Below are 890000 nucleotides of genomic sequence, written 5' to 3'. Positions count from 1 at the left end.
GTAAGCACAGTCTCACCACTGCATTATACAGTACATCCTAACCTCCTTCGATTTGTGTTGAGATTGATAGACAGAACATCAGGCAATGCATTTCATCCCATTAAGATGATGAGTCTTCGATTTGTCCCTGGAAATGGATGCATTTTTAATGGATGCATTTTTAATAAGGTACAATGTGTAATCGAGCCAAAATGGCTTATCCCTTCTCTGAGCTAAAGTGGAGCTTGCCAATATAAAACAAGAAGAAGAAAAAAAAAAGTTTTAAAAACTAGATTGCCAAATACAGTACTTTTGTAATTTCTATCAGTCAAGAGACAAAAAAAAACAACTTGCTGTTCATTATAATACTGACTTCAGGCAATCACTTGTATTTATTTATTAATTCTTTCCAGGCCTACACTCAGTTACAGTAAATACATACATAGAACAAAAATCTATTTAATCTATAAATCTTTGTTCAACATTTGAAATGTATCTCTCTTAAAACTAGCATCAATGTCAAGCTCTGCAAACTGATCCAACTGAGTGCTGCCAATGGTGCACATTGTTTCAGCAAGTCATATGAACCGTGTAGGTATGAGGTCATTGTGTAATGACTAACTCCAGCTCTCAATTAAGAGCAACACTCCTGGCCCTTGATGGGTTTCAAAGACGACCAAGGGAAATTCTCTTTTTTTGGTAGAAGCAACTATAGTCAAAATGCAAGACACATGTTTAATGAGCACAAACATACAGAAGCTTTGTGCAGTTTGCTAAATCAATTTTTTTTTCTAATTAAAATGTCTGTGCTACCATTCAGTCATCTATTTAGTTTTGTAAACGAAACTTTTTATGTTTCAGTCTTTTTTTTACCATTAGTAATTGTGGCAAAGTTGTTTGCAGTGTTCAGGTGCAGAAGTGATGCGGTGATCAATATCAGACAGACAACGATAATCCAGGTGCAATGGTGTTTATTTATAATCCAAAAAGTCACTTGACAACTGTATATAATAATGAATGGTAGTACACAATGATGTGCACTACACAGTATAATCCAGGGGTTCAGTCCTGAAACAATAAGCACAGTCTTTAATACACCCACAATATACAAACACGGTCACCAGTCCAAAGTGAGTACTGTAGTGCTCATGGTGCAAAACAATTTATCGTGAAACAAGTGCAGTGTTGTCCAGGTTTTGTGCTGGCCTGCAGTACTCAGTGAAAGCTTTTTTGTGTCATTTTTGTAATTTGTTCCCAACCTTTTGTAAAGTAAAAATTCTCCAGAATGCTGATGCTTCATTTTACTCCCCACAAAGAAAGTGAATGTCCTTGTCTTTATTGTTCCCCCGAGTCCAGAATCGCATGGCTGCTCACCTGAGACCCACAGGCCAAAAGACTATTCACAGCGATCCTTGACAGCAGGATGGAGAATGCAACATGAGCTGAGCTTACTTTCATCATTTATTTCCTTTTTCATAACCCATTTAAAAAGTCAAAAGAAGCCAGAACTATTTTAAGAAATTCTAATACATGCTTTAAAAGGAATTCTCTTACCAAGGCATCCGGTGCCTTTGTTGCAGGCCACAAAGTCTGGTCTGACCTGGAGCCTATAAAGGGATTAATCATCAATTCCGTTGTCTTTGAAATATCTGCACAGTCCGAATTCAAGAGCACAAAAGAGGTACCAGTGAGAATAAGTGTTAATAAAATGGATTTTAAAAACTTGGTAAGGCACTCCTTTAAAGAGCATGAAGCTATTGGCCCTTTGGGGAGCTGTGTACATTGTTGTGGTCTAATCTCAGTTCCAGAACATGCACCATCTCAATTGGCAGAAATGCAGATAGTCTTTCAGAAATGCCAAGGATTGTATGATCATGGAGATTGAACTACTTGAACTAGGAAGGTCTTGTCAGAGCTCCATCATACGGATACAGGTTTATATTTGTTTCTCAGCACACCCCTAGTCGTTACCACAGCTATCAAGGCTACCTGGCCCAAAATGCTACAGAAAGCTTTCCGCAGGATTCCATCCCATCCCATCCCATCCCATCCCATCCCATCCCATCCCATCCTCTTGTTACCAGCTCCCTGGCAGTCCTCTCCCTAATGGAGCTTCAAGCTCCGTTTTTATATCATGTGGCTGTTCCCAATTAGCACCAATATCTACTTTGGGAACAGCCACATTCTCACATGTATTTGGCAGGGATAGGAATTAACCCCATCCCTGCCAACCACCACCAAAACACATGACCCCAACACTTTATTTACAGGCAGAGTTCTGCCCTGCCACACAAACAAAAACATTTCACAGAAACTATCGGAACTATCATTGATTTTATTTATCTGGAGGTGAATTTTTATTATGTGAACACATACATTGCAAGTATGGTGTCTGCAGTATCCTGGTGCACATAGCGTTGCAAGGTTAAAACCCTAGTCATTTACTCAGGAAAGAGAAGGGCACTAAATAAAAACAGGCACCCTGCCCCTGCTGTATTGCAGACATGCGCTTGTCAGATGCATTACTTACTATCAAGCAATCAATTGCTGCCATCACCATTATGATTTCATGGCACTTGATCTCGTCTGCCTGATAAATCATCTTGTGCTTTCTTATTGATGCCTTGTTTCAGTTGATTTTTTATGTTACTGTTAATGTGCTTTTGGCATGTGATATATAACTTCTGCCGTGCCTCCTGAGCCAGGCTAAAATAATGAGTTTCTAGGCTTATGGATGTGCCATCACCCAAGGGATAAGAAAAAAAAAAATCACATATTGGGGGACATGCAACACAACTACATATTGTTTCCTGCCTTTAAAACAATGCATTTAGTAAAAAATGCTATGAAAGGTGATGGGGAAATAGTGAGACTGGGATCATTGCATTCAGACACACAAATTGGGATGTTCTACGTAACATAAAATGCAACGTTTATGAAACACTCTGACTCTGATTAGTTAAGAATCATTAAAAAACATAACACAAGTGGATTAGAGCTAACACCGACTGGTTCACTGACTGTACAGTAGGCTAGTAATTGAAACAGGCACTGTGAGATATGGAAGCATAAAGAGACCTACGCAAATGACAAATTGAAAATGACGTGGATTTTTCTTCATAAATACAACGGCTATTTCTCAAAGCAAAAAAAAAAGAATGGATTTTAAAAAATTGAATTACAAATACAAAGATTGATCTAGTTGTGGGAAAACACAGACAGCAGAATAGGCTTTGCACATTTATATTAGCCTAACATTATGATATGTTTCTTTTTCATTTGGAGTTTCTATGTGGTGAATACTAGTCAGTACTGGTGCTTTGCTGGTTTTCAGCCTCTATGCAGCTGGTTGAGCTAGTTCAGGAGACTTGGTATTGGTTGACAAGGTCGTTAAGCTGGTCCAAAAATCTTTAGATCCAATTAAAATCCCTTTACTGTACAAGTCAAGTGTTTGTTGTCTGGTCTCTTAAATTGATTTGCTTTAAACCTTGTCTTGGATTTGATATACTTGCTGGCTGGCAAGTAAGAGGTCACTAGATATTTGTTCCAATTCCAAACAGTTCACTGTCAGTTACTGGGATTTTTAGATGGTGTGTCAGCGATTAAGCATTAGGACCCTTCACAACTCTTACCAACATATCTTCTGTGGCAATCTGAAGTTATATAGGAGCATATTTTTACATGGTCTCACACTGGTACAGTATGACTAGATACAGTATATACTGGTGTTTCATTGCAGTACTATGGTACTATATTAGCATCTGTGCATTATTGTACCACGGCAATATTTAATAAATAGGCTCTCCCGCCTGGTAAGGCCTGTCTCATACAGTTAAATGTCACAAACAGATAAGAAATAAACACAGAGCATGCTGTTGTTGTGATGTGCTGTAATAAAGTTCCTAAAAGTAAACAGTCTGTGTTGTTTGATTTCTACAAGTTATCCGAACCGGAGACTAAATGTTATTGCTCACTCTCAAAAGAGACTGTAAACAAACATTTGTACTTTATTTGTTTAGCTCATATTAAATAGATTGAACACAATAGGGCACAGAGGAAGCAGCCAAGCAGGAAAGAGGTAAACAACAAAACAGTGATGAAACAAATTGAAGGATAACATTGAAGGTACTTTAGAAAACGGATTGGAGATTTCCTTTATCCTGATTGGTCTTAGTAATGTGAAATATCTGTTCCAAATCTATTGTGCTGCTATTCCTGGATAGTAGCACAATAGTACAGGTTAAATAATGGATTTCCAATAGCATTTTTATACTTTTCTGTAAGGGAACATATCTATTATGGAACAACAAAACCACTCCCCATAAGCAGGGGTTGTGTACCACCACAGGCTAATAACAGTTGCCATTAGAGGTGAGCAGATCCACAGCAAGCCTCCCTCTTCAGAGAAATCAATTTTTTATTATTCATTATCTTACAGGCGGGCAGCCGAGAAAGGTCAGCCAAATGTGAAGCAAGGAGGGTGGTACTCTGCCTGTGAATGATCCTTCCAATGCATTTCAGTGCTGTTGCCAGCAATGGGCCTTGCACATTGAAACAACAGGAACAGGACCCAAAAATTATAGAATACAGCAGAGGCAACAGGACAGAAGCAATCATGCTGAGTGTTGATGAAGTGGATACAAGAAGATACTGCAGGTCATTCACACATCTCACTGAGACATTTATCAAGATGGTTTTAAGGCATTAAAATCGGAATTACTTTTTGACCAGGTCTAAATTTCTCAGTTGACCACCATCTAGCACTTGATCTTTAATATCGTGATCTTTAATTCTAGATGGCCCTATTCTGGATGCCATGTAAGACACTTTAGCCTAGGTTACATATGTCCATGGCTGGCAACAAGTACAGAAGAGGAGCTCCTGAACTCAGATCAAAGCACCGTAACACATAAAATATCAAGTAAAAAATAAATATGGTATTTGAGTAATGGCAGTAAGAAACACAATCATCGTAGAATATCTTATCAGTAAGCATGATACAGATAGTTCTAATTGTGTACAGTTGTGGTGAGGATGTATGTTACCAACATACTGTATGTTACCAACATCCACTGTACTCTCCTCTTAAAGAGTTACGAAACTGCCTACAGTGTTTACAAGAAACACATCACTTTACCTTTGCTGTATCCTGTCTTGTTCATATCGCAGCAATTTTTTAAAACTCTTTTTTTGCTTTGATTGCTTTGATTTTTATTTGCACATTACGGATTCCCTCCCCACCCACCCCCCCAATTTACTCAAGAACGGTCACCGGGAGAAAGTTTTTTTCTAGACATTGCAGTGTATCCAGTTCTTGCTCCCTCCTGCAACAATTCTGCCGCTCAGATTGAAATGAATGGCGTATTGTAGAAACAGAAAACCAGCATTACTGCAGGAGGGAGCATGATCTGGATACACTGCAAGCCTTACAAAAGATTTTTCTCCTGGCGAACGCTCAGTTGATTTACGACCCATGATGTGTGATAAAAAATGTCAAAAGGGTCGGCAATATGTTTAGAAATATAACGCTACAGTACGGACAACACAGGACACAGCAAAGGCAGGGTGTTCTGTAACGCAGACCTACTTGCTATTAATAACATCAATGCCGGTCCTTCATATGAAGTCTACTGGCTGTAACACTGAGACAGAATCTACCTGTTGTGCTATCTTCTAAATCTAAACCCAGAGATTATCACTCTCTGCCATGATTAGCTCCTATCAAGCCCTTGGGGATGAGATCTCGCTGCTCTTTGGATCCCCTGCAGCTGCTTCTGCTCTCTCTTAAGATCTGCCTTAGCCATCCCTGGGCTGAATCTGTTCAGCTGCACCTCAATGGGAAAAGAAAAAGAATAATGAAGCAGATCTCAACATAAAAAAGAAGAGAAAAAGACTGCTACTTTGATCTTTATTCCCCAGCGCTGCACAGTAAGCATTATGCTATGAAGTCTCGCTCGCCAACTAAAAATACAGTAGTAACTGCTCTGTCTAAGATATAACTTTTAATGTTTTGGTTCCCACATTAACACTACTTTGCTAAACTCTATGCAAAAATTCTAGTAAGGTTTAGGTAACTTTTTAAGGATCAATAACCTTATCTTATCTTCCTTGAGCATTACAACAAGACTTGCAGGCTTTACAAAGCTTCATGTTTGATGGCAGTGTAACACCTCCCAGTGACGTAAAAAGATAATTTCTGTCCAACTACAAGAAATTCACCCCCAAATATTTAATGCTAAATAAATGTGGCAAAGTGTTACTTGCTGGTCACAAAAAGGTAAGATCCAAATACCAGATGGGTGGTATTGAACTAGGACAGGCTTACTGAGAGGAAGACCACAGTGTTGTAATAAACTCACTGCTGTCAGCAACCGGACAGTGCATTGTTTCATTGTCATTTCTTATCACATTATGATTAAACGTTTCATTGCCATTTCTTACTGTACACTATGTGATGGTCATTAACTGTTTAAAAAAAAATAATCATACTAACGTATTACACAGACGTGGTGGGAGATGTGTGTGTGACAGGATGGACCGAGGTTTGAGACTCAGAGACAGTTTTAAAGTTCAAAATAAAGTTTTTAATAAACAAAAATACAAAATAAATCAGCACGAGGGCCAAACAAAAAGATTTAAACATAAAATAAACACACAAAACAAAAACTTACAAAAATAAAGGTTTCCAGGCTGGGCGTTGCCTTCACTGGATCAAAACACAGCACAAACAGAAAACACTCTTCTTCTCCTTCCAGAACTCTCTACCAACTCTCCAACTCTCTCCTAGCCAGGGCCTCTCCCCTGGCTTTTATCCCCTGTGGCTGGAGCCCAATTATTCAATAATTACTGATTAGTCAATTAGGGCTCCAGCCACATTCTCACATGTTTTTCTGGCAGGGAGGAATTTTAACCCCCTCCCTGCCAGTCCCAACATTGATCATAAAGACGGGGCAGTACCCCGTCACATATCCCCCCCCTTGTGCCAAGCACAACATGGCCTAAATGGCCACCTCCCCCCTCAGTCTCAGTCCCGGAAGAGGGGGAAGCACAGTGTCCATGGGGGTGGCCATGGTGGGACGTCCGGCACCACCCAATTCTTCGTGGCCGGCAGCTCCCTCTTCCGGGGCTCCGGCCACACACCATCCAGTGCCGCTGGGGGAGCTGGTCTCCTGACCTCCCTCCCCCTCTTCATGGCCAGCAACTCCCCTCCGTGGGGCTCCGGCCATAGTGTAGCGACCCCAGGCGAAGCAGGATCCCCGAAGACCCCAAGCGACGGCAGCAGCAGCGGACCCTCGGGAGGCGACGGCAGCAGCAGCGGACCCTCGGGAGGCGACGGCAGCAGCAGCGGACCCTCGGGAGGCGACGGCAGCAGCAGCGGACCCTCGGGAGGCGACGGCAGCAGCAGCGGACCCTCGGGAGGCGACGGCAGCAGCAGCGGACCCTCGGGAGGCGACGGCAGCAGCAGCGGACCCTCGGGAGGCGACGGCAGCAGCAGCGGACCCTCGGGAGGCGATGGCAGCAGCAGCGGACCCTCGGGAGGCGGAGGCGGGAACGGCAGCCCGGCTCCCTCTGGTGGCGGAGGCGGGAACGGCGGCCCGGCTCCCTCTGGTGGCGGAGGCGGGAACGGCGGCCCGGCTCCCTCTGGTGGCGGAGGCGGGAACGGCGGCCCGGCTCCCTCTGGTGGCGGAGGCGGGAACGGCGGCCCGTCTCCCTCTGCTGGCGGAGGCGGGAACAACGGCTCGTCTCCCTCTGCTGGCGGAGGCGGGAACGGCGGCTCGTCTCCCTCTGCTGGCGGAGGCGGGAACGGCGGCTCGTCTCCCTCTGCTGGCGGAGGCGGGAACGGCGGCTCGTCTCCCTCTGCTGGCGGAGGCGGGAACGGCGGCTCGTCTCCCTCTGCTGGCGGAGGCGGGAACAACCACAACAACTCGTCTCCCTCTGCTGGCGGAGGCGGGAACAGCAACTCGTCTCCCTCTGCTGGCGGAGGCGGGAACAGCAACTCGTCTCCCTCTGCTGGCGGAGGCGGGAACAGCGGCCCCTCTCCCTCTAGTGGCGGAGGCGGAAACGGCAGCTCGTCTCCCTCTGCTGGCGGAGACGGGAACGGCAGCTCGTCTCCCTCTGCTGGCGGTGGAGGGATAGACAGCTCCGACTGTTGCCCCTCTGCTGGCGGTGGAGGGATAGACAGCTCCGACTGTTGCCCCTCTGCTGGAGGTGGAGGTGGGAACAGCCTGTATTCTTCCCCTGCGGGTCCCTTTAGCCCTGGGCCTGTGGGCTTCCCCTTCTCGGGCCGTGGACGCACCGACTCCTCCTGCTCGGGCCGTGGACGCACCGACTCCTCCCGCTCGGGCCGTGGACGCACCGACTCCTCCCGCTCGGGCTGTGGACGCACCGACTCCTCCCGCTCGGGCCGTGGACGCACCGACTCCTCCCGCTCGGGCTCCTCCCTCTCGGGCTGTGGACGTTCGGGCTCCTCCCTCTCGGGCTGTGGACGTTCGGGCTCCTCCCTCTCGGGCTGTGGACGTTCGGGCTCCTCCCTCTCGGGCTGGGCGAAGGCAGCGGCTCCCCCTCTCTGGGCGAAGGCAGCGGCTCCCCCTCTCTGGGCGACGGCAGTGGCCCCCATTCTGGCTCTCGGGACGGCAGCTCCTCCCCTTCTGGCTCTCGGGACGGCGGCTCCTCCCCTTCTGGCTCTCGGGACGGCAGCTCCTCCCCTTCTGGCTCTCGGGACGGCAGCTCCTCCCCTTCTGGCTCTCGGGACGGCAGCTCCTCCCCTTCTGGCTCTCGGGACGGCAGCTCCTCCCCTTCTGGCTCTCGGGACGGCAGCTCCTCCCCTTCTGGCTCTCGGGACGGCGGCTCCTCCCCTTCTGGCTCTCGGGACAGCGGCTCCTCCCCTTCTGGCTCTCGGGACAGCGGCTCCTCCCCTTCTGGCTCTCGGGACAGCGGCTCCTCCCCTTCTGGCTCTCGGGACAGCGGCTCCTCCCCTTCTGGCTCTCAGGACAGCGGCTCACCCCTCTCTGGCTCTCGGGACGATGGCTCACCCCTCTCTGGCTCTCGGGACGACAGCTCCACCTTCTTTATTGGAATGATTGGGGTGTCTCCCATATCTACCGCCAGGTAATTAACCCTTTGCGGTCCATTTATTAATCGCGCGTCAGGCACGCCAGGTCTAATTAATTTTCACACGCGCAGTTAATTTTATACGCGCTGTTTAAAAGTATTTTTTTTCACAGTCAAACGGGTTTAAATGGCCCTGCATATCAACAAAGCACACACTAGGCATCTCCAGCCCCTCCCCAGCCTTTTGTTTGCTATAGCGTTCAGCTGTGTAAGAAATAAATAATAATAATAATAATAGTCGTACATACCGATCAATCATCTCCAGATCACTCGTTTTATCACCAAACTCCTCAATAATGCGATCAAAGTCATTATTTTATTACTATAACATCTGAAAAAAGCTCTGCAAATGTCCATGATAGTCTCAGTGCGCTGACGCACTTAGCCAGCTTGTTTATTATGGACGCCCATTATCTGATACCTGATACCATGTATGACTATTCATGAAATACGCCTTTTTTTTTTTTTTTTTTTTTTTTTCGACTTGTCTCGGCTCCTGTCGCTACCACTCGGCAATTGAATGGTTTTCTCGGCTTTTTCCGGAGAAAAAACGACTAAACACCCGTTTATTGCGTTGCTATAATGATGTCGGACCCAGTCCGACAAAGGACCTGTGAGGAATAATTGCAATGTCGGACCCAGTCCGACAATGGACCGCAAAGGGTTAATGACCATCAGGGCCAGCTCTGCGAAGGACGCCGGGTGATGCTGTTCCTCCCACTTTTCCCACCTCCCCCCATCTCGACGCCACAGCGTGTTGATAACTATGGGGAGGTCGTGGGAGAGGTCTGCCTCAGGGTGCATCAACCAGTCCCATATTTCCTGGGATGGTGGTGAAGGCGGTGATGTAGGAAGTGGTGGGGTGGCTGCCGAGGACGGGGTTTGCAGCTGCTCCTGGTCCCGATTGTGAGGGCATCCTGCCCAGTTGTGGCCATCCACCTCACAGCGCCCACACCAGTCAGCTGGTGGCCCATCTGGACAGGACCTCCACCGGTGATCCACCTTCCCGCACCAGGAGCACCAGGGGAAAAGACTGGCTGGGTCCTCCAGCTGGGGTGGCTGTTGTTGCAGCAGCCTACATTTCTTCGGCTGCTGCTTCTCCTGCCTTTGCCGCTGTCTGCTCTTCTTCCCCATTTATCAAAAAAAAAAAAAAAAAAAAAACAACTCCCAAAATTCAAGAAAGAGAAAAAAAAAATTACTGCTCTGAGCCTCCAGGTGGCGCTATCCCACTTCTGACACCAAATGTGACAGGATGGACCGAGGTTTGAGACTCAGAGACAGTTTTAAAGTTCAAAATAAAGTTTTTAATAAACAAAAATACAAAATAAATCAGCACAAGGGCCAAACAAAAAGATTTAAACATAAAATAAACACACAAAACAAAAACTTACAAAAATAAAGGTTTCCAGGCTGGGCGTTGCCTTCACTGGATCAAAACACAGCACAAACAGAAAACACTCTTCTTCTCCTTCCAGAACTCTCTACCAACTCTCCAACTCTCTCCTAGCCAGGGCCTCTCCCCTGGCTTTTATCCCCTGTGGCTGGAGCCCAATTATTCAATAATTACTGATTAGTCAATTAGGGCTCCAGCCACATTCTCACATGTTTTTCTGGCAGGGAGGAATTTTAACCCCCTCCCTGCCAGTCCCAACATTGATCATAAAGACGGGGCAGTACCCCGTCACAGTGTGTTACTGACATGTTTGTTTCATTAGCTATAAACCACTAATCAAATTAGCTACAGCCTCTTAGAATTAGCATTATAACCAGGGCACTCCACCTTTAAGTACAGATTTGAAACTCTCCAGCCTCTAATTAGAACCATCAGCTATAATGTGTGCTTTGTAAACAGTTTCTTTTGTGGTATTCCCTAGAGTTATAAACAAAAGCTTATTAGCATAATGATAGCCAGCGGCCAATGTTCTTCTGAGATTCTGGCACCTGACATTCTCTGGGCTCATTCTGATTGGCCAAATCAGACCTGTCACACGGGGTAAGTGGGAATTGTTTTTCCTTGTTATTCACATGACAATTATCTTTAACGGTATTATATCATGAAAACAAACAGGGTGATTATAAAGTCATTGAACCAATCTTTGCCAGTGCATTGGAAAGATCTGAGGCATGTGAGAGTATATTCTGTGAGCCACTGGGAAGAAGATGACAGCTCTGGAGAGAGGGTTGCACGATCGCCACTATCAAGGCATGTCATAATCATTGTAGGGCTATTTCATTCCTCACTCCAAGATCTACACATTACTACTGTCAGCCAACTAATCTACTCAAGCAAGCAGGCAGCATGAAAACAGATGTTGATTGCAGGGTTTTGCTGAAAGCTGAATTGTACAAAAGCTTGTTTAAAAGTGTCTATCCTATATAAATACATTGTTGCCCGGGTCACTGTGGGGTTGTTGTGCAGCCCGGGGTTTTGATACATGCTGTTACAGTATACTGTACATTCAAATCCAGAGGAAGAAAAAAAACACACTGTGCAGCAATACCACACTGCATCCAAATGAATTCATCATCGGTAGGCTATGCTGCAGTATGTACAAGTATGTGTTTAAATGCATTAAACATTATTGCATATGTAATTACAATTGCAATTACAGACTGATACTGGGTGCTGTAATAGCTACTGAGCCCTTAATATGTCCCCTATAACACAATTAGAGACACTATGATGGATTAGAAACTGCATACACTTTATTACTGCATACAAAAGAAACAGTAGTCCAGAGTTTGTTGAAAATAAAAAAGTTCTAGGTCATTTCAGCCAATCTGAGCACAGTCAGCCATTCATTTCTTATGTACAGTAAATGTATTAACTACAGCCTTTAATTTATAAGTACAGTAAATCTAGGATACACCCTCAAACAAACACTAGACTGGACCAGCTGTCCCGAGCTCACAACATCAGCCCTTTCGAAAACCACACAAATAGAAGGAACACAGATCCAAAGTGTGTATACATATATACAGAACACAACATTAAATAACACAACTCCTAGTACTGACAAAGCAGGCAAGAAGCATAATATCATGTTGTGATCCTACAAACTTAAATGCATTTTGTAGGACGTCTATCATGTACTGTAAATGCCTTAAAATCACATGTCTAAACTATAATGCATACATTAGTGTGTTAGTTTCATTCACAATAATTACAAAACAATTCAATACGTTAGGATTACTTTTTAAATTCTAGTATGGGCAGCAGTGTGGAATAGTGGTTAGGGCTCTGCCCTCTTGACTAGAGGGTTGTGGGTTCAATCCCAGGTGGGGGACACTACTACTGTATCCTTGAGAAAGGTACTTTACCTAGATTGCTCCAGTAAAAACCCAACTGTATAAATGGGTAATTGTATGTAAAAATAATGTGATATTTTGTAACAATTGTAAGTTGCCCTGGATAAGGGCGTCTGCTAAGAAATAAATAACAATACTACTATCCTAAAAAGAAAAACTATGAGGACTGTGTGCAATTATTTAATCCTAACAGTACATACCAAAATCCATCAGTTATCTTCACAATTGTGTATTTTGTGATTTTCAGTACTTTTTAAAGGCCGCTCTTAGGATAGCGCACCATATTAAAAAGGAATCCGAGTATTAGTCTTTAATGCAAATCTGTGTGATGTCTTATAAGTAAGCCAATTTGATGCTGTTTGACAGGGCCCACAAGCGGTTTCTCTGATGTAAGATGAATTGTTCTAAGAAACTGACAAGACATCTCTACAGTCCACCCTTATTCCAAGACCTTCAGATCTAACATACTGTGATAGGCAGCTACCCTGAACTCACCGCTATGTTTCACAGTGTTTGATAAAAGGCTACTCCCTCTGGAAAGCAAATTGGCAGCTCTGCACAGAATCAAAACAGGACACCAACACCTGAGCTGAGCTGAGCAACTCGCCAGGCATAAAAACCTGAAATCAGACTCACTGGCCCGGTAACAGGTGTTGCACTCCAGTCCCTGTGCTCCCTTCATTATAACGCCGGCTGCAGCGAGTCTCTCATACAGCTTTGATATCATTACACAGTGTGGCAGGACTGGCAAGTCAAAAGCAGAAGCATGTATTTTCTTGGACGTTTTTACTGCTTCCACCCTTTTTAATTTTTTTCTAATAAAAGCATAGCAAAGTATAATAAAAACATAGTAAAAACAGAGGTAAGCATTGTAAAGCCCGGAGAGGTATGGTAAAGCATATTTAAAAACCTGGCAAACCTAAGGTATGGATAATGTATAGCATAACCATGGGGTAACTTGGTAAACATTTATAAGGGTACAGTACGTACACAAAACATGAGGCTTATATCAAAAAAATATACACAACCACTTTAAAAGAATAAATACTCTTACTACAATATGGGCATGGAAGGCTCAGCAGCCAGATGTTTCTTTCATTCCTAAAACCTGTGTTGATGCTTGTACTGTGACAACATGTCTCATCTAATGTAGTTCCTTTCTCATCAATTCAGTCGTTGCCATTCCCAGAATTTGATTTTTTTAAGGTTTTCACTGCGACTATGTGAGGATCCAAACCTTTTTTTTTTAACATCTCAAAGAAGCTGTGGATGTAAGAAGTCAATAGTACTACATTTAGAAACACTAAAAGAAACTTAAATTCAATGGCAAACGTTTTGACTCAAAGTCTTTTTCAATGTCTTCAAATGTTGCAATGGTTTGAGATTCACTATATATGGTATGTTGGAGCGTGGACTCCACCCCTGATTTTGGGTGTGTGCTAATTATCCTTGATCGGGACAATAAGTTTGCAGAGGAGGGAGAGGATCGTAAGTCATGTAGGCAAGAATGTAAAAGAAGAGGAGAGAGAAGAAATAAGTATAAATAAATAACAGAAAATAAAGACATGGGAACAAGAGGGACATCCAATATAAATGAATGGGGAATTAGTGGGGAAGGATTGTAGATAGTGGGAAATACTGTACTTGCATGTAAAAGGAACAGTTTATCATCTCTGCCTGTCATACATTCTCCACTAGATGGCCAACCTAACCAAAATAACAAACTTGGGCAAACACTGCTCCTTCAATGCCTTGGCATACAAGTGGATATTATAGAGATAGCTATTAACCCTACACCATCATCTTACTGACACTCCTGCCCTTTAAATTATTTTTTAACACTCGATTTTGAGATCTTCAACACTGTCACTTTGTAGCTTAATGAGTTGGTTTATTCCTAGTTTTTCTATATTTAAATTTTTGTCAGGCTGAAAAAGATGAGTTATGCTGTTCATTAACTCTTTACCAGTGAATTTTACATACCCAGGAGGCTGTGTGGTCCAGTGGTTAAAGAAAAGGGCTTGTAACCAGGAGGTCCCCGGTTCAAATCCCACGTCAGCCACTGACTCATTGTGTGACCCTGCGCAAGTCACTTAACCTCCTTGTGCTCCGTCTTTCGGGTGAGACGTAATTGTAAGTGACTCTGCAGCTGATGCATAGTTCACACACCCTAGTCTCTGTAAGTCACCTTGGATAAAGTCGTCTGCTAAATAAACAAATAATAATATTGCATTTACAAGGTTGTTTGTTGAAAACTGTAGTGCTGGTTATAAAATACAGCAGGCTCAAAACAAACAGAAAAACACCTTCTGTTAGAGATGTATAACCTCCTGTTGCTGCAAGTCTACCACTTTAAAATAGGGGAGAGCCCTGTATCTCTACAATTAAAACTACCTTGGGACAACAAATGTCATTTTTTAAACCTGGAATAACTGAATTGCATTTGATGACCTAATGCATTACAGTTTCCAAAACAGCATACATATGCCCAAAGGGCATCAGGAGAAAAAGTAAAAACACTATAATGCATTCGACAAGCTACAAAACTTGTTTAACAGTCAGAGTAACCTTCAGAATATAAATTATGAAATAGCATTTTTTTTAAAGCAGGTACTGTGTCACCTTATTATTATTATTTATTTCTTAGCAGACACCCTTATCCAGGGCAATTGTTACAAGATATCACATTATTTTTACATACAATTACATTATTTTTCATACAATTACCCATTTATACAGCTGGGTTTTTACTGGAGCAATCTAGGTAAAGTACCTTGCTCAAGGGTACAGTAGCAGTGTCCCACACCTGGGATTGAACCCACCACCCTCCGGTCAAGAGTCCAGAGCCCTAACCACTACTCCACACTGCTGCCCTCAGCAAGGGCTGCAAAACAGTTCCAAAAAGAAGAATCTTATATTCAAAAGATTTTTGACCCGTGAATATATTCACCTTCAGAGTCCTCAAAACAGGTCACGTGCAGATTGACAGCTGTAGTTCCCCTATTGTAGTGTAGTATTACTGTATGTAGTATTACTGCTTTGCAGACACGCTGGCTTTGCAAGCACAGTAACCCCACAAACACAACTTTGAGGACTACTGCCATCATGTTTAAGTGATTGATTTAGAATGTGTATACATCTTTAGAGAACGGACATGGTTGTGTGATGCCAATCTCTCTGTCAGTGAGATGAAGTTAACAGCTCGTTGATTTGCGCCCAGCCTCTGCCCTGTTACATCTGTGCCATGACCTGGATCTCATAGACTGGCGGCAGCCGATCATGGAGGTTAAAGGGGGGGAAATGTAACGGGCAGTGCTGTGTGATACACTGCCGTTGGGGATCTACCCCTGTCAGTGAGATACGGTTAAAAGCTATGCAACCACGAATGAAGACAAGGCTGGCGTTTTTGCTTAGTGGCTGAGATACTCACTTGCATTTATTGCTCTTTTCAAGGTTTCCTCTGTAGAGACTACACATGACATTTACTGTACGACTGCCAATTTATATTTTTGGTGTGTGATTCTTCACTATTATTACTCTCATTATTCTAGTCAAGTAGGTATGGCATTTACGAAGGAGTTAAGAAGGAGAGGAAGCCATTGAGTCCCTCAATGCTTGTCCCGTTACTAGTATCTGATTGAACATTTTGTAGTGTGTGGTTTCCATTACACGAGAGTAGATGTTAAAACTTCATGCTGATTTGAACTTGGCTCTCGCCAAGATAAGCACCAACTAAGACATAGCTTTACAGTAAACTAATGTGATCAATCTGTGTCTCCATCCATTTGTGCTTCCTTCCATATGATGATGTAGATATCCTGCTATCTGGTGTTGATGGCTGAAGTGTAATGCTGGCTCCAGGGATCAGCTTATTGCTTCCCTAGCGCATCAGCACACACAACGGCTGCGATGCTGGCTCCGGGGATCAACCACAATGTGGTCTCCCCAGCGCATCAGCATGACAACCGTCTGGATTGAGTGAAGTAGGGTACATCTCTGGGGTCTTCAAGTGGGCACCTTCCATCCTCGGTGTTTCGTCGACTAGCCCACGACACCTCAAGAGGGCTCGACTGTGATTCTGGCATCCCAGCATCACCCCCCTCCGTCCCCCACTCAACTCAGTCCAGCTTACTTATCCGTACATCAGCGTTTCTTTCTTTCTATTGTGCTTGAGATCCCCAGCCAGATATGACATATGACTTTAATTTGCCATGTTTCAGCCCAATTCTGTATGCATGTAAATCCCTTCTAGATTTACTGGGCTGTTGCATATTTATCTATGCACACGTACAATATAGAAATAGACAGTTTTGTTCACAAAGCATACGTTTTAACCAAGTTATCATGAGATGTAGTAAATATTACAGCTGCTGGGAATGTGGATGCACTCTCTGCACCCAGTCAATGTATTGGGCATGCTGTGTGAAAATAACTATGTACATTTCAGTCTTGTACCTAGCAGTGGAAAGGAAACATGCCAGATATACAGGCACCAACAACAATTAAATGCAATATCTAAAATACTATTGATACAAAGTATGCAGCCCATGTTGTTTATTTGAATACATTTTCTGTCATTTGGTAGAAGCTTGTTCCCCTTTAAATATCTGTTTAACATACAAGTGAAGAACATACTCTTGATTAGAGGTCTTCACGGCTCCAAATAAATCAAACCGACCCAACCTGGAACCGACCCGACCCGAAGTAAAACAACTGTTATTCGACCCGAACCCAAAAGAACGAGTTGCACACGTTTCCTTTCCCAGCACTACTACAGTATTAAAGCAACAGCAGTGACATCTGGAAGCCTGTCACAGTGTGAACTACAGGCAGCGTTTATTCCATTATGAACCTACATAGAGGACTGTAAAATGAATTCATTAAATAATGAAACATTTTTTGTGTAAGTTTTTTTTAAGAAATATACAATGACATGAAGCACAATCTCATAAATGCATGATTTTATTACAAACAGCAGAAGTACAAACAGAATTAATATTTGGGTTTTGTAAAACACATAACAAGAACAGGTTACTAAAATTTACTATTTAAGAAAACAACTGTATACAGTCCTGTGGCAATGCGCCCCGCCCCTGTGTGCATTTGTGTTATGTGTTGTATGGATGCGTGCGTGTGTTAAATGTTGGTGTATAGATTGGTACACGGGATATAAACGGGTCTGTGTTTCACTTATAATTGCCTCCAGGTAGCTGAGGACCAACCCCACACCTTCCTCCCAGGTGCTTACAGTCTGTTCCCTTGCATATGCCTCCCATCGCTCTCTGTCCATAAACTCCAGGAACTGGACGACTACTGGGATAGACTGGGCCTCCAGCCCAGCATTTTCCAGCATCCAGTCCCGCACTTTGATGGCGTCTTCTGCCATTTTTTTTTTTTTTTCTCTTTTTTTAAATCCAAACTGCGGTTCCTGCTCTGGCCTGAGTCCTGGAGGCGCTGTCGATCCCACGCAGGACACCACGTGTCACAAAGACGGCCGGAGTGGGTGGCGTCAGACCAGAAACAGGAACACAAACGACAGAGAGATGGGGTTTTGGTGAGGCTGAACGCGTGATCGCGTTCAGCATTTAATAAACAGAACAGAAAATAAAAGGTTGGAACAGACAAAAACACTGGACACGGCACTTGCGCCAAAATAAACAGACATACAAAACGGACTAACACTAAACAGACGGTGCAGGACAGACGAACAAACACGGTGAGTGAAAACACTTATCTTTACGATCTTTTCGCTTATTTTAACTCTCCTTCTCCACACCCGTTCTCCACTCCCGAACACCTAACCCCCGACTGAGTGCTACGTGTCTCTATATATACTGTTGTGCTGGGATTCAATTACTAATTAATTATTCACTTGAATCCCAGCACGTGAATTAATTCTGTGCAACCCCGTGCTCACATATTATATTTTAAATGCACGTGCGTGATGTGCAATCCCGTGCCTAAATACAAATCTACACTTTTTAAATACACGTGAAACACAGACCCGTTTATATCCCGTGTACCAATCTATACACCAACATTTAACACACGCACGCATCCATACAACACATAACACAAATGCACACAGGGGCGGGGCGCATTGCCACAAGTCCACAAAAGAAAAAATGCAATTAAAGTAAATATTACACATTAAAGTAACTTTTGTAACACGATATACACCTACTACAGTATGGCAACATCTACTCTATCTTTTCTTTTTAAAGCTGTAAAACTACACACTTTTACTTAATTTGGTATTGTACTCAAGTTACTAAATCTGGTCAGACATTTGCTTTCACATCAACCAAATACCGTATTTGTTCTCTCAATCTGGCAGTGCTAGGAGATACAACTGATGTTTTTCTTTCATGCTCAGAGATTAAACTACTCACTTATTTAGTAATAACTAAAAAAAAACTATCCTTTGTACTTGGGAAAAATACTGCACTTGAGAAATCTAACAATGGATGTTTTAACCCTAGACAAAATCATTTAATTTTATACAGATAAATATTCAGAATATACCCAGCTCTGGTATAATGAAACTATTTATATGCAATCTTCAGATTAGAGATTCTGGGTCATCACAAAAGTATATATTTTTTTATTCTTTGACTATGTACATTGTATATGATAAAATGTCTAATGAGTTACACTGTTTTAAATATTTATATTTTATAATAACCACAGTTGGAGAGGACTATCTGTTATGTGCTTTTGCTATAAATTTCAATAGAATATTATTCTGAAAAAAACAAGTTTAAAAGTGAACTGCTTATCCCAGTATTTGCGAGAATGTGTTTTTAAGTTGCAAGCACATCACAGAAATACTAAACAATGCAACAATAAATATACAGGCAACACACAAATCTCAAACCCTTCTACCAACCACAATCCCCACTTATTTAATATATCATTTTTTTTTTATTTTTTTTTTTACTAAAAAACATGTTTGGTGAGGAGCCATATTATAATTAAAAACCGCCAGTGCAGAGTGCAGTTCAAAGTTTGTTCCGTGTTGCAGAAGCTTTGCTGATGCTATTTTGTTATACTTTGGATGCACATATCCTTCAGCCATGACCTGATTTAATAATAGTTATTTCTAGAAATAGATTTCGATTTTGTACCTGTTTATTGGATCCTATCCAAAAGTCCCACAGAAGTTTGGAAAGTTTGCTTCACTGCTGATGGCTCCTGTCAAGCAAATTTTTTGTCACTTTCTGAAGCATAAACCAAAATATAGTCCCTCAAATCCTCTTACACTGTTTTTTCTATTATCAAATGCTGATTCCCTCACTAGCCTCTCCTCCACACACTTAACACAGGTTTATATACAGTATAATACTGACTTAATTGCCTAATTGACCACTTCACCCCTTCTGGGTTGTACACTCATGAATAGGTATCGCTCATATTTTGATTCTACCTGGCTTTACACATACATGTACGTTAGGCTAAGCACATTATTGTGTAGAAGTAGCTACACAGTTACAAACTGGAAACCTAGGAACTTCAACCACAAATCAGGAAACTTCATTGGATGGTCTGAACACAGACTATTAAATAAAACACTGAAAAGGTAAACTTGTAAATTATAGACTTAAAATGGCTCAAATAACAATAAGGCACTGATTACCAGTTTATATTTGTAATAAAACCCTTCTCACGTAAATTACTTGTTGCTAATAATGTTACTATCCTTGTCTGAATTGTTTGTTAAGAAAGAACGATATTTCATGGAAGTAATATTTATAGAAGTACCAATGTATACATACAATGAACTGTTTTTAGCTTGTCCTATGCTTTGCCTGCATTCATTACTGGAAGAACTGTTTGCTTGTTGTATTAGGCTGCTGGGAGATGCCTAAAACTCTGACTGTGTCTTCAGCAGTATAAATCATGAGATTAGCGATTCTCCCATAATTTCAGCATCCAAAGACTGACGCTAATAATTTCTAATCAAGATTGCTCATGGTAAATCACGAATCGCAATTATGACTCGGACAGCGGAAATCCTTTGTTGTTTATTTATTTGTGCGTGTGCAGTTCTTTCTGCAGAAAGGGTCCTCAATGGCCCTTGTGCTGGTAAAGTGGCTGCATGTCTGTGGTGTCAATGTTTTCACAGTAGGAAGGTTATAACGCTAGCATTGGCCCAGGCGTCCTTCAAACAGATGGTGAAAATCTACTTGGAATTCACAAGTGGAAGGCGCTTATCTACTTACTATCTGACAGACAGAAAGACAGCGGTCTCCGGGATGCAGACAGTTCCTCCCTGCTAAAAATTTAATTTACTGCTCTGCGACTCATCGACTATGACAACAATACCCCCTCCCTCCCTCCCTCCCTCCCTCCAGTATGCATGCAGTGCCTCAGACAACTGGACCTGAATAAAAGATGTGGAGGAATGTCTCACTACAGGGAATGGATGGCAACGTGGCTTAGTTGTGTGATTCCATTGCAGCAAGTGAATTATTAAAAAGTGCATAAAATCAATGGCTGTAATGGTTCCCAATGGGCTAAAACATCTGCATTTTGTTTTATTTAAACTCAAACTTATATAAAGCAACTAAATATGTATTTTTTCTTCTACTTCACCATGTGTCTCATTTATTCAGTGACAAATGTAGCAAGAACATGATGTACAAGTAGAAAGAATCATATGTTTAATGTTCTTTTTAGATTTGGAATGAGTAGAGCAAATTTTATACTACATTCATTTATTGTATTTGTATTGATAATAGAGTATATTTGTTTAATGAGTATTTACTTTCCATTGTCATTTTAATCATTCTGGGCTCTGTGTTCTGTTGCTCCCGTATTGAGGTATAATACATTTTCTCTAAACCTGGCTTTACTCGGCTCTCAGCTTGTTTTGAGCTAGTCTGGAGGATCCTGAATTGCCTTTTTTTTCACCGATTTTCCCCTAGAAGGGTTTTGAGGATATTCTAGACTCAAAGCAAGCTCATAACTGGGCAAAGGCGAATAGAGAAAAACATAGTTAATCATGAAAATGACTGCAAAACCATTACTATTAAGGCAAATGTAATTTTTTTTTAAAGCAAATCATATGAAATGACAATTGAAGCACTATGTATTGTAGGTTTACAGTTATTTTTCAATTTTGTCACTATGCTTTCAGTTTTCTATGCTGTTACAGTACAGTAAACAGTCTAAAGGGTAGAATACAATTTGGTATAAATGGGCAGACCCGTGGCTCTGCTACTTACTCTGTTTTATTGACACTGTTAGGGCAGGTGTTTCTATTTTTTGGACGAAACCCTGTATCAGTACTGAATATGCCTAACCTTGCTTAGATTCTGAAGTTTGATGAGACTAGGATACAAGGTGACACGTATGCACAATTTCAATCTGTGCTCATCAGAATAGACCTATCCAATAAGGCTGTGTGGGTCCCAGGAGGCAGCAGAAACATTCTTCATGCACACGACATTCAAGTAACTTCATATATAATTCTGTTCTCTATAAGTTTTACATAACATAACCAGTGGTATGTGCAAGGTTGGTCAAAGTCATGCTATAATCTGAAATCAATAAGATAAAATCATTAAAAGGATGACATAGGTGAACAGATTAATCTTAAAAGTTGTTAAACCGTAATGAGATCAACCTTAAAGCACCTGATAACAATTCAGAAAATATAACATAGGATAACTTGTTCTTTACTATACCTAAAATTCCCACTGTGTTTCCAACATCATAGAATTAGTGAGTCTCCCATAATTTCAGCATCCAAAGACAGGCAAAGCATAGTGCATGCTAAAAAAAGTTCCTCGCATTATACTGCTGATTTTAATATCTTATTACTGTAAAGTATGTGTTTCATCGGAAGCAAATAGAACTGCAGTAGTGATAAGATTTACTTAAAGGGGAAATTTCATTCAAATCATATAAGGTTGCAGTGCAGTCGAGAGTTAACCTCTAAATATGTGCATAATACATTCAGTACACCAAACTGGCACCAACCAGGAGTTGATTTTCAGAGAAGGATGTTAAACTAGAAGTGAATCGGTTCGACCTGCCCCTCAGAGTCCATGCAGTTGTGAGACATGAAAACAGCGGCTCATCCCAGGGTAAAATAACCCACTAAAAAGCACTGGCTCTCCACATAGTTACAGCGCAGGCATTTACAAAATCATATTTCTCTGATTTCGTGAGAAGGGAACTAAATTAGACAAATGAAGTTGGTTTGGTCATAGCCCAGTGTCCACACAGGTTTTAGGAAAATTCTTGCCGCTTACTTTTCAAAAGAGCCTTCTGGTTTGCACTTGTCATTTTTTTAGTTCAACATGAGCGCTCAATAGCACAACTCTCCTGGTACCAGCAGCACAGCAGTCAAAACATATGGCTAGCTCAAATGTGTAATGGATAAAGCATCTTGGTAAAACAAATCCTAAAGTTTTACCTTTACGGTTGTTTACGAAATGTTAGCATTCCAGTTTATTAGCGCTCCACAGAGCTTGCCTGAATGTTACCATGGTCCACCCTTTTTCTTTAGTACTTTTTAATATTGTAGCTTCTTGTTTTTTAATCACGTCCTGTGCTATCAATGGGAAGTACACCATGGAAAAGACCACAAGATACATTCGGCAATTTAGACATAACTGGGGGGGGGGGGGGGGGTTGTACAAAATGGCCCTGATGGGGAGTAACTCCTTATCATGGTTGATGTATATATTCATATTGCAATAACAGCACGATTCACCACAGGAGTCATGCCATATATATAGTATAATGACTAGATTGGTTTGTTGTAAGTTTTAACAAGTCGTGTTTTAGCTGTCTGTTTAACAACATCTTGAGGTGTTCATAAAGACCCTTCAGAATTGAATATTGCATTATATTGTATGGGGCCTGCCAGATAGCGATAAAGACTGGCGCCTTTTATTGATCTGTATATTGATTTTACACGTTGAAGGGATTTCACTTGACACATGGAACTGACTCCTCTTACCTTATTGATGCCACTGTGGAATACCTCTATTACAACCTTGAAGAAAGTCAAGCAGAATATAGAGCTGGCGATGAGGGGGAGCTTCGACTCCAGTTTGAAAGGGATGGAGAAAAAGATCTCAAATGTCATTGAAATGGCTTTATTTACATTCCCTATACTATTCTATAGTGCTTGCAATCATTTGGAGAGGTTGAAGGTCATGGTGCACCAACATTAAGTTCAGTAGTTCGGGACAAACACCAATCACAAAATGTTTTAGTACAAATATTTATTGTAGAGAATGCGGAGTATGCGATTTCACAGAAAAGTATGCTGTATATACACATTCATTTGGCATCAAACCTAACTTGGTTTGAGGGTTCGCTGCCTGGCCAACTGGACGAGGCTGAGACCCCCAAAAAGAACAAGCCGGTCTCAATGCCACAATTAGAATTGAATATAGCCCACTTGAAGGTTTAGCCAACCTTAAACAAATGATCATCAGCACGCAGGAGAGGAAAACAAAACCCATTTTTGGGAAATAAACCTCTGGGAATCCATGGCTGATTCGATTGCCCTTCCTCCAGGCAGGCTACTAACACTTAAGAGCACATTTCTGTAAAAGCATTTTTAGGCTCCATAATATTTGTTATAATGTAAACTTGGTAAGCACTGGAGTATCAACAACCTAACCGTTTGATAAGAGAGTCTGGAACTCAGTGGAAAAAAGCTGCTACGATTCTGAAGGAAGGACCGGAAAACTGCTCAGCTGCGAATCCAGACCTGGAAATAAATCAGGTGAAAAGGTGAATGAAGAACAAATGTTGAGTGACGATTGTTCAGTTTTCGTTAATAAACAGCGGGCCTGAGGGTGATGCGCCCTGAGAAAGATGGAGATGGACAAGAGAGAAAGGGGTCATATAGGCTAACATGGGAGTTTAATTTATAAACAAATTGAAAAGCTTTCTCTAATCTTCCTGGTCCGTTTTACTTCTTTTGAGCAGGAAGGAAAGGGTATCAGATGAGCGGATTGCTAGGTCAGAGATTAAGGGGTGAATCTGGGGGTTGAATTTGAGAGCGATGTAGACTCCCAGCACCTATGGGAACCCAAGAAGGCTAAGAGAAAGAGCTGTAAGGTTTTATCTAAAACAGGCAGGAGTAGCTGGAGCAGATGAGAGGCACCAAGAGAGTACGTTGATGGCAATAGGTAGGCAAGCAGGAGGAGAAAGAGATTCTGATAGTTGAAGCCCTTTCAGGATTAGTGAAATTTGTGAGTTGCAGAGTGTAGAGCTGGGACACTGAAATTGAGTTGAGTTTGTAGAAAAACTTGATGCCGGAAATTCAAATCTTATAGCTCTGTTCTTAAGGGACATAAAATAGGATGACGCTACGGGCACTGAAAATGATGGAAAGGAATGTTGAATGAAAAGTGAAATTTTAAAGCAATTCCAGGATGACCAGTACATTTGCAGTGAGCGGGGAGTGATGCTGAGAAGAGTTGTTTCTTGAGCCTGCAGAAATTAGGGAATGCAGCAGGTGGCTCACATGAATGTCAGGTCTGAAAAATGAGGCATCTGAGTTTGCAGGAGGTCATCTTCGGAAGCCAATGCTCTGAATCTCTGCGTTTGGAAACAAGAAAGAGAATCGATTATATTCAGGTGGCCGAGAATGTGTTGAGCTCTGAAAATGAACTGATGAGTAACAGATAAACAGGTAATCCTTCTGAATATTCTCATTATATGGTGGGAGAATGAACAATCTTGTTAAATATTTAGACTGTAGGTGAATTATGTAAGTGGAGAAGAATAGATTTTGAGCCCAGGAAGACCCCCAAAAGGAGTGTGGCTACAGCAAATGGACAAATTTTGCGCAATGACGAGGAGTGATCGGTTATTGGAATAATGCTGAATTCGTTGGGCCATGGAGCAGAAAACCAATTTTCCCTTGTAGTATCCTCCAAAGCCAAGAGAGGGCGCTGCATCTTTGAACGGCTGAATGTCTTTGTGCAGCAGGAGACAGTTGTCGTAAAAGAAAGTACTGCCATGCCTTTCTTTTAGTAGGAGCTCAAATAGAGAGAAGGTAGGAGATAAAAGCTCTGCCTCGAGGATTTATCCTCATTGCGTACAAATTGCAAAGCATATGACATGGTTTATTTAAATTTCCAGAAAGCTTTTGAGAAAGTCCCACATAAAAGATTAATTTCTCATATTGAACGCAGTAGGGATTCGATGAAATGCATGCACGTGGATTAGGGAGTAGTTAACATGTAGAAAACAGAAGGCCTCCAGCGTATGCAGTATTGCGGCCCTGACTGATATTCAAAGAAATGGGAACGGTTTTGAAAGTGTTTGAATAAACTGCAGATAAGCTGAAAGAAGAAAAGCATCTCACAGAGAAGAGACCACTATGGGGTCATGCTGGACACCCATGGCGGCCAGGGAGGTCACTGCAGGGGCCTGCTGAATGCCTGCAGTGAGGGGAGGGTAACCTAAAAGGTTACATTTGGAAGACCGCGGAGGTAAGGAATAGAAGGGGGCTGTGGGGCCCTGTTGAAGCTCACAGCTGGTAGAAAACCATTTGACAGAGAAGGAAGCACTATGGGGGCCTGCTGGACGCCCATAGTGGCCAGCGAGGTCACTGCAGGGACCTGCAGTGAATGGGGGTGGGGAACGCGGGAGCAGCCGCTCCCAACTGTAATTACTGATTAGAGGAGACATCAAAATGGAGCAAGGTAACCAGTGGTGTACTACAGGGATCAGTATTAGGTCCTCTGCTATTCCTAATCTACATAATGATTTAGATTATGGCATAGTAAGCAGACTTGATAAATTTGCACACAACACAAAAATAGGTGGAGTGGCAAACACTGTTGCAGCAGTGAAGGTCATTCAAAATGATCTAGACAACATTCAGAACTGGGCAAGCACATGGCAAATGACATTTAATAGAGAAGTGTAAAGTACTGCACACAGGCAAGAAAAATATGCATTATAAATATCATATGGAAGATACTGAAATTGAAGGAATCTTTGAAAAAGACCTAGGAGTTTATGTTGACTCAGATATGTCTTCACCTAGACAAAGTGGGGAAGCTGTAAAAAGGCCAACAAGATGCTCGGATATATTGTGAAAAGTTTTGAATTTAAAATCAAGGGAAGTAATGTTAAAAATGTACAATGCATTAGTAAGACCTCACCTAGAATATTGTGTTCAGTTCTGGACACTTCATTAAAAAAAAAAAAAAAAGATATTGCTGCTCCAGAAAAAGTGCAAAGAACAGCGACCAGAATTGTCCCGGATTTAAAAGGCATGTCGTATGCAGACAGGCCAAAAGAAATGAAGCTATTCAGACTTGAACAAAGACTACGCGGTGATCTGATTCAAGCATTCAAAATCCTAAAAGGTATTGACAAAGTCAACCCAGGAGACTTTTTGAACCAGGACCAGGGGTCACAAATGGGAATTAGACAAAGGGGCATTCAGAACAGAAAATAGGAGGCACTTTTTTACACAGAGAATTGTGAGGGTCTGGAACCAACTCCCCAGTAATGTTGTTGAAGCCAACACCCTGGGATCCTTCAAGAAGCTTCTTGATGATACTCAGAGATCAATAAGCTACTAACAACCAAACGAGCAAGATGGGCTGAATGGCCTCCTCTTGTTTGCAAATCCTGCCATGCTCCCATGTAGTTTAAATGGCCTAGGAGGGACAGAAGATTGCGTTTAGTAGGGGGGGGGGGGGGGGGGGGGACGGACCGGACAGAAAAGTGGAAATATAAAAAATACAATCCCCTGAGGACAGGCTCAATGGGCATGATTTTAAATGTGTTTGATATATTGGCTTTAGCCAGTCATGCGTTTTTCCCAGCAATTTTGATTAAGAATATGGCGTGGTTGATTTGCATATTGCAGGGAGCAATCTTCATGAGGGACTGTTGATGCTGGATGTGATGGAGTTACGGTGAGCGGAAATGAAGGAAGTTACAGGCGGAATAGCACAGGTTCCTTCAATGAAGTTATTACAAATCTGGCAAAACAATCTCTAGATACAAATGCTCAAAACTGCCGATGAGCAAAAAGAAAAGCATTTCACAGAGAAAGAATCACTATGAGGGCCTGCTGGACGCCCATAGTGGCCAAAGATGTCACTGCAGGGGCCTGCTGGACGCCTGCAGTGAGGGAAGGGAACCAGAAGGGTTATAGTTAGAGGTGAAGGGAGCACTATGGGGGCCTGCTGGACGCCCATAGTGGCCAAAGAGGTCATTGCAGGGGCCTGCTGGACGCCTGCAGTGAGGGAAGGGAACCAGAAAGGTTATAGTTGGAGGTGAAGGGAGCACTATGGGGGCCTGCTGGACGCCCATAGTGGCCAAAGAGATCACTGCAGGGGCCTGCCTGACGCCTGCAGTGATGAGGGGGTGTAACCAGAAAGGTTACAGATGCATATTATACAACAGTGGCGGGTGTCGAAACCCCAGGATAGATCGCGGGAGCAGCCGCTCCTAACTGTAAAAACAATCTCTGGATACAAATGCTCAAAACTGCTGAAGCGCAGAAAGAAAAGCATTTCACAGAAAAAGGATCACTATGAGGGCCTGCTGGACGCCCATAGTGGCCAAAGAGGTCACTGCAGGGGCCTGCTGGACGCCTGCAGTGAGGGGAGGTAACCTGAAAGGTTATAGTTGGAGCCAGAATGCTCAGGAACTGCTAAATGAGCCTTTGATTGACAGGTGCGATGGTCCTGCTTTCGGATTTTTCCGGTAGTAGAAGCGCTTCGTGGAGATGCAGTCGGTGCGGGCGAGGTGTTTCAAGTCCGCTTATAACACACGGAAATTGGGCTAGCTTCTTGAGTCGCGGGTTGGAATTTGTAAAAACACCCATACTGACATGGGTTGGGCTTGTTTTGTCGTGATACTTGGCAACACTGGGTAAAGCAGCGATCAGTGCTGACGTCATAGCGCCTGCGACGGGAAGGATGAAATAAAGTAAACAAATTCTCCTTACGTGCTGTAGATTTGAATGGGATGTTGTTGCTACGAAGACAAAGCTGGAGCCGGGAGATCGTCCAGTCTCTGATGTCAGGAGTTGCGGAGGAATGAGTGGCCAGGTAGGAGCCACGGCAGACAGGAGAAGCAGACATCTGGGCAGAGAAGTTTGGAGTGGTAATACCGCCGACCGAAGTTGTGGTGGAGTTGGCCCGGGAAGGGCTGTTTGAACTGGTTGCGTGGATCTCGGCTCCGGGGAAACAGCAAACAGATCATCATACGTCGAAACGGAATAATCCAGAATGCAGACCATGATGCGTGCATGTACGATGAAATCAAAACACAACTGAGAGATAAGTGAAGTGGGTATTTATAGTGCTAACAATTTAAATTAGCTAATGTGTAAATTGAATGATTCAATTTGGTGACGCGGAGATTGGTGTCTGACCCTCCTCCCAAACTTTAATTATAAATTTCATTTATTAGCCCCCCACCTACTCTAAATTTATATTTTAAAAGTCACATTGTCCCATGATTTGAATGGAATGAGGAAGGCTGTTCAGTCCTAGCACAAAGTTAGGTAAAATTAGCCAACATCAGCCAATCAGCTTCCAGCTCTAGAGGGCTTCTATCAGAGGGTAGATGCCCGCTGGAACGTCACCGAATCACCTGCAAATCAAATTTAAAATCAATCTGCACAAGTACAGTTTTCTTTCATTTTCATTTGCTGTGTTGAAAGCTCAGTTCACATATATTGGAAAGCAGATACTAAACACAATTGGTCCAAATGTATTTTATTATCTAACAAAAACAGCCAATCAATACTCTGCACCGATGAAAGCAACCAGTTCTGTAACCACAACAGCCAATCACAGCCTGTCAGCTCGACTGGAACTCGGACAGCATCTTTCAACAACAACAAATCGAGACGCAGATAATTCAGTAATACAGCCGGCACTGCTTTATCGGGACGCCTCAGGAGAAGGAAAAATATCCAGAATAAGCGGCTGCTCCAATTAAACGAGAGGCATTTGAGACGACTTTTTTGTTTCTAAATGAAAAAAAAAGAATAAAATCACATCACATGCTAAATACGAGTCAATTTTTTATTTTTTTATTCCTAAACAAAATTAATTGCTGTTTTTTTTTTATTTCTACATGAAATGAAAAAGAATGAAATCACATCTTATCACAAGGCGAGGCACCTGCAATGTTGACACATCAGCTTATACGGAGTTGTATCTCATTTATGTAGAAATTAGGTGGTGCTGACTGTGTTGTTCCTTTCAGATATCTGGCACTGTCCAGATAAACTATAATCAGCCCTGACATGAAGAAAAAGGTTATTTGTTTAATAAAGATATACAGTATATTGTTTTTCTTTAATTATGTATGGGATCCTTTATGAACATTTTTGGGACCAAGGTTACCAGATGAATGATTACAAGTTCAAGGTAAATGTAGGTTTTAAAGTGTTTTTTTAAAGAACATAATGAGAAAAATCTTTTCCTAATAGAGGTAGTGCCCTCTCAATGAAAGTAGTTGACCTTGACTTTCATTCGCTCCATTGACTTCAGTTGACGGTGAACTACCACATGGTATGACCTCCGGGCACAACCGCTTACATAGATTTAGAGAAAAATGATAATATCTACATTTTGGAGCAACAGGACAAAGAAGTATAAATCTTAAGAATTACAAGAAAGAAACAATTAACCTGAAATGTCTAAATTATAGTTTTGTTTTTGTTTTTGTTTTTTTTAATGTTAACTGTGCAGGTATAAGGATTAATAAGCGTTTGTATAACATTTGAGAAATTGAAAAAAGATGAAACAAATAAAAAACTATTAATAGTTTTAAGGGTTTGACAACATGGCATCTGTTCAAAATTAATAAAACACAGTAAAACCACGGGTATTGAATACAATGTGTATTACAACTACAACTATAAAAAATACTGTAGCAGAAATTATTTTTGCATAACATTTTATAACTATTAATATTTTCATTAGAACGATACCACAGTTAGTTATTAACAATTTGTAATGAAGATTATTCTAGTCAACGCCCCCAGACAGCTCTATATATACAAACTATACTCTAGCATGTATTTATAAAATCAACTTTGACTAGGACTCTAGAAATTTCAAAAGAAGCAATTACTGAATTACTGCTACAAATTAGTTTCTGGGGCACAATCCAGACATAATAACTTGAATGGAATACGCTAATGCCTCCAAACATAAGCTGATCTGTCTTGTTTAGACAACACATTGACGCAGTCAGTTCTGGGAGGGGAAATTCATTATGAATATTCTGTTGTTTTCAATGCAAGCACACTTGCTTATGTTTAATTTGCTTTTTTTCTATTGAAGCTTGGGTGAACAAAGCCTCCCGTCTTATAAATCAAATCCACAGCTCAATACTAATAACTGGATTTTCAAGACAGGCCACACAGCTATTCCAGGGGCTCTGGGTTTTACATTGCCTTTTTGATTCAGCCTGCTCCAGTCTTTTTACAGTGTTCTCCGTTTGTTTCACTTTCCAGGGCTCCTGATGTGAAACACAAGTGAATGCAAATGTTTGAATTATTCTTGGAGGTGCATACTATGAGGCGCTAGTCCTGATGTACTTACCCGAGTGGCTTTATTTACAGGCTGCTCACGAAGCCGCCCAGGACAAGTTTAAAGACCTGAGCTCTGACACACTGAAGTGATAATAAAAGGGTTTGGCTATGCTTGCAATGCTGGTTTTAATTAGGAAACTGTGACAGAGGAATCTTGTAAAGAATAAGCTTCCTTACTAAACACCATGGTTTAATCTGAAATCCAGTTTATAGTTTACAGTTTATTGGACTGTTTATAAGCATGGACCTTAACACCTTAGAAATGTAAATATCTGCAGTGTGATTTTCTTGGCTAGCTCTTCAAAAGCCAGACCAACAAACAAACATCAAATAAATAGTAAGGCGCCTGTGAATTCAATTTGTCACCATAATGACTTGGGATTGAATCCAGTGATATTGTAAATACAAAAGCCAAGCTGTTCCAAATCAATATTGTTTTCAATCATGCTTCGTTGATTGAAAGCTTTTAGAAAGTGGTGAAATCATACTTTAGGAAAGGCACAGAATTATTGTTCTGTTTAAGTAATTCAATTTTAAATATAATGTAGTTCCTTTCCAAGTTCACTCTGTGTTAAGTAAAAGAATGGTTTGCTTTAAATGTGTTTTTTTTTTTTCATTTGGTCTGGATTGCTTAAGATCAGTTCATGACCTGTTCCTATTCTTTTTTTTAAATAAAAGTTTAATTATATTTCCATTGCTGTTATAGCACCTTTACTTTTTAATGATGCTTGCAGTCATTCTAAATGGTTTCTATCGCAATTACTTAAATATTGCATTTTTCATATGTGTTAAAAATGCTTTGACTTAAGGACCCTGCTCTTCAGTTCAGATGATCCACTGAATGAACACATGAAGTCTGACACAGCCAAATGGACAGCTGCCCTTCATATACTCTCGTAAACACTGTAAACAGTGAAACTCTTGTTTAACCATTTCTGGGTCCTTGTCACAAGTTACATTATAATCGTGACTCAAAAGTCTGAGGGCAGTTGAAACGATAAAGTGAAGAATATTTGTAGTGACAGGAATTATCTGTAAGTAGTTTTCTTTTTAATTTGAAAAGGTTTTGAAATTTAAATGTCACTACCATAATAGCAACTAGCACAACTGTACTGGGGGGTCCCAGAGTGGCTCACCTGGTAAAGGATAGGTCGCGTGGTGTGCAAGGTGTTATACTGGCTGTGTGAAGTCTTTGCTGGGGATAGTAGAGGGAGCGTTGCATTGGTTCTGTCGCTCCTGCAGGTTAAGGAGGACAAAACCGACAGTGCATGTTCCTCCTCATCCTCATCTACAGTAGCCCTTACTTGCCAGGCACCTGCTGAGGGAATATTTATAGGTCTAATAGTTAAAAAAAATGACCATGATTGCATGCAAGTTTTCCCTTACTCTAATGCATTGCACTGCTTTTTGGATGTAGTTTGAATATTAAAATAATACATCACCCTGCTCTTGCAAAGTAAACACATTTTCAGAACCTTGGAGGACGGGGCGGAGCCAACACAAATGATCTCTGATTTATTACCCCCACCACAGAGTTAAAAAATGTTGTTTAAGATTAATACCAGTCTTGGAGTTGGAGGACACAACTGCAATTCCCGTACACGATTTACAAATGTTTTTTCCCTAAAGCTTTTAGATAGATGATCCAGGGGAGAAATACTGGTATGAAGAGAAAAAAACGTTTTTACTCTCGTACATATGTCTGTGCAGTAAGTTGCCATTATACTTTATTGAAATATTTAGCATATTTGACTGTGATACAGGGAGAACAGTTATGCCTAAAAAAAGGTTATGCCCAACGGGAAGGGAAATTTCAACTGCTAGCGATAACTGAGACATTTCTAATTGATTTGCCTATAATCCAATATATTTATACACAGGCAAAGAATGCATTTAGGGGCCCCCTCTCCATGATAACAAAACTCTGCAACAAACTTAAAAAAAGAAAAAAAACTCTGTCATTGCATGACTAAACCTAGTGAAGCAGCGGATATCGTCTAGGCTTAATTTTTACAAAGATATTCCCTCTTACAGGTTTCCTGTGTTTTAACCAGTTTTGCATCGACTTGCATATACTGCCTTGGATTCCCACAGATTACAGTTTGAGGATTAGCCTTTCATGTGACTCTTTGTCAAAGGCTTTTTGGAAGTTTATGATGCCATAGGCTCTTTTTGTGTCCATCGCTGCAGTGATTTCTTTGAAAAAATCTAAGAGGTTTGTTAGGCACAAGCGCCCTTTTCTGAATCCATTGACTGTCTCCTATGAAGCAGTTGCTGTATAGAAACTCCTCTAGTTTCCCTCTTACAATTGAGTCCATGACTTTACATGTTATGGAGGTGAAACTGATGGGCCTGCAGCTTCCTGGTTCAGACAGCTCATCCAGTATGCACTGTAGCACTGAACATTCATATACTAGGCCATCAATAAGCTTTAGAAGTTACCAGAAGTGACTTTCAAGCAGAATGCTGGCATCTGTGGTATTCTTTAATGATGTGGAGGAAGATAACTGTTTCTCATTGAGATTGGACCACCAGATAAAGTTTGGCCAGGCCAGCGCCGACTGCCTCATTTGCTTTCATTATCCTGTCACAATGCAGAGCATATGGGATTCATGAACATGACAAATGGTACTCAACGGTCTCCCTTAACCGAGCAACAAATGATAGCTTTTCCGCGAGTCCGGGGGAAAATCTATAAGCTTCGGCTTTCATCCATATGTCAAATGACACACATGCTGTCAGGGTACTCAAGCTGAAAAAGAATTAAAACGCACTTAACTTCTATTATAACACAGCTATATCAGTGGTGTTTTTTCCACGGCAGTGTTGTCTTGAGGATTCGTAATGTAGCCGCAGCGCTTTCCTGCCAATTTACAGGCAATACCTCAAGGGTGTTCAGAATAAGCTCTGATGTAAATCAATCACGCCAGCAGTATATTGGACTGGCAATGCCGCTCACCTCTATAAAACGTGTATGATTGCAGGCCAGTCTCAGTGGTAATCAAAAGTAATTTACAGTCTGATGTGTGTTTGGGGAGGTAGTACACATTACTCAAACTAAGACAAGTCGTTCTAAGATATTGCCTGAAATATCTCAGCGAGTACAGTTAATACAGTAAATGGGTCACCATGACCGGCAGCCATGTAGAATAACTCATAGCAAATGGCCAGGAAATTTGAATCAAATTAAGGTAAAAGGTTTGAAGATATAGGGCCCTATTTAACAATAAGTGATAGGGAAAAGGCATCGTCTTTTATTTTTAAACAGCCAGCAAAGAAGTCCTTATTTTTATCATAACATTTGTTTTATTTTACCCAGAAGCCCGAATTAGGTAGGTCACCATGATCTAGAATTTATTTACTGACACATATTTACTCAAGTAGTTAGTCTGCTGGTATATTCATATTATTATATTTACTGACTTAAGAATATAATTAGTTCTTACAGAAAAGACCAATTATGGACAAGTAAAGTATTGCTTTCACACGTAGTTAATATTTACCCTGAAGACCAATATTGCTTACTGAGATTAATGTGCTGATTTATGCTATTTTGATATAAACCTCATTCTACTTTAGGACTGTATTTTAAAATGCAGACAAGATACAACAGTGTTGTGTATTTTATTGTACAATAGTGATTCACTTCACACCTTTCAAAACATGTAGTGTGAATAGGTTATAGGACTGTCCCTCCCTTTTATTTAACCTCTTGCGTGAGAAAATTGGATAGTGATCAAACAATTAAAGGAAGGCCACTCTTTTCAATTGCTACTCACTGACAGTACTGGTCATGCATACTGTGAAATCAGACACTAATTAGAAATGTAAGTAGTTTTTCATGAAATTCTGGAACAGGTTCCATCTTACTGGTAGTGACTCAGAATGTAAACACAGTGACCTCCGAGGGCTAAATCTGTGAGACAAAATTGGTGCCTGACATTACAGGCTGGATGTCACCATATCAGACTGCAAGACACCTACGCCAGGGGCTGTTTTTGGCATCTGGGACACCCCAGTCAACCCAGTCAGTGAGAAATCAACAGTGATGGATTGCATGCACACCATTCTTTGTTATTTGACAGCACAAACTAGGCAAAAGATCACATCATGTGGATCCATCACCACCACCCATAACTAAAGGGCTTTTAAAGATACTTTAGCTAGACATCTATGACCATATACTGTACTCTGCCAGCCCTACCAAGCACACGAAGGATAATGAAGAATTGATTATCATTCCCATTTTCTTGAAATCATTTGATGCAGAAGCTGCTTCTATTATGTGAAAAAAACCATGGGCAGTACTAGATAATCTTATTCATACTGTAGAACCCCAAGATGCCAGGACACACATCATTCTGAACACCATGTAATCAGTGATTTCTCTCTGGCACCATACAGGTGGAATGTCAGTATGACCTTGTTTCGGTCCACAGATGATTAACAAATCACATCTTTTGAAAACTCCAGAAAAAAAACATATGTATGTCAATTGATAGCTCACAATGTGCCATTTAAAATAATAACAAAGAAACATATTAAAACAGTTTGTGCGCTGCAACGCAAGCACACACCAATATCATGAGTTATAATCGGAACTCAGCACACACCAATATCATGAGTTATAATCGGAACTCAGCACACACCAATATCATGAGTTATAATTGAAACTCAGCACACACCAATATCATGAGTTATAATCGGAACTCAGCACACACCAATACCATGAGTTATAATCGGAACTCAGCACACACCAATATCATTATTATTATTTATTATTATTTATTTCTTAGCAGACGCCCTTATCCAGGGTGACTTACAATCGTAAGCAAATACATTTCAAGTGTTACAATACAAGTAATACAATAAGAGCAAGAAATACAATAACTTTTGTTCAAGCAAAGTACAAGTGTGACAAACCACAATTCAATAATACAGCAGATAATAGTGATAGTTACATCAGGATATGATTAAATAGTGATAGTTACATCAGGATGTGATTAAATACAAAGTACTACAGGTTAAACACTTGGCAGATTACAGTATTCTGAAGTACAGGATTAAATGCAGTAAAATAGGGGGCAGATAAGAGCAAAATAAAGCACATTTACATGAAGGGTGAGTTATAATCGGAACTCTGAAGTTTACAGAGAGTTTTTCCTTTTTGTTTCTCATTCAGAAACTGTCAAATCGCTTACAAAACAAGAACATAACAAATTATATAGTAACAACTATTATTACAACCTGTATTAAAATTTAAAAGGCATATACCTACTGTCATCAAATTTATATCAATTTTAAACAAGATGCAATCTTAATTTTAAGAAATATAATGTCTTGTCTTTGAAAGACACTATAAATCAGAATGTTAATTATTTTCAACAGTCATCTGGTAAACACAGAGCTACAGAGTGCATGGCAGTAGTTTTTTCATTAAAATTAGTAAAAGGTGTTTTTGATTTGCATATTGGCATGTTAAGTTAACTGAATGTTGTCAGGTTAAGTGGGGTACCATTTCAATACTGTCATTGAAGGGCCCATATATGAGAAAGACTACATGTAGGAGTCATGTTTTCTGAAGCCTTTTAAAGACAAGTTCCTAATATCTTGGGAGTTGATGTTGAGAGACAGCCATTTGCCTTTAAATGTCTTTATGCAACAAAAAAACCCAAAAAAACGCCTTTTCCGTCTGTGGTGTGAGTTGACTTTTCAGCACAAGATTAGTGGATTAATAGAAACAGCAATAAGATTAGAAGCATGTCTCAAATGTAACCGATTTGGCAGTTTATAGACAACACAATTATGTTAGAAGGGTACAATTAGGTGTAAATTAACAGAGCAATACGTCCAGTGTGACAGCAGGCTTTCTCTAGGGCTTTTAAAGCGTGTTTGTGTTAAACCACTGTGTAATAAACACCAGTGTTACCACAGACAGCTAATGTGGGAAAACTGAGTCACAAATGTGAAACAAAGTGCCTGGTGTAATTTTCACCCTTTGAAATGAGACTTAAAATAACGGATCAAGCATGGAATCTTATTTTAGTGCTGCAGTCATGCAAGACCATCTTCTACGAGTTTTAAGTAAATATAATCCTGACAATTTTACAGATTAAGGAACAAAATAATAATAGTAAAAAAAAAAGTTTGCTGCACATTGGAAATCAGAAATGAAGTAAATAGTCAAATATTTTTTTAATATTTAAGATGGAAGTAAACTTTGATCTACAGTTATTTATTTGTATTTGTTTTATTTTAGGGAGCGTGTCTGTCTGGAAAGAGCAAAATAGACTGAAAAAGGAAGGAAGATTTACAGAAAAAAAACCTGTAACAGCCTTGTACTAGTGGAAGGAGACTCGGTGTACGAAGTAGCTTCTCCGACTGTAATATTATTACTATTATTAACATTTATAAAGGCATGTGATCAACAAAATGATCGGAATGCAATGTTAATTAGAACATTAATATCAATGAGGCGGCATTCCCACAAAGAAATATAAGATTAATTAAGAAACATTCTTGAAAGCGGTAATCGCTTATTTCGTTTAATGAATGCATAGTAAAAGCATGTGCGATGGGGTTTTCCAAAAGGGAGCATGTCAATTCGCCCCTGTCAAGTCGTCCCGCGACAATTCGTCCCCGACAATTCGTCCCAGCGAAAATTAGTCCCGCCGACAATTGGTCCCCGTGATAATTGGTCCCGCCAACAATTGTTCCCCATGATAATTGGCCCCGGTGACAATTCGCCCCCATGACAATTGGTCCACAAAAGATATCATTGGAATATCATTGCAAACTGTAAGAATTACTTGTGAACCGCTTGTGTGAAAGGGGCGTGTTGGGAAACGCGGGTTTTGTATGGTTTGTGTCTCTTTCTCTGACAACTAATAATGAATAGAGGCCATAGTGTTTAAATTGGAGAGTAAATTAGTCAGTGACACAAAACCTTATCTGTTATGCTGGAACCAGTGCATTGCAATTGTATTTCCACTGCATTGCCATTGAAGACCTTAAGCAATATACGACTTTCAACTAAACCCTGGCACATCAATGGTGTACAATTCAATGCAAGCTTGTTCAGGGGCTGCAGTATAACTGCATGGTTATAACCTACAATCATTACCTATACTGATAAAGCATTACGCTATGTTTTCCAGGGTGACATGTATAGACTTAGTATACCACAACAACACAAGCCAAAAAAAATGAAGGTGCATTGAATATGTATTGAAAAGTATGAAATAATTTAAAAGTCATTTTTGAATTCTATACAGTTCCGTTGCTTTCTTTAAATTTTTACAGTACTGTACCTGTAGAAAAGTGTTACATAACCATGCAATTCACTCAAACAATTACAATGTCCTGGTCATAACCCTATGCACACACTATTCTGGAACATATGCCAGTACTATGTAAATCCACGCTGTTAGATATGCACTCAGACAGAGAACAGGAATGATAAATCATCTTTCATCTTTTCTCTGGGATCTCATTGAATTATAAATTGTATTCATCCTCCCTTTAGCACAGCCAACACAGCCTGTGCATATTATGAATACAAATGAATCCACCTTGTATTTGCAAATGCATACTGTACCTGTTAAAACAAAAAGGTATTATTATTATTATTATTATTATTATTATTATTATTATTATTATTATTATTATTATTATTATTATTATATAGTACAGCTGACTGGCTGGAGCATGATGGCTGTTAGGTTTCATCCTCCCCAGAGTAGAGAATTAGCTGCGAGGTGGTGGTGGGGTCGTGGAAATAGCAAGTGAAAAGACAAGTACAGGAGAGCACATTACAGAATATATGGTATGTGAAGTCAAGTGATTTGAAGCAGTTTCATTAAAGTAATTTCAGCCAAAATAGTTCCCGAAATTTCTCTGCCATCCATGAATTATTTAAGTCTGAAATGTGCAGTTTTGAAAGAAACACATTTTATAGCAAACGTGTATATTAAAGTATTATGTCTGGTACTAGGCACACAAATGTCAATACTGAGATGTGAACACACTGTGGTCATTCCTCATTATTCACAACTGTGTAAGTGAAACCACATTTTAAATAATCCTTGGTATTTACGCACTTTAGTTTTTGATTTGGAGTTCAGCTTACCAATGGAAGCAGTAGAAACAGAAACCGAGGAAGTACTTGGTCCAGCAGGGGTGTTAATATGTTGATCTTCATTATCACCTCCGTTAAACAATTTCTTCTGTTTGTTCACTTGTGAACCGTCACTCAAAGAAACATTAATATGGGTCAATTTTTTACTGATAGTTAGCAACCACTTATCCATGTGTATTATCATATGTATTTAAAAAAAAAACTTGTTTCATTTTTACAGAACATTTAGTCATAGTCGCGCCTCCCCTTACTAACTTATGATGTTCTTAACAGCTAAACCACAAGAAATCTAAAGGCCACAATTATGCATAGAAGCTTTGACATGCAGGATATAATCTAAGGAATCCAGAAGCCTAAAAAAATCCAGGGAGTTAGAATCAGAATCAATGTCAACATGAAGGTTAAAATCACCCAATAAAAGAATTCTATCATATTTGACTGTCAATATAGATAGCAGATCCCCAAATTCAGTCAGAAATAGTGGGTTTGACTTGGGTGGTTGATACATAATTACAATATTAACAGGTAATGGACTGTTTAATGTAAATTTCTGCTTCAAATCAACTCTCAAGACCCACTTGTTCTCTCTTGCTTCCAATGCTCTTTAAGCCTGGTATCTGTTATTAGCTGTTGTCTAAATTGCTATTTCAGGTTTTTCATGCTATCTTATTCGTATGATTCTGTATAACACACGCATCCACTATGTTTAGAATTCACATCCTAGACTTGTATTTAATGTATTATGCTTGCATTTTTTTTTTTACTGTTTGTATTTAATGTATTATGCCCTGTATCTCACTGTATTTAATGTACTATGCATTGTTCCTATCTTGTAAAGCGCTTTGTGATGGTGGTCCACTATGAAAGGCGCTAAATAAAATAAATATTGATTGATTGATTGATTGATTGATTGATTAAAGGTTAAAACTTCAAAAGATGAATAACATTCAACAATCTCCTGTTTGATTCTAAGTTCACTACGGAAAACAGTAGCAAGTCCACCTCCCTGACCACTAGAGCGAGCTTTCTGGAAAAAAAGAATAGTTAGGTGGAGAAGCCTCAAATCAGGGAAACATTTGGTCCAAGACAAGTTTCAGTTAAAGAGAGAATATCAATGTTGTAATCCTGAATAAAATCACTAATTAATGGAGCCTTATTAGACAGAGACCTGACATTAAATAAACCTAGGTGTAAATTGGTCCAATCAAGAGCATGTGATTGAGCAGGGCTAATAGGATGTCCAATGAATGTCTAAACCAATATGAGATGTATACAGAAAGATGAACCGCACCACTATGTTCTTGTCGCCTGGGTAATGCATCCCCGGGGGGTAATAAAGTCATTAAATTGAATCGAAAAGGCTCCTGTCATATGAAGTAATTCAATCAAAGACTGTAAAAAAAAAAAGAATGAAAAAGCAGTGCTATGGCTGTACATCTGGACGGGTGGCAACCCCTGGGCTGCAGACTTGAAATGGCCGCAGTAAACAATTTCTGCACGAATACTTTGGACAATAAAGGAAATGATAGAGAAGCAAGAAACAGAAACACATATCTTTCGCTCTGTCAAGCAGCCATAATGGAAAGTGTCAATCTCATAGCCTGGGTGGGGGGGATGTCCTCTGTTTTTTGTTCTTTCCTTTTTTTATTTTAAACATCCTTTTTTCTTACCGGGGATAAGGCAAAAGACGTGAATAATAAACATAAATTATACATCAGTACCGTATAAATGTAATATGTAATAAAATGTAACAATGATGATGATGATGATGATAATAATAATAATGCCCAGAGATCTATTTTTAGATCAGACTTCAAACAGTGAGACAGGGAGACAAACTAGAGAATGTTTGCTTTAATGATTAATATATTGAAAAGATTTACAAGAGGAGAATTTCAGATTCATAGTAGGTTGCTTTAATAATGTAGCATGCCTCAAACATTTAGCCCAGTAGTTCTAATAAGGTTGCTAGCATAGAAGAGGACTCAGTGGAGTGGAATTAATTTAAGAGACCAAATCCTGTGTCTTTGGGACAGATGAGGTGGGAAAGAGGGAAGGATTAGACCACTGTAAGAGGTGGAGGAAGGAAGGACAGGTAACCTAATTTGGAAGAATACAGTGATGCGCCTTCATACGTCTGCCCAATACTGCAGAATCGGTTATAACGCAGCATGGCCGTGGCTCCTATTGTCCCAATAATGCCATTCCACTCACACTTTCATACTTGTTATAAGGCGGAACACAAATAGCATGGTCATGTAACTATGGCTCCAGACTGTGTTATAAAGGGGAGCGCTGTATATACTCCTGAATATTGAAGCTCTATGAAATAATTGGAAATTGGAAAATACATGTTATTTATTTATTTATTTTTATATATATACTTCACTATTTTTAGGCTTGATTGCCCTTTATAAACAGACCCGGACACAGAAATTGAAGGTTTTTAGGCACTTATGTGCAATTTTTATTATTTACAGAAATAAAAGAAATGAAAAACAAAAACCTAACTCCCACATGGAGTACTAACTAAACTTTTTAGTTTTTAATTCTAACTAACATTGGACGGGTAAGCCGTTTATCGATTAACAAAAACAATTTTACAAGCACACACAAAAAGGTTTACACACCTTTTTTTTTTTTTTTTTTTTGTTCTTTTTTTTGTGTGACCCACACAAGTCTCTCCACACTGACAGGCTCTTTCCTTCTCACAAACTGCACAGAACAAAATTTTGTCCTTGTTATATACCTGCCTGCTAATTACAGGAAGGTGCTATCAATTAATTAAATAAAACAATTAGAATAAGTAATTAATTACACCTGTGGCTGTGCAAACACAGCCACACACACGTATCTGGCAGGGACAGAAATTAACCCTATCCCTGCCAACCACCAACACATTTTCTGCCCTGCCACAATATCTATTACTGTGGAAGACACAGCTTTCCCATAACAGATAAAGATACGTACCATAACACTTCTGTCAGTTCTAAACTAGCTCAAGCAAACTGTTCCTGCAGCACACCATCCCTGACTTTCTGTAGCCTTTTAGATCCACAATAATTGATTGGCTAACTGGCCAACCAATCAAGGCCCCCATCCCCTCCATTCTAGTCGCATTCTTACATGGCTGGAATGGATGCAGCCAGGGACCAATTTCAGTGCAGGGTTTAACCCTATCGCTGCCAAACTACAAAAAAATAAATAAAACAGTTACATAGATGCACATTATGCTTTTAAATTGTATTATATCAATTAATAAATCAATTAATAATACATTGTTTCAAATTTTAAAGACTACAGCAATAGTTCAGGAATATGGTAGAGCTCCTCTAAGCGCTATCATACTGTATGTATTGGCTAGTTTCCAAATTATCTTTAAATGTCAATACACAAGGGCACCTACAATGGTACAGTAACAGCAATTGGTATGATGTTACCACAGTGGTAACATTTGACATACCAGTGATATCATCACCATCAAAACCACTCAGCAGATGGCAGCAAAACTATACTTATTTGTAAAGATGTCTTCACTGCAACTGTGTTTAAAACTCCATGGCAACCTGATGTCACACTGCCCTTCGCACTGTAGAAATACGAGAAAGGCAAGTTATTTATTTCAAGGTGCCTTTTTAGAATGAATATTCAGGTCTGAATTATGGATTGCGAATTATAATCCAGGCCTCAAATGCCTTTTCCAATCAGGTGTTGGGTGTACATTTATTGGAGCCATTTTTATGTTATTATTGTATAGAAAACATTTAGTTTGTAATAATCTTTATGTTGCCATGATCATATGGAATAATTCTACGTGTAGTGGTGGGTTTGGAATGGCTTACCTAGCCATACTATTGATGCTGAATCATTGGAATTCTTGAAGACCAATTCTGAGATCAATCAGCTACAAGGAACTGGGCAAGCATTGATTGGCCGAAAAACAGCAAAGTTAAATATGGCGGGTTAGCCATATAAGAAATGCGATATCTACAAAAGGGGCCAAGTTATATATTTATATGACTGATCCCTTTACCGTATTACAGATATCACTTCTTTTAACCAATGATTTGGTTATCTCCCTGATGTAGGATCACAAGGCAATACAGATTATGTTATACATGCTGCAACAAGAGCTTGCATGTTTCCCTGACCAACACTCTGCCCGAGAGAACATTTAAAAGAGCCTGTTTCCCAACACCCCCAGGAAAAAGATTTAATGAGTCCCCTGATGGATGGGAGCACTGATGGCTGTCTGACCCTGAAGCAGGCTGAAAAGTCCCAGTGAGCCTGTATTAAACCATGTGCCATGTTTGACACAGTGGTGCAGTAAACAGAATCCAACCTTGAAGGTGACTGGTTTTCTTCTTTCATTCTTTTTTTTGTTTTTGTTCTGCCTCTTTACATCTTTACTTTTCTTTAGTTGTATAAAAGATGCAGTCTAACCCTTATAAAGGTTTACCATAGTAAAAGCATAGCAAAGTGTAATAAAGCTTAGTAAATCCCAGATAGATATGATTATTATTATTTATTTCTTACATTACATTATTTATTTCTTAGCAGACGCCCTCATCCAGGGCGACTTACAATTGTTACAAGATATCACATTATTTTTACATACAATTACAATATTTTTTTTTTACACATTATTTTTACATACAATTACCCATTTATACCGTTGGGTTTTTATTGGAGCAATCTAGGTAAAGTACCTTGCTCAAGGGTACAGCAGCAGTGTCCCCCACCTGGGATTGAACCCACAACCTTCCGGTCAAGAGTCCAGAGCCCTAACCACTACTCCACACTGCTGCCCTGATAAAGGATATTTAAAGAAAAAGACAAATCATGGTAAACTATGGTAAAGGAATTGTATAACCTTGGGAAAACTGGAAGATTATCTAAAAAGTATTATGGTTATTTTCTTTCTTTATGCTGTTCATTCGGCTGAATTTAAGCACTGCAAGGCAATGATCTTTCTGTTATCTCAGCCAGGGGGTCTGTCCTGAAAGCTTCCGAATTGCATATTGAGCAGATCATGCCCTGGCTTCTGAAAGACATTCAACAAGGCTAGCCAACTACAGATGTTTGCCAAGACCTTTGATACAGACCCCCAGGGACCCTATCTATCTATCTATCTATCTATCTATCTATCTATCTATCTATCTATCTATCTATCTATAGTCAAACTTGTAACACAGACCACCTGCATAGTGAACCCAGTTGCATAATCTGTCACGGTTATCTACTGGGCTTCTTCACTGAAATATGAAACCTGCTAACTGCACAACAAGTATTTAGATCCATCACCTTTCAGATCAATTGACTAGACCTCATATATCTTTTATGTAGAATCTAAAATTTGCTCAGTGTACTGTTTCTATTTTGTCTATGTCACATGTCTTTCTGATTCACTGTAAATGAGGCGAAGTGGATGTATAGTATGTTTAATATATAATATTTAACACATTTCATTTGCAAGTGTTGAAAAGTATTGCATAAAGTGGCAAAGCTTCTGCAAAAAGATAAATAGCTTTCATAATGTTGTAATGAACTGGAATTGAATATAAAGATACTCTGAAAGGTGGGTGTAGTATTACAGTATTGTGCATACTCCTCAAAAATAAAAAAACAGAAACTGGCAATTTTTTTCATATAGTAAAGACCAGTCTCTTTGTAATAGTCTAATTGTATCTTCTTCTTGATAGAAACATTGGCATTATCTTTAAAATCAAAAGGGACATAACAATGAGATATTAATCTATACTGCTGTCTTGAAATATGGAAGGTATTACGACCACTCATGGGGAAATTGTTCAGTGACCTTCACTTTGTCTTCCAATCCAACATGGCTGTCTGGCAACTATCTTTGAGGATTTTTGATATAATGCTTAGGAGCAACATGGAATCAAAGGTCTCCCGACAGAAGGCTATTGTTTAGCAGTACTTTCAATTACATGTTAATGTATGGGCTGCAGATCATTATCGCTTAATTAAATTGGAATTCCTGCCACTTGCTGCTTTTAAAGGGTTAATGATGTATCTACCAACTAGCAATTGTTTTAACAACTAGCGATCAATCTATATTAGGCATCTATTGATTAATCTATGAAGGAAGCTGCACTGAATAGTGGATGAAACTGTCAATTGTAGAGGGACTGACGTCCTTGATAATATATGGGCCACATAATCAATAACAATGAAGATTGTACATCTGCCAAAGAACACACATGGAAAGACAAGCCAAGAAAACTTTCCTCACCGCTGTGTGACAGATACAGCAGTTACAAGTTACGAGACTGGCCAGAATCGCTGACAGTGCTTAGCTAAGACAGACTTGATCAGAAATCATTCAGTTCTCTCGGCTCACAGTTCCAACCCAGATGAAACATAAAAAACATCAAAAGATACAGAATATCAAGCTGTGTTTCCAATATACCCAGCTGGGTGTGAAATTGCCTGCAAAGATATCCTTGTAGTGGAGGTGGTCTTACGAGAGTACGTAAGTATGTTTGCACTTTGCAGAATTCTCATACAGTATATATATAGGCCTCTATGAAAAAAATAAAGCGTCAACAATTGTCATACAACTTGATATTAACATTAGTTACAGATTATATCAGATTGTTGGGATATAGGGGGTGTCTGTCTGTTCATCTGTATGTCACACTTACTTCCCATTTACTGTATCTGGAGAACCTCTTATCTAATTGTCATGAAACTTGCTTAGGTATTGCGAATGTCAGATTCTGGAGATATTGGAGGGGTGTCTGTCTTTCTGTACATCCGTCAGATTTATAGTTTTGAATTTATCTGGACAACTGCTTATCCAATTGTCATGAAACTTGGTGTTGACAATATTTATTTTAAGTTATGGAGGATAGCATATTCTGGAGATATAGGGGGGTGTCTGTATGTCACACATTTTTGCATAGATCAGCATAATCACTTACATTGTCATGAAACCTGGTCATTCTTATTCTATACTGTTCTGTACATTATTTGTTTATTTAGCAGACACCTTTACCCAAGGCGATTTACAGAGACTAGGGTGTGTGAACTATGCACTATGCATGAACTATGCGTAAGAGTCACTTACAATTACGTCTCACCCCAAAGACGGAGCACAAGGAGGTTAAGTGACTTGCTCAGGGTCACACAATGAGTCAATGGCTGAGGTGGGATTTGAACCGGGGACCTCCTGGTTACAAGCCCTTTTCTTTAACCACTGGACCACACAGCCTCCTACATACGGCTAATATGGCTGATTGCTAGAATTTTGAATTTACAGCCACAGCAGGGGAGCATGTTACCACCATATATTTATTAATTTTACTACTGGTTCGATATCTAGTGATCATGTGATTAGCATTCATACAATCGACTTAGGTCAGAAACACACTTTAAACCCCTTCTTATTTAAATAGTAATTATATTTTCATTCCTTTATTTATTTCGTTCCAAGGTGCTCTACAGTACAGTACACACTGTATAACTCTATGATGGCCCCAATGTAACCAGTAGTTTAGGAAATAAAGACATCAATTTGATCCAAGTTTTTCTACCCAATATTTAATGGCCAATTTGCTTTTATACTGAAACCTAGGCGGACTTAAGATGAACTTCATTTGCAGTCAAGCCCATCATCTTATTCCACCTCCCAAAGTCAATGGATGTTAGCAAGCTACTGGACCCTGGAGGTGAGGCCCAGCCTGGGAAGTCTCTGCTGGGCTCACTGGGCACACTGCCCAGTAGGGGTTTCTGAAGGTCCATGAGGTGCACTATCCCAAGACTATTGCCCTCCCTAAACCAGTGTAGTGCTCCATATGGGATCCTAGATAAGCAAGCCTTCTGTTTCTGTTGAGGATTGCAGTGTGAGTACCATTATAAACGCCTTACGCTTGTCTTAATGCTTTGTTACTAAATCAAGCCTTTGTGAACAGCAAATTATTGAAGTGGTGCCCAAATATAACATTGAAACAGCAGTATAAGAAAAGTTGTAATTAATGTCAAAGAAAGCCATTTGTGAGTTAACCAAATCTGAAAGCATGGACATTAAAGTGTTATAGAACCCCCTGCAGTGGTTACAAGAAACACATTACTTTACCTTTACTATATACCAGGCATTGTAATGCATTTCTTATACTTTACAAGGTGTTCTGTAAGGCACAATTAGTATTTTAAACAAGAACAAAATAAACTTAAGGCCAATTTTAACTCTTGGTAATCAGGCCATATGAATAATACTGTAGTTGCGGCAAAGTCAGGGATTTAAAAAAAAAAAAAAGCGAATTTATGTGATTTATTGGGGGGGGGGGGGGGTCTTGGACCCCATCGTAATATTTGTCTCAATTTGCTTTGTTTATCTTTATAGAGAAACCAATTGTAATGCCCACGTTAGACCTAAAGATAATTCATTACAAAGCACTGTTACTTGTCTTTATCTCAGGAAGGCAAAATATGAATTTGATGACTTCTAAGATAATTGTATTAAAATCCAAAACGGAAAAGCTTTTTCCTTGAGTAAATTAATTCCCTCACTTTAATCCATCAGTTCCCTCAAATGAGCAATTACAGCAAGTGTGGCTTTTCTAAAACAGCCATAAATAGCATAAGTAAATAGAGTGCTGCACACACACAAACACAAACACATTTTAATTGCCATTTTTCTGGATCGTGAATTGAATCTCATTGTATATATATATATATATCTATATATATATATATATATATATATATATATATATATATATATATATATATATATATATATATTGTAAAATAGCGGGTTATGAGAAACAGCAGGGAGGGGGTTAAAACCTCCCTGCGAGAGAATGTACCTTTGTTTGGTTGTTTGCTTTATTGTTTCATTTAATTTGTTTAATTGTTTTATTGTTAATTATCATCCGCACCTGGGCGCTATTGGAAATTAGGCCCAGGTGCGGAGTTTAAAAGGAGAGCAAGCAGTCTGCTCGAGGCTGCTGAATGGTAGGAGGCAGAAAGGAGTGCTCTGCTTCCTGGCAGTCCCGAGAAAAAGGTACAGTGCAAACCTGTGTGGTTGAGTTTTGTTGGAACAGGGAAACGGCTTAGCCGTCCTGTGATAGTTAGGTTCCTGCGTGTGTAGTTAGTGCTCAGAAGAGCTAGGTGTTTATTTTGTGTACTTTGTTTTATTTACTTTTGTGATTATTAAAAAAATAGCGCGTGAGCGCTGAAAAAAATCCATTTCTCGTGTCTGGGTCGCATTCTTAAAGGGGCAACGAACCCGAGTGGGTGAGTTCCGTTTACAATATATATATATTCCCACACAGGGACCTCCTCACATTGTTATTTTGGGGATACCAAAAAGTACATACAAAACAGGAAGACACACTTTCGGTTTTCTTTATTGTGTTAAAGGAGTTGTAATACAGGCACCTTTTATGATATGTGAAACAGGGCCACATTCTAAACCTACCTTGGTGTGATTTACAGACATATGTAGGAGAAAAACAGCAAGAATCCCTTAGTTTATATATACAGCTCTGGAAAAAATTAAGAGACCACTGCAAAATTATCAGTTTCTCTGGTTTTACTATTTATAGGTATGTGTTTGGGTAAAATGAACATTTTTGTTTTATTCTATAAACTACTGACAATATTTCTCCCAAATTCCAAATAAAAATATTGTCATTTAGAGCATTTATTTGCAGAAAATGACAACTGGTCAAAATAACAAAAAAGATGCAGTGTTGTCAGACCTCGAATAATGCAAAGAAAATAAGTTCATATTCATTTTTAAACAACACAATACTAATGTTTTAACTTAGGAAGAGTTCAGAAATCAATATTTGGTGGAATAACCCTGATTTTCAAGCACAGCTTTCATGCGTCTTGGCATGCTCTCCACCAGTCTTTCACATTGATGTTGGGTGACTTTATGTCACTCCTGGTGCAAAAATTCAAGCAGCTCGGCTTTGTTTGATGGCTTGTGACCATCCATCTTCCTCTTGATCACATTCCAGAGGTGTTAAATGGGGTTCAGGTCTGGAGATTGGGCTGGCCATGACAGGGTCTTGATCTGGTGGTCCTCCATCCGCACCTTGATTGACCTGGCTGTGTGGCATGGAGCATTGTCCTGCTGGAAAAAACAATCCTCAGAGTTGGGGAACATTTTCAGAGCAGAAGGAAGCAAGTTTTCTTCCAGGACTACCTTGTACTTGACTTGTCCCTGGTGATGGTCACAGATGGACTTGTTGCTGAAAGTGACGATAACTCATTTTCTTTTTGCTAACTGTATAGATGGAAATTAGATTTTATGTATTTTTTTAATATGCTTCATGCCATTAAGTCATTGCAGTATGGGTGGGAGGGAATAAACTGGAGGGGGTAAGGGTGGAGGTGTGGTGGGGGTCTGCAAATATCACTGCCTGCCCTGGGTCCTAAAATGCCTAGTTATGGCTACATGTCAACTGTCTTGATTAAGCACCAATCTGCACCAATAGATTCTAGACAAATTTAAGTTGTTACCGAACCAAAAGTGTGCATACATATGTGATAAAATGCAATTCTGTTGTGTTTATATATATATATATATATATTTAATATAATTTTTTATCCTAACCCTTAACAGGTATGTTTCACATGGGTATGGCACAAAGAAAGGGGTGTTGTTTAAATGATGAGGACAATGCTTCATTGAAGCTCCTCTAGGCTCTGGGGTATTGAATCCACGTCTAGACCCAGTCGAACCAGCTCCAGCTCTACTGGCATCCACAGAATAAATCTCCAATAACTTGCTGCTTTCCATACATATCGAGTGGAGAATTTGTGAGGTGAGACATTTCACACATTTCACGCCTAAAAATAGCTCCATTAAAGTGGCTCTCCGGAGGGCCCATGTGTTCCGCTTGGCTGCTGTTTCCAAAGTGGGCCTGACCTTCTGCAAGCACAAGAGGTTCAGCGGCAGCTATGGCTGACATCCACCTGTGTTTACTGGCCGTGATTATCCCTGAAGGCAAGCTGCGATAACACACTTTGAAAATGTCAATGAATATCTATTTATTATACAGTATGTGAACAGAAATGCCCTTACCGGAAAATAGAGAAAATACCAACTGAGCAACCAGTTTGAAGAAAGAGATACATTACATTTACATGTTCTTAATATTTCATTTCTTACACATTTAATATCAAAGTATGTGCATTTTTAATAATTCTCTATTGTGGTTTCTGTAGAGATTTGCCACACTCCTATAATATTCCAGTTAGCTCCTGAAAAGACTCCTCATGGCTTCTTTACTGAAGGAAGGTGGATAGTTGTCACACGGCTGGCTGAGTGGTGACGTCAGAACCAGGAAATGAATACACAGAGACAGGACAGATGAGGTGAAATGATGAAGACGCTTGCTTGCGCCAGTTTATTATAAATAAAAAGGTTTTAACAGAAAACAGGACACGGCACTTTACACCAAAATAAATAGACAAACAAAACGAACAGACACTAACAAACAGGGACGAACACTAAACAAACACGTACCGTGCTGGTCCTCCAGCACGACATAGCAATTGATTATTTCTCTCCTCACTCTCTCCCGTTCTTTCGCCCTGAACACACAACCCCGAGTGAGTAAAACGTGCATCTATATATACTGTTGTGCTGGGATTCAATTACTAATTAATTATTCACTTAAATCCCAGCACGTGAATTAATTATGTGCAACCTCGTGCTCACATATTATATACTTTAAATGCACGTGAAGTGATGTGCAATCCCGTGCCTAAATACAATTATACATTTTAAATAAGTCGTGCTGCACACACCCATTTATATCCCGTGCAGCCAATGCCTATACACCAACATTAACACACCACACGCAACATACAATATAGAAATGCACACATGGGCGGGGCACATTGCCACAATAGTTTATTAGCATTAAGTTGTGCACTGAAGGCCATAGGTGAAGCATTGTGCAATGAAGCAAGTCCAACACTGACACGATTCCACACCTCGCTTCACAAAATCGGAAGCAATTTTTGCCACCTGCTTGTTGCCACAGTAGTTATTTACTGAAGAGTAATAACTCCCAGCTTGCTCTGGTGGCCTAAAGATCTACAGCAATGTTGTAGTTTTAAATTAACCTTAGAAGTTCCCCACTAGTTTTGTACCAGTCTGCCTTTCTTAAATTGCACACTGGAGTACAAAGCATTGGGCCTCTGGCTCCAGTTTCCACCTTGTTGTTTCTTATCAGTTGAGGTGAGCAATGGTGAAATTGGGTACACTGCTGGGCTGAAACCCTTTAAATGAAATAGAACATACCGTAGAAACTGTTGTAAACAGCAACACAAACGTATTTGATAATACCAAAGATATTGTTAGAATGTAGTTTTGGCTCTACAAAAAACAGGATATAAACTGGAAAACATATAAACTGAAAAACAGGATATTTATAAGCAATTGTTTATGGTTAGAATATCTACAGTATAACCTAGCAACAGGCAGAATACCAAGGGAACTGGCAATATTTAGTACCATTTTGTTTTCATAGTCTTCCCACCCTGCCCCCCTCAGACCCAAGGTGACTGTTGTTAGTTTCCAGTTGCCAAACAAACACATTTGGTTCCTGATCACGCAAGTCCTTCCCCAGTGATGCACTCTGCGTGGACAGTGAGCAGTGTTAATTATCCTTATGAAGGCCTGCCTGGGCTGTGAAAAACATCATCATCTTCGGTCATATCTGTGCTTCTCTCTTTACACAGCAGACCTATTTATTTGACATTTTGAAAACATTCATTCTCAGGGTCACATCCATTGAGATTTACAGTTACATCTCATTTACACAGTGTTCAGGAGGGAAGGCAAACACATCTTTGCCATATTGCTGCAAGAGCTTGCATTATATAAATATAATTGTTTGATTTTGAGTGGTTTAACCCTTATACAAACTTACCATGGTGAATTTGCACAGTAATTTGTAGTTTATCATGCCGTTACCAATGATTGTACTATACAGTACGTTACCATTATTCTCTGTGCTTGTATGTGCTTTACAACACTCTGCTATGCTTTATATCCTCTCACACATTTAGTAAATGGAAGTACAGTGGTAGCCATGGCCAGCTATAAAATGGCAAAGCACGGCGCGTTGTGCTCCACAGCTGTGATGGCCACTGTTATTATTAGGAGTTTACTAAATAATATGCAGAATAAGCATTTGCTGCTACCAATACTGTGGTTAAAATCAGTAAGATATGTGCTTTTTTCATTAATATAAAGATACAATAACATAATTTATGATTTGGATTGTATCAAAATTACATAAATACAGCTTGCCTTCTGATTTTTTTTCTTAAAGTTCTATTGTCTTTCTTTTTGAGCTGAATGAATAACTTAAGGACTGTGAATGTTAAAATGTATAATATTAATATATAGATTGTATGCTTTCATGCACCAGGAAAGTTGTGTTTATTTACCTTCACTTCTCTGTGCAAAAAACGTATCTCACACACTGTCCTATTGTCTCCACTTAATTTCCAACTGTGTCCTCTGGTCCTGGTCTGTGCCGTGTGGTCTCACCAGTGCATTATGTAGTCGTATTATAACCTACCTTAATTTGTATGTACATTTTTAAATTTATAACCATGCATTATATTTGGGAAAATAAGTTTAGTTTTAATCTGCAAAGGCAGTTCATAGAAGCAGCTAAAAGTTATTCTCTAAAATAAAAGAGAATACAAAGTCACAAAACAAAAGTTATTCTAAAGAAACTGAAATCAGGACCTGACTAATCAAGTATTCCAATCATGATACAGTTTCCTAATTGTTTATCGAGCACAGGAGGGAATTCTATTTTATGAAATACAATTAGAAATAATAAAAGCCCTGACCGGCCAGAAAATAAAAATACAAACCAAAGTGTCAGAGGGTTATCTGTAAAGCACAATCAAATATCTTGTAGAGCTTAGTTTCTATATACAGGTAGTGGACAAAAAAAATTGAAACACCAATATAAAGTCACTTAATAGGGCGTTGGGCCACTATGGTATCCTGCTCTGTGGAGTTCTCAGCGGACCGTTTATGATGAAACTGGCTGCTCACACCCCAGTTTGAAATTTGCAGTTAATTGATCTGCAGTTGCTCGCCTGTTTTACTTTGCACTTTGAATTAATGCACGGATATCACGATCCTGGAGTATGCACTTCCACCCACTGTTGTCCTTTGCTGATGATGTCTTTCTCTCGGAGTTCCATGCCGACATCAACTTAGACATCGTTGCTCGTGAAACATCAGCTGTCTTGGTCACTGAAGCTCCTGCCAAACGCGCCCCAACAATCACCCCTCTTTCAAAGTCACTGAGGTCTCCTCTTGCAGCCATGCTAGCCATAATTATAGGCAACCAGGCCTGTCCAGCATTTTTATACATGACCCTAAGCAGGCTGGGATGTTATATCTGTCATCAGAGTGTGTCAGTAATGGCAAAACAAAGGGAAAGTAGTCACCAAGATAGATGTATAAAGAAAAAAGACTGTTGGAGAGGCTTGTCAAGTCTGAAATTGTATTGACTACATGGATTAACATTCCTCAAGGTATCTTCTAGCAACTTGTGTAGTATATACCATGTTGTGTGAAGGCACACATGATTTCAATCCGATATTAGGTAGATGTCCTAATAAAGTGGCCTGGCAATATAAGCACTATTAGACTCCTGTGGCAAAAGAAGGTCCCCCTTGTTGTGATTAAAATGAAAAGCAAAAGCTTCAAAAGCAGCCACTAGATTTATGTTTTTCTCTGTGTAATAACTTTATTTTGTAAAAAAAGGTATATCTTAATAAATACGACAAAGGTTGTAACACAGTATGGCAAAATAAACATGAGCTGTGTTTTTGTAAAAGTGTTCCTAGTCCTTATTGACTCAGGAGTGCAATTATCACTTCTCATTGTTATAATGGAAGGCTCCTCTGGGGAAGAAAGTTGGTGCCCAGGAAGTAAATCTTTTGGCAGCTCTGGAAACTGTCAGAAATAAGGGGGGCTAACAATTGTGTAATGTAAAAACACATCAGATGGAACTCTCTGATACACACCTAATTAGCCTGGCACACAAGTTCCTAGTATCAACATGGGAAAATCATGTTTATCAACATAATTCATATGTTAGTTTCTAGGAACATAAAGCATTACATAAAACAACAGTTAAAAAAGGGAGCCAATAGTACCAATACATAGTAGCTGATGATCTCAAATCGTTGTCAAGTCGGGTCCTAAAGGATCCCAATGGGTTATCATCAATGGCTAGGTAACCCATTCCATACCCTCACCACTATCTGTGTAAAAAAGTGTCTTGTACAATCTGTCCTGTCTTCACTCAAAGTACTGTTTTTTTTCATGTAAATAATGAAACCAAAACTAAATCATAGATAAAGGAGTTGGTTAAAACATTTCAACCCTTTGTTGCATCCAGTGCGGTATATTAGACAATAACGTGGGCCAAACAGTATTTTTTTGGTTTGAATTATTTAGCTATTTAAGGTTTGCTGTATGGAACACAGGGGTAAACACCTGTGCTGCACACTTTGAGTAAAAGTCTTGAATATCAAACGTTATATAACTCAAGGAGCAAGGACAGCATCACATACTGTGCGACTCCAACCACAAGAAACCATTTCATAGCTAATACCCTGTTTTAGAACTCTCAGAAATGTTCATCAAATGAATCCTGGGGCCATTAATTTGTACTGTAGTCTTACAATGTATCCATCAACTTTAATAAGCAGTGTATAGGGTGTCTCTTATTTTATAACAGCTGTCATCTTGTGCATTTTGATGTCTGCTCTCTTATCATAACTGGCATCCTACACGTACAACTTATTATAAATCACAAAAACTGATATTGAAACCAGGAACTACTATTAAACATAAAAAAGTGTAACTTTCAAACAAAGACCTATGTTCCAGGAACGGGATGACGTCTGTAGACAGGATGTACTGGAATTTGAACCCATACATGGGATTGATTGGTTTTTCATCCATGATTTATAATGATCTAAACAGTGGCAGATTTAAATATGGTGGCTTTGTATCTCGATATTTATACTTCAGCTGATTTCACCCAATGGGTGATGACCCACTGTGGCGGAGTGTCCCACCCCTATTTATTATTATTTGTATTTTTGTTTGCGGCGCGGATAAAAGAGCCGCATCTTTTGTTATTGTTTTTTATAATTATAATTTAAAAACCCAGTGAGGATGCATGACTGATCAGCTATTGATTATTTAACTAGCTGACAATCATGCATCCTTACCAAACGCGTGCAGACTGTGGCCGAGGGGTAATAAGATAATTAACAGCTAGTTAACCCCTCGGCCAGAGTATAAGAACCTGCAGCTGTCCGTGCTGCAGGGTTGGGTGTACAGAGAGGAGGTACGGGGAGATAGAGAGGAGACAGAAAATAACAATTGCTAAAACGTGCTGGATTAGCCAGCACGACACTTACTTGTTTGTCTGTTTATTCGTTTGGCCCTCGTGCCCTTTGGTTTCTGTTTTGTTCTTTTGTTTTGTTTATTAATAAAATCAGCTGAACGCCGTTGCGTTCAGTTTCACCCGCCCATCCATTGTTGTGGTTCTGTTACTTCCTGGTCTGTGACGTCACCACACCTCACCACTGCAAGCCAGCCTGCCACACACACTTGGTAACATTACTACATAGTGTGCAAAATAAATACAGTGAAATTAGGTTTAGAAATGTCAGGGGACCAGTATTAAGATTAGCTGCTGTTTCTAGATCATTAAAATTGACCCCAATCTCTTACTCTTTGCTCAGTAAGGACTTTTAAAACAATAAACTCTAGTATTCCAAGGCTCCTTTGCCAAGTGTTGGTATCAATACACAGCAATTTCCTTTAAATATGCATTGCTATTAGTAGGTTTATAGAATAGCACTCCCTACTGAGCTTGATATGGGAAAATAGCTATATCAGCGTGCCTTGTTGGTTATGCAGCAGTTCAGAGCCCAGTGGGGTGTGCTAACCTCTATTTATGTAATCATCAACACATTCTTTAAAGAAAGCAATCAGATACAACTCTAGACAGACCGAATCTTGATTATTTTTCTAACCGCATCCCTGACTTTGTCACATATACAAGCAGCATCTCAGTTTCAGTCAAGATGGGGACAGAGGGCTGAAGGTTTCCCCTAGATATATTGAACATTGCTGACCAAATACAAATGGTTCTACGTGGGTAGTGAAAAAAAAAATGAATGAGTGAGGAAATTCAAACACTGACAAACTGTTATCCACGAGGGGCTTCCGAGTGGCGCATCCAGTAAAGGCACTCCACACGGAGAGTAGGATGCACCCTACAGCTTGGAGGTTGCCAGTTCAAATCCAGGCTATGTCACTGCCGACCGTGGCCAGGTTCCCGGTGGGCGGCACACAACTTGCCAAGCGCTGCTTGAGCGGGGAGCGTTTAGGTCGGTTGGGGAATCTTTGCAGTGGTGAGCAGGGTTGAATAATTGGTCATTTCAAATTGGGAGAAAAATCGGGGGAAAAATAATTACCTATTCCAAATATTTTAAAATAAAGTATAATAATTGTTACCCACAATGATCCAGTGTTTATCTCCACGTGTAATTAACCATTTACTTATGATCTAATTAACTGGCATCTCAACTCATTATATTGAATGGAAAAGAAAGGGCTGGATCAAACCACAAACCTTACGGTTCAAAGATGAACGTCTTACCATTTAACTAAACAGCAAGCTCTGTAATTGAGAGGCAAGTATGTGTCTTATGCTGATGAAAGTATTATCAACTCATCAGCCGCTAGGACACGATTAATTACAATAGGTTTGTTATATGGATTAAATGCAGCTGTTGCTGTGCGCAATCCAGTTTGGCTAAGCCGTTGTGGCGACGTTACTGCTGCAAGCTGACAATTGAAATATGAAAAATAAATCTACTGGTAATCCACAAGGGTATTATAAATAATGATGTGTTACACTGCACCATGGCATGATGAACCACAGCAGCAGGGTTATGCTACAAAGGGCTGTATTCCAGCTATACCTTCATATGGATTATATATTGTTTCTGACCCCCTGGTCACAGTTATATGGTGTCAAAATAATATACCAACTAGAAAATTCAAAGCTGTGCTGTCCGCGCCATGTTTTACACAGCTCCCTATCATGTGTTCTGGTTTACAGAAACCCTATGGAGGCAAGCAGCAGGGTAGGAATCACGCTGCAGGACAAAGCAGCAAGCAATTACCTTACAAGTCAGAAGGCAGTTTACACCCAGAGTGAATATACTGTGATTCTGCTCTGAATGCCCCAGCTTCACCCTTCCAGACAGCAACAAAACACCCAACACTTTCATTGCTGGATAGAGGTCAGCTGATGATTCAGCGCATGTTCTCCAAAGAAAATGAAGAACATCTTTGTGCTCAGGATCCAGAAGCACAAATTTAAACACAAGTTGTTTTCTTTCTAGTCACATTCTCAGCAGCTCATGAAACGTGGATGGTAGCAAGGATCAGCACTCAGAGGTGTGGAGAAACAGTGATTTTAATCAGACTTGATGATAAACTCACTGTGAAAGAGGGAGGGGCCTTTAACACTTCTTATGCTCTCTAGCGCCTAACTTGCAAAATAACTGGCTTATACATAAAAAGTGCAATAGCACCCTGGAAATTAAACCTGATCATGCAGCTGAAACTAATGACATTTATGAGAACACCATGTTCCTTAACACTGTTTAGATATGCAATCTAAACTTACAGAAGTACATTTTGGCTAAAATCTTTTAAATATGTATTTTATTTATGTTTTCCATATTGGTCAAAGTTAGGCACTTAGAACTTGCAACTTAGTGGTACTGTATTAACTATGCATATAACAATGTGGGAAAAATATAGGGTAGTGCCTACTTAGTTCCTACTGAGCCTTGGCACCTCTAGTCAAATGCACAGGCTTAATGGAAGATGAAGAAAGCAACAGACTCTGAGGAGTCAATTATTACCTATAAAACAGATGTGCCAACTGACAAATGGCCCTAAAGTAGTAAGTAGTACTCTGATAACTGTGTTAATTGCTCTGGGACAGAATCTCCTCTAACCATTTGAGGGCTATATATATATTTTAAATTATTATATATTTTTTACAATGTATATTTTTATAATAAATGTATTACTACCTGTAAACACCATTGGCCATATCCTTAAAACATTAAAGACTTTTTTTTTAAGAAATGTTTTGTTAAGTACAGTTTTCTTAAAGCCCATATTGGTCTTTGTGGCAGGACGGAAGCCCTGCACATGGGAAATATGTAGTTTTATTGCATATATTTGGGTTAATGTTGTAAATAGATTGATTTAAGTAATTGTTTAACTGCTGTGGCGCTCTGTCGGGGATGATTACCTGTCTGCGTGGAGCAGCAGCTGAAAGCAATCAGCTGTTCCAGCAGGCAGGTGGGCGTGTCTCAGCGGAGCGTCAGTATAAAAACATAGCGATCACTGTGATCGGGGCTGCTGCAAGGCCTGCCATTTTCACGGCACCTTTGATTTATAGTTTATCATATTGTGTTTTATTTTGAGTGTTTATACAGTCTTGTATCGTCCTCTGTGCGCTACCAGCGCAGCAAGGTATAATGTCATGTAGCGTCACATGACATTATTGTTTACTTTTTGTTTGTGTTTATTAATTAAATCCTGTGCGCCTGTGTCGGCGCATCAATCTCTCTACCTCAGTCTCTTGTGTGTTCTCCTCGGCCGCCTGAGGCAAGTATACCAGGACACTACCACAGTCCTTAAGAAAAGTGTCTTGTCCTCTGAGTGGCTCACTGGTAAAGGCACAGCTGCATGGTTGACAGGGTAAGTCATTGTCCAGGGAGCACAGGTTTAATTATAATCCACTGGCTGTGCAAAGTTCCCGGTCTTGTTGAATTTGCTCTGGCAGAGACTGTTACAGTAAACTACAATGGACATTCTAAATAGGAGTGGAAATCAGTTAAACAAATGGGTACTCTTTCACAAAAAAAGAGTTTTGTGACTAGGGTCCCTTGTATCTTGCATCAGGTAACCATATATATATATATATATCTCTAAATGAAGATAAAGAATTAAACCTCATCAAGGTTGATGGAGTGGTATGTAATATTAGGCTTTTAATTCTTACTTAATTCCTATTGTGTCCTGTTCTTGGCAAACCCAGCCAAAGTAGGAGGAACAGATTCAACACCCGGTCCTAGTTATAAAAAACAACCTTGTTGAGAATTAAGCATCAGTAAAATGATGAGGTACTGTACCAGCAATCTGAACAATCCTGATCTTGTTCTGGGCTATTGCAGGAATTATCCAACCCGAGTCTGTAGGTCTTCGATTGATAATTTAATTGATACAGTGGTTTAGGGTCTGATTGCTGGCACCTCTTGAGTTTAGTAACAGATTCAGCAAAACAGGACTGGGAGGAGGCCAAGTGGAATCTTTTCTCCCTATTCTGGCTGAGTTTTATGAAAAGGAATTAGAAACAAAACACCATCCCTCTTAGTATGAAAAAGAAAAATTGCCACTCCCAAACAAGACCTTCTGCAAATAATATGTTTCACTTTTGTTTGGAACATATTGTGGAGGGGATCTGCTTACGTCAAGTCACATTTTGATTGATCTTTTTAGCTGGAAGTTCTACTAATGCAGTAAATATTGAAGTGGGAGGAAATATGAATCAATCTAAAACTGAGCTATATGTATTGCATTTTATTTAGCCTCAGAAGACATCAGAACTCAGAATTTTGTACTGTTCATGTCCATACCCTACATACCATCCTTAGAAGCGAACACATATTATTATTACATTGGATTTATTTTAACGTGTGAATGTTGGGTTCATGAAAGTAGAGGGACAGCCTCTGTCACGCATTTAGCGATTTTTTCAATTTCTGTGTCCACTTTCTGGGTCAAGTAACAGTTGAGGGAGCTGACATATTAGAGTCTTTCAGGCAGTGACATGACGTCAAGTCATTGATTTGCCTGATAGGCCAAAAGTTATTGGTTTAAAAAAAAATGCTGGTCCTGTCACTGGCAAGAATTTAAGACTAGAATAATGAATATAGCAATGCATAAAGGTAACATTTACTACATTCATGTAATGGATTTATGTCCTTTAACTGGGTAAGGCGCCATGTGGTGAGCTGTAAAGAAATTGCTCAGTAAGAGCGTGGTAGTCAAATCCAGGGCAAATTGCCCAGCGTTAATGGTGCTTTTCATTGAAAGCCCAGGATGCCCCCTTGGGCTCAATTTACTAAGCTTTTGTGATTTGATTAGAGAAAAAAAAAAACAACACTTGAAATAAATAGGTTGTTAATTCAAGGACTTTAAAGAGCAACTTGGTAAGAAGATTGAATAAATGTACTCACTTTTACCATTTTCAGAAGTACATACTGTATTTGCTTTGCTTTTCTATTTTAATAAAAAAGTTCAGTTTTTTCTCAGTTCAATTAAGCTGTTAGATTAAATGCACACAGAGTGTGATAAACTATTCTCAACCTAAGTTGCCAAGCTTTGAAAATAAACTTGATCTGAAAGGTCTGTCTATTTAAACCACCTGAACACCACCCAGTCCATTCATTGTACACATCCAGGTATTACATGCAATCAACTTCACCCATAACACCACACAGAAACCTTTGCAAACATTTAAACAGAAAAAAAAACTATAGCATGGGGGAGATTCATCAAAATTCTTCCAGAAACAGTAGGCTCAACATTAGCTGCATTTTCCATGGAAATGTGGCACAAATTTCCAGAACAAGGTGGGCACTGTTCAGCAGGAAACATGTACCCGTAACTATACTGTTTAATTATTCTTATTTAACGATATAGTATGCAAAAATATGTAATGCTGTCTGTTTCTGTAAAATACAAGCTGCTTTTCACCCCACTCAAGGGCATTTGCAGGTGCTTTGACCTTTGTGAAGTGGATATCAACTTATATCGTACAACACCATATACGACATATACTTATTTATAAAATGTCATGGGCAAACGTACATTCAACTGTGAACTTGAAAGATCAAAGCGTGTTTGGGTCAACAGCATTTAAATGTTAAATGTGTTCATAATTATACATTAGGCTAACACTGTCAGAAAATAAAAGGCACCTGATACATTTAAAAATTGTAATCAATTTCCTTCGATGTTTTTTTTTTTTTTTTTTAATCTCGAAATCTTGATCCGGTTGGCTGTGGTGAGAACGCTTCTGAGTATCGCATGGAGCCAATCAGCAATTTCTAACCGGGGAAGAGCGTTGGACCTTAGCAACCAAGAGCTCTCGTATGAAAAAACAAAACAAAAAGTTCAGATTTTAAAGCCAGTGCCACTGTGTATTAAAATCTAGTAAACAGTTTTGTTTGTGTTGACTGTGCGCCATCAGAGTTTCAAAGTCTCTGGAGGACTTGAGGGGAGAAGAAACTATAGCTTGGCATTTAAAATTTGAAAGGTGAAGAGCGTTATTATTGAACAAAAACAGGCATTTCAAGACATCAAGCGTATAAAACGTGAAGGTAAGGAGTTTTATTCTTACATTTTTGCAGTTTTACTTCACTGTCGTTATAAAACACACTTCACAGTCGTTATAAAATTACAGCACATCCTAGGTGGTTGAAGGCATGAGGCGAAATGTACCCTATATAACTACATTGTGCAAGGAATTGTCCTAATTAAAAGCACTTTTGCTGCAGATAGTGCTTTCATTTGGGATAAAAAAAATATGACTAGAGCGGACTTAATTATATTAGGAGGTGTTTACTCAGTGAGGACTTTAAATAACCTATTGTAATTACATTAATTACGCAAGCTGAAATAATTATTATGAGCAATTAAGGTCAAAATACAATCCCATTAGCTGATGAATGAAGATATTAGTGCTAACTACTCAGCTAAATGAAAGCTTGGATGCAGCAGAAATTTGTCAGAAAAGTTAATTTTATTTGTACCCTTTTCAGGTCCTCATAAATAGAATGCTATGTCCATTGGTGTGCCAATGATAAAAAAAAAAAAATGCAAAGGTTCTATTATATTCTCAGTGCAGTAGAAATACATACGTGTATATAAAATAGCTTGTGGAAAATGTGTGCATACTAATGAGTCGCTTCTTATTGTGAATCACTGCAACACAATACCAGCGTTTCCATTAACTGATAGCTAGTTGACGTTCAGAGACTGAAGCCTTCTGTCAGTTTGATTGGCAGCAAAAGGTCTATGACGGGCAGCTAGAAACATTGACTGTCACTAACAAGAGTGCCTCTAGAGTACGCCCTTTTAAAGGCACAGGCAATTGAATGAGTGATTCGGCAGTTACTCAAACGTTGTAAAATACTGCATATCTGATAGCATAACATGGGAAAAAGGTTATTAATAAAAGGAAACTCTTGTTCACCTATTCTGGTACGGTTCCTAATAGCGAATCTCTCCCAAAACCGTATCCAGATGGCTCTTAAATGATTCAGCAGCAACAACAACAGAACAACCCATTCCACTCACCGCTGTGTAAAACAATGCCTCCTACCCACTGTCCATTCAACTTCCAAATGTGTACTCCTGCCCTGGTTTCTGTGCCAAGTTTAAAACAGTGACTGGGGTTTACTTTGTTGATCCTTTTTAGGATTTGAATAACTTATCAAATCTTCTCTAAGCTATTTTCTATGGTAATTAGATGCAGTACCCACAACCTATCCTCATAACTAGGGCCGGTGTCAGCACCCGGGCTACTGCCTGGGGCAAGAGGAGGGCCCACACACATATAGAAATGAAATTGCAAATATAAGTAAATGTACTATTTTTTGTGCCAGCTATCCTACTCAAGCAGCCTTTGAGGCTAGAAATGTTTAGTTTTCACTAAAACTAAACTGTATGCGTGCAGCGCAGTGAAACTTTTCAGATCTCCCCTTTTTTCTTTTCTCTTTTCCTGCTTGCGTCCTGTTCCCTTAGTCCCGCCTCTTCTCACTCCCTTTTGGTTTCCGTCCTCCCCAGTTCTTTGTAAAGCTAAAAGCTATTGGCTGATCTCGACATAAAATTATACAAATGCGCCAGTTAAAGACATTCTACAATTGCCACATTTACTTTCCAAAAATCAAGACTTTCATCTGACAAGTGTTTTGTCGAGCCTTATTATCATAACGTCTATTTTTAAACACCTATTATAATTATAGGATTTTAAACCATCAAAAATGAAACCTGCCAAACCTCTGGAACCTCCAAATAAAAAGAAACACAAATCTGGATGTCAAAAACAGAAGGAAAAGACTACAACAAAAGAAAATTAAAAAAACCTGCAATATGCACTGTCAAATTTTCTATGTAAATTTTAAAATGATTTTTGTAAAGTGTGTGTTCTGTTTTCTGTTAATTGTATACTAAGTAGGCTAGAGTGAAAAAAGAAAAAAAATCATTTAGTGTTAATTAAAAAATAATCTTTTACTATTGTAACGATGCGTTCAGATGCTGTCTGAGAACTCTCCGAGCTGTGGCAGCAACCAACGGGGGCTTGGCCTGTGGACTGTGTGCAGGTGTGTGTGTGTGATGTATCGTTTAGTGGTTGTTTTCTGTCTGTGTTTTTATCAGTTATCTTCAGTGCATTATTTGAATAAATGTATCCAAATGTTTATTATTTTGATGTTGGCTTGTCTCCAGCCAGGTCCACAAAGGACTGTATTTAGGCAGCGCGGTGACCTGTTTGTGGGTTTAGTCATCGGTTCCAGAGAAAGGGAGTAAAGAGCCTGCTGTGTTGAACTGCATTCCTGATTACACTATTTTACACTGTACAAAGCCATAATATCTCACCAGTTATACAATCATAATCTCCCTTTTTTCTGCCGTATACGTTGTACCACAATATCATATAGTTAAGATATAACTGTTAGCCTTATCCGCAAACTGAGGAAGAAGTGCGATGAAAAACAGACTCAATTAAGTGGCTACACTTGCTTTTTGTTATCACTTAGTATGGGGACCAAATAGTTTTTCTCTACATATATCCACTTAGTCTCTATAATATGCTTTTCATCTCCAGCAACACACACAATTTATATTAAAAAATGATTCTAATTTAACAAAATTATAATAATAAAAAAAACCCAGAAATATTGACAAACTCATAAAAACTGCCACCAGGATGTATTACAAATGCAAAAATCTGATTTATATTTAAGGTTGAAACACAGCACCCATTTCCATTTTTCATTATTTTCATCTCAACAGTGAACTCCTATTGCCTTGGGAACTTGTAAAATGGTAAATGACATATAAAACCATGGCCTCACAACATTATCTCTCTGCAGGATTCTGGCACTCATGTAGTTAGTGGAAATGTCATAAAGGGGTGGAGGTGACATTGCCTGCGGACAATAAAGATAACCCAGTGAACTACTGAGTGCTGTGATATAAAAGAGAAGAATGATTGGAAGGGGACAGCATAGGCTGCAGTAATGCTGGTGGACGTCCTGCACTGTCTGAGAGAAAATGTCAAAACATGACGGGGAAGGAAGGACAGAGGGCTCTCTGTATACCTTTCATCCACTTTGGTTCCCCGTGCACTTTGGAAAATGTCAGGAGTCGAGTAAAGTCTACTTCATTTCATCAGGTCAACAAAACAGACCTTATTCCAAGGTTCTAGGGGATGAAATACGGCAAGTTGTTTCTACAGTGCAATTATGGTAAATATAATATCACACAAACTAAGTGGTGGTCACCTCCTCCCACCAGAAAGTAAATACAGGTAAATTACAAGAGGCACCTTGAATAAGCAGCAATCTAAGGCAGCCACCCATCTTCAACCCCTGTGGTAACTGGTTAATTCAGTAAACACATTGCTTGCAGTACAATACACTAGTTTGTTTGGCTAAATATGCAGTGACCCAAAGTCATGTTTTATTTTAAACAACCTCCACATTCTTTAACAGTCAGCAGCTCCCAAAACATATCCCCTGATATAGCATCCCCATTTCCATGCCTCTAGTGATTGTCTATTCCAAAATGAACCCTGAGAGGAGGAATTAAAATCTGTCAGCCATGAAAGGGTTTCAGAAACACTAAAGTGGTTATAAAAACATGATTAACAGTGCTTCTGAAATTTCAACGGGCAAGACAGCTGAGAAGAATCTTAACCAACTGCAGCTGCATGATTTGTACACTGAATTTCAAACTTTTCTTCTGTAAGTAAAAGTACAGTATATGATGAACAGTTGTTTTCTTGTATTCTGTAAATATTCCTCATTGGTCCCTGTAACAGGGACGAGCAGCCCTGTACATTGAGTTGTTTATTTTATTTTAGAACGGAGTCCCCTCCGCCCCTGTGCAGTGTATTTTGTATTTGTTTTGTTTTATGATTTATTTATTGTAATTTGTGACGGCGTACCGCCATGTTATTTTGTTTATTTTTAAAACGTGTAATTGGAAAAACTCGAGCAGAAGGTGGCCATCTCCCGAATTAATTAAGTGATTAATTTTGTTGCTAATCGGGAGATGGTCACCTGAATATAAAAAGCCTGAAGCTCTCCAGCTCGGTGTGGGAGTTCAGAGGAGGAACGAGAGCGGAGAGAACGTGAGAAAACAATATCGTAAACATTTAAGTATACTATTACAGGAACAGTGACAGCGACTGCCCAGCCTGACCTGTACAGTTTATTTATATGTTGTGTTTACCCTTTTAGTTTGCTCTGTGAGCACGTGTTCTTTTTGTTAAAAAAAATTTATTTCTTTTTGTTTTGCTGAATAAAAACGGCACCGCCTTGAACTGCAGTACTTGCCTGGTGTCAGTATTTTTCCTTCCTGCTTCTGCCGTGACGTCACCGCTCAGTCACCCTGTCACACGTGGTGTCCAGCGTGGGATTACCAGCGCCTCCTAGACGCAGGCAGAAGTAGGGTACTGCAGGTTTTTCATTTTTTTTCGTTTTTTATTGTGTGTGGAGAAAGAAGGGTGAGGAAGGAAGATGGGAGGAAGAAAAGGAAGGAGGAAGGGCTGCCAGAAGCAGCAGCAGGAGAGAGGTGAGAGGAGATGGTGGTCACGGGACCCCACCCAACTGGGACCCCCTTACTGGGACACGGAACAGGAGCAGTGGAGAGCTGAAGGGGCCCCCCTGTGTGTCATCTGCAGGCAGTTTGGGCATGACCAGGGGGACTGCCCCTATGAAGACCCCTGCTTCTGGGAAGCCTACACCATGGGGAGGGTGTCCTGTGCATCAGGGTGGTTTTGGCTGCTGGAGCAGCTGACCCCATCACCTCCACAGGCCAAGGGAGAAAAGGAGAGAAGGAAGCAGAGAGGGGACACGGACCTGGAGAGGGAGTCGGTGCGTCCACAGCCCAAGAGGGAGGAGACTGAGTGTCCACAGCCCAAGACGGAGGAGCCGGTGCGTCCACAGCCCAAGAGGGAGGAGCCAGTGCGTCCACAGCCCAAGAGGGGGAAGGCTGAACATCCACAGCCCAGGTACCTGCCAGCAGAGGGAGCATGCCTGCTGGTTCCGCCTCCATCGCCGCCACCAGCAGAGGATGAGTTCCTGCTGGTTCCGCCTCCACCGCCTTGGGAGGACTGTGTGTCGCTCCCACCTCCGCCAGCAGAGGGAGAGTTCCTGCTGGTTCCACCTCCACCGCCCTGGGAGGACTGTGTGTCGCTCCCACCTCCACCAGCAGAGGGAGAGTTCCTGCTGGTTCCACCTCCATCATTGTGGGAGGACTGTGTGTCGCTCCCACCTTCGCCAGCAGAGGGCGAGTTCCTGCTGGTGCCACCTCCACCTCCATGGGAGGACGACGTGTCGCTCCCACCACCACCAGCAGAGGGAGCATGCCTGCTGGTTCCGCCTCCATCGCCACCACCAGCAGAGGGAGCATGCCTGCTTGTTCCGCCTCCATCGCCGCCACCAGCAGAGGGAGCATGCCTGCTGGTTCCACCTCCATCGCCGCCACCAGCAGAGGGAGCATGCCTACTGGTTTCACGGCTGCAGCCAGAAGGGGAGGAGCCCCTGCCGCCTTCGCAGCCAGAAGGGGAGGAACCCCTGCCGCCTTCGCAGCCAGAAGGGGAGGAGCCCCTGCCGCCTTCGCAGCCAGAAGGGGAGGAGCACTGCAAAAAGCAGAAGAAAAGTAAAGATACACGTGCTCAGCAGCACAACTTGTATTAACCCTATTATATTCACTGTCAATGAAACCATTTTTATTCATATTTAAACGTCAACTGTATTATGATTTTATTATAATGCTGCCAAATAAGATACAGTAATACAATGTATTTTCATCCTATTCAAAGCTCTACTAAATGTAATATATAGTTAATTTGAATCTAGAGTGCACTGATTACTGTATTATTATTATGGAGGAAACTGACGACGACACAGGCACAAATTTTCAAGTCCATTTTCATCGTTTCGGATCTCAAAAGATGTTTTTGTTAGTTGCCGGACATCATCGCATCCAAGTTGTGCCAGATTAATTTGAAGATCAAACCAGATTTTACGCACCAATCCGACTGCGGTGTCAGGGGTCAGTGCCTCAGTTTCCCGCAGACGCTTAAAATCCAGGCCAGTAATTCGAGGGGGTGGTGTCTGGCCTTGTCTTTACCTGCTTTTTCAGGTGGACTGCTGTCTTCCCTCAGAAAGTTGGTGTTGTACCAGTTATCTCGAGTTTCATCCCTAAATATATTAAAGGAAATAGGTGGAATGTCACTCATTTTTGGCAGTGGTTTTGTAACTAATAACAAATAAAATGGCAGTTTGTCATGGAATTTAGAATGCAGTGGTGCGTAGTGATTTATTCAGTGTGAAGCGGCTCATTAGTATGCAAGCCATGGTATACACTATATGTACGCATGGTCATGTGATGCTGTTTAACCAATCAGAGGTTGTTATTTTTTCAAGCCGTGTTTTATATATATATATATATGAATAAAAATTCCTTTGTATAATCTGGTACGGTACCAGAGACTTTTCACCATCTGCGAAACATTGCCAAGGAATAATTACTTTATTGTAGCTTTATTGACTTGAGGGAGTTATTTGAACAAGGGACTTTCATTATTATCGAGGAACACATCACAGAAATGTAATTATAACTATTATACCGCAACTTGTTAAAGTTATTTATTTACCTCTGCAGACCTGGCAACTCTATTCACTGGAAGTCTCCTGTATTTTGGACTCTTCTCCCAGACAACTTCCGGTACAGATTTTCTCCCGTATTTTGCTCAAAACTCTATTAAACCCGCTTAGGTCAGCAAACCTTTAATGTCTTCAAAAGTCATGGCCGGTGTGTGGTTACTGCAATCCTCACTTGTACCTAGCGGGGTTTAGGACCTAGGGCAGACATGCATTCAGTGCATGAGGCAAGTTCACATGCTTAGCCCTCTCTTCTGCTTTTTATACTAATCTCATTACAGAAAATCTACGGTTAGTGAGACTTGCTCAAAGAGAGTCCCATCTTAGACCTACCAGATTCCTACAAAGACTAATATATATGTTGTTTCATCCTATTTCTTTTCAATGACTCACTAGACATCCTGTCGCTATAGTGTGTAATTGTATTGACAGGCCCATAATACAGTTCTCCAAGCACTCAAGTCCTTCGTTGCTAACTTTATATAGCACTCCTACTCTGGGGAATAAAGCAGGCTGGGTTGGCCAGACTGCCAGAAATAATAAGTTATTGCAAGCCTGCTGTTACGACTCTGGACCACACACTGCATTTACAATAGCATGCATACAGTTTAGACTTCAATTTAAGTTACAGTACTGGAAAACATTCACAGGTCTGTACTGTGCTGAATTTATATGGTATGTCATGCAGTCAACAAACAAACAAACAAACAAACAAACAAACAAACAAACAAACAAAATTAACAAATACAGCAAACTTACAGCAATGGCCAAAAGTTTAGCATCATCTAGAATTGTAAGATTGAGACAACTAAAAAAACGAGCTGAACATAATTTAGATCTTTTATTATCATGTGACACTACTATCAAATTTGATTGGCTGGTATTGAAAATGTTGCCTGAAAAATATAACATTGTCCTAAGTGAGAGACATGTCGCCGGTGTGTTGCCCAGGGTGGTCACATAATAATAAAAAATTTCCCCCAATCTATAAAAACCTATAGAGATAGCATTAGAGTCAGAACTAACATTATAGATTCAATAAATTAGGCTGTGGTCCGGTGGTTAAAAAAAAGGGCTTGTAACTAGGAGGTCCCTGGTTCAAATCCTGGCTCACTCACTGTGTGACCCTGAGCAAGTCACTTGTGCTCCGTCTTTCGGGTGAGATGTTGTTGTAAGTGACTTTGCAGCTGATGCATAGTTCACACACCCTAGTCTCTGTAAGTCTGCTAAATAAACAATAATAATAATAATTATAAGAACATTATAAGATGGAGTTACCATTGAAAACCAGGTATATATTTTAACTTTTATTATGATGGAATTCCAAATATATTTTCTAAAACCTTTCTGAAGGAGTATCTCCCCCTTTGCTCTCAGTATCTCTAACACTGCGTCTGATTTATGAGACAGTCATCCACTCTATTTTCATCCTAAGGTTATCTTCTAACATCATCTCTGATACACTCCACCCTCATTTTCATGTTACTACTATCTCTGATATAAGGTTGCAGTCTACTCCCTAATCAGCTCAAGGTAGTTCTGCTGATTATCTTCCATCGAGGCCTGTTTAACTTTCCACTGCATCCTCAATCTATAGGTCTAACTCCTCAAATGAGTCTATTACACCCAGCATTCTAATTCTGAGCCTTTCTCCTGTACTGAATGACTTTGCCATTTAATCTAGCTGCTTATGATCAGAGGCTATAACATGTCAAGAGGTAAGAGATACAGAATTTAAAACTGAGGAGGAGCTTGCTCATTCATGAGTAGACTCAAATAAACTGATAGCACAGAAACAGTGTGAAGTGAATGATGGATCTACTAACACATCTCAGCATGCTGGGGCACGTAGACCAGTGCCCACATACCTAGGTACATAAGAGGTGGTAATAAACCCTTATCAGTAGGTATCTCAGTGAACTGAGCAATAAAAAGATCTGTTTTTAGCACAGAACCTCTTGACCTGGGGTACAACCCCTGATATTTTGCACCTTACAGGGTGATAACATTTTTGTACATCAGCAACAGTATATGCCAGCAAGGTCAATGTAATTCAAGCATTTAAGTGTTAGTAATCTATATTTGTTCATATTATTATTATTATTTATTTCTTAGCAGACACCCTTATCCAGGGCAACTTACAATTGTTACAAGAGATCACATTATTTTTACATACAATTACCCATTTATACAGTTGGGTTTTTACTGGAGCAATCTAGGTAAAGTACCTTGCTCAAGGGTTCAGCAGCAGTGTCCCCACCGGGGACTGAACCCATGACCCTCCGGTCAAGAGTCCAGAGCCCTAACCACTACTCCACACTGCTGTATACACAAATTACTGTTTTTACATTATTGACCCTTTGTCAGCAGAAAGGGGTGCAAATCCACCCCAGTGTGTTTCAAATGAATATATCTCAGGGCAGCAGTGTGGAGTAGTGGTTAGGGCTCTGGACTCTTGACCAGAGGGTTGTGGGTTCAATCCCCAGTGGGGGACACTGCTGTTGTACCCTTGAGCAAGGTACTTCACCTAGATTGCTCCAGTAATAACCCAACTGTATAAATGGGGAATTGTATGTAAAAATAATGTGATATCTGTAAAAAAAAAAAAAAAAAAAAAAAAAAAAAAAGTGAAATAATGTGATATGTTGTAACAATTGTAAGTCGCCCTGGATAAGGGCGTCTGCTAAGAAATAAATAATAATAATAATCTCATAACACTGAAGATGGCGAGATATCCTTACATGTAAATTTGAACTGCTTACTTTTACTTTGATACAAACAACTTTGTTATAAGAAAGTACAAGAGTAATCCTTATTCAAAGTGCATGTAGTACATTTTTTTGGGGGTGTATTTGCACACCTTTCCACTTTCCGTGGGTTACAAAAATACAAATTTCTCACACGCCACAATCACAGCTCCTGCTTACTGGCAGAATACATTGTTCAGTTGCAGGAGAGATGGTGGAGATGTAGAAACAGTGCATTTATCCCTAAACATCCCTAAATAGTCATTTTCATGAAATTGTGCTTCTGTATGTGTATAGTACATTAGTTTCCAGCACTGTATTTGGTAACTGCATTGTTTACAACTGCATGCATATTTCCTGATACTTTACAGTATTGAACAAATGAGTAATCAGGTGTCCCTTTCATATACTGTAGGGCAGCACAGACAGCTCCTGGTTACTTGCAGAAAGGAGTGCTGAGAGTTGCAGGGGAGCTGGGATAGATGTAGAAAAGTTGTACCGTTTCTAAAATGATTGATTTAGCCCAACAGATTCATTTTTTTAGCCCTACGTAAATTTCTTCGAGTGAGTGTCTGTGTGTGTATAATACATAAGTTTCCAGCTCTGTGTTTGATTACTGCATTCTTTACAGTGCCCTGCTTTTTACCTCCCACAGTACAGTATTGAAAAAATATGATTGTATTCAGCAAGTTGCAAAAAAACACATATTTTATGTATTAGGCTACCACTATTGCTCAGCCCCTGTTGACCTGAAGAATCGATGCCTGAGAAATGACAGTCAGTTCAGAGTAAACGTGCCCCCATCTGCTGGGCTTTGAAACTTGTAATGGCATTATTTGGATTGGCATTCTTTTTTTATTTTTTCGAGGGATGGAGCCTGTCTTTCTTTTTTTGTTAAGTTCTTATTTATTTATTTTTTGATGAAAAGACTGAAGCTGTTTTTTAATGTGCAGTGGGACTTCATACTGAAGCACAGTTATGTAGAGATTAAAAAAAAAAAAAAAAAAAAAAAGGTTTTTCTAAATGTTGCAGTTTATATTTGCTTGTAGCAGGTTAAAGGCATTTACGATTGACAGTACGTTTATTTAATTTTTTTTTTTAGTAATAAAGATGCTTTGAACTTCAGACATCTATTCGGTACAGAACTGTTTAAATAATATAAAGCATTTTTGTCTTTATTTTACTTTAAAATGATGTTAACCACGTTAAGCAGCCTCACAACCCCAAAGGCAATGCTGAGGTGAATGACCTATGAAGTGAAACAGACTACATCAAACTAAGACCTAGTATTGTACCTTGGGGGGGAGGGGGGGGGGTCACTGATATGAAGATGTGAAGAAAAGCATTAAAGATGAATCTATAACAATAGATGACAGTTAAAACTGAGACTCTGCCTCCTACCCCACAGTGTATCACATCCCGCCATGTTGCCCAGTTTACATGGTGTCCCATGGCTAGTGGGATGGCACCCAACAGCAGGGGTTGCTTTGTTTTTGTCAGTGTCATGGGGGGCTGGAAAATAAGATTCTTTCCACAGAGGCAAGAGGGTGGACTTCAAAGCTGCTTGAGTTATCAACGTGTCAGCCTCACACAGCACATAATGGCTGTGTGCCACAACCTATTTTTCATAGAAGATGAAAAATGCCACACAGTGAAGAGGAAATACACTTTTGTAGGGTTTTGTAGGCTTGGTTAGAGTCGAGGACAACCACCCAGGAGAACTGAGCTCAAATCTCAGGATATATAACAAGTCAAATGCATTCAGTGCCACAAAACAGTTTGTTCTCCTACCCTAAGGGTCAAGATCCATAATACATTATATGGTAACACTAAAATAATTGCTGCAAAATGTGTGTGCATTTCAAGAGTGTTTCATATGATTGCATAGAAGCAATGTCTGAATAACAACTTTTTTTTTAAAATATATTTTGTATAGTCCTGAAGATAATGAAAAAAAGGCCACACATTCATAATGACTTCACATGGAACACTACAGGAAGCTGATGCATTGGAATACATAGGAATGTGCAGCCATTATTTTATTATATCAAGGTTCAAGTGTGTAAAAAAACATTCATAAAATAAACCAATAATGACCTATACAGATGATACACATAAACTAATTAGTTTCAGCTACACAATCTGCTCACTATTAGTATCAGCAATGCACAAGAGAAAAAAAACAAACAAAAAAACAAATCTAGTGCAGCACAGCCAGAGGTGCATGTAGAAGGATGGCTGCAGTGTAAGGGAGAGTGTTCTGTTATTATACAATTACAGTTACAACGACGAGGGGCTCTTATTAATACAATTGGAATACTACAACTATATATGTGCCATAAAACAACTCATTTAAGCTTGGAACTATTCGGTTTCTATATTTCCTAAGTTGATAAGTGTTTCTATTTGAGAGAATTTAGATTTTTATTTTTTTATTTTATTTCAGGCAGTTGAAGAAAAATCCATTTCAACTTTCAAATTAAGTGCAAATGTTTTATACTGTGGACTAAAGTTGAATGCATATTTAAAACCTCAAATATAAAATATGTACTAAAATTATTCTTTTATGTTTTATGGTTTTGAAGGCTGACAATAATCTCCCGGTTTGAAGCTAAGAAATTGTTTTTTGCAGCCTCCACAGGATTTTAGCAGCTTGTTATGTACATGTACTCTGTTCTCCTATTCTTTATGGACTGGGGCCATGCTGTTCATTTCACACAATTTTCTGCACACTCTGTCCAGCGGTGCATTTAAGGTTTTCATTTTAATCACCTACTCTGAACGTTAACAAAACAGTCTCTTCCTTTAGCCTTGAGTTATTGTTTTCAGTACCTCACAAACACGCTTTGGTGCTGAGCAAACCGTGCTAAATGCAATTGGAAGGATAGTGTTGGAGCTCAAAGATTGTGGCAGCATTGTGTGAATTTGTATTATGTGAGTGTAAATGTATTGTATGAAAGATGTATCTGGATTGCGTGTGGCTGCTGCCCCCAGGACTCCCTGGGGAATGAGATGGTGCATCACAAGGGTTATATCTGGAGAGCAAAATCTGAAGGTAAAGAATGAATAAACAGTGAACTTACACACACTATTAACACTTGAACACTATAATGAATAGCCAATTCAAAATATGTTCAATTATTCATCTGGTCAACAACGAGGACGGGGCCAAAACTAGAATAACTATAACTAATATATTAAAGTACACAGAGCTAACAAAAACAATCCCAGCACATTTGACAAAACATGTATTGCCGACACTTTGTAAATCTCATTTTTTCCCCATATAAATATAAATTGTCTTTGGCTTCAAAATAACTTTCCATTAACTTTTACCCTATTGTGTGCATTTTTCATATAAGAAAATGTGAGACCTACGACATGATGGCAATACATATTATGTAGATTTCCTGGATTTATGTTGTTAACACTATGTTCTTTATAAGGGGGCTACAACAAGAGCATATTCAGAAATGAAATAATTGACACATAATACAAATCAAAGGCATGAAGCCAGGGAGGATGCACATTGTATTCAAGGTATCTCTTTTAGAGGCACTGTAGGCGTATGGGATACTTTAGAGTTTTTCTTTTAATGTATATTATCACAAATATAAATTAATATTGCCTTCCCCTCCTCAACCCAGCAAACAGACAAGGCCCCTGGTAATGGGAAAGCGAATTGAGATCAATGATGCTCTCACAGGCCCTACAGAACAAACACACCAGGCTTCGCTGGGAATGAATCATTTTATAGCTCAGTTAAAATGTGCAAATGATATTTATGTGAACTGTGCTTTAGGTCTGCACCTGGATATCAGCTGATGTATTGCCATTGTCAGAAAACATGTCTTAAATGCATCACATAAGATGCAATAAAAGGGTAGACTGGTTATGGTATCTAATATTGATAGTCATTTGTTGTCATTTTCTGTGTTGCTATGCTAGCATCATTTTGACTGTGTTTTGATTGAACTTACAGTAAGGTTGTATCAGGATGCAGTCAAGACAAGAATTTTCTTGTGACATTGTAAAATCTAAAGTATGAGGAGGAGGGGGGAGTTACTGAGAAGGGGAGAGACAAAGCCTGTCAAAACTCTTCTAAGAAATGAACTGGGAGAGGTGCGGAAAACAAATATTCAAATGCTAAACCACACTGCTAAAAAATGCATTTGATTGGTGTAGCTGTGGATCATAAATGAATATGTAGCATTTGGTGTAGTCCCTAATTATAATTACAGAAGCCTATCTGGATATAAAAATTGTAGTTAAGTGAAGCACACGTTACAGAGAGCTTTAATACATATTGTGAATGATCTGCTCTTAAGCTCAGGTTTGTATAGTGTTTGGATTGAACACATTGGATCATGCAGTTCTTTTAAATTGGATTGAGATTCTGGTCTATCTGCCAGGTCCCCAGGTTGCTTTGAATGTTGTTTAAGAATCAGGAAGTAATTTGTTTCTTGTTCTACTACTCTTGAAGTTGTCTCTTGAGTTCCTAGGGCTCTATCCTGGGTCCATTACATTTTTCAATTTGCATGCTACAGCAAGATAATATCATTTCGAGTTTCATTTTCACGCTGACAACACACACCTAATGTTTTATTAAAAAAAGGATGCAAACACCTTTTCAGTAAATGTTGCTGACTTCTCAACATCATCCAAGAAATGTAGATTTTTTAGATGGTAATTCTGTTGAATTCAAAATGCAGGGTTATTTAAAAAAAATAAAATAAATGTGACCCATATTTACAGTATCACTAAGGAGACTGGGCGAGAAATTATACCACAGAAGCAAAGTATTACAGTTAAGTTCACTCTCGCACATATGTATTAATAAAGCTGCTACCATGTTCAGGAATGGAAATAAGACTCCTGCTGCATAGCACCCATTACCGGTTTTACCACAAGCTTGATTAGCCACACTGTATACGTAACAAGCTCAGGTGTGTCTTATTAAACCCATAGTAAAACCAGGATTGGATCAAACTGCTATGTAAAGTGAGTGTTTTTTTTCCCTGATGTTGCTGCCAGAACATCAAACTAATAAACAAGGTTATTACTGGTGGCCTTGTCTTGGTCTCAGATCCTCCCTCTCCACGGCCTCTCGTCTTCCCAGTTGCATTGAGGTACGCATTACTGATAATTCTTCATTACTGACAAGTTCTTTGTTTTGTTATTTATATTTATTTTAGTATTTTGCTAAATATTTGGAATATAAAGTGCTTATTAACAAAATGTATCTATAAGAATCATTCCAGAAGTTTAATACTGAATTTGTTAAAAAAACAATTGTCTTTAATTTATAAGTTAACTGCTTTTTTGTGTGGGGTACATTTGCACCCCATTACGCCTTCTATGTGAGCTCAGCGTTTACCACTGATGAGGGGTTAATTAATTATTTAATATTTCTACATTGTGTCTAATTGTATAATGCATTAGCATGAGTGATGCAATAACACTGTTTTCAATAGTGCTAGTGCACATACATACAAACAGCAGGCAGTTCTACAGTGTCTTATTAACAATTAAATTAATAGATTTCACTTATACTTTTTTTTTTTATAAATAACTACAAAACCAACAAATAGCAGCAAAAATCGATGAGCAGCAATTAAATATGCAAAATGACACCAGCAAGTCATTCATTATTATAAAGTAGCATCAATAAATAAATATATTTGTAATAAATAAAGCACAAAACAGCAGCAGCAGCAGCAGCACCAACAACAGCGAGAATTAGCACGCAAGCAAAAATCTAATTATGTCCCAGCTTTTCATTTTTCAAATAGCACAGCGGTAGTTCCAATGCATGACAAGTCTTAGTATTAACTTGCAATCCAATCTGACAGCCGCCGGTGGTTGAATTCTCTCCGAAACAATATTTTCCACTCTCAGGTCAGTGTTTGTTTATTTTAATATAAGTATTATGTAGAGATTATTCCAGTTGCAATAGAAAATTACTTTTGAAAAACTTTTCAGATGCAGTGTTAAACTTGCGGCTATTGAACTCAATGGGCGCCGCCACCTTGGATCACGTGTGCTCTCACGGGATTCAGGGAAGTGTTTCAGCTCTCAAACAGGATCAAAAGGGCTATGAAAGATGAGGGTGGAAAAGACACTATAAGCTGTTTATAGGGTTAACCTAGTGGATAGGTAAGTCAATTACAGGATAGTGCCTTAAGTCACCCCCAAATACTTAAACATGAAACTCTATTTTTGTTTTATAAGTTTACCCTTTCTGATTGATTCCATGTTTTTACATGTTATAAAGGGAAGTCTGAGGGGTCTGCACTTTCCCAGTTCTCTCCCTTTGTTAATAGTAGCACCACATTTGCAATCTGCCAGTCAGCTGGAACATCCACCATCGTGCGTCCAGACTACTTCCCTTGGTTCTTTACTTTCTTGGAAGATGCTAAATACACTCAGCATAGCATGTGGATTGTTTGTAAACCTTTCAGCATCTTCCGTTACTGCTCTTTTACAGTTGTGGCATTGGAGTAACTTTTTGTTTTTTAAGGTATGTAGCAATGTGGAATTATACATTTCCACGATATTCTTTGACCTGCAAAAGCATTTCCATGTCCTCCTTTAGTTTTTCTGTGCTGTTTTTAATTTGTTAACTTAAAGATCCTTCTTTTTGCTGACGATTTGCTTGATGGGTTTATTAAACCACTACTCTGACTGTTTTAGTCCAGACTTCTTAACATTTGGTACAAGTAGATCCCATAAATATACGTCTTTGCCCTCTCGAGTCAGCGCAGGGGTGGTAGCGGTGAGCTGAGCCTAAAAATAATTGGCCATTCCAAATTGGGAGAAAATAATAAAAATAACTGGCAATGACTAAAAATTAAAAAAAAAGATATACTTACACAGCATATAGGTTTCTCTACTGGTTTCCCTTAAATTGATTGTGAATAGCGACTGTAAGGATAGTGGCTGTCATCATTGAAATGTAATCCCAGTAAATGTAATGCACATTGACCTCACAATATTATTATTATTAATTTCTTAGCAGACACCCTTATCCAGGGCAACTTACAATTGTTACAAGATATCACATTATTTTTACATACAATTACACATTTATACAGTTGGGTTTTTACTGGAGCAATCTAGGTAAAGTACCTTGCTCAAGGGTACAGCAGCAGTGTCCCCCACCAGGGATTGAACCCACGACCCTCCGGTCAAGAGTCCAGAGCCCTAACCACTACTCCACACTGCTGCTATTATTATTATTATTATTATTATTATTATTATTATTATTATTATTATTATTATTATTATTATTATTATTATTATTATTATTATTATTATTATTATTATTATTATTATTATTATTATTATTATTATTAATTCATTTCTTAGCAGATCCTTACTCAGGGTGACTTACATTTGTATACAAAATAAAATACATAAATATGAATCCAGTGTTATTCTGATTTATCACTGATGATGTGTTTGCCAAATCTAATACAATTTTTAGTATACATATTTAGTACACAAACATTACTAAACCCATTCTAATGTTTATGAAATCTGAACAGGTGTGTTTTCAGTTTGTAAGTGGATCACAGCAGAAAAGCATAGGCTGTACTTTCAATATGCAGTCTTACAACAGCACCCTTCTGGTGATATACACACTATACAGAGCCAAGTTTCGATGTCTCATTTTCTATTTCGCATGAAAGGTAATGGGCAGACATTGTCTGAGGAGAGGATGCGCCGGCAATATGATGAGTTTGGTTCCTGTGAAAGATGACAGGGCTGAATGCTGGAGACTGAGTCTCTTTGTCTAACTAGAATACCTCCAGGACATCTAGAGCCTTCACAGCACTGTGATGAATTTAGCACTTATGAAAGGTGAGGGGGGGCCACGTCAGGTTTTTCTGACCTTATGAAACTTTTCTTGCAATTAAACCAATTCTGATATTCTTTTATTATCAGCAGAAGTAGGCCTGTCATCTCTTTTAGATTACCATTAAGTCTAGATAATAGGTCCTTAAAGCTTTAGGCAAGAGTTGTAGATTATAGAGTCTTTTAATTCCTCTACTATTTCTGATATTGACATTGGTGATTCTAGCACAATTCTCTGGTCTCACAGGCACAAAATAGCCATGCTTTAAACATTACTGGTCAACATGTACCTGACCCCAGCGGCGCCAGGATTTTGTTTCGGAGAGGGGGGTGGATAGAGATTTTTGCAGCTGGCTGACATTTTTTTTTTGTCCCCTAGCTACGCAACTGCCTGACCCTGTACTATAACTTTTCACTCTGTTTCCTTTTTTAAATACTGTCTTACTGTGACCACCCTATACCCTCAACAAACATCTATACTATCATTTTCACTTTTTTGAGATCACACCCACCTCCTCTTAAAACGTCCCACCCTGCCCCATCCTAAAATTCAGTCTCACTTGCGCCTATTTTCCAAGTTCCCATCCTTATCCCTATTCTGAGTTCAAGTCCACCCTGTATTTGCTTTATCTGCCCCTCCACTCCCTTCTTTCTTGTACAGTATGTATACCTACACTAATCAGCGCTCCGTTTATTCAAATCAGCGGTAATATATTTTCTCTGGTGAATGGGTCCCCGAGCTGCTGTATTTTATGGTTCTTGCTTGGTTACTTGGTTAATAACCAGCCGCAGAGAATGATCTACGGCCAAGCCTGTGCGTCTCATTCCAGGAAAGATTTCTAATTTGCTTGTTGCTGCTCTTCTGTAATTCACAGCACTGTGATTCACGAGAGCTCTGCAGCACCTGTCTCCTCTCTCTATTTCATCCCTCCTGGCTGCAAGAAGAGCCATTCCCAGCTTGATTGGTTCCATATTATTTAACTCTTTGACCCTCATGGGGATGTTTTCACACCTTCCTTTTTCTATTTGACATATTACTTTTTTTTGGGACAAAATTGATGGATTTTCCTTGGAAGCTTGTGATTTTCAACTTTCATTTTTAGATGCAGGTGTTTCATTCTCAACTACGCATCCTATGCAGGGATTGCGAGTAAAGAGAAAAAAAGGAAGAAAACAATTTTGTCCCTGAGGGGGATATAGTGTCTGACAGGGGATTATATTGTCCAAAGTCAACAGCTGAGGGTTATATTGTCCCCCGGAGGACATGACATCAACACGAGGGGACAATAGTTTCCCTCAAAACACGACAAATATCCAGTCCATATTTGTTTTTTTAAACCTTGTAAAGCAGCTTTATCTGAGTTCCAGCTGGCAGCACAAAAGGATGTTCAGTTCTTGAGGCTTGTATTTCTTACTCACTTCTCTGGATTTTCTTTGTGATGTGATTGGTGAGCATGTCAGTCTATGTAAGTGGTTGCTATGAGTACCGTTGTTATGAATATATGCCGTTGTTAAGAACTTCAGGAACTATATTGGAAACCGTCTGTCATGTGATGGTGTCTTTACGAATTACAACAGATTTTAAAACCAAGGTTTATATACATTCTTGTTGCAAGTCAATGAACAAGATAAGAAATCTGATAATGGGTACATGGTTGGCATATGCTTATGTACCCAAGACTACAAATTATTAATATTTCTTGAGGCACAGTCTCAAAAGGGTTATTCTGGAGAACAGCCTTCGTTGCAGATTTCCACTCCTGTCTTCCCGGAAGGAACAATTTAAACACCCTGCACTTGACACTGACAGTTTGACAGGTGTTTTTACTGGATCAGCCTCATTCAGAGGCCCTGGAATTGAGGATGTGGAGAGTTAATGCCCAGCACAATATACTTTTTTAAATATATACATAATTTGAGGTAACACTTTACATGAAGAGTCTCTTAATTATGCCACAATAACACAGTAATTGCACAGTTACAATGCAGTTAAACGTAAGGAGTTTTGATTTGGAACGGTGAAGAGTCCTATAGCTAAAAATTATATTGCATGTTTCGTTTCCTGTTGCTCCACTGAAACCATGGAAATGAATGAACGGCAGGATAAAAACCACTAGGTTTCAGTTCTCTGTTTGCTATTTACAGCTGAGATGTTGATAAGCCTATACATGTACAGCCTTATACCTAAGCATGCAACATGTATTTAACCAGCCAGTCTCATTGAGAATAAAATCTATTTTACTAGAGAGACCTGGCAAATATTGAACTGAATTCAACAGCATGCCCCCGAGTTGAAAGGTTGCCCTTTTTTAATCCCATGTTCCACCTCTTCCTTCCAAATCCTCATTCAGATTAACAATATCGTCCGTCCCTCCTCTCCCTCCCTGCCCTTGGCCTCAAATTGTTTATTGATCTGAGCAAGGAGCTTCCATTTATTACCATTCAGCTTGGAGTTCACCTCATACGTGAGGGTATCTTTCAGTCGAGAGCGACCAGGCTGATGCAGACAGGTAGACAGCAGTACAAAAGCAAGAAAAAGTTAGAACAGGTATAGAGGGAAAAAGCTTGTTTATGTAATTCCTATTTAAAAATGTGCACGTTTGAATTGTCCTGTCCCATATCACATCACAATGAGATGCAACTGAATTTCCATGTGGATTCAAATATTACTGCAAGCAGTGACCTGCACATTCCATTTTACAACTCAGAATCAGGCAAGTAGACAGTGGGTACTGGGTTTCCAAGACACGAGTCATTGGGATCCTTTTGCCATCGTGATTGAAACGATGGGGAATGAGGACCAATCTAGAAAAAAGTCCTGGGGTCAAATGAATGACTAGGAACTGGATGAGAATTGACGTTTTCTTAAGTTCTTGTCAGAATCTGAGGATTTAAGGAAGCACATGTTTGCCTGTCTGTACATTTTAGCTTGAGCATACTGTGGATGTGGGTTATGGTGATCTACTGTTTCATGATACTGTGCTGAGGATTTTATACTGTTAAGTCAGAAGAATTACTAGAAATGTATTTAAAATGGAAGTGCAAAAAATGTTGTTGCTAATAATTTAACCCCTTTTTTAATAACTATGTAAACTGAAAGTAGAACATAAACTTCATTGTCTGCCATTGTAGAATGTCTCATATTACCCCAAAACAAGGACATAGCACTCTAAATTACAGGAAAATGAAGTACCATCTACAGTATACACAACACGTGCATTTTAGTAAATTACAGGATGCAGTGTAGTACATTACAAAATTGGATTAACGTAGTATTGTTGTAGTGTAGCCAGCTCCAATGATCTTCCACACCCTCTGTGACCGTATTGTCTAGTTGCTGTCAAGTACACGGTATGTGATGGAGCACCGAAGCACGAAAGGTCAATGGAATACATATTATAAAACCAACACATGGATGTCATTGTGCAGCAGTTCTGCTCACCACTGAAACTAGATAGTATGCAGTGTGTTGACACTTTATTCTGAACTATTAGGAAACTAACTGAAGTATGCGTATCATGAGGCAATTTCTTATTCCCTATCTATCTATGTCTCACAATAACCCCTACAGTATATACGTGAATGCACACAAATTATCTGGATCATGTTAGTCCACAGGATTGAACCCTGTGTTAGTCTATACATTCTATTCAATGGTTGTAAATACCGCCACAATACTGTATTTTAGTAATATTACGGAACTAAATATGCCGAATTAGAATTGTCATAGGGATACTGAGAATTACTGAGGTGCACATTTTTGGGCCATGGTGTACAAAGAACTGTGAATGTGGCGGGTCGCCACTACGCTTGTTTATTTCTTTGTAATTGATGTTATGGTTCTAGGACGGCCCCCTTTTCCACCCTCCTATCAAGTGTGTTGATTCGCCTCACCTGGATCTTTTTAAAGGCTGCGTTCCTATGCAGCAAGGGGAACAGAATGTAGAGAGAACAAGAGGTTGTTGGGGTGGCGGCACCTGTGTTGTGTGCACATGTCATTTCGCTGACACGAGTGTTGTGTAACTTTCTCCACAAAAAAATCCTACTGCTGTTATATTTGTGCGAGTGTAAGATTGTAAACCTGACTTTGTGAGATCTACGAGTAGCGGGCAAACTGTTCTTGGAATCATGAGAGGGCGAGAGAGTAAACCAATTTGGATATATCTTTATTAATTGGTTAGCTACAGCCATAGCTGGCTGTTGGGAGTAAATCCCTAAGGGAAGTGACTAGTGAAATGTACTGTTCAAAACTAAGCAAATTTACATTTACTGTGGCCAGCTACTGTGACACACAGGCTTGGTATACGATGTAGTTCCTGACAGCCTGTCGCTCTGCAGATTAGAGGGAGGTTTGTTTGAGTTTATTTTAGTTTCTGCTCTTTCTTGTACCCCCCTGTTGTATATCACCTATTTTATGTATTGTGTTTAGTGGGAAGGTTTTTAATGATAATATCCTGTGACGGACCTGCCTTGATTTGTAATTGCTATAAATACATATTTACTACTTACATAATAATTAAATATACGCCTGTACTGTGCTAGCAGGGGATAGCTCACCCAGTAAACTACTTGGCTTGCCTTTTTGGTAAAACTATTTATATAACAGCACTGCTTTGCGTGTGCTGTAATGAGATTGTTACATCTAGTTAAATATTGGCAAGGTTTGCACTTTGCACATTTGTGGTTTTGTTGGTTTGTGTATCTTTGGTTGAAATTGTGTTTAGTTTATCTGATATATTTTGATTTGTTATTGTTATGACTTTAGTTTTTCTTTTATATTTATTAGTAGAAGTAATATTGGCACATTTTGTTAGTTTGCTCATGTTTTCTGTACCAGTACTAGCCAGTAGAGCACACTACCACACTGCTGTATTTCTTGAAGCAGCTTGAAGCCTGAGATGGAGTTCACAGTGTCTATCTAAAAAAAAGTGGATCCTCTATATCAGGGTTTCCCAATCCTCGTTCTGGGGACTCACTGTGTCTGCTGGTTTTAATTCCAACTGAGTTCTCAATTACTTAATTAAAGCCTTAATTGAACTATTCATTAGCTTAATAAGACATTTTTAATTGTTTTCAGCTTTTAAACAGTTGGAGATTTTAAATTAACTATATGATTTTATATGTACCTTGAAATCATCAACTTTTTAGGCATAGAGAACAATTAAAAGGTCTAGTTCAATTAAGGGTTTAATTAAGTAATTGAGAACTTAGTTGGAATGAAAACCAGAAGACACAGCGGGTCCCCAGGACCAGGATTGGGAAACCCTGCCCTATATGACAGACTGTGCTGTCTTTACACTTTAGCATTTATACTATCATACACCACCCATTGTTTTGTGAGTACTAATGACACCCAATCTCACCTGCTATTTATCATCACATGTTCCACTTGTATTGGTATGGGCATTTCAAAGAGGTCTCCTGTTTATAGTAGAGAGGGTGTTACATGTCCATTATCTGGGTTACTAGGCTACAACTGTATTGTCCCTCCCCTCACCAGAAGGGCAACTCAAACCAATTCTGTCTTGGTGAAAGTATCCTGTGGGATATCAGAACCAGCATATATCTTCTGCGGTACCGGTTTGTCATTTGCAGTAAGACCACAATTCTAGGTGGGACAGATGACCAGAACGATCAGGATGGTTAAGCAATCCACCTGCTGGTTGTGATTGTCAGTTCACGCCTTTTCGGCCTATCTTAGGCTAGGCCACGTAGCGAGGAAACGCATGTTATATTCTTTCATTGTGCACATGACACCACATATCTGCAAAGTTTTGTTTCATTTGGGCATTGAAGGAGTGGGGACAATTTCACTCTCCAAGTGAAATGACAGAGAAAGACCCAGGACAACCCAAAACTTGCAGAAAAAAGGTTGTTAATAAGCAGTATACAGCACATTTGTTAACTGCAACCACTTAAAGCCATAGTAAATTCTGTTCCCCATCAGTGTCGGCTCTCCCAGACGAATTACTGTGTCTCATTCTATTTGAAATGACACTGCAGGTGCTCCTGAATTTTAATCTCCATATTTGAATAGTGTTTCCTGTTTGTTTTGCGTGTTCATTGTACGTTGTATTCAGTTTGGAAATGATTGATTGCTTTCCAGTTGGCCTCTCTTGTGAACCAGCTGCCTCATCTGCAGGTTTTTATTTCCCGATACAATATTATAACTTGAGAGTTTAGCCTTGTCAAATGCAGGATGGTATCTTATTTTCATTAAATCCCTTATAAAAAACATTTAGAAATTAACTGGGACACCTACAAGGTCAATTGTGACTGTAAAATGTCCAATGAACAGATTTTTGCCTGGCTGTTTATAAACAGTGCTCTGTAGATTAGCAATTATTAACAGCGTTCTAATTTAAGTTTATACATGTTTGTTGTCTACCTCTCCACATGCACGCACACTGCCAAGCTGAAAGGCTACTGTTGCCTCTATTGTGTCAGAGTTAATTTTGTGATGATGTGCAAAGCAGATTGCTGGAGAAACATACACTTTATGAGAAACTATAGTTTCCAAAATGAACTGGGTTTAAGAATCAGTTAGTATTTGGGTTACAGTTAGTAAGTTAGTTAGACAATTTTGGGTTTAATATTGACTGCTGGAGCAGGAAAGCCAGATGGCAGGAAAGCTTTAGTGTACCCTAAATGTTATGACAACTTGAAAGGTGATTGCACTCTGTGTTTTTAGGGAAATTACAGCTTTGGCTAAACATTATTTTACCACAGTTTAAACTTCAAAGCAAATAGGCAAAAAGCTTACTCCTTTATTCTTCTCTCTTCCTCCCTTTTCAGCTATAGTTTTATTGTCTTGTGAGTGAAACACCTAGGATGTTTTGAAGTGGTGTTCTTTTGGAGATAGAAGGAAGTGGACCCACGTGGTCAGTGATATGATTGCTTGATAGGAGGCTTGCAATGATATGATTGCTTGATAGGAGGCTTGCATCAGTATGTAATTGTCTTTTCTGATAGGTTAAGGAATAAAGAGTGATGTCATAAGAGAAGCTATATTAATCCGAACATTGTATTGTCTTGTTGATTCTATTATAACTTGTGCTTAAGGAAAATGGAGTACCCAGCTGCAGTACTGTATCTAATAAAATATCTTTGTTGAAATCTACAACTGAGTTCAGAACCACAATAATTTTATACTCATGGATGCATGGAGGAAAAAAAGACCATTAACGAAAATTCTTTAATTTCTTGTTAATTTCTTTTTAATCTTGTAATGGATCTCCTTCTAGCAGTTGAGGAGTTAAAGTGACTATAGCTGACAAAATAAATCCCTTATTCTTAATCTGTTAGCTTCATAGGTCTCAAATGTTCAGTACTTTTTTTCTGGTATTACTCTCTCAGTTTGCATGTCCTGTATTCCAGAAAGTATTTTACTTTACTTCCTTGGTCAGCAGTGTCTTATGGGTCAAAGCATGTTACTGGCTGAAAGCATGTCAGTCAATAGGTGATGAAGCTGATTGGTTATTGACAGGAAAGAAGGAAGTCCCAGACATGCTAAAAGATAAAAGTCATGGGATTAGAGAACCTCCAGTTCTACTGAGCTATTTTGGGCAATTGCTGCAGTGAGGGAACATAATTGGACAGTTTCAATTCGGGAGAAAATAGGGGGTAAAATAAATTAAAGAGATAAAAGAAATAGGAAACAATACATGCTGTTGCTTGGATTTTCTAGCCAACTGTGTGAAATATAAAATGTCAGCTGTCTCGCAGATCTCTCACTCATGATCACTCTGAGTCCTAACAGGGATCGGGCTCCACTACCTTTTTATTCTTAAAGCATTTAAACGTTGACTGACTGTTCAAAAGTAAAACATGTTCATAAACCATGCATTCATCAATATAAATGACAGGTCAACATTGCAAAGACGTGTAGTGCAGACTAGTTTAACTGTTTACTATTAAATGTCATAATAATGTAATACAATGGCATATGTAATATATGTAGAAGCATCAGTTTTATCTTGTTGCCCAAATGCTTGAACTCAAAGAAAGACAATTAAATCCTAGCGTTTAATACACCTATTTCCAGCAAGTACAACCTGCTGCAGCAGCTTAAAGTGCAGTTGTAAAGTGCACCTCTTCTGACTGTGCTACTCAGTCTTCAATGTAATGAAGTTCGGGACCTTTGTGAATGAGACAGCGCGGAGAGGCAATCACTAGCAGTACTGATATGGTTTACAAAATAGCCATTTCAATTCGTTTGCATGAACCTATTTGCAGAAGGAATCCTACAAGCAATCTGAAAACTAATAGCATATACTACAAGAACTAGACCAAAAGAAAACTAAATTAGCTTTGCAAGTCCCTCTGCTGTGTAGCATAACACTTACCAATAACTTGCATATAATACACAATACCATTACTTCTAGACAGACAAAAAGGCATCTGTACGGTGCATGAAAAACCACTTTATACAGAGAAGAATATGATGAGACTTGATTTTAATTCAAACCACTACGTTAGAACTGCATAATCACCCTCTGGTTAACATTCTGTTTGCAATGTCAGCAATCAACTGTATTTAAAATGATCACATTATGTAATGCATCTCAAACTTACATGCAAACCTACAGGTTTCGTCTTATTTGAAGTCATACCATGCCTCAAAACTATTTGTTTTAGGTAATTGCAGAAACAGACCAATACACAAGTTCAGTTGCTATCAGATGTACAGCCATAGTTCAAGTCAAAATAATTGCGAGGAAAAGCAGATTGGTAAATTACAGATGACTTAAATATTGAAACTCTAAATACCTTTATTCTATTTCTGTTTCAATGCAATGTTGTTATTTTTTAATAGAAATAGGGAACTGAAGTACATTAAAAATGCTCTGTTCTGCAGTGAGGTTCCTTGCTGGAGTAACGTTGTGTAGAATAATATTTCACTCAATACAGAGTTCACAGTGATATTTACTGTCAGCTCTGAGGTATGGTCATTTTATATTTGCTTCTGATACGTTTCTGATACAGTATTACTGCGCTTACTACATGTGCAAATCCTCTCACTCTAATCTTGCACCTACAATGCATTTTTATTTTCCTTTTGATTTGGGTTTGTGGAAAAAATTCCAGCAACTGCTGGTAAGCTGGTGTTGGGTTAAGTGTGGGAATTGGAACAAACATTTATTGGACTTACTGGGCAGCAGGTATATACTGTGTATGTGTGTGTGTGTGTGTGTGTGTGTGTGTGTGTCTATATATATATATATATATATATATATATATATATATATAAACACAGACAATGTGTACATCAAATAGATTAATACAGTGTTCAGACAGCAAACCGCTGCCTTTATAGTAAAAGGATTTTAATGAATCTATTTTTACTTGGTCCAGCACCAAGTCTCTAAACCAACAAGATCAGCAGAAAACCAGCAAACTACCTGCCCTGACCAGCATACACCAGTAGTAGTGATTGCTGGAATTTCCCTCAGGAAAGAATAGGACTGAAATCATAAGATGGGGCAACAGATGAGTGGAGTAGCAGTTGAGTAGAGTAGCAGATGAGTGGAGTAGCAGATGAGTGGAGCAGCAGTTGAGTAGAGTAGCAGATGGCTGGAGTTCAGTCTGCAGTTGCATCTTATCTTCCTGGAATCCTCCACCCCCAGTGTAAATAAAAAGACAGCGACCTCAATGGACTAAAACCTGGGGTTCACACTATACACTAAACTAATTATTAGTGTTTTTAGGAATATAGTACATTTGAACCCAATAAGCAAGGCAAGGTCACACACACATTTTGCCCAAAGGGGGTTTATATAACTGCAAATATGATGTGGATTTGTTAAAGGATGCATCGAATCCCACGGTTTTGAGAAATATTTTGCATTCAGAATGAGATTTGAGAATTGGGACAACACAAGATTTAATTTATGTACATAGTAATGTGTAAATGTTGCTTCTGGCACCTTCTCTTTTGCTTGCACTTCAGTTTTGAGTCCATGACAGAGGCTCAGTTGTAGGTCTGGGCGAACAGCTTTTGAGCACATTCATAATCCTCAGATATTGTTTCAGATATTGCACAGTTCTGTCACTGTTAACATTCCAAGAGCCAATATTTCTTAAAAAAGAGTAAATATAACATTGAAGATTCTTATTTTTTATAGTTCACCAACCTTTCATTCTATTTGCAATCATTCTAAATGGTACTGGAATTACACAAATCGTGCTTTTTTTTTTTTTTTTTTTTTTTTTTTTTTTAAATGATCTTCAGTTGGAGCTGCCTGCCATAGACATGTGTAATATAGGCTAAAATCAGCCAAAATGTCAATATGTCATTAAGCGCCTGCACTATCTAGTACACTGCAGCGTACTGCAAGCAAAATAGAATGAAACTTGATCCAAAAGTTGTGCCATGATCAGCACTCCAGATAAGATATGTCCTGGGTAGTTTTACACATTGAAAAAAATATGAATTACACATGACATTTAAATGTACTGCATAAAGAATATGCATAGCTTGAGTATGCATATTATCAAGCTTCTTGTACTTCATTGGTTTCCGGCATCTCAATGGTCAATTGTTAATATACTGCAAACGGTAGCTTGATAATCATCCTACAAATACCAGAACAGCTAAATGTAACCTGCCTGTAAATATGAATTACACATGACATTTAAATGTACTGCATAAAGAATATGCATAGCTTGAGTATGCATATTATCAAGCTTCTTGTACTTCATTGGTTTCCGGCATCTCAATGGTCAATTGTTAATATACTGCAAACGGTAGCTTGATAATCATCCTACAAATACCAGGACAGCTAATTGTAACCTGCCTGTAAATTGCTGGAAACACGTGACCAATAAGTCCGGGTTTTCAATTAAAAAAAAAAAAGTACACGATTGAATCACTCACTTGCAATGCGTGTTTGTGACTGGTGATTAAGTGATTCGATTCTTGACATCTTCAGGATTTCTCTGTGCCGTCTCAACCTAAGCCACCGATTTCCTTATCTGGAAGGTAGATTTATGTAATAAATACAATATTCTGTGTTTGTAGAGTCGGATGCTTTATTTTGCTATAGCAAGGCAATTTGACAGGATAGTGCTGTGGCCCAAGATGTTATTGGCAGGAATTAGAGACTTAGAGACAGAAGCTGTGGTGAAGCGCTGTATAGAGACTCAGAGATAGAAACTGCAGTGAAGTGCTGTATAGAGACTCAGAGACAGAAGCTGCAGTGAAGCACACATTTAATTCACAAAATGAACAGAACAAAACAAGAACAAACAAATAAACAGGGCACGAGGGCCAAAATAAAGACTCAAACAAAACAAGAATATATAGGCTGGGCATTCCCCTTCACTACTATGTTTCCACATCTGTGATTGCTGGCAGGGACAGATTTAACCCCATCCCAGCCAACCTTACATTCCCCCACATACTATTTGCATGCCACAGTGATCAATAAGGAATACAATATTATAATTTCTTTATTGGCATGTGCAGTATCGGTACAGTTTGGACATTTTCTTCTTATTTTTTTTAATTTTAGGGAGCGTGTCGGACGACTTGGAAAGGGAGAGCACAAGAGACTGAGAAAGGAAGACTTACAGAAAACAAGGAAACTGTAACAGCCTAGTACTAGTGGGATGAGACTCAGTGAACGCAGTAGCTAACTACATTGAGAGTAGCAATTCTCAGACTGTAATATTATTATTAAAGGACTAATAAGCACAAGTATAACATCCTGGTGAAGACCCATCAATTTCTATAACATTATCTACAAGACAGGGAGGGAAAGAGGCGCCAGGGAAAGGTCACAATGCATTCTCAAAATGAAAACGTTTTCTGAATTAAGGAAGCTGTACAATGCAACTGGTGTGTAATAGAATCAGATCAGTCATTTCACTTGGTCTGGGATTAATAATGGATTTTGATATTGGATTTAATCCAGGCTGCCAGTATTTAATGGCAAGTAAAGATGCTATCCTGTATTTCTCATAATGGATAAAAAATAATTGGTTTTTCCAAGGCTGTATTATGCATTTGAGATAAAGGGCTGTGACTGTTGAAATGTTTTGGGTTCCTAATTTCTATTTTGTATCAACGGTTATATTCATGACCACGAATGTGATTGTAAATGGAAGTAAATCATGCATTGTGCTGGTAATGCTGGGGTCACCTTGTCCAGTGAAATCAAGTTTGTCCCCTGGGCTCACGGCTGGATCAAAAGGGAGAATTGCTCCAGATTTTTTATAAAAACTTTTGAACAATGTATATGTGATTCGCCCTTTATCAACAATGGAAAGCCTTGCAATGTGTTTATTCTTCTTTGCATAATACTATTTGTCACGTTATTCTTTTTGCATTGGTTTATGTCATTGTGTCTCTCCAATAACAAACAGGCCAACTAACAAATGGAAACTGCACAAGCAAACTCTTATTCAGCGCTGTGCTCACCTCAATGGTTTGGCAGCAGCTAACTCCCACCTTTTGTGCAGGGCTCAGCCTGCTTTTATACTTGTCCATTTTGCCACATGACCTGATTGGACAGTTCAGAAGTCATACAAAAGTACATTCCTTTTACAACAAGTAATAGCATATCCAAACAAATATATAAATCCTCCAAAAGTAATCCCTATTACATCTGCAAGAACTATCATCCTAAACGTCCTATCACTAAAACAACATTGTTTATTTAAAAAGTATCTTAAAGAATACTTTTTTTATATAGGGTCATGAGACCTCACTCTAGACCTACAGGCAAGATTCCTCCTAACAGAAAATGCCAAACAAAACAACAACTGAAATCAGTTAAGTTAATATTGACCTGACAGAAATATCCTTTATACGGTACTGTATTTACTGTATTGGAAATATTTCATGAATCACTAGTATGGGACCTGCTGTAGGAGCGTTATATCCGAGGCATGTTATAACCGAGAGCCTTATAGTGAGGAAGCACTGTATTTGATAAATTTCCTGTAATACAGAAAATATTATTTCACTTGCCTGTTTGTGTGGTTCCTGTACACTCATTGGAAAGGTCTGGGTGGTCAGTTCGAAATAATAAAAAAAAACCTGTGGGCAAAGGGTTATAAAGATAATTATAAACTTACCTGGAATTAACAGTATAGAAAACCCTGACACTTGCACTGATGGCTTAAATTGTTAATGTAATCAAATAAATATCACCGTGACCTTGTGTTTGTTAAATCTGGGGGCTCATCTGTGTTGGCCATATTAAAAAAATCTTGGAAACCTGATGAAGCAGTATGGTGTCTTTGTCATTGCCATCACAGGGGCATTATTCACATTTGCAAGATGAGCAATCAATATTTAACAACACAGACTGGGCTGTGTGTACTTGTCATTCAGGGCAGGGTAAGGCAGTAGATTTTGGAGATCTGTCTTTATTAACTGCAGTCTGTCAGGGAGCCCTGGGATAGAGGGGTTACACACAATGATCTCACACTTTTCTCAAGTATTGGCAGCTCTCTTAATTAATGTTTAGTTTGGGTCCTGCTGTGGCTTCACTAGCAAATTTACAGTGATTGGATTTAACAAAATATTTATCTAACTCTTAAAGGCTGTACTCTTCCTTTTGTTATAGAAGTGTCAAATGACCAGTTTTTACACTGGTAATGTTACAGTAAATTTGTATTGGCCATATTAAACACATAATATATGGTACTACACATGGTTAAAGAAACCTCATGAAATTATTTTGCTAAATAAAATTACTTTAAACAAAAACATATACATATTTGTGTCAGCAGTTGCCAGGTGTGAATGATAACCTAGTCATACTCACTGTTGTAAATTTAAAGAGAACTTTCAATTAAATAATGGAGTCATAAGGTAGACCTGGCATGGTGTCTGGACAGAGCCCTGCACAACAACTCACACAATTCTTTGCAAGGAAAGACGTTGTTTTAGTGTGGGTCCCAAATTGTTAGTCTTTTGAAGTCAGACATGTTTCCGGAATACAAAGGTTGAAAAGGAGCAAGACACCATATTGGCGATCCACAAATCAAGGGGACTGTTATCGTGTCAAGTGTGTAGTGATGGATTAGCTGGTATGGTGGTAATCCACAAAGACATAGCAAGTCCAGGAATTGTAGGTGCAAGCACAAAGTGCATGTCATTTAGTAGCCCAATACTTCAGACTATTCACAGTACCATTCCAGAACATAAATGTCACTGAGTCTTTCTATTGTTTAGTCCTCCAGTTAACCCACATTACTCCAGCAATCCCAAAGGCACCTCCGTCCCATTCTCAGCCTTCTGCTTCTCTCCAGAACTGGGATGTGCTCAACAGAGGGGGCCGCAACAATAGGTGGTGCTAAAAGACCATCAACGTTACTTGCATTCTATTTATTGTGAGCTCCATATTCTTTTAAGCTCTGCTGGCAGTGCATTGTTATTTGATGGCATTGGTACAAAAGTCTTTTAACTAACAGGTTTAACAAGTCCATATAAGTACTGGTGGTGTAAAATTGAAGGCATATCAGAAGCAGAATGGATATCATGTATATGCTGATTTAAATATGTCCCCTCTTATGCAAGTAATTATGTACAAACATTTAAACAATAAGAAAGATACAAGTCGAAAGGCAGATCTTCTTGATACAGTTGCAGATCAGGTATACTCAACATCCTTTTATAATCTTATGCTCATTTGCATGACATTCAACTACAGTATGATAGCCTACATACAAAGTATATAATTAAAAAATAAGAGAACATCTTGTATGTATCCAATTATTGTATTTATATCTGACACAGAACAGAACTCCAATACGATTTGTAGCAGCACACAAGATTATAGGGAACTCTGAAAGCATAATGTCTCTGCTGGAATGTACGGTACGATTAACACACATGCAAAGATACACTTCACAGTGATGAACTGAAATAAATAATATGCAGGAATACAACCCTGTTTGTTTGCATGGAGAGGCGGTAATTTAACACTCTAAACCATCCAGCTTGCTTCTGTTTCTTACTTAAGAGTAGCATTAGGATGGGCCAAAAACATGATGAGCATAAATGCTATCAGTTATTACGAGTGAGACAAGTGCAGAACATGTGGATCGGACTTTATAACCCAAAGAAGACGACAGAGGCACAGCAATGTGTTTTTATATTCATGGGTAATGGCTTTGATTGGTAAGAAAGAGGAGTCCGACAGCTTTATTGGTCATTGTTTAGATTGGATGTGCAAGCATGTAAGTCTGATTCTTTTATACGATAAACACAGCTCTGAAATATGATGTTTACAAAATAAATACTTTATTTTCAAAAATGCCATAATAATTTGCCTATGTTAGACACTCATTCTAGTCTGACATAACTTCCACAATAATACTGTAACCGATACATAGCTACTGCTGTTTTTGAGAGAGGGAGAGAAGTAGCTTTTTTTTCCCTGATTTAAGCAATATTACAGTGTCCTAGCAAATTATTTAGGGAGGACATTTTTGTAATACTTTCCTTCTGCTAGAGGTCAGAGTATTTTTGCTGGGATTAGCATTTCCATCTCAGCTCAGAGATGCTTATGCTGAGAAAAATCAGCTGTGCGGACACCACCAGATTTCTTTTAAGTAAATAAAGCAAACGAAAATGGGAGAGAAAAACCTTATCGTATTCAGCAACAGCAGATTGGGGCTGCATGAGTTTCAGCAAATAAAACCTGCCTTTGATAAGTATGCTTTTGATGTGGACCCCCTGTTTGAAATGCCATTATATCGAGCACTAGTTTATCAAGGACGGAGAAACTGGTAGTTATTTGGTTTTCAATTGGTCAATTTATTTGATTGCAGGGAGACAATTAAAATCAATACACAACACAGGTAGGTGTTGTGGTTCTCTAGCTATATACTATATAAGCATGAAAGTTTACAAATAACAACACACGGAGTAAAGAAAGAACTTTACAGGTACAGTCCTGAGCTTGCCCAGAAGCTGATGACAGTGACGTATAGAGACATTTGAATCTCCGCACTGAAGATAAAAACACCAAAATGGTAACCTAGGTTACAAACTAAATGGGTACTACAGTATAAACCAAACAGTAATAGGGTACTTGTGCATGTACTACTGCTGAATTGAGTATGGCTGTTGTGGATTGAAAATCACGTTTCATTAATAACCCTCGCAAAAAACCCAGCTGCATTGATTTACTGTAGATTTAAAAAGCAGTGTGTTATTTAGGCCAACACTGTTTAGATCATTAAAATAGACCCCATAGTATTTTGCTTGTTATTTATTTTTTACCATGTACATTTTCAGGCGGTAGGATTTCAATCAATTTTTTTTTTTTATAATTCTTTCAGGACAGAATCTCCACCCACAGTAATTAAATCCCTTTAGTGGAGCAGCTTGCACAATTCACACTCACTTACTACATGATCACATTAATTTGCAGTTTAGAAGTGAGCTTGATCTGTATTAAAAAGTCCTTTGATTCAGGATCAGGTGGCAGGTGGCAAAACTAAGCATCTTCACATTTGTATGGGTAGACAGAAAGACCGCAGCAACCTATATACCAATATGCTGAAGAGAGGCGAGGCTCAGTGCAGTGGCATCGAAGCAGAGAAACACAGGCAGCTAGCTACAGCCCAGATTTTAAAACAGGAAAGTGCATTACTTGAAAAGCCATGGCTGTGTCTCCCAAATCAAACCAAAATGCAAATCAGAGAAATGTGCACAATGTGTTAAATTATATGACAAGGAAGAATAAGATGTTCATATACGTTTTGATTAACTGAATGAGTTGCATTATGTTAAAAAAAAAATAATAATAATTGTCCTATATTTCAGACACTGCTTCATATTTATAGGATTGATAGGAATGTTGGAAACACTGTTTCAGGGATAATAAAAACATATATACAAATAAATATTGAACTGCAATGGAATACAGAGAGAGCAGTAGACATTATTTAGCTAAGGATCCTCACTGAGATATCAGGAAGTAAAAGCAGTAACAGCAGCTTCAGCACAACCAATTCGTTTTTAAGAAACACTCCCATGTACTGTAGCAACCACGGCAATGTGCTTCCAATACAGTTATGTACAGTGTATCCACCAGTGTCAATGCAGAAAATAAATATCAGCAAATTGCTATTGAGATAAATGTTAATGATGCAATTGGGGCCTACTTTAAAAGGGAGTAGGGCAATAACCTTTCTTACAAATTAACCCCCATTCTAGTTTTACTATAAATGCCCTTTCGAAATTAATAATCTTAGAGAGAAAGCTAATTATACAGGGAGATAATATGTCTACTTTATATTCTTCAGAGAAGCAGCACTGGGGAGTACAAATTAGAAGCGTATTAGCTGGGGAGTTTATATCTTATACCAGGTCTGCAATTTTTATTAAGTGTACTCTTTTTTTCAGATAAGCAGGATTTGTGTTAGAGGGACTAGTCAAATGAAATGAGGTTTTCTTTAATGCTTGTGCAATACATAGTTGTGTGATACAGACACGTTTGCTGGTGCACTGGGCTCCATTCTTCTACACAGTGATTATGCACTGCTATTATTATACTTGTCTGAAAAATCACTTGACACTTGTCAACCTGTAAACAGAATCCTGTTTTTTTCTGCTCTGATTGTATTCCATACCTGACTACGTGGTTCCGTGGTCCTTGGAGGTTTTCACAGATCAGTTCACCAGACGTGGATACCAGCAGATAATGTAATTTCCCTACGCAGCAGCTAAACCCCATTTCCTTTGCAATAAGACCCTTGTTTGATTGATTTTTTTTGCCCCCTCCTGAAATCAAGCTGCTGTTTACCTATGGTTTGGAGAAAATAAACACATGTTTTGATGCATGCACACTCATACTTTTCAATCCCACAAGCCGCACAAGGCATTTTAAAAAACTTGCATACGTAGACATATTTCTTAAAGACATTACTTTCTTTTCCTGGCTATTGCAAGTCAGCATATTTTCCAAGGCGCCCAGGTAAGCCAATTAAAGCCATATTTTTCAACACAGGTTTTAAATTAGAGCTAATACTTTATCTCAGGACTGTCAGTGAAACACAGACTAAGAACAGGGATGCAGAACTGCGGTCCTCGAGGGCCAGTCCACAAAATATTTCATAGCTTCTCAATTAAGTAATTAACGGATTCATATCTGAAGAGGTTTACTTGGTTTAAATAAGTATAAGGGTTGTAACAGATATCTGCTCTTGTTGTATACTACTGATCTAGAGTTGCCATATGGTTCCAGGTTCAATATATAATATGTATTTAATTATACTGAGAAGATGTTTACTATTTAAGATGGTACATGTTGGGCTTTGTTGCTTTGGTACACAAGCTCTATTTTCTGTAGCTGAAATCAAACCTGTGTCTGTGTGATTAATAACCCAAGATGGAATGTGGTTAAAGGAGAAAGTAAGAGTAAGAGTAAGAGTAAGCCGGGTTATTTAAAATCATCGCTGGGAGCGCAGGATGAGTCACACAGCTTGGACGGTGCCAGTTCGAGTCCAGGCTGTGCAGAGGCCGAACTTTGCTGGGGACAGAGATTTGTTAGTTAGAGAATGACAATTGAAAAAGGAGATTTTCAAATTTGTAGCAGGCAGCGTAGGGGGAGAAGGAGTTAGTAACAGTATTGTAAGGAAAAATTGATAAAACCGGAAAAACAATATCAGTGAAAGTCAAAAATGTGTTTATTGGTGTAATACAAGAATATAACTATTGGAAGAAAGCAGAGACAAATGCTCTGGGTCAAAGCTGATGGAATCTGCGCAACAGACAATGGCTGCAATCACGTTTTAATAGAACACTCCCATATAATGACATCATTTGAGACCCTTCCCCATCTAAACCTGTGTACGTGGCCAGTCCCCAAGCCTCACAAACATTCCTCTGTATCTCTTATCTCTGAGGTTCTCTCATCCCCTCATGCAATCAAATAGAGCAGAACAGAGGACCCTTTTCACAAATGCCCATGAATGGTCATATTTGCTCTCTCTCTAGTCGATCTGGAATTTATTGAGACAGACCCTGCATTCCAAAATACCTCACCTAAACTCTGTGCTCAATATCTCTCCATTGAAATTAGCATACATTCCAAAAATTAATATGGACTATCACATTTCCTTACAGTATGTGCAGCAGGTACTTACCAGCATTCATTCTGGGAGCAGAGAAAGAGCCCGCTTTGTCCAGGTGATCCAGGCGTTAGGTGTCAAAGTAGGAATGAGGCCTCTAGAAGCCATTGGGAGGGATTTGGAAAAGGTCCTCGCTCCACCTGTCCTCGCTGTGACTGCCACAGCTCAGACTGCCCTTGAACAAGTGGCCCTTCGACTGGCTGGCGCTTAAAACGGCTGGCATTCTAAGACACTGTTCGCTAATTTATACTGTCCTGCAGGTCTAGAGCTGGTCCAGTTTACACACTGTCAAAATTCACTTCAATCTACCACAGCTCTGAACACTTTAGAAAATGAAATTACTTCAACCAGCTGATGTATTTCCCTCAGCAAACAAGCATTCAAAAGTTACTTAGCAAATCGCTATTTGCAAACAGCAACAAAACAAAAAAAACGATGTACATGTTGCTACAGCTAGCTGTATCAAAGTGAGTCAGATACTGTATTATAGTCTTATGTTTTTAGCGGTCTGCCGAATACCTAACCATGTTAGTTTAAGACACAAGACTTGAAACTCACATGAATGTAAAAGTTGTAAACATGAAAAAAAGTGTTCAGTATAATTAAATGGATGCTCTTTATAATAGCTGTTTGCATTATATTAATTTCACTGTTTAGCTTGGTTAACCTGATTTAGACGGTAAATTTCACTACAGGGCAGGCAGATGTCTGTATGTTTCTTTTATTTATGGGGAAGATTGGAAAGAAGGCTTTCTTTTATTGCAAAAGCTTCTCCCCGACATTACAGACTGAGAATTGATTGTTTCTTTTTTGTTCAGATTTGTTGTGTGTTTGAGATGCAGCTGCTTTCAGTCACTTGTTCTGACTGATTAAAGAATTTCAAGGAGTAGAGCTGTGATCACTGCTCTTGGTCTATGATGGACTGTGGGGCGGTGATGGTGGCTGTGTAACCGCTGAACAAACAGAATGTCCAGACCTTGCAGTGTAGGACGAATAATAGGCAGGGTAACAATAAACAATTTAGATGGCTCATGGTTCAGAAGGCTTTTGAAGCAATAATGATGGTAAAAAAAGAAAAAACTCTCATAGCTACAGCTATACCGAGGTAGCGGCCTCTGCTAACTTAATTTCCTACGGTGGTTATCACATGGAAGAGCGCCAATGTTATTTTATTCTGATTGGTTGTTTTGGAAGTAGGCTTTTCGGTAGGTTAGGCTTAAATATATTATACTATCTTATACAAGCCCACTGGAGCTGGAAGCTGATTGGCTGATGGTACTGAATCATTTATATTATAGTTCTGTAGGGTGCTTTAATGACAAATCTAATTGCAGAGTGATAGAAAATGTATTCAAAATAACTTTTCTACGTAGGAGCATTTAATTCTTCCAAATAGGGCCCAATATTTGTTTTAATGGTGAAGATTTTTAATACAAACAAAGCAGAAGAACTACTTCCCTCTCAATGAACCTGAGGGTTGTAATTATTTGAAACTGCCTGTCATGGTTTACTGCTTTATTCCACAGGAGACAACATATTCAGGTGTTCTGCACAGACCTAAAAGATACCACTGCAAGGATCTAGTAATTCATTATTTTGTAGGTTTAGTTGGAGAAAGTGGAGCAACAATGTTTCAAAGGGTCAAGGAGAGTAAAGGACTGAAGCTAGAAGTTTTGAAAATTAATGCCTGTGGTTACATTTTTTTTTTAAAGGATGAATTCTGTCTCCCTTCTTGTGGACATGTTGCTGGAGGTTGGCTCAAGGTCTTTCTTCATCAACGGCAACTTACAATGAATAGTCGTTGTTATAAAATGTTATTAAAATATAGGCCTGAATCCCACACACAGTATACAGGAGGCGGCACTCCATTCCTCTATTGTCCATTCAATTCCTTTATTTACTGTGACCTTGCACAAAAGGACAACAAAGCTGTGACATATCTCACACAAAAGTAAACAAACCCAATTTTCAGTCTCATGGCCAAGCAATTTTGTTTACGCTGCCATTTTTTGTAGCTATATACCATCATTGTAACAGTTAATGCTTTTAGCGGGCCTGGGTGGAAAATTGGGCACTAAAAGGCTTGTGTTCTATCACACTTATTTTCTTAATTTCTTCCTCTAGTTCTGTGGCATTTATACTGTGGGAAGAAGACAGAACAAGGATCTGCTAGCTGCATTGTTCACCTTATTATCTTCCTATTGTGTTCCTTTTTCAGATGATCATCAGCACTCCCATTAACCGCTGTGATGAGTAATGCCTCTGTAATTGCATCATGAAGAGTCCTGACACCTTTCTTCCAGCTTTCCATTCTTTTCTGTCAAGGCACTCAGTAGGTCGGATCTAATCTTGATTATTCACCTGGCTGAGTTCTGCACAGTATCCCAGGCAGCTGCATCTCTGCAGAGCTCATACTAATCTGTATCACGTAAAGTTGGCCAAAACCAGTACATCAACCAATCAAAAGCAGATTGTCATTTACAGCAGTAGCCTGGAAAAAGGGAGAGAATATGTCAAGATTGGAATAATTTAGCCAAGCAAAGAGATAGACAAGCAAAGTAATGTTTTCCAATGGATCTTTTGACTACCGTAATTTTTAAATGTAACCCGCACCCTGTTTTTGCTTGTTGTATAGAGGTTACTTGTTACTTAGGTGATTATATTCTATGTAATATACCTAGTTGTTTTTTATTGGGTTGTATAATAAAAGGGTGGTGTCATACAATTCAGTTCAGTCAAACGTAGTATACACTGGTTGTGCATTATATTCTAAACATTAGGGTAGCTGCTAAATTTAAGGAGTCATTTTTAGAACACGGTAACGGACTGATCAACTGCCATTTTAATTTTGCACACAAATGATTTGGTACCAATGGTAATTTGTGTGTGCATTTAGAGTAAGATGATACTGTTAATGAACTGATTCAAACTTTGGTTCAGCTTTTAATATTTGCCAGAAGAACGTTATTATTATTATTATTATTATTATTATTATTATTCATAATAACATTATTTTGATCGTTTTAAAATCCACCATTTCTCTTTGGCTAGCTTTTCTTTTTTAAAGTGCAATTTTATAATGATTTACAAATAAAATAAATCCCACTGCAGCTACTTCATCCCTAAAAACAAAAATAATATTAGTAGTACAGTATATAAAAAAAAATACTACTTCTGCTACTAAAACAGTACATACATTATTTGCATTGATTTTCACGACTACATAAACCCTGGTATTAGTATATTATATACTCTATAGTTGTATATATAGTATTATTGTTGTTGTTTGATAACAGCATTTTATTATTATTATATGTATATATTTTTTATTTCATTAAAATTAAAAATACATTTGTACATTTTTGGTTAACATCTCGCATTTTATTTTTTTGCTTGCCAATCATATTTAAAATGAAATCCTATTTTTAATTAAATAGAGCCTTCTGATATAATATTGCCATTAATTTGTTCCTCCTCCTGTCATGTTCATGAAATTGTGTGCATTGCAGGGTGTCTGACATAAAGTCAGAGACAGTTTGAATACCGTAGCCCCCCAGGGAACCTATTTTTTAAATTGTCCCGGCAGGGGAGTTGGAGTCTAACGTCTACCTGAAATGTGAGGAAAACCAATTTCTTTTCAAATTCCTTGTATTTTTCATCAATAAACCCTTCACTGTTTACATGAAGGGTATTCCTAAGCAATCTGCTGGATTCCTAGTACCTCAATAATGGGAATTAATTCTAGTTAAATATTTGCATCTCCTGTTATGTTGCAAATCTCCTTTTTACAGTTCTTGAAAGTTTATCAACTTTTATTTTAGCGCTGTTCTGGTCTTAAAAGTCTACTTTATGCACACCAGCATTCCACTATACAGTAAGTCAGCACTTCTGCTACATCTGCTACGAGGACCGAGGACACTGAGCACCGTGCTCAACCAGTGCACTAAGCACCGTGCGCACCGAGTGCACCGAGCACCTAAGTACCACGGGCTGAGCGTGCACTGGGGCACCGAAACACCTCGGCGCAGCTGAAGCAACGGTGCCTGCCCTAACCGCATGTAGTCACACACCTAGTCAGCGCGTAGCGTATACCAGGGGACACACAGGCTGAAGCCGCTGCAGGCGAATCTGTGGACGGAGTACAGCACAATAAAAACAATACAAACAATGCTACTGGGGAGCACCGAGGTGGGCAGGCCGAGGCAGCCAACAAAGTCTACTCTACAGCGGGTCTAGTAAAAATACAGCCCGTGGAGGAGGCCTGCTGTTTTTTTTTTTTTTTTACCTAGCTGCTGCACAACACAGGCAAGCGGGAATACTGCGTATGCACTGCAGATGTCCCAGCACGGGTATTTAGACAACAACAATAACAAATATATATATTTTTATATATATTTAAACTGCCATGCGGCATCTAGCTTAGTCGCCTAGCCCAGGTGGAGGACATGCTCCCACACAAGTGAAGGCTGGAAAAAAACAACAACACTCACTCCTTTAAATCAATACTGCACAGGCAGTCGACTCACGTACCACAGATAGGAAAGCAGCAGCCTGCAACGCAAGCACACGCAGGTTGCTGAGGAAGAAAGAAGAAAAAGGCTGAATCAGGAGTCACTGATTCGATGAAAGCAGCAAGCCAGCTTTCAGCCTGAAAGGCAAGGGAACTGCAGTGATTCGAAGATCTTTTTCACAATACGCTCAGATACCAACACAGAGGGTCTTACCTTACCGTCTTGAGAGGCAAAAAGAGAACATGGCTTCCGTGGTTTGACTATTTAAATCCTCTGTAGGCGGGACAGAGGGCGTCATCCCAGGAAGGGGCCTATCAGCAGCTCTGGTATAGAGAGCTCAGAAATTAAAGTCTTCCAATTGAAAGGGAACTTCAGCTTACACTCACAAGCCCATAAATCAAATGTCTGATCTGCTTATTTCTCGTTTGGTACTGTGAACAATTTCCCATTATAAAAAAAAGAAAATCATGCTTTTGAAAATTCTGAGCTTAGATCTCACCCATACATGCCAATAGACTTTATTTTGAGAAACTTCTGTTTAATTGTGGCAACACCTTCTACATGCTCTACTGACAGCATTTGGAACCTGTGATTGTTAAAAACGTTCAACTTGGACTTATTAACTCCCTGATTAAATTAGCCATGTCCCAGGGTTTCACGTCTACAGACCGCTTCAGTTTTTACCTTGGGGTAACCTGAATATTGATGCTCTAGGTTGGATTGCATACACATTCCCTTGAAATCATTATGCATACAGTCTTTTTCTTTATTTTTTTTTTGTTTGAGGTGTATGAGATGTAATTCCAGTGATCTGAGATTATTCCTTGTGCTAATCTCATTATTTAATAGCCCATTGTGACAGGGTACTTGTGTCACGTGTGTGGGTAACACACACAAAAAATAAACAAACGGGTCATGTGACACTATCAGCTATGGTAGCGCACAGAGGACACATACAAGGGACAAAATAAAGGCAAAATAAAACACAGTACAAAAACTACAAATAAAAGGTGCCACAGAGGGCAAGCGCTAGCATTACTAAACGAGGCGTCCCGCTCCAGGAACCTGCTACACTACGTAACCCTCGCTATACATTACTTGGGATCAATATCCCCTAAACTAACCTACTGAGCCGATATTCTTACGGCGACTCCTGCTTCTTCATACAGCCTTGGCTGGGCACTGCCTTCACAAGCACCATGTTGCAGTTTAAGGGTTGCGTAGCTGTAGTTCCTGCAGAGCGGACGCTCTCCTCCTGCGTGTACACAGCACCCCTTTGTGTAGCATTGCGGTGCAATCGCCCAGAGCGATCCCCACCGGATGTTTTTATGTTGACAGACACTCAGTCGAGACCCGCCCACCTGCTGGTCGAGGACCAGTACAGCCAATCACTCGCTGGCCTTCCTCTCAACCAAACATAGCAGGCAGCAAGTCTCAATTAAGAGCCCATCTGTAAACAATCATTCAATCAAACATAACAACTCCAAAAAGGCACACACAATAAACCCATTTCCACATATACATTACACCAACTCTAATTTTCCCATGTGCAGAGCAATCACCCTGCTACACCCATTAAGCCTGTATTCTTGTCTTGAATCCACTTTTCCTATCTGAGCCGAGCTTTTTTCCATTTGCACCTACACGTCTTGGATTTGTTCTGCGTTTCCAGATATTGTACTTGAGTTTACTTTGCTTGAAAGAGCTACCGTTTAAATGGCAGCTTTTCAAATACTATGTATTAGAAGGAACGCTTGTATCATGACTGATTATTACAGCAATTTTAATTATTTGTGTTAGTCGTTGTATTAACTTCATTTGTTTTGTTATGTGTCTGTGTTAACACTGTTGACAGATGTAACAATTCACAATGCAGTTTATTCATGAGAACTGCCTTTTTTTTTCATTTGTCTGTCCATGTACAGTGGTTGCAGGTCGTGGTGATCTACTTTTTCTTGATACTGAAGCTCTAATTTTCAGTTTACTGCTGTGGCCAGGGTGCAGGCCACTGACTTGCTTAATTAGCTAAATAATAATAATAATAAAAAAAACAGTTTGTCCTTGTCAGACCCAATTAGTTATATTGACTTAGGCTAGGAGAAAGCTCCACTTGATCACTGTAACAAGTGGACACTAAAATAAAAGTTTTTTGCTTGTTGTTAATATATCTGTTATTATTATGTTGGGCAGCAGTGTGGAGTAGTGGTTAGGGCTCTGGACTCTTGACCGGAGGGTTGTTGGTTCAATCCCAGGTGGGGGACACTGATGCTGTACCCTTGAGTAAGGTACTTTACCTAGATTGCTCCAGTAAAAACCCAACTGTATAAATGGGTAACTGTATGTAGAAATAATGCGATATCTTGTAACAATTGTAAGTTGCCCTGGATAAGGGCGTCTGCTAAGAAATAAATAAATAAATTATAAGATTGTCCAAGAGGGACCAGCTGGGTTACTCTCGCCTAGCCCGAAGCTCAGCTTTCATTTGTACACAAGTCCTACTTGTATATATGCTCTGTGTAACAGTGACTTGGGTTAACCACCTCTAACTCAGTTACGAACGGAGCAACCGGGTCCAAATGTTATTCGCTTGTCACATACACCACTCTTCCATTTAAGCAGCCCAAGGATTAGTTATAATTCTGAGTTATATGGTACAATAACAGATTGTTGGAATGTTTTGTGTTAGTTATTTAGTGGTAATTACATTTTGTTTGTTTTCTGTTACATTTTGCATCAGATAGATTATTGCATTTTGCAGTAAGGTTTATTATATGTTTGTGCCAGTTGTAACATTTTGCATTGATACAAGGGCTTAATTGCGAATTGCTGCTTGCCCGGGGAAATTAATTGCATTTACATAAGAATGTAGAGCATGATAACAAAACACTTTACATGAAATACGTTTTCAAACATGACTACTGGAGCTGAATACAATAAAATGTTGTTTACAATTCTACAGTTAATGACTGTTAAGGTAACTGCAGTTTTTCATCAGCATATAAATGTACTGTTTTGTAAATCATGCTATTTGTCATTCTTAGTCTTCTGCCACATTAAATAATGTCATTACCTGTAGCAGTTGATTTGATAAAAAGTGAGCTGCACACAATCATTAACAGAAACATTTCCATCAACGTCAGTCAGTATTTAAATCAAACATATTGCAGTTGATGAATTATATATTTCAACAGCAGGGATAAAAAAAAAAAAAAAAACAGCTGTCCTACCTTCTGCAAATACAGTGGCAAGTCACTCGCAACATACAGTATGTATTTCAAAGCACCATAAGTGATCAAATACATGGTTTATTAATATTTTTGTCGGCCTATTTGACAGGAGGCTGTGTGGTCCAGTGGTTAAAGAAAAGGGCTTGTAACCAGGAGGTCCCCGGTTCAAATCCCACATCAGCCACTGACTCATTGTGTGACCCTGAGCAAGTCACTTAACTTCCTTGTGCTCCGTCTTTCGGGTGAGATGTAATTGTAAGTGACTCTGCAGCTGAGGCATAGTTCACACACCCTAGTCTCTGTAAGTCGCCTTGGATAAAAGCATCTGCTAAATAAACAAATAATAATAATAATAATAACAGTTCACAGCCTACCCCTGTAAAGCACTTTGTGATGGTGGTCCACTGTGAAAGGCGCTATATATATAAAAAAAGATATATTATTATTTTTTTGTTTTACCTGAATTGTTTGATTCTGTCAAATGAGTAGTTGTTTTACCATTAATGGGAGTTAACTGACAAATATTTGTTTTATTTGTTTTTCACAAAAAAAAAATATATATATATATATATATATATATATATATATATCTTGTACAGATGTAGTTGTTCTAAGTGGTATTTCTTACCTACAGACGTGCTCAAATTTGTTGGTACCCCTCCACAAAAAACGAAGAATGCACAATTTTCTCTGAAATAACTTGAAACTGACAAAAGTAATTGGCATCCACCATTGTTTATTCCATATTTAATAGAAATCAGACTTTGCTTTTGATTTTTTATTCAACATAATATTGTAAATAAGAAAACAAATGAAAATGGCATGGACAAAAATGATGGGACCGCTAACCTAATATTTTGTTGCACAACCTTTAGAGGCAATCATTGCAATCAAACGTTTTCTGTAGACTTCTGCACCTGTTAACAGGTAGTTTGGCCCACTCTTCCTGAGCAAACTGCTCCAGCTGTCTCAGGTTTGATGGGTGCCTTCTCCAGACTGCAAGTTTCAGCTCTTTCCATAGATGTTGATAGGATTCAGATCAGGACTCATAGAAGGCCACTTCAGAATAGTCCAATATTTTGTTCTTATCAATTATTGGGTGCTTTTAGCTATGTGTTTTGGGTCATTATCCTGTTGGAGGACCCATGACCTGCGACTGAGACAGAGCTTTCTGACACTGGGCAGTACGTTTCGCTTCAGAATGCCTTGATAGTCTTGAGATTTCATTGTGCCCTGCACAGATTCAAGGCATCTTGTGTCAGGCGCAGCAAAGCAGCCCCAAAACATAACCGAGCCTCCTCCATGTTTCACTGTAGGTATTCTGTTCTTTTCTTTGAAAGCTTCATTTTTTCGTCTGTGAACATAGAGCTGATGTGACTTGCCAAAAAGCTCCAGTTTTGACTCATCTGTCCAAAGGACATTCTCCCAGAAGGATTGTGGCTTGTCAATATGCATTTTAGCAAATTCCAGTCTGGCTTTTTTATGTTTTTCTTTCAAAAGTGGAGTCCTCCGGGGTCTTCTTCCATGGAGCCCACTTTCGCTCAAAAAGCGACGGATGGTGCGATCAGAAACTGACGTACCTTCACCTTGGAGTTCAGCTTGTATCTCTTTGGCAGTTATCCTTGGTTCTTTTTCTACCATTTGCACTATCCTTCTGTTCAATCTGGGGTCGATTTTCCTCTTGCGGCCGCGCCCAGGGAGGTTGGCTACAGTTCCATGGACCTTAAACTTCTTAATAATATTTGCAATTGTTGTCACAGGAACATCAAGCTGCTTGGAGATGGTCTTGTAGCCTTTACCTTTACCATGCTTGTCTATTATTTTCTTTCTGATCTCCTCAGATAACTCTCTCCTTTGCTTTCTCTGGTCCATGTTCAGTGTGGTGCACACAATGATACCAAACAGCACAGTGACTACTTTTCTCCATTTAAATAGGCTGAATGACTGATTACAAGATTGGAGACATGTGTGATACTAATTAAAGAAACTAATTAGTTTGAAATATCACTATAATCCAATTATTTATTATCTTTTCTAAGGGGTACCAACAAATGTGTCCAGGCCATTTTAGAATATCTTTGTAGAATAAGCAATAATTCATCTCTTTTCACAGCTTCTTTGCTTTATTCTATGACATACCAAAGGCATGCAAGTATACATGATAAAACAGCTTTTAATTTCATCACTTTTCAGGAGGAATGAAGCATTATTTCAATGAGCTGTAAGGGTACCAACACGTCTGTACGTCTGTACATTAGACTGCTGCAGTGGGACAGGAATATGGTTACTCTCTGGTGCACCAGATGTACTTAAAGGCTAGACATGATTCTGCAAGCTATTGAGGTCATTGGGATGTTTTAAACATTTAAACAGTTGTAAATAGACTGAAACAGTCACAGATATGGTGACTGAAACAAAATGATATGGAGTGAACCCTAATAACAGAAATGGATTAGGTAGGACTACTCTGATATTTCAAGCCCATATCAGTTTCTCTTTAAATTGTATACCTATCTTTAAAATGTCACAATGTCGCTATATTTTGTGTGGCAGCCCACTGGTAGAGGGTTAGAGACCCACAGAGGGATTGTGGTTGCAAACATCAGCACAGCCATCCAAATTTTATTTATTTTTCACGATATCTTGTACTAAACTATGTTTAAGAAATCTCTCTTTGTAAGCCGTGCTTTTAGACTGCTTAGGACTTCCTGGGTCATTTCATCTGGATAGTTAAATTGTCCCCACCCCCTCACTGGCTTCTTTCCTGTCAATTAACCAATCAGCTGCTTCCCCTGTTGATTGACATACTTTCATCCAGTAACCATGTTTTGACCCAGAAGACACTGCTGGGGTAAAATGAACAGGAAGTAAAGCAGGGATAGAGTTCCAGGACGGACAGGCAAGCACAGTTTCTTTAACCTAGTAACATACCAGATGTCATGTTTTAAAATGAAAATATATGTCTGCTATAACATGTGTTTGTTTAAAAAACCACACAATTCAGGCCTATATATGTAATGCAAGTCCATACTTTTTAAGATTGATGGGATTATTTTGTCAGCTACAATTACTTTTTGACAGAAAAAATAAAAAAAACAAAGCAATCCTAAAATTAGGATACTTCATGTCTAAATCAAAAGAGCCATATTCTGTTCAATGAATGATCTATGGCTCTAAAGCCATCCGCTGGACAGCCCCGGTGTGATATAATTATCTCCACTGAATTGTGAAATGTGTTTTAATCTGACAACCTTTGGTGCATATGCAAATAAAGGACTTCTATCAAACCTGTCTGTAGCAGAAGGAACAAAGATTTTCAGATAAGGCAAAGTGACAAAGACGAAACTATTCTTATGGGAAAATGAAAGCTTTCACAATGACTTCAAAGGGAAAGCAGAGAAATTTGAAAAACAGTTTGAGAGATATTTTGGATCTCTTTTCATTTTAACTAGTTGATCCCAGAAGACCCACTTAAGAACTGTGTATATGTATTATAACATATGTTGTTTATGTTGTTGATTGAAGGTGGCAGGGAGGAGCAAAGATCATACCAGTTCAAGCATCATTACCCAACTATGAAATTCTATACAGAATAGATTTAATGTATGGACAACGTCCTGTAGATATATGTATAGTTTATATATAATGATTTGCTTTTAAGAGGTAAGGATGGATGTCAAATCCATGTTTAGCATTATTGGATTCTGTTTTTTTGACATGTTGCAGTAGCCTTGTCACTGAGTGAACTGTAGGGTGTTGTTTATCCTACACCTGGGTTACAAAACGTGCACAGATTCCCTGCTGGGGATGCATATGCTTGGTGCCAGTGAAATAGAATAGGTGATGCACAATATAACAATCTGGGGAAGTGTGGAGGAACGTATGTTCACTTGATATAGTTTCTTATAAGTTTTATTTTATAATCAAGTCCCATTATTCTGAGTTTTTACAGATGTATTACCTAAAAATTCCTGGGTTTTAAAAAAGTCAGTATTTACAGATCTGGCCCATTCAAGCGAAAATACTGATTCAAGCCCATTCAATGTGAAAATACTGATTCAAGCCCATTCAATGTGAAAATACTGATTCAAGCCCATTCAATGTGACAATACTGATTTACACCAAGAAAATCCAGGACTTTACATTCCATAGATACATTTATGTGTAAATCAAAAACAGGTTTAGTGTAATATGGGGCTGTACAAACCTAGGCACTGATAGGTTTACCAGCTTTCCATGGTTTGCAACAGTGTTATTTCAGTTGTAACTTTTTATTTAAGTTTCTATTTCAATTCTATTTTTTTCTTTCCCTCAATTTCAGTTTCAGTTTCAGTTTTGATACGGATGTTCTTAACCATTTCTATTTCAATTTTCGTTTTAATGATCATTTCTATTTCAATTTTCGTTTTGTGATCATTTCTGTTTCAGTTTCAGTTTTCACTCTAAACCAATGGTGGGCCCTGTACAGGTATTAAGTGAAGTGCTCCAAAATATTGTCCCTAGTTGTTAGTGCTGTTAGAAAGCAACAGTTTCTGATTCATCTTCAGAAACACTCTTTGTTTGAGAGATGTATCCATCCGATTCCTTCGTCAAGATGATAGCTGTCCACACACAGAGAAAATCCTCTCTACAAATGCTTGGGATGCAGGGGCTGCAAGAAGAGCTTCAGCAACTTGCAAGTCTTGGATACACAATCTCCCTATTTTGCCAAAATTTCAAAGGAGTCTCAGTCTCACAGCATACTTTGCCTTGCTTCAGTTCGGAGATATATGTGGAAAGTTCAGTATGTGCACTTCCTGCATTGCCAGTGGTATTGCCAGATGTTGGAGTGAGTTCAGCCCCAACCTTGGAAGCCAAAAACTTGAACCTCTTTAACACAGTTCCTTCAGCACTAGCACTGGTAGGGCATTGGGGGTTGACACTGGACTTTTGTTGTTGTGACACTGAAGGACTGCTGTAGTGTGCAGCATGCTGAAGGACACAAGACCTGGCTGCTTTTATGAGGCTTTCCACCTCTGTTGTGAAAAGTGCAAAGGCAACAGTTGGGTCCATCAGGCAAGCTGCTGCAGGTGTGGCATCAAAATCTGCTGCTTGAGAGTCAGTAAACAAGCAAAGCGTTCACGATGTGAATTCAGCATAATCTGATCAATTGGTTTTGAGATGACTGATGACTGTAAGTGTGCTTCTAGATTCAATAGGCAGGGCACAACTTCAGACAGAGACTGGCTATCAGTCTGGAGCTGATCTGTATGTACTGCAAATGGTTCAAACAACTTCACAAGTTGCTCCAGTTTGGACCAATCACTGGTGAGCAAGGTGTCGATGCCAAGCTCATCAAGAACTTGGTTCAAAACAATCTTGGTCTCCAGAAGTCTCTTCATCATGTTCAAAGTACTATTCCAACGTGTCACACAGTCTTTAATTAGTGTTTTGCCACTGAAGATTTATGTACAGTATTCACCAGGCTTCTAGCTCTGCTAATTACATTTCCAGTACTGGGATGTTTGAAGGCATTCTTTAGAGTGAGCTGCAGGGTATGTGCCAGACATGGCATCCTTGTGTACTTAGACAGATCAGCATCTTGAAATAAGTCTTCTTCAGCTGAATCCATACCTGTAAAAATACAGGTGAATTGAACACTGCTAAATTGAAAATCTACTTGGGAAGTAATTACAAAGTATTAAAAAAATACAGTACATGTTTTTTTGTCATAGTGATTTTAAAATATATATGTATAACTCTAGAAATTATCAGCAATTTAACCTGCCCAAAAGGACTTTAAGACGACACTCAGTTTGTTAGAAACAATATATAGATTGTAAAAGGGAACAAAACAATTTTCACCGTGCAAAAAACATGTTTAACACAGACCATTATTATTATTTTTTTTTAAAACTGATGTTAATATATAATTTAAAAAATCTATCTGTACAAAACATAACATAATCACAATCAGTGAGGTTTAAATTACAATTAAATACCAGGCTGTAGTTTTTGAATAGGTTGTGGAGATCGTTTTAAATGTCACACTTGGGGAGGTAGTGGAGTTAAAACCAAAAACGCATATATAACAGGATTTGTAGCTAGCTAATAGGATTAGTATGAACCACAGCAAAAAATCATAATGTATGTTTAATCTGTCAAAGTTATTAATTATGGGCACATCGATGTAAAACAAATTTCAGTTAAAAACACACTTGATTACAAATACTTACCGGTATCAGAGCCTTGATCCGTGTTGCTTGCATCGCTGTCATCAGGCTCATCTTCAGAGTTTTCAGCATATTCCACTGCTTTTTCAGTAGCCTCACAAACCTTGCCACTTTGCGCCAGTATCTTAATGGCTTTCACAATGTTGGCTCCATTATCTGTGACGATCAGTAGTACCTTTTCCTCTGTAATGTCCCAGGTAGTGAGTGTGTGTTCAATACCTTTAGCAATCACCTCCTGTATGTGGATGAGAAATTCGATGTAGGTTGATAAAAACATGTTGAGCTTCTTTTGCAGATGGATTGTAGAAGCAGGCAGAAATTCCCATAGGAGGCTGTCAGACCTTTCTTGCTCCATCCATCAATACATAGGGTTACTTTGCGAGTTGTTTGCAGCATCTGTTTTACAAGTGTCGTTGCACTGTCCATTCTTTGCGCAAGCTGACTGGTAACTCTGCCAGAACCTGGGACCTTGAACTTCGGGTCGAGTACCCCACAGAACTTTTTAAAGGCTGGTTGTTCGCATAATCTAGTTGGCAGGCCAGTCTCGACAAACAAACTGACCAACGCATCTTCCCGTTTTGAGTATTCAACTGACCCAATTCCCCACACCTCTGCTCTTTTAAAGCACGATGCGAGTGTCTGTTGTGATCCAGATGAAACGGAGGTACTCTGAACAGATTTTCTTTTTCCGATTTGAGCCTGCTTTCTGTTTGTGTCCCTTTTTGCCACTTCCTCGAACACCTCTTTGTGACAGCTGTTAAGATGTGTTTTTAGGTTGGTGGAATTCTTTCCTTTAAGCTCCACTCAACATATAGTAGGCCTATTATTGGTATTGTCTCCTTCACGGAGCATTAAAACAAGACATTTGCTCGTATCTTCGATACTACTATATTTAAAGTAGTCCCAAACAGAGCTTTCGCGCTTTCGTCCAGCATGTGTTGTTGGTGTATGCACACTCATATTAAAATGAAATGCTGAGAGCGTTTTTTTATTATTATTTCTGTAGCTACCTCATGTAACTGAATTCCTTACTCAAAACGCAACCGTTCACTTGCTAAGGAAGTGTGTCTAATACAACAGCCAATCGCATTTAATTGTGTTCACTGATGCAAAAAAATAACCCAATAAGAAACGGGCTTTACTTTAAGATGAAAATAGAGAACATTATATTACAGCTAGCTTGCAACTGAAACGGGAAAAAAAATCTAAATTATTATTAATATTTCTATTGCGTTTTAGTTTCAAACTTTTCTATTTAAGTTTTATTTTCGTTTTTGAGCTCATTTTCGTTTCAGTTTTTATTACCGTTAACGGAATCATTTATTTTCCGTTTTTGACCGTTTCAGTTTTAGTTTTTGTTAACGATAATAACTTTGGTTTGCAATCAGATATACGAATAGAAGCAGGGCACCTGCTTTTCCAACTGTTACTGAGTATTACCCCCCGGAACCTGGAAATTAATTGAAAAAGACTAAATGTTTGTCACTGAATTTAAGTTTATTTTAGTATTTCTAAATTCAGCACTATTGAGTGTTTGCTAGGTATGGTTGACAGGTGTAGGACAGGGTTGAACTGGGGTCCTGTCCATCAGTGGGTAAATACTGGCAGAGCTTCCATACCCTTCCATGGCAGAGGAAGGCTGAGAATGGTCGCACCAGCAGGTGCAGGTGAAGAAAGCTGCACCATTGAAAATGACTACATAGAATAAATGTGCTATAAATTAACATCCCTGTGGACAGCGGGGGCAGGTTACTGGTTATACTCAGGTGCGCCAGCTGTACATGTTGACTAGACAGGTTTGTAAGCTGAATTGAAGCCATAGATGTGCTTTAAAATTCAGAGTTTTGAAAAGTCACCCAAGCAAATTTAAACAAGACGAGGGAGATTTTTATACAAGTAAAACTTTAACACTTCAGAGACATTGTAATATGAGCTCTTTTACACATTCATTAAAGAGAGCTATGTCTGGACAGGGTGTTTCAGGGTGAACTGCAATTCCAGTGGTAAGCTTTCTCGCCAAACCAGAGCCCTAAACCGTGTTTGTATTTTGTAAACCGTCGATTCTAATGTAACCCTGACACTTTATACTTTACACTTTAGCAGCTGGTTGTGTGTGCCCAGAGACAGAAGTGAAACATATGAGAAACTTGAAAAAGTGGGTGCTGAATCATATGTTCACAAAGCTATTCCATTCATGCATATTACAGTATCTATGTCATACACATGTTGAATTACTCTAATAGATCCAGATATAACGGGAACCCTTGATATATATTTTGTAAATGCATATTATAGCCATGCTAAAACTACTAAATTGCCATGCAAAAAGACTATGGTATAAGGGCATTGCCATGACTATGAATCTCAGAGACTGGAAGGAGTCGAAGAATGAAAGCTGTGTGTAATTTAGCTTTGAATAATGGATAGAAGCACGCAAGACAAATACGTGTCTAAACGGCAGCTCCTGTTTGATAGCTGTGGTTCTGCTTGCCCTCCTGGTCCCGCAAAGCCTAATCTGATTAGACAGGGTTTGGCAGTGCACTAGCCATCTGAAAGCCATTTCCATGTGTCTCTTTAGGATTTCTTTAGATGCATTGTTGCTTTGTGTGTTGACATCATGTCAAGCCCCAAGGATTATAAATCATCAAATGATGGTTAGTTGTTTAATTCAACACCCCACAGCCCACATCAATGTGCTTGAAGTGTATTATTTGAAGTCGTAGTCCTTGATTTCCCATTCTAGACTTGAAAATGGTGTTACTATATCAACATTCTGAATGCTACATTTTGAAATGCTTTATGTTACTGTGTGAAAATGCCTCAGTTGTGCAGCTTTTCCCCTCACATGCCGTATTAAACAATCTCAAATGTCATCTGCATTTAATGCTGAGGTGCTGTTATACTGTTTGAACAAGGAAAGATAGCCTTTTTTCTGTTTAAAATTTAAAACACAAACAGCTTTTGTATTATTCATGTCATTTTCCCATAATGGTCTGAATTCTGCAATAGAAGTGCCTAATAGCTTATCTTATTCAATAAAGTGTCTACCTTGCCTTTTGTATAGTAGTTTAGTCAAATAAAAGATAAAAGGCATGTGCAATTGAGAATCAAAATGAGCCAATGTATTTTATAGTCTCTATTTTGTGATGGGAGTTTCTGAAAAAGTGGAATTCCAGGTTTCATGGAGTACCGCCTTGTTCACCTCACAATGTAAGACTGTGAAAATTGTTAAGATAGCAACATTAACGCATTACCATGTGTGGTACACATATAAAGCAAGTGTAAGTAGTGCATTTCTTAAAACAATATAATAAAACTGACTGTACTATAATGGCAAAAACAAGAGTTTCAGGTTAACCCAATCAATAATATCCTTGTTGGGGTAAAAAGCTCGGCCAATTAGTCAACCCAGCAACCAGGTTATTACCACTTAAGGCAGGGCAGGCAGCACTAGGTGAAGGCAAAGACTTTTTGTATGAGAGGCAGTCGGTGTGAGTCGGTGAGCAGTGTGTCTGACACAGCCAGCAGCTTCACTGTTAAAACTGAATGGCTTGTTAATGAGACAGGTAGTTCGATGCATTAGTTCAGGGTGTGTGTTTCCCTACAGTATGTTATGTAATGTTTATATTTAGGCTGAGTACTTTGTTCTCCCATTTCCCAGTTCTTTTTCTGGGAGCCACCGATAAAGCTCATTCCTTATGACCTATACCATACCTTACCAATTATACTTCTATCATGTATTTCATACAAATCCCTTGACGCTTTACAATTAAAATTAAAGGCACAACAAACTCTTATCAAGAAATAAGATCTTAGACACAGAAGAACTGCATCAAATAGAGCCGCATGGCATTCTAAAACCTCCAAAAAGGGTCCCATGATCACTGAATCAGTTAATATTAGCAAACAAAATGATCCTAGTTCAAGTAAAGGATTTTACAAACCATCAGCAAAAATGTGGTCTGAATTGAGACTGACATTTTTCAAAAAGATCTTGGTGGCTTAGATAAGACAGAAGATACTAATCTGCAGCACCTTGAGGCAAGTCACAATATAGCGCAGTTATCATGTGGTGCAGCGTGAAGTGTAAAATCAATACTTTCTTCTTCCAGCAGGGTGTGCCAGAGAGCTTTTAGGAAAATGGGCTGTATACCGGTTTTCCTTAACAAGATGATTTCTGCTTAGGATTTGTTTAATACTCCCCTTCCTCTTTTGGGTACTGTATTAACAAACATGGACGTCATGACAAGCACATCAGTTACAGCAGCCATCCCAAAGCTAGATGTTTTCACTATCCTTGTCAAAACTGTACCTATAATTGGTAAGCATTCATGCAGGCGCCAAGTCAACCACGGGTCTAAACTGCAGGTTGTTGGGTGCAGCCCCTGGAGAAGTAAAAAATATCAGCTGATTTAATTTCAGTTAGATAATTTAAACCATTGAAAGCAACAAAAGGCAACTGGGCTCTAATGTCTCAAAGTCACTGTTGCTGACGAAATAATTACATAACTCCTACAGGTTGTGCCATTATATCATTCTCAGATGTCCAGTTTTGAAAGAAAAACATGTTATAGTAAACTTGTATTTTTATTTTAAAACATGATATATGGTTCTACACTTGTTTAAAAAAATCTCTGTTTGCAAGCCATACTTTCAGTTAGTTGTTGCACTTGCCTGGTCATTTCCCCACCCCTTCAATAGCTTATTTTCTGTCATTAACCAAGCAGCTCCTTCTCCTATTGACGGACACACTTTCAGTCAGTAAGATGCTTTCACCAGAAGACACTGCTGAGGTGATATGACCCAGGTAGTGCAAGTACAAATAGATAACCCATTATAAGGCATAGCAACTTCCTTTAACTCCATTAAAAGATTCAAGCCATCATTACTTTATGGTCCAGTTCACTTAATGCAAAATGGCTGCTTTGAGCGATCATTTGTGATTTCCTAATGAACTGAAATAGGTGCCCACTTACCCATGAATGGGAAGAGGCTGTAAGGACTGAGAGGAAGATGTGCATCCTTTAAGCTTTTAGACTAGTGAAACATCAACCATGGTTTCCAGGGACAAAGTTTTCAAACCTTTTGGGCATTTTTAATACACTTTTGTAGTGCTGTTCTGGTGAAACTAACAGTTTCTATAATGGAACTAATGGAAATGCTTGGCTCATATTTACTTTACATTCTCAAACAAAGATGGAGGAGGTCAGAGGTCATGAAACCCTGCTTGCTTATAAGTTTTGTTTCTTCTATTCGGAACGCAATGTTTTCTTTTTTTAATGTAATTAAATAACTCTAATAGGGTCTATCCATGTAGATGTTGGGTTAGCAGGATATCTCTTGAAACTTACACAACTGATTTATAAGGATGCTGGGTCTTATAATAGTAAATCCATGTGTAATATAGTTGGTGAGTTATTCTGATGCTTTAATGTAGAATAATAGTACTCCATGCTGGCACCTAGAAATTAAAAGTTAATTTAACCGTTAGTTATTGTATTTCTTTCTTTAAGAGTTAAATGCGATTTGCATTCAGGGCCTTTTTTTTTTGGTCTTCAAATTTGGGGGTGCGACTTGAATTCAGGGGGCAACTTAAATTAAAATAAACACTGTAATATGATAAAAGGCCCTTAAATTATTTACTTCTTATTTAACCAAACTAAATGTGATTTTTTGACATACAAATTGTAATTTTTCTTCCAAATCCATTCATCTCCGTTTAATGCAAATATGAGCATAAAAGACCAGTATCTCAGCACAAAATAGCAGAGCACAGCCAAGATATTTAGGCCTTGCATTACTTCTAAGACCCACCTTGAGAGGGCCTCATCCACATTTCCTAGCTACCTTCCAAATCAATATTCTCCTTCATTCACATAAGAAATTTACCAGCGCTATGGCTGAAAGAAATTATCTATGGTGCAGTGTGGCAAAGTGGTAATGACGTGCAGGTGAGTGCAGTGCAGAATAATCACACAGACAGACGTTGGTACAGGTGCAAGGGTGTTTATTTAATTTAATAAATGTCCAGAGCCTCAAGGCAAAACCTGTAAATAATAATAGTGCTGGAAGTGATACAGCGGCGTGTATCACTTCTAATTGTAATCCTACGGGTTTGACCCGCAACCCCAAAGTCCCGTTCAGACACCCACACTAAACACAAACACAAAGACAGTGCGTGATTCAAGTGCTAAAAGGTGCAGACACAAAGACAGTTCCGATAGTGAAAAAGGTGAGGGGTGAAGTCCGGGTTTTCGCTGGCCTGCGGCTGCAGCTCCGGATCGTGCTCAGTAATCTTTAGTGAGACAACAACACACAAGACACACAGTGTTAGGACACAGACACAAAACACTCACGGTCGATTCCACAATACGGGCTCCTTCTCGGTTATATGAGTTAACCATATGCAAAGGAACAGATCACTCAAGCCATGCCCCCTATTTATACCCTCGCCCATGACCCCGAGGTTAACGAGCGCATCCGCTCCTCCAGTCCTCGGATGCCACGCCGCTTACCGTCTGGGTCACTGAGCTCGGGTGCCATAGCTCCGCCCCTTTCCGAACTGACCGACTTCCATCTACCATACGGAATAAATTGTCGTGCCATTTCATTAAGGGTACTCTGTTCCTCGTACACCGTGCTCTCACAGGTCGAGAGGGAGATCTAACACTAAGACTCATTCGATCTCTGTCACATGCAGCCAATGCGACTTACCAGTAAAAGAAGCAGCCTACTTCAATTTCACATCTAAACACAACCTAAATATTCTGCTTCCCCATGCTACCTCAAAAAATTCAAGAGCTTTGAGGGACCTGTGGCTTTTCCACATTCCGATTTTAGAATCCTGGCAGGTATGCTGTAAGTGTTAATTGAGCTGCTTGTTAAATAGGCCCTATTTCGATTGTTTGGGTCTCAAAATAAAGCTCCTTAAATGCAGCTATTTTTCTGTAGAGTACTTTAGCCAACTCACTGTCAGTGCTAAGGAGGTTTTCTTTGCTTTTAAATAAAGAGGCTCAGTGGGGGAAAAAAAAAACTGCCACAAATGATCTGCACGGAACTGAGTTACAAATCACTGTCTCCCTGCGCAGGTTCATTAGCAGAGATTAGTATTCCCACAGGGTATCCATGCATTACTTTTGACTCAGGCTCTAAATGGACATTCTATATCATGCATTCTTTTTTTATTGACAGCGAGTTAGTCGACTGAGATCTATCTATCTGTCTATTTCACTGACTGCTTGTCTATTTTTCAATTTACCTTGTAATTTCCAGAACATATTAGTTTGCTGGGGACCAACAGTAAGGTTGCAGAGATATAGTGCTTTGCATCCTTGCTTAGCAGATAACAAAGAATTCAATCGGTCTTCAGTGCCTCTCATGAGACCAGAAAAACATCCATTTTATAAAAGATATTTATAGATTAGAAAAGAAAAATCATGCAGTTGTACACCTTCACATCACTTTCAAAAAGCATAGCACTTTTTTATAAGCATACCCTTATACAGGTTTACCACGATAAATGTGCACACTAATTTTGCATTTATACTATGCTTTTACTGTATAACAGTTTAACATGCTAACACAGAATGGCCCATAAAGTCACAGAAACTGTAGCCAATCGAGAGCCTATCATCAGCCCTATATTAAAGTTGATGGGATCTTTCCCATGGTGAGTGAACCACACATGGAAAAAGGAGATAGCAAAAAGTGTTTTACACCTTGCAACCGTTTCTAATTTTTTGTCAATCCCCTGTATCTATCAGTATATTTAGTCTTCACTCGATCAGATAGATTGCCTATCCTTCCAGCTTCAGTAGTTAGTGTCAGTCACACAGGAAACTGATAGGGTTTTAGTGTATACTGCTGTCGGCCAGCCCAGGCAGCATTGATCCCAACCATCAGCTGGCGCCAGGTTTTTGCGGGCCCGAGCAATAGACCTCCAGTGGGTATAATTATAATGAGGCTCGACAAAACGCTTGTCAAATGAAAGTCTTGATTGTTGGAAAGTAAATGTGCCAATTATAGAATGTCTTTCATTGGCACATTTGTATAATTGTATATGGAGATCAGCCAATAGCTTTTGGCTTTACGTAGACCTGGGGAGGACAGAAACCGATAGGGAGTGAAAAGAGACGGGACTAAGGGAACAGGATACAAGCAGGACAAGATAAAAGAAAAAAGGTGTTTCTGTGGTTCCATTTGCGTCAGAAGGTCGACGTGCAGTAGAGTTCGTCTCTATTCCTGGTCAGACAAACCCAGTCTCGCTCAGTATATAGGAAATCTTGCTGTAAATTTGACCAGTGCTGGCAGGTCAAATCAGTTTATTCATTTATTAGTTCAACATTTGTTGACCTTTCCTCTTTCTTCGATGGTGATCCAGTTGGTCCAGTTCTCTTTCTGTCCTTTTTTTATTATTTAAGTTTCTCACAATTGTAACCAAATTCTGGGGTGTTCTTTTTGAATATTGCGAAGAGCTAATAGATTAGGCAGTTGTCCTTTGCCCTCTTCTCTCCTGACCTTGCTTGCTAGATATTTACAGCACGCTCCCTTTTCTCTGACTTATTCGTTGCTTTATGTTGAAAGCAGTGTTGTAGTTCAAGATGTTAGTCTGTTCTGTGCTTTCTCTGACTGACTGTAAAATTCACCGGAACAAAGACTAGCTTCTCCCTTAATTAGAATTACTCCTTTTTGCAACAACTGACCTTGAGAACCAGATGCATCCATTCTTGCTATATCTTACTTATTCAGAGGCCTATCCCAGGCTCAGGAATTCAGGAGAGTCTGTCTTCCCCCATTACTTATCAGAGGTTACTATGGTGACCAGGGGCTTATTTCTTTCTAAGCTTCACTGTTACAAATTCGTCAACTTTATTTCTCATGCTAGATCATTACAGAAAGGTTTAACCTTTTAAAATACTCTTATTGTCCTACAAGAGTCAGTTTTCAATTGTGGCTGTACTTCAATCACATAGGCTCTATTTCTTTCTCCGCATTCATACTGGTGACATTCTAAATCGACTAGCACACTGTGAACACTGAATTAAAGTGGTTAGCTGGGATGACACATTAACACACTATATTATATATTATGATATATAAATTATGATATTATACATATATACACAGCACTGTGCAAAAGTTTCAGGCAGGTGTGAAAAAATGCTGTAAAGTAAGAATGCTTTCAAAAATAGACATGTTAATAGATTATATTTATCAATTAACTAAATGCAAAGTGAGTGAACAGAAGAAAAATCTAAATCAAATCCATATTTGGTGTGACCACCCTTTGCCTTCAAAACAGCATCAATTCTTCTAGGTACACTTGCACAAAGTCAGGGATTTTGTAGGCATATAGTCAGGTGTATGATTAAACAATTATACCAAACAGGTGCTAATGATCATCAATTCAATATGTAGGTTGAAACACAATCATTAACTGAAACAGAAACAGCTGTGTAGGAGGAATAAAACTGGGTGAGGAACAGCCAAACTCAGCTAAACAAGGTGAGGTTGCAGAAGACAGTTTACTGTCAAAAGTCATACACCATGGCAAGACTGAGCACAGCAACAAGACACAAGGTAGTTATACTGCATCAGCAAGGTCTCTCCCAGGCAGAAATTTCAAGGCAGACAGGGGTTTCCAGATGTGCTGTCCAAGCTCTTTTGAAGAAGCACAAAGAAACGAGCAACGTTGAGGACCGTAGACGCAGTGGTCGGCCAAGGAAACTTACTGCAGCAGATGAAAGACACATCATGCTTACTTCCCTTCGCAATCGGAAGATGTCCAGCAGTGCCATCAGCTCAGAATTGGCAGAAAACAGTGGGACCCTGGTACACCCATCTACTGTCCGGAGAAGTCTTGTCAGAAGTGGCCTTCATGGAAGACTTGCGGCCAAAAAGCCTTACCTCCGAGGTGGAAACAAGGCCAAGCGACTCAACTATGCACGAAAACACAGGAACTGGGGTGCAGAAAAATGGCAGCAAGTCATTAAGAACTATCTTCAGCGTAAAGAAGAACAAGGAGTCCTGGAAGTGATGGTATGGCCCCCACAGAGCCCTGATCTCAACATCATCGAGTCTGTCTGGGATTACATGAAGAGAGAGAAGCAACTGAGGCTGTCTAAAGCCACAGAAGAACTGTGGTTAGTTCTCCAAGATGTTTGGGCCAACCTACCTGCCGAGTTCCTTCAAAAACTGTGTGCAAGTGTACCTAGAAGAATTGATGCTGTTTTGAAGTTGAGTGTCGCTGTTCCTCACCCAGTTTTATTCCTCCTACACAGCTGTTTCTGTTTCAGTTAATGATTGTGTTTCAACCTACATATTGAATTGATGATCATTAGCACCTGTTTGGTATAATTGTTTAATCATACACCTGACTATATGCCTACAAAATCCCTGACTTTGTGCAAGTGTACCTAGAAGAATTGATGCTGTTTTGAAGGCAAAGGGTGGTCACACCAAATATTGATTTGATGTAGATTTTTCTTCTGTTCACTCACTTTGCATTTTGTTAATTGATAAATATAAACTATTAACATGTCTATTTTTGAAAGCATTCTTACTTTACAGCATTTTTTCACACCTGCCTGAAACTTTTGCACAGTGCTGTGTATATATGTATAATATCATAATTTGGTTGAAGATTCAAAGTGTTAAGGTTGCTTTGTTTTACTGAAGTACATTTTTTTTTACATCATATATTTACACCAAACTTATGACTGAAACACAACTTCAGCTTACTTGCTGTAGTGCATTAAAGTGTATTAAAAATGCAATACAGAGCTCTCAGCAATATAGTTTCCAGGAGTTTTTATGTTCAGTGTAATTAGCACTAAAATATATAAAAAATATATTATAGATCAACTGTAACATCTTGCTTTCAGAATCTGCCTGCCCATGTATTTCAGAATGAATATGAATTAAGATTAGAAAAAACTACTACATTGTTAACTATCACTGTACTTGGTTTAGGATTAAATCCCCTAAACTGACCTACTTCTGGGCTCCCGGAGTCCCGGCATCCTCACGGCAACTCCGGTCTTTAAAGACAAGCTCGACTGGGCAATGCCTTCACGAGCACCGTCTTGGAGTGGAAGGGTTTTGTGTAGTAGTACTCTCCATGGAGCAGATGCCCTCCTCCTCGATGTCAACAAGCAAGCGTTTGCTCAGCACTCGCCTGTGTAGCAATGGCACTGCTGCCTTCTTAAACAGGCGTACATTCCCTGGGCACGCCCCCCAGAGCCAATCAGGACCTCAGCTCTGGGCAAGCCTTCTTGTTTACCAAAGCAGCAGCGCAGCTGAACCAGCGACAGGGTGCTCCCTGTCACAGGAGCATTTTACAGCATAGGGATTACAGCAGTGACTCATAGGGTATTATAGGCAGCAGGGTGGAGTAGTGGTTAGGGCTCTGGAATCTTGACCGGAGGGTCGTGGGTTCAATCCCAGGTGGGGACACTGCTGCTGTTCCCTTGAGCAAGGTACTTTACCTAGATTGCTCCTCTAAAAACCCAACTGTATAAATGGGTAATTGTATGTAAAAATAATGTGATATCTTATAACAATTGTAAGTCAGCCTGGATAAGGGCGTCTGCTAAGAAATAAATAACAATAATAATAATAGGACGGTGATGGTGGTGATTACCTGACCTGCTCCGGCAGTTCCTCGTGAAAGCAGTGATGTCTGATTCAGCCCCTCAAACGACACACCTTGCTAGGGAGTCTGATGCAGGGGTCTTGCTGACTGGAGTCCCAGGGTGGCAGCTGAGGGCCTTGTTGGAGTTTCTGAGACACAACAGCAGTGTCTGGGAACTCAGGGGGGTTGGTGGAGGACCAAGGGGCAGCAACCGGGCTGGAGATTCTAAGGAGGACCTTGTAGGAGCAGCTGTGGACCTTGGGCCAGTAGTGTTGGTTGAGATTGTGGAGGTAGTGGCTGGGGCATTTAACCCTTTGCAGTCCTATGTCGGACCAGGTCTGACATTACAATTATTCCTTTCTGGTCCGATGCCAAGCTTTTTGAGATATAAAATATAATATATAGTAATAAAATAATGACATGAATAGCATTATTGAGGAGTTTGGTGATAAAACAAGTGATCAGGAGATGATTTATCAGTATGCATTACCTACTATGAAGAGGTATGTGAAAAGTACAGCGAACAAGGAGTGGGGCAGGGCTGGAGATGCAGTACTGAGTGTCCTGTTGATATGCAGTGCCTTTTAATCCTGTTTTACTGTGAATAAAATTACTTTTAAACAGCACGTGTGAAAATAAATTGGACCTGATACGCTTGACAGCTGATGAATAAATGGACCGCAAAGGGTTAAAGAAAATAATATATATATATATATATATATATATATATATATATATATATATATATATATATATATAGAGAGAGAGAGAGAGAGAGAGAGAGAGAGAGAGAGAGAGAGAGAGAGAGAGAGAGAGAGAGAGAGAGAGAGAGAGAGAGAGAGAGAGAGAGAGAGAGAGAGAGAGAGGAGAGAGAGAGAGAGAGAGAGAGATAGAATTGTTGCTTGACACAAAATAAACAATAACTGCAACTGTCATGTTTTCACTAATAGAGACACAGGTGGCACTTTGTAGCAACACCTTTAATATCACTGGTATCAGTGCTTGACCAGATCACTACACAAACTGCTCCTACATCTTCCTGACTGGGATTTCTGTAGATTTTTTTTTTTTATACAGGTGGACCTAAATTCATTAAATTGAATAATTGATCAGCAAATGAACCACCCGACCAGTCAAGGTCCCAGTTTCCCCCACTGGAATGGAGGGAGCAGGTGACCAATTTGCATATATAGAGAGAGTTGTTGTGGTGGACAATCAGTGACCTTTTGTTATTTTTAACCCTTTGCAGTCCATTTATTAAGTGTGTGTCAGGCGCGTCAGGTCCAATTTATTTTCACACGCGCAGTTAATTTTAGACACGCTGTTTAAAAGTATTTTTCTTCCACAGTCAAACGGGTTTAAAAGGCCCTGCATATCAACAAAGCACTCACTAGGCATCTCCAGCCCGCCCCACCCTTTCGTTCGCTATAGCTTTCACATATGCTAAGAAATAAATAATAATAATAATAATAATAGTCGTACATACCGATCGATCATCTCCTGATCACTCGTTTTATCACCAAACTCCTCAATAATGCGATCCAAGTCATTATTTTATTACTATAACATCTCAAAAAAGCTCTGCAAATGTCCGTGTTATTCTCTGTGCGCTGATTCAGTAACAGGCAGCTTATTTCCTTATGGCCGCCCCTATCTGATGCCAGGGGCAAGTATGACTAATCATGAAATACGCCCTTTTTTTAATGTTTTTTTTTTTGGCTTGTCTCGGCTCCTGTCGCTCCCTCTTGGCCACTGAATGGTTTTCTCGGCTTTTTCCGGCGAAAAAACGACTAGAAACCCGTTTTTTTGCGTTTTTTTGATGATATCGGACAGGGTCAGACATTGGACCGGATAGGAATAATTGCAAAGGACTGCAAAGGGTTAATGAATAGCTAATTGGGATACACAACTTCTGCTCATACCTAAGTAAGGTCCGATCAACACACGTTGAAACCATGTGATTGCCGTTCACTTCAATCACAATTGCCCTTTCAAAATGTGCGTTATACATGTAGTGAGCATTAGGCTATCAAAGGTGAAATGACCCAGGAAGTGTAAGACAGGCAAAAGCACGGCTTGCATACAGAGATGTCATGAACATAGTGTAGTACCAGATATGGTGTTTTAAAATGAAAATACATGTTTGCTAAAACATGTGTTTCTTTCAAAGCTTCACATTTGAGACCTGTATAATAAATGGATGTGCATTGCAGAGAAAAATAATTATTTTGTTAGCTACAATTTATAGCCCATCCAAATTATAGCCCTTTCAGTATAGAGTTACAGTATTGATTTTATTCTGCTACTGAGGGGAGACTGTCACCTGCTAAACCACCCACAGCCCTTCATACACTGCATGGGGCTAATCCAAGTACTGAGGTGGCCTGGCACTGCTTATCTTCTGACATCAGACTACTGGTACTGTTGTACATTGTTTTACAACAGTACCATTTTATTCCATTTCCAATATCACATCATTACCAGGGACCTAGCTTCCATAAGGGATAGCTATCCCCAAGGTCATCTCTTTAACATCAATGTCACTACAGTAGTACCATTCCATTGTCAGTGGCCTTGGGACAGCTAACTCTTTTAATATTGTTCCTTTGAGATAGCACATTGTTACTAATGGGCTAGGCTTCAAGGGATAGCCTATCCCAGTAAAGAGCCACTGCTGCTGCAGTGTACGCACCACAGTACCGTTTCATTGCCCTAGGCCCCAGTCTCTGTAAAGGAAAGCGAATCCCAGTACAGTGATCTTATTTTCACAGATTTGCCATCGCAGTTCCTCCATCCATCATCCTTTCACATCATATTCAACAGCCATTACCTCCACACAGCCATAGCAACCTGCGGCATTGGTGAGTTCAGATGTGTCCATCACTCATTGTAAAAAAAAAAAAAAGAAAACACTAGCCAGATCATCTATCCTCTATATCAGCTTCTGGGGCCACTGACACATTTTTTTCCTCCATCAAAAGGCAGCTTTCCCAGTTGGATTTGTCACTGGTGTAGTTTTATTTTCTTATGAGATAAAAGAATAAATATAATGGAACCAGGGCCATCTCTTGATGTGTTTTCAGATGTGTTTGTTTAAAGTTTTGCCTTAGGGCCCTTTCCCATATGGTCCGTTTGAGGAGTGTGATGCACATCAAAGACTCTGTTCACAAGGACCGGGAATGCAAAAACAGAATGCCCATCAAATGAAGTGAACTGAGAGCCCTTGAAACAATTGTCTTGGTTCACTTGAAAGGGAACTCAGTTTGCTCCAAAATCTCTGTCAATGTGGAATTAAGCCTTTCAGATCTTTAAAAGAGTTGACATAGGTACCTGTAACGGGGTTAAAGGTGCGAGCCTCAATCACATTACCTTCAGAGGAACCGGGAGTTCTTTACAACAGTCACTGTGGGAGCATTCACAGGTATACATATTTTGCACTGGATACTACACACAAATTACATCAACAACTGATGCTCACTGACATAATAATCCTCTCCCTAAAGAAAGACATGGCATTATACAATCCCCAGCCCCACCTGCTCCTAACAGGATGAATTATTTAATAAATATTTGCACCTGGGATAATTTTAAAGAAAAATAAATTATTACTTAACATTTATACTTTTACAATAAAACATTAATATATTTTATGTTAAACATGTTCTCATTTGTATGGATTTGTTTAACCTGCATGCATACCGTCTTTACAAACACGATCGTTAAACTATTATATTGTTTACTCATTATTATTATCATTGTCATTATTATTTTTTGTTCTTAACTATTACCAGTAAAGACTGAATTAACATGACCCCTTCTATTGGAAGATTACTGAACATATGGCTGTAACAAACCCTTGTTCCATATGTATATCTATGGCAACTTCATTAAGGGAAGCGCCCTAATCTAAATACAGCAATACGCCATCATATATCAAACACATTTGATCAACAGCATGAACAATACATAATAAACCACGGCTCTATCACCAGTAGAATAACAATCACAATAATAATCACAATAACATGCGGTTCAATATTACAGTGAGGGTCTCACCCTCATAGTAACCCTAACCAATACTTTAAGAGCAGTACAGAAACCAGGAGCAGAGGACACAGTTGGACTTAGACATTCCAATGCAGCGTCAATTAATATTAGAATCAACATGCGTTCATTATTAGACAGAACACCAGAGCTCAACCAAAAACAACCCCAGTTTGCCTTTTTTGCAATGTGTCTGGAACACCATGTTTATGTATTCTTTTTTTTAATTTGCTCCTTTTTTACAGTGCTTAGAATTAATTTAACACACACACATTTTATAATACCAGATACCAGAATAAATCTGCATATAGTACATGGGTGGAAATAAGACATTGCATAGCAGTTTGAGCCATTCCAGGTTTTACAAGCTGAAGGCTTTATGGTAGTGCATCAAGTGATCATGGTCATGGTTGATAAGTAGAACTCCTTTACTCCCCAATCTTAACCGGGCCAGTCACAGCTACTTATCCCTCTGACAGTAACAACCAGGCTTCACGTCTCAGTTTGGATGAGTCCTTGTGGGTATTTCAGTGTTAGCTGGAGAAGAAACCATTATTGCTGGCTATATTTATTATCTGACTGAAAATATATATATATATATATATATATATTTTAACAAAAGTATTTCACTTTGCTTTTGCTATAGTTCACCATAAGGGTGCATTTAGTTTCTTCACATTGGACGTGTTGGCTGATTTATCATGCCTTCAAAGCCAGACTCTCTCCACACTACAGTATTCAGATAGAAAGCCTTTTATATTTATTGTCATGAGGGATAATGACATGAGAGCATCCTTACACTCAGTCGCTCCAATTCTGAACATCCCCTGCCATTGAGTCCTGGGATTCTCTGTATAGTTGTATGGTAGGTTTCTCTGGTGGACTACTGTCAGATCACCAAACTAATTTCACTTATGACCTGATTCAATCCCAAGTTACTAATCACGACTGAAACACAATCAGCTTCTGGTGTACATAGTGTTACTAGTAATAATAATGCCACTGGGGCATTATCACTCTCTAAATGGCCCAAAGCACAGCTGTGTATATGAATGGTGATAAAGGCAAAATATGTACTACAGTTATATATATATATATATATATATATATATATATATATATATATATATATATATATATATATATATACATACAATCTCCTCCAGGGACAGCCACAGCGAAGGGAGTGGAAAAGACAGCAATTCCCGTTAAAATCAAGTCCATATCCATACAGAGTTCTCAATAAAAGCAATAATCTTTATTTCATATCTTCAAAGCTTTACAGCAAACATAGCTAACACATTTTGACCCATAGGGCATCTATGCTCCGAAGAAGACCTATGGGTCGAAAGCGTGTTAGCTATGTTTGCTGTGAAGTTTTGATGATATGAAATAAAGATTATTGCTTTTATTGAGAACTCTGTGTGGATATGCACTTGATTTTAACAGGAGTTGCCGTCTTTTCTTCCCCTTCGCTGTGGCTGTCCACTGGAGGAGATTTATATTTATATATATATATATATATATATATATATATATATATATATATACACACACACACATACACTGCTGTGCAAAAGTCTTAGCCATGTTGCATTTTTCTACTCTGATGCATTATGAGCATCAACAATTTACTGAAAGCCTCCACTAGTGTTTTCTACTATTATAACAACCTTGACTTGCATAAAGTAGGAAAAACATTGAAATAGTTCGCATCACATGATTTTCAAGGTGTGGTATCCGAAGCATAATCAACAAGTACAGAGAAACATCATCTGTAATTGACAAACCCAGGACTGGAAGCGGTCTAACAAGGATGGGCAATACTTGAAGATAATATCTTTAAGGAATAGAAAGAAGACAAGCTTTGAATTGACTACAGAACTGGAAGAAAGGCACAGGTGTCGTCCATCCATCAACAGTCCAAAGCACCTTTGACCATTGTTCCATAGTCCTATTTCTATGTTCTTATTCATATTTTAGCCTTTTAGTCTTGCCCCCCTTTCTTAACAGAGGTATTCTTACTGCAACACAGGACCAGAGGATGCAGTTGAACATTTTGGGGAAACAGACTTTGGACAGAGGGTAGGAGGCACTTTTTCACACAGAGAGTATATATAGTTATAAATCTACAGAAAACAATTAAGAAAGATTCACCAGTATCCAATGGTGAGTTTAATCTCAGGTTCCCTCTACATTTTATAGAGATTGCAGTTGATCCGTTCAGTCAGTTCCAGGTAACCAGAGTATCACATTTCTTGTTTAGTGTTGCCAAGCTTGTGTTTTTCCTCCAGTGGTGAGAGTATGGAATGGGTTATTAGGCCATGTTGTTGATGCTTAATGACTGGGATCCTTTAACTTGACAATGTTTTCAGACTCGCTTTTAATGTTTTCTTATTATGTCAACAGAAACACCATTTAATAGCAGGCTGGATAATAGTTTGGAGTAGTCATCTCCAACAAATCAATATCATAATTTGCCAGTAATCTAAATTATATGATGGAACACTGTTTATAAATTGATTAGTAGTACATGGCACCCTTGTGCTAGTTTTTACACAGTTTTACATGTATCATTATTATTCTGAAAGATTTTTGTAGAACACAATGTATGAGCTGAACTGTTCTATTGTTTTAAAATTAGACTTGAAAATATTGTTCTGTAAATATGTCCTTAGCCTGCTGTGAAACACACATTCTTTATATTACGTTAGTACTGTTGATAATAAAGGAATGTATTCTCACATCGGCACCCCTAAAGCTTAAATAAAAGTAAGCATTTGTTTTTAATGTCTGTGAAAATAACTTTAAAATGACAAACTGGAGCAATTTCCTGTGCTATTCAGCTGCTTTGTGTTGTGACAATGTATCTTTGATATGCTCCGAGATAATCACTGTCGTAATTACACTCCCAAGAACATGTCAATAGAAAAGCTTTTTTTACAAACACACTTCTGATTTCCACAGACACACCAATCAATACAGCAGCTTCTTCTTTCTCTTGACTATTTTTTAACCTTTTTTTATACCTTGTGCACATTTTAATAGAAATATCTTGGGATTCCTATTTTAATAATAGGTCACTTGTTACATTGGTAATGTGTAATCTATTTCCACTTATTTTCCAGCTGTGTCCTCTGGTTCTAGTTGCTCTTCGGATTTGTAATCTACACTTTTGGCTATATACCCAAGCAACAGGCAAGCAGAATGGTACTTTTCTGCTGGAAATGGGCTGCTCAGAACTTCCATTGATGAAAAGAATCCTTGTTTGAAATGTCTTACGTCTATCAGACTTTACACGGCAGTTGTCTGCTGCCCCAGTCATTTATCGCTCTTTTTTTATTGAGAAGTTTGCCTCTCCTTGAAGACATACTGTTGTCTTTGGTTATGAAGCTACTTTCTTTTAGTTCCAAATTGAACTGCAATGTGGCCTGCATGTTTTAGGATCACAATAGGACGAAAGTGCCAGAGAGCTGTTTTAGTGCTCCTATTAGACTGCAGCTGTGTGTATGGTACGGCACTCTGATACTTTAGTGTATGTCCACTGTACCTCTATTGATGACCTACATTTGGTTGGAAAACAATTGGAAGGTTTGAACCTGCAGTTCCCCACACCATGTGCTTTATAAATGTTCCGCTCCCTCCATAACCCTGGAAACCCTCTGCTGATGTCTGAAGACATACAGACAGACAGGCAGACTATCTGTATACCATAGTCTCTGGAAAATTGGATTGAACATGGTCACAATAAATAACAATGAATTCGCAATGAATCCATCCATCCAGCTTGTTTTATTTATTAAAGTGCTTTAGTTCACCAGTGGAACTCTCCAATGTATTTTCTCGAATTAGCACAAACAACTACATGTATAACACAGGAGTGTACAGCCCAAAAAAATACATTGAAATTGTTGATTTATTTTGATGCAACTGTCAATCATTTTTGCATTAAATTACTAATTAGTGTGGATCATCTGTTTTCTTCTTATAATCACAATAAAAAGGAGAGTGAACTTACAGCAGGGTTAGGGATGTACAGATCTGGGAACTACATGTTCCCCAGATATGCCAGCAAGCACTGCACTGCATCTGGGATTGTTTGAGCACTGCATCTGTGATTGTTTGTGCACAAGTCAGTAATGATTAAGCTTGATCTGTGATGGAAGGAGAGCTATTTTTGTGGCCCAAACTCTGCATTTCTCATTGACGATGTTCTCCTAAAACTCACAATTCTGAAGAGAGATCACTTACAAATACATTATATGGAAATTGCTGATTTATTTAAATGCAGCTGCCAGTTACTTGGAATTACTAGTTATTATAGGGCATCTGTGTTGGATGGCGGACCTACACAGCACTTTAGAAAGTGCATGAATATGAATCCCATACCTCACAACATATCGAAACTGTGTTGTCTTTTATTTAGTGATAGTTATTGTAGCATCAGTGGGTCATAATATCATTCTGTTTATGAAATTAACAGGATTGTAATATACATAGGGGGATCCTAAGCCATTCTCTGTGTCTACTTGGTTTCTATGTCACAAACTCCACCACTGACAAATAATGCTTGTAAACTAAATACTGGACAACTGGTTTATCTTCACCACGTTGAATAAATCCTGTGGTGCCAGCAGGATCGTCAAAGAGGTAAAACCAGACAGTTTTGAGTGCCTTGACATCCCTGAGAGAGAACAGTACCCCTCATAAATACAGCTGATAGGGGAGAAACAGCGGACCAATTGGGAACAATGGGAACGAGAACAACCAATGGGAAACACCCCACGTGGACTCGGGCACAGCCCAAAATAAACAAACTATCCAATCACAGGGGTGAAGAGAGAAGTTACAAAAGGACAAGCGCGACATTCAAACAGTGCTCCCAACATGAAACCCAAGGCTCTTGACACACAAACAAGTCTCTGAACTTTGAACTCTGACAATCTGAAGACCCAGCCTGCAACCGGCTTGAACAGAGATACTGTTTTGAGAAACTCTGATACGAAATAACTACTCTAGTGTTTGTCTTGTACTGATTAGTTTAGTTAATTGTTTAGTTTAGTTAATTCCTCCTTTCTGTATTCAGTTTAGTTATTTTTCCCTTATTTAGTTTTATTTGTAATAAAACTGTTCCTTTATATTAACTAGAAGCATTGTCCAGTGTGATTATTTCAATAAAGGTTGATTCTACATGATTTGACTTCAAATAAGGTATTATATGATTACAACTTAAACTAGTCAAAATCCAAATATACCTTGCACACTACATTATCAAGTGCTCAAAACAAGAACAAATGAACTGCATCCCACATCAGTGGTGATGTGAGTCATGTAACTGCCGGTCAATCAGTTTCTTCTGTTGTCCAGCATTATAATGGGGTTGAGGAGGCCAGAGGGATCAAAAGAACTGCCTGTACATCAGGTAAGCCACAGCAACACATAGTGCTGCTCAGAGACCTGCATGCAGATGTGTTTTTTTAAAAGCCTGTCAATAACTATTAAACTTGATCACAGAAGAAATCAGTATAAAAGGGTATTTGCTAAAGAAAGAGATACATCTCCAGTTTGGACCAAACTATCTTATGATTGAGAGATGAAGGAATGTAGAGATGGGATCAACCAAAAAAGATCTTGTTAGGCTTGTTAGGCTTAATGTTTCTAAACTCAAATTTGGAATATTTATCTACTTTATTTATGAATTATACCTGAAAGTACTGTATATAATACATAAATGTATTTCCAGATTCAGTGTTAAATCTGAATTCAAGAAGCAATGGGAAAGGGTGGGTAAGAGTTAGCAACTTGTTACCAAAAGACAAATTAACAATCAGTTATAACAATGATCCTTTCACGCACAGTATATACAGCACTGTATACACAAAACAAAGACAGAAACTGCAACACTTATAAGTAGCAATGGCAACTATCAGAGGATCCTAAACAAGCAAGAAGCTGTATCTTACATTTTTGCAGAGAGCTTGAAGATTTAACATCATCAGAAAAAGCATTCCTAAACTGGGGGCAAGATACTCAAATGAATGAATACCAAAATCCATTTGACATTGAGGGGCAGTGTACGTAAGAATTATTCTCCAGTCCTAATGAATATGCTGTTGGCTTTGCTGTCCGAAGGCAGGAGTGATATTGTTGAGAGTGAACATTTGAAGCTTTATAAATTAAAACTGACCGTTGTATGACACTCAGAGTTGCGCTGGAGCACAAATCGCAATAATCTGCATACAACATGTCAAGATTTAGCAAATTAGAAATATGGGCTGGTTGGGAAACAATATCACCATTTTCGTAAGAACCCAGCTTTCTTCCTCTGAGGAAGCCTTCCTCTAGAGGAGGGGATGGACAACTTCCAGACCTCCAAGGTGGATATGTTCAATTGAAAGGAAAGAAAGAAGGAGGATAATTAGGCATATCAATGAAATTCATTGCATTATTGATTTAAGCTTGACTTACCAGTCATTGTCCTGGATAGCTTATAGCTGGGCCAGCAATAACAGTTTGTGCCAAATGAGGATGATTGCTACAATCCTGAAAAAAAAATAGCGTTTAGAATTTGTATTGTTGAGATAAGAAAAAGTGAGTAGCAAATAAAGAAATCACGTTATCCTTTGCTGAACTTGGGTATATATAATATTTTTTTATGTACATATTTGAGCTGTTTCAAAGCAGGTGAGGTCAGCACTGAAAATATTGCATGGCTCCAACTTTCCATTTAAAGGCTTTGTTGATAACTTAGTGAAATTAGGTTGAGTTCCAGGCAACAGAAGACATTTTTTTTCTATTATAATTGCAACAGCTCTCTTAGCAGTCGGTAGGTCACTGTGCATATATATATTATTTTATGGATTGATTTCAGCCATAATTCAGAATTTGTGTCATACAGTCACGGGTGATTCATATCTTGTATCTCTACATACATAAATATGTCGCAAATAGTTTTACATGTATCTACAAAACTAAATGACATTTGGCTAGGACACTGACTATTCATGGAACTAGAAACTGGGGATACATGGAGGGACTGTCCTTCTGCCTGTGTGTATGTAAGAATGTCACACTTATTTCTACATCTACATAGAGAACTGTTTATCTAATTCTAATGAATCTTGATTAGGACAATGATTAGCACAGGTTTAGAGCAGTGGTTCTCAAACTTCCTGGACCGTGCCTTCCTTCCTCTTGTCTGTGGTACTTGACACACACCCTCCCCTCTCCCTCCACACAAATGTACATATACAAGTAAAAAAATATATATATCAAACATGCCACTGGTTTCTCTGTATGTCACTGCTGTTGCGTTTTTTCCTTTTGCATTAATCAGCCACCATTCCATTCCAGAGCAAACTTAACACCGATTGTGTCCAATGCTTACTAATGTGTACATTGCATAGTAAGCCGATAAGCAATGTACATCACCAGATAGCAGCAGACTTCATCCAGTAATATGCAAGCTTAAATAAAAGACAGCATTGAGATGCACAGCACCATCTAAAAACTTTGACATGCCAGGAGGTGTCAGCAGTAACATTTGCTTTAAGTTAATATACAGTATATAGGTTAGGATGTGCGCAGTCATTTTTTTTCTGAACTTGCTCACGCCCCCCCAGGATACATTCTGCACCCTCCAATTGAGAACCACTGATTTAGAGTATCAGAATGAAGGGATACAAAGTGAAATACTTTATTAAGTGAACATATGGTTGTGTAGGACATGATGAGCTAAATTTTCATCATATTAACATACTTGTTTAAGAAAGTAAGGAAAATACAATAATGCTATGTCTGTGATTTTTCCTTCGATCAAAAAGGTTTCTGCTTGCCACCTTCCTGGTCAGTGGGACACACACAGGCCATACCCTTTTGGACATTCATGTAACTCACCTGGTCAGTGATCAGCTTAAACTACAACTGCTACCCTCCTTGGGTCTCACTCTCCTGGTCAGAGGGACTGTGAAAACCGACTACAAGCCATTGAAGAAAAATGGACCAGTAGGGGGATACATGATTAAACTGTGCTGTTTGCATGGTATGAATCACTGCATGTATTCAATTAAAACTTATTAAAATATCAGTCACCAAGGCTTAGTGGAATTTAGTCTCCTTGAGAGCCCATTTTTATCTGTCGGCTATTGATTTATTTTTTTAGTGTAGCGATTTGTTTAATGTAATTACAGGCTGTTTACAGAAATACAAAGCAGGGTTCTGAGGGATTCGGATTCAAGATTCTGAAACTTGGTAACTCAGAATCAGCAAATGGAACGCAGCTCAATAACTGAACAGGTGGCAATGGCAGTTAAGCTGTGTTTTTATTGAAAAACGTATACTATGCAAGTTTGCAATAAGGTATAAAGGAAGACATTGGTAGATATAGTCTTGAATTTCTGCAAAACACTGCCAAAAATTCTGTTAGCAAAACCAAATAATGCAATATAGATTTAAGTAGGTTAAATATGTTTCTTTATTGTGGTCTGGATATCACATATGTATTTAATCTTTAAGCAGATATTTACTGTGGACCTCTTCACATTTTGTTTTGTATTTAATAATGTTCTGTATTTAAGGTGGTCAATAAATCACCCCTGGTGAAGTTATAGAACAGGGATATTTAAACCAGCTGCTGTTTGCTTTTTTAAAATCAATGGCCAGTAGGAATCCTCAGCAAAGACCAGCAGCTTTGCACAGCCAGAACTCAAACCTGCACACAACAGGTCATGGTTGTATCACGTAATCCACTCAGGGACCCAATACCATACCATACCATACCATACCATACGTTGAGTTCTGACTGAAGAAAATGAGCAGGTACTTAAAAAACAAACAAAGAAGAATACAATAACAAAGAAAGAGGTTGAAAGAGAAAGTAAAAGAAAGGCAGGCAGAGAATGTGTGTTGACTGAGGAACTGTCTATTTTCCTGTTTATATTGATGCCTATCCTGCTGGCTTTCACATTTTTGTTTTTCACAATGACATCCATCAGTATTGGCACCCCCCCTCCCTCCTCAGTAAAAAGGGAGTTGTGGGATTGTGGGATAGCTGGTGATCAACGCTCTGTGGGATGCAGGCCCTTCTTGTCTCCAGATTGAAAGCAGGCTTGCAGGAAAATAAGAAATAAATAGTTCTGCTACATGAAAACAACTTCTGTCAACCGCAGTGCTCAAGAAAAAGTTTGGGTCTGGGAGTAACTAATTTAACACTGAGAGAGTAAAATGTATTTTCAGGGGGTAAAACGCAACGTTACCATGAAGCCATGAGTAATCTCGATAAATATTTGTGGCAAAGTGGTTAGTGGTGCACAGTTGTAGAGGTGATGCAGTGCTTAATAACAGCAGTCCAACAACAGTTCCAAGTTTGATGATTAGAATTTATTCGTTCTCTGGCACAATAATGTACAATCTTTAATGGCAATGGGGTAGGCATTAAAAAATAGCCTTCCATCTTAACTGCAATGCTACTTTGAACTATTGTACAACCATGTGTGTGTTGTACAAGGGTTAATGGATTATGCATTAATAAGTTATAAAACAGTTTGTTTAATATTATAGGCACCTTTTTTTAGCAGTTGCCTCTGGCGAAGGTTCCAGTTGGATTTGTAGCTGGATTGGGGAGTTTACGCTTCAACCTGTGCAGCTTTGAAATGTTCTTATTCTTACTGTGACTGGCTAAACAGGGCTAGCCAGAGATTGGATAATGTTTGTTGGGTTAGGTTTTCTTGTTACAGTTTTCTAGTAACTGAAGACATTGTATTCTGTAGTTGTTAGTGGAAGTTTTAGGGGAGGCAGACAAGCTGTGCAGCAAAATATGCATATTTTTACTCATTAAATTTAAATTTAGTGAATATTTCTGATTTTTTAAAACGTAAAAACAGCAAGTACACAGCTTACCTGGACCATTGGTCAGCTGTCTATATTGATCAGTCAGTCAAAAATGATATAAAAAATAAGAAACCCCTTGCCCAAGAGTGAGATAATGGTCCCTATTCACAAATCCTTTTTCAAAGACAGCTGGTATTGAAGACCACAACAACCTACCGTAGAACAGTTTCAGAAATATGTAGAGCTATGTAAAGCTATGTTTTTGATACGTACAATAAAAACCTTACTTTAGGACCACCTCGTTACAAAGACCACCTCACAATCAGGGTCATTTTTCTATGGTCCTGGTTTGCTCCTACAAAGTCAACTTCACTATTAAAGTCATCAGCATTCTCAAACGTCTCAAACCACTCTTTTAAATTACCTCTCTAATAAGACCACCGTAATGTAAACTGCCAACCCCAAAACATGGATGCAACTCATTTGTACATTTGATTTAGATATGGAACAACTTGCAGAGAAGAAACCTAAAATACATCTTTGACAAATATTTTTGACTATTTACCTTTAGTAGTAAGGCCTATATTAAGGATACATTATGTTAAGTCAATACAGGAATCTGCTGGTTACTGACAGGAAAGAAGCCAGTGAAGGGTTGAGGACAATTTCACTCCCCAGGTAACCAAGCAAGTGTAATAGTAACTGAAAGCATGGCTTGCTAACCAAGATTTCTTTAATGCCAGCTATCATGTTTTAATATATATATATATATTTTAAATGTACATTTGAGACCTGTATAGTGAATGGAAGCGCACGGCAGGTTCATATGGAGTTATTTTGTTAGCTGCAATCACTAATAATACATTATTATGATTGTATTTAAGAAAAATTGCAAACGGAAGTTACAATCATTTTTGCAGATTGCTGTGAACATTCTATCTCCTTGAGAAGATGTGACATCTCTCACATTGTTTCACAGCTTGATGCTATTAAAATGCAAATTAACTTTCTGAACACAATACTGTGAAGGTTTTAGGGTCAAAAGAACTGAATAAGCCAAGACAAAACAATATGTTATTGTGTCTGAAAAAAAAAGTGCAAGCCCAAACAACAAAAGATGCAATCACGCAGATGGATTTTGTGTTTCATGAAATCTATAAAACTAAATTACAACAAAACAAGGACATTAATACCTTTACCGTGCTTTTAGCACAGGAAATTTGTGAAGGTAATGTAATAGGCAGAATGGAAATGTTAAGATTTTTTTTTATTAAAGACCGAAGCCCTTAATATGTTTTTAATAGGCCTCTTGGTCCAATAGGGCAGGCGCCAAGCACAGGGAGCGCTATTGATTGAGCAGTGGCAATAAAATCTTGATAGAGCTTTAGTGTTAAGTGGTGAAAATCAGCTTACAATACAGGAAAGACAAACTAAGTGAATGCCTGAGATCTGCTGTTTCTGGAAAGTGGTGTCTTATCTAGGGTTTAATTTTTGGAATTTAATCTTGAGCTTCAATAGAAAGCCATATGGACCACTGTCCTAATAGTTTCTCACCTGATAAAAAAAAAAGAAAACCAAGAGGTCAGAGGCCAAGAGCAGAGATTAAGACCCTTGGGAATTGCACATTTAGTTTAATCAAAAAGAGCTGGTTGAATGTAGTAAAATTATTTGGGAAAACCTGCCCGTTCTTAGTTCATTAATTCATTGATTTGTAATTATAGCTTTTCACACCCATGACAATAGACTTGGGTTAGCAACGAACCCTACCAGCCCATCACAATGCAATAAGCAAGGAAGCTTGCCCAGGTGTTAAAAAATCCAATTGGTCTCACTCTCTCACCTTTTAGTCTGACACTGATGACGCTTGTGTGATTCTGAATCGAGGCTATTTGAAATTGTCTTCAGCAGCTAGGCTTGTGGTTATGAACCTTACTAAGCCTAAACTTTTAAAAATAAGTTTCAATGATGTGATAAAAAACAGAAACAAGACACAAAATTGGAACCCAAATAACACGAATAATCAGTTTTCAAGCCCTTTCCATCCTTTCAATAAATTGCCCAAGGGCTAAAACATGATATTGTATCTTACCTACAGCAAATATTATACCACCACTGCACAATATGTATAGCACTGAATAATGAATTCATATTTAATTCAGTTACTTGTGGGTCTATTTACCCAGAAATACTGTACAGTGCATTTTAGACCGACGAGGATCTTTCAGCCAATCAGAGAGCACACTTCGCCTGGTGTATTCCAAGACACATCACAGGGAAACCCAATTCATCACACCAGCCATATCATTTTGAGTGTTTACTGTGCTTTCTTCTCAATATCACTTCTCGGAATTCTATTCAGCTGCAAAGTCAATTAAAAACGATGACATCTCAATCGGGTCCCTACCTCAGCCAATTAACAGTATTCTCTTCATCAAGCTTTATGCAGACATTTGCCATCCTCATGCCCTATATTACAGTACTTCAGATGTCCAAGCAGAAGCTACAGTAGTCCACTAAATACCTGCAATAACAATCTGTAATAAGAGTAATTTTCTCCAGTCCCTCCTGCGGCTAAATTCACTAGGCTGCCGTGCTTGTTTGCTGAAGCACCACACTGCATGACCATCAATGTGGCCTAACAATTCAGACTACAATCCACTATGCAAGTCTGCCTGTGAAATCCTGTGAAAATAAATAGTATGCGGTGGTCTGTTAACTGAGGTAAAATGTGGTAAAAGCATAGCAGGGATATTAAAGCATTGTAAAGACATACATAAATATTAAAGCACAGTCAAAAACAGTGTACTGTATGTGCCACCTCATCAATTAGGGACCAACATTTTGCAATGGGATGCTTGAGCCAAGATTGCATGCAACATTTTTAAAATCAAAAATTAAAAGTCTGTTTTTATGAACAAATTAATCGGTTAACCTCCTCTTCCTTTATAAACGTTTACCACAGTATTTTTGCACAGTAATGGCTGTTTTCTCAGCCGTTTGTTTAAGAAGCTAACATATATTATATTTTACTCATAAAAAGACTCAATATTTTTAATTTTTTATAACCCATCATCAGTTAAAGCAATATAAATAGTGATGCTACATAGTCAAAGTGGGAGTTCTAATACTAGCAAAAGCAATACTGTACAACTACAACACCTTCAAGGTGTTGAGCCTCAAATTTAAGAAGGTTCTTAACAAAAGCCTGCTATTGTGCATTTGCACAGTATGATTTTACCAAGCGTAAACCATATACTTACATGTTATTAACAGTGCTTTTCTCATCTGTCATTTACCATGCATGTACTTTTACTATGGTTTCAACAAACTTTTATAAATGAGATTTTGTTTCCTTTGTTTTAATAATTTGCTTCCCTAACCAACTGCAGAATTTGCTAGTGACAGTATTCACCTGTTTAGTTTCCAGACAGTCTGTCAGAAGGCATGAAGGAGGATGGCTGCTTCAACTTGTAAAACAAGATTAACTAAATGTTACAGTACCAGGAATCGTATTTTCTAAAACTGAACGTGACTGTGGGACACGCCAGCTTTAAGAAACTATATTTCTTTGTATGGAGAATCATGCTTTGGTGCCTTTTTCATGAAGTTTGTTTTTTGCTGGCAGGAGGTCCCTGCTGAGGGAGGGAGGGGGGAGGAGGAGTGGAGGGGGGGGGGCACAAAGGGAGAAATGTGCAGCTATTTTCTGGGGTTATGGGCAGCTGTGCCCTTAAGGAAACCAATCTGAGCGATTATTGGAAAGGAGATTTGAAATGCGAGGCGCTCTTTAACTACAGGAATGCCTGTTATATTTTTTTTAATTGGGTAATTAATCATCTCCAATAAAGTAAACAGTTTCTGAGACTATTTTCCATGTTTTCCTCTTTTAAAAGCCTGCATGTATCAAAGAATTAGCTTAGCTCAGTATGATTGCTGAAGCATCAGTGCTTGGTATTCAAGTTTAAATGACAGCAAGGCTCTTATGGACGCGGATCCCCCTACCACAGATTTTTTTGTTTAGTTTTTTTTGTAAATCATGCAGATAATACAGCTGCGTTGTGTGAGGTGCAAGCTTCAGAATCATGACAGTTCCCATTGTGAAACTGGAAAACATGTACCCAGGTACATCTTGGATCGGAGAAGACTGAACACTGTGCTAAGTTGCGCCCTTATCCCTCTAACGTATCCCCGACGTATCCCTGACGTATTACTGACGTGTGTCTCCCTTGCAGTTTTAGAAACATAGACGCAAGCACACCATTTTCCTTGTGCGACAAAAAGATATTTACAGAATATGAAGCCAATGTCTCAAAGCGGTTGATCTTTTTTAGCCAGAAATAAGAAAGCCACATGACCACAATGTGAACTCCATATTAGGTCACAGGTCAAAGCAAAAGGTACTGTTACATTTTCCAAGGGGAGTATCATAAACAGTAAGACAGCATCACAACTTGTTTATGTTGTATGAGCTGTTGAAGAAACGGCCACAGCAGCTAATATACAAAAAACGTACAAGTTCCCCTGGTGAAAAATAGCATTTGGCAAAAATGATCGTCACCCTTGTTGCAGATACAATTGGCAAACCTTTTCTGTAATTAGGGTACAACCAACTGAAAAACAAATGCTCTTTAGGGAACTGGCTCCTACACTATTTCTGCAGGTAAAGCAAATTAAAAAAAGTGACAAACCATGGTACACTATGGTAAATGCACAGTATAGCATCAACATGTATACAAAAATATCTACACAAATCGTGTGGCTAACTTTCGTAAGGGTACTGTTATCAAATACTATGTCAATTTCTATAAAAAATAAGCATATTATAGTTTCCAAACTATAGAAAACATCTAGGCACCAATATAATGTTCTTTGTCTTATGTGAAGGCTTACCTGTTTTTACATTATTTCTAAATTAAACTGTGAATCCTATTATTCAGTTGCCTTCATTTGACAAGAAAAAAAAACAAAAACAAACTCTTTGGTGTAGGAAGCTCATATCAATCACCCTGCAGGTACAATGAAATTGAGTATGGTCTTAAAACCAGGCTAAAACTAATATGAGTGATTGAAACGAAAGTCCTTACCAAAAAAACTACAGATAAAAATAGATTATAGAAACACAAAGACCCTGCTGAAACAAATCTGCTGGAATTTTGTTCTGTTCAGAAAACCATGTCCTCTCTATTACATTCTGTGCAACTTTCCTTTTTTTGTGCAGCTCTAAAACGTGTTTGTTTATATGAGGCCTTTCCTGGAAAAGCTGACATACTGGGCTATAGTCACAAACCTTTAAACTTGTGATTTGTTTAAATGTTTTTTCAGTCTATTTTTACTAAACTGTTCTTTACTATTGGCAATTGAACCACCAGTAATCCAGAACAATTTCAGGAATATTAAACTTGATTTTATTCATAAAAACAGACTTTGAAAAAAACATTCTTTAAATAAACATGAGTTAAAGCTTTGTGAACAGAGCCCACTGTCCCATATTTACAAAATGATAAGGACTGTTTTGTTAAGTATATTCTGGTACACTTGGATTAATTACATCAAGTTCATAGTTAACTAAATATTTTTCAACTATTTAGAGAAATGTGGAGGTCATGAATGAAGCGTTTGTGACAGCATTAAGGCCATAGGTCTCAAGCCTTAATTATTATTATTATTTATTTCTTAGCAGACGCCCTAATCCAGGGCAATTTACAATTGTTACAAGATATCACATTATTTTTACATACAATTACCCATTTATACAGTTTTTTTTTTTTACTGGAACAATCTAGGTAAAGTACCTTAGTCAAGGGTACAGCAGCAGTGTCCACCACCTGGGATTGAACCCACAATCCTCCGGTCAAGAGTCCAGAGCCCTAACCACTACTCCACACTGCTGCCCTTAATTCTATGCATGGGCAAATTGTTGGTGAGGCTCATTTGTAAATGAAGTCTGTGATATTAAAATTAGATTTATGAAGTGGCAGAACAGCTGCGCCGACTTTAAAAGTGTCCACAAATAAGTCTGATTTCAAATTGGTCTTATTTGGGCACAAAGAAAAAGTCAGAAAGTAGCTGATAGGAAAGAGCATATGGCAGCAGTCATAATGGATTTCTTACTACGGAGAGTGCAGGCTCAAACTTCCTGAACAACCCAGGATCAGAAGGAGAGTACTGAGGATGAAATTATAGCTCGATACCGGCTATTTCATTATGTACAATTGTTTATGTACAGTTAAGTTATCCTTTTCTTTATGCATATTTGGTTTTATCTGTCATATAATAATAATATAATATAAAGTCAAGACACAGTTAATTCGTAATGAGTCCCATGCAAGAGAATGATCGTTCTCCCTGGACAAATGTCCCGGTTGCCCCCCCCCCCCCCTCCCCAGTTTATTGCTGGTGAGTGCAATTTTAATAAGACTAAATAGATTGTAGATGGAAGGCTTCCTGCCTGTGTCGAGCCAATCACGGCTGTACTTGAAAGGAACAGTGCCTTGATCATTTATGGATCATTTCAGTTATTTCTGATTTGCACACACACCATAATCCAGGTCTGTATAATGAGGAATTTAAACTAGCAATACTGGTTCTTTCTTTCTTTTGTTAACTGTTAACACACTGGGCTTGATTCTCAGTGCTATTTACGCCAATGTTCACTACCAATAACAATTTTAAAATGAATAAAAACAACTGATGCTACTTGTGAGACCCAAATGAACTGTCTGAGCTTTGACAGTCTAGCCCAGGGGTTTTCAGCCTTTTTTTTTTAAACTGTACCCCTTCAGTCTGGGGTTTTCAGCTCACAATTTTCACTTGGCTGAATGGTACCACAGTTGCAATAGAAGGCAGAATATTCTGTTTATTTAATATATAATTTATCTCACAGCAGTTTAGGACTGACAAAATGCTGGTTTAGGACAGAACACCAAACAGCAGGCTTGATTCTTAAAACTTTTGATAACATGTCTTTGGACGGACAACAATTAAAAGACAGTTGGGAATCTCTTTGGAAACACTCATTCACTTTCTATTCAGCAAAGTTATTATAAATAATACAAAATAGTCTGCACTGTAAATGTTTAGCACACTACCATTTACTTTCAATCCCAGCATAATTATGTGTGCCATTTAAAATGTTTACAATATCAAAAACGTTAACCTCAAGATAAAACTATAATAACTAACATTGATAAGCCTTTTTTTATTAAAGCCAACATAAAAATTATCCAAAGGGATTCGGTATAACTTTCTGTACTCTCGCGTTTTCTTCCTTTGTTTTTCTTTTGCAAGTAAGAAATGCATTCATTTCAACCAGCCACTATTGCTGTTATAAAATGCAGCCTTGCCTAATAAATAAAACAAAAACCGTCAAAGTACTGTGATTATTATTTATGTTTACCGGAGCATTTATACTTCTACAAAATGCAGCAATATTGTGCTTCACTGATTAGTATTCACTTATACGACAAGGTGAAAACAGCAAAGTTAATGAGCAGCTCAAAGCGCTCTCCATCGGCAGAATCACCAGACCCCTGCTTCACACACCCGTATCAGAGTGGAAGTCCACTCGATCGAAATCACACATGTACAGGTGGAAAGTACGATTTACTTTGAGCTGCTAAACAAAAGTGAAATATGTATGCACAGTGGTTTAGAGATAATATATAATACCGTAAAAAATAAATCAATTCAAGATCATTCTTTTTTTATACTTTCATTTTTATTTGCATTTCTGAGTCACCCTGCATACTCCCTATGACCCTTAGAAGTAGCTCCAGGGGAACGGGGACCCCAGGTTGTAAACCCCTGGTCTGTTAAAGGCTATATTTGAACATTTAAAACTTATGACTTGAATTGAAACCCATTTCAATTAAAGGATCAGCCTAGAGAACCATTAAGTCATTGCATGTTATATATTAAACCATTAAACACATTTGTTAATATGTTAGGAAGGTAATACTTAGCCATGTAACATTTAAGCTAGAGCCTTGATCAGTGTATTTTGAAGATATCCTCTATTAACAACACAGGACATTTTTTTGTGTAGAACTGCCTGCTAGAACAGGTCAAGCGGACAAAAAAAAAATGACAAACTGCGTTTTTTCGTGGCTCTTCAAATCTGTGACATTTCTTCCCTATGCCAGGTTTCTTTGGAGCCAGGTTGACACATCTATAAAACTTAACTAAAGTTAACTATAAAACTTAACTTAACATCAGATTACTCTATGAGGGCATATTGTTAGCTATGAATTGACATTAGAAAGGGAATTTTTGAATAATTTCATTTATATAAACAGACGTGGGCCAAAAAATACTTTGCTTTTACAGTACCATTATCAAATCAGATTTAACATAATAATAATTGTGGTTAATTTGGGCTAAAGTACAGGTTCCTGCAAATGAGAAAGAAAAGCCTGAAGAATATTTCTAGGCTGCATATAAAAATACCCCAAATGCACATGCTTGATGCAGACAATTGAATCCCTCTGCAGCTGTGCAGGGGTCCCTTACTGTATAAACAGGCAGACTAGCTAATAAGATTCTTAACAGACCACTTGAGCTAAAATGTTTCAGATTGACAGGCAAGTGTGTCAACAGGGTAATCTATCTGGAATGCTGCTCACAGATTTAATTCCCTGTTTGATAAGCAGAGAACCAGAACATTTATTCATTGCACACGGTTTGTCAGTAACCGACCATACCCCAACCCTACAAACTGATGCAATAAAAGAAGGCTGCCTCCCTGCAGCCCTATTGATTTATATTAAATGGAATTGTACTGGGTTTGGGCAGGTTATTAGGAACTATTACGTAATAAACTAGGCACATCATGAGACAATGTTATTCATGGGAGCTGAACCATGTGTCTCCTGATAGACACTGCAACTTATGGGGATTAGAGCAGAAAGCAGTTTGTTAGGTAGCCGTGAAATGGCTAAGATTTAACAGAATTTAAAGTGGCATTTTAGTGCGTGCCCAACTGGTCACAGTGTCAGTATTTGCAACTGACAAATCAAGTCAAAATGTGTGTGTAAATATATATATATATATATATATATATATATATATATATATATATATATATATATATATTACAATATAACAATTGCTACTTGCAACAGTAGTTGTTTGTTTCATTTCATTTGTTTGTCTGTCTGTTTTGGCCACCGTGCCGTTTTATTTTACGAAGTGTTTTGTGTTTTGTTTAATTCTTTTATTTGTTTTTGTTAATAAAAAGCTGAGCGCCGTAGCGGCTCAGTTTAAACCCCAGTCTGCTGCGTTGTGTTGCAATTACTACCTGATCTGCCGTCACCACACGCGTCATCCTGTGACAGAACTGTAGTGGGTTTTGTTAAAAGAATACATCTGTAAGCAGATACTTTATTTTACAGACTCAAGCAAAACCAGCAGCAAAAAAACCAAAAACAACTCGAGACCATTATTCACCCTCAAAAGCAGTCTCCAGCATTCCTTCCTATTGGATAACCACCTAACTATTACCTTCCCTTAATGAGGCAGCAGCGCTGTCTACACAGTCTTGCACATTTGACACGTATATAATGAATCGATGTGCATGACAGAGTAGATTTATGGAACTATTTTGTTAGCTACAATTACTTTGAAAAGAAGAGCAGAGGTTAACTTCAGTGTCATGGATAAATCCACTTGGCTAATTCTCTTTAAACACCTTTAATTCACCAACCCCTGTTAACAGGGGCAAGACTTCTGTGGCAGCTAGATGCTGCACCTTAATGCACCTCTCTTATTTCAATATCTTTGAATAATAACCAAACACTGGAGCAAGCTGTATCGACCAGAACAAATGCCAGGAGTTATAGACAGAATGGCTTGAGAATTTAGGTTAGTTTGTTGTTTCGGGTGCTATTGACCCAGTGCAATTTCAAACAAATTGAAACAGCCTTTAATTGATAGGAGGCTGTGTGGCCCAGTGGTTAACGAAAAGGGCTTGTAACCAGGAGGTCCCCGGTTCAAATCCCACCTAAAATGCAAAAAGCTAAAGCGCCCACCGCTAAATGCTACAACATACAATGTATCACTCTCTTAAGACTAAAACATAATTTCTATACCTTATAGCAATAAATCCAATATAAAAGAGATATAAATTAAAATATATGCTTACCTTTCAGTATATGGAAGTGTAGTGTAGGATATATGAAAATAAGAACTGTCTTCAAAAGCAGAGAACCAAAAATACAACCAAACAGCACTCCATTTTTCAGAGACCCTCAGAGCATGGACCACGTCAGGTTGCAAGATCAAGTTCAATGGTGGTGAATGGGGTCCTGCTCTGGGCTTATATAGGATTTTCCCTCCATTGAATACATCAGGAGTCCCAATTAAATCTGATCATCAATCTGCCTTGACAGTTCTTATCTTTGAGTTAACCCTTTGCGGTCCTATGTCGGACCAGGTCCGACATTACAATTTTCCCTTTCCAGTCCGACATCATCAAAAAGCCTTAAGACAGGTCTGTAGTCGTTTTTTTCTCTGGAAAAAGCTGAGAAAACCATTCAATGATCAAGTGAGACTGATAGGAGCAGAGAGAAGCCGAAGAAAAGGGTGTATCTGAGCAATAGACATAGCCCCTCCACCACCGAGATAACACGGACATAAACAAACAAGACAGCTGCCTCTGCATCCAGCGCTCAAAGAATATCACAGACATTTGCAGCTTTTTGAGATGTTATTGTAATAAAATAATGACTTGGATTGCATTATTGAGGAATTTGATGATAAAACAAGTGACCAGGAGATGATTTAACAGTATGCACGACTATGAAGAGGTATGTGAAAAATACAGAAAACAAGGGGTGGGGCGGGGCTGGAGATGTAGTACTGAGTGTCCTGTTGATATGCAGTGCCTTGTTTCTTCCACTGAGGATGAATACCCCTGCTGGGCGATATAGTGGAGATGGGCATCCATCCTTATGTTTTGCAGCTTCTCCAATTGTGATGAAACTTGCTAAAGCCCTTCTTTAAGTTATTATACTCTCCGAGTATATGGAGGATTTCTGTCATTCTGTCCGACTGTCCTTTTAGAGTTACATACAGAGAGAACTGCTTGTCCAATTGTGATTAAACTTACAAAGAACCGTGTTTAGCATATGTTATTCTCAAAATATAGGATTAAAAAGAGGCTTCTACATTAGGCGTCTAAATAGACTAATCAGCAGATGTTCCTTAAAGATGCCTTTTACTGTAGATCGGATTTAGATACAGAACATGCCCCCTTTTAAATTCAAATCTTTGCTTTTCTCTGTTTAACGACCAAGTTACATACCGCTGTACTTGGCCTTATGTACTGCATATGGGAGGTAATTCAGCTGATGTGCATAATACCCAATCCTAGAATGGTTCAACATGCTATCTAATGGAACCATTATTACAATAGTATTTTAGGCAAGGGCCCTAATGTTACGATGAACAATAAGTGCCCCTGTGGTATGTTTCACATTTGACAGTTTCTTCTGATTCAGTGCAGGGCTGTGCGAGAAACAGAATTGGCAGTGGGTGGAAATGTTGCCGTTGATAATTTCTTTTTCATTGATTAGAAAAGAGGTTATTCTGTCTGGCACTGTAATGGACTGAAAAAGTGTACAGTTGAATAAGAGAGCATTGCCATTTCTTCAATTTAGTGAAATAACCGTTAGAGGTAATACAATCTTCAGATGTGGCGGGTGAAAGGAAAAGATAAGATGAGCCAGACTTGCATTCTCAAATAATAAGTTATATGTTTCTCATTTAAAGGCATACAGCTTTTTAAAAATTGTGTTCACTGTTTTTTTTTTAATCCTTTGCCAATTATTGTACAGGGGTTTATATTATATAACAAACTGATTTAAGGCTTAAACATATTTTCTTACTTTTCATTTGCACATCAGTATCCCAAGCCCCTTCACTTCCTGCAATTGGATGCATTGTTTAGTCAGTCATCTGAAACACTTTAGTTTGAACTATTATTTTTAAATAGAAATACATCTTTTTTTTTTTTTTTTTTTTTTTTTACAGTTTACAAAGATGCAATTTAAATGTGTTGTCAAGCTCATGTTTACCTTTTACCCCCAAGATTGCATCAGACATTAAACATAGCCCCAAACAGCTCTCCCAATACCACAGCAGCAAAATAACAGTAAAGGAAGAAGTCAAAAGCCTAAGGGACAGCATGGGAAACGTGGTGGAGGATGATAAAGCAATAACAAACATATTGACTGACTACTTTGTACAAGTTTTCCCCAGCAAGGACGTCAACAGCATGCCCCCTGACATAGTCCTCAAACAATCTTATTCACATTTAGTATAAATCAAACTGAACAAATCCCCCAGTTCAGACAGTATATATTTAAGTGTTAAAGTGCTTAAAGAAACAAAGAAGGTCATCTCCAAGCCGCTGGCAAGATTAGACAGAGAGTAGTGAGGGTAAGGAATGGGTTACTTAGCTATGTTGTTGATGCTGAAGACCCAACTTAAAGTTTTTGAGATCAATCAGCTACTTGGAACCGGACAAGCACTGACAGGCCGAATGGCCACTTCTTATTCATAAATGTTCTTAAGTTCTAATAGTAACTACCATTACTGGTAATCTGTCACCATTGCTAAAACACAAAAAAAACAATAGGCCAGAGTAGATATACAATATATTGCAATACACTGTATATTCCTATAATTTACCATATAAATTCAAAAGCATTTTTAAACAAATGTTTTAAGACTGTTAATGGAAAATTAAAAGCCCAAATAAATATTACTTGCATATCTTCTACCATTAGATAAGTGTCTATACAATGATTTACATTTACTAGTTTTCTATTCTTCTGAACGAATCTTAGAAATAGTTTGAGTGTAAGGTGATTTATCATTACATACAGTTTAATTGTAGGATGTTGTATATGAAAGCAACTATATTGAGAATATACTGGCAGGTTTATGTGTGGTAGATTTAGCCTGTGTAGAGAAATGCTATTGTATAAGGTCTTGTTATGCTGTACTTCAAAAGCAGTCATGACAGAAGTATTGGTTTGTGTAGGCCTTATTACATATAAAAAGGTAGGTACAGTAGCTTTTTCATTTACATTATACAGAAAAGGTAAGTTACCTATCGTGTTGGGATATTCCATCCGTTGTGTGTTTGCGGTTTTTTACAGAAAGTTACCTCAGAAGTGTGAGTAAATGATTCAGTATTTACAGGAACAAAACACATTTTATATTAGATTGTGAGTAATATATATTTTCATTTAGGCTGTAGCATAGTTATCCATCTTTTCAACAAATACTTCTCGTTACCATATGGCATTCGCTGTGATCTTTAAATTGTCTCTGTGGCAGGATAGCAGCAGAGGGAAGACTCAGAGACAGAAAGTGCAGTGAAACCAAAATATTTTAATTAACAAAACACAAATAAAAAGGCACGATGGCCAACCAAAAAGACAAACACAAAACAGGCTTTAAACAAACCCCAAAAAACCCCTCTCTCTCTCTCTCTCTCTCTCTCTCTCTCTCTCTCTCTCTCTCACTCTCTCTCTCTCTCTCTCTCTCTCTCTAACACACGTCTTCTCTCAGTTACAAACACTCTCCTCCTAACAAACACTCTCCTCCTAACATACCCAAGCACTCCCTTTTATACAGGTGCCTGGGCTAATTAGGCAATTCGCACCTCATCAGCCCAGGCACATTCCACACATTCCTCACACATACTCACTGAACCACACCCCAAACTCACTCACATCCACTCAAATACAAAAAAACACAGAACCACCACAAAATAGGCTGCACCCCATCACACACCTCCCCTCCTTGTGTGCAGCACAACATGGCCTAAATGGCCACCTCCCCCCTCAGTCTCAAAGTCCCGGAAGAAGGGGAAGCACAGTGTCCATGGGGGTGTCCATGGTGGGAGGTCCGGCACCCCCCAATTCTTCGTGGCCGGCAGCTCCCTCTTCCGGGGCTCCTGCCACACACTATCCTGCCGCAAACGTGCTGCTGGGGGAGCTGGTCTCCTGACCTCCCCCCCCCTTCTTCATGGACGGCATTTCCCCTCCGTGGGGCTCCGACCACACGATCTCCGGCAGCGAAACTGCTGCGAGGGGAACTGGTCTCCTGATCTCCCCCCCTTTCTTCATGGCCGGCAGCTCCCCTCCGTGGGGCTCCGGCCACAGTGTAGCGACCCCAGGCAAAGCAGGACCCTCAACGACCCCAGGCGAAGCAGGATCCCTGGCGACCCCAGGCGAAGCAGGATCTCTGGCGACCCCAGGCGACGGCAGCAGCAGCGGACCCTCGGGAGGCGACGGCAGCAGCAGCGGACCCTCGGGAGGCGACGGCAGCAGCAGCGGACGCTCGGGAGGCGACGGCAGCAGCAGCGGACCCTCGGGAGGTGACGGCAGCAGCAGCGGACCCTCGGGAGGCGACGGCAGCAGCAGCGGACCCTCGGGAGGCGACGGCAGCAGCAGCGGACCCTCGGGAGGCGACGGCAGCAGCAGCGGACCCTCGGGAGGCGACGGCAGAGGCAGCTCCTGCCCCTCTCCCTCGGGTGGTGGTGGTGGAGGCAGAGGCAGCTCCTGCTCCTCTCCCTCAGGTGGTGGAGGCAGAGGCAGCTCCTGCTCCTCTCCCTCGGGTGGTGGAGGCAGAGGCAGAGGCAGCTCCTGCTCCTCTCCCTCGGGTGGTGGTGGTGGAGGCAGAGGCAGCTCCTGCTCCTCTCCCTCAGGTGGTGGAGGCAGAGGCAGCTCCTGCTCCTCTCCCTCGGGTGGTGGAGGCAGAGGCAGAGGCAGCTCCTGCTCCTCTCCCTCGGGTGGTGGTGGTGGAGGCAGAGGCAGCTCCTGCTCCTCTCCCTCGGGTGGTGGTGGTGGAGGCAGAGGCAGCTCCTGCTCCTCTCCCTCGGGTGGTGATGGTGGAGGCAGAGGCAGCTCCTGCTCCTCTCCCTCGGGTGGTGGTGGTGGAGGCAGAGGCAGCTCCTGCTCCTCTCCCTCGGGTGGTGGCGGCGGGAACAGCAGCTCGTCTCCCTCCGGTGGCACTGCTGGCTCCTCCGCCAGCGGGGTTAGAGCTGGTGGCGCTGCCGGCTCCTCCGACAGCGGGGGTAGGGCTGGTGGCGCTGCCGGCTCCTCCGACAGCGGGGGTAGGGCTGGTGGCGGGCGTCTCCGCTGGGCTCCCTTCAGCAGCAAAAACAGCGGCTGCTGTGGAGCCTGAGCTTCACGCCCTCGTCCCTCCCAAAAAAAAATAGGGGTTTGGGCCTTCAGCTCCTCCCCTCCGGACACAGGACGCACCGGCTCCTCCCTCTCGGGCCGTGGATGCACCGACTCCTCCCTCTCGGGCCGTGGACGTTCGGGCTCCTCCCACTCGGGCTGTGGACGTTCGGGCTCCTCCCACTCGGGCTGTGGACGTTCGGGCTCCTCCCACTCGGGCTGTGGACGTTCGGGCTCCTCCTACTCGGGCTGTGGACATTCGGGCGCCTCCCACTCGGGCTGTTGCAGCGGCAGCTCCTCCTCCTCATACTGGGTGGGGCAGATGGCCACTGTGTGTCCATATGCCCCACAGCCGGGGCACAACTCTGCCGCGAGCCCTTTTAAAAATAGCTCCCAGCTGTCATCTGCCTCCTCCTGGGCCAGCTCCATTTTCCTCCACCTCATCCTCTCTTCCCTTTTTTTTTTTTTTTTTTTTTTTAACAAAACAAAAAAACTGCACTTCCGCTCTGAGTCTCCAGGGGGCGCTATCCCACTTCTAACACCAACATGTGGCAGGATAGCAGCAGAGGGAAGACTCAGAGACAGAAAGTGCAGTGAAACCAAAATATTTTAATTAACAAAACACAAATAAAAAGGCACGATGGCCAACCAAAAAGACAAACACAAAACAGGCTTTAAACAAACCCAAAAAAAACCCACTCACTCACTCTCACTCTCACTCTCTCTCTCTCTCTCTCTCTCTCTCTCTCTCTCTCTCTCTCTCTAACACACGTCTTCTCTCAGTTACAAACACTCTCCTCCTAACATACCCAACCACTCCCTTTTATACAGGTGCCTGGGCTAATTGGGCAATTCGCACCTCATTAGCCCAGGCACATTCCTCACACATACTCACTGAACCACACCCCAAACTCACTCACATCCACTCAAAAATACAAAAAAACACAGAACCACCACAAAATAGGCTGCACCCCATCACAGTCTCTCAGCCAGATTTTTAATCCCTAGGTCCCCTTTTCACCTGTAAAATCTACCTTTGCATTTCCAGCTGTCATGGTATACAGTCTCAGAGATGAACGGAAATCCATTCTATGTAATTCTAACAACACCAGCAAAACATGAGTGAAACCTTGACTCCTACTGATGAAACATTCATCTCTTAACAAAATAGTTTAATAATTTTTCATAATTTGTCTCCAAAAGTTAATTTTGAGACTCGTTTTAGAATGTATTCATTTTAAAATATGACATCTGGTAATACACTAGCTTAAACTCTATGTTTACAAGCCATGTTTTTAAACTGTCTTGCACTTCCTGGGTCATTTTGCCTGGAGGGTGAAATTGTACCCATCCCTTCACTGGCTTCTTTCCTGTCAATAACCAATCAGCTGCTTCCCCCATTCATTGACATGCCAGTAACATGCTTTGACACAGAAGACACTGTTAAGGGTGACATGACCAAAGGAAGTAAAGTCAAAACAAGCAAAGCAGAAGAAGTAGTGTAGTACCAGAAGTGTTCTGAAATGAAAATACATATTTGCTGTAACATGCGTTTCTTTATAAACTGTACAGCTGTGACCTATGCAGCTAATGGAAGTTTTTTGGGCCCTGAACAACCTCAAGCACAGTTTTACAGCACGTTATTCACCTGCATATGGGGAGCTGATCATGGCTGCAAATGTGTCTGTTTTCTATTATCGTTTAGCCTTTGTAATGAAATAGGACAACTTAAGGATTAGGGGAGTAAACTAAGGAATCATGTTTTAGTTAAGTTACATTTTTGTAATAGTTTCCCCATTGAGCAAAAATGTGTACAGACTTTTCACAGGAGCAAAACTTTAGTGAACCTGTCCCAAACAGTGTAGGTGCTTCAAGTGCTGTGTAGCTTACGAGTCAAATCATGTTATTTGCTGGATAGTAATATGCACAGTTTACTCTTGTGGTAACACTTTATATTAAGGTGATGCTTATTAATGTTTTTAAATATATAATAGATACTTAATAACTATGTTAATGAAGCATTATATATAGTTTATAACCATGGGGGCATCATCTGGAAATGATTTCTCTCCTGAGCCCTGTCCCAGCAAAGCCCCTCTTTGTGCACTCTGCGCCTGCCTATCAGATTGTCCTTTAGGGACACTCTTATATCTAGCCGGGGAATTGCCTGTGACAAGTTACCGGGGCCTAAATGATGTTCATAATGATGGATTATCCATTGGCACAGTCTGTGATGAATTGAGAAGAGCAGGCTGTCATCCTATTTATTGAACGATGATATCTTGCCTGCATAATAAAGTTTTTTTTTTCTTTGAATGTTTCTGAATGAATGCTTCATTGAAAAAGAAATTAGGCAACAAAATGCTTCAAATTGTTTCTTTTCTCAGTTTAACCTTTGAAGCATTTTTTTTTAAACATCTTCCCAATGCAGTCCCTTACTGTTATAGAGAAATAAATTGAATTTTTTTGCGTCTCCAATCACAAAACTCACCATTGCTCCTCATGTTTCTGTTTATTCTGTGAGGTAAAGACATATAAATCTAAGAAAATTGCACCTTTCAAAAGTATTTTTCTTTAAAACAAAGTTTAATCGACTTGTTAACTCTTCGTCAGTGGTGCTGGGCAACAGTGTGTTTAAAGAGCACATATCAAACCCCTTTGAAGTGTCCGGGATCATGTTCTTGTCTGACTCAGGAAACAAGAGTAATCCTTCTTCAAAGTTCACATGGTATATTTTTGGGTAGTTTTGCACCCCATTTCGCCTTTCGAGTATTGCAAAAAATATATATTTTTCATATACGGGGAGATTAGAAAGTAAGTGTACCACAGTTACTTTCTAATCACCCTGTACTACGATTGCACAGCTCCTGCTTTATGTCAGAATAGATTGCTGAGAGGTGCAGGGCTGCTGTGAGAGATGTTTCTAGCACTTCTAAGCTGATTTCTAAACACATACTCATTTTGCTAACCCTATGTAGTCGATTTCCAATTTTAAAATGATACAAACATGGGCATTTAACATTCGTTTTCATCACTGTATTTGACACATGCAGAGTCAAAAGGAAGAAAATTAATTCCTGAAATTTTTACATCGATTTCATGAGGACACACGGAAAATGGAAAGCTCTTTCAATACTGTAAATAATATCTGCATTTAACTGTTTCATACTCTTTTCTGATGGATGAAGACTTTTCATGGTTACCAGTTACTAAACCAGTTGCAGAACTTTTTTTATTAATAAAAACATTTAGAAAAAGTTAATTAAATAAAAAAACATTGTTTTATTAATAAGGCCCATAGTTTCTAGGTTTTTGTTTTGCTCTGATGTTTTTAGAATCAGTTCCTACAAGCAAGACCAAATACAAAGAACTTTAAAACCATGAAGTATCAATCCATATATTTCAAAAAGCATGTCAGAAGCAGAGTTGATAGGAAAAATGGCTTCATGCCTTTTAAACATAACTGCCATAAACTTCCACATTCACGTGACTCACTAATTGCTGCTCATTCACAATTGGCTCGCAATGAGATTGTCGTCAATATAATCATTTGGCAAGGAATGAAATTCTCATCATTACAAGAGGGACTGGTTCCAACTGTAATTGTAAAATCATTAGTAACATGTTGAAGTATGATATACTGAAACTGGGGGATCATCGGTCACTCTCTGCAAGTGGTGGATCCATTTCTTTTAGTGGAAAATTGATTTTAATATGAAATAAATGAAGGAAGGTAATCACTAATCACTAGTTGAGGTCATAGCCTTTTAAATGATTTCATATCAAATCCCACTGTTAGATCATAAGATGCTGTCTCCTTATCATTGATTGATGACATTATTAAAGCTACCAACTTTGTGAAGCCTAAACACGGGACATGTCCGGGGCGGGAAGGTATAGCAAAACGTTATTCTTTTTATTAACCCTGTAAAACCGCATATCTGTATCACACATTTTATATATAAAATAAGCCTTTTTGTTCTTACTATTTTGCAATTTTTTTGGGTGTTCTTTCGAAAAAAAAAAAATACAGCTCACCTCCTTATTAATTTTGTTCGCGACGTGGAGCTTCAAGACAACAGCCACTGCCTGCGAGCTGACTGACACCAGCTGCCTGGAAACAGAATGCAGGGAGGAAGCTGCAACTAGGATCGTCATGGTGACAAGCGGTAATTAAGCAACAGTGGGTGCGTTAAATAACTGAACCCCCCCCAGTCAGAGCAGCTCAGAAACAACCCACAATGGACGGGTTCCGCTTTAGATTTACCGCAGTTGATCATGGTGGTGCCTTATTACCGTTGAGCCTATGGCCAAACACAGACGTTCATGAAAAATGGGACATAGACGGGACAACTACCCAAAAGTGGGACAAAAGTAACATTTTACTAAACCTGTGGGGACACCAGGACGTGCTCCCTAAAAAGGGGACTGTCCCGGGAAAATCGGGACGGTTGGTAGCTTTACATTATGTTACATATGCTTTTAATCCATCTCATTCCCTTAGAACAGGTCTTCACTGATCGTAGAAGCGCGTTCGCCTTCAACATCCCTACCCACACAGAAGCATGAGGCGCAATGCTGGAGAACTGACAGGACAGAATGAACACAATTAAATTGACACCCAGGTGAATGCTTTGCCCAATTACCAGTCCATTTACAAGTTTAATTCAAAGGAAATCATTTAAAGAAGAGTAGAAAATATTTTTTCATTATGTTTCGTTTGCAGTATATTCAGTGGCAATCAAAAAAAATAGGATACTACTTGGACCACTGCTATTGAATTGCTCAGGTTTTTAATCACAGAAAACATGATAACACATGCACTTGATCTACATAACGACTGGACCATCAAAAACAAGAAAGCTACATTAGTTGCAGTTCATACAGATCTGTATCACTGGAATGAGTTCCCCATATCTTAATACCGTGATTGATAGACACAGGAAACTGCAATTAATTAGTTATACAGTACATGTGTCTTCTTTTTGTCAGAATAGCACTTTTTGCAAAGAGAAAAAAAAGACGAATCATCAGATCCGACTGCAAGAAACACAAATCATTTGAAATTAAAAATAAAAAAACCTTGTATGTAAATCAGATATGAAAATGTACAAGTACAGCACCTTTACAACAGGAATAAATGTGAAAGCAAATGACTACATCTGCTTCAAGCAAAAAGGTCACTGTAGAAACTACACTGGAATGATAAAAAATACTTTCAATTGCATGCATAGAAAGTATTCAAGAACGAACAACAACAACATAATTAGCTTGTTTGCTTCATGGTAATAATGGACTCAGCTTTTGCCAAGATAGTAGTGGTGGGGACCAACCAAGACACAACATGGCTACAGCATCTGCACGTGTTGAAGTAGAATACGAGCCTCTAACGCTTTTCCTCTGCCCAGTGTTGATGGTTGAAGTGTAATGCTGGCTCCAAGGATCAGCCGATCGTGACCTTTCTGGCACCGCAGTGCTCACAATGGCGGCGATGTTGGCTGCAGAGATCAACGAACGTGTGGCCTCCCTAACGCCTCCGCATGGCAACTATCGGGAATGAGCTTGGTAGGGCACATCACAGGGGTCGTCAGATGGGCACCTGTCTTTTGACGATTAGTTATGTTTCTTCTACTTACAAGTTGATTATACCCATGCAGAACCATCAAGCTTTCTGTTTCTGAATCTCATAAGCCCTTTGCAAATATCACTGTGGCTTACTTATGGATTAAGGAAAACTAAAGCAACATATATGTTGGCATGCTATCCCCAGGTGATTTTACTCCCAAACCTGCAGGAGTGAAGAGACCAGTTCTGTAGTACCTGTAGGTCCCCAGCCAAGATCTGCAATTCAGTATGAACAGGATTCCCACCAGCAGGTTTCTAATCGTATGTCTCACCCTGCTCCCCCACTGTAATGCTGTTCATATATATACAGTGCCTTGCAAAAGTATTCAGACCCCTGACCAATTCTCTCATATTACTGAATTACAAATGGTACATTGAAATTTTGTTCTGTTTGATATTTTATTTTAAAACACTGAAACTCAAAATCAGTTATTGTAAGGTGACATTAGTTTTATGTTGGGAAATATTTTTAAGAAAAATAAAAAACTGAAATATCTTGCTTGCATAAGTATTCAACCCCCACACATTAATATTTGGTAGAGCCACCTTTCGCTGCTTTAAGTCTTTTGGGGTAAGTATGTAGCGGATTTGCACATAGTGTCAGAGTGATTTTGGCCCATTCTTCTTGGCAGATTTGGTCTTGTGCTTGCGATCATTGTCCTGCTGAAAGGTGAATTTCATCCCAAGCTTCAGTTTTTTAGCGGACTGAAGCAGGTTCTCTTGCAGTATTTCCCTGTATTTTGCTCCATCCATTCTTCCTTCAATTTTAACAAGATGCCCAGTCCCTGCTGATGAGAAGCATCCCCACAGCATGATGCTGCCACCACCATATTTCACTGTAGGGATGGTGTGTCTTGAGGCATGGGCAGTGTTAGGTTTGCACCACACATAGCGCTTTGAGTTTTGGCCAAAAAGCTCTATCTTGGTCTCATCTGACCACAAAACCTTTTCCCACATCGCAGCTGGGTCACTCTCATGCTTTCTGGCAAACTCCAGACGTGCTTTCAGATGGTACTTTTTGAGTAACGGCTTCTTTCTTGCCACCTTTCCATACAGGCCAGTGTTATGCAGAGCTCTTGATATGGTTGACTGGTGCACCATTACTCCACTCCCAGCCACTGAACTCTGTAGCTCCTTCAAAGTGATTGTTGGCCTCTCTGTGGCTTCTCTCACAAGTCTCCTTCTTGTTTGAGCGCTGAGTTTTGAGGGACAGCCTTTTCTTGGCAGTGCCTGGGTGGTGTGATGCAGCTTCCACTTCCTGATTATTGATCCAACTGTGCTCACTGGGATATCCAAACACTTGGATATTATTTTGTACCCTTTCCCTAATCTATGCATTTGTATTACTTTATTTCTGACTTCTGTAGAATGCTTTTTGGTCTTCATTCCCCTTTAGATTCACAGCCTGACCGATGATCCTTCAACAGTGGGGTTTCTATCCAGAAAATGTGACAGCAGCTTTAATGGTTCACAGGTGGAGGCCAATGGTAAGGTAATTGTGTCCTCGTTAGGGCAATTTCTTTTATCGGTGTAAACTGGGAGCTTCCACAGCACAGGGGTTGAATACTTATGCAAGCAAGATATTTCAGTTTTTTATTTTTCTTAAAAATATTTCCCAACATAAAACCAATGTCAGCTTACAATAATTGATTTTGAGTTTCAGTGTTTTAAAATAAAATATCAAATAGAATGAAATTTCAATGTACTATTTGTAATTCAGTAATATGAGAGAATTGGTCAGGGGTCTGAATACTTTTGCAAGGCACTGTATAAATATATATATATATATATATATATATATATATATATATATATATATGTACTGCATACATTACCGAGGTTGTGTCAAATAAACTAGCTGACCCATAATAAGGTTTTGCTTTGATTTGGCAGTTGAAATTCTCATTCTCAGCTGGCTTATGTCTGTGACATAATTTTGTATTCACTAACTGGCTAATGGATAATGGTTGAACCACCCAAAATACATAGAATATAAACCTACACTATCCATAGCACCACTGCATTATAAAAATGTTATTCCCCCCCACCCCCCATGCCTTTAAAATGGTTGGTCTGCAGATGAGTTTGGAAGCTCTTGGTTTGAAGGGTCATTACTAATTAAATAGGGTTAGGCCATTGGGTTGTTCCTTCTGAGGGGTTCTGGAGTACATTTTCTGTAAAATATAATGCCGGGTAGGTTTAACCAATTTATTTAGGTTTTCCTGTTTGAGAGTGTGCAGAGCTGATAATGGAGTGACAGTGGGGGACAACACTGGATGAATGATTTAAGAAAATAAATCCATAAACTTGTGACTCTCAGCCAATCGTTTGGGAGTCAGACACTATTCAAACAGATTTCAATGTGATGTACGTGGCATGTCTGCTGTCATCATGACTCTCCTGGCAGTGTGACAAATGTAACTTAAAGGTTCTCACAGAAGGAATCTGATCAGAAATATGACCCCTCCCCAGTTATAAAGTAAATATGTCTGGAGGATTACCAGTGCTTATCGCATTGCCTCAATTTAATATCTATAAGTCTATAGGATTTAGCTCAAATCCTTTCCATCCACATGGCATACTTTGATATCTGATTTGTGACTCGAGGCTCTTGCTTTTACTTTGAAGACAGATTATCCCATTCTATACAGTTCCTCCATACAGCTTTAAAATAGTTTTACTTATTTATGTTTGAATCACAGACATAGGGGCTCATGTAACAGGGTGCAGGATTTGCAGTAACCAGCGACCACACACAAGCTAACGTATTAAAAGTTTTACAGATCCCCTGCAGGGTTTACAAGAAAAACATTACCTGTGCTGTAATCCTATGTCCATATCGCAGAAATATTTTTTTCCCCCATATTCCTGATTGTTTTAATATATATTTTTTTTATTCACACATCATAGCCACTAGGGAATTGCTTTTTTTTCAACTTTACTCAAGGACATTCGCCAGGAGAAAGATCAATTTTTGTATCCAGATTATGCTCCCTCCTGCAACAATGCTGGTGCTCTGATTGAAATGAGTGGCGTATTGTGGGGACAGAAAACCAGTCTTGTTGCAGGAGGAAGCATTATCTGTACACACTACGATACTTAGAATTTCTATTCTATCCTAGCAAACGCCCCGAGTAAACGTTGATTAATGTATTGTCCAGCTGATTCATGATGTGTGAAAAATAGGCACTTACATGCAATGCATTTCTTGTAAACTTTACAGTGTTTTATAACATTACAAAATAACCAGGCTTGCTTGCACAGTCAGTTACTGAGCTTTTAATGCCATCTCATCAAGCAATTGTCTAAATATGTAATGGCAGAGCATTACACACCTGTCTGTTACACATTTCAAGCACAGAAGGAGAAACTTTGGAACACTATGTAGTATAGAGATGAAGGAATTCTATTTATAAAAATATTCATTATAATGAGCCTAAGCCATATATTAATTAATAGTTATTAAAGATGACAAGTCTTGAACAATGGTAGATGTTAATAATCAAATTACATTTTATTAAATAATAACATCTATTGGTTATTGATAGTACAAAAACAAACGAGTATTGCAAATATAGTGTTAGACAGAACATACAAGTTAACTAGGTTAAACAGTCACATTATAGGTCCACATTATCTACCTGGACTGTGAAGAACCTCTTACTGGCAGGGCAGGAGAATGTAGACGTGGCAGTCATTTCCAAGGAACTCAAAGAATATCTCTCGGTTTAGTGTATTTATACAGCAACACGGTTCAATGAGATGATTCTCCTAGGGCATTATGTCACTCCTGTTGCTTTGCATTTTAACACACAGTTTCAAAGGTCTAGTTTTCATTCCAACTCAAACTGGTTATGCTACTTTCTTCTCTATACTCCTTTGTGGCCATGCATTTGTGGGATATGTAGAAAGAGCCCACATGTTAAAACTTCCTACCCTCATAACCCAGTTGTCTTTTATGGTTTATTTAATTGTAGTAATTAATACAAAGCCACATAGATAAAAGCCATGTGATAATGGAGAAATAAGCATGATATACTTTTTGAACTATTATCCAGTCTGGCAGAGGAGGCATCTAACAGTAGGGAGCGCTGTGAAGTAATGAAATAGTCGTGTCTACGGCATCTATCCACATTGTAACAGAATTCACTGGTAGAAGATGCAGAAACAAGAGCACTGTATTTACTTGTGTTTCTCCTTACTGTTTTAGTGTTAGAAATAAAAAGAACGACTGTTTCAACACACACTTTGAGTTTAACACATTCACTCATGGAGTAATACCTTATATGGTAACTCATATACCAGCATGTGAGTCTAGATATTCCTGCAGGATATTTTCACTGTAACAGGGTATCTGACTCACTGACTTTTACACACACTCTGACCTACTTGTTCTTTACTCTGAGGTAACAGCGCTTGAGCTTAAGTTATAGTTCACAGTATAAAGACACTCTCTTATATAGTCCAGTTAGTATACAGTCGCATTATTTTCCTATATTTCAGAAACAACATTAATGTTCATTTTAGCTCTACACCCTCCCCATATCTTTCACCTCGGCAAGACAAATATATCTTGGGAACTTTTGCACTATAATCTGGATTTGATGGACCATCCCTTCTTGATTCTGTCAAACCCAATTCATCTGCGAGAAAGCCGGATTTAAAATTTCGGAATATTAAATGCACCTGCAGTCTGACCTATGTGAAAGGAGGGTTTCCTAGAATTGTGTCACACAAACTGAGCTTTATAAAACAATATTGTAACAGGACGCTCTCCACACAGGCTCGCATCAGGTTCTCAATGACCAACTCACACATAGTAGATGTATTTTAAAAATGTGCGGTAGCACACTTTTTATTTTAAACACAAATAAGAATAAACAAAACAAAAACCTAGCTCCACTTTGAAGCGCTGACTACACTCGTCAGGAACCTAACTAAATAAACAGGACAGCTAAGCTGTTTACTTGTTAAAACGAAAACACACAGTTTCACACAATGTAGCACGTTATTACACACAGTACCTTTCTTGTGACTGCTCAGCAGCAGGACACAGCTTCCTGCTTCCTTCTACTCAGCAGTCCTAAATTAACAAACTGTGAGGCTTATATGCCCCACAGAAACAAGTGTGGGAAGCTGCACATCGCACGTTCTGGCAGGAAGGCTTTTAACCCCCTCCCTGCCCTGTTACAATATATATATATATATATATATATATATATATATATAACAGTAGTTTTAAACCTGGAGACAACGACACAGTAGAGTCCGGAAGGGCATTCCAGAACCCCAAGGCTGTGCCCAGGAAAGAATACCGACCCAAGCGAAGACGATAAGGAATGATTGTTAGAGCAGCTCTGTGGAGACGCTCAGCTGAGGTCTTTTACGAGCATGCTTTTATCAGTCACAGAGATAAGAGCTCATTCTCATTTTGTATCCACATTTCAGGAGTAAGTCATGTCGCGGTTACAAACAATGCCTTTCAAAGCGGCTGCAGTGCTTCTCCTTATCAATGACTTTTGTCAGGGACTATTCTAATTGCGTTAATGGTCTCATACAACATTTCCTTCCACATTGCTGCCCAGTGCTTTCTTTAACCACTAAGATGCTGTGCTGTGCTGTCAGGGTTCCACGGTGAAGTCACACACTTGGGCACCATTTTGCAATGCTGTTAATTCAGGCCAGAAGGCTACCTAGAAAGTTCACGTATGGATTGAGGATACAAGCCCATAGTATGTTAACCCATGTTACTCCAGATAAATGAAGACATGTCTGCACAGCTCTCTGTCTGCCCTCTGAGACAACTGAGAGGCACTCAGCAAAGTGCAACCCATTTGTTGACATAGAAGACCTTGCAAATGAACTGAAAGGTACAGTAAATCGGGACAATATTCAACACTTCCACACTACAGCCCAGCTCTAACTACTCAAACCTGCTACCCACCTACCATAGTGCAGCCTCTATAGCCTATGACTCAGCAACTAAGCTACTCCTGCTGCTTTGCAGTAATTGATGGGTAAGCTTACATCAGGATATATTATCATAAGTTCATAAGGGGTAAATGCATTGTTATTTACCAAATATTACCATAGCAATTCTTTTTTTCTGAAATCCAGGTAATGGAAATGGGAAATTCTTTAAAATCAATAGTATCATATGAGGACATGTTTTAATGATGTTTTGACTGCACAGTTGGAATGCTGGAATCATGGGAGAATCACATGACTCACATGAGTTAATGGGAACTTTTTTTGCGGTAGAAGGTGCATTTCCTTAGGGTTCTCATTCAAAAATGGGAACCCTTACATGCTGACTGTGTCTGCCCCACTGTCACAATCTTCACTAAACATTTATCATACACTCCTAGCCCACTACAGGTGTGTCAGATTGCATTTGGCTATAATCTGATACACCTTCGATTTTATATGAACATTTTTTAATCTGTAGATGCACTCATTCACTCCTGCAGATGCAGGCAATGACTCGTCAGTGAACAGTATCGATTTCACAAAGCAAAACCAGTACACAATTCGATACGGTTTGGCAAATACTTGAGAAATACCCACAACTGAATGATATGTGTCAGGGAGGTATTGAAGGGAGGTTCATAAAGCACCATGACTGTAGAGTGTCATAGTAAATTACATTTCAGAAGAAAAGGGGACTTAAAGTTAAAAATGATGTACAACGTAGAGGTGAGGGTTCCTATGATTAAGACCCTACAAAACAGAACTGAGGTAGAACTGAGAAATCTATAAATATGGTCAATTTAAGGAATTTAGCAACGACACTTATGTATAGAGCTCTATGTGACTTTATACTCTAAGCAATCAAACCGTGTTATCTTCCACATGTTTGGAAACCTTGTATCTTTGTTAATAATTCCAGTCTACACAAACATATTATTGCTTTAGTTTCATAATGCACATGATATGTATGCTTTTTTTGGTTATTGATGATATTTTCCTCTCAGAAGCTAATTTGTGTCTGACAGTACTATAATCTGCAGTCCCAGTACTCTTAAAGCTAAAGTCCTTAAGATTGAATATCATATTTTTAAATATGTTCACTACTAGCCTCTGAATGCTTTTGTGTACCCTCTCCTCCATGTTGGTCCACAGAGTCCACACTATACACCAGGGGTTTTTAACTGGGGGTACTCGTAAGGGTCATAGGGGATACGCAGCATGACTCAGAAATGCAAAAATAAAAATTGAAATAAAATAATGATCTTGTTGATTTTGTTTACCGGTGTTGTATATTATCTGTAATTCACTGTTGAGACAGGCTTGAGTGGTGACGTACCCAGACGAGGAAGCTGACACAGAGGCAGGTACTTGCAGGGTACTTGCGCTGGTGCGCACACTAAATAATACCTCCATCCAACAAGCACCGTGCTTCCTGCATGCGTAGCAATTGCTTTGTTTTCTTTTTACTTTTATTTTCGTTGTTCTCTTTTTGCTCTCCCTCACTCACGTTCCTCCTCCTTGAACACCCACCCCGATCAGCAGATGCTGCAGGTTTGTATACATGTGATCATCTCCAGATTAGTAATACATTAATCAATCTGGAGGTGGTCACATTTTGCACGAGTTTTTAATATCTGCGTGGTTGTCATCAACTCTTAATTAATTTGCTGCCGACCGCGCATTCTCACGAGATGTCTGTTAGATGAGCTGCTGCTATCACCTCTGCCAGACCACATCCAAACCAAATAATAACAAAGAAAATTACTTGTTTTAAATAAACACAAATAATACACTACTTACAATATAATTTACAGACAATACATTTATTTACAAGCAGTGCTTTGCCCTGCCCCACTAACTATGTGCAGGGCTCTATTCTACCCTGCCAAAACTGCATAAATATTATTGACACTTCAATACAAAAAGCGGGCATTCCAGGTTTCCCAGGTTGCTTAGAACACATCAATGTGATCTGGCAACAAATTAAATCAGCTAAAAAGGAGAGGAAGGAGCTCCATGTGACATTCCTGGATTTGGCTAATGCATATGGTTCAGTGCCACATGAACTACTTTGGGCAGCATTTGATTTTTTCAGTGTACCGATGACAATAACAAATTTAGTGAAAGCCTACTTTGGAGATTTGCAATTCAGTTTTTCAACTTCAGAATTCAGCACTACATGGCAATGCCTAGAGGTTGGAATAATGGCAGGATGCACCATTTCTCCACTGGCTTTTACCATGGCAATGGAAGTAATCATTAGGGCATCAAAATGGGTAGTAGGAGGAGAGCGTTTGGCTTCTGGAATGCGACTACCACCAATTCGAGCATACATGGATGACATGACAACCATGACTACAACAGTAGCCTGCACTAATCGATTATTGGGCAAATTAACCAATAACATTGAATGGGCACGAATGCAATTCAAGCCCACTAAATCAAGGAGCATCTCTATAATTAAAGGCAAAGTAGTAGATAAAACATTCTTCATTAATGGTGAGGCAATACCAACAGTGTCTGAGAAGCCAGTGAAGAGTCTTGGGAGATGGTACGACGGGGATCTAAAGGACACAGTTCGTGTGGGAGAAGTTAGACAACAAGCAGTGGAAGGGTTGAAGAGCATAGACAGCTGCGCTCTACCAGGTAAACTAAAACTCTGGTGCTTTCAGTTTGGTCTACTGCCGAGGTTGCTGTGGCCACTGACTGTGTACGAGGTTTCTTTGACAACAGTAGAGAAGCTGGAAGCTTTAATCAGTTCATACATCAGGAAATGGTTGGGAGTTCCACGCTGCCTCAGCAGAGTGGGACTTTATAGTAAAGGAATACTGCAGCTACCAGTCTCTGCTCTAACTGAGGAGTTTAAGTGCGCCAAGGTCAGACTGGAAATGACATTAATAGAGTCACGCGACAAATGCGTAAGGGAGGCAGCACCTGTGTTGAAAACTGGAAGAAAGTGGGCGGCAAAGAAAGCTGTGGAAGATGCAAAGGCTGCCCTTCGAATTGGTGATATCATGGGGCAAGTTCAGCATGGAAGAGGGGGTCTTGGTTTCAGTTCAGCTCCTCCTACATGGCACAAGGCAGCCCCAGCTCAAAGGAGGAAGCTGGTAGTCAACGAGGTGCAAAAGCAGGAGGAGAGGATAAGGTGCATAAAGGCCATTTCCCAGGCCAAGCAGGGAGAATGGATGAGATGGGAGAGTGTGGAACAACGCAAGATTGGCTGGCAAGACCTATGGTCAATGGAACAGAGCAGGATCAATTTCCTCATCAGGTCAACATATGATGTTCTCCCATCACCACAGAACCTAAACCTCTGGGTAGGAGAGGATCCCTCATGTCCTTTGTGTTCATCACCTGCAACATTAAGGCACATTTTGACAGGATGTAAGGTGGCTCTTAGCCAAGGACGGTTTACTTGGCTCCATGACCAGGTGCTGCGATGTTTGGCCTTAGCATTGGAAGACAAGCGTAACATGACCAATAAGTTGCCACCTGTTCCATCCAAACATTGCACACAAAAGACAACATTCCTCCGCCCAGGAGAGCAACCACCAAGAAAAGGTGTTAAAACCAATCCTCGCCCAGGACAACTGGAAGCAGCTAGAGACTGGAAAATGCTGCCAGATGTTGGTCAACGGCTTATTTTTCCACCTGAGATTGCCACCACTAACCTTCGACCAGATATTGTCTTGTGGTCTGGATCAGCACGCCTTGTTCACCTGGTAGAGTTAACAGTGCCATGGGAGGATGCTGTAGATGAGGCGTATGAGAGGAAGAAACTGCGGTATGCTCAACTAGCCACTGAAGCGGAACAGCGAGGATGGAGAGTCCGGGTTTACCCAGTGGAAGTGGGTTGTCGAGGATTTGTGGCACACTCTACAACCCGGTTTCTCAGAGACGTCGGATTCAGTGGCCAAGAGTTGCGTCGCACAGTGAAGAACTTATCTGAAGCAGCAGAGAGGAGCAGCAACTGGCTGTGGTTGAGACGGAAAGATTCTGGCTGGGGATCTCAAGCACAATAGAAAGAAAGAAACGCTGATGTACAGGTAAGTAAGCTGGGCTGAGTTGAGTGGGGGACAGAGGGGGGGTGATGCTGGGACGCCAGAATCACCGTCGAGCCCTCTTGAGGTGTTGTGGGCTAGTCGACGAAACACTGAGGATGGAAGGTGCCCATTTGAAAACCCCAGAGATGTACCCTACTTAGCTCAATCCAGACGGTTGTCATGCTGATGCGCTGGGGAGGCCGCACTATGGTTGATCCCCGGAGCCAGCATCGCAGCCGTTGTGTGTGCTGATGCGCCAGGGAGGCAAAATAAGCTGATCCCTGGAGCCAGCATTACACTTCAGCCATTAACACCAGACAGAAGGATATCTACATCATCATATGGAAGGAAACGTAAATGGATGGAGACACATATGGATCACATTAGTTTACTGTAAAGCTACGTCTTAGTTGGTGCTTATCTTGGCGAGAGCCGAGTTCAAATCAGCATGAAGTTTTAACATCTACTCTTGTGTAATGGAAATCACATTTTTGTTTAGCAGTTCAAAGTCTGACTATAGTTTCAAAATTCTGTATGCAGGCGTTATTTCGGTTTCCACTCTGATATTAGGGGCGGCAGCGTTTTAGTAACAGCAATAGCGGCTTGTTGAATTGTTTTTGGTGTTTGATGGAGTACATAAATTCTCGAGTCAAAGATTTTTTGACATGCAGAAGAAAAGAGAAAGAAGACAACACAAAAGATTCTAAAGAAAGTGCAACATTTTAAAAGACAAACATAATTATGCTGAGATGAGAAGTAAATGGTAACGTGATAAACATTTACAGTGCAGACTACTTCGAATGATTTATAATAACTTTGCTGAATAGAAAGAGGCAACGTGTGTTTCAGAAGAGATTCCCAAACACTGTTTTTTGATTCTGGGCAATCAACTGCTGGTTCTTTTAAATGTGGGGCCTGAAAGAGGGTCAATAAGGAGGGTACGGTAAGTGAGTCACCATGGCTCCAATGAAGGAGAAAAAATATGATTGTGTATCCATAATTACCGTTCACAATGAAGGGTATTCTGTGAGGGAAATTGCAAGAAAAGTCAATGTTTCGTGTAATGGGGTGCAGACCACAATCAACAGATACAGAAAAACTGTTAGCTGTGCAAACAAAAGTTGCCGAGGCAGAAAGAGGAAAACAATGAAAAGAGAAGACAGACTGATTGAAGAAGAGTTTTATGGACAGATGAATCAATGTTTGAACTTTTCAGCTCCAAGAGTAAACAGCATATGAGGAGAAAAACAGGCGAGTGCCTACAGTAAAACATGGAGGTGGTAACGTGAAGGTTTGGGGCTGTTTTGCCGGTGCACAAACAGAAGATATGGTAAAAATAGAAGATACATTTGTAAAGGAACAATGTCATCCCATTCATCAATGCCATGCAATACCCCCAGGAAGGCGACTCGTGGGTGAAGGGTTTGTTTTTCAACATGATACTGACCCTAATCACACAGCCAGACTAAACATAAATGACTTCAATTAGAAATAACAACAGGTTAACCCCATTGAGATGTTATGGGATGATCTTGACAAGAGAGTGAAAAAGTGTAACCAGCATAAATATGTTCTGGGAGATGATTAGAACTGAATGGACAAAAATAGACGGTGATACACTGCTAAGGTTGTGTGACAGAATGCCAAGAGTATGCGCAGCTGTGCTTGTTAACCGGGGGGGGGGTAGTGTAAAATGCCAGCAAAACATATCCTCTGAGGCATTTTCTTTCGAGAAGGTTAATACATGTTCATATAAATCAATAGTTTATGCTGATTCTTCCTTTCTTAGTTGTATTTCAGTAAGATTTACAGGTGTCCCCATAACATTATTTAACCCTTGTTTACTGCAGTCGAGGTAGACTCAGTTGTTATTTCTCCCTTTTGAATGTCTTTCACAACAGATACTCTCCAGTTGATAATCACAGGGGGTGGTACTATGTATACATATTTGTATTCTGTAATATTAATGCATCATTCTGGTCTGTTTAAGTGGAGAAGGTTATCAGTTTTATTTCTTTATATTCAAAGACACATTTCCTTTTATAAATATTTTTCAATATTATACTGTATTGCCTTGCTTTTCTTTTCTTGTGTATGTCTTTCTGCTTCAGAGCCACACAGGCTGACAGCCTACCTGCTCTCAGTCCCCCCCTCTCTCTCCCACTAGGATGACAACAGCCTTTTATTTTTTTCCTGTCTAGCAATTAATTAATTGGTTGGCCAGTTTGTTACATGAGGACTTGGTAGGCCAATGCAGGAAATTAACCTTGTCCCTATATCTGGAGGTGTCTCTCTATCAGTCCCCTTATAAAAGTTGACCTTAGTAAAAGCAAAGCAATGTGTAACAAACTGTAGTGAAAGCATGATAAAGCAAAGGCAGCCTTGTAAAGCCCAGAGAGATAAGGGAAAGCATATTAATAAACAAGGCAAACCAAGATAAATGCACTGTATAACTGCTAGAAAAACCATCAAATTACTGTGCATATTTACTGTGGTAAACGTTTATAAGGGTACATGTCACATACATGTCTGTATGTCACACTTATACCTTGACATGTATCTTGAGAACACAAGGAGTTATTCCACATACTAGAAATAAGTCATTTTAATATTCTTAATAGTCATTACCATTTTTTATTCTGTACTAGTCTGTACATACTGTTTATATATGTCATAGTCAACAACTTTTTTGTCATGCCGATAGCTCTAATTTTGAGTTTACAGCTGTGGTAAAGGGATGTTACTGGCATACTCAGTCTATCTCCAGGTGGATGGATTCCACTCCATCCATTTTCCTAAACAGTACCACCAATAATAATTTTGGAGTGAAACAATGGCTGTTATGTGATGCGCATACACAAATTACTGCCGCAAACCAATTGTGTTAATTACCTTCACTTCAAAATCTATTCTACGTTAGTATTTTACCTTCTCAGCTTTAATCAATCTACTGGCTGCCTTTGTGAAAAAAAAAGTTTATAACATCTGTAATTATAAGTTATTCCAGCCATGTTCCATTTCCTCACTCCCTGTACTGTTTAATTCTGTTTAAATCGATTCCCATCGGCAAAGGTATTGTGGAGAAAGCTCATCAGTTTAGCCATTGATCTGACCCTTGTATTTAGACCTAATGGGACTCACAAAACCATTTAATGCATCTGTTCCCAGACTTTCTTGCAGCCACAAATCAGCTGCTCAGCTTTTAAATGAATTACCTGCAGACTGTTTCCCAGTTGCTGCTGCTGAGTTCCTTAAACTCCCCTTGTGGGTGATGGACTCCCACGACTAAAAGTTATAGCAGTGTTTGTATTGGTCTAATATGTGTAGAATGTAGTGTGCTCAGTCCCAGGGAATGATTAAAATGTTCTTCCGAACTTCATTATTGTAATGAATTCATAACGCAATACAAAAACAAGAATGCAATCTTCCAACTTGAGGCAACGTATAACCCCTGGAAACCAGCAGTATTTGAAATGCTATGAGTAATTCCCCAAATCAGGTTGAGTAGTTAAACTTAAAGCTATAGTTTCCCACAATTTAGTTTTACACTACAATATTATTTCTTGGCTACAGGCTGTCATTGCTTATTCTTCTGTGTTCTCTATTACACCAGAAAGCAAGCCGACTGTGTTGTTTGCAATTTGTTTACTGGTTGTTTGCATTTCCCAATTGTTGTTTTAGCTGCTGGAGGAACACAATATGCCCCCCCCCCACCATTGCAACCTGCTTGCTACTGACAGCAGGTTTCTGAACATCTTCAAGTTCATTTACAGTTCAGGAACAAAAGCGACATTTAAAAAAGGGATAGTCTTTTTTCAATTCGCATTTGTTTACACCTTCACCAGTATTGTAATAATGAAGATGTAAGCTGCAACCTTGACATACGAATAGATTCTAAAAGCTACTTGATCATCATCAGCACAAAAAAAAAAAACTATTTGCGTCATTTTTTTTTATTCGGAAAGAAGGAAAACACTCATCAACCCAGGAATTGAATTCAAGGGCTCTTATGTTTTCTTAAATTCTTATAGTTTTTTTTTTCTATTATGAAAACATGGTACTGATGACATTATTGAGTGAGAGGCTTTATGGATCTCCCCCATAGTACAGTGTACACAGATGAACTGTGATCAATAAATACATTGGAACGTGTAGTTATTACTGTTGTTACAGGCTGGTGGAAGTGTTTTAATGTGATTGTGTGTGTTGACCACAGTAAGCAGGTTCCCCATGCTTTACCCATCCATACTATGCATTTACCATGGTTTGCCATGTTTTAAAACAAATGCTTTGGTAAACGTTAATAAGGATGTGCTTGTGTGTGTTTGTGCCCATTGAGTTCCTGCTATAACATTTCTACATTTGAAGGGCATTAACACTCTTATAAATAAACACATTCATTGAACAACCTCTTGCCTGTGTGAGAAGAGGGATAAGTGTAACTCAATGAGTGTTTAGTTCTGTGTTCCCAGATGGGTCGATACATTTTCTTTATGTATTATTTTCATGAAGTCCATGCCATAGTGTATTACCCTGCCGATGCTTGATTTACAGTTTGCACTCTTTAGTCAAGCATGAAATAAATGGAAAGAAAAAGACTTCTCTTAAAAGCAAAACAGACGCAGGCTCCCTTGCATGATGTGATGGGTATAAAACACTCGAAGGACGCATAACTCCAGTCACGGTCAACTACGGTAGAGCCTTCATCGACAGGCACTATCAATTAATGGGCCAGTTCCAATAGATAACATGAGCACTTCCCAGTCTTTAAATAATTCATTTCCAAACAAAAACACTAAAGCTCACAAAACCATAAGAGGAAATACCAACAAAAATGTAGCTTATCTCAATTGCTTCCTTCAAAAGAAGGTTCCTTTTTACATATTTTGTATAATTCATCACACACTTTCAAATGATTTCCTCAACAAAAACAACCTTTTCTATTTTTTACTCAAAATAGAAAAAAATGTATTGAAACAACCACAAGCCAGCCAAGAAAAACACAAACAAATAAACTAAAAAGAATGTACGGGCACACTCCTCACTCATACCAAACAAACAGTTAAAAACTAAATTCAGCCCCTTAATTGGTGTACCTGGACAACTTTCTGGGGATTCTCTTAAAGGAACAGACCCCTTAATTAGAACAGGGCTGTTATCGTAAGGACATTTATTTACAAAGGTTAACCAGTGACGAATACATCTATAATCACTCTGTAAAACAAATTGACATATAAAATGTGGCTGTCATGCATTTCTCGTGTTAAAGTTTCTATGCTGCCAAATTACAATATACAGTATTGTATTGTAACGTCTCGCTCTTAGCACAAAACTAACCCCAACGGCGGGATTACCTCCCTGTATCAAATATACCCAAATTATTAACAAGGGGAAGGGCGAAGCGACAGTGCATCAAGGACGCGAGATCCCCCAATAAATACACTATAGAAACACGGGATAACCTTAAACATTTATTGGCTAAAATAATTGAAACTGTTCAACAAAACAAGATGGAAAAGAAGTTCCGAGCAAAAAAACAAAACATAAACAAGCCAGCAAAATATCCACTGCGAGAACAAAGTAACAAAATAAAACAAAAAAAACAAAACAGTCCCGCAACAAAAATAAAAAAAACAACGATCTCACCAAACTCCTGGGTACCCGCTTGCTTGAAGATCCTCTCGGAAGATGATGACCAGTAATCCACAAAAACTATGAACATGCACTTGAAAAACCAACACCGTCAGCAACGTGGTGCATTACAAGCCGGCTCCAGGCTTTAGCGATCGTGGGCAGCAAAGGTGAACAACACCGGCTAAACAGCCTGAAACTGGAACAAAGCACTTGCTGATAAAAAAACAAATCAACTTCCAAGAAGAACGACAGTCGAAGGTAAACAGGATCGCTCTACCATGGCAAACCACCCCGGGAAAAAGAACGCCGCGGACTTTTCAAAAACAAGGAATAAAGTCCCTAAACAGGAACTAAGGAGACGACAGGAACTCAAAAGGCAGGTAAGCAGCTCCCCCCTATGGCGTAACAAAGGTACTATTTATACTTGTCTAAAACAATCTTTCCATTAACAACGCTGCCGCTTCCAGCGAATAAGAACCTCGAAATGTATTTGGAACCTGGCCAGGCTTCCGTGCTGCCCAATTAAGGCGCAACACATGGTACGTTTATTGTACCATGTAGAACCAAACATTCAATTTAAGTGGCAGTGCCACATAGTCCCCCCCCCCCCAGCGGAGTAACTAGGGTAATACCCCAAAATATGGCTTTAGATTTACCACATTTACTGTTTCGACCTTCTCAGGACGATCCACCCACTTCAATCTGTAATTAACTGGTCCCAGTTTTTTTATTACTGAGGCTGGTCCAGACCATTTTGGGGCTAATTTAGCTGAAAAAAAACCAGCTGCATTAGAAATTGGGTGACTCCTCACCCACACTAAGTCTCCTTCGCTAAATATCACACACCTTCTCCGGGCATTATAACTTTTAGCCTGACGCCCTTGAGCTTCCTTCACACGCTCTCTAACCAGCTTGGCAATACCAGCCTGTCTCTCAAGTACAGAGTAACTGGACTCCCCAGGTGAAGGAGATTTGGACACTAAACGATCAAGAGGACCTTTAAGAACCCTTCCTAACATTAGCTCAGCGGGAGTAAAGCCAGTTGTCTCCTGTTTTGCTGAATTTATGGCAAATCTAAATTCGGGCAACCATTGATCCCACAACTGCTGATTTTGACCCACAAAGGAAGCTATCATCGGCTTCAGAGTTCTGTTGACTCTCTCCGTAAGATTAGACTGAGGGTGATAACTTGTAGTAAGTTTTCGTGTAACACCCCACTTTTTGCAAACCTCAATCAGAACACCACTGGTAAATTGAGCCCCTCTGTCAGACACCAGGTACTTTGGTGTCCCCCAGCGCGTAAAAATCTCCTGAGTTAAAAGCTGCACGATGCGATGAGTCTTTCCATCACGCAGTGGGAATACCTCCACCCACTTGGTGTAATAATCCACAATCACCACCAAGCAAGTATTACCTTTCTTACTGCGTGGGAAAGGCCCCATCAAGTCAATTCCTAGCATGTAACCTGGCTCTTCCACGGTCGTGGACTGTAAAAACCCTGCAGGTTTCTGATTTGATGGCTTGTATATTTGACAAGCTATACACTCCTTAACATGCTTTGTAACATCTCGCCTAATTGTAGGCCACCATGCTACCTCCAACACACGAAGCAGAGTCTTCATACTACCCAGATGCCCACTCAATGGGTTGTCATGATAGTATTGTAAAAATATGGTAATTAATGACTCGGGAACAACCACTTGGTAGCGCTGACCCTCACCTCTGGGTAGAGACATTCTCCTATACAACACCCCCTGTTCAACCACAAACCCTATACGGTCAGACCGCTGACCGTCCATCTTCTTCTTCAATTCTTGAAGGTTAAGATCTTGAGCCTGAGCCTCTGCGATCTCACTCATTTCAGAGGGCATATCAAGAACGGCAACATGCTTTTTTTCCTCTGAAAAAACGGCAAGTCCTGCCTTTTCTATCTGAGGAGATCGAGACAAGGCATCTGGTACTACATTTAAACTTCCCTTTCGATATACAACTCGAAATGTATACGATTGGAGACGTAAAGCCCAACGAGTTAGGCGGGACGTCACTTTAGGAGAATTAAAAACCCAAGTTAAAGCAGCATGATCTGTCACAACCTCAAATTCCACCCCTTCCAGGTAATGCTTCCATTTCTCAATGGCCCAGATAACCGCCAGGCATTCCTTCTCGGATGTGGAATAGTTAGATTCAGGTTTTGTTAAAACACGAGATGCATAAGCAACAACCCACTCGTTTTCTGAGCACCCCTGAGCCAGAACAGCTCCTAATCCCACATCACTGGCATCAGTATACACCCGGAACGGTTTCATTAAATCAGGGTGGGACAACACAGGAGCTCTCTGCAAGGCTTCCTTTAATTGTTCAAAGCTATCTTGCTCAGCTTTTGACCACACCCAGCTCACCCCCTTCTTTTTCAGCCGATTCAGTGGAGCAGCTTTATCAGCAAATCGCGGAATAAACTTGTGATACCACCCAACCAACCCCAGGAACCTTTGCAGCCCCCTGAGATTGGTCGGTGCTGGGTACTCCTTTATTGCCCCAACTTTATCTGTATCTACAGACACCCCATTTCCTGATACTATATGACCCAGGAACTTAAGTGAAGGTTGAAAGAAATGACACTTGGCTAAATTGAGGGTGAGATTGGCTTGATCCAGGGCTTGAAATACAGATGCCAGATCTCGCACATGCTGCTCTTTAGTGGGAGAGTACACAATGATATCATCTATGTATACAAAGCAACTGTTACCCTTCAGGTTTACCAGCACTTGTTCCATCAGACGTTGGAACGACGCTGCAGCATTCTTCAAACCGAAAGGCATCACCTTAAACTGATACAGACCGAAAGGAGTAATAAAAGCTGTTTTTGGTTTACTTTGATCATTCATAGCCACCTGCCAGTAACCAGAACGCAAATCTAAGGAACTAAAAACTGCGGCTCCCTCTAATGATTCCAAAATGTCATGAACTCTGGGCATGGGATATGCATCAAGGTCAGTTTTCTTATTTACCCCTCGGTAATCAACACAGAACCTAAATGTCCCATCCTTTTTTTCGGTCAAAACCACAGGTGCGGCCCAGGCTGAAGCAGACGGTTCTACAATGCCATCCTGTAGCATTTGATCAAGATGTTGCTTTATAATGGTTTTTTTGTGTTCCGATACTCTATAAGCTCGGACACGCACTGGAATCTCATCGGTAGTAAGTATCACATGGTGGATTAAGTCTGTCTTTCCCAAACGGGAAGTACAAACTGACGGCCACTGCAGCATCAGTGGTTCCAACAACCTTTGCCCTTCAATCGTAACATTCAATTCTAATATCGGTCTCTCTCTTAACCCCAGATCTAGCTCTTTCCTCACCACCTTAGTGGGAACTGCCACAAAAAGCTGTGCCATTAGCTGCCACTCTGCCCCCCACACATTCTCACGAGAAAATGGAAAAAATGAATATCCCTCAGGCTTCTTTACTCCATACACCTGCTTCCCCAAGTCAAGCAATGTAGATGTTTTGACTAGGAAATCAAGTCCTAAAACTAAAGGCTGAGCTAAATAAGCATCATCCATTATGTAGGTGTCCACAGACCAAAACTCTCCATGAAGATTATAAGTCAGACGAAACTTGCCCAGTGCAGTATATGCCTGACCATTGGCCAACACAAAAGACTTTTCTGTACTTGGAGATAAACGATCCTTTGATTGACAAAGCTGTAACCAAAGATTATTCCTCATTAAAGTGTACGTACATCCAGTGTCAATCAATGCTAAACCTTCCCACCCCCGCACAGATAGCTTCAAAGCCAACAATGAAAGATGGCCATTACCAGTGGGTGCTAATTGAGGAGTGCTTGCATTGTTTATGACAGACATATCAGCTGCTATTCTAACTGATCCTTTCAACGGCTTCTTTGCCCCTCTCTCAGTTTTTGCATTTACTTTCCCCCAATACTCTTTCTGAGAGGACCAATCCCTTTCTACCATGGCCCCAACTCTCACCAAATCTGCCACCGACGACACCGACCCCCTAATAAAACTTGCTAGCTTGGGGTTTGCATTGCCCAAAATTCTATCTACTATTTCCGCCTCTGTCATACCCGGACGCCACTTAAGACAAAGTGCTCGGTAATCGTATGCAAAATCTCTTACACTTTCAGCTGGATCTTGAACCCGATCACGCAACCTTTTCTCCACCTCAGTTAAATAATCTGTGGGAAGAAAAGCCTCAATAAAAGCAGTTTTGAAAAGTGCCCATGTCTGAATTTTATGGCGTTCTGCAATCCACCAACTCTTTGCAGAACCCTTTAACACTGTTGACAGTGTAGCTAAGATTTCTGATTCCGTCATGGTTACTACCGACAAGAAATCCTGGCAGGCATCTATAAAACTCAATACATCAGTGGAACCTTCACCCTCTCCAAAAACTGGAAAACTTAGTTTAATAGGTGGTTTATAATTATATGCATGGGATCTAACACTTTCAGTCACCATAGGTCTCAGTGACAAAGCTTCCAAAGAGCTATTAGACACATCAGCCATATCAGGCTGGTAAGGCTGATAAGAGCGTGGAATAAAAGATACTTTCGGAGTGCTTGTTCTGCTCCGCATATCCCTTAATTCTGCCTGCCATTTCGCCTCCCTTCGCTCAAAACACCTGACCACTGAACTCTCCAACTGATCTAGCATTTTAGCCACAGAACTCTCAATACTTTCAAATTTGTTATCAATAAATGTTCTTAACAGTTCCTCTCGATTGATACTGCTCTGAGATGCCATGGACATTTCATGTTCCAGTTTGTCTATACGTGCAGTAATTTGCTCCATCTTACTGAAAATGAAACCAAAATCGGGAACATTACTATCATCAGCTATTCCCTGAGCAGCTGTGGGGGATTCACCGATATATAACTCTTCCAACTTTGAAGTTAACTCAGCTAGCGGCTGTCTACGTGTGACACCTGGACCAGCAGTAAAATTTGCAAAATCCATACTATCCTGTATATATTCGTGATCTTCACCTTCTGCCATCTTGAAAATCCATGAACTCAGCCTAAACAAAATGTCTAACGGTCCCCGTACGGGCCACCAATCTGTAACGTCTCGCTCTTAGCACAAAACTAACCCCAACGGCGGGATTACCTCCCTGTATCAAATATACCCAAATTATTAACAAGGGGAAGGGCGAAGCGACAGTGCATCAAGGACGCGAGATCCCCCAATAAATACACTATAGAAACACGGGATAACCTTAAACATTTATTGGCTAAAATAATTGAAACTGTTCAACAAAACAAGATGGAAAAGAAGTTCCGAGCAAAAAAACAAAACATAAACAAGCCAGCAAAATATCCACTGCGAGAACAAAGTAACAAAATAAAACAAAAAAACAAAACAGTCCCGCAACAAAAATAAAAAAAACAACGATCTCACCAAACTCCTGGGTACCCGCTTGCTTGAAGATCCTCTCGGAAGATGATGACCAGTAATCCACAAAAACTATGAACATGCACTTGAAAAACCAACACCGTCAGCAACGTGGTGCATTACAAGCCGGCTCCAGGCTTTAGCGATCGTGGGCAGCAAAGGTGAACAACACCGGCTAAACAGCCTGAAACTGGAACAAAGCACTTGCTGATAAAAAAACAAATCAACTTCCAAGAAGAACGACAGTCGAAGGTAAACAGGATCGCTCTACCATGGCAAACCACCCCGGGAAAAAGAACGCCGCGGACTTTTCAAAAACAAGGAATAAAGTCCCTAAACAGGAACTAAGGAGACGACAGGAACTCAAAAGGCAGGTAAGCAGCTCCCCCCTATGGCGTAACAAAGGTACTATTTATACTTGTCTAAAACAATCTTTCCATTAACAACGCTGCCGCTTCCAGCGAATAAGAACCTCGAAATGTATTTGGAACCTGGCCAGGCTTCCGTGCTGCCCAATTAAGGCGCAACACATGGTACGTTTATTGTACCATGTAGAACCAAACATTCAATTTAAGTGGCAGTGCCACAGTATTTTTAAGATTACGGTATCAGTATTGTATTAAAAATTAGATGCGGTCCAGTCTTAATCCCAGATATGTAAACATATAAACAACAGTACAGTAAAATATCTTTATCTGAAATAATTGGGACCAGGGGTGTTTGGATAATCAGTTTGTTAAATGGTTTTCCCAGCAATAAAATATATTATACAACTCCTTTACCTTTAAATACATAACAAACATTACTGCATGTACAAGATATTGAGGACTGAACAACACATGGTACCAAGGCTGAAGAGCACTGCATACAACAGAGCAATTTAACATGGGGCTGTTTGGATAACAGTGGTGTTTAGTTAACTGAAGTTTGGATAGCTTAGGTTTTACTGTATCTAATATAGTAATATCTGGCAATGTAATTTCAAATTTGAAGAAAACAATTAAACAAGATAAGTTGATACCCTGTCATCATCTGCGTAGAAATGAATTTAAATCAGTTTTTAAATAGTTTGCACATCATTTGCAAAAACTGAGAAAGACAGTGGGCCAAGTATTAACCATTAAGGAACCTCTGTTCTGTTTCTATTTTATTGTATAGGTTATTCAGACAAGCTGCTTTTGTATCAGTTGGATAGAACTAAAACCAAGATAAAGAGAACTGGCTTACCAGAGTCACTCCATTTTTTCAGCGGGATTATGTGATTAACTGTATCTAAAGCTCATGTTACTAAACTGTACTGTATGTTAAAAGAGGCTCTCAAAAGAGCTGTGGATTGTGTAAAGAGACAGGTGGCTTCATTGTAGGATGGGATGACGGCCACTGACCTTGTTGTGGGGAATTGCTGCGGTAAGGGAACCTAATTGGAGAAAATCATGGATAAAATAATTGGGTACTATACATATAAACTACCCCCCTTTTCATTTAGCAATTGTCTGCACGAGTATAACTTTAAAACAGTGAGTGCAGTGCATTTGTACTGAAAACAGTAATAATATTAATAATGGTCTCTATTCATATATCCTTAACTTTTCAGTGTGTTTTATTTAATACAGGACTGTTTGACATGCATTAAACTGTTCTAGACTGCTGTTAGATTTTTTTCTAATTCTTTAAATATGTGTTGGACTTGTTGGATGCTATAATAATAATAATAATAATAATAATAATAATAATAATAATAATACTATTAATAATAATAAACCTTTAAAATATTTACAATAATCTAAATCATTTTTGTTCTAGCGGTAATGTTTGTAATAGTTAATCTTTTACTCCTGCTTGTTATGATTGAAATCTGCAGACACCCCCTTGACAGGCTGCATGTGACCCTCTGGTTACCCCCTGACCAGCGACTGCAGGAGATGACAGAGCTGTGATCCCTTCCATGTATTGGTATTGTATTCCATTGTTCATATCCTTTTCATCAACTTTCTCCCACTTGTACCATTTTCTTTCCCTGTTATTTTCTGTCATTTTCATTCACTCTACAGTGTGAGAAGTGTTTTTCAAGGCTGACAAAGCGTGGACACACATGGCCTTCACCTCAGCAAGCCACACATCAGAAGCAATTATTCCACTGTAATATGGTACTCAACTACAGCACAGCGCAGTAGAAAATTCAACAGGGAATTACTGGGTTTGAAAATAAATAAATAAATAAATAAAATAACATTCATCGATCAACATCAAGGAAAAAATAAGGCTCACTTGACCTCTGTTCCAGTTTTCAAATCTGCGGCTTGGAACCACCAGTCAGGCAAAACCGGTTGTTTCAATTTCAATGAAAGCAGTGGATGTCACCTGTGTAAAGCCGTGCTATGAATTCCCAGATTAGCGCACACTGTCTGCACACCTTCGTGGGAGAGTAAAGACAGAAAATGCAGGCACAACATTTTAGATATATTTTCGAAAGGTCTATTTTATAAATATTCTAGGGCTATATAAAATCATCTAAGAACAGCGCGGCTGCCCCTGTTCATCATCTGTTGACTGATTTTGTAGTTTAAGATGTGCAGTGAAGCAACATAAATAAATCCCACTCCCTTTTTCTTTTAATATTTTTTTTAGTTTTATAAAAACAAGGTAAATAATTCAGCACCATACTAATTCAACAACTTGATGTGGGTTAGGGGTAGAATTACTGCTAATTTGAATGTCAGATAGGTACAAATAGTAAAATAGGTCTCCACTTTAAAATAAATAAGAATATGAATGTCTGGTACTTTTGAACATACTGTTTTTTAACAGTTGGTTGTGTGTGCACTGTATTTTATTTTAATTGCTTGTGATTTTTTAAAACTATTTATTAATGTTCAAAAATGTAATTTATGTTTGCAACTGTACTGCCGTCCATCTAAAACTGCACGCTTCACAATTACTTCCCAATTACTTCCCAATCATGTGACATGCTTTTAGTCGACTACCAGTTTAGTTGGCACATGTACTATTTGGTGCTACCCCCAGTACGGGCATGAGATATCATAATTACCTAAACTAATTATTGTTCTTCTTTTTAAGATTCTCATTTCTGTTTCAGTCATTACATCCCGGTGGCTTTTTAAAACTTTGAGAAGTTGCCTCAAAGAGATTCATGCCTTCTCCTCAGTTACAGCTGGCACAGCATCCAGTGTATCCAATAACCCGTCCTGTTGTAAGTGCTTAAATGATTCCCCCATATGTATTTATATTGTTCTACTGTTAAAAATGTGTTATATGGTACATTATCATTCTTATGATATGGTATTTCCTCTTTATTTGTAAAATGGTCTTGTTGTAAACAACTTATTCTACAGTAGGTACACTCTGGTGCACAAGCTGGTGTGCTATTGCTTTACAGAGGTACAGTGAAAATACCTGGCACTACCTGATTAACTGGCACTTCTTTACAGCTTGCATGTCTTGTTCTTGTAAAATATAATATAAAACACAGTATTTATGTCATGGGTGGACGCAGCAGTATGCTTAGCAACATAATATATTTGTGTTGCAGTACATCACAAAGAAGAGAAAGGTTTTCATGATTGCAATAAAAAATAACAATGATAATAATTCCATCAAGAAGCATGGCTGTGTGCAGTCATGTTTCTGCTAGAGGACTGGGCTAGCTGTAAGGGGAGAGAGGGTGCAGGAAAAAAATTAATCTTTAAATCTACCAGATAACTACAGTATTAATTAGTTGGCTTTAAAGTTAGATATGATTTAACAAACTAAACAGAATGTACCGCATGATAAACTAATTGTGTATTTATGTATGCATTTATTCATTTAAATTCATTTTGGTGTAGTTATTTAAACAATAGTTATCAGGACTGGAAGAAACTAAAATACACCAACTTGTCCCAAATCTCTGAGCAGAATAATTTGTTCCTGAGTGCGACTGCTGTGCTTCTCCAACCCTTGGATTATAACGAGCATTGCCATGCCCTGGTGCCCACATCTCTGTTCCTTCCAACTCTCAGGAAACAAGGAACATCTAATGGAATAAATAACACTGTCTAAAAGCGCAGATTGATTACTGTTTTTGGTGTTGATTTTACAGGCAAATGTCACGATGAATTATGAATTGCAAAATCAACACATTACATTTTCCTTCCAGTTAGACAGGGCAAAATAATTCAAGTAAGCACCTCCTGATTGAAAAACCTTGTATTTACTATTATTATTATATAATATATAGTATACCTTGATATCTATGTGACAGCCATCTGAAATGTATCCGATAGTTTGACTTGGAGCAGATAGTTTGTATTAGCTGGAAGTAACATTAAGATTTATAATGTGGCACGGTAGCCTGTAACAAAAGCCTAAATAAACTGCAAACAAAATGACCCAAACAGAAAACCAACCTGGAGGTTTTATACCATGGTCAACTGAGGTCAGAGAAAAATTGAACAAGCACGACCCTCTGTGAGACCTGGTAAATCCATCAAATTTCACCCGTGTAGCTCTATCCAATCGTGACTAATTTTAGTCAGTGTGTTCGCAATTAAGATGCTTAGGAATACTATCCTAATTCCCTCAGGAGGCAGTAGAGACAGATATTTTTCCCGCCATAACTACAAGGCTCACATTTTCCATTTTCAGCAGTAAGCATGTACCTGTAGCTTTACTGTTTATTTGTTCTTAATAAGGGTTGAAGAGCATAAACAGCAGCACTGTATCAGGCAAACTGAAACTCTGGTGCTTTCAGTTTGGTCTATTGCCAAGGCTGCTGTGGACACTGACTGTATACGAGGTTTCTTTGACAACAGTAGAGAAGCTGGAAGCTTTAATCAGTTAATATGTCAGAAAATGGTTGGAAGTTCCATGCTGCCTCAGCAGAGTGGGACTTTATGGTAAAGGAATACTGCAGCTACCGGTCTCTGCTCTAACCGAGGAGTTTAAGCGCGCCAAGGTCCGACTGGAAATTACATTAGTAGATTCACGCAACAAATGCGTAAGGGAGGCAGCACCTGTGTTGAAAACTGGAAGAAAGTGGGCGGCAAAGAAAGCCGTGGAAGAAGCAAAGGCTACCCTTCGAATCGGTGATATTATGGGGCAAGTTCAGCATGGAAGAGGGGGTCTTGGTCTTAGTTCAGCTACTCCTACATGGCACAAGGCAACCCCAACTCAACGGAGGAAGCTGGTAGTCAATGAGGTACAAAAGCAGAAGGAGAGGATGAGGTTTGTAAAGGCCGTTTCCCTGGCCAAGCAGGGAGAATGGATGAGATGGGGGAGTGTGGAAGATTGACTGGCAAGACCTATGGTCAATGGAACAGAGCAGGATCAGTTTCCTCATCAAATCAACATATGATGTTCTCCCATCACCACAGATCCTAAACCTCTGGGTGGGTGAAAATCCCTCATGTCCTTTGTGTTCATCACCTGCAACATTAAGGCACATTTTGACAGGATGTAAGGTGGGTCTTAGCCAAGGACGATTTACTTGGCGCCATGACCAGGTGCTGTGATGTTTGGCCTTAGCATTGGAAGACAAGTGTAACATGACCAATAAGTTGCCACCAGTTCCATCAAAGCATTACACACAAAAGACAATATTCCTCCATCCAGGAGAAAACCACCAAGAAAAGGTGTTAAAACCAAGCCTCGTCCAGGACAACTGGAAGCTGCAAGAGACTGGAAAATGCTGGCAGATGTTGGTCAATGGCTTATTTTTCCACCTGAGATTGCCACCACTAACCTTCGACCAGTCATTGTCTTGTGGTCTGGATCAGCATGCCTTATTCATCTGGTAGAGTTAACAGTGCCATGGGAAGATGCTTTGGATGAGGCGTATGAGAGGAAGAAACTTTGGTATGCTCAAACTAGCTGCTGAAGTGGAACAGCGAGGATGGAGAGTCCAGGTTTACCCAGTGGAGGTGGTTTGTTGAGGATTTATGGCACACTCTACAACCCGGTTTCTCAGAGATGTCGGGTTCAGAGGTCAAAGGTTGCGTTGCACAGTGAAGAACTTATCTGAAGCAGCAGAGAGGAGCAGCAACTGGCTGTGGTTGAGACGGAAAGATTCTGGCTGGGGATCGCAAGCACAATAGAAAGAAAGCAACGCTTTACGGGTAAGTAAGCTGGGCTGAGTTGAGTGGGGGATGGAGGGGGGTGATGCTGGGACGCCAGAATCACTGTCGAGCCCTCTTGAGGTGTCTTGGGCTAGTCGACGAAACACTGAGGACGGAAGGTGCTCACTTGAAGACCCCAGAGATGTACCCCACTTAGCTCAATCCAGACGGTCGTCATGCTGATGCGCTGGGGAGACCGCACTGTGGTTGATCTCCGGAGCCAGCATTACACTTCAGCCATCAACACCAGGCAGAAGGATATGTACATCATCAGATGGAAAGAAACGCAAATGGATGGAGATGCAGATAGATCACATTAGTTTACTGTAAAGCTACGTCTAAGCTGGTGCTTATCTTGGCGAGAGCTGAGTTCAAATTAGCATGAAGTTTTAACATCTACTCTCATGTAATGGAAATTATTTATATGAGAAAAAAAGATAGGTAAGATACAAGCTGCTTCCCAACCCACTCAAGATCACGGTAGCCAAAAGTCCCCTTGTGACCTCTAATGAGGTAGATATCAGCTGGTATGGCACAGCTTGTATGCTACAAATGTCTTTAGCCAAAACATTGTTCTTTGAGGAAATACTATAATGCATAAAAAGAAGCGGTTTTTAGTGAATGGCAACATGATGAATAACTTGGAGGGTCTTTGGTCAATTGCTTTATTCCTCAAGATCAATCTGTTATGTAAATGGTACTATGACGGGGCCTCCTATGCTGGAAGGTGTGAGCTATTTTTTTTCTTTATTAGCCAAACTATACTCTTCCCTTGTTACAGCTCTGTATGGCACACTTTTCTTCACCCTCCAACACAAACTGTATTAAGTCAAGACTAATAGCCTTGCCAACAAGCTATGTAAAAGGAATTAGCAGTGAAAGCAGTGGAGTGGAGACCTGTTTGCTGCAGTGCCATAACATGTTCTTCCAGCACTTGAAACTGACATGGTTCATTTTGTGTAGTTATTGATTAACATGTTTTTTGCAGCATAGTGCTCAATGTATAACAGTCCCAGTTGTCGGGCAACAACCGCCGCTGTCTATGCGGTGTTGTTTAGAACGTGATGTGCCAGCACTGTTATGATTTGCTGTAGGTGGCCTCACTTGACTGAGATCTTGCCTTACGTTATTTGGATTGGATACAGCTCTCCTGCATACTCATCTGATTGGCTCAATAAAAAGTGTGTGGGTTTATAACTTGTCACCCACCTCAGACCCATAAAGTAACTTTTCACACATGCACGTATGTATATAACATATATTATTATTATATGATTGACTACTGAGTGCTGTTGTAAAGGAGTCCTTAAAGCACAAGGTGCTAACAAAATAATTCCAGAAAAGCTTACCTCTTACCTAATATATACTACCATCATAGGTCTCAGATTTTCCTTTATGAAAAACACACACATGATGGTAAGGCTGAGGTTTTTAATGGTCATTTATCTGAAGTTGTTAGTGCTCCATGCAGATATGTATGTTACACTTCCGGTCAACTTTGTAAGGTTACATGAAGACACTGACATTGAAAACATGACGCTCATCAGTTTTTATGAAAATACCATTAAGATCAAATACACGTTTAACAAAATATGTGCCTCTTTCCTACAGAAAAGTGTGGTATCTCCAAAGTGATGGTAACGCATATTAGATAAGGTTTCTGGAATGATTTTGTGAGTTTGATGTTCTTTAATGGGATACTTCTCGTTACCTGGACGAATTGCTAATGGTTAGATAACCCTGTCAGTTTTGGATAGAATGTTCTATCTTTTGATCTCAAAGTCCAAAACCACGATCCCCTGAAAATGCCCATTTTCATGATGGTCCTGATTTAAGAAATCCCTGAAGAATCTGCCTATAATCTACTTTAAAATAGATTATCCAATGGAAAAGCCAGGAGCTCAGTGTCAAAGGATTTAACCCTAGAGTTCTGTCTGGGCAGATTGTCAGTGATGTAGAGAAGAAACAGCAATATTTTAATTTAAGTTGACCACTGTAACATGTTTAACCCATTGTAACCCAGCAGAACCCAAGTGACAGGTTTGTTTGGAAGTGAGCGGGGGTCTGTGAAGCGGATGTGATTATAGGGGCTTGTCCAGCATATTCATAAGTCTGCCCCGCCTCTCTGAACCTGAGCAAGCAGGTAGGACATATGAACAACCAAAATGCTGAACTCTGGAAGAGGAGTCAGGCACCAGTGATGTTTCTGATTGAACAGGTTGTATTGAAGCTGCCGATGTTGTGAATTCAGAAGACCCGCTGCATAACCAATGTGAAACAAAACCGACTGGTCAAAACTGATTTATGTCCAGGGATATGTTAATAAAATATCAAAACAATCGCAGTTATGTTGAAAAAAGATACTGCAGGAATACATGCAACAAAGTAGGAAACTAGGAACATAATGCGTTGTGTTTTGAACACTACAGCCTGTTCAGTATCAAAAAAGATCAAGCACCTGAAAAAACAGACATGCTTGTTCATGGGATTGTTTTAATTTGACTTTCCTAAAATCTTATAGGTTGGTCATCCTTGTTAGAAGGAAGTACCAAGGTCAATTCCATCACAGTCATGATTCAGCTTTGTTTGCCAACAGAAATGTACCTATTTCTTCAGCACATTTAACTTTAGAAGTGGCAAAGAGTTACACAAGTGCCTGCTTTTCAACTAAGCCTCTAATGATTTTCATCAAATAATTTTGTTTTAAACATTTTTATGTCCCCTAAACTATTGCGATGCTATATGAACAGCCTTGACCAGGGTCGTAATGCCCTCATGTTCCAATGTGGGACATGAACTCCATTCACTCCTTAATTATCTTTTTTTTTTTGTTTTAATACTAACTGTTATGGTCTGTTAATGATTCTGTTGGTGTGTCTTCAGGACAATACACTTTTCTGAATCAGGAGGACTGCTTTGTGAAGCACCCTTTCAAAGTGATTCATTTACACACAGGGTAGGGGTAAATGTGTTGCTGGTGCTAATAAACAGTAGGAAAACTACACCTTTGCCAGCCTAAATTCTCACTTCTAAAAACCAAAAGAGTATGGCACTTCCCAGTCACTGAAATCCTATCCAGCCTGTTATTATTATTTTATTTCTTAGCAGACACCCTTATCCAGGGCAACTTACAATTGTTACAAGATATTACATTATTTTTTACACATTTTTTTTTTTTTTACATACAATTACCCATTTATACAGTTGGGTTTTTACTGGTGCAATCTAGGCAAAGTACCTTGCTCAAGGGTACAGCAGCAGTGTCTCCTACCTGGGATTGAACCCACGACCCTCCGGTCAAGAGTCGAGAGCCCTAACCACTACTCCACACTGCTGCTGTTAGCTTCCCTCCCCCTCCTTGAAACCCTTTTGCTCATTTCCTTTCCAGGCAGGTATTTATATCAGTTTAATCCCAGGTTTTGAAAAGACTTTCTTTTTGTTTTAAAGTTTCTTAACAGCTCAATAACGCAGAGGCAGCTTGTTGGAATATCTGCAAATCCTGCCACCCTATTGCTACTTTGGCTAAATCCCTTCAACATGACAACACGCACAAAGCCCCCAAGGCATTGCAGTGTAACCGTGCTGAGTTTTGCGATAAAAAATGTGATTATATCCATGCTTTTCCCAGTGATGTTTCTGTTGTGTGAGGGGCTAAATCAGTGCACCAGAGCGAGCAAATGCTGCTTTGGCAAAATGAATTAGCATATCAATTTATCTAATACCAGTTTGGGGTAAATTGCTTTAAATACTAATAAAATGCCATGAATACTCGGCCATTTCTGCTTTATGTTATAGTCACAAATATTACCAACCAACATTAAAGTAATTGCAGCAAACAAATAGCTCTGCATTTTCTCCACCATGCATATCTATTCATTATAAAGGTCTCAAATGTGCAGTTTTGAAGAAGCATGCATGTTTTGTTTGTTTTTTAAATCATGAAATCAGGTTCTACTCTAGGTTAAGAAATCTCTGTTTGCAAGCCATGCTTTTAGACGGTCTTGCAGTAATCAATACGCTGCTTGTCCTGTTGACTAACATGCTTTGAGATAGTTACATTATTTCCCAGAAGACACTGCTGTAAATTGACCTAGTAAATGCTATGAAAAAGTCAGAGGAAATTGAAACTTCCTTTAACCTCAAGTAGTACGAGATATGATGTTTTAAATGGAAAATGAACATGCATTTCATTCAAAGCTGCACACTTGAGATCTAGTTAGCGAATTGCAGTGCATATCAGGTAATATCAATGACATTGTTTTGTTGGCTACAATCACTTTAACAAGTAAGTTATAGATTGTACATGCTGATTATTTTTTAAGCCCCTTCTCTCTCTCTCCCTCCCTCACAAGCAGAGCAGATGCTTCACTTGCTGAGTCAGTGTTTCGCAGGAAGATATAATTGTAAAACCAGCTTTCAGGGATGGGGATTAGGGACTGCTGTAAGAGATGCTGTCTGTTTTTCTTTACAAGCTGTAGAATCTAGCCACGAGGAGGGGGGCAGGCTTGTCAAACAAATATTGGAATAAATGTATATGAAACATACAGAATGACACCCTCAGTGATAATCCATCCTTCATAACCGCCTGCTCACTGTTGGTGGGTTATTGTCTGTACAGATAGATGCTAATCAGATATGACACATCTCTAAAGCCAGTGCCTTCCCCCATCAGTCACTAGTAATGGACCTTGCAGTTGTCTGCAAGGATTTTTGCTATTCCTGCAGTCTGGAATACAGATGCTCCCTAAAGAGGTTAGGATGGAATGGGGCAGGTTTGTAAAAAGAATTGTTTCATGATCATTAACATGTTCAGGGGTAGGCAACTTGGGCTCTTCCAGTCCATTCTTTTGAAAGACAAGCAGCCATTCCAACCAGATAATGCATCATGTAATTGATTTTCAGCAGGAACAATTAAATAGTGAAGGAACAAAGACCTGCAGATGGAAAACAATGGAACAGCAAAGGTTGCCTAGCCCTGCAGTAGTCACATACTATCAGGTTTTAAATGATGATACACTTTTGATTCTACCTATTTTATAAGCATATAGTTTGCAGCTAACTGATCCAGGCTATACACACTGCACCAGTTGTAAACAGCAAGGGCTATTCTATTCAACTATACCCTTAATTGCATATTTGAAACAATTCCTCAAGAACCCTTGCAGTACACGGTTGTGTAACATGTCACATGGTTTAGCTGCTTTGCATAATATGGCCCCTAATGGTGATATTGTTGCCCATAAATGGGACACCTAACTTATGCTTATGCTTATGCTTTTTATTTTGTTTTGTTTTTTTGCTGAACACACAAAACTCTCGCCCAGTAAAAACAAGTCTGTTTGTAGCCTCTAATTGGAAGTATCAGTAAAACATTTTTGACATCCTGCTGTAAAATGCCAAAGGCTTTATCTATCCTGCTAGGAAACTTTATGAAATACTTAATGGAATAAAACTAGCCCAATTAATTTTGAGCCGGTGAAAAGGTCAGCTCTCTGGAGACCGATGCTAGCCAGAGATCACCCCTGGACAGTTCTGTCTAGAGCATGACTGACATATAATGAGTTCAGAACACTTTAAAAAAAAAAAAGTGCACCCAAAAAGCCCCTGACTATAAAAGTTTGTTTTGTGGTTAATTTGCATGCAGCTTTTTCAAGTAAGTTGATATAGATATACATTAGATATAGTGAAGCAATGGGGACAAGTAAAATTGTTTTTAATTGGAAAAATGCATTTGACATTAGATTATCTTTTACCCTTTTTTGCAAAAAGGATAACAACACAAATATTTTCTAATGATCTTAAATTAATTGTAGCTAACAAAATACATTTTACCCATGTTGCACTTCCATTAGCTAAACAGGTCTTCAAATGTGCTATTGTGAAAGAAACACGTGTTACAGCAAACACGTCTTTTCTTTTTTAAAATAGACATCTGGGACAATTACGTTCTGCCTAAATTACGTTGCTTCTAAACTATAACATAAAGCTAATAAAACAGCAGTTGCAGCTTCATGTTGTTAAATGTTTACTGTTCATATAATCCATAATCAACACCACCATTACAGTCACCAGTCAGGTATGTTTTCCTTGCCTTTCAGGAGCACAATAAAACAAATACAAATTACAAGGAGAAATGTTAAGCTAGTTTCAAGAATACAAATGCTTTCATTATAGAATATATCAAATGGCCAACTTCTCCTATAACCATTACAAATGACATTAGGGTTTTAACAACACATCAATCCCTGCTTAGATACCGCTGCTTTCCAAGCCAGTAGGACTTCAGCAGGGAAAGTACAGCAATTAAAAGATAATATTTGATGTACCTGTTCCCTCCCTGTAAACTGTTGCTAATTAATGTTTAAGCATCCCAACAAGGAACACTGCAGTGCTTGCACTGCAGTGCAAGCAACACTCTTATAACGTACAGCTCAATTGCCAAATACAGACGTGCTCAAATTTGTTGGTACCCTTACAGCTCATTGAAATAATGCTTCATTCCTCCTGAAAAGTGATGAAATTAAAAGCTATTTTATCATGTATACTTGCATGCCTTTGGTATGTCATAGAATAAAGCAAAGAAGCTGTGAAAAGAGATGAATTATTGCTTATTCTACAAAGATATTCTAAAATGGCCTGGACACATTTGTTGGTACCCCTTAGAAAAGATAATAAATAATTGGATTATAGTGATATTTCAAACTAATTAGTTTCTTTAATTAGTATCACACATGTCTCCAATCTTGTAATCAGTCATTCAGCCTATTTAAATGGAGAAAAGTAGTCACTGTGCTGTTTGGTATCATTCTGTGCACCACACTGAACATGGACCAGAGAAAGCAAAGGAGAGAGTTGTCTGAGGAGATCAGAAAGAAAATAATAGACAGGCATGGTAAAAGTAAAGGCTACAAGACCATCTCCAAGCAGCTTGATGTTCCTGTGACAACAGTTGCAAATATTATTAAGAAGTTTAAGGTCCATGGAACTGTAGCCAACCTCCCTGGGCGCGGCCGCAAGAGGAAAATCGACCCCAGATTGAACAGAAGTGCGAATGGTAGAAAAAGAACCAAGGATAACTGCCAAAGAGATACAAGCTGAACTCCAAGGTGAAGGTACGTCAGTTTCTGATCGCACCATCCGTCGCTTTTTGAGCGAAAGTGGGCTCCATGGAAGAAGACCCAGGAGGACTCCACTTTTGACAGAAAAACATAAAAAAGCCAGACTGGAATTTGCTAAAATGCATATTGACAAGCCACAATCCTTCTGGGAGAATGTCCTTTGGACAGATGAGTCAAAACTGGAGCTTTTTGGCCAGTCACATCAGCTCTATGTCCACAGACGAAAAAATGAAGCTTCCAAAGAAAAGAACACCATACCTACAGTGAAACATGGAGGTGGCTCGGTTATGTTTTGGGGCTGCTTTGCTTCGCCTGGCACAGGGTGCCTTGAATCTGTGCCGGGCACAATGAAATCTCAAGACTATCAAGGCATTCTGGAGCGAAACGTACTGCCCAGTGTCAGAAAGCTCTGTCTCAGTCGTAGATCATGGGTCCTCCAACAGGATAATGACCCAAAACACACAGCTAAAAGCATCCAAGAATCGATAAGAACAAAACATTGGACTATTCTGAAGTGGCCTTCTATGAGTCCTGATCTGAATCCTATCGAACATCTATAGAAAGAGCTGAAACTTGCAGTCTGGAGAAGGCACCCATCAAACCTGAGACAGCTGGAGCAGTTTGCTCAGGAAGAGTGGGCCAAACTACCTGTTAACAGGTGCAGAAGTCTCACTGAGAGCTACAGAAAATGTTTGATTGCAGTGATTGCCTCTAAAGGTTGTGCAACAAAATATTAGGTTAGCGGTCCCATCATTTTTGTCCATGCCATTTTCATTTGTTTTATTATTTACAATATTATGTTGAATAAAAAATCAAAAGCAAAGTCTGATTTCTATTAAATATGGAATAAACAATGGTGGATGCCAATTACTTTTGTCAGTTTCAAGTTATTTCAGAGAAAATTGTGCATTCTTGCATTGTGGAGGGGTACCAACAAATTTGAGCACGTCTGTAGATTCAGAACTTAATCATAAAATCTGAGTCAAATAAAAAAATAAAAAAAAACAGTTTGGTTAAACTTTATTTCACTGGTTACTTTTTTTGGATTGTGTGTTACATGCTTTAATTCTTATGTTAGGAGTATCAGTAATTGGGCTATACCATTTCTTAATGTGTGTGCAACAAAACTACAGTATACAATTGTTTTACTTTTTAGGTCTGTATATGAAAATACCTGTACGTAGCAAAGGATGGGTAGGTATAACTGATGTGTATTTATGTTTGTTATCTCTGTCATACACTATATTGGATCAGCAAGGATTTATTTAATCTCTTGGAGTGTTTCACTTACAGAAGCTGTGCTATGAATGTTGCATGATGCAGACATGCCAACGACAGAATATCCAAATAAGTGTGATATTAAAAAAAATTAGGAGTGAGATTTGGGAATTCTTAAAATGCATTGTAATTTCCTGACTTTTATGAGTCAGATTGCAAACGCTGTTCTATAATGCATAACAATTGTGACTGTTTTAAATGAGCCTTTGCAATGTGTTTCTGTTCTGTCCCTGTAATTCTGGAACAAAATGCCCCCTTTTCTTGGTAAAGGAATTCATCTCACGAGTCTTTGCAGCCTAGTTGTATGGAATTCAGCTTTAGGGTTTAATTACTCCAGACCTCGATAAATATTAAATGGACCGTCTGTGTATGCGACTAAGCAGCAAGCTGGTCTCCAGGGAGATTTCACACTGTCACATTGACCCAATGAATTTCTTGCTGTGGACAGTAGATTAAAGGGGAGCTATTAAAGGTAATGTTCCCAAGGTTTTTGGTCGGCATGATGTGACCATGTTAAATTCTCACTATTTCCTAGCCAGGTCCCATTATGAGAGAAGAGCTTACTTTAACCCCTTAATGTCTGCTTTTAAAAAACAACCAAAAAACATGTTTTTTACATTTTAAAGCATAAGTCACTTCCAATGTAATTTCCCTTGCTATTGTAATGGTGACCGGGGCTTCAGGACGACACAGGGCAGTGAGTTTCTACCCTAAACTACCGGAGTAGGCTTAACAGTGCTGCTTTATTAAAAGGCTTTGAACAGTAGGCAGGAGTGGCTGAATTGCTCTTGTTTCTTTAATGGGCACCACAACATACCTTCGCTTGCTCTTGTTTGCTTAGCCCTACATCAATCTTGCCTGACAACCGAGTCCCCCGTTGTGAACAAGCTACAGCTGCTCTGCCCATAAGCATGACTATAAACACCATAGTGGGATACCCCCTCTGACACGCTACTCTATTTCATGGTGCTATTTGGGGTTCTGTACCTCTAATATTGAGTTAGCAACATGTTTTTCTAAACCTGTGTTTTACTTTGACAGCCCCTCCATGTATGTAATGATAATTATTTAATATTGCAGCAACAGAACACAGAACCACTCAGTTTGTAGAAACAGCATACAATAGTAAGAGAAAAAAGCTATTCAATTGACATTTGAAGCAATCTACTTTATGTTTAGATACTTGGGACCAGATGTAGCCTTGATTGATTGTGTAAACAACTATAAATCAGCTGGGGATAGATGACATATATTCTTGCATGAGATATGAGAGATATTGTGACGATACAGTACACATAGCACAGAGGACAGGAACGATAAGTAATGCAATTTATTTATAAACTCTACAAGGTGTTTTATTTCCCCTTGCAAACTGTACCCCTCCATATCTACTGTGTCTGTGTGGCAAAGTGGTTGCTGATTATGTACAGGTGCAGAGGTGTTGCAGTGCAGGAATAAACAGACAGAGATTTGTAATCCGGTATGGAAAATAGACGTTTTATTTTCGTTATAATCCAGGTCTGGTGACCAAATAATAAACTCTGGTTATACACAGCGATGCGTAACACACGGAGAACAGTAACAGGGATTGCAGCCCTAAACAATAAACACAGTATCTCTCCCACAATATACAACCACGGTCACCAGTCCTGGGTGCGTGCTGTAGTGCTTGTGGTGGGTGATACAGTTTAAAGAGTGACACATAGTGCAGTGCTGTTCCGGGTTCAGTGCTGGCTCTTAGCGACAGCTCCGGAACGTGTTATCTGTCTATAAACACACAAGTAACAATTATAGACAAGACAAACAAAACAAACACTCACGATACTTTTAATACACCGTGCACGGGTCCTTCTGGGTCTATTTCGAAACCAAAAATGAAGGAAAAGATTTACAATTCTCCGTCCCCTTTTATGCGGTTATGCATGACCCCTTGGGAAACGATTGCAGCTGACTCTGTTGCATGCAGCTGCTACCTCGTTTACCTTCCAGGTCAATACGTTCCTGCAACGGAGTCTTGTCTTTTTCCAGGCTGACTGACCTCCCGACCCAGGGAATGAACTGTCAGGCCAACCTGTCCAAAGCCTTTCCCTTTCGCTACTTAGTGCCCTCACAGGTTGAGAGGGAGATTTACAACCAGAACTCATTATATTTCCGTCACAGTCTGCCATTTTCACTCCTATCAATCAAATGAGAATCACTATGTTAAGAACAACCAGGCCCATGTTCTGACAAGACACTTACCCCTGAGAGAGAGAGTCCTCTCTACAACTTGTTAGTCATTTGCTCTGTTTCTTTTAGTGATACAGTAACAAACCATCACTTGTGTGATTTAAATATATATATTGTATTACTATTGTTACTGAATACACTCAAAAAGTTCACCCAGCACTGATGAAAAGTTCCCTGACTTTACAATCTCTGACATTATTGATCTAGATACATTTTTTTCATAACAGAATGTTTTTCACTGAAAGAAACATCTATATATATATATATATATATATATATATATATATATAAATCCATACGGAATTGCTTCATTTTGGCAGTCTTAGTATTCGCATGGAAGCTGTTTACACAAGTCTTTCTGGAAGTACCCTTGTAAGTAAACTATTTTAACTATTTGACTCTTATTATTGGATTTATACAAATCAGTTTGCATTACCTTGTTTTAAAGTACAAAACTAAGAAGACCTCTCAGAGTACTTGAATTTTCTGGTGTTCACAGAAGACCGACTGACTCAACAGCCGAACTTCCTTCCCTGAATCCCACTGCCCTAAACTCCCTCTCCTCCTACTCTGTAATCTACACTAGACCAGCTCCTGAAGACTCTGTTTACTGGTGAACTAAACAGTGCAGTTGAAATAAAACACACTCCAATTGCAGAACCTACCAAAGCTGATAACTATACAATATCCTAGGTTTATTGAATTATTGCAGGGTAATACATAATATTACATTATATTATGTACTAATAAGGATCAATTAAAATAATACAGTTAGACTAATACAGTATTGTTCTATTTCTGATAAAGATAACGTGGTGAAGCTACTATCAGGTGATCAACTACACTTCCTGCAACTTTACATCACTGCTGCATTTTAACAAGTTATTTCCAACTAACACAACTAACAGTGTGATTAGGTGGTAGTGTGAATGGGCTTATACTGTTTGTGACATTTTCTTTAGAGAAGACAGATGACTACAATTTGCAGGGAGTGTATTTGAAGTCCAACATTGAAAGCGTGTTTTGAAAGTCCTGAAGGTACCAAAAGTCAAAGCAATCATAAATGGGCACACAAATGTGGTTGAACAATACCAAAAGCATGTTTGTGTGTTTCAGCAAATTTCCGTACCTAGCAGCTTGTTGTATCAGATCCTAGACCTGGCAGCTGGCACATTTAATTGCTGTCTCCAGTGGCTTGCAAGAAAGTTGGCCATTAGATGTCTCCAGGCAAAAAAAAAACTGTGCCTGATCCCTTAATGTGTCAATGTCTATAGCCTGCTTAATGTGGTGCATTTCGTCAAAAGGTACTTCGCGACAGCAGTGCCTGTGAGCCTGTCTGCCAGGGTTTCTTAATTATTACTGGTTACCTGATTGCTCAAGTCTCAAATGCCCTTTTTCAATACACAGGGTGATTTAGTGGTGGTGGAGCTGTGCATATGCAGGAATAATCACAGGCTGTGTTGTGGGATTTTCAAAGGTTTCTTGTTCAGTATGGCTTGAGATTTAAGGCTAGGTGGTGCAGTTGGTCTGTGTGTGTCTCTCTCTCTGTGGACCTTATGAAACCACCATATGACTTCACAATTGGTACTGGGAAAGCAGACCCCAAAAGAGGGGACAAAAGTATTGGCACCTTTACATTAAAAAGTCTGTAAAAATGTAACATAACTAATGTAAAAATATATTCATTGATTAAAAACCATTACACAGTAATTTAGCTGGGGGAGGGGAATAACATACAAAACAGCACGACAAGCCTTAAGATCATTTACTTCACGTGTTTCATGCACTTTATGCATTAAGTTGCCTACTTATTTATACGGGACACTATAGTCTGAAGTGTGTACAATGAAAAACGCAGTTATATGCATATAAACTAGCCGTTCAGAGACTGGAGAGATTCGTGTGATTACAGATTGAATAAATGCAGCTATGTATCCAAAAATTCTACAAAGTACAATGATCAGAGGCTGATTAGCAGACAGTTTATCTTCCAACATGACATTTGATAAATATTATTTGTTATATTACCAGGAATGTTTTATTTTGCTATTTGTTTTATTAAAAAGTTGTTAAAGTTTACTAAATGCTGGTCCTTAATCTGTTACCTTGAATTATGGTATAATAAGCCTAGGGTGCCCATGCTTTTGTCTGCGACTGTAGATGTAGATTAAGTCACTAGTTATGCTTAGCCAGCACATGAACATCTAAATGTATCACATTAATAAGGAATTACTAATTACAATATAGGCCATTACCTTTACATTTTTTTTCCAAAGGGGAAAACAGCTAATTTGTTGTTTTTTTAATGGCTGCCATGACCTATTCTGTTTTCTTCAAACACAATAGGAATTAACATTTTACCAAACTGTTTTATACATATTGAATCATTGGTTCTACTCTTTTGAGAGCATATTTAAACTTTTTATTACTTACAATGACCACCAATTGGGCGTTTAGACTGTAACCTCATGCCCTGTCCCTTCTTTTAGATCAGGTCTGCCTGACCCTTATGATCAGATTCATCTGTCATCCCCATTGTTCCACCCTTTCTTTAACTTTCCAGATGCCTATTATCTCCTCCATCTTTCCTTGTGGGGTACTGTACCATGTACCATGGACCTGGGAAGGGTTAAGAGGGATTGTGAGGCAAAGCAGAACCGTCAAAGAGACAGACAGAGAGAGGTAGAGAGAGAGACCGATGTTCCTGGGATTTGCTGTGTAACCATCAGTACACAGAGAGCCAAGGTTGTCCTGAAATTAAGAAGAGCTTTGCTCTCTGTGTGTGTGTTTGTGTCTCCCAGAGGAGACAGGGGGAGTGAGAGAGACAGAGAGCAAAAAAAGAGAAAGGGAAAGAACTGTTTGTTTGGAAGCTGTGTCTCCTTGTCTGTGCCTGCTGTGTCTCTGCATTGAGGAACCAAACAGCCTCTGAGGAGTTTATTACCCCTTCTACCTGGTTCACCTTGTTGGCTGTAAAAAGCTTGGAATAAAACCTGTGTCACGGAATTAAAAGAGAGATTGCTAAAGAGCTAAACTGAGGATGATGGCATTTTAGATAAAGCATGGCCCAATATGTCAGAAGAGCAGGACTACACTATATTCTTAATTAGACTTCACTAGATTCTTGTTCTTGAGTGAGAGAAGCTGATATCCAGAGTTAAGCATCTAAGACACAGAACGGCTGCACTGCAGTTTCAGTGTTGCTCGTTTTGAGCACAGCGAGAGAGGGGGAGAGCGAGAGAGAGAGAGAGAGAGAGGAGACAGCAAGAGAAGGGAAGCGATCACTACTGGCCTCCTTTGAATTGAAAAAGAAGAAAATCAGAAACTGCTTTCTTCCTCTACGTGGTACTGAAGGACCTCTCTGGTAAGTGACTCTGTCATGGATGCCTTGTTATTGTTTGAGCGCAATTCATTCTCTGTGTGCTTTTCTGCTTCTGTGTCCTGTAGTGTTTTAATACAGAGAGGGACAGATGTTGATACTGTATATCAGTACACTCTCTCTCTCTTTCTCACACACAAAGCAGCTTTTGCTTTCCCTGCAGCAGAAGGGCTAACTTAATCTGCTTATGCACAGAGCCATTATATTGGCATTAAGGCTGAGAAGTGCAGATTTCTCCTATTAACTAGGGCTGGTGTTGTGGAGAAGGAGGGATTTATATATAGCTGTTTGGGGCAGATTCAGTCTTCAATCAAGGCTGTCTTTCTTATTGAATTCTGTGTATCGGTTTCTGTGGGTGCGTGTGTGTCTGCCTTTACGTATAAGTGGTAATTTACTCTAGGACCATTTTCTTCCTTGTAGGTGTAATGAGTGAAAACCAGAATTTAGGACAATCTTATTTTAACTAGTTTAATGGGAACTAGGTGATGTAGCAGGCTTGTCATTAATTTAATTTCCTTAGGCCTGTGCTTGATTCCGTCTCATGTTAAATTAGCTTGTTAAAGATAGAGGTGGACTTACAAAGTTGTGAGGGAAGCTCTCAAACCTGCATGTACCAGACTAGACAACATTGTCACTCGCATTTATTGTGATTTAAATCCACAGCTAAAATAACTAGTTTTAAATAAAAAGGCTATTGTGTAGTTAAATACATTTTTATGGTCTCATTGCATTTATTTTGTGGGTAGAACATAGTTAATTGAGAGAGCACATGTTGCCTACATTTGAACACAACTTATTTAAATGTATTACTAAAAGATATACAGTGATGTTTACATTTTTACAATGCTTTTGTAATTTCTATACTGTAAATAAAGTTTATTTGGGGGATGTAAACAAATTGCCTTATTAAAGTGATTTTCCTCCTAACAAACTTGATTTTACAACATTCATATTCCAAAAGACCCATGATAGATTGAATTTATTATGTTTTATTTAAAATTTTAATGCAAAATAACATTGATTTACAATAAATTAGTCAGGCCTGACAAATGTTGTAAGATGGTATCATCTCATATATCAATACTGGAGAGGTTCAAAGCAGCTCTTAGGACTGAAATCCTCTCTCATTTCTTTATTGGACTAACTGTACGAGAGGCAGCGTCAGTAAATCAGTAGTAAAAACTGTTCTTATTCAATCCTAACTCTCCAGAGTGCATGTTCTTTGATCTCCGCCAGTGCCTGTTAGATTGGAGTTATTCCACCCAGCAACTTACCCCTCTCAAGGTTTAGAATGTATTAATTAAAGAAGCCCAGCTCCTCCTCTGTGGAATTCAATATTTTATAGCAGCCTGATTATGAAAAATTATTATTTGCACTGTATCATTCCTACCAAAATAAGCCATTCTTAACATCAACCTTTTCTGCCTGTCCATTCATCTGCCATCGACTCAGTAAGACTTTTGTGCTAATGATATTAGAGATGGGGGCATGGTTGTTCCGTGAGACAATTCATCCGAGAAACCAGGGTGTCACCCCATGTTCATATGTGAAAAACTATAGTTTCACTAAGGGAAAAGACCTTGCAGTTGGCTAGAGACAATCTACAGATACAGATACGCTCAAATCTGATATTTTAAGTCCAAATCCACATTCAAATCAAGTATGTATTTTAACAAGCAGGGGGCTTAGATTCGGGCATCAATACTATTCACCAAGCTGGCTTGCATACAGATTTGCCCTCATGAATCTTTGGTAAATGCATTGGCAAGCACGGTAAAGCACAGAGGTGTATGGTAAAGCATAACATAAACCATGGAAAACAATGCTAAACTACTTCAGCTACAATTACTTTAAGCACCCTAAGGTTGATTCTCATTTTGCTCTTTAAGACATAATGTTTTACTTTCAAGCAACAGGACAAGTAGCTTTCACTGGGTCTTTGGGATAAGATGAATCGAAATTCACAGAATATTTCTATGAGATGAATGCTGCACTCTCAGCTAGTACAGTATACAATTACATGTTAAGCAACCTGACTTGCTTAAAAATAGATGACCATTCCAGTTAGCTATTCAGCCCCATAGGTCTGGCTCAGACAAAGCCCACACAATCACCTCCAATCATGCAGTGAGTCTGAAGAAATGTAACTGGCCAAATCCTTTTTTGACCCTTATGCCAACACATGGCTTGAATTCAGAGTTGTTTGATCCCTAGGTTTCACTGACTGTGAAAACCCACCCCATTCCTTAGGTACAATAACTCCTTATTGTTATTCATGTAGCCTTGCTCAACTGACTGTTAATTGGAAACTGCGGATTACAAGTCAGCAGCTATGTGTATGTGAGGTTAGGGTATTGCTGTGTAGTAATCAGAATGCAGGTTTTCATACTATTTTTTACTTTCAGTGCTGCATTTCTCTTTGCTATGTGTGAGGGTCTCTTCCAGAAGCCCTCGGAGATCTCACTTTGCTACAAAAGTCTGAAGCCACAGTGAAAGGATGTTTTAGCATCTTCCATTGGTTAAGTTTTATTACTGTGTAGTATTTTTTTTAAATCAGGGTGAATTTAAATTGCAATTTGATATCTCATTTGAGAGGCAGAAACAGTTGTTTTGAATCATAAACACTAACGATCCAAGAGTGAGATATATCTCTAACACTCACCTGTCTGACTGAAACACCTTTTTGGCTCCTTTTAGCTACAGGTCCATGGGATTGTTTAGTTATCTTTTATTATGAGAATAGAAGTCAGGGCAAGGAAAATCAATATTATCGGGGGCTAAAACTGACTACAGTGCTCCCGCATTATAAGGCGGACCTTTATACCATGGAATAAGTTATAAAGTGGTATGGTCATGCCTCCCATTTTCCCCATAATGCCACTACATGGTCTCTTATGTATGGCTCTCAACTACAGCATTATAAAGGGGGGAGCACTGTAATTGTCTTAATAACTGGCATATTGCAGATGAAATTTGGATCTGGTGAATTAGAGGCATTTTACATGTGCTGTTATGGTGTGATGAACAAGACTTTAAAAAAATGTCTTACATCGGCATAACATCATTCACAAGTCCCTTAGTGTTTATCTTTTTGTTTTCCACATGTTTTAATCAGATGAAGTCAATTGTCTAGCCAAACACTATCAATTCCCTTCCTGTGTTTCACATACTAGGACAACCAGTTCTTTATAAAATAACATCAGAATAAAGCACCAGTTCTGCAGGCTGAACCTGGAACTCAGCTTCTGATTTGCTGGATCCTGTCAGACGGGTTTGATTTCATTCCCTTGACGATTTATGACCTGGGATTATGTTGAAAGGTACAACACAGGATAAGATAAATGATCAGTAACGTGATTATTGTAAACACACGGGGTGTTCTGAAACTATCAAAAGATCTTCCATCAAACTGACAGGGCCCTGTTTTGAAGAATCGCATTTCTGAGAGGAATACAAGACAATTTAGATTCAGGAAGCAGCTACATTATTGCATTCCTCTGTACCAGGGGGGCTGACTGCTGACCTGAGAGCCAAACTGCACACACCCATTCCCAACTGTAAAAAGAGCTTACCTGCAGAGGTCTGTGAAAGACAGCACACTTGTGACCAGAGTTTGGCCAATCCATGTAAATGCTTTATAGGTTTGCTCTGGAACTACATTATTCAGGTTGAATTACCCTGGTTTTCTTCATAGATAACAATGTTGAGTAATGCTGCATTACACAGTGCTTGATTACTCTGCTAGTGGGTTTGTATGTATGTCATGCATAAATGCACTTATGCTCGTTCTAAGCAATGAACCGATCTTTTGTATTGTATTTTTTGCACAGATAATGGATGTGTTTTTGTAATTCTTTAATAGGAGGTCACTATTGCCTTATCTCATGATTGTTTTATTACTTGAATATTGCCTTTGCTTTATTACACAGTATTACTCTTACTATATACTGTATGGTATTGCACCATTATGATGATTCAGCTTGTTTAATATACAGTGTATACAACCTATAGCCATTCAATCACATACAATGCTTCAGAAACTTTTATCTGTATCGCAAAAATAAAGATATTTTTGTACTTTTACTAAACCTGTTGTGTCTACACTTTTATTATTTGACCATACCACACCTTTACAAACAGTTGCCATTGCACATGTTTTTAAATAGTCAATAGCTTTGTGGCAGGGTAGTTATGGACATGTGAGAATGCATTTATAGTTATAAGAGAAAGAAAAGGTGTAAGCCTTATTTATTCTATCATTAAAGTTTGTAATAGTGTGTTTGTGTGTGAATGTCACATGTTAATGATATTTTCTCTAGGCATACGACTCGATGTATGTATCCATATGAGTGTGTTCCTTGGTGAGTACACGTGTTATGCGGTGTACGTAAAGGTTTAATGAGTTAATCTTGGAGTGCTTCGTTGGTTGAAAGCTTGAGGTTCATGTTTGCTATCTGCATGAAATAATTCGATCTTAGCTTATTTTTTAAGTTCATGGCATCTGCGTAGTGTAAAAAAAGAATTCTAACCTTTATTACCATTTTAATAAACCGTTGGCTGCTATTCCTTCTCCTGCCTGAGGTTGCTAATTATTCGGTTTGCTTCACACCATAACAAAGATGGAACAATTGGTCCACTTGAATTGAAAATGGGATTGGGGATCAAAACTAAAACTAAAGCCTGAGTAGTTCTTTCTTAATGTTTCCTTTATAAACACTGGGAACTGAGAGCCAGCAAATTTAACTTAGGACAATATCATTCTGTTGTGGGATCTTAGAGCTAGCAAATTCAATACAGAGCTCTCAGAAATGGCATCTTAGATCCAGAGAATTTGATAGAAAGCGCTTAGCACTTAATGCCACTAAATTCAACTTCCTTCAAAGTCTTTAAGAGACCACAAATCCAATACAGTATTGGAACAGCAAATTCCGCAGTATAGCAAACTCTAAAAGGCTGTACACTAGCTATAACTCAGTTTAGTGTACCTGAGAACCAACAAACTCAACTCAGTGCACAGTATACAGAATGCACTGCTTGGGGGACTGAGACTCAGCACATTAGATGTAGTATAGCATAGAGAACTCCACACTAACGATCTGACAAAATCGTCATCTTATTGATGGAATGATATTATGGTGCCGTGCTTGCTGTAAAATGGGTGCTAATTACTGTAGATTTTAATCAGCAGGTTTCTTGTGAATGTGGCATGAGTCATGCAATGTATATAAAAAGTTCTGAAAGCATGCCTTTAGCAGATGTAATAAATACCACATAAGAGTGTTGCAGGGGGACAGGTTAATTGTTACACTCTGGTGTACCAGATTAGACGTTAAACATGATTCTGAGAGCTCTACTGAGGCAACATGTGTGCTTTAAACTTCTGGCTTTTAAAGGATCACCAGGATGTGAAAACTGAAAATGATACAAAGTCAATACATTACTTAACCATGACACTTCATACCCATAACAAGTTGTTATTTAACCACAATGCATTATTAACTCATCCTTTATCATAGGATCGGTTGCTTTTAATTGAAGTTCAAGTAAAAGCTCCAAGTGGAATACCAGACTTAATTGTGCTTCACAAAAAAAACAAAAAACAAAAAAAAAACATTCTAATTAATAAGACACTCAAGTTGTTAAACATTTCAGTACTTGGCGTTATTAGTGGAATGTACACTGGTGAAGCCGCTAGCCGGAATGTTTATTATAAATGTGGCTTCAGCTTTTGTTTTAATCAATCCTCATAAAACAAACTGCAACAATACATCAAAGAAGAACTAAACTAAATATGTACTAGTGACCAGGCTGGGCCCTCATTGTATTACCATTAATGGCCGTGTATGTTGGTAATATCAACACCAGTGGAAGTGATCCCATGCTCGGATGTTCCCAGTCCTATCACTATGATATACTAATTAAAGAAGAGAGTACGAGTAGAGAGTACAAATAAGTATGAGATAGTGACGGACTGTGATGTCACCCTTTTGAATTGACTTTGCGGTTCAATGGAATTCCAAGATGTGCCTCATGTATGATTTTTTTAAAGCTGGTGACATGGAGAATACAGTACGGTAAAAACGCAATAAGGTATGGATGAGGTCATGAATTGGGTTTCTCTGTGATGTGTCATGGAATACAGCAGGTGAAACATGCACTCCTAATCCCCAGTACATTGTTATTTGTGATCTGGAGGCATGCCTGCAGTACAGTGTTTCATCAAAACACTTCAGCTTATTGCTATCTGCAGTATATCGCTGACAACTTCACACATTGGATAGTATCATCTAGAGAAACAGCTTGAAAAACTGTGTTTTGCATATTGAGCAAACACTTTTGTTTGTATATTGTTTTCTCCTCTTTCAAAAAGTTTATTTTTAAAATATTGTCATCCCAGCTAAGTCTTGCAAAAATACCTGTGCCATCTTTGTATTTTTCCATTAATAACGTATAGAAGCCACAAAACACCATCTTTGCCGTCAACAGCTTGCATACCTGAAAGTGTCATCTTTGTTGTGGTCAAACTCGCATACTATGGCTATGGGAGAACAAGCAGGGAGACATAAACTTGTGTTTAATGGCTGTGGCAGCACAAATCTAGTTGTTACTATAAATTGGACTATGATTACTTCCCCAGCCATCTCATTACTAGGTAAATTGATATATTATTATCAATAATTTGAAGTTTTAACATTAGTATTTTAACTTTATGTATGTATCTATGCTGAGCGTTGTGTTGGTTTCTCTCTTTAAAAAAAACCAAAAAACTAAACAGTATTTTCGTACTGGAGGAGGCCAATTCCCCCCAACAATGCTCCCTTGGTTCCTCGTGGCTGATTAATCTCAAAACATGTCCTCTAGCCCTGGTTTCTGTGCTGTACACATGCTGGTCTGTCTTTCTCTCCAGAAAAACAGTCAAAATGGTCAATAACAGCATCATCTTTCTATAGCCTTAACAATCCTCTTTTCCATCGCAATATGTTCAAGCGAGGAAAATGGCATATGAAGTATAAAATCAACAGCATTTTTACCTTCATCCATTGCTCACTGAAGAAATATGCAGTGCATATGGATTTCAAAAGAGAGTAGCCACACATGACCCATACACAGCCTAGTAACAGACATGTCAAGATTAAGTGTAATTATGAGTAGTGGAGGCTAGCCTCGAAATGGGTTATACTTATATCATGTTAGCCAATAGAAATACAATAAAACTTGACAGAGGGTGATTGAAGGTTATTGAAGTGTGTGGAATAAATACAGAATCCCAGCCCATTTTGAGGCTACAGAAAATGAGCCTCAAAATGGGTGAGATTCTGACATGTTCGCCAATAGCAATACAGTACAACTTAGAAAATGTATGAAACAGGTGCTAGAGGCTAAAGGGAAGCCACTTGAGACAAACAGCTAATGCAGATCAGTGTGGTCTTTGTGCTGCGATTAATACTTTTGTTGACTTTTACAAAATTACACTTAGGCTTAGCCTCCGATGCCTCTTATGACAAGCTGCCACTACTATGGACAGCTTATGTGTATGACCAGGTGATATATAATAATCCAGGGTTATTTGTATAACTCTGAAAATATAATGTGATTGCCACACAAGAGGGAGGGGGGGTTGGTTAAAAAATATATAACAGATATAACAGTTTGGGGGTCTCATTGAACCACATCCCCTGATTTGTCGAGGCACCGAAACCCCATTTTTAGTAAAGCAAAGGTCCACTCGATCACATTCCTGGTGGATCTGTGTGTCCTTGTACGCCTGTTCGTCATTCTTGTGTGGATTAGACACAGGTGTTAAAAGCCAAGGACGCATTGCAAATCCACAATCACCTAAGGAAACTTTATTGTAATATCTAGTATGCCATTTTCTATACCAAGATTTCATTATTTAATCTTAGGTTTTTATTTGTATAATTCAAATAAAATCTCCTGCATTCTGACAGAGGTCGACAATAGCTGCCCTACCCAGACGAATTTTTAGATCGTCATCTGGTAAATCTAAGGAATTAACCCTGGTCCTGTAAACCCTCTCTCTGTATCGTCAGCGTCGCAGCCGGAGTCTGTCAATCTCAGACTCGCACTCAAGCTCTAAAATTAAAAGCACTGCTTGTTAAGATATTAACACTATTTCGGAAATCAACATCATTTCGGAAATCACATTATTTAATAACGAAATAGGCATAACGACCGCTTGAAAATGCCAAAATCAATGCTACATACCAATTTGTTGATTAACACTGGAGTTATCATTTACGACCTTTTGAAAATCCCCCCCAAAGCATCTAATGTCTAAATTATTTAACCGTGTCTGTATGATTGTTCGCTTGCTAATGCATACAGAATATGGTAGTCATACACTGATGAGTCATTGGTGCTGTTATGCCTTATATAAAGATTAACAGCAGTTGGCTTCAGAAGCCAAGAAGTCTCTTTGAAAGCTTTGAAACAATTTCAAAATTATGTGCAGCCTCGAACAGCATGCTACTGGAATGCCTAATAAAGCTTTTTCACACCGCACTTAAAAGCATCCTCCTCATGTTGCTCGAAGCGCTTTGAAATTAAGGACAATAACTTTGTAAGGGAAGGCTATTATTGGTCTATTGCAGACCAGGAACTAGCCAATGAAAGATAATAGTAATAGCAATCTGCCCATAGTGGATGGAAGAAATACTGCTCTATGTGTATTTCTTACATTGAAAGGAGGTTATTGATGCCACAGGAGTGCTGTATGTTATATATTGAATTGATTAGCTAATGGAATGAATCCCACACTTTTGTTATAGTGGAATCCATAATCCCATCACTGGTTGTTTATGAATAATTACTTCTCAAGCACAGCTTATATTTTACAGAGATACAGTATATATTCAGTTTGGTCAGGCTGCAGCTCAAAATATTAGTTATTGAACTCACTCTTTCCCTCCTCTGATGCCATTTTGTAGCAAGATGATATGAAAAGTACACTCATGTGATATTTACCTTTTTTTAATTGAACTAAAACAAACATTTTGTTCACACAAATCCGTTACCACATTTTGTTATCTATCTAAAAAAGAAACCATTACAGTTACAAGTTACTAAAAAAATGTAATCAGATTACAGTAATGTGTTACTACCCAACACTGTAAGACCCAAGTTAGTAAGAAAATAAGTTGCCAGACATTTTGGGCCCTTACCACATGCCCATAGATTGATGCCACAGGCGCAGTACTGAAAAAAGAACACACTGTACACCTCATTAAACATTTCAAATTGAGCTCACTAGTTGTTTACAGCCAGACCGACTTTTGTCACAACCTGATTTTCAAGTGTAATTTAAACTCAGATCATGTTAAATTGAAATCAATATTTAATTAACGCAAATGACTGCAGATGTAGGTCCAAGCAATGGTTTCATTTTTGTAATTAGTGATGCAGTTTTAATTAAACATCACATTGAATCCATAAGTTGATATAATGCATCAGGTTTGAATTTCATTATGTGACTGGCTTGAAATTCTCTCACAAAATTTCCCATGAGGAATGTATCTGTATTACTGTTTACCAAATGTGTGTTATATAACCCAATCCATCAATACTGTACCATTGCTTAAATTCAGACAGAATTACTTTTCTTACACCTTATTCATATTAGCAACTCAATCATGGGTCCTTTCATTGTTTATTTTAATGCAGATTCTGCTGATGTTTCTAGTTAAATACAACGCAATAGAAAAGCAGCTGGTTCTTCCTGGTCACTTCTTGTGCTCTTGGTTAGTTTCACTCCAGTGATTTAGATGCAATTAGACTATGTGACCTACAGCATAGGGCGTTTTGATCTGTGGTGATGTATTTAAAAACCATCAACGACTGCTTCACCAGCTACAGTGGCAGGGTCTGCAGCCAGATATGAAGTGTGTTTTGTATTGTTTGGGGTTTTGTAAATGCATTTTAAATTAAACGTTTTTTTTTTTTTTTTTTCGGCAGGCATGGGGTCAGACTCAAGCTTGATAATTGATAAATAATTGCCAATTTGAGTCTGACCACGTGTATAAAAGAGAAACAGAGAGCCAGCTCCAGCCAGACTAGGTCTCGAGGCAAAGTATAATTTAGTTGCAGGTTTTAAAAGCATGAGCTTCTTGTTTAGGGTGAGTAACCCTAGTTTCTGGTTTTGTTTGTATTGTTTTGTTTTGCATGTTTGGTCTGTGTTGGTTTTTACCTTTGTTGGTATAGCAACCTGTACATAATAAAACCTGGGGTCCACCGCTAACATTAGCTACCACAATCCCTCTGTCTCTCTCACCCTCTCTAAACAACCATTTACACAGCCATAACAGAACTAAGACTACACAACATGCAGCAGTATGTTATAAAGATACCTTGTAACAAATACTACCAAAGACTATTTCATGTGGCAGAAAAAAATATTAGCACTCCATACAAGCATCCCTTATTAGAAACCTCAGAACGTTCATCCACCAATCAGGAAGCTACCTTCCAGGGCACTACCACATGGTTATGAGGTATTACCTTGCCTGTGAGGTAGGGCCCTCACCTACAGCTCAGCTTTACCTTCTCAACACTGTCAACTATCAGACTGAAAGAAGTAAACAAGCTAATGTTCTGTGTTTTCTTTAGGTTACATCAGCATTTGAAAAGAAGCCTTTGAGTTAGTAATTAATTTATGACTTGCTGCTTGCCCTAAAGTCCCAGAATGCATTGAAATTCACACCTCATATAAGAACAAGACAAACAACATGGAGGTCCCATGATACAACGCTGCATAAATCTTCAGTCATTACATTTTTTTTGTTGTTGTTGCCGGTGTCTTTCTTTTCCAGATAATTTCTAATAACTCATGAAAAATATTAAAAGCCTGCAGTGTTTTCATTTCTCATTAATAATGCATTGCCTTTTTTCTTTTTCTTTCTTTTTTTCTTTTTTTTACCAGTGATGAATGTAGAATGGAGGTCCCTTTGTGGGTGGGCACAGCAGTAAGCTTGAAACTTAAAATGGTGAAAGTTGAAGGTCTGACAACACTGGAGACTGGAGCCACTGTGTCTCACTGCAGGGGGTACAGCCCCAGGATATTTTGCAGTGGAGAGAAATCTGTGAATAGACAGAGACTGAGAGCATGAGAGAGTAGATCCAGTTCTATCTGTATTATGCAGTACAACATACACAGCAAAGGAATGATTTAGATAAAGCATAACAGCACTGGAGACTGAAGCTCTACATATAGTCCAAATGAGAAACACATTAAATATGTATCAAATACTTTTGCTTAAGGGATTGCTATACTGTAGAGATTAATAATTTGCTTAAAGGCTTGCTACTATTCCAGCGGCGAGACGACCACCCCTCTTCTTTCCTCATTGGTTTATCCCAACTATTTAAAAGCCCCTTCTGTTAGGAAGTTTCTTTCCGTCTCCTTTGCAGATGCATCTCCCTTTCGGGGGTCGATGGGTCTGACAGCTTTATCACCTCATATGTGTGCAATTCATTTCTGGTTGAGATCCAGGCCACCTATCCTATCATTCCCTTAAACAAATATTCATAATCATGTTGTCGTCTCATTGAAATATAACTCAGGTATCTCTGAATGAACATGTTTTCTGTCCATTTTTCAAGTCAGTTTAAGTCTTGCAGGTTCACAAAAAATATCCTAGTGTCTTTGACACTAAACATCAGTTTAAGTTCCAAAACTAGAAATTAACATTGAAATTTATCAAGAGACCTGAGTTATATATTTTACAGGTGTTTTTCTCCTTTAGCAGTGATAGAATGTAACAAAATAATTCCACAAAACCTTCACGCACATGCACATCCATTCACTATATATGTTTTTTATGATGTCTACCACCACACCTCACCCTCTCTTAACTGGAGTCCCCCAAGGGTCAGTCTTGGGTCCTCTCCTATTCTCTCCCTACACCCGCTCCCTGGGCCCCCTCATCGCATCCTATGGTTTCTCATACCATTTCTATGCTGATGATGCTCAGATTTTCCTCTCCTTCCCCACCTCTGACTCCACCATCTCCTCCCGTATCTCTACCTGTCTGTCTGCTATTTCCTCCTGGATGCACTCGCATCACCTCAAACTCAACCTCTCTAAATCTGACCTCCTTTTCTTTCCCTCCTCCTCCCCCTCCTCTGATCTCTCTATCTCTGTTCCTCTGGAATCTACCACACTCTCTCCCTCTTCCTCCGCTAAGAACCTCGGAGTCACCCTGGACCCCTACCTCTCTTATTCACAGCACATCTCCACTCTGGCACGCACTTGCCGATTCTTCCTGAGCAACATCCGAAGAATCCGACCCTTCCTCACCAACTACGCTACCCAGCTCCTGGTCCAGGCCCTGGTACTCTCCCGCCTAGACTACTGCAACTCCCTCCTGGCTGGCCTCCCTGCGTCCACCACCTGTCCACTCCAGCTCATCCAGAACTCTGCTGCCCGCCTGGTGTTCTCTCTGCCTCGCTTCGCCCACGCTACTCCACTACTCCGCTCACTCCACTGGCTCCCGATCACTGCTCGCATCCAGTTCAAGACTCTTGTACTAGCCTACAGATGCCTTGACCAGACTGCACCCAGCTACCTCCAGACCCTCATCTCTCCCTACACCCCCACTCGACCTCTCCGCTCCGCCTGCACTAGAAGACTGGCTCTACCTCCGCTACGCTCCCCTGCCTCCAGAGCCCGCTCCTTCTCCACCCTTGCTCCGCAGTGGTGGAATGACCTTCCTACAGATGTCAGGACTGCCCAGTCCCTGACCACATTCTGGTGCCTCCTTAAGACTCACCTCTTCAAACAGCACCTGTAGAACTCCTCTGTTTGTATCCTGGGACACTATCACCCTTCATTTAAATGTGCTTTATTTTGCTCTTATCTGCCCCCTATTTTACTGCATTTAATCCTGTACTTCAGAATACTGTAATCTGCCAAGTGTTTAACCTGTAGTATTTTGTATTTAATCATATCCTGATGTAACTATCACTATTATCTGCTGTATTATTGAATTGTGGTTTGTCACACTTGTACTTTACTTGAACAAAAGTTATTGTATTTCTTGCTCTTATTCTATTACTTGTATTGTAACACTTAATGTATTTGCTTACGATTGTAAGTCACCCTGGATAAGGGCGTCTGCTAAGAAATAAATAATAATAATAATAATAATAATGTCTGCAATCATACTGAGTGGTATTTCAATTGCTCATGTACTGCATATTTTATTTTCGTGAGTTCACACGCTCGCCCTCAGTTCTTCCTGTTTGCTATAGCTATATTTAACATGGGTAGACCAGCCCAACTGTATTTATAGAAGTTAGAGGCAGCACATTCTGCCACTTTGGATTAAGTTTCCTTTTGTTTTGTTGGAATTAGACTGACTAGCGCACACTTCTATAAAGACATTATGACATGTGTCTACGGCAAGCAACTACAGTAGAAGCTCTTCAACTAATTGTCAAAGCACCTTAACACTGATGGGACTGTAGAAAAAGCACTGATGGTGGGTGTTTCCGTGTCCAAAATACGAATTACTGCTGTTTCTCCAGGAACGTGAAGACTAACCCTTTTAAAAGCTTGAATAATAAGCATGGGAAGGACTTGGTCAAATGAAAAATGATAGTACTAAACCTTTAAAAGGGATTGATTTTTCTTGTGAACAGACTTTTTTTTTCAATTCCGCTCCCAACTTCTATCATAGAATTAGAGGCAGTAATTGCTGAGGAATGCTAACATTTCTCTCCAGAACATTTAAAACCTGTCGTGTTGAATCAATGTCATCTTGGCTGCCCTACAACAGGCATATTTATACAAAATGAATAATTCAGGATGTAGCTATATGTACAGGTTTTTATACTGTTCAGTTTAGTCAGTACATGACACAGAAAGTTTTGCATACCAGTATTTTGTTTAACAGATCATTTATAGTGTTATAGGAGGTCCATATGCTTGCACACATCTATCCATTCATCTGTCTTAGCTTCAAATGCCATTTTTCCATTCAAATCATGTAGCAATATAACCTTTCTTGAATTCCCACCTATATACAGATATGTAAACAGAGTACTGTAGGCGGGGCTGGCAGAGTTGAAAGGTCACATGATTTCAATGGACTGAGGAAGGTTTATCACTGTCAGCACTAGGGATTCTCCAAACAAGCTCAAAGCCAGAAAACTGATAAGAACTCAGTATTGCAGCAACAGAACCCAGAACTGCTCAAAATTACTGTAAATGCAATAACATAGTAAGAAGATGTGAAGCAATTAAAATTACACTTAAATTGGACCCCAGTGAGTTCCCGGGTGGCTTACCTGTCTAAGACACGGCTGTGTGGTGAGGTGGGGGAGTCATACAGTCAGGGCAGCGCAGGTTTGTGTCCTGGCTGTGTGAAGTCGCCATTCTTCGCAAGGGATTCCACAGGGAGTGTCCCATTGGATCTGGCACTCCCATGAGTTAGGGAGGCAAAGCCATCAGGGACCATTTCTCCTCACTTTGTTACAGTGACCCCTACTGGCCAGGTGACCGGTGAGCTCAAGGCGGGCACTTACAGGACTGGCCAGTAGCTTGCTGATATCCGCTGCAGAGCTCCTGGGTGTAAAGAGGCTTCACTGTGGGATCAGAGGATGCCCACACTGACCTGCCATTCTCCTGAGCTGTTGTAGGGACTGCAGTAATGAGAGAACAGAATAGGATATTCTAAACTGGGGAGAAAAAGAGGGAGTAAACTATATATTAATCAGGCAGACTATAAACAAATAGATCCCAGGCTTTAGAATTCGGACCTCAGGATATTTAAAACCTGAGTGTAGAGTTTTTAAAAAAAATGTCAATACTCCTTTTTTATTGCCTTTATATTTATATGTGCTTAACTCGTTTTCTGTAGAGCCTTGAGACGATTTTACCAGCAAGGCAAGTTTAATGCTGTGTATTAAGGAAACAATGGAAATGATATATGATTCATTATGGATTATCTCTAAAAAAGTTGTGTGCTAATGATCATAAAGTCCACTACAGGGGATTTTGTTACTCTCCATCCATTGATTATATTTTTTATGAAAACTAACTGCTGAAAAACAATAATTGGTTTAGCGATTAATCTTTTAACCTGGCACAGAATAATAATAATAATAATAATAATAATAATAATAATAATAATAATAATAATAATAATAATAAAACATTATACATGAGTTATCTTTGAGAACTAGCAGTGCAGAAGTCAAAACTGAAAACTGTCAGTGAGCCTGGGAAACCTCATTGATACACTGTGTAACAATTTTTTTTTTTTTTTTTTGGTTCCTGGGTAGTAAGTGTTATTTCCTAATTGCTTATGCCGCAAAAGTATAGAAAATGGCTATTATTCCCCACAAACTTTGCTTTTGTGACCAGGACAGTGATATTTTGAAATTTACCTATTTTCCAGAACATTCCAGATAGATTCAGTGCTGGGTGAAATAAATGTTTTTTTGTAGGATGGTACAGAGGGGAAAAGAGAGCCATGAAGTTCGCTATCCCAAGAATTTGGCGGGAACCCACTGACCACTCAAGCAACTGCTACTTCTGCATGGTGGACCCTTCCAAACGTCGGACTGGCAACAATGCACCTGCTATCACATATCCGGACCTTCCTTCATCCATCACCCCGGTGCCACACTGCCATGAGCTCCCCATACCCACTCCTCCGGAGAGAGAGCAGCCGTCTTTAGAAGAGAGCAGCAAGTCAGAGAGCGAGGAAGATGTTGTAGATCCAGATGACAGTTTCAGAGGTGGAGCTGAGGAGAGAAAACCATACTACCCCAACCAAAAAGACCTTAACGACTTGATTAGAGATCTTGGTCTCACCAAGTCCAATGCCGAGCTTTTGAGGTCTAGGCTCAAGCCGTGGAACTTGTTGGATGAAAGTGTACAAGTCGCAGATCAGAGGAAGCGTCACCAACCTTTTTCCAGCTTCTTCACCCATCAAGATGGGCTCTGCTTCTGCCACAATGTGACCAGTCTGTTCGAGGCAATCGGAATCGCCTGTAACCAGAATGAGTGGCGCCTCTTCATTGACAGCTCATCCAGGAGCCTCAAAGCCGTGCTGCTCCATAATGGTAACAAGTACCCGTCTCTTCCCCTGGCTCACTCGGTGCACCTCAAAGAGGATTACAACAGCATCAAGACCTTGCTGGACGCCTTGATGTATGATGAGTACGGCTGGGAGGTCATAGGAGACTTCAAAATGGTGGCATTCCTGATGGGTCTCCAAGGCGGTTTTACCAAGTTTCCCTGCTATCTTTGCCTTTGGGACAGCAGGGACACCAAGGCGCACTACCACAGGCGGGACTGGCCACAGCGGACCGAGTTCTCTGTTGGGAGGAACAATGTCAAGTGGGAGCCACTGGTGGACCCCCGGAAGGTGCTGATGCCACCACTGCACATCAAATTGGGCCTTATGAAACAATTTGTCAGAGCTCTTGATAAGGAGTCAGCAGCCTTCAAGTACCTTCAAGACGTCTTCCCTAAGCTGTCTGAGGCAAAGGTCAAAGCCGGTGTCTTCGTCGGACCACAGATAAAGAAGATCCTGGAGTGCAATGAGTTCCCCAAGAAGCTCACTAGTAAGGAGAAAGCGGCTTGGAACAGCTTTGTCGCAGTGGTTCGGGGCTTCCTGGGCAATCACAAAGCCGAAAACTATGTGGAGCTGGTTGAGACTCTGGTGAAGAACTACGGCACAATGGGCTGTTGGATGTCCCTCAAAGTCCATATCCTTGATACTCATCTTGATAAATTCAAGGAGAACATGGGAGCGTACTCGGAGGAGCAAGGCAAGCGCTTCCACCAAGATATACTGGACTTTGAACGCCGCTACCAAGGACAGTATAACGAGAACATGATGGGAGACTACATTTGGGGGCTGATTCATGAAAGTGATTTACAGTATAATCATAAATCTCAAAAAACTACTCACTTCTAAATATTTTGTAGTCATTTTTGTATTACTTTAGTATAAATACATGTTAATTTGGATTCATATGTTGTTTTTTCTGACTTTATGTGAATGAAAAGACACAAATTCGCCTGTTTTCTCATTGGAAATAGGTAAATTTCAAAATATCACTGTCCTGGTCACAAAAGCAAAGTTTGTGGGGAATAATAGCCATTTGCTATACTTTTGAGGCATAAGCAATTAGGAAATAACACTACCCAGGAACAAAAATGGTGTTACATAGTGAATGACATCACTGTGCAGAACAAGCACAGCCCATGTTATTGTTGAAAGTGGTGGTGGGTTATCTTTCATAACTTATGGAGTCTGAGTGTGATTTATTTCTAAGGACTCTAAGGACTCTTCACAAGTTAACAGTGAGATATCTTTCAAGATTCAAGATTGTGGGTTAGATCTTTAGGATAAGCAAGATGCCTTCACAAATTGTGAATCATCATTTTGAATAAATACACAGTTGGAAGTTATTTTGCAGAACTATGGACTGTGAGTAGGGAATACAGTTGAATGTAAAAACCTCCTCACAATAGATTCATCACTCAAGAAGTCACACCAAACATGACAATAATGAACCATTCGTCCATTGCTGTTTCCACATGAAAGACACACCATGTTCCTGACTGGTCAGTTCCAAAGTGACCGGGGAAGGCTGTCAAAAATAAACAAAAAAGCCAATTTCACATTTTCTCGCTGACTTCACACAACATCTGGTGCGACTGTTCCCATTGAAATCAACATATTTTAGTGAATGTTTCCTGGTAAATCTCTTTCAGGTCAAATGAGTTCAAACTAGGATCTTCAGGATCCCAGTCCAAAGCATTTTTTTTTCTCCACTATTTATTCAGCGACATATCCGCCTTGAATTGCAATTCTTAAAAAAATAATAGAAAGAATAATCATAATACGTACTGTAGCCTGAAGCAACACCTACACATTCCATTTTCATGTAATTGATATATAAAAAGACATTGCAATTGCTTTTACCATTTCCATTAAAATGCATCAGATATGTGATAGTCACAGAACAAAGATCTCATTCTGCAAAATCTAATTAGCAACTTTCACCCGTTTCTTTTGATGAAAAAGGGGCTGTGCTAAACTTGTTCTAAAACTCATACTTGTTAATGCAACACTTTCATTTGTGTTTAGAAACGAAGCTGTGATTTGCCTTTTTTCAACTTAATTTTCAGCACCATATGAATAACCATTTTTAAAACATCACTTAAACTGTGTTACTTTACATCTACATCTGTCAATATTCTTGCAACAACGTTCTGGACTAACTGTAACCAACGTACCAGCTTAGAGCATAACCCACATAGCAGTGCATTGCAATAATCAATTTGAGACATTACAAAGGCATGAATCAGAATCTCAGAGTCTTTTTGTGAAAGGAAAGAACTGATTCTGGCAATATTAAGTAAATGTTATTTCTGTCTTGGATTAATGCCCATTTACTATGCAAAAAATAAATAAACTGTTGGATTACTTTGCCACAAACCAAGAAAGCATGGTAAGAACAGTTTTACAATAATGTTAATTGATTTGCTTTGAATAAGTGCAGTATCGTACTTTGTTGTTTTAGACACACTGATGTACCTGACATTGTTAATTTATAATGCCCCAGCGTTAATAAAGCCACTGCAATGTAGTCTAACCACTCCCTCTGAGATACGATATTTCCACATATCCAATGGGCCCCTGGAACCAATGACACCGGATATGACAGGTTCTGCTATAGTTGCAAAAGCCAATGAAATGTCATTGAAAGTTTAATTAGATAGGCACACTAATAGATAGATCCAAGACTTATTATTTTATTGCCGAAACATGTACTTTTATTGACAGATATGAACAGGATCATCAGTGCAAAACAGAAGCAAAAAGTTAAAATCACATTGAACATTACGCATCATACACAAGGGAGGGGTCATATGCAAAAAAAAACGTATTATCATATAATAGACGTATCCCCCAACTCAACAGCACACAACCATCATGACAGTAAAAATCGACATAATGAAACATTTTTACCTTTGTATAAGTCAGTGATCAGCAGATGTGTCAGCCGCATGAAGAGCACAGCGTGTGGTTTTCACTAACTCTACTGTGCAGAATGATTTTTCTATAGGTAAATATCGGGACTTATCAGGACGCGGGACATTTGCTAGGAAATCGGGACTGTCCCGACCATATAGGAACTGTTGGCATGTATGTAAATGTTATATTAGTTTAGTGAGCCCAATAAGATTGCATTGACTGCAGTATAATTCCTCCCCAACCTCGGCTGTTTGTCTCTGAACTTGCCCTGCAGTCTACAGCAAGAGAAATGAAAAACACAACAAAGCCCCACATATTCAAGAAATTACACAATACATCCTCTGAGGCTAAATGCTGTAACTGTTATTTATCCTGCTTAATGCTTAACACAACCTGTATAGTTAACATCAACAGTGCAATCTCGGATACTTTTTTATTTGCTGCCTATTGATTATTCTACCCTGTTTCTGTGTTATTAGGTCTTATGTTACAATTTGTCTCTTTTTAAAGTTATTGCTAACGAGACACTTCTCTAGATGGGAGTGATTCCTAGTGGGCTAATACTGCAGAGCTATATTTAACAAACTGCTGGAGTCTGGGTGGAGCAGTGGAATCCCCTTGCCTGGGACCCTGACTGCTGATTCAAACCAGACCTTGGGCATGCAAAGTTAATTTGGTTCTGATGGTCTTAGCCTGATTCTAAATGATATAATAATTGATTAAAAAAATAGCTTTGTAAGTACCCTTAAAGTGTTTCTACAGAGGTAGCACATGTAAAGATATTCTTTGACTCAGTAGCACCGGGTCCCTATGAAGGTCTCCCTGAAATCAATCTCATAAAAGTGGGTTTTCTGTCTTCCACTCCAGCTGTTGAGCTACTCAAACCCACCACCATCTATATATAGCCAGATGGTTACAGTCACCCCTACAGGTTATTATCTGCCTGTCAAGGAGCTTGGTATCTGTTACTGAAGCTTTAATAATAAAAAAAAAATTCTAAGAGGGGGCGATTCAGGCATACCAAGATATTTAGTGAATGACACTTTTGATGGAGGCTTTATGGACAATAAATGCCCCACAGCCAGCCTTTCACCACTTCCATAATGGATGCATTTTGAAGTATCACTACCATCTAAACGTTATTGTTTGAGGTCAAGCATACAGAAGTGATGTCCACTTTCTGCACTTGTAAATCCCGTTATATCCACCATCTCTTTTTTAGAGATTTTCAAGAAACTCAAAATTAGATGCCTTTTATTTTAGAGATAAAGGGCTAAAATTATAACTGTTAAAATGCAGCTCCTACCGTGTATTTGATCATTAGCAGCAATGAATGTTACACTAGAGATTACATGGGCATAGCTAAATGAGCGTAATGACACACAAATACAGGGGGTTTGCAGTATGTTTGCTGAGAGGATGATTATTCTGAAGCAGACTGACATTAATTCCAAACAGTGAATTACCACAAAGGCCTATGTTGAGTTAACCTGGGCCTTTTTCAAACCTGGGCCTCCTGTGGTGAAAAGCACAGGAAGCTTGTGAATACGTCTGCCTTTTTTCATGGTTGCTGATGTCAACTCACTGAGAGGCAGGATGATTTTATTCTGACCTCAATCAGTACATTGAGCAAACAGGCGTCTTAGCTGATTTGTTTTTCCAAGACAAACTGTTTGCTTGCCTGTGAGAAATAAAAAAAGTACAAAAACAGCCTTGGTGTATTGAATGTTGGATCGATTTCGGTGTTGAAAAGCGATAGATTTCACATTAAATGTCTTGTTATTGGTAAAATGAGTGTCTTATGCCTCCTTCTCTCTACTCTTTCTTTCTTTCTTTATTTCTCCTTCAACAGTAAATTATTAAAGTATTGTTGCGACACCCAAAGAAACGTTTCAGATTTTTGTCACCCATAAACTATTTAAACACACGACCTTCTACACTATGTTGAGCTTTTCAACCACTGAGTTAATCAAATCTACCAGATTCCACCAAGCAGCTTTGCACTTGAAACACGACTACAGCCTTCCATACTGTAGCACAGTGGTAAAAGCATATTACATTAAAACACAATAAAAGCATGGTAAAGAACTAACAAGCATGGTGGATCACTATGATAAAGCATGGTTTACCATTTAAGAGAGTAATGTAAATGTAAGTAATGGTAAACTGCCAATAAACTATGGTAACTCTTATTCCTGGTACTGCTAAGCTACTCAAACACAATACATTCCACACTAATTTCACTGTGACACTGACTGAATAAAAAACATGTAGCCCGTACATCATACAGAGCTTTGATTTTGGCTCTGAGAATCTGAACTTGAAACCAGAATGTGTTGATACTGGTTTTTTGAATAAAGGAACTGGACTATACTGAGGTTAAATAAAGAAAGGCTTATGATTGCTACACTACAAAATTGTCTTGATAGTGCCAGATGAGCTGTCATGTTAAGGTATGTCAAATGTATTCCTCACTATTCAAAGACATCACAAGAATGTACCAAATGCTTCTATTTTGGTTTAGTCCCAATTTTGTCTTCTTTAACCAAGCCACATTGGGCTGACTGTTTTTGTATCCATTATTATCAGTATCCATATGTGGTTGTCAGAAGAGTTTAAGCCATTGAAAATTTGATGCTGTTTTAAATATGGACACTACCTTTCAAGATGACATATTTTGTAAATATTTCATTTTTACACAGCCAACCCCAATATGATTCTACTGAGTGATAGAGAGAGCGAGACAGAGAGAGAGAGTGGTTGCAAACCCCACTTAGACACCCAGGTTTTATTATTTAAAAAGCTAGGGTACCAACAATGGTAGCTAGTACATGGATGCAGGGTTTAGGCTTTCAAAATATTAAAAAAAAAAAACATTGAATCTGTTCATCAAAAGGCATATACAATCCTTTGCGCTATTGATATGGAGTTCCTATATAATAAACAGGCTAACTGGTAGGATATTGCAACCTCTAAGACCAGATATTAAACAAAGGATCTGCTTTCGGTTACACTTGCTGTATCATCGCTGGTATTGTCATGTGGTTGTTCTGTTTGTAAATAAATCTGAGCACCTGAGTGGAGTGTCAGCATCAACTTCCGTGTCTCTCTCGCTCTCTCTCTCAGTGGATTCCCACACCCCTCTTACAATGACAAAGATAAAATCTGAGTGAAATTTAAGTATCAGTCTAGCAAACAAACATGTTTCAGTATCATTATAACACACATACAGATGGAAGTACAATATGTTTGTTAAATAAAAAAGTTTCATGAAGAGGTGACTGGTTACTTCCTTTATTCATTACTCATACAAATAGGCCAAAAACATTACATAGATACATGGAATGAGTTGTCGTTTGCATCAGCAATACATGCCCCTGCTCTCTCATTTCAGTTTTGTCTTTTAACAAAATGTGGATCATTAATGATATTTCCCAGTGCAGGAGTAAGGGCTGCGTGAAGGGGTACCTCAGGAATTGAACTTGGAGAGATGCTTGTGACTTAGATAAGAGGACAGGGTTTCCGCTTGACTAGCGGAGAGCCGCCCTCGCGGAGGTGAGACCAAACCCATTGGTCTCCAAGGCTGAGAAGCGAGTGTTACTTCCCCCAAGGGAAAACTAAATAGGATAGTTTAGAGGTCTCTCCAGCTTGAAAGGGTCACCTATGCTGAGGGAGGTCAGCACAACTGGACTTCCAAGGCTGTAGTGAGCTTCTCTTTACCTCACAAGGAGATTGGACATAAACATGCAAGGAGGCCAAGAGCCACTTAGGAGTCTGTGTGGCTGGGTTCCGAGGTTGGGCACAAGCTGGTACAGTTGAAAAAGAATGAGAAAGAGTGAGCAGAGAATGAGAAAACGAAAGAATTAGGATAGTTTTGGCCAGGGGTCACCTCTAGCTCTCGGCTGGGCCTCTAAGGTTGGGAAGTGCGCTTCACTTGCCCCCAGAGGGAGACCGTTGCAGAGGTGGCACAGCACAGTGGGGGAGCAAGGGAGGATGGAGGAAACGAAAAAGCAAAACAGAGAATAAGGGCATTACTTGGGGTTTAGATAGGGAGATTGACAGATATTTTTGCAGGACAGAACAAGAGGGGAGGAGCCCACGCTCCTGCCCTCTGAACCACACAGAATGTTATAATATCTTATTACACATCATGCAAAGTCGCCCATAAAATATATTGTGATAGATAATATCCTGATATCTAATATTATTGTAACCTCAACACAAGAGCCACCAGTATAACCTCGTCATCAGGTATATGCATTCTCCAGGGGTATAATAAATAGGGGAGTGACTGCAACGTGCTGTAGCTCATTCGGCTGTCTGCTCATTTTATAGAAGCAAGAGCGAGCGTCCGTATTCCCTGGCTGCACCTATAAATAGCAGGGAAGCAGGTCAGGCTGCAGTAGGATAGGAGCCAGGACAACACAGTGAGTAGCAAGCTGAAAACAGGGATTAGATTTGACGGTGTCCTGACCAAGCCTTGGGGCATGTGTGGATAGGGTGAGCTCAGATGGAACTGTTTGTAGACCCGCTAAAGCAAATAAGGCACAAAGATCATGCTTTATTTGACAAATGTGTCTCATTGTTTGTTAATATGTTTAAAACTATGCAAAGGCCAAGTGTCATCTAAAATGCCAAAACCTGTTAAACAACCTGCTGAATGTCATTGTCAACATATCACAGTGTAGTAAAGCACAGGAAGAGCTGAGTGAACTGGCGAGCATGGTGAATCACAGATAAGTATTGCAAAGCATTGTAAACAGTGCCGTAAATTCATAGAAAATGTATACTACAAGCTTAGTAAATAGCAACTGCAATGTTACAGTGCAAATTTACTTTAGTAAATCTCATAAATTTGGGCTGTAATTGAACCAGCTTCGAGATGAAAGACTTTGCATCCCCTTATTATTACTACTCCAGCACATGCTTATTGTTATCATTACTGTTATAGCTCCACTTGTTTGTGATGCTTGTGTTTGTCGCTTCTGATACTCAAATTAATACTTAATAACTGCCCTGGTGTGCAATGCTTCTGGAACTATTTTTTGTGTCACTGTTTATTAGCTTTCAGACAGCCAGTGTTGGAGAGGAACATAGATTACTTGGATTAATCCATATAAACTATTCTTTTGTTTTTACATCACAAAATAGGAAAAATAAATTGTGAATGGAGTGCTTTTGGGTTCATTATTAAGGTAAATGCTGACAGCTCTGTAGAGCTAAGAAGAAAAATGGCCCTTAGGTAAAGAAATAAAATGAAATTCTTCATCCACCACATCTTTATTGGCTTGTGGATGCTGATTCCAGTGATTTATTTCTTAGTTTGTAGGCAGGATGCTTAGTACTGAGAGGGTGACCACTTTGTTTGGAACTTCCACTATCTAATACAATATCCAGGCTGTGCCCTGTATGGGTAGTCAGGGCAGACTAATATAAATGTAATGGATCTCCTGCTAGTGGCTGAGGAGTTAATAATACAGACATCAGCATAAGGCACATACTTACCTCCTGACTACAGAGCTTGCTTGTCTTTGTACTGTGTAGTTTGCAATTCACATCCAGTCCTTGCTGTCTAGTCAATGGGCTGTGCTGCCAATTCATTACAATGGCACCCTATAGGAAAGAATTCAGATTCCTGAGGCTGAAACAGGAAATTGAATGTCCATGGTCTTTTCATTATTAGCTAGAACATGTATGCTGGTTTGCGAGACTCTCGGTTCTCTAAAGGCGCTCCAGATCCTGGTAAGCCTGATGTTGAAACTCCCTGAGTCTGGGTAGACGTATATATACGTCTCTATACTATATGAAAGGAGTATATTGTACTTTTCTTTAGAAAAAGTAAAGAAAAAAATGCTGTACTACAGTGACTAAACACATAAGACACACTAGCTCATTGAAAAATACCTGTAGTATCTTCTTCATGTTAGGTTTTCAAATATTTTACTGTTTAAAAACTAAAAAAAACACTGTACTATTGTTCACAATAGTATTTGTTCTAACAGTCATGGGCAGCTTTGTCTCATCACGATTAATAACGAATACATTAAGATAGAATTATTATTATTATTATTATTATTATTATTATTATTATTATTATTATTATTATTAATAAACATGAAAGATACACATGCTGGAGTAACCCTAGAAACACAACCCAATTCCTAATATAGTGGACACCTAAGCAAATGGCTGGTTTGAATACATTTTGTCATTTTATTTGCTTGTATAATTTGTAAGAGGATGAACATCAGATAACAAATGCTGCAAATACATTTATGAGGATTAAAAGGTATACTGTTGATTTTGGAAGAGTGTGTAAACTTCAATGAAAACATGTCTATTCAAACACTTCAAACACATGACATATAATAAACTATGTATGATAACATAGATGTATATATAAATTTATAGATGTAATCATTCTACTCAGCGAGTAGACTATAACATGTTTTATTACAGACTTGCATTTGCAAATAGACCTGCCATGGACTTGAAACATGTATGTGCTCATTGAGAGAGGAATTAGACAAGGAAATACAGTTCTAAATATAGTTACATACAAACATCTTTAGATTGCAAACATCAGACTAAAAACTAAAAGTACTCAATTGTACAGGAATAGAATAGCAATGCTATTGATCTGAAAATGTGCAATGGAATAATAACTATAATAATATTTTAATATTGTAGTTTTTTCTTTGTATCCATTGCAATTACTTTGACTCTGTCTACTGCACTGTTGGCATCTGCAACTGCTGTAAGAAGAGAAGAAATGGAAAATCTGTGAACCAACAGTGTAGTGATGAAACACTGGTATGGACTAGAGCAGATACAAAACCTCAGAACTTTCATCCACCAATCAGGAAGCTGCATTTCACATCAGTCTCTCGTGGTATGACAGAATGCCTAGCTTTAAAAAAAACAAAAAACTAAACGGATGGAAAGCAAAAGGGTAAATAAACCTGTGAATTGGGGATGTGTCACACATTAAAACAATAATCACATGACAATGTTGCCAACACAACACAGGAAACAAATTCTGCAGAAAAAAATAGAGAAAGAATACATGTATTCAGTTTCCTGCAGCTGCCAAGGCTTCCTTGTAAATTGGGTGTCTGTGTTTGTATGAACATTCTGAGATGACATTACATGAAAGCTGTGCAGCTCCAACAGACCAAAGACAACCTCAACTAATTGATACACATTGAAGAGAAAAAAGTGCAACAAATGAGGCAGTAATTAGACTTACCAACTTAAATTACAGGACTCTTCAGGAATGTAATTGGGTCCACTAATTAGCAGGATAATACAAAGTGGTGCAGCATTAATATGAGATATTAATTAGAGCTGAGGATTTGCTGGGTGCTTGGGGTTATAGAGGAACATGAAACTTGAGATAGGAAAAAGGGGGGGGGGGGGGGCAGTCTGATCTTGAACATTGCCGGAATGGGCCATATTTTCAGTGTGTTCACTCCAGCCTGTGATAAACACCAGATACAATTTAGTCTCTTTATCACCCTCAGTATGTTGTTTCTTGTTTTACAGAATTAACATAGGTTTTCTCTTTTCTAAAAATCTGTCCGATTGCTGCTTCTGTACCGAGTCTGATTGCTGCTCCTGTACCCAGTCTGATTGCTGCTACTGTACCCAGTCTGATTGCTGCTACTGTACCCAGTCTGATTGCTGCTTCTGTACCCAGTCATTGCTGCTTCTGTACCCAATCTGATTGCTGCTCCTGTACCCAGTCTGATTGCTGCTCCTGTACCCAGTCATTGCTGCTTCTGTACCCAATCTGATTGCTTCTCTTGTACCCAGTCTGATTGCTGCTCCTGTACCCAGTCTGATTGCTGCTTCTGTACCCAGTCATTGCTGCTTCTGTACCCAATCTGATTGCTGCTCCTGTACCCAGTCTGATTGCTGCTTCTGTACCCAGTCATTGCTGCTTCTGTACCCAATCTGATTGCTTCTCCTGTACCCAGTCTGATTGCTGCTCCTGTACCCAGTCTGATTGCTGTTCCTGTGCCCAGACTGATTGCTGTTCCTGTACCCAGTCTGATTGCTGCTACTATACCCAGTCTGATTGCTACTCCTGTACCCAGTCTGATTGCTGTTCCTGTGCCCAGACTGATTGCTGTTCCTGTACCCAGTCTGATTGCTGCTCCTGTGCATATCCTCAGAACAGCTTAGGAGAACAGACGGCCAGTGGACATCCCCTTGAGGACCAAGTCCAACACTGCAGCTTGAGCTTGAGCTCACCGGGCGCCTGGCCAGTACGGTCCATTGTAGCGTGATAAGACAAAGAGTGCAGATTTTGCTCCCAAACCCAATGCGACACTGATTGTGGATTCCCCGGTGAAGAACTTTGCACAGCCAGGATGCAAACAAGCACACCCATGACTGTATGATACTCTGCACACCATGCAGCTGTGCCTTTACCAGATGAGCTATTCAGGGACCCAGTAGGTATCACTATCCGTCCAATGGCTCAGCAGAGTACCATTGAATCATTTGGTAAAGTAGTATTAAGATGTAAAGAATGCCATATAATGATGCACTTTCAGACATTTACCAAAGATGAAAAAGTACTAGTCTACTGATAAAGACACTCATATCCTTCTTGATATGAGATGTGACTGCTGAGAGTGAAACTCAATAAAACATCTGGGGGCATTGTCCAATGTAAAATATAAATGAAAATAACTGCATGATTTATAGCAATACTAAAAGAAACTGGTAATTATTTTTAAACATTTCGACTACACATTAAAAGATCTTTCAAATGTCTGTCTTCTGAAGTCATTCACCACTAGGGATGTAACAACGTCACGATACATATCGCGATATGCAGGTCACAATACATGGGGGCGTGTTATGAGATAGAGAGAGTATGTATTCATACCAACTATAAAACACACTTATTCTTCATTCAAGAACCACAATGAACTACAGTGAGCTATGCTGTGCTTTTGGTCTTGTATCGCAATACACTACAGGCAGGATTTTAAAAAAGGTTGTAAATGATAACTCCAGTGTTAATCAAGAAAGTATGTAGCATTGATTTTGGCATTTTCAAGCGGTTGTTGTGCCTATTTCGTTATTAAATAATCGTCTTAATGTGATTTCCGAAATTATGTTGATTTCCGAAATAATGTTAATATCTTAACAAGTAATGCTTCTTGTGACTATCTTTCGTTTGTGTGGGAATTTAAAAACAAATCTGTGTTAATTGTAATCATTTATCAGGAGTTAATTTGCACTTGGAAAAATAGGGTTTTAATTAACAAAAGAGTATATAACTCACCTTGAAACGACATTCAAGGTGAGTTATATACTCCTGGTGACGCCAACAATACAGAGAGTGTACAGGACCAGGTTTATTTTCTTACAGACTACCTCGATAATTCAATATTTGTACTTAAGAAAATATTTTACTTTCTATACTTGTGGTTATGAATGAGATTTATTCACTTATTTTAAACATTTCTAACCTAAACATATTTTGTAATGTTGTCAGACTCCCCCCACACTGTATGTACAATGTACACTTTCACCTTCACTCGTTTGTATGCATATACAATGTTTTTATAATACTGTAAGTGTTCGGTGGCTACTTCTAATCATGTTGAGTTTATTTATCGCGGAGATGAGCAAGAGTACCAGAGAAAATGCATTATTAGAGAAATTCACAGAACAATTAATTATAAACAAATTGTGTATTGGGTCAGGGAGTTCTATCGTAATTTTAAAAGCTTAATGAATATATAATGAAGTGTTACATACATGGTATACATGTATAATAACTAACAACTACAAGCACCAATGGCACTTGAAACTTATGTATTTATATACAATGTCTTTATATACATATGATTCTTTAGTGATTTCTGACCATTCTTCAATGCTAAATTGTTCCAGTTCATTCAAATTCCAAGGACTTCTCTTGTGCACTGTAAACAGCACCGTAAATTCATAGAAAATGTATACTACAAGCTTAGTAAATAGCAACTGCAATGTTACAGTGCAAATTTACTGTCTTCTTCAACTCATACCAAAGATTCTCAATCGGATTTAGATCGGGACTTTGACTAGGCTATTCCAGAACCTTGATTTTATTTTTCTTTAACCATTCTGAAGTAGATTTTGATGTGTGCTTTGGACCGTAGTCGTGTTATAACATCCAGTTGCACTTTAAACCAAGTTTTGTAACAGAGGGTTTTAGATGATTGGCCAATATCTTTTCGTATGCTATAGAATCCATTTTACCATGTAAAATTTCCTGTGCCATTAGAGGAAAAACAGCCCCATGGAATGATATTACCACCTGCATGCTTGACAGTAGGTATGGTGTTCTTTTCTTTGTACACCTCACCAGACTTTCTTCAAACATAATGACTATCAGCGTGACCAAATAGCTCGATTTTTGTTTCATCACTCCACAAAACCTTGGACCAGAACTCATATCCATCATTCAAATGCTGTTTTGCAAATGTTAAGGGATTGTCCTTGTGACAAATTCCTAAGAGTGGCTTTTTCCGTGGCCCGTGGCCATTGAGACCTTCACCATGCAATACTCGACCTATGGCTGAAATGGAAACCCCAGTCCCACTTGCAGCCAATTCACTTTGAATATCTTTGACAGTCAATCTCAGATTGTTATTATCCTTCCTCACAATTCTTCTACTTGTTCTTGGTGAAAGAACCTTCTTTCTTCCAGACCGAGGGAGCATTGTGACAGTACCATAAGTCTGATAATCACGCGTATGTCAAACAGTATAACAGAGCAAGTGTAGTAATAAAATATGTCTTTAAAAAAATAGTCTCCCGAGACTGTCATTAGTTTAGACTTGACTGTAGAAAGTGTTCAATAACTCCTTGTTATCGACAGCATTTTGCTGTCGTTCACTCTTATGAATAGCAGGTTGACGCTTAGGACCGATGAAAACTTTCTGCTAATGAGATAATCGTTAAGCTTTATCTCAATTCGTTAAAAACATGCCTTCATAGACGAAAATCATTGGGGCTTAATGACGCATCTGAATTATCTCTTATGAATAGCAACTGCCATTAAATAGACGGCTATAGACGAAATCCGATCATGTACTCCTATTTTCTCATTTCGACAGGTGTTAACCCTTTCTGAATAGACCCCTTCATTTGAAAATCACTTGCTACTAAAGCTCTGTTTACTGTACCACGAGTTCGATACAATAACAATGGTTTTTAAAAATCCTGCCCTATATCTTACAATTGAGTGTTTTACAGTTATTTATGGCATGCAGGATTTAAGCAATGTTGACTGTGTGGCATATATTTAATGGGGCCTAATAGAAACATAATATCACATCTTTCATGTGAAAATGTATTTCCATGAAAATGTGTAGCGTGGTGTGGAAAACAAGCAAATTATAATTTGGTGGTAAATGTTTTTGGTGTGTTTGTGATTCAAAGAAGATGATGATACTTAAATAATTAGCAAACATTTATAATGAATCCTAATGGAAGATCATATAAGGATGCACAGTTATCCTTTGAATTTGGATTTGCAGTGACTTTTTTAAAGTGCTGCTTGAAAGCATATCTGCTAGGTTAGTTTTGGCTCATTAGTGAGGTGGTACTCATTAATAGATGTGCAGCCAAGCGGCTTGCAGAACGTTTGAGAGTCTGGCTGCAGGAGCTTTATGGTGATTACTATGGCATTGTGAATTAGGATTGCAGTAGTTAGTAGACCCAACCCTACAGCATTTTTTTTAATCAATCAAGTGTTTAGAATAAGCAGGCTTCAATTGTTATGCGCTAAAATGTCTTACTTCATTCAGTAGGTAGTGCTGCCATGTATAATTTCTCTATATCTAATAAATAAGTGAGTAAAATGATCTTTATAGAGAAATGGTCAAATGTCTTCAGATTCTGAAGGGACACAATGTGATAGCTAACAAAATAATTTCATAAATCTTTCCTGCTTTGCATTTCCATTAGCTGCATAGGTGGTGTTTTGAAAGAAAAGCTCTCAGTTTGCTTGTCCTGCCTTCCTGGAAGTCTGTTACTGCTTCACTTCCTGGGTCATTTCACCCCTGCAGTCTGTTGGGTCAAAGCATGTTACTGGCCGTTCATGTCCATCAATAGAGGAATTAGATGCTTGGTTAAAGTCCATACGTCACCTATTTCACATTACAATCTGATTATATTTTATTAAACTACACTATAATAGTGTTCTAAATATATATATATATATATATATATATATATATATATATATATATATATATATATATAATTTATACTTTTGCGCTGTAACTGTAAGAAATTTACAGTCGTACACTTGTTTTGAGTGCTTCCGCCAAAAAGCCCTCATTTCGAATCTAGACATCTGTGACATCACTAGAGGAAACACTAACCATAAACCATAAACCATAAACATGCATGCATATGTCTATGGCATAAACAAAACAATCATACATACAGGCCTATTTCGCGATGGTTAAAGTGTCAAAAATACATTTCACCTCAGATAGGCGCAAGGGAATGCATTGCATTAAAAAAAAAGTACTGTATTGATCACTTCATACAACACGGAACACGTTTTGTAAGACACTGGTACACAAGTTCACAAACACACATAGACCTTTACAAAGACAGCTGTTCACAAAGACAATCATCAAGTAAGTGACCATTGATTCATTTTCCCCTGACAACAGTGGAACCATTTAGAAACCGCAATACATTTTTTTAACCAGACTTAATTAAACAATTTCGTACCGTTTACTTTTATATCAAAAATACATTTTTAAATAGCTGCATCTATAAGAGACTTCACACAGATATAAAAATGATTACCATAGTGTGGCAATGTGCCCCGCCCCTGTGTGCAATTGTGTGTTATGTGTTGTATGTTGCGTGTGTAAATGTTGGTGTATAGTCATTGGTACACGGGATATAAACGGGTCTGTGTTTCACGTGTATTTAAAAAGTGTATATTTGTATTTAGGCACGGGATTGCACATCACGCACGTGCATTTAAAATATAATGTGTGGCACGGGGTTGCACGTAATGAATTCACGTGCTGGGATTCAAGTGAATAATTAATTAGTAATTGAATCCCAGCACAAACAGTATAAATAGACGCACGTTTCTTGCAGTCGGGGTTAGGTGTTCAGAGAGTGGAGAACGGGTGAGAGAGAAGGAGTAAAATAAGAGCGTAAATATAATAAGTGTTTTGTTTGTCTCCGTTTCACCTGTGTGTTAGTGTTTAGTCGTTTTGTATGTCTGTTTATTTTGGCGCAAGTGCCGTGTCCTGTTTTGTGCTGTTTACAACCCTTTTATTTGTTAAATAAACGCTGAGTGCAGCCATTGCACTCAGCTCATCATCACCACCGTCTCTGTCTGTGTATTCCTTTTCTGGTCTGACGCCACCCACTCTGGCCGTCTTTGTGACACATAGATTTTTTGTTTTCTTACCCTGTGCACTAGTGCTCAATACTACTAGGCTATCCACTGCGCCTAATCATTTCTCTGCAAGTGTTGTGTTAGTCTTTTCAGACGTCAGATATTATTATTATCATAATTATTATTATACAATATACTGTTATCAAATAAACTAAGTGGCCCAAAACTAACCAAAGAAAATAAACATGAGCATGGCTTTCATATTGCTGACTTAATAAAAACAAAACCAGTACAAACACATTACATGCTCAAGATTTCTGATGCAGAAATCAAAAGAATGAATCCACTCATCCAGCTTTTTTAGGTAAGCTTTCGATTTTCTATTTTATCTTTACGGTAATGTTCATATGCACATTACTGGGTAAGGGCGTCTGCCAAGAAATAATAATAATAATTACGTGCAGTTCACAAGGAGTTAGACCTATTTAATTTCACGAAATCGGGGCAAGCATAAGTGTTTATTTCATGAATGAAGCTGAAGAGCTATACGTGATCATGCAAGTCATCTCGGCCCTGTAATAACAATGCTTTATCATTGAAGTGGATGGGAAATGGTAAACACTATTTGCAAGATATAAATGGTACTACAAACCAAATACAGAAATACACTTTTTTTATTGCCATATGAACTCCTAGCCGTGGTTAACTGTATACAAGAACAACATTCAGAATTGCCGACCTGCAGACAAGGGGGCGTGTCGCTCGCACTCCTCATGCCAGCGTGGTTATTTTCTCCTGCTGGAGGTTCAAAACAGATCAGAATTGGGCCTCAAACCATTTACTCTTCTTCCCCACAATTTCTTTAATTACACACCACACTCCCGCTGTCCTTATTGTAATACAGACTACTCAAAACATCGGAGAAATTCATAATGATTGCTTTCACAGTCTGAAGTCATGTATATCTCTCCTCTGTTCCTGGTATGTATTCCCCTAGTGACGTCACGCCAACTTCATGCATCATTGGTGCGTTGTCGGTATTTTCCGGAATTATTGATAGTTTTATGTCTCTCGGTGCCATAATATTGATCATGGAGATTTAATTTCTTGCTCATTGTGAAAGTAAACCAAGTACGACCCCAAAGCCAAAAAATGATTTTCTATGTGAGATATGGACTGTAATGACAAGAAAGAAGCCAGTGAAGGGGTGGGGACAATATCTACTCCCAGGTAAAATGACCTAGGAAGTATCAGGCATGGCTTGGAAACAGAGATTTATTTAAACTAGTGTAGTAGCAGATGTGTTTTAAAATGAAAATATTTGTTTGCTAAAATATGCTATTATGAGCTGGTTGCAAGGAGTTTACTTTAAATAGTCTTTTGCAAGTCTAAAAGACTCCAGCTATTATGCCCTGTAGGTCTTAACAGGGTTAACATAAAATCCTTACAATATGTAAGCAGCTGATATTAGTTTTAGACTTTAAACAATATTTATCTCATTATTTTCCATGACCTTTATCTTTTGCTGCAGCTCCTAGACAAATGTCAGATAAATTATAATGGACACTCTCCCTCTTCCTGGAACAGGGTTTCCTGTCACTCAGAAACAAAAAACCGAACAAAGAAAAAAAAAGAATAAAACCAAACTGTAGGAGTAATCAGAGCTCCTACATGTAAATCGATAAGCGCTGGTATATAATTTATGTAAAATTTCAAGGCAAGAAACAGGCTTTTGTAGGCCTGACGTGGTAAAGCACTTACAGTCATTTCCTGTGGTGATCTCAAAAGTGTGTCCCGTTTTCTTTCATCTCCTGTCTTGCTGCCTCAGTGGAGACTGCTTCTGGAAGCGGCGTTGTGCCTTAGCAGAGTCCCATTTTCCAAATGTTATATTAAACAAATTACAGAATCGGGTGGCTAGTGCAAGAATTCTGGAGTTTAAAAGCATATAATGATAGCTCTCTGGTTGCAGCATATCCACTCTTTCTGGTTATTCACTGCTGTTTGGCAATGCCTTCAATTAAAAAGCACATCTATTATTACACAGTCCATATTAGCTCACCTGGCAGTGTGGTGTGCAGGGCGAGTCATGGACTTATGGTTGAAGTTTGATTAAATGGCGGCACAGAAATGAGCAATAATGCTGACCATAAAATGGCCCTGATCAGATTGGCATCCTTAAGGAATCGTTTCTAAGTGCAAGTGCAGTCCTTCAGTCTCTGGCACTGTCAATCCATCACATTTCAGTAGCAGTGAATCCATCACAGCGTCAGACCCCCAGATAATGCAGAGGAGTTCTGTCAGCAGCATAGTTAATCCTTTACCTCCCCTGAGTACCAAATTCATCAACTGGCTGGGTGTACTCCATGGATAAGCACAGGGCTTTAGTCTCTAATGCCCCAGGTCCTTCCTGATGCTTTCTGCTGGATTTTTGTACAGTTCAAATAGACCCCACTCCGTTTGAATCTGAGATGTGTAGAAAATGTGTCTTAAACAGTGCAGTAACACCCATAAAACCCTTGTTACCAGATGATCTTAATGGCACTGCAAGGATGCTGGTAATGTATACTAATAAGGAGCAAATGCAGTGCAATTGGTAGAATGGTATTGTTAACACAATGGCCACAATTTGAACATAGGGTGCAATAAACACACTCAGATGCATACATACTGTTTTAAGCACCAGTGAAGTTTTATTAAAAGCTTTTTAACAAAACATCAACTACTACAAGCCTAAAATGCTCAGGAATGACAGGCTCCTCACGATGCCTACCCCCAACCCAGTGGCGGACCTGCCAAACTTTATAATCACCCCCCAATTCTCCCTCTCGCGCCCTCATTTGTATACCGGTCTTGGGGTAGCCAACCAGTCACAGTATACTAATGGTATCATAATTGGAATTAGTGTCCTGGACAGACTCCATTGTGTTGCCATTGTTAGTGATGATTTTAATATATCTTCAGAGTAGTACACACTATGCTATATTTCTATATGTTTCTAATTAATTGATCACTGTTTAACATTCATATGTTTTACCCATAACATACTGTGTTCTGTGGGAAGAAGCCTCAGGTTTACATAACAGCGAAGTCAACTAGGAAACAGAACAATTTACTACACACAGAAAACACCATTCAAGTTAGAGAATTAAATTCAGTAAGACCTGCATTGTCATTTCAAATATCCAACAAGCTGAGACTAGAACACAGGAATCTAAATGGGAGAGCTGACACTGATGTGAAACAGAAATCAAGGCAAATGGAGCCTGATGGCAACAAGCTGCCCTGCCAAAACTGGTCTTCAGCTTAAAGCACAGATGCAATCAGCTCTACTTTCAGTACTAAGCTATACTTTGAAGTAGGAGCAACCTTGGTGCTGTATCTGTAAATGAAGAAATTGTTTCACTTGTTTGTTTCGTGCAAAGATGTGTTGCATCAGCACAGCTGTTTGAAAAGGGGAAATATACATACTGATTTGGCTGCAAACCATTCTTTAGTATTAAACAAACAAAAACATGAGAAATTATCAGCTAATTTCTCAAGAAGGTGGTGGCAGGAGGTGGGTCTCTCCAAAATGGAAAAGCAAGAGAACTCTAAAAGAGAGCATAAAAACTTTTTGAAGTAAGGTAAAATGATTCATAGGACACATGTACAACACTATGAAGTTTACACTATGAATCTGGCTGTTTAATAATATAAGATAAAACACACATACCTGCAATAGGATATTAAACAAGTAAGACATTTTTATTTGGAAACGTAGATGATTCTAAAAATGTAAAAAAAAAAAAAACATTCTTAAAACCACATGCAACATTGCCCCCTAAATCTACCAACATATTTCAACCGTGCCTCAGCTCTTAGCTAGGTTGGCACTTGCTCTCATAACTTCTCCAGTTCTGTCACACTGTGCGGCAGGCCAATGTTGATTGCAGAGTCACACAGATGGTGATGACACCCTCAGCTCCCATTTTGGGGTCCCTCCTGGCTGATCAGCTCATTACACCAGATTGCCTTTTAATTTAATTGCCATTTGCACCAACTGGAAAGGAAGGAAAATTAAAAAAAGGAAATAAAGTGCTGCAGAGAAATTTTTATAAGTTCCCTTAATGAAAAGTGCAAGCGTGGTTCTGAACTCACACGGATACAGAGACTAGATTAACAATATATTCATTCATATCATAGTGGTATGTCAAAACATAACAAAACAGAGATTCAGGCCTATGGGAAGAGCATTTACATTATAGCGCAGGGAGCTTGTATAATCCTGTGGCAATTTTGTGATGCAAGCAACCGATTTGGTTTTAAGGGGGCCTAAAAGACTTTTATTTAAGTGCCCAAATCAAGCCACCAAATGGTTGCTAAACTCCAATTTGGTCAATTTACAAAGACACAAAATATTACAAGCATGATATCAAATGTACCTTTCAAACAAAATAAAACACAAAAATGTATTTACACAACTGCATTGACAAATAACATGCTAACCTGTTAGCTGTAAGACTGGTTTCACAAAACTAAATGAGCTCTACTTTAACAATAAACTACCTAATATTAATCAAGGCAGTCCAATACGTGCTAATCAACACTTGGAGAACCAGTCGCATACATAAAAATATTTGTGATGGAAGCACACCATCTATGGTGAAATGTTTTCAATTTATTGTAAAATGCAACCAATCCCAAATCATATTAGGTTACCAATGATGTCATCAATGCTGGGGTCATAATTTCTTGGACTATATCACCTATTACATCTCAATAGAATCTGTTAGAAGAAAAGCATAGTTGTCTGTGGTGCAGTGTAATTCAAAGTGAATGATTTATTTAAGTAGTAACAGTATATCAGCCAGTGAAGTCATAGAGGTCCCTACAGCTTTCAGGACTGTTTTAACAAATGTTCTGTTTAATCTTAAAGCCCATTTGGATTCACTCAAATCAAGCTTGCAGTTCATTACAAAAACATTCTGCTGTTTTAAAGACAGTTTATTATTTTGTTTTTATTTCTTAAAGCAATGTTTCACTTACTTAAAAAAAAAAAAGTCCTTAAAGTTTTGTGAATAGACTATCTGAAACCACAGGGTGTCAACACATATACTTATGTAAATATATAATGTAAACACATTCCTGGTTGATTGATATATATTAAGCTATAATTGATAAAGTATAAAATGTAATGTTGATACATATTTTTTACCTTTTATATATTACCATTTTTAAGTTTGCTGATGTAATTATGCTACTGGTGATACAAACAGAATACAAGATTGATATATTGTTTTTTGGAGTCCATTTCAGACACCTGAATACTGTAGGTGGTTTGCTTTAATCACTAAATTCCCATATTACATTTTATCATGACATTTGACACATATTGCAGACTGTTTAGAAGAAGACCTGATAAAAGCCATAACTATAATAAAGCAAATCCAGTAAATGCAAAGAAGTGGTAGTGCAAGCACTCTGTAAAGAGCCTAGGTATAGTATGACAGAGGTAATGCATTCACTGTGAATAGGATCGCTAAAGTATGGCTAAGGTAATGCATTTGTCACAATAGGATACCTCAATATATCATTACAGCCCCTAGTGTGGGCAGCAGTATGATGCAGTCACTTTGTGAATGTATGCCTGGTCACAGCAGCTACAATATGAAAAGGGAAATACATTTACTCTTAATATGATAGTTGTAGTGTTGTTCATAGTTGCGAGGGTTGCAGTCAAGCTGGGAAATAAGGACCTTTGGAAATGAAAGGAACTGATTCCTCACTGTTAGGAGTTGTGGAAAATCTTTATGTAATATAAACACTTTAAAATCTTTATGTAATGTAAACACTCTTGGTTTTTAAAGTTTCGGAACCTGCCTCAGTTATCTCTCATCTCTGAATAAGTTATATATAAAAATTGTAGAGTGGCTGGAAGAATAATAGATGGGAGGCATGTCAGCCCAAAAAAACAGCGCAGTATTTTTCCTTTCTGACTGGGGACAGAGGAAAATGTAGTTGTGAATCTGAAGCCAGGGGCTGAAGATGACATTTTCCAGCATGCACTGCGCTGGGTGATTGAGACTGGTAACACCTGTGCTGATTGAGTTTACTGGGTGTAAAGTGATCATTAATAGGATTACCAGGTGTATAGAAGCTCTCCTTTGTTCCCAATCAGGTGTGGTCAGAAGGAGGTAAAAACTCTAAAATAAAATAAAGTATTGTGTGTGGGAGGAAAGATTGGTTCTGGACCGGCAAGCAGATTAGCTGCCTGATCTTGTTAGCGAAGTAACCAAAAGGAAAAGTGAGATAGTGCTCCTGGACGGAGTTAACATTTTTGTTTTGTGTATCCTTTTGTTTTGCAAGTCAAAAAATGAAACATACATGTACCAACCTGTTTCAAGAAAAACACTGTTTGAGTTGCATTTCTTTATTCATTGAGAACTGTATTAGAAGAATCCTGAAAAAGTGATTGAAGTCAAAGAACAGGGGACCGGTTTGTCACAATAAGTTGGCTCTTTGAGCAAAAACTATATATATACAGTGCCTTGCGAAAGTATTCGGCCCCCTTGAACTTTGCGACCTTTTGCCACATTTCAGGCTTCAAACATAAAGATATGAAACTGTAATTTTTTGTGAAGAATCAACAACAAGTGGGACACAATCATGAAGTGGAACGAAATTTATTGGATATTTCAAACTTTTTTAACAAATAAAAAACTGAAAAATTGGGCGTGCAAAATTATTCAGCCCCTTTACTTTCAGTGCAGCAAACTCTCTCCAGAAGTTCAGTGAGGATCTCTGAATGATCCAATGTTGACCTAAATGACTAATGATGATAAATAGAATCCACCTGTGTGTAATCAAGTCTCCGTATAAATGCACCTGCACTGTGATAGTCTCAGAGGTCCGTTTAAAGCGCAGAGAGCATCATGAAGAACAAGGAACACACCAGGCAGGTCCGAGATACTGTTGTGGAGAAGTTTAAAGCCGGATTTGGATACAAAAAGATTTCCCAAGCTTTAAGCATCCCAAGGAGCACTGTGCAAGCGATAATATTGAAATGGAAGGAGTATCAGACCACTGCAAATCTACCAAGACCTGGCCGTCCCTCTAAACTTTCAGCTCATACAAGGAGAAGACTGATCAGAGATGCAGCCAAGAGGCCCATGATCACTCTGGATGAACTGCAGAGATCTACAGCTGAGGTGGGAGACTCTGTCCATAGGACAACAATCAGTCGTATACTGCACAAATCTGGCCTTTATGGAAGAGTGGCAAGAAGAAAGCCATTTCTTAAAGATATCCATAAAAAGTGTCGTTTACAGTTTGCCACAAGCCACCTGGGAGACACACCAAACATGTGGAAGAAGGTGCTCTGGTCAGATGAAACCAAAATCGAACTTTTTGGCAACAATGCAAAACGTTATGTTTGGCGTAAAAGCAACACAGCTCATCACCCTGAACACACCATCCCCACTGTCAAACATGGTGGTGGCAGCATCATGGTTTGGGCCTGCTTTTCTTCAGCAGGGACAGGGAAGATGGTTAAAATTGATGGGAAGATGGATGGAGCCAAATACAGGACCATTCTGGAAGAAAACCTGATGGAGTCTGCAAAAGACCTGAGACTGGGACGGAGATTTGTCTTCCAACAAGACAATGATCCAAAACATAAAGCAAAATCTACAATGGAATGGTTCACAAATAAACATATCCAGGTGTTAGAATGGCCAAGTCAAAGTCCAGACCTGAATCCAATCGAGAATCTGTGGAAAGAACTGAAAACTGCTGTTCACAAATGCTCTCCATCCAACCTCACTGAGCTCGAGCTGTTTTGCAAGGAGGAATGGGCAAAAATTTCAGTCTCTCGATGTGCAAAACTGATAGAGACATACCCCAAGCGACTTACAGCTGTAATCGCAGCAAAAGGTGGCGCTACAAAGTATTAACTTAAGGGGGCTGAATAATTTTGCACGCCCAATTTTTCAGTTTTTTATTTGTTAAAAAAGTTTGAAATATCCAATAAATTTCGTTCCACTTCATGATTGTGTCCCACTTGTTGTTGATTCTTCACAAAAAATTACAGTTTCATATCTTTATGTTTGAAGCCTGAAATGTGGCAAAAGGTCGCAAAGTTCAAGGGGGCCGAATACTTTCGCAAGGCACTGTATATACACAGTATATATATATATATATATATATATATATATATATATATATATATATATATATAAGCAGACCAGAACACACTTTGTTTGGCCATAGAAACAGAACAACTTACCACCCCTTTAAAAATTATTCAGGAGACAAGGCATTGTTATGGCAAAAAGGAAGATGAACTGGTATTTTTAAGAACAGGCATTTTGAGAGAATAATAATTGATAATAAATAACAAATGCATACTAGCTTTTTAAATATAACTCATTACTTTACAGAGCGATCCTTCAGGACAGTTATGTAGAGTTTACCTCCCAGCTTGAAAGGCAGTTGGAGCTTAGAAATGAGTGTGTCTCCAGGCTAAGTTCTGATCCAGGAATGACAGGTACTGTTGAGATTTAAGCTGACAGCCTTCCAGCTCAGCGCATTATGTTAGGTATAATTGAGTAAGTGGAGAGTGCTTCAATTATAATCAGTTTTCCTTAAATCCACCCTAATGTACGTAATGGCCTTCTTTATTACAGTATAATCAGAGCATTCAGCGTTCAGGGAGTTGGATAATCTTTCTATGCACATTATTAAGAGTACCAGCTCTGTTGAGCTTGTGTACAACACATCAGTGTTGTGGGGGGAGTCATTTGCCATTCATTCATCCATTATTCCTTATCTTTCAGAGGGACTAATGCTGTGAAGTACCTGCCCTGTGCCCTGACAGATAGATAGACTGAGTGATTCAATCTTCAGTGCCATCATTCCATCACTTTTTACAGGCACTAAATACAATATGCAGCACAGACACACAGACAGACAGACTGACAGATGTCGCTGTTGCCAGAACTCTCAGTAACATATCTTCTACAACTTTATTAGCAGAAAAATAAATAGCATGATGTCTGGGATAAAACTAAGGCATTAAGTTTATGAAAACCAAATAAATAATCAGAGATATATATATCTCTTTTATACACAGTTTGACAACAGAGTCTGAAACCCAGAGGCAAAGTGAAATCTCCTCAGGAGTATCTTCTTTTCTGTCTCTATATCACGTAATTTGGAAAAACGTAGACAATTTAATTTTCTTACGTTTTATACACATTTGGAGCAAGGACCTGTGTGTCGTTCATCATCTCTTCGTTCTTGCTGGAGGGTGGAGAGGGCTTTAATATTCCTGTTATTTTGATTAATATGATCTCCCACATGGGATTAGTGTTTGTCGCAGAAGCAGTCGCCTTCAGCACTTTCCTCTTGCACGACTGTGCTGCTCGGGGAGACGGCACCTCCTGTTCTTACCTCTCTTTCCAAATGGCTATGACAAATCGCTTGCCTTGGAAAGGATCGGGGAGGCGAGAGCGGAGGGAGTTCGGGGATTTCCAATTAGGTCCATTTACTGACAGCACACAAATCACCTAGCCCTGGCCGGTCTGGCTGGAGCTACTGTAAAAAAAATAAATAAATAAGGGAGCTGGATGCATTTTTGAGGGCTTATATTGAAATTTGCCATGGCTTGTTCTCATTATTTAACCAGAATCAGCCTCAGGTCACATGTGGAATAAGTTGGGTGGTCTCAACAGTGGACTTAGCATAACTGGTTGATTCTACTTGAGAAGGGCCTAGGACTGAAGGAGTGGTTCAGGTCAGATTCACTCATAGAACTACTGTATGAGGGCCACTGTCATTGTCGCTCACCTTTTAATGAGCCCTAAACATCCAATAAAAAATACATACATAAAGAACATCAAAGGTCTGCAATGTCTGTTACTTTGAAATTGGTATGTATAGTAAATGTATAGTGTCCAATCTTTTACAATAGCCAGGAGCCCTGTTTTGGGTTTTAGGAGGTGTTTTCATTTAATCGTCCAGTTCTTAACTGTGGGGTTTGTAAATCTGAGTTTCCACTGTACATACATAAATCAATAACAAGAGATAGAAAGAGAGAATATGTTTTTTAGATGTGAAGTGGAAAGGGCTGAGAAAGTTAATTTTCTTCAGTGATAACAAGACAATCCTAAATCGCCCTTTGAAAAGCCTTTTTTCCCCCCTGCAAGAATAAACAGCTATGCCAGAGAGGAAAAACCTCAAGGGAGACGATTGCATCTCGGAAAGATGTTTTCCACCGGCTTACTTGAATGCATTACTCTATTCATTTTATTATGTAAACAAAATAATACTGTGCTTATCTGTGCCCAACTTCCGGGGGGGGGACACTGCTGTTGTACCCTTGAGCAAGCTACTTTACCTAGATTGCTCCAGTAAAAACCCCACTGTATAAATGGGTAATTGTATGTAAAAATAATGTGATATCTTGTAACAATTGTAAGTCGCTCTGGATAAGGGCGTCTGCTAAGAAATAAATAATAATAATAATAATAATAATAATAATAATAATAATAATAACTTACACAATTGCAGCAGGAGTCAACGCTTCTGTTGTCAGGCAAATTATAGAAGAGCTATATTGATGTCAGGACCTCTCTTATTGACATATGCACTGGCACGTATATCATTCGACAACTTCATTTGAAGCATACATTTGTTGTTGAAGTTTTGTGGCATGGAGATGCACAGTATCTTCACGATGGAGCAGCCTATCCTTTTTTCAAGATAACTTTGGGATATACACCATACCAAAAACCAACTTGCAGTGCGGGGTGCTGTGCTGTTAACATCTTGCGATAACTAGGAAATACTTCAGCTACGGAAGCCTCAGCATGATGTGTGTGGGTGATGTGTTATTTGGAGTTATTGATAACCTGGGCTAATAGCATTCACTTATAACATGGAGCGGGTGTAGCCAGTAATTCATGCAGTGTGGAGGGGAGGGTGTTTTGCTGTTAATATTTAGTCATACATTTAGTCAACCTAGTCATACTCCTCTTATCAGGTCCCTATAAGGGTGTGTGTGGGCACTGTGTTATAAAAAGGCTATAAAATCCATCTTACACTTTATTAAAGTAAAGAAATATCTCAAGAGTATTAAACCCTGTTCACAAAATTACCTTAAAGAACACATTACCTTATATACCACCCATCAGTAAATATATTAGAAACAGTCTGCTCATATAGAGCTGAAAGGATGTATATACATTACTATTGATACTTCTGTTAAACAGGCACATTTCATTCATATTTAATTACGTTTAAAGTGGATGTCGCTCACAAAATACTTTCGTAAACCTTACTTGTCATGCAATGTCGTTGACTATGTAAGTCTCAGATGTGCAGTTTCAAAAGAAAAATAATATCGCAAACTAGTATTTTTTGTTTTAAAACATGACATCTGGTACTACACAAAATAAAAGACAGTTCCCTTGCAGGAAATCTTGCATTTCCTGGGTCATTTCACCTAAGCAGTTCTGGGTCTAGCATCTTACTGGCTGCAAAGCATGTCACTCATTAGGGGAAGCCACTGGTTGATTGCTAATAGGAAATGTGGCACTGAAATGACCAGGAAAGTGCAAGGTGATCTGAGAGCAATGTTTGCAAACAGAGATTTATTTAACCTAGGCTGGGACCAAATCAAAACTTTGACAGCCCGCTAATTGCACTTAACACAACTGTATTTAATAGTGTTTACTTTTTTGTAAGTATCTTATTTCTTCTACTCATAAAAAGAAAACGCTATTAAATACAGTTTTGTTAAGTGTGATTAGTGGGTTGTCAAAGTTTTAATTTGGTCTCAGCCCTACTATCCAAATATAGCTTTCTTTCAAAAGTACACATTTGAGATCTATATAGTGAATGAATGTGCATGCTGTGAAAATATATGGCATTATATTGTTAGCTTCAATAACTTTTATTACAGGCAAGTACTGTATTCTAGTGTTGCCATTTCAACAAATGTTTGCTTGAATATTTATCACCTCTCCACCCGATTAGACTCATTTTCACTGCCCCACTTTTTCATTTCTTCATATTTTTAAATCAACATTCCTTCATGTTGTCTCTTTTCATTTAAAACTCTACATAACACATGCTGTGAAAACCTCTATTATTGAAACTATGAGAGTTGTAAATGACAGAGATGTATTCTCTTAACGGGGCAATCAGTCCAGTATTGCCAACGCCACACAAGGGCAGCTTGAATACAGGGGGGTTATTTAGCAGAAATTAACTTGTTAATATTTAAATTAAACAGACAAAAGACATTGACAATAACTTGCAGTTGAAAAGTATTATGATTTTTTTTTTAATACTGCTGTGTATTGTATGATTGCGTGTTTAAAGTTTTGAATGACAATACATGAAAATAATTTTTTCACATTCAACTAAATTGCATGTTCGTATGTAAAAAGAAATGCCTAGAGTCTCTGAAATGATGTTAACATCAAGATTGAAATCAGAAATGTCATTTGTATTTGGTGGGTTTAATGAATGGTTTCAATTAAAAGCACACATCAGTGCTTTTAATTCCATCAATTTGGGGGCCTTTTTTTTTACTGTAGGTTTAAAAGAAACAGGCATTATTGAAAAAAAGCTTATTGTTAGGATAGACAGCTGCTCTGAATAGTGAACAATCTCAGTAATGGCCATTAAACAAGCCAGACTCATTGTACAACCCACTTATTACAATGTAATAACATGGCTAGTCATGCTCTGTAATCAAATCTGCTACAAAACATAGCTGTGGGAGTATATTAATTGGAAAATGCAGCCTGGACCGACTTGTTTAATTACTTAACTGGGCAGGCCTTTGTCATATGCGTATTGTTATAAAAAAAATATATGAGGAAGTACATATTGAACATCTCATATAATTCAAATAATGCTCTCTTGAGGACATACAGAAAATGGCAACTACTGTAGGCTTGTTGAAGGGCTAAATTGCCTGTTAGGGAAGCTTATATGCAGATCCACAGTCATTTAACTTTTGTCGTTTATAGATCATAAAGACCTAATGCTTTAAGATACTGGACTCATACTTGGTACAAAACTGTATTCTATGATTTTCTAAGTCATGTTCTATTATGGGCATCATCAAAAATGAACCCCTTTGTAGTTGCATTAGTATTATCAAAGGATCATGTATCAGACAATTTGAGGTACTGACTTCATATCTGGAGTTACAAAAACACTGTATGTTAGCCATTCTTTGATCTATGGTGTGACCACATTTGTTTTAACCTGGACACATTTGCTTAGAAACTGTTTCAATACTTACTTCCTTTATAGTTTTTCTACTTTACAATTACTACTGTACATTTTCCAAATATCTATTTTCCTTTACATGTTTACATATACAGTTTTTGGTGCAAAATGCTCACGTAAAGATGAAAATCCAGCTTCTTTATACCCAAACAACCCTCTGGTAGCCAAGCAATGCATCAGAGGGCATCTGTCAGACATTTTTCCTTTGCATACCATCCTCCATGTGCCACCAGTTTTTGTGATGCTACAACCATCTTGTGCAAATTATGAATCACCCTGTAAAAGATAAAAATGGACTGCAGTGAAGTACAATAAATAACTTCATAAACCACGAGAGTGAAAGCTCAAGAAAATACCCTATTTATCAGCTTGTAATTTAGCAGCTCATATGTTACATGGAGTTTATTTAAGTATGGACAAGTGCTATATTAAGATCAGTATAATTTCAACATTAATGAAGTCAGATTTAACTTGTTTTTTTTGTATGTGTTTAAATTTATACTGTTAACTTCTCAGGCTTAATTGTCAGTGGGGTGTTGAAAACGGGCCTTGTTGAAACCCATTAAAAGGACCTTAGGCTATCTTTAGAGAAGATTTGAAGTTGTATTGAACGGTCTTGCAATATGACTTTCTGACAGAACTATGCAATGGACCAGCATGCCATTATAGATACTGTGCATGTAATATACAAAGCGATTCATAATTTAACACTGTGATTTTGTATTGTTTTCAATTGTACTTAAATGTTGACAGCCCTCTAGGCCAAGCATCACTATCTCTGTCATGGACATTTTTGTGTTTGAATATCCTCCAGTTCTCAAAATGCTCAAACAATGTTGTGCAAATTATGAATCCCCTTAAAAAACAACAATACACTTTCATGAAATGGTAATGATGTCCTGCTGTCTTGTTTAAACATTTCACAGTTCCTGGCATAGGGACAGACTGCCCCCACCCTTTCCGATAAGCAAGCTGCCAAACATGAATACCTTCAGTAAGAAAATTAAGACAAATGTGGCTGTGCTGTTTAATGCATAATTGAGCCTGCCAAACAAAAGCCCTCGGACAATAAAAAACTATTTAAGTTTGCTGTATGTTCCTGGTTTATTAATTCATTGCGCTTGCTGCAGTGTTTGAAGGCGTCTCGAATGGAAGGCAGAGAGGCATTAAAGACTTTTAAAATATTGGCTCTGTTCCAAAAGCCTTCATTAGCCCTGACTAATATTCTACACTGCATGCTCTTGATTCTATTAGTGTCCATTTCTGATCTAGTGAACAGCCAAATTAGAACAGCAGAAAAGTGGCCCAGCGGTTAGACCAAATGCATTAGAAGTCAGGCAACACAGTTTCAAATATGAATGCTAGTTGCACTCACTGTATATTGATGTGATATACCTACACCAGTCTGTCTGGCTGGGTCACCAATGGCAGAGTTCAGTGATACAGTGGGGAGGGTTAAAAAACAACTTAGACTGCCAATCTACCTGTTCTACCATAGCAATACTGTGGGACTATAATACCTGACAAACGTGGATTTCACAGTATGTTTACCTGTATGTATACTGTACTTATATGCAATACATTTGTTTTGGATTTATTATAATTCCGTGTTGTGTTCTCTGTTACACCCACACTGAAGCAAAGTAAATACATGAAAATAGGATTGAATTTGGTAGTTTCCAAATATGTGAGTTCATGCTTCAATATAAGACTTCTTATTTGACTTTTTTTTTAAAGTTTATTCAACACCAGATGATGTGCAGCACGAAGAGCAGATATGTTGCATTTGAATGGGAAATGTCATAGCCAAAAGTCATGGATGTAAACTCTGGCTTTCCCCAGACTAAAATTGGACTTTTCAAAGGGAAACTCTATTTTTCAGACCTGAAATTTAGCTTGTTTGGTCGCTACATTTCTAGTTTGAAAATCAGATTTTAAGATTGAAAATGACGTGGTTCAACGATGCAACTAATTAATGGAAGCCAATTCCAGTTCAAATGTTATACATACTTTTTTTAACTTTTTTTTTTTTGCAGATTGCACAATGACTGTCACAGCCTGCAGGTTTTAATGTCATTTTGTGGGTCTGACCCGCAAAATGCAGGTCACTTGGGTGGTCTGAATCGATGATTTATGCGTCGATATGGGTGATAATGAAGATTAGGAGGCGAGACCTGGTGATGATGTTGATAGAGCAAATGTTGGAGGGGATGATCTTGTTTATCTTGTCTAAGGTGACGTATTCTGCCTTTCTCACCATATCGGCCGCTGCATATATCTGAATGCTCATGAGATAATCAAACAGTTCTCCCTGAAGCACACTCGTTTGATCGGTGGTGGCCATGTTGGGAGCTGTGATGCAGATGCCATGTCTGAGTGGAAATGAACGGTTTGAGGTAATTACAAGTTCTCGTGAAATTTGAAAAGCAGGGTACATTTGTAACATGCCGAGGTACCAAACATTAGCGTTGTCTTAACCAGTGTACACGTCGATATATCAAAATATACCCAGGGTAGATTTTAATAGTACCCTGGTCGACAAAGACCCAATCTGCACATCAAAACTTTTCTTTTGTTATAGACATCACTCTTGCCAGTTGCTCCCCCTTGGCAGCTCTGCATGTATGTGCTGTACACTGTTTGGTAGAACTGGATATGATCCATTCATAACATTGTCCTGTTATTAAGAAAAGCATGTTGCAGTGTCAGTATTGAGCAGGTGATGCATTGTCTACCATGGTTGTCTTCTAGGATTCAACAATTTGTATACAACATACAATATGAAAAGATTACATTATCAGCAGATGAGCAATGTTTTGTTTTGTTTTTTATCAAGATTTAAAAAAAGAATGGAGGTAATGTGTAAAACTTACCTTGTACATTATATCTATTTAAACTACAAAACCAGGGATATCTTCATTTTACCTTAACTGCTCTGCAGGTAAAATAGAAAATATTGTGTCATCAGCTAATGCACCAAATGTGGCAATTGCAATGTTTCCATTAAAATGTCAAAGCAAATAAATAAATGCATCAATAAATAAATCAGCAAAAGTAATGTGTTTCCATTAAAATCCATTTCGGTTGAAAAAACTGTCCAGCATGCTGACTGCACCCATATGAAAGAGCCTCAGGCTGTGGTTGTAGTTCTCATTGCTTCCCTGCCGCTTGTTCAGAATCTTGTTATTAGTTTAATGAGTAAGGGTAATTAATATTGTAATACACTGTTGTTTTATTTGATGGCGCTGGAATAAACAATTCAAAAGCTAAATATGTATGCGCTGTTGTGGCAGGGTGAAAGCCCTAAATGTAAAAGTGTGTTGATGTTGGGAATATAAGGTTGGCAGGGAGGAGGTTTAAAATCCTCCTTGCCATAAAATATGTGAGAATGTGGTTGGAGCCTTAATTGAATGATCCATGGTTAATTAGGCTCCAGCCAAATGGTATTTAAGGAGAAGGAAATCCTGTATTTGTGTTTGGTGTGGAGGTGAATGTAACCCGTGCTGAGCTGTGCTGTGCTGTGCTGTGCTGTGCTGTGCTGAGCTAGGGATACTCTGTGTATTGGTCAGTGAAGGCTAATGCCCAGCCTGACATCAGTGTGTGTACAGTAGTGTTTTGTTTAAACCTTTTATTTTGGCCACCGTGCCTGTTTTGTTCCTGTTTGGGTATTTTTGTTGATTTAAACTGTAGCTTCCAATCCTCTGAGTCGTATTATTGACGCTGTCCTGTTACAGCTGCATTTAAAAAAAAGCTTATGACTAAATTTTTGCTAATGATCAATGTTCTTTTATTACTATTATAAATATATGTAATGGATATAGCTTGAAGCAGTGGTTGCGGTGTGCTGCTGCAGTTCCCCTTCAATACACAACTGTGCCTTGCTCTTACATGGAGCTCAAACTAGAAATCGGAGCATGTAAGGGCAGGTTTGTGGGTCATGTATATGCTTTCTATGTGAATATGCCATTTTCTATTGATGTTGTGTACATTAAGGTACCTTGATTTGCATAATGTAGCGAATCATGAAGTTGCTTGTTAGGCATTATTACATGACGAGTGGAATCTCTTTGCCATTCATTTATTTTCTTAGCATTACACATCTGTATGTCCTGCCATATACATACAGGCTTTGGTTTTTCCAGTTCCCCGCTCAATGCAGTGTGATTATAACATCATATTGTGACCTTACTAAGTTAACTAATGACTCATCATTACAACAAAGTGGAAAATAGGGCCCATTGTCCTCTTTTCCTATACAAGGATGTTACAAAGGCTTTCAGAGACTGCATTGCATAACAACCCATCACTGAGTTGAAGTCAGACTCTGTGTGGAAGCAACATTAAACTGAATGTTTTAATAAAAAACAGAAAGACTTATCATATTAGTTATAACCCTTATAAAAGTTTACCGTAGTAAAAGCATAGCAGAGTGTAATAAGGCTTAGCTAAGCATTGTAAAGCCCAGGGGTAGGGTCAAATATAATAAAAAACAGGACAAGCTCAATTCTAGACACTCCCCGTTTGCGGTCACACAGAATGAAATTATCTTACATGACATCATTTTTAATCAGTCAGAATGCTCTGCTAGGGACACTTTAAACACTGTTTGTAATATATTCCGTTATTACATTTGAAATTATATTTATAAATATTTTCAAAATGTTAATATGATTCTGAAATTATAGCTGCGGTGGGTTAAGGTTAATATCCTGTCTTCCCTTTTAAAATTTAATATTTGAAAAAAGCAACAGAAGTAAGCATACTTGCTCAGTTCTTGTGTTTTCTCGTTTTTCCATGTGCACTAAATTCTGTTTATATTGCCAACATCTCAAAATAGAAGTGGTATTGTATACTTGACTTTGATTGGCAGTGTATAGAGACAAGACTGTAATCATGACAAGGGCACAACTGTCTCATTTAAAGCAGAAAGCTATATGCAAATATAAAAGTTAAGGTATTTTAAAATAAACTTACGAACAATTACTAGAGGGAGAATACATTTAATTTAAAGACAGTCATCCTGTCACAGTGGCAAACAAAATGTAATGATACAAAACTGGAAACATGCCAGTAATAAAAATGTAAGATTGCAATACAAGATGTATGGTAATGAACTAGACAAAAAAAAGGTGACCATATTAGGGGGAGCGCGTAGTTGCATGTACCTGGAAGGATTCCATTGCAATCAGCTGCGGGGCGGGCCCCTATTGGAGAAACCATGGCAACGGGTTGCTTGCAGGGAGGAGGTTCTGGGTACAAAGGGGAAGCAGCTACGTTAGTACGCCCTTGCGCTGATGACGATATTCAGCCGGAGCCTGTGTGTTTGTTATTGTTTGTTTGTGTCGTTATCAGAGGAGGAGTGAGAGTCGGGAGCTGCAGCCGCGGAGCCAGCATTAGACCCGGAGCACGTCCCTCACAGCACAACACAGCACAGCACAGCACCAGCACTCACCACGACCCCGGAAGAAAGAGCACAGTTTCGTGCACGGAGGATTGTGGTTCAGGAGTGTCATTCTTTTGTTATTAAGGACTGTAACCCTGCCGTGTTCCCCCCGATACCATCGCTGGCAAAAGGGGGGGGGGGGGGGTTATTATTATTATTTATTGTAATTATTGAAATTAAAAACACAGACGTTTTTGGGAGAACTCTGGTCTGGACATTGCCTTTATTATCACCACTCACATCCTGTTCACAAATACGTTATGGAAATCTCATATATATATATATATATATATATATATATATATATATATATATATATATATATATATATGTTCAATGTAAAAACTAAATCTACTGTAGATTAAAATGTGTTTCTGCGTGTTTTTCTATAATTGTTAAACTCACATCTACAATATGTACTATACATTAACCTTGGTTTCTTTTCTGTAACTGAGAGCAGCCTGTACCACTCAGTGTTAATAGTTTACATGTCTAAAAATACCAAACTGCTGTACCTCTGCCCCTGTCTGATAATGAAATATAACATCATTAAAGTCCACGATCCGCCAATGAACTGCCTATATCTGTGCCGAAATTGAAAACTCATTTGAAGTCAATCTGCTTTTCTTTTTTTTTCTTCTTTTTTTTTGCCACCAAGCGCCACTTCTCTAGAACTCATTAATTACTCAATGAGATTAAAGCTTCTGCCAAAATCCCTGCGTTCAAATCTGCACTTGCAATTTACTTGAAATGCAACTGCAGGTCCTGAAGAGCAGGGTTGCACATTATTCAGTAATAATTGTGTTTTTGCAAATGACTGAGGAGTAAATTGGATATACATATGTTAATTCCTTGTTAATTCCTGATGAATTTAGTATATTTCAAAGATTTTTACAGTAGACTGACAGCAGTGAATATTGAAGCCTCCTTGAACATACAAATATAATAGTGGAAGCACTGCTACTACACTGAAAACGGATCATACCACAAACCAGGTCATACCCATCTGTTTGGTTGCCAGTCTCATAAACATTAGCAAAACAGACAATAAGTCAGTGAGGTCCTAACAGTTACACTCCAGTATACACCGAATCACAGAATCTAAGGGAATCAGCATCACAACAGAAGAAAAGAGTCTTTTCAAGTTTTTGCGTTTCTGAGCTTTTTCAGTGGAAGTAAACATATTCTAGCAGTGCTGTTCAGCTTGTCACGTGCTGTGCTTCTGATTTCTGCGCTACTGGATATCTTGGGGGGTCATGTTATTACATTACTAATAGAAGTGTGTATAAGGGCAACAGTGTGGAGTAGTGGTTAGGGCTCTGGACTCTTGACTGGAGGGTTGTGGGTTTGATCCCAGGTGGGGGACACTGCTGTTGTACCCTTGAGCAAGGTACTTTACCTAGATTGCTCTAGTAAAAACCCAACTGTATAAATGGGTAATTGTATGTAAAAATAATATGATATTTGTATAATATAAAATAATGTTTAATTTGATATCTTGTAACTATTGTAAGTTGCCCTGGATAAGGGTGTCTGCTAAGAAATAAATAATACTAAGGCAGTTCCAAAATGATGCTGGTTTTTGTAAATGTGTAAACATTTCAAGGGGTACCTGAACTGAAACCTTCAGACAGAAGGGGTAGAGTTTTTTAAAAAGGTTGAAAACCACTGGTATACAGCAAGGTCATTTACACTCCACAGGTCAACCTCTGAGTATTCATTTGGCAGGAAGTCCGGTCAGGTGCATTGTGGACTCTGTAGTTTCATAACAGCACACACATATTTGTGAGAGAAAAAAGGAGGCTGTTAATAATGAACCAGATTGCCACTGAGTCAGTGTGCAGCTGCACCCAGTTACAAAAAGTTCAAGAACCGCTGGTCCAGGTGTTAAAGCAAAGCTACAATCTTCCCTAGAAGAAAGATTCATCCGTTTAAAAATAGTAATTCAGTAAGCAGGCAATCATATCATGGACATTTCTATTGACTAGTTTGTGATTTACAATACTGTGAGTATTGAATATTTTGCTTGCCAGTAAGCATTGCAGTTTCACAAAATTAATAGTTCTAGGATATTGCCACCATAACATTTCTGAGATATATATTTTGCAGCACATTGAGCATAATAAAAATAATGTAAATTAAAGTACTGGACAATCTCATGATGGACAATGGATAAATCCAATGCTATCTTTGGACAGTTTGTTTTCATACAAACATAGCCTTGAATATTTAGTGATCCAATGCTGATATTTGTTAAAGTTTACTGTCAATTCAGCACTGGACAGCTCCTCATATAAAGTTGAAATTTAAAACTATGGGATATTTGGACTACAACAGCTTTTTATTGCTTCATTTATAAATATTTATGTCTTCTGGTCTTGTGATTGTTAATCCCTTTCAGAAAGACTGATGGAGCTTATTTGCTTATTATTTACTGTTACTTTTTAGTGATTTACTAAATCTTGAACATTGTATTTGATAAATAATAAGGGTTATCTGTCAATAACTAATTAAATAACTAATATACATTGACAAGAGGTAATACATAATCTCAGTATTAGATAGCTAACTGATGACAATAGACAAATTCCATCTTGAAATCCATATTATAAGGTCAGCGTCACATTTTCCAAGCATGCATGTGGTTAAATATTATTCCAGTGATGATAACCTTTCTTTTGATACCACAGATCTAAACATACTCCCCTAAAGTACATACAGCTCATTTTTCTCCATGAAAAGTACACACATTATTTTAAACATGTATTTGATTTTTAATGATACTTTTTAATAGCTTTTGTAAACAATAAAACTGATGAACTGCTGCACTTCCTGTGAAAGAAATGCATCCAACACAGTTGTTTCAGAATGTTTAGTTTTTTTAGACACTTCATCACAGATATATTTCTCCCAGAAGCTAGATGCATTGATTTTCTTTCGACGAATGCATTGTCTCGACTTAGTTCCCTTTGACCGAAAGTGTAGCTTTGAAGTGTCTGCAAGGAGCATTTGATAAATATTCTTCACTAACAGCTTCAATAAATGATCATAAAAAAGCCCTCAAATTTACCTTTACCATAATCGACTAGTTTTACCAGACCCTGACTTTCATACAGGAAAGTCTGAGCACTACGAAATTATGGCAATATATTTTTGATAAGATTTACTGGAATGATTTTGTTAACACTACATACTTTAAAATGCATAGTTTATGGATCTGATGCCTGTACTATATTAGGAGCCTTAGGATCGATGCTGTCTCAGGGCGTAACATGTACGCGTGTAAATATATACAGTATACTATATACATACAATCATATATACCTTAAGTCGGTTTTACCAGTCCAAAACCAAAAAGGTGTTATTTAAAATGTGTTATATCTGTTTTTTGCCATACCTTGTTTCTCTCAATACCGTGTAGAATGTTTTAGTATAGTTTGAATTTTAAAAGTTATGGGTGCTGGAATCAGCAGAAACAACTATAAAGAATGATAAAGAACACATGTAATATGATATCTTAAATATTGTGAAAATTAAGAACAGTGCGTGAAAGGCATTGATGAATTGTGTTGCTTACATGATATATCATATTGTGATACATGACCAGAAAGCATTACATAGCTAACTAGAGAGAGACAAATGTTCTTTAATGATGAATAAATGTGATTTATAGTTGCTATAAATGACTGCTCCCTTACAGTACATAACGGAATAAATCTTACCTACTGCCATCATTTTGCAGGTATCAATTTTCTATATAAAATATGCTCACATTATGGTAAACATGTTTAATTTTTTAATGGCACACTATTAGTGACAGTACCATTTGTTTAAATACCACTTCAAACTCAAATGCACCACTGATGAAGATTTGACAAACCCTGAACAATGCTGTGATAAAGTACTGATTTGAAGTGGTTGAGGCATGCTTTCTCCAGAGGAGAGCAAGCGGTACACTACCCACGGTGGATCAGGAGTGACTGAAAGGGGATACATGATAGCAGGAGAGTGATTTTATAAAGGGAACACTTGAACATATCAATAAGGGCTATGCAAATACTCAATTTTTCCAAGTAATTCCCTTTAACATGTTTTAAGTCAGCAAGTATTCATGAATACAGAAATACACCTAACATGTCTTAATTGCATTCTACACATTATTAAGTACCAATCAGACAACAAGACATCTTCTGGCTGTGTGCGTTAATATACCATTATATAATAGCTTGTCAAAATAGAATCTATTAAAACCATTCAGATTTTATTTGCAATTGTTTAACTTACCTTTGTTTTATCTGTTTCATATAACATTTTTTCGACACCTAACTAAGATGCAACTCTTCTAAGGGGTGTACAATAATTCATTAGCTCAAAGCTTGTGTACAATAAACGTACACCTTCCGTGAGTCGAGCCAATTATTAAAAGTGTTATTAGAAAATCTAAATAAATGTTTTATAAATCCAATAAATACATTAAAAAAGTTAATTTGCAATTAACGATTCTTTCTGGTTCAATTAATACCTGTTGACTTAAAACATGTTCAGCTGGAAAGTCTGATGCTCTTCACACTCCTAATACCAACAATATCTATATGAAAGGCGTTGTATTGCCCTGTCATGTTTGAGATTCTAAAATCACATCTATATGTAGCCAATTCCTTTCTTCAAACTGTTTTTGTGCATGCAAACATTTAGTGAGAATAAGCTTTACTGAAATAATGTTGTCAGTAAACCGCCATTAGGTAATACCAAGCCGAGTTGAAAGCTGTACATCACATCCTAGTCCAGTGAGCCCATCCCCATTTTGTCATCTCTAATGGGCTGTTGGAGTTATACTGCTGAACGACTGCTGTGCTCTTTGTCAGAAGTGCAGCTGAACAGCTTGATACAGCAAAACATCAAGGACTATTCCACTGTGAGCAAATTAGAAAGACATAGCAATGGGATAAGAGGAAGCCTACTGAACTACCATTAAAACAACCACTGCACTGCTTCAAACTCAGAGACCATGTCCAAGAGCCATAGAAATGTAGTGTGGGGCTCCCGAGTGGCTCCCGGTAAAGGCGCTCTGCGTGGTGTGCAGGATGCGCCCTATAATCTGGAGATCACTGGTTCGAGTCCAGGCTATTCCACTGCCGACCGTGGATGAGAGTTCCCAGTGGGCAGTGCACAACTGGCCGAGCGCCGCCCAGGGGGGAGGGCTCAGGTCGGCCAGGGTGTCCTCGGCTCACCACACACCAGCAACCCCTGTAGACTGGCTGGGCACCTGCGGGCTTACCTGTAAGCTGCCCACTGCACCTTAAATTCACGAGTTGAAATCCTGTATGGAAAATATATTCATGGACAGCCAAATGAATAGAATACATCTCCTGGGAAACAGAGAGAAAAAAAAACAGTTACTTTATGATAATTTTGCCTTATACATTGAAAATATGTAACTGGCAGGGTGATTTATAATGAAAATATGCATTGCCATTTATAGCATAGATGATGAATTTGGAAATGCATGGTGTTTTAATTGAAAAAAAGAGCTGCTAGGTTCAAATTGAAATGTGTGTGTCTATGGGTGTAATTTTACTACCATTAATTAATTTCCCATTTTCACTGCTCCCCTTGCTCCTGTTTAAAAAATACGTTTTGTATGAGTTAAACCCCAAGCATTTAAACTTACAGTGTTTTACTATTGTACTATTGGGGGGGGGGGGGGGGGGGGGGGGGTAACAGCCACATAGAGGGAATTCAAATAGACGCTGTTTAAATCAATTGAAAAGAGTTAAATATTTCCTCCTTAAAGTAATTTCATAATCGTACCTGTTTTGCACTTCCATTAGCTAAATATGTTTCAGATAAGAAGTTTTGAAAGAAACGTGTTAAAATATCTGGTGCTACTTTAGGTTAAAGGTAGCTTACGGTGCAGTTTCTGTGCCTTATTCTTGTGTTCACAGCATGTTATTGGCTAACAGCATGTCAGCCAATAGGGGAAGCAGATGGTTGGCTAATGACAGGAAGGAAGCCATTGAAGGGGTGGGAAAAACTTCACTCTTCAGGTAAAATGAACCAGGAAGTACAAGACCATCTAAAAGCAAGGCATGCAAACTGAGATTTCTTTAATCTTCATTTAAATAATATCAGATATTGTTTCTTTTCAAAACTGGACATTTCTGAACTTAGATAAAGAAAATACCCTCAGAAAAACAGTTTTGAGGGGCATTTATTTAGACAGAAGCATATAGCTTAATGCACTACAGATATCCAAACAATTACAATATTTAGAAATAGAAATTGCAGAAATAAACATACCAACAGTATAATATAAAAGCTAAGAATCCTGCAGTTATTTCCAGCTGTGTTGGATATCAATGCCTTGATGCTAAATTCATGGCCTCCTCTATAGATGCTAATTTTAAAGGCCTCGAGACAGAATTCGAGAGGAAATTAGATGACTTTCTGAACCTCCTCAGGTAGTAACAAGACTTAACACCTCCTCTTGTTGCTTGCATGCAACTCCAAAGCTGTGCCACCTTCTGGACCACAGTTCTGCTAGTCACAAGGCCTAGCTCCTCAGTGTCTAAGGATAAGGAGGGGTTGGGTTGAGGGAAACTATGAAACTCTCTCAGTAATCTGGATCACGCTTAGCACTGAAGACCACCTTGCCTGCCTGTTAAGCTGCAGTTATGTTTCATTCAGCCCCTGGCAATTCTCAGTAAGACCGGAGAAATTGACGAATGCGTCTACCTGCTTGTTATTCATCACAAAATGCCAAGGGACTGACTGGGTGGTAGGGGAGAAGGTGACAGGAAAAAATGAAATGTGAAACATCTGGAATTTGTCTTTAAGCAGTTTTCTTTTTCTATTTTTTTTATACGTTTCTTCACAGTGTTCTGCTCCATTAAGCTAGGGTCTTCCAGGGGGAATTCCATAGCCCAGTTATCAATAGGAAATGGTGTCTTTTCCACTGGGAGCCATCATTGTAAAGCCCCATAGTCAAGGTTGCTATTATACAGCATATTCGTAGAAATTGGCCCAGCAGCAATGACTAGGTGCTCCAGTGGTAATGATGTACTGTGAGGAGTGATACTCTCCTGGGACAAGATAACCCTTACAGTAACTCTTTTTTTTCTGCAGTTTTTTTTTTTTTTAAAACTGCAGTGTCTTATAGTCATGTTACATTTTACTCAAAAATAGAAACCGGTAGTGTCTGTTTATTAAATCCCTCAATGTACTGTAGATTACATGTACATGTCAGAATTGTATTTTAAGTTTGTATAACTAAATTGGGTCACACTTTTTTTTGGAGTAGAGAGAAACATTTTGCAGGAGCTAAATACTTTCTTTGCTTCACCTGCTAAGAGCAGCTACTGCTGTTCTTCTACTTTAGTTATACACATACTTGGCCTTGAGCCAGGGAGGGAGGGAGGTGTGACCCAAAGGGTTCTTAGATGGACATTTTAGTTCAGCTTTAATGGAACTATTTAATGGAACTATTGTGAGCTGAATTTGCAGAAATGATAGTGTCTGTTCTTACTCATATGTATCAAATCCTATGTAGGCCAACCTTGCTCATTTCAATGTAATTTTCCCTACTTTGCATCCATTTTTATAATTTGACACTGTCTTTAAACAACTTCAGTATTCAGTATGTTAATCATTGTGAGATGTGATAAATATTAAGACTATATTGTTTAAAAATGCTCAGATTAAAAAATGGATGGAAAGTAGGAAAATAACCTTAAAATTAGCAAAATCGCACCGAGTGGGTTTACACTACATAGAGTGTGGCAGTATCCAAGTTATTTTTTCAAATATACCTTACAGTTGTGCCATTAAAACTGAAATATTTCATTACATTTCTAGGCAAAGCATTCATCATAAAGACCCCTTTCCTTTGAGTCTCAGGGAAACTTCCAATAAACACTGATTAGATGGTATCTTTAGCATTTAAAATCTAGGCAGGAATGTAGTTCTCTTTAGCAAGGTAATAGCTGACATAATAGTAGAGATAACAACGACTCACATTTAATATTCATAATAATTGTATGAATATTAGGCACTGTTTTGGCAAGTTCCTCTCTCACTCTCTTATATACAGAGGGATTACTGTGTGTAAATATATATCACCTGATGGAAAATCGCATCACATCTGGTGTGTAGTGGACTTTAGCCTCTGAGTTGTCAATGGCACAAATGTTGCCGAAGCTGTGTTTTTACTGCTCTTTTTAAGTAACCAAATTTGTTTTCACACCAGTTACGTCAGCTGTCTGGTTCGCTGTTAGCTTACTGCATCAGAAACCAGGACAAAAAGTAACAATGCAACCTTGTCAAACTGTAAATAATTGGGAGACATTAATTATGCGTGGTATAGCCAAGGGAGCAGTTACAGTAATCCGAGAGCGCTGTACCGAGGGGTCGCTGTATATCCGTTCTTTTATTAAGAAATCAGCTCACTGAATGTTAACACGAGAGCTCTGCATTTCTGGAGTTGTACGGTGTTTGATCAGTAGTATAAAGCAGGGTCAGAAACCAGCATTTCTGTTTTTTCATTGAATCCACCCATAACTCTTCAAGACAAAAGGACTGAGGGTGTAATGTAGTGGGGCAATTACAACTGGCTATAAAAATAACATTGCTGCTCTGGGATTAGGTTCACAATACCACACAGAATCTGGCTTCCTGGCACTGACATTGTATTTACTGCAGCAGAAGCACTGTAAAAGTGTGTTCGGAAAAAAGCAACCCTTGCAGAGAAAATAGGTCACCAGCAGCTGTGTTGCACTTGCGTGGCAAGATAGCAGAAACAATGCCACTTTACTGAGGAGACACATTCCTTAAAATAAATGGGGCCTTAGCAGTGATGTAGTAGATTGCTGTGTAAAGGCAGTGCTCTGTAAAAATTGCTGGGCAGTCAAGCTAGGAAAAGCGACAGAAAGTGGGCCACTGCCAGTGATGTATTACTACAACATCGTACATGAGATGTTGCATTAATAATAGATGAAGTCATATTATCTCTTAATTCCAGGGGATCCTTTCCCTAAAATCCCACTAAAGCATTCTGTTCTATGTATCCAGGTAAATTACCTTACAGTAGAATGATATTCCTCATTCCTATCTAATAACTCCCTCAAGTCTTAAGAATGCAGCAATATATTCCTGTAATCCTGGTAATGCTTTTCCTAGCACCATACTAGCACCACTTTCTGAAGTGGTTTGGCCTCTTAATCCAACCAATTCACTTTCCTGCAGCAGCAATGCAGTACATTAAATAAACTAAGCAGTCTTTTTTCCCTTTAATCCGGTTAATATGCTCCCCACAGTCATGGTTAATTGTGCAGTGGTTTGCAGTTTTTTTTTAATTTTCCAGCGTGTGTGCCATATGATTATCATGAATGTCCTCTACAACTGTTTGCCGTTTGATTATATGAATATGGAGTTCAGCACTGAACCCATTTAATGTCACTCTAATGATAAAGCTAATTGTAACAAAAACTCATGGCTAATCCAGTCTAACGTGAAATATGGACCAAATGCAGTTGACTGGTACAAATGAAATATGGAACATCAGCATGGTTAAAACACTAGACTAAGGTAGACTAACCAACACAAATAAGATGAAGAAAAAGAGCAGGAATCCTGAGCAATTGATATCATTATATAAAATGGATCCTGCTTCCTGACATTTATTATAGATGGCTGATGATTTTTCAGTCAATAGGAGCACATGTTTTGCCTGCTGTATTCCATAACAGAAACACCCAATTCATGACATCAGCTGTACCATTTTGAGTTTTTACCATTCTATATCCTACACATCGGTACGCGTCACTCGAGACACCTCTCAGAATTCCCTTCAACTTCAAAGTGAATTGAAAAGGTGGCATCATAATCTGCCACCACCTCAGCCACTTAAAGGTGTTCTCTTCATTGACCTTTTCCCTCTCTTCAATGAAAATCAGAACGGACTAATTAAAGGTTGGCCATGAATAGCAAACAAATATAGCTGGATTTATTTTGTATTGTATATTAACAATAAAACAGTATATTAACAAGGTATTTATTATATAGCAGCTCTGCCAGTCAATACATGCTATAGAAAATACCCACAACATAATTGAGGTGGACTGTGCCAAGACGTTTTAAGAGGTACAAGTGATCTTTGATATTACATTTAGTATAGTGTTTGGAAGCTTCTCCTTTCAGATAAATGATTGGAAATTGAAACTTGACACCAAATCTATTTTGTATACTGAATTTTCTTTACCAGCCTCTTATTCTCCCAGAACCACTAATCATATAACACATGTTCAAGGGTAAATTGCCAGAGGAAACCCATCCTCTTCTTTTACCACCTTGTTGTTTGTAATTTGCCTTATATTTACAGCGTGCACTAAGGTCTTCAGTCCCTCATTCTCTGCTGCAAAGTCTGCATATTGAAGTGTGAAAAATTATAAACCTTAATGACAGTTTGATTACTAGACTGTCATCTTTAATATAGGATACTGCCAGGGGATGACAAAAGTCATTGAAATATTGTGTGGTGATTTTTCTGATCATTTAATGTAGGATAAATAATTAGCATCGATTTGAGTTCGTAGGCTAAATTGTACTGCAATAAAATTAGGCTTATTATTATAAAATTCAAACAATGACAACATGTGTCCACCAGCTGGCGCTATATACTAATGTCCTTTTGTATAAAGCTGTGATATTCAGCATTTATTTATTTGCTTGTTTTTCCTCGTGTAATTTAAATTGAACACATTTCTTTCACTTTTTTTAATGGTCAACTTTGTTTAACTTTCTGGCAATAACTGCAAACACACAATCTTATTATCTCTCCCCAATATCTGCTTTTAAAATAAATACAATTAAAGACCAAGCATGTTATTTTCTTTGTCCTTGTTTTCTTCAGAAAACAAGAAATGTAGTCACACTAATTCTCATCTTCAGCTTGGTTTGCAATACGTTGCAATCATTCGAAGATGGAGCCATAAAATGGAGATATATTGTAAAAATGATAAATGTTCAGCCTTGCGATGAGCAGGGCTGAAAGAAAAAACTAATTTCAGGTTTAGAAACTGTTTCCCATGAAGTGTACAGTGTGGTAATGAGTACAAACCAGCCTGTGAAATAAAGCAGACAGCTGTCCGTAGTGTTGAATAGATCAGTGCCCACCAGGAGCTGTGCAGGCAGGGAAGCAAACTGCTCCATGCACGCTTCACTGGGCACGGACCTTCCATAGCCACACATTTCTTCCACTGAGCTGCAGATCAGAGGTTGATTCAAGAACAAGATGATGGATGGGGAGGAACATTATTGAGACTTGTTAGTGTGTACTAGCTAGTTTTAGTGTCATTTTCACAGATGAATGTCCATTTGTATAAATTGTGTGTGTTCTTTGTATTTTATGCATGTTAAACATCTGTCCAATTTGGGTAAAGGGGTCTCCACCAACACAGAACAGAGGGAGGCTGTTTAACGAATACTCACAGGGAGTAATATGTGTCATTTGAAGCAAAACAGAATTAAAATACACATTAAGTGAAAACTTCAAGCACAGAATGATTTAAGGAAATTGCATTACTACTACTTTAGATTCAAAACTTAAAAGACTTGTGATGTTTCTTGCCAGAGTACCTTTGGGTTAGAATAATATTTCACTGAATAAGAAGCCCAGATACTTTCTGAACCTATGACATGTTATTTAAACAAATATAAAATATATTTCATCGCAAGATTTGAATACTTTCAATTAGCATCACTCAGAATGGTGGGAAACATCATAAGCATGTAGGAGGGCAGTAAACAAAACTATGAAAATGCTACTTACTCTTCAAGTTGTAATTATTATGTAAGGTCAGGGGTGTGCAATTAATATATATATATATATATATATATATATATATATATATATATATATATATATTGTAACACAGCAGGGAGGGGGTTAATCCTCCCTGCATGGTAGAAAACATGTGCGAATGCACATTGGTGTTAATTGTTAATTATCCCCTGCACCTGGTAATTATTGTTAAATTAGGACCAGGTGCAGGGTATATAAGAGGTGCAGTTAGTCTGCTCAGGGCTGCTGTATAGAAGGAGGCAGGAAGGTGTGCTCTGCTTCCAAGCAGTCGGCAAGTGAAGAATTTCTGTGTGTTTTGTGTTGTGGGGAAATGGCTTAGCCGTCCCACTTTATAGTCAGGGTATTCCGGAGTTTTAGTTAGCGCTCCGAAGGAGCTAGGTGTTTGTTTTTGTTTTTGTGTTTCTGTTTATATTATTAAAAGTGCGCGGAAGCGCTGAACCCCCAATTTCTGTGTCTGGGTCAATTTTTAAAGGGGCAACGAACCCGAGTGGGGGCAATTTATTACAACGTGGTGTCAGAAGCTGTGGGCGCCCCTACGACCCAGTAAAAAGAAAAAATGGATTTTAAAGAATTGATCGAGAAGATCAAAAGAAATACAGCTGCTCAGGAAGAGCAAAACAAGAAGTGGAGAGTGGAGCTAGGGCTACCGGAGCCGGAGCCTACAGAGCTGGACCTGCTGCTCCAGAAATGGGAGGTAGAGCAGCTGTCCCGAGAGCCAGAGAGGGTGGAGCTGCTGTCCCGAGAGCCAGAAGGGGTGGAGCTGCCAACCCGAGAGCCAGAGGGGGTGGAGCTGCCGTCTTGGGAGCCAGAGGAGGTGAGGGAGTCACCTCCACCACAGCCCCGACCACCACCCCTGGAAACCAGTCCGGTGCTGCCGGGCACGGTCCCTTGCCCCGTGCTTGTTGACACCCTGCCGGATTGCATGGACCTCCCTGTGCTCGACCTCGTGCCCAGGTCGGGGCACCGCCAGGCACAGTTCCTCACCTGGCCCCTTGCTCCGCTCCCCCTGAAACCTCAGACGTCACGACGCGGTCGTATGACGTCACTGGCGTTCCCCCTTCCTCCCGCTGTGTTCCCCCTGGAATCTCAGATGTCGCTGCGCCGGTCCCGTGGCTCACACCTCTGCCTGTCGCTGCACCGTCCAGGTTACCGGCCTATGCGTTGGTCGCCCCTGGCAAGCCGTTTGGGTCCCTCCTCGCCGGATCGCGGTCCCTTCCTCTGGGCACCGGACTTCAAAGGGGGGGGGGGGGGGGAATGTGGCCTTGGAATGGCCGATCAGTGCTGTGCACTTAAGGGGGGGGAAGTGTAACACAGCAGGGAGGGGGTTAATCCTCCCTGCATGGTAGAAAACATGTGCGAATGCACATTGGTGTTAATTGTTAATTATCCCCTGCACCTGGTAATTATTGTTAAATTAGGACCAGGTGCAGGGTATATAAGAGGTGCAGTTAGTCTGCTCAGGGCTGCTGTATAGAAGGAGGCAGGAAGGTGTGCTCTGCTTCCAAGCAGTCGGCAAGTGAAGAATTTCTGTGTGTTTTGTGTTGTGGGGAAACGGCTTAGCCGTCCCACTTTATAGTCAGGGTGTTCCGGAGTTTTAGTTAGCGCTCTGAAGGAGCTAGGTGTTTGTTTTTGTTTTTGTGTTTCTGTTTATATTATTAAAAGTGCGCCGAAGCGCTGAACCCCCAATTTCTGTGTCTGGGTCAATTTTTAAAGGGGCAACGAACCCGAGTGGGGGCAATTTATTACAATATATATATATATATATATATATATATATATATATATATATATATATATATATATATATATATATATATATATATATATATTATATATTGTCCAAGGGACAAAATGCTAGAAAAGTCTACTTGTCCTTCTTAAAAATCTGCTTGCCATCCCACAAAAAACACACACACAAATGGAATATCACTTTTAGGATTTTGCTTTTATTAAAGAATGAACACAATCAATTAGTGATTAATAATAATTTTTGCTTCAGAAAATCAAAGAAAACGTAATTCAGTCCAAACAAAACTGAGCCCATCTAATTTTTGTGCATGACACAAACAAAAATAATAATTAAACTAAAAAGATTCAAACTACATCAGACTTTTAGGTAGGAGATCACTAAATTACAGTTATGGAGACATTATGGAGAACTTTATTTTTTACATTCAAACTAGGTAATCGTAGGGTATATTTCATCATAGAGTGAAAACGTTATTCTCTTAATAACCTTCAGATTCTCAGCAGTTTAGAAAGGTATAATACGGTATACTTTCGGTGTATATCTGTCCTGATACACAAGCCGAAAGTCATGTTATGTTGGTCAGACCTCAAACAGGTAGAATGTTCACCGGAGCGGAAGGGTTAAAGGATTGGTTTCTAAACTACATTACCCAGAAGAACAGCGATGACGCTTGTTTAATACATTTTGGTTTCCTATATGGCCATTAGATAAAGAGAAATACATTTGTTTTGTGGCCTTTCAGTGGGAGACTGAAGGTACTCGAGTCAGAGTCGAGGAGAATCGAGTCAGAATTTGGAGTCAATGGCATAGCTAGGGGGGTAGTTTTAGAAATTCAAATATTCTTCCTAGAGCTGGCGGTCAAACTTTACTGGGCTCCTACTGCAGACAAAGGCAATTGAATAGTATTGTTCCATTAATTTAAATACTTTGTTACTGTGTGTGACTGAGGATTTGTGAAATAATATTATATGTGTATTTGTGTACACTGAATATATTTTGGGCAAAGTATAATGGTAAAACTTGTTGTCCCAGGCATTGGGCCATATGAATTGCACACCTCTGTGGGTATAGGCTATATTATCTTTATAATAACAAAGCTTATCAATATCATACCAACAGTTCTGTACAACTAACATACAGAGTTACTGTGGGGCATAAGGAAAAGCTTTTTTTTTTTTTTTTTTTTTAAACATAATCCTAAATGTCAGCAATATTATCTGCTACTAGAATCTTAGCTGGTATTTCAATTGTTTGCATAAGAATGTTTGCATTCATATATGTATAGCTTACATTGTCACTATCGCTGTAAAATTAATAACCATAATAAACAGACCTCTAGATTATATTGGCAGTAAAATAAGTCAATACAAGACTGATCCCAGTGGCGTAAATGAACGAAAATATACCAGGTTTGTTACAGCTCTCACAAGAGAGCCTGGCTCCCCTCGCGTTTGTACATTTTCTTATGTTCTTATTATTGTAAGTATTACGTTTTATGGTGAAATCAAAGGTTGAGAGCAAAAGAAACTTAGCAGTGGTTATCAATTAGGTAGGCTGAACTAGACCTGAAAGTTTGCCACATTCATTTGAAGATCGCTGCACTTTCAAGGGAGTTACAAGGAAGGAATCTTTATCCCACACAATCAGGTTTATTAAATTCAGTTGTCGTTTGAGGCAAGCGCTGGACCCAAAAAAACAGGGGCAAATGTGATTCCAGCTCTTTGTCTCTCCAGGACTTTACAGAAGTGTTGGAAGAAAACTGTAAGAAAGCTGTTTGAAACTGAGGCCTTTACTTCTCTCAGTGGTGTGTGTAAGTATCAGCTTTGTCTAACTCAAACTGCCAATGTGAACACACTGTGGTTGTCTTCCCATTGGGGGAAAAAATATATAAAAGGAGAAAGTTAGATTGGTGAGATGTGTGTGTACTTCTATCATGGATCAAACTGCATGTCTCATTGCCCTTTTTTGAACTGGGAAAAAGAAATGATTTCATGCAAGAGGGACAGGAAAGAATGAGGTAAACTCCCTTACAGACCACTATACCTGTTGAAACCTGTAGTTTTCAAAGCTTTGCATTTTAAATGTGTTATAAAGTCAGACAAATCCAATATATAATCTTTGGTTTTAGCTGTATTTGTACGAAACATAAATAAAGGCTCAACTGTAACATCAGATTTTGCTGGCACAAGAAATGTAGTGTTCATGTAGGTTGTGACTTATGATACACATGTAAACTGCACTAAAGTATACCATGAGCCTTGTATATATATATATATATATATATATATATATATATATATATATATATATATATATATATATATATATATATATATATAATGCATAATGCATATTTTGCATATAATATTCAAAGAGCTACAGTATTCTGCAGTGTAATGCATGGCTCACAGTGTAAACGGACAGTGGAAAACATTCTTGTCATGAATAATCTTTACTTGCATATTTTAACTTAACCCAGAACCCTGTTTGATGAATCAAACATGGGTATTGGCGACACAAACAAGGCACAGCATTATGAAATTCAAAAGTTGTAAGTTGCTGTTTCTCTGTTGTGGATAATCAATTTTTAATACACGTTCAGAATTGATCTTATTAGTTCTTACTAAACGCTGGACGGCTACGCCGTTTACCGGTAACCAAAACTGTTGTAACACAATACCTTCGGGTCCAGGCTGAGCTGGACCTTCACTGGACCTTAAATGACTTTTGAGAGATTTAAATGAGAAAAAAGAGATACCCATGCGTTTCTCAGAGAAGAGAAAGAAACAAAGATGAGAAGTATATTTTTTTTCTTTGGGCACGGTCAGTGAATTGAACAGACTGGCTGTTTTAGACACAGTACATGGACGGTTTAATTTCCCATTTAAATACATTGTGAATCATCGAGATTCGTGCCTAAGTGATGAACATTTTGATTACTTATTTCATTGGCAGTATATGCAGCCTCGCTAGGTTAGCCACAAAGTATAGAGATATATGGAATGTTACTATTTGACCTTGCCAACCTTAAGATAAGCATTAGATTACCATTGCCAAGGCTGTCGGAAGAGGCCGGAGTCGCCGGGAGGACGCCGAGACTTGACTAGGTTAGTTTAGGGGATTTGATCCCAACAACCAGTGTAGAGGGTTTTAATGGGTAGGTTCCTACCTCATTCCTTTAAACCTTTGGATTAGTCTAGCTGCTCTTCGTTGTACTCTGTCCAGGGCCACCATGATCCTTAGGTACTTTTGGTGAGAAGTGGACAAAGTCTAAAATACAATCTGCAACAGGACATTACACAAAATTCAAAGATCACCTGTATGTATCACGTACTTAACCAGCCTCCAATATTTCCATGACAGTAAGCTATAATTTATTCACAGCCCTCATGTTTCTGCAGTCCTACATTTTAAACCCACCTCCTTTATATTGCCCAGTTATTAAGTATCCACCGTCAGTATGTGTTGAAGAGTTTGACTTCTGCCAGCCTACAATTCTTAGTGAAATCAATGCTAATCTCATTCTGCTGCTGCTGGAAATCAACAAATCTGATTTCAAACACCTTTTAAAATCAGCCCCAGTGACAGAATTAAAAAAAATGACATATCACTGCTTAGACAAAGTCAGGTTACAATTAGATTACAGCTCAGACATGGCACAACAAAGCAACCCTGTTTTACAGAAGTAAGTAAACCATTTGTTAATAACTTTATAATAAAGAAAAAATACATTCTGTCTGAGGGGGATATATTTTTATTTAAAAAAATGCAATGTTTATATTTTAATAAACCCTATTTTTCCACAATCCTCAAACAAAATTATGTAAATAAAAAAAATACACAATGGAAAAGCCGGGATTGTCTACACTCATGCCTCATCTCATCTCACCGAAGGGATAGAATCCGAGACGGTAGTTTATTACACAACACGGCCTGTTACACTCTTCCCCCTTAATCTCGATGATCACTGCAGCCAGTCTATGAGATCCGGGTCACGGCACCAATGTAACAGGGCAGAGGCTGGGTGTGAACCTGCGACTCTGCACAGCTTTTAAGCTCATTGCATCTGTGATAGGGGGTGTGGGTTATCCATTGACAGACGGGGAGAGACACAGGCGGTGACATTGACATGTCGCTCTGGGGCGCAGGATTTATTTACAGGAAATAAAAACGAAAACCATGTGACATTACTAGCAATTGTAGCCCACAGGAGACATACCATAAAAAAAAAACTTTTATGTGGGATCTAAAATCCTGCAACTAATCCTCGTTCCTTATACAAATAAAACCTTGACCCCTGGTTATACACATGGTTGTCCACAGTTCGGGCAACTTCTCTCAGGAGCTCTGACCCCAGTTAGACACACAGAGATTGGAGGATTCTGGCTGTTAAATATTCGTTGGCCTGGTTGCATGGGTGATTTCAGTTCTTTAGTCATGGCCATGCTGCAGCCCCGAGGTGTTTCGCTGGTCCCTTTTCATCACAAGATGCTCTGCTGGGATATGCCCACAAGCCGGTCAAGGAAGCACAGCTGTCCAATCATCGGCTGCGATTCCCTGTAAACAAACTTGGCTGACAGTGCATCAGAGGCGGAATGTCTTACAATGTTATTTACACAAAATGAAAACAAAACATAAAACACGCTGTTTCTCGCTGTTTCAGCATCTCACCAACAGGGGCCAGAATCCGTAAAGGCACTGTATCACACGATACGGCCCTTCCCTACTGGAAATATACATGTTTTAATTGCAATTCATATTATATTAAAATACATCCTTAGACCATATCATTAGCACATTATTAATACATTTCAAAATATATTAATAATGTAAACAAAATAGCATCACACTTGCATTACAATTGTATTAGCATGTCAATGCATTTTAATTTCAGTAATCACATTATTAATACACTTCAAAATACATTATAAATCAAATGGCAATTCCATATAAACAAAATGGTATTACACTTATATTGCAGTTTTATTAGCATGTCAATGCATTTTAATTTCAGCAATCACATTATTCACAGAATTTTAATTGCATTTTAAATCAAATTTCAACACATTTCTATGTGATTAAAAATAAAGTATTACCCATTGTGTTTATATTTTAACCATAAAATAACACCCATTATATATGGCATTTGTATTGCATTAGTTATTACAATAGCATATTGCAAATTTGTTTTCATATTATCAAGTATGTATGCTGTATGTATTCACATATTTCAAATCATACATATTCCAATCACTATTATAGGTTTATCTGGATTCGAACCCACAACTCACACTATTGCAGTCAAACAACTTACCCTTAATCCAACCAGGAAGTGGCGATCAACACCCAAAATAATATGATATAATATAAAGGCCCTTCCCTCCCCTTTGTGTGTGACATCAAGTTACATATAAACAGGAATCATCATTATAAACATTTTTATGAATTAGCAAAACTGTTTCCGGACCAAGACAAAACTGCTTGTACCGGCCATTAAAAGAGGTGTGATTTTCATAAAACCTACATCGAATTATTTCTCCCTCCCCATAGTTCACATATCAAAAATAATCATCATTATTGCAGTTTCCCTGTTTTAAAAAAATAATCATTGTAGCTTCCCGACCAAAACAATAGTCTACTAATTATCAGTTACCCAAGCTCAGTTTCTTGGTGCTGAAAGAACAGCTCCCTGTAACAGTAAAATCTAAAACAGACAAGCCAGCAGATATGAAATAGGAAACAACTCGAGTAATGTAAGTTAAGGAAGCTTTATTGTCTCTGTGCCACTCATATGCAATTTAAGTAATTGTTGTAGTAATAATAATAATAATAATAATAATAATAATAATAATAATAATAATAATAATAATTAGAACTGCCAGGCTGTTTTATGGCTTCCAAGCTCAGTACCAGTTGGAAATTTTCAGCAACAGATCAGTTTTATGGAGCCGTTCAATTCAAAATACTGCATTAGTTCACAATACTTTATAACTTTAAAAACCATAGTAACCATGACCCTATCTACACAATGTAAGGAGTCATATGCTTGTTTTACATTTAACGTTAAGGTGAGGTCAAAGGTCATGATCGAGGTAATTTTTGAATAGAGCATATATTGGTTCCTAAATGGGTTATATAGTAACCATAACCCTATGTGCAGTGTAAGGAGTCATAAGCTAGTTTTACATTTGACCTTAGAGAGGTCAAAGGTCACGGTCAATGCAATTTTAAAATAGAGAATATATGGGTTCCTATATGCGTTCCATAGTAACCATTACCCTATCTGCACTATGTAAGGAGTTATAAGCTAGTTTTGCATTTGACCTTAAGTAGAGGTCAAAGGTAACGGTCAAGGCAATTTTTGAATAGAGCATATATGGGTTCCTATATGTGTTCCATAGTAACCATTAATCTATCTGCACTTTGTTAGGAGTTATAAGATAATTTTACATTTGACCAAAGATTTTGAAAGCTTTTTAAAGAAATGTGTCAGGCGGTCATATTGGTTTACGCACAAACACCATTTTTGAAAAAGGCAATTGTATTGACACAGGAATGATGCTTGTCAACTTTGGAGTTAATCAAATAAACTGTTTTTCAACTGAAGCGGGTTTAAATTTAAGAAAATGTAGGAATGGTGGTCATCTTGTTTTACAAAAGAACACCATTTTGCCATATTTGAATTCCATTGTCCCCAGGATGATGCAATACAAGTTCAGAGTTAAATAGTTTTCAAACAGAAGCAGTTAGATGTTTGGGGTGCATTTCAGCAAATTTGGTGGCAGCCATTTTGATATAAAAATGTATCGCAGCAACTTAGGCTTCGCAAACTTGAAGCAGGTTTGGTTGTTGATGACATATGCTAAGTTTCAGATCAATTGCTTCACCGGTTCCAAAGAGGAAGATTTTGAAAGGTTTTTCAAAAAAATGCGTCAGGCCACCATTTTGGTTGACGCAGGAGCGCAATTTTCTAGCATCTGAATTGTATTCAATCTGGGATGACTGCCAAACTTGATGTTGATTGGTTACATGGCGTTCGAGCAGGAGCAGTTTAAACTCTTGGGAAGAATAAAAAAATAAAAAAATAAAAAAATAAATAAATAAATGAATGAATGAATAAATAAATAAATAAATAAATAAATAAATAAATAAATAAATAAATAAATTAAAAAAAATCTTTACAATAGCAATAGGCTTCCCCAGCCATTCTGACTTGGAAGCCTAATTAAGCAGACACAATGGCAGTCGAATATCAGTTACTCTCCGGACTGGCCTGGACAGTTATCATTACTTTGTATGATAACATGTATCATACAAAGTAACACTATTTGTATGATACATGTTATTTAAGTTGAATTCACTGCTCTGCCTGGGCTGGTTTAAGCATTCACACCCCCTAAACTGCATCCATATGTGGAACATATATTACAATTAATGTATCGAAATAAAACTTGACCACAGCAGGACTGGAACCAGGACCCTCACAAATTGCTTTCTGTCACCCTACAAACTGTGCTGTTACAGCAGCTACTATGTTACAAATTAAAATGTAATTGAGCGCTAATATATTGCTGTCAGTTCATCTGACTCCAGGCACTCTGTGTGAGTTATTCATTTAGGTTGATGTGACTTTTTTGAAACTATCCCACTGCTATCAATTTCTTTTCCACCCCCAACAAAATTGTAATAGAATGTGTTTGTAAAGTACCACTTTGTTTTAAAAATAAAGCTTCATTAGACTGCGAGTGCTTATAAAGATTTTAAAGATGTAAAACAGCCTCAGATACCATAAAAATGAACCCTTTTCAGTGAAATGACCCCTGATCCTACCCGTTATGGCTTCGCCCCTTCAGCACTTGCGTTCGTGGCTTTGCCACTCATTTCTTTTTTCCAAAAGTAGCATCCCCCTAAATTCCTGCCTACGCCCCTGCAAATACTGTTTAAAAATAACTTCATAAAAATCTAATCGAGTTCAGATTCAACTGTAGGGCAATAGTCTTCTGATAGAGCCCCTTGTTACAGTTCTATAAACAAACATTTTTACATAGGGTTCTGAACACCAGAGGATATAGCTGTGTTCAGAACTGAAGTAGAACAAGGGGGAACATAGGAAGCATTGTATAGAACCTGTAATGTAACGGTGCTTCAGACAGGCTGGCACTTATCTATATTCCACTTCTTAGCCCAAATATATCTAAATCGCTGTGACAGGAGTGACAGGAGTCTCTTGTAATTCGCCCTCCCGACTACTGGCAACGCTGTGCAGGAAGGATCGAGACCGAGGAGAAAGGCTGAGTCATGGTTGGGGCGGAATCCGCAGTGGTGACGGCCATCTTAACTTGGGGCAGGACCTCATGGTCGAGCCCCATTATTGCAATCAGCTGTGCTGCGCTTAACGATTGGCTGAGGTGGGGCAGTGCACTGGTTGTAGGGGTGGGGTTCTGCCATTCGGTCTCCCTATCCTGGACTGAGTCGGTCGTGCTACGTGAGCTTGTTTACTTGTTTGTTGTGTTTATACCCAGACTGAGGATTCCCAGGCCAGCTGCCTCTGAGCTTGGACTTCCCCCTGTGATCCTTGGCATCTCCAGGAACTACTAATCCTGCTTGGGAGAGGGAGCCCAAGCCACTTTCTGTTCTGTGTGGATTATTTGTTTTCATTGCAAGCCTCTGCTTACCATAGCTGGTAACAGAGGCAGTTTGTTCTTTTTGTCGCTGCAACTGTGTGGAAACCCACTGCTCGGGACTTTGTACTATTGTGTGTGCTGTAAATATAATCCAACCACAACTATGTGCTTCCTGTCTCCATCTCTTCCGGGTCACGTCACTTCCTCCCATAACCCACCACAAGAGCATATAGAGGTTTTTGAAAGTTGACATTGCGTGCTTGAAATCGTAGAGCTCCGCGGGAGTTATATTTCCCAAGTTTATGTGATTCTCTCCCCAACCGAACCCAACCACCACAAACACACACACACACACACACACACACACACAATGCTGTGTATTATGGAGTGGAAAACACCTACTGGTATGGGGAATTTATATGCAATACAAGCTTTAACAAATGTTAAAGTAAATTAAATAAAAAGATTATAGAAAAGCTTATGCATGTCAAAGTTTATGGAAGTGTACTTTTGTCATGTAGGAGAGGAGTTTGAAAGTGGAACAGAGGAGATCCAAGGTCCAGGTATTTCTGAAAATGACTCATCAGATTCTTATATACACTATAATGACAGGGGATTTGATGTCTCACCTTATTTTGAATTTGAAAATGGAGATGTTCCACTTTTCCAAGGCTCTGCTGTTACAAAGGCTCAATCGGTTATGCTGATAAATGCGCTCATATTGCGACATGGCTTAACTAAGGAATCTACATCTGATCTTTTAAAATTAATTGAGCTCATATTCCCTGGTGTATTTCTACCTAGTGTCTTCCAATTATCTAAGCATTTTACAATTATAAAAACATTTGCGAAATTCCCTTTATTGCAAAGTATTTCTTGCGTACTGTGGAACAGATCCATCTTCGACCAGCTGTCCAAATTGTAATTCAGACTGGTAACTTTATGATCATATGGAAACTGGTGATGTTTTCATGTCTTTAGATGTTTTTACAATTCACTGATGCAGCCAAACACATCATAAACTGGCAAGAATCTTCTCATAGTTATGCAGTAAGTGATGTTTCAAATGGATTATGTTTTGAAAATCTGGTACAAAAATGTTTATTTAACAAGAATGACTTTTCACTGACTTGGAACTTTGATGGCATATCAATTTTTAAATCCTCGCTTTATTCTGTTTGGCCAGTTCAATTTCATAGAAATGAAATCACAGATTTGTGTAGGAAACACACCTTTTTAGCATCTTTGTGGTTTGACAGTTATAAACCAAGCATTGATACATTCTTAAGACCATTTGTTGATGAAACTGTAAAATTAGGCAATGAAGGGTTTATGTGGAAAAACCTTTTTACTCAGAATAATTTGGTGAGCAGTGATCTATGTGACTCTGTCTTGCAGAATGCTATGTTGTGAATATGGATGTAGCTGGTGTGAGCACACTGGTGAAATGATTTCCAAGGGGCGTGTTTTTTAGTGTGCCAATCCTGCTGAATTTCCTAATGTACTTCAAACTCATGATTCCGTTGTTCACAATGCGTTGGATGCTTTCCATTTTGATCAGCCAGCTAAGGGAATTAAACCTCTGTCACCTTTAATGCTTATTTCTTGTTTTGATATGGTTGATGGCTTTGTTCCAGATTACATGCCTGCAGTGTTACTAGGTGTTAAACAAATAGCATCTTTGTGGTTTGGCTCATGTTATCATGGGACACCATGGAATAGTAAGATAGCAGAGTGGATGATTTGCTACAGTTTTACACCTCCAGACAAACTACCAGGTACACAAGGACTAAAAGTTAGGAGATACTGGAAGGCAAATGAGTGGAGAAATGTCTTACTTTTTTATTCTCAGACTTCTCTACATGGTAAATTAGAATGGAAGTATTATTTTCATTGGTCGGTGTTGGGTAATTCCATTTTCAGAACTAGATGTGGCCCAGCAAAATCTCCAGTCTTTTGTTAAATTATTGGAAAAGAGCACATGTCCTTTAATGTGCACCTTTTGCTGCACATTTGTTGAAGTATCCGTAATTGGGGACCTCTTTGGGCATGGTCTACTTGAATCTTACAATCATCAGCTACTGTTGTTCTATCATGGAGCCAAAGGAGTATCTATGCAAATATTTAGAAATGTGCCTGTTGAGAGATGTGCAATATAATAGTCACTTTTATTTTCGAACATGCCAACCAACAGTGCTAGATTTTAATGCATAAATTAATGAATTATGTGGCACATTCTACACAGATTAAATGTCTTGGTCAACCTAACCTTGTTCCCATTTCTCACCGGATAGCTGCTTATCATTCTTTAACTGCATTTATCCAGACATACTTTAGAAGAGTATGACAGATTGAATCTATATAATGCAGATTATTCATCAATAAGCTATGCAAGGCAGATGAGAAAGGCAAATTATGCAATATGTTTCCATGGAAGATTTGCTTTATTACTGGTATCACCAGTCCACTTTCCAGATAGAACAGATGTTGTTGTTGACCTAAAGCTTTTACAGCTTGTAAAGAAATTTGCAAAATGATTCCACAAAATGTCCATTCTTATGTGAAGTGGAAGATACTAACAAGGAGATTGCAGTTCACCGTTGGATTTAGGTTAAAAAAAAAAAAAAGTGTTAATGAAGATGAATGAAATTATGTATATTTGTCCAATACCAAATTCTTTAGAGAGTGACTAGGCCTTCTTTTCAGCTTCACCCTGTGCCACATGCTTTATACATAAGTGCACGGTTTATGCAAATGCATCGATTAATCAATGTTATGAAAGGGTAAAAAAAAAAAAAAAAAAAAAAAAGAACACAGTAATACATGTGGAGCTGTGGATTATTATGTAACATTGCTAGTAACGCTTTAAAAATCATTCTGCATATTAAATTGATTACATCTGTTTACGCATATAGTAATTAAATATATTACATTATTTTTTGTTACCTTATTCGGGTTGATTTGTACCAGTTGGGGGTCAAAGCAAAAGCCAAAAAAAAAGTTGTTTAAATCCATAACAAGTCAGAGTAACAACCAATAAAGAAAAAAACCCTCATTTTAAAAAACTTATCACTGTCAACAGCAGTGTAGTAACAAGAGTGTTGTCCATGGCTTATATTTTAATTGTGTTAAGGGACATGATAGTGTCCACATTTTGTTTTAATTTAAGCAATGACTGGCACTTGCTTACAATCTGCCCAGCATTACTGAATACCTCCTCACTAGGGACTGACGTTGCCGGGATGCTTAGTACTTCAAAACAGTTTAACACCAATTTTCTAAATGATTTGCACCCGACGCTGTAGCTGCACCTCATCATGTCGGCACCTCGCAAGAGTCCTGTGAGAATGCTGCAGCACATGCATGAAAACAGATAAGCCGACAGATCATTCCAGTGACGGTTGCTTCTGGTGAGCGCAGCTTTTCCAGGCTGAAATTCATCAAGACATATTTGTGCTCAAAGATGACTCAAAAAAGCTTGTCAAATTTGGCAGAGCAAAGTTGCCAAGAATTTAGAATACTCAGATTTGCTGCTAAAGCTAGAAAAATGTCTTTGTCATTTATGTTCTTACTTAACTTAGAATGTAAAATGAAAAAAGGGATTTGATAATGCCCAGGGGTTCATTTGTAAAAATGTTTTTGTAAAAAATGGCATTGCCTGGTTATTCTCGCCGCCGAGTTGTCAGAACCCACTTACTGTCGGGCATTACAGTATTTGTCAATAGGCCTACTGGGACATGGTCATTTTAGAAAAAGTTAATATGTGATATGCTTGAAGTAGACTGGAATTCTGATAAAGTCTAACAATCAAACTGAAACAAGTATGCATTACATTTTAATATCATTAATATTATTTACCATATCTTAACGTTAGTATATGTAGGTGTGTATGATTAAATAATGCACCTATATACTAACTTTAAAATACGGTTACTACTGTAGCATTAATTTGATGTTCTGGTCTCCACACTTAATCATCACTGCCTAGGGCTCCACACAGCCTAAGACCAGCCCTGCCTGTACCAGTGTTGTATCATCTTCTAATGCGCAACGACATCTGGGTGAACTGTGAAGTATCTTATTCAGGAAACACTGTTTAAAACGTCTCATAAGTATAAGTACATGAGTACCTGAAATAAGTTTGTTTTAACTTTGGGACATGTTAAGTCTTATTTTTCTATCTTGTTTTTGTTTGCTGTTGTCAGATTTGAAAAGCACTCGCCCAATTTTAGAACTGGAAGACAAATCTGTGACGGCAGAATGCATTTTTATAGTTTGGTTGTTGGTGTGTTATGCAATTGTAAACAACAGAAATATGACTGTTATGAGCAGTGCTGTTACAGATTCTGTCCTCTGTCAGTGAGATGAGGTTAGAAGCTCTAGAACCATGAATGCAGAAGAGCCCGGTTCTTTTGCATACAGGTTAAGGCTCTCATCTGTGGTGTATGTGGTCGGTGGTTCACGCCCAGCCTCCGGCCTGTTTCGCTACAATGTGATCAATTGACACTCTTGTTGCATAATGTACTGCCTGGTAACATGGGCCTCTTCTGTGTGCTGGCTACTTTTTTTTACAGTTTGTTGTAATTGCTGCCACTTGCTCTTAGACCTCAATGAAATTGGGACTAGATTCAGTGAGCTATATCCTGGTTAAACCTATTAAAAATACAGACCTTTGTATGAGGGACTAGAACCTTAAAAGTCAATGGAGGACTACCACAGAAACACACCAGTAATACAATATACCTCCGACAGCGAAAGAACAAAAAAATCAATACTTCAGATAATAAACCCCAAAAGCCCCAAAGAGGCTGCTGTTAACCTTGCACAACCCCAGCAGTTCTATGTGTTGACTAACAAAGAGTTAGCAACTCAGGCTGACAATAAAATGTTGTCGAACAAACACAGCCAATCAACAGGCAGGCACCGACTGAGATACCGGTAACAAACAGGAGTAGCTAAGAGAGACAATCCTACTGCACCAAACAAGGACATTCAAACTGCCTCTGCCGATTTAAAACATTCAGATTTTATCAAAGCAAAATCATGAAAACAAATCTGAAATTATGCAATTGCCTCGTTTCTAATAGCTTATTGTCCCAGGAACCACATCCAGTTGGCTCTAAGACAAAAGCATCAACAGCAGGGTGTGGCAGCCCATTCCATACACCCACCAATTATTATTATTTATTTATTAGCAGACGCCCTTATCCCAGGCGACTGACAGTTGTTATAAAGTATCACATTACAAAATATCACATTATAGATAATAGCAGTTATAAAATACAATAAAATCAGGAGTAAGAGCAAATTAAAAATAAAGTAAATAATTATGTTTGAAGGGTGAGAGGGGGTATAGGGAGAAATAACTGGAGGTAGGAGGGGGCAGAAAGGTTGAGACAGCGATAGGCAAGTACAAGAGTTTTGAATTGGATGCAAGCGGCAATAGGGAGTCAGTGGAGGGAGCGGAGCAACAGAGTAGCGTGGGAGAAACGAGGAAGGGAAAAGACAAGGCGAGCAGCAGAGATTTGGGTGAGCGGTAGTGGACGGATAGCGGAAGCAGGGAGGCCGGCCAATAGTCAAGGCGGGACAGTAGCAGGGTCTGAACTACGAGCTGTGTGGAGTAGTAGGTGAGGAAGGGGCAAATTCTGCATATGTTGCTGAGGAAAAAGTGACAGCAGCATGCCAGAGAAGAGATGTGCTGAGAGTCAAGGGTGACACCGATTCTTGATTGATGAGGAAGGAGAGAGGGTGGTGGATTCAAGAGGAATAGCGATACAGAGATCAGAGGGTGGGGGGGGGAGAGAGAAAAGGAGGTCTGACTTGGAGATGTTGAGTTTAAGATGATGGAAGTGCATCTAAGAGGAGAAGGCCTAGAGACAGGTAGAGATATGGGAGGAAATGTGGGAGTCAGAAGGGGGAAAGGAAAAGAAGATCTGGGCATCATCAGATTTCCAATTTCTGTGTGAAAAAGTGCACCCTCCTTCTCCACTGTCCTTTAGTCCTGATCTCTGTGCTGTGCTTGAAGTAGCAACTGGGGTTTGTTGTTCCATTTAAGAATTTTAAAAACTTGAATCAAGTCTCCCCTTACATATTTATCTATTTACCCTAGTAACTCATACCCTTAAGCCTAGTGGCTATCCTAATTGCTAATCTCAGAATTCTTAAAGTGATTGTAGCTAAGAAAATAATTCCATGAATTATACCTGTTATGTGCACTTCCATTTGTTATATAAGTCTCAAATTACTGTTTATAATTAATTGTGAACTAAGTCCCCTCCTCTTCTTCAGAAACACCTGTATCACACTCTTCAAAATTGTCCATTTAGTTATTGCAAGAGTGATTGCAAGAGATCGGGAGTGTTTAGTTGTGTTGCTGGTTAAAGAGAAAGAAACACACTGTATATTAAAGAGTTCAGTGTCAACATATGCATGTCAAATATAGATGCCAAGTATAATATGGCATAATCAATGTTTATTGAAGTATTTTCCAGATACATTACTGTTATGCGTCTATTTCACACAAATATTATTGTATGGTAGAATAGTATGGTAGAAAAGCCATGAAGAGAATTCTCATGATGGCTTTTCTGATTGGTTACAAAGATTTGCTTAAGTTAAAAAAATTAAATCTAATCTTACACTGGGCACCAAGACAGTTGTTTCCATTGTAAAAAAAAAAAAATACTTAAGTGAAAACTGCTTCCACTAGTTCACTTCCTCATAAGAAGATCATAAAGGACTGAAATTAAACAAAGCAAAAAAACAAAAAAAACAAACAAAAGCAGCACTACTAATCCCCTCTACTACCTGGCAGATTTATACCCACCCACCTCATCACATGAACCAGGTGGGCAAAACAAAAAAACATACCCGTTTAAACATATTTCTATATTTTAGGTGAGTCAAACTTTCCTTTTACATGAAATCTAAATCGTAATGGTACATCCCTGCAAATCAACTTTCAAACAAAAAGTAAATAGAACATACAGGGATTAAAGTAAAATTACATTTCATATGAAGTAGTTAAAGAAGACATTTCAAACACAAACATTCAAATAATACTGTTATTTGAGGAAATTAATAGTGATAAATGGGAGTATTAATGAGCAACTGTACCAGTACCAATACTAAATCAACAGGTGTTACAAATAATTACATATTTGTTTATTTAGCAGACACCTTTATCCAAGGCGACTTACAGAGACTAGGTGTGTGAACTATGCATCAGCTGCAGAGTCACTTACAATTACGTCTCACCCGAAAGACGGAGCACAAGAAGGTTAAGTGACTTGCTCAGGGTCACACAATGAGTCAGTGGCTGAGGTGGGATTTGAACTGGGGACCTCCTAGTTACAAGCCCTTTTCTTTAACCACTAGACCACACCGCCTCACATATACAGCCCTTACACATAAGTATGGGCCAGGCAGAAACATATGTCAGGGAAGCCATCCTGCTACACACCCTTTACAGAGACCATTAGTCCCATAGCTGAGCAAATTCAAATCTACTTCTTAAGAAGGGCAGACAGCAGGGCTATTATACACCACTGAGCCACTCTCTGGCCTCAGTATGGATCAAAACCAGGACCCCAGAGCAGGAGATTAGCCTTGGGTTCCAGCTCCTCACACATTCCCCAGGAGTTGAAAACTAGCAGGGAACTGGCAGTCCCAGCGGAGTCACACTTCAGTACAATATCTCTTTGAAATGTTCTGCGTTTAGCCTTTAGACCTTTCAGCTGTGAAGATTTTGTTCACTCAGTTTGCTTAGACAAAAACAGGATTTGGTGACTGACTGCACAATTTACGAGTGCATCAAAGTGCAGAAGAAAAGGTATGACAATGGAGGAAAAATGTCATTAAATTATTTAATTAAATGCAATAAATAATGAGTTAGTCACCTTGTTAGGAACATAAATAAATACAGTTATACAGAACTGACCGGTATACAGAAATAATTAACGTAATACCACAAAACAAGCCTAATTATTCTAGGTTATAGACTGGGTTATAACAGACTGAAGGGAATTAAAATCACATAGCAGGCACATTAAAAAAATAAACATAAAACAGATTTATTTTTTCAGCATATATTTAAGTGGAATGAAATTTGTTTATTTTTTATATTTTACTTTTTTGCCATTTGTGGGTCGTGACATACAGTAGGGGCTGATATCTACAGTATTATAGCTATAGAATTCCTTAAATCTTACCCATGTTGCACTTCCATTCGCTACACATGTCTGAAATGTGGAGTTTTTAAATCAACACGTTATAGCAAACACATTTTCATTTTAAAACAAGACACCTGGTAATACACTAGGATAAATGAAGTTCCCAGTTTTATTGCCTTGCCATAAAGGAAGTCTGCTACTGTTCTACTTCCTTGCACATTTCACCCCAGCAGTGTCTTCTGGGTCAAAGCATGTTACTGAGTGAATGCATGCCCGTCAATGGGGGAAGCAGCTGATTGGTTATTGAGAGGAAAGAAGCCAGTAAAGGGATGGGGACAATTTCTCCCCAGGAAGTGCAAGACAGTCTAAAAGCATAGCTTACAAACAGATTTCTTTAACATAGCGTAGAACCAAAACTGCACTCTGAAGAAAATGTATGGCATTATTTCATATCAATTATAATATTTATAATTTTTTTTTAAAACTGTTGCATATATTTAGAAAGGACACAATTATCTATTCAGGGACACCATGATATTTAATGAGTGAGGGTGATAAAAAAGCCCCACCCCTAGCTGGTCTAAAAAATTGATAACATTTGTGAGATGGTTTGATCATTAAAATCTTTTGCATGTATTAAAAGAGAAGATGATCAGATATTCAGAGATAAAAAGATATTTACTAAGTAAGGGGTCTGAGTGGGATAGAAAGGGAAATCAATGCCCCACCCCCAGTCTATCTCTTCAGGAGCTCGTGGGTTATTCTGCTGTTCTTATTCATAGAATACCTACTGTACCCTTTCCTCAAAATGAATTAGCTCTTTACAATTTACCATTTACATTCACTGATAACAGAATCCAGACTATTCAATTGTAATGCTAATCTGAGTTCAACATGTCTTCTGCTTTATAAAGCTCTTCATTCTAACATGCTGCTGTAAATAATAAAGCTTCCTTTTTTGTATGGCTTAAAGTGACTGTGTATAGCTTAGGCAAGGTCATCAAAGCTTGGTATGCAATTTGCACATTTCCTTGTAAGTGATTCAGAGTACAGAAGTTCATAATGCATTTTTTTCATTAGAGATGTTAGTGCATTGTATATTATAGGGTTATAGGGCAGTGAACATCTCTTTATGAGTTATATCAATATGCTTTTAGCCTTGGTCTGTGTAGTTTTTTAATGTTTTCATTTTTTTGTATGCTTTCTTTTACATCCTTATAAATCATGTAATCTATGCATATTTAAGGTCATTACAAACTGTGTCGACTGTATGTAGATGTGGTTAATATCGGCACTAGTAAAAGTGAAGTGTCTGTTGCTGTAATCCAGACACAGATGCCCGCAGTCCTATAACTCTGTAACTGCTTTATTATTACTATACAAGTTTTTAAAAATCCAGCTATATTCATTTTTTAATCATCATCAACCTTTATTTAGTCCATTGAATGAGGGAGAATGAGGGAGAAGGTTGAGGAAGAGAATACTGTTGAGTGGCTGAGGTAGGTGGATGACTGAGATGTCAACATTGTCGATTGAATTTGCAGAAGAATGGCATTTCAAAGGGTACATCAGATGTGATTTTTTTAAAGCAGGTGGCGTCAATCGTACTGATATGGAGACTATAGCACGGTAAAGAACTCAAAATGGTACGGTAGATGACATGAATTGGTTTTCTCTGTAATGTATTGTGGAATACAGCAGGCTAAATGTGCGCTCTGGTTTGCTGAAAGGTCATCAGCAATCTATAATACAGGGTTATAGGATGGGGAAAAGAACTGTGCAGAAATATTACACAAATCGTAAAGGTGAACTCACTTCTATATTATATCACTTCTCATCTCTATATCACAAACTGTGTCTTCCTCATTACATTGCTCAGGCAAATAGAGTTGAATTTAAGTTAGGCTATTTAAATAAAAACATATTGATTGACCCACCAAATAAATCACTTATTTTTTACATTTCTATGTAAATCTATACCTTTTTTGGTAACACTATATATTAAGGTACTGTTTATTAATGTCTTATACATGTTTTATACATATATAATAGATTCGTAATAACCATGTTATATAGTGTTAATAAGACATTATAGATGATTTATAAGCATGCAATAGCCATTAGACTGAATTACAGTTTTATAAAGGGGACCATTTTTAGCCACCTATTGTGCTTTGGGATGTTTAAATGTAATGCTGTCCATGGCTATTGCACGGTTATAAACAATCTATAATTCTTTATTAACACTCTGTAAGATAGTTATTAAGTATCTAGTATATAGTTATAAAACATTAATAAACAGGACCTTAATGTAAAGTGTTACCCTTTTTTTAAATGTTGCTTCATCATTTATCTCAAGCCATGTTTCACATATAGTTTGGTTTAGTCCATTAAATCTTTTCAGAGAACATAACCTTTATTTTTTGCAGCTTACATTTAGGCACAGAACCCCACGTTGTTTCAAGACCAGACTTTGTTCCTCAATAACAGGTTTTGGAGTTGAGAATAGTATACAGTTAAATGGCAGAATCTTTACTGTATTGCTTTGGCTACCACCATCATCATCATTTGTAACCAGGAGGTCCCCGGTTCAAATCCCACCTCAGCCACTGACTCATTGTGTGACCCTGAGCAAGTCACTTCACCTCCTTGTGCTTTCTTTCGGGTGAGACGTAGTTGTAAGTGACTCTGCAGCTGATGCATATTTCACACACCCTAGTCTCTGTAAGTCGCCTTGGATAAAGGCGTCTGCTAAATAAACACATAATAATAACTAGAGAACTGCTTGTCCAATTATAATAAAAACCGGTTTTCCTTGGTGTAATGAATTGGCATCTCAGCCTGTTGAATTGACCTGAAAGGCAAGGACCAGACCCAAACCACAAACCATATGGTTCAAAGATGAACACCTTGCCATTCAGTTAAAGAGCAAGCTGTAGTCGCAAGGTAAGTATGTGTCTTATGCTGATGGTGATATTATTAACTCATCAGCTGTTAGGAGGAGATTATTTACCTCCTCTTTCCGCTTAATAAAAGCACGTCCTCGAGCATAAATAAAAGTGCATGCCCACCTCGGCTCAGGGGGTTTCAACGTCAGGCTCGTAACCTTTGAAAATAAAAATGAGGTCTGTTAAAAAGAAAGAAAAGACAAGGCTGTAGTTTTTTTTATCAGTCTCGAAGGACTGACATTCAGAACTACAGTAATGCTTTGATGTACTAATGTAAGATAAGACTCCTTCACATTCTACCTGACAGTGCTTGGTGCACGCCACTCCACCATTCAAAACAGTTTATCTTCTTTACTGCCAGTTTTAATCAATTCAAACACTATTTATAAATCTGTGTATCATGTTGTCAATGTGGGTAGCCAAAACTACTTGGCTCTTCTGAATTTAATGCTCATGAAACACAGAGAACCATGATACTGGTTATATTCTGGCTTTCCACTACTACCTCTGAGTGTTCCTCCCTACTAAACCACTCATCTTCACTATTCTGTGCCTCTTTCAACTGTGCCAAACTGTGTGGTGGTTTTGAAGTGGACTGTGATGTGATGTTGAGACCACCAAATTCAAGAAAGGACACAGGTCTGTAAGATGGGGATTTTGCCTCCAAGTGACGGCCAAAAAAGAAATATGTAGTATAAAAGTTGTTTTTTTCTTTAATGGATCTGCCATAGGGTATATTTGCCCATTCTTAATTTGTCCATGTGTATCATATCCTATGCACCATCATTAAACAACTTCACTATGCTGTTTAGCATTATGAAATGGATTAAATATTGAAAGATTGTATTGTTTAAAATGGCAGTGTAACAGGGGTGGTTAAACACACGGTCATAATCTCTTTATATAGAGCCCTGGTTAAACAGGCAAATGTTCTCCAGGTTTGGTTAACTCACCCTGGTTAAACACACAGTCATGAGTCTTTCCACTGGTAACACAGCATGAAACAGCACAGAACAAAGGACTGGCTTTCCAGCCCCTTTTTAAAGGCAGGTGACCAGGGTTAATTGATTATCAATTCTTCAATTGACACCTGGCCAAAAATAATTGGACATACTAAATTGGGGAGTATCTGGTAAATTGTTAGTCAGAAAAGGCAGTTACCATGAAAGATGAAGGACATCATTGCCTTGTTTATCAGTCATGAGGGGAAACTGCCTCTTGGTTAGTGAGTTGGAAATACAAAGATTGACAATACAGTATGGCTGGAAATTCACAAATTCAGTTGATTCACGTTTAGACCATGTTGACAGTAAATTGCACATGTACTATAATTTGCTGTATAAGGACCCTTCATTTTCACTGTTTTCAAGTTTCACTATTTTTGTACTTGTAAAAGAGACAATGAAATATTGAGATAGTGCTGCAGTAATGCAGGGATAGGAGGGATCAGAATCTGTTTGTCTCACTAAATAGATTTAGATCCATCCTTTCCTATCTCAGAATGAGCTGCTAAGTGTTAGATACCCAGCAGATGGCACTGATGTATATTCTCATTAGATTGCAGTGACTTTGTCTTTGCCTCAAAACACATTTTGGTAAAATAAATAAATAGTGGTAGACACCATCTAGTTCCAGGGAGAATCAGATACAGTCCTAAATAATGTGGCCTTAGACTTCTGGGTCTCCCCTTGTTGACCAAATAACATTTGTTAAACTCCTAAGTGCTGAGAAAAGAGTACTGCTGCATACTGCATCTTTTTTTACACATGCATTTACTTCATGCCTTTTCTTCTTTTCTCCTCATGGGACAAATTTCATTCACTTCTCTCTCCCACAGACTTCTTTAACAGAAAAGCATGCAAGACAGAGTGCTGCTGGACCTTGCGGCCATTCACAAAGTGTGATACCTATTACAAAGCTCCCCTTGAAGCTCAACTCAGTCAGGAATTAACAGCAGTGGAGCCTGGTCAGGACCAACTAAGCCTGGAGTGCGAACAGGGCCTACGGCAGGTAGGAACAGACACCCTCCCCGGTTGGTTTCCTACCCTCTTTTGTTTTGTTGTTGTCACTGTGATTTAATGATGGCCTTCTGGCTGTGAAGTGTAATGGGACAGATGGTTATCATGCTGATGAAAAGTGAAGGAATATGGTGCAATGACTTAACCCAGGTGAATAAATGCCATAGGGGTTGGCCTAATGATGTGTATTAGTTTAAATGCGACATGTGTCTTAGAGTCTTGGAGTAAGAATCTTGTTTTCTCAAGCTGTTACTGTAGTGACAACAGTGAGTTCTATATTACATTTTTTCAGAGCTACTATATACTGGGCTAAGAGGACAATTGCCTGGAGAAAGAATGAAGATAGGAGCTATATAAAAATATCTATAATTTGAGACTTATATTAGGGAAGTTACTAAAGTATATTTTTACCATTTGAGAAATATAGCCAAACTTAGACCAGTTATTTCCGTATCTGATGCCGAGAGACTAATGCACGCCTTTGTTTAATCTAGAATTGATTATTGTAATACACTTTTTTTCTGATGTCCCAAAACGCGTGGTATCTCGCTTGTAGCTTGTTAAGAATACCACCACTAGAATTCTGACTAAAACCAGGAAAAGTGAACACATTACCCATATTTTGGCCTCTTTACATTGGCTCCCTGTGCAGTATAGAATTGATTTTAAGATTTTGCTGTTAACTTAGATGGCCCTGAATGGATTCACACCTAGTTATTTGCAAGAGATACTGACCTCATATCTTCCAAACCACACTCTGAGATCACAGGATGTAGGGCTGCTGGTTATTCCTAGGGTCAACAAAAGCAACACGGGAGGTAGGGCTTTTTCTTGCAGAGCTCTGAAATTATGGAATGTTCTGCCTTCGTTTGTCAGGGAAGCTGGGATCATTACAGTTTTCAAGTCAAGACTAAAAAAACACTTTTATAAAATGTCTTTCTTATCTTAGTGGGTCTTAATGTAACTTTAAAGTTGCTGCTTTTGTATTATTATGTGTATACTGTTATTTAAATCTGTTATTTAAATGGTCTGATTGTGGCAGTTGTATGTGTGACATGCTGTACAAATGTATTGTGGGGTTTTTTTCTGCTATGTACTGTACCGTGCTTTGCGATACTTTTGTATAAAAATTGCTATATAAATGCAATAAATAAATAATATAAACTCAGTACTTTGTAGGCCAATTATCTCCAAGCAAACATTTCCCTCAGACGGTTGTGCAGTGCCATGCAAATAGGAACAGTTTTTTAAAAGACACATGGGAGGGAAGAGGAAAGCAGTTCATCTTTAACCATGTTCTTAATTTCTAGCATTACTGCTGGCAAAACAATATTACTTTCTATACGTATAGCTCACTAAGCAAGTTGTTTGTTCAACTCAACCCCCCATGTATTAATAATAATAATGTGGGTTTGTTTCATGCCAAAAGTGTTTTTAAACTTTCATAATTAGCAACTGATCATTAAAGCAGAGCGTTTCCCAGGATTGTTGGGGTGCAGCCGTCACAGAAAGGTCCTCTTTATTTTTTGTTCCATATCTAGCTTCTCATGGGTTAAAAGGTAAAGGAAGGAACCCTTTTTGAATGCTTATCAGAACGTCAGAAAAGTTATGAACGAAAGGAGGCCGTTCGGTCCTTCAATGCCTGTCCGGTTCCTAGCAGCTAAATGATCTCAGATAAATTTGATACAAAATTAAGTTTAAAAAACAGCTGGGTTTATTATTATTATTTATTTCTTAGCAGACGCCCTTATCCAGGGCGACTTACAATCGTAAGCAAATACATTAAGTGTTACAATACAAGTAATACAATAAGAGCAAGAAATACAATAACTATTGTTCAAGCAAAGTACAAGTGTGACAAACCACAATTCAATAATACAGCAGATAATAGTGATAGTTACATCAGGATATGATTAAATACAAAATACTACAGGTTAAACACTTGGCAGATTACAGTATTCTGAAGTACAGGATTAAATGCAGTAAATGCAGTAAAATAGGGGGCAGCAAAATAAAGCACATTTAAATGAAGGGTTTAGAAGGAAAGTCCTGCTGGCTACAATGACAATATATTCTGTAAGTGCCAGAAACATTATAAACATCACATACAAGTGATGTTAAATTGTCATGGTAGCACTTTAGATTACAGGGTATTGATAGCCATGTAATTACATTGTTATAACTGGGATACCTATCAATCATTCCTGACGTAACATGCTGCCTTTAGTTTTGTTTACCAGTTGTGGTTCTTGGTGCATATAAATAACTGAAGAACTGGACCGTGGATTCATTAATGCATGAATTGTTTTAGGATGAATAAGTACCTGCCGCTGTTGTGTAAATAATTGATTGATTGGCCCAAACAGTGTTGCTTAATGATGTGTATACCTTGATTACAATATGTCAGTACATAGAATATAAACTGGCACATCATATTACAGTTACGTATTGCATTTAAAGAGACAGTTGAGTGTTTCTTGATTGACCTTGGTACACCCAATACAGACAGTGTAGGAGTAATTTTTAGATGTATTCAAAAAGTGTAATGCTTAATGCCATCATTTTTAAGACAACTTGATTTCTAATGACTTGATGTCTCTTGCTTTGTCATTGTGCCTTGCATTTATCTAAACCCTCTAAAATCGTGGCAGTGTAAGTTTCAAAGTGGTGCCCAGCCAGAAAACATTTGAAGTAACTTCGTCAGCAGTTATCCCTGTAGATTTTATGTAGAATGCGAAATAGTTTAAAATGTATTGTACCATTACATTTCAACTGTCTACAAAAGCCCTGCTGTAATACAATGCAGCCATCATGTCTCCCAAGCAAGCAGAAGTGATTGACCCATGTGATTGAGGAGGAGATTTTTGACTGGTCTATTTGATTGCAGAGGCAGGCTTGAGAATTAGAAGAACATATGTGATTGAATCTGTATGCTTGTGATGTGATTGTTTCATGCCCCCCTTCAGCCACTCTATGGCCAGGGTTCCCTGACTGCTACTTTAAGAACCCCTGGTGAAAGGAAGTGATGGGAAGGTACATACATGTCCATAATATGTTATTGTGGTAGTATTTTAATGGTGGAGACATTAAACTAAAACAAAGTCGCCACTGTTTTAGAAGAGCTCGCCCATCTTGGAGAAAGTAACTAGGAAATGTTATTAATATATATATACAATTGGGTGATATAGTAGGTAAAGCACAAATAATGTCCGACTTTCCCCATGTATTACAACTAAATTATACTAAAAATAGAATTTTGTAAACTTTATTTGTTATCTAATTAGTGACAGATCATTAAAGCTGGGAGCTTACAAGTTCTGTTGGGGTACAGCAGTCACAAAAAGACCCCCTTCCTGACTGAGATGCGAGCTGATGCATTCAGCGCACAAACACACAAACACATTAGCTTTCCATTAAGCATCATATTCATTTCAAAATGCTGCTTCTCACTTATAAGGCTATTCATGGTTCTAATCCTGCCTATTTGCTCGAGTTACTTATTTCCTACAAACCCTCTGGTGCTTTGAGATCTGCCAATGATGCTCTCCTGGTAATTCCAAGAACTCGGTTAAACACCTATGAAGCGAGGGCTTTCACTTCTCAAGCTTCTTTACTTTGGAACTTACTTCCAGGTTGCATCTTTATACTTTTAAATCTGAGCTTAAAACATATTTCTTTGATTTGCCTTTCACTGGCAAGCAGTTTTGAGCTCTTCTGCCCTGCTGCATATTTTTGTAAAGCACTGTGGGGAGCTTGTACATGAAGGACGCTATAAAAATGAAGCAGGCTGTGACATAGCTAGTAGCAGCTCACACACACACAGCCTGAACTGAAATGGTGCAGAAAACCTTAGAATAGATCATGCTAAGCTTACGAATAGTATATTGTTTAATGATATAGCAAGTTTGCTTTAAAATAAGTTCTTCATACAATAATTTGAGGTCAATTACTTATAGTTAACTTCATCAAGTTTCACTAAAAAGCAATTTTACACGCGAATGTGCTACAATTAATTAATTTAGTTTCATGAGAGGAAAATGCAGCTGATACTATACAAAGGTTCCTTGAAGCTTAGACTTTTGTTCGGCTGGTTAGAACTCAATCTGTCGAGGTGTCCAGTGAAAAGCTCTTCTATCAGCAACAACCCCCGATGGGATCAACAAACCGTGCCCAGCCGCTCTGTCCTCTTTGCTGAATCTTTAGCCATGCAGGTAGCAGGGCACAGTATCTTTGGATAATGTAGCTTGGTTACAGCAGACTCAGACTTGTTTGTCTAATAAAGTCTCTATAGGTTTTACAGCAGTAATAGTTCTCCCATCAGGCCTCAGTTTCTTTGCCTTGGGTAGCTGACTTGCATGAAGTTTTCTTCCTCTCTCCTAGATCTGTTCTCAGTCAGAGTCCCGGAGCTGCGGCTTTGCTTAGCAGAGTGACAGCACCTAGTTTAGTAATCAATGTGGAGTGCAAAATGTGTAGTTTTGCTTGGATATTTATAGTCTTGTCTCTGCTAAGTAGCTCTCCGCATGAGGTCATGTTTGTATCTTACCAGGTCCTTTGATGTTTAATGTCCTCTCCCACTCAGAGCTTTCATTAATTTGTCCACTTATATTTCTAATGCACTTTTAGGTATTAATATCACTGCACCACATCCTTAACAGCTTAATTATCAACCCCAGTTCAGCGCTAAAATATCAGTGAGAATTTAATAGAAATCATTATTCAGTTGATGTGTGTTTCTTTCACAAATTAAAATACTGATAATTATAACAAGAATCCCTTCCTTTGTGGATGCAGTGTTAAATCAAGTAGAACAAACACAACACTGGCAGATTATAAATGAAGACATACATTTTTGCATTGCACAGAAACTGCAATATTTTTTTTAAAGTTGTTCAGTAAAATTAATGCTGTCCTGTCAATATGGGACCACACTCTAATGTGTGACAGGATAGTTCTGTATTCACCCGGCTAGTCAACTGCAGTAAAAGCACAGAAACATTTAGTAGAAAATAGTAAAAGTACACTGATAGCATTGTACTGATAACAAATATGGTGTGTGGACAAAGGGGCATGTTCAGGCACATCTTTTACTTGATTTCGTGTGGGCATCTTACAAACCCGTCCTGTCTATAGTTGAGAGGATTTTACAGTAGCCAAATGTCCCATATAAGTTCTCCAACTCCTCATCTCCACAGGAGTACCTGGAACCAATCATGTTACGGTCAAACAGGGACTGCACAGTGTGCGGTTGCTGAGGTGAAAGTCCAGTGGGATATAAGAACATATAAGAACCAACATAAAACTTTGGTTGTATATCATTTGCAGTGAGACTGTGTTCTTGATACTGGCCATGATGCTGGGTGGAATTCAGACGACCAGCAAGATGAAGATGGTCCCCTTGCTGGTTATGATTGTCAGTCCACACCATCAAGGCTAGGCCTATCCACATGGTACTACATCTCTGGAATGTTTAGCTTAATTCAGGCATGGGCAAAATGGCCCTAATTGCAACTACTTCTTTACTGCGGTGAACTTCAATAGGACTACATCCAAAGCTTTCTTGGTTTATGCAGAGGTGCTTTAAAGAGCTGAAATCACCATTATACATACCGGGCATCAACAGCCACCTGATTGAAATAACATTCAGTCACTTTTGACCTTGGCAGGATTGCAACCGACATTCTAGAGGTGTGTGATGGATGCGAGTGGTGTATTGAATAAATAAATAGTCCCGAAACAGTATTTCTCCCAAAACGACTGTGTTTATTGAAATAAACCTCCCCTTTACCAGCGATGGTATTTGGGGGGAACACAGCTGGCTGACACACAAAACAAAAATACAAAACCCAAACAGAAAGTGTCCACAATGAAATCCTGAGTGTCCTGTGCATGAGAGTCCTCTGTAATCCACACAGGGTGTGCTGATGTTGGTGAAGGGAAGGTAGTGCTCTGTGATATGGAACTGGCTCCTTGGCTGCTTCCCGCGCTCCTACTCCGCCTCTGAAAACACACAACAAACAACACGTAATCCAAAAAACACAACGCTCCGGCTGGTGGCTCAGTTTCTCAGCGCAAGCGGAGGTAACTGACGTATCTGCTTCTCCTTTGTACCCAGCAAACTCCTCCCTGCAGTCAACGCATCGCCATGGTTTCTCCAATAGAGAGCTGCCCCGCAGCTGACTGCAATGGAATCGTCCTGAGTACTTGCAGCTACGCGCCCCTCCTAATATGGTCACCTTCCGGTTTCCACCTACCACCGAGGTGGCGGATCTAGGAGGCAGCTTACCTTCCCCCTTACACAGCGCCCTTTCTAATCGGGAGGGAGTTTTACAGCATCGATCCTCGATCCTTTCTCTCTCTATCACAAGGTGAAAGGGCTTTATAACCCATTTCCAGTCCAGTGAGCCACATATTTATTTTTAATATATATATATATATATATATATATATATATATATATATATATATATATACACACACACACACACACACACACATATATATATATATATATATATATATATATATATATATATATATATATATATATATATATATATATATTAGGGTTGTATAGGCCAGCTGACAAATGGAATAACCCAGATGAAGATTTGTTACAAACTGCTTAAATTGGTAATCCTTGCTGCAGTTAACCTGAATAAAGATACGGGTCATTAATTATCTAATTGGTCATTTACTGCTGGTCACAACTATTTGCTGGGTATTAGTGCATTAATAATATTAACATGTACCATGCGCTTATATGTTGCATATATAATTGATAGCTTTCTGAGACACCGTGTTTGCTGCATAACCAGAGCACATATTAAATTGTAGAGTAGGTACAGGACATTTTATAGTATGTTTTTATTTTCAAGTGTCACAAACCTTTATTATAAAACCACGGAAACATAATAGGACTTTAAGTTCTTCAAGGTCAGTAACTAAATATAAAATACATCCAGCAAGGAGATGTTTTCTCTGAACTGTTACTGTATCTGATAAATGTCTTGCTTCAATTGAATCACCTTTTTTTCTGTTAGTGGTGGTTTTAACATAGTAAGACCATATATAGGTAGTTTTGCAATGTCATAATTCAGCTCTTTTTTTATTGTGAAACAGGTCATAGTATTCTATACAGAAAATATTTGTATCAGGTCTGACATGGAATTAGACAACTGCTTTTACTTGAGTGGACAATTGATCTAATCTAGCTGAGTGCGAGGGAAAAGATTCGGCACATTTGCAAAAGTAGAGTTAGAAATGAGAAAGAAACATTTAATAAAAATAATGAAAAAAAGACATTTCCATGGGATAAATCTGTTTGTATGACCATTGCACTGTTTGAGAACATGTTAACTAACAAAATCATAGTTTTGAGATATGAGCATTTACGGTATTATTATTATTATTATTATTATTATTATTATTATTATTATTATTATTATTATTACAATGATAAAAACGTTGCATTAGACCAAATGTTCTGCATGTGATTTAGCTTCTTCCACCTGAAGCAATCAGCTTGTTCTTGCTGGTTCCACCTCTTGTAATGATCATGTATTATAATTTCCTGTAATTTGAGTAATAACACCCTCTGGAGCCTACTGGGTAAATAGAGTATCTCTCAGACTCTCACTCTTCTACTAAAGAAATTACCAGAGGAAGCCTCCAGCCCTCACACAGGCACTTCCTGCTGATTGGCAGCAGATTGGCAGGGGGTTGAGGGTACTGCTTTCTCAGCTGGCTGCAGTGTTGCTCCTTGTGCCTGAAGGTCACAGCTTTACAATCCTGCCTGAGCCCTGATGGATTGCTTTTACCAGCTCTGACGACTTCTGTAGTTAGAGGTGCTTTACCCAGGTTCCAATATGCAGGTGATATAGATTTACTATATAAGCACTCTTTGGAATAAAGCAGAATATTTTACTTTAATTCAACAAGCTCATTTTCTCAAATTCATTGTATTTAATACCAGGACTGACATTATTTTATTTAGTGATTAATAGTGTTAAGCTTTTGTATTTTATCCAGGATACTGAACAATTAATTAAATTATCCATGTTTTATTTCATTATTTCAGTAAGTGTGATAGCAGAACATTCAAATGACTGAGATTTAAAGCAAATAAAAATTTAAATGCATGCTCATTTCTTTTCTTTTAGGAGTTAGACTGCTATAATTCACATATTAAAATCGACATATCTGGGATGTACATAGCACTTTTTATACTAATCTTCTTGTTGCATATTTCGATTTTTAAATAGATGATTTATGCATTTTCTGACAACATCAAAAAAAGACCTTGAAGGGATTTATTTGTGGTTTGACTTACTTTGATCATGTTTGCTGTTGTTGTTGTGAAGCATGGAACATAGGGTTAAAAGGTGGTTGTACTGTATGTATACTTATTATACAGATTATATCAGCTCGCTGCTCCTATCTCCGTACTGCAAAAATGAGCTGTAACTGAAATTTGCATAGCATATTTATCAAATGTAGCTGGTATACTCTGAGTTTGTTAATATCTGCACATTAGAGGCAAAACATGCATTTTTTAAAAGGTGCAATATTTTCAGCGGGTAATATATTTTCAGAAGCATACAAATGAACACAACTAAATCATAAAATGACATAAACCATGTGTCTTGCCATAATAAGGTTAGGCAGGGTAGCAGAAACTGAACTGCACACTTGTACTGCACATATTACTCTAAACTTTCTGAGCTTTTGTGTCGCAGCCTGCTGCTTACACTTCATTGCTTCCCTCTCTGCTGTTCTTACTTCACTCGATTTATTCTCACTGGTTTCTCCCTCTTTCATTAGTGACATGCTTTTTAATTTTTCACCAGTACGAATCAACAACTGATCCATCCTTGTATAACCAAACGCCAGGTAAGCAATGCAGTTTTACAGTTACAAAGTGACCAACAATTTCATTACGTTACAGGATCTTTTCTGTGACCCCCTTTTGGGGAGCGCCCCCCAATTTGAGAAACCCTGCTCTAGATGAACAATATCCTTAAGCACACAGAACCAAGAGCAGGCCACAGAACTATATTTGTTAATGCTGAAGTCATAATGCAGCCCACAGGATGGCAATTATAGCATGCATTTAGTTTGGTAGCCCTAGTGCAATGAGATGGCCAATTAGGACACTCATAACAAGCAGTTACAAAACACACTGGTGTCAGTGATAAAACAACACAGAGTAAATATATGCAGTGGAAACACCAGGCAAGCAACAGTATTGTTTTATTCACAAATCAATTAAATGCTAAAAGCCAGCGATGTCCATTCAGGTTTCAGGACCATGGTCAGCAACTAGCAGAGCAAAGACAGGTTTCAGGCCCGTGAGCGCTCCTCTCAGAAAGCCCTCTAGTCCCGCGGGCGGAACACGGAACTGCACGTAAATATTATATTTCATAACTCATTTTTAATATTATTACAAAAGCAAAAGAGGAAAAAAGCTGACTCGATATCAAAATCGTTGTTTTCCTACCGTCAAACATCGAAGGAATTTTTCGAATCCGTCATTTCACCGCTGAGATATCCCATCCACAATGTGTCTAGTACCCCCTTGCATTCAAAACAAAAGCAATCGACTAGCTTGCGTTTTGCTGCTCTGGTCTTACAACCTTGATGACGATAAAGTCTGATCACGTTGTAGGGGAGGTCACAAGCTTTCCATTCATACCTTTACTTTGTTTGTAACCCAATCCATCACAGAGTAATCGATGTGCAAACAAACACGCCCACCTCTTGAATGAGATAAGGGAACAAAAAAAAAAGCCTTTCAAAGGCAAATGCATGTGGCAATGGCTAGCCTGTGAGGTGCCAGAAGATAACATCCCTTTTAGAACTTAGTATATCAATTGACATAAAGATTTACACAATGTTTATTTTTGGAGAGGTTTGGGGACCCTTGGGCTTAGCTTTGTAAAAACTCCTGTAGAATTTGATCCCTTTGTTCAAACATTTCCTGCTCTTTTCATATGCTACAAGTTGAAAAAATGACTATAGAACATAAAAAAATGAAAAGCGTTTGTTGTTTTTTTTTGTATTTTTTCTGGATATCTCCTTCCAGTGTGGTACTGAGTAAGACTTTTATCACACCTGAGGTTTTAGTCTTGATGCCCAAGGGGTTACCTTGAATTCAAGCCCTGAACCATGCCTGTGCTGTCTATACTTTGGAAGATATTGTGATTTATTTAAGGGCACAGCCCCCCAGGCGGAAATTGTCTGTGAGGGGCTGGGGTTTTGACAGGTTAATAAGGTAATTACTAGCACCACCTCAGGAAACCCTGGGTAGAAATGAAAGAAGACAGCCACGTCTAGCTTAGAGGGATGGACCTCGTCCCTTCTCTTATAAATTATGCATTTTTAAATAACAATACATACCATTTTATCTTTGTTGAAATTCTGTTTTTTTTGTTTTTTTTCTTACACAGATTTCTCATTTAGAGGAATATAATATTAAAAGAGACACACTGTTACACTGTTACACTGGTGGAGGTCCTCTAACTACATTGAAAAGAACACCTGAACTTGTGGTAGAGATTTCTGGAGAGGAACCCCCATTATTTTGGGGGATTTGCCTGTGAAACCAACAATAATGTGACTTTGTGATCATTTTAGATGTATCAGTAGATGAAGATAAGCAGGCCGATGAAAAAGGTAGAATGTTTTAAAATCAATACATTAATTTCATTTTCAAACTGCTATCAGTTACTGTGTAGAACATAACTTTTTTGTTTAGTTTTGTTATGTAAATAAATATTAATTGTAATTTGTTACTCATTCACTCATGCCTTTGCTGTCATATATTCATTTAGCTTGATTTTATATTACCTACGTAAGTATAGTAAGAACATAGAGACAATAGAGATAAAGGTGAAAATAAATACTGTATCTACTGTATTAGATTTGCTTTGTAAATATTAATTTTTATTTATTTCTTAGCAGACACCCTTATCCAGGGCGACTTACAATTGTTACAAGATATCACATTATTTTTTACATACAATTACCCATTTATACAGTTGGGTTTTTACTGGAGCAATCTAGGTAAAGTACCTTGCTCAAGGGTATAGCAGCAGTTTCCTCCCCCTGGGATTGAACACACGACCCTCCGGTCAAGAGTCTAGAGCCCTAACCACTACTCCACACTGCTGCCCCATATAAAAATAAATACATACACGTTATTATATCATTATCTTAAAGAGTATACCATTAAAGCATATTGATAATCTTAAATCACCTGAGTATTCTATCATTTAAACCGAGTTTTACACTTTTCCAAAATATATATTTGAAATTATTGCAGCCAATGCATATTGTAGCAAGCTGTAAATTCAGTGGATCTGTTTTGACATTTTCCTTAACACAGTACCACATTTCAAAAGTGAAATGCAACCCATCAGTTCAATCAGAGTATCATCATTGTGGAGGAGGGAGTATGGATACGCCTGCTCCTCCTGGGAGAGGATAGGCTGAAAAAACTTAAAGGATCCCAGTGATAACCCATTTCATATCATCACCACTCTTTGTGAAGAAGTATCTCCTTTACTCTGCTCAAAGACTATTTCAACGTCATTTCCAACTGTGTCCTCTAGTACTGGTTTCTGTGCTGCCCTTAAAGTTAAACAGTGTTTTTCAGTTCTTCAAAACTGATATGAATTTGTGAAACTGTGTATTACTTCAGTTTTTCCTGACTTTGACATTGGGTATATTTTAAATGTGCGTGACACATCTTTAGCAGCAACACTAACTGTACACTAGGCAGCTACAGAAAGTACAGTAGTGGGGATGTTGTAAAAATGAACATGTGTTCTCTAGTGCTTTGTTATTATACTCTCTGCTGGGGGCTTGGTTTCAGAAATAAGTGTTTTTTTTTTAAATATATATGTAACTGTGTAAGTCCAGGCAGTCTACCCTTTCCTTGCTTGGATCTGTGTTAAGAGCACTTTTTTTCCTTGAATTTAAACTCCATTAGGAAGCCCCCAGGTAACAAATAAATCAAGTGACAGAACAGTCACCATCTTTCTACAGGACACTGTATGAAATTGACCAGGAATGGCTCTAGAGTCTGACTGATGGTAGTTAGGTACTTTTCTTGTTTCTTGTTGAAGTCCTTAATTTACCATGGTATAAATATTTTAGGTTGGTATTCTTTTTCAGCCATTTAACGGTTTGTATTAGACGCTACCTTGCTCAAACGTTGTAAATCTTAATGTAACATTACTTTCATCTGATACAAGCCAAATCTGATCTGAACAAAATGTATGTGACTATATCCCATCAATATCTTGGTCTAGAATATAAGAGCATAAAACAGTATGAAAATGAGAGGAGGCCATTCATCCTGTCAAGGCTCATTCATTGTTAGCACCATTTGCCTCTGCTAGGAATATCTAATTTAATATAGTCGTTTGTTAAATACTAGTTTTTTAGATCCTTGTGGTCAGGATGGCTTGGTGGTGACGTCAAACCAGGAAGACTCAGGCACAAGTAGTGAGTCGCTCGTATTTATTAAATAAAGTAAATATCGGAACAGAAACAAAACACCTTGGCCTTATCTTATCTTACTGTCACTTTCTCTCTGCTCTCTCGTTCCTACTCTCCACTCTCAAATGAGCGGCTGCTTTGGTTTTATATGGTCATCTCCCAATTGGTAATTCCTTCATTAATTTGGAACACAAACACAAAACAGTACATTTAAATAATAATAATACAAAAGAAACACAGAGGCAGGGTGTACCCCATCACTATCCTACTACGTAAGCTGGTAGACTATTCCATGCATTTAGAACTCTGTAAAAAAGTGCTTCCTGCCTTCCATTCTAAACTTGCTTTTACTCAGCTTCTATTTCTGTCCTATTGTTCTACTCTCTCTGCTAAATTTGAAGTTGTGACTTGGGTTAACTTTATCTATACCATTAAGAGACTTCAATTAAGTACCCTCCTTCCTTTTTCTATGCCAAAGAGATTTAATTATTTTAGCCTTTCCTCGTAGCTCATGTAATCACGATGTATTATATATACAGTACAAGATGTTGCTTCTCAGATGTTGGATCTACACAGCATATACATTTTAATATGTTAACAGGTTTTCAGTAAGGGCAGGAAGATAAAAGATTACAATCACTAGGGTAGTTTTAAACTTAGCCGCAAACTTAAGAGCCCCAGGAGATTATTAAGTGACACACTCCAAATGTGAAATCTTCTGATTATAGGCTGTATCTTGACAGTAGTAAAACCCATTAAGAAAGTGTGTAGTTTATACTGTAGCTAATCTGAGTTATAAAGACATTTTAGCTGTAAGTTTGGTTTTTTATCAAGCTAATGTTAGCTTAAAGAGTGACGTTCTAGAGGGATAAAACATGCCTAGCTTTACAGCACTCTGGCAAACACATTTCCAATGCTTTAATAAAAGCCATTTAAAGTTCACTTGCATCACTGCCATTCTCAGAGTGAGATACATATGCTGTTTTATCAGCGGGGATTAGGGAATACGATTTTACATAACTATCAAAATCACCCCAATGCAGTCAGACTCATGAGACTTGTAAGCAGTACAAGTTAAAACATTTGAAATATGTCTGAGCTAGTATGTCTGGCTTACCTAGCAAAAAAAGGCAACCCTATTGCCCTTTTTTAATCTTTACTTTGTACTTTTCTTTGAAAGTGGACTGTGAAAAATGTCAACTTGGCTCTTCCAAGGATAAAAAGATAAAATTTCTAACCCTTACCTTGCCCTTTTATAGGATTGTTAAAAATTTCCAGGGAATTCTAGAAACGTCCCTATACACCAGCTTGAGAATCAGTGCTCTATCATAGTGATATGGGCTACAGCTGCAGTGGACCAGATTCAGGGAAGGCGTTTCCTCTATATATGGTCGTTGATACCTAAACCACGTGTAACAGAAAAAGATTCCAGGGTAAGATTTGTGTGCATGTTTTAGGTACCCCCCTCCCCTCTGTTTATTTGTATTATTTGTGTATTTTATTATTATTATTATTATTATTATTATTATTATTATTATTATTATTATTATTATTATTATTATTATTATTATTGTTGTTACTGTTTAATGTATTTTATGTGTACTATTGTTTTGGGTTGGCAGGGAAGGGTTAAGTGCCTCCCCTGCCAAAGAAATAGGTCTGTAGAATGTGCCAGCAGCGGCCCAGATAAGCTGTGTACCTGCCGTTTTTATACATTAAAAAATCAGAAATATGCACAAAATTTAAATTTAATGCATACAAATACGCATAGCAATTTTGCTGCACAGCTTGTCTGCCTCCCCTAAAACTTCCACTAACAACTACAGAATACAATGTCTTCAGTTACTAGGAAACTATACACAAGAAAAACCAACCAACCAAACATTATCCAAATCACTGGCTAGCCCTGTTGTCTTTGCAGCCAATCAAGAACAATTTGAAGCTATACAGGTTGAAGCGTAAACACCCTAGTCCAGTTACAAATCCAACTGGAACCATCGTCAGAGGCAACCGCTAAAGAAAAGGTGCCTAATATTCAACAAACTGTTTTATAACTTATTAATGCATTTCCTTATTTTATTTACCTGTATGGCTTTATATTGTTTATATAAGTTTTAACATGTTCACTGAGTTTAAGAATTTCATGTTAAAATAGAAGTAAACTAATTAATTTGCAGAGTCAGTGTGATACCTTGAAAAAAATGTGCTGAGCCGATGTAGAACACACGTGTGGTTGTACAGTAGTTCAAAGTAACATTGCAGTTAAAATGGAAGGCTTTTTTTAATGACTACCCTATTACCATTAAAGATTATACAGTATTTATCGAGATTACTCGTGACTTAAAGGTAATCTTGCATTTTACCTCATGAAAATACATTTTACTCTCTGAGTGTTAAAATTAGAGGGTAAGTTACTCCCAGACCCAAAACTTATCAGGATCATTGTGTGTCTGAGCTAGATTGAATGATTGACAATTAATCAAGCTATCAAGCTTAGGCACAGCTGCATAAAAGAGGCAGTGACCTCTCAGTTGGGGAGAGGGTTGAATATAGACAGAGAGTCTGCAGATATAAGGAGAGAGAGAGAGAGAGAGAGAGAGAGAGAGAGAGAGAGAGAGAGAGAGAGAGAGAGAGAGAGAGAGAGAGATCCATCACAACGAAAGCAAAACAACTGCTACCCAGCTAGCTGCAGCATAGTGGAGACTTGGGAGCTGCCGCCACTGAGCCAGCACACACATCCGAAAACACCACTACCCCTGCACAGCACACACATCCGGAAACACCACTACCCCTGCACAGCACTCAGCACTGGAAACACCACTACCCCTGCACAGCACTCAGCACTGGAAACACCACTACCCCTGCACAGCACTCAGCACTGGAAACACCACTGCCCCTGCACAGCACTCAGCACTGGAAACACCACTACCCCTGCACAGCACTCAGCACTGGAAACACCACTACCCCTGCACAGCACTCAGCACTGGAAACACAACTACCCCTGCACAGCACTCAGCACTGGAAACACCACTACCCCTGCACAGCACTCAGCACTGGAAACACCACTACCCCTGCACAGCACTCAGCACTGGAAACACCACTACCCCTGCACAGCACTCAGCACTGGAAACACCACTACCCCTGCACAGCACTCAGCACTGGAAACACCACTACCCCTGCACAGCACTCAGCACTGGAAACACCACTACCCCTGCACAGCACTCAGCACTGGAAACACCACTACCCCTGCACAGCACTCAGCACTGGAAACACCACTACCCCTGCACAGCACTCAGCACTGGAAACACCACTACCCCTGCACAGCACTCAGCACTGGAAACACCACTACCCCTGCACAGCACTCAGCACTGGAAACACCACTACCCCTGCACAGCTCTCAGCACTGGAAACACCACTATCCCTGCACTGCACTCAGCACTGGAAACACAACTACCCCTGCACAGCACACACATCCGGAAACATCACTACCCCTGCACAGCACTCAGCACTGGAAACACCATTATCCCTGCACTGCACTCAGCACTGGTATCTGTAGTTCCTTGCCTGTGTGTGGTTACTTCCTGGTCTGTGACATCACCACACAACCATCTGTCCACAACCTCATAACCCATATTATTTTTATGGTCAAGGCTAGCAGCAGGAATCACAGCACAAGCAAACACATTTAGCACACTTTTATTTTATAAAACAAATAATAAACAAAATAGTAGCTCAGGACTTACATGTACTGGCCTATGTATAAGCACTTCCTCTCTCCCAAGTTCCTCCCTGAACTCCTTCAACCTGACTGCTGAAAATCCCAGGCTTCTATCCACCTGGCCTAGCCAGGTAGATTGAATCCATAATTGCCTGTTCAATCTCAGGCCTCAGCTTCCCTCACACGCCTAACATTCTTATGCAGGGAAAGCTGAGGCCCAGGGAAGGCAATAACTAATTGTGTGCAGGGTTTTTCGACATTTGACTTAATTTCTTCATCCTTGGGGAGGATGACCAAGACAAAGAACGCTGATTGAGGTACATTTGCTCAAGCAATGCATCTAGGTCCACTTCAGCTGGAATGACCCTATTTCTGTAGCTTTGCATTAAATTAATTTGAATCAGCTTAGTGCAAGGGTTATGGTTCTGTGTAACATAAACAGTGTTGCTGTTACCCTTTGTTAAGGAGATTTTAGTTTCAATGGCATTATTAACCTGATTAAACAATAGCTACTTCAACTACAACGACTCCTACAAACAACACATTTGCAGCTCTGTGTGTTTGTTATGGTCAAACTGTTTTTCTCTCTTTTTCCATTTTTAATGAGACCATTTCCTTTTCATAAAGACAGGCCTCAAGGCGACAGCAGGGTCGCATAATCAAATACAGTGCAGAGTATTGAATACATCTAGACCCCAATAAATGTCAGAGTTTGGTGAAGGTTTATTGCTGGTTGACCCTACTGCTTCCCATATTTTATTTATCTGTTACAATTGATTTCTCTACCTAAAGTTGTGCTTTGCAACTCCAGTCCCCAGAGACCCCCCCAACACTCCAGTTTTTTATTTTAAAAAATGTTTTTCCATCCTTGATGGGTGGTTGATGTGTTCCTTATGTATAAAATCTGAAATCTATTCTCAGTATTCATTAGGTTAATATGAAATTAACATCTGGTTGCCTAGCATGAAATGAATCAGATAAATATGCCCAAATTGTTTTCTGAGGAAAATAATTCATAAATGTGTTGAGGATATAAAAAGCCCTTTTAAAGTGGTTACATACAGTATGCAAACTTTTAAAACAAACATATTAAACAGGTAAGAAATTAAATATCCAGAAAACTTAAATGGCATCATATTCCTTTAGTATGCCTTACGTGGAAAATGTGACCTAATAGCATGAACATTTTTTAGGGATACATTTTCCTCAGTCCTGGAAACTGTGACGATTCACCTGGATAACCTGCATTTTCCTATGCGAGAAAAACATTTAATTTAGCAACGTATGTGCAAATGCTTAGAAAGCAAAAACAGAGACTTGACTCCCCAGTGGAGGAACATGTAGAAAAAGAAAGAGCCAAAGAAAAAGACAGGGTAGCCAATGGTCAAGCAGGTAAACACGGGAAACCTTGGAATCACCAGAACCAAGCGGTATATTTCAGTACTGTTAATAGGGTACATGGTTAAACCAAATACAAACTTAAATCAAAGGTTGTTAAATAGACTTGTACTTTGACACGCAGGCACCCAGTAACACACCTCATGTATATCACCCCACCTCCCTGTATTATTATTATATTATACACTTTGCTTTTGACCATGAAATACCACAGTCAACTACTTATGGATAAAGGTGTCTGCCAAATAAATAAATAATAATAAAATAATAAAAAGAAACAGCAGTGGGAATTTAAGTAGACAAAATAACTCCATCTGCTTGGGCTGAACCCTGGGGGAGACATAAATAAATATGACCATTGTAATTTAACACTGTGAAGGCAATGGTGGGATATACAGTGCCTTGTAAAAGTATTCAGACCCCTGACCAATTCTCTCATATTACTGAATTACAAATGGTACATTGGAATTCCATTCTGTTTGATATTTTATTTTAAAACACTGAAACTCAAAATCAATTATTGTAAGGTGACATTGGTTTTATGTTGGGAAATATTTTTAAGAAAAATAAAAAAAACTGAAATATCTTGCTTGCATAAGTATTCAAACCCTGTGCTGTGGAAGCTTCCAGTTTACACTGATGAAAGAAATTGCCCTAACGAGGACACAATTACCTTACCATTGGCCTCCACCTGTGAACCATTAAAGTTGCTGTCACATTTTCTGGATAAAAACCCCACTGTTGAAGGATCATTGGTCAGGCTGTGAATCTGAAGGAAAATGAAGACCAAAGAGCATTCTATAGAAGTTAGAGATAAAGTAATACAAATGCATAGATTAGGGAAAGGGTACAAAATAATATCCAAGTGTTTGGATATCCCAGTGAGCACAGTTGGATCAATAATCAGGAAGTGGAAGCTGCATCACACCACCCAGGCACTGCCAAGAAAAGGCTGTCCCTCAAAACTCAGCGCTCAAACAAGAAGGAGACTTGTGAGAGAAGCCACAGAGAGGCCAACAATCACTTTGAAGGAGCTACAGAGTTCAGTGGCTTACCCCAAAATTCCCCCAGATTAGGGAGGCAAAATCGGAGGGACTGTTTCTCTTCATCTCTTTCCAGCGAACTCTATAGATCAGGTGCTGCTATAGGTCAGCAGCTTGACAACATCCACTCCTGGTTGTAAAAGGTAATTGGCGAGGTCATGGGATCAAAGCCTGCTCCCTGACCTTCAGTTCTCCTGAGCTGTTGTGGGAAATTGCTGCAGGGGAATTGCTAAAGCAATGTAATTGGACTTTCTAAATTGTGGGTAAAATAATGTGGCACTATAAATTGTAAAAAAAAAAACAACTAAATACTGGTTACAAACAGATTTCAGGGGAATTGTAGTTCAAAGGTAGGCCTTATAAAATCCTCAGTTTGTGAGTTACTATAAATGTAATTACTGAAAGATCATCTAAGAAAAAGTAAAGAACTCATGACCACTTCAGTTGTCCCTGAAGTAGTATCATGGTTTGATGAACACAGCTTTTTAAAAGCCAATATTTAGACTTAATTTACATGTTAATGTGTATATCATTAAAATAGATACTCATAAGACCTTCACACCAAATTCAATGTCAGGACAAAAGAGCAGTATAAGGATGGGGTGATGTATCAGATCATCATACGGTTGGATCACCAGCGATGGTGAAGCATCCTCTGCTTGAGTTTTGAGTGAGTTCCCAAATCCAAAATATCTATTGACTATAGAAGTACGAAATTATTACAGAATATTTAAAACATCTGCAATTGCGTTGCAAGGAGCTAAACTTTATCACCAGACAGTCCATAATGCTTGGTAATGCTTTCTGTGTTTTCCTTAAGTATATAATGTTTTTGGTATATGAGAACCAGGGTTGAAAACCCTTTGAAGTGACTTGGCTTTATTAAATGTTTAATTGCATATAGATTCAATACTTTTTTAGTCGCCAAATAAAGCGTCACTGAATACATACACCGTATAAGGGATTAATAGCACACAGTAAGGGTAGAAATTAAATTGTTGGTGTATAAATAAGCGTGAACTTGATTGGTGACAACTCGATAGAATTAATCTGAAAATATTATTTTAGTTAATATACAGTAGCACATAGTACTGGGGTGGGGGCACTACCTGTGTGTAATAGGTAGTGTTGTGTGATGCACTGTTACTATGAATTGTGATGTTACAAGCTATATAACCCAAGATAAACACAATAAAAACATTTGGGCAGTTCTTACATGTGGAAAGTCACACATTTTATGGTCCACATTAAGATCAATATACTAGCATGAGTGTCTTAACTGAATGCCTTTACTTGTTTAAATTGATTACTAAAAACCTTTAAAAAATGTTTTTGCATTATTGTACATACCAAACATGAAAGGTAGCACCAGTAACACCAAGTAAAAACTATTTCTTTAAAAAGTATTGCATGTCTAATTCTCTGAATTCATTTGTTTTGCACCAGTGTTGGCAATGGATACGCAGAGTTTTGTGTAACAGTATATATGTGTAACAGTACCATTTCAGATTTATAAATTCTGGTCTATATGCAGACTTGATTACCATTTATGTGAATCCCTGTACTAATTTTGCTCCTTTGTGTTCGCGGTGGGATTGCATGGCTCCTGGTTCACACCCAGCCACCACATGCTTTACTCAAACCAATCTAAGACAGCTAAGGGGCTTGAGCCAAAGTTGAGGGTGCTTAGCTAAAGGTTTTTCTACCGCTCCACAACTGGTATGACAAAATGGAAGTAATATCACTTTGATCACACTGATTCACTTACCAGATGATGTACTGCCCTTTGTTACCAAGAGAAGAGCCCGCAGGGTCATCGGGAGCTATGGGTACATGATAGAAAGCTGCTGTAGAGGTGTATACAGTACATCTATAATAAGATCTACTGTGGTTTCATATCTTTTGTTCTGCACTCTTTATGAAAAAGATTTTCTAGGAGTCTCAGAAAAATGAGTTCTTCCTGATCCGTTACCAGACAGCACATTCTATAGACCTTACAAGGCTCTCGTTGGAAGATACGTTAAACTGTGAATGTTAATTTTCATCTAAATTAGGTTTTAAGGCTGTTCACAGAATATACTACACTGTACTTGTCCTTACATTAAAATAATGATTTGTGTCTCTGTGTGTGTGTGTGATTTTTACTCACTTATTTTAGATACAAAAATGTAATTGCAGCCACTATGCCCTAGCCATAAAACATAACTCATGCTTATTTACCGTGGCACCAAAAAAATATTCTGTCACTTACGTTAAGTTTCAATGAGACCATAGTACTGTGTCCAATTCTGGTCACCACTGAAGAGCAACCAGACTAATCCCAGGGCTATGAGCTATGAAGAAAAAACTAAATCTATTTAGCTTAGACCTAAGAAGGGGGGAATGATTGAGTCTTTAAAATCTGAAAAGGAGTTGACAAAGTTAAACATAACCAATGCTTTAAGTGCAGTACACAATCCAGGACCAGAGGACACACTTGGAAATTTAAGGCCCAACTTGACAATGTTCTGAAATCAATCAGCTACTAGTAACCAGATGACCATAGATTTGTCGAATTTGATTTGTACATAATTGAGTGTAAGCATATTCATTTACAATTATTAATACAAGGCTCTTAGTGATTGCTGTAAGGGACAGTAACAGGCATAGCAGATAAGGTCCCATAGGAGGATATGTTTACTTGCATACAAGTGCAAGATTCATGACATAATGTACAGCTTTAAAATGCTTCCCTGATTAAATGAGAACAGAGCTGTTGACAAAGAATAAGTTATCACATATATAATGCATCTGAGGCAGCGTAATCTGTTCTACATTATTGAACATGATTTGTCTTTTTATCCTTATCTCATGTTGAGATATAAGCACAAACCACGCAGGTAACAGACAGATGCCACAGCATATGCTAGCTGCCTGTTATCCCAATAGAAAGTTAAATACACAAATCTTCAGCAGCATCCTCATGCCCCGTAGAGAATAAGACTGAATAAACTTTTACAACATAAGAACATTTCTGAATGAGAGGAAGCCTGCAATGGAGTGAAATCTCTGTCGTTACTTAATAAGCGAATGCAGAATAGCAGGGAATTTAACTGAGTGAAATCATCTCTGTTAAATGCTACTCTTAAACATTGATAAGCGACTGCAGAAGAGCAGGGAATTTAACTGAGTGAAATCATCTCTGTTAAATGATGCTCTTAAACACTGACTTTTCTTTTAAACGTATTATTCTTGCAAAAATACATCTATGTAACTTAAAACCAAATAAGTATGAAAATATAGCAGAGATAATAGAGGAAATAACAGTTTTCATATGCATAGCAGTCACTCAAAATCCAAGTGTGTAGCAGAACCTAGATTTTTTTAGCAATAGTTTTTTTAAATGTTTTTCTTCCATTTCTTCTTAATTCAGTGTGTTTTTCGAAGCAGCAGTGTCTGACAATAGTGTCAACAAAGCCAAGTGAAAATAAATCTGTTTTTATTTTTGTTCACTGTGCAGATTTATACAGTGACCTGCAATTGACATGTACAGAACAACATTTGTTACAGTATTATTATAACTATATCCATTATACCGCTTTCATTTTCTTTTAACAGAATTTAGCCTACATGAATTGTATTAGCTGAGGTGATCCCACACTGATATATATATATATATATATATATATATATATATATATATATATATATATATATATATATATATATATATAGAATATCTGGAGAACATTTGTTGCATTAGTCAACTAAGACAATAAAATTAAACATTTATTGATTTACTGTAATTTAAAAAAAAATGAGTTTAGCTGTTCAAATTGTTTAATAGTGACAGCCTTGTTAACACTTTAGTTTCCTCTTAATCTGAACTACTTTCTGCTGTTTTTTTCTGAGACCCTGAAGGTTTTAATACTCATTAACCAACTAAAATAATGTATTTATTTATTTATTGCCATTATATGGGTCTTGTCATTGATATTCATGAACTTGTTCCCCTCCCTCTAGACCTTTGCCGAAGTGAGCCAGTAGGACAGATGAACTAATCCAAATGCTGAACTTTGGGAGAGGAGTCGGGGGCCAATACAAATGTTTCTGTTTCAACAGGTTGGATTCAACCAATTGATGTTGTGAATTCAGATACTTTGACAGGAAGACCCGATGCAAATCTGATGTAAAACAAAAAGACCAAAACACTTGTGATTATGTTGAGAAAGCCTGTTCAGTAGCACTGTAAAGGGGGTTCTACCACAAGACTAAAAATCAATGCTGTTTAAGAAAATAGACCCATCACTATGTCACCCAGGGTTTTTCCAGCTGAGTGCTATTAAAGTTTGTTCTTAGATCAAATTTGCTGGACAAACTGATTTCATATTCCTCCTGATTTGGCAGGGAGGCTCAGATAGTGAAGCACGGAAATGCAGGCGGTGTTAACCTATCAGCAGCACCGCTGTGTCCCAGGAGGCTGGCTTCACTCAGGTGAAACTGCTTCAACACATTTCAGACACTTTAAATCTGCAGAAGACCAAATGTTACAGATATGTCTGACTATGGACTGACGTCTTGAATATAAAGCATGTATTAGTTAACGGCTGGGTAAAGCATTGTAGTAAGTGAAAAACATATTGCGGAGTGTGAACAGTGTAGTGATCAGTCAGGAACCAGAAGAATAGAGTTTCACGTAGTTTGGAAGACGGGGCAAGTACCTAGGGTAAGATTAATGTTACCAAATAAACCCTTGAACTCCGTAACAGGACAAACCAGGGAGGGGGCCACACCCAGAATTATATGTTTTGATTTTAACTTTACCCCACAATGCTTCACACCAGGTTCTTTGAAATAAAAGATGGTGATTGGTTTGGTTAACAAAACGGAGAGGAGACAAGAATAATATTCAAAATATTTATTTAACAGCACAAGAAATCTCAGGCTGTTAAAATAAAGAAAAGGCCTGTTTTCTTGCTAGGTTATATACACATGCTTTGCTTTTGAAGATGCATAGTAAAACAGTCTTTCTTTGTGTGTAAAGGATACAGCAGACAAAATGAAGAAACTACTGAAATCCAACACAAAAACACCTACATTATACACTAGCTGTTCTTTGAAAAATGGCAATACAATTACTTGCATGGTCGAGCAGACACACAAGTACTAGGACTAGCCTTAAAAAAAGGCTATAATCCCCAAGTTACCCAATATGAACTTAAAACATTTGTTTAAGTATATTTTAATACATTAGATTATTTTAGTAAAGTTGTTAGGAAATCCCTTTTTCAAAGTAAAATTAATACATCTCTGAAAAGTTTGATGTGGTGGCCATTGACAGAGCCATGCAACCTCCTGTCCCACCCACTGAAAGAGAGGCACACGCTCTGCCTTATAAGGCCATGTGCTGTAAATAAACTGGGCATCAAAAATATATCATAAATGTAATTTAATTCAGCCCCTCCCCCTTGACAGGCACCATCTTGCAGTTAAAGGGTTCTGTAGTAGTTATCCTGCTGAGCGGACACTCTCTTCCTTGATGTCAACAAAGCACCCCTCTGTGTAGCATGGTGGTGCAGTCGCCTTGAGCTGTGGCGCAGATGCCCTTTGAGCTGCGTGCAGCCTCCCCGGGCATGCCCCCCTAGCCAATACAGACCTCCCGATCAGCTCAGCTTCGGACGAGCCTACCTGCTCAATTAGTTGCCTAGCAATGCGTCTCCTGTTCCACATCCCAGCAGCACACATTTCCGCAAGAACCAGTGACAGCACTCTCTTCATTCTTCAATTTGAAAAACAGGTTACATTTATCATCAGAATTGGCCATGTTACCTGCCCTGCAGATAGATAGAGGGCTTCTTTCTAGAGCACTGTCAATAAAAAGAATTAGTTAATCTTGTCCTAGAGGATAATATGACAATGTCCTCCAAAGCTGGGAGACTGTGTGAAAACCCTTATGCAAGATAGTTATATTAATGTCTGAGGGCCACCATAAGTCACACACGATAATTGAAAGAGACCTGGGATGGATCATTGACGATGATTTAGAACTTAACAAATGTTCGGGTAGCCTAAGGATATAAAGAAGGTGCTACTTGTTGAAAGGAGTGTATTCATCAGCCCTAAGAGACAAGGCTTTATCCTGCTGGAAGGTTTGTATGAAATGCCAGTCCCTCTTTCAGCATGAACTATTAAATCCACATTCATGTCTTACTCTGAAAAGTAAAACATGTTGATACACCGGTGCAGCTATACTATAACCCAAACAGCATCAAATGTGAACCTTTTGTTTCCAACTGCATAGCTGCTATAAGAGTTTAAAGAATGTATACATTTTATATACTTTTTATACATATTCCCATGCCTTTTTTTAAGTAGAATAAATGGGATGTACAAAACGGAATACTGCCCATGTATCATCCATGTTATTTGGTTTCCAATTCTTGTTTTGTTTCATTTTTTATTACATCCTTGAAACTTATATTTAAATAAATAGCTTATAGTTAGTTCCCCACAAGGGTTTTTTGCATCATTAATGTGAAACTAAAGGTAAGAGAGTGAGACTACTGATAAGTCAACCATTAGCTGATTTATTTAACCTCTCTCTTATCTCTAATTCAATGCCATCAATGTGGAAATGGACATTCGTTGTCCCTGTTTTTAAGGGAGGTGATCATTCAGATCTTTATAATTATAGACTGTGGCAGAGTGGCAGGGTGAAAGACCTGCCGGTCCACAGGTGTATAGTAAAGGTGATCATGTGTGTTAGTTTTGTGAAGAATTGTGATGGTAAAGGTACAGTGCAGTGCTGGGTTTGTTTGTCTGTTAGTTTTGTGTAATTATGAATAGATTCACGAGACTGCATAAACTGTAAAGTTCTAGTCTCTGAGTCTCTTTGACGGAGTGGGGTGATGCTGGGACGCCAGAATCACCGTCGAGCCCTCTTGAGGTGTCGTGGGCTAGTCGACGAAACACTGAGGATGGAAGGTGCTCACTTGAAGACCCCAGAGATGTACCCTACTTAGCTCAATCCAGATGGTTGTCATGCTGATGCGCTGGGGAGGCCGCACTGTGGTTGATCCCCGGAGCCAGCATCGCAGCCGTTGTGTGTGCTGATGCGCCAGGGAGGCAAAATAAGCTGATCCCTGGAGCCAGCATTACACTTCAGCCATTAACACCAGACAGAAGGATATCTACATAATCATATGGAAGGAAACGTAAATGGATGGAGACACGTAAAGCTACGTCTTAGCTGGTGCTTATCTTGGCGAGAGCCGAGTTCAAATCAGCATGAAGTTTTAACATCTACTCTCGTGTAATGGAAATCATTCTGTTGCTTGTATTTGTTTTATTGTCTCAGAGGACCTCCTTGTAAATGACGCCTTTGTCTCAATGGGCAAATCTTCTGTATAAATAAATAAATAAAATAATTTGTCTTGCCTTCAACTATGCTAGCTTCCCTGTTGCTCAGTGTAGCAGTAGCAATTGATCCGTTACAACTCAGTTGTCTGCAGGTAAGTTTGCATAGGTGTGATTGTGTTATTAGTATGCCTGTTGTTAGTCAACAAGTTTAAATTGATTTAAACACATTTTTAACAATCCAGAGCTTTTGACCACAAGTGTTTGTAAGAATTACATTTGATCTACATTTAGCATAGTAGAAGTGGTATGGATTATAAACTTTACACAGAAATGTAGTCGTTTACCATCATTTCCTTTCTGCAGTATATTTCTGTGGCAGGGTAGTGTTGCGATTCAGGAATAGCAGATGCAGAGGCTGAGGACTGCAGTCCAGTGCTTGTTGCACACAAAACAAAAAGAAAAACAAAATAAAGATGCACCCAAGCAACACAATCTCAATACAGGCCAGAGAACACAGCCTACTTTCAGTCCTTCCTCTGAACTAAATGAGCCCAGGGAGCTGTCTCCCAGATCCTGTGGCCATCCCTAAATTGACAATCAATTAACCAATTTGGGAATGGCAACATTCCACACATATTTTTGTAGGGATACAATTAAATTCAAAATAATATATCTTTATTTACCTATCATGCTTGTTTTATTAATTTGTGTTTTACAGTACGTGTTCATTACAGTACTTCTCTGTGCTTTACGATATGTGTTCATTACCATAATTCTCTGTGCTTTACCAGTTATAAAGGTGAGCAGTTTCCCTATGCTTTTCCCTACGCATTTACTATAGGTTAACATGGTTTGCCAGGTTCAATATGTTTTATAATACCTCTCTGGGCTTTACAAAGCTTACCTATGCTTTACCATGCTTTCACTTTTTTATAAAGGACCAAGTATTTCAAATGCTGAAATTGCTCTGTAGATGAAGAGAGCTGCCCCTTTTAATGCCTATCTAGCACTTTTTATGAATGAGGCAGCCTGTTTCTTTAACTATATTAGCACCATACCCATTGCTGAGTGATGATAATGCATTGAAAAGCATCTGGTTCCTGGCTTCCACATTCTTCTCTTTATGACAGAACTGAGCTAATGAAAACTCCCAGGACGGAGGGAAGTGCATTCTAAGCACAAACAAAATGCAGAATAGACACTTTTCCTGTCTGCTAACGGCCTCTGGAAAGGTCTTGCCTCTATTGCATTTCATGGGAACTTGGCTACAGTCAGAGGTGTGTGCAAAAAACCCTTTCAAGTTCACGGTGATTCCAGCTCCTGCTTTATTTCTTTCTAAAGATTAACTATTAAGCCAGAGTTTGGTTTTACCATAGTTACATTGTGGGACACATACACTGTCAGATGCTTAGGAGTAACGGTTTGACCACCAGAACCACACATGTCACAGTCTACTTACTACAGCTGGTGTGTTTAGATTAAGCGAGAATGTTTTTTTTAAAAAACAGCTATTACCTTCACGATCTCTACAGTCTTTGGAGTGACACGCATAAGGTATTCGGTTACAATACATTACTTTAAAGAGAGAATATTTCTGTATGCACTGTAACCCCCCCTTGGGAATCACATAGACATTTCTATAGAATAACGTTGACATTTGTTTAGATTTCTATAGAATAATATAGACATTTCTATAGATGTATACAGGACAATAAAAAACAAATGTGAATCTATTTATATAGAATAATAAACTATATAGTTTGCTAGAGACAGTTCTACAGATTGCTATAGAAAAATAGACATTCCAACAGGAATCTATATAATTATATAAGCATTTCAATGGCATAATGACAGGGTTTTACTATATGAGGAGGGACATACAGCACAGAAATTACCACGGCAAATGCTGAATCAGTGTACAGTATACATTTAAAGCAACTGCATGGTAACAAAAGAAATTCTTTGAAATGAATCATCTTGTTTTGACGGTCCTAAGAGACATAACTACAGAAGCTGCAGCACTGAATTAAAATTTTGACAGTTCATTTTTTATTTTGAAATTAGGTCAGACGTGACTTTTGTTTCTTTCTCAGTAAATGCATCATGTGCAATTACGATGGTGCAGCTTGGTTTAATTTTTAATTTGCAAAAATGCTCTCTCCTTTTATGACGATTCCTCCACTATGATACAGAAATTACAATTTTTAGCTTTTATTTTAAACCCTGTGATGACTTCAAACCTTCAAAGGTGAACTGTCTGTAGTTTCTGAAAATAAATACAAGCCTGTAAACTTAGGATAAAGTAGGAAGAAATCAAACAGGTTTCCCTTTGATTTGTACTTGCTAGATTTAACTCCACTCCCAATAATTGTGTAGTTGAAGTTAAGGTGATTTTTGCTAACAAAATAAAACATTACATCTGGTACTATACTAGGTTAATTTGTGAGAACTGCCTTCTGGGTCAAACCATGTTACTGGCTGAAAGTCAAGTCAATAGGGGATTGGTTACTGACAGGAAAGAAGTCACTGAAGGGACGGGGACAATTTCACCCACCAGGTAAAATGACACAGGGAGTGCAAGACAGTCTTAAAGCACTGCTTGCAAACAGAGATTTCGTTAACCTAGTGTAGCATCAGATTTCATGTATTAAAACAAAAATATATGTTTCTTTCAAAACAGCACATTTGAAACATTTTACAATGATTGGATGCACATGGCATGGAAATGTATGGAACAATGCTGTTTGCTACAATTACTTTAATACATCTATATATTATGGTAGGCTTTTTTCTTTTTTTTAAGCTGCTTAAAAGGTTGACCCATGCATACTCTCACAATGTATGGCATCTAAAGCTATTGAAATGCAACATGTGGTGCCTTAACCAACAGCGCTTATCTTAATGGGTTATTTGTGTATAAGAACGCAGCATAGAGCAGAGGGAGGCTATTAACCAGTTACTACCTACAGATAGTAAAGACAGATAGTGCTGGTGGTACTGGGGGTAGGAGTTGGTACTTCTCAGCTGCAAAAGGATTTCTTATATCCCCTGTTTTCAATAGCTACTTTTAAGCTGCATATATGTGGTTACCAAACTGGTTAAAACCAAGAAGCAGAGAATTATCAGGGAGTAACTTCTAGTTGAGGCCTTGCACTATGTGAAGTGTCACAGGGATTCATTCCGGGACCCCTGCTCTTTCTAGTCAGGGATATGTAATCAGTACAATTTGCAGATGATACAAAGCTAGGGGGGAATGGACGCATATGACGACCCTAAAAATCCAAAGGGATGCAGACCACATTTAGAATTGACAACATTTAACCACACAAAGAAATATAGGCTTACAGTGCAACATACAGACGTTAGTAGAACTGAGCCTTTAAAAAGTAGACTACGGGTGTAATGCGAAATTCATGACCTGGCTTTTCCAAAAATATGCATGTACGGTAGGAATTTGTCCGAGACTTGACCTGCCTGGCCAACTCGCTTTTATCCCTGCTACTTCCCTTGAAAATCACACTGATGGACTGCTCAATGCCATGTAAACACAGTATGTTGCGCTCCGTGTTAAAATTTAACAGCATTTGGTCTCTTGATGTTAATTTGTGGAAAGCTACAGTCTGAGTTATAAGTATAATAACCACGACTCAGTCAACCTTAATCAAATTGCTGCTCGTGTTAGGATTTGTTCCCCTGTCTCAGCAAAAATAAATAAATAAATAAATTTAAAAAATCAATTACAGGGTGTATGAAGCCCATCCAAGCTAAAAACTAAATCACAGACATTTATCAAAGTTTGCAAAATGAGAGTTGTTTTGATGACTATATTAAAGCAGCAGTTCTTTTTTTCTATCATGAGTTTAGTTAGAAATCTTGTTAATTTAAGGAAGCAAGCCAATGGGGTTGACCTGACTGCTCTGCTAACCCACTGAGGCATTACAATGCTGGAATGCATCTGATAAAATTCTTACTGTCAGCGGTCCTGGTTCTGATAGTTTACCTCCCTTTTAGTTGATAGCTCTAATGCATGCTCTCTAGTAGCTGACTGATTTACAGTAAGTAACAAAAAAGCAAATCTGCCTGCTTTGTAAATGGACCGTGGATCTTTTGGCATAGCAGACAAAGTGAATCCATGGTTCAATCCTCAGACTTTCCATTATTTTCCTGTGGCACCAGTGCGTGAGGAACCTTACCCTTTGTAATGAATTTAATTAAATAGAAATCCAAGGGCTGGGCGCAAAACGAAAGACAAATGTCTTACCATTCAACTAAGGAGCAAGCTCTGTAGTGGAGAGGCAAGTATGTGTTTTAAGCTGATGTCAGTATTATTAACTTATAAGCTGCTAGGAGACCCATTGCATTCTCCCCTCGCTTAATCAAAGCTCGTCCTCAAACGAAAACACAAGTGTGTATCCAACACAGCTCAGAGAGTTTCAACTCCGGGTTTGTCACCGTGACCTTTCGCCGACCCCCCACCTAGAGTGACTTTAGAGAACCACATGTCTCACAAGCCAACACACATACTAAATGACCTGAATTCTTACCAGGATTCTTTCCCATTGGGCACCACTATAATAATTGACATCTGAGCCTATTGAATTGGCATGATTTGGACCGGTAACCTCATAGTCTTACCATTCAACTAAAGAGTAAGCTCTGCAGTCGAGATGTAAGTATGTGTCTTATTCTGATGTCATTATTATTAACTCATCAGCTGCTAGGAGGAGATGCTTCACACCCCAATGGTTATTACTTGTAAGTACACTTTATAATGGTTGTCTGCTACTGCGCCCTGTAACACTTTATTCTCTTTTTTTTTTTTTTTTTAAAGAAGTAGCTAACCAGCTGCTTTGGTGACTTTTTCTTGCAGTAAACCTGTTTGCATATTTAAACTCAGATGCCAGGATGTTGTGTTTTAATCAGAGGCTTCCTCAAGCTTGAAAAGTCTGCTACAAATAGCTTGGTGTACAATGTAGGCTCTTTGCTTGGCTTCCCTTTGAAACAGGCCTTCTGTATTGCATTGGCTTGCTATCATCGAAACACCTTGTAATGTGATTAAGATATCACTTTTGTGAACAAACCATGGGCTCAGCTATTCTATTTGAACTGGGCAAAGGGATAACTTCAATACGTATGTAAAATATAAAAAGATGTGTTGCTCAAAAAAAACCCAGGGGCTCATATTAGTCATTAAACTACATGGTCGATCACATCTTTTCTGCATTTCACAGAACTACATACACATTTTGGAATTATGTGTTCTATCAAATCCTTAGGATCCTACCCATACACATCTTCAGTGCAGAAACACAACTGTAGCTATAAACATATGATCCATTGGTTGTAATCTATTGAAATACCATGGTACCATTTAAGTACATGTGTGCAATAATAATCCAAATCCACTATATGTCCATATCTGGTAATGAAATGGTCTGCTGATGGTTATTTTAGGGGTCACTGGTATTTGTTTTACTTTTCGATAAGGGTGTTGAACTGTACTTTTAGACCATGGAGCTAGCAAATCAATACGCTGTCTCAGTCTCAGTTACTGTGTAAGTGCACACTTGTTATCAAGGAATAAAAATAAGAATCATAAAGGTAACATAACCATAACAATAAACAGATAATAGAGTATTCGGATAATGTAAACACACTTTTCCCAAAGCATTCTGCTATACACGCACAGAGAACAGCATTTGGTCAATAGCTTGCAAGTTATTATACAGCATACACATTCTCGGGACTCTAGCTCCCAACTATAAACAGAGAGCCTTATAATCAGAGAGCCCGGCACGTATAGTTTCCAAAACACACCGATTGTGACGGCTTAAACCAGATTCACAAATGGATTTTACAAGATTCAGTTTGTGACTAAATATCTTTGGCTTGAAGGCCCTGATTCAGCATTATGTCACAGCTGTTTTGTGACATGCATATATCCACCAAATATCAGCTAGAGTAGAAAAGCCGGTTTATACACTATCTTGGAAAAACAGCCATAGACTGGCATAGCATGGCTTCCTCTCGACAACAATAAAGAGGGTATCGGTTAAGTAATGAAAGCTGTAATTGAAAATGTAAGCACATAATTACATTTCCTTTTTGTCTGGGAACTCAGCACCTCAACAGCACTTGTGCTCTTGTAAAGAGGTACTTTGCAAAAACAAACAGCCATCCAGCACAGATTAGGAAAAGCAAAGGACTGAAGGAGACAGTCCTTGATTGGCACTCCACTGCCAATTGCCAAGGCTCCCTATCATCTCTCTGTGCTTGTTTAAAAAAAGACATTCAGTGAAGAATGCATTATGACGACTGCCCATCTTCTTCTCAACAAGCAGTCTAGGTCTTCAAGCATGTCTAGAGAACACCGATAATATTGGCCGATATTTGGATTTCTGCATATATAATTATCGTTATATTGCATCAAAAACACAAGCCAAGTTAGCAGAAACAATTGGGGCAACCTTGACCCCCACCACTTTTACAGTTATTGCCTGTTTTCTTGGTGCTGGCCAAGGTTTCCCAAATTGTTTCTTCTAACTTAGCTCGTGTTTTTGATATAAGTTAGAAGAAACAACTGGGGCAACCTTGGCCCCCATCGGTTTTACAGTTGTTCCTATTTACTTTGTGCTGGGCAAGGTTGCCCTAATGGATACCAATAAACTACATTCCCAGAGTACATTACGATTGATCTGTAATATATATATAATATAAAACCTAATATATATATATATATATATATATATATATATATATATATATATATATATATATATATATAACTAAACCCTATCCCTACCAAAACATATTAAATATTTATTTAAACCAAAATGGAAGTGTTTACCAATATAAGATTCAACTGTCCATGTGTGTAAATTGCCATACCCTTGAGGTCCAAATGGTTCTCCAGTCCCTTTTCAATGAGTGTCTCTCAAGCTGGTACAGATCTGTGATAATGGTTGGGTCAGACAAATTGCTCACAGGCTGTTGAGTTGCGGTTGTCTCGAATCCTGTCACCATCACTAAATATTTATGTATATCTTTATATGTTATGTACATAAACAGTCAGGGCATCAGTCATTAGTCTGTCAATAGTGGAAGAAGAGACGTCAGGGTAGATTTATGGGACATGCATCATCTGAGGTCATGGCAGCCATAGGAGACAGTTTGCAAAAGATCTGTCCACATTGCCTCGTTGAATAATGACCCAGATGATGCCGATTGACACCTCTACACGTGAGACGCTGTCTTTGTTAGTGTTCCACAGGACTAGTGTCTACTAGTCCAATGCTTCTCTCAGTACTCCAGCAACAAGGTATTAGGCTTGTGCTCTTCAAGGAAAGTACTTGTCTACAGTATTATTAGCATCAAAAATGGATGACTCCCCTTTCATTCCTTTAAAATTGTGTTTAACAAAGAACTTCTATAACCAATTAATCATAACTGGTAATATTTTCCACAATTTGTCACTGAGGGATATGTTCTATATATTTTAAAGATATTTATTTAAAGACTTTGGATTGATTGTTGACAGCAGTTGAGAGTCTGCATTATTTTCTTTGAAAGACTGGAGACAAAATTGCTTTTCCAAGTTGTTTCAGTTTGGTGAAAATATCCTTTAAAATGCTGCCTTGAAGGCAATAGAGAGCAAACACCACCATAGAGACATTCACTAGGAGTGTGCAGATCCCAGCTTGATCACATCACATCATCTGTCACTTTGATTGACCTATACACTTGCAGCCTCAATGCCCCATTGCTGCTATATTAGACCTGTAGGGACCTAATCTCAAAGGAAATTTTACAAAGGGAGACTGAGGTTGCGGTGTGTTAGGTCAATCAATGTCACTGGTGATGGAATGGGGCCAACATTGTATCTTTATACCTTAAACTGTGGTTTTGAAATGGCAAAGTCTGACATCTGTCTGCATACCAATTCTCTTCCAGGCAGTAATTTGAAGGATGTTTTACCCCCAAAAATCCTGAAGCAGCAATCTTATCTTCAGTCTTACCCAGAAAGCAATGCAGCCCCTAGACTGTGGTTCTTCCAGCAGATCAATCACTCAGAAGATACTTTGAAAGTATTGGAGTTGTCCCTATTTGACAAATTATGTTGTCCTACAAATATTTGCAGTGCATTTTTTTCAAAATCATTATAATTTCTGGATTTATTTTATGTAGAAATTTAGTGGATGGGGGTCATCTGTTTTAAACTGTAGGTTTAGTCTGTGAACCTACTAATGTTATTGGGTTTGTGTGCAGATGCAGGGACATTGTTCCATAACTGACACTTATGATTTGAATCATGCTGATGTGCAAATTTTGAATTGGTATTTTTCATATTCTACAGGGTGTTAAATATTCATTGGAAGAAAAGAGTATTCCAATAGTATCCCATATGTCCATTGGGAACAACTAATGTCTCAACAGGGGAAAAGGGGAGCACTAGGACACAATTTGGGGGGGTTTGGAGCACATCCCCAAAGCACGTATAAAGGGACTGATCTTTAATTATGGCTAACCAGTGCTCATCCCGTAGGGATGATTCAATAATTATAAACAAATCAACATTATACTAATGGGCACAGGACCTCTCTACAACTGTTACATAGCTACAGTCTACAACCATTGATGCAACTATTTCCCAAATCTCTGAAGCAGTTTCCAGGTTTTCAAGGAAACAAAATAGAAAAGTTATTTAGAAGTACAGAACCACATCAAATACCCACTCTCCTTGTCCGGTTGACATACAGTGTGACAAGAATAACTGTTTTTTTTTTTTGCATGAAGATATTGAAATCCCTTATATTTTGGTAAATACATTTATTTGTGTTTTCTACCCTATAATAATTAGCTGTAAAACTATGCATGCTTCTTCTTTGCTCTTTACTCAATACCCATTTGCTGTTGGCTTATTTGTTAATATTTGTTAATCTGTTAATTTTTTGGCTTATTTGTTAATATGGCCTATATAGTACCGGAATAACAAAATGAATTTGGTAGGAAATCCTTGTTTCCTTACATTTTTTGTTTTGTTTACCACAGTCCCAGAGGTACATCCGCTTCCAAATAACAGCCTCCTGTGCTGCAGGCATTAACAGAGGATGCCTGTTTAGTGCACAGAGCGACGCAATGATGAGAATGCTTCAAGAATGGAGGAAGGTTGGGTGCCTGCAGCTGAAAATACCTTAAGAGAATGTTAATACAGGGTCTGATTTCTAATAAAGCACAGGAGAGTAAATTATGAATTAATGTAGTTAAAGGAGTTTTAGAATACAATTGAACATAAATGTGGGACTGCAGCATTAAAATAATGAAGGTACGATGTTTGAGATAGTAAGAATAGGGACTGCGATATACTCCTTATTTCAAGAGCCTTATGATGGGCAACCCATAAAGGGCATCCACAGCAAGTCAGTATTGAGTTTGTAAAAGAGAGAGCAGAGGTGTTTGACTGTGCTATTTTGGGGATTTAATAAGGTACATTGCCACAGTATGCCACTCTTGGCTGTTAGATTGTAGGCTGCGAGAGAGGCAGAGGCAGGTAAAGTAGGGTGTGTGTGTTTAAGGCATTAAATATTTCCATTGCAAATGGGGATCCTAAATCTCACTGATAACTCTTCTCTGTGTGATATACATGCTGGTGGCTGGCCATAAATTCAGGCCCAGTGGAGACAGCGAATCATAAAAAGCAAACATTAACTGTATTCATTTCCTAGGGGCTGTGTGGGGTACTGCAGAGGGGGAGAGGGGCTACTTCTCAGTGATAAGAGAACATTAGAACCCTCTTACAGCAGGGGGAGCCTTAGAGGAGTGGTTAATATCTCTTGAAAGGTGAAACCTGGAAAGGTAGATTTTTAAGAGCTGTTTTACATTGTTATAATCTATATACAGAGCATCCAGATTATGTTTAACTCAATGACTTGGTTATTGACAAGAAAGAAGCAAGCGACGGAGTGGGTACAATTTTACCCTCCAGGTGAAATGAACCAGAAAATACAAGACAGTCTAAATGCATTTCTTGCAAACAGAGATTTCATAAACCTAGAGCAGAACCAGGTATCATGTTTTAGAATTAAAATACATTGTGGAGAAAATGTATGGAACTATTTTGTTAGTGACCATTACTTTAATTAAGGTTCAGTGCTTCTAAAGAAATCATTACAATACGCATCACGATCAGGGTGTTTATGCTAAACCGAACATCTCTTTGACATTGTAAAGGTATGCTAGTGTCCTTCAAAAAATACAGAGGTTGTGGATTGAAACCTAGTCCAAAGAAACGCATCGTTTTCACTGCCAAAAGAGCTAGGCTCCATTTGCAGAACTCAGATGCATCTTTATATTAATCGAATCAATAATGTATAACTTAGCCAAATGTTTTGCATCCCCCCTATAGAATTAACACATTTTGCCTCGTAAAGGTGAATGAAACCTGGTGATTAATGTATGTTACCATAATGAATTATGTACCGCTTTGTAGCTTTCCATATATTTAATGCAACTGTCAACATTTTAAAAATGTGACATTTTGAAATCTTGAAATACGTTACTACAATTATGGCTTCTGGTAGATTTGTGCAACATCATTTTGTAGTTTCTTTGATTACATGATGTTAAATAAAAAAATTTAAACTATGTCATATAGTTTTTATTTTTATTATGTCTCAATCCTAAAATTCTAGGTGATGAAAAACTTTTGGTCCCAGCTGTACATGAGGCAGTTCATTACACATGGTAAAGTCATTTTGAATGCTTCTCCCATGCTATACAGTTTCATGGTTCAATATGGTTTACTACACATGGTATACTGCATACAACTATACAATGGCCCTCCTTTGTAGCAGGAACAAAAAAGTATTGGTAAGTATAGTAGGACTGTTTGTGTAAATAATTGTGTTGTGTTTACTTGTGTAAATATTTAATGGAGGACCGGACGCTCAATGTGGGACACCCTACCTGTTTGCTAGCATCAGGTATTTACACCTCAGGGCTGCTGTAAAGCCATAAGATGCAGACTGTCACTGCTGCAAGGCCACAAGACAAAGATCGTCCCTGGTGAAATCCTCCAATCACCGCATGTCTTAACGAAGATCGGCGGTTTGTTATCGTGCAAGCTGAAATCCTCTGATCACTGTGTGTGTAACCGGGATCGGAGCTTGGTTATGGAAGAAACCGAAACCACAGATGACTGTGTGTATATCCAGGATCAGGATTTGTTTAATCTTGTATAATGAATAAGGATTACTTCAGGGATTTTAGATCCCCTAAAGCAGTGGTTCTTAAACATGAATTTTAAAGGGACACATTTGTGGCCCTGAAACATGACATGGGACCACAGAAGTCAGTCTGTTTTGAGAACCCCTCAAAGTTCTTTTCAGTTAACACAGCACTCTATATATTTTTATATTACATGCTCAATGCATCATTGTGACAGAGATCGAATGATTCTTGGTGTTAGATCTCCCTCTCGACCTGTGAGGGCACGGTGCAAGAGGAACAGAGTACCCTTAATTAAATGGCACGACAATTTATTCCGTTGGGTAGATGGAAGTCGGTCATTTAGGAAGGGGGCGGAGCTACGGCACCCAAGCTCATTGACCCGGACGGTAAGCGGCGTGGCATCCGAGGACTGGAGGAGCGGATGCGCTCGTTAACCTCGGGGTCATGGGTGACGGTATAAATAGGGGGCATGGCTTGAGTGATCTGTTCCTTTGCATATGGTTAAGTTACATAACCGAGAAGGAGCCCGTATTGTGAAATAAACCGTGAGTGTTTCGTGTCTGTGTATTAACACTGTGTGTCTTGTGTGTTGTTTTCACTGAAGATTACTGAGCACGATCCGGAGCTGCAGCCGCAGGCCAGCAAAAAACCCGGACTTCACCACTCACCTTTTCCACTACAGGAACTTTGTTTTTCACCACTAGCACTAGAATCACGCACTGTCTAATTGTGTCTGTGTTTTGTGTTTTGTGTGGGTGACAGAACGGGACTTTGGGTTACGGGTCAAACCCGTGGGATTACAAACTGAAGAGATACACGCCGCTGTACCACTTCCAACACTGTTATTATGTGCAGGTTTGCCTTAAGGCTCTGGACATTTATTAAATTAAATAAACACCCTTGCACCTGTACAAACGTTGTCCGTGTGATTACTCCGTTCTGCACTGCACTCACCTGCACGTCTTTACCACTTTGCCACAATCACTTAAGAATGGATAAAAACATTGCACAGCTATAAAAAGGATGTTGTTAGTAATACATGTAAAAATAAAATGCATTTTAAAATTACCTTCACTGATATGTTTGTGAAAAAAGTCTTTGACTGCTTGTGATGGAAATATAATGAGTTCTGGTTGTAAATCTCCCTCTCGACCTGTGAGGATACGAAGTAGCGAAAGGGAAAGGCTTTGGACAGGTTGTCCTGACAGTTCATTCCCTGGGTCGGGAAGTCAATCAGCCTGGAAAAAGACGAGACTCCAGTGCGAGAATGTATTGACCTGGAAGGTAAACGAGGAAGCAGCTGCAGGCAATAGAGTCAGCTGTAATCGTTTACCAAGGGGTCATGCATAATCGCATAAAAGGGGCTGGAGAATTGTAAATCTTTTCCTTCGCTTGGGTTTTTGTTACGAGGAAACTGGAAGGACCAGGAGATTGCCCAAAATAAATAACAAAAGGAGTTTGTGAGTGTTTTGTTTGTTTGTTTGTCTGTTTAGTAATTGTCTGTGTTTGTTATCACTAGACGGCTAAACACAGATCCGGAGCTGTCGCCGAGGGCCAGCACGAAACCGGATCACCACTGCACTACCGTCACGAATAAACATTGTTATCAGCACTTGTTTCACTAAAAGCACTTCACCACAAGCACTGAGAGCACTCACTTTGGAACAGTGATCGTGTGTGTCTAATTGTGTGCGAGTTGTACCGTGTCTATTATTTGCGGGACTGCAACCCTTCGTTTCATTACTGTGCAATACACATTGTTGTGTATTGCCAGCTCTTTATTATTTACTGGCGGGTCATCAGACCATTGGATTATAAACCATTAAAACAATCATTTTCACCCGTACTTTGTTGTCTGTGCGTTCTTGGAATTACTGTATCTGCACTGCACCTGCTATACACCTGTTACCACTTAACACTTTGCCACACTGCTGTGTAACCATGCTCACCTCTCGTTAGCCTGTACTTGCCCAAGCGTCAGCGTTTCCTCATGACAGAACATGCTATAGTCCACCCACTGAACCCAGATACATAGTTGAGTGATATCACAATTAGCAGTTGACTCATCTATTGCCATGCTAAAAGCCAGGATTGATTTGATTGCAGCAATCAGACAGTTAGAAATGTGATCAGCTATATTGGTAATGTGCCAAGCTACCATGTCATTGCTCAATTGCAGGGCGTGAATTTTACAGATCAGTTGTGTTCTCTCATGTTATCTGACAAAATGTCAGATGCTTCACTAAAAACCTCTTTCAGAAATTCGCCAACACAGCTGGCAAGTGTAACGACTTCATACGTTTGTCAAACACGCTTCATACGTTTTTGTTGCAACTGCAGACTGTTTTTCATTATTTCAAGTTCACGTTTTCGCTTGTTACTATTCAATGGATATTGGCAGAGTTCACTTAAATGCATTTCACTGTGGCGTTGTACGTTGCATTTTTTGCAAACTGCAATCTGTTTCTTTCAAAACAAAAGTTTCTTGTTATTTTCAATTACAAACTGGCACTCACTAATGTTGGCTGATTACTTTCTTTTGGTTTGTTGCTGTCAGAAGCTGCTTTAGGCTCTCAAAGTAACTCTGGTAATACATGTATTCGTTATGAAACACTGCAGTTAAAAAAGCATCAGTAGGCTCTATCAAAATATATTGCTGAGCTATTAACTATAGGCACATATTTATCTCCGCTGGGAGAGTCCAAATAGAAGCCATGAAAGGGGAGTTTCGAGAAAACCTCGCTTCCAGTGGAAAGAAAAATCCTGTATGATAAAATCACCCCTTGGTCTGTTCCTGTGTATCTTACCAGTTATCAAGTGATCTGAAAACAAAAGCCAGGCATTGTTTTTTTTAAACTGACTGGAAATGTTAAGTCTCGTAGCTCAATAGGTGAAAATATATGCAGGCCGCAAAAAAAAGGATCCCGGACCGTATGCGGCCCTTGGGCCATGGTTTGAGAACCACTGCCCTAAAGTATAGCTAGGTGTGGAAGTGGAACCTCAATTGTTTAACGGAGTAGCGCTTGCCAATTTCACAGCAACTTTTGTTTCATAGTTTGTTTTTGTACTGTTTTTCGTATGCTTCGGTGTATGTCCTCTGTGAGCTACCATTGTTGGTAGTGTCACGTGAGCTTACCTGTGGAAATGTAAATAAAATCTGCGTGCCAGCGGGCGGCATCAACTCCAACCTCCGGCTCAGTATCCTGTCAATCAGAAAAGCAACACACCCCTACTTCACCCTTTTACAGTAAGGGAATGTGGTCTGCAAGCATCTGCATTAAAAACAATGAAAAGTGGGATAAAAACAACTTGGTAGTGGCACTCACTTTCTCAGGCCCCCAGATCCACTGCTTTTGACCTGGAAGTGATTAGTGCAGTGTGACAGAGATTGAATGATTCTTGGTGTTAAATCTCCCTCCCGACCTGCGAGGCAGCTGCATAAAGGGATCAGAATACCCCGGACTAAATGGCACGACAGTTTATTCCCAGGGTTAGGTGGAAGTCGGCCATCTAGAAAAGGGGCAGAGCTATGGTACACGAAACCAATGACCTGGACGGGAAATGGTGTAGCATCTGCAGATTGGAGGAGTGGATGGGCTCGTTGACCAAGGGGTCATGGGTGAAGTTATAAAAAGGGGACGCAGTGATGTGATCTGTTCCTTTGTGAATGATTACGTTAAATGACCAGAAGGAGAACCCCTGCTGTGAAATGTGAGTGTTTTGTTTGTTTTTGTTTGTTGTTAATAATACTGTTTGTAATTATTTGGACGGCTAACACGATCCGGAGCTGTCGCCAAAGGCCACCACTAAACCCGGATCAACAACACTGCAATTTTGTTGTCACTAAAGAACTGTATTCACCACAAGCAGTAGAGCACACACTGTGGACTGGTGTTTGTGTTTGTGTATGTGTTACATGTGGGTGAACTTAAACGGGACTGTTATTATTTTGCGGCAAACCATTGGATTATAAATAAGCATTACATTAATTATTATTATTTGTTTATTTAGCAGACAAGTTTATCCAAGGCGACTTACAGAGACTAGGGTGTATGAACTATGCATCAGCTGCAGAGTAGTGGTTAGGGCTCTTGACTGGAGGGTTGTGGGTTCACTGCTGCTGTACCCTTGAGCAAGGTACTTTACCTAGATTGCTTCAGTAAAAACCCAACTGTATAAATGGGTAATTGTATGTAAAAATAATGTGATATCTTGTAACAATTGTAAGTCACCCTGGATAAGGGCATCAGCTAAGAAATAAATAATAATAATTACGTCTCACCCGAAAAACGGAGCACAAGGAAGTTAAGTGACTTGCTCAGGGTCACACAATGAGTCAGTGGCTGAGGTGGGATTTGAACCAGGGACCTCCTGGTTACAAGCCCTTTTCTTTAACCACTGGACCACACAGCCTCCTATTATTGTTGGGCCTCAGGCATTGGATTATACAATTAAACCACCATTGCACCTAGGTTATCGTCGTTTATCTGATTATTGCACCTGCACACTGTTAACCACTTTGCCACATGCAGCAATCTCACATTACATTGCTCTGTCCTTCGCTACCTTCTTTGTCAGACACATGTTGGCTTTAAAGAAAAAGCCTTCCCCTATGGAGTCATCAGCAGCAGTAATTGTCTTCCTTAAGCAGTGTCTCCTGGCAGGTGTTGCACCTGTAGGCTATGATTAAGACATTTCCATGATCCCGCTGGGCCTCCCCTTGTCTGTTTCACTGGACTTGCATCATCTCTGCTGGGGGAAGACACAGAAATACATGCCAGGGGCCGAATGCACTTGTAGCTGATGAGAAATGAGGAGGTCTGACTTTGAATATGCTGGTAATTTCAAGACATAATACAATGTAACCCCTACCCCCTTAAGCCTTTAAACCACTGTAACAAATGCACAGCCTTTTGTAATAAAGGGCTGACGCCAGGACTTTGTCATGTGCATCTGTGCTTGAACTGCTATTGCAGTGCACTCTGCAAATCATGTGCAGGACTGAGTGAACGACCCCACAGCTGTGCTGTTCACATGGGAATCGATCTGTCTGCAGCCTTTTGTTTTACTGACTATGCATGCAACTCTTCACCAGCAAAGACCCCTACAGTGCACAGGGATTCAGGCGCACCTGGCAAGAGTTCGGGGGACGATGTGCGGACAGCCTCCTGATTGGATTGGGGGGATTATAAAAATAGCAGCCTGTGTGTTAGCTGTGCGGTGTGTTAGAGAAGTGCTGTTTGTAGTTGCTGTGAAGAACCTGCTGAATTGTTGTAACCTGCTATAACAATAAAAGCGTTATTGTTTGGAAGATTCCTGTTGCAACAGTTTGTTCCTCCTTCGCTAATTTATTACAATATGATCAATTGGCATAACATTAATACTGTGGTAATGTTTTGATATGACATACAAATAGCATTACATTACAGAAGTATGGGACCATATCAGGACCAGTGTGCAATCATATAAGTATCGCCCAAATTAATATTTACCATAGCAAAAGCCTAGCAAAATAAAATAAAGCTTAGTGAAAGCATGGTAAAATATAGGTGAAGCACAGTAATGCCCAGTGATGTCTGGCAAAGTATAGAGCATATTATAATGTTTTTGCCTGGCCTCTCTCAAGCAGACTGCCAGTTCACTGTGCTATATGTGGAGACTACCAAACTCAATTACCCAACTGCACCAGTTAGTCATTAACAAAGGTATTTTAAGAAGCATGCACGCCAAGCCTGATTGCATGCACAGTATATAGATAGACCATTCTTTTCTAAAGTGATTCACTGGTTATCCATGCATATTTATCTAAAGAGTGGTAGCCTAAAGCCCAGAGCTGAGGGGTTCGTTGACAAGATTTGTGTTAGGGAATACCACCTTTCTTTTCTATAGTGACAGTGTCTGTTTTTGTTTCCGAGCTGCTGGGCTCCCGCTGTGGTGTCTGCTTCTGTCACTTCACCCTTTCGTCCAAGCCTGGTCTGCAGGGAATGTCATTAGGAGCAAAAACATGCTTTCTGTCACTTGGTCTCACATCATAACTCCTTAGCATTTTTAGTGTCTTTGTACAGAACTTACTGATGTGGAAGATAAAGCCAATGATATCAAAATAGTCTTCTGCTATTACTACAGTTTTATAATTTAATACTTCTCCTGCATGCATTGCATATCAAGAAGCTCCTGTACAATATATAGAGAATAATGCATAGGGTAGTGTGTGATATGAGAATTTGGTCTGATAAATGAGAATTTATCGGGGTGGGATGCTTGGATAAACCCCTTGGGCTTCACCCTCGGGTTTATGTAGCATCCCACCCCTCAGGTGAGCATTAAAATTCTCATTTATTACACACTACCCCGTGCAGTATTTTATAATCTCTGGGGAGCAATTTTTTTCCTGGTTGAGAAGCGAGCGATAGAAGACAGCAACTATGTGGCTGGGGTCGCGCTCTGTTACTAGTGTTAATGAGGGATATATCAACTGGATGAGCCCATTGAAAAAATCTAACACATATATCAATCAATAAATCAATCAATCAATCAATCATTATTTTATGTAGTGCCTTTCATAGTGGACCACCATCACAAAGCACTTTACAAGATGCACTAACAAGAAAGTCCATAATACTTTAAATACAGAGAAATGCATAATATATGACGTACAGTAAAAAATGCATAATACATGATAGTAGCATAATACATTAAATAGTAGCAACAACACAGCAACTAATAGCAGATATCAGGCTCAAAGAGCATGGAAAGCAAGAGAGAACAGGTGGGTCTTGAGAGTTGATTTAAAGTGAGCGACGGTGGGAGCATCACGCACCAAAGCTGGGAGAGAGTTACAAAGCATTGGAGCCAAGCTAAATGAGCATTCTCCAAGTGTGGTGCACTTTTGTTTGGGGATAACAAGCAGGCCAGAGTCAGAAGACCTCAGTTTGCAGGCAGGGACATAGCGGGTCAACAAGTTGAGGAGGTACTCCAGACCTGTGTGATGAAGGGCATTGTAAGTGAGTAGGAGAGTTTTGAAAGTAATCCTGAACTTTACAGGTAGCCAGTGAAGTTGGGAAAGATTTGGGGTGATGTGATCACGTTTTTTACATCTGGTAAGGATCCTGGCAGCGGCATTCTGAACTAGCTGCAGTCGGTTTATTGTGCATGCCAGTAGACCACCATATAGAGAGTTGCAGTAAGCGAGTCGAGAGGAGACAAATGCATGACAAAGTATCTCCGCATCTGAGAGGAAAAGGTAGGGACGGACATTGGAGATGTTTCAAAGATGGTAGAAGTTAGATTTGACCACGGAGGAGATGTGGGCATCAAAAGAGGTTGCTATGTATATATTGAAATCATATTTTAGGCGGTTAAAAAACAATTATATTTCCCCTTTGTTTAACTGAGGTGAACCATGCAACCTCACAACAGATGCAGTCCCTCTTGTTTACAGCAACCACACTTTTAAAATACTTTATTTTAATGTAGGTTCTGATGGAATGGAGTTTGTGCACCTGTATGTATACTTTTAAAACATATGCATTTAAAACTAGGGTTGCCACTTGGTGCCATTATTATAAAACAGGTCAGGTTTTCCTCTCTAAATTACAAATTTACAAGTAAAGTGAGTGTGAATTGTGTGAACAGCCTCGCTAAATGAACTGACTTGTTTTACTTACTAGTTACCTCGCACACCTGCCAGGTGCAGGACTACTTCCTGCAAGGATTGTTTCCATCATTCAGCCCTATACCGCTTGCTGATTTACTTATTTGACTGGGCAGGACTGTGCGAAGGTGGAAGAAATTTTAAATAAATAAAAACTGGACCACATTAACTGAGAGTGTGGGCGAGTGGAAAGTTCTCTAAGATGACTGAAGTTTAACAGATATTTTTTTTTACTATATACATTTTCAAGCAATAGTATTTTAATCCATCTTGTTATGATTATCATGATGGGATTCCCAACACAATTTCATAATGAAATACATTTGATGAAGCTGCTCACACAATTCACATTTGCTTTACATGTTGATTTAAATTGATTAATTTGTGGTTTAGAGGAAGTTACGAAAAAAATCCTGATCTGTCTTAAAGTGAGGCCAGGTGGAAACCCTTTTTAAAGCACATATAATTATAAAAATATATATATATATATATATATCTTGTGCAGGGTCTTCACCCTGTCACACACCAACAGTTTTCTCAGTCTGTATCTGTTTATCTTCTAATGAGGAAATTAATATAAATATATTTTAAGGGTCATAGAAAATTAACAGCTGTAGTCTCTTTATTCAAATACAATGTTAAAGCTCTTTTAAATTCTTGCATGTCATTAGGATGCAAATCAATGGGGGATTCAATCAGGTTATATGGAAATAGTAATTAATATTTCTGAATAAATGTAGAAAGAATAAATGTGGTTGAAATACAAATATCTGATGGAAGATAATTACATGACTCATAAAGCTCATAGGAGACGCAGTGATTAGTCCCCATCTTATTGAATTAGCAAAATTGCTTAATGAAATTAGCAGCATCTTATGCAATGTAGCTGTCTTCGTTTATTTTCTGTTATTCAGGTTCTAACATACATGGATATATGTCTCCATTACCAGAGTCAACCAGTTGCTGGATCGTGAAAAACTAGCACTTTTACCTTATAACATCCTCTCTTTCAAAGCATCCATTTCCTCTGCAGAAATCTTTGAGATTATTCATTGGTTTGGGTCAGCAATGGACCAAAAGTCAAATTATGGTTAATTTAAAAGAATGTCCAGTCACCCTTTAAAAAATAGGTCTTGTATGACATTTACTAAACAAATCTAATATTACATATTTCTCACTATTCAATGTGTTAATCTGTCTAAAACGTATGCATTAGTATTCCCAGAATTAGCATCTATTTCTCAGTCTGCAGTCAACATAAACTCCTAGATCTTTTTCATAGATTCCTTCTTCAATTTCAGTATCTCCCATATGGTATTTATAATGCACATTTTTATTGCCTGTGTGCTGTACCTTACATTTTTCTATATTAAATGTCATTTGCCATGTGTCTGCCCAGTTCTGAATGCTGTCTAGATCATTTTGAATGACCTTTGCTGCTGCAACGGTGTTTGCCACTCCTCTTATTTTTTTGTCGTCTGCAAATTTAACACGTTTGCTTACTATACCAGAATCTAAGTCATTAGTGTAGATTAGGAAGAGCAGAGGACCTAATACTGATTCCTGTGGTACTCCACTAGTTACCATATATCAGAGGAAGGGCAGCAAAGTCCTTGGCACACGGAAAAGAAAAGTGCATCATTCGCTTGTCGTATTGCATCTGGTGTGTAGAGGCCTTTACTCTAAAAGAATGTGTAAATACAGTGAAGCATTAGGATATGCAATGCCTGGCCACTTTACTGTGTGCATTTCTATCCTCTTGGATTTAGTGGGGTTGAGGCCTTTATTGACCATTTTACCACACCTAACCCCCTTACTGACTAAATATCTTGGCATGTTAAATAGAGCAAAATATTTATATGATATATATTAATTATTATTACTAGGCAAATATTTCAATCACAAGGCCATCTTACAAGGGAATATGTACCCCAAAATATGATCCATTTTTGGAAATGAAAATATTTTTGTGAAATACTGATGAATTCATTTATATTTAACAATAATTTGGTAGACAGCATTTCTAAAAAGTGTCATTACCGTAACAGTTCCGTCATTACCGAAACAAAGTAAGTTGTTAAGGTAACAACTGTTATGACAATTTTAAGAATTTTTATGAATTTATAAAAATCTGAGACCTACACATTCTGACCTTGCCTAACTTTGAACATATACATCATTAAATAATTCTAACCTATAATCATTTGTTTCATAAAACATTTAATCATAGCAGAATAGCATGTACGGTAATGACGCATAATAAACCTAATCAGACACTTGAAGTGATTTTTTTAAAAGAAATGTTTGAAACTGATCTACTCACCATGTGGCCATGTTGGAAATGATACCATCTCTTTTCATGATCACATGCTCGAAGAGGTGGCCTAAGGTATATTTTCACTAGGGGGCAATACACTGTTACGGTAATGACATTGAAAACTGGGAACAGGTTTTCAAAGACTTTTTATTCAAAAAAATATTTTAAAATACTAGTCCAACATTATAAAATGATACAACATTCCATAAAATACATCTGTTTTGATGAGAAAGTATAAGAGCTGGAAAGTGGGGACACTGAACTTTTATAAAAAAAAAACACCCTTAAATGTTAATATTACATGAAAATAATTATGCATATTTGCTAAATGTTAATGAAAACAGTGAAAGAAATATATGTACTGTATATTGCATCCAACAAAACTTATATTAAAAAAAATATTTAAATACACTTTACTTTGAGGTGGGGACTCAATTTGTCCCATTTCTGTAGAATGACCCTTAAACAAAAATATATCTTTCAGAAAAAAAAAGTTTTAAACTAAACATTTAAAATAATTTGTTTTCTTTAAAATAAGTCAAACTCTCATTAGCTAGATGACTTTGAGTACCAATCGTTGCTTTTCATATGACTGACATGTTTTCAACGGTGAGTTTCTTCATATAAAATCTTATACCAACCAAATTATAGCAATATATATTAGGTAAGATTCATTGGAATGAGCAGCGGTGTGGAGTAGCGGTTAGGGCTCTGGACTCTTGACTGGAGGGTCGTGGGTTCAATCCCAGGTGGGGGGGACACTGCTGCTGTACCCTTGAGCAAGGTACTTTATCTAGATTGCTCCAGTAAAAACCCAACTGTATAAATAGGTAACTGTATGTAAAAATAATGTGATATCTTGTAACAATTGTAAGTCGCCCTGGATAAGGGAGTCTGCTAAGAAATAAATAATAATGTTGTTAGCACCATACACTTTAACTTTGCCTTTAGTGTGTAAAGGGACTGGGGATGAATGAAAATGTTTTTTTGTACATGTATGTCTGCTTATCTAGTCATCAGTATTCGTAATTCAATGTTGCGATGATTGATTGATCAGGTAATCTCTAACGTCGCTGTATAAGGGGTCAACATGCCACATTTTGATTTGGTTCCTCTAATTTAATCGTCATGTCTCTGCTTGCTCTTTCACTATTAGATCAAGTTGGGACAGCCCATCAGTTACATCCAAGCCAACAGCTGCCATTTCTTAAGACATATCCATTAACATAATGGACAGCCTTTTAGTCTTTTTCTCATCACAGAGGCTACACTAAATAGGCCCACATGAGAGATAATGAGAGGTTATATGCTAAAACCAACATTCATAAGACACTTAAAGGTCATACTATACCAAATAATTGCATGGTTTACCCATAATTCCTACACAGTAGTCGCTTTTGTTTTGGTTTCACTACACTTTACTTATCTTGTGATCTCAAGAAAACAAATTGAATGTTGAGATCCTGAAATAATCTAGTAATCTCAACATGACCATTTTTTATATGATTTATTTTCTATGTCACTGAATGAGACACAGTACTATACATTTAGCATACATGTAGGTATTATTTTATATTTTAAGTTTCTGAAGTTCTGACAGTGAACCAAGCTGAATTGTAATAGGAAGTGTAAAGTACAAGGCTGCAGTTCAATCTTGTACCAGGTTATATCTGCAGCTGAGTGGCTGGTGTGTTTCTTCCTGGACTGGGCCTAGATTACAATATGTGACACTGATACTACATAGAGCTTCTTCCTCAGGAAAGTCACTCACTGGGTGGAACAGCGCAGCAGAGACACAAACAAGCAACCATTTATAAGAGGGAAGGGGGAGTTGCTGTATGGCCTTCCCCTCACAGCTCTTTACACACAGCTGCCTTGGCCTGAACAGCCCCTGAAATTCAGTCCCCAAGCAGGACTGTTGAATTGAATTGGGTAGTGGATTTTTTAAAACCACTAAACTCATTTGTTTGTCACCTGAGCCTGAGGTCCCCAGAGGTTAAACAATGTGATGCTTTGTGCTGCCCACATTTCAACTGTTTGTCAACACAACATCATGTAGCAGTGTTTCTTTAATAATCAGCATACATTAATAAAAACAAAGGCTAGACACTAGAGAAAATATAATGCATGAACTATATGTACTGTTATTTTTCAACTCCTTAACTGTACAACCTTTGGAAAACACAAGCCTGAAACTCTGGGCTTTGCTAGATTTCGAGGTCTCATACACTCACACACACATAGGTTCTCTGTCAGGAATACCAATGGGAGCATTCCTGGGGAAACAAAGTGATTGTAAGCAGGTACGCTTGAATGCGACGTGGCATTTCTAGGGCTTTTAGATATTCTGTCTGTGAGCCCACAGTGACAAAACAAAGGGGAGGGATAAAATATTAACACAGCTTTGAGGTCAGACAGGATAATTACAGAGAGGCCTGCAAATCACCACAATTGAATCTTTCTTAATACCTTTTTGTAACACTTTCTAATGATGATTAGTATTGGATACATGTATGCTGCATTATAACATAGTCTACATCAGTATTTGAACTGGTAGCTGAAGCAATATATTCTTAGCGTCAGGCCTTTGGTGTATTGGTTTGTTTGACTCAATCAATCAATAAAGAACATACCCAAATAATCACTCTTGCCAAGGTCATCTCCTGAAAAGGAATGGCCCGGGGGGGTTGCTGTGAGCATGGAGATGTGTAGTTATAACACCTGGGCATGCGTGGTTGAGTAACTCAGGTCACAGCCCCCCATCCAGATCTCACAGGACTTGTTAGTTAGCTCTCTTTCTGAAGACATGAGCAATCACATTATAAATGCAATGTGGCCTGCTGTTTTGAATTTGCTGGCTCTTTGATTCCAGTAATGCATTATCCATACTGAATTTACTAGCTCTATTGTCCCTGTACTGACTTATCTTAACTTTTTAAAATGTGCTTTCTCTCACATCTCACTGCAGTGAACTTAATGTATTCTCTTCAAATGTATTTCAAGAATTTTAGTAATATACAATTGTTGAGCAAGGCAACTTTATAGAAAACGAGTTCACCAGACCAGCACACTTGAGAAACTGTGTAAATTAACCTGATCTAAACTCATTGAAATTCTTCAAATGGCTCAAACAGAGTTTCAGACTGCTAGGTGTACTAGCAATGTGATTAGAGACTTCACTGTACAATTGCAGCTTAGGTTGATTCCACAGTAGGCAGTGATACAAATTGAATTTATACGGTGCACTAGCTGTTGTTGACCTGTTTGAAGAAGTGCTAGATTCACTGTGTTTCAGCTTCATAGCTTATGGATATAGGTCCATGTAAATTACTTGAAATATGTGCTCATGCACAGTAAGCAGTTTTCCTTTCCTTTAAAATCTTTTGATATTTTGCTCTCTTGTCAATGCTCCGCGAGTCACGACCATAAATTGTAGTAAAAAGACTAGTAAAGGGAATGCATCAAGTTAAACTGTTAAAAAACCCTGAAAATATTTAAGCATTAGAAACCTGATTTCAAGGGCCCTGTATGGTAGTTTCCCTGTCAGGAAGGTAAGAGCCAAAGCAGTAGACAGATGCACTACTTTACAGACCGTGTGAACTAAGACAGTGTCCTCTAATCAGGGTTTTATTGTGATTTGAAATAGATAAACAGCATTATTGTCATCTTAAACATCTATAAATTACAGATCTAATGACCTTTTCAATGTCTTTCTTTCCCTCTCTTTTGCTTCAATGCTGTGAACCTTCATACAGGTTTTCCACAATAAATCTGCAGTCATTTTGTACCATGCTTTTACAATAGTTATACTTTACATTTACCATGGTTTAACATTTTTACCATTCTTTACCATACCTCTCTGGGCTTTAAAATGCTTACCTATGCTTCATCGTGCTTTCACTGTGTTTTATTACACTTTGCAATGCTTTTACTATTATGAACTTTTATGAGGTGTTGTGTTCAAGATTTTAAATTTACATTACACTTTTGAGATGCCAACTAGACAAAGACAGAACCGGAAGATGTTCTGCTGATCTTCTGTTTAAGTATGCAGAACAGTGGGGTTATCTGGCTATGAGCACTGTTCATATATTGTACTCACTGATACAAGATAGAACATTGGAATGTTTGATCTGTATATGAACTCTATTCTTAGCATAACAACATGTACTATAGAATGTTAGAATCTGGTTGTATTCTAGTTTAATAATAGGATCATAGAAATAACCATAAGAATAAACTTGTATTGGGAAGCCACAATATTGCTTTTTATTCTCACCAGACCCTATAGTTATCGCTTATGAATGCAAACTTGCTTAGCTTACAGGACTTCCTTGAAAAGGGGATTTTAATCTCAATGAACCCATCCTGGGGAAATAACATTTTAATAACAGAAAAAGTAATCGCAATACAAAATTTGAATTTGAATAAGATGGGGATTTGAAATGAAAACAGACAGTGCGTAAGCCTTCAATTACGGAGGCGCTTTAAGATTCAGGAAGAAATATTGGCACGGTACTGTGTATAATGCTTTTTTAATGAACTGAATAACTAAAGGTGTATCATTTTTTTGAGGGATACCTCTGGGGTCTGGCACGTGTACAAGGCAACTTGTCAACTTCCCGAGCCTGACCACTACGGTTATCTCACAAGAATAAAATAAATACATTCATTTATTTATTTTTATTATTTATTTAGCAGACACCTTTATCCAAGGCGACTTACAGAGACTAGGGTGTGTGAACTATGCATCAGCTGCAGAGTCACTTACAATTATGTCTCACCTGAAAGACAGAGCACAAGGAGGTTAAGTGACTTGCTCAGGATCACACAATGAGTCAGTGGCTGAGGTGGGATTTGAACCGGGGACCTCCTGCTTATAAGCCCTTTTCTTTAACCACTGGTCCACACAGCCTCATTGTGGTGGGTTATGGGAGGAAATGACAGAGACAGGCAGCAAGTGAGGTACAATCTGCGCACCAGCAAGGCAGGGCTGGGCAGGGTTTTATTAATATTCCGTATGGAGAATAGCAGGGGTCAAAAGACAGGTACAGTATTGCACAAACAAAAATAAGAAACCCCCTGGAATACTAGCAATAGTAATCAAGTGTTGAAATAAAAACAGTAAATAGAACAGTCCCGCACTACACAGAGACACAAAAGTTAAAACAAAACATTCACGTGGTTCCTCCACGCGGTGGCAACCGGTGTCCTCCAGCTGCTGCCCCAGCTCCCTCCTGAGGCTTCACAAACACAAAGGCACAGACAGAAGGTGCTGTGCTGCAGATCTGCCCAGGTATCCAAAGGGGTAGGGAAAGCAAGGGAAAACAAACTCACAGCTCTTCAAGGATCTGCAAACACAGGGCTTCAGTTGTGAAATAAACAAATGAAAACAAACAAACCAGCACGTCTCTTGCGGGTGTTAATCCAGCACAGCCAACCCAAATGGCAGAACCCCACAACCTAAATAGTGCCAAGCCCCACCCCAACAATCAGTGCACTGCCCCACCTCAGCCAATCGTCAAGTGCAGCACAGCTGATTGCAATAATGGGGCTCAACCATGAGGTCCTGCCCCAAGTTAAGGTGGCCGCCACCACTGCGGCTTCTGCCCCAACCATTACTCAGCCTTTCTCCTCTGTCTCGGTCCTCCCTGCACAGCGCTGCCAGTAGTCGGGAGGGTGAATTACAAGAGGGACTCCTTTCACTCCTGTCACACTCATTTAACACTGAAGTTCATACTAGAATGCTTACATATGTGTGTGGACTGTGACCAGTCAGAAGCTACTGGCAATCACCGCTAAATGAGTCAAGTGGTTATGTAGGGGCTACCCCACCAGGATCGCTATTAATGTATGCTAAAAGTCACAGATCTGTTCTTTACTATTTATGTTGGTAGCCCCTCAATTTAGCAATATGTTTCAAAAGAATAAAGGTTGTTTACTGATGCAGGCTGTTGACGTATAAAACATAAAAATAAATACTGCAGAACCAATTACACCAGAGAAACAGATGGAAGAAATATTGAAGTGATAGGGAATGAAAGATAATTAGGAGGTATTGTTTAAACAGTCTCTTTCAATCCACAACAGTAACACACATTTAAAACCATCTCAAATGCCTCATTGAGCTTTATGAAAGCTTTGTTAATGTTTAATTTCAGTCATCTTGAAATGGAAAACAAAGTGTGTACCCTAATGGGCCTTCAGTTTGGAAGCAAGAAACAAAGTATATAAAGATGAAAGTGATTTATAGTGTGGCTTGGGTAGTATGAACATACAGACATCCATAGTAAGGTTCATTAAAGGATATCCATAGCTTAGCCCTTACCATGACGATTCCACTAACAATGGAGTGCTGCAGTGGCACACAATGGGAATATTTTAGCAGCAGTGGTATTACAATGGAATTCACCATGGTACTGTCTGCTGATACTGTAAGCACTGCAGTGGTAATAAATCACCTAAATGTAATAGATGTGTTAGCATGCTGTTAACAAAATCTAGCCATAGGCAACACAATGGTATCCCAGCAGAACCACCAATAGTCAAAATAAACATTTTTTAAAGGTTGGCAGTCACATGGAGTATCAGTGGAAAAAGGTTGCAGTACTGCATAATGATACAATGAAGATGTGAGGGTTATATCCAGCACTATTTAGCCTGTGGGGTTTAGTCTACTGATAACAGTCTAATACTGGCACTGTATACATCACTAAAATAGGACCCTTTTTTTGGCGAGACATGGTGACACGGTGGCAACAAACTTGGTCTAACAGTTTACTAAAAACATTTTTTTGCAAGTTTTCCCTTCTCTTGGCTGCAGTTTGAATGTTTCTGTCTCCTTGCTCCTCCAAAGTGAACAGATGCCCAGTTTACAGCGTCAACTTTGGAGGACCAACTGGCTGGGCTACCTCCCCCACCATGGGGTAAAAAAAAAAAAAAACTCTATGTCCCTTTCCCCAGCAGTGATTTAAATTTATATCCATGACTAGAAAATAAAAATAACTCATCTAGTTGATGCCATGCAGACTGAAACACATTCGTGTAACTGTAAATGCAGTTTTATTGTCATCTCCAGTCACAAGGAGTTAGAAGGAATGACTGCAATTACTGTGAAGACAAATATAAAGCATAGTACCACCAATGACACGGTCATTAAGAGACAGAAAGCAATGCTTTTATTAATGCACATATTATGCTGCTGCAGTACCAGTATACAATGTTATCATTTATTATCTTGAGTACCAGTACCCAGCCTCATACATGCTTGTGGTAAGGAGGGCTGGTGGTGACGTCAGACCCGGAAGAACACACAGTACTGAGAGTAAAAGGAATGGAAATCCACAGCAGATTGGGTAATGAATGCGCTGCAGCGCTTTTATTAAATAAACAAAATAAAAAGGGTGAACAAACAAAAAACACTCTGACAAAACAAACAGACAGACAAACAAACAGGGGATGAACACTAAACAAACAAGTGTTTCCAGCACAAATAGCAATTGTTATTTTAATTCTCAATTTTATTCTCCTTTTCCCCGTTCTCACCCCAACACCGAGTGAGTGAAACACTACCTCTTTTATGCAGCTGTATAGACTCGATTGCTAATCAATCATTCAATTGGAATCTCGGTACATCTGCACGTGAACTAATTGTGCTCCCCGTGCTTCCATACTCACTTTATTCTGTACGTGCAGTGATTGTGCAATCCCCATGCCTAAATACAAATCCTACATTTTAACATCACCTGTGCTACCACTACAATAATACATATAACAGACAGCATAAAACACTAAAACACAAAATACACACAGGGAAGAGGCACCCTGCCACAATGCTAAAGTGAGACAATGTAGGCCTGCACAGGACACAGGTATATATCACTGTGCTGAAAGCAGAAATACAGACCTATTTGTTATAATAAAATCCAGTTCCAGACCAGTCGAAGAACAAATATATGATGAATGGCAGCATACATTTTTCTTATCATCTTTGAAAAAATAAAAATAAAACAATCTACAGTTTTCTATCGATACGGTTTAAGTAAAAGGTGTAACAGTTCAACCATATGTTGATGGTAAAACTATTTGAGAATGACTGAGAAATGTAAGGCAATGCAATATTCATGCCTACCAGTGGATATGTTGAAATATGGATGAAGAACCATCATACGACAGTGTTGTTCTCTACCGAAATGCTCCATGCTGTTGTTGCAGTATTAGCACCAGGGAACATACTGTGAAATCAGTGGGAATCAGCTTGTTACCTCTTAGAAGTGTTTATATTTTTCATTAGTTGAGTTCAGAAACCTGTCCACCAGAACCACGTTAAATGTTTTTTGCCTACTAATGAGGTTTCACGTTTATATAGGTCGGATCATTCTGCAGAGCTCAGGAAATGAGAGAGGGAGAGAGAGACACTCTAATTTTGGATTTGCTGCCTAAAAGTGAAATAGCAGCCAGGGACGATCATGGAGGGGATGAGAAGGAATTTTTCACGGGGCAAAGCTCCCTCTACTGGGTTTGGCAGAGCCCAGCTGTGCAGTCCTGTGAGGGACGTTGCTCTGGCCATGTGCCAGCTGCTTTCTGGGCCATTTTCCAGAGGCTTCTAACTGGTGCTGGGGGGCATTAGCTATGTCCCACTACAGCATGTACAAATAATAATATGCACCAAAAAACTCCATGGCTTCCTATTCTTCATATTTAAGCAATTTGCAATGAAGCTCTTCTTTCTAGAGCATCGGGAATTCACATAATGTGATTTTACAAGTTCTATGAACTTCATTCACTGCAGGACAGATTCCAATAACAGATGTAATGTTTCATTTTTTCTCAGATGTTTGTCTTTATTAAAAATTGTTAATTAGACTTCACATTCTTTTGAAAGCAATATCAATCTGCTTTGCAATAAAAACTTGATGGACAGCGCATCAGTTTTGACCATAACAACGAAACTATATTAAACATAAAATAAAATCAAGTTTAGTATAAAATAATCCGTAATCATTGAACTCTCAATAGTGCTGAATAAGTGCTAAAATAAACTTGATCAATTAAATGAGAATCGTTTCAACTAGAAGTATTTTCTTCTACTCATAATGTTTGTCATTGAAATTATTAAGTTTTGTTTAGTAGAGTATAAAATTACCAAAAAAGAGAATTAAAACCATTTCCAGGTTTCTATAAATGCTGTAATAACAAATCATTAAAAACATGGAGAGTTATACTACATGCCCCTGTTTCACCAGGGATTTTATACAACCTAACATGAGCTGATGAAGAAAATATCTGGAAAACAAATGATAGAAGATTATTATGATGTTAATTCCAAAAAGTCATAAACTGCGCTGTTACATTTGGAAAGATTTTGCAGGATGAAGAACTGAAAGAACTGAAAGACGGTTTGTACAGAAATTGTTATTCTGGCTAAAATGTAGCAACACTGGAGTTGGCCTTGAAAAGGCTGTTTGTTTCTTAGCACAGTTTCACCAGTGGCCATGAAATGTGGTTCCTGGTTGGAATCTTGGCTTGGCACAGTGAATCCAATCAACTTCATTGACAAATTAAAGTGGCATATGAGTAAGATTGCATGCATGACTCAGCATTGATGATCTTTTATCAGCTCTACCCCTTCTGTAGATCAATCAAGAGTTTTCTGTGTGCAGTGCTGGCAATCTGTCACCCTAATCAAGTACTCTGTTAGAGACTGTACTTCTATTATTATAGAGGGCCTTTAGATGCCAGTGTTATAAACGCCTCTCTCCATTCACAGTCTCTCAAGTTCAGACGGTGTAATGGATCTCCTCCTAGCAGCTGATCAGTTAATGTGTTAATGAAACTGACATCAGCATAAGACACGTACTTACCTCTAAAATGGAGCTTGCTCTTCATTGAATTGTAAGATGTCTTTGAGCCGTATGGTTGATGGTTTACATCAAGGCCTTGCTTTTCCATTCAGTTTAATGCACTAAGATGCCAATTCATTACAGTGGCACCCGGTGGTTGAAATAAGCAATTCCATATCTGTGTTCTTGTATTATTATAAGATATAGAATGTACGCTGGCCTATGAAACACGCCATTTAATAACATCACTCCGGATCCTGGGGGAAGACGATTGGTCGCAGTTAATAACCCCACAGTGAAACTCCCTGAGCCCAGGTGGACAAACACCTGTTTTACATTCCAGGACGAGCTTTGATTAAGCATGGGGAGAATGTAATGGATCTTCTCCTAGCAGCGTAGGTGTTAATAATGCTGACATCAGCTTAAGACCTGTAATTACCTCTCTGAGACTGGTTCAAGTCAGACCTGCTGAGGAGTGGGTCTCAGATCGGTTTTAGATAGAACAGTTTTCAGTTCAAGTAAAGTCTGAACAGACATAGTGGTTCTATAATGTGCGTCTTTCCAAAAACACTGTGTCCACGCGGGTGAATTTGTCTACCTTTTTCACTGGAGTAAAGACCTGCCTGGTTAACAACAATATAGTTGACATTTTTCAGCATGTTCCTCTTTAACACATAAATACAGGACTAAAGGAATCAGCTATACTGTAATATGTGTGTTGAAGGTAGCTGTGTGTGCAGTTAATACACATTTTTCTGGTGACTCAGTTGGAAAGATTTTTTTTTTTTTTTTAATCAATTTCATACCTGATCATTTTATAATATTTGATAACTTAATATTTGATTTAATTTATTTTACTGTTCTTGTCTTTTTTGGCTTCTTTTAAATTTTGCAAGCTTATATTTTCTTTTGGGGAAGACTTAAAAACCTCCGAAAAATGTCACCACAAAACAAATTGTTTTTTGTTGCCATGAAAATGACAAAAGCAGATGAGTCCGGTCTTGTCAGAATGGTTCTCCGGTGAACTTCCCTTGTTATTTTAGGGTGTTCACAATCTTTCAAAGTGCTACTGAGTTATGTTGCACCATATATTCTTTACTTTGCTTTGTGCTTATCGGGACAATCCCAAGTGCTGGGGCTGACCTGATTTTTCAAGGTGAACTGAACTGTATTTTTGATAAATAATGAACTGCAGAGGACCTGGTGTTATGCAGTCAACCTTAAAGTGCAACTTTTTTCTGTAAATTATTTTTTAATTGTGTTCATTCAGTGCTATGGATGGATGTGCTAAAAGTGATGTGCTAAAGTTTTATGGAGTGTTAGAAGATAATTGCCATCAGTGCAGCTAATAGCTAATGTAGGGTAAAAGTTATAATGCAGACTTGTATTTGGAAATCTGGAAAGTCATGCCCCTTTATTTTGATGTTTAACATCCAACAAATTAATTCCTGTTTAAATGAAAAGAGAAAAACACCAGTTCATACAATTCAATAGTGTCTATTTTAATGATCTAAACAATGTCTGATCTAAATCTCTCTGTCCTTTAACTCTATATTAAAGTGACTGTAGATTACAAAATAATTCCAAAACTCTTACACATTGTGTATTTCCATTCATTATATAAGTCTCAAATGTCCAGTTAAAAAAAAAAAAAAAACCTTATAGTAAATGTGTATTTTTATTTTAAAACATGATATATGGTCCTACACTGTTTGCATTCTCTGTTTGCAAGCCATGCTTTCAGTTTGTGTTGCCCTGCTTTGTCATTTGCTTTAGGGTGAAATTGTCCCCACCCCTTAAAATGTCTTCTTTTCTGTCATTAACCAACCAGCTGCTTCCCCTATTGACTGACATGCTTTCATCCAGTAACATGCTTTGACCCAGAAGATACTGCTAAGCTAAAATGATCCAGGAAGTGCAAACAAAAAACTAAGGGGTAGGTGTTGCATCTGTCGCAATGGTCACAAACTAGTTGCACATGAGTCGGAAGTCTTGGGTGAAATGTACAAAACAAGCGCAATGCTATTTGCAAGTTTTTAGAGAATGTTTTGCAGCAGTAGTTTCTGTTTGCGGTTCAAGCATAGATAAATATGTAATTATAAATATGTAATTATAAATAAATATTATAATGAGATGTACTAAAGCTGCAGGCAATTGCGACACTTACAATTGCATCAATTTGTTAAGAACTTTTGAAAGCATGCTTAAACAGTCACAATTGTTGCTGGCATTTCCCAGTCCGCTTTTTCTCGTGCGTTGCCAGTCATCATATTTCTATGACATTTCTGGTTTCTCCAACGTGTTGGGAGCAATAGACTGCACACATGTGCTGCTAACCCCTCCAGCTCATTCTGAACATCTGTATAGGAATAGGAAACACCTATTCTATTAATGTGCAGGTGGTTTGTAATTGTGCACAATTTAGCACTGCACTCCTGACTAACTTAAATAAAAACAGACAGTACACATTTGGCTTATAGGCTACTAATGATAATACAAATTAGTGGTATAATGTAAAATTTGTTGCTGGTCCTTTGAAATTTGTATTAACGAGAGCTGACTGTCGTCAAGTATTATAGCTTCTCAGTGCTGCACCATGATTTATTTTGTGTTAATTGTCAAGGTTGCCATGTTAATAATAATAATAATTAAAAAAAATATTAAAATCATTTAGTTTCAATATAAAATAAAATGTTATATTGCATTGTACACCATGCAGCAGAATGATTTATTTTGTGTTACCACACCAGTAGCCTACAGGCTAAAGTAAAAAGAAAGTGCGCTAGGTTTTCATTTGATTTTACTACTGTACTGTATACTGTGTAGGCGTACTGTACAGATTTATATTTTTGTTCATAATGTAATCCCAAAACACATTACTATTATTTCAGCACAATGATTTATACATTTAAAATACATTGAGCACTGTAAATGTATGTGTGTGCGATTTTATTGTATTTTTTCTAAACCCGACACAGTTTAAAAAAAACATATCCGGTTTAGCGAGGGGCTACTGTATGATTATGAAAAGCTTTTTGATAGAAACACTATGTGAGCGTGAAGGTGGGGTCCCACTATAGAATCTGATGGGATTAAACTGATTTTCATTTATTTATATCTGAAAGGTATGTATATGCACTTGGTTTGCTTGTCTGTCGCTTCGAACTGAACTCCCGACCGTCATTTAGCCAATGATCCACTAGTGGGAATGTTACCTTTTTTTTTGTAAAAAATATAGCGTTGATTACATGGTGCTTTATGCATGTTCCCCGAGACCTGCGTTATAGCAAGTGAGCACTGTGTGTATATATATATATATATATATATATATATATATATATATATATATATATATATATACACTGTATATATATGGGTCTACCTAAATCGTGAAATGGTTAACATTCTTGTTTACTGTTCAAATGACAACAATGTTTTAACCAGCCTATCAGTGCATCTGTACTGGCTTTTCTGTGACCTGTACTGTACAGTAGGCAGTGGGACAAAGTCAGTGCTGCATTGTTTTGATTTAGGTTTCTAAAATCTAGTTTTCAGCATTGGAGGTAAAATACCAAAAATGGACGACAAAGCAAAAAAAGCAAAGTATATTTTGATTGACTGTGTCAAGATATTTCCCAAAGAAACTGTACATGTAGATGGAGGTAATTATTTTGGAGAAAATACGATCCATCGCTTTAGCTTCAGAATCACACATTCAACAAAAGGCTACTACAGAGGCAGCTGAACAGAACGTAAAATAAACAGCTTTCAGAAAACAAACTGGAAAGTCAGTGCAGACAAAAAGTATTCCTGTCGGTTGTAGCCAAATTAAATCAGTACTACAGGTATGATCTAGCACAGCCACCTCACTTCAAACAAACTGCTGCTTAATTTTAGACCTGAATAGACATGTTTTCTGTGTTTTGACTCAGTACTAATAAAATTAATGATTGGATAACATGACAACGAACATGCTGCATATATTGCCTTTATTAATGTATGCCAGATGCCCTTGGGTAACCGAGTTTTGGGACTGTTTCTAATCGATTTCCACATCTGTATAACTTGGCAAAGCTTTGCCTTACACTTCCAACCAATTCAGTGGATGCAGAACATGCAGTCTCAATGTATGGGCAAGTCCAAACCAGACAGAGAATGTCAGCAGCAATGCTGGGGGATGTTGCACGCTTGCCTTTAACAAATGACAGCACTCTGTTTTAGTAAGGAAGCAAGTACCATTATTTTTAGGCTTTTATAGTGCTCTGAAATATTGTCCACTTAGGTTAATTTAATGTTTAAACAGGTCCAAATTTTATTCCATGAAGGCAACTCAACTCCAGCTATTTATATGAACAGTGTCACACTACTCTTGCAATAGAGATCTCCCTAAGAAGACTCAGCAAATATTTCAATTTATATTGCTGCTTGCTTCATTAACATATTTTCTCTTAGTACACACGACAAAATGTATACTTTGCTAAGTGTCACAGCGAAAATGCAAATTGCAGTATGTTTGCACTGCGACTGGCCCATCTTAGGTCTCATATTATTATTATTATTACACCTAAAACTTTTAAGTAGTACCAGATACCATTTTTTAAAAGAAAATACTGTACTTGTGTGTTATAAAGTGTTCTCAAATTGCACATGTGAGACCTATTCAGCTAATAAAAGTGCAAAACAGGTAATCTAGCGTGTTCCTCACCCCACCCACTTAGCCCCTATAGTAACATCTTCAAAGGCAATGCAGTAGAAAAAGAGACAATTTAAATTGATAAGCTTTTTAGATAATTCAAATGACCCCACAGTGTCTTAAGCACTCTCAACCTGGAATGTTCTAGGGCCATCTCTAGCATCTTCCAACTAGAAATTAAATGACTCTAATCATGAAATAAATAGATATACTGTACACATAATGTAAGTGCACTAGCTTTAAACTCTGTGGTTTGAATCTAGTTAAGTGTAATGCAGTGTACTGTTCTGAAGTAAAAAAAAAAACAGTTCTCTGCAAAGCTGATAGTCATGTCCGTCCCCTTTCACACACCACAGATCTATACAGGCATGCCATGCAGTGCCCTGTATATACAATGTGTAATAATATAATACAAAATAATTAAAGTATAGTAGCTGATTATATATATATATATATATATATATATATATATATATATATATTAGTAAGCTAATTGATAACCAGCAAAAGTACACCTTAAAATAACGCATGACCATAAACCGTAAAATTAGAACACTGACTGTCCCTCGTAATGAAGACTATGGAGTTCAGCTTCTGAGAATGTGTGATTTATCCCCCATTAAATACGGTAATTGGGTTCTGTAAACAGTTGTTATTGGTTCATGGGTCATTAACTCTTTACGCGGACGTGCATCTTGCTAGCACCCTGCTGGTAATTGTTGTTTTCCCTCTATTTGCTACCTGCAATTAACATCCTTCCTATTAAAGCAGTTACTGAGCTTTGACTAATGGGATGTATACATTACAGCCAGGGAAACAGGAGGTGGCCTCTCTAGTAAGAACTGCTCATATAAGGAACATGAGTCTTGACTGAGCGGCTGCTAAGATTGCAAGCCAGACTTGCATTGTGTCATGCGTTTTAATAAAGGGAAGATAACAGGTGTTTGTATAGAGCTAACATTTATTAAAGAGAACTTGTGTAACAGTGATGAACGATGAGAAAGTCCCATTATGTAACCAAGAAAGGACTATCATGAAGGAGATACAGTGTGGGGGCTGTATTTCCTTCAAGATAGGAATGGTATTATTTCGAACTGCAGTGTTTTTAATAAGGTTAGTATATCTGTAATTGGCACTGCTTCTGAGTAATAACAGTGAATATTTAAAGTATTTTGACCAAGGGGCACATTTGAGTATTTCTCATAAGGTTGAGAGCATGATCATTTTTCTCTGGATAATTACTTCTGATTCCAAAATGGCAACCACACACACACAGAAAGCAAGCATCTTAGCCACTACGCAAAATAGCTCTACTGTTTTTATGGTTATTGAGTCTTTAATTTCATCTCACTGTCAGGGGACAGACTCTATAGCGGTAGTGCATCACACAGCACTGTCTGTTACTCTGGCAAATTAACAAATGGCACAAAAGCAGAGCTTGAGAGCACAGAGTAGTAGCCTGTAATGACTCTAGTTCCCTTTCTGCTACAGTAGTATTGCACTATTCCAGATTATGCTGGCTGCAGACACACACTCAGATTTGCCTAGAGACACTGCTTCGAAGACTAATACATATGTCATGTTGGAATCATTAAAGCAGCTGTGTCACTGTTCACTGCTCATTCATACTCACATCTGGGTTTCAATCTCACTCACAGCATGTCAAGTAGGTAGGGAATAGACTGGCCACCAGATGGTCTTGAAAACGGGAGGGTCCTGGACCAAATGGGAGCCTTGACAGGTGTGATAGTGGTGTATATAAATACCACTGTCAGTTACCTCTATATTAACCCAGCTGATGTTTCCCCCGGGGGTGATTTTGACAACTTTATTAACAGCTCTTAATACAATAGAAAGGGTAGTAAGAGGTACTTGATGGAGCAGGGTTATTGATTGTAGGGTGTCTGTATTTAAATGTGACACTCTTTCAATCATTAAAATATGACAGTAACAATTATAATTTTAGCTGTACTGCAAACTCTGCACTCAAAATCATGTGTTTGAGATGCATACAGACTGTAAAGTTTGGCATGAAGATACATCTTCAGTATGTTTGTGATCATTAAACATGTATCATGTTTAAACACATCAACTTTGACATTTTGACTGCACTTGCTTCTACCAAACACTACAGATTGCACCTTGTAGTCTTTTCAAGAGCCTTGAATGAGATACTCCACTTTCAAGAGCCATATTGTGTGGAGCTCATTGAGCAACATATGGCTCGAGAGCTATCCTTTGGACAGTCCTCCAATAGATGATTGTTCATAAAGGATTTACTGAAAATGTGTTTGTTTTTCAGAATTGCCTGTTTCTTTTACATATTAAATTTGAAACAAATACATTAAATACAGAAAAATATTCAAATGGACAAAGAGGGTTGTCATCACCTATTCTGTTCCTCTTAAACAGCAGCTACACACGGAACTAGTTGGATCCCCTGTTGAATATACTAAGCCACCTATTGGCTGATTCTCACCTGTGTGAATGCTTACTTAAACAAAACCAGAAAAAAGCAGCAGCAGCTCAGAGGCATAGCAACAGGAGAGATCAGAGCTGCTTAACATTTAACACTTCATTAGGATGAGAGGGTTGATGATCAAGGAGAAAATGTGGGGATCTAGCAGACAAATTAGACAAATTAGCCTGAAACAGGGATGACCTGGAGATCGGAGATGCCGTGTTATCTCCACAGAGAGAGAAACAAACTGCAGGCGGGCAGACATCAATGTCATTCTCTCCCCCATTGCCTCATGCTTCTCCAAGTGTGCTAATAAGAAAGCAATTCCCATGAGAGGGGGCAGTTTGGGTTCTTACCCCCTCCATTCATCCCCACATTGATCTGCCCTTGTGATTCATTTAAAGATAACGCCCCAGATTCTAAGCCTCAGACACTGTTTGTCACATGTCATCTGTTCCAACTGTAGTCGCTAACCCTCTGAGCATCATTTTAGTTATCTGCCCCACAATTTTAAGTATGTATTATTATTATTATTTATATCTTCTATCAAACCAATTGGGTGTTAGTAAGGTGTTAACTCACAAAAGGGGTTACTACAGTATACAATGGCAGCCATGGCCAGCTACTTACCTGGCACAGTGCAATAACGCAAAAATGTCACAGCTTTGCAATCCTGTTTTTTTTTTTTTTTTTTCTGACCAGCATTGAATCAGCGGCACTTCATTAGTCCTGCCACCAGGTGGCAAAATAAAGCCTCCCCTGTTGCCCTCCCCCCTTCCAAATGATGCCCCTGATAACATGTGTTTCTTTCAAAACCATATGTTTGAGACCTATGTAGGTAATGTAAGTGCAAAATAGGTAAGATTTATGTAGTGATTTAGATATCTATGCTTTAAAGTTGAAAGTAGATTCAAACACTCAGTCAACACTGAGTTTTTTTGTTTTTTTTTTAATGAAACTTCTATTAGCATTATCACTTCCCATTCCACATGATGGCATTGTGTTTATTGGAGCACGGTATATGACGAATACCCCAGGCACGATTCAGTGCTGTGGACTGCTAATAATAGAGAGGTAAAGATCAGGGTTGTCAGGTTTGCTCAATCTGAGAGGTAAAAAGCAACCACCATGCTGAATCCATCATATACCCTTAGAATAATTTCTCAGATGACGGTAACCCCCTCTAGGGCTTCATGGCATAGGGGTGCAAATGAAATTGCAGTGTTGTCAAATATCTATTTATATATCTGTCTGAAGGTCTGACATTTCAACAGTGTTAAATTAGCCTTTCTTGTGCTAATAAGCTTTTGCTCCTGGCCTTGCGTCACTCATTCCCAATCGGTATAAATATACCGACAGAGAAATCACAGTGAATATGGGCTGGCAACTAGCCAGAGAGGGGCATTGGTTATCACTGACAGCATGTGGGACATACTAAACTCATGCTCTTTATTTCTAATAAGAACTCCATTTATCAATGATAACGTTTTTCTACTGTCCCATCCCATTAATGTAGGTTGTGAATCGGCTGCTTGGAACCAGTACGTTTTATGTTGTGGGTGACTTTTGGCTGGGGTACAGGTCTGGGTTTCATACTGACCTTACTTACATGTATAGGGCCATACCAAATCAAATAAAAGGTTATTTGAAGTTTCAGTAGAAGATGCGGTCAAGCATTTTTTTATGTTTTTTTTTTTATTGCATATTTTCCTTGTGTCTCCACATATTTGGACATGTTACATATTCCTATTTTGAACAAAACAGATTATCAAATGAATATCATAAACTGTAACTTTGTTTTTAACATTAGAAGCCCTGTGGCAGTCATTTTGGTGGTTTTTGGTTTTAAAATGTAATTTTCTCCAGTCGTGTAACACATATGGGGCTGTGCGTTCGTGTACCTTTCTGTCTGTATGTATTAAATATTCTCACAAAGCATGAAACGTGGGACTGCAGAAATAAAGGAGATATATTACATTATACCTAAAAGCCCTGGGAGCAGTCTCATTGACAGCCACACAGAAAACAATTGTATTGTGATTATACAGAAGGGTATTCTACTTTATTATTTGTATTTACCCGTCTGCAATGTGTTTAGCTGTAATTAGAACCATTTACAAATGCAAGCCATCGAAAAATGTATTTCTGTTCAGCACAAAATATGGAGTTGATGTTTTGGATCAGATGGCACGAAAGTATTCTGTGAAAGCTGGCTCCCGCCAGTGGCCTGTTGAGGTGTTTTACAATGTAAACTCCTGGGTACTTTACAAAGAATGCATGGAGAAGAATTTACCAAGCAGAGAATATATTTTACAGTTAGCATAGGAACTTTGCAAGAAGTATTTGGAAGTCTCCTGTATAGCAACTCAAAAAGTGAAACGTCAACATTCATACATTTAAGGCAAAACATACAGCAAAAAATGGGTATCTCCTTAGATATATAACACATTTGTGGTCAATGGGCTTGTACCTTGTGATACTTTTATTATGTAAACAGCATCACTGACTAGAAATAAATCCATAGTCAGATCCTGTTAAAGCACAGGCACACACAGTTACATTTAATAAAGCATTGTAAAAAACATAGTTAACCATTCTATAGCATGATAAAACCAAAAAATAAAAAAACAAAACACTATGATGAATGTGCAAACTTACTGTTAACTGTTAAGTGAAACAGTTAATGCTATTTTATCATCTAAATTACCGTGCTGACTAATTTAACTGAAGCATTGGGCAAACACTGAAGTATTTACTAAAATGCATAATTAGGCAAATGTTAATGAGGAACTAATTACTGTTGTGACTACAGAGGATGCAGCCCCCGTGTGCGGTTCGGCACACAGTCACAGGCATAATTATAACTTTTTATTTTTTGGTAGTTGATCAGAGTGAGAAGTTATAATTTCAGCTTCTGAATGTAGACACAGATAACTCTTTCAAGGGATTATTGCAACAGTGAATACAAACAGAAGACAACAACAAACAAACAAAAGTTCTGAGTCACACTTGATTTCCAACTGTGTCCTCTTGTCCTGGTTTCTGTAGTGCGCTTAAAGTAGGGTGAACTATGTCAGCTGCTTTTAAAGGGAATATGTGTAGGTCTGATGGTTTATAGTTTACAGGTAGACTAGTAACAGTCACTAACTTTAATCTGCTAGCCTGAGAAAAAATAACTTCTTATTCCAAAAAAGGAAACCTAGTTTAGGTCCTAATTTTGAAAGCAGTTCATCAATGTGGTAATTAAATGTATAGCTAAATATTTATAGGCGGAAACTTTCTTAAGTGATTCGCTATACAAAGTAGTAATAGCCCAGGTCTGATTATTAATTTCCTTCCTGTTAGAACAAAATAACATGGTTTGAGCCTTAGTAGCATTTAGCAGTAATCTATCTCGGAGTAGTTGTTTTTGCACAGTATAAAATGCACTCTGCAGATCTCTCTGAACAGCCTGCATGGACTATCCAGTTGTATATAGAATAGTGTCATCCGCATGTAGATCTATGCTTGAATTTGTAGTACCCAAGGATTGTCTGATATCTTTAACATAAAAAAAAAAAAACTAGTCACTAGTCATATTCAGGAAAACTGCCATACTTAATTACCCCAGCTGAATTACAGCATGCAGAGAGAGAAATGTAAAGCGTTCTACCACTGTATCACCCAGCTATGCACACATAAAATACATGATTTCTTTCCTGTAAGTACAATAATGGAATTCCATTACATCCTTTAACCTGATAACCCATTTATTGGAAACTGAAAAAGAAGATATTACATGCTGTGATTTAATAACAAGACTCAAGTTGCAATGCATTTTAATGATCTGCCCAGTATTGGTGAAGGCTAATGTTGTGTGATATTGTGCCAATGCAGCCCAAATGATGGTACATTAAGTGAAAGTCTCCCCTAATGGATGGTGGATCCCTGAGAGAGTCTCATATACAGTGTCCTAGCTGAAGGTGTACTAGAACTGAGGAGCTTATCCAGACTGGAACACCAGTATGACAAACTGGGGAAAAACTGTCCCTGTGTCCAAACTCCTTTGGCTGGAGTTGTTATATGGGACACTCATATGGGCTTAGTTAGGGTTTTCATCATCCAGTAGGTTGAGATGCTGATCATTTCTGTTAAGGTTTATGAAGCACTGGAGTAGATATCATTGGAAAATCAAATCAATTCAGCACCAGGAGGTACATCAAAAGACCATTGCAGTACCATGCCATACCTGCGTACATCAAGGTTTGCCATCTACTCTCTGGGGTTTCTTTATTTTTATTTATTTCTTAGTAGACGCCCTTATCCAGGGCGACTTACAGTTGTTACAAGATATCACATTATTTTTACATACAATTACCCATTTATACAGTTGGGTTTTTACTGGAGCAATCTAGGTAAAGTACCTTGCTCAAGGGTACAACAGCAGTGTCCCCCACCTGGGATTGAACCCACGACCCTGCGGTCAAGAGTCCAGAGCCCTAACCACTACTCCACACTACTGTCTTTCAGCCTAGTCTGTCAGTATGCAGGCTGTGTAGGCTGTGTTGGTATTGTGGTATCGTGGTATTGTGTTGGCTTGTTTTGTAGTCAGGGGCGTTGAGGGTTTGTCTGGTGAAATTTTTATCCAGTCGCATTTTGCGCAAACATCCCATTCATCTGTGAGTGCATTGAGAAGAATGGAAGGTACAGCAGCAAACCATCGGCAATCTAAAGGTGTATACATAGTATTTACTTTCATTTTGGTACAGTTTAGTTGCAGTGTTACTTGTTTACTTTTATTTTATATTGGTATAACTTGCTTGCTATTATTGCAAACTAAATACATCAACATACAAGATTGATTGAGACACCGGAAGTAAAGAAGAGTTTGATGCCTGATCAGGGTGTTTTGAAAACAATCATTTCACGTTTTATTTTGTGATAAAGAAGATGATGATGGTGATGATGATGACGTGGAGCAAGAAAACAACACAAACACAATGTCAGGCTGGGCATTCGCCTTCACTAAACTTACATATATCTATTTTAGCAACACAGAACACAGAACACAGAACACGGAACGCAGAACACTCACCTACCCCCAGTCCCTGGTCCCCAACCCCATTCTAACATTCCAAATGGATCGCTATGCCTAGTTTGACCTCGCTGTTGACTTACAGATTATATGTTTTCCCAGTGGTGTGTAACCAAAGAAGTCTCATGGACACTAGCTATAGTGGAGCCCGTAAGACACAACTGCATTTAATACATACAAGCTTCATGTTTTATATACCATTATGCATCACAGAAGGAGTTAATTATTTACAAAAACATGCCAGTTATACACAGGTCTTGGCATTGAAGGAGAGGGTCTTAACCCTTTGAGTAGTGAGTTCTAAAATGCACTGCCAGTCCTACAAGAGTGAGTTTTTTTCATACGCTTGAGTATTAAGAGTACAGAGTACAAACAAGCTGAAAGCTATATGTTTGTATGTATGTAATGAATACTGACGAAATACAGACAAATCATTTTTACAGTAAATAAATAAAATAAATAAATATATATTTTTATTTAGTCATGGGGAAAGGTTTTGACTAAAAAATAACATGTAGGCAATAAGCAGTAAACAATGGGGTGGAACAACCACAACAACATGTCCTAACAAAGAAAAGGAGAGAGAGAGAGAGAGAGAGAGAGAGAGAGAGAGAGAGAGAGAGAGAGAGAGAGAGAGAGAGAGAGAGAGAGAGAGAGAGAGAGAGAGAGAGAGAGAGAGAGAGAGAGAGAGAGAGAGAGAGAGAGAGAGAGGTTGTGGGGTCGGAGGGAGTAAGAGTGTCTATTGCTTCAGCGTATGATACTCCTTGAAGCATGGAGCAACGCACAAAGCTTGGCACCACGTACCGGTACATTCTTACTACTCAAACGGTTAAAGAAAGATAATTTATTATAGAAATAAAAAAATACTGTTGCTTTTATATTAAAGTTCAACTAAAAAATGATGGGTTGCGAAAAATTTTGAAAACTTGAGAAACCACTTTTATCCTTTAGTGCTAATTAAAATAATTAAATAACACCTACTCTATACCCACATGGATTTGAAGGATTATGATGATTGAGATAACACTGTACATTTCAAAATGTAGTTGGAGTCTTTGGAAAGAAGGCAGTTGAAGGTGTTTTTAATAAAGATGTCCTACTACATCTTTCTTTATCATTAGCGTGATACATAATTATGTGATATGGCATTCAGCCACAGCTGGGTAAAACAGAATACAGGAATTTGTCTTAATTTACTTTAATTCGCCTTTAATAGCGACCTCCCCCCTTATGTATACATACTGAGGGATTCTAGCAGCTCATTATTTAACAAATTAAGATCTTTCCAATTTCACTGTGAGTGGTACAAAATCAATCTGGGAACAAATGCGAGTTAAGGAGACCATGTAGTTTGTTTTTATCCTTGCTTATCTTTAAGGTATGAAGATAAATGAAGTAAAAACATATCAGAAGTCAATGCTATGCCATGTAATGATCTGTGCTGTATAAAAGCATTCAATTATTGTTGCTGTTTATAAGGTGGTTGTAAAAGGGAAGTGATTTTATATAAATCCCATGACAATTGAATGCCACTCTTAGCCATCAGCAACTTATTTAACCTGAACCCTCATGGTTGATATTATTATTACTTATTTATTTGCCAGACGCCTTTATCCAAGGCGACTTACAGTTGTTATACTACCACAGTACAATATGAAATATGATGCAACACTTTAGGATTACAACAATTTAAATCTGCAATGACACAGTCACAGTGAAATAGTGCAAGGACAGTGCATCTGTTGTGCATATGTTGGCTATGTAACTATATACATCAAGGAAACAAGGAGTAATCCATTGGCCCAGGATTTTGTATACAGCAAAACTGTTGTTATTAGTTTAAAATGAACTGCAGCTGTATTCCTTTGTATGAATTCATTGAGAAATTCCACTATCAAAAAAACTTTGCATAAATCTTGTTACCTCATTAAAAAAACACGGTGTAACAAAGTGCTGCTTTCATTTGTTTTATCATAAACAAGGTGTAGTCTGTGATACATTGGCATGTGATACAATACCCATGTTAGTTTAGATAAGCACCTAGATTCAAGGGGTGTGAGCAAATACATGGAAGCTGCTTTACAGTAAATGAGACGCCTCTCTGAGCAGGTCAGTTTATTTGTATTAAACAAGGTAGGTTTATTTACAGTGCATATATTGGAGAAATGCAATTAGTTTTGTTTCTCTAATTACTTTATTGTTGCTTTCTATTGGTACGTTGATTGAATTCATGTATAATTAATTGTCATATGTAAAATATAGTAAAGGGCTATAATAATAATAATAAAATAAACCAACATATTAAACACAACATGTGCATGTTTTATTGATGATTGAAAAATCATCATAAAGGAACTTGATAGTTATATATAGTTATATATAGTTATATATAGTTATTATATGATCAGTAAAACATACAAAGAGATTCAAACTCCCTTGATGTGCAAAGAAACACAGGCAAAAGTGAATCATCCCTGTGGGAGCTAATGACAGCCAATGCTCAAGAGTTATGTATTGAAACTTCATAGTGTACAGAGAATTATCGCACAACATCCTCCCTAGTATTCTTGGTGATGCAAAACTTTTGGCCATAGATCATGAGTGAGATAGTTGTTGTAAACACAATATATTTTTAAATTATAATTTATTATTAAATACTGTTAATGCTATTTTGTTTGTCATCCGTTATGAATTCAGGTAATTTTGGACAAGGCCCATGCCGAGCAACAAGTTCAAACGAATATCCGTAACGAGTATGATAATTTTTCTAAATAAGAGTAATGCACAAATAATCAGTTATTGGCTCCAACAGGGCAGTGACAACTGCCAATCTCAAATTTAGAGATAGACAACCAATCCAGGGGAAAAGGAGAAGCAACCATCAACACAGCAATCTTAGAGCTACACACCCTCCATAGAGGATGTCCAAAATTATCAGCATTTTCTGAAAGCGTACAAAGCGTTAGCTGGGAGGGGGAGTTGAGGATTTGTGGTCAGTGTACACTTTTTTGTTTAATAAAAAATGATCACTCTTTTATAGAGCTTGAAATATTCACATGCCTTCCAGATACAGTAATACAGACACCAGAGATATCACTTCTCATGATATTTTACTTTTGGTTGAGAAAAACGATCCAGTTAGAACAAGTTTCATTCACATTCCAATTCACGGGCCGTAAAGAATTGAATAGGCAATGTATAGTCAACAAATTACAACAAGCGATTTTTTTGTGTGTACTGTATATATATATATATATATATATATATATATATATATATATATATATACAGTGCCTTGCAAAAGTATTCAGACCCCTGACCAATTCTCTCATATTACTGAATTACAAATGGTACATTGAAATTTCGTTATGTTTGATATTTGATTTTAAAACACTGAAACTCAAAATCAATTATTGTAAGGTGACATTGGTTTTATGTTGGGAAATATTTGTAAGAAAAATAAAAAAACTGAAATATCTTGCTTGCATAAGTATTCAACCCCCACACATTAATATTTGGTAGAGCCACCTTTCGCTGCAATAACAGCTTTAAGTCTTTTGGGGTAAGTATGTACCAGCTTTGCACACAGTGTCGGAGTGATTTTGGCCCATTCTTCTTGGCAGATTTGCTCCAGGTTGTTCAGGTTGGTTGGACGACGCTTGTGGACTGCAATTTTCAAATAGTGCCACAGATTCTCAATGGAATTGAGATCAGGACTTTGACTGGGCCACTGTAGGACATTCACCTTTTTGTTCGTGAGCCACTCCAATGTTGCTTTGGCCTTGTGCTTGGGATCATTGTCCTGCTGAAAGGTGAATTTCCTCCCAAGCTTCAGTTTTTTAGCGGACTGAAGCAGGTTCTTTTGCAGTATTTCCCTGTATTTTGCTCCATCCATTCTTCCTTCAATTTTAACAAGATGCCCAGTCCCTGCTGATGAGAAGCATCCCCACAGCATGATGCTGCCACCACCATACTTCACTGTAGGGATGGTGTGTCCTGAGGCATGGGCAGTGTTAGGTTTGCGCCACACATAGCGCTTTGAGTTTTGGCCAAAAAGCTCTATCTTGGTCTCATCTGACCACAAAACCTTTTCCCACATCGCAGCTGGGTCACTCTCATGCTTTCTGGCAAACTCCAGACGTGCTTTCAGATGGTACTTTTTGAGTAACGGCTTCTTTCTTGCCACCCTCCCATACAGGCCAGTGTTATGCAGAGCTCTTGATATGGTTGACTGGTGCACCATTACTCCACTCCCAGCCACTGAACTCTGTAGCTCCTTCAAAGTGATTGTTGGCCTCTCTGTGGCTTCTCTCACAAGTCTCCTTGTTTGAGAGCTGAGTTTTGAGGGACAGCCTTTTCTTGGCAGTGCCTGGGTGGTGTGATGCAGCTTCCACTTCCTGATTATTGATCAAACTGTGCTCACTGGGATATCCAAACACTTGGATATTATTTTGTACCCTTTCCCTAATCTATGCATTTGTATTACTTTATCTCTAACTTCTGTAGAATGCTCTTTGGTCTTCATTTTCCTTCAGATTCACAGCGTGACCAATGATCCTTCAACAGTGGGGTCAGGGGTCTGAATACTTTTGCAAGGCACTGTATATATATATATATATATATATATATATATATATATATATATATATATATATATATACAGTACACACAAAAAAATCGCTTGTTGTAATTTGTTGACTATACATTGCCTATTCAATTCTTTACGGCCCATGAATTGGAATGTGAATGAAACTTGTTCTAACTGGATCGTTTTTCTCAACCAAAAGTAAAATATCATGAGAAGTGATATCTCTGGTGTCTGTATTACTGTATCTGGAAGGCATGTGAATATTTCAAGCTCTATAAAAGAGTGATCATTTTTTATTAAACAAAAAAGTGTACACTGACCACAAATCCTCAACTCCCCCTCCCAGCTAACGCTTTGTACGCTTTCAGAAAATGCTGATAATTTTGGACATCCTCTATGGAGGGTGTGTAGCTCTAAGATTGCTGTGTTGATGGTTACTTCTCCTTTTCCCCTGGATTGGTTGTCTATCTCTAAATTTGAGATTGGCAGTTGTCACTGCCCTGTTGGAGCCAATAACTGATTACTTGTGCATTACTCTTATTTAGAAAAATTATCATACTCGTTACGGATATTCGTTTGAACTTGTTGCTCGGCATGGGCCTTGTCCAAAATTACCTTGAATTCATAACGGATGACAAACAAAATAGCATTAACAGTATTTAATAATAAATTATAATTTAAAAATATATTGTGTTTACAACAACTATCTCACTCATGATCTATGGCCAAAAGTTTTGCATCACCAAGAATACTAGGATTGAGACATAATAATAATAATAAAAAAACCTATATGAATATAATTTAGATCTTTTATTTATAATGTAATCAAAGAAACAACAAAATTATATCACAAAATTCTACCAGAAGCCACAATAATAGTACAGTATTTCATGTTAGATTTCTATGTCACTGTGGCAAAGTGCCCCGCCCCTGTGTGCATTTGTGTGTTCTATGTTGTATGTATGCGTGCGTATGTTAAATGTTGGTGTATAGATTGGTACACGGGATATAAACAGGTCTGTGTTTCACGTGTGTTTAAATTGTATATTTGTATTTAGGCACGGGATTGCACATCACGCACGTGCATTTAAAATATAATATGCGAGCACGGGGTTGCACAGAATTAATTCACGTGCTGGGATTCAAGTGAATAATTAATTAGTAATTGAATCCCAGCACAACAGTATATATAGATGCACATTTTCATTCAGTCGGGGTTGGGTGTTCGGAAGAGGAGAACGGGTGAGAGAGAGAGGAATAAGTAGTAGTGAAAGATCGTAAAGATAAGTGTTTGTTCTCACCGTGTTTGTTTGTCTCCGTGCACCGTTTGTTTAGTGTTAGTCCGTTTTGTCTGTCTCTTTATTTTGGCTATAGTGCCGTGTCCTGTTTTGTATTCCATTGTTCAAACCTTTTATTTGTTAATAAACGCTGAGTGCAGCCATTGCACTCAGCTCATCATCACCACCGTCTGTGTTTGAATTCCTTTCTGGTCTGACGCAACCCACTCTGGCCGTCTTTGTGACACGTGGTGTCATCGTGGGATAGCCGCGCCTCCAAGCGTCAGACCAGGAGGGGTCTGGATTTAAAAAAAAAAAAAAAAAAGGATTACAAATATTGTTTTGGGGAAAAAAAAAAAAAAAAATCAATGGCAGAAGACGCCATCAAACTGCGGGGCTGGTTCCTGGAGAATGCTGGGCTGGAGGCCCAGTCTCTGCCCATAGTCGTCCGGGCCCTGTGGATGATGGACAGTGAGAGATGGGAGGCCTATCAGCAGGAACACACCCCAAACACCTTGGAGGAAGGTGTGGAGTTTGTCCTCAGCTACCTGGAGGCAACCATAAACGGAACAGCAGCCCAGGTAGCAGGACCACCAGCAGAGGAGTACCTGCTGTCCCCATCTCCACTAGCAGAGGGTGAATGCCTGCTGGTTTTGCCTCCACAGCCCAAGCGGGAGGAGCCTGAGCATCCACAGCCCAAGCGGGAGGAGCCTGAGCGTCCACAGCCCAAGCGGGAGGAGCCTGAGCGTCCACAGCCCAAATGGGAGGAGCCTGAACGTCCTACGCCTGAGTGGAAGGAGCCCGAACATCCTACGCCTGAGTGGAAGGAGCCCGAACATCCTACGCCTGAGTGGGAGGAGCCCGAACATCCTACGCCTGAGTGGGAGGAGCCCGAACGTCCTACGCCTGAGTGGGAGGAGCCCGAACGTCCTACGCCTGAGTGGGGGGAGCCCGAACGTCCACAGCCCAAGAGGGGGGAGTCGGTGCGTCCACAGCCCAAAAGGGAGGAGTCGGTGCGTCCACAGCCCAAAAGGGAGGAGTCGGTGCGTCCACAGCCCAAAAGGGAGGAGTCGGTGCGTCCACAGCCCAAAGGGAGGCAAGTCGGGGCTTCCACAGCCCTGGGACCCAAGCCACCAGCAGAGGGAAAATGCCTGCTGGTTCAGCCCCAAGAGCCGGAAGGGGAGGGGTTACAGGTTCAACCCCCTGAAAATTTTTGGGGGGGAGAAGGGCAGGATGCTGGTGTCCCCCAGCAGCCTCTCGCTATGCTGCTGAAGGCAGCACGGCGCGCACATGCCCAGCCGCCACAGCAGAGGGAGCCAGCACCGCCACAGCCTCCCTCTGAGTGGCCAGCATCAGCCCCATCGCCTCTACCTCCGCCACCTCCACCAGCAGAGGGTGAATACCTGCTGGTTCCACCTCCACCAGCAGAGGGTGAATACCTGCTGGTTCCACCTCCACCGCAGTGGGAGGACTGCTTGCCCCTCCCACCTCCACCAGCAGAGGGTGAATACCTGCTGGTCCCACCTCCACCAGCAGAGGGTGAATACCTGCTGGTTCCACCTCCACCGCAGTGGGAGGACTGCTTGCCCCTCCCACCTCCACCAGCAGAGGGTGAATACCTGCTGGTTCCACCACTGCCAGGAGCAGAGGAGCTGGAGCTGCCTCTGCCTCCACCACCGCCAGGAGCAGAGGAGCTGGAGCTGCCTCTGCCTCCACCACCGCCAGGAGCAGAGGAGCTGGAGCTGCCTCTGCCTCCACCACCGCCAGGAGCAGAGGAGCTGGAGCTACCTCTGCCTCCACCACCGCCAGGAGCAGAGGAGCTGGAGCTGCCTCTGCCTCCGCCACCGCCCGGAGCAGAGGAGCAGGAGCTGCCTCTGCTGCCCGTACCTCCGCAGGGAGTACGGTGGCCGGAGCCCCAGAAAGGGGAGCTGCCGGCCACGAAGAAGGGGGAGGAGGTCTGGAGACCACTTTCCCCAGCAGCAGTTTCGCTGCAGGAGTTCTTGTGGCCGGAGCCCCACAGGAGGGAGCTGCCAGCTATGAAGAAGGGGGAGGTCGGGGGACCACCTGCCCCCGCAGCTTTTTCGCTGCAGGACGGGACCAGCATGTTGTCAGCCGTGCCACTACCGGCAGGGGAGCTGACAGCATTGCCAGCCATGGGCCTACTGAAGCCTCCCTTCCCAGCCCGAGACTTTGTCCTGGACTGCTGGATTTTTAAGGGGGGAGGTGGCTGTTGAGGCCATGTGTGCTGCGCACAAGGGGGGGTATATGTGGCAAAGTGCCCCGCCCCTGTGTGCATTTGTGTGTTCTATGTTGTATGTATGCGTGCGTATGTTAAATGTTGGTGTATAGATTGGTACACGGGATATAAACAGGTCTGTGTTTCACGTGTGTTTAAATTGTATATTTGTATTTAGGCACGGGATTGCACATCACGCACGTGCATTTAAAATATAATATGCGAGCACGGGGTTGCACAGAATTAATTCACGTGCTGGGATTCAAGTGAATAATTAATTAGTAATTGAATCCCAGCACAACAGTATATATAGATGCACATTTTAGTGAAAAGTAGTAGTGAAAGATCGTAAAGATAAGTGAGAGAGAGGAGAAAGAAAAACGAAATAAAAACGTAAAGTGTTTGTTCTCACCGTGTTTGTTTGTCTCCGTGCACCGTTTGTTTAGTGTTAGTCCGTTTTGTCTGTCTCTTTATTTTGGCTATAGTGCCGTGTCCTGTTTTGTATTCCATTGTTCAAACCTTTTATTTGTTAATAAACGCTGAGTGCAGCCATTGCACTCAGCTCATCATCACCACTGTCTGTGTTTGAATTCCTTTCTGGTCTGACGCAACCCACTCTGGCCGTCTTTGTGACAGTCACATTTTAAAATTTGTCAGTTTTTCGTTTTTCAATTAGATGGAAAACTACAAAGCGGTATGTAATTGAATATGTTAAGATAACATTATTCAGCAGGTTTCACTCGACTTTATGAATCAAAATGTGTTATTTCTGTAAGGTGATGCAAAACTTTTGGCCATGGCTGTCAAGGTCGTAAGCAACCCCAATGATATGTGTCTAGGGAGGATGTTGTGCGATAATTCTCTGTACACTATGAAGTTTCAATACATAACCTCTCTTGAGCATTGGCTGTCATTAGCTCCCACAGGGATGATTCACTTTTGCCTGTGTTTCTTTGCACATCAAGGGAGTTTGAATCTCTTTGTATGTTTTACTGAGATCTGTTAATGCCTCAACCATACATGATTGTATATATCTAAAACTTAATGCCTTGTCACAAGCTTTCAATGTTATTGCTTTATCTTTTAGTGATTCATAATTTATAAACCTCCAAAGAGATATTTTTATGCCTGTTGAACACTTTTCTGTTTTGAACTGTAATATTGCAATTTCCTGAAGGTATTCTTTTCCTTTCTGGTTAGCCTGCTCACTGAATAATTAATGTCCCAGCATAATTAACTGTGTCTACCTCGGGAGACTAAGGTCTTGTGTATATTTTCCCAACATCTGACATGCTAACATAAGAAAATATTAATCAATTTATTACAGTTATGATTCCAACCATAATTCTTGTAATCTCAAGCACAGATGTCTTGTCATCTGAGCTAAAAGTGTGATTACAACACAACTGCAAATCCTACAGTGGTACATTCTATAAAAACATATATAAGAAAAATTACAAACAAGAGGAGGCCATTTGACCCATCTAAGCTTGTCCAGTTCCTAGTACAGTGGTAGCCAAACTCAGCTATTTACCTGTCACAAGATTATCACAGTGTGATAACGCAAAAATGTCACAAGATTGCGATCCTGTTTTTTCAGACTTGCTTTGATTCAGCTGTACTTCATTTGTCTTACCACCAGGTGGCAAAATAACAAAAATGCATTAAATAAAACAGCAGGAGCCCATGTGGACTTAAAGACTAAAGGTCTTTTCACACCAAGTGCACCGCGTCAAAGTGTCAGCATCTGGCATATTTTGACGCCATGGAGTTGCTTTCACACCAAAGGTGTCAATCAATCATAAGTGCTGTCACTAAACACAACGTTTCCTGTACAGGTGGAGGAAACGTACAACGTTTCCTCCACCATCTCCTCCCGTATCTCTACCTGTCTGTCTGCTATTTCCTCCTGGATGCACTCGCATCACCTCAAACTCAACCTCTCTAAATCTGACCTCCTTTTCTTTCCCTCCTCCTCCCCCTCCTCTGATCTCTCTATCTCTGTTCCTCTGGAATCTACCACACTCTCTCCCTCTTCCTCCGCTAAGAACCTTGGAGTCACCCTGGACCCCTGCCTCTCTTATTCCCAGCACATCTCCACTCTGGCACGCACTTGCCGATTCTTCCTGAGCAACATCCGAAGAATCCGACCCTTCCTCACCAACTATGCTACCCAGCTCCTGGTCCAGGCCCTGGTACTCTCCCGCCTAGACTACTGCAACTCCCTCCTGGCTGGCCTCCCTGCGTCCGCCACCCATCCACTCCAGCTCATCCAGAACTCTGCTGCCTGCCTGGTGTTCTCTCTGCCTCGCTTCGCCCACGCTACTCCGCTCACTCCACTGGCTCCCGATCACCACTCGCATCCAGTTCAAGACTCTTGTACTAGCCTACAGATGCCTTGACCAGACTGCACCCAGCTACCTCCAGACCCTCATCTCTCCCTACACCCCCACTCGACCTCTCCGCTCCGCCTGCACTAGAAGACTGGCTCTACCTCCGCTACGCTCCCCTGCCTCCCGAGCCCGCTCCTTCTCCACCCTTGCTCCGCAGTGGTGGAACGACCTTCCTACAGATGTCAGGACTGCCCAGTCCCTGACCACATTCCGGCGCCTCCTTAAGACTCACCTCTTCAAACAGCACCTGTAGAACTCCTCTGTTGTATCCTGGGACACTATCACCCTTCATTTAAACGTGCTTTATTTTGCTCTTATCTGCCCCCTATTTTACTGCATTTAATCCTGTACTTCAGAATATTGTAATCTGCCAAGTGTTTAACCTGTAGTATTTTGTACTTATTCATATCCTGATGTAACTATCACTATTTAATCATATCCTGATGTAACTATCACTATTTGCTGTATTATTGAATTGTGGTTTGTCACACTTGAACAAAAATTATTATATTTCTTGCTCTTATTGTATTACTTGTATTGTAACACTTGAATGTATTTGCTTGCGATTGTAAGTCGCCCTGGATAAGGGCGTCTGCTAAGAAATAAATAATAATAATAATAATAATAATAATAATACAGCATTGCATTTTTATATCTTTCAGCTCTAAGTACTGTAACAACAGTACCATTTCATGATAACTAATTAAGAAAGTTCTATGTATTTTGCAGGATTTTTTAAAAAATATATTATAAATATTTACTATATTTTATACATCTCATCACACTGTACAGCAGTCTTTTTTTTACTGACTATCTTTATAATTATTTAACAAATTATTTGAACACATCCTACCTGCTGCTAATCGGCTGTTGAAATTCCAAACACAGATCATATGTTACTGTAACCTTCATATAGGTGATCTTCGTATACATTCAGCACTTGCCAATTTTTTTTTTTAAACAAAAAAAGTAGGGTTGAATAATGATTATTTAATACTTTATTACGTGCAACTTTTTTGCACAATGCAAGGTACCTCGTGTATCTTTCTAACATGTATCCCCCTGGTCCCACCCCAAGTTGTCGGTTGAAAATAAATTCAAATTTTCTCCAAAACAAACCATTGCTCAACTATATAGTTAAGTCTGGTTGGGTGAATATCTTTTTTTAAAAACTGTAGATAAACGACAGGATTATCAGCTTTCTAGTCTTTTTTCTGTCTGTTCTCCTAGGAAAACAGACAGATAGACAGACAGAACCATATCCATTTGTTCAAAGTGGCAAAGGATGCATTCACATACTGCCAAAGGGAATCCAAGCATAGTCTTAACCACCCAGCTGCTTATCCCACGATTTCCACGTAGAGAGCAAGCGAGTCCAAATGTGTCACTCCTATGAGAATAGCGTGCAGGGGGTTATCTGCAAAGTTTCTCACGTCTTTTCGACGAGCTACAAGAAATCAATAGGCAGAATATATGCTTCTATAGTCTGCATTTTTTTTTCGCTGGCAGATGGCAGCAGTCCCTAAGAAATGTACTTGACACACAGGCCCATTCATAGATATGCACAGCCTGGCAGCCACATTTGCCGAGTAAAAAATGGATGTCTACTTCAGAGAATGAGATGAGGGTATTTATTTCTTTGTTGATGTTACAAGGGGTTGTAAGGAAATCTATACTAAGGCATATAACAGAGATACACACCCGTACCCGAAACTGTGGAAGATATATGACGTGGTTGAAAATTTGCGACGTAAGTTTTCTGATGTATATGTACCAGATAAAGACGTTAGCATTGATGAGAATTTGACGGGCGTCTGCTTTGAAATCTATCACACAAAAAAGAATTTCTAAAAAGTGACATGACTGCACAATGACTTTTTGCCACACTATTATAATGCTGCAATTGTAAAAAATGTTATGTTATTTATACTTAAATAATGCCATTGAAAAAAAAAATATGTTATGTTGTTATTTATATTGTTATAATGCTACAATTGTAAACAAAGTGTTGTTATTTTGTTATTCCATTTTTTTTATAATAACAATAAAAAAGTGTGTATTTTTAAAAATAAAGCAACAATGGTTTTGAAAACTGTCCAGATTGCTTACTTGAGGGCTAAGAATGAAATGTCTGAAGAAAAAAAAAGATTTGACATGGAAATTGCCAAAATAAATGGGCAGCTGGGTGGTTAAAGTAATTGTAAATCCAATGAAGAATGCATGTGTGCATTAAAGCTGTGTAGAAAGGTAGAGGCTTTAATGTTTTGTGTTTGTTTATTTAGCAGGCGCCTTTATCCAAGGCGACTTACAGAGACGAGGGTGTGTGAATGTAAGCATGTATAGAATTCAGGATATGGGTCTGTTATGACTGATCGCAGGCTTGCTTCACTCAGTTAGGACTGTGAGTCCTGTCAGAGCTGAATGATGAGAAGATCTTCAATTGGCTTTAGATAATGCCCTCTATAAAGATTTAACTTTAATGGCCGGAGGCTTTTCTGTGCCTGGTATGGTAGTACAAAAATAGTTAAAATCCTGAAAGGGTTTTTTGAAAAGAGAGGTTTCATTTAAATTATTCAATTGATGGCTGTTAGGTACAAGATACATTACTTGTCTAATGAAAGCCTTCTAAACTCAATAAAAAAAGCTATTTTAACACAAGAGATGTGTGGGTAGGTTGTTCATCTACCTGTCAGGCAATACAGCACATGTACATGATATTACAAATCGATCATAGCTGTCAAAAATCTCACCCTCTTATTGGATGTCCGCAATACAATCAAAAGTACATTGAGTACAGCTAGACAGCCTTCAGCCTATTCTATTTGTCAAAGGTTTGCTGCCAGAGCCAATGATAATAGGGTAACACCATCTACTAGTTCATAGTCTGATTTCAATGGGGTAAAAACGAACTCACGATCAGAAAAGGCAGGTCCGATTTTGTGTAAACATTTGGTGATGTGTTTTCTAATGTACTGGATAGAACATGCCTCCTTGAACATGCTATTGTTACTCCTCCAAGTCTTAGGGTTCGGGAGAGGCAGTACTGTGTCCTGGAAAGTCGGAGGCAGGCCACCTGGAAGGAGGTGTGGAGCATGCTAGACCTTGGAGTCATCTAACCCTCGTGAAGCGAATGATGTAGTCCGATTTTGCTAGTGCCCAAGCCAGACGAAACCATTTGTTTTTGTGTAGATTTTCTTAGGGTTAAAGCTTTCTCCAAGTTCGATGCATATCCCATGCCCCGGGTGGATGAACTCTTGGAGAGACTAGGGCAGACGCGGTTTATTTCAACTCTGGACTTGACGTAGGGATGCTGGCAGATTGGCCCTTCCAGTATGCCATTTGGCCTACATGGGGCCCCAGCATTAGTTAGTCTGGATTTCAGACAGGTGCTCCAGATGCCTCTGAAGTCAGTCTGGGGACGATTCTGTCCCAAGAGAGAGATGGTGTTGTGAAATCAGTCGCAAATTACTTTCCCGACAGAAGAAATATTCTGTGTTTAGCAGTAAATTGGCTATCTCTTGGGACAACCCTTTCTGCTCATCACCAATCATGCTCCTTTAAAGTAGCTGAACACTATGAAGGATTTGAATGCCAGAATAACGTGGTGGTACCTGGTGCTCCAACCCTTTGCTTTTCGGGTCAAACACTGATTGGGTAAGCAACACCAAAATGCTGATTTTTTTCCCGGGAAGGGGGTGGAATTGGAGGGGTTAAGATCGACCAAGTGTTCCTTTGGCTCCATTCTGAGGGGTGGGATGTGTGGTGGACAGTAGGTTGTCCAGCCTGGAATGGGACCTCCCGACATTAGGAAGTGCAGAACCAGCAGGGAGTTTCCTTTACCAGGATCTGCAGGACTAAAATCTACAAAAATAAAAACTACAAACTAGCAAGTACAATTAAATACAATTAACTACAGTATATATCAGCAAAATACATCTTGACTGTAGTTTTAATTACAATCCAAAGATTGTAGCAAGGAAATCTGCATGGCAGTAGTGGTTTTCCTGTAAGTCTTAATTAAAAGTGGCCTGCAGACAATTGTGTTTATGGTATTTATGATGCGTACATTTAAACCCAGGTGTGCCAAATTAAGCTCACACTTAGCTTAGTTTGAGCTATCTTTCTTAGTATCAGTTTCAATTAAATTAAATTAACTAGTGGTGGCAGGTGCTCCCAGAAAGCTCGTTTTGCTATTAGCTTTGGATTGCTAACCCTTTCTGCAGGCTTGCCATGTATTCTAATAGAATGAGCTAAGAACATTGGCAGACAGCAAGACAAGACCAGATTGCTGCAAGCCTACATTATCTTACCAAATACTAGCCTCTGTCAGCTTGAGATACAAATTAATGTAAGTTAATGTATGCCTAAATTAACCCATCGGGATAAGTTCATCTTGTGCAAAATGAATGTGCTATAGATAACAAATACAAAGAAAAAAAATACAGTATTTAACAATGAATAATTTGTAAGCTGTAAAGTACACTGTGTGATGGACAGACAGACTTCAGTCTTCATAGTCCTATGTTCCATACTGTTCTGTACCTTTCTGGTGATTAGACAGACAGACATCTTCTGTTTCCAGTGCTAGATAATATCACACACTTGCCTTTTTAGATGTTTTTTTTTCCCCAGTGTCATTCTCATTATAATGTATTACACAATTACTATGTCCAAAACACTGGATTTTACATAACAAGCAATATGTTTCAGGAAAAATCTAATGGAGAGTTGCATTTTTGATGACACTGCTAAGCAACCACAGGGTACTTGGTTCTATCCCAACTACCCCACTTTGATTAGCCTACTTATCATTCAGGATTGATTATCTTAACTCTGGGGTCAAATTCTTAAGCAAGTTTGAGAAGGCGTATACAGTTAGATAACCTTGTGTAGCTAGATCCTCTGTGAGGGAATGGTCACTTGTGTAGTTAGATCCTCTGAGAGGGAATGGGCACTTGTGTAGTTAGATCCTCTGTGAGGGAATGGGCACTTATGTAGTTAGATCCTCTGGGAGGGAATGGGCACTTGTGTAGTTAGATCCTCTGTGAGGGAATGGGCACTTGTGTAGTTAGATCCTCTGTGAGGGAATGGGCACTTGTGTAGTTAGATCCTCTGGGAGGGAATGAGCACTTGTGTAGTTAGATCCTCTGGGAGGGAATGGGCACTTGTTTGAGTGAGCAAAGCTCTAGTACTGACCCCTACGGCATGACCACATTCCCATGGATGATTTGCACAGAAGCAGTATCTGTATGAAGGAACATATGTGTCTGGGGGCTGGTTTGCATACATATCTTTGCACAATTGTATTCCGACTACTTGTACTGGAGAATGTTAGTTTCATCAGTGTGTCAATAAAATGGAAAAGGTATATTATCAACAGTCAGAAAGCCTTTTAAGTAGAACAATAGACTTCCCAGGGTTAGATTACACTGATGAAGGCACTAGTCAAAGTGTTTGTCTACTTGACCTTGGGAAACCAGGGTTTAGAAATGTATGCAATAAACAGAGTGCATGTGCATCCATTTTACAAATACTGATTTTCAAAAAATCTATTTTCTGTTTTATTGCATGCTAACATTTTTCTAGGTAATTGATTTTCAGTTGTTTTTTTAAATATTGAAACTAGTCTGTATACTAGTTTTCATATCCAATCTTCTATAACTATTAAACACTCAAAAGTGTTAAATATAGATATACTAAAAGTCATTTAATAAATTTGATGACACACATTTAGACTGGAAGTCTTTTTCAATGTCTTCATGTGCCAGATTTACTAAGCTTTTGCTCCTGTGAAATGTTAGAATCACTTGTTTCACTTTGAAAGAGAAGGAAGCATGTCAGAACTCTTAAAGTAATGGTAGCAGTACAGTAACAAAATAGTTCCATAAATGTTTTCCGCCATGTACATCCATTCATTATATGGGTCTCAAATCTGCAGTTTTGAAAGAAGCACATGTTTCAACAAATATAACAAAACAGGATATCTGGTACTATACTAGGTTAAATAAATCTCTGTTTGCAATCCATGCTTTCAGACTGTCTTGACTTCCTGGAGGGTGAAATTGTCCCCACTACTTCATTGGCTTATTTCAGCTGCCTGACATTATTGATACACAACAAGAACCAATACAGCCTGCTCTGAGTGGTCAACATGCTGTAATGGATCTCCTCCTAACAGTTGATGAGTTAATTATACTGATATCAGCATAAGACATGCATCGACTACAGAGCTTACGTCTCTGAACCGTATGGTTTGCATTTCAAGTCCAACCCTTGCACTTCCATTCATTTCATTGGTCTGAGATGCCAATTTTAAGTGCTGTCGTATGCAGAGCCCTATGGATCCCTCCTTGTTATTTTGTATATCGTTTTTTGATTCACCTTTCTGTGATCCAATTCTAGTTTTCTGGATTTTTTTCAGTTTTTCACCTGGTGATTGTTAAGACCCTGAGTTCCCCTATCTGAGACAATGCTGCAACACTTAGGGATGATCAGAAGGTGGCAGGATGGTATCTCTAACTTTAATGTAAGCTGAATATGTAATTAACAGGTACTCAACTCTCCTCAGCAAGGTTGCAGTAGTTTACCCAATGTAGTAAAAGATTGTACTTTTTATGAGGTGGAAATCTGCAAACAAATCATAGTGTGACACTAGCAAATCCTCATGTGCTAGCCTGCATAGTCTAAGGAATCTACTTATTTATTAAATATGTTAAATTAGATCAACCACAGAGACTCTCTTTCCCAAAGGGATCTGGCCTTGGCAATCATACAACAATACAACAAGCTCTTGTTACAGCATATAATATTCTAGTTAAATCGATAGCATTCTGAACCTAGAAATGTGTCCTTCAGATGGTTATACAAGCAGCATTTGAAACTAATGAAAATTAATCAGAAAAGGTCAATGAGGCTTCTAAAGAGCACCTCATACTAGATTTGGCAGCATGACCGACTGATAATATGCCAAGTCACATCTTTGTCATTGATATGGAAGACATTAGACCTAATTAAGATGCTACAAAGACAATTGAATTTGTTAGAAAAAAAATACATTTTAAACATTTAGAAAATGAGCTCCAGTAATAATATCATTTGTTCTTATTTTTCACCTTGCAAGTCTGTTGCCGCTGTGCTCTTATGTTTGTTATTTGTTCCACAAGCCACAGTAATCAAATAGCACTTCTTTGCAGGAAAGCCTGTCAGGGTGCATCAGCCTGTGCGGGTGACTGTGTAAGCAGAGCTTTTCATTGTCAAGGACAAGGGAACCATTACAGATGGTTCACACAATGACCTTGGCCTGCTAGAAAGAAGTCTCTGTTGGTTTGCATACCATGCCAAAGGATACCATGCTTTGTAATTGTGGATTCCCTTAATGAACTATGTCTTTTTAATTTAAGTAAAATTCATAAGACCCATAATCAAATCCACATAGGTCATAAGGCCTATTGGGCATTTTGCTATTTTGCATGTAGGTTATGTACTGTAATTGTATTTCTTATAACTTGATGACATTTAAATAAACTACAGCTGAGCGTCAGGTCACTGTTGTTTTAAAGTACTCTGAATTGGATTGTTATATATATATATATATATATATATATATATATATATATATATATTGTGAATGATTTCACCTCTCACGGGTTCGTTGCCCCTTTAAAATTACGACCCAGCACAACAGAAATGAAGTTTTAAGCGCGGTTGCGCTATATTTTTAATAAACACGAATACAAATACAGCAAAACAAAAACCTAACTCCGATTTGGAGCGCTAACTATACAGGAACACCCTGACTACAAGTGGGACAGCTAGGCTGTTTCCCCACCAAACAGTAAACAAAACCACACAGGTTTAATACAACACACTTTACCTCACGACTGCTAGGAAGCAGAGCACTGAGACTGACTGCTCTCCTTATAAACCCTGCACCTGGCTCTAATTTACAATCATAGCCAGGTGCAGGTGATAATTAACAAAATGTGCATATGCACATGTTTTCTGCAGGGAGGATATTAACCCCCTCCCTGCTGTGTTACACATCCTCCCCCTCAAGTGTGCAACACTGATCGGCCATTCCAAGGCCACCCCCTCCCCTAAAACACAACCACCCACTCTTGAGTCCACAAATGTCAATTTTCGCCCTCTTCCACGGGCGGACTTGAGGGTGGATCGCTCCACGTCCCGGCCCAGCCAGGTAAGGACCGTGCACCAGTGACGAGGGACCCCACCAGGCTGACAGGGGCGACTGGAGCGTAGGCCGGGACACTGGAGGATGCAGCAGTGGACAGAGGTCTTCCCCTGGGAACCGGTGCAGTGATGTCCGATCACCCAGGGGAAGCGAAGCAGCTAACAGGTGGAGCAACAGCGACGTCTGGCAGCAGCCCAGCAACGTCTGGGTGCTCGGGGAGAGCGGAGCCGGGAACCAGGGGCAGAGCTGTGGCCAGTGTTGCAGACTCCTGGGCTCTAGGTCCAGCACAGGGAGGTCCAGGAAGACCGACAGGGTGTCCAGGAGCAAGGGGCGAGGGACCGGACGCAGCGGTGCCGGACTGGACCGTAGGGGTGGTGGTCGGGGCTGTGGTGGCGGTATGCTTTTCGCCTCCTCCCCTCTGGGCTCTGGAAGCAGCGGCTCCTCCCCTCTGGGCTCCGGAAGTGGCGGCCCCTCCCCTCTGGGCTCCGGAAGCAGCGGCTCCTCCCCTCTGGGCTCCGGAAGAGGTGGCTCCTCCCCTCTGGGCTCCGGAAGCGGCAGCTCCCACTTTTGTAGCAGCAGCTCCTGTGTCTGCCTTTCCATTTTTCTTGTCTGCTCCTCTTGAGCAGCGGTGTTTTTAATAATCCTTTCAATTAATTCTTTAAAATCCATTCTTGGGTCTCCCGGGGCGCCCACACTCGCTGCCACCATATGTGAATGATTTCACCTCTCACGGGTTCGTTGCCCCTTTAAAATTACGACCCAGCACAACAGAAATGGAGTTTTAAGCGCGGTTGCGCTATATTTTTAATAAACACGAAAACAAATACAGCAAAACAAAAACCTAACTCCGAATTGGAGCGCTAACTATACAGGAACACCCTGACTACAAGTGGGACAGCTAGGCTGTTTCCCCACCAAACAGTAAACAACACCACACAGGTTTAATACAACACACTTTACCTCACGACTGCTAGGAAGCAGAGCACCTCTTTCTGCCTCCTCCTACTCAGCAGCCCAGAGCAGACTGACTGCTCGCCTTATAAACCCTGCACCTGGCTCTAATTTACAATCATAGCCAGGTGCAGGTGATAATTAACAAAATGTGCATACGCACATGTTTTCTGCAGGGAGGATATTAACCCCCTCCCTGCTGTGTTACAATATATATATATATACAGACGTGCTCAAATTTGTTGGTACCCCTCCACAAAAAACGAAGAATGCACAATTTTTTCTGAAATAACTTGAAACTGACAAAAGTAATTGGCATCCAGCATTGTTTATTCCATATTTAATAGAAATCAGACTTTGCTTTTGATTTTTTATTCAACATAATATTGTAAATAAGAAAACAAATGAAAATGGCATGGACAAAAATGATGGGACCGCTAACCTAATATTTTGTTGCACAACCTTTAGAGGCAATCACTGCAATCAAACGTTTTCTGTAGCTCTCAATGAGACTTCTGCACCTGTTAACAGGTAGTTTAGCCCACTCTTCCAGGTTTGATGGGTGCCTTCTCCAGACTGCAAGTTTCAGCTCTTTCCATAGATGTTCGATAGGATTCTGATCAGGACTCATAGAAAGCCACTTCAGAATAGTTCAATGTTTTGTTCTTATCCATTCTTGGGTGCTTTTAGCTGTGTGTTTTGGGTCATTATCCTGTTGGAGGACCCATGACCTGCGACTGAGACAGAGCTTTCTGACACTGGGCAGTACGTTTTGCTCCAGAATGCCTTGATAGTCTTGAGATTTCATTGTGTCCTGCACAGATTCAAGGCACCCTATGCCAGGCGCAGCAAAGCAGCCCCAAAACATAACCGAGCCTCCTCCATGTTTCACTGTAGGTATGGTGTTCTTTTCTTTGAAAGCTTAATTTTTTCGTCTGTGAACATAGAGCTGATGTGACTGGCCAAAAAGCTCCAGTTTTGACTCATCTGTCCAAAGGACATTCTCTCAGAAGGATTGTGGCTTGTCAATATGCATTTTAGCAAATTCCAGTCTGGCTTTTTTATGTTTTTCTGTCAAAAGTGGAGTCCTCCTGGGTCTTCTTCCATACAGCCCACTTTCGCTCAAAAAGCGACGGATGGTGCGATCAGAAACTGACGTACCTTCACCTTGGAGTTCAGCTTGTACCTCTTTGGCAGTTATCCTTGGTTCTTTTTCTACCATTCGCACTATCCTTCTGTTCAATCTGGGGTCGATTTTCCTCTTGCGGCCGCGCCCAGGGAGGTTGGCTACAGCTCCATGGACCTTAAACTTAATAATTATTTTGTCACAGGAACATCAAGCTGCTTGGAGATGGTCTTGTAGCCTTTACCTTTACCATGCTTGTCTATTATTTTCTTTCTGATCTCCTCAGACAACTCTCTCCTTTGCTTTCTCTGGTCCATGTTCAGTGTGGTGCACACAATGATACCAAACAGCACAGTGACTACTTTTCTCTATTTAAATAGGCTGAATGACTGATTACAAGATTGGAGACATGTGTGATACTAATTAAAGAAACTAATTAGTTTGAAATATCACTATAATCCAATTATTTATTATCTTTTCTAAGGGGTACCAACAAATGTGTCCAGGCCATTTTAGAATATCTTTGTAGAATAAACAATATTTAATCTCTTTTCACAGCTTCTTTGCTTTATTCTATGACATACCAAAGGCATGCAAGTATACATGATAATTTCTTTTAATTTCATCACTTTTCAGGAGGAATGAAGCATTATTTCAATGAGCTGTAAGGGTACTAACAAATTTGAGCACGTCTGTATATATATATATATATATATATATATATATATATATATATATATATATATATATATATACATATATATATATATACATATATATAGTCAAGCGATTAAATACACAAGCAGCAACGTGACTTACTGCTGAGAAAAGACAACAAAGACATCACTGCCTGAATACACAAACCTGGCTCTAATTTACAATCATAGCCAGGTGCAGGTGATAATTAACAAAATGTGCATAGGCATATGTTTTCTGCAGGGAGGATATTAACCCCCTTCCTGCTGTGTTACAATATATATATATATATATATATATATATATATATATATATATATAGTCAAGCGATTAAATACACAAGCAGCAACGTGACTTACTGCTGAGAAAAGACAACAAAGATGTCACTGCCCAAATACACAAACAGCAATGTGGCTGCCCAATCTCAAATCATCCATGACACAGGCAGCTATTTTAAAAAAAGAGTCATTAGCTTCCTGAGGAATTCAAAGAAGCTTTTACAATTTCAGAGTTTCTTAAAAACAGTACCAGCTTGGCAGATCATAAATGCTGATCAGACCCCCATATTTTTCAACATGCCAAGCAATACCACAGTTCACAAATTGTGAGTAATCTCCATATGCGCGTATATTATGTTCTGTTGTGTTTGCAATGCGATCAATGCTGTTGTGGTTGCTGGGTTACATGTTGCCTGATGTCGTGTTTGCTGTTGCCGGGATGCGTGATGCTGTGAGTGAGGGGTGTGTGTACGCCATCTTAAGTACTATAATACTCAGCACAGTAAACAAGCTCCATGGTAACCTACAACAACACTATTGTGGTTCAGTTTTGTATGATACAACAGCGTAATTGAGATTGTATCTTTGTAAATGCATATTTATTTGATGTTTTATTTTTTCCTCAAATTGTGGTAAATGGTGCTGCATCTTAAATTCGAGGCCATCTTAATAAGGAATACGGTAATAGAGAGCCCTGCTATCATTAGCTGTTTCAAGTGCCCATTAAAAGAAATTTATTGATCTTATGAAATAGAGTGGTTCCACCTATCACGCTCCATTTTTTAATAAAAACTTGAAGCAGCCAATGATAGGGTTAGCAGGGAGGGACTCTAGTCAAATTGGAACCCTCCCGGAGATTGTTGACAGAGCCCGGAGACCAGAGGTTAGGCAGGTATGGCACACCATGCAAGCGTGAGCACCCTCGCTGCCATTAAAAAAATGCTTTCCTGTTGAAAATGTACATGAGTGCCAGTTATACCAGAGTACAACTTGTTTATCTTTTATGTTGCGGGTAATGTAATAAAAGAGAAATAAAACTACCAGTAAATATTGTTGTTGTTTTACAATGCCTCCTTTTCTATATTTATTTTAGTGTTTATTCAAGATAAAAACTTTATGACAATGTGTCTATGGTTTTGTTTACTGCAAAGATACAAGAATGGCAGGCATTATGACGTTATGTACTCTTTTTACCTGAATACACACAAGATACTGAAATAATTCTTAGTTTTGTAATTAATGCACTTTGTAAAGAAAGGCCTTCAGAACCTATTGTTTCTTCTGGAACATTTTTCAGCTTTAATACAGTGTTACATATAATGGCTTTGATAAAATTTTGCAAACCAACAAATATTCAAATACTTAATCTTGAACTTATATGTCCAAACATGAAAAAGCTATGTTCATCCCAGCACTAATAATTAGTAAGCATGGAAAATAATAATATAAGTAGAATCTAAAATATAGCTTTTGCTTGCCTCGTGGAATTCATAATTTCCTATGAAGACTGCTGATTCCTGGAGTGCGTGGGAGGGAAATTCAGAACCACATTAATGATTTTTAATTCAGTCCTGAGTGGATCTCAGAGCAATCAAAGCAAGAAATCTGCCAATTTCTAATAAAAAAAATATTGTCTGTCTATGTAAACTAATAGAATTGGCTCCAGCATATAAGCATATCACATCAGAATCATTACAGATTCTAGCAACAGAAAGCATAGAAAATGAAGCTATCTTGCAGATGTGCAATATAGAGATCTTTGAATAATGAGCCCTGCTGCATGGAAGCAGCTTTGTGAGTGGAACGGAGCGCCTCCATTCCTCGCTGTGTGACAGGCATATTAAAGCTGATGTTTGATGTGTTATTCTTTGATTGAAAGTGGAAGGGATTTCAAGAGATGCTGCAGAGAAAAATATGAACACACATCTCCTGGTGTCTCCCTCCATCTAAAAGCAATTACTGAAATAAGCAGCAAACGATTTAATACAGGCTGATTTAGATATGCATTAAGTAAGCAGTCATCCTCTTTTTCTTTAATTAAATCTGTTAATTAAGTTCAGATCTCCACAGTTACCTGAATGAATGCTGTTTAATTCTATTTCATTTACCATGTTTTATTTTTTCATATCATGACAATGTTCTGAATGCCATAAATATAGTAACAACAATATTAAAAAACAGCTTAAATGCATATGAAAGAAAATGAATGTGCCATGTTAGCGTGCAGTTGAACTTTAATTACACTTTATTAGCAAATGCAGTAATATTGGATTCATTCCACCACAATTACATTGGAATGTATTGATACTTGAAGAGCTTTCTGCATATCTTGTGTACCCAGTTGCTTGCAGTCGTGCCCTCACTGAAACATTTTTAAATTGACATCTTCATTAGCTCATCAAAATTAAATAGAACCGCGTTTAGTCATTTTACCTTCAAACGACTGGTCCATAAATTCAGACTTAAGGAACTGGTGTAAACTACAAACACAAAGTACCAGTTAATACGTAATACTTGTTAATACCATTTTGGCTTATCCATTTCATTGTAGATACAAACAGGCTGATGTATGTGATGATAAACTATATCTAAGATAAAAAGTGGTGTAACAAGAACTATAACTAGAACTATGCTATTTTTCTATGTTTTATAGTCATTTATCCAGGCTGTGATGTGCCACAGCAAAGCCATTGTAACTATTGTACTATAACTACGTTATTTCTTTATTTTCATTTGTTTATCTGAAATATTCATTGTAAGAGTTCACTTTTTAAGGGCAGGACTTGATTGTCCGTATGAAGCGCTTCATCACTAAGCAGTGGTTTTACAGCAGGTGTCATGCCATGCTGTCCCGTTACTGAGTAATTACAGAATGGCAGACATCCACAGACAACAACGGAAAAGCAGTGTTTGGTTGTTGTATAGTTAAGCAATAAAGATCACTGTGGTGTACATTACATGGGATTGGAGGATTGCGAAACAAGACAATAGGTCAAGTCCTTCAATCATTTTCGCTGTCCTCAAAGAACACTGCTGTTCAATCACTTGAACCTTGGCTACAAAAAACATTAAAGCACACACAACTGAGAGAGCCTAGCAGGTTAATTCAAACCCACCCAGTCACTGATTCTAAATAACAATTAAATATAATACAACACAGTGTAAACTCAGGAGGGAAATGAGGCTAATTAATGTAAATGCTGACACCAGCAAGGATTAGATAGACATATGCTGTATTTTTAAAATTTCGCAATTATGTGCTTCTTAAATGATTTAAGACGCTGTGTGACAGGCATACTGTAATTTAAAATACCAAAATAGAGCTTTCTATGTTACCTTGAAATGTAGGATGCCGTTCCATGTCATCTCTCCTGGTAGTATCATTGTTGTGCACAGCAACCCATTTAGAATTTTGAATAAAGAATTACCCTAGTTTAAATAGCTGAGTGTAAAGGATATTGGGATGTGTATTAACTTGCATCTAGATTAGATCCTCTATACTTTTTTGTGTGTTTTGGGACTGCTGAGAATGCACTTGGAGTTGCCAGGTTTTTGAGATCACATAGTGCTCATACATCAATGCCAGTTCCATGAAGCATTGAAGTGACCAGCTCGAAAAACGTGCATTATCATTGCAGACAAATGTGGAAGTGTTGAAAGCAGTGGATATTCAACCACCGTACAAGACACAAATGTTGTTGCATATTTCAGCATTCCCGCGAAAGCAGCGATTCTGAAAAAATGAGATACAATAATACAGGTGTACAAACAGCAAAGTGTGGATGCAAGTCATCACCGTTTCTGATTTGCTCAATACCCTGATGTCGAGGAAGCCGTACTTTTGTGGTTTAAAAATGCTGGTGAACAAAATGTGCCTGAATCTCGGACCACTATGTAATAATGTTGCATGATTTTCACTAGTACAGTACTGCACATGCATTATACTGTAACATACTGTTGCCTCTGCAATGTTTGTTTTTTTTGGTTAACTGTTTTTGCCTTGTATACTTATAGAGTTCACTTTTTCAATAAAATGTACAGTACTTTAAAATGTATAATACGTTTTACTGTACTGTAATTAAAATGTAATTTCAGTGTTACTGTAACTTCAATAAACACTGGCAGTATGTATTTGGCTTAGACATGTATGTATATATCTTCTTGCCTTCAATATGGAGTCATTGTGATGATGGGACCCTTGTGCTCTCTGGCATGCTCGGTATTGATCTTTGTTTACAATTAAACAATTAAACTGCCATTTCCAGATGAGGGCGCTGGATTATGGATCTCTCACAGTGAGACAGCCAAGGAAATAAAAGACCTGTTTTAATGAGTTTGTTGTCAGAAATTATTAAAACAGAAACTAAAATTCGGAGGTCTATAGCCTGTGTTATGAAAAGTGCTGATGTCCGGTTTCATGCAGAAGTGAAATATGCTTGTAATTAGAAAGAATAAGACATCAGACAATAAACATATACACTCTAACAAGTATTGGGACAGATGGATTAGTGTTTTACCGCACATAAACCCTTTGTTTTCATTCGACATGATTGATGTATGAGCTTAAAAATAAGTGGTTGCTTAGGAACCACAATGTTCATTACAGTTACACCAAAGACAAGCATTCTCATTAAAACTGCTATCTTGTTAAAACTAAGTTTATTTGTTTTACTTTTGCATACTATATGATCGGGTGTTCATAGGATTAATACATATTAGCAACCATTTTCCAATATTTCATGTATTCCCTGTTTACTATCTTAGTATGTGTGCTGATGTTGTTGTTTTCTGCTTTAATCCTTATTTGCCATACTATTTATGCAAAATATTCTCCTGAAATGACCCCACTGCTGGTGGAGAAGTTAATTAGCACTGCACAGGTGAAGCACTGTGTAACACTGTTATCCTTCCCTGACATTATTATTATTTATTTCTTAGCAGACGCCCTTATCCAGGGCGACTTACAATTGTTACAAGATATCACATTATTTTTACATACAATTACCCATTTATACAGTTGAGTTTTTACTGGAGCAATCTAGGTAAAGTACCTTGCTCAAGGGTACAGCAGCAGTGTCCCCACCTGGGATTGAACCCACAACCCTCCGGTCAAGAGTCCAGAGCCCTAACCACTACTCCACACTGCTCCCCTTGACATAAACCTAGAACGATTTTTGCTGGAATAGATAAAAAAAAAAACATGGTAAATGAATCCGCTAGAAACAACAATATACAGTAGATTCATACACAGCATACACAATGTTGAACAGGTTAATACAATTAAACACAGTTCATTCTTACTATTTAAGCTGTTTTAAACCATTCTGCATGTTCTAGTATTGAGTTATGATCATTCTTTGACTCTACTCAAATGTAAAATTCTACTGCTTTGGAAAATGTTAAACTAAAGGACATACATAGATTTCAATGTTAGTTGGAAACTAAATCAACCCCTTTGTGTGGAATATATCATGTGACAGGACAAACAATGGTAATGGAGGGAAAACCAGAGTCACACGCAATAATTGCAGTTAAGTACGTGTGGTGCCTTTTTACAATAATGAAGGAAAATGGGCTACCTGGTCATGTTGGGGCGGAATCACATGGATCATTTAAGACCCAACTTGACAAAGTTTGGAGATCAATCGGCTACTAGGAACCCTACAAGCTCAGATGGCTAAATGACCACAAGCAACCTTATATTCAAGTACAATCATTCTTTGTTTGCTGAACTATAAGAGGACACCAGTCCCTGTCCTCTCCTCAAAAGTTCTGCCCTGTGCTTGTATATACAGTATGTGGCCAGGTTAGATTACCCAGTGCAATTCATTATACAATCTAACCTGATCACATATTCACTTGTACTGTAGTTGGCCAATTAGAGCAGAATTAACAGATATATATATATTGCCCTGCCAAAACACAATACGTGCAATTTTCCACAGGGGAAGTACACTCATTATGCACAACAGAGGAGTGGGAGCTTGGCACAAGCTTCCTCCAGCCTGTGTCATCACAACACGTGACAGGGACCACTAACACTACCACAGCCACTTTAACACATTTACTTACTTGCTATATGGCAGGTACATTTACAAAAGAAAAATGACAATGTCTTGAAGTATCCCAAAAGTCATGACAGGTAGGTTTAGTCACTTTCCAAAAGTCATGCCACTTTTCTCCTCTGCACTTCCATTGTTTTCAAATGAGCTCTCCCTTCGTCAATCTTGTGCCAATGCATCTAGCTTTGCAAAAACACTCTTGGAAATCCCAATGAGACGGGGCTGATGGTGCTAGCAGTACCCACACATTTGACCAGAAGCCAAACAAAGTGCTGCAATCAGCCGTGTGAAGCTGTCACTTGGGAGCGCTCTGGAAAGCAGGACAAACTGCACCTTCCGGAGAGGTGAGCGAAGGGAGACAAGCGTGAAGCACATTTCTATTCTCAGAGCCATAAAAATATAGGCTAGTTTACGGAAACAGACACATTTGCATATTGTTCTTTTTCCATTATATAAGCAATGAAAATGACGCGCATCTTCGTGTTTGACCCATTCAAACAATTTGTTGACAGTTAGTGCACTTTCCCTATTTAACAACTCACCATGAGAAACCCTTACTAAGGCTGTACTTGTATCTCTCTGATTCATAGGTATCCGATTAGTCTGAAACATCACAAAAGATCCACATTTCCTCCCTTCACCAAGCACCCTAAAAACTGAGCACTAGTGCCAGGAAATAGCTGTGCAAAACAGAAACTTACAAAACCCGTCATCATTTATTAAGCTCAAAGAATGAAAAATAACTTTATCCTGTGTTCTTTCCTGGATGCCAAATTATATGCACCATCAATGCAGAGCTGAACTTGGAGCCTATTAAGTAAAAACATAAATAAATAAGCCTTTACATTTTGCTTGCATTGCTTTGCAATTTCCATAATGCTTAAATCAGGAATAGGCAACTGTGGTTTTGAGGAGCCATTCACACCAGGTTAAACAGGTCAAATGAGCCAGTTTACTGCTTTAGGAATGGGATGGATGTGTATATGGTTCAATTAAACACTGAAGACCACTTTTGAAAAAAAGAACTCTCTTTTGCACAGTGAGCGGGCCTCATGTAACGGCAGTGCCTCACCCAACACTGACTGTCCCTTACGGGGAAAAAAAATATGTATACATATATTGAGAAATATAACGTAATATATTGATTAATGTATTTCAATATATTGAAGATTGCAAAATGTATTCTACAATATATACCAATATATTTTTCATTATATTGCACAATATATAAAACATGACGTTATATTACTTGTTTTTTTTTTTTTATTTGAATATGTTTGGTAAGTGGTTGGTAGTCATGAAAGTGCATAAAACAACAACACATAGGCATTTAAGAGAAGTAAAAACCTCATCACTAAAATGACAATATATTGTATGCCAATATATTTTGACATATATTTTTTTCCCCATAAGGGGTAACACCAGTTCAACCAATGAAAAGTAGGCATAGTCATGAGTATTAATATACTTGTGTCTGTACCAAAGGTAATTAAATATGTAAGGACAATTCATTCACTCAGAACCACTTATGGTTGTTTATACAACAGTGTATTTCCACATGAGAATTGTGTTTGATATTATCACTCTTCGATGAATGTTTCCCATGACAAGGTATTTTCATGATAAAATATTTATTATGCTAGCAAGGGGTGTCATAATGTCTTTCATGATAAAAACATGCACAATGAGCATGTTATGCACAGAAAACACAAAATACCATCAAGTTCCAAGCATGTTTTTTTCTACCTTCCATTTGACTTATTTCATATGTCAAGAGGCTAGTTATTACATAAGATTAGTGTTGTCTTTATAAAATATGATTATTATTAGTGGTATATGATTGGTCTTAAAAATGGCATACCAGTATTTAATTTATTTTGAAAGGCCTCAATCCCAGGCCAGGTTCACAAAAACAAATTACATTTGTTTTTCTTTCACAGTTTTGTCAATTCAATTTTTTTTCAATTACAGACATCTTTCAGTATTGATGACCAAAGTAGCCTTCATGTACTCATTGCAAATTCTCACAAACCCTTTTTGGAGTGTAGTATGACATAGTGTTCTTTACACCCAGACTCATCTGCAACCCCTTTCCTGATTTGCATATGCAGTGGGTAGCAGCATGTGGTGCACTGCCATTACAGATCCTGTCCCATTGGTGATATGAAGTTAACTGCTCTAAAACCACGAATGCAGATGAGTATTTTGCATAGTGGCTATGATGCTTGCTTGTGGTGTAAGTGGGCTCCGTTTCTCACCCAGTCTCCACCATGTTACACATATAATCATGAGCAATAGCATAATGGAGCTACAGTACATAAACAGGCTTTAGAATGAGTAAGGGTTGGGTAAATTAAAATTCAGCACTGAAAATGTCATGTCAATAACATGAGAAATTGTCACTTTACATGCAGACCTCATTAATGAGGGTGATTAGATTGATGACGTTTTGCACACAGATGAATTGCATACTAACAATCACGTTACAAGGGAATTAAAAAAAGTCCTCCAGGAATGAGTATCATTAATAACATGAATTACATTTTAAAGAACAGTAGAAAAGGGTTCTTTACTCCTCGGGGACCTGGTACAGTCAGTGGAAGTGGTTAAAATATATCAAGGACACACTATGAATGTTCATAGGGTACTGTCGTTATTCCACGCAGGATGATAGCTGAATCCAGTGGGTTATTTATCCTCATCGGGATATAACCACAGCACTCCTAAGAATGTGCATGGAGTATTCTGTTTACAAAACAAGGATAATTATCGAAAATGAAACAACTGAGAATTATTTTCCTCAGATCAAGCGCCACATCTGCCTAGCAATGAGGTGTAATTTGGATCGAATAGCCCAGTCATTCTGTTGCTGGAAGAATGCAATGAACACTCTTACTTTGGTGTAGAGTGTTCATTCTACTTGTACCAAAAAAACGTCAAGCAAATAACTATGCATATTGTTTGCAAACAATGAATCAGTCCCTGTCCCTGACCTCCCGTGTAAAAAAAAAAAAAATCTGTTCAAGCTGGTTATGCAGTGGTAGAGAGGAGTTGTTATTTGCATATAGAGGAAAAGGAGTGAAATTTCATCAATGATTGAAAAGGACATGGAGGGTTTTGGCAGCAGCACAGGAAGCTGGCTGTGGTCTCGGTGTTCTGGGGCTGGAAGATAGTAGTGTGGCATGTATATTGAGGCTCAGCAGAAGAATCATTTAGTTACCCAGGGATAGGCCTATTCAGGCTACCTGGCTGCCAAGCTCAAGGTAACATTTATCTCCTGGACTGTTCACTGTATCACAGAGCAGGCGGTGGACCTGCAAATCTGATGGGAGGTTTATTTATCTTTTTGTCATCTGTCTCTCACCCTCTCACCTCTCACACACTGTTACTGTCAAACACCCCCTCCCCATAGAATAATAATATTCCATGTTCCTATACAGAACATTACAAAACATTTGGCTTATGGACACAATTGTGTATCCAGTTCATGGTCCCTGCCCGCAATAGCACTGATTCTTTGATTTAAATTAATAGCTAATGTAAAACAGAAGACACTAAGAGCATTTCCATTATCTGGATACACTATGATAAGACTGAATCTTTATAATTTTAAAAGCAGTTGAAATAGTTAACCCAAAGCAATCATTTAAGCACAGTACAGAAACCAGCAAAAGACATTTGCCAGTTTTCTTGTACAAATGCTATGACAAAAATACCATTAAAAATCAAGCACAGGTTTATAGGCATTTAGGACTGTGTATGATTATAAGGCTATTGGATGACTTTCAATAAGGCATTTATGCATTGCTATTGTCTCTGCTTTACCTATGTCTCTGAAGTCAGTCTGTCACACCTTCCAACCATATTCTCTTATTCTGTCTCTAGTTAATAATCAGAAATTGGGAATCGTATATAATAGACTGGTGCTGAAGTGTGGAGTTTTATAATATATGTAATGATAAATTGCACATGGCCTATGAAAGTAGGGCTGTCTTAAAATAGAGAGGGGTGGGAAATGGAGCAGACTTCAAGTCTGCCTCAGAACTCAAAATTAAATGCACACAGTGTGCTCTGCGGTGTGTGCACATTAACAAAATATTCTCTACTGGGCTTTTGAGGTGAAAAGAGTTGAACAATGGCCTGGCTCCCATGGGATATCCTAGCAAACTGCCTGAGCCAGGCCAGGCAGTTTCCATGACAACGTCCACTCAAGTGCTGACTGCTAGACTAGACCATGCCAGAGTGGTTTGGCAAAGTATTCTGGGAAATCTAATGGAGGAATACAAGACTGAACCATTTATCTGTAACTGGCTCTTTTGTATTTGTTTCTGTGTTGATATATGGGACAGAAGTTCTCTTTGCTTATCCACAGAACAGTGATAGCACAAGCAGTGACAATGTGAACTTCCCTGTGATTGAGGAAGCAGTTCAGTCTTCATGCCCATCCTTGGTCTCAGTTTTGGAAAAATAACTGCTATGGTGCACAATTGTTTTGTAAAACGGAGTAGTGTCCACTGAGAAGCAATACCTAGCCTAGTACTTACCACTCCATTTGTCCTTCATGTATTGTTCAGCACAAAAAATATATACAAATATCTAACCAGCTGAGCAGAATTTCTGTTTCAATGGGCCTGTGACAGGAAGGACCCTGTCGCTGGTTCAGCTGTGCTGCTGCTTAGTTAACAGCAAGGCTTGCCATTAGCTGAGCTGATCGGGAAGTCCTGACCAGTGCCATACAGGTGGACGCTGAGTGAAAGCTTGCTGTGGTTACATCAAGGAGGGGAGTGTCCGCTCCGCAGGATAACTACTACGGAACAATTCAACTGCAAGACGGTGCCTGTGAAGGATGTTCAGCCAGGACCGTCAGACAGACCCGGAGTCGCCGGGAGACCAGGACTTCGGGAGCAACAGCAGTAGGTTAGTTTAGGGGATTTGATCCCAAACTAAGTATAGAGAGGGTTTCGTAGTGTAGTAAGTTCCTGGAGTGGGACGTCTCTTTTAGTGAAGCTAACGCTGCCCTTTATTTTAAATCAAGCACGAGGATTACCATTGTTGGTACCCTAGTGTCGGGCCTGTGTTGTTCATTAACCCTTTGCGGTCCTATGTCGGACCTGGTCCGACATTGCAATTTTCCGACATCATCAAAAAGACGTAAAAAACAGGTCTCTAGTCGTTTTTTCTCCAGAAAAAGCTGAGAAAACCATTCAATGGCCGAGTGAGACCGATAGCAGCCGAGAGAAGCCGAAAAAAAGGGGCGTATCTCATGAATACAGATAGCCCCGGCACCACATAGATAACACGGACATAAACAAACAAGACAGCTGCTTCTGCATCCAGCGCTCAAAGAATATCACAGACATTTGCAGATCTTTTTTTAGATGTTATAGTAATAAAATAATGACTTGGATCACATTATTGAGGAGTTTGGTGATAAAACGAGTGATCAGGAGATGATTTATCGGTATGCATGACTATGAAAATGTATGTGAAAAATACAGTGAACAAGGGGTGGGGCAGGGCTGGAGATGCAGTACTGAGTGTCCTGTTGATATGCAGTGCCTTTTAAACCTGTTTTACTGTGAAAAAAACACTTTTAAACAGCGCGTCTAAAATAAACTGCGCGTGTGAAAATAAATTATATATAAAAGTTATATATAAAACGGGGGGGGGGGGGGGGGGGTTGTGGTTTGTTTTCCAGAACATTGAAAGTACAATTCAGTTCGTTCTGGTTCCCTTTACCTGTGTGTTGATACATTCTTGCAGTCTGATTAAGGAGGTTAGACTGAAACATTTGAGTTTTGGGCCTATCAATAATGTATTACTTATGAGGCTTGTGTGTTCAATGAGTTAGGCAGGCTAGGGGAATTCTCTGTGGTATTTGATACTTAATAAAAAATACATAAACACTATACATCTAACATCTCCTGTCCCTTTAAAGCACCTTTCCAATTTGCCTCCATGTTTTATCCATATCCTCACGAGAGAATCCTTTGTTGCTATGGTAACACCCTACAGTCCATCTTCTCTTCCCACAGCCCTCTATGCTGAAACGGTTTGTCTTTCACACAGAACCCATGCTGTTTTAAAGAAGTGTTTTCTCATTTGTATTGCCACATTTAAGCGGCTAAATAAGAAGAACTGTTCATGACATAGCAACGCCTTCTTTTATTTAGAAACTGGCTGTGTAATATTGTTAGTTGATGTAATTATGTTTGTACTGGTACTGTATTTGTGAATGAAAATTCACCTTACTGGGTGTCTTCAGACAAATAAGTGTGTTAGTGACATTTAACCCCTGCCATCACTGCAAATTCAAAAATAGAGGCCTTAGTAACATGCAAAACTGGATCACCATGATGTACAGTATATCCATTATTCATGTAAGTATGATACAGACAGAGGGACAAATGCCCTCATATATCCCAAGATTCCGATTTTCTCAATAGCTTGTGCTAAGGTAAGTCCTTTTCAAGGTTTATCGTAATTGGACAAGCAGTTCTCTAGATATAAGGAAATGTAAGTAAAGAGACAGACATACTTCATGCTGACGAAGACAGATAGACAAACAAATATAAGCCCTAGAGTATGATACACTTAATAATTTGAGCTAAAGAATGTCCTTACCAGCTAACTGTTTTACCTGAAGCGGGTTACTAGATATATACAGTATGTTAATGTAAGCTTGACAATGAGACTGCAGGATGGCTCCACACAAACAGTATTCATATACTTCCAGACAGATTACACTCAATAACGTGCTAAATGCAGCAGTCTTTCTCTCTTACTTGTTCTCAATCTAATGAATTATTCCTCAGAGCCGCCAAGATTCTGGACTTCTAACAAGGTTATGCAGTTTGAATTTATACACTATATAGAATCTTTTTCTTGGCCAGTAGCAGAGTATGTGAAAACTTTTTGGCTAGGATATTATTTGCTGATCTGGGTTGACTGTTTGTTTTTAGAGTTGAAGGGTTTAAATGTAATCTACAGCCTCATCTTCCTTGGCTTCCTGCTGGTGTAACAGCCTGTGTTCTTTGGGATCTGTTTGCTGGTCACATTAGGATTTTCTGTACTTAACAACTTTTTCAGATCAAAATCTATCTTTAGGGGGGGCATGCTGGCCAGTGCAGATACTCCCCTGTTCCAGGCAATGTTACTCACCTTGCAGACGTGATTAATGTCTTTGGCTAAAAAGGCGTTTTCAGGGGAGGCACGTATCTTTACTTTGTATTTCTTCTTGGGATGAAGAGGTCACTGTTTCACAGTCCTTTACACAAGCAGGAATGATGGTTGTGATGTGATACCAGAGAGTCAGAGAGTCAGCCATCTAAAATGCTACACAGCCCTCTGCATAGCACATCTTGTGGTATTTATTGATCAAGCAGCCATCAGGTATCTGGAATGGGAGTAACTGCTCTGGGATGATTACTTCAATACATAACTATATATATATATATATATATATATATATATATATATATATATATATATATATATATATATATATATATATATATTGAACAATTAAGCAACCACATATTTATTTTGTAATATAACACGTAGTCCTGGATTCTCAAAGGTATTTACTCCAAATTGTCATTAGAACAATGTTTTCAAAAAGGAAAAACAAACACAATAAAATGAAGAAAATCAATACTCTATGCTTTGTATATACCGTACGTGTCATGTATTTAGTCTTCTATGAAATTATATGAAAGTGGACTCATATATGTATACAGTATGCAGTATACCTAAAATATTCAGAACATACAGTGTAAGACACAATGTAGAAAAACTACAAAGATACCATGTGAAGACTACTTGGTGAAACATTTGTCTTTTATATATATATATATATATATATATATATATATATATATATATATATATAATTTTGTGTGGCCAATTATTATTTCCCCCCTGATTTTCTCCCAATTTGGAATGCCCAATTGCTTTCCCCCTCACTGCAGCAATTCCCCACATGGCTCTAGAGACCCAAAGGTTCAGTGACCGTCCTCCGATCCCATGACCAAGCCAGCTTCCTTTTTCAGCCCCTGCAGGTGTGCATCTTTGAGCTCACTGGGCACCTGGCCAGCAGGGTCCATTGCAGTGCCTCCCTAACCCACGGGAACACCAGAGCCAATGTGACGCTCCCTTCGGAGTCCCTAGCGACGACTTTCCTACTTCGCATAGCCAGGACTCACCCTACACACCACGTGGCTGTGCTTCTACCAGATGAGCCACTCGGGGACCCCCACATTTGTCTTTTATATATAGTACTTCTTCACACCATATTGTACTGTTAATCTGGTAATTACAGACTGGAAACTACCCAGGAGGTGGATTAGTTAGTTCATCAGTCAGTCACACTCAAAGATGCATTACGGTGAGTGTGAACAAAACAGGTCTTGCTTCGGTGCGCACTCGACATCTCTGTGAGGTGCCGGTGTGAAAACAGTGCAGTAAATCAACACATTCACTCTGTATCCCCTCACAACTAATACTGACAAAAAGATGGGAAAGCAGCTTTGCAACATATTCATATACCCTCCAAATGGTGAGCTTATCAACCATATGAAATAGTCAGATTTAGGTATATACATCAATATGAAAATGTCAGCGGTCACTGGCATGGCATATTGCATTTTAATGACATGATGAGAGTTTATCCTGTAGTAATAGCATTTTATGACTTCTAACATTAGTTTTCAAGTATTAGAAGTGAAGAAGGGGTTTCAAAAGCGTCATTGGGCCTGCATGTCTATGACACATTTTCACTCTTATGTATTAGGGGGGTGTATGCAGAAGGCTTTTTTTTTTTTTTAGTTTGCTCTATGGGGGAGCAAACTTCACTGGCAGCTTTTCAATCAACCACCTCCTCCCATTACACCAGACTGCCTAAGAACATCAGATGTCTGTGTATTACTTTACTGTGTATATACACTGTCCAGCCACTAGCACCTGTCTACCCAATTGGATTTGTCATCACACTGAATTAAAGTTGCAAAGGATCAAAAAAATGTGGGATCCCTGCATTACTATAAAGATGTGGGCACAACACAATTGCAATTATTCTACCGGAAAAGGGGAAGAAAAATACTACTACTACTACTACGACTACTACTACTACTACTACTACTACTAATAATAATAATAATAATAATAAACAGCACTAAAATAGACATGACAGTGTATTAGCAATGGCAAGACAAAGGAAAAGTGGACATCAAGAAAGACAGCTGTGACCACAAACAGAGAATGTTAGAGCTGCTACTAATATATACTACTGAATACCATGCGTGAGCCTGATGGAAATGGTTGTAAACGTGTTTGTTTTTTACCCAAACAAACTTGATTCAAAGCACCTACATCACAAACACACATTAAAAACGGATCATACTCAATATTCTATCTTTCCAAGAACACATTTAAGAATAATCTTTCAAAAACATAAGCAAGAATTAAATATTATATATACAGACGTGCTCAAATTTGTTGGTACCCTTACAGCTCATTGAAATAATGCTTCATTCCTCCTGGTGTGATGAAATTAAAAGCTATTTTATCATGTATACTTGCATGCCTTTGGTATGGGCAGCAGTATGGAGTAGTGGTTAGGGCTCTGGACTCGTGACCGGAGGGTTGTGGGTTCAATCCCCAGTGGGGGACACTGCTGTTGTACCCTTGAGCAAGGTACTTTACCTAGATTGCTCCAGTAAAAACCCAACTGTATAAATGGGGAATTGTATGTAAAATAATGTGATATCTGTATAATGTGAAATAATGTATAATGTGATGTCTTGTAACAATTGTAAGTCGCCCTGGATAAGGGCGTCTGCTAAGAAATAAATAATAATAATAATGTCATAGAATAAAGCAAAGTAGCTATGAAAAGAGATGAATTATTGTTTATTCTACAAAGATATTCTAAAATGGCCTGGACACATTTGTTGGTACCCCTTAGAAAAGATAATAAATAATTGGATTATAGTGATATTTCAAACTAATTAGTTTCTTTAATTAGTATCACACATGTCTCCAATCTTGTAATCAGTCATTCAGCCTATTTAAATGGAGAAAAGTAGTCACTGTGCTGTTTGGTATCATTGTGTGCACCACACTGAACATGGACCAGAGAAAGCAAAGGAGAGAGTTGTCTGAGGAGATCAGAAAGAAAATAATAGACAAGCATGGTAAAGGTAAAGGCTACAAGACCATCTCCAAGCAGCTTGATGTTCCTGTGACAACAGTTGCAAATATTATTAAGAAGTTTAAGGTCCATGGAGCTGTAGCCAACCTCCCTGGGCGCGGCCGCAAGAGGAAAATCGACCCCAGATTGAACAGAAGGATAGTGCGAATGGTAGAAAAAGAACCAAGGATAACTGCCAAAGAGATACAAGCTGAACTCCAAGGTGAAGGTACGTCAGTTTCTGATCGCACCATCCGTCGCTTTTTGAGCGAAAGTGGGCTCCATGGAAGAAGACCCAGGAGGACTCCACTTTTGAAAGAAAAACATAAAAAAGCCAGACTGGAATTTGCTAAAATGCATATTGACAAGCCACAATGCTTCTGGGAGAATGTCCTTTGGACAGATGAGTCAAAACTGGAGCTTTTTGGCAAATCACATCAGCTCTATGTTCACAGACGAAAAAATAAAGCTTTCAAAGAAAAGAACACCATACCTACAGTGAAACATGGAGGAGGCTCGGTTATGTTTTGGGGCTGCTTTGCTGCGCCTGGCACAGGGTGCCTTGAATCTGTGCAGGGCACAATGAAATATCAAGACTATCAAGGCATTCTGGAGCGAAACGTACTGCCCAGTGTCAGAAAGCTCTGTCTCAGTCGCAGGTCATGGGTCCTCCAACAGGATAATGACCCAAAACACACAGCTAAAAGCACCCAAGAATGGATAAGAACAAAACATTGGACTATTCTGAAGTGGCCTTCTATGAGTCCTGATCGGAATCCTATCGAACATCTATGGAAAGAGCTGAAACTTGCAGTCTGGAGAAGGCACCCATCAAACCTGAGACAGCTGGAGCAGTTTGCTCAGGAAGAGTGGGCCAAACTACCTGTTAACAGGTGCAGAAGTCTCATTGAGAGCTACAGAAAACGTTTGATTGCAGTGATTGCCTCTAAAGGTTGTGCAACAAAATATTAGGTTAGCGGTCCCATCATTTTTGTCCATGCCATTTTCATTTGTTTCTTATTTACAATATTATGTTGAATAAAAAATCAAAAGCAAAGTCTGATTTCTATTACATATGGAATAAACAATGGTGGATGCCAATTACTTTTGTCAGTTTCAAGTTATTTCAGAGAAAATTGTGCATTCTTTGTTTTTTGTGGAGGGGTGCCAACAAATTTGAGCACATCTGTATGTATGTATATATATATACACACACATATATATATATATATATATATATATATATATATATATATATATATACACACACATATATATATATATATATATATATATATATATATATATATATATATATATATATATATATATTTTAAAATATGTTAATAATAATAATAATAATAATAATATACTTAATACCTGCATACAGTATTAACACAATAATACAATGTTTAGTGTATTGGTACACATGCAAAACATTGCCTTCATGTGCCATTTTGTACTATTGGTGTTTCAGTCCCCTATTGTTCCCATAAGCACCAATCTGTGCAGTGGAGCTCAAGTCAGGAGTCTGCCGGCTCCATAGCTGTCCTCCCCCTACCTTCCCTTCGTGCTTGTCTCATCTTGCAGCCTTCCCACGGATGCACCTGCCCTTCAGACAGACAGGGGACCTGCCTTGCTGTCACGTCGCTCACCTTTCCTAAACCTGTCGCAAAAGATCTAAGGAGAAAACATTTTAAAAAATGTTTTTCCAAGCTAGGTCATTCGTGGCGCAGACAGTAAACTGTCATTATGGTTTACACATCAGTTATAAAAGGTCCTCTCTCCAGGCAACGCACAGATTACCAGTAAATTCTGTAATGGCTCTAAATTGGAAAAGATGTGAGAGATGTATCTCCTGGTCGTCTTGAGAATAATGACCCTTGTGTTTAACAGCCTCTTTACTTGTAGTAACTTCTGCTTAACTGCGAACATTAAAGGACATGGCGTTGGACACTGACATGGCAGAAGCTGTTGAGGGTTGCTGTTTTTAAACTGTTGACATGGCTTGGCGTTACCGTGTTCTTCAGGGAGATATTGCATTAAAGTGTTATGGTACACCCTGCAAAGTTTACAAGAAAAGCATTACCTGACATTTGTGTCCTGTGTTGTCCATATCAAAGCATTTCTCAACATTAAGACCAGGAGCGTTCACCAGGAGAAAAAGAACATCTCTTCTAAGGACTGCAGTGTATCCAGATCATGCTCCCTCCTGCAGCTATGTTGGTTTTCTGTTCCCACAGTGAAGAATATCATTTCAATCAGAGCATTGTTGCAGGAAGGAGGATGAAATAGATTGAAACCAGGTTCAACAATGCCTATATCTACATTTTTATTCCATCATTGTACCGGCACCAAAATTCAGCACTCTACTCCGCTAGATAAGCTGAATATATGTATTTTTAAAACTCAAATGAAAGGACATATCACACATCTGTGATGATGTAAAAGGAAATAGAAATGTATTTTGCACTGTAAAAGCTTTGAACTTTTCAATCTTCTTGCCAAAATCATTATAGTGGAGTACAGATGTAGTAAAACACTTTCTGTTTCATTTCCAGAGAGGCAGCAAATGTACCAGCAGGAGATTTTCTGGTTGTCTTAATTTGTTACTGTTGGAGTAAAGATGTGCTACTGTGGATATTAAAGCTGTAGTCATTAATAATGTAATTGAACATTGTAATGAACACGTAAAACGTTTATGTGTACAACCACATTCTTTAAAAACTTTCACTAATATTTTTAAACTACCAGTATTTGATCTTTTGTTTGCTTTACAATAGGAGACCACAGCAGGTTGCTGTGAAGCAGTTGCACAGAGCCCTGTGTTTGGTGTTTGCACACACAAACCAATAAGACATGCAGTAAAGGCAGAGCTGAATTCCTAAAATGCTTTAAAGAACAATACTTAGGGCTAAGGGCTGTGTTAGATACAGAACTGGTTCACACTATGCCAATCGGTGTGGAATGTGGATGAGCTCAGTGGTCGATTAAAACTCCATGATTGTTTTGTGATCTACAACAGAATACCGCAGCAGAATAAAGTGCTTTTTTAAAAAAATATGTTTTATTTTATTGTATTATAGCTCAAAGCAGAGTTTAAATGCGTTTTAAAGAATGGGGAAATATAATACTATGACTACTATGACTAATAATGTTAAAAATAATAATACATAATCTGCAGTCCAGTGTATTAAAACATGGTACCTAAGGCAATATAGAAACCTTAGAATTACTTAACTGACAATATGGGCTTTGAGACTGTGATGTTAAAATGTTACTGAATAGGCTGTAAGGTGTAAAACACAATGCATTACTTTCCCTAGCCCCTCTGAACCTGTGCAGGAGTGAGCAGGTAGGACAGATGAACCAATCAAAATGCATAACTTTGGGAGAGGAGTCAGGAACCAATGCAATGTTTCTGATTGAACAGCTTGGATCACAGCTCTATCTGTCCTGTGAGCTTCAGTCCCCAGTGCAGCTTTTCCCTCACCTTTCACTGGTATTACATGTGGATAGATAGGAGATTGTACAGTCTTGTAGTGCTGACCATTCTTCCACTTTCAGAAGCCTTTACAGTTCATGAAAAGAAAAAAGAAAAAACATTCAAGGTCTTGCAATGTAAGGAAAGTCATGGAGCAATCAAATATGGTGACTTTTTATTTGTCAACAGCTGTACAGTTTTTGAGAAAAAAGAAAAGGACTCTGTTGTAAAACATGGCATTCTTGTGAGAGCAGATTCACTGCAATCTGCCTAGCCCTGGAACAGCTGAAACACTGCCTGCGGCTTTCAGATTATTGGATGGGACTGTGCTTAATTTGCAGGGAAACCAGAGCCTTGACATAATGGCCTTTTCCAGTGTCTTCAGGTTGCTTATACTCTCTTTTACGATAAAGAAGGCTAGCATTATAGGGGAGGCACTACCTTGCTAATATCAGACAGGCAAGGTGGCATTAACTATCCTTACAGGAGTATGCTACTGGCAAGACTACATTAACAACATGCCAGTATTGCAGGCAGAAAAACACTGCAGTGGGAGTTGCTTCTTATAGATTCTGGAACAGCTGTGACACGCCAATGGGAATTTGCAAAAGCAGTGGCTCTGTACTTTCCCTTTCCCATGTTATTACTGGCACCCTGGCGATGCTGAAAAACTGCCACTACTGAAAAAGCTTACACTTACAGTAATATGATCTAGTGTTTCAGTCAGTATAGTTTTGTGACTGCTTCTTCAGAAGCCTCTTTGTCAAGTGTCACACGCACAGCTCTATAATAGCAATAATACATTAATGCTGTTTGTGCGAGCTACTCCAAGCAAACTATATGTCCAGGAAAGTGTAAGGTATCACTGATATCTTTTATATCATATTCACTGCTTATTGTTGAAGTCTCATTCATTGCTGTTGTTGAAACTGAGAAGGGAACGTATGCTCAGGTGCAGTACCAGTGATCCAGGATAGGTAGATAACACACCCACTTCTGGTGCCCCCCTCCATTTAAAAAAAAAAGGAATTCACAGGAGGGGGCAACAGTAAGTAAAGAAGGTGTTTCTAGTTCTAGCTCATTTTAGCAATAATTTCATCAAATTCATTATTTTATTTGCTCGTTCTTACTGATTGATTGTTTCAAGTTATGGGTGAAGGGGTACTTGGGATTTAGATTTTTATATTAAGTATTTAGTAAAACACCATCAGCATTCTTACAATTGTATTACTGTACAAGTGCAATTTAAATTAAGATTTAAATTACTGTCTGAATTACATTAAAATGTTCCGTTTATTTACATGTCATGTATGCAATCATGAACTTATGCAGTCAATCTTTTAACATTCTACTTCCACTTTCTATTTAAACCAAGTGTTTTAAATAGCTATGCATCTTTCTTGTTTGTAAAGTAGGGTGACTGTTATGGCCATGGAATAGATTTCTAAAAACCTCTCTGGCAAAATCATTGCAAACAGAAACAATTCTAAGAGAGATCACATATCTGTACTTATACAAACATTTTCTCTAGAGCAAGAAAAAATAATGAAATCTCTTCTGTTTCAAAGTGGCAAATGAGGAGAAATAGTTGATGTGGGTAGTAGCTATATGGAATGAACTGCGTGAAAAGAACATTAACTTTTCTGTTCCAGCATTTGAACTGAAACGAGCATGCATGCTGTAAATCCTGTACTATTCAGATAATGTTTCTGCTTTAGTCCTCAGAGTTTGTTCTCTTTTTTCTGTGCAGGTACAAAGAATATTTCACTGACTTCATCTGATCAGTGGAACAGGAATCCCACAGGTAGGGGAGGATATATCGTATCTTTTAACAGTGACCATTGTTCTTAATGAGAATATTGATAGGCTTGGACATGGGTTAACATTCTCATTGAAACATTTCTATTTTAATGTAAATGTAGCTAATAGTTCCATACATGTTCTCAGTATGTGCATACATTCATTACATAGGTCTCAAATGTGCAGTTTTGAAAGCAACACATGTTTTAGCAAATAAGTATTTTAATTTAAAACACGGTATGTGGTACGTCACTAGATTTGACTCAGAAGACACAGCTGGGGTGAAATGATTAAGGAAGTAATGCAGTAACAGATGTCATGGAAAGCAAGACAAGCCAACTGAGAACTTCTTGTGGATGTTTTAAATGAAAATACATGTTTGCTATGCTTTTTAAACAATTATTTTTATTCATTTTCCAATTTTCTCCCAATTTTGGAATGTCTTATTATTATTCAACCTGGCTCACCGCTGCAACCCCTGAACTAACTCAGGAGAGCCGAAGACTCACCATGCAGCCACCCAAGAGCTACAGCGTCGGAGGACAACGCAGCTCTCGGGCAGCTACAGGCAAGCCTGCAGGCGCCCGGCCAGACTACAGGGGTCGCTGGTGCACGGTAAGCCAAGGACACCCTGGCCGACCTAACCCTCCCTCCCCCCGGGTGACGCTCGGCCAATTGAGCACCAATTTTACTGGATGCACCACTCGGGAGCCCCCCGTTTTGTTTCTTTTCATTTTGTCTAATTGTAATATCACGAGGCTGGTGTATACCCAGTCTTTCAACCTCCAACTTTTCTTCTATTGACACACCAGTACTTTTTCCCTTTCCAGCCTCACCTGTAATAAATCAGCAATAAACACAATTACCGTCATATTTGTTTTGCCTTCAAATAAAACAGTAGCTTCTGAGTCAGCAATTTACACTCATCAAGAAAACAACTAGCTTTTGTATACACCGTGTTGTCATGACAACAATAATGCAGCAGAAGGGTGTTTGTGTGTAGCAGCTATTAGAGGTGTACACGAAGGTGTAAACACCTGGATCAAACCTCTAACAAGGGTCTCCTTTGTCAAATTAAAAATTTAACAATTGCATTTAAGCAGGGGTGCATTTATGGTTGCATTATGAATTTGACAAGATAACTACTGTATCTAATTTGGATAAAGTCTTTTGTCTTGTTCATACTGTGACAATATAACTGTAAAATTAAAGAATTTGTTTAAAAAATAAAAATGATGGTCCATTACACATCTAATTCCCTTTTTATTATTTATATCAATTGAAATGTAGAGCTCATTTGAGTAATGTTTGGAGTTGCAAAGCAGTAAACATTAATTTTGGTTTGCTTTCCTGAATAATGAAATTAAACATTGCTTTATTACTGGAACTTGTTTTGTTTTTGCAGTTACCAAAGATTTATGGGAAAAAGGGTCAATGTGGATTTCTGTTTTTCCTCTTTTCGGATTTCAATATTGTGAATGATTTTGTCGGCCATGAATACAGTGACCAAAATAAAAAATGTATTTAGTTATGTCATCTGGTTTGAATGTGTTTTTAGCATAAGGAAACTTAGACGTTTCAATTACAACACAATTAACTGAGTCAATAAGAAACCAGGGTTTCCTTGTCAGACACAATTATGCTATGATTCCATCTGCCGCTGTGTTAGAATAGAAACACTTTGATATCAATTAAGTTAGTTTTCATTGGTAGCAGTCTTGTCGTACTATCCAGTGTCAGTTAAAGGTGATTGCTTGCTTTATCAAAACATCTTAAAGGCTTTCAAACCAAGTCATTACCCTCTGTTATGCAAGGGAGTGAGGCTACAGAAGTATACCAGGAAGCAGCAGCTTAAACTTTTCTAGTACAAAAATGTGCATATTCCATGATAATGTTGCTAAGGTAGAAAAACTGATTTTAAAGTCTTAAGGTTAGTTATACATTCTTGGAAGAGTTTCCCACTGTTGCGATATACCACTGCTTTCAGCGCCAAACTTTTAGTCAGTTGGAGATATGAAAATGGTCTACTATGGAAACCAGCATTAAATACACATAATTGCCTTGGTTTTTCACTATGGCATCCACATCATTGTGTGTACATAACCTCTAATAGTTGGTAGAAGGTTTTTAAAGCAGGTGCTTAACCGGGAGACAAACGTTACAGTGTGTGTAAAATTGTGTCTCCTCTTTTGTCCAGCAGGTAGGATATTCCCTGCTGAGATGTTTTTTTTTTTCTTAATACACCATAACATGACATCCTTGACTGTCTTCTTGAACCCCCCCTGCCGGCTTATCAATACAAGGAGAGCTTGGTAGCATTGTGTGAAAGCACTTCACACTTCTTGTGTTCAAAAGGGATTGTCTTCGATGAAAAGACACACATGCTGCAATAATTCTAAACCAGGACCCACAGCATAACAAATTATTGGTTTAAACGTAGGCAGTGAGGACTTCAGAGTAAAATCAGTTATGTGGAGGTATTAGGGGTGCAGATTGCGATGATGGTGGGGAGTTTGTACAGCAAGCACAGATTGGAGGAAGTTGGCTGCCCTTTTAAGGAGGTCTTGAATTGAAGGGGTTGAGTTGAAGGCAGATTGAAGGACAGCTGGTATGCTCTTACAGTGAGGTATAGTATAAAAGGCATGGAGACTGAGGGAGTTGGGGACTCTGTTACAGTAACGTAAAGGGAGATACGCATTGCGGAAAAGTTCTGGACACAGCTATGTACAGTATCATACTGTTAGATTATGTAAAGAGATGTTAGTCTTTCTGTATACAGGAAATGTTGAATTTCTGAAAGAAGTATAAAACATGTCATTTGAGAAAAAGCTTTCATTTCTAACTTCCAAATCAAGACACAGAGGTACTTTGGCTATCCTCTGTGACTGGAGCTTGCCCTACGCAATGTAACATTATCTCAAAGGCAGCATGCATGCTAGCAATGACAGATAATCCCATGAAAAGAGACTGACCATGCAGACAACGTTTTCCTGTTTCTCGCTTCCTATTAGATTGGAACAAACTTTGCTGTACAGATGGCTCTGAGCTGAAACCAATAGGCAATCCTGTCACTGGGATACACTGGCCGTCCTCAGCTCTAATTGTTCTTAACATTTGGTCACACAGCCTCATTGTTTTCATTGATTTTAAGACAATGTATTTCATCTGACTGTAGATTAGCAGCACTTTGATCACTTTGAAGTGTATTAGCAGTGTTATTATTATTATTATTTATTTATTAGCAGACGCCCTTATCCAGGGCGACTTACAATCGTAAGCAAATACATTTCAAGTGTTACAATACAAGTAATACAATAAGAGCAAGAAATACAATAACTTTTGTTCAAGCAAAGTAGAAGTGTGACAAACCACAATTCAATAATACAGCAGATAATAGTGATAGTTACATCAGGATATGATTAAATAGTGATAGTTACATCAGGATGTGATTAAATACAAAGTACTACAGGTTAAACACTTGGCAGATTACAGTATTCTGAAGTACAGGATTAAATGCAGTAAAATAGGGGGCAGATAAGAGCAAAATAAAGCACATTTACATGAAGGGTGATAGTGTCCCAGGATACAAACAGAGGAGTTCTACAAGTGCTCTTTGAAGAGGTGAGTCTTGAGGAGGCGCCGGAATGTGGTCAGGGACTGGGCAGTCCTGACATCTGTAGGAAGGTCATTCCACCACTGCGGAGCAAAGGTGGAGAAGGAGCGGGCTCTGGAGGCAGGGGAGCGTAGCGGAGGTAGAGCCAGTCTTCTAGTGCAGGCGGAGCGGAGAGGTCGAGTGGGGGTGTAGGGAGAGATGAGGGTCTGGAGGTAGCTGGGTGCAGTCTGGTCAAGGCATCTGTAGGCTAGTACAAGAGTCTTGAACTGGATGCGAACAGTGATCGGGAGCCAGTGGAGCGAGCGGAGTAGTGGAGTAGCGTGGGCGAAGCGAGGCAGAGAGAACACCAGGCGGGCAGCAGAGTTCTGGATGAGCTGGAGCGGACGGGTGGCGGACGCAGGGAGGCCAGCCAGGAGGGAGTTGCAGTAGTCTAGGCGGGAGAGCACCAGGGCCTGGACCAGGAGCTGGGTAGCATAGTTGGTGAGGAAGGGTCAGATTCTTCGGATGTTGCTCAGGAAGAATTGGCAAGTGCGTATGTGCTGGGTTAAATGTGTTAAATGTTCATTCTGACATACATTTGTTGTATTACTGTATGTTCTGAGAACTAATTAGATCATGAAAAGCAATTAATTGATTGGGAGGTGGGGTTGTTGTGTGGGCATGTGTGTTTTGAAGATAAAAAATATTTAATTCAACACACATATTTTTAATATAATTAAGAGTAGACCTACTACAAGCAAAGCTCACTAAGGGCATTTAAAAAAAAATCTACACAGCGCATGTAAGTAAAATGGTAAACTGGTAGACTGGAATACTGCTTAATGTGTCACATAAGCTTTGGTGTGAGCCCAGAACATGCATAATTAGACTGTTTTGCTCACATTGCATTTCAAAGATTAGAGCTTTCTAAATTTAAATGTGTAAGACATATTGGCAGATGCTCCACTCAGAAATCCTTCAGCAAACCTTCCAAAACTAAAAAAAAAAAAAAATTAAATAATACACAACAGCATTAAAAACCGCTGTACAAAGAAATAAAATAAATACCATACACTTTAAACATGTTCTCTTCTTTTGACTCTTGTCTCCAGTGTATTTGAGTAACTATAAAATATTGTACTTTATTTGCCATTTTAATACACTCACTAAATTAAAAGCACCTATATCACTGTCCCAACAATATATTTTGGTTCTGGTGGAGGAATCACACCTGTTTTTTTTTTGTTGTTTTAAACTGTAAGGAAGTAAAAGAAAAAAACACACACACACAAACAACAACGTACCAAGTAGGCGACTGAAACAAGCCGGCGGATTCAACTCAACAGCGGGGCGCAGCAGAGCTGGGTCCTGGTGGAGGAATCACGTTTTTTTTTAACTACAAGGCAGTAAAAGAAAACCACACTGTGGAAGGGTGGTGGGCAATTCACTGACACAAGGAGACAGTACTTTATTTGTAACGCCGCTCAGGCGTACTGATTTATTTGTTGCAGTAGATGGCGCTGTTGTCCGTGTTCTGGATACTGACAACAGTAACCAGAATCACGGCGTTTACCAATACAGGTATATGCACAACAAGTGCTCACAAATAATAATGAAAAACCAAAGGCGAAAGAAAAAGGGGAAAATAAAACACAGTAATAAAACTACAAACAAAAAGTTCTGCTTACGCAGTGCCCCCACTGCCGCTAAGCCGGTCAGAACGGGCCTCCGTCCTACGCTCAATTACCTATACACTGGGATGGCCGGAGTTCCCCGTACAACTAAGCACGTCCCCTCGGGTACGTGGTGATTTCTGTTATTTCTTTTCCCGTTAAAGTATTTTAAGGCCGGCTGTTTTTCTCAGCCAGTTTTGCCTCATTTTATTTTAAAACTGACGTCTTTCGTCAGTGTCACTGGGTATTCCCCAAACACGGCCACCCGAGCGTCCAACCAAACCAGATCTTATGGGCCGAGCAGTCTCCCAAGGCCCGCCCCTCAGCCACTCGGAGAGAGGGAAAGCACACACACCCTCTTCCCCACCTCTCCGTGTCATCGCCATGACCGACAGGCGGATCCCACGAGACTGCTGACCTCTACCTGCAGTAATACGGATGTGCCAGACAGTCAGCACAGGTCTCCCCCTGTTACACACACATACACGCACACAACAGCAAAGCTGTGAGGGTAAACAGAACAGACTCCACGGCAACGCGGGAGAGCTGAATTTATAAGCGGACCGAGAGGCGCGGCAGAGCCAGGGTCCGGTGGAGGATCACGCGTCTCTCTTTTTTTTATTGCAATAGCAGAGGAAAATACAAAACAGCAAACACTGTAAGGTTAGAAAAGCAGACTACAATCGCAAAGCGATGTAGGCTGTTGAAAAGAAAAAGAGTAAACACGGCACAGTTGTGCAGCGTTTGTAGCTGAGTTCACAGAAGCAGAGATTCTGATTCCAGGGAAGTGGCAAGTCAGCTTCAGGCAATAAAATTGCAGGATAACTCCAGAAAACTCAAGAGAGAGCTGTTTCATACAGGCTCAATCCCAGCAACTGGACAAGGGTGTCTAGCCTGGACTACGTGCAGTCACACAACCGGGGCAGCACATAGCCTACAGCAGGGTGGAGCACCATCTACAGGCAGAGTGCATCAAGGGACCGCTATGCGCACCAGGTTACTAGACAGCGTGCGTACTGAGCACTGTGTGCTCCCAGTATTGTGTGCACTGAATGCCCCGAGTACTGTGCACACAGAGTGTGCCACATGCATCATGTGCACAGAGTGTGCTGAGCATTGAGGGCGCTATGCGCACCGAGGTACCAGACACGGTGCCCACATGTCTGTCTGTGTTTCACACTCCGCATTACTGTAGTGGGATTATGGGGACCCTCTGTATGTGCCTGCACTATTTTTTAAATGTAATGCCTGCCTTTTATTAAAATGTGTGGGTCCTTTAATGTCTCAGTTTGACATAACAAAACAAGAGGAAAAAAATTGACATGTTATTGCATAAATATTTACGCTGGTTTCACAAACCTCGATTAGTACTAGTCTTGGGCTACTTAAGCAACATTAGTTCAAGATTAGTAATAATCAGGGCCTGTGAACATAAAACATTTTATTGCATGGATGTTTACTATTCTGAATCTTAAACATATAAAAAAAATAACAATCTACTGACTTGACTGTATATATTTTGTAAATATTTCAAATGTTTCATTCATTTCCATAAATTACATACTGTAATCACTCTCTGACGTTTACGAGGGGAGGAGAGCTATTTCTCCAACCACTCCAGTAAGTTTCATACCGAGTTATACCAACTCTTGTTCTATATACATTTTACGCTACTGTGATGGTAACCCAATATTGGAAGGAGCTTGAAAACAAAATGAGAAACTATTCAGAAAACATTATGAAACCAGATTGATAGTGTTGAAATTGCCTGGGAAACAGCCATTAACATGCCTTTGTGAGAGTCAACACACAAGTGGTGACTTGAGTACAGCAAGCTCGCTGACCAGTAATAGTGTTTGCTTTCCATTGTAATTCAGAAAGTTAAATGCCAATTCCAGTACACTCTGCTCTCTAAAAAGCCTGCAATAATCTCCAGTTTGATTACCCTCTGCTGAACCTTTATTTTCCCTGTAATGCTTCTTTTACAGCACTGCACAGCTAATAGCCATGGTGAATCTCCAGTTCAAGTGTGCTGGAGTGCCATTTGAAATGGAAATAATCATACCGCAACCATGGCTCTGTAACAGGTAGGAAAGGAGGAGGTTGGACGAGATGTACAGTCTCCAAAGGGAGTGTCGTTACCAGTGAACATGCAGATTGGAACCCTTTGAAAAGGCAGCTAATGGCTCTATATTGTATCCTCATCCTACCATCGGGGGCCAACTCTCTAAAGGCCTAGCAGGCTCATTTTATGCAAGGTGGAGCACTAATCTTTACCCTTTCTCAGCTCTTTACTAATAAACAGTTTTAGCAGATTCAACATCTCAGCTACAAAATCTCATTTGCTGACCTATATAACTACACGTAAATGCTGTGTTCATACACAACCAAGCAATTTCCAGATACTCGCAGGTTTGTATTTTTAGTGCATGGCATACTGCGTTCTTATAGAGATAAAGGAAGCGTCTCATCAAATTTGTTTTTACAATCATTTCCAAGATTATACAGATTTTTTCAAATTCACGACTTCCATGACCACCGTGACATCATAGCCTTAATGATAATAAACAGGGATGATTTATGGTTCGTGACAATAATAGCAGAATAGGATAGTAAAAAGGTTGATTTCGCAACACAGATTCTCACTGAAGGGTGTGCGTCAGCATAGCTGGTCGCTAAAGGCAGGAACAGTGCATACAGATAAATATGCCAACTTTTGTTTTCTAGTTTGGTTTATATTGCTCACAGTTTAAGATTTAATTCCATTTGTGCATAGTTGTTGGTGTGCAATTGTACAATTTGATCAGCCCCTTATCCTAGACCCCTTGTCACTTCAATCTCCTGCTGCTGCTCCTCCTTCAAGCATTCTCGTTCGCCTGCTCTTGGGCTCAGCTCCTTGATCTGTAGTTGTGTTACAAGTTGCCCCTAAAGACTGTGATACCAGTAAGGTCTATGCTGCATTTACAGCCCTTTGTCTGCAGTTGTGTTGGTTCAGCTGAAAAAAATTGAATGCGATTCCACATTTTGAACAAGGACTAAAAAGACAGCTAACATCCATACAAACACACAAACTCACCTGACTTGACATAGACATATAACTAGGCTACTTTGGGAAAATGGTTTCTCAAATAATGCTGACTATTAATAATGTAAGGAGCAAGAGCCTTTCTTGTTCATTATAGTAATTCAGATTTCATTGACCAATATATCACAGGAACTGAGCTTAATAGATGAGACTAAAATTACTGTCTATTAAATACAGACAGGCTTCGTTTTATAAGGTTCATATGAAGAGGGCTGATTTCAGGAGACTGTTACTGTATTGTGAAGGCATTGAGTAAAAGGGGAGTAAAAGTTAAAGTGAATGAAATAATTCTTTAAACTGAACCTGCTATTCAAGTCTCACATGTGCAGATCTGAATGAAGCACATGTTACATCAAACATGTCAAAATAGATCTGGTACTGTACACGGTTAAAGATTTGCATGCCTTACTTCCAGGTAGCCCTGTCCACATTTACAGCACACTTCCTCTTTTCTTCTGTTTTCCTTTTGGTGTGAAGTAATATCACTGCCTGCTTTTGTTGAGGAGGTGTAAGGCAGACAGTACCCTTATAAAAGTTCCCCATAATAAAAGCATAGCATAGTGTAATAAAGCAAAGTGAAAGTATGGTAACAGCATAGGTAACCATTGTAAAGCCCAGTGAGGTATAGAAAGCATGATAAAAAAACAACATGGCAAGCCATGGTTAAAGGTAAAATAATAATTAATAACAACCACTTACTATACCAATGTACACAGTTAACATCATTGTGCTTAAAGAAACATAAGATTATTATTTTTTTTTAATATTGTTTATTTTAGTTTTTTTTATACTGTAGAGGGATGGTGTTGGAGAGCATTTTTTTGTTTTGTAACTACTGTAGTACAGCTCAGTTGAACAGCAGTCTCTAAACTATTTTATATCACTGATATTTTCGACCTGTATTGTAAGAAGCGTATTCTGTAACATCCCCAAGTGCAAAAACAAAAGCTAAACTGGAATGTGCACTTCCAAACATCTACTGTGTCTGCCTCCACTATTCTACATGCTATACACCCGCTAAACACACCCACAGCCTTACAAATCCACAGTAAACCCATGGGAAAAGCATTACAGTAACATTTTATAATGGTACCCCAGCCACTGCCATATAAATACATCTGCTTGATTTTCAAAATGTATTATTTATTTGATAAACTCCGGGTTTCGAAACTCAGAAGCCTTAAACTCAGATGTAAGACAAAATGTACCTAATTGTGTGATACTGTCTCTAAAGCTACATCTGAATATGTGTCGAGAAATATATTATTTTGGCAGTAAAAACTGTTTTATTTAGAAAATAAACAGTATGTTACAAATAATTCCTCATTAATCATGTTTGGTAAGTACACAGTTTTATGTGCATATAATTATGTTTAAATATCAACGGTTTATCATTTAATTAGCATGAGGAAGAACGGAGACTTCTGCCACATTGTGTTAATTCTGCATACTGCATTCAATGCATGCACTTATACTTCAGCCCCCCAGAGCCAGTCACCAGAGACACTTACTGTATTTTACTGTGTCCAGTTATTGTAGCAAAACATCCCAAAAGCCAGTGTATTCATTAAAATGTTCTGTTAAGCAAAATCCCCTGGTATCTATCATGCTAAATCTGCAGTATGTGTGCAAGACCATAGCAATGAAAACAGCAAAGCGTGGGATACTGAATATACACACTGTGCAATATTTGCAATGCAATTAGTATTTGTGTAATATTGTTAAATCAGAGGAACCATTTACATTTAACAGAAAGTAGTGTCTTTCTATAAGGCATTTTGTGCAGCTTGCTTGTAATTGTTTAAACTAAGAAAATTAAATTTCTAATTGCATGGACAAGAATGTTGATTTGATCAACCGATAAACCACAGCTGGATTTTTTAGAACATTTTACAGCACTGGGGAATGCCTCAACTACCTATCCATTTTTATAATGTATAAAGATAAAGTATGACAGTATCATACATCCCCTGCCAGAGCTGTAAATTCAAAATTAGAGCTATCAGTATGACAAACAATATGATTATCATAACCTACATCAACAGTATGAACAGAATCGTATTGAATAGGACATGAACTGGTATTAAAGATGTAGATGTAATTAGGTGTTCGCATCATGATAAAGTACATTAAAATGATTTACGGTATACAGAATATTTTCTTGTGTTCAAGGCTAGCGACGGGAATAGCAGATGCAGGAGACAGGAGATTGCAGTTCAAACCGCTTGCTGCATCACTTTTATTAACAACAGGACAAACACAATATTTAAACAAATCAAACATAAACCAGCACCCAAGCAAAAGCTATCTCATGCAGAGACAGGGCACACAACCTGCTGCTCCTTTTACTTAACTCAACCTTTCCAGCAGTAGAATCAGCTCCTCTTATATACAGCTGGCCATCCCCAAATTGGCAATCAATTAACCCATTTGGGATGGCCACAGTCCACATTGCACACATGTTTTTGCAGGAATGCCTTGGTACATACAAAGTGCAGTACAAGATAGCTGGAGAAGACGTGTTCTTTCTATAGTGGTTTACTTTCTTTTATAGGCCTACAATAATTGAACGGTTCTGAGAATTGAAATTTCATATTGTAGAGCAGCAGGCTTTATGTATCAGGTTTGCATGTACTGTGCACCACTGCCCACCTGTTTCCAATTGTTAAGAATAGAAACAATGGGGATTCAGTGTCATTATTTTAACTGAAAAACTGTTCATTTACATTTAAATTACCTTTTTATAAAAATGTATTAAAAAAAAATGTAAATGAATTTTTTAGTGGCCTTTAATCCCCACAAAGCAGATATTTTCCTTGAGTAATTCTATGAAGTGTATTGTAGAGACGCTGATGTCATATAATATTGGTTTGCCTTTTGCTTATAACTCATTAAAACAAAGCTCTGAAAACATGCGAACAAAAATAAAAAAGGACCTTTTTTATTTTTGGACGAATAAATTAGGTTAATTTTAACATAGGGGAAAAAAATACTTTCTCTAGCAGGGACTCAATTATACTTATACAGCCAATACCTAATAATTGGAAATATGAATAGGCATTGCAGGTGTCAATTTAACAATGCCTGATAATGCTCAAGTAAATTAATTTCCCAAAGGGCATGTCCCCATGTATTTTAAATCTATTTCAGCACAATACTTTAAAGGTGCTAAACATGGTATTTACCTCATGAAACTTGGGTAATGTTTAAGTTCCCCTTAAGTACTGGTTACACTGAGTTGGCTACTATACTGGTTCGATACAACATACAGAGTTATGTTTAAAAAAAGACCATCCTGTTAGATGTCACTTCTGTTACTGTGGGGGCTCGTCTTAAACAATTTCTTCTGAGTAATACCCTGTCACAAATGGCTGAGTTAGGTGGAGGTGTAAAAATAATAAAGTCCAGACAATGGTGTGATTTTCTAAAGTTTTCTTTCTTTTCCTTTATTCCTGCCTACTGACAATAGTAACCAGGACAAGACAATAAACAAAAGAAAATGTCCAAACAAAGGAGAAATGCTAATTGAAAGGTGTAGAGACAAAACAAATAAACAACAAAGTAAAATTATCCAGGCTCTGGGTGGCTGTTCTCGCCTTTCTGGCCGGTCTGGTGTCCGGCCTCCTGGTTAGTTGTCTCCCTTCTACAGCAGTTTGTTCAGGTCTGCCGAAAAATCACAGTTAGCATTTTTTTTTACCAAAAAAAAAAAATCCCTCAGCACCTCTCCCATACTTCTTTGTAGTTTCAAAGACCAGCCTCGACTGCTACAGCACGGCCCCCTTTATGTGCCGCGGAATGCCCCCTAATCAGCAGAACACCAATCAGCGATCTGCGTTTTAATCGCCTCCCAATTCTGGGACTTTCCAGAACATTCCGTGTTGTTGCCCTCAGCAAAGATGGCGACCGTCCTTTCGGGTCTACCGCCCCAAGGCGGAACTGCCGCATCACACAATCTCTGTTGGGGCCTTCTAGGCTGGCTCACAGCCCCCTGGCGGCTGGGAGGGTGGATTACAGCATGGGATCGCTTTACCTCATCACATACCCCATACCAAGTGTTGCAATTGCAGCTTTCTAAATTCAGGGATTTGACACTTAAGGGACAAAACGTATTTAGGAAGCTAATATTATCATGTGTCAACACCTCAGTTCTTTATTTGGAAGCTGGTAGTCTTAAACTTGCAGGGTAATAATAGCACATGCATATGCTAAATCATTAATAGAAAACTATTCAGTACTGTCAGCCAATCAGCTTCCAGTTCTAGCGAGCTCTAATAGACGGTAGATGCCCGCTGGAATGTCTCAGCACCAACTGTGAATCAAACTTCAAATCAATCCACATGTATACCGGCTTTTTAAAATGATATTCCTGCTTACAGCCTCTCTGACAACATGACAAACTACCTAAACTCTGAGTCTGTTTATGTCAATGTTGATTTATTTGGGCATCATATCAATACTAGACTGGGTAAATTTACCATCCTCACCTTCAACACCCGATCCAGCTACTGCTGTTGAAAATCTGCTACAAAACCCTAGTACTACAAGTAATAATACAGCAAGGCATATAAAAGTATCGGAGAATGAGCTTGAAAACCTAGAACTGCAAAGAAACAAACTAAGAACAAGACAACAAAACCAAATGGTAAGTATCTGTTTTTAAGAAATGGTTAGCTGAAAAGCATATTGATACTGAATTTGAACTCCATGTCAGCTCAAATGATGCTCCAATAACAAGCAGTTCAGACTCCATCGCACACAAACTGTTCAGTAATCGCGCCATTCATTTCTCAGGAAATGCCCAGATTATAAATAGGGGGTTACAACCCTAACAAGTTAATATAAAATAAAAAACAATTTACTTTATATGTATGTCATCTTTGTTTTTTATTTAAAAAATATTCAGGACTATTTTCTTAGAACATCTTTATTCAGCGGAAAGGTACCCAACGAATCAGTGCAAGTTCAAGGTAAATCTAGGTTTTAAGGTGTTTTTTTAATGAAAACAATGGTAAAAATGGTTTTCTTATTGCGATAGTGCACTCTCGATGATGGCTGTACCGTGTGATAGTTGATCTTGACTTTCATTAGCGCCCTCGCCTTCGGCTCGGGATGCATAACTCCTGTCACGGTCAACTAACACGTGGTAAAGCCATCATCGACGAGCACTGTCGTTTAATTATATCCCATGCATATGCTACATTATTATTACACCGTGTAACAATTTTTTTTTTTTTTTTTTTTGTTCCTGGGTAGTGAGTGTTATTTCCTAATTGCTTATGCCTCAAAAGTATAGAAAATGGTTATTATTCCCCACAAACTTTGCTTTTGTGACCAGGACAGTGATATTTTGAAATTTACCTATTTTCCAGAACATTCCAGATAGATTCAGTGCTGAGTAAACTTGGAGTAACTTCTAGAACTTTCTAGAACTTTTCAGTAATATAAATAGTAGTATAAATACAGGGGCCTTAAGCCCACCAGTTCAGTTTAGTTCCAGCTGCCTAAGTGGATACATATCTGCATTTTTCTGAGATGGCATCAAGAGGCTGCAAGCATCCGGCAGACGCATTTTGCTATGTCTGCGGCCAATTTATCAAGACAAGAGCGAAAAAGTACTCCATGGAAGCATCTGCTAAGATGTGTGAGGCCTACAAGGCATATTTCGGCATGCCTGTCGGGGATCAAGACAAACCCTGGGCACCTCATTTCACCTGCGAGCACTGCAAAAAAACTCTGGAAGGTAAGATGGACAATTGTTGCTCGGAATTTTATGTTAGAAAATTTGTTAAAATTTTTTAAATTGTAAAAGTTTTTAATTTGAAAATGTTTTACAATTTTCAATGTTATTGAAAAAATATATCATATATGAAAAATGTTGCGAGAATCTCTTACACATTAGTCATGGGTGAAATAAATGTATTTTTGTAGGATGGTTCAGAGGGGAAGAGAGAGCCATGAAGTTCGCTATCCCAAGAATTTGCCACTCAAGCAACTGCTACTTCTGCATGGTGGACCCTTCCAAACGTCGGACTGGCAAGAAAGCACCTGCTATCACGTATCCGGACCTTCCTTCATCCATCGCCCTGGTGCCACACTGCCATGAGCTCCCCGTACCCACTCCTCCGGAGAGAGAGCAGCCGTCTTTAGAAGAGAGCAGCAAGTCAGAGAGCGAGGAAGACGTTGTAGATCCAGATGACAATTTCAGAGGTGGAGCTGAGGAGAGAAACCCATACTACCCCAACCAAAAAGACTACTCACTTCTAAATCTTTTGTAGTCATTTTTGTATTACTTTAGTATAAATACATGTTAATTTGGATTCATATGTTGTTTTTTTCTGACTTTATGTGAATGAAAAGACACAAATTCGCCCATTTTCTCATTGGAAATAGGTCAATTTCAAAATATCACTGTCCTGGTCACAAAAGCAAAGTTTGTGGGGAATAATAGCCATTTTCTATACTTTTGAGGCATAAGCAATTAGGAAATAACATTACTACCCAGAAACAAAAATTGTGTTACATATTATTAAACCCTGGTTCTCCATTAACTGGTCCTGGTTTTTGTTCTAGTTGTCTTCATCATAATCTCCTTTGAGTTGTACTCTACATATGTGCATATATTCCCAAGCTTTTTTTGCCTTGTTGGTTGCTTTCCCACACGGTCTGGTTGTTAACAGCAATAATTACAAACAAGTATTACAAAAAATATATTTTTCTTTGTGAGCCTGTTCTAGTTCTATCCCACCCACCTGGTATTTGGATGATACATTTAAAACTTTTGACATTTAATTGGCTTAGTTCTGTATGTGGTTTAAATCATTTTGGATTTCTTAGGTGTCTTAAAAGTATGAAATATAATTGGAAATTATGTTGTTTTTCTGAAAGGAGGATCCTCCATCTAATCACATACGTAATCATACTGTTCCATAAATAGCCTATCGCTCATGCCTCCCTGTTGTTTCTTTGTTTGGTTCTCCTCCCCCCAGCATACCTTGTCCAGGGGAGCTACGTGTTCACCCACTGGCTATAGCTGTCATCAATCATAGTCATTAAACCACAGGTCAGCCAGCTCATGGGGCGGGGGCAGGTGGCCCTGAGTGCTACTTGTCCTGCTCGCTGGCTACAGCTGTCATCAATCAATAGTCATTACATCACAAATCTGCCAGCTCATGGGGGGGGGGGGGCAGGCAACCAAAGTGCCACTTGTCGTGCCCACTGGCTATAACTGTCTTCAATCAATAGTCATGACATCACAGTTTAGCCAGCTCGTGGGGCGGGTGTCAAACTCTAATGGAGAAAGGCGTGGGCCAAAGTATATTACGTTTCATCATGGGCATGACCATCTGTCAAATGCAATTAAAGAAGTGTATGTCTCCTTTCTGAAATATACAGTATATATAGGTCTCCTCCACTCACTCACTCTCTCTCTCTGTTTCTGAGACTACTGGACCATTGATAAGAAAATTGAATTAGACAGTTTTAAACTAGATTGCACTTGCTTCCTTCTTAATGCGAGACTAATGACACGACTACATGCGGGGTAAAAAGCAAGACCTTCCAAGCTTGCAGCAAGCTGTAGTTTAACCATATTTAATAAATAAATAAAAAACATGACTCGTATATCATTTCTTTAGGTGTTTTGTGTTGGACTTTTTTGTGTTTGTTGGCATTTCGCTTGCAAAAACAGACATTTTTTGTATCTCTGTGTTTTTTTCTTTCTTTCTCTTTTTTCTTGGGCCGCATATCTTCAGATACAGTCTTCCTGTCCTTGTTTTAGTTAAAACAAAGTTATCTAATCATTTTCAAGGAGGTGTGTTTTTTTTTCCAGTTATCACTGTTATTTTATTTGAGATCAGATGTACGATTTAATTTTGTACGACTATCAATCAATCAATCTTTATTACTCATTTTGGCAGGGGCGGGGTTAATGTCTCTGCCAGCAATCACAGGTGTGGCCACTCTCCATTAGTGTGAATTGGTGCTAACTGGGGAGTGGCCATCTGCATAAAAACAGCAAGAAATCCTCTGTCTGGGAGGGAATAGGTGAGTGTTCTGTGTTCTGTGTTCTGTGTTCTGTGTTCTGTGTTCTGTGTTCTGTGTTCTGTGTTCTGTGTTCTGTGTTCTGTGAGTTCAGTGAGTTCAGTGAGTTCAGTGAGTTCAGTGAAGGCAAAAGCCCAGCCTGGCATCATGTTTGTGTTTTGTTAAACCTTTATTTTGGCCATTGTGCCCTTTTGTTTGTGTCCTGTTTTGTTTATTAAATGTGCACTTTAGTGTTTAAACTGCAGCTTCCTTGCTTCTGAGTCTCTTTCTTGCTGCGACCCTGCTACACTTGTATATCACCTTTCGTGATAAAATGCCTCAAGGTGCTTTACAGATAAAAAAAATACAAATAATAACATACAAAACAAGTGAAAGATGAGATGACAAAATACAAATATCCCCTAAATTACAATTGTAATATTAGCAAGCATGTTATATCAATATAAAATAACATAAACAATACTCTAAAGCTGAATACTTTATAAAGCTTGATTAAGAGGGGAGGTGCTGGTAGGAGTTTTTGAGAAAATGCTATTTTGTGTGTAAAATGTGGCGAGTCGTGTGAGATTGAGGACTCGCTAGGTTTTATTCTCTGTTTGGTTGGAGCTCCGATTTATTTTGATTTGAATACATTTCGTTGACCGAGTCCTCAACCACATCTCCAATTCACCAGTGTAACTAAATCTGGATTGTTTTATTCTGTGCCCTTCAGTGCTTTACAACCTGTGATGCTGACTTTTGAAAGACAGTGTCTAATTTGTGTATCTGATTTTAAATAATATGCCTCTGTTTTTTACAAAGCCCTGGGAAATGATCCATTTGATATATTCTCTTTTTTGTAAATGCAAAAAGCATATTTTATCTTATAAATATAAACATTGAACTGCATTTTTGCTTGTCTGCTTTTCTTGTGGTTCATACATTGCTCTTTCCCAATAAAAGAGACAGTGCTGTTAAACTAGGTGGTGGCTTAGCCTGAGCGTAGTTTCCCCCGTTGCAGCTGTGCACACCTCTATACTTCGAATTTAAATTTAAATTGCTGTGTGTGTATTTAAGATAAGGAGCTGTGCTTTCCTGATTTTTCCTAAATATATGTACTAATTCACATGACAAAGAAAGAATCAGGTAGCTGCAAAGATTTGTGAGATAAAATACTGTCATAACTATTCCGACCAGGTGCGGTCAAATTGACCAATACATATTATAACAATTAAATGTTGCGGTATTATTTGTGTTTATCAGTCGGGACTTGCAGCCGTATTGAAGTTTGATTATATCAGTCTGCATTCCTCAAGTGAGCCGTCTGTTGACATTTCTATTGTGTAGTGTATGAGACAGTCAAATCAGGTTATTGGCTGGATAATAATAGGCATAGTTTAAACTTGTTTTTGACAGTTGCAAGTTAATGTTTTTTTCTCTTCCTCCTTTCTCATGGTCAAAGGGTGATTAGATGCAGCTTTGAAGATGAGTTGTAAAAATTAATTTGCGTTATCACAAACTGAAATCTCTGCACAGCCACATGGGTGCGTTTCTTCCCCCCCAAGAAAGTGGGGGGAGGGGAGGGGGAGCCATCAATCACCTTTTGACAAAAGAAAAGAAAATTTGGTTGAACTGTCAATTATGAGCTGTGGGCCCGGCCAAGGAGTGGCTCCGAGACAAGCTAACCAGTGTTTAGGCACGTTGCGTGACGTTAAACACCACCCATGAATTCAACACTTTTACTTCCTTTGAAAATAACTATTGTTTGATGAGAGCCAACGCAACACAATGCCTACAACAAGAACGACCATCTCGGCGAACTTCAGATCCAGAAAAAGAAGACGCTGCAGTGTTCGTCACCAAAGAAGATTGACTTCTTTGTTGAAAATTTATAAGTATTCAACATATCAAATATTGAACAATTTATGACTCGAGAAAGTAACTGTAGCTAATGCTATCAAGTTAGTGGATAAATTGTTCTAGGAATAGAATATAACTTCCTGTTTTAGTGTGTAAGAAATGTATTTTGTTTGTTGAAATGTGCAACTCAAAGGAGTTATCTTATAAATGCAGACAATTTGATCATTGCCCCATTTCTGTGTTAATTTGATTATAGAATCAATTGAGATTGACAACATATTGTTTGGTAGACCACGGCTAAACTAAATTAACACGGTAAAACTAATTTGATAAATTAGTTATTGGAATGTTGGATTCTGTTCTGAATGGGAAGTTGAATTCTCGTGCATTTGATATGAAACATGATCAATTACAATGAGAAACGAGTATTGAAAATACTAATGCAAAATAGACACTTTGTGTGATCAACCATAATTAATATTAGTATATTAACCATGTATGCTATTAATGTTGTGGTCATTGTAATAGTTTGACTAAGAAATCAATGAACTGTATACTATTCACATATATCTCTAACCAATAGCCTTATCTATCTGTAATATTAGATTAGTTGTGCACCCTTTTTATTCTTAAATAAAATATAGTTTTATATTTCTGACACGTTGTGTGAATGTCGATTTATTGTAAAGGAAATCCGAGTTCTACATGATCCCGAACTTAAATAATGTATATCTCATTTCTCACATTTTGACGGCCCTGAGTGGGCGACTAGAGACTAATTTATATTTAAATAAATTGTATACCTAATTCACTACACTACAGCTCACAGCGCCAGGCTGTCTGTCTGCACTTGTTACTATAAGTCACACGTTTTTCTAAGAAATTCATTGTTAACCCAATACACATTGCACATGGATCACTGAAGAAGCAGGACAGAAAAGAGTGTTTGGAATTACTGCAAATTTTACCAAACAACATTCTGATGCAGCAAAGACGGACAATGCGGTAAGAGCACTGCATATTTTGAAAAGCACAGTACCTGTGTGATTTGTGCCAGCACTTAGACTTTGTAAACAATTGTAAATGAAGGCCATTCTGTTCAAATGTTTATTCATGCCATTTTGATTATAGTATGTTTGTATATAAACGCATAGCTTCGGTTGCGCTTTATTATGTAGGCAATATAAACCCATTTATTTAAAGAAATGTACACTTATTTACATCGTTTCAGTTGTACAGTTTTGTATGTACATTATATAACTGTATATAGAGAAATGTATTTTCAAATATTTGTTTATTTCATTTTTTACTGTTTTTTGAGGATACACGTTATGTAATATGTCTGTATATAAACACATTTCTGTTCAAATGTCCATATGTTTTAGTTGTGTAGATGAATAAAACTATGACTTGCATTCAATTGTTTGTCGTTTCATTATAGTATGTATGTTGTTTTTAATAAGCCAGTCAGATTGACAGGTCATGGTTCTAGGTATGCCTATAACCACGGTCGTTCTAGTGTTAACAGATAAAGATGTGCTACATTTTTGTTTTCTGGACTCTGATTCCTGTGACTGACACTTCACTGGAAGGCACCAGGAGATAAGGACCCTGAATAACAAAGCTTTTGGGACTTTGACATGTCAAGTCATGTCTTAGGTTAGAAAATTGATACTGCTGTTCACTGTGCTTGACGGCTTGCTTATGAGAAAACTATAATAATTATTTAAGACTGATCTTCTTTAATGGGTACTTTCCACTATATTTTATATAAAAAATCTCAGAAGGTATGTGATTAAAAGCTCTCAGGGTAGCTTCAAAAGGAGCGCAGACAGCTTCAGCAAAGCAAGAATCACATCAAAGGCTGTGAAAAACGACACACTTAGTGTTCCAGCCTTCCTCCCACACACCACAACAGAAGCAACAGCAGGATGATATGTAGGATCCGGGCGTGGATGCCAAGGCTTGCTTGTAATGGCTTAAAACAGTACACTTGGTATACTTGTTAGTTGGAGCCGTACTACTCTGCTTCTTGGCAATGAAAAGTTTGCTGTTGCTTGGGATGTTCAGCAAAATAAACAGTAAAAAGTGTGGAGATGTCAGGTAAAGGCTTAGGTGGGGGGGGGACCATCCCCTGTGACTGTACAGCACTGTAGAAGCTGTCAGAGATTTAACACCCTCCCGAAAGAGTTTACCTTACATTGAATGCATTTATTTATTATTTTATTTTATAATCAGGGTGCATTTAGAGTCTATTGTAAACAAAGCAGTATACCATATGCCTGTATTTAGTTAAAGGCTCTCCTTTGAATGGGGCTGTGGAACCGAGAGTAGTTATTTTCAGAAAAAGCAGGAGGAAAATAACAAAGGAAACCTTCAGCAGCACTTCCTGCTTAAACAAAACATTTTAAAAAAGTTAATTTTTTATGTGTGTTCTGATATATATATATATATATAGGGGTGATTCAGAATTTGCACAACATTGTTGTTTTGCATTGTTTTCAATTATAGAGAGAGTGAGAAAGAATTCATTAATTTAAACACAGCTATTTACTCTATAATTAAAGATTTTTGTCACGGGCATGGACACATGGGCTCTTGGGTAAAAACGCCTGTGCAAAACAGTGTAATGTCCAGGCTGCCGTTTCCCAATAATAATCAAAGTTTAATAAATCCAACAGAAAGTTCACAACGAAATCCAAAACAAAACAATAATAAGCCCACTACCAACGATGGTATTCTGGGTAAAAATAACAAAAAGGTTCAGGGTCCAAAAGTAAACAAAAAGACACGCCGTTAGCCACAATCCTCCGTGCACGAAAACTGTGCTCTTTTCCTCCGGGAATCGTGGTGTGTTCGCTGTGCGTTGTTGTGCTGTGTAGTGAGGGGCGTGCTCTGGGGTTTCAGCTGGCTCTCTGGCTACAGCCTCCCGTCCTCCGGCTCCTCTACTAAAGACACAAACAAACACGTAACACAGAATAATATATCAACACTAGCTCCGGCCGGCTGTTTTACTTTCTCAGCGCAAGGGGAGGTATTGACATAGCTGCTTCCCCTTTGTACCCAGCAAACTCCATTCCTGCAGTCAACGCGTCACCATGGTTTCTCCAATAGAGAGCTGCCCCGCAGCTGACCACTATGGACCCGTCCTGAGTACTTGCAGCTACGCGGCCCTCCTAATATGGTCACCTTCCGGTTTCCACCTACCACCAAGGTAGCAGATCTAGGAGGCAGCATACCTCCCCCCTTACACAGCGCCCTTTCTCTCTCTATCACACATCTCACCACTCAGAGTGATGCCGAAGGAACACTCGGCCAACTCTACATTCCCCAATGGTCCCCCCCTTGAAAAAAAATATGCATTTTGATGCTCCTTACCCGCACGATGTTTCACTGTATAGTGGAAGGGTTACAGCACCAGATACCACTGAGTTATCCGAGCGTTATTGTCCATCATCGTGTGTAACCACCTTAAAGGAGCATGGTCAGTGATAAGAGAGAAAGAACGCCCCAACAAGTAACAGCGAAGAGCGTGAGTAGCCCATTTGATGGCTAAACACTCCTTCTCAATGACAGAGTAGTTAATCTCCCCAGGAGCCATTTTTTACTCAAATAAATAATAGGGTGTTCTACCCCTCAACTTGTTGGGACAGGACCGCCCCCAGACTAATGTGGAAGGCATCAGTCTGCAGGATGAACTCTTTGCTGAAATCTGGTGAAATCAGATCGGGAGCTTGAGAGTTGCTTCTTGATCAAATCAAATGCCTCCTGACACTGCCCTGTCCATTTAACTATTTTTGGAGCAGCCTTTCGGGTGAGATCTACCAGGGGGTTAACTATGGTGGCATACTCGGGGATAAATCGGCGGTAATAGCCGGCTAACCCCAATAGTGATCTCACCTGTGACTTGGTTCTCGGGATTGTCGTCTCCACCAGCGCCTGGACTTTGGAGGCAATTGGCCTCACCCGACCATTACCCATAATGTAGCCAAGATATTGGGTCTCCTGTTTGCCAAATGCACACTTGCCCAGCTTGGCTGTTAGCCCCGCCTCCCTCAGAGACTGGAGGACGGCTAAAACTCTAACAATATGCTCCTTCCAGGTGGAGCTAAAAATCACCACATCATCAATGTACGCGACAGCATACTGATGATGGGGAGCTAAGACCTGGTCCATCAGTCTCTGAAAGATGGCGGGAAGTAACTGTTCCCCCATCGGAATATGAGTTGTAGCTGGAGGATTAACAGTGGGACCAAAATCCTCTTCCAAACTGTCACCAGCTACAAATAGGGCCTCCCTTTCATTCCAGGGTTTTAGCAAATTGATATGATAAATTTCGGTTTTATTTCGGCGATCGGGTTGTCTAATTTCATAATTTACTTTTCTAATTTCCCAAATCACCTCATATGACCCCTGCCACTTAGCATACAACTTAGATTCCGATGTGGGAAGTAGCAACAGTACTTTATCACCGGGCCGAAAAGTCCGAATTCGTGCTTGTTTATTGTACTGTTGCTCCTGGCGATGCTGAGCTAGTTTTTGATTCTCCTGTGCCAAACAACCAACCAATGCCAGGCGGTCTCTTAACATAATTACATATTTGACTATGTTTTTGGAGGTTTTTGTTTGCTCCTCCCACCCTTCTTTCACAAGATCAATGATACCTCCCGTACAGCAGCTCAAAGGGAGGAAACCCGGTCAAACTCTGAGGCACCTCTCTCACTGCAAACATTAGGTAAGGGAGGAGTTTAGCCCAATGTTTTTGCTCTTGGTTGACAAATCGCTTCAGCATCTGTTTCAAGGTCTGATTAAAACATTCCACCAAACCATCTGTCTGCAGGTGATAAACAGAGGTTCGGATCAACTTAATTTGCATCAATTTGTATAATTCTTTCAAACATTGTGACATGAAGTTCGTTCCGTGATCAGTGAGGATTTCTTTTGGAATCCCTACTTTCGATATGATATTCACTAACTCTTTAGCAATGGCTGTGGCACTAGTTGATCTCAATGGTACTGCCTCTGGATATCTAGTCGTATAGTCCACCACTGCCAAAATGTGCATATATCCAGAGTCAGACTGGCGCAATGGACCCACTATGTCCATAGCAATGCACTCAAAGGGAACTGAGATTAGGGGCAGTGGGATCAGCGGGGCCGGGCGAACCCGCCCTGGCGCTACTTGCTTGCATTCCGCTACATATCGCGCCACCTCACTAAAAACTCCCATCCAATAAAATCGAGCCAATATTTGTCCCCGAGTCTTATCAATACCTAAAAGGCCTGAACAGGGGACATCGTGAGCCAACCGCATGATCTCACGTCGAAAAGACTGGGGAACGAGTAGTTGTGTTACAATCTGACTTGTGCTCGTGGCTTTGGATACTCTATATAGTAAATACCCAACAATAATGTGGTGGGGATATGTAAGCGGCCGGCTATCCTCTACATCCTTCCCCTCGATAGACCGAACCTGCCCCCAGATGTGTGTCAGCGAAGGATTGTTTTTCTGTTCCAACGCTAGGTCCACATCTTAGTCCCAGAACTTCGGGATATCGAGCGGAGCTAAAGTAGCTTCAGCACTGGGGGCCTCGGTAACCTGCCCCCGTAGGTCACACTGGGTCCCAACCCCCTTTCCCTTACATTTGACAGATCCTGAGGCTTCCCCCACCAAACCCGAGCCTTGTTTCATCAATGTTCCTTCCCATTTTTCAACCCTTCTTGTTTTTTTTTGGGCGAAATCGAGAATGGAACAAATCGGTGTGCAGCAGGAAAGTATTCCCAATAGTCTCCTCCGCTGCTTCCATAGTGTTACCTGAGACTGGCTTTACTGTTTTGTTAATCATGCTGTCAAAATGCGTCCAGTCTCTACCTAAAATAACTGGATAGGGCAGCTTGTCTGCCACAACCACGTTTACGCGACGGGCATGACATCCAACCGTCAAATCTAATTTGGTAAGGGGGTAGTCCTTGTTATCCCCATGAATACAGGAAATGACCACGACCCCTCGTGATCACCAAGGTACCCCCTTTAATAGAGCTTGTCTAATTAAAGTCTGCCCACATCCTGAGTCCACTAATGCGTGGGTGCTCACTTCACCAACCCGTACATTAACAACACAAGGCCCCTCCCAATCATTACCCTGGGACTTACCTGGTGCTGTCAGGACGTAATGGGGGGTCACCCCACACTCCATGGCCGCCGGACAATTCCACACCAGGTGACCGACCTCCTGGCACCGGTAACAGGTGGGGCGAAAGGGTGCCCACGGAGCTTGCGTGTCCTGTTGCCGATTTGGCAGCGGGGAGGGGTACTCTGCTCTTACCGCGCTGGCGGTCGCCCTCGCTCTCCACTGTGTTGGAGGGAGGCCGCCCATGGGGTGACGCTGCAGTGCTGGTCCGTGGGTGGTGGGGGTGAAGCGTGGTGGTGGTGGTTGTGGTGCTGCCGCTCGCAGTCTACTGGAGGCAGGAGCAGGTAGGGTGACCACTGGAGCGGAAGGGAGGGCGTCCTCGAACCCTTCGGCCAATCGAACTGCTGCATCCAGCGTGGTGGGACGGTGGCGACTGGCCCAGGTCCGGATGTCCGGCCCCAGCACCTTCACAAACTGCTCAATAGCAATGAGCTCAGTTACCTTTTCCGCACTATTGGTGCCGGGGCAGAGCCACCAGGTCACGTGGTCCACCAGTTGTTGTGCCACCACGCGGGGTCGCTGGTATATCCGGAACTGGCGACGGTGGGTCTCTTCAGTAATATCCAGTCGCTGGAGAATGGCCTGCCTCACACGATCATAATCGAGGGCGTCTTCGTTTGTTAAGGCTTGGTAGGCTGTCTGGGCCTCCCTGATCAGATTGGGGCCCAACTGGGTAGCCCACCAATCCCGAGGCCACTGTGATGCCGTAGCCTGCCTTTCAAAAGCTATTAAGTAGGCCTCGGGATCATCCTCCAGCGACATTTTCACCACGGAACGGGTGGCGTTGGTTCGGTCGCCGGTTCCCCCCACTCGATTGGCTTCCAGGAACATGGAATGCATTCGCTCCATCATGGTCGCCATTCTCTCCTGATGTTCTCTCCTGATGTATTTCTCTTTTTCTTTAAAATATAATGACGTTTGAAATTAGTGCTGTACTGTAGAGCATCAGAACGTCCTACTGTATTTACGGAACTATCTATTTGTTTTACATTTTCATTTTAGGCACTAGTATCACTTCAGCATGTTGTGTGGCAGGAAATGAGCATATCAATAGTCTTGCTGTAAAAGAGAATTCAAAACAGCAGATTTAATAATTTAATAGCTGTTTACACTACAGATGTTTAGTCTGAGGTGTCTATACCAAACAAAAAGCAAGGGGATGCACATGCACTACTTTACAAAACCCCAGAGATACCTGGTTCAGAATGAATTGCAGTGCATTAGAATGAGAGTTCAGTTCAGTCATCTGACTCATAAGCCTCACCCAAGCACAGTCTCGAGATGTTTCTTCCTCTAGAGCTAATGTTGCATAAGCACATGCAGACGAGATACAAATAAGCTTTTCACCAATTATTTGAAGGGCCCAGCACCCTGCCTAACCCCTGTAAATAGAGGCAAACACATATTAACTGCGTACATACATACAATATAGGGAAGACACTGTACATATTAAAGTATAAACAGGCTTTAACTTCATCCCTGTAGATGCTACTCAGGCTTGTGCAACTCTAATTCCCTCCCCCAGGCTCCTGGGAATTTTGTGTGGAATTTAAAGTATGGTTCCTATTTTCTATTGTCTTTCATTTCTTTCACCCTCTGATTCTTATATTGGCTGGTATATTAAAATATTGCTGCTGTGATAGTAATGGCACTAATGCTGTAGAAACAGGAACACAAATGTAATTACCTGCCAGTCTGTTACTGATGTTGCTCTGTGTGAATGTGAGAGGCAGGAGGATGTTTCAAGCTGAGTTGGACTCCTTAATGGTTCATTAAAGCTGCAGTGTCCCAGTATCATGTTTAATTGACACTATTAGGGAATACAATATGCGCATCATGAGACAATGTAACATAAAGCAGCTGACCAGTGAGACATGTCTTTACGTTTCAATTTCCAGCATAAAGTTGTTTTTCAGACAGATGTATTTTTTCTTTTTTATACACTACAGTAATGCGATGGGATGCAAGTCATTTTCACACCTTTTAAAAAACAAAAAGGTATTTAAATAGCACTTTATATGAGTAGGATACGTTTCTTTAATATAGATTTTTAATTTTATTTTTTTGCTTTGGTAGTTTAGTTGTCAATCAACAAAATCATTTTAAAAACACAGTTTTTTTTTTTTAAGCAGACGCCTTTATCCAAGGCGACTTACAGAGACTAGGGTGTGTGAACTATGAATCAGCTGCAGAGTCACTTACAACTACGTGTCTCACCCGAAAGACAGAGCACAAGGAGGTTAAGTGACTTCTTCAGGGTCACACAATGAGTCAGTGGCTGAGGTGGGATTTGAACCAGGGACCTCCTGGTTACAATCCCTTTTCTTTAACCACTGGACCACACAGCCTCCTGTGATAGTAATGGCACTAATGCTGTTGAAACAGGAACACAAATGTAATTACCTGCCAGTCTGCAAGAGAAGAGGAGTATTAAACAATCTTAAGTAGAATTCATCTTGTTAATGAAAAAGGTTACAATTTTGTCACGGAGGTCACGGAATTTGTGAAAATCGCGAATTTGAATGAAATCCGTGAAATCTTAGAAATGGATGTAAAAACGCATTTGATTAGGCGCTTTCTTTATTTCCTTTAAAAAATGTAGTTTGTCATGCACTGAAGATACAACTTTGCAAATTGTATCTGTAAATTGTTTGGTTGTGTATGCACACAGCATTTACGTGTAGCTATGTAGGTCAGTGAATGAGATAGCTAAGCGAGCAAGCATGTGTGATAGCTAAAATACAAAAAAAAAATGTGAGAGAGCTGTTTTCTGTAAAGACAGAATAACTAAGTTTACCAACTTAGAGGCTTTCTTTACAACATGCTGTTTTAGAATTGTGGAAAACTGTAGCGCCTGGTTCATACTTCTGTCGCAGATTAATGCGATACATCAGGCACAGAGAGCTATAAAAGTTGTGCTCTCTATTTGCTGTACGAAGGACGCATCGTGTCGCAGCCCTTTTTACTGCGCAAAGTGGTCGCAGCTGTTGTTCATACTTTAAATACCGATTGCATTCATGAAATTGGATGAATTGACATTTAAGTAAATGTACTGAGTTTGTACCTCTTATAAAAGAGGTTTTAAAAAAATCAAAAGCAATTTGGTACATCCGTCCTCTCGACCAACAGAGAACCCAAAAGGGAGAATTTCAAACGCCAATTAGAGAGGTGCAGGTATGTGACAGTGAGAGATATTTTAGGTATTTTAGAATGATAGGTCAACGATCTCTTAAGGCTGTACGCCTTTCCAAAAAAGTCTCAAGATTGTAGATGATGTCATTATGACTTGTCGCACAAGGTCGGAGTCTGAAGTATGTACTGTAAGTTGTGTATTTAAACTTATCAGTAGTAATTATCAGTAATATAAAAGTCTTTATATTATTGTTTTTGGTGTACTATTTCAAAGTTCTTGTGTATGTTGATGTCGCTAAAACTTTACATTACATGCGGTTCCACTCCAGAAGAGAGCATTGATCCCAGTGAATATTCACATCATTTCAAATAATCCTAAAAACAAATCAATTTAGTATCCCAAACCACACTGTTGTCCTTGTAAAACAAGAAACACCAATCCACCCCCTGACGTGATCACTCAACCTGGCTCCATATGGTTTCCATAATTCCAGATGTCCTTTTAAAATGTTTTACAAAGTCATGGGATCCCCGGGATGAGGTTATTAAGGGGCCATCTAGGTACTTTAAACAGATTAAGTGACTTGTGTATAACCAGGCACAGTGGGGTGTTTGTAGGACGGAGAGGTGGGAGTAATGATAAGAAATCTGTCAGACAGAGCTGAGACAGATGGATTCAGAGCCCGAGGTAAAACAGGCTCTGCTGGAGGTACTGTTCGCTGGTATTGGTTGCTCATGGACTGGGGGTAGGCTTCTTCAACAAGAAACCAGGTGGCACAGCAGCAAGTGTGCTGGAACCTGGGTTTGATTCCACCGGAGTCTGGGACACCTTCTGGATATAAGAGCAGCTGTTGCCAATCTTTATTGCAGAGCAGTAAATTAATTACCCAACCGCCTCCCTGCTGCAGCTACATTCTGGATGGATCAACATTTAATAATGTACTAGTCGTGTAATATGAGGAATTTAAGTATTTCTTCAAAGTAAATCTTTAAAAAAAAAAAAAAAAACTGTTGATTTGCAGCCCAATAGCGTTTAGTTTTACAGTTCCATGTACATTTTGAAGCAAAATGATAACTGCTTAGTTTTATTTTTTAAAGTATTTTGAGGAAGTATGCAGAAGTGGATTTACAGTCATCTCTGTCTTAGACTAAAGAAGCAGTAAATCAGCTAAATGGCCATAGACTGTATCATACTTGTCTATGGTAGAACTGCTGAATAACATGGAACACACAATTCCTGTAAGAAGTGGTAAAATGTTACAGTTACTTGAGTACCTTGAACACAATTGTAGCTTGTGACAGTACTTATTACTTCTCAAGCACAGTTTACATTTTACAGAGATGTAATTTTCTTTGGTTTGGTCAGGCAGTAGCTCGAAATATTCTTTTAAGGTCCAGCTTTTGAACCCGCTTCTCTGATGCCATTGTATAGCAAGATGATATAAAAAGCACGTTCATGTGACATGCAAGGTTTGAGTTGCACTGTTGAAGCGCTTTTTTGATTTCCGTGTTAGCCATAGTCCTTTTATTAAAAATGTAACTAAAAGTTACTACAGTTGCCACCGCTTAGAACAGGCGCGTTTGTGTTGACGTGATTCGACCACAGTAAGCGATGGACGGTATAAACTCCCACACAATAACCAGACATACAAAGTGTCCCCCAATCACCAGTACAGTAAACAAAACAAACACGCGTTGTGACGGTCGGTCAGTTCCTACAGAACAGTATCCTAATCCCAGATACTGGAAAATAACCACGCCAGCCTCGTGCACACATACACAGAAAAAAACAAACAGACAAAACTAAAGATGTATATATCCCAGCTTATCGAAAGCGAGTGGTGATCAGATCCCCAAATGATAACTCACTTTGTTAATAGTTAGTTAAACATAGGTCATCATAGCACCTTGTTTATTTTAATTTACTTCAAATAATAACAATAATATCAAAACTGATATAATTCTTAAAATCACCAAACGCAAACAAACTAGCTTGATTTTATTTTTCCACATTACCACATTTCATTACCTGTCTGAAAAAGGAACCATTACAGTTACAAGTTACTGACAAATGTAATCATATTGCAGTAATGTGTTACATGTAATGTGCTACTCCCAACAGTGACCACACTTTAGCATGCTCCATTTATTTTATACCATATTTAACTGGGCTTGATCATGCTTTCCCAATGCTTTAATCACATTTAACCACATTAATGGTATACCCAATGTACATGTTTTGCTCTATAGGAAGATTTAATAGCTTTGTGACATTATTCGTGAAGACTGTTGTTTTATACCTTGAAGGTTTTTAATTGTTAACTGCTTCGAGGATCTGCAGAAAGCATCAATCATCTGGTACTGCCTTCACAATTTACAAGTCATGCACTGAGGTCTCTCTGAATAGTGCTCAAGTGGCGTCTCCTTGAGGAGTGCCCTGCAAACCCTTACGAAACGAAAATATATTTTAATATATTGAGAAATATAATATATAATTAATATATTGAAGAATACAAAATGTATTATAGAATATATCCCAATATATTTTAATTATATTATACAATATATAAATCATACTCTACTATTCATTTTTCGGCCATGTGAATACTTTTAAAGTAGTTGGTAGTTATACAAATGCAAAAAATAAAATAAAATCAACAAATAAACATTCAAGAATATTAAAAACCTAAAATGACAATATATTGTATGTCAATATATTTACAAAATATATTTTCCTTCCATAAGGGAAGCCAGTTTTATGTTGAATGTTGGTCTCCTGGGATTGCCATTTAGTACTGTGCCAGTGCCGCTGGCCCAAAGGATGCAGTAAGGTCAGTGACGAGGAAGCTGGCATGAAGTGCCAGCATGTTCCTTGCAGATATATTATTCAGCTGAACGAGTGGCCTCTTCCACCCCAGGCCCGAGGCACCACACAGACACAGAAACTGTTGATTCCAGAATGCAGTCTATTGAATGTTACAGCTTAGCAATGAAACACAGTTTTTTCAAGTAGTGCCCATTTAATTACATGTGTAAGTTACATTTAATTACATGTGTACGTGTCAGTTACAGGGCCCAATGTGGTAGACTTAGAAGTTTCATTGGTCTAACTGTATGTTTTTGTTCTTCAAAAGTATAACAATTGGCATTCTGAATTTGTAACCAGGTAGCAGGATCATAGGTATGTGCATACAGTATATGTCTCGCATATCTTGAGAACCACTCATCCAATTGTGATGGAACGGGATATGTTTAGCTTAACTTTATCATTAACTTTTCAAAGTCATATTTATTTACTTTTATAGTTTATTGGTTTGGTTATATCTTTTTTGGTCATTTTACATGCTATGCACATATCTCCCACTTGCTGAAACTAGGGAGTGACATCTGTTATGATATACTGAGCTATATAGTGTAAATGTAGGTCACGCTGGCATACTGAAACCTATACTGTGTTGCTTCTATCCATTTTTTATGTGGAAGAATATTAAAGTAGTGTTTTATTTTATTTTATTGTATTTATGTTATTCTTATTTAATCTAAAGTTAATATTAATCAGGAAAAGTCCCATTTATATTCAGATTTACTTTACAAGAGGTACCTGGTCAAGAAGGTGGCACATCAAACAAAATTATTATTGAAAAATATTCCCAAAATACATTCAATTAAATACAATAATAACAACAACAACAATAATAATACATTAATGAGCATTGTCTTGCTATTTTTTTATCTTGAATGAAGGCTACCTATATACAGTAACCTCCCTTGTGACTAGCTCAACTTAAAAACTAGCTCATCATTAAGAACTCTGTCAGTCCTAAACATCTGAAGATCTCCCTCTATTAGGTAGCTCTGCAATATACTGTACCCTACCTGCAATACTTACAAACTTCATTGTAAGGGTCTATACAATATGTGTAGAGAACATGTCTGCCTCTGGTGCAGTAAACAAGGCAATGCTTAAACAAAGCACCATAGGAGAAAAAAAAAACACAATATTACAAAACACGTCTTCTTCAATCCATTTCAACAACACTTTCCCCAGTCATTAGCTAGGTCAAAGAGGCCCTGTGAAGTGGCCTCCTTGGATGCCCTTGGATTATTTCTTGTGGGACTGCTTGTGGGACTGCAGTGCACTGCAAAACCCACAAACCTTTCTGAATCACAGAACAAAATTAGGACACAATGTGTACCCAACATTCTGAACAATGTCCTAGAATCAAAGAATTTCTTTGTGGGTGTAAAGTTGTCAGGATAGACATGAGGTTGTGGGCAAGAATAACTTACAGATGGTTGTAGTTTTGTAGTTAAACGTTTGTTTTGCGCATAATTGTTTGCAAGGTATGGAGAAAACACAGGAACAAAACAAAAATACTATTTGCGTAGACAGCTACCTCGGTCCCTGCAATGATCTCTGGCTCATTTCCACCACTACTATGGCCCCCACTTGCAAGCATTGTATCTTTGTGCTTTTATACCTGATTACAACAATCATACAATTAACAGATTCTCACCTGGCCACTTGACCAATTAACAACTTACATTTTATTTTTTGAATTCAGAAATTAACCTTTAACGTGTCCCCATGAATGATCCAACCTTTGACACCAAAATGTAATATATTCTACTTTAGATCCTTCACAGTGGGACAATGGTAGAGCTTGATGCGCACCTGTTCTGTAATAAGGTGTTTTTCTATGGTTAGTTGCTTATGAATCACTGTGTAGATATAATACAGGCTGGTTCTTTTGTGGGCGCAATACATAATAATTTGGTGAAATATGTCATGTGGGATCCTCTGTAGAAGAGTCTTATCTGCTAGATACTGTACTCTCTCTCTCTCTGTCCTACTTTTACTGCTGTGTTCATGTATTCAATTATTTATGGTGTTTTCTTTTGTGAATTAATTTGGTTTCCATAAAGAGTTTTTGTTCTGCCATAACCTGTGAAATGTTTGGATTTATTAGCCATTCAGCACCATGGAGGTAAAATATTGTCTGCTATGGAAGATAATTGGTTCCTATAGCTATGAATGTCACAGGGACACTAAAACACTAAAAAAAAACATCTTCAGTGCAGAGGTTGGTCAACAGGGTTTCTGGCCCTAGGCTTAACAGCATGCATCGATGAGCTTCCTCTGTTGGCTGTGTTATCCTTTCAATTGCATGGACCAGGGACTCCTTAAACAGCAGCTATCTCCAGATTGATCTATTGGAATGCAAGCTCATTTCACATTGGCTGAAGAAGTGGTCATTACTACAGTATTGAGAATAGACAGCTGTACAGCTCAGATAGCTGTTCTAATGGATAATGTCATAGAGTTTAATGTATAATATTATACATACTAGAGTACAAACACATTTATTAATATCCCAAGTCAAAATTCTTAAGATTAAAAATCACAATATTTGTATTCAAACTCAATGCTTTTGACACACCATGCAAAATATTCAATACACCATCAACTCAACATTATATATATATATATATATATATATATATATATATATATATATATATATATTGTAATAAGATTGCACCTCACACGGGTTCGTTGCCCCTTTAAAAATAGACCCAACACACTAGAATGGATTTTTACAGTGCTGGTGCACTTAATTTTTAAACAACACCAAACAAAACAAAACACACAAAATAAACACCTAGCTCTGTACAAGCACTAACTAACACACAGGAACACCCTGACTAACATGGGACAGCTACGCTGTTTCCCCGTCCTTACAAAACACACTGGTTTTATACAGCACTTACTTTTTAACTCATGACTGCCAGGAAGCAGAGCACACCTTTCTGCCTCCTCCTCAGCAGCCTTGAGCAGACTAGCTGCCTCTCTTAAATACCCCGCTCCTGGTTTTAATTTAACAATAGCTACCAGGTGCAGGGGATAATTAATAATAAAACAATTAACAAATAAATTAAACAATAAACCGAATACAATTAAATTAAACAAATGTGCATTCCGCACATGTTTTTTTCTTCAGGGAGGCTTTAATCCCCTCCCTGCTGTCTTACACTATATATATATATATATATATATATATATATATATATATATATATATATATATATATATATATATACATTAGGGCTGTCGAGTGATTAAAACAAATAAACATGATTCATCTTGTGATTTAAATTTTTAATCTCAGTTAATTTTGGTTTTAATCACATATTTAATTGATACAATTATAGCATCCATCTCATTCAAATCATCCAAATAAACAGCCCATCATAAAACCCCTGTTTTCTTTTTTCTGGATTCATATTGTTGGCCCCTCTTTATGGTTTTATATTTATTTACACAGAATTCTAAAGAAAAACTCCAGCATTTGCTGTTAAATTGTTTGACCCAAGTGCTCAATCACAACGGAGTCAGTTTATTACTCACCTTAATGCATTTCAAATTAAACTGTATATTTTCTTATCAGTTTCCTTTAAAAGGATATCCGTTATACTCATAAACTATTTGTATTGCTGTTTAAAAAAGAAAATCTTTTAAAATAAATGTGGTCATTGAAATCAAATTAAAAGTTGGTAGCTATCCAGTTTGTAACAGCATTGGTAATACAGGGTGTCCCACTGAAAGTAGCCCAGTAAGCAGTACAACATACAAATAAATAATCCCATAATGGAGCAGACACAGACATGTACAGGAATCCTCCTTATTACAAACTCTGTTTATACAGGAATGTCATTCCCAGCATGGACATGGACTGAATGCCAGCATCTAACTGAAATACTTACAGGGCTACTTTCAAGTGGGACACCCTGTATCGTACTGACATGATGTAGCTTGATTCACAGGCTTGCAGAGCTCCTGAATTAAAAAAAAAACTGACAGGTTGCATTTGTTTTTCTGCAGAATAGATGCTTTCTGTGATACTGGAACTAACATATTCAAGTAATAGTCTTTCTATCCAATGAACTGTGAGAATGTTTATAAAAAAAAAAAACTTCCCATACATTCCTTCACTTTTAGTGCTTTGCTCCATAATCCAGTTCTGTGATTAACGTTCTATTCAAACCTATTGCGTTGCGCATATATATATATATATATATATATATATATATATATATATATATATGTGTGTGTGTGTGTACACACTGTATAATATATAGCACAAGATAGTATATAGAGGAGACATGATCCAAGTCTTAAAAGTTTACTCTAACCAATAATTTAAGCACAGCACAGAAACCAGTTGGAAACAGTTGGAAACTAAGTGGAGAGGAAAGGAGACACTTCTTCACGTAGACAGTGGTGAGGGTACGGAATGGGTTACTGTGGTGGGTTATGGTAGGAAGTGACGTGACCCAGAAGTGATGGAGACAGGAAGCAAGTGAGTTACATCCTGCGCACCAGTAAGGCAGGGCTGGGCAGGGTTTTATTAATATTCCATATGGAGAATAATAGCAGGGGTTAAAGACAGGTACAGTATTGCACAAACCAAAATAAGAACCCCCCTTGAATACTAGCAATAGTAATCAAGGGTTGAAATAAAAACAGTAAATAAAACAGTCCCGCACTACACAGAAACACAAGATCAAAACAAAACAATCACGTGGTTCCTCCATGCGGTGGCAACCGGCGTCCTCCAGCTGCTGCCTCAGCTCCCTCCTGAGGCTTCACAAACACAAAGGCACAGAGACAAAAGGTGCTGCACTGCAGATCCGTCCAGGTATCCAAAGGGGTAGGGAAGGCAAGGGAAAACACACTCACAGCTTGTGGTGTTTTTGCTGAAATCAGGGCAGTTATCATATTTTGCTTCAATGTAAGAGAATATATTTTATTTAAAGTATGTAATACATACAGTATAAACAGAAATAATGGAAAAACACCATAGTGTTACATTTTAATAAACTGTAAATAAATAACTAACTGTAAATAACTGTACTATAAAAAAAATGCACAGAAAATGTAAGGCTCTGCAATGTTCTATCCCTTGTTCTTGTGTATTTTGATGCCATCAAGAGGTAACAACTACTGCACAGAGTAAGTGCAATACTCTGTTATATGCTGGAGAGAATTAAAAACATGTTTAAAACATTGCTGGTATTTAAAATACTACCATTGTTTGTGTCTTTGTCTTGCAGCTCTCGGCCATATGAAAATGTTAGTATGCGGCTCCTAGGGTCAGGGAGTCTGGCCACTCCTGCTCTATAATCTTGAATGCACACAAGCTCAACTCATTTGCCTTGTGGTTAAAACGCTTGCTTAGTTTGTGCCCAGCCTCCATCCTGCTACATTTCTTTTTGTCACCTTATATGACAAAAGCCAGAGTTCAACAGAGCTAAAGGAGATAAGCAGGTATTTCTAAGGCTTTGTTTTTATTATATTTGATTGCAGACAAAACTCTAGACGAAAGAACAACTGTGTATACCATTAAGTACCAAGATCCTACCCCCTGTTTTTCAATGACCTAGTACCATGATACAATCCCTATGGCAAAGCCTGGCATGTGATCAGTGAGTAAGTCTAGCACAACACAAAATGCACAAAAAGAACCTTACCCCAATGCAAAATCTTAACAAAGTTAAATTTCAATTATAAAAAAACTCAAAAATAAATAAATAATTTAAAAAATGATGACAGTTGAACATAAACCTGCTACCTTACACATAGTGTTGCCACCTGGCCCCATAATTCCAGAACACTTTAAGATAGGTGAGCTGTTGTAACGCACCTCTGAACCATACATGAACTGATTTGAATCAGCACATGAGAGTGAATTGTGTGAGCTGCATCACTGAAAGGATTTAACTGCATCGTAAAAACATGGATTCAAATTGTATTGCATGAAATTGTATATGATAAACAATACCTATCAAAATAGTGCAATTTCATCATTATTGAGAACTTCGACACCCTTTTTTTTGTTTAACATTGCGGTTCAGTTTCTATTAATTTAATATTCCTTCCTGCTTCACACAGTCCCCGCTCATCAGACACACAAAGTAATCAGCAAGCTGTATCGGTGTGATTGACAGAAACAATCCTCCCAGCTCACTAGTAAGTCAGTTCACACAGTTCACACACACACTTTACATGTTGATTGAAATCAGCTAATGTGTGGTTTAGAGAGGTGAATTGAAAAACTTGGCTGGTCTTAAAGAAACCTAATCATGGGGCCAGGTGGAAACCCTACTTACAGCTCATTCTCTAATCTGTGTAATATCTGCATCTGAACTGCATCTGTGCATTCTCTGTATGTTTTGCTGCACCTCTCAGCTCAATCAGTTTTGCTTGATGTATTGTCTGGTTACTGATTTTATTTTTAAATTAGATTTAAAGGGCTATATACTACTGTCAAACCTGCTTAATATCACGCCTGATAATGTCATCCTGTGCTTATCATCTTCACATTGCAATGTTCTGACCAGAGGACAAGTGCCTGTAAATATCAGTTCTTCTTCTTGTATATTAAGAAGGAGGTGGTCCAGTGGTTAAAGAAAGGGGCTTGTTACCAGGAGGTTACCAGTTCAATCCCAGCCACTGCCTCACAGTGTGTGACCCTGAGCAAGTCACATAAGAAATGTAACAATTACAGCATGGGTATTTACCTCTTAACTCATTGAGGTCAATTTATTCAGCGAGCGTCAGGTCCAATTTATTTTCACACGCGCAGTTTATTTTAGACTCACTCGGCCATTGAATGGTTTTCTCGGCCATCGGACCGGAAAGGGAAAATTGTAATGTCGGACCTAGTCCGACATAGGACCACAAAGGTTTAAAGACCTGAAAGCTGAATAAGATGTATCAAAGCTGCTTGACGAGCCTGTGACACAGACCTCAACGCCATTTTTCCTTCAAGCCTGCTGCAATCATGGACACACCTGTTTGCATTGACTTTGGGAGACCTGTAATATAAATTTGTGATAGACAAATCACTATTCTAACATAATTGAAATTAAAATATTGGTGTTATTTGAATGTGCCATAAGGATTGTTCATTTTTTAAACAAATGTACTCACAGTCTTCTGCATTTTTAAACTCTGGTAGTCGCCAATTATTTGAATCAGTGATTGTATTTAATAAACAATAAAACCCTTTTTTTACCAAGTGTTCACAAAGCTGATTACAGTGTAACAAGCATGTTCAGTTTTGAAGGTAACAATTTACCATATGATCCCATAAAATGCATCACAGACAGTGGGTGAAACCTGTGTTGGAAATGTGTTGCCAAAGCAACTAGGCAAATTGATGATTTTCTTGTTAAAACCATAGTGACCTTGAATGGAGTGAAAATTAGCTTCTATCTATACTACATGTTTTATAATCCATAAAAAGTAAAGCTCGTAATGTGTCAGCATTTCTGCCTGATACAAAATTACAGATGGCTGTATCAGTTTCAGTGTACTATATATTGTATAAGGGTTTCTGTAGTAATGTAATGTCTATCAATAGCTTGAACTGCACCCACAGAGTGCCGATGCATCAGGTCAGACGTGCTGATGGGCTGAGAAACTGACTTTGTATTTCCTTACACCCCAGTATAATTATGTTTCTTTTGCTGGTAAAGGCTGCCTCTCTGCAGCCATCTGAAGGTGAAACAGACACTTAGATCTGCTTTAACCCACCAGAAAAAAAATGGAAAGGGGTCTCATTAAATATGCATTCACTTAGAAGCAGCACATTTTGTGTAAAGTTCAATGCAATAAAAGAAGTGGCAGTGACACAGTGATGATGTGGAGGTTAATCAAGTGTGCTGGCATGGGGCCGGTGGGGGTAGGGTGGAGTGAATGTGGGTGGGGTTGTAGAGAGAGATGTGGGATCAGGGGCAAGAATGAAATCATGCTGATTTAAAAGGGGGCTTAGGAGGGAAGAGAGAAAGTTGTGTTCAATGGAAATGAGCAGACAACCTGATTAAATGCATGATCTTGGCATGTTTTATACAAATACCGTACCTTATTTCCACACTCCAGCCCAGTTTTCTACCCACTGATATACACAAACACATGACCTTCCACACTGCTCTAACCACAGAGCTGCCCAAGCCACCAACTTTACACACTATAGCCCAGATCTTTTATTTGCAACTGAGAAACTCAAGCCTACTGTCTTCCACCCTACACCCTAGCAAATTAGCTATCTTTCACACATAAGCCCTGTACAGTACTCTCTGTGCCTTCCACATTTAGCCACTTACAAAATAATTTCATAAATTTACCTTGCCTGCACTTCCCCTCCTAAAAGTTTATCACAGTGAAAGCATGGCAAAGCATAGGTAAGCAATGTAAAGCTCAGGGAGGTACTGTATGGTAAAGCATATTACAAAACATGGATAACCGTGGCAAATGCAAAGCATAACCATGGGATGGGAAAACAGTAAAATCACTGTGCAACTTAACTGTGGTAAACATTATTAAGGGTCCTGTGATGGGGTGCAGCCTATTTTGTGGTGGTTCTGTGTTTTTTGTATTGTTTAGAGTGGATGTGAGTGAGTTTGGGGTGTGGTTCAGTGAATTTATGTGTGAGGAATGTGTGGAATGTGCCTGGGCTAATGAGGTGCGAATTGCCCAATTAGCCCAGGCACCTGTATAAAAGGGAGTGGTTGGGTATGTTAGGGGGAGAGTGTTTGTTAGGGGGAGAGTGTTTGTTAGGGGGAGAGTGTTTGTTAGGGGGAGAGTGTTTGTTAGGGGGAGAGTGTTTGTTAGGGGGAGAGTGTCTGTTAGGGGGAGAGTGTCTGTTAGGGGGAGAGTGTCTGTTAGGGGGAGAGTGTTTGTTAGGGGGAGAGTGTTTGTAACTGTGAGAGTGTTTGTAACTTTGAGACGACGTGTGTGTGTGTGTGGTTCTTTTTGGTTTGTTTAAAGCCTGTTTTGTGTTTGTCTTTTTGGTTGGCCATCGTGCCTTTTTTATTTGTGTTTTGTTAAATTAAAATATTTTGGTTTCACTGCACTTTCTGTCTCTGAGTCTTCCCTCTGCTGCTATCCTGCCACAGGTCCATTAACTACACAGAAACACATTTGTATTAAATATTTAGTTTCTCTTCAAAACATCTAATTTCACCTCAGTAGTGTCTTTGGGGACAGGGATGCAGTCTGACTTACTGGTTATTATGGGCTGCCAGATTTTCCAGATTTAACTTAAATCTTGTATTTTATCCCCAGATTTATATATATATATATATATATTTTAAATGTGTACATTCAGATATAATGTTTAAATCTTAATTTTTTTTTTTTACACATGACAGCCCGTAGGTTATCACTTAAAACTGTGAGGCAGTGTGGCCTCCTAGTTAGAACACAGGTTGTGTGACCTTTTAGTTTGAACTGAAGACTGTGAACTTAGAGCTGAGAACTCAAAGGAGTGTGACCCATGTGTTACTTAAGAATGGAAGGCAAGTGTATTTTGGTGAGTCTCAAAGAGTAAAAGCAGAGACTTAAGATTTGCAGGCAAGCTGTCTGACAAAATAGGTTTGCTGTGTTTGTGTTTTTAACACAACTTACAAATTGAATGCTAACACTACAGTCCACACAGCAGTAGTTGTTATTACTACACTGAAGTGGTTTAATCCCTTTTACCCTATCAATAGTCCCCCACCAGGATTTAGACTGGTTGCACAGCAGAGCAGTGGGCTGCTGCAATGAAGCCGATTGATTTAGTGCATTAAACTGCTCCATTGGCTCAGCTCCACCAACCAACAACTGTCATTAAAGCCATCCTCACTATTGGGAAGGTGTGTGAGTTAATTCTCCAGCAGAAAGTAACGCATATAAGAATAGTTTCCTGGTAATTATATCATTTTAGAATGTAAATGGATACAAATTGTATTCTTGTGATTCCAGGAAAAAATAACTAGATTAATCCCAGGCCTAAAGGTATATAAAGATAGGCTGAAATAATTCAACAATGTTAATCCTAGTCACTCCAGCATACCACAGTGTATTGAACCATTGTGAAAGTACAGTAAAGCATAGGTAAACATTGTGAAGCCCAGAGAGGTATGGTAAAGATATTAAAAACATGGAAAACTATGGTAAAGTACTATGCATACTATGCATAGTACTGTATAACCTCATGAAAAGCTTGAGAAAACTGCAAATGTACTGTGGTGTTGGAGTTGAAATGGGTTACTTGGCCACACTCCTAGTGAGTCAATAAGATCATGTGAGAACTGACTAAACAAAGTTCTGGATCAGTTAAATACTAGGAACCAGATACATACTGATGAACAGGATGTTCATTATTTTGAATATAACTTACAATATTCTATTTTTTTTAAATATACAAGCCTGTTGTTTTGTACAAGGAATGCACCGGTGAAAAATATCAGTAGGAGAGATTTCATCTTGAAGCTAGCCACAGCGCTTCAGCAGAAACATTTCGATCAGAACACTGCAGAGCACCAGGCTGCTGCAGCTCAACCTGGATTCAGTGCTGCACCGAATGACACATGCAAGAGAAAACATGCTACTTTTATTTCAAATTAAAACATAATTTCATTTTTTTTACAGTTTTGTATGTACATATACCTGTTTACACACTAGTTTCTTTTGAAATATTTATTTATAGTTTTTATTTTTTTTAAGTAGTGCTTTATATGTGGTAAGTTAGAAAGTAAACCCTTTTATGTTTAATTGTTTATTTAAATATGGTGTTTCGGCTGTGATGTTTGATATAACGTGCTTGAATAAAACTTTGTGGTGGTTACAATCTGAAGAAGCCTGTGGGATTGTCAGTCCATGCATCAAAAGATGGAACATGCCAGCAGTTCTGTTTCAAATACACTGTATCACCACACTGTGATCTTAAGTAGATGTGACATGACTAGTCAATGGTAACCTGAATTGCATCGCTAGGTTGTTGACCCCCATATAACCAAGCCTGTCAGCAGAGGTCATCTGAAAAAGGTCTCCTACCCCAGCAACTGCAGTAAAGCCTTCAGGCACCACGGCACCTTGCTCGAGGACATCACACAAATATAGCAGAATAAAGCTTTTATTTAGACACACAAAATGCCTGTTCTAGTAAGAAAAAGAAAGATAAGACAAAGATCCCAAAAAAGCACAATAAATACAATTCAATTCTTTGAAAAATGAAAATACAATTAGGCATGGTCGAGTACAGGCACAAACTGAAGCACTAGCCTTGAAAAAGGCTACAATCCCAATCAACTCAAGTCACCCATTCTCAATTCAAAACCCCTTTTTTTAAGTGTCTGACTCACCTCCTCACTTATGCAACACAGAATAACACTTCGCTCCACTGTGTCACACCTTCTCCTTCCCCCTAGATTGGCTCTCTGTCTTGACTTGAGATTGACAGTCGTCACTGGCCTATTTGAGCTAGGAGCTGATTCAATGCAAATAGTTTTACAGATAGATTTTCTTTCTCTGAATAAAAAGTAATAGCAAAATTACTCATGTATGACTAGTATAGCCATACTCTTTATGAATACTGGTTTGTATTCGTACTCGGCACACCCCTAACCTCCATAATGAAAACACAACTGTAATATTTAGAATATAGCAAGCACTGAAGAACCTAGGTTTGTATTCCTTGTATACGAACCTATGAACAAACAATGGCATACTATATATACAGTATATACTGTAGCATCTTGTATATAATATACAACCCATAGCATGCAGAAATTATTGTGAAATGTGTGTGAGTGCCATTTATCCCTTTGCGGTCCATTTATTAATTGCACGTCAGGTCTAATTAATTTTCACACGCGCAGTTAATTTTAGATGCGCTGTTTAAAAGTATTTTTTTCCACAGTCAAACGGGTTTAAATGACCCTGCATATCAACAAAGCACTCACTAGGCATCTCCAGCCCCGCCCCACCCTTTCGTTTGCTATAGCGTTCACCTATGTAAGAAATAAATAATAATAATAATGTGACCGGGTGGTTAAAAGCAAGTGTTTTTTTTATATATATCGGCCAAATGCAGGACTATCCCTTTAAGGCACCGAGTTAAAAGAGAGTGCATCAGAACAGCGCGAATATCTCTGGATGGAGAAAGAGCTGTATGTTGAAGCAGCGGTTGCGCACATTTTCTGGGAAATTTTAAAAGAGAAATAGCGGGTGTGTATACTTTCACGTAATAAAAGTAAGATTTCGCTATTATTGATTTAGTTAAATTTGACTGTTTGACAAGAGATGATGTAACACGTGGGGAGATGGCAGGCCCTGAATGATAATGTGTATCTGTTTCTTACAGAGGCCGCCACCACCCTCTTGCTCTGTATAAGATTGTTCACCTATCTTTAAAACAAAACCCTATTTCTATCTTTATCTGCTCTATTCATTTGTACCCTTCCCTTGTGTTACCTCTCTCTCCAATTCTTCTTTCTTACTAATTTTGGTGAATAAACCGAGACCCTGAAAAGAACCCCAGACTCCTGTGTGAGTGTGTTCAAAGAAAGAGAACAAAACACGAGGACCCTGGTAGAGGGGAGGTTTACAATAATAATAGTCGTACATACCGATCGATCATCTCCGGATCACTCGTTTTATCACCAAACTCCTCAATAATGCGATCCAAGTCATTATTTTATTACTATAACATCTCAAAAAAGCTCTGCAAATGTCCGTGTTTTCTGTGCGCTGATTCAGTCAGCCAACTTGTTTACTTACGACCCAATCCGTTATCTGATACCAGATACCATGTATGACTATTCATGAGATACGCCTTTTATTTTTATTTATTTTTTATTTTTTTCGACTTGTCTCGGCTCTTGTCGCTCCCACTCAGCAATTGAATGGTTTTCTCGGCTTTTTCCAGAGAAAAAACGACTAGAAACCCGTTTTTTGCGTTGCATTAATGATGTCGGACCCAGTCCGATAAGGACCTGTGAGGAATAATTGCAATGTCAGACCCAGTCCGACAATGGACCGGAAAGGGTTATACCAGATTACGCTAAACCTGGGCTGTCAAACACCATTTTTAGAGACATACTATGAACCCCTTTCTATCCATGGCAGAGAAACTCAAAAGTTGTGGGCATGAATGTTATTAATGAAGCATAAACAGTAAAACGGGTGTATTGCACAATTAGCTGCCATAATGTATACACTGCTTTGTCAATTATCAGAACCTGTCACTAATATCTGATTGGGCCACTGATCACAGCCTTGACGCAGTGTGCCATGGTATAATATTACATGCAATTGGTGCAGAGCAGTAGGCAGAGGATTGTGATGACAAATACAGAGTTCAAGTTCATCCCAAACATGCTCAATTGGATTAAGATAACAGGATTGTGGTGACCATGGAAGATGCAATCTCATGCTCCCCAAACCGTAAACACACAACTCTGGCATGATGGAGTGATGCATTATTGTCTTAAAAATCAGCCATGGCCAACAGGGTAGACCATCGTTGGACGAACTTGATCTGCAGCAATCTTTATTATTATTTAATTCTTAGCAGACGCCCTTATCCAGGGCAATTTACAATTGTTACAAGATATCACATTATTTTTACATACAATGACATTATTTTTTACATGTTATTTTTACATACAATTACCCATTTATACAGTTGGGTTTTCACTGGCGCTATCTAGGTAAAGTACCTTGCTCAAGAGTACAGCAGCAGTGTCCCCCACCTGGGATTGAACCCACGACCCTCCGGTCAAGAGCCCTAACCACTACTCCACACTGCTGCTCTATAGTTTTACAGCTTTTAATATACACCAGCAAAACATACTCCACACCAGAGAAATGCCAAATCGGGTAGACAGGTTGCAGTATTTTGATTTAATCTAGGAAGTTAATCAGGCCATGCAGTATGCATATGTCAGTCTATAAGGTCCAGACATAAATTTGACTCAGCTGCTATGAAAAGTGCCCCCTTCAGGCTTCTCAGACACCTTTCCAGCTCTGATCCAGGCTGCCTTGACTTTTTTCTCCACATGGACACTATACGCTTCCCTCTTTCAAATAAATACAAGCCTGAAGTCAGTGGAGTTATTTTTCCACCTGCTTTGGCATTCTGCATGTACCGAAATATCCTTAGGTGGCATCATTAATTCATGGCAGACTTGCAGGCCTGGTCCTGAGGTCTAGGCTGTAGCTAGAGGCGAGGCATGGCCCAGATACACACAGCTCCCAGTTTCTTTTTCTTTCTTTGAATACTGATAGAACCTGGCATGCTAGACAATATTAATACATACAGCTATTTAGTCCCCGTCCTCCCCGCAAATGTACATTCTTATTTTATTATATTGTTCATTTCTGTAAACAACTGATGAATCTGCTGTGAATAATATTACAAGTCAGATAACACAAACCTGTAGGGCTTCTCTGTTGTTTTATACCCTGGAGAAGTCAAGAAAATGTAAAACACGTTGAAATAAACAATGAGAAGGAAAGCAGTACTGAAATTATTTGAAGGCAGATGGGATTGTAATCTTTGTTTTCAATACTGAGGGCAAAGCACATATGAAGTTTAGAAGACACCAAAACCAGTTTGAAAAAAATGCGATTTAAATTCAAGATTGAAAGAAAACTCATTATTTAAAGTTTCATTTGAAAATAATGTCATGCTGCATAATGAAAAAAAAGTATGAACTGTGTATCACCTTAATGTCAATTTTGGTGTATAAAAATAATGGATCGAGGTCATTCTGCCTCAACAACATGAGTAGGTAGCCATTCTATACCCTCCTTCCCGGTGTTCTAAGTCTGTCTCCACTTACTGTAATTTCTAACTGTGTCCTCTGGTCCTGGTTTCTTTGCTGCACTTAAAGTATTGGTTCGGGTTAAATATATCAACTCTTTTTATGATTTTAAAGACCTCAAATCTGTGTGTGTGTGTGTGTGTGTGTGTGTGTGACAACAATAATAAAACAAATGTGTTACTTTATATCTTTGCATTAGCCAATTGTTTATTAGGTTAAAAAACTCCACAAGTCCAACACTGAGTATGTTTGTTGTTTGTATATGGTTCATATTTCATTGTATCAGTAATTCAGTAATTGCATTAACATTTCTGACACCTATCATGTGTTACTAAATAAATACAACTTCTGTATAACAGAATCATAACAAATAATAAAAAATAATAATAATAATCTTTACATGTATGTATCCCTTGTTATAATGAATCAACAAAGCAAGTACACTGTATTTGTACAGTTCAGGATGGTACAGTTTAGGATGGTGGTTGTAGTATACGTTAATACATTGTGTGGGGTGTCTGTTATTGTTATAGGAGCCTAGCTGGTGGAGTAAATGAGGGAAATGTACTGGTCTGATTGGATTCATTTAAGAAGTAAGATATTAGTCTCTGTAGTTTATACTGTAAATTATTGTAAGGGCCTCAACTCAATAGTGTCAAATATGCTACAGTATTTAGTGGGAAAAAAAAAAAAAAAAATGAAACAAAATTATCTACACCCTTGGATGTGTTATTAACCTGGCTCATTGTGAAAATATACTTTTGAAAAGAAAATGTCTCTTAAGGTTTTATCTCCCTGACTGAATATTTGCCTTGATAAATTTAGTTTGTTCTCTCAAATTGGCATATTATAAAATGTACACCTCAGGTATCAGACGGGTAAAGGTTGCTTTAGCTAATCTGGGTCAGGGCCTTTAAGGTCTAAGTATCTGGTCATGCAATACACCCTCGCTGTAACAAACCCGTTGGGGTCCGAGCCTTTAGTTAGTTCAAGCCTCATCATAACCTCCTTGGATTTGCACTGTTTTGGCTATATACCACAGCATTCTGTTTGCCTTTCTGATTGCTTCCCCACACTCTCTTTAAGAAATGGCTTTCTTCTTGCCAGTCTTCCATAAAGGCCAGATTTGTGCAGTATACGACTGATTGTTGTCCTATGGACAGAGTCTCCCACCTCAGCTGTAGATCTCTGCAGTTCATCCAGAGTGATCATGGGCCTCTTGGCTGCATCTCTGATCAGTCTTCTCCTTGTATGAGCTGAAAGTTTAGAGGGACGGCCAGGTCTTGGTAGATTTGTAGTGGTCTGATACACCTTCCATTTCAATATTATCGCTTGCACAGTGCTCCTTGGGATGTTTAAAGCTTGGGAAATCTTTTTGTATCCAAATCCGGCTTTAAACTTCTCCACAACAGTATCTCGGACCTGCCTGGTGTGTTCCTTGTTCTTCATGATGCTCTCTGCGCTTTAAACGGACCTCTGAGACTATCACAGTGCAGGTGCATTTATACGGAGACTTGATTACACACAGGTGGATTCTATTTATCATCATTAGTCATTTAGGTCAACATTGGATCATTCAGAGATCCTCACTGAACTTCTGGAGAGAGTTTGCTGCACTGAAAGTAAAGGGGCTGAATAATTTTGCACGCCCAATTTTTCAGTTTTTTATTTGTTAAAAAAGTTTGAAATATCCAATAAATTTCGTTCCACTTCATGATTGTGTCCCACTTGTTGTTGATTCTTCACAAAAAATTACAGTTTCATATCTTTATGTTTGAAGCCTGAAATGTGGCAAAAGGTCGCAAAGTTCAAGGGGGCCGAATACTTTCGCAAGGCACTGTACCACAGCATTCTGTTTGCCTTTCTGATTGCTTCCCCACACTCTCTGGCTGCCGACAGCACTGTCTAATACAACACCAAGTCTTTCTCTTCGTGGGCCTTTTCTAGTTTTCTCATTTGGTATTTGGGGCCTACCTTTCTGTGACCATGTCACAAAGACGGCCAGAGTGGGTGGCGTCAGACCGGAAGCAGGAAGGAATTCAAACACAGATTTGGGGTTTTGGTGAGGCTGAGCGCGTGATCGCGCTCAGCATTTAATAACAGACAGAAAATAAAAGGTTTGAAACAACAAAAACACAGGACACGGCACTACACGCCAAAATAAACAGACGAACAAAACGGACTAGACAGTGCACAGACAGACGAACAAAACACGGTGAGCAGATAACACTAATATTTACGTTCTTTCACTATTTAGTTTCTCCTTCTCCACACTCGTTCTCCACTCACCGAACACCTAACCCTGACTGAATGAAAAGTGCGTCTATATATACTATTGTGCTGGGATTCAATTACTAATTAATTATTCACTTGAATCCCAGCACGTGAATTAATTCTGTGCAACCCCGTGCTCACATATTACATTTAACCAGCACGTGAAGTGATTTGTGCTCTCCTCGTGCCTAAATACAAATCTACACTTTTAAATACACGTGAAACACAGACCCGTTTATATCCCGTGTACCAATCTATACACCAACATTAACACACGCACGCATCCATACAACACATAGAACACACAAATGCACACAGGGGCGGGGCACTTTGCCACATATACCCCCCCTTGTGCGCAGCACACATGGCCTCAACGGCCACCTCCCCCCTTAAAAATCCAGCAGTCCAGGACAAAGTCTCGGGCTGGGAAGGGAGGCTTCAGTAGGCCCATGGCTGGCAATGCTGTCAGCTCCCCTGCCGGTAGTGGCACGGCTGACAACATGCTGGTCCCATCCTGCAGCGAAAAAGCTGCGGGGGCAGGTGGTCCCCCGACCTCCCCCTTCTTCGTAGCCGGCAGCTCCCTCCTGTGGGGCTCCGGCCACAAGAACTCCTGCAGCGAAACTGCTGCTGGGGAAAGTGGTCTCCAGACCTCGTCCCCCTTCTTAGTGGCCGGCAGCTCCCCTTTCTGGGGCTCCGGCCACCGTACTCCCTGCGGAGGTACGGGCAGCAGAGGCAGCTCCTGCTCCTCTGCTCCGGGCGGTGGTGGAGGCAGAGGCAGCTCCAGCTCCTCTGCTCCGGGCGGTGGCGGAGGCAGAGGCAGCTCCAGCTCCTCTGCTCCTGGCGGTGGTGGAGGCAGAGGCAGCTCCAGCTCCTCTGCTCCTGGCGGTGGTGGAGGCAGAGGCAGCTCCAGCTCCTCTGCTCCTGGCGGTGGTGGAGGCAGAGGCAGCTCCAGCTCCTCTGCTCCTGGTGGTGGTGGAGGCAGAGGCAGCTCCAGCTCCTCTGCTCCTGGTGGTGGTGGAGGCAGAGGCAGCTCCAGCTCCTCTGCTCCTGGCGGTGCTGGAGGCAGAGGCAGCTCCAGCTCCTCTGCTCCTGGTGGTGGTGGAGGCAGAGGCAGCTCCAGCTCCTCTGCTCCTGGCGGTGCTGGCTCCCTCTGCTGTGGCGGCTGGGCATGTGCGCGCCGTGCTGCCTTCAGCAGCATAGCTAGAGGCTGCTGGGGGACACCAGCATCCTGCCCTTCTCCCCCCCAAAAATTTTCAGGGGGTTGAGCCTGTAACCCCTCCCCTTCCGGCTCTTGGGGCTGAACCAGCAGGCATTTTCCCTCTGCTGGTGGCTTGGGTCCCAGGGCTGTGGAAGCCCCGACTTGCCTCCCTTTGGGCTGTGGACGCACCGACTCCTCCCTTTTGGGCTGTGGACGCACCGACTCCTCCCTTTTGGGCTGTGGACGCACCGACTCCTCCCTTTTGGGCTGTGGACGCACCGACTCCTCCCTTTTGGGCTGTGGACGCACCGACTCCCCCCTCTTGGGCTGTGGACGTTCGGGCTCCCCCCACTCAGGCGTAGGACGTTCGGGCTCCTCCCACTCAGGCGTAGGACGTTTGGGCTCCTCCCACTCAGGCGTAGGATGTTCGGGCTCCTCCCACTCAGGCGTAGGATGTTCGGGCTCCTTCCACTCAGGCGTAGGACGTTCAGGCTCCTCCCATTTGGGCTGTGGACGCTCAGGCTCCTCCAGCTTGGGCTGTGGACGCTCAGGCTCCTCCCCATAACTGCGGAAGGGACAGTGGGTGAACAGGTGATCCTGGTCGCAGAGGAGGCACCCCGGCGATGGCTTGTTACATCGCCGTGGATGCCTGGCCCTTAGGCGGCACTCCTCCTCCCTGTCCTTCACCTCTTTATCCGTCTCTGCCTCCCGCTTGGGCTGTGAAGGCAAAACCAGCAGGCATTCACCCTCTGCTGGTGGAGATGGGGACAGCAGGTACTCACCCTCTGCTGGTGGAGATGGGGACAGCAGGTACTCACCCTCTGCTGGTGGAGATGGGGACAGCAGGTACTCACCCTCTGCTGGTGGAGATGGGGACAGCAGGTACTCCTCTGCTGGTGGTCCTGCTACCTGGGCTGCTGTTCCATTTATGGTTGCCTCCAGGTAGCTGAGGACAAACTCCACACCTTCCTCCAAGGTGTTTGGGGTGTGTTCCTCCTGATAGGCCTCCCATCTCTCACTGTCCATCATCCACAGGGCCCGGACGACTATGGGCAGAGACTGGGCCTCCAGCCCAGCATTCTCCAGGAACCAGCCCCGCAGTTTGATGGCGTCTTCTGCCATTGACTTTTTTTCTTCTTTTTTTTTTCCCCCAAAAACAATATTTGTAATCCTTTATATATATATATATATATTTTTTTTTTAATCCAGACCCCTCCTGGTCTGACGCTTGGAGGCGCGGCTATCCCACGAAGACACCACGTGTCACAAAGACGGCCAGAGTGGGTGGCGTCAGACCGGAAGCAGGAAGGAATTCAAACACAGATTTGGGGTTTTGGTGAGGCTGAGCGCGTGATCGCGCTCAGCATTTAATAACAGACAGAAAATAAAAGGTTTGAAACAACAAAAACACAGGACACGGCACTACACGCCAAAATAAACAGACGAACAAAACGGACTAGACAGTGCACAGACAGACGAACAAAACACGGTGAGCAGATAACACTAATATTTACGTTCTTTCACTATTTAGTTTCTCCTTCTCCACACTCGTTCTCCACTCACCGAACACCTAACCCTGACTGAATGAAAAGTGCGTCTATATATACTATTGTGCTGGGATTCAATTACTAATTAATTATTCACTTGAATCCCAGCACGTGAATTAATTCTGTGCAACCCCGTGCTCACATATTACATTTAACCAGCACGTGAAGTGATTTGTGCTCTCCTCGTGCCTAAATACAAATCTACACTTTTAAATACACGTGAAACACAGACCCGTTTATATCCCGTGTACCAATCTACACCAACATTAACACACGCACGCATCCATACAACACATAGAACACACAAATGCACACAGGGGCGGGGCACTTTGCCACAGACCAGTATGTAACATTTTTCATTTGTTGACTTGTGTTTTTGTCAGATTTCCTCCAATGGTCTATCTGCAATCAGAATGTCTAACTTTCATAAGCACACGATGCGACTCCAGAAATCAAAAGCTCTGTACTGTATTTAAAAAAAAATCTACATATTATGAAATAAAGCTGACGAAGAGCCAGAGTAACTCAAGCACAACAGAAGGGGACAGCGATAGTATTGCTGATGCTAAAACAATATTTTAAAGCCTTGGTCAACACGCCTTTAAATGATCTTATCCTGTCCTTAAGGCCAATTCAGCCTAGTTGCTTAAACCACTGCTTTTACTCATTAACAATGGCTGGGAGCAGGGATTTAAATATATTCCTTGCTTTCAAAATACTCTAATTGGAATTATGTTAGGGAATAATTATTACCTTCTTAATGAGTTATGAATTGGTTAAGATCTATGGTAATGAGCTTTAGGTGGTTATCTGCACAGCAGAAGATTACCAAGGCAGTTCAATAAATACTGTTAATGATCGCCAGAGTTATCTGGTCCCAAATCATTACAGTAACTCGTCCCTGTGCAGAGTTTCTGTCAATTACATATACTATGATGGAGGATGCAAAGAAAATGTGTAAATTGTAACTAGGGTAACGAACTAGCAATGAATGCTAAATTACTTGTTTTTAACTGAAATTACATCATGATCTCACCTTTACGAGTTGATGTTATTGATTTTTAGAATTAGATTAGATTAATTTATTTTCTTTTGGCTCCCATCTGAAATTCAGCTACCTTTATGGGGGAAATAAAATGGATCATACAGTTTACCATTATTTTTTAAAACGTTGATGCTGAACAGGCTCTTTCATTATGAGTTCCCTGTATTGTCCCATAAGCATGTCTCAAGCCCGACCATTAGGGACTATTTTTTCTCTTAGGGGGTGATGGACAGTTTAAACTGTGCCAGTTCTGCTGCATTCAGAGGACTGGTCCTCTAAGTAGTTGAAACCACCAGATGTTAAAGCTCAATCCAAGAGACAGTGTCTATACCAGATGTTGGTAAGGGTTGATTTGGCCCAGGAGTCCCCCTCTGTTCCTGTGGAACCACCCTTGCTGCCAAAAAGAGCAAGACATGCATGGCCTTTAAAGGGTTAGCAGAGTACCTGGAGAAGTAGCTGATTACAACAAAGGCTATTTGTATCTTCACAATGTTCACAACTTCACCCCAGCCTTAAAGCTCTGGCCTCACCTCTGCAGGGCAAATACCTCACAGGAAGGACACTGTTCTCTGTTCTCTTTATTGAACTGCCTCGGTAATCTTCTGCTGTGCAGATAACCACCTAAAGCTGATTACCATAGATCTTAACCAATTCATAACTCATTAAGAAGGTGTCTACAAGATGTGAATTTACCTACAAGCCACAGCCAAACATGAACTATTTACTATGGAAGTAGTTTCACCTTTAATGGAACTACCACAGGATCTAAGATGCTTGGTGGTCCAGAGGTTAAAGAAAGGTGCTTGTTACCAGGAGGTTCCAGGTTCAATCCCAGCCACGGACCCTCTGTGTATGACCCTGAGCAAGTCACTTAACCTCCTTGTGCTCCGTCCTTCAGATGAGATGTAAAACCAAGGTCCTATTGTAAGTGACTCTGCAGCAGCAGCTGTGATGCATAGTTCACCTTGTCTATTGCAACATTCTTCTTTTTTCCATGTGTATGAGATCCAGTGTTGACCCATTTTAATGTTACTTTGCAGCCTTTTTTCTTGCATGTGTCATCTTTAAACCACAACATTCAGTATGTTATTTAACATTATGTGATGTAATAAATATTAAAAGATGATAAGATGACACTTACCTGTGGTTCTGAAGCCTGGACATAAACAATATAAACATGCTGACATTGTAAAACTATAACATACACCATCGCAGCACAAATGAACATATGTGGTAATGTATTAATCCTGCCAGGAGGGAATTATACTATTGAAACAGTATTTTTCTTTTCTTTGCAGAGCACTGCTTCCAGTTCACCTTGACCCAAGGTATTTAATTGCCCTTATTATTTTGTCTAGACCAATGATTGTCGTCTGCATGGACATTATCAGCGAATTATCCTTTCATATTTTACCCTTAACATAACTGTTTTCTCTAGAACAGACACATGCTATTTTTACCAGGAGAGGGAGCAATTACAGTATATGTATCATGTTCTTTTAATTAAATATGATTATAATATGTTAATGTGTATAGCTAACCCTGTCCCTTGTGGTATAAGCCTGTTTTGGCTGCAATTCACGGATCCTTGCTCACACAAGAAAACAGTCTCATAAAGCTTGATATTTTTCTGCCACTGGTCTTGGATGACAGTAGCAAAGGCAAAGCAGATTCTTATGAGATTTTGATATTAATGACCAAAAATGACCTGCAACATCTACTGTACCTGCACAGATGTAAACAGAATGTGGCTTACGTGACTGATTCATTTCCTAATGGAATCTGTGTGTGTGTTCTATAACAGTGGTTCCCAGCATTTTTACTAAGGTGCCAAACCAACTGCATTTTGTCTTTTTTTGCGATCATCATTATATATTTACTGTTTCTTAAATCCTGTATATATGCAGCACCAATACTAATTTGGTAAAAGCACATGTATGGCCTTTTCTGACAACACAGGGTACTCACATTTAACCAACCACAACGTTTCACATTCAGGGAAGTAGCAAGAAAACTGCTGGTGAATCTTTTTTAAGGACATCACAATGTTTTGTTTGATGTATAAACCTACTGTTGTCAGTGCTATCGAGGTTTTCTGAAAGAAGTGGAAACATGTCTTTGACTCCATTCTCAATCCGAGTTTTCAATTTATCTTGAACAAGCAGAGTATTATTACCCTGTAAGACAAATTAAGATATCCGCAAGGTAAGCAAATCTGACCATGCAAACACCATTTCTGAAGTGATCTGCAAAATCAGAGTTAGCTCCTGGCAGAAACTGCAGCAGCTCATTCTTAAGTTCAGACATGATCCACAACTTTTCCACGCAAGAGCTAACGCGCTTCTGGATGAAGCAGGGCAGTATCATGACTTACACCCATCTCAGAACACAAAACAGTGTACTATTTTAACGGCACTATTAAGAACATCATGTAATTCCGCATCGATTTGTTTTGTTGCCAGTGCTTCACGTGGGTGCTGCCTGTATTTCCCAGTCATGGCTGCAGATATATCCGTACAGATGCCCACGCCCTTTTTCCAATTTCTTTTGTTGGTGATTATAAATTCATCTAGCAGTTTAAAAATGTTCTCCCCTGTCTCATGAAAAAAGCATTTCTTCTAATACCTCAGAACAAATCAGGTACTATGGTTTGGGATTTTCGATGGCGACTACAAATCCCAAATCACATTTCAAATAATTCTCGTCATACTTCCTGATCACAGACTTCAGCATTTGTGTACTTGGTTTTCTGCTGGCGTGTTACTTGTTTCTCTGGATTCGTTACTCGGAGCATTTATCTATCTATCTATCTATATATATACAGTATATATATCCCTTTTATGAAAACAATCCATTTTAAAATGCACTAATCCCTGATGATTCTTTACTTTAAGAGGGAACATTTAAATAAGATTGTTAGGATCTGTTATGTTGTCCTGAGTCACGCATGATCAGGCACAGTAACTACACGTGCTAAGATACGGTTATGAGGAAGGGCAGTAGCACACATGATCCTAAAAGGTACAGTAGCCCTAGAATTTGGTATGCTTACATATTCTTAAAATAGCCTATTCAATTGAAATACATGAACTAAGAAGCAAATTGCAGTGCTGTTTAAGAAAAAGTATGCGATTTTTGCTGTCACATCCCTGACCCATTTAAAAAAAAAAACCCTGAGACCTGAGGACCTGTATAGAACCTTACCCACCATTTGGGAAACACTGTTCTATAATGTATAAAAGCTGCCAATTTCAGTTACTAAGGGTAAGAAAGCAGACAGATAGCAGATACTTAGCAGTGGCTGCTTCCATACCCCAAACCGCCTTAATTAATGATGTTTATTGATGAACAGCATCAAAGGTAATATAAACATCACTTTGAATTGCATGTAGTGCCACAGGCACAGGTTATAGTTGTTTGTCCAATGTCTGTATGGCAGCCAAAGAGTTATTATTGATTTAGGGAGACCAGGTTCTGGCATTATAAGCAAAGATTTGATGTACAGGATGACCAATATTAGTGTATTATTAGAATTATCCCAATATTAGCATTTTCATTTAAGTTTTTTTGTGTAATTTTTTTAGATCATTTACTCTAATCTTTAGTATATAATGTGTGTCTTTCGCACGCCCTTTGCATTGTGCAGTTTTGTTTTTCATCTCTTGTATAATATTCACCCTTTGTATAATGCTCGCCCTTCGTATTAGCAAAAATTAGCAAAGTTTTTTGTAATGAATTTTCTGACTTGTAAATGGTAGCAATACTAGTATTTGTTATGTAAACAATAACCCACTCCAGTGTGTGCTGCAAGACTAGGGCCTCAGGCCTCACAACACACCCAGTAAGATATGTCCTACCACACACCCTGCCGTTGGGTATTGTTTACATAACAAATACTAGTATTACTACCATTTGCAATAGTCATACAAGTCATTACAAAAAACTTTGTTTCAATAGTTAGGGTTTAGCTTGAAGTAAAAAAAAAAAATCCAGACTTAATTAACTTAAATGGTGCAGCTAAAAGCCACAAAAGTGAGGAAATGCCATAGTATCCATAACTCAGCTGCATCTTGGTTAGGGTTTTTGAATAGATACTGAAATATGAATGGCAGGGTAGCATTTAATGATAAGCGGAGGAAAGAAAATACATTTTGAAACCTTAGCAACAATACCTTTTAACAAGGAAAAGTTCCACTAAACAAGGATAAGGGAAGCAGTGAAGGTCTTTTTGCAACATTTTAATGCAACACAATGAAAAGTTCACCTAAGCAACCAGGTATCCCTATCAAGAATGTAAGTAAGACATTATAGGTGCAATGTAATGAATAATTAGGTCAAAATATAGCCTTCAAGATATAGCCTTCCATAGCTCATCCAATTAGGTGTCACCACTGTGAAAAAGTTTACCACTGTGTCTCACCCTATTGTACCAAACCAGTCTTGTAACCCATTTCACTTGTACAACTTTATTCATGTAGGTTATCGGGGGAAATTGACCATTTTAGCCAATAACTAGGCAGTGTTTAAGCCATTGACATATAAAAATAACAATGAACTTTGCCCACGGGGGATGATAAAATGAAAGCCAAATAATGGGCTGAAGCAGCTTCTGAATAGCACAACTGAGTCAATCACCTGTTGCTTGTTTGCTCAGCGCTGTCCCTCACAGCCTCTATTAACAAGGAACATTTCCTTTCAGCCAGTCATTAAGCATTGGAGGGAGGAAGTGTCAGGCTTCATTTTTTTCCATTAGATACCAGTGGTAGCCTTACAGGGGTGGTTTATAGATTTATGTCAAAGGCTGGCTCTACCTTTCTCTGCTTGGAAAACAAAATGCCCTCCGCACAAGCCTGGAATGTTTTTTTTTAAGTGCAGATCATGTGTGCAAAATTAACTGAAACAGCAGCCGGAACTGCATTAGCGGAGAGGCAGTTTCTTGGGAGTATTTTGTAATTGCTTGTGAAACAATGGCAAATAGCTTTAGGTTCCCTGGTATAAAAAGCTGTACAATGATGTGATAGAGGGTGCTGAAAACTACTGCTACAGGCAAGCCAGATAAGATATTTGAAACAGGCACAGATAAGGCAGACAGTTAGCATTAACAGCTTGTGTGTGTTTTTGAGTGGCCTGGCAATTTAAACATTTTCCAGTGGAAACAGAAGGCAAGATTAAGGTAAAAGTCTATGTGAACGTGTGGGTTGCAGTGCGTAGTGAAAGGGTGATGCAGGTGCTCCAGACAATGACAAACACAAAGTTCACGGTACAAGTTATTTTATTCTCCTTGATCAGTATTTAAATGATAAAACTGGCTCTACCCAGCAATGGGTATTGCCAGTGCCAAACAGGTTTAAATAATAAAGCTGGCTCTTCCCAGCAATGGGCATTGCCAGCGCCAAAACAAGGGGTTGCAGTCCCGAAATAATAATTCCAAAAACACAAACACAACACAAACACGTCTCCGGACAGTGCGTGCTCGGGTGCAGGTGCGGTGCTGGATACAGTGATGCCGGTTAAGTGCAGGTGCGGTGAAGTCCGGGTGAATCTCTGGCCTCCGGCTGCAGCTCTCAGATCCGTCTAATCAGTCTGACAAAGACAAAACACACACGGCTGCAAAACAAACAAAACACTAAACTCTCCTTCAAAACAGTCATCGTTTCCTCCCATCAACCACAACAAAGGAACAGATTATGGCGTCACGTCCCCCTAAAGTACCCTCAGCCCCGCCCCCTCCGATAGCTAGTTCAATCACGTCTCCTCCAATTCATGAATGAATCTTTGCTTACCGTACTAGGGCAGGAACTCCAGGTACCATGATGCCATCCCTTTCCTGAATGGCCGGCTTCCGACTTCAGGAATGAATTGCCGAAACATTCAGTACGGGGCACACAATTCCTGCTGTACAGTGCTCTCACAGGTCGAGAGGGAGATTGTTGATTCAGATTCATTCTCTCTTTGTCACAGTCTGAAAATGCCATTGATGAGCATTAAGTATCAATATCAAAAAAGCACATTACAGTTGAACCTTCTAAAAGCTGATTATGTTAACAAAGACTTGTCCTACACTTATTCCGGTTATGAACCAGTTTGTGTTAGTCTCCAATGCATTCATCAATGGTTCCAGCAGATCTCAATGATTCTTAAAACCTATCCACACTACCTAAAACATTTACACTCAGCATTTTATAAGGAAATATGTGCACCCAAGTGTACATGCAGTAAAAAGACTGTAATTCATTCAAGGGCTTTTGGTGACTGTGGCAATGTGCCCCGTCCCTGTGTGCATTTGTATGTTGCGTGCATGTGTAAATGTTGGTGTATAGTCATTGGTACACGGGATATAAATGGGTCTGTGTTTCACGTGTATTTAAAAAGTGTATATTTGTATTTAGGCACGGGATTGCACATCACGCACGTGCATTTAAAATATAATATGTGAACACAGGGTTTCACTTAATGAATTCACGTGCTGGGATTCAAGTGAGTAATTAATTAGTAATTGAATCCCAGCACAACAGTATAAATAGATGCACGTTTAGTCACTCGTGGTTAGGTGTTCAGAGAGTGGAGAACGGGTGAGAGAGAAGGAGTAAAATCGTAAAAGTGAAATATAATAAGTGTTTTGTTTGTACTCACCGTGTTTGTTCGTCTGTCCTGCACCGTCTGTTTAGTGTTTAGTCGTTTTGTATGTCTGTTTATTTTGGCGTAAGTGCCGTGTCCTGTGTTTTTGTCTGTTCCAACCTTTTATTTTCTGTTTATTCATTAAATGCTGAGCGAAAGCATTCGCTCAGCTCCACCAAACTCCACATCTCTCTGTCGTTTGTGTTCCTGTTTCTGGTCTGACGCCACCCACTCCGGCCGTCTTTGTGACAGTGACATATAAATAACAAGAGTGCTAGCTCAAGCGATTCATCAGTGTTCACCAAAAACAAAAATGTGTATCACTCAAAGGTTTTTCATTTTTCAAAAGTTGCAACGTTTGGTTGAATTTGAACAATATAACAAAGCTGTGAAAGCTTGTCTGCGATAATGATAGGTTTACTACTAATTATATTTGATTAGATACATCACATTTCCTTGAATTTCCTTGACTGTGTCTTTTTAGAGAAAGCCTACTATGGAGATTTTTAATTTCATTTTTCAACTTCAGAATTCAGCACTACATGGCAATGCCTAGAAGTTGGAATAATGGCAGGATGCACCATTTCCCCACTGGCTTTTACCATGGCAATGGAAGTAATCATTAGGGCATCAAAAAGGGTAGTGGGACTGCCACCAATTCGAGCATACTGTATATGGATGACATAACAACCATGACTAGAACAGTAGCCTGCACTAATCGGTTATTGGGCAAATTAACCAATAACATTGAATGGGCACGAATGCAATTCAAGCCCACTAAATCAAGGAGCATCTCTGTAATTAAAGGTAAAGTAGTAGATAAAAGGTTCTACATTAATGGTGAGGCAATACCAACAGTGACTGAGAAGCCGGTGAAAAGTCTTGGGAGATGGTACTACGGGGATCTAAAGGACACAGTTCGTGTGGGAGAAGTTAGACAACAAGTAGTAGAAGGGTTGAAGAGCATAGACATCAGCGCTTTACCGGGCAAACTAAAACTCTGGTGCTCTCAGTTTGGTCTACTGCTGCAGCTGCTGTGGCCACTGACTGTGTACGAGGTTTCTTTGACAACAGTAGAGAAGCTGGAAGCTTTAATCAGTTCATACGTCAGGAAATGGTTGGGAGTTCCACGCTGCCTCAGCAGAGTGGGAGTTTATGGTAAAGGAATACTGCAGCTACTAGTCTCCACTCTAACCGAGGAGTTTAACCCTTTGCGGTCCATTTATTAATCGCGCGTCAGGCACGCCAGGTCTAATTAATTTTCACACGCGCAGTTAATTTTATACGCGCTGTTTAAAAGTATTTTTTTTCACAGTCAAACGGGTTTAAATGGCCCTGCATATCAACAAAACACACACTAGGCATCTCCAGCCCCTCCCCAGCCTTTTGTTTGCTATAGCGTTCAGCTGTGTAAGAAATAAATAATAATAATAATAATAGTCGTACATACCGATCGATCATCTCCAGATCACTCGTTTTATCACCAAACTCCTCAATAATGCGATCCAAGTCATTATTTTATTACTATAACATCTGAAAAAAGCTCTGCAAATGTCCATGATAGTCTCAGTGCGCTGACACACTTAGCCAGCTTGTTTACTATGGACGCCCATTATCTAATACCTGATACCATGTATGACTATTCATGAAATACGCCTTTTTTTTTTTTTTTTTTTTTTTTTCCGACTTGTCTCGGCTCCTGTCGCTACCACTCGGCAATTGAATGGTTTTCTCGGCTTTTTCCGGAGAAAAAACGACTAAACACTCGTTTATTGCGTTGCTATAATGATGTCGGACCCAGTCCGACAAAGGACCTGTGAGGAATAATTGCAATGTCGGACCCAGTCCGACAATGGACCGCAAAGGGTTAAGTGCGCCAAGGTCCGACTGGAAATTACATTAGTAGAGTCATGCGACAAATGCGTAAGGGAGGTAGCACCTGTGTTGAAAACTGGAAGAAAGTGGGCGGCAAAGAAAGCCGTGGAAGATGCAAAGGCTGCCCTTTGAATTGGTGATATCATGGGGCAAGTTCAGCATGGAAGAGGGGGTCTTGGTCTTAGTTTAGCTCCTCCTACATGGCACAAGGCAGCCCCAGCTCAATGGAGGAAGCTGGTGGTCAACGAGGTGCAAAAGCAGGAGGAGAGGATGAGGTGCATAAAGGCCATTTCCCAGGCCAAGAAGGGAGAATGGATGAGATGGGAGAGTATGGAACAACGCAAGATCGACTGGCAAGACCTATGGCCATTGGAACAGAGCAGGATCAGTTTCCTCATCAGGTCAACATATGATGTTTTCCCATCACCACAGAACCTAAACCTCTGGGTAGGAGAGGATCCCTTATGTCCTTTTTGTTCATCACCTGCAACATTAAGGCACATTTTGACAGGATGTAAGGTTGCTCTTAGCCAAGGACGGTTTACTTGGCGCCATGATCAGGGGCTGCGATGTTTGGCCTTAGCATTGGAAGACAAGCGTAACAGGACCAATAAGTTGCCACCAGTTCCATCAAAACATTACACACAAAAGACAACATTCCTCCGCCCAGGAGAGCAACCGCCAAGAAAAGGTGTTAAAACCAAGCCTTGCCCAGGACAACTGGAAGCTGCTAGAGACTGGAAAATGCTGGCAGATGTTGGTCAACAGCTTATTTTTCCACCTGAGATTGCCACCACTAACCTTTGACCAGATATTGTCTTGTGGTCTGGATCAGCATGCCTTGTTCACCTGGTAGAGTTAACAGTGCTATGGGAGGATGCTGTAGATGAGGCGTATGAGAGGAAGAAACTGCGGTATGCTCAACTAGCTGCTGAAGTGGAACAGCGAGGATGGAGAGTCCGTGTTTACCCAGTGGAGGTGGGTTGTCGAGGATTTGTGGCACACTCTACAACCCGGTTTCTCAGAGACGTCGGATTCAGTGGCCAAGAGTTGCGTTGCACAGTGAAGAACTTATCTGAAGCAGCAGAGAGGAGCAGCAACTGGCTGTGGTTGAGAAGGAAAGATTCTGGTTGGAGATCTCAAGCACAATAGAAAGAAAGAAACGCTGATGTGTGGGTAAGTAAGCTGGTTTGAATTAAGTGGGGGATGAAGGGCGGTGAAGCCGTCGAGCCCTCTTGAGGCATTGTGGGCTAGTCGACGAAACACCAAGGATGGAAGGTGCCCACTTGAAGACCCCAGAGATGTATCCTACTTCGCTCAATTCAAACGGTTGTCATGCTGATGCGCTGGGGAGGCAAAATAAGCTGATCCCTGGAGCCAGCATTACACTTCAGCCATCAGCACCAGGCAGAAGGATATCTACATCATCAGATGGAAAGAAACGCAAATGGAGGGAGACGCAGATGGATTACATTAGTTTACTGTAAAGCTACGTCTTAGTTGGTGTTTATCTTGGCGAGAGCCGAGTTCAAATCAGCATGAAGTTTTAACATCTACTCTCATGTAATGGAAATCCTTAAGGGAGAGGAAGACAAGTTACAGGTGGGGCACTTCATCAGTCTTACAGAGTTTAATACAAAAAAGAGCTTTTGGCAATTTAACTGTAAATTAAAATCCAAAATACACACCTGTACATTTAAACAGCTATGGTGAGCTTAAGACATCAAAAGATGCACATTTATTTTTGTACGGATATTTGTACTAACTTTAATACTGTATTAAATGTTCAACACAGCACCCTATGAATATTTGGAGTACACTATGGATATTTGGAGTACACCTGTGGCAGTCTGGCTTGCAGTGGTGATGTCATGGACCAGGAAGTAACTCAAACCAAAACAGTGGATGGGCGGGTGAAGCTGAATGCAATTGCAATTACACTGATAGCAAGTCCTTCAGGCGCCTGTTCTGAGTATTTTGCCAAACATACCACAAAGCATTTTGGGATATTGGAGGATACATAAAAAATGTAGTTCGGTATTACAGCCTCCACACTTCTGACAAACCGCACTACCTGATGGGATCTAATTTAGAACCGGACTCGAGACTACACCCTGAGGTGGTCTCGAGCCCGGTTCTCGAGTACGTTATTAAACGCTGCGTGTGGATGCAAACCATACTTAGCACTTTTAAGCAGGTTTAAAGGCAACTGATACTGTTTAAAGGCATAGTGTGGACAGGGCCTAAGTTTCTGAACAGTTATAAGGTAACTTTATGGTAGCCAATAGACAAATACAGACATGTTCACATATATCAATAACCAACCAAAGATGCAACTGAAGTGATATAAAAAAAAATGAAACACGTGGCACAGTAGCACTATACTTATTTTTTGTGTAAATTAAATGATAGTCCTACAATTTAAATTATGGGATGAATAGTCGAATAGAAAAGTCGACTAACCGAAAGTCACGTGACAGTGGAGAATTATGAAGCATGTGTTTTCAGATTGACGTAGAAGTGCAGTCCTGGTGGCAATCCATTAATTTATAAATAGCATATCAGTTTTTGAAGAGATACTCGGCTGGTTCCGTCTTCTTTTCGATCAGAGATGATTGGGGAACACCCTGTGTTGACTTTCTCTGCTCAGAGCTGACACATGACCTGTTAAATAAAACAGGTTTTTTTTGCGATGTCGGACTGAGGCCGACATCAGACTGGAATGTTCGACAAAGGACCGCAAAGGGTTAAAGTGGCGAATAGTCAACCTATTTGACTATATATACCTCTCTGTCAAATTAGTTGTCATTCTAACCCTATAATAAATACACTTTACAACTTAAAAGTAAGCTTCCAAATCCTGTTATAAACCACTGCTACTTCTACTGTACCTCTTAGTAGGTTTGCTATGTACTTGTTATCATGTGACTGTTATCAGAAGTTGCTTAAAAGTGACTATAACAACTTGAGCTTTTAAATATTGCCGACCTTTATTCTACATAAACCCCACTAGTGTTTTCCTCCAGGGGTGAGTCATTGCCCCTCCTATTAACAGCCCTACTGTATATACAATGAAAATACAGTGGAATACGGTCTGCTGCTCCAGTCGTGCAGGCTGTCTGATACATGAACATCACTACCAGTATACACAGTGTAGTAGAGGGGAAGAGGAACAAGGATGCCAGTGAAAAGTGGTCATTTAGCCTGGAGTTTCAGCTGGAGATACAACAAATTCACCCAGCTTCACTTAAAGTGTTATTGAACATACTGTAGAATTCAGAACAAAACACATTACTTAGTTTTACTGCCGGTTGTGTTGCACTTTCACTGTCAATTTTTTGTTAGAAATTGTTTGTTTGACTCTCTGTGTGTCTGAACGTCACTAGGTCATCGAAACGTTTAATCGGAAATTTCTGTAGCTTTAAGCGAGTTAAGTGTTTTAATTGTCAAATCTGCCCCTCACAAATGTACAGGTTTATGAATATGCATGACAATGTCTTTAGCCGTGTATCTCTGATAACACTTAACAAAAAAAAAACAATTTGATTTTTTTTTTTTAATTTTAGATAAAACACCATTGAAGAATTGAGTGACTAAACAATATTATTAATTTGGGTCAATGTACAAGTACAGAAATTACAGTAAAAACTTTTTATCTGTATTTAAAGACACTAATGGGGGCTGACAATACTTTAGGCAAATGCTCCCTTAGCTACGCAGTTAAGTTATGCATGCTGTCATGCATAATCATAAACTAAACTTGTTTGCCCCTACAAATGTTTCTGATTAAAGTTTGGATGACATAGCTTCAGTGACATTTAAAAAGACATGGTTATTCATACACCCCATATCATACAGCAAATACGTGTCAAATACTAATTTCAAACCAAGGAATTGTGAATACAAATATGAAAAATCGTGGTTATGTTGAAAAATATATAATAGCAATGCATGCAACACAGCACAGCATACATTCTGTAACTTCAGTAACACTTCAAGAGAGAATCTCAGTGGACTTTATAAATGGCAAGGATTTGCATCCCTTTACACTGCATAGGCACTGATCCAAAAATAGCATGGCTAGTGTGACTTGAATAATAAATGTATTAAAATGAATTATGTCAAAACACATCTGTTATTAAGCATTTAAGTAATGCAGGTTGTGTAATGTATTTCTTTTAAACAATCAAAGGCCTATTATTAGTCTGTGGAAATGTATTATTTAGATATGAATGGAAAAGTCAAAATGGGAAGGCCATGTCTGGTCAGAATGTCCCCATTTAAACACAAAATAAAAAAATGAGCAGCATCTGAATTGTTTTCTAAACTAATCTCGTAAATTGGTTTAAACTATAGTGGGTTTAGCTAATATATTTTAATGTATTTAAAATGGAACAGCTTAAGACAAGACAACTAAATGCAACTGATTTTATTGAGTTATATGTTTCCGGTAAACTTAAAGAAATTGACGTATCATTTATTATTAATGATAGTCAGTAAACATGCAAAGCAATACCTCCTGGTTTGTCAATTACAGATGATGTTTCTCTGTACTTGTTGTAATGGAAAAAGTTGCATTTTTGTTGTATATTTCTACAGCATCGTAATTTTCTACAGCACTTGCTTTGTCTAGTTTAACAGCTCTTTCTTAAATTCAGCTGGAAGTCAGTCCTGTTTTGAGGTAAAGATTCTATCCTTATCTATTAGCATACACTTTGCTATGCTTTTACTATGGGTTGGGGGCTGTACATAAGTTCACACAAACTGAAAATGTTAGAGGTGTGTAAAGATAGTAAAACAGTGCATTGTTAAGCTTATGTTTTTTAAGCTGTATTCAGGTAAGATTGATATGATTTGAATGGCACTTCCCCTTTAAATAAACATGCCACAGGGTTCTGGGGCTGCACTTTGGTACAGATACAACAGCTAATAACACTATCATGCTTTTTGTAACATCTGACAAATCTTTTTCAATGGTCAAAAGCTAACTACTTATATACATTACTGGACAAATGGTTCGGCTCTTCTGCATTAAATAATATTAATGATTTTTTCTAGACAGCTGTTTAATGACTTGGAGTAATCATGGTAAAAGATGTTGATGGGTGAGAATGGCGAGAATTAAAATGTAATTACAAATGAACTCAAAGTATTTACTATTACATTTCTAGGAAGTAAAACATTTACAATCATTGGCTTGTTACAAATTTTGAATTTTATTTATGTCATCTCGCTAATATTAGTTGAAACATGTGTTTTGAAATACCGGTCATGATAATCTAAATAGGGTGCCAGCCAGGTAAACACTCATGTGATACGAGTTACCCAGCAGTGAAGTGGACATCAGCAGTGACATAAGCAGTAATCACTTTTGAGACCATTTTGAGAATTTTTTTTTTTTTTTACGAATGTTTCTGATTAAAGTTTGGATGACATAGCAGATTCAGTGACATTTAGAAAGACATGATTATTCATACACGCCGTATCATTTAGAAATAAGTGGCCAGACTAATTTATAGCCAAGGATTTGTTGAGCAAAAATATCAAAGCAATCATGATTATGTTGAAAAATATACAACACAGCAGACAGCTTTAAATACATTCTACAACATGCTCAGTAACACTTTAAGAGACAATCTTAGTGGATCTTATAAATGGCAGAATGTTTATATAAACCATCAGTCATTTATGATGTCTTCGAGACAGTAATACCAAGCAGTAACTATCAACCTTCTAATACTGTCTGACATTGGCTTTATTTTATAGAATACGATATGTTAGGGGTTATGTATGAAATTATTCAGAGCCCATTTACACAAAAGTATGTGCAAGATATTAAGGCAATTGCTGTGGTACAGATAGAACAATGCAACTAACAGAGCACAAGGGTACTTTTGCTTCAGTGAAAGAGAAAATATGATTGAATATAAATGTATGTATTTAAATCTATTTCAGGCTGAGTGGCCCTTTTCAGTTGAGGGAGTACATTCACTGCATTAGCACATATAAATGCGGTGCAATAGATTTATTTTAGGAATAGAGTGTGGATTAACAGAAAGAGAATGACTGCACCATGCATACTCAACAGAGCTCATCCTTAGCTAAGACTTTGTTGTGGGTTAGCAATTGATGACACATCGAGTGTGTTTGTTTGTAGTTATGTGTTAACGTCATCTTTTACTTGCACAATTTCCAAATTACATTTGATAGTAATCAGGACAACGCCACATTGTGAGCAATCTTATTACAATCATCCCATTTCCAGAAGTTCAAAGTAGTGCTTGAGTGAGTTCTGAGAGATGTCATAAATACGAAAATAAGATCTGTTGAATCCTTTATTATTTGGTAAGGTTTACAGAATTTACAAACTGATTCCATTCCTGAGCCTAATCAACTTGGTCACACTGACTCCCATTCCTTCGTTGTAACCACTAGGCCCCACTTCCTCCCAGTCCTGAACTCTAACCACTATGGCACTTCTGTGCCCCCAGCTTTAACTTCTACTGTAGGTCACACAATATAGTTTCCTCATCTCTGTATGTAAATACTGTGTGTCAGTATTTAGCTATAAACTGAAGGCCACAGACCTAAAATAACTGTTCATGTTGTACTACTATAATGAACGTAATGAAATACTGTATACCACCAGAGGCTCAAACTCACAATCTTCAAAAGCGAAAGGCTTCTATTTTGACCGCTAATGCATTTGTGAGATTTGAATAGCCAGGACTCTTTGTATACAATTAATATGCCTCAACATGACAGCACATCAGGCACAATAGCAAGCAGTGGACCAGCCTTCCAATTTCGAGACCTGGAATATCACACAGCTCCTTATCGGTGGACTTAAATAATTTATGAAAAGCTCAGTCAGTCTTTCAAAGTCCTTGTTTGACATTTTCAAACACCGTACATTTAACATCTCAGCACCGCAGTGAAAAAATAAAAGTCAATACATGTCATGTTTTCAAGGAACATGAGAATCGTAGAGTGTGTATTTTAATAAGCATGTCAGGAGAGCTGTATCCAATTTTCAAACAAAAGACAGAAGAGAAACGGAGCCTCATTCCTACTCTCCTATTTTAATTTGATATTTAAAAAATGCCATATTCCTTCATACACTTAATAGAACCACCCCCCACATGTCTTAGCTTCGTGCTGGTTTCCACAACAACTGTCCTTGGACCAGTCCAACTATAAATGTGATATGGTAACTGGGATAGCAAGATTTTACAGCATGGTACTGGACCATGTTAACTGCTCAACAGCAGAAGAACACATTGCTGTACCATTGCTGTATCCCATGTTGTCCATATTGCAGAAACATATCCCTGATTGTTTTTAATATTATTTTATTCACACATAACACTATGTAACACAATTTTTGTTCCTGGGTAGTAAGTGTTATTTCCTAATTGCTTATGCCTCAAAAGTATAGAAAATGGCTATTATTCCCCACAAACTTTGCTTTTGTGACCAGGACAGTGATATTTTGAAATGTACCTATTTCCAATGAGAAAACGGGTGAATTAGTGTCTTTTCGTTCACATAAAGTCAGAAAAAAACAACATATGAATCCAAATTAACATGTATTTATACTAAAGTAATACAAAAATGACTACAAAAGATTTAGAAGTGAGTAGTTTTTTGAGATTTACGATTATACTGTAAATCACTTTCACGAATCAGCCCCCAAATGTAGTCTCCCATCATGTTCTCGTTATACTGTCCTTGGTAGCGGCGTTCAAAGTCCAGTATATCCTGGTGGAAGCGCTCGCCTTGCTCCTCCAAGTACGCTCCCATGTTCTCCTTGAATTTATCAAGATAAGCATCAAGGATATGGACTTTGAGGGACATCCTACAGCCCATTGTGCTGTAGTTCTTCACCAGAGTCTCAACCAGCTCCACATAGTTTTCGGCCTTGTGATTGCCCAGGAAGCCCCGAACCACTGCGACAAAGCTGTTCCAAGCCGCTTTCTCCTTACTAGTGAGCTTCTTGGGGAATTCATTGCACTCCAGGATCTTCTTCATCTGTGGTCCGACGAAGACACCGGCTTTGACCTTTGCCTCAGACAGTTTAGGGAAGAAGTCTTGAAGGTACTTGAAGGCTGCCGACTCCTTATCTAGAGCTCTGACAAATTGTTTCATAAGGCCCAATTTGATGTGCAGTGGTGGCATCAGCACCTTCCGGGGGTCCACCAGTGGCTCCCACTTGACGTTGTTCCTCCCCACAGAGAACTCGGTCCGCTGTGGCCAGTCCCACCTGTGGTAGTGCGCCTTGGTGTCCCTGCTGTCCCAAAGGCAAAGATAGCAGGGAAACTTGGTAAAACCACCTTGGAGACCCATCAGGAATGCCACCATTGCAGCCTCTTGATGCCATCTCAGAAAAATGCAGATATGTATCCACTTAGGCAGCTGGAACTAAACTGAACTGGTGGGCTTAAGGCCTCTGTATTTATACTACTATTTATATTACTGGAAAGTTCTAGAACGTTCTAGAAGTTACTCCAAGTTTACTCAGCACTGAATCTATCTGGAATGTTCTGGAAAATAGGTACATTTCAAAATATCACTGTCCTGGTCACAAAAGCAAAGTTTGTGGGGAATAATAGCCATTTCCTATACTTTTGAGGCATAAGCAATTAGGAAATAACACTTACTACCCAGGAACCAAAAAAAAAAAAAATTGTTACACGTTGTAATAGGTAAATCAACTAGAGCATTACTTTTACTTGGGAACATTTGTTAGGATCACGTTTCTTCTAAACATTGCAGTGTATCCAGTTCATGCTCCCGCCTGCAACAACATTGGTGCTCTGATTGAAATTGTGTATTTTGGTAACAGAAAACCAGCATTGTTGCAGGAGGGAGTGTGATCTGGATACACAGCAATATTTTTTTTTTTTTTCTCCAGCACAGCAGGTTAGTGACGCTGTCTTATGCGGTGGTCTCAGATCCTTTGGGCATACAGTATCAGCTAAGTTTGGCTTGTTTTTTCAGTACAGTGTGAAAGCAAAATCAGGTTAGAAAAAAGTAGAATCAGTTTTTTCCAGAGTTTGTTTGCAAATGAACTGAAGTAGGTTAATTCAGAAAACAACCATATGTTATGCATTCAGAATGTATGTTCCTTGTCTCCTTAAGGATTCCCTCCAGCTCTTGGTAATGGTGTCTTAGACATCAGGGATTAAGGACCAATTTTTGTCCAATCAGTTTTCTAGCTTAATATAATTTTCTCTTTTGTTTATTGACTGTAACAGATAAACCAGAAACAGTCTGATGGTAGAACTCATTAAGAATACCAATTGTCAGGGACAACGCTGTATGCTCTTATGAGGCCAGTGGCTAAGCTATTTATTTAAAGCTGAAGTAACAATTTGTTTCAATACATTTCTGTGAAGAAATTAAAAGCAAGACCTCAGATCGCAGCCTGTGATTTAGTTAGTGGTAATTATGAGTCTCTGAAATGAGCTTCTATTAGCTTGATTCAGCTGTCCTAAATGACAAAGCATGGCACAATAATAAATTATGAAGAAGCCTTCACACTCTGCCGAATAATACATCCTGTCTACCCAAGTTTGCTTTTGATGCAATTAGTTGTACTAGGTCCCAGCAGTGAGTAACAGGTAATGATACTTGTTTAACAATCTTTAAGTGTAATTGAATGCCTAAGACGATTTAGATCGATGCAAAATGCATTCAACATTAGCACCACACTTCAGTAAGCACTAGAGCTAATACCTACGTATTCACAGTTACCATTATGAAAATGGTTACATTGTTGCATGAAATGTTTTATCATTACTGTTTTATAATAAATGAAATTTATAATTAAAGTTCGGGAGGAGGGTCAGACACCAATCTCCGCATCACCAAATTGAATCATTCAATTTACACATTAGCTAATTTAAATTGTTAGCACTATAAATATCCTCTTCACTTATCTCTCAGTTGCGTTTTGATTTCATCGTACATGCACGCATCATGGTCTGCATTCTGGATTATTCCGTTTCGACGGATGACGATCTGTTTGCTGTTTCCCCGGAGCCGAGATCCTCGCAACCAGTTCAACCAGCCCTTCCCGGGCCAACTCCACCACAACTTCGGTCGGCGGTATTACCACTCCAAACTTCTCTTCCCAGATGTCAGCTTCTCCTGTCTGCCATGGCTCCTGCCTGGCCACTCGTTCCTCCGCAACTCCTGAAATCAGAGACTGGACGATCTCCCGGCTCCAGCTTTATCTTCGTAGCAACAACATCCCATTCAAATCTACAGCACGTAAGGAGAATTTGTTTACTTTATTTCATCCTTCCCGTCGCAGGCGCTATGACGTCAGCACTGATCGTTGCTTTACCCAGTGTTGCCAAGTATCACAAAACAAGCCCAACCCATGTCAGTATGGGTGTTTTTACAAATTCCAACCCGCGACTCAAGAAGCAAGCCCAATTTCCGCGTATTATAAGCGGACTTGAAACACCTCCCCCGCACCGACTGCATCTCCACGAAGCGCTTCTACTACCGAAAAAATCCGAAAGCAGGACCATCGCACCTGTCAATCAAAGGCTCATTTAGCAGTTCCTGAGCATTCTGGCTCCAACTATAACCTTTCAGGTTACCTCCCCTCACTGCAGGCGTCCAGCAGGCCCCTGCAGTGACCTCTTTTGCCACTATGGGCGTCCAGCAGGCCATCATAGTGATCCTTTCTCTGTGAAATGCTTATCTTTCTGTGCTTCAGCAGTTTTGAGCATTTGTTTCCAGAGATTGTTTTTACAGTTAGGAGCGGCTGCTCCCGCGATCTATCCTGGGGTTTCGACACCCGCCACTGTTGTATAATATGCATCTGTAACCTTCTGGTTACACCCCCTCATCACTGCAGGCGTCCAGCAGGCCCCTGCAGTGATCTCTTTGGCCACTATGGGCGTCCAGCAGGCCCCCATAGTGCTCCCGTCACCTCCAAATATAACCTTTCTGGTTCCTTTCCCTCACTGCAGGTGTCCAGCAGGCCCCTGCAATGACCTCTTTGGCCACTATGGGCGTCCAGCAGGCCCCCATAGTGCTCCCTTCACCTCCAACTATAACCTTTCTGGCTCCCTTCCCTCACTGCAGGCGTCCAGCAGGCCCCTGCAATGACCTCTTTGGCCACTATGGGCGTCCAGCAGGCCCCCATAGTGCTCCCTTCACCTCTAACTATAACCTTTCTGGTTCCCTTCCCTCACTGCAGGCGTCCAGCAGGCCCCTGCAGTGATCTCTTTGGCCACTATGGGCGTCCAGCAGGCCCCCATAGTGCTCCCTTCACCTCTAACTATAACCTTTCTGGTTCCCTTCTCTCACTGCAGGTTCCCTAACCTTTCTGGTTCCCTTCCCTCACTGCTCATCGGCAGTTTTGAGCATTTGTATCCAGAGATTGTTTTGCCAGATTTGTAATAACTTCATTGAAGGAACCTGTGCTATTCTGCCTGTAACTTCCTTCATTTTCGCTCACCGTAACTCCACCACACCCAGCATCAACAGTCCCTCACGAAGATTGCTCCCTGCAATATGCAAATCGACCACGCCATATTCTTAATCAAAATTGCTGGGAAAAACGCATGACTGGCTAAAGCCAATATATCAAACACATTTTCATGCCCATTGAGCCTGTCCTCAGGGGATTGTATTTTTTATATTTCCACTTTTCTGTCCGGTCCGGTCCCCCCCCCCTCCCCCCCCCCCCCCCCCTACTAAACGCAATCTTCTGTCCCTCCTAGGCCATTTAAACTACATGGGAGCATGGGAGGATTTGCAAACAAGAGGATGCCATTCAGCCCATCTTGCTCGTTTGGTTGTTAGTAGCTTATTGATCTCAGAGTATCATCAAGAAGGTTCAAGAAGGATCCCAGGGTGTCGGCTTCAACATTACTAAGTTGGTTCCAGACCCTCAATTTTCTATGTAAAAAAGTGCCTCCTATTTTCTGTTCTGAATGCCCCTTTGTCTAATTTCCATTTGTGACCCCTGGTCCTGGTTCAAAAAGTCTCCTGGGTTGACGTTGTCAATACCTTTTAGGATTTTGAAAGCTTGAATCAGATCACCGCGTAGTCTTTGTTCAAGTCTGAATAGCTTCTTTTCTTTTGGCCTGTCTGCATACGACATGTGTTTTAAATCCGGGACAGGTCGCTGTTCTTTGCACTCTTTCTGGAGCAGCAATATCCTTTTTCTTTTAATGAAGTGTCAAGAACTGAACACAGTATTCTAGGTGAGGTCTTACTAATGCATTGTACATTTTTAACATTACTTCCCTTGATTTTAAATTCAAAACTTTTCACAATATATCCGAGCATCTTGTTGGCCTTTTTACAGCTTCCCCACATTGTCTAGATGAAGACATTTCTGAGTCAACATAAACTCCTAGGTCTTTTTCAAAGATTCCTTCAATTTCAGTATCTTCCATATGATATTTATAATGCACATTTTTCTTGCCTGTGTGCAGTACTTTAAACTTCTCTATTAAATGTCATTTGCCATGTGCTTGCCCAGTTCTGAATGCTGTCTAGATCATTTTGAATGACCTTCGCTGCTGCAACAGTGTTTGCCACTCCACCTATTTTTGTGTTGTGTGCAAATTTAACAAGTCTGCTTACTATGCCATAATCTAAATCATTATGTAGATTAGGAATAGCAGAGGACCTAATACTGATCCCTGTAATACACCACTGGTTACCTTGCTCTATTTTTGATGTCTCCTCTAATCAGTAATTACAGTTGGGTGCGGCTGCTCCCGCATTCCCCACCCCCCATCACTGCAGGCCCCTGCAGTGACCTTGCTGGCCACTATGGGCGTCCAGCAGGCCCCCATAGTGCTCCCTTCTCTGTCAAACGGGTTTCTACCAGCTGCGAGCTTCAACAGGGCCCCACTGCCCCCTTCTATTCCTTACCTCCGCGGTCTTCCAAATGTAACCTTTTAGGCTACCCTCCCCTCACTGCAGGCATTCAGCAGGCCCCTGCAGTGACCTCCCTGGCCGCCATGGGTGTCCAGCACGACCCCATAGTGGTCTCTTCTCTGTGAGATGCTTTTCTTCTTTCAGCTTACCGGCAGTTTATTCAAACACTTTCAAAACCATTCCCATTTCTTTGAATATCAGTCAGGGCCGCAATACTGCATACTCTGGAGGCCTTCTGTTTTCTACATGTTAACTACTCCCTAATCCACGTGCATGCATTTCATTGAATCCCTACTGCGTTCAATATGAGAAATTAATCTTTTATGTGGGACTTTGTCAAAAGCTTTCTTGAAATTTAAATAAACCATGTCATATGCTTTGCAATTTGTACGCAATGAGGATAAATCCTCGAGGCAGAGCTTTTATCTCCTACCTTCTCTTTATTTGATCCTTTCTGTCGATTCCCTCAATGATGTCATACTTATGGTTTGGTTCCTTTTTTTTCGCAAGGAACTCCGCCTGTGGGAGCTCCTACTAAAAGAAAGGAATGCAGTACTTTCTTTTACGACAACTGTCTCCTGCTGCACAAAGACATTCAGCCGTTCAAAGATGCAGCTCCCTCTCTTGGCTTTGGAGGATACTACAAGGGAAAATTGGTTTTCTGCTCCATGGCCCAACGAATTCAGCATTATTCCTATAACCGATCACTCCTCGTCATTGCGCAAAGTGTGTCCATTTGCTGTAGCCGCACTCCTTTTGGGGGTCTTCTGGGCTCAAAATCCATTCTTCTCCACTCACAATTCACCTTCAGTCTAAATCTTTAACAAGATCGTTCATTCTCCCACCATATAATGAGAATATTCAGAAGGATTACCTGTTTATCTGTTACTCATCAGTTCATTTTCAGAGCTCAACACATTCTCGGCCACCTGAATATAATTGATTCTCTTTCTCGTTTCCAAACGCAGAGATTCAGAGCATTGGCTTCCGAAGACGACCTCCTGCAAACTCAGACACATTCATGTGAGCCACCTGCTGCATTCCCTGATTTCTGCAGGCTCAAGAAACCACTCTTCTCAGCATCAATCCCCGCTCACTGCAAATGTACCGGTCATCCTGGAATTGCTTTAAAATTTCACTTTGCATTCAACATTCCTTTCCATCATTTCCAGTGCCCGTAGTGTCATCCTGTTTTATGTCCCTTAAGAACAGAGCTATAAGATTTGAATTTCCGGCATCAAGTTTTTCTACAAACTCAACTCAATTTCAGTGTCCCAGCTCTACACTCTGCAACTCACAAATTTCACTAATCCTGAAAGGGCTTCAACTATCAGAATCTCTTTCTCCTCCTGCTTGCCTACCTATTGCCATCAACGTACTCTCTTGGTGCCTCTCATCTGCTCCAGCTACTCCTGCCTGTTTTAGATAAAACCTTACAGCTCTTTTTCTTGGCCTTCTTGGGTTCCCATAGGTGCTGGGAGTCTACATCGCTCTCAAATTCAACCCCCAGATTCACCCCTTAATCTCTGACCTAGCAATCCCCTCATCTGATACCCTTTCCTTCCTGCTCAAAAGAAGTAAAACGGACCAGGAAGATTAGAGAAAGCTTTTCAATTTTGTTTATAAATTAAACTCCCATGTCCCATCTCCATCTTTCTCAGGGCGCATCACCCTCAGGCCCGCTGTTTATTAACGAAAACTGAACAATCGTCACCCAACATTTGTTCTTCTTTCACCTGATTTATTTCCAGGTCCGGATTCGCAGCTGAGCAGTTTTCCGGTCCTTCCTTCAGAATCGTAGCAGCTTTTTCCCACTGAGTTCCAGACACTCTTATCAAACGGTTAGGTCGTTGATCCTCCAGTGCTTACCAAGTTTACATAACAAATATTATGGAGCCTAAAAATGCTTTTACAGAAATGTGCTCTTAAGTGTTAGTAGCCTGCCTGGAGGAAGGGCAATCGAATCAGCCATGGATTCCCAGAGGTTTATTTCCCAAAAAATGGGTTTTGTTTTCCTCTCCTGCGTGCTGATGATCATTTGTTAAAGGTTGGCTAAACCTTCAAGTGGGCTATATTCAATTCTAATTGTGGCATTGAGACCGGCTTGTTCTTTTTGGGGGTCTCAGCCTCGTCCAGTTGGCCAGGCAGCGAACCCTCAAACCAAGTTAGGTTTGATGCCAAATGAATGTGTATATACAGCATACTTTTCTGTTAAATCGCATACTCCGCATTCTCTACAATAAATATTTGTACTAAAACATTTTGTGATTGGTGTTTGTCCCGAACTACTGAAATGAAATTTATAATTAAAGTTCGGGAGGAGGGTCAGACACCAATCTCCGCATCACCAAATTGAATCATTCAATTTACACATTAGCTAATTTAAATTGTTAGCACTATAAATACCCTCTTCACTTATCTCTCAGTTGCGTTTTGATTTCATCGTAACCCACCACCTCCCCATCTCCACCTTTCTTAACAACAGTTTTTATGTTTTATCAAATGGGGGTCTCAGCCTCGTCCAGTTGGCCAGGCAGCGAACCCTCAAACCAAGTTAGGTTTGATGCCAAATGAATGTGTATATACAGCATACTTTTCTGTTAAATCGCATACTCCGCATTCTCTACAATAAATATTTGTACTAAAACATTTTGTGATTGGTGTTTGTCCCGAACTACTGAAAGTTCAGTAAGGCTTGATTGGTGATTGATGAGTATAAGCACTTTTATTTGAAAAGTCCTCTAAACTATTTGCTGTATTATTGAATTGTGGTTTGTCACACTTGAACAAAAATTATTATATTTCTTGCTCTTATTGTATTACTTGTATTGTAACGCTTGAAATGTTTTTGCTTACGATTGTAAGTCGCCCTGGATAAGGGCGTCTGCTAAGAAATAAATAATAATAATAATAATAATAAAACTAACAGGACTTAAGAACCTTGAAAATCACTGTTAACACAGACTTAGTAGCATAAAGTCCTCCTGTAACCTATTCATGGGACATCACCTGTAAGATAATCATAGATGTTTTTTTGTAAATCTGCTCATATCTCATAAACCACTTGAGATGCCGACTTCAAATTTTCAGATTCTTGGAATTTTCTGTCAGTATATAACAGTACCCTTAATTTGAGCCTGTGACCTATGATGGCTGCCATACTGGATTGTAACTCTTATGGAAAAAACATATATTTTTAATATATGGTAGAAAAGTATGATCCTTCTATTTTTCATATATAGAAATTAACCCCTTTTTATATGTATTTAAAATATATGGGATATTTTTAAAATATATTGGTCTGTAATCCATATATTTATTTTATATGTTGAATATATATGGTGCACCATATATTTTCATTAGTCTGTAATCCATATAAAATAAATATATGGATTACAGAAGATAAAAAAGGATAATTACATGTTGGATTACATAACTAGATAAATAGATAAAAAAAAGAAAAATAAACTAGAAAAAACAATAATACTGAATCTAAAAAATGAACGCTATATCGATTACAGATATACCTGTCTGGTAATTATTGTAGTTTGTTAGTATGAAAGGAAACTAAAAGCATGAGGTTCAGGATACTTATGTAGAGTATGTTGGTTTAAGTTCATGTTTGGTTTGAATTATTGCCTGTTTTGCTTTTTTTTTTAACAATTCATTTAACATCAACTCACACTCTGAAGTTAATGTTGATGCTAATCACTTATTATATAAGGCCCTGGTACTCTCCCGCCTAGACTACTGCAACTCCCTCCTGGCTGGCCTACCTGTGTCCGCCACCCGTCCGCTCCAGCTCATCCAGAACTCTGCTGCCCGCCTGGTGTTCTCTCTGCCTCGCTTCGCCCACGCTACTCTACTACTCCGCTCGCTCCACTGGCTCCCAATCACCGCTCGCATCCAGTTCAAGACTCTTGTACTAGCCTACAGATGCCTTGACCAGACTGCACCCAGCTACCTCCAGACCCTCATCTCTCTCTACACCCCCACTCGACCTCTCCGCTCCGCCTGCACTAGAAGACTGGCTCTATCTCCGCTACGCTCCCCTGCCTCCAGAGCCCGCTCCTTCTCCACCCTTGCTCCGCAGTGGTGGAATGACCTTCCTACAGATGTCAGGACTGCCCAGTCCCTGACCACATTCCGGCGCCTCCTTAAGACTCACCTCTTCAAACAGCACCTGTAGAACTCCTCTGTTTGTATCCTGGGACACTATCAACCTTCATGTAAATGTGCTTTATTTTGCTCTTATCTGCCCCCTATTTTACTGCATTTAATCCTGTACTTCAGAATACTGTAATCTGCCAAGTGTTTAACCTGTAGTACTTTGTATTTAATCATATCCTGATGTAACTATCACTATTTAATCATATCCTGATGTAACTATCACTATTATCTGCTGTATTATTGAATTGTGGTTTGTCACACTTGTACTTTGCTTGAACAAAAGTTATTGTATTTCTTGCTCTTATTGTATTACTTGTATTGTAACACTTGAAATGTATTTGCTTACGATTGTAAGTCGCCCTGGATAAGGGTGTCTGCTAAGAAATAAATAATAATAATAATAATGATAATAATTATATAATAAGTGTGTCTTATTGTTACAGGTACTGCTCATCTGGGCATATTATCATAATATAAACAACAAAAAATGACCTTTATAACTATATAACTATGCATGGGATGGCATCTATACACAGAATAAGATTTATTGAAATTTTGAAAAATCCTTGAAAGTGGTTAGATGTGACTTATAAGTGACAGTAAAAGCAAAAAGGACCAAATCCGTGTGTACATTTTACATTGTTCGGTAGCCAATTACTGTGAGCATGCATGCCTCTTTAGTTAAACACTCTAGGAAACAGCAATCTGCATGCAGTTAAATATGTCTCATATTGCTTATGCCATAATGTTTGCAATTATGTTTAGGACTGAACAGACTTACTCCTTCACACCCTGTAATAAAATGAGCTTTCAACTTATCTGGTCCTCCCAACTCAATATTGGAGCAACAGAACTCAAAACTACTTTACAAACATCATAAAAAGAATGAAATAAATAAATAAAATGACATTTGAAGCTATATGCCCATATTCCCAATGGTTCCTGGTGATTTTACATTGCATAAAACATTTTGCTACACTACCAAACCCATTGCGATTTTATGATTGAAGTGTGTCTCTGTGTATTTATAACAGAAAGAAAATAAAGTATACATTTTGTGTATGCTGCTGCTGTGTTTGGTGTATGCTGCAGTATTTCAAATTGGAAGCAATGTATCATTTTCTTTCTTGCACATGTTTCTGAACAACTGCTTTATCAGGGCAAAGGCTTTTCCAAGCACACCACGTGAAGAGGTGTATACAGTATTGTATTTTGAATCTGACACTTATTGTTTGATATGCTTTGTTTCAGGGAGGCCCTTATGTTTTCATTTCTCAGTTCTGATTGAAGGGTGCTTTGTCTTATCAAGTAACTGACGGACACAGGCTGGTGCGCCGTTTTTATTGAAAACCTAAATAAATAAAAAGGTTGTACAAAAATGCTACTGCTCACAGAGCAAAAATAAATGTTCAAACAAAAACAAATCTGTAGTACGGAAAATTTATTTGAATGTTAAGAAATGTAAAGTATTGCATATTGGGTGTAAAAATCCAGGTTGTAAGTATAAAATGAATGGGATAAAAAGAGGGATTGAATATAATGAATGGGATAAAAAAGACTTTGAAAAGGAACTCAGTTATAGTGGACCCATTATTAAAGTATCCCGCCAATGCGGTGAGGCAATTCAAAAGGCAAATAGAAAGTTAGGCTGCATTGCGAAAAGTGTGGAATACAAGTTTAGAGAAGTTATGCTAAGATTATACAATGCCCTAGTTAGACGCCACCTAGAATACTAAGTGCAGTTTTGGTCACCTCACGACAAAAAATACATCATTGCGCTCGAGAAGGTACAAAGAAGGGCAACTAGGCTGCTCCCAGGTTCAAATAATTAAATCTCTTCAGCCAAGGGAGAAAAGGGACTTGATTAAAGTGTATAACATTAGAAATGGTATTGATAACGTGAATCCAAGATACTAGTTCAAATTTATCACACAGATAAATTTAGTTTAAAATTGAAGGTAGGAAGGACTTTTTATGCAGAGTTATAAATGTATTGAAAAGCCTACCAGGTAACACAGTAGGATCTAAAACACTGGGAACATTAAAAAAAAGACTAGATTTTGTACTTTTAAATTAGATCCCCCAGTAGGGGCGAGGAGTGTGCTAACAAGGGATGAGCCTTGATGAGCCGAATGGCCTTTTCTCATTGCCCAAACTTTTCTTATGTTCTATAGTACTCGTTCTAGCCAATCTGTGTAAGAAGTTCCTGCCTGAACTGAACTCATACATGTGTAACAATTATTACTGTTGGTTACAAACCCTTCATTCTCTTTACACATCTTTCACAACACCATGTGAATAACAAGAAGCATTCAGACCATAATGACAAGTACAGGTGCAGATATAAATGTAATCAAGTTTTCATTACTGAAATACTGTATCGTGACAACGTAAGAAAAATATTCTTCCATGACTATTATTTACTATGAACAAATCTTTAGGTTTAAAGTATGTATTTAAAAAATATTAATTTAAAGCATTTCCCCATGTTACGCATTAGTGGAAACACTTTTAAGTCTGTATATCTTTGTATTGTTCACTTGGTTTTGGCTATATGCAGCCAAGTTTAGACATGCAGGGGTTTTATACTGATTTGAATGTACAGTATTGCCAAACTCTTTCACACTTAGTTTGCAGTCAGTTACACTGTTGATTTACCATATTTAAAAAGTCTAGAATCCTAAAGGGACCAGGTGACAGCACATTTCTTAATGGTTTATAACCTGAAATAATACATGTTAGCTAAGTAAAGAGAAACATTTCCTTCCCACAGTGAAGGTTATCCAGGCTAGTGGAAAGAAGAGTTACCCACACAAAGTGCAGGTTACCCGGGTAATGGGAACATGTAGGTTAACCAAGTAATAGGAACCATAGGGCATAGGGACATTCACATTACCCAGGCAGTGGGGAACCTCTGCTTTTCTAGGACTGGGGGAATGTACTAACCCTGTATAAAGGAAATGGATTTACAGACCCCTCTCTTATGGTATAAGACTATCTTCTCTGGTGACAGAACCTTTTCCCCAAAAGAATGGCACAACTGTACTGTTCCCTTTACTCTTCTTCAAACAATCACAGGCTATGTCTGCTGTATACATGGATCTGTGTACAGCACAGACTTCACAGAGAGGTACATGTTACTAAGTGAGTGATGTTAAAAGGAAGTGAAGTGTTTGGCAGCTGACCCATGCTGTACTTTTTTCTGTCAAGTTTGTTATTGATATAGTTACCTGCCTGAACCATTTAATTGACATTATTTCAACAGCATATTCATGAATTGTATAATATGAAAGATACCTTATATGGAGATAAAGTGCAGAAAAATGATTATTCATGGACTGGGCACAGAGCATATCCAAGACCCTATTGTATCTACGCCAAGACAGACAATGCCAGGCATGGATCACTTCAACAGACCCATGAGAAAACCCACAGACACAATCAGTGACACATTTCAAATATCGTTGTTCTCTTGATGTTTACAGTGAATGCACAGTATGTCAAATACATTGCATTGTATTGGTTATTTAAGGGGTGAGACGTGACAGTAATGTCGTTATCACTATTGTTATACAGCTTTTTAAAGGTATTTATTTATTTACATGTGGTTGTTGGTAATAATCATTGTAGACCCCTTGAATCCCTTTGTGAAGTGTTTCATCAGTAAGCAGTGGTTTTATTATTATTATTATTATTATTATTATTATTATTATTTATTTCTTAGCAGACACCCTTATCCAGGGCGACTTACAATCGTAAGCAAATACATTTCAAGTGTTACAATACAAGTAATACAATAAGAGCAAGAAATACAATAACTTTTGTTCAAGCAAAGTACAAGTGTGACAAACCACAATTCAATAATACAGCAGATAATAGTGATAGTTACATCAGGATATGATTAAATAGTGATAGTTACATCAGGATATGATTAAATACAAAGTACTACAGGTTAAACACTTGGCAGATTACAGTATTCTGAAGTACAGGATTAAATGCAGTAAAATAGGGGGCAGATAAGAGCAAAATAAAGCACATTTACATGAAGGGTGATAGTGTCCCAGGATACAAACAGAGGAGTTCTACAGGTGCTGTTTGAAGAGGTGAGTCTTAAGGAGGCGCCGGAATGTGGTCAGGGACTGGGCAGTCCTGACATCTGTAGGAAGGTCATTCCACCACTGCGGAGCAAGGGTGGAGAAGGAGCGGGCTTTGGAGGCAGGGGAGCGTAGCGGTGGTAGAGCTAGTCTTCTAGTGCAGGCGGAGCGGAGAGGTCGAGTGGGGGTGTAGGGAGAGATGAGGGTCTGTAGGTAGCTGAGTGCAGACTGGTCAAGGCATCTGTAGGCTAGTACAAGAGTCTTGAACTGGATGCGAGCGGTGATCGGGAGCCAGTGGAGCGAGCGGAGTAGTGGAGTAGCGTTGGCGAAGCGAGGCAGTTTTAGAACAGGTATCATTAATTAGTGTCATCTCTCAGCCGTGTTTTATTTGCTGTTCTGTTATTGAGTAATAACAGAACGGGCAGCCTCCAAAGAAAACAATGGGAGAGAAGTGTCCGTTTGTTGTATAATAATTATGACAGTTCATGACATTAGAATGAAATAACTTGTGATGTAATATTCATGACCACCACTGTCTCTACCCACTGATCACAGCTTCCAGTCTTGCCAGGAGGTCTCCTATTGTCAGAATTGTATAGTACCGGTATGCTGGGACTATGAACTGAAAGTAATGAATTGTACTGTATATAACTATACAAGACTCAGTGGACCATTATTTCCATTTTGTGTTAAAAGCAGCCATACACCATACCATAAACCTGCAGTGCCTGCAACCCTGATCAGTTTTAAATAAAGTATGTTTCCTTGGTGTCTGTTTATTACATCCCAGTGCTTTGAGTATGGTCCTTTACAGAGCTTTTCCCTGAGGTAGCTACAGTTTCACATGTCCCCATGTATGATCCTGCTTGTCATTGTGTCACTGCATGGGCCAGTCGCAGCAGCAATATGTTATTAATGTGATCTATGGAAGCATTACATGTATTTTCTTCCACATTTGTTTTTGTTATCCATATAATAAAAGGACAGAATAAAATGGGCATTTTGCCCACAAATGATATCCAAAAATGAAATATTTAATATGGAAGTTTCGCCTTTATGGACCTACCATTGGGTATATTTCAATTGCCATGTTCTTATTTTTCCTATGTAGGCACACTTGTGAAATTTGCATTTTTCCTGCTTTGCATCCATTTTTTAAGGCTGGCTGGACGGTGATGTCAGGTCAGAAGCAGGAAGGAAACACACCCGTACTGCAGATCAAAGTAAATGACGTGGCGGCGCCGTTTATTTAAATAATACAAAAATAAAATAAAAGGTTTGAACACAAAACACTTGCTCACAGAGCGAAATAAAAAGGTTAAATAAAACAAAATCACGAACACAAAAACAACACAGGTCAGGCTGGGCTGTAGCCTTCACTGATCCTGTATTTAATTTTTCCTTTTAGTTTCGTTTTCTCTCTCCTCGCTCTCTCCGCTCCTCTCATACACCCACCCCGAGTGCAGAGAGCTGCAGGTTTATATATCGTGGCCGAGGGGTTTAACTAGCTGGCAATTATTCTATTACCCCTCGGCAACAATCTGCCAGCTAATTCAATAATAACTAGCTGACAGTCACGCATTCCCACTAGGTATTTTTAAAATAAAAACAAAACACACGGCGCTTCGCTGTCAATAAATACAACGAAATCATAAAACAAACAAACACAAAACAATAATCTGCACAGGGGCGGAGGGGGAAACCCCGTTCTAAAAATAAATAAATAAATAATACGTACAGGACTGCTCGCCCTGTTACAATGACCAATGTTTGGACTAGAAAGATATTGTAAAAGTCTTCTAGTTGAAATGTTTGTAATTCATTACGTTTATTTTAGCGTTTCTAAATTCAGCACTATTGTGTGTTTAATAGTTATGTATCATTTTTTTATCATTTTTTTTTTAATTTGAGCATTTAAACAACTTCAGTCCTCAGTGTGTTGTTTAGCATAATGACATCTGAGAAATAATAAAATATGATATTGTTTAAAAATGGTGCTTAAAAAAGGGATGCAAAAATTACCTTAAAATGCACAATGGGCCTACATAGGATTTGATACGCATGGAAAAAATAAGATTGCGTCAATAGAGTTAAGTTAATTTATATAAATATATTCTATGCTGGTTCCATTAACGATAAATTGGATTCCACTGTAAATATTTCATTTTTGGCCATCCCTTGTAGGCAACATTCCTTTCACCTTGGACCTTACAGAAAATACGTATTATTCAAACCATGCGGGCACTGCATTTGCAAGGCTGTTCCACATCTGCAAAATGAGTACGTGCAAACTCTAAAACATATTCACTGCTGTTTTAATGAGATCTATAACCTAACTCTGCATTAACACACTTTTACACACGTGATTGCTTGGTGTCGCTATAATGCTTTCCAAAGTTGAAGCTTTTGTGCACTCTACATATTAAGAAGAACTTTTTCTTGACCCTGTTGTTTGTTCACATCCCTCAAAGGTATAACTCAAGACAAAAACAGAATAATATCCTGTTATAGAATGCTATATACTGGAACGCAGGTACTGCAAGCAGCAGTACTCTGTGCACGTTTCAGGATTCAAAAACTCATTTTGAGTGCTCTAATACCTATTGCATATATGCGTGTGCTGTATGTGTTTGGCTTTGAGTAGAGGTTATCCTTTTGTTCCCTGGCACAGTGGAAGGGCCGCTTTTGAAAAGCTGGCTAATTCCCTTATTAGGTTAAGCCGATTTGCCTTGTGAAACGGTGCCTCTCATCTTCAGTTGGGCAGCTATCACTTGTTTTACTCCAGCGCTTTGAAATGTAGAAAATTAACAAGGGGAGCTAATTCCTAATGTGAGCTATTGAGGGGCATTAAAAATGTTAGAATGCTTGTTTAACAATGGGGGCTACACAGGTCCTCTCAGCTCTCGTAGGGAAATGGATTTGAGCATTCCTGTGTGACGGGCTTGTTCTTATTATTGCCATGCTGTTTGTTTGGCAGCCTTGAGGCTTTGCTGCAGATCCAAAACTCATATACACTGCATAAACAATTTGATTTATTTTTTCTTTCTATTGTTTCCCCCCAGCAGTTAAACATTTCTCTTCCTTTAACTCCTCTAACTCACCAACTATCTATCCAGCTGCAGTATAGCTTAGAGCTCATAAAATATGCATTTGCCATATTATATTTTTCACAAATAATAATTTTAGGATTAAGGCAACAGTTCTGCTGATTTTATTCAAGTGACAGAATGTATTAGTGCAGTGTGAACCAGGATTTTACTTTCCTCCCTTGACTGTGGGGAGAATGTTGAAGGATGGTGGAGAGGGAAACCACTCCTAGATTTTTTAAGAACATATTTAAGGACTGAATCAAAGTAATGATAAAATAAAGTGCAGCCTTACCACAAGGACCTTTTAGAACCACAAGGGGGGGGGGGTACAGAAAGCAGGACCAGAGAACAGTTGGAAAGAGGGAAGGAGAGACTTCTTCACACTGAGAGTGGTGCAAGTATGGAATGGATTACCAAGTCATATTGTTCAGGTCCAATCACTTAAGATCCAACTTAAGTTAGCTAATGGATCCAGGCAAGCTTAGGTGGGTTGAATGGCCCCATCTTGTACTTAAATGTTTTTGTTTTCTTATGTAAACATTTACCCTATTTTATATGTGGTATGTAAAAACAGGTCAAATTTATTAAAACATAAACAGTCATCTTATAAGGTCATCCTGTTAGGGTGTCCAGAAGACTGAACCAAAACATAAATAACAAATGTATTGCAAGAAACAAAATGATTATAAACACATAAAAAAAACATTACTTACCAAAATATACTATTTGGACCACATACAAATGCAATGCAATATAAATAATGAATTGCCTCAGGTGCCTTTCACAGAATTGTGATTCGTTTTCTTTGATTTCATCTCAGATTAGATCCAGCTATGCTGTGCAACAAAAAAATTTGCTTGCTATTTGCCAGGTCTTTATTCCCTTCATTTTTTCTGATCGTTTTTAAGATCTTAGCTGTGTTCGTACTCCTTTACATTGTTGATTGATTTTTGCCTGCATGATTGCATGTAACAGCGGTCTATTGTAACAGCTCTCTATGTAAGATGCATGCTGTTACTGTCTTCCAAGATGCCTGTGCGTATCTCAATAGATTATCCTGATACACATTTTAACGCAATGCATGAATTGAGAAATAGAAGTATAATATGCTTCTGAGAACACACACTGCTGACAGATGTAAAGCCAAAGAAAAAGAGAGAGAAAAAGAGAAAAAATGTAACTTTTTTGCCCCCATTGAGAAATATTCAATTATTATAACAAAGGTCACGTTTCTCAGTTTCTTGCTCCTCGATTCTGGGCAGCTCAATAATTCTTTATAGTTGAAACCTCTTTTCCAATTAAATTATATTGAAATTATCACTTTTAATTAAATGTATTGGTGTGCTCAGTGTCACCTCTTATTTTAAATCCAATTTATTTCAAAGAGGCCAGTTATGTTCACTTCCCCAAGGAGAATCCAGACGCTTTCTGTTCATTTTCTTTGTAAAAGTGAAATAAACGACAGGTGTTACTGATTTGGGGGAGGGAGGTCTCATTAGATGAGCCAAACTTTTTAGGCCAAACTCTTTGATTTATGAAAATGAAAATCATAACTGTTCTCAATAGACATGTTATCCCAATTTTATATTTTTAATTTGAACCAAGTGTATGACTCAGATGTAGTTAGAAAAAATATGAAAAGCAACTTGGGGAGGCATGTGTTAGATTTAGGACAGAGGGACCGAGTCACAAAGAGTGGTGAGGGTATTGAATGGGCTACCTAGTCATGTTGTTGAGGTAGAATTACTTGGACCCTTTAAGACACAACTTGGAAATGTTTTGAAATCAATCAGCTACTACGAGCTTAGATGGGCCTCTCGTTTGTAATTTGTATTATGTTCTTACATTATCGTGTCCATATATAGCTCATATTGTATATCTAAGCATTTAATATACAGTAAGCACTTGAAGCAAGTAAATGATGGAAGCATTTTGTGCAGTACTTTGTAACTGAGTAACAACTTTTGCATGAGGTAGCACATAATTTGTTAAGCTGTGTAAAACATATTTAAGCTCTGTATAGAAAAATGCACATTCGTATTTGTCATTTGCATTTAAGATAGAGGCCTTGTTCTTATCCTATCTGTAAACAGTGGTTTCTTTCTAGGGACAACACATGGAGCTGTGAAATACTGAAAGAAATGTCTCGAGGACAGTTTTATTCTTATAGCCAGTTTATGTCTTATTTTAAAGCAAGTGCAAAGGCATTGGCAAAAAGCAATACAAACATTTCAAGTATAATACTATCAAGAAACAGTGTACGTGTGGGTAGGATCAATACCATTATCATGGTTGGCATGGTTACCATAAAGTTGCTTGGCATGAGGTAAATCCACGCATCTGTAGATTATCCAGCTGATTTGGCGTGCGGATTTGTGTTCTGGCGTAGAATAAGCCATGGGAAACCCAATGTTGCAATATAAAATGTCCCATAGGAGGCTTTGTTGAAGCCTATTTGTGAATTACATATGTTTAATTAACTACTATAATAGCAGTTAATAAATAAAGCTGTTTTGGACACCTCAGCTCATAACATGTTAAAACTCATAGTTAATTTACCATGTGTTATCAACAGCACCCCTTATAGGAATTGTTTGGTGTTCCCCATAGCTTCCTTCTGTTCCTGTATCAAAATTCAGCGATGAGAAGAAACAGTCCCTGATGGTTTTTACTCTCTGACTTGCAGAGACCAGCAGCTTCACACAGCCAGGGTGCAAACCTGCACTCCCCTGATTTACTCTGCACACCACGCGACTGTTCTCTTACCAGCATACAAGAATACTATGTACACAATGACATATGGTGAAACAGTATTTCCTTTACATCTGAATAAGGAATGCTCTGTAACAATATCATACTCTCCAGTGAGTTTAGCTTGCTGTCAGTTAATGTTGGGGTTGTGTTTTACTTTTTTATGTATGATTCATATCCCGTGGGATGCAAATGTGTCCTTTTGAAGGCAGCCTTTACTGTTTTCCATTTCCCATTAGATGTTAAGAACAGCCTTCATAAATATTATGATGACAACTGGGATAAGTTAATATAATGACATTTGTATTGTTGTATTGTACAGTTTCAGTCAGAAAGGTCCTTAGTAGTGTACAGTATGTGGTGTCAGTAGAACATTTACTATTCCTGATAATACTAAATTTAAACAAAAAAAAATTGATAAAACATTTGATTCTTGGTAGATACTACACCAGTGGGACACCTGCTGCCAACAAATCAGCATCACATCACAATATATACATTATACTTTATACTTTATACATTTTCTGTAAATAACATAAATGAAATAAGTAGTTACAACATTGCTTTATAAACAGATTATTTGCGAGGTAATTTTTTATTTTTATTTTAAGGATCGGTTCTAACCATCCAATAATGCATCTGTTGATGTGGCAAAATATTGTATAAACCAGGTTTTCCTGTCAGGGGGTGAGGACCCCCTGGGGGGCCGCGAGATGGTTTCAGAGGGGCCGCAGCACAAAAAGAAATACTCTCCCACATGACTGACACCTGACAAATCAATGTTCCACAGGCAGATAGATCAATTCAATCACATCCATTCTGCTATTAGGTGCTTCAGGTTATTTAAAATACAGCACTTAGAGTTCTGTGTCCAATTCTGGTCACAACAGTACCAAAGGAAAATTGTGGCTAGGGCCGTGCCGAACAACGAGTACAAACAAGTAACTATAACGAGTATGGACTTTTTTTTGAGTACTAGTAATACATGAGTAATTTTTAGACACAGTAGTGGATAAAGTGTTCTATATTTATTGTGAGGCTGTTCCAACAGTGTCAGAAAAGCCCCTAAAGTCTTAGGAGATGGTACGAGTGGGAGAGGTGAGACAGCAGGCAGGGGCTGAAGAGGATCGACATTAGTGCACTATCAGGCAAGTTTAAAGCCTGGTGCGTTCAGTTTGCTGTTGCTGCTTACTGTGTATGAGGTTTCCCTGCCAAGAGTCGAGAGACTGGAAGCCTTGATTAGTTCATACATTAGGAAATGGGTGGGAGTTCCATGCAGGGTAGCACTCTACGGTAAAGGGAAACTGGAGCTGCCAGACTCAGCTCTGAGGAATTCAAGTGTACTATGGTTTGGCTAGCCATCAGTCTACACTGCCTAACAGCCGCTTATTGTTTTTCTTAAACAACTTACGTCATTCTGCTCTTCCACAACTATCTCCCTGTCTTCTGTGGACAAAACTTGAAATCTCCAGGCTACTGTTGTTTGTTTTGGTATTGACCGCATTTTCTTGTGTTCATGTACTGGTGGTAGAGTTTGTTTTTAAAAGTGGTCATGTTATCTTATTTTACACGGGTCTCGTGCCACCACCTAATCTTATTATACAGTACATCAAAAAAAGAAGCCAAGTTAGAAGCAACAATTGTATGAATGTTGGGCTCCAGCACCTTTCCAATTGTGCCTATTTGCTTGATGCTTGACAAGACTGCCCCAATTGCTTTTCCTAACTTGGGCTTTTGTGTTTGATATCACTACTTTAAACGGCTGTTGTGTTTTTCTAACTTTGTTTTTTTACATTGACATAGATACATATGTAGGGCTGAAATGGAGGTATAACTGCAGTATACAAAAATGTTTTGTTTTGTTTTTTGGATATATACAAAAGGTTTAAATAATTACAAAACAAAAAAATTTATTTAATGATATGTAACCCAAAATTATGTACGTGAAAAATAACAGCAACTGAGGCAAGGTCAAGTTGGTTTATTTATTAAATACAATCATATACCAAAAGTACCAATTTATTCAGTATGATAATAGCATTAGTGGGCAAATTGCCTTACTTTAAACTGGTGACAATTATTAATTATTATTATTATTATTATTATTATTATTATTATTATTATACAAACACAATTAAATGTGTGCAATAAATAAGTTAAATAATACACAAATGTGATAAAAATAAATGAAATGGGCCAGACTCAAGTGACAAAAATAGTGACATGCGCCTCCTTCTCCCGAGATAAAAAAAAAATCTACAAGAAACCCGCCAGATCCCCAAATCACAGAAACAAAAAGCACTTTCCTCAACTCGTCTCAGCTGCAGTTCACCACAGCAATAACAAAGCTGTATTGCAGCAGCCACCTCCATGTTATTACCTGTCCCACACGTTTAAATAATGAGGCTAAATGCAGCTTGATTATTAGACATGCCCCCTAATAAAGACAAATAAAAGTGTCAAGGTAGCAAGTGTGCTTATCTGGCTACATAGGTTTCAGCCAAAAGCTCCTTTTCAGTATGAAAAGTAAACACAAATCAGTACGAATTCTTTAAATACATTTGCTACTCAGAGTTGACTTTGTTTTTACACAGCTGAAGAAGGGCTTTCATTATGTATGTATGTATAGAACTTAAAAGTACAGCCTGTCAGTTCTAACCAGCTCCACATCGCTGTCGACAGTGAGGTATTTTGGTTTTCCTCAATCAGCTTTAAAGCTTTTTTTTTCTTCTTTTAATTTCATTCTGCTCGCTAGAGCTATCCATTTCTTTCTTATTTCGGCTGCTGTTCTTTGCTCCTCCCCAACAGTGTTTACTGCATCAGTGATCATCTGCAAACTTTGTTTTCTTCGTGACTAAAACTTCCAGAAAACTTGCTAAATAGAATGGATTTGTGTCAACCAACCATTTCAATAATTGTATCATTTTTTTTCTTTAAAAAATTAGCTTTCCTTTGCAACCCTGTCATTCTGTATTTACCTAATCGGTCACTGTGCCTTAAAATTGATTACTGAGTGAGTGATTTCACTCATCGCAGATCGCAAAAGATTGAGCGCAGGCGACGGCACTTGCAAAGTGCTTTATGAAACACATGCAGCGCCGACCTCTGCGTCCTCGCAACCTCATCCCAATCGCAGGACTTGTGAAAGGGGTCTCAGACACTCTACAATCAAATTTCTTCCCACCCACCTCATCTTCCGGTGTTTTTTAAATGTACATCGAGCGAAGTTGGCAACTGAGTGAATTAAATTGCGTTAGAAATAGATAGATTCATTTTCTACATGAGGTAACGATTGCGGGGACCAGCTCATATTTACATTTACTGGATCCGAGGATGACCCAAGCCCCAGCGCATTATTTGTCAGGAGGTTTTGTCAAACACAACTCTTAAACTTGCAAAATTGAGACGCAAAGCATTCAGAATGTGACAAACTTTCAATGCTCAAAACGACAACATTCCCTGCTGACTTTACTTTCTACATGTACTTATACATATACACATAGAAATTAGTTTCAAAATGCTGTTGTGAAAAATTGCATGAGATGGTCCCTACATGTCCCTACACTGAAACAGGTTGAGAACCACTGGATTATATCATTTATGCTCCTATACTTGAATTCAACCAATGTACTGATAGAAATCAACAAAAGAAATCAGATAAACTAAACAAATTTCATGTCTCCAGTACATGCATAGTAAGTGAAACTACCTTGCTTTATAAACTGACCTGTTCACATAAGCATCTGATTTACTGTAAAGCAGCTTCCAGATAGTTGCACTAAGATTCCAAGTTTTAGCCTATAACACCCCTTTGAATCCAGGTGCTTGTTTTAACTAGTTTTGGAACCAGGTAGTAAGCATGGTCTTCCTCAAATTACTAACAAGTTGTTTTCTGATGAGGTTGCACATGCTCATTGCTTCCCTTTTACTTGTTCTGCAGCTTCGCCTGGTTCTCTGCTTATTCCAGTTTCACTCTTGTTCAGGTCTTTACTTGTTTCTGTGGTGACATGTTGTTTCTGATGTACATACATCTAATAAACACATTTATCCTGCTATTCTTTGCACACTATTAAACTGGCTTCCGTGTTTCTGGGTTTTCTGCACAGCCATAATTGTGGCCCTGGAGAGAGTCCAACAGAGAGTAACCACACCAATTAAAGGACTGAGCTACGAATGTACGCTGAAAGAACTGAGTCTATTTAGCCTAGAACAAAGATCAAATTGGAAGGGACGTGGTTGAAGTTAAAAGTTGATGTAGTTAATCCTAACCACTACTTTAAGCTCAGTGCAGAAACTAGCACCAGCGAACACAGTTGGAAATTAAGTGGAGAGACAAAGAGGAGACACTTCTTCACACAGAGAGGGGTAAAGGAAACTACCTTGCTTAATAAACACACCTGTTCACAGAAACCTCTGATTTACTGTAAAGCAACTTCCAGATATTTGCACTAAGACCAAGTGGAATCCAATGGAATGCGTTGCCTAGTCATCTTGTTGAGGCAGAATCACTTGGATCCATTAAGACACAGCTTGACAAAGTGCTGAGATCAATTGGCTACTTGGAACCGAGCAAGCATTGATGGGCCAAATGACCTCCTCGTTTTTAAAACATTCTAGAACTACTTGCAAAATGCTTCAAAACCACTTTGAAAAACTATATAACATGCATATAAGTATCCATAACATGTACTTTTGTAACCAACCAAATGTACTGTAATTGAAAATTCAGCATTTTAAATGTGTGCAATATCAGTTACTCAGTGTAGCTATTAACATTGTTTATTAAATGATACAATTTTTACAGCATTACAGTAACAAGTGTAATGACAACATGTTATGCACAGTTATATGCATGACATAACTGGTTATGAAGCACATACTTATATTTTTATGTATCTTTATGTCAATAAAGTGTTATTGTATTAAACTATTATTAGTAGTGTCCATCGTTTCTTACAAAGACCCTGAGAATAAAATGTTTATTATGGCATTACAATCACTCAGGTAAAACAATGTCTTGTAATTTGCCCAAACATTTCATTTTCAACAAACTTTCAGGAAGTATTGTAAGGTTCCTCAGGTCATATGTATTCTCCAAGTAGAATATATAATAATAAAAAAAATACTTAACGTTTAAATAAATAAGGCAAATGTTGTGTCTTATAATGTTCCCCAGTGTTCTGAAATAAAGGACACCAATTCCAAGATTCTACTGTAAAAATTATATTTTATTTTTATGAATTTTTATAGCAAGAGAGTCAGATGCAGCCAAAAAAAACCTGGTATAATTTTTAGATGAATCTGCAAGCTATCAAGAACTGCAATTTTGTCTGCCGGTATCTTCAAACGAATGGAATTAAGGAAACCGCTTGAACTTTCTTTTGCTGACCTGTGTGCAGATTTCATATAAAATAAATAAACAGATTCAGCAGATGGCATCCACACCCGCCCGCTAATCTCTCTAGAGGCACTTCACCATCGATCACATTTGCAGAACAGGCATGAAGCCAACCTGGATACAGGTCAGAATGGCTCTTTTTCTCCTTTAAAAAGCACACACATCTTTATTGCCAGCTGCCCAGGTTGTCATGACTACACTTGATGTGCACACTGTTTCTCCAGAGACATCCATATTGCAGCAGTAATTCAGAACAAGCAATACAGTCAGCCCAGAGCTTTGTAACATAATATTAAGGTGTTTGTTCTCCAAATGTTTTATCTGTTATGAAATCTTTCTCCGTCCATGCATTTATTTAAGTGAATGTTGTGATTTTCATTATCGATTTTGTGGTGCTGGACCTAAAATTTGTTTACCTAGGCCTCATACATTCTAGGCCCAAGCAACAAAAAAACACACAGCTTTTTGTAGATCAGTGTTTAGCAGACATTCCGTTTTTTCTGACTACCATTAAATCAGCTGCACTTTAATTGTCCTGCCAATCAAATATAAACAAGTAGCTATGGTGACGTCACCAGTAAATTATCCAAATTAGTATCATCGAAGGTTCAAACCTTCCTTCGGTAATCTGTTCCAAACCTTCGAAAGCCAAAATGTACCCTTCATTGCAGCCCTACCCATGTGACATGCATGTCACAAGTGATATCGGCACCAGCAAAATGAAGGTGTATGAGGTGCACTGTTATGAAACAGTGTTTACATGGGTGAGTGAAATGTGCTGCGTCATGTCAGTTTGAGAAGACAGCACCAATAACATGCATCAACCAAGAGTTTTCCAGAGTTTTCCAGTGTCATATTGGATGAGCAACAGAATACAAACAGAGATGTTTAATAGGAGGGATGGCCTTGTCATCACTGTTGGGCTGTATACAGTGTTCTGTGTTCATAATTTCTCCAGTGTCTTAAGACTATGTTGGCAGATAGCAGACACATGAGTTCTGTAAATAGCCATCCCTATAAAATCTCAAAACGTTTTGGACAAAAAAATTCTGTGGATGATTATGTCAGAATATAATGTTCATTCCAAGAGGTTCCGGGCAGCATTTGTTTCATAGCACTGACTGATTCCAAAGATGGTGATGTCTTCAGCAGTGATAAGTCTAATCATGTAAACCTGTGTACCTCAAAAAAAAAACCCAAAAAACCAAAAAAAAAACTTTGAGGTTAGTATGGCTGGTTTTATATGAAATAAGAATGATCATCTAATGTATGTACAGCTATCTATATATTTAATATAAACCTCATATACTGTGATAAGAGAAGTCTTTCCAATCACTAGGTATTAAGATCCTTCAAAGGAATAAGCAATATGTATTATAAATTATCCAATTAAATATGGTGTGCTACCGATTATCTGTGTGTCCTTCAGTGAATGCACTATCCCTCCTGTGCTGGAGAGTAGACTCCTACAGCCATTGAAATGATGTAACTGTGCTACTCCAAAGCCCTGGCAGTCATAGAACAATTATTTTTGTGTCTGTATTGTATATAAAAGTTAAGTGATTCAAGTGACAACAGCACGGCATGGGTTGTCTGTTAACAAGCTCTTGTTCCTGATAAAATACAGTGCATAGCGTTCACTCATGAGTCTAAGTTATGGAAGAATAATATTCATTAAAATTGAACATTGTGGGATGCTTTTGAATCCCTTTTCCTAACCGCTATTGGTTTCATTACCAGCCTATGCTCCTGATTGGGGACATATGAATTGAGCTTCCAGTCCCTTTTGTGCATACTGTATAACCTACATATATCTGGAGAACAGCTAATTCAATTATGATGAAACCTGATTTGGACCTTCTTTAGCACAAGTTATTAGAATGATATAATGAGATATCTGTACTGTATGTCTGACTTTAAAAGACCACAAATCAAATTGTGATCAAAGTTGGTCATAAAATGTAATGAGAATGTCTCTTATACACCTTTCTGTGCATATATATTGACAGATCTCACAAGGATCTAATTTTCAAGATACTGATAGATATAATTTTATATTTATACCGGTGGGATGTACTGCATGTGGTGTATTTTTAATGAATTACCATGAGGTTTATTTTTCACTTAACCTTGTCTGTGTCTTTTCCTTCAAATAGCCCTCAAAAATGTACAGGCTGTGGGTTATAAACGGTGGGTTAAATGTCCCAAATCAACAAACCACGCAATAATCCACAACCAATACGTCCACCTCTGTGCACGTGGAAAAGTGCTCCAGTCCAGGTCAGGGTGGTTGTGCTGCAATGCTGTGCTGTGCAGTGATAGTGGTGCTCTGGGGTGGTTTGCCGGCTCCGTGGCTGCAGCTCTCTGGCTTCTATACCTCTGCAACACAAGACATGAACATAAACAAAACACAGCGCTCTGGCGCGTTAGTAACTTCAACGTGAGGGGCCGTACTTATGCAACTGTGTCCCCTTTGTACCACCAAACTCCTCCCTGCAATCATCCCAGCGCCATGGTTTAACCAATCTCTGCCTGACCCGTATCTGATTGCAATGGAGTTGTGTAGAGTACTTGCAGTTACGCACTTTCCCTAAGATGGCCGACTTCCGGTTTCCACCTACTGTCGAGTCCGCCAGTCGCGGGGAAAACATGCAACCAACCTTTTCTGGTCGGGAGGGAGATTTACAGCTTAAACACCTTCGCTCTCTGTCACAGTTCTTTACAAAATACTAGGCTTAACCTAATGAAACATTACAGGAGAAGAAAATAAGTAGCTTTTATTTTCAGATTGGACTGGAGCCGATTAGTGCAGGCTATATAACACTCAAAACTCCTTTCCCCTCCCACAAACACCCTCTCCCCTAGTGCACAGCAGGCGGGAGACCAAATGCCTATTCTTCAGTGAATCATTTGTGAAGCAGTGCCTTCCGGGTGAGGGCCTCGGATTCGTATTCATATGTGCTGGGAGCCAGCTGCTGCAAGCTGTTTATTATTAAGGGCTAATGTAAATGAACTGTGAGGCATAGGGTGTCAGGTGAGCATTCTTTATATTAAAAAGAACCACCAGGAGTGCATAGCAGAACTGCAACTAAAGGCAGTATCCCTACCATCCTATGGTTTACTACAAAAGACTAGCTTGATGAATAATGATGCTTAAAGGGTTGCTTAAAGAGTTTATAGCTAAAGAAGTAATTTCATAAATCTTACCTGTTTAGCACTTCCACATGCTATGTCGGTCTGATCTGATTCAAACATTCAAAATCCTAAAAGGTATAGACAATGTCGACCCAGGGGATTTTTTTGACCTGAAAAAAGAAACAAGGACCAGGGGTCACAAATGGAGATTAGATAAAGGGGCATTCAGAACAGAAAATAGGAGGCACTTTTCTACACAGAGAATTGAGGGTCTGGAACCAACTCCCCAGTAATGTTGTTGAAGCCGACACCCTGGGATCCTTCAAGAAGCTGCTTGATGAGATTCTGGGATCAATAAGCTACTAACAACCAAACGAGCAAGATGGGCCAAATAGCCTCCTCTCGTTTGTAAACTTTCTTATGTTCTTATGTCATGCATGTATTTTTTCAAATACAGTGCGTCTACCATAGTAATTTAAAGAAAGCTCTGTTTGCATGCTTTACTTTCAGGTAGTCTTGCACTTACAGTTATTTCACCTAGACAGAGAAATTGTCCACACCCCTTCAACGCCTGCTTTTCTGTCATTAACCATCCAGCTGTTTCCATTAGTTACTGACATGCTTTGCAGCCAGTGACATACATTGCCACTGAAGACATTGCTAACCTGTTATTGTACCAGATGTACATTAAATGTAAATTTCATAGTTTAAAACAGTGGTAATTCTTCATTTAACAAGAGATTAGACAATGGCCTAATATATAAATATAGGCTCTGCCCATAATAATAAATACAAATAGGCAGCAGTTACACATTAAACTGATAATACATTAAACATAAGAAAAACAAATGAAGTGGTACAAGGAATCAATAGAAATGTATTGGTTAAATGATCAGTTGGAATAATCAGAAGCCTTTAAATCATCCTGCAACAGGAATAAAATGTTTTAATGTCAAAATGATGGCACCGATTGATTACCTCTGACATTAAATAATACATTGGATACACAATTATCTCTGCCAGTCCCAAGAGACATATTTATGATTGTTTTTATTTAGTGCCCCTTGGAATCCCAAAGCAACATCCGTTTTAATTTCATAGTCCAGTGCTTCCATGTCAGCGCAGCTATATTGAGAAGAGTTCATCTGTCAGAATCAGGGGGAACAAGTAACTGTCTGTCTGTATGTCTGTCTATTTGTGGTTTGATCTATTAGATATATCTTGTTATCCAAACACAAAAAAAGGAATATATAAAACAGAATCATTGTTTAAAAAAAGTTAAACTATTCTCGGTGGTGTAACTGGCATACAGACTTCCATATTCCATTCATTACTCTTCGTTTAAAAATGATATTCCCTACCTTCTGTTCTGAACTTTTACTTCGCTTCCCATTGTGCACTCTGGTTTTACTTTCTGTAGAATTTGCACCTCAATATGTCTATCAGTACACCATGTATTCCTGGAACTGGTCTAGTTGTCCTTACTTTGTGCAATAATAACTTGTTTGTTATGATCAGCCATGTGTTTTTAAGCAATGCCCAGATACCAGAACCTGTCTTCTTGATTTTCCCATGTGGGCTCTGAGAGATAAGAAATGTCTGACTAATAAAGGATTAAAAATAGGTTGCGCATTTATAAGACAGGATATACTTTTATAAACAGTACATATGTGCAGAAGAAATGCATATCTTTCTGATTCATTTTTATCTATCAATATTTTTTGGCAACATCCTCTGTTTCATGTTTGATAGTTTTAGCAAAGTTTCAAAATCACAAACTATTCATAAGAACTGTGAGGTGACCTTCCTGAACCAAGAGTGCAAGCTGTTGCACTTTCGGTTTTGGCTTGCCAAATGAGTGTATGTTTTAAATATTGGAGCAGTGCAACAATGTATTTTCAGGAAGGGATGTAAACCTTCACATAGGATACTGCCATAAAATAAATGTAGAATCCTCTTTTGCAGAATTTAAAAAAAACTATAATCCCCTGTGGTGTAACCAGAGGCATTGATCATCTTTATCTCCGGCAGCTGCTTTGATGGTAAAAATAAGGCTCGAGTTTTGGTTTGCAGGTTTTATGTACTTTATTTTCTAAATTGCAAGTCTTAACTGTCGTATATGGATTCATGGACTTCTAACTAATTAAATAGTTACTGAAATCTATTGATACATCCAACATGTATTGACGGTTATAAGACTAATCACATAGCAATTTGAGACATTGCTGTGAGAGATATTGGACACATCTGATCTGACCTCTCTTGCGTGACTAATTAAAGGCCATATATTATATTTATATAATTATTACTCTATCTCTGATTCAATCAATCAGTGTTCAATTATTACTCTATCTCTGATTTTCTCCCAGTTTGGAATGCCTAATCGCTTTGCCCCTCACTGCAGCAATTCCCCACATGGCTCAGGAGATCCGAAGGTTCAGTGGGCGTCCTCTGATCCCACGACCAATCCAGATTCCTTTTTTACCCAGGAACTCGAGCGCAGATATGAGCGAGCCCTGCCAGGCCAGCCCTGCAGGTGTCCGCCTTTGAACTCACTGGGCACCTGACTAGCAGGGTTTGCTGTAGCGTGATGAGGAGAAACAGCCCCAGACAGTTTCTTCCCTAACCCCCGGGAGTGCCAGAGCCAATGCGATGCTCCCTTCGGCGTCCCCAGCAAAGATCAGCCTACTTCACACAGTCAAGACGCGAACCTGCGCTGTATGACTCACCCTGCGCACCACACGGCTGCACTTCTAAACCAGGAAAGTCCAGTTTCTATAATTTTCTATAAAGGAAACCCTTATTTCAACATTTAGCTACCTGGTGTTATGAAACAATTCGATTGGACCTTAATATGTCTATCTAGAGTATCTACCAACTGCAGTGTGTGTCCACTTTATAAGTAACCAAGAGAAAATAGGGTAGGCACATTAAAATACAAATACAATGACCCATGTGACATGTCTCAGTGTCAGTCATCCACTAAATTTAGGTAGCGAGCAAGCTATATCAGCCAGAAATGTGTCCCTATACTATAGCTTCCTACACTATAGTTTCCTAAAGTAGTTTCTGTAGTGTACTATTGAAAATATATTTTGTGGACAGTACTATCATGCGCACCCATATTTTTAAGGGTGATGAATAGGGATGCTTGCAGTGCATCGAAGTGTGTTATCTATTTGTTTTTCAAAGTCGGCATGTGCAGCAAATCTGTAGCTCAAACACATGCAGAGGTATAGACTCCACACATGTGTTTTACTAGAGCCCTGGTGAACACAAGATAAATTCAGGATGAGATACTTCTAAAACTTTAAAAGCATCGTAGCATATTTTGCTGAACAAAATCCAAGTATGTTATTGATGGGTCGGGGAGTTGGCCAGTCTGGAAGGCGGCGAGTCTCTGTTGCAAGAACGTATTGACCCGGAAGGTAAACAATGTAGCAGCCGCTGATTGTAAGGCAGCTGCATTAGTTTACCAAGGGGTCATGCGTGACAGCATAAAAAGGGGACAGTGACTTGTAATCAGTTCCTTCGCTTGGTTTTCAGAGACGCATGGAACTGGAAGGACCGGGAGAGTTCCCAAAACTAAATAATAAATATTCGTGAGTGTTTTGTTTGTTTGTAGCACTGTTAGTAATTGTCTTTTGTTTGTGAATTCACTAGACGGCTAACACGTCTCCGGAGCTGTCGCCTTGGGCCAGCACTACCCGGAACAACACCACCACAGTCACTGTTATTTGTTATCACCCACCTTGAGAACTACTGCACGCACCCGGACCGGTGATTTGTGTCAATAGTATTGTGGGAGCGGATAATGTGTTATTTGTTTGTGTTTAGAAATAGTTATCATTTTCCTGCCGAGCTTTACACCAGGGGTGTATTGGCGGAGGATTATTGTTTGGTCGCCAGACCAGGATTTTTGTAAAAATAAAAAGAACATTTTCCAAAAATTGGATTACAGTTTTCACGTGAGATTGTTTCTGCACTGCATCACCACTGCATCTGGTCTTAATCAGCAGCCACTTTGCCAAAGTATGTCACAGATTTCTAGTACTAGGTAGTTTACTAGTAGCCCACTGTATTACTGTTTGCTGGTATGTGAAGTATGAAATGGATTGTCGAGTACTGAACCAATACTGGGCTAGCTGAAACTGTGTGCATTATTCATAGAAGCGTGTAATACAACAAACATATTAGGAAATATGTAGAATACATTGGAATTACTCTGAAAATTATGGAAGAATGATTTATATAGGACAGCCTCTCCTTTTCCTCCATATGAAACCTTCTGCACTTGTATTGAATCTATGCAGTGTTTTCCGAAAACGTGGAACTACCTGCCTTGGTTGGAAAGCATGATTTTTTTTTTACTATGGGAGTGAAAACTAATGCTGTGCTCCACATCTGCCCAAGGAGTTTGGCTCATGTATCATCATTGATTTTTGAATGTGCACAGCTTTCTCGATATATAGACCCTACTGCGATATGGACAGCACAGGATACAGCAAGGTAAAGTAATGTGTTTCTTAGGGAAATCAGGGTTTTCCAGTCATTCACTCACATAGCTATTAACCATTTGGTATGATTGTGATTGGCAGTGGTGGTTCAGTGATTGTAAAGCAAAATGTGAAGGCTGCCTTTCATTTCCTTACATTGTCATGACTAGGGATGCACCGAATCCAAGTTTTTGGGATTCGGCCAAATACCGAATCCATCTCAAAAGATTCGTCCGAATACCGAATCTACAAAAACTGTCAAGAAAACTGAAGGAAACTGTTGAATGAAAAACAACCTAGCAGCTACTAACAAGGGACATGTACAGTCTATAGTTTTGAGCCTTTTAGTTATTATATTACCGAATGGAAATATATCACTGAATAAGATTTCAGTTTGAAACTTACACAATTTACCGATAGCCCCCTCCCCCCACAACAGATAAATACACAACCGTTTACTTTACCTTTACAAGAAAGAAGAGCTGCATCTTTGCCATAACCCACTATTTTCTTTAATGATGTTTCAACCTGTGTCACCTGATCTGAGAGTAGGGTTGCCAACAGGCTCCAGAATCTCGGGACACTAAGGCAGGTCAGGTTTTGTAACTCACCTCTCTGAACTGCAGTGTATTCAGTAAAGTGAGTGTGAATTGTGCGAACTGTCGCTAAATTAATTGAATTGTTTTACTTAATTGTTACCAAAAGCACACACCTGCCTGCGAGGATTGTTTCCATCAATCAGACCTATACAGCAGCAGATTGGCTTTCTGAGTCTCTGACTGGGAGTGACTGTGTGAAGCAAGAAATATTAAACAAATAGAAACTTTACCTGCTACCACAAGGTTAAAGGAAAGAGTGCAGGTGAGTGCAAAGCTATCTATAATAATGGTGTTGCGCTATTTTGATAGATATTGTTTACTGTATAAAAAAATTCAAGCAATACGATTACTCGTTGTTACAAGGCTCTCTGGTTAAAATCACCACCACAATTAAACAATTAAATACATTTAATAAACGGCTCAAGCAATTCACACTCACTTTTCATGTCGAATAAATTGCAGTTTAGAGAGGTGAGTTAAAAAATCTGACCTGCCTTAAAGTGCCTGAGATTCTTGAGCCTGTTGACAACCCTGTCAGAGCTATGAGGAAAAAAATGACTGAGGAGTGACTTGAATCTCCCTGCGAAATAAAACACATGTTGATTTAAATGCACCGTGTGTGTAACACATATCAAATAGGCTACGAAATAGTTAAATATATTTTAATAAAACACAGCAGTTCCCAAATGGTTCAACTTTTTATTGGCACATTGCAATAACGTAAAATTTAATTTACTAAATCATATTGTTCAACAATGTCTTGCACATCTGACAGTTGTAAAGTTACAAAAAATATATATTTCTGTGCACTGATGTATATATATTTTTTTATCTCAGTATGATCTCTAACACATTTGACAGACAAAGCAACAAAGCAGTTACTATATATTACAGGTTTACTGCATAACTTTACTCCATGAAAAGCGTGATGTGAATGTGCTGCTGCATACAGGGGTATGTTTGCATTCGCCAGCTGCCGTGTTTAGTGCGTGCGCCACCAGTAATTTAGGGAGTTGAGAGCTGTGACAGAGTTCATCGAATGTGTTCTTGTTATTAAATAAAACAGCTATTTGTGTCTTATTTAAAGAAGAACTGCACACATTGGAGGGATGTATTAAAATGGAAGTGTGTCTGGGCAGAAATAGGATTCAAATGAATCCGAACCCTGCTCAAAAAGTAGGTATTCGGGCCGAATCCGAAACCGAATCCTGGATTCGGTGCATAACTAGTCATGACCAACATAGACTGGCTTTGTGATAACCCTCCACAGAGACATCTGTCATGATTGTCCCATAGGGTCTAAATTGGATTGCGTGCAATTCAGAAGGCATGGAAGGTGTGAGAATTCCCTACTAGGCTATTAGAACCCCTCTTGGTCAATGGTTAGAAGAAATGATGCACTAATACAGGGGAATTTGGTACCATGTTGCATTTCTGATACCTTAGGGGACCTAGACCCCATACCCAATCATTTCCAAACTGTCATAGCTAAAAGATGTAGCTTTCAATACTGCTCAATTGTGCCCGACTTTTCTCGAATTACTCTGTTGATGTCTGTGCCATGGTCTTGCCCTGTCCAGCCCATCCTGGTCAATGCTTGACCTGTTGTTCAGCGGCTCCTTGAGGCACCATCCTAATTCCTCATTTCCTCCCTGTTGACCTTGGGTAAGGCAGGAATAGGCCTCAAAGTCTGGGGACTCAATTATGAATTCCCTCCCATCTCTCAGCTATTGACTGGGGGCTCCCCAAGGATCAATGCAGCAGATTATGATAAACTGTAATGAAGTGCCTTTTCACTGGTTAGCAGCTAAGCAGGCAGTTGTTTTCTGTAACTGTCTTGGGGCCGCCAGTTGCTCTGTAACCACAGTCTCACTACAGAGTATAGTATCATACATGGATACAGGTTTATGCCAACATCTGGGTTGCACTTATAATACAGGACGTCCCTTATGTTATTGAACTAATCTCTGGCTCTTATTGAATCAATACGGGAAGCCGTGTCTCGTATCATTTGTCAAATTCTATTTTCAGACATGTGGGAAACATCTTTTGATTTTCTACCCTCCTCCAAGTAAAATGTATTAGGCTGTGTTCACACTGGGACCATTTAGAGGGTTTGGTCCGCCCTCGGTACAGTTTGATATGAAGTGTGAACAACAAAGTCTGCTTGGGAAACGAACCAGGTGGTCTTGGTCCGTTTGGCAAATGCACTGAGTCTGGTTCACTTGCTAAACGTCAATGTGAACAACTGCTGGGCTCTGCCCTTTTGCATATAGGAAACAAACTATGCAAAGTAACCTGACTTGGAAGTAAACATTTAGTTAATATTCTGAGGAAACAAGTGAAGCAAAAAACAATAAATGTCTCGGGGAACTACATTAGGGTTTCCTGACATCCCGGGAAAACTACGATTGTCTCAGTTTTCAGCCCTCATTTTTTGTCCTGGTCAGAAACCGTCAAATTGTTAATCTTCCCGGTTTTGCGATTGTATTTATTTATTTATTTTTTTAAGTACAAAACTATATCAGCGTTCTCAGCAAGTTAATAGCAGAGTAATGTATTAGGTTGTGTGTTAGCGCCATTCAAAAATAAACAACTTTATGGATTATTTGTTTAATCATTCTGCTTATCTGTATACCAGATGTTTAAATGGTAATAGCTGATCTATTTTTAAATCAGTCTTTTTGTATATTCAACATGTTTTGACTAGATGACAATATAAAGAAAATACAGTAATGAGTTGTTATGATCTGCAATAAATTCACCTGATCTTTAATTTTTACCTGTAATTTTTGTTAACTGCTTCAGAGTTGCTACGGTGTCAGTGAATTGAAGAAAAAAAAAAGTTTTTGTTTTTCACTGTGGAAATCTGTTCATCTTAAACTACATGGACAGTGTGAGAAACTGACAATTTTATCAGACACCAAAATCCAAGCTGAACTGGACAAAACTCAGTCTTTTCTCAAATTACTTTGTTTAATGACATTAGGAGAACTGTGCAGAATTGCATAAACTGCATTCTCCTACTGTAGGCATTTCAAGATATGTATTCATTAAATTAGCCCCAGAGTACTTTCTTCCACAGCAATCTGTAAGAATCTAAAACATATTTAAAAAACGGAGCAACACATCAATAGCTGCCATCTTTCAAGATACCTTGAAACACACCATATGAACAAACCTAGGGCACCTGAAACCTGCATTGTGAGCACAAACGAATTCGGTCCTGAAAAAAAATGGAAAAGGACCAAAAAAAAAAAACTTTAGCTGACATCCAAACGAACTCGGTCCTTTTGCTCGCAGATAAGTGTGAACAGCAAGCACATTGACACCATGTTTCAAATGAAACAAACCAGACCGAGTACGTTTGAAACTGACCCAATGTGAATGCAGCCTTACTTTCAAGCACCCTGGGGTTCCTTGTTAAAATATAAAAACTTGTTAATTTTTAAACATGATATTTTCCTATCTGAGCACTGGTCTGAAACATTGAATATGAAGAAAATATACAATGCAAGTTGTACACGTGAAATCTAAACAGTATCTAATACTAGCCTGTTGTCCTATATAATCTATTTGCATTATTTATGTTTTGCATATGTCATAACCACATCACACATGTAACCAAAAGCAATTTAGAAATATGTATTAAAACAATATTAACACTCAATCTTGGCACAGCCTCCTCTTCAGTTTAGACCACAATCCCGTTTAAACCAGGGTCTTATGTGAAGCCAGATCCATTTATTTTGTCTGCAGAAAATATTCTGCACGAAACAGTGAGTTGAAGGAGATGTCAAATTCACTATCTATGGTACAGTAAATGGGATCTCAGTGGAGATAACTTTATGGCTGGTTAAGCGTGTGAGGAAATAAAGCTACTCCCGAGTGGACAACCAAAACCTTGTCGATACTAGTGACAGCGAGACATTTTTTTAGAGTTACACACAACCAGCCCTAAAGGTATAGCACTTATGCTATACACTTATGTTTGCAAGATTCCTTGATAAGTCAGTTTTGTTGACATAGGGTGTAATTCGCACCGTAGAAAAATGGGACCGGATATCAGTGAAGTAAAAATGAAAAACACAAAGTTTAACACCATATAGACATTTTTGCCTGTTCATAGGCTTTTCAAATCAACTATTTAAGGGATGTGGCCTTGGAGAGAGAACAACCAATCCAAGGACTTAAAAGATAGAGCTATGAAGAGAGGCTGAAAAAGCTGAATCTATTTAGCCTGGAACAAAGAAGGATTAGGGGGTAAGTTTTTACAATTTTGAAAGGTTAACCCTAACCAATGCTATAACCATAGCACAGAAACCAGGACCAGAATACACAGTTGGAAATGAAGTAGAAATAGACTCAGAGGGTATGGAATGGGCTACCTTGCCATTTTGTTGATGCTAAAATCACTGGGATCCTTAAGACCCAACTTGAGAAAGTTTTGAGATCAATCAGCTTCTGGGAACCGGATAAGCATAGATGGGCTGAATGACCTCCTCGCATTTGTACATTTTCTAATGTCAGTTAAATCAGTGGATTACAGGATGTGAACTTAGTCAGTATGTAGTAGGATAGAATTTATATTATACAACAGTGGAACTGACTGCCCCACCTCCTTCTGTAAGTGTTCTAAAATTGTCTTGAACTATGTATTATTCATCTTGGTCAGGTTGTATTATGCACAGATCTTTATGTGAACTCTTTTCCAATATGAGGGAGGGAGAAGCAACCTACTCTTGCACAGACTAGGTCTGTACATAGCTTTACACAATCTGAAAACATGGGGGGCGTTTAATGGCTTCTTACTGGATCTCCCATGAATAAAACCCCAGCACCGGTTTAGGTCAAGTAGTTTAGGGCTCATGTACCTGTAAATGCTGGTTCTTGCTTAAATGACTTCTCTGGCACCTCATTTGAATCCATTTGATACATCTTTCACTTACTCTTTGAGAGAGTCCCAGTGCATGCTAAGCACTATGGGTATCATTTATGAAAGGTCGCTAAACTTTATGGTGTACCATAATTACCATTAGTGTGCACGTTCATGATTTCTGTATTTAGTATTGCAATTTTATTCATTATGGCATAATGAGATGAGCTGTATTCACATGGTATTTACGAAAGGATGTTAATTTTAGTGCGTGCATTAAAGTGATCATTTATTAGTGCGTCTGGAAACCAGGCTTTACCACTGATAGGCACGCTATTTAAATCTCTTTCTGGCCTGAAAACTAGTGATGTACAGTTTGATTCTTTTTATTGACTCGATTCGTTTGATTCATTCAGATTAGTAAATCAAGTCAACAGATTTGTTCGTTTGATTCACTGATTCACACATGCGAAATAAATACATCGTGCTGAATTACTTTATTATGAAAATATGTTTGAATGGAAAATGTCCAGAAATGATTGACCATTGATTGTAGTTGTGTTTACACATGAAATGGTATACAGTTCAAATAAAATAAATACTACATTTTAATAAAAATCCTTAAACTATGTAATTCAACTTTAACTGCAGCCCGCAAATAACCTGCAATTTACACACAAAAAAGTAACAGCTATAGTGTATGAAATTAAGAAGTAATATTCAATTTCTTACTTTCCTTTTTATAGAGGATTATACAGAGAGGATCACACATATAGCAATAATGTGTCATTTATTCTGCCAGTTGCAATTAAGTACGTAAAGATCTTTTTGCATGTGTCTGTCGCGGGAGCGAGCGATACTTCCAGGGTTCCTGATACATTTCAAACTACCTTGTATTCGTATTGTAACAGCAGGGCAGCCGCAAACACAAACGACCGGCGAAAATATGGACTTTATAATGAACTGGGGATGGGGTTGGGAATTTGCTGTGTTGGTGTGGTTGTGTACTGTTGTGTTTCGTTCTGCGCTGTTGTGAATGTGTTTCGCCGGCTAATCGCTCTCCCTCTTTCCTTGAGCAGTCTGCCTGCCTGTCAGTTTATATGTTGTAACAAACTTACCTAGCGTACAATAACCAAACACCTAGGCCATAAGTGTATACTAGCACCGAGCATAAAACATTCAATACCACAGTCCCAGCAGGTAAATCAGTACAGCAAAAAACAAGGATTTCACGAGAACCAAGGGAGTAAATTTTAAACAGGATAGGTTTATTATATCTATTTGTATATAGTACTAAGAGCAGGTGTACCCTGGAGTAATCAGAACACTAAGTCTTAAGTAAGAGCAGAAATCCAGCAAATATCAACCCTGACTCAGTGGTAAGCAAACTAAACATCCAGGTTGGTAGAACAAACAATATCAAGTAAAACTATTAGTAGAAGAAACTACCCAGTATATTTCTAGATAACCCTTCAAGGAGCACACCAACACTGCAATGCTAATCACATAAACATGGCAATTGGAAAAGACAAACATTATATATATATATATATATATATTTTACAGGCTTGTAACCAGGAGGTCCCCGGTTCAAATCCCACCTCAGCCACTGACTCATTGTGCGACCGTGAGCAAGTCACTTAACCTCCTTGTGCTCCGTCTTTCGGGTGAGACGGAGTTGTAAGTGACTCTGCAGCTGATGCATAGTTCATACACCCTAATCTCTGTAAGTCACCTTGGATAAAGGCGTCTGCTAAATAAAAAAATATACTCATTACATGTACAGGCCTTTGTACCGATACATACCACACAATACTAATGTATAGCAAAACCATTAATAGTCTGCCTCGCTGTTGGAACTTGAGCAAACAAAAAAGAAAGAGAGGGAAGGAGACACCAAAAAAATACAGGCAAGCCAACCAATAATCAGGCTGTTCATTCTATGGCCCACGCAGTTGCAATAGTTATATACGCGTGTATGAGTATTTAAAAGTTTCAGTCCCGGGCTTGATATTAAAACGCACCCAGAAAAGTAACAAACCAAAACAAAACAAACCAATAAAGTTCTAGAAAAATAACACAACAATCCAGCAATCCCAACAAGAACGCTCTTCAAACAAAAACCCGAATGGCCATTCAAAAAATATTTGTAATCCGAGCTGCAGCAAAAAATAGAAAAGAATCGATCTCACTCGGTTGTGATGAATCCGTGTGCAAGTCCTCCACTTCATACAATGTTGGGAGTCACCACTTGCTTGTAAATGTTTTTCTCTCGTTCCGTTGTCCCGTAACAGCAGTAAAGTATCAAAGTAAATATAAATCAAACCAACTGGATGAAAATAGGACCCAAAACGGAAGTATTGCCCAACGCGAACTGAGCAGCGTGTGAGAATCGCTATTGCACCGGTATTAGTCGAACGCGCTATAGAAACTGGTAAAAACCAAACACTGTTGTTTGACATAACACTGACTAACTCTTTTTTTTCTGCCGTTTGAACAGGTTGCCTGTAAATTCTCTCTCTGTGTCCCTCTAATAACTCCCTATTTTTTCTCTCTTCTCCAAACAGACTTTCAAAACCTTTTTTATACCCTATTGGTCTCGAGCTTTCAAACAAAGGAAGCTCCGCCCACAATTACGGAAAACAGTCATGGCCAAAATACCTAAAAAGAATTAGTCTAGGACCATAGCGTTTTATCCCAAAAATAAAATGTACTCAGAACACGAACTAAAACAATAATTGCCCCAAGAGTTTATTTTTAAACCAGGCAAGGATATAGATTATATACACATATATGTATGGCGAAATATTAAGGAGCTAATTAAAAAACGCTGTCATGAAATAACTAGATTGCCTGGCCAGGCTTACTGGCATTCACTTAAGAATGCGCAGGTGCTACGCTTCTTGCAGCACATTGTGTGGCGTTTGCCACAATGTGTGTGTAGGGTTGGGGTGGGATACCGATGGGCCAATGGGTGATGAGTGGGCAGAGTCAGTGTCCATCAACAGGAGTGCTTCCTGCCAACTGAGGAATGTTGAGTTGGGAGTATAGTATGAGAGAGAGCGAGAGAAAGACATAAGAAAAGTGCAAAAAGATCCATTGAGACAAAAAGCAGTTCAATAAAAATAGCAGTTTTCACTGCTTTAAATGCACACTTATGTTTATTTGGATTCACACGTTCGCTGCCATTAAAATCTGTAGCTACTCATGTGTATAATACAACATGCCCTGCTAAAGCTCACTGGGAATTATATTACATTTCACACACACAGGGGGCAGGTTTACAGGATGTGAAAGTGGGCTTCTACCAGGTTACAGGCTTCCCCAATGTGATGGGTGCTATTGATTATACTCACATAGCACTGTCACCCGATCCGTGGAGCCTGCTCTGCACAGTAACAATGCCAATGTCAATGTAAGCCATCTCCACCTTTCATAATAAGCTACTGACCAAAAGATATGCCTGGACTGTTTGAGACTTTTTATATGAATGTGGTCATGTGTAGTCTCGGACATTATCGTGCGCATTAAATTATCACTCACAATACATGTAGTGTGCACGGTATGATTTACATGCGCGCTAACTCCAAATTTAGTGCCCTTTTGTAAATGAGGCCCTATGTGTAAAGATTATTTAAATATCACTTTAAAGAAACCACTTTATAAACATTGCACCCAATATGAACTATTCTTATATCGCTCAGTATGACTTGTCATGTGTAGAGTAAAAATAAAATATGCATAACAGCCTCATAAATTGATACTGGATTTCAGATTTGAATAAAAAATACACTTTCTTTTATTCATGAAGTATCTTCAGGCTTAAAGCTTTGGCATTTACTGCTGTGAGGTTTCTGGCACACACAAACTCTTTTTATTGATTGAAAGAACACAGAAATATTTTTCAATCAGCATATTTTTAATACAAAACAGTTTATGTAATTCTAGTTCATCTTATTTGTGCACTTTTGAAACTACTGTGTTATGATTACAAGACATGGTGAACTTTAATTTTCCTACAAACTGTAGAGATCAGCATTCTTCATATCATTCAGTATATGTATACGTACCGATAATAAGATTCCATGTGCTCCCATAGTGCCGTATAAATTTCAGTTTGACCTATGTTACGCCCTGTAGCAGGGCTGGGGCCATGCACATAAGGAGGGGGCTTCTGTAATTGTTTATTGTAAATACGAGTGTGGTGACTGTGTAAATAAGAATGGGATTGGGTTTAACCCTTTGACGTCTAAGCAGAATGACCATATATGGGCATGGATATGACCCCTTTGTGTCTTGTAGTCTGGCAACCTTAAATCAGAAATAAAAGCCAAATATAGCCACAGATCTTAGCCTTGCATAGCTGTTTACAATTATAGCATGCATTTTGTTGTGGAATGTTTCTTTTTTTTTTTTTTTATAAGCTGCCCCCAAAAAAATCATAACAAAATTTATAATAATAAGTACTATTTTTAAAAACTGCCAAGTTCAACCCCTTTCTAAGTTAGATATAGAAAATATATTAGTATGTTACAGGTGTACAATTTTATAAGGATTTCAAATTAAAAAAATCTGATTTTAAATATCTTCTACCGTTGAGGAGCTACATGATTTTGTCCGAGCCATGGTCTGTATGACAAAACGGCCCTATTTAGAGGCACTGACAGCTATTTTATGGAAGTAGTCCAGACTAAGCAAAATATGACAAGTATATTGCCAAATCATATGTAAAACCTTTTAACCATGAAATATATGAATAAATACTAGTAAAAAATGTAGTTTTTTATCAGTTGTTTTTATTAAATTATTCAATCATTTTGCATTATGAAGACAACAATCATATTTACATACAAACGTTATAGAATTCAATATGACCACAAATAATTTTTTTTAAAAAGTCTATAGAAAAACTTACTATAACAACAACAAAAAGTATACAGAAAAACAGGGAGGGATTATTTTCAGGATAGTAGATTTCACCCAGTATAGCAGACAGGTGTGGAAGTGGGACCTCTGTTTGTTAGTGGAGTAGCGCGAGCCGTCTTCACAGCACCCTTTATTTGATAGTTTTTTGTTTACTTTGCCTTTTGTACGCCGGGCAGAATGTCCCCCTTGAGCTAATATTGTTGGTAGCGTCACATGGGGTTCCTGTATGTTCTGTACTACATGTAAATAAAACCTGCGCGCCTGTGGGCCGTGTCACCTTCCAATCTCAGCTTCAATCAGCGATCACGGATCCACGTCATCCAAGTCATCCTTTTCAGCCACTGGTAGCTAGTTCCCTGTTACACACCTGTAAAGGGAATTTGAATTGTGGTTAGGCAGAGTAAATAAACAAACATACGTTTTTCTCCATACCTTACCTTATATCTCATACACAAATCTAAGGGACTATCTGGAAACTATTGAATCTGTGTAGCCCATCACAAAGAAGAATCGGTGGGGGGGGGGGGGGGGGGGGGGAGTTGACATACTGCAGTTAACCCTAACCAATAATTTAAGTGCAGTACAGAAACCAGGACAAGAGGACACAGCTGAGAATTAAGTGGAGGTAGACTTAGGACAGAGGGGAGGAGACACTTCTTCACACAGAGAGTGGTAACACTAGAATTACTTGGATCCTGTAGACCCAACTTGACAAAGTTCTGAGATCAGTCAGCTACTAGGAACCAGCCATTGTTAGATGGGTGGAATGGACTTCTTTCGTTCCTAAATCTTCTTATGTTATTACGGTGTATAGCACTATCCCTGTATTGCTACATGTAACAGATCATGTTGTGCTACCTGCAACTACACCAACACACAAACAGATATCTATATTGATTTTAAGTTAAGTCCAATAGATGTGGAGCCACATTTTCAACTAAATATTGAGATTTGTCCTAATGGATTTTCTTTCATTCTGATAACTGACAGCCATGACACGTTTCTTTGTAAATAAAATCTGTCATAGTGAATGGCTGAAATTTAACCATGCAATATTTAATACATGGTTAGAACACAAATCATAGGAAATCATACATCAATTTTAGCTACTGTAGTCTAATATGCAATCCCTAAATTACAATATCACCCAAAGGCCTCCTCCACTTATTCCACAGGTTAAAAGCAGAAGCAGTGGACAGATTTGTCTCAGTTTTTAGAGGGAAAAACCTGGACAGATGGTGAGTGGTTAAGCAATCTAGAAGGCTTTATTGAGATAAAAACTACCTCAAAATGCATAAGAATGTGTATTTTATTAGCCATATAGAGATGTGAGGTACCCAAAAAAATCACTTTCCAATCAGCCCGGACAAAAGACATAATGGTGGATTCTAGGATTGTTCAGAAATGTATGGCAAGGCTTTTTGTGCTGAAATGTATATTATTATTATTATTTATTTCTTAGCAGACGCCCTTATCCAGGGTGACTTACAATTGTTACAAGATATCACATTATACATTATTTCACATTATACAGATATCACATTATTTTACATACAATTACCCATTTATACAGTTGGGTTTTTACTGGAGCAATCTAGGTAAAGTACCTTCCTCAAGGGTACAACAGCAGTGTCCCCCACTGGGGATTGAACCCATAACCCTCCGGTCAAGAGTCCAGAGCCCTAACCACTACTCCACACTGCTGCCCTATATGTTTGGGGAGTTGTGCAATGGGTTGGTGCCAACTCTGACAGTGAGCATTGGGCCACACTCAAATTTGCTGTGCCCAGTATCCCCCTCACAGCCTGACAGGGACCAGATTAGACACTTGGCAATCTGGAGAACAGAACAGTGCAGGTGGAGCTGGATAAGTGCTTATTTTGGCAGTGCCACGGTGAGAAACTTTGTCTTTGAAGGTAATTGGCAGGTTCAAATGCTTTTTTTATATTAATTTGCTTTTGTTTGCAGCACCTTTTATTAAAGAGTAAGTAACTTGAAATGACTTTTTCTGACTCTTATTATTACTGCCCCTTACTTTTTTATGCTGTTTGCATTCATTCTTAGTGGTTTTTATTGCAATTGTTTATTTTTTATAAATCTGTATAACATGCTCTGACTACGAGTTCAGGAGCTTTAGTTCCAGTTGCCCTGACACAGACATCAGGAAAATAGACTAGATCACCTGAAGTATCTTAGTAAGCACGAGCGCCATCTAGTGCACATCAGTGTATTGCCAGAAAAACAAAAGAAACTTGCTCCACAGTGGAGGATGACTAGATATATCTATGGCAGACAACTAGAATTTAAGAGCAGCTCCTGGACTCATGTTGAATCACACAGAATAATTACAAACATCAAAACAGGTACAGAGACAGTCAAAAATTACTTCTTTCTCTTTAAACTTTACACACAGTCATTGTGACTTCCTTTCAGAATTCCAATACCACAAATATATGATATCATCAACGTACCTCTCAAATATGGAATTGATATGCACTTGTTACAACATATACTATATGCTAGTATATGCTTCCCTGGGATGAATATTAGATGTTAAAAGGTCTCTACTTGCAGCAGTAGGAGGTTATAAATTACAATTACAGCTCAAGAAGAAATCAAGCAGTACTAAAGAAATGTTGACAGATTGTTCAATAAGAAGTCATTACTAACGTCTGTATGCATGAAACTGATTGCAAATAAAAATGTGACTTAGCAGCCAAGATTAGGTGTGTGCAGCCACACGTTGCACTGTGCCCAGCCAAGTGTTAGAGGAAAGATTGCACAAAAAGATTAACAGAGTTCTGAAATGTGTCTACATTTCCTGAAGATTGTTTGTATACTATATTTATGTAGATTTCATATAAACAGTCATGTAATTCAGCCCCTCTTCCATTTAGAGTAGGCTGTGTAGAGCTGTATATTCCTGCTGTTAGCACACTGGGGCAAAGGTGGAATTGGAAAAGAAGGGCACAGGCGGTTTTATAAATAGCATGCACAATATTAGATTAATATTGTACAACACACATGCAAAATTACAAAGTATATAAAAAAAATGTTATGGAAAACGCTATTATTTATTTGTGTGTCAGGGTTAATGTTTTGCAGCTAGAAGTCATGATCTGCAACCTGACATCAAAGGGAATGCTGCATGTGTGAGAAAGAAATGTTAAAAAAAAAACAACTGTAAAATATGTATTTTACATAAACCAGGAGTTGGGATTTTATATATATATATATATATATATATATATATATATATATATATATATATATATATATATATATATATAGTTTTTGTTAAGGGCATTTTTTTTTGTTAATAATAATAATAATAATAATAATAATAATAATAATAATAATAGTGAATCACTACCTGGTTTTAGTTATAAAAACATATTTTCCAGCACCTAAAACCAATAACAGGAGATACATTAATTAAACCCATAACACACATGTCCCCTGATTACAGAATAAATAAAGAAGTAAAACAAAACAATAAAAAGGTCAATTTCCACAATAATTATTCCGTTGTTTCATTATGTTCTCATTTCGGTCCTTTTTGGGTGACCCCCCCTTCCAGAATCTGGCTAGGTCTTCAGTTAGAAGGTGTTCAGTATGTACATTATTTTGGACTGTATGGGACACTTCTAAGGTGAAAGTACCAAACTTATTCCAGTTTTGACTTAAACTGAGTTCAGAGATTTACATCTGTATTCTAACAAAACATAAGTGTTGCAACAAATCATTTCAACGTGACTATAAAAAAAGCTGTGATTGAACTAGAACTTTGTAGAATTTGATTGCAGGAGACTCATTCATCTGGAATTAACTCTGCCTTACTATTATCTGCTTCTGCCTGTGTGAGTGTGTGAGTCTTTCTCTTTCTCAAATGAAATCTGTGGCTGTATTAATTTAAGTCCAATCTTATCATAATAATAATTAATCAAATGGAATGCATTATTGAACAGAACTAATGCGTTTTCCAAGTGCAGCGATGTGAAGTCTGCTGTATATTTGTTTTTTCTGTCTCTCCTGCGTTGAAGTGGAATGCAATCTCATTCATATTTCAAAACCTACACTTTCTGTGCCCAGAGCTTAGCCCAAGGGTGAGAAAGATGTGTGCTCCAGTGCTCCAAATTAATCTACATATTTGTGTGACTAATATTCCACAGGAAGCACTGCTGGGGGGCTGAGCACAGGCTTATGATATATTAAGTCAGAAAAAAACAATATACTAAGCCTAAGTGAGGAATTTGTTTACTGCACTCTTACATAAGAAAATCTACAAATGAGAGGAGGTGGTTCAGTCCATCTATGCCCATCTAGCACCCATCTGTTAAACGTTATCCGTTTCTACCAATGTTACCGATGCAGAACGACTGGGTGGGAATTTTTTTCTTTAGTTTGCATTCTAAAATCAGGTTTCTGCAATGGTAGCCCATATAAAAGTTTACTACAGTAAATGTGCATGTTCATTTTGCAGTCAGTTTTCCCATGGTTATACTATGCATTTACTATGTATGTGTTTTGTCTGTATATGCTTTACCATACCTTGCTATGCTTACATATGCTATACCATGCTCTCACTGTGGTAAACCTTTATTAGTGGACTGCCACGACTGGCATGCATGATAAAAAATCTTTGCAGTCACCTTATCGTAGGTGCGTCCATCGCTCCCTCAGTTATATCTGCTCCCGTCTGCTTTTTCTAATACTCTATTCAATGAAAATCTTGCCATAACATATTTGTATTTAAAATTACCTACAGAATATACATACTACACATTACAATGGTAGATCGAAACCTTGGCCATTAGATATGAATACGTTCTGGTACCAGAGGAATATTGAATTAATCAAAACAATTGTTTAGATCAATTAAATTGACCCAACAGTGCTGTATATATGCAGTACCTATTGTACACTATGGATTTTTAGGTTAACAAGAGTCCAATAGACACGTTTTGCCTAGTGCCTTCTTCAGTGCACTAGCCTAAACCTCTTGTTTTACCTTAGAATTCTGATTGAGCTTTTTGATGTTATGACTGATGTACCTACAGTATAAATAGTACAAGACAATCTGGATATATAATAAATAAAATACAATCCAGTACATTAAATAAAAGAAGCAATAATGCATGGTAAAAGACACTAAAATGCAGTACTTCAGTAATACCACAATTTACTATTGTAGATTTAGACCATTATAGTACTCAACTAAACACTTTGACTGGATATTTTTTATAGCATTAACCTAAAGTGTTGGATTTTATTTCCATCCATAGACTACCATAAGGATCCAAATCACTGAAGCTACCCTTCTGTAGGAATCCTTGTATATATTATATATGTATCTCTATAATATGTATATTATTGACTATGTATATACTGAAATGAAAGTATGTTTTGCAAAACAAGAGAGTATTATATTCATACAGTCGGCATCGCCTAACCAGGATCCTGATAATCGAGATTGCCCCCCCCCCCCCCCCCCAATCCTTTTTTGTTCTAAACAAATAGATTCAGTTATTTCAACCTATCTATGTAACTCATTCCTTCAACGAATGTCTCACGGAAGCAGTCACAATAGAAGGGGCAATCGCTAAAGTATCCGAGTTATGTAGATCAGTTTACATCCAGTACTATTTTCTTTTTAGTGGAAGTGTAAAATAACATGAAAGAATTCTCATGATGATATAGTAAGTGTTCTCAAGATATTTTATTCAATAAGGTTTGTATCTGTTATCAACAACTTGAGTGGTATAAAACTAGTTTATTAATATAAATAAATACAACTAAAGTTAGTGTCTAATTTAAAAAGATACTGTGTACCTGAGTAAATGTGGCACACAATCACAAAGCAAAATTCATGAAGAAAAATACTTGGAAACTGTTTTGCCCTGTTCTGCAGCTGCATTCTGCACATAGAACGCAACATACAGTATTTCATGTATTTGCATGCAAAAAGAATGCTTTTTCATCTGCAGCTGTGGCATTCCGTGAATAATTTGTCTCACCAAAAACTGATGAAATTTGAAGTGCCATTACTGCCCTACGGGAAATTTACATGTTTTAATTTATATTATATTAAAATTCATCCTTAGATCATATCATTATCACATTATTAATATATTTCAAAATATATTATAAATCAAATGGCAATTCCATATAAACAAAATTGTATTACACTTATATTGCAATTTTATTAGCATGTCAATTCATTTTAATTTCAGTAATCACATTATTCACAGAATTTTAATTGCTTTTTAAATCAAATTGCAACATATTTCTATGTGATTAAAAACAACAGATTATTACAATTTATAAAATTACTAACCCATTGTGTTTATATTTTAACCTCAAAATAAAATATATTTAACAACCATTATATATAGTATTGATATATACAATATCATATTGCAAATTTGTTTTTATGGATGACATATCAACTTGCATATCAATTTTTTTGGGAATTTGCAAAAATGTTTCCGGACCAAGACAAAACTGCCCATACTGGCCATTAAAAGGAGTGCGATTTTCATAAAACCTACATCAAATTATTTCTCCCTTCCCATAGTCCACATATCACAAATAATCATCATTATAGCATTTTCCCTGTTTAATATATATATATATATATATATATATATATATATATATATATATATATATATATATATATATATCAGTAAAATCTAAAACAGACGAGCCGGCAGATATGAAATAGGAAACAACTCGAGCAATGTAAGACAAGGAAGCTCTATGGTCTCTGTGCCCCTCATGTGCAATTTAAGTAATCGTTGTAGTAGTAATAATAATAATAATAATAATTAAGCCGACACAATGGCAGTTGACTATCAGCTACCCTCTGGACTGGCCTGAACAGGACAGTTAATTCAACTTAAATAACACTCTTCATATGACACGTGTTACTTAAGGTGAATTCACTGCTCTGCCTGGGCTCGTTCGAGCATTCACACCCCCTAAACTGCATCTATATGTGTATGGAACATATATTACAATTAATGTATCGAAATAAAACTTGACCATGGCAGACCTCAAACCAGGGTCCCTACCAACTGTGCTATTGGAGATTGTGGATACAGCAGGCATTACATTATATTCCCTGGTGTATTTCCACCTAGTGTCTTCCAATTATATAAGCATTTTACAAATTATAAAAACATTTGCAAAGTTCCCTTTTATTGCAAAGTATTTCTCGCGTACTGTGGAACAGATCCATCTTCGACCAGCTGTCCAAATTGTAATTCAGACTGGTAACTTTATGATCATATGGAAACTGGTGATGTTTTCACGTCTTTACCTATAGAAAGATGTTTTTACAATTCACTGATGCAGCCAAACACATCATAAATTGGCAATAATCTTCTCGTACTGATGCAGTAAGTCATTTTTACAATGGATTATGTTTTGAAAATCTAGCACAAAAATGTTTATTTGTAAACTTGTGTGTTATTCGGAGGGCATGTGCAAGGGCTCTTCCCTCCTATTTCTTTTCTCCTAATAACATCTGCTAATCCCCTATTTAAACTCCAAGCAATGCACTTGCTCTCTGTCTTGAGTGTTTTGTTTTCCACCATCCCCCCTCCTCCCCCACTTTACTCCTCTGTTTGACCACTCCATCTCCGTAACTGCTGCTCCACCTCTGCACCAGTCTCCCTCTGGGGGTAAGTGAAGCTCACTTTCCAAACCTTAGAAGCCCAGCCGCCGCTGGCTTCGTCCTCCGCGAGGAAGGTTCTCCGAGAGTCAAGGGGGACCCCCAGCCAAATCTATGTGATACATTCATCTTCCCATTTTCTCACCTCTAGATCCCCCTTAGGGGAAGTATCGGTTGCTTCCCAGCCTTGGAGACTGAACGGTTGGCTCTAACCTCTGCGAGGGCGGCTCCCCACCAGCCAAGGGAAATCTCTTACTCTTCTCTAAGTTATAAAGCACATATCTCCTTGTGGCAATGTGCCCCGTCCCTGTGTGCATTTGTGTGCATTTGTGTGTATGCGTGCGTGTGTAAATGTTGGTGTATAGATTGGTACACGGGATATAAACGGGTCTGTGTTTCACGTGTATTTAAAAAGTGTAGATTTGTATTTAGGCACGAGGAGAGCACAAATCACTTCACGTGCTGGTTAAATGTAATATGTGAGCACGGGGTTGCACAGAATTAATTCACGTGCTGGGATTCAAGTGAATAATTAATTAGTAATTGAATCCCAGCACAATAGTATATATAGACGCACATTTCTTGCACTCAGGGTTAGGTGTTCAGAGAGTGGAGAACGGGTGAGAGAGAAGGAGAGTTAGAATCGTAATCGTAAATATAATAAGTGTTTTGTTTGTACTCACCGTGTTTGTTCGTCTCCGTTTCACCTGTGTGTTAGTGTTTAGTCGTTTTGTATGTCTGTTTATTTTGGCGCAAGTGCCGTGTCCTGTTTTTGTACTGTTAAACCTTTTTATTTTGTTAATAAACGCTGAGTGCAGCCATTGCACTCAGCTCATCATCACCACCGTCTCTGTCTGTGTATTCCTGTCTGGTCTGACGTCACCCACTCTGGCCGTCTTTGTGACACGTGGTGTCAGAAGTGGGATAGCCGCGCCTCCAAGCGTCAGACCAGGAGGGGTTTTGTTTAAAAAAAAATATATATATATATATATATATATAATGGCAGAAGAGGGACTGGTTCCTGGAGAATGCTGGGCTGGAGGCCCAGGCTCTGCCCATAGTCGTTCGGGCCCTGTGGATGATGGACAGTGAGAGATGGGAGGCCTATCAGCAGGAACACACCCCAAACACCTTGGAGGAAGGTGTGGAGTTTCTCCTCAGCTACCTGGAGGCAACGATAAACGGAACAGCAGCCCAGGTAGCAGGACCACCAGCAGAGGAGTACCTGCTGTCCCCATCTCCACCAGCAGAGGGTGAATGCCTGCTGGTTTTGCCTCCACAGCCCAAGCGGGAGGCAGAGACAGATAAAGAGGTGAAGGACAGGGAGGAGGAGTGCCGCCTAAGGGCCAGGCATCCACGGCGATGTAACAAGCCATCGCCGGGGTGCCTCCTCTGCGACCAGGATCACCTGTTCGCCCACTGTCCCTTCCGCAGTTATGGGGAGGAGCCTGAGCGTCCACAGCCCAAGCGGGAGGAGCCTGAGCGTCCACAGCCCAAGCGGGAGGAGCCTGAGCGTCCACAGCCCAAATGGGAGGAGCCTGAGCGTCCACAGCCCAAATGGGAGGAGCCTGAGCGTCCACAGCCCAAATGGGAGGAGCCTGAGCGTCCACAGCCCGAGCGGGAGGAGCCTGAGCGTCCACAGCCCAAATGGGAGGAGCCTGAGCGTCCACAGCCCAAGCGGGAGGAGCCCGAACGTCCTACGCCTGAGTGGGAGGAGCCCGAACGTCCTACGCCTGAGTGGGAGGAGCCCGAACGTCCTACGCCTGAGTGGGAGGAGCCCGAACGTCCTACGCCTGAGTGGGGGGAGCCCGAACGTCCACAGCCCAAAAGGGAGGAGTCGGTGCGTCCACAGCCCAAAAGGGAGGAGTTGGTGCGTCCACAGCCCAAAAGGGAGGAGTCGGTGCGTCCACAGCCCAAAAAGAGGGAAGTCGGGGCTTCCACAGCCGTAGGACCCAAGCTGCCAGCAGAGGGAGAATGCCTGCTGGTCCCACCTCCACCAGCAGAGGGTGAATACCTGCTGGTGCCGTCCCAAGAGCCAGAAGGGGAGGAGTTACAGGCTCAACCCCCTGAAAATTTTTGGGGGGGAGAAGGGCAGGATGCTGGTGTCCCCCAGCAGCCTCTAGATATGCTGTTGAAGGCAGCACGGCGCGCACATGCCCAGCCGCCACAGCAGAGGGAGCCAGCACCGCCACAGCCTCCCTCTGAGTGGCCAGCATCAGCCCCATCGCCTCTACCTCCGCCACCTCCACCAGCAGAGGGTGAATACCTGCTGGTTCCACCTCCACCAGCAGAGGGTGAATACCTGCTGGTTCCACCACCGCCAGGAGCAGAGGAGCTGGAGCTGCCTCTGCCTCCACCACCGCCAGGAGCAGAGGAGCTGGAGCTGCCTCTGCCTCCACCACCGCCAGGAGCAGAGGAGCAGGAGCTGCCTCTGCTGCCCGTACCTCCGCAGGGAGTACGGTGGCCGGAGCCCCAGAAAGGGGAGCTGCCGGCCACGAAGAAGGGGGAGGAGGTCTGGAGACCACCAACCCCAGCAGCAGTTTCGCTGCCGGAGATCGTGGGGGAGGTCAGGAGACCTGCTCCCACTGCAGCAGTTTCGCTGCCGGAGATCGTGGGGGAGGTCTGGAGACCTGCTCCCACTGCAGCAGTTTCGCTGCCGGAGATCGTGGGGGAGGTCCGGAGACCTGCTCCCACTGCAGCTTCTTCGCTGCCGGCAGTACTGTGGTCGGAGCCCCACCAAAGGGAGCTACCGGCTACAAAGACAGGGGGAGAGGTCAGGAGACCACTTTCCCCAGCAGCAGTTTCGCTGCAGGAGCAAACCAACAGGCTGTCAGCCGTGCCACTACCGGCAGGGGTGCTGACAGCATGGCCAGCCATGGGCCCACTGAAGCCTCCCTTCCCAGCCCGAGACTTTGTCCTGGACTGCTGGATTTTTAAGGGGGGAGGTGGCCGTTGAGGCCATGTGTGCTGCGCACAAGGGGGGGTATATGTGGCAATGTGCCCCGTCCCTGTGTGCATTTGTGTGTATGCGTGCGTGTGTAAATGTTGGTGTATAGATTGGTACACGGGATATAAACGGGTCTGTGTTTCACGTGTATTTAAAAAGTGTAGATTTGTATTTAGGCACGAGGAGAGCACAAATCACTTCACGTGCTGGTTAAATGTAATATGTGAGCACGGGGTTGCACAGAATTAATTCACGTGCTGGGATTCAAGTGAATAATTAATTAGTAATTGAATCCCAGCACAATAGTATATATAGACGCACATTTCTTGCACTCAGGGTTAGGTGTTCAGAGAGTGGAGAACGGGTGAGAGAGAAGGAGAGTTAAAATCGTAATCGTAAATATAATAAGTGTTTTGTTTGTACTCACCGTGTTTGTTCGTCTCCGTTTCACCTGTGTGTTAGTGTTTAGTCGTTTTGTATGTCTGTTTATTTTGGCGCAAGTGCCGTGTCCTGTTTTTGTACTGTTAAACCTTTTTATTTTGTTAATAAACGCTGAGTGCAGCCATTGCACTCAGCTCATCATCACCACCGTCTCTGTCTGTGTATTCCTGTCTGGTCTGATGTCACCCACTCTGGCCGTCTTTGTGACACTCCTATTATCGATTCTGAGGTCTCGTCCTCCTCGCAGCCCTCGATCATTTCCAGTGAATTAACACGAATGACTTGGAACTTGGATGGCGTATCACTTTTTAAATCCTCTCTTTATTCTGTTTGGCCAATTCAATTTCATATTAATGAAATCTCCACAGATTTGCGCAGGAAACACACCTTTTTAGCATCTTTGTGGTTTGGCGGTTATAACCCACGCATAGATACATTCTTAAGACCATTTGTTGATGAAACTGTAAAATTAGGCAATGAAGGGTTTATGTGGAAAAACCTTTTTACTCAGAATAATTTGATGAGCAGTGATCTATGTGACTCTGTCTTGCAGAATGCTATGATATGAATATGGATGTAGCTGGTGTGAGCACACTGGTGAAATGATTTCCAAGGGGCGTGTTTTTTAGTGTGCCAATCCTGCTGAATTTCCTAATGTACTTCAAACTCATGATTCCGTTGTTCACAATGCGTTGGATGCTTTCCATTTTGATCAGCCAGCTAAGGGAATTAAACCTCTGTCACCTTTAATGCTTATTTCTTGTTTTGATATGGTTGATGGCTTTGTTCCAGATTACATGCCTGCAGTGTTACTAGGTGTTAAACAAATAACATCTTTGTGGTTTGGCTCATGTTATCATGGGACACCATGAAATAGTAAGATAGCAGAGTGGATGATTTGCTACAGTTTTACACCTCCAGACAAACTAGCCAGGTACACAAGGACTAAAAGTTAGGAGATACTGGAAGGCAAATGAGTGGAGAAATGTCTTACTTTTTTATTCTCAGACTTCTCTATGTGGTAAATTAGAATGGAAGTATTATTTGTATTGGTCGATGTTGGTTAATTCTTTTTATGCTCTCTTTCAAGTGGAAATTCAATTTCCACAACTAGATGTGGCCCAGCAAATTCTCCAGTCTTTTGTTAAATTATTGGAAAGGAGCACATGTCCTTTAATGTGCACCTTTTGCTGCACATTTGTCGAAGTATCCATAATTGGGGACCTCTTTGGGCATGGTCTACTTGAATCTTACAATCATTACCTACTGTTGTTCTATTACGATGCCAAAGGAGTATCTATGCAGATATTTAAAAATGTTCGCCTGTTGAGAGATGTGCAATATAATAGTCACTTTTATTTTTGAACATGCCAACCAACAGTGCCAGATTTTAATGCATAAATTAATTAAGTATTTTATTCCTAAGCACAATTTGGCACATTTTACACAAATTAAATGACGTGGTCGACCTAACCCTGTTCCTATTTCCCTGTTCCAGACATACTTTAGAAGAGTATGACAGATTGAATCTATGTAATACACATTATTCATCAAAAAGCTATGCAAGGCAGATGAGAAAGGCAAATTATGCAATATGTTTCCATGGAAGATGTGCGTCTTTACTGGTATCACCAGTCCACTTTCCAGATAGAACAGATGTTGTTGTTGTCCTAAAGCTTTTACAGCTTGTAAAGAAATTCAGTGGAAGGTGGTAAAAGGATTCCATAAAATGTCCATTCTTATGTGAAGTGGAAGATACTGATGAGGAGATTGCAGTTTCACCTTTGTTTTTAGGTAAAAAATGTGTCTTAAGAAGATGAATGAAACTATGTATTATTATTATTATTATTATTATTATTATTATTATTATTTGTTTATTTTAGCAGACGCCTTTATCCAAGGCGACTTACAGAAACTAGGGTGTGGGAACTATGCATCAGCTGCAGAGTCACTTACAACAACATCTCACCCGAAAGACGGAGCACAAGGAGGTTATGTGACTTGGGCAGAGATTTGATCATCGCGGTTGATGTCATGGTCCGGATTTCATTTGCTACACCAATATGCTGTGGTCTCACCCGGGCTGGCTGTCTCCTGTGTCAAATAGCACTGCCATGACCACGATCACCCCTCTGTTCACGTCCACATCCAGCAACTTTCCCACCTTCTCCTGCCTGCCCCAGGTTTCAGCGCAATTTATAACATCAACCTTTTATGCATGAGTGACATTTGATTATAGATTGATAAATTGTGCAATTTGCATTTCCAAGTGTGAAATGTTTATTTACAGTTTTTCTCAGTTGCTAAAGCACAATTGAACACTCACAAAACAGTTAACACAAAAATCTAAACACATCACAAATTTGCAAAATCCATCGTACATTTGCAAAACTATGTGTATATGTCAAATCCATTCCCACACCTTGCAAAAAGGAGTACTCATATCAATACATTAAACACAAGGTGATATTACAATTAACCACTGAACCAAAATAAAATACTACTGTTTTTTAAACATATTGAAGTCAATACATCAACAGATATAAGTAAATATAGCAACATTGTTTGCAAAACTATCAATCCTATTATTATTTTGTGTTCATATTAGTTGTTCCTCTTTTTGTATTTAGATATACAATATAAGAAATAAATAACAGCAAAAGGCGTCAGTGTGAAAGCATTTATTTACAGTTTGCTAAAGAACGGGCAGTCTTAACATCATTCAGTATCATCACCACGGAGTCTCTCGTCTGCTGTGTCGTATCTAGCCTTGACAGGCTTCTGCCCCAATGTCATCACAGACACCCTCCAAGGCCTGGAGAAGTGTAACCCTGTCATAGGGGCGGTGATCATATACGTTCCATCTCCAACAGGAGAACAACTCCTCAATTGGGTTGAGGAAGGGGTAGTAGGGTGGAAGAAAATGTAAAGAAAAATCATCATGTTGCGCAAACCACTGCTGCACCCGCAGTGCACAGTGAAAGCCGACATTGTCCCATACAATGGCAACATTTGTGAGCTGTCCTTCTTCATTGTTTCTCTGGTTATCCACGTGGGGCTGAACAAGCTGAGTGCAAAGCAGGTCAAGAAATATAAGGAGTTGTTCATATTATATGGACCAATCACTGGATGGTGAGCAAGAACTCCACCTTGGCCTATAGCAGCACACATGGTGAGGTTTCCTCTGCGCTGTCCTGGTGTGTCCTCGGTGGCACGCTGTCCAATGATGTTCCTGCCCCACCGACGCCCTTTGTTCAAGTTGAAAAAAATAGCAAAAATCAGCTGTGCATTCAAATTGCACTGTCCCCAATAGCCACATAGAGTACCCCCCCCCCCCCCTCCAAACAGTATTACTTTGAAATGATGATTCATATATTTCCATGCAATATGGTACTGTATACAATACGACTGTCAGACTATTGCTTTGAAATTGCATGTAATCTTCTTATCAAAGGTTTCAACTTACTTGAACATACTGGTAACCCAATTCCTTTACTCTTTCACTGTTTCTCTCAAAGGGCACTCTGTAAATTTGTTTCACACTGAGGTCATGCTTTTTGATAACTCTGGCGATGGTTGACAAGCTCTGAACACCTTGGAACATTTCCTCATCTTCATTGATGCTGGTCTGAATCTCTCACAGGCGAATGTCATTTTTGGCCCATACCATATAAATTATTCCCGTCAAACGGCGACCACAGCCCCCACTGAGCTTTTCTTTCTATTCTAAACATTTGAGACAAAATACAATCCACAGGTATATCACAGTAATGCAGTATGTAAAGTAGAAATTGGGTACCTTTGTACAAGTAGCATTAATTTTGCTTGATTATTTTCAGTGTGATATGTATAATCGCTGCAACAGTAAAGCATGGCACATTTGGCTGGACCATTGTCCCAGCTTCCCTCATTGTCACACCCTGGTTGATGACATGATTAATAATTGTTGCACGCATTTAATTTGAAACAGTTTTACGCTGCGGTCTCACTCGCCGTGGCTCTCTATCTTGTCGGCACTGACATACAGCCATCATTTAAATTCCACAACGTCTGTAAATTGTTTACACGAATGAGTGTTGATTGTTGACAATTGCAGAGAATACCTTCATTTTGGGGACGAATCACTCAAATTAGAAACTTGTGTGTTAGCAATGCAATTGTATTAAGAGAGTTTGTTTAGCAATTTGCATTGTGCATGTTAATGAATGAAATGTACAGATAGTTTTGCAAATTAGGAAATGGTTTTGGTATTTGTGTTCGCTGTTTTGATGGTTGTGATAATAGTACTGGTAAATTTATGATAGCAATTGAGAAAAGTTGTAAAGTAATGAGCAGTAATTGTGAGCAGCAGCATACAGATATATGTGTTTTGAAAACAAGACACCCACATATAAAGCTAACTACTGTTAATTCACATGTGTTTATGTTTTGACTGAAATAGTTCAAAAAAACATTTTATTTTGGATGATGGGTTGAATTCATTATAACTTTGTGTTTGATGTATTGATGTGAGTATTATGTTTTGCAAGGTGTGTGAATAGACTTTGCAAGTATGTGATATACGTTTTGAAAATGAGTATCCAAAATTGTGCTTCAGCAACTGAGAAAAATTGTAATACAAAATTTTACAGAGCCACACAATAAATATGTTTTTGTACTAAATACTTTCTAAACAGGATTCAAAGCTATGATCTTAGAAACCGCGTGCATATATATATATATATATATATATATATATATATATATATATATATAAACAGATTTAAATATTTTTCAAGTTTCACAGGCCCTTGTGTTATTAGTTTTGATGTTGTGCAATAAGCATTTCTTAACATTTGCAACACGACAATACACCAGGAAGTGTATTTCTGTCTTAGAAAGATGATGATTCTTTTTTGTCCCTGGAATTTGACATATTTTGACAAATAGTATGATTGTAATGGAACCAGTCTGGCACTGGATTGGGATGTGCATGTCCACAATTCAAATAGTATGATTGTAATGGAACCAGGCTGGCACTGGATTGAGATGTGCATGTCCATAATTTGGTTTGGATTGTAATTCTACTTAAATGTTGGCATTATTGAACAACAGTGTGTCACAGAGCGTCTTTGTAATTGACATTTTTCATTTGCGTATCATCCGCCACATCCACCATCCAGTTTTCACCATGCTACAACAGTGTTGTGCAAATTATGAATCGCTCTGTATACTATACAATATCATGACATCAAAAATCTAGAGAAAAGAACCTTCCACTCTGGGTGCCAAAAGTAATTTATAAACATAGCCAATGTGTCTCCACTCCTTTATTTGACCTCTTGAAGTAGAATTTGGAATCATGGATGTAGTGCAGCATTGAAATATCTGGAAGGAGTGATCAGGAAATTGTGTCCATTACTAGCTGCAAACAAATACTGTACCATTAAAAATCAGAAGTGCCCTGTAGTGTTTTATGTACACTAAATGTATCTAGTGTAGCAGTGGATTTTTTGTCAGCTTCGCCAGTAAAAAACAAGACAGTTAAGAAGATGTTTCAGGATACTTTTAAGGTGAAATGACAGCGATTTTATTTATGCCAGATATACCCTTATACAAGTTTCCCATCATAAAAGCATATTAAAGTGTAAGAAAGCATAGTGAAAGCATGGTAAATGGATGTAGATGACAGGTAAAATGTACAGCTATTTCATTAGCTATAACCTCTTCAGTTACAGTTTACTTTTACTCTGTTGTCTCTGCTGGTTTGTTGAGTATTCCTGGAACCCTTTTAATTGGAACATTTTGTCACCTGGCTGTTTGTATGTGCTTACTCCAATCAGAGCCAATCAGATCAGCTTGATGACTTGAGGTTTAGGTTTCCTGATGCCTTCACACTCAAGTACTCTCTACCTATCATTAACATTTCTCTGTGATGCCGATCAGATTAGACAGGCTCATTTACAAGCACTCCCATTCACTAAAAGCTGCTCAGGCCCTCCCAAGAATTTCCACCTGGCTGCCCTAGTAAGTGTTCTACTCCAGCCCCAGACATGCGCTGTACAGTATCAGGCTGCATTAAAGGAGGTGGGTTTGAGTGGCACAGCAGTTAGTACTCGGGTCAGTGTGGCCCCCCCATTCTTCCTTGGATAAATCCCACAGATATTCACTCCCCAAGAGATTGATTATGTGAGTATTTTTCTGTGGCAACCTTCAGTCCCTACTTCGCCAGTTGTTAACATCACATCATTAAAAGTGTGGTTGTTTAGTCTTTTTTTTTTTGTTAAGCTGATTTTCAAAGATTTTACTGGGCTCCCATTTATTTATTTTTTTTGCACTAATATGCTCCTCACTTGCTCTCGTGAAGAAATTGACTATTTTCAATTGATCTCTGCCTGGTTTTGCTCAGGAGCACACAGTCAGATATTCATTCCTATGGTAATGAAGGGCATGCTCTTTAATTCCCCTTTGCTCTGCCAAAAAGGAGCAAACAGCAATATTAATGAAAATAGGTTGAAAGCAAAAAAGATATATTACACCCGAAAGGAAAACCACTTCAAGTAATTCTAATGCTTTGTGTAAATCACAGTTTGTGGTTTAATGGTTATTTTTTAACAACCAGGCATTTAAAGGTCGGTTCGGCTAGTTTTTTTCAATAGTATTATGCTATTCTCTCTAAGTTATATTAATTAGAGGCATCACTTTCATTCTCTGTGCAACTTTGGGACCCAGTATTTTGGGCCGTTTCATAATAATTCACCCCTTTTTTGCACGGAATGTCCAGTTAAAGGTTGGTTCCGATGGGTTTTTCATCAACATTATGTTATTCACCTACTTGTATTATTTGTGTCATTTTCATCTTCTTTGCACCTTCGGAAAGTTTTCCGGGTCCTTTTGGTGTTAAAAAAATGGTTCTGGACTGAAACGTGTTAATGGCAGCATGTTATTAATCGGTTCTTCATGCTAAAATATTCTTCTTAAGTGTGTGCAAACTTCTCTGCTGTTTTTTAAAGCAATTGTATAATTAAAATGCCATTCCAGGCCGTTCTGGCTCGTTACAGCTTTTACCCCATCCCAGCAACCAGTATGTTAAGGTAAGATGGGACCATACAAGGGGTTTAAAGCCATGCAGGGGTTTAAATGCAGCCTTTATTTTATTAATCATCGTTTAAAAACTTATGGGTAAATATTACAAGTGTAAGCCGGTTCACGCCCAGCCTCTGCCCTGTTACACTGGTGCTCTGATTTCAGAGTGGCTGCAGCAGATCGCCATGGTTTAAGCATGGAAGAGTGTACAGTGTGGTGTGATACACTGCAGTTTCAGATTCTGTCCCGTGTCATTGACATGAGATGAGGTTAAAAGTTATATAAACAGTACTGTGCAAAAGTTTTAGGCAGGTGTGAAAAAATGCTGTAAAGTAAGAATGCTTTCAAAAATAGACATGTTAATAGTTTATATTTATCAATTAACAAAATGCAAAGTGAGTGACCAGAAGAAAAATCTACATCAAACCAATATTTGGTGTGACCACCCTTTGCCTTCAAAACAGCATCAATTCTTCTAGGTACACTTGCACACAGTTTTTGAAGGAACTCGGCAGGTAGGTTGGCCCAAACATCTTGGAGAACTAACCACAGTTCTTCTGTGGATTTAGGCAGCCTCGGTTGCTTCTCTCTCTTCATATAATCCCAGACAGACTCGATGATGTTGAGATCAGGGCTCTGTGGGGGCCATACCATCACTTCCAGGACTCCTTGTTCTTCTTTACGCTGAAGATAGTTCTTAATGACTTTCGCTGTATGTTTGGGGTCGTTGTCATGCTGCAGAATAAATTTGGGGCCAATCAGATGCCTCTCTGATGGTATTGCATGATGGATAAGTATCTGCCTGTACTTCTCAGCATTGAGGAGACCATTAATTCTGACCAAATCTCCATTTGCAGAAATGCAGCCCCAAACTTGCAAGGAACCTCCACCATGCTTCACTGTTGCCTGCAGACACTCATTCATGTACCGCTCTCCAGCCCTTTGGCGAACAAACTGCCTTCTGCTACAGCCAAATATTTCAAATTTTGACTCATCAGTCCAGAGCACCTGCTGCCATTTTTCTGCACCCCAGTTCCTGTGTTTTCGTCCATAGTTGAGTCGCTTGGCCTTGTTTCCACGTCGGAGGTATGGCTTTTTGGCCGCAAGTCTTCCATGAAGGCCACTTCTGACCAGACTTCTCCGGACAGTAGATGGGTGTACCAGGGTCCCACTGTTTTCTGCCAATTCTGAGCTGATGGCACTGCTGGACATCTTCCGATTGCGAAGGGAAGTAAGCATGATGTGTCTTTCATCTGCTGCAGTAAGTTTCCTTGGCCGACCACTGCGTCTACGGTCCTCAACGTTGCCCGTTTCTTTGTGCTTCTTCAAAAGAGCTTGGACAGCACATCTGGAAACCCCTGTCTGCCTTGAAATTTCTGCCTGGGAGAGACCTTGCTGATGCAGTATAACTACCTTGTGTCTTGTTGCTGTGCTCAGTCTTGCCATGGTGTATGACTTTTGACATTAACCCGTTTTCAGCAACCTCACCTTGTTAGCTGAGTTTGGCTGTTCCTCACCCAGTTTTATTCCTCCTACACAGCTGTTTCTGTTTCAGTTAATGATTGTGTTTCAACCTACATATTGAATTGATGATCATTAGCATCTGTTTGGTATAATTGTTTAATCATACACCTGACTATATGCCTACAAAATCCCTGACTTTGTGCAAGTGTACCTAGAAGAATTGATGCTGTTTTGAAGGCAAAGGGTGGTCACACCAAATATTGATTTGATGTAGATTTTTCTTCTGTTCACTCACTTTGCATTTTGTTAATTGATAAATATAAACTATTAACATGTCTATTTTTGAAAGCATTCTTACTTTACAGCATTTTTTCACACCTGCCTAAAACTTTTGCACAGTACTGTATATATATATATATATATATATATATATATATATATATATATATATATATATATATATTGTAAAACGAACTCACCCACTCGGGTTTGTTGCCCCTTTAAAAACTTGACCCAGCAGACAGAAATTGGATTTTCAGCGCGTTTGCGCTATTTTTTTAATAAACACAAACAAAATAAATACAAAATAAACACCTAGCTCTTTCTGAGCACTAACTACACACGCAGGAACCTAACTACCACAGGACGGCTAAGCCGTTTCCCTGTCCCAAAACTTAACCACACAGGTTTGCACTATACCTTTTACTTCGGGACTGCCAGGAAGCAGAGCACTCCCTTCTGCCTCCTTCTCCTTAGCAGCCCCGAGCAGACTGCCTGCTCTCCTTTTAAACCCCGCACCTGGGCCTAATTTCCAATAACGCCCAGGTGCGGATGATAATTAATAATAAAACAATTAAACAATTAAACAAAACAATAAGACAATTAACAAAACTGATTAACTGAAAAAGCAGAAACAATCAAACAAAAAGGTGCATTTCTTTCGCAGGGAGGTTTTAACCCCCTCCCTGCTGTCTCTTACAACCCTCTATCTCACAATATAGATATATATATATATATATATATATATATATATATATATATATATATATATATATATATATATGCAATAAGACCCTCCACCAGGCATTATGGACTTTGATATACTATTGTATTAAAGGCTCTATGCAGATGTAAATTGTATCTTAAAACAGCATTTAAAAACAATACAGATTAAGTAAGTAATCGCAGGGGATGTGATGTTCCCTGAATGTCATTCCATACCGGACCCTAGGTTGCTACTAAGATCAGCATAAATAATATGAACATTTAGGGAAGGCAACAAATCAGTGATATTTTTAAGATTCTTTCAGTTGCATAGGAGCCATCCACCCACAGGCTCCCCTGCTGTGCTTGAGTGATCTCTCTGCAGAAACTGTGTGTGTCTGTAAATCATCAAATCCCAAACAAAGCTGGTGTTGCGACCTCTACTCATCCTGAGGTTACATCACACTCTCTTAATCAATATATATATATATATATATATATATATATATATATATATATATATATATATATATATATTGATGCCATCTATCACATTTAGAGTAAATTGACCCTTGCAGCCACATGGAACAAGAGTCACAGCAATAAGCAAGTGTTGTTAACCTGTAGCTTTTCTTTTCTCTTCTATCTGCTCTCTCTTGAAATTATTGATAGTCACTGACCTCTGTGCCCTGTAAGTGAGTGTTGCCATCCTAGTTTAAATTTTAGAGAATTATTGAATGTTTCCAGCAATGTACTATTGTCTACAATCTACAACAGTAATTGCTTAGGAGGTTATTTTCAAATGAACATAATGATTCTTGTCATTGAGTGTTTTTGAGTAAGTGTACTACTTTGCATATTTTTGTGTTATATGTTGTATGTGGTGTGAATGTATTGGTGCACGGAGTGTGGGTTATCATGGGTGATTTAAAATAGTGGTATTTAGGCACAACTGTACCAATATGGAGAGTACATCAAGGTAAAAACTCAGTAAGGTGCAGTTGATTTCGTGAATTTGGTTTCTCTGTGATGTGTCGGGAAATCCAGCAGGTGAAACATGCGCTCTGATTGGCTGAAAGATCCTCAGCAGCAAATCACTGACCACATGTAAAACAAAATTTTCCATTTGTATAGGAAGCCATTTGCTGGGTTTCAGATACTCTGGGAAGTCAGACACCGATGCCCCAATGATCTATCACAAACATTTGTTTCATAGCCAACTAGCTTACAATGTGCCATTGCCTACTAATGTCCCGTCAGAGCTTAATAAGTAGTGAATATACGCTGTAAGAACCTTGTGTAGAATTGTGACGTTCAGGCTAGACTAGCAGTCTGTTTTCCCAATAGGCTTTCTTAATGTAGACAGTGGTTTTTGAGTTGTCTTTTGCAATAAATAGTCGTGGCAGCTATTCATTATTTCACAACACTGGCTTTCTGCAGAGTGCTTTTCAAAATCACTTTAGACAGGGAGGATCGTTTAAAACTGTCTGCTGTATACTTTTGAAGTCATGTCTGTATTGTGGAGTTTGTTATTGTCTTCATCCCAGTTCAAAATACCATATTTCTGTCCATATTTCATGTTGTCCTTTTATTGCATTAAAATGTATCAGGTTAATTAAGGACCAGGCTCATTATTTTAGGCTCAGTTGTATTCCTAGATATTGTTTGTGGTTGCTTTTGTTGTTAGTTTGCGTGAGTTACCTATAGTTTTGCAAAATGTCAGACGATCAGCATCAACATTCTGCAGTGTAGAAGTAAAAGCAGCAGTTGTTGTGTTCTTAACATAAAGTGATATGCAAATTAGCCATAGGCTTTTCCAAATGCTCTGCACTACACCAAGAAGCCCCTGTGAGTAAATAACTTTCCCTTAAAGACACCGGAAGGAGAATCTGTGAAAAGACCTCTTCAGACTAAGAAGACCAAACTTCAGACATTAAACACAACCCCAAACAGCTCTACCAATAACACAACAGTAAAAGAACAGGCAAGGAAGAGGTAGAGCCATTAAACACAAGCCAAACAGCTCTTCCAATACAACAACAGCAAAAGAACAGGCAAGGAAGACGTCAAGAGCCTAAGGGACAACATGGGGGACATAGTGGAGGATGAGAAAGCAATAACAAAAGTATTGAATGACTGCTCTATACACGTTTTCACCAACAAGGACATCAACAACAACGCCCCAGTCACAGTAAGTGCTTGTTTTTTTTTTTTTACAAATCAATCAAGACGGGATGTCCCAGCTGACTGGTGCGTTGCAAATATAATACTCATAATTAAAAAGGGGGATAAGCCGGAACCAGGTAACTACAGACCCATCAGTTTCACCTCCTTAACATGTAAATCATGGAATCAATCAGCAAGAGTGAAACTAGAGGAGTTTCTATACAGCAACATCATTATAGGAGACAGTCAACATGGATTCAGAAAAGGGTTCTCCTGTCTGACAATCCTATTAGACTTCTTCAAAGGAGTCACTGCAACGATGCACATCATATACTTGGACTTCCAAAAAACTTTTGATAACGTGCCACAGGAAATGTTAATCCTCAAACTGCAATCCGTGGGAATACAAGGTAGTACATACAAGTGGATACAACACCGAAAGCAGTGGGTACTTGTACTTGTACTTGTACTTGTAAGAGGCAACCAAAAGCGCAAATCCAAGGAGGTTATGATGAGGTAATATAATGCACAGGTGGGACTGCATGTGAAATATTGGCCCTGAATATCAAAAGTGTCTTCCGACAGCCCGAAACTTGCTGTCTCCATCTGTTGTAACCCGTCTCTTATCCTCAATGTTGTTTCCATTATAAAATTAAACACTTTTCTGCTGTTTTCCGACAGGAAATTAATAAAATTATAGTTTCATGTACCTGGTTTGGTAGCAATTTTATGCCAAAATGAAAAATAAATATAGAAATTGGATATATGTGTGTTAATTTATTCGTATATTTATTTATTTTTCATTTTGGCATAAAATATCCTCATAACCTGGTTGCACGTTATGCAAGTGTATCATAGGATATCATACAAACAACTGTGGCAAAGAATGACATGGCTGTGAATGATACTGGCATGACCCCTCGGTGTGCTTCACTCTAAATCTTTAACTTCATCACATAAATACAATATCGTAGCCTTCTGCATTCGATATCTTTGGAGCACTTGCTCTTCTGTTAGGTCCAAACAGGTGGTTTATTAGGTATTCACTTCATTTGCATAATATTCCTCATACTGTCGGAATTGGAGTTTTGCAACTGTTCTCATCCTTCCTGGCCATTTTAGTTTTTGCTTAGAACATGAAAAATGGAAAGTTAAAACCCTGCCACAAAAGATCTCCCCGGCAGTCAGAAAAGCTTTGATATTCAGGGCCATTGTGTCCAATTCTTGTCACTTCAGCACCAAAGGGACATTGTGGCCCTGGAGAGAGTCAGAAGAAAACTAATCCCAGGAGTTAAAGGATAAAGCTATGAAGAAAGGATGAAAGAACTGAATCTATGTGGCCTGGAAAAAAGAAGAATCAGGGGAAACATGGCTTTAAAATATTAACAGAAGTTAACATAGCTAACCCAAATCATTACTTTAAGCGCAGTAGAGAAACAGGACAGAGGGAAGGAGACACACAGAGAGTGGCGAGTGTATCTTGTAGGTGACGCTTTTAAACACTTAATCAACAACAATCATAGTACAAAAATAAACTTAATAAAAATGTAATTGTAATTTGAAATTCTAATATGTCCAGGTAGAACACATGGTTATCCTGAGGGTTCTGATTGCTCACTCCCCTTGTAGTCACATAAATATAGGATTCAGTCTCATGTATTTGTTGCCTGGGGTTGCGAAAGGTTCTTATCAAAAGGACAGGCTCTGTTATTCTCTGTCTTATTCCTTTGGCACATTGTATCTGGTGTGTAGCAGCCTTTACTGTGCATTGTCTGATGTTTTAAGAGGGATAAAATGCATTGTAATGGATATTTTAAATTAACATTATATGTTCAAAATTGTAGCTGCAAGTACAGCCATAGTTCAACCATTTGTTTAGCTTGTTGATACCAATTCAAAGTGAAAAATCATGCTTATATTTCCAATAGAAAAACATACTGGCTTAAGTATTGCTCAGAATAAAAAAAATACCTGTGTCACTGGCAGAAATTGTGTCACTAGGCATGGTGCCAGTTACCCCAGGTATATTGGTGACCATACAGATGGATCATTTAGACGTGATGGGGAATAGACAGGATTATAGTAATGCTTATGGACAGCAGGTCCCATTAGGGTAGATACTGTGTGCTGGGTGTGACACATATCACCAGTAAATGGGTGAAATTCCTTCTTTTTGGCGGCCAACTGAGTACACCTGTTGGCTCGCCACAAAGAATCATCTAAACAGATGGCACTCTGTGATGTTTTAATGTGCATGCAGCCTACCAACAAGCCAACACAACATATAATACCGTATATGAGATTAGAACTATGATTGTTATGAGGATGAACCTGTTTGATTAAGGGAATTTTGGTGTGCCATAAGCTGATTTGGGGTATATTTATTTTATGGTGCTGCTTGTGGTGGGAATGGCCATCAATAGGCTATCCTCTCCAATATGCCCCCATTAAATGGTGTTGAACATGATTTGCATATAGTTTAAGAACATAAGAAAATTGCCAAACGAGAGGAGGCCATTCAGCCCAAGCTCGTCCGGTTCCTCATGGTGTATTTATTTCAAGTTGAGTCTTAAAATTTCCAAGTGATTCTGCCTCAACAACATGACTAGGTATCCCATTCCATACCACCACCACTATTTGTGTGAAGACATGTCTCATTCCCTCTGTCCTAAGTCTATCTTTACTTAATTTCTAAGGGCTGCATTAATAAAGGGTGTTTACCAGGCGTTTAACTTTAGATGTGGCCAACAGCTGCATGCATGCAAATTGGAGTTAAGCGAATTCTGGCAAAAAGGGCTTTCAACGAAACTTCAACCAGTATTCAAAAAATGATTTAAACCCCTTTTTAGCTGAAAGCGTCTAAATGTGAGATAGGCACTGTTTAGCTACGATCTTGCAGATAAAAGTGGCTATGATAGCATTCAAGTCTGTTCAACTGCACACTGGTGCATTAGCCAACGATGTAAAGGGTAAGGCTCTGTGGCAATGTGCCCCGTCCCTGTGTGCATTTGTGTGTTGCGTGCGTGTGTTAATGTTGGTGTATAGTCATTGGTACACGGGATATAAACGGGTCTGTGTTTCACGTGTATTTAAAAAGTGTATATTTGTATTTAGGCACGGGATTGCACATCACGCACGTGCATTTAAAATATAATATGTGAACACGGGGTTTCACGTAATGAATTCACGTGCTGGGATTCAAGTGAATAATTAATTAGTAATTGAATCCCAGCACAAACAGTATAAATAGATGCACGTTTAGTCACTCGTGGTTAGGTGTTCGGTGAGTGGAGAACGAGTGTGGAGAAGGAGGTAAAAAGAATAATAATAATAATAATAATAATAATAATAATAATAATAATAATAATAATAAGGAAAGAACTGTCTCACTCACCGTGTTTCGTTTGTCTGTCTGTCTGTTTACTGTCTAGTCCGTTTTGTTTGTCTTTTTATTTTGGCGTGTAGTGCCGTGTCCTGTGTTTTGTTGTTGCAAACCTTTTATTTGTTAATAAACACTGAGTGCAGCCATTGCACTCAGCTCATCACAACCACTATCTCTGTGTGTCACTTCCTGATTCTGGTCTGACGCCACCCACTCCGGCCGTCTTTGTGACACGTGGTGTCCTGCGTGGGATCGACAGCGCCTCCAGGACTCAGGCCAGAGCAGGAACCGCAGTTTTGGATTTAAAAAAAAAAAAAAAAAAAAAAAAAAAAATGGCAGAAGACGCCATCAAAGTGCGGGACTGGATGCTGGAAAATGCTGGGCTGGAGGCCCAGTCTATACCAGTAGTCGTCCAGTTCCTGCAGTTTATGGATAGGGAACGATGGGAGGCTTATGCAAGGGAACAGACCGTAAGCACCTGGGAGGAAGGTGTGGGTTTGGTCCTCAGCTACCTGGAGGCAATTATAAGTGGAACAGCAGCCCAGGTAGCAGTCCCACCAGCAGAGGAAGAATGCCTGCTGGTTTTGCCTCCACAGCCCAAGCGGGAGGAGCCTGAGCGTCCACAGCCCAAGCGGGAGGAGCCCGAGCGTCCACAGCCCAAGCGGGAGGAGCCCAAACGTCCTACGCCTGAGTGGGAGGAGCCCGAACGTCCTACGCCTGAGTGGGAGGAGCCCGAACGTCCTACGCCTGAGTGGGGGGAGCCCGAACGTCCACAGCCCAAAAGGGAGGAGTCGGTGCGTCCACAGCCCAACAGGGAGGAGTCGGTGCGTCCACAGCCCAACAGGGAGGAGTCGGTGCGTCCACAGCCCAACAGGGAGGAGTCGGTGCGTCCACAGCCCAACAGGGAGGAGTCGGTGCGTCCACAGCCCGAAGAGAGGGAAGTCAGGGCTTCCACAGCCCTAGGACCCAAGCTGCCAGCAGAGGGTGAATACCTGCTGGTTCCACCTCCACCAGGAGCAGAGGAGCTGGAGCTGCCTCTGCCTCCACCACCGCCAGGAGCAGAGGAGCTGGAGCTGCCTCTGCCTCCACCACCACCACCGCAAGGAGCAGAGGAGCAGGAGCTGCCTCTGCCTCCGCCACCACCACCGGAAGGAGCAGAGGAGCAGGAGCTGCCTCTGCCACTTCCAGGAGCAGAGGAGCAGGAACTGCCTCTGCCTCCACCACCGCCAGAAGCAGAACAGCAGGAGCTGTCTCTGCTTCTCGTACTTCCACCACGGGGAGTATGGTGGCCGGAGCCCCAGAAAGGGGAGCTGTCGGCCACAAAGAAGGGGGAGGAGGTCTGGAGACCACCAACCCCAGCAGCAGTTTCGCTGCCAGAGATCGTGGGGGAGGTCCGGAGACCTGCTCCCACTGCAGCTTCTTCGCTGCCGGCAGTACTGTGGTCGGAGCCCCACCAAGGGGAGCTACCGGCTACGAAGGAAGGGGGTGAGGCCAGGAGACCAGCATCCCCTGCAGCAAGTTCGCTGCAAGCATGGACCAGCAGGCTGTCAGCCGTGCCACTACCGGCAGGGGTGCTGACAGCATTGCCAGCCAAGGGCCCACTGAAGCCTCCCTTCCCAGCCCGAGACTTTGTCCTGGACTGCTGGATTTTTAAGGGGGGAGGTGGCCGTTGAGGCCATGTGTGCTGCGCACAAGGGGGGGTATATGTGGCAATGTGCCCCGTCCCTGTGTGCATTTGTGTGTTGCGTGCGTGTGTTAATGTTGGTGTATAGTCATTGGTACACGGGATATAAACGGGTCTGTGTTTCACGTGTATTTAAAAAGTGTATATTTGTATTTAGGCACGGGATTGCACATCACGCACGTGCATTTAAAATATAATATGTGAACACGGGGTTTCACGTAATGAATTCACGTGCTGGGATTCAAGTGAATAATTAATTAGTAATTGAATCCCAGCACAAACAGTATAAATAGATGCACGTTTAGTCACTCGTGGTTAGGTGTTCGGTGAGTGGAGAACGAGTGTGGAGAAGGAGGTAAAAAGAATAATAATAATAATAATAATAATAATAATAATAATAATAATAATAATAATAAGGAAAGAACTGTCTCACTCACCGTGTTTCGTTTGTCTGTCTGTCTGTTTACTGTCTAGTCCGTTTTGTTTGTCTTTTTATTTTGGCGTGTAGTGCCGTGTCCTGTGTTTTGTTGTTGCAAACCTTTTATTTGTTAATAAACGCTGAGTGCAGCCATTGCACTCAGCTCATCACAACCACTATCTCTGTGTGTCACTTCCTGATTCTGGTCTGACGCCACCCACTCCGGCCGTCTTTGTGACAGGCTCCCTTAGGGTTTTTTTTAACCATTGGTGAGCAGAAAAATACCTACTAAAAAAACTTTTGATAACACAATACTGTGTTATCAAAAGTAATTGGCTTGAATAATTTGCAAAAAAAAACCAACCCATAGTGCTTTAAAAAAAACGTGCAAAAATAATAAAGGTATAAAGACTCAAACCCCTTGAAAAATAAATACAAAAGAATGCCAAACAACTAATGCTGTTATCAAAGTCCTGTAGATTGGAGCACATGTACTCCAAATTGCCTGTCATCTCTCTCAGCTCTCAATTATGCAGTCAGCAGGAGTTGTGCTTCTTTTTTGCATCTCATGGATGATTGTATATTTTCAGCACTTTACTGTATCAGCTAATCCGCAGGATACTGTAAAGAATACATATATCAAATGCAGAGCTGGAAACCAATGTATTATACACACGTATTGCTGCACAGCTTCCTGTTTGTATTATTCTAAAATTGGAAATTGACTGCATCTGACTAAAAATGTATATGTTGAGCTAAATCAATAATTTAGAAGCAATAAACCTTTTCCTGCATCTCTCCCTGCTCCCATGCGCCTCTGCAACCTATTGTGCAGATATACAGAAGCTGCACTATAGTGGAAGCCTACACTTTCCAAAAGACACGTCTTTGTATGAAACTCACGAAAGACGGAAAAAATTTTAAAATCATATTTTTGAAAACTGTACTGTTGTAGATAATAAGCTGGATACAGTAAAGAATGCAGTTTTTAAATACAGTCAGGTGATCCCAGGAACTTCAAAGTGTTTGCACCTCATTGCCATATATATATAAAACAAAGCAGGTAGGTAATTTATTTGCAAGTTCCTTAACAATCCAGCGTAGTTTCAGTAAGTCTCAGTGATCTCCAAACCTCCATGGTCCAGAACACTTGTCCAATCTAGCCATTATATCCATTGAATTTGCATTGGCCAACTCTCTGAACTGTGATCATGTCATCAATGACTTTGCATCACTGAAGGCAAGAAACATACATTTGTAAGGTGTAGGCTTTGTTTCTATTGGTGCATTCCATTGGACATTTACAAAGATTTTGAACCCTTTTTTTAATTTATTCGCTGACTGCATGTTCCGGGGGTGGTGGGGGGAGCACAGGGCACCATCAGTGATCGGTACAGCTCTGCATGCGATGATAGTTGCACTACTATTCACACAAACATGTACAAGACCTGTCCTTTTTTCTTTTGACATGGGAACAAACGTCTAAGTGCTGTGCCGGTGGGTATGATTTTAAGGTACTTAATGAGGGCCTATATTTCAGATGTCACTTATCGTAAGAGTTGTACTATGAACTATACGTGCAATGCATTAAAAACAGAGTTGACAATGACTTAAAATTGTAGTAAAGGAATGTTATAATTTTACTTAACTTATCATTCCACCAAGAAGTACAGCAAATGTAACTGTGTACTACTTGTCATCCTTGATTTTTTTTTTCTTTCTCAGGATGATGATTAAATGTAATTATTTGTAAATTGTTCCATTTAAATTACCTTTTAGCACAAAACAATGTGCTGTGATAATACTACTAATTACAGGTTTTATTTTTGACTACATACTACAAATGTGTTTTTGTTTTATGAAAAATAGTTTGGGCTGCCTTTCCTCACTCTGCCAATGTGAAATATAGTATAATTGCTTTAATAATAATAAATAAAAATAATAATTTCTTAGCAGACGCCCTTATCCAGGGCGACTTACAATTGTTACAAGATATCACATTATTTTTACATCCAATTACCCATTTATACAGTTGGGTTTTTACTGGAGCAATGTAGGTAAAGTACCTTGCTCAAGGGTACAACAGCAGTGTCCCCCACTGGGATTGAACCCACAACCCTCCGGCCAAGAGTCCAGAGCCCTAACCACTACTCCACACTGTTGAATACAAGCTACAATTAACTAGTAAAAGATTTACGACTCTAAATCCAAACCAATTCAATTTTCTAAAGAAAGTCATCACTATATTATAAGAGTAGTAGTTTTGTATAACAATACTTTCCAACAGCAGGATTCAATGCTATAAACTCAGACTATAAACTCAGACTAGACCAAAACCAAAGTCTTTGTGATAGAGCTACAGGGAAAGTTTGGCTTGCTGTTGATAATTCAGTTTTTTTCAGGGACAAGTTGGACATGTGTATATCTCTATATACTATATTTGTAATGTATAGACTGAGTTATATAGTGTGTCAGATTCGGGGGGTAAATGGAGTCAACATGTTTGTCTGCTTGTATCTCAAACTTAGAATTTGACATACATCAAGTAGATTATGATGATCAACTTCATGATTTTACAGCCTTGGTAGGGGATGAATGTCACTGACACACGTGTTTTAATCATTACAAACAAATGACATTCACAAAAATCTCCTGTTCCCAAGTGTTCATATGACTTTACTACAGTAGCTGTGTTTTGATGATAGTCATTGGAGCACACACTTGTGTATGCAGAGCTGTTCAGTTATAAAAGGCAACCTACTTTAGACTTCTGTGCTCCTGAAAAATAAACACTTTACAAAACCATATCAATTATACTGATCTTTTTCACAAACCCATTTTTACTTCATGTTTCATAAGAACATTACTAACCTGAGGAGGCCATTCTGCCCATCATTGTTTGTCCGGTAGTCAGGTCTTAAGGGATCACAGTGATTCAGCATTAATAACATGGCTAGGTAATCCATTCCGTACCCTCATCATTCTCTGTGTAAAGAAATGTACCCTATCCTCTGTCTTGTCTCCAATTAATTTCCATGTGTCTCATCTGGTCCTGGATGCGCTTCAATTATTGGTCAGGGGTTAACTTTGTCAACTTCTTTTAAGATTTTAAAGACGTCAGTTAAGTCCACCATAATTCTTCTTTGTTCCAGGCTAAATAAATTGAGTCCCTTCAGTATTCATAGCTCATTCCTTTAAGCCCTGGGGTTTAAACCATTTCATCAAATACATTGTGCTGCCAGGGATTGTTAGTTTTTTGTTCACAAAAGAAACTATTTCTTTTTTTTAATATGAGTGATTCGATATAGACTATTAATTCTGCATGAAAATGTTCTGAATTATGTGCATGATATTCAGCAAATGTGTAAAACATAACACAGGAAACAACAAAAGCTTCAGGAAACTTCGTATGACAAGTGGCACATTAATTGCTCCACAGTAGAGCATTTATATACAGAAAAACTCACACATCCCTGATGATAGTTATCATGTGTGTTCAGTTAAATCTATTTTAAATTGTTGTAATATTAAACACAATCTTCTACTAGATACTTCGCTGAACACTAAAGCTAGCCAAGTGACAATTTAACTGTACATGTATTATTTTATTGCAGTAATGTAATACCAGTATTTTGTTTCTTTGTTTATTGAGATTTTTGCATTAAAATTATTACAGAAGTATTATTACACCATAATTGAGAAACATTTCATCATGGATAATTATGCTTGACAGTAGCAGTTTGTTGTGTAAAGGGGCACTTTGTATTCTCTAGTTTCACAATATTTCATTTCTTAAATGTTTAATATATTTTAGCTAATTATTACAAACTTAAAGGGTAGTATAGGAAGAGCCCTAAATGCCAATGTAGTTTATGTTTCCAAAGCGTTTACTCCAGTCTTTAATTAACTCCTATTTTTTAAAAAGAAGTAAAATGTCTGTTAATTTTATAAAAGTAGAACTATACAAGTAATATTATCCGAGTTCTCTTAAACAAGTAGCTAAGCGCATAGACAACACAGTAAGAGGGTAACAATGCAGAGAACACAATGTAACATTATAGTACTAAAAACCACATTAACACAAGTCCTCCCCTTATAAAATAGTACCCCAAATTTGCACATTCATTTTGCACTTTTTTATGCTTTTCCCATGATTATGTTATGCATTTAAGACCTAGGTTTTTTTTTAGTTTTTTTTTTAGCATTGAATAGATAGTTATTTAACAACCTAACAGGAAAATACATGACATTTAAAGTACAATATGATTTCCTTCAATTTAAAAGCTAAACAGTTTACTGACTCTCTGTTTCCTTGAATAAACAAAACAAATAAAAAAGCAAGCATAAATAAACATGACAAATATGTTGATTTTCTATTTACAGCCTTCTTTGTGTTCTGGAATATTGTGATTTACACTGTGCATAGTTATACTTAAGGGGGTATTTATTAAATATGGTTTGAAGAACTTTAAAGGAATGAAAATATATGTTTTGCTCAGTGTTAGCTAACTGTATCACAGTATCATGGTAAGTGTTCATATTATATTGATTTGACAGATCAAGATTTGAGCTGGAATTATCTATGCCAGTGACAGTTTTAATTTCATAATTATTGCGGTAATGACTTAATGTAAGGTAGACTTGAAGTAAATGTGTTTTTTTTTTTTTTTTTTTTGTTTTTTTTTTATAATTTAGTCGTTGCCAATTTAGTTTTTATTTTCTCCCCAATTTGAAATGCCCAATTATTTTTTAGGCTCAGCTCACCGCTACCACCCCTGCGCTGACTCGGGAGGGGTGAAGATGAACACACGCTGTCCTCCGAAGCGTGTGCCGTCAGCCGCCCGCTTCTTTACACACTGTGCAGTCGCCTCAGAGCTACAGCGTCGGAGGACAACGCAGCTCTGGGCAGCTTACAGGCAAGCCCGCAGGCGCCCGGCCAGACTACAGGGGTCGCTGCTGCGCGGTGAGCCGAGGACACCCTGGCCGACCTAATCCTCCCTCCCCCCGGGCTACGCTCGGCCAATTGAGCGCTGCCCCCTGGGAGCTCCCGTCCACGGTCGGCTGTGGAATAGCCTGGACTCGAACCGGCGACGTCCAGGCTATAGAGTGCATCCTGCACTCTATCAAAGCTTTTACAATTTCAACATTTCTAACAAACAGTACCAGCTTGGACAGATCGGAAATGCTGATCTTTTTCGGCATGCCAAGCAATACCACAATTCACAAATTGGGAGAAAAACAGGTGTGAGTAATCACAACTGGAAATGAGAAGCAGCACATAACTGTAATGCTCTGTGTGATAGCAGACGGCCGCAAACTGCCTCCAGATGCGTAATTGAGGTTGTATCTTTGTTTTATTTTTCCTAAAATTGAGGGTGTGAAATTCGGGCTGCGTCTTAAATTCGAGGGCACCTAAAATTCAAAGAAATAAGGTATATTACGTAAAACTGCAGTGTTATGTTAAATTGCACACTAAAATACAGTATAATTCCCTGGTGTCTGTTTACTGTTCAGTAGGTTAGGCTTTATGTGGACACCACTTTATTAGAAAGCAGACCTTCATATGTAAATATATGCTCCCAGAATTTACAAATTAATAATAAGCTGCTTACTAACTCATTTTGAAAGATGTCATAATTTAGCATTGTAGGGAGTTGGACTTCTTTATTAACAAGTTCATCAGTGCAAAAAGTTTAGTAGCCTCACAAGAATACAATAAATGGGGTGTTGCAGTAATTTTGTATTTCATATATATATATATATATATATATATATATATATATATATATATATATATATATATATATATATATATAAATTTCAGTTGCTTTCCAAACCCATATGTGAGACAGCAGGGAGGGAGTTAAAACCTCCCTGCAGAAAAAACATGTGCGGAAGGCACACTTTTGTTTTGTTAATGGTTTAATTGCTTTTGTTTAATTGTTTTATTGATTGATCATTACCTGCACCTGGCTACTATTGAAAATTGGAGCCAGGTGCAGGGTTTAAAAGGAGAGCAGTCAGCCCGCTCTGGGCGGCTGCTGAAGAGGGCAGAAGCCCGACTGTGCTGGTGTGTGGGTACAGCCGTAATTTGAAAAAGAAAAAGGTAGAGTGAAGCCTTTGTTTTGTGTGTGCTATTCTGTTTGTTTTTTGTTACAGGTAAACAGCTTAGCTGTCCTGTTTTTAGTTTAGGTTCCTGTTCTGTTTAGTTATTGCTCAAAGAGAGCTAGGTGTTTGTTTTGTTTATTTTTGTTTTGTGTTTATTAAAAATTGCGCAACTGTGCTTTAAAAATCAATTTCTGTGTGTTGGGTCAGTGTTTTTAAAGGGGCAACGAACGTGAGAGGTGTGATTCTTTCACACATATTTATTTCCGTTTTTATACCGCCAAGGTCTGTCCATTCACAATTCCTGTTCTAATAAGAACTACATTACAACAAATGCTGACCAGATTTTGTATGCAATATATGATTGAAGTCTTTAAAATCGGAACCAATACTTTTTAGTGCAATTCAGAAACCAGGACCAGAGGTGGACATAGAGGTGGATAAAGATATAGAAAGAGATACTTAACACAGACAGTGGTGAGGGTATGGAATGTGCTACTTAGTCATGATGAGGCAGAATCACTTAGATCCTTTAAGACCAATCAGCTATTTGGATCCGGACAAGCTTAGATGGGCTGAATGGCCCCCTCTTGTTCGTAAATGTTCTTATTATTTTGTTACTACATTAACACAAAGATTTAATGAGCTGTTCAGCTGTGTTCTGATCGCTACAGAGGCTGTGTGCAGAACAAAGGCAGGCTTGCTTCAGAGAGGAACAGCAATAAATCAAGCTGTGGGAGAAGCAGATTGTGAACTAACATGTTTGTAGCATCATCAGTTTAAGCAGCTTGGCTCATCAGAATCAATGCAGCCCTTAGAGAGGCTACAACTCCACAATAATCAAGCCACTTTTGTTATTCATTTATTGGTAATACTTCTGAATAAGGAGTGCATCTTTAAAATGTGTGCAACCGTCAAAGGAAGCAAAACGTCACCCTTTGATTCTAAGGATTGCTGTCAAATAACCCATCTTCGAAATTCTGTTGGTGGCGTCTTACACATACATACATACATACATACATACATACATACATAAAACTGTAAAGTGTACAGGGTCTGGCGGGGGCTCCCGAGTGGCACATCCAGTAAAGGCGCCCCGCACGGAGTGCAGGATGTGCCCTATAGCCTGGAGATCGCAGGTTCGAATCCAGGCTATGTCACAGCTGACCGTGACCGGGAGTTCCTAGGGGGCGGCGCACAATTGGCTGAGCACTGCCCGGTAGGGAGGGCTTAGGTCGGCAGGGGAATCCACGGCTCACCGCGCATCAGCGACCCCTGTGGACGATAGGGCGCCTGTGGCTCTGCAGCAGAGCCGCCAGATCTGTGTTGTCCTCCGGCACTATAGGTCTGGTGGCATTGCTGTGGATCTGAAGTGCGAAAAATGACGGCTTGGCAGGAGCATGTTTCGGAGGACGCGTATTCCAGCCTCCGTTTCCCGAGTCGGCGGGGGGGTTGCGAGCGGTGAGCCGGGGATACAGATAATAATTGGGCATGCTAAAATTGGGGTGAAAACCGGGGTAAAATAATTGGCGACGACTAAATTTAAAAAAAAAAAAAAAAAAAAAAAGTGTACAGGGTCTAAGTGACCCATCCTCATCCCTGTTACATTGGCGCTGTGACTCAGATATCATAGATGGTTGATGCCCATCACAGAGGTTAAAGGGGGTAAGAGTGTACTGGGCAGTGTTGTGTGATGCACTCCTATTATGGATCCTACCCCCTGTTGGTGAGCTGAGATGAGGTTATAACCACAAATGCAGATGATGCTTGCATCCGCCCTTTAGCTGATGGTGGATTATTTTACACTTGAAATCTCCTGAATACATTTCAATGACATGCACATTCCTCAGTTTGCTTCTTTTTTCACATATATGACTAGTATATTAAGATTAAGTCATAACAGAAATAAAATCAGCCAAGTAAAAAGGATCAGGCTGAAAACTATCCGATTTGTTATGTTTCGGGAACTGGGTTTCGACTTCGTGCACATGCTTTCTGTACATGAAAACCAGTGTAGCTCTTCCTTCCAAAACTATAACAGAAAACAAAGCATAAGCATAATTATGAATTACCTTAAGATTAACTTAAGACTGTGTTCATGATTGTGTCAAACTGTGCGGTATGTATGTAGTCTCAATTTGTCTGTCGCTAAAAGCCACTTGCAGAGATCTTTGGCAGTCTTCTAAAAAAAAATATTAGAGTTTGTTCTCAATTGCCTGCACACACACATGCTTTCCAAATAATTTAATCTGTTTCACAAGTTAAAGATAGGTTAGCTTTGAATATCTCAAGAAATAAAAGCAGTGTAAAGTTTTATTTCAGGGTACTGACCCTGTGTTGTGTGATTTCCATCCAAACTGATTCAGTAATTAAGATCTGAATTAATTCAAACTTGTTTTAACAGATCGTCTGTGGTAGGGGACTGAGTCCACAAATTTGAGGTACAGAGCAAAGTGCAAATAGATAAGGTAGAAGCTTTGATCAAAATGGTAGCTTTAATGGTAACTAATGCAGATTCTATCTTCGTTTATAAGATGCCTTACAAAGTTTACCAAATTAAATATTGTTCCAGTTTTTACCAAAACCGGCTATAAAAATGGTGAAATATGGCACGGTGCTCTCTGTGATAAAACTGAATTCAATGCGATATGCAGTTTAGGTAACCTGTCCTGCATCTTCTTTATGCTAGAGGGCATTATCTGATTGGAAAGTGTTTTGTCACAGATTATAACTGAAATGCAGTGTTTCACCAGCAGGTGTCACACGCTGAAGTAATTTTTATGCCGTACTGTATGATTGCAGTAACAGCTCGAATATGCCACAGCCTACAGTATATCAAGAAGTTAAGCAATGCTTTTGTTGGAGAGATTCCTTTTGATGGATTCCTCCAGATCGATTCCCTTAAGTCATAGCCTCCGCCAGTCATCAGCTCCATCTGTGAGTTAATGCTCCATGTGCCTTTTTTTGACACCCAGGGTATCAAATTCAATAGTTTCCATGAAGACTTCTGGACTAGAAAGCAGTTATTGACAAGAGTAATTACATAACCATGAAGAGCCATAATGTTCAATTCAATTCTATTTCATGCTCTGGCTAAATATGGATCAGGGATTCAAATAAAAGTAGTGGAGGAGTGGTTGTATCCCAAAACCACCATTAATTTAAAATTCTGTCTAAAGGTTGGATCATTTATAATTATTTACTGATTTTAAATAGTTATACAACAAGCAGCATCACATAAGAGAGAGCAAAAAAACAAGAATGGGCCATTGTTCATATTTACACCTTCTTGCTCTTCTTCATCTGTAAAATAAACCAAAAAAAACCCATCTAGTTCTCACATGAATACATTTAAAAGAATTGCTTCAATGAACATTGCTGAAAACAACGAAACACCCAAACTCTTTATGAAAAGGACATCAAGCAGTTTTTAAAAGCTTAGTAAGAAACCATGTTTCTTCTCAAAAGAGGAAGGAGGATCCAGGACTACAATTATTTTTGTAGACATCAAGCACATAAGGATCATTATTACTATACTGAACACACCGTGGAGTTGGATACAGGATTTGTGACCGATGGTCTATGCACACATCTCTACAGGGCAATAGTTTTGCATGCTTTCCCAAATATCCCTGCCAATGCACCTTAACCCAATGACTGGGTAGTTTATTAGCTATACCCATTCAGTCCTTTGTGAAGGGAGGTGCCAAGAGGACAATTTTTTTTTTTTTAATGCAGGAATTCCCTACAACAGCTCAGGAAGACTGAAGGTCATGCCAATTGCCTCTTAACACCCAGGAACTATGTACACAGTGACTATCGTCGAGCTACCAGGGGATAAAGGTCTGCACTGCAGGTGTCCGATAGAGTTCATCGGACATCTGGGTCTGCTGTAGCATTGTGATTGTGTTTATGTGTGGCATAGACATAAGGGTCTGTGACCACCAGATGGGAATAACATTTTATCACAACTGTTTGAATTGAACCAGTGGTATACAATATCATAAAACCTACTGCCAAACTGCTCAGCCACTCAGCCCTTAAGGACGTTTTACATTTTTGTTTTGAGATTTTATCAGGGTTGCTCAAGGATTGAATATAGCTCTGGCAGAATGAAACAAGAAACGAGCAGGGCTACTACCAGATTGTATTGTACAACACGTGTTCAACAGTATGAAATGGCAGAAAATTGAAGAGGACAGCCAAGGTTCAGAGCCTGGCAGGATTCATGATAACTTGGAATCGAATACTAACCAGAACTGATTTGGAACTTCAAACATTATTATTGTACTCGGGGATCACTGTAACTGAGTAAAAAAATATGTCTATTGTGCTTAGTCTAAAGAGAGCTGTCACTGAGAATGGGAACAAATGAGCAGTTAGATCTACAGGGTGTGGCCTCGTTATTAGTAACTATTAGTAAACAAATTAGGCAAGTGAGGTGAATCATATGGTCTGCCACATTTAAAAAGGGTCAGGTAGCTGTTAGTAAGTTTGCCATAAAACGGATAGAAGAGTTATCAGTTTGAAAGGGGCATGATAGTGGGTACCCAACTAATTACATAATTTGTATCCCAGACCAACTAGGACATTACTTAACATTGAAATGCAGATTTAAACTGACTGATCAGGGAAGATAGCAGCAAAGGATTGTGACAACTGAAAGTCAATATGAACATTAAACCCACACATTGAAATCATGTAGGGAGTAAGATGTAAAAACCTGAACAGTGTGTAGGTACTGTAGTGGCCTACATCAGCATTTCACAAACATAAGGACAACAAAACATTTACAAATGAGAAGAGGCCATTCATCCCATAAGTGTTCGTCCAATTCTTAGTAGCTGGTTAATCCTAGTGATTCAGGATCCTAGTGATTCAGGATGCTAGTGATTCAGGATCCTAGTGATTCAGGATCAAAAACATGGCTTGGTGACTTATTACATTCTCTCACCACTCTCTGTGAAGATGTGTCTCCTATCTTATATCTGTCTGCTTAATTTCCAGCTGTGTCCTCTGGTCCTGGTTTCTATGCTGCACTTAAAATCACTTGTGGCGGAACCGCGGGGGTGCTTGCCCCCCCCTCCAATGAAAACGCTGGGGGGTTGGAGCGGAAATATGTTTTATTGTAAACATATAATCCATAAGATTGTATTACATTTGAATGACGCTAACACACAACCTAATACATTACTCTGCTATTAACTTGCTGAGCACGCTGATACAGTTTTGTACTTAAAAAAAAAACAAATAGCAAAACCGGGAAGATTAACAATTTTACTGTTTCCGACTGGGACAAAAACTGAAGGCTGAAAACATTCCTTGAGACTTTTTTTTTTGTTTTTTGCTCTACTTGTTTCCTCAGAATATGAACTAAACGGAGAAATGTTTACTTCCTAGTCAGATTACCTTCTATAGTTTGTTTCCTGTGTGCAAAATCAGACTTGGTGGGTTTGCTAAACCAAGACCATCTAAACCAAGACCATCTCTTTAGGTGGAATTGGTACGGTTTGTTTCCCAAGTGGACTTTGTTATTCGCACTTCACACCAAACGTATCGAACCGTAATGAGTGCAGACCAAACACTCTAAACGGATCCAGTGTGAACACTGCCTGAGTCACTTTAAGGCTTATAAAAGGTATACGTATCTGTATATTAGAAAATGGACTGGAGATTCCCTTTTACCTGAAAAATACATAAGTATTGTATTTATGTATTTGGGCCTTTTCTGCTTGATGAAAGAAAATCGTTGTTCTAGTACACACCCTCTGAATGTTGTCTGTTAATGTGATCGGCAGTACAGTAAACCCAACAGGAATAGCAGGCAGTCTCCAGTGTGAATGACAAGTTGTAGAAATCAAACAACTGGATGCAGTCTGTCTACTATGATTACACTTTATGAACACAATGTGAACAGGTTGCTGAACAAACAACACGATCACCACTAACACATGTAATCTACTAGGTATTGTTTTTTTATTATTTATTATTTATTATTTGTTTATTTAGCAGACGCCTTTATCCAAGGCGACTTACAGAGACTAGGGTGTGTGAACTATGCATCAGCTGCAGAGTCACTTACAATTACGTCTCACCCGAAAGACAGAGCACAAGGAGGTTAAGTGACTTGCTCAGGGTCACACAATGAGTCAGTGGCTGAGCCGGGATTTGAACCGGAGACCTACTTTTGCTAAAAAATGTTACCACCTATTGGTAACTTAAATGCTTACACAAATACACGAACGTTCACAAACTCCTAATTAAAAAAATTCAATCAAACAGAGGGACAAATCGTGTTCTTGTTTTTCTTTCTAAAGGAGCAAAACATATGTAGAGCCTGATTTATCTTTCACCTAAATGCTATGTCCACAATGTCTTTACAAAGGGAAGCTAATGAAAGGCGTCTCATAAGGTTTATAAGGTGTTTGTTACCAGTAACATTAACAATTTGATTTCCCTTTCAAAAGAATGGTGCAGGTTGCATTTGGCAGTGATGAGGAAGATCGCAAATGTATGTAGTTTCATATTTGCTTGTTTATATTTACTTTTCCTCTTGTAATCAGTTCTTATGAATGCTAGAAAAAAAAAAGATCTCTTAACATTTTACACATGCCTGGTGGCAAGATGTAACATTTATTCTAATTAGCGCAGAGGAAAAAATGTTTGATAATTAAATCAAACTGCCCATTACAGCATGTACATTATGTGAATATTTCAATTCATTATTAGCTTCAATAATTTCTTGCAAAAAAAACCTAAATGTATTGTTAATTTGTCCATCCTATCCAATTACAGAGCATATTTCTAGTGCTTATTTTCAGCAAATAATATTTCCTCCAGAGTTCTGAACTAATTTCCAAACGGCTGCTTTGGTGCCAAGAAACCAAAGAAAAACTACTTAGAAAAACTACCCGGAGAAACATTGCCATCAATGTCATCAATGATCATTCAGTAAGGGACTGAGTAATATCCCTGCCAAATACATGTGAGAATGTGACTGTTCCCAAATTAGATAATTGGTGCTAAGTGGAAACCACCACATGAGATAAAAAGGGAGCTAAAACCTCCATTGGGGGGAGAGGGTTTTGGAGCCACGTGGAGAGACACAAGCGACTGTCTGTTTAAAATTTAAAACCTCACTGTGCTAGTGCAAGACTTGGGTGAGGGATTTTCTTTTGATTATTTGTGGTGCGTGACTGTTTTTTTACCTCCCTTTTTATCTCATGTGGCTAATTTGGGAACAGCCACATTCTCACATGTATTTGGCAGGGATAGGAATTAACCCTGTCCCTGCCAACCACCACCAACATACAAAGCATTTACAAGCAGGGCTCTCTTTTACCCTGCCACACACTTTTTTACAGACTTGTTGTTAAGGTTGACAGCTCTAAACTTCCTGATCATAGTGTCCAGAGTAGATGACTAGATGGGCCCTGTTATTTAATATTTTGCTTGTAATTCAATTCAATACAAATCCCTTATCTAACCAAGTAAAAAAAAAAAAAAGCATTGGTGACCGAGAAGGCTCAAACTTCAGCAAAGACAACATGTGTCCAGTAATCCTACTTGAAGCTATGCAGTTTCATTGAATCTCTATGTAGCCACTAGAGTGATCAAAACTTGGCCCATAAAGTACTTAAGGTATAATGGGATTGCTGTGGTGTGTTACAAGGTAATAATGGAACTTAAGGTTGAGGGTATTATTTGAACAAGGGAGCCCTATGATTATAGAGGAACATACCACCATATCACTATGATACTACACTTTCTTAGTTATATGTTTATTTATCATTGTTTGTCTGAAACAATCATTGTAGACCACTGCGAGAAGGACTTGCACGTCCTATGAAGTATTGCATCAGTAAGCAGTGGATTTAGAACAGGTGTTAATAATTAGTGTCAGCTCTTAGCCGTGCTTTTGTTACTGAGTAATAACAGAACGACTGACCAGCAAAGAAAACAACGGAAGAGCAGTGTTTGATTGTTGTAAAATAACATCAGCCTTGCCATTTTACCATTTTAGTCTCTTGTCTCTTTCTTAATATAAACTGCTATCCTGTTGAAAATTCCACAGCAACCTGAAATCACACTGTTATATCTAATTTTACAATGAACATGCCCCACCTCATTTTGCATTAATCCTTCCTTAGTTATTACATTCTAAAATGATATTTGCCTGTTACCTGTTTACAATGGAAAATGTATAAATCTGCTGGTAATATTAAAACATTCGTAGAATTATTTAATTCCTGCCTTGTATTACCTTATTTAAATGTACTGCATGACCTGCACAAATAAATGCAATTATTACATTATACCACAATTAAATCTATGACAAGTAAAAACCTAACCAGTTCTATCAGTTCTTTCAGGTCACAAGGGCAATGTTTTTGTGGGCCACGCTCCCAAACCATGTGAGTGACTCTTTTTAGCCTGCAGGGGCCTGCATAAGCAATCTTTTATTTCTGTGTAAACACCAAGCAAGGAATATCCTAAGTGCTGCTTTCACTGCAAATTATTAAATCAAAGCAGTAACAGTCAGTTTTTTTCTAAATATTAAATAACAAAGCCTGTCCTACTGATTTTTTTGTGTGTATAAAACAGTACAAAGGATGGCTTGTAATAAGTATTTGGTTTGGTCCACAATTGCATTAAAAAATGGAACTGCATAGAACAAAGAACTAGATCTGCCCTCTGTTAACTGAACTTCAACCTGTGTGGGGGCATTTTTATTGTTGCCATAGTACACATGACACTACATTACGTTTAATTTGAGAGAGGGCAAAAAATGGCAAGCCATCTTTTGTTGCCGAGTTATCATCACCTTTTGATTTTTGTCTTCAAAGCATGGGACCCAACCTAGTCCACTACCTCCTGGTGGCAGAAAAATGTACACTCTGAGGTCGCAGCACCAGGTTCTAACAGTTTACTTAATCAAGGTAAGACTGTTAAGTCTTTTTAAACTAGCGACCGTTCAAAGCAAATACCACTTCTGATGGGAAGCCAATAACAAAGAGTGCTAAGACAAATGGCTATGGTAATGTTTTAGACTGTAATGCTTTCAACATGTTTTCTCTCTTTGATAAACTGTCCAAACCCCAGCAGCTAGTACTGTGCTTCAGCCTCAGGCCTGTGCCTCCGTGCAGGCCGAGTCTTGTGACAGTGGAGACAGAGAATAACATGGAGGTTAAACATATTACATTTGCATCAATTCCTGGAGATTACAAAAATAAATATTGAGCTATTTTGGCGAGTTATCTCTTTACACTGATAAGTGGGATATACTTGGTTTTACTGGTAAGCCTGAAATACAATCAGAATCCCTTTAGTGGAGCATGATGCCATTATGTGGAAGGATTGTATTCACATCCATTGATTATTTCAACCAGGTACAATTTTCATGATGAAAACTGAAAAAATGAAATACCTTTCCAACTTTGGGGTTGACAGTGAATGTAGTAAAATGTGATTTCTTACCACAATTAATTGTTATAGTTATTCTGTTGGACACAGGAAGGGTTTTCATTTTTGTTGCACAGATAAGGGTATTAACCATTTTCAAGCATATGCGTAAGATTATTACTGCAGGTATTACTATTTATTTGGCACATTATTCCTATCCGGTCCATTGTCAGACCCTGTCCGACATCGCAAAAAAACGAAAAAAACGGGTTTCTAGTCGTTTTTTCTCCGGAAAAAGCCGAGAAAACCATTCAATGGCTGAGTGGGAGCGACAGGAGTCGAGACAAGTTTCTTTCTGTGTATATGATTCACTCACCGGCCCCCTAAACAAAAAGAAAATGGCCTCTGCAGGCACAGGTCCATGTCACACACGTGGTTTAGGGGCCTGGCCGACTACAGTTATTGCTAAGTTAAAGAATAAAGTCCTGTACACTGGGGCAGCAGTGTGGAGTAGTGGTTAGGGCTCTGGACTCTTGACTGGAGGGTCGTTGGTTCAATCCCAGATGAGGGACACTGCTGCCATACCCTTGAGCAAGGTACTTTACCTAGATTGCTCCAGTAAAAACCCAACTGTATAAATGGGTAATTGTATGTAAAAAATAATGTGATATCTTGTAACAATTGTAAGTCGCCCTGGATAAGGGCGTCGGCCAAGAAATAAATAAATAAATAAATAAATAAAAACCACATAGACAAAATAAAAACTGAAAAACACTTAAGAAATAGTGGGATTAAATGTGATTACATACTGTAATTCATATTGAATGCTAACAAAATTTTCCACTGTCTTTAAGAAGTTTAGTAATTCATACTGCAAAATATCTTTCCACAAGGTAACAGGCTTTTTAATTTTATGAAATGGTGGCTCTCGTTTTTAATCACATGCCCTGAAGAGCCTACTTTTCATTGTCATATACATCCTATTAAACCAGTCTATTATAAAATCACTTTGGGGGTTTGATAAGTCTTTTTTTTTCATTAGACTGATTTTAGAGCTGGATTTTATTTAACACAGTGATTAAAATCCAACTACTGCTTCCATTATCATTTAATCAGATCTGAAACACCATCAGATTATTCCTGCTTCATAATGGATATTATTTTATATAATTGTTGTTGTTAATGTAGTTGACATTTTAGTAGTTGTCCATAGATTTTGTAGATGTGTAAAATGTTTTGTTTTATGCAAACGCTCTTGATATAATTATTCATACAAATATGATATATCCAGCTGTAATCTGAAATCTAATTATATCAATTTTACTGGGCCCTCTGCACATCATGCCTTGTTTCCAGTGCCACAGGGATGTCAGTGATATAGATTTGAAATCAATTGTGTCCCTTTCCATCAGTAGCAGATCAATATCCACATGATTTAAACTGGGACTCACAGTGCAAGTTTGAATGAGAAAACTTAGTTGTATTTCTGGAAGGAGAACCCGCCCTCTAATCAACATGTCATATCCAAGCGCCATAAAAACTCTGTATGGCTTGCATTCATGGCGCTCTTTTTGTTTAGCCTCTCAGTCATGCGAAGCGAGGCCAAACAAGGAGATGGACATCTTTAGAGCCTGGAGGAAGGGCTACCCTCAGCCATGGATTCCCTAAGGTTTCCCCCTACCAGTGAAAAAAGTTTTTTTCCTTACCTGAGTGCCGAGCGGTTTGTATTTAGTTTCTGCAGGGTGCATGGCAGGCCGGACAGGCCGGGTTCTCCCACACTGCATTTCATGCGCGGGGGCGGGCTCGTGTTTCAGCTGCTTACTTTTCATTCATCCCTTTCCTATTTTTGGGGGTAGGTGGCATTGCGCCACTGCAGTTGTTGCATTAACCATTCATCATTTTCTTTTTTCCAGTCATGGTTTGGCAGTCTTGTGTTTTGGGGAGAGGTGGCCCTGTGAGCCACTTCCTATCTGCGGCACTAGACTATATGATGTCATCGTATTTTCGCTAGCCAGCCAACATTGCAGATAGCTGTCAGCACCCATGGACACGGTCTCTGACCAAATTCATTATCATTAAATCGTATGTTCAATTAAAATCATCCAGATTGTGGATTCTCTGTACTGAAATACATACTAAAAGAAGTTTCACCAGTGGAGTCACTCTGAAGTTACCTAATGAGCGTCCACTAAGAAGAGAGGGATTCTAGAGGAGGAATGCCAATTGTTTCCCCAATCCCCAAAATTTGGCAAAACAAACAGAGCACTGTGAATGTATTACACTATCAGGGAAATGAAGAGGTTGATGAATTCATTTATAAGTGGCTGTTATACAAAAGCATGATACAAACAGAGGGCCTGTTGCAGATTGTTGAGTGCAGATGGAACTGGCAGCAGCCCCAGTTTTGATATTGGAATGAAACAAGATTGAGTTTTACAGGTTTCCTGGTGCAGATTAACACGTCATTAGACCCCTGAGGTCTTGTATTGGCTGTGTGATGTGAGGTTGTGTTACAAACCAGAAAGGCTCCAGGCAATGTTTCATTGTCCAAAGCATCTTCTTTCCTATCACTGTGCTTAGACTGTAACCAGATCAACTTGTTTCACATCACCTCAAAATAACTTCCTATTCATTTAAAGATATCTCTAAATCATTTACATATATCTCAAAATCATTTACAGATATCTTGAAATATATTCCTAGTAATTTACAGATATCTAAATAATTTAGAGATATCTCTAAATAACTTCCTGTTCATTTCGAGATATCTCTAAATGGACAGGAAGTCCATTCAAAACATAAAGCATTTTCACAGGAAGTAATTTCAAGATATCTCTAAATGAACAGGAAGTTATTTCAAGATATTTTTATAATTGTTTAGAGATATCTCTAAATGAACGGGAAGTTATTTTGAGATATTTCTAAATGACAGTTTGGCGTACCGTGCTAGCAAAACATTATTTAAAGATATAATGTGCATATTTTGTGTTTGTGATATTATTTTTTAAATGTGTGTTATTTTGCACCAGTGTTTTAGGTCGGCAGGGAACGGTTAGTTGCCTTCCCTGCCAAATCACTTCACGTGCAGAATGTACAGGCACAGCTGTATAAAAGAGTGGATCAGCCGCTCATCAGGGTTGGGTGTTCAGGGAGTAAGAGCAGAGACGTGAGTAAATATAACAAACAATTGCTACTCATGCTGGCTATGAACCAGCATGTTACTTGATTTTGTTTTTCGCATTTTATATCTGCTTGCTTGCTTTTTGTTAAGTGTTTTGTTTTGTTAAAACTATTTATTTTGAAATAAATCTGTGCATCAGCGATCCACCTCGCATTCCTGTGTGTGTCCATTTCCTGGTCTGATGTCACCACCAAGCCATCTTGTTCACAAAGGATATCCAAGGAGTGGATTGGTACAGAAACTGACAATTGCCCATGAGCCACCCAAATCAATCTCCTAGAAAATGAACCTACACTTGGTCTAAGATATTTCTATATTGCTTTAATTTTACGTGACTCATAGCGATATCAGTTACAATGCGTCAAATGTCATAAATCATTATAGTTTCAATGTGGGGCTTTGACCACCATGCCCTTCAATGGCCTCTAACTGTACAACTGAGAATCAGATTGGTCTTATTACAGAAAACTTACAATGGCTTCAGATTCTGATATAGCTTGATTAAAATTACATGTTTCATGACACAACTCACTCCATCTTAGCACCTTGTGCTTAACACAGACAGAGCATTAAAAAATAAATGCATACAATATTGCACCATCATTTTCACAATGTACTGCAATACAGAATTTGTGTGTAACATATGAGATGTGCTGTATACTTGGGTATTGCATTCTGTATCAGAGATGGGTGTTTTGTGTTGTGTTTTTTTAATGAAGATAATTAAAAAACAGGACAATTGAAGGAATTTCTATAGTATGTCTTTTAGTAATAACATGACTCCATCATTTTATTACTGATATTCTAAAATATCACAGAATTAGGATTAGCAGAAATGCCTTATATATTGATACAGATATGGATATTAAACAGGAAATAAATCAAATGTTATCAGAAGTTATGCAAGTACAAATAATCCCTCCAACTCACAAGGCAAGCCTAAAAAAGCATGTGCTGCCTAGGATAATGTGTCTGTAACTTGTCTTCACAGCGTTTTTTTTTTTTTTTTGTAATTCCGATGATTTACTTGGAACACAGTCAGCTAAGGGCTTGTACTTTGTATAAAGCTTTCTCTTTTACAGAAGAATTTCTCTATTTTAATGACAAAGGCATGTTCCATATTTAAAAAAAAATGGAATTGCAGAAGTTAGGGCGGATTTAAAGCCCATTCTGTTTCAGAATTGTTGTATCAAATGGTGAAATGGAGTAATTTGGAATACTGTTATTGAAGCTTGTGCCTGATGTTATATAAGTCCAAAAGGTTGAACAAGTAACTGGGCACCTGTGTATTCAAATGTCTGTAAAATGTAAACAAGCAATGAGTATCCTCGAGATAAACATGTTTGTACTACTGTGCAGTGATGAACGGAAGGTCCACACTGCATCTAACTCAGTGTTTTTCAATAACTGAATTGTAAACTCTCCATAATCCCAGACTAATGTTATTAAATGCTTAACTCATCCTAATCAAGCCCTCTGTTCAAGGTTAAATATGTCACCACTTCTGATGTTTTGTAAATGGGCACCAGACTGTTTTTGAGGTTTAGTGTGTCTTCCCCAGGGCTGTGAGGATGGGACACTATTAGTCGGCACGTTACTGTATGTGTTTCTAAATTTCATGGGTTTGTTCATGGGGTATTTTGGTGACGGGGGCGCTTTGAAGCTATCAGGTCCAGAATTGTTCCCTTTACTCATGCATTTCCCAAGGTTATACTGCGCATTTACCATAGTTTACCATGGTTTGTCATGCTTTTTAATTTTCTTTAGCATACTGTGACGTGTATTGTAGCTTTACCTGTGCTTATTTATGTTGTACCATGTTTCCACTATGTTTTATTAAAGGAATAATGCACGACAGGGCGTGTGTTGTGCTGGGATAACATCATGACTTGGGTGACTGGGCACGCGGCCGCACCCAAGAAGTGATGTTATCCCAGCACAACACACAACCTGGTGCATTACTCCTATTATACAATGGCTAGCACTGTAAAAAATAGCAAATAGCATATTTCATTTGTTTAAAAGTGATTTTAATCAGACAAATGTGGAAATAAAATTCTGCCACATAAAATAGTTCCTGTTTTCCATTTACAACTGTAGTAAAGTACTAACTATGACGTTCTAATAGATATACTAAAGTGTTTTTTCTGTTTAAATTGAGTTAATAACAATAGGACTTCTCAGGTTGTTTTTTTTTATGTACGCTGTGAACACATTGTTGGCAGAGTTGAACTCTGCATTTGACAGTATATGAATGTTATGACTCAGGGGCAGTTCATTTCAGTGTCTTTTAAATCCCGCTCTGAGCCTCACGTAACTGCTTATGCCATACGGCTCTCCAGAGCTATTTCTGACAGAGGCATAAAATTGTCATAGAACTGTATTAAGGTGTTCTATCGTGACAGTTTTCAAGTCTATATTTGTGTTACTCTCACTCACCCAGTCATAAAAAACTTTGACTGTCCAGTTGGTTTGTCGTTTTATGGATGCTTCTTTTTTGCCAGATTTTATCTTGTCTAGTCCCTCAGAGTCAATCTCCAAGTGTCTTTTTTTTAATGTTTTTTCTTCTCTAATTGAGACGTGCTGTCTGGTCTCCTGGCTGCTGTGTGTTTGAAGGCTTGCCAAACAAGGTTTCTACAGTTGTCATGTTGTTTAAGGTCAAATTCACTTCAGGAATTGTGTAATTTATTCTGTGTTATGGCAGTTGCAGCGGATTGATAATATGTCTGTGTAGGTTTTCAGTGAGGAGGTTGCCGGTACTAGATCTGTGATGTTATGCTGGGAAAACATCACGGGTCAAGTACAAGGCTGACCAATCAGAGCTCAGGAATGTTTCTTGCCATTGTATAATACACTTTATTATGCCTTTTACTATGGGGAACTTCTAAGTGTTTAAAGTGGTGTTGGTCTCAGAAAAGGCTTTAAAGAACCTGAGGTCCATGGGTATACAATACAACTCCCTGTGAACCAGTTAGGTCACATGGGTACAATCACAGAGAACATGTACTCCATGACATGATGTCTGTGGGTCTGCAAAGCAACTTCACATACCATAACAGAGCTCTATCCATGGACCAGATTGTAGGGTTGTGGTATTATTTATAATTAGCCGATATCAATTATCCTTTGCCTTGTATTATGAATTAATAATTATTTAATATGAATTATTAATTATCAATGACAAGTCATGAACAATGGTAAATATTAATAAGCAATTACATTTTATTAAAACAACAGCATCCACAGTTTCTGACAATACAAAAACAACACAGTTTATACTAAATATTTCTCTATATATTAGTCATCTAGCTTTAACAGTTACAAGATAATTGATCAGTATTACCTGAACTGGGAATTCTCTTTTCAGGCAAGACCGGGGATGCAGTATTCTGAGAAATGCACTGTCTTGTTGTGACAAGTTGGCTTGTGATGACGTCAGACCCGGAAGAAGTAGCACACACAGACAGCTCTGGGGTATGAATGCAATGCTTTATAAATAAAAAGATTTAACAAAAGAAAAGCAAAAAGGCACATTGGCAAAACAAATAGACAAACAAATAATAACTAAAACAAGTATTGTGCTGGTGTTGAACCAGCACGCATAGCAATTGTTTCTTTAGTTTTCTTCTTTTGCCTCCTCTCTCTACTCCCGTTCTCCTCTCCTGAACACTCTCCTCCGTTCAGCCAAAGCTGTAGGTCTTATATTGTGGCCGAAGGGTCAACTGGCTATCAATTACCTAATTTGCCCCTCAACAACATTCGGCACAGGTTTTATCATATGCGTGGTCAACAGCCAGTTTATCAACACGCACTCGCTGTTGACCACGCATTCTCATGATTTTATCTAAATGAGGCATTTTAACCCCACCCAGTCTGTAAACAATAATAAAACATTGTGCTTTTACAAAATTAATGCGTTTAATATAACACATAATATAATTATAATGTTATACAGCAAATGGGTTATGCTAGATATGAAATCATTCTCTTTATAAGGTTAAACTTATAAACAGTAGGTGTTCATCCACGACATCCTCAAATATAGATTTGTGCAGATTGTTATGATCCAGCACATGCATTAATGAACTCATGTTGAGCAGCCATTTGCAAACTGTCTTGAACAGGGCCCAGCCTGAACAGTTGAAATGGTGTATTTCAACAAACATGTCATTAGCTGATAATGTACGAGTCGCTTGAAAACCTCAGCTAATATTAGAAAAGAGAAATGGATCTATTGCGTCTACGCTTCTGAAAACAGAGAGAACTCTGTCAGGCTTCCAGTCGGTACAGGTGAAATGCAAATATATTTTATATAACATCAGGCACAAGCTTGAATAACAGTATTCCAAATTCACCATTTGATTCTGAAACTGAATGGGCTTTTAAATCCACCCTAACTCCTGCAAACATGCAATTCTAGTTTATTTTTAATATGGAACATGCCTTTGTCATTAAAATAGAGAAATTCTTCCGTAAAACAGAAAGCTTTTATACACATTATCTCCTTATCTCTTGATATTGTGTTGCATTGAAACTGAATTACAAATGCCCTTTTTACTGTAGCCATTTGGTGAATGCCTTTAAAGGTTAAAATCAAGTCAATTATTCTACTTAAACTTTTCCTCATCATGTCTACTCCAATCTTGGCTTGTGTGATAGTTGATTACATTTGAGGCAAAGGCTAATTCGGCAGAATTTAATTCCAACACTGAACTCATTACTTTCTGAGGATATATATATATATATATATATATATATATATATATATATATATATAGAAGCAAACTGTGTGATTGTTTTCTTTCCTTCCTCCAAAATTAGGTCCTGCTGATGTACCTTAATTATATTTAACTTCTTTATTGTATAGCTCTAAATAGTCAATTAGTCTCTAAATTAGTGCTATTGGAAAATTATGTATGTGGATATACAGTAAATAATCAGTTTGAACAAAATGTTTATATTCTATGTGGGTGTTTCAGATGAAAAGTGGACAATGCAATAACTTTGATAGTTTGTTTGTTTTCAAGCTCATGTTAAGTTAAATTACTGTTGCTTAGCATTTTTGTATTTAGCCTAGCTAAGCTCAAACCTGGGCTTGCTTCAGTTTGTCACAACTTGAAGTCTGCGTTAGGACTCAAACCAATCGCTGGCAGTGATAGTTAGGTCTTCATCTGTTTTAGGTTGGGCAAAACGATCAATACTTCCAGTTCCCGGTTCACATTCCTTTGGTTTTTTTTTAACTTTTTTTATTTTTCTAAAGCTATTTTCATGTTCTACATCTAGAATATCTACTATCTTCACTTACAGTACAACATACACTTTTGTCTGTGTAAGTGGTACTTCAAACTCAAACTCTAATGAACTCAAGACAACATTCCCACAATATGACAACGTTTAAAACGTAACTAAAAAGCGCAAAAAACAAATACAAGTATCAATTAGGAAGAAATGTTTTAAGTGTAAAAAATGTTTCGATAACGAGATTCAATTGATTGTTAATTTGGTAATTGGATTTCATTTTTGCACTTTTTTATGCAGAATTTCTTACAGAAAACATATAGAGTGTGCAGAATGTTACTGTGAAACCACAGTTGTTTGCGACTATTTATCATTTGATTTTTGGAAACGTGTTGGGTACTGATATCAAATTCCATTTACAATTGCAATCCAGGCGAGTTGGCATTGTTTTTTATTGATCAGAAGTTCTTCTGGCCGCTGTGTCCTGGGTCAAAAGGAACCCCGCTCCTCATCCTGTCCTGATCCAAGTGATTCAGGTCTCAGGCCTGACAGCAGCTGTCAAGCTGACACACAAAGCAAAGTAAAGCCAGGGCAGAATGTGGCCTATCCAACATCAAGGGGAAGGTGTGTGCTCAAATTGGGCACTTTGAACGTGACACATACCAGTATACATTTTAACGTTGTAATGATTTTACAGTTAGCCTCGTGTAAAAGGTCATGTATAAAATGTCTGTTTTGTCATGTTTGCATCAGAAAACAGTTGCAGTATGACAAAATATTATGCATATCTTGGGATGCACATGAATGAAATAATGTGCTTTCTGAATTGGCTTTTTTTGCTGTCAATAGATGTTACATTTTGGTATATTATTTTTTTTTTTTTTTCAATTCCACTTTTCAGCCCCTTGCAGTACGTGTATTCCTAGGTAAAACATATGCACTGCAAATATAAAGTTATTTCATTTAACAAAGCCACAAAACTAGTACCGATGATTAGGATAATGTACAACTACTAGTACAACAAGACACCAACATTTCAGGAATGAAAACTGTCTTATGGGTCTGATTCTGGTCTCAAATATTTATGGACTTACAGTAATTGGGAATCAATGGAGAGCTTCAAAGTTAATTAATGAGAAATTTCTGCTGCCAATATCAATACTACCCCACGAGTGCAGATAATGCTCTCTCCTAAGTTCCAAGTACATATAACAATGCTATTAAAAGCTGTAATTGCCTTATTAGATCATATTTAAAAAGGAATTATCTCAAACCACTACAAACTGAGTGGAATATGTCAAGAAAATGAAGTGATATGAAGGTGCAGTATATGCTTACCACAAAGAAGCACAGCTTAATCCGTGGAAGTGAAAACGAGGACCTTTTAGGACATATTTGTTTTTTCCAGTCTTTAATTAACCCTTTTTTTAAAGAGGTGAAATGCCTGTTAATTTTGCAAAACTAGAACCAGTCCACTAAGCAATATAATCAAACTTCTCTTAAGCACTCTGAAGATGTTTGTTTATCATGAATTAAAAAAAAAACATAGGAGTTCATTCAAGACTGGAGGCCTGTTATGACTGAAATATAAACATCTTTTTTAGCCATCCTTATTGATATTTAGAACTTTTGTTGGTGTTTCGATTATGAGAAATAGTAACATTGCCATAACAATTTCATCAGAAAGTAAATAAAAATCTTTGTTCAGGGTTTCCCCTAAAAATGAACCTAAAGCTTTATCATGTTTCCCCATCTTTCTTTCAAGTACACATTTATCAGCGAAAAGGTGTATTACCCTATGTATAACATGCTGGACTGGACAATGTACATTTCTTGTATACTACCCTAGCAAAAAAAGACAATATACTAGCCAGAATACTACAATCCAGGTATACTGTGCACCTTATATATAACCTGTGGCTCATATATAAGAGGCAGAAATTCTGCTGACATTTCAGAAAGGGTTCACGTTGTACTCTATAGTATATAAAACTATGGATACTGTCTAAATATGTCTAGTGCCTATGACAGGTGCTGTGACCCTGTCCCTTGCTTGGAATGAAAATACAATTTCATTAATGGAAGGGAGAAACTGGAGCTGACTCCCTAGCATATTGAAGACAGCTGAGCGCTCTCTGGTGGAACCCAAGTGGACAGGCAACGTAAAAATGCAAGGAATGCAGAGTGTGATTCTAGAATTCCCTGGAACGTCCCACCTGTACAGATGACTAAAGAGTGTATTCATTACCAGGTCAGCACAGAGAAGCTGAGCAACACTGTGAATCGACACTGCTTTACTGTGTGCAGCCGAGCGTCGGTGATGGCCATTCATTATTGTGTAAAGATAGAGAGATCTTACCGGGTTGTCAAGTCAAGGTATATGTAAAGGCTTGAGTTAGTAATAGTTTTCCTACTGCAAGACTCATTAGAGGCAACCAGTTGAAGGCAACCTTTTATTTCGTTTTTTGGTTTTGAAAGTGTTTGTGTTTTTTGAGTTCTGTAACTTGTGAGAAGATATACCAGGCCAAGTGGTGGCCCGTTATAACCAGGTGATTGTAATGGAAGAATTTCAAAGAAATGTAAATAAACCTGGCCAGCTGAGCAGTGCTACAAAAAAAAAAACAAAAAAAAAAAACAGGTCACTTCGTCAAGAGAAAAAAGTAAATTGTTGAAAATTAATATAAGACCATTTTAGTATTTCTGAGGATGATATTTTAGATATCATTTTTTTTAATCTAGGGGAAGCACTATATGGTCAAAATAATGATTTAAAAGTTGAAGTACCTACTCTGCCTTTAGATTTTCAAATGCTACTTTGTAATTCGATTCTGCCTAAAGTTACTATTGAAAATGACATTTGGGAGGGGGTGAGTTGGTTTGAGCTGCAGTGGCACTGTAGCATCTTTAATTACAGATAACCACCATGATCATTAAATTAAACTCCTCATTACTCTATATCTGGTGCAAACAAAATTCAATTACCCTTTAAGAGTACCAGTGCGTGAGCAGGTTTATATTTATCAAAGGCGGATGAGAGCTCAGGCAAAAAATTATTTCAATACGAAAGAATAGATGTAAAATGTGATTACGAAAAAAATGAAATTGAATTATAAATGTGATGACTTTTTAATTCATGTAGTAAACTGAAAAAATGTGGTTCTACTTTTAAATGCATTGGTTATAAACAACTGAAAATATTTTAAACTGGAAATGAAACATTGTTGTGCTCATTTTAAGGATGCGGTGACAGCACTGTGGAGCTTAAAATTATAGCAAGGCACCCAATAAGGAATGCAGTTTCAATGTTTCTTTATAAAGATATAGTCTGTGCATACAGGCCAATTGTTAAGTATATTATATCTGCAGCATTGGAATAAAAAAAATGTTTCTGTGTTTATTTGCTTCACAGCCATATAGTTTTTGGTCAATAAAGAGAATAAGAATAATTGTTGTTTTTGTTTTTATTGTAAGACCTCGTTTTTGGACAGTAGTTCAAAATAAAATTACAGTTAAAATGTAAGGCTGCTCCTGGTTTCTGTGCTGCACTTAAAGTAATGGTTAGGGTTAAGTATATCAACTCCTTTTAAGATTTCAATCATGCCTCCTTTATTGTCTTTGTTCCAGGCTACATAGATTCAATTGTTTCAGTCTATCATAGCTCCATCCTGAAGCAGACCTGATTCTGTGGTTGAACTTCCTACTGGTCAGTAAAGCAGTCCACAGAAAATAGGATGCCTCCAGGCTACAAGCAATGGTCTTGATGTTGTGTGCTGTCATTCAGTTGAGACAATATCAAGATCATGTTCAGTTGGAAGTTATAAAAGAGCCTGTAGCACTATCTTTAAAAGAATGGGGTGCCAACACAAGAAATTCTGGTTAACTTTAATATAGGGTACATAACAATTACAGGTACCCAACTAAAACAATAATTATGAGGTGGACATGCAATCATTTATGAATTAAATATTGATGGCCATTATTTTGCCAGCCTCAATCTCCCTGGTTAACTACTTGGTGTCTCAAGTAGCCAGTTACCCAAAAACAAGTGCTCTTCCATTTGTATTTGTTTTGTGATAAGAAATGGCAGAATATTTTGTTCTCAATGCATACATGTATAATAATATGCACATGCATGTTTTCATTTGTATTTATAAAAAGTCTAAACTTGTACGTTGATTTTGAAGATGCTGATTATTGTTGATTATAACTTGTCCAATGATTATGAAATTGGGTATTGATTGTACCTCTATTAGCATAAAGAGGATGTTCTCTCCAGGGCAGACATGAGACATGTTTTATATACAGCAGCTGCAGCAACAGTGACAACATAAAGCATAAACAAATAGTTAACAATTGCTGTGAAAGCAAAATAACCTTTGCCAAATCTGATTTTATTTTGGGAAGTGTCCGATAACTGAATCTAACATCCTTTCATCTATAGTCCGATAGATAGGCTCCAAGAGATTTGTCAAATGCTGTGCCATTACATTTTTAAACAATATCTTTAGGGGGTTTACAGTACATAAATCCTCAAACTTACAGAAGGTCAGTTTCTTCAGAATAACAAAATACATATCAAAAGAGCTGTTTTGTGAAGCACCCGGGCTATTGTTGCTGTATGCACATTGTCTCCCAGCTCAGCCGTGGAAGACTGTAACTCCTTTAGAGTTGCCATAGGCTTCTTGGTGGCCTCCCTGACTAGTGCCCTTCTCGCCCGGATACTCAGTTTTTGAGGACGGCCTGTTCTAGACAGATTCACAGTTGTGCCATATTCTCTCCATTTCTTAATAATTGACTTTACTGTGCTCTGGGGGATATTCAATGCCTCGGAAATGTTCTTATATCCTACCCCTGATTGGTGCTTTTGAAGAACCTTATTCCGGATTTGCTTTGAATGTTCCTTCGTCTTCATGATGTAGTTTTTGTTAGGAAATGTACCAACTGTGGGACCTCCCAGAGACAGGTGTATTTAACCTGGAATCATGTGAAACACCTTAATTGCACACAGGTGGACTCCATTCAACTAATTATGTGACTTCTAAAGACAATTGGTTGCACCAGAGCTTATTTAGGTGTGTCATAGTAAAGGGGGTGAATACTTATGCAATCAATTATTTTCTGTTTTATATTTGTAATTAATTTAGAACAATGTGTAGATTGTATTTTTCACTTTGACATTATGGACTTTTTTGAGTTGATCAGTGGCAAAAACTCATTAAATCCATTTTGATTCCATGTTGTAACACAATAAAATGTGGAAAAGTCCAAGGGGGGAGAATACTTTTGAGAGCCACTGTATATACGGTATCTATCTTTTTCCTAGTGTTTTCAGTTTCAGCTTTTTACAAATGGAAGCAGCAATTCAATAGATTAACATCAATGAAAAGGGGACCACCGATAAAGCTGCGCAAGAAAAACATTTTAAAACCAAGTGGTTAGCACTGCTTTAACAAACAACCCCCCTACATCTTTTGCTATAACCTACAATATTGTAGTCAATAATGTTTCATTAGGAGGTCTGGCCCATTACAGAGAACAAACCTTCAGTATTACTAAAGGGAAACATGTAATATATTACTAAATATCTTATGATTGAATATTTACAATTATAGATGAAGCTGTTATTGTTGCATCATTTGAAACAAAAATGCTGTCTTACTTGGGTTGTCTACTGTAGGAGCTTGTGTTTATCTATATAAATAACCAACTTGTAGCTCTTTTTTTCTGCAGCCAGATGGACAATTCTAAAATGGAGAGGCCTTTACTTGTAGATTGTTTTTAATATGAGATAATTACACAAGCATACGCATGAAAACATATCCCAAAAAACAACATGTCCTTGTGTTTTCTTGAGTAGAATGGGTTTCAGAAACATTTTGGGCAATTAGGAGATCATGTTTGAGCTTGTAAATCATTAACCATGACAACTGATAAAATCAATAATTGTATTGACTTGTAAGCAGAGCCATCATTTCTATATGACATTATCATAGCTGTATCACTTCAATATTAATGGTTTCTTCTGAACTGCATGTATCCTGAAAACATGTAAGAAACGTTTCCCCCTGAATGCTCGGCTTTACACAGATGCTCGCACAAGTCATTTAATGAAGGGTGACATCGACCACTTGTACAGTTGTTGTAACTGCAGTCTGATTAGGGCTGAACCCTGTCTGAAATCTTGGCACCAATGAGTGGGTGTCAATGTGGTTCAGTAGGTGAAGAGTGGTGGTGCGTTCAGTGATCATTAGATAAAAGAGCAACAGGAGGACAGCTGGACAGGCCTAGTGTATTATAACAGGTGTTGAAAGTTGGTTTCTAAAGGACCCTAAGGATTCAGCAATAACATTATGGCCTGATCCATACCCTTGTCATTCCTTATGTAAAAAAGAGCAGTCTTACCTTTGGCTGCCCATCAGTTTGTTTCCACACAATTTTTAACTGTTTCCTCCAGTCCTGGTCTCTGTGCAGTACTGGCTAGGGTATTTTCCACACCTTTTAATATTTTCAAATCTTAAATAAAGTCTCCCCTATCCATTCCTTTTTTCTAGGTTTAGTAGATTCAGGTTCCTCATTCTTTCTAGCCCTTGGATTATTCTGAGTGCTCTTAGCTGGACATTGTATGTATGTCTTACTATCATTGGCATTTCAAAGTCTGGTATTATGCAATGGAAGGGAAAGATCACAAACCGTGATTGGTTAAAATGCATCACACGACCCTGCTGGAAATGTAGCATTACTGCATGACGTTCACAATTTACCACTTCAAACTATGTGTACTATGTTTGCATCCATTGTTTATACACCACTGTGATATGTGCACCCACTTATTTTGAATTAAAACACTAGTATTATGTGGCAGGGCCCTGCCCTGCTTGTAAATAGTGCATTGTTTGTTTTGGTGGTGGTTGGCAGGGATGGGGTTAATTTCCTATCCCTAAAACATGTGAGAATGTGGATGGAGCCTAAGGCACTTCTTCACACAGAGAGTGGTGAGGGGATGGAATGGGCTTCTCAGTCATGTTGTTGAAGCAGAATCAAGGTCCAACTTCACAGTTCTGAGACCAATCAGCTACTAGAAACCAGATAAGTTTTCAATTTCTACTTGCTCTTCGTTGTCATAAAAAAATGCTAAGTGACAGAAGCACTTGGCTCGATCCTGTTTTTTATATGTTGTCTATTCTGTTTATTTTTTCTTCTGTGTTACTGTCTGTGTCAGTGTTCATTTTTTATGTGTCTGTCTACTTATTTGATGTCATTGTTTATGTTTCTATTGTTATGCTTATTAAAATATTGGGTATCTATGAAAATAGGGAATGTGAGAACAGATTACTGGCCAACATTGATAATTGCAGTAACAACTGGGATGGAAGACATTCTATGTATGTTTAGATAGATTTGTTGTAATTATTAGCTTAATGTATAGAGAAAAACTAAAGGCATTTACTTAATAGTTAATAATGACCTGCCCGATAACATTCCTGGAATGTACGAGGCATCAATTCACCTATTAAAAGAACTAGGATCATAAATACCATAAATAAATTAAAAGCCGATATTTGTTTATTGCAAGAAACTCATTAACATAGACAGAACATCAGAAACTTAAGAACAAATGGATCCCTCATGTCTTCACTGCATCCTTTAACAGCAAACACAGGAGCCTAGCAATTCTTTTAAATAAAACTTCTTTCATCCAGAGTTGATCAAGGTGGTCGATTTATTATAATTCTGAATATATTACAATAGTTAACCTGTAAGGTCCAAACGAAGACTGTTCTCAGTTTTTTCACTCTGTCTTTCTCTGAATTAGAAAATTTCCCCAAGGCTATGACAATTATAGGAGGAGACTTTAACACCACACTTGACCCTTATTTGGATAGATCGAGCACACCAAAAGTTATAAAAATTCCATTGGCTGTGGAAGTGATTAACAAATATATGAAAGAACAAGGTTTCAGTGACATCTGGCGCCTTCATAACCCTTCCAATAGAGAATATACTTACTTATCAGCTGTATACAGAACTTTCTCTCGCATTGATTTTTAAACCTAAACACCACAATTCACCCTATTATGATCTTGGACCACGCCCCAATTAGTTTTCAATTAGTAATTGAGGAATTTAATTCTTTCTTCCATTAGAAGTGGAAAAGTTTCTGGAATTTAATGACACGTCGGAATGTTCACCCTGCATTCTCGGGGAGACTGCTAAAGCAGTTCTTAGAGGTAAAATAATATCGTATACATCTTATGTAAGAAAGAAAAAGGAGCAAAAAGATGTGGAAATGGAAAAGCAGGTTAAAGAACTTGAACTGTTTGCTACCACTGCAACTAATGAAAACTACAATAATCTTCTGAAAGCTAAATATGAACTGAATAATACAATATCTGAGAAAACACAATTCTTGATAACAAAGTTAAGACAAACCCATTTTGAAAAGTCTGGTCGCATGATCGCTTGGAAAAACTGTGTCTATAACCGTTATTAAAGATAAAAACGGTCAAATTACTTCCAACCCTCAAAAAATCAATAATACTTTTAGATCTTTCTACTCAAATCTGTATAAACCAGAAAATGTGAGCAACTCTGAAGAGATAAAAACCTTTTTAAATAGTATTGATCTCCCTACTTTTAGATGTTTTAGACTCCCCATTCTCATTGGATGAACTTCATCAAGCAATATTTAGCATGCAAAATGGGAAATCTTCAGGGTTAGATGGATTTCCCATATAATGTTATAAGCACTTCTGGACTTTTTTATCACCTGTTTTTTTTAAATGGTTAATAATATATTTACATTTCAAATTCCACAACACATTAATACTGCGCTTATCTCACTAATATTAAAAAAAGGATAAATATCAATCATCATGCTCAAATTATTGTCCTATTTCATTATTGAATGTTGACTTAAAAATAATTTGCAAAATTTTAGCTTCAAGACTAGAATCAGTAACACAACAATTAATCCATCCTGACCAGACTGGATTCATTAAAGGCAAACATTCCTCTGATAAACCAGACGTCTGTTTAATCTAATTCATTTAGCAAAAAAAGTGAAAACACCTACTGTTGCAGCCTAACTGGATGCAGAGAAGGCATTTGACAGAGTCGGCTGGCCCTTCTTATTCTTAGTTTTAAATCACCTATGTTTTTTAAATCTGTCAACAATGCACTGACAAAGTTGCTGACAATCATATGCATACCTTTTGGTTTTGTAAACCTGTTAAACAATTTTGGCATATCATTGTCAGTACACTGTCACAGATTATGGGCTATAGCATCCCAGTCTCTCCTGCCATCTGTTTATTGGGGATCTCTCTGACTTAAATCCCTCTGTTTATGAGTCAAAATGTCTGCTTCTTTCCCTTGCAATCTTACAAAATTGGAAAAATAAAATAAATATATCATTTAAACATTGGCTAAATGTAATGACTGAATATGCTTCATTGGAAAGATTGGCAATGAGATCTCAAGAAACTATTTCAGAATCTGATAAAACATGGAGTGCCTGCTTTATATTTTTGGATTCGGGGTGAATTGATGCCTCATGCAATGTAGGTATATATAATTTATTTATTTACTTATTTATTTATTTTTGTTTATTTCTTTCTTTTGGGGTTTCTTTGATTCTCTTTTCTCTTTTTTCTATTTTGATGGCTAATTGCATGGATTATGTTGCTGGGAAGGCACTGATTTAGTTTTACTATCCCTGTGTTATTGTATTGCCCTTTCTCTTTTCTTCCCTGTGAGTGGGTGGGGGCGGGAGAGGGGGTGTTTTGTGTTTTTGGTAAATTAATTAATCTTTAAATAAAATAAAATAAAATAAATAAATAAATAAATAAATAAATAAATAAATAAATAGAAATCAGACAAGCTTAGACGGTATTCTAAGTACCATGAATGGCTCAAACTTGTAAGTATGGACAAAATGTGATGTTGAATGTGGTGGTTTTTATGTAGCTGATGATTTCCAATCATGTCCCCACTTTTATCCTTCTTTTTACCTTTATCTGGTCATTCCTCAACAATAAAACACAATTAGTTGTACATACAAAAACATTCCATTATAAAATGACATGACATACACATGTACATACCTATAGTACTTTCTGATTTTGTGTATTGCATGGACAGCTACTGTTTTATCTCAAGTCCTTTAATAGAGGTTGGCATGTACTACTTTTACTGTCATTGTAGCAGCACTTTGATTAATCCTGAACCCTGTCAGCAACCGGGACCCAGTGTGTGGGTGTTAGGGGTTTACAAGATTAAGAGTGGCAGTGTGTTCATTGATCATTAGAGATATATCCCAGGAGGGCAACAGGGCGATGGCTGGACAAGACTAGTGGATCATGACAGGGACTTTGGTAGATGTGAGCCATAGCCTTTTATTATTATCATCAAAACTATCATATTAGGCAGCTTATGTTTATCTCTACAGGCACAGCACTCATGTAACTGGCATTGTAAGGTTTTGTTAGTGTCTCCCACACTCTGACCTGTCTGCATTATATTTCCAAATGTAAATCCTGCATTTTGTGAATCCTGAATCCCACATTTTGTTACCAGCATGAAACAAATATACATTAATGTTCCATGTTCTTGTGGTTAAGCCACAGGTAATGTCTGTACTGTAGATAAGAAAGAGCAGGGGTCCTAGCACTGATCCCTGTGGCAAATTACTTCCCTCAGAATGGATTGGCTGCTTCCTATGTTTTAACCAGTTGAGTATTTAGGTACATATTTCTGCCTTGGGTTCCAAACAAATAGAGTCTCAAGCTGGGCGCCAATGTGGGAAATATAACTGTACATACCCCTTTGTGGATAGAGTACCTCATATCACTTACACTTAACCTGGGGGTCCCCAAGATCTTTGTTAACAGTGAAAGTGTGCCCCCTGTTGGCTATGCGCTATGTTCATTGCCTGTGGATGTTAGACAATTGAGATACCCCCCATAAAATATGGGGAGTTCTGCATTTACAGATAAGGTATTAGTGCAAGACAGTTATAGATCCAGTACATCTATGTGGGTTTATGGTTTATGCTGATAAATAATAAGCAAAAATATCTAAATATTTATTACTGTGGCTGCAAATAGTACAGTGCTGGAAGGAATGGAAAAAAAAAACCACATGATTTTCTTTGTTGATTTTCTACATGCACATTGAAGAAATCTCAGCCTTGTGTTTATTTGGTTATGCAGTTCAAAATGCAACATATATGAAATACATTTTCATGCTGAAATTGTGTGCCATCCCGTTTAGGTATACCCATCTGTTTGTCACTCTACAGATAGTAAAAATCTCAGTGATGACTATCTACCTATATGAACACTATAGTCAAAGTAATTGTAGTTAACAAAACCATTCTCAATTGTTTTGCACTTCCATTAGCTTTATTGTGTACAGTTTTTAAAGAAATACATGTGTTTAATAAAATGCATATCTATGAATATAGGGCTGTTAACAATTTTGTCGGTTTGTGGATCTATAACATATGCTGCCACTTCCTTTCCTTAATTACGTAACCTGTCTAAGGACCACCTGAAGGGAGCCCGCAGACCACACTACGTAACTAGGGGTATGCCAAGTAGCAGGTACAAATAAGTATTCATAACAAAGTATGACAATTTTTCCAATTATGTGTAATTGTACTATTACTCTTTATTCAGAGGAAAAGATGTTAAAAATGCATCAAATCAGCTCTTTGCCAGGACTGTTTTAAAATGTAAGTGTAATCAGCAATTAAATAATGTTGTTTTTTTTCTGAGAAACTTTTGTCGTTTAATAAATCAGTGCATCCTTTATTCACAAAATAATTGGTTGGAATTCAAGAAATCTGTAGAAGCAAAATCCATAAAATGTAATATTATCATGGGAAAATAATTTTAAAAAAATAAAATCTGTTTATAAGGTTAGAAATATTCTTTTTTATTTATTTTCTTTTAGTACTGACTTTGTAATATGTAAAGCAATAGCTTATGATCACCGATCTGACCCTTTAATAAACTTGAAAGTGTGAGAGTGTTGGCCACAAGATTACTGACCTGGAATAGTGTATGAATGCAGCAGACTGCACACAGTACGTGTCAGCTCATGTGGTTAGGTCCCAGGAGTATGATATTCCTTAATACAAACTTTACAATGGAGCTTTCTTGTATCCTCTTCTGTTAAGATGGATAAAACTGTCAGGTTATTCCAGGTTCTGCCTTCAAGAAGTGTCATTTCTGTTGAACAGGATGACCCGAACATAGATAAAATGGTAAGTCACAAGGTGACGGTGGATATTCAGACCATGTTGAGCAGTCTGAATAGTCAAACTCTAACTTGCAGCGGAGAGCTGCTTTCATTTCATTGTGTGTCTAGCCATTTTCATGACTACTTTTTGTCAATGTCATTGTGTTCTGTGTTATTTTGCCACTACTGTGCTCTCTCTCTCTCTCTCTCTCTCTCTCTCTCTCTCTCTCTCTCTCTCTCTCTCTCTGTTCAGACAGGAAGTGATGAGTATTGTATAGAAGGCATTATACAGAGAGATTGATATGGTACCTTGGGGTTATCATAGAAACCATCATCTTTATACACTGCCATAATAAAAAAAAAATCAAAGTAATAGATTAGCTGAAGGACAGAATACTACTCCATAGAAGATTACCTAAAACACCAAAAGTCACTTACTTCCAAGATTGCTGATTATGAGTATTATATATATATATATATATATATATATATATATAAATATATATATATATATATATATATATATATATATATATATATATATATATATATATATATATATATATAATTATTATTATTGTATAAATATATATATATCTGCAGATCATCTCCAGATCTTAGTACCAACTGTAACAAAAGAATACAGGGAACAAGTCCAGGATCAGCTGATCCACAACTTTAGTACAGACCTTTTGTAATTTGCGTATGGGAAATGGCAGTGAGCATGGCAGGGACAGAAGAGTAAGAGGAATGCTACATTCTTGTATGCCTACTTATAGTTGTTATTCTTTCAGCACTGAAGAGAACAAGAAGATATTCAGTACCTGATGTTGACAAGAATAATTACCAGAAATTAGAGAAACAGTTCTGATTATCGTCCAAAACTTTGTCTCATGTGCATAGATATAGGATAATGCTGATTATTTCCTTCAGAGTGCAGATGCAAAAGTTGGGTTTCTGCCAAGCACAGGCCTGGTGGCAGCTTGACAGGATAGATATATGAAATGAATGAAACATTTCAGTGACCTTTTGCTGAGCTACATCATGGCTCTCGATCTGGCAATGCTGTTTATTCAACTAAGGGTGTGTAATTAATGGTCAATGGGAAATGTCAAGTTAGCATATGGGTTGCAAGCTTCAGCTTGGCTTTACTTATATATTTTATTTTCTGTGAGTTATCTATCTGAACCTGTAAGCAGGGCTTGACGGCTCGCTAAGATGGACTCAGGCTCGTCCTTTTGTTTAAGCCATCATTTCTGAAAAGAAATACGTGACTACAATTTTTGTTAATTGCTTAACACCTTTTCAGATATGCACCATAAATGGAAGAAATGGTGTTGACCTTGTTTTTTGTCGACCTTGAAGAAAATGCTGGACTTTTTAGAAAATGCTGCATTACCTTTGTATATTTTATTTCTAGGTTGAGTGGGTCTCAAAATGTCCAATCCACAGCCATGTTCTGGTTTATATAAAGTAGAAAATCTTTGAAATATCAGTATGTATTCAATACATCACATAACAACACAGCATTTTGATTTTAAAAATGGTATCAGGTACCATATTAGGTTACCAAAAGCTCTTTGGTTTAATACCGTACATTCAGGTAATTCTAAAGCCTCTTGCTGCAAAGAATGTCATTAGAGAAAGCAGATGGTGGGTTAATGACAGGATGTCTCCAGGATAAATGACCTAAGAAGAGAAAGTATAATATATCTGAAATAATGATTAACATAGTGTAACAGAGATCGAATGATTCTTCCTGACCTGCGAGGTTGCTGTAAAGGGGACTGCTGCAACATGTGTAGTATACCGTCAAAAACAACAGATGTGCTGCACTGGTCCAGATCACAGAAACCTTCAACACTGGACAAGACCAATAGAACAATGTGCGGGGCTCTACACTGATAGTGATGTAATACACATGGGGGGGGGGGGGTTATGAGTTTAACATAAAAAATACTGAAAAATATTACTGAAAAATAATATTCACCTTTCCAATTTACTATAGTCTCAAGAATTTGAAAATAGTTCATGGCACATTCAAGACAATTCTAAAATGGTCAATGATGAATATGGCTTACTGATAATTGAACCTCTTTTTGCAGTGCATGATTGAAGTGGAAAAAAGATACCTGGAAGGACCAATCAGTGCCAAGGATCTCTGCTTCCTGCCACCATCAGACTCCGGTAGGCTAATTTATTTTCCAGCAGTGCTGTTTGTTCTTGCCAAGAGTCTGCAGCCCATTCTGTATTAAGGCACGGTTTCTTATTTGAAGAAACATTCTACTGATCCTTAGCAATTTGATTGTGTTACACCTATTCAGACCTTGCCTAAGGTACCAAGGTTATATAAATAATCATATTCAGGCACTTGTTTAGAAGGACCACTGTTTTCTGTAAAAATTACTTTTTTTCACTAAAAATCTCCATTTTCATATTGAATCAGATTTACAGAACTATTTCTGTATTTTACATTCTTCACATTTCCAAATCAAGCTCTTATTTATTGTGTAACAACAATATGCATACCTCTTCTGAGTTTGGTAGAATCTGTCTTCAATAAACTTGTAATTGCTAGGTCTCCTGATCTCAGACAGCATTGTAGTTTGTAACAAGATACTGCTTATTGTGAGCCTTTAAGGTGAGCAACACCTTGTTAGTTGTCAGTATTTTGTTGGTTGTTTGATTTTAAGAATCTCTCACAAACCAGTCAAAAATATAAGAGGTTAGAGAAAAAGCATTTTTTTAAATACTTGCTGTATAAAGTCTTACAGAGACACTCACCAAAAATACAAATACTCCCATAGGGACTGAAACCATGTTTCTAAGCTGTTCTTTGCTGACTGACAGTGATTTCTTGAGAGATAATGATGGTTCTGACATTGAAGAAAGGGTATTAGATGAAATTCCTACAAAGCAAAGCAAATACTAGCTTAAACCTACTATTTCTTCAGAAAGTATATATGGCAATAGAACAAAGGGTTCAAATTTGATGACTAAGGCATTTAGTATTTTTTTCTAAGTTTTTCAGTTTCTGAAATGTGTAGCAAAACACAGTAAGGGATATAACTGGAAAATGCACAGAGGACTAGCATTTCATAAGAAAAGTCCCCAGCAGGTTAAGACATTAATGAATCTTAGGTGTATATTATACAGAACCACCGTTTACTGTAGCACCAGCATACAATCAGTCTCTGTGGATACCTCTGCACATTCTAATAAAATAAATAACTTACTGGACAGAGCAGAGCAACCCAAGTGTAAATCAATCTGAAAAAAAAAACTAAACCTTTCTTTTATTTTGTGTGTCTATTCGGTCAACATCTCTAAAATCAATAACTGTTAAAAAGAAAACAATTAGCCTGAGCAGCTCCAAGTATTTCATGCTTCAGTTGTAATATTTCCACTGATGCCATTGTAGGTCAGCTTGTTGTTCTTGGTTACAGCTCTGTAGTTTCAATTTAAAATCTGCAGGTTCAGCAAGAACAAGCCATTTAAATTGGCACAGTGGGTATTGCAAATATCTTTCATCTTTTGAGGACTGTGTTTGAAATTGGCCTAACTTTCTTGGTCTCATTCAAACCCCCAGTGGATGTTAGTTTCTAAACAACCATGAAACTGGACATTACTGGCAGTTACTTGTTTACCTGAATGAAAAGGTTTAGGTTAGAATTCTGTCAAGTGAAATTATCAGTAGAGTATGCAGTGGGGAACCTTTACAGACAAAATCAAAGAGAGGTAAAGATGACCAAGGAGATGCAATTTTCAATGTTCATGAACAACAAAAATTACTGTGCCTCAGTCCAAGCTATTATACGGCTAAATCCACCGTATACAGTAGTTTTAACATAACCATTTTTAGATAACTATTATAAATTGATTTTCAACATACTTACTGTACTTACAGTATTGTGTCCAATTCTGGTAACCGCAGCACCAAAGGGATATTGTGGCCCTGAAGAGAGTCCAATGTCCCACGGCTGCCTAGTCATTTTATTGAGGGAGAATCAAGACCCAACTTGACTAAGTTCTGAGATCAATCAGCTACTAGAACCAAGTCAAGCTTAGATGGGCCGAATGGCCTCCTCTAGTTTGTGTATGTTCTTATGTAAAAATCTCTGTTATGCAGTTTCCCAGGTGTCTTTGAAAAAAGAACATGCAAATAAACTCTCCACTTTCTGTTTAGGTTTCTATGTTTAATGGCAAAGATTTTCTTCCACATACTAGCTTCTCATAACAACCTCTTTGTAATTTTTGTGAGGATGCAATTCAAGTCCTCGCAACATCCATTAAAATATTCTATTCATCTCTTCACTTGGATAAAATTGATTTTTAATTATTTAAATGCTGAAAACAAATACAGTAATCCATTGTGTATCCGCCCTGACTGTTTATCTGCCATGATCAAGCTTAGCAACATCACCCATGTGTACAGCGCTAATGCAAAATGGCTATGAGTAAACAAAAGCTAGTTGTGCTTACAATTGAAAAAAAGTTGGAAATACTTTCACTTCTGGAAAAGGGAGTTATCAGGGATAAAAGCGACCCATATAAGAGATGGAAAGATACTGATTACTAGCTAGAAAGAGGAAGTTCTCTTTATTTAGCAACCGCAAGCTGCATCCGTGACAGTTCACAGAAATGTCACCGACTTAGTTAGAAATAGGTACAGCTGACAGGATACTTGTAAATTAGATAAGTTGTTATTATTGTATATGATTGGTCTCATCTTAATCTTCCAAGCTGTTGCTATCCAACGTATACTGAGCTAAGCTTCTGTGATTGGCTCGCAATAACTGTAGGCTACAAGGTATATATTATGCTTACTGACCCTGCGTAGTCAGAACTCTACTCGATGTTTTACTAACACCACGTGTGTTGAGAGTGTTCTCGGGTTTGCAAACCATTAAACTCATTTACTCAAACTCTTCTGTTTCACTGAGTCTCTATTACAGGTAGTTTTGAAAACTTCCACAACAGTATAATGGTATTTATTAATTTATCCGACTTTTTACATATCCGCCCTTACTCTGGTCCCCCCGCAGTCACATACCCGACGGACTACTGTATAAGAAATCAAAATTGGTTGCTTTTTCAATAAATTTCGTTGGGTGTCTTTTTTCAACATAATTTTGGACATTACCTTGGAATACAACTGGATGGAAACTGAATACTTTCAGCAATTTTACTTCAGCATATTATAATAGCACAAGCACTGTTCTATCTTCTCTAACAAAGTCAGGAGACTTTGAATAAACTTTATTAACAAGTTACTGAACAAACAGCACGATCAGCATTAACACATGTAGGCTACTGAATATTTTTAATTACTAAAACTTTCTTAAATGTTGCGACCAAACGGTAACTTAAATACTAAAACCTACACAGATACATGAACCTGCACTCAAATCTTAATTAGAAAATAAATAGTTACCGGTACGCTTATTCTTTTACATGTTTTACATTTAAGTACAGTGCACTCCGTTTATAAGAATCACATCTGTCCCATAAGCGGTTGATTCTTAAAAGCAGACCGATATGATTGCAATTAGCAAAGCGTGCCTCCGCGCATCAGCAGTGTAAATACAGTATACAAATGTCAATGGTGCTCAATTACCGAGGCCAATACATCAACTTGTTATATGATCACAATTATGTTTACTCAAGGCTGCAGAATCCTATTTTACTACAGTATACTTGAGAAGCGATCGTCTCATGAGGGTGCCTAGTTTAACTGCCGTGCAGTGTTGCGTAAATGGCCTTTGAATTAAAATGGAATTACAGTTCTTTACTGTCAGAACTACCACTGAATTTAAGCATCTGCGGCTTGCTTTTTTTCAGTTGCGATGCAAATCTCACAGTTTTTTACAAAGCGGAGATGCATAAGTGGATTGCTTGATTCTTATTTTAGCATGGTTAGTATAGGAATAAATTTGTCCCAGTGGTTTTCATCACTATATGCGGTTGATTCTTATATCAGTAATTCTTATAAACGGAGTGAACTGTATTAAGTTATTATTTAGGCTATTGGAAATACCCACGATCCGACATCGTCCACTGCTAGTAATTTAAAGCACAAGACCCCGAGATTAACAATCTCAAAAACTGTAATATTGTAAAGGCCTCAGAATGTATCATTTCAACTGGAACAATGATGCCTGGAAGCTACTAGACCCCTCAATAAAGATAAAAAAAGAAAACCACAGTACTCAAGTAATATTGAAGAAAATGTTTGCATTCATTCATAAATAAAACTAGTGCTGCTTAAAATAAAAAAAAAATAATAAACAAACAGAAAAACTTTAAATGTTATTTTTTAATGCAGCCATTTTCAAATGCCAATCCCTCATAAGGGGGCTTTACCATCTGGTAAGGCCCTACTTGTTTTTTGTTAAATGGCCTCACCTACGGCTCAGGACATTTAATTGAACCAGACAGTAAAGCCCTCTTCTTCAGGTTCTATTGCATAATTCTACACCATCAAAATCTCTCCAACCAATCAGATTGCTCTAGTCCTGTTGATTATATCACAGTACACTATAGTTTTTCAATTCTCTAGTATATGAAATGGAACTAAATTAAGTTGCAAAAACAACATGTCTAATGTCTAAATGTAGCATTTTAAGGTATTATTCTATAAAGTTATGGTGTATAATAACAATGATTCATTAAGTGCACAAGGTAAACATTCGAAATTCTTAAATAAGTGACTCAGCAGGCCTCATCATCAATTGAAAATTCAGAATATTAACCTCCATGTAAACTAACAAATTATCACTTGTACTTAAAGGAATAACAGCAAGTTGACAATACCCACTGATAATTAACAGCAGATGTTGAGATGTACGGACTAACTGTTCTGAATTTAAATAACATAACATCAGGTGTTTATTGAATGCAATTGCATTTTGTTCCACATTTACTTGGTTCCTTGCTGGTACATTTATTCAGTGCATTTACTAGAATCTCACTTGTACGACATAGTACTTTTGAATGGTCATTTTACCACTGTGGTTTACCATACTCTACCATACTTTTCTGTCATGTATGTTTTATTTATGGTTAAATACACTGTTAACATAAGAACATTTGGCCTATGAATATTTGTCCAGTTCATAGTCATTGATTGATCCCACAGCTCATTCTAGGTAGCACTTAGAGGATCCCAACAACGTGGCTAGGTATTCTACACTCTGTTTTTGATGTTTTTAAAACCACTTTATTTATTAGGAATCTTTTCATGTCTAATTCCTCTTCTGGTATTTTTGTGTACTGGGGAGTTTCGAAAAGATGATGAGGCACTGAAGTGAGGATACCCTTTCACACCCAAATGCCGCTACTGAGCTGTCTCAGAGAAATTCTTTAAAATACCCATTCACACAGCACAAAATTGCACCATTTATGCCGGTATAATACAGTCATAACCCTTTCACACAGCCAAAGGGATCGTGTGAGTACAACTTTCAAACCTGTCAGTCAACAGATTTCATGGTAATGGTGATTCGCCCATAAATTACAGCACCACGCACCGTCCCTTCTACTTGTGAATTCACCTCCTTGTCAATCTCTTAACTTCTTACGGACTCCAATTACTAAATTGTTCTTGATCAGCCATTGTATTTGCAAAAATGAACGATAACTGACGATAAAAAGACACTACCTTTTCCTTTGTTTTACAGCTGTGTACACACACCAGCACAGTCGGGCTTCTACACACATCAGCAGCCGCCATGAGTGGGCTAACTGCTCTCCTTAAATACTCTGCACCTGGCTCTAATTTACAATCATAGCCAGGTGCAGGTGATAATTAACAATAACATGTTTTTCTGCAGGGAGGATTTAACCCCCTCCCTGCTGTCTTACAATATATATATATATTGCAATTATTCTTCAGTATCTTCAGCTTAACCAATTTAAAAAAGCTGAATATAGTATGTATGCTCAAGATCACAGCACTGCTACTTATGATTTTGTGAGTATTGGTGTAACAGTACACTAAGGTCACAATGGAAGATTCTTGTAAGAGGTGAATCCTCTAACTGGGGTAATGCACTCAATGGAGTGCCGCAGGGCTCCATGCTTGGACCATTGATGTGTCTTATCTACATCAACTATTTAGATCAGGGGATAATTAGCAAACTTGTCAAAACTGCAGAAGACACAGGAAATCCAAAAAGATTTAGACTATATACAGTAGTGGGCAAAAACATGACACATGAAAAGTAATGTCAACAAATGTAAAGTGTTACATGCCATTTACAAAAATGTAGGATCCAAATACCAAAAGGGGGGATAAAACTAGAACAGGCACACCAAGAGAAAGACCTTGGTGTTGTAATAGATGCATCACTGTCAGCAACCACAGTGTGGGGAAGCAATCGAAAAAGGCAAACAGAATGCTTGGGTATATAGCCAAAACAGTGCAAATCCAAGGAGGTAATGATGAGGTTGTATAATGTACTGGTGAGACCACGCTTGGAATGCTGTGTCCAATTGTGGTCAGCTCACACCAAAGGGACATTGTGGCCCAGACTAATCCCAGTGCTGCCTAGTCATGTTGTTAAGGCAGAATCACTTGGATCCTTTAAGACCCAACTTGAAAAAAGTTCTGAGATTAATCAGCTAATAGGAACAAGACCAGTTTAGATGGGCCTAATGGCCTCCTCTCATTCATACATTTTCTTCTGTTGTTATGTTCTATAATGTGGCACAATGCTGTGGCCCTCATGGGGTGTATGATGTGAAAAGAGATCAAATGAAAATTAAACACGGATTATTGTATTAAAATGCAAATCTTAAATGAGATAATATAATGCTCTTTGAATAATGAATACATGTGATTTATACAATATTGATATAAATCACATTTGTTGTTTTATTTATCATTCAAGGACCATTTGATGCACAACAGGTAGCTATGTAGTGTCTTTGTACTCATGCTAGTCCCTTCTATTATGATGCATTACACAATGTAAAGGGGGTATCACAATCCATCAATGTATAATTAATCAACTGGTGTACAATTATAAAATGGACACAAATCTAATTACAAATCAAATACTGTTACAGCTTTAATGAAAACTACAGAGATTCAGAAACTGTACTATGTTATTAAAAAACTATTTTAATTAAAATTATTACCATGTGGTTTCTTACAATACAATACGTATGTTGAATAGAGATGCTGAGGTAGGAAAATTAAATAGCTGAGCTTATGAACAGGTTAGTAGAAATGCAAGACTGATAGGTGTCCTCATTTCTGGGGTCTTAAGTTGTGTTTGATCCAGAGCCACGAACCACCTTAAAGAGTAAGTAGCGGGGTTCCGAAAAATCGAGCACTATACATCCCCACGTGTTGCTGCAAAATAATGTACCTGTCATTTTTCTTTTCATTGTTAACATCCTGACAACTCTTTACACTTATAACTTTAAACTCTGGTTCAAAGCTCTTTTCAAAATGGCCACTCTAGTGCACTGGGGTTTGAGATCTGTCCTCTAATGTTAATACCAAGTTTCATCACAATTGAATAACCAGTTGTCCAGATATATGTACAAATGTAAGCGTAACATAGGACTATAGATGGGCAAATGTCAGACAGGTACCCCCCCCCCCCCCCCCCCCCCCAACCAACAAGTTTCTTTAAAATTGAAGTTGTGCTTTATCCAGATATATGGAAATAATATAAAGTGTGATATATGTATGTACAGACATACTTTTACTGCCAACATATCCCAGGGATTGCATCCCCTGTGGGGGATAATACATGTAAAAAGAACAAGATGTATTTTTATTGCATTCTTGGAAAGTCAGCAGGTTTTTGGGGGTGAACTGTAAAACATTAATTCCTGTTAAGCACTGTCTTGCTAAAGGAATGGCAAATCCCAAGTTCCCAGGCTGCATAACACAAATTGATAATTCATTTTAAAACTAAGGCTTGAAATAGATTTAAAAAATAATGTCTGAAAAAGGAGGAGGAGGAGGAAGAGGAGGAGAGATAGATGGGAACATACAAATAGAAAGAGAAAGTCAGACCAGGAGAAAATTTTAAAAACTAAATGAAAAGGAGGTAACTCACATGAGCTCTTTATATGTAACTCCTGATTACATTTTTATAAAACCCACTCAAACAGACTCACTTTACGTAGAGCTATAAAAGACATTTGTAGCTGAAGGCTTTTTTTTATTTTATTTCAAACACCAATTGAAGTTGGCACTGTAGGCTTTGAAATTCCCAGAATTAGTTTGAAGAATCTAGGTTACGCTTTTCTTTTCATCGCGCTCTTATAAATATGTTCCTGATGAATTTTGTGCCCCATAAAATATGCCAGGATCTCTACATCACTTGGGACTGAACCCCTGTAACTGAAGGTAAAGCACAGAAATGAATTAATTCCCTGTGATTGTCTGTCTGTCTGTCAGGTACAGCACAGTATATATTAAACATGGTGCCTATAAATGTAGAGGGGCTCACTGCATCTATTTCTTTACCCAAAGTGCAGTTATAGTACTGAGATATGAGGTCACAAGATTTTAGCCACAAAATGTACCTCTAAATTAAAAAAAGGAAGTTTGTTCTGATTTTGAAGATAACCATTCCAACTTGATTTAAAAAAAATATATAAATATATTATTTAATTGTACATGCATGCATTTTTCAATCACACAGAAGAGTGCTAATCAAGTTATACCTTGAATGCATTTTTTTAAAAAAATTTCAAATCTGTTGTGCTTGAAGGTCCATCATTTAAATATTGCTGTTCTGAACAAAAGGACAAGCAAAGTTTTGCAATACTGAAGTTTTCTAGCAGTGCTGTGACCTACTTCAGTCTCTTTTAGTTCACTATCAAATGAGTGAGTCACTGTGGTTATGTTTTGCTTGCAAAGGTTTACTACCTGACAAAAGCACCATTTATGATCCCCTGCTGCCTGCTGAGAGCCAAAGACATAATGGAATGATTTTAAAGCAAACATCTTCACAACTTTTGGTCAGTTCTTTATCAAATAAAATGTCTGAACAGAATTGGGTCAAACTTTGATCAGGTGTTGAAGTTTTTGTCTTGTCAAGCCATTTACCTCTGGAATCTTTTTAAATTTTTTCTTATGTCCTGGATCAGGAATGTGTACAACTGTCTCTTTTGGTGAAAACTTTGGGTTGGCAAAATCAGGTCCATTCCAGTTCCCCAATCTGGGTCAGTTTTATAAATAAACACAGGGTTCCTCATTCAAGACACTAGTGAAATCGGAAAGATAGGAGGTCATTCAGCCCATCAGTAGTTGTACAGTTCTTCAAGGTTCTAAGATCTAGACAGAACACCAGGATGAAAACCCTGATTCTGCTTTGAAAGTGGAATCTTTAATGAGCACAGAGCCTTGGTTCCAATATGTGCCACATTTAGAAAAACAACATAAACACAAACCTGTTCAACTTATAAAACCTTTAAGAAACAACTTGGCTGCACTTAAGAGCCCATAAATTAAATTCCGGAGTGGTTTATGTCTGGTTTTGTAACAGGAACAGCTGTGTCACTTTCCCACGGAAGCTTAAAACTTGAAAACTGTCCTCCAAATGTGTTGTATTTTTTTTTTTAATATGTCACAGTTTTAGAGCTTCAAATCTGTTTCCCTTCTGTCTAATTCTGGCATCAGTCCGCATTTTTACATTTTACACAATGAGAAACAAACAACTCAAGAATGCTTAAGATACCTTAAATCATATCACAAATGAATTAGAAGATCAGCAGATAAGAAAATGTACAAGTGCTTTGTTTAACGCTTGTCTAGTTCTGCAGCTGATTGATCTCAAGCCAAGTTGGGTCTTAAGGGACCCCAGTGGTTCAGCATCAACAACATGTCTAGGTAACAGATTCCATACCCTCACCATTCTCTGTGTAAAGAAGTGTCGCCTACCCTCAGTCCTAAGTCTATCTTCACTTAATTTCCAGTTGTGTCCTCTGGTCCGGGTTTCTTGGCTGCACTTAAAGTAGTGTCAACTCCTTTTAAGATTTTAAAAAGTTATCAAAAAGGATTTTACTAAAGGCTGGCTCAAAGTTCTTTGAAGATACGATATGCCCCTTAATGTCTTCATACTAGTAAATCACAGTGGTAAAGCTTGTCTTGGTTAGGAATAAGGTAATGCTTTACTATCACCTCCTTGCCTCCTACAGGTGTCTCATTTGGCTGTAATCTGATAAACTCTCAATTTTATACACATTTTTTTTAACCTTTCACATACTGTGTCCTTCTTACATGATTATGAGGATCCTCTGTATGTGTGTGCACTAGTTTTGACTGTAAGGATACATTGGTAAGACTATGAAGCAAGGGTAAACTGGGTCTCAACAGGAACCTATATATTGGTGACATTCCATTTTCAATAGTCAAAATATATTACCATTTCTGTCAGATTTTCTGTAGGACTTTGTAGTCATGCTAGTTATTCTCCTTTATAACAGTGATACAATTTATAGAAACTCATAAATGGAAACCTACTGGTCTCCCACAAAACAATACAAATTATTGTAAGATGCTATTGTGATTCGTGAACACCCCAATGCAGCTAAAATGAGACACAAAGCAACCCAGAACCATTCTAACCATTACATAAAAGCGGACATGTTTGTGCTTATTTAAATTAAATCTTTAGCTGTGTCTACTTCGTCACACTTCAGGTATTACATGTGTCAGTATATTGCTAATAATGACAGCTGTCTTATAGCCAAAGGATTGACTCAGAAACAATAAAAAAAGGTTACATTTTAAATAATTGCCTGTTCGGAATGTTAGACTTAGGGTTAAATATCAATAACTTCAATAACACTCAATAATTTATAAGGTAAAACTGACACGCAACTAAGTCAAGTAGACAGGCATTCTGACTAGTGCCTTCATCAGTGTAAACCATGAAATCAATTAACAACCCTTGCACTTTTCTCTTAAAAGGTTTTATTTTATAGATTGAGTGTTTTTTAAGTTATGGTTGAATTATCTATGTATCGGGATTCGTACGCTAGTTAAGAGACTGTAATGTGGATTCAGAAGAAAAGTTTCCACGCATTATTTGGAAATAATAACGTGATGTATCATGTGATCAATTGCAATATATAAGGTCTTGAGGAGTTGGCTACAGTATATGTTATAAACTGTAAAATAGAAAGATGTGTTAGCACTTAATAATGAGGATGCAACAGAAATGTGGAAACCAAGGACCACCAAGTCATGCTTCTTTAAGTAGGTAAAGTCAGTACTGATACACACAATGACACTCCTTTTAAATTTCAGGTTCTTTTTTTAAGCTACTCGTATCTAATAAATTGTTAAGATGTCAACTTCACATTTTAAATTCTGTGGAAACTTGGGCAAAACATAATTATACCCTTCACTTTGGCCCGTGACCTAATGTGATTGCCATATTATGGACATTTTGATTTTGGGATGATGAAGACCAAATTTCATATTCTGTATTGTATTATATGATTCTATGTTCAATCATACAATAATTACTCTTTTGTAGCAGTAATCGTACATACCTACCATGGTACTCAAAGACCATGGTATCTCAAAAAATAATTGAGATAATGCCTTCATATCTTAGAAACTATTACTAATACCTTTTCATACATGTGCTTCAACTTTTGTATTTTTTACCTAATGTTATCAAACACTAGAAAGCCATTTTCCTTGCATTTTACCCCCAGTAATGTATTTTTTTTTGTTCACTAAGCAGCCCATTCTAATCACCCTATGTAACCACTATTCAATAAGTCATTTCTTTTGTTAAAGGTCTGGGTTGATTTGTACAGTTACTGTTCTGAATTTCAGTGAAGTTAATTAGTTTCAGTGCCAGGTGATTGATTGCATCCTTATCTGTGTTTTAGTTCAGTGACTTTTAAACGTGTATTGGTTGCAGTTTAGATGGATCTGGTATTTCGAAGCTCTTATGTACAGTGACAAGTGGGGGGAAGCAGTATAGTTGATCTATATAAATTGGAAAGCTCCAGTTTAAGATTAAAATTCTAAACACTACCGGAAGCAGTCTAGACCAACGCTTTATTCTACTTTAACTATAGTTCAGGGACTCAAGGCGTAAATATGAATATATCCGGGTTTATATGATGCCCCTGACAGATAGATACACAAATACAGTCTGTATATAACGTATATGACCTTACCTGCTTGTCTACAGTAACAAGTACATTGGGTCCAGTAAACTGCAGGTGTTCCAGAATTTCTATTTGTCCCATACACTTCTGTCTCTGTCCTCTCTCTCTCTCTCTCTCTCTCTCTCTCTCTCTCTCTCTCTCTCTCTCTCTCTCTCTGTTTTTCTCTTGCCTGGTGTTTTGTGGCAACTGTAAATAATGCATGTGACATGCATTAAGAAACTAGTCAAAAAGATATTCAGAGGGATGTCATGACCTGGTAGAAGAATGAGGGAGGCTGGATGCTCAGTGCCTCTAGATTAATGGTGAGCTGGTCGTTTTTGCCTCCAGGTGTGGCGGGACAAGCGTTTCGGCTAGTGTCTTCGTCAGTGTAAATCATGAAATCAAAGAATTAAGGGGCACACAGGGTTTTCAATTAGTTTTAAGGTATGTGGCACTTACAAGGTAGCAGGGGCCCCAATCTCATTGCGGGGGAGAGCATGGAAGGGGGCCGTCCCCACTCCCACTGAGACATTTTTGAAAAAAGGGATTCAAATGGTGCATTCTGGCACAATTTGTGGATGGATTAAACATGTGCAAGACTAGTAGTGGTCTGCTTATAGTGTCTGACAAAGTAATCCATTAGTTCAATGAAGGAGTTTTATTTCAGCACTGCTCACAGCAAGGCAAGATCAACAAGAAGAAAAATGGACTTTTGGAGCATCAAGGCCCCTGCAATGCAAGACTGGCTGAAAATGTGTGTGGAATTGGTGACCGCACCTTTAATTGTGTACAGTTGTAATATTAGAAACTGCATGCTGCAGCTCCCATGCTCAGCGTTAGTCAAGTCCTGATCTGACAGCATGTAACATAGACAGCTCTTATGATTACATGATGCTATTTATTTATCAGTAAAAACAAGTTTAAATTGCAGCGTGTTCTGCTATTATGATATTAAATACACAGCAAGCACATTGTGCAAATGAAAATATCTAAAATATATGACAATCTCAAAGCCAAATTTAGTGAATGGCAGGTTGTTTTTTTATTGTTTATTCCAGTCAAGAAAGCTGCAGTATGTTTTATTTTTAATTCCCTAAATATTTATTTATTTATTTATTTATTTTCTCAGCAGTACACTTCCTAATTACAGTCCCAAGTATTTCTATGTGTTCTGTTTTCACCTTTCTGGTCAGTTTGAGAAATAAACTTTCTTTTCCCTACAACCACTGACCCTGCTTTAGTATTAAACTCACGCTACATTACTGTTTTTCATTATGCTAACGTCTTAAATTACCATGCCTGCTTCTTTGGCTGAAGAGCTATTATTATATAATCTGCCGCATGATTAAATCACCCTTAAACTCCTGACGGTAAACAATGTAACCGATGTTTGTGGCTGCTGAAGAAGATGTAACAGACGACAAAAATCTGTTTGTGGGACTCAGAAAGTTATTTAGGCATTCTATGATTTGACTGGTGAAAGATAAAGTTGGTTTATTGCAGCGTGGCACAGTAACCTTTTTGCTTCCTTTTTTGTTTAATTATTGATCTTTTTGCTGCATTACAGCTCTTCATTAAAATTATTTTCTTTATGTTAAGTTTTCTGGTCATTTTGTTAATGGCACACTATGTGCACACAAACCTTTTTAGCAATTATTTTACACAACAGTGCTCACACACGTTTGGTCACCATCACAACTGTTGCATAAAACTGGGGCTACCATATTCTGCTGGTGTTAATACAGCACCTCTCTGCAGGTAAGCATTTGTATCCGATGACAAGGGCTCAGCTGATATCTCATCATGCCTTTCTTCTTAAAGGCGTACAGCCTCTATACATGAACCCCCAATATCTCTGACAAGCTACCTGCCTTGACCCTATACAGTATATATATATATATATATATATATATATATATATATATATATATATATATATATATATATATATATATATATAATTTTTATTTTTCATATCATATTCATGCAACAATGGTGCAAAGAAATTCATTTGTACCATGGTTGCATGAATCTCTCAATTACTCAACTTTTAATGTCCGTATAAAGTCAAGTTGTATGATATTTGTTGTGTATAGTAAACAGCATATAGCCTGCACTGCCTAGATATATGCCCTGTGTTGTTTGATATGCAGATCAGCTGCAGCAACATCTCTCTGTTTGTTGCTAGACAGATCAGAGCGCCTCAGTGAATGAAAAGGGGATTTTAACATCCTTGTTTAACATCAAATTAATGTAAAACTGACATTTAAAGCAAGGTGATGATGTATTGTTCTGTGTGGAGGGTAGTGCTGCAATCCAGTACTGAGCTCCTGGTTCCTCTGGCAAGCCAAATTATCATTTAGAGATATCTCAAATTGCATTTTAAGATATCTTGAAATATTTAAAGATATCTTTGTGCAGGTTTTAAGATATCTCAAATTCATTCAATGAACAGGAAGTTATTTAGAGATATCTTAAAATGAATTCCGTATATCTTTAAATGATTTAAAGATATCTCAAAATGCATTTTATATATCACAAAAGCTCAAGTTGACGCTCAATTTAGAGGTATCTGTAAATCAATTTAAGATATATCTAAATGTGTTTTAGATACCGGTAATATCTCAAAATGATTTAGAATTATCTTCAAATATATCTGCAAATATTTAGAGATATCTAGAAATGATTTAGAAAATATTTAAAGAGTCTCTAAATGATAATTCAGCTTGCCATTGGTTCCAGCCTATATCAGCTATTTCATTTCTAAATGTCAATTATCATGGAGCTCTCATTAAAAACCAAGTGACTGACCTCAAGTTATTGCCATAATACGGTATTAAAGTGACTAAATTAGAATGGGTCCTAATAGGCCTTTCTATACAGAATATTAATTTGAAAGTTGAAAATTATAATCTACAAAGTAAAAGTTGCCTTCTTATTACTGATATTATTTTTTAGCTTAATTAGTTTTTTCTTGAGAAATAAAAAGAACCCTGGATTAACATTTTATCTGTAATGAACGGATTCTCTTAAAGCAATCAAAGTCTCTGTTTAATATACGCTATCTTGGCGGTTGTGCATACAGCAGAAAGAAATGACAGCAGCACATGTTATTTAACCTGAATAACAACAGGATAATGGTATCTGGGCATTCCCACAGATGCCCCTGCTTCACCCAGCCATGTAAAGAGGCTGTTGCACATATTGTTGCTTACTGCTAGAAAGGCAATACTAGTGAATTGGATTGCCCCTGTTCCCCCTTTATTTAATCAGATAACGGTACGATACTGCACTAAACATGCTCTCTCTTGACCATCTAACTTGGCTGCTGAGAGGCAAGGAGACTACCTTTCATAGGCTGGGATATACTATTAAACCATCTAGAAAGGGATTTCAGAAACAGATCCCTTTCCTTTAGGGGTGGGAAAGGACAGCTTCCTCTCTACAGAGAGTTCTCTCCATTCTGTGGCACTATGACAGGGCTAGACCTTAGCTCCCTTTGCCATGGTTACTGAACTTTGCCATCTCCCCTCCTCCTTCCTTCTGCCCTTCAACTAATTGTTCCATGGAGCTTAATTACAATGTTTCTAAAAAGAAAAAAAAAGAGAAATGGCAGTTCAGTTTGTTTCTGTGAACTCACAAAAGGTTTAACAAAGGCTTATAAGCAAATAAATGGTTCTATTTTCAAAGCTTTTGTGTGTAAAAAAAAAAGAAAAAAAAGTGAAATATAAAGAACAACACAGAAGAACTAAGCAAGGTTTTTATTAGAATCACCTGTATTCTACCCCAGCAGCACATCTATAGCATTATCATTGAAATAAAAGAAAATAGTGTTTTAAAGAATGTTTTGTTTAGGACAGTTTTTTAAAAAGTTTTGTCTAATAATTGTATATGTGTTTTTTTCCCTCTTTTTAACCATTTCAAGTCTTTTTTTACTTTCATGCTATCTATATTTCTTGTTGTGCTCAATTAGTAAAGTATGAACTTAATAAGAAAATAAATCTGATGCAATGCTGTTTTTTCTACTGTGGAACTTGTTCACATTACTGAGGCAGAACGACGGTGATTTTATTTCAAAGTTCAAAATTCATTATGTTTGGATAATAATTGAGGACTGATTCATTTTGGAAACGGATTTAAAAAGCTTAAAGCTCCACACAATGTTAGACTCCCTCCTCCGTGTGGGAGCAGTGCAGCTCGCATAAGCTCATGAGTGTGTGTCCCTCATTTCATTTCTTCTGTTCAGGATAGTCATGCAAATGATTCAGTTAGTGAGAGTATTTCCAACTATATACTGTATAAAAGTTTTGTGTTATAGATACCTAAATAGTACCATAATCTTTAGAATATAACACTAAGCCTTTTACACATTTTAGAACAGGATTCACATAAAAGGCACACGGAATACAACAGTTGTTTCTCAATGACTTCTGTTACAATTAGTTATTTTGCAACAATACAATTACAGAAATGGACCCAATGAAAGTTCCTCATTTAAACCTTCTAGAGATTCAGTTCGAAGTCAATGGGTCATATTTAGCAATGTTTGCAAACCCCTAAGGCAATCGCAAAACACTTTTGCAGACAGTTAGCGAACCAGAATCAGACGCATGTGTGGGCAAACAGACTTTGCCCACCTATGTGATTTAGCAACCATGTTTTAGTGCAAACCTGGCAAGTCAGTGTTAGTGCTGGACATGGGCTGTACTTTAGAGGAGAGTGTCCTAATTTACATAATGTAGCGATTTAGCAAACCACCAACAGTGTAGCGTTTGTGTTTCAATTGGCATGTGAAAACCAGGTCTAAACTACCAGGGAAGCAGGCAAGTAAAAGAGAGAGAGAAAAAAAGAGAAATAAAATAAATATGGAGTGTGCACTGGATTTCTGCGTGGCCAGACAAAGAGAAAGGAGGTGGAGGAGGAGACGTCCCTAGATATTTAGAAGTCCTCTGTCTTTTCTGAGCCTGTCTGACACACAATGTATGCAGCAATTTCGCCTCAACACACAAACAATCACTGATATCTGCCAACTGCTTCAGGCTGTCCTGCAAGGAGACATGCACAGAGCACACTGTTTGCCTGTAGCACTAAGGATATCCACTGCACTAACATTTTATGCCACTGGCTCATTCCACTGTGGGTTATACTGAGTAAGTCGGCTGTATCATGTGCAGTGTGTGATGTAATTTCAGCTTTAATAAAATGGGTAGGAGAATTCATCCATTTCCCTGTCTCTCATGAGCTTCAACATTATACACAGCAGGGTTTTCTTGGGAGGTATGGGTTTCCTGGTGTCCTGAGAGCCATCGATTGCACACATGTGCAACTACGTGCACCAACACAGAATAGGTACCTCTGCATAAATCGTAAGGGGACCTATTCTGTCAACGTGCAACTAAGTAGTGTGTGATGCCAACAACTACATCACAAATGTGTATGCAAACTATCCTGGCTCCTCTTATGACTTGTTTATCCTCACTAAATTTGCAGTTGGCAGCTGTGTTTCAGCGGGATGACAGTCTGAGAGACTGGTTGATAGGGGACAACGGGTATCCACTGAAACGGTGGCTACTGACACCGCAGTTCAACCCCAAGACCCATGCCAAACAGAGGTATAACCGTACCTTTAAATGTGCTTGTTTGGATTTGAACATTACAGTACACTCCTCAGAAGGTTAGCAATATCATCCTAGCTTCTTGTGTTTTACATAATATACAGTAGCTCTCCATGATTGATGTGATGTTGAACTTACAAAGGAAAGATTACAGTGTTTGAGGGAAGCAGATACTGAACTTGAAGGACCAGTGGTGGAGGTTGCAGATGCTGCAAGTGCCAGGCAGATCAAACAAAGCCTTATAGATTACTTGTTTATATTTTGTAAGTATTCCGTAGCCTTGCTTGAGGGGCTTGGTCATCCTCACTTGGACTGCTGGATATTTACATTTTTTGGTGCTTTTGTGTCCTTTTTTTTTGGTTTCAAAATGCCCTCCGTTTGGTATCATTGTACAAATGAATTTTATAGGTACACGTCTTTTCTACGAGTGTACACATGTATTTTACAGGTACAAATCTTTTTTTATGAGTCTACAAATTGATTTAACAGGTATAACTTTATTTGAAAGTTATTTCACTCCATATGAGCTGTCTGTCAGCAAAAGCTGACATTTGACAAAAAAAAAATACAACTTGACAAGTATACAGTTTATGCCTAATTGATACATTGATAATATATTATGGACAAACACAGCTTAAAGTATGATTGAAGTATACAGGGTCCTTTCTGTGTTTAAAGTATTTCAGAGATTAGGTCTGCCTACAGTGATCTGTTCTGGAAAGATACAGGACTATTCCTCAATGATGTTGAAAAATGCATTGCCCAGTTGATGTGTGCTTACACATTTCAAAATATGTTAAAAAAAAAATATAGTGCTACAAGACGGACAACACAGGGACACAGCAAAGGTATAGTAATGCATCTCTTGCACACTTTAAACATAATTACTTAAATGTAGTTTCTATAGCATGACTTACCTTTACGTGACTTCTGTGGTACAGTACATGCAGGGGTGAAATTCTGCTGGTACTCACCAGTACTCAGTACCGGGACTTATTTTGATGCTGGTACTGGGTACCGGGACTTATATTATCTGCTTTTCATGCAACGCGCATGCATTCCATCCACTCTTACAGTTGTTTATTTTACAGTCCACTGGCGTTCTATTAGAAAACGTTCTATTAGAAAACTCTATTTGAAAAACTTGTCACAGAAACTAAACAATCATTAAAATTTTCTCGAAATGAACCAATTAATTGCCTTAGTTCTTGGCAGCAAGTTGATGAGGACTTTATTTGGCAGCTTTGGTTCCAATCATTATTAAACCAATCGGTCAGTCTCATCCGCCTATGGATTTATATGATTGGTCAGTAACGTTGTCGGTACCCTCCCATAATAGACTACACATTCTTTAAGAAATGGAAAGTAAAATACAGTTGTTCATTTAATGAATGACATCTGAAGTAAGTTTACTGTTATGAAATATTTAATTTAGTGTTTTCTGAGGCATGTGAAATACAATTTAAAAAGTAAAATATGAATTAAGGCAACAGCTCTACAGAGAAATAATATATCATAATGTTCTAAATGTACGAGTGTGTTACTGAGTTTTTATAAAAATGAAAGTCATGCTTGTGTCCACGTTAGCTACATGAAGTTTTGTTGTGTTAAATTAAACTCTTCATAAATCCAGTTGGTTAATGATTCAGAAGTTAATTGTCCAGGATTGATCTCCCGTCTCCGGGTGAGACTCAAGAAACTCCCAATAATGTAGATTGCCAATTGTAATGCATTATTACCTTAAGTTAAGTTTGCCCCCCCCCCCCCCCCCCCTCGCTCTACAGGGGAAACAGTAAAAAAAAAAGTTATGTATATCTCATAATTCACCGCCCCCCCAAAAAAACTCCAGATTTTGCATTTTCAGAAGTTGGCAGGTATGCAATGACTTCACCTTATCTTTGCTTTAAAAGCTTTTCCAATATGAATCCAGTAAAATGAAATCATGACAAGTTAATCTGCCATTAACATTTCAACCTCCTGTCCGTGTATGAATCATAGAGGTAGGAGCATGATGACATATGTGCTGTGCTGTGGTCTGACACAATACTTCACATCCACGCACTCTGTGCTTACTACATACATACTTAACTACAGTTCTCTTCATTTCACACTGTGTATTGTGTTCTGTTCCTAAGGGAGGATGTTTTTTTTTTTTCCTTGTATATTATGAACAGAAGTGCTGAAAGGACTTCATGAAAGATAAAAAAATAAAGAATGGCAGTTTGTTTTCAGTTACTGGAAACATATTTAAACAAGAATTTGTGGATGGACTGAGTAGATAACTGTCTTCTATGAACACAGAAGTTAGTGTTGTGAACTCCCTAGTTATTGTTATTACATGTATCTTTAGAATAAAAGTAACAGGGACAGTTCATAATAGTTGTTGGTGATGAGCCGCATCAGTAGATCATTAAAATCTCATCATTACCTTTTCTATTACAAAAGAGCACACATCTTTTCATCAGTGTAATTATTTAATTCAGAAGAACAAACATCTCATTATTCATCTTTTTGTTGCAGCTCTCTCGTTGAATATCTATGAAATCATAAATAATGGGTTTCAGTCATCATGAGGTGAAACAATAGGAATATACTTTTCTTTGAACCGCAGGTTCCCTCATCATCCCCTTTTCACTGATTTAGTACTAGTTTTCTTAAAAATCCCATCTCATATGGAAGCTTGCTGTGACAGGAGAGAATAATGTGCATTCATGATTTAGTTTCACTTTGTACAGTTATTACTGCCATTGATATGGTACTTTTGGTACTGTAATGAATTAGGTATTATTAAAGGGTTATAGGACGACAAGGACTGGCATGCTTTTCAACCAATAAGATGCTTGATCCCTAAGAATCTGCTCAGGTGAAATACAAGTTAAACAGATTTCCTGAAAGACAAAGCAAGGAAACTATGATATGTTGGTTTATTGTTAATATACAATAAAAATATAAAAAATCCAGCTAGATTTGTTTTCTAATCATTAACAAACTTTACTTAGTCTGTTGTAATTTAGAAGAGGGAAAAGCTTGAGGAAGAAAATACCTTTAAGTCGCTGAGGTAAGTGGATGATTGTGATGTCACCATTTTGAATTGACTTGCAGTTCAATGGAATTCCGAGAGGGGTCTCACGTATATATATATTTTTTAAAGTAGGTGACGCCAACCAAACTGATATGGAGAATACAGCATGATAAAAACTCAAAACTGTACCGTTGATGTCATGAATTGGGTTTCTCTGTGATGTGATGTAGAAGACAGCAGTCGTGAACTCTGATTGTTAGTTGTTATGTCGATGGCCTAGTTATAGGTACTGGAAAGTTCTTGAAAGAACTACAGCTATGTTTAACCTTATTTCTTCACATCGTTATGTAATCTTAAGCCTACGGCAGTACATTTTATAGCGTCTTCAAGAAATGTATGCAGTGGGGGGGGGGGCAGGGCAGCAGGATTTAAAGGCACAGAGGCCTATTTTCAATATGTAATTACTTATTTCATTTATTTTACTTATTTTTTTTGTAAATCACATCCAATGCTTAAGATCCTTGCAACATTAATGGAACGCTATATTCAGTGCTTAATTTGAGCCGGATCCTGACGGAACAGGATCCAGCACCTCTCAGATTTTACTTTTTTTGTTCCGGCACCTAATTTGCCCGGATCCGGTACCTCTCGCGGCATGATTTATTATTTTTTCCACTGTTTGCACTGTAAACATTCTATTAAAAGCGATCAGAGTTAAAGTTGCCTCTGCCTCGTTATTTCTCCCGCCCCCCGTAAAAGCGCATCCTATCCCGTCACACCGATTCCAGACCTGTTCTCTTTGTACATAGAGGTTATGGGGCGGGCCGGCGAGTCTGATCTTGAAACAGTGGTGGTCAGCTAGTGAGAGATCCCTACGTGATCACGTCACGTAGCCTAGGCTAGTCGTCGCTACTGAATTTGAAATGTGTTGTGGGAAAGGAAAGCCAAATAAAAAACGTCCTCCACTAGCTAGTAGGCCACTAGTGAGTCAGACTCGGCGGGAGAGGGGGACGGGGTCGGGGAGGACTAGTGATGGGCAGTTCGATTATTTTTAGTGACGATTCATTTGATTCAGTTCAGTTTGGTGAATCGATTCATTTCGTTCATTTGATTCACTGATTCAATGACACAAAACCAATCAATGTAGACCGCATTAAGATTGTTTACGTAGGTTTATTTGAACCGGAAAGAACTAGTCGTTCACAAACTGCACATCACAAAAGCTAGGGAGAATCTATATTTGGTTGACTTGGTTCATAAACATTAAATTAACCTCTCAAAACCCCAGCCCCTCACAGACAATTTCCGCCTGGGGGGCTGTGCCCTTAAATAAATCACCATATCTTCCAAAGTATAGACAGCACAGGCATGGTTCAGGGCTTGAATTCAAGGTAATCCCTTGGGCATCAAGAATAAAACCTCAGGTGTGATAAAAGTCTTACTCAGTACCACACTGGAAGGAGATATCCAGAAAAAATACATAAAAAAACAACAAACGCTTTTCATTTTTTTATGTTTTTTCCAGTGCTTCACCAACATGTCTACTATACTGGGTAAAAATTTGGAACTATTTGAATAAAGGGATCAAATTCTACAGGAGTTTTTACAAAGGGTCCCCAAACCTCTCCAAACCTCTCCAAAAATGAACATTGTGTAAATCTTTATGTCCAGTGATACACTAGTTTCTTGAGCAAGTTCTAAAAGGGATGTGAACTTCTGGCACCTCACATGCTATCCATTGCCACATGAATTAGATTTCGTAATCCCCCCCTTTTTTTTTTGTCCAATATTTCATTCAAAAGGTGGCCTTTTTGGAGAGCTTTGGGGTGCCCGAAATGTATCCATGATGAGTATGCATGATGAGTATGCCTTTTCTGCTGAGAAACATCAAAACTCTCACTTGTTGAGGGGGGTTTTCTTCAGTGTCCTCACTGAAAATAAAAAGTGAAATGAATTGAAAATTAGAATAACATTTCCATTATCAGTATCAATGAGCAACAGATTCAAGCACAGTATTTGCACTACTGAGAGGTGAACATTGATTATTGGATAAAGGTGTCTGCCAAATGTCTACAATAATAATACTAATAATAATGAGATTGCAGAGAACTTGGCTGCTCTCAAATGAAGCTGCCAGACTAAAAACACCTCAGTTCCTTTCATCTTTACTTTGATTGACATGTGGCAAACAAAGGAACTGGGTGAGTGACTGTTGGGGGAGGCAGACAGCTTATCTTGAAAGGATAAGAAAACCTACACTGTTTCTAGGTGAGTAACACCACGCCTTGTAATCATGGAATTATATATAAAAAAAGTTTGCTAAACACTCTCATGCAATAAATCAGTGAACATCAATGAGAAAATAATAAAAACGGTCAGGAAGCAACAATTATTTCTTGCAACTTTTATTGCATGTAAAGATCAGAGACTGTATAGAGCAGCACAGCACAGTTGAGACATGGTGTTGCTAAAAAATTATTAAAAAAAACGTTATTTCTATGTGTCCCTTGAGAGTCAAATGGTTGCATTTTCTAATAACATACTTACAGTAAAAAATGAATATTGAAAATTATGCATAATAATAATAATAATAATAATAATAATAATAATAATAATAAAATAAAAAAATAAAAAAAAAAAAATATATATATAAAAAAAATAATAATAAAAATAATAATAATAATAATAATAATAATAATAATAATATATAGTGTGGATCCATTATACTTACAAATCCTGAAGAACGTCATCCATTAGAATGTGCAATATCCTCCTAAAAGGTTGTTGTATCGTAGCTGATACTACGTTTCACCTTGTGGACTAAGGTGAATCGCCGTCATTATTAAATTATAAAATATTTAACCATAGTTGTAAATTGTCATGTATAAAATACATTCATTTCTCGGGGCTCCCGAGTGGCGCATCCAGTAAAAGCACTCGCTTCCAGGGGGCGGTGCTCAATTGGCCGAGCGTCGCCCAGGGGGAGGGAGGGTTAAGTCGGCCAGGGTTTCCTCGGCTCACCGCGCACCAGCGACCCCTGTAGTCTGGCCGGGCGCCTGTGGGCTTGCCTGTAAGCTGCCCAGAACTGCGTTGTCCTCCTACGCTGTAGTTCTGAGGCGACTGCACAGTGAGTTCGCACCAGTAAAAGCACTCGCTAGAGTGCAGGATGCGCTCTATAGCCTGGACGTTGCGGGTTCGAGTCCAGGCTATTCCACAGCCGACCGTGGACGGGAGCTTCCAGGGGGCAGCGCTCAATTGGCCGAGCGTCGCCCAGGGGGAGGGAGGGTTAAGTCGGCCAGGGTGTCCTCGGCTCACCGCGCACCAGCGACCCCTGTAGTCTGGCCGGGCGCCTGCGGGCTTGCCTGTAAGCTGCCCAGAACTGCGTTGTCCTCCTACGCTGTAGTTCTGAGGCGGCTGCACAGTGAGTTCGCAGTGTGTAAAGAAGCGGGCGGTTGACGGCACACGCTTCGGAGGACAGCGTGTGTTCATCTTCGCCCCTCCCGAGTCAGCGCAGGGGTGGTAGTGGTGAGCTGAGCCTAAAAAATAATTGGGCATTTCAAATTGTGGAGAAAATAATAAAAACTAATTGGCAACGACTAAATTAAAAAAAAAAAAAAAAACATTCATTCCTCAAGGTCAAATATGTAATCACAAGTTATATAATTAAGGCCTTGGGTACAATAACGTTACAATACCAGTAGATGTTAGTATTTATTTATTTTGGAAATGAGGTGTATATCTCAGTTATTATTATTATTATTATTCTTATTATTATTATTATTATTATTATTATTATTATTTAGTAATTTGGCTGACTTTACTCAAGATGACTTAATCATAGGGAGGGATGAAACTAGCGAAAGAGTGGGTGGAATGTACAGTAGTGTCCTCTGCCTCCAACGTAAAAAAAACAACAAATAGCCCTCAACCTGCCCGAACATGCCCGAACCAAGGCCCATTTAGCTGCAGCAAGCATTGTAGCCAAGGCTAAAGATGACACCTTAAAACAGGTTATAGTTACATTGTCTGGCTACATTGTGTTTGTCACTTTTTTCTCATGCTTTCCGGTACCTCAGAGCCCCCCCGGAACTCCCCCCATCTCGCGCTCACTATGTGTTCCGGGACCTCCCGATTTACAAATTAAGCACTGGCTATATTCCTGTACAAATTCCTGTACATTAAATGAATGATCAATGAGATACAATGTAGCCACGGTTGTGCCTGCTACGTATGAATGTGTGATTAGCCTGTAAGTAAGTTCACTTAAAGTGATGGTAGTAACAAAATAATGTCATACATTTTCCCTGACATTTTTGCAGTGCCTTGCGTCTGACAGTCTTGCACTTTCGTGGTCATTTCACCAGGAGAATGGAATTGTCACCATCGCCTCTGGGTTCGTTATCTATTAGTAATCAAGCAGCTACTTCCCCTATGTACTGACATGCTTTGCAACCAGTAAGATTCTTGACCCCAATGAAACTAGTGAGGTGAAATACAAGTTAAACAGATTGCCTGGAGGGCAAACCAAGCAAACAAAATGTAGTGCTAGCACTAGTCATGTTTTAAAACGAAAATATATGTGTGTGTGATCTGTTTATTTTTCAAAACTGCACATCAGAGACAAAAATAGTGAATAGAATAGCAAGATAGGCAGGATTTATGAAAGTATTTGTTACTGTAGCTACAACCAATTTAATGCTAATTAGTGTTTAAAATGTGCCCTGTAACTGCAAGCTTTAGAAATGCTTTTTATTTCTTTTATAGAAAATAATAATGTTGTTAACAGCAGGTACTTTCGAACAAAATCTCACCTCTCGGTGATTATTTGGATACCGGTAAGTAATTTCTCAGAAATAAATGGTCATGCTCGTCTTTGCAGCTGCTGTTTATTATAGCATGGATTAGGACTGTATGAATAAGGAGGTGAGGATTGGAATTCAAAAGGGAAACAAAATGTATTTCATATCAGCACACCAGAGTCAGGCTGCTACACACATACAGTACTGTGCAAAAGTTTTAGGCAGGTGTGAAAAAATGCTGTAAAGTAAGAATGCTTTCAAAAATAGACATGTTAATAGTTTATATTTATCAATTAACAAAATGCAAAGTGAGTGAACAGAAGAAAAATCTACATCAAATCAATATTTGGTGTGACCACCCTTTGCCTTCAAAATAGCATCAATTCTTCTAGGTACACTTACACACAGTTTTTGAAGGAACTCGGCAGGTAGGTTGGCCCAAACATCTTGGAGAACTAACCACAGTTCTTCTGTGGATTTAGGCAGCCTCAGTTGCTTCTCTCTCTTCATGTAATCCCAGACAGACTTGATGATGTTGAGATCAGGGCTCTGTGGGGGCCATACCATCACTTCCAGGACTCCTTGTTCTTCTTTACGCTGAAGATAGTTCTTAATGACTTTCGCTGTATGTTTGGGGTTGTTGTCATGCTGCAGAATAAATTTGGGGCCAATCAGATGCCTCTCTGATGGTATTGCATGATGGATAAGTATCTGAATGTACTTCTCAGCATTGAGGAGACCATTAATTCTGACCAAATCTCCAACTCCATTTGCAGAAATGCAGCCCCAAACTTGCAAGGAACCTCCACCATGCTTCACTGTTGCCTGCAGACACTCATTCATGTACCGCTCTCCAGCCCTTTGGCGAACAAACTGCCTTCTGCTACAGCCAAATATTTCAAATTTTGACTCATCAGTCCAGAGCACCTGCTGCCATTTTTCTGCACCCCAGTTCCTGTGTTTTCGTCCATAGTTGAGTCGCTTGGCCTTGTTTCCACGTCGGAGGTATGGCTTTTTGGCCGCAAGTCTTCCATGAAGGCCACTTCTGACCAGACTTCTCCGGACAGTAGATGGGTGTACCAGGGTCCCACTGTTTTCTGCCAATTCTGAGCTGATGGCACTGCTGGACATCTTCCGATTGTGAAGGGAAGTAAGCATGATGTGTCTTTCATCTGCTGCAGTAAGTTTCCTTGGCCGACCACTGCGTCTACAGTCCTCAACGTTGCCCGTTTCTTTTTGCTTCTTCAAAAGAGCTTGGACAGCACATCTGGAAACCCCTGTCTGCCTTGAAATTTCTGTCTGGGAGAGACCTTGCTGATGCAGTAGAACTACCTTGTGTCTTGTTGCTGTGCTCAGTCTTGCCATGGTGTATGACTTTTGACAGTAAACTGTCTTCAGCAACCTCACCTTGTTAGCTGAGTTTGGCTGTTCCTCACCCAGTTTTATTCCTCCTACACAGCTGTTTCTGGTTCAGTTAATGATTGTGTTTCAACCTACATATTGAATTGATGATCATTAGCACCTGTTTGGTATAATTGTTTAATCATACACCTGACTATATGCCTACAAAATCCCTGACTTTGTGCAAGTGTACCTAGAAGAATTGATGCTGTTTTGAAGGCAAAGGGTGGTCACACCAAATATGGATTTGATTTAGATTTTTCTTCTGTTCACTCACTTTGCATTTAGTTAATTGATAAATATAATCTATTAACATGTCTATTTTTGAAAGCATTCTTACTTTACAGCATTTTTTCACACCTGCCTAAAACTTTTGCACAGTACTGTACATGTAGAATTCCATATACTGTACACGTGCCAATGTGGCTCTGTGTGCTATGTTTAAATTAATTACATTGTAAATCCCATGAAACCAAATTATTTAATATTGTCTGGTAATTACATCCCCTTTTCACAGCTGTTGCTGATACAAACTGATTTTAAAACCTCTAAAAAGGTGTGTTGCAGTGTTTTATACAGACATTATTGAAACAACCGCATTTTAACCAGGTTGCATCTAAAAAAGGATACCTCCCCAAAGGATGTGTAAATACCACAGTCATCCCATACGTGCACACATGTTCTGTACCCAAGGACAGTCTTCTGAGTAGATCAGATCTGACAGGAAGTCAAGGATGTGATACAAGTAAGGGAAACTGTTGTTTAACAGCTATTATAAACCTCATGGATTATCTCATCCAGTCATGTTCCGTGTAGAGTGGTCATTATCCCACATTAGATGATGACAAAAGCCTAGAATGTTGTAACTGTCCCTTTAACACTTTCCTGGTCTATACTGAACAAAAACAGATTGACAAAATTGATGCTTAACATTGGCTTGCTGAAATAATCAGAGACAATTTGATCGAACAACTAAATGATAAAACATTAGGTTATGGATGTAACCCTGGTTCCCTGAAATAGAAGACGACCACCAACAATACTTTTGGGATATGCCTGCCACAGGTCAGGTATTCACTGAGCATTTTATGCCAGAGCTGCAAGAGCAGTAGAAGAAGAAAAAAACATACACAACAGCAAAGCTGTGGGGGTAGACCTGTCACCACACCAGGCGGATAGACTGTGAAAAAAGTGTTTTTTGGGGTGTTTTTTGGGGCCAAAACAACCGGTTGAGTCGTCTCAACAGCAGGACATGGCAGAGCCAGGCCTAAGTGGAGGAAATCACACGTCTCTTTTTTTTTCAACTAGCAGGAGAAATACACAAACAACAGCAGATGCTGTGGGGTTAGAAAGCAGTCTGTGACGCAAAGCGATGCAGACTGGTGAAAAAGAGAGAGATCTAACGAAGTGCAGTTGCACAACGATTATAGCTCAGTTCATAGAAGCTGAGTTTCTGATTCCAGGGAAGTGGCAAGCTGACTTCCAGAAATAATTTCTTAAAAATAAAGCAAGGGAACTCCAGTAAACTCAAGTGAGAGCTCTTTCATACAGACTCAATCACAGCAACTGGACAGGTTAGTATCTTACATTACCACGATGAGAAGCAAAAGAGGAAGTGAGCTCCATGGAGTGACTGTTTGTTCCCTCGGGAGGCAGGACCGAGGATGTCACTCCCTGGAGGGGCCTATCACAGCTCTGACATACAATGCTCAGTGAATACCTGACCTGTGGCAAGCATATCCCAAAAGTATTGTTAATCGTCTTCGAATTGAAAGGGAACCCAAACATTTATACAGATCCGTGAACTTCACTACAGGGCCGACTCAAGGCTCCCACCACCCCCGCCCCCGCGGGGGCCTTGTTGTTGAGGTGGGCCCCCAAGCCACTTGACATAAGAGGTGAAAAATCCAAGTTGAATTTTTTTAGTGAAAATGAATCATCATCATGATCTACAGTGCACTTTTACATTTTTTCCCCAGTTTTATATATTGAGATGTACCATAGACAAAAGACAGACGTGAGAACCATCCTTTCATTAATGGAAATGACTTAAAGAAAGGGTTCGACACAGATAACCCAGCTGGTCTTTTGCAGAGGCAGGATGTTTGAAAAAGACTGGGGATCCAACATGTACAAATGCATTTCTAGAAAATGACATAAGCAAAAGCCTTCAAACTGATTTTATATAGTGTTTTCCAAATTCCCACTTCTAAGTTATTTAGAACAGATTTTCATGTTTTGTAATTAAGTAATATGGAAATACCCCTTCTGCCAGAGCATGTTCTTACCTTATCTTGTAAACCACATTTTGTTAATTCTAATTACTAACTTGCTGAATCTTAAATCATTATTTGCTAAAACAAGGTGTTTTTGGAGATATCCGATGCCCTTAAAATATACATATGTATGTGAGAGAGAGAGAGAGAAGAGAGGGTTCAGAGATAGTATTCAGATAAGTTGACAGTGCTGAAGCATGCTAAGCTTTCCATATAGAAGATATAAAAACAGCACATCAGATGAAAGTCTATATGCTTCTGTATAGATTAGTGCATGCTATCCATTCACTTACAGATCTGCCACTCTTGTCCTAGTAAGGCAATCTGTCAAATCCATCTCACAGGACATCTGTTGGACTAAAATCACATTCTGGGGAAAATGTTCAAATTAGACCTGATCCCACTGGATTCATGGATAGTCATCTTGGAATTAGCCATTCTCATTAGGAAAGAAAAATATTGCAGGTAGATCTGCTTTGATATTCAGGTACGATCACCACACAAACTTGGCCTGCCAGTTTTCAGATCTCAATCAAAACCAAGTCACATGGGATTAAACTGAATGACATCTCAGAGCAAAGTAATATGTATTTTATGATTGCTATGGTTAGAGATCTGGCTAAATCAAATCTATCGACATTCACATTTCTACATAGGGAGTTTGATTTTCTGACAAAGCCAGGGAGGTTTGGTTTGCAGTACATATAAATAACATACTTAGCTGCCTTCTGTATTTGTTTTTCCAGTCAAACAGCTTCATGTGATTTGTGTAACGCTTGGTGGCTAATGTGTTTCTCTCTAAAGTAATATAAATCACAAGTTGCCAATTCCTGCAGGCTAGCTAATAAATGCAGAGCCTTAAAATCCATGTGGGCTGTGATTGTTCAGTGTTCACTTACTTAGGCATTCTGTTTCTTTCAATTGAGCTATTTTCAGGAGAGCATGGTGGAAAGCTTTTTTTAATGCATTTTGGTTTATTTTTGCTCCTTAGAGATTCTCTTTGTGGTGGGTCATATTCACAAAACTGTAAGTATTTTTAAAGCCATTTTCAATTATGGTGTTTTCAGTTCATTAAACTTTTGTCAACTGTTTAGAAAGGGTTAGTAGTAGAGATGTGCCGAATAAGGAGTACAAACAAATATCTGTAACAATTTTTCCGAGTATAAGTAATATACAAGTAAGTTTGCTATTACTTGTTATTCTAAGAAAAAAATAATATATCTATAAAAATGCATTGAATCTGCTCTTGGCTCCAAACGAGCAGTGAAGACTGTCAATCAAGAGGGGAAGCAGTGTGACACAGTCTCTGACACCATCCGCTGTTGCATGACTGAGGTCACACAGACAGAACATTCGACTAAGAATAAAACTTTTCAGAGATATATTACTTTCACTTTGAACAACTTTGCTAAAAGAATATCTTTTTTTAAATACCCTTTTAAAAAATTATAAAAACGGTATTTATGAGTTTATTTGGGGATTTTAGTCTTTTTCAAGGCTAGTCCTTCATTTTGCACTTGTGCTCGACCATGCAAATAATTGTACTTTCATTTTTCAAAGAAAAAAACCTTCTGGTATATCATTTATTCAAAGATGTTTTTGTGGTGGATTTCAGTAGTTTTTGTGTTTTTTGGGATCGTGTCTTTGTCTCGCAAGAAAAGCCATTTTGTGTTTGTCTAAAAGCTTTAGGCTGCTATATCTTTTTATACACAAAGAAGCACTGTTTTACTAAACATCTTAAAAAGCAAAGTGCTCGTATATCATCTAGCAAGAAGACAGGGTTTTTCATTATCTTAACAAATTAAGATTTCTTGAGCTTTTCTTGAGTTTTTTTTTCTTAAATTCAACAAAATGTCCTTGTTTTAGTTAACTAAAATAATAAAGTTGCACAGAGAGATATTTTTGGTGTTTTTTTTGTATAACTTTTTTATATTTTAGCATTTGTGCAAGATTCAGGGGGCGGGAGTTGGGGCTGCCTAATTAACGTCTATCATTACTAATTTTCTATTTAAACTGCAACCTTACGAACTTCCCTTGTCTAGTGTTTTTGCTTTGTAGCTAGCGTATAGACTCTTTAATCGTGCCTTATTTTCTTTTGAGAAAGATTCCAAAACCTCATTGCTTTGTTCTCTCGTCCAACTCGGACAACTCTGAGCAAGACATCATTTTCCTACCTGCTCTTGAGATACGTCTCATACTGCACAAACATTCAGTCTCCAGCTCAGCAACCACGCCATTCAAAATGGCGGTCCACTACAAAACCTCCATTACAGCTTCATTATAAAGACTGGCCCATTGCCAAACTCCTGATAGCTTATTCGATAAAGGAATTAATATTCCTGTCGGCAGTGATCAGCTCGCTCTTTTCAACCTTTACTACAATGCTGTATCCGCTGAGCCTGTCTTCCCTCCTCGCTTGCAAGCAGCAGCAGGCAGATGCCCCTTCCCCGTTCCACACACTGCATCGGCTCCTTCAGAGCCGGCTCGATTCTCGATTCAGCAGAGGACCCCCTCCTTCATCTTCACCAGACCATTTTTAATGATTTAAAAGATCTGATCCAGCCCATTGCAAGCTCTATTTCAATCATGTTTTGTGTGCATCAGTGTGTCCTCCGGCTCATTGTGACCTTTGAGAATGTCTCATAGAACCTGCCCTGTTGAATATCTCTGTACACCATTCTGGGATGTTTTCTGAGTCATTTAATGGAAAGTAGACACATATTTGACAATGAGTCTTTGTAATTGTCTTTTGTATACTATACCTGACTGTTGCCAATGCGATTATCCCTCCTCTCATGAGCTCTTAATCCAAAAGCACCAAACTTCAGTCTCTTAAGCCAAAACATTTTTTCAGATAACTGATGCTTAATTTATGTTATGAAGCTCTTAAAACACCTGCTCCACCATACTGTAACTGTTAATTCCCCTGCAACACTCAGCCCACTGTGGATAAAAGATACCTCTTTTGTCCTGTGTGATATTTCTTACTGATGTATTTCCACTAGGGGCGGAGTCTTGACTGATATCAACCATTGAGGTGTTGAGGGAGGTGTAGAGGGAGGTTCTCATACTTCTCATATCTCGACTCTGTGGCTCTTGAAGGTAGGCTCTCATAGCTGTCTTTTGCTTAAGTTGCAGTTGCACACAGTGTCTAGTGCAACTTTAAAAGTGCCAAACATGATGTCCACTACAGGCTAACCAGTAAATACAAGTAAATTAGTGGTGTACTGGATATGTACCACTATAAAAAAGTATATGTAATTCAGACAGCAAGGGTAACCCTGCCAGGCAAATCAGCTCTGCACTCTGCCAAATCTCAGCTATAATAAGCCCCTCGATGGTGATTGCGTTGAGAGATGGCAAAATGAAGTCTTTATAAATATGCATAGGTCGGCAGGCTACCCATGATGTGGATTATTTATACCACTGGGTGTAAGGTAGGGCTAATGAAAGGGAGTTAAAGGTTCACTCTGCGACTGCAGGGAGTTTTTGAGTTAAGCATTCTCTGCAACTGAGATGTATGATGAGCTCATAGTAATGCTTTCATATGGAGGTGCAAAAACACTGTTACTGTCTTCTCTTTCCTTTCTTTTATTTCTCCATTTTGTGGAATGAGTGTTTTTTTGTAGTATATAACTCTGTATGCCATCGAAAATGAGACATAACAAATATGTACTGGAGTTGAGGCATGATATGGTATAGATGGCAATATGTTTCTATTACAACTTTTGTGTTTTTAGCATATTTTTCCTTAGTTGAAAAACTAGGGAAAAAAAAAAACATTTTCATATTGTTTGTGAAAGAGCATGTCAGAGGTAGAGCCGCTGCTATGACTACTGTATGTAGTGTTGCTATGAATGGCTGCTGTGTATATGTACTGATGCTCGATCACTGCTATGAATATGTACAATTTGTTAAGGACTTGTAAGGCTATCACACTAAGTATTAGAAGTCAAGTGATGGTGCTTTAATATTTAATACAGACCGCTTGCAGCCCCGTGGAGTTCTGTAATTGCATTTGATGTGGAATTTCTTTTTTGTTTCACGTTGTTCTTCAGTGAGTCTCATGGAAGCCATTTCTTTTGTTGGCAGGTGTAAAGTGTGTTGATGTATGCAGCTTTTTTTTTTTTTTTAACCTAGACATGCATAGTTCAGTCCAACAAAGTAGTAATTCCCAGGTTAATTTCGCAATAATGTCTGAATACAAAAATATCAAAACAATTGGGAATTTGTTAAAATTTTATTTTGGTGATATGTACAATTAAAAGTCAATAAGTCATTAAGTAAGCAATAAGGCAGGACAGGGTGTGTGATATACTAGTAGAGTATATCACACACCCTGAAGTGCCTTGTTGCGCTTATGAAATGTGTTGAAAAAAGTTTTTTAATTAACAAAAAAGTCATTTTTATTAAATATCCTTCCGCCTAAAAATTAGCTAAGAAAAAATAGTTCCATATACAGTAAATTAAAAAAAAAAAAAAAACAACAATGCATTAATTAAAAAAAAACAAACATGATTTGTAGATGTTGCATTGAACATTGCCATGAAAGTGCAGTTTTTATTTATTTGGCTCGTTCTACTTGTAATTCTTGGTTTCTTCATTACATTTAAAGTAAATTATTACTGCCCATTTTCATCATGACACAGCACAAATGAGTCTGCCTTTTAAAGCGATCCTTCACAAGATCTGCGACAGTATCAGGAGACAGTGCTGTTTTTTCTTTTCTTTTTTTTTTGTTTTGTTCCTTTGTTATCCGAGGAAGTGACAGGGGGTATCCATACCAGTTTAGCGCTACCACTTCACAGTGGCGAGAAATTTGTTTCCATTATGGAATACCAGGTCACTTATCAAACTGACTTTCTGGTTTATGGCTGGACAACGTGGAGAGCTACTGGGCCCGTGGTAAGCAATTTAAAACAATGCAGGGCACAGCAGTATTTATATGGAGAGAAAGGTACAGCAGGAATTGTTGAGATGCTTTCATAAATACTCTGCATCACAGATCACACAGCAGGAGATGCAACCGACCAAAGGAGGAGTACAGATATACAGTAGACTGGGGGCAGCGACAACAAATCATCCATTTAATCACTCAAATCTTTTTTTAAAACGCTGAAAGTTTAAGATATGTTTTTAAAAAACTATGCAGTGTGGAGTAGTGGTTAGGGCTCTGGACTCTTGACCGGAGGGTCGAGGGTTCAATCCCAGGTTGGGGACACTGCTGCTGTACCCTTGAGCAAGGTACTTTACCTAGACCGCTCCAGTAATAACCCAACTGTATAAATGGGTAATTGTATGTAAAAAATATAATGTGATATCTGTGTAATGTGAAATCTTGTAACAATTGTAAATCACCCTGGATAAGGGCGTCTGCTAAGAAATAAATAATAATTTCATTATTATTTAGGGAGAAGGGGCAAAGCGATCAGAATGGCGAGTTTTTAATGGATTTGAATACTTTTGCTTTTTTTCAGTACTTCCTTTCAGGTTTCCCAAAAGGTCAACATTTACATAAATCTGGTTAGTTCTTTTTATTGCGATAAAATGGATGCTGTTATTTATTTATTTTTATTTTCAAAATTCTAGTGGCGTATGGATATCTGCCAGTGATTTGCCCCTTTTTGAAAATAAGTGTCGCCCCGTGGTGATATGCTGTAATAGCAACACCCCAATGTGACCTGTTTTGACCAATCAGGATTGAGTGTGTAAAAGACCCATTTTATAAGGGCATTGCAATTACATTCAAAGCTGTGTCATGTTTGGTTGCAACATTGCATTTCAATCAGCAATCAAAATTCTGGAAAACAAGATTTTATTGATTTTCTGTTACAGTACACAATTGTTATTCCGCAATAAGTTGGCCCATTGGTCTCGTCCAGATAGTGATGAGGAATGGGATGGGATACCTAGCCATGCTGTTGATACTAAATCAGAATAATTTAAGACCCTGACACCATTTTGCAATCAACTGGTTACTTGGAACTGGCTGTGCACTGAGGGCCTCCTCTCATTCATACCTACATTAATTTGATTTCACTTTTTTCTTCTAATGTTATTGTTTTTCCCTGTTTAATTTAATATGGTCTGTTTTGCCTTGCCAGTAACTTAGCATGCCATATGTGCTGTCTATGCTAATGCGCTTTGCTGTACCGTGATTTCTTTCAATTTTATTTTAATTAAGTCCATGTCTTGAGAAAAGGTGTTGTGAATATTTAGATAATTTGCTGCTGGAAGGTGTAGCAGTGAGATTTTATTTATTTTATTATATTTTGAGTTTGGGTTTAGTGCGACTACAACTATTGCTTGGCTCTTTTGAAAAACAAAATGCAAAGCTTCTGTTTTTGTCCAGAATGTTGCAAACAGACAGTAACCCTACCTCTGGGCTGGGCACACGCCCCAGCTCTTCGTTTTATCTGTCGCTTTCCACACTCACCCCTGGGTGTTGTGCTGTTAAAAATGCAGAATACTTTTGTAGGGATCTGGGATCAGGCCTAAACTCAAAACGCCTGGGGTTGTTATAAAAGTCCGCTAAACTGATGTTGAGTTGGGATTTGTTTACTTTTTTAATAGCAGAATTGCTTTTTGCCACTTTAATCTAGTCCTCAAGTTATAAACATTCCTATGTTCCCATGTCTGCGCCAAGGCACAGTGCCAAATACAGGACAGCATGATGACGCTGTTTGAGTTAAACCTCAAGGAGGAGCTTCTTGTTTGCACTTTTAGAAATCCAACTCAGGAAGTAATTATAATGGGAGTGTGACGGGGGACTGCCCCGTCTTTATGAACGTGGTTGGGACTGGCAGCCACAGGGGATAAAAGCCAGGGGAGAGGCCCTGGCTAGAGAGAGAGTTCTGGAAGGAGAAGGAGCCAGTGTTTTTCTGTGTGTGCTGTTTTTCATTTTGAATCCAGTGAAGGCGTTGCCCAGCCTGGAAGCTTTATTTGTAAGTTTTGTTTTGTGTCTATTTTGTGTTTTGAAACCTTTTTGTTTGGCCCTCGTGCCTGTTTATTTGGTGTATTTTGTTTAAATAAAAACTTTATTTTTGAACTTTCAAACTGTCTCTGAGCCTCACCCTCTGCCAATCCTGCCACAGGAAGATATAAATATAGATTGGAATTCCTCTAGTAACAATTAAGACATCATTAGTCAATATCATTTAAGTCAGTTAATATAAGTTATACTAAAAATAATGAATCTGCCACAATTGGTCTTATTTTTACCAATAATCCCTCATACTATGCCTCCACAAGGGGACTGCATCACTGAGTGATCATTGTATTACTTTTAATATTAGGAAGGTACCTACAGTAAAACTACATCCAAGGATTATACGATACAGATCCTTCAGAAATGTCCATATTCAGGCATCCTTAGCTGACCTTCTTCAGGTTGATTGGGCTCACCTGGATCTGATTGCAGTTCAGGATATGTGGTCCTTTCTTGTACAATTCGTTGCTGTCTGTGACTCATCAAAAGGCTCATCTCTCCCCTAGTATAATTCTGATATTGCAGCTCTGTGTAAACTTAAGCCCCTTTCACACTGGCACTCCTACCCGGGTCTGGACCCGGATCATGGCTAGTATGGGTCAACACGCTTTGACCCGGGTTGAGCGAGACAAAATGCATGAAGGCCGTTCGTGAGCCGACGCAATAACAAACAGCCACGCCTGAGTGAAGGTTTCACTTCATGAGCCAGATTGCAGCAGGGATGTAGAAACATTTGTTCTAATCAACATCTGGGCCGACGGTTCAATCCAGAGAAGCTTGGATGGATGCATCAGTAACAAGCTGCTTCCGGGGCATTGATACGTGCATTGTGCCCTTGTGTCTGTCACCCAGGTCAACCCTGCTTTATCAAAAATCGTGTGAAATCACATACCCGACCCGCATGACATCGGGCCCTGACCCAGGTAGGTTCTGACCTGGCCAGTGTGAAAGGGGCTTTAGAGATTGCACATGGAATAAAGCTAAGTTATGCTCTTGTTCATCTAATTGGATTTAATATACAAAAATTAGAAATCTGTGCACAAAAGAAATATGTAAATCTAAAGCATTGCATTATCTTAATCTTATTACTGAGAATTGTTTATGCTTTAATTTTGTATTACTGTTTTTCCTGTGTTTGTCACTGATTTGTCTATTTTTGCCATTGATTTCATAATGTCATTTCTTGCCGTCTTCTCCTGCCAGGACCTCTTTGAAATGAGATATATATCTCAAGAGTTCTATCCTGGTTAAATAAATACATTTGCTAAATAAATGTGAATGGATTCTGTGTTTGACAAAGTGTAATTTTTATTTGAAAAACCATGTGGGGAACTATGCTTTTTAATCAACATTCAGGCGCCATTGGATTTAGGTCAGAGCATCTTTGTTTTAAAAATTTTCTATAAGGTGTTTGTAGCTCTGGTAAGGAACCAAAATATTTTTTAGCATATTGCTATAAAAAACTGCATGAAATTTGCATTTGTCAATAGCCAATCACTTAACCCAGAATAATACTCTCTTGAACCAGCTGTACTTACTGTAACAGCTCTGACCAGTGTTTTTTTTTTTTTTTTTTTTTTAATCAATCTGTTTTTGACAGTACTTAACAGTCTTCTTCAACATCCACTACTCAAGTTCAATAACTCACACTGCTGAGCAAAGATGCATTCAATAACTGCTTACAATCACATTGTGAATCATCTGTATTGCAGCCCTATCCTTAAGAACCACACATGCTGTGCAGAATATTAAGATGTTCTGTACAATGCAGGTTAAACAAAGCAATGATTGTGATCGATATGTTGCAAAACTCTGAGGCTTACTTTAAGTGTGCTGGTACAGAGGTAGAAATCCATCTACTTTCAAGAAAAATAATCATTTGTGACTAAACAAAACTGAAGCTGTTGTGTCAGTGTGAAAGCACAAACAAGTGTCTACCCCACAGGTTGCTCAGTGCTTGAGCACAGTGTTCGTGAACCTTTGAGATCCTATGTGGATGAAAGACAAGATTTAAATGTGTAAGGGCTGTCATTCTATGGCAGTCAGAGATTTTCTGGTCTGTAGAATACTTTCCACCAGTAACATGCTTTGATTCAGAAAACAATTCTGAGGGAAGTGTGAGTTTAACAGATTTCCTGAGAATAAGGCATAGAAACTCAGATCTTTCTTTAACCTAAAGTAGTACCAGATTTTGAGACCTTTATTTGTATAATAATGATTTTACTGTTTTTATCTTTAAAAATGTTATGTGGCAGTTAAACATGTAGTATCATCTGGAAAATTGAGGGTTTCTATTTGAATATTGGGCAATGATGTGGCTCAGATAGTTACTTAAAAAACAATTACATAACAAACACAATTAGAGGAGTTTAGAGAAAACTATGGTACCTAGCAGGATAAGAGTTAAAATTCAGATGCCAAGTAGGGTGGCTAGCTGTGACATCTATGCAAGAGGCTGATGTGGGGGGAGTGTGGGTGGATTTATTAACACGTCTGATTTTTAATTTATGTACACCGATTATTATCCCACACTGGGAATGTTGCATATCAAAGCAATATTAACTTGATTTGAACCATTTTTGGCACAAGTAATAACATGTATCTAGTGTCTTTATGAATGTCATTTTACAGTTTTGCGTATACCTTGAGATCTGTGTGTCTGGTTATGATGAAAGCGCCTAAGGATCTTCGCTAGTACAAGTTACTGAGTGCATCGTAAACTGGTGGGTATGTGCAGGTTGTCTGTCTGTGGATCCATCTACCTATATGTCATACTCATTTACATATATCAGAAACCCGCTTGTTAGGCTGCATAGAGAGTCCTGTTGGAATTCCACCTGAATTGCAAAGTTCCCTCTAATCTGTCACACAGCAAACTGATTGGGGACCAACATAAAGAAATAATGCCACTCTAGAGCGCAATTCCTTCAAAGACATTTTAATAACAGTTATTAGAAATCAAAGGCTGAACCATGGCAAGGAGGCATTGAAATCTAAGAAAATGAAGTTATTTTGAAACCTTTCCTTCTACTAGTACACCTTCAGCACAGGTCTTATACTGTTATCTTTATGGACTGTCAATTCTACAGGGCTATCCAGGTGGTATTGCCTTGTCTGGTCGTGCTTCACACAATGGTTTCACCCCGGTGTAGGAAAATTGCAAAATGTATCGTTGCCTGGCTGTTTCTCTCTCTGTGTCTGTGATGCGCAAAGAAACCCTCTCTGCCAGGTTCTGTAAAGGGGCTGATAAAGATCCCACTGCCAGGAATCCCAGCTCTCAGTTTTCTGAATCTATTTTTGAAATGGAGCCGGCTGTCAGTGTCCTGGGAACACAGCCCGAAGGAGCAGCTCCATATAAGGAATGCCAGTCAATTAGGGCCACTTTGTTTCAGTTCCATTCATTCCTGATACAGATGAGAATGCACAGACGACATATTCAGATAGCTTAGTTTAGGGATTTCAGTATGTATCTCTTGTCTGGATCAAAGCCAGACACTGACTTACTGTGTGACCTTGGTTTTAAAGCAAACAAGAACCACAACAACTGCATCAAGCGCTTCTCGTATTGAGCAGTGGCCATTGGCCTGGATATATTGCTTCATGCTACCTGTTCCAGTACTTCTTAACATTTGTATATTTAATATATAGTCAATCTTAATTAAGCAAAGGAGGAAGCTCAAGACATTTTGGACATTATAAACTGGGTATGGAGTCTTTTACTGCTGAACATTTTTTTTTTTTAATGCAATAGTAATGGCCAACAACATCTCATGGTGCCTTTTATTGGAAATAAAACATCTGTGGGAATTCAAATCAATGTTAAAATTAAAGGTTTTAAGTAGACAAAGAGAATGTGGGCTGAGGCAAAGAAAGTACAATCACAATGAGCTGATACCATGGGTGAGGCGCTACCAAGGCAGTGATGGCCAGAAGAACTCTATCAAACCTATTTTTAATAATAATGTTAGTATACCAAAAAGCATCATAAAAAATCTACCATACAGCTAATGTATTTAGTGATACAGTGCTCATTATATATGACCCTATATACTGCAGGAGAGGTTAAAAGGCTGTGTGGTCATGGCTCCCATGTGCTCCATAATACCATTACACTACCACTTATATTCTCTTTATAAAGCAGAGCACAAATGGTATGGAGATCAGATCAGTCGCTGTATGTGTCTGAATAATCAAACAATTCAATAGTACCCCAGTTGACAAAGACCCAATCTGCAAAAGTAGTGTCTCCTTTGTTTTGTGCTGATGTTTTTATCTATTGTAATACATAGCTATGTTATAATATAAAAAATCCTTCATTAAAATGAAAGAGTATCAAAATATGTATCTGGATTTTCCTACCCATGTCATAAATCTTGAGCTGTAGTGTAAAAGACTTTGTAGCATGAATTTTTCATCATAGTGGTAGAATTACATTTTTTGTTGTGTCTAGGGATCTATATTCAATTACCACCCCCCGTACTCTTATGTGGTATGAAGTACTTTCATTAAAAATTGTTCATACCCTGCCAGTTTGGTGTCATTCACCTACTGGTTTGAAAGGGTTTCACAGTGGGGGTAATATTAGCCTGACTGTATTATGGATCAGACTGGGTGTGATAGCTTCCTACTGCTTTTGCCCTTGGGTAAAGTGAATAGTTACTTAATAAAATGTTGATACTCAACTGCAGTTCAGTCACAGTAGAGAGAAATCCTTCACCAAGCAAGTCCATGTAAACAATGATATCTGGTACAGCAGGGTTACCTAGGTTGTTGTTCCAGAACTCCTGCGTGTGACAGCTCTTCTGTCTAAGGGAATACCTTGGGCCTCATTTACGAAGCGTTTACCGTACACAAAACATGATTACTGTGCGCAGTTCTGTCTCTGTCATATTTACTATTCCCATTTCCGTGCGGAAAACAAGGATTTAGTGGATGCAAAATGAAAGGGGCAGAATGGCGCCGCCCGCCTCCTCATTTGCATTGAATTAATGATGTTTGCATATGCAAAGCATCATGTTAAACACAGATAATGAGTTGCCATACATTCATGCATTATTCACTAAGGTGTGACAACGATTTTGCGCAGGCAAAACTGAGTTCAAAACTCCGCCGACTGAATGCTGCTGCAGAGCGGAGAGCATAGGCGGCAGAAGCTGTGTACCGATTTGAAATGGCAGATATTTAAGGTCCTGCATAGCCAGAACGTGTTAAAATATGATTAAATAATTTAGTTTCAATATAAAATCATATTTTTATTATCTATGCTTCCTACAACAATGTGAAGCCTACAACGCATCAGCATGGTTTGTTTTGTATTATATGTAAGATAGACAAAAAAATAAATAAAGCCTGCTAGGTATTCATTTGATTTTACTGCTGTTTAAGTTTATTTTACATATCTATATTTTTTAAATAATGTAATGTATATTTATTAGGCTATTAATATTTTAAATTGAAACTAAATTATTTCAGCATATTTTCTTTCTCATATTTTTATCCCTGCCGCCACCAGTAAGTAAGCTCCTTCACTTGTTGTCAATATAATAAATACCGTGCGCAACTTCAGACCTGTTGTCACCCACAATTGGTATGCTAATTTGAATTTTTCCGACCATATTTTTGCTTCTAATTAGTTAGTAAACAGGAAGTGACACTTTGGGAAATACCATGCCCAGTCATCTCAATTTTCCACCTGCAATTCTGGCCAAATTACCACCGTTTAGTAAATGAGGCCCATGGTGTCACACCATATTTCTGCCTGATTTGTGGTGACATATTTGTTGTAGTTTATTGGTATTTCACATTAAAACAATTGTGTATTAAAATGAACTTATTATATACTAGAGTACTGGTATAGACTACATAGCGAACGGTTCACAGATCAATGGAAAGACTGCCTTAACACTTAATGAATGAGGTTGTGGCTAATGCAAACATTATGTCTCATTTGTAGTTCCTGAGAAATCACACAACCCTTACTGAATTACATCATGAAAAGATTTGAAATCCGGAGAAGAAAAAAAAATCCAACGGTCTAATAGAGATGAAAACATTTATAGGAAATTATCCAAAAAGTATTCATGCAGCATTCATTTTACTATCTATATGGAAAAATAGCTACACTACAATGTTTATTTGTAGTACGAACAATTGATTGGAATTCAAGGATATAGAATACTGCGTGTGCATCTAATTTATATGAGGAAATAATCTAATTTATATGAGGAAATAATCTAATTTATACTGCACCTCGTGTATTTGTATAAAACTGCACAGCATTCTAGGATTTTAGTTATTTATTTTTTCAAAGACTAAGCCATAAGCTTAACAGGCAGATGTTACTAGCCACTCCAAATGTAATGTGTACCGTCTTTTGAGGTTTTTACTTTTTTGTTGTTGTTTGCATATAACTGGAAACTGCACTGCATCTTTCAAAATTTTAGTGTTATTGTTAAAACTTGCCAAAGGAATGTGACCTCCATGTTAATAATTACATACAACACAATGGAAACAGAGTTGTGAAGAATGAAAATGTGATTTTAGGATTGTGCATTTCATTCTACTTAAAAGGCCAACAAGATGCTCGGATATATGTGAGTAGTGTTGAATTTAAATCAAGGGAAGTAATGTTAAAACTTTACAATGCATTAGTTAGACCTCACCTAGAATGTTGTGTTCAGTTCTGGTCACCTCGTTACAAAAAGGATATTGCTGCTCTAGAAAGAGTGCAAAGAAGAGCAACCAGAATTATCCCTGGTTTAAAAGGCATGTCGTATGCAGACAGGCTAAAAGAATTGAATCTATTCAGTCTTAAACAAAGAAGACTACGCGGTGATCTGATTCAATCATTCAAAATCCTAAAATTGTCGACCCAGGGGACTTTTTTGACCTGAAAAAAGAAACAAGGACCAGGGGTCACAAATGGAGATTAGATAAAGGGGCATTCAGAACAGAAAATAGGAGGCACTTTTTTTACACAAAGAATTGTGAGGGTCTGGAACCAACTCCCCAGTAATGTTGTTGAAGCTGACACACTGGTATCCTTTAAGAAGCTGCTTGATGAGATTCTGGGATCAATAAGCTACTAACAACCAAACGAGCAAGATGGGCTGAATGGCCTCCTCTCTTCTGTAAACTTTCTAATGTTCTTACATTCTATTTTTCATTGCAATTTTACACGTTACATAAAGTGCTTGTAAACTACCAGTAAGCTTTCCCCGATATACATGGATTTTAGCATATTACCTAAATTGCTTATAATGTTTGTCCATTTAATAATCATTTAGTATAATAAAGGTGCTCCTTGTTATAATTCACAATATATATGTCTGATATAATGGATTGTCTGAGATAAGTCATATATAGTGATTTAGGAAAAAAGAAAAAAGTTACCCATATCAGTAATCAAACAATTCAAGCAAAAAATATAAATCTCCCATGTGCACTGTCAGCTCCGTCAGGTTCATAGGATAATGTAATTATGATAAAAGCAATTTACTATTGTCAAATTGGTTTATGAATCACTTGAATTGTATGCAAATAAGCAAACGGCTGTGGTCACTGTACTGCCACCTACACAAAGTTGAAACTAAAATGCCAGTTAACCCACTTCATGACATGGTAAAAAGCACAACAACCAGTAACAACCTCTACCACCCCGGCAAACCGGACAGTGCATTTTATGCACTTTTTAACACTCAGCATCTCTGATCATTGGGAGTATAATGCTTCATTGTGTATAAATTAATCTTGATACCTAAGCCCGGAACACACTGCTTGATATGTCCGTTGCATCTCAATGGAGGAGGAAGGGATGCCCTGGATGCATAAAGTACAATCACTTTTACGCTGAGCAATCCAGAGCAAAGGTGGGCGGGCTACCGATCCCGGAGAACAGAGATCAGCCCTGCTTTGTAGCCACTCTGAATGTGCTCGCTGTCTGGCCAGTAGGGTTCGCTGTTGCGCGCATGCTTGGAACTCTGTCAGTCAGCAAACAATGAAACGTTGCTTCAAAAAAGCTGGGGTTTCTTTAGTTGTGGAGGAGAGTGACGAAAATACAACCGAAACTGAAACTCTGACAACACCAGAGGGGATGTCAGAGGAAGAATTCTCAGCTGTGTAACGACCAGGACGCTCTGCCTGACACAGACACCGATGACGTAAGCGTGCGTGCTGCGCTTGTAACACTGCGGCGTGCTATGGAGCAGCATCCGGATAGAGAGCCGAATTGGGATTTTTCAGAAAATGCTGAAAGTTTGCTGTCCATACTTGCCAAAAACTTTTGTCCAGATGCATATCACAGAATTTTCATTGGAAACAATTTGCAGTAATGTAGCCTACATGTACTGTACATTTCCGCACTTGCATTACTTGTTTGCACTTACGTTTTATTACAGTCATAGGTTTTAATACATCTTTTTTATTAGTGTAATGAGTGTCTTAATAAAGACTTTTAACTGCATACATGCTTGTTTGTTTTGATTACTGTACTGGTGATTGGTCAGGTTATTGTGTGGGAGGTTATACCGTCCATCGCTTACTGTGGATCAATCACGTTAACACAAACCTGCCCGTTCTAAGCGGTGGCGACTATATTATAAGCAATAACATACAACAAAATTACGCCCAGGAAGTGAGGTAATTTTATAATGACTGCACACCCTGGAGTGTGTTATTGTGCTTATAAAATGACTATGTTAATTTTATAAAAAGAAAACCAAAAACACTAGACTTTAAACATTAAATTACTTTGTAGTACATGTATCCTTCCACCACTGCAAAATAGGCCCTATGCTTTGGCTGTTGAGACTACAAATTGGCTTTATAACTGCTGAATTCATTCTTCATTTATTTTTTTGTAAAGATTTGCAAATGTTTTTACTTAATTTTATACTGCAGCTTGGCTTTTTTTTTACCTACATGCTTAGCTACATGTTTTCACACATTGGGATGTAAATGTGTTGTTTGAAATTGCTGTTTCCCTACAATAATGACGCTCTACACCTTTAAATTGTAAACACCCATTTTTAATTTGTTTTCATCACCAGTCCTCCAGACATTTAAATGGTAATAGCTGATCTCATTTTTCTTGCCTGGCTTTTTGTACATTTAACATGTTTTGGTCAGAAAACAACACATCAAATGATTGTTATGCTCTGCGATAAATGCATGCAATGTTTAACTGTTAAACTATGATTGTGCCATTTTAAATGCTTCTCCGTTGCTTTGGAAAACTGGTAACCCTGGAAGAGAAGACATGTTTCTGTTCAGCACTTCATGGTGCTTTGAGGCAACTGGTGGTTAAAGGTCAATGAACTGATATTCCTTACAATACCAAATGTCAGCTTTTATGATTGTAAAGCACACAAGTAGCAGATTCAAGCAAACCTTGATTTAGGGGAATGCTGTGTTTGAAACTGGGGCTTTGTGGCAAAGTGGTAATGACGTGCAGGTGAGTGCAGTGCAGAAGAATCACACAGACAGACGTTGGTACAGGTGCAAGGGTGTTTATTTATTTTTGTAAATGTCCAGAGCCTCAAGGCAAAACCTGTAAATGATAATAGTGCTGGAAGTGATACAGCGGCGTGTATCACTTCTAATTTATAATCCCGCGGGTTTGACCCGCAACCCCAAAGTCCCGTTCCGACACCCACACTAAACACGAACACAAAAGACAGTGCGTGATTCAAGTGCTAAAAGGTGCAAACACAAAGACAGTTGGTAGTGAAAGGTGAGTGGTGAAGTCCGGGTTTTTCGCTGGCCTGCGGCTGCAGCTCCGGATCGTGCTCAGTAATCCTCTGTGACAAATAACACACAAGACACACAGTGTTAATACACAGACACAGAACACTCACGGTTTCCTCACAGTACGGGCTCCTTCTCGGTTATTAAACTTAACCATATGAAAAGGAACAGATCACTCAAGCCATGCCCCCTATTTATACCCTCGCCCATGACCCCGAGGTTAACGAGCGCATCCGCTCCTCCAGTCCTCGGATGCCACGCCGCTTACCGTCTGGGTCACTGAGCTCGGGTGCCATGGCTCCGCCCCCTTCCGAACTGACCGACTTCCATCTACCCTACGGAATAAATTGTCGTGCCATTTCATTAAGGGTACTCTGTTCCTCGTATACCGTGCTCCCACAGGTCGAGAGGGAGATCTAACACTAAGACTCATTCGATCTCTGTCACATATCCCACCGCTCAGAGTGGAGCCGAAGGAACACTCGGCTAAACCTACCTTTCCCATTACTCCCCCCTCCCGGGAAAAGTAATCCGCATTTTGGTGGTCTTTCCCTGCACGGTGTACCATATGGTACATGAAGGGCTGCAATGCCAGATACCACCGAGTTATCCGGGCATTGCTGTCCTTCATTGTGCTTAACCACTTGAGTGGGGCGTGGTCAGTGACAAGATCAAATGAGTGTCCCAGCAGGTAGTATCTTAAAGAGTGAGTAGCCCATTTCATGGCCAAACACTCTTTTTCGACGACGGAGTAGTTGCGCTCCCGAGGGAGCATTTTTTTACTTATGTACAGAACAGGGTGTTCTACTCCGCCTACCATTTGAGACAGGACTGCACCCAAACCGACATCCGAAGCATCGGTGTGGAGGATGAATCTCTTAGTGAAGTCTGGAGTGATGAGAGCAGGGGCCTGGCAAAGTCTCTGCTTAACAGTATTAAACGCCCCCTGACATTCTTCTGACCATTTAATTAAATTTGGTGCGCTCTTTTTGGTGAGGTCAACTAAGGGATTAACCACTGTGGCATACTAGGGGATAAAGCGGCGGTAATAACCGGCTAACCCCAGTAGCGACCGCACCTGAGCCTTGGTTTTGGGGATTGCCGCGTCTACCAAGGCCTGGACCTTGGAGACAACGGGTTTCACCCTGCCATTCCCCATTACAAATCCCAAATATTGTGTTTCTCTTTTGGCAAACGCACATTTTCGCAAGTTAGCTGTCAGCCGGGCTGCCCTTAGAGACTGAAGGACGGCTGTGATCCTAGCCAAATGCTCTCGCCAGGTGGAGCTGTAAATGACCACATCATCAATATACGCTGCCGCATATTCACGATGTGGGTGTAAAACCTGGTCCATCAGTCTCTGGAAGGCAGCAGGCGCACCATGTAACCCAAACGGCATGGTTGTAAAATGAAACAGCCCCTCTGGTGTTGAAAATGCGGTTTTCTCTCTAGACCTACGAGTTAACGGGATCTGCCAATATCCTTTCGTCAGATCCAGAGTGGAGATGAACCTCGCCGTCCCCAGTCTATCTAGGAGTTCGTCGACCCGAGGCATGGGATACGCATCAAACTTGGCAATAGCGTTTACCTTGCGGAAATCAACGCAGAAGCGGTTGGTGCCGTCCTTTTTGGCCACTATCACAATTGGACTGCACCACTCGCTCCTGGAAGGCTCAATCACCCCAAGTTCGAGCATGTCCCATACCTCTTTGCGAACGCCACTCCGTCGACTTTCCGGGACCCGGTAAGGTCTCTCTCGCACTGTGACACCTGGGGGAGAGATAATGTCATATTCAGCGAGGTTAGTTCTACTGGGCGTGTTAGAAAAAACATCGCTAAATTCCTCAATTAACCTACGTAGTTCACGTTGCTGATCAGGAAGTAACTGTTCCCCCATCGAAATGTTCTTTGTGCTAGAGGGTTCTAGCTCGGGCCCTAAATCATCCTCTATATTGCCTGGGGCTATAAATAACACCTCTCTTGCCTGCCAGGGCTTTAATAAATTTATGTGATAAATTTCTTTTTTGTTACGGCGATCGGGCTGTTTAATTTCGTAATTCACCTTTCCTATAGCCCGAATCACCTCATATGGCCCTTGCCATTTAGCACATAGTTTGGATTCCGCTGAGGGAAGTAGCAGCATTACCTTGTCTCCAGGTTGAAAGGTTCGGATTAATGCATTTTGATTGTAATGCTGCTGTTGTCGATGCTGAGCCGATCTGAGATTGTCTTGGGCCAAACGACCGACCAAATCTAGGCGATCTCTCAGTAGGAGCACATGCTGCACTACATTTTTGGACGAGCCTTTGTGCTCCTCCCACCCCTCTCTCAACAGATCGAGGATGCCGCGAGGCTGTCGGCCGTACAAGAGCTCGAAGGGGGAGAACCCTGTCGAACTCTGCGGCACCTCTCTCACTGCAAAAAGGAGGTAGGGGAGAAGCGATGCCCAATGTTTTTGCTCCTGATTCACAAATCGTCTCAGCATCGCCTTTAGAGTCTGATTAAAACGTTCCACCAAACCGTCCGTCTGTGGATGGTAAACCGACGTTCTGATGGGACGTATTTTTAGTAATTTATATACCTGCTGTAGCGTGTTTGACAAGAAATTAGTTCCATGATCAGTCAATATCTCGTTGGGGATCCCTACTCTTGCCATAATCTGCACTAGTTCTTTGGCTATCGCAGCAGCACTAGTGGACCTCAATGGAACTGCCTCTGGGTATCGCGTTGCGTAATCTACCACCACTAATATATGCGTATACCCGGAGTCAGAAGGTAGCAAAGGGCCGACTATGTCCACTGCGATGCGTTCAAAGGGGGTGGAAATAATCGGCAGTGGGACCAAAGGGGCGGGGCGCACTCGACCCGGCGCTACTCTCTGGCAGTCTGGGCATGTGGCTACATATTTCGACACTTCTTTATAAACACCTGGCCAAAAGAATCGAGCCAATATCCGTTCCCTTGTCTTGTCAACTCCGAGGTGCCCCGCAAAAGGGATATCATGCGCCAGCCTCATGACCTCCAGCCGACAAGACGGGGGAACCAATAATTGTGTTACAGGATGTCCTGTGCCCGCGGCCAGGTTTACCCTATATAGTAATTGCCCCTTGATAATGAAGTGTGGAAATACTAGTGCCCCAGCGCCTTCAACATCCTTACCTTCAATGGACCGGACCTGTCCCCGAATGTGCACCAGTGATGGGTCATTGTCCTGCTCCCACACTAGGTTCACATTCTAGTGCCACATGTCCGGTATATTGAGCGGGGCGGGAGTAACATCTGCCCTTGATGGCCCAGTAACCTCGCCCTCTCGGTCACACTGCGTTCCGACCCCCTTTGACTGACGTTTTTCACCGTTATAACAGGCTCCCACCAGCCCCCAGCCTTGTCTCATTAACGCTCCCTCCCATTTCCGCAGCCTTCTCTCTTTGTTTGTTTTTTTCGGCCGGAACAGGGAAGAGAACATTTCCGCTTGAAAGGGAAAAACATTACCAATTATTTCCCCTTCTACTTTTTCTGCCACATTTGCGTGTATGGCCGGGACTGCCCTTAATTTCAATAAATCTTTATAGTTGGGCCAGTCCCGACCCAGAATAATGGGATGTGGTAACCTTTCCGCTACCCCAACTACCAGGGAACGTTTCATCGGACCGACCGATAAATATGCTTTTACTGTGGGGTATGTTGCCGTGTCTCCATGGATACAGGAGATCGCCACCTGACCTTGTGGCTGCCACACCATACCGCCCAAGAGAGATGCTCTAATTAAGGTCTGACCACACCCTGTGTCCACTAATGCATGGGTCTTCACGTTTCCAAAAATCACCTTAACAATACAAGGCCCCTCCCGACCATTTTTCCCTCGCTTACCCGCTTCAGATGCCAGATTACAGACGGCCACGTCACACTCCATCGCAGATGGGCATGACCTAGCCTGATGTCCCGGCTGGCGGCACCTAAAGCAGGTAGGGGGAAAGGAGGGCACAGTATTAAATGGTCTGTCCCGCTGCTGGTATGGCAACGGGGCAGGGGCAGCACCTCTACCCCCGCTGGGGGCCAACCTTGGTCTCCATGAAGAGGAGGCAAGGTCGCCCATTGGGGTTGGTGCTCTTGGAGGTCGTTGAACCGGTCCTGGTGGTGGGGCTGATGGAGCAGAGAGAGGAGGTGGGGCTCGGCCGCTCCGTTGAGGTGGGGTGAGTAGCCCGGTCTGGGCGGATACCAGGGAGTCCTCGAAGTCCTCAGCGAGCTTGACTGCCTGTTCCAGGGTGTCGGGGTTGTGGCGCCGTATCCATCCTTGGGTCTCGGCGCCGACCACATGACAAAACTGCTCAATAACGATGGCCTCCCCCATCTGGGCAGTTGTTTTTAGCGCCGGGGTGAGCCAGTGTATCATGTGGTCACAGAGCTTCTGCGCGACCACCCTGGGGCGTACGTTCGGGGACCTCCTGTACTCCCTGAACCTCACTCGGTGCGTTTCCTGCGTAATATTCAGACGGCGGAGAATAGCCAGCTTTACCAGGTCATATTGAGCGGCGTCGTCATCCCCCATTGCCTGGTATGCTGCCTGCGCTTCCCCAATCAGGCAGGGTCCCAGCTGGCTTGCCCAGAACTGTCGGGGCCATGACGCGGTGGTAGCCAGCCGCTCAAATGCCACCAGGTATGCCTCTGGATCATCATCCGCCGTCATTTTATGCGTCCTGGCTTTGGGCGCTATGAAGCCGCGCTCTGCTGATGCTGTGGGAGGTATTGCCAGCCCGACCCTCTCGATCAGCGCGGTGTACCTCTCCTCTCTCCGTCTTTCCTCCCCCTCCCGTCTGCTGTCCAGCTGCTCCAGCAGCGCCGACAGTGTGGCGTAGTCCATCTCTTACTTCTGACGACCACGTGTGGCAAAGTGGTAATGACGTGCAGGTGAGTGCAGTGCAGAAGAATCACACAGACAGACGTTGGTACAGGTGCAAGGGTGTTTATTTATTTTTGTAAATGTCCAGAGCCTCAAGGCAAAACCTGTAAATGATAATAGTGCTGGAAGTGATACAGCGGCGTGTATCACTTCTAATTTATAATCCCGCGGGTTTGACCCGCAACCCCAAAGTCCCGTTCCGACACCCACACTAAACACGAACACAAAAGACAGTGCGTGATTCAAGTGCTAAAAGGTGCAAACACAAAGACAGTTGGTAGTGAAAGGTGAGTGGTGAAGTCCGGGTTTTTCGCTGGCCTGCGGCTGCAGCTCCGGATCGTGCTCAGTAATCCTCTGTGACAAATAACACACAAGACACACAGTGTTAATACACAGACACAGAACACTCACGGTTTCCTCACAGTACGGGCTCCTTCTCGGTTATTAAACTTAACCATATGAAAAGGAACAGATCACTCAAGCCATGCCCCCTATTTATACCCTCGCCCATGACCCCGAGGTTAACGAGCGCATCCGCTCCTCCAGTCCTCGGATGCCACGCCGCTTACCGTCTGGGTCACTGAGCTCGGGTGCCATGGCTCCGCCCCCTTCCGAACTGACCGACTTCCATCTACCCTACGGAATAAATTGTCGTGCCATTTCATTAAGGGTACTCTGTTCCTCGTATACCGTGCTCCCACAGGTCGAGAGGGAGATCTAACACTAAGACTCATTCGATCTCTGTCACAGGCTTCAAAAAAGTTTTTTTCAAGTGCTTTTTAATCAGGTACTGTACAGTACATCTATATATGGTGGTGGAGTAAGAGAGCTCCTGTTTTGACCACTGCTTGTAGCTGAATGACAGGTGCATTTAGCAACATGCTTCTTAGAAAAAGATCATCTTTATCCCATCCAGTTGATGCAATCACAAGACCGTGATAATCAGGTTGCTTCTCTGCTTCAGCTGTTTTTGTTTGCCATTGTGGCAATGTGCTCCGCCCCTGTGTGCATTTCTGTGTTGTATGTTGCGTGTGGTGTGTTTAATGTTGGTGTATAGATATGGCTGCACGGGATATAAATGGGTGTATGCAGCACGAGTTATTTAAAATGTATAGTTGTATTTAGGCACGGGATTGCACATCACTTCACGTGCATTTAAAGTATATAATATGTGAGCACGAGGTTGCACATAATTAATTCACGTGCTGGGATTGAAGTGAATAATTAATTCGTAATTGAATCCCGGCACAACAGTATATATATAGATTCACGTTTTACTCACTCGGGGTTGTGTGTTCGGTGAGTGGAGAACGGGTGTGGAGAAGGAGGTAAAATAAAATATAACAAAAAGAATAATAATAATAACTGTTTGACTCACCGTGTTTGTTTGTCTGTCCGTCCACCGTTTTGTTTAAGTGTTAGTCCGTTTTGTTTATCTGTTTTATTTGGCCTCAAGCGCCATGTCCTGTTTTCTGTTTTGTTCAACCTTTTTATTTTCTGTGTGTTAATAAAACACTGAGCGCCGCAGCGTATCAGATTCACCATTACTGCCTGTGTCTGTGTATTTCTCTCTGGCCTGAAGTCATCCCTGCAGCTAGCCTGTCACAGCCATCCACGTACATTTTTATTAAAACAGACGTCCTTGCTCTACACTAGTCAAATCGGAGAACATCTCCTTGCTGGTCCTGAAGGCTGCAGGAGCAAATCAATAAATAAACAATCCTGCACTGCAGGGGAAGTGAATGACACAGATATGCCATAATAACGAACTGGCAACGCTATGTTGTTGGTTTGTGCAGAACCAGGTTCGTGGTCATTAAGTCTAAGGAAGTGATGCAATCCCTTTTCTAATGCAGAGGCACAAGCAATCTTCAGACTATGCTAGGTGGGCGCTGACAGCTGAGCAGTGAAAACATTGAGAACCGCACAAGAAAAGGATTAATCCAGTGGCAATGCATTGCAGTCATTTTTTCGCCCTTCACGGCTTTGTGGCCGGGGCACATGATTCTGGGAAATGACAGTGAGATCACCAGGGTGCTATTAAAAAGTCCCCAGGATGTGATGACTGAAACAGAGCACGATAAAACAAGGAGAATTTGTTAAGATAAATCTATTTCACACTGACGCCAAGTTGCTCTTTAACTGTGCATGCTCCTGCCATTCCAAACTGAATAAAATAGATATAAACAAGGGGGTTATTCAGCTATGAATCAAGCAAAACTCAGAAACACAACTTAACACCATTCTATTTTTTGAAGTTCAGTTATTATGTAGAACATCCTTTTAATTGACATACATTTATAGTCGCTATGTATCTTGTATAAAAGTGACATATTAAAATGTTTAATTAATATAAAGTTAAAAATAATTGTAAACACTCATACTGTCGTTTTCATGACCAAAGAATCACATGTACTTCTGACCATTCTGACTGGTATCATGCAAACATGTTTAATAAGACAGGGTTACCATCTCTTGCATTAAGTCTGGCTATGTATTAACTGCAAACATTTTACAGTACCTGATAAAATGAAAGTGTTTATCATATCACCAGGAATTGTTTTTTCTCTCAGAACCAGGTGGTGGTGGTGTTGTTGGTGTTGTACTAGAATTCCTGATGGAATTCCCACGAATGGCCAGCACTGGTTTATGCTGGTCAGAGCTGGTGGGTTGCTGGTTTTCAGTTGGTTGTGCTGGTTCACTTGGTGCTGGTTGTCTGGGATTTTATACATGTGCCCCATAAATGGTGGTCTCCAGCAGTTGTATTTTCAGGAGGCATGAATCTAAAGTTACACATTGCATTCTCGTCTTTGGACAGGCCTGTGCATTTCATGGTTTTGAATAAATGTTTAAGAATATAATTGTACACATTTGAAGGTTTTTTATTTGTTTTAGTGAGTCAATATAGAGTGTGCAAGCCTACAGTTTTACATTAAGTCAGAGGTAGTACACCCAGGTACTTTAGTGATGTCAGATCCTCTCTCCCAGTGGCAATACATTTTTTACAAAACACTCGTCCAGTGTGTGTGTGTGCTAGTGTTGAGTGGTCTCTCGCTCTCTCTCTCTGAGGGAGGAGACCCTCACATTGTCTCAGTATGTATCTGGACATTTACTGCAAATGCTTTTTAACTGTTTTTGTATTGTGTTGCTGATCCTTGTGTCTAGTAAGGGAAAGGAAAAAAACAACAACAACAACTTCACTTACCTGTTGTATGGGGACTGGAGGCCTGTGGTTGGGTGTCCTGAAAAAAACAAAAGAAAGGTTAATCAAGACTACTGTTTAGATAGTTGGTTTGGAAGGGTGCACACTTCCAGAACAATGTATTGCAGTACTATTGTTAAGATAAACTTTAAAATGAACAACAGCTGTTTTAATGTGCATGTTTTTTGCTATGCAATGGTTTAGGTAACCTGAATTGGGTGTGGTGGTGTGGTCCTCCATCTTGACAGGAAGTAGGGAACCAGCCATGTTGGTGAGGGAAGCTTTTACTGACTTCCTGTAGTCAGGGCAGTACCTGTAAAAGATATTGAAAGGGGGATAGCTGATTTAAATTAAGCTTCCCTCTGCTTGTTTTAAAGCATAGTTTTAATGCACATGCTAGATTAATGTTTAGTTATATATATATATATATATATATATATATATATATATATATATATATATATATTCATTGATTTATGTTTATTTTGGAATACTTTGATATCTATTATTAATAACGGTTTGCTGGTTTGTTTCTATATAACCACCTGCATAATGGTTTATTCTGGGGAATGGGTAGGCCTGGAAGGGTATAAAGGCTGTTAGTTTGTTCAGTCAGGATCTTCCTTTTGTGTAGATTAGAGGGCAGTTTTGCAGCTCTGTTGGACTCAGTTATTGGAGTCAGTACTCGTGATTAGGTTACTATAAATAGTTATTTTCGGTTTCCACTTTTTCTTTCTTCAGATTATTTGATATTTTGTTCAATTAGTTTTTTATTTATTATTGTTCTTAAATAAAAATAATTGGGATTGGACCAAACTTCTCTGTGATCTGTGTGCTTCCCTTCAAATCAACACCAGCCGCTGGCTGCACTCTCCAACACACTCTCTCTCTCTCTCTCTCTCAATTCAATTCAATTCAATTCAATTCAATTCAAATTGGCTTTATTGGCATGACAATAAAAATAATTGTGTTGCCAAAGCACATACATGGCATAACCAACTCAAATATACAGACAAAGAATTTTTCTTAATACTAACAGTATCCCTCCTCCCTCTATATTAATACAGTAAACAGAATCCCTCCCTTCCCCTCTATATCAAACAGTACCCCCTTCCCCCCTCTATATTAAACAGAATCCCCCTCCCTCCCTCTATTAAACAGAATCCCCCTCCCTCCCTCTATTAAACAGAATACCCCTCCCTCCCTCTATTAAACAGAATCCCCCCTCCCTCAATTAAACAATACCCCCTCCCTCCCTCCCTCCCTCTTTCTATATTAAACAGAATCCCTCCCTGTTCACGGTCTGTCCCTCAGGCTATGACAGGTCTCCACGTATTGACCAGCCAGTCTGGCTGTGTGTTTGTCTTCCCCCAGCAGGATTGACAGCTTCTGGGTATCTCTCTCTCTCTCTCTCTCTCTCTCTCTCTCTCTCTCTCTCTCTCTCTCTCTCTCTCTCTCTCTCTCTCTCTCTCTGATTTTCTTTACAGTACCATACATCACCTTTTACGATTGTAAAGCACACAAGTAGCAGAAGAGGCGGATTCAAGCAAACCTTGATTTAGGGGAATACTGTGTTCGAAATCAACTGGGGCATTCAAAAAATATGTGTTTTTTTCAAGTGCTTTTTAATATTTTATAAATATGACACATGTATTATACAGTAGATATATATATATATATATATATATATATATATATATATATATATATATATATATATATGGTGGTGGAGTAAGAGAGCTCCTGTTTTGACCACTGCTTGTAGCTGAATGACAGGTGCATTTAGCAGCATGCTTCCTAGAAAAGATCATCTTTATCCCATCCAGTTGATGGAGGCACAAGACTGAAAATCCGGTTGCTTCACTGCTTCAGCTGTTTTTGTTTGTGTGGCAATGTGCCCTGCCCCTGTGTGCATTTGTGTGTTATGTGTTGTATGGTGCGTGTGTTAATGTTGGTGTATAGTCATTGGTACACGGGATATAAACGGGTCTGTGTTTCACGTGTATTTAAAAATGTATAATTGTATTTAGGCACGGGATTGCACATCACTACACGTGCATTTAAAGTAAGTAATCTGCGCGCACGAGGTTGCACGTAATTAATTCACGTGCTGGGATTCAAGTGAATAATTAATTAGTAATTGAATCCCAGCACAACAGTATAAATAGATGCACGTTTTACTCACTCAGGGTTGTGTGTTAGGTGAGTGGAGAACGGGTGTGGAGAAGGAGTAACTAAAAGTGAAATAAAGTAAATATAAGTTATTTGTACTCACCGTGTTTGTTTGTCTCATCGTGCACCGTTTGTTAAGTGTCTGTTCGTTTTTGTTTACCTGTTTATTTTGGCCGCAAGTGCCGTGCCGTGCCCTGTGTTTTTGTGTTACAACCTTTTTATTTTCGCTGTTCTGTTTATTTATTAAATGCTGAGCGAGACCATTCGCTCAGCTCCACCAAACTCCACCTCTCTCTTGTTGTTTTATTTCCTGCTTCTGGTCTGATGCCACCCACTCCGGCCGTCTTTGTGACAGTTTGCCATCCACGTACATTTTTATTAAAACAGACATCCTTGCTCTACACTAGTCAAATCAGAGAACATCTCCTTTGGCACTTTTGCAAAGCTAGTCTAGTCTACAGAAACGATCATGTTAAATCTACAGTAGCAAATAGCAATTTTTCCTCCAATAAAGTACTGTGCTAACTGTGTCTGTCTTTATAGCAACAAGCTATTCTCAATGTAAGGAACTATTTTGATCAAATCCTATAGAACTGGGGTCTAGCACAGCACAATACTACTTTAATTAAATTTTGGTTACTGTAGTGTAAAGCATGCATGTCTTTCATTGAGGAAAAGGCATGTGGCAAGCCAAGCAAAGGGCTGTGGCTGTTGAGTGCTGTGGAATAATTACACAGACTGATTGTCCACTGATGTGCAGCTCCTACTTGTCACTTGCTTTACAGAAGTAAGAAATAGCTCATACACTGGAACATGTGGTATTCCTAACATCAGCTAGGGGCAGAGTGTTTGCAGGGAGACTCGTTCATTGTTAGACACTGGTGTACCAGATGCACATGATTCTGGGAAATGATAGCGAGGCCAGCAGGGTGCTATTAAACAGTCCCCAGGATGTGATGACTGAAACAGAGCATGATAAAACAAGGGGAATGCATTCGTTAAGCTAAATCTATTTCACATTGATGCCAAGTTGCTCTTTAACTGCTCATGCTCCTGCCATTCCAAACTGAATAAAGTAGCTATGAATCAAAACTCAGAAACAGAACTTTACACCATTCTATTTTTTTAAGTTCAATTATTATATAGAACATCACATTAATTGAAATGCATTTACAGTAAAATGCATTATGTTGAAAAAGTCATTTTCTCCCAGAAAATAATGTTTGCATGAACAGCATTTTTATTATTATTAACATTAGGCAACCTTTATGGTAACATTATTTCTGGACTTTGGAAATGTTGTTCTAATGAACATTAAGCCTAACGCTAACTAATATTCTTGAGATAATGCTATGTATCTTTTACATTACATATTTCAATTTGTATAAAACCTATTCAACTGTTTAATTAACATATAAACTGAAAAATAATTTAAAACTCTTTTACTGTCATTTTCATGACCAAAGAATGTACTTCTGACCATTCTGACTTTCAAGTGGAGCAGGCAGTGGAAAGCTTGGCAGGTTCCTTATGGATAAATGGAAGTGCAAAATCAACTTCCCCTCTGTACCTCCATGACAAAGGGTTTCCAAGGCATCATGATTGTTTCATTTGGTAAAAGGCAGTTATCATGCTGTATTTGGTAGGGCTTTAAATCCCCTGTGCTAATAGTTACACTAGAACAGGACCTCAGCATTGCCATTAAATGTAATTTGCCTTTAGGTTTCAGTTATTCCTCTGTTTCATTTGCCAGCATAATCGGTTCCAAATCCCTGAGCCTTCTCATTGCAGACGTTGTGAATTGTTTTGTATTGGAAGATTCTGAGCTCTAACAGTTTGATCATTTGGGATGCCAGCTCATAGTGTGAGAGAATTTATGATTGGGTGGATTTGTTATGTAATGTTGCTGGATTGATTTATGTTTTTTTTTTTTTTTTTATGTCACGAACATATGAAAGTGAAGAAGCTTTTGGAAGCCAAATAGCTTATCTTCTGGAGAATCAGATGGACACTGACTTGGGTTACCAGTACATTCTAAATTAAAAACAAGTCTCTTTTTGTCAATAATTTGGGTTTGCATGTAGTTTTCTTTTAGGGAGAGAAATTCTCCTTCCAAATCCAAATGACCTAATTAATATTAAAATATGATAGGGTATATTTAAATATATTTTTCTCCAGCAGAATGTTTTTATTATTTTTGTTATTGAGGATCCAATATACTGGTAGTCCAGATGAGTTCAACAAATTCATCAGTAGAATCTAATCCAACTGAGCATTTTTGTAACTTTCTGGAACTTTGTTCTGTATGTCTTGCAGAAAACTGATGATAAGCCCCATGTTGGTGATTTAAAACAATTTGTAGAAGCATACATACACTTTTTTTTCATGTGTTTGCTCTTGTGAAATAAATCTTGCCCAGTGAGTTAGGTTTCAGAGATTTTACTTCAACTCTATCGCTCAAGCCTGGTGCTGAGGTCGGTAGTTTGCAACAATAACATGGGAGACCACTGGCACGAATTTTATGTCAATTTAATAGATTTGGGGATTCAAACCTGACTTTTTGTTCTTGGTAGGTACCCATCATACATGCTACTTAAGGCTAGTGCAACATGAATTGCATCTTTTCTTACAGCTAAGGGACAGAAAAGTCTAAGCTTAAAACAATCAGCTATCCTATCACCAAGCATGAAAATAACCAAAGTTCTATGTTTTTCAAAGGGCTTTGTTATTTTGTATTATTATTTATTGCAAAAAGCTGCGTTAATGTATTTATTTTTTAATGTGTAGTAGCTTCAGTGTTTTTTATAACCTTGCTTATAAAACAACTATATTATGAAGCACTCATATTTTACCTGCAAATGTCAATAATTTGAAACATTGAATAAATGATGCCAGATACAAAAAAATAAATAAATAAATATATAAATACTGACTCAAGAGTTCCAAACACCTCATACTGTATTACTTTCTTATCTGGTCAAAGAAGCTTGTCAGGGCTACTGTCAGCAGATCTCGGTTGTTAATTAACAATTGCTTGGTATGGTCTTTCGTTATAGTAGAAAGGTGTGGGATCTTCACTGCTGGAGTCCCGTGAACATATGATAGGCTTTCGAAGCTGTTGCCAAGCACAGTCCCCCTGTGTAACAGGCTGCGGCCAGGGTTGGCTTCTTGTTTCCTGTAGTTGGGTTGTAGCACCTCTTTGTTTTCGGAGGATGGGAGCAAAGTGCTACTTTTTAAAATAGTCTTTTTCAAGTAGGAGCAGTCTGTGTTGCACTTTCCATATATGTAATAATTGCAGTCATGAGAGTCTTAGCTTTTGTAATTATAAAGTATTTTCCTAAATATAGTTTGTTTATGTTAAAGTCCTTACCTGAGTTTTACAAAAGACAAGTCCTGATTCCTAATTATCTTTGTCGTTAGCACCTTTACCACAGATGTTGTCAGCTGTTGCCTGTCAGTTATGGTTCTTTTCCTGAGGGCCCCTATGTTTGAAGCACACAACTTTTAATGGTGTACTATCAACGCATGTGTTGTCCTTAATTTTTCATTTAGTCATTTATATTGTATTCAATTAGTCAGGTTGCCAATAATTATTCAGTGTACCGGGAATCCCTCCTACATCATTCACCCCTCGTATCAGCTGTACAGTATGTCTGCATTTATTTATCTATCTGGTTTGGGTTTCACTGTACATATTTATGTCTATTCAATGTGAATTTTGACTTTCTTTTTATGTCAAACTGTATGGATTTATAATAGTCTATTTTGCTTGTAATTGACACATTTCAATTTGACGTGACTGTCTGTCTGTCTGTCTGTCTGTTTGTCTGTCTACATCCATCTAGTTGTATATTGGTGTTGACCTTATTCATGCTGCCTTCCAGTTTCACTGTGATTTTTTTTCTATTTGCCTGCTTATCTATACACTTCCCTGTCTGCTTCTATACCCAGCCATTCATCTCATTAGAGGTATGTAGTTTACTTTGACAGTAAATATGCTTTTCAGAGGGGGCATAAATCACTGCTGCTGCCACTGGAAAGGAATTCAAGAAAGAACAAGAAAAAACAAATGTGAAATACTAGAGGCATGCCATCTCCCGTACATTTAATCCCCTTAGTTTCAATGACTTGTCACCTCCCTCCCCTTCTCTATCCTTCTCACTCTTCTCTGCATATCTCCCCTGTTCCTTATTGCAGCTATGATGGAACGTGGGAATTGAATTGCATTAGTGCAGGCTGCAGTTTTTTTTTTGCAGGATCTCGTATGTGCAGCCAGTCTCTCCCTCTCTCCTGCTCTGAATGCTACACAGCTCCTCCCTCCACCATTCACTGCCCTAGCTTTCTCGCCTCTCCTCTCTAGCTCTCCACTTCTGCACTGATCCATACTGTAGGTAGCAAAAGCAGCCGGTGCGTGTACTGCATGTGTCTGTATGTACATGTGAGTATTTTTCAAGAGGAGGAGGGTGACACTCAGTAATATTCTGAATTAACGAGTCCTGGATGACACAGTCACAAATCATTCTCAGACCCCAGTGCCCCAATTTTGTATTCATTTTCTCCAAAGTTCTTCAATGGCATTTTACATCTCTCTTCATCAAAAGCACTTGGATTTAATTTCTAGCATGGCAGTATGAATTAGAATTGGAAGTACCCATTTGAAGCAGGTAAGGCATTTTCAATATTTTATTATGGGTGGAGGGGACTCAAATGTGCACGCCAAGAAAAATGCTGTTATAAGATTTGGGTACTGCAGCTGAGATTACTAAACAGGGATATGGCGTTTGCCTTTTTTTGTTATGTGTCTGACCCCAGTGGTCATATTGTTAGGGCTTTGTGTACTATCTGAAATTGGGCCACTGATTAATTGCCTCATTCCTTATTCATTTCTTAACCCTTTCTGATCTCTGATCTGCCTTGATGGACTGGGCAGTGGTACTATGCTGTAGATAAACTATTTGTAAACTGAGTGCTTAGTTGTTTTGTTTTTATCAATGCTCATCATAGCAGAGACTGTAAACCTTTTAGCCCCATTTTCTACTACTGATGTAGCAAAATAAATTAGATAACCACAGGATTTGCTGCCCTCTTCTATAGTCAAGATCAGAGGCTAACAGCTCTACATAGACCTACCGTGCTACTGGCGCCCCTATCTTGCAAACTCCAGTTTACAATGGAAAAGCATAAGGTACTCCTTTTATAATGTCAGTAACAGCTTATTAAATCAGGGCTCTAAATGTGAAATAGCAAATCAAAACCATTAACTGTCATTAAAAACAGGTTTGCACGTCTTACTGAAAGCGGCAGCATATGAGATACAATACTCAGACTGCAGTATTGTCTGTTATTTTTAAGATACATCCTTGAGTGCCTGGACTGCTTTTTAAAAAAATGTTGGATTGCAGCTGTAGAATATGTTGGTTTACAAAGATTAAGACTCTCCTAGGTTAAACAGTACTGGAATTAAAAATGTTCTCCTGACTAGAAAGCACTCGTAGCCACCAGCTTGGGAAAAAGGAGGCTTGTGGCATGTTCAAAATCGAACATCGAGCTGCTTGGCATGTTTGCCTGAATGGCTTTTGGCACATCTTCAGAGAGAAATACAAATGCTGCAGATTGATTTGGGAAAATACTGCCAGACAACATTTTGCAATTTTTTTTTTATTTTAATTTTCACTTTTTTTTTGTTACCATATATCAAAATTGATCAAAGAGTATTCTGTTTTATGTATTGTAATAAATAAATAAATAAATAAATAAAATAAAACAACCTGATTAAGGATAAAACCACAGGCTACGATAAGCCTCCCTTTCACACAACAAGATCAGAGTAACAACATCATCAGCCTGGGCTGGGCTGGGTGAAAGAAGCCTGCCCATCCTTTTTTTTTTAACAATCGAATGCTTTCAATTATTTATTGTATTCTCTGGTGCTTTGCAATGCATGCATGTAGTGACAATGATATAACAGGGAATTATCTTTATATACAGTCAACTCTCGATTATCCGGGGCAATGGGGGGAGCGATTACACGGATAATGCTAAACATATAGTAGGGTTGCACCAATTAAGATTTTCTTGGCCGATACCGACAGCTGATGATTATCTGCTCATATCAGTCGATACCGATTGGATACCGATAATAATAGATGCAGGTAAGCTATTGTAAACTACTAGAACAAGACATAGGGCCTATATATAAACTGTTTCATAATTATATACAGACGTGCTCAAATTTGTTGGTACCCTTACAGCTCATTGAAATAATGCTTCATTCCTCCTGAAAAGTGATGAAATTAAAAGCTATTTTATCATCTATACTTGCATGCTTTTGGTATGTCATAGAATAAAGCAAAGAAGCTGTGAAAAGAGATGAATTATTGCTTATTCTACAAAGATATTCTAAAATGGCCTGGACACATTTGTTGGTACCCCTTAGAAAAGATAATAAATAATTGGATTATAGTGATATTTCAAACTAATTAGTTTCTTTAATTAGTATCACACATGTCTCCAATCTTGTAATCAGTCATTCAGCCTATTTAAATGGAGAAAAGTAGTCACTGTGCTGTTTGGTATCATTGTGTGCACCACACTGAACATGGACCAGAGAAAGCAAAGGAGAGAGTTGTCTGAGGAGATCAGAAAGAAAATAATAGACAAGCATGGTAAAGGTAAAGGCTACAAGACCATCTCCAAGCAGCTTGATGTTCCTGTGACAACAGTTGCAAATATTATTAAGAAGTTTAAGGTCCATGGAACTGTAGCCAACCTCCCTGGGCGCGGCCGCAAGAGGAAAATCGACCCCAGAGTGAACAGAAGGATAGTGCGAATGATAGAAAAAGAACCAAGGATAACTGCCAAAGAGATACAAGCTGAACTCCAAGGTGAAGGTACGTCAGTTTCTGATCGCACCATCCGTCGCTTTTTGAGCAAAAGTGGGCTCCATGGAAGAAGACCCAGGAGGACTCCACTTTTGACAGAAAAACATAAAAAAGCCAGACTGGAATTTGTTTAAATGCATATTGACAAGCTACAATCCTTCTGGGAGAATGTCCTTTGGACAGATGAGTCAAAACTGGAGCTTTTTGGCAAGTCACATCAGCTCTATGTTCACAGAGGAAAAAATGAAGCTTTCAAAGAAAAGAACACCATACCTACAGTGAAACATGGAGGAGGCTCGGTTATGTTTTGGGGCTGCTTTGCTGCGCCTGGCACAGGGTGCCTTGAATCTGTGCAGGGCACAATGAAATCTCAAGACTATCAAGGCATTCTAGAGCGAAACGTACTGCCCAGTGTCAGAAAGCTCTGTCTCAGTCGCAGGTCATGGGTCCTCCAACAGGATAATGACCCAAAACATACAGCTAAAAGCACCCAAGAATGGATAAGAACAAAACATTGGACTATTCTGAAGTGGCCTTCTATGAGTCCTGATCTGAATCCTATCGAACATCTATGGAAAGAGCTGAAACTTGCAGTCTGGAGAAGGCACCCATCAAACCTGAGACAGCTGGAGCAGTTTGCTCAGGAAGAGTGGGCTAAACTACCTGTTAACAGGTGCAGAAGTCTCATTGAGAGCTACAGAAAACGTTTGATTGCAGTGATTGCCTCTAAAGGTTGTGCAACAAAATATTAGGTTAGCAGTCCCATCATTTTTGTCCATGCCATTTTCATTTGTTTTCTTATTTACAATATTATGTTGAATAAAAAATCAAAAGCAAAGTCTGATTTCTATTAAATATGGAATAAACAATGGTGGATGCCAATTACTTTTGTCAGTTTCAAGTTATTTCAGAGAAAATTGTGCATTCTTCGTTTTTTGTGGAGGGGTACCAACAAATTTGAGCACGTCTGTATGTTAAAAATATAATTTTTTTTTATTTTATCTCCTGTATGAAACAAACAGTGTTTCATACAGGAGAGGGCTGTACTGTGTGATATGCGATGCTGTGGAATCAGGCTTCTTCCTCAAGGGACTCTTTCTCATTGCTTTCCTCTGGAAAGACACTGGCATACCTTCAGCTCTTTGCTGATTGAACCATTCCAGCATTGCTTTGTCCAAATCCTCATATGTTGCCTTTTTCATTAATTTCCTCTTAGAGAAACCACTACTCACATTTGAAATCAACTCCTCCTCCTTCTTTTTTAAATCACAAGCTGTCTGTTCACTAATTCCATATTCCACTGAAAGTTGTTTTACAGTACTACCTTACTACCCTTTTCCAGCTTCTCAATGATTTCAAGTTTTTTTTTTCAATCGTCAAAACCATGCATTTACGTTTATTTGGCACTGAGTGATTGACCTTGACCTAATAATAGAATCAGCGCATGTGTAATTTTTTTTCTGCAAGCACGGTTGATCCGCAAACCAGAAAATCCCACGGATATACATACATATATATATAGTGGCAGACCCAGAGGTAGGGTGATTGAGGGGAAGTATAGGAGGGCGACCCAAAATTGACTACAATTCACAAAATGGCCGCTCGTAGGGACTGCACTACCCAGAAGCCTTAGCGGGATGGCAGGGTGTGGTCAATGCACCTGCTAAGAACACATGGGTGTGATTCACCTATTTAAAAAGAGGCTGACTCTCAGCTCAGGTTGGTGAGTGTGGAGTTGGCGTGGAGTGAGGTAGGAGAACCATGTAAATATATTGAGAAAACTATTGATTTGCCATGTATGATCATGGACTGTTTTGAGAACGCTATTGCCTGTATTGACCCACCTTTGTATGAGAACCTGAAGTGTGTACCAGACTTTTGCTTTGTCCCAACGACTCTGTGTATTGAACATAGGGAAATAAACATACAGGTACTGTCCTGTTTTACCTCCATTACTGTCTCCAAACAAGTGTCTTGTCTCCTAAACCGATTTGTGTTCAAGTTTTACTCAGACGGGTACTGCTTTGTCACAATAGGTTGCTTTTTGCAACACCCATGTGGATATTTCCATCCTTAACTAAAACTGGTTAACATTACTGTTTCTTCTGTTGCTCCTCTCAGTTAATGAAATCATTCACAGGCTGGAGGGGAACTCTTTTGTTTAAACTTGATCCAGCGTAATATTACCATTCTACCAGTTCCTCATACCTACCCTTGTATTACTCAAAACAGAATGTAGTGAAAGTAAATGTCTCTGTTGCTGATGCTGGACTGTAGTGTGGAAGGCAGTCTCACTGCCTTAAAACCCTTATAAAAGGTTACCGTAGTAAAAACATAGAAAGGTTTATTGAAAGCATGGTAAAGCACAGGTAAGCATTATAAAACCCAAGGTATGGTAAAGCATATTTAAAATAATAAAAAAAAAAACATGGCAAACCATGATGGTAAATGCATATGCGGCAGGGCAGGACCCTGTCTGTAAATAGTGTTATGGTAGTGGTTGGCAGTGATGGGGACAATTCCTGTCCCTGCCGAAAACATGTGAGAATGTAGCTGCTCCTAATTGATCAATAGGTGCTAATCGGGAGCAGCCACATCCTATAAATGGAGAGCCCAGGGCTCCATTAGAGAGGAGGGAGTTGGTGAGTGAGCACTGTGTTGCTTGGGTTATATGTAAAGTGATCAGTGAAGGTGAATACCCAGCCTGCCATTAGTGTTTTCGTTTAACTGTTTATTTTGGCCATTGTGCCCTCTTGTTTCTGTTTGGTTTGTGTTATTTTTGTGTAAACTGTTTTTGTTTTGCAAAACACAAAAAAACTGCAGCTTCTCAGTGTCTGAGTCTCCTTCCCTGCCGGTAACATCGGGGCCTACAGCGCTATCCTATCACAGCATAGTACAAACATGGGAAAACTGAAAATTTACTGTGGTAAACCTTTTTTAAGGGATATTTATCTTCACCATTGTGAAGATCATTAAAACAGACTCCACTATGTAAAATGGAAGACATTTAAAAGACAATAACATCATCATATCACTTCGACCTATTGTACAAAACATCTGTGGTAGGGTGTTTTCATTTCAGCGCAGTCCCAAGTATTGACAGTCAGCTCCATTTCAGAAATGGATTGAACGCCAGGGGCTGGGATTCCTGGCAATATGATCTTTATCACTCTTCTGACAGGCTAGTATTCTAATATCTCACTTACATGGTTTTCCTTGGAGGTCACCGTTCTTAATGGGTCTTGTATAGGTGATATTATTAACAGATACTGCAATTCAAGTACTGCAACATATACTCTTAAAAATCAAGGTGGATGTCTGTGTGCTATTCACTGGTAGGGGTTATATTACAAGATGTATGCTCTGCTTATATCATTTCTACATAGTATAACATGGTGTTTTTCTTGGGTTGTATACTAGGGATCTTTTAGAAATCTCCTCTAAGCAGGAAGTTCCATTGCAGGGCACAACCACACGGATGCCGATGACATTCAGATGCATCTGTAAATTAAAGTTTAACACTTTTATAATAAAGGGAAAATGTATCATCCTATTTTATATTACTTATTTTAATTTTTTATACTGCTTATTTTTTGTTGCCTGCTTTTTTAAAGTAAGAATTAAAATGACTTTTTTTCAAATTATTTTAATGTTTGTAATTAAAAGGGGTCTTTTCTTTTACTTCTTTTGCATATTATACATTTTTATCTGTAAAGCACTTTGAAGTGATTTATCACGAAAGGCGCTATATCAGAAAGATGGATTGATTGATTCCCAACACAGGCGACTACCAGACAGTAAGGTTCTCTAATCAGGATTCTATTGCTTCGGTCATAACATCATGTTTTAACTTTTTTTGACATAGTTTACCACATATGAAGTATAAGAAGTAAAAATATATATTTCTATTTAGTTTGTAAACAGACACAGATAGCATTGTATTATGACAGTTAGAAGCCTTAAATTCACATGTGGCTAATTAGACAATTAAATAACCTATTATGCAGACATTATTATTATTATTATTATTATTATTATTATTATTATTAGTGCCAACTCAACATAGCAACATACCTGCTAGTTTAGTGCCTGGTTAAATACACATATAAATGTATGTATATTAGATAGGTGGGAATAAAGATTTCAAACCATCTATAGAGGTAGATAAATAGTAGGGAAATAAACATACAAAAAATGGACAGCTGGTAAACAGAGCTCTCTAGATGGATAGATAAATCAGCACACATCAGCTTACTGCCTCATTTCTCTCATAAAATGAGTGACAATTTAAAAAATGGCTGTGGCACATTGAGAGGTCTCTGAGTGGTGCAGTGAGGTTTGAGGGAGTGGAGAGGCCAGAGAGAGAGACAGCACACAGGACAGCTTAGACAGCAGATACTCTACCACACACTCCCCAAGCTCGCTGACATCCACATCCATTTGAGAAATCAGCAGTTGTGTCATTTTCAATACAGTTTTGATTATTTTGTGTTGTTTACTATAGAAGCCCAAATATTAGTCTATTCCATGTAATGTTATCAGCATAAATTATATATTTTTCAATTTCTGTCCGTGAAAGGAAACCAATAACTCATTAACCCTCTACAGTACTATAATACAAGGGAACATTATTTAAATCATACATTTTTATTGATTTTGGTTCAGGGCACATGAATCTCGGCACAGATGTTTGTTCCATAATTATCATAAATATGTATTTTGAAAAATAAATCATATGTATGTAATTTCAATCAAACTCTTAAAACAAGCTGCTAATTTAATTGCTTTCTTTGTCTAGTCTGCCTTTTTGTGGAAATGTAACCAAAAAACTAGAGGAAATGTTCTTACTATTCTTTTGTTATGTGTATTTATTGAAACATCCATTTGTGTCTTACTGGCATTGAAATTCAATGCAGTCATATTAGAACTGGTGAGATTACACTTACTGTAGATTACTGCATTCCATTCTGATCCCCACACTTCAATAAGGACATGACAGGCTGAAGAAATGGAACCTATTAGTGTATAACAAATGGGAGGTTAAGGTGGATTTAAGTATTTAAAATCCTAAAAGGGATCAACAAAGTTTAATCCATAAGTCACTATTTCAAGTGTAGCACCAAACAATATCAAAGGACATAGTTGAAAATTGAGGGGCCATAGAGTCACGTCAGAGAGTAAGAGTAGTGAGTATACGGATTAGTTAACCATGGAATGGTTGCTGCTGAGGTCTTTCAAGGAACAAGTTACAGAAATTTTGTAGGACCAGCATTGATGGTCTTTACTTGTTCCTAACTTTTCTCATGAAGTAGGTTTCTCATATAAAAGTTTAAACGTATGCCACAAAGTATTCAGTGGCAGTATTAAAGGAGGACGCTGAAGTAATGGTTTTGCTACAGGGTGGCACCAGAGTATTTCGTTGATGCAGGGAAATCGCAGTTCCACTAAGCGTTACTACAGGTTTTGAAAAAGAGTTAATTTAATCTAATCTAAAGACAGGAGTTTAGGGCAAGCCCATTCCGAAACCAAACAGTGTGGAATGATATGTTGTAGCATATTGGATTTCATCTTTTTTTGAATAAAAATGAGTTCGGCTGCATATAAGTAATTAGCCGTCAGTATCTTTAGAATGTTATACCACTGGGACATAGCAACCAGCTTTTTCATGATACTGGCAACTGTAATACATGTGTTATTTGTACCCTTGTTGGCAAAATGAACGTAAATAACATACTTGTTCTGAGGAGTAAGGATAGTAGGAATCTTAACAACATTAAAAAATGCAGGGCTTCAGCAATAGGGGGTCGAATCTTGCTTGTTAACATATGGAGGTCCAGGTTGTGAAGGGCATTATAGGTGATAAGAATAATCTTGAGCAGTATGAGTAGATCACTAGGCAATGCAGAGACTAGCACTGGGCTGACATAATCAATAGCTTTGATAGTTTTTGTACAAAAAAGACAGCAAAATCGTCAAGAAAGTACTGTCATCAAGTGTTGGATATCACAGAGCTTCTTAATGTTGAATTCTGACAAAACGGAGGTCATGCTTGTTGGCCCACAGCATCAACTAAAGAATATCAATTTACATAAGCTAGGCCTCAGCAGTCTCTCGTCAGAACTAAAACTTGAAATGAGAAATTTGGGGGTCTTTGATCTTGATCAATCTTTTGAGAATCACATTAGGAAAATTACTAAAGTGTCATTTTATCATCTGAGAAATATAGCTAAGCTTAGACCTATTATTTCCGTACCTGATGCTGAGAGGCTAATGCATGCCTTTGTTTAATGTAGAATTGACTATTGCAATGAACTTTTCTCTGGTATCCCAAAACGTGTGGTGTTTCGCTTACAGCTTGTTCAGAATACAGCCGCTAGAATTCTGACTAAAACCAGGAAAAGTGAACACATTACCCCTGTTTTGGCTTCTTTGCAATGGCTACCTGTGAAGTATAGAATTGATTTTAAGATTTTGTTGTTAACTTATAAAGCTCTGAATGGATTAGCACCCAGTTATTTGCTGGAGTAACTGACCCCCTAACTTCTGAATCGCACTCTAAGACCACAGGATGTAGGGCTGCTGGTTATTCCTAGGGTCAACAAGAGCAACACGGGAGGGAGGGCTTTTTCTTGTAAAGCGCCTAAATTGTGGAATGCTCTGCCTGCGTCTGTCAGGGAAGCTGGGACCATTACAGTTTTGAAAACTTACTTCTATAAAATGGCTTTCTTGTTAGTGGGTTTTAATGTAACTTTTATGGGCAGCAGTGTGGAGTAGTGGTTAGGGCTCTGGACTCTTGACCGGAGGGTCGTGGGTTCAATCCCAAGTGGGGGACACTGCTGCTGTACCCTTGAGCAAGGTACTTTACCTAGATTGCTCCAGTAAAAACCCAACTGTATAAATGGGTAAGTGTATGTGAAAATAATGTGATATCTTGTAACAATTGTAAGTCACCCTGGATAAGGGCGTCTGCTAAGAAATAAATAATAATAATATTGTATTATTATGATGTATGGATGTGTGTATGTAAATATATGTATCTATGTATGCGTGTGTGTGTATGTGTGTGTATATATATATATATATATATATATATATATATATATATATATATATATATATATTGGGGCTGCTCCGAATAACAGATTAATCAGATCAATTAATCAACTGAAGAGTTGATTACAGATTAACTTTTTTTCACAATTTAATCGTGCTGAATTTTATTTTTGTATATAAAATAAAACCAACCAATAGAAGATCTGCATTTTCTCCGCTGCAGTCCAATCATAAGTGAGCGGAGGCAGGACATAAACAGTTGAAGGTATTCTCTGCCTCGGCTGACAGTCTTAACCAATGTGAGTGTCAAAGATCTGCCCTGGTTTTGCAGCTGTCCAATCATGTGTGAACAGAGGCGGGACATAAATATGCTAGGCCCTAAGTGGTTTAACAATAGCTGGATTTTGCGTGATATTTTTTATTATAGAGCGTTATTGAGAATTATATTGAGAACGTCAAAGTAATATTTTGTTTTACTTTTTACAAGTAAAAACAAAATGTAATCAGACAACAGAGGCATCGTAGTCATTTTGGTTAGGAATCAATTTTCAAGAGGAACTTTCTCAGAAAAAATTGTTAAAAAAGGGAGGTATACACAGCAAAAATATCCAAACTGACACGGGAAGGGAAGGGATTTACTCGCCTTCCAACATTCAAATTATTAAAGGTATCATGGCTTACCGGTAGCAGTACAGAAAAGGCGACATGGAACAGCACGGCTACAGCAATCTAGGATGTCTAACGAAGTCAGCGCAAAAACATGAGCATTCCCAAAGCCACTTGCAAGCCACTGTTACACCTTCGGACAAACCCGGATCGATGTTCAAAAGAGTAGGGAGTAGGGATACAATACATCACAATGAGCAAGCAAGAACTGGCTTTCAGAGGGCACGCTGAGGGCACCAATTGCTAAAACAGAGGTAATTATGTGGAATTACTTTCTCTGATACTTTCTACGACAGCATGTTAAGCAAATCACTTGTCAATAGCCACAGTATTCTCGGGTACCTGTAACAAGATTCAGAACAACTTAATCTCTTCGGTGTCTCTGGTTTTGCTAGATGCAATAAAAAGGAAAAGTACAGGAAGCCAAGTGCGTAAATAAATAAATAAATGTTTTGCCCTCTTTAACTATTTCCTCTCCACATATTGCAGACACAATATTGATGTTGTTGTTGCTGGCCACTTTACTGTTTGCAGAATTAATCCCAAACTTCAAGGTTGTGTTCCAACTTCTTCATGCAATCAGTCTTCAGTAAAATTAATTTTTCTGCTCCAATATTTTCAGCATTAAACACTAACATGTGTATGAGTTTAGCATTACAATCGCTGATGAGTATCCCACTATTGTCTTCTAATTCATGAGGGAAAAAAGCATCAGTATAAAGCCCAGGTGTGCTTTTCCATCTGAAATGCACCTGTATGTGTTCCACACACTTCCCATCTGTACATCATTATAGAGATGCATGGCTTAGCCCCAAGTGCCACCCCGCTGATTACCCTAAGTGGGTTCTCAAAGCTGGCTCACTGTGTTGGGTCTGTTTAATACAGTGATTCCCAGTCACAGATTCACCTCCACCACTAATTCTGTTGAATTGTAGTGAAACATGAGAGAAACAATGGCACTGGTTACAAAGGGACATGGTGTCTGGACAGCTCTGCTAGTTCAACTCAATGCCGACCTAGGGGTAGGTATACTAAGATGGGCCAGTCGCAGCGCAAACATAGCGCAATTTGCATTTTCATTGCGACACTTAGCAAAGTAAACATGGTGTCGTATGTACTAAGAGAAAATATGTTAATGAATTGAGCCACAATATACTAATTTAAATATTTGTTGCATCTTCTTAACGAGATCTTTAGCATTATACATTGTGAGAGTCGTCCAACATTGATCAAATAAATAGCAGGAGTTGAGTAGTGGTTTGCTGCAGCAGAGGGTGTCCGAAGGATAACGTCTATACAGGGTGCAAGGATCAAAAGAAATAGTTTTTGTTAAATGTAAATATCATCTGTACAATGCATTTTGTTCTGTCTTCATTTTACCTATTTTGGTTCATTTGTTACCACATCATTCATTTGTAAATTCAAGCCAGATAAATAGCTTGTAGATTCTCTGTATACATTTATATTTTCCCAAATTGCTTTTCTCCAACTCTAAAAAGTTGAATTTGACCTTTAAGTATATGCTTGAGGACATCAAAATACAGCAAGAGGCAAGACTTGAGTGCAACTCAGATGGCAAGGTTCCTAAATTAGTTATCTGCACCTCTAAAATGTTGCACTTATAAAGAAATGACCTTACAAGCCCTATGCTTCACTCCCCCACATGAAGGAATATGAATCTGTTCTGCTTGGCTTCCTATATATAACATCCACTCAACGGCAAAGAAGAAGTGTTTATAAAGATGCCTGGGCCAGTCAGCAATGACAGTGAAGAAATAAAAAGATGCAACATATTACATAGCCTAAAAGAAAGAGATGTTACAGCAATGCTGTCAAAGGGGGGGAAGGTGTGACCTCCCAAAGGAGGGAGTGTGGATGGTTATAATACTGGGAAAAGGGAAGTAGTGCTGCATGGTGTCAAACTCCTTAGAAGAGAAATGATGGATTATGTATCATTTACCTATCATTGTTACTGAAGCAAGCAGAGAAATCTGTCAGACACTGCCAGCTTAACTGGTTAATCATACTGGTAATTTTCTATGTGGATATCATTGGATTTCATTGATTTGACCTAAAAAAAGGGATAATTAGCAGGCTTTTAAAATGTGCAGACGAGACAAAGGGGGTAGTGGTCGACATGTATGCAGCAGCCCAGGTAATCCAAAGAGATTTAAAATAAATAAATAATAATAATAAATAAATAATAATAATAAAATAATAAATGTAGTGTATTCTGGGAACAGGTGTCTCTAGACTTCCCTGTCTGATTGTTGCATCACCTTACATTTTCATGTCACTGGCCGTGTTTCCATGCAGCTTAGAGTGATAGAAATACTGTGTCTCAGCGGACATTGGCTATCAGACTTGAATAGAACTTTCACACCTTACAGTAACTGAACAAAACCTGAGTGTTTAGAGCCTGTAGAATGATACAGTTAAATTGTTAACGTGAAACTAGGATTCATTTTTAACACACCACATCAAAGGGACCGCCCACAGGCTGGAGAGCTTTGAGAAACTTCCTTTCCGTTGCTTGGAGGTGTAGAGCCACACTCGCCCTCCTGGCTGACATTCCGGCCCACCTTTCTGTCTCGCCGAAGTCTCTGTGAATTCTAAAAAACCTATGAGTAATTAACAGCATTGTGTCAATAAATAGTATGGGTCATATTAGCTAAGAATGATACTCCCTTGTGCTAATTTCACACAAGGTTTATAAAAAGTTAGCAAGTTAATTTCAAATGGTAACATCTCTAAAAACAATTGTATACATATTAAGATCAAGATGTTTCATATTTTGGTATACCTAACTGTAAACAACTGTAGACATCCTCATGGTTAAAGATACACATTGTAACACTAACTGTCATTCGTACATGTTCTTGCGTTCTTATATTGTTATGTTTTTGCATGGGCTGTGGATCAGGAATGATCATATACTGGTATGGTGTGATAGAGTCCTGGTAAACTTGCCTCAGGTAGCCGAGGAGAACACAGACGAGACTGAGATAGAGATTGACGTTGATACGCCGACACAGGCGCACGGGATTTAATCAATAAACATAAACAAAAAGTAAACAATAATGTCATGTGACGCTACCAGCGATGGTAGCGCACAGAGGACGATACATGACTGTACAAACACTCAAAAATAAAAACACAATACAACAAACTATAAATCAAAGGTGCCGTGAAAACGGCAGGCCTTGCAGCAGCCCCGATCACAGCGATCTCTATGTTTTTATACTAACGCTCTGCCGAGACACGCCCACCTGCCTGCTGGAACAGCTCATTGCTTTCAGCTGCTGCTCCACGCAGACAGGTAATCGTCCATGGCGGAGCGCAACATCAATTAAACAGATAATTAAATCAATTTACAACAAATAATGCAAAAATATACAATAAAACTACATATTTCCCCATGTGTAGGGCTTCCGCCCTGCCACATATCCTCCCGCTCAGAATGGAACCCGTAGGGGTCCATTCGACAATTTTTATATGTATATTTTTTTAAAACACACAAACAAATCACAAGGGTGGGTGGGAGGGAACACTGGAGCCAGCAACAACAATCAACACACGCCAGGCTCCAATGTTAGCTTCCACGCAAGCATCAAATCCATCAGCGTCACTATAATTATATTTCTAAACATTATCATTAATCACAACTATTAATTATCAAAATTATTACGTTTACCCCCACCGTCACCATTATTTTCTCTCTGGGCTTTTAATCCCGGGGTGCCCGTCTAACCCCATGGTGACCCCCTAAACCCTGTGTCCCTTCTCGGGGCTCCTCTGCAGAGGGCAGCCCCTGCGGTGGTCAAGTCTTTCAAACTCTGTTTGTTCGTGAAATCACAGCATGGGAGTGATGGCTCCGGCAGCTACGGCTGGACCAAAGGCAGCAACACTCCTGCGTGCGTGTTAGTCCCATGACGTCAGAAAACGTGAGTGACGGCTTCAGCAGCAATGGCTGGACTGAAGGCAGAAACTCCTCAAGTGGTTGGCCCGCCTCCTCAGGCTCTGGGGGCCGGAGCTCCTCCTCTCTCTTCCGACGCTCGGTAGGATGCACCTCCCTCATTGGACCGGGCTCCTGCCGCTCGGGCATTCGGGCTGGACACTCCTCCCTCCCAGTCCTTCGGACACGAAGCTCCACCCTCTCTGACGCTCAGGTTGAAGCTGATTGTCGTTGGCTTGCTCCTGCTCCCCCCCCAAAAAATTCAGGGGTTTGCTCCTCAATGTCTCTCTGTCGCGGGTCGATTTTCCATTGAGCAGGATACAGCAATCCCTTTCTGACACCAAATTGTGATAGAGTCCTGGTAAACTTGCCTCAGGTAGCCGAGGAGAACACAGACGAGACTGAGATAGAGATTGACGTTGATACGCCGACACAGGCACACAGGATTTAATTAATAAACATAAACAAAAAGTAAACAATAATGTCATGTGACGCTACCAGCGATGGTAGCGCACAGAGGACGATACATGACTGTACAAACACTCAAAAATAAAAACACAATACAACAAACTATAAATCAAAGGTGCCGTGAAAACGGCAGGCCTTGCAGCAGCCCCGATCACAGTGATCGCTATGTTTTTATACTAACGCTCTGCCGAGACACGCCCACCTGCCTGCTGGAACAGCTCATTGCTTTCAGCTGCTGCTCCACACAGACAGGTAATCGTCCACGGCGGAGCGCAACATCAATTAAACAGTTAATTAAATCAATTTACAACAAATAATGCAAAAATATACAATAAAACTACATATTTCCCCATGTGTAGGGCTTCCGCCCTGCCACATATGACTTAACAGTTAAACTCTTAATACCACTAGTGGATAGAGAATGTACCCCTACTGAGCCACTAACACCATGATCTGCAGCACTTGGTCTTCTTTCTTAAATACCTAGTCCCATTGGGACACTGATTCACTGACACTGTGTTTAGGGAGTTGTGGATATGATGGCGATTAGGTCTTTACTGAGGACTAATTTAGCAGAGGAATCCAAACAGAAATAATTGGCAATCTAAGCACAGCATTATTCTTTTCATTGCATTCATAAGTGAATTCACCTCTGCCACTGAGGACAATAGAGAAGATAAAACAAGCCTTGGGAGAAATTGAATTTTTAGATGGATTAAATTGTCACAATTGATCAAACAGCCCTGTTGTCATAATGTCGCAAAGGAACATTAGTACAAAATTAGCTTTTTCTAAGGGCTTTATAAGAGAAAACCCCATAACTTCAAACAATCCATATACTTCTGACTGCCACCCAATTTTTGGTCTCAGTCAGTGATCTCCGACAGTTGGAATGACATCATCTGCACTGCCACAAGCTGCGTCTTTTTTTCTAAAAGTCGTACGGCCTTTTCTTGTGTGTCTGCGACCACAAAACGCACAACATTTGTCCAACATTTGTCGCATGCTTGTAACTTTTTAAAAGTACACATTGCAACAAAAGCAACACGCTGACGACCACAGTTTTGCTATTCTTAAGCCTGTACTATTGTATCCCAGTTGTTCAGAATAGTTGAGAAAGTATTTGTGGGAATGTTGAAATCTACAGCAACATCTTTCTTTTTCTTGTACGGTGGTGTATTATCCACTGCTTTCAACACCTCCACTTTTGTCTGCAAGGATAATGCATGTTTTTTATGCTAGTCGCTCATTTCTATGTGTCATGGACATGGCATTGATGCAGAAGCACTATGGCAATTTGAAGTGCATCATAAACAGAACTATAATACTGTACAGAGGCACTAATCTGGATTCAAGTTAATATATTTCCCAATATCCTTTACACTCAACTGTTTGAATTAGGGCAATTAGTTTTATTCAAATTTTTCTTCCCAAAACAGGTTATAAGGTATATCATAAATAATTTTAAAAAGCACCACTTCGTTATTAAAAAATGTATTACAAAAGAACACTATTGCTTTTATGTGTAAGGAGACCTAGTTATTCAGTATAGGTCCTGTTGTTAGTGTTATTTATATTATGATTTATGTTGTATGCTCATTAATTAGGTAGACCTCTTGTTAACATTAACCTTTAAAATTGTTTCAAAGCCATGGTGACAGGGTGGCCAAAATATATATTTTTTAGTCCTTGAGGTTTCCAATATGTCTTTGTAAACATATTAATTAATGACTTTGAGGCCAGCACTCCCAGAGGAGAACATGCACCCCCTAATTAAAAATGTTACATTTACATAATGCTCACTTTATTCCTCCCCAGAATTCCACATGATCTTCACCTAGAAAATGTTTTGCTTGAATATTTGCTTTTCCTGTTTTTCGTACTAATGAATGTTTTCTGTCTTGCATCCTGGTTCCTGATGTATATCTCTGATTGTTTGTGGATGGACAACCGGTACTCAACGATCTTTCAGGCCACGTAGCCACCACTTATTTAGCAAAGCTAGATTAAAATCATAAACATCAAGCATATTAAGCACCTCCATTACCAGAACATCGCCGGTTAAATGGCTAGTATTTAATTCGTCATTCGCTAAACAACACGTCCAATGATCAGCTAGAAAGGGCTTTATATCTTACCTCAGTCCCTTTGTTCCCCCGTCTCCTCTTCCCAAGCCTCCACCTGTTTTTTCAGCCTCGTCTAAGGGGGTTGGCAGCTGCCCATGGCTTCCCTACAGTCACCCGCTCCACTATCAGCAAACTAACTAAGGTACCTCGAAGGTCGAGGCTAAAGATGTAATGAAAATATGTATAACATTGTATTTGTTGTGTAAGCTGTAATAAATATTGTTCTCTATCGCATAAGTTTTCCTGACTGAACTACTGTAAACAGTTCACTGAATCAAATTATGGGACCTGTGCTGTGCTTGCTCTTCGGTTCAAAATAGCTTTCTCAAATAAAGAGAATAATAATTAATCTTTGTATACATTAATTGTATTATGTTTCTAAATTGTTTTTCAACAGATTTTAAAAAAATGCATTGTATAACTTGTATCTAAGCAGTGGCTGTCATTTTGCACATTTACTTAAAAATAAATAATTTGCCTAATATATGTTAATTAAATTCTCATTATTTTATTAAATATTGAAAACAGTGAATTAGTAAAGGATTTGTGAATCAATAATTGATAAAAATATGAAGGGGTAAAAATGATAATACCAAAATAGCATGAGTGATATAGTAAGAATAAAATTACCAGTAAATTGAACTGAAAGAAAATCAATGTTACAAATGTAATTTCAGGAAAACGGCTCCATACTTCTTGAGTCACTGAACATTCAATTTCCAAGAGGGTCCTGGCAAGAGGTAGCTCACTCCTACATCCATAACTTCAAAACTGTTCTAAGGTAAAACCAGTTAAGTTGACAAATGTTTCGGCTAGTGTGTACACTAAAGAAGGCACTAGCCTATAAAATGGGCCCAAGTATAAAAAAGCAAATTTAACCTAGTCCATTATTACCCTTGGGACATCAAACTGAAACTACAGTAGGTAGACAGGCTAAGGCATGACACAGGCTCAGTGCAATTAGCCATCACAATACCTCTGTGCCATGGGACAGAAAATCCCCATCCTGATACCTAGTAGCATTATAGGCTGCTGATAACTCCAGACACGGCATGAATGACAGGCTTAAATTCTTGGGGAGAAAATCGTCTCTTGAATAATTAACAGTGTTTTTTCTTTGACACTGGGATTGCCAGGGCCCATGATCTCCCAGGGTAAAGCAATTAGGTAAACTATCCATTGCATCTCATGGGTTATTATGTACATTTACCTCAGAATAAAGGAACTAACACAGAGAGAAGTTGATGAGCTCTGAGGTCTGATCGCAGATCATTAGTGAAGGAAAGATGGAACAGGCAGGCCTGGGAACTGGCAATCTGAGTAGTGAGATTGCTTCTCAGGGGAACAAATTATCTGCAATACGTGAACAGTACAGACAGAGAGCAGGGGCTGAATCGAGATGACATGTGTTTCTTTTACCAGTAGCACTTAGAACGGACCATTCTCAATGTGTAACAATAAAATCTCAAATTAAATTGAATGTTAGACCTTTGATTACTGTTGTTGGGCATGTAGTCTACTTAAAACTCACGTACTTCTTTGCTGCAGTCGAGTACTCTTAACCTCTGAGAAACTCAAACCCACTTTACAACAGCCTCTCTTACAAAAGTTTCCTATAGTAAAAGCATAGCAAGGCGTAATACAGCACAGTGAATATTGTAAAGCACATACACTCACTGTACAGCCCAGAGAGATATGATAAAGCATATTAAAACATGGAGAACCATGGTAAACAATGGTAAATGTACAGAATAACCATGGGGAAAAGCATGGAAAAACTGCAAAACTACTGTGCACATTTACTGTGATAAACTTTTATAAGAGCAATTTTTCTATTTTTGTTTTTTTAAAAGGTAAGAAGCCTACCATTTACCTTTCAGAACGGCCTTGTTTATTTACATTAACAACTCAAATTATGGGGTCTTTGCTGTGCCCAGTCTTTTGGGTTAAAACACTTTTCTCAGTTCAATTTTATCAGTTCAAATTTCTAAACCATTTTACATGGTCTTTTTCTGATTTTACTTTACCATTCTTACAATGTTTCTGTCTAGCCTTTTATTGGTCTTCCTCTCTTCCTTGTTTTTTTTTTCTCTTACTGTACCAGTGTCTTTATGCCTCTAAATAATACACTTGTATTTTTCCTTCTGAACTGCCTTGTTTCTTTAAATTAATGACTCCAATTATGTGGTCTTTGCTGTGCTTGGTCTTCGGGTTTAAAATAGCCCTTTTAAGACAAAAAGATGAATAATTAACTTCTTTATATAAATTAACTCGGTAGAATGTAAAACTGTTTTATGCCAATTTTATAACCTATATAATTGTCATTTTGCACACATTTTCTTAAAATGATTAAAGTTCTCATTATTTCTAGTTCTAGTTGACTTGCAAAAAGATGTTAAATATTGAAAACAGTGAATTATTGAAGACTTAGTGAATTGCCAAATTGTTAAATAATGAGGGAGTTAATATGAATTAGATTGGGATACCATACATGTGTTGTTTTGTTGTTTTATTTAAAGTTTGACATATGTATTTGAAAAATGTGTACCTTGAGATGTTTGCGTGAAAGGTGCTATAGAGAAAACAACTACTACCTTACCTTCCTCCCACTGCTCCAGAACTCTAACCCCTGATCTCATTACCTTCTGCCCAGTGCTAAATCCTTCTCTTTATTTCTGCTTTCAATGTCATCAATCATAAAACTGACTCCCGCTTAATCAAAAGCAATTTCTTAATTTGCCCTGGTGTAGTAATTAAATAGTAATAAACCTGTACAGTAAATTCAACACAAAGAAATATGAATAAAATATTGCAGATAGCATAAGGCCTTCTCTATCAAGATGATAACTAGCAGTGAGGCAGATATATTGAGAATCCATGCTTCTAAATATTTTATCTTGGGCGTTTTAGATGGAGTTAGATTATAGGCTGCTCAAATCACATGACAGTGGATTTCTGCACCTCAGTGTAGCAGACTGCAATTTCAACCTGGAAATCAAGGACTGTGACATGCTTCTTTGTGAGAAGTGAAAGACACCAATAAACACACAATAACTCAAACACTGTATCAACCAAAATAGTGCACAGGGATTTCCTTTGAATGGGTTTTTAGTACTGAAGGTGTTGTCACTTCTAGGAGATAGACAGAGAAGTTATCTACTGTACAGTCAAATGAATTATAATGACAGGTACAGACTTACTGGGATTATATGAGACTATAAGAGCAAAGGAAACTTAGAGCAAAGGAATCATAGTACTAGACCCTTCAGTGGGTCTATCCGATGTTAGCACAGCTTTTGGCTTCAACTGACTTAGCATCAGCCCACTTAAGAAGCTTAAGGGGGGTTCACAACAAGACTGCCAACCATCTGTAACATTAGGGACAGTCATTAAAAAAGTGACATTTTAACACTGTCCATAAACCTGTAAATAACAAAAAAAGTTGTGGTTTTGGATCGAAATAAAGGATGGTATATTTCGAATGACATATACCTACAACTTATGTGATGGCAGTGAAAAGTATCAAAAGAAGAATGCTAATTAACAATGCTGTGCTGAAATTAGTACTCGTTCTTCAACCAAGTAGCCAAAGCACAACGAGCTCGGGAGACATCGTCCAGCTTGCAATGCTTTTCCCACAGATTTTTCTTGGAAATATGCTAGATAGCCTAGAATGGAATTTATGCAGTACCAAGTGACTGACTTGACAGATCTCAGACAGGATCTGGCAGCTGATGAATACTGGCACAAAACTGCGCTCTTGTCTACACCTAGCAGAGAGCCACGTTTTCCTATACTTGCCAAGTTTGCCATTAATATGTTGGCTTTGCTACACAGTACTGCAGAATTAGAACAAGTTTTTTTTTCAGATGAACCTTGTAAAAATAGACGTAAGAAATCAACTGTCAACTGATATTCTGTATGGAATTCTGACTATCAAGACGGCTGTTAAAAACAGCATAAGCTTCAGACCAACGAAGCAAATGTGTCCATTTATGACCATAAGTAAACAGACCTAAAGTAATGTAAGTACATAAAAATAGTCTATTTTATAATGTATTTTATTGTTTCTGATTTTTTAAAAATTATTTCAGTAAAGAAAATAGTGTAAAAAAAGTAACTTTAAAGGTCCACACACCGGACGTGATGCGATTTGCTTGCCAATAAAATGGTATTTTCACTGCGCCACTACTTCACACCAGTGGCAATGTGTATATATATACTTAGAATACTTATTTGAGTAAAGGTAAACAAATCATACTCACCAGCTATATGGAAATGGAAATGGACTGCCAGATGTTATCCCTCATTGCTGTGTCTTTATAATTTGTGTGTCCTTTATTGTACAGGTATTTTGATACTGCAAGAATGATATTTTCTTCCGCCATTGTTTACTGAAGGCGCGCAAGAGAAGATGTTCCTCATTGGTCAGTCCCCCAGCTGCCGCATGACAAAATCGGAAAAATAGACACCATTCCTATTTTTTCACATCACTTCTGTGTCGCTTCAGTGTCGCCCGTCGCATTGCAGGCAGTGTGAACGTCTCATATCAAAAATACATTTTTATTTATTTTTTGTTGTACGACACATTCGCTTGTCGCACGACACATTCACTTGTTGCATTGCGTCCGGTGTTTAGAGGCCTTAAGTCTGTATGTCAGTAAAAATGAAATTGCAAAGTTGGCAACCCTGGCTGACGATTACTCCCAATGTGGTTTCCAGCATTAGAGCTACTTTATCTTTTGAATGTAATGTTTTCTCCTATTCCTTGGGATAAGCATAGCACCTCATGAAACTGGTTATAATTGCACTTGAGTCTGAAAAAACTTAAAAATTCCATAGGTTACTTTACAGCCACAAAAGAAGTACTGCATATTGAGAGGAGAGATGACTGTTGAACAGATGAGCGCACTATATTAAAGTGTAGTCTTTTGAAGATGTATCGCTCTCTCTCTCTCTCCCTCTCTCTCTCTCTCTCTCTCTCTCTCTCTCTGTCTATATATATAAATAGAGAGAGAGAGAGAGAGAGAGAGAGAGAGATGTGTGTATGCAGTATATGTGTGTGTTTAACTAAATGCTAGTAATAGGGTAAGAGATAATGAGACTCACTATTGGAAAAATAAACTAATTTATTGCAGTCATCATAAGAAATTAAGAGAAAGGTTAAGAGAAGCTATAACACTGCACATTACATTCATTTTGGTAGTAATATATTTGTTGTTGCCGCACGTTTTAGCATTTTAATAAACACATTATTAATTTTATTGAATGAATGAATGAAACGCACTGCTTTAGACTCAACGTCCCAGTCTTTGGTTGTCCTCCTAAATGTATGCTTTCTTTAATTATTTAGTATGAACAGGAACAAGCTAGAGAAAGTACATCATTGAACAGAGTAACAGCTTTCTCCATTCTAGGTAGTATCTGCCCCCCACTGGTTCATACTAGACATGGCTACTGGTCTGGATAATGGGGTTGTGGCAGGATGGTTTGCAGTGGTGAAGTGTGGTGATGTCACGGACCAGGAAGTACAGAAACCAAACAATGGATGTGCGGGTGAAGCAGAATGCAACGGCACTCAGCGTGGATTTATTAAATCAAATAAACAAAACAAAAGATTTAAACAAAACAACAAAACAGAAACAAAAGGGCACGAGGGCCAAACGAATCAGACAGACAAACAAGTAAGTGTCGTGCTGGCTAATCCAGCACGTTTAAGCAATTGTTATTTCTGCCTCCTCTCTATCTCCCCGTACCTCCTCTCTGCACCCAACCCTGCAGCACGGACAGCTGCAGGTTCTAATGCTCTGGCCGAGGGGTTAACTAGCTGTTAATTAATCATTACCCCTTGGCCACAGTCTGCACGCGTTTGGTAAGGATGCATGACTGTCAGCTAGTTAAATAATCAGTAGCTGATCAGTCATGCATCCTCACAGGGTTTTTAAATTATAAATATAAAAAACAATAACAAAAGATGCGGCGCTTTTATCCGCGCCGCAAACAAAAATACAAATAATAATAAATAGGGGCGGGACACTCCGCCACAGGGGTTTAGAACAAACAGAAGCTCTTCTAGACAGTATATTATAGGAGGCAGTACAGCATGTGTTTTTCTTAGCTTTTGTAATTCATAAGCTACACTGAAAAAATGAAACACTGTAAGGTGTTTGATGAGTGGCCACCCACTTTGTGTTAAATGCGTACCTTAAAGGATTTGTTCCTAGTAAAGGTAATTTGGAAAGGAATGCCTGAAAAATGATCTTTCCAGGCATACCCACATGAAATCAAATATATTAAAGGCTAAATTACATTTAATTAAATGTTTTATATTTCAACTCTGCTGGCTCTCTCTCTCTCTCTCTCTGGCTGCCAAACTTTCCAGACAACCTCCACTTTGGAGCGATTCAAAACATGACTTGACGTACGCTCTAAAAAGGCTTTCTAGGGATTGATGTGTTCAAGCCATTTTGTTTTGGTGTGAGTGCGTTTGTACTTCCTGTTCACTGCAGTCAAGATCAATTCCAAATGAATTGATTGTTTTTAAGCCACCTCTAAAGAAGGTTAGAAAAGGATTGACTGAATAGGGTGTGTGATTCAGTTCACATTACAGACAGATCAATCTGAAATAGATGCGAGCCTATACCAATAGAGGCAGGTGACTTCCGTCACGATTTCATCTGTGACAGTGGGTCGGTCTTGACCTGAACATCCCATGCCTAGCAGTCCTGGTCCTCTTTTGAGGAAGACTAACATTGTGCATAGTTATGTGATGGCTTTGTCATGTGGATGAATGCTGAGCTAAGCTAATACCAATCTTTCAGTCACCAGGGATTTATTTTCCAGTCCTTGGTAGTGTCTGTAATTCAAATGTAATAACATATGAGCATTATTTACTAATACATTTAAATAAAGTAAACAATAATTCATACTTAACCCTAAAACTAACATTGATTAGCCAATAAAGAATAAGCACATACCACCTGTAAGTATTAAATGTATCCTAAATTGATGCTGAAATCAGTAAGAAACATGATAGTTCATACATACTATATTTAAAATGTAACCCAGTCCTCTATATTATTACCAGCCTGAGTAACAATCATAATGCTTATGTATTTCTTGTTGTCTACCTTATTGATTTCACCCAAATACTCGTTTCCTTTGGCTGTTTGTTTCTCAAACGGTTTCATTGTGTAAAGAAAAGACCCTCGGATCTCCTCGCCCTTTTCTACCTCTTTCCTTTCTGCTCTTGAATTGGATCACAAAGAGGATTAGGTCTTGGGATTCTTAATTAAACACAAGGGCACGTCAAGACTAAGAAAGAACATGCCTTCAGTTATTTATTTGTTTCTACAAAAACAACAACAAAGGCTACAGATAATGCTGCAACAATGTGATCAAGTTACCAATAAATATCAGAACTATAACATTATGTCAGTGCTGGAGAGAGCGATTGATGTTTCCCCTGTTCTAAAATCCTACCAAAGTTAGAGGAGAAGGGGTGGTGATGGAAGTCTCTTATGGAGCCAAGGAAAGAGTATTGAGCTTCTTGGCAGGTCCCCTACAGTCTTGCCTTGACCGAGTTTATTAATGGTCTTTTTCTGATTGAAGACACAGGTTATGTGTCATTTTTTATATTTTTGCATCGCCCCAGCCTTCAATACCATCCATTGTAGCATTGTGTTTACTCGTTTACATAATCTACCTGCTTTCAACTTTTGTTCCAACATAATAGAACTACTACAACTCAATCCGTTCTCCTCATCTCCATCAACCAACATATCATCAAGCGTTCCATGTATGTAAGCATGACTTGTCATCCATACATGTATGTAAGTGTCATTTGTGATTCAGTTTTATAAAATGCATAAACTGTAGTTTTTTATTCACAGCTTGTATTAGTGTTCTAGAAGGGTGTTAGCGTTTTATCTGATGTTAAACACAGTTTCAAAAACAGCCCATTTAAGCCTGCCTCACGGTATTTTGCTGGCGCTCCATTTATATGATAGAAACCATTAAAAACTATTTGGATTAACTGACGCCAGTCCCTTGTGTTCCCTTTGCGTAGGAGTATTAACAAGGAACATTGACTTTTTCATGTTATCGTTTTTTGGGAAAGATCATTTCAAGCCCTTTCCCTGAAATACCTAACATCTCTGACTTGTTGTAAAATATAAACAGACTTTCCCTGTTTCCTTTCGCTCCATCTAGTTTCCATGGCAACACAGCAGCAATATGGGCTCAGAACGGCTTAATTATGCTTTTCAGGAGTAAAAACCTTTAGGAAGTAAACACACTCCTCATCAGCATAGAAAGGGCTGGAGATTACAGGTTCCAGGCTTCCATTGCTTAGCCAATATAAATTCTTAAAAAAAAAAAAAATGCCTTTGAAAATGTAACTCATGGGTCCCTGACTGGCTCACCTGGTAAAAGCACAGCCATGTGGTGTGCAGGGAGAGTCATAGAGTGCATGTTCACGTCCTGGCTGTGCAAAGTCCCTAGTCTTCGCTGGGGATTCCGAAGGGAGCATCGCATTGGCTCTGGCGCTCCTGTGGGTTAGAAAAAAACGTTAGGGATTGCTTTTTCTCATTGCACTACAGTGAACCTTGCTGGCCATTGGGCTCACAGCGGACACCTGCAGGGCTGGCCTTTGTCCTCCAGAGGTAGGTAACTTGCTGACATCCGCTCTGGAGTTCCTGGGTGTAAAAGAGGAAGCTGGCTCGGTCCTAGGATCGGAGGACGCCCACTGAACCTTGATTTCTCCTGCGCTGGGTGTGGGCACACTAAAAAAAAAAAAAAAAGTAACTCATTTAAGTGCCCAGCAGTGTCTCAGAAGTGCTTTAAAGATTGTTAAGAGCTGTTGAAATATAATGGAATTAACTATCATTCCTTACCATGATTTTTACCATACTTCACCATGCTTCTGTACCAAGCATGAATATGCTTCACAGGTGACCAAATACTTTGTGATCTTGTAGTTTAGTATGATATTGTAATAATTATAAGTCAATTTTAAGCCAATCAAATTCCCACTAATTTTTTAACTGTAGTAGCGTTGGTTCATAAATAAGCAAAAATAAATAAGTTGCAATATAATATTGACAATTGTATTGCTCTGTATGTTTGTGACTGCTCATCTTTAACACAGTGTAACAGTAAACTAATGTGACCTGCAGGGGGTAATGGGATCCTCAAACCTCCTACACTGTTTTAGGATACTTTCTAGCAAGTCTCAAGTTATAATATAATTATACGCAATCACACACACACCCAAGCAAGCATATATTCATATATTAGTGCATGATGTCATGGTCCTTGTGCATGCATGTGGGATAACAAGACAAGACTAAGGAACACGCAATTCATAGACATTTTAAACAGAAATCCCAATGGTCTGTGTGTTAAAGCGGTAAAGAGTGATTCTCAATCCATGCATTGATTCCTGATCATAGATTAAAAGGGTGCAAGACATTCTGCATCATAAATAATAATGTATAGTAATAGTTTGCTAAAGTATTATTGCATGCACTATTAAGTATGATACTTTGGATTTTTAGTGTGTCCACTCTGTCATATTAATGTTACAAAGTGAGAGCCCACCAAGTAGAGAGTGCTTCATAGAGACTGGATGTTATTACTTTGTTGATTACTTTTAGACTTGTAATAGTGAGACATTTTTGTTTTCTTCCTCAACAAATAGGGAGTTAATTAAGGGCTGGATTAAACAATTTGAAAATATGCTCAATTTTATAATAAAGCAGTGTGAGAAACCTGTGTTCCAGTGTCACAAAGACGGTCGGAGTGGGTGGCGTCAGACCAGATGCAGGAAATAAACAACAGAGACTTGGGGTTTTGGTGAGGCTGAGCACGTGATCGCGCTCAGCATTTAATAATTAACAGACAGAACAGAAAATAAAAGGTTTGAACACAAAACAGGACACGGCACTTTAAGCCAAAATAAATAGACAGACAAAACAAACTAACACTTAACAAACGGTGCACGGAGACAAACAAACACGGTGAGAACAAACACTTTACGTTTTTATTTCGTTTTTCTTTCTCCTTCTCTCTCTCTCTCTCCCGTTCTCCACTCTCGAACACCCAACCCTGAGTGAAAGAAACGTGCATCTATATATACTGTTGTGCTAGGATTCAATTACTAATTAATTATTCACTTGAATCCCAGCACGTGAATTAATTCTGTGCAACCCCGTGCTCACATATTACATTTAACCAGCACGTGAAGTGATTTGTGCTCTCCTCGTGCCTAAATACAAATCTACACTTTTTAAATACATGTGAAACACAGACCCGTTTATATCCCGTGTACCAATGACTATACACCAACATTTACACACACACGCAACATACAACACATAATAAGCACACAGGGGTGGGGCACATTGCCACATCCAGTTACACAAACTGCATCTGATCCGACCAATGAATTTCACTTCCTAAATCAGCAATCTGATAGGTCAGGTGACGGCCAGTGCCCTTTTTGTCACACAACAGATAGAAGGAGGAATGGGAACCGTGAATTCCCATGATGCACTGTTAACCAGATTCTCATGAGACATCCCTGCAAGGAGAATGCAACCAATCACCTTTGTCTGTATCTCACCCAGCTAACTAAACAATTTACTTAAAAAAAAAAAAGTATTGCATTGAATTAGCTGATGCAGAATGTTGATGCAGCACTTGTTATTACAGGGAATCTTGATAGCCCCAGGGCTGGGAACAAAAATCAATATTATGGACTGTAACACTGTATTATATGTGAAGAGCTAAAGCCAATTCTTTATTAAATAGATTAGACACATACCCACATACACACAGAAAAGTGGCTAGTTTTATGGGGTGCCAGGCTAATGAAATAATTTTGTAGGGAGCGGTGAATACAGATGAAGCCGACCTTGGGGTAAGCACCAGGATGCAGCAGTTGAATATATGGAAAAGCTGAAGGTTTGAATGCTGTATTGTTTGGTTTGGTTTTATGAAGGAATCCATACATATTACCATAAACTAGCAAGGATAACAAGAAGAACTGTATTTTACCAGCCGTGTTTGGCTAGTATATCAATTCTTAAGAAATTAACCTTTTAAATACAAAACAAACAAAAACAATTGAAGTTTTCTTAAAGAACTAAAATATAATAAATTAATGTATGAACTTGAATTAGGGGTGTTATTGTTATTTTTTCTTTAGTTTCTTAAAATATGAAACATTAAAAGGTTAGGAGCTTCAAATGTCATTTGAATAGCCTTTTTGCATTCCCCTTACTATTGTATGATGTTCACAATCATTCTAGATTTTGTGGCTCCCATATTGAGTATTCTCATTTTTGTTTGAGTTGAAAGGATACTTTGTCCAGTGATTTTGAATGAAATGAGGAAGGCTGGTTGTCCCAGCGCTTCGGGTTCTCCAGGCAGATTTAGAAAAAAATAATAATACTGTAACTTAATATTGGAGCAACATAACCCAGACCCGCTCAGAATCATTGCAACACACAGCACTACCCATTACACTCCCCCCGCCCCCCTTTCACCTAGGCGATCGGCTGCAGCCAATCCATGAGATCACAGCACTGAGGTGACACGGCGGAGGCGGGGCTTAAACCCACAAGCAAGCATTTTAACCACTATGCAAAAGATACTCATCTGCATTTGTGGTTATAGAGCTTTTAACCTCATATCATCTCATGACAGAGGACAGATTATGTAACGTCAGTGGGAAATATAATATAAAAAAGCCAAAAAAATTGCACTTGAAGATACTTATTCTAAACACGTCTAGATCTGATATTTACTTGCTTCTCTATACATCAGTAAATGAATAGACCATGCCACAGTGCATCCTGGTGTCAAAAAGTAATGCTTGTATAAGCTGTGTATTTTCCCTGGGAGGTTTGCCCCAAGTCAGCCTGGCACTTTTGTTAGGTTTATTAAACATGGTCGCAGCTCTTTACACAGCCAAGGAGTTTGTTCTGTGCGAGTGACCCTTTTTTGGGGTGTGTGAATCAATGGAATTTGCACTTATTTGTTAGCTCCTAGCAGATACTGTTGGCAAGCACTCAACCTATTTGAGAAGTGGATAGCTGTATGGTCTTGTGGTATAAGCTGAGAACCAAGACGCACTGTTACCTACTGGTTAGGCTTGAGGCAATGTGACCAACTGTTTAGACTCTGGGACAGTGTGACCTAATTGGCAGAGCGTATTTCTGGGTGGCATTTGGCCAGTTTGTTAGTGTCGGGGTGTAATGAGGACAAATGGCGAGAGTGAAGCCAGTGTGGTTTAGTTGTTAGAGTTTAGGGACTTGGAGGTGTGTGCCTAACAGTTTCAGCTGAGGTACTTTGAGTCAGTGTGACCTACTGGTTTGAGCTGAAACTGGAAGTTGTGTATTGTAAAATTGGGCTCTGTTTTGTTGTGCCTGAATTACACAACACAGTGGATAGTTAATTTAGGTAATAGGGATATGCTGTTGACTAAGATTTTAGTGCAAATAATTAGTATGTGGTGATATATTCCCAAACTGTTTCTTTTAAGATCAGCTTGTTTTTAATTACACTTAAAATAATTTAGTTTTCTTTATAGAAAGTTTTGTTAGTCTAATGATCAGCTTAGGTCTGGGTCTGGCAGTGAATTCTAAGCAGGATTAGCATTAATAACATCTTAAAGCCTGGCACTACATAGATTTATTATTAGTTGTATTGCTAAGTAGCACCAGGCAGCTACACATTATCAACAATTAAGTGCAAAGGTATTTACCTACCTCGTACCTGTCTACTGTAAAGGGTGCTTATGTTAAATGCCATTCAGTTGTGAGGTGCTCTTGAGCAGAATAGATATTAAAACCTAGGGTGCTCATTCCAGGGATCAGGAGGTTTAGATGCTCATAGATGTACAGTATAGTGTCCAATGATGACCTGGGGGCAAAAAAAGCTGGATTATTTTAATGGCTTCATACTAGTGGGATCAGCAGTTACAGGGAAACAGTCATGTGTTTTTAGTTTTGCTTTTTTAAACAAATCAGTAAGCATTTAAAGGATTCTACAGACTCAAAATAATGCAATATGGAATTCTAATGCAGAGAAAAAATGATAAAAATGCTGTGTTGGAACAAAAGATTGTAAAGGAAAGGTAAAAACAATGACATTTGCAATGCTTTGTACGAAGGTGCAATAGTAGCATACATTGCAATGGTATGGCCAGTGTAAAATTATGTTTAATTTAATCCAGGAGACTGTATACCAAAAAGTTTGGAATCCCACTGGATCCAGGCAACACAGCGATACAGGGAGATGACGTCAGTCTTCATACCAGCAATGGGTGAAATTTAGAAAGGATGCAGCAGAGGTTGCCAAGGTAACCTAGTAGCAGGGGATTGGCCAATGGATGGGACATGCAGAACTAGGGCAGACAGAGCAACTCCATTTAGCAACAGCGCTCTTTTTTACTGACCACTGGTCAATTTAGGTATAGCAGATAAAAATGAAATCAACAAACTGGCTTTGCTGATCATGGTGTACGCAGGAATGGTACCACAGTGGTAACATTTTCATATTTTTACATACTATACTGGCTTTTTTGGAGTTTAGACTAATGGCCCCTTTTCTGAAGGCATGTGGCTGAGGTAATTTCTTACTAAATTCGTGTTGCTTATTGTTTTTCTGAGGGTATTTGTGTTATTTTGCTCTCCCTTTAAGTTTCTTTGTACTAGTGGCTGAGTTCATTTTTAAAAGCTGAGGTTAGCAGTTTTATCATCAACATCTTATACACGGACAGCGAAAGCAAACTTAAGGTCTTTTCACACCAAGCAAATCGCGTCAAAGCCTTTACAAGGCTTCTTCAACTTTTTGAAATAATTAATTTGCTGTTGTTCTATGAACGCCTCTAACAAATATAGCTAGCTGAGCGCTATTTACCAAATTGGTACTCTCAGAGCGCAACAGAATATGCACAGAATTATTTGGCTTTCTCAAAAAGCTGCCCATCTAGATAATTTGCCAGGTCAATGATACATTCTGCTGCTGTGTTTGTGGAAAGAATAACATTAAATGTTGTTCTTTTTTCAGGGGACACAATCTCAGCTACCTTTAGCAGGCATTCTTCACTCACCACGGAACTTGCTGCAGCGCGCTCCCCTCTGACTATTTTCGCCTTCTGAAAAACCTGCTGCTGTGAAAGCAAGGTTTTCTTTAACTGTGAAACATTCTCTCTTTCTTTTTCCTGATATTTGTCATACTGTTCCGCATGTTTGGTTGTGTAATGCCGTTTCATATTATATTATTTTAAAAAGACAATGGTCTCTCTGCAAATCAAACACAGGGCCTTATTTTTGTTCTCAACACACACATAACCGCCTGTCCACTCTTCTTGAAACTGCCTGTGTTCTTGGTCTACTTTTCTCTTTTTATTCAGTTCTCTTCTCGATACTTACTGTATGCTTGGTATAAATCCCACGATTGATACCACTATCACTGTACAGTCATTTAAGTGCACAAACAAACACGGGTACACTTGGTTCCGCCTGGTTTCCATGTTCATATATAAAAGATAAGAAACTATTTTAATCTTTAATAATAATAATAATAATAATAATAATAATAATAATAATAATAATAATAATAATAATATGGTGGAAAATATATACATCAACAATCGATGTTGAAAATATTAAATAGTTTATCAGGGAAATAATTGTGGTTTATACCACTTACTATTATTATTATTATTATTTATTTCTTAGCAGACGCCCTTATCCAGGGCGACTTACAACTGAAAGCAAATACATTTCAAGTATCACAGTACAAGTAATAATACAATTGAGAGAAAGATAAATACACTGGCTTTTACTATATTATTACACTATGTAACACAATTTTTGTTCCTGGGTAGTAAGTGTTATTTCCTAATTGCTTATGCCTCAAAAGTATAGAAATAGTCTCCCATCATGTTCTCGTTATACTGTCCTTGGTAGCGGCGTTCAAAGTCCAGTATATCCTGGTGGAAGCGCTCGCCTTGCTCCTCCAAGTACGCTCCCATGAGCATCAAGGATATGGACTTTGAGGGACATCCTACAGCCCATTGTGCCGTAGTTCTTCACCAGAGTCTCAACCAGCTCCACATAGTTTTCGGCCTTGTGATTGCCCAGGAAGCCCCGAACCACTGCGACAAAGCTGTTCCAAGCCGCTTTCTCCTTACTAGTGAGCTTCTTGGGGAATTCATTGCACTCCAGGATCTTCTTTATCTGTGGTCCGACGAAGACACCGGCTTTGACCTTTGCCTCAGACAGCTTAGGGAAGAAGTCTTGAAGGTACTTGAAGGCTGCCGCCTCCTTATCTAGAGCTCTGACAAATTGTTTCATAAGGCCCAATTTGATGTGCAGTGGTGGCATCAGCACCTTCCGGGGGTCCACCAGTGGCTTCCACTTGACGTTGTTCCTCCCCACAGAGAACTCGGTCCGCTGTGGCCAGTCCCGCCTGTGGTAGTGCGCCTTGGTGTCCCTGCTGTCCCAAAGAGAAAGATAGCAGGGAAACTTGGTAAAACCGCCTTGGAGACCCATCAGGAATGCCACCATTTTGAAGTCTCCTATGACATTGATGCCATCTCAGAAAAATGCAGATATGTATCCACTTAGGCAGCTGGAACTAAACTGAACTGGTGGGTGTTAAGGCCCCTGTATTTATACTACTATTTATATTACTGGAAAGTTCTAGAAAGTTCTAGAAGTTACTCCAAGTTTACTCACAAAAGCAAAGTTTGTGGGGAATAATAGCCATTTTCTATACTTTTGAGGCATAAGCAATTAGGAAATAACACTTACTACCCAGGAACCAAAAAAAAAAATAATTGTTACACAGTGTTATTATTTATTTTTTAGCAGACGCCCTTATCCAGGGCGACTTACAATTGTTACAAGATATCACATTATTTTTACATACAATTACCCATTTATACAGTTGGGTTTTTACTGGAGCAATCTAGGTAAAGTACCTTGCTCAAGGGTACAGCAGCAGTCTCCCCCACCTGGGATTGAACCCATGACTCTCTGGTCAAGAGTCCAGAGCCCTAACCACTACTCCACACTGCTGCCCCAGTTAGCATTGCTGCCCTTATTAGCATTAGGCAACATGAAAAAGTTGCAGGAAGAATCATTTTCTGAACAAATTACACATACAGTAACTATTATCATGAAGCACAGTCAGTTTATTTTATGTATAGTACATTTTCATTCGTAATTTTCACATAGTTAAAAACACAATGATTGTCATAGTATATATTTCTCCACCGGTTCACAGACATTTCTAGAATAATAATGTGATTTTTTCCTTAGTTTTTTTTTTTTTTAATTGGAAAGTGACACTTCGGTTTTGGGACCAGCTACTTGTCAAATATTTTTGAGAGTAATCAGGGTTTTAATAGTAGTACGTGTCATTGTATATTAGCGATTTGAAGCAACTTTTTTGTGTCCTTCTCGGTGCAGTAGCCGCGGGCCGTATCACATGGTATTATGTAATCTTCAGGGGGGCTGGATTCAAATGCTGTTGGGGCTGCATTCGACCTGCATGTTGAGTGATTTTTCCTATCATGTCTATCATAGCTAGATTCAAAAGTAAGTGCCTGTGCATTTAAAGAAAATGTCATTACTTTGCAACTGGCTCTTTCTAAAGAAACATGTTTGCCATATAAATGCTCAGCTGTCATTCAAAGTTTATTTTTTAAAGATAATTCAACAGTATTTAACATTCAACAACAAAACCACTTTGGTGCTTATTGTTTTTAATATCCCCGTGCAGTGGATACATTCTGGGAACACAGATATTGTGGGGACAACAATACTGTATGTTCTACCCTTTTTTCAGTAGTGCATATTATAAAGGAAAATGTTTTTTTTCCTAGATCTACCTGTGTTCTACATTTGACAACACAGGAATATATCATTAATATCTTCAGTACATTAGGTGGAAAATGCTGCAGTCTACCCAGAAGGCACCAGTGTGCCTCTGTAAGCACAATAAGAAGCAGCACATCAATTATCCTGGCCTCCTTTCCTCTTGTGCTGAGCAGCTGTGAGCCATTGTATCGTGCCAGGGATGGGCACATGGGTAATCCAGAAGACACTGCACAGACACTGCTCCTGCCAGCATAGCCTTAGAGGCCATACATAGAGTATGTCTGCAAAAACAAGGCAGTTTTTAAGTAGTGTGCGGGGGAATTGGTTACAGAGTCACATCCTGGACATTGATAGTATGGTAGCATAGTTTGCATGGCTAGATCAATTTCTTCTAAATCTGACCATTTATGCCACATTTATTTTTACAATCCGGTCTAATAAATCATGTTTCATGTGTGATATTTCAGAACTGTTTATAAAAAAAAAGTTAAGATGCCTAGTGCAAATTTGGTATGATCAGATATGGTTTAAAGTGAAAAACGTATTCGCATGTGCCTACAGTTTGGACAATGGAAAACTCGTCTGATATTTACCATTGATGTGCATAAGGAAACCCTCACATGACTGATTCATTTGTTATCCAAATGGTGTCCCAGACATATATTTTCTTCAATTTCTTAAAATGCATATTCCTGTTACAAATCAGTTTCTTTCATGAATTGTCAGACAGAAGAGCTGAAGAGGGCTGATATTTGGTGTTTGTTTGTCTGGTGTATCCTCACAAGACAGCAGCGGTATTTTCTGTTCTCCCAGTTTTATTTATATTGCCCCATTTATCAATAAATGCAATGTGCCTATTTATAACACGGCTTGGAAAAATAACAACCTCTGACAAAACCACAGCCAATATGGCTATTTTCTTCTATTTCATTTAGCTGTTCCTCATCTACTGTTATGTGTCTACTCTTGCTGGTGGACTTATTTTATTCATTTATTTTTTCAGATGGACTGCTGTCTTCACTCAGAAATGTGGTGTTGTACCAGTTATGTGGAGTTTCATCCCCAAATATATTAAAGGAAATAGGTGGAATGTCACTCATTTTTGGCAGTGGTTTTGTAACTAATAACAAATAAAATGGCAGTTTGTCATGGAATTTAGAATGTAGTGGTGCGTAGTGATTTATTCAGTGTGAGGCGGCTCATTAGTATGCAAGCCGTGCTATATGCTCTATATATATGCACAGTCATGTGATGCTGTTTAACCAATCAGAGGTTGTTATTTTTCCAAGCCGTGTTCTAATCATAAATACTGCATATAAAGTTCCCAGAGACACTAAATTCAGAAATATGTTTTTTTTATGGCCAAAAATTAAAACAAAAGTATGAGACTTGCTCTTGGGAACTCTGGGGTATTGAAGCAGTGTGTGCAAATCCAAATCACTAGAAAGGAAGCTGTAGAACTCATGCCAGAGGCCATGTTACTAAATGTGCTATGGAATATATATTATATCACAGATTGCTTTCATTTAAAGCCAGTATAACACATGATATACACTACCTTAAGTGTAACATATGTACAGGACGCTTTGAAGGACTTGCTTATTTTACCAATTATTAACTACCCATTTCCATTTCTCTTAAAGGTAAAACTGATAGGGCTTACACAAATGAATTAGTGAAACCCTAGCTACAACTACAACCCTGTTCTACACAGTGGAGGCCCAGTACACTAAACACTGTCCCATTCAGAGGCTTAATGCTACAACATAACTGCATCCTAGACTTAAGGAATCAACCCAACCCCTTAGTGATGTCACTTATTTTAGTTACTCCTGGAGCCTCTGAACCTGCTCAGCAGCCATCTGTTGAAGTCAGTCAGATCTGCTGTATTGCCCTTCATAACTGAAACGGACTTGCAGCAGGGCAACACAGCTTGCAGTTTAGAGACTGTTGGGTTTAATTTGCATAGCAAATTAACCAGTTATGTGAACCAATGAACACATAAATGTGCTATGCATGGCAGCTGTTTATCATTTTTGTCCAATGCTTTTATTCTCTATCTAAATTTGAATTGCTACTGTTGAAACTCCAGCTACATCACCTCTATACAGAAGCTGAATGACTCCCTTCTTCCTGACCATTGAAGACGTCTTAAAAGCTAAATTAAAAAAAAAAACATTCCCAGCATTGTTAATATTTCAGGAGTTTGTGGTGCACTGAAATTGCAGTTTACTCCCAGTTCACCACCCTTGGGGCACAGCAGGGTACAATAGACTGCCACCACTGTCCCTGACTGCCGCTATTCTAAAGAAATTGGACAAAAAAAAAATAGGCATATGCTGCATACGAGGGACTTTAAGCATTCAGCACACTACTAGCACTATATTCCAAGACACGTTCCCCAGTGCTGCACAATACTTTACTTATTAGAGGGGAGTATAAAGGAGTGTGCAATGTACTAAGAAGGCAAAAAATTGCTATAATGAGTATTAGTACTGATTATACTGCTGAATTTGAACAGATACTTGCATGATCCAAGCACTCGGCACACACGAGAAGCATACAAGTGTGTACTGTTAGCAGACATATGCCTTCCATGCTAAAAGAGTCAGCTTGATATCAATCACTATGAAGCAGCTAAATATCATCATAAGGCTAAAGATCATTTGAAAAATTGAATTTCCTTCATACAGGTCATTTTGACTCACCCACACCACAACAAAAGATACATTGGGCTAAACAAAAGAGTGTGCAGTGCAGCTATGGCCAAAGGCTTTGTATCACCTAGAATTTTTGGATTGAGACATGATTTTTTAAAAACTATATGAACATAATTTAGATATTTTATTTAACATAATTTAATCAAAGAAACTAACAAATTATATTGGAAAAGTCTACCGGAAGCCATAATAGCAGTACAGTATTTTAGGTTAGATTTTGAAATGTCACATTTTTCAATTGTCAGTTTTTCAGTAAGTATATGGAAAACTACAAAGCTGTACATACTTCAATATGTTAACATACAATTGTTCAGCAGTTTTCATTCGACTTTATGATTTTAAATCCATAGAGCGAGGCAAAACTTTTGGCCATAGCTGTACAGTACCAACCTTTTACCCAATCAAATCATTTAGTCAATAGTCAGTTAATAGATCATTATTTTCAACAGGTGATTATAATTACATCATGATTAGAGGCACTTCACATCTTATAAAAACTAAAAATCAATCTGATTAACTACTAAGTACATGTTTTTAGATTAACGGACATAAATTGATTTTCGTCATTGAGACCCAAAGGTTCCAATGTATTCAAAGTAAGAATCCAATGTGCTTCTCTTCGTAACAGAATGTTAAGCTCATTCCCCCCCTCTCGCTGGTACATTGATCTTCTCCACACCCACAAATCTCAGTGAGTGCGGAGAAGATCCATGTCCAGCTTTTATGTAATGCTTTGCCATAGCATAGTCTTTATTCTGATTTCGAATAGCTGGTTTATGTTCTGCAATCCGTGTTTTCAAACTTCTCTTAGTTTGTCCAATATAGACCAGACCACGTGGAGAATTTGGTACTAATTGTTAAACTATTGATATAAGGTGTAGTCTTGGCTTTGAAGTGAAGTGTTCCAAAATGTTGGAAACACAGGTCTTTTACAATGTTCTGATGAAGACAAACTGTCGAATCGTGTTAACATTGTAGCTTGCTGACTTTTGTAATATGAAAATAAAAACACTTTTATCGACAAATCAAGTGCAGATCTGGATCAATCCAAGGGAGTTGCTGTTTCCATCTTTCTGTGGTTTTCTACAGGTATATATATATATATATATATATATATATATATATATATATATATATGCTGTCTTAAATGACCTGTTAGGACCTCTTGCCATAGCCCCTTCCAAGGCCATTAAAAGCAATTAAAGCCAGAGATGCGAGCATCCTCTGCTCCCTCAGTGGGGAGCTATTAAACAAAACAGGAGCAGTCTGTTATCTTAGAGAGCGTCAGTGTCTTCAAGGACAACATCCAAAAAACGCCCTGTGAATAGATCAGCGCCACGGCCCAGGTGTTACCGTCAACGAGAGAGACACAGAATTGCTTAGGTTTAGAGCTATAGCACATTTTTAATAAATAAAACACATAAACAAAACACAGGAACAAATTAATAGGCACAAGGGCCAAAACAAACAGTGTAACAAAACCCAGAAAACTGTTCAGGCTGGGCAGAGGCAAATAAAATAGCACAAACAAACCCTCAATTATCATGGCTTCTCTGCACACTTCTCTCCTAACGAGGAGAAGCTGAGCTTTATATAGCATGTGGCTGATGGGTTTACATTACTAATAAATGTAAACATCAATCTCTCTTTCCTACTTTCACCTGAATAAGAGACCTTTGAGGTCTTGAAAGCTTGTGATTAATTATTGCTTAGTTAGTCCAATAAAAGGTATCACATCTCCTCCTCTTTGTCTATCATATCTGGACTAATACGGCTACCATTTAATTTATCAACTTATATAGAGAAACACTTGTCCAATTGTGATGAAACTTGCTAAAGATTCTTTAGCACAAGTTAGAATGTCTCAGATCTGGGAGGTATATAGAAGCAATCTATCGTTCTGTCCTTCTGTATATCATACTAAAAATAATTACAGATAATCATTTGTTTTAACAACCTACTGAAACAATAGTTTATTCAGTGAAGCGGTGGTTCAGGCAGGGAACTCATTTTTAAGCTAGATTCACTGGGTGCCTACGAGGACTTGAGAGTAAAGAAAGGCATGAGGGGCAACGAGCTTGAAGCATGTGAGTGCTTGAGTGACGATGGTGTTAGACATAGGACAGGCTGGACAGATCCCTATACTAAAAGGACCGGGTCAGGCAGCACCCTCTGGCTGCTGGGCGGCTTGAGACAAGTAAGGGCCAGGACAAGACATACAAGCAAGACACTCTGAACTCTCACCGAGGAGGATGAGAGACAGAACATACGAAAGACGAAGCTCTCAAGTCCAGACCGAGTCAGGCAGCATCCTCTGGCTGCTGGGCAACAAAGAGAATGAGACATAGAGGACAAAAGGACAGATCCCATCACTACTCAGGCAGCATCCTCAGACAGCATCGGCTGGCAGCTGGGTGGCATGGAGAGTTAGAGAAGAGTGTCTCGGGTCCGTATAGGAGAGACAAAGGAAGAGAACCCCCCCCCCCTGCGAGGGGCTCAACTCGGCGGGCGGGGGGGCAAGAAAGTTGCTTGGACAAATAAAAGAAACTAGGGAGAGTGATAGCAGGCTGTGGCCTCCATGAGGGTGGCACATAAGCTGCGAAATTATAGATGTGGCCGGGGGTCCCGTCTGACCGGTAAGGAACCGTCTGGGATTGCAGTGGCTTGGGCAGGATGCCGACCCAGTCAGTCGGGGGAATGAAACTCACTTTCCCCCAGAGGGATCCCTGTGCGGACGATGCAGTATTAGAAAGGAGTGGAGGAGGAGGGAGGAAGAGGACAAAAAACAAACACAAAACAAAGAGACGAAGTAGTGCTAGGTTCATATAGGAAAAAAGGGGGAGATTGACAGGTGGAGCTGCCAAACGGAACTCCCGGCGCTGCCCTGGCCACCCCCTTGACTGACGTGGCAAGTGCTGTGCGAGGCTATTTAGAGATGACTAGAAATTCCCCTGTCCATAGCTTCCCAACAGTCAGCCTCTCCACTTTCAGCAAACTAAATTATGGGCTCGAAGGACAAGGCCAAAGGCCAAAGATGTAATGAAATTATGTATAACTTAGTATTTGTTGTCTAAGCTTTAATAAATATTGAGTTTTCCTGACTGAAATAACAGTATTATAAACTGCTGGTTGTTTACCCAGTGTGCAGCTTTTCAATAGCCAATATTGACAGTTGGGAGAATGAAACTTGCTAAAAATACTCCGTCATCCTCTGCAAGGCCTCCCTGGGGAGTGCATAAAACATGGATGGGAAATGCAAGATGATATGAGATTGCTTTGCAGCCTTTTATGGGGTTGTTGTTGCTAGGATTTTAGAGTCACAAATTACACCGTGTAACAATTTTTTTTTTTTTTTGGTTCCTGGGTAGTAAGTGTTATTTCCTAATTGCTTATGCCTCAAAAGTATAGAAAATGGCTATTATTCCCCACAAACTTTGCTTTTGTGAGTAAACTTGGAGTAACTTCTAGAACTTTCTAGAACTTTCCAGTAATATAAATAGTAGTATAAATACAGGGGCCTTAAGCCCACCAGTTCAGTTTAGTTCCAGCTGCCTAAGTGGATACATATCTGCATTTTTCTGAGATGGCATCAAGGTCATAGGAGACTTCAAAATGGTGGCATTCCTGATGGGTCTCCAAGGCGGTTTTACCAAGTTTCCCTGCTATCTTTGCCTTTGGGACAGCAGGGACACCAAGGCGCACTACCACAGGCGGGACTGGCCACAGCGGACCGAGTTCTCTGTGGGGAGGAACAACGTCAAGTGGGAGCCACTGGTGGACCCCCGGAAGGTGCTGATGCCACCACTGCACATCAAATTGGGCCTTATGAAACAATTTGTCAGAGCTCTAGATAAGGAGTCGGCAGCCTTCAAGTACCTTCAAGACTTCTTCCCTAAGCTGTCTGAGGCAAAGGTCAAAGCAGGTGTCTTCGTCGGACCACAGATAAAGAAGATCCTGGAGTGCAATGAATTCCCCAAGAAGCTCACTAGTAAGGAGAAAGCGGCTTGGAACAGCTTTGTCGCAGTGGTTCGGGGCTTCCTGGGCAATCACAAGGCCGAAAACTATGTGGAGCTGGTTGAGACTCTGGTGAAGAACTACGGCACAATGGGCTGTAGGATGTCCCTCAAAGTCCATATCCTTGATGCTCATCTTAATAAATTCAAGGAGAACATGGGAGCGTACTCGGAGGAGCAAGGCGAGCGCTTCCACCAGGATATACTGGACTTTGAACGCCGCTACCAAGGACAGTATAACAAGAACATGATGGGAGACTACATTTGGGGGCTGATTTGTGAAAGTGATTTACAGTATAATCGTAAATCTCGAAAAACTACTCACTTCTAAATCTTTTGTAGTCATTTTTATATTACTTTAGTATAAATACATGTTTGTTTGTTTTTTTTTAATTATTTTATTTATTTTTTTTTTTTAATTTAGTCGTCGCCAATTATTTTACCCCGGTTTTCACCCCAATTTAGCATGCCCAATTATTATCTGTATCCCCGGCTCACCGCTCACAACCCCCGCGCCGACTCGAGAAACGGAGGCTGGAACACGCGTCCTCCGAAACGTGCTCCTGCCAAGCCGTCATTTTTCGCACTGCAGATCCACAGCAATGCCACCAGACCTATAGTGCCGGAGGACAACACAGATCTGGCGGCTCCGCTGCAGAGCCACAGGCGCCCTATCGGCCACAGGGGTCACTGATGCGCGGTGAGCCGTGGATTCCCCTGCCGACCTAAGCCCTCCCTACCCGGGCAGCGCTCAGCCAATTGTGCGCCGCCCCCTAGGAACTCCCGGTCACGGTCAGCTGTGACATAGCCTGGATTCGAACCTGCGATCTCCAGGCTATAAGGCACATCCTGCACTCCGCGCGGAGTGCCTTTACTGGATGCGCCACTCGGGAACCCAGTATAAATACATGTTAATTTGGATTCATATGTTGTTTTTTTCTGACTTTATGTGAACGAAAAGACACAAATTCGCCCGTTTTCTCATTGGAAATAGGTAAATTTCAAAATATCACTGTCCTGGTCACAAAAGCAAAGTTTGTGGGGAATAATAGCCATTTTCTATACTTTTGAGGCATAAGCAATTAGGAAATAACACTTACTACCCAGGAACAAAAATTGTGTTACATAGTGTTATAATCTGATTAAACTCACAGTGAATAAGAGGTGTTAATCTGACCACCTTCTTGCAAATACAGATTTTCGCTGAAATGAAAAAACTCAATAACATTAATTTACTTGAGCAAATTGCCCTTTAGTCTTTTATTTAGCTGCAGGCTCTTTGTTTTGGGCTACTTGTGTTGCAATGATTTTGCTCGATTTAGCTGAATTCAAATGACCTTTTTCACAGCGGTTTATGCTTTTGGCTGAACCTTGACTAAAGCATCTCTGGTTTTCTATCCAAATGTTGGCCTTTCAAGTTATTTAAAAAGCAGAAAGCTCCTGCTTCATGTGGATGTCATTAGTGGTTTCAGGCATACATACCTCTCATCCCCTGTGTTTACCCACACGTTCCTTGTTGCTGTAACCAGACAAATTGTAATACACAGTTGGTGTTTACAGATGTCATTTTTGTTGTCATTTCTTTTGAGCAACTGTCTCTGGCAACAAAGCAGTGGCACTACATTGACTGTAATGGCTTTGTTCAAAGGGGTAATAGTAACACAGCACTAACATTTTCATGTTTTGACATACCAAAGTTATCATTATGAACCAACACACACTGGAAATCCATTGCTGCAAAAACGTCAACCTAAACCTGATATTTTGTGGGTCTCTTTTCAATGTATTTCAGTATATTAGAAAAGGCTCAATAGATTACCAATACCCATGCTGTATTGCATGATAATTGTGGACGACCCCTTTCAGTTTCGGAGGAGAGTTGCTGTCAGTGAAATTGTACATACATCCACTTTGAAAAGGGGATTGCCTAAGGATATACTTTCCAAAAACACACATAATTAAATAATAAATACATTGTTCATATTAGGTTTATTTGGGGATTTTAGCTTTTTTTCAAGGTTATTTATTATGTCCATGTGCACACGTCAGTGAAACCAAAAAAAAAAAAAAAAAGAAAAGCAACCAGCATATACTTTTTGAAAGGTGTTTTTATGTTGGTATTTCAGTCATTTTTTTTTTAAGCGTTTTGGTGTCTCTGTGGTTTATATTACCATGTCTCTGTCTAGGCAAGGGGTAATAAGACAATAGCATTTTCAATGCATTTTGTTGAAAAGCAAAACAATAGTATATTTTGGTGTCTTTAGATGTTTTTATTGTGAGATGTAATGTCTGATGCACATACAGTCAGCATCTCATAAACACAATTTTTTGCCCACTAAGGAATTACTGTTTCATTATACATTCTGCTGAAAAGAAAAGCAACAGTATATCATCCTGAGGGCTTTTTATTGTAACAAAGGGAAGATATATTTTGAGTTGGGTTTTTTTGTGTGTCATGGTGCCTTTAAAGCCGATCTTCCTTGCTTTGTTTCAGTTAAACCAAAAAAACTTTAGCATTAGAAAAATATTATACTTTTCAAGGAGACGTTTTTATTGTGGGGGGTATTGTGTTTTTTCAATTTCCTTTGGTTTGTTTGATATCTTTTGTATTGTTTAATGTTGTACAGTGGTACAGAGAGTACACAATAGGCTATGTGCCTGTAAAATAGCTTTTTTAATTTAATTTGTACACACAAGCTATTGTCTGTTTTGTTGAAAAGTCTTTAAGAAGACAGATTTTTTATGGCAAAGATATGTTCCACGAGTTGTATGTGTCGTTTTTTTCCCCCACAAGTTGTGCGCATTATTTACAGGGCCATACACATTTTTTTTTCTTTAATCAGAGATACAACATATGGGTTAGCATAGTGTAAGATAGAGAAGTTTCCATTTTAATACATAAAATGGGTTTCCAGAGTGCATGTATTTTAAAACCCTGTAGGTTTTGTACAAATAGCTGCAAAAGATGTAGATGCCAAAATGGCTGTTTTAAAACTATATAAACAGAACAGATTTTATTGTAAATACAAATGGTGACATACTGTGGCACATAAAAGTTGGCTTTTTCTAATACTCTCTTGGGATTTTTATTCTGAAATCTCAATAGGAGGCTGTGTGGTCCGGTGGTTAAAGAAAAGGGGTTGTAACAAGGAGGTATCCGGTTCAAATCCTGCCTCACCCACTGTGTGAACTTGAGTAAGTCACTTAACCTCCTTGTGCTCCGTCTTTCGGGTGAGACGTTGTTGTAAATGACTCTGCAGCTGATGCATAGTTCACACACCCTAGTCTCTGTAAGTCGCCTTGGAAAAAGGCGTCTGCTAAATAAACAAATAATAATAATGCATTTCATGAGGATGAAAAATAGACTTGTTTACAGAAAAGTAGGGCAGATTTAACTCCTGCTCAGTGCACACTAAACTCAGTTGTTATGTTAATGTATAAATACATTATAGTACTAGGATGAATGGGATTGTTTTCAAATTTCAGTTGAATATTCATTTTTGATAAGCAGAAAATTGTATTACAGTAAAGAAATAGCTCAGAAGTGAAATACTCAGAGCTAGCCCATCATCCGTAAAGTAGAATGTTTATTTATTTCAGACATCACAAATACATAACCGATAAAACCTGGTGGAAGGGTGACTTACCGTTGAACTTATGCTATCTTTTTGGCACACTGGTATACAGAGTTTGATACATGGACTTTTTGCCTTTGAATATATTCAAATTGCGTGAAAGTACAAAGCAGGCGGAGCTCATTCGCAAACAAACTCCAGATTTAGCAGGCTAATTAAATATATAGCTAAATGTTAAATCTTGTTAAGAGATTTAAATTTTAGTTAATTATTTAGCTAAAAGTTAAATCTTGTTAAGAGATTTAATATTTAGTTAAATATTTAGCTAAATGTTAACTAGATTTATAAATTATACCTGAATTTAACATTTATAAATCTGGGAAGATTTAAGTTAAATCTGGAAAAAAAGATATAAAATATGAACACTTTGTTTTACACATGGCACCCCATAATATTCTGACTTTTACTGTAGCATATGCGTTGATTTTCAGAAGGGAAAGAAATATAAACAGCAGCACAGTCTGTAATAATTACTTCATGTCCTTGCATGAAATCAATTGCACCCCTACTGGCCAGACACCAAGCACCTTCAGAGTAGATACAAAGCAGGGCCCACCCACCTCTGCTCTGGACTGCTCGACGTAAAAGCGATTCTGGCTTTAGGCTTGTGAGATCGGAGGACTCTCACACGCCCTCAGAACATCTGCAGTGAGGAGAAAAAAAAAAAACATAATTGGACATTCCAAATTGGGGGGAAAATAAAATGAATAATTGGTCACTCTAAATTAAAAATAAATAAATAATAAATAACTAAATAAATAAATCAGCTTTGTTTAAAGGTTGAACACCCCCCCCCCCCTTCAGCTGCTTCATTCAAAGACGTACATAGCAAACCTATGGAAATCTAGAGTTACTAAAATACAGTTTGCAAAGGCTCTGCACTGATCCTTAAAGGACAGCATACACAATTTCACACCAAATTTTACAAGTGGGCTGTTGAGCCCTCTAAGCAAACATAATGTATCTCTATAATTCCCTACTGTTTCCATCTCTTCTGTGCAAGCCTGTTAAACGCAGCGTTTTTCCAAAATCAAAGACATTTCTCAGGCGGCATGGGAGGCGGTGATTATTTTGACCACTTTACTTCTTCACAAAGGGAATTGGGGTCATTCTTCTCTGTCAAAGGGCAGTTTTAGTTAACAGGTTCCCATTTCCCATTTCCCTCTACCCACCTGTACACCCCCTCACAGGGTAGTGGTATTGTTGGGTAAAAGACTGAGAGTGAGGATGACCAAAATGGAGCAACAAAATGTAATTTTAGTAATAAATATATAAAATAAAAATGTTAAGTATGTCATAACATAATAAATAGATTTTTTTCGGGGCTTTCTGAGTATTCTCAAAACTGTAGTTAATAGAAATCTAAAACAGTCTAAAACCTCTGGCCAGTAGTACATCATTTTGAAACCACAAGCCCTTCTTCATGGCTATTGGCCTTTCACCCCTGGCTACACTGTCTCCCTGTATTATCGTTGCCTGTTCAAATCTCTCTATGGTCTTGCCACACCTTATCTGGCTGCACTGATCACCTACTATGTTCATCCATGTCCCTTATGCTCCCAATCCCTATTGTCCCTCTCTGCCCCACCTTTGCCCTGTGTCCAATCCCATTACCATTCCTTTTACCTTCTTGCTCCCCTTCATTGGAATAGACTCTCACTTATCATAAAAGAGCCACCCACACAATGTAGTTTCCGATCCTCCCTCAAAACGCATCTCTTCTCCCTAGCCCATACTACTATTACTCCTGGCCCTTGACCTCCTGCTATGACCCTGCTTGCCTGACCCTGACCTAGCCTCTGGCCTTCTGATTTCATACTAGCAACTAATCTCTCCACCCTAGCCCAATAACTTGCATTATTTTTTTCACCCAGTATTCTTGATTGTACCATTTTGTTTAAATTTATAAAGCGCCTTGGCTAAAGGTGTTATAAAAATGTTAATTAATTAATTAATTAATTAATTAATTAATCCATGTGCTGTCCCTGTCCAGTGGAAGCAATAGAATTGTTCTGCCTCTAGAACAGTCAATCCCTTTTCTATTCCAAGTGCCCAGGTCAGAAAAATATAAACTGAGAAATAAAAACATTGTCATTTGCGTTGACCTTTCCCATGTCTTTCTTTTCTATTTTTCGAAAACTGCCTGTCCCTCAGATTTAATAATAAACTGTCCACTATTGGAGAAAATCAATCAAACAAATATAAGCAGCGAGACTGCCGGAGTCCTCTCTTGCTTCCTCCTGCTCTCTCAGAAATTGGATGTGATTACAGAAATATATCTCACAATCTCAGGCCCCAGCCCTGCACGGTCACCATGCACCTCTGCCTCGATTTATATTCTCTAGGCTGTGACAAGCAGGCTCTTGGGGGAGTGGAGCATTGAGCTGGGATTGCAGACCTGATCCTACCTAAATGACTGGGATAACGCCAGGCTTAAATCAAAGCCAACCTGATTTAAGAGCAGCCAGTAAGGTCTGTGGCTGAGTGCCTTATCTAAACGGCTCAGTTGGTTTGAAAAATGTTGGTCTGAGATTGCTTTGGTCAACAGTGATTCTGTCCCTCCCAGCTGAAAAAGATTGCAGATATGAAGGACTTTAATTTCGCAGAAATAGAGGAAGGTTATAAGTGAAGGATATTTGAGAAAATAAAGAAAAACTAAATGGCAATGATAGCACTGCAGCAGCTTCAGTGTTGTAAGTTATTGGTAACATTTTCAACATTGATTTTTCTGTTATCACAGTTTTAAGAACTAATACACTGGTATTCAGTTGATGTACCATTATTCTACAGTTCAATATGTGTTCCAAATTATGTTGATTGGTTGTTTCAGGGATACATTCTAGAATTTAAAGCATACGTGGTATTTTTTCAAATTCTTCTGGTAATCAGATACATAAAAAGGAAATGTTTAAACTTCAGTGATGATGTTGGGGTTGCAGTGTTCAGTTAATTCAAAGTGTGAAGTTGCTGCCCGTTTTCTTTTTGAGACCTGTCTGGTTTAGTTAATGACAAACAGCACTCGTGGGGATTGATGCAATTTTAGTGAGACACTGCTCTCCTTAAAGGCTGTCGGTCAAGGTGAGTGACAAGCGTAATCTTTCTCAATTACAAGCGTCCCTCATCCGACCAATTTATTCCCAGCAGAAAAATCATCAGATACTTCAAGTAGTCTAGCAGTGGTGCACTGTTGATAAGCCACAGCTCTGGAGAATTCAAGATGGGTGGCCATGTCTATTCTTCAGGACTTTGTAGAGACCTGAATATTATGGCTGATACAATATGAATTGTTTAATATACAGTAGTCTCTGGCTAAGAGAACACCCCTTGGGAAGCAAGTGAAGTGTTCTTAATGCTGAAGTGTTCTCCATGACAGAGTTAGCCACCAGACACAATGTGAATCAATAAATAAATAAATACATGTGTATTACTTATCATGACGCACATGCATCAACATATGTAATGAATTGAATAAGTAAAAGCAAAACAATAGGCAAGTGCATGTTAATAAACTATAATAATAAAGTAACAGACAAACTAACGTTAATAAAACTAAAGCAAAACAACACGTTAAATAATTAACATAGCACCCTTACACACGTTACAAAATGCAGCAGCAATATACAAGACATGCACATTATTTAACATAATGGTAAAGCAACTCACCAGAATGGGAAACACCAAATTGCTAGGCCACATGGGCTTGAACAATATCCAACTTTGTGTTTGTTTACATGCCATTTTGTAGCGATGAAGTGCACTAGTGGAAATCAGAATACAAAACGAGGCAATGATATAACGGCGGTTCTGGAAAGATTTAATAATCCAATCAATGTCCCTCAAGATACTCTACCGATGACAAGTCACTTTTTTACAAAACAGTACTGTATTAGTTGTGAACAACGCTATCGGTGCCAAGACGGTGTTCCTTTAGCCGGAGAATTTACAATTAGAAAAATCAGTGTTCTCTTATTAGGTGTTCCTATACGCGGAGACTACTGTATACTTAATTAAATATGAATTACCTCACTACCGGTAGAACAGGCTGAACATAAAAAGTGACATTAGAAAAATAAAATGCAAAAAACAGAGGAATGTGAACGGAGAGTAAAGTTATTAATCGTTTCACCAAACCTGAAACAGCTGAAGACGTAAATATCACTGCCAGCGATCGGTCTTTGAGAAGTACTCAGGCAAAATGGGTTGCAACTAGTTTAAATCTAATGTCCAGTGTAATTGATAGAGATTTACTAAATGATGATGAAATTGCTGTTGTTCCTGACCCTGTCCAAAAGATATGTGAAATAAAAATTAGAAAGGGGGTGTTTAAGAGGAAAGGAATTTTGTGGTAGAATATGGGGTAACATTGTAGAAGAGAGCTACACAGGATCCCGAATAGTATGCAGTCTTTACCCTGGAATGTAAGGTAGTCCTAACATATGTGGACAACTAAAATATACAGTAGAAACGTACAGTATTTGAGGATCAAGCCCAAAATGAATAATAGTTAACTTTCAAAGGAATGAAAATTAGTATGTGTTCTTCTATGACTATGGGTATTTCTTTTTCCAGTCACCAATGTTTCTGAATTCCATTGTTCACATCAATGTTATTCACTAATAGCTGCCTTGAAAGGGTAGAAGTCAAACAACTCAGCAGATGTCTGAATAGAAGCAATATCCTTGAAAAGATTCTCTCAGGGTTTCGATCTGCTCATAGTACAGAAACTGCCCTTGTCAGAGTGGTGAATGACTTACTGATGAGTGCAGGCTCTAACTCTATATCCATTTTGGTTCTTTTAGACCTCAGTGCTGCATTTGATACTGTGGATCATGCCATTTTAATTGATCGTCTCAAAAGCTGGGTTGGCCTGACTGGAACTGTTCTAAACTGGTTTAAGTCGTATCTAACTAACAGACAGTACTTGTTTCTTTAGGGGGGTTGTATCAGGATTATCTACTATTACTTGTGGTGTCTCCCAGGGCTCTATGTTTGGTTCCAAATTGTCTTTGCATATGATACCACTGGGTGAGATAATTCGTAAACACAATGTACATTTTCACTGCTATGCTGACGACACAACAACTTTATATTTCTGTAAAACCTGGTGACACCACTGCTGTTGCAGCCTTACAAAAGTTGGATTCCTCACCGTTTCTTGCAATTGAACTCAGATAAGACAGAAGTTTTGCTGCTGTGGGTTCTCACAAAAACAAAAAAACAGACTCATATAACTCGTGTGTTGGCCTCACTGCACTGGCTTCCAGTGGATTTTAGAATTGATTTTAAATTCTTACTATTTACACACAAGTTATATGAGCCTGTTTTTTTGTTCAGTATGAAACATGACACACTGTTTTTTAACACAAGAATGCCTTTGGTGCGATTGAGGGCAACCTTACTGCTCAGCGATACATTGACGAAGTCCTTGAGGCAACAGTTTTTCTGTTCCTGTAAGCCAATCCGGAAGTGTCGATTTTCCAGCAGGACAATGCTAAACCACACAGTGCTAGGATTACAACTGCAAAACAATGTTGAGGTCTTGCCATGGCCAGCTTTTTCTCCTTACTTGAGTCCAATAGAACTATCTATCCAGCAGTCTATCCAGAGGCTGATCAGACCTATGTATCAACGCTGCCAGGATTGTGTTAATGCTCATGGAGGTCATACCCGATACTAAATTTGTAATGTTTTAATTTTGACAGTGTGTCATGTTTCATACTGAAAACTTATCATGATTATTTGCTCTGTATGTTTGTTCACATTTTCTGTGATTTTGTTTGATATCTATGTTTAAAATATTTGATTAAATCCATTAGACCTGAGTGTTGTGTTTCTTTTGTGCATCAGTATATATAGTCAGCAAAATGTATACACCGTAAAATAGACGTTTTATATCCATAACAGAAATATTAACTTTTTAATGTAAAGTACATTATTATGCACACAATATATATATATATATATATATATATATATATATATATATATATATATATATATATACACATACATATATATATATACACACACAATATATATATATATATATATATATATATATAGTTTGTATATATATATATATATATATATATATATGTGTGTGTGTGTGTAAGGAATACAAAAAAAAACATTTTTATTGTAAAATAAAATGAAATACTATGTACATACTTTAAATAGTTGGTTGTTTCCTGCGGTATCTCAAGACATTGAAACTCTTTTCAATGTCTTCACAAATAGATAGGGATTTTGGAACGCAATGGAACGCAATTGCATAATAAAGTCACCTGATGATTTCGATCTCTCCTTCCGGACATCAAAACATATATCGCATTACAAACACTGCCTCAGTGTATGCATACAATCAGATAGATGAAAAAAAACATACAATAGACAACAAATCATGACCAGCACAGGTACGGCATGGTACTGCAAGTGCGCTTTCATTTGACGTATATGCATACGTCCTGGAGCTGAATGGTTAAGGACTTGGGAGGTCAGTTGGTCTCAACATTAGATCTGGGTGTTGAGAGGAAGGCTCTGGGTACTGTGAGATCCTAAAATGAAACGTCTCAGATGTACTCACTTTGATATATTCTGTTCAGACTCCTTTTCCATGTGGGGATATAATCCGCTTAGATAGATAATTAAAAGAAAAACAAATTCCAACATATGATCAGGCAAGGGCAAAAAACAGAATTACAAAGACTAGTCAAAGCTGATCAGGATGCAGCAGCCCTGCACTAACATTAGACCGATGATTCAAACAGCTTTGGATGGGCGAGGCACCTTTCTGAATCCTAACCATCGCTGCTGAAATTAGACACCTCTCACCGCCTGCTTTCTAACCCTGTAACAACCACACCTTTAACCAGTAACCCTCCATCCTACTGTCCATCCTACAAAGCAATCCCTGCTCTAGTTGGCATTGTTAGCTCACTGGGATTCAGTTTGGGTTATTGTGCATATTGAATGACTTTCAAACATTACAATCCTCTGCCTCTGTTGTCTCTGTCTCACACCAGTTTCATCCTACTGCCCATTCTTTAGACGTGAGACTTCAACATGTAGGGAACAGGGAAACATTTTTTAACAAATTGGATAATAAATAAAGGATTTGTGGCCATATATACAAAGGTATCAAAAGCAACCAACTGATTAATTGAAAATGTGCAAAAGAAAACAAATTATTCATCCAAGGGACCCAGATCATGTGGCACAAGATGGGGCTGTTCACTGTAGCTTGAATGGCCAGCACGGTGGTGACCATGGCAACATAACCCTAACAGCTCTTGTCTCATGCATCTGATCCACAAACACGAAAAACGAATATATATTTATCGGAAAATAGGTCCTTGTGCCTTGATGTCGACATTTCTGTTATTTTGTAAAGATTTTGTGTGAGAATGTATGTCTTACAGCACAGCAGTAACATTCCAAAACACTTGCATTCATGGCTAACTCCTAACATGGTCCTCTACTGGAAATACACAAAGCTCTGACTATCTTCTTTCGAATGGTGTATTGCACAGTGCCTGAGTAAAAAGAGTTAAAGGGCCAGGTCAGCAGCGGGATATTTAACATTGGGTGGTCCCTACAGAGTTAAAGCAATCAGCTATCCGATAACAAAAGTGTAAAGGATGAGAAAAGTATCTTTCTGTGCTTTACAAAGGGCTTTGTTATTTATTTATTTATTGCAAAGGGCTGTGTTTTATTAATTTGTAGTAGCTTTAGTGTTTTATTAAAAAACAACTAAATTATAAAGCACTATCATTTTATAAGTCAAATGGCAATAATTCTTCTGGGGTTTTTGTGTGTCTAGGCATTTTATTATTTTTTTTGCAATTTTGTTTTAAATCCTCTCTGGATAACTGTAATATAGCTTTAAATCTTGTGAACAAGTCTCCGTTTCTATTGTAATATCGTTTTAAATCCCGCAAGCAGAGTCTCCAATAGAAATGTAGGAATTTGCTGCCACTCAAGTTGTGGTGGGTTTAAAGTGTTCATATCGAAGCAATGATAGATACAAGTCAGGAAGGAGGGACATTGCCCAGCTGCACTGGGAAAGGTAGTTTGTTTTTGTTTTTTGTAGTTGTTTTTTGTTTTTTTTAAATGGGAAAGGGGTGAAGTCAACATAAATTGAGGAACCATTTCCAGTTTTTTTCCAGTATTTATTGTCTATACACTGATTTCTTTTTTTTTTTTTGTATAGGGGGTTTTATCAATTTTTATCAGTTAAAACCGAAAATCAGAAGCCCTAGTTATAGTAGAAAGTTGTGCAAGGTTACGTCACAAACGGGATCTTCACTGCTGAAGTCTTGTGAACATAAGGTACGGTTATCGGAGATATTTCCATGCAAAAAAAAAAAAGTTTTGGTCCATTTGGGCATCTTTTTAGTGTGAGAAGGCGATTTACCCACCCTTTTAAGCCATACCATGGTTTGGCCATGCACTTCCTATAGCGTGAGGAATGTGCGTAATATGTGTTTGTGCTACGTCACATTCTTACGACAATGAGTAGAGAGTTTGGAATTTCTAAACTTCAGAGGAACCCCACCATAATGATCCTTTATTTTCTGGTTGCAGTTGGGTACCCATCATCCCTAGCAACTACAACCGCATCACAAGTAAACATATCACACTGGACCAGCTTGCCAGCTCTCGAAACTATATCTTTCAACTTGGTGACATCTCCCAACAATCTCTTCTGGATGTCTTACTTTAAAGTTTTTACTCTTAAATGTATCTAAGTTCTCCACTTTCAACATTAAGTGTCTTTAGATGCATAGGGTTGATTCAGCCAGTTTTTTCTATACTGCAGCAATACCCTAAATGCAGTTCAACCATGTTAATATGAAAGTGCTGTACATACCTATAATCATATAGTTATACTACTAAACATGTAGCAGTTATCCATGTAACCCTGGATGAAACTCACATCAAAGCTCATGTGCCGTGGTTCAATTCAAACACAGCATATCTCGGTTTTGTTAATAAAATCACATACCCACCACCTTCTTCAACTACAATAGGATACTGTACAGTATTTGCAATGGACCAGCTACAGCTGAGCTCACAACATCAGGGGCATGTTGCATAAAGGTATTTTAAAAAAAGCCAGGTTTAGTTTAAATGATCTGGTTTGCGTTAACAGGATATAATTTAGCACGCTAATTCGGTTGCAAGACCGTAGATCGAGTTTACATTAATCTAGACAACTCAAGCCAGGTTAATGTTTTATCTGTGTGCATGGAACCAACCATTGACATAGTTTCCATAGCGCTCGATGTATGTTTTCATGGTAACCGTTATTACACGGTAGTTGAAAAAGAAAATGGAGACGAAAAAAAAGCGAGTTTATTTACTGCCTCCGAGCAGCAAATTTTAATTTCTAAATACGAGCAAGTAAAATAAATATTATTAGCAAAAAAAAAAAAAAAAAAACACTGCCACTGCCAATAAAGTAAGGGAGGCAGCCTGGCAAGCTATAGCAGATGCTGTCAAAGCGTAAGTAGACAGTATCGCCAGTATACCCCAACAGGATTAATCTTAGTTATCCTGCTCTGGGGCAGGTTTGTTTAATCACAATAAGTTACCATGGATTTAAGCCTGAGTCATTATTATCTCATTTTGTGCAATGGAATAAGCCTGACTTTCAGAATTAAACCTGGAGGTTATCTGGATAACTCATTAAACCACCTTTATGCAACAGGCCCCTGTACTTTCTAAAACCACTGAGCTAGAAGGAGCCATCAACTTGAATATCCAAAGTGTTGCATAAGCAAAATCACCTTGAATGACTGCTAAACAGGCTTAATATACTGAAAATATTCCCTTGGTGACTTGATTTTTCAATATATGACACCATCATTACAATTATGGTTTCCTAGTTACAATACAACAATATGAACAATTTTTGCAGTATTGTGGTGGTTGTGAATTTACAATTTAATTACTGTAACAAGTTAAACAATTTAAAAAAAATGCAAGGTGAACACTATACTATAAATAAAAACTAACTATCTATCTATTCAATGTCAATGCCTTGCTACTTAGCAACAGATTGCATTTCCAAATGAGTTCTGCTACTTGGTAACAAACTTAATTCACAATTGATAAAACATCTGCAATATGTGAGCGGTTGTGTTGCACAATAAAATGTCAGGGGTTTCATATGGCACTTTTACACATTTCTGTATGTTCTGTAGCTCCACAGATATAGTGACACGCAGGTGTTAGTGTTAAGTAGGGTTTTACTCATTTTGTAGGAAGGCTGACTTGTTCACAGCTGCTTATAAGAACAGAACTGACATAACCTCTGTAAAGCAGCAAGGTATTTGATTAAATACCATTACTACCAATACAAACTCAAAATGATTAAATGAGGGATGTTCTACAAAAAAAAAAATCAACATTTCCTATTGGGAAATGTGTTTTTTACAGGACTAGTTAGATGAACTACAGTACACATGAACAATGATGGTGCCACATAGAGTGTGTGGTTAAAGTTACAAAACAAAATAAGATATTTTACAAGCTTCATGCATGCTATGCCATTCCACATCTCTGAGACCATTTCCACATCTGAATTTTGTGAATGCACTAAGTTGATGTTGCATTAACTTGGAGTTCCAGAACACTAGGCCTTTTCCCACCAATCTGTAATAATAAAGCATGACTTATAAAATGTAAGAAGGTCGCCAAATGATGCTTTAATCACAATTATTTTAACACCTGTTCCTTTTTATTTAAAATGCCTCAAACTGGGATTTTAAATGAAGGACCATTTTCAACACAACTTGGAAAATGGAAAATCAATGCCACTGTTTAATATTCATAACTGTGATGTTATGTGTGTTTCACTAATTTATATTAGGAATGTATCTAACTAGACAGCTTCACATGGGTCAAGTCATTTTATATATATACTAAACAACACAGAATAAATAAAAAATAATATCAAGAAATCCCAACATGCAACAAGCTGACGGGATGACCACAGACATGCCAGGTATCATTCATTTTGGAAACTTTTTGGCCTCAAATTTAGCAGTCTTACCAGTAAAAAAAAAAAAAAAAGCTAATGATAATTCACAAATCTCACTCCAGATTTTTCAAATCTGACTTATTTGGATGATCTGATCTTGGCATCTCTGTGACTGATTTCCTGACATAGAGGGATATTTGACAGCTTGACGCAAGGCAGGATTCAAACTATGCTCCCGTGAACAATCCTTGAATTTCAAACAGCAGTGCTTTTACTGAGCCCATGAGGGACATTGTTTTGTATTTTGGTTGTAAATATTTGCTTGATTATAATGCAAATGAGCAATATAAATGAAGAACAATCCTTCCAACCCCACTTACTCCAAACCAGGAAATTACAACAGTTTACAGCCTAAATACACAGCCTTCATACACAGCCTTCATACGAAGCCTATAATCACACATTCATTCCAAAGTTGCCAATTCTGCCATTATTGCTGGTTGGTATCCTTACTGTGATAAGCTGTGAATGTTGCAGCATGATAAGTGGAAATGTACTCAGCCGAAATCACACATGCTTACAGGTGGATGAACATTCTAAAACTATATTATACTTTATTACACATTTGAGCTGCTAAACAAAAATGAAATATTTATAGACAGTGGTTTAGAGATAATATATTATACCGTTAAAAAAACAAAATTGAAGATCATTATTTTCTTTTGCTTTTATTGCATTTGTGAGTCGTCCTGGGTACGCCCTATGACCCTTCGAAGTACCCCCAGGGTTACGCACAACCAGGTTGAAAACCACTGCTCTACTGTATAACTCTGTCAGATGTCATTAGTATATTTTGGTCTGTTAAAATTATAAGTCGGGAAGAGCCCTATGTTAATGGTGGTATTCAACATATAGTTCATAACATTATGTAGTCTTTTACATTCCTTAAATTGATGCAGTTGTCCTTTTATGTAAATCATTGGTTGGGAGTGTGTATGAGGAAGAACAGACAAGAGGCCTGGGTTGATAATATGTGTAAAGGAACACGGAATCTATGCCTATTTAAAAGTTTACCACAGTAAATTTGCACTGTAATTGCGCAGTTTTATTCCCTCTTACTTGCCTGTGGTTTTGCTTTGAATTTACCATGGTTTGGCATTATTTATTTATTTATTTATTTATTTACCATACCTCTCTGTGCTTTACAGTTCAAACCTACGATGTATCATGTGTCACTGTGCATTATTAAACTTGCTTATGCATAGTAACTTTTACACAGGCTAGAATAAAATGTGCAGACTGAAAGGGTCTCAGTTGTGAGGGGCCAAGGTTGAATATTTGGAACTGAATAGTAATGTTAACAAATTAGTCCTCAATTGACCCAAGACCGATAATGTGGAGAAAATAAAATCCCTCCACTCAGATCATCTCCCAGGATTGAGTGGTGAGAATGGAAACACCACGATCCCAAATATTTAACTGTTTGTGCATGCAGATAATGTAATCTGTGCACAGGGAAATGCAAAGGTTTTGCCCACTGAGACAGGTTGTTGCTTGTAGAAGAACACATGCAACTTTAAGGCATTGTTCTCTTTCTGCTTACTATCTTTAACCTTGGGACAGTCGTTTTTCCTTTATTCTTAAGAAACCATCCATCACTGAGTAAGTTGTCCAGTTTATATTCCCCGTGTTCAAATCACCCTCACTGATTTAGTCGTAGCAGCTGCAGTACTTTACGCATGTGTGCTTTTCTAAAATTCTAACAGATTGGTCTGTAAGGAATGGAAATTGTTTCCGTGAAATGTCCCTTAGAGATTTTGAACAATGGCCAAAAAGGACAAGAACAATTATTGTATCTACAAAGTGGCCTGGTTTGAATTAACATTTCACAGCAGTATTTTAAATGCTGTGGCACTGCGTCAGTTATCTGATTAGCTGGCCTGTATTTATACCGTCAGTCATACACTGAGGGATGTTAACCCAGACCAATACTTTAAGCACAAAACAGAAACCAGGACCAGGACCACAGAGAGTGGTGAGGGTATGGAATGGGTCACCAATTGCTGAGTGACTCGCTTTAATCCTTAAAACACAACTTGACAAAGTTGAGATCAGTGAGTTACTAGGAACCGGACAAGCAGAAATGGGCTGAATGGCCTCCTCTCGTTCGTAAAATGGGGGGCAACATTGTCAATTTAATAACTTTATAAAACAGCAATGATGGTTGGTATTTCTCTGGGGCCCTTAGAGAAAGTACTATGGGCACCTATGGCCTCTAGCATTAATGTAATACTCCTGTGCCACTATAACAGAAAACAACACGGTAACACTGCGACTGGCTTTCCCTTACATAAACTATATCCCTGACACTTGTACAGTATGTTGCTATAACAGCAGCGTTAAAAAGGTGGCGCTATACTGGGATGTGCTTATAGAAAAACGAAAGTTGTTAGAAATGTAAAAGATGTGCTACACATGGTTGTGGCAATGTGGCAATTGCAGACTTCTTGGCAATGTTGATCCTATATAGCTAGTTGATTAAAATTAGGGGCTCTGTTTTAGGTTATTTGTTTTGCCCTGTGTCCAGAGTAACATAAGAAGTCAGAATGACTCCTGCAGTAAAAATCACTGAGACTAAGTCTGAAAAGTTGGATATGATTTACACCAATCTTACTGGCTTTCCTTCGCTATCATTTAAGATATCCAAAATGAAGAATATTAGGTTTGTAATTAAGGTTGGGTTTGTAATTCAGGCTGCTGGTGAATACATGTATATTTTTTAATTCAAAGCAACTGACAGTCAATATTTAATGAATCTCTTTAATCTGTGATTGTTGGATTAATAATTGCAGGATAGTTTGGAGCATCGCAAAGGAGACAAAGTCAAATAATTGATTTTGCCAGCAGATATGGATATGAAACTCTCCACCACTAAGCACTTGAAAGTTTGAAACCTGCCCACGTTGGTACTCACTAATCACTTTTTACAAGCACAAATCCCAAACCCTGGAGTGCAGATTATGTGGAAAACACTGTTTAAATTACAGCTTTATATAAAACCACAGTGAACTTCATACCCGTAAGCCTGGTTCTTACATACTTTTCTATTTACCATTTATCATATTTTTAAGAATATAAGGCACACCCAATGTATAACACATTTGACTTAGCAGTCTTGGGTTACATCTTTTATATAGTATAATGCACATATCATGTATAACATGTACCTCTTGTTTACTACCCAGTTGACCTTCCCAAGATGGTGTCCATGCTGCACAAAAGAGTATCAACCCTTAATTCCATGTTCCTAAAGCCTTAGCATCTGGTTGGGGATATAGACTTCTTCACAGACCTGACATGCTCAGAATTATTCGGTATCAAATTTATGCAGGATCTTTCATATAGAACATTGTGCACATAGTGCCAATTTAATTGTTTATTATTTTGTCTAGATAACAAAACAAGCATGGATGGTAAAATATATTGACAATGGAAATTTAATAAAAGTTATTTTTAATTTTCAGCATAGTGTACATCCACTAGAGACCCGTATTATATCAATTCCAGATCAGTTTCACACACATTTTAGCAGGTGCTGAGATTATAGGACAAGTGCCAATATGGGCTTCCATTTATTGCAAATACTGCAGAGGTGCTGTAGAGCCCTAACCTGGCTGCTTGTAAACACATGACTGTAATTTAGGAGGAAAACTTAGTGAATCCAAGGCTGAGAGTAGCCCTTCCTCCAGACTCTAAAGACGACTGTCTCCCTGTTTAGCCTTGCGGTGTGTGACTGAGAGGCCAAACAAAAGAAGCAACATAAATGAAATCCACACAGAGTTTTTATGGCACATGGAGATGACGTGTTGAGTAGTGGTTTTCCTTCCAGAAATACAACCAAGTTTAGGTAATATTAGTGTAATATGAACCCATTTATTGAAGTAGATTTATTTACATGTTTTTTTTTTATTTTCAGTAGAAATCTGTACTATAAATTGATCAGTTTGTTTTCAGGAGATTTGTATGTTTGATGTAAAGCTCATTTCATTTTTTTTTTTTTTTTTTACCATCATCATAATAGTGACCTACCTGCTGCTTGATTAATGGTGTAGAACAATACTAATCTTTTTCTCTTGCACTATTAGAGCTCCATTGTTTAACTATGGTATCGTAATGACACATAATATTAAGAGATAATTATATTTGGCTGGGTTTAGCCGACCTAATTACAGGAAAAGCCGGTGGCAAACAATGATGTGCAGAAGTTATTTAAATTCTTTATTGCTGCGCTGCTATTGCCTGATTTGTGTAAGAAAGATAGAAGATTTATTACACAAAGTGTCTGGACATACCGTAGTGATTCAAAGTTTGGAATCAACAACTGATTGACAGAGAAGACTAGGGTGGGGATTGAATTTCCCATTTTTCCTCACTCAAGACCCCTTATGTACTAAATACCCTGGTATCTCTGAATGAATAATCATCTCCTCTTTTAAAATAGGTTAAATATTTTAATAAGCAAGACATCTCACAAGTAGGATGGTACCACAAAATGTTCTTTTTTTTCTGGGAAAGCAGTGTAGCTGGGGATGGGGAGTTTGTTGCGGGATAACTTCATTACTTGCTCACAAAATATCTTGGTTGTATTGACTAGAAAATGGTGGCCTCTTTAAAAATATGCAAGAGATTTCTGGGTACCATTCTACTTGTGAGATGTCTTGCTTGATTAAATTATTTAGCATATGTTATCTATTCAGGGATACCAAGATATTTAGTAAGTAATGGGTCTGATTGAGGAAAAATGAACAATACAATCCCAACCTCTAAGTTTTTCTGTAAATTATTTGTTGTTTCCAAACTTTTGAACACTACTGTATGCAAAATTAATTGAATCAATAGGCACTATAAATGTAAGCGGTCATAACACAACACATATAGGTTATAAACAGACCTTCATCCTAGTACATAAGTAACTTAAAATGATTGAATGTCATTATAATACCAGAATACAACGAAGAAACCCACTGTATGTGCTATTGACATGTTTCTGAAAATACTATAGAAAAATAAAATAATTCCCATAAAAAAAAACAATGAACTACAGCAAAAAGGTTGTCAATATAGACAACTGTATATGGACAGTGCTGTTATTTTCAGAATATTCTACAAATAGCTATACAATCCATAGACATCTATACATAAAAAGCAGGACAATTGTTTTTCTATAAAAATATGTTGTTATATATGGCGATCTTTCTCAACCTTTATCTTCTATTTATGAATTTCCTTTTAATGAGGGATATCTGGGTCCTGAAGGCAAGCTGCATTTTTCTACTAAATGCTGAACTTGAAGTTCAGGCAGTAAGAAGTTGACGGTAGCCTTTTCTCTTCACTGCAAAGCCCGCAAGCAGCAACAAAACATTATATATTTCATTGTTGTGAAAGCCAACCTCCCTGAGTAGTGACCTCAATTCATTGTAAAGTTTGCCAGCAGAGCCATCATGGTTTTTAAATTAATGATCTCACAGGCAGAGATAGCACATGGCCCCTGCAGGATGGGGTTGGATAGCAGTATAAGGTAAGGAACAGGCTCCCCAGTTACCAGTGCTGAACACCACAATTTATATTTCCATTTCGAAATGTAGTGTATAGTGGGTGTTGTACTTGTTAAATATCTGTAAAGGAAAATACATTATGAGTAACTATAAATTAATTAATTATTGATACAACCTCTTCTGAATTTATCCGAGCTTCTGTATGGCTTTTCATAGCATGTACAAGCTTTTTACACAAGTCTGGAAAATAAATATATATATATATATATTTTTTGGCTGAGGACAACGCAGTTCTCAGGCAGCTTACAGGAAAGCCCGCAGGCGCCCGGCCAGACTACAGGGGTCGCTGGTGCGCGGTGAGCCGAGGACACCCTGGCCGACCTAACCCTCCCTCACCCCGGGCGGCGCTCGGCCAATTGAGCGCCGCCCCCTGGAAGCTCCCGTCCTCGGTCGGCAAAGGAATAGCCTGGACTCGAATTTGCTACGTCCAGACTATAGGGCACATCCTGCACTCCACACGGAGCGCTTTTACTGGATGCGCCATTTGGGAGCCCGGCAAATATCTTTTGATAAACAATACCTGAAGACTACCATCTTTTCCAACATCATCAACTCAATCCTACAATATGCTTGATTAGATTCAGAATTGGATATAGTTTGCTATCAATAGGTCATGAATCTTAACCCAAGTGCTAAACAATTAATCAAAATTGACATCATTAGGGCATGCTACTCATAGGAATACCATTGGGATCAATAGAGCAAGCAATACAAACTGAACATCTTTGCCTCATGCCCTCACAAGGATTATAAGCGAAATAGCAGCTGCACCCCTTGCGGAAGTGTACTGCAATGATAACATTGTAAAGACATAGAAACGTGTTATAACAAATTGTGAAAGCAATGTGAAGTATGGATGGTAAAACAAACTAAATATGGTTTAATATGATAACCCTTTTACACAGTACGGCAGCCATTTCCACTAAATTCCACATCCCTCTGCAACGTGTTTTGATGAAATCAGACACAATCAGCAGGATGTATACAGAAAAACACTCATCATAGCTAACAAACAGCACTATGTTCCAGTTCCAGTAAATGACACATTTTTTAGATGCAGCAGCATCACAAACATGTCAGCACAATACACACAAGCATATCTGTCATACACTCCAGCCCTCATTAGAATGTTTCAGAGCACATGTGCGGTGAGATTCATAGCCACTATAAATCAGGCACATAATACATTGCAAGTGCTGTGTCATCCAGTACGTTTGGCCGTGCAGAACAACTGAACCACCTTCAGAGGAAAGACAGAGCAATCAAGAGCTGTATTTACTGATCAGTTGAATTCTCTCTGGATTGCTCATGACAGTGATTTATGGGATTTTTCTCATATTATTCTTCAAGTTTCCTTAACAACATTGTAACGAGTATTATTGAATTGAATTCTGTGCTCAATCTATCAACACTCACAATGAAAAAAAAACAATATTTTAAAATCACATCCCTTTACTTAAAAAAAAGTCTTCTTCCAGCACTGTGATTGAATTACCCACTAGTCCACTAACCCTAACACTGCATATGTTCATCTTACAGCAGGGGGAATAAATCTTGTGGGTAAAGCTAGTGGCCTAATGGCGCTCTATAATGGGTGTCAGCAACAAAATCCAGAACGTTGACCCTTCTCTCCTATTTACAGCTGTCCAAAACTTGGTAGTATTTTCTCTGGAACATTCTGTCATGAAAAGCTGAACTGACTTCAACAAATATTGCAAAGCTGTATAATGTAAAGAATGTATTAGTCGAAGGCCTTTTCAATGAACTGAAGGAACAGGGCCACCAGGACCACCTTTCCTGTTAATAACAAATCAGCTACTTTCCCAGCTGACTGAAATGCTTTTCAGCCAATGAGATGCTTCACCACATAAACACTGGCCCAAGAAGTATAACAGATTTCCTGGAATGATAACTTTCTTTCCTTAGTGTAATACCAAATGGCATGTTTTAAAATGAAAATACATGTTTGCGACATCATGTTTCTGCACATTTGAGATCTATATAGTCAATGGAGTTGACCTGACAGATGACATTTTTATTAGCTACAACCACTTTTAAGCACTTTTTGTTTCTATAGCTGGACAATACACATTGTCCGTGCACTGAATGACCCTGGCTCTGACCACTCAACAGAACCTTTCATTGTCCTAGGTAACACTACTAGGAACCAAGGTAAGACTGAATAAACCAAACACTCCTCGTAAACTCAGCTCAAAGCACGTATAAAAAAACGAACAGCAATACAAAACCGGAATGTAAACTTAAACACATGTTTTTGTTTTATTCTTCTCAACAGACTAGAAAAGTGTTTACCTTGCTTCACAGTTTACTACCATATGCTTTTAATATGATCTAGCACAATTACAATAGACAACTCTATCTTTTGCAGTCTACTTCCTTGCAAAACTGGTTGTCAAAATGCAAAATTACAAGGGAATGGCAATTAAATATAATTCATTATTTCTTTAGAGATGTTTATTGGTGATACTTAACCATTGATTGCATATTTATCAGAACACTCAACAGGGTCATGTGTCTTCCATACCAATCTCTCAAAGCTGGGCTTACACTCCACATTGATCTATGAACTGTGTACAGCCTCTGCACAATCTATTCGCTTTAACAGACTGATTACACACCTGCTTAGATAAATTATAAACAGGCTAGCTGCATTATTTATGTATTTACACCATGCTGCGGTGCTATGGCCTCTGACAGCAATGCAGTTTGATATTATTCTATTTTTAAAGCAGCAGCGAGGAAGACTTCTTAAGCTTCTCACAAAGCTGCTGTAATAAATTTGCTTTGTAGATGTTTATGAGCCACAGCACTTTGTGAATAAGAAAAGATTGATCCATCCCAGCTCGTGCCACAGAAAACGGGCCTCTTAAACAGCAAGTAGAACAAAAGATACATGCTGATGTTTTTAAAGAGGCATTACCTTTGTAATAAAAAGTAGTATTCTTGCTTTTATTAATTTCACACTTAAACAAGATGCTGACGTCAAACATTCCATTTTAAACATTCTATGTCCTGCCAATAGAACAAGACTGTGCACTGATCACATTTTGTGTAACAGAGTCTGGTCACAAACATACACTGCCAGTGAGCGTCTCAACCACTAAGAACGTAAGAATAACACTCATGGTTATAGATTTTTTAATCTTATCTCATCAGAATCTGAATTAGCCTTAAGTAAAATGAGTCATAAATTATTATTAAGTAACAGCTGTGATAAAGTATAGCGGGATGATATATAGGACCCAGAATAATGCAGTTTGTACCCTTTAAAGTAAAGAAAGGGAAGCACTATCGCATGCTACAGCTAAACCTCTTACAGACTTAACCAGAGCCAGAGGGCCCATTAAGGTAAAATGGAACAGCGAGGCAGAATTAAAGATCCAGAGAAAAGTGACAAAGTCACAGAGAAAGAACACACTTTGTCACATAGCATGAAAGAAATTAACGTAATAAGTTATTGATATTTTTAGAATTTTTGTCAGTAAATTAGGACACTGCACATCTGAGCTGAACCTGCTCGTAACCTTGACCAGTCGTCATCCCCCAGGATCTAGGATGACTTGAGATGATCACATACTTCACAAGTCATCATATCTACTATAGCTTATAATAATGCAAAGAACACAGGCATTAAATAACCTGTTTAAAACACTGGGGTCGGGATTCTCAAAGTTCCTGGCCATCTGAAATGGACCCTATGAGATCATGCAGCAGGTCAGTGAAGTAAATTATAAGTTACGGCAACCTGATAGAAAGAAGCCCGAACAAATTTACCACAGAAATGTGTTGAAAGCATGGAAAGACTGAGAGACATTAGTCGCTATGGAAACGCCCCCTGTCCCTGTTAGTAACCTTACGGAACCACGTGTTAAAATAGGTGACACTCTTTCATGTAGACAAAAACAGAAAGTCCAGGACGTGATATGCAGAAATAGATGTGTTTTCGGTATCACCAGGGAGAACAGAGGTAATTAAACATGGTATAGTAACTGAACCAGGACGGAAAGTACACTTAAAACCATATCGCATCCCCGAGGCTAGAAGAACAGCAGTTAGCAATTAAATGGTCCAGCCCGATTGTACTGGTGGGAAACCCTGATGGCTCTTTGCTTATGTAATGATTTCCAAAAACAGTATGTCAAAATTTGAGGGCGATCCTATGCCTTGAGTGGATGAGCTAATAGATAGGCTGGGGACTGCACGGTACCTCACCACTCTAGACTTCACTAAAGGGTACCGGCAAGTTCCCCTCACTGATTGAGCTGTCACGGAGTCACCCTAAAACCCGTCTTCCCTTGTTCAAGGTGCGAGCACTTTTTTGGAGTGAAAGGTGTATGCGGCCAAGATGTCTGACTCTTTGATAGAAACAGTTTAATTTATTTGAAGTTTTCCCACTGATGATGGAAATGAGAATGCAGAGATGGGAGCCCAGCGAACAAGATTTAAGTGTTTGCATGTATCAAGTAAAGGCCTGGTTGTCCACACCTCTGATGTAAAACGCTGGATGCACAGGCCTGTCGTGGTGTTCGCAGAACCAGTCCGAGCTGATCCTGGCGCAGAGCTCAAAACCTGTTGGGAACGTGCTGAGTTATTAGACATGTATTGGAAGATTTAAACCTGTATTGATTGAAATAATATGATATACTCTTTGTCAATAATTATAGTAATACTGTATATACTCCTTTCAAATAGATCTATAAAACCAGTAGACAATATTATTAGCAGTCTATGAAAGCACCTGCTGGAAGGAGTCAAACTTGGCAAGCTCTTATCAGGAGACCTTGTTAGCATATTCCAGTTTCTGAGAAAAAGTAGCCAATTTCTTTAATTACTTTACTTTCATTATTTTCGGATAACAGAAGGTAAGAGTATTAGAAAATGCTTACGGTAGTGTCTCATATTAATCAACACCAAAAACTGGCCAAAAGGCTAGAATGTCAAAACCTGCTTCAACTGGATTTTGTATGAAAAGAAAAAAGGAGTCAGACTTAATTCCGTAAAATAATATTACCATTTCTAGGAGCAACTGTTATACTGAAGTACCTGAATTAGAAATACATGTTATAAAATAATTTAAAGATAAACAGTTATACAAATAACAAATAAATATTATTGTCGAAAGAACATATTACAGTTAATAACAAAATAAGTTCAGTACTAACTGACACTGTCAGAATATTGTAATAATTGTACTGTGTTTTAAAGAATATAAAACCAGCATAAGTAATATTGCAGCAAATTATGAACAAGTTACAATGATTTTAACTGAGAAAGCTGAACAAGTGTTAATGGTAGAAAAAAGCTTGTCTGTGTGCCTTTGTTATTCATGCACATACACTCTTGGAAGCCGGTCAGACTATTGCGTGTGGAAGCCTGTAACCTTGAAAGAAGCAGGCATCTGGGGGAACTAAACACGGAGGTTGGGTATTGCAAATTAGCAAAAACAAAAGGGTAACCCTTTTAAGACAGAACGATATTTGAAACTAAAAAGACCTATTTGATTGTGTTGTCACTAAGCATAGAGGTTTTAAATACAAAAAGTATTCTGATCTAATAATAGAGTGACACAATTCTCTGAAAAGAAATAATATGTTTGAAGTATTTTGATCTACTAAGAAACATAATATTTAAACTAACAAGTGTTTTTGCTTGTTAAGGCTCTACTGTAATACAAATAGACTGTAAAAGCAGGAGCGACCATTTAATTTACTCAGTTTAAGAATTAGTTCAGTTTCTTTCTCCAACTAAACAAAAAATCTTTTTGACATTACAATATCCATTAAATTAAAGAATATAAAGGTTTAGTTTTATAATGGTTTTATTTCAATAAAAAACAGGAACTGTTAGTTTGGAATATTAGACAAATAAAGGGTTAACTACAGAAAAACAGCCTTGCCCTTATCTGCGTGCAAGCAGAGAGGTACTGGATATGGAAGGTTCTTTTTGGCAGTCAAAGGGAGATTTACTTGTAGTCCGCAATTTTGAATCCCAGGTCTTTCTATGATAAGAAAACCTGGCAGCTGAAGCGTGCATTCCACGAATTAGAGGAGTTGTGTCCAGTATCAGTTCTTATCAAATAAGTAGTGACTTCCTTTGGGAGAAAACGGACTTCAAGCGGTGAATTTGGAGAAGTGCTACAATGGTGTTTCATATTAATCAAAACAATAGTCTCAGCAAGAAAACAGTGTGTCTGAATCCTGTCTGAGCAGGCAACTTTTAGAAACAGAGCGAGAGGTCAGGCATAGTCTGAGAATGGCACAGTTAAATAAGGCTGTTATACTTAACATGTTTATTATAGCTTAAATTTAAATGAAAATAACTGAATTGACCACTGTATACTTATTCAAAGGCAGTCTTTGTCCCATACTTTAACACACATTTGTATATGAAGTTAAACTGGCCCATTGACAAACACTGAAAAGGTAACATAATATGCAGCTAAGAGGGACATATCATTTTGACCCAGGTTAATATAATCAAATAGAGCAGGTGTTACATATTAAAACATCTCTCATATATACACATATACTTGTATTATATTATAGCAAGCATTCTGTGAACTTTGGTCCACCTGACTTTTTAGAAAAAGGAGGAGATGGAAAAAAAGATTGATGAAATCATGTTCCAATATTTTTTGGCAAGAAGTTATATCCAATCAGTTTTGAAAAAGGAGTTGACCGGATCCTTCTAGAATGCATCATTAACTTAAAGATAAGAAATGTCAAGGCCGAGTGATGATTAGATTTACTTGGGACTTCTGATGTATTCAAGGGAGGGAAAATCCTATATAAGCCCAGAACAAGACCCCATTCGATACCATTAAACTTGATCTTGCAAGCTGATGTGGTCCATGCTCTGAGGGTCTCTGAAAAACTGATTGCTGTTGGGGTTATTTTTAGAAGTCTTTGCCTTTTGAAGACAGTTCTTATTTGTCAATATATCCTACACAATTCTTCCATATACTGGAAGGTGAGCATATATTTTAATTTAATATCTATTTTATATTGATGCATTACTATAAGGTATAGGATTTATATTTTAGCTGTAGGGAGTGATATGTTGAATGTTCTAGAACGTAGTGCTTTAGCTTTTTGCATTTTATAACCTAAGGGCTAAAAACATGTTATAACCATAAACGTATTGAAATATTAATGCTATTATACTTGTTAAGGCACTGGAACTCCCAGATTGCCTGTCAGCTGGGATTTGAAGTAGTCTGTATCTACTCAATCCATTTTTAAGCATTTAATAAACCTAAGGAGTACTGATGCTGCTCTGATTCGTTAAAACTTCAAATTAAATGAGTCTGTGAGATTTTCTCGATTGTTTAAAAGTCATCTGGATACGTTGCAAGCCCAGTGCACGAACAATCCACTTACAGGAGTCCGAGACATCGTTATGTCCTCCTGAACGTCTCCCCTGAGTTTAAGAGTGTGCTTAAAGTATATATATATATATATATATATAGTATGTGTAAATCTGACAGAGCCAGAGAAAAGATTCTACCCCAGAGTGGTTGTTTCAGTCACAGCCTTACCATTTGGGGTACACGGACCCAGACACATTCTAATGAATCATAGATAAAATACTGAGCGAACGCAGTGCAAAGGAAATGGAAGCATGTCACGATTTTATTTAAACTGGTACTATACCAACAGAGCACAGGCTTGTGAAGCAATGCTGTTACTTTCTCATTGTTTTTTTTTTCTTAATAATCAACTGATCAGTTCTGCTGTCTATCGCCGATTTCACTGAAGCCAATTGTATTTTTTAGCTTGCATTTTGTTTAACATGTTACCAAGCTCAGCCAATATACAGCTCTAACAAAGCTGCAGGCTTTTTATAATTTTCTATTATTTTAAATGATACCACTGAAGTGAAAATTGCTCTTGTTGTGGGGGAGAGAATTGCAGGTTTGTTTATTGTTTAGCATATCTTAAATATTGCTTACCTGTAAGTGTTATATTATGACTGCTTAATTGTTTTTGTATAAAATTACCAAGAGTTTATTTGTAGACTTGAACTAATTAATGCTTCTCAGTATATTTTCTGTGCACTAGGTATTTCGTAAAACAATTACAATTGTATAGCTATTGGAAAGCAAACATGACAAACTTCCAAATAAATATTTAGGGAATCCTGTGGTTATTGGCTTCTGTGGCAAGTGGCTTCTGATTTAGTACCAGATACTTTAAAATATTAGGTAAATTTTTGTCATAGCTATAGACCTCTATTTTTTCACTGCTTCTTTTTACCAGTATACACAACAGTTTTGACTTAAAATAATATATATTATTATACATGATAGTGCTTTTTAATTTTTTAACTTTTGTTTAACAAAGATCAGTCGTATCAAGCACTGTGAACAGATGCAGATGACTTGAGTTCAGAGTCTCGTGGCTTGGGTCTAGTACGGATAAAAGGACAGTGGAAATGGGGTATTATGATTTATAGAAAATAAACCAAAAACTGCTTTCAGAATCAAGACACCAGATAATAACCTGGAGTGTCACTTATTAAATGTTAATTCCACAAACATTTCACATTCTTTGCTTTGGTTAACCGTTTCAATCTGGTCTACAACCTCCTCCTTTGAAGCAGTTACAGCAGAATTTCTGTCTTTCTAAACTAGCATATTAAACAAATGTAAACAAATGTATACGATCATTTTTATGCCAAATGACAGGACAAGTAGATGTAGGCCCCCCTGGTCTCATTAAGTTGGTATAAGAAACATATACTGTACTTATACAACCAAAAATGTGCATTAAAAGACTTAGGGGTAGATGTACTATTTGCATTTTCGTTACGACAATCCACAAAGTGCACATTTTGTCGTATGTACTAAGAAAAAATATCTTAATGAAGAGAGCCGCAATATACTAATTTAAATATTATTTGCGTCATCTTAGCGAGCGTTGTGCAACATTTTTCAAATAAAATAGCAGCAGTTGAATTGTGGTTTGCTGCAGCAGAGGGTGCCCGAAGGATAATGTCTATACAAGCAACGGTGCAAGAATCAAAATAACATTATTTTTGTTAAATGTAAACGTCATCTGTACAATGCATTCTGTTCCGTCTTCATTTTACCTATTTTAATACTGTTATATATATAAAAAATGAAAGGCAGTTTAATTCCATCAGATTCTAGAGTGGGACCCCAACCTTCACCCCCAAAAAGCTTTTCATAATCATACAGTAGCCCCTCGCTAAACCGGACATGTTTGTCCGACATAAGGCGATGTCGGGTTTAAAAACAATACAATAAAATCGCACACACATACATTTATAGTTCTCAATGTATCTTAAATATAAATCATTGCGCTGAAATAACACTAATGTGTTTTGGGTAGGCTACACATTACATTATGTAAAAATATAAATCTGTACAGTAGGCCTTTGTAAGTGTCACAGTTGCCCGCAGCTTTAGTACATTTCATTATTTTGTAAAGAGATGTACCTCATCTCTACCTTGTTTTTGCGAATTTCTACAGGAACACCCAGAATTACATATTCATTTAAGGCTGAAGCACAAATAAGAACCCGCGGCTGCAAAGCATTCGTTAAAATGATGCTCACAGCGTTGCGTTTAGTACATTTCACGCTACACTTCCGACTGGTCTGCATGTGGTTTGCCACGATTGCGACAGACGCAACACTTTAGTACATCTACCCCTTACTGTTCTAAACTCCCAGCACCACTACGCAATATTCGAAAGACATTTGAAGCAAACAATAAAAGTATTGTTTTAATACTTTTCTATCAAAATGAAATCTTCCAGAACTAAGGGTGGTTTTAAAGCCTGTGTACACTCACACAGAATCAGACCTCAGAGCCCTCTCAAATTATCACTGTATATTTTAACCTTGAGAATGACATATGGCAGGATGACATGTGGAGGCTGCTGTGTTTCAATTGTTTCTGGGAGGGAGGCAGTCACAGTGGTACTGTATGCTTCAAGCTGAGCAGGATCATGGCTTTCATAATGTAATATAGTTGATAGTTAGGCATCCTGTACTACTGTAAATACAGATCATTATTACTGACATTAGTTTTTGGAAGAAAAGAGCCTGTATCAAAGAAAGCAGTATGTAATTTCTGACGTGAATGGTATTTTTATACAATATTTTATTTTTCGGCTAGTTATAATTTTAGATTTTTTGTTATTTTGGGTAAGTACATATTTGTTAGACTTCCAAAAAGCCTTTGACAAAGTGCCACATAAAAGGTTAATCCTCAAATTACAATCCATGGGAATACAAGGTTGTACATGCAAGTGGATACAAAACTGGTTAAAACACAGGAAGCTGAGAGTATTTGTAATAGGGTAAACCGGTAACGGACAATGTACACAGTGAGGTGCCCCAGGGCTCCATCCTTGAAACCACTAATGTTTCTTATCTACATCAACGACTTTGAGGAGTAGCTGACATTCTCACAGCCACCCAGGAAATCCAAAACGATTAGTTGAAATTCAGTAACAACAAATGTAAAATTTGACATGCCGGTCACAAAAATGATCCAAACGCTAAATGGTGAGGATAGAACTATAACAGGCACACTAAGAAAAAACCCTCAGTGTTGTAATAGACTTATCGCTGTCAGCAACCACACATTATGGGGAAGCAATCAAAAAGGAAAACATAATGCTTGGGCATATTGCCAAATGTAGAACTCCAAGGAGGTTATATTATGCACTGGTGAGGCCACACTTGGAATACGTCGTTCAATTCTGGTCACCACAGCACCAAAGGGACATTGTGGCCCTGGAGAGAGTCCGAAGAAGACTAATCCCAGGAGTTAAAGGACGAAGCTATGAAGAAAGGATGAAAGAACTGAATCTGTGGCCTGGAATAAAAGAAGAATCAGGGGGATATGATTAAAGTTCTTGAACACGCACTCTGAATGTTGTTTGTCAATGTAGATTAATTCTGCTTCTTCTCTGTCCTATCTATCTATTTAAATTTAGTATAGCAAATAAAAGTACAAAAAACTTAAAAATCGAGAATAGTGTTTGCTGTTAGTGGCAATACAGTAACCGCAATAGCAACTAGTCTCCAGTTTGAATGGCGAGTTGCAGAAATCAACAACTTTATTTCAGCATGTCCGTGGGCAGGCTTGACAGTTTGATGAGTTCCCACAGCTGTCTTTGCTTGGGTGTTTCATTCCTGTGCAACAAAACAGCCTTCGCGTCATGTCTTCACCACCCACAAACTGCAGATGGATATGGCAAAAAAGAATATTCTATTAATAATTACAAAATATTTTACCTCTAGTTCGACCTTCTGATTGTACCCTCACAAATATTTAGGATCGAAAATTGCCCATCTGCAATGTCTTCAAATGTAGTTGTCTATATTTGATTCACTAGATCTCTATTCTTCCAATAGAGAATCATGAGTTCACAGAAGGATCCAAGTGATTTCACAAGAGACCTATCCTTTCATACGTTGGCTGCATTGACCAATGTGTCCGGCAAGACAGTGACCCAGACACAAGGGGTCATTATAGACTGAGGCCATTAATGTGTGCTGACAAGCAACAGCCACGCTGCCAATGCACAAGACACACATGCTTCCACTCAAACAAAACCCAGGGAGCTATGTAATCCATTGTACAGCCCATTCTCTAGCTGTTTTAACTTTTATCAATAAAAATAAAGTTATCCAGTACCTCAATCCTGAAAAAAATCTGATTTGGGTGTCTGATTTGATAATTCTACAAAAACAGAGGCCCGGTTTCCTGCAGAAATGTATTTGAAATGTAGTTTATAATATTCAGTCTAGGAATGACGTATATTTGCCTACATTTATAATGACAGCCTTTGCTTATTGATGTTCGTCTTTGCTACGGTAGGTGCTGCTTTTCATATTTGCCATAGGAGGATGTACAATAGAGAGCAGGGGTTTACTGGAAATATTGACAGATTACAAGGTATGTTGCAATACTAGGAATCACAAATAATGTCTACTGTATTGCTGTGCTTACAGTTTGAAAAAGTAAAACAAATTAGAAAAACGTCAGTACAGAAAGGGTTTTTCAGGATGTAATACCCATTTGCGTTTTATTTCACAGATTTATATATTCTAGTTCTGCAGCAATAATCTTACGTCCATCATCAGTTTTTTGAGGGGAAAGTGGCCGCCAGTTGGATTTTCCTAAGTCTTAGCTGTCATGTTTGATTTACAGTTGACATTTGATATTGGATCTTTAAACTGCACACATTATCTTTGAAGTTAAAAGATAAAAGAGAGCCTGATGATTCTGTGCATCTGTCTGCAAACATGACCACTGCAAAGATACCACTAAGGTGAAATCCACATTTCAATATTCCCAGGTTCTGTTGGTGTCATGGGGTTCCAAATTACACTACTGCAGTTTTAACTGGTATTGTACCTGAAAAAATTCTCAACTCAACTTAATTTTAAGGTGGCATTTTTAAATGACTTGTTTTTGTTTTTTGAACAGCGTCCGTGCCTATTTGTAATATTTACATTTAGAAATGGGATTTTGGCATTAAGGGCAGGTCATTTATTTTTGTATATCTTCTGCTGCATCTTCAACAGTTCTGTAGCCCCTACCAGAGTTAGAACAGCTTAGAACAATCACAGCTATGGACACAAGTTTTGCAACACCTAGGATTTTAGGATTGAGACATAATATATATTTAAAAAACTATATGAAAATAATTTCGATCTTTAACATCATGTAATCAAAGAAACTACAAAATGATATTGCAAAAGTCTAGCAGAAGCCATAATAGTAGTCCAGTATTTCTTGTTAAATGTTTCAGTTAGCTTGATATTTACCTCTTGCCCATTAGGATTTAGCATGATACATATGGATACAACCTTCACCTTCATAATCAGTACACTGCTGTATTCTATGATTCTCAGGTGTTTCTAGTAAATAATAACTATTTCACTGCCACATTGCTTTACCCTCTGGCCATATCAATGGTATAGACCACACACTTTGAGAGTTTGTTCACATTCAGCACACAGCAGGTTGGCTTGGGAGAGGGAGGAACTTTTAGTACTAATCAAACATGCCCCCCTGTCTTTTGACACTGCCTGACAAGGTCAAGCCAAGGGGGCACCATATCTGTCAAGGTCACACTCAGAGAAGAAGGGTACAGAGCAGAGGGTTGGATTACAGAAGAGCTGCCATTTCCAGCTTATTTTACTGATGTGACTATTCCATTAGTATCATTGTTATTTTCAGAAGAATGAAGCTGTTAAAAAAACATGTATTTTTTATTGTTGCCTGTTTAATATCATTTTGAGCTTCAAGTGTAGCCTTGATTTATTGAAATCGATTATATGATTGTTAGTTTAATTATTGGTGTGTTGGGAGTGGCAGGAGTCCTTTGAGTATACAGTTGCAGACAAAAGTATTTGGGCAATGAAAAAAATGAGAAAAACAACAAATTATTACATAGCATGCATACAATGAAAAAATAACAAAAACGTTATTTTATACTTTGACAAAAGTATTTGGACAATCAACATATTTTGTATGAAACCCATTCATTGCTAATTATTGACAATTATGATGATTGAAAACAAACACCTGATGATAATTATAGAATAAATAAATACAATCATCAAGTGCTGAAAAATAAACTGGAAATTTGTGATTCAAAAAAGCAACAAAAATGGTTACAACTAAAGAGTACAGCAATGATCTCAAAATGGCAGTGATATAACAAAATGAAAAAGGAGAAACTACCAGAAAAATAGCAGAACGACTCTGTTTACCAAAAAGCACTGTGTGGGCTATTATTTACAAACACAGAAGAACAGAAACTACTGCAATTAGCTCCAGGTGTGGAAGACTGTGGCAAAGTGCCCCCCCCCTGTGTATGTTATATGTTACGTGTTGTGTGTAAATGTTGGTGTATAGGCATTGGTACACGGGATATAAGCGGTCTGTGTTTCACGTGTGTGTAAATTGTATATTTGTATTTAGGCACGGGGATGGCACATCACATCACGTGCAAGTAAAAAGTAATATGTGAGCACGGGGAATTGCACTTTAATTAATTCACGTGCAGTTGTACCGAGATTCCAATTGAATGATTGACTAGCAATCGAATCTCGGTACAACTGCATAAAAGCTGCATGTTTTCACTCACTGGGGGTTGGTGTTCGGTGAGTGGAGAACGGGTTAGGAGACGGAGGGTATTGTAAAGCAAAATAAGTAGTAAAAGAAGCTCACCGTGTTTGTCTGTGTAGTCCGTTTTGTTTGTCTGTTTATTTTGGCTCAAGTGCCGTGTTTTTGTGTTTTGTTACAAACGTTTATTTTCTGTCTGTTTATTCATTAAATGCTGAGCGAAAGCATTCGCTCAGCTCCACCAAACTCCACATCTCTCTGTCGTTTGTGTTCCTGTCTTCTGGTCTGACGTCACCCACTCAGCCATTCCTGTCACACGTGGTGTCAGAACCGGGACAACAGCGCCTCCAGGGCTCAGGCCAGAGCGGGAACCGCAGTTTTTTTTGGGGGGGAAAAAAAAAAAAAAAAAAAAAAAACCAAAGGAGAAGAAATGGGGAGAAGAGGCTGGAGAAGAGCACAGGAGGGCAAAGGGAGAAAGGTGGAAGCAGGGCTGTGGTGTTTCGACTGTGGCCAAACTAGCCACACCACCATACCCTGCTCCGTCCACAGGACCCTACAGGCAATGGCCCAAAGACTGGGATGGGGGGAGTGGTGCCCTGGCTGTGGGGCATATGGGCACACGTTGGCCCTATGCCCCATGCAGGATGAAGAAGAGGAGCCCTTGCTGCCACGTCCTATGCCTGAGTGGGAGGAGCCCGAACGTCCACAGCCCGAGTGGGAGGAGCCCGAACGTCCACAGCCCGAGTGGGAGGAGCCCGAACGTCCACAGCCCGAGTGGGAGGAGCCCGAACGTCCACAGCCCGAGTGGGAGGAGCCCGAACGTCCACAGCCCGAGTGGGAGGAGCCCGAATGTCCACGGCCCGAGAGGGAGGAGTCGGTGCGTCCACGGCCCGAGAGGGAGGAGTCGGTGCGTCCACGGCCCGAGAGGGAGGAGTCGGTGCGTCCACGGCCCGAGAGGGAGGAGTCGGTGCGCCCACGGCCCGGAGGGGAGGAGCCGGTGCGTCCTGTGTCCGGAGGGGAGGAGCTGAAGGCCCAAACCCCTATTTTTTTTTGGGAGGGACGAGGGCGTGAAGCTCAGGCTCCACAGCAGCCGCTGTTTTTGCTGCTGAAGGGAGCCCAGCGGAGACGCCCGCCACCAGCTCTACCCCCGCTGTCGGAGGAGCCGGCAGCGCCACCACCACCACCCGAGGGAGAGGAGCAGGAGCTGCCTCTGCCTCCACCACCACCCGAGGGAGAGGAGCAGGAGCTGCCTCTGCCTCCACCACCACCCGAGGGAGAGGAGCAGGAGCTGCCTCTGCCTCCACCACCACCCGAGGGAGAGGAGCAGGAGCTGCCTCTGCCTCCACCTCCCGAGGGTCCGCTGCTGCTGCCGTCGCCTGAGGTCATCGAGGGTCCTGCTTCGCCTGGGGTCGCCGGGGCCTCTGCTTTGCCTCGGGTCGCTACACTGTGGCCGGAGCTCCATGAAGGGGAGCTGCCGGCCATAAAGAAAGAGGGGGAGGTCAGGAGACCAGCTCCCCCAGCTGCACTTTCGCGGCAGCAGATAGTGTGGCTGAAGCCCCGGAAGAGGGAGCTGCCAGCCACGAAGAATTGGGGGGTGCCAGACATTCCACCATGGCCACCCCCAGAAACAACTTGCTTCCCCCTCTTCCGGGACTTTGGGACTGAGGGGGGAGGTGGCCATTGAGGCCATGTGTGCGTTGCACAAGGGGGGGTATATGTGGCAAAGTGCCCCCCCCTGTGTATGTTATATGTTACGTGTTGTGTGTAAATGTTGGTGTATAGGCATTGGTACACGGGATGTAAGCGGTCTGTGTTTCACGTGTGTGTAAATTGTATATTTGTATTTAGGCACGGGGATGGCACATCACATCACGTGCAAGTAAAAAGTAATATGTGAGCACGGGGAATTGCACTTTAATTAATTCACGTGCAGTTGTACCGAGATTCCAATTGAATGATTGACTAGCAATCGAATCTCGGTACAACTGCATAAAAGCTGCATGTTTTCACTCACTGGGGGTTGGTGTTCGGTGAGTGGAGAACGGGTTAGGAGACGGAGGGTATTGTAAAGCAAAATAAGTAGTAAAAGAAGCTCACCGTGTTTGTCTGTGTAGTCCGTTTTGTTTGTCTGTTTATTTTGGCTCAAGTGCCGTGTTTTTGTGTTTTGTTACAAACGTTTATTTTCTGTCTGTTTATTCATTAAATGCTGAGCGAAAGCATTCGCTCAGCTCCACCAAACTCCACATCTCTCTGTCGTTTGTGTTCCTGTCTTCTGGTCTGACGTCACCCACTCAGCCATTCCTGTCACACGTGGTGTCAGAACCGGGACAACAGCGCCTCCAGGGCTCAGGCCAGAGCGGGAACCGCAGTTTTTTTTGGGGGGGAAAAAAAAAAAAAAAAAAAAAAAAAAACCAAAGGAGAAGAAATGGGGAGAAGAGGCTGGAGAAGAGCACAGGAGGGCAAAGGGAGAAAGGTGGAAGCAGGGCTGTGGTGTTTCGACTGTGGCCAAACTAGCCACACCACCATACCCTGCTCCGTCCACAGGACCCTACAGGCAATGGCCCAAAGACTGGGATGGGGGGAGTGGTGCCCTGGCTGTGGGGCATATGGGCACACGTTGGCCCTATGCCCCATGCAGGATGAAGAAGAGGAGCCCTTGCTGCCACGTCCTATGCCTGAGTGGGAGGAGCCCGAACGTCCACAGCCCGAGTGGGAGGAGCCCGAACGTCCACAGCCCGAGTGGGAGGAGCCCGAACGTCCACAGCCCGAGTGGGAGGAGCCCGAACGTCCACAGCCCGAGTGGGAGGAGCCCGAACGTCCACAGCCCGAGTGGGAGGAGCCCGAACGTCCACAGCCCGAGTGGGAGGAGCCCGAACGTCCACAGCCCGAGTGGGAGGAGCCCGAACGTCCACAGCCCGAGTGGGAGGAGCCCGAATGTCCACGGCCCGAGAGGGAGGAGTCGGTGCGTCCACGGCCCGAGAGGGAGGAGTCGGTGCGTCCACGGCCCGAGAGGGAGGAGTCGGTGCGCCCACGGCCCGGAGGGGAGGAGCCGGTGCGTCCTGTGTCCGGAGGGGAGGAGCTGAAGGCCCAAACCCCTATTTTTTTTTGGGAGGGACGAGGGCGTGAAGCTCAGGCTCCACAGCAGCCGCTGTTTTTGCTGCTGAAGGGAGCCCAGCGGAGACGCCCGCCACCAGCTCTACCCCCGCTGTCGGAGGAGCCGGCAGCGCCACCACCACCACCCGAGGGAGAGGAGCAGGAGCTGCCTCTGCCTCCACCACCACCCGAGGGAGAGGAGCAGGAGCTGCCTCTGCCTCCACCACCACCCGAGGGAGAGGAGCAGGAGCTGCCTCTGCCTCCACCACCCGAGGGAGAGGAGCAGGAGCTGCCTCTGCCTCCACCACCTGAGGGAGAGGAGCAGCAGCTGCCTCTGCCTCCACCACCACCACCCGAGGGAGAGGAGCAGGAGCTGCCTCTGCCTACACCACCGCCCGAGGGAGAGGAGCAGGAGCTGCCTCTGCCTCCACCACCACCCGAGGGAGAGGAGCAGGAGCTGCCTCTGCCTCCACCACCACCCGAGGGAGAGGAGCAGGAGCTGCCTCTGCCTCCACCACCCGAGGGAGAGGAGCAGGAGCTGCCTCTGCCTCCACCACCTGAGGGAGAGGAGCAGCAGCTGCCTCTGCCTCCACCACCACCACCCGAGGGAGAGGAGCAGGAGCTGCCTCTGCCTACACCACCGCCCGAGGGAGAGGAGCAGGAGCTGCCTCTGCCTCCACCACCACCCGAGGGAGAGGAGCAGGAGCTGCCTCTGCCTCCACCACCACCCGAGGGAGAGGAGCAGGAGCTGCCTCTGCCTCCACCACCACCCGAGGGAGAGGAGCAGGAGCTGCCTCTGCCTCCACCACCACCCGAGGGAGAGGAGCAGGAGCTGCCTCTGCCTCCACCACCACCCGAGGGAGAGGAGCAGGAGCTGCCTCTGCCTCCACCTCCCGAGGGTCCGCTGCTGCTGCCGTCGCCTGAGGTCATCGAGGGTCCTGCTTCGCCTGGGGTCGCCGGGGCCTCTGCTTTGCCTCGGGTCGCTACACTGTGGCCGGAGCTCCATGAAGGGGAGCTGCCGGCCATAAAGAAAGAGGGGGAGGTCAGGAGACCAGCTCCCCCAGCTGCACTTTCGCGGCAGCAGATAGTGTGGCTGAAGCCCCGGAAGAGGGAGCTGCCAGCCACGAAGAATTGGGGGGTGCCAGACATTCCACCATGGCCACCCCCAGAAACAACTTGCTTCCCCCTCTTCCGGGACTTTGGGACTGAGGGGGGAGGTGGCCATTGAGGCCATGTGTGCGTTGCACAAGGGGGGGTATATGTGGCAAAGTGCCCCCCCCTGTGTATGTTATATGTTACGTGTTGTGTGTAAATGTTGGTGTATAGGCATTGGTACACGGGATGTAAGCGGTCTGTGTTTCACGTGTGTGTAAATTGTATATTTGTATTTAGGCACGGGGATGGCACATCACATCACGTGCAAGTAAAAAGTAATATGTGAGCACGGGGAATTGCACTTTAATTAATTCACGTGCAGTTGTACCGAGATTCCAATTGAATGATTGACTAGCAATCGAATCTCGGTACAACTGCATAAAAGCTGCATGTTTTCACTCACTGGGGGTTGGTGTTCGGTGAGTGGAGAACGGGTTAGGAGACGGAGGGTATTGTAAAGCAAAATAAGTAGTAAAAGAAGCTCACCGTGTTTGTCTGTGTAGTCCGTTTTGTTTGTCTGTTTATTTTGGCTCAAGTGCCGTGTTTTTGTGTTTTGTTACAAACGTTTATTTTCTGTCTGTTTATTCATTAAATGCTGAGCGAAAGCATTCGCTCAGCTCCACCAAACTCCACATCTCTCTGTCGTTTGTGTTCCTGTCTTCTGGTCTGACGTCACCCACTCAGCCATTCCTGTCACAAAGACCAAGAAAGATTTCTGCAAAATCTGGAAGAAGAATCATTCGAGCAGCCCGACAGAATCCTTGGATTACTGCAAAAGATTTGACACAAGAATTGAGAGATGGTCAAGAAATTAATGCGCAAACAATTCAACGGTACCTTAACAAGGTGAATGTCCCATGGGCGAAAGCCTTTAAACAATACACAAAAGAAAGTGATTGTAGTTTTCCATTGAATATTTGAAGAAGCCTGATGATTTCTTCAAGCAAATGCTATGGTCAGACAGATGCAATATATATATATTTTTTTTAACCAATAAAGCAACAATATGTTTGGAAGAACATAGGAGAAGAATTTAAAGAAAAGTTAATCATGCCCAGTGTTAAACATGGTGGAGGTTGTGTGATGGTATGGGCTTGTTTTTCTTCCTCAGGCACTAGTGACCTTCATATTGTAGAAGGATCAATGAATGCTGCAAAATATCAAGAAACTTTGCACTCTGATTTGTTACCCAGTTAGTCCAGCAGTATAATAACCCTAAGCATTTTGCGAAGTCTACAGTGGAATCTTTGAAAAAATGGAAGATTACAGGCCCCAGACTTGAATCCCATCGAGATGTTGTAGATTGATTTGAAGGCTGCTGTTGCAAAAAGGAAACCAAAGTCGATTGCAGAACTCAAAGCTGTATGTGTTGAAAAATGGGCAAAAATGTATTTCCGGAAAGATGCCAGGAACTGGTTTCAAAATACAAAAGAGACTGCAAGATGTAAAGGAAGCAAATGGTAAGCACACAAAATACTAATGTAAGGGTGTTAAGGTAAAGGTAATGAAATTAGTTTTTGCATGTTATTTTTAATTGTATGCATGTTATGTAATACTTTGTTGTTTTTATATAAATCTCTAATTTATATATTTCAATGGAATAATTAGAAATCACTTTATTTGTGTTTTCTCTCATTTTTTTAACTGTGACTGTATGTATAACGGATCCTGAGGAAGCTGTTTGATTTCTAGGTAGGTTTGGGTCAGGTCACAAATTAAATTGGTTTGTTTGCCTCAGCATACTACAGCCCCAGGGGATAGTAGTCCACTGTACCATATCATTTTGCACAACTGGCAGGCTCTACTTGAGAGAAGTCCAAGCCTGTTAGTAAGGCATGTTCTGGTATTTACTGAGGTGCGCCTTTTCTTTATGAGCACCAATATTTTCGAAATAGCAAATACTGTTCCAGTTACAATGCAACACAGGGTAGCCTCAATCTCACATCCCATAATAGCTAATAGTCAGGGGTCCACATGACTGCCATTGCTCATGCAGACTACTTCAGTGAAAGTTTACACTATCATTTTTGTTTGATCTGGGTTAAAAATATTTCCTTTCAGAGAGACTCACATTCAGCAGTAAGATCAAGCATTACAGTTTGTGGCTGTGACTTCAAACCTTCAGTTTTCAGTGCTAAAATTGAAAGTTTAGTACTATACAGTAAATCATCTGTGTTGCATGGTTAATGGTTGGAACCTAAGTATGCTCAGAGTAGTATTTAATGTACATTTTGTAAGAATTTGCAGTGATTGTTAAAAAGAAATTCTAAGTCAGCATTAAAATACAATATAAAGGGGAACACCTAACCCAGACTCTATTAAACCACACATTCTGCAATGATAGTAATGGTTTGAAAAACTCAGTGCACTGTATTTACTTGCTGTCTTGCCACACAAGGACTTACTAAAAAAGCTCAACCTTCTACAGTGGAAACAAGATCTGAGTTGTTTCACTGGTCATCTTCTAAAGAACAGCAAACTGTTTATTTTCTAGGTAAAACAGTCCTGTGTCTGATCTTGTCATAGTGGCATCCCTGACAAGACTATACATCTTCCTAAAATATGGATATACATCTTCCTAAAATATTATCATTCTTTGACTGCCAGGAAGTTACAACATGACTGGTGAATGTTTCTGGGAAGATAATCCATTCAACATGCTGTGGGTGGCCCTGGTCATTATAATACAATAATAACCTGTTTTAAACAATTAGGATATTTGTCAATGAGCTTTTGGCATGATTCTTTAGTGATTTTTGACCATTCTTGATCGCAAAATTGTTCCAGTTCATTCAAATTCCGAGGACTTCTCTAGTGCACAGCCTTCTTCAACTCATACCAAAGATTCTCAATCGGAGGTAGCAGAGGGTTTCAGATGATTGACCTATATATTTTAGTATGCTGTGGAATCCATTTTACCATGTATTGGAACTAAATTTCCTGTGCCATTAGAGGAAAAACAGCCCCATAGAAGGATATTACCACCTCCATGCTTGGCAGTAGGTATGGTCTTCTTTTCTCTGTACGTCTTACCAGACTTTCTCCAAACTTAACGACTATCAGTGTGACAAAATAGCTTGATTTTTGTTTCATCACACCACAAAACTCTCGCATTATCTTAATATTATGGGTTCCAATAACTGCAAGACAACTGTCGTACATTTAACTTTGTTTTATTCAACACAGCAAACTCCAGCCTGCTTCCAGGATATTCTCCCTGGCTCTCGCGCGCCTCATTCTCATCTCTATTAATAACATTCGGTTCAACACATACCAGAACAATAGCACTGTGTTTAACCTAACACCACAAAAACCTTTGACCAGAACTCATATCCATCATGCAAACTTTAAGTGATTGTCCTTGTGACATTTTCCTAAGAGTGGCTTTTTCCTTGGCCTGGGACCATTGAGACCTTTACCATGCAATACTCGATCTATGGTTGAAATGGAAACCCCAGTCCCACATGCAGCCAATTAACTTTGAATATCTTTGGCAGTCAATCTCAGGTTGTTATTAACCTTCCTCACAATTCTTCTACTTGTTCTTGGTGAAAGAACCTTCTTTGTTCCAGACCGAGGGAGTGTTGTGACAGTACCATGAGTCTTGTACTTCTTGATAATAGAAACAATAGTTAAAATTGGGATACTCAAATGCTTGTAAATCTTCTTGGGGGACATGCAAAGCATTTGCAACGGCGTTAAGGCCATAGCGGCGAGTTTAGATTGGACTTAAAATTGCCCTGTATGTATCATGACACTTTTGGCAAGTTAAGAGCCTATTAGCATCGCCACAATGCGCTCTGCCCCTCATTAGCCATGCATTTTAATTTAATTATATGCATGTGCAAATTGACGGTGGGGCTCATTTGTAAATTAAGTCTGTGATATTAAAATGAGATACATGATGCAGCAGAACAGCAGCTGTGGCCCTAAAAGGGTCCACAAATAAGCCTGATTTCAAATTGGTCTTATTTGGGCACAAAGAATAAGTCAGAAAGCAGCTGATAGGGAAGAGCATTATGGCAGCAGTGATAGGGGCCCGGAAACGTCACTGTATTTTTTAAAGAAATTCACAAATGACATTTAAAAAAATAAAGAATTTCACGGAATGTCACAAAACCGACATTATATATATATATATATATATATATATATATATATATATATATATATATATATATATATATATATATACTGTATATAAAACACATTTTCTATTTACATTATATTCTACTGATGTAAGTTGCCTAAAATGTGTTATCATTGATAGTTCATCAAGAACGTCACCCAAAAACCAAGGCTGAAACATTTTAACATTTAGCCTAGGTACTGAGTCAACTCTTTAAAAATGTACATTGTAACTCGATTCGCTATTGAAACAATCTTTTAAAAATGTAACAAACTTCTTCTGGAAACAAGACATTTAAAATGGTCCGTTTTGGCTGCAAAGAAAGTAACAAGCAGACCAAACAGATTTTTTAAAAACAACCTTGAATGACAAATTCAGCAACATTTTTGAGTTTTGTAAACCTTTCAAACTTATGTTGATCAATTAAAATGATCATGTAATTTATAGCCGATTTTGCTACCTCTAATCCCCAAATATTAAACATGGGAGAAACATTAACTGCAATCCTGAAATGACAAAACCGAAGCTTTTGTGTTTTTCTTTATGTACACTGTACATTAGTAGTATGTAGAAATGTCATTGTACAGTATGAGGAGTTCACCAATCATGAAGCCGGTATTTGTTTGACCCCGTTGCCGTAGTAACCAAATGCATGGCATTGAGCCGGACCGTGTACAGCTACGGTAGCGCTGCTTCTATTTTAGGAAAATAAAATACATATTTTTCACGGTAGGCAGTCAAATACACGATTTCCATGAAATTAGTGATATTATGAATGTTCAGGGGCATTTCTTGTCCCCCCTTACATGTTACATGTCCCCCCTTGTATCCTTCTCCAGCTTTATGACAATAAATAATTTTCTGCCTAAGGTCTTCAGATAGCTGACTTATTGACTTATTGGTAATGACAGCTATCATACTATGCCTAACCCATTTATACTCTCTAATAATGTTCACCCACCATCCAGCATTTTCTAGACTTTTCTAGAATTAGGTTCTGCATTATCATATTGAAATTTCTAGCACCTTGTAGACAATACTGTCATAGCATCAAAGGGTATGAATACTTTTGAATTAGCATTTTTTGAGTTTTGCCCAAAAAATTGCTGAAATAAATATTTCTTGTAACTTTTTTCCCTCATCCACAAAAGCAAAACTTTTGCTACAAAAGGTTTTTCCTAAAATTCTTTGTTTTCGAGAAATTTCTAGAAATTATAAATTTCCATTGGGGTATGTACATTTTCAACTACAACTATATATGTGTGTGTGTGTGTGTGTGTGTGTGTGTGTGTGTGTGTGTGTGTGTGTGTCTAGAGGCCTCTTCATATTTGTAGTACATTCTGATAACCAGAGGTTTGTTTTGTAAAAGTGTTGTAGTTCTAATATAAAAATACATGTGCAGTGCTCTTTATGAAGGTTCAGGATGATACTGGATGAGCTTTATTATAAAAGTCAGTGATGGCTTGTCACAATAATATACTGTGAAGAAGATGGCACCTCATCATTTACAGGCCAGTTTAAGAAATACCCTCAAGCCTAACTAAGAGGCAGATCACAGACTTGGCATTTCTTCTGGCTGACAGATCTTTGGAATGTTTACGTAAGCATCGTGTAACAAAACAAAACAAAAAACGGACAATTTCTGATGTGTTTGTCAGGTGCTAAACATAGATTCCCAAAGTGGTTGAAGGCTGACAAAGGCTGCAGTTAAATATGCCCACGTAACACTGTTCTGCAGATTTAGTGAGAGTTGGGTAGAGAAGGATCCTGATAAAGAGGTCAGATGAGCGCAAATAGGTTTGAAATTCAGCAGGGGTATTAATTGAGGCTTTTTATTTTTTTACCAGAACCACACTGTCTCCTGCAATGTGTCTCACATTAACTCAGAAGGGGTTTCATTAATTTCACCTATTGTTGTGAAAGTTGGTTAAGCCACCTAATAAGAATAAATTATGCACTTCACATTCTAGGTAATGACATATACAGTACAGTATGAAGCGTAACATTTCTTACAATAGACATATTTTACCATAGCAACACAGGGACTTGTGTGGCACACTGTGGTAAACTGCAAAACGTTACAGTGTATATTTACCATAGCTGTATGTGGGACGCAGTACACTCTGTAAAAAATAAATAACAATGATGTATCTTGCATCCAGACCAGACAGACATGAAGAGATTGAAACCAAGTAGAAATGCTTTACAATGCTGAATAGCTGCCATTAGAAATAGAATAACTCAGTCAACTGAATTAGACCTAATGAACAGTCGTCAGCATATGCTATGCCTGTGATTTAGCAAAGTAAGCAGGTATTAGTATGCTGCTTGTTACAGAGCTAAGTAGGGGGAGGGTATGGAGCAGTATTTTCTATAACTTTGCATAATCTACTCCCAATGTAGTAGAAGTGCATCTGTAAGTATACATTCATGCAATCAATACTTTACTCTAATGCTGGGTAATGGTAAATGTATGTATGTCCTAAGTCAGTGGTGTTCAACCTTTTCCTAAAACTGTACCCCCCTTTCTGAAGGTTTCCCCTTTACAATTTCCGATGTACTGAATGGTACCACCTTTGCAATAAAAGGCAAAATAATCTGATTAACTGATTTTATTTGTTTCCTGTTTATTTACTATATAATTTATGTCACAACAGTTGACAAACTGCTGGTTTGGGACAGAATACCAAACGGTTATTTTTAAAACTTTTAATTATAAGTCTTTGGAAGCACAGAATCAAAATTTGTATTTATTTGGGAATCTCTTTGGAAACACATGTATTAGCTTTCTATTGGGCAAAGCTATTATAAATAATCCAAAATAGTCTGCTCTGTAAATGTTTACTTTACCATTTACTTCCCATCCCAGCATAATGATGTGTGCCATTTAAAATGTTTACTACATCAAAAACATTAACCAAGATAAAACTATAATAAGTAACAATGATGAACCTTTTATTCAAGTCAATATAAAAGTGATCCAAAGGGACTCGGTATAACATTCTGTTGCTTTGGTCTTTCTATAGACTATTTGTGTTTTCTTCCCTTGTTTTTCTTTTGCAATTTAGAAATGTATACACTGGAGAAACAATACACAGGATAATCTGGATGTACTCAGCAAAAACAAATTCAGCCAGCTGCTATTGCTGTTACTAAATGCAGCCGTGCCTAATAAATAAAACAAAAAACATCAAAGTATGAGTATTGTGACTTATTATTTATGTTTATTTATAGCTCTAAAAAATGCAGAAATATTGTGCTTCACTCATTTAGTATTCAATTATACAACGAGTTGAAAACTGGAACGTTCATGAGCAATGCAAAACACTCTGAGCAGAGCTCTCCAAAGCAGAATCGCCTCACGCCAGCTTAGCTTCACCCACCCTGTAATATATCACAGTAGAAATCATAGAAGCTTAATCAAAACCACGCATGCGTCTAGGTGGATGATAATTTTGAAACAATACTAACCTTTGAGCTGCTAAACAAAAACAAAAAATGTAAAATTTATGCACAGTGGTTTATAGATAATATATAATACCGTACATTTTTTTATTCAAGATCATTATTTTCTTTCACTTTCATTTTTATTTTGGTCCTGCATACCCCCTATGATCCTTAGAAGTACCCTCAGGGGTACGTGTACCCCGAGTTTAAAACCCCTGTCCTAGGTGATTCCAGTTAAGTGTGGAATTCCTGTATCATATAGTTAGCTGAGAAGCTGAGTTCAGATGACATGCATTCAAACTGATACCAGTCTTGGTAGCCGCTATTGGAAAAAACATGTATGCTTGTGGAATAGCTTTTGTATGTATTTGATGATGGGACAACTATCTATTCAGATATACTGTAGCAAAGGGGCGGGAGTGGGTTATAACAGGCATCCTGCCCCACCCCCATTCATTTTGAAAATCTCTTACCTATAAAAGCAGAGTTTTTACATCTGGAATCAGCTTCCCAGAACATTGAGATTGCCTATTGACATTACACTAAAACATTCAAAGCACGGATATCTACGATTTAGAACACATTGCAATGTTGCTATGTACAGATTTTATGTGGAAATCCTGGATAATGAATTGCTCTTGAGTTTTGGTATATTGATAATAGATTACCATTTCACTTATTTGTTGGACTGTTCTGAACAGTATGTACAGTATCATCCTGATTTACGCCAGTTCTTGAGCTGTTTTAGGGTAAAAGCTGATAATTCTGCTTATTGTGAAATATGTACAGTGCAAAAACTCCTAACATGTATGTAATTGAATACTTTGTATGTGTGTCCTAGCTGACTCAAGAATCAGAAATATAATACTAGTGTTCAATACCTGTTGTATCTGCGGATCCTTTAGTATCCCTCCAGAGAGACTTATGCTTTTGGCAGTGTCAATGCCAGTGGAAGGCGAAATTTGTTTGCATCTCCTAAAAATTCCACTAAAAACTACATTCATGAAAACATTCCTCTGCAAAAATACTCCTTCAGTCCTTTTAGAGCTTCTTAATTTATCTTCCATGGGTCTCTCGTCAAAAAAACCCCCAAAAAAACCTTCCTTGCAAGGGAAGTCTGTGTGTCTTGTATCATAATGTTTCATAACTATGGCTAATGCATCTGATTATCCACTTGCTTTGCAACAGTCAAGTCTTAGATGCAAATACCTTCCTGCATATATTTATTTAAATATATTCATTCCCACAGAGTTAAAACATTGACAGTATCCCTGCACCCCCTTTACATACAAGTGTATTCAACAGCGCAAGCTGTATGAATTCACAGTAACTTTCAATATTTGGCCCATAATGTTCTGTGCACAAGCAGTTTGCTCCTCTCCTCTTTCTGAAGAAACTTTATTTTGCTTCTCTAGATTATGTGTAGCTTAACTTCTTCAAGAGAGACAGGTCATATTTTACCATTTTAAAGCATATTATAAAACAAAAGGTTTGGTTTGTGATTTTGGAATAATCCTGCTCCTGAAATATTTAATGGCTTTATATCAGTGGAACTGCCATCAGTACTGAAAAAGTAAAAAAGAGACTTTATTTTAAGTATATGTATTTAGAAAAAAACGAATAAAGCAGACCATGACCTATTGTACCCCGCAAGCCTGTTTAAACCTTAAGGAGGTGGAAAAAAATCATTTATGTTCCTCGTCACAAAGCCATTAAAACCGCGGGAGAAGATCTCATTAATAAAATCATTTAGCTGTCTTTGTCCCTTCTTGTTACTGTTTTTTTTTCTCTTTAAAAAACAAGTTGTTTTTTTTGCTGACTAATATATTTTCAGTGATTCCCTAATGGTGTGTGAAATAGGTTTTTGTTTAGGGCATGTTTTTTAATATTATTTGGGGCTAAAATGAGATGTGACGTTAACTGCAAGGCAATTAAGTCTGTGTTGTGATGGTTGATTAGGCCTGACTGCAGGCAGACACGGGACAGTAAAATATCCTCATGCTTCCTATCGGAGCGTACCCTATGCATTACTAGTTTATGTTCCTGGAGATACATATATAATTGAGGCTAAACAATTCTATCCAGCCAGTGGAGACCATAATACCTTCCAACCAACATGGTGGAGAGGACTGCTCTATTTGTTCTTCATAGATGGTAGAAAATGCAAATTGAACAATTATATGAGGGGCAGTGAAAATGCTTCAAAAGCTAATTAAAGGTGTGTAAACATACTTAGCTACAACAGCTTTAAGTACTTTCTTATCATTTAATTGATTATTGACCCCAAGTTGAAAGAGGCTTAACACCAGTGATAAATAATCAGATGTACCTAGGCTGTTAGAGGTTAACTCTATCAAATGTAATATGCCGTTATAGTGGTAAAAAAAAAAAAAAAAAAAGATACTGCAGATGGATTTCATATATTTTATTTGGATTCATATAGGCTGTGTTACAAAAAAAGCCTGTTGTTTAATGTGTCAAATGGTACTGCCAAACTGGATCATAAAGTACGTTTAGTGCTTGAAGACAGCAATGGAAACATTCAAATGAACCCTTATCCAACAAAAACCCAGCATTTCACAAGGAGAGCTGTCATCACATGGTAAAGCATTACAATGAACTGGGGCACTTCTGTCTGAAAATAGACAAAGGAAAAACAAATGTTTCCTGTTTTCAGATGTCAAAGAAGTGAAGGGTGAAAGTGGTACAGTACAGTTAAAAAGGTGGCACTTTTTTGCCATAGAAATAATCTAAGCATGGGACAGAATTTATTGTTATTTTTTTATGGGAAACTTGGTTGTGTGGAAAATCTGTCCCACTAATCAACACGTCATCTCCAAGCACCATAAAAACTTGTTTGGCCTCTCAGTCATGCGCGGCGAGGCCAAACAGGGAGACGACCATCTTTAAAGCCTGGAGGAAGGGGCTGAGCGGTTTGTATTTAGTTTCTGCAGGGTGTGTGGCAGGCTAGAGAGGCTGGGCTCTCACTCAGTGCAGTTCATGCTCTGGGGGGCAGGCCTGTGTCTCAGCAGCTTACTTTTCAGGCTGTTGCGTTAACTGCTCATCATCTTCATTTTTTGTCATTCATCCTTTTCCTATCTTTTGGGGGTAGGTGGCAGTGTGCCACTGTGGCTGTTGCATAACCATTCATCATATTCATTTATCCAGTCATGGTTTGGCGGCTTTGTCTTTTGGGGGGAGGTGGTCCTACACGCCACTTCCTATCCAGGGCACTAGACTGCATGATATCGTTCATGTATTCGCTAGCTGGCCAGCATTTCGGGTAGCAGTCGAGCACTCATGGACAAGGTCTCCGGCCAAATTCATCATCATCATCATCATCAATTCGTCTGTCAAGTGCAATTTAAATCATTCACATTGCGGATTCAGCATCCTGAATAAATCATTGTATCATGTGTGTTCTATATAATTCTGTATTGCTGTATTGGCTTAAGATTATTATTCACCAGGTTGAATATTATTGGTCAACCACTGCTTCTAAAAATAGTATGAATTTCCAAGGTGGTTTTATAAATGACAACTAGTCTTGTGCAACTGTAATTTCTTCCCCTTGGTGGAAACTGTGTGTTAGTAAATGTGAAATCAGAAGCAGACCAAGTAGGTAAAAGGACAGATTTGCAGAAATTGTTAGTAAGCATGTAAAACAGGGCAGAGGCTGGGGGCGAACCGGCAGCCGTATAGCGTCCTCCACTAAGAGAGAGTTAGGCTCGTCGGCATTTGTGGTTATTGCTTTTAACCTCATCTCACCGACAGGAGACAGAATCCGAACCAGCAGTGCATCACGCTACATTGTGAAAACCATTGTGGTTATTTTAACTCAAAACATGATCACTCAGGCAATTGTTACAAAATAACTTGTAAAAAATAAAGTGAGGAAATAGAATGCAGCCTTTTTTAAATCTAGAAAAAGGCCAAGTGGTATCATTTACATGGAGCTCTTCGGTTAAGAACCGAGTGTTTCCATAATAATTCAGGGTGCGAAACCGCAGATCGAATTTAGATTGACTTTAGCTACAAAATTCTGTAAAACATCAATTATTTCAGGGACACTATCAAGATTGATTGTATGTTCTATTTGATTTGGTATGGTTCTCTTAAATGATATTTACACATAGAAATGTTGCCGGGAAGGTTGAGTTTTAAATAGAAAAGGCACAAGCTGGAAAGGAATGTTGATAGATAAGCCTCCATCAAGAAAATATTTTCTGTTCTTTCTCCCTCTCTCTCTAGTGCTGTTTCTAAAGAAAGACACTCAGCCTAAATGTCCTTTTTATCTTTTAGTCTTTGCTGTTTACTACCGTACCAGAGATTTGAAGTACAAAAAGTAAAAAGGGCACAGATAGAGCTATCAAAGACATTAAAGGTCACTGCCTATAAAAGGTTGTCCCCAAAGTGCTGCTGGTCAGCTGTTATGGAGACTGGAAGCTGTTTAAAGGTATTATTGCAGGGCTGTCTGTTCCCAAAGAGATGCTACAATATTTCAGGAAACAGGAAATAAAGCTATAGTATAAACTACACTGTGTACACTTGTTAGACCTCTAAACATCTTACTGATCACCTTTTTTACAAATTCAACATATTTTGTGATTCATTTTTTTCTGGGGAGCTACACATAAAAGAAAAGTAATTTTGGGGCATTAAAATGTCTAGTCTCCAGAAGTAATTATGAGGGTTCAATTACTGTACATAGTCTCCTGTGTAGTCCATTTTATAAACCTAATTGTACAATTGAGCCCAGAGCTCCTAAAGGCAGAAAGAGCAACCTATAGAGAAAGAGAGAGAGAGAGAGAGAAATGGAAACAAGGTAACAGAGGCCAATTGATGGAGTGAAGCCCTTTGGGAGTACGATGGCCTTCATGTACAAGTGGGTTTAACATCCAAAGCCAGTCCTAAATTGTTTATCCTGTCTCCAATTGCTTCTGTTTGCTGTGTTTTCAGCAGCAGTCAGACTGGAAGTGTAATCGAGTGCAGTCTGATTAGAATGAATGAGGTGGTGACGGGAGTGCAATGAAACAGCTAGAGCTGCAAAGGGGGGAATAAACCTTGCCTTGCCTCAGTTTGATAACAGAAGGACGGAAGCACATGACATGAACGAGTGCTGTTGTAGAAGGCTTTATAGGCAGGGGTGTTGTGTGCTGTTTGTCCGGATGGGTGTCTGTTGGTGCAGTGGCACACGGGAGTGTATCTAAAGAGGCACAGTAAAGCAACCAAGGAAATATCATATGAAAAATGTTTAGTGAGCCCAATCCATTGGAGTCCAGTCCAAGACTTTGTACCAACCGTATTCTTCTTTTCTAGAACTGAGCACTCCAGCATTCCTTGTTTTAATTAAATCTACTGTAGGTGTTCTAAGAACAGTAATGGACTGTCACTGTGCCGACTCATTTCACAGTCTCCAATTAACACTAATCGTGGACTACCTAATGTACTCTTAGGTAAGGCAATACATAGTAATACTATTTTTTCATCTTTCTACAAGAAGCTTGTGACGTCAAAAGACATAGATATGGATTGATAAGCGATTCCATTTAATGCTGCATTTTTGGGAGAAGGGTTTATTAATACACTGTAACTAAACCAGGGCTGGCAAGTTCATTTTCCGTGTCCCCAGTCCTGCTTCATATAACTACCTTGCTGATATGCATACAAAGGCTATGCCAACACTTTAAGTGGTCTGCTCAGAAATGGTTAAGGTACACTATTTCCAGCCTGTTGTCTTATCTGCCAGTTAAAAAAAATGTTGAGATCATAATATTGCTTATTTCTATCTTGTCATCTCAACAATTCAGGTTTTTTTTTTTTTATCTGCCATTATTGTGATTGAAGTGAATGGCACTCATAGATTTCAACTTGTGTTGATTTACGCATTATTTAAGCAGCCTTATAAAAGCATAGCCAAGTGTAATAAAGCATAATGAAAGAATGGTGAAGCATAGGTAAGCAGTGTAAAGACCAGTGAGGTATGGTAAGTACAATATATAACATGGGTAAACTATGTTAAATGCATAGTATAACCATAGGAAAGGCATGGTAAAACTGCAAAAGCACAGTGAAACAATACTGTGGTTCATTTTTATAAAAGTACTGTGGATGGACTTCCGGTTGGACTCAATCTAAGATGGCCACGTAATTTTTGACTCGTCTGGCGGAATTGGAGGATTGCAATCGTCGCTCTAATCTACGTCTTGTCGGTCTTCCTGAAGGAGAGGAGGGCGATGATCCGATCTCTTTTCTTCAACACAATTTGCCACTTTGGTTTCCCTCCCTGCCCTCCAAAGGTGTCATTGAGATCGAGAGGGCTCATCGGATTTATAGTGGAGCCAATACCCAAGGAAGCAAACCACGCACACTGATTTTTAAACTCCTTAGGTATAATGACAGGCAAGCTATTTTGAAAGCATATAGGCAGCCTGGTACACAGATATCGCAAGGTCAGTCAAAGTTGTTGCTGTTTCCGGATTATTCTAATTTCACAGCTGAGCACAGGAAAGCCTTTGCACCGATCCAATCGTCTCTTAAACAGATGAGCATCCAGAGCTTTCTTTTATACCCATCGAAGCTTAAAATAGTGCACAACGGCCAATCTAATGTGTACAGCACCCCCCAGGATGCCCAGCAGTTTGTTCTGGAGCTGAAGCGGAATGCCTAACCTATGGGACGGGACTGCAGACTTATTGCAAGCTTGTTCTACAATCAGTCGGTTCTTTACTTGATGACTGGTCTGTCGCTTATTTGTACTTAATGGATGCCTGGCCTGAGGAATAGTGCCGCCACTATAGGATAATTCTGCCCTGGACAACTGTACGATTGGACTTCTATGAGCTGTATTATTGGACATTTGCTTGTTTTAGGTAAGAGTTCGAATTTGCAATGTCTATCAGTCACCAGAGGGGGGAGTAAACGAACAAATATAGGTACGCTCATACAGGCTGTCATGGTGTACTTTGTTTATACTTTTTCAAAGACTTTTCTTTGGGACTTAAAGTTCTGTTATTGTAATTTTATGCTTAATACGATCTTTATCATTATGGGCTGTTGGGTGTGTGTTGTCCCATCTTGGCTCGAAAGCCAAAGAAGTGCTGTTAATTTTGTTTTTTCTGGTCACGTGGGGCTGTAAGGATCTCTGGCCCCGGCCGACTAGCTTCTTAGAAATGTTTGTAGTTTCGTTTTGCTTTATTTACTTTGTTATTTGTAGTTCGTGGTCTACCTGCAATCGCACCGGGGGTTGTTGTATTTTTGCTGATTTTCTCTTAAACAGCTGCCATTGTTTTGTATTATGTAAGCCTGTTAGGATTTACGTGCTGTTTTATTTCCTTTTGTTATGTTTATTGACTGTCTTTTTGCTTTTGTTTTTCTTGCTTGGTGAGATGTGTAATCTGGATCTCCTTTGGTTTTTGGTGCCACACAATGTGTATACTGTGGTGTTGCGCAGGACCTGGGGATTGGGCATTCTATTGCAAATATTTGACCTCCTCAATGAATAACTGTAATATTTTATCTTGGAATGTGCGTGGCTTGAACATGCCCATTAAGAGATGTAAATGCCTTGATTTTCTCCATCGCAAGCGTGTTGCTATTGCTTTTATTCAGGAGGCCCGTACTAAAGCTGCCGATGTACACAGATTCCAAAACAAACATTATAAAATTATTGCCCATTCATGTGCCCTGAATAAGTCAAAGGGAGTTTTGATCCTGGTAGATAGGAAACTCAACATTACTGTGGGTGTCTGGGGGTGATGCAGAAGGTAGATTTTGTTTTGTGATTGTTACTTTCAATGGGACTAAATTGTGTCTTGCGTCTTTATATGCACCCAATGCATTTGATCCTCAGTTTTTAGAAAAGACTCAAATTATCTGAATTTCCTGATGCTGCAATTCTCTTAGGTGGTGACTTCAATCTGGTTTTTAACCCGACGCTCGATACCTCGCACAGCGCTGCAGAGCCTAGTGTAGCAGTTTCAAAATCTTTCCAGAACTTTGCACAGGATTTAAATGTATGGGACGCATGGCGCATTAGAAATCCGAATGTAAAAGATTTTTCTTTCTTTTCCCATCCCCACAAGACTTACTCTCGCATTGATTATATATTTATCTCCCCTAGTATTTTGCATTATATTATTACCACCGACATATTACCAATCCTTATTTCAGATCACACCCCAGTTTTGTATTCATTTAATTTTACTCCTGGAGCAGCCTGTGCCAAAAGATGGCGCTTTAACTCCTTTCTCCTTCAGAACGAGGATTTTTTAAAGTATATATCCAATGGATTGAAAACCTTTTTAGAAATAAACTACGACCCTGATCTTAACCCCCATTCGTTATGGGAAGTCACAAAGTGTTTCATCAGAGGCAGTTGCATTTCATTTGCATCTAACCTAAACAAAACTCGTAATAAGCATATTTCTCAATTAGAGGCTTAAATTTTACAGTTGGAAACATTACAAAAGGTTAACTTTCTAGAAACCAGAGCAAGACAGCTCGCTTCCCTGAAAGCAGATTTTAGAAATCTGACCAGATCTAAAGCAGAATTTCTGCTTCTTAAAACTAGACAGCTTTACTACGAACATGCTGAAAGGCCTAGTAGGCTCTTGGCTTTAAGACTTAAACAATCAGAACGTTTGGCTTCTATTGATGCTATTAAGGACTGCAATGGCACAATGCTTTCCCAACCCTCCCAAGTTAATAAAGTTTTTCAACATTTTTACTCTCAGCTTTCTAAATCTGAATCTGTTTCTGATTTGAATAGGACTAGGGCATTTCTGAATTCACTGAATTTGCCTAACCTAGTGGCTGATCAAGCTGAACAATTAGACGCTCCTATCACTTTGGAGGAATTAAAAGCTGCAGCTGCGTCCATGCAAAAACGTAAGTCTCCAGGTTTAGATGGCATTCCGCCTGAATTACTTTTGGCAGTCTGGGATATGGTCCACTCACCCTTTAGCTCAATTACTTAGTTCAACTCCTGCCACCAGAGGTCTTGTATCATCTCTTTATAATAACTTTGTAACTCACAATATCTATTCTCCTGCTGTAACTTCTGTTTGGGATAGGGAACTCAACAAGCTCGGTGTTAGCCCTGTCTGGGATAGAATTTGGGAAAATATATTCTCATCTTCTAAAAACTTAGCACACCAATTGGTTCATTTTAAATTTGTACATAGATTTTATGCTACCCCATATCGTCGATTTCAAATGAAGGTTTCTACTGATAATCTGTGCCATGGGTGCACTCTAGGGGCAGTCGGCACTTATCCATATGTTTTGGGAATGTCCACGTATCCAAAGTTTCTGGAAATTTGTAGCTACAGCTCTCTCTAAACTTATTAATATAGAGGTGCCTCTGTTTCCTGGTCTGCTCCTGCTTGGAGATGACTCTCAAGTTGGGCTTAATTTACAGACAAGACGACTCTTTCTTGCGGGGCAGACAGCAGCAAAGGTTATTTTGAAGGGCTGGTTGGAACCTGGTATAGTCTATAACTGCACATGGTTGCACTTTCTCTTAGATATCTCACTTATGGAGAGGTCGACAGCAAGATTGCACCAGGTCAGTGCTAATACCTTAACTACATGGTCTACTGCTGTCATTCTTATTAAAGACCTTCATTTAAGTTTGAGACCAACAACTCACTAGAATGTGTATATGTATGTGTGTATATGTGTGTATGTGTGTATAGATATATATATATATATATATATATATATATATATATATATATATATATATATATATATATATATATATATATTGGGGCAGCAGTGTGGAGTAGTGGTTAGGGCTCTGGACTCTTGACCGGAGAGTTGTGGATTCAATCCCTGGTAGGGGACACTGCTGCTGTACCCTTGAGCAAGGTACTTTACCTAGATTGCTCCAGTAAAAACCCAACTGTATAAATAGGTAATTGTATGTAAAAATAATGTGATATCTTGTAACAATTGTAAGTCGCCCTGGATAAGGGCGTCTGCTAAGAAATAAATAATAAAATAATAATAATAATATATATATATATATGTGTATGTATATATGTATATATTTTAATATATTATTTTTATATATAATTTGTTTTGTATTATGGTTTATTATGATTTTTAATGTATTTTTATTTTACGCTTTATTTATGTTTTTATATATAGTATGTTTTTTTTTTTTTTTTTTACATATTTATGTATTCAACTTTTTCTTCCCCCCCCCCCCCCATTGTAAAGATTACAATAAAAATAAAAAATAAAAATTGTTAAAAAAAAAAAAAAAAAAGAACTGTGGAGAGCTTCATTACTTATATTGCTGACACCTAGGAGGGAAAGGGACATTTTCCAGTCCTTTTATTAAATGTAGACATGAGAATTCAGATTCTGCACATGACTCTTTTAACAAAAGCAGACACAGAGCTAATTGACACTATACCAGACACACTCAAACACATACACAGTGCAAAGAACAATCTGATGGTGATTTTTGTATTTCTAAGCAGACACATTGAATGGGATTAATAATAGGACAGTAAGTTAAAAGCCCAGCTAAAGTCATATCTGTCCAAAGTCAGATGAAATACTACTACTAACAATACTAAAACATTTGCAGGCTTTGCTTTGAGTCTATTCTCAAGAGATATGTTGGGAATTGATTATGTATGTATAAACAACGACAAAAGGTGAATCAGTGAGAATAACCCACTGTTTTAGTGCCTTTAGGCATGAGAAACTGGATTATTTCATCACTGAGTCATCATTTTCTGTTGTCTAACCCACTTAAAGCATTTACAATTCAACTGATATTCATTCAAAATGACATTTCCAACTGAAATTGATATTCCACCTTAAACCATGCTAGTATTAACAACTATACTGACTGGCAACACATTATTTAAATGGGACAATATTGGCAGGATTAGTAAAATTGTAAGGATTGTTTTAAGTACTGTTTAAAGCCTATTTTGATTAAGTTTGCAGTATACAAAACCAGTGACAAAACAGGTTTCATTGTCTATTCTTGTTTTTCAAAGAGTAGTTTAACCTAAGAGAACCTAAAAAAAAAAACAACAACCCTGAAACAGTCCTTAAAGTTTTAACATATAACTTATAACTCCATACATATTACATAACATTGTATACTTACAGCACATGCCTTCATAATCACACTCAAATCATAGCATGTAAGTATTTGTAGCATGTCATACAATATGTTACAAAAATTCTGCAATAATTAGAATTATCAAGAATTGCAGTAAAACCTATGATGGCAACCAGTCACACAACTGCACTTGAAATGTTGACTTTTCAATTCCCGAAATTGCGGTTTGTAAGTATGGTTAGTGTTCTCATACTTATATGTATGTCGTTTTTTCAAAGTGATTATAAAGAATTATGCACATAGTTTATGCAGTGTTATGTAGCCTTTACTATGGTGTTTTGGGTGATACAATATGTCCAAATCAAATAAAGCGTTACCAATTGCCTTGCGGAGAGGAAGAATAATTGACTACTGTAGATTTGGTGGCTGGTTTCTTTGACACATTCGCAGTATTAATTAAAAGATCAACGGATGACGTCACATTTTAAACGGGTCAAGAACACGTTTAAAACAGATTTGTTTTCATTAAATGCACATAAATGTACAGCAAATTGGATGTGTACTAAAGTTGCAGTAAGCATATGTGTAGGCTCACCAATTGGGCAAAATGTACTGTTAAATGTCCGAACATTATATTGCATATTTTCATCAATACACTTTGAATTGATATGTACGGACATACAGTATCTGTTAATAAAAAAAAAAAATCAAAGTAACATTTTACATTTGCTTTACATGTTTTCATTATTTAGATTTAACGATCCTACCCTTGTGTTACGAATAATTAATCCAACGGTTCTTGTAACAGTGATAACAGCGATTTAAAGAAATATATAGCTCCGATGATACTATATAATTCTATTAATCTTAGGTACTTGTCCATCTTTCCGTATTTGTATATAGGAAGGATTTACAAAGTATCTAATTAATACAGTATTGCTGGTAGCAATACCAATACACTATGTAATATACCGTGTAGCAATATACTAGTAAATCCCTCTTTCTGTCTCTCACCTGCTGTATCACTCCCTCTGTTTCCCCTCCCTCTCACGAGCAGGCTTAAGCAGGCACACAATAACCTTGCAAGCTGCTTTCAGTGCGGTGTAAAGTAGGCGGAGAGAACAGTGCGTCTGTGCGCTTGTGTGGGACTCAGTACAAAAGCAGACAGGACCCAGTTCAGCCCTCATCGCGCTGTGGTTCCCTCGCTTGCTCCCTGCCACACGGACACGAGAACTGTCATATGCAGAGGCATTCTGTTGAGCACCTGGTAGCAACAGACTGAGGAATTTGTAAGAAAATACATTCGAGTCAAGCGTAAACCTCCAAGGACTTTGAGGTGGCTGATCTTTCTGTATTTCTTTGCGCTGGGAGTAGCCGTTAGTGGAGTTTGAAAGGATGCTTAGAAGCTGTTATAGGTGAGTTGATACAAAGAGTTGTGCAATGTCCTTGTTAATGATTGCTGTTATTTTTTTTTAATGCAATTCCCATAAATGTATTACCGCTATCATTGTTGTCGCATGAGGTTCTGTGTTACATGCAACCTCAAATATTGGAACATCGTTTCTGTTACCCATACCGAAAGTATAATACAAGGAGGAATACACGATTATTGGGAATATAATCTAAAATAATGTATACTGTTTTAAATGAGTATCTATCGATTTATATATCACTCTGACTATCCATTGCTCGTCTTGCCATTAGGATTACTTTTATTTTGATAGTAGTAGTGTACGTACTGTGGTGTTTATGTATTTATTTTTAATTCGGTAAAATCACTTACCTTATGGTGTTGTTAATATACATGCACTATTGGTTAGTCATATACTGATATGGCTTAATACTGAAAAATCAAATGTACTACAAATCTATGCTGCAAATGTGCTGTAGTAGTGTGGCGAGGATCAGGATTATTGTCATTGTTTGTGTGTGTGCGCCCTCTTGAGGTAAAATGATATATTTGGCTTGGTACAGCAGCTGAAATTGTTTAAAGGGACTGATCTGGAAGTATTGTCTTCAAACTAGATTTGAAGTGTTGGTTACTAAAGTAGGCACATAACTGGTAAAAAAAAATGCAAAGAATATATATATATATATATATATATATATATATATATATATATATATATATATATATATATATATATATATATATATATATATATATATATTATATATTATTATTATTATTTTATTTATTTTTTTGCAAAATACAGTGTACCTATAATATAAAACAGTGGTTTTCAACCTTTTCATCTCAAGTACTAGTGTTTCCAGAAGGGACCACAAGGTGTTCCAGTAACTGTGCAATCTTAAACTGCTGTTGTGAAACAGAGACCAACCCCTTAAAACCAGGTTTCTCACTGAACAAGCGTTCACACAATCAACACCACCGAGTGGCTGCTTTGGTTCCCCATCAGTAACTTTGAAAGTTCACAACAAATACCGCTCATCATAATTTCTCAATTCTCTGTGATTCAGTGGTGCACAGACTGTTACATTATGATTGAGGGAATATTGTGGTTGAAGAACATGTCTCTGTGATTCAGTGGTACACAGATTGATACATTATGATTGAAGGAGTATTGTGGTTGAGGAACATGTCTCTGTGTTTCAGTGGTACACAGACTGTTACATTATGATGGAGGGAGTATTGTGGTTGAGGAACATGTCTCTGTGATTCAGTGGTACACAGACTGATACATTATGATGGAGGGAGTATTGTGGTTGAAGAATCATATCGTCATAAAGAACGTCTGCCACGTACCAGCACTGTTACGCCTACCACAGGTTGAAAACCACTGCTGTAAACCCTCTGTAATATTACTATTGCATATCAATCATAAAATTCAAGAATACTGCAGCTGTGTTGAGAATATTGGTGCTGTATTATATTACTTGTGCATAAATTGTCAGTTTCCAAAATGAATGTGGAAAATGAATTCTAGATTGGGTATCCTGTGTCATGCTACCCTGTGTTTCAGTGCGTGAACATTCTTGCATTGCCAAACACAGGTTTCCTGTATGGGTGTTGGCTATACTGTAGTCTGAGAATCATGTACATTCACTAAAGCTCTCCTGGTGCCTGCTAATACAGGCTATGGGCTTAACAATGTTTTGCATAGTAGCCATCATCTTGAAATCAACACAGCATCCTGTGCTTGGAATAACTTGATTTTTGAAATATTACCATTTTTAAAAGCCATTTTAAGGCTTGTTCTGTTTGTTAAATTGTAATTCGATATATATATATATATATATATATATATATATATATATATATATATATATATAGAGAGAGAGAGAGAGAGAGAGAGAGAGAGAGAGAGAGAGAGAGACAGAGAGAGAGAGAGACAGAGAGAGAGAGAGAGAGAGAATCCTTGTTTTGTTTTGACTGCCACCTGATTTGCTGTGCTGTCAAGAGGTCCCTGTGAACCAGATGCTTGCATCTCGGTGGACTAATCCTGACTAAATAACTTTTAATAAACAAATAAAGTCCCCCCCTCCCTTTTCCTTATTTAATATTGCAGTCATTGTTAGTGGTTGCTATAGAAATAATGTTGATATTAATCTGAAAAAATGAATAGCCTAAAATTGACACATATTTGGCAACTGAAATATTGAGTCAGTATGCAAGTGTCAGCCTCCAACACCCTCCCCTCCCTGTGTTTGAAAGAGCAATGCAGTTGTCAGTAATTAAGAACCACTGTGGTAATCCCACTGGACAGATACAAATCAATCAATATTAGACATTATAGATGAAATGTGTCTAATAAACACAAGATTGCTATATTCATTTTAGTGTAGTATTGCTCAGTTCAATTCAGAGTTCAATATGATACAGCAGTAATCTACAGTATATTCTGGTACATAGGGAGGGTTCTATATTAATATTTGATATCTAATAGTAACCTATAGAAATGTAATTTTCCTGCAGAGCTTTATATGAAATTCTAATTCGCAAATGGGTTTCTCAAAAATCCAATACTGAGGCAAAAAAAGTACTTCTGATTGGTTGTTGGTAGTCTTGAAAAGATAAAACCCTCAAAAAAGAAAGAAAGCTCACTCAGGGGTCGATTTGATCAGACCTGCCTAGCCAGATTTTACAGCACTGGTGAGTACACATAGATTGCATTAAGCACCTATTTTTTGGGGGTATTCCCATTATAACCACAGATAGGCGGTCAGTGCAGATTCCCCAGTCCTGTCAGCCTGTTTGTCACTCATACATGTCTACATATATCTAGAGAACTGTGTGTCTAAGTGCACATTTTTTAATAGTATCATAATCTGGAGGTCTATGGAGGTTGTCAGTCTGTCTGCCTCTATGCTTACATATCTAGGGAACCGCTTAGGCCTCTATTCAATTGTGATGGAAGGATATTCTTTAACAGAAGTACTGTCAGTATGTCATGTTTACATTTTTACATCTTGAGAAGTGATTATCCAGTTTTGATGAAACTTGTTACGCACATTTTGAGGATACAAGATATTGAGAGTTGGAATATGAGAGAACATGGAGGCACTGTATCTGTGTACTCTTCGGTTTTCAGGATGCTAATGCTAGCTCTAATTTTGTATAAACAAAAGTTAGCATTTTGAATGATTTTTTAACACCTAACTAAAGGTAGCTTCTCCCTGTGTGTGTAACATCTAACCTAAATTAAAAAAAAGGGTTGTCCTTAAGGTGTCAAACACAGTACATTAGTATATTAAGTATACATCAACAATAATTAAAAGAAAAAAAACTGATTAGATATCAAAATGATGTATTAAAAAATACATAACACATTTGAGTAGAGTTGCCACTGTGCCACCATCAGGTTGTTTTTTGTAATTACATTGTTGCTTGTGGCTTTTTACATGTTTTTTCATGGTGTGAATTCTGCCTCTCTGTTGTTGGGGTTTTCTAAGGCATTTCTTTTGTTATTCATTGTAATCATTTTTCTATATTTCAACGAACAATCACAATCCTCAGCAACTTTACACATTTTTTAAGTGAATTTTTCTTTGAGGGACTTTCTGGGAAATGCAGCCACATATATATAGTGCAAACTGGAAGAAACTAAGTCAATAAGCTAACGTTTCAAATAGTGCCTTTTACAGTGTACTGTACACTGTTATATTAAATAGTATTGAGGTTTCACAATGTTATCGTTCAGAATAATGTTATTCTGCATTGCACACTATCCCGCATAGCAACAGCATGTCTGAATGTTCTAGTGCTTATAATGTATGCTAATCTGTAACTGAACTGCTTTGCAATACTCCATGGGTAAGGGCATTAGTTTCGCTTTGGTGTTTAACAAATGGGAACCCGTTTATATGTAAAAGCAGTGAGTCAAAAAATAAAACATGTTATTAACACCAGTGATACTAACCCTTCCATAAAACAAAAAAAAACAAACATTGTGATACCCCTCAGCACTAGTTCATACTTGTGTAGCTTCCACAAGATGTTTGCATTGAAAAGTAGCAGAATGCAGGTCTGAAATACATTGTGAATGATTCTGAAGCATCATTCTTGTCAGCAGACATTGATTCATTGAGACTGACTTCTCACTGGTTTATCCCCACAACGCAACTCTGCCACGAGGAATGTACCAGAAAAGGACATTATTATTTAAAAAAAACAATCCTGAATGAATTCAACAGCAATAATTGATGCATACTGCATTTTAATGTTAACACTGAATATGTCGCTGCATTATACAGCTGCCCTTTAAACAATCTAAACAATTCTCCTTCAAAGCCAGAAGTGCTGGGAAACAAAATAATAGTTATACTCACCGAAGTGTCAAGAGCCGCCAGTTATGTTTACTGAGTTGCACTTTTTTTTCAGTATTACTTATTTTTTCAGAGTTATATTTATTTAGAGATAAGAACAGCTGGATGTATGGCAGTCGGTGTAAACTTAAAATCACGTCATGTTATCAAACTATAGTGTACAGCAGAGGAGAAGTGTGGGAGCTTGTTATGTGGCATTCAGACAGGTTTCAAAAGCAGCAGTTGGTTCAACAGTTAAAGCATTTAAAGATGTACCCAGAACACATTTGACATTCTTTACATATTGAAGTAAAATTGCAAATGAGTTTGCGATAGAGAAGCTTCAAAGGATAGCAGGGGAAATAATAAGGGACTTACTGGGGTATTGTTAGCCCAAGAAATGTTTTTATTACCCCTTTAAAGTACAAATTGAATTTGATCATGTGTGAACAATAACACTTTTTTAAAGAACTGTCCTTTTGTATTGACAGCCACCGGAAAGGATCCACATTACTAACATACTTGATTTACATTGTGGTCAAAGATATTAACCTTTATGTGTTACAATCCCTTGGGCAATCCCTTAAAATAAATAGATTTGCTTTTTCAATTGTTTTAATGCAGAGGTCTCTAAGACAGAGTCCTTGGGGATAATAGCAAAGACCCTGCAGGTTGAAAAAACAAAGGAGCAAGATTACATTTCATCATGAGAAAACCTGTCTCCAAAGGAGCCTCCACCTTTTAACAATGGACGTGGGGATGTACAGTAAACACAGGAAGTTCATAACAGGACCCATGAAGCCTTGGGCAGCTGTAGAAGTGTTCCGATTTCCATATAGCAAAGCTGTGGAGTAATGGATTCTGTTAACATAAAATGTCAAATTACATTTATTTAGTTGGTGGCACATGCTCTAAATTACTATAAGCAGTGTTCCTCAGGGTGCTTACCTGCTGTGCTTTTTATTGAGGCCTGTACTTACTGCTTATCCAGCTGGTCTCTATGCTGTGGTTTTAAAATATGTTTTTGCTAGAGATTTCCTTAAATTGAAAAAATCATAATGATTGTGGTGCTAGTAAGAATGGTAAGAAGACCACAAGATGCCAAGTGTCATGCCATGAACGCAACATTTAAGTCTATTTCACAGATGCTCAGTTAGGGAGAAACCATTGTAAATTCAGAACAGCAGATTTGGTCTTTATTTCATTATAAGCTACACTCAATCTTACTGAAGAAGCTGGGTCAAAGGTTCTCTTAAAAAAAAAAAAAAAACACTTTCAAATAATAATTAAAGACCCTCATTGCAAAAAAGGCAGTTTAAACCCAGGGTCAGATACAGGGTCGTTTAAAAAGAAAGAGGTATGCAGCAGCTCAAATGTAGCCTGACATTTAAATCATTGAGTGTGAAGCCGTCACAAAAAAGGATGCAAAAAAGGGGCAGCATAAAGAGGTCAAGTAATGATGAATGAGTCTATGGCCTTCCCTTACTGATAACTGAATTGCTTGTGCCAACTCCCAGCCACAAGACTGATTACCCCTTAAGTGCTAGGTCTGTGCTGAGCTGAATTAAACTATGGTTCACCACATTTAACGGCAGCCGTGAGACCAGAGGATCACAGTCAGTGTTCCCTCTAAGGCTAAAATGCGCACATTTTTCGAAGTAGCTGGCAACAACCTTCGCACTCAGTTTACTAACTTTCGCAAGTTATTATCTTAAACATCAACATCAATCGAGACTCCAGCCTCTCGAGGTAAACCTATTATTTTGAGAGCATTCTTACAAAGCATTAACATAAGCATATTTGTGTCTGTCTTGCAGCTGATTCTCTGCTTCTCCTCTGTAAAATTGCATGTCACATTCGTGCAGAGCTCGCTCGGGCACCAGCGAGTCTACTGGGACAGGGGGGGTGAAGCAGGTGCCTGGCGATTGTGCCTCTATAGAGTGCTGCTCATGAACTTCACGGTTTTTAACTCGTCGTATAATTGAATACTAAAATCAGTGAAGCACAATCTTACTGCATTATTTAGAAGTATAAATACTCCGGTAAACATCAAAAATCAAAATACTCACTATTTCCCTTTTAAAAAACGACCATTACAGAACTCATCTCAAGCATTTTGAAACTGGTAAAAATGTAATCAGCACATTAGTCAGAAATACACATTCAAGTGTATAGTAATTGAAGAAGACATACCATGGCCATTATTTATTTATTTTTTTTATGAAAAGCAATGTCCCGAAGTAAGTAAGCTAAATTAATTGCGTATTTCATTATTGTTTAGTTTATTTCTTTCCACGCTACCTGCCTTTAATGAAGCTATAATTAGCAATTTTTAGGCCGTTTCTTAATTGAATGTTTTTTTCTGACGACTTTAGCTAGAAATTAGCTAAAAACTATTTTTCTAGCTATACAATCCTTAAAGGAAATTGATCACTTTACTGTGTAAAGCCGGATGTAGTCACTACACTACACACTGTTGGTTTCATAAAAACATTCTGTCTGGAGACACGCCTCTTTTTAAGTCTTGTAAATAACACTGCAGAATTAGGAAAGAAACAATTGAGAGGATTAATGATGCGTTTACATTAAAAGGGGCGCTATTTAAATTACAATCGGGTAATACATAGCAATGAACCTGTTTTAGAGCAACGAGTCAGTCAACACACCTTTATTAGTGTTTCATATTTTATCCTGGTTATTATTATAATGCCAGTAAAACTCTACACTTAATTTGTGTTGTACTGTACAGATAGGATTACTCTCACATGACATTGCTGGACTGTTACTACAGGGCTGCATAGGATCAGAGGATGATTCAAAATCAGAGGCAGAGCCATAATAAATGTCTTGTTTAAATTTAAAGTAAATTGTAGAATTGTTGAGATGTTGAGTGTTTGAATGTTGTTTCAAAATTGTACAATGCAACAAAAATATATTAAAAAGGGTTAATGCGTGGTCGAAGGTTTCTCTCTGAAAGTTTACCCTTTCTCAGTCAAAAGGACAAGTTTCTCAGTATCTAAAAAGCTTAGAGGGAACGCTGGTCACTGTATTGTGTGAATTGGGGAGGTGTGGCAGGGTAGCGTCACGTCCCAGGCTGGTTACCAGCAGGAATCAGAGACGAAAAAGCTGCAGTTTAAGAGCTATCGCTCACTTTAATGAACAAAACACAAAAACAGGAACGAACAAAACAGGGCATGAGGGCCAAAATAAAAGGTTAAAATAAAAAAAAAATAACACATAGACTGGGCCTTCACCTCACTACACCGTTCAAGCAAAACACACTTTAAAACTCACCCGAAACTCCATCTCCAAACGATTTAGCTTTCCTTATATACATTTGGACACTCCCCAAATGATCTAATTGGGGAATGACCACATACTCCACGGGATTGTTGGAAGGGATTGATATAAATACATCCTTGCCAAACTTCCATTCAAAGTGAATTCATCTTTCTATAACCCCAACACAACACACACACACACACACACGCTATTTACACGTGCCAGGCTTACACCCTGCCACATGAGGCCATATATGAATAGTTCAGTATAGGAATCTCTTGGAGTTTATGGATAGCTATTTGTGATGCCTGGCCATTATTAATTATTTATTTTTAATTGTTTACTTTAAAGTAAACTACTGGCATGGTCGAATACAGGTGAAAGTTTAAATTCAGCAAGTTTCGCAGGCTCTTTAGAGATCGTTCGCAAAGGTAAGCCTTTCACTGATGGCGAATATGTGAAGAGCTGTATGCTTAATACAGACAGAAAGCTATTTGAGAATTCCCCAACAGAGACAAAATCTTGCAGCAAATACAAGATATGCCGTTATCTGCAAAAACAGTTCATGATCGAGCTGTGAAAATGAAGCACATAGAAAATAGAAGTTCTGCTACATATTTTTTGTTTGCTTTGGATGAGTCAACAGATGTCTGTGGTGTTGCATGTATCCTCGGGCAATATATATATGTGGCAACTTAGTATGAGAAGAAATGCATGCAATTCTGCCAATGAAAAATCAAACAAGAGGCGAAGACATACTTAAAACTGTAGTGTATGTTGTTAGCGACAGCAGACACAGTTAGGGAAGCTTGTTTCAGTATGTACTGATGGTGGACCCAGCATGATGGGGAAACAAAAGGGATTTGTTGCTCTTTTGTCAGAATAACAGCAATGTCCCATTTTAAGCTTTCACTGTATTACACACCAGGAAGCACTTTGTGCCCAGTCGTGTGGATTACAACTTCTTGATGTAATGGCATCAGTAGTGCGTATTGTCAATTGGATTCTTGCCTGAGCCTTCAATCCCTGTCAATTCCAGTCCCTGCTGGAAGAAATGGATTGCGAGTAGCCAGGACTTTTAATTAGTACATTGGCTGTACTGTGGCAATATTTTTGCTTGCTTTGCTGCCTGCTTAAAACAAGTAAGGACATTCCTAGAAATAAAAGGTGTTACACATCCTGAACTTTCAGGCTGTGACTAGCTTCCAAAGTTCTATTATCTTGTGGACATTACAGGTCATTCTAGCAACTTCATGTTAAACTTCAAGGGCAAGAAAACACTGTCCTGTTTCCACAGCAAGCAGTCTTTGCAATTGAATCAAAGATATCGAGACTGGCAGACTGACTCGCTTTGAGATGTTACGAATGTTTTGAGATTCATGCATGGTAGAGGATCCTCGCAACAATCTAGATCTGCAGCAGCTTGTGGCGTTTACATCTGATCTGCTAATGTCGTTCTAGTCTCATTTTGTGGACTTTTGCAGACACAGCACTTCGTTCAAGTTTATGATTCATCCCCATGAAACTTGTGTGGAAGCACTGGACTTTGACAGTGATTCTGGGCATCGCAATCACTCTCTTAACAATGTTTAGCTCCACCTATATGTGCGAACAGCCATTCTCCCACTTGAATCACATCAAAAATAATGTCAGCTCAAGATTAACAGAAAAAAGCCTGAATGCTTGCATGAAGCTAAACTTGACCAGCTATGAACCGGACTGAAATTAGCAAAATGATGCAGCAGCAGAAGTCACTGAACAGAACGCACTGTCAATACAATAATCTTTTTATTTTTTTTTATTTTTTTTGCACTTTAAATTACATACAGTCTGTGTTTACGATTGGCTCCTTGCAGACAAGTTGCTCTAAATTTCCAGTCAGTTTAGCTGTCTTGCACAAAAAGGTTGCCGACCCCTGTCCTAAAACTACAAATTCACTATCCTACCATATAATGTAATCCAGCCATCTGGTAAAGCCAAGTCTGGGTTATTATATGATGAAAAGAGGCCATATTAATGTCTGTAATTACAATGCAATACATTAAGGACATGTGCACAGTCTAAGTCAGTACACCACGATGATGGATAATGCTTGAATTATCGCTCTTTTGTTTTATTATAATATTTCTAATGAGTCTCCTATTGCTTGTTCCTTTGGATTTACTGTGTCATTACAAAGCTTCTTTTATGTATTTAATTAAAGGTTTTGCGCTTTCTTTTTCATAAAGGACACAGCACAGTGGATATTCATGTATTGCCATGTTTTCCATGTATAATATACCCTGGTGTTCGCTAAAAATCCTAATTGATCCTCAAATTGGCAGAGTTAGCAGCAATCCCTGATTTCTGGTAGTGCTGGGTAGTCTTAGTGCTCCTGTCTCAGAACATTTCAATTCTGGGCTTTCGTATTTTTGATTTTTACATTGCCACATTGCTTTGTGTGTTGACTGTTTATTAATAACTAAAACATATTGAAAAAGATAAGGAGTGTTCAATCTAAAGGGCATTTCTAGGGCATAAATGGTTAAAGCAAGTAACTGGGGTGGACAGACACTGACTTGAAGATCCTGCTGTGCTGGAAGTTGCTGCCGGAGCAGAATTTAGATTCCAGTTGTAACTGTGGATTGGATTATATTCTGAATTGAAATATACTGTACAGATGCAAAATGTTAGTACTGTACATCCACATGGGAATTAGCACGGCAGTTTGATATAAAGGTTGTTTAACAGAGTCATGAGCTCGAGTGTAATGACAGCAATGAGCAGGTAGGACCGAAGCGAGCAGGGCCCATGCAAGTGGAATCTGATGGGTGACATTTCAACTGATTTGATCTCCCAGGCAGGTTTGGAAATAGCAGCAGGGTGTACTAACCACATAGTATTGTAGAAGTATCCTAGAAGTATTGTCAGGAATTGTTATGTCATCACAATGGATTTGCAGGAGTTTTTGTCCCAGACTAGTCAGACACAACAGGAGTAGTACTCGCAGCTGTTTAAGAGACAAGGTTTTGAGATCAATCGGCTACAGCACTAGGACCGGACAAGCATAGATCACACGACCGCCCCCCTCCCCCCTTTGTACATTTTTTAATGTTCTTATAGATTGTAAATCTGTATTTACCTTTTTTTTTAAATTCTGGGATTTATGCAGGGTGAGCAGATGATGTCATGCAAGCCTAAGTCTTCAGTTTGCGACACCACCTGCTGGTTAACAGATGTATTTCAGTTATAGTCCTTGAGATTCCAGTTTAGCCACAGAGGGCTCTCTAGCACTGCAAAAACAAGATATGGCTGGTTAAACGAATGTCCCAATAGACTAACCTTAATTTTTGCCACAAATTTGTCATCGCTGCATATGCCGTTCCCACTGTAATTTCCTTCCAGAAAAAAACAATGTATTTATGTTATAATACAAGGGGATATAATCCTTTAATAAAAAGATTTCAATATCAGGTTTCTGGTCACATACTGTACATTTTAGTATGCAGCTGTAATTGCTGTACAAAACACTAAATATTCTGCAGGTATGGTAGTTCGGAAGGGCTTCATAGAATCGTATTAACTGTCAATTTCAGGTAAAAAAAAATACTTCAGTGCATTTCTGCTATAATACTATTTCTTTATGTATTTTACTTTGGATGACAAGTATTGGGTCTGTGTTACATATAACGAAGCTTCAGAATTAATCTCTCTAATACAATTTTCCTCAGCCTGACACTTGGCAGATATGCAAATGTCATATACATAATTTCTGTTTCGCATTTACCAAGCTGTCTCCAGATATACCAATTAATAATGAAAAGTACAGAGATAAGAACAAGCAGAATCAATGCCATTCACCTTGGCTGCTCAGCAGCAGACAGACGTGGTTCTGGGTCTTTTCAATGAGCAACGCCTGTGTTGCTAGTAAGTACAGTACATGCAACATGAAAGTGGTGTGATTGAGGCTAACTCACACCACCACCACGCTTGTTTCCTGCAGCTTTCAAGCTACTCTCCTGCACATCTCCCCCACTCTAACGCTTGTGGTCAAGGAAAGCAACTGCAGCAGCACAGTACTCATATATGACTGCAACAGTCAATAACAGAAATGCGTCAACAAAAATAGACATTTGATATATTTCTGAAGCAATTATGTGCATTTTTAAGGAGGTAATTATTAATATGAAAAACCTAAATAAAAGTGTTTTTCCCCAACAGAAAGAAAATGATAATTATATTAATCCACTAACTCCGCTTCGCGCCTTATAACGCCTTGAGTGTGCGGTTATATCATGTCAACCCATCCCATCATGCCTTAATGCTTCATTAAAACATGGCTACTACTTGTCAATATTGAGAACTGAGCCCCCAGTGTCAAGCTATAAAATAAAATAAAAATACTCATACACATTGGTCTGACCTGTGAATTAAACTGTTGGACGTGGTCATAGCCTATGTGAAATATTGAAGTGTAATGACCGTTAAATCAGCTGTTTAATCTTTGCTTTGGAGTGCAATTTTTGTTTTCTGCAGCAGCAGTGTTGAGAAGTGATGAAGGTCGCTAGTCTCAGGGGAACAAACGTACTGTCTTCACAACTCAAACCAGGAAACAGGAGACAATGTTTACGGTATCTGTTTAAAGACTTTACACTAAAAGTAAGTTGGTGGATAGTTATATTTTAGGATCTGTAACACTATTCAACAAACTACTGTCTGTGGCTTTTGCATGACTGAACAGTGTGTGTTTGCTAGATGTCAGCATGTACCCTTCTGAAATACTGCAGACTTGTTTTGCCCCAAAAACATAGGAGTACCGCTTTTCTGTTGTAACTTGGTGCTGTATCTATGGAAAGATCTATGGAAAGACTAGGCCTGCTGCTGGCCACTCAAAGGTAAATAGTTTACATTTTAAAAAGGACATGGTGGTTGCAACATACTATTGTGCATTCATATAGCCGAATAAAAGTCCAATAGACACACATTTAGACACTGTCTTATTCAGTAAGAAGGTGAATATTTTGTATTAGTTTAATTCAGAATGTTTGGGGTTATGGAATATCAATATAACAGCTCTATGGATCTAGACATTTTGAAAACTACTTTGAGGCAAGCACACGAGAAAACAGTGCTAGACTTTTAGGTTGGACTGTTTTTGTAGTTACATGTTAGCCTTTGGTGAAGCAAGAGAGAAAAAAGTCAAATATGATTTAAAATGAACATCTTGTCTGGGCAGGCAAACTGAGGCACTTCTAAGATCTTCTCCCTTTCATGGCCAATGACCTATTTTGTATTAAAGCTTTGGAACCTATTTGTCTCATATAAACCTCGCCATATCATGCACATAAGCTAGCCCACGCTGTTGATCCAGATTCCAATCACAGTGTCATTGGGGTCATCTTTCTTATTAATTCAACTGGCAGGTGAAAACTTGGAAAATGGATATTGCATTGTTACAAAGCTGTTAGGAGCCGCAATTCAAACAAGCAATCCCTTATGAAAACCCAGTAAAACTGCAGTGAAAATGAAGAAATTGTCCAAATCAACAGCAACTTAAGGATAGATTTACTAAGCTTTTGCTGCATGTTGTAATGCCCCCCTGTTTCAATGGTACTGGCTACAGTCAATGGTTCTAACTAGAGTCAGGCACTGTCGTGAAGATTCAGGGTGTTTCTAGCAGACTTCAACCATTATATATTTATGTAGCCCAGTGGCAAAATACTACTAACGTATACACAGAAATTCCGTATAGACTATATATGGATGGCTTCAGGACCTGTTTTGCAGCAGGGTAGACTCAGAGGGAGGAGAGGTGTTCTCATGGCCAATGAGGCGTCGTGTGTTAAACTGATCTCCCGAGAGCCAATAGAAATCGCCCATGCAAGAGTGGGAGGGAGTCTCGGGGGAAAAGTTTTGAAAAAAAAAAGAGAATAGATGAGGGTCGGAAAAAAATAAAAACAGGAGCTAAGTGATTCAGCAGAGTAAAAGTTAGAATTTCTTAAGTCAGGAAATTCCTGTAAACTTTATTATTATTATTATTATTATTATTATTATTTATTTATTAGCAGACGCCCTTATCCAGGGCGACTTACAGTCGTAAGCAAATACATTTCAAGTGTTACAATACAAGTAATACAATAAGAGCAAGAAATACAATAACTTTTGTTCAAGTGTGACAAACCACAATTCAATAATACAGCAGATAATAGTGATAGTTACATCAGGATATGATTAAATAGTGATAGTTACATCAGGATATGATTAAATACAAAATACTACAGGTTAAACACTTGGCAGATTACAGTATTCTGAAGTACAGGATTAAATGCAGTAAAATAGGGGGCAGATAAGAGCAAAATAAAGCACATTTAAATGAAGGGTGATAGTGTCCCAGGATACAAACAGAGGAGTTCTACAGGTGCTGTTTGAAGAGGTGAGTCTTAAGGAGGCGCTGGAATGTGGTCAGGGACTGGGCAGTCCTGACATCTGTAGGAAGGTCATTCCACTACTGCGGAGCAAGGGTGGAGAAGGAGCGGGCTCTGGAGGCAGGTGAGTGTAGCGGAGGTAGAGCCAGTCTTCTAGTGCAGGCGGAGCGGAGAGGTCGAGTGGGGTTGTAGGGAGAGATGAGGGTCTGGTGGTAGCTGGGTGCAGTCTGGTCAAGGCATCTGTAGGCTAGTATAAGAGTCTTGAACTGGATGCGAGCGGTGATCGGGAGCCAGTGGAGCGAGCGGAGTAGTGGAGTAACGTGGGCGAAGCGAGGCAGAGAGAACACCAGGCGGGCAGCAGAGTTCTGGATGAGCTGGAGCGGACGGGTGGCGGACGCAGGGAGGCCAGCCAGGAGGGAGTTGCAGTAGTCTAGGCGGGAGAGTACCAGGGCCTGGACCAGGAGCTGGGTAGCATAGTTGGTGAGGAAGGGTCGGATTCTTCGGCTGTTGTTCAGGAAGAATCGGCAAGTGCGTGCCAGAGTGGAGATGTGCTGGGAATAAGAGAGGCAGGGGTCCAGGGTGACTCCAAGGTTCTTAGCGGAGGAAGAGGGAGAGAGTGTGGTAGATTCCAGAGGAACAGAGATAGAGAGATCAGAGGAGGGGAAGGAGGAGGGAAAGAAAAGGAGGCCAGATTTAGAGAGGTTGAGTTTGAGGTGATGCGAGTGCATCCAGGAGGAAATAGCAGACAGACAGGTAGAGATACGGGAGGAGATGATGGAGTCAGAGGTTGGGAAGGAGAGGAAAATCTGAGCATCATCAGCATAGAAATGGTATGAGAAACCATAGGATGCGATGAGGAGGCCCAGGGAGTGGGTGTAGATAGAGAACAGGAGAGGACCCAAGACTGACCCTTGGGGGACTCCAGTTAAGAGAGGGTGAGGTGTCCCCCAAGGGTAGACAGTACTTTAGTTTAAAACAAGTTTCAGAAGAGTATTCTGTTACTTCTACTTTTATTTATTTTGAGTTCACGTACCAAGCTCATGTTTTATTTTAAGCAGCGTAGGTCTGTCAGTTTACGTAGCCACTCAGTACGAGTTGTTATATACAGTCTTGTTAAAGCAACATATTGTATGCAAAGTTTAAGTTTAAGCACAGTTTAAGTTCAAGCACAGTTAATACATGCTTGAAATGAAAGTAAAGAGACAGTGACTAGATTGTAAAATAAACAAAGCAATTGAGAGGCAGCTGGACAGTAGGACCACGTTTCCAGAGAGAGCGAGAGAGAGAGAGAGAGAGAGAGAGACTGCAGCGACAGGGTGGTTCGCCGTGATCCAGAGACCGCAAGCAACTGGGAGAAGCCTTTCAGAATTGTGAGTTTCCACAAAGTGTTTTGTTTTAAAATAGTAAGCGTAACTGTGTGTTCTCAATAAAGCTTGCAAAGGGGCCATTTTGTTTTATTTCTAGGCCACAACGTACCCGAGCCACGATTCAGGCCTGCAACAGAGTTTGTTTGTTCGTCTGTCTACATGTGTGTTACACGTGGGGCTGGAGTGGACTCGATTAGAGTTTATTTTGAATTGAATATATTAGAAGAGTACATTTGAGTTAAATAAAACTGAAGCATAGAGCTTTTAGTTATTATTTAGTGACTTAAAAGAAATTACATTTTGGGGAAAGTATTTTGTTGTTGGAATTGTTTATATTGTATGTACAATTTACTTACCTGCAGTTTGTTATATTAGTTTAACTTGAATCCCCATTTATAAAGATTATTTTTATATAAAATTCAGTACTGTGTGTGAGTGTGATTTTATTAGTTGTATATTGCTCTTGCTTAATTTGCATTTGTTATATTGAATATAAATTCCTGTGGATGCATGCCAATGAATATGGAAACCACGTGACCATCAGGTGGAGGCATCGCTAAAGAAGAAAAGTAAGTGTGATAGTTTATGTCTGGTAACAGTGTGCAAAAACAAAAGGACCATTGGTTCTGGGATAATAGATAAGAATCCAGGGCCCTTACTGTTAGGTGCAAGGCCTATTGGTGTAGGGGTAAGTGAGAGAAGTGTTACATTTATGTTTTAATCCAATATTAAACTGTAGGATATAGTCTACGATGTCATACAAATTTAATAGGTTACATAATTGGTGCAAAATATTCTTCTGTAATATTTAATATGGTGTCACTGAGTAATGGAAAAAAAAATGTTCAGAGATTTAGTCATGACTGAGATGGTATCTGTATATGTCTAAGTGTCAGCAATTCAAATTGAATTAGGGCATTCTTTTACTGAATTAATCTGAAATTCAGTTAGGATGTTAGAAACATTCATGCATATTTGAAGTGTGTGTTACGAAGTGCAGTTCAAGATTAACAGTATAACTACTGGAGTCGTGCCATTGCCATGTACTGTAAGTCTGAGCAAAACATGTCACATATACAACATTCAAGTCAGAATAACAGTGACAATGTACTCCACAGGGAATAGTGCTAGGACTGCTGCTATTTCTGGTCTTATGACTTGATAAGGGAGAAAAATATTAAATACATTTGAATCTTAATAAATGTAATGAGTTACAGGTCAATCACAGAAATGCAGGATTCAGATACCAAAAGGGTACAGAACTGGAACAGGCTGACCATGAGGAAGACCTTGGCCTTGAAGTATCCTCGTTGCTTTCAGCAAAACAAGCAGGCAGTGTGATGAGTATAAACCAAGTGTGGCTGTGATGAGTTTGTTTGTTGGTGAGACCGAGGATATGACGTTTGTTTAATGCAGTGGTGAGACCGAGGATATGATGAATATTTAATGCAGTGGTGAGACCACGCTTGGAACACAGCGTACAGTTCTTTGTAGAAAGTCCAGTGAGGAGCAACCAGACAAATCCCAGGCTTTGAGGGCAAGAGTTATGTTCATAGGTTGACAATACTGAATCTGTTCAGTCCAGAATAAAAAAGGATTACCCTTGCTGTGGAGACAGTTGAAAACTGAGTGGATACAGATTTGATTTCTTATGTTTTAACAGGATCAGCCTATAAAAAGGGGCTGACCTTTGAGTTATAAATCCAAACCAGGTTGTTCTTGGAATCATGCATGTGAACACTTCAGCAACTTGGACATTTTAATATCACACCTTTTTGAAGATAGAATTCAATATGAAAGTAAAATTAGGGGGTCTAAGGAAGGACAGTAGCTGAGCTTCAACACTATTAGAAGATTATAACAGAGCCATAATTGTGTATTATATATAGCAGAACAGTTCAGCTGTTAAAGGTCAGAGAGATGATTGACTGTGCATAACAATGGAATCTTTTTTGTATTATGTTTGCATTCTCAAGTAGCTTTGGGTTGCTGTTTTTCATCATTAACGCTTGTTGGATTCTTGCCACATTGTCTACATTTAGTCACCAGCGTCCTCATATACATATCTCTTAATGAGTTGTTCCAGTGCTGCTGTTATCATCACACAAGCATTTAATGATATATACAGTATGCAGTCTCATTCATTCCTTTTTTAAAGATGTACTTATTAGCCTACCTCTTATCATCTTCAGTTTTACACTCTGGTAAAACGCTGATTATTCAGATGTATTTACTATATATTAAAAGTAAAGCAGGGGTGTGTAATATATATTATATATATATATATATATATATATATATATATATATATATATATATATATATATATATATATATATATATATATATATACACACACTGCTGTGGAAAAGTCTTAGACATGTTGCATTTTTCACCTCTGATGCATTATGAGCATCAACAATTTACTCAAAGCCTCCACTAGTGTTTTCTACTATAACAACCTTGACTTGCATAAAGAAGGAAAAACATTGAGTGAAATAGCTCACATCACTCGATTTTCAAGGTGTGGTATCCAAAGCATAATCAGCAAGTACAAAGAAACGTCATCTGTAATTGACAAACCCAGGACTGGAAGACCCAAAAGGCTGTCTAACAAGGATGAGCAATACTTGAAGATAATATCCTTAAGGAATAGAAAGAAGACAAGTGTTGAATTGACAACAGAACTGACACAGATGCTTAAATTCAGTGGTAGTCCTGATAGTAAAATACTGTACAGTAGTGCCATTTTAATTCAAAGGCCATTCACATAACACCACACGGCAGTTAAACTAGGCACCCTCATGAGACAATCACTTCTCAAATATACTGTAGTAACGTAGGATTCTGCAGCCTTGAGTAAACATAACCGTGATCATATAACAAGTTGCTTATCCATGATGTCTTGTTTTGATTGCGTTGACGTATTGTCTTCAGTGATTGAGCACCATTGACATTTGTATACTGTATTTAAACTGCTGATGCGCGGAGGCACACTTTTGCCAAGTGTAATCATATCGGTCTGCTTTTAAGAATCAACCACTTAGAAGAATCAAATCATCTGGGATGGATGCGATTCTTATAAACGGAGTGTACTGTATTTAAATCTGCTACTGTTCACTTCACTAATAAAATTTGTCTCACAAAATTCAAAAGTTATCCATTATAAAAACATACTTTGACCTTATTGTTTAGATTTGTACATGAATTGTGTTTTCTGGGCACTCTTTGTATAAGATGTCTGGAGCCTCTAGTAGCGGGTATGGATTGGGTTACCTAGTCATGTTGTTGAGGCAGAATCACTTGGGTCCTTTCAGACCAAACTTGACAAAGCTTTGAGATCAATCAGCTACAAGAAACTAGAAGAGCTTAGATGGGCTGAAAGGCCTCACCTTGTTCGTACATTTTCTTATGTTCTACTCAAACATTATTAATCTAAATCTTACCATTCCTATTCTCAAAACACTATTCTTCTTGTTATTCAAAGAACAGCACTTATAGGTGTACTGTATGTTTGAATGTATTTTTTGTAGCTATTAAAGGAACATGCTTATGAAGGCTGCCAAGTTAAAGGGTGTAATTAAATGTTCATAAGGCATTTAGGATCATGTGCTGTCATTGCTAACTTGCACTTTTCTCTCTCTTGAGTCTCTGCAGGTAACAGGTAGGATGGTGGCTGGGGAGGCTAGTGTGCACAGCTCCCTGGTGGCTTGCTGGCAGCCCATTCTGCTCCTGATGCTGGGTACTGTTCTGTCAGGCTCAGCCACAGGCTGCCCAGCTCGCTGTGACTGTAATGCCCAGGAGCGATCGGTGCTGTGCCATCGCAAACGGCTGATGACCATACCTGAGGGCATCCCAACTGAGACGCGCCTTCTGGACCTCAGCAAAAATCGCATCAAGACCATTAACCCAGACGAGTTTGCACCCTTTCCCCATCTGGAGGAACTGGAGCTCAACGAGAATGTCATCTCCACCATCGAGCCTGGGGCCTTCAACAACCTCTACGGCTTGAGGACGTTAGGGCTGCGCAGCAACAAGCTGAAGCTCATTCAACTGGGGGTTTTCACAGGGCTGAGCAACCTCACCCAACTGGACATTAGCGAGAACAAAATTGTCATACTGCTGGACTATATGTTCCAGGACCTTTATAATCTTAAGGCTCTGGAGGTGGGGGACAATGACCTAGTGTTCATCTCCCACCGAGCCTTCAGTGGCCTCACCAGCCTGGAGCAGCTGTCCCTGGAGAAGTGCAACTTGACCTCTATCCCCACGGAAGCACTCTCCCACCTCCATGGCCTGATCGTGCTCCGGCTGAGGCACCTCAATATTAACGTGGTCAGGGACTATTCCTTCAAGCGGCTATACAAGCTCAAGGTCCTCGAAATCTCCCACTGGCCGTTCCTGGACACCATGACCTCCAACTGCCTGTATGGCCTCAACTTGACCTCCCTTACCATTACGCATTGTAACCTTACCACCATCCCTTACGTGGCTATCCGCCACTTGGTCTACCTGCGCTTCCTGAATTTATCCTTTAACCCAATCCACACAGTGGAAGGAGACATGCTCCACGAATTGCTTAGGCTCCAGGAGTTTCACTTAGTGGGTGGTCAATTGGCCACTATAGAGCCTTACTCCTTCAAGGGGCTGAACTACCTACGGATCCTCAATGTCTCAGGCAATTATCTCTCCACGCTGGAGGAGTCTGCCTTCCATTCAGTGGGCAACTTGGAGACCCTTATCCTGGATAACAATCCTCTGGCTTGTGATTGCCGTCTACTGTGGGTCTTCCGTCGCCGCTGGAGGCTCAATTTCAACCGGCAGCAGCCTACCTGCTCCGCACCAGAGTTTGTCCAGGGCAAAGAGTTTAAGGACTTCCCAGACATACTCCTGCCCAATTATTTCACCTGCCGTAAATCCAGAATCCGGGAACGGAAGCCCCAGCAGGTGTTTGTGGACGAGGGTCACACTGTTCACTTTGTGTGCCGGGCAGATGGGGATCCAGTACCCGTGATAAGGTGGGTGTCCCCTCGCAAGCACCTAATCTCAGCAAAGACCAACGGGCGTCTGACAGTGTTCCCCGATGGCACACTAGAGGTGCGTTATGCCCAGATACAGGACAATGGCACCTATGCTTGCATCGCCAGCAATGCGGGAGGCAATGACACTGTGGTTGCCCATTTACATGTCCGCAGTTACTCTCCAGATTGGCCCCACCAGCCCAACAAGACCCTGGCCTTTATCTCTAATCAGCCCAATGAGAATGGCTCCAATGAGACACGAGCCACTGTTCCCTTCCCGTTCGACATCAAGACACTGATAATTGCGACCACCATGGGCTTCATTTCCTTCCTTGGGGTGGTGTTATTCTGCCTGGTCCTCCTCTTCCTCTGGAGCAGGGGCAAGGGCAACACCAAGAACAACATTGAAATTGAGTATGTGCCCCGCAAGTCTGACGCCGGCATGAGCAGCAGCACAGCCGATGCTCCTCGCAAGTTCAATATGAAGATGATATGATAGGCCAAAGGCATGGAAGGAAGGAATGGAAAAATGTAAAACAACCCCTCCCTAACAGCCCGACTCCCAGGATGTTATTCTCAACAAAAAGAACGATCCTAACTTCGAAGCTGGGATGGCGATGTTTGTTGTTGTTTTTTTTTTGTTTTGATTTGTTCATTCAATCCTCCCTGGATGTTTAATCAAGACTTATTACAGATGGGCCACCTTGGACCACTTCTTTGAAACCGAACTTTGTGTACTGGATTCAGACGTGGATTTTTATGGAAAAAAAAGGAAATTAAAAAACAATTAAATGAACCGTTTTAAAGTTTCCTATCATTAGCCGGAATGCGAGAGGCAGATCTCTCCCTGCAGAGTCTTATGCCTTTATTTATTTATTCCATTTTTTTAACTAAAAAAAGATAATTTGTTTTATGGAAATGATAACTAGGTAGTATCTTTGAATAGGGGTTGGTGAACACATAGCTTCATTCTTGAAAGTTGAGTCTTTTCTACGTGAACATTTGTTTTTAACAGAGAAATATCTTTTCACCTATATTTTCATTGACAGAAAGAGTACTGTGCAGTAGTAGTGATATCACAAAGATTTATTGGGCTCCAACAAAGGCGGGGAGCCAGTATCAACACTGTAAAAATAGATATTATATACAGTATATAAATATCTCCCCCTTTCAACATAGAACTGTTTTACATAATATTTTAAGGTCTGCTTTTAAACATTCTCTTATTTTGTAGAGTTTGAATTTATTTAAAAATGAGAAATACTTCCATCTCTATAACAGTCAAAGACTGTTTCATTAACTGCAAGCTTGATTTAATTAATCAAATAAGGTTGTTCACAAAAGATTCCTTAAAACAGTTAGAGTATTCAAGTTTTGGTGCGCAGAGCCCAATATTTCATATTACACACTGACATATAATTTCAGGTGACCAGCAATACCTCTAATACAGTGACCAGTAGTCAGTTTGTGCAGTTTGCAAGACGAAGGGAGAGCTGGAGTCTTTATTTTAAGCTCTGTTCAACAAAAGGTCATGTGTTCACTTACCCACGGAGCAGTATCAGATTAATACTACCTTTTGACCAGGAATATTTTCCAAAAAGTGTGACAGAATAAAAATGTCTTAACAAAACATGTATAGTATTTCTGTTTGACCCCCATCCATGAAAAGAAAATCTTACATTTACTAGAATTTGAGTCGTGTCCATATTATTATTTGTTTCTGAAAATAAGGTTGCAAAAATCTAAAGTGTTTTAAAATGATGTTTATGTACCAACCGGAATAAAGAGCACACCCACAGTGAGCCTGTATAATATGAGTAGGGGGTCGTGGCAGGCTGTTAGCATTTTTGGCCCAAGGTGGCTGAAGCATAAAAGCCATTAAACAGCTAGTTGCCATAATTTGGTATACCAAAGGCTCACTTTGTCACATGTGTAATTTACTCTGGTTCTGCCTACTTTCCTGTGGGAAGCAGCTCCTACTAGACATGCAAAAATGAAGGAATTGGAAACTTTTTTATGTTAACCCAGGATTACAATGAACTTCTTTTAATTAAAAAAATAATAATTAATGTGCTGTGCAATAAAGGTAATATGCAGATTTCTTTTTTTTTTTTTTTTAAATCAACACAATTTTCTTGGTGTTAAATTGTTTGATGAAAATATGGTATGTTGTATTAAACATCTATGGCGTTTTTTTTTTTAACCTAATGGTTCAATTATTAATTCAAACATGGGGAACACTATTCTTCTTCTTATTATTATTATTATTATTATTATTATTGCATATTTTTAAACATTAACAAATGATTGTACTAAGAGATTACTATATAACAAATCCACTGCAAAACATTTTCATCAGTGTCCACACAAACCAATTAATCTAGGCAGTATCACAAAATGTAATATTTACCCTAGGGTTACATTTCAATTATGGTTTCTATTGTCTTTATAACACCTTTCAAAAGGAACAAAATCATGATTCAAACAAGCATGTCTGTGACATTCATCACACACCAGGACTGCAAATCACAACAGTAACATCAAAATAGTGTGTGCTCTAAAGTGCAGTTTCATCATAACTTAATACATTAGCATTGCCATGTCTGGGAATCAGCATCTGTGTCTGACTGGCTTGTAAAAAATTTACAGCCAATACAAATTATTACACCAATGCAAATGATTTAATTGCGCTACTCAGAAGACCCTACCTCACCGCTCAGAGGAGAGGAGCCCCTCTGGTAGTCCAGGAAGCAAGCTAGCCCCCACTCTGGGCATACTAGCTATGCTTTGTTGAGCAAGTAATATGTCAGCGAGAGAAGCGAATATAGATTTCCACGGCCTTGGACGACTAACGGCCTTTTTGTTTATTTTATGTAATTATCAGTTGTTAGCTGATGCTGGCTTTAGCTGTTGAAGTAGCAGCTCTGAAACAGAAGGCAGACCAGTCACAAAGCTTTTTTCCATTGTACTTTGTCCTTGTACCCGAGAGCAAGCTAGGGTGGCTGCTTTCAGCTTCTCTCTGTTAATCATCATGGCTCTTGAGCTACAATATACAATTTTAAACCTAATTACGATACTCAAAAATTCAACATGTTTTTTAAAGTGCACGTCCACTGCGCAGCTGTCTTATAGCAACTAGCACACAGTGTGGAGATGAATTAAGTTTTAAACTCTACTATTGTACTGTACATTACATATTATCATGCTCTTTATCTTGTGAAAATGAATCTGCGATGTGTCCTATGATACAGGTAGGTCTCCCTTTGTTTGTCAAACCATTTTACAAGCAAATTTAGGTGTTTTATGATCTCTTTCCCCCATTGCCTACCTGCATTCTTCATTAATTAAATAATATGCTCCCTTTTGTGAAATATAATTTTAGATACAACACTGGCACCTTTTTGAAATGGTAAGGTTTTCATTGGTTTAATTAGGCTATAGTTCATTTATGTCTTGCAGAAATGCAGTGAGTTTACATTTCAGTATCCTCCAGTACCTTTTGGACACAAAGAACATTTAGCAAATCACTGACCGACTGTATTTTCATGCACACAAGTTATGATGATTGAGCATTACATAGGCTGTATGACCGATTTTTCACACCCTGTGCCCTATTCAGACAATATATACTGTTGTGTTTTCAATTATCATTGGACTTCAGAGCTTTATTAATTATAACACTCTGAATTTTAATTTTCACCTTTCTCACTTGTATTAATAAATACAGAATTAACAGGATTGTATAATACATTGGTTCAGAGTAGTGTTTTATTATAGTTGGAAGTGTACAAGTAGGCTACTGTACCACTAGTATAAATACATATTTACATTAAAGACGCTGCACTTTATTTCAGATTCTTGCTGCTCCAGTACGCTTAAAAAAGGGTGAGTGTTTTGTGGGGTATTTATACTTGTAAGCACTTCTTATACAGCCAGCTATATTGATTTTAGTAGAATAACTATAAAACTGAACGAGCATGAACAATCATATCCATGGTGCTCTCTGCTGTTTTGTTTAATGCATTTTCTGGTTTATTTTGCCACCTGGTGGCAAGACTAATGAAATGCAGTTTACAGCCACAGAGGAATACAAAAAGATTTTAGACCACATACAGAACTGGGCAGAAACGTGGCAAATTAAATTAAATGTCAACAAATGTAAAGGGGGTTAGCCGGTCACAACAATAGATATATTATATCAAATAGGGGGGATAAAAATGAAACAGACCAACCAGGACCAGAGAACACTGTTGAAATGAAGTGGAAAAGGAGTCACTTTTTCACACAGGCAGTGGTGTGGGTGTAGATGAAGGAGTCACTTCTTCACACAGTGGTGAGGGTGTGGATGAAGGAGTCACTTCTTCACACAGTGGTGAGGGTGTGGATGAAGGAGTCACTTCACACAGACAGTGGTGAGGGTGTGGATGAAGGAGTCACTTCTTCACACAGTGGTGAGGGTGTGGATGAAGGAGTCACTTCACACAGACAGTGGTGAGGGTGTGGATGAAGGAGTCACTTCTTCACACAGTGGTGAGGGTGTGGATGAAGGAGTCACTTCACACAGTGGTGAGGGTATGGCTGAAGGAGTCACTTCTTCACACAGTGGTGAGGGTGTGGATGAAGGAGTCACTTCTTCACACAGTGGTGAGGGTGTGGATGAAGGAGTCACTTTTTCACACAGGCAGTGGTGAGGGTGTGGATGAAGGAGTCACTTCTTCACACAGACAGTGGTGAGGGTGTGGATGAAGGAGTCACTTCACACAGTGGTGAGAGTATGGCTGAAGGAGTCACTTCACACAGACAGTGGTGAGGGTGGGGATGAAGGAGTCACTTCACACAGACAGTGGTGAGGGTGTGGATGAAGGAGTCACTTCACACAGTGGTGAGGGTGTGGATGAAGGAGTCACTTCACACAGTGGTGAGGGTGTGGATGAAGGAGTCACTTCTTCACACAGACAGTGGTGAGGGTGTGGATGAAGGAGTCACTTCACACAGTGGTGAGAGTATGGCTGAAGGAGTCACTTCACACAGACAGTGGTGAGGGTGGGGATGAAGGAGTCACTTCACACAGACAGTGGTGAGGGTGTGGATGAAGGAGTCACTTCACACAGTGGTGAGGGTGTGGATGAAGGAGTCACTTCACACAGTGGTGAGGGTGTGGATGAAGGAGTCACTTCTTCACACAGACAGTGGTGAGGGTGTGGATGAAGGAGTCACTTCTTCACACAGTGGTGAGGGTATGGATGAAGGAGTCACTTCACACAGTGGTGAGGGTGTGGATGAAGGAGTCACTTCTTCACACAGACTGGTGAGGGTGTGGATGAAGGAGTCACTTCTTCACACAGACAGTGGTGAGGGTGTGGATGATGGAGTCACTACACACAGTGGTGAGGGTGTGGATGAAGGAGTCACTTCACACAGTGGTGAGGGTGTGGATGAAGGAGTCACTTTTTCACACAGAAGGTGGTGAGGGTGTGGATGAAGGAGTCACTTCACACAGTGGTGAGGGTATGGATGAAGGAGTCACTTCACACAGACAGTGGTGAGGGCGTGGATGAAGGAGTGAATTCTACACACAGTGGTTAGGGTGTGGATGAAGGAGTCACTTCTTCACACAGTGGTGAGGGTGTGGATGAAGGAGTCACTTCACACAGACAGTGGTGAGGGTGTGGATGAAGGAGTCACTTCTTCACACAGACAGTGGTGAGGGTGTGGATGAAGGAGTCACTTCTTCACACAGACAGTGGTGAGGGTGTGGATGAAGGAGTCACTTCTTCACACAGACAGTGGTGAGGGTGTGGATGAAGGAGTCACTTCTTCACACAGACAGTGGTGAGGGTGTGGATGAAGGAGTCACTTCTTCACACAGACAGTGGTGAGGGTGTGGATAAAGAAGTCACTTCTTCACACAGACAGTGGTATGGATCAGGCTACAAAGTCATGTTGGCAGAAAAGTGGCTTCTTTAAAAACCAGCTTGATGAAGTTCTGAGATCAGCTACTGGGAACCAGACAAGCTCATGTGGGCCTAATGCCTCCTTAATCTGTGTTACAGTTCATTCCGGCCGAAAGATATCTAAATGCTTTTTTTTATAATGAACCTTCTTCAAGCTTGATAAAAGGAGCCCCCTGAATCATGTTTTTCAAGCATATAGGCTAAAGGCTGCTTCCTCTGTGTCCTATTGCGTCCAATCTATCTATTTAACTTAAGATAAGCAAATTAAGTTACATTTTTTTTATTTTGTAGAATCATTTTTGGTATGTCAGTGGCGATACAGCAATCACAACAATAACACATGTAGTCACTTGGTTCGGGTGACTTGTAGAAATCAAACAACTTGACTGCAGTCGCAACAACTGGAATAAAGGGGAAACTGGTTTTCTCAGTGGGAATCCTATTCAAAGGGAGTAATCAATTTCCTAATATGTTACTTATTTATATAATGTGTATCTACTGTAGGTCGATTATATCTGCTATTGTTTATTTCTTTCTTAAAGTAGCATACAGATATAAAATGGAGTTTGATATACATTGAAGTATCATAAATGTATTTTTAATTAGGCACGCTATCGGAGTACTGAGGTCCTTTCAAATGTATGCCATTAAGAAATGTTGATAATGGTGAGTAAGTTTCTGTGTGGATATTAGAACCTAGCAAACAGCAATCGTGAATCAGAATTTAGAAGCAGGGATCCGGGATTTTGCTTAAGTCACACTGGTATTTTCTTATGGTTTGTAGTGTAATACTACAAACCAGTTACTACAAACCATCTAATTAGATTAGATAAGATTTGCCAATATAGCCCAATTGATGTTCCTCCATGGAATGGAGTTAGACACAAGGAACCAGCACCAATGTAACTACTCACCAATACTTCTGTGCACACAATTCATAAATATAACTACTTTTGTTGTCATGTAACTTAAAAACACAGATAATGACAATTGCTTAGTTATTATCACATTAACTAGAAACATAGAACTTCATGATAAAGGTAAAAAGTGAATTCCCAATTCTTTTTACTAACATGTTCTGTAGAATGGATGAACAGTAATAATAATCAGAGTGGTGTGTCACTGGTACAGATATTATGAACACCCTCCTTTACTAACCCAGGAACAGGCAATCAAATAAGTATCCCTCTCAGTCCATAAAATTACATCGAAAGGAACTTCCCTAGACAGGTGATTTAAAAGTCCAGTCTCAGTCCAGCAATCCAGCACAGAGCAGGGGTTTCCAAGCAGCTTGATAATAATCGAACACGAGACAGAAGTTTCATTTTCAATAGCAATAAAACCGATGAGAATTATCATGTAGTAGATGGTGTAACCACTTCTGATTATTAGAATTGTGCTGCAATGGATGAGACTTTGGAAAACATACAAGCTGAAGAACCCTCTACACTGATTTAAGGTAAGGATTACTTCGAAGCAGTTCAGCAACTATTCTCATTATAAAAGTTCAGATTAGTCAAGATTCAACCACACTTTAAATTGGTGTTTATGTTAAGTATCCTACTTCTATGTGGGGAAACTGAATTAAACGCTGGTCCAACTGAAATCATTCTATTGGTTGAGCTCAGGTATATCAAAGGGTTAAAAATCACTCATATAAATATAACTTCAGTTCCAAAGATAGATATGGAATAGGCTCATCCTGATTTTCTAATATTGATTGAAATATTCATGGAGAATATCCCTGACAGTATCATTACATGGTTATGTAGTACTAAGAAAGGATAGATCTTTAAAAGGTGTGGGTGTTGCCATGTATATTGCAAGCAGAGATTTCATGTTAGAGTTCTTGCTGTATTGTCTGATGACATAACTTGAAGCCCAGGATAATGGAGCGGAGACAACTTAAACATTTCAATGAGCAGGCTTTCCTACAAAACTTGAATAAGCTGAATTGGAATAGAATTGAGCCTGGAAGAAGCACGAATTAGTGGTCAGCATAAGAATTGGGTGCACACAGACAGCTCAGAAACCAGTGCAAGTAAGTATAATTACACTATGTAACACAATTTTTGTTCCTGGGTAGTAAGTGTTATTTCCTAATTGCTTATGCCTCAAAAGTATAGAAAATGGCTATTATTCCCCACAAACTTTGCTTTTGTGACCAGGACAGTGATATTTTGAAATTTACCTATTTCCAATGAGAAAACGGGCGACTTGCACACTTTCATCCAACAAGTTCCACTGCTTGAGCCTAGACGTCAAAAGCTCGGCATTGGACTTGGTGAGACCAAGATCTCTAATCAAGTCGTTGAGGTCTTTTTGGTTGGGGTAGTATGGGTTTCTCTCCTCAGCTCCACCTCTGAAATTGTCATCTGGATCTACAATGTCTTCCTCGCTCCCTGACTTGCTGCTCTCTTCTAAAGACGGCTGCTCTCTCTCCGGAGGAGTGGGTACAGGGAGCTCATGGCAGTGTGGCACCGGGGCGATGGATGAAGGAATGTCCGGATACGTGATAGCAGGTGCATTCTTGCCAGTCTGACGTTTGGAAGGGTCCACCGTGCAGAAGTAGCAGTTGCTTGAGTGGTCAGTGGGTTCCCGCCAAATTCTTGGGATAGCGAACTTCATGGCTCTCTTTTCCCCTATGTACCATCCTACAAAAATACGTTCATTTCACCCATGACTAATGTGTAAGAGATTCTCGCAACATTTTTCATATATGATATATTTTTTCAATAACATTGACAATTGTAAAACATTTTAAAATTAAAAACTTTTACAATTTTAAAAATTAACAAATTTTATAACATAAAATTCCGAGCAACAATTGTCCATCTTACCTTCCAGAGTTTTTTTGCAGTGCTCGCAGGTGAAATGAGGTGCCCAGGGTTTGTCTTGATCCCCGACAGGCATGCCGATATATACCTTGTAGGCCTCACACATCTTAGCAGATGCTTCCACTGAGTACTTTTTCGCACTTGTCTTGATAAATTGGCCGCAGACATAGCAAAATGTGTCTGCCGGATGCTTGCAGCCTCTTGATGCCATCTCAGAAAAATGCAGATATGTATCCACTTAGGCAGCTGGAACTAAACTGAACTGGTGGGCTTAAGGCCCCTGTATTTATACTACTATTTATATTACTGGAAAGTTCTAGAAAGTTCTAGAAGTTACTCCAAGTTTACTCAGCACTGAATCTATCTGGAATGTTCTGGAAAATAGGTAAATTTCAAAATATCACTGTCCTGGTCACAAAAGCAAAGTTTGTGGGGAATGATAGCCATTTTCTATACTTTTGAGGCATAAGCAATTAGGAAATAACCCTTACTACCCAGGAACCAAAAAAAAAAAAAATTCTTACACAGTGTTATTAATCTCCTAAAGGAAATCTAAAACAATCCCCAAAAAGTCTTATCTGTGGTTCAAGATATTGGGGGTGTCTGCTCTTCATGTACCTGCAATTATTTTCTGTAACGCGCGTCTGTTCAAACACATGACAATGCTGTTTCCTCAAAACCAACACAAGCAATTCAAAAGCGGACTACCTTCAAATCAGCAGAGTATCTTAACTTGTAAACCCCAAAAGTATTTGCCCTGCATTGATCACAGTGTACATGTAATTGTTCTGTAACACATGTCTATTCAAATATGAAAATGCTGTTTCCTCAAAAACGACAAAGGCAATTCAGTAGCCGACTGTTCTTCCATCACCACAGAATTTGAATGTGTGGGTAAAAGAGAACCCTGCATGTCCTTTGTGTTCATCACCTGCTACCCTGAACAGGGCCAGCTCAAGCAAGTTTGGGGCCCCCTGCCGAAAGAAATAATGGGGACCCCCCTTTATAGATACATTATTACTAGAAAAAAACTGTTTGTTTACAGGTATGAGCCAGTGTCGAGGTTCCTGAGGGAAGGGGTACATCTTTTTAAAAGGGGTCGTGGGGCACCATAGAACATTTGAAAGCACCAGGTTTTCAATACGCAATCTAGAACTATACATGAACATAAAAGCCACATTGCATAGCATTATGACTTGTGTAGGTGCGATATCTTGACCTGCTGAATCTGCAGTATTTCTAGCCTATCACGTACATACAGCAGGGGCACCAACGAAACTGTCGTTTGAAACTGTGTATTCTTATACAGATTGTACAAGTCCTTAGACAACAACTTCAATTTATATTGCGCCTTATCATGCCATGGCATCTCAAAGCCCTTCACAAAACACCATAAAAATAAAACAGACGGCAGTGGCAGCATCTTTAATTTCTCCTAGCCTGTTCTTATTAGTGTCCATAGAACCATGCCTCCCCGTGTGCTTCTATGGAACACCTGTATTCTGAGATTACAGCCCTGAATATCAAAGCTTTTCCGAGCACTGCCCGCATAGACCATGGGGATGATTCATTTTCACACAAAAAATAAACTGATTTTTCACCTGTGAAGTTTAGGGCCTCTGGGGCCCCCTGCGGGAGCCTTGAGCCAGCCCTGACCCTGAAGCACATTCTTACAGGATGTAAGGTGGCTTTGAGCCAGGGTCGCTTCACTTGGTGTCATGATCAGGTGCTGCAATGCTTAGCATTAGCACTGTGACAACGTAATACAGAGATGCCAAGGGATGACTATCCCAAAGAGAGAAACTTCCAGCCCTAGAGTGGGATTTCCAGCGGGTGTGTCGTTGCTTAAGGGGGTGGGCTCTCATCTCTGGTCCTTGGAGATACCCAACGGTCCAGGTTTTTAATCCAACCAGCACTTAGTTTATTTTAAAATGTACACTGCTTAATATTACATATGAAACACTTAATGTAATAATATTTTCACATCAATGTTATTAATACGATACAAATAACTACTACAAATAATAATAATAATAATAATAATAATAATAATAATAATAATTATTATTTATTTACAAAAAAAAAAAAAAATCACATTAAATCTTTTCAATGGGAACCAGCAAAACAGTAAATAAACCAGCCAGAGCGGTTAAAATACTGATTCAATCAAACTACCTGGTGTTAAAAAAAAGATTTTTGATTGATGACAGAAGGAGGAATGTCCTGACAAAAATATCAGTGTTAGGGAAGGTGGGCACAAAATGTATTATATTATCTGTGCAGTTAATTTGAGCACTCTTTATAGCATATGAATACTGTTTACAAAAGAATGGCACTTGGAGAAGATTATTTTACATGATTGCTTTCATATTGTAGTGTCTACAAACCGCAACCAAGTGTGAGAAATGTATGCCGCTCAGATGTGTTATAAAATGCAAATTACCTCACCACTGAGCGCATGCACATAGGCCTCCTTGTAACACTGTAGACTAGAGGTCTGCTCGGGCCTAAATTTAAAACCCGATCCGAACCCTTTGGGGATAAAACAATCTCCAATGATGATCATGTTATCATTTATATTCCAAAGTGGCTTATACACAGCAAAATCATAATGTACTATTAAATCCTGTGGCAATTCCACTTCAGAAATGTAAATGTGCTTCCCCACAGAACCAGCAGGGGGAGACACAGACTGAAATACATCTGATGGAACACGCTGGATGGGCTGAAGCAGGCTGTGAAGTCACTGAAAGTGATTATTGCCATTCCACTGAATTACGTGTGTAGAATAGCTTTCAACCTCCTTCCAGCCAGACTGGGACCTGGAAGACAACCCATTTTTGGCCAGTTTGCAGTGTTGTGGTGAAAATAGGGCAGCAGTGTGGAGTAGTGGTTAGGGCTCTGGACTCTTGGCCGGAGGGTTGTGGGTTCAATCCCCAGTGGGGGACACTGCTGCTGTAGCCTTGAGCAAGGTACTTTACCTAGATTGCTCCAGTAAAAACCCAACTGTATAAATGTGTAATTGTATGTAAAAAATAATGTGATAATCTTGTAACAATTGTAAGTCGCCCTGGATAAGGGCGTCTGCTAAGAAATAAATAATAATAATAATATGAAAGAAGACTGCCACTGTGAATTTGATCTAGAAAGATCCATGTTTAAAAATTGATTTTTATGCATGTAGAATTTGGCCGATTTAATTAAAAGATAACGATTGGGAGCCTAATTGTTACTGTGGAGGAGATATACAGCACAGAAGCCTTGTTTGTAAAACATGTGCTGCATTTCCTCAAACCACCATCACATTGTAAATTGGCATTATTATTTGAATATATATATATATATATATATATATATATATATATATATATATATATATATATATATATATATATATATATATTTGTGATTATTGTGATGAGGGGTGCTTGTGTACAGTACATTGTAAAGTATGATGACATCAACCAGAGAAGCCGACACCAAGTCTTATTTCTCTTCTATTAACCTTGATTATTGTGTTTACCTTGTAAGGGACTGGTTCAAGGGATTCACCTGGGTGTTACACTCAATTCAATTGCAGTCATTTTCTCTTGTCAGTTCATCACTAACACTGCACTGCTTGTTCAAGTAATGAACTTATGATGTATGGTCGTAGACAATATGAATACTGGACCCTACAAGACAAGTATTCATGGGTCTCACCTGTAGGTTTACTTATGTTTTCATGTGAATAACATAAAACAAAAATGTAGCTGGGATAGTTACCACACTGTGACAGTAAAGAGTTTGTTCTAAATACAAAGTGTCTATCTTTGACTCCAATGGGAAATTTACTTCACACTTGGTGCCACCTGGTGGTTAAATAAGGGTATTCAGTAGAGTAATATTACGGTTATTATTATCGGAATTGCATGGTGGTGTTGACCTCCAGTGACCTATCCAGGACGTCTAGGCTACACGTGCCCACAATCTGGAAAAGGAAGGGACAACACAGACTATGTGCCAAGATACTGTCCCTAAAATACAGAAACCTGATATACAAAGAACCACACAAAATGTACTTCAAAATAAAATGATAAATTGCGTCAATCTTTTTTCCCCAATCATATATGGACACCGAAGTCGCTAGAGCCAGTCTGGCTCACTCAGTGCAGTAGATCTCAAATACCACAAAAATAATCTACCTTCCCTTAACCCCTTGTAATCAGTTAAATGTGTCTTAATCTGAACTTTACCCTCACTGCATACATCTTCCCTTACCACTCCATTTATGTACATGTATAAGTGTGCTAAATAGAGCTGAAATACACACTCATGATGCATTTAGCCTAAAAGGTCCTTGATAACATTTATAGTCAGCATAATAGTGAATTATGAAAAGCAACTGCAAATGCTTTTGAGAAAAAAACAATACAAATTGGCGGAGACTGAAAGTCTACACTGCTTTCTACCCTTAAGGAATGTCACCACTAGTATCTTGTGCTGAGGATACACACAGGAAAACTAACAGTAACTGACAAATCTCACAAATGTGGAATCACAGTTACAATTGCGTCACCTTTTGGCATGCCAGTTTCTAGCCCTAAACACCCTTGAGCGGATTTAAAAATTCAAACTGGATGATGGTGTGGCCTTATAGTGATTATTGAGGAATTGCACTAATAGGGTCAAATACATAGAGCCTTGGAGGCACAGCATGCAACAGTGGTCTGCGTTGGGAAGGTTAGGCTATGTGACCACATGCATACAGGGAGCTAGAACAGTGAAATGGTGTTGTGCAGTGTTGAGAGGTAAAGATGGGAGTCAGTTTGGCTCAGCCATTACAGCTGGACACTGGAACATTGTAGGTTTAACCCTAGCACAGTCTTCATATGGTGGCGTTCACTAAAGCACCTCCTCCAGAACTTCGAAACACCCAAGCTGAATTCTAAGTTAAACTATAAGAAACAAATAATGCCTCCCCCAGAGTACGCTGAAGAATGCACATGCCAAAACGTTCCCTTAGAGATTGTAAATTAATCTGTAAAGTGATTCTTAATTGTGCAAGGAATTCATCTACCTTTGCTGCTTAATGAGTGAATGGAATGGTCTTGCTGCTTAATGGGGTGGAGGTTTTGATGTAATGACTATGAGAGTTACTGTATGTAGAAGCATTAATGATGTAATAATAACATATAAAATCATACATACTACTCTATCCTATATTTATGTATTTATTTATGGTTATAAGGATGTAGTCATGTGCTGTGGGTTAATGGGGGCATTAATGCCTATTAGCTATTGCCTTTATGTTGTCTCCATTTTGATTGACAGACAACTCAAATTAAAAATAGCTAGGTTACCATGGCACGGGTTAACAACATTCTTCAAGTACTTTCTAGTAATTAAGGAGGAGCTATGCTAATGTTTCTGTTTTTTTAAATATCATTATTTGTTACATATTCCCTGTAAGATTTCCTCATGGCAAACATTTTGCCAATTTCGTTTACATTTCATTTTAAACTACCTTCTTAATATACTGAGCATCAAAAGAAACATATCACTTATATTTGAGCATCAAAAGAAACGCTGCCCTAGTCCAGCCTCCGACATGCCGATTGCACGAAGGCATTGTTCTCTTGACAGATGTGGCATATTGGCTTTTCTTCAAGCTTGCAATTCAACAGCTGAAATCACTCCATATCCAGTGTCCAATCAACTGTCTCACTAATTAGGCAATAAAGTGCATATGTTTCAGTCATAGTCACTCAATTGTGTCATGGTCAAGGATGAATGATCAAGTGATTAAGAAGAAACCAAAAACATTTTGTCAATGTCCATCATTTATATACCTTATTTTTTAAAATAAATGTGTGTAATAGTGATAAGTTTCTTTTGATGCTCGGTATATGTGTTTTTTTCCCATGAAGAAGAGTTTGGGCTGCCACTCCTCCCTCAGCCAATGCAACCATCAGTAATCCCTGCTTCATTGGCAATTGAGTAATGATGAACAGACTTCAGGTGAAAACAAAATCTGTTATAAGAGTAATACAGAATTGAAATACTTTCCAACAGCAGGATTTGACATCATCAACTGATGAGCCCACAAGCAAAGCCTTATTGATTGGGTTACACGGCTCCCTTGTGATATATCAGTGTTTTTATCTGCAATAGCATGGAGGTGTATATATGCAGCCTATACACAGCACCGTATAACTAAGAAGCACCTTTTTTTCATCATTTTTGACAAATCGTGGTGATGCACTGATGTAGCTTTCTTTGGTTAGAATACTTTTTTGAGTTTCATTAGCCCTTGTGTGATTTGTTTTGATGCTGTGTGATAAGCGTTATAAGATTTGTAATGCAATTATAGAAGATCAGAAAGTGTCTTTTTTAAATGTTGTCTGGGAGCACAATAGTACTGGCTTACTTACCCCTTGCAGGCATTCTATATTTAAACACGCTTTTCTAAAATCAAGACATTCTGGTATGATGACACCGCAATTCTACAAAAATAATGTTACATTCTGGGTACCCAAAAGAAGAATTAGAAATGCATTCTCTTCCAAAGTAAATAACTACACAAAAGTGTCAGTGATTGTATTTAATAGGATAGGTGATGAGACGTTTTAATATGGTTGTAACCCAAGTTGTTCCCTTCAGCCTCTTTCTGCGGATCATGCTTGTAGTGGTGACTTTGCAAATCCCTGCCCTTGCTAAAGGACAGAGTGCTAACTTTAGGAAACGATGGACACATGTCGCTAGCAAACAGTCTTAACATGGGAATTCAAAATTCAAATCAGCACAAACAAACTTCAATTCACTTTTAGAAAGTAAATACTGTTTAGCAGTAAAGAGAACGAAGCAGCAACATATTGGGAATATCACATACACAGGCACTGTCCCAGGACACATCTTTGCCTCCATCAGTCCAAACCATCAAACAAACAAATAATAACAGTGCGCAGTCCCTGATGCATACATCCAGAGTGGCAATAAACAGGGTGTGTTTGTCAAGACAAATAAATGAAAGAAACAGGCAGCTTCCCAGAGTTATGTTCAAAGTGATGACAAACATTCTCATGCGGAGAGCCATTCTGCTTCCACTTCAGTATGTGCCAAAATTTAAATGATATTAACAAACACTACAAGAGGTGGATATAATAGAATAAAGTTCATACACGTTTAAATACTGCCATTTACAAAGTTGAAAAATTTACAAGAATTGCACATATATCCAGAACAGAAGTCTCCCCGAAAGTAAGAGATGGTCTGACCAACACAATTGCTTATAATAAATCAAGATTATAGTGCCACTATAGCCATTGTTGTACAATACGTCTTTTTTTAACAGCACAGTAGTGCTACTGTGGTTATCAGTACAAGCATAGTGATTTATGATTACTGTGGATTCACTGTGTAGCAACACTTTGTTACTAAAATTATAATTAAAAAAAAGAACACACGCAGAGGAGCCTGTGGTAAGATGTCTAAATGTTAAGCTCATAAAAAGAAAAATCATTAATGAAGAGTTAAAAAAATTCCTGAAAGGCATATTTTTTCTGCCAACAGGAAAGTGTATATCTGTATATCTGTACCTGAGTTTTGTCAAACCTGCTACAAAACCAGTTACAGTGCCAGCTTTTAAAATCAATCCCCCAATCTGGACACATGAGCTCTGCTCATTCCAAACCTGTAATTGACAAAGAAGAGGAGTAAAGGGCACAGCTCATTTGCATTTTTAAAATCGATACTTTGCAAAAAAATATTTGTAGCATATTTGGCTATAGGTGTGGATTTTCTGAGATACGGAGAACACTATTCCACATGCACATCTTTTTAATGTGGCAGCAATAAAACTAAACGTGAAAAAAGGTATGAGTATATAAGCAAGAGGGGAAAATACTGTATGGGGGGGGGGGGGTGTAAGCCACCGAGTTAATGAAGCTGCATGATCTTGACAATGCGTCCCAGTAAGTCTGTGGTAGCAAAGGCCAGGTACTGACAGCACAGCCAATCCTCTAAGCTGACCGCACAGTCAGCGTCCAATGAGCGCTCAGCAAACTTGATCATCAGCAGCGTTCGCTTGAGGTCGAGCCAGTTCTGCAGTGTGGCCTCCCTGTGGCTGGTGTTCAGTGACTGGAAGAGGTCCTCGCGCGGGCCCCACAGCAAACACTGCAGACACGCATGTGCCTCTGAGATAAGGATGCGCTCCGTGGGGTTGGCAGTCAGGAGCAGCCTAGCTAGCTGCTGCAGGCCCTGGGAGTAGAGTGAGCGTCGGGGGACAGGAGGAAGGTCTGCCTGCGTGTACTCTCTCTCCTTCAGCTCAGGACACTCCTCGAAGGGGTTGGGCTGGTGCAGCATTTCATAGATCAGGATACCTGTCTGGAACTCGTCACATTTCTTGTATTGGGTTGCCGTGATTATCTCGGGAGCGAGTCGAGACTGGTCGCGCAAAATGTCTGGGTCCATCATCTGCCTCTTCTGCTTAGCCTGTGAGAAGTTGCTAATGATAAGCCGTGCTGGGCAGGCTGAGTTGATGGCAGGGGTGCTGGTGCCAGCGCTGCTGTTGTTGTTAGGCTCCAGGACTTCGAAGTTCCAGGGATTACCCGGCTGGCAGTGCACGAGGAGAAGGTTCTCCAGCCGCAGGTCACAGTGCGTGACGTGATGGGGCTTCATGTGTTCCAGCCCAGAGCAGAGCTGCAGCAGCAGCAGACACACTTGACGCTCATAAAGATCTGGGTTCCTCTCATGGCGGGTTTCCCCCTCCCGCACAAAATCTGCCACAGTCTGGTAGGGCACCTCCCGGGTGATGACCACCACTCGGCTGCACAGTTTGCCAGAGTTGCCTATGGTCTGGGAGTGGCCTGTCTGAAGCGGTTTCAGCACTTGGGGCTGGTGGTTTGTTGTGGTTGTCTCTGTGGTTTTCTTTTTCTCTCCTCTACCCTCATCTTCTTCCTCTGGGGACCTAGCTTCCTCCCAAGGCAATAGACGGACAGGCACATCTGCCAAGAAGTGCCCGCAGTCCTGCTGGATATTGAAATGCATAGCCAGACTCTGCCGCACAGCCAGGCTGTGGAAGAACTGCTGCTGGGTCTCCTTCACCTTGCTCTTACAGATCTGATGAGAGAAAATGAAGACAAGGTTAAAATTGTTGTTGCTAAGACCACCAGTAACTTTAAGATTGTGTAACGTGATGAAAGAATTATTTGCAGAGATGCATAGCACACTGCTCTTTTTGCTAAATTGCAAGCATTTAATCTAATAACTTCATTGTCTATTCCACCACACCCAGACCACATACATATCTCTGAATAGATAGGCAATGCTCAGCATTACTACATGGCTAGTGTGGGTTCCAGTTACATTATCTTCCCTAGATTGTGGGTAAATGACCCACTAAAATAATAAGCGATACCCTAGGGTTCTTCCCATTGTCTCTGAGCTTCATGTACTAGCATCGAATGACTGAGTGAGGTCAGACGCTTCATTTCTAGAATGGGATCCTGCAAGGTTTCACTTAAATACTTATTGTATCTGATTCCAGTGACCCTGAGGTGGGAGTCACCAATTTGCAGTGGCTTGGTCAGTCCAAACTATCAATTTATTCATTTTATTAAGCACTTTTAAAAACCTAAAAATTATTTAGGTTTCATTTGTGTCACAATGTTGAGCTATTGCTTTTTTTCTAAAAGAAATCACATATAATGTAATAATTTTAGCATACATACTATACAGTATACAGTACCTATACAGTACCTGCTGAGATATATACGTGTAATGCTAATGCTAAGCTAATTCCAATAAACAGAAACAAAAGCAATTCACTTCATCAAGTGGATGCGCTGGCTATTCATCTCTTCAGTAACCATTTAGCTTTTTATAAAATGTGTTTCAGTATTTCCTGGTGTGGGTTAGGGGCTACTGAAGGTTATTGCATGTCATGCATTTTATTTGTTGTATATAAAAGCTGAACAAGAAAATAAAAACTGTCAAAATAAACTTGAATAAACACTTCAAATAAAATAGACGTGGAAAAGGGGGTGTTGTATAATGAAAATAAAACTCACTGTTTTGGTTCTTGTTTATTACATTCCACAGAAAACAGCATCACAATATAAAACAAACAACCAACCAACCAACATAAACATTTCTTCTGCAAGTTGTGCCAGTATTGGAAAGCATCAGGCATTTCTGAGTGACGTTCCTGCATCTGTATTCCGATTCTGACATGCTTCCCAAACCTAAAGCAGCATTTTTGCACAAATTCTGGCAAGGTGGTAAACTGGTAAATTTCGAACAATTATGTAATTTCAAGAGGACACGGCGGAGCCTTCGAATACATGTAAAAAAATGCTTGTTCGAATATTCAGATATTTGTCCCAGCACTATAAAGAAATACCAAAATTAAGCGTGGACAATAGGGGATTTGTAATTCAGTTGGACACTTATATTTAGCAAGACTCTGACATGAAGGCTCATCAGTTAGAACAAGGACGGCCAGAAAACAAATAACTACTAATGTTAGAAGCAAGCACTGCTGCTCTTACCTTAATGGCGTAGTTGATGAGGGGGTCCTTGGCATATGATGCTGTGTAATAGATGGCATCTCCAGCCACGCAGCAGGGTTTGCCAGTGGTGAGTCGGAAGTCAGACCAACAGTCTGTGCCAAATCGGAGGTGGGCCTTCTGTCCAGCCATGAATCGGTCCTCGCACTTGTTGGACAGCTTTCGCAATGTGTCAGTATGAAGCCCCCGTATCCGGCCCACTACCTCGTCCAACTTATCAATGCCTTTGTACAATGCCTGTCTCTGGGGCTTGGGCAATCCACCTCGCCCTGGCCTGTCTTGGCCTGCCAGGGACTCTGTGCTGCGGCAGCCCCTTTTTTCTCGTCCTTTGTTGAAGGTGCCCAGCGGCCGCTCCAATGAATCCCCGGACTCGTGGTCTAGCAATCGCGCCTCTGAGCTGAGCGAGGAGCCCTGACTGGCTGTCTCCCAGGTCGAGTCAAGGTCATACAGAGGGTTTGCCACGCTAAGGTTGTTGCCCCCTGGAATTGCCTCTTCCATATGCCGTAGGGAGGGGGGGTCTTTGCCCCCACTTGATGGCTCTGTGTTGGCCCGCAGTATCTTCTTTTTGGGAAGTGGAGGGGGCGTTACTTTTGAACCAGAGTCTGATACTTCCAGGTCTCTGAATATAGTGGTGTCATCTGAGCCTTTTGGATTCCTGGGATGCTTCAGTGGTATCATGTTGGCCCTGGATTGGCCTAAAGAAGGGGAACAATGGGAAGCAAACAACATTATTTACAACTCTTCAAGCCAAAACTCTACAAACATACAATTCAAGCACAGTACCGTACAGTAAAGAAACACACATGTATATATATATATATAGTTCTTTGTGGGTTATTTCAGCATCAGATATTATCTTATGGGAGAAATCAACTCCCAAAACCTGCTTAGCCTGCTCGAAATGATCTTATATTTAAGAAATTGTACATCTGGTCACATACCAAGAGCAAGCTACTGTACTTCTAGTTCTGTTTAGTAATTGGCCAGTCCATGCGCCGGGATGTCAGGAGCAGTGCAATTATGGAACCATACAAACTTTAAATCTTCACTATAACAGGCTCCAGGGATTTAATCTCCAGTGTGGGATTAGATACAGAATAAACCTTCTCACCATTACTATCTGTATGTCTAAAAATAAATATATATGTTCATTGGTAGCTTTCATAAACCTTTTTATTAACACGGCATAGTGGAAATAGTAATGTACTGTGGATAGTGTGGGTGTAAATTGGATAGATTAGCATTGAGTAAAAAGCCTTCTTATTTTCAGACAATCCCTGGGATTTGCTTTTTTTAACTGGGTTTGTTTGGGTGTTACCCACTAGTGGAGCGTACGTGGGCTGGTTTAGGACTGCAGCAGGCAATAAGCAGATATTTTAAATACAGCACTAGAGATGATCATGTCTGCTGCTTCTACTTCATTTCAACACACATTTGTTAGCACAGGACATGATAGTGTATAAAAGTGTTGTTAGCACTGTACTTACCCAGGTTGCTATAGGTGGCGCTGCAGATGCTGGAGGCCGGCGATACACTCCCCTCCTCATCTCGCTCCTCCACACTGACACTGTCTTCGCTGGCGGATGCTGAAGTGACAGCAGCACTACCTGGGTCCTCTCTCGCTGGCACCTCTCGCTGTGCCGTGCAGGGCTGCAGGACTGCCGGCATGTCATCCTCTTTCCGCTCTCTAGGCAATTGGCTGAAACAACAAGCATACATGGTCATTGCAGTGGAAAGTTATTGTTGCTGCCTTTTTGTAATATTGTTTTATAATTTATACTAAAACACATACTGTATAAACCAACAACAAAGCCTTAAAAACAGAACAGGTTAAATTACACAAGAGCATACAAGAAAGGTTTGGCTATTTTCTTTGCTTTTAAACAAGCACTAAAACAAACAAAATAAACTTATTTTTAAACAAACCCTTCGTTGTTCCTTTCATCAACACCGTTGGCAGGAAAAGACTGTACACAAACGTGTACCTTGACAGTGCAGTGGAGCTTTTCCACGTAACCGAGTTTAACTAATTTAGATATAAATTAGCATTCAAAAATTATTTTGTTAGCACCACATACTTTAAGATGTCCATATAACCACAAGCAATTTCAATTTAAGTGATCTGAAGAATAATTTTATAAAATCTGTAATAGGGGGTGTGGGCTTTCCACTGCCACTCAGGCGTGCAGATTTATTTATTTGTTGCAGTTCTTTATGTAATTACAAGGTGCCACCACTAGGGTACCAACAATGGCAGCACCTAGGGTGGAGTGAGGCAAGTAGGAAACCATGTGATTATACCAACAATGGTATAGACACGAACACATATAGACATGAGAACATATACACACAAATGGCAGTGTACACAAAGAAATAATAAAACACAAAACAGTCAAAACACAGCTAATCAAAACAAAAGCCGACCTACCCGCGCTACACACCTGTTTATACTCTGGCGGGATTCTAAAACCCCCGAAGCTATCCCTAGTATTACATGTTTCAATCGTCAATAAAGTGTTGACATGAAGCACAACGTTAACATCATTGAGAAGGCCAGATGGTAGAGCTTTATTGACAGAATCAATGTGTGTGCTGTGTACCATACACATTACAAACATGTGGATCAGTTAGGGGTCATCCAAACCTAAAGTGAATATAAACACTTTTGACTGGTTTACAGGACCATGAAACATGGTAGGCCGCAATGGCGGCACAGTCTAATTAGGGCAGTGTCAATGCAGTAATGTACTTTAAATGCAATATAGTATACTGAACCATTCCAGCCCTAACCAATAGAGTGTCCCTAAAGCCAGCATACAAATCACTGATGGGCCTCTCATCTGGAACTATGTTTTATGTTCCAATTACAGTAAGTTTCAATACAACAGGACAAGCGGTTCTATAAAACTCTGAAGTGTGTCTTTCCCTGGCAGGGACATACCCACAGGTATTTCACAAAATAACAAGGAATTATTTTCCAAGTTCCTGAACAATTCACATCATGTGTTTTTACTCCCTATTAAATATGCACCTACTGTATTCTCAGTTCTAATCTGATCTCTTCAGTGGAGAGCCTTTAACAACGGAATGTATCACAGAAAAAATATCAGCATTGTTATTATGAGAGATATGTTTAAGCTTTACTATTCACATACAGAGACATTTTTTTAGCTCAAGAACTGAACACTATTCACTTTAGTTTCAGGGCTCAACTCAGCATAAAAATGTTAAAAGATTCAAGTCCTAAATTTCCCAGCCACGCAAAAAATGAATGCCCTAACAGCAAGCTTGATCTACAAACACGCCCCATTAAATCAACAAAGCAAGTCCAACGCAAGACACAAGAAAGGGAGTTAGAAAAATATGCATTGTACAATGCTGGCTTACCCGCTGTACTGGCTCACACAGTTCCCCATGAAAGCTGCCTTCCTGAATATTGTTTTTAATCAACTGTACATGTTTTGAAGGTAAGAACTCCTGACAGGCTCGTAGTGTTAGTAGAAGCTGAGAGCTACACCCAGCTCACTCTACACGTCGAGATCACTCTCCTGTTTGATTTACCTGGGCTGGGAATCAGCCAACAAGAGCTGTGAGAAAATCAGTTAACAATTCCACTGCTGGATCAAAGCACAGTTTGAGATTTCTGCAAAATGTTAACATACAAGTAAAGGAACAAGTATTTTAGAGACATAATTCCCCTGCCGCTGGAATAGATACAAAATTAGAGCTATCAGTATCATGAACAAAAGTCACCTACATCCATCCAGAGTTACATATAGACAGATAAGAACAAGCAATTAAGAAATGTATAAATACGAAATTTACAAACAAAGGGAGGGCACTCTGATCATCAGTGCCTCTCTATATATCCAGATCCCCATCCTCTCAATAACGTTTGATTAAGAATGTCCTTAGCAAGATACATCCTATGCATTCCCAGCATGAACGCGAGCTGTGTGGTGCAGTAGACAGAGATAAGGACAGAAAGGCAGTATGATAAAGTGGTTAGAGCTGGTTATTGACCTAGTAATCAAAGAATGATTCAACCTCATAAGATCTTTAACTGTATCTTACAGCGTGGTACACTAACGTTTAGGTAATGTGGTGATATTATTCATGTTCTTTTTCATTACCAACAGGGTAATCCTTTAATGTGCCTTACAATAAAACTATATGTCATCGAAAGCCACTTACTCTCCACAGAATATTCAAACAATGGGCAGTCTCTGGACTATCTCTGGATTAGGGAGTCAAAGAGAGGATTGATACTGGGATCCAGCAGTGCACTTGCACCACAGATGACTAACGCAGCATGACTAACACTAAACTACCCCTTCCACACTCTGTGACCAACCAAAAAAAGATTACAGAACACGTCACAAATGAGTCACCAAGCATTCAAATAAAGCTCATTGGAGTTTTTAAACAGTTTGAAAGTTAGGGTGGGAGTGAGTTTTTTCACTTTGATTCAGGCCTTGTTTTTACTGGTTTTCTATATCTTTGCAATCACTGTTAGAGATAAGATAAAAAGAGGAAGTAAGTACTTCGGACGATAAGTGGATTATCATTACTATTTTTTTTTTTTTTTAAAGTAATAAAAGTGAACGTTTAAAAAAAATTATCTGATTGAATGCATTATACTGCAGTAAGGAGACACAGGAACGTGGGTTTGGACAGGTGTCGTTCAGTGAGGAAATACAAATCTGAAATAATTATTCACATTATAAAAGTATTTCAGGAATTACACTTCCTACCATTAGACCATTAATCTGTACCTGTTATTAGCACAAGCCTGTTTAAACCATTCCCATAGAAAGACATTCACGTGTTCGTACTGGTCCTGCATTTGGGATTCAGGTGCTTTTTACTGGTTTTCGGGTTTTCTCTGTGTTGCTTTTACGTTTCACAATGTCTAAAACAGTTCGCCTTGTGAAATGGAATTTTTCACTTGGCTCTGTGTGTTGGTTTTGGTTAACGTTGAGCTTTTTTGATAAGCGCACATTTTCTTTCCAGAGATAGGCAGGATATGTTTGTATATATGCAGCTTTTTGTTTTAGTTTAATAGTAGTTTTAAACCTAAACCTGGTGTCAGATTCCCATTGACTTTAGGCAGAAGAGACTTTAACATGATGCTGGATTCCAGAATAGACAGGTCCCAGACCGGAGAGAGTATCACACCATTCATTTAAATAGGGATTTGGTCTGGACCCCAAAAAACATGCTGAATTATAGAGACTGGAGGCATGTAGAGGTTAGACAGGTTGTATTGTGTGCCCACAACATGTTTCATCATAAATAGACAAGTGCTTCTCTGATATGGTCATTCTGGCCATTTTTTATACTTGAACATATTTTAATATAATATTTTTTCACTTCACTTAAAAAGGCAGTTTTACTTCATTATGATTGGATTTCATGTTTATAATGGGAGACTCAACTGCCTCTCTACAGTGTAGAGTCCTACATCTTCAGAAAGATTGAAATCTGCTATTACACATTATGACAAGATCAGCCAGGGAAATAGAAACAATGCTGTTTAGACATATTGCATTTAGAATAAAAGAACGCACAGTATTGTTCCCAGGCTGTTTTATAAAGCTGCCGAAATACAAATGACAATCATTTAGCAATTGTACTGTATACACACTTTTAAATACTGTGACAGGACATATTGGTTAAGTTTTACATTTTGAAAGGCTTGCCTGGCATAACTTGTAAAGTAAGAAATACAAGCCACTGAAAATACAAATCAAAATTACAGTATAAAACATCTAATATATGGTTATGCTTCAAAACTAAGAAGAAAAAAAAACACAAATCAAGAAAGGCCCCAACTCTTTTTGACATAAATCCGATTTATAAATTTCAGAAGCACAGGAACCCCTTCCACAAGGTGTGTATTTTCTTAACGCTGCAGTATCCTAGAATCATGTTCAATTTTACTACAAAATTCCTTCGTGTCTGTTTACTACATCATTAAAATAGTTTAGCCTTCTGTGAACTGGGGCACTACACCTTTAATATGCGGATCTTTTTAAACAAAGCTGCATCTTGATCTTTGTGATTAGGCACTTTCCCCACAGGGCCCTTGTTTTTGCCTGGGCCTGCTCTGGATTCACATGAGAAAGTAACCACTCTAGTTGCTCAAGGTCAGGTCTAGACCTGAAACATACAAACACAAACAAACACCATCGCCTAGTGCATTACTTAACACTTCAATCAGAAACAATTACTATCTAAACATTTCTAACAAGAAAGGTTGGTCTGTGAACACAAAGTGCCTCATCAAAGTGCATCACTCACTGCGCCGCATAGTTAGATTAAGCTTCCATTAATGAACATGGAAGAACTTTAAAAAGCAGGAAGGAGGATGGAACATGGCATACGTGGAGTGAACCAGACTAACCCAGATCTCTAAAACTGAAAGGCTAAACTCGTCATTGTGTAGGATCATTGTAATGGCATCTGAGCAAGCACAGCTCAATTCAATGAACATCCCTTGGGTTTTGTGTTAAATGGCAAGAAGTACAGGTGGCTGTGGAAATTGTAGTAACACAGGCCCTAAATAACCTTCCATTTAGACACATTTGCATTGCTGTATGAGTAAGACAAGCTGACAAACAATACTGTATGTTGTGTGTCTGATTCTGGGATCGGAGAACTATTAGGGAGTGAAGTGTGCTGAGGATGCATGACCTTGAGGTTACAAGGGTTCTCAGTAGAATAGAAAGGACAGTATGGCTGAGTAGCAACTCTTCTGTGAAAATAACAATGTATGGGACATGTGAGGTGGTAAGACCGGTAAGTGATTTCTGGTGAGCAGGGGTATTGATGTAATGAAGGTTTAGTGAAAAAATAATACCAAGAACAAGAAAGTTCTATGTGAGCTGCACCTTTTGCGATCTTCAGCCTTTTCTATCACCCTTCGTCTGGATGCTGCGGACTCTCATTTGTTCCCGATAAGGCCTTGGGGCCTCATTTATGAAAGGGCACTAAATTTGGAGTTAGCGCGCATGTAAAGTAGTGAGCCTAATGTGCACGATAAATCTGAATTTACTGCCCCATTTACTAACAGAGAACGCATTCAAATACATGCACAGTATTTGGCTAATTTACATACCATACTGTGCACTACATGTATTGTGATTTAATGATAATTTAATGTGCATGATAATGTCAGAGACTTACCCGTGACCACTGTGACACCAAAAGCAAAAGTCCAGGCATATTTTTTGGTCAGTAGCTTATTGTGAAGGTGGCTTACATTGACCAAAAATGAGCGATCAGCAGACACAGCACTCAGCAGGGGACAGGCAGAGGCAACGTAAAGTGAAACTGCATGCTTACCTTTTAATTTTAACATGTATTCCTTGTGTGATGTAAAAAAATTTTAAAAAAATAAAAAGCAATTTTCCTTTCTCCTTTAATGCATATACAATAAGTGTCATGTTGTGAAATGGCAGATTTTTCTTTTTGTTCTGCTTACTCGAGAAATACTGACTGATGAGACGTAGCCTCAGTTCTCTTCCTTGCCACCCTGCAGAGCAGACTCCATGGATCGGGATGGCAGTGCTATGTGAGTACAATCAATAGCTGAAGCTGAATGACACAGTTTAAAATAAATAGTTAATACTCTAAAGCAGGGGTGTCAAACATACGGCCCACGGGGCAATTTTTGGCGGCCCACCCATTTGTTTCTAAAATTACTAAAGTTACTAAAATATACTGTATCGTTTTGAAATTATTCTTTAAAACAACCCGCCTCGTCAATATAACACAGGTATTCAATATGTGCAGTCTGCATTGTTTGAGTGACAATCCCATTAAGCCAATCACAGCTCACAGAGACAATAAAATAGCCAATCAAATAGCACACAGGATCCTTTTCCTCATGCACACGTGTAACAGCACAGAACACATAATTTTGATTAGGACAGCGAAGCGAAGGCTTGTTTAAACTATTTATTTTACTTTGTGTAAAATTTTAAATCAGTAGCGAAAAAGTAGCTGGAGATGTCACGGAAGCGAAAGGTGGAGGCAGAACACAGAAGATTCCAAAATCGTTAGTCAGATGATTATTTGTTTAATTAATAATTTAGAAGGCAAAGCAATATGTCTGATTTGCAGTGCAACAGTTATGAAAGATTATACCATACAACGTGACTAACATATGCTGCGCAAAGCAACGTATTTTGAGTTTACTGGAAATGAAAGCAGCTATAAAGTCTCAAAGCTTTTCTGAAAATGAGAAGAAAAAATGAAAGTGCTGTGTGATGCCATGAACAACACAACCAAGAAGCATTCAAGAAGCCATAGAAAGTGCAGAATTAGCTTGTGCACCATATATGACTGGACAAAAGAGTGGACTGGAAACCACCTGCCTTTAAAGGAGGAAGAGGATCTACAGTACAGCTGTGGACTTTCTGGAATATATATTTTCCCTTTTTTATTTTCTGTTTTTTATCTAGTGCAGTTTAAACAAGCGTGCAAATGACACTCCAAAGCCAAACAGGGCAGGGTGCCTCAAACATCCAGATTCAGATTTTTTTTTGTGCTCAAATTTTGGTAAATAATGTTCTGTGACAGACAAACAGCCTCCATATACACCCTGGATGTACTTGTGCTGCTGCGAACATACTTTTTTCACAATGTTGAGGATGTATACAAGATCATAATACTGTTCAAATAATTTATGATGCAACTCAGCTTTTGAATTCTGAGCCCACCTGCTGGATATGTTACTTATTACACATGGATGGCATTTTGAAACACCCATTCCTATATCAACGTTTCCCAAAGTGGGGGTCGCAACCCAAATATGGGTCGTGGCAAGGTTTCTGATGGGTCGCTGAACAATCTAAAAAATATGACGTTCAGTGCACACTTAAGATTTCGTTTCACTATACAACTTCTTATGCTTTTATTCAAAATAAATATAATTTGCATACAAATCATTAGCAGTAATTATGTAAACAATGTATTGTTTTATCACCAGTCTTATGCTTTAAATATGAACAAAAAATAAATAAAAGTATAAAGGTGACATTTTATGTGCGGTTACTTGGGATTTTGAAAACAGTTGTTAAAATGGACGCAAAATGAAAAAATGTCCTACTTGCAGCTCAAAGAAACAAAACAAAACACGCAAAAATCGCAATTACCATCTTACATTAACTTCAGTTATTCTTACATTGGTGACGAGGATGATCCGCGTCCTCATGTGTATTTGTTGTGAAGTACTGGCTCATGAAAGCTAAGGCGTTGGCATCTTGAGACACGGCATCCAGATTGTGTTGGGAAACTACGCAAGTTTTTCCAGAAGAAAGCTGGACAATTAGCTAAACAGCAAGATATTCTTAAAAAAAAACCTGTCACTGTCTCAGAGAAGGCGATGAATGTATCCTACCTGGTTACAATGCATATTGCAAAAATACAAAAAAACGTGTTGTCGGTATGTTTGCAATGCTTGATGTTGAATTGAAAATGAAAACTGGTATTCAGTAAGCTGCAACACAATTTTAAATTGATATTGAGACGTGGGAGGTAAAGGAAGCAATCTAGGCCTCACAAAGCTGCTTGTTATCATGGCAACTCACCACGCTGGAGAGTCCCTCTCTGAAGGCGTTGCTATGGTAATCACAGCTTGATGAGGCGCCTACTGGATATGGAGCAGTAAGAATTTGTGCAATTTAAATTTGTTCAATAATGGCTTTAGTTGCATCTGATATTATATGCGACCTGAGGAAAATATGTTTTACAGTAAGTTAAGGATGGCAGAATAGCACTAGCACTGGAGATTTAAAAGTAAAGGCGCTCCACGTGGAGTGCAGAGTGCGCTCTATAGTCTGGACATCACAAGTTCGAGTCCAGGCTATTCCTTTGGCGACCGAGGACGGAAGCTTCCAGGGGGCGCCGCTCAATTGGCTGAGCACCACCCAGGGGGAGGGAGGGTTAGGTTGGCCAGGGTGTCCTCGGCTCACCGTGCACCATCGACCCCTGTAGTCTGGCCGGGCGCCTGCGGGCTTGCCTGTAAGCTGCCCGAGAGCTACGTTGTCCTCTGACGCTGTAGCTCTTGGGTGGCTGCATGGTGAGTCCGCAGTGTGAAAAAAAGTGGTCGGCTGACGGCACATGCTTCGGAGGACAGCGTGTGTTCGTCTTCGCCCTCCCGAGTCAGCGCAGGGGTGGTAGCGGTGAGCTGAGCCTAAAAATAAATTGGCCATTTCCAAATTGGGGAGAAAATAATAAAAAATAATTGGCAATGACTAAATTTATAAAAAATTAAAAAAAGGAGTTCATAAAATGGAAGGCAGCACTGTAAACAAATTACTGTTGGTCATGTTGCCTTCTGTCAAGACAAGGTTATATCTCTTTTAATGGAGTCAATTTCTTGCCATGACATGACAAGCTGCCTTGTTTGTTTTGAATTAATGATTTTGTGATATTGTATTTGTGTCTTTATAGCGAATGTTCCACGCTGGTGTCACATAATGGCTTGTATAACTAAATACTACGTGGTTTTAAGGTTCTGATTTGCCAACTGCTTATAAACACTTGTATCCGTAATTCTGCAAATTGTGTGTTGTTTACAGTGCCATGTTTTTTAATTGATGGGGGGTATACTTAGCTACATAACGACTGCAGTCTATTATTTGAATGCATTAAAATGCCCTCAGCGGAGGCATATATGCAGTCAGCTGAACAAAGTAAATTTACTTTTAGTACGTTAGCCATTGACATTGTATGTACATTGGAGGCCTTGTGATCTAATGGTACCAAACCACTAGATCACAAGGCCTCCATCGAAGTCTATTTACAGGACGACTCACCTGACCATCTTCTTTCGTAGAAGAGTTGATGGGGACTCGTCGTCTCTCTTGGACTCAGGCTGCTCCAGGGATCTATGTTCGCTCTCCCTGCTTCCCTGAAGTGCTGCCTCTTCCTCTGGCTCTTTGGACAAATCTGCACCACCACTGGGCTCCGGCTTGTAAGTGAAGATGATGGTGGGTTTCTGTTTGGGGTCATCGGTCTTGGCCTCGCTGAACCAGTGGTGGCGCTGAACAGGGGGTGGTGGCAGCATATGGATGACTGTGCCGTCAAGCCCCACAAGCTTTCCCTTCTCTCGATCTGCCTTCTCCTTCTGTTGTTCTTCCTCATCCTTCCGTCTGCGGAAGAAGCTCTTAAAGGAGATCCAGCGCTTGGGCTTGGCACTTTCTGCCACCGTCCTTCTCCCTTCCCCAGCTCCAGGTGCCAACTCTGCTTCACTTGGCCGGGATGCACCACCAGCACAGGTTGCTGGCTTTGCCCAGTTGCCAAAGTGCCTCTGAAGCAGGTTACTGGCATGGTACGGGGATGATGTGGATCTTGGTGGGGGAAAGGGGGCGGCAGGTTCAGATTTGGGGCTTGTAGGGGTGATGGGAATCTGCTTGGCAGTAGTCTCATTCTTGGTTTTGGACAGGCTGCCATCGGCAAGAGAAAAGAGTGATTTGGGTCGGACAGGGGCTTCCTTGGTGGCATCAGGTGGAAGGGAGTAGAGGTCCTCAGCACTGCAGGCTTTGTTCTGCGCTGTTGGTGATTCTGGTGGTGACTGCGGTGGTTGGATTGATGCCACGATCTGGGAGAGAACTGTGCTGGCTTTCTCCCGGTGAGTAGTTCCGGTTCCCAACAGCGGCAATTGCTCTGTGTTACCTTCCTTCAGGAGAAAGGAATCATCGTTTGGTTTCTGGGATCTCACAGGAGAGATGGTGCCCAGGTTTTTGCTTGGAGAGCACAGAGAATTTCCCTGGATGGAGGCAGTAGTAGTAGCAATAGTGTTGGTTCCTGTGTTGAGTTCCTGGATATTCTGTACAACTCTACCTGCCTTCTGGTCCTCACCCCCAACTTTCTCCAAAACAGCTTTCTTGCTTGTGTCTGGTGTAGGCGATGAAGGGTTGCTCTCTGAAGATCCAATTTCCTCATAGGTGTGGCTGGAGACTCTCCCTCCTCCTGCTTTGGACTGTGGCAGCTCCCCGCTGAGTCCCAGGAAGCTTTTGTAGACAGCAAGGTTGTCATAAGCGCTGGGGTTGATGACGATGGGCACCTTCACAGCATTCTTGGCTGAACGGGCATAGGTTGGCTCATCACGGATAATGATGGGGAAGGGGGGCATTCCAGCATTGTTGTAGCTGTTAAACTTGATCTCTGACAGGTTGGGTGATTTTACTGGCACGGTTCTAGATGAAGAGAGGCCTGCTGTTGGGGAGGTGGGTGCTGACTTATGGCTACAGTGTCTGGGGGGCACAGTGGGCCCCCCTTTCTCACTGTTGATGCCGCCTCCAATTAGCTCTACTCTGGGGATCTTCTGCCGGGGGCTTGTATTGGAGGTCCAAACCTCCTGGTAGCGGATGTTGCTTGATTTCTTTTGATAAGTGTTGAGCACTACAGATTTCACAGCTGCTGCAGTGGTTGGGGTCAGGGGATGACCTAAAGGAGAAGTAGGGGTGGAGGTGGGTGTAGGGGAGGCTTTGGTTTTGGACACCCCATTTTGATTTTGACCCTTGTTGCTGACCATGGAAGCAGAGACATCCACCACAGTGTAAGGCTTACATATAGCTGGCTTCTCCAAGTTGACCACACGGTAGGGCTTAGCTTGCTCTTCCCCTGGGCGGAAACTGATGGTCACCGGTTGTCCTGGTAGGGCCCTGGGAAGAGGAGAGCCATTTAAAGCTCCAACATTGCCCTTCTGGTCCTTATCCTGATCATCCAGCCTTACAGCCAGTACAGCTTTGTGCGTTTCTAAAGCTGGCGGCTTGGTGGCCGACCGGGTGACATTTCTGTTGTCATTGATGCAATCATAATCTGACTTGGGGTCTTTTGGAGAGGTTATAATGTTGGGCATGAGGCATGGAGCGCTGCTCCCACTACTGGATGTGGTACGGGAGTCTTCAGGAAGGGAAGAAGAGGAGTCGGGAGATGTGGTGGACTCAGAGTTGGAAAAGAAGCAGGAGCCCTGCATGCTGTCCTGGCTGTAGGGAATTAGGATGGGACCCCCGTGTGGTTCCTCAGATGGGTAGCCATTCAGTATCTCGTCGTAGCTGTCGTCATAATCTACAGCACAGATGCGCTGCAAGGAGCGGTTTCGTAGTGGCACAGTATTCCACTTCTTGCTTCCACAAAATCGTACAGGTGACAGGGTAGCAGCCCGAAAGTTAGCGAAACGTGGTTGGCCCCGCATGCGTATTTCCATGGATAGTAGCTCCTCATCACTCTCATCCCAGCTCTCATGCTCACCACCTTCCTCCGTCTCGCTCTCATCCTCATCCTCCTCTCCCTCACTGGAGAAATCTGGGTAGCAGAAGAGGCCACCTTCTGTACTAATTACTTCTGCACTCCCGCTAAGTGATACCTGCTTCTGGTTCCCTTCCCGTGTTGTTCCACTGCTTCCCACTGCCAGGCAGCTGGATGCTGGCAAACCCCGTTCTAACGAGCGCTTGTAGCAACTGCTGATGCGCCCCAGAAAGAGATTCCGAGAGCTTGAGCCTGAGCTGGAGCCAGAGCAGAGACCGGCAATCTCCTTCAACACCTCTGTTAACCCATTGTTGCTGCTGCTTGGCACAATCTCCTCTCCTCCTTCACCCTCGTTGTTGTTGATGCCCCCAGGCCTTTTATGATTCATCCCGTTGCAGTTCCAGACCATGTATGATGAGGTTTTTCCATCTGTCTGCGGAGGACCAGGGTTCCCCTCAGAATCCAGGGGAGCGGCGGATAACATCATAGTAGGCTTCACAGCAATGGTGGGCTTCTTGGCCACTGGGGGGCGGAAGTGAGCAGTTGTGCTTGAGCGCACTGGCCCACCACCCCGGTGGTTGGCGTTGGGTTTCAAGTGGCCTACACCTCCTCTACCTGAAGTGGGGAGATGTTGCTGATGCTGCTGGAGGCCCTTCTCTAAGTTTCCTCTAGTCAGGCAGTGCAAGCTCTTGGGTTTGAAGCAGTTCTTACACTCGCCTGGTTTCCACACGTGTTCTGTGAAGGTGTTGCAGGCAGACATGATTACTCCAGGTGGTGACTGTGTCCCAGCAGATCAGTGTACAGGGATCCCCTCCATGGACACCCCTGCTTCAGAATGCCTTTTTTTTTTAAATACTTTTCTTCAGCCTTGGTGTTCTTGTTGTAGTTGCTGGTCTCAAGTGCTTTTTATTATGTGGTTCTTGAAATAGAAGAGAAAAATAGGATTAATTTAAGTACGTATTTGTAATCTGAAATTCAAAATTACAATCTTTTTTATTATTATTGCAAGAGGAATGTCATCTCTGATGGAATAATTTGTCAACATCAAGTGAAAATGTTATGTAAAAAAAGATCGTTATCATTTATATGGTCAGTGGTTAAAACAATGTGACATTTATTTTTACCAGACAACATTTTTAACGGAACTTGATTGAAAGACTTGATTGAAACAGCTGTGTATCTCAAAGTGTGCGGTCTGTATCTTTTATATGGCTAGAGGTTAAAACATTAAGTAATGAAACTTAACTAAAGGAATCATAGTATACTTCAACTTAAGTTTCTTAACCCAAGAAACTTAGTCATTTGACCTCAATTTGGCACCCATATTATATCAGAACTCAATGCAAAGATCATCAATTACCCTGTAATATAAAATCACTATCATAAATAGTGCCCGAGATATGAGGCTTTGACATTGTAATGGCAGGCCTGAACCCAGAGTTACAATCTGAAACCCTTCAGTGCATTATTACTGCAAGCCATTATCATACACCAATAAAACAACTTTGATAGCCATTATCACACACCGATACAGCGACGACTTTAATTCATAAAAAAAACAGTGTTGTGAGTTTAAGACAATCTATAAGAAACCCACGTGACTGGAGCTGCATGCCACCCAAGTTTTTTTCAGCTGCTTTAGGCACACAGCCAATCACATGGAAATGGTTTACATTCACAAGAGATGAGAACGTGAGTGTTTCTCAGACATCAGTCAAGCCAGGGCTAATTTAACCCAGGCTGGGGAATGGGAAGCAGGCTTTCCATGATGTTTGTGTCTGCGAACACAGACATGCTGGTCACAGCAAAAGCAAGGGGCCGTCTGACACAGAGGTTTCCTCTTGATCGCCTCAGCTACAACATGACGTTAAATGGTGTATAGATATTTACTATAATTTGGATAAAATCAATTCCCGCTTGTGACAGGGCAAAAGCTCTTAATGTAAATAGTGGGTGTGTGGGAATGTAAGGTTGGCAGAGACGGGTAAATCCGTCGCTGCAAACAAACAATCTCAGGTGTGGCCATTCCCCAATTAGGTAACGGGTGCTCACTGGGGAGTGGCCAAATGTACAAAATGGGGAGAAATCCATTGTCTGGTGGAGGTGTTTGGGAAGGAGGCTAGTGTGTGTTTGAACTGTGGGTTGTTTGTGTTTTGTAAGTCCAGTGAAGGCTCTGCCCAGCCCGGAAAACACGAAGCATTTATTTGTGAACAAAGGTGATTATTGTCTGGCTTCTGGCTTCTTAATTAATGCTTTTAAACATTTCAAAACTATTTGCAAAGGCAGCAAAAGAAAATCAACCAGACCATGATAACTGACCTGAACCACAGGAAGTGGTATGGTACTGGAAGCAGGAAGTTCAAATGATCTGAAACTGTAGTGAGGGCAACATTTCACAACAAGCGAGGCAGTATAGTTCTATTTTTATAGCTACATTAATGCTTACTGGCATTGCTGTTAATAATGAGCCATGTTATTTGGATGTTGTGTCAATTTCATATGCATTGATCGTGATATTTGCCAACATTTCTAGGCTTGGTTAAACTGAGCCTTATGATTGTATGTACTTTTATTTGTTTCCTGCTCTTTCTACCAGTCAACGAGGGAATTTATTTTTATTTTACAGACTACCCTTTTCTCAGCCAACTCTTGCGGAATAAATTAGCCCAGTAATGTCTTGTGATAGGGTGTGCAAGGTATCACAAACACAGATTCAGATAAGCTTTCTAGTTACATCAGTGTTGGAACAAACTGTTTGTCCAGCCTGCATGCATGAGTATCCTGTTCATACTGCATGCCTAGAGCAGTCCTTAAATAGGCCATCTGATGAACAATCCCTCCAATTGATTCAATTTTCCGAATGTAACATGTACCCTGTGCATTGTGCGCAGAACTGAGCAGTTTCATTTAAGACCTTAACATAGATAACGCTAAGAATAATGCCCTGCACAGGTCCATTGTATTTACTTCTGGTACACTATACATTTAAATAAGGCATTCTTTTATCGTAACCTCTTGAAAAAGCACTCAAACAATTGAGATGGTATAAATATTATTTTTGTTTATTTAGCAGACGCCTTTATCCAAGGCGACTTACAGAGACTAGGGTGTGTGAACAATGCATCAGCTGCAGAGTCACTTACAATTACATCTCACCCAAAAGACGAAGCACAAGGAGGTTAAGTGACTTGCTCAGGGTCACACAATGAGTCAGTGGCTGAGATGGGATTTGAACCGGGGACCTCCTGGTTACAAGCCCTTTTCTTTAACCACTGGACCACAAAAAGTTATTAGGATTGTTTTTTTAACCGTCAGACCCGTTCTCACAATGGGGGGTATATGGTACACAGATCTCCCTTTGCATGTGTACCACACCAACCATTTAAACATTGTCTCCATCACACGGGAGAAACGACCTGAAATGGAGGTAATGCCTCCACAGAATTCGATCCATTTGAGCTTGAAAACCCACATTGTGTTTTGTGATGTCAGCGAGTTTTTTATTGAGGAGACAATCCCAGCTTACTTCAAACCTTGTATCTCAATCAATATACAGATTTGAAATGACATTTTTACCAAGTAGGTTTCTCTAACAAAATAACATGTGAATGGTAAGCACACTAAATGGGACCTTAAATGTATTTATGGCATTTTTTTATAATGGGAAAGTAACTCTACATTTTAAGAGCATTCTGTGGTGAATGATTATTTAGGCTTCATTGGATACATTGTTGACTATGTTGAGGCTTGTCAGATGACCACACAAGCCAGACAGAGACTTCAGCGTTCCAATCACGGGATGCCAGCCAAAATAGCTTTGCTGTGCAGAAGTTGGCAGGCATTGCCGACCCCTGTGAAAAGTAAAGGGACAATTCTCTCCATTCCTGTATTGCATTGTTTTGTGCTGTGATTTTATGAGAATTTAGTACTCCTGACATGTAAGGGCTCTTTTACACTTAGGTCATATAGCAAGTTTAAACGTACAGTTCAGTTCACTTGGAGGTTTAGTGAAACATCAAACCTGAAACAGAATAACAACTCGGATCACTTGTTTTCCAAACAAACTTTTCATTTGGAATGGAACTGTACCAAAGCAGTGTTAACGATAGCAGTGTCGCAATTAAACTAATTTAAAAGTGTACAGTATTCATGTTTTTTTTTACCACTAAGATTACTTCAGCTCACTTTGCTTGAAAATTAAATTACATTATTATTTTTAAATAGCCTCTAAGCCGTATCCCCAAAAGCTAGCTACTATCTCCAACTGCAAAACATGTTTTTTTAATTTCTTGTGGCGCCTAAGCTGATCAATCGTACTGTTGCCCAGAGCAAGTTGCCACAGATCAGAGACAATTAGGGCTGTATATTGCTCACTGTAAAAATTTGCTCATTTCACAGTCCAAAAATAGGTTTATCAAGATATTTCACGATTAAACATAATATGTATTAAAGCAGAAAAATTGCGTTGTCACATTAAAAATTCACCATTTTCTCTAGTTACTATGCAACATATGTTCCTATATAATTTAAATGCTTACCTGAAAAACAGTAAATGCTAAATTGTAGAGTATTAGTTTTTTTTTTATGTCCACCTTTTTAAAGCATTCTATTGTCACCATCAGTGAATTATGAAACAAAATAAAAACAAGTAAAAATAAAGAATAACAACCGACACGTCCATGGTGTCTTTTTGATTGAGGACATTTTAAAGAAATCTTGCAGCTCTATGCAGTGTTCAATCATTTACCGGAAGCAAACTGAACCAGCTGCCAGGTTCCTAAATGCAGTGTAACAGGTAGCGAGTCAATAAGGCAAACATTTTCTGTATTTATTTTGAAGTGATAAAAATATGTATATTTACACTATCTTCCAGAAATGGGAATTTTCACAGGGAACAAACAACATATTACACGGCAATCGGTACATTTCACAGAAATCATGAAATCTGAAAAAAATCGAGCCTTATCAATGGCCTGCAGTGGTGCAGCATGGAGACATTTTTAGAAGCTCTCCCGTTATTTTGAATCCCCCTGTCTTGGCCGTAGGGCTGCACAGGCACCTCAACCTGCAATGAACTGCTATACCTTACACTGAAATGTATTTCTATTAGGGTAAGTGTACCTTTTAAGACCACCAAATCTGGTTTGAACCTTTCTTTTTTTAAATAAAATAAACAGATTTCACTTATCAAATTGTGTGACTTTAAAGCCGCATCAAGCACATTCTTCAGCTTGGATGGAAAATCTTCCTTTCTGAGCTTGTCACGACTGACACATGCATGACATTGTAGCTTCTTCCTTCACTTTTGTTTTACCTCTCCAAACACAGCTTTGTCCGGGGATTGTAAAAGATGAGTTAGAAGAGATGGGAGCCTCAAGGAGGAGCACATGTTTTCCTTTGCTTTTAGAGCTAGTTTCAGAGAGACATGTGAAGCATGTCCATCAAAAATAAGGACTAGGAAACTTCATATCTGAGACCTTGGAGGACTCTGTCAAAAACTGATTTTCTAAATAATCTTCAAAGTGACCTCTCCATCCAGCCATAAATCAGATACAGCATACCTTGCTAATTGAGGACCATTCTGACACCATGTGCTGTAGAGGTGTTTAGCTATATTATGCATAACAACATGTAAATGTACAAAAAGCCAGATTACAAAAAATAATAATAATAATAGATCAGCTATTAACATTTAAATGTGATAAACACATAATCAGAATGATTAAACAAAATAATCTGTAATATTGTTTATTTTATTTTTGATAACACAACCTAATAAATTATTCTGCTATTATCTTACTGTTTCTGACAGGACAAAAATGAAATACTGTTTGTGCTCTACTTGCTTTCAAACTACACGTAAAATGTTTACTTCCGAGTGGTGTTACCTTGTATAGTTCGTTTTGATTATGTGAAGCATCTCGTCATTTCTGTCTGATATTTTTCCTACCTAAAAGCAATTAGAAGGAGCACCATATCACAGTCTATCATTCTACCACCAAGTAATGAAGTGGAATAGTTGTATGCTTTATGTAAGTTCAAAATAAAGCACATTCAAATATAAAATAAACCAAAACAAAATGTATTTATTGCCATTGCTATTTAATATAGACTAAATACATTTGAGGGTTTCTTTTTTTTTTTTTAAACTAAATACACGCAAATGTTTAAAAGAGGAAGTTTCACATACGAACAGATGAATCTACACCAGTGAGAGGTATGAGGGCAGCAGTGTGGCGTAGTGGTTAGCCCTAAATCTTAGTTTCCATGTCTCTCTCAGGAAGTATGTTGCTGGTTCACTTCCCCAAGTCATTTCACCTCTGAAGTGTCTTCTGAGTCAAAGCATTTTACTGTTTAGAAAGCATTTCAGTCAATAAAGGAAGCAGCTAGTTAGTTTATTATAGGAACAAAAGCTTTGAAGGGGTGGTGATAATTTCACTCTCCAAATGAAATGACCAAACAGATTTTATTTCGCCTATGTAGTTTTATTTCACCTATGTAGTACCACATACAGGTTTTAAAATGAAAAATCTAAGCTGCACATTTCAGACCATAGAAAATGGATGTACACATTGGCAGCAGTGTGGAGTAGTGGTTAGGGCTCTGGACTCTTGACCAGAGGGTTGTGGGTTCAATCCCAGGTGAGGACACTGCTGCTATACCCTTGAGCAAGGAACTTTACCTAGATTGCTCCAGTAAAAACCCAACTGTATAAATGGGTAATTGTATGCAAAAATAATGTGATATCTTGTAATAATTGTAAGTCGCCCGGATAAGGGCATCTGCTAAGAAGTAAATAATAATAATGTGTAAAATAAAAAGGCACAAACCGAAGTCGTAAATCAGCAAAAAATTATGATACATCAAGCGTAAGCGCGAAACTTCGATATTATAATGAGATTTGTAAATTTGCATACAAAGTACTTTGAAACGAACAGTCGTAATGAAACTACCGCAGCAGGGATTAAACTAAATTACGGGAGTGAAAATGATACATTGCAGGTAAATCTACGAAGTCACAAAAACCTACGAAAAATCAAGATACGAAAGAAAAATCAATGATACTTAGAGCTCAGTGAAATTTTCTTGTGCCTTTCAACACTGCCACCAGGAAGTACAGACAGAAAAGCATTCATATCTTAACAAAAACTCTGACTGGCTTCAAAATGAAAAAAAAATCTACTGACCATATTAAAATTGAAGGTTGCATTTTGTGATCTGATTTGAACAGGACAGCAACAGAGACATGCCTGCCTATTTCAGCTATTCGAATAAAAACTGGCAGACTTACAGCTGTGGTCTGTCAGCCAGCCCGTCATGCTGCATGGACTTCTGTTTATGGCTAAGCTCCAGTGAACTTTCGTCTTTCAGTCCAGACAGGAGGCTTTCTTTGGGGGCACTTCTTCCCCAGGAACCTGCAAGAGAGAAGGGTTACAGTACAGAACAACTAGGAGGGCAGGCTGTCAGGCTCAGAAATGATCACTGCATAGATTATTTAGATATATTTTTCTCTGCAAAGGAGCACGAGGAAGGGAGGAGCTCACAGTATTTCTAATGTCAGAAATATTTATCAAACTTTCACTCAGCCTGCCATACAGATTACACTGGCGCTGCTTTATTCTGAACCAAGGATGGAAGAGAGGGATGGCCAATTGAGGCCAGTGCTGGGTGATTCACTTATTTCACAGTAGGGTACACAATTATGAACAACCTACTGCAGTCGAAAAAGTCGCAAGTTGCTAAAAAAAAAAAAAAGGAGGCAGAAATAGCAAGGCAACAACCAATACAAAAAAAGGCTTAGAAAAGTGCATGATGCTTGGGTTATTGGGTGGTTCTCTATCCCTGGGACCACTTGCTGATTAGAAACGTGGAAGGTATAACAATCACCATGGCGACCTTGACTCTGAACTCCTATACAGAAATTCTGTCGAGAAAATCTCCAAAATGGTTGTGTTACCAACGGAGGCTGGGTGCGGACCGGAAAACTTAAATTCATAAACTTACAAGATAAATCCGTAACTGCAAAGGACAAGTATTATTCTTCAGTCTTTAGACGTGATTAAATGAGAGGATTGGTGCTTTACTACGTGTCCCACAAACTCTCCCAGGAAGAGGATACTTCACAGCCCTGAAACTCCAGGTGTTGTGTTTGATAGGGCTAGGAGACCTCTTCGCTTGGAAGCTGGCCACAGCACCAGACAGCAATGAAACAATGATAAGTGGGAGCAGGGGCCTTCAGAAGATGATACAAAAACAAAAGGCACAATGGATTGCAATAAAACCAAAAAAGTGCCAAGGGAACCAGGTCTTACAGCCACCTTACAAGCATTACAGCCCCTTTAGTGTTGACTGTGTACTACAGCTTTGGGTTACTTTGAAAGAAATCATTTTTTCAGCAATGGTTGCTTAACTAAATAATCAATAAATAATAAATAAAGAAATAACTAAATCATTCCATAGCACAACAGTAATGTACAGTGCAGACACAAAATTATTATTTTCGATAATATTGTAGGTAAGTCAGCTGCCAGAAGATGGTTACTGATACATCCTCCACAGGCCCATGACTGGCCAAAACAATTGGAAAGACTACAGATCTCCCCGACTTCAAAAGGAGTATATGATTGTGTCACCGGCTCAGCCCTCGACAAAGTGGCTGCATCGAGACTAGAGGGTATCCAGATTAATTTTTTGGGGGACCCCCCCCCCCCCCCCTTTATAAAAAGCTGCCCACCTGAAAACTGAGGAAAGGCAAACCACAATAAAGAAAGAGAAAGACTACTGCAGTGACCGTAAATCTTTAATACATATTGTCTCTAAGAAACACAAGGCTTGTCTCATCTCAACAGTGAAAGAGCATTTTTCGGTACATTAAATATGTTATATTACAGTACATTAGTGTAGATGAGAAAAAAAGCCCCTAAAAATAGAATTATCATTATCTAGTAGGAGATGCTGTATATTCTTGATTTGAAATTTATTGTAGTCCATATTTTATTTTTGTTATCAAATACCAAGTCGCAATACTGATAAAACAATAGTGATAACACTTGCTATTTTACAGTATTTTTTTCTTAGAAATAGCAGAACAGTTAAGAATGTAATAAGCGACGTCAGAGAAACACTGTTGTGAAGTCAACAGTACGTCAATGCAACAAATAGGGCGAGTTGCAGCATCTTATTGAACTTACATAAACACCCAACACAAAATTCCTAAAAAACTGAAATGAATGTCACTGGGCTTTACTCTTTAGAAGAACCTTTTTTTTTCTTATGGTCGCTCCAGATCCAGTCAGCATACCTATATTTAGGGCAATACTATGAACTTACATAATGGCATTTGAACAATCCCTGGACACAGTTGCAGATGGTATGCAGTAACCATAGCAGCCAACACAGCATTCACCATTCTTTTATGTTGTTCACAGCGTATTTGCCAGTGAGACAGTGCAGTGTAAATCTGAAAGATGTTTTTATTATAATAATCCCATGCATAGATACATACATCCATACATAGATCTCCCCAGCCTCCCCATGGTAAAATGTCAGGCAAGCTTCTACTTCAAAGACAAGGTGCTCAGTCTAATTGGAGGGCTATGTGTGAGGGAGACAGGCGTTCTCAAGGGTGTACATTCCTCTGATCAGAGCCCGGTCTGCCTGCTGCTGTGAATGTATTAACTGTTTCTCAGCAGACTTATTCACAATACTCCTACCCTAACAGTCTCCACACACCAGACGCGATGCGATTTTTAAATTGGCGACGAGACATTTTCGCAGCGACATGACCATACACACCAGAAGCGACACAGAGGCGATGCGACAAGTTTGAAAACTGCCAGATCTATACAACTGTTCAGAATTGCTATTGACAAAACGATGATCAAGACTGGTACTTATTCCACAACATGATGTGGAAATTATGAGTGTCTTCTCTGACGGTATTTCAACATACATGGCAATAAAATCACACACACCAGGCTTACCCAGTTCCTCTGAAATACTCCCATATATTATCTTTTAAATCTGTATCTTTATAATTGCGATGACCTTTGTCATAAAGCGCTGGGTATTTTTTCAACGGCAAGTATTATTGTTTTCTCTGTCATTTTGAATACTGCTTCACCCTGCTGGACCACGTGCATTGAAGCTGTTCTCTGATTGTTCAATGCCCTAGTTGACGTGCGTCAAACCACAAAAAATAGGATTTAATCCTATTTATTTCGCGTAGCTCCAGTGACGCTTCTGCGTCGCCTGTGGTGCGAAAGATACTTATCGAAAGTATAGGTTCTATTCATTTTGACACATTGCTGCACAGTTCTGATTGCTGCATTGCATCTGGTAGGTAGCAGCCTTAACTCTAGTGGTGAGATGAGCAACCAATTTCATAAATCGAATAGCAGGCAAGTAATAAGAACATAAGAAAAGTTTGGGAATGAGAAAAGGCCATTCTGTCCTTGAAGGCACATCCTAGTTAGCACACCATTCTACTGGGGGTGGGGGGGGGCTAATTTAAAAGCAGAGAATCTAGTCTTTTTTTTAATGTTCGCAGTGTTTTAGATCCTACTACTTCACCTGGTAGGCTATTCCATGCATTTTTTTCTGTTTAAAAAAGTGCTTCCTACCTTCCGTTCGAAAACTTACTTCTTCTCGGTTTCCATGTATGCCCTCTTCTTGTTCTCTCTGTGCTAAATTTGTAGTAGTGTCTGTAGTAGGGTTAACTTTATCTATAGCATTTATAATTTTAAAGACTTCAAAATCAACAGGTTGATCAACAGGTTGAATTCAACCAGGCAATGTTCTGAATTTAGGAGACATTTTGACCGGAAGATCTGATGCATAACTGATGTAGCACGGAAATAATCTACTCAATAATCTACTCAAAACTGATTCATGACCAGGGATACGTTAATACAAATATCAAAACAGTCTTGATTATGTTCAAAAAGATATTGCAGGAATGCAACGTGGGAAGAAGTTAGGAAAGTAATGTGTTTTAAAGCCTAGAGCTGTTCAGTAACACTAATCCTATGCCACATCAGAAACAGAAATGACCTGTTAGGATCACCGTCTTTTAGTCTGTTTAAATACAAAAATAATAAAAGGATGCTTGCTACAATAGTTTCATAAATCTAAATACATGAATAAAAAAGCAATACAGTATAAATGCGATGGTATTTTGTTCAATTCAAATAAAAAATAGTCCAAGGTGCAACCCTGGGTTGTCACAATGCAGGTCGCGAGTTTAGGAGACTACTGTATCTGACCAATAGTCCTTATGGCTATTTGTCCGTTAAGCAATTGCTGCTCCTTTACCAATAGCTGTAGCATTCTGTAAACGGGCTATGTAAACACATATGCTGGTTGGATCAAAACCAATAGGAAAACGTACCAATCAATTTAGGCATTAATGTTGAAGCAACATTACCGGATAGATAATTGCTGTGGAAACTGTTAGGGGTCCAGAGCTGAAGGCGAGAGCACTTAAAAGTCAAGGTCAATTATCTAGCAGATGATAACTGCTGCGGAGGATACTAATGCTGTTAGAAACCGATAAATTGTTTTTTTTTTTATAATTTATATATGAAGAGATTTCATTGCAATGAGTACTTGAGCATTAGGGAGGAGAACTTCTGCATCACGTACCCTTACATGTTGTATCCATTCACAGAAGAAAACAGTCCAAAGTTGTTGACAGTTTAATTTTTATGAGCAGCTGGATATTATTTCACCTGTGTTTCAGAGTAGTTGCACAGCAGTGAACCTAATGCAGGGATTAGTTCATCCACAGAAGCTTTGGTACCTAATGTGGATGTCTATTTTATCCCATAGATGATGAAGTGTGCCAGATGGAAGCGGTGGCTGCTTTGGTGGGACTCAATTTAAATTGGCTGAACTTGGACAGAAAGAAGGCGTGTTTGATGGCTTTTTACTTGTACATTTTTCTAGTGATGCTATTGGGCATGCTGGATCACCAGGTTTTACAAAAATACAGCGCCTGCAATGAGCGGTCAGGTTATCAGTGTTGAACAATGGTGTTTTCAGTTTCTTTTAGTCATTTTCAGTAATGCCAGAATGCATCTCGTGTCTTTGTGTTGTCTTTGTCTCCAAGTATTTTTTATTTTTAAATCACCTCAGTGTTTTCAATAATGTAGCGATACCAGGGACTACACTATGGCGGAGATGTTTTTTTAATCATCTAATGTGGGATAATGACCACTCTACTTGAGATTTGATTGGATAAGATCATCTGTGAGGTTTACTGTATCATTTCTATGAGATTAATCAAAATACATTGTATATTGACACCACTTAAGGAACGGCAAGCAACAATAATACATATAATTACTAAAATTTGTTTTAATGATAATAACACACACTATATAGCCTGTACATCTAATAAGAAGAGGTCTGTTTTAAGTACAGGATTATTTATCCAAAGACAATGTTTATTAAGAGACTCTTCAGTACATACTACTAAATCTATGCAATCCAATGCAATCCACTTGAAACTGACAAGGTCACAGTGCTTGCAAGTAGAAATAGTTTTTTGCTGATGCAATTTAACTTAAACAAAGGTCCCTAAGGCCCTTTGAAAAATCTTTGTAAATCTACTGCTAGAAACAGTCCATTAAAGTGTCCTGGTTGTTTGTATTTATGAACCGATACTTTTTTAACATTTAATTCCCATGAGTCAGCAGTACACAGCTTTCTACACTGGCCTGACCACTGTTCACAGTTAGCACTAGGCACAAACATGCAGGGGAGAGCATGGTCTTTAAACACACACCAACATGTGCCATCAGAACTACTGACTTGAATCAGAAGGTATCTATGACATGAAAACACATATTTTCTACTAGCTTCAGGGTCAAGCTCCATTTTCTAACAAAACTAGACATTTCTGTGAAAAAAAACCAGGCAAGCCCAGGGGGATGATTTGTGGGGATGTCATGTAGGGTCAAATGACTTGCAAAGATAAAGAAAGATGGGCATGTGCAACAGATCGGTATCATTGATACGTCCAGAGAACAGGTGACACCACCTGTAACTGAACTGTGAGAGAATTGTACAATACAGCTGTGTAGCAACTACAAAGACATGGCAACGCATGTGGTCAGTATCATAAGCCAAAGGTTAAAGCAAGGTGGCACTGAAAGGGTACATTTGTACTTGATGGCTTCAGTAATTGAATTTAACTAAGAAAATCAAAGAACACAGCTGTGAACCCAACATTAAGACAGTTCAAAGCTATGAAAAATGCATTGGGCACACAGGGCTAAAACAAGCTTCAAGTGCAGGCAATTTTTAAACACAAAAAAGACACAACTTAAATATGTTCACGAAAGATCTTAAAAATAAAATCCACAATTAGGAGTGGAAATAATTTTTACACTCAAGTCACAGCATGTTCACTGGCAGTCAATAAATAAAGCTTTGTTTTCATACAGAAACGGCCCGTTGGCTGTACAGTAATTGGTGGAAGCTGGTAATGCAAATGGTAAAACAAACCTGCAGTGCCCGAGCAAACCTGACAAGACTCAAACACATTGCATACAAGATGAGCTCCCACTTGTTTACAATACATGCATCAAAAATTAATTTCACGGGGGGGGGGGGGGGGGGGGCTCCCGAGTGGTGCATCCAGTAAAGGGGTGGAATGCAGGATGCTGTAGCTCTGGGTGGCTGCATGGTGAGTCTGCAGTGTGTAAAGAAGCGGGAGGCTGACGGCACACGCTTCGGAGGACAGCGAGTGTTCGTCTTTGCCCCTCCCGAGTCAACGGTGTTCAATTCAAATGGTAGTAGCGGTGGGCTGAGCCTAAAAATAATTGGACATAACTAAATTGGGGAGAAAACAATAAAAGTAATTGGCAACCACTAAATAAAAAAAAAAAAAAAAAAAATGAATTGCACTGCGAGCGGTTTCAAGTGGTACCGAGGCAGGAGGACCTACATTAAGCAAAGTAAAATTTGGGAGAATTTATGAGTTATTAGCAGTTGTGGAAACGGCACACTTGCAAATACAGCTGGCGCCGCTTTATCGGGGTGCCTCGGGAGAAGTAAAAATATCCTGAATAAGCGGCTGTCCCAATTAAACGAGAGGCAGTGGAGATGACCTGAGTCACACTTTTTTTGTTTCAAAATGAAAAGAAAAAGAATGAAATCACATCACGTTATAACACCATGCTAATTTCTGTGCTATGGGGCTTCAGTAATTACCACACCATGAAATGCCGGGAGAGTCAAAATTCTAATTAATTCCAACGCATTCCAGTGGGAGATTTTGACCACTTTCAGTTGTAACTTTTTCTGACATTAAAACGTCTTAAAACTAAGTAAACTTAAAGTACTTCAACTAATAATGAAACAAATACTACAAGGGGGGGGGGGGGGGGGGGGGTCACTAGGCTCCTTCTGTTTTCAGGGTAATTAAAAAAAAAATACATTTCAAGGTTCTGTTTCATGGAAGATTTCAAATAGTGTATGAAAAACTTCAATAGACTTCAAACTGAACAAAATGAAAGTACATAATGTAGACTGGTAATTAATTTAATAAAGCAGGGAAGGGTGGGGGGTGGGTTCCCCAGGTTCAATTGTCCACTATGATCCATTACTTTAAAGCAAACACTCTCAAACATTCATTAGCTATAAATATAGAAAAAAATTGTATCCTATAAGCAAACTTATAATCATAGGCAAAAATTTAAAACAGGTGCAATAAATAAAACAATGTTACATTTTAAATGCACAAGCTAATATCATACATAAAATCAGAAAGATTGAAATCTTTAGTTTAATTACAGAACGGCCATCATATGTATATTAATACTTTACCAAGAACAGCATAACCAACAAAACTACAAGTTTTTTTATTTTAATCTTTGGGAACAACTGTGTCTTATGTTCTATTGCACAGGTAGGTGTCCATGTATTTGCCAAAATGTGTTTATTAGCAGATCTAGGCTTTTTATAATATCACACAAGGTAGTCTATTTTTTTTCTTTTTACGTCTACCTGTTTGATATTGTAGGCTATTCAATGTGATGAATCTTTTAATTAACAATAATAAAAAAACACTTTCCTATAAAGAACTGCAGGTGCAATGCACAGAACTTGATTTGTGAAATTGTAGGTATTCACTGGTAAATTTTGGCTACAGTTTACTTATTTGTCTTGTAGCAGTGCAATGAATTTACGAGGTATGACACAGGCCCGGTTTTTGGGATGGAACCGCATAACAGTCTCGCGTTTTGATTGGTCCATGTCTGTCACATCAATACGTCGTCACACGAGTGGAAAAGCTTGCAGGCATTTTTAACATTGTGATCAGAGAGAGAGAGAGAGAGAGAGAGAGAGAGAGAGAGAGAGAGAGAGAGGAGAGAGAGAGAGAGAGAGAGAGAGAGAGATCTGCTTTCCACAACCTTTCCATTAAAATATAATGTGGTATTACGCTGTACTGATAAAACGGGTAATGGGTAATTACTTTATATGAATTATCATGTTATGCACGAATGTAAGAATTGGCTTTCTGTAATGGCATACTTTTTAGCATATATCTATAATCTTTTACGCGATATATTTTAATATCAAATATATGTCTTCCACACTATTACAGTTTTGTTAGAGGATGTATTAGTTTAGATCTAATGTAATCACAGTTGTACATATAGACTGCCCATGTTTTCATTCACCTCCCAAATTCTGGCCCGCTTTGGTTTTTATAGAACGTCCCAAATTCTGGGCTGATTTGGTTTGCAGATAACGTCCCAAATTCCAGGGGGCTTTGGTTTTTATATAACGTCCCAAATTCTGGGCCGCTCTGGTTTTTAGATAACGTCCCGAATTCTGCATTTTCGAATTCAGGCCAGTTTTTGAGATATTCTGCTTAGCTGACAGTCGAGTTTCTAAGTCAAGCATGCACAGTTTACCATAAACTGGACCGTTAATTCATTTAAGAGTAACCCTTAGTACATGAATCAAAGTTAATGTATTTTTTACTCTCCCAGAAAACATTTAGGAACATGGTATACCAAAAAAAAAAAAAAAAGGACATCTCATTTGCTTATGTAATGTCCATCAATATATAGTGAGGCGTAGGGGTTTATCAGAACTTCTGGGTTTAAGAGACCAGTGCCCTTCAACAACTTCAGATAAATCCTACTGTATTGTATTAGTCAACATTTCCCTTATCTATTCCTGAAAGTTTATACTGTAGGTCAGGGGTTTTCAACCTTTTTTTTGGAACTGTACCCCTTCTATCTGGAGGTTTCAGCTCGAGTACCCCTTTACAATTTTCGCTCAACTGAACGGTACCTCAGTTACAATAAAATGGAGAATAATCTGATGACCCCCCCCGTTTATTTAATAAATTTGGGTGACAAACAAACTGCTGGTTTAGGACAGAACAACAAATAGTAGGCTTAATTCTTAAAACTTTTAACTACAAGTATTTGGATGCACAGAATTAAAAAGACAAGTATTGGGTTAGGAGCACACCTATTTTTTTGTAACTTTGACAGCCTTTTTTAAATTGAAGGCCTTTTGATACCCAGCAAACACTGCGATACCCAGCAAAGTTAAACACCGATATTCTGATAGCACAGCAATTCAAATGAAGTTTGTAATTGGTTGTGTTCCTCAAATACACAATAAAAAGTGATATTTATAGGGTATACAGTTATACAGCGATACAGTGGTTTCCGACATCTAAGAACTGGTACTGCGAGCATCTGGATTCATACCCAGAGGTATTCTATAGCCTCCTAGGACATTCACAGCTTGTTTGACACCCTCTTGTAGTTGCCCGTTTCTGCATATAAAGCAAAATGCTGTTTGTCAATCTCTCTTTTTCCTTATAAATCAAATGTGTTCATCCTGTCGTACCCCATGAGTCCACAAATCCTGGGCCAACAAACTCTCTAGTACTCTCTTTAGATGCACAACAGTCTTAGCTAAAGAAAATGGTGTCCTTCGAGTTCGTACCACCCACGACCGCCATTGGCTGAGCCTTACCCCAATGGTGTTCATATAATGGGATTTGCCATAGGGAAGGGGGTGGTCTCTTATCGTACCCGTATCTCCACGACCCCTGGGCCAACAAACTCAGAAGGGCACGCTTTGCGTGCACAAGAGTCTTAGCTGAAGAAAGACATCGGCCACGGGTTCATACGCCACCCCACTGCCAGATGGTGGGCGTTGCCCCAAAGGGGTTTTATAATGGGATTTCCCATAGACATTTTTCAGGGTGCTATATCTCGGGTTCCGGGGGTCCCCGAGACTTGAAAATCGGTACGGAGGTCCACCTCGGGGCCTCTGTCGATCCCTCCAAGCGACATGTCCCCAGCTAGAAAGGACACCAGTTTAGACTTTTATTGCCAACCTGGAGCTCAAAAGCTATTGGAAATGCAACCTTGACATGCTACCATGCTGAAAATGTGTAAATTCGTTGAAAATGTAGCATTTGAAAACGGGTGGCTCCCTGTGAAAGAGGGCCCCCAGACATGACCCTAGGAAGTTCAATCCGGTTTCTAGGCCCCAGGGTCATGGAGATATGACTCCGAAAAGAGTAGTTGTTGGACATTTTTGACAGGGTGCATCTCGGGTTCTGTGGGGGTTAGGAACTTGTTTTTTTTTTGCAGCGGTGCCCCAAGGGAGTCATTTTCATGGTTCAGATTCGTCATGACATGAGTTTTTGGGTGAACCACCACACCGTTTTAGGGGGTGGTTTGGGGTGCTCCCCTGAGTCTATATCACTTTGAATGGTGGTTCTACGTGCTCGGGTTCGAGAGATATGCCTGAAATGTGTTTTTCAACCCTGCCATAGACATGAATGAGGCTGAACACCCTGAACGCCCTGAAAATATTTTTTGCAAAGAATTGCTACGAAACTGGGCATGTTACATTCAGGCTGGTCTAGATCCCTTCGAACAGTGGTTGTAGGTGCTCTGGTTTGAGAGATATGACTGAAAATGTGTTTGTTAACACTGCCATAGACATGAATGGGGCTGAATACCCGAAAATATATTTTGCAAAGAATTGCTATGGTGGGTGTGTGCGTGCCGGGGTTGCATGGTGGGTGTGTGCGTGCCGGGGTTGCATGGTGGGTGTGTGCGTGCCGGGGTTGCATGGTGGGTGTGTGCGTGCCGGGGTTGCATGGTGGGTGTGTGCGTGCCGGGGTTGCATGGTGGGTGTGTGCGTGTCGGGGTTGCATGGTGGTGTGTGCGTGCCGGGGTTGCATGGTGGGTGTGTGCGTGCCGGGGTTGCATGGTGGGTGTGTGCGTGCCGGGGTTGCATGGTGGGTGTGTGCGTGCCGGGGTTGCATGGTGGGTGTGTGCGTGCCGGGGTTGCATGGTGGGTGTGTGCGTGCCGGGGTTGCATGGTGGGTGTGTGCGTGCCGGGGTTGCATGGTGGGTGTGTGCGTGCCGGGGTTGCATGGTGGGTGTGTGCGTGCCGGGGTTACATGGTGGGTGTGTGCGTGCCGGGGTTGCATGGTGGGTGTGTGCGTGCCGGGGTTGCATGGTGGTGTGTGCGTGCCGGGGTTGCATGGTGGGTGTGTGCGTGCCGGGGTTGCATGGTGGGTGTGTGCGTGCCGGGGTTGCATGGTGGGTGTGTGCGTGCCGGGGTTGCATGGTGGGTGTGTGCGTGCCGGGGTTGCATGGTGGGTGTGTGCGTGCCGGGGTTGCATGGTGGTGTGTGCGTGCCTACATGAACTACTACATGAACTTTGATTCATGTAGTAAGTGTTACTCTCAAATGAATTCACGATCCAGTTTATGGTAAACTGCATGGATGACTTAGAAACTTGGCTGTCAGCTGAGTCCCCAAAACTGGGCTGAATTCGAAAATGCAAAGCGGACCAGAATTTGGGACGTTATCTTAAAACCAAGGCGGCCCAGAATTTGGGACGTTATCTAAAAACTAAAGCGGCCCAGAATTTGGCACGTTATCTAAAAACCAAAGCGCCCAGAATTTGGGACATTATCTGAAAAGCAAAGCGGCCCAGAATTTGCGACGTAAATGAAAACAGGGGCAGTCTGTATGTAAAACTGTGATTACATTAGAGATAAACTAATGTATCCTCTAACAAAACTGCAACAGTGTATACATTTTATATTAAAATATATCGCAAAAACGATTCTAGATATATGCTACTTGAAACAAAAAAGTACACCACCTCAGGAAAGCCAATTCTTATATTCATGCATAACATGATAATTCATATAAAGTAATTACCCATAGTTTGTTTTATCAGTACAGCGTAACACCACATTATATTTTAATGGTAAGGTTGTGGAAAGCAGATCACTCTCTGATTACAATGTTAAAAATGCCTGCAAGCTTTTCCACTCGTGTGACGACATATTCATGTGACAGAAATGGACCAATCAAAACGCGAGACTGTTATGCGGTTCCATCCCAAAAACCGGGCCTGTGTCATACCTCGAATTTACATTTCAGTATTCGGTATTGCATTTGCTGGATTGATCTACATTTGAATTGGTGGTATATTTATACCTTTGAAGTCAGAGCAGAACTCCAAACCATGCACTCCAACAAACAGCATCATTCTCTTTAATAGTTCTAAAACAGAATATTATTTATTATAAAAAGACTAAGAATAAACTTGAAATACACACTGTTGTTTAAAATAACACTGGCAGTATTTTGTCTGATTCAACCACTTTAATAAGGCAATATTCTTCTAGGAGTAATCAGTGCATGTCTGTTTAATACATCTCCATCAGAACCCAAAGACACATCTGAAGTATACCTGTAAGCACACACACACACACACACACACACACACACACACACTGTTAACATTACAGCTGGTTTACATCTCTGCTCATTAAAGCATTACTACCTGCCTAATTACAGGGCTTGAGGGAAAATCCTGTCAAAAAGCAACTTCACAGAAACTGTGTTTGCTTCTCTAATGAAGCTGTTTAACAAAAATCACCTTCCACCAACAGGATTTTAGGCAAAAATATAACAGACAAACCTCAGAATTGCAGGTACATCCATACGCCAGGCATACAGCAGAATGCAGAGTAGAAAACAGTTTGGAGGACTTGAAGTTTCTCTTAGCCTTCCCTCCCAATATTACACATCCAAGACTCTCCCCTAGTAGCCCTCAGCCACCTGGTCTCTTTCTCAATGCATCAATAATTCAACGGCTACTAAAAGCCCCATTATAGAGTCACCCACTAACATGAAGAGCAGATCGGAAATGTGGGGGTAGAGGAGCAAGAACTCTTGCTGCTGCAGTGGGATCCCAGAGAAACATATCAGCTTTCTAATGTTCTTAATGAAGCACTTTAAAGTGCAGGACTCGCCCAGCTGTCTGCAATGTCCAGCTCATTTAAAAGGCACTTTCTGCTTGTCTAATACCTTTGCTGTGTGGTCAATAGAAGAAAAGATAAAACCTGCACGCTGAATATCTGCATCTGAATATCTGCATCTGAATATCTGAATACCAACAGTGAAGTGCCAGGGCATTCAGGAAACCTGCTTACAGCAGGAGAAGGATCTTTGTACCTGTGGAAGGGTGAGGGTATTCACTGACACAGGAGACAGAAGATTTCATTTGGAAACACCGCACAGGTGCCCAGATTTATTTAGTTTTCCTGTTACTTGTTTTATTTACTTTAGCCCGCAGAGGGCGCTGTTGTCCGTGGTCTGGATACTGCCGACAGTAAACCAGGACCACGGGGTTACCAACACAGGTATCCCAGTCCGTGCACCTTCAAGTGCTTCAAAATAATAATGAAAACAGAAGGCGAAAGAAAAAGGGAAAATAAAACACAGTAATAAAACTACAAACAAAAGTGCTGCTTATGCAGTGCCCCCACTGCCGCTAAGCCGGTCAGCACGGGTCTCCGTCCTACACTCCGCTGTGCTTATACACTGGGGTTGGCCAGGGTTCCCCGTATATCTATACACGTCCCCGCGGGTACGTAATTATTTCTTTTATTTATTTCTTTTTAAATTATTTTTACAGACGGCTGTCCCCTCAGTCGGGCTCGCCTGCTCCTTATTTCACGCTGACCTCTTCCGCCAGCGACACTGTACTTTCCCCAACCCGGCCACCCGAGTGCATAACTAAGCCAGTTCTTATGGGCCGAGCAGTCTCCCAAGGCCCGCCCCTCAGCCACTCAGAGAGAGGGAAAGCACACACACACACTCTTCCCCACCTCTCCGTGTCATCGCCATGGCCGACAGGCGGATCCCACGAGACTGCTGCCCTCTACCTGCAGTAATACGGATGTGCCAGACAGTCAGTCCAGATCTCCCCTGTTACAGTACCCGGTAGATTTTTTTTTTTTTTCTTCAGTGCTCTATGATCATCAATAAGAATAACTGGAGATGAGATCATGTGACATCCAGTCTCAGTATGAATCTGTTCTCTCTCTCTCTCTCTCTCTCTCTCTCTCTCTCTCTCTATTCTGGTTGCAGATAAAACCGCCTGTTTCATAACACTTCTCCCAGCTACAATGAATCATGACTGTAAGGACTGGAATTCATTCTTCGCTCCTTATTTGGGACTGTATCTTTACTTTACCTCTTCCCTCATCATAGACTTAGTGAGGACTCCAGTCTAAACCCAAAAGAGCAGCATGTACAGTACTGTACACATTAGCCCGGAGATATATATTTATCATTTAGAGAGTGCTTAACCTCCAACTATTTTTCAAATTTTTTTATTTACTTATTTTTATTTTTTTAAATTCTGGTCCTTATTCTGTCCTGCGGATCACGTCTAGTAGAATCCCTGTCCATATTGATGTTGGACAGACGCCTCTAAGCATTAAAGCTGGCTTGGCAAAATGTTCCACCTACTGCACCTGGAACCCTACAACTTGAAAAATGTTTACTTGAAACCTGTTGCTGTACTTGCATCACTTTTGGGTACCAGGGAGCAAGGTACATTTCTACTGTATAGCAAATACATTAGTATCTCAGTGCTGTTCTAGCAAACATCCATTGTACATCCATTTTCTATGGGCTGAAATGTGCAGTTTAGATTTTTCATTTTAAAACCTTTATGTGGTACTACATAGGCGAAATAAAATCTGTTTGGTCATTTCATTTGGAGAGTGAAATTATCCCCACCCCTTCAAAGCTTTTGTTCCTGTAATAAACTAACTAGCTGCTTCCTGTATTGATTGAAATGCTTTCAAAACAGTAAAATGCTTCGACTCAGAAGACACTTCAGTGGTGAAATGACTTGGGGAAGTGAACCAGCAACATACTTCCTGAGAGAGCCATGGAAACCAAGACTTCTTTAACCCAGTGTAGAATCAGACATCATGATTCAAAGTGAAAATACATGTTTCCTACAAGTGTCTTTATTGTGTTACTGTAGCTATTGTACAACCACTTTAACAACTAGAAATGAGAGTGAACGCGAACAAAAACATAGCATTCCCAGGGGCATAGTCTAAAAAGGAATGTTGTATTCGATTGACCTGGTTTGTATACTTAAAAAAATAATAATAATGGGTATGGGAAAAAGATAGACTGTATATCCCGAGTTGAAAGTGCTGGACATCACATACTGTACAACTTTACTGGGAGAATAATAGAATACAGCAGTGTACCAACTATAATGACTCTATGTCAACGCCTATATCACAGACAGAGGAGAAAGCAATTCAATAAAGTAAAATGAGTTTATTACATTCACAATGTATGAAGTCCCCCATAACTGGACTTCAGTTATCTGTTCATTCTTCTCTCTTCCTATATTGTAGTATTACCAAAGTAGTCTCTATTTTTCTTCTTGATCTTACTCCTCATTTGAATAACGTATACACTTAAATGTGGTAAACTATAATGAAAGCATCAGGAAGATCTCCGTTACCAACACATCTCAGTGTTTATATTTACGAGGTTTATCGTTTTATACTGTTGCATTTAAACAGAACAGTGCTGCTGTCACAGTGGGGGCTCAGGCAAGACTGATATTCTATACAACGTAACGCACTTGCATATCATAAACAATGCCTAATGTGTTTTGAAATCAGGTTGTATTGAACAGCCTTGAGTAAATGGCTGTGTTCCTAAGCGCCTCTCTGAAGTGCTTGCCTGCAGCCTGTTCCACAGCTGCTCTCGTGGACAAACCCAATCATTCATTCCAAGGCTATTTAATACCTGGGAACTATACAAGCTGGCAGGACAGTACTTTATTATGTACAAGAACACAAGACACTGTACAATAATATACACATTTGATAGCTATGCCCATACATTAGCTCACTCTCAGGACTTGGGGTTTCTAAACTAAAAGCACAAATACATGGGCCTTAGAAAACCATTAACACCTACAGTAACTCTTGTAATGAATGTCTGGTCTGTTCGCAGCAAATTATCTGTTAAATATATAGCAAAGCATGCTAATCCTTTACATTATCTTCTGTTTAAAAATTACGTACATCAAGATGATTGAACCTTAAAATATCAGCTCAGTACAGCAGGTGTTTTCTGACAAATATCCGAGTTAGAAATTTACAACCAAGAATGCTTCAAGGAGGGAGGAAGCTTGTGTGCCTACAGCATTTTAAAACAAACTGCTAAGCAACAATGTATGGTTTCCCAATAACAGAGAGTTCATGAGGTCAATGTACCAATGTATATATTTAAAAAAATGGCTATAAAATTGAATTGGTTATTGTGTCGTAAACAGAAAAGAATAAACAAATAAAGCAACTGCTATTGTGCAGACATACTGAATTACATGTAGTTCAATGTGTTAGCATAGCCAGATTCTTGCTGTGACCTGTGGCGGTCCTAGTTTCCATGCCCTATTAAGTCCAAAGCATTCTAAAATTGAATAGGTTTTTTTTTTTTTTCCTCTGCTCTATCTGCTGCGAGACTCTGCTCAGAAGTGCCTTGAATTTTAAAATCTGTTCTGCTTGTTTTACTGGAACCATCTGGAGGATTCTTTCACATACTGATCTGGCCAAAAGTTTTGCATCACCTAGAATTTTAGGAGTGAGACATCATTTTTATCTTTTATTTAACATCACGTGAATCAAAGAAACTACAAAATTATATTGCAAGTGTCTACCGGAAGCCATAATAGCAGTACAGTATTTCATGTTAGATTTTGAAATGTCACATTTTTCAATTTGTCAGTAAGTGGTATGTAATTCAATATGTTAAGGTAACATTATTCAGCAGGTTTCATTCGACAAAATTAGCTGATTCTATAGGGTGATGCAAAACTTTTGGCAACAGCTGTACATAAGAGCACACAAAACATCCTCTTTATTTTGGAATTCTGCAAGTTGGTAAACTGTGTTCCATCAGTTCCATCATTTCCATTAGACTTGGAAAGCAGTTTAGATCTTAATCTCTCACTACAAAGGGATTCCAGCATGTTAGTGTGTGTGTGTGTATGTTAGAACAGATGTTATGACAATAGCAAACCTCTTAGTTCTTTAAGAACACACTGCATGTTATGTAGACCTTTCCAATCCAATTTCTTTCCAAAGGGGGACTTGTTTTGTTTCTTTCTATCTTCTAGATCTACTCTAAAATTAATATTTGTTATTTAGGAGATTAACCGTGTTTTTTAAATGGGGGAATTTCTCACTCTTGATACAATACGTTTTTTTGTACCTGTTAAATCACAGTTGAGAAACAGCACATTTAATATTTAAATTGAAGAATTGTCTGCCGTTATGGTATAATTTGTTTGCATGTGTTGCTGTGACACTTGGTGATTAAAAAAAAGCATTTGTTATGGTTCTTCCACACTCTAGGAATTTCCAAGAAAAATACAATTGATTTCTCAGTATCTGGCTACTGTATCAAATGGAGAATTCTCAAAACCCTCGCCAAATTTTGCATGCCAGCAATAAGCCTATACCAGATTCTCTATTTGAAGTCAAATATCTTCTGTAAAAACACATAACATACCGACACAAAGTTTATCCCACAATTGCAAACTATTAATGCTAAATTTGGGCAAGTACCTCAAACTGTTGAGCCAAGATACTACAGGTGCCTCCACTGACATGCTGCAGATATTATCATCACACTCTTTGATTATCCAATTCAGGTTTACTTGAATGATTGACAGCCGTGGCAGTCACCATTGCAGAAATCCATTTTTGTGAATAAAATAAATGAACAAATATTCCACACATCATTCCTAGAAAATGGATAACATTTTGCAGGACCAGTGCACTTGAGAGACAGTGACAATGATCCATTCAGAGTGGGGTAAAAAAAGGAAACCAACGTCACACCACAAGCACCTGCAGGAGTGGTTGAATACTTTGAGTCAGTGCAATATAGTCCACATCATGCCAGTCGACCATTTGTTGAAACAAACTACCCGATATAATTAGTGTGCGCTACCAGAGGCTTGCAGTACAAAAGTGACATCTAGCAGAAACAAAGTGTGTCAATAGATGTCACTGCATTAAAGAGGTGGTCATTAGCCACTACGCATTTCTTGAACCTCATTCACCTCAGGCTTGTGTGTATAAACATAACGCTGCCACACAAGTGCACAGAAAGAATTAAAACTCACCCCTTCTTGGGCAGTCTGACGCAAAGCTCAGTGTGAAGGAGCAGAGCTTCTTTCCAGCATCTGAAGACGGACCCCCCAAGTTAATGCTTCTGTGTTGTTTTTTCCACCTCTGTGTGCTGCATTCTGCTGCTGGTGTCCTGGAGTAGCAGCAGCTCTGCTCAGGTTTCTACTGCACGTACAGTAATGTGCGATCCATCTGAAGCAAGCAGCTCTGCAGACGCCATGCTGCTGCATTACAGGATGAGATGCACTGTAGCACTGCAAGCAAATCAGCTAACCGCCCCCCTCCAACTGCACTGTGCCAGTTAAAGCTGCAGTGTTCTTAAACCATTTACAAAAACTCTGTTCTACAGTGTAGCTTTCTGTGGACTCCACTCTACTAGAAAGCAGAATCAATACATTGAGCAATTTCTATTTAATGTGACATTAAGGAATCTACATTTTGCTTTACATGACACTGGCCAATTCTTTTCTTTAACAAACTGCAAAGCAATATATATTAGTGCTGGCACAAATATTCAAATGGGACAAACACTACTTGAAATGTATTGAGTGGAAAAAATGCCCATATTCGTATTGGTTCAAAAATTATTTGTACGAGTACAAGACAACCCAGGACAACTGGGATTGCCCCTGTTATCAGCCTTCGTTCTTGTCCTGGTCAGAAACAGTGAAATTGTACCGGTTTTGCTATTGTATTCACATATATATATTTTTTTTACAAAACTGTATCAGTGTGCTTTGTAAGTTAAACATCAGAATAATGGGATTAGGTTGTGCTAGCACCACTCAAAAATAAAATGAACAACTGCTTTATTATTTGTTATAATCACATTTTAATTAAAAGCCAGTTAAACTTTTAAATCACACAATTAGGTTGTGCTGTGTGTGTATAATCTCCAAAGTGCTTTCAATTAAAAACAATTTGTCACCTTTTAATCTGTAAACAGTTGAGTTTCGTGTGGCCAATGTAGATCCACAAAAAAAAAAAAAAAAAGAAAAAAAAGAAAAAAAACACAGAACCGACATTTAATTTGAACTTGGCGACACTCTTAAATTATGTCATTAGGTTCAGCAGAGTGCTTTCGATTCAAAGGGAATTATCTGCTTTTAACTGGCCAACTATCATAATGTACGTTTTGCCTCATCTCAATTTAAAACTTTTAAACCTCAGCATCAATAGATTGAAGAATTGTAACAAGAGGGATTTTTTAAAACCCTACCTGAAGACGTTACACACTATTGTTATGCTCATGTGTTTAAAATGTGGATCTGCATCAGCCACGCGAAACTCACCTGTCTACAGAGTAAAAGGCAACAATTTGGTTTTAATTTAAAGCACTTTGGAGATTATACACACACAGCACATCCTAATTGTGTGATTTAAAAGTTTAAACGGCTTTCAATTGAAATGTGTCGGTTCGGCGAGACCTTAAAGGAAAGTCATTCGGAACCACTGTATTCGTCCCATCCCTAATATATATAACTGGTAATAGTTGATCTGATTTTTCTAACCTGGCTTTTTGTACCTTATAACAGTAGAAAGAAAACAATGAGATTATTTTATGATCTGCAATAAATACATCACATTTTTATCTTTTAAATTAAGATTTGTGTTCTTATATAGGCTAGAGTTATTTTAACACTTCAGAGGCGCTATGCGTCAATGAACTGAAGGAAGAAAATGCCCTGTTTTTTTTACTCTGGAAATCTGGTAACACTATACAGCACACAACCATGTATAAGAAGAAAGAAATACACACTCCATTAAAAATAAAAAAGATTTTAGTTCCTGCCTTGTAACGACTGTAATGGACTACACCTTTTATTTGAGAAGGGAAACCTGAAAATGTATGTGTTTTTTTTTTTTTCGTGAAAATCACTATAGGGCTTACAAATTATACTGATATTTTCTGTTTTAGTGCAATGTTTTATATTTCAAATCCACTACAAAAGTTGCAAAATAAACAAACTAAACATTTGTTATGATGCATGATTAGTAAGCTAGTGTACAATATGTCTGTTTATAGTAATTTAAAGTGCAGAATAAAAATAGGGTGTAAAGCCCCTTGAGGATTCTATACCAGTAGTGACTAATGTTTATTCAAAGGATTAGTCTACAAAAGACTACAAAAATATAAAAGCCAGTTTTATTCCTGGCTATCAGTTCTTGGCTGTAGGAACATGATTTTACAGTTGGGTTTAAACAAAGCGTGTTTTCCTAGGACGGGAATAAAGAAATCCAAAGCATTCCTGTTTGTTTCCTGCAAAAGTATTTTTAAACTTTCATTTCCATTGAATTAGTTACTTAGCCAAAAGTTATCTGTACCAGAAGTGTTAGGGTACAGCTGTCAACCAACACCCACCCCTTCCTTAGTATCGTGTTTCATATACAACTTTCTTATGTGTGAGGGACAGAGGCAAAATGACTGCTGTTGGCTTGCATGTATACTGTGAAATCAATGACTGATGATATACTAATTAGATTACAATTCATTTTGAAATGTGTTTGCATTAAACAAACATTTCTGTATTGGACTGATGCCAAGCATAATGGATTTTCATGCATTAATTAAAATCTGCACAGTTTGCACAGATTGTGTTTAAAAGTTATTTGACAAACACTGTTTTTTACAATCCACAATGTTTACCTGTTCTTTTGTGGTGCCTGTACCATGAATTTTATTTAAAAGTTTATTTGGGCAGACAGAAAAAAAAAAAAAACACACACACAACAACAACAACAACATCATCATCATCATGCAGAGCTGTGTTCCTGTTCTATTTGTGGGAGCTTCACTCAAATACTGACTCCCTAACTCAAAGAGCATGGTTTCTATGGCAACCACACACAGACACTGTACAAACAAACGTGTTTTTAGAATTGAGAAATAAACTAGTTTTCAAAAAACAAACTGTTATAGTAAGTGGATTTGACAAACTGTAATCAATTTCCCCAATTACACTGGCCTTGTAGTTTGGCTGAGAAATGGTGAAAAGAATGTACAGTATGAACCTAATGAAGGAGTCCAGAAGGTGTTGGATTAGGAGCATGAAGTTTAACAAAGTTACAACATTCACTCATAGCTTCACTAATGTTCGAAGTTACCAACCTGTTTAAGGGAACACAACTTCTGTTTTATGCAACCTGGCTTTCAAACAAATTAGGGTACAGTAACTGCAACCAAGGAGTTGATGATATTACTATGTTTTTAGATTACTTTTTTTTTTTTTAATACAGGTAGGATGCACTATTCATTGGTATGGCAAGTTTAAAAAATTAGAACCAACTGAACACCAAGTATGGCAATTGCAGATATACAAATACAAAAGCTACAGATTATCATCATAATCAGTAGCTTCTGCTATAGAATGTCCTTAGTAAGTTTCATTACAATTGGACAAGATGGAGACAGCAAAGGGTTTGGTGCTCTAGACACCCATCAAACTGCAGTAAGTGAACCTGCACTCACACATTCACACGTGCACGATTGCTATGACTACAGGGAAAACGACTCACAGAAAACAAGAAACCCAACAGGATGTCTAGACATGGCTCACAAAAGCAGGTGTTCTACACTTAGCTGTTTGTGTGTTAGAAGGACTGAGAATCAGTTGTATCTGTTTAATGTGTTCTGTGCATTAACTCATTAAGCACATTATAACAAGCTCACACTGTAAACTTAAGCTCAACATGGAAAGGCTCAAGCTGTTCTGCAATGGGAGCGCTATTTACATTCCTGTTTCTGAAGGGCAGCAAGGTCACTGGAAGAGAAGCTGCATACCAGATGTTACTGGAAGTGTGGGATTAATCCTATAATCTGTTTTAATTGAAGAAATGCCTTGCAGCTTTTCAGCACTGCAGTTTTTTTTCCTTTATGTATAGAGAACACTGTAAAAAGCAAACCCCTTTGAGTAACAAAGTATGTAATAAATAATACAAAGCTGAGCCACTTACCAAGTTATAAACATTTAAAATACACAACTACAGTGCCTTGCGAAAGTATTCGGCCCCCTTGAACTTTGCGACCTTTTGCCACATTTCAGGCTTCAAACATAAAGATATGAAACTGTAATTTTTTGTGAAGAATCAACAACAAGTGGGACACAATCATGAAGTGGAACGAAATTTATTGGATATTTCAAACTTTTTTAACAAATAAAAAACTGAAAAATTGGGCGTGCAAAATTATTCAGCCCCTTTACTTTCAGTGCAGCAAACTCTCTCCAGAAGTTCAGTGAGGATCTCTGAATGATCCAATGTTGACCTAAATGACTAATGATGATAAATAGAATCCACCTGTGTGTAATCAAGTCTCCGTATAAATGCACCTGCACTGTGATAGTCTCAGAGGTCCGTTTAAAGCGCAGAGAGCATCATGAAGAACAAGGAACACACCAGGCAGGTCCGAGATACTGTTGTGGAGAAGTTTAAAGCCGGATTTGGATACAAAAAGATTTCCCAAGCTTTAAACATCCCAAGGAGCACTGTGCAAGCGATAACATTGAAATGGAAGGAGTATCAGACCACTGCAAATCTACCAAGACCTGGCCGTCCCTCTAAACTTTCAGCTCATACAAGGAGAAGACTGATCAGAGATGCAGCCAAGAGGCCCATGATCACTCTGGATGAACTGCAGAGATCTACAGCTGAGGTGGGAGACTCTGTCCATAGGACAACAATCAGTCGTATACTGCACAAATCTGGCCTTTATGGAAGAGTGGCAAGAAGAAAGCCATTTCTTAAAGATATCCATAAAAAGTGTCGTTTACAGTTTGCCACAAGCCACCTGGGAGACACACCAAACATGTGGAAGAAGGTGCTCTGGTCAGATGAAACCAAAATCGAACTTTTTGGCAACAATGCAAAACGTTATGTTTGGCGTAAAAGCAACACAGCTCATCACCCTGAACACACCATCCCCACTGTCAAACATGGTGGTGGCAGAATCATGGTTTGGGCCTGCTTTTCTTCAGCAGGGACAGGGAAGATGGTTAAAATTGATGGGAAGATGGATGGAGCCAAATACAGGACCATTCTGGAAGAAAACCTGATGGAGTCTGCAAAAGACCTGAGACTGGGACGGAGATTTGTCTTCCAACAAGACAATGATCCAAAACATAAAGCAAAATCTACAATGGAATGGTTCACAAATAAACATATCCAGGTGTTAGAATGGCCAAGTCAAAGTCCAGACCTGAATCCAAATCGAGAATCTGTGGAAAGAACTGAAAACTGCTGTTCACAAATGCTCTCCATCCAACCTCACTGAGCTCGAGCTGTTTTGCAAGGAGGAATGGGCAAAAATTTCAGTCTCTCGATGTGCAAAACTGATAGAGACATACCCCAAGCGACTTACAGCTGTAATCGCAGCAAAAGGTGGCGCTACAAAGTATTAACTTAAGGGGGCTGAATAATTTTGCACGCCCAATATTTCAGTTTTTTATTTGTTAAAAAAGTTTGAAATATCCAATAAATTTCGTTCCACTTCATGATTGTGTCCCACTTGTTGTTGATTCTTCACAAAAAATTACAGTTTCATATCTTTATGTTTGAAGCCTGAAATGTGGCAAAAGGTCGCAAAGTTCAAGGGGGCCGAATACTTTCGCAAGGCACTGTAACTAACTAACTAATAAAACAACAACAACAACAACAACAACATCCCAGAACAGCTCCAAAACAGGCAGTGTCCTTTCCCGCTGTTCTTACACGATTGCTGCACATGCTGCCGCTCACACCGGCAGGGAAGAGGAATCCGTAGCAATTCTTCATCGGAGGCACTAGAAACAGGTGTGTGATTATTATTATTATTATTATTTATTTCTTAGCAGACGCCCTTATCCAGGGCGACTTACAATTGTTACAACATAACACATTATACATTATTTCACATTATACAGATATCACATTATTTTTACATACAATTACCCATTTATACAGTTGGGTTTTTACTGGAGCAATCTAGGTAAAGTACCTTGCTCAAGGGTACAACAGCAGTGTCCCCCACTGGGGATTGAACCCACAACCCTCCGGTCAAGAGTCCAGAGCCCTAACCACTACTCCACACTGCTGTGTGATGGACGCAGATGAAAACAACAGTCCAGCGATGCGCTATGACGCGCAGAGAACACTTGCAATGATGTAATTGTTTGAATGAGAATTGAAACAAAACAAAACAAAACCAAACTAAATAAACAAAACACCCCCTTTGCCACCTATTACCACACCCTCAAAACAGCCAGTGTTCTTTCCCAATGTCCTATAATAGACACTATCTGTAAGAGAACATAGAGAGAGAATCATAGAGTACAGCTGTGTACCAGCTCCAGAGACACTGGGATTTATTCTCTGGATCTAAAAAGTGGGGGATCTAAATACTGCCACCGTTTCAATATTTAAAAGAACAAACAACCACTTCAGCTCCAGGGTGTATGCAGGTATGTCAAAAGACAGACACCTGGTCAAGGCTTGCCATCTATTCTTTCAGCCTGGTCTGTCAGTATGCAGGCTGTATAGGCTGTTGATGCTGTGGAATCTGCCCAAACACCAACAAAAAGAAAGCATTGTAGCTTATAGATACTTCTAGAAGGTCGAAATTATTAAGAAAACATGTAAAATTAACAACCGTGTAACGTTTGTCAAAGAGGACAATATGGATTGAAATTGCAAATAAACTAAGTGCTGCTAGCAAAGGGAGGGCCATAACATGGAAGCAAGCCAGCAAAAAAAAAACACTATAGCAGCTTGATGCAAAAAAACTACTGATTTTCAATGGAATCGGGCATTGGGAATGGAATTTTACATTGTTCTCTTTTTCTCCTCGCAACTTCAGTGAGGAAAGTGGGATACTATTCTGCAAGTTTTGTTGTCATTCGATTGATCATGTATGAGTCAATACCATTAAAAAGATCATATTGCCTGTCATAAACACGCATATTACATTATCTGACGATGAAGAAACGAGCGCAAAGCTATTTTTCTAGCTACTCATTCCTTAAAGGAAATTGTTCGCTTTACTGTGTAAAGGATGTAGTCACTACACTGTGCAACGTTTGTTTCATAAAGACATTCTGTCTGGAGACACACCTCTTATTAAACTTAGCAGATAATAAGGCAGAATGAGCCAAGAAACAAATTGGGAGGATTCATTCTGTGTTTACATTAAAAGAGGCTCTATTTAAATTACAATCAGGTGATACAGCACTGAACCTGTGTAAAGCAACAAATCAGTCAACACGCCTTTTATTATCAGTGTTTCCTATTTTATCCTGGTTATTTTAATGCCATTGTGGAGTACTGTAAATAGTATTGCTTTCACATGACATTGCTGGACTTACTAAACCGTTTAATATTTTTTTTACTGTTATTGTAATGCTAAAAATTAGATAAGACTGAACTACAGTGTCAGTGGAAGACTGTAAATACAATTCTCTCACAACAGTGCTGGACATTTGTTTTCTGAACTGTTGTAATATAATTAAGTTTGCCTGCTTATTTTTAATGCCAGTATTGGAAAAAACGGAATGGGTAATTTTGGAAAAACCTACTATTCCCCAGAATGGAAAACCAGTAACCCTACATTTGTGACAAAACAGACGTAGGCCCCCCTCCCTGGTACAGTACATACTCTCAGCAGGGTCATTGGTACTTCGATATAATTTCTTCATCAGAAACCATGTCAAACATGCTGCGCACACATCTTCTACTAAAATTGCTATGAGCTGATGTCCTCTGTCGCTGTAATAAATACACAGCATGAATTAGAGCAGCTATGTTTCTCGAAGTTCAATGAGAGAAATGACTGTGATCCACTTGTTGTATTTATAGGGCAGGTGTCAGTGGAATGCGACAGGTAATATGATCAAATACTTTGAGTAACATTATATAGAAATGCTATTTCTGTATATTCTGCTTCTGACGTCGTACTGGTATATAGAAACGAGCAACAAGTTACAAGTTACAGTTTTCTTTTTATATGTTCCTTACAAAAGACACAGGTTAAGAGCGACTAGGACACGCATTTACAGAAATCTCTGGTCGCCTATCTCCAGAAAGACACGATCAGTCTCTCACCCTGCCACTACACAGTGGCACAAGCAATTGAGTGAATGAGATTCACACACAACCTGCTGCACTACTGACAAATCTGGAGAGCTGACAATTACACAGTCAGTAGATAAACATTTGTAAATTGAGAACAGTTCACAGGGAGACAAGCCTTTCTCTGTGGTTTGGCTGTTCTGCAGTTTTTATCTAGGCTATTCCTTTGCAAACAGGTGGGGTTCCACAGAAGTGTGCCAACAACCATTCGAGCCACAAGGCCTGGGTAGTATCAGACAGCAGCTGCTGGCTGCCAACACCACACTACAGCAAAGTTTAGGGAGTGTAATCACATGTATGAGCTGTAGAAATAGATGGAAAACATTGCCGCAGCATGAGACACTGGTTACATAAAAGACAGATGCAGGTTTCTGTCTGGCGAGGTCACCCTAGGACACAGCAAAGTGCCAGTTCATTCACATGGCCCGTCACCCTGAAATCACAAATCCTACTGCTTTATTTGCAGACACCGTTCCGTTTGCTCAACTGCCAATTTTAAAATGTCTTTCGAAACTCACTTGTTTCTTCAACGCTCATTAAAAGTAAGTGGGGGGAAATAGGCGTAATAAATCAAAAGGTGTAATAGCAAAAAGACCCTCCAAGTACTGTATGGTAGATTCAGATGGTGAAGAGATTCAGTTCATACAGGAGAAAATTACTCTAAAGCAGTGGTTCTCAAACCACAACCAGCAAATGCTTATCATAAAAGTTTACTGGTTGTTAAAATTAAGGGCCATATAAGAACAATAAATACTGTAACTGATTAGAAGGCCTTCTTTGTTGTTCTCCAAGTTGCTGCAGTTGCAGATGTTATAACAAGTTACTGTAAATGAGATACTGTTTTAGCAGACATATTTAATTAAGTAAATACTTATTTAAATGTTTTTGGAATTAAAAGTATAAATGCAAAACTGTGACTTTCTTTGTGAACGTGCTGTGAAAAAAATCCCCCAAATTTATAAATCCGGCAAGTTTAATACCAGCCAAAAACCTCCCGTTATACGGTATATATTAACAAATCTTTATGCTGACACCTCCGGCATGTCAAAGTTTGTAGATGGCGCTGTGCATCTGACTGGTGCCTTTTAAGCTTGCATATTTTTGGTTGAAGTCCACTGCCATCTGGTAATGTATGTTGTTTATCAGCTTACCATGTAGTAAGCGTTGGTCACAATCGGCAAACTGTAATTTGCAGTGTTAAGTTTGCTCTTATTATGATGGGTCGGTGGCTGGTTCATGAAAAAAAAAAAAACAACAGCAGTGACATACAGAGAAGCCGCAAGCATGTTAGATTTTTTTTTACCAGTATATGTACACGTGTGTGTGGGGAGGGGTGGGGGTGTGGGTGTGGGTGTGTGTTGGCATCAAGTATGATAGAAAGAAGGAAGGGGAGCGCAGACCAAAAAGTTAGAAAATCTGCTCTACAGTACATGCAATTCACTGGAATATATAAAACTTGGAGATGTGAAGCAAAATACTGCACAGCTAAAATTACTGTAAAAGAGCTGTTTCAATCTGAAACTTAGCACAGACAATAATATTTCTCTCACAAAACCCCTTATAAAAGTTTACCACGGTAAATGTGCATTTTTTTCCTCATGGTTATACTATGTATTTTCCATAGTTTGCCATGTTTTTAATTATGCTTTACAATGCCCCTCTGTGCTTACCATGCTGTCACTATGCTGTACTGTACCATGCTGTCACTATGCTGCAACTGTGCTACGCTCTTACTATGATAAAACTTTTACAAGGGTCACACCAGACTATAGACCATGTTTAACAAAGCTTACACAGAGTAGTCTTGAAAATGACCTTCTTCACATTTGCTGTGGTGCTTGTGGGAGATGGCTGGTATGCAGTAGAGAAGACTCAGCGTTACTCTTTCAATAGGCCCTCACCGTAGGCTGACACAATGCAACGCTGCAGTCTGCTCTTCTATTCGCTAGCCCCAGACCCAAGAGGGATGTGATCAGGAGAGCCGAGGTAATCCAGGCCAATTGTGCATTCTTTCAACTTGGAAAATATTAAGAAACTTAAATGAGAAATGCAGAGGTGGACAGAATGAGTAAAGGAAAAAGAGTATGAGGAGGACGTTTGTAAGACCAGACCATAAGCCATATACAAATAACTTGTACTCTTTCCTGTATAAAACACATATCTTATAATAAATAAAAAGCACAAGGACACTAAATATGTTTATTTAAAACAAACTGGATAACGTACAGTCATTGTCTTGTATCATTTTAAAATAAAACCCTGTTTGGTGTATACAGTAGGTTATAGGCCACATTTTCAAAGCGTTTCTTCCAATCTTTACTGTAACTCCTATTTGATAAAAAGAAAAAATGTTACAAAAAAAAAGGAGAAACAAACACCTTATGAATGCTTAAGAGAACTTCGATTATATTACTTAGTTGTTTGGTTCTAGTTTTGTAAAATTAAGAGGTGTTTTACCTCTTTCAAGAAAATAGAAGTTAATTAAAGACTGGAGTAAACACTTTGAAAATATGGCCCATAATCCTTTAGCATTAGTCTGGTCCAATGCCAATTTTTCAGAGTGGGACCTAGAGCATAGTGTACCCTTTCACAGCACTTAAAATTAAAGTTACTATTTTCTACTCCTTTTTTTAACTACACTAGTAATCACATCCAGGCTATAGAAAAGTGAATGTCTGGATCTGTAAAACTTTATATATTCACATTTTATCATTCTTGTAATTATTATAATGAATGACTTTTAATTTATCTGCTGGTTAAGCAATTTCTTGTAATGCAATGTGCTATATGATGTATTAGATTGTACTGTACCTTAAAATAATTGTAGCTAACAAAATAACTCCAGAATCTTACCTGTCGCACTTGGATTAGCAACTACATACTATAGGTCTCAAATGTGCAGTTTTGTAAGAAATACATAGCAAACATTTCCATTTAAAAAACATAAAATGGTAAAGAAAGTTTTCACACGCTGCCTTATTCACTCTTACACTTCCTGGGTCACTTCACCTCAGCAGTGCCTTCTGCTGGGTCAGTGCATGTTACTGGCTGAAAGCATGTCAGTCAATAGGGGAAGCAGCTGGTTGGCTAATAACAAGGATGAAGCCATTCAGGGTGGGTACAATTTCACCCTCCTGATGAAATCACCAAGCAAGTGCAACACTAACTGAAAGCTTGGCTTGCAAACAGCGATTTCTTTAATCAAGTGTAATACAAAATACATTCAGTACATGTTTACTAAAACATGTGTTTCTTCCAAAACTGGACCTTTGAGACCTATATACTGAATGGAAATGCACAACTGGAATAATTTTGTTACACTGTGTGCCTTCTGGAAATACAGCACCTGCAAAACTGTATGCACTTAAAACAAACTATTCTGCACAGCTCTGCTCTCTCAGTCTGCTATCTGGCCATTTTGGTGCACAGGATATTAAATAAACAAATGCATCTGAAGCTCTGCAAGAGACATCAATCGCTGCCAACATTATTTTTAATAAGACAATTTATTTGCCACTTGTAGAACAAAACAAAGCCATCCATATGAGCACGTACACTGGCTTCTGCTTCAATCAATGATAATTAAAAGATGTCTGGCCAGCAGAGACTGCTGAAAGTGTAGGCTCACAACCAATTATTCTAGACACAAACTTTCCTTAGGAGGTCAGTATTACAATAGTTACTCCACAAAGAACAAGGCTTATAGAAGATACTTCTCAGAATCAAAGCTGACCGTACCTTGACAGACAATGCAGAAACTGTACATGGATCTCCTCCTCCTCCTTCCAATTCTAACTATACCGGGACCCACAGCTCATATGTATTTTTTAATTGGCATGATAATCTGGCGAGTAAAATAATACATTGAAAGCTTTCTACAGACCCAAATAAGAGCAAATCTGCCTATCGGAACATGCATAAATAACAATGTATTGTAATAATTTGAGGCTGTATTTTGAAGCCATAACCACCTATTAAATTGCTAAAAAAAAGTCGATGATTGGTTAATGCTATGCGTCAGGAGGACATACCTCTTTGAATTATTAACCAATCATGGGTGGTTTCAGAGATATAGGGGGCGGGAATAAATGGTGTGCATCCATTTTGACTGGCCCTTCTCGGCACCTCGGATTTGCTGCTCTGCCTCTGCAGCCAGTGTCTAAGCAGCAGAGCAAGTGGGGGCCCAACGCACCACACAATTCTCAAAGTACCGTAGCGGTTTCATTTTATAAAACAATTGTGCTACTGTGTAAGTGTGAGTAACATACATCCCTGCTAGGGTTTTCACATTTCTATCAGTATTATGATCATAATTTATTTCCCAGATTCTGACACACTCGATCATTTGTGAAGAATGCCATCACCAAGTTTCCTCGCAATTCAATATGCAGTTCTCTAGATACATCATAAACATACGTGCGACTGTACGTACTGTACACATACTGCCACTGGAATCCCATTGTCCAGTCAAAGAGAAGAAATCCAGCGAGGAATAACAAATACATAAATATAAATATAAAAAACACTGTACTTACAGAAAGAAAATCTTTTCAGAAAGGAGACCACAGATTTTTCAAGGATATCTGAGAAAAAACAAAAACATGAATTAAAACGTGGACAGCCATATTTATCTGAAGCCTAACAGCGATCGCACAGTTTCTGGATTTTAGAACACACAACTTCATCATAACCTCCCTTGACTTGTACTCTACACTGTGTATGTTTTGACTATACAGCCAAATATTCGATTCTTTAGTTTTCTTCCCCACAATGTCTATTACTACACCTTTCTTGGGACGGGCCTGCCCCATTTCTATACCACCCTTTTCATATTAACCCCATACAACACTATTAATATTTTTACAAGATTTCCTCCCTGTTCTGTATGCAGTTTAAATGCCATTGGATTTCTTGGGCTGCCACATACTGTACCATATGATATAGAGCTACGGCCAAAAGTGTCGCACCCCCCTATAGACTGAACTCATTTTCATTCGACTCAAAGTCGAATGAAACCTGCCGAATAATGTTAAGTTAACATACCACTTTGTAGCTTTCCATATATTTAACGAAAAACTTACAAATTGAAATGTGACATTTCAAAATCCAACATGAAATACTGTACTACTATCGCTGTTTGGCTTTCGGTAGACTTTTGCGATATCATTTTAGTTTCTTTGGTTACATGATGTTTTTTTTCTTAAATTATGTCTCAATCCTAAAATTCTAGGTAAACCTTTGTCCATAGCTGTATGTGCTGTGATGAAATAGTTTTCAGTGTAATTTATCATTTCAATTAAACACAACAAAATATTAACAGTAACTTTGCAATACATCCAACAGTACTACAACAAACATAGGGTTAATACAATCCTGCTGTAATAATCACTAATTGTATACTTGATGAAAAAAAAAGTCCAGCTAAATGTTAGTTAGTATTCAAAACCTAGAAATGCATTTTACCCTTCAGTCTGCTTGCTACAGTAGCTTCAGCCTGACCGTTGAGGTCCAGTGCTGTCCCTTTCCAGGCGTCAATTGAAGTCTAATCACACACAAAGCAATACACTGCAAGGCTCATCCAGAATGCTGAATACAAAGTAGAGCACCAGCACAGAAATACAGCTCACACAACCTCACACAAACCACTACGATTAGCGTGCTGCTTGTTTACATCTTGGTTGGATAAGAAAAGTGCAGAGCAATTACTTTGATCAAAATGCTTTGTAGCTGATCTTGTTCTTTTGATGGCTTCTGGCTGCTGGTCTAAAACCCTCTGTTTGATCAGATGCTGTTATTGTATTAGTTGGAAGACCACTTTCATACAAAAAGAGGTTTTTTTTTTTGGTTTGCTACCCATTTATTGTACCATACTAACACTACTATGATATTGTAAAACGATTCACTGCCAGTTAAATTATTCTACTTTCAATCCATTTGTAAAAATAGGTATACATTAAAACACTATTAAGGGCGTACATGAATACAAGGATAGCTTGAACATTTTTTAAACAAAATACACATTTTAAAATATAAAATTTGTTTAAATGAATATTGTTTTGCATACTACTAAAAATGAGTGCTGCTGTGGTTTTATAAATATTTTTTTTTATATCACAAATTAGAAAAAAGCCTGACATTTGCCATAACTGTTTTATCACTATAATGCTGAAATGGTTTCAAATATATGTATCAGAGCACTGCTGAGCAAAAGATATGCTCCTTGATAACCCAGGACCTGCTATCAAAGGCAACCAAGCAAACAAGTCCATGAGAAATGGCTTTGCCTCTTCTGGCATTTTACTGAACGTAGCCTGTACATATTGCGTGACAGGCTGTTTTACCCACCTTTGCAGTGCAGGGAGTGTTAAAATGCATTTTGAGATACTGGATTGCAGTCGCTCCTAATCACTCGAGTGCAGAGTATCTTGGGAGTGAAGCACATTAACTGCAAACCCTCCACACTCACTTGTTTCCACAAGGAATCCATCCCACTACAGGGCTACCAAAATGAAGCTTTCTTTTCACAAGATAATTGAAGGATCACTTGTATCCCAGAGTGCTTGGTTGTCCAGTATCAAAGCAAATGCACATTAAAAGCCAGGCTGTCCTTCAGACCACTCAATTTTGATAAAGTGAGCCCACTAAAAGACATTTAACTTTAGAGCAGGGCTGCAATTAAAATCAATACCCACTCTCGGTGGGAGAGACAGAAGCAATTGTATTGCATTGTCCCAGCCAGACTATCCGATGACCCTTGGTCTAGCTGGCCCCAAATGAGGAATATGACTACAAAACGAATCCAGAGGATTTCGATGAATAATGGAAGGCACAAAAAAGGTCCTGGAAAATGCCTGCAGACGCACAGTCCCATGCCTATGACTCATGTCTGTGCACCACTTCATTTTCCATTGTTTCACATATTTTGCTAGCAAACAAACATTCATGATTGCCACAGATAACCCGTGGTCTTCAGAAAAATTGAATTCAGACTCCAAAGCAGTGATGTGTCAAACTGTGAAACAAAATTTGTCTGCCAGCTGAGAGGCCGCCCAGACCTTTTGCAGTGGCAAACTGATTCTTATCTACCGCATAAAAGGTCTGCTGTCTTATTATTCATACAGCAAGGGGTGCTGAAACAAAGTAACAATTCATTAATGTAGAAGAAACATCTAGATGAAAACGAGTTCCCAACCAGATTGCTCCCGGCCTCTATTTGTTCCATAAAAATAGGTTTTACTGTGCCAAACTGTTATACAATGCCGATGTGGCAGGGATAAAAGCTAAACAGTTTGCTTTGAAGTATTCTACCATCCTATTAATGCATTCTAGTCCCATAATACTGCAAGCTATGATAATTCAAGTCCCTGGCTGTTTCACAGGACATGGAAATCAATGTGCTATTATTTTGATGCATTTGTTTTGCATACACATCATGCCGTTAAAAATATTGTCCCGAGTAACAGGTAGCCACAGAATAGTGGTACCTTTGCTGTGTCCCGTGTTCTCCGTATCACAGCGTTTTATTTGTAAACATATTGCAGACCTTTAAAATTTGTAATCACACATCAATGATCATAAATAAACTGGGCAATACATTTGCCAACATTTACTCAGTGACCATTCGCTAGGAGAAAAAGAAAATGCCTAAGGACTGCAGTGTGTCCAGATCACACTGCAGTCCTTAGGCATTTTACTACATACAGTAAATCATTCATTCCTGGTTCTTGCTAAAATTGTATATAATGCAGTAAAATCAAGATCAAGCCAGCATGTTATCCCCATGAGCTACATGGTCTAGCGTTGCAACCTGCAAAGTTGTATTGCTCTGCCAGTGTACACCTGCATCTGCGAACTGATCGAGTCAAAAATATTTTTAAGAACATGAGAACATAAGTCTTTTAGCCCATCCATGTTTGTAATTGTTCACGTTCAGACGGCTTTTGAAGGACCACGATGAATCGGTGGCAACAAAATCGCTTGGCTATACCCACCACACTCTGTTCTTAATCTGTCCCTCCATTGCCAAATGTTTGTTTTGAAATCATGCATCTGGCTTTTAATAAAACTACTTTACTGATGGAGGGTGCTGAACGAAGCTACTGAAGGAATCCATCGCAGTCTCACTATTGGGGGGGGGGGGAGAGAGAAAGAGAGAGATGTGTGAGGAATGACTGGCCCCTGACTGCCTCCTTGACCCACTGTAGTGAAATGTTATACTGGTATACAGTGTAGCTTCCTTATGCAGAAGGGATTTTAACCTACTCTCTTATCCTGGTGCTTCTTTTGATCCTGCAGCTGCCTGTTGTTTACCCCCTAGGGGCTTGCCCATCAGTCATACAGAAAGTGTAAAACGAAACAAACTGACAAGCTATTGCCATCTCATATTGGCACATCAAAGCTTTGCTTGTGACACTGACCAAACCTAAATATAGTAAAAAATGTCCTTCAAAGTTTAGTGTGTGATTACCTTCATATAAAGGGTGACAGTTACAATTTGGAGAGGATGTGATCAAGGGTGACCTTCAGTTGGATATAGTGCAGTAGGTGTTGATTTTCAGATAGTTGGGAACCACAACTGTATGTGAAATTGTAGGTGATTAAATATGGGGCTTAAAGTATTTGCCGCAAATGCAATTCGTTCAAGGATGCTGAGATCATAGAGAACGACAATGACACGATCACAGCTGCATCAACAAACTACAGTAGTATGTTGTCCCCATCAGGAGGCTGCTGAAGGATCAGGCCAGGGTGGACTGGCCTGAAAAGAACAAAGGTATCTCTAAAGGGATTACTGTTAACACAGGCTCTTCAGAAACACGCAACCTTCGACCACTCTGCTCTGTGTCACTGGCAGCTGTTCCTCCAGGCTGAGCAAATATTTTCACAGTTCAAGAGTTTATTAAGATTGAAACAGAGATTTACTCCAAAAGGCCAATACTGCAAAACAATTGGGCACTTTATAATTTAAGAATGAGCCTTGGCAGAAACACTTAGATACATGGTACTTTTCAGATGTGTATCCATTTCAGATTTTAACCCTGAAGGTCACTTTTAGTGTCGTAAAGGTTAAACACAGTTAGGATTTGAGATGGATTTGTATAAATGAGACTAGACCTTTCAGAAACAAAACAGTGTGCCATTGTTGACAGATGATTTTACTAATGAACATTTTTACTTGCATTTTTTGTTCAGATGAAAATCTCACAAGGTTCCTTGGATCATGTTTTAAATTGTGGGGATTGCTGCAGTCAGCAGAAATCCATTAAATACTTTTCAAAACAATATGCATTTAGTGCAATTCTTACAGTAATAATTGTTATACACTGTAGTATCTTGCTTTTGTTAATGACAAGTTTTGTTAATGATTCTTAGTTGTTTTTTTTTTTTTTATTATTTACCATGCTATATACAGACGTGCTCAAATTTGTTGGTACCCCTCCACAAAAAACGAAGAATGCACAATTTTCTCCGAAATAACTTGAAACTGACAAAAGTAATTGGCATCCACCATTGTTTATTCCATATTTAATAGAAATCAGACTTTGCTTTTGATTTTTTATTCAACATAATATTGTAAATAATAAAACAAATGAAAATGGCATGGACAAAAATGATGGGACCGCTAACCTAATATTTTGTTGCACAACCTTTAGAGGCGATCACTGCAATCAAACGTTTTCTGTAGCTCTCAATGAGACTTCTGCACCTGTTAACAGGTAGTTTGGCCCATTCTTCCTGAGCAAACTGCTCCAGCTGTCTCAGGTTTGATGGGTGCCTTCTCCAGACTGCAAGTTTCAGCTCTTTCCATAGATGTTCGATAGGATTCAGATCAGGACTCATAGAAGGCCACTTCAGAATAGTCCAATGTTTTGTTCTTATCCATTCTTGGGTGCTTTTAGCTGTGTGTTTTGGGTCATTATCCTGTTGGAGGACCCATGACCTGCGACTGAGAAAGAGCTTTCTGACACTGGGCAGTACGTTTCGCTCCAGAATGCCTTGATAGTCTTGAGATTTCATTGTGCCCTGCACAGATTCAAGGCACCCTGTGCCAGGCGCAGCAAAGCAGCCCCAAAACATAACCGAGCATCCTCCATGTTTCACTGTAGGTATGGTGTTGTTTTCTTTGAAAGCTTCATTTTTTCGTCTGTGAACATAGAGCTGATGTGACTTGCCAAAAAGCTCCAGTTTTGACTCATCTGTCCAAAGGACATTCTCCCAGAAGGATTGTGGCTTGTCAATATGCATTTTAGCAAATTCCAGTCTGGCTTTTTTATGTTTTTCTTTCAAAAGTGGAGTCCTCCTGGGTCTTCTTCCATGGAGCCCACTTTCGCTCAAAAAGCGAGGGATGGTGCGATCACAAACTGACGTACCTTCACCTTGGAGTTCAGCTTGTATCTCTTTGGCAGTTATCCTTGGTTCTTTTTCTACCATTCGCACTATCCTTCTGTTCACTCTGGGGTCGATTTTCCTCTTGCGGCCGCGCCCAGGGAGGTTGGCTACAGTTCCATGGACCTTAAACTTCTTAATAATATTTGCAACTGTTGTCACAGGAACATCAAGCTGCTTGGAGATGGTCTTGTAGCCTTTACCTTTACCATGCTTGTCTATTATTTTCGTTCTGATCTCCTCAGACAACTCTCTCCTTTGCTTTCTCTGGTCCATGTTCAGTGTGGTGCACACAATGATACCAAACAGCACAGTGACTACTTTTCTCCATTTAAATAGGCTGAATGAACAATTACAAGATTGGAGACATGTGTGATACTAATTAAAGAAACTAATTAGTTTGAAATATCACTATAATCCAATTATTTATTATCTTTTCTAAGGGGTACCAACAAATGTGTCCAGGCCATTTTAGAATATCTTTGTAGAATAAGCAATAATTCATCTCTTTTCACAGCTTCTTTGCTTTATTCTATGACATACCAAAGGCATGCAAGTATACATGATAAAATAGCTTTTAATTTCATCACTTTTCAGGAGGAATGAAGCATTATTTCAATGAGCTGTAAGGGTACCAACAAATTTGAGCACGTCTGTATGTCCTGTATACAGTACCAATACATCATCATCTTTAAAAAAAGAAGTTTCCATGTGTTGCTGAATTAAAAGGGAGAGGCATAAAAAAATAATGAATTTCTCTCAACTTCAAAGAGAATAAAAGCACAGCTAACACAGCTATTGCTGAATGTCACTGTTGAGTGAAAACCAAAACTGACAAGCAGGACTAAACACTGAACCAAAAGCAGAATCTACAAAGACATCAAATCATGAGCACTACGCAGGCATGGCTGAACGGAATGGAGTATAATAAAAAGGAAGCAACACAGGGTCCGTACTGGAACACTTTTCACATCATCCAAACTCTCCGACTTGAACTGTGGCCTTATACGACCAATGAAGACAGACTAGTTGAAATGTTTGCTACTGAATTTATTTAGTTTAGATTAACAGGAAAAATATAATTTTTTTTGGTAAATAGATCAAACTAGGTTACAATTACACATATTTACTTAAATGACTTGTAGCTAAAAGAAATGTTGCATAAACTCCATGCACATCCTTTCATTATATCTAGGTCTCAAATGTGCAGTTTTGAAAGAAACATGTGTTTTAGAAAACATGTACTTGACATCATGATATCTGACAGTTCACTACAGCCCCTTTCACACAGACCAGTTCAGCTCAAATCTGGCATGTTTCAGGGCGGCTCTGAAGCATCTTGCGAGGCAGTTCAGAGACAGCACAGACCGGTCTTAACAGCCTATGTGAAGTGCTATAGTGGGTGTGGACTAAAAGGTAACATCCAATGTGACTGTATACCAGTCGTACGTATAAAAAATACACCCCCCTGTTGACATTCCCTTACCCAAGGCAAGCGTTCACACGAGCATCCTTTATATAAAGCACACATGCATCATATTCTCTCCCTCCGCTGTTGTCTAACAGCTGTAATCTCTTCCTTTTAATGATACTGTTGTATCGCTGTCTTCGCAATAACATTCTGAAATTACATGTGCCTGAAGCTCCTGCAGTTTGGCATTTACAGGCTGTTATATTGTATAATATGATCATTGAATATTAAAAGCAAACAAAAACACAGCCAAATCCACTTCTTCGGCTGAAGACGGTGTCATTATTTATTTATTTATTTATTTTTGTTGCTGTGGTTTCCGTTGCCATGAGAACGATCTGTTGACCGTCAGGTTTGGAAGTTGGTCTCCCATGATCCCTTTGGCTGTGTGAAAGGGTTATGATGGTATTACAACAGCATAGATGGCGCAGTTGTGTGCTGTGTGAATGGGAATTTTTGAGACGTCTCCGAGATGGCTCATTATTTGTGTGTGAAAGTGGCTTAAAGAAATCTCTGCTTGCAAGTCATGCTTTTAGACAGTCTTGCACATCCTGGGTCATTACACCCGGAGAGAGAAATTGTCCCCACACCTTCAGGGTCTTCTTTCCTGTCAGTACTCAACCAGCTGCTTCCCTGAAGGACTGACATGCTCTGACTTCAAGACACTGCTGCAGTGAAATGAGCAATGAAGTAAAACAGACTTCTTGGAAAGCAAGGGAAACAAGGACCTTTCTTTCACCTAGTGTAGCACCAGTTGTCATGTTTAAAATTAAGCTTTGGAATTATTTTACTAGCTACAATAACTTTTTTTTTTGTAGCAGGACTTTAATGGTTTGAGCAGCTTTTAAATTACATATAACAACAAATCTGTTATTGTTAATTAAATGGGATATAATACCCTACTTACACTAATTAAAAAGATCAATGTGTTGAACGTTTGCTTATTATTCCAATTTGCAGTAATATAGGTTACACACTGTGTGATCAATCCCCACCCAAAACCAGGAACGAATGTAGATTGTCAGGCTTGTTCTCCCATCAAGTGATCATCTGCCTTGTGTGATTGTGAATTGTAACGTGGAGTTTCATTCCTCGCTTCACCATAGTACCAATGAACGGAGCAGAGGCTACAGGGTGTAAAGCTCTAGTGCTACTTTACTATTAGTGAGTCATTAAAATGCTTCTCTCTAGAATGAACTCTCAAGTGTACAAATATTTGAACTGTTATCTGATATTTCACAGTTTCGCAGGGTCTATATATGGAATAGATCACTTTGGCAACTACAAAAAAAAAGGTACAAAAAATACCATTCTTTTCTGATCACAGCATTTTAAAATAGTTTCTGATGAGGAGACCCGTCTAACTTGTAAATGTCACCTAGATTTATGTCAACAGAAAACTTAAGCTGAAGCTCAGGCCCACCGTCAGCGTCCCAAAAAACACACAGAAAGTTCTTGTTTACTACACTGGTCTATTAAAGCCTGTTACTATGATACATAGGACTCTATGGATAAGACCCTTACACTTGAATTTAATCAATATGCTGATAGAGTCCAGCAACAAAATAATCAGACAAACTAAACTTAATTTCAATAAATGCACAGTAAATGAAGCCACCTTAAAAATAAAGTGACATGCTCATAGAAGCATCTCATTTTAAGCAGCTTCCAGATAGTCCACAGCCTCTCCCTTTTGCTTGTTTTGCAGCTTCTCCCAGTCTGCTGCCTATTCCAGTTTCACAATGGTTCGGGACCTCAACTAACATTTAATATGCTTTAAATACTTGAGTATTTGTCTGTTTTAGTCGGTTTAGCATCATTGTTTTTTTTTTTTATTAGGTCTGCACAGAAAATGTCCAGCTTCAGCTTTTCACTTCTTAGGATGCATGTTTGTAGGTTTAAGTTATGGTACGCATGCTAAGTGCTTGCATATGCCTAGTAGCACAAGCACCAGCACCTTTCATCAACAAACCATTTCTATAAACCTGAAAAGAAAACTGCCCTAGACATCTGAACACCCAGACTAAGTGTGAAGCCCTACTGAGGGCTGTCAGAAGCAATCTTGTCATAGCTTTTGATTTATGTTGCCATATTAAAATTAAGGGATGATAATATGAACCGTCGATGCGCAACGAAGCGTGCAATGAGCTCACAAAAATGCTGCCGGCTTAGTATTGAGACTGCCAACGCTTTTTCATTGTACAAAAAATGTGGTTTTCGGTTTTGATTCGGTTTCATCTTTTGTCGGAATCATTCAGTTTAAAATTTTATGGAAATGTTGGTTTTTGTTGCATCCCTAACTCCTGTAAGGAAGTCTTGCCTAAAATTCCAAGACAGGGTGTCTTCATGTTTGAACAAATTCCATTTTTGGAATTGAATTCAAACCTGTGCTTCTCAGAATTTCACACAGTTGTGTCATCCACTACATTTAAAACTAACCTAGTGTAACCACGAACAAGCAACCCCTTCAGATTTCCCTTGACAACTAAACAAAAAACACATAATGAACAGTTATAACAGAACGTAACCTTCCCGCAGCATATAGCAATGATCCTGAAATGAACAGTTCATCCTCAGAGCCGGACAGCAATTAAACAGGCTTTCTTGCGTACCCTCACACTTCAGAGCAGCTATTATAAACTACAGCAGAACACAGTGTTCACCCTTATAAAAGGTTACCACATCTTTTTTACCATGCTTTATTACACTTTGCTATGCGTTTATTATGGTAAACGTGTATAAGGGCAGAAACATACTGTTGATGTACTACTGTATGATCAGGACTGTTGTGTCTATACTGTTTTTCAACAGCTACAGTACTTACAGTACCTTATGGGCATCAAACTGCAAAATAGAAATCAGGACAGAAGAAACAATTCAAGCTTGTTTAATCTGTTTGTCTTTAATATGTGGTTAGTATGGATGAATTACTTAAAGGGAATTCAGCCTAAGTCAGATCAAAGCACAGTATCTAATTTGGGTATCTTGGATGTCTATCTGCATCACTCCAATCTCCCCAGGGCACCCCACTGCTTTCTTGAAGGCTGATGGGATTTGATATTCCCTGGTTAAAAAGTAGTGAGTTGTTCTTATTTAGTACAAGTGTTTATATAAATTGGTACACCAGTGTGCCATTAACCTGTCCCCAACAATGACCTTGATTGGTTTACATTGGAAGTCCACACAGAAGCTAGGCACATGTTAAACTGAATGTTGGAGATTCACGCTGGTGAATCACTTTCACAATCCAAGTGACTTTTTGTGCTATTAAATAAGGTCGGTGTTGATTAAATCAATTAAGTTTTACGTGGAAAAAGAATAGGTGTGTGGCAGTAAAGGGGTTAACACAGTATGAGAATAATTACTGTACAAGTACCATGAATGATTGTGAACCTCATTAAAGGGGACAGTAACTAAAAAACAAGAAACAAATTCCCTCCAAGACATTTCCCATAGTAAAAGCATAGTGAAGTATAATAAAGCATAGTGAAAGCATGGCAAAGCATAGGACAGCGTGTGTTCATCGTAGTGGTTAGGGCTCTGGACTCTAGACTGGAGGGTTGTGGGTTCAATCCCTGGTAGGGGACACTGCTGCTGTACCCTTGAGCAAGGTACTTTACCTAAATTGCTCCAGTAAAAACCCAACTGTATAAATGGGTAATTGTATGTAAAAATAATGTGATATCTTGTAACAATTGTAAGTCGCCCTGGATAAGGGCGTCTGCTAAGAAATAAATAATAATAATAATAATAATAAGCATTGTAAAGCCCAGGGAGGTGGTAAAGCATATTAAAAGCCATGGTAAACTATGGAAAATGTATAGTATAACCAATGGAAAAGCATGGTAAAACTGCAAAATGAATGTGCAAATTTACCATGTTAAACTTTTAATATGGTTGCTCTTTAAGAGCATGAAACAGATCACTCTAGAAGGGGCTAGAAAATGAACAGAACTGACCACATCTTGTTCCCAGCGGTCTCAGAATGCTAATGTGACCCTAATTTCTCAGCCAAGACCACACAGCAAGCTGATTGCTTTGATTAAATTAAGATTCCATTCCTTTTTAGTACTTTTTAGACTGCCTTCCAATCATTGGCTCTAACCACTAGGCCAGACAGTCTTCGTCCACAGCTCTAACCCCCTAGGCCACAATGCCTTCCAGTCCTCAGCTCTAACCACTAAGCCACACTGCCTCCCAGCCATCAGCTGTAAGTGCAAGGCCACACTGCTCCCAGTCCCTTGCTACATTATTTGCCATTGGATTAACTTCATTTAGCAAATGTGACTGTGTTTCACACTAAAGCTGTGTTTGTCAACACACTGTATTTTCTGGGTTTCTGGGGAAGGCTACAGTTGAAGCTCATTTCCAGGAAATCAACGATTTGCACACGTGGAACATCAGCCACAGTTCAGATCCATGTCTGCCTTGAATAAAAGGAACCACTTTATGCCAAGGATAGTATCCTGTAGTTCCATAACAAATGTGTAGGCCTATTCATTATTTCAAACAACGCCAACATGCAAACACAAACATAAATACACGAAAGGTGAACCCATCCCAAAAGTCAATGCAGCCTGTGCACCTTACCCACCCCCCTAAATAGAACCCAATACACTCGTGAATTAGGCTGTAAGAAAACCGCGGGCTGTGAATTTGTTGCGGAAACCGCAACTTTTAACACAGACCACAATTTTTTACAGTTGCCACAACTTTTAATGTGACTACAATGTTTCTATTATTTATATGTAATTTCGTTGCAAAATAAAGCTGAAATGTAAACTGAAACAGAAAAGGAAACGTCACTCTCACATTGTCTTTTGCTAGTGGAGGATTGGTATGCCTTGTCATCCTCTCCAGCCAATCAGTGATCTTCTTTTCCGTTGCTAACCATAGAAGACCGTGGGCCGTGATGCAAGTGCTGTACTTACTGTTATATTTTGTGACTGAAGGTTTATTGCCGTTTTGCAAATACTGTAATGGCTGTTCAATTTTGTGAGTGAGCTTTTACTGTTATGCAAGTACTGTATGTTATGCATCATTATTGTTAGCTGCAACTCTTCACTTGTAATGAAACACAGCATAAAACGTTTTATTTCAAATGGTGATAGAGGGAGTCTTAAGAACTTATATTCTGGTTATCTATTGGTATGTTTTCTTTCTTATTGTTGTTTTTGAACAAATGAACACAAATCCATCTTGATAGCAAGTATATATACGTGCAAACTGTTTATATTTACGTCACGATTTTCTTACAGCCTTACTCATGAACTTTATTTGTTCATGTAGAATTTATGGACTACCTGTATATCAAAAAGATATCATGCAAAGGAAACCAATGTATACATGACATCTGAAATAAATAACACACATTATACTGTAGAAGAATATCTTCTCTTCTTTCTTTAGGTAATGTGATGGGGTATTATTTATTTAGCGTATCATGGCATGAATTACACTTTTGTTTTTCAGCTAACTAAAATGATATTTGAATATTTGTTTACATTGTGAAGGAATATTCAAAAGCCCATGTTCGTTCCTGATGAACTCTAAATTGTTACTTACATGCAACACGTCTCCATTTCAGTCAGTGGGGGTGTTATCCCCAGCAACGACAACCATCAAGTACAGCAGTAGTGTCAAATAACCTCAGGAATGACTACACTTGGAAAAGGCTTTTGACTTGTGATTACTAATGCTAGACATGAGTAAATATCCCACTGGAAACAGGAGCTTCTACTGGAATAATTATGAATCAGTTTGGGGGCATTGGGCAATGCTGATTTATTACACATTCATGTTAACCATTTTCAGGTTTGAAACACTGCCAGTATGTTGTAGGAATAAAGCCAAATACATATTTCAGAGCCTTTATTCATTAATATCTTAGGTCTTGAAGAAAATCTACACACATCAAAATGCTGGTGCCCCATTTGTGATAAGGATTTGAGCAAACCATAAACCGAGCACCAAGGCAGAGTACGACAGCCTTATTTTGAAGTTTGCCTGAGAAGAAACTGCAGGAAAGCCTCCAGTGAGTTCTTTAAAAGTTTGTTTATTGAAACTCAGGTACTGGAGCCAGAATAATGTTTAACTTGGTTTGAGGAAAGCTGTCCTTTGAAGAGGGTGATGCAAACCTCTAAGGTTTTTCCTGCTCAAACATGTTAAATAAATACATAAATATCTTGTGTGGCCTGCAGACATGTTAGGCTGCTAATTTCATGCGTTGCGCCACCAGCAGGACATTACATGCTTCGGAATTTATTAAAAAGATAAAATTAGTGGTCAGCTCCTTCCAAACTAGAAAGAAAATCCCTTGGCAAACACTAGCTGCAGGGCAGGGAATCAGAGCACATACTGTAACAGAACAAAAAGTACAAACTGTCCTGTAGCACAATAAACTATACTTACAGCTACCTTTCTGAGTGCCACTGAATACAGCAGTTTACCAACCACCTTTAAAATGTGGACTGAAATTATAATTTTGGGGTATTTTTGACATTCATAAAAAAAACACCAACACCAAACTTACAAACTGACCCGTCAACCAAACACCCCACACACCAAGCCAAAAGAGGCTGAATGACTGATCAAGCTGTACGAATGCATTTTGTTTATAAACAAGTTTTCCTGGATGTTTAAATTTTTGCTACATTTTTATGATTTCAAACTTAAATGTATTTTTTACCCCCCATTTACAGTACTGTTTTAAAGACTTTAGAACCGTAACAATAGGAGTATTGTATTATTGTGCTGCATCCTTCTATTACTGCCAGATTGAGGGTGTAGATAGCAGGTTTACACATTTATTAAAACCATTGAAAACTAATTTTCTGAGTTACGCACACTTCAGATTTAAGAACAACCTCCATTCCCAAGGGGTTTGTAACTGTGAGGTTAACTGTATAATGCCGCCGCATAGAGTAAGGCAGAGTAGACTGCAATTATACTATCAACACATCAGGCTGGAGGAAATTGTTTACCCACAGTACAGTACAGTACAGTACAGGTAATGCTTTTTTTTTCAAATGTGTTCATGCTGCCTTTTACTTCCCAAATCCAGTACTACAGGAAGTGGTTATATTGTGCTGAGTGAGCGTGCATTATTCACTTCCCCATCAGCAGGTCCTGGCTGAGCGGAAAGGATAACCCCTACCCGGTGTTCCTGAGCACACCAGGTGCTGCTGGGGACGAATGCGTCACCCTCGTTTCCCTTTTAGGCTGCATAGCAGGAAACACATGGAGGTTTCCAGATAGATGTCTACTACACCAATTTAGGCAGCAGAGGAAACAGGATTTCTCACTGCTCGCTGCAATTGACAATCAAAAGAAAAAATAAACATCTTGTAGTCAGATTGGAAGGTCTGTGGGGGGATCTTTTATTGCTACTTCCTTTCCAGAATAGCCTACAGCTTAGTTACAGTTGCTTCAATTATACTTGAACATTATTCTGGCCGACCAAAATTGTTTGTAGGGCTTGGGCATTTGTTGCCCATATAATACCACTCTACTTCCCTAATTTAATAGCTTGGCATCCCTGAAATCGCTAATTGTCTGCATTAGAAATGTCCAATCGGTGGTTGGATTTAGAAATTTTAAACATAATATTGTCAGAACTGCATGTCAAAAAGTTTTCAACATACTACAGTACTTTGTTGGAACTCTGTGTTTCCAGTAACTAGGCTATGTGCTGGGGGCTGACACACATTTCACAGGATCTCCTAATTGTCCTACAGAGGTGCTGTTTGCAGGCTTCTTAGGAACTTCACAATTCAGGACATTTTGAATTTGTTTGCAGCTTTTTTCCTGGGTGTTTGACATTACATCAATAGCCAAATTTGGAGAATTTTTCAGGAACCACCTGGAACATCCTCATGGACTGCATTTTGGAACAACTGACCTAAAGCACAAGAATTGCAATTGATAGCCTTAGGCCCGATACTATACTTAACTTTAAAAGTAAGACGTTCACACAATAAAAAAAACCACAGGAAAACTGTCAAGCACACAAAAGCCCCAAGGCACAGGCAAAGCCTCAACTGTACTTTATTAGAAGATTACATCTGCTTATCAGAATTTTCACAAGCAAAGGGCAAGAGTTCAGTTTCCTTTTAATGTGCAAACCAGCAGACCTGCCAACTAAGCAATAAACAGCCTAACAAAAGATCTGATTACCCGGTCAGTCAACTGCATTCCCAATGTGCTTTAGCACAGCTCTCTCACTGCATTAGGAGCATTTTAAAATGACCTAACCCTGAAGAGAACTGGCATGACTCCACCTGGGGGAAGACGTGATTTAAAAAGTTACCCAAGTTTGTCAACTCAAAGTGACCCACTGTCAGGCAGACACCTGAGGATTTGTAAGGACGAATAATAATAAATAATAATAATAAACTATTAGGTCAGAATATTTTACAGGACTCAACATGGCAAGTTTACTTTGTGTGAGCCATTTAGCCGTTTTACAGTATACATTTTATATAGCATGTTATGTCAAAACTGCTGCCTACTGGAAGTATTTGTGAACAGGATGGTACATTTGAATTTACTGCCAAATAAAACGAGCACCTCACCACAGTTGTGAATTCAAAATTAGAGCTATCTGTTACATGAAAAATTAACAGGTTTGCACATACCCCTGGGGGTACTTCTAAGGGTTATAGGGGGTATGCAGGACGACTCAGAAATGCACAAATCAAAATGAAAGTGAAAGAAAATAATGATCTTGAATTTTGTATTGATTTTTAAACGGTACTACATATTATTGCTAAACCACTATGCATAAATAAATGTATTTATATATATTATATAAAAAAAGATATATATATAGATATATATCTTTTTTTTATTATTATTTTTTTTTAAGCAGCTCAAAGGTTACAGTGTGACTATAGTTTAAAAATTATCATCCACCTGTACGCATGTGTGATTTTGATTGCGCGTATTTCCACTCATATTAGGGTGGGGGTGAGGCGGGCGTCTGGCGATTCTGCCTATGGAGAGCTTCAAGTTATCGTATAATTTAATACTAATCAGTGAAACACAATCTTTCTAATTGTTTTTTTTTTTTAATAAGAACACATTTTCCAGTAAACAAATGATAAATCACAATCCTTTGACGCTTTCTGTTTTATCTATGAGGCGTGGCTGCACCTAAGTAACAGTGATAGTGGCTGGTTGAACTTCTCTGTGTTTGGTACATTCAGATCATCATGTGTATCATTCTGAGAGTCAGAAATTGATACATTTCTTACTTACAAAAGAAAAAAAGAAGAAAGAAAACACATCAGAGTCTACAGAAAGTGCAAAGCCCGGAAATTTGAACTATTAAGTGAAGTTGAATTTCAACATTAGGCATTTAATATGCTCTTCAGTATCGAAATTAGCCCATGGTCAGTATTCATTTTTTAACTCATATGTATTTAGTATCTTTCACTTCTGTGAACTGTTGATTTATTAAAATAAACAATACGAAATGTACTGGCCCAGTTAATTACAGTTTTGTGAAACCAAAAATCCTCGGCTCTACATCTGTAATTACAGTCACTGAACCCAAACAATGTAATTGGCAATAATTAAAACACTTACTATAGATTAGTAGCAAACAACTATGACAAGACTGATTCACAGAACACGTTAAGGGGCTACTGGCTCAAATGTACTGGCACTTTCCATCCACGTGAAAAAATATTCACAGTGCTGAATTGCAGAAAAATTCAGTCCGCTGAATTTAGATAAATTCCCTGCGAATTACTCCTGGCTCTTGAGTCAGTAAACTGACAAGATCAGAAACATACTTTTAATTATGGCATGGCTCTACTGGCCATGAAGGATTATAAATAGATTAAACATGGACAGCTCTGAATATCTACAGTAGCTCACGTTAAACTGTTAATCTTTAAATGACAGTGGTATACTGTATCTGCCACTGAACAGACTGAATAGTCAATGTGTTCATTGACAAATATATATATTATATATATATATATATATATATATATATATATATATATATATATATATATAATATTTCAAACTCCCCATCTAATCACAATCAGATGATCATCACATATTATATGTGTTCTTTTCAAACAAACTAAACTAAAATCAAGGACATACACCTATTTTATCCTCAGAAGTGGCCATTTGGTTTTGAATGAAAGATCTGCAGTATAGTCAAATTGCTTTGCAATTGAAGTCTTATTTCCCATCCCAAACATTGTCTAAAAAAGCACCTTTTGACACTTTTGGCAATACAAATAATATATCAGCTTTGGAGAACATTCAGTATTGTACAACTATCTACCATCATGTAATTGAATAAAATCCAGTAATCCAGATTTACAGGCACTGCTGCTACAGTATACCATTCCAGGTACCATGCTATTAACTAGTTTAGATTAAAAGTGTTGTCTCTCTTTCCAGGAGTGTAACCTGTTTTGCCTGTGAGCAGCCAGGGCAGTGTTTGTTGTAAAAAAAACTTTGTCAGGGCTTGCTTGCCATTCCATCAGCTCTTTTCAATTGGGTTTCCATTCAGCACAGATCACCCCCAAGCTAACAATGTACATGTACTTAAAAAAAATGTTTCTGCAAATTATCAAAATAAGGGGGCTCCCGAGTGGTGCATCCAGTAAAGGCACTCCGCGTGGAGTGCAGGATGCGTCCCATAGCCTGGAGGTCGCCAGTTCAGGTCATGTATGGGAGTTCCCAGGGGGCAGCGCACAACTGGCTGGGAGCAGCCCGGGGTGGGGAGGGCTTAGGTCAGCCAGGGTGTCCATGGCTCACCACGCGCCAGTGACTCCTGTAGACTGGCCGGGCACCTGCAGACCTGCCTGCAAGCGACCCAGTGCTGCGTGGTCCTCCGACGCTGTAGCTCTGAGGTAGCTGCATGGCGGGCCTGCAGAGTGAAAAGAAGTTGACAGCTGAGGACACACGTTTCGGAGGACGCGTGTGTTCGTCTTCGTCTCTCCCGAGTCAGCATGGGTGTTGCAGAGGTGAGCCAGGCTTAAAATTGGGCATTTCAAATTGGGGAGAAAATGGAGTAAAAAAATAAATAAATTAGTGATTCCAAATAGAAAAAAAAAAAATATATCATCAAAACAACTAAATTAGAATGCTGCCAATGTACAGTATTTTGAATCTGATAAGCTGTTTATTTTTATTTTGCATTGAAGTCATGTCTTTCTGTTCACTTGCTGAGTGCTAGGAATTCTAAGCATGTTCAAATCAACTACCTAGCCTGCAGCCTTGAAAAGAAAGATAAGTTGCTAAAGATAAATATGCTTATGCTTTAACAGTAGATTGAGACTTGGAACCCTTCTTTTGAGGACACAACGGAATGCCAAAAAAAAGCACATTTCCAATTATTACTTACATTTTTCAATATTATAAATTATATTTTGTCAATTACAGAAAATATTTTGTATTCAAAAGTCAAGCCCTGCAACTCCAACATCTGCATTTCATTGGAAAATCCACAAGTAAAAATGCTCCTGGTCTCTCTATAGTTCCAACGATCCTCCTGATTGTAATGGTGATCATCAACTCATCACGATACAGCATCTAGGTGGCTCACCTGGTAAAAGTACAGCCGCATGGTATGCAGGGCAAGTCACACAGTCATGGGAGTGCAGGTTTGCGTCCTGGCTGTGTGAAATTGCTGGTCTTCACTGGGGATTTCAAAGGGAGCACTGGCTCCAACATGGTGGAGATCACATTCTGAAATTCTGACAAGGTCAGACAGTGCCCTGAGCTGCATAGGGTTGGATTTATTTTATCAATAAATAACCAAGCCAGACAAAGGCTACACTTTTTGAACAGAAGGGTCCAGGAAGATAACACAAAAACAGAGTCAAGCCAGATCCACAACTAAATCCTGAAATGTGTACATTCAGCCAGCAGTAGGAATTGCCCAACTAATCAATGACAGTTTTCTGAATGATGGTCAGTCGTAAAAAAATCCCTTGGAGTCACTGTGCTTGAATTATCCACAGCTTACTGTAAATCTGTCAAATTCCGGTGGGAAATACCACTGTAGTTTTACGGCTGTGCTTTATAGAATCATGTATCTAAATACACTCAAATATTGTAGAACTAAAAAATAAACTACTGTAGACAAAACTTGATAGTCCGAACTGACCTATACTCCACACCATGCCATCATAATAAAATACAGGCTGGAAACCAAGCTTTATCACCATCATTCTATGATGATAGGTGGGTATGTTAAAGATTACAATCAGAATTACATCACTAATCTGAACAGGGTCTGGCCCCAACTGGTTCAGATTGGCATTTCTCAAATTTGATATAATTCTATATACAGTGTTTTTAATAAGCGTTTTTCTTGTATTTTCATTTTCTCGCTCTTTTAAAAATGTTTGTTTAAATCCTTCCGTTATTGGTTATTTATTTATTTATTTTTTTAATTGGCCACATCTTTGTTTTGAATGTACTAGCCTATTATAGTCCACTTTACAGTGCTCCTTGTAATTCGTGATAAATATGGCGGCTGTTGACATCAAGCGTCACTGCACACTGGAGCAGGTGATGACATAGGAAGGAGTCTAATATGAAAATACATTTTTTTCCAGTTTAGGGGTTCTGTTGCCACGGTGACATAGAATATATGTCTGTACTGCAGTAAACCTGTTTTAAATGCAGCATACTTTAAACAAGCTGACTGCAAAGTAAAACTTCCTAAACCTTTTTCTTTGCACTCAATAAGCTGTTTAATTCACCCTCAGAGTGCATTTGCCAATCTCTGACCCACAAAATAAAGACAGGGAGCCGTTATTAAGGTTCTGTCACAAGAGACGAGAGATACAGACCACTACACAATACTAATCAGAGTGGGGAGAGCCACATGCCAGTCACAAATCTGCTAGAGTTGTCAGGAGAAAACACTGGTGTGGCAGTGCTGACTGCGCCCAATAGGGGAACTCATTTGTTTGGATTGGATTGACGAGACTGCCGACTGTGATGCTAGAATTAATGGGCTAATTAATTGAACATTAAAAGCATCTCAGTCCACCTAGCATCAGAACATATTAAATAAATTAAAATCAGCTTTTTAGGAGAGCCTTTTACAGCAGCTGTTTTTTTTTTTTTTTGTTTAAATGTGCATTTACAGGCCATTTTCAAAACTGCTGAAACTCTCTCAAATTGTACCGATTCTTGTACAGTAGTTATAAGGACCAAGATGGAGGGGGTTGAATCAAACCATTTTATTATTCACACATTAAATGTTTACAAAGTAAGACAAAACAAAAAAGGGGGGCTCAAACACAAGAAAAACTCTAGTAAAATGTCTAAAAACAACAACAGGATTTTGCTAGTCGATGAGTTGGCACCAACTACTCTATGTATATAACTATTGTACAGGCTTCCTTGCTGTCCCACAATGCAATGCGTCAAATCCATAGCTAAGGAAATACTTGATGCTTAAACTTGCTTAAAAAGTCCTGAAAACAATTGTGTTTGTTGTGTTCTCTGCTGCGATTCTTTGGCATAGTGTGTTAAAATTCATTTCTATTATCCACCTCAAACATAAGCAATCAGCTACATTTTACTTGACAAATTCAATTTCTGAAACTGGATTAAAGATACAAATGAAGGCAACAAGCCAATCTTTGAAGCTTTGCACAGGACACTAGCATTACCCTGTCTGCACTTGTATCGGTACGATTCTGGTCAAATTATATTCTAAACCGAAACTACCGATACAATACCCCCTTCTGTCCTAACTCAGTGTTCCACACCAGTTAAAGACCAACACTGTTGTGATATGCCTGTCCACGTTTAAACTGGTTTATATAGATGCACTTTTAAAGATATTCTATTACACCACTGATTCTCAATGGGGGACCTCCATCACACTGCTTGCAAAGGGTTGTGGGATACTATAGCTCCGGAGAAGACTTCTTATTGAGAGTCAAAGGAGCGGTGTCGGATTGAGCTGTTTAGAGCTTATTTTAACAATTTTTCAAAATATAAAAAACATGTGAAGTCTATTTTACTATTGCCCAGGGTGTCTTGACGAAAAACATAACCTGTGGTAATGATGTCATATCGTAATCTATACGAAAAATGCACTTTTCTGAACGCAGTACCAGAGATGGCGCGTGCACAGAAAACAGATGTTTCACACAGTACAGTTTCACTTTGATCATTTACTACTGTAACTTATCTGTAAATACAATTTAAAAACACAATAATAAAACTTAAACTGCTTCGAGTCATAACTCAGCTGTACCAATGCAGTTATAACGGTGTAGGGCCAGAAAGTGGTACCTCATCAGAATGTGGTACCCATACCAAAACCTGACCCATGGAATGTCAGAAAATGCTATGCTGCCAATGCTGTGAATGACTACTGCACAAATCACTACAAACAAGACAAACTGTAGTTTACCCAGAAAATCTTATATAGTTACAATTTTAGATAACCCAATTTGTTGCTTTTCAGTTAAAGTCACATAAATTAGTTGAATTGTGAAAAAAATGTTGTCAAAAAAGAACTTTAAGAGCCAAACTCAGTACATGGTATCTCTTTCAGATGGGCGTTTCCTTCTTTTCTGAGCTAAAATCATTTATGCATGCCCGGGCAAGTGCAGTACACGGTGTACAACTTTTTAACACGTACCACAAAATAACACCACTGCAGTCTGGACAGATGTGATACTGTTCCGTAATGATGCCGGTATAAAAAAAAAATGTGAACAGGTCTGTGTTGACCTCGCTGTATAAAGAGGTGCTGACAGAAAACTGGGACTGGTCTGTATGAATTCCAGCCAAGAGCAGCACCTGTGTTGTGAAAAAGCTGCCAGCCTGTAATGCTTTCATGGACATGATCTAGTTGATAATCAGTCTGACTACCATTCCATTAAATTACTTAACAAGGAAGGCCAGCAGAGATGTAAGATGTAAGCATCGTGTTTACAAAGTCCACAAAGGTATGTTATAAACAGTCCTGTCACTCCATAGCCTTTATTATCCAAATCATTCTGATCCCGAATGTATACCATTGAATGTACACAGCAACAACAGATGAACACTTCAAGAAGAGACAGAGATGAACACACATACACATTTACCGCTCCAGTTTTCCTTGTGCTTGTGCTAAAGAATGTCTTTGCATTTCATAACTTTTGGATTTGCAGTTCTCCAGTAAAAAAATATTTGACATACTTATGTACAGATGGCTGGATAGGAACTGGTACAGATCCCCAAAATCATAATACTTTCAATAACATAGGCTAAATAATGTACTTCAATTCACTCGTAATACTCTCAATAACATAGTCTAAAGAACGTACTTCAATTCACTCATAATACTCTCAATAACACAGGCTAAAGAATGTACTTCAGTTCCCTCATAATCAGACACTTCCACAGAAATCCAGGTTTGTGGGTTTGCAAAACAGTACGTGATAAAGTTAAACTCAGGAACTTCACTATATCCCATGGCAGGGTTATGCATCCAGAGAGGAAGATAATTATTGTTTCACAGTCATGTATCAAACATGGGTTGAATTCTGTCTGGGAACTAACTGCATAAACCCAGGAATGCATCAGATATCTAACATACAAAGCACGTTAGACCGAGGACAGCAGCACAGCCAGTTCATTCCTGTTCTTCAGGTTGAAGGGTAGCACTGGTCATAAGGCTATATTGCATTAGAAGTATAGATCCCCCCCTGAGTCACAGAGTCTTATCCAAATAGCACCCGGGTGTTTTTGCCCCCATCCACAAAGTGGTCTCTGTTTCATATTCACCCCTGCTGTATTTTTAAAGATATTGCAATGAACATTAATTTATTAATCTAATACCAACAATCAATAAATAAATAAATAAATAAATAAATAAATAAATAAATAAATAAAATAAAATAAAATAAAAAAATAACGGTATTGTAGCATGTTTTTAAATACCAATAATATACAGGTAACGGTAGTTTTTGCCTTAAAGAACCAAATATTTCACCGTCCCATTTGTTCAACAGGTGGCTTCACATACCAAGACCAACTAATCAACTCTACAACACCTCGTTAACATTTCCAGACCCCGATTAACACTAAAATGTTACTTATCAGGTAGTCCAAAAAGCTTGGCGTAATCAGGGGGAACCACCGTTTCTTTACGAAAAGGCTAATACCGACAGTCCGGGTAGTGTGTCCAGACCCAAAGAAATCAAGTATCGATATCATTTTATACATTCGCAGATGTGTGAATTAAACTGAAAAGTAATTCCTGGACAATGTTTGACTTCAAATCTTAATTATATAGCTTCCGTTTTCCAAAACAACCATTCCGAAATACATACACAGTAATAATACATACATACATTTTCTACATATAAACGAAAAACCATTGATGTTATATAATAAACCATATTATTTTAACGTACAACTCGTGTCACTCGAACATTATACAAGATTTAACATTCCACAATATATTATTTTCAAACATTTAACTATCTTTAAAAATCTGTAGTGTAAACTGATAGTACGGGAGTGTTGAACAGCAGTCATGAAGTAGACTGACTACACATTCAGACAGCGACTCCAGTTCACATTTCATCGCAAACTTTTTACTAACAACAACGTGCAATTTGCAATATATATGGCAATCCACAGAGATAAAACAAACTGGATTTTAAATATACAACACAGAAACACCGTGCCCCTGCAGTCAGACAGCGTAAACTCAGTTCCCAGTGTGCAATGGAAAAAACTTTTCCGTTTGAAAAATACTTATTTTCTTACCTTACTGTATTATCCGTATCTCCGACACATGTAATCCCGCTAACAGCAACAATCCCGTGGTTCCGTGTATACTGTACAATAATAATGATATGTGTAATAGTTTGAATAACCACCCCAAAACGATGCCTTCCACCCAACAGTCACTGCCTAAAAAACACAAGCAGCCGCAGCTCCGCAGAGCTCGCTCTCACCGGGCAAGGGCGGTGACGCGCAGTCCACGAAGGGTGCGCGCTTGAAGATAAAGTACGTACGCAGAGTAACTTTAAAAAATAAACAAGCCTACGGTATCAAAATACATATTTTTATAATTAGCTGGAGAGCATGCTAAATGTTGTTGTCAGACAAAAACTGCTAAAATAAATGTTGTACTGTAACATATTGAGTAGTTGTACATTTATTTACTGCTGATGCCTTAACATGTACTGACTATAGATGCAACACAAAGCCATACAATGAGGGCTATGGATTTGAATTAATCCACTAAAGGTGTATCTCGACATACTATATTAGGATTTAAATATTGCCCTTACAGTTTACTTTTAGGGCACAGTGCAACACAAACCTCTGAACTATAACTTAGGGTTCAGTGTTAGGTTAAAGGTTACTCTGCAGCTGTTGCTGTGTTAGCACTGACTGCTATACCAATTCCAGCAGGCTTATCTTATCATCTGTACAACTGTGGATAATAAGGTTACAAAGGGATTGGTTACACTGCTCGTAACGATGGTTTCTTTTAAATGTATCTGCTTATAAAACCATATAAAACTTGGCTTTTATCCAATTTATTTGATAGTTATATCATTTATCAAAATATTGTACCTTTGATTAGACTAGGCGGTCATAATACCTCCAGATCTCAATGGGTACTTAATATAATTGGATCCATTTCTTTAAATTCTTTAACTTGATTTACAGTATGCCCAAAACAATTTACATGCACAAAAACGTTGTATGTTTTCAAATGTTAATGGTATTTTAGGTAATAGGAAATTATCTGAAGAGGGTTTAAAACTGATATTTACAGTGGTATCCTAAACTCTGTACTTATACCACTAGACCATCCTTGCATTAAATCACTGTGGGTGCTGCTAAAGCATGAAGTCATGTGATCGTAGGACTTCAGTTACTCTGCATTTTTGAACATGGGAGGCAATTTAAAATGAAAATCCTACAGTGCTACAGATTTAAAAAAAAAACAAAACTGTATGTAATAGTAAAGGAGCACAAAAAACAATATAAATACAAAAGTATTTAGGGCATTTCGGACATGAGTCTTTCATCAGCTAAAATGCTACAGAGTCCAGTGAGTTGTTTGTTTTTAAGAATTAATTTCAAATAAAGCCAAGTGGAGCTTCATGGTAGAATGTTCCTCCCAAAAGGTTCTGAAGTTTGAAAATCAGCTTGTGTTCTTTCTGCTTTCTGGTTGGGTGTGTTCCATAGGATTTGTAAATTCCACAGACAGTGACATCATCAATAGACTGTCCATCAGTATTAAATACATGTTGCAGGAACACATGGTTTTTCCTTATGTTCCTTATGTTCATAAACTTGCAAATAATGGTATTCCAACATTTGAAAGTGCAGTGGCAATACCAAGATGTGCCTAAATGTTAAGCCCTGAATACTCAGTGACATTATCTTTCCCCACCCTTTATTCTAAGCAGCAGGACTCAATACTGTGAATACAGATACCTGCATATACAAGGCAGAGGTTGTCCCAGACTAAGCAAGTGATTAAACCACTCTACAGCTGAGCTCCTTTTAAACTCTACAGCTGGCAGGGGTCCTGTCAGGAACTGCCTACACATCCCTAGAGAAAGACTAAGGAAATCATTTTTGGCAAGGAAGCAACGTTTGATCTAATTGTTATTTGTCGAAAAACATTTCACAGGTACAAAAACAGTCAAGTCAGAATAAAGGGGCAGCCATACGTGATTTCTACAAGAGGCCAAGCTAAGCACTGTAAAGATGGAATGTAAGTGTGTAAGTTTTACAAGATACCTCTGACTGAGGCAAACTTGGCTCTTCGTTTTTAATACAGGAACTAGTAGCAACATAAAGCAACTCTCTTTCACTCCTATTATATTTACAGATATTGAAATATTGGTTTGTAATGTGATGTTATCGTGTTCTGGGGAAAACTTATATATTATTACGAAGGTTTACTGCGGCATTACATGACAACAGCGTAGCACAGTGAAATTACACTCCATCTAACAACTATTTGCGCTACACTACAACGTTAAAAATGTTGCACCCGGCTCGGTAGGTCACATGGTCGGATTGCTGCAAGAACAGTGCGTGCGTTCACGAGAGGCAGACTTTGCTAAATCTGCGCAGATTTTGCAAAGATTCTGAAAATTCATTGGCTACTTGCTCCGATTCTGTGCAGAATTACGAAAGTCTGCGTGTCGTGAACGCACCCAGTGTTTACATGAGTTTTGCTATCAGAATTACATTTCAGAAAATTCCATTCTGGTCGTTTACATAGACGCAGCATTCCTGGGTGCTTACGGAATGAAACTTGGTTATCTGCCTACATGCAGTGAGGTCTAAACCCAGCTGGAAATAACCCATGCAATACAAACCACTAAAACGGTTGTTAATAAAAGTTTAGTATTAGTCCGGTAGTATTAATAAAATAAATAAATAAATAAATAACAATAGCCTCGTACAAATACTTTGATGCCTCACTTATACTTTGCACTTTACCGTAAAACGTCGACAATAACATATTTTTAATGACTGAGTCGCCTACCATTTTTTTTTAAAATACTACATCTCCCTGCATGCCACGCGGGCTTATGACTCGCCACCAGCGACTAGTCATTCATTTTAACACCGGGCACAGTTCATGGAGTGCGTGTCCATCCGCAGGTGAATGTAGGTCTCCAAAACGATTTACAATATTCATTATTCTTTACTAGAATGCAATGTAAGTGCTGCCTTTTCCGTTCAATTTTGACTTATTTATTTTATAACGTTATTTATTATAAAATAATAATAGTGCTGAATGAACTGCGGATTGATATATAAAGTTTACGTAGTGTTTATGCGAGTTGTCGTGACCACATCGCGCCGGGTACACACCATTGTTGAAATTTGTGGAACCCCCTTCAATAAGCGACTCCAGAAACTGCAGGTTAGTGTGGTAGTATTAGTGGGGTGAGCAGGGGTGTTTGTTGGGGCGGTGGTGTGGACGTGTCGCAGGAAGATACAGTCAAAACATGTTATGTATAACAGACGAACGACACAGTTGAGTTCTGTGTCTACCCAAAAACCGTGCATTAATTAATTCCGTACTCTTCTTTGTTTTTGGTGACTATCTCGGCATATCTCAGACACCACGAAGTAGTAGTCATATTGGCAGTGTTATACTGTATATGACATAATCTGCTATATTGAGGTCTTGTGACCTTTATGTGTGTGCTGTATGGAGTCTGTTGATCTTAGTGCGCCGGTACATTTTTGTGTGTGGTAGAGTGTTCTATAGCCAGTCATTTGGGATGAAACTTCCAAAGGACCTCCTAGAGCATCACTTATTGAGTGTGTCATAATCTGGGGATATACAGTATGGCAGCTGTCTGCTCATACAATTGTACATTGTTACAAATACAGGGTCATTTTCACAAAGCATTTAACACAGTTTGTACTATTTTGTGTTAAAAGGAAAACTACAAAATCTTTTTTTTATATTTGAAGCTTTGTACATCAACGCTTTGTTTTCTTTTTAGAAAGGAAAAATGATGTGAACTTACAGAAACATGGCAGTAAATGTTTTGTGAATATGGCCAGCAGTATGTATAGCACCGCATCACCACTTCAGACAAAACTTTCCAATGCCATTGTATAGCTGAACTTTTTGAGTAGGCCTTACTTGGGTTATGTGGAGTGTACCTGGCTGTCATTCTGTGAACGTCACAGTTATATTTGATATGTATTAGATATATTTAGATATAGAGATTACATGTTTACAAGATAATCTAGAAATCTGCTTTTAAATGTGATAAAACTTGAAAAGGACATTTTGAAGGTATTGTTTGTAACTTTCTCTCTCACACAAGTAACATGGCTGGTGTCTTTTCTAGCAACATTTGTTTTTTTTTGTTTGTTTGTTTTTTTCTCAGCTATTAATATTATCTATAATGCAATCCTTAAGCTTGCCAGTTATTTCATTTTTTATAGTGTTTTTTTTGTAGAGGTTTGCCAGTCCAAAATTCTAAAAGCCACATTTAGATTTTATGTGTCTACCATTTTATTAGATTTCTGGTTGTAGGTTTTAACCAATAAACACTGATTATTAAAGCACAAATCCTGTAAACGTTGAATGTACACCAGATACTATTACTTATTTTGTGTTCACATACTGTAACCTGTTCATGGTGCAGTTTACTGTATTTTGTTGCAATTGAGATACATTCTGCACTATTATTCCCACTTGTGCTATTATTTGATTTGAGCAATCAGGACGCCTCAACCCATCATCAGTAATCCTGAAGAGTACTTTTGGGCAATACCAGAAATAACTGGTCAGTTCACGTTTTGGACAGCATAAAAAATAAGCCAAAAAAAAAATCTGAACCACAGAAAAAAGGTGTGGTGTGCTGACAAATCAACAAAACACACCTAGCCTCGTTTTTGATCTAATGTGTTGCTGAGCTAAAACTACAATAGCGGCAATCGCCAGGAGACAAACAAGGTATTGTACTGAATTCTTGTGGTTTAGTTTCTTCGAATAAGTGAAGTTTATAGTAGTTTAAATTATCATTATAAAGAGTTGAAATTAAACCAATATCTAATACCCATACCCATATATAATATAGCTGGACTACCTATAGTACTGTCAAGATGTAGAGAGGTTAAAAACCAAAAAAGGGTGTTGGCCACTTGGCCTTTTAGCAACCATGGAACCTGCAACCTAAAACGTGCAGAATATTATGACAACACACCGTGATGGAGACATTCTCCACTTGCACCGATTCTCCACTTGCACTTCAAAATCAATGTTGTTATATTTTGATGATACACGTCCTCTTACATCATCATCCAACAGACTGAACCAGTAAACTAGGATATTTTTCATGTTACTTGTGAGGATAACATGGTCCCTGACAAGCAGACACACACAAACATACAGGAATCACTCTGGGTGTCATCCCAGCAGAATAAAACTTAAATGTCTGTCCAAAATGCTCCCCCTCCCCCAGCACCTGCTTCAAGGGACCAGGCTGAGCGGCTTTGTAAATATTTGGAAGCCTTAAATAGACCCAGCCGCATACCATTTGCATGAGAAAGCAGCACTGGTTTCAGCTTGAACTTCAAGCTTTTATTTTTACCAACCTTCCCTTAATGTTCAATATATTACCCGCTCAACTGTCCACACCCTTTGGTTACAGCCTCAAAAAGAGAAACCCCCCTCTATAAAATGGCAATTCATGTAATTTTGAAGAATTGCCATTTTAGACTCCTGCTTTTTTGTGATTAACACTGAAAGGTGCTAGAGTAAATGCATTGGAGCTGAAGTTCTCTGTTTATCAAATGAGAAAGTCCCAGGCAGTCCAGCAAAATACATTGGGTACAATAGCACAGAGGTACTATAAGAAGCATACCCAGGATTTCCACTGTCCAGAGGTGGGTATGGGGGTGTCTGTCAACCATACATTTTGAGGGACTGTAAAATTACATCTTGCAGACCTGACATGGTCATGGGATGAATTTCTGACACTCTTAGCGTTGATAGATGAAATGGGAGCCATATTAGTCCAGAGACAATAGACAAAGAGAAGGAGGTGTGATACCTTTTATTGGACTAACTAAACAATAATTAATCACAAGCTTTCAAGACCTTAAAGGTCTCTTCTACAGGTGAAAGTAATAAAGAGATGTTTACATGCAAAGATGACATAAACTTTAACAAAATAACCCATTATGAATCACTACAATTCTAATGTACACATACATACACATGCATACCACATATATATATACATAGTAATAAATAAATTATATATATATATATATATATATATATATATATATATATATATATATATACACACACACTACCGGTCAAAAGTTTTAGAACACCCCCATTTTACCAGGAGGCTGTGTGGTCCAGTGGTTAAAATCCCACCTCAGCCACTGACTCATTGTGTGACCTTGAGCAAGTCACTTAACCTCCTTGTGCTCCATCAAAAGGCACTTGGAAACTGGAGGAAACTCTGACAGGAAGAGGTCTGGCAGACCCAAAGCCACAACAGAATCAGAAGACAAGTTTCTGAGAGTCAACAGCTTGCGTGATAGGCGGCTCACAGGACAACAGCTTCAAGCACAGCTTAACACTGGTCGAAGTAAGCAAGTCTCAGTTTCAACTGTGAAGAGAAGACTTCGAGCTGCAGGTTTGACAGATCGAGTGGCAGTAAGAAAGCCATTGCTAAGATGGCAAAATAAGAAAAGGAGGCTTGCCTGGGCCATGAAGCACCGCCAGTGGACTACTGAAGACTGGAAGAAGGTCTTATGGACCGATGAATCAAAATTTGAAATCTTCGGTTCATCACGCAGGGTTTTTGTACGCAGTCGAGTAGGCACCAACTGCCAAACATGGAGGAGGAAGCGTGATGGTCTGGGGCTCTTTTGCTGGATCCAGAGTCGGAGACTTGCACAGAGTGAGTGGCACCCTGAACCTAAACTGCTACCACAGCATTTTGCAGCGCCATGCAATACCCTCTGGTATACGTCTAGTTGGTCAGGGGTTCATCCTACAGCAAGATAATGACCCAAAACATACCTCCAGGCTATGTCAGAACTACCTTAGAAGAAAAGAACAAGACGGTAGGCTTCAAATCATGGAATGGCCAGCACAGTCTCCAGACTTAAACCCCATCGAGCTGGTTTGGGATGAACTGGACAGAAGGGTGAAAGCAAAGCAACCTACAAGTGCAACACTGTAACAGGAGATCTGGACTGACTGTCTGGCACATTCGTATTACTGCAGGTAGAGGGCAGCAGTCTCGTGGGATCCGCCTGTCGGCCATGGCGATGACACGGAGAGGTGGGGAAGAGTGTGTGTGTGCTTTCCCTCTCTCTGAGTGGCTGAGGGGCGGGCCTTGGGAGACTGCTCGGCCCATAAGAACTGGCTTGGTTATGCGCTCGGGTGGCCGTGTTGGGGGAAATACATTGTCGTTGGCAGAAGAGGCCAGCGTGAAACAAGGAGCAGGCAAGCCCGGCTGAGGGGCAGCCTTTCATAAAAACCAAAAGTAATTTTCACAGAGCAATATAAATAAACACGTACCCGAGGGGACGTGTGTAGAAATACGGGGAACCCTGGCCAACCCCGGCGTATAGACATAGCCGAGTGTAGGATGGAGACCCGTGCTGACCGGCTTAGCGGCAGTGGGGGCACTGCATAAGCAGCACTTTTGTTTGTAGTTTTATTACTGTGTTTTATTTTCCCTTTTTCTTTCGCCTTCTGTTTTCATTATTACTTTTGAGCACTTGAAGGTGCACAGAGTTGGATACCTGTGTTGGTAACCCCATGGTCCTGGTTTACTGTCGGCAGTATCCAGACCACGGACAACAGCGACAATCTGGGCACCTGTGCGGTGTTTCCAAATAAAATCTTCTGTCTCCCGTGTCAGTGAATACCCCCACCCTTCCACATGTGGTGTCAGAAGTGGGGTTCACTGGCACTGCCCAATCCAGCAGTGCAATAGCCAAGGGAATCAGAATGAACCCGCAGCAATTCGCCGCAATAATGGACCTCCTGCGCCGCCAAACCCTGACTGAGATAGGGCAGGGGAGTGTACGAACTGCTGCCCCTGACCCAATGCTACAGTGGCCAACAAAAATGACGGCAGAGGATCGGCCGGACGCTTACCTGGAGGTGTTCGAGGGGATGGCGATTTCTGCCGGATGGGCCCGAGAGCATTGGGCTAGCTACCTCCTGCCCCAGCTGACGGGGGAGGCGCAGGCAGCGACGAGCACCCTGGATCCGGTGGCAAGGATGGAGTACCCCACGTTAAAAACTGCCATCCTCAACCGCGTGGGTGCTACTCCAGAGGGCTACCGCCGCAGATTCCGGGAGGAGAGCTTTTCTGCGGGGGAACACCCCAGGGCCATTGTGCACCGGTTGCAGGATTACGCACGGGGATGGTTGAACCTGGGAGCCACCACCACTGCCAGGCTGGTGGAGGTAGTGGTAGTCGAGTGGTTCCTGCAGTGCTTGCCCCCGGAACAGCGGGTGTGGGTGCAACGGCAGGCACCCGCCACCCTAGAGTTGGCGATCCAACTAGCAGAGCAGTACCAGGCAGTGGAACCAACGCCCGCTAAGCTGCCTGGAAACCGCGCTACACCAGCATCACCCCCTCTACTGGCCCCAGGGAGGGCGAAGGGACTGGGGGGGAGGGGTAGCAAGGTCTTTGGACGGAGTGTAGCGGTGGGAGATCCCGGCCCGAGAACTGGGGCAGAGTGGGGTCACCCACGGGCTGCTGCGGTGTTGGACCGGGGTCTCGCGCGGCCACCCTACCGTCGATCCCCTTGATGGGTCCTGTGTTTCAACCTCCTGCTGAAGCTTTCTGGCGAGAAACCAGTTCACTGACGTGTGGAACAAGCTGGGAGGTGAGCCACATCGACCGGGATTGCCCCGCTATGGGATGTGACGTCATTCGACCAGGTAAGACTGTTCCATTCCATCAGTCACTCCAGCAGACAGGTTTTGTGATTCCTGTGTCGGTAGATGATACACAAACTCAGGCTCTCTTAGATTCAGGGTGTAGTCAGTCCCTGATACAACAGAGCTTAATCTCACCGGGGCATAAACAAATAACGGGACAGGTGCATATAAAATTTATTCATGGGGATGTGCGCACTTATACCAAAATGTATGTCAATCTGAAAATTGGCCAACAGGTGACGCGAGTGCAATTGGGTTTGTGTCCTCGATTGCCGGTACCGGTAGTTCTGGGACGGGACTGCGAGCAGTTTAAAAATTGGTTGGCTGCTGTGACGGCCCCGTCCTCCTTATTGGCTAAGAAAGAGGAAGTAATTGGCGAGATCTTTCCCTTTCGTGACCCGGATTGCTATTGCCACAGAATTAGACCCCGCAAAACTAAACGGGAATGCCGGGCCGCTAAGAATGAGGGCTGGCAATGGAGGGAGTCCGAGAAGTATCAGGTGGGGGCGATTGGTGAAGAGACTGGGAGGGAGGCTGTGGAGTCAGCGCAGGGGTCTGGCTCTGCTGCCTCCACTCAGGACCGACCTGATCCCGAGTTGGAAGCCTTGGGAGCTGATTTTTCAGCTCGTTCCCGTGACTTCCAACTCGAGCAAGGGCGTGACGACGTGCTGAGCAGGCTCTTTGATCAAGCAGCGGTGGTTAATGGTCGTGTGGTCGAGCCCAGACGTGCCGCCACGTACCCTCACTTTGAAATTGATCGAGACCTTTTGTACCGTGTTGAAAAATTACCCAGGACAGGGGAAGTGCGTCACCAGTTGCTCATTCCTCAGCCCTTTAAGGAGGATTTGTTGCAGCTTGCTCACGCTGTTCCCCTATCTGGTCATTTGGGAAGGGACAAGACTAAAGCGAGGCTTGTGACACGGTTCTATTGGCTGGGGCTGGATGGTGACGTCGGACGTTTTTGTGAACGCTGTGGGGAGTGTCAGAAAGCTAGCCCTAGAGCCGTCCTGTGAGCTCCACTGGTGCCATTGCCCCTAGTGGAAGCTCCGTTTGAGCGTATTGGAGTAGATATAGTGGGACCGTTAGAAAGGAGTGTGGCAGGATACACACACCTATTGGTAATTTTTGGATTATGCTACGCGTTATCCAGTGGCCATTCCCCTCTGATCTGCGTCTGCTAAATCTGTTGCCAACGAGCTAGTGAAGGTTTTCTCCCGGGTGGGGATCCCCAAGGAAATACTGACCGACCAAGGCACCAACTTTATGTCCCGGCTAGTCCGCGGAACATGTAAACTTTTGGGGATTAAGACCATTAGGACCTCGGTTTTTCACCCTCAGACCGATGGTCTTGTGGAGCGTTTTAATAAGACCCTCAAAAACATGTTGCGCAGATTTGTAAACAGTGACGTGCGCTACTGGGACCAGCTGATTCCGCCCCTTCTCTTTGCTATCAGAGAGGTACCCCAGGCCTCCACAGGTTTTTCGCCATTCGAGTTGCTGTATGGTCGGAGACCCCGGGGTGTGCTTGATCAGGTCAGAGAGATGTGGGAGGAGCAGCAGGACAATTCGACCAATACTGTCCGGTATGTGTTGGATCTGCGCAAACGTCTTGAGTCTGTTGGAAAATGGGCACGTGACAATTTGCAGCAGGCTCAGCACAGACAGGAGACCCAATATAACAGGGGGGCCCGGTTGCGCTCGTTTCAGCCGGGGGATAAAGTGCTTCTGCAGGCTCTTTGATCAAGCAGCGGTGGTTAATGGTCGTGTGGTCGAGCCCAGATGTGCCGCCACGTACCCTCACTTTGAAATTGATCGAGACCTTTTGTACCGTGTTGAAAAATTACCCAGGACAGGGGAAGTGCGTCACCAGTTGCTCATTCCTCAGCCCTTTAAGGAGGATTTGTTGCAGCTTGCTCACGCTGTTCCCCTATCTGGTCATTTGGGAAGGGACAAGACTAAAGCGAGGCTTGTGACACGGTTCTATTGGCTGGGGCTGGATGGTGACGTCGGACGTTTTTGTGAACGCTGTGGGGAGTGTCAGAAAGCTAGCCCTAGAGCCGTCCTGTGAGCTCCACTGGTGCCATTGCCCCTAGTGGAAGCTCCGTTTGAGCGTATTGGAGTAGATATAGTGGGACCGTTAGAAAGGAGTGTGGCAGGATACACACACCTATTGGTAATTTTTGGATTATGCTACGCGTTATCCAGTGGCCATTCCCCTCTGATCTGCGTCTGCTAAATCTGTTGCCAACGAGCTAGTGAAGGTTTTCTCCCGGGTGGGGATCCCCAAGGAAATACTGACCGACCAAGGCACCAACTTTATGTCCCGGCTAGTCCGCGGAACATGTAAACTTTTGGGGATTAAGACCATTAGGACCTCGGTTTTTCACCCTCAGACCGATGGTCTTGTGGAGCGTTTTAATAAGACCCTCAAAAACATGTTGCGCAGATTTGTAAACAGTGACGTGCGCTACTGGGACCAGCTGATTCCGCCCCTTCTCTTTGCTATCAGAGAGGTACCCCAGGCCTCCACAGGTTTTTCGCCATTCGAGTTGCTGTATGGTCGGAGACCCCGGGGTGTGCTTGATCAGGTCAGAGAGATGTGGGAGGAGCAGCAGGACAATTCGACCAATACTGTCCGGTATGTGTTGGATCTGCGCAAACGTCTTGAGTCTGTTGGAAAATGGGCACGTGACAATTTGCAGCAGGCTCAGCACAGACAGGAGACCCAATATAACAGGGGGGCCCGGTTGCGCTCGTTTCAGCCGGGGGATAAAGTGCTTCTGTTGTTACCCAGCTCTGAGTCCAAACTTCTGGCGAAGTGGCAAGGACCGTTTGAGGTTACACGCCGGGTTGGGACAGTGGATTATGAGATCTGCCAGCCGGAGCGACGGAGAGAAAAGCACATTTATCATGTAAACCTGCTGAAGCCTTGGTTACAGCAGGAGGCTTTGTTAGCGGCGCAAGCAGATGATGTCACCGACCTGGGACCTGATCTTTCTGTGATGGCGAAACAGGGGTCGGTACAGTTTGCAGAGAATCTGACACCAACACAGAAATGTCAGGCGCTGGCGCTGGTGGCGGAATTTCCTGATGTGTTTTCTCCCATCCCGGGGCAGACTCGAGTAGCCCACCATCACATTGAGACTGAGCCGGGGGCGCTAGTTCGCCAGAGGCCGTACCGCATACCTGAGCGCAAAAGGCAGGTATTAAAGGCAGAGATTGACGCTCAGACTGGGGGTAATAGAGGAGTCGCAAAGTGACTGGAATAGTCCAATTGTTTTAGTGGATAAGCCGGACGGGTCAACTCGATTATGCATTGACTTCAGGCGGGTTAATGAAAAATCGAAGTTTGACACTTATCCCATGCCCCGGGTAGATGAGTTGCTGGAGCATCTTGGCACGGCTCATTTTATGACGACACTGGATTTAACTAAGGGGTATTGGCAGATACCCCTGACCCCAGAGTCCAGAGAGAGGACGCCGTTTTTGACTCCCTTCGGGTTGTACCAAATTATGACCATGCCCTTTGGGTTGCACGGAGCACCAGCCACTTTCCAGCGGATGATGGATCGCATTTTGCGGCCCCATCAGCAGTACGCCGCTGCTTACATAGATGACCTGGTTATCCACAGTGAGGATTGGCCGAGTCATCTGTGTAAGGTAGCGGCGGTATTGCAATCCTTGCGGGAGGCTGGGCTCACTGCTAACCCAAAGAAATGTGCCATTGGGAAGAGTGAGTCGGAGTATTTGGGGTATCGAGTAGGGAGCGGCCAGATCAGACCGCTGATTGCTAAGGTGAAAGCCTTGGCTGACTGGCCGGTCCCTTGGGACTAGCGGGCTATTACAGGAAGTTCATCCCGAGCTTCGCCACGCTCGCTGCTCCCTTGACAGACCTCACCAGGAAGGCTGCCCCAAATACGGTTCAGTGGACGGAGCCGTGCCAGAGAGCCTTTCTCGCTTTGAAGCGAAGGCTGTGTAGCAAGCCAGTGCTATGCAGTCCTGATTTTAGTAGGAGGTTCACCCTGCAGACGGATGCGTCAGAGACAGGTCTCGGGGCAGTGTTGTCTCGGGAGGTGCGGGGAAGCGAGCACCCGGTCCTGTATATCAGCAGGAAGCTTCTTCCCCGCGAGAAAAACTATAGTACCATCGAGAAGGAGTGTCTCGCAGTAAAATGGGCAGTCGAGTCACTCCGGTACTACCTCCTGGGGCGACACTTCCCCCTGATTACGGGTCATGCCCCCTTAGCATGGCTTCACCGGATGAAGGATAACAACGCCAGAATCACGCGTTGGTACTTGGCCCTGCAGCCCTATGCCTTCAGGGTAGTCCACCGAGCAGGGAAACTGCATCAAAACGCAGACTTTTTCTCTCGGGAAGGCATTGGGTTGTAGGGTTTTCGAATGGACCGGTGGTGCCATTCTGAGGGGGAGGATGTGTAACAGGGGAGATCTGGACTGACTGTCTGGCACATTCGTATTACTGCAGGTAGAGGGCAGCAGTCTCGTGGGATCTGCCTGTCGACCATGGCGATGACACGGAGAGGTGGGGAAGAGTGTGTGTGTGCTTTCCCTCTCTCTGAGTGGCTGAGGGGCGGGCCTTGGGAGACTGCTCGGCCCATAAGAACTGGCTTGGTTATGCGCTCGGGTGGCCGTGTTGGGGGAAATACATTGTCGCTGGCAGAAGAGGCCAGCGTGAAACAAGGAGCAGGCAAGCCCGGCTGAGGGGCAGCCTTTCATAAAAACCAAAAGTAATTTTCACAGAGCAATATAAATAAAAACGTACCCGAGGGGGTACGCAGTATCCAGACCATGGACAACAGCGCCCTCTGCGGGCTACGAGTGTGTTCGGCTGTTATATCTGCAAAAGGTGGCTACTTTGATGAGTCAAAAATTTAGATTAAATTTTGTTTAACAAAACGATTCCATGATTTATTTTTTATCTCCAATTGTTTATTTGTTCTATGCTTTAATTTCAGAGTACATTGAGACATTAAACTGCGTAAATTTCAATAAAAACTGGAAAAATGGAGGTGTTCTAAAACTTTTGACCGGTAGTGTATGTGCAATCTATTTACACAAGTATTATGAATTGTAAGGAGATAGTATCTCTATTGGGTCCTTTGTTTTTTGAGTCCAGGCGATTTCCCTTAGGATTACTGTTAATTTTATTTCGTACTGCACCATACACATCAAACAAAACTACACAAAACAATTAAAAACAAAGCATTGATATCGTACTGTTATACCATATACACACTCATTGCACAATAATACAAAGCAAATGAAATATCTACTTGCTGAAGCGGTTTTTATTTTAGCAGACGAGTTTGTTCAGCCTCCTATGTTGGGAATGGGTTCTTTCAATGCAGTGGGTTTGTGCATTTAAGGTGAGGAAGACTTATAAAATTAGTTGGAGACAAGCTGATGAGAAACAATTGCCCTCTGCAGTACGAATTAAAATGGTGTGCTGCTTTTTATGCAAAAAATGTGAAAAAGCAAGTCAACAAACATAAAAAAATATATATTTACGATATTTTCATAAGTGAAATGGAATTAATACACTGAGCCGCAGTCAGATGATAAACAGTCCGTTTAAACGGGTTGCGTGTCCATGAATTAGCACAAATGAATCCCTACTCATCATTTTTACACTGGCCTCAATACAGAAATTCCGAAGATAAAATATGCTAAATGAGTGTAGAAACAGTAATGCGTGATTTAGTACACATGACTATATCATGGGATTATAAACATAGAAAATGAGACAGTATCTAAATTCAGAGGGTATAAAGCACACTTCCCCAAGGTCTAATTAAGGCTACAGTACTTTATCCAATAGTCAGTTTGTCTTAAATAAATGTTTACCTATTTTTAATTAAGCACCCTCTGTGAGGAACCGATAAGCCGTTTATATGCCTGCCACTACAAAATGCATTCAAGCCATTTGTTTCACTGACCTTAAACTAAATGCACCCTTTAGGCATTTGTTTGGTGTCCTTGACCTCTTCTGTACAATGTTTTTGCTTGTGCTAACACTCACTATCTCCAAAACAGATGAATGGATTATCTTTGAATTTGAGTGCAGATTAGATTTGAGAGAGATCTGGTAACGACCGTACCTTTTTACTTTACATTAATATTCCTGCAAATTCTTCCAGCACCCCAAATTTGTGTAATTTGCAAATTTGAAAAGCTTGCTAATTATCCCATGGTCATATTTGTAGATAAGAAACAATAAGCCCAGGTATATCCCGTCATGAGCTCTTTTTGTATCCACCATTGCAGTACAGTAACTTCAGAAAAGTGTAAGAAGTGTGTAGCCTCTTCGACACTGGGTTCTTTAACTTCTGAGTTTTAAAAAGCCAGAAAATAAAATAAAAAAAAAATGGTATCTTATCATTGCTACACCAAATTGCTCTTTAATAAGAATATTTTCAGTTCATCAAAAAAAACGTCAAACTTTTTTAAACTACAGTATCTTACAGTATGGCTGGATCTAAGATGGGTTATTTTACTTCTTTGTTTAACAGCGTTTCTCCAGCGAAAAGGTCCGTGTTTCTTTTAAGTTTTATCAGACATTTCTATCTTCAAATTTCTAGAATTTTTGTACGTACCATTAGATTGCTATTGACCGTATTCTACAAAGACTGTACACTCTGTTGTGTTTTCTTTGTTACATTGTTTAATGCTTTCTGTTTCTACATCTGTTTGTCAGTTGGCCTGTTTGTTGGTGAGCAATGTATGTAGTATGTCCCTGAGGCTGGGAGACTGTGGGAAGTGACTCAGCCTGGTCAGAGAAATTAAACAAAGACATCTGGCGGGTTGAGCAAATGAAAGCAACTGTAAATTCGATTGAAACTGCACGATAAGCTATTCAACTGCATTGTACTATACACCTGAACAATATTTAACAATTCTGCACAAAATATTACAATTAAAAATAATTTTTTATCAAAAAATAAATGAAATAACACCGCACTCTCTGCACACATGGAGCCACAACTCCCCCCATGAAAGTGTTGAGGGAATTATTTTTGACAAGCTTTGATTGAGCTGCACTTCATTATTCCAGAAATGTTTGCTAATGTAACTTTTTTTTAGGAAAGACATATTAAAGAAACTCATGGAAAAAGAGAGACAGGGAAATTAGATTTGACAGGGAAGATCTTTTGGTAAAGAGGTGTGAGTTCAGTTTTACAATTCGTTCTTTTAGTTTACAGTCCTTAGCTGGCCTAGATCACAGATGAGAAATTGATGCATGCTATCTAAATGAGTGATCATATTGTGCCTGGTCTAGTGCTTTAATAATGAATAATGTTTTCAAATATTATGGTATTAAGAGTAAGATGTAGTGATGGAGCAGAGGGACCAATAAAGAGGCAAAAAGTCATATACAGTAGGATAGACCGGTAGAGGTAGAGGGATTTAACTGTGTCATCTTTTGTCCTCCGTTAATACTGCCTTTTGATTACTCTACTAGGTCGTTAAATTGTATGAAAAGTATTTTCAATTAATCTTCAATGACTGCATACCTTAATATTTGCAGTTTAGATATCAATACCATTGTGCAAGCCAATTCTATTATTTCAGCAGCAGCAGCAATATTTCACTATGCAGCTGGGGACCCAAGTTGTCTTGTAATTTTCCTCACATTCTTAACATTGTAAATCAAAGCCTAGTTCCCACGGAGATCTTGTTTCCTGTCAGGCCCTCTTTATCAGAGCTACAAACATACTTCCTTAAAAGTAGTCTTATAATAATTAGATCCCACTGTGCTTTATTTGACCTTGTTGACTTGGGGTGATCTAACCTACAGTGTAACAACACTCATGTCACAATACAACAAGTGTCGCAGTATGCAGGTCGCGTTGCAATGTAAAAAAACGAATGTGTTATGTAAAAATAAATCCACCATTGTTGCTTTATTTCAAATACACGAAAATGAAATTGGTTTATAATTGTTTTTCAAACTTTTCTTTGCAGAAGGATGGAGAATTTGATGCTGAACTCAAGCCTGCCTCCCATCTTTGCAGAGGAAGAGGTTCTGAAGCAGCGCAACAATGCTGGATCAGGGTATATATCAAAATGACTTTGAGTTTTTCCCATACAGACTATACCAGTGCTCCCAAAGATACAGAACCCAAAGATCACTTTGAGAATGCTATATTTAATCTGAAAATTACATTTCACAAATTAAAATTCCAAACAACTACATTTTAATTAAGAAGCTAGCACTGTGCAGAGAACAGGCGTTGACTGTGTCATTGTAGCTGGCTTTGCCAAAACCATTCTTGGGACAGGGAACACTAAGACTGCAGCACAGTGAGACATATTCTGCAGTATGTAAGAGTTCCACAATGAATACATAACATGTTCTCTCTCTCAAATACTGCATTTACAAATACGCTTGATCATTTGATCATCCCCTAAGGCAGGGTTACCCAAACCTTTTTTTGCTGTGCCCCCCTTAAGAGATTTTTCTTTTTGCTACGCCCCCCCCCCCCCCTCTAGTAAACAGTACAATATTTAGAAAAATATGATTTTCCTAAAATAACATATTGTAACGTCGCATGTAAAATGAAAGCAGGCTCCACACAGTCAATAGCTTTGTGCTTGAATTCAGCAGTTTATTAGCACAGGACAAATAAACAATTAAGGACCACGCCAAAGCAAAACAAAATAATAAAAACCTCTCTCTCTGTGCTAAATTCCAGTCTACCTCTCGCTCTCACTGAGACGGTCTCTGTCACTCACTCACACAACTGCACCCAGGAATGCACTCCTATTTATCTCTTCGCATTAAACCGCGCCCTCCATCTGCCTTCACCAATCCTGGGCATGCCATTCGAACCCCAATCTCCCGTCAGTATTCTGGGGGTACAAATGCATGTCCAGGATTGGTAAACCCGGACAGACTAGCAACCAACACAATCAACTTTGGATCCTTTTATTTTGAAGGCAATACAGAGGTTTGTACTAGATGGTGCTGGTGTTTTCTAATATAAAGACACTTTGGCTGATCTACCCTAGATTGTGTCCACATTTCAACAGAAGAGAGCTCTTAAGCTCCTGGTCAAAGCATGTTAACAGAGGAAAAAAACACAATATATTAGTAATTGCAATGGAATTCACTCAGAAAGACTGCAAACAAGGGGAAGCAAGGGGACAGAAGAAAAACAAGAAAACCTGCTGTTAGGCCATTTGTACGCATAATCGGTCAACTGCATTATTTGAATGGTGGTCCAAAAAGTAGTGGTATGATTTTAAAAAATATATATCAATACCACCAAATGCTGTGAATGTTTTAATTATAAACAATCTAAAAATCTAGATATATCATTGTGACGGGGTGCCCACCCCTTGTGCGTATTTTATTTGTGTGATGTTATTATTATTATTAGTCGTAGTAGTAGTAGTATTATCATTATTGTATGTATTGTGTTTGTGTGCGGGCAGACGAAAGCCATCCGTTATTATATATTCGAGACCAGCGAAAATGCCAGCAGTAGATTTTTTTTCATTTACAGCCCCAGGCGACAAGCCATGTATTATATCGCACATGGTGTTTGTCCTTTTCCCTTCTTGTAGAATGCTGATAGCTTAGCATTTAGCAGACAAATCACAACCGTTAAGCATAGACAAGTCTTACACAGGTATCATCTGTGTGAATGACAGTGAAGTTAAATGGTTCAAAAATCTACATCATTTTTGCCACACACCTATCTCAAAACCTCCTGTACTGTACATAAAAGCTATTGTGTTTAATGTAGTGATTTTACCAGTCCTGCCACGGGAGGGGCACGGTTACTGGGTAGTTGAAGTCCTCAGGGAGGGTTGCATTTAGCAGAGGTGAATGTAAACCAGCAGACACTTTTCTAAAGGTGGAAATAATTCAATTGAATCATCATTTTATCTAGTGAAAACACTCGAACACATTTCACAATTGACGTGTTTCTTTGTTTTAATTAGGAAACTGCTCTGTTGTGCACATTCATTACCTCTTCATCAGTCCAAGTTTATTGGCAGATGTTGGTTGCTGACAGTAGTTTATATTGAAGTGAAGAGCACTGCAGTGTAAAGAAGCATTGGAGTTCAAATGCTGAAAACCCAACAGCCTTTTTAAAGGCTACCACCGCATTAAGAGAATGAATTCCCTAGTGTCGTTGTATTACCAAATTGTTATTAATATTTTTGTCATATACACTCTTTGCATAAGTTGAGTGGAAATACAGGATTACACTTAAATAAGTAATGCATAGAACTCATTCGCTTGTACAACACAACAGCGCAGTGTCATTTACTTGCTCTTTCGTTATTAAAAGCACTGTATGTCGTGCATTCATGTAGTTCACTGTATAACATAAACATGCCCTTTTGGGGAGAAATGATTAAATGTTTTATTACAAACAAACACTAAACAAAATATATGTCAATAATACTTAATTAGTTTCATTGTGTATATGAAAATAAAATTACTTGTAAGTAAAATCATTTAAGATATTGAAAAAGGAATTGGGGAGGGGGGTGGGGCATTTATTAATCTTTTGCCAGTAAAACTGGAAGCTAGTATAAATAAGGGCAGACAGTGGAGATTGGACGCTGTTTCGAGCGTATACGGTATTATGTCACTAAAAGATGTAGCCAGTTAATCAACCTTGCTGTGCATCAGGGGATGTGTTTTCTTGTTTATTGAGGTGCATATATTTTTTGGGAATGCATGCACACTGTGACAGTACTAGAACATAAGAACATAAGAAAGTTTACAAGCGAGAGGAGTCCATTCAGCCCGTCTTGCTCGTTTGGTTGTTAGTAGCTTATTGATCCCAGAATCTCATCAAGCAGCTTCTTGAAGGATCCCAGGGTGTCAGCTTCAACAACATTACTGGGGAGTTGGTTCCAGACCCTCACAATTCTCTGTGTAAAAAAGTGCCTCCTATTTTCTGTTCTGAATGCCCCTTTATCTAATCTCCATTTGTGACCCCTGGTCCTTGTTTCTTTTTTCAGGTCAAAGGAGTCTCCTGGGTCGACATTGTCTATACCTTTTAGGATTTTGAATGCTTGAATCAGATCACCGCATAGTCTTCTTTGTTCAAGACTGAATAGATTCAATTCTTTTAGCCTGTCTGCATACGACATGCCTTTTAAACCCGGGATAATTCTGGTTGCTCTTCTTTGCACTCTTTCTAGAGCAACAATATCCTTTTTGTAACGAGGTGACCAGAACTGAACACAATATTCTAGGTGAGGTCTTACTAATGCATTATAAAGTTTTAACATTACTTCCCTTGATTTAAATTCAACACTTCTCACAATATATCCGAGCATCTTGTTGGCCTTTTTTATTATTATTATTATTATTTATTTCTTAGCAGACGCCCTTATCCAGGGCGACTTACAATTGTTGCAACATATCACATTATACATTATTTCACATTATACAGATATCACATTATTTAATTATTTTTACATACAATTACCCATTTATACAGTTGGGTTTTTACTGGAGCAATGTAGGTAAAGTACCTTGCTCAAGGGTACAACAGCAGTGTCCCCCACTGGGGATTGAACCCACAACCCTCTGGTCAAGAGTCCAGAGCCCTAACCACTACTCCACACTGCTAACCACTACTCCACACTGCTAGATGAAGACATTTCTGAGTTAACATAAACTCCTAGGTCTTTTTCATAGTTCCCTTCTTCAATTTCATTATCTCCCATATGATATTTATAATGCACATTTTTATTGCCCGCATGCAATACTTTACACTTTTCTCTATTAAATTTCATTTGCCATGTGTCTGCCCAATTCTGAATGCTGTCTAGATCATTTTGAATGACCTTTGCTGCTGCAACAGTGTTTGCCACTCCTCCTATTTTTGTGTCGTCTGCAAATTTAACGAGTTTGCTTACTATACCACAATCTAAATCATTAATGTAGATTAGGAATAGCAGAGGACCTGATACTGATCCCTGTGGTACACCACTGGTTACCTTGCTCCATTTTGAGGTTTCTCCTCTAATCAGTACTTTCTGTTTTCTACCTGTTAACCACTCCCTAATCCATGTGCATGCATTTCCTTGAATCCCTACTGTGTTCAATTTGAGAATTAATTTTTTATGCAGAACTTTGTCAAAAGCTTTCTGGAAATCTAAATAAACCATGTTGTATGCTTTGCAATTATCCATTTTCAATGTTGCATCCTCAAAAAAGTCAAGTAGGTTAGTTAGACACGATCTCCCTTTCCTAAAACCATGCTGACTGTCTCCCAGGATATTGTTACCACATAGGTAATTTTCCATTTTGGATCTTATTATAGTTTCCATAAGTTTACATATAATAGAAGTCAGGCTTCTTGGTCTGTAGTTTCCTGGTTCGGTTTTGTCTCCTTTTTGTGGATCGGTATTACGTTTGCTATTTTCCAGTCTGTCGGTACAACCCCTGTGTCAAGAGACTGTTGCATGATCTTGGTTAGCGGTTTGTAAATAACTTCTTTCATTTCTTTGAGTACTATTGGGAGGATCTCATCTGGCCCAGGGGATTTGTTTATTTTAAGAGCTCCTAGTCCCTTTAACACTTCTGCCTCTGTTATGCTAAAGTTATTTAAAACTGGATAGGAACAGGTCGACATGTGGGGCATGTTGTCCGTGTCCTCCTTTGTAAAAACCTGTGAAAAGTAATCATTTAATATATTTGCTATTTTTTTTTTCTTCGTCTATGATTTTTCCATTTGTGTCTCTTAGACATTTAACCTCCTCTTTGAATGTTCTCTTGCTGTTATAATATTGGAAAAACATTTTGGAATTGGTTTTAGCCCCCTTAGCAATATTGATTTCTATCTCTGTCTTGGCCTTTCTAACTTTCTTTTTGACTTGTGTTTGCAGTTCCAAGTACTCTTTCTGTGTACTTTGTTTTTGGTCCCTTTTAAAACGCTCTGTAAAGTGCTTTTTTTTGCTGAATATTTTTTTTAATTGATCTATTAAACCATTTTGGCCATTTTGTTTTAGATTTAGATTTGTCTACTTGTTGTAATTGTTTTGCGCCTCTAGTACTACATTTTTAAAAAACAGCCATCCTTTTTCTGTGGATGTTTTCTCTATTTTACTCCAATCTACTTCTGTTAGTCTCTGTTTCATACCTTCATAGTTTGCTTTTTTAAAATTGTAAACCTTAGCTTTAGTCATTACTTTTGGGGTTTTAAAAAATATTTCAAATGAGACCATGTTGTGGTCTGAGTTTGCCAATGGCTCTCTGACCTCTGTTTTAGTTATTCTGTCTTCGTTATTTGAAAAGACTAAATCAAGGCATGCCTCCCCTCTAGTCGGTGCCTTGACAGATTGCGTTAGGAAGCAGTCATTTGTCATTTCCACCATTTCAATTTTGTCCGTCGTGCCCCTCATCAGTTTTTCCCATTTTATATAGGGGAAGTTGAAATCCCCCATTAGTATGGCTTCTCCTTTTCTACACGCATTTCGAATGTCTTTGTATAACAGATTATTTTGCTCAGCGTCTGAATTTGGCGGTCTATAGCATGCTCCTATTATTATGCCCTTTGAATTTGTGTCCATTATTCTGACCCATATTGATTCTGCATTGTTTTCTTTGTCCTGATTTAAAACCGGGGCTTGAAGACTATTTCTTATGTATAGCGCTACCCCTCCGCCTCTTCTGTCCTGCCTGTCTTTCCTATATAGTGTGTGCCCACTAATATTATATTCGTCTCCATCACTCTCAGACAACCAAGTTTCTGTAACACCTATCGCATCATAGTTACTTGTTAGTGCAGTAGCTTCATGTTCTAACATTTTGTTTCTGAGACTTCTAGCATTAAGCTAAATACATTTAATAGTTGTCTTACCTGAGTTGTTGCCCTTGTTTTGATGTGGTCTCCTTTCTGTTTTTTTGTTTTCTCCCCCCTTCCTTTCTAGTTTAAATGCTTCTGGACCTCCTCAAGGATCCTTTCTCAGAGTAGATTGGTTCCCTTTCTGTTTAAGTGCAGTACGTCCCACCTGTATAAATAGTCCTGGTTATAGAATGTGCTCCAATGTTCAAGAAAGGTGAAGCCTTCCTGTGTGCACCACGATTTCAGCCATGCATTTTGATTTTGTATTTCCAGCTGTCCATATGGTCCTTTGCAAGGTGCCGGCAGTATCCCAGAAAATACCACAGTTTTGGTCTTGTCTTTTAATTTCCTTCCTAGCTCTCTGAATTTGTTTTGCAGGGTTCTTGGTCTGTCTCTTCCAATGTTGTTTGTACCGATGTGGATGACTACTACCGGGTCGTCTCCTGTTCGTTCTAGGAGCCTGTCCACGATCTCAGTGATGTGCTTGACAGAGGCTCCTGGAAGGCAGCGCACTGTTGTAGTAAGGGGGTCCAAACTGCAAACTGAACTTGCTGTGTTTCTCAATATGGAGTCCCCAACAATCATGACCTCCCTTCTTTTTGCTGCCTGGCCAGCACTGTTTATAGGGTACTGGATGTTGTTTCTTTCATTCTCTTGATGTTGGTTTTGGTCATCTAAATGTTGAAGTGGCTCAAATTTGTTGGATGTCTGGATTTCTGGTGGTTGTGTTTGACGAAGTTTCTTTTTTTCCCTGCTTCTGCCTATCTGAACCCAGCTGTTTCGACTCTTCCATCTCCCTGGTGGCTTTCAGTCTGCTAGGGGTGCAGACTTCCATGAATTGTGGGTGTGTCAGCTCCTCAAGCTCCTGTTGCTGTCTCATTTCCTCCAGCTCCTTTTCTAGCAGGCATAATCGCTGAAGCAAGTCCTGGATCGTGCGGCACTTTACACAAACTTGGTTGAGCTCTGTTGGGTTTTCTTGGATTTCCCACATCATGCAGTTGTCACAGATTACTGGCTTGAAGACCATTTTTTGGGGGAAGTTTAGTTTAGCTTCTGCACTGTGTCCCATCACTCAGGCTTGCTGCCTGGTCATGCTGTGTTCCCCTGACATCCTGACTATCCACCCTGTCTCACAGGTCCACTGGCAGTGAGAGCAACTCCCAGGCCCCTGGCCATCCTGAGCCCATGGAGGAGAATTCACAAGCCCCTCCGCAGCCGACAGAGTCTCCCAGTGGCAACACAGAGAGCAAGGTGCAGAGGAATGGAGAAGAGGTGAGGACAGCAATATAGCTGCTGTACTTTTATGTGTTCTATTGCATCCTCTGTATAGAGCTGGCTGACTAATACACCACTGACCCTTATTGAGGTGGGCAATTTTTCTTGATATATTGAACATTAAAAATGACCATTTTACTGTCACATTTTTTTAAGCCCTGACCTTATAAATGGTACACACCCTGAACTTTGAGATCTTCACATTTGGTGCCTGTATTTTGTATTTTATTTCTGGTGACGCTCCTAACAGCAGTATTGTCATGTTCTTGCAGCAGAAACCTCGGCGCCCAAGCTGGCCGAAAGGGCGGAAGCGGAAGAAGCCTATCAAAGACAGCAACGCCCCCAAAGCACCCCTAACTGGGTATGTGCGATTCATGAACGAGAGACGCGAACAGCTGCGAGCCGAGTGGCCAGACGCACCCTTTCCAGAGATCACCAGGATGCTGGGCAATGAGTGGACCAAGCTGCCCCCAGAGGAGAAGCAGGTGAGCAGACTCCCTGGGGCACACTGGGATATGTAGTTCAGAATGAACCAAGGGTGTATTATTTTTGCCTCATTTGGAATAGAGAAGAACCTGTCCTCCAGAAAAAAATAGGGTTCAATGAGCTGTATTTTACAGTTCTCTTGATCAAGTTTCATAATGGTTATTGTCCAATAAAAAAATGAAGCATTTTGCAGCCACAATAACTTTCCTACACCTAAATTTTCTCTCCTTAGAGAGATATTAGTAATATGTACAGTGCCTTGCGAAAGTATTCGGCCCCCTTGAACTTTGCGACCTTTTGCCACATTTCAGGCTTCAAACATAAAGATATGAAACTGTAATTTTTTGTGAAGAATCAACAACAAGTGGGACACAATCATGAAGTGGAACGAAATTTATTGGATATTTCAAACTTTTTTAACAAATAAAAAACTGAAAAATTGGGCGTGCAAAATTATTCAGCCCCTTTACTTTCAGTGCAGCAAACTCTCTCCAGAAGTTCAGTGAGGATCTCTGAATGATCCAATGTTGACCTAAATGACTAATGATGATAAATAGAATCCACCTGTGTGTAATCAAGTCTCCGTATAAATGCACCTGCACTGTGATAGTCTCAGAGGTCTGTTTAAAGCGCAGAGAGCATCATGAAGAACAAGGAACACACCAGGCAGGTCCGAGATACTGTTGTGGAGAAGTTTAAAGCCGGATTTGGATACAAAAAGATTTCCCAAGCTTTAAACATCCCAAGGAGCACTGTGCAAGCGATAATATTGAAATGGAATCTACCAAGACCTGGCCGTCCCTCTAAACTTTCAGCTCATACAAGGAGAAGACTGATCAGAGATGCAGCCAAGAGGCCCATGATCACTCTGGATGAACTGCAGAGATCTACAGCTGAGGTGGGAGACTCTGTCCATAGGACAACAATCAGTCGTATACTGCACAAATCTGGCCTTTATGGAAGAGTGGCATAAAAAGTGTTGTTTACAGTTTGCCACAAGCCACCTGGGAGACACACCAAACATGTGGAAGAAGGTGCTCTGGTCAGATGAAACCAAAATCGAACTTTTTGGCAACAATGCAAAACGTTATGTTTGGCGTAAAAGCAACACAGCTCATCACCCTGAACACACCATCCCCACTGTCAAACATGGTGGTGGCAGCATCATGGTTTGGGCCTGCTTTTCTTCAGCAGGGACAGGGAAGATGGTTAAAATTGATGGGAAGATGGATGGATACAGGACCATTCTGGAAGAAAACCTGATGGAGTCTGCAAAAGACCTGAGACTGGGACGGAGATTTGTCTTCCAACAAGACAATGATCCAAAACATAAAGCAAAATCTACAATGGAATGGTTCACAAATAAACGTATCCAGGTGTTAGAATGGCCAAGTCAAAGTCCAGACCTGAATCCAATCGAGAATCTGTGGAAAGAACTGAAAACTGCTGTTCACAAATGCTCTCCATCCAACCTCACTGAGCTCGAGCTGTTTTGCAAGGAGGAATGGGCAAAAATTTCAGTCTCTCGATGTGCAAAACTGATAGAGACATACCCCAAGCGACTTACAGCTGTAATCGCAGCAAAAGGTGGCGCTACAAAGTATTAACTTAAAGGGGCTGAATAATTTTGCACGCCCAATTTTTCAGTTTTTTATTTGTTAAAAAAGTTTGAAATATCCAATAAATTTCGTTCCACTTCATGATTGTGTCCCACTTGTTGTTGATTCTTCACAAAAAATTACAGTTTCATATCTTTATGTTTGAAGCCTGAAATGTGGCAAAAGGTCGCAAAGTTCAAGGGGGCCGAATACTTTCGCAAGGCACTGTATATCTCTTCCACTTGGGGCTATGTTGATAGTTGGAATACGCTGTGACACTCAAGTCTTTTTGCTTGTCTGTCTTCAGCACTATCTCGAGGAGGCTGAGAGAGACAAAGAGAGGTACATGAGGGAGCTGCAGCAGTACCAGAAAACTGAGGCCTACAAGCATTTCAACAGGAAGGTGCAGGAGAAACAGAAGGGCAAGCAGCACAGACCAGGTATCTAGTGGGTTGCCTTTGTGATCCTGGGGACATATCTCTTGTGGCCCTACTAATGATGATACACTTTTCTAGCTTTTGTAACAACTCTGCGGCAGTGCAACACACAGGAAGAAAACGACTCAGCCAGTACATTTATACAGTGACTGTACAACACTCATCAATGGGGATTCAAGCTCTGCTTTATTCAACCTTTTATATCTATAAAAGCCAGAAGGATTTTTGACTCGCTCACAACAAGTGTGTACAATGAAAAAAGGACCACACTATAAACGAACTGTTACTGGATAAATATTTTAAGAAATCTATGAAAGAAGACTATTAACCAGCATACAATTAAGACATAACGCAGCAGAACTGTATAATGTTTTCAATGAAAATTACTTTCTTCAATACCCCTTTCTTTTGATCATGCCTTATAGTATTCTAGGAGGTGATTCAGCATGGTAACATTTTTACTAAAATAATTCCTAAATGCAGTTTAACAGTTTTCTTATGCTTACGTATTCTCTGGAAATTATTCATAAAAGCCTTCAATCAACATGTTTTCACAGGGATGTTAATTTTAAATCCTTTTCAAATGCATTAGGAGTTTAAGTTTGAGCATGATTGTGATGAGCTCCAATTACACCTTTCTGTCATATGCCTACCTCTCAATTAATCACTGAAATGGATTCATCTACCAGCACCTTTTGGAGTATGCCAGGTCTTGTAAAGGCTTTGACCAAGGCAAATGCAATCCCAACCCAGTATTTGGTACTGGTCCTAATAAAAATGATACAAGTAATTAGACTTGTTCTGAGATTTTGCCCACATAAGGGGGATTTAGTCAGAACAGAATTCTGACTTACCCTTGAAGCCGAGTGCCTCTGTCACCCTGCTGAGACAGTTTTGAGTTTCACATTGTATTTGTTATGCTGTAGGCTGTTGGGGTTTAAGTGTCCCACCAGGCAAGAACTAAAATACTGCAAGCAGAAATGTGGAGATTGCACGTTTCACACCATTTTTTTCTCCAGCAGATATCCGGCAGGCTGCCAGCGAGTCTCTCCATGAGGTAATCACCACTGTCCAGTTTAATGTAAAGTCCCAAGGTGCTCATTTACCGCCTCTGCTTGTTGCTGGCTCAGGGGTTCCTTTCCTCCAATGGATCCATTGTAATATTGGTATTTCCTTCACCAGCCACACCAGCATATGTCTCTGAGTCACTGCCCCGGGCAGTGACAATGGGATCTTAAACTCCTATAAAAACTCCCTTGTTTAAGTAAGCAATGAGACTTGATTAACAGTAGTTCAGCATAGTTTATCTGCTCTTCATTCTCTAAAAAGAGAAAAGACATCATGGGTGTCATTACAAAAATAATACAGCACTGATGTTGCCACACCTTGTGTTTGATTTAATGCTAAATAAATATAAGAAGATTATTATAGTGAAATGTTTGTAACTCTGATTATAAGAATTTAGAAACTGTAAAAAAGACAGTACCACACTAGTGCTTTAAATGCTACTTTATTTTAAAAAGTTTGCATTTGATTTAAAGATTTATGCACTAAAAAAACTTATTTTGCTTGTGAAAACCACCTATAAAACGTCCTATTTTTGTAATTGATGCCTTTAATATTTCTTTGCACAGCACTCTGAAATGTGTCTTTTTGTTTCCCCCAGAAGGATACAGAGGGCAAGGAGAGATCAGTATTTGATATCCCAATCTTCACTGAGGAGTTTCTGAACCACAGCAAAGGTGTGATAACTGATTTTTCTAAGTATGGGGTTTCCGTGAAATAAAAAGAAGATATTCAAATGGCTGTATTAACTCTACAATTAACACATTTTCTTTTGTTACTTTTATTAAAACATATTTTGTTAATTTTTCCCCATTCTTTGACCTAATCCTAGCTTGGTTCAGGTCTTATCTTTCCGATAGGTTTCAGTTCGTTTCTGTTGGGGAGGTGAAATCAACATGACTGCTGTGTTCCAGGGCTGTGTTTTAGGTCCTTTGTTATTTCCATATATATATGTTAACTTTAGGTGACATTATGCACAGACATGGAGTGAACTTCCATTGTTACGCTGAAGATACTCGGCTAGATCTGTCTTTTAAAGCCAGGAAATAACACCCCTGCAGAAGTTTTAGCTGCTTGCCTTGCTGACATAGTGTTGGATGTCTCTGAACTTTTTAATGTTGAATTCTGATAGAACAGAGGTTATGCTCGTGGGCTCTCAGAACCAACTAAAACATGTTGGTTTGCATGAGATAGACATTAGCAGTCTCTCATCAGAACTGAAACTAGAAATTTGTGGGTCATCTTTGACCCTCATCTATCATTTGAAGTTACTAAAGTATCCTTTTATCATTTGAAAAATATAGCCATACTTAGACCTACTGTTACCTGACGCTGAAAGAGATGTGTCATCTAGAATTGTCTTGTAATTCACTTTTCTATGGTATCCTAAAACGTGTGGTGTCTGGCTTACAGCTCGTTCAGAACACTGCCACTAGAATTCTGACTAAAACCAGAAAAAGTGAACATATTACTCTTTGCAGTGGTTTAGAATTCATTTTAAGATTTTGCTTTTAACTAACCCTAAATGGATAAACCCAGTTACTTACAGGAATTATTGCCCCTGTATAAATCCTAACATGATGCAGGGCTGCTGGTTGTTTCCAGGGTAAATAAAAAGAATACAGAAGAAAGGACCTTTTCTTGTAAATCTTTTAGAATCTTTTAATTGTTCTATTTCTACAAACTAGCTTTTTTACAATTAAAACCACATGAGAGAGAGAGAGAGAGAGAGAGAGAGAGAGAGAGAGACTGACTTACAAATGAGATGAAACTGAAAAAAACATTTTGCATTTTTTGCTTTACAAATAAAGGTTCCTTATAGATGTATTGCTGATAACTTGTGTACCTATTCACAAACCCACTGTAAAGAGTGGACATGTGTTATGCTTCTTGGGAGTAATGTCTACCTTTTACATTTTTAACACCATGTCATGTTTTTGGTTCCGCAGCACGGGAAGGGGAGCTGCGGCAGCTACGAAAGACTAACATGGAGTTTGAAGAACGCAATGCAGCGCTGCAGAAACATGTGGAGAGCATGCGTGGTGCTGTGGAGCGACTGGAGGGGGATGTGATGCAGGAGCGCAGTCGCAATACCTTGCTGCAGCAACACCTGGAAACCCTGCGTCAAGCACTCACAGCAAGCTTCTCCAGCCTGCCGCTGCCTGGTGAGAGACCTCCCACACAGCATCCCAGTCCTGCTCTCACCACTAGACTCTCAGCCAGTCACCAGTTCTAATTGCTGATGTAACAGGCGGTGCTGTGTAATGTACTTCTGTTGTAGATTCTGCCCCCTGTCGTTGAGATGAGATGAGGGGAATGTAGATGAGTCTCATTTGCATAGCGGTTCAGACGCTCACATGCAGTATGCATGGTCGCTGGTTAACGTCCAGCCTCTGCCCTCTTGTACTAGATCCCTTGTACTCAGTCCTTTGCTGTAACTGTTTCCTTGCCTTATAACAGGGGTGGGCAACTCTGGTCCTTCCAGTCAAGGTCTTTGTTCCAACCATGTTCTTAATGGTTTAATTGAACCCATTAAACCTCCATCCAGGTTATAAAGCAGTTAACTGCTCCATTACTGGAGTTGCCCTGCCATATATAAATTTAACTCTGTTCTCATTTTTGTTTAGAACTTTTTTAACCCATGTGCATGTCGGTATCAGTCTGAAGGGTTGTATGCACTTTTTGAAAGTACATGTTTAAATGAGTTGTGGCTAAAATGGAATTGTGCCTCAGTCGCTGGGCTGTGTGCTCAATCTGTGTTTTGTACCGCAGGCAGTGGGGAGACTCCCACCCTGGATACCATTGACTCATACATGAATAAGCTGCACAGCATCATCCTGGCTAACCCACAGGAACACGAGAACCTCATCAACACTGTGCGGGACGTCATCAGCCGCCTCGAAAGGTTGGTGCACAGGAGTTTACAAAACTAAGCAGCCATAATTTATTTGAATGTAACAAACAGGCTGATTACTAGGGGGTCAGTACCAAAGTATTCTGCAGTTTTGAGAAATCGTGCAGAATGTACTTGTTTTTCTATGTTTTGGTTAATAAAATAAATCACTTTTGGTAATGTAGATTCTGAATAAAACATTTCAAACTGCCAAGTTGGAATAAAAATATCAGCAATATGAAGATGTGGTCCATAAAATGAATTTTATGAATGAATAACAAACATCCTGTCTGCTGATTTTATCTTTCAAGGAAGTGGCGCATCCAGCACATAGCCACAGTCGGGAACTACTTGTACCTAATCACATTTATACATTTCGATCTGTGACATCATTTTTTTTTATCAGCATAAAAGCCTTCGTCAGACATTAAACAATCAACCAAAACGCAGTCACTCGGGTCTGTACTGTAAGTCAAGAGCGATATTTCATTTTAAATTTCTTTAGCAAAGTTTTAGTTTTTTGTTCGTATTGGGAGATTCGGTGATCACAAGTACAAAGCTTACCTAAAATCCTACTAAATCACCCAAAATGTTCATAAACCCAAAAAGAAATGAACTGTAGTGAAATATACATAGAGAAACTTCAGGAATGACACACCAATCAAAACACATTTAACTAAAGCCCCAAGCCAATAGAGATTTTTTTTTAAGTGATGCAGCATTTCAGTATCTATGGTTGCGATTACCATATACCAGGACTTCAAAGCGCAGGCATTACCGGAGAGCATACTAAATTGCTTTATATAACCAAGAATGCTTACTGACCCGAAAGAAAATAAATGGATGGGTTGACAGATCTCAGTGAAAACGTTATTTTCTTAATCTTCAGACACTGAAGATCTGTTTAGAAAGATATAATACATATGCCCTGATAGAAGCCCTAAAGTCAAGTTATGTCAGACCTGAAAAAGGTATAATCTTCACAGTCTGTAAAGGGTTAAATAGAGTTGATTAAACTCAACCAATACTTTAAGCGCAGTAAAGAAGCCAGGACCAGAGGAAATATTTGTAAGTTAAGTAGAGAAAGACTTAGGACAGGGGAAGGAGACACAGAGAGTGGTGAGGGTATGGACTAGACTGCCTAGTCATGTTGTTGAAGTAGAATCACTTGGATCCTTTAAGACCCACCTTGTCAAAGTTCTGAGATCAATCAGCTTCAAGGAACCGGACAAGCATAGATGGGTCGAATGGCCTCCTCTCATTTGTAAATGATCTTATGTTTTTAATGTAAAGGGACAATGATACTCTTATTACACACTGAGACACATTATCAAGTTACTTCAACTTGATTCGTTTTTTATTCCAGGTGAGGATGAATCGTGGTTGTCAAAGCATCTTCAGGTTACTGCATAACAGGAGAAGAGCAGTGCCAGAAATAACAGACTAAAAAACGAGCTCTCAAATCTCCAAACTCGCACTTGAGTGTGATGGGGGCTCCCTTCCGGATTTCAGTTTCACCGCACATGTGTATGAAGCATCAGCTCCAAGTCTGTTTTAATTTAAACTCTTTAATATGCTTTATGTTGAAGTTGCTCTTGTGAGCATTGGCTTTGCAGAGGACAAATAACCCTGTGCTTTTTATTTTTTAAAGTATTTTATTCTTTATAACTCTGTTTTTTTTAGTTGTATTTATTATTTTATACTTATTTTATATGCATTGTCCTGCCTCCTGCCTGATAGTCTAAAAGGTTTTAGAAATGGTTGTTTAGGAGTATTACCATCCACAAGCTCCCATGCATAACAGGTACTTTAATATATAAATACAAATAATTTAAAATTAACATTGCATTACAGGGTAAATAAATACAATTATACCCAAACAAACTTGGATTTTTCATATTCAAATATTATTTTAAAATGAAGATTATTTAAAGATACCGGTACTTTCATATTAACACTGTTGTATCAATTGATTTCAGAATTAAAGTTAAACCCTGGTATACCTTGAGATTCCCTTACAGAAAAAGAAGTGAAACACAGATGTCTTTTTGTGTTTTTGTTTATTACATTACATATAAAAGTATACATTTGTTTTGGATGATATATTTTTGGTGTACTAATTTAAAAAACATTGATACAAATACTACCCTGGTCACTTTTATTTACAAATACATTTCATTCCATGCAATGTTTACTTGAACATTTGTTCCAGCACTAAAAAAAAGAAAAATAGCATAATATGATAGAGGCTGGGATAATCCCAGAAAACCCTGTCCGAGATTGTCAAACCCTTGCTTAGCAGCAATAAATACAACTATAAGGTTCAACATACTATCTGCTGGAGGAACATTATTGAAACTACATTTGGTATAAATAGCTGTTCAGAGTTTTTAAGTATGCACTTATTTTTTGTTGCAATGTTGGTAATTCTGTCAGCTTTACCAAGTCGACTGGCTTATTTTATTATTATTATTTTTAAGTTGTTGTGCAGTCTGTGTTGTACTTTTGTTTTAAATTAAAGACGTTCTTGATTGATAAGTTTACATTGATGTCTTGTAGAAAAACCCACCACAGGTACTGACTTCACCAAGGGTTTGCTGCAGGCCAGGTTTATCCAGCATAAAAAAGTAATACACTTATTATTTAAAAACAAAGCAAAACACAATGTTCTAATAAAAGGAACACAACCATTTATCTTGAAAACAAATAGAGCAGGTCATCTTATTATTTATATTACAGGGACCACGTTACTCCAACCTGTCTACTATGTTGACAGCTGCGCCCCTTCTTGCTTATGACTTGATATGCACCATTTGAAATGAAAAGGCATAGTAAAATGGGATAGTACTCAGACTTTTAGTGCATAGTATTTTAAATGGGATTGTAGACACAGATATGGGAACATGAAAAAATACAATGGCAGTCTAAAATGTTAAGTCTACTGGGCCTTTTGTTAATAAACATGTTTGTTTTTATAACTTGATGTTATTTTTTTGTAAACATATTAAAGCTGTTTAAGTGTTCATAAATGTACTTTTTTAATTTTTTGCTTGGTTCTTATCTCAGCCATGTATGTTTGTATGATCACTGTAAGTTAGTTTGTTTTGTAGTCGCTAAGCAGCCATTAGGTCACAAAAACTGCAAAGCAGGTATAAGTTTACATTACAAGAAAAGCACATCTTTCTCAAGGTATTATTGGTTAGAAATATAAGGGTATGCATGGATTTAGACTAAGCTTTTTTTTTACCAGAAGTTTTTCCACACAAAGCAAAAAACATTTAACGGTTGCAGCTGCAATTCCTCTATTCCTCTATTGAGCTTCCAGTTTTTTGGCAACACATATAAAGCCCCAGCTGTCTAAATACAATTCTGCCTTGGACTGTGTAAAGAAGAGTGTTTCATCGCTTCTTGCTGTATTACTGTGGAATGCATTTGTTCAGCTTTACTTACCGATGACGGATTGTGCAGGATGATTTTACTTCCTATTTCTGAACAAACATACACACAAAAAAAACATATCCCAACACACATGTCACGGCATTGGAATTATATTGGGACTCAAATTAAACCATTGAATCTTAGTACACACATGGAATAACACGTTTCTTTATTATGTAGTTTTATATATATATATATATATATATATATATATATATATATATATAGCCAAAAAACAAGATGTTAGTCCAATGTCACCGTTACAACAATGTCACAATGTTTGACAGGGATATGTGAAACCATGTCAAAAGCTGATACCACGACTCAGGATTTTCCATTTCTCAGTGGATTTCCTGTGGGGGGTTTCTTCAGCCACTACACCAAAATTAAATATTATCCCTTTATGATAAAATCCCCAGATATTTGCTTTTCCTTTCTGACATAACCCCCTTGCAGTCTACATTACCAGAACAATAATCAATCCAACACAGCGGATGATTACTTTCCTCTTAGAACATCTTCCCACTTCCAGTTTCCCAAGCTGGGACTTCCTGCTTCCCTCAAGAATAAGTCTGTTGTTTGTGAACTTGTTCACCATTGCTGTAGAAATGGATGAATCTTCTTCTATAAGACATTGTAATGCTTTCAGTTTTCAGTAGTTTATTAACATATACTTACTAAGGTCTTTTAAATGTTTTATTATTTCTCATGAGCAGAATTTGGGCCATGCTAAACACATTTGATAACATTTATTTTGTTGTTATTCCTGTCCAATTCTGTATATGTTTTAAATCCCTTTTGGATTTCCTGAGCTGCTGCATACACGTCAGCTGCACCTTCCAAATCGAAGCTGGCTTCTGTGAATGAGAACGAGCAGGGGTCTCAGAACTGATCCTCTGTGTGGCACTTTGTCAGGCCCACAGCAGCTGTGGTAAGAGAGGCAGCCTGGCAGAGCTAATGCATACCCATGCATAATTGCATGCACATGCACTGGAGCCCAAGGGAAATGTGGCCAAGTTTCGGAGCCCTCAGCATCTACTTGGCTAACTTCAAAGACTTTTCGTGTGTCAAGCTATTAAAACTGCAGTATACTGAATGTAAATCTACATATTATAATCAGTTTGGAACATTTCAATTGTAGTGTTACATCTTTGCAAAAAACAGAACAGGACAAACGTAGGGAAATAATTATTTGATTATCCTGTGACAGGGATATTCATGACCAACCTTTATTTAGTCCGTTCTGATTTTCATTTAAAAGAGGGAAACGGTTGATGAAGAAAATAACGGTGATGCCACCGTTTTGTATTGACTTTGCTGTTGAAGTGAATTCCGAGATGTGACTCGGGTATGATTTATTAAAGCAGGTGAAGTCAACCGTACCGATATTGAGAATAAAGCATGATCAAAACTCACTATGGTATGGCGGATGTGATGAATTGGCTTTTTCTGGGATGTGTTGTGGAATACAACAGGCAAACTGAGAGCTCTGATTGGCTGAAGGATCCTCAGCAGTCTATAATACTGCATCTGATATAATGAAACTTATTTCTGTACTGTCTGGTCACATATTGCATGCAGCATATAACACATTGTTTATAGTGCTAAATGTAGTTGACTTTGCATTTACAAACTAATATAGTAAAAACAAAAATATTATTATTATTATTAGTAGTAGTATTATTATTATTTACCCCTTTTGACAAAGTCCTCTTCCAGATGCATAACTTTGCAGAGGATCATGTGAAATTGCTATTAGACACTTTGATTGTGAATCACAGCTGCAGTATAAAATAATAAAGTTGAAAAAAAAACAGGGTTTGTGCCAAAGCCTCTGATCTCCCTCCTCAAGCCAAATTGGCCTTGCCCACTTCCTGTGCTCTCACTCTCTGCCGCTTCCTGCCCAGATTGTGGCTATGACCGGGGGTGGGAGGAATGATTCCCAGTTCCGAGGGAGGGCAGAGGTCCTGGCTGGAGGATGCTTGAGTCAAGCAGGGCGGACAGGCAGTCTGCAGTGAGCTGAACTCACATCCGCATGTAAGGAAATCGCCCAAGGGTTTATTGGGATATTTCAGGATACAATGTATTATTTATCATCATGCCACACCTGTGAAAAAAGAGGTTGATGGGCTTCAGTTTTCCTGTCTTTAATTCTGATCTTGATAGAAGCTAAGAAGTTGAGCAAGGCCAGGCCTGGACAGTACTTATGGGAGACCTCCAGAAACAGCAGACTTCAACCAGGGCCCCGTTGTAGGTGCTGTCTTACCCCTCTTTCCTGCTGGAGCACTTTCAGCAATCATATCCCGGGAGTCGATCTGATCGTTTGAAGAACAGTGGGAAAGACTATTAATTGGTTTAGTGGGAAAGCAAATGAAGCTGGGTTTCCATGCCGGGGGGATGACTCATGCTAAAATATACAACTGTCGTGGGGTTTAGGATGCTCCATTTTGGGAATTTATTGCGTGTCTGTTTATATGTTTAATGTTGGATGAGTTCATTTAAAAATTGTAATGGGAAAAACAATCGATCTGGGATCAGAATCAGATAAGGGGTTTAAAAAAGTGGAAATGAGCCAATAAGTGATCTTGGCTCACATAATTAGATCAGCAGTGTAAAAAGCAAACAATCATGGGTCTGGAGCATGGGACTGATCCAACCCCAGATTTTTTACAAACGCACCAGTGATGACCAGGCATTAAAGAAGAGTCAAAGAGACGTTCCAAGTGTGTAAATACAGGATTAACAACCATAAGTGTTGAATCAACAACCATAAGTGTTGAATAAGAAAGGGGCTTGTAACCGGGAGGTCCCCGGTTCAAATCCCACCTCAGCCACTGACTCATTGTGTGACCCTGAGCAAGTCACTTAATCTCCTTGTGCTCCGTCTTTCGGGTGAGACGTAATTGTAAGTGACTTTGCAGCTGATGCACAGTTCACACACCCTAGTCTCTGTAAGTCGCCTTGGATAAAGGCATCTGCTAAATAAACAAATAATAATAATAATCAGTACAATTCATTCACTGTTTCGAATACACATGTGTAGTCTTCAATACAAATAACTACCAATTCACATTCACATCGGGTCGGGTCTTGTGGAGAGCCCAAAATACTGGCACCAAACATCCCAACTCCACAGAATATTTTTTCTGTGGTGACATGTGGTTCATGTCATGTATTTCCTGCAGTTGAGCTACTCTGCTGTGTCCAATACTGCAGTATACCATTTTTCATCTGGGTTGTTAGATGATCAGGGTTCAAATATACATGCTGATGTGTTGTAAAGTGGTAAGCAATGTTTTAAAAATCTATCTTATACCCCACTAAGGATGAAATCCCCTGTGAAGGGAATATAGTGGAGGCGGTCGTATGTATGTATGTATGTATGTATGTATGCATGTATGTAACACTTCAGCTGATTTCTCCATATAACACTAGGGGCTCTTCAATTGATTTTAACAGTTTTAGGCAGATATTTATACAGGGCATTCAAATCAATAAAGAACCTTCTCCTTGAAATGTTGTTGTTAGTTAAAAGAACAGACTAAAGAAACTGGCACTGTGAAAGGGGTTTGTTATAATAGAAAATCCCTTTTGAATGATTTTGGTGTTTTTTCAGTATTAAGATCTGATGCAGTTTAGAGCAACACCCCTAGATTTATTATCAATGGTTCTTCTGTTGTTTTTTGTGTTATTTTAGACTTCATTTTAGAATATCTCAGATATCTCAAAGACCCCACACTATCTAAAGACGCCCTTGTTCATTTTGATACCTAATGACTTTGTGTATTATAGTTCAAACTCATGCCAATGGTCCAGCTACAATCAGATTAGATGAGTTCTATTCAGTTCATCTAAACAGTGTTGGATATAAATACTGGTCAGTATTTTTAAGACACACTGACTCACACACTCTTTTAGAGATGCTGGTTTTGTCAAAGTTCTCGTAACGATTGTGACAACAAATTTATTTAGAAATGTCACCATTTAGATCAATGCACTATGAAAATATTGACTTCACTTCCTTCTTCACAAACATGTTGCCAAGGATAGCAGTTCTAAAAGTTATCTTTATGTCTAGATGGACCAGGTATTTTGTCCCTTTATCTTTGGGGAATTGAAAACAAGATGCAAGCAGGTTATTGTGATTACAGTCAGGGGTGAAGCACTTGTGCTATTTTTAAATATGTTTAATCAAAATCAAAACCAATTTGTTAAAAATCACTTTGAAAGTGTAGAACCCTCACCATGGTGATGAAATGGGTAACTTTGAGCAAAGGCACCAGGGTGCAGAAACTATTTATTTTTACAGTTGTATTTAAATATTGGCATATCCTAAAAAAACAACAATATCCAAGTAAAGAACCAGGATATTTTCAGCACAGTAAAATTGGGTACTTTTAATGTATACATAGAGGTAGACAGACACACAAATACACAGAGAAAGACTCTAGTGGTAAACCTGCTTCCCCTTCCTTTTGACTTCTCAGTGCAGGTTTTCTCTGTTCCTAATTTACCAAAAGTGAGACAAAATTACAAAGAGATTTGGAGGCTTTTAACTCTCAAGGCATTTCAGTCAGTTACGTTATACCATTCCTGGCAGTAATACCTGTTACAAATTCAGTAGGCTAGGCTTGATTCTTATCTGATCTCTCCACAGTTCTTATATTCCAAATGCTGTAAAATGATTTCAGGTACTAATTTAGTTAATGAAAGTTCTCAGTTTCTGTGCCTGATTCTCAGGATATCTGTTTCACTTCCAGGTTCATTTCATCTCTACAGTGTCCTCCGGGTCAGATTGCATTACCATCTGAAAGCATGTCAGTGAGTAGGGGAAGCAGCTGCTTGGTTAATGACAGGAAACAAGCCATTGAAAGGGGTTACATGACCAAGCAAGTGTAACAATAACTGAAATACCATATACCGCATGTTTCCTATAACATGTTTCTTTCAAAACTCGACATGCAAAACAGGTAAGATTTAAGGAATTATTTTGTTAGCTACAATTACCATAGGTCACATAAGAAAGCAGTCAGTACCATACTATTCTCCGAGTTATTGTTGGACTATTTGAGTGCTGGAATGTCTTAGCACACCAAAAAGACCCGAGGGTGGAATGTAGCTTATTATGAATTATTTACAAAATTCCCATCCTTAATATTAAAGTAATTGTAGTAAATGTTAAATGTTCTCTGCCATGCACATCAATTCAACATATAGGTCTCAGATGTGCAGTTTGAAAAGAAAAAAAAAAGGATTTCATTTTAAAACATGATATCTGGTACTACACAAATCTCTGTTTGCAAGCCATGTCTTTAGACTGTCTTGCACATCCTGGGTCATTTCCCGTGGAGGATGAAAATGTTCTCCACCCTGTCATTGGCGGTGTTTACATGCAAGTTTTAATCGCGCTACTATAGTGCATTCATGACGTGTCAGGCGCAAATGACTCATTATTGTGCTCGTTCCAAAAGTGCAAGGCAAAAAAAGTGTGTGACTTAAGTGTCATTAGACTTTGGTAAAGCACAGTAAAGTGCGCGCTAATTGGCCTAATTAGTCCCATTGCAACAAACTCCACAGTCGTGCAAAATACTTAACGATAGACTTTCATGAAATAACACGATACCTCCTCCACTTCCCCTATGTAAAAGAACGCTCTTCTCTGGGATACGGTCTTTCTGTCCTCCTCTGTAGCGTAAGTAAGATTTTCCTTATCCCAGTCTTACTAATACAAATCAGTTAAATATCCATCCATCCATTATTATCAATCCGCTTCTCCTGATGATGGTCGCGGCTAAATTATATATAAATTGCATATAGAGATGTTGATTTATACCATTATTTATTCATTTCAGTGTATTATGAACACTGCATGAGAACTACTAGATCGTTATGACCAGCATTATTATCATAATAATAATAATACTACAAATAAGGTAGTTTTTCCCCCGCAGGATGTTTCAAGCTTCCACCCCTCCTGACAGCAGCAACACCAGGTCCGCTGGACGGATGAGGAAACTCGTTCCTCCTCCACATTATTGCGGACCTGGGGGTTATGGATGAACTGGATCGACCTCGCCAAAGAAATGCCACCATTTACACCAGTATTACCAGTGCTCCGGTTGAACTTGGTATAAATAGAACGCTCCTGCAGGTACGAGATAAATTCAAGAAACTGAAATATCTGTACCTGCAGGAGAGAAAACGCCTGCAGTCCTGCGGTCAAAGCTCGAGGTCCCAATTTCGGAAATGCACCGGTTAATGGGTGACCGGCCAGTG

The 890000-nt window shown here is 39.1% G+C and overlaps 3 protein-coding genes across 23 annotated transcripts; 2 read left to right on the top strand and 1 right to left on the bottom strand.

Moving 5' to 3' along the window:
• The first annotated feature begins 198782 nt into the window (after positions 1 to 198782).
• LOC117428391 (leucine-rich repeat and immunoglobulin-like domain-containing nogo receptor-interacting protein 1) lies at positions 198783 to 757358 on the top strand. Of its 9 annotated transcripts, none has more exons than XM_058994911.1 (6): positions 198783 to 199330; positions 285660 to 285832; positions 398327 to 398380; positions 450949 to 450978; positions 575096 to 575177; positions 753792 to 757358. In XM_058994911.1, exon 6 carries the CDS (start codon positions 753804 to 753806, stop codon positions 755649 to 755651), a length of 1848 nt encoding a protein of 615 aa, XP_058850894.1. In that variant the 5' UTR covers positions 198783 to 199330; positions 285660 to 285832; positions 398327 to 398380; positions 450949 to 450978; positions 575096 to 575177; positions 753792 to 753803; the 3' UTR covers positions 755652 to 757358. The 9 variants fall into 9 exon arrangements, with proteins under 9 accessions (XP_058850894.1, XP_058850895.1, XP_058850896.1 ...); XM_058994912.1 differs by having other exon boundaries at positions 753783 to 757358; XM_058994913.1 differs by having other exon boundaries at positions 285660 to 285854.
• Positions 757359 to 770514: 13156 nt separating this feature from the next.
• On the bottom strand, positions 770515 to 850259 carry LOC117428175 (inactive tyrosine-protein kinase PEAK1-like). 5 transcript variants are annotated; one of them, XM_058994907.1, is made up of 8 exons: positions 850022 to 850259; positions 825933 to 825980; positions 823191 to 823413; positions 795048 to 795171; positions 785320 to 788675; positions 775981 to 776192; positions 774476 to 775188; positions 770515 to 773045 (listed from the first exon to the last, which is right to left on the bottom strand). In XM_058994907.1, exons 5-8 carry the CDS (start codon positions 788514 to 788516, stop codon positions 771864 to 771866), a joined length of 5304 nt encoding a protein of 1767 aa, XP_058850890.1. In that variant the 5' UTR covers positions 788517 to 788675; positions 795048 to 795171; positions 823191 to 823413; positions 825933 to 825980; positions 850022 to 850259; the 3' UTR covers positions 770515 to 771863. The 5 variants fall into 5 exon arrangements, with proteins under 5 accessions (XP_058850890.1, XP_058850892.1, XP_033902808.1 ...); XM_058994909.1 differs by lacking the exon at positions 823191 to 823413 and adding an exon at positions 819007 to 819077; XM_034046917.3 differs by lacking the exon at positions 823191 to 823413.
• Positions 850260 to 852847: 2588 nt separating this feature from the next.
• On the top strand, positions 852848 to 883315 carry LOC117427809 (high mobility group protein 20A-like). 9 transcript variants are annotated; one of them, XM_058994903.1, is made up of 10 exons: positions 852848 to 852904; positions 866675 to 866764; positions 873669 to 873804; positions 874080 to 874292; positions 876199 to 876331; positions 877348 to 877385; positions 877995 to 878070; positions 879343 to 879558; positions 880127 to 880298; positions 881653 to 883315. In XM_058994903.1, exons 2-10 carry the CDS (start codon positions 866679 to 866681, stop codon positions 881654 to 881656), a joined length of 1074 nt encoding a protein of 357 aa, XP_058850886.1. In that variant the 5' UTR covers positions 852848 to 852904; positions 866675 to 866678; the 3' UTR covers positions 881657 to 883315. The 9 variants fall into 9 exon arrangements, 8 of the variants coding, with proteins under 8 accessions (XP_058850886.1, XP_058850885.1, XP_058850889.1 ...); XM_058994902.1 differs by having other exon boundaries at positions 852872 to 852956; XM_058994906.1 differs by lacking the exon at positions 852848 to 852904 and adding an exon at positions 852969 to 853163 and having other exon boundaries at positions 877351 to 877385; positions 877998 to 878070.
• Positions 883316 to 890000: the final 6685 nt, after the last annotated feature.

The sequence above is a fragment of the Acipenser ruthenus genome, chromosome 21 (genome assembly GCF_902713425.1).
Source record: "Acipenser ruthenus chromosome 21, fAciRut3.2 maternal haplotype, whole genome shotgun sequence".
Lineage (NCBI taxonomy): Eukaryota > Metazoa > Chordata > Actinopteri > Acipenseriformes > Acipenseridae > Acipenser > Acipenser ruthenus.
Note: the sequence above shows the minus strand (reverse complement) of the source record. Positions and strands in the feature narration are given on the sequence as shown.

Bases quoted from the DNA above. Each gene is read 5' to 3' on its own strand.
- LOC117428175 (XM_058994907.1), bottom strand. From the start codon at position 788,516: ATGTCTGCCTGCAACACCTTCACAGAACACGTGTGGAAACCAGGCGAG. The intron at 776,193-785,319 runs GTGAGTCGTCCT...TTGTTGTTTCAG, and splicing joins CTACGAAAGAAGATGGTCAG to CCAATTGCCTAGAGAGCGGA. The intron at 775,189-775,980 runs GTAAGTACAGTG...CCCCTTCTTTAG, and splicing joins CGCCACCTATAGCAACCTGG to GCCAATCCAGGGCCAACATG.
- LOC117428391 (XM_058994911.1), top strand. From the start codon at position 753,804: ATGGTGGCTGGGGAGGCTAGTGTGCACAGCTCCCTGGTGGCTTGCTGG.
- LOC117427809 (XM_058994903.1), top strand. From the start codon at position 866,679: ATGGAGAATTTGATGCTGAACTCAAGCCTGCCTCCCATCTTTGCAGAG. The intron at 878,071-879,342 runs GTGTGATAACTG...TTGGTTCCGCAG, and splicing joins GTTTCTGAACCACAGCAAAG to CACGGGAAGGGGAGCTGCGG. The intron at 879,559-880,126 runs GTGAGAGACCTC...ATTGTGCCTCAG, and splicing joins CTCCAGCCTGCCGCTGCCTG to TCGCTGGGCTGTGTGCTCAA.